At 38.0% G+C, this 1,115,795-nt stretch overlaps 5 protein-coding genes, 2 long non-coding RNA genes and 2 other non-coding genes across 14 annotated transcripts; 4 read left to right on the top strand and 5 right to left on the bottom strand.

The window, feature by feature from the left end:
* The first annotated feature begins 42,660 nt into the window (after positions 1-42,660).
* Pde1c (Phosphodiesterase 1c) lies at positions 42,661-966,325 on the top strand. 6 transcript variants are annotated; one of them, XM_089239482.1, is made up of 16 exons: positions 42,662-42,964; positions 80,098-80,186; positions 83,522-83,726; positions 196,567-196,677; positions 249,349-249,534; positions 308,650-308,716; positions 367,199-367,315; positions 404,563-404,703; positions 476,991-477,091; positions 491,240-491,365; positions 601,162-601,266; positions 706,945-707,065; positions 775,198-775,279; positions 876,870-877,022; positions 939,601-939,789; positions 966,121-966,325. In XM_089239482.1, the coding sequence occupies exons 3-16, from the start codon at positions 83,539-83,541 to the stop codon at positions 966,159-966,161; spliced, it is 1,728 nt and encodes a 575-aa protein (XP_089095608.1). In that variant the 5' UTR covers positions 42,662-42,964; positions 80,098-80,186; positions 83,522-83,538; the 3' UTR covers positions 966,162-966,325. The 6 variants fall into 6 exon arrangements, with proteins under 6 accessions (XP_089095610.1, XP_089095608.1, XP_089095606.1 ...); XM_089239480.1 differs by lacking the exon at positions 80,098-80,186; XM_089239481.1 differs by lacking the exons at positions 80,098-80,186; positions 966,121-966,325 and adding an exon at positions 965,441-966,092.
* Positions 286,133-291,635, bottom strand: LOC149080349 (uncharacterized). The gene is made up of 2 exons (XR_016193563.1): positions 291,558-291,635; positions 286,133-291,106 (listed from the first exon to the last, which is right to left on the bottom strand). It is a non-coding gene; the product is annotated as an uncharacterized LOC149080349 (long non-coding RNA).
* Positions 293,247-295,843, bottom strand: LOC149080350 (uncharacterized). The gene is made up of 3 exons (XR_016193501.1): positions 295,457-295,843; positions 293,587-293,706; positions 293,247-293,487 (listed from the first exon to the last, which is right to left on the bottom strand). It is a non-coding gene; the product is annotated as an uncharacterized LOC149080350 (long non-coding RNA).
* Positions 318,926-321,138, bottom strand: LOC149080351 (uncharacterized). The gene is made up of 2 exons (XM_089238549.1): positions 319,984-321,138; positions 318,926-319,861 (listed from the first exon to the last, which is right to left on the bottom strand). The coding sequence occupies exons 1-2, from the start codon at positions 321,136-321,138 to the stop codon at positions 318,926-318,928; spliced, it is 2,091 nt and encodes a 696-aa protein (XP_089094675.1).
* On the bottom strand, positions 398,788-398,859 carry TRNAA-GGC (transfer RNA alanine (anticodon GGC)). The gene has a single exon. It is a non-coding gene; the product is annotated as a tRNA-Ala (tRNA).
* On the top strand, positions 399,330-399,401 carry TRNAA-GGC (transfer RNA alanine (anticodon GGC)). The gene has a single exon. It is a non-coding gene; the product is annotated as a tRNA-Ala (tRNA).
* On the top strand, positions 433,547-437,248 carry LOC149080354 (THAP domain-containing protein 11-like). Its single transcript, XM_089239486.1, has 2 exons — positions 433,547-435,464; positions 436,512-437,248. The coding sequence occupies exons 1-2, from the start codon at positions 435,312-435,314 to the stop codon at positions 436,521-436,523; spliced, it is 165 nt and encodes a 54-aa protein (XP_089095612.1). The 5' UTR covers positions 433,547-435,311; the 3' UTR covers positions 436,524-437,248.
* Positions 966,326-977,126: 10,801 nt separating the features above from the next.
* On the top strand, positions 977,127-988,239 carry LOC149080355 (uncharacterized). The gene is made up of 2 exons (XM_089238721.1): positions 977,127-978,936; positions 988,076-988,239. The coding sequence occupies exons 1-2, from the start codon at positions 977,127-977,129 to the stop codon at positions 988,237-988,239; spliced, it is 1,974 nt and encodes a 657-aa protein (XP_089094847.1).
* Positions 984,912-1,088,617, bottom strand: Clic (chloride intracellular channel protein 5). The gene is made up of 5 exons (XM_089239487.1): positions 1,088,307-1,088,617; positions 1,056,801-1,056,902; positions 1,034,376-1,034,579; positions 1,005,545-1,005,719; positions 984,912-989,272 (listed from the first exon to the last, which is right to left on the bottom strand). Exons 1-5 carry the CDS (start codon positions 1,088,373-1,088,375, stop codon positions 989,046-989,048), a joined length of 777 nt encoding a protein of 258 aa, XP_089095613.1. The 5' UTR covers positions 1,088,376-1,088,617; the 3' UTR covers positions 984,912-989,045.
* Between the last annotated feature and the right edge of the window lie 27,178 nt (positions 1,088,618-1,115,795).

The raw sequence follows: 1,115,795 nt of genomic DNA on the forward strand, positions 1-1,115,795 counted from the left end.
AACTGCCCGGGCTGCAAAATTTATGTGGCGTCAGTTTTAGGTGAAGGAACAAAGAACACCGTTATAAAATTACCCAATTTTCAAGTTTTGTGTGTTTGTGTGTGTGTGTGTAGGGGGGGGGGGTAAAACTCTTTGTTATGACCCTGCTGAAAGTATCCCCTATGCTAGTTGTTCTCAAAGTGTGCGTCGCGACTCTAACCAGCTTTGGTCGCAGCTTTCTGGGGCGTCGTGACAAGTTGGTTTATTGATGTGTGTCCATTCAAGACTTTGAGGGGGGGGGGGCTTTTTAAACTATTGTAGGGAGTCGAGGGTAAATAATGACAAAGATAAAGAGCCGTGGGTGGAAAAAGTTTGAGAAATGCCGCCCTACGCCCACAAAACTACTTGTTATGTGGGAGGGGGGATCAAGCGAACTAACAGATATGGAAAATATGGGTCGTGAGAACTAAAAGGTTATTAAACGCACTGATATACATTATACATAAAAAAATTACAGAATTCATGAATATTCAAAATTAATTTAAAAAATCCCAAAATTCATGGAAATTCAGAATTAATGAGGAAAACTCCTATAATTGATGGAAATTCAGAATCAAATCAGTTATAGCTCAGACACATTGTTTACTACAAAAAAAAAAAAAAAAAAAATGCAGTCGATCCCGCTTATAGCGTTCCCAGTTAAAACGTTTTCCCGCTTAGTACGACTTATTTTCGTGGTCTCAATCCTAATTCTCAATAGGATTTCCCGTTAACAGCGTTTTCCCCCTTACAACCTTTTTTTCCATGAAGGATTTTCGAAAACGTTATAAACGGGATCGACTGTATATATACGAGATGCATGTAAATATTTTTCACGTCTATTACAGTAAATGCGAAATCGCCTAAGGGCCCTTTCACACGGAGCGGATGCGGATGCGGACGTGGATGTGGGTCCGGAAGAAGTTTTAACAATTGAAATATACTGCACCTTTCAGACGAGCCGAAAAATCTTCGCACCTAGGAAATGTTCATGCGGGTCCGGACGTCGTCCGCATGTGTCAAAACCTAAGTGCGGGCTCCGCATCCGCACATAGAAGTTTTGACAATAGGTTTATTCGGGGCTATTCAGACGATGCGGATGCGGAGCGAATTCGTCCGCATCTTTGGCTACTTTTTGAAGGTGATTTTTCACGGAATTTTTTTAATTATTTGCCATAAATACCCTTAAAAACACCATATGATGGTCCCTGCTCATTAATATAATGTACCTACATACGTCTATCCCTCCGTTTCCTTCTGAGATGGAGATATAGCAACTTCAACTGCCTTTTGTCCATATTTCACAATTTTATATAATAAAACCTGCCAACAATGGCCACTGACGGGACCAAAATTATAAGCCGTTCTGTTCATTACGAATATTTAATTGACTACATACTTTAATAACTTTTAAATTTAATTTAAAATTTCTAATTTTTTTCTTTTTTAATTTTTAAAACTATTTAAAAATATAAATATCTGAAATATTATTTTAAATATTTGTTATTTTTTTAAATTTTTTAACTGTTAATTTTTTTAAACTTTAAAAAAAATACTTTTCATAAACAATGTTATCCACGTACGGTGTTCACTCGAAGCCGGATTAAGTCGTTTGAAGACCCTAGCACTTGAATATTTTTGGTGGTTCCCCCCGACACCTACAAGTTTATTTTACTCGATATTCAGTCTATAAACTTAAAAAAATGAAATTTTATATTTCAGAAGTGAGACTAATCTAAGGATGGGATTTCACTTTAAAAGGTTCATGAAAGTTATTTTATAAAACTTGAAAAATGTAACCAATAAACACATCTGTTACATTCGAGAGAACTTAACTGATCCGCCTATTGGTTGCATTTTTCAAGTTTTATAAACGAACTTTTATAGTGTAATCCCGGCCTAAGACAGAATTGTGATGTGAATATTTCTAAGCACAGGCATTTTGAAAGTCTCTACCCCTCCCCTTTTTTACTACTTGCAAATTCTTTGATATCTCCTGAATTTTTTTTTCTTTTTTTTGGAACATCGAATGTTTTGGATGTTTTTGGATTGGATTTTTCGAACATTGGATGTTTTTGGAATTTTTCTTCCATATTTTTCCGAAAAGCAAGATTTTTTTTTTCAAAATATTTTGAAAATATTTGAAGACATTTTCTCCCATCGACTACTTGTGAGGATCGGAATGAAGACATCTTTATTCCCATATTCTATGTGGCTCTAGATTAAATCACCAAAGAATGCCTCTAGGCTGCCTATGGCCACTGAATCAGGGGTGAAGGAGAAAAATAATTACAAAAATTGCGAAAAAACAGTTTATATGCACGAATTTCGAACTAAAGATGCCGGCGATTCGTCCGCATCTTCAGCGCTCGTTTGAAAGGGTATGCGGACCCGCGTCCGCATCCGCTCCGTGTGAAAGGGGCCTAAATCATGAGTCCCGGTGCGACCACACCTGTCGCACACCTCTAAGGGCGGCTCTGGCTGTATACGCAATATTAGGTACTACTGTACCTAGAGTGTGGCTCAGTGATTTCCAAACATTTTCGGCTCATGATGCCGTTTTTATTACCACTGAAAAATTTATTTCGATCATTTTTTCAGCTCTCAGTCCAGCCTAACAGAACTTATAACTACACTGCTGGCCACCCAAATTGCAACACCAAGAAAGACAAGAGATATCGCAACAATATTTATTTTGTAGATAACATGTTGACCAAGCATCAAATCATTAAATTTATAGACTTCTGTGAAGTGTGGTTCCTGCCAAAATCAGTAGCCAGAGTAGCCGCCATTGTTGGAGATCACCGCTGCCACACGCCTCGGCATTAATTCAAAGAGACTTTGGATGTGTTCTTGGGGTACAGCAGCTTCCACGCGTTGCCAAAGTTGATCTGGTGTGGCAGCTGGGGATGTAATCTGGGTCAATCGTTGAGCAACCATGGACAACATGTTTTCTATCGGCGAAAGATCCGGAGATCGAGCTGGCCAGGGAAGCAATTCAATCTGGCGATTGACGAAGAACCTTTGGACAATGCGTGCCACGTGTGGTCGTGCATTATCCTGTTGAAATATGGCTGTGGGCAAGCCCTGAAGGTAAGGAAGGACAACTGGCTCCAACACCTCGGAAATGTAGCGCTGGCTTTTTAAAGTACCGGCAATGCGTACTAGAGGAGTGCGAGAGTGATATCCAATACCGCCCCATACCATAATACCCGGTGCAGGACCAGTGTGGCGGTGCATAACGCAGCTGTTCAGCATCCTCTCTCCACGGTGTCTCCAGACTCGAATCCGACCATCGTGGTGTTGCAGACAGAAGCGTGACTCGTCAGTAAAGACAATTTCATTCCATTGTGCCGTCCACATCCTTCTTTCATCGCACCATTGGCGGCGGAGACGCGATTGTGATCAGTGATTCTGTGTCAAGGGTAGACGAAGCAATGGACGTCATGCGGACAGACCACTCTGCTGTAAACGGCGTCGAATGGTACGCGCAGACACTGGATGATGCGGTACAGACTGAATGTGCTGTGCTATGGTTCGTGATGTGGCTGAGCGATCCGTCACTGCCATACGCACAATACGCCTGTCATCACGTGAAGTAGTGCACTGAGGTGGATGCGATCGAACACGTCGGTCCGTCGTACCCTCCTGCATCCAACGATCACATATCCGCATTACAGTTGTTTGGTTTCGTCCAACACGACTACCGATTTCCCTGAAAGATAATCCACAATCTCGGTAGGCCACTATCCTTCCTCTGTCGAATTTGGATACTTGATCAAAAGATGATCGCTGTTTTCTACGAGGCATAATTGATCGTTTTTTTGAAAAAACCACAAGAAAAACACAATTGCCGTACTTCAAATCGTCGAAATATCCAAGCCTTAAATAGCGCTTTGAAGTGGCGCCACAGGCGCGCGTGATGTGCGTCTGCGCTGAAATTCTAATCATTTGCATATCTCACCTCCGCTAATGCATGTTGTAAATTTCATATTATTTGCATGCTTCCTTCAGGGTGTTGCATTTACGGTGGCCAGCAGTGTATAATACTTCCTCCCAGGCTTGCACCAGGCCTGCGATACAGTGCGACATTTTCTTTCTTGGTCACCCATTCAGTGTATATGAACTTTTCTGTTTCAACAAAGAAAAACAGATGCCGTAACTAATAAAACATTCTTGTTCCTTGTCTCTAGATTTGTCAATATTGGGTTTTATTTCTGCATAAGCTATCAGGTCTGTGTATGTGAATTCATTCTCTTTCTCTCTCTCATTTTTTTTCGGTCTGCGAAAATTTTCACACATTTTCACCGGGATAGAATGTGATGGTACCACGGCACACAATTTGGAAACGACTGGTACAGCAAATCTATGCATTCTCCTCTCTGCGGAAAAAGAAAATATATGGCCGAAGAGCAGTGGTCCTTACCCTTTTTTCCATCCCGCACCCCAAATGCAATATGACTTGCCTTCCTGCACCTCCTTAAATAATCAATTTTCTATTCATTTTTTTTTCTTCAATCAATTACATTAATTTTCTGTATTAATTAATTTTTATAAACTCTTTTACTTATTATTTAGTTCCTTTTTCGGCTACTATTGACATTTACTTTTGGCTTCTTTTTTTCAATAAATTCAAAAACTAAACTAAAAAAATTGCTGTTTTATAACATTTTTAAAATTTTTGAAACAGTTTCAATGAATTATTCTTCGCTTATTGATTTCAGCTGGTACAACCATAAGGATGTCCCGTAATTCTTAACTCGGCCCTTATCTTGTCATCAAGCGTTCGTCGTAAAGAAATGGTTCAAATTTTGAAAATTATCAAAATGTATCGAAAAAAAATCACTCTGTACCAATTTTCAGAATGAAATTAAGTACAACTACTGTAGAGGGATTACCATTACACCGGGAGTCAGTTTTCTTAGATTACGGGCATTTCCAAACAAAATTTGAAAAAAAATTGTGGAAGAGGGACTTATCGGGGTATCGCGTATCTTGTTGTGCGGGTTGGACTCCTGCGCAATGGCCATTTCAAAGAAGTGGGTTGCCGCTTAATTGCGATTGCCATGACTGGAAGGCAATATCAGGTTTTGTCTGGCTCTAGTTTCCACTAATAAAAACGCTCTGCTTCAAAAAGAATTTGAGAAACCCATCGAAGAGACACGTTGGGGTAGGGGGGGGCGGTTCCAGGAAATGGAAAGAAGATACATAACTATAATTCAAAGTGGGGTGTCATCCCTGCTCAGAAATACCCGCTGGGATAAAGAGAGAGAGATAAGTGAACTGGCTGTATAATCGAATAGAAACGGTTGGCAAGGATCTGCATTGAAACTCTCGTCTTTTTGATGGCCAGTATACCAGCCAAAAGTAGCGAGGTTTTTACTTTTGTTGGTATATTTTTCAGGGGCAAAACTATTGCCAAATAAATTAGACCCTTATTTAGAATTTTAAAAAATGTTTAGTCATATTTGAAAGGGCACTATAAATTAGAAATTATCTCTTGGCTGAATTTTTTTGAATGGTGTTGCTCTGCAATACCAGGTTTCAGGTGATTGGTATTGCTCACGCAACACTAGCATATATGTTCCGGCGTCCCTGCACAAGTACGTAAATCGCTTCCAGAAAAGGATGTTACGGCCGTGCTTGTTTTGCTCGACTTGGCAGGGACACTGCATTGCCTCGAGATAGGCAGCTTCAAGAGGCCGAGAAAACATAGTATTGTAATGAAAATTATGCAGATAGTCATTATTTATCATGTATTATGTCTTTTTTTTTGCGTCTGTAAATAATCATTAATTTATTTCTCTGTAAATTTTGTCAAATTGACGAAAAACTTTGCCGGTGTGGCGACAGCAATAATTTAGTGATGTCATATCGCCTAGGAAAGTGTAAATATATCACCAGAATCATCAAGAGTTTTCTGGATGTTTATTTTCGACTACATAGTGGCGCCATCTGTTCATTGGTCGCACCCACCAAAAGTGCTGCTTGTGAGTACGTGTAGGCGCATAGCTGTTTCTGTAAAATAAATTTGTGTTCGTGAAAGTGCGTCGTGGTTTGTCATCTCGAGTGCTCGTGAGACATTATCCGGAACAGTATAAATGTGTCGAATAACTGTTTTTTAAAACGGACTCCCCCCCCCCCCTCCACGATATACAAAATATTATGCTGCGAGAAATCAAAATCCCGAGAAAAAACGCGAAGTATTGCTTACACGGTGAAAATTAGAATTTTGAAAATTTTGATCGGCGCTTAACGCTCTCGCTGCAAGAAATGAAAAATCCTGACAAAAGTTGGTCCCCCAACTGCTGTTGCCAACAGTAGTTCGCAACAGGGGTGTTCGCACTCTAAAAAAATGAGAAAAAAAAGGTCAACATTATTTTTTTCGTTAGGTTCATTTCTGTAAAAACGTTTAAAATATATAATTTACAGCATATTTAATTCGCATTATTCGTTACTAATTCTTTTAATGTGCAATATTCATTTTAGTTAAATCTTACGTTAATTATCTAAAGACGAGCTACGTAGCTGTTATCAGCCAGCCGTCAATATGTCTAGGTGTAAGTTGTGCTTCGAAAATATTTTAACTATGGATGATGGATTGACATGTGTTATATGCATGAACGTATTTCATTTTTACCGTGGTGAACTAAGTGAAAGATCGTTCCGAAAACTCAAACGAGATGAAAGTTCGTGAAACTGTTTCATTCGAGCAAACATCGATTGCTCGATTTCAGTGAATACCCAAATGCCCTTACCATCTAGCGATGAACAGTATTCACAAAACTTTTCATCCTATCAAAAACAAATAGTTGACATAATCAATAAGTCTTTCGAAATCCAAATCACGGCACTAAAATCGTACATTTCTACTCAGTTCCTAACATTGACAGAGCAAAACCATCAATATCAAATTCAAATAGCTGACCTCCAAAACAAACATCAGGAAATAATATCCGAAAACTCATTTTTGAAAACCGATATCACAAAACTGAAATATTGTTGCAGAAAATTGTTGCATTTCACTTTGTGAAATTGTGGTCAGTAACACAATACTCAAGAAGATGCAACATCGAAACACAAGGATTGCCTGAGACACCAGAGGATATCGACAATTTGAAAATGAGTATTGTGTCTCTAATTGATCCCGAGATGTCAAATGCCATCAATGCCATCCACCGCGTCCCAACGAAGATAAAGGACAAAATTAAGCAAATAATTTGATGGGAAATCCAGCAGAGACTAATTTCTAAAAGAAGCAAAAACAAAGAAATTATTAGCGTCATCAATTGATAACAGACTTAGATCGGTGCCTGTATATATTAATTGTCGCTTAAGTCCATATATGAAAAACGTTTATCATCAATGTAAATAATTCAAGCAACAGAGGAATTTTAATCACTGCTGGATCAAAGATGGTAAAGAAAATTCGAAATCAAAATAAACGTATAACTACCCCAGGTTAATCCTGATAATATATAAGATTGCCACAAAAAAAATTATCGCATTTTAGTAATATATAATAACTACACATTACATGCTAAAGATGCCATAAAACAAAATTAACACAGGTTCGACTGGTCGAACGGCACCACATGTTGCGGAGCGACTGTTTCAAACTTTTGCGCGAAATAATATGATACAGAAATTGTGAGACAGTCATTGCGAAAAATAATCAAGATACTACATTTGTTGTATGTTAACACATTAAACTCGTTTTATTTTTATCACTCAAATTTTTCACTTAAGGATAGACAATAGCATTTACGAAAACATGGTAAGATGTCAATACACAAGCTCTCACTCAGTAAAAAGGAGAGAATGAAATACAATAACATTGGTTCACTCACCCATGCATGTCCTGCATGAGAGGTCTTAATGATGTTTTCTTTCACCCACCATTCATCATTAGGGGCCCTCAACCCGAGACAGAAGAGGGAGAGAGTTACAGCATACTCAAACGCGACATATTGGTCGACCAACTCCTAGAATCTCTCTGCCGAAAAAGCATCGTGTGTTTTCACACCAAGTCGGTGGAAAAGCCTTCTATTGGTTGAAAGAAATCGCATGATATCTATCAAGGGTTTTCATTGGCGCAGAGGCACATGCATGAAAACGTGACCTCTATTGTGAGAGAAATGTGCTCATGTTGCGCAATCTTGTACGTATCTGAATACAAGAAAAATGCGTCGTAGAATTCCAGGCGAGGGAAAAGAGAAACTCAAACATGTTGCTTTCTCGATGTATCTGTGTTTGTAAGCGTGTGGTTTGTGGTTTTGCTATGGAGGAGAGAGTGCGTGATTGCGATTATGACAATAACCATGCAAACAGCTGAGATTGTTGTATTGTTTCACCAATCTTTAAAGTTTACTATATTACAGCTTTATCGACCTCATTCATTTCTAGCCACAGATTTCACTAATGAATTGAATTGATCGAATCAAATGTAAAAGAATTTTAATAAAACTGGTCAAATCTAAAATAAAATCTGCTAAACTTTTAAACTTGCTAATATTTTTTCCTACCAATTTTCGAAATGTAACACTTCCCCAATACGTTGGAGATTCATTGATGGTATAATTAATAAAACTGATGGTCATAATAAACTGTTTTTCTCCGATTCTGATCCTATTCCACTGGTCCAAAACTTTATATAATTCCCCATTTTGTTAATGTTTCCCCACTCAATATCAACATGAATGATCATTTTAAGAAATGCATGAAATCGAATTGTCACTCAAAATATACCTTTTTCTAACAACTACTGATGAAATCTTGACAATTATTAAAAAATTACCCACTTCTGGATCCTTTGTAGAAAGAATCAACATCAAGGTCTTGAAAATTCTTCCATGTAATATTTTGAATACTCTCTCAGATTTAATAAATATATGTATGGCTAGTGGTGAATTTTCGAGGTCTTTAAAATAAGCTATCGTAACCCCAATTTATAAATCTTGGAGATCCAAATGATTTTAACAACTTCAGACGAAACTCAGTTATCTCAAAAATATCTGAAACAGTTATCAAAAATATAATTTTTTCTTTCTTGTCACATTTCAGTTTCTTTTCTAACAATAAGTTTGGATTTCATCTTAATAAATGGACAGAAACTGTTCTATTAACATTTACTAAATTTATCGCTGAAAATATTGATAAATCTAAAAAACCATTGCAATATTTATTGATATAAGAAAAGCTTTTGATAGCGTGAATCATCATATATTACTAAATAAGTCATATATCGGAATCAGACATAATGCTTTCAATTTAATTGCTTCTTATTTAGCCCATAGAACACAATCAGTCAAAATTTACAATAGCCTTAGCACCCCATTGGAAATAGGGAAAGGCGTTCCTCAGGGCTCTGTCTATTATTCTAATATTCCATTATTATTTTTAATATTCATAAATGATTCATGCAACTTAAACATAAATGGCAATATCATAACGTTCGCCGATGACACTGTATTACTTTTCTTAGCTGACGATTTCCAATTTCTAACTAACCTAATCAATACTAATTTAATTAGAGTTCGAAAGTGGTTTGCTGCTAACGACCTCCAGATAAACACATCAAAAACTAAGTTTATAAATTTATTTTCCCAAAATAACATTCAATTTTACCCTAATTTAATTTTTCATAATCACAATTGTACTATTAGTCCTGATTGTAATTGTTCATGTCTCGAACAAGCTATTACAATTAAATACGTTGGCATATACATTGATCACAATCTTAAATGGAAGTCATGTTAAGTACTTGCAAAAGACTACGGCTAGCAATTTATAAATTTTACTATCTCAAACCTTATTTGAATCAGTCGTTTTTACTAACTCTTTATTGCTCCTTGTTTCACTTACTCCTACTATATGGTCTAACTGCCTGGGGTTCTGACTACCTTTCAACCCTTTATCCTATAATCAGCCTCTATAAGAATAATTAGAATCATCACAAATAATTTTACTACACTATCAATACAACTTCATCAACATCTTGGAATACTTACATTACGTCAATTATATTTCCATAAATTTGTTCTCCTATTCAAAGGTCAATTCTCGTTGCCTTTAAATACATCTCGAACTTCCAAATAGACTAAATAATATGTACTAACTTCCGTTACCTCATAAAACACTGTTGAAGAAACATTTTATTTATCTTATCCCAAAATTTTACAATACATTACCACCAGAAATCACTCACAATACTAATTTATCATCCTTTAAAAAATGTGTCAAGCAATAAATATTCTCACTTTATGGTATAGAAAATTTATTTTAATGTTTTTCTGTTGCTCATGTAATTCTCAAAGAAAGTAACAGTTTAATTTAATTACTGTAACAGTTTAATTTAATTACTGTAACAGTTTAATTTAATTACTGTAACAGTTTAATTTAATTACTGTAACAGTTTAATTTAATTACTGTAACAGTTTAATTTAATTACTGTAACAGTTTAATTTAATTACTGTAACAGTTTAATTTAATTACTGTAACAGTTTAATTTAAGTTAAGTAACAGTTTAATTTAATGCTGCGTTTAGTTGTTTTTGCTTTGATTCCAACATCCAAAAATATATATTTTTAGGATTCAGCATGTAGAACTGTTTTTAAATTGCACTCTTCTGTTGCCATGAATTTTTTATTTTCATTAAAAAAATTTGAATTTTTTAGTTGAATATTTTGTTTTCCATACTAATTTTTACAATCATTTACCAGAATGGGTCACTTTTTTTGATTGACCCCTTGGTAAAAGTTTCTCATATTTTTTGTTTTGTACTGTTATATGATAACAATACATTTGATTTGATTTGAAAAAGCGCAAAATGCGGCTTATATGGTGAAATTTAATTTTTCAATTCTGCCGTTTCGAGATTATGAACGGAACCTCACCAAACTATTGCAAAAAAAATTAAAAGTTTGAGAATATGCATTTAATTCCGTAGGAAAAGATTTTTTGAGCGGGATAAAAATGCACACACATTCGAACACTTTTCGTTTTCCCCTCCAGGAGATATTGAATGGCTTCTATTTTCTTTTGTTGTTATGGAAAAAATGAAAACAATGGAGGAAATCTCCCACCATCGCTCCATTTTTACTCACATTCTATGTACTTTGGCACCCCAGAAATATTGACCAGGCCCTATTGACCAGGCACCCCCTCTAGTCAATAGGGCGTCAAATATGAGATGAAAGGGCGAAAAAAAAAAAAGACAAGCGCATCACTACGAAGCGATTGAAACAAAAGTTTTCCCCCCATTGGATGGAGATCAAGGACAACAAAAATAGGTCCCACACTGGTAGAGATTTTATCCCGAGGCTCCCCTGAGTACAACGCGTGTGTGAGGGCGCTTAAAAATTCTATCAAACCTCATATTCACAACTGAAAAACTTTTCGGACCTACCCAGGCCCGGAATGAAGCAGATGCGTAAGATCTCCAAAGCCTCTTAGGTGCTAGCTACCCCAGTAGCACAACGGTACCGTCATGCGTCGGATCGACGTCGATGCAACGCCGGTTCATCGAATGAATACCGATCGTCGAAAGAGGTCGGAAATTTCTACGTGTCCGATACCGAACGGTATAGTAAAAATGTATTCACTCGGTAAACGCCAAAATACCTTCATTTTTTCTCTAAAATAGTTTTACTCTCATTTTTACGGCATTTCGTTTCGAAGGAGAATATTTTACACGATAATTAGTTTCTTTTGAAATAATCCAAATTTTTCGCCCATCATAACGTCGCACGTGCCATTTATAACGACCAACAACGACCAAGAACGGTACAGCCCCTCTCTCCCGTCTTCCCTGTCAGTGAGCGTCAACAAATACGGCCATTTTGGAAGACACGGCGTTAGTTACAAGCTGCGAAGGTCGGCGATTTTAAAATAGTTGACGCCGAGAGAGAGAAGACAGCGTTTAAAGAAAAGGTAAGCATTATTTTACTATTGTTATCGAACTAGAGGATAAATTTTCCAAGATATTGTCAATGCCTGTTATTTTTTTTAAAATGTCGTTTTTCTTTGTTATTTAACTTCATAAATCCGTTCCCTCCTACTGGGCTGTGATCTTTGGCGGGCCCTTAGGTCAGGTTAAAATGGGCCCCCTCTGTAGTGAATTTACATTGGGAAAAAAGGTAAATAAGGGTTGTCACGGTGCTTGAGCCGTACGTGCCGGAACCTGGGAGCTGAGGCTATTTGAGTTCCTATGACCCACATCCTGGGGTAGGGTGCTTAGACTAAGATCTTCTCGGGCCCTTCTATAGTGAATTAATAGTATGGAAGAAATCAAAAATGATGGTATTTGTCCCGGGCCCTGTCAGCCCCTCCCTTGTGAGCCATTTTAAGCTCTCACTATAAATTTTGTGCTGAGCACCCCAACCCATATATTCGTGTGTATATATGTTACGGTAAAAGCCCGAAGAGTGGTAAAACCTAGGTTTTACCAAGTCGAGTTGGTAAAAGCCCGAAATACGCTTGAAAACGTATACATTTCGGGCTTTTACCAAGCACTACGGTAAAAGCTGACATTTCGTAAGGCCCTCCGCACACGGAGCGATTACTGGGCGAGCGAGTCACGAGCGATCGCGGTGAATTTCCAACGATACGGGCGATTATACGATTCGTACGATTGGCATCCGATAATGGGCCGATTTTTTGCGCCAGCGAACTGGACGATTTTTTGCTTTTGCACCCGTGCTCTTCCTACTTTCCCGCCACTTCTTTCACCTGTTCTCTGCCTTGTAATTTTCTTCACAACAAAAAAATTATCACAAGCCGCATAATAAATAAGCAGAACCTAATTCATTTATTAAATCATCGAAAAGCAAATCACATTGTCTTAAATTTTTAAGACAAAGTTTACGATAACATTGCATACCCGGCTGAAAGCACGTGGGATATAATGTTCTTTCGCACCCCCCACAGGCTGGAATTTTTCACGGACCCCCATTAAAAGCAAATGCTACTGTATTAAGCCAAAAAATAAGCAAAAATTCATCCCGTACCGACTGAATGCCATGAAAATATGTCCGGTTTTCATCATGTTCATGTGTGTAAACAATGAAAAAATAGCTACACTGCGATGAATTAGTATTGTTTATTATATGGGAAAAAAATGCTACATACCTGATAAATTTACTTCCTTCCCTATTTCACTCAGCATCCTTCCTGGAGTAACTGGGCCTCGCGTAGTCGTACAATTCCGGATATCTCTCAACGAAACTGACAAATTTTAAATTGAAGGCCTCCATTTTTTCCTGACGATTTGGACGATTCGATTAGAATCGCACTTCTTTTCAGATCGCTCGAAACACCAATCACTCGCTCGGCAATCGCGATGCGTAAAAATCGCTAAGCAATCACGCTGTTGGCGGTCTCCAACTCATTTAGTTGAGAAGTGAGGGAGAGGGAAAAAAGAATCGTAGCTCGCTCGCCACGGAATCGCCCCGTGTGCGGACGGCCTAACTTAAATTAGTAAAAATGTGAATTTTCTAATTTTTATAAATTTGAAAGCTTGTACTTTAGTAATCACAACGATCCCGATTCTAATTAAAATTTTAATTAATTAACTAATTAGTCGTTCAAATTCGTAAAAATGAGTAAAATTGTGAATTTTTTTTTTTTTATAAATATGAAAACTTGTCATTTATTAATCACAACGATCCCGATACTAATTAAAATCTTAATTAATTAACTAATTAGTCGTTCAAATTCGTCAAAATTAGTAAAATTGCGAATTTTCTGATTTTTATAAATTTGAAAGCTTGTAATTTAGTAATCACAACGATCCCGATGCTAATTAAAATCTTAATTAATTAACTAATTAGTCGTTCAAATTCGTCAAAATTAGTAAAATTGCGAAACCAGATGGGAGCCCCAAGGGCAATCTGTCGATGCAGTACAGTTCTGCAGAGGGTGTTCCCCAGATTACGATGGTATCCCCACCCTGCACCCAATAATCGTCTGAAATGATCTAGCGTATTGATAGCTTTTCTAAGTAAGTAATGTGAGTGTGTAAAAAATATTAGCTTGTTGACGAACCATATTCCGAAAATTTTGAGACCTTTTTCGGCAAACTTAATTTGTTCCCCGTTAGTTTTCATAGCGGGACTCTTTTTCCTCTTGTTTTGCCAGAGAAATGATGACTTGGATGGTTCCACTTGCAGATCATTTTGTTGTAAACATTTGGAGATCTGTGTCAACGCAGCGTTGACAGAGGCTGTAATTTCAGTGGGTTCCTTAGCAGACATCAAGAGAAGGAAGTCATCGGCAAAGGCTTATGCTGTGATCCTCGAGGCCCACTGGAGTAGAAGTAATGAATCGAATGTAGTATTCCTAGAAAGCGGGTCCGCCACATAAGCCCTGGGGGCAACCTCAAACCAACGTTTTGGATGCTGGTGCTGTACTTATATTAAGAGTGATCGGGTGCGTCCCGAGAAAATGTCCTCCAAAATTTTTCTTAGCTGAAGAGGAGTAGACATAATTCGAAGGCTATTAGTTATTACCTCATGAAGCACACAATTAAAAGCTCTCTTAATGTCGAGGGAGATAACGATGTGAGTAGATGTTCCTTCCTCCTATTCTCAATCTGTTCCATTAAATGAAGGGCATCATGTGTTGAGTGAGCCAAACAAAAACCAAATTGAAAAGATGAAGGAGGCCGTCCTGGTCAACATAGTAGGAGAATCTTTGTATAAAAAGTTTTTCGAGCACCTTTCTTCTGTCCATCGTCAGGGTGATTCAGAAATGATGGAAAAACTTCAAGAGGCGATAGTACACACCAACACAAACAATTGTCATCAAAGAATGCATGGTCTAACATGAAACGCAAACGCGGGAGCGCGTTTCGAAACGGCTGCTCCGCAAACATTAAAACGGCATTCCTGTTGAAAATTATCTGGAGATAAAGAACACGATGTGCTTGCGTGCAGAGCCTATTCCAGGAGCTGGATTTGGTTTGTATTATTGCTCGTTTGAAAAGTGTTCGAGCCCTTCGAAAGAAGGCCATAGTGATTCAAGTCCAGCCATTTGAGTTTGGCACATTCTAGGAGGAAAAGGGAGATTAAAAAGACAGCATCTAGCTGTCTTTTAACAGGACCGGATTAAGATGTTTGGAGGCCCTGAGCACTTGAATGGTTTTGGTGTCCCCCCACCACCCGGTCCTTACAAGTATATTTTACTCGACATTGAACCTATAAATAAATAAATGAAATTTTATTCTTCCGAAGTAATTAATCTGAGGCAGAATTATAGTGTGAATATTTTTCTAAGCACGGGCATTGAAGGTGTTTCCCCCTTTTCGCTAACGCTTTTCTTTTCCTACTTTCAAAGGCTTTGATAATATCCGATGATGATGTCTCTCGCCGCTATTACTACGAAGGTTTTGACTGCTGGAAGATAAATCCAGGAAAGAACATTTAAGCGCCCTTGTGCGGACCCACGTCCTCTCACTTGCCGGGTGAGCGTACTAGACCACAAAACCAACGAATCCTCTTTGCTTGGAGCTTGTGTGCGCTGAATGGAGCCGTACATGGACAGCCAGATCTAACTCAGGCCGAAGCTCACAATTTCTGACATTGCCACGAGATGGTAATTTATCCGAAAATGATGTCACTCTCTGCTGCGAAAGTTTTGACAGCAGTCTGGCTGTCTATGTACGGTCCCGTTCAGAGCACACGAGCTGCAAGGAAAGAGGATTCGTTTACTTGTACTTTGTAGTTCAGTGTGCTCACCCGGCAAGTGAGAGGAAGTAGGTTCAATTCTCCGCAAGGCCAGTTGAATTTTCTTTTCTGGATTTATCTTAGCATCAGCCAGCTGTTAAAAAAAACCTTCGTATGGATAGCGGAGAGTGACACATCATCTTCGGAAAAACTAAACTGTCTCACGACGGTCCCAGGCGGCGGATAAGCTCGATCCACCCCTGGGAGCAGGACAGTGCTAATAAGATAATGCCTCACGCGTGAGGCCTTTCAAAATATCCATAGTAAAGCACACTTTAAAAGAGCTTCAAAACTTCCCGTAGAGTAGATAACTGTCCGACAAAATTTAGCAATTTTGTTGTGAAAAAAAGAGTAAAAAGTTATTGATACAGGATAGTTCAGACAAGTGGTTTTGAATATGGCTGGCTTTTTTTTTTCACACAAGATTTCTAGCAGTTCCAAAAATTGTAGAAAATAAAATGGAACAACTCCTACTCACTGCGCTTGGAACCCACGCTGCCCAAGCAATGACAATGATTTAGAGAACATTTCTTTAAACCAACTTTGATTGGAAATTCGTTTAAAGATAATTAATAGGAATAAGATTTTTGGCTATTCGAAAAACACATTAGCTGGAACAATTACTATAAATTAAATTCAATAAATTTCCCAAGACAATCGTAATCAATCACTTTCAGAATTTGTAAATTACAGTTATTACGATTGAATATATCACAACACTAGATAATAACATACTTTTTCCAAAATTTGCCGATTGGTTTTGGTTGTTCCCGAGATGAAAAAATCCCGAAATGAGCTGTATAATTACTGTTTACTGCCAATGATCATTAAAATATCCAGAACGTGTGCACTCGATGGCGTTGAGAAAATTAGAAAACTTCATGAACTTGTATGACTAATTAGTTAATTAATTATGATCTTTATTAGCACCAGGATCGTTGCGATTGATAAGTTACAAGCTTTCAAATTTATGAAAATTAAAAAATTCGCAATTTAACTAATTTTGATTAATTTGAACGACTAATTAGTAAATTAATTAAGATTTTAATTAGCATCGGGATCGTTGTGATTAATAAATGACAAGCTTTCCAATTTATAAAAATAAAAAAATTCACAATTTTACTCATTTTTACGAATTTTAATCACTAATTAGTTAATTAATTAATATTTTAATTAGCATCGGGATCGTTGTGATTAATAAATGACAAACTTTCAAATTTATAAAAATTAGAAAAATTCACAATTTTACTCATTTTTACGAATTTTAATCACTAGTTAGTTAATTAATTAATATTTTAATTAGCGTCTGGATCGTTGTGATTACTAAATTACAAGCTTTCAAATTTATAAAAATCAGAAAATTCGCAATTTTACTAATTTTGACGAATTTGAACGACTAATTAGTTAATTAATTCGAATTATAATTAGAATCGGGATCGTTGTGATTACTAAATTACAAGCTTTCAAATTTATAAAAATCAGAAAATTCGCAATTTTACTAATTTTGACGAATTTGAACGACTAATTAGTTAATTAATTAAAATTTTAATTAGAATCGGGATCGTTGTGATTACTAAATTACAAGCTTTCAAATTTATAAAAATCAGAAAATTCGCAATTTTACTAATTTTGACGAATATGAACGACTAATTAGTTAATTAATTAAGATTTTAATTAGCATCGGGATCGTTGTGATTAATAAATGACAAGCTTTCAAATTTATAAAAATTAGAAAAATTCACAATTTTACTCATTTTTACGAATTTTAATCACTAATTAGTTAATTAATTAATATTTTAATTAGCATCTGGATCGTTGTGATTACTAAATTACAAGCTTTCAAATTTATAAAAATCAGAAAATTCGCAATTTTACTAATTTTGACGAATTTGAACGACTAATTAGTTAATTAATTAGAATTATAATTAGAATCGGGATCGTTGTGATTACTAAATTACAAGCTTTCAAATTTATAAAAATCAGAAAATTCGCAATTTTACTAATTTTGACGAATTTGAATGACTAATTAGTTAATTAATTAAGATTTTAATTAGCATCGGGATCGTTGTTATTAATAAATGACAAGCTTTCAAATTTATAAAAAAAATAATTCACAATTTTACTCATTTTTACGAATTTGAACGACTAATTAGTTAATTAATTAATATTTTAATTAGCATCGGGATCGTTGTGATTAATAAATGACAAGCTTTCAAATTTATAAAAATTAGAAAAATTCACAATTTTACTCATTTTTACGAATTTGAATCACTAATTAGTTAATTAATTAATATTTTAATTAGCGTCTGGATCGTTGTGATTACTAAATTACAAGCTTTCCAATTTATAAAAATCAGAAAATTCGCAATTTTACTAATTTTGACGAATTTGAACGACTAATTAGTTAATTAATTAATATTTTAATTAGCGTCTGGATCGTTGTGATTACTAAATTACAAGCTTTCCAATTTATAAAAATCAGAAACTTTCGCAATTTTACTCATTTTTACGAATTTTAATCACTAATTAGTTAATTAATTAATATTTTAATTAGCATCTGGATCGTTGTGATTACTAAATTACAAGCTTTCAAATTTATAAAAATCAGAAAATTCGCAATTTTACTAATTTTGACGAATTTGAACGACTAATTAGTTAATTAATTAATATTTTAATTAGCGTCTGGATCGTTGTGATTACTAAATTACAAGCTTTCCAATTTATAAAAATCAGAAAATTCGCAATTTTACTCATTTTTACGAATTTTAATCACTAATTAGTTAATTAATTAATATTTTAATTAGCATCTGGATCGTTGTGATTACTAAATTACAAGCTTTCAAATTTATAAAAATCAGAAAATTCGCAATTTTACTAATTTTGACGAATTTGAACGACTAATTAGTTAATTATTTAAAATTTTAATTAGAATCGGGTTCGTTGTGATTACTAAATTACAAGCTTTCAAATTTATAAAAATCAGAAAATTCGCAATTTTACTAATTTTGACGAATTTGAACGACTAATTAGTTAATTAATTAAGATTTTAATTAGAATCGGGATCGTTGTGATTAATAAATGACAAGCTTTCAAATTTATAAAAATTAGAAAAATTCACAATTTTACTCATTTTTACGAATTTTAATCACTAATTAGTTAATTAATTAATATTTTAATTAGCATCTGGATCGTTGTGATTACTAAAGTACAAGCTTTCAAATTTATAAAAATCAGAAAATTCGCAATTTTACTAATTTTGACGAATTTGAACGACTAATTAGTTAATTAATTAGAATTTTAATTAGAATCGGGATCGTTGTGATTACTAAATTACAAGCTTTCAAATTTATAAAAATCAGAAAATTCGCAATTTTACTAATTTTGACGAATTTGAACGACTAATTAGTTAATTAATTAAGATTTTAATTAGCATCGGGATCGTTGTTATTAATAAATGACAAGCTCTCAAATTTATAAAAAATAGAAAAATTCACAATTTCACTCATTTTTACGAATTTTAATCACTAATTAGTTAATTAATTAATATTTTAATTTGCATCTGGATCGTTGTGATTACTAAATTACAAGCTTTCAAATTTATAAAAATCAGAAAATTCGCAATTTTACTAATTTTGACGAATTTGAACGACTAATTAGTTAATTAATTAGAATTTTAATTAGAATCGGGATCGTTGTGATTACTAAATTACAAGCTTTCAAATTTATAAAAATCAGAAAATTCGCAATTTTACTAATTTTGACGAATTTGAACGACTAATTAGTTAATTAATTAAGATTTTAATTAGCATCGGGATCGTTGTTATTAATAAATGACAAGCTTTCAAATTTATAAAAAAAAAAATTCACAATTTTACTCATTTTTACGAATTTTTATCACTAATTAGTTAATTAATTAATATTTCAATTATAATCTGGATCGTTGTGATTACTAAATTACAAGCTTTCAAATTTATAAAAATTAGAAAAATTCACAATTTTACTCATTTTTACGAATTTTAATCACTAATTAGTTAATTAATTAATATTTTAATTAGCATCTGGATCGTTGTGATTACTAAATTACAAACTTTCAAATTTATAAAAATCAGAAAATTCGCAATTTTACTAATTTTGACGAATTTGAACGACTAATTAGTTAATTAATTAAGATTTTAATTAGCATCGGGATCGTTGTGATTAATAAATGACAAGCTTTCAAATTTATAAAAAATAGAAAAATTCACAATTTTACTCATGTTTACGAATTTTAATCACTAATTAGTTAATTAATTAATATTTTAATTAGCGTCTGGATCGTTGTGATTACTAAATTACAAGCTTTCCAATTTATAAAAATCAGAAAATTCGCAATTTTACTAATTTTGACGAATTTGAACGACTAATTAGTTAATTAATTAAAATTTTAATTAGAATCGGGATCGTTGTGATTACTAAATTACAAGCTTTCAAATTTATAAAAATCAGAAAATTCGCAATTTTACTAATTTTGACGAATTTGAACGACTAATTAGTTAATTAATTAATATTTTAATTAGCGTCTGGATCGTTGTGATTACTAAATTACAAGCTTTCCAATTTATAAAAATCAGAAAATTCGCAATTTTACTCATTTTTACGAATTTTAATCACTAATTAGTTAATTAATTAATATTTTAATTAGCATCTGGATCGTTGGAGATTACTAAATTACAAGCTTTCAAATTTATAAAAATCAGAAAATTCGCAATTTTACTAATTTTGACGAATTTGAACGACTAATTAGTTAATTATTTAAAATTTTAATTAGAATCGGGATCGTTGTGATTACTAAATTATAAGCTTTCAAATTTATAAAAATCAGAAAATTCGCAATTTTACTAATTTTGACGAATTTGAACGACTAATTAGTTAATTAATTAAGATTTTAATTAGCATCGGGATCGTTGTTATTAATAAATGACAAGCTTTCAAATTTATAAAAAAAATAATTCACAATTTTACTCATTTTTACGAATTTTTATCACTAATTAGTTAATTAATTAATATTTTAATTAGAATCGGGATCGTTGTGATTACTAAATTACAAGCTTTCAAATTTATAAAAATCAGAAAATTCGCAATTTTACTAATTTTGACGAATTTGAACGACTAATTAGTTAATTAATTAAGATTTTAATTAGAATCGGGATCGTTGTGATTAATAAATGACAAGCTTTCAAATTTATAAAAATTAGAAAAATTCACAATTTTACTCATTTTTACGAATTTTAATCACTAATTAGTTAATTAATTAATATTTTAATTAGCATCTGGATCGTTGTGATTACTAAAGTACAAGCTTTCAAATTTATAAAAATCAGAAAATTCGCAATTTTACTAATTTTGACGAATTTGAACGACTAATTAGTTAATTAATTAGAATTTTAATTAGAATCGGGATCGTTGTGATTACTAAATTACAAGCTTTCAAATTTATAAAAATCAGAAAATTCGCAATTTTACTAATTTTGACGAATTTGAACGACTAATTAGTTAATTAATTAAGATTTTAATTAGCATCGGGATCGTTGTTATTAATAAATGACAAGCTCTCAAATTTATAAAAAATAGAAAAATTCACAATTTCACTCATTTTTACGAATTTTAATCACTAATTAGTTAATTAATTAATATTTTAATTTGCATCTGGATCGTTGTGATTACTAAATTACAAGCTTTCAAATTTATAAAAATCAGAAAATTCGCAATTTTACTAATTTTGACGAATTTGAACGACTAATTAGTTAATTAATTAGAATTTTAATTAGAATCGGGATCGTTGTGATTACTAAATTACAAGCTTTCAAATTTATAAAAATCAGAAAATTCGCAATTTTACTAATTTTGACGAATTTGAACGACTAATTAGTTAATTAATTAAGATTTTAATTAGCATCGGGATCGTTGTTATTAATAAATGACAAGCTTTCAAATTTATAAAAAAAAAAATTCACAATTTTACTCATTTTTACGAATTTTTATCACTAATTAGTTAATTAATTAATATTTCAATTATAATCTGGATCGTTGTGATTACTAAATTACAAGCTTTCAAATTTATAAAAATTAGAAAAATTCACAATTTTACTCATTTTTACGAATTTTAATCACTAATTAGTTAATTAATTAATATTTTAATTAGCATCTGGATCGTTGTGATTACTAAATTACAAACTTTCAAATTTATAAAAATCAGAAAATTCGCAATTTTACTAATTTTGACGAATTTGAACGACTAATTAGTTAATTAATTAAGATTTTAATTAGCATCGGGATCGTTGTGATTAATAAATGACAAGCTTTCAAATTTATAAAAAATAGAAAAATTCACAATTTTACTCATGTTTACGAATTTTAATCACTAATTAGTTAATTAATTAATATTTTAATTAGCGTCTGGATCGTTGTGATTACTAAATTACAAGCTTTCCAATTTATAAAAATCAGAAAATTCGCAATTTTACTAATTTTGACGAATTTGAACGACTAATTAGTTAATTAATTAAAATTTTAATTAGAATCGGGATCGTTGTGATTACTAAATTACAAGCTTTCAAATTTATAAAAATCAGAAAATTCGCAATTTTACTAATTTTGACGAATTTGAACGACTAATTAGTTAATTAATTAATATTTTAATTAGCGTCTGGATCGTTGTGATTACTAAATTACAAGCTTTCCAATTTATAAAAATCAGAAAATTCGCAATTTTACTCATTTTTACGAATTTTAATCACTAATTAGTTAATTAATTAATATTTTAATTAGCATCTGGATCGTTGGAGATTACTAAATTACAAGCTTTCAAATTTATAAAAATCAGAAAATTCGCAATTTTACTAATTTTGACGAATTTGAACGACTAATTAGTTAATTATTTAAAATTTTAATTAGAATCGGGATCGTTGTGATTACTAAATTATAAGCTTTCAAATTTATAAAAATCAGAAAATTCGCAATTTTACTAATTTTGACGAATTTGAACGACTAATTAGTTAATTAATTAAGATTTTAATTAGCATCGGGATCGTTGTTATTAATAAATGACAAGCTTTCAAATTTATAAAAAAAATAATTCACAATTTTACTCATTTTTACGAATTTTTATCACTAATTAGTTAATTAATTAATATTTTAATCAGAATCGGGATCGTTGTGATTACTAAATTACAAGCTTTCAAATTTATAAAAATCAGAAAATTCGCAATTTTACTAATTTTGACGAATTTGAACGACTAATTAGTTAATTAATTAAGATTTTAATTAGCATCGGGATCGTTGTGATTAATAAATGACAAGCTTTCAAATTTATAAAAATTAGAAAAATTCACAATTTTACTCATTTTTACGAATTTTAATCACTAATTAGTTAATTAATTAATATTTTAATTAGCATCTGGATCGTTGTGATTACTAAATTACAAGCTTTCAAATTTATAAAAATCAGAAAATTCGCAATTTTACTAATTTTGACGAATTTGAACGACTAATTAGTTAATTAATTAGAATTTTAATTAGAATCGGGATCGTTGTGATTACTAAATTACAAGCTTTCAAATTTATAAAAATCAGAAAATTCGCAATTTTACTAATTTTGACGAATTTGAACGACTAATTAGTTAATTAATTAAGATTTTAATTAGCATCGGGATCGTTGTTATTAATAAATGATAAGCTTTCAAATTTATAAAAAATAGAAAAATTCACAATTTCACTCATTTTTACGAATTTTAATCACTAATTAGTTAATTAATTAATATTTTAATTTGCATCTGGATCGTTGTGATTACTAAATTACAAGCTTTCAAATTTATAAAAATCAGAAAATTCGCAATTTTACTAATTTTGACGAATTAGTTAATTAATTAGAATTTTAATTAGAATCGGGATCGTTGTGATTACTAAATTACAAGCTTTCAAATTTATAAAAATCAGAAAATTCGCAATTTTACTAATTTTGACGAATTTGAACGACTAATTAGTTAATTAATTAAGATTTTAATTAGCATCGGGATCGTTGTTATTAATAAATGACAAGCTTTCAAATTTATAAAAAAAAAAATTCACAATTTTACTCATTTTTACGAATTTTTATCACTAATTAGTTAATTAATTAATATTTCAATTATAATCTGGATCGTTGTGATTACTAAATTACAAGCTTTCAAATTTATAAAAATTAGAAAAATTCACAATTTTACTCATTTTTACGAATTTTAATCACTAATTAGTTAATTAATTAATATTTTAATTAGCATCTGGATCGTTGTGATTACTAAATTACAAACTTTCAAATTTATAAAAATCAGAAAATTCGCAATTTTACTAATTTTGACGAATTTGAACGACTAATTAGTTAATTAATTAGAATTTTAATTAGAATCGGGATCGTTGTGATTACTAAATTACAAGCTTTCAAATTTATAAAAATCAGAAAATTCGCAATTTTACTAATTTTGACGAATTTGAACGACTAATTAGTTAATTAATTAAGATTTTAATTAGCATCGGGATCGTTGTTATTAATAAATGACAAGCTCTCAAATTTATAAAAAATAGAAAAATTCACAATTTCACTCATTTTTACGAATTTTAATCACTAATTAGTTAATTAATTAATATTTTAATTTGCATCTGGATCGTTGTGATTACTAAATTACAAGCTTTCAAATTTATAAAAATCAGAAAATTCGCAATTTTACTAATTTTGACGAATTTGAACGACTAATTAGTTAATTAATTAGAATTTTAATTAGAATCGGGATCGTTGTGATTACTAAATTACAAGCTTTCAAATTTATAAAAATCAGAAAATTCGCAATTTTACTAATTTTGACGAATTTGAACGACTAATTAGTTAATTAATTAAGATTTTAATTAGCATCGGGATCGTTGTTATTAATAAATGACAAGCTTTCAAATTTATAAAAAAAAAAATTCACAATTTTACTCATTTTTACGAATTTTTATCACTAATTAGTTAATTAATTAATATTTCAATTATAATCTGGATCGTTGTGATTACTAAATTACAAGCTTTCAAATTTATAAAAATTAGAAAAATTCACAATTTTACTCATTTTTACGAATTTTAATCACTAATTAGTTAATTAATTAATATTTTAATTAGCATCTGGATCGTTGTGATTACTAAATTACAAACTTTCAAATTTATAAAAATCAGAAAATTCGCAATTTTACTAATTTTGACGAATTTGAACGACTAATTAGTTAATTAATTAAGATTTTAATTAGCATCGGGATCGTTGTGATTAATAAATGACAAGCTTTCAAATTTATAAAAAATAGAAAAATTCACAATTTTACTCATGTTTACGAATTTTAATCACTAATTAGTTAATTAATTAATATTTTAATTAGCGTCTGGATCGTTGTGATTACTAAATTACAAGCTTTCCAATTTATAAAAATCAGAAAATTCGCAATTTTACTAATTTTGACGAATTTGAACGACTAATTAGTTAATTAATTAAAATTTTAATTAGAATCGGGATCGTTGTGATTACTAAATTACAAGCTTTCAAATTTATAAAAATCAGAAAATTCGCAATTTTACTAATTTTGACGAATTTGAACGACTAATTAGTTAATTAATTAATATTTTAATTAGCGTCTGGATCGTTGTGATTACTAAATTACAAGCTTTCCAATTTATAAAAATCAGAAAATTCGCAATTTTACTCATTTTTACGAATTTTAATCACTAATTAGTTAATTAATTAATATTTTAATTAGCATCTGGATCGTTGGAGATTACTAAATTACAAGCTTTCAAATTTATAAAAATCAGAAAATTCGCAATTTTACTAATTTTGACGAATTTGAACGACTAATTAGTTAATTATTTAAAATTTTAATTAGAATCGGGATCGTTGTGATTACTAAATTATAAGCTTTCAAATTTATAAAAATCAGAAAATTCGCAATTTTACTAATTTTGACGAATTTGAACGACTAATTAGTTAATTAATTAAGATTTTAATTAGCATCGGGATCGTTGTTATTAATAAATGACAAGCTTTCAAATTTATAAAAAAAATAATTCACAATTTTACTCATTTTTACGAATTTTTATCACTAATTAGTTAATTAATTAATATTTTAATCAGAATCGGGATCGTTGTGATTACTAAATTACAAGCTTTCAAATTTATAAAAATCAGAAAATTCGCAATTTTACTAATTTTGACGAATTTGAACGACTAATTAGTTAATTAATTAAGATTTTAATTAGCATCGGGATCGTTGTGATTAATAAATGACAAGCTTTCAAATTTATAAAAATTAGAAAAATTCACAATTTTACTCATTTTTACGAATTTTAATCACTAATTAGTTAATTAATTAATATTTTAATTAGCATCTGGATCGTTGTGATTACTAAATTACAAGCTTTCAAATTTATAAAAATCAGAAAATTCGCAATTTTACTAATTTTGACGAATTTGAACGACTAATTAGTTAATTAATTAGAATTTTAATTAGAATCGGGATCGTTGTGATTACTAAATTACAAGCTTTCAAATTTATAAAAATCAGAAAATTCGCAATTTTACTAATTTTGACGAATTTGAACGACTAATTAGTTAATTAATTAAGATTTTAATTAGCATCGGGATCGTTGTTATTAATAAATGATAAGCTTTCAAATTTATAAAAAATAGAAAAATTCACAATTTCACTCATTTTTACGAATTTTAATCACTAATTAGTTAATTAATTAATATTTTAATTTGCATCTGGATCGTTGTGATTACTAAATTACAAGCTTTCAAATTTATAAAAATCAGAAAATTCGCAATTTTACTAATTTTGACGAATTTGAACGACTAATTAGTTAATTAATTAGAATTTTAATTAGAATCGGGATCGTTGTGATTACTAAATTACAAGCTTTCAAATTTATAAAAATCAGAAAATTCGCAATTTTACTAATTTTGACGAATTTGAACGACTAATTAGTTAATTAATTAAGATTTTAATTAGCATCGGGATCGTTGTTATTAATAAATGACAAGCTTTCAAATTTATAAAAAAAAAAATTCACAATTTTACTCATTTTTACGAATTTTTATCACTAATTAGTTAATTAATTAATATTTCAATTATAATCTGGATCGTTGTGATTACTAAATTACAAGCTTTCAAATTTATAAAAATTAGAAAAATTCACAATTTTACTCATTTTTACGAATTTTAATCACTAATTAGTTAATTAATTAATATTTTAATTAGCATCTGGATCGTTGTGATTACTAAATTACAAACTTTCAAATTTATAAAAATCAGAAAATTCGCAATTTTACTAATTTTGACGAATTTGAACGACTAATTAGTTAATTAATTAAAATTTTAATTAGAATCGGGATCGTTGTGATTACTAAAGTACAAGCTTTCAAATTTATAAAAATTAGAAAATTCACATTTTTACTAATTTTCATGAAAGTTACGAAATGTCAGCTTTTACCGTAGTGCTTGGTAAAAGCCCGAAATGTATACGTTTTCAATTGTTTTCAAATGTATACGGGCTTTTACCGTAACATATATACATAATACCACACACCATTCCCCCTACGTATGGGACGAATAGAGATTTTCAGCCCCTCAATATTTTTTTCATGTCGTGTCGGCACCTCTGCTGCGCAGTTTCAGCTGGATCCCTACCAGACATTCCTGCCGAGGGACTCAGCTTCAGGATGGGGGGTGGGGACATGCCTACTTGATGATGAAAAAATATTTATTAACCTATAAACTAAATGATCATGGGAGTAGTCTTCGCAGCGCTTTAGGTACTTTTACGCCGCTAGATGGCGCCACTGGAAATGCTTTAGATTTTCGCGCGTTTTTGACCGACTTCCTTTTTTAGCCGGATTTCGCACCTTTCGAGCCAGACTTCCTGTCGCCTGTCCGATATATTTTCAAAATGGCGGTATTTTTTCCGTATCTCACACCTCTCGAACCAGACTACTTGTCGTCTGGGAAACGTCGGATATATTTTCAAAATGGCGTTATTTTCTCCGGATTTCGCACCTCTCGAACCAGACTACTTGTCGTCTGGGAAATGTCGGATATATTTTCAAAATGGCGGTTGGTCTTATTTATTTGGAAAAAAACTATTTCAGTAACCTATCGGAATTTGAACCCATGACAACTGATAAAGCCTCTCGTTTTCCAGGCTAGTGTGCTAACTACTGAACCAAATAGACGTACTAGACGAACGCCTTATGAAATAAGTATATAAAAAATAAGAATAATAGTACGTATATTAAAAGCAAGTATAAAAAAAAAATACGTCGCTCCTAATTTTGATGTGCCTATGATCGACGATCGTCCACGGAGTTATTGGTGAAAAGGGCGAATATTGTGAACCATATCTACTGTTTTTCAATTATTTTCCACAAACCTTTTTTTAAATAAATTTTAAAAAATGTTCTCAAGATGGTCGATCACGTGACCCACGCTGATGACGATACTAGATGGCAGCACTACCGATATTTAACTTCCGTGAAAATTATTCACTACGTCGTTATATAAAAAATTTTATCAAATGTCGTTCCGATTTTCTCTTTGGACATAAAGCTGTATTAGAAATGAATTTAAAAGAGAAAAAATTAAGTCGCCAAATTACGGCGAAAATGTCAATTTTGGCACCAAACTAACCAAGATTTTTCTCTGACTGTTTTCAATCCTCAAGTTTGAAAAGATATAGTTCGTTTGTGGTTGATGATGATGCTAATTAACCACTAGTGTTCAAATTATGCTGCTTCGAGAAGAGCCTTTTTATAAAAAAAATATCCAAGTTAATCAAACATGATCCAAAAAAAAAACCGCTCACTTTCCAAGCGTTATTATTTTTACCCATCGTCTTTGGATCTTAAAGAGATTAGATACCAAAAATATGGACACAAAAAAAAACACACACACACAAGTTTTCATTGTCAACATTTCTATATTTCCTTCCATAACGAAATGAGATTTGTAACAACACCCTTAAAAAGCTTATTCTTTAGACATCACTCCTTATACCACATAAATAAGAAAGATATTGTGTCTTCCCGCACTTTATTATTTTATTTCTATTTTAGTTTTTTCATTTTGTCACTTTATTCATGGCTTTTATTTTATTTTATCACTTTTATTTTATTTTATTTTTTTATTCACTTCAAAAACTTAAAAATTTATTTATTTCACTTTATTTTATTTTATCCAACTTATTCTATATTTAATTATTCAAACTTTTATTCAAAAATTTTAATATTTTCATATTTTATTATCTTTTTCATTTCGTTTATTTTTTAATCATTCAAAATTTTATTTTTTACTGTTTCATCGTTATTATATTATCCATTTGATTTTATTATCTTTGTGTCAACATTTTATTTTCATTTCTTTATTTTTTATCGTTTTTTCACTATCTTTGTTATTTTCATTGATATATTATTTTTTAAATTTAAACCTACTTTTAGTTTTTCATTATATCACTTTATTCATGGCTTTTATTTTATTTTATCACTTTTATTCACTTCAAACACTTAAAAATTTATTTATTTCACTTTATTTTATTTTATCCAACTTATTCTATATTTAATTATTCAAACTTTTATTCAGAAATTTTAATATTTTCTTTATTTTATTATCTTTTTCATTTCGTTTTGCTTTTATTTTATCACTTTTATTTTATTTATTTATTTATTTTATTCACTTCAAACACTTAAAAATTTATTTATTTCACTTTTTCCAAATTATTTTGTTTTACTTTATTAATTATTCAAACTTTTATTCAAAAATTTTAATTTTTCTTTATTTTATCTATTTGATTTTTATTATCTTAGTGTCATCATATTATTTTCATTTCGTTTATTTTCAATCATTGAAAATTTTATTTTTAATGTTTCATCGTTTATCTATTTGATTTTTTGTTATCTTTGTGTCAACATTTTATTTTCTTTATATTTTTATCGTTACTGTTCATCTATATATCGTTTTTTTCATTAGCTTCGTTTTGATTACGAATTAATAGATAACACAATAAAGGGCTTCCGACAGGTACATGAAAGAAGGGGGATCTAGGAAGATGTTAGATTTTTTCAAAGCTTATTGAGAGCGTCTGGATCCCCCTTCTTTCTTGTACCTGTCGGAACCCCTTTATTGTGTTATCTATTAATTCGTACCTCCGTCTATACTGTAAAATCGAGCTCATAATCAGTACTAGTTCTTTACGGACATTACCTCTCTAGCTCTCTCTCTCTCTCTCTCTAACTTTTTTCTTTTTTTTTCGCCATGGAAAACATATGTTTATTGTTGGACCTGGAAGGATTCAGTGTTAAAAAACAATTTATTATTCGTGAATTCGGCGTTGTCAGTATGCATCGACCCATCGACTACCACAAGCTGGTCAATTTATCTGGTTCGTTTTCGCCGCATGAACTATCAACGCCTTGTAACAGTTACATAAAAAGAAACATACACGGTCTTAGTTACTTTCCTAGGCCTTGGGAGTATGACAGTGGTCGCTTACTCCATTTTCAGCAGGTGTCCTCCAAGATTCTCCGAATCTATGACACGGAAAAAACATCTAAAAAGACACTAGTGGGTTATAAAGGAGGCACCTGTGAGGCACAGCTCTTAAGCGGCTTAGGGACACCGGCCCTTAAGATTGAGAGATTCAGCTGCCCAAAGTCCACCCTGCTGAAAAAGAAGGTTATGAATATCGAGACCGGTGAACCCTGGCGTCTGGCAACGTCGATGAGCTGTGGTCATCACATCGACGGGGAGCGACATCACTGCCCACTGGATGAGGTTTACCTCTATAAAGCCTGGATAGCATCAGCCCTGGGTGTGAAGTATAGGACGCTGTATGAAATCAGCCTATGAAAGCATGGTGAGTCATATTATTAAGTATTTTTTAATTGTTAATTATATCTTTTCTTGAAATAGAACTATTTTAGAATATATCATACAGAGAAATAACGGTTTTAAATTTTAGTCTTATCAGAACGCTCTCAATAAGCTTTGAAAAAATCTAACATCTTCTTAAATTAAAACAGTAGAAGCTTTGACTGAATTTGCATGGCGTTTTGTTTCAAAATTTTTTTAAAACGAATCTTTATCGAGTTTTTCACTCGTAATAGTGTGTGTGTGTGTATATATATATATATATATATATATATTTTTTTTTTAATATGAAGTTCATCTATATCGAATGTAAATCAATATACATTTTTAAAATACGTTAATCAAGTTATGATACATAACATTGAGTAGTCTTCTCATGTATATGAGATTTTCGGTCAGAAAATGGGTTATTACGGCTCTGTCTTTCAGCTGTTAATATAGCTGATTTAAAAATATTAAACTTAAATACATAAGCGCGCCTGCTAACCTTATATTATTTTTTCTTTCTTTCTTGTATCGTTGTAGAACTACTACCCTGGTCATGACGGCTGCTTCCCTCGGTCGGAGAGAAAACTTGCTTCCTTTTTTTTTTTTTTTTATCTTGCCGTATATCATTCGCTGTTACCCCCTTGCGTATACTCTCCCCCTTTTTTTATGAATAAATTTTTATTATCGTTCTCTAAAAATTGTCTTTAGTGTTATTTTGTGTTTTTTTTAATCTAGGTATTTAACACTATGTAGTGTGTGGTGTATGTAGTGACATTTTTAAAAATCATTCGTATTTTTACTGAATCGATTTCAACAGGGTAAAATAATGTCTAGGGGAAAAATATGTTTTTTTTTATCGTAAGGAGGGTAATCCGATATAAGTAATAAGTCGTTGACAAGAAAGCTATATACGTATTTTTTTATTATTATTTTGTTTATTTTATAAAAATTTTATTTATCCCTTAATTGCAATGTAATTTTTTAATCGTCGGTACAGGCACTTGTCTCGGATATGTTTCTCATAAATTCCCTTCAATTTTTTTTTTATATATATAAAAAGAATAAATTTAATTTCATTTGAAATAAGAATATGTTAAAATTAGTAAAAGATAGTAAATTGAATGAGAGGAAACAGCTGAGAATTCATTCATCTCGAGAAATTGAATACGTCGGAATTAAAGATTGGAAACCAAAAACTGATTTTGGAAAGCATTCACTGTGAGAACTTTTACGAAAGAGACAATGGATTCACACTGAATAGTTAGGGAGGAATAATGCTCAGTTGGTCATTCTAAGTGTCACTCACGTAGGTCACGTTCTAAGTCACGATATAACATGCGATTTAGAAACAGTAAAAAAGGACTTTCATTTTGAAGTCTTGCTGGCTAAAAATTCCTTGTGGATTATTTTTTTTGAATCATTTTTATGAGTTTTAACATTTTTATCGTTTTTAAGTTTTTTATCATTTTTTCATGATATTTATTCCTTTTTTTTTATAAAAGTATTATTATTTTATTGAACACACACATGCTTCTGAGAAAATTGGTGCAAGAAAGAATAAAAGTTAAAATGTCATGTCCACTCTTTAGTTGACACCAGTCATATCGGATACAGTAGTTTATTTTTAGCCTTTTCTTATTCTCATCACTATTCGAAAAAACATGCCTCTCGTGGTAACAATGTCTGCTAAGGAACGTAAAATTCATGAAAAAAAAACTCGAATAAACATACAGATATAATATTTTATAGTACGTAATCCGGAGTAATAACTTTCCGGATTGATAAACATTAGAAATCTTTTCAGCAGAAATGTAAGAAACATTGATATTTCATAAAACGGTAGGAAATGAATATTTTCTTAAGTTATAAAAATTTTATTCATTGAGACATGTCAGAGACACGGTTTTCATACCCAGTTCAACGTAAATACAATTTAACACTAGAAGGACCACTTCGATTTTTCATAACGAAGTATATTAATTGTTGAAATCCCGCAAGCATTTGTCACTTCCATTGGAGATCGTGATAAGTACGGAGTTATGCAGGACGTGTCAAAGAATAGCGATGTGATGGGCCAGAGAAAATTTTTTAGCCGTGGAGAGACCGGGAAAGCCTTGGTCGGGATCATCGTTGTGTGTCCGTGCTTATAATTATCACTTTATCTAGTCTTGCATTGAATGTGTACGACGTCTCCGGCTTCAAATTTAGAGGAAACTGTTCTCGTTCCCAACCTCTTGGTGATGGTGTTTTTTTCACGAAATGTAATACAATTTATGACATTTGCGTTTTTGTCAATAACACACCGACGATAAAAGGAATTAATTTAAATTCCAGACAAATGTATAAACTTATCGAGCATGCTATCGATATCTTGATATGAATAAATAATCGAACTGAATAAATTTGTAGTCTGTCTCCTTTTTTGAACTACGCGTGAAGGTTATTCACATAACATTTTAATTAATATATATATATATAGCATTTAAGAAATGTAAAATCTTCAAATGACAAAATAAACAATTTTAAATAAATAAAAATCAAATAACGAAGCTAATGAAAAAAACGATATATAGATGAACAGTAACGATAAAAATATAAAGAAAATAAAATGTTGACACAAAGATAATAAAAAATCAAATAGATAAACGATGAAACATTAAAAATAAAATTTTCAATGATTAAAAAATAAACGAAATGAAAATAATATGATGACACTAAGATAATAAAAATCAAATAGATAAAATAAAGAAAAATTAAAATTTTTGAATAAAAGTTTGAATAATTAATAAAGTAAAACAAAATAATTTGGATAAAGTGAAATAAATAAATTTTTAAGTGTTTGAAGTGAATAAAAGTGATAAAATAAAATAAAAGCCATAAATAAAGTGATATAATGAAAAACTAAAAGTAGGTTTAAATTTAAAAAATAATATATCAATGAAAATAACAAAGATAGTGAAAAAACGATAAAAAATAAAGAAATGAAAATAAAATGTTGACACAAAGATAATAAAATCAAATGGATAATATAATAACGATGAAACAATAAAAAATAAAATTTTGAATGATTAAAAAATAAACCATGAAACGATGGTGAAAATACTTATTAGCCCATTAACTATATATAGATCATATCCTCTGATATACTAAGCTGGACCCATAGTCTCTATGGGCAGGATTTTTTATGTGATTCCGTGAGTATATTTTTAATGTAAGGAAAAGTGATTACATTCTTTATCAGCTCCCCTTCCTACTCTACATGCAAGGGGCTGATTCAAATTGTTCAAAGTATGTACATGAAATATTAATATTATATAAGCAAATGCTAAATGTATAATTTTTGAAATTTTTATACTACATGTTTCTATTTGAAATTTTTTTAGGAGTCAAACATGACAGTGAAACTTCGATACAATGAAAATATATAATTGCCTATATAATGATACTACTCTGCTGTCGTCTCTCACTATTCCACCAATAAATCGTGTGCAACGGTAAGTATTTTTCTCTTTCTTTGAATACCATTAAATTGGAATTTTACCTTTTATATTTTATTATTTTAAATAAAAGTTTTAATTTTAAATAAATTGACACAATTGGAAATGTGATTGATTACCTTTCCATATAATCAGTTATAAACTAGTCAGACATTGTGCCTTGGATTACACTAATCATAATTATCAATAATCATGCGATAAGCGATTGTTATACTTGATTAGAATCAGAAAAAAAAAGGAATCAACATGTGTTCTAATTCTGTTGGAAACTGATGTTCAACTACCACGGGTGGAAATGTGGTTAAAACGGTAAACTTGTATAATACAACCTTGAAAAATTTAGAGTGAAAATTAATTATCAAATAATATTTTTAGTGTAGACAATTCCTACAATAATGATGGTAATTTTGTATAATTCATAATATAATTTGGATGTACAGTATATATGAAGTTCATGCATTGAAAGATTAACCTCTGATTGTGCAGCTCATTGCTATACAGGGTTGTCACGAAGGAAGTATTGCTGAGTTGGAAGTTGGAATATCTCTCATATCATATATATGGCCTTGCTACGTTGTAATAATCTATGTCTTTAGATTTATTTCATAAAACCTTGACATAAAAAGTCCAAGCATAGGTCTCCATACAAAACTAACAAAAAATATAAATAATTTTAATTCTACACAAAATGTTTTCAAAGTGGTGCATTTGTTTGCAGTTTATGTGTACAATTGCAGACTGTTTATATAATTTACAATAAAATAAGTATTAAGAAGACACCAACGACCAGACCACCAAGAATAAGGGATGAAAAATACAAAAATTTGTACTTTTAGTGTATTTGCATTATTCATTGGTGTCGTCTTAATATTCTTGGGTAAAGTTGATCAACTCTTCCGAATAAAATAAGTACAACATTTGAATATTTATTAAAACCCATTTTATTCACAAATAAAGAAGATTGAATTTTATGTGGAACTTCTATAAGCTTCCCTGCTATAGTATAAATAAGGTACCTACTCAAATTTAAGGATATAATTGAAGAAATATTCATAAGTACAGCATAAATGTGTTTAGTATAGATAGTCACAGTTTTTCTTCCTGCAACTGTGCTTACGTTTTTGAAAATGTGATTGTGGAGACTTGAGCAAAAATTAGTGGAGCTTCTGTATTAATTTTCATTTAAAAAAACCATGTTTTGACAAATTTAGAGTGAAAATTAATTATCAAATAATATTTTTAGTATAGACAATTCCTACAAACTGAAAATTAGTTTATCAAATGAACAAAACATTGCTTTAATTCTTGACCTCTACACGAGATCAAGGAGATCAAGATTTAAACCAAGATCTGAATATATTCTTGTATGTGCACGCGCGCGCGCGCGCACACACACACACAGTTTGTAATTTTTGTACTACATTTTGTCTTATTTTCATTCTATAAAACTGAATTCGTTCGGCTAAGAATCATCCAGTGAATTTCGGTCGCTGTTTAGAAAGTCCAAATCAATCCAGAAATCAGATTTTTTTAAGGAAATTATCAGATTAATTTTTAAAAGAAGTCTGAAGCCGCAAATATTGATTATACAGTATCTGAGTACTTAAGTGCGAGGAATTTATTTAATTTTTTTTCAAATTACATGTATGTGTAAGAGGGGAAACTTGGCAATTGAGAGAAAATAATAGTTTTTTTTTTTTTTAATATTGGCCATGGCTCATTTCTGTTATCACTTAATAGAAGAACTTTCAAGAATTGCACAAAAAAAGGCATAGAAATACTTCTGTTCTCGTTATCATATTTGTGGAAAGCAATCATTTCTTCATTTCATTTGATACTGTGGAATACAGAAATCTATTACAAATAATAAATCTTACAAGAAGATATTTAAACCTATTTCTGCCCAAAATTCAACCTAGCAAAAGCATACATTGTAAACTATCAACTTACTCGGATTTAACGTTAAATTAAATAAACAGCAGAGAATGGCTGAGTTTTAAATTTTTATTTATTTTTTGTGACCAATTATAGCAAATATTTTTAAAACAATTTTGTAACTAAATCAAAAAAAAAAGTATTTTTCTATTTTATTTGAATTCAAGTGTGCCGCAGGATAAAGAAAGGGCCGACTTCTCGAAATAGAACTGTGTCGACATATGTTTTATATTGTGATCAGGGCCGGTCTTAGACCTAGTGGCGCCCGGTGCAAAACAGTAGTCAGCGCCCCCATCCTCCAGGCGCGAATCCAGAGTGTGTCAGAGGAGGCATTTTTTGCTAGTCATTACTGTCCCGTAAAATACGGGACATATTCATTCTACCATATTATCAGACTCTTGGTATGGTGATCGTCCCCACACCTCTTGGTTGGATATTAAGGGACGAAGAAGACGGAAAAACTTCGTCTAGAATGGGATTACTGCTATTCAACTTGTAAACAAGCATAAAACCCAACTTGTTTGATTTAATTAAGAGATTTAAAAACATTAAAAAGCAAAACGTCACACATTTATGCAGGATACTTATCACAAAGGATCTATCTTCATACTTACTTTACTTGAGTTTTATGGTGAAATTCGTGTAGTGCACGCATCTAAGATTATATCCAACTTTAACTATTTGAGATCTATGACTTTCTTTCTTTCTTTAAGATAAGAAGCAATTAATTTATGTGCATTACCTCTGATACCAAAAATATGTAATTTATTGAGTAAGATACGACGGTCGACACTCTCAAATGCTTTTTTTATGTCCAGGAAAATGGCAATAGTCTTTTTGGATGTATCAATTTTTTCTACAATATACTTAGTGAATGTTAAAAGGGCAGTCTCTGTGTTTCTGTTTGGAAGAAAACCATATTGATTGATAGAAAAAAAATTTACATGCGAGAGGAAAGAAAACATTCTATTCTTAATGATAATTTCAAAAAGCTTTGAAAGTGACGACAAAACTGAAATCGGTCTAAAGTTGTTGAGATCATTCGGATCACCATTTTTAGGAATTTGGGTTACAACTAGTTACAAATCGAGAAAAGGAAAAAATAATTGGCAAAGTTGGCGAGAATATCTTGAAGAGAAAGGGCGATATACCGCCGCTCACGAATAAATAACTAACCGGACCTTCAGCTGGACCCGTATACGCGTACAGGGATAAAATTAACTCGTATGCATATATACATGTCTTTCATGAAGAAAAAAGAGTTGGGTGCCTACTCCTTTACATAAAAGAAAAATGCTGTATAAAGAAGGGTGATTTCAGTTAACAATTTCTCTCCACAGGGTATCTTGAAACGAAAAAATGAACAGCAACGCTGTGGCCGGCATGAATAGGAACTGAAGGGAAGGAAGGACGGGGGGAAGTGAGAGGTGAAAGTTTGGACGAGTCCATTTCAGAAAGCAAAAATAGGTTATTTTCACGAACCTCCCAGTATCCTTCAAGAATCGGTAAAGGGTCGAGGAAATGACTTACCTTCAAAATGACTTTAAGATGATTAAAATTCTTAAAAATCTTAGAGAATTTCATTTCGATTGAATTTATATTGACGTTTTCGGCCATTCTTGAAAGTCGGTTGGAAAAAAATCAAATTTAAAATTTCTAGCATACGTTCCTCATTAGTTTCGTGAAAGGAAATGATCTCTTTTTAGAGTCCCGTTGTGGCCACAACTTACTAAGGCCTCCTAGACAGATATACTGTCTAGAAGCCTCATGTGAGGCTTTACTGTGTCTGACCGGGTATCTGGAACAAGATCCGTGAAACTCCGAAAAGATGTTCATTTGTGTATATGTACGGTTTGTTAAAATTTTCCATACACATATGTTTCACTCAGGGGCGCCTCAAGACAAAATCTCTACCCGAGTGGGACCTATTTTTGGGCTTCGTGACCTCCCCAATTAAAATAACTTGCTTCAATCGCTTCGTTTTCATGCGTTCTAAGGAACAGCGATATTTTATGTCATAACATACGTCGAATTTCTTTTGGCCTTTTACCTTGGGTTTGGCGCTCCTACTAGAGGGGGCAGAAATCATTTCCCCTAACCTTTTTCGCCCTGTCTACCTCAGACTTGGCACCCCTCCTATAGGGGGGAACAAATAATTTTTATAAATTTTTCTTTGCCCTTTCACTTTGGATTTCACGCCCTTCTAGAGCACACCGAACTGCCCTTGGTTGAAATAATAGGAAAATCTGACTAGTCGGGAGACTGGCCAGTGATGGGGAGCGCTAAAGTGCATGGGTTTCCTCTTGTGAGAACATTTTTGTTTCTCATCGTGTAACAGGTAGGAACGAGGCCCAAGTGCAGGATCCCTATTTAAAATGGTCAGCTAATCATAGGTTTTAATTCATTCATTTTTTTTCTTAAATGTTTTTTTCGAAATACTGTATTGTATTGGCGATTCGATTCTGCGTTTTTAATAAAAGTAATACAAGTCGAGAAAAAAGGCATGAAAGGTCTCTGGCTCAATCTTTCCCACGACACCTTCAATTCCTATAATACTCCCCACAACACAGGAAAACACTTTTGCTCTCGTTAGTAAAAAAATTGGGTGACCGAGGACGATTCCTCCATTATTTTTATTTTTTACTGAACAACAGACAAATTGCTTCTCCCCTACAAAATCTCCTGCAGGGGTAAACGAAGAGCTCGAGAGTGTATCTTTATCTAACCAAAATCGCTATGTACTGAAAGTACACTGCTCAAAACAATTAGGGGAGCACATGGTTTTAACAAAATTACGCAAAGATGTATACCGATAAGTAAAATAAAATGAATCATCCATAATTTAAAGCCTAGCAGGAAATGGAAGAAGAAAACTTCATATGCAAATCAAAGTTCATGACGTCAAAAACCAGAAAAAGGAGATAAGGACAGAAATCGGGATGTTGCAAAAACGTCTGTTTTACTGCCGTAACTGTAAAATTCGATTGCACAGTATTCTTTTTTGAGACAAGGTGACTTGAGGATGTCTCAACAACGTGATATACCGGAATCCATGGCATGGCGTGTTATAGGCAGACTGGAATCCGGGCAAACACAACGTAGTGTCGCGGACGCTGTTGGAGTCGCCAGAAGTGTTGTTGCAAGGCTGTGGAATCGATTCCAAGAAACAGGAAATGTTAGACGTCGACCAGGGCAAGGTCGGCCACGCGCCACTACAGCAACTGATGACCGGTACATACGGTTAACAGCCCGTCGAAACAGAACAGAGAATGCTACGCAGCTGCAAAGACGGTTGCTCTTGGCAACAGGACGAAGGGTGTCCAGCCAAACAGTACGTAATCGGCTTCATGAGGGAGGGCTCTATGCACGTAGGCCAATGGTCTGCATTCCGTTGACCCCACGCCACCGTGCGGCCCGAAGAAGATAGGCTGCTGAGCAACCTGATTGGAGCCAAGTGCTGTTTACAGACGAGTCCCGATTCAGTCTGGAGTGTGACACCCGACGTGTTCTGGTATGGAGGGACAGGGGCACTCGAAATAACCCCGCATTCGTTCGTGAAAGGTCACAATACAGACGAGCTGGTTGGATGGTATGGGGTGGAATCAGCATAGGCGGACGTACGGACCTGCATATCATTCGGAATGGCACTTTGACGGCCCGAAGGTATGCAGACGAGATACTGCGACCTCATGTCATCCCTTACGCTGGAGCCATTGGAGATTCCTTTGTTTTCCAGGATGATAATGCCCGACCGCATAGAGCTCGTCTGGTGGAGAACATGCTTGAAGCTGAAACAATACAGCGCATGGAATGGCCAGCGTGCTCTCCTGACCTGAATCCTTGGACGACGCATTGCTGCGCGACCAAGGCTGCCTGTTACTGTCCGAGACTTGCAGATTGCACTTCTTGAGGAGTGGAACAGTATTCCCCAAAGTCTGATCAATAACCTCATCGCATCCATGGCAAACAGGTGTGCAGCAGTCTTAGCTGTTCGAGGAGACCACACGCCCTATTAAAACTCATGCATCATGTCTAAACAGTACTTTTTTTTATCGTTTACATGTAACCAAATTGTTGCCCTAAATCATCTTTTCATGTTTTTTCCATATTTTCAAAGAATTAAAGCTTAATTCCAAATTTTTTTACGTCTTTTTTCTGTATTGCGCATTGATACGCGTGTACTATCCATTGTATGCCAATACGTGGCTGTCTCGCACGGTTTTCTTCACTTTTTTGCTTGCTCCCCTATTTCTTTTGAGCAGTGTATATAGGTGCACGGCCCATCGATTATCTTTTCGGAAAATAACCGTAATATTGTATACACTCAAACCTTTTTTTTTTTTAAATTCTCATCTCGGTCATTTTTCATGTATATTTTAGTTATTTTTTTATGAATACGTATCTTAAAGATATTTTTCTAATAATGTATATTTAACGCGTTTCGGCACCCCTTCTCATTTGGCGCCCGGTGCAGTTGCAACGTTCGCACTGCCCTAAGACCGCCCCTGATTGTGATAAATAACGTAAACGTCAAACTTCGTCGACAAATGTATGGCATTTTTACGTCGAACGGTGTCGGGTCACATATAGTTCGACGTCGGATTCGCTACGTCGAACTGTACAGACAAATGCATGCCATTTTTACGTAGAACGACATCGGTTAACGACGTCGAACGGTATCGAAATCTCTACGTCGTTCTATATCGATGTGTTGCTACTGGGGTAGGAGCCTCATAGTCTCTATCTCAGAGGCTTTTGTGAGGTGGAGGCCACAAATGGGGATCATAAAGAACCCCTCTTTTTCGTTTCAAGCAACTAACTTCTTCGTCCCTTTAAATTCAACTTGAAAGGAAGGGCGGATCAGGCGCGGAACTAGAAGAGGGTGATGAGGACAAGCCCCGCCCCGAAGAGTCCGATAATATAGGAGAGTGAATTTGTCCCGTATTTTGCGGGACAGTAGTGACTCAATAAACAATAAATCGCGCCCTTCGGCACGTCACCCTTAATTCGATTCCAGCCTTGGGGGAGGGCACCTACTGCTGATTTTGTAAAGGCGCTACATGATCCAAGACCGGTTCTGAAGCTACCCCCACCTCAGTAGTTCAGTGCACCTAATATAGGCGAGTCGTGCAACAGGAGGGATTTTCAAAGCCCCAACAATGTTTTTTTTTGTTGGTTTCGGTACACCTACAACGTTGAAATACCACCTCATCCGTCGGAAGTATGTGGGTACATGTTTTTACTTCATATTTGCATGCGGTCATTTTCTAATTTCATAAAGGTATTCACATTCACTTGAAAAACATTTCAGTTTCGACTTCGGAGAAAATCCGCGTTTTGCTTAAACAAAACGTCTCAAATTAGTTTAATATATATCAGCACAATTTATCTCTTTTCTTACTAACTTTATGTTCTACATTCTCGTAATTTAATTTTTGAAATTGTCTCCTATAGTTTTGGAGATACGAACTCCGGAATTTACCACTAAGTGGGACTGAAACGTACTTTATTATGTTGCGCGTAGCTATTTTACTTATACCTAGACACCATATACATGAGATTAACTGACTTGGTTCACCAGTTATTTGAGTCGATACGAACTGTATAAAAAATATACTTTATATTAACACCATAATCGAAAATAAAGGATACGCAGATGATATTCATAAGATTCGACTGCTTTTCTTTGAAATATCCGAAGTAACTGAGAAAAATTTTTGAACGCAAACTCGTTAAATTTTGAGCTTGCTGTTGTGTAAATGGCATGTAAATAAATCAAATTTATAGCAATATTTATTGTCTTACAATTATCTGGATAGGCTATTGACTCATTGTGTTTTGATTTCGTGACTTCCTTTGTTTTTTTTAATGATTTCCATCCCAAAATCCCAAAGAGTAGTAGTCGTATTGTAGCATCAAATTGAAAATAAGTTTTCGATTATATCTTTCAAACTCCAAGTTAAAAGTTGTCACAAAAAATACATTCTAGTTCCTGCTAATAATATTAAGTCGTATTATTTCAAGAAAATAGACGAGAGAGAGAGCATATATAGTAACTAAACTTGAGATCTTTATGAACTTTATAACTGCGTAGACAGATACACATTGATTTTATTCGGATATTATTGGAATATATGTACAAAAAGCTAGTGAATATGTTTTCCAGACAGTCAGAGCCAAATATTGTCACACTGATGTTTTTACCTTTTTTTGTACAAAACGGAGTAAGGAAAGAAGTTGGTGGAAGACTCCGTTAAATACATGAAAAATCAACAGGTTGTGTAACTTTGTGATCGATCAAAGTGTTGGCCAAGGGATCGGGTGAAATATTTTATTTTAACTAGAAGTCTTTTACTACTAGCACATCTAATTTTTAAATTTCTTAAGCAAATATATATGTTTTCACGAAAGAAAATAAATTAGAGATACTGTATTAAAAAAAAATGGTGGGTCGAGGGTGGGCAAATCGTTGAATAGAACGGTGTAAAGAAATGGCGGCGACTGCTAGGGAAGATGATGAAGATGCTCTTACGACGACGACGCAGAAGCAAACAAGGATGGAGTGAGAGTTAGCAGGTGAAGGTGCGTCTATCTTCTCTTGTTATTCTCGGAGACCACTAACATAGAGTGAGAGAGACCGTTTAAAATGCCTCTCGTGACTCGCTTAAATGGTCGGTAATTCTGTCAGCAGAGGTAATGAAAGCAAATAAGGTGATCACTTTCATGAACATCTGAATTAAAAAAGAAAACAAATATCTCCTACAACAATTATTATATCTCAAGGAGATCGTCAGCTGTTAGTAAAAAGTGCTCAATACGGCTGCATGGATTCTGTGACTTCTACAACAGGTAAAAACAATTTCTTAATGTTCTTTATGAAAGATTGCTTAACTAAAGAACGTGACAAAACTTTGTTCCATTCATCCGCTGAAAACAAATGTTTTGGATCTAAAAATGTGAAAATTTTTTAAAATTTATAATGAATAATATTCGTTTTATCTTTCCTTAAATTGTAACAATCATATTCTTAGTTGAATCTTGCACTCAATCAAAAGAAAAAAAGAAAGACGACTGAATCTTACGATATTTGACGTCTTTTGATAATTTTCTGAAAAACCACCACAAATTTACCTAATTCACAAATGTGAATACCGACAACAGCGTTCTTTTTTTACCGTAAAATATTTCTAGTTCTCTGGTATAATATATAGATAGAATAAATTTATAGTTTTTTTATATACATATAAACGGAACACGCATATGACAAAACACATACATTGGATTCTGAAGGATATGTTCCAGTAGAGAGAAATATTTTATTTTTTCATTCAGTGTAACACACAAGCACAAATATTATTATGAAGAAATCGAAATTGATTAAAAAGATATCGAGCGTGATGTATTTATAATTTTGATATGTTAACACACCTTTTATGATGCTGGTGAGAACGTTAAATGTGACACTACGAAAAGTACCTGCACAAACTGTAAACATACGAAATTGATTGACGGTCATGTTACACAATACCGTATGACGCCAAATCTTGAACAGTAAAAAAAATTCTCTAACTGGTATAGAATTATATTTATGAAATATACTATCTACCTACATTTTATAGCAAACGCAAATCATTAAAAAGTCAAAAATTATAAAAAATGGATCTGGGTTTCCCAAACTCATTAAATATGAAGGTTTTCATGTTATTCTGGAGGGAATTGTATGAAAATAACGATTTCATCTTTTTCGGAATGCCACAATCTTAAAAAAATGAGGAAGCTTTACATTTTAGGTAATAATTTTTAATCAAATGATAATGCAACACAGATTTTTCTTCCTCTCAATGGAAAGTTTAAGGCTGATTGCCGAAAATTACTGATATGTAAAGGAAATAAAAGACCTATCAATGTTTTTAAATCACAAAAACTCATAATAACAATGCTTTTTTTCCAAATATAGTAAATATTGCCATTCTTTATATTCGATATTTTATCAATCTGAATTCCAACTGTGATTGCACTTAGTGATTAATGGTAACCCCTTGAATGTTATTGACGTAGTATTACATCAGAAGTTGTATATGTTACTGCCAAAGTCCGAAATGCAGCCAATTTGTGACGAGGCCGGCCACTTCTCGAATTGGCCAAGAGTTTTCCGAATTGCAGAAATGATTCGAACTTTGACCGGCCATTTCATGAAGTAGGAGGAGATCCCTGGCCAAAGCTTGATGTGCATGTAAGACGACCCGATAGGAGACAAATACATTTTCTTAATCGCCAACCTGTGATACATGTCTATATATAGCAGCTATATTGGATTAGCTCCATGTGACGAAAGAAAAAAGAGTGAAATTTGAGGGAAAAAAACCATAAAAATAATTATATAAACATATAGTTTTTTGTGTCAAATTTTGGAGACTAAAAATGATCACCGCAATATGATTGCGGTTTGATGGGTTGCCATAACTAACGTGGACATAATTATCACGAAAAATACGCCAACTTGACGATGATCCCGAATCATGTCTTTTGTTACCGGATTTTGTCCAGGGATCACCGGCCATTTCACGAACTGGCCAGCCAAAGTTTGAATTTCGGACATTGGCCGGGTCAATATTTAACGAAATTGGACAATTCACGAAGTGGCCGGCCCCGTTGCGAATTGGCTGATTTCGGGCTTTGGCAGTAACATTATATAAGAATTAAAAAATACCGCCCCCCCCCTTCCCCTTCACTACTATCGTTATGGAGAGGGTACGTGCCGATTTGTGACTATAAAGTAACACTACTTTTCAAGGAGGGTTTCCAGAAATGAAAAATTTCCGAGTGGGAATTCTTTCCCGTCCGTTCTCGGGGAGTTTTCGACGATTTGCCGTTCCCAAAAATTTAATCGGGAAAATTGTTTTTTTAGCCCATTTAATGGCAATGTGAAGTAAGAGAAAATGCTTGTGGATGTTTTGCCTGAAAATTTTAGAATTCTTTACTCCAGATTCTCTCTTCCTACTCCCTCCTCTCTTTCTTAGCCCCCAGGAACAACAAGGCTTGTGTTCAGTTTCTTTTTCCAAAAACTCAAGTACGTATTTTGCAGAAATTTCAGTTTGAGTTGGACGAGGCAGTCCCAAAATTTATAGAACATGTAGCTACAGTCACCAATGCAATAAAATATCCACTCCCTTTTTTGCATCTTGAATATATGTCACCAAATAGAACCATTTTTAATTTCGGTGGTCGCTGGGAAAGTAGACAAGATTTGACCATATTCTTGGCAAAGATGGATAGTGTCCATTGATAGCTTACATACAATCGTATGTATTCTTGAGATCTTGTGCACAATCATTGAAAACGCTGGTGTTGATGGCTATCAGTTTTTCGGTGTAGTTCACCATCAACCTATTCCTCGAAATCCCTCTCTTCCAATCGAATGGTGGACATGCCGCAGCAATGGAAACCACTTTGCCATGTTCAAGTTCGTGCCATGCCTGCAGACATTATGTTTCTGTACTGATGATTTAAAACAAAAGGAAAAAGTTAACTTCAAATTATATAAAAATTCCTATTCATAGTATATTCAAAAATAAAAGTATATATAGTGCTTTATGCATAAATCTTTTTTTATTATTTTTGCTTGTCTTATTCTTTTTTTTAAAGTGACTAATATTTTAAGTATTTATTACTGTTTTTCGGATAATTCGAGTTTTCGGTATTCCCTTCAGATTATCGAGACTCAACACTGCATATGGATATACTGTACTCGTACAGAGAAATTATTATGGATAAAGAGATTTTCTCTCTCAAACATCATAAATCCAATTAAATTATTTTACGAAAGCTGAATTCAGTCACTTATGCCAAAAAGAGTTAATTACAGAATTATTAGAGGCACGTTGAACTTTTATACTATTATTGTATGAGATTGAATATTCAATAATATAAAGGGAAGTAGCTAAGTACTTTGAGAGGAAATAAAGTTTGTGTAGATTAAAAGTGGAATTTAAGATCATGTATGTCTTTCTCGCATCAAATTCCTTGAGCGACTGGATAAGTTTCTCGATTCTCTCATGACAACTTCAGTATTAATTAATATTCACTTAATTACCCCCACCCCACACACACGCACAAAAGAGAAGATAATGAAACTTTATCCCGATACTTTCTTTTTTCTGTAAATTTTTTTGCTCTATAAATTTAGAAGAAAATTAACATATTCTGACGTAAGGGCACGCATCAAGGGAAAACTGCTTTATTTTCAATATTTTACGAGAACTAAATAAGAAATGTGATTTCGGGAATTCCCGAGGATTATCGGGAAAAACATTTTCCCGTTCCCGATTCCCGAAGGTTCCAAAATGTCAGGAATTCAGAAACCCTACTTTTTGTCAGGGTACCGTGTATTCGAGTAATATCGTGGCCTCGTGTAGAAAAAAGACTTGCAAAAGTCGTGCGTATGTGAATATATATTTTCTACTTCTATTTTTCCAATTAAAAATCATATGAAGCATTCACATGAACTGTAGTAGTAGAGTTTCCAAATCCCTGACATTTTTTGAAACTTTTGGGAATAAAGAACGGGAAATCATATTTCCCGAGAATTCTCGGGAATCCATTTCGGAAGTTGTGTCCTCTTCTCTTTTGTGAACGGCTGGGGAGGGAAGGACATAGTAATTATGTGAATATTAATTAACAGTAAAGTTGTCATGAGACAGCCGAGAAACTCCAGGTGCTCAATTACTTCGATACAAGAAAGATATGTATGGGATGCCACTGAGATGTAGAAAGTGGTGTGCTGATACTCAGATTGAAGTAGTGACTTATCTATAGGTAGCATAAATCTGACTCACAATAATTACTTAAATTCCAGAGAACGGCTAAATATGAAGTTTATTAATTTGAAGCAACACATGGTACGTTACACTCATAAAAAGAAACGAGTATACGGACACATAGAAAATAACGACTTGCCTCTGCAAGAAGCGAAAGCCTTCTCCCTCGAACAGCGAAAGAGAGATAAAGGCGGATACACACTACACTGACGTGGCGTGTGGTAACACGCCACGTCAGTGTAGTGTGTATCCGCCTTTATCTCATTCCCATTTATTATTTATTATTTATTTATTATTTATTTTATTTATTTCTATTATTATTATTATTTATTCCCATAGTCTATGTGGCTCTAGATTAAACCACCAAAGAATGCCTCTAGTCTGCCTATGGCCACTGAATCAGGGGTGAAGGAGAAAAATAATTACAAAAATTGCGAAAAAACAGTTTATATGCACGAATTTCGAACTAAAGATGCGGGCGATTCGTCCGCATCTTCAGCGCTCGTTTGAAAGGGTATGCGGACCCGCGTCCGCATCCGCTCCGTGTGAAAGGGGCCTAAGCGCTGTATCTGCGTTCAGCTGAAGTTAGCTTACGCGAGAAGAAACCTAATGGCTGAGTTTGATCATCAATTGTTTGATTAAAATCTCCGCCAACCTTGAAATCAGATGCGTCGACAACTAGAAGACGTTATGCACTTGGAATAGGATGAGCCAATGCAGCAGCATCGGAAATCATTTCCTTGCGTGACTCGAATGCAGATTTTGCTTCCTCAGACCAGTCGATTTTGGTTTTATCCCGTTTTCACTTGCTTTTAACTACACTGCTCAAAACAATTAGGGGAGCACATGGTTTTAACAAAATTACGCAGAGATGTATACCGATAAGTAACATAAAATGAATCATCCATAATTTAAAGCCTAGCAGGAAACGGAAGAAGAAAACTTCATATGCAAATCAAAGTTCATGACGTCAAAAACCAGAAAAAGGAGATAAGGACAGAAATCGGGATGTTGCAGAAACGTCTGTTTTACTGCCGTAACTGTGAAATTCGATTGCACAGTATTTTTTTTTGAGAGAAGGTGACTTGAGGATGTCTCAACAACGTGATTCACCGGAATCCATGGCATGGCGTGTTATAGGCAGACTGGAATCCGGGCAAACACAACGTAGTGTCGCGGACGCTGTTGGAGTCGCCAGAAGTGTTGTTGCAAGGCTGTGGAATCGATTCCAAGAAACAGGAAATGTTAGACGTCGACCAGGGCAAGGTCGGCCACGCGCCACTACAGCAACTGATGACCGGTACATACGGTTAACAGCCTGTCGAAACAGAACAGAGAATGCTACGCAGCTGCAAAGACGGTTGCTCTTGGCAACAGGACGAAGGGTGTCCAGCCAAACAGTACGTAATCGGCTTCATGAGGGAGGGCTCTATGCACGTAGACCAATGGTCTGCATTCCGTTGACCCCACGCCACCGTGCGGCCCGAAGAAGATGGGCTGCTGAACATCGAGATTGGGAGCAACATGATTGGAGCCAAGTGCTGTTTACAGACGAGTCCCGATTCAGTCTGGAGTGTGACACCCGACGTGTTCTGGTATGGAGGGACAGGGGCACTCGAAATAACCCCGCATTCGTTCGTGAAAGGTCACAATACAGACGAGCTGGTTGGATGGTATGGGGTGGAATCAGCATAGGCGGACGTACGGACCTGCATATCATTCGGAATGGCACTTTGACGGCCCGAAGGTATGCAGACGAGACACTGCGACCTCATGTCATCCCTTACGCTGGAGCCATTGGAGATTCCTTTGTTTTCCAGGATGATAATGCCCGACCGCATAGAGCTCGTCTGGTGGAGAACATGCTTGAAGCTGAAACAATACAGCGTATGGAATGGCTAGCGTGTTCTCCTGACCTGAATCCAATCGAGCATGTTTGGCACATGCTCGGACGACGCATTGCTGCGCGACCAAGGCCGCCTGTTACTGTCCGAGACTTGCAGATTGCACTTCTTGAGGAGTGGAACAGTATTCATACAAAATACAAATACAAAATACAAATACAAATATACAAATACAAATATACAAATACAAATATACAAATACAAATATACAAATACAAATATACAAATACAAATATACAAATACAAATATACAAATACAAATATACAAATACAAATATACAAATACAAATATACAAATACAAATATACAAATACAAATATACAAATACAAATATACAAATACAAATATACAAATACAAATATACAAATACAAATATACAAATACAAATATACAAATACAAATACAACGCCACAACAGGCAAATTGCCCAACGAGGTGGCTGACTTAAGAAAAACGACCCCAAAGTCTGATCGATAACTTCATCGCATCCATGGCAAACAGGTGTGCAGCAGTCTTAGCTGTTCGAGGAGACCACACGCCCTATTAAAACTCATGCATCATGTCTAAACAGTACTTTTTTTTTATCGTTTACATGTAACCAAATTGTTGCCCTAAATCATCTTTTTTCCATATTTGCAAAGAATAAAAGCTTAATTCCAAATTTTTTTAAGTCTTTTTTCTGTATTGCGCATTGATACGCGTGTACTATCCATTGTATGCCAATACGTGGCTGTCTCGCACGGTTTTCTTCACTTTTTTGCTTGCTCCCCTAATTGTTTTGAGCAGTGTAGATCGTGTAAACATGCTTGCGTAGAAGCAACGTTTTTCATGAAACGATGATAAAAATTTATTAGTGACACAAAACGTCGCAGCTCGTCGATTGTATCGGGCAATGGATAGTTCAAAAGTGCCCTAACACGGTCCGGCAATGGGGAAATGCCCCTTCTAGATGGGGCACAAGATGACCTAAAAACTGGATTTCTTTGAGTTCAAATTGGCATTTGTCATTATTGAGAACTAAACTGTATTCGCGCGCTTAGTCTCTTGAACTAATCAAGATCGTGTCATGCGACTTCTCATCAGCAGATACAACAAGAATGCCGTCTAAGTAGACATAGCAGAAGTCAAGATCCGAGAGGATACTGTGAACGAATCGTTGAAATGTTTGTGCTGCGTTCCTGAGTCCAAAAGTCATGTAAATATACTCAATGAGACCGTGCGGTGTAATCACAGCCGTCTTGGGAGTATCGCTTTCTTTCACAGGGATCTGGTGGTATGCTTTTACACGATAAGTTTCGAAAATGTTCTTTTTCCAGCCAGACCGAAAAAAAAGTCTTAAATATTGGGAATAACATAACGGTCGGGAACGGTTACATCATTCAACCGACGAAAATCACCACATATGCGCCAACTACCTGTCTTTTTTTCAACTAAGTGGATAGGGCTAGCCCACGGACTTTTGCTAGGCCGAGTGATGCCTTGTTTCAAAAGCACGTTAAACTCTTTCTTGACGGCCTTTCAAGAAAAAGACGTCTAGCTTTTGCGAAGACTGGAGGTCCTGAAGTTTCGATGAAGTGGGCTATTGCATGTGGTTTAGGTTGAGAATTTAAGACTCAACCTGTAAGATTTAGAAACTTCGTCAATATTTTGTAGTGTGGAGTGGCACCAGAAACTGCCGTTAGACCGAGAGAAGGACAGGAGTTTTTTACTATTTGACCCCCACAGTCTGCTGCAGAGCCCCTAGGCATGAGACCTTGCATCTTGAAGTGGGGGAAAGGCCAGATTTTTCATGGGCCCTCACAAATGAATTTATAGCGTGGAAAGCAGGGCCGTCTTAAGAGCATCATGGGGGTCTCCCTCAACAAGTGATTTTTCTGAGGCTCTACGTATCAATTTCTTGAAAATTTCAACCGGACCGGTTCTCATTTTTGTGAGGCCTATGACTTAAGACGGCACTGGTGGAAAGACAAAAAGTAAGAATTTCCCTGGAATTCCGGACTGGAGCCCTGTTAGCCGCACCCTTCAAGGGGGGGGGGGGGGGCATGACTTAACTGCAAATTTACGAGTGCGTTTTCTTTCATACATACATGTAGAGTCAAACTTGATTATGACAGCCTTCAAAAAATTATTATACATGAGCCGGGCTCCAAATGCATAAGGAAGTCTGATGTTATACAGAAATGAAAACAACAACAATATATGATTCGGAACCCGGGACACAATTGGGGGTCAGGCAGGTCTGGTGCCTCGGGCGCTGGACCTGAAGGGTCCTGAATTCACCATTTAACTGTTTCTTCTATACGTAAGGGGCGCCAAAATTTGGCTTGTCCCGGATGACAAAGTATCTAGCTGTGGCACTGTTCGGAATAGGGGAACAAATAGATACTTCAGGGCTGTGGTGGGGAGAGCATATCTTTGTCCGTGGGTCCACTGATGCCAGCGTTAGAATTGAAAAATAAGAGTCACTGGTCCCACGGACCAGTGAATACAATAACCTACTGGTCTGCAGACATCGTGAGTGGTCCACTAAACGAAATCTGCTATGATCAATATTGAACATTCGATATTGAAGGACCGGACGCTCCTCGCTTCCTATCTTTAGGAGATATAGAAATGTTCCCGAAAGATGGGTGCATCCGGAATTTTATTAAATGAGTAGGGTGAAAGTTTACGCTACTGGTCTTGCGGACCACCACAATTTTTTTTTCTCGGTGGTCCGATTGTTTAATCAGTGGTCTCAGACCAGCGGATAGCCCACGGACTTTTGCTAGGCCTAGTGATGACTTGTTTCAAAAGTCTTGATCAGATGCCTTGTTCAAAATGACTGGGAACGCTGAATTCTCTTTCAAGACAGCGCTGAGTAGAGGTTTTTAAGATACAGGAACAAAATATGCAGTCAGATATCATCACCAACAAGACCGTTTTAAGTCATGGGATGGAGCAGCTCTTGGGCCGTGCGGTCGCACGTGGCGTGCCAAGTCCGAGTTAAACCTCGAAAGTTTACGATATCGAGGGTGCGGAGTTCAGAGGAGGCCGGGGAAAAGCCTCCACAAAACTCATAATGAGTCCGTTCTCATCGATACCAGATACTCGGCGAACGCACGCTGAACCGGCTGCCTAGGTTCATAGGCATACCACTTCGGACGGCAGTGCTTCAAACCTGATGTGTACTATCATCTGCTTCGGACCTGAACAGTCTAGACTGTTACATCCACAACACTGATGTTTAGGTAAAATATTATTAACCCCAAGGTATTGCATGCGACGATAGTTGATTTTGCGTTGCATCAATTTGTACAAGCAACTGATCAATACGATAGGTCTGTGTAACTGTTGGGTTGCTGAGGGTTTTTGCCAGGCTTCGGGGATGCAAGAACTATAGCCGCTCGCCAGACATTAGAAAATTAATGACTGAACCGGATCCGATGTAATAAAATGAGTAAATATGAAAGTGAATGTGATGAGAGATGCCGAATCATAGAATAATGGATAACATTGGGCCCTACATCTGAGTCTGGACTCAGATTAGAGGTTATATGGTACAATCATCACTGAGCCGAAATCACTGAAGCCATAAATATGAAATGTAAGTCATTATATATTTATATTAAATTAAGTTATATAATATATTTATAATGTAGATACAACATTATATTACACTTATAATTATGTTTGTTATATTTATATACTAGCTGTTACCCGCGTCATCGCTTGCGACGATTTGATAATCTGAAAAATACTCGGCGATGATTCTCCCATATAACATTTGAACCTCCTCATGATCCCCTCTTTGGGAATAAATTTTCAGAAATCCCGTCTTAGTGGGTATCTACATTATTAAATACAATATTGACTAAATTTCATATTTATGGCTTCAGCGAATCCGGCTCAGTGATGATAGTTGCACATAACCTTTAACCCCCCACAACCCCCCAGGGGGACGAGTTTTGAAAAATCTCTTCTCAGTGAGTCTTTGCATTACAATAGCTGTTAAAAAATACCTAACAAATTTTATATTTGTAGCTTGGTTTGGGCTTGGCGTGATTTCTTCATATGACCCCTGCCCCTTATTGAACCCCCTTATTAGTTAGTTCCCCCTTATGACCCCTTTACGAGTCGAATTTCAAAGAACTTCTTAGTATCTACCTCATGAAAAGTAAAACTTCAGATAAATTTCATGACTTCAACGGTTTCGACTCGGCGTGATTTCTCTATGTTACCTTTGAACATTCTTATGACCCCCCCTTAGGGGTTGAATTTCGAGAAACCCCTTCTTACTTGGTTTTTACGTCATGAAATAAAACATCTGATTAATTTTCATGAATATAGCTTCAGCGGTTTCGGCTAGGCATGTGTGGTGAAAAATGATTAAAGTAAGGTTAAATCAAATTGGTGTGTTGATGTCACCATAGTGAAGTATACCTGAAAATGGGGGAAGAGGTGAAAATGACAAGGAATGACAAATTATACCAACAAAAACGTTAGGCCAGAGATCGATAGGGTTAACAAAGTTTAGAAAAATCACATTTTAGCATTGCACAAGGGAGATTCTCACAAAAAAAAATGCTTGCAAATGATAAAACAAAATTACATTATATGGTCGTGTTAGAATTTACTGATCGCGGAATTAACATTTTGACAAAAAAAAAAAAAAATTTCGGCTCTGCAAAAATTACTAAAAAAAAATGTGCACAAAAATAAAAAATTCAATGAGGTACCTGATAAATTTTGTGTTTCCGTGAATGGTGAGGAGGCGATCCTGGTCGTCAGTTCGTACGTCGGACAGCACTTTGATGACCGCCATTTATATATAATTGAGAGAGGTTGTATCAGGAATTACTTCAATGTTTCATTTATCGTTTGAATATGCTCGTTAAGGCCCCTTTGACACGGAGAGGATGCGGACGCGGGTCCGCATACCCTTTCAAACGAGCGCTGAAGTTCGAAATTCGTGCATATAAACTGTTTTTTCGCAATTTTTGTAATTATTTTTCTCCTTCACCCCTGATTCAGTGCCCATAGGCAGCCTAGAGACATTCTTTGGTGGTTTAATCTAGAGCCACATAGACTATGGGAATAAAGATGTCTTAATTCCGACCCTCACAAGTAGTCGATGGGAGAAAATGTCTTCAAATATTTTCAAAATATTTTGAAAAAAAAAATCTTGCTTTTCGGAAAAATATGGAAGAAAAATTCCAAAAACATCCAATGTTCGAAAAATCCAATCCAAAAACATCCAAAACCTTCGATGTTCCAAAAAAAAGAAAAAAAAATTCAGGAGATATCAAAGAATTTGCAAGTAGTAAAAAAAGGGGAGGGGTGGAGACTTTCAAAATGCCTGTGCTTAGAAATATTCACATCACAATTCTGTCTTAGGCCGGGATTACACTATAAAAGTTCGTTTATAAAACTTGAAAAATGCAACCAATAGGCGGATCAGTTAAGTTCTTAACAGATGTGTTTATTGGTTACATTTTTCAAGTTTTATAAAATAACTTTCATAAACCTTTTAAAGTGAAATCCCATCCTTAGATTAGTCTCACTTCTGAAATATAAAATTTCATTTTTTTAAGTTTATAGACTGAATATCGAGTAAAATAAACTTGTAGGTATCGGGGGAACCACCAAAAATATTCAAATGCTAGGGTCTTCAAACGTCTTAATCCGGCCCTGAGTGAACACAGTACGTGGATAACGTTGTTTAATAAAAGTATTTTTTTTAAAGTTTAAAAAAATTAACAGATTAAAAATTAAAAAAAAATAACAAATATTTAAAATAATATTTCAGATATTTATATTTTTTAAATAATTTTAAAAATTTAAAAAGAAAAAAATTGAAATTTTTAAATTAAATTTAAAAGTTATTAAAGTATGCAGTCAATTAAATATTCGTAATGAACAGAACGGCTTATAATTCTGGTCCCGTCAGTGGCCGTTGTTGGCAGGTTTTATTGTATAAAATTGTGAAATATGGACAAAAGACAGTTAAAGTTGCTATATCTCCATCTCAGAAGGAAACGGAGGGATACACGTATGTAGGTACATTATATTAATGAGCAAGGACCATCATATGGTGTTTTTAATGGTATTTATGGCAAATAATTAAAAAAATTCCGTGAAAAATCACCTTCAAAAAGTGGCCAAAGATGCGGACGAATTCGCTTCGCATCGTCTGAATAGCCCCGAATAACCCAATTGTCAAAACTTCTATGTGCGGATGCGGAGCCCGCACTTAGGTTTTGACACATGCGGACGACGTCCGGACCCGCATGAACATTTCCTAGGTGCGGAGATTTTTCGGCTCGTCTGAAAGGCGCAGTATATTCCAATTGTTAAAACTTCTTCCGGACCCGCATCCGCTCCGTGTGAAAGGGGCCTAAGGATTACCAACAGAACGATTTGATGAACACCATGATACTTACGTGTGTGACGTGATCACTCGATTTATTTAGGAGGCCTCACAAGGAGCACCTCGTTGGTAGTGCGTTGCATCTTGACTGTGCTGACGCTTGGTACACGGTTTCTCTCAACATTTTCACACCTTGGCGATGACGAGCTCGCCGATGTGAGCTCATCGTTGGTGTACGTGACTGTTCTTTTGTACTGTAGCGGTCACTGTAACTGGTGCTTTCTGGTTCTTACCGTGCCTGTACAAAGGACCTGGCGTTGAATCAGCGACGATAGTGCAGCCTCAGTTGGTAGAAGGTTGGCAACCCCTATTTGCTGTGGCGACATACAATCTCATCGATTGTTGAAAGTTTGAGAGCGATGTATTCAGTAGAATGACGTTTTGCTGACAAAAGGTACCGCGCTCGTTCTCTGTAGCGACCACACACATATTCTTGGGGGAGGTGTATGAATCAATTTTGCGATCGGGGTCGAGTACGAAAAAGGGTAAAAAAAATTCATGCCTGTGATGGCATGACAGCATGATTTCTCTATATAACCTTCAAACCTCCTTTTCACCCCCTTAGGAGTCGAATTTCGAAAAACTCCTTTTTAGTGAGTCTTTACGCCATGAAATAAAACTATTGACCAAATTTGATATTTATAGCTTCAGTGGTATCGGCTCGGCGATGATGAATCGGTCAGTCAGTCAGGACATGTTATTTTATAGAACGTGATTCAGGAACGATAGGGAAAACTCTTTAAGAGGTGATAGTACACACCGATAAAAACAATTTTCATCAAAGAATGCATGGTCTATAACATGAAACGCAAACGTGCTGGCGCGTTTCGAAACGGCCGCTCCGCAAACGTTAAAACGGCATTCCTGTTGAAATTTATCGGGAGAAAAAGAACACCATGCATGCAAATTTAACCTGGGGAGGGAGAAGAAACCGTATGCAAATCTGCGTCAAAGTGAATAAAAGGCGTGGACACCAGCCCTGTGAAGTTATTCCAGCGTGCAACCGCGCGCGTTCTAACAGTTGTAACGTACGAGATAATGGCGCACTTTATTCACTGTAACGCCGAATTGCATACGTTTCCTTTTTTTTCCCCAGGTTACATTTGCATGCATGCTGTTCTTTTTCATCCCGATAAATTTCAACAGCAATGGCGTTTTAACGTTTGCGGAGCGGCCGTTTCGAAACGCGCTAGTGCGTTTGCGTTTCATGTTAAACCGTGCATTCGTTGTTGACAAGTCTGTGGTGTTTGGTCAGAACATGATAAGTCAAAAATCACAGTTTTGACTTATTAGATTAAATGACTTTGTAGATTAAATATTGACATTTTTAATTTCATTGCCGTTTTAAAAATCATAAATCAAGTATACATACAAATACAAATTAAAATATCATACATTAGCATGTTGTTTAGCCATATGCTCGTATCTGTGCGTTTATCTCACTTCTAATTAGTTGTAATTAGCAAGAAACGGAGGTATCATGTTCTGACCAAACGCTGTGATGTGGTCAGAACATAACTCCAAGGGTATCGCGTCAAATCATCGCCAACAAAAACATCGCCCGTCAAAACATCGCCATGACAAAAACATCGCACGTCAAAACATCGCCGTGGCAAAAACATCGCCCGTCAAAACATCGCCATGACAAAAACATCGCACGTCAAAACATCGCCGTGACAAAAACATCGCACGTCATAACTTATTAATTAGTCATTCAAATTCGTGAAAATGACTAAAAATGCGAATTTTATCATTTTTATAAATTTGAAAGCATTTATCAATCACACCGATCCTGATCCTAATTAAGATAATAATTAATTAACTAATTAGTCATTCAAATTCGTAAAAATTACTAAAAATGCGAATTTTATCATTTTGGTAAATTTAAAAGCTTTTCATTTATCAATCAAAACGACCCTGATGCTAATTAAGATCATAATTAATTAACTAATTAACCATTCAAATTCGTGAAAATTACTAAAAATGCCAATTTCATAATTTTCATAAATTTGAAAGCTTGTCATTTATCAAACACAACGATTCTGATGCTAATTAAGATCATAATTAATTAACTAATTAGTCATTCAAATACGTAAAATTTACTAAAACTGCGAATTTTATCATTTTTATAAATTTGAAAGCATTTATTAATCACAACGATCTTGATGCCAATTAAGATAATATTGGCATTAAAAAATTGGCATTAACTAATTCGTCATTCAAATTCGTGAAAATGACTAAAAATGCGAATTTTATCATTTTTATAAATTTGAAAGCATTTCTCAATCACACCGATCCTGATGCTAATTAAGATAATAATTAATTAACTAATTAGTCATTCAAATTCGTGAAAATTACTAAAAATGCTAATTTTATCATTTTCGTAAATTTAAAAGCTTTCCATTTATCAATCACAACGACCCTGATGCTAATTAAGATCATAATTAATTAACTAATTAGTTATACAAATTCGTGAAAATTACTAAAAATGTCAATTTTATAATTTTTGTAAATTTGAAAGCTTTTCATTTATTAATCACAACGATCCTGCTGCCAATTAGGATCATAATTAATTACCTAATTAGTCATTCAAATTCGCAAAAATTACTACAAATGCGAATTTTATCATTTTCGTAAATTTAAAAGCTTTTCATTTATCAATCACACCGACCCTGATGCTAATTAAGATCATAATTAATTAACTAATTAGTCATTCAAATTCGTGAAAATTACTAAAAATGTCAATTTTATAATTTTCGTAAATTTAAAAGCTTTTCATTTATCAATCACACCGACCCTGATGCTAATTAAGATCATAATTAATTAACTAATTAGTCATTCAAATTCGTGAAAATTACTAAAAATGCCAATTTCATGATTTTCGTAAATTTGAAAGCTTGTCATTTATCGAAGACAACTATTCTGATGCTAATTAAGATCATAATTAATTAACTAATTAGACATTCAAATTCGTAAAAATTACCAAACCTGCGAATTTTATAATTTTTATAAATTTGAAAGCATTTATTAATCACAACGATCTTGATGCCAATTAAGATAATATTGGCATTAACAAATTGGCATTAACTAATTCGTCATTCAAACTCGTGAAAATTACTAAAAATGTCAATTTTATTATTTTTAAAAATTTCAAAGCTTGTAATTGATTAATCAGAATGATCTTGATGCTAATTAAGATCATAATTAATAAAGTAATTAGTCATTCAAATTCGTGAAAATTCGTAAAAACATCGCCGTGACAAAAATATCGCACGTCAAAACATCGCCGAAAATTAATATATATATATCGTATTTACCTGCATATAATCAGCGGCTTTGAGTTTCAAAAAGACATCGGATATTTTTAATTGCGCTTCATTATTTTGTTATTGCTTTATTTCTTAAGATTATACACTATCGCATATTTTTCTGAGATTTTATTACAGAAATAATAAAGGTACAGGTGAACTTGGTTAATTCGAATATCAGGAATTCCCTTTGAGTTTCTTGCAAAAATTTCAATTCAATTTGAAATTACCTGTTTAATTCGATTTCCCCCCCCCCTCCCCAACGTTTTGGATAATTTGATGTTTGATGCAGATAATATGTCATTTGCAAAATGTCTCTTATATATGTGTGTGTTACTGCCAAAGCCCGAAGTTGTCTAGTTCTCGAACTGGTCGGCACAGTTAAAACGGCCATTGTCCGAATTTCGGGCTTTCGTTGAGCTTTGGCCGGTCCCTATATGTCGATCATTATACATCCCTCCATATATGTATCACCATAATATTGAATAATTTCTAATAAAAGAATAATTTCTTCTACGAGCAATCCTCGTAATGAAAGAGTATCGATAGCTCAATTATTGTAGTAGCAACGAATATTGCAGTTTGATGAAGAAAACTATAGTGAAAGGTTTATTAATTTAACGGTTTACCAGAAAATTCGTACCCCTTTTTTTTGGAATCTGGAAACCATATTTCCATGATGGGGTGGTGCGAAATGTCTCCCCGGCTGAAAAAACGCCTAATAACGGCTCTGGGTACAGATAATACAAAATCCGAGGATGATGTCACTCTCCACTTATACATACAAACTTTATTAACAGCTGGCTGATGCGAAGATATATTGTGGAAAGAGAGAAACTTCAACTGCCCTTGCGGGGAATGGAACCCACGACCTTTCACTCTCCGGATAAAAGGACGTGTTCAGTGCACACGAGCTCTTAAGTAAAGACTGAGATATTCGTTGCCTTTGTATAGTCTAGGGCGGTGGTTCTCAACCGTGGGCCCCAGGATATTCCAGGGGGCCATGGAGGAAAATATCGCAAAAGGGGAGCCATGACTACTGATAAGGGGGCCATGAGGAAATTTATTAAAAGAGTGGCCAAAAAAATTTAATTTCAAACAAAATGCATAGAATATTTTTTTTCGCAATTTTTTTCTTATTTAAGTAAATAAAGATTTAGTAATGAAGATTTGATTGATTTTTGATTGGTGGGCAGAATATTTCAATGCCGAGCATAAGGATTTGAGTAGTTGAAAGATGAAATTTAGCACTTGAAATATCAAAAATTTTAAGAGTTTCACAAAAACAAGCACAATGATTTTTTTGCGTGTGTGTAACCAATTTCTCATAAGTAGGGCTCCGATTTTTACCTAAAGATGAAACGTCGTTGCTGATAAATCATTAGCTACTACGTTTCTTCTTTAGGTCATAAAAATCGAAGCCCTTGTCATAAGCTTGTGTTATCAATAATTATAAGGTTTCGAGGTGAATGTACTGTATATATGCATACACTGTCACTTTATTGACAGTGATTGACAGTAACATTTATTTGAAGACAACCAACCAAAAAACAACGTTAAATGCGGATAAAACGGTTTTTTTTGGCGTCAAAAGAGACGAGGCAAGAACATTGTAATTGAATTTTTGAGCACACGTGTCCGTATAAAAAGTTAACATTTTTACTTGAATAACTATACACCCCCTTGCAACATGAATGGCATATCTGAGTACTACACATAATTTTTCTAATTGAAAGTATTCCTGTAGGGTGAACGAGGTTTGCCAGTAACAATACCATACATCTTGTATGGCCTATGCCCTCTGTACATTACATATAGTAGTGTCTGTTATGTGAAATATTGTGTTGTGTTTAATCCAACTCACACGTTACTTCGTTCGCCTGTGGGAGAGAGGTCACATTATGAACCAAAAAGCCACTTGGAGATAACTTGTCATTCAGTGAGACATCAATAAACCGATAATTTTCTTTTCTGAAATCTGATTATTTATACTTCCTGATTTGTTTGAAATTCTGATTCACCAAAATTCAAATTTACCCAAGAAAAACTAATTTCTAAATAATTCAAACTTCATCCTGAACAGTAACTTCATGACATTATGCCGTCTTCAAGTGCAATGTTTACATTGATTGAAAATAACTTATTATATATATATTTTTTACTGTCTTTTAATTTTCATAAATTAAAAATAAATTCAAACACATATTTATACTGCAAACAATATTTGAACAATTGTCATTTAACGGGAAAACGGGAGGGGGGGGGGGAGTAGGAAATTGATCATGGTCGCAAGGGGGGCCACAGGAATGAGAAATGGTTGAAAGGGAGCCATGAGCAAAAAAAGGTTGAGAACCGCTGGTCTGGGGCGTTCACTCGATTCGTGAAAGGTAGTGTGGGTTTGACTCCCCGCACACAGGGGCAGTTAAATTTTCTCTCTTTCCAAAATATATCTTTGCATCAGCTAGCTGTTAAAAAAAGCACAATGATTTTTTTGCGTGTGTGTGTAACCAATTTCTCATAAGTAGGGCTCAGATTTTTACCTAAAGATGAAACGTCGTTGCTGATAAATTATTAGCTACTACGTTTCTTCTTTAGGTCAGAAAAATCAAAGCCTTTGTCATAAGGTTGTGTTATCAATAATTATAAGGTTTCGAGATGAATGTACTGTATATATGCTAACAGTGTCACTTTATTGACAGTGATTGACAGTAACATTTATTTGAAGACAACCAACCAAAAAACAACGTTAAATGCGGATAAAACGGTTTTTTTTTTGGCGTCAAAAGAGACGGGGCAAGAAAATTGTAATTGGGTTTTTGAGAACACGTGTCCGTATAAAAAGTTAACATTTTCATTTTAATAACTACACACCCCCTTGCAACATGAATGACATATCTGAGTACTACACATAATTTTTCTAATTGAAAGTATTCCTGTAGGGTGAACGAGGTTTGCCAGTAAAGTAAAATACCATACGTCTTGTTACCTATGCCCTCTGTACATTACATATAGTAGTGTCTGTTATGTGAAATATTGTGTTGTGTTTAAGCCAATTCACACGTTACTTCGTTCGCCTGTGGAAGAGAGGTCACATTATGAACCAAAAAGCCACCTGGAGATAACTTGCCATTCAGCGAGACATCAATAAACCGATAATTTTCTTTTCTGAAATCTGATTATTTATACTTTCTGATTTGTTTGAAATTCTTATTCACCCAAATTCAAATTTACCCAAGAAAAACTAATTTGCAAATAATTCAAACTTCATCCTGAACAGTAACTTGATGACATTATGCCGTCTTCAAGCGCAATGTTTACATTGATTGAAAATAACTTATTATATATTTACTGTGTTTTAATTTTCATAAATTAAAAATAAATTCAAACACATATTTATACTGCAAACAATATTTGAACAATTGTCATTTAACGGGAAAACGGGAGGGGGGGGGGAGTAGGAAATTGATCATGGTCGCAAGGGGGGCCACAGGAATGAGAAATGGTTGAAAGGGAGCCATGAGCAAAAAAAGGTTGAGAACCGCTGGTCTGGGGCGTTCACTCGATTCGTGAAAGGTAGTGTGGGTTTGACTCCCCGCACACAGGGGCAGTTAAATTTTCTCTCTTTCCAAAATATATCTTCGCATCAGCTAGCTGTTAAAAAAACATTTGTATAATACAGAATTTATAAGAACTCTCTCTATTCATTGTCCATTACTCAAAAAAAAGGCCGAATTCGAAGGATTGAGAGAAAACTAATAGGTGTGGAAACAGTCGAACACAGACATACACATGACAGTTTGGCTTTGTCACAACCAAAGCCACTTAAAAGTTTAATGCACTTGTAGTGCAGCTTTGGTTAGCTGTTGAACAAAAAAAAGGGATGAGGTGATTTTCATTACAATTTTTAATTTAAAAATTTTTCATAAAGCGATCTTTTTTTCCAGGGCCATGTTCAGGCGATATTTTGGCGTGCGATGTTTTGACCTGCGATATTTTGACGTGCGAAGTTTTGACGTGCGATATTTTGACGTGCGATGTTTTGACGTGCGATATTTTGACGTGCGATGTTATGACGTACGATGTTTTGACTTGCGATGTTTTGACGTATTTGGCGATGTTTTTGACCGCGATGTTTTTGTCACAGCGATGTTTTGACAAGCGATGTTTTTGTCACGGCGATGTTTTGACAAGCGATGTTTTGACGGGCGATGTTTTTGTTCGCGATGTTTTGATTTTTTTTATAATTTTTATAAATTTGAAAGCTTTTCATTTATCAATCACAATGATCCTGATGCTAATTAAGATCATAATTAATTAACTAATTAGCCATTCAAATTCACAAAAATTACGAAAGATGCCAATTTTATAATTTTCATAAATTTGAAAGCTTGTCATTTATCAATCACAACGATCCTGACGCTAATTAAGATCATAATTAATTATCTAATTGGTCATTCAAATTCGTGATAATTACTAAAAATGCCAATTTCATAATTTTCATAAATTTGAAAGCTTGTCATTTATCAATCACAACGATCCTGACGCTAATTATGATCATAATTAATTAACTAATTAGTCATTCAAGTTCGTGAAAATTAGTGAAAATGCTACTTTTCTAATTTTTATAAATTTGAAAGTTTGTCATTTATCAATCACAACGATCCTTATGCTAATTAAGATCATAATTAATTAATTAATTAGTCCTTCAAATTCGCGAAAATTGCTAAAAATGTCAATTTTAAATTTTTCATAAATTTGAAAGCTTGTCCTTTATTAATCACAACGATTTTGATGCTAATTAAGTACATAATTAATTAACTAATTAGTCATTCAAATTCGTGAAAATTACTAAAAATTCGAATTTTATAAATTGCATAAATTTGAAAGCATGTCATTTATCAATCACAACGATCCTGATGCTAATTAAGATCATAGTTAATTAACTAATTAGTCATTCAAATTCGCGAAAAATAGTGAAAATGCTCATTTTCTCATTTTCATAAATTTGAAAGTTTGTCATATATCAATCACAACGATCCTGATGCTAATTAAGATCATAAGTAACTATCTAATTAGTCATTCAAATTCGTCAAAATTAGTGAAAATGCTAATTTTCTCATTTTCATAAATTTGAAAGTTTGTCATATATCAATCACAACGATCCTGATGCTAATTAAGATCATAAGTAATTATCTAATTAGTCATTCAAATTCGTCAAAATTAGTGAAAATGCTAATTTTATAATTTTCATAAATTTGAAAGCTTGTCATTTATCAATCACAACGATCTTGATGGTAATTAAGGTCATAATTAATTAACTAATTGGTCATTCAAATTAGTGAAAATGCTACTTTTGCAATTTTCATAAATTTGAAAACTTGTCATTTATTAATCACAACGATCCTGATGCTAATTGAGATCATAATTAATTAACTAATTAGTCATTCAAGTTCGTGAAAATGCTACTTTTCTAATTTTCATAAATTTGAAAGCTTGTCATTTATTAATCGCAACGATCCTGATGCTAATTAAGATAATAATTAATTAACTAATTAGCCATTCAAATTAGTGAAAATGCTAATTTTATAATTTTCATAAATTTGAAAGCTTGTCATTTATTAATGACAACGATTTTGATGCTAATTGAGATCCTAATTAATTAACTAATTAGTCATTCAAGTTCGTGAAAGTTAGTAAAAATGCAATTTCTATAATTTTCATAAATTTGAATCATTTTGATCATTTTTGTCGCACCACGATCATTTTCTGCACACGAGGGCTAATTAGACCGGGGCCTACAATTTATTGCCGACTCCGAACGGCAGGCTTGTTTTTTATACTCATCGAGATGTTGGTGTGCTAACCTTTCGATGAGAGACTCCCTGTTTCAGTAATTTTTTTCTGCGGTCATGTCGCCGTTTTTGTTGTACCCCTGTGTCAGGAAAGTTTTTTGACAAGGATGAACCGGGTATCGAACTCGCGACACCTTTAAACATCCTTTGGTACATTAGGCGAGTATCTTACCGACCTGGGCTACCGCGCCCATAAGTTTTAAAACTTGTCATTTATTAATCTTTACGATCCCGATGCTGATTGAAATCATAACTAATTAGTCATTCAAATTCGTAAAAATTAATAAAGTTGTGAATTTTGATAAATTTGAAAAGATTTTATATCCAGGCTCGGTGGGGGGGTTGGTTTGACAGTAGCAATCTGTAAAATCGTGGTGGCCATGGTTCGATATGCTCGCGTGATATAAATTAGAATCTTGCCTTTGTTTCACGTCCATCTTTGACGTTTGCCAGGAGCCGAGCAGAGGGGAGAATAAAACCAGATGGAGGAAGCGCCAAGGGTAATCTTTCGATACAGTACAGTTCTGTAGAATGTAGAGGGTGTCCTTCAGATTACGATGGTATCCCCACTCTGCACCCAATAATCGTCTGAAACAATCCAGCGTAATGGTTGTTTTTTTAGTAAGGAATGTGCGCGTGCTAAAAAAATTAGCTTGTTGGCGAAGCATATTCCTAAAATTTTCAGACTTTTTTTGGCAAACTTAATTCGTTCCCGGCTAATTTTGATAGTGGGAATCTTTTTCCTCTTGTTTTGCCAGAGAAATGATGATTTGTGTCTGGATTGTTCCACTTGCAAATCATTTTGTTGTAACCATTCTGAGATCTGTGTCAACGCAGCGTTGGCAGAGGCTGTAATTTCAGTGGGTTCCTTAGCAGACACCAAGAGAAGGTAGTCATCGGAAAAGGCTTATGCTGTGACCCCCAGGGCGCACTGGAGTCGAAGTAATGACTCGAATGCAGTATTTCAAAAAGCGGGTTTACTACATGAGCCCTGGGGGTAACCTTAAACCTACGTCTTGGATGCTGGTGCTGTACTTGTGTTAAGAGTTGAGGTGCGCACTGAGAAAATGAGCTACAAAATATTTCTTAGCTGAAGAGGAATAGACAATGACATCCTATGAAGGTTATCAGCTATTACCTCATGACGCACACAATTGAAAGCTCTCAATGTCGAAGGAAATAACGGCTGTGAGTAAATATGTTCCTTCCTTCTATTCTCAATCTGTTCCATTAGATGATGAAGGGCATCATCCGTTGAGCGACCCATACGAAAAACAAAATGAAGAGGATCAAGGAGCCCGTCCCGCTCAATATAGTAGGAGAATCTTTGTATAAAAAGTTTTTCGGGCACCTTTCCTAAATTGGAAGTCAGCGTAATGGGACGAAGTACTTAAATCATAGGCTGCCGAATTGCGACTGAAAAAAGTGCGTTCCATAAGAACTGAGAGTAAAATACTTTTTTATTTCTTTTTGCCTATAACTCTTTGTAAACTTCTAAAAGCTTTTCCCACCTTTTCTGAATCACCCTGTATTATTCGTAAGATCTCATGTTCCTCAAATAGTGGCTATCCAAGAGGGCTGCCCAGATGGTCGTTTTGGATCGGTATTGATGTACAGACTTCTGGAACAGGGCTTGCTAGATGTTGCTCTGCTATATCTTTTGATGTGGAGCTCGACTGCACTGGAAGTTGCATCTGCGTTCACCTGGGCCGAAATACTGCTTTATAGGGCATACATATGCCATAGTAGCTTGCGTGCAGAGCTTATTCCAGGAGTTGGATTTGGTTTGCATTACTGCCCGTTTGAAAAGTGCTCGAGCCCTTCGAAAGGAGGCTATATGATGTCACGGATATCCTGTCCAGTCCTCTTCACATACGGTTTAGTTTTCTCTCGTTGGTCCGTACTTGCCTTTTTTTGTCGTTTGAGCTTCTCCGTCCACCATTTGATACCCTTAGGGTGTCAGTTGTTTTTACAATCTAAGATAGTCTTGCAGTTAATGTTTATTACTTCCATCAGTCTCGTAGCATGCTGCTGTAGCTGGTTTTCATCGGCAATCTGTATCAGTTCTCCTGAAATTTTTGAAGTATCGCATACATACTTCCTTGAAAATGACTTAATCTTCTTTGTGTGGTGTGAAAACTTCTATGGTGTGGTTAGTAGAGAGTAAAGCGAATCCTTTCTAATATTGAGACAGATACTTGTAAGTGCTCATTTATACTTTTTTTTTAAACCGAGCACAACTCAGGTCTATCGCCATGGGCAATTTACTACCTAGTGAGTTGTGCCGGAAGCCGATCGTCGCCAAATTTTGCACATATACCAAACTGGACCGGGATTTGATCGTAGGCTACTTTAAAAGTTCGTCAGAGCTGGGCAAATACCCGAAATGGGGAAAAAATCGTCGGGCAACAATGGTTTCTGGGCCCCAACAGTCAATTTTGGAATGTTCACGCTCACTGCTGTCCACTCGTTCATTTTTTCTTTCATGTGTTCTTCGGAGGCTTTAGCCAAGGAGCTTTTAACACATGGTCCTCTGGCCACATGTGGCCTTCGAAGCTTTTTGCTGTGGTCCGCCAACGAAAAATCTTACATAGTTACAGACTTTATAAAAATGCTTGGAAAAAACCCCTTGATGAAGGAGAGAGGGTATTCGAGAGTATATTCATCAAGGGAATTTTCCGCCAGTGATAAGTTTTTACTTTTTATATTGTTCGTTATGCAAAAATAAGATTCGCGCGAATGTGAAGTTAAGAACGAAAGAAGTATTGTGCTTGTTTGGTATTATTTCAAATCTGTAGACAAGCTATCATTATGGAAGCAGTTATCGATGAAATCAAAAAAATTTGTTATATTTTTGAGTGGTTTGCCAAATAAAAACTCTGACATCTTTGCAAACTCTTTTACTGAATGCTAAAAAGTTATGATAAAATGATGACAAATATGTGAGATGAATTTTGTTATTTATAGTCGTCATTATCATAATTTATGAGTTGAAAATACAGTAATTTCAATCATTGATTTTAATAAAGACTAAAAATTAAAGTTGGCTTCATTGAAAAAACCGGAAAATTTTTAGGAAAAAGTCGGCATAGCAAAAGTTATGAAAATATGAGAATGTCCCGGGAAATACAGGTCAAATGGTCGCCCTAATCATACCTCCCAGTTCCGCAGCAAAAATGTCCACAACAGAATTCAAATCCATCCATTTAAGACTTGCACATTCTAGGAGGGAAAAAGGAGATAAAAAAAACAGCATCTCATTGAGCGTGCGTTAGGGCCGGATTAAGATGTTTCGAGGCCCTGAAACTTGAATGGTTTTGGTGTTTCCCCACCCCTCCCGCTAACACCTTTATTTTCCTACTTGCAAAGGCTTTGATAATATCCGAAGATGATGTCTCTCGCCGCTATTACCACGAGGGTTTTGACAGCTGGAAGATAAATTCCAGGAAAGAAAATCCAAGTTCCCTTATGGGGACCCACGTTCTCTCACTTGCCGGGTGAGCGTACTAAACCACAAAGCCAACGAACCCTCTTTGCTTGGAGCTTGTGTGTGCTGAGAGGGGCCGTACATGAACAGCCAAACCTAAGTCAGGCCAAAGCTCACAATTTCTGACACTGCCACCAGATGGAAATTTATCCGAAAATGATGTCACTCTCTGCTACGAAAGTTTTGACAGCAGTCCATGTTAGGTCTGGCTGTCCATGTACGGCCGCGTTCAGCGCACACGAGCTGCAAGGAAAGAGGATTCGGTGACTTTGTAGTCTAGTGTGCTCACCCGGCAAGTGAGAGGAAGTTGGTTCAATTCCCAGCGAGACCAGTTGAATTTTCTTTTGATCTTGGTATCAGCCAGCTGTTAAAAAAACTTCGTATGGATAACAGAAAGTAACATCGTCTTCGGATAAAACTAAACTGTCTCACGACGGTCCCGGGTGGCGGCTAAGCTCGATCCGCCTCACGAAGGGGGGCAGACCAAATGGGGTCTACGTCAAAACATCGCGAACAAAAACATCGCCCGTCAAAACATCGCCTGTCAAAACATCGCCGTGACAAAAACATCGCCAAATACGTCAAAACATCGCACGTAAAAACATCGTACGTCACAATATCGCAGGTCAAAACATCGCCTGAACATGGCCCTGGAAAAAAGATCGCTTTATGAAAAATTTTAAATTAAAAATTGTAATGGAAATCACCTCATCCCTTTTTTTTGTTCAACTGGTAACCAAAGCTGCACTAAAAGTGCATTTAAGTGGCTTTGGTTGTGACAAAGCCAAACTGTCATGTGTATGTCTGTGTTCGACTGTTTCCACGCGTATTAGTTTTCTCTCAATCCTTCGAATTCGGCCTTTTTTATTGAGTAATGGATAGAAAGAGTTCTTATAAATTCTGTATTATACAAAAAAAAAACTTTTTTTAACGCTTTTTTTAGCTTTTTTTAATTTTGGAAAGAGAGAAAATTTAACTGCCCCTGTGTGCGGGGAGTCAAACCCACACTACCTTTCACGAATCGAGTGAACGCCCCAGACCAGCGGTTCTCAACCTTTTTTTGCTCATGGCTCCCTTTCAACCATTTCTCATTCCTGTGGCCCCCCTTGCGACCATGATCAATTTCCTACTCCCCCCCCCCTCCCGTTTTCCCGTTAAATGACAATTGTTCAAATATTGTTTGCAGTATAAATATGTGTTTGAATTTATTTTTAATTTATGAAAATTAAAAGACAGTAAAAAATATATATATAATAAGTTATTTTCAATCAATGTAAACATTGCACTTGAAGACGGCATAATGTCATGAAGTTACTGTTCAGGATGAAGTTTGAATTATTTAGAAATTAGTTTTTCTTGGGTAAATTTGAATTTTGGTGAATCAGAATTTCAAACAAATCAGGAAGTATAAATAATCAGATTTCAGAAAAGAAAATTATCGGTTTATTGATGTCTCACTGAATGACAAGTTATCTCCAAGTGGCTTTTTGGTTCATAATGTGACCTCTCTCCCACAGGCGAACGAAGTAACGTGTGAGTTGGATTAAACACAACACAATATTTCACATAACAGACACTACTATATGTAATGTACAGAGGGCATAGGCCATACAAGATGTATGGGCAAACCTCGTTCACCCTACAGGAATACTTTCAATTAGAAAAATTATGTGTAGTACTCAGATATGCCATTCATGTTGCAAGGGGGTGTATAGTTATTCAAGTAAAAATGTTAACTTTTTATACGGACACGTGTGCTCAAAAATTCAATTACAATGTTCTTGCCTCGTCTCTTTTGACGCCAAAAAAAACCGTTTTATCCGCATTTAACGTTGTTTTTTGGTTGGTTGTCTTCAAATAAATGTTACTGTCAATCACTGTCAATAAAGTGACAGTGTATGCATATATACAGTACATTCACCTCGAAACCTTATAATTATTGATAACACAAGCTTATGACAAGGGCTTCGATTTTTATGACCTAAAGAAGAAACGTAGTAGCTAATGATTTATCAGCAACGACGTTTCATCTTTAGGTAAAAATCGGAGCCCTACTTATGAGAAATTGGTTACACACACGCAAAAAAATCATTGTGCTTGTTTTTGTGAAACTCTTAAAATTTTTGATATTTCAAGTGCTAAATTTCATCTTTCAACTACTCAAATCCTTATGCTCGGCATTGAAATATTCTGCCCACCAATCAAAAATCAATCAAATCTTCATTACTAAATCTTTATTTACTTAAATAAGAAAAAAATTGCGAAAAAAAATATTCTATGCATTTTGTTTGAAATTAAATTTTTTTGGCCACTCTTTTAATAAATTTCCTCATGGCCCCCTTATCAGTAGTCATGGCTCCCCTTTTGCGATATTTTCCTCCATGGCCCCCTGGAATATCCTGGGGCCCACGGTTGAGAACCACCGCCCTAGACTATACAAAGGCAACGAATATCTCAGTCTTTACTTAAGAGCTCGTGTGCACTGAACACGTCCTTTTATCCGGAGAGTGAAAGGTCGTGGGTTCCATTCCCCGCAAGGGCAGTTGAAGTTTCTCTCTTTCCACAATATATCTTCGCATCAGCCAGCTGTTAATAAAGTTTGTATGTATAAGTGGAGAGTGACATCATCCTCGGATTTTGTATTATCTGTACCCAGAGCCGTTATTAGGCGTTTTTTCAGCCGGGGAGACATTTCGCACCACCCCATCATGGAAATATGGTTTCCAGATTCCAAAAAAAAGGGGTACGAATTTTCTGGTAAACCGTTAAATTAATAAACCTTTCACTATAGTTTTCTTCATCAAACTGCAATATTCGTTGCTACTACAATAATTGAGCTATCGATACTCTTTCATTACGAGGATTGCTCGTAGAAGAAATTATTCTTTTATTAGAAATTATTCAATATTATGGTGATACATATATGGAGGGATGTATAATGATCGACATATAGGGACCGGCCAAAGCTCAACGAAAGCCCGAAATTCGGACAATGGCCGTTTTAACTGTGCCGACCAGTTCGAGAACTAGACAACTTCGAGCTTTGGCAATAACACACACATATATAAGAGACATTTTGCAAATGACATATTATCTGCATCAAACATCGAATATATCCAAAACGTTGGGGGTGGGGGGGGGGAATCGAATTAAACAAGTTATTTCAACATTGAATTCAAGTTTTTGCAAGAAACTCAAAGGGAATACCTGATATTCGAATTAGCCAAGTTCACCTGTACCTTTATTATTTCTGTAATAAAATCTCAGAAAAATATGCGATAGCGTATAATCTTAAGGAATAAAGCAATAATAAAATAATGAAGCGCAATTAAAAATATCCGATGTCTTTTTGAAACGATGTTTTTGTCACGGCGATGTTATGACGTGCGATGTTTTTGTCACGGCGATGTTTTGACGTGCGATGTTTTTGTCATGGCGATGTTTTGACGGCGATGTTTTGACGGGCGATGATTTGTTGGCGATGATTTGACGCGATACCCTTTCAAATATATAAAAATGTTAAAATTCGAATTTTCAGTAATTTCAACGAATTTGAATGACTAATTAGTTAATTAATTATGATCTTAATTAGCATCAAGATCGTTGTGATTAATAAATGCTTTCATATTTATAAAAATTATAAAATTCGCATTTTTAGTAATTTTCACGAATTTGAATGACTAATTAATTAATTAATTATGATCTTACTTAGCATCAAGATCATTGTGATTAATAAATGCTTTTAAATTTATAAAAATGATAAAATTCACATTTTTAGTCATTTTCACGAATTTGAATGACTAATTAGTTAATTAATTATGATCTTAATTAGCATCAGAATAGTTGTGTTTGATAAATGAAAAGCTTTTAAATTTACGAAAATGATAAAATTCGCATTTTTAGTAATTTTTACGAATTTGAATGACTACTTAGGTAATTAATAATAATCCTAATTAGCAGCAGGATCGTTGTGATTGATAAATGAAAAGCTTTCAAATTTACGAAAATTATAAAATTGACATTTTTAGTAATTTTCACGAATTTGAATGACTAATTAGTTAATTAATTATGATCTTAATTAGCATCAAGATCGTTGTGATTAATCAATTACAAGCTTTCAAAATTTAAAAATCATAAAATTGACATTTTTAGTAATTTTCACGAGTTTGGTTGACGAATTAGTTAATGCCAATTTGTTAATGCTAATATTATCTTAATTGGCATCAAGATCCTTGTGATTAATAAATGCTTTCAAATTGATAAAAATGATAAAATTCGCATTTTTAGTCATTTGCACGAATTTGAATGACTAATTAGTAAATTAATTATGATCTTAATTATCATCAAGATCATTGTGATTAATCAATTACAAGCTTTCAAAATTTAAAAATCATAAAATTGACATTTTTAGTAATTTTCATGAATTTGAATGACTAATTAGTTAATTAATTATTAACTTAATTAGCATCAGGATCGGTGTGATTGATAAATGACAAACTTTCAAGCTTATGAAAATGATTAAATTCTCATTTTTACTAATTTTCATGAAAGTTAGTAAATGTCAGCTTTTACCGAAGTGCTTGGTAAAAGCCCGTAATGTATACGTTTTCAAGAGTATTTCGGGCTTTTACCGTAACATATATACACTGCTCAAAACAATTAGGGGAGCACATGGTTTTAACAAAATTACGCAAAGATATATACCGATAAGTAACATAAAATGAATCATCCATAATTTAAAGCCTAGCAGGAAACGGAAGAAGAAAACTTCATATGCAAATCAAAGTTCATGACGTCAAAAACCAGAAAAAGGAGATAAGGACAGAAATCGGGATGTTGCAAAAACGTCTGTTTTACTGCCGTAACTGTGAAATTCGATTGCATAGTATTTTTTTTTGAGACAAGGTGACTTGAGGATGTCTCAACAACGTGATATACCGGAATCCACGGCATGGCGTGTTATAGGCACACTGGAATCCGGGCAATCACAACGTAGTGTCGCGGACGCTGTTGGAGTCGCCATAAGTGTTGTTGCAAGGCTGTGGAATCGATTCCAAGAAACAGGAAATGTTAGACGTCGACCAGGGCAAGGTCGGCCACGCGCCACTACAGCAACTGATGACCGGTATGTACGGTTAACAGCCCGTCGAAACAGAACAGAGAATGCTACGCAGCTGCAAAGACGGTTGCTCTTGGCAACAGGACGAAGGGTGTCCAGCCAAACAGTACGTAATAGGCTTCATGAGGGAGGGCTCTATGCACGTAGGCCAATGGTCTGCATTCCGTTGACCCCACGCCACCGTGCGGCCCGAAGAAGATGGGCTGCTGAACATCGAGATTGGGAGCAACATGATTGGAGCCAAGTGCTGTTTACAGACGAGTCCCGATTCAGTCTGGAGTGTGACATCCGACGTGTTCTGGTATGAAGGGACAGGGGCACTCGAAATAACCCCGCATTCGTTCGTGAAAGGTCACAATACAGACGAGCTGGTTGGATGGTATGGGGTGGAATCAGCATAGGCGGACGTACGGACCTGCATATCATTCGGAATGGCACTTTGACGGCCCGAAAGTATGCAGACGAGATACTGCGACCTCATGTCATCCCTTACGCTGGAGCCATTGGAGATTCCTTGCCATTGGAGATGGGCAAACTCATCTCCAACACTTACGTGAAGTATTCAGTCGACTTGACGAATACGGACTGTGCATAAATGTGTCAAAATGCATATTTGGCGTCCCGACCATCAAATTCTAGGGATATGAAATTAGCAAGAATGGACTCAAACCGTTATCCGCCAAAGTAGATGTCATCAAGAACTTTATGCAACCCACTTCCGCCACTTCCTTGCGCCGATTTCTGGGAATTCTGTTGAATTTCTACCACCGGTTCATACCTAAGGTCGAACACATACTGGGGAGTCGAACAAGGAGAACGATTTCAAAAGAGAAAATACATCGAGATCAGCATCGATGTCCCCTAACATACTGACGATGCGGAAGAGAGTGAAAATGACCGCATTCGTTCTGAAGGGTAAAGAAGAAAAGCATTTGAGCGGGAAACGTGACATCTCGCCAACTAGGAACCCTACCAGCCTGTTCATGCCAAATCAATCAATTTGGCAATATTGGAGGATTCCAATGAACCAGCGGTTCTCAACCAGTGCTCTGCAGAGCCCTTAGGGCCCCGTGTGAACTCCCAGGGGCTCCGCGGCCACTCAAGGAAAATAAATAAAAAAAACCCAGTAAATTGGAAAAAAATAATTATTTATATTTTTGAATGATAAAAATAAGTCAGAAACTTTGATGAATAAATAAAAAATAGTCGTCTGGGGCTGCCATAGAAATCACGTAACAGAAAGGGCTCCGAGGGTCAAAAAAGGTTGAGAAGCGCTGCAATAAACGCGTTAATCCTCAAAAGACTACAAGTCCTGATATGCTTTTAATGACTTCTTGTATCAAACCGTTGTTTTGAATATTATTGCATAATATGTATAAAGATTTAAATAATTATACTTCAATCAAGATAGAGAGACAACAGAATTAGTTAGACACTGAATAAAAATACATACCTATAAGTCGCAGAAGCTAATTTCGATACTTTCTAAACAAAATATCACCGTTAATGAGATGAAGCGAGAAGTTATCCATACACCCAGTGGCGGATCCAGGGGGGGGGGGGGCGATGGGGGCGATCGCCCCCCCCAAGAGCCTTTAAACAATAGGTGAAGGGGCGATCGCCCCTCCCAAGAGCCTTCAAGCAAACATAACTCCAGTTACTTCACTTTTTTTCTTTATTAATCCTTAATTTTTTTAATTAATTTCCTTTTTTTCTCAAAGTTCCTTTCCCTAAAATTTGTTCCCCAAGTTCCACCTTGAGATTTCTTCTGCTGGTAAGGTCGAAAAAATAAAGAAGTCATAGCCGGAGGAGGGTCAATTGTATTCCCACCAAGGTTCTACAGGGATTCCATGCGATTCAGCTGTCACGCTGCCTTTTCGCTGCAACATACCTCCTAGCGCCTAAGGGCTCGTGTAGAGAGGCAAAAAAATTTACACCCTTCAGTTTTCTTGGTAACGCGCAATAAAGCACAAGCCATCCAATAAGATGAATCATCGTTTTCTAGCCTTTGTTATCTCTCTCTTTTTTAAAATTCAGTCCTGAAACCCGCAAGCTTGACGTGGATCAAAAAATGGCCATGTCTTCGAAAAAAACTGTTTTCAGTAAGCAAAAATTTTAAAATAAATGGGTGTTAAGAAAATTAATTCTATTACTTTTTGTAGCACATCTGGGGTTTTCCCAGAGAATGAAGCTGCATTCGCTTACGGATTCACTGATAATGACATTAACGGGGGGTTCCCCCACAGGGTGAGGCTAACAGGGCTCAGGACGATTCTTATCATTTTTTGATTTTCAGTCTAGAAATTCACTATAGTGGGGCCTAAAAGTATGAAAAATCTCAGCAAAGCCCCCCCCCCCCCCGAAAACGTAGCTCAAAAGCCCTGCTGCAGAAGGTGAGCATTTGAACACACATAGCTTCTCTATAATATCTATGAAAATATAGGCCTCGGCCCCATCTAATAATTAAAGTCTTTGTAATTTGAAATAAGTACCTGGATTAAACATTATAAGTGGATCGCGCGTATAACGCTTTTCCAAAAACCGCCATAAAGCGTTTTTCCGCTTGCAACGTCTCTATAGTCTGAGCATTAGTTGAAGATGGGACCACGAAAATGAATCGCACTAAGCGGGAAAAGGTTCTAAGAGTTCGGCCTTGAGGAACGTTATAAGTGGAATCCACTATATAAAATTGATTGTGTGGTGTCGGATGTTCATTAATATTGTGCACTTGCTATTTAACGGAAAACAGCTATTTAACGGATTGGAAAATTAATATTGTGCACTTGATAATCATAATTAAATATTAATAAAAATCATTCCGATTTGCATGAAAGTAAGTTTTTGCTATTTAACGTATCTGTGGCGAAAAACTGTTTTTGAATAGGTTTTTGACAACCATATAGTCTGCACAAAATTGAATAAGAAATTTATTATTTTAAATCGCGCAATATTAGAATTTCATTAGGAAGTTTTTTACTCTTAAATTTTTCTTAATTATGCAGACAAATTAGTACCCACATATTTTATTGAAATATGCGTCAATTACTTCTTGTTATCGAAAACAGTCTATACTTGTTTCAATAACTTTTCAATGTTATATTTTCATATTTAAGAACATTTTTATATTTTATCTTGACGTCCTATTCGAATAACCAAGATTTGCCATTTAGTATTTCGTGTATTTGTGTTTCTCTGATTAGTAATTCTCTGAAACTCGTGCTAAGGTGGTTCCAAATTAAAGTTTTCATCCTTTATGAGTTGTTTATTTGAAACCGAACCAGAGATTCAGGTTAGGAGATTGAGAGTAATTTTGATGTTCAGTCAGAAGCGCATTTACGGTTTTGCCGCCTGTAGGCTACACAAATTTCACCGCCGTTCTTCCACTCTAGTCTAATTTTCTTGACTACTCTATCCACGAATTTTCCATCCCATGTTATAGCCCCACTCCTGCAAGTACACCTGTGTTAAAGTCACTCTTTTAAAGGTCCGTCTCACGAGAGTTTGCTAGGGGACGCTGGGTAAGATAATTAAAGTTAAAGATAATAAAAGTCTTTGTCAGGATCCGCGGTCGCCTCGGGGAAGCAATAATTTTTATGGCTTTCAATACAAAGGCAGAGGGACGAGCGTCTTCCTTTGTGAATGACCGAACAATTACGGTTTACTTCACGCCCGCTGTTATTTTTGCGGTTTATGTCCGACAAAGACTTTTATTAACTTTAATTATCTTACCCAGCGTCCCCTAGCAAACTCTCGTGGGACGGACCTTTTAGTCATTTACATGTTTGCACCCTGTTTTGGTCACACGTGTTTGATGCTGGTTTTGGTAATTGTTTCGTTACTTACACGCACTCTAGACAATGCCGTCTTAACCATAGACTAAAGATATAAATATATTATCATAAAGATATAAATATATAAAAAATATTATTCTTACTCTATGGTCTTAACGCATTCCCCGCGGGCGGGGGCCTCAAATGCAGAGGGGCCTCTGGTTTAAAATTTTAAAAGTAAACGTGTCTCACCAGGTAGGGGGCTCAGAAAAATTACTTTTTCCGAGGGCCCAGTATATGCTTCTGACGGCTGACTCTAGGCCACTCACTGAACTGGTCCCTCATTCTTTATGCCACTCATTTGATCATTCACATTCTTACTCCTGCTCTAAGTCACGGTTTTGCTCATTCACGTGCTTGCAAACTCTAGGTCACTCACTGACACGGTCACTTGCTGTCTGGGCAGAGGTGGGTTTATTTGAGGGTTATAAAAATTTCACCGCCTTTCTCCCATTTTGCTAATTTTCTTGGCCACTCAATCCTCAAATTTGCCGAACTTCTGAACTTGCCACCCTGGGCTATAGCCCATTTAGTTCTGTAAATAGGCCATTGTCTTTAGTAACGGGGCATGAGGATGGTTAAAATCAGTGTTGCAAAAAAAAAAAAAAATTGAGGGGAAAAACTGAAAAATTACCAGCAAAAAAAAAAAGGCTGATGGAATTCAATTTTTCTAGAACTAATAGAGATATGAATTATTAGTACAGTAGACTCTCGCTAATCTGGCACATATCACACCAGGGTGTACTGGGTTAACGAAATTACTGCAAATTGATTGAAAAAGTCCATTTAAATAACAAACTTCTGCTCATAAACATGTGCGCACTATGTTTTCCTCTTCTATGCTCGCAGAAAACCGGCCTAAAAACACCGGATTAATGTAGAGATTATTGAAAGCCTGACTCTATACGTAGTAGGATGGGAAACTTTATTTGAAGACAAAAATGGGTTTCAGACGCAAAATATTTTCATAAATCGGGTATACAAAGCTGGAAATTTGTAATTTTTTTTAATTTTGTCGTCTCGTTTGAAAATTATAAGTGATAAATGAGGAAGTTAAAGGTATTATTTGTAAATACAGACATGTCATAAATGGGTGTTTTACTGTGTATAGTACTTATTTTCATTTTAAGAAAGGATACAAGTTTGGTGTGCTATAAAATTGTTCACAGAAAGAAAAATTAACTGTATAGAACGTGAGTAACTGAAAGAAGACTGCTTAATGTTCTCTACACCAATCGCCAAGTCCTCGAAGCGTATACGTGAACACGCAAAGTTGCTGGAGTGAGTGGAGCTCGGCTTTGGATGCTTGAGTTTCCAGCAGCGGTTCCGAACCTTTTCAGTGCATACGCCAAGCAGATCATGAGTAAATACTAAACAAGGTATTGAGCGAAACAAGAGGGACCACCTTAGGGACCCCATGGATGGAAACAAAGTCCCTTTGGTCGGGTCCAGCGCCGAGTGGGGAGTACTGAGCTGATATGAATTAGTACGAGACAAGCAGAGCCAGTTGAGGGCCCCACATGGATCTGCCGGCAAATAGATAAAATTCTCTACCGAACGAGACAGACCACAGAGGGCTCACCTGGAATCATGTAAACAAAGCTCATTTGGCCGATCCCATCACCGGCATTCAAAATCTGAACAGGGAAAACATCTACCCTGTGCTGTGCTGTACTGAAACCGAAACTGCCTTATCACGGACCCTACATATGAGAGGACAAAAGCTGCGCCGCATAGGTTCAGCTTTTTATCTGAAAGCATGAAGTCGTTTAAAGTTTGAGCGGTCACAAGAATTTTTCGCAAGCTCAGTGCGACCCGTTACGGGTAAGGGGGCTGTCAGTGTGCGCGTAGTAGCCTACCTATTTATTTGATAAGTACTTTGTTGTTGTGCGTAAAGTTCATGCTCCCAAGGGTGGAGCTGACAGGGCCGGGGACGATTCTCATCATTTTTTTTTTTTAAGCTATAAATTAACTATAAAGGGGCCCGTGAAAAGTCTGGTCTGGGGGCCCACTAGAGGTTTTAGCCTAGGGGCCCCGCTCTAGGATGTGGAGGCCATGGTCAGGGCTTTAGATAATTGTTTTTTCCTTCAAATGTTCAAGGATCGTCTCTCTTAAAAGAGGTTTCTTGTATCCGAGTTAGCTTAGAATTCATTTCCTCTGGTTGACCGAGATCCTTATTTTATTCATATTATTTTGCCTAATTGTTATCATAACGTCACAAAGAGAAACGTTTAATACTTTCACAGGGATCAAAAAAATTAAATTTAAACGGAAAGTATCTCTCTACTTTGACTTGAAAAGCTGGGAAAAATCATTTATCGAATACATTCGGATGAATTTTTATTTGTGCACATTGTTTTGTCCGGTTAACTGTGAGCCTTAATTTTTATCAAGCGAAGGAGGAAGAAGTAGTATTCTAGGAACATTTTAAAATACCAATTCTTCATATGCTTTTCATATTCTGCTCTTTTTTCATCTGCAAAGTTTTTATTTATTTGTACAATTGCTCATGATACTGTTAATAAAAAATATTTTTAACTGGTAATGCGCATCAGAATTCCTTACAATGTTTATAACTATAACACACATTATTCAGTCTGCACCTCAAACTTTTTTTTCGTACGGTATTTTTTGCGAGGGTAGCCGGCACAAACGTTCAAATTTATTATCAAAAACAGCTTATTCATTAATTGTAACACCAGTTGCTGCAAGCAATTTTTTAAATAAGTATGTTGCATATTGAAAAAATATAATTTTTATAAATATAAATTTTAATTTAGATTTAATTTTTAACTGCCTTCAATTTTTAATTAATTTTCATTTAAATTAATTTTTATTTTCAATTAAATGTAATCGTAATTAATTTTAATGTTCAATTAATTTTTTAAATGAAAATTAATTGAAAGTTTTAAATAATTTTAATTCTTAATTAATTTTTTATTAGTTTTTTAATTTTAAGTACGTTTGGCACCTGCGGACACTAGGTTGGGTCTCACCGATCGACATCTTCATTGTAAAAAATCGCCCCCCCCAACACATCACCCTGGATCCGCGCCTGTCGCATCCATGGCAAACAGGTGTGCAGCAGTCTTAGCTGTTCGAGGAGACCGCTCGCCCTATTAAAACTCATGCATCATGTCTAAACAGTACTTTTTTTTATCGTTTACATGTAACCAAATTGTTGCCCTAAATCATCTTTTCATGTTTTTTCCATATTTTCAAAGAATTAAAGCTTAATTCCAAATTTTTATATCCAGGATGATAATGCCAACACCCCCTAAAGAAGAAAGCCCTCTCACACAAAGAATGAGTCATGCTCTGGTGGCCTAGGTTTCTTCCTTCAAAGGTAAAGGGCATTTCTCTATACGCTGTTTTTTCTTCTTTCGCGTTTTATTTATCTTCAAAGTGCAACTGTAATTGCGAAAAAGATTAAAAAATAGCCCATTTCCATTTAAAAGTAATTGATTTTTTTCCATATTCCTTTAAAAAATAATTTAAAAAATGAAAGTAATAATAATAAATAAAAATAATTAAAGCAGCCTTTGATAATCTATGAAAATGCAACACTTTGAATTTTTTTGTTCCAAAATAAAACCACAAATTTTTTTAATCAAAAACGTTTATTAAACAACACGCAATATACATAATCAGACACATATTTACATGCACACAAAATTATTGCTTTGTTTTTAATTTAATATTTTGCTTACAGGCAATTTTTTTTTTAATCAAATCATCATTGACTTTTTTACAATAATTTTTCAATAGAGTATTTGTTGAGGAAAAAACAATAGTTTTGATGACATCATACATATTATGTTTATGACATTCTGAATTCAAATATATCTCTGATAAACGTAGGTTTCGTAACGTAACATTACAAGCTACATTTCGGTGGTTTTTACATTTAATGAATTCCTTTTCAAATACAGATGATAACAGTTTTGTGATGATCACATAATTAAATTTTACAACAGTTATTATTTCATTAGATGGATATTTTAATCTTCCTTTACCCATATTTTCTATCAATTGGTATTCTATGTCATTTGAATTATTTGTAATTAGAATGTCAAGTTTGGCAAGTTTCGCATTTGAGCTTTTTCAAACAAACATTGACACAATACCCAGCAATATATGATATTAGGATGATATTTAAATCATCAGTACATTCTAAATCATCCAAGTTCACCAAAAAGTTGAAGTGTTTGGAGTCATCATCATCTATAAGTGGTGCACTTATATTTTCTTCAGTACTGAAATTGTCAACTACAAAATCCCCATATAAATGTGAATTTAAAGTTAAGGGAAGAAGACTTCGTACTCTCAGTTTAGTTTCAGTATCAAATATTTGTGTTAAAGAGACATTATATTGTGCACCTGCCAACTGTCTGTATAAACCAAATCTTTCTTCTAATGAGTCAGTTTGAAATTTTCCAGTAAGAATGTAAGACATTTGCAATTCTTCTGTGCAATACTTGACAATGTCGATTAGAGCCGTCTGTTGAGTGTGACAGAGCTAAATGAGTTTCATTACTTAATTTTCCAGTGTCACTGTTGCATGTTTTCCATTTATTCACCCACAAAGAAAAATTTTGCAAAAATTCTAATCTTGTATCACTTGGCAAGTTCATGAGTGGTTGCTGAAATTCATTTCTTTTTGCAATGCCTTTAAAAGGAGTTTTAACATTTACAATATCCCACCAAGTGGTAATAAGTTTGATGAATGAAGAAGTTTCCTCAAAGTTTAACAAATCATAAACTGAGCCTGCAATTTTCAAACCTTCTACAGTATGTGCATTAAATACTTGCAATACTAACTTGACATTTTGTCGTTCTAAATTAGAAGGACAAAGTGACTTGTTAGTTATGGTATGGCAATATTTGACAACATTCAATGATTCAATTTCGTGTAATTTTCTCAGGGTTTTGAATGAAGCTGTTTTCAATTTATCACCTGGAGACATTTCATTGCTATTGAAGGGAGGATAGTAAAATGCAACTTCTGCGTTTTTCTGGTTAAGCCAGTTGTTTCGTATGTTTTTCAGTAAATGCACAGTGTCAATAACAAAAAACAATGGCCTGTTGTTATCAACAGGATGATTATACTTACTAAGAAGTTTAGGAGGATTGGTGAATCGAGACTTTTCGAATAGAACAGACTCCATTCTCAGTACCATAAGCTTGTGACAATACATTACTGGCTTTTTGCGTCTTCTTGCAATTTTTAATTATCTCAAAATCGTCTTCAGTGGTATCATCAGCACTTGGTTGAAATGTTGTCATTATCGTCACTTACTTCACCATCTGAATCCAAGAACAATGCGGAAGGATTTTTGCATTACTCGTGTTTGAACAAGAGGGAACAGCTCTATTTACTTCTCCTTGTTTTTCATTTTGCAGGAACTGTTTTTGTCTGGACTCCTAGAAAATAAAAAGTACATAAATAATAGAGAATTCTCCTCTGTTTCTAATGTTATAGGCCTATTAGAATAATAAAGTACTGGTCTAAAATTATTATTACATAATTATAAATATTATTACTATTAGTAGTAATTAATTTGGTTTTTAACATTATTTCTTATTAACTGAGAACAGAATATTAACCTATTTATCCACTTAGAAATGTGTAATCTTTAAAGGAATGTGATTCTGTTTTGTTGTTTTTAATATTAGTAATGAAAGAAAACGAAAACTTACCGATTGTTGCTTTGTGTTTTCTTTCAAGGCAGCTACTACCATTCTTTTACCACGAGAAAGGAAACTCATTGTTAATGTTAAACCGACTAGAACATTTACCACTAAAAAACCACTGTTATGATCGACAAACCTGCCGCTATTTAATGAGAACGCACGGTTTAAAAATAATACAAAACAGTTTATTTAAACATGAGTATATGCGTGTATGCTCGCGCGGAGCACACAAGGAAAAGACGGACATAATGTACACCAATTCTGGCGACATTGGCATTAAACTTATAAATTTAATGCAAGTGAGTGTGTGTCAATGTTGCCACGAATTATTTTCATTTGAATTTTGGTAGCACTGCATCAATGTATCAAACAAAGGTTTTCAACTTATATTTTATATGGTTCAAACACGATAACTCCCTATTATTGTCTTCACTCGGATAATACTATATAGAAAATGGTTTGGTCAGTACATGACAAGTGCACATGTCACGTTCTGACCAAATCTAATACAAAAAGTTGGCAGATAGCAAGTTCAGATCACTGCTATAGAGAAGGCTGTGATACTGTTGGAGATATCATGAATATACCAAACGAAAGAGGAATTTTTTTTATGTAGAGTGGTACTTTTAGCTAAAAAAGTCATTTTTTGGAGTTATCATGTTCTGACCAAACACCACAGCATTGTTTGTACTGATGTGTACTATCACCTCTTAAAGTTTTTCCCATCTTTTCTGAATCACCCTGTATATATAGATAATATAAATATATTTTGTAATGTAGATACCAACTAAGACGGGATTTCTGAAAATTCACCCCCCAAGAGCGTCATGAAAGGTTTAAATGTTTTATGGGGGAGTCATCGCCGAGTAATTTTCAGATTACCAAATCCACACGAGCGAAGCCACGGGAAACAGCTAGTTTCACATAAAATATGCATCTTTTCGAAGGTTACGAAATTTTGTGACTTATTTCTGCGACTTTTTTCAGGATTCGGACGAGGAAAAATGAGTGTTGGAGAAGGATATTTATCTGAACAAGTGATAACTGGAAATTCATCAGTAGCACGAAGAGTAAATCCCCGAGGAGGACATTTACTTCGTACGCATGCTCAAGAATACGATAGTATTGATCATACAGAGAAGCGATTACCACCGGTTGATGCTGTAGAAGCGTGTAACAAAGCTGCAGAGAGGTAAAACATTTACAAAGGGGAAAAAAATATAAACAGAGTTGAACACATTTTTTATATAACTGTATCTTATTTAATATCTTAGTCACCCAAACAAAACTAATTCGGCGGTAATGCTCATCAGTAGAGCCCGGATTATATGCACTAAAAAAAGGGCAAAATATGCACTAAAAATATGCAAATATGCCTTAAAAAACGTTGAAATATGCATTAAAAATAGAGAAAATATGCACTAAAAAAACCGAAATATGATATTGAAAATGGAAAAATACGCAGTAAAATTGGCTGCATTGATTGTACCTACAATTTAAAAGAATAACCATGCAATAAAAAATCCAAAACACATATTTAAAAAAGGAAAAAAATGCTAATTCCGCTCGCAAAAAAAAATTATTTTTCGAAAAACCCCATATGATTTACTGCATGTCATTAAGAAATAATTACAAATATTCTTATACAAAAATATTAACTTACTTCGTCAAGTAGCATAATTCCTGTTGCAATATATAACGATATGCTTTTCAATGTTCTGCATAGTCATGCTCTGTCTCTTATCCTGCAGTAGAATCTTATACGCAGAAAATGCCCTTTCTACGTCCACAGAGCTTACGGGGCAATATTTATAAAATTTGGCTTTAGATTCTTGAATTTCAGATGGTAATTGGACATCTTCCCCATTCAAATAACTGTTAATTGTTTGTAATGTCCGAAAACCACAGTTTTTCTCCAACACCATCTCCAATTTTTCTTTTATGGACTCTCCCATAGAATTTGGAATGTCTAAAACGCGTTCTTGAGCTTTCCTTACAACCTGTATAGCTTCATTTAATGAAAGACCTCGGGTTTCCAATTTAATTATGCTGCTCGGCAACCAAAACAAATGTGTTTGAATTAGACTCAAATCTCTTCTCAGCGTTTCACTGGAAAAAACCGCTTTCGCGGCAATTATGGCAGACGAATCATTATCGAAAGAGTCAACCACACTTTTCACATTATCAAAATTTTCAGAATAAAATAATGCTGCTTCCACCCACGTTCCCCATCTAGTCAAAATAGGCTCAGGTGGCAGGGTGATGTTTGGACATGTTTCTTTGTACACTTTTTATCGCAATGGAGCTTTCACAAATATTTTTTTCACGGATGAAATGACTTTGTTCACGGGCACATTCAGCTCTCTAACTTTTTCTGCAATGCGATGCAACCCATGAGCTAAGCAAGTCACGTGTACAAGGTTAGGGTAAAACACTTTGAGTGCTTTTCCAGCTTTCACCATGTACGGGGCAGCATCACTGATAAAAGCAAGGATGCTTTCACAGGAGGAATCACTTTTCGGCCATAAAATGCTCAAAGAATCATTTATAAATCTGGCGATTCCAGAATGATCCACTTTTTCAAGAGCCTTGCATGCGAGCAAATGTGGTCGAGATGGCCCTTTAAAATCCATTTTTCCGCATATCAAATGCGCCACATAGCGACCACAAGCATCAGTGGTTTCATCTACACTTATCCAAATATGGCTGTTTTTCAAATCACTATGAATTTCCTGGACCACTTGATCATACACAATCTCCAAATAATTTTTCCGAACGGTTGATTCATCTGGGACATTCTGATTTTTACAGTACTTTTTTAGAAAATTTCTAAAATTTACATTGTTTAGTTTGTAGAAAGGAATGTTGCTTCCTACCAGAGCATTGCATAAATCCATTGAAAATTCGTTTTTCCCTTCACACTGCGAAGTTGAAACGGTGGTCAACAGAGCCTGCATAGAATGTTGTTCACTCTTTCCTTTCCTAGCAGTATGTCCACTCGTTTTCACGTGCTGGGCAACTTGGAATTTCTTTTCGCAAGCAATATTTTTTTCACATAGCCTGCAATATATTATTTGTCCATCTCTCGTCAAATCTTTAGGATTTTCGGAAATCCATTTTCTTAACAAATCGCTTCTGCATCCTTTCGTTTTAGGCATTTCCAAGTGCGGTCACTAACGAGAAAAAATCGAAGAAAATCTCTGAAGAAGAAAACACGACTTGCTTACGCCAGTAGAGTATAGAAAAATAGAAGTGGACGAATATATATATATATATATGTTTATCTCGCATTTAAAATCCCACTAAAAATAAGTGAATGGCTTCGTGGCTTCAACCTAGGGCTTATGTAGTTAAGAAATGGTGGGAGTGGTGATATAGAGTCTGCCACCAGAAAAATGTCGCCAGTTTTTTTTGTTTTTTTTTCATTTGTACTGTTAAAATATTTTTAGAATAGTAATAGAATGGCACAAATATTCTTTCTTTTCCTTTTCCGAGAAACATCAAAAGATACGAAAATAAGAAAGAAACCCGCTTCTTTATGGTGAGATGAAATATGCCTCTTCATGAAAGTTTGAACAATTATCCTCCGTCTATTGTCCTCTGCCGCCTAACATGTGTATGCTAATCGTCGGCTTTTTTTCCGCGTTCGCCAGAGATGCCAAAGCCTCCTAAACACTTCTAGGAGGCTTTGGAGATGCCAGAGTTCCTCACAGGGAGGGGGACAAAGTGCTTCCAGGTACAGAGCCTGGGCGTCTTTCTCGGGTCCAGTCAATACCTCCTATAGATACGTATCTCCTCGTGTAGGTATTGGTCGAGTCGGCGTTTTCTTAACGAGTGAAAAAAAAAAAGAATTCATCTATGAAATTTACTTAAATCACCCCCTGAAGTCAAAACGACCGTTTCGGAACATATGGTCACCATTCACTTTGAACCTTTGACAAGTGATGGATTGCTCTTTGCAGACAAGAGAGACCGACACCCCAAAAAGCTAAAAAATATAAATAATTAAAATGGTAATTTTCTTTTCCGCTTCTTCTCTTATCCTCTCTTCGTTGCGGTACGACATATACCCTTCTCTAGAGATCAGTGTTCTTTGCCGAAAAAAATATATATATAAATGAGGGGAGAGAGAGAGAAAAAGACGACATACTTAGAAAAATTCAAAGAAATCCGCTGAAATTGATGAAAATATGCATTTATTTCGAAAATTATGTAGTTTTATGCATTTATATGCTTTAACGACAAAAAATGCTAAAATATGCAATTGCATATGCTCATATGCATTTGCATATAATCCGGGCTCTACTCATCAGGAACTACTAAACATCCCAAGTAGTAAAATCAAGTTGTTAAATACGTTTTAGTAAGAAGTTAGAATTCCTAATATGCCTCAGAATTGACGTCATAAAATAGTCATTATTTTAATTTTTAAAACGTCATCTAGGCCTATGATTCTCAACCAGGGCCTTGTGTGGTACTGGGATTTTCTAATAGAGCCACTGGTGAAAAGTAAATAGAGGAGGAGCCGTGTCAGGTGAGTAGGGGAGAAATGGTGGAACTGGAACAATGGGTGCTCCGCGCCTGCTCCGCACTTGCTCCGTACCTGCTCCCATGCGATAAGGGAGACTGCGATAAGGGACACTAGATGGCGCTGTGATCTTTAAATTTTTTATTGGGGGTCGTTCTTAAATTATCATTCCCACGAAAACTTTTTTTTTAGAGAGGGGTCGTTCTTAGAATAAAAATTTTTTATGTCACGTCAGGGATCTTTCCTAAATTAAATTTTTTATTGGGGGGTTGTTCTTAAATTAAATTTTTTTTATGTCACACAACACTCCATAGAGGGATCTTTCTTAAATTAAACTTTTTTTTATGTCATTAAATTATCGTTCTTACTTTTTTATGTAAGTCCTAAAAAGTTTTCTTCGAGAGGTTCTTTCCTGTTAGCACACGAATTAAATCCCCAAAAAGTTTTTATTCTCACTAAGATATTTTTTTAACACTTTAGCTGTAAAAAAACAATAACACAAAGGAGCAATAAAATACGCTAACCCGTGAAGAGGTCATTCCTTTGGAAAACATTTTTAGAGGGATCTTGCTTAAATTAAACTATCGTCTCTGATGTCACACCACTCCTAACGCATGACGTCAAGTCTGAAAGATTTTTTTTTCACGAGGGCCATTCCTAAAATATCGTATGTAATTATTTTTTTTTTCATAACGTGAAGGGGGTCATTCCTAAATTACTCTTCCCCTAAAAAGTTTCCAACGTCATTAAATTATCGTTTTTTTTTTCTTACTTTTTTGAAAAAGAGGTTTGATGATTTTAAAATAAAAATTACTTTTTTTCAGCCACATTCTTAAATTAAACTTTTTCTACATTACCTTTTTCCCTAAGATGAGTTTAGATATTTTTTAACACATTAAATTATGATTCCCAAATTAGCTGTAAAAAAATAATAAAACAAAGAAACAATGAAATGCAGAGTCATGTTATGCGAATCAAGTTTTCATTTATTCAGATAATATGTTTCAATTTTACATTTCAAATTCTCAAAATCGATAGCATCAAAACAATTTTCGGCGACATTGTAATTTTCTATCAGAGTCTTTGCGACTTCGCGAAAGTCAATTAGAGTTAAAGCGTTGTCAAAATATTTATAATACGTTAAGTTATCATACATTTCTAGACATTCGTGACCCAGCTGATTTGCATAGCCCTGAGCACAACCGAGACAGTCAATTATTTTTCCGATGCTAAGATAAACTTGTTCACTTACCAGTTTAGCCACAATGTCAGTGATGTCCATAGAGCTAGTCCCTTTAGTATGCATTTCGCCCACACATACTTTTAGATATTGAACGCAAAGCATTTTCTGCACGAACTCACTGACCACGGTATGAAGCGGTTTGTCGTGCTCACTCCAGAAGACTGTTTCGGTAGCAGGAAAAGATATTTTGAGGGGGTTTTCGGAGCATTTAAAAGTTTTATCTTCCCCGCGATGTAGAGGCTGTATGAAAACGTCATCACCACTGTAGTCCACGATGAGGTTCTCTGACACTAGAAAAGTTCTACCGACGCGTTGAAGTTTGATGCGGCAACAGAATTCGATTCTCAAACACTCCCACACGTATGGAGAAAGAGTCACTCCATTTTTTTACCCGGATGCATGAGTCCATCGCGTTCAAAAAATTCTCGAATAATTACGCGCACTTCACCACTGAAGATCACGACACGACGCTAACGAAAAAAAGTGCTGCTTTTTCTTTTTTTTTAAATATATTTTAACTATTTTACACCTAGCCATTCGTCGCATGCTATGACCTTGCCTCTAACATAATAACCCTTTTGCAGAGGATGAAACCTGTAAGAAGTCAATGATTAATGAAGTTTAAGACTTCCACTGTCTCTATGTTGAAGCTCTATAAATTTTTTTTCCATCACGTAAATACAGCTATATCTGTTATTAACGGTGGTGAGAGGTATTTTCATCAGGTCGTAAGCGAAAAGACCTTCCTCTCATTTAATATTACGAAGATTACTGCTGACCCTGAGCATTTCCTTGACAACATATATCTTAGTTTTAAGCATAACCCCTTCAAAATCTAACACACAAGAAGTCATAGTTATAGAAAATTTCTTACCAAGTTGATGTGAGACGCTATCCAAGCGAGTGAGTTAACTGAGTTAAAGAATTGCGTCTACCTAGCAGTTTATATACTACAATTTTTGGTTAAGTTAGTATTGAAATATGCTATGAATATCCTCTTTCCCCGATAGTGGTATAAGCAATTGATGATTTAGTTCTTGAGCACATACACAAAAGTATGCATATATCACTCTATTATATGTAAAGTTCGCTTCTTGATTGTATATCACATGATAGATAAAGTCGCGTACTGATCATACATGACAATGTTCAGCGTGACTGAAAGATAAAGTAGTACGCATTATCACATGTTAATTAATCACTCCACCGCATATTCGAATACATGATAAAGTTCACTTTCTTTTCTCATACTTATTTGAAATTAGCTGAGTCAGAGACATGTCTTCATATTCTTCATCATCTGATGTTTTGTATGTAAGGCGTAAGAGGATGAAACTTGATGTAAGTTAACTATATTGCATATTTAATTTTTGTTCAAGAATCTTCGCTATATAATTCTTTCTTTATTTATTTTATTATTTTTTACTTACACCGTAATCGAATACTACAATGTGTAAAAGTACTCAACCCGAGTACATTAAAACGGATTTTTACTCTAGTTCAGAGGAACCACCCGTAATCAGAATTAATTAATTTTCATCGAACATTTTTAAATCACACTATAACTCATAATTTAATGTGTTAAAAAATATCTAAACTCATCTTAGGGAAAAAGGTAATGTAGAAAAAGTTTAATTTAAGAATGTGGCTGAAAAAAAGTAATTTTTATTTTAAAATCATCAAACCTCTTTTTCAAAAAAGTAAGAAAAAAAAAACGATAATTTAATGACGTTGGAAACTTTTTAGGGGAAGAGTAATTTAGGAATGACCCCCTTCACGTTATGAAAAAAAAAATAATTACATACGATATTTTAGGAATGGCCCTCGTGAAAAAAAAATCTTTCAGACTTGACGTCATGCGTTAGGAGTGGTGTGACATCAGAGACGATAGTTTAATTTAAGAAAGATCCCTCTAAAAATGTTTTCCAAAGGAATGACCTCTTCACGGGTTAGCGTATTTTATTGCTCCTTTGTGTTATTGTTTTTTTACAGCTAAAGTGTTAAAAAAATATCTTAGTGAGAATAAAAACTTTTTGGGGATTTAATTCGTGTGCTAACAGGAAAGAACCTCTCGAAGAAAACTTTTTAGGACTTACATAAAAAAGTAAGAACGATAATTTAATGACATAAAAAAAAGTTTAATTTAAGAACAACCCCCCAATAAAAAATTTAATTTAGGAAAGATCCCTGACGTGACGTGACCACGAAATTTTCGTGGGAATGATAATTTAAGAACGACCCCCAATAAAAAATGTAAAGATCACAGCGCCATCTAGTGTCCCTTATCGCAGTCTCCCTTATCACATGGGAGCAGGTACGGAGGAAGTGCGGAGCATCCATTGTAAGTGCGGAGCAGGCGCGGAGCACCCATTGTTCCAGATCCACCATTTCTCCCCTACTCACCTGACACGGCTCCTCCTCCATTTACTTTTGATGATGATGATTCCAATTCATTCTCACAAGTAGTGGATGAAAGAAAATGTCTTCAAATATTTTAAAAGATTTTGAAAAAAATCTATCTTTTCGGAAAAATATGAAAGAAAAATTCCAAAAACACCCAATATTCGAAAAATCCAATCCAAAAACATCCAAAACATCGATGTTCCAAAAAAAAAAAAAAATTCAGGAGATATCAAAAAGAATTTGCAAGTAGAAAAAAAGGGGGGGGGGGTGGAGACTTTCAAAATGTCTGTGCTTAGAAATATTCACATCACAATTCTGTCTTAGGCCGGGATTAAACTATAAAAGTTTTATAAAAGTTCGTTTATAAAACTTGAAAAATGCAACCAATAGGTGGATCAGTTAAGTTCGCTCGAATGTGACAGATGTGTTACATTTTTCAAGTTTTATAAAAGAATTTTTATCAAAGTTTTATAGTGTAATACCAGCCTTAGGCCGGGATTACACTTTAAAAGTTTTGTAGAAGCTCTTTGATAAAACGTGAAAAATTCAAGCAATAAGATCACCGGTTGCATTTGCTTGAATGCAACCGATGCGCCTGTAGCGACCTTTACTTGAACTTTTACCGATTGCGGAAAGATAATGACGTCGCACTTCGCAATTTTCTGGTGCTAATGATTGTTACCTAGCAACGCTAGTTGTGATATAAAATCGAATGTTTTTCTTCGCAGTCGGAAGCAACCATTGTTATGTGATGTCCTTCATGTGTCTTCTATGTGTCCGTACCAAATAAATCATATTTATTTATTTAAAACTTTCTGATTGTTATTATCATTGGTAATATAGCTCAACAACCGGTCCTACAGATAGGCGCCCTACACACCGGTGCCCTACACTGGTGCACCACACGGGTGCTTAAACTGGTGACGCCGGACGTGATTTCGAACAGCGCCATGATTTCGAACCGCAAGCTTCTCAAGGTAAGCGAGTAATCGTTTCATCCGTTCCAAATGGACAATCCGCCGAATGTCGACCGCGTCGCTATAAAGCCGCCTCCATTTTGGAGAAACAATCCAAACTTGTGGTTTATCCAACTAGAAGCACAATTCTCGATCGCAGCGATAACTGCCGATGAAACGAAGTTCAACCACACTATTGCTGGTATCGATGCCGATATTTTATCGACAGTCCAAGATTTAGTACTAGAACCTCCCCAGCAGAATAAATACGACGCGCTGAAGACACGTTTGATTCAGGTTTACGCGGAGAGCGAATCATCGAAAATTCGTACGCTACTGCAAGGTTTAGAACTAGGAAATCAAAAACCATCGCATCTGCTTGCGGACGTAACTTCAGTGATGACTTGCTGAAATCGTTGTGGTTAGCGCGACTCCCCCCTAACGTCCAAGCTATACTAGCTGCTTCGAGCGAAAGTCTTCAACAACTCGCTTCGATGGCAGATAAAATCGCCGAGTTGACCATTCCAAATATCTGCTCAGCATCCAGTCGACCTGAGAACGCAGCCAGCCAATCACTGGAGCAACAAGTCGCAGCTCTGGCCAAAGAATTGAGTGAGCTGAAGGCCGCTAGTCACACTTCACAGCGACAGCCTAGATCTCGATTCCGTCATCGCGAACGGTATTCTCGCTCACGATTCCACAGCTGAGCCCAATACAAACAAGCTGAAAATGGCTTATGCTTCTACCACACCAATTTCAGAGCTCAGGCTAAGAGATGTCAACAGCCCTGCTCCTTCAAAACCTCACCGGGAAACTAACAATGCAGTCGTCCACCGGCCAAGGCCACGGCTGCCAATTCGTCGACAGAGTCATACTGGCCGATCCTTCTACCAACTGGACTTTTTTGATCGACACGGGCGCTGATGTGTCAGCCATCCCGCGAACTGTCGTCAATACCCACAAAAAACCCGAGAAGTTGACACTTACAGCCGCCAATGGTTCCCTTATCTCAACTTACGGTACCAAACTTCTAACATTTAATTTGAACCTGCGAAGGACATTTGCTTGGCCATTCATCATAGCCGACGTAACCCGACAAATTATTGGTGTAGATTTTCTATCGCATTTCAACCTGTTAGTCGATAGCAAACATCATCGTCTCATCCATGGAAAAACCCTGCTATCCACTACTTGTTCCATTGCGAGAGACATCGCAGCTCCATCTTTTCTCTTGAGTAGTATCGACCAATTACCATTGTCATATCGGGATGTAGTCAAACAGTTTTCTATTATTCTCCGTCCACACATTCAAAATAAGAAAATTAAAGAGCACAATATCAAGCACTTCATTGAGACTACAGGTCCACCTTTTTTTGCCCGACCTCGACGGCTTTCCAGGGAAAAGTTCAAAGTCGCGCGAAAAAAGTTCGAGTTTATGATGCAACAAGGACTTTGTCAGCCTTCGAAGAGCAGTTGGTCCATTCCACTCCATCTAGTACAAAAGAAATCTGGTGACTGGAGGCCGTGTGGAGACTATAGAGAACTCAACAAAATCACAGTTCCTGATCGTTACCTGATTTCTTTCCTCACAGATTGCTCGCACATTCTCCACGGAACAACAATAATATCCTGGATGTAATATCCTGGGGCCCCCGGTTGAGAGCCACCACCCTAGACTATACAGAGGCAACGATTATCTCAGTCTTTCCTTAGCTCGTGTGCACTGAACACGTCCTTTGACCCGGAGAGTGAAAGGTCGTGGGTTCGATTCCCCGCAAGGACAGTTGAAGCTTCTCTCTTTCCACAATATATCTTCGCATCAGCTAGCTGTTAATAACCATTGTATGGATAAGCGGAGAGTGACATCATCCCTGAATTTTGTATTATCTGTACCCAGAGCCGTTATTAGGCGCTTTTTCAGCCGGGGAGACATTTCGCACCACCCCATCACGGAAATATGGTTTCCAGATTCCAAAAAAAAGGGGTACGAATTTTCTGGTAAACCGTTAAATTAATAAACCATTCACTATCGTTTTCTTCATCAAACTGCAAACAAAAGGCTAAATTTCTCCTGAACCAGAACACCAATATTGTTTATTGTAGGCTCTTTCGAAAGCTGGTATAGTGGACAAGTTTTTGATAAATGTAACCAATTCTAGTAGGTACAAGAGTGTTTGCGGAATTGGTGATTAAAAATTTTGGCGACAATTCGATTCTGAACTTCGCCTATCTTTCAACACGCTCGCGCTCGCAACTTAATCAAGACATTTCGATGAAATTAGTGTCACTTTACAGGATTTTTGTGTTCTTCCCAAACATGCGCTTAGTTTGCGTGTAGGTCTTTTTTTTGTTGAGGTATTTTTTTCCATAATCGATTATCCACCATAACTCGAAACGGTTCAAGATAGGACAGGGTGGGTTGTAAGGGTGTTTCATGTTCCACGTGGATTTTTCTATCACCCCCTCCCACCTTTCATTTGGCAGAATAGGATTCACTCTGTATATGCATATACATGTTATTGCCGAAGTTCTCCAGTTGACCCGGCCAATGTCCAAAGTTCGGGCTTTCGTCGGGCTTTGAACTGTCCCTATATATCGATTCCTATGATTCGGAGTCATCCTCACGTATTTTTTGTGATAATTATGACCACTTATGATTATCCAAAGCTAACCGTATAATAATGGCAACCTTAACTATCAAAGAAATCAGAATACCTATATAATGATCGACATATAGGGACTGGCCAAAGCTTAACGAAAGTCCGAAATTCGCACAATGGACGTTTCAACTGTGCCGGCCAGTTCAAGAACTGGACAACTTCGGGCTTTGGCAATAACACACACATATATAAGAGACATTTTGCAAATGACATATTATCTGCATCAAACATCGAATATATCCAAAACGTTGGGGGTGGGGGGGGGGGGAATCGAATTAAACAAGTAATTTCAACATTGAATTCAAGTTTTTGCAAGAAACTCAAAGGGAATACCTGATATTCGAATTAGCCAAGTTCACCTGTACCTTTATTATTTCTGTAATAAAATCTCAGAAAAATATGCGATAGCGTATAATCTTAAGGAATAAAGCACTAATAAAATAATGAAGCGCAATTAAAAATATCCGATGTCTTTTTGAAACGATGTTTTTGTCACGGCGATGTTATGACGTGCGATGTTTTTGTCACGGCGATGTTTTGACGTGCGATGTTTTTGTCATGGCGATGTTTTGACGGGCGATGATTTGTTGGCGATGATTTGACGCGATACCCTTTCAAATATATAAAAATGTTAAAATTCGAATTTTCAGTAATTTCAACGAATTTGAATGACTAATTAGTTAATTAATTATGATTTTAATTAGCATCAAGATCGTTGTGATTAATAAATGCTTTCAAATTTATAAAAATTATAAAATTCGCATTTTTAGTAATTTTCACGAATTTGAATGACTAATTAATTAATTAATTATGATCTTACTTGGCATCAAGATCGTTGTGATTAATAAATGCTTTTAAATTTATAAAAATGATAAAATTCACATTTTTAGTCATTTTCACGAATTTGAATGACTAATTCGTTAATTAATTATGATCTTAATTAGCATCAGAATAGTTGTGTTTGATAAATGAAAAGCTTTTAAATTTACGAAAATGATAAAATTCGCATTTTTAGTAATTTTTACGAATTTGAATGACTACTTAGGTAATTAATAATAATCCTAATTAGCATCAAGATCGTTGTGATTAATCAATTACAAGCTTTCAAAATTTAAAAATCATAAAATTGACATTTTTAGTAATTTTCACGAGTTTGGTTGACGAATTAGTTAATGCCAATTTGTTAATGCTAATATTATCTTAATTGGCATCAAGATCCTTGTGATTAATAAATGCTTTCAAATTGATAAAAATGATAAAATTCGCATTTTTAGTCATTTGCACGAATTTGAATGACTAATTAGTAAATTAATTATGATCTTAATTATCATCAAGATCATTGTGATTAATCAATTACAAGCTTTCAAAATTTAAAAATCATAAAATTGACATTTTTAGTAATTTTCATGAATTTGAATGACTAATTAGTTAATTAATTATTAACTTAATTAGCATCAGGATCGGTGTGATTGATAAATGACAAACTTTCAAGCTTATGAAAATGATTAAATTCTCATTTTTACTAATTTTCATGAAAGTTAGTAAATGTCAGCTTTTACCGAAGTGCTTGGTAAAAGCCCGTAATGTATACGTTTTCAAGAGTATTTCGGGCTTTTACCGTAACATATATACACTGCTCAAAACAATTAGGGGAGCACATGGTTTTAACAAAATTACGCAAAGATATATACCGATAAGTAACATAAAATGATATCATCCATAATTTAAAGCCTAGCAGGAAACGGAAGAAGAAAACTTCATATGCAAATCAAAGTTCATGACGTCAAAAACCAGAAAAAGGAGATAAGGGCAGAAATCGAGATGTTGCAGAAATGTCTGTTTTACTGCCGTAACTGTGAAATTCGATTGCGCAGTATTTTTTTTTGAGACAAGGTGACTTGAGGATGTCTCAACAACGTGATATACCGGAATCCACGGCATGGCGTGTTATAGGCACACTGGAATCCGGGCAATCACAACGTAGTGTCGCGGACGCTGTTGGAGTCGCCATAAGTGTTGTTGCAAGGCTGTGGAATCGATTCCAAGAAACAGGAAATGTTAGACGTCGACCAGGGCAAGGTCGGCCACGCGCCACTACAGCAACTGATGACCGGTATGTACGGTTAACAGCCCGTCGAAACAGAACAGAGAATGCTACGCAGCTGCAAAGACGGTTGCTCTTGGCAACAGGACGAAGGGTGTCCAGCCAAACAGTACGTAATAGGCTTCATGAGGGAGGGCTCTATGCACGTAGGCCAATGGTCTGCATTCCGTTGACCCCACGCCACCGTGCGGCCCGAAGAAGATGGGCTGCTGAACATCGAGATTGGGAGCAACATGATTGGAGCCAAGTGCTGTTTACAGACGAGTCCCGATTCAGTCTGGAGTGTGAAATCCGACGTGTTCTGGTATGAAGGGACAGGGGCACTCGAAATAACCCCGCATTCGTTCGTGAAAGGTCACAATACAGACGAGCTGGTTGGATGGTATGGGGTGGAATCAGCATAGGCGGACGTACGGACCTGCATATCATTCGGAATGGCACTTTGACGGCCCGAAAGTATGCAGACGAGATACTGCGACCTCATGTCATCCCTTACGCTGGAGCCATTGGAGATTCCTTGCCATTGGAGATGGGCAAACTCATCTCCAACACTTACGTGAAGTATTCAGTCGACTTGACGAATACGGACTGTGCATAAATGTGTCAAAATGCATATTTGGCGTCCCGACCATCAAATTCTAGGGATATGAAATTAGCAAGAATGGACTCAAACCGTTATCCGCCAAAGTAGATGTCATCAAGAACTTTATGCAACCCACTTCCGCCACTTCCTTGCGCCGATTTCTGGGAATTCTGTTGAATTTCTACCACCGGTTCATACCTAAGGTCGAACACATACTGGGGAGTCGAACAAGGAGAACGATTTCAAAAGAGAAAATACATCGAGATCAGCATCGATGTCCCCTAACATACTGACGATGCGGAAGAGAGTGAAAATGACCGCATTCGTTCTGAAGGGTAAAGAAGAAAAGCATTTGAGCGGGAAACGTGACATCTCGCCAACTAGGAACCCTACCAGCCTGTTCATGCCAAATCAATCAATTTGGCAATATTGGAGGATTCCAATGAACCAGCGGTTCTCAACCAGTGCTCTGCAGAGCCCTTAGGGCCCCGTGTGAACTCCCAGGGGCTCCGCGGCCACTCAAGGAAAATAAATAAAAAAAACCCAGTAAATTGGAAAAAAATAATTATTTATATTTTTGAATGATAAAAATAAGTCAGAAACTTTGATGAATAAATAAAAAATAGTCGTCTGGGGCTGCCATAGAAATCACGTAACAGAAAGGGCTCCGAGGGTCAAAAAAGGTTGAGAAGCGCTGCAATAAACGCGTTAATCCTCAAAAGACTACAAGTCCTGATATGCTTTTAATGACTTCTTGTATCAAACCGTTGTTTTGAATATTATTGCATAATATGTATAAAGATTTAAATAATTATACTTCAATCAAGATAGAGAGACAACAGAATTAGTTAGACACTGAATAAAAATACATACCTATAAGTCGCAGAAGCTAATTTCGATACTTTCTAAACAAAATATCACCGTTAATGAGATGAAGCGAGAAGTTATCCATACACCCAGTGGCGGATCCAGGGGGGGGGGGCGATGGGGGCGATCGCCCCCCCCCAAGAGCCTTTAAACAATAGGTGAAGGGGCGATCGCCCCTCCCAAGAGCCTTCAAGCAAACATAACTCCAGTTACTTCACTTTTTTTCTTTATTAATCCTTAATTTTTTTAATTAATTTCCTTTTTTTCTCAAAGTTCCTTTCCCTAAAATTTGTTCCCCAAGTTCCACCTTGAGATTTCTTCTGCTGGTAAGGTCGAAAAAATAAAGAAGTCATAGCCGGAGGAGGGTCAATTGTATTCCCACCAAGGTTCTACAGGGATTCCATGCGATTCAGCTGTCACGCTGCCTTTTCGCTGCAACATACCTCCTAGCGCCTAAGGGCTCGTGTAGAGAGGCAAAAAAATTTACACCCTTCAGTTTTCTTGGTAACGCGCAATAAAGCACAAGCCATCCAATAAGATGAATCATCGTTTTCTAGCCTTTGTTATCTCTCTCTTTTTTAAAATTCAGTCCTGAAACCCGCAAGCTTGACGTGGATCAAAAAATGGCCATGTCTTCGAAAAAAACTGTTTTCAGTAAGCAAAAATTTTAAAATAAATGGGTGTTAAGAAAATTAATTCTATTACTTTTTGTAGCACATCTGGGGTTTTCCCAGAGAATGAAGCTGCATTCGCTTACGGATTCACTGATAATGACATTAACGGGGGGTTCCCCCACAGGGTGAGGCTAACAGGGCTCAGGACGATTCTTATCATTTTTTGATTTTCAGTCTAGAAATTCACTATAGTGGGGCCTAAAAGTATGAAAAATCTCAGCAAAGCCCCCCCCCCCCCGAAAACGTAGCTCAAAAGCCCTGCTGCAGAAGGTGAGCATTTGAACACACATAGCTTCTCTATAATATCTATGAAAATATAGGCCTCGGCCCCATCTAATAATTAAAGTCTTTGTAATTTGAAATAAGTACCTGGATTAAACATTATAAGTGGATCGCGCGTATAACGCTTTTCCAAAAACCGCCATAAAGCGTTTTTCCGCTTGCAACGTCTCTATAGTCTGAGCATTAGTTGAAGATGGGACCACGAAAATGAATCGCACTAAGCGGGAAAAGGTTCTAAGAGTTCGGCCTTGAGGAACGTTATAAGTGGAATCCACTATATAAAATTGATTGTGTGGTGTCGGATGTTCATTAATATTGTGCACTTGCTATTTAACGGAAAACAGCTATTTAACGGATTGGAAAATTAATATTGTGCACTTGATAATCATAATTAAATATTAATAAAAATCATTCCGATTTGCATGAAAGTAAGTTTTTGCTATTTAACGTATCTGTGGCGAAAAACTGTTTTTGAATAGGTTTTTGACAACCATATAGTCTGCACAAAATTGAATAAGAAATTTATTATTTTAAATCGCGCAATATTAGAATTTCATTAGGAAGTTTTTTACTCTTAAATTTTTCTTAATTATGCAGACAAATTAGTACCCACATATTTTATTGAAATATGCGTCAATTACTTCTTGTTATCGAAAACAGTCTATACTTGTTTCAATAACTTTTCAATGTTATATTTTCATATTTAAGAACATTTTTATATTTTATCTTGACGTCCTATTCGAATAACCAAGATTTGCCATTTAGTATTTCGTGTATTTGTGTTTCTCTGATTAGTAATTCTCTGAAACTCGTGCTAAGGTGGTTCCAAATTAAAGTTTTCATCCTTTATGAGTTGTTTATTTGAAACCGAACCAGAGATTCAGGTTAGGAGATTGAGAGTAATTTTGATGTTCAGTCAGAAGCGCATTTACGGTTTTGCCGCCTGTAGGCTACACAAATTTCACCGCCGTTCTTCCACTCTAGTCTAATTTTCTTGACTACTCTATCCACGAATTTTCCATCCCATGTTATAGCCCCACTCCTGCAAGTACACCTGTGTTAAAGTCACTCTTTTAAAGGTCCGTCTCACGAGAGTTTGCTAGGGGACGCTGGGTAAGATAATTAAAGTTAAAGATAATAAAAGTCTTTGTCAGGATCCGCGGTCGCCTCGGGGAAGCAATAATTTTTATGGCTTTCAATACAAAGGCAGAGGGACGAGCGTCTTCCTTTGTGAATGACCGAACAATTACGGTTTACTTCACGCCCGCTGTTATTTTTGCGGTTTATGTCCGACAAAGACTTTTATTAACTTTAATTATCTTACCCAGCGTCCCCTAGCAAACTCTCGTGGGACGGACCTTTTAGTCATTTACATGTTTGCACCCTGTTTTGGTCACACGTGTTTGATGCTGGTTTTGGTAATTGTTTCGTTACTTACACGCACTCTAGACAATGCCGTCTTAACCATAGACTAAAGATATAAATATATTATCATAAAGATATAAATATATAAAAAATATTATTCTTACTCTATGGTCTTAACGCATTCCCCGCGGGCGGGGGCCTCAAATGCAGAGGGGCCTCTGGTTTAAAATTTTAAAAGTAAACGTGTCTCACCAGGTAGGGGGCTCAGAAAAATTACTTTTTCCGAGGGCCCAGTATATGCTTCTGACGGCTGACTCTAGGCCACTCACTGAACTGGTCCCTCATTCTTTATGCCACTCATTTGATCATTCACATTCTTACTCCTGCTCTAAGTCACGGTTTTGCTCATTCACGTGCTTGCAAACTCTAGGTCACTCACTGACACGGTCACTTGCTGTCTGGGCAGAGGTGGGTTTATTTGAGGGTTATAAAAATTTCACCGCCTTTCTCCCATTTTGCTAATTTTCTTGGCCACTCAATCCTCAAATTTGCCGAACTTCTGAACTTGCCACCCTGGGCTATAGCCCATTTAGTTCTGTAAATAGGCCATTGTCTTTAGTAACGGGGCATGAGGATGGTTAAAATCAGTGTTGCAAAAAAAAAAAAAAATTGAGGGGAAAAACTGAAAAATTACCAGCAAAAAAAAAAAGGCTGATGGAATTCAATTTTTCTAGAACTAATAGAGATATGAATTATTAGTACAGTAGACTCTCGCTAATCTGGCACATATCACACCAGGGTGTACTGGGTTAACGAAATTACTGCAAATTGATTGAAAAAGTCCATTTAAATAACAAACTTCTGCTCATAAACATGTGCGCACTATGTTTTCCTCTTCTATGCTCGCAGAAAACCGGCCTAAAAACACCGGATTAATGTAGAGATTATTGAAAGCCTGACTCTATACGTAGTAGGATGGGAAACTTTATTTGAAGACAAAAATGGGTTTCAGACGCAAAATATTTTCATAAATCGGGTATACAAAGCTGGAAATTTGTAATTTTTTTTAATTTTGTCGTCTCGTTTGAAAATTATAAGTGATAAATGAGGAAGTTAAAGGTATTATTTGTAAATACAGACATGTCATAAATGGGTGTTTTACTGTGTATAGTACTTATTTTCATTTTAAGAAAGGATACAAGTTTGGTGTGCTATAAAATTGTTCACAGAAAGAAAAATTAACTGTATAGAACGTGAGTAACTGAAAGAAGACTGCTTAATGTTCTCTACACCAATCGCCAAGTCCTCGAAGCGTATACGTGAACACGCAAAGTTGCTGGAGTGAGTGGAGCTCGGCTTTGGATGCTTGAGTTTCCAGCAGCGGTTCCGAACCTTTTCAGTGCATACGCCAAGCAGATCATGAGTAAATACTAAACAAGGTATTGAGCGAAACAAGAGGGACCACCTTAGGGACCCCATGGATGGAAACAAAGTCCCTTTGGTCGGGTCCAGCGCCGAGTGGGGAGTACTGAGCTGATATGAATTAGTACGAGACAAGCAGAGCCAGTTGAGGGCCCCACATGGATCTGCCGGCAAATAGATAAAATTCTCTACCGAACGAGACAGACCACAGAAAGCTCACCTGGAATCATGTAAACAAAGCTCATTTGGCCGATCCCATCACCGGCATTCAAAATCTGAACAGGGAAAACATCTACCCTGTGCTGTGCTGTACTGAAACCGAAACTGCCTTATCACGGACCCTACATATGAGAGGACAAAAGCTGCGCCGCATAGGTTCAGCTTTTTATCTGAAAGCATGAAGTCGTTTAAAGTTTGAGCGGTCACAAGAATTTTTCGCAAGCTCAGTGCGACCCGTTACGGGTAAGGGGGCTGTCAGTGTGCGCGTAGTAGCCTACCTATTTATTTGATAAGTACTTTGTTGTTGTGCGTAAAGTTCATGCTCCCAAGGGTGGAGCTGACAGGGCCGGGGACGATTCTCATCATTTTTTTTTTTTAAGCTATAAATTAACTATAAAGGGGCCCGTGAAAAGTCTGGTCTGGGGGCCCACTAGAGGCTTTAGCCTAGGGGCCCCGCTCTAGGATGTGGAGGCCATGGTCAGGGCTTTAGATAATTGTTTTTTCCTTCAAATGTTCAAGGATCGTCCGTCTCTCTTAAAAGAGGTTTCTTGTATCCGAGTTAGCTTAGAATTCATTTCCTCTGGTTGACCGAGATCCTTATTTTATTCATATTATTTTGCCTAATTGTTATCATAACGTCACAAAGAGAAACGTTTAATACTTTCACAGGGATCAAAAAAATTAAATTTAAACGGAAAGTATCTCTCTACTTTGACTTGAAAAGCTGGGAAAAATCATTTATCGAATACATTCGGATGAATTTTTATTTGTGCACATTGTTTTGTCCGGTTAACTGTGAGCCTTAATTTTTATCAAGCGAAGGAGGAAGAAGTAGTATTCTAGGAACATTTTAAAATACCAATTCTTCATATGCTTTTCATATTCTGCTCTTTTTTCATCTGCAAAGTTTTTATTTATTTGTACAATTGCTCATGATACTGTTAATAAAAAATATTTTTAACTGGTAATGCGCATCAGAATTCCTTACAATGTTTATAACTATAACACACATTATTCAGTCTGCACCTCAAACTTTTTTTTCGTACGGTATTTTTTGCGAGGGTAGCCGGCACAAACGTTCAAATTTATTATCAAAAACAGCTTATTCATTAATTGTAACACCAGTTGCTGCAAGCAATTTTTTAAATAAGTATGTTGCATATTGAAAAAATATAATTTTTATAAATATAAATTTTAATTTAGATTTAATTTTTAACTGCCTTCAATTTTTAATTAATTTTCATTTAAATTAATTTTTATTTTCAATTAAATGTAATCGTAATTAATTTTAATGTTCAATTAATTTTTTAAATGAAAATTAATTGAAAGTTTTAAATAATTTTAATTCTTAATTAATTTTTTATTAGTTTTTTAATTTTAAGTACGTTTGGCACCTGCGGACACTAGGTTGGGTCTCACCGATCGACATCTTCATTGTAAAAAATCGCCCCCCCCCAACACATCATCCTGGATCCGCGCCTGCATACACCCCTCGATGATGAAACCGTAATTTTTTTATGGCCAGTGTATCATTATGAAAATGATTGTTATTAGCGATAAATGTATACGTAGTCGTTAATCACAAATTATCAGTGTGGATCCATTATTTATGACATCCCAGAATTATAGATTCCTCCTATAAGCAGGGCCGTCTTAAGAGCATCATGGGGCCAAGGGCCAAATGATTTTTCTGAGGCTCTACCAGGCAAATTCTTGAAAATCTCAATCACATCTCTCTTTTGTGAAGCCTTTTTTATCTTGAGGTCCCCCGGGCCGTGCCCTGGTGGGCCCGGATTGGTTTTTATAGAGTTAGACGGCACTGCCTTTCTCCGGCATGTTCTATGCATAACCAATTTCAATGAACGCACGGATGCTGCAATAAAGTGGTTTCGAGTTTGTAAGAAATACAGAGATATGTATTGTGTGTGAGATGTTCATTATTTGTATCAGAAAAAAATCTCGTGTCTCTCTTATAACACACGGCATTCCAATTCAAATCCACGGAAATAACGGATATTCAGTACCATAAAATGAAAGAGAAAAAACAGAATGTTGTTTCGACAATGTTAGTAAGCGATGAGCAATCATCACGGTGTTTACCCGTTTTCCTAAAAACGGGTTCTCAATCTCAAACATTTTCCACCCGCACCGCTCATTTCCCTCATGAAGAGCCATTGGCGTACGCAAAGGTGGGGGGGGGGATTCGGGGTTCCAACCCCCCCTTAAGCCAAGATTATAGTGTTATTTTGCCAGAAAAACGTAAACACCCCCAGAAGGAAAAACAAATTTGAACCCCCGCCCGAGAAAATTCTGCGTACGCCTATGTGAAGAGCAGTTGTAAGCACACACAAAGCATTTCCTTAAAAAACCTTTGTCAGGACCACTGCGAAGCTGCAACCCTGACAAAGGTTGGCGCGCACAGTTTGAGAACCCCTGCTAATCCATCAACGTGTTGACAAATCCATGGCCGTCATTCGAGGGGGGGGGGAGCAGGGCTTTTGAAAATACACTATAAAAATGGTATATATACATACAAATATATATATATACTAAAATATATATATACTAGGGGCTCTGCGCCCCTGCAGCCTTTGGCGACCAACCCCCCCTCCTTTTCTCATCACAACATATCTTGTTTATTTCGTCCCACTTCATCAGCGTACTATGGAAAGGGACATGTGAAAGCACTAGCTTACTGAAGAAGCGAATTTTATAATAATAAAACAAGAAAAAACAAATGTGATTCATCAAGTACCCCCAGAAAACTTGCCCATGGGGGTCCCCAGACTCCAATTCACTGAATTTTAGTGGGGCCCAGACTGGATTTATCTCGGGCTACCGATGTGTTGCAAATTTTACAATGTTAAACAGCAAAAATCAATGAGATTCATCAAGGGACACCCAAAATGAAACCTGTCAACATTTCCATGGGGCCCCGATCTGGAGACTTGTCGGACATCTCTCTCGGGCTTCCTCTGTTGCAAATTCTACATTTTTAAACAACAGAAAAGAATGAGATTCATCCAGGGCCGCCAAAGTGAAACCTGTAACTATGGGGCCCCAGACTTGGAAGCTTGTCGGTCATCCCCCGCTGCGATCGCCATGAAAATTTTCATTTGTATTTATTTTACCAACGAATAAAATCCAGGGCCCCCAACCAATTATCCGGGACACCAATTCGCATACTTTTAGTGGGGCTTCCAGACTGGCTTTATCTTGGAGTTTCGTTGTTGCAAATTCTAAAATGATAAATAACAGAAAATTATGAGATTCATCCAGGGCCCCCAAAATGAAACGGTCCCCTGACTCGGAGCTTGTCATACATCCCCCCTGTGAGTGCCACGGCAAATGTTCATTTGTATTTATTCTACCAACGAATAAATTCCAGGCCCCCCCCCCCTCAATTACCCGTGACCGAATTCGCAAATTTTATGGGGTCCCCAGAGCACTGGTTGAGAACCGCTGGTATAGACAGTACATACATAGTTTTCATTCTAAAAGATTTTTGATGTGTTTGTGTGATGTGTGATGATGTGATGTGTTTTGATGTGTTTGGGGAAGACATGGGGAAGCCGCCCCAGCGACTGCATAATGATTTATAGTGGTATATAACTTATGATTTTATAGTGGTTTTCCAGTTTCCGACAAAAATTTGCCACCCTTTACATTTTGCAGCCCAGGGCAAAGGCGAAAAACATTGAGAGGGCTGAAAGTTGCCAGTCGTTCCGTGGCGAGTTCGTATGTAGAAGGGTGCAGTGCCCCGCATTATTTATTCATTAATTGTGGAAGGGGGTTCTCAGCCCCCCCCAACACAAAATTTATTGGGGGGTTGAAATAACCCCCCCCCCTCCCTCCATGTTCTGGTGCCTATGTCCCATGGCAGTACGTTTCTTATTAAAAGCTATTCAGGGACAATTGAAAAGATGAAATTTAAAGGATGGAATTTGCGCGCCTTTCTGATACTACGCCAGGGAAACCAGACCACCCCCCCCCCTGCTCCTCTCCTAGTTGCAGCGCTATTCGTTCGTCAGAAAGTAGTTCTCTTGCACATAGTGTAGTTTTCCATGCAAAAAGCGCAATGGGATGAGCTGAAATTTGCGAAATATCTCGTTAGTCCCAGTAAAATTTTGAAAAATATTCACGTCTAAAAGAATGACGGGTAAATTAATCCGTAAAATGCTACCACAACAATCGTCAAACTTTTAAATTAGGATAGACTGGGTCCACAAAAAATGGGAATCGAAAAGAAGAGAGAGCGCCAAAAGTGGAAAAACATCCGAAACACCCCCTCCAAACCAAATGGGTGTGATGATGATGATGATGATACCCCCCTCAGAAGTTCTCTTTTTTTTCCAAGAGAGCGAGGAGGAAAAAAAGGGGAGAGAAAACTGACCAATCCCCAAATAGCGTCTGATTTTACCTCGCGGTAAAAACAAACCGACTAGAAAGACTCGCGTACCTCTTGGAGCTGCCTCTTTCTCCTCCTCGTCTCGCTGCCCGAGTATGTGAAGCGCAGAACAAAATAGTACATTTGTTTTCGACGCTATCTCGTACCTCTCCGCTCACATCAACAATATGTGTACGGCCACAGACCTGCAGCGACCACTCACCGCTATGTTGGCAGGGCATGCGAAAAACAGCCGAAAACCACTCAATTGGACTCAACAAGCTTCACAAGCCTTCGCCGATGTCAAGGAAGCACTATGCAACGCCACTTTGCTCGTTCATCCAAAACCAAACGCGCACATTTCTCTCGTAGCGGATGCATCGGACAATGCTATCGGTGCAGTGCTACAGCAAGAACATGAAGGTGTGATCTAACCCCTCAGTTTTTTCTCTCGCACACTCTCCCAGTCTCAAGTAAAATACAGTGCGTATGACAGAGAACTTCTTGCTCTTTATAGCGCAGTCAAACATTTCAAATGCCAACTAGAAGGACGTCATTTTACCATTTATAGTGACCATCGCCCATTGATGTATGCCTTCAAACAAGACCCGAACAAAGCTTCGCCTCGACAACTACGGCAATTGAATTATATCGCAGAATTTACTACTGACATCAGGTATATTCCTGGACCAAACAATGTAGTTGTTGACACTTTGTCACGCATCGCAACTATTGCTTCTCCATCACCAATCGACTACGATGCGATTGCCGACTCTCAATGTGACGATGAATTACGTGAACTCCAACAAAACTCATCATCGAAGATCGTCAAACTTCGTTTGCCGGACAGTACTATAAAAGCACTTGTTTTGTGACATTTCCACGGGCCACATCGACTTCAACGAGTCATCCAGGAGAATCTCCATCGATCGGTTGGTCCCAGCTTTCTTAAGTGACCAGCACACCCAAGTGCCTTCGACGTCACCCGTCCGTCCAAGTACAGTACCAGCAACTGTGACTCGTTCCGGTCGTCATGTCCACTTCGCCGATAGATACATGACCACAACATTTCGTTGACACTAGGGGGGGGGGTGTAGCGACCTCTACTTGAACTTTTACCGATTGCGGAAAAATAATGACGTCGCACTTCGCAATTTTCTGGTGCTAATGATTGTTACCTAGCAACGCTAGTTGTGATATAAAATCGAATGTTTTTCTTCGCAGTCGGCAAGCAACCATTGTTATGTGATGTCCTTCATTTCTATGTGTCCGTACCAAATAAATCATATTTATTTATTTAAAACTTTCTGATTGTTATTATCATTGGTAATGGAGCTCAACAACCGGTCCTACAGATAGGCGCCCTACACTGGTGCCTAAACGCCTATTGGTTGAATTTCCAACTTTTATAAAACTTTATAGTGTGATCCCGGCCTTAAGCCCAGATTACACTATAAAAATTTTATAATAATTCTTTTAAAAATTCAACCAATAAGCTGATCGGTTGCATTTGCTCGAATGCAATCGATAAATTTAATGGTGCTTTTTTCAAGTTTTATAAAATAACTTTCATAAACCTTATAGAGTGAAATCCCATCCTTAGATTAGTCACTTCTGAAATATAAAATTTCATTTTTTTTCAGTTTATAGACTGAATATCGAGTAAAATATACTTGTAGAGATATCGTCGGAACCACCAAAAATATTCAAGTGCTTAGTGCCTTTAAACGTCTTAATCCGGCCCTGAGTGAACACCGTACGTGGATAACATTGTTTAATAAAAGTATTTTTTTTTTTAAGTTTAAAAAAATTAAATGATTAAAAATTTAAAAAAATAATAAATATTCAAAATAATTTTAAATATTTATATTTTTTAAAATAATTGCAAATATTTAAAAAGAAAAAAATTTAAATTTTTAAATTAAATTTAAAAGTTATGTAGTAGTTTAAAAGTATGTAGTCAATTAAATATTCGTAATGAACAGAACGGCTTTGGTCCCGTCAGTGGCCGTTGTTGACAAGTTTTATTGTATAAAATTGTAAAGTATGGAAAAAAGGCAGCTAAAGTTGCTATATCTCCATTTCAGAAAGAAACGGAGGAATAGACGTGTGTGGGTACATCCTATTGATGAACAGGGACCTTCATATGGTGTTTTTAAGTGCATTTATGGCAAATATATATAATTAAAAAAATTCCGTGCAAAATCATCTTTAAACAGTAGCCAAAGATGAGGACGAATTCACTCCGCATCCGCATCGTGTGAATATAGCCCCGAATAACCCAATTGTCAAAACTTCTATGTGCGGATGCGGAGACCGAACTTAGGTTTTGACACACGCGGACGACGCCTGGACCCGCATGAACATTTCCTAGGTGCGGAGATATTTCGGCTTGTCTGAAAGGCGCAGTATATTCCAATTGTTAAAATTTCTTCCGGACTCGCATCCGCACCGTGTGAAAGGCCTCTGAGCATCCGTGTATTTGTGATTCGCCGTAGGAAGACTCACGCTTTGGGGAAGAGTGGGGGGATCGACCTCTCCGGGGAGGGGGTCGGTCTTTTCTTCTCTCTAACTAGAAAACCGGTCATAAGGATCCCCCTGCTTCTAAGGCTGCCGGCACACTACGGTTCGGCTGGCGCGGTTGATCTTATCAGCAACCGTGAAATTTTGCGTGAAAAACACACTGCTGTTAGCAACCGGGTTTTTTTATTTTTTTATGTCACGTGACATCTCGGGATTGGCTAAATTTTTTTCGCCAAGCTGAAGTTGGCTCCAGTTAGCATGCAAATTCGTGCTCATAAGCTGCATTGCAGTAAAACCCCGTCTTAACGGATACTCCCTCTTTTACGGACAAATAATAATTTACAGATGTATAATATAAAAACGTATGAATTTCAAACCTCTTTTTAACGGTCGCCCATTTTACATGTATTTAATTTTTTTGTCCTGTCCGTGTTCACAAAAAGGAGGGGGTTTTACTGTATATACTAATAAAAATATTCATGTAATGAAATTTAATTTTCTGTAACAATATTTGCCATTTGAAATTAATTCAGAGTTGAAGAAAGACAGCCTACAAGTTGACCCATTTTTGATGCTTTTACGATTCGTGACCAAATCGCACAAATTTTTTTATATATGATGACTGGAATCATCATAATTAATTCAAATAACATATATATTAAAAAACTATTTAAGTAACATATTTTTGAAGTTTTGGCTTGAAGAAAATTATTGGCCATGAATTTAGCACGTTTTTCTTTGTAATTAAAGTAAATTTCCAATTAATTAAATTTCTAATTAATGGAAATTGAGCACAATAATTGTGATTTTGGGAAACCCCATATGACCAAAAGAAAGTCAAGGAAAAAATGATTTTCTCCTGTTTAAAAAAAATATATATTTCTTTTGATGGTCAGGAAAAAAAAATTCAGATAGGAAATCAGAATGAAATTTCTGAATTTCATGTTTTAAAAACTGTAAAAAATCAAATTTTTAAAAAAAAACATTCTGATACTCATTAGACCTTTTAGTTCCCAAAAATGTTCATTTGGTGTGATTCAAGTATTACGTCAGCATCGAGGGGCGGGGGCGGGGTTTCGGATTTGCGGACATTTGATGACAAAGGGGCGAGGGGGGTTTGAAGGTCACTTACATCATCAACCACCCCCTTATACGAAATTATTTACATGCTTCACACTAAATCTCTTTCCAGACACAGATTTATGGCTTCGCCACGTGCTGGCTATTCGAATTGCTCTGCCCCCTATTCACGTTATAATTTAAAGTTCTTGACCACGAATTACTGAAATTTGCCGCCCCTCTGAACTTGCTATCCCGGCCCGCTTTACACCCTGTACATACGACATCAGGGCCGCAACTAGAGAGGAGCAGGTGGGACTGGTGCCAGGGTCGTCTTAAGAGTATTATGGGGCCCCCGGGCCAAGTGGTTTTTAGGAGGCCCTACATGGTATATCCTTGAAAATTTCAATCGTATCTCATTTTTGGAAGGCCCCTCTTCTCTTGAGGCACCCGGGCCGTGCTCGGGTGGGCCCATGCGTTAACACGGCACTGACTGATGCTCCGAACTCCGAGCCAGACAGGAGCGCAAATGTTAACCTTTCATCTCTCCTTCAATATTAAAAGGGGGCGCCAAAATGCGTGCTTGCCCCGGCTGACCACGCATGTCGTTGTGGCCCTGTACATCAGTATGTATGTTGCAAGGTTTAAGGTACATACAGGGCCGCAGCTGGATACTTTTTTAACTGGAGCTAGCAAGCTTTTGGCGTCCCCGTGTAAGGAAAGGTTAGGAGTGGTGTTAAAGGGGCAATTCGGCGCCCCCTCTAGTTCAGCACTCGATACAGTGGACCCGCTCTACCTAGTTGCGGCTTTGTAAATCAAAAACTGCTTGAAAAGAACGGTAGGTGTGAAAATTGTCTTAGTGCACTCTTCGATATTACCCGCATACAACGTTTTGCCTAGATCAGCGGTTCTCAATCTTTTTTGACCCACGGAGCCCTTTCCAGTATATAATTTCTATGGTGGAGCCCCGTAGGCCTATTTTTTATTTATTCATCAAAGTTACTGATTTATTTTTATTCAAAAATATTAATAATTATTTTTTTCAAATTTACTGGTTCTTTTTTTAATTTCCTCGAGGGCCGCGGAGCCCTTGGGAGTTCACACGGAGCACCGGTTGAGAACCGCTGGACTAGATGGTTTTTTTTCATTGCAAAAACAACAGATAGACAGCCACATTCATATACGATACAAAAATTAATACCAAAAAGACAGAATAATGAAAGCAAAACACACACAATGCAGCTCTTAGGGACATATTTCATCCCCGGTTCATACTTAGGCTTTTAATAAATGTTTCAAAAGTTTGATATGGAGAATTTGCAAATATAAAAATATATTCCTTCAGATGTCTGATTATTTTTACTTCTAATTTTTTATGAATTTATTATAAATGGTTGGGCCCCGTGGTAATTTGTACTCTTTTGGATGAGGTAACTAATTGGTTTTTTGCTAAAACGTTATAATCGGGATCCAATGCATTTCATTTAAGTGTTCTAAAATATACATCTCGGTTTTAGCGTAATCACGTTAGTTTATGAATGTCATTATAACCGAGTTTTAATGTGTGCTCATGTAGAGCAAAAAAATTTCACTAGTTAGAAATTTTTTTTTTCTTCATTGGTTTTTTTTATTGTTATCAGTGCAAAAGCGCCAAACAAAGAATTAGCTTCTGTCGAATAGAACTTCACCATACAGTTCCTCGAATTTGTCTTTTCCCCTCATTTTTATGGCAACCTGAGGAGAGCAATTCCTTTGTCCAGTGCATCCGAAATCCCGTCACCCTCCTTGTCAAACCACTTAATAGACAATGGAAGAGAGCAACCGCAGGTCCAGCCGAACCGTCATCAGGGAGCGCAAGCCTTTGCAATACATGATGGCAGCTTTCCGGTTACCCCAACCGTCCCAAAAAATGTGGATTTTCTCGGTTGAAAAAACCGCGCTCAGCGGTTGCAGTTGTATCTGTGCGTTGACAGAATAAAACTATAGATGATGCCTTCCCCCCCAACCTCAACCGCGTCCAACCGCGCCGTAGTCAGGTCCCAGCCTTAAGCTTGTTTCTGCAAAAATGACGGGGGAACGGATCGTTTTTAGCCATTCTATATTCTATGGCTTGCCGTCATCAGAAACATTTTTGCTTGTCTGTAACAATGTCTGGGGTTCCCCCTTGAGGAACGATAAGAACAAAAAGAGTGAAAATATAATGAACAATGAGGAGGTCGTTCTCAAGGGGAAACCCCAGACAACACATACATATATATACACACATACATTGAGTATATTTTCTTTGCCCCCCCCCCCCCCGGAATAAGTTGAAAGGACACGATCCTGGCTAAGTCCCTTCGTCTCCATTTTATATATTTTGGGGGGGGGGAAGGATAAATTGGCATCCATTATTCCAGAATATATTGGAATGCTGAGAAATATCTATAAAAAAATGTAAGCACACGATTAAATGGAAATTAACACAAGAAATTGATGAAAATTCAGCCCTGAAGGTAAATTTAATTAATAAGAGAAACAATTCCCGAAACTAATGAAATTTTTAGGCGAGGAATCAAAAACAATGATTTAAAGAAATAATTCCAGCACCACCAATGAAAATTAAGAATTGATGGATGAAATATTCCAGAATTGAGGTAAATTTAGAATCAACGGTAGAAAAAAATTGCAAAATTGATGACAACTCAGAATTAATGTAAGAAATCATTTAAGAATTGCTGAAAGCCTGCAATAATTTACAGTGAGTTCGGGGCCCATAAAGCGCGGGGCACGGTGCGACCACAATTGTCAAGCACCCGTAAGGGCGGTTCTGGTATGAGCCGTTTTTTCCAGTATGGCCAGGTTCCTAGATCACTTACACATTCGTTGAGACAGAGTGGCCGGCCATGATATGTTTAAGAGGAGGAAGTATGGGCCACTTAATCGTCAATTATTTAAAAATTTAAATCATCATGCTGAAATAGGTAACCTCAAATCGAATAATCGCAGTATGCATTTTGGAACTTTAATAAATTGAAAACTGTCAGCACAGAAGAATATTGCGGGTCATTTGAGTATACTGTAAAATTGAGTACAATTGATAATTTACCATTGTTACGTACTTGACTATCTATGAGGGTGGGTAAAACCCAATTTTAGTAGTACCAGTGTATTTTGAGGTACCTAAGGACACTCAAGAGCAGGGGCGGTTTTAGAGCAGTGCGACCGGTGCAATTGCACCGGCCGCCAAATGAGAAGGGGCGCCGAAACGCGTTAAATATACATTACCAGCAAAATATCTTTAAGATAAGTATTTGTAAAAAAATAACTATGAAATATACATGAAAAATGACCGAGATGAGAATTAAAAAAAAAAAAAAAGGTTTGAGTGTATATAATACTACGGTTATTTTCTTCGAAAAGAAAATAATCGATGGGCAGTGCACCTATATACGTATACAGTACATAGCGAATTTGGTCAGATAAAAATACACACTCACTCTTGAGCTCTTTCCGTTTGCCCCTGCAGGAGATTTTGGGGGCAAAGACGAAATTTCTTTCTTTTTTGTTGTGCTGTAAAAAATAAAAATAATGGAGGAGAATCGGCCTCGGACACCCAATTTTTCTACTAACGAGAGCAAAAGTGTTTTCCTGTGTTGTGAGGAGTATTACAGGAATTGAAGGTGTCTTCTGATGAGGGAAAGATTTTGAGCCAGAGGCCTTTCATGCCCTGTAAAGTTTCGCTATTGTTCGTCAGCGAAACCCTTTCTTCAATAAGAGAAAATACTCGATTTCATCATACCAACACGCTGAACTTTTCTTTCTGAGATTTTAGTAAGGCCGGGACCTGACTACAGCGCGGTTGCAGACGGTTGAGGTTGGGGGAGGGAAGGCATCATCTATAGTTTTATTCTGTCAACGCACAGATACAACTGCAACCGCCTGAGCGCGGTTTTTTCAACCGAAAAAATCCACATTTTTTGGACGGTTGGGGTAACCGGAAAGCTGCCATCAACTATTGGAAAGGTTTGAACACCCTGATGACGGTTCGGCTGGACCTGCGGTTGCTGTCTTCCATTGTCTATTAAGTGGTTTGACAAGGAGGGTGATGGGATTTCGGATGCACTGGACAAAGGAAATGCTCTTCTTCTCAGGTTGCCATGAAAAATGAGGGGAAAAGACAAATTCGAGGAACTGTATGGTGAAGTTCCATGCGACGGAAACTAATTCTTTGTTTGGCGCTTTTGCACTAATGAAAATATAAGAAACCGATGAAGAAAATATTAAATTTTTCTAGCCAAATGAATTTATTTGCTTTCCTACAAGAGCATACATTAAAACTCGGTTATAATGACATTCATAAAGTAACGTGATTACGCCGTTAAAACCGAGATGTATATTTTAGAACACTTGAATGAAATACATTGGATCCCGATTATAACGTTTTAGCAAAAAACCAATTAGTTATCTCATCCAAAAGAGTACAAATTGCCAGGAGGCCCAATCATTTCTAATAAATTCATAAAAAATTATCAGAAATAAAAATAATTAGACATCTGTAGGAATAAATTTTTATATTTGCAAATTCCATATCAAACTTTTGAAACATTTATTAAAAGCCTAAGTATGAACCGGGAAGGAAATATGTCCCTTACAGCTGCATTGTGTGTGTTTTGTCTTTTAGGTATTTTGTATCGTATATAAATATGGCTGTCTAACTGTTGTTTTTGCAATGAAAAAAACTACCTATACCAGCGGTTCTCAACCGGTGCTCCGAGAAGCCCTCAGGGCTCCGTGTGAACTCCCAGGGTCTCCGCGGTCGCTCGAGGAAAATATAAAAAAAACCAGTAAATTTGAAAAAAATAGTTATTAATATTTTTGAATAATAAAAATAAGTCAGTAACTCTGATGAACAAATAAAAATAGGCCTACGGGGCTCCACCATAGAAATTATATACTCGAAAGGGCTCCGTGGGTGAAAAAAGGTTGAGAACCGCTGATTTAGACTAAACGTTGTATGCGAGTAATATCGAAGAGTGCACTAAGACAATTTTTGCACCTACCGTTCTTTTCAAGCAGTTTTTGATTTACATACACACACAAAGCCGCAACTAGGGAGAGCGGGTCCACTGTACCGAGTGCTGAACTAGAGGGGGCGCCGAATTACCCCTTTAACCACTCCTTCTAACCTTCCTTACACGGGGACGCCAAAAGCCTGGTAGCTACAGTTAAAAAGTATCCAGCTGCGGCCCTTTATGTACTTTAAATCTTGCAACATACATATTGATGTATAGGGCCACAACGACATGCGTGGTCAGCCGGGGCAATCACGCATTTTGGCGCCCTGTTTTAATATTGAAGGAGACATGAAACTTTAACATTTGCGCTCCCCTCTGGCTCGAATTTCGGGGCATCAGTCAGTGCCGTGCCGTCTTAACGCATGGGACCATCCGGGCATGGCCCGGGGGCCTCAACAGAAGAGAGGCCTAACAAAAATGAGATCCGAGTAGGGGCAAAAAGGGGCTTCTGCCCCACCGCATCCACAACCTTCCATTCCGCAGCCATCCCCCCCTTTTCCGCAGCCTGCACCTGAGTCATTTTCTTGTGTGATAAGAGATCTTGGGTCTAGGTCAGTTTGTCGCGCTCAACTTGTCGCGGGACAATTCGTCGCATTCAATTTGTCGTAGCGTCAATTCGTCGTGCTCTAAATTTGTCGCAGGCTCATTTCGTCGCGGTACAAATTTGTCGCAGACTCATTTCGTCGCTGTATCGTCAATTCGTCGCGACAAATTTGAATTGCTTTAAAATTCATATGTTTGTTGTGATCTTATAAATAGGGTAGTTGCTTTAGGCGTAAAAAATGGAAATGTTCTCCCTTCCCATCTCTGTTTTAATTTTTAACAAATGAAGGAAAGTATTCATTGAAGTCATCGAGGGACATTGGAACGTACACCAAGATAATAAATTGTGATCCAATAAATTTTTAAAATTTAATTTTCATCGTATAGGTCGCGCTTCCCGCTTTCTGTAGGGATTTCCATTTCTTGCAGCGAGGGGCGTTGGGGGTGCACATCGAGATAATAAATTGCGATCAATGCAATAATCCAGCATTATTTCCGTAATTCACTATTAAATGTATCTATGCGGAGAATATATCTTTAAGGAGTTTTTTTATGACAATGTATGTAAGTTTTATGTGTAACAGCTGCGAAAAGTCTTATTTTCAAATTATTTTTTTTGCAATGCAATGTACATTTCAAATCACTTTGTATTATCACACCGAAATAATATTCAAACACTCCGACTATAGGCACCAGAACTGGGGGCTGATGCCATTTGAGCCCCCCCCCCCCCAACTCCAATAACTCATGAATATACAATTCAATGCACCATTTCTCCTGAGTACGGGTTTGAGTCCCTTATAAACGGAATGAATGGCAATTTTCAGCCCCTCCCCTCCTCAATATTTCCTTCATGTCGGCACCTTTGACTGGCCAAGGATGCCGAAATTGTAGGTTCTTGTCTTGATCTTGAAGTAGGAAATTTTGATTTCTGAATCATTTCTCTGGGTGCTCATACCCATTCCATAAAGTACCCTGGGCACCAACAGCATCTCTGTCTCTGACACCACTGCAAATGCCAATCGATTTTTGATTTGGATTTTGATTCGAGTAAAAAGAATGAAATCAGACTTTTAATTAGCCCATTGTATGTAACTTCATGTACATGACACTCATACGGCTCCAGTCAACAATAAGTAAAAATTTCTTCTTACAATACAAGTGAATTAACATTAACAGACAATGTAAGATTATATTCAGTTGTATATTTCCTGGGTGGGGAGGAGTATGCGGGCTTTATCCCATGATGACAAGTTCAAGTGAAAGGGCGTAACCAAAATTAAGTAATTGGTGATCAAGAACATGAATTAGAAAGGAAGAAGGGAGGCAAGGCTTGAATAGCCCACAGGTGGGAAAACTATAAATCCGCCTCTGATTACAGCCTACATTTATTAGGATAATTTTAATTTTCAAAACAATTCGTATAGTACATATAAACACTCCATAATATCTAAACCTTTATTTTCAGTGCTTTTGAGTAACATTTTATTTAAACACTTATCTAACGTGAATATCGCAATAAAATGCCTGATTAATAGAATAACTAGTGATTGCTATTTTAAACTATCATAATTTTTTTCTTTTTTTTAACGATACGTAGGAGATTTCAATTTATTGCAATTTAAATTGAATTCAAACAATTTAATTTAAAAAGTACTACATTATTTTTTGTCATCCGTATAATCTGTATCTCTATTTTATGATACAACAAAAAACTCAAATAAAGAAAATTAATAATAGGCTAATTCATTCAATTGCATTAAAAGTTTTTCTAATTTCGGAACATGAATTATGGGGGAAAAACTTTTAAACACACACGCAAACCAACATATAATTTCCACGTTCGGTTTTGCAATATTCCATGTTTTTGGCAACAGAAACATGTAGACCAAGCACACCAACCTTGTACCAAAAGCTTAGACGCTAATAAAAATTATTTGAAAATATTCAAACAGTCCAGCCAAAGATATGCGACTGATTATAAACATAAGATTAATGGTTATATTATATCTATGCGACTGACCCATAGTCTTATTTGTGATTATATTATCCTTAATGGTGATTACATGGTCTTTGTCGGTGCTCATCCTGTGGGCAATATGAACACTTCATCGAATCGTCATTCACAAGCACTGTACATTTCTACCCTTGATCTGCGCTCCACTGCCTTCGCTGTGAGAAATAGAAATCCCAACAAAAGCGGGAAACGTGGCTTATACGGTGAAAATTAAATATTAATTTAATTGAATTATTAATTAATTAAATATTACAGGTTCTTATGGAAGTACTCTAATGGTAAATGTTGGTGACTCTCGGAGGGGGGGGGGACTCTCGAGCCCATGGGGCAGATAGAAATTTACAGTTAAAGATAGGCTCACTGTAATTTGGGGAATATCATACAAACTGAAATTTTTCCACATGATTTTTTATCACAGCAAAAATCAATTATTTAACATTTCAAATTTCTATAACCGAATTTTCAAATATAATTAAACTTTTATATGCAGTTAAATTTTTAAATGTAATTGATATTTTAATTTTAATTTCGATAGCCTTTCCGCATTGACAAAAAATAATTATTTTCAGTTAACCGCGTGCACACTTTTGTTCATGTTTTTATTTCACGTGTAAGACAAAAACCTACATACAAGCTCGCGTGGAACATGTACAGTGAAGAATCGACTTCTCGACGAATTGATTCTGCGTTGTAATATATAAATTGACGTCACGATGAATTGACGCGGCGGCAAACAGCTACGAACTGGAGCTGCGACAAATTTGTACCGCGACGAATTTACACTGCGACAAATTTGTGTCGCGACGAATTGACACTGCGACAAATTTGTATCGCGACGAATTGGAGCTGCGACAAATTTGTACCGCGACGAATTGATACTGCGACAAACTTGTACCGCGACGAATTGATACTGCGACAAACTTGTACCGCGAGAAATTGAGGCGCGACGAGTTGAGCGCGACAAGTTGAGTGCGACGAATTGACCGGCTACGCCAATCGATACTGGTGCCCCCTCGTAAAAGCAGTCGATTGGCGGTGTACTAAAAGTTCATGGTCCATCCTATCCATCCCATTGAAAATTTTGAACATCACGATCATACCTCCTCGACACCTGCGTTCATCCAATGGAAACATATTTAAAAAATGAAGTCTCTCTTTATAACTCAAGCCCCGTGTGCCAATAAGGACACGCGTGGCTCTTCTCTGCACACCTTCAACCAAGTCTATGTCCCTCTGTATGTATGGTATCCAAAACCTTACAGCATACTACAGTCCAGGACGAACTAAGCATCGAAAAAGCGGAAGAATGGTTTAAGGAGAACGCGAAGAGACCTTTTTGAAAATGAGACCAAGCATTCTATTCGCTTTTTTGACCGTCGCTGACCAATGTTCAGAAAACCTAAGCCGCTCGTCAATGAGAATTCCCAAATCGGTGACCCTAGTTGCATCCGGGATAGTGACACCATTCAACTCGTAACAGAACCGTGGGTTGTTCGAAGCAAAATGAGCGACCATGCACTTATCAACGCTAAACGTCATGCTGCATTCGTTTGCCCATGCTGCAATCCTGTTTAAGTTCGTCTGGAGCAACTCCCTATCGTTTTGATTCCCGATTACCCCCATTAGCTTCACATCATCTGCGAATTTGCTAGTAATTTCATCGATACCCTGATCGAGTTTATTGATAAAAAGTCAAAAAAGTATGGGGCCAAGGATACTTCCTTGAGGAACTCCACTTGTGACGTCTGTCCAACCAGTGAATTCCCCGTTCACCATAACTCGTTGCGACCTATCTCTTAACCACGATTCTATCCAATTCAGCAAGTTGCCCACAATTCCAGTCTCATGTAAACGTTTCAAGAGTTTACCATGTTGGACACGATCGAATGCCTTCTGCAAATCAAGGTAAACAACATCTAAATTTTTGCTCTTACCCAAAGCCTTCGTCCCGTGATCATAGAAGCAAAGGAGGTTAGTTACACATGATTTCCCCTTCCTGAACCCATGCTGATTATCCGACAAGACATTATTCTCGTCTATCCACTACACAAACTGCCTTTTGATGATAATTTCCAAAATTTTGGAGAGGGAGCTCGTCAAACGTCTGGACGATAATTTGACACCGCTTCTCTACTACCCTTCTTAAATATCGGAACAACGTTAGCAAGTTTCCAATCTCTTGGGACGATGCCCTCAGCAACACTGCTCCTGTATATCTGTGCGACTGGCCCCAACAATTCATTAGCACATTCCCTGAGAACCCTGGGATAGATATCATCTGGTCCTGGTGCTTTGCTTGCACATACATTTCTTAGAAGATTTAGGAGCTCCACGTCTTCTACTTGAATATCGTTGAGGGTTTTATTACCCCATGCAACACCCGTATATCGAATATCATTATCTCCATTAAAAACCGACGTGAAAAAGCCATTGAAAGCACTACACATGCCTACATTGCTCTCTAACCTAGGGCCTCCTATCGAGAGGGGGCCAACTGTCCCCTTACATCCATTATTGACGTATCGAAAAAATGATTTTGGGTCAGAGACAATGTTATCTGCCAACCTCTAGATTCAACTTCCTTTTTACTATCCCTTATCGCTTTCTTCAACACTCTTCTTTTATCAGTAAACAATGATAGGTCACCTCGTCCACTTTTATACTCACTGAATGCTCTTTTCTTTTCAAGATAAAGGTTACGCACACTATCCGTGAACCATTATATATTCCTCCATATATGTATCACCATAATATTGAATAATTTCTAATAAAATAATAATTTTTTCTACGAACAATCCTCGTAGTGAAAGAGTATGGATAGCTCAATTATTGTAGTAGCAACGAATATTGCAGTTTGATGAAGAAAACTATAGACAAGATCCTCAGAACTAGTAAGAACTAAATCCAAAATAGCAGTACCCCTAGTGGCTTCTGATACATGCTGATACAAAAAATTTTCGAGCACCAACTTAAGAAAGTCTCTTTCATACTGATCTCTAGATGAAAGGTTCTCCCAATCAATACCTGGGTAATTGAAATACCCTAGTATGAGAACACTCTTTCGCTTACACATGTAGGAAATTTCATCATGCAATTTGGTGATGTAGTTTTGATCCCTATTCGGTGGTATCGCGTCAAATCATCGCCAACAAAAACATCGCCAGTCAAAACATCGCCGTCAAAACATCGCCGTGACAAAAACATCGCACGTCCAAACATCGCTGTCAAAACATCGCCGTCACAAAAACAACGCACGTCAAAACATCGCCGTGACAAAAACATCGCCGTCACAAAAACATCGCCGAAAATTAATATATATATATATATATATATATCGTATTTACCTGCATATAATCAGCGGCTTTGAGTTTCAAAAAGACATCGGATATTTTTAATTGCGCTTCGTTATTTTGTTATTGCTTTATTTCTTAAGATTATACACTATCGCATATTTTTCTGAGATTTTATTACAGAAATAATAAAGGTACAGGTGAACTTGGTTAATTCGAATATCAGGAATTCCCTTTGAGTTTCTTGCAAAAATTTCAATTCCGTTTGAAATTACTTGTTTAATTCGATTTCCCCCCCCCCACCCCCAACGTTTTGGAGAATTCGATGTTTGATACAGATAATATGTAATTTGCAAAATGTCTCTTATATATGTGTGTGTTACTGCCAAAGCCCGAAGTTGTCTAGTTCTCGAACTGGCCGGCACAGTTGAAACGGCCATTGTCCGAATTTCGGGCTTTCGTTGTGCTTTGCCGGTCCCTATATGTCGATCATTATATATCCCTTCATATATGTATCACCATAATATTGAATAATTTCTAATAAAAGAATAATTTTTTCTACGAACAATCCTCGTAGTGAAAGAGTATCGATAGCTCAATTATTGTAGTAGCAACGAATATTGCAGTTTGATGAAGAAAACTATAGTGAAAGGTTTATTAATTTAACGGTTTACCAGAAAATTCGTACCCCTTTTTTTTGGAATCTGGAAACCATATTTCCATGATGGGGTGGTGCGAAATGTCTCCCCGGCTGAAAAAACGCCTAATAACGGCTCTGGGTACAGATAATACAAAATCCGAGGATGATGTCACTCTCCACTTATACATACAAACTTTATTAACAGCTGGCTGATGCGAAGATATATTGTGGAAAGAGAGAAACTTCAACTGCCCTTGCGGGGAATCGAACCCACGACCTTTCACTCGCCGGATAAAAGGACGTGTTCAGTGCACACGAGCTCTTAAGGAAAGACTGAGATATTCGTTGCCTCTGTATAGTCTAGGGCGGTGGTTCTCAACCGGGGGCCCCAGGATATTCCAGGGGGCCATGGAGGAAAATATCGAAAAAGGGGAGTCATGACTGCTGATAAGGGGGGCCATGAGGAAATTTATTAAAAGAGTGGGCAAAAAAATTTAATTTCAAACAAAATGCATAGAATATTTTTTTTCGCAATTTTTTTCTTATTTAAGTAAATAAAGATTTAGTAATGAAGATTTGATTGATTTTTGATTGGTGGGCAGAATATTTAAATGCCGAGCATAAGGATTTGAGTAGTTGAAAGATGAAATTTAGCACTTGAAATATCAAAAATTTTAAGAGTTTCACAAAAACAAGCACAATGATTTTTTTGCGTGTGTGTGTAACCAATTTCTCATAAGTAGGGCTCCGATTTTTACCTAAAGATGAAACGTCGTTGCTGATAAATTATTAGCTACTACGTTTCTTCTTTAGGTCATAAAAATCAAAGCCCTTGTCATAAGCTTGTGTTATCAATAATTATAAGGTTTCGAGATGAATGTACTGTATATATGCTAACAGTGTCACTTTATTGACAGTGATTGACAGTAACATTTATTTGAAGACAACCAACCAAAAAACGACGTTAAATGCGGATAAAACGGGGTTTTTTTGGCGTCAAAAGAGACGGGACAAGAACATTGTAATTGGGTTTTTGAGCACACGTGTCCGTATAAAAAGTTGACATTGTTATTTGAATAACTATACACCCCCTTGCAACATGAATGGCATATCTGAGTACTACACATAATTTTTCTAATTGAAAGTATTCCTGTAGGGTGAACGAGGTTTGCCAGTAAAGTAAAATAACGCCTACAACGATAAATTATTCATTCATTACACTTCACTCACAGTTAGAAAAACTGGTAGCAGATGGCAGCACGACACATAACAAGCATTACACAGAAACAAACTTCGCGGCAGGTTTCACTACACGTACACACACATTCCCGCATGTACCAATTCGTTAGAGGTTCCGCAGAGGAATATGGACGAGGTGCATGTGTGGTTTAGTAGTAGTAGTAGTAAAGTAAAATACCATACGTCTTGTTACCTATGCCCTCTGTACATTACATATACAAATACAAATACAACGCCACAACAGATTGCCCAACGAGGTGGCTCACTTAAGAACATCATGGATCCCAGAGAAATTTTTTTTGGAGGCCCTACTTACTACTGCTACACCACACATGCACCCCGCCCACACCCCCCCCCCGCGGAACCCCCAACGAATCTGTACATGCGGGAATGTGCGTGTACGTGTAGTGAAACGTGACGTCAAAAGAGGCGTCAAAAGAGACGAGGCAAAAACATTGTAATTAAATTTTTGAGCACACGTGTCCGTATAAAAAGTTAATTTTTATTTGAATAACTATACACGCCCTTGCAATATGAATGACATATCTGAGTACTATACACGTTATTTGGATAATTTTTCTAATTGAAAGTATTCCTGTAGGGTGAACGCGGTTTGCCAGTAAAGTGAAATACCATACGTCTTGTTACCTATGCCCTCTGTACATTACATATAGTAGTGTCTATTATGTGAAATATTGTGTTGTGTTTAATCCAACTCACACGTTACTTCGTTCGCCTGTGGAAGAGAGGTCACATTATGAACCAAAACGCCACTTGGAGATAACTTGTCATTCAGCGAGACATCAATAAACCGATAATTTTCTTTTTTGAAATCTGATTATTTATACTTCCTGATTTGTTTGAAATTCTGATTCACCCAAATTCAAATTTACCCAAGAAAAACTAATTTGCAAATAATTCAAACTTCATCCTGAACAGTAACTTGATGACATTATGCCGTCTTCAAGCGCAATGTTTACATTGATTGAAAATAACTTATTATATATTTACTGTGTTTTAATTTTCATAAATTAAAAATAAATTCAAACACATATTTATACTGCAAACAATATTTGAACAATTGTCATTTAACGGGAATACGGGGGGGGGGGGTAGGAAATTGATCATGGTCGCAAGGTGGGACCACAGGAATGAGAAATGTTTGAAAGGGGGCCCTGAGCAAAAGAAGGTTGAGAACCGCTGGTCTAGGGCGTTCACTCGATTAGTGAAAAGAAGTGTGGGTTTGATTCCCCGCAGGGGCAGTCAAATTTTCTCTCTTTCCAAAATATATCTTCGCATCAGCTAGCTGTTAAAAAAAGCTCTTTTTTTTGTATAATACAGAATTTATAAGAACTCTCTCTATCCATTACTCAATAAAAAAGGCCGAACTCGAAGGATTGAGAAAAAACTAATGGGTGTGGAAACAGTCGAACTCAGACATACACATGACAGTTTGGCTTTGTCACAACCAAAGCCGCTTGAAAGTTTAATGCACTTTTAGTGCAGCTTTGGTTACCAGTTGAACAAAAAAAAGGGATGAGGTGATTTCCATTACAATTTTGAATTTAAAAATTTTTCATAAAGCGATCTTTTTTCCAGGGCCATGTTCAGGTGATGTTTTGACGTGCGATGTTTTGACGTGCGATGTTATGACGTACGATGTTTTGACTTGCGATGTTTTGACGTACGATGTTTTGACTTGCGATGTTTTTACGTGCGATGTTTTGACAAGCGATGTTTTTGTCACGGCGATGTTTTGACAAGCGATGTTTGGACGGGCGATGTTTTTGTTCGCGATGTTTTGACGTAGACCCCTCAGGATACGATAGTTTTTTGAGAAATAGATCTGATAGGAAAGGGGGTGGAATGTTGATATACGTGAAATCATGTTTGAAGGCTAGAGAGTGTAACGTGAAGAGAAGTGATATTGAAACTACACTGCTCAAAAGAATTAGGGGAGCACATGGTTTTAACAAAATTACGCAAAGATGTATACCGATAAGTAACATAAAATGAATCATCCATAATTTAAAGCCTAGCAGGAAAAGGAAGAAGAAAACTTCATATGCAAATCAAAGTTCATGACGTCAAAAACCAGAAAAAGGAGATAAGGGCAGAAATCGGAATGTTGCAGAAACGTCTGTTTTACTGCCGTAACTGTGAAATTCGATTGCGCAGTATTTTTTTTTGAGACAAGGTGACTTGAGGATGTCTCAACAACGTGATTTACCGGAATCCATGGCATGGCGTGTTATAGGCAGACTGGAATCCGGGCAAACACAACGTAGTGTCGCGGACGCTGTTGGAGTCACCAGAAGTGTTGTTGCAAGGCTGTGGAATCGATTCCAAGAAACAGGAAATGTTAGACGTCGACCAGGGAAAGGTAAGCCACGCGCCACTACAGCAACTGATGACCGGTATATACGGTTAACAGTACGTCGAAACAGAACAGAGAATGCTACGCAGCTGCAAAGACGGTTGCTCTTGGCAACAGGACGAAGGGTGTCCAGCCAAACAGTACGTAATCGGCTTCATGAGGGAGGGCTCTATGCACGTAGGCCAATGGTCTGCATTCCGTTGACCCCACGCCACCGTGCGGCCCGAAGAAGATGGGCTGCTGAGCAACCTGATTGGAGCCAAGTGCTGTTTACAGACGAGTCCCGATTCAGTCTGGAGTGTGACACCCGACGTGTTCTGGTATGGAGGGACAGGGGCACTCGAAATAACCCCGCATTCGTTCGTGAAAGGTCACAATACAGACGAGCTGGTTGGATGGTATGGGGTGGAATCAGCATAGGCGGACGTACGGACCTGCATATCATTCGGAATGGCACTTTGACGGCCCGAAGGTATGCAGACGAGATACTGCGACCTCATGTCATCCCTTACGCTGGAGCCATTGGAGATTCCTTTGTTTTCCAGGATGATAATGCCCGACCGCATAGAGCTCGTCTGGTGGAGAACATGCTTGAAGCTGAAACAATACAGCGCATGGAATGGCCAGCGTGTTCTCCTGACCTGAATCCTTGGACGACGCATTGCTGCGCGACCAAGGCCGCCTGTTACTGTCCGAGACTTGCAGATTGCACTTCTTGAGGAGTGGAACAGTATTCCCCAAAGTCTGATCGATAACCTCATCGCATCCATGGCAAACAGGTGTGCAGCAGTCTTAGCTGTTCGAGGAGACCACACGCCCTATTAAAACTCATGCATCATGTCTAAACAGTACTTTTTTTAATCATCTTTTCATGTTTTTTCCATATTTCCAAAGAATTAAAGCTTAATTCCAAATTTTTTTACGTCTTTTTTCTGTATTGCGCATTGATACGCGTGTACTATCCATTGTATGCCAATACGTGGCTGTCTCGCACGGTTTTCTTCACTTTTTTGCTTGCTCCCCTAATTGTTTTGAGCAGTGTATATGGGTTGAGCTTGAAAACAAAAGACATCATAAACTTATTGTTGGGGTTTGTTACAATCCACCGAATAGGGGATTGTAACAAACAATGGTGGTTCGGTGGATTGTAACAAACCCCAACAATAAGTTTATGATGTCTTTTGTTTTCAAGCTCAACCCATATAGTTTCAATAACACTTCTCTTCACGTTACACTCTCTAGCCTTCAAACATGATTTCACGTATATCAACACTCCACCCCCTTTCCTATCAGATCTATTTCTCAAAAAAGTATCGTATCCTGAGATGTGTAAGAAAGATTCATCCCCATCGTTTGCCCAAGATTCTGTAATGGCTATAAGATCCAGGCCCTCCACTATCATAGTTTCTAAAAAATCTTTCTTGTTACCCAAGCTTCTGGCGTTTATTAGCACAAATTTTAATTTGTCCGGTGATTTAGTGTGAATCGAGAAGCCATCCAAGTCAGAGGTTGGTAATTCCCCGTCAGTACTGTTGTGATTATAAAGTACCTTATCACGGGAAATAAAAAATAAATTTATCAAGTACTGGAGCCGAAGAGTAAATAGATGATGAGAGATATAAAATATTCTAGCAGCATATAAACAGGGATGTATCTTACTGCTATAGGGAAAAGTATTAAATAAGGAGTAAAAAGAAATATAATTTCGGAGAAAAGTTTAGAGAAAGAAAGAATGTATTTCGTGTCTGTAAAAACACTCGAACTATAGTGCATTAATCTCTGAGAAAACTCATTTTTTTTGCATTTTTATCTAGCTAGGAACACAGTTGAGAATTTTCGGGATCGCTTCACTGATGCGGCTTATACGTGTGGTACACAGTGGCGCGTAACCAATGTCTCGCATGGTGAGACTTTTGCCCCGAGGCTCAAGCCACCCATGGTATACAGAATTTATACAAAAATATATTTGTGTTTTTTTTTTTAATATTTATTTTTACAAATACGTTTTCAATTTTTGATATCCTCCAAGAGGGAGGCATAGGCGTTAAGTTATTCAAAATGTTGGGGGGGGGGGGGGAAACTCACTATCAATGTAACAAAACCTCGCTTATACGACACGCTCGTACGGGTCAAAACGTCGTATAAATGCGAAAGTCGTTTTACTGAATTTTTTGAAAATGACCCCTCTCCTTCTTCAGACATAGCCCTTTTTTAAAAGAATTTAATGGTTTTAATTCAAAATCATTTGTTTCTATTTCTGTGGAAAAAAATTGTGGTAGGCTGCGTGTCGTGGAAATTATATATATATATATATATAAGAGGATATAAACTGAAGAGCCAAAAAAACTGGTACAGGCATGCGTATGTAAATAAAGAGATATGGAACCAATTAGAATACGGTGCTGCGGTCGGCAACGCCTATATAACTCAACAAGTGTCTAGCATAGTTGTTAGATCGGTTACTGCCGCTACAATGGCAGGTTATCGAGATTTAAGTGAGTTAGAACGTGATGTTATAGTCGGCGCACATAATTTTTTTTTTGGTTGGTTAATTAAAAAAATGAAGTCAGTTTAAATGTATATTCATAAAAAATTTAATCAGGAAAATTCATTTTATTAGCTTCAAACGTTTAAAAAGGAGAAAAAGTAGAAATTAATTGGTCACCTGACTGGTTAATTACCTTACCCTATCATAATTACATGCAAGCAACCATTGAAAAAATCGATGCTATGGGACATAGCATCTCTGAGGTAGCGATGAAATTTGGATTTTCACGTACGACCATTTCACGAGCGTACCGTGAATATCGGGAATCCGGTAAAAAATTAAATCTACGACATCACTGCGGCCGGAAAAAGATCATGCAAGAACGGGACTGACGAGAATCATTAAACGTGACAGACGTGCGACCCTTCCGCAAATTGCTGCAGATTTCAATGCTGGGCCATCAACAAGTGTCAGCGTGCGAACCATTCAACGAAACATCATCGATATGGGCTTTCGGAGCCGAAGGCCCACTCGTGTACCCTTGATGACTGCACGACACAAAGCTTTACGCCTCGTCTGGGCCCGACAACACCGACATTGGACTGTTGAGGACTGGAAACACGTTGCCTGGTCTGACGAGTCTCGGTTCCAATTGCTTCGAGCTGATGGACGTGTACGGGTATGGAGACAACCTCATGAATCCATGGACCCTACATGTCAACAGGGGACCGTTCAAGCTGGTGGAGGCTCTGTGATGGTATGGGGCGTGTGCAGTTGGCGTGATATGGGACCCCTGATACGTCTAGATACGACTCTGACAGGTGACAGGTACGTAAGCATCCTGTCTGATCACCTGCACCCATTCATGTCCATTGTGCATTCCGACGGACTTGGACAATTTCAGCAGGACAATGCGACACCCCACACGTCTAGAATTGCTACAAAGTGGCTCCAATAACACTCTTCTGACTTTAGACACTTCCGCTGGCCACCTAAATCCCCAAACATGAACATTATTGAACATATCTGGGATGCCTTGCAACGTGCTGTTCAGAAGAGATCTCCACCCCCTCTTACTCCTACGGATTTATGGACAGCCCTGCAGGATTCATGGTGTCAATTACCTCCAGCACTACTTCAGACATTAGTCGAGTCCATGCCACGTCGTGTGGCGGCACTTCTGCGGGATCGCGGGGCCCTACACGATATTAGGCATATATATATATATACACACGAGTCCGTGTCAAAATACAAGGCATCGCCTAGTTTCTCCATCTCGGAGTACAGTTTCAAGCGAGCCCACGCTGTTGTATAGGAAGCCAGGAAAACATTGGTCCTGTCGGTCTGGGGTATGAAATCCGACTTGTACTGCCATTCAACTGCAGCAACATTCTCAGTTGGCAGATACAAGTCCTTAACCTGCAAAAAAACGTTTTTTAGTTTGATGAAATCAAATGTGAATATGTTAAATATTTTAGAAAATTTTATAAAGAATCATAGCTCGTAATTTTTTAAAAAAAGTACACCTCTATCGCAGGATCATTCATCATCTTATAAAAATCGGAGTCTTTAGTCAAGTACGACAACTGCGACTTATTCTCCTGCATACCCCAGCGACCCCGTAAGCTGAAAAAAAAAGAATAGTTTGTTATACTCTATCTTAAAAAAGCAGAATATTTAAAAAAAACGTAGAGAGTTGAAAAATTGATAGCTACCTATTCAGACATAGCTTTGCCACTTGTCGACGTCCGGGATTAATATGAATGTTTCCTGGCTCCAACTGGATTCCTTCAACCTGGTCATACTGTTTCACTGATTTTTTCTCCTCATTCGTGACGCAGTTAGACGGCCAACCCGAGGACTCCTGCTTGATTTTCAGGAAGGCGTTTATGTAGGGGGCAAAATGACCTTCCCGAGATTCTTCGAAATGATAAACCTAGAAAAGAAGATAAAACATATGACTACACAATATATTGCTAGAGTAATAAAGTGATGGGAGATTAAAGTGATGATTTAAAAAATTCCTCGTAAACCTTCCTCACGACGTAGCCTTTTTCAACTGCCTTCTTGAGCTCTTCTGTAACCCCGTAATACACCTTTCCTCGTCGTTGTGTGTGGTGGCATTCGTTAGACAGTGTTTCCACACATGAACGACATAGGGGAGAGGTCAGCTTTCCGCCGATCTAGAAAAAAATGAAACTCATTAGTACCTGTTATAATGATATGAAAACAAATAGTACCAATAATACCAAATTTACCCGTATGCTAACTGCGTACGGGCAGATATAAGTCCTCTTGGTGGCTGTACTTTGCACTTTACGATACCAAAATACGATCCCAGCTCCCCAAAGTTCTCCGTAATTATCCGGGAGTGGCCAACCGAATATCTGCAATGAAAGAAAAATTCATTTAAAAATATGTTAGTCATATTAACTTATAAATAATATTTAAAGTATTTACCTGCAGTATTTATTGACCCACAGGTATAATGACGTGAAGTCAATGTATTTCGCTGTTAATTTGTTCCTTGGTAGAACACTTTGGTGGCATTGGTTCTACCACCATAGAATGCATCCCTGGGTGCCAACCTGTTGACATAGTGGAAATCCATCAAGAACCTTTTCAGACCCCGTCCGTTTTCTTCATGACATTGAAGCAAGCTTGTATCCGCATTGACGGATTTTCTGCTCTTGTTCCGATGTTTTCTTGTGGAGTTCCCACATGTATGTACATGTCTGCGGGCTGGGATTCACCAAGTCCCTATCGAAGCATTGCGGGCAGCCGTCCCAATAGCATCCTGAAAAAAAAAGAAGAAACATGAAAATAATTAATAATTTGAGAAAAAGTTTTGAAAATAAAATCCACAAAGTAATTACCATGAAACAGATACACCGTGTTTGTTTTGGTACAGAAACCGTCAACACTGAATCCGAGAACTCGCTTCTCCCCTGATCCATTTCTGGAATGGTGAATGTTCAGGATGTTCTTCTCACCCAGGTATGACAACCATTCGATACTAAGGCGGCTGCTGTTGGTTTGATTCACGTAACCGTCGACGGGAACCATCCCAATTAATCCCACCTCAATGTACTTCGACCTGTACGTTGTCATACAAGCCGAGGCTATGGTGAGGTATTGGAATGGGTCGACACCGGTTAGCTCCAGGAACTCCTCATGAAACTGCAAGCAGCACCGTCGAAGAATATCGACGTCTGACCTAAAAAAAAAAAAAAATATTAAGTATAATGAAGAAATAATATAGAACAGTAAATAAAACATCATAATAGAAAAAGACTTACTTGCAGTATTCGTACATTTCGTGTTTGAACACGAATGTCCCGTTTTTTCCTCTGTTCGTACCAACCATCGAATTTCGCTTTCATATCGGCGCTGAATGTTTCCGGGTTATAGAACGCTTTCTCCGGAAGGGCTTCATCGTAATCCTGGTTTTCCGGTCTGTTGAAGAGATAAAGAAAGAAACCTTTCTTCAACTCCTCTAGACCGAAAGTCTTTGGCAGTTTGGACAAAGCCATCGGGAGAAAGTTGAGGCTGGCTATAACCCGGATTTTCAGGGTGTCCAGCCGCAAAGCCATAATCTTCGATCCGCAAGGCACAACTGAAGGTTTTACTCTTTGCTCTAGGAAGAGTATTTATTTAAATTTCTATCTACAAAGAAAAAATCAACACATAAAAAAAACAGTAATATGGTATTTATGTAAACATTTTCGCGCGAAGAGTGATAAAAACTTACTTGAGCAGGAACTGGCCATCGAATCCCTTCATGTTGTGGGCGATTGCGGTGTATCCTCTGTGTTCCTTGCGGAACAGCCAAGCACAGAAGTCGTTGATGGTGTTGTAGCCACTAAAGACCGTCTCTTGGCCGTCCGCATATTGAGCAACTGCAACGTTGACAATATGCTCCCCCGTTGACTGGTCTGTCTCAAAATCGAAGAAGATGAGCTTGTCGTTGGGGCCCTCACCGTCTTTTTCTTGAAAGAGCATAGGTGTTGTTCGTCACGATGAAAAACTTTGCAGTTGCTGCAATATTTTCCCCCGCAGACGTGTTTTCCTCGAGGCCGCTCCTTTTCCATGAGAAACTTCTTGCAGGACGGGCACTCGTAGAATTGTTGGCAAAAGGTGTTGCTCTTGTCTTCAAGACTCTTGTGCCTTGCATAGCAGCCGGCGGACCTGCAAGTCCTGTGGCAATCTTTGCATAATTGTGGGTCGATGGGGATGCATGCATCGCTGAAGCAGGTATTGCATCTCGTAGCACATTTGTGTTTTTGAACATGATCATAAGCTTTGTCACAGTCCGAACGATAGTAAACCGAGCCGTGAAAGACCTTGGGAGATGTAATCAGGTCATAGTGCTCGCCATGAAGCAACAAAAATATTTTTTTGTCCTTCTTGGCCGTCTTGAAAATCACCTACATAAAAAATACATTAGTAAGAAATTATATAAGAATATATATATATATATTACATTACATTGAATAGTATAATATTAATATTGTTGCGGATAATTTTCCACAAGACTTCGAGATTGCAAAACAAAAAGCGGTTCGACGGACAAACACAGAACAGCAATTTACACGTATTTACAAGCTAATCGGAGAGCTAACAACTTTCTCGCAACGTTTAAACACGACTGATTGAATCTCCTTGTGCCTCTCTGAGCCTGTCTAGCCTGCCATCTTGTGAGTGACGCACTATTTATAACCCCGACAGAAACTTCGAGAGAAATAGAACATTCCACAAAATTCTATCTTACAGTTTCCTAGTCGGCGGCGCCACCGTACGGAGGGGTTGAACCAATGTCTGGAGGGGCGGGACTTTCTGGAATGTTCTCATCAATAGCATCTTCCTCCGATGAACCGAAACCGGCATCAACCGATTTCGATATTTCTGAGAGCCATCGAACAAATCGCGCCATCTATCGCCTACAGATCGTAACAGTATAATTCTCTGTGATGATAAATTACCTGGTAAAATTCTTCGGAGGACTTGACGAATATTAGCATGTCCAGAACTTCGGCAAATTTGGCGATTGCATCAAAACCACAGGGACCTTTAGGTACTCCGGCGTCTCTATACAGGTCCAAAGCCATCTCCCTTTGTATATTCTTACGGCCATCTTTTACCATCGAGAGCTTTGGATGTTTTTCTAGGACGGCTTTACCTATAACTATAGCCCTGGCACAACAGTGCCCGTCTTCGGGAGTACGTATGACAGACTTTTTTGTCAGCTGGTCAGACGATATGTTGACGATCTTTTGTCGGCCCCCTCCTCGTGGTAATCTGACTGTGATAACGTCAAATCTCAGGGTAGGGTTGTCCAGGGATATAGAGTTTTTACTCTGCAGCACTTTCATTATTACTGCCAGTAGCGACTCTATAGTGAGCGAAGCCACTGGAACAAGTGATGTAGAGATGGGTCGGTCCAAATTGTCGGATGTCATGACGATTCTGAAAAAGGAGAAAATAATAAATTATTCAAATAATTCGTCAAATCATTCTGAAAAAATCCAGTCAAAATATCCAACAAATACATACCGTATTCGGTCCTCGGGATGCAACCCACTAGTTGTCTCGTCAATCAGTCGCCTCAACAACGTTCGCAAAAATGCCACAGCAGCTATTAAACGAGTTGACGGGTCCACCAACGCCTCCGTTGGTATTCGAGCTGTGAAGGTGATCTGTTCCGCATTAAAACGGGCATTTTTCTTGCGGGACTTTTCCTGCAACACGTATGGCTTCGTGTTCTGTTAGAGAAAAAAACGAAAATGAGTTTTGTGGGATAACAGTCAAATAATCAGAAATAAACATGCTCTATTTCAAGAAAACTGTATTTTGTCTCGATGTTCCCTCGCCAGGGTCCCTTCCTTGACCTATCTGATCCACGGAATGTGTGTGAGGAAAAAACTAATGAAAAAGAAAAGTTGTGAGGCATAATTGAATCTAACCTTCTCAACTTGAATCATATCTATTTCTTCCAAGAACGGGTTTTCTGCCAGTATCAGTTCTGCTTCGTCGATAATAAATCCGATCCAAACAGATTAGAATTCTAGAAAAAATACAGTATTATCATTAGTAAAGAAATCATCAGTGTTAAAACACAGTAGCAATACTAGATGAATCTTTTGAATATATGAATAAATAAAGTTACCTCATCCCAATCAATATCATCAGGCAATGGATTGTTGTTAAACACAGATTCCACGTCGAAAACATTCTGGAAAAAAAAACATAAATTTAATACGCTACATTTTAATGTAGCGTATTAAAATTATGGTATACCGACACGATATCTCTACATTTAGAATTGATGAATATATAGTTACTTACATTACGATTTTCCATCTTGCTCCGAATCCAAAGAATGATGAAGTCAATGAGAGAAAGCGAACAAGGTGAAGAAAAAGCTAATAGTATCTGTCTCACACACACCGCGCTATTTATACGATGGTAGGTCCGGAAGTACATAGGGGTCTGTAGAGATAAAACACCGGAAGTATCTCAATAGAAAACAGATGTCACTTAATAAACACCGGGAGTCGATAGCGATAAGGCATTGGAGGTCAATAGAGATAAGACACCGGAAGTCATTTAATAAACTACATATGTCACTTAATGACCAGATGTTGTCATTTTGTAGAGATAAGACACCGGAAGTCGCTTAATAAACACCGGAAGTCGTTTAATGAACAACAAATGGCACTTAATAAACACCGGAATAGAGATAAGCCACCGGAAGTCGGTTAATTAGCAGCAGATGTCACTTAATAAACACCGGAAGTCGTTTAATGAACAACAGATGTCACTTAATGACCGGATGTCGGCATTCTGTAGAGGTAAACAACGGAGGTCACCTAATAGACAACAGAGGTCACCTAATAGACAACAGAGGTCACTTAATAAACAATGGAAGTGCGATAACACACCTCGTACTATATCTCACCAAAGGAAGTGTGATATCACTTCCGGCGGTATACCGACGCCCATACTACTCAGATTGCTTTGCAAGCAGAAATTTCGAGGGCTTTGACACTGAGATTAATAGATGAAATTAATCAGACTAGACATGGGTCCGGCTCTGCCCTGGTATAGCATATATGCCCGTTTTATCATAAGGTCGGGATTTTCTCTTTAAAAAAGTGTTTCTAGTGTCAGTATGAATATTTCGATTGTTTTGAGTTATTCACTTGAGCGTGAAAAAGTGTAAAAATTGACACTGTAGAAAAATCTTTAGAGTCTTAGAAATGAATGAATCTAATTTTTACATCGATTCCTATGGGAAAAAGTGTTTCGGTTTGCGAACAGACCTCAGGAGCGAATTGTTGGAATAATATAATTTTCTCCCTTTTACTGTGTGTGTATTCATGTTCTTTCCCCATATATGCAACGGTTCCCTCTTTTGGGGCCTTTCTTTTTTCCCTGCACTTGATCGCTGCTGTATGATAGCTATTCTCTTTGCTTGTATTAAATGTCGTTCGTCTGACTAGACGTGTGTTTCGTTTCTCTCTCTCGTCGTCGTCTCTTTTCCTTCCACACTCTGCCCGCCCACACGAATTAACTTCGTGAACCGAGGGTCGACTGTATTATGTACCTACAACGTCATTACTACTCACAGAAGGAAGTACTATTAAAGAAGGAGATATGGAAAGACTACTGAAATATTAGCTTTTAATTAAGTACTTTAATACTTCACTTCAAAATGAAACCTGAATGAAGAATTTATCGTTAGAGTTTTGTTCATTTTTGCGAGTAAATACGAAATCTCCGATTTAGAAAATTTTATTTTTGCTAAATTTCGAAATTTTATGCGCAAAATTTACGTATCTTCTTACTTCTTACTTGGATGACAAAGAAAATATTATCAGAGAGCCAACGGTTCTCATAGACAAAATACATCCCCCCCCCCAACACTTCATATAAAACTCTGCTTATAGTAAAGCAGTTCGATAAAGGTACTCAATAAATAAAGTGGCGAGTGCTTCCAATTCATTTGTAAAACGTTTCCTGGACTGAGCAATAATAAGCTGTTAGCAGGGGTTTTTGATTTGTCTCAAATTCATAAATTTCTTAAAGATTCAAAATTTTCAGCATTTTTGACGGATATTATATCTTCAGTTTGATCATGTTTCATATCGGTTATTTAGCATTTTTTGAATGATTACAAAGCAGAGAACGATGAAGAATTATAGTAAAATACGAATTAATTTGTAATTGAATTTAAAAATTTTCAACCTTTTCGCTAAATAGGCTGTTAATGTGAGCACAAAGGCGCATTTTCTTCTTAGTTACTTCGTCCAATTTCACAGACAATCTGAGTCATTTTAATGACAAGAGAGGCGGTTTCATCAAGATATGAAAGTAATGGAACAGAAGTATCAAGGCAAGCTCGAGCCTCGCGTATGATGGCTGATTACTCTGCTGGAGCCTCCTATGCAAGACATTCAAAACCCATAACAGAAAATCATGCAAGTGCTTCTCCTTGAATTAATTTAATATAATTTTGTGTTCATTTTAGTGGACAAAATGCAGCATTTTAGAGCATATCATTACTGCATTGATCTATTCTGATATCCTAAATATATTTCCTTATTTCCATTCCATATATTATAGGATATATACAAGTATATACGATATCTATAATGTATATTATACATATATAGTGTTTTACTTTTATTCTAAACATAAATGTACCACAAATTTCGTGTGACGTGCATTGCCTGCATATTTAAATCTGACAAATGAGTGATGTGTTTTTAAAAGATGTGCATTTATTGATTTACAAATACGCCTTACTTAGTATCATCAGGGACGGGCTTAAGCATTTTGTGGCCCGGTGTAGAAACAGCTTTATCAAACTTATTTAACAAATCTAGAAAACGAAGTTTCTCAATCCCCTGAGTAACCATGAACACCCTGAAGCACGCCAGGTTTACATGGGCAGAATGAACATCAAACTAATATTTTATGGTCATATAAAAAAATCATTCGAAAATAAATTTGAACGATATTGCACGCTGCTTCCAGACATCTAAAGGTTGGAGAGCTGTCGGGGCCATTGAACCGATTACCTACCTAGGACCGCAACTAGATACTCTTTCAGCCGGGCAAGTATGCATTATGTCTGCCTTGTGTAATTTTTTTAATTTTGAAAGAAGAATTTAGCACCCCATCGTCAGCAGCACTCTAGATCCACCTCCATCCTTTACTTGACTTGGGGGAAGGGGTTCTGTGAAAACCCTAGGCAAGAGGAATAGGGTTCGATCTCTGAATTTTAGAGGTTTTAGACAGAATTTTAAGCTACAGTGAAACTTTGATACAACGACTCTGCAGACCAAGAAAAAATGCCGTTGTAGATAATGTAGGGATTATCGTTATGTCGAGAGGTAACAGTTCAACGTTAGAGTATAGGCATTTTCAAACAAGACTAGAAAAAATATCGTTGTAGAGTAATTTATCGTTACATCGAATATCGTTGTAGCGAGGTTTAAATGTATTCGCTTTGTTAAAAACGAAGTTTTTAAGTTAAAATGAATCAAAGTATTTTCTTTCATCCCGTTTTTGCGGCCCCTAACATTTAACGCCACGGTTGCGGCCAACCTTCACGCGTGTCCAAGTCCAACCCTAAGTATTAATTTATCTTCCGATTTATGTATTGGTTACTTTTCATGATTGAATTGATTCATTCCATTGATTCAAGCTTGCTAGTGATGTAAACTCCGCTCGCAGATTTAAATGCGATTTGTATGCTGCTTATGTAGTACTACTGAAATTTAGTTTTCACTTTGTTAAAAATTAGAGTGTTTGAAAAAAAAAAAATGTCATTTTCAGAATCAGCACTCAAAATTACCCTGAAATCACTAAAAAGTTTTTGGCAATAAAATTAGTGTTGAGCAGTCTACGTGTCAAAGCACTCGAAATTTCTGCCTGAAAAGCAATCTGGGTACAATGCGTCCCAAACCGAATTCATGGTTCTGTAAGTCTAGAGCTGTCCTTGGAGGTGTGCAGCACGGGCGGTCGCACCGGGCCTCGCACTCACGGGTACCTTATTGGAGGCTTCCATCAATTCTTAAATTATTTCTTGCATTAATTCTGAATTTTCATGAATTCTGGATTTTTTTTCCGTTCATTCTAAGAAAAAATCAATTCTGTTATTATTTTTCTAATTAATTCTGAATTTTCATTGGTGCTGGAACCATTTCTTTCAATTATTTTTTTAATTCGTCTTCTAAAATTTCCATCAGAATGTTCTGGAATTGTTTCCTCGCATTACTTTAAAATTACCTTTAAAAAAAAGTACTGAATTATCATTAATTTTTTTTATTTACATTTTATTGCGTATTTAAAATTGTTTGTTAGGATATTTCTCAGCATTCCTGCATATTCTGAAATAATAGCTGATGATCCCCTTCCCCACAAAATATATAAAATCGGGGAGAAGGGAGTCCTAAACATTTTTGGTGCCTCGAAATTGTTGAGGTGCACTTGGCCCCGTGTCTGATAATGGCGGCCCTGTGCAAGTCACTTGCTGCCAAGCTTCATGAATTATAATTATGAGGAATGTAGTGTATTCATAGGCATGCGCAGAATTTTCTCGGGGGTGGGGGGGGGGAGTTCAATTTCTTTTTCAAGGGGGGGTTTACGTTTTTTCCTGCAAAATAACACTATAACCTTGGCTTGGAGGGGGGGGGGTTAGAACTCCAAACTCTCCCCCCTTTGCGTACGCCAATGGGTGTATTAGTGTACTAAATTATGTTTGCAGAAGTCAGCGATTGTTAATTCTGAGGCAGAGATTATTGCAAAACAGCTTCTTAAAAGTCCTTTGATTTGAAACTTCTCACAGTTTTAAAACTACTTTTTTATCGATGGGCTGGATAAGAGTCGTATTTAGAAGTACGGACGGCAATGTTAGAAAACGATGGTTCTCAGAAGAAAACAAGTCGAAAATTGTCTCTACTCCTCCCAGCTCTCAATCAATTCATTATTTTTCATAGTACAATCTGCCATGGGGTTGAACTTATTCTCCCCCCCCCCCCCCACATTCAACACATATAGAAGATGTAGCTAGAAAAATCGCCAGAATCATTCGCCAATAAGTGTTCAATTATCGGTAAACATAAAATGTCCGATTTTGTCCCGATCGCCAATGTGATCGTGATGAGAGAACGTACCTTAAAAATCGCCAGAATTACTCGTCAGTAAACGTTTGATTATTGGTAAACATAAAATGTCCGCATCTGTCCCGATTTCCGACATGTCCGCATATGTCTCGTCTGCTTTTAACCCCTAATCAGCACGCTAAGTACCTTCTTAGAGCTACCTAGAGCAGCAATACCTTCTGCTCTAGAAGGTATTGGCCAGCCCCACTCTCGTGGGCGGGCCATGATACTGAGATAACTTTGCTGCAAGCTTTTGTACACAATACAGTGAATCCCGCTTATAACTTTTTCCACCTAGTGCGACTTATTATCCTCTCTCTGGTGCCAACACTTGTTACTAATCATCGAGATTTCTCATTTAAAGCGTTTTCCCGCAAAAAGTATTGTACGAAATGGCTGTTGAATGACCTGTGTACTGAATCACGTGATTTCGCCCACGGCCCCACTAATAATCCCCTTCCTCCCCTAGTCCGAACAAATCAAGGGTTTTTTCCTTGCTTCTGAAAAAAGGCTATATTCCGCATTGGCCTTACTTATTCGCTGTACTGTCTTGAGGACACATCTCCCCTCAAAACTTCTATTCACAGACATTGGATCGATTGAACAGAAAAATATTTATGGTTCGCGTCTGCAAAAATACAGTTGTTCGAAATCTTTTAGTAAAATAGTTGAACGAGTTTGCTTACGTAAAGGATTAATTTTTTCCCCACGTGGATGAATCCTACTGTTCTAGCCCAAAAGAACGGTAAGCAAAGCTAAAAATGTGAATTTTTGTAAAATTTTTATTTTGAGCATTAAGAGTTAACTATAATAAATCTATGTCCGAAGAGTTTGGCCCTGCCTCGAGCCCAGTTGCGATGTTTGTTGAATTGTGTTTCATAAAGTTTAAAAACGCTTATTTTTAATAGGGCATATCTACAAATTACAGAGTAACTTCGTTCATACGTCGCTCAGTTATACGACTTTCACGTTTATACGACGTTTGACTTGGTCGCAATTGATTCCTATACATTTTAATGTTAAAATAATTCATTCATTTATTTAACGTAAAACCTCCATTTTTCGACGTTTTCACTTCAACTCAAACTTGGAAACTTTTGAAAAAAAAGGAAATGCCATTTATATATCCGTCAAATGCGCACAAAATTTTTTTATGCGGTGAAAACGCGTTGCTGCAACAGTTCTTCTTGCATATTGTCACCGCAAAAGACAAATTTTAGCGTGATTGCTGACGTAGACAAAAATTGCCAGTGAGATGGCTAATGACCATTCAGAGTAGACACTTAGGCCGAACACATACTGGGGAGTTAACAAAGAGAGCGATTTCAAAAGAGAAAATACATCGAGATCAGCATCGATGTCCCGTAACATACTGAGGAGGCAGAGGAGAGCGAAAATGACCGCAGGCGTTCTGAAGGGTAAAGAAGAAAAGCCTTTGAGCGGGAAACGTGACATCTCGCCAACTAGTAACCCTACCAGCCTGTTCATGCCAAATCAATCAGTTTGGCAATATTGGAGGATTCCGATAAACCAGTGGTTCTCAACCAGTGCCCCGCAGATCCCTTAGGGCTCCGTGCAAACTCCCAGGGGTTCCGTGGCCACTCGGGGAAAATAAAGAAAAAAAAACCAGTAAATTTGAAAAAAATAATTAATATTTTTGAATAATAAAAATAAGTCAGAAACTTTGATGAATAAATAAAAAAAATAGGCGTCTGGGGCTCCGCCATAGAAATTACATACCGGGAAAGGGCTCCGTGGGTCAAAAAAGGTTGAGAAGCGCTGCAATAAACGCGTTAATCCTCAAAAGACTACAAGTCCTGTTTATATATGTTTTTAATGACTTCTTGTATCAAACCGTTGTTTCGAATATTATTGCACAATATGTATAAAGATTGAAATAATTATACTTCAATCAAGATAGAGAGACAATGCAATTAGTTAGACACTGAATAAAAATACATGCCTACAATCCGCAGAAGCTAATTTCGATACTTTCAAAAGAAAATATCACCGTTAATGAGATGAAGTTACCCAAACATCTCGATGATGAAACCGTAATTTTTTTATGGCCAGTGTATCATTATGAAAATGATTGTTATTAGCGATGAATGTATAAGTGGTCGTTAAGCACAAATTATCAGTGTGGATCCATTATTTATGAAATCCCAGAATTACAGATTCCTCCTATATGCAGGGCCGTCTTAAGAGCATCGTGGGCCCAAGGGCCAAAGGATTTTTCTGAGGCCCTACCAGGCAAATTCCCGAAAATCTCAACCACATCTCACTTTTGTGAAGCCTTTTTTATCTTGAGGTCCCACGGTCCTTGCCCTGGTGGGCCCATGCCTTACGACGGCACTGCTTATAACCGGCATGTTCTGTGCATAACCAATTTCAATGAACGCACGGATGCTGCAATAAAGTGGTTTCGAGTTTGTAAGAAATACAGAGATATGTATTGTGTGTGAGATGTTCATTATTTGTATCAGAAAAAAATCTCGTGTCTCTCTTATAACACACGGCATTCCAATTCAAATCCACGGAAATAATAGATATTCAGTACAATAAAATAAAAGAGAAAAAACAGAAACCATGTTTCGACAATGCGATGAGCAATCATCACGGTGTTTATTCGTTTTCCTAAAAAACGGGATCTCAAACATTTTCCACTCGCGCCACCCATTTCTCTTATGAAGAGCCATTGGCGTACGCAAAGGGGCGATTTGGGGTTCTAACCCCCCCCCCCCCCACCTAAGCCAAGATTATAGTGTTATTTTGTCGGAAAAAACGTAAAACCCCCAGAAGGAAAAACAAATTTGAACCCCCCTCCCCGAGAAAATTCTGCCGTACTCCTATGTGAAGAGCAGTTGTAAGCAAAGCATTTCTTTGAAAAACCTTTGTCAGGACCACTGCGAAGCTGCACCCCTGACGAAGGTTGGCGCGCACAGTTTGAGAACCCCTGCTAATCCATCAACGTATTGACAAATCCAGGGCCGCCATTCCAGGTAGGGGAGCTTTTGAAAATACGATAAAAATGGTATATATACATACAAATATATATATACTAAAATATATATATACTAGGGGGCTCTGCGCCCCTGCAGCCTTTGGCGGCCAACCCCCCCCCCCTCTCATCACAACATGTCTTGTTTATTTCGTCCCACTTCATCAGCGTTATGGAAAGGGACATGTGAAAGCACCAGCTTACTGAAGAAGCGAATTTTACAATAATAAAACAACATAAAACAAATGTGATTCATCAAGTACCCCAGAAAACTTGCCCATGGGGTCCCCAGACTCCAATTCGCTGAATTTTAGCGGGCCCCAGACTGGATTTATCTCGGGCTATCGATGTGTTGCAAATTTCACAATGTTAAACGACAGAAAAGAATGAGATTCATCCAGGGCCCCCAAAATGAAACCTGTAAACATGGGGCCCCGACTTGGAAGCTTGTTGGTCATTCCCCGCTGCAAGTGCCATGAAAAATTTTCATTTGTATTCATTTTACCAACGAATAAAGTCCAAGGCCCCCAACCAATTACCTGGGACACCAGTTCGCATACTTATAGTGGGGCCCCCAGATTGGCTTTATCTCGGGCTTTCGCTGTTGCAAATTCTAAAATGTTAAATAACAGAAAAAAATGAGATTCATCCAGGCCCCCAAAATGAAACGGTCATCTGACTCGGAGCTTGTCATACATCCCCCCTGTGAGTGCCATGGCAAATGTTCATTTGTATTCATTTTACCAACGAATAAATTCCAGCCCCCCCCCCCTCAGTTGCCCGTGACCGAATTCGCAAATTTTATGGGGTCCCCAGACTGGATATATCTTGGGCTTCCGCTATCGCAAATTTTTTAATGTTAAAGCAGCAAGAAAACAACGAGATCCATCAAGGGCCCTGGGAATCAAACCTTTTAACTTCCCCATTAAGGTATACGTGCAATCCCCGCGGGTACCCCGACCCTGTGTGTTGGGAGCACTGGTGTTATATGTATATTATACCTATCGACATGCCCCCCCCCTCCCACAAGGGCAGGGCTGACAGGGGCCGGAACGATTCTTATCACTTTTTGATTTTTCACACTATAAATTAACCATAGAGGGCCCCTGAAAAGCTGGTTTGGGGGCTCGCCATCTATTCCAATCTAGGCGCCCTGCTGTAGGATGTGGGAGCCTCTCCGTAAATGCACGTAACTTGGTCCCGATGGGTCAAATGGGTCCCGAATATGCTAGAGTTAAATGAATACTTGACCCAAAATCGTAACCGATTTCAGTAACAGAAAAACGTAACAGATTTCCACCACTCAAAAAACGTCACCCACTTCCGTAACATAAAATCGTCACTAATTTCGGTTGCTTAGAAACAGGCACTTTTCGAGTTTGTGTTTTATATTATAGAGTAGATATACATACATTGAGTTCATGTGTGTTTTCTTTCTTTGCCTTCCCCCCTACCCTGGAAAACGTTGAAATGACGTTCCTGGAAAAATCTCTACAAATTTTTTTGTTGAAATTCTAAGAACATGTTCAGTATTGAGTAGAAAATGAGTGTCGACCAGCAATTCTCAACCTTTTTTCTGAGTCACGGAGCCTTTTTTAGTATATAATTTCTACGACGGAGCCCCGTACGCTACGTTTTTTTTTTTTTTCATTTGGTCATAAAATTTACTTTTTCATTTTACTTTCATCGAGTGAACGCGGAGCCCCCTCAACCAGTGCACGTGGAGCACTGGTTGAGAACCGCTGGTATAGACAGTACATAGATAGTTTTCTTTCTAAAAGATTTTTGATGTCTGTGGGGAAGAAATGATTTTTCCGCCCCAGCGACTGCATAATGATTTATAGTGGTATATAACTTATGATCTTTTAGTGGTTTTCCAGTTTCCGACAAAAATTTGCCACCCTTTACATTTTGCAGCCCAGGGCAAAGGCGTGGGCATGAAAAACATTGAGAGGGCTGAAAGTTGCCAGTCGTTCCGTGGTGAGCCTCGAGCCCGTATGTAGAAGGGTGCAGTGCCCCGCATTATTTATTCATTAATTGGGGAAGGGGGGTTCTCAGCCCCCTAACACAAAATTTATTGGGGGGTTGAAATAGCCCCCCCCACCATGTTCTGGTGCCTATGTCCCATGGCAGTACGTTTGTTATTAAAAACTATTCAGGGACAATTGAAAAGATGAAATTTAAGGGATGGAATTTGCGCCCCTTCTGATACTACGCCCGGGAAACCATACCCCCCCCTGCCCCCTTCCTAGTTGCAGAACTGTTCGTTCGTCAGAAGGAAGTTCTCTTGCACATAGTGTAGTTTTCCATGCAAAAAGCGCAATGGGATGGGCGGAAATTTGCGAAATATCTATCTCGTAGTCCCAGTAAGATTTTGAAAAATATTCACGTCTAAAAAAATGACGGGGTAATTAATGCGTAAAATGCTACCACAACAATCGTCAAAGTTTTAAATTAGGATAGATTGAGTTAAGCACAATGGAAATCGAAAAGAAGAGAGAGCGCCAAAAGTGGAAAAACATCCGAAACACCCCCTCCAAACCAAATGGGTGGTGATGATGATGATCCCCCCCTCAGAAGCTCTCTTTTTTTTCCAAGAGAGTGAGGAGAAAAAAAAAATTGGGGAAAACTGACCAATCCCCAAATAGCGTCTGATTTTACCTCGCGATGAAAACAAACCGGCTTGGAAGAGTCGCGTACCTCTTGAGCTGCCTCTTTCTCCTCCTCTTCTCGCTGCCCGAGTATGTGAGGCGCAGAACAAAACAGTACATTTGTTTTCGCCGCTATTTCGTACCTCTCCGCTCACATCCCCAGTATGTGTTCGGCCTTAGGTGATTTGTTTTATTGCTTGTTTCTGAGAATACGCAGATGCGGCGATTCCCGAAGTAATAATAGGTTTCAATTGTTTTGACTGCCGTATGTCCTTTCAGAATTTTTCTCCCAATGTTTCAGCGTTATCCTGAGAGGGTGAGAAAGTCTACTGTAAGCATTTGGAGTGTACTGCACATGTTTGCCGCGAAATAAGACAGATACGGTACACATGCACAGTAAGTTCTTTCGATCAGTTCCTATAGAATTTTCTTTCGATTTGGTGCTTTGCTTGCTGACAGGGCCGTCTTAAAAGCATCATGGGCCCCGGAATAATTGAATTTTCTGAGGACCCTGGAGAATTCTGCAAAAATTTCAATTAGTTCCCATTTTTGTGAGACCCCTCTTCTCTTAAGGCCCCGGGGCCATGCTCGGGTGGAGCCATGCGTTCAGACGGCACTGTTTGATGACTGTGTCAAATCCGCCGTTCGTAACGTCGAAAAAACAAAAAACGCTCTCTCTAAAAAAAACTGAAAATTTTGGAAGAATTTTAAATTAACAACGAAAGTTTATCTTGCAAACCAGTTGAATATCGTCGTTTCAACTTTTTGAAACGATTACAAAGCAGAGAAACAAAGCCAAAGAGAAAGCTCTTGATTGAAAATCATCTACTGCCAAAAAAAAATTTTTTTTTGTATAAATGTTTTTGTATGTATGAGGGGAAATAATTTTTTAAAAAGGCTCAGTTATTCACTTAGACTTACACATTTATAAAACGTTGTGACTCGGCCTCTTGAGCGTCGTATAAACGAATGCAACAGAATTGTCAAGTTGCTTAATTGAATCGTGTCCGGAAAATTCACCGCCAGCAATTCACCGCCGGAAAATTCACCGACCGACAATTCACCGCCATGCAATTCACCACTAGGAAAATTCACCGACAACAGTTTTAGTGCGAGTCAGTTAGCGAGGGAGTGAGCGATTGAGTAACTGAGTGAGAGAGTGACCCAGTGAGTGACTGAGTGACCCAGTGAGTAAGTGATTGAGCGAGTGACCGAGTCAGTGATTGAGTGACCGAGTGAGTAAGTGATTGAGCGAGTGACCAAGTCAGTGATTGAGTGACTGAGTCAGTGATTGAGTGACCGAGTGAGTGAGTGACCCAGTGAGTAAGTGATTGAGCGGGTGAGTGAGTGACCCAGTAGTGACTGAGTCAGTGATTGAGCGAGTGACCGAGTCAGTGATTGAGTGACCGAGTGAGTAAGTGATTGAGTGACCGAGTGAGTAAGTGATTGAGTGACCGAGTGAGTAAGTGATTGAGCGAGTGATCGAGTGAGTAAGTAATTGAGCGAGTGACCGAGTCAGCGATTGAGTGACTGAGTCAGTGATTGAGTGACCGAGTGAGTGAGTGACCGAGTCAGTGATTGAGTGACTGAGTCAGTGATTGAGTGACCGAGTGAGTGAGTGACCCAGTGAGTAAGTGATTGAGCGGGTGAGTGAGTGACCCAGTAGTGACTGAGTGACCGAGTGAGTGATTGATCGAGTCAGTGATTGAGTGACTGAATGAGTGAATGACCCAGTGAGTAAGTGATTGAGCGGATGAGTGAGTGACCCAGTAGTGACTGAGTCAGTGATTGAGCGAGTGATCGAGTGAGTAAGTGATTGAGCGAGTGACTGAGTCAGTGATTGAGCGAGTGACTGAGTCAGTGATTGAGTGACTAAGTCAGTGATTGAGTGACTGAGTGAGTAAGTGATTGAGCGAGTGACCGAGTCAGTGATTGAATGACTGAGTCAGTGATTGAGCGAGTGACCGAGTCAGTGATTGAGTGACTGAGTCAGTGATTGAGTGACCGAGTGCGTGAGTGACCCAGTGAGTAAGTGATTGAGCGGGTGAGTGAGTGACCCAGTAGTGACTGAGTCAGTGGTTGAGCGAGTGACCGAGTCAGTGATTGAGTGACCGAGTGAGTAAGTGATTGAGCGAGTGATCGAGTGAGTAAGTGATTGAGCGAGTGACCGAGTCAGTGATTGAGTGACCAAGTGAGTAAGTAATTGAGTGAGTGACCGAGTCAGTGATTGAGTGACTGAGTCAGTAATTGAGCGAGTGACCGAGTCAGTGATTGAGTGACCGAGTGAGTGAGTGACCCAGTAGTGACTGAGTGACCGAGTGAGTGATTGAGCGAGTGATCGAGTCAGAGATTGAGCGAGTCAGTGATTGAGCGAGTCAGTGATTGAGTGACTGAGTGAGTGAGTGACTCAGTGAGTAAGTGATTGAGCGGGTGAGTGAGTGACCCAGTGAGTAAGTGATTGAGCGGGTGAGTAAGTGACCCAGTAGTGACTGAGTCAGTGATTGAGTGACCGAGTGAGTAAGTGATTGAGCGAGTGATCGAGTGAGTAAGTGATTGAGCGAGTGACCGAGTCAGTGATTGAGTGACTGAGTCTGTGATTGAGTGACCGAGTGAGTAAGTAATTGAGCGAGTGACCGAGTCAGTGATTGAGTGACCCAGTGAGTAAGTGATTGAGCGGGTGAGTGATTGACCCAGTAGTGACTGAGTGACCGAGTGAGTAAGTGATTCAGCGAATGAGTGAGTGACCCAGTAGTGACTGAGTGACCGAGTGAGTGATTGAGCGAGTGGTCGAGTCAGTGATTCAACGAGTGGTCGAGTCAGTGATTCAGCGAGTCAGTGATTGAGTGACTGAGTCAGTGATTGAGTGACCGAGTGAGTGAGTGACCCAGTGAGTAAGTGATTGAGTGGGTGAGTGAGTGACCCAGTAGTGACTGAGTCAGTGATTGAGCGAGTGACCGAGTCAGTGATTGAGTGACCGAGTGAGTAAGTGATTGAGCGAGTGACCGAGTGAGTAAGTGATTGAGCGAGTGATCGAGTGAGTAAGTGATTGAGCGAGTGATTGAGTGAGTAAGTGATTGAGCGAGTGACCCAGTGAGCAAGTGATTGAGCGGGTGAGTGAGTGACCCAGTAGTGACTGAGTGAGTAAGTGATTCAGCGGGTGAGTGAGTGACCCAGTAGTAACTGAGTGACCGAGTGATTGAGCGAGTGAGTAAATTGGTTAGTGAATGAGTGAGTGAATGTTCAGTAAGTGAGTGAGGGAGTTAGTGAATTGGTTAGTTAGTTAGTTTTTAACGTAGTAGTGTCACAAATGATTAAAAAATCCGATTGTTCCGAAAACGTATTTATGATGAAGTGTAAAGATTATAAGGTAAAAAAGAATGTGTTATTGGCACAGGTGGAGGGTGTGGAGGTGGATATTTACCCCCCCCCCCCTCCCCTTCTGTCCACGGAATACATCCGCGGTGATTCGTACCCCCTCCCCTGTTAAGAATGTTCTTTAGTTTCCTTTCGGCGACACTTTGATTGATTAGCAGTAACAGTCAGGAAAAAATATATATAATCACGTGACCATGAGACCATCTTCTACGACGCATTTTGGTCGGGAGTTCATTTCAAACTGATCGTGGTCTTGAATAATGTAGGGAGTTGATATTTTTATTCTATTTATCTCAGATTTGCTCATTCCAGTCAAATTTTTGATTTTTCGTTGGATTCGGACGTAAAAAATGCCTATTGAATTTGCTAGTAGTGAAAAGCGCAAACCAAAGATAATTGTTGGTGGACATTTATTTTATAAAGACAAACAATCGGCGGAGAAAATATTTTGGAAATGCCAGGAATACCAGAGAATCAAGTGCCTAGCTCGCGTGATTGATTGTCATCACCCAGCAAGGTGATGACATCATCCGAGAGTTAAATTAACATAACCATGGTGGAGATGCTGCTAAAGTCAAAGCAGGCATATTTATCAACAAAATTCATGCAGCTGCAATCGAAACACGTGATTCACCCCACTTAATAATATCTGCAGTGTCTAGTGAAATAAGTCAAAGTACTTCATCGAATCTACCATCAATAGATAGTTTGAAGAGGACCATCAGAAATGTGCGGCAACGAAACAATTGTGCACCAGCAATTCCTCGTCGTCGCAAGGACATAGTTTTGCCCCGGACTACATGAAAACCGAAAAAGGTGAGAATTTTTTAATTTATGATTCCGCATCGAATGACGATCGTATACTGATATTCAGCACGACAAAAAATTTGGAAATACTGGATCAGTCCGAACACTGGTATGCAGATGGCACATTTAAAACTGTGCCTGAGATTTTTTCTCAGTTATACACGATACACGGAATAAAAGAAAACGTGTCCATACCATTGGCATATGCTTTGCTTCCAGATAAGGAGCTGAAATCTTACGTTCGGCTATTGAAAAAAATAAAAGAACTGGAGACGTCCATTATGCCCATATCTATAATGGTTGATTTCGAAATCTCTATGATAAAGGCGATTCAATTTGAACTGCCTAATGTTCAAATACGAGGCTGTTTTTTCCACTTTTGTCAGTGTATATTCAGAAAGATAATTACAAGTGGCTTGAAACAAAAATATGAAAACCGAGGTGGATTTTGCGTTAGTAATGCGACAACTATCAGCACTTGCTTTCGTTCCCGTAGCAAAGATAATTGATGCTTTCGAGGAGATATGCGGAAGCAATTTATTTCCAACTGAAGCGCAAGAAGTGCTTGACTACTTTGAAGACACTTGGATCGGGCGTCCTCTTCGTCGTGGTGGTCGTCGTCAGCCGCGCTTTGACATCGACATTTGGAACTGCTTTCAAGGAACGCGTAACGATTTCCCTAATACCAACAATTCTATAGAAGGATGGCATCGAGCGTTCCGACAGCAATTATCTGCTCACCACCCAGATATACGGAAGTTCATCGGTGCCATAAAAAGAGAACAGAGTTTGAATGAAGTTCGGATGGAGCAAATTGTAAGTGGACAAAACCATCACATTGATTAGGAGAAAGAAATACCGGGACTCTTCGCAGAGATTAAAGAATTTAGTTGATAAGTATCATCAAGGATGTGACATTAAAGACTATTTGAGAGGTATAGCTCATAATGTATCATTTTAATTATGATATCAATATTTGTGAGAAATGAATATTTTTCTCCCGTTTTTTCTTACATTTGCGTGTTATCTGTTTTTCTAGATCAGTAGATTGGAACCCTTTAATTATAAATATGTAAGGAAGGAAATCATGTCGAATATTGTTAAATAAATACTGTATGTTTTGAATGAAAATTTTGTCAGATATTACTAATTAAATATTGTAGGTTTTGATTGAAAATTACCAATTAAATATGTATGCAATGAAAACTGTGTGAAAATTATCCTTCTAAAATACTCCTCTAACATTGACCAAAAAGAATGCCATTTTTTATATCGTTTTTTGAAGCTGTGGTTCCGTGAGTTTCAGTTTTCGAAAATGTTATTTGTCACCCAAGAGGTTTTATGTCCAAGAATTGGATGTTTAAAACGAGATAATTTCATACGATTTTTGAACTCACGCATATAACTGTAAACAATATGAGGCTATGGCTTTCTTTTACCAGTTTTGCTGATGGAGAAAATTAAACTTTATATTCACTTTATTCCATTAATTTTTTTTCCAGCATCAGTAGTAGGACATAATATTGTATGGCCTCTACAAAACGAACTAATAGGAAGTGGGGGATTATACATAACCACCGGTAAATGTTAGAAAATAACTAAAAGAGCTCTAGAACAATATTGTAAAAGTGAAAGCAATACAACCAGACTCGGTTATAACGCCCAAATCCCGCGGAATCTTCGATGTCGTTATAACCGAGTTTAACTGTATTTAAAATACTGGTTTTAATAGGTGTGGCATCATCAACAACCAATTTCAATCCACTGCTGGATGTAGGTGTCCTCCTTAGATTTCCCCTCAAACGAAATGCGATATTTTATGAAATTTTCGGAACTTCTATATGGTAATATTAACAAATTCAAGAAAACTTCGACTATAAACGAGTAAAACCGTGACATTTTTCAAAAAGTCTGGATGGAGAAGAAAAAACAGAAAAACCGGACTGTCACGGAAAATACGAGACAAAATGCAGGACATGTGGTCACCGATGCTTAGACTAGATTTTTAAAGATTTGTAAAATCACCCCTACCAACAGCGAGCTCTAAATCCACCCCGTCTTCAACATATAGGCTTGTGTCATCTGCGAATGAAATTATTTTACCGTTCTACTTCATTTTACATAAATCTTTAATATAAACTAGAAATAATTATGACCCAAGGGCCGATCCTTGTGGTCGAAAGGACCCTCCTTTCATTATATTTCAAATGTGCTGATTTTACCATTTATTATTTTAAGCATTATATTTTATTACATTTTATTACCAGTTCTTACCCGCGGCTTCGCTCGTGTGGATTTTGCAATCTCAAAATTACTCTCACCACATAACCACCCATGGGTGATGAACTTTCAGAAATCCTGTCTTAGTGTGTATGTATATTATAAAATATAATACTAACTAAATTTCATATTTATGGCTTAAGCGACTTCGGCTCAGGGCTGATTGCTCCATATAACTTTTGAAACCCCCCTTAGGGGGTTGAATTTGGAAAAATCCCTTCTCAGTGAGTCTATATTACAATATTGATCTAATGTCATATTTATAGCTTCAGCTGTTTCGGCTCGGCATGATTTCAACGTTGACCCCCCCCCCCCTCTTATGACGCCCTTAGGTTGTCGAATACGGAAAAACCATTTCTTAGTGAGTCTTTACGTCGTGAAAAAAACTATTCACAAAATTTGATATATTTACAGCTTCAGCGGTTTTGGCTCGGCGATGATGAATCAGTCATGACATGTTATTTTATAGACAGTACTAGGGGGCTCTGCCCCCCCCCCTTCTCTTCACAACATGTCTTATTTATTTCGTCCCACTTCATCAGAGTGCTATGGAAAGGGACACGTGAAAGCACCAGCGTACAGAAGAAGCGAATTTTATAATAATAAAGCAACAAAAAACAAACGTGATTCATCAAGTAACCCCAGAAAACTTCCCCATGGGGGTTCCCAAACTCCAATTCGTTGAATTGTAGTGGGGGCCCTTACTGGATTTATCTCGGGCTACCGATGTGTTGCAAATTTTACAATGTTAAACAACAAAAATCAATGAGATTCATCCAGGGACACCCGAAATGAAACCTGTCAACTTTTCCATGGGGCCCCGACCTGAAGGCTTGTCGGACATACCCCCTGTGAGTGGCCACGAAAATTTTTAATTTTTATCAATTTTAAAACGAATAAAATCCAGGGCCCACATCCAGTAACGGGGACCCCATACGCAGATTTTTAGTGGGGCACACAGACACTGGATTTATCTCGGGCTTGTGCTGTTGAAAATTCTACAATGTTAAACAACAACAACAGAAACGAATGAGATTCATCCAGTGCCCCCAAAATGGAACGGGACCCCTGACTCTGAAGCTAATCGGGCATCCCCTGTGAAGGCCACAGCAAATATTCATTTTACCAACGAATAAAATCCAGCCCCCCCCCCCCCCCCCCACGCAATTACCCGTGACCGAATTCGCAAATTTTATGATGGGATCCCAGACTGGATATACATTGGGCTTCCGCTATCGCAAATATGTCAATGTTAAACCAGCAAGAAAACAATGAGTTCCATCAAGGACCCCTGGGAATGAAACCTTTTAACTTCCCCATGAAGGTGTATGTGCAATGTCCCGGGTACCCCGACCCTGTATGTTGGGAGCACTGGTGATATATGTATATTTTACGTATACATACCTCTCGGCATGACCCCCACGATGGCAGGGCTGACAGGGGCCGGAACGTTTCTTATCCTTTGTGATATTTTCACACTATAAATTAAGCACAGAGGGGCCCGTGAAAACGCTGGTTTGGGGGCCCGATATCTATTTCAGCTTTGGGGACTTGCTGTAGGATGTGGGAACCTCTGGGTACATGCACATAACTTGGTCCCGATGGGTCAAATGGGTCCCGATATATGCAAGAGTTAAATGAAAACTTGATCCCAAAATCGTAACCGACTTCCGTAACACAAAAACGTAACAGATTTCCATCACTCAAAAAACGTCAACTCCCGTAATAAAAAAATCGTCACTAATTTCCGTTGCATAGGAAGGATATAAATACGTATATAGTAAATATAGAGTACATATACTAGATACGCACTAAGGCGGGATTTCTGAAAGTTCATCACGTGAAATCGCGGGTAACAGCTAGTTCAGCATAAAAAAAAGTCCATTGGTTACTGATGATCAGCGATGTTTTTTATAATATGAAAGTGATAACAGGAGATGATTTTAAGCATTTTTAGGGGGTTGATTTATCGCGTATCCACTTACTTTGTTATCTTTTAATTCTGTTATTATCCCTTTTAGCATTCCATTAGAAGGTTCTGAGTAAAACAGAGTTAATGGAATTTTGTTGAATATACTATCTTGTATTGGGCAACAGCAATTTGTAATTTATACAAATACAAGGCCACAACAGGCAAAATGCCCAGCGAGAAAAACATGCCCACAATAAATATGGATGTCATATATTTCAAAAATACAGCAACCCAAATCCGTATCATCTGAATTTCTTCTCATAAAGTCATTATTTAAACTTTTCGCCATATCTTCAGGCACTTACTCACTCACTAGATCGCTCACTCACTTACGGACTGACTTACTCGCTTATTGAATCAGTAACTCACTCGCTCACTGACTCACTGGGTCACTCACTCAGTAACTCAATCGCTCATTCCCTCGCTAACTGACTCGCATAGAACTGTCGTCGGTGAATTTTCCGGCGGTGAATTGCATGGCGGTGAATTGTTGTCGGTGAAGTTTCCGGCGGTGAATTTTCCGTAAACCTAATTGAATAGATGGCGTGAACATAAATATTTGAATTATTTCTTTTCTATTTTGCAGGCCGGTGCTTTGGTCAAGGCCAATGAAAATAGTTTTCCGTGTTATTACTTTCATTAACTCTTTAATTAATTAAATTCATTTATTCTTTTTGGACGCCTGTGGTGAATCGCCTGGCATAACGAAATCGCTTCGTTTTATCAAAAAAAAAACCCAAAAAAACATTGCGTAGAATAACTTCGCGTTAGAGCAGGGCATCTCAAAATTTTCAAACCCGAGGCGCCCTTTTCCCCTATTCAATGCTTATCCGCGAGCTCCCACCGGCTCCCCGCAGCTGTTTAACAAATAATATTTTCGAATGCCTTTGTCAGGGTCACCGCCGGTGACCCTGACAAAGGTTGGAGACGCACAGTTTGAGAACCCCTGCGTTGAGGAATAATCTTTTATATTCTAAATTAAAGGAAAATTAAACGTTTGGATAGAAATTGTTTTGTGTAAAACACGTTTCAAACCTGTTCGTTATGTAGAGATTCTACATTAGTTTCATTTGGTGTAGTAATGAGTATACTTGCTTGCTTGGTGAACAACGAAACTACAGAGATGCGGTGGATATCTTATCTGAGAGAAACTAAGGATAAATTTGATACTGTTGCATATATATATCTATAACTATAAAATTTATTTTCTGTCTGTGTGTATGTTCTCTATACAAATCCACAATTTTAGATCGGTCGTCGCCAAATTTTGGATATATTCCAAACAGGACCCGGATTGAATGATAAACTACTTTAAAAGTTCACCAGAGAAAGGCAAATGCCCGAAATGGACGAAAAACCGTCGGGCAACAATGGTTTCCATGCCTCAACAATCACTTTCGGAATGTTTACTTTTGTTGTCATGATTCCCTATAGTAATGCGTTTTAGACGTGCATATTAGGGTGGAACGAAAAAAAAAAATTTCGAAATTGCCATTGTAATAGAATTTAAAATATGCCTTTATGTGAGTGAGTGAGAGAGAGAGAAAAGAAATGTCATTCCTTATTTTTCTCCCCAAAATTCAAACTTCTTGAGGTTCCTCATCGCCCCTAAAGTTTTACGCACGTGTGGAATTCTGTAACATGACACCGCGGAGGAGGCTTTCCTATTCCCCTGAACACGTGATTCGTTCAGTGACCGCGATGTCATTCCCTTGTTTTCAGTATTCATTTGCAATCTTACCCCTTAACTGAGAGGGCGTATAGCAGTCAAAACGATGACCAGAAGCTTTTACCGTTGTGACATTTTAGGAAACCCTAAAGAGTTGGATTCTCGGGTCTTGCCCACCTATGGCGATGTTATGCTTTGTTATTTGCTGACTCCACGCAATATGAAGACACAACAATCAACAAAAGATCCAGCTATTGTAGACATTCTTGAAATTATCGTGCTAAAGATAGACAATATTTGGAAAACTGCTTCAATTCCTACTGTTTCTCACCAACGGATATGCAAATTTTTAAAGACTTATACTGTAAATACAAGAATCTTCAGAAAAATATGAAAGCAAGGAAAGATTCTCAAACTTTCAAGTTGAACTTGAAATCTTTTCAGTGCGAAGCACGGAAATTGTTCGACATTGCAGCATGCAAATGTGATTTTGAAGACTAAGTGTGACAAGTTGAGAAAGGTCCCAAATTTAGAGCGAGATTTCTTGCAAGATCAAAGAAGTACACGAAAGATGGCGATTGGTCGAGTAATGCCCTAACAACTAAGAAATTGAAAAACAACGAACAAAGGAAAATGAAAATGGTATTCCGTTTCAAGTCATCTCAAGAAGAAACTGTGGAAACTAGTTTATCAACCACTGAAAACTCATCTATATCCAACGATTCTGAGGTAAGTGATCTATATGAGCCAAAACACACAGTTTGCCGTTGAAGTTAGCATTTCCATCTACCAGTACCTGAAGCTGGTCCATCAATCAGTGCCGAAGCAAGTAGTTCATTTGCTTTTGAAGTTCTACCATCATCCTCACAGATGAGAACTAAATTACCAAATGTTGCTCTTGCTTGTGATGTCTGATCTGAACTGGTGCGTCTGATCGATCAGCTGCAATTATTTCGAATGCTGTGCTGGAAGATGTTGGGTTATTGACGAAAGAGAAGCCAAATATGACAATAGACCGGATGAAAATAAGGCGTGAAAGAGCATCACAGAGAGTTCTTTTGCAAGATAAAATTCCTAGAAGAAAATGTGCGAGGAATATATTTTGATGGTCGAAAAGACAAAACCTTAGCTAATGTCAAAGAAGGTGATTCTTTCCATAGAAGAACCATATCTGAAGAACACATAACTATATTGCAGGAACCCGGGTTAATTTATCTCGGTCACACAACTCCAAGAATCAGTAGAGCAAGGGATATAAAATCATCAATCCTAGACTTTTTGAAGCAAGATTTTGATACGAAAGAATTGATGGCGATCGATATATATGTTGTGGGAATAATACGGGCAAAGAACTGGGAATCAAGAGAATTCTGAAAATTAGAAATGAAGGATTATCAGAAGCATAAATCCGTATATTCCATTTTCCAAAAATAAACTTTTCTGCTAAGCACTATTCGGAACTGATTGTATGTGCTCAAGTGCGAATGGCTGGACCACCTATTATAAAAAATCAGGAACTATACCCACAAAAATTATCTGAACCTGCTTTTCCATCTGTACCGAATTTTCCGTGTCACACACAGAAACAGTTGAACGGTGCGTACGACTCGTAACTGAAGCATCTCCTGCTGTATCAACAACCGAGAGTCATGAAGGCTTCATTCAAAAGCCAGGATAAAATCAAGGAGTACTCTTCTATCGTTTGAAAAAAAGTTGACTATTTTGCAAAAAAGTGAAATGTAATAACAGTGTGATAACAGAGGAAGAATTACACACATTCTTCATCCTTTTAATCAAAGCATTGGTACGTTATTTAGAAAATTATGCATCAGTACTTGGACCAGATCAAGGCGATAGCCAAATTTGACATTTTAATGAAACTCACAGGGCACTACTAACATATTAGTAAAGAGCTCAGCAAACCATGCGTTGAAGATTATTGTTTAGATCAAAGGGGTTCTGAAATCAACTGTGATGGTTGTTCTGGGCATTCATAATGTACATGCACTATTGAAGAGGAATCAAAAAAGTCATATTTTTAGTTTTGCTGGCGAGATGTTCGTAAAATATTATAAAGCACAATAGCAATTGATGGTTGTTTTGTTGATTCATAGAGGTGTTCACCTCAGCAGTCCAATGTCCTGAAATCGCCTGATCTATTCTCCTAGGTTGCTTCAGATCAACAAGAGAAGTAAAGAGGCCCCGGGGGCTTACATAGGACCTACCTTCAAAAGGGGGGGGCACTGGGTAAATTTTTTTTAATGTTTCCCATCACAAGCTTTCAAAAAGCATTTTAAATTTACAGAAATTAATCAAAACAGTACACAAAGACATTTTTCTGCGATGCTTCAATTTTTTACAAATATTATTTGAATTTAAATGGTTAAATTCAACTTTTATCTCTTAGAGGTCACGGGGGTATACATTCTACAATATATTACTATATCCCTCCACCCGCGTACTTTTCTAGGATGGGAAGGGCAGTCGAAGCCCCCTTGGTTAATAACAGTACTAATCTAGAAGGTTTTGGTCCAGCTTACTTGATTTTGCTGACAAGTGGGATGGAGGGGTAGAAAAGCCATAATTTTGCTTAAGTGATACTTGAACGGTCTATAGTTACGGCCCAACCATTTCCGTTTTGGAACTGTTTTAACTTTTCTCTAGCTCGAAAGGTTTCACTCTGTTGTTTACACTGCTAAATTTACTGTTCGAGAGTAACTCATTCCCACTCCTCTGTGATTGGTGGGGTTCACTAAGGAATGTCGGACTAATAGCCGCTAGTGTTCCAGGCACAGGTTAATTATCAGTGCTCTTCTGAGCACTGATACTGGTTTCTGAGAGGAAAGAGATGCCGGTAGCCAATTCTTCTTCAGAAAATTCAATATCTTCAACAAGATCCAACATTGTCATACTATCATCTGAATCTAGAAGCGATAAAATGTCACTAATTTCAGTTTCTTCATCATATTCTGACTTCACAAAGTCACCCCCGTAGAGTAACAGTTTTCAGGTAAGCAAACATAACTCATACATTAAACATTTTAATTACGATCTAGTAATCGTAGTTTCAGTGTCAACAAGTTTAGTTATTGAAATAGTTACCTGTATTAGGATAAGAACATAGTGAAGCGGTAAGCAAAGCAACGAATGAAAAGAGAAGCGAAGCGAATTGAGAATGTAGCCGCGAGCAAGGAACATAGCACACCTAGTGGGGCATTTGATATAGCAGAGAGTATCGAATAGAAACTCGCAATCGGCTTGGTTTTTTTAATTAAACAATGCTCCGTATCTTTAAAATTTGCAAACATTTCATAATTACTGCTCAGACAACAGTTTAGCAATAATAGTGTGGTTAATATTAAAATATCTCTATTTTTAAATATAACTACGGAAATATTCCTCATATTTTGGTCACTTTCCTCCCTACATCTTTTCCCGCAGCACTAGAGCGCGATCACTTCCCAAAAAATCAATAACATTTTCTACTAAATTTATGAGTAAAAAAATTGAGAAAAACATCAAGTTTATCAACGCACCCCCTGCCGTTCAAATTTGTATTATTGGCATAGGCGGGAAGGTGGAGGTAGGAAATCCACCCCCCCCCCCCGTTCGAATGTCTTTTTTTTATTTATATGGATATTTGTTGGTTTCATTTTTTACACAAGAAATGTAATTATTGATTCACAAAAATCCAGCATAAAAAACATTCGGTACGCTTCCAGTATGGAAATATTGCAGTACACAGAAAATAAACAAACAAATAAAACTTGCAAATTTTTCCACAGAAACAGACATGATTTTTTTTAAATTCAGACTACTCAAATACATTTTCTCACACACGGTGCATGATAAATTAACTAAAAACTCAAAATATAAATCATTTTCGGTTTGGTTAAGCACGCGCGCACGAAAAAATTTGACGATTAATTTATGAAAATTATTCGGTACGTGCTGTTTCCATTTGATCGTGCACACCATTTTGAAGTACGTCGAGAACTTATCAACGATTCTGTAACATTTTTGACATTACCACGATTTTTTAACTGTGAAAACAAGCCCTTCGACGGCTACCTTCAAACTGCACACAAGCGAGCAGAGCAGCGAAAACAAAATACAGTGGAACTTCGATTAACGAGCGGTTCGGTTAGCGAGCAATTCGCATAACAAGCAAAAATTTTGAACAAATTTAGATTTGGTTAACGAGCGATGATTCACTGCACTTTGTCTATTTATTTTCACGTTATTACAACTGAGCTGATGGTTTATTGTTTTTGCCCACACACGTGTTATGGCAGTAATATTCTCTCCTAAAGTCTCCGGTAAGCGTGCCTCACTCGGAAAATTAACACACGTGCGAGTGTGAATATTTATGATATGAAACTAGATTGTAGCCATGCGTACATGCGCATGAAGTTTTCTTCACGTTCTGCTTGGAGAAAACTGTAAATTTGTATTACTGAACGTGCCTTTGAGTGGGCTAGCTCATGAATAGGAGTCACTACTTGCCGAAGAGATTGTATCCTTGGGGAAGACCATAAACTAGGGGTGCATGAGGATTGCATTCAAGAACTAGTGGTGAAAAATGTCTAGGAGTTGACGGTAGATGAAGTGATGGATCTCTTTTGCACGCACTAGCAAGAGTTTATGGACGGTATTTCAAGAGAGAAGTAAGGAGAAGTTCCTCACATAAAATGAAATCAGAGAGATGTGTAGAATATGGAAATATGTGCAAAATTACTCTGTAGAAAGGAACCGCCTAAATAAAGCTGTAGCAGTGTGCGAGCAATGAATGTATCCAACGAACACTGCAATATCTTATTTCCCACAAATCCTAAAAACAAATCAAAAGCAGTTGTGTCATTGGTCATTGGATAAGACTCTTGTTGAAAGTTACGCAAAAAGAATAAGTTTGCAAACAGCAGTGAGTCGGTAAATCATCCTAAACGATAGTCTTCCTCTCTCTCGTCGTCGTTTAGAGTAAGTAAATTTTCAATCATGTTCGTAAAGATTATCGCATTTTGTATGTTTATTTATGGCGTTATTGATATTATGCATATTTTATTGTATTATACATTTATTTTATTATCATTGTGTTTAGCTATCGATGGAATGCCGTTTTTATTAGTTATTTTTATGCGAATGAATAATTGTGGAACGAATTATGCGAGTTTCCATTATTTCCTATAGCAATGTTTGATTCGAATAACAAGCTTATTCGGATAACTTGCACGTTGGCGGAACGAATTAAGCTCGTTAACCGAAGTTCCACTGTATCTTGAATGCGTTGCTCTTATTGCTTGTCGCGGAGTTTCCGCCCTACTGCGGTGCGCGTCAGTATACGAAGGCGCATTGGAATCCGTGTGTTTGATTTCTGCACGCGAGGGCCAATTAAACCGGGACCTACAGTTTATTGCCGATTAAGAACAGCAGCCTTTTTTTTACACTCATCGACAGGCTGGTGCGCTAAACCCTTGATGTGGGACTCCCTGCGGTAACAATCTTTTTCTGTGTTTATGTCGCCGTTTCTGTTGTACCCCTGTGTCAGGAAAGTTTGTGACAAGGACGATATCCTTTTAGAGCATAGATTACCATATTTTTTTTGTTCCATCACCCCTTTCTTTAAGTTTTTTGTCTCTTTGCCCTCCCAGCTCAAGCCCCAATCCATAGAATGCTATACTAAATCCATGGCTGCTACCCCCCTAAAGATTTCATTTTCCCTCCAGAGTGTGATGGGCAAACACTGTATTGGAGGAGCTAAATTGCACTAAGACGTAAATTGCTTTTCGTATTTCCCACTGACTGTGTACATTCATTTCACTAAAAACAGTTAAATTAATCCGTTGAATGTTTTCGGCGTAATATTACGTTGGCATAAAAGAAATGCAAAACATGATTTTTTTCGCTACTATTATCACGCCGAGTGTGAGTACACTGATTTGTGATAACAAACGAATCCTACTGTCATAGAGAATTGGGAAAATTGAGAAAAAATTCTGATTATATATGAAAATTGTTTAAAAAAATTCAAAATATTGTGAATTGCAATTTTTTCCATATATATATGGGTGAAGTTGTGAAAAGTATTATTATTTTTTTTGATGTATTACATGAAAATTGAAAGGAATGTGCCATGATTATTATTAATTACCACTCGTTCATCATACATATATGCACACATGCACACAATCACCCTCTTGAAATATGTGACTCACACTTAAAAACAAACAAGACACGGACACTCATTAATTACTATCATAATTTTTATTATATATTTTCATTGATATTCTTTTCATTGAAAAGAAATGTCGTTGTTTTTTTTATTGTCAATGTAACATATTCACATATATCACACATTAATTAAAATGTATGTAAACCCCACACTATATAAAGTACATTTCTCCCCCCCCCCAATTGATTGTCTAATTAGTGCCATATATTGCGACCACGTGCGAGAATTAAATTCCCCTTTTTGGACCACTTAACTATGTTCCCCATGTTCAGGAATTATACCAATAGACGTTGAAAAATTCAGAGTATCCAAATGTGAAATTTCCAGTCATTTGAACCAGAAATTCAACTTGAATTAAAGATGTTATAATAATCTTTTGTTCAAATCACCAAACGTGTCACTACACTATTTCCAGTGCCGGTGACTCATCAACCACCATCTTGTCTTTTTCTCCCCTCACCCAGACATGACTCATTTTTACCACCTTCTCGTCGGGAAAGAGGGGAAAATCTGACGTCTGCTGCGCAGGTGAGCTGCGGTCACCAATCAGAACCGAAGAGGGGGGGGATCGAGAGTGAACGAAATAAGTAGCATAAAAAGGAGAGTCGAAAAGCGAGGAGCCACCCCTTATCAGTGACATTTGACCCCTGGCTCCTCATCCTCAGTTTCCATCCCTAAACCCTCTTATCGGTGACCTTTGACCCCCTAGCTCCTCAATTTCCATCCCTAGCTCCTGCCACTCCTCAGTTTTTATCACTTAATCCTCACCTTAGCTCCTCAGTTTTCATCCATAGCTCTTCAGCTTTCATCCGTGACTCCTCGGTTTCCAGCCCTTAATCCTCAGTTTCCATTTCTAGCTCTTCAGTTTTCGTCTTATGCTCCTCAGTTTTCGTCTCCTGCTCCTCAATTTTCAACTCTTACCGTAAACTTTATATTTATAACCCTCGCTTCACTTGACCAAGTGAGTCTATCGTGCAGTCTTCTTCCTTCAATCGATGGAGAATAGTTATCGAAACCCGAGGAGCGCGGGAAGTTATGGCGGAGTGGATGCATTGTACAGGGCGTTTAAAGGAGAGGTACTACGAAAAAAAATAAGAAATTGGTCGGAAGGAGAAAAGTCTTACTCTCCACCGTCAGAGGAGGAAAATAATTTCCTAGGAATCGTGTTATGGTAGGTGCCATCGATCAATAGTTTCAATCTGATCTTGTGAACATGAGAGATCTAGAGAAATTCAACGGCGGTCAACGATACATTTTAACTTGCATCGATGTTTTATCTAAATATGCTTGGGCTATCGCTGAGAGATAAGACGGGGAGGGCTGTTGTGGAAGCGTTTCAGAAAATATTCCAGGAAAGACAACCACAAGCGTTACAGACTGATAAAGGTACCGAATTCAACAACAAGGTATTCCAGAAGTTTCTGAAAGAGAGGGGCGTGAAATTCTTCACGACTGCGAACGATGACGTGAAAGCTGCAATTGTGGAGAGATTCAACCGAACTCTGAAATCTAAGATGTGGCGATACATCACAGCGAAGAACACGTATAGATATATCGGTGTTTTACAAGATTTAATATTTATTTACACTCATGTCCATAAATTAAGGATAATTCAGAATCACACGGAAATCGAAATCTAAAGTAAAAATTTCACCTGTAGAATTATCACACACATCTGCAAGAATGATATGCAAATTTCAGGAAGCCACCAGATGATGCCGATAGTACGTCACAATGACGAGAGTGTAAGAGGGGGGTATATAAGGAATGGTGGCAAAGAAGTAAAATTGTTCACAAGAGTTCTGTAAGGCGCTCAGTGCCATAAGCGAATAGTTATGACACAGAGGACGCATGTGGATGATTTTTTACGTGGAAGAATTATCGGCCGCCTGGAATGTGGGCGTACTCAGATGGAAGTATCCGAGGAACTTGGAATTGTCCAAAGTGTCATCTCTAGGCTTTGGCAACGATTCCAAGATAACGGAAATGTCAGTAGACGTTACAGTACAGGTCGCCCCCGAGTTACAACGCCGAATGAAGACCGGTATTTGGCAGTAACTGCCAAAAGAAGCAGACGGAGCACAGCATCCGACCTGTCTCGTCAGCTATCTGCAGCAAACCGTGTACAGACGTTTGGGAGGTATTGGTCTATATGCTCGCAGGCCTGTCAGATGTGTTCCGCTCACGACAACTCACTGTCGGCAGCGATTAGCCTGGAGTAGAGAACATGCAATGTGGACATCGTCACAGTGGGCTTGTGTGATGTTTTCCGACGAGTCCAGGTTTAGCTTGCAGTCTGATTCACGTCGGACTTTCATATGGAGAACGCCAGGTACCCGTTGCCACCAAGACAACATCATTGAACGACACCGTTACGGTGGTGCAGCATTGCTCGTTTGGGGTGGAATTATACTGGGTTCCAGAACGGATCTGCATGTTCAAACCGGAACCATAAAAGCCCAAATTTATCGGGACATCATTCTGGAACAACATGTACGTTTGTTTAGGGGTGCCATGGGCGCAGAATTCGTGTTTATGGATGACAACGCCCGTCCTCACCGAGCAAACATCGTAAACGAATGCCTTGAATTTGAGGATATAACCCGTATGGAATGGCCAGCATTCTCACCTGACTTGAATCCGATAGAGCATGTGTGGGACATGCTTGGCCGACGAGTTGCAGCCCGTCAACCACCTCCTACATGTGTACCGGAACTTCGGAGAGCATTGCTTGCTGAGTGGAGTGATCTTCCCCAAGATCAGATCGATAATTTGATACTCAGCATGCCTAGCCGTTGTACGGACTGTATTTCATCGCATGGGAGACATACAATGTATTAACCATCATACCAACCATGTAATAGTAAGTTTTTGTAAAGGAGATATTTTTTACAATTGCTCCAGGGAGCAAAAATCGTAGTTTTTATGAATGGTATCATACATACACCATCGTTTTTGTTCTTTATCTTTTGTTTAATAAATTTTTAATAATTTAACTTATGGATCAGTAACGTTTGTTTTGTTTCTGAACCTTTATTTGCCAGAGCTGGCATTATCCTTAATTTATGGACATGAGTGTATAATAACACTCATCACAGCAGCATAAAGATGACCTCTACAGAAGTAAATAAAGAGAACGAGAAGTTGGCATATGGGAGAACCTATACATGCGAAAGAATAGGAAAAAAGTTGAACGAAAATTTCAAGTTGGCGACCACGTCCACATCACCCGCTCGAAACACCCATTCGAAAAAGGTTACGAGTCCAATTTCTCCCATGAAATTTTCGTAGTGAACGAATGTATTGAGAGAGAGGTACCAGTATACAGATTGAGAGATTTGATGGGTGAAGAAATTAAAGGGACTTTTTATACAGAGGAGTTGGTGAAGGTGAAATTAGATGAGACATTCCCCATGGAAAAGGTGTTGAGGAAAAGAAAGCGGAATGGGAAAACGGAACATCTTGTGAAATTTCAACATTACGGGATGATAAATTTAACAAGTGGGTGGAACTATAAATACCTCACTCCATGACGATCTTGATTCATTGCATCAACATGTCTTCTTTCTACCTCACTTTACGCAGTGATGCCAGCATGAATTTTTTCCCCGATGATACTCTCTTAAACTTCACGATAAAGCTCTCGAATGCATTGGAACTCGATTTTAACATGGAAGTAGCTCTCTCAGAGTTCATGTTTCTTCACTCATTCCACAACATAACTGAACAGACAAACAGCTTCGAATTTGACGTAGGAAACGGAGTGCTAAAAAAAGGGAAGATTCCGTGCGGTTTTTATGAGATAACTCCCGAACTCATAAAAGCAATTTCCCACATTTTAAAAAATAAAATCGTTATCACATTCAACAAGACCACGGAAAAAGTTAAAGTAAGTTTGGTGAAAGACTCCAGACTTATTTTGCATACGGGTATAGCCGAAAATCTGGGATTCGAACCAGGAGAGATAAAGGGGCCAATCGCGGAAGGTCCTTACACGGCTGATCCAAAATTGGACTTTCACTTACTGCACGTTTATTGTGACATAGTTGAGCCGCAAATAGTTGGAAATACTTTTGCCCCATTGCTGAGAATTGTGAAAACCGAAGGCCAGGACGGTGACATCATCAACGCTTCATTCAAGAGGGAGCATTATATCCCCCTAGCCCGAAAGAGTTTCGAAACCGTCCACGTTTATATAAAGACGCACACGGGAAAATCCGTGTCATTCGAACGTGGAACGGTGATTGTTAAACTACACTTTAGACTGAAACATTTATAAACATGCCGTATCAACCATACCGGTGTCGTATAAACAGCGTGACTGATTATTACGTCAACCAAGCAGGTCAAGGTCTTGGATATTATCAGGGAACGCCATTACAACGAAGTTATGGTTTCGGATCCGTTTTCAGATCCTTATTCCGATCTGCTATGCCGCTATTGAAAAAAGAGCAAAAGTTTTAGGTCGACAGGTTCTGAAAAACGAAGGTTTTGCAAACGAAGTCGCACAAGGTAGAGACGCGAAAACGGCAGCGCTGGAAAGAGCCAAAGAAGCGGGTCGTTCGCTGAGTGACAATGCATCCGCGAAGATAAAGAAAATGCTTGGAGGTCATAAAAGAAAGCGTTTAGCGAGGAGAGGTATCATTCGAAAGAAAGCGAAGAAAGTAGCAACACACGATATTTTTTATTGAAAAGGTGGCTCTAATCATGGCAAACTCACCCGAGTGCTTGAAAAGTGAAGTGGACTTGTTTGCTTTACCTCCCACGCAAACCGATATTGAAGGAGGTGAATGGATCGAATTTCTCCAGCTCTCAAGAATCAGAGACGGTCCGTTGGAGTTTAATATTGCTGGAAGCACCGAAGATTACATTGACTTGTCAGCTACACAACTGTATATCAAGTTGAAAGTTACGAAGGATGGTAAATCTCTACCGGATAAGGATCCTATCTCTCTCGTAAACCTCTTGCTACATTCTCTCTTCTCTCAGGTTGATGTATCTCTAAACGGTAGGAACATCACGAATTCATCTCACACTTACCCGTACCGAGCATACATAGAAACCTTATTAAACTACGGTCGGGATGCAAAGAATGGACCACTCACGAAGGATACTACAAGGACACCGCGGGACATATGGCCGACGCAACAAATAATGAGGGCATGAAGAAGAGAACCAAAAACATTGTTAACAGTCGGTCTTACGATATGATGGGAAGAATTCACTGTTCTTTATTCTTCCAACAAAGACTGTTGCTCAAGTTCGTGGACTTGAAAGTCCGTCTAGTACATTCAAAACCCTCGTTCTTCCTGATCGCACCAACTAGCAATTATGACGTCATCATTGAACACGCCAGTCTCTTCGTAAGGAAAGTGAGGGTTCATCTCGCCGTCGCCATCGGACATGCGAAAGCTTTAGAGAAGACTATGGCCAAATATCCCATCGGTAGGGTTCTCACAAAAGTATATTCAGTGGCTCAGGGTAGCATGTCATTCGTGCAAGATAATGTGTACCTCGGTGCAATGCCGCGTAGAGTTATAATTGGCTTAGTGGATAATGACGCATTCAACTTCACCTTTACAAGTAACCCATTCGATTTCAAGCATTACAACCTCACCTTTGTCTCCGTATACATAGACGGGCGTCCGGTGCCGCATAAACCTCTGGAACCCAACTTTGAAACCGGTAACATTGTCAGAGCTTACAACAACCTATTTAGAATCGAGGAAGATCGCAATATTGATATAACGCAACAGGAATTCCAAAATGGGTACACTCTCTTTTGTTTCTCGCTGCTGCCCGATCAAAGTGACTGTGGACACCTACACTTAGTCCGTCAAGGTAACTTACATGTGGAACTGAAATTTGCACAAGCATTACCAAAAAGCATCTCGGTAATCATCTACGGTGAATTTCAGAGTCTGATAGAGATAACAAAGTCTAGAAGTGTCTTGTGTGATTTCTCACGCTAATGGATTCCGACCAGATCCGACGTGTTCTTCGAATGAACCCGATAACTAAGAAAACATTCACAAAGATGTTTACGCTAGTAATACGTTACCCTTGAAAATACGGAAGTATCCAGCAGCTTTGATTGTTAACACTGATACCAACATGAACCCGGAACACATTGGTAGGCGATTTATCTCCACGATAACATGACTGTCGAATTCTTCGACTCATTTGGAAGGGCACCTTGTAACTTCAAATACAAATACAAAAACAACGCCACAACAGGCAAAATACCCAACGTGGTGGCTGAGAAAAAGATGCCTATAAAAATATGGATGTCATATATTTCAAAAATACAGCAACCCAATTAAAAATGCGATTAATAAAAATTATAAACAATATATACACGTGATAAAAATTATACAATGCCCATAAAGAATACTTATGGTTGTTTTATTCTAAGTATGGATAGCTTCTTGATTTACCCCAACATGTTTATCGTATTTCTTTTTAAACGTGTCAATTGTGTTACAATTTACTACCTCCGGGGGTAAGCTATTCCATTTATTAACAACCCTATTAGAGAAAAATTCCCTGCGACACCATAACCTTGCATTGTCCCTCACCAATCGATACTGGTGTCCCCTTGTAAAAGCAGTCGATTAGCGGTGTACTAAAAGTTCATGGTCCATCCTATCCATCCTATTAAAAATTTTGAACACTTCGATAATATCTCCTCGACACCTGCGTTCATCCAATGTAAACATATTCAAAAAGTGAAGTCTCTCTTCATAACTCAAGTCCCATGTGCCAATAAAGACACGCGTGGCTCTTCTCTGCACCCCTTCAACCAAGTCTATGTCCCTCTGTATGTGTGGTATCCAAAACCTTACAGCATACTACAGTCCAGGACGAACTAAGCATCGAAAAAGCGGAAGAATGGTTTAAGGAGAACGCGAAGAGACCTTTTTGAAAATGAGACCAAGCATTCTATTCGCTTTTTTGACCGTCGCTGACCAATGTTCAGAAAACCTAAGCCGCTCGTCAATGAGAATTCCCAAATCGGTGACCCTAGTTGCATCCGGGATAGTGACACCATTCAACTCGTAACAGAACCGTGGGCACTTATCAACGCTAAACGTCATGCTGCATTCATTTGCCCATGCAACTCCCTATCGTTTTAATTCCCGATTATCCCCATTAGGGCCCTTTCACACGGAGCGGATGCGGGTCCGGAAGAAGTTTTAACAATTGGAATATACTGCGCCTTTCAGACGAGCCGAAAAATCTCCGCACCTTGGAAATGTTCATGCGGGTCCGGACGTCGTCCGCATGTGTCAAAACCTAAGTGCGGGCTCCGCATCCGCACATAGAAGTTTTGGTTATTCGGGGCTATTCACAAGACGCGGATGCGGGTCGAATTCATTCGCATCTTTGGCTACTTTTTAAAGATGATTTTACACGGAATTTTTTTTTTTAAATTATATTTGCCATAAATATCCTTAAAAACACCATGTGAAGGTCCCTCTTCATCAATAGGATGTACCCACATACGTCTATCCCTCCGTTTTCTTCTGAGATGAAGGAGATATACCAATTTTAATTGCCTTTTGTCCATACTTTACAATTTTATACAATAATACCTGCCAACAACGGCCACTGACGGGACCAAAATTATAAGCCGTTCTGTTCATTACGAATATTTAATTGACTACATACTTTAATAACTTTTAAATTTAATTTAAAAATTTCAATTTTTTTCGTGTTGTATAAAATTGTAAAATATGGACAAAAGGCAGTTGAAGTTGCTATATCTCCATCTCAGAAGGAAACGGAGGGATAGACGTATGTAGGTACATTATATTAATGAGCAGGGACCATCGTATGGTGTTTTTAAGGGTATTTATGGCAAATAATTAAAAAAATTCCGTGAAAAATCACCTTCAAAAAGTAGCCAAAGATGCGGACGAATTCGCTCCGCATCCGCATCGTGTGAATAGCTCCGAATAAACCTATTGTCAAAACTTCTATGTGCGGATGCGGAGCCCGCACTTAGGTTTTGACACATGCGGACGACGTCCGGACCCGCATGAACATTTCCTAGGTGCGGAGATTTTTCGGCTCGTCTGAAAGGCGCAGTATATTCCAATTGTTAAAACTTCTTCCGGACCCGCATCCGCATCCGCTCCGTGTGAAAGGGGCCTTAGCTTCACATCATCTACGAATTTGCTAGTAATCCCATCGATACCCTGATCGAGTTTATCGATAAAAAGTGAAAAAAGTATGGGGCCAAGGACACCTTGAGGAACTCCACTTGTGACGTCTGTCCAACCAGAGAATTCCCCGTTCACCATAACTAGTTGCGACCTATCTCTTAACCATGATTCAATCCAATTCAGCAAGGTGCCCCCAATTCCAATCTCGTGTAAACGCTTCAAGAGTTTGCCATGTTGGACCCGATCGAATGCCTTCTGGAAATCAAGGTAAACGACGTCTACATTTTTGCTCTTACCCAAAGCCCTAGTCACGTGATCATAGAAGCAAAGGAGGTTAGTTACACATGACTTCCCCTTCCTGAACCCATGCTGATTATCCGACAATACATTATTCTCGTGTATCCACTACACAAACTGCCTTTTGATGATAATTTCCAAAATTTTCGAGAGGGAACTGAGCAAACTCACCGGACGATAATTGGACACAGCTTCTCTACTACCCTTCTTAAATATTGGAACAACATTAGCAAGTTCCCAATCCCTTGGGACCATACCCTCAGCAACACTACTCCTGTATATCTGTGCGACTGGCCCCAACAATTCATTAGCACATTCCCTGAGGACCCTGGGATAGATATCATCTGGTCCTGGTGCTTTGCTTGCACATACATTTCTTAGAAGATTTAGGCCCTCTACGTCTTCTTCTTGAATATCGTTGAGGGCTTTATTACCCCATGCAACACCCGTATATCGAATATCATTATCTCCATTAAAAACCGACGCGAAAAAGTCATTGAAAGCACTACACATGCTTACATTGCTCTCTAACCTAGAGCCTACTAAAACGAGTGTCGTCAAAACGAGTTTCATTCTGAAGCGCGCGCTTGCTAATGGCTAACCTCATATCTACTCTATAATATAAAATCACAAACTCGAAAAGGGCCTGTTGCTAAGCAACCGAGTGACGGAAGTGGACGTTTTTTGAGTAACGGAAATCGGTTACGTTTTTGTGTTACGGAAGTCGGTTACGATTTTGGGGCAAGTATTCATTTAACTCTAGCACATATTGGGACCCATTTGACCCATCGGGACCATGTTATGTGCATGTACCGAGAGGCTCCTATATCCTACAGCAGGGCCCTTAGGCTGGAATTTAGATGGCGAGCCCCCAAACCAGCTTTTCAGGGCCCCTCTGTGGTTAATTTATAGTGTGAAAAATCAAAAAGTGATAAGAATCGTTCTGGTCCTGTCAGCCCTGGCCTTGTGGGGGGGGGGGGGGTCATGCCGAGAGGAATGTATATGTATAATATACATATAACAACAGTGCTCCCAACACACAGGGTCGGGGTACCCGGGGGGATTGTACATATACCTTCATGGGAAAGTTAAAAGTTTTCATTTCCAGGGGCCCTTGATGGATCTCATTGTTTTCTTGCTGCTTTAACGTTGAAAAATTTGCGATAGCGGAAGCACAAGATATATCCAGTCTGGGGGCTCCAAAAAATTTGCGAATTCGGTCACGGGTAGTTGCGTGGGTGGTCCTGGATTTTATTCGTTGGTAAAACGAATACAAATGAAAATTTTTCATAGCATTCGACAAGCTTCCAAGTCGGGGCCCCATGTTTACAGGTTTCATTTTGGGGGCCCTGGATGAATCTCATTCTTTTCTGTTGTAGAATTTGCAACAGCGGATGCCCGAGATCAAGCCAGTCTGGGGCCCCACTAAAAGTATGCGAATCGGTGTCCCGGGTAATTGGTTGGGGGCCCTGGATTTTATTCGTTGGTAAAACGAATACAAATGAAAATTTTTCATGGCATTCTCACCGGGGGATAACCGACAAGCTTCCAAGTCGGGGCCCCATGTGTACAGGCTTCATTTTGGGGGCCCTGGATGAATCTCATTCTTTTCTGTTGTAGAATTTGCAACAGCGGATGCCCGAGATAAAGCCAGTCTGGGGCCCCACTAAAAGTATGTGAATTGGTGTCCCGGGTAATAGGTTGGGGGCCCTGGATTTTATTCGTTGGTAAAACGAATACAAATGAAAATGTTTCACGCCAATCGCAGCGGTGGGATGACCGACAAGCTTCCAAGTCGGGGGCCCCATGTTTACAGGTTTCATTTTGGGGGCCCTGGATGAATCTCATTATTTTCTGTTGCAGAATTTGCAACAGCGGATGCCCGAGATAAAGACAGTCTGGGGCCCCACTAAAAGTATACGAATACAACGGGCAACTGATTGGGGGCCCTAGCTTTTATTCATTGGTAAAACGAATACAAATGAAAATTTTTCATGGCACTCGCAGTGGGGGATGACCGACAAGCTTCCAAGTCGGGGGCCCCATGCTTACAGGTTTCATTTTGAGGCTCTGGATGAATCTGATTCTTTTTGTTGTTTAACATTATACAATTTGCAACAGCGGAAGATCGAGGTAAATTCAGTCTGGATTCCCCACTAGAAATCTGCTTATTGTGTTCCCGCTACTGGATGTGGGGCTCTGGATTTTATTCGTTGCGAAATTGAAAAAAATGAAAAATTTGCGTGGCCCCTTACAGGGGTGTGTCCGACAAGCTGTGTCCAGGTCAGTGCTCCATGGGAATGTTGAAGGTTCTAATTCGGGGCCCCTGGATGTATCTCATTGATTTTTGTTGTTTACCATTGTAAAATTTGCAACACATCGGTAGCCCGAGATATATCCAGTGTGGACCCCACTAAAATTCAGCGAATTGAATTTGGGGCCCCAGTTTCTGGGGATGCTTGATGAATCTTATTTGTTTTTTGTTGCTTTATCATTATTTTTATTAAAATTCGCTTCTTCAGTAAGCTGGGGCTTTCACACGTCTCTTTCCATAGCACGCTGATGAAGTGGGACGAAATAAACGAGATATGTTGTGAAGAGAAGTGGGGTATATAAGTCCTAGTATTCTATAAACTTAGCTATAGCTCCACTTCACAAGCAGCCAATCCAGTCGTTATAAAATACTTACACGCATGCGCTCAGCTTCATTCTGTTCAGGACGTTTGACGAAGGCCCCTTTCACACGAGCAGTAAAGATGCGGGCGAGTTTGAAAATTCGTGCATAAAAACTATTTTTTCACAATTTTTGTAACTATTTTTCTCCTTCACCCCTGATTCAGTGCCCATAGGCAGCCTAGAGCTATTCTTTGGTGGTTTAATCTAAAGCCCATGGAATATAGGTATCAAGATTCCTTCAGTTCTCTCGATCCTCACAAGTAGTCGATGGGAGAAAATATCTTAAAATATTTTCAAAATATTTTGCAAAAAAAATCTAAGATCTATCTTTTGGAAAATATGAAAGAAAAATTCCAAAAACATCCAATGATGTTCCAAAAAAAAAAAAAAAAAATTCAAGAGATGTAAAAGACTTTTGTAAAGTATAAAAAAGGGGAGGGGTGGAAACTCAAAATGTCTGTGCTTAGAAATATTCACATCACAATTCTGTCTTAAACCCGGATTACACTATAAAAATTTTATAATAATTCTTTTACAAATGCAATCAATAAGGTGATCAGTTGCATTTGCTCGAATGCAACCGATAAATTTATTGGTTGCTTTTTTCAAGTTTTATAAAATAACTTTCATAAACCTTTTAAAGTGAAATCCCAACCTTAAATTAGTCACTTCTGAAACATAAAATTTAATTTTTTCTTTAGTTTATAGACTGAATATCGAGTAAAATATACTTATTTAGTATATAATATATATAATATATCGGGGGAGGGGGGGTCACCAAAAATATTCAAGTGCTTAGGGCCTTCAAACGTCCTTAATCCGGCCCTGAGTGAACGCCGTACGTGGATGACGTTGTTTAATAAAAGTATTTTTTTAAGTTAAGTAAAACAGTGTTTTTAAGTAAAAAAAATTTAAAGATTAAAAATTGGAAAAATAAAAAAATAAGTATTTAAAATAATTTTAAATATTTGTTATATAAAAAGAAAAAAATTAAATTTTTAATTAAATTTAAAAGTTATTAAAGGATGTAGTCAATTAAATATCCGTAATGAATTACCGAACGGCTTATAATTTTGTTCCCGTCAGTGGCCGTTGTTGGCAGGTATTATTGTATAAAATTGTAAAGTATGGACAAAAGGCAATTAAAGTTGGTATATCTCCTTCATCTCAGAAGAAAACGGAGGGATAGACGTATGTGGGTACATCCTATTGATGAAGAGGGACCTTCACATGGTGTTTTTAAGGGTATTTATGGCAAATATAATTAAAAAAAAAAAATTCCGTGTAAAATCATCTTTAAAAAGTAGCCAAAGATGCGAATGAATTCGACCCGCATCCGCGTCTTGTGAATAGCGCCGAATAACCTAATGTACAAAACTTGCAAGTGCGGACTCCGCATCCGCACTTAGGTTTTGACACATTCGGACGACATCTGGAACCGCATGAACACTTCGGAGTTGCGGGCGAATTTCGCCTCGTCTGAATGGCTCCGTATATACCCATTGTTAGGGCCCTTTCACACGGAGCGGATGCGGATGCGGGTCCGGAAGAAGTTTTAACAATTGGAATATACTGCGCCTTTCAGACGAGATGAAAAATCTCCGCACCTAGGAAATGTTCATGCGGGTCCGGACGTCGTCCGCATGTGTTAAAACCTAAGTGCGGGCTCCGCATCCGCTCCGTGTGAAAGGGGCCTTAAAACTTCTTCCGGACCCGCATCCGCTCCGTGTGAAAGAGGCCTGAGACAGATGCATGGTATTTCTTTCCGCTGAGCAACCGAGAGTTAAGATTTGGTAACCAATCCAAATGAGATGCTCGATCAGCGTGAGACTTTATCCTCTGAAGCGACACCCATAGATTGTCGAAATGCATAAAGAGTTTCGTATTTGCTTTTTTTCTTTGGTGATTTTTCTGAATGTCACTAATTGTAGCCGAAAAATGCATATACGACAAAAATTTACTAATTACTGCTGAAATGGGTGAAAGGAGGGAGGGATAAATGGCTGATACAAATTGCAGTAAAGAAAAACGAATTCGACGAAAAAAACATTAAAATCACAGGACATTGAGAAAAATAACGGGATTTACTGGAATGTTTATTGTTGAAAATTACAATTAAACCAAGATATATATATATTTTATACAAAAATTGCCACGTTTTTAAGACAAATAAATTCAATTGGTCGAATGGTCGACGCGTTTCGGCTCTTCAATGGAGAGCCGTCATCAGGGCTTCGTGGTCAGAATTCACACGAATGAGTCGTGGAAGAGTGATGTTTACGTCTGGTCGTCCGAAGAGTTCGCCCTTGTATTTGCTGCGTCCGAGTGGTCTTTGGATGCGAATTGGGGAGCCATCTGTTGTAAAGTGTTGAAAGTTTCGTCACGACTGAGGTTAATAAAGCCTGTCCAAGCTGACGAAATAGGTGGTGTGTTTCTTCCATCATTAACGAGGAAATTCCGGCATGTTCTGATGAAGTATCCCTCGAGAAAATTCAATTCAGAATTGTGTGTTGCTTTTTTAAAAACAAACGCTTTATCAAAATCAAAATAATGTGAACGTTGCCAACAGTGTTGGGCAATAGCCGAATTATCCGTCCGTCTCTTCTCAACATGCTTTCGGTGTTCGAGAACTCGAATATTTAGATTTCTTCTAGTTTGGCCAATATATCCATTTTCACAATTCTTGCATGGGATGAAGTAGATACCAGATTCTTTGGAGGGTGAAATAGGATCTTTCAGATGGGAAAAGGTGAGTATATTTGTTGGCTGGAATATTGTATGGAAGTCAAATTTCTTGAAGATAGAAGAGATCATGAAACTTGAAGAATCGAATGGAAGAACAACGGTATTAGAAAACTGTTTTGAGTCAGCTGGGAGCAGGTTCGTGGTGCATGTCTGATGATAAAAGGTGAAAAACCCCGATTAGAATGTCACGAAGGATATTGAGTTCATTCTGGAGGGAGGCTGAATCACTGCAAAGTTTTAGTGCTCGATGAACAAAAGAAGAAAATGCCGAAAGTTTCTGATTGGGAGGATGAAAGGATTTTGCATGAGGTGGCATGGAGATAGCGAATGGCTTACGGTACACAGATGTATGAAATTCAGTGTCTGTCTTTTTAATGAGCACGTCGAGAAAAGGCAGCATATTATTTTTTTCTATTTCATAGGTGAATTCAATATGTGGGTCAATAGAATTCATGAAATTGAATAACTCAGTGACATTAACATCAGTCTCATCAACTAAAGTGAATGTGTCATCAACATACCTGATCCAAAGTTTGAAGTGGTTTTTTTGGTGGTGAAGCGTTTGTTTTTAAAAAAGCAACACACAATTCTGAATTGAATTTTCTCGAGGGATACTTCATCAGAACATGCCAGAATTTCCTCGTTAATGATGGAAGAAACACACCACCTATTTCGTCAGCTTGGACAGGCTTTATTAACCTCAGTCGTGACGAAACTTTCAACACTTTACAACAGATGGCTCCCCAATTCGCATCCAAAGACCACTCGGACGCAGCAAATACAAGGGCGAACTCTTCGGACGACCAGACGTAAACATCACTCTTCCACGACTCATTCGTGTGAATTCTGACCACGAAGTCCTGATGACGGCTCTCCATTGAAGAGCCGAAACGCGTCGACCATTCGACCAATTGAATTTATTTGTCTTAAAAACGTGGAAATTTTTGTATAAATTAAAACCAGGCAAAGTTTCTCATTTTTTGTGATAATATATATATATATATAAAAGTGGCAGTGCTTATGATTGTGGCAATCAGTCATTGAAGACGAACCCGACATAGTGGTGTCAGCAGTGCGGTCAGTAGAACTATACTGAATGAAAAGAAATGGAAACTGACTATTTTGTGCGAAGGGGTGATCGCAGGAATAAATCATCGTTAAGCAGTTGACAGCAGAGAAAGATCAGGACTGATCACTTGGCGTAGCTGGTCGCACATTGGGGGGTCACCAGTGTCTCAAGGCTTCGGAATAGTTATATGAAAGCTCGACCATCGGCAGAAATGTACCAGCATCAGGACTTTCGCCTATACTGAGGAGGTGAGCGCAGTGGCGGATCATGATTTTGGGAGGCCCCAGGCGCAACCTGATCTGGAGGCCCCCCCTATCAGGGGCGGATTAAAGGTAGGGGCTGTCACCCCCCCCCCCCCGAGAGCAGAAAAATTAAATGGAAAAAAAAAATATTTTCTACGTTTTTGACTGAATAACAAACCAAGAAAATAAATTTGCTTAAAAAAGGGGGGAAAATTCAGAATTTTTTCCAAAAAAAATCAGAACCGTCCTGAAAAATTGAACACATTGTCACAACCACCGCCCCCACCCACAAATTTGCGTTTATCCACCACTGCACCCTTTTGGCCCTAATAAGAACGAGATGGTTCACTAAAATGAACAGTATTATGAAAATCATAACTTTTTTTTTATTTTTGCATCACCAAAACCATAAACACAAAAATAAGATAAGGAAATATAATGATATTCTCTGGTACTAGATCAAAAATAATCACACTCCCATTAAAAAAAAAAAAAAAATCACAGTAAAATTCTGCATCATATTTTTAGTAATCTAAGATGTCCGTCCTGGTGCCTTCAGCCACACGGCAAAAATGGAGATCCGTCATAGTTTTAGTAATTTAATATTACTGATTAATAAAGATTTGATAATATCTCAAATATAATATATTTGATTTGATATAAAGATACTGATAATATTTAATAGAAAAACATTTCTTCAATAGAGGGAAGAAATTATATCAGAGTAAATATAAGAATTATATTTTTAATGGAAGAAATTAGGTCAGAATGAATAAAATTTAATGAAAGAAATTATTTCATTATGAATTAAAATTATTGTCAATGAAAGAAATTATTTAAAAAAAATTTTTTAGAAATTATTATTTTTTATTTGTTTATTCTATTTTATTTTTACTATTATTATATTAATTATTATTATTTTCTCTTTCAGCCACCTCGTTGGGCACTCTGCCTGTTGTGGCCTTTGCCTTTGTATTATTTGTATTCAGAGTGAATAAAAATCTTCTATATTATGCCCCCCCCCCCGTTTCGTTTAATAACGAAAAATGCCACAGTATAACATTGTGGCCCGCGTACTTTATAAAATGTTTCAATATGGCCTGCTATGCCTCAAAGGTTGAAGACCACTGCAGTAGCCTCTCGCTAATCCGGTACGTATTAGACCACGGTGTGCCAGATTTTACCGAAATTGCTGGATTAACTTTGAAGAAACCCATTGAAATAATATATGAAATTTCGTGCAAAGACATAGTCAGGACTTGATCAGCAATTAAGAAATATTAGAACGTGTTAAGGGGTTAGGGCATCAGGAGAAAAGTGACACCACACCACCTAAATATCCTGGACTACTGGACGTGCTGGATTAGAGCACGACCGAATTCTCCAGAGACTACTGTAGTTGAATTGAAATGCTCAAATAAAAATTTATCAGATAATTTTTATATTTTTAGTTTTGCTTACCGTTATTTTTGGAGATTCTGCCATCTAAATCCTAAAGGAAATCTTGAGGATCGGCATGAAATTTTTTTTCATTACAATAACACACATTACAATTACATTAACAATAAACACTTTTCGGTCTGACACAAAGATGTTGTCTACCCAAGCCTCCTTGACCAATCCAAAAATGTAGCTCTTTTTTTTTAGAAAGAAGGAAAAGAAACCCCCTTGATTTTTTTCAGCCGGGGAGGGAGTGTTAAAAGAGAAACAGAAAAATCACGTGATTCAGAATGCATGTCATTCAGCATTCATTTCAAACCCCACTTTTTTTTTGTCATATGGTCGTATGGTTCCAGTCATAGATTGCAAATGTATATGTTGTTTGAACCAGCTTATAGTATTTCATTCAAACAAGTGGGAGACAAAATCACAATAAGAGCTCTACTACATTCATTTTAATTAGTACGAGTGTCTCTTCCTGTCGATGTCGCCGCTTGCCGATAGCCATCTTGTCATCCATTATACTGTATACAAAAGCTTACACCAAAGCTGTCGTATTATTGGCGCCTATAAAAGCATTTAATATTGTGGAATGAGACATCTGTTTATGCCTTCACTCCAATTTTCATTTCGGACAGACATTAGGACCTGCTGTTCTCACCCCTCCTCCTGCTTGTGCCCTTAGGGAAATACTGTTTGAAAATGACCCTCCCTGAATGATCGCTTTACAATGTCTCTTCTTTCTTTGTCGGGGAAGAACTGGCCCTTGAGAGCTGCGTCTTGTAAATTGTTCTTTTCTTTCAGTTGCCGTTTTTCTTCCATAACTCTTATAGGTACAGTATACATTAAAAAAAAAAAAATTGCGGTTAAAAAAAAAAAAAGGTAGAGCAGATACTGTACTTAGTTCAAGAGATTTGTTGATGCGCATGTAAATTCATATGTAGGATGAAGCACACAACTATTTGGAGGCCCCCCGCTCTGCCGAGGCCCCAGGCGCGCGCCTCATGCACCTGTGCGGTAATCCGCCACTGGGTGAGCGGTCACGTTTTCTTTGTTTGTTAGGTGAAACCGAACTATTTTCGTACAGTAATTTCATTCGATACTGATTTAAGAAAAAAAAAATTTAAAAATGGCTGTGTTTGCCAGGGGACGAAAAGAGGACCTGCTGATTTTAGCAGATGAGTTACGGGTGGAAGTCCCCAAAGACGCAAAGGTTGTGGATTTGAAAGAGCTAATTGTGAAAAGCCCTCATTATGAACCAGAATTTGTGAAAGAATTACTAAATAGTATTATCGACGAAAGAACAGAGCGGGAAGCAAGAAACCACGAATTAAAGGTAGAGAGGATAAAACATAATGAAAGACGGGGAACACATGGCAATAATGATTTTATTGCGTATTTGAATTCAATGAAAGGTGTAATGCCGGAGTTGACGGAAAGCATAGAGGATTGGCCTTTTTTCTTTCATCAGGCAAAAACTATGTTCAAGTTGTATGAGGTCCCAAAAGCGTAATTCCATACCGTACATAGGATTTTTAACATGGGATGCGCCTCATTGGCTAAGATCACTATTACGCCACTAAATCGTCACACCCGATCGTGACTTCGGAACTCGATGTAATGCGCATGCGCGACATATTTATTGGCGCGCGTTTTTCCGGCGACTGTTGGTTGGCATCAATATACTTCCTGGCAACGTTTAATAATACATATACCTAATTTTAGCTGCAATCGGCGTGAGCCAGTCGGTGCAATGGTTAGAATATGGGGTTAGTGTATCGAAGATTGTGGGTTCGAATTACAACGTAAACCCACTTAATCTCTTTTTTTAATAGTGTTACCCACGGTCTGTTTTTGGAATATCTTGTTTCAACTTACAAGTTTTGCCATATTTCCGGTTGTGGTGACAACATAATTGATAGTCTCAGTCCGGGGGCAGGGGCCCCCTGTAACGGCCGGCGAAGTCGTTTGCGGGCCGTAGGCCCGCTCCGAACGAAGTTCGGCCTACATTTATTAATAAAGTAGTCGGAAGCATGTTTTTTTGAGTTGTGATATTATATTGTATATCATTATTATGATAAACATATTATGTTGCTATAAAATTTTATATCTTTATAATATTTCGTGATCTTTAATGAATCCTGGTGTTTGGCGATAAGTTGCCAAACGTAACAGCCATAGCTCCGAATCGGTAATGTTCGGCTCTTCGGATAGTACGTCACGAGAAAGTTTCGGAGTTAGAATTTCCCTCGATCTTAAATTACGTCATTGTGATCTTCGCCAATGAGCGTATCCCAGGTTAAAACCTGTGTACATAATGGAATTGTGCGTCCCGGAAGAATACCATGGGAAAATTATACTATATACTTTGAAGGGGAAGGCTGGATGCGTAAGTATGAGACAGGCAGAACCAGATTTACATGATTACAACAGAATCAAAGAGATGATTTTGAAGGAATTTCAAATCACTCCCATTGGACATAAAAAGAAGCTAGATACGATGAAAAGGAAGGCGGAGGAAACGTGTAGTTAATATGCGGTCAGGGTGGAAACAGCTGTAGATTTATACCTCAAGTCGAGGGAAGTTAGCACGTTTGAGGATCTGAAACAATTGGTCATCGTTGATAAAATTAAAGAAAGCCTGTCCCCAAACATCAGAACCCATATACAGTTGAAAGAAACAGACGGTTGGTTAGAAGCAGTCAAACTCGCAAAAGTAGATAATTACACAAGTGCGACGAATAACAGCGGTTCACATTCGGGAAATGAGACAAATTTTTCTGACAAAGGCTATAATGATAACCAACAGAATAGATATTTTCGTGCGCGTGACCATGGGAAGAAATATTCTGATCGGAAGCCACTTCGAGAGGAAGGTTATTTCATTTGTTCGTCAAGATTCCATGTAAGAAGGAACTGTCCTGAAAATAAGAACAGAGTTGAGATAAGTAATATGAGAACAGGGGGTGTACCACCTTCTGATTCTTAATAACCAATCATCCATACGTAAGAATCGGTTCGTAAGAATCACGTTAAGAATCGAGCTCCGAATGCAACCTCGATGTGATTGTTAAAAGTTATTCTTAAGGTCACGTGACGATGGACAGGCCGATAAATTTCCCTTTTGGGGAATTTCGCCATTGGCCAATCAGCGCCCAGCTAAAAATTAACAACAGCTTGTTGTTGACAAGATAAGGAGGAAAAGAAATTTTAGAGCGACGCTAGCCTGAAAAAATGGCGGAGATTATTTCAGCAAATGTGAATACGGTTTTGAAGAAATGATAAATACATAATATTTTTTTAACATGTTGCAGTAAAAAACAAACATATCCATACTTAATCATCCGATATGATTCGAATCAAAGATTCATCCCACGTTCACTGGAATGGATCTCTGCCACCCTCCATGAAGAGGGGCCATGCTATATATGTTATGGTGAAAGTGATAAAGAGCTGCGGTTATTAAATAATCACCGGCCATTTCGGTAAGTTTGATAAATTTTGCTCATATACCGTGAATCTATCACATTTGTAGGTCATTATGCATAATTGTCAAACCATGGTTAATGCGATAAATGAATCATCGTTGTGTTTACATTATGTATGTAAGTGAAGCTAACATTACAAGACTAACAATAATTTTTATAACATGCTTCATGTTTCTTTAAATTAATTGTCATGGCGAAATGAACGTGGTACTGTACATGTATTGCATAGCTGCTTCGTGGCCAAATAAAAATAATATATAGTGATCAGATAATACACCAATATTAAAAATGGTCATTGCTTCTGTAATGTTGGCTTTTTCACGTACACCGAAGTATGTGAAAAAAAACAAACGCAGCAGCAGGTTAATAATGATTTTTAATTTATGTACAATTATATTTCGGCCGATTAGAGCTTTATCTCACATATTTTGTGGGAGAAATTCAATTTTCTCTCAAGTTTTAAACTAATAAAAAATTTCAAATCATATATTATGGAATTATTAAATTCAAATCATATGAGTTATATTAAGTTCCCATAATATGAAAAAAATTGTGTTTATGACTCATCGATCATGATATTTATGGATTGAAAATTTGAGAATTATGCATAATCACTGGTAAATGTGATAAATGTAGCAAAATTTATCAAACTTTATTGAAATAATCCGATATTATATCACTATTATCAACATATATGTGCTGTATATAGACTCTAACACTGTTTTCAACTCTCCCACACAACCTTCAGATAACTTTTCGATAACTTAAAAAGTCTGATGAATTCCTTATTTTGAAATAAAAATGCATTGTTAATTTTTTATTTCCATTTCTTAAAATATGAATCATAGAAAACTTCTATTAAAGAAAGAATTTAAGTTATCTCGCATAGAAGAAAAAAAATGTTTACTAAGAATCAAGCTAAGAAGTGGGTAGCCTTGGTTCTTAACTCGATTCTTAACTATGGAACACAAACGATTCTTAGTTAAGAATGTGGTAGCAAAGTTCTCTCTCGATTCTTAACTAAAGATCAAATCCATAGTTAAGAAGCGGATTCTTATTAAGAATCAGAAGGTGGTACATCCCCAGGTAATCTGGATACTTCTAGAGTCAACCAGATAGAAACGGAAAGTGTACCACAAGATCCAGAAGCGTTTTCAGTAACAGGAATCGGTATCAGTGACGATATCAGGAAGAATTCGGGATATATCCAATCTATCACCGCATTGAAGAGAACGAAAGTTAGCATTGAGGGAAAAATTGAATGCATTGATTGATTCAGGTTGCCAAATTTCTGTCTTAAGAGAAGATTTGGTTCCTCGCCACAAGACAGAATCTAAAGCAAAGACATATTTGAAACCTGAATTCGGAAAGCCTATTTTGGCAGGTTTGAGACACACCAATCTGGCCATTCCCATAACGGACAAAACAAGTGTAATCCACCACAGAGCTATCTTGTGCGCTATTACACCCCAAATAAGTGAGGAGGCCATATTGCATCCACAAATTATCAGCTTACTCAAAGGGGAAGCGAAGGCCCAAAAGTTCGCAGCTGTGAACAAGAAGAATATAAGGAGAGAGAGAGAGAATTTTTATGGCGGGGCCTATCTGTTTTCAGACACTTGCCGCCCTCAAAGCGGGCTTCTGGGGGGCCCATGTGAAGAAAAAGACAAGAGAGTTTGTGTTTGTGTTAAATGTAGTGAATGTCGTGTTGAGAAATCAAGATCGAGGGGGAGTCTGGCCTCAAAAAATTCGCCTGAAATCAACATGTCTGGATGAGCAGTTTTAGTATTGTTAGTAGAAATAAGGGAGGTAAAAGTGAAAAGGGGCCCCTCGAGAGCCGCGATCCTGGATCACCGCTCTCGAGCGCCATTGGTCGACTCAAAAATATTTCTGGTTGGTTGCCGTGAAAGAATAATAGGGTGGGGGGGGGGAGGAGGAAAGTTTGTTAGTTAGTGTTAGGGGGGGGGGGAGGAGTGACATAGGAAAGAAGTGAGATTTTACAAGAGTGAAGCAAAATAATTTTGGGGTTATACTTACCATGTGCAAAGTGGGAATTGAGGAAAGAATTAGTTTTTTGGGTTTTTCGTCATGATACAGGGAGGGTCCCCGATTTAGTGAAAGATCTGCATTCTGGGTTCAGAATTTATGGTTGGAACGTACCAGGTAGATGATTCATATGCTTCTCGAGGTTCGTCATTTACCAGGAGAACAAAAATTTGTTGAATTTGTTGAAATTGAAAAATATACAGAGAAAATTACAAGGATTTCTGGGTGATTAGCTGCTCTGCCAGTTTCAGCACACATGGGGCGCCATCTGTTGGCCCGATTGGGAGTTGAAGGTTGTCACCATTTTTATTTAGGCACAGGGTTAATTATTAAACGAGGAGGGGTTCATTCCATTGTGTTTTCTCTCACTGCACTCTCAGCATGCTTCCGCTTTGCCTCACTGCACACATTTTTGAGCACCATTTCTTCATTTTTCACTCTCTGGCTTCACCGCCAGTTACCCCATAGGGTTGCATTTCTTCACAAGGACGTATCTATACCGTCTCTCTTGTGGTATACAGTAGTTCATAATTCGTAGTACAAAATTCGTGGTTGTTTGTATTTATCCTTTTCCCGTTGCTCGAGGACTTCAGTAATGATACAACCTCCGTTGTTCAATGCTTCGTCTACTCGGCGCGGTACTCAGGGCTAGGAGTTCGGCTGCTCAACGCCTGGGCTTCCGCCCCGGCGATGGTCAACCCTCCCATTTTTCTTCTTGTTCATTCACTTGTTCGTTCTTAGCATTCCAAGAATATAAGGAACAACGAAATGCTGGCAAAGCAGGGTGGGAGAGACAAAGGACTAGATGAGAGGGAAAAACCATAAACTAAAGATATATATTATTATTACTCTCTGGGAAAAACAAACAGAGCACACCGTCACCCCACAAAAAGAATTTCGAAGAACTCAAAACAGCGATCCACTGGTTGCCGAATGGGAGTCAGCAGCGAAGGGTATAAGCGTAATAAGGGAGAAAACGGCGGACTTTTTGCTCTTCCACAAAAAGAAAATGGGGGTTGGTTTTACCAAAAGAAAAAAAAAGTTTTTTGTGAAGGGCCCATAAAATATCTTTTGAGGGACAGAGTGCTAAGAAACAAATTACAGAATCCGGTACTCATTTTATAGGGAGAGGATTGTCAAGGATATGAAGAAATTTTGTATGTACATATGAATCTTGCCAGTTGAGAGGAACGAGAGCTCCAATTACGCCGTTAGCAGGGGCAGAACAAAAACTCAAACTGGCAGACCATCATCACAGCACCTTGAAGCGGACACGCCAGGAGACAATGTAAGCGCAGGCGTGATATCACGTTTACGAACAGAATGAACTGTGTGAACTGAAATAATGAACATTAATGTTTACTTACATTTTATTGCAAATTATGTAAAGATTTATTGCTGTCAGTATCGTTTTATTTGATCATATCCTATTTTCGATTATCCGTATCGATGTATGTAACCAGATTGTCTTGTAAAATATGTTATGCATATTTCACGCTTAGGAAGGGGGTAATGTAAGGTTTTCCCCCATCGGGAAGGAGCATGATGGGATTAGAAAGCGTGGGTGGGGGAGAAAGGCCCTCAACGAGAAGAGGAAAGAAGCTTGGTGTGTTTTCAGTAGTTAGAGAGTGGCTCCTGTGGACTCAGGACAGTGATGGTAACTCGTGGGAAATTTCCCATATTCGTGGAAAAAATTGGCCAAAATTTGGTCCATATGGGAAATTTCTCGGTGTTTGTGGGAAATTTTGAGAGGTCATCAAACAAAAAAATTTTTGTTGAAAAAAATATATAAATGCAAAACAATGCTTTTCTAGTGTAAAATAATTGACTGTATATTTCCACCGATAGATGGCAGCACAAATTTCGGAATGTGTGGGAAAAATTTATTCAAAAGGGAAATTTTGCTTGACGAGGTTACCATCACTGACTCAGGAGGTAGTTTCAAAGGCTCGCTGTAAGCGAGGAGGACGTGTTAATAGTATAATGTTTATTGTTGAAAATTACAATTAAACCAAGATATATATATATATAAAAGTGGCAATGCTATGATTGTGGCAATTAGTCATTGAAAACGAACCCGACAGTGTTCTTTATTATTTTTAGTACTCTTTTGATCTTGAAAATCAATGTAACCAAGTATTGGATAGTGATCAGTAATGTGCATTTTAAGTACAGAGAATTGTTGTAAAGCATTTTTATTTGATCTATAGAAAACATGATCAGTGCAAGTACCTCCTTCATGTAGTTCTCTGGTTACTTACTCCTGTAAAGCAATGAAGACATTTACAGCCATTATGTCAAGATAATTTGATACCTCATTATTATTCTCTAATATGTAAATGTTTAAGTCCCCAAGTGATTAACATGCTTTTTTTTTTTGAGATAAAGGCCTTCAACTCTTCATTCAACTGTGAAATAGTATATGAGTGAGATCTCTATATACAGTAATAAGATATCGATATCCCGGCAGGTTAATATATAAACTTTCAGCAGTTATGAAATTGCAAAGTTTTTTGAGGCTTTTGATTTGATTTATTAATATGCATATATAAAGACCCTCCCTGATTTGTTATATGTTCTACAGTTAAAATATGTTTGATAATTATTCAAACGATCATAATTTACCAATGTCATAATTGAATAATTCATCTTCCTTTAACCATATTTCTCTCAGGCATATAATATCTATATGTTGAGGTAACGACCTCAAGAATACCAGAAAATTATCAAAATTGGATTTTAAACTTTGTATATTTAAGATGAGCATTTTAATGTTCTTGCTGCTTTTTAAGGAATAGTTAAAAAAATTATTTACATCACATATTTCTTCCAAAGTAGGTTGTTGTTGGTACAAGTACATTATATCATTTCATTGTTCATTAGCACTGAACTTTTTGAGGTCTTCCTCATCCCTTATTCTTATAATTCTAGAGTCATCAAGTCTCCGGAGGAAAATTATTGTATCAGCTGTCAATTCTTGAGACTTTGCTTTTTGTATCCACAGTTTTTTGAGTGTTCACTTGCAAATCTTATTATAGGTTTGCTTTTATTTTCATTTCTTGTGAGTACTTTATGCAAGATCTCTATTTCTGTGTTTTCTTGTATCCCTATTTCTTACTTTATTGCATTCATAATTTCTGTGATATTCTCTGAAGCAGTCCCGTAATTTTGGGGGGTCAGGGGGGCAACGGCCCTCCCGGCTTTTGAAAATACACTAAAAATGGTATATATATACAAATATATATATATACATTGAGTACATGTTCTTTGCTCTCCCCCCTGGAAAAAGTTGAAATGACGGCCCTGCGCTCTGAAGGCATCTCTGGAACTCCATTTATTTTAATGTTGATTTCCTGCTCTTGTTTTCTGTCATTTATTCTAATTTTTAACTCCTTCACTTCTTTTTTCAGGTTTCGATTTTCTGATTTAATTTCCTTATTTTCCTTATCAATACATTCAATGTATGATTTCATATTTCACGTATCTTTTTCCCGAGATCTTCAACACACTGGGAATCAAAAGTTATTGCCTTGTGATGTCAACTGTTTCTTTGTTCAGTCCACTTGTTTTGTTGCTAGTTTTCCGGTTGCCACAGAAAAATCATTTTTCATCTCCTGTCGAAATTTCTCAATGATTTTTTCCAGTTTGTCAAGTTTCTCGTCAAAGCCTGCTTTCTTTTTTTCGATTTTCTCCACGTTAACACTCTCACACTTGAGGCATAAATAAGCATCTTTTTTTACTTTAGCCATTCTTCTGAAAGCACTCTCGCTTGTTCCTACACAAACAGGGTGCAGCGTCACAGCACATTTTTTGCATTGAAAAACCTCCGTCCTGTCCACAATGGTATACCTTTACAGTTCTCACATTCCATATTCCCCGTTTTTTTTAAATTATTTGTTTCACTTTTTGATTCAGAGATGTCACTATGATCGTTTTCTTGTTATGTAAATTTGTTGCATGTGCTTTTTATGTTTACATTATATATTTTGATGAATTTACGTACATTATATAATTTTCATGTACTTGGTACTTACATCTTTCAAAATATAATCCTTATCATGCAATATCTTGTTAAGATTCGTCTAATATAGTTTTCACCTTCAGCCCATAAAATTGTTTTTTTCCTACAAAGTACGTATACAAAAACTTTTCGAGCATCAGCTGTTCTCCTCCTCCCCCCTACTGAGGGAGACAACGACGCTTGAAACCCCGCGAAATTCCTACACACCCTGTTTCAGTTTCTTTACCATAGAATCCCCAATAATTACCTCTGTGCCCTTTGTAGCCTCACAATCCCACTCATATCAGTTATTGATGAGAGCAGAGATGCCACTAACGAGCAACCCGCGATTCGGTAATCGGTTAAAAATACGATTTTCTAAGGTTTTCTAATTTTGAGTTGGCTATTCCTTTGAAAAAAGTTCTGGTTGCCACGACAAGCACACAAACCTACAACACAAATATATGTAGGCTACACTAAATTTCAAATCCATGCATTACCAATTTGGAAGATAGATGCCGAGCCGCAACTAGGGTGAGGGAGGGAGCAGGTGGGTGTGTAGTGCCCCCCCCCCCACCCGGACTAAAGGAGGCGTCGAATTCACCCTTTATAACTGCTTCTTCTACATTACACGGGGTGCCAAAATGTGTGCTTGCCCCGTTTGAGAAAGTATCTAGTTGCGGCCCAAGATAGATAACACCACCTACTGAACACAAAACACGCTAATTGCTGGGCACACACAAGCACACTGTTAAGTTTCACTGACCAACTGACCAATACAACTGACCAACTAGTTATTGACGCCATATCTACAATCGCGCAGGCACCCGGGCAGATCAACATAGATTCTAGAATCTCGGCCAAACCAGACACAACACACATTGTAGTGGCAGTCCCTGGTAGGGTACTAGAACGCATTCTGCTGGCAAAATCACTTTTCATACACTGGGAAAGTTACCGAGTGCGCGAGTACCTTCAAGTACGACGCTGCACAAGGTGCCAATCCCACAAACACACCACAGGCCAGTGCCAGTCAGAAACACCGTATTGTGCCACCTGTTCCGGTAGGCACAATACTTACACATGCACGGAGGATCGTGTCAGGTGCATCAACTGTTTAATGAGCAATGACGACCACTACACAAAATACCCGACAGGACACAGAGCATCATCCCCGACATGTCATTGCTACAGGGCTTTAACCGAACGGCTGAGGAAGAAAATAAACTACAAATAATTCCCTTAATATTTTAAATAAAAAATCCCCTCAGTACAATTAGCTACTACAAAACTAAATCCGAAATTTAAAAATGAGCTCAAATAGAATGCCAGATGTCATGTCCCACCTCTTTCCTACACAATTAATTAATAAATCTAACACATTAAACTAATCCGACTTAATTGTGACTACACGAAAGCGGCCATGGATAAACTTCCAATAATCTCAAATAAATACCAAATCGACATATTCCTCATCCAGGAGCCCTACATCTACAATAAAAGAATACCCAATATCCCAAAATCATGGTCGGTCTGGCTCGCAAAAGAAAATAAAGCCGCGATAATCTGTCCTAACCAAAACATAAAACCAATTTTAATAGAGACCCTTAATCCCACCGTCGCCGTTAAACTTTCTTTCGACAACAAGCCTCTTACTCTGATTTCAGTCTACGCCCCTCCCCATGGTGACCTGAAAGAAACACTCGCTGAAATTGCAATTATCCTCGATGCAATCAAACCGGAACAAGCACTGATCGGGTCTGATCTAAACGGGCAAAATCCGCTGTGGAACTATCCGAGGCTTAACGGTAGAGGCAAAGAGATAGAGCAATGCATTGGCGGACATGATCTTTTTCTCCATCACTCAAACTCAGACCCACCGTCATATGTCCATGGCGACAAAAAAGGCTGGCCCGACCTAACTCTCACAACAAACACAGAAATAGTGCAATGTCTAAATAGAAATATAACAACAGACTTCTCAGCCAGCCTTCATAAATACATTCTGATAGAACTAAACATCTCTGCCAACGCTATCTCACTCACAAGATTCAAAAGTAAATTCGGTCTCTCTAAACTTAACAAGCATCTCAGGGACATCCCCAAATTAATAACTTTAATTAATAATTGCCACACCTCGGAGGATCTCAACGCCAAAACGGAAGCGTTGGAAAGCTGAATTTTCCAGGCTTGCCATAAATCTCTTAAAAAGAAAACATCCAAACTTAATATCAAAACCTCCTGGTGGACCCCCCAAGTAAATGCCGCACAAAATAAACTCAAAGCTCTACAGCTTAGAACACAAAAAGCCTCCCCAGATGAAAAACCCAGAGTTTATATAATATTTAAACGTGAAAGAGCAAAATTTTATAAACTGATTCGCAAATCAAAAAGAGAAACCTTCAGAGACTTCTGTAATAAAGCTTCTAATCCTTATGGTAAACAATATAAAACAGTTAAATCCAAAAGCACCATCCCCTCCCAGCTTTTCAAACTTCTTGGAGAAGATGCACAAGGAACCCAAAGAGATTTTTCTAATATAATTCTGGAAAAAATCTTTCCCACACCACCTAACACGTCCTCCGCACAGAGCACGAACACTATGACATCGTCGAACTACAATGACCCTCCAATCAGTCCGGCCGAAGTGGATAGGATTATAAAACTGATCCCGACAAACAAAGCCCCCGGTCCTGATAGTATTGACGGCCCGATAATCAAGCATGTACACAAACAATACCCAACTCTTTTCCTCACGCTGTTCAACAAATGCCTCGAACTAAAAACATTCCCCAACATCTTTAAGATAGGGCAAGTAATACTCTTTCAAAAACCAGATAAAAAAACCAGATGTAATCGACTAGTATCGTCCAATTACCCTGTTGCCCGTAGGAGGTAAATGTCTTGAAAAACTTTTGACTCAAAGACTCAACTTTCACCTGGAATCTCAAAACTATAACTCTAACCTTCAATTCGGCTTTAGGTCAGGTAATTCTATAGATGATGCCCTCAACCTAATACTCACTAAAATTAACGAATTCAAGAGCAAAGAACTGGACGTCGCCTTTATAAGTAACGATATTAAAGGAGCTTTTAACAACCTGACCTATTCCTCAATAAACCAAGAACTGTCCAAAGCTCCCCTCCCTAACAATATTAAATCAATGTTTTCGGACCTCCTAGCAAATAGACATGTCTTAATCACAACACCGGAAGGCCTGGCGGTTAGAAAACAGGATATTGGCTGTCCACAGGGTTCGTGTAGCGGACCAGCTTTATGGAATCTTGTGGCCAATCAAGCCCTAAAAATCCCCCTCCCGGAAGATGCCCATATCCAAGCCTTTTCTGATGACTTTGCCTTTGTGATAGGGTCAGTTAATGTATCACAGCTAGCGACAAAGGCAACTAAAATTCTTAACGATTTTTCAAATTGGCTTAATGAGAACATAACCTCAAAATCTCAACAGAAAAACACAATTTCTCTGTTTCACAAAAAATAAATATCCCCCAGGATCAAATTAATGGTAAAAATATTAAATGCGTAAACAATCTCAAATATTTAGGCGTAACCATCCAAAAAGACCTCGGCTGGCAATCACACATCAATGAACGCAAACTAAAAGCGTCTCGCTTCCATTTTAAACTAACTAAAATAGCAGGAAAATCCTGGGGCATCTCACAAAGCATTAGGAACACTATCTACAAGACGGTGGTCGAGAGATTCTTGGCCCATGGCGCCTCAGCTTGGTATAGGCATCCAACCGAAAAAACACAACAGGCTTTAGATAGTGCACAGAAGAAATTTCTTTTAACAATAACCGGAGCCTATGACACAACAGCTACGCTCGGACTCCAAGTGATCACAGGCAACTGCCCACTACACCTAAAGCTCCAAATGGAAGCAATCTACACAAACGCAGTTAGGTTTAGGAAAAACATTCAACCAGAACTTCTAGACTTTGACCCCAATAACTTTGAAGCACGGGAGCATGACTGGCACCACCACCCCTCCTGCTCAACTATCCCCAATCAAATTTCGATTGACGGCCACGATACAAAACTAGCAAACACCCACATATACACAGATGACTCCAAAACCGATGAAGGCGTCCGGGCAGCCTATTGTGTATACACAAACAATACAGAAAAGCAAACGTGGCAAGCAGCGCTAGATAAAAACAATAGTAACTTCCAAGCAGAATTGTTAGCGATAGAAGCAGCTGCACAATACGCAACGGGAGCAGAAGAGCGAGTTTTAATAATAACTGATAGCCGCTCCTCCCTTCAAGCACTTCTAGATCCAACAAATAGAAACACAATAGTACGTGTATTGAGGCGGCGTCTATTAAATAACCCAAACATTTTCCTAGGTTGGACCAAGGCCCATGTAGGTAATCTTGGAAACGAGAGAGCAGACTCTCTAGCCAAAGCTGCAATCAACTGTGACAATAAACTTGATAACCCTTTCCCACTAACGCTCCTGAAGTGACAACTTAAACAAGCAACCCTCCAGAAATGGCAACAAATTTGGGACCAAGGAACAACAGCTAGGAAAGTGCACGAAATTGTCCCTCGAGTCACATACAACATACTAAACTGGAATAGGGAGGTGACTATCTTCATAACAGGACACGGCCCATTCCCTATATATCTACACGAACGGAAACGCCGCCGAACAGACAAATGTGCCTGCGGTATGGTGGGTACTCCTGTTCACTATGCAACAGAGTGCCAATTTACAAAACATCTACACATGTACAAATATTCCGAAAACAATAGAAAACAACGGTTCACTCAAATAATCAAAAACAAAAACACAGCAGCAAGGATTACAAGCCTTGTCAGATATATACACGCCAACGAAAAACAAGAAATCTGTCCACCAGATTTATAAAATAATGTTTTAAATATTACAAAAATAAGTGGGAGAAAAAACAGAAATGGATAAAAACAACAACAAAAATCATATCCACATGACTGCCACTACTAATACATGATATCGCATATACTAACGGGACCCGAACAAGAATTTTTATGACATTCCCGTTACAATGATGTAAATGTGATAACCACAAGTGTCCTTCATGCCGCTATCTAGCTAGGGTGCTAGGCGGGACGACACGAATGGTTTCATAATAACCATTACACATGTAGTTTATATTATATATATATTCTTTTTTTTTTTTTACTTCAAATATAAATATAACTATATATTCTTTTTTTTTTTTTACTTCAAATATAAATATAACCAGCCAGATCGAGTCAACCAAAACACCAAGACCGAAGCTGATCCTTAGCTAAGACTCTCTCCAGACAATCCCCCATTTAAATCAAGCCCACATTGCTCACCAAAATAGGTTTAGGACGAGACGACTCGACCTGACAGTTATCAGTGGCGGATCATGATTTTGGGAGGCCCCAGGCGCAACCTGATCTGGAGGCCCCCCCCTATCAGGGGCGGATTAAAGGTAGGGGCTGTCACCCCCCCCCCCCCCCCGAGAGCAGAAAAATTAAATGGAAAAAAAAAATATTTTCTACGTTTTTGACTGAATAACAAACCAAGAAAATAAATTTGCTTAAAAAAGGGGGAAAATTCAGAATTTTTTCCAAAAAAAATCAGAACCGTCCTGAAAAATTGAACACATTGTCACAACCACCGCCCCCACCCACAAATTTGCGTTTATCCACCACTGCACCCTTTTGGCCCTAATAAGAACGAGATGGTTCACTAAAATGAACAGTATTATGAAAATCATAACTTTTTTTTTATTTTTGCATCACCAAAACCATAAACACAAAAATAAGATAAGGAAATATAATGATATTCTCTGGTACTAGATCAAAAATAATCACACTCCCATTAAAAAAAAAAAAAAAATCACAGTAAAATTCTGCATCATATTTTTAGTAATCTAAGATGTCCGTCCTGGTGCCTTCAGCCACACGGCAAAAATGGAGATCCGTCATAGTTTTAGTAATTTAATATTACTGATTAATAAAGATTTGATAATATCTCAAATATAATATATTTGATTTGATATAAAGATACTGATAATATTTAATAGAAAAACATTTCTTCAATAGAGGGAAGAAATTATATCAGAGTAAATATAAGAATTATATTTTTAATGGAAGAAATTAGGTCAGAATGAATAAAATTTAATGAAAGAAATTATTTCATAATGAATTAAAATTATTGTCAATGAAAGAAATTATTTAAAAAAAATTTTTTAGAAATTATTATTTTTTATTTGTTTATTCTATTTTATTTTTACTATTATTATATTAATTATTATTATTTTCTCTTTCAGCCACCTCGTTGGGCACTCTGCCTGTTGTGGCCTTTGCCTTTGTATTATTTGTATTCAGAGTGAATAAAAATCTTCTATATTATGCCCCCCCCCCCGTTTCGTTTAATAACGAAAAATGCCACAGTATAACATTGTGGCCCGCGTACTTTATAAAATGTTTCAATATGGCCTGCTATGCCTCAAAGGTTGAAGACCACTGCAGTAGCCTCTCGCTAATCCGGTACGTATTAGACCACGGTGTGCCAGATTTTACCGAAATTGCTGGATTAACTTTGAAGAAACCCATTGAAATAATATATGAAATTTCGTGCAAAGACATAGTCAGGACTTGATCAGCAATTAAGAAATATTAGAACGTGTTAAGGGGTTAGGGCATCAGGAGAAAAGTGACACCACACCACCTAAATATCCTGGACTACTGGACGTGCTGGATTAGAGCACGACCGAATTCTCCAGAGACTACTGTAGTTGAATTGAAATGCTCAAATAAAAATTTATCAGATAATTTTTATATTTTTAGTTTTGCTTACCGTTATTTTTGGAGATTCTGCCATCTAAATCCTAAAGGAAATCTTGAGGATCGGCATGAAATTTTTTTTCATTACAATAACACACATTACAATTACATTAACAATAAACACTTTTCGGTCTGACACAAAGATGTTGTCTACCCAAGCCTCCTTGATGAATCCAAAAATGTAGCTCTTTTTTTTTAGAAAGAAGGAAAAGAAACCCCCTTGATTTTTTTCAGCCGGGGAGGGAGTGTTAAAAGAGAAACAGAAAAATCACGTGATTCAGAATGCATGTCATTCAGCATTCATTTCAAACCCCACTTTTTTTTTTGTCATATGGTCGTATGATTCCAGTCATAGATTGCAAATGTATATGTTGTTTGAACCAGCTTATAGTATTTCATTCAAACAAGTGGGAGACAAAATCACAATAAGAGCTCTACTACATTCATTTTAATTAGTACGAGTGTCTCTTCCTGTCGATGTCGCCGCTTGCCGATAGCCATCTTGTCATCCATTATACTGTATACAAAAGCTTACACCAAAGCTGTCGTATTATTGGCGCCTATAAAAGCATTTAATATTGTGGAATGAGACATCTGTTTATGCCTTCACTCCAATTTTCATTTCGGACAGACATTAGGACCTGCTGTTCTCACCCCTCCTCCTGCTTGTGCCCTTAGGGAAATACTGTTTGAAAATGACCCTCCCTGAATGATCGCTTTACAATGTCTCTTCTTTCTTTGTCGGGGAAGAACTGGCCCTTGAGAGCTGCGTCTTGTAAATTGTTCTTTTCTTTCAGTTCCCGTTTTTCTTCCATAACTCTTATAGGTACAGTATACATTAAAAAAAAAAAAAATTGCGGTTAAAAAAAAAAAAAGGTAGAGCCGATACTGTACTTAGTTCAAGAGATTTGTTGATGCGCATGTAAATTCATATGTAGGATGAAGCACACAACTATTTGGAGGCCCCCCGCTCTGCCGAGGCCCCAGGCGCGCTCCTCATGCGCCTGTGCGGTAATCCGCCACTGACAGTTATATATATGTATATAAATGTGTGTATTTCTCTTTCCTCCATTCAAGTTGTCCATGCATTTCATGTCCACAACACACGTGCGTACTCATATTGTCGGATTCATGTTGCTCACCGAATAAGGTGCTAAGCGAGATGCCACGGGTGCTCCCTAATTGTATATATTCCCCCACACAATACTTCTATTTTGTATATTTTCATTAAATCCACCGGAGCGAGTGAACTCAACCCAATAAAACTGATGCCTGGCTTCTAGTCGCAAGTTATCAAACCCATTTGCTCACCAATAAAGTGTTAAGCGAGATGACTCGCTCCCCGATGGATATATATATATATATATTATTTCACAATAAGATTCTCATTTCTCTTTCTTTTTGTATCCTGTGTATATAATATGGCAAGTGTAAGATAACAGATGAGATGGCTGGGGGGGGGGGGGGGGGGCTCAATTGCTTTTAAAACATACCTCCATCCTAATATGTGTACATTCATCTTAACTAAACCCAGAAACTTCTCCAACTCCTAATCCCATCTCGTCTGTAATCACCACAAAATTTGTTAATCGCGACAGTACCCAATTGTCCGGGGAAAATATGTTGTAAAAAATTTTGTATGTTTTTTTTTTTGACACTAAATAAAGTGTTCCAGACTCTGCCACGAAGCTGGGCTGGAAGAGATCTCGGCAACGGGATAAGTCCAGTGGCAAAGTTCTGGCGTTCATTCATTCATTGTTAAGTTTCACCAACACAAATCTGACATAGCTCCCATATTCAGGTGTGAAAATATGTGGCAGTTAAATGGCGACACATCAAAGTGGTGGACCATCAGGGAGGAAAAATAAAATCATTCCACCAGGAAATCGCCTCGCGAGGATTTATATGAATAGGGAATCGGAAGATATGTGTCTGAGAGAGTGTAAATTAGTTAATTAATTATGGTCTTAATTATCGTTAAGATCGTTGTGATTGATAAATGACAAGCTTTCAAATTTATGAAAATTAGAAAATTCGCATTTTTACTAATTTTAATGAAAGCTACTAAATGTCAGCTTTCCAAGCCCGAAATGTATACGTTTTCAAGCTTATTTCGGGCTTTTACCAACTCGACTTGGTAAAACCTAACTCTTCGGGCTTTTATCGTAACATATATACTGAGAGTCTCATTTACTTTAAATCAGAAGATATTATTGAAAGAGCTAAGATTTTTTTAAAGAAATGGAAAATCAATTAGAAGGGAATTGATAAATCAATCTATTAGTAAATATATAAATGTGTGCCTTTAACTTTTAATTACAGTGGATCCTGCGTATAACGTTTTTCAAAAAACTTTCATAAAAAAAACGTTGTAATCAGGAAAACACTTAAACGGGAAATCTTAATAAGAAGAACTTACAGTTGTGACCATGAAAATCAGTTTTACCAAGTGTAAAAACGTTTTAAATGGGAATGTTATAAGCGGGATCAACTGTATATTGGGTTTAGATTTGTTATATATATGCTACATTCCATATGTTAAATTCTCAGTGTTAATGGGCTTCTTTGCAAGCTTTTCCTACTAGTATACAATGAAAGTAAATGAACCTTTGGATAGAACATGTTTTTAGAAATGAATTATTTATTTGATTCACAGAGATGGCCCGCTGCTCTGTCTCAACGAGGAGATATAAACAGGTGATCAAAGACCTGGAGCATGCTGGAAAAAAATTCATAGAGTTACCAGTGAATTATGGGGTAAGGGGGCACACTTTTTTTCAAGGTAATTTTTTTCGAGAGAGACCCACTTTCACTCAAAAGGGACCCAGATTTTTTGAATGCCGCTGTACTCTATCTAATTCAGGGTATCTCTGTGAGAGGGTGATAATTTAACATGAAAATCAAATTTTTGTTTCAATTTATATAATTGAATAATTTTTCTTTTCTTTGCAGAAAAAAAATGCTGGAAGGCAAAACCTATGTATGTACCGATTCGAAAACGATGGACTCGCATCCGGCCAGCTCTAGGAAACAGACAGTGAAATTTTCATTTAAAGATTTAAAGTAAAATTCTCTATACTTCCATTTTTTTTGCCTCATTTGACTTATCAGAAATATAAATACCATTTAACCCCCCCCCCCTTCTTTCGAGCGTTACGCATATTCAAAAATGCCTTTTAAAACGGGCACACGTTGTTTTTAAATTTCATTGAAAATTTGTCATTTTGTTTTGTCCTCCTGAAAGTACAGAGTCTGTTTTACTTATTATTATTTTTTGGTTATAATTTCTAACTTGATGGCATTCAGCATACAAGAATATTGTATGCTGAACTAAAAATTGTTGAGAGAGGGATGAAGTTATTCTTGAAAATTATTTTTTCGAATATACACTGGCTCTAATAACTACCCTAAAACTATTTCCATGTTCCCTGAGGAAATTTTAATGGTTTTAGGGTATATTGGGGCTACTGATTTAAAAACTGGTGTTGGTTTTGTCGAATCAGCTCTATTTTTTGAGATAATGCATAATATCAATATTTCAATATAGTCTGCAGCCACTAATTTTTGCGTGAAAATTTTTCTTTCAACTTTTTATTTATTTTCTTATTTTATTCATCGCATCATTACCAGACATCAGCGATCTTTATGTATTGATAATAAGTTTATTAATGATTTACATTTCGCACAGTTTCAATGCGATTTGTATGCTGCTTATGGCACGAGCGGATCCAGAGCTCATTGTTGGAAGGGGTGATTTTACAAAATAATAATAATAATAATGATAAATAAATAAAATGAGTTATACACTGTGAATTGGGTGACTATATACATCCTTCATTTTTTCCCTTATTTTGCGGAATAGTGCCGAATTTTTCTGTTTTTTCTCCATCCCGAATTTTTTGAAATAATGTAACGGTTTTTCTTATTTTTTTAGTCAAAGTTTTCTTGAATTTGATATCGAATCAAAAACGTGTATACAGGTAATTTTCAACGGATTGAAAAAGCAATATCATCATAAGAAAGTACTGAAAATTTCATGAATTATCGCGCTTTATTTGGGAGGGGGGGGGGTGATCACATCGAACACCCCCCCCCCCCCCCCATATATCCGCACCTGGCTTATGGTATTACCATTGAAATTCAACTTTCACTTCATCCCAAGAACTAGAGCCGATCTGACAAAACCAATGTCAGATTCGAAATCAGTGCAACAAAAGCACACCAATATCACTGAAATTTTTTTTTAGAACATAATCAGTCTTGAGTAGTGTAATCAATAGAAAAAAATCCGAAACCAAAAATTATTTTTAATAGGTCAATTCATAACATAATAAGTTTGATTAAACGTTTCCGATTGAATTATTGTTATTCTTTTACTGTTTCCACCGTCACATCTCTTTCAAGCTATCATTTTTACATCCTTCATTGAAGCCTTTTACGCGTAACAGTTTCGATGAAAGTTCAAAAAAATCCAAAGAAATATTGCCGTTTTATTGATTAACATGTAATCTAATTAAAACGACAACGTAAAATAACGATCGCGCAGTAAACATGTACGCACTGTATATGCACCTTCTCTCAAAAAATTTGACTTGATACTGAATGTAAACAAATAGCAACATTTTGGCAAAAAAGTGTTGATTTGGCTAAAAAAAATTTCAAACAGACCTCATTTTGTAAACACTCTAAAAATCTGGTGATAAATTTGTCAACATAGGGAACGAAGCTGATACGTAAGTTTTACGTAATAACGAGGTTATAATATCACACGATATGGAGAGAAAAAAACGCCAATCGTGAAGGAAGAAGGTAGAATCTGGCTTCTAATAGGATTGAATGTTTCAGTCAATTTTCAAGAAGTGACACCCGCTGCTGGCGGAGAAATGTACTTTCGTTTGGAGTATGGCACATAACTGACCGTTAGAAAAATCACACGTCACAAAATTTCAAACCTTATAACTCACTTGATATTCGTCTGATTCAAAAACGGAAAACACTTTTCTGCATTATTTTTTCACAAGGAATCACGTGTGTAATCATTGGGTGGTTGATAGTTACCACCCTGTATGTATGTATATATATATATATATACACTGCCCATAAAAAGTAGATTGGGATTGTCTAAGTATGGATAGCATCTCGAATTATCCCACTATGTATACCATACTTCTTTTTAAACGCATCAATTGTGTTAGAATTCCCAACCCCTGGAGGTTATCTATTCCATTTATTAACAAATATTAACAACCCTATTAGAGAAAAACTGTCATGGCACCACAACCTGTAATAGCCCCTTACTAAACAGTACTGGTGTCCCCTTGATGAAGTAGTTGATTGACGGTGTATGAATAACTCGAGGTCCATCTTATCCATCCCGTCGAAAATTTTAAACACTTTGATCATATCCCCCGATAACTAACTAACGGAAAAGCTCATTATGCTGTTCTTTTTCACTTTTTCAGTGATTTTTTGAATTGTCCAGGACTTGGTACAATTGTACAGATGGAGTTCTACAATTAGTCTAATCGTACAATTTACTTGTGAAGCTATTTGGACCAATTTGCAATCAGTATGCTCGCCTGTTCTGATTTACGTAAAATCCACACCCAGAAAATTCACCAACAGCAGTTTGACGCAAGTGAGTGAGTCACAGAGTTATTGAGTAAGTGAGCGAGCGAATGATGAACGAGTACGTGATTGTGAGAGAGAGAGTGACTGACCTAGTGAGTTGGTGAGCGAGTGACTAAGTGAGTCAGTGAGGGATAGAATGAGCGACCTTGTGAGCATGTAAGTGACAAAGTGTGCGACCTAGCTAGCGGGACAGCGAGCGACCTAGTGAATGGCAGAGCGAGCAATCTGGTCAACCACTTCCTTGCTCATTCACTCACTCACTAGTACGCTGATCTGCTCATTCCCTCACTCATTGCTCACTGACTTGCTCAGTTGCAGGAAAAGTGCGCTTTGCAATCCAGTTCAATTAATGGAAAACTGGAATCTTTGTATAAATGTATAATAAAAGATGAACAAACAGATTTCTCCTCCGTTATCAACAACCCGCGCGCGCGCGCACACACACACACACACACACACACACACACACACACACACACACACACACACACACACCACATCCAAAAACTCTTTTCTTATTTTCATCGTCAACAGCAGCAACAACATTCTCTTCAGAAATGCTCATGGTTGGAACTGACAAGGAAAGGGTACAAAGCTGTCATCTTCAAAAAATTTATGACAAAATTAAAGTACATTCATCTCAACCAGTAACACATAAAAGCAAAAAAAATAGCGGCAAAGTTCAATTATTAAAGTGCAAAAATTTATAAAAAAATTACAACAGTTCGCTACTTATCACCTCTAGGGCTTCTTGGCGATATTTATAAAATTTTCTTTGCACTCACTGCTCCCCTTTTTATTTTCTGTTAAATACTAAACGAGGAAAAGAAAAATAGCGGAAGAGAGAGAGAAAGAGACGGGGGAGGGGGAGAAAATAACAATAAAAGAAATCGATACCAAAATAGAGATTCAAACCTCAAACTGCATAAAATAGAGATAAAATGAAAAATATGCAAATACAAATCATTTTTTTATAGCTTTGTATACTATATGAATGAATTGCGAAAAAATGTGGTACATAAAAAAATGTTCAAAACAAAGACAAAATTTACACTAGCTACATTTGGCGAATTTCGAAAGCGAGCAATTTAGTTTGATACAGATGATTCTGCCATAGTCCAAAAACGGAAAACATTTTTCTGTATTAGTTTTTCACAAGGAACCACGCGTGTAATTATTGGACGGTCGATAGTTACCACCCTGTATATATCCATACTCATCACCATACATATGCTCATTTTATAAAATTCCGGATGCATCCATCTTTCGGAAACGCTTCGATATCTCCTTGAGATGGGAAGCAAGGAGCGTCCGGTCCTTCAATATCGAATGTTCAATATTGATCAGAGCAGATTTCGTTTAGTGGACCACCCACGCGCGATGTCTGTGGACCAGTAAGTTATTGTATTTACTGGTCCGTGGGCCCAGTGACTTCGATTTCTCAATTCTAACGCTAGCATCAGTGGAACCCACAGACGAAGATATTCTCTCCTTTCCTCGCCACCTTCCCACCACAGCCATAAAGTATTTATTTGTCTCACAATTTTGAAAAGGGCCGATACTTTGTCATCCGGGACAAGCCGGAATTTTGGGGCCTTTTTTTAAAGGTTAAATTCGGTGCCCCTTCAGTTCCAGTGCCAAGGGTACCAGACCCACCTGCTCCCTAAGTTGCTACTCTGATTCCGAATTTTTATTGTTTTTTTTTTTCTTTTCTGTGAACATGAGACTTCCTTGTGCATTTTGGGCCCGGCTCATGTATTAAGACGACCCTGCTTCTATATCGGTTTCAACGACGAAACAATAATATAATTTCATGAAGACTGTCATAATCAGTCGTCATTCCCCTTTAAAGGTGATGTTGTAAATATTACTAACTGAAAAAGTGACTGACATATGGCAGCATGGGCTTCATCTCCTAGAAGAATATGTGTGTATTATAAGAGTCAGAGTCGATGTTGGGATAGCAATGGTGCCCGTTGTTTTGTATAACTGTCCATGTTTTTGTGTTCATCAAATGTTGTATTTAGCAGTTTAAAGTGATTATTTTACATGGCGACGAGTCGGGATGTTTTTCTCCGTGTTGTAAGTTTTTTTTCTCTCTCTCTCGTCCAGTGACTTGCTGAACTGCTTAGGTTTCTCTCCTGATAACGAGTTTCGGCAACGTGACTAGTTTCGATCCGGTGCTGGAGTCATGGACTCAATATACAGAACGTTTACAGCAATTTTTCATAGCGAACAATGTCAAAAACGATGATCGGAAAAGCGCGATATTCCTGACAGTCATCGGTGCGTCGACGTACGGACTGTTGCGGAACTTAATTTCTCCGGATTCGCCAACATCGAAGACGTTGATTGAACTGATTCAAGCATTGAATCAGCACTTCGATCCAGTACCGTCCGAGATCGTTGAAAGATTCAAGTTCAACAGTCGCGTGAGACGAGCGGGTGAGTCGGTTTCTATTTACATGGCCGAATTACGACGTCTAGCGGAATTCTGCGATTTTGGCATAACGTTGGACGTCATGCTCCGTGACCGTATCGTTTGCGGCATACAAGATGAGTCTATACAACGGAGGTTGCTGCCCGAGGTTAATTTAACGCTCTCTGGCGCAACGGAAATATCAATTTCGATGGAAGCTGTGGAGAGAGATGCGGTGGACTTGCGTAAACCAGTGATGGAAAATGTTCACAAAATTCAGGAGCGAAGGCCTCCCAGAAAGAAACCAGACAATGGATCCGAGGTTTCGCCATCGACTCGTGTAAAGAAACCAACGAGCGAAGTATCCAGAGTTTCGGCATCGAAACGTGTTTCACCGGAGAGCAAAAGCTGTTATCGTTGTGGGTATCCGCGACATTTGTCTAACGTCTGCCGGTTCAAAAGTTCGACTTGCTTCGGTTGCAAGAAAATCGGGCATCTCGTACGGTATGTCGATCGAAATCGAAAAACAATACCACGGAAATTAACAAGTTGTAAGCGGAGTCATCGAGAGGGACTGTGTTCTCCTACGGAGGTCATCAGAAATCACAGTTTGCTTCATCTCGATCCTGTGGGACAGGCTCCACCACCGTTACGGGTGTGTTGCTATATCGAAGGGAAAGAAATAGCCATGGACGTCGACTCGGGAGCACCGTTTTCATTAATTCCTGCGGCAGTGTACCGTAAGTACAAGAATGTTTTTCCGAAGCTAAAAAAAACTGAATTGAGAACTACAGCTTTATTTGGGTGGTTTTTTTCTACAGAGTTTTGCACAGAGATTCTCCACATTCTACACATCTCTTGAATTTCATTTTATGTGAGGGACTCCTCCTTACTTCTCTCTTACTCGGACGAGACACCGTCCATGAACTCTTGCTGGTGCGTGAAAAAGAGATCCATAACTTCATTTACCGTCAACTTCTAACATTTTTCACCAATAGTTCTTGAATGCCATCTTCATGCACCTCCAGTCCATTATCTTCCCCAAGCACAAAATGTCTTCCACAAGTAGTGGCTCTTGTTCGTGAGCTAGCCCCCTTAAAATCACGTTCAATAATACAATCAACGCACAAATTTTTTTCCAAGCAGAATTTAAGAAAAAAAAGTCCAGGTGCAAATACGCATCGCTACTACGTTACATCTACTTTCGTATCGTAAATATTTACAGTCGTACGTATGTTAATTTTTCGACTGAGACACGCTTATTGGAAACCGTAGGGGAGAATATTACCCTAAATTCTATAACACGTGTGTGGGCGAAAGCAAAAAACATCAGCTCCGTTGTGATACCGTAAAAATAAATAAAAAAGCGCAAAATTTTTCCTCGTAATGCGAACAATCGCTCGTCAACAGAGTCAAAATTTGTCCAAAATTTTTGCTCGTTATGCGAATTGTTCATTAACCGAAGTTCCACTGTCTTTAGAAGGTTAGAATAATACATATTTTATAGATTTTCTCCTGTTATATACCGAAATCGATTTTTGTGAAAACGTTTTACGTGATAGTCAAAAATGAGCCACGTTTAAAATCAGTGACCAAAAATGCATAACGAAAGACATCATGGCTTCCAAAACTTGGTATGTTCATACTTTTCCAGACAATTTTCCGAAATTTCAATTCCACAGGTCTGAATAATCAAATTTATTATATTAAACTGATGCTAAATATGTATTAATTTACCGAGTGGTAATCAATATTTTATTATTAGAATTAAAAACGAAATGAGCAATATGTAATATATATTTTATTGTGGTCTTTTGTTTCTATAATTCATTGCGTATATTTTTTTATTTCGGTACATGTAGTTTAATACAACACCGTACTTCACGGGATAATCACCACATGAACGTATGCGTCGCTGTATCGGACAAAAAAGAACCATCAATATATGACATTTTGTTTATGAACCATCCTCTGTACATTTATGGTACAAAATTTTTTTAATGCTTGTTTTTAATTTCGGAAATTAATTGCTAAATGCTCAGTAGTGCTTGTCAATTTTATAAAAATGCTATTAGGTTAATTGACAGTTGACTATAATGTGATGCAGTAGGCCAACCTCTTGGAAATTGTGGTTTTTCAAACGAAAATGTATACATACGAGTCGCATCTCTCTCGGTGTAAGCACCAGCAGTCTCTAAAATCACGTTTTTCAAAACGTAAGCAATGAGATGCTCGTTCCATGAAATAAGGGGATTAATATAACATGACAATTAAAATACTGTGCATATGTAAAAGACACTATGTCTATTTTCGTCAATATTGAGATAACGCTATTAATTTGTTGTATTTTCGTTAAAACACTTTAAACGGCTCTCTTGAAAAATTTCCCCTTTGGCACTGGCGCCAATTATCTCCGATATACAGAAATAGTTTACACTGCAAATGTAAACTGTTCACCTGTTGTGTTTGTTACTCATCTGAAAAGCAAATGACACAGGACAATACAAAGATTGCAGAGAAACGATTTAACTGTTGTCCCGGTATTAAGACCAGGATGTGAGTCAACTTCATGTGGTTTTGCGACCAAAATGAAACTAAAATACAATAATGTCGGAAGGAAGACGTCCTATTTCTCTCGGTTAGATACAAAGCCGCTTGAAAGGTAAGCGTATTCACTCAATGATAAAGAATGGCAGCGGAATTGATAGCAGCGCCATCTGAGAAGCGGAAGGAAAAACTTTCAGATTGATGGGCGTGGCTCCCCCTTCCTCTACTGCTGATTACGTCACTTTTCCACGGATTTTCGCTGCTAAATCAGCCGTCAATGATGTGAGAATTAACTCATCACCAAAGAAAGCTTTTCAAGCGGCGTTACTATCGAATTACAAAGGAAACCGATTCATCATTCAAGCATCGTGATTTAAAAATTAGTCATTTAATATAGCTGAATTGCATTTCATGACCTCTATCTTGGATTACAAATGGTGAAAAAAAAATCAAAAAACTCAGATATACTATTTATACCTCAACTTTCCGTCCATAACCTTAGAATTATATATCTAGTTTTTTGTGAAAATAATATAAAATATAGGAAAATAAGGGCAATTTTCGACATACCTGTTAACTTTCGGAAAACTAAGCATATGGATTCCCGTGTTAGTGTTAATTTCCCATGGACTTTCATGCTTTGACGACAAAATTTTACATATATACCACTAGGTTATTTTTACTTAAAGTATTCAACTAAATTCCGTTGTTCAAATCACCGAAATTTTATGTCATAATTTTAACCAGTCTACTCTGCAGAACAGTACGAGACTAATGCCATTCCTCGATAGTATTTTTATGTAAGCAAGAATTTTTTTTGAACAGATTTTTTTTCAGAGAAATGTAGCTTGGTTGACCAAGTATTACCGCCATAGCAATTTATAGTTAACATATTTTGTTCGAAATTTCGAGCATTTTTACGGTTCTAATGTGGTGAAATGAAAATTACGGATGAGAATGACTGACTATAGCCCTGATAAATCAATTCTGTTATCATGTCCTAGAAAATAATATAAAATGAAGGAAATTTTTCACTTACCTGTTGCTGTCTTTCGGAAATTTATACATGTGAACACGTTTTCGAGTTCATTTTGCAACCATAAAATCTGCAATAAAACTTCGGATACGCGGACATATTCAATAAATATAGCTACAAGGTATGTAGAGAATTTTAGTTGGCCCTTAGAAGGATCTTTTTAAGAATTTTAAAGATTAAAATTCGCCAAAAAAATAAAGAGCAATAGCTAACTAAGCGTCTTCACGTGAGTAAAGTAAACAAAATGGCGTGGAGGGGAAAAAAGACGATTCCTTCCCGACGCAAGCAGCCAATCACAGGCCAGCAGTAGGAGTTTGTCCTTCCTCAACAGAGAGGGCGCTGATGTCATGTGTGGATTCCGGTTTTCCCATAGGACTGTTCACGCTTACTCTTAATGCAGCTTTGGTTAGATACGAGCGCCCTCTGACGATGTGTACAGAGCTGAGAGACGCAGACGTCGACGTGTACGTGGGTGAGACCAGACGTGGCCTCCCAACCTGACGCTTTTGTTGTATTATTTTGTTTCTTATTTAATGAAGATCAACATAATAAACTATCTTAGTATCCCTTTTAATTGTATTAATGTGAGCATTCCCCACATTTGGGGGCTCGTCCGGAGCCCGCCCTTTCAATCCAACCATCCCCTAGATAAATGACGAGTGTAGAGACATTTCGTAAACGAAACATATTTTTTTTACTTTAATTTCTTAAACGAGCACTAGCTCAAGCTTTTTTCAATTTATCGATGTATAAAAAAACATGTCTTACGCCTTATTGAATACAAGTACTACAGAGGATTCCACCAGGGATTCCAAATTACCTAAGATTGAATTGTGGCGATTGTTCATAAATTATCATTAAAGAAAACTCACGAACTACAAAACGTATTAACTTATCAGAAATGAGTAGCTATATTTGATATTCACTCACTTTGTTTTCGTCAGGAAAGTAGAATGAAGAGGAGTTCTTCCCGCTTTGTTGGTAAAAACCTGCGTTTATAATCGAATGTAGTGGTGTTTTGTAATACTGTATACAATTTCATAAAAATGTGGATTCTGCCAAGCTCCACATTTGTCTCCCCTCTTTTTTTTTAGGAAAACGTCACATGAGGACAGCTCGGTGCTAACGAGAAAGAGAACTGTCTCGTTAGCCCCTAGGAAAGCTGTCCTTATACCTGTACAGGCCAACTGTGCAGGCATAACTGAGCGTGTGTAGGAGCCGTCAGTTGACCTGCACAGGCGACCTGAAGGGAATGGTTTTTCGATTCGGTATAACTGTGCAGTTATGCCTGCGCAGGTATAACTGACGGTGTGTATGGGCCATCAGGTATAACTGCGCAGTTTTTTTCCCCGCTTTTTTTACTACCGCCCTACTTTCTTCCCTCTTCTTTTTTTACTGATAATGCAATAGAACAATAATAGCCGCTGTGGTGGTCGAGTGGTCATAGTGACGGACTCGCATCGCGGGGACCCGGGTTCGAGCCCCACCGTCGCCACAGTGGTGGTCGGCTGAAGTTGGTTTTCTGTGGTTCCCAACTTCGAGGCGCAAATGCGAGCCGATCTCCCCGTTCAAAAGTCTCGCCACAGAGAGCAACAGTCCTACAAACAGTACAAATATTCAGTCACTACGCATCACTCACTTCACTTCTGAGATATAGATGGCAGCACTGAAAAATCATACACAACACTTGATACGCACTCAGACTGTTAGGTACACACAATTACACTTCCGGCACAACTCACTAGGTAGAAAATTGCCTATGGCGATAGACCTGAGTTGTGCTCGGTTAAAAAAAAAAAAAAAAAATAAAAATAGAACAATAATAACTGAATAACTTGTTTTGGAGAGGGATTGCATTTAATTAGAAGAAAATTTTCTAATGGCGTAACTTTCACGATATTTTCTTACAATTTCATATCGAATAAAAAAATTGAAATAAAATTTTAGAAATATTTCGACCATTGTTAAAATTCGCAATTTTGTTTCTGAAATCACTCTTTTCAATAAATTTGCCCGAAATTATGCACCGAAACACACAAACTCTGTATTCAGATAATGTGCTATGACTATTAATTGTTTATTGATTATTTAGAGAAGAGGAGGTTGACCAGGGTTCTTGGAGATTTTAGGGGCCCCGTAACGTAAGATTATTTTAGCATTCTTTCACATGTAGTTCCTTTAGAAATCAAGATTCCTAGAAATCAAGCAGGTGTTTATACGAGTCAGTTAATGTTTGCAATTTCAAACGCTTCAAAAATCACAGCAATTTATTATTTTTAATCTCATTAAATTATCATTCATCAATTATTATTTTGAATCTCATTGAATTATTTTTGAACAAATCTCGTCAGATTGCAACGAATTTCAACTTTCAGCTGAAGCATTGAAAGAAAAAAATTCAGATGAAATTACGCTAGTTAAACGTAAGAAAACAATCGAAAAATTCTGAGAGCGATACGATTGATAATATAATTATATCATTGAGTAATACTATTAATATACATATCACAAGTCAATTTCGCGCGAATCGACTTGAATTAATCTTAAGAGGTCGCGCGAAAAGTGCATTGTTTTCTTGCATTGTTTTCTTTCAAAGAAAAACACTACGTAAGTTACCATAAAAGTCAAAAAAATTATTTTCTTATTAAATCGACGCTATCGCGGGAAGAAAATGCTGTCATACGATGCTGAAGGAGCATGTATCCCTTATCTGTATATTCAGAGGAGAAACGATGCTTGTTTTCGTAGATACAGTCGACGCTCGTTACAACAATCTCACGTTATAGCGATCATTCTATTACAACGACTGGTAGGATAAGCCCCAAATGTTTTCCTAGAACTACGATGATGTTTTACTTATATAACGACCCTCCCAAGCAAGCCCGACCGCACCCTCAAGTCTCCCCCTCTCACTACGAACTTGTTCCAAATATAACGTCCATTCTCGACGGGACGAAGGGGTCGTTATATCGGGCGTCGACTGTAATACCAAAATTTCTCTTTTTATTGCCTATATTGTCATAATCACTGTAGATATGGATAGCATTCTTGATAAGCATGAGTAGGCAGTAGTGCCTTTTACTTAAGTAATGAAAATCGGTTTTAGTAACATCAAAATTTTGAAGGGAAAAAAATACATTATTGTACTTTATGATGTAGATCCAACATCTTCCATTACAGCAGTATTCCTCAAAGTGTGCGTCGCGGCTCTTGGGCGTCACCCCCGTGCCTCTCCCCACCCACATCCTACCGCAGAGCATAGAGGCTATTTTCTTCGCAGGGGCCGCCACTGTAGTGAATTTTTTAACGAGGGGAAAAAGAATAATGGGAATCGTCTCGGGCTCTGAAATCAGAATCCTGATCCCAGCCTCACCTTTGGCGGGGGGGGGGGGGAATACATCTGTTGACAGATCCTCCACGCGTCTTGCTACTGTCACACCAGACAAACTAATGTTCGAAACACCGTGAGCCTGTGATGGGCAAAGCACATCAACTGCAGACTGAAGATATTCTTTAACGAATTCTCGATCAACGAAGGGCTTCCCACGTTTCGCAATTTTTTTCTATTATATAACTAACACGAACACAATGTTCAGACTTCATTTCTTCCGAAGAATAATGACTGTTGACAGGTCAGCTTCAGGGTCATTTTTTTTGACAAGATTTTTCATCGAGAAGATCCTCAAAAAAATGACCCATACACGCACCTCGAACTTGCTCCCAGCTGACTCAAAAAAGTTTTCTAATACTGTCGTTCTTCCATTCGATTCTTCAAGTTTCATGATCTCATATATTTTAAAGAAATTCGACTTCCATACAATATTCCAGCCAACTCACCTTTTCTCAACTCAAAGATCCTATCTCACCCTCCAAAGAATCTGGTATCTACTTCATCCCATGCAAGAATTGCAAAAACGGGTATATTCGCCAAACTAGGAGAAATCTAAATATTCGGAGTTCTCGAACACCGAAAGCATGTTGAGAAGGGACAGACAAATAGTTCGGCTATTGCCCAACACTGTTGGCGACTTTCACATAATTTTGATTTTGATAAAGCGTCTGTTTTTAAAAAACAACACATAATTCCGAACTGAATTTTCTCGAGTGATACTTCATCAGAACATGCCAAGATTTCCTCGTTAATGATGGGACCAGACCACCAGAACAGAATAGAATTTTTCTTCCCGGGCCATCTGCGGGCTTAAAAACTGTAGCCTCGGGGGCTACGTATGAAGAGAAAGACAAGGGCGTAAGTGTATGTGATTTAATGCGTGCATGGATGTGAAGTGAAAAGATTTTTTGAGAAAGTCGGAAAACATGGTCACTTGTCATTTGGATTGAAACATCATTTTTGCAGGCCGTAAATGCCACCACAAACCTTCAATTATTAGTATTGTCATTACGTTAGTGCTTTTTGCTGTGAAAACAGCTTGGACGGGCAGCGTCTTGAAGTTACGCCACTACTTGCCTTCAATTGGTCGAGGCATGACCGGCGTCCTTATTGGTCGGATTCTTCCTGAAAATAAATGAAGTTAGTGAGAGAGAAAATTTAGGGACACACACACACACACAAAAACACAGGATTAGTCTGGTTATTTTCAAAGTCCAGAAAAATAGTGGGAAAAAGTTTCTAAGAAGAAATTTGAAAGGAAATTGAAGAAAAGTAGAGAATTTCCCGAGTAAAAAAATAAAAATTAAGAAAAATTTTTCTGCCAGTGCAGAACGAAGTCCAAGTGAGGCCTAATTTTTCCCCAAGATGTTGCCTGCCTCTACTAGAAATTTATCTATGACTGCTCGCCTTTCTTTTTTGTGGACATTGTCATAATGTCCTCGAAACATGACTTGGCAAATTCAAACATGTCGTAAGTAGAATTTCTGCTAGCCGCTGACTGCGAGTTGGAAGAGGTGACGGTCGATTCGGCTGAGCTGTCGGCCGATGGAGCCGTGGTTTGTTCGGCTTCTTGGACTACCTCTCTCTCGGATATGGGACTGCTGGTTGCCACTGGCTTCAGTGAAGAGTCGGAGCCTGGGGTCCGTAGATATTAGGCGGAAGTCAGTAGATTTGGACTTTTTCACCAATTCGGTAGACTGGGGCTCGCTGAAGTCCGCAGATGTCGATGAAACTTTTCTATTGGCTGGTTCGGTGCATCTCCAGTTTTTTCGATGTCGGTTGAACTTTGCACGGCGGTCTTTCCCGTTTTCCCTTTTTGCGTGGCCTGAAATTTCATCCAAACACTCCTTGGGAGAAATGAAGTGTTACCGTAGGATTTCCCGGATCTCTGGAACGTTTGTGTTGAGATAGTTCCTGGATTCGAAGATCTTGGGTTTCCTTGATTTCCTGCCGCTGGTGAGGTTGCAGCTCGCAGTTTTTTAAGTTCGGTAATGTACGCTTCACATTTTTTGTAGGAGGCCGGATGAGGGAGGGCGCAATTCACGCACACTGGGGGGGGGGGCGTCTGCACCGAAAACATTTCTGCACGGTTCTCCCGGGTGAGAATTTATGCACTTGATGGATCTTTCGGGGAACTCACATTCAGTATTTCCGTGCAACCATCTTTGACATTTCGTGCATCGTACAGGAAATTTTATGTTCGGCCTTTTTCGGAACGCCTCTGTTTGTACGAGAACATGACGCAGGCGTCAATTTTTGTGTAAATTAAAACCAGGGGAAGTTCTAATTTTTGTGATCATTTTTCAATTAAAGTAGATCCCGTTTAGTAAGACTTATTTTAGTGGTCCCAACTCTTTATAATATCCATCAGGTTTTTTCCCCGTTTAAAGCGTTTTTCCGCTAATGGCGTTTCTTCCATGACGGTTTTTTTTGAGAAACGTTAAAGTGGGATGCACACTGCACATATTTCAAGATATAATTAAATCATTAGTCACTGAATAATTAATCGTTTTGAAAAATTTTCTGGACAAATCCTTTCCAGCTACGTATTTAAAAACGATATGTTTTTGGCAAATTTTTCTAAGTATATGAAACCAAAAATGGAATTTCATAGCATTCATAATGAGATGTAATTTAATATTGAAACTGCTATAAATTTTTTTTTTATCATGTTTTGATCTGATATTTACAATAATATAACAAATGCACTCAAGATTGAGAGTGGAGATAGTATATACGGAAGGCAGAGTCGTCTAGCGGTTTACATGGTGTGTAACCCACTTGCCCGGTTTGCAAGAGGACTTGGGTTCGATTTCGGTATAGACAAAACGACTTTTCGAGTTCACTTCATCATAATATGCAGAAAAAGTCTATTTCCTTGAACTAAAGATAAATTAAACTCTAACATAAATAAATCATAAATATGCAAAAAATTGTTTAAAATAATTTATAAAATATAATAATGACCGGAGACATTATTCTCTGTTAAAAAATGACCCAAAAAATTGATGAAACAACACATATATAACATATACAGTAAAACCTCGTTAAGTCGTCACCCTGATAAGTCGTCACTCCGGTTAATTCTTCATTTTTCTTCAGACCCTTCCAGCTCTCATAGACCACAACGTTATTAAACCCTCGTTTACTCGTCGCTAATTTCGGTTAAGTCGTCACTATGAAAAAGTCTGAGAAAGAGGAACAGACTATTTTTATGGCTCCCATTAAAAAAAGAGCTTGTTAACAGCATTGCCATATGCTTAAAAGTCACCATAAAATCCTATATACCCAAACGGAACAGTTTAAATAACGAAAGTTACGCTGGGGAAGTTAATTTGCCGACTAAGATTTTTTAAACGTTGGGTTCAAGCTCGATCTCATTTCTGCCTGGGCTCCATTGGAGAAACTGGACAAACCGCGAGACACCCAGGCTCTGTCGCAAGAAGCAACGTAAGCACTTCGCCCCCCCCCCCCCCAGGGCATCTCCGGCAAAACCAAAATTTATTGATACGTCAAAGATTACATATAGTGCAAGAACATAAAAAAATTATGTAAATTGAAGAATCGAATTAATCAAGTTAAAGTCAAAGTGCAACGCGGGCACGGATAATAAATAATCATAGAAAGCATGAACTCTATTAATTTAGGGCTTGAAATTGAAACAAAATATCTTTGGTGAAAAAAATTTGACATTGTTTCCCAAGTTGAGGTCTCCTGTTTACTTTTCCCTGCCCAGGGCCCCTCCAACAAGTCAAAAGTGTTCGAGATTACTTTGTAGTTGCATCATGAACTACTCATGAAGAATTCAAACACTAAAATTAAATTTGATGTATATGTAAAATTAATGTGCAATAGAGAGTTCTGTTATGAAGAAAAGCTACTCATTCAAACATTTGCTCTGATAGTCTATAAATTAAAAATTACTGGTATAAATCAAAGTGTACAGTACATTTCACCACAATAATTCAAGTAATAAGAGATAAAAACGATGTAATCACATTCATACACCCACAATCATGAGTATCAAACATTCATAAACAGAGGGGTTATCTGAATGGACCCACATTTTCTGAATTGGGAAACAGAAAATGGGTTAACATTATGGTAGGCGGTTACTCTACCTCCAGAGGCGGAGCAGTTTTTGATATCCTGAGCACTGGTGTACGCAGGAAGGAGTGGGGGGGGGGAACTTCCGTGAAGCCAAGAGTATAGTGTCGTTGTGGTTGAAGAAATTTAAACCCCCCTCCCACTTGAGGGGGAATACAATTGTAACCCCCCCCCTACTTCAGGAAATTCTGCATACACGTATGGTTGTGAACCCCCACCTGTTGTGAAAGCATCACAAGACTCCATAGGGCAGAGCAATGCTCCGCAGACCCCCTTCTATAGCCGTGCATGGCAGATTCTCTAGCCCCCTTCCACAATATCGGCAATGTCGTCCGTTGAAATGAATGTGCACGTCATGGGAATGGAATAATTGACATGGAAATAAATGAAAGGATAAGCACTATGAAGGTTTGACATTCACATGGGAAAGAGAGAGGAAGGAAGAAATAGCTTATCAGGAAATTAAAGAAACCAAATTTCACTCATCTTTTTCTGAATTGCTGCAGCTCCTCTTCGTTCTTTGGACTAAGACAAGCTGTCTTCTTGGGTCTTGGAGAGGCTGTCTTCTTGGGTCTTGGAGAGGCTGTGGGTCTTGGAGAGGCTGTGGGTCTTGGAGAGGCTGTCTTCTTGGGTCTTGGAGAGGCTGTCTTCTTGGGTCTTGGAGAGGCTGTGGGTCTTGGGTCTTGGAGAGGCTGTCTTCTTGGGTCTTGGAGAGGCTGTGGGTCTTGGGTCTTGGAGAGGCTGTGGGTCTTGGGTCTTGGAGAGGCTGTCTTCTTGGGTCTTGGAGAGGCTGTGGGTCTTGGAGAGGCTGTGGGTCTTGGAGAGGCTGTCTTCTTGGGTCTTGGAGAGGCTGTCTTCTTGGGTCTTGGAGAGGCTGTCTTCTTGGGTCTTGGAGAGGCTGTGGGTCTTGGAGAGGCTGACTTCTTGGGTCTTGGAGAGGCTGTCTTCTTGGGTCTTGGAGAGGCTGTCTTCTTGGGTCTTGGAGAGGCTGTCTTCTTGGGTCTTGGAGAGGCTGTCTTCTTGGGTCTTGGAGAGGCTGTCTTCTTGGGTCTTGGAGAGGCTGTGGGTCTTGGAGAGGCTGTGGGTCTTGGAGAGGCTGTCTTCTTGGGTCTTGGAGAGGCTGTGGGTCTTGGAGAGGCTGTCTTCTTGGGTCTTGGAGAGGCTGTCTTCTTGGGTCTTGGAGAGGCTGTGGGTCTTGGAGAGGCTGTCTTCTTGGGTCTTGGAGAGGCTGTCTTCTTGGGTCTTGGAGACTTCCTACTTTAGGTCCTTTCTACTCCCAGGGTTATATAACTAAATCGTTTCACTTTAATGCGCGTCAACAAAACAATCAGTGAATGGTCATATCCTTGGCCAACGCCAGCCCCCATCTGTTCTTTGTCTTTTTATGAGAGCAAAAGACCTATTCCAGAGAAGTCAGTCCCTGGAAAACTTATCTTTCCAGTTGAACGTAGCTATTTCCTTTTTGAAAAAAAGGAAAACATCGATCTCACAAATGGCGGAATCTTTTTAGTGCTAGTTTTTTCTTTCACTCCCTTCTTCGTTTGAAGCTGAAGCTACTGCAGGAAAACAAGAAACGGACTTTGCCCCACAAGTGGTCATTTTTTTTATCTTAACTGGTGGGGGAAATGGAAAGGCTAGCGGGACAAAATCCCTCCCCCCTCAGTTAACATGTTAAAAAAAGGCCTGCTCTGAACGTGCGTGTAACAAAACGGTGCGTGTAAACCGGCCTTACACGCACCGTTTTGTCGTCCGTTTTGAGGGGGACCAAACCGGTCTGAAAATCGTGTCATTTTTTGGGGGTGTCTACACGCAACGATTTTTCAACCGTTTTATCTTGCGATCCAGCTTGTGACTGTTGATGGATGTCCACAATGGAAGGCGCGCTCTTTCTATTCACTCTTTACCAATTGTATCAGTTGCAGAAGAGCAGGAAGAAAAATAAAAGAAATCGCAGGTCAGAGACATAATTTACTATATTAAAGAATCGATGAAGTGGAGGGAACATAATATAAAATCAAAATACAAAAAAAAAGAAACGAACTATTCACAAAAAACGAAAGTTACCCAACAAAAAAATGTTGGCGCACTGCCATGGGTGGAGATACGCCTGGGGGGATGCACTCCCTCCCCCAGCGTCAAAATTGAAGTCGACAGATATAATGTATATGCGTATATATGAATTGACATTATCATCATGCCCCTTCCCCCCAGACTTCCAAGTCTGGGGTTATCTCCGCCTATGCGCAGGGCAAGAAAAATACGTACAACTGAGGTCGGTAAAAGGCAAAAAGTGCCCTGAAATATGTCTTCTGATACGTGGATTTTATAGACTCCTTTGAATGGACGCAGACCATTTCAACTTTCGGGGGTCGCCGAGAGATGTGCAAAAAGTTTGACCGTTTTCTTCGTAATTGTTTACTTAATCCGAGGTGGCCTCGGTCCGATCCTCCTCGAATTATCGAGAGACTGCCGTAACTCTCTACTTGAGTTAAAATACCACTTTCAGAAGTTTCTCGATAAGCAAAATGGATTATGGCGTGCAAAACATTTCGTACTACCCTCAGCCCGAAATTCCGTATCTACATAAAAAAAGTTTTAGGTGACAATACTGATCAAAAAATGTTTTTGACCAGTTCAGCAATTACAGATCGCAAAGTTATAGTTAAAAAAAGTACTTTATTTATACAGCCAAACACGGTTAAAATGATATCGAAGATTCTGCGAAATTTTTTTGGTACAAACGATTCGTCCTTAGTAGAGCCCGGAAGTTCAGGCAAAATGCCACATAAATGGTTTTTTTTTACTTATTTTTAAACTTTTCCGGTAAAAATGCCTTTTTTGAAATTATCGTGCCATAAATGCCTATTTTAACAGTTTCAAGTTTATTAGTGAATTTCAGAGGCATAATCTGTAAAACTTGAATATTACGGGCATTGAAAACTTTAAAAAAAAATCGCTCTTTTTAAAATTTCACAAATCTCAGTATTACTTATCGTCAGAAAGCCGCCTTCCCCAGCCCCATTTAGACGCAACTAAGTGATCTGAGAGATTGCTGTTGGCACGTATTAATTTTGCTTTGACCGGATGATATTAGCCGTGAATGATTTTGTTTCAGATGAACGCAGTCCATGTTAGAAAAGCGGAGGAAAGTTAGAAATTTGTTTCTCCTCACAGGCTTCATATAATATGTCTCGCTCAGGCATTGGACTGCGTTGTATGTGTATAGTGGACCGATGATTGTCCGAAAAGGTCTTGAATTGGCAACATGGCTTATGGAAGGCGGAATAGGAGCAAACAGGGCTCTGGGGCCCATGTTGTTTGGCTTTATTTTTTGCACCGTAAATGCGCTGCAAACAACCATGGTTATTTATTAAACATGTACATTTAAAATCGATTAAATTGACAAGAGTTCCCCCTCATGGGTGTGTGACACATGCGGTCATGCAGGGCCCCACGCTTGAAGTAGTCTTGTATACGTAGTAATATAAAAATATTTTTTTCTTTTTACAAAAATAGAACACGATAGCCATGTTTCAACTATAGAAATGATAATGATTATTCAAAATGATACGACAAATAAACGAGAATCATTCGCAACTCGAGATAGCTCCACAGATCATTATCCCTACCGACCCCGCGTCTGGTAATCGTGGCCCTGGAATTAGTAACCTAATCCTGACGGTCTAGTAACATTTTATTTTTGACTTGAAATCCATTTAACTTAAATAATAATGCAGTTATTATACATTGTAATTAAAATAATAGACGGATTAAGTACAATCGATTTTTCAGCTATTTTTTGGGCTCTCAATACCTTAGTTTTTAGTTATTTGTAGTTTTTTTTTCCATTAAAATTATGTCTTTTTTTTGTGCCTATTTTATTCATTTTTAGTGCCTTTTTGCCTGCCTATTTCGACCATCTTTAGTGCCTAAACTTCCGGGCTCTAGTCATTACAAGCGAGGCTGACGTACTTATTTTTTGGATCAAAAATGTAATCAGATGAAATCAAATATAATGTAAATAAAGTGTTCATTGACCATAATTGATCTAGAACAGTACGGTGAATTGGGATCATAAATACGAGGCATCACCAATTTTTGCTAAAAATATAACCGATTGTAGGTAGAATTATCGAAAATTGGGAAAAATGGGGAATTTTCTTAAAAAGACATGCCATAAAAACAAAAGAAAAAGTGACAAAAAAATGAATCGTTGTAACCGAGGGCGTTGAATTTCTTCGACGTTGTAAGCAACGTTCATGAAAATTCTTCTGTATGGGAATTAGTCATTCCGCCAAGAATTGTTGTTATAGAAAAATTGTCATTAAAACCGCGATCGTTATAAATACGTCTGACTGGGAAAAATAAATTCAGGAAATTAAAATAAAATACAGGGGATCCCGCTTATAACGTTTCAAAAAACCGCCATGAGGAAACGTTGTAAGCGGGAAAACGCTTTTAACGGGAAATCTTAATGAGAATCAACTAGACCCCCCCAAAATTATTTCCATCAAGCGCGAAAACGTTATAAATGGGGACGTTATGACCGGGATCGACTGTACACGAAAATTCATTCGATAAAAAAAAAGGGTACGAGGAGGGAAAAACTGACGACAAAATGGAAACGCGTTTACACGCACCCTTTTATCGTAGGATTTCACGGAAAACTATTCCTCGGCCACCAGATTTTTTGACGCGACCTTGAACCACTTGACCTTCGATTTTTTCCGTCTACACGACACCATCTTATCGCAGACACTCCCTCTTTTCCCCAAAACGGACGACAAAACGGTGCGTGTAAACCGGCCTGTATATCTCCGTTTTTCCTTCCACCTCACTGTCTTTGTTGGATGGGCATAACAAGGATGGGCCAGGGCCTCTCCCCTTTCTTTACGGGAACACTCCCAAAGGGATTAAGCCCCACCGCACTAAGACAAGTGTCAGAATTTCTGGCGCCACGTTGTGTCTGTGGTCAACTTCGAAAGTCAATAATTCTTTGCAGTGCAACATTTTTTGCATAGCGCAATCGGAATCATGAAAAAAAAAAGGGTTAACCAAAAAAAGTACATTTATCTTCAGTCTTTCGGAAATCCTAAGTGATTTTGAATAATATTTCAGCATAGACTGATACCAGCCTAGTTGACCCGGCCAATGTCCACAATGCGGACTTCTGCCGGTCCCCATACATGAGTGGTTCTCAACCTTTGGAAGCACGCGGCCCGGTTGATTTCTTTTTTGCGACTGGAAGAAGACGTGGTCATACACACGACCGATAGGAAATCAATGGGTAAAAATGAAACGGTAAACCACTCACGGCCCGGTTTGACTGATGTCAAGGCCCGGCACTGGGTCGCGACCCGGTATGTGCCTGTGGCTCATCGCCACCCTCTTTTTGAGGAACGTCTCAACGCGTTGGTGTATTGATGCGTGATCATTCAGTTTTTTGCAGTGGTTTTTTTTTACATTAGACCAAGGGGTTCTCAAACTGTGCATCGCGACACCCTTGTTCGCCTCCAATCTTCGTCAGGGGCACCACAGAGCGGTGCCCTTGACAAAGGTTTTTCGAAGGTATTTTTTTGTTAAACAGCTCCAGGGAGGAAATTCACAACTAGGAAATTCACATCTTTCATACAAATTAACAAATTGGGAAATCCTGCCCTGATACCCACAAAACATCTCAATCCAGAAGCCTTGTTCGATGACGTGGGGTTCCATTGCTGAGAGATACTTGGCAGATAAATTATATTGAATGTACAGTGTATTGTACTGTATTTTTATGGGGCTGTGGTTCCCAATCTGTTTGTTGCAACACTTTCTGGGTGCTGCGGACAGGGCCGTAGAGTGTAGATTATTGCTGTCGAGTTGGGGGGGGGGGCTGAAACAAATGTAGTTTTACATCACCTCCACAGTGTAAAAATCGATGACTTTGAAAGATAGCTTTTGTTTCCCCTAAAATTTGCCGTCCTCTCAAAATTGCTGCCCAGGGTCAAAAGTTTTTGTGGAAACATCACAGCGTTTTGCACGCCGTTCGTTATTTTTCTGCAGTGGCTGATGAAATAATGATATTCAAATAAAAATTTCTTTGAAATTTATTTTCCCTGTTCCCTGGGCCGACGGAGCCATTCCAGGCCCCTCCCAATACATAATATTAGGGAACTGAGGGTCCCCAATAATTTCTGTAAAAACAATGCAATCCACCCTCCATGGCTCCCACATGGGTAGACATGGTCCCACATAGGGCTGACAGGGTTCCAGCCCTGATGCCCGGGACAATTATCATTTTTTGATTTTTCATGCTATAAATTTTGGCCCGAGAAAAATCTGGTTCTGGGGACCCGACAAATATTCTAGCCTAGGGGGCACTGCACCAAGATGTGGGGCCCATGGCACCCTCTCTCTCTCCTGCGTACGCGCTTGTGTCCCATATATTCGGGACGACCAGCAACTTTCAGCCCCCTTCAATGTTTTCGACCTTTCTTTTCCTCCTGTATCGTCTGGAAGCCTCCTTCCCGAAGGGTCACGTTCAAACAAAAGAAGAGATGCTTACAACAGCGGGAACAAGAAAGGGCCAAAGCACCTCCATCCCATATCGTCTCCAAATGCCATTTAGAGATGCACGCCTTCGGGCACCTACGATTGGCACCGAGGGAGAATGATAATTGCAGATCGAGTGTCGTCGTTGACCGTGAGAAAAATACTACAAATTGTTACAAAAAAAAAGCCAAGGGCAATTCGATTGCGATTTTACAAAAAGTATTGAAATGAAATTTTGAGATTTTTTTTTATTAAACTTTTATTTGGGGGGCAATTTTTTTTTTAATCATAAAAATTGTTTTTCCGAGCCAAATATGGGAAACGTATATACGCGAATGTTTTTTTTTTGGGGGGGGGGGCGCTTAGCCTGTCTTTCAAAATTATTGGAGGCAAGCCCCTCCAGGAATCTTTGAAGACCGGTCACACCCCGCTTCACAACTCAAACAGATATCGAAGCGTACCCGGAGGACGGTGTGGTGGAATTTTTTTTTCACATAATCAACACTCCACAACGGGCAGATCATAATATACAATAAAAAATTAACTACAAAATCAACATAATCTTTTGAAGTTCTTGAGGAGTCGAGGTTCTTGGTTCTAGTCGAGAGGCTCCTGAACCTTTGAAAAAGTATCCTTAATTTTTGTTTTATTTTTTTTAATCAATATTATAATTTAGTTGTTGTTCGGGCCCATGGGCCGGATACAAGTTTACGCCTATGCAACTGTACATATAAACTTACATTCGAAATCATCACATCAGATCGTAAGTTACTTCCGGCCAAGCAGGAACTAACCCAGAACCTCATATTTGTTCAGGGACCTATTACGTGAGACGGCCATGCATGAAATCCCCGGGTCTACGTCAATTTGTCAAGTTCAACTTGTCGCAGGACAATTCGTCGCATTCAATTTGTCGCAGCGTCAATTTCTTCGTGCTACAAACTCGTCGTGGTACAAATTTGTCGTCACTGTATCGTCAATTTGCCGCGAAAAATTTGAATTGCTTTAAAATTCATATGTTTGTTGTGATCTTATAAATAGGGTAGTTGCTTTAGGCGTAAAAAATGGAACAAATTTTTGTTGGACATTGGAACGTACATCAAGATACTAAATTGGGATCCAATAAATTTATAAAATTTAATTTTCACCATATAAGCCGCATTTCTGTCGGGATTTCCATTCCTCGCAGTGAGGGGCGTTGGGGAGCTCACCCAAATAATAAATTGGGATCAAATAAATTTTGAAAACTTAGTTTCCTATGTATAGGCCGCGCTTCCCGCTTTCTGTAGGGATTTCCATTTCTTGCAGCGAGGGGCGTTGGGGGGTGCACATCGAGATAATAAATTGCGATCAATGTGGCCGTCCCAGCACGATTTCCGTAATTCACTATTAAATGCATCCATGCAGAGAATATATCTTTAAGGAAATTTTTAAGACAATGTAAGTTTTATGTGTAACAGCTGCGTAAAGTCTTATTTTCAAATTATTTTTTTACAATGCAATGCACATTTCAAATCACTTTGTATTATCACATTGAAATAATATTCAAACACTCCGACCATAGGCGCCAGAAACTAGGGGCTGATACCATTTGAGCCGCCCCCCCCCACTCCAATAACTCATTAGTATACAATGTAATGCACCATTTCGCTTCCTGATTACGGGTTTCGGTCCCTTATAAACGGAATGAATGGCAATTTTCGCCCCCCCCTCCTCAATGTTTCCTTCATGTCGGCACCTTTGACTGGCCAAGGATGCTGGAAGTTTTGGAACTTGTGGGTTCTTGTCTTGATCTTGAAGTAGGAAATTTTGATTGATTTCTGAATCATTTCTCTGGGTGCTCATACCCATTCCATAAAGTACCCTGGCCACCAACAGTATCTCTGTCTCTGACACCACTGCAACTGTCAATCGATTTTTGATATTTTTTTCAACTCTAAATTAACAACTCTCCACTAAGAAGAATGAAATCAGACTTTTAATTAGCCCATTGTATGTAACTTCATGTGCATGACACTCATACGGCTCCAGTCAGCAATTAGTAAAAATTTCTTCTTACAATACAAGTGAATTAACATTAACAGACAATATAAGATTATATTCAGAGGTATATTTCATGGGTGAGGAGGGGGGGTATGCTGGCTTTATCCCCAGATGACAAGTTCAAGTGAAAGGGCGTAACCAAAATTAAGTAATTGGTGATCAAGAGCATGAATTAGAAAGGAAGTAAAAATGGGAGGCAAGGTTTGAATAGCCCACAGGTGGGGAAATTATAAATCCACCTCTGATTATAGCCTACATTTATTAGCATAATTTTAATTTTAAAAACGATTCGTATCGTACACATACGGTTTTGCAATATTCCATGTTTTTTCCAACAGAAATATGTAGACCAAGCACACCAATCTTGTACCAAAAGCTTAGGCGCTAATGAAAACTGTGTGAAAATAGTCAAACAAGCCAGCCAAAGATATGCGACTGATTGTAAACATAAGATTAATGGTTATATCTATGCGACTGACCCATAGTCGTCTTTGTTATTGGTGATTACATGGTCTTTGTCGGTTCTCATCCTGTGCGGAATATCAAAATTTCATCGAATCGTCATTCATAAAAAAAGCGCTGTACATTTCTACCCTTGATCTGCACCCAACTTCTTTCGCTGTGAGAAATAGAAATCCCAACAAAAGCGGGAAGTGCGACTTATACGGTGAAAATTAAATATTAATTTAATTGAATTATTAATGAATTAAATATTTCAGGTTCTTATGCAGATACTGTAATGGTAAATGTTGATGACTCTCGTAGGGGGAGGGGTGGGTGGGTATAAACTCTCGAGCCCATGGGGCAGATAGGAATTTATCGTTAAAGATAGGCTCACTGTAATTTAGGGAATATCATACAAACCGAAATTTTTCCCCATGATATTGAAATTTTATCACAGCAAAAATCAATTATTTACCATTTCAAATTTTATAACTGAATTTTCAAATATAATTAAACTTTTATTTGCAGTTAAATTTTTAAATGTAATTAATATTGTAATTTTAATTTCGATGGCCTTTCCGCATTGACAAAAAATAATTATTTTCAGTTAACTGCGTGTACACTTTTATTCATGTTTTTATTTCACGTGTAAGACAAAAACCTACATACAAGCTCGCGTGGAACATGTACAGTGAAGAATCGATGGTTCGATGAACTGATTCTGCGCTGTAATATTTAAATGACGTCACGACGAATTGGCACGGTGGCAAACTTGTACAGCTACGGATTGGAGCTACGACGAATTTGTATCCCGACAAATTTGTACCGCGACGAATTGACACTGCGACAAATTTATATCGCGACGAATTGGAGCTGCGACAAATTTGTTCCGCGATAAATTGAGGCGCGACAAGTTGAGTGCGACGAATTGACCGGCTACGGAAATCCCCTACAGAAGGATGGTCATTTTTTCCAAATGACTTTTCATTTTCTTTTTCTCGAGCGGCCGCGGAGCTCCTCAAAAGCACACAAGGAACTCCAACGCCCTCCGCGGAGCACCGGTTCAGAACCGCTGATGCATATGCAAAAGTGGCCCACGAAGAGTTCATAAAATCATTTAAGTGGGGCACTTTTCCAGATCATTTCAGTTGCCGACAGCTCATTTACAGACCGCATAAGTGACCTGACCCCGAGCACATCACCGAATCACTTCAGCAAACCCCTGCTTACTTATGTGACATGTTGTTCAGTTCCAAGTTATTGTAAGTGACTGGAGGCACATTTACAGATCTATTTGAGTGTCCCGCGGCACGCTTAGATCTCCATTCTGATCCCGTTATTACGAGGTCCAATAGACTGGAGATTAAAACGGAATTTAAAAAAATATTAAGACGGGATATTAAATAAAATAAAACGCGATTCCAAATATATTCAAACGCGATTTTAAAAAATATTAAGACGTGATTATTATTATTAGGACGGGAGATTAAAAATATTAAAACGGGACAACGATTCTATTTTTGTCAAACAGTAATGCTATAATTAAATTAAATAATCACATGTTTTTTCACCGTAAAATGTGTTTATCTGCAGGGGGGGGGGGTGTCTCAGTTTTGCTGACGTAATACTTTAACGCCCCCCCCCCTACCCAAATGAATGAGTACAGAATCATTTAGCGCAGAAATACGGGACTATTTTTTTTGTTCCGTGTATTTGCCATTAAATACTTTAACGCCCCCCCCCTACCCAAATGAATGAGTACAGAATCATTTAGCGCAGAAATACGGGTCTATTTTTTTTGTTCCGTGTATTTGCTATTAAATACTTTAACGCCCCCCCCCCCACCCAAATGAATGAGTACAGAATCATTTAGCGCAGAAATACGGGACTATTTTTTTTGTTCCGTGTATTTGCCATTAAATACTTTAACGCCCCCCCCCCTACCCAAATGAATGAGTACAGAATCATTTAGCGCAGAAATACGGGTCTATTTTTTTTGTTCCGTGTATTTGCTATTAAATACTTTAACGCCCCCCCCCCTACCCAAATGAATGAGTACAGAATCATTTAGCGCAGAAATACGGGACTATTTTTTTTGTTCCGTGTATTTGCTATTAAATACTTTAACGCCCCCCCCCCACCCTACCCAAATGAATGAGTACAGAATCATTTAGCGCAGAAATACGGGACTATTTTTTTTGTTCCGTGTATTTGCTATTAAATACTTTAACGCCCCCCCCCTACCCAAATGAATGAGTACAGAATCATTTAGCGCAGAAATACGGGACTATTTTTTTGTTCCGTGTATTTGCTATTAAATACTTTAACGCCCCCCCCCCTACCCAAATGAATGAGTACAGAATCATTTAGCGCAGAAATACGGGTCTATTTTTTTTGTTCCGTGTATTTGCTATTAAATACTTTAACGCCCCCCCCCCCTACCCAAATGAATGAGTACAGAATCATTTAGCGCAGAAATACGGGACTATTTTTTTGTTCCGTGTATTTGCTATTAAATACTTTAACGCCCCCCCCCCCTACCCAAATGAATGAGTACAGAATCATTTAGCGCAGAAATACGGGACTATTTTTTTGTTCCGTGTATTTGCTATTAAATACTTTAACGCCCCCCCCCTACCCAAATGAATGAGTACAGAATCATTTAGCGCAGAAATACGGGACTATTTTTTTTGTTCCGTGTATTTGCCATTAAATACTTTAACGCCCCCCCCTACCCAAATGAATGAGTACAGAATCATTTAGCGCAGAAATACGGGTCTATTTTTTTTGTTCCGTGTATTTGCTATTAAATACTTTAACGCCCCCCCCCTACCCAAATGAATGAGTACAGAATCATTTAGCGCAGAAATACGGGACTATTTTTTTTGTTCCGTGTATTTGCTATTAAATACTTTAACGCCCCCCCCTACCCAAATGAATGAGTACAGAATCATTTAGCGCAGAAATACGGGACTATTTTTTTGTTCCGTGTATTTGCTATTAAATACTTTAACGCCCCCCCCCCTACCCAAATGAATGAGTACAGAATCATTTAGCGCAGAAATACGGGTCTATTTTTTTTGTTCCGTGTATTTGCTATTAAATACTTTAACGCCCCCCCCCTACCCAAATGAATGAGTACAGAATCATTTAGCGCAGAAATACGGGACTATTTTTTTTGTTCCGTGTATTTGCCATTAAATACTTTAACGCCCCCCCCTACCCAAATGAATGAGTACAGAATCATTTAGCGCAGAAATACGGGTCTATTTTTTTTGTTCCGTGTATTCGCTATTAAATACTTTAACGCCCCCCCCCCTACCCAAATGAATGAGTACAGAATCATTTAGCGCAGAAATACGGGACTATTTTTTTTGTTCCGTGTATTTGCCATTAAATACTTTAACGCCCCCCCCTACCCAAATGAATGAGTACAGAATCATTTAGCGCAGAAATACGGGTCTATTTTTTTTGTTCCGTGTATTTGCTATTAAATACTTTAACGCCCCCCCCCCCTACCCAAATGAATGAGTACAGAATCATTTAGCGCAGAAATACGGGACTATTTTTTTTGTTCCGTGTATTTGCTATTAAATACTTTAACGCCCCCCCCCCACCCTACCCAAATGAATGAGTACAGAATCATTTAGCGCAGAAATACGGGACTATTTTTTTTGTTCCGTGTATTTGCTATTAAATACTTTAACGCCCCCCCCCCTACCCAAATGAATGAGTACAGAATCATTTAGCGCAGAAATACGGGACTATTTTTTTTGTTCCGTGTATTTGCTATTAAATACTTTAACGCCCCCCCCCCTACCCAAATGAATGAGTACAGAATCATTTAGCGCAGAAATACGGGTCTATTTTTTTTGTTCCGTGTATTTGCTATTAAATAATTTTTTTGTCCCGTATTTGCTTAAACGCATGTCCCGCATTTTTATATGGTCAGCTGTAAGCAAACCGTGGTTGAAGAACCGTTTATCCGCCTGTGTCTACTGACGTGGATCCGCTATGGTACGCTTGGCGAAGTTTTGTACTTGGCGATATAAGGGGGACCGGTCTCTGCACTCTAACCCAATTTTGAACCTGTAAAATTACAAATATTATTTGATCTGGAGGGAAAAAACCATACGCGCTGTACAATTTCACTCATTGTATAAAGTCATAAGTATTTCAATCTCGCATCAAAAGATTTGATATTATTACAAAATATCTGAATGTATATATTACATGATCTCTGAAATTTTTCTCTTTTCCCTCATTAAAAAATATGAGAAACTCTGAATAGAATGTTTCTAATTTTTAGAAAAATCAGTCTCATTGTAATTTGAAAATCATTTCGACACAAAGTACCGCATAGATTACGTCATAAACAACAAACAAAAAGGCAAAATCTGTAGTTTCTTTAATTATTTATTTCGTATAAAAATAAAAAAATATTAATATTTTAATGTAAAGTATTATACACATGTAAAATTCAAAAATAGCGAGATCATCACCACACATGGTTCCCACATCCTTGAGCATGGCCCCAAACCAAACTTTTCACGGGCCCTTCTATAATGAATTTATGGCATGAATAAAAAAAAACTATAGTAATTGTCCCGGGCCCCAAGGGCTGGACCCCTGTCAGCTCAACTCTTGTGAGGGTCATGGTCATCATTTTTTTAACTTGTTATTTGGGAATTAACTATAAATAAATTTGAAATTTAAAAAAAGAAAATTGAAAAAAATAAATAAGTAAAAGAGAGGGGAAGATTTAGCTGCCCCCCACCACGGTGAAATTTGATAATTTGTAAACGTTATAAATATAATTTTATGATGGTATTTTTGTTCCCACTTAAAATTAGCCGCCTCCTAAATTTTGTCTCCCGGGTTGGTTGCCTCCTCTAGTTCCGGCCCTACTTCCAGGGCACCTTAAATTACAGTGACATACTGATTGGGAGTCATAGCCCTATTAACACATATTCAATATAATTTTATTTATAAAATATCCCACGGCAACTTATACAGATCACGGCACCCAGTTTCGGAGAATCGCTGCTTATATATAGTATTTTCAATATAAACCCAGTACATTCAAAATAATTAGTTTTCATACGAGCTGAACAATTGGCGAGCATCGAATTTTATCCGTAGAGCAAAGTATCACAGGATGAAACACCAGAAGCATTTTTTAAAAATAATTATTATATATGTATATCAGCGATGGGTTTTTTTTATCGTACGAATGTTTGATTTTCGACTTTGGTGGGAAATCAAGGCATTATAACGAGTACCATTATTCTGTCATAATTATTTATCAGGAAATTTGCTCAGAATTCGATATCCGAACCTTCATATACTTTATTATAATTTCACTAGCAAATAAAGTTCATTATTTATTGGAATCACAAAAAATATCGTAACTCACCTTTTTTTTCAGCACTTGTCGAAAGGCTCCAAAAATATCTGCAAAAAAAAAAGGCTGAATCAACATCAATATCCTCTACCTCAGAGAAGACTGATCCGATATGAGAAAATTATATTGCTTCAAAATAGTCGTTTCATTTTCGAATAAAGTATTCCATTCCTACAATCTCGAAATAATTCAAACAGCGCGGATGACGGCCATTTTTTGTTTACGAGCACACTGCGCATGCGTTAGACCGTGGTTCGTCTACTGATCCACCAAATACGGTGGTTCAGATTCAACCACCAAAACAGGTTTTTAAGCCATGGTTCAGGCCAACACCCCCATAGATAAGATTTTATTTATAGAGGTGTTGTTTTTTCTATCGCGGGAATACCGTTTTTTGAAGTGAACCTCACTATAACCTGCGATCGTAGTTTAAACCGTGCCTGTGAATACAGCCCTTAGTAACCCTACTTTTGATTCCCGCACTGAATCGTGGATTCAATTATGCAATCAATGATTGAATCGAATTGAATAAATAATTTTAGAATCATTGAAAAAAATAATTTTAGAATCATTGAAAAAAATAATTTTAGAATCAATGAAAAAAATAATTTTAAAATAACTGAAAAAAATAATTTTAGAATCATTGAAAAATATAATTTTAGGATAAATGAAAATTTACAATTAATGAAAAAATGGTCACAGAATTACTGGAAGCAGTAATTGCAGAACTACTGATAGAAATCAGAATTATTGAGAATAACTTAGGAATTGTCAAGAGTAATTTCAGAATTGTTAAAAGTAATAATTTATGAAAAAATTAAGTTTTTGAAAAATAATTTCATAATTGATGAAAATTTAAAATTAATGGAAATAATTATTTCCCAATTAGCGGGACAAATTTCAGATTTAATGAAAGAAATAATTGATCAGAGTTAATTAAAGTTATTTGAAAATAAATAAAAATTCAAATTCAATGAAAGATATACAGTAGAACTCCCCAACGGACACTCTCCGCCAACGAACACTTTTCTGATTCTCCGTAGAACAGCGCTTTAATGTATTTCACTCCTCGTTAGCGGACAGTAAAATCAGGAAAACTCCAATTTATTAACTTTTGGTCATAAATCGTGAATTTGTCACGTTCAAAACGATTATGTCCCAAGCTCGTGCAGGTAAATATGATAAATCATCAATTAATTACTTAATTAACTGAATACTCCAGGTTCGTGAATTCGAATGGTAATCCAACCAGTGCTGAAGAGAGTGGGAAATATCGCACTAGATATGGCAGAAAGATAAAGAAACCGGACAGACTTGAATATAATTAAGAACTGTATCATATAAGTTGCATAACATCTGATTTAGTAATAATTGTAGGTTATTCTTGTAAAGGGGGGGGGGGAATGTTACGTAATTAGAAGTAAATAAGTCTATTCGAAGTCAAAGCCATACACATCTCGCAGAGTTTAAAGTTACTTATATGGCAACGAGAGAGTTATTATGGTTGATGTTATGGACAATAAAATGTAGTATCACTCTTTAAAGATGTCTCTCTATACTCTCGCCTCTACTTGTTTAAAAGATACAAAACACAACAATGAGGAAGAAATGACTGCATTAATCATGCAGTAAAGTGCGAGAAGAATGTGGATGCATGCCATACTGGGCCGCCTTTACCATGCATGGTGCTCGTCGCGAAAATAATAGATGGGGCCCTTAGCTCCGATTATTTGTTCCTTCTGTGAGAGAGGAATCGAAAATTCAGAAAATGAAAAACATGAAAATTCGAAATAAATGTAAGGAGAATTTTTTTTTTCAGAATTGGTGAAAATATAGAATAATAGAAATATAGTAAAACCTCACTACAGCGTTACTCGACACAACGATAAATCCCTTTACAACGATATTTTTCCAAGTCTTGCTCAGAAAAGTCTATATTCGAATGTTAAACTGCTGCCACTCGATATTTTAATAATCCCTCTACAGCGATATTTTCCCCGGGTACGCGGAATATTGTTCTATCGAGGTTTCATGGTAATTCCAGAGATGATGAAAATTCAGAATTAAAGAATTGATGAAAATTCAGAAATTGTTAAAAAAACAATTCCAGATATATGGTGGAAATTCAGAATTATTTCTTTCTAAATGAAAATGCAGATTTCCTGAATTTATGAAAGGAACTATTGCTACCGTAAAAGCGGGTCCCTAAAACGCAGGGATTTATGAGACCGCACTTGTCCCACACCCTGAAGAGCTGCTCTGATTCGACAGCTGTCTGGCGAGCAAACACTTTCTATAGCAGAATATCTCCGCGCGAAGCTTTGACGGCACTGAAGTTGTCCATTTCACCTGTAGCCATTGGATATAGCAGGCCGACGTTTGCGAAATCTTTACGCTTTTTTGCAGCACATCCAATGACTCTATACTCTGTTCGCTCTAACTTGGGTCCTGGTGTAAATAAACCGCTGTACCAATTTTTGATATCACTCCGCATCCTTTATCTCTATTGGTTGTAATTTTATCCGCCCCTTCATTACGTGTTCCGAACACGTGCGTTTTTTCCTCAAACGTGAGATTGTAAATTCGTTATGAAGAATTTTCCTGGAATTTTTTTTTCACTGTTCTCCTAATTTTGTTGAAATAAAAACTGTTGATAACACTAATTAAAATAGAAAGAGGTATATATGTCCCAAAAAAAAAAATTCGATAAGGTATTCTGTCGTTATCATGGCACACTCCTCAAGAGTTAGGGTGACAGGGCTCCAGCCCGGACATTGCCTGCCACAATTCTTGTCATTTTTTTTATTTTTTACGCTAAAAGTTTACTATATAGAAGGGCTGTTGAAAGGTTGATCTGAGGGCCCGCCAAAGAACACAGCCTGGGGCATGGTCCCCAGGCCAGGATTTTTTGCGGGCTTCCCCCCCCCCCCCCGAAAAATTTTGGGCACCACTCGAGAAAAAATTATGACGTATTTTTCCAGTAAAAAAAAAATTCCTTTCGGGAAGAAAAAAATGTTGAATGCCCCCCCCCCTCCCCCACATGACAAAATCCTGCATACGCTACGGCACTTGTATGTGCAGCAAAACATCGCTATAATTGTAATCGATAATAAATACATCTACAATGATATTTTTTTCAAATCTTGTTTGGAGTTGATTGGTTTAATGTTAAGCTCTCGGTACAACGACATCATCTACTATGATAAACCCCTCTATTACGATATTTTTAGGAGATTTTTGAAATCGCTACAACAATATTTTTTATATTTTGTTCAAAATCGTTTTGAATTTAATTTTAACTTCGTCACTTGTTCTCGTTCTTCTGAAGGCGTATAATATATAACATCAATATATTTTGCACTAAATGATCACCGAAAGCTAAAGTTATTTGTATTGCTACACTCTGTGCACGACACAAAAGCGCTATGAGGTAAACTTATTTACAGGGACAATACACATTTGAGTGTATTGTCCGTCTATAAATAAAACTAATCAATTATAATTTTTTGTAACGAATAAATACATAAAAGCGCATTTTCCGATGATATTAACAATGCAGGTATAGAAAAAATGACAAAAATAGTATAAATTTGATCACACGTAAGGATAATGTTGCTTCTTAAATCCCTCTACCGCAATATTTTTTCTTGGTCTGTAGAATATTGTTATATCGAGGTTTCACTGTATATTTAAACTAAATAATAAAATATAATTGTGTGTGTGTGTAATAAATATTATTACATTTCGATATAATTATGTGATTTGTATATAATTTTACGCGATACAATACAGATCCCCTATGGGCCAGTTAAGAGAACAAATTGGTTAGGCGATATATATATGATTTTGTCATAGAAATATTGCAAAACCGAACGTGGAAATGATATGTTGGTTTGCGTGTGTGTTTAAAAGTTTTTCCCCCATAATTCATGTTCCGAAATTACAAAAACGTTTAATGCAATTGAAAATGAATTAGCCTATTATTAATTTTCTTTATTTGAGTTTTTTGTTGTATCATAAGATAGAGATACAGATTATACTGATGACAAAAAATAATGTAGTACTTTTTAAATTAAATTGTTTGAATTTAATTTAAATTGCAATAAATTAAAATCTTCTCCTACGTATCGTTAAAAAAAAAAGAAAATATTTATGATAGTTTAAAATAGCATCACTTGTTATTCTATTAATCATCATCTGGCTTCCAGTGGCGGATCATGATTTTGGGAGGCCCCAGGCGCAACCTGATCTGGAGGCCCCCCTATCAGGGGCGGATTAAAGGTAGGGACTGTCAACCCCCCCCTTCCCCCCCGAGAGCAGAAAAATTAAATGGAAAAAAAAAATGTTTTCTACGTTTTTGACTGAGTAACAAACCAAGAAAATAAATTTGCTTAAAAAAGGGGGGAAATTCAGAATTTTTTCCAAAAAAAATCAGAACCGTCCTGAAAAATTGAACACATTGTCACAACCACCGCCCCCACCCACAAATTTGCGTTTATCCACCGCTGCACCCTTTTGGCCCTAATAAGAACGAGATGGTTCACTAAAATGAACAATATTATGAAAATCATAACTTTTTTTTTATTTTTGCATCACCAAAACCATAAACACAAAAATAAGATAAGGAAATATAATGATATTCTCTGGTACTAGATCAAAAATAATCACACTCCCATTAAAAAAAAAAGTCACAGTAAAATTCTGCATCATATTTTTAGTAATCTAAGATGTCCGCCCTGGTGCCTTCAGCCAGCCACACGGCAAAAATGGAGATCCGTCATAGTTTTAGTAATTTAATATTACTGATTAATAAAGATTTGATAATATCTCAAATATAATATATTTGATTTGATATAAAGATACTGATAATATTTAATAGAAAAACATTTCTTCAATAGAGGGAAGAAATTATATCAGAGTAAATATAAGAATTATATTTTTAATGGAAGAAATTAGTTCAGAATGAATTAAAATTATTGTCAATGAAAGAAATTATTTAAAAAATTTTTTTTAGAAATTATTATTTTTTATTTGTTTATTCTATTTTATTTTTACTATTATTATATTATTATTATTTTCTCTTTCAGCCACCTCGTTGGGCACTCTGCCTGTTGTGGCCTTTGCCTTTGTATTATTTGTATTCAGAGTGAATAAAAATCTTCTATATTATGCCCCCCCCCGTTTCGTTTAATAACGAAAAATGCCACAGTATAACATTGTGGCCCGCGTACTTTATAAAATGTTTCAATATGGCCTGCTATGCCTCAAAGGTTGAAGACCCCTGCAGTAGACTCTCGCTAATCCGGTACGTATTAGACCACGGTGTGCCAGATTTTACCGAAATTGCTGGATTAACTTTGAAGAAACCCATTGAAATAATATATGAAATTTCGTGCAAAGACATAGTCAGGACTTGATCAGCAATTAAGAAATATTAGAACGTGTTAAGGGGTTAGGGCATCAGGAGAAAAGTGACACCACACCACCTAAATATCCTGGACTACTGGACGTGCTGGATTAGAGCACGATCGAATTCTCGAGAGACTACTGTAGTTGAAATGCTCAAATAAAAATTTATCAGATAATTTTTATATTTTTAGTTTTGCTTACCGTTATTTTTGGAGATTCTGCCATCTAAATCCTAAAGGAAATCTTGAGGATCGGCATGAAATTTTTTTTCATTACAATAACACACATTACAATTACATTAACAATAAACACTTTTCGGTCTGACACAAAGATGTTGTCTACCCAAGCCTCCTTGATGAATCCAAAAATGTAGCTCTTTTTTTTTAGAAAGAAGGAAAAGAAACCCCCTTGATTTTTTTCAGCCGGGGAGGGAGTGTTAAAAGAGAAACAGAAAAATCACGTGATTCAGAATGCATGTCATTCAGCATTCATTTCAAACCCCACTTTTTTTTTTGTCATATGGTCGTATGATTCCAGTCATAGATTGCAAATGTATATGTTGTTTGAACCAGCTTATAGTATTTCATTCAAACAAGTGGGAGACAAAATCACAATAAGAGCTCTACTACATTCATTTTAATTAGTACGAGTGTCTCTTCCTGTCGATGTCGCCGCTTGCCGATAGCCATCTTGTCATCCATTATACTGTATACAAAAGCTTACACCAAAGCTGTCGTATTATTGGCGCCTATAAAAGCATTTAATATTGTGGAATGAGACATCTGTTTATGCCTTCACTCCAATTTTCATTTCGGACAGACATTAGGACCTGCTGTTCTCACCCCTCCTCCTGCTTGTGCCCTTAGGGAAATACTGTTTGAAAATGACCCTCCCTGAATGATCGCTTTACAATGTCTCTTCTTTCTTTGTCGGGGAAGAACTGGCCCTTGAGAGCTGCGTCTTGTAAATTGTTCTTTTCTTTCAGTTCCCGTTTTTCTTCCATAACTCTTATACGTACAGTATACATTAAAAAAAAAAAAATTGCGGTTAAAAAAAAAAAAAAGGTAGAGCAAATACTGTACTTAGTTCAAGAGATTTGTTGATGCGCATGTAAATTCATATGTAGGATGAAGCACACAACTATTTGGAGGCCCCCCGCTCTGCCGAGGCCCCAGGCACGCGCCTCATGCGCCTGTGCGGTAATCCGCCACTGCTGGCTTCTTAATGCGATATTCACGTTAGATAAGTGTTTAAATAAAATGTTACTTGAAAATAAATGAAGGTTTAGATATTGTGGAGTGTTTATATATGTACGATACGAATTGTTTTCAAAATTAAAATTATCCTAATGAATGTAGGCTATAATCGGAGGCGGATTTATAGTTTTCCCACCTGTGGGCTATTCAAACCTTGCCTCCCTTCTTCCTTTCTAATTCATGTTCTTGATCACCAATTACTTAATTTTGGTTACGCCCTTTCACTCGAACTTGTCATCCTGGGATAAAGCCCGCATACCCCTTCCCCACCCAGGGAATATACCTCTGAATATAATCTTATATTGTCTGTTAATGTTAATTCACTTGTGTTGTAAGAAGAAATTTTTACTAATCTGACCGAAGCCGTATGAGTGTCATGTGCATGAAGTTACATACAATGGGCTAGTTAAAAGTCTGATTTCATTCTTTTTACTTGAGAGTTGTTACTTTAGAGTTGAAAAAAATCTATTGACATTAGCAGTGGTGTCACAGACAGAGATGCTGTGGGTGCCCAGGGTACTTTATGGAATGGGTATGAGCACCCAGAGAAATGATTCGGAAATCAAAATTTCCTACTTCAAGATCAAAACAAGAACCCACAAGTTCCAAACACTTCCGGCAACCTTGGTCAGTCAAAGGTGCCGACATGAAAGAAACATTAAGGAAGAAGGGGAGGAGGCTAAAAATCGCCATTCATTCCGTATATAAGGTACTCAAACCCGTACTCAGGAGAAATGGTGCATTGCATTATATATTCATGAGTTATTGGAGTGGGGGGAAGGCCTCAAATGGCATCAGGCCCCAGTTTCTGGCACCTATGGTCGGAGTATTTGAATATTATTTTGGTGTGATAATACAAAGTGATTTGAAATGTACATACTTCATTGCAAAAAAATAATTTGAAAATAATACTTTTTGCAGCTGTTACACATAAAACTTAGAGATACATTGTCGATAAAAAATTCCTTAAAGATATATTCTCTGCATGGATACATTTAATAGCGAATTACGTAAATCGTGTTGGGGGGGGGGGGAAGGGGCACATTGATCACAATTTATTATCTCGATGTGCACCCCCAACGCCCCTCACTGCAAGAAATGGAAATCCCTACAGAAAGCGGGAAGTGCGGCTTATACGGTGGAAATTAAATTTTAAAAATTTATTTGATCTCAATTTATTATTTGGGTGAGCTTCCCAACGCCCCTCACTGCGAGAAATGGAAATCCCGACAGAAATGCGGCTTATATGGTAAAAATTAAATTTTAAAAATTTATTGGATCCCAATTTATTTTCTTGGTGTACGTTCCAATATGTCTCTCGATGACTTCAATGAATACTTTCCTTCATTTGTTAAAAATTAAAACAGAGATGGGCAGAGGGGAACATTTCCAATAAATGAGAAAAAAAATTAGTTCCATTTTTTACGCCTAAAGCAACTATCCTATATATTTATAAGATCACAACAAACATATGAATTATAAAGCAATTCAAATTTGTCGCGACGAATTGACATCGCGACGAAATGACTTCACTACAACTTTGTACAGCAACGGAATGAGTCTGCGCAGATTTGTATCGCGACGAAATGAGTGCGACGAATTGACCTAGACCCCCCTTTTCGTACACCAATGGTGACCGTGATCCATGGTCAGGAGGGCCACAACTGGGGGGGGGGCGGCAAGCGGGGTCTCTTGCCCCGGAATAGAGGGTGCGTAAAATTATCGCGCCGCGAAAAATGCACATTTTATAACCTTTTCAAAATTACAGGGGGCGGTGTCAAAATATGTGCTTACCTCAGCTGATCAAGCATTTAGTTTTGGCCCTGATGGTTGGTGTTTAATGTCAAAGTCTGAACGATAATACCTCTATTATGGTATTTTTCTTCGGCGCAGAATATCGTTATATCGAGATTTCACTGCAATTTTATTATGAATAATACTAGCTATAATACACGGCACTATCCGTGTTTTCTTCATTTATTGGGAGGATTGAAAAAGTGACAAACCATTATAAAGAAATAAATATATAATACTGGTAGGGGATAAAAGAAGTGGCAAACCATTGTAAAGGCATATGCACGTGTAAAACGCATTACTAGGGAACCACGGTGAACAAAGTAAACATTCCGAAAGTGATTGTTCGGGCCCAGAAACCATTGTTGCCCAACGGTTTTTGTCCATTTCGGACATTTGCACTTCTCTGACGAACTTTTAAAGTATCCCATCGTTCAATCCAGGCCCTGTTTGGTATATATCCAAATTTGGCGACGATCGATCTAAAATTGCGGATTTGTATAGAGAACATACACACAGACAAAGATCAAACTTATCCTCAGTTTCTCTCAGATAAGATATCCATCGCATCTCTATAGTTTCGTTGTTCATCAAGCAAGCAAGTACACTCATACTACCCCAAAGGAAACTACCGTAGAGTCTCTACATAGCGAACCAGTTTAAAACGTGTTTTACGCAAAACAAAATTTCTATCCAAACATTTAACTTTCCTTTCATTTAGAACAGCGGTTCTCAACCTTATTTGACTCGCGGAGCCCCGTATATAAGCCAGTTTTTTTAACTATTCATCAAAGTTACTGATTTATTTATACTGTTTAAAAATTTTATAGGTTTTTTTTTTAAATTTTACTATTTTTCATTTTCCTCGAGCGGCCGCGGAGCCCCTGGAGAGTGAACAAGGATCCCTAAGGGCTCCGCGGAGCACCGGTTGAGAACCACTGATTTAGAACATAAAGGGTCATTCCTCTAACGCACGGGTTCTCAAACTGTGAGCCTCCAACCTTTGTCAGGTTTTCGAAAATATTCTTTGTAAAACAGCTCTGGGGAGCCGGTGGAACTCGCGGATGAACATTGAATAGGGAAAATGGTACCTCGGGGGGAGGGGGGATGTTTGAGATGCCCTGCTCTAACGTGAAGTTATTCTATACAATGTTTTTTTTTATTAAAACGAAGCGATTCCGTTATGCCAGGCAATTCACTACAGGCGTCCAAAAAGAATAAATGAATTTAGTGAATTTAAGAGTTAATGAAAGTAATAATACTGAAAACTATTTTCATTGGCCTTGGCCGAAGCACCGGCCAGCAAAATTTAACTGAAATAATTCAAATATTTATGTTCACTCCATCTATTCAATTAAACAACTTGACAATTCTGTTACAGTCATTTATAGCTTTATACGACGTTCAAGAGGCCGAGTCAAAACGTTTTATATATGTGTAAGTCGAAGTCGAATAACTGAGCCTTTTTTAAAAAATTAATCCCTCCCCCCATACATATAAAATGTTATAAAATTTAATGTGTTTGATTGCAATCCTATTCTGTTCTTAAAAATATCATTTCATACTTGAGATGAAATTAAATCACATTTCAAATCATTTAAAGAAATAAAATTTAGCACATTACCTTTGAGGCACGACATTGAGTACAAAATTGCAACAAAATCTTCTCGACTTGCGAAAATTTCTCCCATCTTGGACCCTCATTTTTTTTTGGCAGTAGATGATTTGAATCAGGAGCTTGCTCTTTGATTTTGTTTCTCTGCTTTATAATCATTTCAAAAATTTGAAACGAGAATATTCATTTGCAAGATGTGCAAGATGAACTCTTTCGTTATTAATTTAAAATTCTTGTTGAATTCTTCCAAAATTTCCAGTTTTTTAGAGAGAGCGTTTTTTGTTTTTTCGACATTACGAACGGCGGATTTGGCACAGTCAGCAAGCAGTGCCATCTGAACGCATGGCCTCACCCAAGCACGGCCCGGGGGCCTCAAGTGAAGATGAACCTCACAAAAATGGGAACTAATTGAAATTTTCGAGAATTCTCCAGGTTGGGCCTCAAAAAAATCAATTGGTCCGGGGGCCAATGATGCTCATAAAATGGCCCTGTCAGCAAGCAAAGCACCACATCGAAAGAAAATTCTACAGGAAATGATCGATAGAACTTACTGTGCATTACCGTATGTCTCTTTTCGGCAGACCTGTACCCTCCAAATGCTTGCAGTAGACTTTCTCGCCCTCTCGGGGGATAACGCTGAAAACATTAGGAGAAAAAAAAATCTGCAAGGACATATGGCCGTCAAAATAATTGAAACTCATTTCATCGGGACTCGCCACATCTGCGTATTCTCAGAAACAAACAATAAACAAATTACCTAAGTGTCCACTCTAAATGGCCATCAGCCATCTCACTGGCAATTTTTGTATACGTCAGCAATCACCCTAAAATTTATGTCTTTTGTGGTGACAATATGCAAGAACTGTTGCAGCAACGCGTTTCCACTGCATAGAAAAAACTTTTTTTTTCAAAAATTTCCGAGTTTGAGTCGAAGTGGAAAGGTCGAATAATTGAGGTTATACGTTAAATAAATGAATCAATTACTGCATAAAATTCATAGGAACCAATTGCGACCAAAGCCAAACGTCGTATAAACGTTTGGCTTTGGTCCAAACCTATATTAGTTCTATATTAGTTTGGCTAAACCTATATTAGTTCACTATAGAGGGGGCCCGCTGAATAGCGCAGCCTACGGGCCCCCTGTTTAAGGATGTTGGGGGGGGGGGGGGGTTCATGTGGTTTATCGGCATCCAAAGGCAATTTCACTGTGTTTCGAACTGAAACAGCAGGGGTCACGCCGTAACCCTGACGACACACACAAAATGCTGGCGTATGCCCCCTTGTATATTGTTCTTTTCTTCGTTTCCATTTTTTTTTTCGTTTACTCGTACATGTGTACCGTTAAAAAAAATTGTAATGAGAATAGAAGGTACATAATTCAAAATATCCGTCCATACGAGTAAAAATTGATATGACTGATATTAAAAAGAATCCTGTCTATTTACCTATTTTCCTATGGGACATATCTGAGAGAAAAAAAAATCGAAAAGACTTTCCCACGGGCCCCCTGACTCCCGGGCCCTGTCAGCGCCCCCCCCCCATGTAGGGCCATGGCCTGGGGGGTCTTGTGGCAGGATGTGGGGCCATGATCGTTACAAAAGCTTGCGAGTTGTTTATTATTTTACGGCAGATAGTGAGAAAAAATCCTCATTTTTTCTTATTACTTTTTTTTCTTAAATTTTAAAATTAAATATTAATATTAAATAATTTTAAATTAAAATTTTAAAATTTTATTTCTAAGCTAATTTACGCCGTATGATTTTCCTGGGCCGGATATGCTACCAATTGTAACGTGAAACAAATTATGAACGACTTACCGTTGTGTTGCCGCTTTTTATTTTTCTTGCGGGTCTGTATAATTAAATATTTCATAATAATCCACTGGCTGTGGCAGTTCCAATTTGACGAGAGAGTCATCCACATTATTTCGTTTCTTTACTTCAACCTGTTGTTGATATTCTGTTTTTGTCAAGACAATTTGGGTTTTTTTATTCGTGCGTAGGTTGCGAGCCATGAACCCAACATTCAGCAGCAGGAGCCCCTGGACTGGGATCTTTAATGGCTGCCCAGGCCAGGCTTTCTCACGGGATCTATAGTATCTGTCATGAAACTAACTGAATCAAAAATGAGCATTACTCTTTTGAACCAGATTTTCAAAACTTTATCTTCATGTCTTCGTGATAATCTCCAGACTTTTTCGGGTCGCCGCCTTCGACGAAAAAAATATTACTTCCTCCTAACAAACTGCTCAAGCAGAAGTGCGAATTCTTTTGAAATGCGTATATTCACCACGAACGATAAGTGACCCCCCCCCCCCCACACGTATCCAGTGTACGTCAAAGCGTGTGGGTGAAAAAAAATGTTGTTGACAGAAACTTTGTTTATAGGAGTCCAGAGCAGCTACAAAGAAATGAATTTTCAAATGGCTCTGCCAAACAAAATAGACACGCATATTTCATTTATGTCATCAAACGATAAAGAAAGCTCTTTTTCTTGAAAGATCACTTGAAGAAGCATATACAAGTGTATATCAAATCTGTTCGCGAATAGGAATAATAATAATAATAAAATGAAACTTCCGTTTAAAAAGGGGACAGTAATGTTTGAATGAGAAGGGCGTATCCTGTCAACACCCCACCCCGAAGACATAGCAGCAAAAATGCTTTGACCGATCTTTAAAGAATATTTTTCCCCGTCTTCCAGATAACTTTGAAATAATATGGAATAAATATTCAAAAAAACAAAAATTATGAGGTATTTTATGGTATGAGGAGCAAACGACAAAGGACTATATTTTTGGCGGTGTTGCACAGTAAGAAAAGGTGAAATGTTCTTCAACAATTCATTTTGGCCATCGCACACGTGCTTTTATTTACATCAGGACCCAAGTTAGAACGAACAGAGATTAGATGAAATGGAAGACTACAGTGACGTCATGAGCTTCGCGCGGATGCTTTCTGCTATAGACGGTGTGGGTAGGTGGTTCCGTTCATAATCCCGACAGGGTCGAAGTGAAAAATTTAATTTCACCGTGTAAGCCGCACTTCGCGATTTCTTTCAGGATTTGCATGTCTTGCGGCGAAATGCGTTGGGGTGCCGATAATAATAATTGCGATCAAATAAATGTAGGAAGGAAGACGTCCATCTCTCTCGGTAAGATAAGAGCGTCCTCTGACGATAGACGATGTGTACAGAGCTGAGAGACGCACAGAGTTGCCAGATTGGCGGTTTTTCCGCCAAATTGGGCTTGGGCTGGTTTGAAAACGGTTCGGCGGGAAATTTTTGGTTCTGGCGGGTGGCGGTTTTTCCAAAATTGTTGCTCATGGCGAATTTTTCTCTCTATTTTTCTTTATTTTTATTTGCTTGCGAGCAAAGAAGTTTTTCTTTTTCACTTTAGTCCCCACCTCATGTTGTGTTTTCTTCCTGACAAGGCAGAAGTGGGGGGGGGGGGCATCTCATCCAACTATGGAAAGCCAGGGGGTCTATTACGCTCACGTCGTTATACAACGAGGTCGTTAGTGACGTCACGCCCTTAACGCAAATTCTCAACGAGCCTCATAACGCAAATCTCAGCGACCATCGTCAAAAACTTGATTTTTCTCAGCAACCCGCGGTATGTCGTTATCTATTTTACGAAAAACTCCCTGGTCCGAGAGTTGCGTTAGCTCCGGAAGGGATGGACCAATCGGATAATTTTCTCCGCTGCTGATAATCATCATCACTATCAACGAGTGCTGCAGCACGTGCGTTATTATTATTTTATTTATTTGTGCGCGTTAGTGTGTGTTGGTTGTCCCTAATTTTCTAAGCTACATTTTTTTTTTTAATTTATCCGGATTCTTTTTATTTTCATCAAATATTTGAGAAAAAGGTAGGCTATGCCGCACATGATACTGGCGCGGGGAAATATTCTAAATTATTACGTTTAAAAAATGATTTTCTATTGAAGTTCAATGATGTTATATGAATTTACAAAACGACTATCAAAAATATCATCATCATATATTACCATGTTTTTAACACATTTTTATCTACCGTCTTGATATTAAGTCAAAATTAAGAACAAATAACCTTTTATTCACATCATTAATTAGAAAATTGGTCTCCTTGTTTCACACATGAAAATGAAGTGCTACCAAATTTACACTGTTGTTGACATCTTTTTTATACTCCGATCAGAAAATGCACTCAAGGATTAGAAAAAATTTATTTGTTGATTAATAAAATTTACTTTGATTTTTTTATAGTGTACTTAGAGTGTGCGCAGAGTATAGTGTGTGTAATGGTGTTTACTGCATTACACTTCTGTGTACTGCACAGAAAGTAGCAATACTTAATTGATATTACAAAATATCAAATACAAATACAACGCCACAACAGGCAAATTGCCCAACGAGGTGGCTGACTTAAGAACATCATGGATCCCTGAGCCATTTTTTGGAGGCCCTACCTACTACTGCTACACCACACATGCACCCCCCCCCCCCGCGGAACCCCCAACGAATCGGTACATGCGGGAATGTGCGTGTAGTGAAACCTGGCGTGAAGTTTTTTGTTTCTCTGTAATGCTTGTTATGTGTAGTGCTGCCATCTGCCACCAGTTTTTCTAACTATGAGTGAAGTGTTATGAGTGAATGATTTATCGTTGTAGGACTGTTGCTCTCTGTGGCGAGACTTTTTAACGGGGAGATCGGCTCGCATTTGCGCCTTGAAGTTGGGAACCACAGAAAACCAATTTCAGCCGACCACCACTGTGGGGTTCGAAACCGGATCCTCCGGGATTCGTTATTAAACGAATTAAGAAGGGGAAAATCTGAAGACGTTTAAATATATATTGACGTCGATTTTGAACGAGATGTAAAAAAAATATTGAGCGAATTTCAAAATGTCTTGAAAACATCGCGATAGAGAGATTTACCAGTTAAATAATATTCTTATATTGAGATGAGTTTAAGATTAGAATAAAGGCATTTCCATGCAAGATTTAAAAAAAAAAACGTTTTGTAGGGGGATTTATCTTTGTACCGAGTATAATAATTTATAATGATTTACCACTATGAATAATTTTTTCCAATCAGTATGTGTACAGATAACATTTTAAACGATAATGCTGTCTCTGAATCATGTTACTAAATTAAGGAACGTAATTCGGAGAATTATTATTCATTATAATGAACAACTTGAGAAAATAATGAATGAATAATTTTCAATTCTAACTAATTTGTCTCCGTTGCTCTCACCATCGAAAAATGTACGCGCGAGCGGCCATGTTTATTTCCGTAACGCGAACATAACGAGTGGTCTCCGGTTCTCGTTAGTTAACGTTTCACGTAGCGATGACTATAGCGAAAATCGCTAGTAGCGATGTGAGAAAAATCAACCTTTAGCGATGGTGACGTAAATCTATCCCACAATGCACCGCAAACCCCAAACACGTTTGAAACGCGGGCATAACGACATGAGCGTAATAGACCCCCAGAACTTTCAACCACAATGCCTTTGCCACCCAATAGTTGAAGGGGCGATAAAACAAAACCAGTTGACATGACCCCAGGCATGGCCCGGGGAACCTCAAGAGAAGAGGGCCTCAGAAAAACGAGAGGTAGTTGTATTTTTCGGCGATTTTCCATGAAGGGAATCAGAAAAATCACTTGGCTCGGGGCGCATGATGCTCTTAAAACGGCCCTGCCAAGAACCCAGAAGAGTTCTTAAATTTTTTGTTTACTAGATCGTGAAAAATCTGGTCTGGGACTAATTTTTAAAATCATTGTACCGAATTTCGTAGGCACCTATGCACAATTTCAAGGTACCTATGCACTTGAGGCAGTGCCGTCTTGACGCATGGGCCAACTCAGGCACGTCACGGAGGCCTTGAATGAAGAGCGGGGGGGATAATGAGATATGGTTAAGATTTGCGAGATTAAGCATGTGAATTGGTAAGTAGGCATTTGCAGTCTGGATAGAGGGCTGAGCAAAATCAATTTGCCCGGGGGCCATTATGCTCTTGAGACGGCCTCGACTCCAGGACATCTCTGTGCCGTTTTTCCAGGAGAGAGAATGTGTAGCGCTGGCTTTCGCAACTTTTCAGAGAAATCAATTTATTCGGTAAAAAAAAACATTTTTTTCGTAAAAGTGGGGGAGGGGAGTTACTGACTATAACAAGAAAAGCTACAGTCGGATCCCGTTATAACGAATACCGTTGTAGCGGAAATCTCGTTGTAACGAAAACTTTCCCATCCTTCAAATCAATTTGCATAGCAACAATGTATTGTGCAATTCCTGTATAACGAAATGAAAAATCCGTTATACGAACTCGAAAACAAGTGTCCGAAAAATAAACAGTCAATCTCCATGTACTCTTTCAATGTTTTTGAAAAAATCGGACAAAATCGAAATTGCAAATTCAAACAGAGATATTGGATCTCCTAGGAGAAAGATCTAACTTTCTAATTTACAAGATGTGGATGCAGCTGTCTTTACCTGGTTTCAGAACATTTCGTTCCCGACATGCGCCAGTTATCGGTCCACTCATAGGAGAAAAGGTTATGGAATTCACACGTGCTGTTGGATGCGAAAACTTTCAAGCAAGTGTCGGCTGGTTGAATCGTTTCAAAGAATGGTATAGTGTGGTAGCAAAACAGATTTGCGGGGTAGCAAATTCAGTTGATATGAAAATGTGAATGAATGGAAAGCTGGTGAAATAGCGAAAGTGAGAAATAAAAATACACCTACAGGGCTCCACCATAGAAATTATGTACCAGAAAGAGCTCCGCAAGTTAAAAAGGGTTGAGAACCGCTGCCCCAGAGTATGTTTTGCTACTTACAGCGTCTGAAGCCTTCCAATGCATTGCTAATGCACTCCGAAGTTTCAATTGGCCTAAAGAGAAAGCCATCAAGCTAGTTTGAAACTCTAAAACGATATTTATCAGATCAAAAGAACCTTCCAGACCATTTGTTTTAGCATGCATATACTTTAGAGGAATTTGTTGTTTCCTTGGCTTCCACAATACTTGTGCAAAAAAAAAAAAATAATAATTACGGATTATTTGCCTCTAAAATATTAATTAAGTAAAACTTATGCAAAAAACTCCAATGCTTAATTGATTTGAGTTGCTTTGTATTATTTTTAAAACTCAACTTCATCTTTTTTATTATCTAGAACGTAAATAAGTATTTTTTCCCCTTGAATCAAATTCTGCTACAACGATTTTTTTTGCGCATAGTAAAAATTGGAAATTCCTTTATAGCGAAATTTCGTTATAACGAAGTGATTTCTTCGGTCTCTTGGAGTTCGTTATAACGGGATTCGACTGTATAAGCCACAACTTTGTAGGCTATAATATCGCCAAACTGTAGCTCGCTAGTTGCTTCATAGATGGCAGCACATGTTCAAATAATTCGGGCTACTTTTTTGGCTACCATTGAAGAGGAGTTTGGCTGGAAATTTTTTAAGGACCTGGCAACTCTGGAGACGCAGACGTCGACGTGTACGTGGGTGAGACCAGACGTGGCCTCCCGCACTGACGCTTTTGTTGTATTATTTTGTTTCTTATTTTAATCAAGATCAATGGACTAAACTATCTTAGTATCCTTTTTAATTGTATTCATGTGATCATTCCCCACATTTGGGGGCCCGCCCTTTCAACCCAACCATCCCCTAGATAAATGACGAGTATAGTGACATTTCATAGACGAGACGAGAAGCTGTGCAACGCGAGTGCTGTACTGTGTGTGTGCATCTGGATCATTTAGCAGAATTTTTTTTTTGTTCATCAGACGGGTGATTTCTTTTTCTCTTAATGGAGATTTCTCTCGGAGAAATTCCATCCGTTGCTCAAACTCTAAAATTTGCGAAATCATTAGTAATAAAACTGCTAAATGACATTTTTGACGAACCCTTCGATCGAAGCAGCAGAAAAAAGCTTCGAGCTTTCAAGGGATTTCCTTGGAATGTTAATGTTCCCGAAAAAAAAAAATAGTCCTAGAATCGTTTAATTTGCCTCAGTTAATTTCAGTCGGAAATGCCCTGCATTTGGAAATCCCAGAAACAAAGAAACAGATTTGCGACGAAATTTTTAATTTTTTGTCGAATATGCAAGATTTTCACAATTATAGTAGTAATAATAATTCTTGAGAGGAGGACAGTGATGATGATGCCAAAACCTCCATATCGCAGGCTTCAGTTCATGAAAAGAAAAAAGAACCCCCACTCCACACCGACGCGACCCCACCACATATCCACCCTCACACTAAGCAGAACAAAGACTCGTTCACCCCACGGGATCCCCTGCATGTAAACAAAAATGCTGCAGTGACGACGATTCCGTACCCTCCTGTCCAAAACCATCATAGCTGTCAAGACGGAAGTTATTGGCTGGTTTTGAACAACTTGAAAGAGACGATGAGGTCTTTCTCTGGAAAAGATACATATGGTGTGAATGCTTTCATCGGGGACGTGGAGGAGAATTTTTCGCTTTTTCCTTCCCTAAACGAACAACAAAAAATCATGCTCGTAAAACGAAACCTTGTAGGTCCCGCGAAAATGTTCGTGCAATCCCAAAGAGGGCTAACGACATGGAAAGCATTAAAGGGAGCACTACTTGAGGAATTTAGCATGAAGATAAACAGTGCCGAATTGCACAGACGACTTCAGCAACGGAAAATGCGTCCGTCAGAAACCCTTTCCGAATATTTTATAGCTATTCGAGAATTAGCTAGCCATGGCAATGGTACTATCGATGATGCGTCGATTATAGAGTATTGTATAAACGGTATTTCTCTGATTTCCCAGCAAATAAATTTCTACTCTATGGGTGCCAGACGATTGCCGAATTCAAAACAAAGTTGATGATGTATGAAAAAGTCTTTAATGAAACAAGCCGTAGCCGATCTTCAACTCTATTTCATCATCCAACTAACAGTCTTGACGTAAACAATCGGTTCCACAAGCGCGACCCGAAATTAAGCAGTCAAAAGCCAAACCCGAGTTTCGAAAACTTTCATACTCCTAGGCAATCAAAGCAGATGACATGTTTTAATTGTAATGGAAATGGTCATATTTCTAGACTATGTCCAGAGAAACATCGAGGACCAAAGTGTATTTCTTGTTCCGAATTTGGTCATAAATCTGACGCGTGTCCACAAACCATCCAAAAATCCTTGAATGATACGACTGACGTAAATAATATCTACCAAGCTACCCCGCTAGCTCAAATGTGCAAAGATGTTCGAATCATGGGTGCTAAAATAAAATGTCTAGTTGATACAGGAAGCCGAATGACTCTCATGAAAGAAAATGAATGGATACATCTGGGATCACCAACGCTAACAACGAATATTGGTGTTATAACTGGATTTGGTTGTTCACAAATCCGTGTCATTGGTTCATTTCAAACGACACTTTCTATCGACGATCAGAACCTTGATGCTCAGATGCACGTTGTGCCGAATCCCTCCATGATATTTGATATTATCCTAGGATGTGATGTCATAAAGCAAGCCGATCTCACTATTACACCCGATGGTGTGATATTTTACAACCTTCAGAAGCAGACGTCTGACGATGCACATAAACCACTCGTTTATGCGATACTTGAAGAAACCCCTAAAATTGACATTTCGCCCTTAGTGCCGAAAGAAACCCAAACTGACGGAGACCAATTATTTCCATCTGATGTGCCTACTAAAACCGAAACTACGAATGCTGAACTTTGTATCATGGTCAGAGATGACAAACCGATTTGCCATCCTCCCAGACAACTGCTTTTCATCGAACGCGACATTGATGAGGAACAATTCTTCGATTCGCTTGAAGACGATATTGATGATGAGAAAGAGATGAGTCCTGTGTGCGATAAGCTGGTTGCACATATGGTCAACACCGATGACGAGAAGGTGGTGAAGCATTCAACAGCGTCCGCCGTCGTGGAAGCTGAACCTGATAACAACACTGATGACGAAGGTTGCTGCTGTTTCTTTTCTCTAGTTGTCGAATTGATGCATTGGACAGATGTGAAAGAAAGTGCTATAGTGTTTGTGTTACTTCTACTATTATCTGTAAAATATTTCTCATATATAAGTGTTGCAGCATACCTGTTCGTTGCAATTTTGGTCGTTACTATGTCTTCTCGGACGTCCAATAAAGTCCATCAAGCTGTCCGAAAACCTAATAGAAAGATTGCCAAACCGAGTAGTTTTTCAAAAAGACGATACCCCTTTGAACACCTACCATGTCACCTTGGACATCTGCCGACGTCCACCAAAAACTTCAAACATATGTTAAAGGTTAGAAAAACGTATAACTATCGTAGGAGAGCTCCACTCAAATACAAATCGAACGACGTTGTCACAATAATATGAATATTTGACTTTTTGATTTTATTATATTTTTTTTCTCCTTTCTTTTTCATTTTAATGCGATTGATTTTTTTTATTCATGATCCTATTGATTTCGTCTTTCCATGAATGATAGATGACTATTATGATTATGAGCGTATTACTTCATGATTAAGCGTATTATCGTTTTTCTCTAGAGACGTGTTATTTTCAAACTTACGTAATATTTTTTTGTGTGTTTATGTAGCCTATATATATTTTCTTATTTTAGCGTGTTTTCTAATTTTCGATCATTTTTCTCGTGATGTGTTTTTGTCGCCGATTTTTATTTTTACGTGTTTTAATTTTTAGTTATGAGTCAATATTTTTTTTTTGTTTGCGGATGTGATTGCTGATTATTAGTTCTAAGATGTATTTTATTATAATTATTATTGCCGTTTAACCGTATTATGCCGATTTTTTTTTAAATTTTTGGATGTCCATTTTTTTTTCCTGGCAATTTTTTTGTCTATTTGCTTATATATGTATGCATATTACATGTATGAGTATTGCACATGCGAGGGCGCATGCTACAGATCAGAATATGGCCGATGTAGGAAGGAAGACGTCCATCTCTCTCGGTAAGATAAGAGCGCCCTCTGATGATGTGTACAGAGCTGAGAGACGCAGACGTCGACGTGTACGTGGGTGAGACCAGACGTGGGCTCCCACACTGACGATTTTGTTCTATTATTTTGTTTCTTATTTTAATCAAGATCAATGGACTAAACTATCTTAGTATCCTTTTTAATTGTATTCATGTGATCATTCCCCACATAAATAGAATGTACTTGATGCAATTTACTATTCTTATCAACGCCCCTCGCCGCTAAAAATGCAAATACCGACAGGAAGCGCGAAAAGTGCTTCTTCTACGGCGAAATTAATTTTTAAATTCGTCCCCGTCGGGATTATGACCTAGACCCGTTGGTAGGGTTATACAACAAAAAATTTGACCGAACTTGTTCGATAAGTTCCTCTTTCATCGTCGAAACGCGAAAAAACCCCAAATGAATAAAAACACGAACGAAGCAAAAAAAACAAGAAAAACAAATATGGCGTCTTCACATGTCTGACGAAAATCCGAAAGGTTTGATTTGTTTTTGACACGTAATAAGGCGTGTTACGTCGGATTTCATAATCTCACACATTCCCACGTCACGTCAGCACAGTGTGAACGTACCTACAGAAGACTCATTGTTGGAACTTTATATCCCACGCATTAACGTGTGGTAACACGTCACGTCAATGTAGTGTGTTTCCGCTTTAAAGCTTGAGTATAAGCGTACATTATCACAACACACCAGAGAAAAATATTTTTTTACAAAATATACAAGTGAATCGTTCTGCTCTCGATGATGGGTGAAATCCGAAATTTTCTAGATCATTTCGCTTCCAGATGCAAATGAATTAATTATGTTATTTGATCATTCATTCCCATCATTTGTTTTAGAGCTGCTATTATAGAAGTTTACAACGAACCACTTGTGTATAGCAATGCACCAAATAGTGTTTTTGAATACAAAAATAAATCGAAAAATTGTCTTAGAAAAAATCAACAAAATATACTCTGAACCAACATTCAACTGGTTGGATGAAACAAGATTGAATGGAATGTCGAAGTTCATGAGATTTGTGTCTGTAGTTTGTTTACTTGTTTGTGGAATTTCTGAGAAGACTATTGTTTCTTATTTCTTATGTACGTAATAATTATTTTTTTTGTAAAACAGCATCAAAACATTGGACGATGATGATGAGTTTTCTGAATTTCAACCGAGTGCTGTTCCTTCTGAAGTTAGGGAGTGGTTAGCTTCTACTTTCACAAAGAAGACAGCAGCGCAACGACGGAGGTCTGAAGACAAGCCTAAATTTAGATCTGTGGCTAACGCCATCAGAGCAGGCATTATGGTCGACAGGTGAGTATTCTGTTAATTATGAGAATAATTTCTTATAGTTGATAATTTTGTTAAAAATAATTGACACAATTTAATTTGTTTTACAATAATTTCGGTTATAATTTTGTGTCTTCGATTATTGGTTCATTTGAAAGTTCATACGTAAAACAGCGCTCTGATTACTCATCACTGATTACTTGTAGAAAGTTCTCAACCCTTTAATCGTTTTTGAAATTTTCCTGATCCGCGTTATAACTTCCACATTTTAAATTGCGAAACCTTCAAAAATTGTCAAGTATTTTCAAGAATTATTGTTTTCTGATTGGGAGCTGATAACTGCCCCCCCCCCCCCTCACAACAAGAAAATTTACTTCACCCATCGTTTTTATTTCCCTCACTATTATAAAAAAAACACCTGCCATGTGTGTGGCTTTCTTAGAAGAGGAAAAAATATTTTTGTATTATTTATATATACTGAGCGTATATTGCTTTACAGTGCTGAAAAAGGGGGTGAGGGAGAAACACAGTCTTTTTTTCTCTTATCTAATCTTCGCTCACTAGAAGTTGATTGGAGGAGGGAAATGATTGAAACATGTTTTACTGTAAAAACAACTGCAAGGCGTTTTTAGAAACCGAGATATTTTGTATTTCTTAGTGGCTGAAATAAAGCAGATCAAGTTTAACGAGATATCTCGGGATTGGCGCTGAAAAGGTCAAGTTGATTATATTTTATCAACGTGGATGGAGGACATTCATACATCAACCGCTCCTTCATACATAAATACTTTCTTACCAGAGTGAGATATTTTTCCGTAGACTAAGTAGATGAAGGAAATGCGCCAGGGCGCTCAATTCTTTCCCTCATTAACAAGACAATTCATTGGTAACTCTACAAATGGAATTTGACTTTTTTTTTCCCTCAACAATATTTTTTTTGTAGTTTCAACTCTGATCTCGTCATGGATAGAAGTTTTTTACAATGTTCCGTAAGCCCACTTGTTGAGCTAATAGGTCTATACTGCTTGATTTTGATATGAATACGTCTTGTTCGGAAAGTTTAACCCGTTCACGTACAGGCTTTTATCAACAATTTTAAAGATCTGTTTCTGAAGTATCCGTGATATATTTCAAAAACTGGTAACTTTGTCCGTTTGTTAGAAAGATGGGGAAAAAAAGATGAGTGCAGTAGATCTATCTTTCGTGATAAACCGTACTCTGTGCGGCCAAAATGGATATTCGTGCTCTGAGCGACCAAATCCTTCTCCATTCTTTACTTGGACAAATCCTTTCTTTTGCGTTACCTTGGTGAACAGAGTAATCTTTCGATTCGATTTCTTTCTTCCTTTGTATTAAAACTTCCTCATATCACCAATATAGGTGGAACTATAGGAATGCGGTGGATACCATTTATACGATCTTGAATATTTCCTTTATGGGACTTCCACATTTATACGGTTACGTGCCCTGTGCGACCAAGATAAATATCGTCATGTCCTGTACGACCAAATCCTTTTCTATTGTTCACTTTCTATTCAAGTTCACTTTTCTATTGCTCACTTGTTCACTTTCTCAACAAAGGGGCCATCCCTTATGTCGTGGCATCATAACTGAATTGCTATTCTATTTCTGTAATCCATTTACTATAGAGATTATATATCTCAATAGTAGATGGAGATATTATATATTTAGTTTATTATGTGGTGAAATTAAAAAATATTTCTTTTAGATTATTTAAAATCGTTTTTATATATTTTTACACCGTTCAAATCATATGAACTAATTTAGTTCACCGAGATGAAAACCCGGATGCCCAATTGATAATAAATACAAGAACAGGGTTGTCAAAAAAGGAGCCGCTGTACTTTAGGGCGATACGAGACATTTTGAGAATAACATTATATAGTAAGACTTCAGTCCAACGTTGGCCAACCACGTTTAACGTCATCCCACCTATACGTCAGTTTTTTGTTTTTTTTGTGGTCTTGCAAGCACAATTTGTAAAAAATTTTATTCGTTATTAAGTTAGTTAAAACTAACTTCGAATAAATAACTAAAGTCGAATAAAACTAACTTCGCTGATGAAGTTAGTTTTATTCGTTCCCAACGGTGGGGGGGGGGGGGGGTTTATGCCAAAGTCTGGCAATAATATCAATCCAACGGTGTGCAATTTTCCAGTGAACCATTTATTTAAATGATAGATAGCAGCAACTACTGATCATTAATGATAGTTTCTCCACGTGTTAACCTGCAATATTCGTTGCTCTACACATACTGAACTTTCAAAACTCTTTTTTCATCAGGATTGTTCGTGCAAGAAATTATTCCTTTTGCTGACCAATGTGCCCTTTAATAATTTTTTTCACCCCTAAGAGTACCTATTACTCTGCGCGGAATGACAAAACAACATGGTACCAGAGCCGTATAGGCTCACCCGAGGGCTTCGGTGCATAGAGGAGCCCTCGTTGAAATTGTTACCCCTGCGCCGAACGAAGATAACGTGATTGTTGTGGACAGGAAACAGAAATGTAAGTATTTTGCACAGGAGCAAGTAAAATAACTTTTTTTCGATAAGTCAGAGATAATGAAAATATTTACTTGTGTGAAATTTATTTAAATTCATTAAAGCAACTATGCACGATACATATATATGTATACTAGGTAGGGAGCTCTGCCCACCTGTGTGGCTGCCAGCCCCTCCCCCTCCTTTTCTCTTCAGAACACATATTGTTTATTTCGTCCCACTTCATCAGAGAGCTATGAAAAGTGACATGTGAAAGCACCAGCATACTGACGAATTTTACAATAATAAAGGAAAAAAGCAAATGTGATTCATTAAGTACCCCCAGAAAACTTCTCCATGGGAGTCCCCAGACTGGAGCCCTGTTGGACCACGAAAAATTTTCACTTGTATTCATTTCACCAACAAATAAATTCCAGGGCTCCAATCAAGAACCCGGGACCCAATTCGCAGAATTTTAGAATGCAATTCATCCAGGGGTCCCAAAATGAAACTTTTCAACTTCCACGTGTGGCCCCCGACCTGGAAGCTTGTCGGACATCCCTCTGGGAGGGCCACGAAAATTTTTCACTTGTATTCATTTCACCAACGAATAAAATCCAGGGCCCCAACCAATTACCCTTGACCACAATACGCAGATTTTTAGTGGAGCCCCCAAACTGGATTTATTTCGCGCTTCGCTGTTGCAAATTTCACAATGTTAAACAACAAAAATCATTGAGATTCATCCAAGGCCACGAAATGAAACCTGTCAACTTTTCCATGGGGGCTCCCGACCTGAAGACTTGTCGGACATCCCCACTGTGAGGGTCATGAAAAAATTTTATTTGCATTCATTTTAACAACGAATAATATCTACGGCCGCCCAATCAAGGAGCCGGGACCCAATTCACAAATTTTTATGGGGCCCCAACCTGGTTATATCTTGGGCTTCCGCTATTGCAAATTTTTCAATGTTAAAGCAGCAAGAAAACAATGAGATCCATCAAGGGTCCCTGGAAATGAAACCTTTTAACTTCCTCATGAAGGTTATATGTGCAATGCCCCCCCCCCGGGTACCCCGACCCTGTGTGTTGGGAGCAATGGTGATATATGTATATTATACATACCTCTCGGCATGACCCCCACAAGGGCAGGGCTGACACGAGGACGAATTAGACCGCGACCGAATTTATTGCCGAATCCGAACGGCAGGCTTGTTTTTTTATACTCATTGAGAGGTTGATGCGCTAACCCCCCGATGGGGGACTTCCTGCGAAGCAATTTTTTTTGCAGTCATGTCGGCGTTTATGTTGTACCTATTTTTTTTTATAATGTTATTTTTTGAGTCACACGTTTTTTCCCTTTTTCTCAAAGAAAGTCATAAAAATCATCGCTGCCCTAGGAAAAAAAAGATGATTTTTGCCCCACAGATTTTTTTTAATTTCCGTCATATTGGGGTCTTTAGCACGGCCGCCTGGACATTCATGTTTAGTGGGCTATGCTTCTATTTATGCTTTCCGAGAAAAACTAGTGGCGATGGAAGCATAGGCGGAGATAGACTTGGGAGTCTGGGGGGGGGGCAAGGTCATTATTGCTGGGGGGGCCCGATGATGATGTCAATTCATATATACACATATACATTAGATCTGCCCACTCCACTTTTGACTTTGGGGGGGGGGGCATCTCCGCCCATGGATGGAAGGTTTCCGATCGAATAAAGGTACCCGCCTATGGAGGTTTTACTGCACAATGTTTCACATCAATATGCAACAGACCGCAAGCCTTGAAAAGAAAAAATAATATATATATATATATATATAATAACGTAAGAGGAGAGCGGCGCTAATTTAAAGAAAAACGTATTTCTTTCTTTTTCTTGTTTTTTATCATTTAATAATAGTGTCTTCATGCATTCTATTTTCAAGTTTTTAAAAAAAAAATTCCAATCTGTTATCAAATTAGCTGTTTCTATTTATATTGTTGTTAAACTAATCAATGATTTTGTAGTATAAGAACACCCCGACTGTCCTTTAAATTTTCTCGCATTTAGCTGGTGCAGTTGAAAGTATTTTTCATCCTTCAATTAGGGAAGTCAATATCCTAACGATTATTTAAAATCTTACATAAAAAAAATTGTGAGGTCAATTCAAAAACGTCACTAATTTTTTAGTGGGTACTGCGATTGTTTGACAAATTACCGCCGTAGCCTTCCGCTTTACAGAGGCTTCATCTCGTGATCGACCCACAGGTACCGGAATACTAAATAAATAATTTGCGCGACGGTGTTCAAAGTGTAAAAACCATTTGGAAACTTAATCAATGATTGTTTGATTTGTTTTCGAAATAATAACGGTTGAATAAAAAACAAATTAATTTGTTAATGTAATTTAGGCGGTCTGTGAATCGAATGATTTTTATAATGCTTCATTAGGCTAATGTGATATTGAAATGACCGTGATGATATTCAGCAGCAACATCTGTACATTACTTCTAAACCTGCACCAATTTAGCTACAGATTCAATAATTTTGAATTGAAAAAAGGTCATTGTAAATATTTTTTATCCTTCTTTTTAATACATATTAAAGAAACAAAAACTTCATTATATTGAATATATCGTCTTACAAATACAGTGGTCCCGTATTTGACATTTTTTCATCAACTTCCATTTCGGGACCCCTTATTTCATTTCTATATATATACTTGTACTTCTTCACATATTTCCGGTCTAAGCCAATTTGTCGCGCTCAACTTGTTGCGGGACAATTCGTCGCATTCAATTTGTCACAGACTCATTTCGTCGCGGTACAAATTTGTCGCAGTCTCATTTCGTCGCGCAGTACAAATTTGTCGCAGGCTCATTTCGTAACGGTTCAAATTTGTCGCGGTACAAATTTTTCGCAGACTCATTTCGTCGCTGTATTGTCAATTCGTCGCGACAAATTTGAATTGCTTTAAAATTCATATGTTTGTTGTGATCTTATAAATAGGGAAGTTGCTTTAGGCGTAAAAAATGGAACTAATTTTTTTTTCCCATTTATTGGAAATGTTCCCCCTTCCCATCTATTTTAATTTTTAACAAATGAAAGAAAGTATTCATTGAAGTCATCGAGGGACATTGGAACGTACACCAAGATAATAAACTGGGATCCAATAAATTTTTAAAATTTAATTTTTACCATATAAGCCGCATTTCTGTCGGGATTTCCATTTCTCGTAGTGAGGGGCATTGAAGAGCTCATCCAAATAATAAATTGAGATCAAATAAATTTTTAAAATTTAATTTCCACCGTATAAGCCGCATTTCCCACTTTTTGTCGGGATTTCCATTTCTCGCAGTGAGGGCATAGGCGTAAACTTGTATCCGGCCCATGGACCCGAGCTCCCCTCCCCCCACCAACATTTTTGAAGACCCGGCTGAGCACCCCCCCCCCCCCCCCCGCAAAAAAAAAAATTCGTATGAATATGGTTTTCTCATTTTGCAATGATGAAAAAAAAACATTTTAACCAAAAGTTGTCCTAATTATGAGTTAGTTAGTGAAAACAATCTGCTTAAAATTTTAGTTCTTTTAAAAACTCTGGATTGTCTTCGGCTTTCTTGTTCCATGACAATACGTTTATCTCATTTCTTCCCTGCAGTTCAATACCCAATTGCACTCTTCCTCGGTGCCAATCCTTAACTGCCAGAAGGCACGACTGACGAAGTTTTTTCAGTGGGTCTTTCTTGTTTGCCTGGCAAAAACTGAGTGTATCTTCTATTGTTCACTGCTACCAGTGGGGGGGGGGGGCGCGCATGGCGCCGACACGAAAGGAAGCCCAAAGATGCATCGTGGGGGGGGGGGTTAGAAATTAGGAAGCAATGATATTGAGACCGAAATAAAAAAAAAAATTACACTTCATAAAGAATAGGTGCCAGAACCTAGAGGCTGAGGCCATTTGAAGCCTCCGTAATAAATTGTATAAGGTGACTGAGCCCTCCCCCCAGTAATTACTGAAAAACCATTGCAATGCATCCTCCCTCTCCATACACGCTTGAGTCCCGTATATACTGGAGGACCAATAACTTTTTGCCCCTCCTCCAATGTTTACTTGAAAAATATTGGGAAAAATAAGTACATTCTAAATGTCCATTCATAACAGATCTTGAGGGCCGATGCTGAAACATTTTTCAAGCCTCTTTACAACAAAATTTGACTAGGGGTGGGGGTAGAACATAGAATAAAATAAACAACAAGTGAATTATAATATTGATTTAAAAAGATGGAAATAAAAAAATAAATGATAATTTCTTCCAAAGGTTCAGGAGCCACTCAACTAGAACCATGAACCTCGACTACTTAAGAACTTCAGAAGATTATGTTGATTTTATAGTTGATTTTTTGTTGTATATTATGATCCGCCCGTTGTCGAGTGTTGACTATGTGAAGAATAAAATTCCACCACACCCGTCCTCCGGGTACGCTTAGATAGAGTGTTGTTGTTGACCGTGAGAAAAGTACTAGAAATTGTTATAAAAAAAGAAAGCCAAGAACAAGTCGACCAAACCAATTCCCTTTCGTTTTCTTAAGAAAACGATGAGCCAGTCAAATTATATTAGTAGAGTAGGCAAATCTGTTCTACAAAACAAAGGTTATGGTGTCGTCTACACTCTTTAGGGCCGTATTCACCGACATGATTTAAACTGTAGTCACAATTTTTGGATAAGAGACCAACATAGATTGGTTAAAAACCTGAATTTAACCAATCCGTGTGGATCTCTTATCAAAAAATTGTAACTACAGGTTTAAACCATGTCGGTGAATACCGCCCTCAGGGAGACGTTGGCTGAAGTGTTGGGCAACATTTAAAATTTCCAGAATGCTGCGAACGTAAATAGTTCAGGAATCCCTGAGTTATAAAGATAATATTTTGTATTCATTGTTAAAATGTAGTGGTGACTCAACGAATGGGCCAATGAAGCGCGGTCGAGGGGCTCCTTGGACCTTTGAAGGCAGGACACACCCCGCTTCACAACTCCGAGAGGCAAACGTGACGGGCGCTTGTCACCCAAAACTAGGCCTTGCAAAAAAGCCCTTAACCTAGAAGATTCGGAATCGGCATACTGGGATATCAACCGCTCTTTCAAGGCATCATAGCTATTTTGAGCCGGTGGATTGATTAAGATATCCGAAATGACCGAGAGCTCCTGCTGATCTAAACTAGTAATTACATAGTAGAATTTCGTCGAGGCAAGCGTTAATTTTGTAGAGCGAAAATTGCGATTCGATCTGTTTGAACCATAATTCCGGGCGATTTCGCCAGAACGGAGGCATTTTTACCGCGACTTTGTTGATTTTCATCGATTCGGATTGAGTCGTTGACATCGTAGCGCTTGCGACACACAAATCAAGAAAAGTTCAAGAAGAGCCTACCGTATGCTTGACAACATCTTCAGAAGGTGAGATGACAGCATCTGTTTTCATCGGAAACCGTAAAACGCCGGTAGCCGAAAACGCAAGTTCACGGTCGTAGCACAAATAACGTGGTCGGAAAAGGAAACAGCAACTTGCATCTCACATGGTCAAAAAAAAGGTCACCACTGTTACGTGGTGGAGGCGCAACGCCATTCGGTAGGCTAGCTCACAAGTTGAATACAGCGATTCTTAATTATTTACATGTTTTATTTACAATTTATACCACCATTACAAAGTCAACATCAAGAGCGTGTGGCAGGCGTTTAAGCCACAATACAATACAATAGTAATTATACAGGGCTCTCGGCTACTAGGACCATACCCTGATCTTGAGAAAAAATAGAGGAGAAAATTGACAGAAAAGAAAATTCCCGATCATAACAAGAACCATAAATAAAGCATTTTCACAAACAATGACAATAACAAAAGCATTACTAATGCCTCATAGTTAACATAAACTGAAAAAAAAATTATAACAGTACAAAGAAAGTATGGAAATAACTAGAGAGGGAGAGAAAAAAAAAATTATATATATACATATACACATGCAAATAAGAAACAAAAGAAAACGTAGCACGCATTCAATTGAAGCATTAGCCGAAACACTACGAAAACAAAGAATCAAAATACAACAGTAAATATTTAAATGAGATGTACCTTACATTCAATGAGAGAACCTTAATACTGCTGTCTCATAATTCATTACAAGCAATCACGAGAAATAAGTAAAAAAAAAAAATTATATATATATATATATATATATATATATATATATTATAATAATAATAAAAGAAGAGGAAAAAAAATACATCTGTTAAAAATAACCCAGACTGAGGGGAGGAGAGGGGGAAAAAACACAAACAAAAAGGCAACATTATCTACTTGATAACAATCGGGGGGAACCATCAAGTTTTGGGATGAGGCTTAGAAACCCCCTTTTTTTTTTAATGTTCGACGTTTCTTTGCTCTTGTCGCGGACGAGATGAGAAAATCGGTACAATCGAATTCACAAGAAATATTGGAACCAGGATCTTCATCAGATGGAAAGGGGTCATTGAAGTTTATACCAGAAGAACCTGAGGCCTCCATGGCCACATTTACACCTGAAGATGGCATGCACGTGTGAGAGATGATTTAACTGAATTCACGATCACCGGTTCCAAGGATCTAATAGAGTTATGAAGGGATTCTTGGAGACTGGAACTAAGCTCCTTCAGAACGATTTCACGAAGCGCATTTATTTCCTCATGTACCAGAGATCTGATCTCAAGTTTCAAAGAGTTAATGTCCGACGACGTTGAAATATTAGCACGACCAGCATACGACGTATTATTTGATTTACACCTGGCACGTGCGATATTTATAGGGACGTAGTTTTCAGCTTTGTATTTGAGGACTTTAGCTTCAAAAATAAATGACGAACGATTCCGGTCAGTGGCTAGGTGTGAAGCTTTGCAGTTTATACAAGAAACTGAATTTTGACATAGCTCAAAGACATGGTCATCACCACCACACTTTTTACAAAATTGATAAGGGGCTCTACAAAACTTTTTTCGGTGCGAGTAACTAAAACATCTAGGGCATTGATTTGGATGATCGATGAAACGACGGGGATGGAAAATCAAGAACCACAATTTTACCAAGAATCGTAACTAATACCGTGTGTAAGGGATTATTGTCTTTGATGAAACGACGAACACTGATAACCTGGAGGTTTTCACCAAGAAGCTCTTCTGCAATCTCGCTGACTGGAATATCAGTAGGAACATTATTGAGCACAAACTTAGATGAGATGGATTCCGTAAGAAGGAAAGGTTTAACCGGAATATCAAATATATTCTCAATGTTTAAGAACTCCTTCGCAATTTGTGGATTATCTGTGGTGATAAGAAGCTCACCAGCACGTGTGAAGCGGATTTCATGAATATCTTTGGAATTAGAGATTTGGCCACATATAAATTTTTTCAGTTCAATAGACCTTGTTTTCGGAACGGCTACCGGACCTGAAAATTTGATAGTATACAAACACGCAGGTTCAATAAGATCGATGATTTCAGCATCACAAATCGAGGACGACCAAACATTAGAAAGGCTGGGCACCTTACCTTTGTTGGCCGAAGAAAAGGAATCCGCCTTGGCAGAACACATGGTTTTTGGAAACTCTTTGGCACCTTCAACCATAGATTAAATTAGATTATCATTGATCTTACAAACAACATGACCACGTGGGGAAACTAAGCCTTTACTTATAGACTTAACTGTATAAAAATTCACTTTGAAGCAAGAAGGAAAAAAAAAATTAAAATAAAATATAAAGCAAATATTTTTTTTTTTAACACCGAACCACTAGAACACACTCCGGCATGAGCGAGTCCAGGCGTTTAAGCCGAATGTAAACAAAAAATAATGATAGTCGGCTTTGACTACATAAAAATAGACATGTTGCCACACTGACATAAATAATAATAATAATAAAGAAAATGATAATAAACATAGTTTAAAAAAAGGGTCGCTACATAGCTTTGAACTTTAAAAAAAGAAAAAAAAAGAAATCTGTATTATATATTTACCATCTCAGTGCTCTGGTGAAATACGGTAACCCGTATCTATTTGAATTGTAATCGCATTTAATCCCATGTATACTCATGCTAACCTCATATATTCTGATTTATTCCTTTTCGCAAACTTATATAAGATACAACACTTATTTTTATTTTGTGGACATTTCGGAATTGTGATCAAAGTTGTACATTGCAATTATTATAATTTTGTTATTTTTGGAAATTACAATCAGTTTTTGATATTCATTATGTTAACGGCATTATTCTTGCTCTTATAGTTATGAATGTATACGTGAAGTATTACAAGGTCTGTGCGATTTAGTAACAATTCATATAAGAGGGTTGACTACTGAGGGGTGTTCGCAGACAATGCAACCATGAAAAGTGTATAATTATTGTACTATTTAATGAATGAGCGATATTTGAAAAAAATTACTCATGCTCTGTAAACATAAATCTCTGATTAGCATCTCTCAATTTTGTCACATTATCCGTGGGGGATTTTTGGGTAATACTACACCAGCTACCCCCCCCCCCCCCCACAGTAACAAATGTTGCTTCAGAATGTAGTAAATATTTCTTGTGATAAGTGCTCTGAATTCAAAGATCTGTAAATTACCCACTTGGATTGACATTAAAATCTATTTCTCTCTACACATACACTCACTACACCACTGACACGCAAACACAACTTGTCTTTTCCTTCATATGTCAATCCCAGTCAATTTGTAGGTCGGAAGCCTGTAAAGGCTAGGAACCGACGAAAACGTTCAATTCTGGTCCGGTATGAATGGGACCAAATTCTAAGGATTACACTACCTATGTTATATCCACGGTTTATGCTATATGCGGGTTATGTTATAAGTGTACTGGACAGTATAAGCAACTTTTTGGAATTTCGAAAAAAGATATAAAAAACATTTTAAAAATAAGGTTAAATTAGGGGGGGAAAGTAGAGATATTACAGTCGCATCCCGTTTTAACGAATACTGTTACAGCGAAAATCTCATTTTGACGAACAATTTTCTAATCCCCCAGACAACTTTACAGAACAATGCAAAAACCTGGAATTCCTTTATAACGAAATTTCGTTATTGCGAAGAAATTTCTTGGGTCTCTTGAAGTTCGTTATAACGGGATTCGACTGTACTACAATGTCAGATTTCAATCAAGAACTTTAACACTTTCCAGTAATATGGCCGATTTTTTTTTAAATGTGAAATTTCTGATTTTAAAACTTTTTGGTTGCGAAATTTACGTATCTCTAAATGTAATTAATATTAAATAATATAATTAAAGCTTTTTTGAAATTAATAAAGTAAAACAATGAAATTTGAGGAATCGAAAAACCACCTGAAATCACGTGAGAAAATAAAACGTTAGAGAGAAAAAAAAACATCGTTCAACTTCGCCAAATTTCGCCAAGTATTCATTACGTAGTGACGTAATGGTTCATCACTAACTTCGACCAATCACGATGCGCAAAATTTCTATAATGTTACTAGCAGAGTAGGATTTGTTTATTCGCTGCCGGGACGTCCATGAAACCAGAGGGGGAGTATGTAACAGGGGCAAGCTGTTGACAAGGATGTACAGTAATACTTTTATTCACGAGACACGTGAGGTTTAAATTGGTATCGAGAGACGAAGTCATTCTCGAAGAGTTCGATTTTAACCTTCATGACGAAGAGTTGTCAGTTTCGCATGCTAACGTAGAGTTGTTCTGTATTAATGTAGATTAAAGAAATGTTCCATGTTCACCGCTCCGTATACACCGCACCGACCGTCACAAAATTATTTTTAAAATAAAAGTGGATTTTTTCTCTAAAAATTGATAAAAATTCTGGATGCATAAAAATAAATGAAAATTCAGAATTAATGACAATTCAAAATATGGAAACAATCACAAAATTAGTGAAAGTGTATTAACGAAAATCCCGAAATTAGTGACTCCCAATGATGTCAACGCGTTCGGGTTTGAGGCCGTTCTCGTAAGTACATAAGCAAAATATCGTTCTCATTTTTCCATTGTGTTCTGTTGTGTATATATAAAGTACAACCCAGGAAAAAATTTTACACAAAGTAGTCATTCACGAGATGCTGAAAATTAATTAGTTTATTTACACTGCAGTTAATTGAATTTTGAGACAACATCACGATGTTCCAACCGCTTGCCATTATGGAATCGAAGAACTTTTGATCGCATTTCCAAGAGATATTATTGGACTGGTATGCGTTCCTACATCACGGCTTACGTGAAAGATTGCCCAGAATGCTGTCGGTACAAGGCTTCAAATCAAAAACCCTCAGGTCTTTTGCAGACGCCGATACAGAATCAAAGGTTTGAAGCCTTAGCAATCGATCTTTTTGATCCGCTGCCAGAAACTGAATCTGGAAAGAAATGGATTTTCATTGTTTAAGATTACAGCACACGTTGGGTTGAATTGTTCACGTTACCCAACGCTACTGCTAAAGAATGTGCGAAAACCCTTATCGAGGAAGTTTTCTTGCGTTACGGTCTGCCGCGACGAATCATAAGTGATAATGGAACCCAGTTTGTAAGCGCCGTCATGCAACAAGCATGCTTTCTTCTTGACATCAAGCAGGTACTTACTCCGTATTAAAACCCTCAAGCTAATCCAGTTGAGAGGAAGAACAGGGATTTGAAACCCCGTTTGGCCATTCTTGTCGACAATGATCATGTAATATGGGAAGAGAAGTTACCGGCGATCAGATTCGCCATGAATACTGCAAAATGTGACACAACGAGTTACACTCCTGCTTTTCTGCAGTTAGCTCGTGAATTACGCACTCCGGATCATGGGCGCAGATACGGTGGGGGCGGGGGGGGAAGCATTGCCCCCCCCCAGCATCAAAGGTGAAGTCGACTGATCTAATGCATATATGTATAGAAGAATCGACAACAGCATCATCTGGCCCCCTGCAGCAATAATGGCCATGCCCCCCCCCCCCAGACTTCCAAGTCTATCTCCGCCTATTCTCCGGAAGATATTCAGCATGATATCAGGTCAGTGTTACCGAGTGACAATTTCATCCCAGAAATAACGCCATATCTGAGAAGGTTCACCAGGTACATCGATGAGGTGAAGCACCAGGTTGAACAAAAACGGGACAAGCGCAAAGCAAATGCTGACAAAGGTCGCAGGCAGGGACCGCGATACACACCAGGAGACCATGTTTACGTCACTTTACATTCGCTTAGCAATAAAGGGAAAAACTGGTCGGCAAAGTTCACACCACAACGAGACGGACCTTGTGCTAGCCCAGAGATGGCTTACGACGTCCCTTATCGCTGATCCAGCCAAGCCAAGCGTCTCTCTTGGCGTATACCATAACTCTGCTCTCACACCATGTGGGAAACCGGTATTGTATTTTCCATATTACCATCTTTATTAAAAAAATTAATACATACTCCATTAAAAAATAATTAACAAATTCTTCTGTTGGCCCCCAAAACATTTAAATTCATAAACCTGAACATTATATGACATGATTTCATTACACCTCCGTCGGCCCCTAAAACAATTAAATATGAGAACCTACACTATAAGTCACATATGGGAGAGAGAATATAATCCATGCATCACTCACCATGTTCATTGGGAGACCCCTCCACTTAGAATTCATAGCAGCATTCCGTCTCGACCCTCGATTTCCCGAGCATCACACAGCCAGTCCTGATATTTGTATGTCCACTAGTCATTCTTTTACTTCTCTTCTGTTACTCCCTTTCTCTCTCTCTAACCCCTATCCAGATTTTCTCCTCCATTTTAAGATTTCATTACGGACGTCCCAGGCCCTTGGAAAACTCCACCCATTTTGATTTGATATTTTACCTATCATATCTCTAAGTTTCTATTCGTTTCTTGAAGGTTTATTCATACGATTGGACATTGCCGATCCATCCCTAATTTCTTTCTCCATGCGACTCTCCGTTCAGGACCCCGAGAACCCCAGCTGCCATTTCCTAACGTTGAACCTCCTCAATCTTTCTCTTTCATTGAAGCTTCCCATAACATACTCGGCATTTTAGATCCTCTGCTAATACTTTAATTGCAATAGAATAAAGGGATTCTATTTCTACTTAAATGGCCGTCATCTATTCTTAATCTCGAAATTTGTCTTTCAGTCTTTCATTCGTTCGTCCCCTTTATTTTTTACGATTCATCGCTTTTTCTCCAAGACAAAACTCCTCTTGCCCAGGGAATACAACCGACCAGATGCTTTGTGACAAGGAATTTCCTACTGAATTGCGACTGCCCCATCGGTCTGCGATTGTATTTCTTTTAATTGGGACTATGTTCCCACAGGCTTGGACAAAGCTTCTTTCATTGACATGACGCCACTTACTTTAAGCCCTCAAGAAACACGTCCACCATCCCTAGACAGCCATTCTTACTTACGTTCCTATCATTAATTATTTGTTTTCTGTATCATAGTATATCGGTTACGGCCGCCTGTTTTATCGGAGCCTGGAGACCTACAGCTCAATATAGTTAAATCCAAAATAACAAATTTAAATACTCCAAACTATCAATTTTAAATACTCCAAACTATCAATTTTAAATACATCCGAAAATAACCAATGAATAAAAATTTAAAGCTAATGAAAAGTCAAACTTTTTTTAGAAAGAACAATAGTATTTAATAAAAATTCAGAAAGAAATAAAATAATTCAGGAATTAAATAATTGGTAATACAGTGGTTATGTAAATAACGTTGATATTAACCAGCAGAGGGGCCGCGACGCATATGTGAGTCAAAACTCTAGTGTACCAAAAGGGGCAGCAACTCACATATGCGTTCACCAAAAATGGTTTCGAAAGTGCCAGGAACGCACATCTGCGTCGGAGAAAACCAGTTCCTTCCTCATATCTTTTGTATTGCACCGGACACTAATACTGCCATGTCATACGCCCCTTTCCTTTCTCCATTTTTAATCTTTCAGACTGCCCCTCACTTGAAGATCTTTAAAATAAAAGGACACGGGAAAAGAAGAGTTGTAGGGCACATGTACCTTCTTTACATTGATAACACAAATACTCATACATAGACGAACACAAATGAACAATTGAGTTTTGTTTGACATCGGTTTTCTTCGAGGATTATCAGGAAGACTACTTTGGGTTGGGGAGGTATTAGGAACTCAGCAGTGAAATAGAAGCATTCTTGGATATGAGATAATTCCCGTCAACAACAGATTTTCTTGTAAAAGGCCTTGATAGACTGTAGCATATTTCATTCTGTCAGTTTATCAATGTCGTCAATTTTTATTAAACGTTGTGTTTATCATAGAAATTTTATGCAACCTTTCAATAATTGTGTGTTGCAATTGAAAATTAAATACCTATACCAGAGCAATAAAATCAAGAGCGGAAACGGGGGGGACTGGTCGCCTCTACCGAGTGGCGTACGCAGGATGAACTTTCGGGAGAGGCATGAAAGACTTCGGGGGGGGGGGGGCACAAAAATTTTCTTCCTGAGAAATTCTGTGCTACTACCCTTCGAAAAACATTTATATTAACAGAAATTGGTAAAAATATAAAGAGTATTTACAAATACAAATACAATGCCACAACAGGCAAATTGCCCAACGAGGTGGCTGACTTAAGAACATCATGGATCCCCGAGCCATTTTTTGGAGGCCCTACCTACTACTGCTACACCACACATGCACCCCGCCCACACCTCCCCCACCCGCGGAACCCCCAACGAATCGGTACATGCGGGAATGTGCGTGTACGTGTAGTGAAACCTGACGTGAAGTTTTTTGTTTCTCTGTAATGCTTATGTGTAGTGCTGCCATCTGCCACCAATTTTTCTAACTATGAGTGAAGTGTTATGATTGAATGATGTATCGTTGTAGGACTGTTGCTCTCTGTGGCGAGACTTTTTAACGGGGAGATCGGCTCGCATTTGCCCCTTGAAGTTGGGAACCACAGAAAACCAACTTCAGCCGACCACGGCTATCTTTTGATATTTCAATTTTTTTTACATAAATCTAGTGAAACTTTCATAGGCGGCCAACCCTATTCTCTGGCCAACTTACCTTTGCGGCAAGTTTTTCTCTGAACGGGAAATAGGCTCGATAGACATAATACAAAAATAACCCCTATTTCGCGGTCACCTCTGTATGCGATCAGCGGCCAACCTGTTGTCTTAGAGCACCCTTATTTCACTGTATAATTTTCCTAATTTTTAATGGGCTTGGGGTGGGGGTCGGTGCACGGGCCCAGCCTTCCTGCCCCTTTCGCCCTCCATTTCCCCAAAAATAAATCTATTATCATAGGCGGAGTGTGGAGGAGGAAAATCCGCCCCCCTCTCGTTCGAAGCGCCTGCATCCGCTTATGAATGAAATACAGTGTGAATCCCCTCTCTTGCGGACACCCTACGGAACAAAACAACCACCGTAAAAGAGGAGTGACCGTAAAGAAGGAGTTTTTCGTTTGTGATAGAGAAATTACTTTTTGAAAAAAAATTCTCTCTCATCATTTGAACATTGGTGACAAAGGGTCCATATGTGGATCCTTTGATCTCAGATTTATTTTTCTTGTAATCTTGCACATAGTCATGAGCAGGTATACGGAAGTTCACGGGGGGATGGGGGCGGGGGTGGTTCAACATAATTTTTAGGAATTTATTCAGGTTTATTAGCTTTGCGTTGAGATAAGTAGACCATTCTTAAAATACAGATAAATACCCCGTATTATCCGTACAAAATACATTCCAATTCATTGTACTAGCAAGTTTGAAAGAAACTTAACGTCAGTACCAGCAAGTGAAAGAGATAAAGATTTTCCTTCCCCCTCTAAATCCTCTTCCACAGTGAGAGAGTTGGAATTCTTTTTTTTTCACCACCTTTTATTGTTAGCTAAAATTGTTTCTTTCCTGATAAGAAACTATCTCAAAAACGGTTATTCAGTTGCCTATTATCAATTGACTGCTTCATCACCTTCATTTTAACTTGCGACAATATTGAAACAAAGTAAAAAAAAGTGAGCGACAGAGAAGAGCTTTTATCAAGCTCAGAAAATGAATCATCTAAATCATCCGTTTCCGAGTCGTAAGAGGAAGACATAAATGATGTAATATGGACTGGTGCAAACTTAATGCAAGAAATCCTCGAGAAATATGCGAGAATATTATTAATATTGCAAATGTGCCGCTAGTTCTCAATGCCTTGCAATGCGGAACATTTTACTGAATTTTTGTAGCCTACTGTATTTTTTAGGGGATTTTTTCTCATTCTTTCATTTTACTACTATCGGTTCAATTCACAAATTGAATAATTGCTACTTCAGGTGTCTTTCTTATGTTCATTATAATTTTCAAGACTTCGTTTACCCCACATCTGTATGTGAAAGAAAATACTTCATTGAAAAGCTATCAAAACTCATTCTGTGAGAATGGTATGAACTCATGTGTATATGTTGCAGTATATATGAAAAATCGGTGATTACCGATAATCGCCAGTTATTATGCGTAATCACCAATCGCGTCGGTATCAAGTAGATTAATTTTCCTACATTTATCACTTTTATCAGTGATTACGCATAATTCCCGAATGTAGTTGATAAATAACATAAATATGGAACAAATCATGCAGAAATATCCCCAAATTCAACCACTTATGAGTTTTTTCCCGTACTTGATGGGAGGAATTGAATTAAATGAAAATAATGTTATAAGGATAAAAACATATAAATTATTACCAATTTTGTAATGTTAGCTATCGTTAGAATGTTACCTTCAGAATGTTGGAATTACCTTTTGGGTGAGACAATATACTAGGGAAAACAACGTGAGCATACCAAAAATTAGAAGAGAACAACAGCCAGATGCGTTTCGGAACGATATGAAGTTCCTTCTCCAGTAGCAGAGACAAATAGTGGAAAGACAAATAATCTTTATAGCTGGAGTTACTCGCTGTTCAAGACAAAGAGTCGGACTTTTTGACTCTTTGTCTTGAACATCGGTATTTGTCTGTTTATCACCGGTAAATGTGATAAATTCGGAAAATTTAACAAATTTGTCAAAATGGTCTGGAATTATGCATAATAACCGAATTTTTCGCATTTACCATAAAATATATACGGGGGGGGGGGCGCACAGGTAGCGGTACGCACGGCATTTTACTGGCGAACGTTGTCACTAGAGGCATACTCCTAATTAGAAAAAGTATCCAAATAGCGAGCATTACTCAGATACGTCATTAATCTTTCAAAGGGTTGTTAGTTACTAAAATAAAACACATTAATTTTTATACGGACACTCTGTGCCCGAAAATCAAATTAAAAAGTTGTACCCTGTCTGTCTCTCTACTGCAGCCAACAAAAACAAATTCCACGTTTCCACGTGGTAAAACAGTTTATCCACATTCCAATGCTATTTTTCCCCAATTTTTCTAATTCGAATATCTCAGTGAATATTCCACTTAGAAACGGGGAATTTTTTGACATCATAAGGAGAGTCAGGGCAACAACTTTCTAGTTGGATTTTTGGGCATAGCATGTCCGTACAGAAAGTTAAATTTTATATTTCAATAACTATAGTACCCCTTGCAACATGAATGCGTGTCCGTGCATTCACGACTTCAGTAAATTTACAAATTTAAATAAAGCCTCGTTGAAAAAAACGGAACAAATTGTATAAAAAAAATAATCGGAACAAAAATTTCAGGATGTCCCATAATAAGGGACACATGTGGTCGGAAAAATTGTACGAGACATCTCAGTGGTCCTTGGGTTCAGAAAGGTTGAGATAAGCCGAACTAAAAAATTCGAGTCTTGAAAACGGAAATGACATAGCATTAAATTAAATTGGAGTTTTTTTCCTTTTTTTAGCCGTAACACAAATCCAACAGAATGATCAACTTTAGAAGCCTTATATTTTGAATCTGAAAGTGCCTATTAAATACCAATACAAACGCTTATAAAAAAGTTTGTACACACCTATACAAAGAAAATGTTCGATTTTCATTATTTGTGAAATTAGTGGAACAGCAAATATAAGGTATATTTATAATTCAGATGGATTTGTACGACCCATTTCTGAAGCCGATGCGGTAAGAAGCCCTAAAATAGATTGATGATCTAAAAAAAAAATCAAGCATAAATTATACGTTAAAAATACACACTTTTCCTCCTTTATTTTTTTAACACCTAAATTATAAATTATCTCATATGCAGAACACCTAACATACAAATTTTTCAGAATATTTCCCTCATCTATATTTCTGAATAGTTAAACCGGAACAAATAAGTAACTCTCTACTCTGCCAGAGCGATTGAGCAGGTTCGACAAAACTCCAGAGGTACACTATTGTTCAGCCTAAAGAATAGAGGCATTAAGTGGGCGTTACACAAATGCCACTTCAGTCAAATCCCTAGCACCCCTTGCTCGATGTCCTGCGGAGCAGAAGGGTGGAAAGCATTTTCTAGCTGGCCACTTTTGAAAACATTTTGTTGAAGGTGAAGTGTTTTTTTTCAAACCATTTTGTGAATCTTCTGTGATCCTCGGAGGGTTAAACAACATTTTTCATAAAAGAATACGAACTCCATCAAAATGACGGTTTATTTTTAAAAAAACCCTTACTGAATATGAAGAATCGTGCACGCGAGACACGAAAATATTCAACAGCAGTGCCAACGAATGCTCGCGTACCCGCGATTAGAGTAGTTTCACCTCGTGTCTCAATTTGCGGTGTCCTTTTGATTTCCGTTGGCCGCAAAGCAGAGTGCTGCCCTGCGTCGTGTCGCGAACGCTGCACGCGACTCATTTTGCGCTTAGCCTTATCGTTGATAAGGGGCCGTTCAAGTATTACGTAAGCAAATTTTTAGCCATTTTTGACCCCTCCTCCCTTGTCAGCAAAAGTAAGCAAAACGCTGACCCCCCCCCCCTTGTCAGAAAAATTTCGTCATCAGCTCTGCCCCTCTGAATCCTAACGCATATTGGTGGGATCAGAGACGTAAGTAGTATAAAAACGACTGTTCTGGAACAGGGTGAGGCGCGAGTCACGCGCCCCCCCTCACGCGCCTCAAACCCTCCCCCTCACGTGGCTCAAACCCTCCCCCTCACGCGCCTCAAACCCTCCCCCTCACGCGTCTCACATCCGCTCCCTCACACACTTTATATCCGCCCCCTCACACACCTCAATCTTTACCCTCAAGCGCCTCACATCCGCTCCCTCACCGTGAACTTCCCCCCATACCTCATTTACGCAACCCTCATCAGCTGAACGGAGTCTCCCTCCCATCGATGGAGAATATTTATCAAAATCCGAGGAGCGTCGGAAGTTACGGCGGAGTGGATGCGTTGTACAGAGCGTTGAAAGGACAGATGACTCGAGAAAAAATAAGAAAGTGGTTGGAAGGAGAAAAGTCTTAAACTCTTCACCGCCAGAGAAGGAAAAAATTTACCAGGAATCCCATTTTGGTAGGTGCCATCGACCAACAGTTTCGAGTCGATCTGGTGGACATGAGAAATCTAGAGAAATTCAACGGTGGTCAGCGATACATCCTGACTTGTATCGATGTATTCTCAAAATATGCTTGGGCTATCCCGCTGAGAGATAAAACGGGGAGGGCTGTCGTGGAAGCGTTTCAGGAAATATTCCAGGAAAGACAACCGCAAGTGTTACAGACCAATAAAGGCACCGAATTCAAAAACAAGATTTTCCAGATGTTTCTGAAAGAGAAGGGCGTAAAATTCTTCACGACTGAGAACGATGACGTGAAGGCTACCATCGTCGACAGCTACCATCGTCGGCACTTCACAGCGAAGAGCACGTATAGATATATCGACGTTTTACCGGACTTAATATTTAGTTATAATAACACTCATCATAGCAGCATAAAGATGACCCCTTCGGAAGTAGATAAAGAAAACGAGAAGTTGGTATGGGAGAACCAATACATGCGAAAGAATAGGAAAAAATTTTACCAAAAATTTCAAGTTGGCGACCACGTTCGCATTACCCGCTCGAAACACCCATTTGAAAAAGGTTACGAGTCTAATTTTCGTAGTGGATAAATGTATCGAGAGAGAGGTACCCGTATATAAGTTGAAAGATTTAATGGGTGAAGAAATGAAAGGGACTTTTTATACAGATGAGTTGGTGAAGGTGAAATTGGATGAGACGTTCCCCATTGAAAAAGTGTTGAGAAAAAGAAAGCAGAATGGGAAAATGGAACATCTTGTGAAATTTCAACATTACGGCGACAAATTTAACATGTGGGTTGAGCTATAAATACCCCACTCCACGATGATCTGGATTCATTACATCGACATGTCTTCTTTCTACCTCACGTTGCCCAGCGGTGCTAGCATAAATTTTTTCCCCGATGATACTCTCTCAAACTTCACCATAAAGCTCCCGAATGCATTGGAACTCGAGTCTAACATGGAAATAGCTCTCCCGGAGCTGATATTTCCCCATTCTTTCCATAACATAACGGAACGGTCTAACGGCTTTGAATTTGATTCTGGAGATGGTGAGTTAAAAACAGGTGTCATTCCTTGCGGTTTCTACGAGACTACCGCCGACCTCATTAAGGCGATAATGAGAAATTTTAGAAAGGAAGACCATTGATTTGACTTTCAACAAAACCACGAAAAAAGTAAAGGTTTACGAGGAAAAGTGCCAAGTTAATTCTGCATACAAGGATAGCAGAGAACCTAGGTTTTGAACCCGGTGAATATAAGGGAATGGTGGCGGAAGGACCTTTCACGGCTGATCCGAAACTGAACTTTCATCTGTTGTACGTTTATTGTGATATAGTAGAACCGCAGAATGTTGGCAACACCTTCGCCCCATTACTAAGAATCGTGAAAACCGAAGGACATGATGGCGACATCGTCAATGCTGCATTCGAGAGAGGTCACTACATCCCTTTAGCCCGAAGGAGTTTTGAAACAGTTCACGTTCATATAAGGACGCATACAGGTCATCTCGTGTCATTTGAACGTGGGAAGATGGTAGTTAAACTACACTTTAGACTGAAACATTAATAAACATGCCGTATCAACCATACCGCTGCTGTATAACCAGCGTTACCGATTATTACGTCAACCAGGCAGGTCAAGGGCTTGGATATTATCAGGGTATACCACTACAACGAGGTTATGGTTTTGGATCCATTTTCAGCTCCTTATTCCGATCTGCTATGCCGCTACTGAAAAGAGGAGCAAAAGTTTTAGGTCGACAGGTTCTGAAATCCGGGGTCGATTTTGCAAACGATGTCGTGCAAGGTAGAGATGCGAAAACAGCAGCACTGGAAAGAGCCAAAGAAGCGGCTCGTTCGCTGAGCGACAAAGCGTCCACAAAGATAAAGAAAATGCTTGGAGGTCATAAAAGAAAGCGTTTAGCGAGGAGAAACGTCATTCGCAAGAAAACGAGGAAAGTAGCAACACACGATATTTTTGATTGAAAAGATGACTCTAATCATGACAAACTCACCCGAGTGCTTGAAACGCGAAGTGGACTTGTTTGCTTTACCTCCCACGCAAACCGATATTGAAGGAGGTGAATGGATCGAATTTCTCCAGATTTCAGGCATCAGAGACGGTCCGCTGGAGTTTAATATTGCTGGAAGCACTGAACACTACATTGACTTGTCAGCTACACAACTGTATATCAAGTTGAAAGTTACGAAAGATGGTAAACCTCTACCGGATAAAGATCCGTCTCTCTCGTTAACCTCTCGCTACATTCTCTCTTCTCTCAGGTTGATGTATCTCTAAACGGGAGGAACATCACGAATTCGTCTCACACCTATCCGTATCGAGCATACATAGAAACCTTATTAAACTACGGTCGAGATGCGAAGATTGAACCGCTCACGATGGAAGGCTATCACAAGGACACCGCGGGACAGATGGCCGACGCAAGAAATAATGATTGTATGAAGAAGAGTACCAAAAAAATCTCAAACAGCCGATCTTACGATATGATGGGAAGAATTCACTGCTCTTTATTCTTCCAACAAAGACTGTTACTCAATTTGGTGGATTTGAAAGTGCGTCTAGTGCGTTCTAAACCTTCGTTCTTCCTAATCGCACCAACTAGCAATTATGACGTCATCATTGAACATGCCAGCCTCTTCGTAAGAAAAGTAAGGGTTTGTCCCGCCGTTGCCATCGGACATGCAAAAGCTTTAGAGAATTTAGAGAAGACCACAGCCAAATACCCCATCGATAGGGTTCTCACCAAAGTCTATTCAGTGGCTCAGGGTAGCATGCCATTCGTGCAAGATAATGTGTATCTCGGTGTAATGCTGCGTCGAATTATAATTGGTTTAGTGGATAACGAAGCATTCAATGGTACCTTTACAAGTAACCCGTTCGATTTCAAGCATTACAACCTCACCTTTGTCTCCGTATACGTAGACGGACGTCCGGTGCCTCATAAACCTCTGGAACCCAATTTTGAAACCGGGAACACAGTCAGAGCATACAACAACTTATTCAGAATCGAGGAAGATCGTGGCATCGATATAAGCCAACAGGAATTCCAAAATGGGTACACTCTCTTTTGTTTCTCGCTGCTCTCCGATTAAAGTGACTGCGGACACCTACACTTAGTCCGACAGGGTAACTTACGTGTGGAATTGAAATTTGCACAGGCATTACCCAAAACCATCTCGGTAATCATCTACGGTGAATTTCAGAGTCTAATAGAGGTTACAAAGTCTAGAAGTGTCTTGTGTGATTTCTCAAGCTAATGGATTCAGATAAAATTCGACGTGCTCTTCGAACAAACCCGACAACTAAGAAAACATTTACAGATGTTTACGCTAGTAATACTTTACCCTTGAAAATACGGAAGTATCCAGCAGCTTTGATCGTTAACACTGATACTAACACTGAACCCGGAACACACTGGTTGGCAATTTATCTCCACGATAACATGACTGCAGAATTCTTCGATTCATTCGGAAGACCGCCTTCTAATTTCCAGAAAGGTAACATAATGAAATTCCTGAAGATATCAACGACTCAACTACAACGATGTGACGCTACAGTCGGCTGATACACAAGTTTGTGGACATTACGTCATTTATTACGTGCACTGTAAATGTCTGGGAGAAAGCATGAATTCGATTGTTTCCCGCTTCAATGTAAACAACGATTTGCGCGTGTGCAATTTTGTAAGAAAATATTTTTCTTTCTAATAAAACTGATTTACATAGTACGCATCTCGTCATTATTCAAAATGGAACCATTAACGTTACACCACCCGTTCACGGCAGTCTGTGCCGGAGCAAGTGGCAGCGGAAAAACTTATTTTCTGAAAGGGTTGCTTGAACACCGTGATAAACTCATAAAACCATTACTGGAACGAATAATATGGTTCTACGGTAAATCTCAACCACTGCACGCGGAAATTAAAGACGTCGAATTCCGAGACTACTATGATTTTGAGGGGGTTAATAACGCGTTGCTCATTTTTGACGATCTTATGTCTGAGCTTTCGTCCGAACAGAAGATGTCTAAACTATTCACTAAATACAGTCATCATAGAAATTTATCAGTGATTTTTATAACTCAGAACGTTTTTCATAAAGGGCTGCGGGAAATTACGCTAAATTCACATTATATATTTTTGTTCAAAAATAGGAGGGATTTGAACCAAGTCACTCATTTGGGTAAACAGCTGTATGCTACAAAAATTAAGTTCTTTCAAGAAAGTTACGCAGATGCTACGAAATCCGCTTATTCATACCTCTTGGTTGATCTCCGACAAGAGACCGATGAAAAAATGCGTTTACGCCCTAACGTGTTACCTACGCAGGTGCAATACGTATATCAACCGAGACGTTAAAAGACTGCGGCAATGAGCGGAGCTTCTTATTTAACGTCATGTCTACGAGAAAGCAACAAGTGTTGAGGTTGTTACGCGCATGTCCTCAAAAACAACGTACGACATTATTAGAAAGACTTTCAAAATCAGATGTTAAAACAGTTTGTGAATGCGCGTTGAACTTGCTGCACGGCAATATTCCGGTATCGGGAAAGGAGAAGGAGAAACTTCGAAAATATAAGAACACACGCCGAGTGTTAGCAGAGAAGAAGGTACCTTTGTATAGAAAGAGAGAAGTCCTCATACAAAAGGGTGGGTTTTTACAAGTTCTATTACCGGCGGCTATCGGGTTGATATCCAACCTAATAGGATATGGAATTCACGAAAAAAATGGTGGTCACCGTCCCAGAAGAAAGAGTAAATCGTCACGTTGTCAAAGAGTCACAGCTTTCGGAACTTGACCGCGAGATGGACAAGATAATAAACAGTAAACTACCCGACGATGTTAAGATAAAGTTTTATCAACAAGTTCTGAATAAGAGGAACACCACGCTGGAGAATAACTCGCCGTTAAATCTTTCTTCGCTTATTGAAGAAGAAAAACAGAAAGTGCGCGATCTCGACAAACCACTGGACCCGTTGCTGACTATACCGAAATCTCACCGTCCTTTTTCAGGAAAAATTTTGAATTATTTAAAAGACTTTCCAGACGTCATCCGATGGTCGCCGAATGGTCGACTCATATATAAAGGTGTGAAGATGAAAAACTCAAACATTCCCGATTTGATATCGAAAGTTGTTAGTGTACAAAAAACGAAGAGCCTTCCAGCCGAAAAGGAATTCTTGGATGGTTTACAGAAGATACGCCTACCGCAACACTTTATAAGAAACAAGAAGTTCAAGAAGAAATGGTTGACTCTGTGAAGCTGCGTCTATTTAGAGGGCTGTTAACCGCGGCTTCTCTTCTCTCGCTGATAACGGTAGTGACACTTGTCTCTGAACATATCGTGCTGATATCAAAGAACTGTACTGTTTCCGAGCCGCTCGGTGATAATGTTTTTTTAACTCACTGTAACACAACATACGATGTTAGAATGTTTGTGAATAATAAAACACAGATAATATTGAATTCAGGACAATTGCGTCACTTGATAAACTACATTTGGAAATGAATAAAAAATTTATTCAAAATCGTCGTCGCTTTCTGACAAGTACCACAACCTGCCTAAATACTCAATCTCAGGGATCGATGATGTTGAGGGATCCCCAGGTGATCCAGGGTTTGAGGGCGATTCGGGGGCTTGAGGGATCCTCGTGGTTCGGAAATGGTTTCGTTGATGCTTCGTCATGAGGGGGTGACCATCGTGCATCATCATCATCATCATCTCTCTGGCGAGGAGGAGGCTAAAAGTCGATTGATGAAGAGCGTTGCGGTCCTTCATCATTATCATCATCTCTGTGGGTGGGGGAAGGCCAAAGATCAGCGGAGGGTTCTGATGATAGTTCCGGAGTAGCCCTCATCCTAGGGAACACAACAGCTACCGGCTTTACCACGGCAACGGTTTGCTCTCCTTTGAAAAAAAAACATTGGTTTTAATATAATTCCCCTTTCTAAGAAAAGAATTGTTATTCAAGGGTGTTAGCCGGAGTGCCACCTCCGTTTCCGAGTTGCCCGTGATCGACACTCTACAACCACGGCACGGAATGTGGGTGAGTAATCGACCGGACGTACCCTTTCGCAACTCATAGCCACTTTTTTTAAGGTGGAAAAGGGTCGCTCTTAAAACCACCATCATCGACGACATCTTCTCCGTTGATATAGAGCAATCCTATCGTAAAATCCAACCTCCACACAGGGGAAGAATCGATCACGCACACACACACACACACACACTCTCACGCTCACTCATTCACGAGCATGAGAGCAAGGCATGCACACACACAGGTGTCCGCTGACCGAGTCGTTGCGGCACCTGCCGCCCTAACACGAGAGTCCCTCCGGCCGACGCTGTCGTCGCTACCGGGGTTTTTTGGACATCTCGCCATCCAGATGTCAACCGACCCGGTCGCGGTAACGTTATTTGCACCACTCCTAACACAAGAGCCCAAGCCCATATGGTCGACGCTGTCGTCGCAACCGGGCTATCTGGACATCTTGCCACCCAGGTGTTAATTGACTCGGTCGTGGTGGCATTATTTCAACCACCCGTAACACGAGAATCCAAACCCATTTGGCGTCGCTACCGGGTTGGACATCCCGCCATCTGGATGTGACGACCAGTCGTGGTGGCATCATTTCAGCCACCCTTAACACAAGAGTCCCTTCCGGCCGACGCTATCGTCGCACCGGGTTCCTTTTACACTTGCGTCACTGCCGAGCTATAATAACATCCTCTCGTGAGTAAAAATAATACTAATATTACAGATTACGAATGACACCTTTTAGTGAGGATAATACCGTAACTGATAGCAATTCCGGCAGACGCTACCTAGGTGTCGCACACAAGACTCCCATCCTTGGGACAGTCTCGTCACGTAGTTGTCGATGCTGATAACTCACACCACCATCGGGCTATCACCGAGTGATATCGAATTAAATTTAAATAAAAACTACTTAAAAGCAAAAGTCGAAAGAGAATTTAAATAATCTAAAGGTTCCAATGCTGCTCCACAAACCACCCCTAACATGGGAGATGATTAATAATTAATGCAGTGAAATTTAAATAAAAACTACTTAACAGTAAATTTTGAACGATAACTAAAAGGTGAAACCCCCCCCCCCAGCCAACCCCTAACATTGCAGGTGCGGAATTAAAAGAAAACATATATATATATATGAAGTTAAAATAAAATTACTTAAAAGAACTGAATGAGATCGATATCTTTAAGCCCCGATACAACCAGGGTGATGTAGGACCTCCTCCCGGCCGACGCTTCCGGTGGACGGTCTTGTTCCCCGGTTGTGTACACTCCTGGTCGATGTCACTGCGGTTCAAAAAATAAAAATACTTAACATCGAAAGAAGAATTTAAATTAGTCTAGAGGTATAACCCCCCCCCCCCAACATTGGAGATAAAATAACTAAAAAAAGATGTTTAATTATATCTACTTTAGAATAATTTTTTAAAGATAACCTAATGGTATAACCCCCTCCCCTTCGCCAACCTCCCCTAAAATTGGATCTGGATAATTAAGGGTAAAAAAAAAAACATTGAATTTTAAATAAAACTACTTGATAGTTAAAAAAAAATCGGTGTCATTCCGAGCTCTGACATCGCCAAGTAGAACAACCATCCAATGTGTTAAATTTTAAAAAGAACTTGACCCATTTTTAACCTCTCATTCCCGATTTGTGGCTAACTGCACAATTTTCATATTTAACTTAACTTACGTACGTCTGAAGGTTAAGGGAGAAAAGAAAACTCTGACATTAACTTAATTTTATTCACCAGTGACAGTGTGAGAAAGAAAGAAAAAAAAGTGAGGAGACTATTAGAAAATTTATTCCTACAGTGAATATTAAAAAAAAATCCTGTGTATATTAATTAAAAGTTCAGATGAGGTTAAAAAATAGTCAATTTCAAAATAATCTAATCTTAACGCTATTATAAATGAGATATATTTATACATTTTTAAAAATTTAATAAATCTGAGCATTGAAAAAAAAAGTTAATTTAATTATATCTAAAGTTAAAATAAAATTACTTAAAAAAATAATGGGAGCCCCTATCCCATCCATCTACCTAAAACCCAAGCTAACTACTCAACCAATGTCCATATGCAAACGTGGAGCACCCATCCCCTAAAATATAACGCTTATCATCCAATGGGCATAAAGTAATCTTCCTGATGACTGATGTGTAGAGCTGATGTTTGAAATGAGTTATCTTCGTCATGTTATGTCGATGTCTCACTTGATCGAAAAGGGAAGATCTGTAGAGGTGATGACGTAACTCTTTGTTATTGACTGCTTTGCACACTCCTTTCGCTGTATGTTTTTCCTGTTTTCCTGTAACGTAAGAGTACATCTTAGATCTTAGACCTATGAATTCAAGGATAGGATCTCCGGGTGATTCATCTTTCATCTTTCCAAGCACCGCCTTGTTTTGAACATTGTAGAGTCTGTGATCCAACGGATGATTTGATGTGTCGAATTCTTCCATATTTGATGAAATAACACTGTGTAGGTCATCAGTTTCTATGGCGTACGTCAAAGAATCTGTATCAGTGAACAGAAGTTGCGCCTTGTTCCCAAACTTCATCTTCACCCAACCGTAATGAAAGTTGTACATCCTTAATTTGCTAATATCCAGAACTGAAAATCCGACATAAATGGGTCGCATTAACTTCAACTTCAATCTTCTCATCTTGACCGCAGTTAGATCATGGTTAAATATTCTGAAAACTTCGAAGGCGGGGTGAAGCAACTAACTTTTTAGCCTTTTTCTCAGTGTAGACAATCTTGACATTTATGTGTTTCCTTTGGTTTTCTATCGTTTTCCCGAACACAGCGTTGTTCATCAACTTGAAGAATGATTTTTCAAAATCGCTCGATGCTGCTTGGCGACATTTGATGTTGAAATCTATGTACGGTTTAAGTCATGGCCTCTGTTCAAATTCGATCACTCTCTTCACATACTTCAGTTTTAGTCCGTGACCTAGATAAAATTGTAGATTCCTATAATGCACTATATAATTTTCCTTGTCGAATAGATTCGGTGTGAGTTTCGTACATTTCACCGGTTTTTTCGTAGTGTTAATTTTCTCCCAGATACTCTTCATGTGATCAGAATACATATCTTCCGTAATTTCCATGTTTTCTGGCGTTAGAGGATATTCTGAGTGGTCATTATGTAGTTCAATCGGGTATTCCAAGCCCACTTCCAAAACCAATTCCACTTCCAAAAAACCCGGTGAATCCTCGGGTATGCAGGAAAAGTCCATGTTTGCTATTTCTTCTTCGCTCATCCATTGGAAACCTGAATAAGGGAGATATTGAGACATAGCGAGTCCATATAAATTATTGGCATCGCAATACACAATTTCTTTTGTTGGTTCATCAGGATTGTACTGCTCGCTATATCGGCTGTTTGCTTTAGCATAACGTTGCGTAATCATCGACACACCACCTCTAATACCGCTCTCAAACATGAGATGCATGTCGATGTCGGTGAGAAGTTCTAACTGCGCGTTGGTTATCCTTAAACAGCTTTCCGAAGCAAGACCTGGACCTGTGTATAGATGACAGCAGTCGATCTTGTAGTTAGTCAAACACAATTTCCTGAAATTCTCGAAGACATCAGCTAGAAGGACAGTGTCGCTTTTGACGTAGAGGTCGGGATACTCCCCAAGGTTTCTTACGTGAAATTTCTCCCATATGAGTTGTGCGTGGGCATAATCATCTTCGCTAATTGCATCGCCGGACAGGTTACTGAAAAAAGCCTCGCGGGGTGGAAGCTGCATTTCTGAAAACCTGGAAAAAGAATCCATATACTCGTACGGATACACACCCTTCCTCACGAGCATATCTGCTTCTTGAAATACGTCATCCATTAGGTGAAACTCCGATCGGGAAAGATTAGAAACCAATTTTTCTAGCGATGCCGGAAGAAATTGGAGCGAATCTAGGAAACGAAGATCCCCGATAGAAAAAGATATGTATTTTTCCAGGTTGTTGGGTATCACCGAGATGTCTTCACTTTTAAACATACCTGCTGCCTGCATAACAATATGGCTATCGTATCCACGCAAATTATGCATAATGATCGGTACATGACTGGAATGACGTAGTTGTAAGTTGCACGAGTTGTGTAATGCTGCGACGTACTCACCAGATATATGATCGTGATGTCGAACCTTATCTTCGCGGATTTGTTTATCACACACTATACAAACGGCTGCCTCTTCAAATTTCTTTTCGTCATCTATCGTCATGCGAAGGGGTTTCGCAGTTTTGAGAATCCGTTGGATTTCTTCATTCTCCTTCATTAACATCTGTAAGAATATCGGTATACAGTCCTCCCCTCGGTACACCACTGGAAGTTTGTGTAGCTTACTCTCCGGACCAACGATTAGGTAACAGAAGTCGCTGGGGGTATGCTTCTCTGTGTTAATGTTTGATGAGTGCGTTGGGTCTGGTGCACACCGAGAGATTTTTTCCAACACGCACTCAAAATCTGCATACACCGTGAAAGGTACTCTCAGTTGATGTTGGTAACTGGTGAATCTTAACCATTTCTCGTCACCTTGTGGCATGAACGTACGTTGTGGACCGTGTAATTTGCAGTACTTCCTGTGTTCAACTAATAATCCTTCAATCGAAAATCTGTGAAGGCAATACGGACAGTGAAACCGCTTCCCGTCGTGTTTTGTGAGAGTTGAAAGCAGCCTACTCATGCTCTTTATCAGGGCATAATGGGTTGTTGTTTCATTACTCATGTATAATAAATCAACATGTTTAGGAGAACCACTTTTCTCACTCACCCTCAGTGGAAGCAATTCTTTTTCAAATGTATACACATTCATTGAGATGTTATTCTGTTTTTCGAAGCGTTCTATCTGTGGAATTTTCACGGGATAATCTATTCCATGCATATTCAACTGTGATTAAAAATCTTTATAGTTACTCACTCTCTGCGGGTTTTCCGTTTGTGGATGCAATGCGGCCAGTACGCTCCATAGGAAACACTTGTTATCATCATTCTGTATGTTGATGACAGCTTTCCTTTTCGCAATCGATGGAGGAAGAGGAATATATGAGACCGGCGCTAGGGGTATATATGACGCAACATGAATGCCTAACTTCAACACTTTTTCGAAGACCCAACCGCTACCCATATTGATGCATTCGTCAAATGAGGATAAGATTTTGTTGCATGCGGTGTCTGACTTATCATCAAGCCCATCTTCTGAAAGTAGAACCTCAACCCTCGATCTAAAAAATGGTTCAGCGTATTCTATCTCCCCCAACTCTGTTTGTCTCGAAAATAGAACATTAACCACTATATAAAACTTCACACCCTTCCTTTCTTCTAATTCTCGGATCAAAATATCGCGCAGCTGACCCCGGGTATGATTTAAAAATCTTATCAAATCAAACTGCATATCAGGTGATGACTCTATCGTAAAAACGCTAAATTTATTTATGTTTAGTATATACATGATCATAGTAGCAGGTGGTTGTCTCCCAGATATGATCATGTCTCCTCGTTTTATTAATGATAATAAACAAACTTCAAGTTTATAAGCAGTAATTCTATCAACTCTGCGGTAGTGTAGTGGTTATAGTCATAAACATTAACGTATACTGCAGTAGAGTTTTTAGGAAAATCAGAAAAAGAGATGTAAGAGTTCAAAATAAGCGAGAAACAGTTTTATATATTTATTTTTATTTTTTGCAATATTCTGTTCTATCATGATTGTAAAACTTATTAGAATAGATTTATTTAATTCCACCTACCAAAAATCTATTTATCTCAGAAGGAGCTAACTTCTAACACTTATTCAAGAACCACAGCTCAAGAAAGTTAACTCGTGTTCACGCATGAGGTGGAGTTTTGAATAAAAATGAATTTTCCAAATTTTTTTACACAGGACGTGATAGAGAATGATCTTTTTCATTTTAGATTTCCATCTACGACTGTGGTTTCTGGACCTACGTTAAGTGGAAAAACTACTTTAGTTAGGAAGTTATTGAAGTGTAACATTTATGGAAAAGACATAAAAAGTATAATGTGGTGTGGTGTTATTCAACATTTCAACAATGGTTTTTGGAAAAAAGAAATATAAATTTCCATCAGGGGCTACCTCAAGCGTTTGAAAATAATGCCGATATAATTGTAATTGATGATTTATTAGAATCTCTGAATGAAGCGGTCTCTCGCTTATTTACAGTTACTTCTCATTATGGAAATAAAAGTGTAATACTTTTGACTCAAAATTTGTTTCCTAAAAATAAGATATTTAGAAACATCACTCTTAACACTCATTATCTTATTTTATTCGGAAACAACAGAGATTCGAGTCAAATTCAATGTTTGTCGCGACAAATGTTTCCAAGTAAATCTAAGTACTTTATTGATGCTTATAAAAAAGCGACAGAGAATCCATATGGGCATTTGTTGATCGATTGTCATCCGTTAAGCAACAAAACCTTTCGTTTAAGAGATTCATGCTTTCCCGATTTTGATGGTGTTTATTGGGTGTATGTTCCTTCAGCATGAAGTCAATACGTAAGAATTATCATATGTTGGCATTTTTACAAAAAGCAAATCCATCTCAACGTCGCGCTATACTGAAAACGCTCACTGGATCACAGTTAAATTGTATATGTGAAATATGTTTAAATACCCTGAACGGGAATGTTGGAAAAGCAAAAATATCTCAAAGCTTAAGAAATATAAGACGGTGATTAGAAAGCTCGCTGACAAAAAAGTTTCAGACACTGTCAAGAAACAGTTGCTAACAAATCATACCGGAGGTGCATTTTTACCATATTTGATTCCAACTGTAATCAGCGCATTAGGAAGTCTTTTCCAACGATAAAAAATGGCTCAAAAAATGGCTTCAGTCCCAGAACAATATTTGTTACCACGACGTATGCAAATTTCTGAAGAATCACGAACGGAAGATGAAATCGAATCTCTTTTGAATACTAATCACATGGCAGATGATGTTAAGGTTAAGATACTTAATAACATGGTATCAAAAAACAAAAGACTAGTTCACACGCCGTATGAGCCCGTTAAAGTTTCTATTGAAAAGTCATCTGATGAATCGAAGGAAGAAGCTATTCCAATAAGAAATTCTGCCGAATTAGTTGATGAAGATCCAATGGTACAACAAATATTGCTTTCAATTCCACAAACAACCAGAAAATTCGTTCCGGCTCTTATAGATAAAATGAAGCAAGCTAATCTATTTTGGAACAAACAGGGTCAGTTGATTATAAATGGAGATTTGCTACCAGGAAGTCATGTGATTGATATATTTTCATTTATGTTGAGAAACCGAAAGAACATAAATTGGCCCCCGGGCTTTAATTTGTTTTTTCAAGAACTGATCAAGACTGGAATTACTTTGGAATGGATACAAAATGAAGTACTAAAAAGAAGTTTCGCACATACGTCTCCTATACAGATTCGGGGGAAAAGCCTGGTAACACTATCAAAAAAGACCTCCCCTGAAGGCCATGTAAGTTCAGTAAATTTTCCTGAAGGTTATTTCACACCCTCACGAGAAAATAAATTTAAGAGAAAAGAACATAAATTGGTAAGCCGCAGAGAACGGAGTAGAAGTCACGAACCTGCTGGTGCACAATGGTCAAACTATTAGAAAAAATCTACTATAATTTTGAAAGCCCGGCGTCATTTGGAGGTGTAAGAAAATTAGCTGAGCAAGCAAGAATTTCTCAACGGAAAGCGAAAGATTGGTTGATGAGTCAGGATGTGTATACACTCCATAAACCAGTGAGATATCGGTTTCCCACAAGACGAACTATAGCTCTAGGACCGAATGAGTTATGGCAAGCTGATTTGATGGAAATGAAAAAATATTCACGTGAAAACAAAGGAATAAAATATTTGTTAGTCGTTTGTTAAAGTTTCGAAGAAAACTTTTTGTTCATGCGCTCAAAAATAAAACACAAGAACAGGTTTTAGAAGGATTCAAAACACTTTTTAAACGAGAGAAGTGTCAGAAACTTCATACTGATCACGGAACGGAATTTTTTAATCGACAATTGCAAAGTTTTTTTAAAAGTTATGGTGTTCATCATTATGGAACTCAATCTCTGAATAAAGCTTCTTTAGCAGAAAGAAAAATCCGCCAAATTAAGGAAAAAATATATCGGATTTTCACTCACACTTCAAAATATAAATACATTGACTTTTTACCCGCCTTAGTCAAATCTATCAATGATTCTATAAATCGCAGCACAGGTTTTGCTCCGTCAAAAATTAAAAAAATCCATCATTCGACAATATTTAAGAAATTATATGGTTCTAATGCAAACACTAAATTTAAGTTGAATATAAACGATCAGGTTAGAATATCGAAAACGCGGAAAGTTTTTCATAAATCTTATCTACCCCATTGGACACATGAAATTTTTTTAATCAAATCACGATATAAAACTCAACCACCGACGTATGATTTAATAGATTTGAAAGGTGAACCATTGATTGGACGCTTCTATGAGTTCGAATTACAAAGAGTGACAAAACCTTCAAATGCATTTTGGAAAATTGAAAAAATATTAAAATCACGTGGAGTTGGTAAACGCAAACAGTATCTCGTCCAGTGGCATGGTTTCGGACCTAAGTTCAATTCTTGGATTGAAGCAACGGCTTTGAAAAAATGAAAAATCAATTTTTTGTGACACTTGCAAGCAATGCTAATAATGATTTGTTTCCACAAAATACACAGAGTCATTTTGTGACAAAATTGTTCACTCCGTTACATTTAGAAGGTGATTGGAAATGTGCGCTCACTGATGCCATTTTTCCAAAATCATGGCACAATATTACTGAAAGTAATTCAAAATATCAGGTTTCGTTCACAGAGGAGATAGATGAACCTGATGTTAGAGAATATCAAATATTCATTTCTCCTGATGTGGACACTATTAATCAACGAATTTTGCATACAGCTAATACTAATCTGGTATCGTTTCAAATTAAAGATACTGAAGTAATTGTGACTATTCCAAAAGACTATGAGATAAAGATTACTGTTGAGCATGCCGATAAACTGCTATACATGTTGCATTTACCTGTGAAAGACGCAATCATAAATTCCACATCAACGTTCAAGTTTAGGTCTACGGGGAGTGATGTTAGTGAGCAATATTTCAGTCAATAGTCCTAGTGGACAAACGTAGTTTTCTGGTTCCAAATTTCATGATTCCGGTTAAGTACGTCAAAGAAGAATTCTCAAAATTATCATTTTTTGAAGCTTTAAATGAAAATATCAAGTTGATTACGAATAGAAATGCAGTCGAATTTTCACTCGATAAAACTGAAAAATATGTGCAAATAAAAGTTTCAAATGGTTTTGAATTGATCGTCAACAAAAAAAAAATGTACAAAATGTCTGAAATGTCTGAAATGTTCAAACAATAAAAGTTATTTCACAAAATATTTTGTACGCATATTTTTTTTTCTTGTCATTTCTTTATGAAGAAAAACTGAAGTAGATGATTTCTAAGTTCATTAACTTGGAGAGAGAGTAAGTATTAATATAGTAAAATATACAACTGAAGAAAAAAATAGACACACAACAAAAAGTGCAATCATTCAAGTTCTTTATTCTGAAGACCGGGAACAAGTAGAAATACAAGATCATTTATCCCAACAAATACAATCAGAAATTGCTTCAGTATTTCCAAATAATAAATAATTATTGATACGAGCAACAGTTCTCCAATTTATATGATAACTCACAATGAATAAGATAAACTTGAAATATAATCCAGACTAATTTTTCTCTGATTATTTTTTTAGGAAAAATATATTTTACAGTAGACTCCCGATAATCTGACACAAACGAGGAGCCCTACCACGGGGAAATGCATGTAACACAGTGGATTCTAGAATCCTCATACAGGTGAAACTAGGATTCGGATTGGACGTCAACCCGACCTCTGGTTTCCGTTCTCATCCAACAGCCGAGGACCCCCAACTGCTAGACTTATCGAACCAATACTGATCTGAGTCGGTACTCCAGCGAGATCCCCGGGTGGTTTCCTGGGGTCTAAAATTAATAATTAATGAAAAAGATGGCAATTATAAGGGATCCTAGGTTATCGTGTTGCATAAACTTCTATGCAAAGACAAGCAGCGACATGTTTTCCTCTTCTATGCTCGAAGGATCCCCCCCCCCCAAAAAAAAAAACAACAAAAGAACGTCAGATTAGGAACAGGCAGGCTATTGAGAATCTACTGTAATAACAAAACAGTTGCATGTGCTGAAACATTGTTCAGACGTTGTTTCACCTCCATTTTCTTTAAAAGATTATAAATAGTAATAATAACATTTGGCACAAAATGTTCTCACTATTCACTCGTCGCTGGATTTTATAAACCTCAAATTTCATTCCAGCATTGACTTGGTGCAAAGAAGATGAATTAATAGAAAATAAGTATACTCAAACCATGATTTTTTTTGTTGGGTATATTGTATCACGTTTTAAGTAATATTCGAATTTTTTATCTTCTATTCCATTCCCCCCTTCCCCCGAAGTTAATAGAAACGAGCAACGACTGTAATATAAAGATAAAATAAATAAAAGATATTAACAACATAGTTATACTCAAAATGTGGTACAAATACACCCAAACCACTACATTTTGGGTAATATCTACGCTGTTCATCTTCCATTCTTTCACCTCCATATCATGAAGAATATAATACTTTCTTCACTCGAGGGTAATGGATACAGAAAACAAGAATTAAGAGTCTCGTAGTAAGTAATGACCAAATGACTTAACGGTTATTCCATTGTCATCGATAAATTTTTTATCATAGTAAGGAGTTAAGGACATTTTATTTTGAATTATCGTTGACAGTTTATGTTTCCGACTTCTGATAAGAGTTTGTGAATGATGCAACAATAAATCTGAGAATAATACATCTTTGTACATCTGATGCGAAATGTTTTCAACAACGTTTTTTTTAATGCCTTTTGCAGTCTTTTTATTTGTGTTCCCAAAAATGTATGAGTACATCTTGGGTTTGATAGCGCACACTTCTTTAATTGGTACTGATTTTGTTTCGTCTTTGAAACATCCTAATTTTCCTGTATTAGTCTTGCTGTACAATTGATGATTGGTAGGATAGTTGCTAGTATCCATAAAGTGACTGAAATGATTCTTCAAATCAGTATAAAGATCACGCGTATGGATGTGTAATAAAAGTGAATCGGTGTCAGTGTAAATTAGAGAACATTTTTCGTCATAAAAGTTTTTGAAATAGTCGTAATATGCTTTATACATATGCAATTTGCTAAGTTCTAGTACAGTAAAACCGACATATATGGGTTTATTTAACAAAAGATTAGTTTTCTTCAACTTAAAAATTACGAAATTGCCATTTATGCTTTCAAAATATTCTAAAGCAGGATTTGACATATATCTCTGACACTGAACTTTGGTTACTGCGGTCTTTACATTAACACGTTTTCTGACATTTTCACACGATTTACCAAAAAAAGAATTGTTGAGCAGTTTGAAAAAAGATCTATCAAATTCGTTATTTGCTTCTATACGTTTATCATTATTGAATAAAATGTAATCCTTTAACCATGGAGTTTGTCTAAAAGACAAAGCTCTATGTATTTTTTTGATTTTCAACCCCTGTTGAAGGTAGTACTTTAGATTACGATAGTGAACAACGTATTTTTGTTTGTCGAACAAATTAGGTATTAACTTTTTCACCCCCTTATTAAATTTAAGACCCAATTGTTTCATGATTCGTTTTTGATACGGGGAAATCATATCATAACTTATCACTAAATGTTCTGCAACTAATGGAAAGTCGTCAGTTTTCTTATGAATAGAAGCGGGATAAATAAGATCAACCTCAAGAAAATAGCCAGTTTCACTGTTATCTGAAATCTTCGTTACATCCAGTTTTTGAATTTCACGGTTAGAAAGCCATTTAAAATTATCTATTGGAAGAAAATCAGTCATAACTATTCCGTATAAGTTATTCGCGTCGATGGACATGATATAACTGTTAGGTTTTTCGTCATCATAACCATCAATGTATGGATTATTGGCTTTTGCAAACCGTTTGTTAACGTAGCTGATTCCTCCACGTATGCCCGATTCTATGAAAAGATACATATCAACGTCCGTTAGAAGTTCTAATTTCACTTCAGTTTTTTTTAATCCTGCATTAAATGACAAATCCGCTGCTGTAAGAAAATATATGGGATCGATTTCATAATATTTATATGACAATTTTCTGAAACTATTAAAAACATCGGCTAACAGTAAAACATCAGTCATTTGATACAAATGTAGATAGTCCTCAAAAGTTTTACATTGGTAGTATTTCCATATTAGATGAGCATGTTTATATTCAACATCAGTTATTGATTTTCTAGTCAAAATATTATAAAACTTATTTTTTTCTGGCAAATGTTTTTCATTTAAAACTACTTGTGAGTCAAAGTAACTGTATGGAAATATCCCCTTTTGCCTTAAAAGATGGCAATATGCACTTTCACCAAAAACATATTGAAAATAGGGAATTCATAACTACTTATATTTAAATTATGAACAAGAGTAGATAATGATGCGCTGAGAAAATTGAAACTATCGAGAAATTTTATTCTATCCAGAGAAAATGTTGTAAATTTTTCCATATTAACATTTGCTACTTTCCTAGACAAATGTTTTAGTATTAAGTGTGAATCATAACCAGATCCGTTATGCATTATCACTGGAACAAAATACTTATTTCGAAATTGGAGGTTGCATGTTTGGTGGGCGAGCCCACAAAACTCCCCTGTACTCTCATTACTCATACTCCCTGTAAAACTCTCATTTCTCCACGAATGAATGTTTTTTTACATATGTGACATTCGTTCAGATTTGTATGCATTAAAGTTAATTCATTGATAGGAACATTTTTTAAAATGATTTCCGCAATTTTATTGAGTAAAACAAGAAAATGCTGGACAGCATCCTTTCCTACATAGTCTGCATGATAGAGAATTTTATTTTTGTTATTTACTACTACTAGAGCATATGAAATCGGACAGTGGGTTTCTATTTCTTGCGTAGAGCTCACAGTCAGATCCTGTTTTTTATCATCATATAGACTTTTTTGCGTGTAACATTCAAAGTCGGCAAATACGGAAAACTCGTGCTCGACCATTTTTTCAGTTGATTTGAAAAAAAGTTTAGAATCGTTTTTGTTTGGCATGGAGAGTTTTTGAAACTTTCTGTTTAAACAAATTTCTCTATGGCTAAACAACGTTTTCTTTCTTTGGAAGCCGATAAGACAGTTTTTGCAAAAATGGTGAATACCATTTTTTGTGTTCATTAATCGATTAAAAATTTTTATTAAGTAGTAGTGATTTTCAAAATACAGTAAATCAACTACATTTGCTGTCTCCTTCTTACTTATATAAATAGGAAAAATCTCACTATCATAAGCGAAAACATTTATAGAAAAATTATTTTTATTTTCAAAATAAGGAATTTTGTCAATTGCCATAGGAAAAACTATATTATTTGTATTTAAGAGTTTGATATACTTCTTATACGAATTCACATCATTTTTATGAGAAGAAACAGGAAACAGCTTTGCTAAAATGCAGTAAATGAAGCAAAGATCATCTTCACATTTTATGTTGAGTATGCATTTTTTATTTTGTAGTTTTTTTGGCAATTTTACTTTATAGCATCCACCACTAGTACTATTATATTTTCCTGTATGTATGTCAATATGTTTGATAGTCTTTATAACCCACCCACTTCCAAACCTTGTAAAGTTCTCTATTGAGTTTATGATTTTGTTATAAGCGGAATCTAATTTTTCATCAATTTCGAAAGAAGATGTCAAACGTTCTGCGAAAGAGCAAAAATAAAAATCTCGTTGTCTTAGTTCATCGCCAATGTATTTCATAAAAGTAATGGATAAGCAAATAATAAAACGAAGTCTTAATGATAGTGAATTTTTAGAGAATAGATCATGAAGAGAACTTCGTACATTATTCAAAGAAAATAAAGGATCGATGATACTATTGCCAGTGATTTTGTATGTATATGTCTTACTCCAACCCTTAAATGCTGATGATTTTTCCACAAACTCCATTATTATGCACCACACCAAGAGTCAGATGCTATGTCATCAATCTTTCAAATGATGGTAAACAGTATCTACTCCCTTTTTTAACAGGGGGACTTGATCAATTGCAATATTGAAATGCTTCAAAGCAGCATTATCACTCGTAACACGACAGAAGCACATATACCACGTACCTCGAAATTCTTTTACTTCAATTGAAATTCCCTTTCCGCAATACACAGCAAAAGGCGTGATCAACTTCTGTTCATCATATCCATCATCTACCAAAATCACATCGTATGTCGGCGATGGTTTCTTTTTTGAGGTTTTCTTCGGTTCTTCACTCGAGGTTCTCTTTTTAGCTCCGGCTTTTTTCGGTTTTGATGTTGTGGCGATGAGTTCTTCACCGTCATCATCAGTTAGATTAGCTGTACGTTTCTTTCGTTACTCTAAATCTAAGTCTGATTTGGAAAAATGGAAAAAAACTATACTCAGATATATTTTTTAATCAATTAAAAAAATCATGAAATTTGGAATAAATGGTATAGTACTGTAATATCGGAGTTGAACTTCCTGTGTGGAATATCAACTTCATCTGAATTCAATTATAAGTAGTCAATTGACAAAAAAAAGAACGAGTTTGATGTGATATATATTGAAGTAAAAATTATTCAGTCCGAACAATGAGGATTTTTGAGAAAAACTTAAAAAGTAGAACACCGATGAATCTACTAAAAATAAAGACTACTTACTACTGAAACCTCAAAAAGAAAATTAATATATGGTATATTATGGAAAAAGAGAAAGATCCATATTATTATAGATGGATACATTATGAAAATTTCATCAAACCAGAGTATAGTATCATTACATTAGATTTTCACAGTATTTACAAGAAAAAAATTTTCTTACCCGAAAAAAGACATCCTCGGAATATGATTTTGTAAACTACTTGTTCCCAGTCTTCTAAAACGCTAGTAAAAATGTCTTTATATATTCATGCACTCACAAATATCTGCTTTGCAAAAATAAGAAATATTTTTCCATCTAAATGAAAAATAAATACGTGAAGGCACACGAAACATTTTAAGAATCCATCTAATGATTTTCGAGAAATAAGCATCCGTATAAATATAGCGATTTAATTCCCATTTTCTCTATTTGCCAACCTGCCTTTTTTCTCTAAGAATGTTCCATTGCATGGATAAAGAATTCATAATCCATAAAAGTTACCTTTTCTTTCATAATTTCGTTCAAATAAAAAGTTTGTAAGCTTTATTAAATTATTTTCTCTTACGTCCTACATACATCTTAAGAAAAATATGAGAATATTAAAGGATCAAAATATAATTGTGTTTGTACAGACTCCATGTATCATTGTTTCAGTACATCTAAAAGGGATAATAATGAACAAATGAAGGTCCAGATAAGATAATTAATGAAGCGAGAGCATAAATATGATCATTATCATATCTGAAGTCCCTCTATTACATGATCATGGGGCCCAGGGGGTAAACAATCCCACTTTCCTTATATAACGCCCGTTCCGCGCTTGTCGTTAGATAAGGAACTATCGTAAGGAACGTGCTAAGGAAAATTCCTTAAGCGGCACTCTCCCCTTTGCGTTGAGCATTGTCCTTAGGATCACGTGACGGGTTGCGGAGGGAAAAACCGGTCTTTCGGTTCATTCGTTCTTTTCTACGGTTCAGTTCACTATTCAACCAATCAACGTAAAGTAAAAAGTTTACAACTACTACTACGTATTAAAAATCAATATTTCGTCAACATTTGTGGCAACGATTGCTTTATTTACTTTAATTTCGCGTAATGTTTTTCTTTTTTTTACGTTAGATTGCGCACAAGTTTCCTCGAATTTTTAATAACTTATAAGATATTTTAATAATTTTCTTACTGGACGTATAAATTTGTTTTAGAGACAATTCAAGTTTTTTTAATAGAAATTTTATATAAATTACAATTTTTCTGAAAGATTATAATTTTAATTTCTCATGACATTACATCATAGAGGTTAATACAGCAAGTATCATGCTCAATCATGGGGGAAAAATATTGATTTTCCAGCTCTATGAATTTAACGCTCATGTCTTAATGTTATAACGATTCTCACTTAGGAAAATGTATTGAGATTTCTTATTCTTCCATCAGGTCTTGACATGTTGGAACTGTAGCTATTTGCCCCATATACATGTTCGGCAAATATTTGATACTATATATTTCAATATTACTAGAACCATGTCATTCACCATATCTCGCAATAAAATTTTAATTTCTTTCCAATCGTTTTATTAAATTTTTTATCAACTGCAGTGAATCCCGCTTGTTTTTAAAGAAACACTCATGAGAAACTAAGCAGGGAAACGCTTTGGACAGAAAATTTTGATGAGTCGACAAAAATAAGTCATTCTAAATGGGAAGGTTATTATTCGTTTTGTGATTTCAGCTGCATTTAATAAAAAGTAAATTATATAACTCTGGTTCAGATAAATCAAAATCAAAACACTTCATTCCACTGAGCTGTTTAAATCTTTGCATAGAAAACCATTTTCTATGCAACTAATTCTCAAATTTATTGTAGTACAAAAATGTAACATTCATAAACATTTTTTCTAATTATAATCACAAAGAAAACACTCATTTTTTGCTTATGATCATGGATAAATTTATTAGATAAATGTGTGAACAGTATTTCATACACATGTATGATTGCGGCTGTGTATGAATATACATATAGGTGCTGGTTAAATGAGTTGCTTGAAAAACAAAAATTTCTAGTTTTACACTCGTAAGCCATAACTTGTGTCATTGCATTCAACGTTTTTACCTGAAATGAAAAGGGTAAATTGTATGATAGTTTTGAGTATTGAACTTCGTGCACGCCATAAAAAATTCCAAAGATAAAAATGAAAAAGATTCAACTTACCTGCGGTATCTATGGTTTAATCCATCAGTACATAAGTACACTTCATGAGCACCGATTTGTCTTCAACAGGCATGTAATGTCTTCATTTTGCGACTCTCGTTTCAGCAAATGGTCAAGAACCTAATAAGCATTTCAAATAGTATATAACAAAGTACCAATATATAAATAATAGTACCAAATAGTACCATATTTCAATGTATCAGCGGTGTGATGGAATAAAATATGTTAGTTGTCAACTAAAACAATTTCCCAACAAACTGCTAGTACTACTAAACCACATATACAAGTTCTGAGGAATTTCTAATTGACATGCCTTGGAAAGTGTTATGTGTATACATAAGTTTTTGTGTCCTTAGCAAATTAATTGCAATATATAAGGAATGCATGTTTCATGCTCGACTTACTACCATCTATTTTTGATATTGAAAGCGATGATATGTGTTTGAATTTTTGTGCTCTAAGTACTGTATTAAGGGTCAATCTGTTCTGTGAACAGATTATATATATACATAACAGGAGAAAAAATACACCTAGGAGCAATTACTAATGAATAACCTACCCTCAAGTGTCAATTGTACAATTTGAACAACTACATTGAACACTTGTAACAGTGTTCCTACTTAATGAGTATGACACAGTAGTACAATTATTTTCTGAAATTTCTCTACAGGCCCATTAATATCAAGAATTCGTTCTTTATAATTTATTATGATTTATGCTTATATCTCTTGGGGGAAATCATCTGAAGGACCCCAAACTTTAAATCCTTCTCCGCCAGTGATTTGAACTGGCGACAGTGATTTGAAGTTCATAAAACAAAATTGTCAAGCCAATTTTAAATACATTGTTTAATGCAAATGACATATATTATATTGTATTCATAGGTGCCGGAACCTAGGGGCTGAGGACATGCGAGCCCCCCCCCCCCCCAATAAATTTTAAAAGAGGACTGAGCCCCCCAAATAATTTCTGAAAAAACAATGCACTACACCTCCCCCCCTCCTGCATACGTACTCGAGTCACATATATACGGGACAACCAGCAAGTTTCAGCCCCCTCAATGTTTTCATGTCTGCATCTCTGATTGTACTGTACAGTATATCGAAAGATTTAATACATAACTGATAATATTGAAAATTTTTCAATCTGTGTCTGCAACCAACCTATCACTAAGAGTGCTGCAGTAATTTAATGCTTACAAGTTCTGCAGAGAATGTGGACATGGTGCATGTGTGGTTTGGTAGTGCAAATGAGGATTTGCGTGCAATTTTTGACAGAAGTATGTAATTGGTCAGGTATTTCTAATTCTGGAGGGGGGAGGGCTCAGAAAAATTACTCGGCCCGGGGGGTCTATGCAGCACCTCCTAGAGATAGTTGGTGCTGGTCTACGATACTCTTTAGATGGCACGAAAATATGTGCTAACACAGAAATATAAAATGTGACCTTATCAATATAGTCCAAACATAATTCATTATCATGATACATGTTTATATATATATGAACGAATTAACATGAATATAGCTTGCATACATGATCATCTCCCTATCTGTACATAGAGCCGGAACTGGGGAGTGGGGGGGGGGGGACAATCGCCTCGGGCAGCAAAATTTAGGGGGATGGCAATTTTAGGTGGGAACAAAAAACACCGTTGTAAAATTGTCGAATTTTAAAGTTGCAGAGGCGGAAAAATTATGTTTGCCCCGGGGAGCAAAAATCCTAGTTACGGCCCTGTGAGTACATATTATACGAGGTCGGTCGGTAGGATTTTTTCTCCCAAAGCCTCGAGTATGTATAAAGCATCAATATTCATTTAAAATGTCATGTAAAGAAAAATAAAAAAAATGGATTTCATATCATAAGTTAGCCTACCTTCCACTCAACAGCAACTCTTGCCTTCGTCTTTGGCTCAAGCTCCTCGCATAGCTGGCTGTATTTTTCGTTTAGCCTAAATATATTTTTTTTACATTAAATGCGTGTATCAAGCATTAATCTCGCGGAAAAACAGGAGGAGAATTGTTTGAATCGAACATATATCTTCCATCCAAGCACACATCGCGCCGCCATTACAGAGAAAAAGTTGTCGTTACGAGCTAACGAGAGGGGCTTCGTTGTCGTTATCGTTGTTGTTATACAAGGAAAAAATAATTTCCTTATTTAGGGAAAGGCGAGCGGGGAGTGCGGAAATTTTCCCTTTTTCGTTAAATAACGACAAACAGCGCGCGTAAGGAAAAAACTGGTTCTAAGGACAGCGGGATTGTTCACCCCCAGTGCATCCGAAATCCCTTCACCCTCCTTGTCAAACCACTTAATAGACAATGGAAGAGAGCAACCGCGGGTCCAGCCGAACCGTCTTCAGGGAGCTGAAGCCTTTGCAATACATGATGGCAGCTTTCCGGTTACCCCAACCGTCCCAAAAAATGTGGATTTTCTCGGTTGAAAAAACCGCGCTCTGCGGTTGCAGTTGTATCTGTGCGTTGACAGAATAAAACTATAGATGATGCCTTCCCCCCCAACCTCAACCGCGCCGTAGTCAGGTCCCAGCCTAACCTCGATTTCCGTAGGCTGCAAAACCGAGAGCTGCTCTGAGTCACGTCGCGAATGGCGCACGCGGCTCAATTTGCACCTTTCCTTAGGCTAAGCGCTAATTGAGTCGCGTGCAGCTTTTGCGAGTGGGCGGGATCCGAGCACGATGACGTCAACACGCCCCACGAGTAAGACGCCTTCATGTATTAAGGAGTTCTACCCACGAGTAGCGAGAGGATACGTATATTGGAGCACAGTTCATTCGTGGAGTGGACTCTGGACGCGAGTGGACGAGCGTTTTCGGAAAAAAACGATTTCGTGTGGCCCGGAACCTTGGCATTTGGGAGGATCCCAGAGCCTGGATATTATATATTGGTCATTAAAGTAAGCATTAAAATGAAGACATAACATTAATTTAAAATACAAAGTACTGGAATGCTGAAAAATGTCTATTAAAATACCATATATAAAAACGTGAACAAAAAATAATAAAAAATCAGGATTGATGACAATTCGAAATTAGTGAATAATTAAAAACTATTGGAAAAATTCTGATTTTTTTGATAAATTATTCCTTGATTGATGAAATATAATTAATGAAAATTCAGAAGTAAAGAAAAATTATTCCGTAATTTAAAAAAACTAAAGGTGGATTTATACAAATTAATGGAAATTCAGGAATTATGAAAATAAAAGTAAATTCAGAATTTACAAAAATTAAAAATTTAGAATGAATCACGCAATTAATAAAATTAAATAAAGATTATTATGCATCATTATATAATTAATAGAAATTGGAATTAATGGAAAATAATCCCATACTGAATGAAAAATTGGAACTTGTGAAAAGTCAAAACAACTGAAAGGATTGATAACCTAATTTAAAATTTATAAATAATTCCAAAACTGAAAACTCATATTTAATAAAATCAAATCAAATCAATTTATTTATTTACAACATACAGAGATTTAGATTAGTTTAAACAAAACAAAACATATTTATCATCCAGAGGCTGTGATGCCTGTACGGATGATTGAAAATTTACATAATTAATGAATAAAATATCTAAAAACATACGACATGAACAGAAACATTAAAGAAAAAAAAATAGACAGATATACAACATAAAAGAGACAAAATTATCACTGTCAAATAAAAAAATACGTAAAGATAAAAAAAAAAAAATAAGAACGAAAAAACGTACACAACACAAAGAAAGACAAAGTTCTTAATGCATGGCGAGAAATGTAAAATAAAACAAAACATTATAGATAAAAAATATATGAGGAAAAAAATTAAACTCGCACATACATAGACAAACACAAACAAGAACAATTTTTTTTTTATTGAAAAAATATACATAATTAAAGTGGCAAAGCTAAATTGAATAAATTTTATTGCTCCTCCTAAAGGTCAAAATAAGAGTCTACATCGTCTATTGAAATTAATAATTTGAATAATGATTTTTTAAATGCCGCGTGTGTGGGCATATTTTGTATTTCTAGCGGTAGTGAATTATATAATTTCGGAGCTAAATAATAAAAATGTTTACGAAAAATTTCTTTCCTAAAAGTAGGAATACGGTAAATCATATGAGGTCTACGCTCGGAAACATTATCTTTTAAACTGCATAAGCCTTTATTACGGTTTAAGAACAGAATAATACGAAAAATAGCATTATGGCGTAAAGGAAGTAGATTAAGATTTCTAAAAATTGTAGAGGAATGAGGCTGACCCCGATTCAAAGTTTTGAAAACTCTTTTTTGTATTGAAAATAAAGGCAATAAATTAGTTTTATAATCACCACCCCATATAATTACACCATAATTTATAAGTGAATAAAACCAAGCATAGTAAAGGTCTTTTAAGAAATTAGCGGAAACTTTCTTACTTATATAATAAAAATTATATAAAACAAAACGGAGTTTTTTAAGTAGTTCATGAACATGAGATTTCCATTTTAAATTGCTGTCTACATTTAAACCCAAGTATTTAATACTATTTACTTCTTGAATTGCATCGCAATGACAATGAGGTTGAAAATCACAAGCGAGGGTATGAAATTTTAGATTAAGATGTAAATCAGATTGCATAAGATTGAAATTAACGTATTTTGTCTTCTGTAAATTTAATTTTAAATCATTAGCATAGAACCATTTTTGAATTAATATTAGATAGTGGTTAATATGATTCTTCAGTCTGTCAAGATCATCACACGAATACATTAAAACAGAATCATCGGCATAAGTGATCATGGAACCGTCAAATTCTAAATTACAAAGATTTTACAAAGATTTCTAAATTACAAAGAAGTATTACGTAAGCAAATTTTAGCCATTTTTGACCCCCCCCCCTTGTCAGCAAAATTTCGTCATCAGCTCTGCCCCCTCTGATTCCTAACTCATATTTTCATAAATGGTGGTTGATGACGTAAGCATTATCCAAACTCCCCCCTTGTCATCAAAAGTCAGCAAACCGGAAACCCCCCCCCCACCCATCGATGATGACGTAATACTTGAACGGCCCCTAACGGAATGTCAGAACGTATACTAAGAAGAAATTACTAATCCATCCACCAGGTATTTAAAATGTCCCAATATTTTCAAGTTGAACACTCTAAATATTCTGAATCTCGAGAAGCATTCCATGCCCCTTAATATTTTAATTGTATTTTTTAAATTTGATAGTGTTGAAGTATGTTCTCGCGATTTTGAGGTTCACCTAAAATGTGAATTATTTTTGAAAATCGAAAAGCTTTTTCGTAAATAATGTGCGTTGATTAAATCAGTGTTGTTGGAATTACTACTATTTGAGGCAAGGCATTGTAACAACTGATATTTATCAGTTGTTACAAATCTATTTGAGCAAAACTACAGCTATTTCCCAACCGAGGAATATCATTAAATAATTCATTTATCAAAACTTTCGGGTATAAAACTGCTTCTCATTGCTTTACTCACATTGTTTTTGAATATTCATGTCTTTTTTTCATGATATTTTATGATCGTGGAGTTAATTTCGAAAATGAGCGTAGGTTTAGTGAGATTGAATACGCATATTAGATATACAGTCATTTGCATCGGAATATAATAAAATAATTCTCTCTGAAATATATAAATTTCGTGCATTAAATCATTTTACAAAAAAAAAAAAAAAAAAAAAAAAAATACATGAAAGCAAGTAACATACTGAAAAAAATTTTAAATACACAAATACTCGAAGTAAATAAAGTCGCTGGAATTCAAAACGTGAAAGAAAGTTGTAAGTAGAGCCCGGATTAGACGCTAAAACATGCACTAAAAATAAAGATGAATCTGCATTTTTAAAAATGTCGAAATACACCATGAAATAAAAATACCCGGTCTTTTTCAAAAAAATTAGAACACCCTAGAAATTTACGAGAGCAGTTCATGAAGATCTCAAGTTGGAAAGCTCAAATTAAGGGTACGGTTGTAATTTACATTTTCATCTTTCCACCTATGTGAATTGTTGCAGCAATTAAGTAATAGCTTCTAAGAAAGAGTTAAAATCATGATGGAAAATGCAATTTATTTCTCCATACCATACGTCTTCAACTTCTTCGTTTGAAGATGAAAACCGCAGATAGTATCAAGAATTCGCCAATGTGTATCAAACCTCATCGATATTTCGATGGTTTCGTGATATCTGATGATTGTACCCGCTACTAATCGTATCAAGAGATTGCGGACTCGAGCTAAAATAAATAAATTAATAAAAACCGATCAATTGCAAATCGCTATCGGGGAGCCGATAGCGAAGATGGGATTTATGGCTGAGGCTCGATTCGGGTCTGTGTCGGACACTCATAAATTCAATGTCTTGATGCATAAAATCCATGGCCAAGACCAAAGATGGCCACAGTACAATGTATTCGTACAATATCAGCACGCGCCTCCCCCCCCCCCAACTGTCCTAGCAAATACATGCGTAATTTCTGCGTTTTTCAGAAATTTCCCGTTTTTCTACCCGTATTGCGAAGATTGAATGATTGTAGGTTTCCATACATAACGAGGAAAGACATGAAACTTATTCGATGAAGTTGACGTAAATTTGCATGAAAATATTCATGTAATAGAGTAATAGGTTTTAAGCCAAATGTTCTAATTTTCTCAAACAGCTTTCGGAGTGTTCTAATTTTTTAAAACAAAGAGGAAAAAATTAATTTGGTATTTTACAACGCGTTTAATCTACTTTGTGCAAATTTTTTGCCACCGATATGCTCAAGATATGAAAGCTCATATATGCTCATGATAGAGAAGGAAAATGCAAATTATACAAATGTACTTGCGCTACAACCTTGAATTGCGCTTTCCAACTTGAATATTTCATGAACTGCTCTCGTAAATTTCTGGGTGTTCTAATTTTTTGGAAAGGTTGTATATATGCGAAAAATTGAAACCATTGTCGAATTATCCCAAATTATGGCATCAAAAATGAAAAATGCACGCAAAATTGAAAAAAAAAATATATATATGCATTTGCAAGAGATAAAAAATGAAAAACTATGCTTTGGAATGTTCCAGCAAATCAAAAAAAGAAGCAAAAATACTCATACTATAATGCCGAAATATGCATGAAATATAAAAATATGTGCCTTAAAAATGCGTTAATATGCCCTAAAGGCTCAGAATATGTAGGAGTATTGAAAAATATACGCATAATTAAAATATATATATATATATATTTATATATGTATTTAAAGTGCGGAAATTTCCCTAGAGAGAAAATACACAGAGAAAAAAAAGAAGAAAAAATCGTTCATTTCGGAATTCAGAAATAAGTCAGAAATGAAAAATATGATAAAAAAAGAAAACGCATTTATATTGCAAAAATATCCAGAAAAATTTCCAGAAATATGCCTCAAAATGAACAATAGTCAATGTTGAAATACTTTATTTAAAAAGAATTATTGAGTTATCTGATTATTGAGCGAGAAACTGAATGAGGGAAGTCATTTTATTCGAGAATCATGGTTTCGTATTTTTTAATTTTTGTGCAAAATGGCATGGAATCCAAGGAAATGACTGAATTCCAAGGCCGTCATTTCAACTTTTTCCAGGGGATGGGGGCAAAGCAAATGTACTCAATGTATGTATATATACATATATATATACCATTTTTAGTGTATTTTCAAAAGCCGGCCTCCCTGCCCCCCCCCCCCCCAAATGACGGGCCTGCTGAATTCGAATTTAAAAAATAGCAGATCACATGGGCGGACATACGGGGGGTGGCATGGGCATTGCGCCCCCCAGCGTCAAAGGTGAAGTCCACTAGTATAATGTATATGAGTATATATGAATTGATATCATCATCACCTTGCCCCCACAGCAATAATGACCGTGCCCCTCAGACTTCCAAGTTTATCTCCGCCTAAGGCAGATAATCTTATCACAAGAGAGATTTCTGCACATTTTCTAGGAAGTTTACACTCCTCAACCTTTTTTTGGGGATCGCGAATCTTTACAAAGAAAACTATTAGTGACATCACAAAGGAGAAAAAATAGGACATTCCATCTTTGCATCAACCATTTTGACAAAAAAAAAAGGGGGTTTGCCAACTTGGCTCGGCATTTATTTGATACAATACAAGTTCCTTTTCTGAGAAAAAGCGTTCACTAGTTCTCTCTCTCTCTCTCTTTCATTTTGGATTTATTTTTGTTGCACCATGGTCATTTTGTGCACACTTATCTGTTGTACCTACTGTGGGCACTAGAAAAATAGCCAGTTTTAAGAAGTCCGATAAAACAGCTGTTGTATTGGCACACAATAGACAATTGAAAGTACAACAGAGATGAGATTTTTTTAAACTCAAGCACCTGTATTTACGAGTCTGGATTTACTGGTTCGCAAGTAAAATGACATCATGCACCTTGTATAAGAATATACTATTACTACGGGGGGGGGGAGCTCTGCCCCTCTGCCGCCTTTGGCATCCAACCCCCATCCTTTTCCTCTTCATAACATATCCTGTTTATTTCGTCCCACTTCATCAAAGTGCTATGGAAAGGGACACGTGAAAGCACCAGCTTACTGAGGAAGCGAATTTTACACTAATAAAGCAACAAAAAACAAATGTGATTCATCAAGTAACCCCAGAAAACTTCTCCATGAGGGTCCCCAGACTCCAATTCGCTGAATTTTAGTGAGGGACCCAGACTGGTTTGATCTCGGGCTTCCGCTGTTGCAAAATTTCACAGAAAATAACGATATTCATCCATAGCCCCCAAAATTAATACTGTCAATTTCCACATGGGGCCCCTGACCTGAAAGCTTGTCGGTCATCCCCCGCTGCGAGTGCTATGAAATATTTTCATTTGTACTCCTTTTACCAACGAATAAAATCCAGGGCTCCCAACCAATTATCCGGGTCATCAATTCGCATACTTTTAGTGGGGGGGCCCCCGAACTGGCTTTATCTCGGGCTACCGATGTTGAAAATTTTACTATCAAATAATAAAAAATATGAGATTCATCCAGCGGCCCCCGAAATGGAACCTGTCAAATTTTTCATGGGGGGGGGGGGCTGACATGGATGCTTGTCGGACATCCCCCCTGTGAGGGACCACGGAAATTTTTCATTTTTATTAATTTTACAAATAATAAAATTCAGGGCCCCACATACAGTAGTGGGTACCCAGTACGCAAATTTTTAGTGGGGGACCCAGACTATATTTATATCTGACTTCAGCTGTTGCAAGTTCCACAATGTTAAACAAAAGAAAACAATGAGATTCATCCACGGCCCCCAAAATGAAACCTATCAATTTCCACATGGGCCCCCAACAGGCCCGTCATTGGTCAAAGCTGAGCCCGTCAAAGTTGAAATGACGGCCCTGGCTTTTCCGACGTCCACAGCTGCGACTGCCACGAAAAATTTTCATTTGCATTCATTTTACCAACGAATAAAATCCAGCGCCCCACGCGATTACTCCGGACCGAATTCGCGGATTTTCGGGACTGGATATATCTTGGGCTTCCGCTATCAGAAATTTTTCAGTTTTAAAGCAGCAAGAAAACAATGAGGTCCATCAAGGACCTCTGGAAATTAAACCTTTCAACTTCCCCATGAAGGTATATGTGCAATGCCACTCCCAGGTACCAAAACCCTGTGTGTTGGGAGCACTGGTGATTTATGTATATTATACAATGACCCACAAGTGCAGGGCTGACAGGGGCTGGAACGATTCTTATCACTTTTTGATTTTTCACACTATAAATTAACCACAGAGGGGGCCCGTGAAAAAGCTGGTTTTGGGCTCGCTATCTATCCCATCCTACGGGGCCCCTGCTGTAGGAATTGGGAGCCTCTCGGTACATACATACACATAACTTAGTCCCGATGGGCAATACGACTTCCGTAACCCGAAAACGTAACAGATTTTCATTACATAAAATCGTCACTAATTTCTGTTGCTTAGAAACGGGCCCTTTTCGAGTTTGTGATTTTATATTATAGAGTAGATAATAATAATTCAAAGCAAAAAAGAGCGAAACCCCCTTTAGAACGTTGTTCAACGGACGGCTTTTGAAACGATGCCAACGAGAACGACGTATTACCGAATAACATTAAACTGTCTAAAAAACAATTTGAGCAGGACAAAGCTTAATAATAATACCCTCGATAAGTATATATGTATATGAGTATGCTCTTTCCTCATAATTTCAGTATTTCTTTGACAATGTTGCTACCGATAGATCATAAGCGGAGATAGACATGAAGGGCTGGGGGGGGGAAGAAGATGACACAATGATGATGAGGTCTCCAGTACCAGAAATCTTGTCTAATGTTTCTCATATTGTATTCCGCGCAACTCTGGGTTCCGCTAGTAATTTTAAGTTTTTATAGTTTCCCTCAGGTATTTCTTCGATGTTCCTTTGTGCAATATACAGTAGGATCTCAGCAACCCGAAAAATAGGTCAACCGGGTACAGAAAGGCACGAAACTATAGTTCAGTACGGATAGAGCAAGCCGCAAAAAAAATCATATAAAAAGTTCTTGCTCTGTTCGAATTTGTTTTGCTGGCTTTTGATGGCAAGCAGCGGCGTCGGAGCCAGGGGTGTGGTTGGTGCACGATCACCCAAACTATTTTGTAGCACCAGTATTAGCACCCCCGAATTAATTCAGAAATCTAAATCTTTTTCATGACAAGTCAAGCACCCATTTCTCCAGCGTGAAAAAATGTTAAATTAGCTTTGAACAGGATATCACAGCTTTCATGGAGCCTTTTTCCATCATGCTGCCCTGGGGCCCATAAAAATATAAGAAGCCGCTCGACTATCACGTCATCATCATCGTCGAGGCGAAACCACCAAGCTTCAGCGACAGAAATTTCTTCCTGAGTGAATGCGGCACTATTATTACCCAGATAAATGCAAAACACGAAGAAAAAAAAAATACAGAACAAAATGTGAAAAAATTAATTTCCCTGAACAATTGGATACTTTCACGTTTAACAATACGAAGCAAACCTGAAGACAACGAGTGTGTTTTGCCCCACCGAGCAAGGTTTTTACAAATGCCTTGGAATGTTTGGTTCAAATAAATGTTTTCAAATTAGCCCCATCTGTTGATTCCGCTGAATGAAATTGAAAAAAAAAAGAAGATTTTTTTTTAAATAAAAACTTAGGAAATTGTCGCTGAATAACTAGCTCAAAAATTTTAAACACCCAGTCGATTTCACTTGGCATGTTTAAGGGAAATGTATGCTTTGTGTATACACATACATACAATATTGGCTAACAAACCAGAACATGCCTCTCAATCGGTCTCAAAGAGGGACAAAAGAGCAGGGCCTTCATTTCAACTTTTCAAACCTGTCAATAATTTGGTGTCAATTTTAGTAAAACATTAAATTACACAAGAATCATTGTACATAAAACAAATGGTAAATAGAATATTCGTTAAAAAATATACACGAAGATACCCTAACCCAGCGGTTCTTAATTTATTATTTTTTTTGACTCACGGAGCCCCGTGGGCCTCTCATTTTAATTGATTTATCATATTTTGTTTATTCATTTCATTTTCTTCGACCGGTCGCAGAGCCCTGGAAAATGCACACAGAGCACCGGTTGAGAACCGCTGCCCTAACCAAGCTACTAACGAGTGAATTAGCACAAATATAATTAGTAATAACTGGAGGAAGAACTAATAACTAGTTCTCTTAGCACAAGCTGTAGTTTTCTGCGTGGATGATGAATGAATTATTGGATTCGGAATAAACCTCAGAACAGTGGTTAAATTTCATAGAGTTGAATATATATTCACAGATACGAATGATAAATATTTTTGTCAAATAAATTAACAATCTCTTATTTACTGGTAAACTTTTTTCTTTTCTTTCTTTCTTTTTTTCAACTACAACGTGGGTATTTGTGCCCTTTTCAAACCAAGAAATCCTTCTTTTCTCAATAAGCTATTCTTCTTTTCAAACATTGATGAGTTTGGGGAGGAGAGGACTACATTGTTGCAGGAAGGGGCGGTTTGACGACACTGTGTACCTGTCACTAACCGTACAATGAGATGGGGGAAGGAACTGGTTCCTGGCGAACGCATTTATGAGTTCGAGCCGAAATGACAGTAGTTGTCTTCGGACTCATATATGAGTTCAGGCCGAAATGACGGTAGTTGTCTTCGGACTCATATATGAGTTCAGGCCGAAATGACAGTAGTTGTCTTCGGACTCATATATGAGTTCAGGCCGAAATGACGGTAGTTGTCTTCGAACTCATATATGAGTCTTCACCGTTTAGAAGGTTAATCTGATTAAAAATAAGATTTTTCCGTACAAAGACTGCGATTCCCCCCGACCTGCTATTTTCTCTGCAACAGAAAAACGAGTTGAAATTATCCAACTTATTATACAAGTTCACTTCATTACTATAAATCGAAATTTCAGAAAAAATTAATAAAGATATTTTGTTCAAACAACCTGAAAATTCTGCTAAAAAATTATCATAGTTAGCTCGCAAACTCTGAATATTTGTATGAAATATATTTAAACTATACTTGGTTGGTAAAGACGTAAAAAATGCACTTATATCATCCAGACCTGTAATAATTTTACAATCATAATCAGGTTCAGTTATTATATCAGTTAAGAAATCGAAGGTAAATCCTTTTCAGAGTTTATTCGTATGACTCTGGATGATTCATTCTTTCGCAAAAAAATTTTGCCGTCACGTACCCAACCAAACTTATAGTCATGCTCAGCTTTAAATTTTCGTACATGGAAAAACAACTTCTTCAGCTCAGGAGTTAAATGTTCATTGAAATATACCGGGATAGTAGAGAATCGTGAATTGATTTGTGATGCACTTACTTTTTTATCTTTCAGTTTCTTCAACACCTGATCACGCACCAGCTTAGACGAGAATTGAACGATAATCGGTTTAGGTTTGTCTTTATTCATACTAGGCACACGGTGAGCGACCATTATACTGTTGATCATTTCACATTCAGCCAAATCTTCGATCTTAGATAAGATCTGGGACAGATTCTCATTTTCTGATTCCGGGACATTAGTAATCTTCATGTTAGTACGCCTTGAATATTGCTTCAACTCAGTGATGTCATATTGCAGTTTCCTCATTTCGGATTTGATCTCCATATTTTCAGTTGCGAGAATCTCATTCCTTGATTGCAATTCCTCATTTTTGTTCTGTAGCTGAATTATAGAGTCCTTCAGGTCTTTTATGACAGCATTGTTGAAATCGATCACTTGCTTAAATTCTTCCAACTTGTTGGTTACGAAGTCCTTGAGATCGGTGTTTTGTTGCATAATCCTCTCCAAGAAATCCGAAATATTCGGGCAATCACTACCGCCAGCAAAAGTATCCCTGGGAGAGGACGTACACGCTACACAAGTCCATTTCCTCTGTTTATCCTGTGACAGTTTACGTGCAGCCTTACCGCTGAATCCGCCACACGTGAAATGGAAACTTCGTTGGCACCCGCTACATTTGAGTGAATCGGAAACCTCAATTGAATCCGAGCACGTGTCACACTTCGGCATGATTAAACGATGTAATTAGATGACAGGAGCTTAAACACTTACATAAATTAAATCATCAACAATTACTTGAACCTATTAATAAAAAAATTAGCCACCAAACTTCGAGAAAATTACTAAAAATTAAGAAAATTTACGGAGCGACAAGTAAACGCAACCTACGGCGTTCGCTGTTGCCACTCAAAATAACTAAATTAATGAAACACCAGAATTATTGAAATTAATAATTAAATTTCAGACTTGATAAAAAAGAATTCCTCCATCAATCGATGAAATATCATAATATTGGGAATTAAATTCAGAATTTAATGATTATTCGAAATCATTAAATTCTTGATTATTCAGAATTATTCTACTCAGAATTTAAATAATTATTTCAGAAATTTAGTAAAAATTGTTTCATAGGCTGGTTAAAAAATAGAAGTGGATTTTTTTTTCTCCAAAAATTAATGAAAATTCTGGATGGATAAAAATTAATCAAAATTCAGAATTTTTAAACAATCACACAATTAATGAAAATTCTGTGCATCAATGAAAAGTCAAAACTCATGAAAGAACAAGAATATTTAATAAAAATTCAGAAAGAAATCAAATAATTCAGGAATTAATTAAAGAAATAATTGATAATACCGTGTTTATGTAAATAATGTTGATATTAAATAACATTTTTCATAAGAGAATGCGAACTCTCAAAATGACGGTGTTTTTTTTTTAAAAACCCCTACACCGAATACGAAAAATCGTGCACGTGCGACACGAAATTCTGTGGGTCAGCAGCACCACGGACGAGTGCGCGCGTACACGCGATTACCGTAGTGTCACCTCGTGTCTTAATTTGCGCTGTCCTTTTGATTTCCGTTGGCCGCAAAACAGAGTGCTGCCTGCCCTGCGTCGTGTCTCGAAGGCTGCACGCGGCTCAATTTGCGCTTTGCCTTTCATAGAAAGTTATCCGACACGCGTTGAAAACTAGGCATATTATAAGCAAAACTCATGGGATGAAAATTGGAATTTTTGTAAAAAAACATTTATGCTTTCTTAAATATACGTGCTTCTTACGTATTGCTTTGCTTATTACATGCTTTTTTCACGAAAATGCACAGACGGATTGTACAAAGTTAGTACAATGTTTTCTTAATTAATTTTTTTTGTCGGTTCCCTAAATGCACTCGTGACTAAATTTACTCCAGAAATGGTGAGTACCAATATAAGGTATATATGACAGAAATTTCAAAGGGATTCATCCAGTATTTTTCTAGAAATTCGAGAAAAAATACCTAAATTCCGAAAAGGACACAGACCTTTCAAAACAGTGTACATAGATAAATACACACTTCAGCCTGATTAGAATATTGGTACGGCACAATGACGATTAATTCTTTTTGAGGACTTCTATATTGTGAATTACATTAATTATTTTTTCGAATTTCCTATACGGAAGTAATTTTTTTCTCAAATTTATACAAATTTCCTATGATATTCAACGAATGTGTTTTTCTCTTTTGTAGGTTGTACAGACGGATATCAAGCACTACATCTTTCTATATACCGACCCACATATCTATGTACCTGAAGGTATATGCCTTTTAGATTTACTATACATGAAGAATTGTTTTGAAAAATTATATCATTTGTAGCTGCAGTTGATAAAATGCTCAATTCGGAATGTTGAATTTCACAAAATGTCTGTAACTCGTATTAGTCCGTGAGGCAGCTATATTTGAAGGATGATTATTTTACACCGGCTGAATTTCTTACCAATAATTGGTCTTGGATAGATAATTTATGAAACGTAATTCAGCTGGTTCGGTTCGGGTGGGTGTAGGTGGAGCAACGTTTGCAACATGTAAAAAGTTCAAAAATATACAGGGTGATCAGCGAATAAGCCCTTATTTCAAAATTAAATATCTCTACAACAAAGATCAATAGAATTATGCGGTAAACGGTACGTTTATTAGCAAAACTGTAAAAATGTTGTACAGAAATTTCGAAAATTTAGTTTTTTTTTTAATTTTTAAAAATTAAAAAAAAAAACAAAACTGGAGATTTTGGGGTTCCGAAAATCCTCATTTGTGTGAAGAGAAACTTTTTGTGTGAAAGTTACTGCATGGGCTGCGGTATGCGCCAGAGGCATTATCGGCCCCTTCTTCGTGCGAGAAACGATTACTACTGAACGTTACGTTACAATTTTGGAACAATTTGTCAGCACACATGGCGCATACCGCAGCCCATGCAGTAACTTTAGGCGAATGCAGTGGTTTCTCTTCACACAAATGAGGATTTTCGGAACCCCAAAATCTCCAGTTTTGTTTTTTTTTAAATTTTAAAAAATTTTAAAAAAAACTAAATTTTCGAAATTTCTGTACAACATTCTTACAGTTTTGCTAATAAACGTACCGTTTACCGCATAATTCTATTGATCTTTGTTGTAGAGATATTTAAATTTGAAATAAGGGCTTATTCGCTGATCACCCTGTATATATATATTTTACATCGGTTGAAAATTTCTTTGCATGTTATTTGGACTATTTTGTGAAGTTTTTATGTATTCAGCTTGTATTCTGAGGGTGGGTCATATTTCACCTGCTCGTTTGTTTATGTAAAAAAAACACGTTCTATAAAAATATTTTACACCGTATGAAAATTCAACACAAGATAGTTATTTAGGTATTAATCACAAGAAAATAATGTTCAGCTGGCTCGGTAGTGGTGGAAAAACTTTCAGCTGAGCGCGAAAACACTTCATAGCCTCAGGCGAATACAAGCAACACCACCTATAGCAAATGACCTCCGCACGAAGCTTGTGGCGTCACTAAAGAAGGTCATCTCACCTATAGCCACTAGAATAAGGGAGGCCGACTCATCCGCCATTTTGTACCTTTCCGCAGCGATGCGCAATGTTATCCTACCGTAGGCTCTCTACAAATTCTTCCTTTTTTTTATTATTTTTAGAGCGTTTTGAGTCTTTTTTCTTTTGTCATTTTTTACGAAATAACTGACTTGTTGTTCGGCTTCCGTAAAGTTTAAATTCGGATAAAAAGATTTCCAGCGTGATAAACATCGATGTGAGAAATAGATCGTGAACTGCATTAGCGCCAAGTTCTCACCGAGAAACGGAGCTTGTCCGTGAGAAGTAAGTGAAATTTAATTATTTTGTGTGTTAATTTTTTTGAAAATCATATATGTGGTAATGTTTTTAAATAAGAATAAGAAAAGGGATATATATATATAGCAGACGACATTTGGCACCATAATTTTGTGTTGTGTTTAGGCACGAGAGTTACGTGATTTTAAAATATGAAATCATTTTTCTTTTTATATTCCGCATGATTTAGAAGAAATGATGCATAACTAGAGGATTTCTAACTAACGGAGTTAGTTGAATCTTGAATTAATTATGAATTAATCCTGAAACATTTCTGATCGCTCACATTTTCTGTTCCAAGTTTGGCGAATTATTGCTACATGGCAGCGATCTATTACTGTTTTATTGAAAGAATCGTAACTTATTTTATGTATTGAGGGGAAAATAACATGTTTAAATTACAAATATGCTTATTTTATTATTTCTAAGTAGCACATCAAAGTGAATTCAAATTAATTTAAAATCAGCTCTAAAATCGGGCTTGATTTCTCTGAGTTTTGCTGATTTGGCCACTTATCGCTTGTAGATTAGGAGTGATTGGCTCAAATTGCATCCTCATTAAAAAAATCAAATGTAATGAAATTAAAAATCAATAGACGTAGAATTATTTTTTTAATTTCTGTCCCTTAATTTATTTTACAACAGGCAACAAAATTGTGTTTGTTAGTGATCATTAATTTGTGTTGCTAGCCAAATTTAATATTTATCTTTTTAGTTCCAATGTTCGTAATTGACAACATCAGTTTCAATAATTAGAAAAAAAAAATTTCATGAAAGCACTTGATTTTTTTTCGCCTGAAGGTGTGAAATTCCAAACTTAATTCAGAAAACACAAATTTCATACTTTTCAGCACTTATGCCATAAAAATTTAATTTTTTAAAATTGCCCATTTTTGGGGAACAATAAAATTTGGCAGTATTTTAGTCGTTACAGATCAGTACCTTATGTGAATGTATCACTTAATAATCCCTTATCAAGTCACCTTAATCTCACCTATAGTCATCGGATACAGCAGGCTGATGCATATGCCATCTTTATACTTCTTGTAGTGTATCCACACAAACACACACAATAGCTGTTTGTGAGATAAGGGTTCCAAAATTCCCGGCGTTCGGAGCATTCGGGAATCGGGAACGAGAAATCGTTTTACCCGAGAATTCAGGAAATCACTTATTTACACTGGAACCCCGTTTTTACGACTCTAATTTATACAACTTTCAAAAAAATAATCGTCATTCTCTTTAATTTTTAATGTTAAAATATTTCATTTATGCATCACATAACTTATACAACACGACGCTTTCACTCCAACTCCAATCCCAAATTTTTGCAACCAGGCAGGATTTTGAAATAAACGTTACATAATCTCTATAGTAGATGGATTACAAAAATAGAATAGCAATTCAATTGTAATGCCACGACATGAGGGATGGCCCCTCGTTGTGGAAGTGAACAATAGAAAAGGATTTGGTCGCACAGGGCACGATTTTTCCTTTATCGCACAGAGCCAACACCCACTAGAAAACATAACATAATAAGACGACACGTTTGGTTTAAAGCTAGGTCGAGAGGTTGCATAACATGGATCGCATTTGGAAGAAGCGCTATGAACGCAATGTTATACTCTTGACAAGTTTTCAGAACCCTCAAGATAATATGAGAACTGAGGTGGTCAATAGGTTTATTTCATGACGTAAATAGTTCAGGGTATTTTCTAAATTCGACCTCCGAGTGGGTCAAAAGAGGGTTGAAAGGTAGGGTTTCCGAATTCCTGACATTTTGAAGCAATCGGGAGCGGGAATTCGTATTTCTTTAGAATTCTCGAGGGGGGGGGAGGGGGGGGAAGCGGGATCCCCGGATCACTTATTTGCAGTTAAACCTTGTTTATACGACGTTATTTTCGGCCTCGATTACCAGAGATGCTATTCACGCGCTCGGTCAAATACCCGGAATTTTGGAAAAGGACGCATGAAATTTGGTTGCTGCGTTTTTTGCTACACTGCTCAAAACAATTAGGGGAGCAAGCAAAAAAGTGAAGAAAACCGTGCGAGACAGCCACGTATTGGCATACAATAGATAGTACACGCGTATCAATGCGCAATACAGAAAAAAGACGTAAAAAAATTTGGAATTAAGCTTTAATTCTTTGAAAATATGGAAAAAACATGAAAAGATGATTTAGGGCAACAATTTGGTTACACGTAAACGATAAAAAAAAGTACTGTTTAGACATGATGCATGAGTTTTAATAGGGCGTGTGGTCTCTTCGAACAGCTAAGACTGCTGCACACCTGTTTGCCATGGATGCGATGAGGTAATCGATCAGACTTTGGGGAATACTGTTCCACTCCTCAAGAAGTGCAATCTGCAAGTCTCGGACAGTAACAGGCGGCCTTGGTCGCGCAGCAATGCGTCGTCCAAGGATTCAGATCAGAAGAGCACGCTGGCCATTCCATGCGCTGTATTGTTTCAGCTTCAAGCATGTTCTCCACCAGACGAGCTCTATGCGGTCGGCATTATCATCCTGGAAAACAAAGGAATCTCCAATGGCTCCAGCGTAAGGGATGACATGAAGTCGCAGTATCTCGTCTGCATACCTTCGGGCCGTCAAAGTGCCATTCCGAATGATATGCAGGTCCGTACGTCCGCCTATGCTGATTTCCACCCCATACCATCCAACCAGCTCGTCTGTATTGTGACCTTTCACGAACGAATGCGGGGTTATTTCGAGTGCCTCTGTCCCTCCATACCAGAACACGTCGGGTGTCACACTCCAGACTGAATCGGGACTCGTCTGTAAACAGCACTTGGCTCCAATCAGGTTGTCCAGCAGCCTATCTTCTTCGGGCCGCACGGTGGCGTGGGGTCAACGGAATGCAGACGATTGGCCTACGTGCATAGAGCCCTCCCTCATGAAGCCGATTACGTACTGTTTGGCTGGACACCCTTCGTCCTGTTGCCAAGAGCAACCGTCTTTGCAGCTGCGTAGCATTCTCTGTTCTGTTTCGACGGGCTGTTAACCGTATATACCGGTCATCAGTTGCTGTAGTGGCGCGTGGCCGACCTTGCCCTGGTCGACGTCTAACATTTCCTGTTTCTTGGAATCGATTCCACAGCCTTGCAACAACACTTCTGGCGACTCCAACAGCGTCCGCGACACTACGTTGTGTTTGCCCGGATTCCAGTCTGCCTATAACACGCCATGCCATGGATTCCGGTAAATCACGTTGTTGAGACATCCTCAAGTCACCTTGTCTCAAAAAAAAATACTGCGCAATCGAATTTCACAGTTACGGCAGTAAAACAGACGTTTCTGCAACATCCCGATTTCTGCCCTTATCTCCTTTTTCTGGTTTTTGACGTCATGAACTTTGATTTGCATATGAAGTTTTCTTCTTCCGTTTCCTGCTAGGCTTTAAATTATGGATGATTCATTTTATGTTACTTATCGGTATACATCTTTGCGTAATTTTGTTAAAACCATGTGCTCCCCTAATTGTTTTGAGCAGTGTAGGTCAGAGAAGAAAAAAAGTAGAGAGAAAAAAAAAACTCCCTTCCAGCCCTTAATTTTCTTGCAACCTTGGAAGAAGAGCAATTCCTTTGAAGTAGACAATGAAACGCAATGCGTTGGGGGAATGCACAATAGACCTTTCAAAAGGTTACAAAAGCTTTCGCCGCGAACAAAATGTAAATTTTCGCGACAGAAAACTCGTCGCGTTCGCCGCCAGCGGCAGAGGCGACGTATTGGTGCGCGTACAGTATAAACCTATATCTTATCTTTTCGATCCCCCCTCAAGTGTTGTCGCGTTTGCGCAGTGGAATCTGGGCCTTATAATTGGACTGCTAGAGATTTTTAGGTGTTTTGCGGCTGGTCGTCAGAATCTTCCCTGCTGACATACATACATTCCACACAAAACATACACGTCTTTTTCTCCACACGAGTTCCCCAATGATTCCCAGAGGGCAGCATTTGAGGGCAGCAGATGTCTGCAAACAGATAGGCCCTGCCATAAATTTTTCTCGATTTGGATTTGGCGGCTGGTCATAAATATCGGAAATTCCCAATCACTCACCAGTTATTCTACTTTGAAATTATGCGGCTAGGCCTCCGGCGAGTAGTGTGTAGTAGAAAACGTGTGTCTGGATCCCCGTCCTATTGAGGCACCCACTGCATCCCTGGGGCAAAGCAAGAAAACGTCCACACAACGGAAAATTAAGAGAAAGAGAGGTGGTGTGGGAAATGACTCTTTATCGGCGGCAGTAGTATGGGCAGCGCTATACCACCGGAAGTGACGTCACACTTCCTCGCCTCGATGACGTGGGGGCCCATTGCTGAGAGATACTTTGCAGATAAATTATATTGAATGTACAGTATATTGTACTGTAAAAATTTTATAGGGCTGTGATTCCCAATCTGTTTGTTGCAGCACTTTCTGGGTGCTGCGCACCGGGCCGTAACTAAGAGCGTAGATTTTTGCTGTCGAGTTGGGGGGGGGGGCTGAAACAAATGAAGTTTTACATCACCTCCACAGTGGAAAAATCGATGACTTTGAAAGATTGTTTTTCTTTCCCCTAAATATTGCCGTCCTCTAAAAATTGCTGCCCAGGGCGAAAAGTTTTTGTGGAAACATCACAGTGTTTTTCACACAGCACGTTATTTTTTTGCAATGACTCATGAAATACTGATATTCAAATAAGACTTAATTTATTTGAAATTTATTTTTCCTGTTCCGTGGGCCGACTGAGACATTAGAGGCCCTCCCAATAAATTTTATGAGAGAACTGAGCCCCCGCCCCCCTCCCCATTAATTTCTGAAAAACAATGCAAAATGCAACCTCCATGGCTCACATATGGGATGACATGATCCCGCATAGGGCTGGCAGGGCCAGGGATAATTATCATTTTTTTATTTTTCATGCTATAAATTCACTATAGAGGGCTTTACTTACTAACCGAAACGGCGACCCAGTCCATATTCCGAAGTATTTCTAAATATGGACTGGGTCGCCGTTTCGGTTAGTAAGTAAGGCCCTCTATAGAGGGCCGTAAAAAATCTGGTTCGGGGGACCCGACAAATATTCCAGCCTCGGGCCCTTCACCAAGATGTGGGGGCCATGGCACCCTCTCTCTCCTGCGTACGCGCTTGAGTGCCGTATATTCAGGATGACCAGCAACTTTCAGCCCCCTTCAATGTTTTCTTCATTTGGGTGCTTCTGCATGCCCCCCCCCCCGCCACATTGGTGGGGCTGGCAGGGCTCCAGCCCGGGATGATTCTTGTCTTTTTTCTACTTTTCACGCAGTAAATTTACTATATAGGGGCCCGCCAAATATCCCAGTCTTGGCGCCCTGCGACAGGATGTGATGGCCATGCCACGGCGTATTGCGATTAAGCTCTTTATGGGGGCAACACATCCAAATAAATTTTATTAATCAATTAAATTATTTTTGCGGAGAATAAATACTCAAAAGCGCATTTTTTTGGAGGTACTAACAACGCGATTCAGAAAATATGCCAACAGCAACAGAAATTTCAGGGCATGTGATCATAACGTTGCCTTTCGATATAACAATAATCCCTCTACAACGATATTTTTTCTTTGTCCGCAGTCGTTATATCGAGGTTTCACTCCATTTCATTTAGCTATTGTTTATTTGTCTCGGTGTTATTAGTCATACAGTATTTTGTCAAAAATGTTTCGACCCGGGCTCCCGAACTCGATAAATAAAATATGACTCTCGGAATGTACTTGTTTCGGTTTCAATCATTATGGGTCTATTTTTTAACCTTTCTTTTCCTCCTGCTGCATCGTCTAGAAGCTTCTTTCCCCATGGGTCACGTTCAAATAAAAGAAGAGATGCTTCTGAGTTTTCCGACAGCGGGAACAAGAAATGGCCAAAGCACCTACCCCATATCGTCTCCAGATGTCATCCAGAGATGTATGACTTTGGGGCAGCTTCGATTGGCACCGAGGGAGAATGATAATTGGAGATCGAGTGTCGTCGTTGACCGTGAGAAAAATACAAAAAATTGTTACAAAAAAATGCCAAGGGCAAGTCGATTACGATTTTAAAAAAGTATTGAAATAAAATTTTGAGATTTTTTTTACTAAACTTTTTTTGGGGGCATTTTTTTTAATCATAAAAAGTGTTTTTCCGAGCCAAATATGGGAAACGTATCCACACGATTTTTTTTTGGGGGGGGGGGGCTGAGCCGGTCTTTCAAAATTATTGGAGAGGCTTGGGCCCGTGGGCCGGATACAAGTTTACGCCTATGGCTTGGACATACGCTTTAGACCTTTGAAGACCGGACACACCCCGCTTCACAACTCAGAGATAACGAATCCTACCCGGAGGACGGGTGTGTGTGGTGGAATTTTTTTTTCATATAATCAACACTCGACGACGGCGGATCATAATGTACAATAAAAAATCAACTATAAAATCAACATAATCTTCTGAAGTTCTTGAGGAGTCAAGGTTCTTGGTTCTGGTCGAGAGGCTCCTGAACCTTTGAAAAATTATCATTCATTTTTTATTTCCTTTTTTTTAAGATCAATATTATAATTCACTTGTTGTTTATTTGATTCTATGTTCTACTCCACCCCCAGTCAAATTTTGTTGTAAAGAGGCTCGATAAATGTTTCGGCATCGGCCCCCAAGATCTGTTGCGAATGGACATCTATATACACTGGTGTAAGAAATTAAGAGAATTTGCAGACTTGTGTAGCGTAGTGGTGAACTCATTTCTGCCAATGAGATAACAAATCATTATTCTTGATTAAATTATTTTTAATTTTAAATAACAATATATGTACATTCTACATTTTAGTTAAAATACTTTAGTGTCGACCACGTTGGTCGCACATCCATTCACTATCTTGGTTCGTCTCTCTCTGTCTCTGTCTCTCGTTAGACGACGGCGTACTACCTCTACAGGAGCAGGTGTTTACAACCGGCAGATGTTTTGACAGCACCCACCGGTGCAGTCCACATAAGTTCAAGGGGTAGGATTCGATGGACGTCACAGCTTCCTCCCCCCTTAAAGAAATTTCCATTGGGATTTTCACAATGGAAATTCACAATCTAAATTAACCACAAATAAGCTTATAAGAAGATTGCGATAAAATTATATTAACACTTATATAGGGGTACATTACCACTGAAGTACCATGTCAGGCAAATTGAGGAACAAAAAAAATTTAAAAAAAAACATTGTTCGCGATACATTGCAATTAAATCACAGAAAAGTAAATTTGAAAAATAAAAAAAAAATAATATGATACGTAGAATTTTCTGGGTTTATATATAACCGAATTCAAAATAATTTTTGAACAACACACAAAAAAAACACAATTCTTCATTAAACTCTGCAATTATAATTGAATAATATAACACAAAAAATAACAAGAAAAATTAAAGCATTCATACATATAATTTTCGAAACATTCAACAAATTGCAGGTCATTCGGGAATATTACGACTTAGCACATCAGCATTCCTATTTTTGCGACCAGGTCTGTGCTGTATCTGAATGTCATATTGTTGGAGGGACAATGCCCAACGCATCAGACGCTGGTTTGTGCTACAATTCTTCTGTAACCACACGAGAGGATTATGATCAGTGACAATCAAGAATTTTTGTCCATCTAGATAATAGTGTAAACGTTTAACAGCAAAAACAATGCTCAGACATTCCTTCTCAGTAGTAGTGTAGTTTCTTTTTGCCTGAGAAAACTTTTTGCTGAGAAAAAGTATAGGATGTTCTTCTCCTGCAATATCCTCTTGAGCTAAAATGACACCCATTCCCAGATTTGACGCATCAGTCTGCACAATAAATTGCTTAGAGAAATCTGGTGCATATAGCACTGGTTGACTAATTAACTTGTTTTTCAAACAAGTGAAACTCGCATTACACTCAGGAGTCCAGATGATTTCTCCTTTCTTTTCTTTCCCTTTTAAAGCTTCTGATAACGGTGCAGCCAATACCGAAAACATAGGAATGTAATGACTATAATACCCCACCAATCCTAAAAAAGCTCTGATTTCAGTTTTGGTTTCTGGAGTAGGAAACTTTTCAATGGCCTCTATTTTCGCTTCACATGGTTTCCTATACCCCTGCCCAACTATATGACCCAAATATTTGACATGATCTTGGGTAAAACGACATTTTGATGGTTTTAGTGTTAATTTAGCTCCCTTCAAGCGTTCTAACACTAATTCGACATGTTTCAGGTGTGTCTCCCATGACTCAGAAAATATAGCTATATCATCGAGGTATGGTACAGCGAAATTTTCGTATTCTCTTAGTAATTCTGCCATAAGTTTACTAAACAAATATGGAGCATTTTTCAGACCAAATGGCATGCGTAGTGGCCTGTACGTTCCGAAACTGGTAACAAAAGCGGCAAATCTTTGAGCTGTGGGACTCGATAGAATCTGCCAGTATCCTTTGGATAAATCTAACAACGTAATAAATTTTGCTGATGAAACTAATTCAAGCCTTTCTTCGATATTTGGGAATGGAAAAAATTCGGTGCGTATCACCTCATTTAACCGGCGATAATCAATACAAGGTCTGGGATCCTTATGTGGTGCTTCAACTAAGATCATTGGTGAGGTATAATCTGATTCCCCTACTTAAATTATTTTCAAATCTAACATTCGTTGAATTTCAGTTTTTAAAATACCATTCTGTCGTTGAGAAATCTTATACGGCCTAGCTCTGACGGGCTTATCATTTATCAACGTGATATCATGTTCAACCAGATGGGTCATTCCTGGCTCGTTAGAAAACATCTCAGAATATTTATTCAACAGTTTATGCAATTGTTCAATTCTTTGGGGATCTATACGTTCAAGCAAGTTGCTTTTCTGGACAATGTCTTCAAAATTGAAAATATTTGGATTGGTATCCAAATGGGGAAAATCTATATCATTGTCCGTGTACCCATCATTTCCTACGCAATCCAAGAAATTAATGCTCTCGAGTCTTTTGTAATACGGTTTTAGCATATTTACATGATATATTTGTTCTTTTCTATCCGGAAGCTTAACAATGTAATTCGTCTCGGACAGTCTATTTTGAATTACACCGGGACCAGTCCACAGAACTGCTAACTTATTCGGTTTAGAAATTGCAAAAATAAGTACTTCGTCACCTTGCTTAAATTCCCTTTTTACAGAATTTTTATCATACCATTTTTTTCTAGTTACCTGTAATTCTTCCATTTTGCTAACTGCCAAGTCCTGACACCTTTTCATCCTATTTATGAGTTTAAGAACATATTCTGTAACAGGACTTTCCTCATCCCCTGACTGTGTCCACTGTTCATACACTAATGTTTCTGGAGTTCTTAGATTCTTCCCGTGCACTAGTTCTGAAGGAGTGAACCCTGTACTTTCGTGTGCAACTGTACGTAACGCTAACAATGCCAGCGGAAGGTGTTTTTCCCAATCGGGCCCAGATCCTTCACACAGACACCGCAACAAACGTTTAATGGTTCTGTGAAACCGTTCCACGGGGTTGGACTGTGGGTGATACACGGAGCTGTGACTCACCTTAACCCCAAATCTCTGAAAGAATTTGGAAGTGAACGTAACGACGTCCTCGTAAACGACGTCCCTTGATCACACTGTACTTCTTTCGGAAAACCTATCCTGCTAAATATCTCGAGTAGTGCATTGACCACACTCACTGATTTAATATCAACGACCGGTATAGCTTCTGGGTATTTAGAAGATAGACACATGGCTGTAATGATGTACCGTTTCCCAGTTGGGGTCTCTGGAAGAGGTCCACAAGTATGTAGAGGTCCATATGTATTCTTCGCAGTTGAATTTACAGGCTTTTGGGCCAATGTAATCAATTCCCTTAAGGATTGACAGTCCTGCTGCATTTTAGACAGTTTCTTAGAACTAACCTTCAACAAAGACAATTCCTCAGCCCCTTCACTGATTTCTGGCAATTGAAGATTATCACTTTCGTCAACAATAATATCTGATAACAGACGATCATCACCTGCCTCTTCATTTTCTTGCGCGCCTAAACAACTCTCCCCGAGAACTTCAACATTTTTCTCTTCTGGGATGATCCCCTTATTAAACTTTGCTTTCGTTTGAGCCCTTGTTTCTACGGCATTCAACGCCTCTGGGGACAAAAGACAAGGCTTCTCACACCCTTCCAATAATTCCGCCGTACTGTTTCCTAAGAGATACCGCCCCTGATCTAATTCGTTTCTAATGACTGCTGCTTTGGTACATATTTTTCCAAAACTACCGCATAATTCAACATGTGCCAAGGGTAGGCACTTGGGATCAGGATCTAACGGCGTTTTAAGCCATATGTTTTCACCTGTCAACATATCAGGAGTGATAAGCTTCTCACAAACTATATCTATTGTGGCCCCCGAATCCCTCAAAATTTTCATGGGAATGCCATTTACTCTACCAAGGGTTGTATAGGGGTCTAAAAGATCTTTTGACCCATCATTAACATAATTAACTGTACCCTCTGATGTCCGCTTCAAGTTTGGGCAGTTCGGACGTAAATGCGATGGCGAACCACATTGATAGCATTTACGGGACCTACGTTTGTCAAATTCTCTATGTTCTTGTTTTTGTAGATCTTTTTTCTCGTAGTGGGCAGATTTATTAGGGAACTTTTTTTCTGCATATTGCCATCTATTATTGCTATACTTTTTGTCCTGAGGGTTTTTCGACCCTTCTCTAACATTCTCGTAAGCATCCAATTTTTCGGCCAATTCATAGGGAGTGATAATTTTCGTCCACTCATCAATATAATGTTCTCTTATTTCCGGTGGAACGCGCCTTTTTATTTGATCTGTGACCATCAATTTTTTTAACCCATCAAAATGAGTCACCTGCAAACCTTCCACCCACTCATCAAAATATTTAGAAAGTTCAAAAACGAAATCCCGCCACGGCTTGGCTGAATATCTCTGATGTTTGACAAATTTTAATCGAAAATTTTCTGGTGTCATTTTGAACCTGTTTAGGAGAACCACTTTGATGTGTTCAAAGTTATCAAAATTTTCTTCTGATTCCTTTGCTATAAGTTGTACCACGTCGGGTGGTAAAAGAGCCAACATGGCTGATACCCATTTTTTTTTCTACCCCCACTCTTTTGGCTTGCCTTTCAAATAAAGCAAGAAACAACGCGATATCCATTTCCTTTTCATCGAACTTGGGGACAAGCTTTGTAAACTCATAACTTCCCCCACCGCTTCTTATATCGAAATCCAAACAACCTCGACCCTCGTTTGTTATTGCTGCTTCTAAGCGTAGTTTCTCTAATTCAAACTCCCGTTCTTCCGTTTTTCTTTTTTCTTCTGCCTCTTCCTCCATTTGTTTTCTCACGAATTCTTCTTTTTTCTGTTTCTCTTCTATTTCTTCCTGAAGTTTTCTCTTAGCTAATTCCTCCCTAGCCTCTCGCTCTTCGACGATATTAAAAAATTTCCCCTTTACAAACTCTTCTTCAAAATCTGCTGAATTCATAATCAGTCTTTTTAGATCCAAAATCCTCATCCTATCATTCACATTCTCCCCCAACTCTTCCGCTAACAACCTCAAATCTTCTTTTCTAGCTTTTGCAAGGAATGCCATAGCTGATAATATTAGTTATACAAACTAACTTCAAAACAAAAGTAATTCAGCTATTTTTCAAGAATAATCAAAATATACAATCTACCACAAATAAATAAAATCAACTGCGGTACATTTTAAACAATACTGTGCCTCAAAAAAAAAAAAATTTGCCTTAATCATGGCACTTACCCCTTCGGACTTCGGAGAGACTTAGAACCTAACGAGATGATCTGATGATCCCAACAATAACTATCACTGTCGCAAAAGTCACTGGGTGAAACTGCTGTTTACACACTACTCTACTTCAAGGCACTTATTGTTCTCCTGACGGAGCTGATGACCCAATTCCTCCAGAGTTCCGATTTATCCAGACGGCACTGATGAGTGAATATTTCCCTACGGCACGGATGACCGAATCTCTCAGCGGCACTGACGACCGAATACGGCACGGATGGCCAAATCTCTCAGCGGCACTGACGACCGAATACAGCACGGATGGCCGAATCTCTCCACGGCACGGATGGCCGAAGCTCTCCACGGCACTGATGACCAAATCTTTCGACGGCACGGATGGCCGAATCTTTCCCAACGGCACGGACGGCCGAATTCGAAACTCCTGTTGGAGACATCAACAGTCAAAAACTTTTACGAAGAGGAACATCAAAACGATGTGAAACATATCCAAACCGCTGCCACCAAATTTTTAGCTGTAGCGTAGTGGTGAACTCATTTTTGCCAATGAGATAACAAATCATTATTCTTGATTAAATGATTTTTAATTTTAAATAACAATATATGTACATTCTACATTTTAGTTAAAATACTTTAGTGTCGACCACGTTGGTCGCACATCCATTCACTATCTTGGTTCGTCTCTCTCTAACTAAGTTCTTATCTCTTGTTAGACGACGGCGTACTACCTCTACAGGAGCAGGTGTTTACAACCGGCAGATGTTTTGACTGCACCCGCCGGGGCAGTCCACATAAGTTCAAGGGGTAGGATTCGATGGACGTCACACTTGGTCGATTATCTCTAGAACTACTGTACCGATTTTAATGAAATTTGATATGTACATACAATACAAAACAAATAACCATTCAATAATTGTAATACACATGCATGATCGTGTGTAACACTCGTTGGAGTCGGAAGGTATGAAACAGCGGTTGCAGAATAAACATAAAAATGGGTTAATAGGGGGGTATGGTCCCCTCTTACAGATATACAGGTCTCGCAGCGTGATTTCATACTTGAAATAAGGCAGTTTATCATTTCCTGTGGCAATTGGTCCCACTCGTTCAGCAACTCTGTTTTCATTCCCTGGATGGTTCCCAGAGGGAGGTTGCGAGTTGCAATTGCCCTCCCCAGAGCGTCCCAGACATGCTCTATAGGGTTAAGGTCTGGAGATCTGGCTGGCCAATCCATCTGACGAATATCCTCACTCTCTAGAAAATCGTCGAGCAGAAGAGCTCTATGTGGCCTCGCGTTATCGTCCATTAAAATGAACTCAGGGCCAACTGCACCCCTGAAAACGTGAACATAGGGCTCCAAGACCTCATCCCTATACCTCACACCAGTCACAGTGTCTCTTTCAAAGATATGGAGAGGTACGCGGCCGTCCAACATGATGCCTGCCCAGACCATTAAATCTCCTCCGCTATAATGGTCGATTTCGCGGACATTGGAGGGTAGGTAGCGGGTCCCTGGTTCTCTCCATATGAACGTACGGCATGAACCGGGACTCATCAGTGAAGAGAACGGTCGCCTATTGATCCATACTCCAATCTCTATGCTCTCTGCACCATGATAAACGGATTCTCCTGTCCGTAGAAGTGAGCGGGACGCAAACAGCAGGTCTTCTTGCAAATAACCCTCTCTCATGAAGTCTTTTGGAAACAGTCACCCTTGATACACGGGTTCCTGTAAAGAGACGAGAGAGCTTGAACTTGAACTACAAGACAGATACCCACGTTAATATTCCTTACGGAACCTCTAACGTAAAGGGTATCTGTTGGAAAAGTAGCAACATCTTCCCCAGCCCATCAAATCCATCCACCCTACCCGATCAAACATGAGAACACTTTTTCAAAGTACATGGGGGGGGGGGAATTAAAATATATATAGTAACCACAAAATAATGTGAAAATTAAACATTTGTGGAAGCACAATGCACGTCACAGTCCAGGTACATATGTATGAAAAGGGTGGGGGAAAACATCAGTTATACAGTATATGCTATATATCAGTTATATAACACTGGAAAACACAAAACAATGAAAAATAAACATCTCTTTTAAGCACAATGCAGGCCACAGTCTGAGAAGAAAAAAAAACGGGGAACAACAGAAATGCAAATATGAAGAACACGAAAATGCAAATATGGTAAGCACAAGAAATATTCAAATGTTAAGCATCTGTGGTAAGCACAATGCACGTCACAGTCCGTCCAAGTGCATATGTATATGAGGAAAGAAAATAAACATCAGTTAAATCACTATGGGAAACACAAAACAATGCAAAAATTAAACATCTGTGGTAAGCACAATGCACGTCAGTCCGAGAGAAGGAAAAACATGTAAACACATTTTTACAATTTTAGCATAGTCATTAGATTTGGGGTGTCGATGCTGATCTGGTCATCGATCTAGTCACCACTCTCATCAGATTCAAAGAGATCTTCTTCATTTTTGCTGTGCAGTAACGACAGATTTTCCTCTAGAAAGTTGATAAGTTTAATGATGTCATCCCAGTTTTTATTACTTGACGTTTCCAGACGTGGAAATGTTTTAGATTAATCGGGGGCTGATGGTAGGATGCAGTGCTTGGACACGACCAAATATAGTGAGGAAATGTTCCGATTTCCCCACAAGCACATAATTTATTTTTAGATATTTTAAATCTCCTTAGGTAATACGGAACAGGGCCATGCTCACTATATAGGATTGTTCTTTCTCTAATCCATGGTTGGTTGAAGATTTTGGTCTTATTTATGATTTGGAAGACCTTTCTGCCCCGTTGTTCACCATCAATCCATCTGGACTGCCAAGTTTCTTTCGCTACACAAAGTATCTTGTGTTTGGCATGAGACCAGGGAGGAAAAACATCAGAGTTCATATTTTCTGATGAAGTAGCTGTTTTAGCAAGTGCGTCTGCTAATTCATTCCCTTGATTACCCACATGGGCCCTGGTCCATGAGATGAAAGTGTTGGGCTTGTCAATTAGATTTGCTCTGATTTGTCGTACAAATTGGGTGGGGGAAAAATTATTTCTAAGCGCGAGAATACTAGAAAGACTGTCGGATATAATCTGAATAGGTTCGTTCTTATGCAGTATATGGAGAATGGCCTGATGAATAGCATACAATTCTGCCTGGAAAACAGAGTTGAAGTCTTGGAGCCTTTGTGACCATTCGTGTATGATGACGTTGTTGCGAAAGACGACAAAAGCCGAAGCAACTCCATTAGAGGTTTTCGAGCCATCCGTATATATTTTGATGACAGTTGGAATGTCTTTTTCTTCAGTGATGAGCTGATTATCTTGAAGATCTATGGCTGGATGATGAGGCCATGAGGATATGCTTTCTTCGTATGCAGATGCTAGTAGACTGAAATCGTTACATATGACATTGTGCCTTAATAGAAGGAGTCGGCTTCTTTTCGATATAACTTCTATTTGAAGGTCCAAAGTTAAATTTCCAGTGGAAAGCTGTATCACATTAGTTGGCGTAGTATTATATGCACCTGTTACAAAAAGTAAGTATTGCCTTTGAGCTGTCAGCATCTTGCGTTTCATTCTGCAGGTGGGGTTTGCAAACCAAATACTTGATCCATACGATAATTGGGGGATGATGATGGTTCGATAATAGATATTTCTGAATAGCCTGTTAATACCCCACTTGCTGCCGCCAATCCTATAGAAAGACTGGAGTGTTTTATGAGCTTTAAGTACTTGTTGGTCAATGTGGTAGATCCAGTTAAATTTTTCGTCAAAATTGATCCCCAGATATTTAAAGTTCCGTGTTCTTTTGATGTGTTGGTTATCATGTTGGATTTTCAGGCGTCCTTTTTTTCTATAAGGCCAGAAATATGCAATCTTGTTGGTTTGAAGTTGCAGGTGAATAATTTCAAGCCATTCTTCTATTTCTTTTAGACATCGGGTGGCAGTTTCATTGATGGATTTTGATGTGTTGCTTGATACTATAAGAATGATATCATCAGCATATGCTTGTAGACATACATCGTCTGGCCATTGATGCTTGAGAAGGTCGTTAATAATAACATTCCAAAAAAAAGGACCACTACAGGAGCCCTGAGGGCATCCCTGTTTCTGTGTCTTTGTTGCAGGCCCTCTATCTGTCATGATAGATATACTTCTTTTTTTTTAAATACTCAAAGTGCTTTTAAGTAAATTATCAGGTATTGTTGAAATTGACGATAGCCTATTATATATGAGCTCATGACGAAGATTATCGAATGCTGACTTGATATCGAGAAGGATCACAGCAGAGAAATTACTCTTTTCTTTTTGTTTCAATTCTTGCATCATGTTGTCTATTGCTTTTTATGTCGATTTCCCTTTTCTAAATCCAAACTGTAGCGGATGGAACCAATTCTGTTTGTTTAAGAAATAACCCATTCTATTTATGAGTATACGTTCAAATATCTTCCGAACGTTCGATAATAATGTTATGGGTCTGTAAGAGTCAAAGTCTTCGGGCTTCCTCCCTTGTTTCAGGAATAATAATAGCATGCCATTTTTGAAATGTTCCGGAAAGGTTCCAATGTCCAAGCATTTATTGAACAAGGTATAGAATAGAGAAGGGAACTTACAATGAAGTTTTTTGATAGTTCTGTTACAAATTCTATCCATACCTGGTGCCTTTCTATTGTTTAACTTGTTAATGATTCTTGTTATCTCCATGTGAGTGATAGTCTTATCTCTTGTGTGCAGTGGAATGTCACGAGATTGGAGATCGGTGTTCAGGATCGGATCTGGATAAATAAGATTTAATTGACGTCCAGCTGCTTGCACAATATCTATTTTTTGGTTATCTTGCAAATGAAGAAGGAGTTGCGGCGGGAAATATTTGTTGTTCTTCGTTGTTTAAAGCAATTCCCGTAAGGTTCTTTCATTTGGCTGCAATATTCATACCATTGTTTTTTCTTAGTGCTTCTAATTAGTTTCTTGAAAATAGCACGCTTTTTCTTAAATTCTAGTATATATCCTGGTCTGTCATCATCTTTTACGTAATTTATTTTTCTTTCCATTGCACGAAGTTTCCGCTTTTCTTTAGTCAAATGTTCATTCCACCATGATAATTTGGAAATAGTTTTGGGAACTTTTAAAGTGAAAGTATTACTGCATGCAGTCGTTAAAAGATCCAAGATTTTCTCTACTAAGGTTAGTGATCCTTGATTATTATATGTATCTTGATGTTTCAGCTCGTTCAATAAATTGTTCAGAGGTTCTTGCAGCTTTTTGCAAAACAACCTTAATTTTCTCTCTGTTACGTGATATCGAGGATAAGATGAAACACAAATGCTCTCAGAAATGCTGATTCGAATGTACTTGTGTTGGCCCAAGGTGTCTTTGTTACTTATTTCCTAAGAAGTAGAAGCCGAAAGCGTTGGAGAATTGCAGAAGGAAAGATCAGGCCATCCTTTAGACTTTCCGTGCACATACGTAGGAGTTTGTAGATCTTGATTGAGTAGTATGAGATGATTCTTTTGTAGAAATTGTAAAATTGTTCTTCCTCTGGAATCTTTATCTCTGTAGCCCCATAACGAGTGATGACCATTCAGATCCGATCCAATCAATATAGGTATGTTTTTGTTGCTCTTTATTGTTCTTTCAATTTCATCAAGTGTAAAAGATAAGTTTTCGTACGGAGAAGAGTATGCCGAGATGATAGTTAGATCACTGTTATTCAGACATACTCTAATAGCTGTGGTGGAAGTTGTATTGCATGCTGTGGCTGGATGAATGTTGGAATTTGTACATACTATTGCAGCTTTATTGTTGGTGGATGATCATCTATTCCAGTGCGGTGGAAGACCGTGCAGTTGTCCATTTTTGGTGCACGGCTCTTGCAGCATCATGAAATCAATTCCTTCTTTCCCGGCCATTGTTACGAACGATTCGATTGTGTCCTGTGCACGCTCAGCGTTATACTGTAAAAGTTTGACGGGGCCCCTTAAGACTTTGCTGAGACATAGTTTTAGTGTGCAGTTGATGAATTTTACGTTAAATTTTAGCTTGAAATTATTTTTTATTCAGAATTAATTTGAATTCAGTGAAATTGCGTTTTTGAATACACCGATTTCGATGACGCGTGCCCTTTTTTTTTCTAAAATTTATATCTTATGTCGTTGGTTATTTCTAAGTGAAATTTAAGTTTGAAGTTATTGCTCACCTCCGAACTTATAATTTTCGCTGCTAATGGATCTGTGCAAGTCAGTACGAGTTGATTTCCATTTGCATCTGTTTTAATAATGTATTCATGCAGGTTACTGTATGTCAGTTGTTCTTCCAAATCATGTACGACTCTATTGATGTCACCATGATCTATGATGTTGAAAGTTAGTCGAGTTCTGTTTATGTCCATATTGCGAAAATTTGTAGTGCGATTCCATCCTGTTCGCTGCTTGGCCAAACTTGCATTTTGTTGGCGATTATACAATACACTACCAGATCCAAACCTGAAAATTGGCGGGTGATTATTCACAGGGTTTGAGTTATTCTGATGGTATGTAGAGAAATTCTTAGGTTGTGAGATGAGTCGAGGATTCTTTTCCTTGAAAATCTTTCTATCATGGGCCCAACGTTGTGGCTGACCAGAAATATTCTTCTCCGGACAAATGGCATATATTGTTTTTCTCAAAAAGTGATTGTTGAAAATAAATTTTCTTATTTTTAGACAATCCTGAATGGTATAGCAGTCAATTGCCGTGCCATTTTTAATATGTCTAATGACATGGATATTGTTTTCAAATTTCTTTATTACAATTGGACCGGTGGTATCAAATTGTTTCGAGTTGGATTTTTTATTTTTGTATAATAATACTGTATGTGTTCGTTGTTTTAGATTCTTTTGGTTCCTCCCATAAGTGACTTTTTGAAAGGGCAAGATATTACAATCTAACTCGTCTACAATGACATATGAAGGTGCACTGTCATCTTCGTTTTCATTATGTGAGGTTAACGAAGTGGTTTTTTGTGTTAAAGGAGAAGAAATTCTTGGACATGGAACTTGTATCATCTTCTCTTTCCTAGTTGCCAAAGTTGTGTCGCTAGTTGTAGAGTTTTTTTCTGGAGTATTTGTTTTCTTGTCAACATTGTCCGAAGTCTGAGTAGAAGCATCTTTTAAATCATTATGGGAGCCAAGAGCCCATAAATTGACAATTTCCAACAATTTTTCCGCTTTTTTCCTCATTTGAGTTGGAATTCCGAATTTATACGTCTTGCCTTCGCCTGTGGAATGTCTTATGATTTGTACGATCTCCTGGAAGATGTCCTGGATGTTCAAGACATTATTCTTGTAACGCTCTGTGGCAATGATTTCCATCCAGTCTTGTTCAGAGTACTCATGTGATGTGGAGGCTATGGGATCATTTTTATTTTTTTCTTTGCTCCCATTAGAATTTGTTGGTTTTCTTTTCAATGAGTCAGATAGCTTACCTTTAACAGCAGGTCTATTGGTCTTTTTGTTGACTTTCTTCTTTGTATGTTCATTATTGTCTTTGTCATCTGGATTCTGTTTAGTTTTTGGCCTGTTGGTATTCAGGAACTTTTCAGGACTTTTAAGGTCACGAGTGATGGTGCCGTTCTCTGGGTCCTGTTTGTCAGATACAACTCGTGGATTTGAATTTTCCGTTGAGTTATCAATATCATCTTCGCCTCCCAGCTTATTTCCATCATTAATGTATTTATCATTATTGTTTCCAAATGGTGAGATCATGTAGAATTTGGATGGAATGACATCAGTAGGAGTAAAAACAAATGTCTGAGATCCTAATAACAATCTGGTATTCTGTTTCTCTGACTCAGTTGTCTGTGCTTCTATTTCCGCTTGCAAAGGTACGTGGTTAGAGACCGATGCCGGGGACGATGACTGTGCAGTAGTACCTCCTTCATTACTGAAGGCATGAACTATGCATCAGTTAATTCTACATTATGTCTTTTCTCTTCCATTGATAGTTCGGTGACGATGTCCATGATTAAGTTGTTGATTTCTCCATTGATGTTTGGAGTAGAATGGTGATCATTCGAAAGTCCAACAATACCAGAGAATATATCTGATACAAGAAAACTTGGAGAATCCAAAAGGTGATCATCAACATTTTCATCAGTTTGAGCTTCCACCCCAGAAATTTCATCTTGTACCTTCAGTTCAGGGTGTATAATAGAGTTGGTATTGAAATTTTGACCATCAGCAAGTGGGTCCTTTTGCTCAGATGTTGTCTCTGTTTTAAGAGAGCCTTCTCTTGTCTCGGTTTCAAATATGGACGACGTAGGTGACATCATTTCAATATGGGAACTATTGGAACACTCCGTCGATCTTTTATCAAGATATTCCGTCATTGAGTCTTGTATTACCTGTTGTTGCAGGTAGGACCTAAGATAATACCTTGACTTCCTCCCCATTTTTACTAATGATGCCTCGTTGTAATTACAATCCAAGTCCAATGAGACATCAAATTCTGTGTGGTTTTTCATAATTTTCTTTGAAGGTGGGTTAAATAAAAAAATGGTTTAAAAAATATACGAAGAACACTTTTTTTTTTTTTTTTTTTTTTTTTTTTATAAATTTTTCAAATTTTGCAATTTATGAAATGTAAAATTGGATGGCAATCATTTTAGCTATATATACATATAAGTTAGTATGCAAATTTTTTGCTTTTCTTCACAAACAATATATAAATTGTCACATTCAACCCGGTAATTTGTGAAATTGACAAAAATTACTGAGCTGCAAATGCCACAGAAAATTATAGGATATCAAAGTAATGTACAAATTAATTTAAGACCGTTACAAAACGAACAAATTAAATCGAGTCAACAGTTTTCAGGATAGTAATGTCGGTGGCAACAATTTTGTACTTTAGCTAGGGCAGATCATTGATATAACCACAAATACAAATTTTCCAAAATATAGTATGGCAGACAATAATACCAGGGGCAAAAAACAAGAGGAACATGTTGCATTGGGCTTCTATTAATTACAGCAATTTATATTTGATCTAATTTTGAACGGGGGGCGGAGACACAGGCACATTCACAGTTACTATGTTGACAGTTATTTTTCAATTATGTTTAAATGAAATCCGGAGGCGTATTTATTCATTTTCGATGAAAGTTTGAAGAAACTCACCCAATGTTTTTTCTCTTTCCAATCTCTTTCTTTCAACTCAGATCCAACGGTGACCGTTAAAACTTTGCCACGGTGACAGCCTCACAGTAGAACAGCAACAATTTTTGAATTTGTTGACAGATTCCCTCAAACAAACACCAGAATACTCCTCACACATTCCTACGTACATTACCTACATTTTACTGCACAATTTTTTTATTATAAACTATTAAATAATCAACAAAACACAGAGCGCTGAAGACGAGGACTGACGATGACGACTCTAGATGGCGCTCCAGACGAGAGAGCTGAGAAGCTGTAGCGCTCCTGTTACGCCTCGCTGTAATCGACAAATGGCGATCTTCTCTGGCCGTCGTGGCTCTTGGACGACCTTGGCCAGGCTTTCTCTCGATGGATCCGGTATCTTGGAACTGTTTCACACGACGCTGGGCGTTAAATTGAACTCTCTACAAATCTGGACTTGAGATTATCCTGCTTCTAGCCTCCCCACAATTCGCCACCTCATTCCATCATCTAAACGTTGGTGGTTACTCATTTTTACTGTTACAATTTGAAATTAACCGATTGCTGCAAAATAACACCAAGAAATTCGCCGAGGTTTGCTAGCGAACGAAATGCGCCTTAACTTACGCGCGCTTATAAAGCCTGTTTCTCTACTGGCTCCGCCTACACACACGTGTACGCTTACGTATTTGACGTACAAGATTTTCATTTTTGTCTAGAAGCAGTGGTTTTACATTGAGTTCAGTTCTTTTCATGAAATTCGATAAAATATGCAAATTCTCTTAATTTATTTCACCAGTGTATATATAGAATATACTGTTTTTTCCCAATATTTTTCAAGAAAACATTGGGGGCGGGGGGCCTAAGTTATTGGTTCTCTCGTATATACGGGACTCAAGCGTTTACGAAGGAGAGGGAGGATTCATTGCAATGGTTTTTTCAGTAATTACTAGAGGAGGGCTCAGTTCCCTTACAAAATCTATTGCGGGGGGGGGGCGAGGGCTCAAATGGCCTCAACCTCTAAGTTCTGGTACCTATTCTTCATAGAGTGTATTTTTTTTTATTTTGGTTTCAATATCATTGCTTTCCAATTTTCAACCCCCCCCCCCACCATGCATCTTTGGGCTTCTTTTTTGTGACGGCGCCATGCCCCCCCCCCCCGGTCGCAGTGAACAAAAGAAGGGACACTCAGTTTTTCCAGACAAACAAGAAAGACCCCTCCCCACTGAAAGAAACTTCGTCAGCTGCGCCTTCAGGGATTGAACAGCAGGGAAGAAATGAGATAAACGTACTGTCATGGCTCATGGAACAAGAAAGCCAAAGACCATTCAGAGTTTTTAAAAGAACTGAAATTTTGAGTAGATTGTTTCCATTAACTAATTCATAATTAGGACAACTTTTGGTTAAAATTTTTTTTTCATCACTGCAAAATGAGGAAACTATATTCATACGAATTTTTAGGGGGGCTGAGCCGGGTCTTCAGAAATGTTAGGGGAGCTCGGGCCCATGGGCCGGATACAAGTTTACGCCTATGCGTGGTAGCATTTAGGAATACTAATAAGTTCATTATCGTTTTTTTATTCTTCAAAACGGGTTTTTAATGTTGAGAATAAATAAAATTAATAAAAATTAATCAATATTAATTCCTAATTGATTTAATTTTAAATTGTTGAATTACTATATTTATGAAGTAATTAATAAGCGTCAAGAACTAATAAGTTAACGATGGTTTATTGACAGAATAAAAACGGGCTTTGACTTGGTAATGAGTCCGAAATAAAAACGTTTGCATCATTTTTCGGACGTTTACCATCTCACCTTGTCTCCGAGCTTTTACATCCTACCACACATACATCGGAGTGGATTTAGCAACTGAACATTACTATTGGCCCTCGAATAGAAAGAAGTTGGCCACCCATGATATAATGGATTAATTTAATCTCCACCACCTCAGATGATAATTAAATAAATGTATCATTAATGTGAACCATCAAATCCAGTGATGTGATATGATAGGGTTTTTCAAAGTGTGCGCCGTGTCTTCTACGGGCGTCCCGGCGAGATGAAGGTATGGATTTTTGTGCCTCTTTTTGCTTTGAATTGGTGTACTTTTATAATTGAAAACACCACTTAACTACAGGGCCATCCTAGGAGCATCATGGGCCCGGACCAAATGATTTTTCTGAGGCCCTACAAGGCAAATTTTCGAAAATCTCAACCAGACCCCATGTTTGTGAGGCCCCATTTTTTTTCTTGAGGCTCCCCCGGGCCGTGCCCAGGTGGGCCCATGCTTTAAGACGGCACTGCTTAACTATTCTGAGGAGCAGCAGTAAAACCATGAACTGGGCAAGTGAGCTGCGGGTGACATAAAACTCATTTTCCTATAAGGCCTTATTGTGCCTTTACGGGGCCGACTTCTATTTGGGGTAAGCAGGGGTCAGCCCTGACTTTATTGCAGGATCCTGTTTTTGTGAAAGTTTTCTTTATTTTTGTGAAATGTGTCATGAATTTTGTGAGAAATGAGTAATTTTGTGGGAAGCGAAATAATCTAGTTGATCTATCACAAAAGAAATGAAATTTCAAATTTATGGATTCATTATTTTTTTATTTCGTGAAGGGTTCATTTTTCTGATCCGGATTTTCATGAAGGCTCCGGAAAACGGACCCAAATTTTGGATGAACAGACCTCTGGTTAGTGTAAATTTTTGTGGGTTGCATTTAGCTCGGAGCCCTGGGACACAGTGCCCCAGTTGCCCCAGCCTAGTTACGTTCACGTTTTTCCATCACATTTATTGATGAAAACATAAGTGTTTTTTAATCCAAGAAATACCACACCGGAAGAGCATCTTTTTTTTTTCTCCCCAGAAAAGGAGGAGCAAGTGAGAGGAGAAAGTGAAAGAACAGGTTTTTGAAGAGTTGATACGTCACAGTGAAGGATGAAAGTGATGAGGCAATGATGGATAAAAGATTTTACACTTCATGTAATGTATTGGCTCACTTTCAACCATCTCAAATGATAACGAAATAAATGTATCTCGTCAACATCAACCAGCAAATCCAGTGCTGTCATGCATAAATAGTCGATCTCGGATATAACCAAGTCGTAAGGGAACGTGAACACGTTCGACACATTCCAATATTCGTGAAAAACGATACACCATAAACATTCGAGTTTAATGAGAAAAACTACTCAACCTATTCGAGATGGGTCTGTACGAGGACCACTTGTCATAGGCATTAAAGATATTCACGTAGGGTTTGAATTAATACCCGTGTACTGCAAATCAGTGTTTCTCAAAGTGCGAGTCGCAGCTTCTAGGGTAGTCACCATAACCAGAGGCGAGCTGTTGATTTGTTCAGTGCTTTGAAGTGCTACTTGAAGTATTCTGGGAAGCCGTTGGTAAACGTTGAGACAAGGGTGAAATGGAAAGCAAAATTTTAAAAATCACGGATGTAAGTGGTCCGTCGAATTTTTACCGATATTTCAATAGTTCTGACGTTTACGAAGACTTTCATTCAAACCATGCACAGCTCCGGTCTATCGCCATGAGGAATTTGCTACCGAATTAGTTGTGCCGGGAATGTGAGTGTGTGCCTAACAGTATCAGTGCGTATAAGGTGTTGTGAATGAAATTGCAGTGCTGACATCAATATTTTAAATTGAAAATGAAGCGTAATGAGACTGAATATTTGAACCGTTGTAGGCTGTTGCTCTCAATGGTGAGACTTTTAACGTGAGCTCGGCTCACATTCACGGCTCGAAGTTGAAAACCAACTTCACCCGATGACCACTGTGGTGCATGGTTCACAAACACTGAGGACCTCTGACACAAACCTGTAGTCATGTCGATCCTTCTTCGAGTGGTTCTGGGAATGAACAGAACCTGCGTTATATCTACAGCTAGAGACAACCATCTAGCTATAACGTTGACAGAACACACCTGAAGTATTATTTTCGCAATAGTACTGTAGTACTTCAGAGATTCGGGCTTTTTTCTTGAAATACAACTTTTGATTTTACGGAACTTAATCCATTGAAAAAAAAATCGATCCACTTGCGTGGATCCCCAAAAAGGAAAACTTGGAAACAACCCCCGCCCACTAAAGGTTGCGGATTCCTACATTTTCACCATGGCCGATGGCATGCCCCGTCCTATCCCGATCTTGCTATAACCCATGTCTGTAAAACTTGAGAGCATCATGAGGCCCCCAGGCCGAATGATGTTCTGGGACCCCACTCTCTGATTGCAAAAGTACCACAAGTATAAACAGGGCCGTCTTAAGAGCATCGTGGACCCCCAGCCCAAATGGTTTTTCTGAGGCCCTACGTGGTGGATTCTCGGAAATTCCAACCACATTTCATTTTTGTGAGGGCCCCCTTTCTCTTGAGGCCCCCGGGCGGGCCCATGTGGTAAGACGGCACTGAGTATAAGGCCTTCCAATTTACATATATGATTTCCGAAAGTACAGTATTTATCATATTTCATTTATCTACCAACCAAATATATATATGTTACCGGCAAAGTATGAAATCCAGGCATTCTATACAATGCCTGGTCGTTCCAGGCAAAGTATGAAATCTCTTCTTCCACACAAATCTCTTTAGGGGCGGTATAAAATATTACATAAAATTAAAATTTCTGAGAATTTTCGTAATTTTTTCCCGGAAACGTTTCCCCTTTCGCTCTCGTGAAAAAAGAGCTGTTGAGGGGCGGTATAAAATATTACAATTTCGTCGCATTAAAATTTCAAAGAATTTTCGTCATTTATTCCCGGAAACGTTTCTCTTTCGCTCTCGTGAAAAAGGATCTGTTGAGGGGCGGTATAAAATATTACAATTTCGCCGCATTAAAATTTCACAAAATTTTTGTCATTTATTCCCGGAAACGTTTCCCTTTCGCTCTCGTGAAAAAGGAGCTGTTGAGGGGCGGTATAAAATATTACAATTTCATCGAATTAAAATTTTAAAGAATTTTCGTCATTTATTCCCGGAAACGTTTCCCTTTCGCTCTCGTGAAAAAGGATCTGTTGAGGGGCGGTATAAAATATTACAATTTCGCCGCATTAAAATTTCACAAAATTTTTGTCATTTATTCCCGGAAACGTTTCCCTTTCGCTCTCGTGAAAAAGGAGCTGTTGAGGGGCGGTATAAAATATTACAATATCGTCGCATTAAAATTTCAAAGAATTTTCGTCATTTATTCCCGGAAACGTTTCTCTTTCGCTCTCGTGAAAAATGATCTGTTGAGGGGCAAAATAATATATTACAATTTCATCGAATTAAAATTTCAAAGAATTTTCGTCATTTATTCCCGGAAACGTTTCCCTTCCGCTCGCGTGAAAAAGGATCTGTTGAGGGGCGGTATAAAATATTACAATTTCGCCGCATTAAAATTTCACCGAATTTTCGTCATTTATTCCCGGAAACGTTTCCCTTTCGCTCTCGTGAAAAAGGAGCTGTTGAGGGGCGGTATAAAATATTACAATTTCGTCGCATTAAAATTTCAAAGAATTTTCGTCATTTATTCCCGGAAACGTTTCCCTTTCGCTCTCGTGAAAAAGGATCTGTTGAGGGGCGGTATAAAATATTACAATTTCGCCGCATTAAAATTTCACAAAATTTTTGTCATTTATTCCCGGAAACGTTTCTCTTTCGCTCTCGTGAAAAAGGATCTGTTGAGGGGCGGTATAAAATATTACAATTTCATCGAATTAAAATTTTAAAGAATTTTCGTCATTTATTCCCGGAAACGTTTCCCTTTCGCTCTCGTGAAAAAGGAGCTGTTGAGGGGCGGTATAAAATATTACAATTTCGTCGCATTAAAATTTCAAAGAATTTTCGTCATTTATTCCCGGAAACGTTTCTCTTTCGCTCTCGTGAAAAAGGATCTGTTGAGGGGCGGTATAAAATATTACAATTTCGTCGCATTAAAATTTCAAAGAATTTTCGTCATTTATTCCCGGAAACGTTTTCCTTTCGCTCTCGTGAAAAAGGATCTGTTGAGGGGCGGTATAAAATATTACAATTTCGCCGCATTAAAATTTCACAAAATTTTCGTCATTTATTCCCGGAAACGTTTCCCTTCCGCTCTCGTGAAAAAGGATCTGTTGAGGGGCGGTATAAAATATTACAATTTCGCCGCATTAAAATTTCACAAAATTTTCGTCATTTATTCCCGGAAACGTTTCCCTTCCGCTCTCGTGAAAAAGGATCTGTTGAGGGGTGGTATAAATATTACAATTTCGTCGCATTAAAATTTCACAGAATTTTCGTCATTTATTCCCGGAAACGTTTCCCTTCCCTGAATTAGCATGTTCTTATTGTATACCAAAGCTTCCTTTCGTTATCTTTTTTAACAACGAAGCTACGAGCGGATATACCTAGAAAGACCGAAGGGGGTCATAGTGACCCTTCCTTATATTCTAGCACATTATGCGGTAAATACTACTATCGTTGTCACAATTGATTTCTAAGTAGGTTATAATCTTTCTGAAAGTCTTTTTTGCATTTGACCTTGTGTGTGACCTTTCTTTTCCTCTCATTCTTATCTGCAAGTGTCGTCAGCAGGTGTGTGCCGTTTTTGGTTTTTGTCAAGTATTCTTGCCGTATTATCCGTTAAATTGTTTATTCTGGGACGTAGAAAATTTGAGTGCATGTGATCTTTTCAAACAGTTAGTTTAGAACATAGTTTCCCAAACTTTTTGTTCTACCGCCCCCTTTTTCAGATAAATTTTTCCCTCATCCCCCCCCCCAACTGAAGCGAACCCATAGGATCCTCTGTTATACCCGTGGCTTCTATCGCCCCCTTGGCTCTTTCTATCGCCCACCAGGAGGCGATATTGCCCACTTTGGGAAACATTGGTTTAAAATGACGAGAAAACGTATATTTACTGAAGAAATACCCCAGGAGATGCAAAGATTAGATGAGAGAAACTCTGGAAACAGTTATGATGAAAGTGCAGAAGATCATAGATTTACCCTATGTCGAACTGTAGTGAAGAAAGTAGCGGTTCTGATGACGAAGATTTAAATCAATATAAAATTATTTCTCGGGCGCGGTAGCCCAGGTCGATAAGATACTCGCCTAAAGTACCAAAGGATGTTTAGAGGTGTCGCGAGTTCGATACCCGGTTCGTCTTTGTCAGAAAACTTTCCTGACACAGTGGTACAACAGACACGGCGACTTGACCGCAGAAAAAATTGCTACCGTAGGAAGTCCCCCATTGAGGAGTTAGTGCACCAACTTCTCGATGATGAGCATAGAAACAAGCTTGCCGTTCGGAATCGACAATAAATTGTAGGTCCCGGTCGAATTAGATCTCGTGTGCAGAAAATGACCATGGTGTGACTCATTATAACTCGTTGAAGCCACAGAAATGATCTAAGAAACTGCAGCAGATGGGAGCATATGGAAAATCATAGAACCTTCCTCAACTTTAGGATGTCGAGGAATATATTGAGGGAAAATCAAGGCCCCACATTTTATGCGTCCAAAAAACATAAATTAAAGTGTTCTGAATCCGTGACGCCTTATTTTCTGCGACAAAATGATTCGACATATACAGAAATATACAGAAGCTGAAGCCCATCGTCGTCTGAATGAAACTTCTTGGTCAGTTTCTTTGCTTGAACTGGATGCAACGATATCCATTATGTATGCAAGAGGTGCAAAAAACTTCCTACTGAATTCATTGAGGTCGTCGATTTGGGGTCCCCTATTTTTTCCCCAAACAATGACAAGACATCGTTTCAATGAAATTTTGAAATTCATGCGATTCGATCTGAAATCTGAAATGTCTGAAATATTAAAAACTGACCAATTTTCTCTTGCATGTTCACTATGGATTTCATTCATAGAATACAGTGCGACTTGCTACAAACCAGGGCCCAATCTAACTGTGGACGAACAACTTCTACCCTGAAAAGCAAGATGTCCATTTACACAGTATATCCCAAGTAAGCCAGATAAATTTGGGATAAAATTCTCGCTTCTTGCCTGCGTTGATTCCAATTATATTCTGAATGGACAGAAAATCAGTTTCGATTACACTGGGGCAGATAACACCAGACCAGCAAATCAACTTGTCTATGAACATGTAATTCGATTAGTCGGACCTTATCTAGGAGAACGTCGAAACAAAACAACAGATGATTATTTTACATCACTGAGATTATGTGCATTTTTGAAAAGGACAAGCTTGGTTGGGACCCTTCAAAAAGACCGTCGTGAGGTACCTCCAACTGCAAAAACAGGAACACAGGATCTATACTAGTCGATAGTATTCAAAACTGGAACTGATATCACGCTGACATCTTATCAGAGAAAAAAGATTAAAAATGTTCTAGTTCTGAGTTCACTTCATACTGATGTAACCAGGACCGGTCTTAGGCCCAGTGGCGCCCGGTGCAAAAAAAAGTAGTCAGCGCCCCCCCCCCCCCAGGCGTAAATCCAGAGTGATGTGCCAGAGGAGGCAATTTTTGCTAGTCATACGGGACAGATTCATTCTACCATATTATCAGACACTCTTTGTGTGGTGACACCCCCCCCATCCCCGGCACACCGCTATTTAACTTGTAAACAAGCATAAAAACCCAACTTGTTTGATTTAATTAAGAGATTTAAAAACATTAAAAAAGCAAAACGTCACACATTTGTGTAGGATACTAATCACGGAGGATCAATCTTCTTCATACTTATGTTAATTGAGTTTTATGGTAAAATTCGTGTAGTGCACGCATCACGTACGGGCTAAGATGATAATAAAAGTGGTTAAATTAGTGATATTTCCGTATGATTTCTTTTCATATTTATAAAACTCATAAACTTCATTTGAAATTACCCCTTGCAGAACCAGTACCAAGAAACGGATGGGACAGGCAAACACCAGCTAAAGCACCGGGCCCTGCAACTTGGGCAGGCCCGTAACTATTCTGAGGCAACTTGGGCGGTGCAACGAGCCGAATGGGGGGGGGGGCGGCGCTTGTAACTCCTCCTTTTTCTGAGCATAACCATTTCAAGGAGACTCCATGAAAAGACTGCCCCCGAGAAAGCACGCTACGGACCTGGGGAAGGGGCCATATTATGTCCTGCCCAACTGCCCATCGATTATTTTCGTTTCGAAAAATAACTAATATTATATACACTCAAATCTTTGTTTTTTTTTTTAAATTCATCTCGGTCATTTTTTTCATATATATTTTATAGTTTTTTTATAAATATGTATCTTAAAGATATTTTTCTAGTAATGTATATTTAACGCGTTTCGGCACCTCTTCTCATTTGGCGCCCGGTGCAGTTGCACCGGTCGCACTGCCCTAAGACCGCCCCTGGATGTAACTATCAACGAAAACGTGAAAAAGACCCCAGAAACAGTTGCCTACAATACCAATAACAATACCATAAATAGTGGGTGCGGGGTGCCAATTGTCACTGCGGTAGTGACACATACCCCCTTTATTTAACTCCGCCGTCTGCTAGCGTTTTAGTGCGTAAAGCCATGTTAGTTGTTGTGCAGACTGAATTATAGATTATGCTTCTCTTTCATGAAGCTATTGCTCTTACGGGCTTGGCACGGTTCAAATGTTTAATTCTCGATCGCTAGGGAAGCCATTTAGCGTCACTGCGAGATACACATCGTTTATTTATGCCTTGGACATTAGCTGCATATTTTTCGCTTCTTGGGGGAACGAGTCATTATCCTTTTCCTTTAGGAGAATTTTCAAAAACGGGTCTTCTAAGGGCCTATTATTTACAATATTTACACATATTACGTGTTTTAAAGATATTTGCAATTTATCAGAACGGGTTATATTTGTGCATCTATTTACATTTACATGGGTACTTTTATATACGAATTAAATAAATAAAATAAAACCGCCACCAATTATTTACATGTTGGGGTTGGGCGGAGCCCATTCCCTGTCTATTTACAAGAGGAGTGGGCGTTGCCCCTTATCCCTTTCCTGTTTACTTAGTACTGAGCTACCAGCAGCAGCTCCTCGCTCTGGGGCTTTTCTCTCTTTCGCTTTTTCTCTCTTTCTCTTTCCTTCCTACTTTTCTTTTCTTTCCATCCCTTATTCTTGCTCCTTCGGAGTTGCTCCTGATAAGGCCGGGACCTGACTACGGCACGGTTGCAGGCGGTTGAGGTTGGGGGGGGGGGGAAGGCATCATCTATAGTTTTATTCTGTCAACGCACAGATACAACTGCAACCGCTGAGCGCGGTTTTGGAACAGCTTTGGTATAAGGGACACGCCAAATTGGCGACTTTTTTTCCGGCGATAAGTTGCCATCGTTGGCGCGCTCTGGTTTGTTGTTGTTCTGCTGGGTTGTCGTTGTTCCAGAATGTTCGTAGAATTTGCCAGTCGGTGGCGCTGACTGTTGTTTTTCCGGGTTCTTAGCGTCCTAGCGCGTCTTTCAAACGGGTTTTACTGCAATTTTCAAACTGGTTTTCTCTTTTTCTCATTCTATCCTCTCTCTTTTTTTCTTCCAAATGACGTCACTTAATAGCCGCGGCGTTTTGAAAAACCGTTGGGATAGTTCTTCATATTTCTCTTCCTTCCGTATATATGATGTAGTGTGTGTGTCGGATTAATTGGAATCATTTTGGATATCTTTTCCCTCAGGTTGTACCTTTAATATTTTCCAATATTTATTCTTTTCTACATGCAGGATGCCCCTGCATCCTTTTTATTTTATTTATTTATTTTATACCGTTGATTATTTATAAGAACCCGGATTCTCGGAAAGAGAGTCCGGGTTTTAATTTATAATAAATAGAATATTTTTATTTATACAACATGCAGGACCGTTGATTATTTATAAGAACCCGGATTCTCGGAAAGAGAGTCCGGGTTTTAATTTATAATACATAGAATATTTTTATTTATACAGTAGGACCGTTATTTATTCACAACGGTCCGGGTTTTATTTGAACCCTGATTTCATTTTTTTTTATCCAGTTTTATTTTTTAAATACTCCACAGCTTATTTTTGTTTATGCCATTTGTTTTTACTGTTTTCTATGCTGGCGACTTTTTTTTTCTGGCGCACGTAGTGTCTGGCGGCTTTTTCTCGGGCCGTCTGACATATTTGGCGCCGGGAAAAAAAAGTCGCCGAAAATCGCCAACCTGTCCCTTATACCAAAGCTGTTCCGATGACGGTTCGGCTGGACTCGCAGTTGCTTTCTTCCATTGTCTATTAAGTGGTTCGACAAGGAGGGTGATGGGATTTCTGATGCACTGGACAAAGGAATTGCTCTTCTTCTCAGGCTGCCATAAACATGGGGGGAAAAGACAAATTCGAGGAACTGTATGGTGAAGTTCTAATCGACAGAAACTAATTCTTTGTTTGGCGCTCTTGCACTGATAACAAAAAAAAATCCAGAAAAGAAAAAATTAAATTTTTCTAACTAATAAATTTTTTTTTGCTTTCCTACATGAGCATACATTAAAACTCGATTATAATGACATTTATAAAGTAACGTGATTACGCCGTTAAAACTGAGATATATATTTTAAAATACTTGAATGAAATGCATTGGATCCCGATTATAACGTTTTACCAAAAAAACCAATTAGTTATCTCATCCAAAAGAGTACAGATTACCACGGGGCCCAACCATTTATAATAAATTCATAAAAAATTATAAGTAAAAATAATCAGACATCTGAAGGAATATATTTTTATATTTGCAAATTCTCCATATCAAACTTTTGAAACATTTATTAAAAGCCTAAGTATGAACCGGGGAGGAAATATGTCCCTAAGAGCTGCATTGCGTGTGTTTTGCTTTCATTATTCTGTTTTTTTGGTATTTATTTTTGTATCGTATATGAATGTAGCTGTCTATCTGTTGTTTTTGCAATGAAAAAAAACCATCTAGGCCAGCGGTTCTCAACCGGTGGTCCGTGTGAACTCCCAAGGGCTCCGCGGCCCTCGAGGAAAACAAAAAAAAAAGAACCAGTAAATTTGAAAAAATAATAATTATTATTATTATGTCGTCCGCCATAGAAATTATATACTGGAAAGGGCTCCGTGGGTCAAAAAAGATTGAGAACCGCTGATCTAGACAAAACGTTGTATGCGGGGAATATTGAAGAGTGCACTAAGACAATTTTCTCACCTACCGTTCTTTTCAAGCAGTTTTTGATTTACAAAGCCGCAACTAGGGAGAGCGGGTCCACTGTATCGAGTGCTGAACTAGAGGGGGCGCCGAATTGCCCCTTTAACACCGCTCCTTCTAATCTTTCCTTACACGGGGACGCCAAAAGCTTGATAGCTCCAGTTAAAAAAGTACCTGCGGCCCTGTATGTACCTTAAACCTTGCAACATACATACTGATGTACAGGGCCACAACGACATGCGTGGTCAGCCAGGGCAAGCACGCATTTTGGCGCCCCCTTTTAATATTGAAGGAGAGATGAAAGGTTAACATTTGCGCTCCTGTCTGGCTCGGAGTTCGGGGCATCAGTCAGTGCCGTCTTAAAGCATGGGCCCACCCGAGCACGGCCCGGGTGCCTCAAGAGAAGAGGGGCCTCGCCTCCCAAAAATGAGATCCGATTGAAATTTACCATGGAGGATTTACCATGTAGGGCCTCCTAAAAACCACTTGGCCCGGGGGGCCCATAATACTCTTAAGACGACCCTGACACCAGTCCCACCTGCTCCTCTCTAGTTGCGGCCCTGATGCCGTATGTACAGGGTGTTAAGCGGGCCGGGGTAGCAAGTTCAGAGGGGCGGCAAATTTGAGTAATTTTTTACAATAGAGATTTTTCTTCAATTTCTTCAATAAATTTGAGTCACGCATATCGGAATAAAGTTTATAGAAATAACGTTTCGTGAAACGTTGGCTGGTTAAAGGATGAACCCAGTACCTATGAAAGCGTCGGCGTCGCTCAATTCTCCTATTTCTCACGATTAGGTAAGCAATACAAGCTGTTGTCCCGAAGTCCATACTGGAAATAAAGTAATGCATATGATACACATAACAGGTGTAGAGGAAGGTGGGATCAGGACAAAGATCTCAGGATTCTGGTTACTTCTTAATGTCATGAATCACTTTTTGCCAAAAACCGTCTTGGTGCAAACATTGAGTGCACAATGTATTTTTATGAGGTTTTCTTTTAATCCCATTTTTGACTAACGTTGCGTTTGTGCAATGCTTTGTTTAATTTTTTTTTTAAATATTTTTCACGTAAATGTTTTTATGAAAGGGGCCATTCAAGTATTACGTAAGCACATTTTCAGCCATTTTTGACCCCCCCCCCCGTCAGCAAAAATCAGCAAAACAATGACCCCCCTCCACCCCGTCAGCAAAGTTTCGTCAGCAGCTTAGTGTCATATATATTTCATATCTTCAAAAAAGGGGGTGGTTGATGACGTAAGCAACCTTCAAACCTCCCTCGCCCCCTTGTCATGAAATGTCCGCAAATCCGAAACCCCCTTCCCCCTCGATGTTGACGGCCGCTGTGGTGGTCGAGTGGTTATAGTGCCGGACTCGTGATGCGAGGATCCGGGTTCGAACCCCACAGTGGTGGTCGGCTGAAGTTGGTTTTCTGTGGTTCCCAACTTCAAGGCGCAAATGCGAGCCGATCTCCCCGTTAAAAAGTCTCGCCACAGAGAGCAACAGTCCTACAACGGTAAATCATTCAATCATAACACTTCACTCATAGTTAGAAAAACTGGGGACAGATGACAGCACTACACATAACAAGCATTACACAGAAACAAAAAACTTTACGTCAGGTTGCACTACACGTACACGCACATTCCCGCATGTACCGATTCGTTGGGGGTTTGTTGGGGGGTTCCGCGGGGGGAGGGGTGCATGTGTGGTGTAGCAGTAGTAGGTAGGGCCTCTAAAAAATGGCTCGGGGATCCATGATGTCTTAAGTCAGCCACCTCGTTGGGCAATTTGCCTGTTGTGGCGTTGTATTTGTATTTGTGTATTTGTATTTGTGTATTTGTGTAATACTTGAATTACCCCAAATGAACATTTTTGGGAACTAAAAGGTCTAATGAGTATCATAATGTTTTTTAAAATTTGATTTTTTACAGTTTTTAAAACATGAAATTTTCAGAAATTTCATTCCGATTTCCTATCTGAATTTTTTTTCCTAACCGTCAAAAGAAATATACATTTTTTTTAAATAGGAGAAAATAATTTTTTCCTTGCCTTTTGTTTGGTCATATGGGGTTTCCCAAAATTACAATTATTATGCTGAATTTCCATTAATTAGAAATTTAATTAATTGGAAATTCACTTTAATTACAAAGAAAAACGTGCTATATAAATTGATGTCCCAATTTTTTAAACTTCAAAAATGTTATTTAATTAGTTTTTTAGTATATGTTATTTAAATTAATTATGATGATTCCAGTCATCATACGTAAAAAAATTTGTGCGATTTGGTCACGAATCGTAGAAGCATCAAAAATGGGTCAACTTGTAGGCTGTCTTTCTTCACCTCTGAATTAATTTCAAACGGCAAATATTTTTACAGAAAATTAAATTTCATTACATGAATATTTTTATTAGTATATACAATAAAACCCCTCCTTTTTGTGAACACGGACAGGACAAAAAAATTAAATCCATGTAAAATGGGTGACCGTTAAAAAGAGGTTTGAAATTCATACTTTTATATATTATACAACTGTAAATTATTATTTGTCCGTAAAAGAGGGGGGTATCCGTTAAGAGGGGGTTTTACTGCAATGCAGCTTATGATCACGAATTTGCATGCTAACTGGAGCGAACTTCAGCTTGGCGAAAATAATTTAGCCAATCCCGAGATGTCACGTGACATTAAAAAATAAAAAACCCCGGTTGCTAACAGCAGTGTGTGTTCCACGCAAAATTCCACGGTTGCTGGTAAGATCAACCGCACCAGCCGAACCGTAGTGTGCCGGCAGCACCTACTTCTTATTCTTAGGCTGGGACCTGACTACGGCACGGTTGCACGCGGTTGAGGTTGGAGGGGAAGGCATCATCTATAGTTTTATTCTGTCAACGCACAGATACAACTGCAAGCGGTTTTTTCAACCGAGAAAATCCACATTTTTTGGGACGGTTGGGGTAACCGGAAAGCTGCCATCATGTATTGCAAAGGTTTGAGCTCCCTGATGACGGTTTGGCTGGACCTGCGGTTGCTCTCTTCCATTGTCTATTAAGTGGTTTGACAAGGAGGGTGATGGGATTTCGGATGCACTGGACAAAGGAATTGCTCTCCTTCTCAGGCTGCCATAAAAAAATGAGAGGAGAAGACAAATTCGAGGAACTGTATGGTGAAGTTCCATGCGACGGAAACTAATTCTTTGTTTGGCGCTTTTGCACTGATAACAATAAAAAAAACCAATGAAGAAAAAATTAAATTTTTCTAACTAGTGAAATTTTTTTGCTTTCCTACATGAGCATACATTGAAACTCGGTTATAATGACATTCATAAACTAACGTGATTACGCTAAAACCGAGATGTATATTTTAGAACACTTGAATGAAATGCATTGGATCCCGATTATAACGTTTTAGCAAAAAAACCAATTAGTATCTCATCCAAAAGTGTACAAATTACCACGGGGCCAACCATTTATAATAAATTCATAAAAAATTATAAGTAAAAATAATCAGACATCTGAAGGAATATATTTTTATATTTGCAAATTCTCCATATCAAACTTTTGAAACATTTATTAAAAGCCTAAGCATGAACCGGGGATGAAATATGTCCCTAAGAGCTGCATTGTGTGTTTTGCTTTCATTATTCTGTCTTTTTGATATTTATTTTTGTATCGTATATGAATGTGGCTGTCTATCTGTTGTTTTTGCAATGAAAAAAAACCATCTAGGCCAGCGGTTCTCAACCGGTGCTCCGTGTGAACTCCCAAGGGCTCCGCGGCCCTCGAGGAAAATAAAAAAAGAACCAGCAAATTTGAAAAAAATAATTATTAATATTTTTGAATAAAAATAAATCAGTAACTTTGATGAATAAATAAAAAATAGGCCTACGGGGCTCCGCCATAGAAATTATATACTGGAAAGGGCGCCGTGGGTCAAAAAAGATTGAGAACCGCTGATTTAGACAAAACGTTGTATGCGGGTAATATAGAAGAGTGCACTAAGACAATTTTCACACCTACCGTTCTTTTCAAGCAGTTTTTAATTTACATACACACACAAAGTCGCAACTAGGGAGAGCGGGTCCACTGTATCGAGTGCTGAACTAGAGGGGGCGCCGAATTGCCCCTTTAACACCACTCCTTCTAACCTTTCCTTATACAGGGACGCCAAAAGCTTGCTAGCTCCTGTTAAAAAAGTATCCAGCTGCGGCCCTGTATGTACCTTAAACCTTGCAACATACATACTGATGAACAGGGCCACAACGACATGCGTGGTCAGCCGGGGCAAGCACGCATTTTGGCGCCCCCTTTTAATATTGAAAGAGAGATGAAGGGTTAACATTTGCGCTCCTGTCTGGCTCGGAGTTCGGGGCATCAGTCAGTGCCGTCTTAACGCATGGGCCCACCCGAGCACGGCCCGGGTGCCTCAAGAGAAGAGGGGCCTCCCAAAAATGAGATACGATTGAAATTTTCAAGGATTTACCATGTAGGGCCTCCTAAAAACCACTTGGCCCGGGGGGCCCATAATACTCTTAAGACGACCCTGACACCAGTTCCACCTGCTCCTCTCTAGTTGCGGCCCTGATGCGGTATGTACAGGGTGTTAAGCGGGCCGGGGTAGCAAGTTCAGAGGGGCGGCAAATTTGAGTAATTCGTGGTCAAGAACTTTAAATTATAACGTGAATAGGGGGCAGAGCAATTCGAATAGCCAGCACGTGGCGAAGCCATAAATCTGTGTCTGGAAACGGATTTAGTGTGAAGCATGTAAATAATTTCGTATAAGGACATTACGTTCCCTTCGTGTCATCGCATCATCTGGAAAAAATCATCTAATAACTGATGGGGAGAAATGATAAACATACAAGATTTTATGACGTTTTTCGTTACCACGGTTCTTCGTGTTCATCACAACGAATTTACTAATCCTCCGTTGATGGATGTTCTTAGTATTATTATATAGTTCCATATATGTTCCAGTGGTTGCCAATTTTTTTGTGAGCTAATGGCCCTTTGTACCGTATTTCCTTCTCGTGCTGCCCCCCCCCCCATCTTTCCCCAGGACCTTCTACCCCGGGTGGGGGGGCACTTTGTCACTTGTTGGTTGAAAATTGAACTGCAGCTTAATCCCATTATAGCAAACTTCCAAGAGACCGGAGAAATCACTTCGTTACAACGAAATTTCCTTGTAAAGGAATTGCAGGTTGTTGCCGTTGTGCCTATGTAAACTGTTGTGGGAGGTTAGAAAAGTTTTCGTTAGAACGAGATTTTCACTGTAACGATATTCGTTAAAACGGGGTTAGACTGTATTTGTTTTACTTCATAAGACTCCCCACGGTCTCATTGAGGTATCCTGAAAATTTGGATGTACTCAGTTAAGCAGTTTTTGAGGAAAAACTAATTACTCGAAGTACGAAAACTTAAACTGTAATCACCCATTATGTAATTATTTACACTCTAAACCGGAGGTCCTCAAACTTTTTCTGGCTGTACCCATCATCGATACGTATGCATGAAAAATCAGGATGATTTTAATCCTCGAATGCAACTTGAACGAGGTAATTTGATTAAAACGTCGAACGAATTCTAGCAAGCAATTATTGGACAGGAGCTTCGAGAACACCAGTTGCTTCAGGTAGCACCGTGGTGCTCGCGAACAACAGGTTGAAGATGCCTGCTCTAAACCATTACACTACATCTGGTCATATAGGCCCTATGTGAACAAGAAGCCCAGCGTCACGCGAATATGACTGGCTTTAAGATGGCCTTGGTTCCTCGAACAGCTTTGCTGAGTTCGCAAAGTATAGTCCCTTCCCCTCCTTCCTTCTTTCCCAAAATTAAAATTATTATGTTTAATTTCCATTAATTAGAAATTTAATTAATTGGAAATTTACTTTAATTACAAAGCAAAACGTGCTAAATTCATGGCCAATTTTTTTAAACTTCAAAAATATGTTATTTAAATAGTTTTAATATATGTTATTTAAATTAATTATGATGATTCCAGTCATTATATATGAAATCGTAAAAGCATCAAAAATGGGTCAACTTGTAGGCTGTCTTTCTTCAACTCTGAATTAATTTCAAACGGCAAATATTGTTACAGAAAATTAAATTTCATTACATGAATATTTTTATTAGTATATACCCCTCCGTTTTGTGAACACGGACAGGACAAAAAAATTAAATCCATGTAAAATGGGTGACCGTAAAAAAGAGGTTTGAAATTCATACTTTTATATATTATACAACTGTAAATTATTATTTGTCCGTAAAAGAGGGAGTATCCGTTAAGAGGGGAGTTTTACTGCAATGCAGCTTATGATCACGAATTTGCATGCTAACTGGAGCCAACTTCAGCTTGGCGAAAATAATTTAGCCAATCCCGAGATGTCACGTGACATTAAAAAATAAAAAAACCCGGTTGCTAACAGCAGTGTGTGTTTCACGCAAAATTCCACGGTTGCTGATAAGATCAACCGCAGCAGCCGAACCGTAGTGTGCCGGCAGCCTTATACTTCTACTTCTTATCTATTTGCTATTATATCTTATATCTTATTCTATTTGCTCCTATTGTTTGCGTATTTCTCCCCGACTCCCACAATGGAGGGGGGGGGGGGGTTCTGCTTCTCTTATCATTTGCGGAGTGAATTTCGCTCCTCTCTTTTTTACCTTTTTTGTTTTATTTCTCCTTGGCTGTTGCCATGGTGATCATATTGTGTTTGCTAGCTGTGGGTCCTGCCTCTAGGGCTTGGTTCCCTGGGATCTGTACGTTACGTGATTCTAAACGTTGTTTATTACGATCAAGATGGGAGCTCTCTAGAGTCCCGGGACGTTTGGACGTGTGAGGCTGAGTATATTCTTCGGTCTCCTTCTAGATAGAATTTGACCGCTGTCATACGGCGGGATTTGTCGCAGATGCTCAAATTCAGAGCTTTCGATGTACTCGTACTGACGCTTTGCCAGTTTCTGGATAAAGTCGAATATCGTTTCGGTTTTCATATCTTTCCTTATGTGATGGTTCCTCACGAACCATGGTGCCCTGAGAACTTTGCGTAAATATTTATTTTGCTCTCTTTCTATCTTTATGATGATGCCATCTCTGTGAAAGAACCAGGCGATGGCACCGTAAGTCATCGTGGGTCGTACCACCAATTTGTACAAGATTATTTTGTTTTTTGGCGAGAGGGATACCCTTCCTTGGCATCTCTTCTTCATCATTCCGGCAGCGATGTTTGCTCTTCGAATGGCCTCTTTGCAGTGTGCCTGTAGGGAGAGCGGTCTGTCAAGGATAACGCCGAGATATTTGGCTGTATCGGACGGCAGGATCCTGGTTTCATTGATTACCAGGGCTGCATTTTGCGGAAGATTTGCTGGTCTTTTTCCGATGATCCACATGAAAATGGTTTTATTAGCGGTGAGCTGTGCCCTGCTTTTGACGCACCATTCTTTAATTAATCTAGCATTCTCTTGAAGGGCATTCAATGCCCCCATAGGGGACCAGTGGCTCTCGGTGACTGCACTGTCATCCGCGTAAAGGGCCGTAAGGCCTGTGTCGCTCACCGGGAAGTCATTCATATGATAGTTGTGTAATGCCGGGCCTAGAACGCTTCCTTGGGCAATGGATGCCCTAATGGGGAGAGCGGACGACAGAGTCTGATTAATTTTGACTGTGAAGGTTTTACCTTCGAGATAATTTCTGGTGAATTTAATTAAGCTGCGGGCAAGTTCATGCGAATCAGCTTGTACAATAGCTGTTATGCCAAACTTTATCGAAACTTTTAGAAAGATCGTACATGGCGATTGCAACAGTTTTTTGTTTAAGTCTGGCCATTTGGAGGTATTCAATGACCCTCAAGAGTTGCGTCGTAGTAGAGTGGCCCTCCCTGAAGCCGTGTTGCTCCGGGATCAGGATATTGTGCTGTTCGTTGTATTCATGGTAACGTCGTATAATTACTCTTTCATAAAGTTTGCCCAGTGAGCTCAAAAGCGAGATTGGACGCCAATTTGCGGCTAATTCAAGATTCTGGTCCGCTTTTGGAATCAGTATAATTACTGCAAATTTCCATACTTTAGGAAAGTGCTTATGCCTCAACAGCTCGTTGAAAAGATTCACAATTATTTTAATGATGTTGGGCGGCAGTTCTTTGATGGCCCTGTTGGTTATTGCGTCGTGGCCGGGTGCCTTGTTTTTCTTAAGTTTCTTGATGAGTGCCCGGATTTCGGTTTCATCGGTTGGGTGAAGTGCCGTGCCACTTTCAAATGATGTGGAGGCAAAGTATCTTTGTACCCCTCTGTTGACTCTGGCTATGTAGTTGTCTGGGGTGTTCGTGTGCGGGCTGAACTGTTGCTCTAGTGAGTCCGCAAATATCTCGGCTCTATCCCTGTCAGATGCCGCTAACCCGTTGGGGCCTTGTATTGGGCCCATGGCAGGGGAGCTTGGTTTGCATTGTTTATAGAGCTTATATAATGACCCATCTTCACAACAGGCCTCGTTGATATAGTTCTCGTATCTTACGTTTACGTAATTACGAATTTCCGCCGAGACTGCATTTTTCAGGAATTCATAGTCTCTGTATTTCCTTCTGTCTCTGGTACGTTGCCAGCACCTTCGTAACTTATTTTTCTCTCTTATTCTCTCCCTGATGTAATTCGGGAAGGACAATGGATTGTTGTCCCGGGAGGAGACTCTCGTGGCAATTTCAATGTTGGTTCTGATGGTATCTGTGAGGCTTTCTACAGCGGTTTCGATTACCTCAAGTGGTTTGAGTATATAATCCGGACTGGGAATTGCCGACATTTGTCGTTTAAAAATTTCCCAGTTCACTTGTCTCTTCGATATTTGACCGCTGGCCACAAGAAAGTCCAAGTCAATAAAGAGAGGGTCGTGATCAGATGTGAATAATTGCTTGACTTCGAGAGACAAGGCGCAATTAAGATTTTTTGTGAGGGCGATGTCAAGGGTATCTGATGATTTGCGGTTATCCTCCGGATTATATGTGTGGGTGAGCGTGCCGTGTGGTGTAATATTATTGCTTCTGCAGTAATTTTCAAGCAGCCTCCCACATTTGTTGTATTTTCGGCTATGCCAAAGTTTCGACTTGCAATTGTAGTCCCCTGCGAGAATTGCCGGGTGCCTACAATCGAAGAACTTGTTAAGTAAGCGGTAGTCAATATTGTTTTGGGGGGGCTTGTATATGGCGCCCAGTCTAATAACATTGCTGTTATTGTTGTGAATGTCTATCGCGATGGCTTCGAATTCCCTCGAATCTGGGAGGCTGACAATGTTGTATGCAAGGTGTCATTTAACGATCACTGCGATCCCTCCTCCCGAGTCAAAAAGCCTGTCCCTCCGAATTACATCATAGTTGGCTATTTTGATGTTATGCTGGGGTTTTAGCCACGTTTCGTTGATGAGCAATACATCGATGCTGTATTGATCTATGACTTCTCGTAGTTCCGCCATATCACCAAGTATGCTTCTGGCGTTCCACGCCATTATCTTCAGATTTTTATGCATAGTGATGTGTCTAGTGGCCATTGAAGATAATCCTCTGAATTTCCTTCATAAAGATATTGAAGAAGACTGCTATCTTCTCCGCTTTTGTTTTGGCGAAGGCTATTTTTAGGAGGCAGTCGGACACCGTTGACATAAGTTCCCCTATCGGGAAATCATCAGAGTTTCGCTCTGAGAACCTCTAGAGCTTCGCTTTGCAAGCGCCCCTCCCATCTAACATTGTTGTTATTTACCATGGTGACCGTTGCCACCGTTTCTTCTCCCTCTCTAGCTGTTGTCACCGGGGCTGGTCGTGATACGTCCCTTTCTCCCTGTGACGTTGTTAGTCGGTTGCTTAGCAACAATCTTCTTGCGCGGCGGCAGGGGAGGAAAGTTTGCGGAGGTGGACGGGAGAGGGGGATGTGTCGTTTCGTGCTCACTGGGGGGCACGCTGTTATCAGTATTTACCTCCGCTAATCCCTGCTCTCTCGTCTCCCTGCGCTCCTTTTCTTTCCCTTTCGCCTCGCGAGTTTCTCTTTCTTTTCTCCTCCCTTCTGTGGGGGCGTTCCTTATGTTTACGGGCGCGCTTACGCCACTGCTCGCTCCTTGGCGTAGCTTGTCCTGCCTGCTGCTGCTACGTTTCCTACCACCCTTGATGTTCTTGGGGTATTTTGGGCAGCCGCGGTACGAGGCCGGGTGCCGGCCGAGGCAGTTACAGCACTGTACGTCCGCGGCTCCCTTCTCCTTACTACACTGTGTCGTGTGATGGCTTTCTATGCATTTGACACAGCGGGGGGAGTTCCAGAAATTTTTCGAAACATGCCTGTAGCTCTGACAGGAGTGGCATTGGACTACGCCCTGCCTGCACCTGTAGAATTCAATCTTAATTTTCAAGAAATTAATACTGTCTAAGTTGTAAATTTCTTTACTTTTGTTCGTGCGTGGCAGTTCAATGAGCCATATAGGCAAAAGCACCACTTTTTTGTTTGGGTGTCTCCCACGGAAGCTCTTAAGTTGGGAGATATTAATTGGGTCGAACCCTAGCTCTTTTAGAGCTTCTTCTATTTCTTCTTTTAGAGCGCTATGCTCCATGCCCTTTATTACTACCTTGATCGTTCGATCTGATGGTAGCGAGTATGTACTGAAACGGATTTGTTCCGCCTCGAACGCCTTGGTGACCGCTCTGTGGCACGACCACCTAGATAACCGGCCTCTGCACACGTGATCAGGAATGCTGTGACGTCAGCAAGAGTAGTGCTATCGTTCCTCCATGACCCTACTCAGCGAAGCACGATTGAACGTGTTTGTTTGTTCTTCATCTCTGCTTCGCACGTGTTTTTATAATTTTATTTTAACTCTCAGTTTTTTCGAATTTGTATTTTTATATGTTTCTCATGCCGTTCACGATAGTCGTGCCGAATTATAAATTAAATTGAAGGAATGATCCAAAAGTCGCCGTGCTCAGATGCCGAGAAATAGCATGCCATCGAAAGGTTTTCAAAATTACCAGCAATAGTAAGGTAAGAACGTTCTTGTATTATTTATTGAAATTTTCTTGAATTTTTCTGGTTATAAGAGCATTAGTCCACTAGTTTTATGATAATGTTGAAGGCTATTCCATGTCGAAATTTAATCAATAAGTGCAAAATCGCTGATTTTTTTGATATAATATATCAATATGGTATATATTTTTTTCCCGCATCAACAAACTTCGATACAAATGAAAGTTTAACTTTTTTTTTCTGTTGCTGTTTCGTAAATCTAACTCCAATAATTAAAGACTGATCATTGTTCAAAATTGAACAGATGAGGTACAGTATTTGTGTTTAGATCATATCACTTAATTTTTTGTCTATTTGAACAATTTTTCTTATTTTCTTTTCATAATTTTAAAAAGTTAACATTAGTTCAATTTCTTACTGGCAATGAACTCAATGAAAATTAGGCATGCATTAATAACGTAGAATTGTTCACCTTGGGAATTTTTTTTCCTTTCTTAATTTCTAATTTTTTTTAAAGAACTTAATCATTATGAAAATTTGTCATATACTTTTAACATTGTGAATATTATGAAAGTTTTACCTTTTTTTCATGCTTAGATATTTTCAAAAATATTTTTTAGAAAACTTATTGTCTCAAGATGTACCTACAAGTAGGGAATCTTTTGATAGTAGTGAGAAAAAAAAATTGTAATCATAAAATAAAATTTTATATACAAATACAAATATTTGTATTTGTATTTATATCAAATTTTATTTTTTTTAAATTTTTATTTTCAAAATAAATTGATTTAATGCCATAAATTTTTATAAGGGCTCTTCTCTCTCATCTTACAGGTATGTAAACCACATTTCAAGCCAGATTCTCAACAAGCTATTATGAACCCCGAGGAAGCGTTCCTGATTTCATTATCTGCTCAGCAGCAAACATGGTCATGACAACATTATCTATCCTCCATCAACGAATTCAACAAGCTTCCTGATCGGCAAATCTACGGATACAGTAAGGTCTCGAGAAACTGTCTCAATGATGTACCACTGTTGAATCACTTCGACCATCGGTGATGCCTTTCAAAGATCAAGTGTAATACTCTGACAGTTTGCTCGAATTTTACTGCCAATTTGCCAGAGATAGTTGTGTAGTCACGCTGTGAAGACTTCCAAGAGCCTTTAGAAACAGACTTAAGATAATTGCGTTTCTCTTGTAACTCGGTACGTAATAATTACAACAATTATTACAGGGTAGGAGTATGTTCGGGATTGATAGGTTGCCAGGGAGTTGCTCTTTCATATCCATCGAGTCAGGTCACAAATTTTTTTACTATGGTCAATTCAGATGGTTCTTCCATGTGTTTTTGTACACTGGGACTCTCGCGTTTCACTGTTCCACACTTCAAAACAAGCCAGAGAGAAAAAGGATATGAAACCGGTAGGAGTTTGAAATGTGTATATGCAATTTATTGATTGAAAGGGAAATTTTTCTATCAGAAAGATGTGAAAAACATTTATGGATAACACTATGAGGTCATGTATATGAGTATGTATGTTTTATTACTGATGCATTCTCAAATAATTTCTATAAAAAAAATGACTTGTGATGAATTTGAAACAGAAAGGAAAAAATGCCAAGTGAAAGGTAATAGAAAAATGCAAAAACTTTCTAAATATTCGAAGAGGGGACCAACGATGAAGGTAAACAATAAGGAAAAGCCATGAATTTCTAATGTTTTATGAAAATTTTCAGATTTTGAGTGAGGAACTCCGTTTCAGAGTAAGAACAAAAATCATGACCCCCTAAAAGTCATGAAAAAAATCAATGCTTTTGCTTGAATCATAGCTTTGCCTTTATCGTTGGTTTCTTTTCAATTATGCCTATCAGGCAAAGGATTATTACTTGTTCATACTTTCCAAGTAGGGTTTTTTAATATGGTACAGATATAATTCGGAACAGTCTGTTATGACAAAAATGATTTAAAAAAATAATCGGTAAATGCAAACATGTCTTCATATAACATTACTGTGATTTGGAAAGGAGACATCAACCTCCAATTTTATTCACTAACTTGTTTTTTTGTATCGCAACATGAGTATTTTAAAGCGTTAAATTTAGTACAGTGCAACTTTGATAACTCGCCGTTCATTATTTATATGGTTGCCACTATATTCGATTCATTGGGGGAAATATTTCAATTTGATACATGAGAACCATATCCCACTTAAGTCGACTATGATTTAAACTGCATTACCATGACTTGTACTCAGAAATCACCCATGCGTTGATCAGTTCAAAAAATTTTGCGTCATTACTCTCGTATGTGGAAAATTGTATTTTTCATTGTTTCTGCTATTTGTTTATTAATATTCGTCAAATTCTCTCCACTCCTTTCAGTAGGGTTACTTCCCGTTATTTCTCTGTTTGGAACCTGAAAACTCAACCCGTTTGATATGACAGCCACAGGTGTGAATGATTTTTGAGTGTGAGAGAAGACGCGAGAAAGCTAAATTGATATGTTTTAAATGAGGGGAGGAAATTTATCTGTTGGGTCAATTGCAACGCTCATTCACAAATAACATCTTCCAACAATTAAAATATATGCCCCTTCCACCCAAAAATTTTTTGAGAGTATTCCCAATACAAAAACTTTTCTTTGGAAATTGCAGATATGAACATTTTTTTATGAATTTGTGAATGATATCTAGAATTATGTGTGTTCAACAATATTACATACATAAAAAATTTTTTAAAATTGAAGCAAAATGAAATAAAATTCGCTAACTTGACATCTGCTTAAGTCAACATAATTATTTTTCGATAGTCTTTGGGTTTCAAGTTATCGGGGTTCCATACTGTCTTACTTGGTACACGCCACAGATGATCACAAAAAATATATTTATTTTTGACTGTACTGTTTACTCATAACCACCAACTTACATTAAAATCAAATTTGCGTATTTTTGAAATCAAAATATATTTTAAATTATTGAAATCATTTATCAAATGTGTGGACAGATTTGTTTTTCCTACATCAATGAAAGGATGTTATATTCATGTAAAATAAAGTTGTGTCAATATTTTTTGAAACATGTAAATAAACTTTTCCAATTTGACATTATTATGGTGTCTGTTATTGCTATCAAATAATATTTAGGAGTAAAAAGATACAAGGCTTTTTTTTTCTCATTCATCAGTTCAAAAATCAGAAGTTTCAAGATATTTCTGCAAAGGTTTAATTTTAGGAACACTCGATTTAAAAAAAAAAAAAAGTCTCATCTTTATAGAAATAATACTGTACAGAATGATTGGTTTTTTTTTTCAAATAGAAAAAAAGTTAAGGAATTAAGATGACTCTCTCTCTACAATGAGAGATATCTATGAAATCATTGCTTAATTTTAAAAAAAGTGAATAGTGCAGTGCATAACTAATGGGAAAGGGCAAAATAATTTTTTTAAATAGGTTATCAATGTTTGTGTATATAGTTGAAAAAAATATCGATGTCTTTTAAGAAAATTTCCCGACTGGTTACGTGATTCAAATTCTTCAGGGAGAAAAAAACTTCAAAAAATATAGTCGCCGTATCTGATCAGATCGTTAGGCTTAAGGAGGTGGAGGTTTAGCGCTACTTCCAGTGACGTCACAACGCTACGCAAAGGCCGGTTATATAGGAGGTCGTGTCTGTGGTAAGCAAAGCCGCTTGTAACTCTTAATGCAGCTTTGGTGGTAAGACGCCTTCATATACGAGCGGAACCATCAGGCATTCTGGTCCTCGCCGAAGGGTTGCTGCACGAAATCGTCGCTTCGGAAATGACCGCCAAACAGAGGGGAAAAAAAATCGCGTCGGTAAATCTGGCATAGCAACCTAACAGAATTCCCCGCGCGCTAAAAATGCTTGGCAAAAGCGTATGGAAAATTCAATTTGTGGGAGAAACGAGGAATTTCCGGGTACGGATTTACTATGGGAAATAAACCACGTTTCACGAAATTATGATTAATCACGAAATTATTGGTAAACAACAGGTTGAATTCGTAACAGTTCGTGTTATGACGATCAAGTAATTAATCTTAAACACAAAAGTATACAGCAAAAAAAAAAAAAAAATTCTTAACTTTTTTTCAGGTTTTTAGTGAAAATAAAATATTCCTATATATCCCTTACCCCGATCCTTAATTTCAGGGTAAAAGTGGCATACAAAAATATATATAGTCAATTTAGATTACATTAAGAAAATTTCTTCTGGATATTAAATGATTGTGTGAAGTTAAGGATTTGATAAACTACTGCCTCTAGATATTGGAAATTTAGTAAAAAAATTCTTAAACATTTTAGGAGCATTTATTTTATCAGAATTTTCTTCAGTAAATTACAAATCCTGAATAGCACACACAGGTTCAATAATGTAAATTGACGAGCTCAATGAGTGAATAAATTTATTTATTAAAAAAATATTGAAACATAATGTACATAACTGATGAAAGCAAGATTTTACAAATATCATTCACAATTTCACATATTTTTCTACACCATGTAATCAATTATTACGCTGCTTTAGAGTACCAGTAAACTTTGGGAATTACAAAAGAAATATGCTTAAATAACAGAAATGTAGTTTTTCTTGAAACTGCGTGACCCAACAGCAATTAATCTGGAAATATATATATATACTAGGGGGGCTCTGCCCCCCTGCCGCCTTTGGCGGCCAACCCCCCCCCCCCACTTCTCTCCCGGACATATCTTGTTTATTTCGTCCCACTTCATCAGCGTGCTATGGAAAAGGGGAAAGGGACGTGTGAAAGCACCAGCCTACTGAAGAAGCGAATTTTAATGAAAATAATAATAAAGCAACAAAAAACAAATGAGATTCATCAAGTATCCCTAGAAAACTTCCCCATGGGGGTCCCCAGATTCAATTCGCTGAATTTCAGTGGGGCCCCACACTGGATATATCTTGGGCTACCGATGTGTTGCAAATTTTACAATGTTAAACCACAAAAATCAATGAGATACATTCAGGGGCACCGAATTACAACCTGCCAACATTTCCATGAAGCCCTGACCTGCAAGCTTGTCGGACACCCCCCTGTGAGAATTTTTCATTTTTATCAATTTTACAACGAATAAAATCCAGGGCCCCACACCCAGTAGCGGGGACACAATACGCAGATTTTTAGTGGGGCCCCAGACTGGCTATATCTCGGGTTTCGGCTGTGGCAAATTCTACAACAGAAAAGAATGAGATTCATCCAGGGCCCCCAAAATCAAACCTGTAAACATGGGGCCCCCCGACTTGGAAGCTTGTCGGTCATCCCCCGGAGCGAGTGCCATGAAAAATTTTCATTTGTATTCGTTTTACCAACGAATAAAATCCAGGACCCCCCAACCAATTACCCGGGACACCAATTCGCTTACTTTTGGTGGGGCCCCAGACTGGATATATCTTTTGCTTCCGCTATCGAAATTTTTCAACGTTAAAGCAGCAAGAAAACAATGAGATCCATCAAGGGCCCCTGGAAATGAGAACTTTTTACTTATACGTGAAATCTTCCCCGGGTACCCCGACCCTGTGTTGGGAGCACTGCTGTTGTGTGTGTATATTATACATATATATACCTCTCGGCATGGACCTCCCCCCCCCCCTCCACAAAGGAAGGGCTGACAGGGGCCACAACGATTCTTATCACTTTTTGATTTTTCACACTATAAATTAATCACAGAGGGGCCCCTGAAAAGCTGGTTTGGGGGCTCGAAATCTAAATTCCAGCCTAAGGGCTCTGCTGTAGGATGTAGGAGCCTCTTGGTACATGCACATAACATGGTCCCGATGGGTCAAATGGGTCCCGATATGTGAATATCGACCCAATATCGATATATGATATCATATCGATATATGAATGTGAATATCGATATATGAATCGAACCCACTTCCGTAACAGACTTCCGTCACTCGGTTGCTTAGCAACAGGCCCTTTTCGAGTTTGTTTGTGATTTTATATTATAGAATAGATATATATATTCAAAAGCAATACTTTAAGAGAGCCAAAATAAAAACTCTACTGAAAATTGAAAATTACAATTATGGCAAAAAAATAGTCTACGCGTACATGATAAATACCCATATTTCGTTATCTTTGACCCTAGTAATAGGTCAATACAGGGGCGCAACAAAATACTTTGTCCCCCGGGCAAGCCAGAATTTTGGAACCCCCTTGCATGTAGAAACAGTTAAAGGGTGAATTCTGCACCCCTTCTGGTCCAGCGCCTGGGGCACCAGACCCACATGCCCCCCCCCCCCCAGTTGCAGCCATGGGCCAATAATAAGCTAATCTTAAAATCCTAATAAATGTATAAAAACATCACCACATTAGGATAGATAATCACTAGAGCCCGGATTATATGCAAATGCATATGTGCATATGCTTTTGCATATTTTGACCTTTTTTAGCATTAATGCATATAAATGCATAAAATCAAAGAATTTTCAGTATAAGTGCATATTTTGAAGGTTTATTTAACTCACTCAATTTTTTTTTATAATTTTTCAAATAAATATTGTTCATATAAATAATATATTGTTCAAATAAATATTTTTATAATATCGATTTTTTTCCCGCAGGTGAAATTTAGTGAATTAATACATATTTATAAAGTATTTTACGAATATTAGCCGTTTTATTGTCGTGTTAAATTTTTTTAGAAATTTAGAAATAGTGTCGAAATTTTTTGTTACTGGTATTTTCGTTATTGAGCAACTACAACGAACTAAAAGTAGAAAAGATGCATTTTAAAAACACATCTGCTTTTTTTTGCATAGTAATTTTTTTAATGCATATTTTCTCATTTTTTGTACATACTTCGGAATTTTTGAGTTTTTCAAGATTTCTAGTGCATATTCTGGAGTATTTAATGCATATTTTGGGATTTTCAGTGTATATTTTGGCATTTTCATATTTTTGTAGTTTTAAGTGCATATTTTTGTAGTTTTAAGTGCATATTTTTGCATTTTTCAGTGCATATTTGCATATTTTGCCACTTTTTTAGTGCATATAATCCGGGCTCTAATAATCACCAATAAAATACACACATTGATTCCTTTTAATAAATATATTTTTAAGGAGTGTATTAAGGAGTTCTAGTCTGTGGTCGTCCTCCGATTGCAGACGTCATCACTGCTGACGTTTTCGTCCGTCGGGGCGCTTGTAGCGCCATCTGTCGACGTTGTCGGTCGTGGCAAACTGTCCACCACTGGGGTTTCTTCAGGAGCTCCCCTCTCGATCGTAATTTCGGCGCTCTGAATTTGATCTTTTTCCTTTTTCGCCCTTTCCTTAGTTTCCCCTGCTTTTTTCGCGAATTTACGGGGGGCTTTATTTTTTGGCTCTTTGCCCTTGTCATTTTTGCGGAATTTGCCGCACGTTGTGAAATCGTTTTCCACCATTAGTTTTAGGGCCCCTATTAATTCTATCTGGGACGCCCCCAGCTCGTTATCTGAGGTACTGCCCTCAACGGCTATCATCAATTCTAATACTTTACGGAAGAGAACGTCAAGTGCGCAAGACACATCGTCTTCACGTATTAGATCCATAGCTCTGGACATGCTCGGGCAGTTGGTCTTAACTATGTCCAAGCAGTCCATAGTTGCAGCATCGAGATTGTCTATCTGATCTTCGGCCGACATGGCTGAGTGTTCATCGAGGAGGTATTTAACCTCATTCCATCTCTCGATCGTATCCTCATGGATAATATGAGAGTGCACGTAGCACGGTTTAGCTTTCGTGGGTGCCATAGCTTCACGCGAACATGAAATGCATTTACTACACAACTGGCTAATTATCGAAAAAGCTAGCGGATAGCTACTGTTAAATAAAAGCGGGTACAGTAAGGGGACTTATCCGTTTATCGCCGCAACCTCGTCCTCAGAGGAGAAATGGCACGGAGCGACAAAACGCGTAAAATTGGGTAAAACCTTTTAGACTGCCCGTCTTAGTACATCTGTGTCATCAGAGAATATTTCTTTTTGCAGCAAGTCTTCAATTACTAGCCAGCTCAGAGCCGGCTAGGGGCGAGTAGCTCTGTACTGCGCCCGGTGGATCTGCGCATTTACCAGAGACGCTGTCACGCTGTCGAAAAGGCTTAGCACTCGTCCACGTTGAAGAATAGGAATAGTGAGCCACTTTTCCGTTGTCCGGGAGAGCTTATTTTTTACGTCCGTTCACTTCGGTGGTCAGCGATCGATTCGCTGTCTACAATAACGAAATTAAATAAGGAGTCGACATCGTGGATCAAATGGTGCGATTATACACCAATAAGAATGGAAGTCGTCGCTGGCCAATGCATGTTTTCGGAAAAAATTACGAACCTCAAAAGATCTTTTTTCATGAGAGCGAAAGGGGAAACGTTTCCGGGAATAAATGACGAAAATTCTGTGAAATTTTAATTCGATGAAATTGTAATATTTTATACCGCCCCTCATCAGATCCTTTTTCACAAGAGCGGAAGGGAAACGTTTCCGCGGAAAAAATGACGAAAATTCTGCGAAATTTTAATTCGATGAAATTGTAATATTTTATACCGCCCCTCAACAGATCCTTTTTCACGAGAGCGAAAGGGAAACGTTTCCGGGAATAAATGACGAAAATTCTTTGAAATTTTAATGCGACGAAATTGTAATATTTTATACCGCCCCTCAACAGATCCTTTTTCACGAGAGCGAAAGGGAAACGTTTCCGGGAATAAATGACGAAAATTCTGTGAAATTCTAATGCGACGAAATTGTAATATTTTATACTGCCCCTCAACAGATCCTTTTTCACGAGAGCGAAAGGGAAACGTTTCCGGGAATAAATGACGAAAATTCTGTGAAATTCTAATGCGACGAAATTGTAATATTTTATACCGCCCCTCAACAGATCCTTTTTCACGAGAGCGAAAGGGAAACGTTTCCGGGAATAAATGACGAAATTTCTGTGAAATTCTAATGCGACGAAATTGTAATATTTTATACCGCCCCTCAACAGATCCTTTTTCACGAGAGCGAAAGGGAAACGTTTCCGCGGAAAAAATGACGAAAATTCTGCGAAATTTTTATTCGATGAAGTTGTAATATTTTATACCGCCCCTCAACAGATCCTTTTTCACGAGAGCGAAAGGGAAACGTTTCCGGGAATAAATGACGAAAATTCTGTGAAATTCTAATGCGACAAAATTGTAATATTTTATACCGCCCCTCAACAGATCCTTTTTCACGAGAGCGAAAGGGAAACGTTTCCGCGGAAAAAATGACGAAAATTCTGCGAAATTTTTATTCGATGAAGTTGTAATATTTTATACCGCCCCTCAACAGATCCTTTTTCACGAGAGCGAAAGGGAAACGTTTCCGGGAATAAATGACGAAAATTCTGTGAAATTTTGATTCGATGAAATTGTAATATTTTATACCGCCCCTCATCAGATCCTTTTTCACAAGAGCGGAAGGGAAACGTTTCCGCGGAAAAAATGACGAAAATTCTGCGAAATTTTAATTCGATGAAATTGTAATATTTTATACCGCCCCTCAACAGATCCTTTTTCACGAGAGCGAAAGGGAAACGTTTCCGGGAATAAATGACGAAAATTCTTTGAAATTTTAATGCGACGAAATTGTAATATTTTATACCGCCCCTCAACAGATCCTTTTTCACGAGAGCGAAAGGGAAACGTTTCCGGGAATAAATGACGAAAATTCTGTGAAATTCTAATGCGACGAAATTGTAATATTTTATACCGCCCCTCAACAGATCCTTTTTCACGAGAGCGAAAGGGAAACGTTTCCGGGAATAAATGACGAAAATTCTGTGAAATTCTAATGCGACGAAATTGTAATATTTTATACCGCCCCTCAACAGATCCTTTTTCACGAGAGCGAAAGGGAAACGTTTCCGGGAATAAATGACGAAAATTCTGTGAAATTCTAATGCGACGAAATTGTAATATTTTATACCGCCCCTCAACAGATCCTTTTTCACGAGAGCGAAAGGGAAACGTTTCCGCGGAAAAAATGACGAAAATTCTGCGAAATTTTTATTCGATGAAGTTGTAATATTTTATACCGCCCCTCAACAGATCCTTTTTCACGAGAGCGAAAGGGAAACGTTTCCGGGAATAAATGACGAAAATTCTGTGAAATTCTAATGCGACGAAATTGTAATATTTTATACCGCCCCTCAACAGATCCTTTTTCACGAGAGCGAAAGGGAAACGTTTCCGGGAATAAATGACGAAAATTCTGTGAAATTCTAATGCGACGAAATTGTAATATTTTATACCGCCCCTCAACAGATCCTTTTTCACGAGAGCGAAAGGGAAACGTTTCCGGGAATAAATGACGAAAATTCTGTGAAATTCTAATGCGACGAAATTGTAATATTTTATACCGCCCCTCAACAGATCCTTTTTCACGAGAGCGAAAGGGGAAACGTTTCCGGGAAAAAATGACGAAAATTCTGCGAAATTTTAATTCGATGAAATTGTAATATTTTATACCGCCCCTCAACAGATCCTTTTTCACGAGAGCGAAAGGGAAACGTTTCCGCGGAAAAAATGACGAAAATTCTGCGAAATTTTTATTCGATGAAGTTGTAATATTTTATACCGCCCCTCAACAGATCCTTTTTCACGAGAGCGAAAGGGAAACGTTTCCGGGAATAAATGACGAAAATTCTGTGAAATTCTAATGCGACGAAATTGTAATATTTTATACCGCCCCTCAACAGATCCTTTTTCACGAGAGCGAAAGGGAAACGTTTCCGGGAATAAATGACGAAAATTCTGTGAAATTCTAATGCGACGAAATTGTAATATTTTATACCGCCCCTCAACAGATCCTTTTTCACGAGAGCGAAAGGGAAACGTTTCCGGGAATAAATGACGAAAATTCTGTGAAATTCTAATGCGACGAAATTGTAATATTTTATACCGCCCCTCAACAGATCCTTTTTCACGAGAGCGAAAGGGGAAACGTTTCCGGGAAAAAATGACGAAAATTCTGCGAAATTTTAATTCGATGAAATTGTAATATTTTATACCGCCCCTCAACAGATCCTTTTTCACGAGAGCGAAAGGGAAACGTTTCCGGGAATAAATGACGAAAATTCTGCGAAATTTTAATTTTATGTAATATTTTATACCGCCCCAAAAGAGATTTTTTGGAAGAAGATATTTCATACTTTGCCTGGATTGTGTTTAGGCATTTTATAGAATGCCTAGGCAAAGTATAGAATAAAACCGGTATTTCATACTTTGCCTGAAACGACCAGGCATTCTATACAATACTAGGCATTCTATAGAATGCCTGGATTTCATACTTTGCTGGTAACATATATATACCAACATTTCATATATACCAGCCCAACATATAACCCAATTTCATATTTTCCTACCTCTATTGCTCACACAATCGTCTTTTGAACACCCCCTCCACCTTGTCATTAAAAGTCAGCAAATGCGAACCCCCTCACGATTGGTGACTTATTACTTTAAGATGACCCCTTATATATATCCCATAGATATATAAATATGCCCCCATTCGTTATAACGATATTTTCAACATTATTTTATTATTGTATTGTAGGTTCACTAGGACGGAATTAAATTCGTTATAACCGATAAGCATCCAAACGCTTGTTTTTCATTCAGCTAGAGAAATTCAAATCTCTGATATTCACATTGGGAATCAAGGTCTTTGTAGCTCTTACTGACTATCACTGTAAGTGATGGAAGTAAAAAAAATATTTTTTTCTTTAGTTTATTTAAAATCATTTTTATACCGTTCAAATCGTATGAACTAATTCAGTTCATCGAGACGAAAACTTGGATATCCAATCGATACCTACCACTCATTTTTTAACTACTTTATCAACTCGCAAAGTACATAGTATATAAACTTGAGTAATTGAAACTGCAGCGTAGAAACCAACAACATTAATCTTTTTTAAAATATTGGATGAGGAGGCTGACTTTGGTAAAAGCAACTTTAATAAAGAGCGTTTTTTATTAACCTGAAAAAACATAACCCCAACTAACAGCTGATGATTTGCGGAAAAGTATCGGACAGAGGGCGTTCTAACCGCATCTATATATTACACTATATTTATCTATATTCTCTAGAATACTTGGGCCACAAGTATTCTAGAGTGGTACCCCCGTGGTGTTAAACGTCCGAGAAGGCGTCCCCACGCAAGATGGATTGACGAGATCAGGAAAGTGGCAGGAGTCAACTACGTAGATGGCTAAAGCATCAGACAGAACAGAATAGAAAAATTTAGAGGAAACTTTCATCCAGCAGTGGATTGAAAATGGTTGTTGCTGATGATGATGATTTATGCACTTTGCTTTATTATTTAAATAGTCCACTAGATGTTAGCATTTCGATTATCGATGTTTTAGTGAGCACGGGTGTTTGGACCATAGTTGAGTGAAATTACCGTACACGACATTAATAAGCTCCATCGATACTTCCCACGCAACCACCACCAACCCAACCTTCTTTTCTTTCAAACAAGACACGGCCGAGACTCTATCGAAACGCTTGCCCCCTACCACCACCAACCCAACGTAATTACCTCTGCAGAACCAGTTTTGAGGGAATGGGAAGCGTTTCACTTTATGTGACGCGGATTTTCTAACGGAAGAAAATTCACTCCATTGCCCAAAGAAGTTTCACTTATAAAATAGCTTAAATTCCGATTCGTATGGAATGTAAACGAATACACTGTTTCGCTGTCATAATGTTAATTTTATTTCAGACAATGTGTAGTTCTTATGAGAATCCATTTTCTTTTTTTTTCATAGAAACTCGATGATTGGTCCTTTGATGTTTTTGCTTTAAATGACGTGGCCAATGGGCAAGGTCTTAGATATCTGGCATATGATTTGCTTAACCGATATGGACTTTCTCATAAATTTAAGGTGAGTTTGCAAACCGATTTTTTTCATATCGAAAAAAACAAAAATCTCCTATTCGCCATTTACACACTCACGTAAAGGCCGAAACACACTACGCTGACGTGACGTGTTACCACACGTTGGTGCGTGTGATATAAAATTCCACCAATGAGTTTCCTGTAGGTACGTTCACACTGTGCTGACGTGACGTGGGAATGTGTCGGATTATGAAATACGACGTAACAAGCCTTATTACGTGTCAGGAACAAATCAAACCTTTCAGATTTTCGTCAATGGCGTGTGAAGACGCCATATTTGATTTTCTTCGTTCGTGTTTTTATTCATTTGGGGTTTTTTCGTGTTTTTATTCATTTGGGTTTTTTTCGTGTTTTTATTCATTTGGGTCTTTTTCGTGTTTTCATTTATTTTGTTTTTGTTTCGACGATGAAAGAGGAACTTATCGAACATGTTCGGTCAAATTCCGCCATTGTGAGCCGCCAAGTACGCAGTACAATTATAAAAAAACATATAAGAGAAATTTAAGACATGGTAAAATGACAATCCATATTTAGTGAAATTTAAACAAGATGATGCGAGTATGTTTCGGGTACAACATTAATATACATAAAAATATATAGTTTTAAGCAGTAATATGTAAAAAAAAAAAATTGTTAATTTTATGTTTATCTCCTTTTTTTATGAACAGTTTCATAACATGTCGTCATAATATACACTGCTCAAAACAATTAGGGGAGCAAGAAAAAAAGTGAAGAAAACCGTGCGAGACAGCCACGTATTGGCATACAATGGATAGTACACGCGTATCAATGCGCAATACAGAAAAAAGACGTAAAAAAATTTGGAATTAAGCTTTAATTCTTTGAAAATATGGAACAAACATGAAAAGATGATTTGGGGCAACAATTTGGTTACATGTAAACTATAAAAAAAGTACTGTTTAGACATGATGCATGAGTTTTAATAGGGCGTGTGGTCTCCTCGAACAGCTAAGACTGCTGCACACCTGTTTGCCATGGATGCGATGAGGTTATTGATCAGACTTTGGGGAATACTGTTCCACTCCTCAAGAAGTGCAATCTGCAAGTCTCGGACAGTAACAGGCGGCCTTGGTCGCGCAGCAATGCGTCGTCCGAGCATGTCGATTGAATTCAGGTCAGGAAAGCACGCTGGCCATTCCATACGCTGTATTGTTTCAGCTTCAAGCATGTTCTCCACCAGACGAGCTCTATGCGGTCGGGCATCATCATCCTGGAAAACAAAGGAATCTCCAATGGCTCCAGCGTAAGGGATGACATGAGGTCACAGTATCTCGTCTGCATACCTTCGGGCCGTCAAAGTGCCATTCCGAATGATATGCAGGTCCGTACGTCCGCCTATGCTGATTCCAACCCATACCATCCAACCAGCTCGTCTGTATTGTGACCTTTCACGAATGAATGCGGGGTTATTTCGAGTGCCCCTGTCCCTCCATACCAGAACACGTCGGGTGTCACACTCCAGACTGAATCGGGACTCGTCTGTAAACAGCACTTGGCTCCAATCAGGTTGCTCAGCAGCCTATCTTCTTCGGGCCGCACGGTGGCGTGGGGTCAACGGAATGCAGACGATTGGCCTACGTGCATAGAGCCCTCCCTCATGAAGCCAATTACGTACTGTTTGGCTGGACACCCTTCGTCCTGTTGCCAAGAGCAACCATCTTTGCAGCTGCGTAGCATTCTCTGTTCTGTTTCGACATGCTGTTAACCGTACATACCGGTCATCAGTTGCTGTAGTGGCGAGTGGCCGACCTTGCCCTGGTCGACGTCTAACATTTCCTGTTTCTTGGAATCGATTCCACAGCCTTGCAACAACACTTCTGGCGACTCCAACAGCGTCCGCGACACTACGTTGTGTTTGCCCGGATTCCAGTCTGCCTATAACACGCCATGCCATGGATTCCGGTAAATCACGTTGTTGAGACATCCTCAAGTCACCTTGTCTCAAAAAAAAATACTGCGCAATCGAATTTCACAGTTACGGCAGTAAAACAGACGTTTCTGCAACATCCCGATTTCTGCCCTTATCTCCTTTTTCTGGTTTTTGACGTCATGAACTTTGATTTGCATATGAAGTTTTCTTCTTCCGTTTCCTGCTAGGCTTTAAATTATGGATGATTCATTTTATGTTACTTATCGGTATACATCTTTGCTTAATTTTGTTAAAACCATGTGCTCCCCTAATTGTTTTGAGCAGTGTAGAATGCTTTTTGCTATATGTAAATTTCATGTATGTGTGTGTGTGTGTGTGTGGTTAGTATTATTACTAGATGTTTTTTTTGACTGAAATGAATTCATAAATTTAGGAGCAGTAAATGAGAAACACTGTTGAAACAGATGTTTTTTTGTTTTCGGCACTTCAAAATCATATTTGAATCTCGCTGCTGTTCCATTTGTTTTTCTCTGAAACCAATTTTTATTTTTCGTCGCTAAGTTTATCGTTCGGTAAATATATAATTGTCTGATGTCTAGTGTGTGACAGTTAATTTTTCTATCGTTTCCAGTAGAGGCTTGTGTTAGCATATTTCTTACAAATTGCATCCCTGAGCCCTCTTATCGGTGACCTTTGACCCATAGCTCCTTAGTTTCTAACCCTTAATCCTCGCCCTGGCTCCGGGCGTGGTAGCCCAGGTCGATAAGATGCTCGCCTAAAGTACCAAAGGATGTTTAGAGGTCTTGCGAGTTCGATACCTGGTTCGTCTCTGTCAGAAAGCTTTCCTGACACAGGGGTACAACAAAAACGGCGACGAGACTGAAGGAAAAAATTGCTACCGCAAGGAGTCCCCCATCGAGGGGTTAGCGCACCAACCTCTCTATGAGTATAAAAAACAAGCCTGCCGTTCGGAATCGGCAATAAATTGTAGGTCCCGGTCTAATTAGCCCTCGTGTGCAGAAAATGACCGTGGTGCGACAAAAATGATCAAAATGATCACTCTGGCTCCTCAGTTTCCATCCCTTAATCCTCACCCTGGGTCCTCAGTTTCCATCCCTTAATCCTCACCCTGGGTCCTCAGTTTCCATTCCTAGCTATTCAGTTTTCATCCCATGCTCCTCAATTTTCAACTCTTACCGTAAACTTTATATTTATAACCCTCGTTTCACTTCACCAGGTGAGTCTATCGTGCAGAGTACAATCGATGGAGAATAGTTATCGAAATCCGAGGAGCGCGGTAAGTTATGGTGGAGTGGATGCATTGTACAGTAGGGTGGAACGAAAAAAAAAATTTGAAATTGCCATCGTAATAGAATTTAAAATATGCCTTTATGTGAAGAAATGCCATTCCTAATTTTTTTCCCCAAAATTCAAACTTGTTGAGGTTCCTCATTGCCCCTAAAGTTTTACGCACGTGTGGAATTCTGTAACGTGACACTGCGGAGGAGACTTTCCCATTCCCCCGAACACGTGATTCGTTCAGTCACCTCGATGTTATTCCCTTGTTTCAGTATTCATTTGCAATCTTACCCCTTAACTGAGAGGGCGTATAGTAGTCAAAACGATGACCAGAAGCTTTTATCATTGTGACATTTTAGGAGATCCTAAAGAGTGGGATTCTCCTGTCTTGCCCGCCCACCTATGGCGATGTTATACTTTGTTATTTGCTGACTCCACGCAATATGAAGGCATAACAATCAAGAAAAGATCCAGCTATTGCAGACATTCTTAAAATTATCGTGCCAAAGATAGAAAATATTTGGAAAACTGCATTAATTCCTACGTTTTCTCACCAACGGATATGTAGAATTTTCAAAGACTTTACTGTAAATACAAGAAGCTTCAGAAAAATATGAAAGCAAGGAAAGATTCTCAAACTTTCAAGTTGAACTTGAAATCTTTTCAGTGCGAAGCATGGAAATTGTTCGACATTACAGCATGCAAATGTGATTTTGAAGATTATGTGTGGCAAGGTGAGGAAGGTCCCAAATTTAGAGCGAGATTTCTTGCAAGATCAAAGTACACGCAAGACGGCGATTGGTCGAGTAACGTCCTAACAATGAATAAAGGAAAATGAAAACGGTATTCCGTTTCTAGTCATCTCAAGAAGAAACGACGGAAACTAGTTCATCAATCACTAAAAACAATCTATATCCAACGATTCTGAGGAAAGTGATCTATATGAGCAAAAACACAGTTTGCCGTTGAAGTTAGCATTTCCATCTACCAGTACCTGTAGCTGGTCCATCAATCAGTGCCGAAGCAAGGACTTCATTTGCTTTTGAAGTTCTACCATCATCCTCACAGATGAGAACTAAATTACCAAATGTTGCTCTTGCTTGTGATAGAACTGGTGTGTCTGATCGATCAGCTGCAATTATTGCGAATGCTGTGCTGGAAGATGTTGGGTTATTGTCGAAAGAGAAGCCAAATATGACAGTAGACCGGATGAAAATAAGGCGTGAAAGAGCATCACAGAGAGTTCTTTTGCAAGATAGAATTCCTAGAACAAAATGTGCGAGGAATATATTTTGATGGTCAAAAAGACAAAACCTTAGCTAATGTCAACGAAGGTGATTCTTTCCAACTGGTTATAAAAATGGTGTTATCAAATTAATAGAGAAAGAAATAAGCTGTCCTTTGCAATGGCTTATTTGTCTTTTTCACTTAATGAGTTACCTCTAAGGCATATTGTGAAGCATCTAGGTGTATGTTCCATTAGTCCACACGGGCTTCAAGGTGATATCGGACAAAGATTGGAAAATTGTGAAAGATAACCTATTGTGAAAATTAAACCAATCTCTAATAACCTTCCGATAATGTATAGTGACAACAGTGATTTAAGTGCAGATCAGATATATCTTGTGGAAATAATACGAGCAAAGAACTGGGAATCAAGAGAATTCTGAAAATTAGAAATGAAGGATTATCAGAAGCAGAAATCCGTATATTCCATGTTCCGAAAATAAACTTTTCTGCTAAGCACTATTCGGAACCAATTGCATGTGATCAAGTGCGAGTGACTGAACCACCTAAAAAATCAGGAACTAGACCCACAAAAATGATCTGAACCTGCTTTTCCATCTATACAAAATTTTCCGTGTTACAAAAAAGCAGTTGAATGGTGCGTACGACTCGTAACTGAAACATCTCTAGCTGTATCAACAATCGAGAGTCGTGAAGACTTCATTCAAGTCAGAATAAAATCAAGGAGTACTCTACCATCGTTTGAAAAAAAGTTGACTATTTTGCAAAAAAGTGAAATTTAATAACAGTGTGATAACAGAGGAAGCAATGGAGGCATTCTCCTGACACCTATATCGTCAAACTATGTTTTTTTTTGTTTTTATAATTTGAAACATGGTTATAGTTCCCCCCTCCCCCAAAAAAGGGTTTATTTTATATATGTATAATGTTTAAAAAGATTTTTATAATGTGCACTTAGAAAAGTCTTTTTGCTCGACCTTTAGGGTACGTGAGGAACCTCAAGATATTAAAATATTTTCTTAGATTTTGGTATAACGTCTTAAACCCTTGAAAGGCATCTTTTGAATACTAAGGCAACATCAATTTCCAAAAAAAGTGAAAAAACACCCTTTTTCGTTCCATCCTATTGTACAGGGCGTTTAAAGGAGAGGTACCACGGGAAAAAATAAGAAGGTGGTTGGAAGGAGAAAAGTCTTACTTTCCACCGTCAGAGGAGGAAAAAAATTCCTAGGAATCGTGTTATGGTAGGTGCCATCGATCAACAGTTTCAAGCTGATCTGGTGGACATGAGAGATCTAGAGAAATTCTACGGCGGTCAACGATACATTTTAACTTGCATCGATGTTTTATCTAAATATGTTTGGGCTATCCGCTGAGAGATAAGACGGGGAGGGCTGTTGTGGAAGCGTTTCAGAAAATATTCCAGGAAAGACAACCGCAAGTGTTACAGACTCATAAAAGTACCGAATTGAAAAACAAGCACAGATATCCACCCCTAGCTACTCCCGCTCCTCAGTTTTCATCCCTTAATCCTCAGGTTTACATCCCTAAGAGCGGTATTCACCGACATGGTTTAAACCTGTAGTTACAATTTTTGGATAAGGATCAACATAGATTGGTTGAAACCCTGAATTCAACCAATCCGTGTCGATCTCTTATCAAAAAATTGTGACTATAGCTTAAACCATGTCGGTGAATACCGCCCTAAACCATCTTATCGGTGATATTTGGCGCCCAGCTCCGCAGATATCCATCCCTAATCCCTCTTGAACTTTGATCTCGCTCTTCAGTTTCCATCCCTAGCTCCTCTCGCTCACGGCATCCATTATCTGGGTTGTCTAGATATGTCCGAGGAAGGGGGCATGGCTTTTTTTTTTTTTAATCCTTCTATCACGAACTTTAACAAACTTCACCTCCCGTGGCGGTGCCATTTTATCAGCTGGTATTGTTAACAACCTCGATCGTATTAAATTTTTTATCACGCTTCACATTTCTGTACGCGATATCTCTTTATTCTCTCCAAGATAGTTACGGATGTGAAAATATATATACACTCATTGCCATAAAAATTTGCGCACCAAGAAATAATTGTGGGATCGAAACGAAAGTTGGCCTGAAGGTACATGTCGGGCAGATATGCAAATGATTAGAAATGCAGCGTGATTGCGCATTGCGTAATGCCACTAGAGGGCGTTGAACTTCGTTCTCCTTGGAGTATAAAACAGGCAAGCAGAGCTTGCTGGAGTGTATTTAATCGTTTGCAAAAGAAATGCTGAGGTAGACATGCCGTTACGCCACCGTCGAAGACCATATGAGCAGTTGTCAGAGTTCGATAGGGGAAGAATCATCGGGATGATGGAAGCTGTGTGGTCAGCTCGGCGAGTAGCTCGTCAACTAGGCCGTTCTGATTTTACTGTGAAGAGGTGTTGGGACCAGTGGACAGAAGAGACGTAATTTACACGGCGACCAGGTTCAGGACGCCCTCGACAGACCAGTCGTCGAGAAGACCGTCACATCATCCGAAACGCACGCGTAGAGCCAACTGCCTCATTGGCCGCTATCCAGACACAGGCAGCAGCTTCACTACGGGCCCCTGTGTCTTCCCGAACCATCGCAAGGCGCCTGGCTGAAGGACATCTGGTATCGCGGCGCTCATTACGTGTGCTGCCAATGACACCCACCCACCAACGCCTCCGTTTGGAGTGGTATCGAGCACGACGGGATTGGACTGCAATGGAATGGAACCAGGTCGTCTTCAGCGACGAATCGAGATTCAACTTGAGCAGTGATGACAATCGTGTTCGTGTGTGGAGGCCCCGTGGTGAACGCTTCAATCTTGCCTTCGCTTTACAGCGACACACCGCTCCAACAGCTGGTGTCATGGCATGGGGTGCCATTGCTTACGATACACGGTCACCCCTGATATTGATCCATGGCACAATGACAGCCCAGCGGTACGTCCATAACATCCTTCAGCCACATGTGTTGCCACTCATGGCAGGGCTCCCAGGAGACATTTTTCAACAAGACAATGCCAGGCCACACACAGCAAGGATGTCACAAGACTACCTTACACCGCCACATTACCACCCTTCCCTGGCCTGCTCTATCCCCAGATTTGTCACCAATCGAGTATATCTGGTATCATTTGGGACGGCAAGTTGGACACCCTACGAGGTTGGTCGAACTAGAGGCGCATTTACAGCAACTGTGGAACGAGATGTCTCGGGACATCATACGGAACTTGTATGCCTCCATGCCCGCTCGTATCGCATCGTGCATTCGCGCTAGAGGGGGTCCAACAGAGTACTAAAACTTCTGTTCATCTGTACTTTTTTCTGCAATAAATGATCCTTTTTCTTGGATTTTCTAATCACTTACTTATATCAACGTAGTACTTACATGTGTTTTCATTTTGACGACTTCTTCTGGGTGCGCAAATTTTTATGGCAATGAGTGTATGTGTGGTGTGTGTATGTGAGTCATGCCTTTTAAATCTATATACCCTCTATCTCACCTCGTCCATTACTTATACGTATAAATTACAACAATAGAAAGAAAAGGAAGATTGCGTTTTATAAAACCAATAGGGGCTATATACCAAGAATCACTGTACACGTACTGTAGAAACACAACAAGAAAACTTTAGAAAAATATCACGTTGATTTTCTAAGGCCAAAATGTGCTTTATAATTCACGTTTCATCACATTTCGCTTTTATCTTGTCAAACATTTTTTCTTCTTAAATCGAATTTGATTTTCTACCTCATTTTCTTTCTTTTTCATGAACAAAAGAAATAACATAGAAGCCAAGCTCTGATACCAAGATCCACGTGCCAAGGTTTATTCAATGTGACCGATTGAAAACGAACAGACTAATTCTATTTTTTAAAGTGTTAAAGAGGGTCCCCTTAAAAAAATCTATCAACTGGGAGATTTGTTTATTGAGATGATAAGCTGCACTAAGATCACCGCAAGCAAACAGTTGTTGCTGGACATGAACGAACACTCGCATGATTAAGACAAATTGATATGTTTGCTCGCAATAAAAATAAGCTACTAGAAGAAAACCATCTATATAATAGTCATAATATCTACCTGATCAACACAAATCTTTCGAGAAGGGCCTTATTACATCCAAAAAATGTTTTTCTCTCTCTTCGAATACTATCATATAATTTAAAATCATCACCGACGATATATAATATAACACCGACTTTTTTTTTCACTATCATTTAAACATCCTGTGAATAAAATTGATTGTTAACTTTAAACTAGAGAAATACTGTTTTTCTTCTCGAATCATATTCAAATCGCTCAGTAAAAAAAAAATTTTCTACCGAAGGTTAATTTTCATCGAGAGCATCATGTGACGCTGATTTTTTTCTCAGACAATCACTTGAATGTCGTGTTATGAAATTTAACGTTAACCTTTGGTTTAAAATAAATCACAACAAATGATCAAATCACAACAAATGTGTTGTGTTGTGAACAATCCAGAACAATAAATTTTTTTTTCTCTTTGATTTTTCAACTAAACATATATACATAATATATGCACAAGTTGAGATTAATTGTCATCAAGTAAAACACAGTGGTGTTTTGATATACTTTTGACCATTATGCTATGAAATGAAGTGCCTACATTTTCAATGGAAATATTATCCTCGCTGATTAACCCCATAACGTATATTATAATTTTCAGTTCAAAAGTATCAATGACCTTCACCACACCATTTTTTTTTAATTCTTTTTTTTCAACAATACCTTGACCATTACACTATGATATAAAATGTTAACCTTTCATCCGAAACTAATTTTTTTTTCTTCTCATCAACCAAGTTTCAGCACACAGAATTTTTACGCTTTCACTATATCTTCAGAAAAAAGGTTTTCAACGATTAAAATCTTTCAAGATATAACTTTTTAGCATTTCCAACTTTTAAAAGAAGGTCAATATAGCCGAAAAGCTGTGGCGTTAATAATGTAAAAATAGTAATAAGAAGTAACTAAAAGAGAGAGAGAGAGAGATGAATATCTACATATCCTTAGTGCAACGTCGCATGAGGATAATATTTTATTATGATTGTAATTGTTTCTGTGTTTACTTTGGTTTCTTGAAAGAAATGAATAACTTGGATAAAAAAGGAAAGTATTGAAGAAGGAAAATTAGATTGCGTTATAAAAGAAAGAAAAAACTTGGATTTTTCAATAGTTAGAGAGATACGCAGGAAACTTAGATTAAAATTATATAATGTAGAGTGGTAGAGTAGTAACAAGCGCATAATGTAATATCAGTTGGTCGAAAAATAAGGAAATTTTAGGAAAGCAGATATAAAATCGATGTTAATGACATCCAATGGTGAATAAATTAGAGTTAAAAATATTATTCAGTGATGGTCAAGTGCTTGTAGAGAAATCGGTGTAATGGTATTTGCTTATATAATTAATTTTGCTTGAAAATTTCATTATGTGAATTAATGGTCAAAGAGAAAAAACAATGTTTGCGATGAAAAGTTGACATTTCATTGCATGGTAGCGATGGAAATGTAGAAGAAAAAAAATGTCATAGCATATCAGCAATGAAAGTGTGTGATTAGCATTTAATTTTTATAACATGTTGTGCGCGCGTGATCGTAGGTAAATTAATGAATTACAATCGATTGTGTAATTAATTTCGACATCAAAATTTTGTCTTTTGATTTTATTTCAGTGATCAAATATAAAAACAAAAAAAAATGTGTTTGAACGTTTACAATTAATTTTATGACGTCGTGCTTCAAAGCAAGAGCTAAGAAATCAATGGCATGGTACTCTATGACAATTATTTTTGATTTGAAAACTTAATTGCGTTATTTGGTGATGTGAATGAGGGAAAAAATTTATTTCGGAGGGTAAGTTGACATTCAACTTCATAGAATGATGGACGAGTTATCGTAGAAATATCAAAATGATGACACTCGATAATACCGTATATACTCGTGTATAAGCCGAGTTTTTTCGTGGAAAAATTCGTTCCTCAAGTAGGGGGTGTCGGCTTATATTCGGGTCTGTTTTCGATGAGAAAATATCGACCCCCGCAATCAGTAGTCATTTTTGTAGCAGTGTTCGAGAAACCGGCATAATTGGCAGGGGATATATTCAAACCCCACAGAACCGATAATTTAAAAGCCGAGGCAAAGAAATCGAAAATATCATTGGCTTTGATACCAGGCTAACGTCGACTGTACAGCCTTTAGATGTAAGCATCAACAAGCCTCTCAAAGACCATTTGAGAAATTTGTGGATCGAATGGGTGAGTTCCGATGATAAAAAAACTACAAAAAGTAGTGCCTTGAAGAAACCTGCCATTGGCCTAGTGTGCCAATGGGTACGTGAGGCGTGCAATTCCGTTTCCGCCAATACTATCATCCGATCCTTCGAAAAGTGTTGCGTCAGCAATGCGATGGACGGAACTGAAGATGATGTCGTCTTTGAAAGTGGCAATGGCGATGACAGCCCAGATGAAGATAAAAACGAAGATGCCGCAACCCCAAGATGATCTGATGGATTACCATGAGTTTGGAGATTCAGAAGAAATTAATTAAAAAGTTTGAATCATTTTCTATTGTATATTTCCGCAAGCTATTCATTTTGCATGAAAATATAAGAATTTTTTTCTCTAAAATGCAAGGGGTCGGCTTATACACGGGTTTTCAATTCATTACGGTTTTGGTGGTCCTGAAGTGGGGGGGGGGGGTCGGCTTGTATACGAGTATATATACGGTATTCAGTTGTTTGGGAAAAGTTTAGTTAATTTGTAAACGTGGATCTGAACGTGGATCCACATGTGGCACACGACAAATGATATTTTGTTTGAGTAGGATCGAATGAAAACTGCCTACGTTTTATGAATGTGTGTATGATGATATACATATGTTAGTATGTCATGAAACAATGATAAAGTATTTTATGAAATGAAGATGTGGAATATGTGTAGGATGAGCGGCTATAAAAAAAATCTTTTATCAAGATATGATTGATCATTTTTAGGAAAGATTAAGATAATATGTTTATATGCAATATGCTGTCAAGATAATTTTTTTTCTTACGCAACTTATATATATTTCAAGTTCAGTGTTAATTAGATTGTTGGTCTAGTAAGAGGTAGATCGATTATACCATAGATTAGATAATATGAATTGTGCTTACGTATATATTGTTCATATCTGATAGTATCGTTGGCATTATTCCTAACTAGTGTTTCAATTGGCCATCGAACACTTCCTTGATGAGAATGCGATCGGGGGCAGTCAGTCAGTGATGTTGTGTTAATTGGATCTAAAATAGACCAAATTCAATCATTTTTTGTGTCGCATCGTGTTGTCCTCCATATCCAACCAGCTTATTATTCAAGCTTCTCCCTTTTCCAACAGTTGCATCTTCATCGACGAGAATGATACTAACTTATTGAACCAAAATCAGGTTGAAAAACTGTAAGCATTGAACTGTACGCATGTTTTGAAATTCTCGCACAGCGTTTTATAAGTTTAATACTATGCAGGGATTATATTATCCCAACTGAAGAACGTTACGTATGTTCTCATATATACACTATGAATATGTATATACACATAGTTTTGGTTTGTGTTCACTTATTTTCTTGTGTTACATTTTTTTAGTATTTTTAGTATATATTTCACTCCCTGTCATCCTTCACACGTGCCTGATGAGTCATAAAAATGATTTGTCATATAACTCGATTCGTATTTCTCCTATTCGCTTTAACGTAATCTTTTCGCCCTCGTGTACATGTAACCTTTAACATATTAGGGATGACACACACATCGTTTAAGGCTGGCTTTTGCCGTTCTTCGCGTGGAGTTTTCATTCTGAAAATTCAAGGGAAACCAAAGGGAGTATATTATGTTGAATTGTCAAAATTCATCATAAAATTACATCAACTTAACGTTAAAATAGTTTTAATTATAGAGAAAAGAAAAGATTATTTTGAATAGATTGGCTTTTATGGGAAGTTGGATTATTAATTTGTACAACGTAAATCTTGCATAATTAAGCACATACTTATATACTTTTAATTGTAATATATCGTATAATGTAATAATAATAGTAGTTGGAAAGCTTATCTATTATTTAGAAGGTATAGGCCTGAGATACAGTATTGTACAGGATGCTGCTGTCTTGAGGCCCCAGATGAGAGGCACGGATCGAGTTACAAAGTGTTGTAAAGCCAGGTTTTCCTAGGAGCAGGTTATCTGCACCATGTCCATCGTGAAAACGCTGATTGGTTAAAAAACCCGAATTTCAGGTTTTTAACCAATCCCCTCCTTCACGCTGCATACGGCGCAGAAATTCTACTCCCAGGAAAACCCGGCTTAAGAAAGTGAAAGAGATGACCATCTACTCTTATAAGGTAATGTTTGTTATTCAGGGGTGTGATTAAGGGTCCTTGGAGAGAGGAAAATCTCCGAAGGTCTTGACGATCCCCTTAAGATTTCCCCTTTTTCTATTATATATCTCAATCCCCTTCTCTCTCTTCCTTTTCTACCAAAGTTAAATTAAAAAACGCCGAATAAAATTCCCTTCAGGATCTGTACCCAATGCATTTTAATATACTTTTGTCTCGCCATACAATAAGTTATACTCACCCCAACAATAAGTTTATGATGTCTTTTGTTTTCAAGCTCAACCCATATACTGTAGTTTCAATATCACTTCTCTGCACGTTACACTCTCTAGCCTTCAAACATGATTTCACGTATATCAACACTCCACCCCCTTTCCTATCAGATCTATTTCTCAAAAGAGCATCGTATCCTGAGACGTGTAAGAAAGATTCATCCCCATCGTTTGCCCAAGATTCTGTAATGGCTATAAGATCCAAGCCCTCCACAACTATCATAGTTTCTAAAAAATCTTTCTTATTACCCAAGCTCCTGGCATTTATTAACACACATTTTAAGAAATGATTATTTATTTTTGAATAATAAAAATGAATCAGTAACTTTGATGAATAAATAAAAAATAGGCCTACGGAGCTCCGCCATAGAAATGATATACAGGAAAGGGTTCCGTGGGTTAAGAAAGGTTGAGAACCGCTGATCTATACTATTATATTTTATTATTATGTAACTTTCTATATAAAAGTTGCATAAGGAAAAGAACAAAAATGGAAGGAACAAAAACAGTTTAATTAATAAGAATTTCCTTGTTTTTCTAAGTATTTACTGAGATATTTGAATTCGAAAATCGGAGGAAAGTTGGAAAAAAAAGGCAACAAAGTCTAACGGACAACGCTTCTTTCCCAACTTTTCTCCAATTTTTGAATTCAGATATCTCTGCGAATATTGCACTTAGAAACGTGGAAATTTGTTCGTTGGCATCAGAAAAGACAGGGCAACAACTTTTTAATTGGGTTTTTGGGGCACAGGTTGTCCATATAAAAAGTTAATTTTTTTAAAATTTTAATAACTATAGTCCCTTGAAACATGAATGACGTAGCTGAAAGTCCTGACTTTGCACATTTACATTGCGCGAGAATGACTTTAATATCTGTCACCGTTTTCTTGCTATTCCCATTTTGAAAACCGTCAGGCGATTGTGGGACACTATATTCAGGTAATGCAAGCATTCAAATCACACGAGTGCACAAACCACTGGCGGGCACCGTCTAGAATTTTAATCTGTCCACGAAACAATGTTGAAAAAGTAATAATATGTATAGATATTATGTAATACATTATTGATTTTGTTTCTAGACTATAACCAAATACACGCACAACGTATCTCGGCACCATTGATTGGTGCTGACATACTTTCATATTCGAATGTACGCACCATACATTTGAATCAAATCTTTCAGTGTTTTTCATCAATGTGTAGACGCCTGCGTGCCGGAGGTTGAGCGCCCACCGTTATATGGCAATCATTATGGATCGGAGTAGGATACGAATACAGGACAGAAAAGTAAATTTTAGGCGGAACTATATACAGTATCACTTTTTTCTTTTGTTTATGATTTTTAGTAATGGCATGGGAGGGGTGGAAGGGGGGGGGGTGTAAAAAGTTGAACTGAAATGCGAGGGGGCGGCAAAAACATAAATACGGCCCTGACCATGGGGTTAGTCACATGTCCTCGTTGACTCAAACAGGACTGACATTTAGAAACAAATGATTTAATTTGAAAATACATTCCCGGCCAAAAGTATGATTTTATCTTTGATAAGTGTTTTGGTTAAACCCAAATGAGTTGGATCTGGTGAAGCATAATTCATATCCAAAATTTGTTTAGTCAGTTCTGAAGGAACGACAAATTTTGATAATCGGTCAAACGAATTTTTAGGTTTCCTAGCAGTAAAATATAAACAACTGTCTTGGATGAAAAACTGCGTCTTGTTTCGTTTCGATGTTTTACCAGACTTCAAATCGTCTATAATTCTGGAACATTTGGCATCGGAAGATTGCAAGTTAACAATTCTTTGTCGCAAGATAAGTTCGACTCCAATCTGAGTGCTATTTATATTATTAACGTCTTTTGACAAGTAATCTGCCACAGCATTCAAGCTTACCGGGGCGCTGCACTATTTCGTAGTGGAACTGCGCCAAAGCCATGATCCAACGAGCAATTCTACTCGTGGGATCTCGCAAATGTAAGGTTTTACTAAGGGATGCTTGAACACCGAAATAACCGTGAATTTTCTTGCCATCAAATAGTATTTAAAGTGAAAGCAAGCCCAAACAACAGCGAACATCTCTTTCTCAAAGGGGGAATAATTTAGTTCGGCGCCCTTTAACTTCTTATTAGCATACGCTATAGTGTTATATCGGACCACTGGAAGAATATATATATGTGATTATCTAGATTAAAAAACCCAGGTTTTTTTCCTAGTGGTGCAATACACATTTAAAATAAAAAAACGATGACTCATGAAAAGAATCATGTAACAGTTAAATTTAAATAACATTCAATATTTAATCGAAGAATCATGAAAAGAACGATTTATATTGCACAAACAAAAAAAAGTCAATTAAAAAAAACCAAACATCCACGATACCAAAATCTGCATATTACACAGACACAATTCTATATGTTAAATTATAATATTTTTAAATTAATGTTAAAATAACTCTCTTTCTTTTAAACACTCTTTATATTTAATTTCGCCACCTCCCCCTGTTAATTTATCATAGTTTGGGTTTTAATTAAACCTCCATAATTTACTTAGAATGTGATAAGAACTTCTTTCCTGCCTTTTTCTCCATCCTCATCGTGTCGGATATCCCCAACGTCCGATGGTAATTACAATGTCTGCAAAACAACCGCTCAAAACCTACTTCATTTTTTTTCTATCTTGATTCCTAACTTGCACTAATCAATCTTCCTTGAATTTTTCAAAAACATCCAAAAGTAAAGTTTTGAGGGGCACCAACCCCCTTTTTCCCATTGGTAGTCATTACATTTCAGTCAGAAAAGACACACATTCTCACAGAAGGGATACGTCAATAGATGAAATAAAACCATATAAAGTCAATTGCATGCAGGTGGCAATACAATGGTCAAGAGATAGGTTTCAGAATTATGGAGAGAGAGAAAAGAACAAGAATACAGAGGGCTATTACGCAATCTTCGAAGGGGCCCTTCAAGTAAGTGGACATAAAATTAAGGAGTGTTGATGGAGGCAAAAGAGCATGTTTTGTACATTTAAATGGCTGAAGGCTCTTTTCTTTTTTCTCTTAGGTGGAGACCTGACTACGGCGCGGTTGCAGGCGGTTGTGGTTGGGGGGGGGGGAGGCATCATCTACAGTTTTATTCTGTCAACGCACAGATGCAACCGCAACCAATGAGCGCGGTTTTTTCGACCGAGAAAATCCACATTTTTTGGGACGGTTGGGGTAACCGGAAAGCTGCAATCATGTATTGCAAAGGCTTGAGCTCCCTGATGACGGTTCGGCTGGACCTGCGGTTGCTGTCTTCCATTGTCTATTAAGTGGTTTGACAAGGAGGGTGATGGGATTTCGGATGCACTGGACAAAGGAATTGCTCTTCTTCTCAGGCTGCCATGAACATGAGGGGAAAAGACAAATTCGAGGAACTGTATGGTGAAGTTCCATTCGACGGAAACTAATTCTTTGTTTGGCGCTTTTGCACTGATAGCAATAAAAAAACCAATGAAGACAAAATTAAATTTTTCTAACTAATAAATTTTTTTTGCTTTCCTACAAGAGCATACATTAAAACTCGGTTATAATGACATTCATAAACTAACGTGATTACGCTAAAACCGAGATGTATATTTTAGAACACTTGAATGAAATGCATTGGATCCCGATTATAACGTTTTAGCAAAAAACCAATTAGTTATCTCATCCAGAAAAGTACAAATTGCCAGGAGGCCCAACCATTTCTAATAAATTCATAAAAAATTATCAGAAATAAAAATAATTAGACATCTGAAGGAATAAATTTTTATATTTGCAAATTTTCCGTATCAAATTTGAAACATTTATTAAAAGCCTAAGTATGAACCGGGTTGGAAATATGTCCCTAAGAGCTGCATAGCGTGTGTTTTGCATTCATTATTCTGTCTTTTTGGTATTTATTTTTGTATCGTATATGAATGTGGCTGTCTATCAGTTGTTTTTGCAATTAAAAAAAACCATCTAGGCCAGCGGTTCTCAACCGGTGCTCCGTGTGAACTCCCAAGGGCTCCGCGGCCCTCGAAGAAAATAAAAAAAGAACCACACACAGTAAATTTGAAAAAAATAATTATTAATATTTTTGAGTAAAAATAAATCAGTAACTTTGATGAATAAATATAAAATAGGCCTACGGGGCTCCGCCAAAGAAATTATATACTGGAAAGGGCTCCGTGGGTCAAAAAAGATTGAGAACCGCTGATCTAGACAAAACGTTGTATGCGGGTAATATCGAAGAGTGCACTAAGACAATTTTCACACCTACCGTTCTTTTCAAGCAGTTTTTGATTTACATACACACACAAAGCCGCAACTAGGGAGAGTGGGTCCACTGTATCGAGTGCTGAACAAGAGGGGGCGCGAATTGCCCCTTTAACACCACTCCTCCTAACCTTTCTTACACGGGACGCCAAAAGCTTGCTAGCTCCAGTTAAAAAAGTATCCAGCTGTGGCCCTGTATGTACCTTAAACCTTGCAACATACATACTGATGCACAGGGGCACAACGACATGCGTGGTCAGCCGGAGCAAGCACGCATTTTGGCGCCCCCTTTTAATATTGAAGGAGAGATGAAAGGTTAACATTTGCGCTCCTGTCTGGCTCGGAGTTCGGGGCATCAGTCAGTGCCGTCTTAACGCATGGGCCCACGCGAGCACGGCCCCGGTGCCTCAAGAGAAGAGGGGCCTCCCAAAAATGATTAAACAAAATTAACACATAAATTAAACAAAAAATTACATTAAACGAAAATATCAAATGTTCCAGTGGTTGCCAATTTTTGTGAGCTAATGGCCCTTTGTACCGTATTTCCTTCTCGTGCTGCCCCCCCCCCCCCATCTTTCTCCAGGACCTTCTACCCCGGGTGGGAGGGGGGACACTTTTTCACTTGTCGGTCGAAAATTGAACTGCAGCTTAATCCCATTATAGCAAACTTCCAAGAGACCGGAGAAATCACTTCGTTACAACGAAATTTCCTTGTAAAGGAATTGCAGGTTGTTGCCGTTGTGCCTATGTAAACTGTTGTGGGAGGTTAGAAAAGTTTTCGTTAGAACGAGATTTTCACTGTAACGATATTCGTTAAAACGGGGTTAGACTGTATTTGTTTTACTTCATAAATCTCCCCACGGTCTCATTGAGGTTTCCTGAAAATTTGGATGTACTCGGTTAAGCAGTTTTTGAGGAAAAACTACTCGAAGTACGAGAACTTAAACTGTAATCACTCATTATGTAATTATTTACACTCTAAACCGGAGGTCCTCAAACTTTTTCTAGTCGTGAGCACTGGCTGTACCCATCATCGAAAGGAGAGCATCCTTACAAGTTTGACGATACGTATGCATGAAAAATCAGGATGATTTTAATCCTCGAATGCAATTTGAACGAGGTAATTTGATTGAAACGTCGATCGAATTCTAGCAAGCAATTATTGGACAGGAGCTTCGAGAACCCCAGTTGCTTCAGGTAGCATCGTGGTGCTCGCGAGCAACAGGTTGAAGATGCCTTCTCTAAACCATTATACTACATATGGTCATGTAGGCCCTATGTGAACAAGAAGCCCAGGGTCACGCGAATATGGCTGGCTTTAAGATGGCCTTGGTTCCTCGAACAGCTTTGCTGAGTTCGCAAAGTATAGTCCCTTCCCCTCCTTCCTTCTTTCCCAAAATTAAAATTATTATGCTTAATTTCCATTAATTAGACATTTAATTAATTGGAAATTTACTTTAATTACAAAGAAAAACGTGCTAAATTCATGGCCAAATTTTTTTAACTTCAAAAATATGTTATTTAAATAGTTTTAATATATGTTATTTAAATTACTTATGATGATTCCAGTCATCATATATTAAAAAGTTTGTGCGATTTGGTCACGAATCGTAAAAGCATCAAAAATGGGTCAACTTGTAGGCTGACTTTCTTCAACTCTGAATTAATTTCAAACGGCAAATATTTTTACAGAAAATTAAATTTCATCACATGAATATTTTTATTAGTATATACAATAAAACTCCTGCTTTTTGTGAACACAAACAGGACAAAAAAAATTAAATCCATGTAAAATGGGTGACCGTTAAAAAGAGGTTTGAAATTCATACTTTTATATATTATACAACTGTAAATTATTATTTGTCCGTAAAAGAGGGAGTATCCGTTAAGAGGTGGTTTTACTGCAATGCAGCTTATGAGCACGAATTCGCATGCTAACTGGAGCCAACTTCAGCTTGGCGAAAATAATTTAGCCAATCCCGAGATGTCACGTGACATTAAAAAATAAAAAAAACCCGGTTGCTAACAGCAGTGTGTGTTTCACGCGAAATTCCACGGTTGCTGATAAGATCAACCGCGTCAGCCGAACCGTAGTGTGCCGGCAGCCTTATTATTATATTGGACAGGAAATTGGAACTCTCCCGCATTCTTATGATAGCGATGCGCCATAGCAATAGGATGTCAGCAAACCCGCGTGAAATTTGATGCAGCTCTTGCTGCGCTTATTAGGCTGCGCTTATTTCTAAGCACAGGCATTTTGAAAGTCTCTACCTCTCCCCTTTTTTACTACTTGAAAATTCTTTGATATCTCCTGAATTTTTTTTTCTTTTTTTTGGAACATCGAATGTTTTGGATTTGATTTTTCGAACGTTGGATGTTTTTGGAATTTTTCTTCCATATTTTTCCGAAAAGACGGATTTTTTTTTTCAAAATATTTTGAAAATATTTGAAAACATTTTCTCCCATCGACTACTTGTGAGGATCGGAATGAAGACATATTTATTCCCATATTCTATGTGGCTGTAGATTAAACCACCAAAGAATGCCTCTAGGCTGCCTATGGGCACTGAATCAGGGGTGAAGGAGAAAAATAATTACAAAAATTGCGAAAAAACAGTTATGCATGAATTTCGACCTAAAGATGCGGCCGATTCGTCCGCATCTTCAGTGCTCGTTTGAAAGGGTATGCGGACCCGCTTCCGCATCCGCTCCCTGTGAAAGGGGCCTTAAAGCCACCCATAATCGCGTGACCCTGGGCTTCTTGTTCACATAGGGCCTACATGACCAGATGTAGTATAATGGTTTACAGCAGGCATCTTCAACCTGTTGCTCGCGAGCACCACGGTGCTACCTGAAGCAACTGGAGTTCTCGAAGCTCCTGTCCAATAATTGCTTGCTAGAATTCGATCGACGTTTCAATCAAATTACCTCGTTCAAATTGCATTCGAGGATTAAAATCATCCTAATTTTTCATGCATACGTATGGTCAAACTTGTAAGGGTGCTCTCCTTTCGATGATGGGTACAGCCAGTGCTCACGACTAGAAAAAGGTTGAGGACCTCCGGTTTAGAGTGTAAATAATTACATAATGAGTGATTACAGTTTAAGTTCTCGTACTTCGAGTAGTTTTTCCTCAAAAACTGCTTAACCGAGTACATCCAAATTTTCAGGAAACCTCAATGAGACCGTGGGGAGATTTATGAAGTAAAACAAATACAGTCTAACCCCGTTTTAACGAATATCGTTACAGTGAAAATCTCGTTCTAACGAAAACTTTTCTAACCTCCCACAACAGTTTACATAGGCACAACAGCAACAACCTGCAATTCCTTTACAAGGAAATTTCGTTGTAACGAAGTGATTTCTCCGGTCTCTTGGAAGTTTGCTATAATGGGATTAAGCTGCAGTTCAATTTTCGACCAACAAGTGAAAAAGTGTCCCCCCTCCCACCCGGGGTAGAAGGTCCTGGAGAAAGATGGGGGGGGGGGGGCAGCACGAGAAGGAAATACGGTACAAAGGGCCATTAGCTCACAAAAATTGGCAACCACTGGAACATTTGATATTTTCGTTTAATGTAATTTTTTTTTTAGTTTATTCAATCACACATGATATAACGCTGTATAATACTACTAAGAACATCCATCAATGGAGGATTAGTAAATTCGTTGTGATGAACACGAAGAACCGTGGTAACGAAAAAGTTCATAAAAACTTCTTCGTTTATCATTTCTCCTGATCAGTTATCAGATGATTTTTTCCAGATGATGCGATGACACGAAGGGAACGTAATGTCCTTATACGAAATTATTTACATGCTTCACACTAAATCCATTTCCAGACACAGATTTATGGCTTCGCCACGTACTGGCTATTCGAATTGCTCTGCCCCCATTCACGTTATAATTTAAAGTTCTTGACCACGAATTACTCAAATTTGCCGCCCCTCTGAACTTGCTACCCCGGCCCGCTTAACACCCTGTACATACGGCATCAGGGCCGCAACTAGAGAGGAGCAGGTGGGACTGGTGCCAGGGTCGTCTTAAGAGTATTATGGGCCTGCCGGGCCAAGTGGTTTTTAGGAGGTCCTACATGGTAAATCCTTGAAAATTTCAATCGGATCTCATTTTTGGGAGGCACCTCTTCTCTTGAGGCACCCGGGCCGTGCTCGGGTGGGCCCATGCGTTAAGACGGCACTGACTGATGCCCCGAACTCCGAGCCAGACAGGAGCGCAAATGTTAACCTTTCATCTCTCCTTCAATATACAGGGGGTGCCAAAATGCGTGGTTGCCCCGGCTGACCACGCATGTAGTTGTGACCCTGTTCATCAGTATGTATGTTGCAAGGTTTAAGGACAAGGCCGCAGCTGGATACTTTTTTAACTGGAGCTAGCAAGCTATTGGCGTCCCCGTATAAGGAAAGGTTAGAAGGAGTGGTGTTAAAGGGGCAATTCGGCGCCCCCTAGTTCAGCACTCGATACAGTGGACCCGCTCTCTCTAGTTGCGGCATTTGTGTGTGTATGTAAATCAAAAACTGCTTGAAAAGAACGGTAGGTGTGAAAATTGTCTTAGTGCACTCTTCGATATTACCCACATACAACGTTTTGTCTAGATCAGCGGTTCTCAATCTTTTTTGACCCACGGAGCCCTTTCCAGTATATAATTTCTATGGCGGAGCCCCGTAGGCCTATTTTTTATTTATTCATCAAAGTTACTGATTTATTTTTATTCAAAAATATTAATAATTATTTTTTTCAAATTTACTGGTTCTTTTTTTTATTTTCCTCGAGGGCCGCGGAGCCCTTGGGAGTTCACACGGAGCACCGGTTGAGAACAGCTGGCCTAGATGGTTTTTTTTCATTGCAAAAACACAGATAGACAGCCACATTCATATACGATACAAAAATAAATACCAAAAAGACAGAATAATTAAAAGAAAACAGCTCTTAGGGACGTATTTCATCCCCGGTTCATACTTAGGCTTTTAATAAATGTTTCAAAAGTTTGATATGGAGAATTTGCAAATATAAAAATATATTCCTTCAGATGTCTGATTATTTTTACTTCTAATTTTTTATGAATTTATTAGAAATGGTTGGGCCTCCTGGCAATTTGTACTTTTTTGGGTGAGGTAACTAATTGGTTTTTTGCTAAAACGTTATAATCGGGATCCAATGCATTTATTCCAGTGTTCTAAAATATACATCTCGGTTTTAGCGTAATCACGTTAGTTTTTTAGATGTCAAATAGTAGAATGTCATTATAACCGACTTTTAATGTATGCTCATGTAGGAAAGCAAAAAAATTTCACTAGTTAGAAAAATTTAATTTTTTCTTCATTGGTTTCTTTTATTGCTATCAGTGCAAAAGCGCCAAACAAAGAATTAGTTTCTGTGAAATGGAACTTCACCATTCAATTCCTCGAATTTGTCTTTTCCCCTCATTTTTATGGCAACCTGAGAAGGAGAGCAATTCCTTTGTCCAATGCATCCGAAATCCCATCACCCTCCTTGTCAAACCACTTAATAAACAGTGGAAGAGAGCAACCGCAGGTCCAGCCGAACCGTCATCGGGGTGTTCAAACCTTTCGAATACATGATGGCAGCTTTCCGGTTACCCCAACCGTCCAAAAATATGTGGATTTTCTCGATTGAAAAAACCGCCGTCAGCGGTTGCGGTTGCATCTGTGCGTTGACAGAATAAAACTATAGATGATGCCTTCCCCCCCCCCCTAACCTCAACCGCCTGCAACCGCGCAGTAGTCAGGTCCCGACCTAAGGCTTTTTTCAATCGAGAAAATCCACATTTTTTTGGACGGTTGGGGTAACCGGAAAGCTGTCATCATCTATTGAAAAGGCTTGAACACCCTGATGACGGTTCGGCTGGACTCGCTGTAATCCATTGTCTATTAAGTGGTTGGACAAGGAGGGTGATGGGATTTCGGTGCACTGGACAAAGGAATTGCTCTTTTTCTCAGGTTTCCATAAACATGAGGGGAAAAGACAAATTCGAAGAACTAAATGGTGAAGTTCCATTCGACAGAAACTAATTCTTTGTTTGGCGCTCTTGCACTGATAACAATAAAAAAAAACCAAAGAAGAAAAAATTAAATTTTTCTAACTAATAAATTTTTTTTGCTTTCCTACAAGAGCATACATTAAAACTCGGTTATAATGACATTCATAAAGTTACATGATTACACCGTTAAAACCGAGATATATATTTTAAAATACTTGAATGAAATGCATTTTATCCTGATTATAACGTTTTAGCAAAAAAAACAACAATTGGTACCTCATCCAAAAAAAGTAACATTATCAGGGTGCCCAACCATTTCTAATAAATTCATAAAAAATTATCAGAAGTAAAAATAATTAGACATCTGAAGGAATAAATTTTTATATTTGCAAATTCTCCATATCAAACTTTTGAAACATTTATTAAAAGCCTAAGTATAAACCGGGGAATAAATATGTCCCTAAGAGCTGCATTGCGTGTGCTTTGCTTTCATTATTCTGTCTTTTTGTTATTTATTTTTGTATCGTGTATGAATGTGGCTGTCTATCTGTTGTTTTTGCAATAAAAAAAAAATCTAGACGAAACGTCATATGCGGGTAATATCGAAAAGTGCACTAAGACAATTTTCACACCTACTGTTCTTTTCAAGCAGTTTTTGATTTACATACACACACAAACCCACAACTAGGGAGAGCGAGTCCATTGTACAGGGTTCTAAACTAGAGAGGACGCTGAATTACCCCTTTAACCACTCCTTCTAACCTTTCCTTACACGGGGACGCTGAAAGCTTGTTAGCTCCAGTTAAAACCTGTATGTACCTTAAACCTTGCAACATACATGTTGATGTACTGGGCAACAACGACATGCGTGGTCAGCCGGAGCAAGCACGCATTTTGGCGCCCGCAAAGCCGCAACTAGAGAGAGCGGGTCCACTGTATCGAGTGCTGAACTAGAGGAGGCGTCGAATTGCCCCTTTAACACCACTCCTTCTAACCTTTCCTTATACGGGGACGCCAAAAGCTTGCTAGCTCCAGTTAAAAAAGTATCCAGCTGCGGCCCTGTATGTACCTTAAACCCTGCAACATACATACACGGCCACAACGACATGCGTGGTCAGCCGGGGCAAGCACGCATTTTGGCGCCCCCTTTCAATATTGAATGAGAGATGAAAGGTTAACATTTGCGCTCCTGTCTGGCTCGGAGTTCGGGGCATCAGTCAGTGTCGTCTTAACGCATGGGCCCACCCGGGCACGGCCCGGGGGCCTCAAGAGAAGTGAGGCCTCACAAAAATGAGATCCGGTTGAAATTTTCTAGGATTTACCAGGTTGGGACTCCACTTGGCCCGAGGGCACATGATACTCTTAAGACGACCCTGCATCAGTCACGCTTGCTTCTCCCTAGTTGCGGCCCTGGTGCCGTATGTACATGTTGTTAAGCGGGCCGGGATAGCAAGTTTGGAGGGGCGGCAAAATTTTTTTTCTGACCATCAACAGAAATAATTTTTTGCTTAACTTTTTTTTGGCACATGGCGTTTCCCAAAATTATTATTATTACGATTAATTTCCATAAATTAGAAACTTAGTTAATTGAAAATTTACTTTAATTACAAAGAAAAACGGGCTAAATTCATGTCCAATTGTTTGAAAGTTCAAAAATATGTTATTTGAATAGCCAGTCAAAAAAATTTGTGCGATTTGGTCATGAATTGTAGGAGTGGTCAAAAATGGGTCAGCTTTTGAGTTGTCTTTCTTCAACTACAAATTAATTTAAAACGGCAAATATTGTTATAGAAAATTAAAAAATTTAATTACCTGAAAATTTTTATTAGTATATACAGTAAAACCCTTCTTTTGTGGACACTGACAGGACTAAAAAATTCGTCCGTGAAAGAGGGGTGATCGTTAATCAGGGGTTTGAAATACATACTTTTATATATTATACAACTGTAAATTATTATTTGGCCGTAAAAGAGGGGGTGACCGCATCTGAGGGGGTGTCCGTTAAGAGGGATTTTACTGCAATGCAACTTATGAGCACGAATTTGCATGATAATCGTAGCCAACTGCAGCTTGGCGAAAATAATTTAGCCAATTCCGAGATGTCACGTGACATTAAAAAATAAAAAACCCCGGTTGCTAACAGCAGTGTGTGTTTCACGCGAAATTCCACAGTTTCTGATAAGATCAATCGCATCAGGCGAACCGTAGTGTGCAGTTAGCCTTAATGCAGCTTTGGGTGTAAGTGACCCAACGCATCTGGGGGTCTATAAGGTTACGGACACTCGGGGGAGTTTTCCCGCTGGACGCAAATCGAGCAGCTTTTACCCCCTGGTCACACGAGAGCGTATTTGGGCAACACCCCCTATAGATAAGGGGGTTATCTATACCCCCTTATCTATACCTTATCTGTAGGGGGTGTTGATTTGGGACGCCATTGGGAGATTTGTTTTGTGACGTCACAGTGCCAGCTCCTAATTGATTGTCTGTAATACAAATACAACGCCATAACAGGCAAAGCGCCTTATGATCATTACGGCATTATTACGACAGGCCGATGCTGCCAGTTGACCTGGCCAATGTCCGAAATTCGTTCTTTCACCGGCCCCTATAATATATCGATCCTTATATATCCCTATATCGATTCCTATGATTCGGTGTCATCGACGCCTTGGCCTATTTTTTCTGATAATTATTGTCATTTATAATTAGTTTGTTTTAATTAATTATTTAATTAATTTGTGCTAATTATTTCATTTAATTAATCTGTGCTAATTATTTCATTTAATTAATCTGTGCTAATTATTTTATTTATTTAATTTGTGCTAATTATTTTATTTATTTAATTTGTTTAAATTATTAAGCAGTCAGTTAATTTTAATTAAAAAAATCATGTTTTTTTCATAGCCTGGTCCGGATTATATGCAAATGCATATGTGTATGTACATTTGCATATTTTAGCCTTTTTAGCATTAATGCATATAAATGCATAAAATCAAAGAATTTTCAGAATAAGTCCATATTTTTAAAGGTTTATTTAAGCCAATCACTTTTTTTTTAATAATGTTTCAAGTAAATATTGCTCTCTCTCTCTCTTTCATAATATTTTCATAACATATTTTTTTCCGGAGATGGGATTTAGTGAATTAATAGAGATGCTTGTAATACAGTATTTTCGAAATATCAATTATTTTATTGTAACGATATTTCCAGAGATATGTCATAAATGTTCAATTTTTTTTTAGAAATAGCGTCGAAATTATTTTATTTTTGATATTTTGTTACTGAGCAGCTTTTCCTATGGGCATTTTCCCATTTTTGGTATATATTTCGGAATTTTTCGTTTTTCAGGATATTTTAGTGCATATTTTGGGTTTTAATGCATTTCTTGGCATTTTTAAGTGCATATTTTTAGAGAATATTTCACCACTTTTTTAGTGCATATAATCTGGGCTCTACTGATGAGTATTCTAATGAGTCTGAATTTGAAGGTTTTTGATTGAACTGTAAATAACGCTATTGTTTCGTATATTGTAATAGCCTTATTTACAGTGATTTTATTAAAGTGCGGCCAATAATTAGCGTATCAATGGATTGATTATTGAAACACAAGGTAAGTTTTTATTATTTTTTTTAAATCCTGTGGATAATACGCTTCCGCGGATTATATACGTGGGTTTTTTTTTTCTTTCTTCAAATTTCGGATGCGGATTATGCTCCACCGCCGATTATACGCAGCAAAATACGGTACAATAAAACGGTTGATATTTTAAAAATACTGTATAGCAAACATCTCTATTAATTCATTAAATCCTACCTCAAGAAAAAGAAATTCTCTTATTTTATGCATTTATATGTATTAATGCTAAAAAAGTCCAAAATATGCAAGTGCATATGCATTTGCATATAATCCGGGCTCTAGTTATAATAATCAACTCTCTATCCAAATACTCCATTTCTGGCAGAAGAAAAATGTAGGATAAAAAAAAAAAAAGAGAACCGCAGAGTGAGATAAAATTCTCGTGTGTCCACTCCGACTGACGAAAAACACGCAAAAAAAATGGAACCAGTTGCGTTTTGTGCGTGCGACCTACGATGTCCACGATTTACGAATATGAGCAATCCAAATCTATCGATTTTTTGTTTCTTCAAGAGTCAGCTGTACAGTTTGGCAAAGTAGTCTGCCCAAACTCTTATCGTTGTTGGTCATCGCTCAACCTAAAAGCGACTATCGTCCAAGTTGTACAGGGCCCGGTTCAAACTCTCATCTTTCAAAAAGAGGGAACAGTCGCAATAAAATTGTCGTATCAGCAATGCAGATATTATATTATCTTCTACATATTCTTCGCCCTATTCCAGAATCGAGACTACATTGGAAGAACTGAGTGGTTTAATTCAGATGGCTAATCCTTGTGACATCATTTTTGCATGTTATTTAAATGGACATATCCCTGTATGGGGCTACAGGACCAGCATATATGTGGAAGAAAGATGTTGGATTTCCTGATGGTCAATTCTCTTTGCTTGCTCAACGATCCAAAGGCCCCTCCAACATATACATTCAGGAAAGCTGAGGGATAACCTGACTTGACATTTACCAACTCGCAAGATCTTCTCTCCAGTGCTTCCTGGTCCGTAGACTTAACTTACCCTGCATCTTCACATAAGTATATTAGTTTTAGTATCTTTGATAAAAGCGATCTCATCCCAATCTCACCTCCGTTCAAATTTCGTACTTCTCAAAGAAGACTTCACAAGCTTCAAAAGTCTCTTGTCTCAACTCTGGACTGTCTTTCGAATGCTTTGGCTTCTAGTTCCGATCGAATCCAGCTGCAACAGCATGCGTCGAAACTCATGCTCGTAATTAACGACAAATGTACTACCATTCTGAGCTTTAAAGCTACAACTACTCATCCAAAGACAATTCATTGGTGGACCGATGACCTTACTCATAAAAAGAAGAGACTACGAGCCATGGAACGAAAACTCTACCGTAGGAAAAAACTTGGACTGAACACCGATGATTTACTCTTACAACTTCGAAGAACTCAAGCTCAGTTCAAGAAAGCGGTTCGCACAACCAAAATTAATTCCTGGCAGAAACTTTATTCTCAGGCGACGACAGCATATGGCATACCATACAAAGCTGTTTTTCGGCCACGACACTCAAATTCAGCCTACAATGTCACTGACCACCACAACTGCTAAGGACTCAGCTACACAACAGATCAATGACCTCTTCCCAGCAGTATCATCATTCATCCCTCTTGAAAATTATCACCGTAATAGCATGCAACTCGAACCTAATTTTGAAATCCACGAAATCTTAAGAGTTGTTAACAGACTAAATTTGAAAAAAGCAGCTGGTCCGGACAACTGGTCTAACCGTTTAGTCCAAGCAATCATCCGGGCTCATCCATTTTACTTCAAAAATTTCTTTGATAAATGTCTCTCCTTTTCCACTTTTCCGGATGTATTCAAGCCAGGCAAACTTGTTCTTTTGCCTAAAAAAGGAATTGGTGCTTCTAAAGCCGTTCGACCGATTACTCTAACCTCTAATTTGGGCAAGATTTTGGAGAAACTTCTTGTACAAAGACTAATGTTTTATGTTGAACGAGATGCCCTCCTCCATCCACACTAATTCGGATTTCGCTTGGGCCGTTCAACGGATGATGTTTTCCAACATCTTATGAATAGCTGGAAGAAACAAGAAAGAAACGTCTACTAACTGCAGTTATTTCATTAGATATAAAGGGTGCTTTCAACTGTGTCAGACACGAGGTAATTTCCAACAATCTCCGATATCTTCCTATCCAATGTTCACTAAGGAAAATTCTTGAGCACATTTTCTCTGACCGGACAATCACCCTTCACATAGGTTCGGAGGCTCTTTCAAGAACTTTGAGCAGAGGATGCCCTCAGGCCTCATGTAGCGGCCCTGCTTTTTGGAATATTGCCTTCGACCCACTACTTGGGCTACCATGGGCCCAGGAAATCGCTGCTCAGGCCTTCGCGGACGATTTCCTTCTCATAGTTTCCGCCAAAGAGCCGGAAGAAATTTCATCATTGGCTAATACAGTGTTACAACAAATTCATGAATGGCTTCAAGCAAATGATTCGCAAGTAGAAGCTAAAAAATCATAATTTTTTTGGCCGAATCGACGATAAAAAAAGCCCTCCATTAAAATAGATGGTAAACGAATAAAGTGGGCCGAAACCGTCAAAATACTCGCCATTATTTTCGACAAAAATCTCAACTTTTCAGCCCATGCTCTCACTAATCCGTAAAATAACCAGTACCCAGGAAAGTTTTCGCCGCCTCGCTGGGTCGAATTGGGGTTTCCATAGAAATCTTAAAAACATCCTTTACAAGACAGTACTCTATCGTCAAGTGGCTTATGGTGCCTCGATCTGGTTTTCATCTCCAACAGCCAGACTTATGGAAAAAAATGGACGTCGTACAAAGGCCTGCCCTACTATTTATTACCCGTGCATACAGGACCACAGCAACACAGGTTCTCCAAGTTGCTTCTGGAAATCCCCTTCTGGGCCTTGCTCTACAAACTGAAGCCATGAGTATTCAAATTTACGATTCAGGAGAGACATCCGCTTTTGTTATACGAGGTTCTTCGCAACCAGGTTTGAGTCTCTTGCTTCGGGATGGCCTAGTCACCCAAGTTGCGGCCTGTTGGACAATCAAATTTCTACTATTCAAGTATCTATCAACCGACACCCCATTTCAATTTATACAGATGGCCCTAAACATTCTGGAGGTGTTGCAGCTGCATTTGTAGCCTTTAGAGATGAACAGAGAGATCGGACCTCGTCAATCCGGCTGAACAATGCAAATTCAGCATTCCAGACGAGGATGCTCACTCTCTTCAATGCGGTGCAATTTGCAGAAGAACAGCATGAGCTCACGACTGTGTACTCGGACAGTCTATCTAACACCCTGGTACTTCTTAACCCTATCTCTAAATACTCCATCATTCGCAACATCAAGAAAATCCTTCTCAACCACCCCAACATCTTTCCTACGTTAAAGCTCACCATGGGATTCAAGGTAATGAAGAGGCAGATGAATTAGCCAAGACGACAGCTCATGGGGAACCCAGCCTTGACCTCCCATGCCAAAGGTGAGTTACGTAGGCTTCTACTTTAAAGATGGCAATACATATGGAACACGAATGAAACTTCTACACAGGTGAATCGTCTCGCCCCGCAAGTTTACATCACAAGAGAAGTGTGGCCTCGCTCTAAGATCATTCTGTTTACAGAACACGGCCCCTTCCCAGCGTACCTCAAGAGATTCCGTGTGTCCAACAATTACTTCTGTGCTTGCGGTGGGAGGGGTACAATCCACCACTATGTTTCAATTGGCCAATATTTACAGTGCACCACAATAAGCAATGCAGCACAATACCTCATGCACCGCAATACCGCATAATATGCGACGCATCGCACTAAACAAAGCACCATAATACGCAATGAGCCACAATAATCCATAAGCACTGCATTACAATAAGCAATACAGCACTCAGTGCACTACAACACGTAAAGCATCACAATCAGTAATGTAGTAATGTGCGTAATTAGTAATATTGTACACCACAAATAAGCAATGCAACATAGTATGCGATGCATCGCAATAAGCTAAGCATTATAAAAAGCACTATAGTACACAATGCACCACAATGCGCATTAAACGCGGCATTACAATGAGCAATACAGCACGCGATGCACTACAATATGCAATGCACCATTATTTTTGCAGTGCCACAATAAGCAATGCAGCACAATGCGCAATGAGAAGCAAGTATTCATCCTCGACTCAAAATGAAACCTGTCAATTTCCCCATAAAGAGATCTGTCCAATGCCCACCCCGGGTACCCGGACTCTGTGTGTTGGGAGCACTGGTGATGTATACATACCTCTGGGCACATGCACAAAACTTGATATATAGAAACGTCCTCTCCACTTGTCAATACAAGATTCATCGAAAGACTGGTTATTTGCGGAGATGAAGATTACAAGAAAGAAAATTCATCACTGCCCCCACGGGGACTCGAACCCCGGTCTCTCGCTTGCCGGACGAGTGCTCTACCATCTAAGCTATGGAAGCAGATAGAATATTTCAACCTTGGAGCGTATATATATGTTGAAAGGCACCGTACATGGACGGCGTCAACAATCAACTAATAGCTCGTGAATGACAAAGGCCAACTAGATGGTCATATGCATATAGAAACGTCCTCTCCAATTGTCAATACAAGATTCATTGAAATATTCTATCTGCTTCCATAGCTTAGATGGTAGAGCACTCGTCCGGCGAGCGCGAGACTCGAACCCCGAGAGACCGGGGTTCGAGTCCCCGTGGGAGCAGTGATGAATTTTCTTCCTTGTAATCTTCATCTCCACAAATAACCAGTCTTTCGATGAATCTTGTATTGACAAGTGGAGAGGACGTTTCTATATGCATATGGCCATCTGGTTGGCCTTTGTCATTCACGAGCTATTAGTTGATTGTTGACGCCGTCCATGTACGGTGCCTTTCAACGTATATATACGCTCCAAGGTTGAAATATTCTATCTGCTTCCATAGCTTAGATGGTAGAGCACTCGTCCGGCAAGCGAGAGACCGGGGTTCGAGTCCCCGTGGGGGCAGTGATGAATTTTCTTCCTTGTAATCTTCATCTCCACAAATAACCAGTCTTTCGATGAATCTTGTACAAAACTTGATCCCTACAGGTCAAGCGGTTCCCGATGACCTCAGGAGTTAAATGAAAACTCGAACCAAAATCGTAACCGACTTCCGTAACACAAAAACGTCACCCATTTCCGTAACATAAAATCGTCACTAATTTCGGTTGCTTAGAAACAGGCCCTTTTCGAGTTTGTGATTTTATATTATAGAGTAGATTGGTCTTAATTTCTTCTGCATGCTTTTGTTATAATATTTAACTGATTTACAGTACTTGTATTTTAAGAGTCCGCAAAATATTTTGTAAAATGTATTTTTTGCCTCAGTATAGAGAATTAAAGTATTTAAATCATTTTCTCTGGCGAGGATTGGAAAAAAATGGATAACTTTCGCGAGCTGAATTCGAACCTTGGTCTTCAGGTTCACAGTCCGATACACTATCGTCTACGCTAATGCGGCAGATGGTCCTAAAACTGTTAATCATCAAAAGCATATACTTTTAGTGGAAACTCTCGGAAATTTATTACCACCACTATCACTCGCTACCATTAACCACGAAATTGTAATCCTTGCCTTACGCGAATTAAAATAAACAATTTTGTTTGGCATACAGAGTGTTATGTAATTACTGGAATGTAATCTTTCAGAATACATTCCAGTAATTATACATAACGAAGCCACCTTATGACCGAAAGCACAACAGATCGGACGATATTGAGGTAGTAGGAATTATCATAAACGAAGAAGAGACGTGATTGGTTGAAATCGCGGAATAGCGGTGCATTTGCGAAATTAGCGTCCCGGTCGCGAATACGATGGCTTCAACGGTATATCCCTCAAAGTGTAACGGTGCTTGGTGAAAACAAGTCAAAACTCAAACGTGTACTGTTACCGTTTGTCAAAATTTATCTTTTGTTATTTACATGTTTTAATGTATAATACAAACAGTGCGTGAAATTTTGCACGATTTCTTGTAATATCCCAGAAATGATGCTCGAACGAGGCATTGCAAACATCACTGTAAGATGTCAGTTTGTTGACTTTATGACTTATTTTAAAAAATTAATATAGTCTTTTGGCGCACCTTGTGCATTACACATAACCTCTTAAATGTCCTGATCTCCAAATTGCACCAGACTCACTAAAGAAACATTTCTCAATGGTTGTCTCGAGGTATGTAGACATTACTATCCAAGACGATCTATTTTCAGTTTATCGTTCAACAAATTACGCGTATTACAATCAACTCTTTCGGAATCTCACGATGGAAAACTATCTTTGCTGTAATGCTCTATTTTCATGGAAACGATTGATCTTCCAAATGAATGCGGTCTGGGGGAAAATTCCTGCGCACCTCTAACGGATATGTGATACTTGACCCGGACAAAAACTGCCCTAATGGCAGTAATGCGTCAAATCAAATTTTCGATTTATTCCATATGCTTATGGAATGTCCGTTATTCAGTTTACAACGTGCTGCATATTTAAATTCCTGTTTTAAACCCAACACTAACCGGCAAAATCTTCTATCTATCCTCTATCACAAAGTTCTCCGAGCTTCAAATCCGAAATCTGTACTTTTTTGCAATGACACGATCAAATTACTAAACCTTTTAAATTGAACTGTTCTGTATTGCTGATACGATGTTGACCTATGTTCTGTATTCGTGCCAACCATTCGCACGGGTTTGGCCCCATAAGCAAAATTAAATGATTGATTGATTAAATGTCCTGATCTTTCCGATCATACATACTTTTTTTTAAATTCTTTGTCAGAGAATCAGTTTCAAATAAAGATCTAATCAAAATTTTAAACACAAGAACACAAAAAATTGCTGGAAGAAAAAAGTTTTGCTACGTTTAAGAACCAGTATCCATCTCAATGGACATCACATTGTCTTCATGCAAATGCCAGTGCAAATTAAAATATTTCTATGGCATAAGAAATATAATGTTTTACGGACCCTGTAAAAAATAATGAAGAAAATTCCACCGTAAAGAATTTTTTGAGAAAGAAATAAATGCAAACTTTATTGTATAAGCCAAGGAGCACCGATGACTGACAAATTTTTGCAACGTTGTCATTGTACTGTTACCAACGTGGAAATATAAATCTGATTCAGTAAAGGGATTGATGTCAATACCAAAAAGCTAATAATGAACCTTATTACACGAGAAATAAATTTGCTAGGGACATTTGAAGGTCATGTCCATTGAGATAGACACTGGGTTTGAAAGGAAAACGTGATGTCAGTATCATCTCTACAGCTAATAGCTGTTCTCTATGCGGGTTTTTTTTTAACGATTAGACGTCATTTTGATGTCACTTTGCACAGAAAACTGGTTCTTCTATCCGCGATGCGTCAGCACCTCCTAGAGATAGAAGGCCTCTGCAGTGTTTGCCATAAACATCATTCAGACTACGTAAACGTCATTCAGACTACCTAGCAAGTTTGCCACATTTTGACACACAGCATCCTATTTCGCTTCTTATTTTGGCGTAGAATCTTCCTGATTGGCTCACAAATACCGCATAGTGATTGGATGTGGAGAATGAAATCGCCAATTCTGAGCCCGGTCATTTCTTTTCCTCACAACGATGATACTGGCACGAGCAGGGATTTTTTCCCCCCGAATATTCTGAGAGAAAATGGACTACTTATTGACGTCACAAGTAGACTGCATAGGCCTTTTATCTCTAGGAGGTGCTGCATACCTCCGCTAGGGTTTATAGTATCCTTTTACTCAGATCTATGTAGAGCCCGTTCTGGTTGATATATTTCCTAGAAATGTGGTATATCTATGTTTACATAATAACATGTCCTGACTAATTGACTCACTGACTGATTTATCATCGCCGAGCCAAAACGGCTGGAGCTATATCAAATTTGGTCAGTAGGTTTATTTCATGACCTAAAGACTCACTAAGAAGGGGTTTTTTGAAATTCGGCCGTTATAATTGCCATGGGGGGGGGGGGCTCAAAAGTTATATGGGGCAATCATCGTTGAAGCTATAAATGTGAAATTTGGTCGGTAGTTTTATTTTGTAATGTAAAAACTCACTCTAACGATGGATTTTTCCAAATTCATGCTGTAAAGGGTTCATAAGGGGAGGGGTCGAACGTTATATGGGGCAATCATCACTGAGCCCAAAGCGCTAGAAGCTATAAAATTCGTTCAGTATTATATTTTGTAATATAGAGACTCACCGAGACGGCATTTCTGGAAATGCAACGCCCAAGGGGTTCATGAGGGATTCAAATGTTATTGGAAGGAATGAAGGAATCATCGAACAATTTTCAGATTACCAAATCCACATGAGCGAAGCCGCGGGTTAACAGCTAGTGCATTACATGGATTGTGGAGAAGAGAAAAAAAAACTACGATAAAAAAAATATTTCAGATTTCTACCACCAGGTGAAAAAGTTAACACAATGTTCACCGGTCACGAGTTCACTCGTGTTTTTATACTCAAATGCAGCCGGTGTGATGAGTAAGCTTTTCTTTAAAAAACCTCCGTCTAAATCTGTTAAGAGGGCCCTGTCATGAATATGTTAAAAACTGACAACCGATATGTGAAGCCACGTCCACTCCAAACCACATTTAGTTATATTAATAAATCGACGATAAAAACCGTCCTTACCCTGCGATATTCAAAATATAAGATCGGCTCATTAAAACTAAAGTAAAAGTTCGATTTAAAGAACAATTCGCAAGCCATTGGCAAACAGCTAACATAAAAGATACGAAAAATATGTTTTGTGTGCTATATAACATCAACAAATTTCTCGTAAACGCTAATTTTATAACGGACTTTTTAACAAACTTTCTTCAAACTCTTTCAATTAATACAACGTATTTACGTAAGAAACTGACGACCATGTCCTGATCATCAGTGCCTTAACGCATATGACCTGACCTGAATTGAGATTTGCTCGCCGGCTCCACGCATGGACCCACCCGGACGCTTATAAACAATCCCTACATTTCTAGCTACATTGTGAAAATTTAGCGCATCGTGATTGGTGGAAATGAGTGATGAATCATTACGTCACTCATGGTGAAATTTTTGCTGGCGACGTTTAACAATAGATACATTTAATTGCACTGAAATCCAATATCCACCGTTGCAGTACGCGACTCCGTACCGAAGGTTGTGTGTGTTCGATTCTGGCTCAAACCCATTCAATCTTTGCTGTCATTTACTGATTCACTAAAAAATGTTTCCATTTTTGTTTCTGATTTAATCAAATACGGTTCACGTGCATCGAGAAGACAATAATAACGGCTCGCGAAGCGTGCGCCCAGCTATCATTTACTGATTTAATAAAAAATGCTTTCATTTTTTATTAATAAACTTTGAAATTCAATTTGAAATAATCCGTTTCCAATCGGCAGTCGAGTGGTTAGGGAACTAGCTTCTCACTGTGCAGGTCCGAGTTCAAATTCCGGTTCGGGCATGGATGTATACTAACGTAACACTAACAAATTCCCTGGACGGATCATGCTGATCCCTTAGGAATACGTGAAGACCACGTTACTTAAAAAAAAGGTTTCGCCCAAAACTCCGCCTCGTGACGTCTTGCTAGCTTTTTTCCTCGCAGTAACCAATCATCGGCGTGCTAATGCTTTGTGTGTTACTAAGAAATTAGGGATTGTAATTACGCCACCCGGGCACGGGTGGAGAATTACACACAAGAGAAAAGTAGCCTCAGAAAAATGGTAAGTAGTAGAATTTTTCGAGAATTCCAAGTAGGGCCTCTGAAACATCACTTGGCCCGGGGGTCCGTGATGCTCTTGAGACGGCCCTGCAGATCATTGGCATACTTGAGCCGAGATTATACAGTAGAAAATACAGATTATACGAGAGATTATACAGAAAATACGAGATTATATAGTAGAATTTTACAGAAAAAAACGTGACCCTCTCATTTCATAAGAAATAAAATGATAAGAACCTCCTTTCCCTTCCGAGAATATCCTAAGTACGCCTATGGTACCGACATAGCCTACCCTTATTTTATTGTTTAATTATTCATCCGGCCGTGATTCGAATGTATGTGTCAAACAAATTTCCCTCAGTTTTTGTCAAACCCAATGACAACGCTATAATTTTCATCGTAGATTTCCGCATCAGCAATGGAAAATTTCATGACACACGTACTACAGGGATACGTTCGTCATAAAAATCCTTATCATAATGACTTACATGCTGCTGATGTGACGCAAACTGTTCATTACATGTTATGCCAGTTTGGCTTGGCGGTAAGTAATCATTAATATTTTTTATCGTAACCTGCTTTAATTATGATTGATCACCTAATGGTTTTTATGTACTGTACAGCTATCGTTTAAAGCTATTTATTCCATTTCTATTGCGGAACATTTATTACAAATTCATCATACACAGATGGGGGGAATTAGTATATAGGAAACGCTATACTATAATTTGAAATTTTTTGCTGCTAGATGGAGACACATCAAACTATTTTTGCCTCCACATTTTATTATTTTACTTTTTTGATGCTATTATTTTTTATATTTAATTTTTATAGGTATTTTATTTTTTAATTTTTTATTTAATTTTTAAACATTTTTAAATATTTCATTTTAGTTATTTTTATTTCCTTTTCATCATTTAAAAAATTACCAATTTTACTTTTATTATTACTTTTATTTTAATTTCATCATTTTAAAACTTATTGAAATCGATTTTATTTTGACCTTCCATTGCTTTAATGTTTTCTCGTTCGGAATGATTCAGCGTTAATATTAGTTTAGTAGTATGTGGATTCAAAATTCAGGAGTGACAATGAATTCGAACAGTAAAAGACCGAGAAAGAGAAGCAAGCAAGAAACCATTTATCACAATATAATATTCGTCGGTATGTTTCATAAATTAGCAAAAAGGATTTTATTTATTTTTGGAAAACAACCTTTTTTTATAAATCCCGATTGTTGTACCCCACTATTACTGGATAATTGGCAATATTCACTACACAATTAAAACATTCACGCTGTTTTCCACGGCGATAATAATTTATATTACATCACGATAAAATATCATTAAAATTTCGACATGAAAGATTTTGATTATTTAAACTTTAAATTTCCAATTTTATTAAAACTATTTCATTTTTTATGCAGTATTCTGACTTATTTATATGCAGTATTTGTATTTTTAAAAATGATGGAGGGAAAAATTATAAAAACCTGATAAAAGTTTCACACATGGGATTTTGTACCATATATGTATATGGATATATATTCCATATATACAAGGTGATCCAGAAAAGATAGGAAAAACTTTGAGAGGTGATAGTACACACCAGTACAAACAGTTTTCATCAAAAATGGCATGGTCGAACATGAAACGCAAATGCGCTAGCGCGTTTCCAAACGGCTGCTCCGCATACGTTAAACCGGCATTCCTGTTGAAATTTATCGGGAGAAAAATAGCACCATGCATGCAAATGTAACCTGGGGAAGAAGAAGAAACCGTACGCAAATCTCCGTCACAGTGAATAAAAGGCACAGACTTAGTATTATACTAAAGTGCGCCATTATCACGTACGTTACAACTGTTAGAACGGTTGCACGCTGGAATAACTTCACATCTCCGGCGTCCGCGCCTTTTATTCACAGTGACGCATACGGTTTCTTCTTCCCCAGGTTATATTTGTATGCATGGTGTTCCTTTTCTCCCGATAAATTTCGACAGGAATGCCGTTTTAACGTTTGCGGACCGGCCGTTTCGAAACACGCTAGCGCGTTTGCGTTTCATGTTAGACCATGCATTCTTTGATAACAATTGTTTGTATTGGTGTGTACTATCACCTCTTAAAGTTTTTCCCATCTTTTCTGAATCACCCTGTATATGCATATATGAAACGAAATATATATATATCTGCTTTATTTCATAAATATATAAGGATATTTTTCCACAAAAGTGTGCGCAGCGATCCGCTGAGATAGTGCATATTTCCGCCGCTAGATGGCACAACAAGAAATGTCGTTTTCTATTTCCGCGCTTTTTCAGGATTTTGCACCTTTCGAGCCATACTTCCTGTCGCCTGGGAAATGTCCGATATATATTTTATTTCTTATTTTATTTATTTGTCAGATTCACAAAATGCAGTCTTATCGATATATTTTCAAATGGTACCGACCAATTCCATTCATTTCGAAAAAAACTTTTTTAGCGATTTGTCGGGATTCGAACACTGGATAACATTAGAACTCCTTAATACATTAGTATATGAAGGCGTCTTAGATAACATAGCTAAAACGTACGTGCTACCACAGCCCCACGAAACGTTGGCGAAAAGAGTGATATATATGGAGAAACATTGTGAAAACCATCTTGTCTACTGTTTTTAAATTATTTTCTGTAATCACACACAATTATCTATATTATATTTATTAATTTTTATAAACTTATTGGTTTATTCCTTCACAATTTTAGCTTTTTTTAAAAATAAATTCAAACCAGAATCAGAAGTTTAACGGTGATGCCTGGCCCTTAAAGCAGGCCATAAGTCGCCATACGTGCTGACACCCCTTGTCAGCCCCCGATGAAGGGAAAGACAAGAGAGTAAGTATGTGTAAAAGTGAGTGTGTGTATGAGTTGAGGAAAGGTTGTCAAGATCGGGATTTTAAGTTTAAATCAGGGGCGTCGGAAGTATTTTCGACCAGTGGGTGCTCACACAGGCGTTCGCCGGAGGGCCCCCCCCCCCCTGAAGGATATCAAAATTTGAAAACGCATTTGTAAAAATAAATATTTAGGAAAACACAAATATATTTTTGTATAAATTCTGTATATCATGGGTGGCTTGAGCCTCGGGGCAAAAGTCTCACCATGCGAGACGACATTGGTTACGCGTCACTTTGGCGTATAAGACGCATCAGTGAAGCGATCTTGAAAACTCGCAATTGTGTTCCTAGCTGGATAAAACGCATAAAAAATTAGTTTTCTCCGAGAGATTGATGTACTATGGTTCGAGTATTTTTTACAGACACGAAACAAATTCTCTCTTTCTCTAAACTTTTCTGCAATTATATTTCTTTTTACTCCTAATTTAATACTTTTTTTATAGTAGTGCTCTGTGCCGGTGGCACAGCCGAAGAGACATCGCTGTTTATATGCTGCTGCAATATATATCTCTCATCATCTATTTACTACTCTTCGGCTCCAGTACTTAATAAATTAATTTTTTATTTTTTATTTCCCGTGATAAGATACTTTAGTAATAATTTCTAATAATTCATTATTGGAATCTTATATAAACAAGAGTCATGGTCTTTCTTGGATTGGATTGGATTTTAAGTTTATTGGCGCAAGGACCAATTTGGTCAAACTGCGCCAAAACAAATGATTATGATTAACAAAATGAAAACAAAATTGTCCTTTTGTCATGTCAAAAATTGAAAAAGCGCATGATAAAAAGCAACATGAAACGTAAAACAATGACATGATGGTTTTTCTTTATAATTATTTTTGCTACGAGCCTAATCTATGAAAATATTTTATTACGTAAATCTTTGAATTTATACAGAATGCTTTCAATGCATGCTTACTTGCATGTAATTATGATAGGGTAAGGTAATTAAGTTAGATGGATACTTTCGGAATAACATACAATAATTGAAACCTGAAAGTGTTGACTGTCAAGAGGTCAACACTAAAAATAGGGTCGTATTCACCGACATGGGTTAAACCTGTAGTTACAATTTTTGGATAAGAGATCAACATAGATTGGTTAAAACCTTGAATTTAATCAATCCGTGTCGATCTCTTATCAAAAAATTATGACTATAGCTTAAACCATGTCGGTGAATACCGCTCTAAGTAGACTGTCGAGCCAACGAGAGTAAATTAAATTTCAAATAATTTGGCAAGTACCAACCAAATTTATTGTGGCACTAATCATAACCAATTGAATTAGTATTTAGTCATGCCAGAGCACTGGTTATAAATTTTTTCTACAATCCTATGAGGGAGGGGGGAATAACAATTAAAATGAATTTTTTTTTTCAGTATGCGATAGGCAATGGTGGCTCAAATGAGGTATGACTCACACAGACCCATGGAGCCACAGAAGAGGCATCACATCAGGGTTAAGGAAAAAAATAATTAGAGAAAAGTTTGAAAATTTTTCCTTAGGGTGCCACGAAAGAGGGGTTTGACTGATCTCGCAATTTTCACGCAGTCAGATGCACCAACTTCAGGACCGTAACTAGCTCTTGGGCACCAAATACATTATTAATTTGCTGATAATCATTAATTAACTGCCCGGGCGGCAGTTTTAGGTGGGAACAAAGAACACCATTACAAAAGTATCGAATTTTAAAGTTGTGGGGGCGGCAAAATAATGTTTGCCCCGAGCGGCAAATATCCTAGTTACGGCCCTGTTTTGAATAGTGATATAAAAATTTAAAAAATTTAAATACATATAAGGAAATCGTCGGGAAAAATGAATTTCACATGCAATACAGAATTCTTTGCATTTTATATAACCTTTTCTCGTCAATCTTCATTGGATTCAGCTTACGCACCGCTTATTTTTCAAATAACAGCATTAATAATGAAAATTAGAATACACAAACTCACCCTGATGTATTTTCATCGGAGAAAAACTTTTCTTACACACTCGAGCACAACAGTTTCATCTGTAAATCTATCGATTCAAGTCCGGTAATTAAGAGAAATAACACTCTGCCGTTAAGTCTCGAAACAAGGTCCTATGAGGAACAGTTTCTGTACGAAAAATCTACAAAGATATCGCTGATAACCGTTTCGTTTAACAACGAATTATATGAATATTATCACTATCTTGTGAATTCGCCTGTTGGAAATATGAAGTGCCTAGATCTTCGATAGAGTAATTATGTTTGTACTTCGTCTCTCTCTTCACTGTTTACACCAATGGTTCTCAAAGTGTGCGTCGCGGCTACTAGGGGCACCGCGCTGGGCCGTCGATATTGATGTGTGGCAATCATTCTGGCCAGCAGAAAACATAGGTAGTACTGTACTTTTACTCCCTATCTAACATGCAAAAAAGACGACAACTAAGGCAATTAGTGCAATGCCGTTGCTGTAGGCACAACCATGCTAATAACATCCAATCACAATAAAGAATTGGCCATTGGCAAAATCGGACAACCAAAAAAAATCTTCTCACAAGCTTCTACAGCTGGTTGTCGGCAAACTTCACTGATTGTTTAATAGCATTTTTAGCGTTGGGGAAAATAAAAGAACTTCGAAAAAAAAAGAAAGAGGAATATCAATGGTTTCAAAATCTTCTTTCCTTTCTCCACCTCACACAAATATATCCGCTGCTACTTCCGCTTTCTGGCACCCAAGGGGATGTCGGTCAAACTGAAAGACCCCCGTCTTTGCATATGCTCTTTGGAATTCCTTCACTAATTGTAATAGCCACGAGCACTTTTTGATGTTATCAGGGTTTGAAACTAGAAGCTGTTTCTTCGATTAGGGGTTAAAAGCGGACGAGACATATGCGGACATGTCGGAAATCGGGACAGATGCGGACATTTTACGTTTACCAATAATCAAACGTTACTGGCGAGTAATTCTGGCGATTTTTAAGGTATGTTCTCTGGTCGCGATCGGGTCAAAATCGGACATTTTATGTTTACCGATAATTTAACACTTATTGGCGAATTATTCTGGCGATTTTTCTAGCTACATCTTCTATATGTGTTGAATGTGGGGGGGGGGGGGAGAATAAGTTCCTGGAAAGTTTGAAGAAGAATCAATATATGTCGGTTGCCGACCCCATGGGAGATTGTACTATGAAGAAGAATGAATTGACTGAGAGCTGAGAGGATTAAAGTCAATTGTCGCCTTGTTTTCTTCTGAGAAACATCGTTTTCTAACATTGCCGTCCGTACCTCCAAATACGACTCTTATCCAGCCCATGGATAAAAAAGTCATTTTAAAACTTTGAGAGAAGGTTTAAATCAAAGGACTTTATAAGGAGGTGTTTTGCAATAATCTCTGCCTCAGAATTAACAATCGCTGATTTCTGCAAACATAATTTAATACACTAATACACTACATTCCTCATAATTTTTATTCATGAAGCTCTGCAAAAAGTGACTTACACAGGGGCCATCTCAAAAATTTCGAGGCATCAAAAATGTTTAGGACACCCTTAGTCCCGGTTTTATATATTTTGTAGGGGGGGGGGGGAGATCATCAGCTATTATTTCAGAATATGCAGGAATGCTGAGAAATATCCTAACAAAAACTTTTAAACACGCAATAAAATGTAAATAAAAAAAATTAATGATAATTCAGTACTTAAAGGTAATTTTAAAGTAATGAGAGGAAACAATATTCCAGAAACTGATGAAAATTTTAGAATTGAGGAATTAAAAATTACTGTAAAAAATGGATCCAACACCAATGAAAATTCAGAATTAATTAGAAAAGTAATAACAGAATTGATTTTTTTAAGAATGAACGGAAGAAAAAATTTTAGAATTGATGAAAATTTGGAATTAATGCAAGAAATAATTTAAGAATTGATGGAAGCCTCCAATAAGTTACCGTAAGTGCCCGTAAGGGCGGGGCCCGGTGCAACCGCACCTGCCGAACACCTCTAAGGGCGGCTCTAGACTTACAGAACCATGAATTCCATTTGGGACGCATTATAGCCAGATTGCTTTTCAGGCAGAAATTTCGAGTGCTTTGACACGTAGACTGCTCAACACTAATTTTATTGAAAAAAACTTTTTAGTGATTTCAGGGTAATTTTGAGTGCTGATTCTGAAAATTACATTTTTTTTCCAAACGCTCTAATTTTTAACATAAAGTGAAAACTAAATTTCAGTAGTACTACATAAGCAGCACACAAATCGCATTTAAATCTTCGAGCGGAGTTTACATCAATAGCAAGCTTGAATCAATGGAATGAATCAATTTAATCATGAAAAGTAATCAATACATAAATCGGAAGATAAGTGAATACTGATGATACTTAGGGCCAGACTTGGGCAAGTGTGAGGGTTGGCCGCAACCGGGGCGTTAAGTGTTAGGGGCCGCAAAAACGTGATGAAAGAAAATACTTTCATTGCATTTTAATTTAAAAACTTCGTTATCAACAAAGCGAATGCATTTAAACCTCGCTACAACGATACTCAATATAACGATAAATTACTCTACAACGATATTTTTTTAAGCCTTGTTTGAAAATGCTCTAATGTTAAACTGTAACCTCTCGACATAACGATATACAATCCGTACATAATCTACAACGACATTTTTTCTTGGTCTGCAGAGTCGTTGTATCGAGGTTTTTCTGTAGCTTAAAATTTTGTCTAAAACCTTTAAAATTCAGACATCGAACCCTATTCCTCTTGCCTAGGGTTTTCACAGAACCCCTTCCTCCAAGTCAAGTAAAGGATGGAGGTGGATCTAGTGCTCCAGACGATGGGTTGCTAAATTCTTCTTTTAAAATTTAAAAAATTTCACAAGGCATGCATAATGCCTACTTGCCCGGCTGAAAGAGTATCTAGTTGCGGTCCTGGGTAGGTAATCGGTTCAATGGCCCCGACAGCTCTCCAACCTTTAAATGTCTGGAAGCAGCGTGCAATATCGTTCAAATTTATTTTCGAATGATTTTTTTATATGACTATGAAATAGTAGTTTGATGTTCATTCTGCCTATGTAAACCTGGCGTGCTCTAGGGTGTTCATGGTTACTCAGGGATGAGGAAACTCCGTTTTCGAGGGCCACAAAATGCTTAAGCCCGTCCTTGATAATAAAATAATGCGTTTTTGTAAATCAATAAATGCACATCTTTAAAAACACTCCGCTCAATTACCAGATTTCAATATGCAGGCAATGCACGTCACACGAAATTTGTGGTACATTTATGTTCAGAATAAAATTAAAACAATAAATGTGTATAATATACATTATACATATCGTGTATACATTTATATATCGTATAATATATGGAATGAAAATAAGGGAATATATTTAGGATATCAGAATAGATCAATGCAGTAATGATATGTTCTATAATGTTGCATTTTGTCCACCAAAAGGAACACAAAATGATATTAAATTAATTCAAGGTAAGCACTTGCATGATTTTCTGTTATGGGTTTTGAATGTCTTTCATAGGAGGCTTCGGTAGAGTAATCAGCCATCATACGCGAGGCTCGAGCTTGCCTTGATACTTCTGTTCCATTACTTTCATATCTTGATGAAACCGCCTCTCTTGTCATTAAAATGACTCAGATTGTCTGTGAAATTGGACCAAGTAACTAAGAAGAAAATGCGCCTTTGTGCTTATATTAACAGTCTATTTTTCAAACGTTTGAAAATTTTTAAATTAGAATTACAAATTAATCGTATTTTACTGCAATTCTTCATCGTTCTCTGCTTTGTGAAAAATTCTCAACAACCGATACGAAACATGATCAAACTGAAGATCGACCGGATTGGACGGATATTGATTAATATCCGTCAAAAATGCTGAAAATTTCGAATCTTTAAGAGCTTTATGAATTTGAGAACCATCAAAAATCCCTGCTCCCAGCTTATCATTGTTCAGTCCAGGAAACGTTTTACAAATTAATTGGAAGCACTCGCGACTTTATTTATTGAATTGCTTCACTAAGCCGAGTTTTATATGAAGTGTTGGGAGATGTATTTTGTCTATGAGAGAGAGAGAGAGAGAGAGAACCGCTGGTTCTCTAAAAATATTTTCTTTGTAGTCCCAGTAAGAGGTTCATCAGCTCAAGATCATGACAAATAACGAATGTCTGATGATGTGATACACGTAAATTTTGCGCATAAAATTTCGAAATTTCGCAAAAATAAAATTTTCTAAATCGGAGATTTTGCATTTATTCGCCAAAATGAACATAACTAACGATATATTTTTCCTTCAGGTTTCATTTTGATACTAAGTAATAAAGTACTTAATTAAAAGCTATTGTTTCAGTAGTCTCTCCATATCTCCTTCTTTAATAGTACTTCCCTCTGTGAGTAGTAACGGCGTTGTAGGTACATAATACAGTCGACTCTCGGTTTACGAAGTTAATTCGTTCCTGAGGTAGGTTGGCAAACCGAAACACATTTGCCCATAGGAATTAATGTAAAAATAGATTCATTCGTTTCTAAGACCCGAAGATTCCTACAGTGTCAATTTTTACACTTTTTCACGCTCAAGTGAATAACTCGAAACCTATTGAAATAATCATACTGACACTAAAAACACTTTTTTCCAGAGAAAATCCAGACTTTACGAGAAAACGGGCATATATGCTATACATGGGCAGAGCTGTACCCATGTCTAGTCTGATTAATTTCATCTATTAATCTCAATGTCAAAGCTCTCGAAATTTCTGCCTGCAAAGCAATCTGGGTACAATGCGTTCCAAACCGAATTCATGGTTTTATAAGTCACTTGCTGCCAAACTTCATCAATAAGTTCTATGAGCAATGTGGGACATTAAAATGATGTTTCTAGAAATCAGATAGTAGTAAGTTATTGCAAAACGTGTTTCAAAAATTTCTTTGATGAAAACCGTCCCAAAATTTGAAATGACAAGCTGATCTATGAGCTGGATAAAAGGTGTCGAATTCGGAGGAATGCATTTGAAAAAATCGAAATGCGGCCGTAGACACTTCAATTTCTCCATTATCATTTCGAATTTAGTCAAATATTTTCCTGCTTGCGTGTTCGTAAACCGAATCAATTTTTGTTGTTGGTAAACCGAATTTCACGCAAACCGAGACGTTCGTAAACCGAAGGTTGACTGTGTCAGCATTCTTGCTATTAGCGGGACTACGAAGACTTTGAATAACTGCCTTTGCAAAGTAGGTAGTAGAATTTCATGTGCATGGCCATCAACAGAAGTCTTTTAGATGACTACTGAAAGTAGTATGATTCTATTTATCAATGACTTCATACCATGCCATAACGTTGCAAAAAATATTATCTTGGAGAACTTTCCAAAGTACAAAATTTGGGTGCAAAGTTGATGTAAGTGTTGTCACGGCGTCAGATAGCCGCAGCATAAAACCACTATATATGCTGCAGAGGTTAATTTGTTGCGTCGAATATCGTGTAAAATAAATGTATTTACACGATTTTAACTCTTCTGCTGCTGTCAAACTTTTTTCTGTCTTTTCGAAAAAAATGGCTCTGACTTTTGCGTTCATGAGAAAATTAACTTGATGCGCAAAACGTGCGCGAATGGATATATAGTTTGGTCCTTCTGTAAATAGTCAATAACATAGAAACGGAAGGCAACTGAACTCTTAATTCACGAGTTAGAAGTCATAAGCATTTTGCTCAGCAAAATCACAACCTATTTTCGCTTATAATTGTAAATCTTCGAAATTTTGAGGAAAAGTTATAAAAATCAAAATTTTCGTATTTACTCATCTACATCGGCTAATTTCACTTTTATCGCATTTATTCCGTAAATATGAAAATTACGCTTCCTTAATGATGATATGAATGCAATAATATTGAGAATAAGTTAGGAAAATAAATAAAAAAACACAAAAGTAAAAATCTGCCGCAAAGAATAGTGATTACAGACTGCATTGGAATGTTGAGAATATGTACTATCTCAAAACTAGTCATTTCGTCAAAACCAACACCAGTTTTGGAATCACCAGCCCACTAAAACCTAAAACCTTTACCCTAAAACCGTTGAAGTTTCTTTGGTAAACCGATTTTTTTTTTTTGTCTTGAGTAGTGTTATAGAGGATATTTTAACACTTCTAACGAAATTAGACATTCCCTGTCTCTGCCCCAGTCTGACTTTCTCTCTCTCTCTCTGAGGGAATTCGTTTTCAGTTTATTCAAAGTTCTTTATGACTTTTTTTCAAAAACACTATAAGCGGGATCCGAATTGGACAAAAACCGACTTTCATGTAAAACCAACAGATCTATCCACCCTATTTTGTAGGTTAACTATCATTCTCCTTCGACGAAGAAAAAGTTTACCCCCCCCCCCCCGCACTCATGAGAAAATTCTCCGTACACTACTGAATGGAATTCACTGCACACACAATGCACTCTACAGTTTGAACTAGACTGGGACAGAACGAGTCTTCTCCTGAACTGGGGTCTTCAGTGTACCTATAATGATTAGCTAAAATTGTTTACAAGCATCTTTATAGTTAATTTACTGTGCAATCAAACAAAAACTATAGCATTCATATATCTGCAAACCATGTCAGTCTCCCTTATAAAGATGTCATGGGTCTTCGCAGTCCTAATCTGTAACGAATTAAGTTATTGAATTAATAACAAAGCAGGGGAGTTTGTGTCTGAATAGGCAGGTGCAAAAGAAGAGAAACTAGAAAAAGAATTGTTTTAATGTAATTATTATACAGTATGTCATCAAATGGAAGTAAGTTCCTTATGGCCGTTAACTGTTCATGTTTCAAATGCCGCTACACAAGTAGAACGCGGATAGGGCTCCAGCTTTGTGACCCAGGATGAACCTAGTATTTTCTTAACATTTTTTATTATATTTACCTTTAAATGTAGCCCCCCCCCCCTCGAGAGTCGTTTTCTATCCTTTTTTGGTAATCCGAGTCAGTGCTGTGGGTTCTGAGCACCCATGGTAATTTTTGCATGCATCCGACACCTGCAGAATCGATCAGAAAGCAAATTTATTTGTTTAAAACAAAGATGAGTACCTACTGGTTCGAAACACTTCCGAAACTCCTGATCTTAGTCCTTGGTAATTTGTGGTAGTCTCGGTGCCATTCACCCCAGATTTTCGGCCAGTGAGCCCAGTAATTTTTCTCGAACGATTGAATATAAGCAAAGGGTGTCCGACCTCCTCCTCCGGTCCATACTCCTCTGGAGCATTTGAAATAAATTTCTTAGTAAATGTAGTTATTCGTGCTCTTTACCCATTTTCGGACAAGTGTAACTAATGATGGTTCATCAATAAGAGCTGCAATGTGAATCAAGTTATCAAGCATAATCAAGAACAATAAAAAATCCTGGACCACAAAACGGGTAAGTTTATTTAAACGTGGGACGTATAGTATAACTAAAATTCAATGTCAATCATTTGAAATTACAAATAATTTTATTTTCAATTAAAAACACCAATTTTATTTATGATTGTGTTGAATTTTAAGAAAATACATACTCGGCTGCCGAGTATTCGGTTATTCGCTCAAATCACTATTCGTCCCATCCTTAATAAGACAGTAATAGAATTTCAATTCTGAATCAATTAAGCATGAAGATCGCATGTATCTACTGGATATCTATCATTTCGATTCATTATGCCGGACTCAAAGATTTTTTAATAGACCACCTATTATATGCAAATGCATAAATATTAAATAATACAGTGGATCCCGCTTATAACGTTTTCCAAAAAACTGTCATGGAAAACGTTGTAAGCGAGAACCGCTTTAAATGGGAAATCTTAATGAGAATTACAGTCGATCCTGTTTATATAGTTTTCCCGCTTAGTACGACTTATTCTGGTGTTTCCAACTCACTAATTCGCTCTAAGATTTTCCATTTAAAGCATTTCCCCGCTTACAATGTTTTTGTGACAGGTTTTTTTGAAAAAATGTTATAAGCGGGATCCACTGTACTTAGAGTTGGGACCACAGAAATCAGTCGTACTAAGCGGGAACGTTAAAAACGGGATTGACTGTAATCGGAATAAGTGTGTGTGTGCATAGTTTTAGATCACTTCATTAGAATAAAAATTTTTTTTAATGTTTCTGTCGAACTAGTTCACATGTTTTCTATATTATCATATTTCTATCCACGTGTGACATCTGTGAGTTGCCGTGATTTTTGTTGATTAAATTTAGTTCAGTTGATGTAGTTATTTTTCTTTTCCCCGATATATCTTGCATGTACGATCAATCGATATCGTTTATGTATATGATCGTATAAGTGCTCATTAATTTATGTATGATTTTACTAATTTTCCCTCTTATGAAACAATCAACTTCCTTTGGTTTGACAATGCCGTAGTCCACGCACTGTGCTGATAACACTCAGGCGAGATTAGTTGTAGAGACCCTTCCTAGGATAGAAATCCCTCGGGATGAGGACTTATGATCACCTCCGCGCCGAGCCCGGTAATAATAATGACAATAGTTCTACTGAAGCTATATATTATAATAGTGTTGGTTATGTCGGAGTTTTTTTTTTACGTGTAGCCCTTTTCAGTGGTTCAAAGAGGACGGGTTTTTTTTTAACTTGTTCTGGCGACTGGTAGACGACTCACGTCTTTCATTGTTCAAATTTCATCAAAAGTTTCTCTGCATGTCTTTATAATGTCCATCAAAGAGAAAATCGCCACTTAGCAGCTTGTTGGAAAAATTAGGGAAAAACCGCCAACATCGCCGGCTCGGCAAAATTTGTCCGATTTTGACCCGGTTGCACAATTCCATTATGTACATAGGTTTTAACATGGGATACGCTCATTGGCGAAGATCACAATGACGTCATTTAAGATCGAGGGAAATTCTAACTCCGAACCTTTCTCGTGACGTACTAGCCGAAGAGCCGAACATTACCGATTCGGAGCTATGGCTGTTACGTTTGGCAACTTATCACCAAACATTAGGATTTATTAAAGATCACGATATAATATTACAAAGACATAAAATTTTACAACAACATAATATAATTATCATAATAATGATATACAGTATAATATCACAACTCAAAAAAACATGCTTCCGACTACTTTATTAAGAAATGCCCCTGTAGGCCGAACTTCGTTCGGGCTCGGACGTCGCTTCGCTCCTCCTGCCGTTACAGGGGGCCCCTGCCCCCGGACTGAAATTATCAACTATGTTGTCACCACAACCGGAAATACGGCAAAACTTGTAAGTTGAAACAAGATATTCCAAAAACAGACCGCGGGTAAAACTATTAAAAAAATAATTCGAGTGGGATTACATTAAAATTCGAACCCACAACCTTCAATACACAAACCCCGTACTGTCACCATTACACCGACTGGCACACGCCAATTGCGGCTAAAATTAAATATATGTACTATTAAACGTTGCCAGGCAGTATATTGGCGCCAACCAACAGTCGCCGGTAAAACGCGCCAATAAATATGTCGCGCATGCGGATTACATCGAGTTCCGAAGTCAAGATCGGGTGCGACGATTTAGTGACGTAATAGTGATCTTAGCCAATGAGGCGCATCCCATGTTAAAAATCCTATGTACGGTATGGAATTACGCGACCCGGTTTCTTGTTGTATCCATTTTGTCGCCATTTAACAGGTTGGAGAAACAAATGGGAGATACAGCGCCAACATCGAGGGCGCGGCAAAATTTGTCCGATTTTGACCCTATTTCCATGTTGTCCACATATGTCCCTTCCGATTTTGACTCACTACCCTCGACACAGTTCCTTTCAATGCCCTGAACAATGCATCAGCACCACCAAAGCTACCCGAGCTCCGTGGATCACGATAAATTTTCTCCATTTGATTATCAAATGACGAGAACGCGACCTCCTTTTGAGTTCTCAATACTAAAAATATCCAAGTTTTACAGATTAAGACCTCTGAAATTCACTAATAAACTTAAAACTATGTTAAAATAGCCATTCATGGCACGAAAATTTCAGAAAAGACATTTTTACCAAAAAAGTTTAAAAATAGGAAAAAAAAATTATTTATGGCGTTTTGCCTGAACGTCCGGGAATAAGAATAAATACTGAAGACCACTACAAAAGTTAGAATCAAATGCAGATGTCAACAGAAAATGAAGACTTTGAGAGCTGAAGAGGCCACATCCGTCTGAGAAACTTCATGAAGTAAGAAAAATTCTCAGTACAGCAAGACAGAAAATAAATCATCGACATTTCTAATTTTGAACATTCAAAGCTTAAGATCTAATTTTGACAATTTCTTGATATTTCTAAGACCCCTTTCACACGGAGCGGATGCGGGTCCGGAAGACGTTTTAACAATTGAAATATACTGAGCCTTTCACAGACGAGCCGAAATTTCCCCGCACCTAGGAGATGTTCATGCGGGTCCGGACGTTGTCCGCATGTGTCAAAACCTAAGTGCGGGCTCCGCATCCGCACATAGAAGTTTTGATAATTGGGTTATTCGGAGCTATTAAACGATGCGGATGCGGAGCGAATTCGTCCGCATCTTTGGCTACTTTTTAAAGATGATTTTGCACGGAATTTTTTTAATTATTTGCCATAAATACCCTTAGAAAAACCATATGAGGGTCCCTGTTCATCAAATATGATGTACCCACATACGTCTATCCCTCCGTTTCCTTCTAAGATGGAGATATAGCAACTTTCACTGTCTTTTGTTCATACTTTACAATTTTATATAATAAAACCTGCCAACAACGGCCACTGATGGGACCAAAATTATAAGACGTTCTGTAGTTCATTACGATTATAATTGACTAAATACTTTAATAACTTTTAAATTTTATTAAAAAATTTTTTTTTTCTTTTAAATTTTTACAATTATTTAAAAATTTTAAATATTTAAAATTATTTTTAATATTTATTTTTAAAATGTTTAACCTTTTAATTTTTTTTAAACTTTTATGTGGTGGGTTGTGGCGGGTTGGTAAGTATAGGTAAGCGTAGTTGGTAACGTGTAGTGGTGGGTTGGTAAGATACGGGGTTAGAGATGGGAAGAGTTCAGGGTACATGGGTTCAAACCTGCCCTCCTACAAGTAATTACAAGTTGCCGCTGTGGTGGTCGAGTGGTTATAGTGACGGACTCGCGATGCGAGGATCCGGGTTCCAACCCCACAGTGGTGGTCGGCTGAAGTTGGTTTTCTGTGGTTCCCAACTTCAAGGCGCAAATGCGAGCCGATCTCCCCGTTAAAAAGTCTCGCCACAGAGAGCAACAGTCCTACAACGATAAATCATTCAATCATAACACCTCACTCATAGTTAGAAAAACTGGTGGCAGATGGCAGCACTACACATAACAAGCATTACAGAGAAACAAAAAAACTTCACGTCAGGTTTCAGTACACGCACATTCCCACATGTACCGATATATACTGATATATATACGTAACAGCCATAGCTCCGAATCGGTAATGTTCGGCTCTTCGGCTAGTACGTCACGAGAAAGGTTCGGAGTTAGAATTTCCCTCGATCTTAAATGACGTCATTGTGATCTTCGCCAATGAGCGTATCCCATGTTAAAACCTATGTACATAATGGAATTGTGCAACCGGGTCAAAATCGGACAAATTTTGCCGAGCCGGCGATGTTGGCGGTTTTTCCCTAATTTTTCCAACAAGCTGCTAAGTGGCGATTTTCTCTTTGATGGACATTATAAAGACATGCAGAGAAACTTTTGATGAAATTTGAACAATGAAAGACGTGAGTCGTCTACCAGTCGCCAGAACAAGTTAAAAAAAACCCGTCCTCTTTGAACCACTGAAAAGGGATTGCTACACGTAAAAAAAAAACTCCGACATGTACTGATATATATCTTTGTCAGGTTCACGATATAGATGTATGTCAGGTTCACGATATAGATGTATGTCAGGTTCACGATATAGATGTATGTCAGGTTCACGATATAGATGTATGTCAGGTTCACGATATAGATGTATGTCATGTTCAGGATATAGAGCTATGTCTTCTTTGATAGATCTATATCAGGTCTATATCAAGAATCTGATATAGATCTTTGTCAGGTGCACGATATAGATCTATGTTTTTCAAACTATATTAAAATAATTTATTGTTCCAAGTTGCTGTCCTTCAAAGTAGAGATTATTCACATGGAATCAAATACATATTCGGCTGAAAAATTAAAGACTTGATCAATTAACATCATAAATAATTTGCACCATATAAGACGAGATCGTTCTATATCATAGTTATGACATCTGATATTCCTCTGACATTTCGATATATAACAATATGGTCCAAATATTGTACTATATCGTTGTGCTACTGGGGAAGTAACCAAATTGTTGCCCTAAATCATCTTTTCATGTTTTTTCCATATCTTCAAAGAATTAAAGCTTAATTCCAAATTTTTTTACGTCTTTTTTCTGTATTGCGCATTGATACGCGTGTACTATCCATAGTATGCCAATACGTGGCTGTCTCGCACGGTTTTTTTCACTTTTTTGCTTGCTCCCCTAATTGTTTTGAGCAGTGTATTTTACTTTCAGTTCTTATGGAACGCACTTAAAAGATTTCGGTCACAATTCGGCAGCCGATGATTTAAATACTTCGTCCCATTACGCTGACCTCCAATTTGGGAAAGGTGCTCGAAAAACTTCTTATACAAAGATTCTCTTAACTATGTTGAGCGGGACGGCCTCCTTCATCCTCTTCAATTTGGTTTTCGTATGGGTCGTTCAACGGATGATGCTCTTCATCATCATCTAATGGAACAGATTGAGAGGAGGAGGAAGGAATATTTACTCACAGCCGTTATCTCCCTCGGCATTAAGAGAGTTTCAATTGTGTGCATCATGAGGTAATAGCTAATAACCTCCAAAGGATGTCTATTCCTCTTCAGCTAAGAAAAATAATTTTGTAGGACATTTTCGCGGTGCGCACCTCAACTCTTAACACAAGTACAGCACCAGTATCCAAGACGTAGGTTTAAGGTTACCCCCAGGGTTCATGTAGTGGACCTGCTTTTTGGAATACTGCATTCGAATCATTACTTCGAATCCAGTGTGCCCCGGGGATCACAGCATTTGCCTTTGCCGATGACTACCTTCTCTTGGTGTCTGCTAAGGAACCCACTGAAATTACAGCCTCTGCCAACGCTGCGTTGACACAGATATCTGAATGGTTACAACAAAATGATTTGCAAGTGGAACAATCCACACACAAATCATAATTTCTCTGGCAAAACAAAAGGAAAAAGAGTTCCACTATCAAAATTAACCGGGAACGAATTAAGTTTGCCGAAAAAGGTCTCAAAATTTTAGGAACATGGTTCGCCTACAAGCTAATTTTTTTAGCACGCGCACATTACTTAAAAAACGACCAATACGCTGGATCATTTCAGACCATTATTGGGTGCAGAGTGGGAATACCAACGTAATCTGAAGAATACTCTACAGAACTGTACTGAATCGAAAGATTTCCCTTGGGGCTCCCATCTGCTTTTCTTCTTCCCTCTGCTCGGTTCCTGGCGAATGTCAGAGATGGACGTTATTCACAGACAAGTTCTAATTTATATCACGCGAGCATATCGAACCATGGCCACCACGGTTGTACAGATTGCCACTATCAACCACCCTCCCCCCACTGAGCCTGGCTTTAAAATCTTTTCAAATTTATTAAACTTCGCAATTTTACTAATTTGAATGATGCACATGTATAGTAATCATTTACTGTACATGTACAGTTTTTTTGTTATATTGTTGAATGCTCTCACTTGTATCAATAATACAAATACAACGCCACAACAGGCAAATTGCCCAACGAGGTGGCCGACTTAAGAACATCATGGATCCCCGAGCCCCTACCTACTACTGCTACACCACACATGCACCCCCCCCCGCGGAACCCCCCAACGAATCGGTACATGCGGGAATGTGCGTGTACGTGTAGTGCAACCTGACGTAGAGTTTGTTTCTGTGTAATGCTTGTTATGTGTAGTGCTGTCATCTGCCCCCAGTTTTACAAACTATGAGTGAAGTGTGATGGTTGAATGATTTACCGTTGTAGGACTGCTGCTCTCTGTGGCGAGACTTTTAAACGGGGAGATCGGCTCGCATTTGCGCCTTGAAGTTGGGAACCACAGAAAACCAACTTCAGCCGACCACCACTGTGGGGTTCGAACCCGGATCCTCGCATCACGAGTCCGGCACTATAACCACTCGACCACCACAGCGGCCACACGTTCACGTCAAACATACACGTCTTACAATGCACTGTAATATTCATGTACGGAAATAAAAATTGAAATTGAAACGAAAAAAAAAAATCAGCATCGGGATCGTGAAGACAAGCTTTCAAAATTTTTAAAGCTTGTATAAATGACAAGCTTTCAAATTTATGAAAATTATAAAAATTGAATTTTTACTAATTTCCACGAATTTGAATGACTAGTTAGTTAATTAATTATAATCTTAATTAGCATCAGGATCATTGCGATTGATAAATGACAAGCTTTCAAATTTATGAAAATTATAAAATTGACATTTTCAGTAATTTTCATGAATTTGAATCACTAATTAGTTAATTAATTATGATCTTAATTAGCATCAGGATCGTTGTGATTGATAAATGAAAAGCTTTAAAATTTAAGAAAATTATGGGTCTACGTCAAAACATCGCGAACAAAAACATCGCAAGTCAAAACATCGCCGTCAAAACATCGCCGTGACAAAAACATCGCTGTCAAAACATCGCCTGAACATGGCCCTCGAAAAAAGATCGCCTTATAAAAAATTTTTTAATTAAAAATTTTATGGATTAAAAATTGTAATGGAAATCACCTCATCCCTTTTTTTTGTTCAACTGGTAACCAAAGCTGCACTAAAAGTGCATTAAACTTTCAAGCGGCTTTGGTTGTGACAAAGCCAAACTGTCATGTGTATGTCTGAGTTCGACTGTTTCCACACCTATTAGTTTTTTCTCAATCCTTCGAGTTCGGCCTTTTTTATTGAGTAATGGATAGAGAGAGTTCTTATAAATTCTGTATTATACAAAAAAAAGAGCTTTTTTTAACAGCTAGCTGATGCGAAGATATATTTTGGAAAGAGAGAAAATTTGACTGCCCCTGCGGGGAATCAAACCCACACTTCTTTTCACTAATCGAGTGAACGCCCTAGACCAGCGGTTCTCAACCTTCTTTTGCTCAGGGCCCCCTTTCAACCATTTCTCATTCCTGTGGTCCCACCTTGCGACCATGATCAATTTCCTACCCCCCCCCCCCCCCACTTGTTTTCCCGTTAAATGACAATTGTTCAAATATTGTTTGCAGTATAAATATGTGTTTGAATTTATTTTTAATTTATGAAAATTAAAACACAGTAAAAAAAAAATATATAATAAGTTATTTTCAATCAATGTAAACATTGCACTTGAAGACGGCATAATGTCATCAAGTTACTGTTCAGGATGAAGTTTGAATTATTTGCAAATTAGTTTTTCTTGGGTAAATTTGAATTTTGGTGAATCAGAATTTCAAACAAATCAGGAAGTATAAATAATCAGATTTCAGAAAAGAAAATTATCGGTTTATTGATGTCTCACTGAATGACAAGTTATCTCCAAGTGGCTTTTTGGTTCATAATGTGACCTCTCTCCCACAGGCGAACGAAGTAACGTGTGAGTTGGATTAAACACAACACAATATTTCACATAACAGACACTACTATATGTAATGTACAGAGGGCATAGGCCATACAAGATGTATGGTATTGTTACTGGCAAACCTCGTTCACCCTACAGGAATACTTTCAATTAGAAAAATTATGTGTAGTACTCAGATATGCCATTCATGTTGCAAGGGGGTGTATAGTTATTAAAATAAAAATGTTAACTTTTTATACGGACACGTGTGCTCAAAAATTCAATTACAATGTTCTTGCCTCGTCTCTTTTGACGCCAAAAAAAACCGTTTTATCCGCATTTAACGTTGTTTTTTGGTTGGTTGTCTTCAAGTAAATGTTACTGTCAATCACTGTCAATAAAGTGACAGTGTATGCATATATACAGTACATTCACCTCGAAACCTTATAATTATTAATAACACAAGCTTATGGCAAGGGCTTTGTTTTTTTGACCTAAAGAAGAAACGTAGTAGCTAATAATTTATCAGCAACGACGTTTCATCTTTAGGTAAAAATCAGAGCCCTACTTATGAGAAATTGGTTACACACACGCAAAAAAATCATTGTGCTTGTTTTTGTGAAACTCTTAAAATTTTTGATATTTCAAGTGCTAAATTTCATCTTTCAACTACTCAAATCCTTATGCTCGGCATTGAAATATTCTGTCCACCAATCAAAAATCAATCAAATCTTTATGTTACGATTATTTAAATAGGGAAAAAATTACGAAAAAAAATATTCTATGCATTTGTTTGAAATTAAATTTTTTTGGCCACTCTTTTAATAAATTTCCTCATGGCCCCCTTATCAGCAGTCATGACTCACCTTTTGCGATATTTTCCTTCATGGCCCCCTGGAATATCCTGGGGCCCCCGGTTGAGAACCACCACCCTAGACTATACAGAGGCAACGAATAGTCTTTCCTTGGAGCTCGTGTGCACTGAACACGTCCTTTTACCCGGAGAGTGAAAGGTCGTGGGTTCGATTCCCCGCAAGGACAGTTGAAGCTTCTCTCTTTCCACAATATATCTTCGCATCAGCTAGCTGTTAATAACCATTGTATGGATAAGCGGAGAGTGACATCATCCCTGAATTTTGTATTATCTGTACCCAGAGCCGTTATTAGGCGCTTTTTCAGCCGGGGAGACATTTCGCACCACCCCATCACGGAAATATGGTTTCCAGATTCCAAAAAAAGGGGTACGAATTTTCTGGTAAACCGTTAAATTAATAAACCATTCACTATCGTTTTCTTCATCAAACTGCAAACAAAAGGCTAAATTTCTCCTGAACCAGAACACCAATATTGTTTATTGTAGGCTCTTTCGAAAGCTGGTATAATGGACAAGTTTTTGATAAATTTAACCAACTGTAATAGGTACAAGAGTGTTTGCGGAATTGGTGATTAAAAATTTTGGCGACAATTCGATTCTGAACTTCGCCAATCTTTCAACACGCTCGCGCTCGCAACTTAATCAAGACATTTCGATGAAATTAGCGTCACTTTATAGGATTTTTGTGTTCTTCCCAAACATGCGCTTAGTTTGCGTGTAGGTCTTTTTTTTGTTCAGGTATTTTTTTTCCATAATCGATTATCCACCATAACTCGAAACGGTTCAAGATAGGGCAGGGTGGGTTGTAAGGGTGTTTCATGTTCCACTTGGATTTTTCTATCACCCCCTCCCACCTTTCATTTGGCAGAATAGGATTCACTCTGTATATGCATATACATGTTATTGCCGAAGTTCTCCAGTTGACCCGGCCAATGTCCAAAGTTCGGGCTTTCGTCGGGCTTTGAACTGTCCCTATATATCGATTCCTATGATTCGGAGTCATCCTCACGTATTTTTTGTGATAATTATGACCACTTATGATTATCCAAAGCTAACCGTATAATAATGGCAACCTTAACTATCAAAGAAATCAGAATATCAATATTATGGTGATGCATATATGGAGGGACATATAATGATCGACATATAGGGACTGGCCAAAGCTTAACGAAAGTCCGAAATTCGCACAATGGCCGTTTCAACTGTGCCGGCCAGTTCAAGAACTAGACAACTTCAGGCTTTGGCAGTAACACACACATATATAAGAGACATTTTGCAAATGACATATTATCTGCATCAAACATCGAATTATCCAAAACGTTGGGGGGGTGGGGAGAATCGAATTAAACAAGTAATTTCAACATTGAATTCAAGTTTTTGCAAGAAACTCAAAGGGAATACCTGATATTCGAATTAACCAAGTTCGAACTAGCCAAGTTCACCTGTACCTTTATTATTTCTGTAATAAAATCTCAAAAAATATGCGACAGCGTATAATCTTAAGGAATAAAGCAATAACAAAATAATGAAGCGCAATTAAAAATATCCGATGTCTTTTTGAAACGATGTTTTTGTCACGGCGATGTTATGACGTGCGATGTTTTTGTCATGGCGATGTTTTGACGTGCGATGTTTTTGTGACGGCGATGTTTTGACTTGCGATGTTTTTGTCACGGCGATGCTTTGACGGCGATGTTTTGACGGGCGATGCTTTGACGGCGATGTTTTGACGGGCGATGTTTTTGTTGGCGACGATTTGACGCGATACCGAAAATTATAAAATTCCCAATTTTTTAGTAATTTTCACTAATTTGAATGACTAATTAGTTAATTAATTATGATCTTAATTAACATCAGGATCGTTGTGAAATAAATGAAAAGCTTTCAAATTTAAGAAAATTATAAAATTCTCAATTTTTTAAGAATTTTTACGAATTTGAATGACTAATTAGTTAATTAATTATGACCTTAATTAGCATCAAGATCGTTGTGATTGATAAATGACAAGCTTTCAAATTTATGCAAATTATAAAATTGGCATCTTTCGTAATTTTTGTGAATTTGAATGGCTAATTAGTTAATTAATTATGATCATAATTAGCATCAGGATCGTTGCGATTAATAAATGACAAGCTTTCAAATTTATGAAAATTATAAAATTGACATTTTCAGTAATTTTCACGAATTTGAATCACTAATTAGTTAATTAATTATTATCCTAATTAGCATCAGGATCGTTGTGATTGATAAATGAAAAGCTTTCAAAGTAAAGAAAATTAGAAAATTCGCATTTTTACTAATTTTTATGAAAGTTACTAAATGTCAGCTTTTACCAAAAGGCTTGGTAAAAGCCCAAAATGTATGTTTTCAAGCGTATTTCGGGCTTTTACCGTAAAAAAAAAAAAATATATATATATATATATATATATATTTTATAGATAGATAGATTATATTTTTTTTACATGAAAACAAAACTCTGCACAGCTATTTACAGTCTTCAAAACCAAGATTACTGATCACTATCGGGTATTAGGATTCATAGACTGTTTGCAAAAAAAGAAAATCAACAGTTTTGGTGAGGGACAGGGCCGGATTAAGACGCTTGAAGGCTCCAAGCACTTAAGTAATTTTGGTGCTCCCCCCCCCCCCCATTTCATGGCGCTTTTGTGTCATTGGATACAATGATGGCGTTTCGTGCCTTTGTTCATCGGACATGCTTCTCTTTCATTGCCCACAATCGCGAATTCTCTAAATCTGACTGCATAATAGTTCGTGATTTTTAATCTTCCGTCTTCAAGTTGGGTCAGTGGCGTACCTTAACACAGCTGTCTCCGAGACACTGAACTTGAATTTTTTTCATTTTTTAATTATCATGATTTTCAGCAACTGATATCTTCGGTGAATTCTAATGGACATTACTTGGACCTATGCCTTGCGTAGCTTCTCTTCGTATCAATTCAGTAGTGACTACATATGATGATCCATTAATTAGAGAAGACCTACACCACCCCAGTTTCGAGATTAATATTTTTTGTTTAAAAAACAGTTCTCGGGGTGTCGTTAGAAAGTACGTCAGCAGTGAATACAACTTTCGTAAGGCGGACTTCCTCTTATTATATTCTATTACACTGGTGAAATAAATTAAAAGAATTTGCATATTTTATCGAATTTCATGAACTGAACTGAATGTAAAACCACTGCTTCTAGACAAAAATGCAAATCTTGTACGTCAAATACGTAAGCGTACACGTGTGTGTAGGCGGAGCCAGTAGATGAAACAGGCTTTATAAGCGCGCGTAAGTTAAGACGCATTTAGTTCGCTAGCAAACCTCGGCGAATTTCTTGGTGTTATTTTGCAGCAATCGGTTAATTTCCAATTGTAACAGTAAAAATGAGTAACCACCAACGTTTAGATGATGGAATGAGGTGGCGAATTGTGGGGAGGCTAGAAGCAAGCCAATCTCAAGTCCAGATTTGTAGAGAGTTCAATTTAACGCCCAGCGTCGTGTGTAACTTATGGAAACAGTTCTAGGATACCGGATCCATCGAGAGGAAGCCTGGGCAAGGTCGTCCAAGAGCCAGAGAAGATCACCATTTGTCGATTATAGCGAGGCGTAACAGGAGTGCTACAGCTTCTCAGCTCTCTCGTGACTTGTATGCAGCCACAGGAACCCGTGTATCAAGGGTGACTGTTTCCAAAAGACTTCATGAGAGAGGGTTGTTTGCAAGAAGACCTGCTGTTTGCGTCCCGCTCACTTCTACGGACAGGAGAATCCGTTTATCATGGTGCAGAGAGCATAGAGATTGGCATATGGATCAATGGGCGACCGTTCTCTTCACTGATGAGTCCCGGTTCAGCCTAAGCACCGAGCTTTTCTGCTCGACGATTTTCTAGAGAGTGAGGATATTCGCCAGATGGATTGGCCAGCCAGATCTCCAGACCTTAACCCTATAGAGCATGTCTGGGACGCTCTGGGGAGGGCAATTGCAACTCGCAACCCCCCTCCGGGAACCATCCAGGGAATGAAAACAGCGTTGCTGAACGAGTGGGACCAATTGCCACAGGAAATGATAAAATGCCTTATTTCAAGTATGAAATCACGCTGCGAGACCTGTATATCTGTAAGAAGGGGCCATACCCCCTATTAACCCATCTATTAACAATTTTTTTTGTTTATTCTGCAACCGCCGTTTCATACCTTCCGACTCCAACTAGTGTTACGCACGATCATGCATGTGTATTACAATTATTGAATAGTTATTTGTTTTATATTGTATCAATGTATGTCCACATCAAATTTCATTAAAATCGGTACAGTAGTTTTAGAGATAATCGACCAAGTCTGAAAATGCTCTTACTTCCCTACACCAGTGTATTATATTATTATGATTCTTATTATATTATTATGATTCTTATTATATTATTATGATTCTTATTATATTATTATGATTCTTATTATATTATTATGATTCTTATTATATTATTCTTCAAACAGAATGCTCTTACTTGCTTCTATAGTTTAATCTTCGCTGCATTTGACTCTGCTGTCACTCAAAAAAGTGACTCCAAAAAATCTTTTCCTCGTTGGTTCGACACTAATATAATCAAGGCAATACGCAAGAAAAATTCAATTAGAAATAAACTTCTATCTAGTAATGGCCAATTGCATCTTAACAATTTTCGTGACCAACGTAGACTCGTTAAATCCCTGATCCGAAGTGCACGGGACGCGTATTATCGCCGCATTGAAGATGATATTCATACGGACCCTTCTACATTTTGGAACTTTATGAAGGCTCAACGACGAAAACTTACACCGAGAAACTTCAATTATGAAGGAATGAGTTTTTCGGAGGATGAGGAAATTGCAAACGAATTCGCCGAGTACTTCCAGTCTGTATTCTCTTCTCAGGTTCAGAGTATATCTTGGGAAGACTACAGTAGTGAACATCAGATAGCTAATAGACTTGATATTTTTGACATTGGTGAAATAACTGAAAGTGATGTTACCGGCGCTATACGGCATACGGAATCTGTCAAATCCATAGGCCCGGATGGTATTCCAGCCTACATAATCAAAGCATGTGGAAATATTTTTTCAGAACCTCTCGTAATTCTCTTTAATCTTTCCTTGCGTAAAAATGTTTTCCCATCTTCTTGGAAGCTCGCAAATGTCATTCCGATTTTAAAAAGTGGTCTAGTATCCGAAATCACCCACTATATACCCATCATCCCATTTCATCCATATTTTTATGGGCATCTTTTTCTCAGCCACCTCGTTGGGCATTTTGCCTGTTATGGCGTTGTATTTGTATTTCTATTTTATCAGCCGTCTCTAAACTCTTCGAGCACATCGTATATTGCAAATAGTACAACCATATTCGTCTGGAATTATCTCCGTCTCAAAATGGCTTTTTGCCGAATCGCTCTACTGAAACAAATCTTGTTCATCTCACTCACGATCTTGCTAAGTCAATCGACTCCAACAAGCAGACAGATGCCATTTACACGGATTTCACTAAGGCTTTCGACAAAATAAATCACCAGACACTACTTTACAAACTCCGTTCTTTCAGTGTGTCCGAGAACTCCATCATGTGGTTCAGCAGCTACTGAAATTTGAGAACATCCCAAGGTGTATTTCATAACGCATTTTCAACAAAGTATCTCAGTGGATCAGATGTTCCCCAGGGTTCGAATCTTGGACCATTGCTTTTCTTAACATTCGTGAATGACCTTCCTCGGTGCTTCAGTTCATCAAAGTGTCTGATGTATGCTGGTGACGTGAAAATTTATTGCGAAGTTGGTAAAGTCTGGAAGATTGCATGGCTCTACAAAGAGACCTACAGTTTCTCCATGATTGATGTGGGGCTAATTTCTTCCAGCTCAATGTTCGTAAATGCCAAGTCATCAGCTATACAAGAAAATTGTCATCGACCGAATTTGACTACACCATTGATGCAGTCTCCATCAGTCGTGTTTCCGTAATCAAAGACCTTGATGTTTTCTTTGACTCCAAGCTTGCATTTACCGATCATATATATGATCTCACCAATAAATGCTTAAAACTGCTAGGATTTTTTGTGAGGAGCAGCAACAATTTCAAATCAATCGCAACAATCGCTACACTTTTCAGGACTTATGTGCTCCCGAAACTGGAGTACTGCACTATTATGTGGAGTCCTCACAACAATCTAGACTCACTGATTCTAGAAAGAGTCCAGAACAGATTTCTACGTTACATTTTTCACAGACAATTTCACGTTCACATCAATGACGTAAATACAACTGAACTGCGACGTTTTTCCATTTCCAATCATTGGAATGCCGAAGTAGAAGAAGTTACCTTCGCTTTTTGTATAAAATTGTCAATAATATAATTGATGACTGCCACCTTCTTCAACTTATTGATTTTTCTGTGCCAATTGGAAATAGTCATATTCGACGGACTTTTCGCCTCCCTAAACTCCGAACAAATATTTTACGACGGTCCCCTATTTTTGAGATGTGCAATATATATAATCAGTGCGATGTGAAACCCGATATGTTCAATTCAACTAATTTATAAGAGAATTTCTTAAAAGTGATATGTGAGTATTGAATATTCACGTTATGCTTTTCCGTATGTATTTCTATATTGTTCAACTCGTTTTTTTTTTTTGTACTTTGTTGTATTTCTGTTTTTGTATTTCTCTTCTCTTGTCCATCGCTGTAATTGAGCAATCCTTGCCTGTTGAGACGTGAATAAATAAATAAACATACACATCTGCTTCTACTTTCAGTATAGATGAAGCATCAAGCCTCTCTATTTGTCTGCAAATTTTTGTTTCAGTGCTTAGAAAAATCACTTTGCCCGAGGGCCCATTAACAGCGTATACAGAATCGACATTTCGAAGGGCACAAGGAATCTTTCTAGGGAACTTTTGGGTTTCTCCTTTTTCAAAAAACATTTTAAATTAACAGGTATTAATTTGGTATTATACAGGATGTCTCAGCACCAGGTTTACAAACTTATTGGAGGGGTAGAGTCAGTGGCGGATCATGATTTTGGGAGGCCCCAGGCGCAACCTAATCTGGAGGCCCCCCTATCAGGGGCGTCACCCCCCCCCCCGAGAGCAGAAAAATTAAATGGAAAAAAAAAATATTTTCTACGTTTTTGACTGAATAACAAACCAAGAAAATAAATTTGCTTAAAAAAAGGGGAAAATTCAGAATTTTTTCCAAAAAAAATCAGAACCGTCCTCAAAAATTGAACACATTGTCACAACCACCGCCCCCACCCACAAATTTGCGTTTATCCACCACTGCACCCTTTTGGCCCTAATAAGAACGAGATGGTTCACTAAAATGAACAATATTATGAAAATCATAACTTTTTTTTTATTTTTGCATCACCAAAACCATAAACACAAAAATAAGATAAGGAAATATAATGATATTCTCTGGTACTAGATGAAAAATAATCACACTCCCATTAAAAAAAAAAAAAATCACAGTAAAATTCTGCATCATATTTTTAGTAATCTAAGATGTCCGTCCTGGTGCCTTCAGCCACACGGCAAAAATGGAGATCCGTCATAGTTTTAGTAATTTAATATTACTGATTAATAAAGATTTGATAATATCTCAAATATAATATATTTGATTTGATATAAAGATACTGATAATATTTAATAGAAAAACATTTCTTCAATAGAGGGAAGAAATTATATCAGAGTAAATATAAGAATTATATTTTTAATGGAAGAAATTAGTTCAGAATGAATTAAAATTATTATCAATGAAAGAAATTATTTAAAAAATGTTTTTTAGAAATTATTATTTTTTATTTGTTTATTCTATTTTATTTTTACTATTATTATATGAATTATTATTATTTTTTCTTTCAGCCACCTAGTTGGGCACTCTGCCTGTTGTGGCCTTTGCCTTTGTATTATTTGTATTCAGAGTGAATAAAAATCTTCTATATTATGCCCCCCCCCGTTTCGTTTAATAACGAAAAATGCCACAGTATAACATTGTGGCCCGCGTACTTTATAAAATGTTTCAATATGGCCTGCTATGCCTCAAAGGTTGAAGACCCCTGCAGTAGACTCTCGCTAATCCGGTACGTATTAGACCACGGTGTGCCAGATTTTACCGAAATTGCTGGATTAACTTTGAAGAAACCCATTGAAATAATATATGAAATTTCGTGCAAAGACATAGTCAGGACTTGATCAGCAATTAAGAAATATTAGAACATGTTAAGGGGTTAGGGCATCAGGAGAAAAGTGACACCACACCACCTAAATATCCTGGACTACTGGACGTGCTGGATTAGAGCACGACCGAATTCTCGAGAGACTACTGTAGTTGAATTGAAATGCTCAAATAAAAATTTATCAGATAATTTATATATTTTTAGTTTTGCTTACCGTTATTTTTGGAGATTCTGCAATCTAAATCCTAAAGGAAATCTTGAGGATCGGCATGAAATTTTTTTTCATTACAATAACACACATTACAATTACATTAACAATAAACACTTTTCGGTCTGACACAAAGATGTTGTCTACCCAAGCCTCCTTGACCAATCCAAAAATGTAGCTCTTTTTTTTTAGAAAGAAGGAAAAGAAACCCCCTTGATTTTTTTCAGCCGGGGAGGGAGTGTTAAAAGAGAAACAGAAAAATCATGTGATTCAGAATGCATGTCATTCAGCATTCATTTCAAACCCCACTTTTTTTTGTCATATGGTCGTATGGTTCCAGTCATAGATTGCAAATGTATATGTTGTTTGAACCAGCTTATAGTATTTCATTCAAACAAGTGGGAGACAAAATCACAATAAGAGCTCTACTACATTCATTTTAATTAGTACGAGTGTCTCTTCCTGTCGATGTCGCCGCTTGCCGATAGCCATCTTGCCATCCATTATACTGTATACAAAAGCTTACACCAAAGCTGTCGTATTATCGGCGCCCATAAAAGCATTTAATACTGTGGAATGAGACATCTGTTTATGCCTTCACTCCAATTTTCATTTCGGACAGACATTAGGACCTGCTATTCTCACCCCTCCTCCTGCTTGTGCCCTTAGGGAAATACTGTTTGCAAATGACCCTCCCTGAATGATCGCTTTACAATGTCTCTTCTTTCTTTTTTGTCTGGGAAGAACTGGCCCTTGAGAGCTGCGTCTTGTAAATTGTTCTTTTCTTTCAGTTCCCGTTTTTCTTCCATAACTCTTATACGTACAGTATACATAAAAAAAAAAATTGCGGTTAAACAAAAAAGGGAGAGCAGATACTGTACTTAGTTCAAGAGATTTGTTGATGCGCATGTAAATTCATATGTAGGATGAAGCACACAACTATTTGGAGGCCCCCCCGTTCTGCCGAGGCCCCAGGCCAACACCCACTAGAAAACAAGGCCTGTACACGGTAACCCAAAAGTAGTTGTGACGTAGCATAGTTAGGCCGAAGAATTAAATTGAGTGGTTGCCATCAGCCTACGATAAGCCATTAGTTATTCGGAAAAACGCGCCAAGTGATAAAAAGCTATTTTTCTTCAACGCATGTAGGCACGCTGTTTTCTCGCCAACAAAGCACGTTGCTTGGCTTCTACCTTGTATCTTCCACGTTGTTATTGTCAGACATGTGCGAAAACGAAGCTCTTAAAATCGTTCTTTTTTTATTCGTTTCTGTGAATTTGAACATCTAAAAAAATTTAACAATCATGCCATATAAATGTTGTGTACCTTATTGTCGGGGAAACTATGTTAAAGGTCCCAAAGTATCAGTATTTTCATTCCCGGAGAATGCCATGTTGAGGAAGCGTTGGCTTTCAGCCATTCCGAGAAAAGACTTCGTTCCGACAGAGAATCACAAGGTAAGTGCATAACTAAAATTATTTTTGAATATTGGAATTACGTAATTGCCAGATTTTAGAAACAAATAATACAAATTGCATATTGTAGAATTTTCTTTTTTATTCCCGAAATTTGATACAAGTAACTGAAGCTAAAAATACTGATTTGAATAATCAATTTGCTAATGAACATTTACTAACGAAAAATTTCTGATTTAAATCAGACTAATGTTTGAAGCAATTTTGAATACAATTTTTTTTTTAACATGTGTGATGTAATACCAGTAAAGTGAAGATTGGTTCATATTATTTACACATTAATATTTAAACAAATGTGATGGAGTTTTTTTTTGGGGGGGGGGCGAGATAAACAATTGGTAAAATTTGATGTCATTGGTATGCCAAATGAGATTTTTAGTAATATTTTTAGTGAGATTTTTAGATCTTCAGAGCTTAATAATATTGCCTATAATTTAAAAACTGGGAACTATAACTGTTATGAAAAATATTTGATACCCCCTAATACAAATACCACAACAGACAAAATGTCCAATGAGGTGGCTGACAAAAGCTGCCCTTAAAAAATGTGGATGTTAAATATATATCACAAATACAGCAACCCAATAAGAGCAATTAAAAACCAATAATTATGATAAAACATAAATATACTGCCCATAAAAAATTATGGTTGTCTCATTTTTTATTATGTATAGCTTCTTGATTAATACCCATATGTTTATCACATTTCTTTTTAATATGTGACAGTTGTATTAGAATTCATGACCCCCCGAAGGAAAGCTATTCTATTTATTCACAACACAGAGGAAAACGCCCTGCAAAGTTGAAATTTTCGATTCGACTCGAAATTTAGGAAAAATAAAATATTGAATTTTTTTTCAAAAAATTTGGTTTTTTTGGAGCAAACAATTTTTGTCAAAGCTGACTATAGTGCTTCATTATCTTATCATGATCCTCATCAGGCATATTTATCTTATGATTTAATTGATATTTTAATGAATCCTTGTAAATCATTAGATTGCCAAGTAAAATTCTCTTTTTCTTACACAGGTGTGTGAATGACATTAGAAGAGTCGCTCAACATTATGATCCAGCCTCTGGCAAGAAACTGGTCGTCAAGCTCTCACAACCTCGACCTTGTAAAGGAGCGGTACCATCAATATTTCCAGGATGCCCAAAGTATTTGTCATTGAACAAAAGCTGTCGAGAAAATCCTGATGCAAGAAGAACGAGGCTCAAAAATGATCATCTTCAAGAAGGCATAGCTCAAAGTGTCATTTCTGAAAATGACTATAAAAACAAAAACCACTTCAAATCTGTGGAAGACCTTCAAAAGCTATTGGAAAAGGTAAATGTTCCACAGGAATATGATGTTATTTTCAAAAACGATATGGCTTTGTTTGTACATCTGAGTGTATTTCCATGCCCTGCAGTTTCTTATTGTGTGACTATCGACCGAAATTCGAGTGTATCAGTGTATCATAATAACTTGGTACTCAATGATGTGAATGGCAAACAGTTTCCTCGAAAAATGGGAAATATTTTAGAAATAATTTCTCTTTTAAAAGAAGTTACCAAACTCAGTTTGCCCGAAAGAGAGTTGTAAGTTTGATTCCATAATTAAGTTGGCAAAAAGTGTTGTTTAAAATTTGAAGGGGTTGAAAGAAGAAAATGACTATGTAGTCTCGATTTCTTATTAGAACAGTTGTCATTAATCAATTCATCTTGCTCAACTCAACGACGTTATTCATCTTTATTGTTAATTTTTTGTTCATTGGTTTTTTCAATATCACCACGTGCTTATCGCTTCATCAGAAATAGTGGATATTTTGTATTACCCCACCCATTCACTTTGAAAAGGTTATGCTCAAAATTCAAAACTGATCCCCACCATGAGCAGTTGGCAGACACATTTTTAAAATATGTGAAGGAAAAAATAACTTGATAAGGATAAATATGTCAATTTAATGATTGATGAAATCCATATAAAACCTTTCCTGGAATATAAAGGTGGGAGTATTATTGGATTTTCACACGATAGTGATAAAGTGGCAAACTCTGCCTTCACATTTATGGTGCAGAGTATAAGATCTAATTACAAAAATGTGGTACATATACTTCCGATTTCAAAAATATCAGCTGAAATATTAAATGGGATAATATTGAAAGTAATAAAAGGGTTGGAAAGTGTTGGATTTCATGTTATGTGTATTAGCACTGATAATAATGCTATTAATAAAAAATCCATGTCACTTTTAACATCTCCACAGCTAAGCATTTGCTATCCGCACCCATGTGATGCCGAACGTCCCATTTTTTTCATTGTTGATTGTGTTCATATATTGAAATGCATGCGTAACAACTGGTTGAACCAGAAAACTCTTGGCATTTGCATACATTATCCAAAGTTCTCATTCAGTTGTTCAGATGGTGAATGCAACTGCAATGGAAGTTCCCTTAAGTATGCTTCATTTGCAGCTATTAGAAAATTGCATGACATGGAGTCAGATTCTAATGTTAAGCATGCACATACCCTCACTACAAAATCTTTATTTCCTTCAAACATAGAGAAGCAAAGTATAAAATTAGCGCTTCAGGTTATAAACCGGCATGTTGCTGCTGGGTTGAAAGTGGCAAGTGAAGCTTACGACATACAAAGTGCAAATGATACTGCGGATTTCATTGATATAATTTGTTCTTGGTGGGAAATTATGAATGTGAAAACATTATTTCTAGGCTCGCATAAACTTAATGAATTTCAAAAGCCACTGACCAATAAAGCTGGAGATACACGTTTGAAATTCTTAAATGATTTCCTACATTGGTTGGAATGTTGGGAGAGTAATTCTCAATTTGGTGGTTTTACCAAAGAAACACAACTTGCCTTGAAGCATTCTACCCATGCTATTACTGAAATGGTCAGTTATTGTAATGATGAACTCGGTATGAGTTTTATTTTACCAGCTAAATTCCAGACTGATGCTCTGGAAGACCGTTTTGGTCGTTATCGTCAGCTGGCTGGTTCCCAATATCATGTGTCATTGACACAAGTATATGAAGTGGAAAAAAAAAACTAAAGGAATTTGATGGTTTGTGCGATACAACTGTTTATGAGATATATTTTTTAATAAAGTATATATAATTTTGTAAATAAAGTTTAATGAAAGTTATCTTGTTCTCTTTTACTGTTATTAAGAACCATTTTATTAGCTTTTGAATATTAAAATTCTTGCTTGTGTGTAATGAAAAACATTTGAAGGAAATTTTTAAATTATTGCTTAAATTGTTTGAGAAGACAATGTTTAAGCAGATAATGTTTTCTCAATTGGTAAAATATATTTGAAAATATTAATTTAAAAAAAACTTCCACTTTCTGTTGATTTTTTTTTCTTCTCTGTAGGTGTGTGATATGAAACTTGATTGAGAAAAAAAAAATTCATATTTAAGTTATAAATTTATTTTCCTAAAACCCATTTTCAAGGAGGAAAAGGATAATTTTTTTCTGTGGCTCATATTTTCAATGGTTCTGTGGACAAGTACAGGGAATTTTTTGTATTTTTGTCTGAACTGAAAAATCGGGAAGGGGGGGGGGGGAGATTGAAATAAAATAAAAAAAATATAAATATATATAACCTAAATTCATCTAGTAAAACGTTAAGGCAGAAACATTTCATAGCACCAATTTTACTCGCGGAATAATAAATGAGTACGGTACATATATCAAGTCGATTCCACAGTGCGTAGCGCAAGCAGTCGCCTAAGTTTAGTGACGTCACGAGCTCGTGTTGCGGCCTTGAAAATTCTCTAGTAGGTGTTGCCCAGGCGCGCGCCTCATGCGCCTGTGCGGTAATCCGCCACTGGGTAGAGTGCACCCAGACGACCCAGAATTACGTAATGCAGTGTCGGAAATGCTTTCCTGATGCGTTAGATGGCGTTATACGGGAGCGGTGGTTCCGTGCGTTTGGTGCATTGGCCTGCTCGATCGCCAGATCTATCATATCTTGGTTACTTCTTCTGGGGTCCTACCTTCACCCCATGCTTATAAAAGTATATCCGAGAGAAACTGACGTCTAGCGCTTGCGATTACTAAAGGTATCTTTTCCGAGAGCGCATAAAAAAATGTTATATAGATATTAAATAGAGAATTGATATATTTAATTACGAATGGCTAGCAGCAACTGTTGAGCAGTTGGCACGCCGACCACGACTCAGAACCGAAAGAAACCAAAAGGAAGGAAGGGAGGGAGGGAGGAAGGGAGGGAGGGGTCATGGTTCGAATCCCACCCATAACGCCAATTTTTCCCTGTCTTACCTTACATCTTTGGATTATTCTTTGGGTTTTCCTACGAATACGCGAAAGGAAAATGATGCTTGTGTAAGAAGTGAAGGAGACCACTGACGCATATTCGGATTACGGTATTTTACACTCGCGATAGCGTTGCGTTTGTGAAAAATTCATTTTTTAAATTTTTTTTGATAAATATAATTACAATACAATGACAAAACCTCAAATGCTTTCAATTTACTATGCAAAAGTAATAAAACGTGTGTGGGGTGGCTGGCTGATACGCCATCGCCCACAACACACCCATTTTGACCTCCACACACTTCCGGGAATGTCGGGACGTTTAATGACATCTTCAAGTGCAAGTAAAAAATAATAAATAAATATAATCATTGAAAAAAAATGAAGATGTAAGGTAAAACAGGAAGAAAAATAGCATTACGTTCGGAAGTCGAACCATGAACTTTTCGGCTGCTTTCGATTCTGCGTCGTCGTCGTACCAACTGTTCATCAATTCTCGAAGATCGATTTGTCTCTAATGCGCATGCACTCTCCGAATGGACACAGTAATCGTGAGCGTTAGACGTCAGTTTATCTAGGATATCCTTTTATATTCATGGGGGGATGGTAAGGGCCCTGGAGTCCCCCAGACTGGTGGCATATCAATACAGTAGTGTATGGCATCCTTGTTGCCAGCACTGAAAAACATTTTGCCGCAATGCAGGCAACAAGCTTCAGGGATGCCCTAAACAAGCCCAGAATCTTCAAAAATGTTCGAAATTTAATGCGCCTGAGATGGGAGACCTGCATTACAGCTCGTGGATGACACTTTGAACACCTTTGACATGTGTTACTTTTTTCGATGCACATGTATGACTGAAACGCATGTTAACTTACGTGGTAGAATTTCACTTCTGGTATTTTCTGTTTATCCTACCACATCATGCATGACTCGTCTAGGCGTACCCTACCCTTCCTAGAAGTTTGTAAATCTGGTACTGATACACCGTGTATAAAGGTATTTTCTTTCGATACATTTCAATTCTTACAAAAATATTTTTAATTTTTCAATCTTTATTTTAAAAATATGGGGCCCTACCTGCGCAAATCTCTGGAGCCTATGATGCTGTGTTAAGAATGCCTTGCTCTTACTTTATGGAAATTTTGCGATATCTCATTCCAAAAACTCACAATTAACGTGAGCTCTAGTTTGCAATATTAGTTTCTCTAGATTTGAGATTTCAATATTGTTGTTGTGGAAATAACAAAGGCCTATGTGTCTCATCTTGCGTCGAAGAGAAATTTCAAGATACTTTCATTTTGAATATGATCTTTGAGGATTTTCTACCGAATGTTTGATACTGTGAAAAAAATTGTACATTAATAAAAAATATAATTTGATAACTTTTTGTGGGGCCCATTTTTCCTGATGCCTTATGCACGTGCGTATTTTGCTTAATGGTTAATCCGGCCCTGAGGGAAGTAAAATATATAAAAATTATCACTCACAAGAAATTCAAAACTTTTATCTCGATGTTGAATCTCGAGAATATTGTACGAGATAATTGTGACCAATACAAATACAAACAATTAATGGATATTTTAATACTGAACTCAAACTTATGGACTAAGACTGTGAAACAAAACGCAAAAAAGACTTAAAAAAACTGGATCACTGCAGACATTAAAAAGAATAAATTTTATAAAGAAAAACTATATATAAAAAAAGGGATTTTTTTTGTAATTTCTGTAATCTTACAAATTAGAATACAAAGAATACGAAACAAATTTAAAAAATACATAAAAAATTAAACAGGAGTATATTAAAGATAACTTTAAAAAAACTGGGGAAAATAAACGATTACAAGATAAATGCATTATTCAAAATATATTAAACAACAACACTGCACACATAGGACACTACCAGGATGTCAGGATCCTATAGACTTGGCCTTCAATGATGACTTCATTACCAGGAATTTAGAAACAAATGAACAAAATAGCTGCTTTTGCGTCTACTGCATGGAGAAAAATAATACAACAACCAGTTCGACCACCTCTATGTATTGTACGGAAGTTGATCGTCCAATATACATATCTTTCCGCCGAAAACGTATTGTTCCGGATAATTTTTCACAAGACTTCGAGATTGCAAAAACAAGAAGCGGTTCGACGGACAAAAACAGATTTATTCACAAAACAGCAATTTACACGTATTCACAAGCTAATCAGAGAGATAACAACTTTCTCGTGAAGTTCAATCGCAACTGACTTTTCATCGATCTGGAATCTGGCATCTATTTATAGGTCTGGTCGAAGCTTCGAGAAAAAGAATATTAAACAAATTTCTATTTCATAGCACCAGGTTTGTGGCGCCACTGTCTGGATGGGCGTAACCTCTTCTGGAAGCTTCTGTTCAACCCTCCACCAGTTATTTCTTCGCCAATCGCATGCGTTTCCACTAAACCAAAACCGGTACCAAACCGGATTTCTGAGAGCCATCGAACAAATCGTGCCATCTATCGTGCATAGATCACATTATCTTACAATATTAATTCCGTAGAATCACAAATGAGCAGTCTCTCATTTGCCTGCTAGATACCCATGTTTCTTTCTGATCGTCCTTTTATTTACAGATTATTTCATTTCTTTCGAGATGTGCAATTATTCTTAGTTATGCTGTGTGGAAATTTATTAATGAAGTGTATTGTGCGATCGTTTTTGTGCTGTTTTTTCCCCTTCATCTTGTGGATTGTTTTGTGTTTTTAATTTTCCCCGATGTTCTCTTTGTATTTATAGGTGTAAATGTGTAATTCTTTGTTATTGTATCACCTATTGTAATAGGTCGCGACGGCCATTAATACAATTAATAAGTCTAATCTAATCTACTGAGGTTGATCAAGAAGTATTTATATATATAAACAAGTAATAAAGGACATAAAGGAAAATAAAGCAAGTGGCTATGATGGACTGACTTCTAAAATAATGAAAATAACTTCAAAATACGACTTACATACAATAAAAAATCGAATTCATTATTCTATTTTGAATGGTATCTTTTATCATGAATTAAAATCTCTCGTCCATCCAATATATAAAGCAGACAACCAACAGATACACGGGCTTACTACCGCAATAGCGCTAATTTACGTCATCCGAAGCGCGTGATCCTACCCCAGCGCATGCGATTCGCGACGCTGCTTACGTCAGATAATGGTGAGTGAACCCACGAACGCATTCAGCGATCAACTGACATCCACCTTTCGTCTCCTCTGGACTCGGAGCCTGCATGCATTTTTCGCGATTTTCACCCTCTCAACGTGGTTTGCGACACTATGTTCTATTGCAATTTTTGTTCCCCTTGATGCCTACTGACAACCCTCTGAGTTTGTCGGCCCATTAACAGAACACCCTGCGTAAATGATTTATGTAATCTGCAATTAAATGGAAAGTTGATAACCTTTGCTGACAACAAAGTTCATACGTAGAAGATATAAATACAATAGATTTAACTCTGAACTGGCGTTATGAAAATTCTGTGCGTAACTGGCGTCGTGGTGCCACTCTGACCCCAGCAAGTATTAATGTATTTTAAAAATCAACAAAAGCAATTTTCATAAAAGCAATGCGTTTTTTACATGACTTCTCTCTCTCTCTCTCTCTCTCTCATTCATCTATCAATTAATTCTCACTGAATAGTTTTTCAAATTCCTTTATTTTCTCAAAAAGGGTCTTTTATTAAGACACACATTCGAAAGAAATGGAAGAATACATGACTTTTGAAAAAAAAATTTAAATATTATATAAAATTTTTGAACGCAATTTTTATGATTGAAAAATTAACAGATATGATTAAAATGTACTCAGAAAAATAAATTTAGGAAATAAAATGATATTTACTGCATTTTCACAAGCACCAAAATTAGTCTTATTCTAAATCGGAACCACAATAATTGCAAACAACACCATGACATATTGGTCACACAGATATTGCGTACAATTCACTAACAACACTATCCTCATCCTCTCTATGAATATCCAATGTTTCACCATTAATTTAAAACCGTTATCGAGAATACTGTAACCCCTTCTGAAACGCTATTTACATCTGAACACTCTAGCCGTCAGACAAAAAAAGACGTAAGGGGCCGTTCAAGTATTACGTCATCATCGATGGGGGGGGGGATGGGGTTTCCGATTTGCTGACTTTTGATGACAAGGGGGTGGGGGGGGGGTTTGGATAATGCTTACGTCATCAACCACCCTTTATGAAAATATGAGTTAGGATTCAGAGGGGCAGAGCTGATGACGAAATTTTGCTGACAAGGGGGGGGGGGTCAGCGTTTTGCTGACTTTTGCTGACAAGGAGGGGGGGTCAAAAATTTCTAAAAATTTGCTTACGTAATACTTGAACGGTCCCTAAGTGGTGCTGTGGGGGGTCATTTTAACCCCACGATAAGTTTGATCAATGATATAGAGGGAAGAAAAAGTAGAATTAAGTCATAAATTTGTCACGTGTAAACAACTAGCTTCAAAAGCACTGAAAATAAGATGGTCCAGATGTATTTCTTCTTCAAAGGGTGGCAAGATGAAGAATGCGTGGGGTCAAAATGACCCCACCTCGTCAGTTAAGAATTAATAAAAAAAAGTAGATGACCTAACAAAAATTAACATCTGACTAATAAAACTGAAACTAAAACTTAACACATACAAAACAATACATCTATATGAAAACTAGAAACATGAATTTGAATGAAAACATATCTAAAAATACATAATCACTGTCGCTGCCAAGAAACTAGTGATTCTTTTATTGCCAAGAAACATAAAATGTCCATGAGTATAATCATCCGGGTATAACAATGCAACATGACCTTAAATGGCACTCACACTGTGATATTTTAAACAAAAATCCCTTAAAATATGTAATAATCATTTACAAAATGAAAAACTTGATCAATGAAATATTTTTTTGAAAGATTTATTTTATGCATGGATTTATTCACTCATTAATTATTGCGATTTGTGTCTGGTTGGAGCATATTATGACAATATCTGGAAATTAGATATCATGTATAATAGAATAAGATGTCAAATAATAACAGGCAGTACCAAAATACAGGGGCACACTATATCTATGAGACAAAACTACTTATACAGAATGATAAAATTTTCACAAGTAAATGAAAAATATTTAACAAAAAAGCCAAATAGAGCCACAGAAAGATACAATAGAGTGTACCAAGTACCAAAGCCTAATAAAACACTGTATAAAAAGAGCTTTTCATACATAGCCCCGAAAGTTTTTAACTTATTTTATACTGAAAATCAAATTGACAATAAAAAAAACATAGATCATATAGTATTTGACTTTGTTAAGAATATTGATTATGAAATGATTTTAACGGATACTTTGTAATCAAATCTATATGCAGGGTGATTATAATTAAAGTTCGTTTTTGAAAAGGCTGTAAAAAAGAACCACTGGTCAGAATTACCTGATATTTCACCTGAATATATATGGAGTAATGGGATTTTGTTTGGAAAAAGAAAAACTAGTTAAAAAATTGACTGATAGATGGCGCTGTAATCGTCATAAGATGCAAACTAAAATACAAATACAAATACAACGCCACAACAGGCAAATTGCCCAACGAGGTGGCTGACTTAAGAACATCATGGATCCCCGAGCCATTTCTTGGTGGCCCTACCTACTACTGCTACACCACACATGCACCCCCCCCCGCGAAACCCCCCAACGAACCCCCAACGAATCGGTACATGCGGGAATGTGCGTGTACGTGTAGTGCAACCTGACGTAAAGTTTGTTTCTGTGTGATGCTTGTTATGTGTAGTGCTGTCATCTGCCCCCAGTTTTTCTAACTATGAGTGAAGTGTTATGATTGAACGATTTATCGTTGTAGGACTGTTGCTCTCTGTGGCGAGACTTTTTAACGGGGAGATCGGCTCGCATTTGCGCCTTGAAGTTGGGAACCACAGAAAACCAACTTAGGCCGACCACCACTGTGGGGTTCGAACCCGGATCCTCGCATCACGAGTCCGGCACTATAACCACTCGACCACCACAGCGGCTGCTGTGGCATGGCATGCGTACCACACATTGCAATTGTGATAAAAGGCGGGAAACATGCAGTTCCTGTTATTATTTGCATCGAGAAGGTCGCCATGACGTTGTGATTGAAGGATCGGGCTCTGCTTTTGAAACTTTTTTACAAGAACGGTGACACTGTGTGTGTGGAATCTGCATTAAAGAAATTCCGGATATTAAAGGTATTAGAAGCAGCTCTGGTCCGATGTCGTGTCCGGAAAATTCACCGCCAGCAATTCACCGACAACAATTCACCGCCGGAAAATTCACCGACCAACAATTCACCGCTAGGAAAATTCACCGACCAACAATTCACCGCCATGCTATTCACCGCTAGGAAAATTCACCGACCAACAATTCACCGCCATGCAATTCACCGCTAGGAAAATTCACCGACCGACAATTCACCGCCATGCAATTCACCACTAGGAAAATTCACCGCTAGGAAAATTCACCGACTAGCAATTCACCGACAACAGTTCAATGCGAGTGAGTGACCGAGTGAGTCAGTGATTGAGCGACCGAGAGAGTAAGTGATTGAGTGACTGAGTGATTGATCCAGTGACCGAGTCAGTGTTTGAGTGACCGAGTGAGTGAGTGACTGAGTGACCGAGTGAGTGACTGAGTGACCGAGTGAGTGACTGAGTGACCCAGTGAGTGAGTGACTGAGTGACCCAGTGAGTGAGTGATTGAGTGACCGAGTAAGTAAGTGATTGAGTGACCGAGTGAGTGAGTGACCCAGTGAGTGAGTGATTGAGTGACCGAGTGAGTGAGAGACCCAGTGAGTGGCCGAGTGAGTGAGAGACCCAGTGAGTGACTGAGTGACGAGTAAGTAAGTGATTGAGTGACCGAGTGAGTAAGTGATTGAGCGGGTGAGTGAGTGACCCAGTAGTGACTGAGTGACCGAGTGAGTAAGTGGTTGATCGAGTCAGTGATTGAGCCAGCGAGTAAATTGGTTAGTGAGTGAGGGAGTGAGTGAATTGGTTAGTTAGTTAGTTTTTAACGTAGTAGTGTCACAAATGATTAAAAAATCCGATTGTTCCGAAAACGTATTTATGATGAAGTGTTGATTTGAAGACACTTGGATCAGGCGTCCTCTTCGTCCTGGTGGTCGTCGCGCTTTGACATCGACATTCGGAACTGCTTTCAAGGAACGCGTAACGATTTCCCTAATACCAACAATTCTATAGAAGGATGGCATCGAGCGTTCCAACAGCAATTATCTGCTCACCACCCAGATATACGGAAGTTCATCGGTGCCATAAAAAGAGAACAGAGTTTGAATGAAGTTCGGATGGAGCAAATTGTAAGTGGACAAAACCATCACATTGATTAGGAGAAAGAAATACCGGGACTCTTCGCAGAGATTAAAGAATTTAGTTGATAAGTATCATCAAGGATGTGACATTAAAGACTATTTGAGAGGTATAGCTCATAATGTATCATTTTAATTATGATATCAATATTTGTGAGAAATGAATATTTTTCTCCCGTTTTTTCTTACATTTGCGTGTTATCTGTTTTTCTAGATTAGTAGATTGGAACCCTTTAATTATAAATATGTAAGGAAGGAAATCATGTCGAATATTGTTAAATGAATACTGTATGTTTTGAATGAAAATTTTGTCAGATATTACTAATTAAATATTGTAGGTTTTGATTGAAAATTACCAATTAAATATTGTAGGTTTTGATTGAAAATTACCAATTAAATATTGTAGGTTTTGATTGAAAATTACCAATTAAATATTGTAGGTTTTGATTGAAAATTACCAATTAAATATGTATGTAATGAAAACTGTGTGAAAATTATCCTTCTAAAATACTCCTCTAACATTGCCCAAAAAGAATGTCATTTTTTATATCGTTTTTTGAAGCTGTGGTTCCGTGAGTTTCAGTTTTCGAAAATGTTATTTGTCACCCAAGAGGTTTTATGTCCAAGAATTGGATGTTTAAAACGAGATAATTTCATACGATTTTTGAACTCACGCATATAACTGTAAACAATATGAGGCTATGTCTTTCTTTTACCCGTTTTGCTGATTGAGAAAATTAAACTTATCTTTATATTCACTTTATTCCATTAATTTGTTTTCCAGCATCAGTAGTAGGACATAATTATATGGCCTCTACAAAACGAACTGCGTCGTAGTGAACTAATATGAGGTGGGGATCATACATAATCACCGGTAAATGTTAGAAAATAACTAAAAGAGCTCTAGAACAATATTCTAAAAGTGAAAGCAATACAGCCAGACTCGGTTATAACGCCGAAATCCCGCGAAATCTTCGATGTCGTTATAACCGAGTTTAACTGTATTTAAAATACTGGTTTTAATAGGTGTGGCATCATCAACAACCAATTTCAATCCACTGCTGGATGTAGGGACTCTCCTTAGATTTCCCCTCAAACGAAATGCGATATTTTATGAAATTTTCGGAACTTCTATATGGTAATATTGCAACAAAAAATTAAACAAAAAATTCAAGAAAACTTCGACTATAAACGAGTAAAACCGTGACATTTTTCAAAAGGTCTGGATGGAGAAGAAAAAACAGAAAAACCGAACTGTCACGGAAAATACGAGACAAAATGCAGGACATATGGTCACCGATGCCTAGACTAGATTTTTAAAGATTTGTAAAATCACCCCTACCAATAGCGAGCTCTAAATCCACCCCCGTCTTCAACATATAGGCTTGTGTCATCTGCGAATGAAATTATTTTACCGTTCTACTTAATTTTACATAAATCATTAATATAAACTAGAAATAATTATGACCCAAGGGCCGATCCTTGTCGGACTCTTTTCATTATATTTCAAATGTGCTGATTTTACCATTTATTATGGCAGCTTGTTTCCTATTGTAGTAATATGTTTTAAACCAATATAGTACATTACCTCATTTGCCTGCTGAGAAGTGTTTCTATTTGTTAGAATATTTAAATCAACATAATCGAATGTTCGTTTTAAGTCTAAGACTGTAAGTCAAATGTCAAAATTCAACCCCCCTAATAAAGGGGGGGGGGTTCAAAGGTTATATGGAGTAATCATCACTGAGCCGAAATACCTGAAGCCATAAATATAAAATTTAGTAAGCATTATATTTTATTACCAGTTGTTATCCGCGGCTTCGCTCTCGTTTGTTTTTGCAATCTCAAAATTACTCTCACCTCATAACCCCCATGGGTGATGAACTTTCAGAAATCCTGTCTTAGTGTGTATGTACATTATAAAATATAATACTAACTAAATTTCATATTTATGGCTTAAGCGACTTCGGCTCAGTGCTGATTGCTCCATATAACTTTTGAAACTCCACTTAGGGGGTTGAATTTGGAAAAATCCCTTCTCAATGAGTCTATATTACAATATTGATCTAATGTCATATTTATAGCTTCAGCTGTTTCGGCTCGGCATGATTTCAACGTTGACCGCCCCCTCCCCTCTTATGACGCCCTTAGGTTGTCGAATATGGAAAAACCATTTCTTAGTGAGTAGTGAGTCTTTACGTCGTGAAAAAAACTATTCACAAAATTTGATATTTACAGCTTCAGCGGTTTTGGCTCGGCGATGATGAATCAGTCAGGACATGGTATTTTATATACAGTACTAGGGGCTCTGCTCCCCTACCACCTTTGGCGGCCAACCCCCCCCCCTTTTCTCTTCATAACATATCTTGTTTATTTCATTTCACTTCATCAGCGTGCTATGGAAAGGGACACGTGAAAGCACCAGCTTACAGAAGAAGCGAATTTTATAATAATAAAGCAACAAAAAACAAATGTGATTCATCAAGTAACCCCAGAAAACTTCCCCATGGGGGTCCCCAAACTCCAATTCGTTGAATTGTAGTGGGGGCCCTGACTGTATTTATCTCGGGCTACCGATGTCTTGCAAATTTTACAATGTTAAACAACAAAAATCAATGAGATTCATCCAGGGACACCCGAAATGAAACCTGTCAACTTTTCCATGGGGCCCCGACCTGAAGGCTTGTCGGACATACCCCCTGTGAGTGTCCACGAAAATTTTCAATTTTTATCAATTTTAAAACGAATAAATCCAGGGCCCACATCTAGTAACGGGGACCCAATACGCAGATATTTAGTGGGGCACCCAGATAAATCCAGACACTGGATTTATCTCGGGCTACCGCTGTTGAAAATTCTACAATGTTAAACGACAGAAAAGAATGAGATTCATCCAGTGCCCCCAAAATGAAACGAGACCCCTGACTCGGAAGCCAATCGGGCATCCCCCTGTGAGGGCCACTGCAAATATTCATTTTACCAACGAATAAAATCCAGCAACCCGAATCCGTATCATCTGAATTTCTTCTCATAAAGTCATTATTTAAACTTTCCGCCATATCTTTAGGATATGTCACTTACTCACTCAATAGATCACTCACTCACTAGATCTCTCACTCACTCACGGACTGACTTACTCGCTCATTGAATCAGTAACCCACTCGCTCACTGAATCACTTACTCACTCGGTCATTCAGTCACTCACTCGGTCACTCAGTCACTTACTGGGTCACTCGGTCACTCAGTCACTTACTGGGTCACTCACTCACTCAGTAACTCAATCGCTCATTCCCTCGCTAACTGACTCGCATCGAACTGTCGTCGGTGAATTGTTGGTCGGTGAATTTTCCTAGCGGTGAATAGCATGGCGGTGAATTGTTGGTCGGTGAATTTTCCTAGCGGTGAATTGCATGGCGGTAAATTGTTGTCGGTGAATTTTCCGGCGGTGAATTGTTGGCGGTGAATTTTCCGTAAACCGTCCGATGTCGGCAAACGGTCTAAAAAAGATGATTGCTAAATTCGAAGAGACGGGCTCGTTTGACGTACAATGTGGCAGAGGGAGGAAAGCAATTGCTTCGACGTCAGTGGAGCAAGTGGCTGTAGCATTGCAGGAAGCGTCAAGCAGTGCTCAGGGAATTGACCAAACTTTAGACATGCCTGTCAGCATGGTTCGTAAAATTTTACGAATCATCCTGTAATGCTATCAATACAAAATTACGCATGTTCAAGACTTGTTTCTTGCCTACCTGCCAATATGAGAACATTTCGCGCTACAATTTCTTGTCGGATCGAAGTGGACCATGCATGGCGATGGAACATTTTGTGGACAGACGAAGCCCATTTCCATCTCCAAGGTTTTGTCAACACACAAAATTGCGGGATATGGGCAAGAGAGAATCCGTTCCAAATGCAACCATTGCCTCTTCATTCTCCAAAGGTCACTGTGTGGTGCGGATTTACGGCAGCGTTTATCGTTGGCCCTTTCTTTTTCGGGGAGATGGTGCTTTGGGTCCTGTAATCTGTACCGTCAATGCGACACGGTATGAATCTCTTTTGCGCAACCAGCACTGCAACAGCGCGGATGTGTGGATAGCACAATTTTCATGCACGATGGTGCTCCTCCGCATATTGCAACACCAGTGAAGCAACTGCTGAATCTCCATTTTGGCAATGACCGAGTTATCAGTCGCCATTTTCCAACAGTTTGGCCACCACGATCACCTGACCTGAACCGTTGTGACTTCTGGGGTCATTTAAAAAATGTTGTATGCAGTGGTCCGATTGCGAACTTAGCTGAGTTGAAAACTGCATTACGTAACACATTCACAATATCACCCCTGATAGATACACTTCGATCTGTTGAGGAACAAACTGTTGTGCGCTTTCGGCGCAAAGGAGAAAACGGTGGACAGCATATTGAACATTTCTTGAGTAGCAGCTAATTTACCACATCCTTTTCCTCTGATGGTTTCATCACTATTTGCTTTTCTACGATTTTTCTTACGTTCACGTCTTTTAATTTCCATCTTATGACGCGTACAGCGCCATCTATCGGACAATTTTTGAATATTTTTCCCCTTTAGTTAGACAAAATCCCATTGATTCATGTATACTCAGGTGAGATATCTGGTCATTCTGACTAATGGTTCTTTTTTTACAGACTTTTCAAAAACTAACTTTAATTATAATCACCCTGTATATAAAATAACATGCCCTGACTAACTTAATGATCGCCAAGCCGGAACCGCTCAAGTCATGAATATGAAATTTGGTCAGTAGTTTTATTTCATGAAGAGAGTAAAGACCCACTAAGAAAGGGTTTTTCGAAATTTGATCCCTAAGAAGTTCATGAGGGGGTTTAAAAGTTATACACAGAGAAATCATGCCGAGCCGATACTACGGGAGCAATATTTATGAAATTTGGTCAGTAGCTTTATTAGCTTTCTTTTATGACGTAAAGACTCAATAACAAGGGGTTTTGCAAAATTTGACCCCTAAAGGGAGTGATAAAGGGATTCAAAGGTTATACAGAGAAATCATGCCGAGCCGAATTCACTCAGGAGCAATATTTGTGAAATTCGGTCAGTTTTATTTCATGACCTCACTAAGCAGGGTTTCTTTTCCAAAATTTGACCCTTAAGAGGGTCATAAGCGGGTTCAAAGGTTATACAGAAAAATCATGCTGATCCAAAACCGCTCTCTCTTCTATCTGGAGCTATCTATATTTATGAACTTTCGTCAGTAGTTTTATTTCATGACATAAAGGCTCACCAAGATGGGGTTTTTGAAATTCACCCCTAAAGTGATCATGAGGGGCTCAAAGGTTATATGGGACAATAATTGCGGAGCCGAAATCGCCAAAGCTTTAAATATGAAATTTGGTCAGTAGTTTTATTTTGTAATGTTAAAACTCACTAACGATGGATTTTTCTAAATTCATACTGTAAGGGAAGGGTTCAAAAGTTTTATGGGGCAAAGATCGATGAGCCTAAACCGCAGGAAGCTATGAATAAGAAATTTGGTCAGTATTATATTTTACAATATAGAAACTCGCCAAGACGGGATTTATGGAAATGCAAGACCGAGGGATTCAAATGTTATTGGAAAGAATCATCACCAAACAATTTTCAGATTACCAAATCCACGCGAGCGAAGCCGCGGGTAACAGCTAGTATAAAAATAGTTTTACATTAAGTACAAAAAAAAGACAGAAATTGTAGAATGATCAATGGGTGTATACTGTATATAGTTGTGATTGCATATTATAAGTATAGATAAGTACATGTATGTGAATATATGTATGGTGTGTAATGTACTGTACTAATCTTCACAATAAGTAATTTAATTATATAACTGTATGACTCTCATAATGTGTGTAATACAACATTTTAACATATATCGTAATCGTAAATATATAAATAAAAATGCAATATAACGTGTCTAATCTTTATAAAAGCTATTGTTTGAATCATATGCAATCATAACCCCCTTTAGATCTGCGGGAAGGACTTGCCATGTCCCGTGCGGTCATAAAGTGTTTGTATTTTCATGTTTTTATGTTTGTACCTATGTGCATGTTTGTATTTGTATACATGTCTGTGTTTTTGTGGTTTGTTTATCAATATAAAAAAAGTATATACAGGGTGCGCAAAAAGTACGTAGAGACTTTAAAAATTCATAAAACCGGAAAAATAACCAAAATAAAAAACGGTTTGCAGGGTTTAGCATCGCTAGGTCACGGGAATTTTTTTAAGACCGGAAAAAACAAAAAAGAGCCATAGGTGGCGCTGACGAACGCAAGTCAAAGAAAAGATACGCAAATAACGTACAGAATGCCTCCAAATAATTTATTATTGCTGTATGTGTTCCACATGACCACCAACACAGGGAATAACACATTGCAGGCGAGTCACAAATCTAGCAACGGCAAAGTGCAGCAGGTCTACATACACGGTTTACAAACGATGAACTGGTGGCGGATTAGGAGCGCAAGTTTTTATAACCGTCCCATTTACATGTTTCCACCGAAGTCGCTCATAGCAGCGCCACCTATTGGCTGCTTTTTGAGTTTTTTTTCCTGTCTTAAAAAAATTCCAGTGACCCAGCGATGCTAACCCTGTAAACCGTTTTTGATTTCGGTTATTTTTCTTTCATTCTATTTTATTTATTTTTAAAGTTTCTACGGACTTTTTGCTCCACTCTGTATTATATTTAGGTGGCATTCCGAAATTATTTTCATCATTTTAGGGGTCGGTCCATCATAGCCACTTGCATTATTTTCCTTTAGGTCCCTTATTACTTGTTGCAATTTTTCTTGATCTATTTCAGTACAATACATAGAGTTTGTTGAACTGGTAGTTGTATTATTTTGATCCTTACTGTAAGATGCAAAAACTATTTTGTTCATTAGTGTCTAAATTCCTGGTAATGAAGTTACCATTGATGTTATTGGCCAAGTCCATAGGATCTGGACATTGTGGCAGTGTCTTATGTCCAATTTTGTTGTTCAATATATGTTCGTCAACAGGGACGCCGGAACATATTTGCTGGTGTTGCTAAAGCAATACCAATCAATAGAGCCGGGAAGTTCAGGCAAAATGCCCATTTTTGCCTATTTTCAAACGTTTTTGGTAAAAATGGCTTTTTGAAATTTTCGTGCCATAAATGCCTATTTCAACATAGTTTCAAGTTTATTAGTGAATTTCAGAGGCTATAATCTGTAAAACTTGGGTATTTTGGGCATTAAAAACTTTCAGTATTAATTATTATTAGCAAGTCCCCCCCCCCCCCTTACAGCCTATTTCACGCAAATAAGTGATCTGACAGACTGGTGTTGCCCTGCATTAACTTTGCTTTGCCCAGATGGTGTTAGATGTGAATGATTTTGTTTCAGATGAACGCAGCCCGTGCTAGAAAAGCAGAGGAAAACTAGTTTTGGGTTTCTCTCCCGCACGTTTTACATAATGTCTCGGCCAGGCATTGGACTGCGTTGTATGTGCATAGCTGGCTGATGACTGTTCCAAGAGGTCATGAATTGACGTCATGGCTCACACAAGGCAGAGTAAAAGCAGACAGGGCCCATGGTGTTTTGATTTTATTTTTGTACCATAAATGCACTGGAAACAACCATGGCTATTTATTAAACATACATACAGCATTTAATATTCGATTAAATTGACCAGAGTGGCCTTCAGGGGCGTTTGGCAGATACGACCACACAGGGCCCCGCGCTTGAAGGGGCCCTGTATTCATTGGCGTACACAAAGGGGGGTTTTCACCCCCCTGAACCAAGATTATAGTGTAGCAGGAAAAAACCAACCCCCCCCCAGAAGAAGAAAAAAATCTAAATCCCCTCCCCCCGAGAAAATACTGCGTACGCCTGTGCCTGTATTTTTGTAAAAAAATGAGATAGCACCGTTTTTCAACTACACTGCTCAAAACAATTAGGGGAGCACATGGTTTTAACAAAATTACGCAAAGATGTATACCGATAAGTAACATAAAATGAATCATCCATAATTTAAAGCCTAGCAGGAAAAGGAAGAAGAAAACTTCATATGCAAATCAAAGTTCATGACGTCAAAAACCAGAAAAAGGAGATAAGGGCAGAAATCGGGATGTTGCAGAAACGTCTGTTTTACTGCCGTAACTGTGAAATTCGATTGCGCAGTATTTTTTTTTGAGACAAGGTGACTTGAGGATGTCTCAACAACGTGATTTACCGGAATCCATGGCATGGCGTGTTATAGGCACACTGGAATCCGGGCAAACACAACCTAGTTTCGCGGACGCTGTTGGAGTCGCCAGAAGTGTTGTTGCAAGGCTGTGGAATCGATTCCAAGAAACAGGAAATGTTAGACGTCGACCAGGGCAAGGTCGGCCACGCGCCACTACAGCAACTGATGACCGGTATATACGGTTAACAGCCCGTCGAAACAGAACAGAGAATGCTACGCAGCTGCAAAGACGGTTGCTCTTGGCAACAGGACGAAGGGTGTCCAGCCAAACAGTACGTAATCGCTTCATGAGGGAGGGCTCTATGCACGTAGGCCAATGGTCTGCATTCCGTTGACCCCACGCCACCGTGCGGCCCGAAGAAGATGGGCTGCTGAACATCGAGATTGGGAGCAACATGATTGGAGCCAAGTGCTGTTTACAGACGAGTCCCGATTCAGTCTGGAGTGTGACACCCGACGTGTTCTGGTATGGAGGGACAGGGGCAATCGAAGTAACCCCGCATTCGTTCGTGAAAGGTCACAATACAGACGAGCTGGTTGGATGGTATGGGGTGGAATCAGCATAGGCGGACGTACGGACCTGCATATCATTCGGAATGGCACTTTGACGGCCCGAAGGTATGCAGACGAGATACTGCGACCTCATATATATCTAATGCCCGACCGCATAGAGCTCGTCTGGTGGAGAACATGCTTGAAGCTGAAACAATACAGCGTATGGAATGGCCAGCGTGCTCTCCTGACCTGAATCCAATCGAGCAAATATGCTCGGACGACGCATTGCTGCGCGACCAAGGCCGCCTGTTACTGTCCGAGACTTGCAGATTGCACTTCTTGAGGAGTGGAACAGTATTCCCCAAAGTCTGATCGATAACCTCATCGCATCCATGGCAAACAGGTGTGCAGCAGTCTTAGCTGTTCGAGGAGACCACACGCCCTATTAAAACTCATGCATCATGTCTAAACAACACTTTTTTTTATCGTTTACATGTAACCAAATTGTTGCCCTAAATCATAATCTTTTTTTTTTTTCCATATTTTCAAAGAATTAAAGCTTAATTCCAAATTTTTTTACGTCTTTTTTCTGTATTGCGCATTGATACGCGTGTACTATCCATTGTATGCCAATACGTGGCTGTCTCTAACGGTTTTCTTCACTTTTTTGCTTGCTCCCCTAATTGTTTTGAGCAGTGTATAAAAAATGATAATGATTATTCCAAATAATACAGCAAATAAATGAGAATTATTCGCAACTCGAAGGAGCCCCACAGATTATTTTCTCCACCGGATCCACGTCTGGTAATGGGAGGTCCGGGAATTACCTAATCCTGATGATCTACTAACATTTTATTTTAGGCTTGAAATCAATTTAACTTAGATAATAATGCAGTTATTACAAACTGTGACGATTGGTGAGGTGTATACGAAGCGACGAACATGAAGCATTCCTTTATTTTGCATTAACATGCGAAACACACAACCCTTCGTGATGAAGGTTAAAATCGAACTCCTCGAGAATGTCTTCTTCTCTCGATACAACTTAAATCTCACGTGTCTCGTGAATAAAAGTATTGCTGTACATCCTTGTTAACAGCTTGCCTGTTGCATACTCCCCCTCTGGTTTCGCGGACGTCCCGGCAAGGAACCAGCAATAGGTGTTGTTGGAAATTGTTCAGTGTTCTTGTTAGTTCCAACTTTGAGTGGCCGTCCCTTCTTTCGTGATGGCACTACGGATACAGCATCCGGTTTCGCACATGGTGTGAGAGCAGAAGTACTATATACGCTGACAGAGACACCCGATTTGGCCGGATCAGCGACTATGTACCTCGTAGGCGATCTCTGAGCTAGCACAGGGTACGGTCTATCTCGTTGTGGCGTGAACTTTGTCGACCAGTTCTTCCTTCGAGAACTCTGCTTGGAACCGTTGTTAACATAACCTTTGCGTTCATCTCGTTTTTGTTCCACCTTCTGCTTCACAGAAACTCTTGTAAGGCTTTGCATGGAAGTCAACCTGTTTTCACGACTTCTTTGGGCATGGCTGCGACCTTCTGATCGACGCGCGTTAGGGTTTTGATCAGAATATTTAATGCCGCTCCCCCTGCATTTATCGTTCCCTTCTCTAGCACTGCTTATACTTGTTTGGGTCCTTGACTCATGGAAGATATTGCTAGACGTTATTGGTTGGCTTGGCATTTTACAACGATGCAGTATGTGATAATATCCTGGTGATCCTGGACTGCGTCGCCTGGCACCGGAAAGTTCGACTCGTTCGTTCCTGCGGAAACGTTAGTCTAGTACTTGTCTGCCTGTCGGAGTAACTCGTGGTTGCCCTTGCACCGGTTGGTGATGAAAGCTTCTTGCGGATCGGTGGATTTCGCTATGGACAGCAGGACGTTGATAGCCAGAAACATGACGTGGATAGTCACGGACGCGACCTGTTTGGTTCCTAAGACGTCTAGACCGATCCCACCACTGAGGTTCCGATGCCATATCACCATGGTGAACTTCGCCTTCGGGAGTGTCTCCTCCCCCTGGACTGAAATAATTTTCATTCTTTTTCCACGACCTGTTCAGCACTTGTTTCCGTTGCTCTCCTTCAACTTGTCGTAGTTGGCAAGAATTCAAGTTAACATGCTCTACTACATGTTGAACAGTTTTAATCGTATACTCGTTCACAAAGTGGAATCACTTCCGAGTATTTTCCCCGAAGAACCATTGCCTTCGCTTGAGATCCAACACGATACCACCTTTCTCTAGAAAGTCGATTCCCAAAAGAGTTCTGTTACCGACGATTCCAGGAAGAACTATAAATTTCGTCCTTACTCGCTTCCATTGGATGTTGGCCAATACCGTTGTGGTCCACACATTCACCGTTGATTGCTATCCGTTTGCAAGACGCATCTCGATAGTTTCCCGATGGAATTTGGCGTTTTGCTCTTTCAAAATACGATGCAGAGTATCACTTGCGATACAGTGCGTAGCACCGCTGTCGGCACAGGCAGTTCCCACTTTGCCATTTACATGAATTTTTAACAATGCTACGGGTTTTGTTACAGAAGAGCATAAATTCAGTTCCAACTGACCAAACTGAGCGGTTGTCGCTGTGGTTTCCGGATTACAGGTCGGACACTGCGCTCTAATTAACCCCGGATATCCGCATCCATAGTAACTTACAGGTCGCTGTTCATCCAGGCTGATCATGGGAAGTGTCTGTTCATCTGCACGAATCACTGGTTTTGATGACGTCCATGGATATTTCCTCGGTGTTTGCTTTCGACGACCCTCGACATCGTACTGCTGGTTGAATTTCTTTGTGAAAGTACTCCTGGCATCTTCATACGCGTCGAGTTTCTCCGCTAGTTCCGATGGGGAGATCAACATGGCCCATACATCGATGAAATGTTCTTTCACTTGTGGAGGGCACTTCTTCTTCATCTGATCAGCTATGACTAGATTAATCAAGTCCTCGAATGTTGTGACCTTAACTTCTGTTAACCACCCTTCGAGATAAGTTTTCAACTCAAAATAAAAATCACGCCATGAACTCTCCGAGTTCTTCCGATGCTCTACAAAAAGCTGTCGAAATCTGTCCGCATGTAGCTTAAATCGCTTTAACAGCAGTTCCTTGAGATACCGATAGTCCTTGAACTTCTCGTCAGGCTCCCTGGCACAGATCCTAGCCACCTCCTTCGGTAAGCTATTGATGAGATACGTAATCCACAATTCTTCCGGAATCTGGTGTAATCCCATGTGTCGTTCGAACAGGACCAGGAACAATGAAATGTCATCTGATGATTCAAAACTCGGAACCGACACTTGAAAGTCCCGATTTGTCACAGCCGGTCGAACGGAAGCTTGGCACTTCGAACTGCATTTCTGCTCGCCGGTTCCTCTCTTCGGCATCTTCCCGTCGAATCCTCCCTCTGCTTCTTCTCGTCGAATTCTTTCTTCTGCTTCTTCTCGTCGAATTCTTTCTTCTGCTTCTTCTCGTCGAATTCTTTCTTCTACGAGGGTCTGTAGCACTCCTTTTGCGAAGACCTCGTCGTATTCTTTACTGGACGTAATAAGTTTCGTCAGCTCTATCACTTTCATCTCGGGTTCGGTATGTTCGCCCATCTCTTCGGCAAGGCGACGGAGTTCGTCTTTTCGATATTTCGCTAAATATGCCATTTTCACTCACTTGGAACCCAATTGGGATGTCCGCTTAGCTAAAAAACACTCACGCGTCTATTTTAAACGTTGGGCGTCAATGTGACGATTGGTGAGGTGTATACGAAGCGACGAACATGAAGCATTCCTTTATTTTGCATTTTAACATGCGAAACACACAACCCTTCGTGATGAAGGTTAAAATCGAACTCCTCGAGAATGTCTTCTTCTCTCGATGCAACTTAAATCTCGCGTGTCTCGTGAATAAAAGTATTGCTGTACATCCTTGTTAACAGCTTGCCTGTTACAAAACTATAATTAAAACAATGGACGGATTAAGTGCAACCAATTTTTCAGCTACTTTTGGACCCTTAATATCTTTGTTTTTAATTATTTTTCTTCCTTCCAAAACTTATAAATGCCTTTTTTAAAGTCTATTTTAGGCATTTTTAGTGCCTTTTTGCCTGCCTATTACAATATTTAGTGCCTAAATTTCCGCGCTCTACCACATCATTTAAAAATAGCTCATATAGTACACTGAAAGCGCTTTTCTATATTTGCGTGAGAAAAAAAGAAATTTTAAATTTCTAATAATTTCAGGGATTTTTTTTCGCCTGTTTTACTCACTACCAACATCTACCAATCTCCCCCTCCTTCCCGGAAACCTATCAACTGACGAAAACCTTGCATATCCAAAAATGTCTAGCACTAGCTCATTAGCCATGGGGATGACAAAACAGTATTTGGCTAAAAAGGCATCCGTAAACGAATGCCATTGCCATCTACTTCCCGATATTTCTTGTATTCATCCTTCTCCCCCAGGGATTTGCATCATGTTGTTGAAATTGTAGGAAAAGAAAAACCGCAGTGTCCAGTGTGAAGGCCGGGACCTGACTACGGCGCGGTTGCAGGCGGTTGACGTTGGGGGGAAGGCATCATCTATAGTTTTATTCTGTCAACGCACAGATACAACTGCAACCGCTGAGCGCGGTTTTTTCAACCGAGAAAATCCACATTTTTTTGGACGGTTGGGGTAACCGGAAAGCTGCCATCATGTATTGGAAAGGTTTGAACACCCTGATGACGGTTCGGCTGGACCTGTGGCTGCTCTCTTCCATTGTCTATTAAGTGGTTTGACAAGGAGGGTGATGGGATTTCGGATGCACTGGACAAAGGAATTGCTCTCCTTCTCAGGTTGCCATAAAAATGAGGGGAAAAGACAAATTCGAAGAACTGTATGATGAAGTTCTATTCCACAGAAGCTAATTTTTTGTTTGGTGCTTTTGCACTGATAACAATAAAAAAAACCAATGAAGAAAAAATTAAATTTTTCTAACTGGTGAAATTTTTTTGCTTTTCTACATGAGCATACATTAAAACTCGGTTATAATGATATTCTACTATTTGACATCTAAAAAACTAACGTGATTACGCTAAAACCGAGATGTATATTTTAGAACACTTGAATGCATTGGATCCCGATTATAACGTGTTAGCAAAAAATCAATTAGTTACCTCATCCAAAAGAGTACAAATTACCACGGGCCCAACCATTTATAATAAATTCATAAAAAATTAGAAGTAAAAATAATCAGACATCTGATGGAATATATTTTTATATTTGCAAATTCTCCATATCAAACTTTTGAAACATTTATTAAAAGCCTAAGTATGAACCGGGGAGGAAATACGTCCCTAAGAGTTGTTTTGTTTTCATTATTCTGTCTTTTTGGTATTTATTTTTGTATCGTATATGAATGTTTGCTGTCTATCTGTGTTTTTGCAATGAAAAAAAAAACATCTAGGCCAGTGGTTCTCAACCGGTGCTCCGTGTGAACTCCCAAGGGCTCCGCGGCCCTCGAGGAAAACAAAAAAAAGAACCAGTAAATTTGAAAAAATAATAATAATTATTATTATTATGTCGTCCGCCATAGAAATTATATACTGGAAAGGGCTCCGTGGGTCAAAAAAGATTGAGAACCGCTGATCTAGACAAAACGTTGTATGTGGGTAATATCGAAGAGTGCACTAAGACAATTTTCACACGTACCGTTCTTTTCAAGCAGTTTTTAATTTACATACACACACAAAGCCACAACTAGGGAGAGCGGGTCCACTGTATCGAGTGCTGAACTAGGGGGGCGCCGAATTGCCCCTTTAACACCACTCCTTCTAACCTTTCCTTACACGGGGACGCCAATAGCTTGCTAGCTCCAGTTAAAAAAGTATCCAGCTGCGGCCTTGTCCTTAAACCTTGCAACATACATACTGATGTGCAGGGTCACAACGAAATGCGTGGTCAGCCGGGGCAAGCACGCATTTTGGCGCCCCCTTTCAATATTGAAGGAGAGATGAAAGGTTAACATTTGCGCTCCTGTCTGGCTCGGAGTTCGGGGCATCAGTCAGTGCCGTCTTAACACATGGGCCCACCCGAGCACGGCCCGGGTGCCTCAACAGAAGAAAGGCCTCCCAAAAATGAGATCCGATATAAATTTTAAAGGATTTACCATGTAGGGCCTCCTAAAACCCACTTGGCCCATAATACTTTTAAGACAACCCTTCATAATGTTGTATCATAATGTTTTTTAAAATTTGATTTTTTACAGTTTTTAAAACATGAAATTTTCAGAAATTTCATTCCGATTTCCTATCTGAATTTTTTTTTTCCTGACCATCAAAAGAAATATATATTTTTTTAAATAGGAGAAAATAATGTTTTCCTTGACTTTTTTTTTTGGTCGTTTTTGGGGTGTCCATTAAGAGGGGTTTTATTGCAATGCAACTTATGATCACGAATTTGCATGCTAGCTGGAGCCAACTTCAGCTTGGCGAAAATAATTTAGCCAATCCCGAGATGTCACGTGACATTAAAAAAAAAAAAAATCCCGGTTGCTAACAGCAGTGTGTGTTTCACGCGAAATTCTACGGTTGCTGATAAGATCAGCCGAACCGTAGTGTGCCGGCAGCCGAAGCCCGCGCGGGCACCAGACACTTCAGATGGTTTTGCAGGCTGTTTACCCAGAGCACATGCAATTAACAATAATTGAATCCGTCGGTCTTTTTTACTCAGTGAAAAGAGCTGTTGATAAGCATATAATGAGGGATGCCTGTTGTCAATGGTCCCTGGTTGTTGTTTTTTTTTTTTTTTTTGAAATGATATACAGTATATTTTCCACATGAAGAAAAAACTCATTTCTACAGTACAGCAACACCAATAATCCTGCCCCCCCCCCACAAGCGTAGGGCTGACAGTGATCCAGCCCTGGGGCCCAAGATAAGTAACATTGTTTTTGTTCCCATGCTATAAATTCACTATGGGTGCCCGCCAGATTCCAGTTTAAGAGGGCCCCTGCTTTAGGATGTGGGGACCATATAAATACTTACCAAAAAGTTAGACTAGAACCTATGGTGTGGCAAATTTTTCAACTCGTCCTTGATTGTAACCCAGCTGCATATAGCATGGACCTTTAATTGCCGTTCCTGTGCAATTCTTTTTGTCTCATAGATAGATAAATTATTAAATTAATGAATTATGAAATAATCACAAATTTGCACTGTTGGAATAACGAAACCATGGCCTCCACGAGGGTTGGATTGAGAGGCTCCAGCCTGGTGACAGACAAATTTTAATAATTTTTTTTGTTTAATTTAAATGCTTTTTGAAAGTTAGTAACTCGGAATTTTTCTGGAAGAAATTCCTTGCGCTCCTTTTCTGTCCCTTCCAAAGGTGAATTCGGGTGTTGGGGGTGTTTAATACCCCCCTCCTGAGCAGACATTAATGGATTTCTTTTGCAAGTTATTTTTGGAATTAAAAAAAAACACTTTTGGGTATTTAAAAAAATTAGACGAACCTAACAAAATAAAAACACAAATAATAAGTTAAATTGAAAAGTTTTTGAGAGATCAACTTCATAAAATGTCTGGTCTTGTAAACGCTGAAATTAGAGGCGAGAGATTGACGACATATCTTGTTAATTCCGCTTAAAGGGTTGAATATACGGCGTGTATTTCAGTAATTTAATAATTTATCTATTACTACTATAATTGTATTCAAAATTTATTGATTACAGTCATAGGCGTACGCAGAATTGTCTCGAGGGGGTTTCAGATTTTTTCTTCCTGGGGGGGGGGGGTTACTTTTTTTCTCTGAAAAATAACACTATAATCTTGGCTCAAGGGGGGGTTAGAACCCCCCCCCCCCCTTGCGTACGCCAATGATTACAGTTTATAAAATGCATGCTTCTATAGTGATAAAAATTTCTTTGACATGCCAAATTCAGTACAGAAATGTCATGTCCTTCAACCTTATTCTACTTCCGGGATCCCGGGAAATGAGTTCAGATCCCAGGGAAATTCCCGGTTGAATTCTAGGTGCGGGATCGCGGGAAAAAATGGATCACAGGAGAGAAAACCTAGTGGGAACTTGTGGGATCCACCTTTCCTTGCCATATAAGAAAATTACCGATATATACGGGCAGGGCCGCAACTAGGGGGGTGCAGGCGGATTGTGGTGCCTTGGGCGCTGTACTAGAGGGGGCGCAAATTTCACTCTTTAATCTCTCCTTCAACATTATGATGGGGTGCCAAAATGCTTGGTTGCCTCGGCTGACCAAGCATCTAGTTGCGGCCCTGTGTACGGGATGAAAATTGATTCTATTCTGTCGCTTTGGTCGTCCCCTCACGAAAGGAATTTCTGGCTACGGCACCTGATAGTACGTGGCATAACAGTGATTTTTTTTTCTTGTCAGTTTCTAAATCCTTAATTTTAGGTTTTCATTTTTTTCTTTTATTTATAAATGATTTGTTCTTGATGCCCATTTTAAAATTTTTTCTTGTCTATTTTACTTTAATCATAAAATTTTATAGGTTTAAAAAATTACTATCCTTGTGAAGCCTTACATTTTAATTTCTTAAACGAATGAACAAATTTTCTGAACAATTCGAAGGAGCTTATCAGAACCATTGCCAGAAATTCTTTCGGAGGAGGTTTGAAGTGACAGAACAACAGATTTTTTTCTTTGCCTTTTTCTAATATGTTGGGGGCGAAAGCAGACCTCCCAGATCCCCCTCTCGCCACGGCCTTGCAGCTGCTGTCTGTGATTGTCTTTTGCCGATGGCTATCCATGCACATAAAAACATGCACCAAAACCCAATTCTTTCTTGCACAGCAGGTGACACACCCGCCCCTAGGTCAGCGTCTGAACTCAGTAAGGTAACTGCACACTACGGTACGGCTGGTGCGGTTGATCTTATCAGCAACCGTGGAATTTCGCCTGAAACACACACTGCTGTTAGCAACCGGGGTTTTTTATATTTTAATGTCACGTGACATCTCTCGGGATGGGCTAAATTATTTTCGCCAAGCTGAAGTTGGCTACGATTATCATGCAAATTCGTGATCATAAGTTGCATTGCAGTAAAACCCCTCTTAATGGACACCCCTCAGATGCGGTCACCCCCCCCCCTCTTTTACGGCCAAATAATAATTTACAGTTGTATAATATTTAAAAGTATGTATTTCAAACCCCTGATTAACGATAACCCCTCTTTCACGGACGAATTTTTTAGTCCTGTCAGTGTCCACAAAAGAGGGAGTTTACTGTTTATACTAATAACAATTTTCAGGTAATTAAATTATTTAATTTTCTCCCAACCTCAACCGCCTGCAACCGGCCTTAGGGTACGTCCATAGTGAACCGCTTCTCGCTACTCGCTTTATCGCGGCTGAAAATAGATCGTGAAAACTCATTGGGGCGGCCATAGTGCACCCGTCTACCTGCTTTTACCGGCTGAAACTGCTTTTACCCGCTTTAACCGGAATGAATTGTTATTTCTTTTTCTCGCTTGACCGGCTCACCGCTTGCACTTTAAAACGGATACTTTCCTCTAAGTGTTCGTTTTATAGTGGAATAGCAAATCGACGGAGTTGATTGACTAATCATTGATTAATTATGACATAATAAGAGCAAAATCGTTAATCATCAAGTAATTAAGGAAAATTAACAATTATAGTGAATCCTATTGGAGTTTTTGTGAGAATTAATTATTGTCAATACTAATCGTTAACTAGATATGCCATAATAAAAGTGATATCGGTGATTAATCCTTAATTAAGGTTAATTAACGATTATACTGAATCCAACGGAGTTTTTGTGACGGATAATTGTTGCTAATACTAATCATTAATTAGTTATGACATAATAAGCGAAATCGTTAATTAGTTATGACATAATAAGCGAAATCGTTAATTAATCAAAATACCGTTGGATTTCGTTTTAGCGTTAATTCGTTAATTAACTAATTAAGTTGATTAACTAATTAACGGTAAAACAAAATCCAATGGATTTTGCCGTTAATTAACTAATTATCGGCCAGTTTAGTTTCATCGTTATTAGTTGATTAGTTAATTATCGATCATGATTTAGTTTTATCATTAATATAAACTAATTAACGATAAAACTAAATCAAACGGAATTTTGTAACGATTAATTTTCGTTTTTCTAATCGAAAATTTGTTGTGGCACTAAAAGCGAAATCACTGATTTATCATCAATTAATTAATTAACTATAATTAGCGATTACACTAAAATTATTGCAACTTCAAGGCGAGTCCTATTCATTTCATGTACATATTTTTTGTTGTCAACAAAAACACAATAGATCCCCACGTGATAGCTCTATGATGCCAACTGCTCATGCAAGCAGACGCTCCCGCGAGCGGTGCACTATAACCACCACCGGCTAGAATCGCGCGAGGTCATCTCGCCTTCTACAACTGCCGCGGTTTAAGCAATAAAGCGAGAAGCGGGAAGCGGTGCACTATGGACGTACCCTTAGGACGGGACCTGACTGCGGCGCGGTTGCAGGCGGTTGAGGTTGGGGAGGAAGGCATCATCTATAGTTTTATTCTGTCAACGCAACTGCAACCGCTGAGGGCGGTTTTTTCAACCGAGAAAATCCGCATTTTTTTGGATGGTTGGGGTAACCAGAAAGCTGCCATCATCTATTGGAAATAAGACGCCTTCATATACTCCAGTGTATTAAGGCTGCCGGCACACTACGGTTCGGCTGGTGCGGTTGATCTTATCAGCAACCGTAGAATTTCGCGTGAAACACACACTGCTGTTAGCAACCGGGGTTTTTTATTTTTTAATGTCACGTGACATCTCGGGATTGGCTAAATTATTTTCGCCAAGCTGAAGTTGGCTCTAGTTAGCATGCAAATTCGTGCTCATAAGCTGCATTGCAGTAAAACACCCCACTTAACGGATACTCCCTCTTTTACGGACAAATAATAAATTACAGTTGTATAATATATAAAAGTATGAATTCGAAATTCTTTTTAATGGTCACCCATTTTACATGGATTTAATTTTTTTGTCCTGTTCGTGTTCACGAAAAGGAGGGGTTTTACTGTATATACTAATAAAAATATTCATGTAATGAAATTTAATTTTCTGTAAAAATATTTGCCGTTTGAAATTAATTCAGAGTTGAAGAATGACAGCCTACAAGTTGACCAATTTTTGATGCTTTTGCGATTGGTGACCAAATCACACAAATTTTTTTATATATGATGACTAGAATCATCATAATTTATTTAAATGACATATATTAAAAACTATTTAAATAACATATTTTTGAAGTTTAAAAAAATTGGCCATGAATTTAGCACGTTTTTCTTTGTAATTAAAGTAGATTTCCAATTAATTAAATTTCCAATTAATGGAAATTAAGCATAATAATTGTAATTTTGGGAAACCCCATATGACCAAAAAAAAAGTCAAAGAAAAAATTATTTTCTCCTATTTAAAAAAAATATATATTTCTTTTGACGGTTAGGAAAAAAAATTCAGATAGGAAATCGGAATGAAATTTCTGAAAATTTCATGTTTTAAAAACTGTAAAAAATCAAATTTTAAAAAACATTATGATACAACATTATGAAGGGTTGTCTTAAAAGTATTATGGGCCCCCCCCCCCCCGGGCCAAGTGGGTTTTAGGAGGCCCTACATGGTAAATCCTTTAAAATTTATATCGGATCTCATTTTTGGGAGGCCCCTCTTCTGTTGAGGCACCCGGGCCGTGCTCGGGTGGGCCCATGCGTTAAGACGGCACTGACTGATGCCCCGAACTCCGAGCCAGAAAGGAGCGCAAATGTTAACCTTTCATCTCTCCTTCAATATTGAAAGGGGGCGCCAAAATGCGTGCTTGCCCCGGCTGACCACGCATTTCGTTGTGACCCTGTACATCAGTATGTATGTTGCAAGGTTTAAGGACAGGGCCGCAGCTGGATACTTTTTTAACTGGAGCTAGCAAGCTATTGGCGTCCCCGTGTAAGGTAAGGTTAGAAGGAGTGGTGTTAAAGGGGCAATTCGGCGCCCCCCTAGTTCAGCACTCGATACAGTGGACCCGCTCTCCCTAGTTGTGGCTTTGTGTGTGTATGTAAATCAAAAACTGCTTGAAAAGAACGGTAGGTGTGAAAATGGTCTTAGTGCACTCTTCTATATTACCCGCATACAACGATTTGCCTAGATCAGCGGTTCTCAATCTTTTTTGACCCACGGAGCCCTTTCCAGTATATAATTTCTATGGCAGAGCCCCGTAGGCCTATTTTTTATTTATTCATCAAAGTTACTGATTTATTTTTATTCAAAAATATTAATAATTATTTTTTTCAAATTTGCTGGTTCTTTTTTTATTTTCCTCGAGGGCCGCGGAGCCCTTGGGAGTTCACACGGAGCACCGGTTGAGAACCGCTGGCCTAGATGGTTTTTTTTCATTGCAAAAACAACAGATAGACAGCCACATTCATATACGATACAAAAATAAATATCAAAAAGACAGAATAATGAAAGCAAAACACACAATGCAGCTCTTAGGGACATATTTCATCCCCGGTTCATGCTTAGGCTTTTAATAAATGTTTCAAAAGTTTGATATGGAGAATTTGCAAATATAAAAATATATTCCTTCAGATGTCTGATTATTTTTACTTATAATTTTTTATGAATTTTTTATAAATGGTTGGGCCCCGTGGTAATTTGTACTCTTTTGGAAGAGGTAACTAATTGGTTTTTTGCTAAAACGTTATAATCGGGATCCAATGCATTTCATTCAAGTGTTCTAAAATATACATCACGGTTTTAGCGTAATCACGTTAGTTTTTTAGATGTGAAATAGTAGAATGTCATTATAACCGAGTTTCAATGTATGCTCATGTAGGAAAGCAAAATAATTTCACTAGTTAGAAAAACTTAATTTTGTCTTCATTGGTTTTTTTATTGCTATCAGTGCAAAAGCGCCAAACAAAGAATTAGTTTCCGTCGAATGGAACTTCACCATACAGTTCTTCGAATTTGTCTTTTCCCCTCATTTTTATGGCAACCTGAGAAGGAGAGCAATTCCTTTGTCCAGTGCATCCGAAATCCCATCACCCTCCTTGTCAAACCACTTAATAGACAATGGAAGAGAGCAGCCACAGGTCCAGCCGAACCGTCATCAGGGTGTTCAAACCTTTCCAATACATGATGGCAGCTTTCCGGTTATCCCAACCGTCCAAAAAAATGTGGATTTTCTCGGTTGAAAAAAACGCGCTCAGCGGTTGCAGTTTTATCTGTGCGTTGACAGAATAAAACTATAGATGATGCCTTCCCCCCCCCCCCCAACGTCAACTACCTGCAACCGCGCCGTAGTCAGGTCCCGGCCTAAGGAGTTCTAATTGGAAAGGTTTGAAGACCCTGATGACGGTTCGGCTGGACCAGCGGTTGCTGTCTTTTATTTTGTCTATTAAGTGGTTTGACAAGGAGGGTGGTGGGATTTCGGATGCACTGGACAAAGAAATTGCTCTTCTTCTCAGGTTGCTATAAAAAATGAGGGGACAAGACAAATTCGAGGAACTGCATGGTGAAGTTCCATTCGACGGAAACTAATTCTTTGTTTGGCGCTATTGCACTCATGACAATATAAAAAACCAATGAAAAAAAAATTAAATTTTTCTATAACCAATGATTTTTTTTTGTTTTTGCTTTCCTACATGAGCATACATTAAAACTCGGTTATAAGTAACGTGATTACGCCAAACCGAGATTTATATTTTAAAATATTTGAATGAAATGCATTGGATCCAGATTATAACGTTTTAGCAAAAAAACCAATTAGTACCTCATCCAAAAAAGTACAAATTGCCACGGGGCCCAACCATTTCTAATAAATTCATAAAAAATTATCAGAAGTAAAAATAATTAGACATCTGAAGGAATAAATTTTTATATTTGCAAATTCCATACGAAATTTTTGAAACATTTATTAAAAGCATAATTTTAAACGGGGGGGGGGGAGATATGTCCCTAACAGCTGCATTGTGTATGTTTTGTTTTTATTATTCTGTCTTTTTGATATTTATTTCTGTATCGAATATGAATGTGGCTGTCTATCTGTTTTTGGAATGAAAAAAAAACCATATAGACCAGAGTGTGATCTCCCAGGGTCTCCGCGGTCGCTCGAGGAAAATTAAAAAAAAACAGTAAATTTGAAAAAAAATACTATTTTTGAATAATGTATAAAAATAAGTCAGTAACTTTGATGAATAAATGAAAAATAGGCCTACGGGGCTCCGTCATAGAAATTATATACTGGGAAGAGCTCCGTGTGTCAAAAAATGTTGAGAACCGCTGGTTTAGACAAAACGTTGTATGCGGGTAATATCGAAGAGTGCATTAAGACAATTTTCACACCCAACGTTCTTTTCAAGCAGTTTTTGATTTACATACACACCTAAAGCCACAACTAGGGAGAACGGGTCCACTGTACCGAGTGCTGAACTAGGGGGGGCGCCGAATTATCCCTTTAACCACTCTTTCTAACCTTTCCTTATACGGGGACGCCAAAAGCTTGCTAGCTCCAGTTAAAAATGTATTCACCTGCGGCCCAGATGTACAGGACCACAACGACATGCGTGTTCAGCCGGGACAAGCACGCATTTTGGCACCCCCTTTTAATATTTAGGGAGAGATGAAAGAATAACATTTGCGTATCCCTCTGGCTCGGAGTTCGGAAAAACAGTCAGTGCCGTCTCAACGCATGGGCCCCACCCGGGCATGGCCCGGGGGCCTCAAGAGAAGAGAGGCCTCACAAAAATGAGATCCGGTTGAAATTTTCTAAGATTTACCAGGTTGGGTCTCCGGAAAACCACTTGGCCCGGGGGCCCATGATAGTCTTTAGACGGCCTTGGCATCAGTCCCGCCTGCTTTTCCCTAGATGCGGCCCTGGTGCCGTATGTACGGGGTGGTAAGCGGGCCTGGATAGAAAGTTCGGAATGCGGCAAATTTTAGTAATTCGTTGTCAGGAACTTTAAATTATATCGTGAAAAAGGCAGAGCAATTCGAATAGCCAGCACGTGGCAAAGTCATAAATCTTTGTCTGCAAACGGATTTAGTATATAAGAAGCATTCAAATGATTTCGTAAGAAGAACACTACGTTCCCTTCGTGTCATCGCACCATCTGGAGAAAATCATCATCTGATAACTGATCGGGAAAAATGGTAAACAAAGAAGTTTTTATGAAGTTTTGCGTTATAACGTTCTTTGTGTTCATGAGAACGAATCCGCTAATGATCCATTGATGGATGTTCTTAGTATAATTATACAGCGTTATATCATGATTGAATAAATTAAAAAAAATTAAATTAAAATTAAATATCATATGGTCCAGTGGTTGTCCAATTTTTTTTTTGACCAATGGCCCTTTTCACCATATTTGCTGCCCCCCCCCCACTTTTCTCCAGACCCTTTTTCCTTATTGATTTGAATTTAGTCTAAGAGAAATTTATTGCACAAATATCTATTAAAAAAATGTTGGCCGCTGGAACTCCCCGGGACAGGTGCGGATCGATCCCTCGCTATCACCGAATTGTCTCGGAACAGTACGTCTGTGTATAATACATAATGAGACGTTGCAATCATCAATTATTTTCATGAGGTTTTCTTTTTATCCCATTTTTGACTAACGTTGCGTTTGTGCGATGCTTTGCTTAATATTTTTTTCAGATATTTTTCACATAAATGTTTTGAAATGAACTAAAAGGTCTAATGAGAGAGTGTTTTATCAGTGTTTTTTAAAATTTGTTTACAATGAAATTTGATTTTTTCGAGTTTTTGAAACATGAAATTCTCAAATTTCATGCCGATTTTATATCTGAATTTTTTTCCTGACCATTAACAGAAATAATTTTTTTTTGTCACATGGGGTTCCCAAAATTATAATTATCACGATTAATTTCCATTAATTAGAACTTTAGTTAATTGGAAATTTACTTTAATTACAAAGAAAAACGTGCTAAATTCATGTCCAATTTTTTGAAACTTCAAAAATATGTTATTCGAATAGCCAGTCATCATATACAAAAAAAATTGTGCGATTTGGTCATGAATTGTAAGAGCGGTCAAAAATGGGTCAACTCTCTTTTGGGTTGTCGTTCTTCAACTCCGAATTAATTTCAAACGGCAAATATTGTTACAGAAAATTAAATAATTTAATTACCTGAAAATTTTTATTGTTATATACAGTAAAACCTCTCTTTTGCGGACACCGACACGACTAAAAAATTCGTCCGTGAAAGAGGGGGTGACCGTTAATCAGAGGTTTGAAATACATACTTTTATATATTATACAACTGTAAATTATTATTTGGCCGTAAAAGAGGGGGTGACCGCATCTGAGGGGGTGTCCGTTAAGAGGGATTTTACTGCAATGCAACTTATGAGCACGAATCTGCATGATAATCGTAGCCATTTTCAGCTTGGCGAAAATAATTTAGCCAATTCCGAGAGATGTCACGTGACATTAAAAAATAAAAAACCCCGGTTGCTGATAAGATCAACCGCACCAGCCGAACCGTATTGTGCCGGTAGCCTAATTGTATTGCAATGCCTTTTTTACAAAGTAAAAAGAGTGCCGCTGATCAGTATGGGATTGGTGACTGTTGCTCATATATCCTGCCTATTTTCTTGGAAATATTTGGTGACTGTATAGCAAAAAAAACCTACATTGCTGCTGTTGTTGAAAACATGTTCCTTTATTTTGTTCGGACTTTCCTTGTCCAGTAGCGTGCATCATTTGTCACATGGAACGTTCTCGCGCAGAGCTGAAAGAAAAATTTGCAATTTTTTTCCTTAAAGAAATTTCATATCGGCATTTATCAAGAAGCGGGTCGCACCTCATGTAAGTTCACTTTTATATAAACAAGTTATCAGAACTTTCCTTTTTTTATGACTAACTTCGTGTTAGCTATCGTCTGCAGGTTGACCATATTTTCTTTTTAACTATGTGTAATCAAATTTGTGCAATACCAGAGGTAACCAGATTGTACATTACATTGCCCTGGAACAGATGCATACGAAGGAATTGGGTTGGTGAAGGGGCTTCTACCAAGCTGATAAAAAAATTTGGAAAAATTGAAATATATCATCGTAATTAAAATATCGAAAGAAATACTTTTTATATGTTATTTGACAGAGTTCATATTTCTTTTTTTAGAGGGTTTTTCGCCGTAATCCTCCACGCTGGCCAGATATTCAAATATGCTATTTAAACCACGTTAATTTAAATGTTTTTTGAGGGTTGGTAAATCAAAATTTCTCTGAAAAAAATTCCTTATGCGCCCTTTGAAAGTCGGTTCTGCCGCAGGGCCGCAACTAGATGTTTGGTCATCCGGGGCAAGTGCGCATTTTGGCGCCCCTTTGTAATGTTGAAGGAGAGCTTCGAGGGCCAAATCTTGTCATGCGTTGAAGATCCCTGGCTCAAGTCTTCCATATTACGTATAGCCAAGACACCCCCCCCCCCTGTAAGCCTCGGATCTTCAACGCATGGCCAGATTTGGTCCTCGAAGCTTTTCGTCGTGGCCCGTCATTATGTTTCCTCATGTTATTTCTCAAAATGTTATCAATTCTGTTACTTATTATTATTACTTATTATTATTACCTATTATTTTTTTATTATTTCTTATTTTATTATTATGCATTTTTGTATCTTTTTATCAGTACTAAATTCAGTCAACTTAAATTTTATTTCTAAGCGACGGAAAAGACGTCGTTAAGCTTTTTGGAGAGAAAATAAAACCACGCTTTTTTTTATTTCAGAGAGTGTCTTCTTGCATATAATAGTAATTTATAAAATTAGATTACAAAATTCTTTGTCAAAAAATTTCTGTTCAAAATAATCTGATGGAAAAATACAGGGCTTGACAAATCCCAGGCACTAGATCACCATGGCGACTAAGAAATTGTCTTTGGCGCCTAATATTTTTATGTATGATAACTATATTGAAGTCTGAGGACAGTACAGAATTATCGGAAATTACGTCGACTTGTCTGCCAGCATGAAAGGGGTCCTGAACAAGTCAGAATACACATTTTTGGATGGATTTTGTGGGGAAAAAATCTTGGTTGGCACGTAAATTTTTTTTTTGGATTTGTCAAGCCCTGCTCATGTATATGCATACACTCATGTATTTGAGCGTATGTATAACATTAATAGACCTACATATACTGTACGCAGGCTCAGGGACGTGCGCAGAACCAAACTTTGTGGGAGAGACTGGCGTATCTCTCCCAGAAAAAATTTGAATCACTAACCTTTAAAAAGAATTTAAAACAAACCGAAATAGAAAGAAAATGCATATAAATACTATATGCAACTTCTGTCGATATTTTATATAATTTATTAAAAAAATACTCTAAATTTTTGGTCATCTTGAGGCAGACATCCATAGATTTCCCATATTTTACTGAGGCAAAAATCTTTTTCCACAAAGTAGGTTAAATTACCTGTCATCGCTGAAATCAAATACAGATTGAGGATAAAAAACGGGGCATTCTAGTTCAAAAAGGGACATATGGTCAATAGGAAATATGTGTTAAAACTTCCCCCCCCCCCCCGTACTGAGTAATGTCCCATAAACTTTGAGAAACACCAATCATTTTTGACTTCCGGCGTCCCTGTTCGTCAATGTATTTCAATTGCAGTCGTTTTTTCCCAGTTTTTTTAAAGTTATCTTTAATATACTCCTGTTTAACTTTTTTAATGTATTTTTTTAAATTTGTTTCATATTCTTTGTATTCTAATTTGTATGAGATTATAAGAGGATTTTTTGTATTTTTTCTGTTGAGTTTTTCTTTATAATTTATTTTTTTAAATATGTCTTCATTGATCCAGGTTTTTTTATTATTTTTTGGGTATTGTTCACAGTCTTAGTCCATAATTTGGAGTTCAATGTTAAAATATCCATTGAATGTTTATATTTGTTTTGGTCACAATCATCTGCATCACAATATTCTCGAGATTCAACGTCGAGATGAAAGTTTTGAATTTTTTGTAATTGACAATTTTTATACATTTACTTTCCTTTTTGTACCGGGCTATGCAGAAGTGCTCTTCTGTTGCTGAGTACGACCCCCCTTTCGGGCATTAAGTATCTACTTCTTTCATAATTCTTTTATCAGACCACTTTTCGTCTTTCTCTCATTCTCTTAGAAAACAATGAGCGGAGGCGGCTGAATCAAGTAGAAAAACGAATGAAAAAAAGATAATATTTTGTTTCACAATTGATTGCCTTGATGGTCAAGAGGAAGGGGGGGGGGGAAGGCTGTATGATTTTCTGTCAATCCGACTAGGACCAGAGATACCGGCAACGTTAGAAAAGAGATAATTTAATCTCTTAATGTGCAGGAGGAAGATATCTTGGCCCTGAGTGTTGATGAAAGAAAAATATTCAAGTTCTATTTTCCTTCTTTTGAGATTTTTCATTGGTTAACCATGTAATTGGGAATAGTTATTCCCTTACCTCAGCGTTATCATTTTGAAGTAAAACTTATATAGCCACGGTGCAGTCTCCGCATCCTCACATACAGGTTTTGTACATTGGGTTATTCGGAGCTATTCACACGACGGGTGTCCGGGTGGAATTAGCTCTCATCTTTGGCTACTTTTTTAAGATGATTTTGCATGGAATGATTTTTATTTGTCATAAATACCCTTAAAAACACCATGTGAAGGTCCCAGTTCATCAATAGGATGTACCCACACACGTCTATCCCTCCGTTTCCTTCTGAGATAAAGGCGATATAGCAACTTTAGCTGCCTTTTGTCCATACTTTACAATTTTACATAATAAAACCTGCCAACAACGGCCACTAATGGGACCAAAATTATAAGACGTTCTGTAATTCATTACGATTATAATTGAGTAAATACTATAATAACTTTTAAATTTTATTAAAAAAATTGTTTTCTTTTAAATTTTTACAATTATTTAGAAATTTTAAATATTTAAAATTATTTTTAATATTTATTTTTAAAATGTTTAACCTTTGGATTTTTTTTAAACTTTTAAAACTAAATACTTTTATTCAACAACGTTATCCACGTACGGCGTTCACTCATGGCCGGATTGAGACGTTTGAAGGCCCTAAGCACTTGAATAATTTTGGTGCCCCCTCGAAACCTACAAGTATATCTTACTCGATATTGAGTCTATAAACTAAAAAAAAATTGATATTTTATATTTCAGAAGTAACTAATCTAAGAATGGGATTTCACTCTAAAATGTTTATGAAAGTTGTTTTATAAAACTTGAAAAAAGCAACCAATAAATATATCGATCAGCTTATTGGTTGCATTTGTAAAAGAATTATTATAAAATTTTTATAGTGTAATCCGGGCTTAAGACAGAATTGTGATGTGAATATTTCTAAGCACAGACACATTTTGAGTCTCCACCCCTCCCCTTTTTCTACTTTGTAAAATTCTTTGACATCTCCTGATTTTTTTTTTTTTTTGGAACATCACTGGATGTTTTTAGAATTTTTCTTTCATATTTTCAAAAAAAAAAAAGATCTTAAATTTTTTTTTTTTCAAAATCTTTTGAAAATATTTTAAGATATTTTCTCCCATATATCGACTACTTGTGAAGATCGGAATGAAGGCATCTTTATACCCATATTCTATGGGGCTCTAGATTAAACCACCAAAGAATGCCTCTAGGCTGCCTATGGCCACTGAATCAGGGGTGAAGGAGAAAAATAACTACAAAAATTTCGAAAAAAAAAGTTTTTATGCACAAATTTCAAACTAAAGGAGGAGGGGGAATTAAGAGAGATATATATAAAGAGAGAGAGAGTGAGATAAATCCTGCTCCTCTCATATTTGTTCCTTTCCCATATCTATATGTTCACAATAATACCAGTTTTTGAGATTTATCTCCGGTTTTTCAACGGTATGTGTACATCGACCTAATTTTTTTTATCGAAATAGTGTACGTAAGAGGGTTAACATCAATTTTTTTTAACTCATGTGAAATTGAAACAATTGGATGATTTCTCTCTATTAAAGTTTGTATTACACGAACAAAAAAACTCTGATTGCTTTTTTTTTCAGACATGGTTGACTGATTTGGAAATATTTGCCGTCTTGATAGCGGCCGTAATACATGACTTCGAACATACCGGAACTACCAACAACTTCCACGTAATGTCCAGGTAAGGTTCCCTAAGTATCTGGAAAAAATATTGTGCTTTGAATATGTAAGTTAAATATCACTGCAAATGGAAAAATACGCGGCAAATCTAAAATTGTTATAAGGGCTAAGAATCTATTAAAAAATTTAACAGGATAATCGAAAATTTTATCGATTATATTTAAATGCAGTTTATTTATACCACCATACATATATCGTATATGTAAGGCAAATACTTGGACGATTCACCAAGTACTTGCCTTACTTATACGATTGTTCATACAGTGAACACCTGCGGATTTTGGATGAATATTCTTTGGAATGACACCGTCTAATTATTTACTTACGCACCATGTACAAAATAATTCACCGCCTCACATATAGAGGGCGTCCATAATTAAAAGACCCTATTTTAAAATAGCCTACAGGCAAAACCAGTCATCAGAAAATTGTGAAATTTAGTGGAGGACTTCATGAAGTGATGAGAATTTGTTTCGGGGGGGGGGGGGGGTTAGTTGCACGTGTCGCCACCAGAGGGCGTTTTATTAAGAAATGACACATTTAGGCAAACGTTTACAATTTTAACAATTGTTAAACACTTTTACAATTTTTACTGAAACAAAACATGTTCCACATGACGTCCATCACTTTCAGATACCATGTGAAATCGCAAGATGGCATGTTCCATAATTGATCGACGTATGTGCGGGGAAATGTTCAGCACGTGGCGTGAAATGCTGCCTTTAAGGTCAGGTAAAGTTCTTCTTGGATTGTCACGACTTACCAGACGTTTCAAATGCCCCAAAGCCAAAAATCGCATGGATTAAGGTCCGGGGATCGGAGAGGCCATAGATTAGGGAGGAGAGTCTAGTCAAGTCATAATGGAGGCAGTCCGTTTATTTTCGTGCTCCGTTAAAAATTTTGTTTTGAATATTAGGTTATGGATGGCAGTGAATGCGTAATTATTGTTTATTAAGTGTAGGAGTAAAAGTACATATGTGGAGTTGTGTGGTGGTGTGAAGTAGGAAAGAAATTTGGATATTGTTAATGCCACGCGTGCTATATCGGGGCAGTCTTTATCAACGGGCGACGGTTATCATCTTCCGCTATCAATGACTAAAATTTTTCAGTGATGATCGGTGTAAATTTTTCATCTGATTTGTCGGCGGGAATGTCGGTTTCAAAACGGTATGAAGATCATTCAAATATTCCAATTCGTTCGAAGTGGATGGTATGATTACAAACTCTGAATATAAACTCAACGGTCAAGCTGAACTACATTTAAGGACCGTCTGGACATGATAGGGGTGAGTGATTTTCGAAACTTGATAGCAAAGATCATTAACCAGAACATTTGCTGTAATTCAACCTGTTAATTGTTGTCATAACTCTTATAATTGGTGAGATATGATTTTATAAATAATCCAATGTTATATGTATGACTCGCCATTTTCAAAACTTAAACAGTAAACCAGGTGACAAGTTTTATTATACATTTAAATGGTTTTTGGACTTTCCACTGCATTTAATCATGTTTGGTATTTTTAAAGTCCTAAATTATTTCTTAACTGATTTTCTTTTGCTAAAGTTTTTTGACCAACATTATACTATAATTTTTGTGAACGAATTTCATTTGGTGACCATTCAGTCGGGTCGCATAAATGTTTCTCGTGTGTTGGTGTTCATGGTCGGTAGTTGTGTTGATAGTTTTGTACTGAATTTACATTTTGAACATTTTACTATAATTTTTGTGAACGGATTTCATTTGGTGACCATTCAGTCAGGTCACGCATACATTTCTCATGTGTTAATATTCTTCATCATTGGTAGTGGCGTTAATAGTTTTGTACTGAATATGGATAAGTCAAATAAGACACCTATAGGGACCCCCGTTTTTGATTCAAACATGGACAAAAAAGAAATCATTGTGAGAAGTTCAAATCAACCAGACTGCACAGATCACCCATTCCATACGGACACAAACACGTCAAGTCCAACACTAGATCTTGAGAGAAACAAGCACAATGAACGGGATAAAAAGAAAAAAGACCAGAGAGATAATCGAATCAACAAGAAAACCTCCGAAATTCAGTCTTTAAAAATTTCGCCAGCTCTTTCAATCAACCCTTCAATATTAGCTCCCGTTTAGTAACATCGAAAAACTCTGACGTCTCAATCTCGTCGTCAAACTCATCGTTTGGCTCCCTCTCATTTTCGTCGTCAACGTCAGACGTGGTCTACAAACTGAATTCCTGCAACTCAAACATCAATTTCGAACAAAACAGAGCAGACAAAACGGAAACATAAAATTGGTATTTTCATCATACAGAAAACATCTTCAATTGTGCATAATGAACAACTAGAAAAGCAAGACTCACTCAGTTCAGCATAGAAGATTCAGAATGTCAGAGGAGAGTCCTTCGAGCCACTGATTCCTCTAATGGACCGATTACATTTACAAGTCAAGTAGCAGTGAAAATCCCATTGACTGAAAAGACACAAAATATAGATCTTGAAACAACGGAAACGAAAACTGAACCCTCAATGGTATTGAATAATAACACTCTACATGACCTACAGATTTTCTTTGTAGAAGAAAGGACGAGTGATTCCGGGGAACAGGGCAGTGAATCAAAGACACTCCTCTCTGCTGATGATTTCAATTACAATGATTCCCAAAGTCAATTGGGTCTTTCAAACACACCACTTTCTTGCCGGCGCAAACAACTTGGTAAACTAAATATTGGCATATCTTGTGACCCTGAATCTCAATCGAAAGAAACTTCTCTCTCACTAAATACATCGACGGTCCAACAACCCAATCACTTCCCTTCGAAAATAATGGACTTATCGATTGAATCATGGGATGAAGGCAGTTATATGGATTCTCTACCAGAGGGAAGCAATTGCACCGGGAACGACAAGGATCTTTATACAATGGCTGACTTTTTAGACTTCAAGAAATTGAAACTTGATAAAAGCCACTTTCTCTTACAAGACAAGTCAACAGAAATACAGAATCCCACTTCGCATAAAAATCCCAAAAGGTATAAGAGTGAGAAAAAAAACTATATCAAATTACTTTGATATGTACAGACTCGTCGGCTGCAAAGGTGATAAGTTCGGCGGTCGCGAACAATTTCAAGTTGACATTACACTTGAAAAATTGGTAACAAGACAACATATCGTTTTTCTACTCATATAAGTCAGGTAGCTTATTATAGATAACTATTTTAATATTACATTTTTGATATACAATGTCTCAAGATAACTTTAAGGACGCAATAGCCAACTGCCGGATAACAGGTCAAAGTAACAGACGGGAAAAACACCCAAGATTACGTCGACAAGAGCGAATTCAATGCTCTTTAACGACACCATCTCCAATGGGCAATCTCAAAATACTACAAATAAATTTAGATCGAACTAGAGCGGCAATAAAGTTGTTCGTAGATACAGCAATCAAGCACAAGATTGACATAATTGCTTTACAGGAGCCAGGAATACCAGGGAAGCCACTGCGTGGATTTCCTGAAAGATGGAAAACATGGATGTCCAGAAATGCGAAAGCGGCAGTCCTGGTACTCAATCCAGACATTCACCCTATGACATCATACGAGCAACAACATCTCATCGATTATAATCTCACAGCCTGAACATGATCTAATGTTAGCTAGTGCGTACTCTTCACCAAAAGATTGTGTTGAGAATGTTCTCAAAGAAATGTACCAACTATTGAAACTGTCCACACAAGCGAACCTATTGTTGTGCGGTGACCTCAATAGTCATCACCCGCTTTGGGGAGACCATATAACAGATACTAGAGGAAATTAGCTCATTGATTATTCTAATAGGAACAATTTATATTTCCTCAACCATAGTAATTCTCCTCCCACCTTCAAGACTGATTATGGGAAAGGATGGCCGGATGTGACTATTACGAACTCGCATGCAACACTACTGAATACATCTTGGAAAGTGGACGAGAAAGTGACTCTCAGCGGACATAAATACATTTATATACAAACGAATCCGACTATTTGCCAAAAGCCACAACGACGATATAAAATAACAGCGAGGAAGCTAAAGGTTTTCACCTTGAAAACAAAAAGCGTAATTAAAACAATACAATACAATTTGAGGAAATGTCAAGACAACAAAACCCTCCAACAAATATGCCAGGAACTAATGACATATATTACTAACATGTGTGAGCAGACATTTCCAAAAGTAAAACCTTCACCAATTCAAAACCTCGCATGGTGGAATGATGAACTAACGTTAGAAAGGAAACGTCTGAGAGCACTAAAGAGGAGGTGTGAAAGAGAAAGGGATTCAGACAATCAAACAAGGTTAAAGCAATTATATCGAAAATAAATTGCATTATACAAAAAGGAAGTCAACAGGGCAAAAACAGAAGGCTGGATCAGGTTTTGTGAAAAAGCGATGGAACCTTTTGGGAAAGCATACAAGACCGTCACAAATACAAGTTCATTTCCTCCACAAACATTCCTCGTAAATCCTGATCATCCAACAACATCTTTACAAGTTGCCCAAAACACTTTAGAAGAAATTTTCCCCAAAAATAATGAGGAAAACGAAAATACTGTAAGGTAATCAAGAAATACACAGAATACTGATACCAGAAACGATCCACCTTTCTCAATTCAAGAAATTAATAGATTAACAGATAAACTAAACGTGAAAAAAGTTCCCGGTCCTGATGGAATAACAAATGCATTGATTAAAACATGCTTTCCACAAATTCTTTTTCCTGACTCTCTTCAATATAAACGCCTCATGTTCAATACTTTCACTACAACATTCAAGAAAGTGCAGCTGATACTATTTCTAAAACCAGGAAAGGATCCGAACAATATCAATTCATACCGTCCAATAACTCTTCTAAACACAGTGGGAAAAGAGATATAGATGGCTTTTTTCTCAGCCAGAGATATCAAGGAAACAGTTATTTTCCGGATATTATGCTGAGGTGAGCTCGGAAAGAAAAGTCATCACGTCTCCGCCGGGACTCGAACCCAGGCCCTCTTGCATACCGGCATACTTCAGCGCCTCACGACACAGTGCGTGAAATTAGGAAGGCAGATTCATGTGTCTCCAGTGGTGTAGATGGTAGCATGCTTGCCCGGTATGCAAGAGGGCCTGGGTTCGAGTCCCGGCGGAGACGTGATAACTTTTCTTTCCGAGCTCACCTCAGCATAATATCCGGAAAATAACTGTTTCCTTGATATCTCTGGCTGAGAAAAAAGCCATCTATATCTCTCTAAACCGTCCCACCCGGGGGCCATTTCCTGAAGTTAAGAGAGGCTACTAATGCTTCTACTTCAGCGCCTCACGACACAGTGCGTGAAATTAGGAAGGCAGATTCATGTGTCTCCAGTGGTGTAGATGGTAGCATGCTTGCCCGGTATGCAAGAGGGCCTGGGTTCGAGTCCCGGCGGAGACGTGATAACTTTTCTTTCCGAGCTCACCTCAGCATAATATCCGGAAAATAACTGTTTCCTTGATATCTCTGGCTGAGAAAAAAGCCATCTATATCTCTCTAAACCGTCCCACCCGGGGGCCATTTCCTGAAGTTAAGAGAGGCTACTAATGCTTCTACTTCAGCGCCTCACGACACAGTGCGTGAAATTAGGAAGGCAGATTCATGTGTCTCCAGTGGTGTAGATGGTAGCATGCTTGCCCGGTATGCAAGAGGGCCTGGGTTCGAGTCCCGGCGGAGACGTGATGACTTTTCTTTCCGAGCTCACCTCAGCATAATATCCGGAAAATAACTGTTTGCTTGATATCTCTGGCTGAGAAAAAAGCCATCTATATCTCTCTAAACCGTCCCACCCGGGGGCCATTTCCTGAAGTTAAGAGAGGCTACTAATGCCTCTACTTCAGCGCCTCACGACACAGTGCGTGAAATTAGGAAGGCAGATTCATGTGTTTCCAGTGGTGTAGATGGTAGCATGCTTGTCCGGTATGCAAGAGGGCCTGGGTTCGAGTCCCGGCGGAGACGTGATGACTTTTCTTTCCGAGCTCACCTCAGCATAATATCCGGAAAATAACTGTTTCCTTGATATCTCTGGCTGAGAAAAAAGCCATCTATATCTCTCTAAACCGTCCCACCCGGGGGCCATTTCCTGAAGTTAAGAGAGGCTACTAATGCCTCTACTTCAGCGCCTCACGACACAGTGCGTGAAATTAGGAAGGCAGATTCATGTGTCTCCAGTGGTGTAGATGGTAGCATGCTTGCCCGGTATGCAAGAGGCCTGGGTTCGAGTCCCGGCGGAGACGTGATAACTTTTCTTTCCGAGCTCACCTCAGCATAATATCCGGAAAATAACTGTTTCCTTGATATCTCTGGCTGAGAAAAAAGCCATCTATATCTCTCTAAACCGTCCCACCCGGGGGCCATTTCCTGAAGTTAAGAGAGGCTACTAATGCTTCTACTTCAGCGCCTCACGACACAGTGCGTGAAATTAGGAAGGCAGATTCATGTGTCTCCAGTGGTGTAGATGGTAGCATGCTTGCCCGGTATGCAAGAGGGCCTGGGTTCGAGTCCCGGCGGAGACGTGATAACTTTTCTTTCCGAGCTCACCTCAGCATAATATCCGGAAAATAACTGTTTCCTTGATATCTCTGGCTGAGAAAAAAGCCATCTATATCTCTCTAAACCGTCCCACCCGGGGGCCATTTCCTGAAGTTAAGAGAGGCTACTAATGCTTCTACTTCAGCGCCTCACGACACAGTGCGTGAAATTAGGAAGGCAGATTCATGTGTCTCCAGTGGTGTAGATGGTAGCATGCTTGCCCGGTATGCAAGAGGGCCTGGGTTCGAGTCCCGGCGGAGACGTGATGACTTTTCTTTCCGAGCTCACCTCAGCATAATATCCGGAAAATAACTGTTTGCTTGATATCTCTGGCTGAGAAAAAAGCCATCTATATCTCTCTAAACCGTCCCACCCGGGGGCCATTTCCTGAAGTTAAGAGAGGCTACTAATGCCTCTACTTCAGCGCCTCACGACACAGTGCGTGAAATTAGGAAGGCAGATTCATGTGTTTCCAGTGGTGTAGATGGTAGCATGCTTGTCCGGTATGCAAGAGGGCCTGGGTTCGAGTCCCGGCGGAGACGTGATGACTTTTCTTTCCGAGCTCACCTCAGCATAATATCCGGAAAATAACTGTTTCCTTGATATCTCTGGCTGAGAAAAAAGCCATCTATATCTCTCTAAACCGTCCCACCCGGGGGCCATTTCCTGAAGTTAAGAGAGGCTACTAATGCCTCTACTTCAGCGCCTCACGACACAGTGCGTGAAATTAGGAAGGCAGATTCATGTGTCTCCAGTGGTGTAGATGGTAGCATGCTTGCCCGGTATGCAAGAGGCCTGGGTTCGAGTCCCGGCGGAGACGTGATGACTTTTCTTTCCGAGCTTTCTTTCTGGGCCGATGCTGTGAAACCTTGTCATAAATGATTTACTCACGAAAAACTGGCCTGAAAATATAAAAATTCAAGTGTATGCGGATGATATTGCTATGGTAATTGGTGATTCAACGATCCGCAAGGCCATTGAGCACGCAAAAGCAGCAATGGTATTATTAGATACATGGCTCACAAAAAATAAATTAGAGGTCGAATTCTCTAAATCCAATTACTTATGGATTTCTCACAAAAAGAGAAGACCAACTATTAGACTGCGAAACAATCCAATAAGACACAATATGAATATCAGATATTTAGGAATAATGTTTGATAAAAACCTGGTTCAAACATGTTGATTATCTGATCACGAAAACACAGAAATGTTTACAAAATTTTAAAAGATTGGCTGGTCCTGCATGGGGCATTAATACAAGAATTAGAAATACGCTTCATAAAGTTGTCGCTATCCGCATTATAGCATATGGTGCTATCGCATGGTTCGGTGATCCCAAACAACAACTAAGAACAAAAGTGGACTCTCTTTAAAGAAAATTCCTGCTCTTCATCAGTGGAGCCTATTCCACAACACCAACTAGTGCGTTACAAGTATTAACTAACAATCCTCCTCTACATAAACTTTTGGAAAACGAAGTATAGAAAACAAATTTAAGGTTAAAGCGCGAGATTAAAATAAACAATGTAACATATCTTCCTACAGATGTAGAGCATAAACATCCACCATGGACGTATCACCCGGTGAAAGATATTTTGCCGACACAGGTCTTGACCACAGATGTAGAAGAATAAACAAATCGAATTATTTTCACAGACCGTTCAAAGACCGTGGACGGTGTAGGGGCCGCCTACATCAGTATATACATGGGTGAAGTAACGGACAAATAGAACTGCCGATTGCTCAATAAAAACACTGTGCTCCAAGCAGATTATACGCAATCTGGATGGCGGTCAATTATGCAAAACATTTTGCAGAAAAATCACCTATAACGACAGCATGTCCTGTATACAGGCAATACGAGACGTGGAATCCCCTCATAGCCTAGTGTATGACATTAGAAAAACACTAATGGACAACAGGAGGATTACAATACGACGGGTGAAAGCTCATGTAGTCATTGAGGGGGAATGAAATGGCGAATAAATTCGCAAAAGAGGCTACAAAATATCAACATGAAAACCACCTAATGAAATTACCGGCATCCTACATTAAAAATCTGCTCTCGCAAGAAGCGTTAGAGAAGGCAACACAATTGGCAAATATGCACAACTGGAAGAAAGGTCTTCGACGTAATACCAAAAGTGGGTAAAATGAAAGTCATGCCGAGAGAAATAGTAATGTTCCTCGCAACACGGTCCATTCGGTGAGTATATGCAAAGGTTTAAAATCAGCCAGACCAGCGTGTGTAGATGCGGACATCCGGGAAGCGGGATACACTATGTGACACAGTGTGAGTACACAAAAGGATACCATTTAGAGGCACCACCGAACGGACGAGAGATCTTGTGGAAACGGAAAATTATTTTACAAAGATCTGCAACGAGGAAACTGCAACAAGTCTTGAGCTATCTGATAAATAATAAAGAAACTATTTTGATAATAACTGGGAGCAGTGAACAATCCACTAGTGATTCGGAAGTAAAATCTGAAACAGATGCAGATTCAATATAGAGGGACACACTTCGGCTAATAAACCATAATATTTTAGTAATACACCCTGTATAATTTATGAGCCGCTGTGGTGGTCGAGTGGTTATAGTGACGGACTCGCGATGCGAGGATCCGGATTCGAACCCCACAGCGGTGGTCGGCTGAAGTTGGTTGTCTGTGGTTCCCAACTTCAAGGCGCGAATGCGAGCCGATCTCCCCGTTAAAAAGTCTCGCCACAGAGAGCAACAGGCCTACAACGTTACAAATATTCAATCATTACACTTCACTCACAATTTGAAGTATAGATGGCAGCACTGAAATATCATACACAACACTAGCTACACACTCAGACTGTTAGGTGTACACACTCACTTTGTTCCAGACTCTGCCACGAAGCTGGGCTGGAGGAGATCTCGGCAACGGGATAAGTCCGGTGGCAGGGACCCTGGCATTCATTCATGTATGTATAATTTATGAATGTTTTTGTATATACACTTTCATAGTATGATGGTGGTTTTGTAACCTTGAATATTTGTATAAGCTCATTATGGCATTTGTTGAGAATATGTGACGGACATAGTAATGTTTATGTATATCAACAATTATTATAAAAAGGGAAATTTATATTATGTAAATAGCGAATGTATTATATATTATGTAAATATGTGTGGGTAATTCAAATGTGATCGCTGCCACCCAGCATTGTGAACGGAGGATGCGTTTGATTATTCCAGCCGAACTTTTATAGTATGATAGTAATTTTGTAGCCTTGAATATTTGTATGAGCTCATGGTAATATTGGTACTCAATATTACCTTCATAGTAGTGTTTATGTGCATTCCCAATAGTATAAAAAAAGGGAAATTTTTGTAATGTAAATAATGTTTGTGTGTAATTCAAATGTGAATGTCCAGCACTGTCAACGGAGGCTCTGTTTGATTATTCCCGTCGCAGTGCAGGCTCTGTGTGTTTTCTGTGTGTGTATACTGCATATTCTGTGAAAGGAAAGGGAAACAAAACTGCCCAGCACTATGGACGGAGGCTTTGTTTCTTCGTTACCCGTCACAGTGGAGGCGCTGTGTATATATATTTTGTATATATTGCGTATTTAAACCATTCTCAAATCTCTCCCACTTCAACATGCCAGCTTCTTCTTTCTTGCCCACAAGTCTTTTCCACGCTTCTTTCGAAATCCCTGGCTGCGGTCTCCGGCCCTTATGTACCACTGGGCGCACGTACAATTTTTCTCCCTAGTCAATTGGTTCAGCTGTCAATTTCAGTTAAATGTCTTGTACGTTGCATCGAGTTGGCTGTCTTCATGGGGAGAACGACGCGAGTGATTTGAAACTTGCGAGCACGGGGAGCCACCACTATAAATTTTTGCTAACTTTTCCGACACTACTCAGCCTCTTTTGAGGTAACGGAAGTAAGGTGCTTTGCATCAATCCGGGGTTGTGAGCGGTTCTATCTATCTATCTATCTATCTATCTATCTATCATAGATTAGGGAAGTGCCGGCTGAGGACACGTTCTTCTGTAAAATGTGTTTTAAGAATATTCTTAACACACACTGCAATGTGTGGAGGAGCTCCGTCTTGCATAAAGATTGTGTCTGCAAGGCAGTGACGTGCTTGCTGAGCCGGAACAATTTCGTTCTGCAATAGCAAAGCATATCGCTTCCCGGTGATCGAACATGCCACTGGACCTGCAGAACGTAACTCCTCGTAGAATAGGGACCGAGAATAAATGATGCAGTAAGGTAAATACACACCATACCGTCACTTTTGGTGAATGCAACGGAACTTCTAAGACAGCGTGCGGATTTTTTGGTTCCCAAATTCAGTAGTTGTAAGTATTGACTGCACCATCCAAGTGAAAATGCGCTTCGTCTATCCAGAGGATATTCCAAGGATATTCTTAATCCACCTCAACGCGAGTGAGAAACTGCAGTGAGAACCGAAGTCGAGCGTCAATCATATGGAAGCAACCGCTGCACAAGTACGCTGGACAAGTTGTACGGATAATATCGGAGGATATTCCGCGTGATCTTATGGACAGTTGAACGTGGCCTATCCGTCGCATGTGCTCCACGCCTGACACTACTGCTATCACGAGAATTGTTCTCTTCTACCTGAAGCAAAACCTCCTGTACTGCGTCTATAGAAACGAGTTTTCTTCCTCTTCCAGGACGCACGGCCAACGATCATGTGGTTTCAAATTTCTCATTATCATACTCCGAACGTTTTTAACATTCATTGGACCTTTTCTAATCCTCTTCCACGTTCGATATTTCCGTAGAGCAGTTACTGCGGAATAGCTGTTTTGGTAAAACAATTTGACCAAGAAAGCGCGATCTCGTAAACTTATCGTCATTGTGAGCAGCAAACACCGAGAAACAAGATCTCCGCGAATGTTTCTAAGTTTCATAACAGCTGCTACGTGACATCACATAAATTTGCATGTTTACTACAGGTATTCAAAGTGAAACGCCCTCTGGTGGTAACGTGTGCAACTAATTTTTCCCCCTGAAATAAGTTCCCATCAGTTCATGAAGTTCTCCACAAAATTTCACAATTTTTTGATGACTGGTTTCGTCTGTAGGCTACTTTAAAATAGGGTCTTTTAATTATGGACACCCTGTACTTCATGTATCCGGGAGACAATACACAACTGTCAAATTCTCGCTCCAGAAGCCATTCATTGTCTACACGCATCCCCTTTTATAAAGAAAAACTGCCTTCTTATGTCGGGCAGATAGAGTTAGGAGTAGCTTACCGTCAGACTTGGTCTTGTCTCCTACATATTCTTTGTTTTGTAAGAAACTACTTTTGATATGTCGCCTTTTCTGATAAAATATCTGCTCTGATAATTGTTATATACCGTCAACCGAGGCGAGATTGTCCACTCCGAGGGGACTTCGTCCTGTCTGAGAAAAAAAATTAGCGCTGTCTGTTCAACATGTTGGCAATTAAACTGATAAGGACCCATTTGACAGAGTGAATCCAAGTCTTCATTTTGTGACAAAGAACTAGTCGAAATTCAGTGTTGTATATCGCAGCACGTGTTCAGTTATCAATGTTATTTGTAAACAAATTGTATTGTAAAAAACTTTTATCCGGGATCCACATAAGAAGTTGTCTAACCACTGGTAAGTGATTTCTTTCTACTTTTCAGATATCTCAAATTGGCCATGACATTTGTCGGCGAGAGCTTCCCAAAACTTCCAAATTTGCCATGTCATTTTTCGGCGAAAGCTTTTTAAAGCGTTCAAATTTGCTGTACTTTTTCGGCATGAGCGTTTTACCGGGTGTTTCACGAAGGACCCCTAACTTTGAAAATAAATAACTCTGAAACGGTGATAGATAGAAGCATGAATTCAGAGGTATGTTTATTAAAAAACTGTAAGAATCTGATACAGAAACCTCAAAGTTTTAGTAACACATTGCGCCGATAGATGGCGCTGCATGCGGCATTACAGTTCCCTATAAAGTGAACTCAGACGACGAGAACGATCAGTCGTCGAAGATTTCGCCGTTGAAACGTGACCGCTATTAGCGTATAGTGAAAGAAATTCCTGAAGTGATGTATTTCATTGAGGAACGTGTGTTTATTGTGTTGAATTACCACCGAGATTACATCATAGCCCTATTGCCACAAGAAGAAGTTTTCAAACGTGATTTCAAGTCGCAAAAGGCCCAGATAGGAAAACAATTCGTGAGCTATTCAAAAAATTTCAACAGACAGGCAACGTAGCCGATGCGTTAGTCGGAAATGTGGGTCCCACCCACTCCGTCGTTACACCTGAAAATGCAACGACACTTGCTGCAGTTATTGAGCGTCATCCGAATAAATCTGTCCGCAGACTTGCAGCTGAATCCGGAATCACACCATCCAGCACGTACAGAATCTTGCGGAAGACATTACACATGTTTCCGTACAAGATTCAATTCCGGCACGCCAATTTCGCTCAACATGATTAATGGTTCTAGTATCGATGTCGCCGGAATATGGTTTACAGACGAGCCGCATTTTCATCTGGATGGTTTCGTTAACAGACACAATTGACGATTTTGGGGTACCGAAAACCCAAATTTGTCTCACGCACGACCACTCCATTGCCCAAAACTTACCGTTTGGGCTGCAATCTCCTGCAAAGGCATCACTGGGCCCTTTTTCTTGCGAGAAACGGGGACGTCTAACCGTTATATTGCGCTTTTGAAACAATTTATCGCCGCTCAAGAAGCGTTGGACGATCGACCAGGCACGGCGTGATTCCTGCAAGATGGGGCTTGCCCACACCGTACACAAGCCGTTTTTAATTTTCTGGACGAATACTTCGATGATAGTTATTGCATTGAACTATTCGACAGCTAACGGAAAAGGCATGGACTGGCCTCCGTATTCACCCGACCTCACCCCCTGCGACTACTTTCTGGTGGACACACTGAAGGACATTGTTTACCGCAACAATCCTTCAACACTCGACGAGCTGGAGGAGGCTATTTGTCAAGCTTGTGTGTCGATTTCCGGTGACACACTACAGAGAGTCACTGACAATTTCATTCTTCATTTGTGACGCGTGTTGTGTGAAAGATGCACATTTTGAATCGCTTTTGATGTGAATACAACGAGGACTGCTTGCATTACCCACTATGTACAGCCCAATTATGGTGATATCGCGATATGGCGCCATCTGTCGGTACAATTTGTAACTAAAATTTTGAGTTTTGGTATCAGATTTTTTCGGTTTTTAATAAACATACTACTGGTTTCATGCTTCTATCTATCACCGTTTCCGAGTTATTTATTTTCAAAGTTAGGGGTCCTTCGTGAAACACCGGCAATATGTACTAGCTATCACACGATCCCATTCACTGAACTACCACCGCAGTTGCATAAGTTAATATTTCTCATGGATCAACACCAGGACCCAGATTATTTTATTCTATAATGGATCCACTTCACTCTATTTTATAGCGTCCAAAATTTCTAAGAAGGTTACTGTAATTTACTCAGTTTAATGCAGACCATATTCGTTCGTATAGTATACTGTATATAGTGTTTCATTATTTTACAGATCGGATACTGCTCTTTTATATAACGATAGAGCTGTTCTAGAAAATCTGCACGTTAGTACAGCCTTCCGTCTCATGCGAGAAAAAGACTCAAACATTCTCGCATACCTTAGCAAAGAAGAATATCGGTAAGCTCTTAATTTATGAATTTCACTCCTTTTTCGTTTCAGGGTTACCCACCTCTGATAAAATAAGCGTGCTACTTGATATCATCACTCGCATTGATTTGCATAAGTTATTTAGAACAATAGAATTCCGTATAAAACGTGTGTTTTATAGAATTCTTCATATTCACTGGCTTCTAAAAATCTAGAAAACAACAGAGAAAAATGGCGATAATGCGTTCAAAAATTATCCAATTGGTACAAGGTTTGAGTATTATGAAGTTAATAATATTATCTTAATGTATATTATTGAATGTTATATGTGCTAGTAGCTGTTACCCACGGCTTAACTCGCGTGGATTTGGTAATCTGAAAATTAGTCGGCGATGATTCCCCTATATAACATTTGAACCCCTCATGACCCCCTTGGGGGATGAATTTTCAGAAATCCCGTCTCAGTGGGTACCTACATTATAAAATATAATACTGACTAAATTTCATATTTATGGCTTCAGCTATTTCGGTTCAGTAATAATTGCTCCATATAACCTTCGAACCCCGTCCTCCTCCTTAAGGAGACGAACTTTGAAAATCCCTTATCAGTGAGTATACATTACACACAATGCAAAAATACTGACCTAATTTCACATTTATAAATTTAGCGGTTTCGACTCGGCGTGATTTATCCATATAACTTCCCCCCCCCCCCGTTATTTAACGCACTTATGAACCGCCCTTAGGGGTCGAATTGCGAAAAACCCTTTTTAGTTAGTTTCAACGTCATGAAACAAAACTTCTGACCAAATTTCATGAATAGCTGCAGCTGTTTTGGCTCGGCGTGATTTCTCTGTTACCTTTGAACCCCTTTTATGACGCCCCTTAGTGGTCGAGTTTCGAAAATCCCTTCTTAATTAGACTTTACGTCATGAAACAAAAGTATTGACCAAATTTGATATTTATAGTTTCAGCGGTTTCGGCTCGGCGATGATGAATCAGACAATCAGTCAGGATATGTTATTTCATATTCATAGATATTGAGTATACTAGGTTTTTATCAGAAATCCTACTTTTTGATGTCATTTCAAGCGTCCTCTTACGTTTCGGAAAATTGACCCTTTAATCCTCCTTTTTTCAGGTGTGTGTGTTTTCGGAATTATTTATCTTTTCTCTTTCACTTTGAAACGTATATCTTCATTAACATGAGTGATTTTGAGATTTTTTTCCATTAACCAATAGCCGTCGAAATTCCCAGATTTTTTTTTGTAGTTCTGGTTTAGTTGGAAAAAATTACTATTGTGTAATGGTTTATCGGTCAATGCGAAAATTGCGGAAAGTGATGTCACCAAGTGTGCGCGCAGGTGTCCTCCTTTCACAATTTTCGAATATGTATCAGAGGCACCGGCATTAAGTAAACATTGAGGCGGCTGAAAGTTTCCAGTCGCCTCGTATACGAGACTCAAGCCTTTACGCAGGAGGGGGAATGGTTTATTGTATTGCATATTCATTAATTATTGGGGGAATGAGCCCAGCTAACATTAATGGTGAGATCAGAGACATACACGGGGGGGCATAGGGGGCTCGTGCTCCCCCCCCCCCTCCCCGACGATCAAAAATTCATTTTTTTAATGTGAAAAAAATATTTTTTAAACTGGAGTTTCGAAATAAAATACCTTTATATGTTATTATAATCAATTTCTGTTAATTTCAATGTTATTTGAAGGCTATGAACTCAAAATTTATCTTTAATAAACTCATTGCGACCCACCCTCTATAAGCCATATAATGATAAATCGCATAAAGGTCCTTGGCCCTGGGGATTATCTGATGCGACCTGTCCTCCTCAAACCTAATTTTGTAAGAATGAACTAAGCGGCACATTTACAGATCGCTTAAGTGTCGCGTGGTACAATTCTAAAACATTTAAGTGGCCCGTGGCACATTTTCAGATCACTTAAATGACCCGCGACACAGTTCCAGAACACTTAAACAATCCGTGACACATTTAGAGATCCCTTGAGTGACATGTGATGCAGCTTTAGAGCACTTAAGTGGCCCCCAGTGCGGTTCTACATCACTCAAGTTACCCGGGGCCCATTTTCAGATTACTTAAATGATCCGCGGCATATAATAACGGATCACTTGAGTGATACGTGGCACAGTTCCAGAGCACTTAAGCGGCTCGTACAGATTTCCACAGCACTTAAGCGGCCCGGACACATTTCCAGATCACTTGGATCCGTGAAACATTTGGAGATCACCAAAGTGGCTCTGTAGGGCACTTATCAATAGGGGGGGGGGGATGTTAAGACCCGTTTACACGAGGCAAGTGCTTTAGTTGGTAACTTAATTCTAACTTACCGATTCTTCTTGAAAGTGTCCACACGATAAGTGGTAAGTAGACGCTCATTGGAAAATTTTTACTGAGGTGAGCGCAGTTAGCGCATGTGCGCTTCAGTCTACTCAAATCCACGGAGAGAGACAGACGCAACGCGTGGGAGTATAATAGTAATAATTTTTTATTTATCTGGCATTCAGAGAGGTGCTTTTTTTAAAGCTCATAGCTTTCGTAACGATGGATGAAGATGATCAGGTAGAACTTACGAATACTGTGATCAGAGCCACATTATATGATACTTTTTTTAAAGAATATAAATTTATTCACTTTCACTTACTCAAGAGGGGTATAGTTATGTGGTACACATTGAGGACGATGTATATTCTGACTCCAATTGAAGAAACGGTTGATAATATTTAAGTTCATTTAATTTCAAAAAACTATTTACATAGGTTAACAATATTAATTCCACATAATAAAAAAGGAGAAACTCTTTTCTCACTTGCGCGAGAGCAACACACTGAGCAAGAAGTAGGTCACGCAAGTTAAACAGTTCGCTTGTCCCCTTTTTTCGCATCTGCCACCCACGCAAGGGGGCGAGAGATGACGCCACAGGGGAAAAAAGAACACACAACATATTATAAACTTAAGTAAGTCATCGAGAAGAAATATAAGATTTCTCTATTTCTCCTCTTGTTGTTGTAAATATCGATTATATGATATTTTAATCAAAGTTAAAGAGGAGATAAATTATAAATTATGTAAGCCGAAAATACGGGAGAAGATTCTTGGCATTCGTAGGAAATTCTAAGGGTTAAAAATAAATTCTTAAATAAAATAATAACAAAAATTATTTCCAAATTTTCGAAATCATTATTATTTTTTTAATTTAATCTATAGATGACATCTTTATGTTAAATGGGTTCCGTTCACAATCCCGACAGACGAAATCCCGACAGGTCAAAATCCCGACACGGTCAGAATCCCGACAGGTCAAAATCCCGACACGGTCAAAATCCCGACACTGTCGAATTTAAAAATTCAATTTCGCCGTATAAGCCGCACTTCGCGATTTCTGTCGGGATTTGAATTTCTCGCGGCGAGGGGCGTTGGGGCGCCGATGAGAATGATGAATTGCGATCAAATAAAATTTTCAAATTTTAATTTTGCCGTATAAGCCGCACTTCGTGATTTCTGTCGGGATTTGAATTTCTCGCGATGAAGGGCGTTGGGGTGACGATGAGAATGATAAATTGCGATCAAATAAATTTTAAAATTTTAATTTCAAATGTATTATGCAGTGGAGTGTGCGAGAGGTGCTGTTATGTCCTGTATACAAAGCAGAGAGACAAAGTTAATTTCGAACAAGAATTCGCGTTAATGCTCAGTTTTTGGATTGAGAGATTTTGTGCTCTATTTCCATAAAGTAAGCACAGAGCTATCTCAACAGCATCATCCCCCCCAGGTGAAAATTTTTTTTCTGAGGCCCCTATCTAGCTATACAGGGTGTCCTGTACGTGCTAGTGCTGCCTTTTCTTATCAATCGTCCGTTGGAGAGTAGTTTCAATTTAAAAAATGCTCAAAATACTTTCAAAGATTACCCTTTACCAGTTTTGAGAGTGGAAATAGTGTTTTTTTCAACGGTTAGCCGATGCGAAGATGAATTTAGGGAAGGAAGAACATTCAAAACTGTCTTTGCGGGGAATCGAATCCACGTTCTCTCACTTGCCGGGTGAGCGCCTTAGACTGCATTGGCAACGAATATCTCAATCTTTCGTTAGAGCTTGTGTGCGCTAAACGGGCCCGTACATGGACTGGTGGCAGTGTAACTGGCACCAGAGGCCTGAGTTAGGTCCGTTCATCGCATACAAGTTCCAAGGAAAAATTGATATTCTTTGCCTTTGTAGTCTAGTGTGCTCACCCAGAAAGCTCGAGAACTTGGGTTCGATTCCTAGCAAGAGCACAGCTGAATTTTTCTTTCCTAACTTCATCTCGCATCAGCCAACCGTTGAAACCTTCGTATGGATAGCGGAAAGTGATATCATCCTCGGAAAATACAGTGTGTGTGGCTCAAAACAAAAAAAAAATCTAAATTTTTCTTTGATTTCCCGTCCTTTAACTTCCAATTAGAAAGTTGTTGCATTGTCTCTCCTGATGCCAACAGAAAAATTGCATGTTTCTAAGTGCAATATTCGCTAAGATATTTGAATTCAAAAACTGGAGAAAAGTTATAAAAAGACAGCAAAAAATAATCGACAACGCTCCTTCCCCAAATTTATGCTGTCCTTTCCATCTTTCCTTCGAATTTTGAATTCAAATATCTCAGCGAACATTGTACTTGTCAACTTAGATTTTTTTTGTTGGTCTCAGGAGATACGGTGCAGTCACTTTATAATTAGAAGTTTTAAAAATTTATATATTTTTATTTTGTTACACAGTGTTTTCACTCTCAAAACTGGTACAGGGTAATTTTTGAACGCCTTTTGAGCATTTTTTCAAACTGAAATCATCTCTACCACGGATGGTTGAGGAGACAATGGCCGTACTAACTCTTAAAGGACACCCTGTATGCAACTACACTACCACACAATTTGCATACTCTCTTCAAAAGTTTAACCAGATCAAATTGTCACGAGGTCTTCCTGACACTCGAGGCTCCTCAGCAGCAGTGGCATCATAGATTGCTTGTGGTAAAATGATTATTTTCAACCCCACAAACTATCTGCTTATCAAAATTTTCATACTTATAGTAGAAAATTGTAAACAAATCTAATTATCACGGAGAGGAGCATGCGTTGAAGTCAAAAAGGGGGGGGGGACACCAAAATCACTTTAATGCTTAGGGCCTTCATATGGGTTAATCCGGCTCTGCTAAACTGCCTTTTACACGTTTACTTAGCTAATTTACTTTTTTCTCCATGATTGCGAAAAGGAAATGCAGTAAAACCTGTCTTCTCAACGGAAAAATTTCGTGCTCCCATGATTTCTTCACTGCCAAAATACACATTAAAAAACCTGCATTACCCATTTGCATCATAAGCGTATATATGCGCGGAATTTTCCTGGCCATTATCACCAAAGCGCAGATATGCGCTCCAGTTTTTTTATGCATAAGAACAAAACACTAGAATACTATCATATACTGTATTAAACTATTAAATTTAATTTTTCAAATTATTTTCAATGTATATCTTCATTGACCTAAGTAAAATTATAAATTCTTTGTGTACGCCATTTTGTTTTTCGCTTTTTATAATTTTGAAATATTTCTAACTTTATACAATAAAAAAATTTTGGTGATATGGACCAATTTTCCACTTTTTTGAATGATGCAAATGGGTTTAAACGGAACCTGCCTAACGTGGTAACAGAAAGAAAAATTGTATCCTTTAACGGAAAATTTCACACACGGCGATCAATCGACGATAATCATGATATAAAAATGGTATTGGAGGACAATTTATGAAGTAATAGTAAACATTTTTGAGTAGGTAAAATTTTTCATCTCAATCTATGCTCGCAAATGAGAGTTATACATTATCAACACCTTAGATTAGCATAAATATTTTCTGTACTTAATGCAGTGGTTTTGATAAGCCATAACCATAGTAAAACAGTTGCTTTCTGAAATTGTAACAAAATTTTTCGGAAGAGCAGGCTTTTCAACAGCAAAAATCAGTGTAAGGATTGAATTTTCAAATGTTATGCAAGACTTACAAAATTGTATGCAAGCTGTGTGCATTCCGTGGTGGCAAAGCTTAGCAGGGCCGGAATTATTTAGAGAGAGGAAAGGAGGGGGGGGGGGCTATACTATACTGGTGGCAAAGTTCAGGGGGTGATAAATTTTAGGTGGGAACAAAAAGACTGCTACATAATCTTCGAATTTTACAGTTTTAGGGGCAGCAATACCATGTTGCTCTTTCCCTAACAAAATTTCCTATTTAAGGTTCTGATGCTGAGGATTACATAAACATTGACGATAATGTACAACCTGAACCTGACACGACAGACAATGACACCCTGATCAAACATTTTTGAAAAAAGTTAAAAAGAACGTAAATGTCGTTATTTTAGGACACAGTGTAGGTCGAAACTTTATAGAGGTGCTGCCAGAACTCAAATACATTATTTAGTAATTATAGACTGATTATTCATTTACATTCAATTATTTTAAATATAATTAATTTTATCATCTATTTTTAAATTATTTATTTTCAATTAATTTATTTTTATATGTTATTTCAATTACCTAAGAGATCGTTACATAATTTCACACGTTATATCAATTGAACCTTTATTAAGCGGAAACCTGTGCTCAACGGAAAAAAATCTCGGTCCCCTGCGATTCCATTGAAGACAGGTTTTACTGTATTTGCAAAAGCAATCAAGAATGTATTGAACTCGATCCTCGAACTGAACTGTAAAAATTAATTTTACCGTTTTATATGTGAAAAGAAATTTTGTTTTAATCCAGGTGTATTCAACCTATCAAACATTGTGAGAAAAACCAGAACTCTCCACGAAGCCCACGGGCGAACAACTCCAGCAATTAACAACGGCTTAATTCGGCGTACAATGGACCAACGGGAATCCGGTTAATCAGAGGGCCAAAAAATAATTGAAGGCATTTTATTAGTTTGAAATTATTTCTTTTTTCAGTTTAAGTCAATTTTGAGAGAGAGAAATGATTCTTTTCGGTACGCAAATCATCATGAAAATGAGAAAATTTTCATCATTTATTAGTATGCTGTATCATGCTGTTGAGACGGTCATGGTCAGGGGTTCCTTCAACAAATAAGCTAGCTAGGGCAATGCGTACGACCTCGAGTATTTTGGAGCCATCGTGGCCCCTACAAGGGTACCAGGCCTGGTGCTCAGGACAACTGTGCATAATTTTTGTTCTGCATACTTTATAATGCAATGTGGGGGTCAAAAAAAGTGATTTGGCAAACACTACACACATCTGGTGATCAATTTGGCTATATAGTGATCGAACTTATTACGTAATAAGAAGGTTATAACATTAATCCTCACGAAGAGGAAAAGTCCCAATCGTGAAAGAAGACAATCGAACTTGGATTCTAACGTGATTGAATATTTCAGTTCATTTTCAAAAAGCCTGTCACCCTCCGCTGGGGAAGAATTTAACTTTCGTTGGTTGTGTGGCGCGTAACTGGCCGTTATAAAAATGATACGTCACAGAAGTTCAAACTGTTATAATACATTTAATATTCTGACGATCCTAAAACGGAACACACTTTTTGACATTAGTTTTTATATATATATATATATATATATATACACAGTCGACGTTCATTATAACTACCTCATTTTATAGTGATCATTCCATTATAACGACCAGTGGGATAAGACCCAATTGTTTTTACAGAACGACAATCATATATATTTTACTTTCGATACAACGACCCTCCCACTATAACGTTCATTTTGAAGAGACGAGGGGTCGTTATATCGAGCGATGACTGCATATACGTATATATATTTATATATGTTACTGTCAAACCTTGAAGTTGGCCACTTCGCGAACTGGCCAGCCCAGTGGACCCGGCCAATGTCCGAATTACGGGCTTTCCCCAGGCCCTACATGTCGATCCCTATATATGGATCACAAAGATATCTATATTCAGATTCTTTCGATTGTTAGAGTTGCCACAGCTAACCATAATAATTACGATTAGCTATAGCTAATTATAAATGGCAATAATTGTCACAAAAAATTCTTCAATTCGGCGATAACCTCGAACCATAGGCATCGATATAGGGATACACACACACACAAAAGGCTGGCCAAAGCCCGTATTTCGGACATTGGAAGGGTGAACTGGGCTAGTCAGTTCAGTTTGCGAAGTGGGCGATTTCGGCCTTTGGCAGTAACATATAAACCGTTATTCTCCTCTCTGGGCTGAATCCCCCAGCTCCCACTGTGGGGCCATGGAAGCTGGGCCCCAAGAATAACACTGCCATGTCCACGGGTTCTGTCTATAGTGAAGTACAAAATGAATCGGGGGGGGGGATGATGGAAAGGGGGAATGTCCATGAATAAGGAACTAACTATTACACGCGTCTTCACTAGCGTGGATTTGGTAACCTGCAAATTCTTTCTTAAGACCAACTTAGAGGTAGAATTTTAAGAAATTTTTTTGGGAGTCTCAACAGTATAAAATAAAACTACTGACAGAATTTTATGTTTATAGCTTCGTAGTGAGAAGGGGGGAATTGGGGATCCGGTCCCTTCGAAATGAGAGAAAATGATTGAAATAAGGTAAAACATGGCCAAATATATTATTTGACCACTTTGTCTCCCTCCGAATGAAATTTCTGGATACGGGCCTGAACTTCAGTGGTTGCGACTCGGCGATGAATCAGTGAATTAAGCTGTCAAGACATGTAATTTTATACATATGAATAAAAATATTTCTCTATTATTACATTGCTTTCAAAAACCTTGAAAATTTCTAATTAAGATCTTCATGATACGGTCTAACTTTGTGCAATATCATTTGACATTTTAAGTCTATTTGAAACTTGAGCGAGAAAGAATTTCGAAAAATTCTCAAAGAAAATAATAAGGAATAGCAGTATTTGTGGCGGATAGAAAAAAAGATAAATGCCAGAAAAAGGCAACCCTGAATCCTTTGATTTTCGCCAAGTTGGAAAAGTAAATGAATTTCCAAATTATTGATCTCCATTGATCATGATATGCGCCACAAACCACTTGCAGCGACAAACGAAAATCCCGACAGAAATCGCGAAGTGCGGCTTATACGGGAAAATTAAAATTTGAAAATTTCATTTGATCGCAATTCATCATGCTCATCGTCGCCCCAACGCCCCTCGCCGAGAGAAATTCAAATCCCGACAGAAATCGCGAAGTGCGGCTTATACGGCGAAATTAAAATTTGAAAAATTTATTTGATCACAATTTATCATTCTCATCGTCGCCCCAACGCCCTTCATCGAGAGAAATTCAAATCCCGACAGAAATCACGAAGTGCGGCTTATACGGCAAAATTAAAATTTGAAAATTTTATTTGATCGCAATTCATCATTCTCATCGGCGCCCCAACGCCCCTCGCTGCGAGAAATTCAAATCCCGACAGAAATCGCGAAGTGCAGCTTATACGGCAAAATTGAATTTTTAAATTCGACAGTGTCGGGATTTTGACCTGTCGGGAGTTTGACCTGTCGGGATTTTGACCTGTCGGGATTTCGTCTGTCGGGATTGTGAACGGAACCCATTTAACATAAAGATGTCATCTATAGATTAAATTAAAAAAATAATAATGATTTCGAAAATTTGGAAATAATTTTTGTTATTATTTTATTTAAGAATTTATTTTTAACCCTTAGAATTTCCTACGAATGCCAAGAATCTTCTCCCGTATTTTCGGCTTACATAATTTATAATTTATCTCCTCTTTAACTTTGATTAAAATATCATATAATCGATATTTACAACTTAGAGGAGAAATAGAGAAATCTTATATTTCTTCTCGATGACTTACTTAAGTTTATAATATGTTGTGTGTTCTTTTTTTCCCCTGTGGCGTCATCTCTCGCCCCCTTGCGTGGGTGGCAGAGGCGAAAAAAGGGGACAAGCGAACTGTTTAACTTGCGTGACCTACTTCTTGCTCAGTGTGTTGCTCTCGCGCAAGTGAGAAAAGAGTTTCTCCTTTTTTATTATGTGGAATTAATATTGTTAACCTATGTAAATAGTTTTTTGACCCACACCCATGTTAAATATTTGATCATGTATTTTTACAACAGATGGCAGCAAATTCGCTCTGGACGAGAGAAATATTCGAAACCCCCCTCCAGTTTTTAATATATAAATCCTCCACACCTGATATATATTTTTGAATCTTCAATTTTATTCCACTCCTGACATCACGTCGACAGAATATTCCATAGCTTGTTTGTTAAGGTAATTTTCATTTCTATAGTTCAACAAACATTCATGGTGAAGATATTTTTCAATAAACTTGAAGGTTGTGTCCTCTGGCTACCTCACCATCAAATAATTCCGCGGAATTCTAGCGAAACTTCAGGAGACGACGGAGTATGAACAGGTTCACCGGTTGAGATCAAAATAAACCCCTCCGTGAGAGAGCAAAAAGACCCCTCCAGAACGGCAGGTCACGCCCACTGGCGCATGCGCATAGGTCTACTTAACCGGAAAAAATAGAACCGTTCGTATTAACTTACCAAATAAATCACTTGTGCACTTGCTAACTAAAGCGGTGTAAACGGCCTTTATCGTCTGCATACACTGTATCGTACTTGGCAACTGGAAATTAAGTTTCGTGTAAACGGGCCTTATTACTTCAAGTGCCCATAAACTATCGAAAGATTTTTCTCGTTTTTGGCGCACCGAATAAGATGTCATTAAGAATATTTCATATTTTTATAAAGGGTGGTTTATGACGTAAACATCATCCAAATCCCCCCTCCCAGCTTGTCATCAAAAGTCAGCAAATCGGAAACCCCCTCCCCTCATCGATAATGACGTAATACTTGAACGGCCCCAAAGAGAGAAAGTTCAACTGCCCTCGCGGGGAGCAGTGGCATTCGTGTCCGTATACGGTTAGGACCTGTTCAGTTTGGCTCTTCATACGATAGCTCCCCCATTTTCCCTGCCGCACGTATGTGCTTGGCCAGTGGCCAAGTTTTTCCCTGCCCGGAGAGTGTAAGAGCTGTTGTCAAAATTAACTATATACATGTATATACACTGCTCAAAACAATTAGGGGAGCAAGAAAAAAAGTGAAGAAAACCGTTAGAGACAGCCACGTATTGGCATACAATGGATAGTACACGCGTATCAATGCGCAATACAGAAAAAAGACGTAAAAAAATTTGGAATTAAGCTTTAATTCTTTGAAAATATGGAAAAAAAAAAAAAGATGATTTAGGGCAACAATTTGGTTACATGTAAACGATAAAAAAAAGTGCTGTTTAGACATGATGCATGAGTTTTAATAGGGCGTGTGGTCTCCTCGAACAGCTAAGACTGCTGCACACCTGTTTGCCATGGATGCGATGAGGTTATCGATCAGACTTTGGGGAATACTGTTCCACTCCTCAAGAAGTGCAATCTGCAAGTCTCGGACAGTAACAGGCGGCCTTGGTCGCGCAGCAATGCGTCGTCCGAGCATGTTTGCTCGATTGGATTCAGGTCAGGAGAGCACGCTGGCCATTCCATACGCTGTATTGTTTCAGCTTCAAGCATGTTCTCCACCAGACGAGCTCTATGCGGTCGGGCATCATCATCCTGGAAAACAAGAGGAATCTCCAATGGCTCCAGCGTAAGGGATGACATGAGGTCGCAGTATCTCGTCTGCATACCTTCGGGCCGTCAAACTGCCATTCCGAATGATATGCAGGTCCGTACGTCCGCCTATGCTGATTCCACCCCATACCATCCAACCAGCTCGTCTGTATTGTGACCTTTCACGAACGAATGCGGGGTTACTTCGATTGCCCCTGTCCCTCCATACCAGAACACGTCGGGTGTCACACTCCAGACTGAATCGGGACTCGTCTGTAAACAGCACTTGGCTCCAATCACGTTGCTCCCAATCTAGATGTTCAGCAGCCCATCTTCTTCGGGCCGCACGGTGGCGTGGGGTCAACAGAATGCAGGCCATTGGCCTACGTGCATAGAGCCCTCCCTCATGAAGCCGATTACGTACTGTTTGGCTGGACACCCTTCGTCCTGTTGCCAAGAGCAACCGTCTTTGCAGCTGCGTAGCATTCTCTGTTCTGTTTCGACGGGCTGTTAACCGTATATACCGTTCATCAGTTGCTGTAGTGGCGCGTGGCCGACCTTGCCCTGGTCGACGTCTAACATTTCCTGTTTCTTGGAATCGATTCCACAGCCTTGCAACAACACTTCTGGTGACTCCAACAGCGTCCGCGACACTACGTTGTGTTTGCCCGGATTCCAGTCTGCCTATAACACGCCATGCCATGGATTCCGGTAAATCACGTTGTTGAGACATCCTCAAGTCACCTTGTCTCAAAAAAAAATACTGCGCAATCGAATTTCACAGTTACGGCAGTAAAACAGACGTTTCTGCAACATCCCGATTTCTGCCCTTATCTCCTTTTTCTGGTTTTTGACGTCATGAACTTTGATTTGCATATGAAGTTTTCTTCTTCCGTTTCCTGCTAGGCTTTAAATTATGGATGATTCATTTTATGTTACTTATCGGCATACATCTTTGCGTAATTTTGTTAAAACCATGTGCTCCCCTAATTGTTTTGAGCAGTGTATATTTACGCATGACAACTGTTAACAAAAACCAAGGTCTGCTTTTATCGTTGTTTTTTTTTTTTTGGTATGTAATTCACGGTGCATATTCTGGATAATTTTGACCACGCCATTTTGACGTACCGGACTGATTTCAAGGAGCAGAAAGCAACATTTTTGTGAGTGTGTATTCTGGTGTGGACTGTTTGCAACATGGGATATAGGTGATATTTTTATTGTGACAGTGATATGTGATCCTCGCCTCTCTTGTATCATATTAGATAATGGTAAATGGAAATCCACTGATGAATGACCGGGTAAGTCATCCGCTCCATATTTTTTCACTGAGCAACCCCTTAGTGAAATAGATATACTTCTTTTCCCCCCCCTACTTAAATTTATGATCTTCTCAAACACTATCGGTGTAGCATATCCAAGGACTCAGAAAAAGATGCTAATTTTTATTTTAAACATTTTTTGCCACTGGATCGAGCTGTTCAGATTCCATAACATTTTTTTTAAATATTCGTCTTGAACCATTTTCATTCCACCGGTTTAATTCAATGCGCAAATTGAGTCGCGTGCAGCACTCGCGAGTGAGTGGGACCAATACCTTCTAGAGCAGAAAGCCTGACCCCGAGATTCGTGACGTCATCGAGATCGTTTTCCAACAGCACCACACACTAACGCCGATGTGTTATAGCAACGTGGGTCAAATATATATTTTTTTCTCTGTTATAAAAAAAGAGGCCGAATTAGTAGACTTGTGAGCACTCGAATAGACAAGTTTATACTTATAATTCATTATTTCCAAGTATCAATTAGGGCCAGAGGTTTAATAAAAACTTAACAATATTTGAAAAAACTACCCTTTGACCTCAAAACTTCCCCAACAGCATTAATTTTTCAGAACTTCATTTCTGTTTATTTTAACCAAACAAAATATCCATTGAATACCAAAAGAAAATTGAGACCAATTTATCTATATAATATCCTTTATTTTTCATCACATGCAATATATATTTTCAGTTATTAATAAAAAAAATAAATGTGTAAAAGGAACTAACTTTTTTCATGAAATATTCGTTGCTTTGCTCCTTCCGCTATGGATTGGATATGGATGATTGCACGATTCTCATTCGCACACAGATGCATGAATTCTATGCTAAGATGTGATTCAAGTAGTAAAAATCTATTTCAAAAATAGCTGACATTTTTTTGGTGACATTTTACCTACCTAAATTTATACCTTTTTGCATAAAATTTTTTTACTATAATTTTTCTTTAAAAGTGCATTTTTATTCGAAGGTTCTTTAGAAATACGTCAGATAAAAAGTCCACAGAATTACCCCCTCCCACATTCTAAAACTTACCTCAAAGAAATATTGTTAGTACCTGTCTATATTTCCCAAACCTGGCTTTTGAATAAGTATTTGTATATATTTTCCAGTTATAACATGGAAAACCAAATTCATCGACACAGTATTTTGCAATTTCTCTAAAGAACCCAAAGTTGTTTATCATAACGCATTGCGAGTCTATTTCGAAAAAATCACCACCTGTACCAATCATTGATAAACGTAGATTAATTTTGAGAATTATATTATGAAGCAACGTGTGATCTTATGTTCAAGGACAAAACATGCACCTCACGAAATTTATAGGCGGAGCAAAATTCTTATATATATATATATTTGGGGAAAAAACACCTTTTTAATATTTGGGGATAAGAATGCACCTGGTGTGACAAATTTTATAAGCGCAAATAGTATACCAAAAGGCTCTCATTAGATATTTGGATGCGGCGAAACACTGTTCAGCTCACTGTAATTCAAACGCGTGCTACTTTATATTGTTAATTATATTTAATGAAAATATTTCACAACATGCACTGTTTATGTCCCCCCACACACACATCTTGACTTGGTTGGGCGCAATATGGCACGAGGCAAGACATAATTCAAGACGGTTGTTTGGTTGGTAGTTACAATCAATTCAAGCTCCAGTTCTCACTCTTCTTGGTTGTTCAACAAATTCACATGATCCCATGATACTGTCCAAGTCATACACACCTATTGACATGAAATAAAAGCACCATTAGACTTTTTTCAAAATTTTTGAATGTATTCAGTTGAAATTATAACATTAAAAAAATTTGAGATTTTCATTACTTTGACCCTAGCAGGTTTTACCAAGATCTCCACAGATCTTTCCAAGGGACCCAGTTTCAGGAGAGAGGGGGCATGAAATAAAATATTTCCTTTCATGTAATTATTTGAAGTTCCATCGAAGGCTACAATGAGAAATTAGAGTGGGATCCACTAAAAATTATATCATAGAAGCCAGGCTCCAGGATGTGAGGGGGAGGGGGCATGAAATATATTTTCTGTAATTATTCTAAATTCCATCCAACTGTTTATTCATTAAGAATTTCTTATGTTGAAGGATAACACTAAAATATGATTCAAATACCACAGCACCAATATTATCGATTAACTTAATGAAGCCCTATCCCTATGTATAGCACTGTGTTTATGAAAATTGAAATTATGAAATAAACTATGTTTGCAATAATAATATTACAGAATATTCATCAATGCATTTCATGTACTAGTAAAAAATACTCACCTGTATGATTTTACATGCAGCTGCACAGATAGGCCTATACTTCTTCCATTCAAGCTCGCTGGTGGCCGGATTAGCTGTTGTTTTTTTCAACTATTCTTTTTAAAGGACTTGGGCAACAATATTGTTTATTGCCTTGCCAAAAAATGAATGAAATTAACGTTTAAACTAGAAATTTATCATTAAAAAACTGCGCGCACGTGCGTGCTAACGGCTATCAATATGGCGATCAGGGTCAAAGACAAACACCAATGAGGAAAAAACAGGCCGGAGCGTGATGACGTCACAGCATCGAAAAATCGCGGCGAAGGCTTCTTGCTCTAGGTAGAACTCCTTAATACACAGGCTGACGCATGCGCCATTTTGATCCTCGGTAGCGCGCTGCTCAATGTTATTTTACGGATCCTTAAGACGTCTCCCTTTTCTTAATATTATTAGAGTATTTTTGAATCATTTTTGTCAATTTTTTTCGAAATTACTGCAAAAATTCCGTGAGTGTCGGCTCCAGAATGTCAAATTTCGAATAAAAAAAGGATTTCTAGAGTTTTATAAACACCGATGCAAGAATCGTGAACTGTGCATTAGAGCGCCAAGTTCCTCACGGAAACGGAGCTTCCCTATGCGAAGTAAGTGAAATTTAATTATTTTTCGAATTAAAATTTTTTACAATCATATTTATGATACATATTTGTAATAATGTTGTTAAATTTTAGAACCAAATGATATTAATGAAAGTAAAAAAATCAGGGATAATAGCAGACGATATTTGGCGCCATAATTTTGTGTTCTGTGTAGCGTAAGAGTTACGGTGATTTTAATATGCGCAATAATTTTCTAGTTTTTCCATTCCGTGAAATTTTGGAGAAATGTTGCGTAAATAGAGGATTTTGAACGAACAGAATTAGTTGAATCCTGAATTTATAGTAAGTTAATCCTGAAACATTTCTGATTGCTTACGTTTAAATTCCTAGTTTGGCGAGTTATCGCTACTTAATAACGACCTAACGCTGTTTCAGAGAAAGATTCGTAAGTTATTTTATTATGCGTTTAAAGCAAATGATATGTTTGAATCGTAAATAGTTTATAAATTTTGAGATTTTTAATTAATAAAACAAGTCGAAATCGAATTAATTTTACGTCAGCCCCGCCATCTTGCTTGATCACTCAAGTGAGCTTTTCCGATTTGGCGACTTATCGCTTGTACATTGAGAGTATTCCGTGGAATTAAAAATAAATGTAATAGTAAAAAACTTTTTCAGTTTATTTTCATTTCTGTCCGTATTATTTTTTTTTAAAAATAAGCAACAAAATTATGTGTTTGTTAGTAATCGTTAGTGTTACAGTACTGAGCAAATTTAAGGGACCATTTATCAAAGATATTTCAAGGGGCTCTATATATAGCCAAATTAAGTACAGTGGAGCCTCAATATGAGATATGATTTTCAGGTCATTGTTATCAGTCATAATCTCCCAAGCATTAGTCCAGGAAAATGAATTAAAAGGACCCCCCCCCTGTCAATGTTAGATAGGGTTTTTCACCACAACTTTATTTTTAACTTCTTTTTTACATATTTTTATAGATGTACAAAATGTTACAAAGCTTATTCATTCTACTCTTAATCTTCACTTCGAGACAATGCCATAATTTTGGAAGGGATAAAGTTCATGCTGTTTTCTATTCTTTTTTTTTTTGTGGCGGTGATGGAGCAAAGGTGCTTATATCACTTGTTAGATTACAGGTGAATATATGCTGTTTAATGTGTATTTAATGTATTTACGTTGTTAGTGTTCAATTGAAATTCAAATGCTTTATTCTGAAACAGCTTCAGAAAATTTCTTATCACTTTCACTTAAAATAATCATTTGAAAATAACTATTAAAACTTGTATAAGTGTCCATTGTTCAGAGATAAATTACTGAAATTCTTATTCCAAAGAACTGCCGCAGAGATATTTTTTGCATTTAAAAGAGACGTCTCTTAAAAGGAGGTTTGGCTGTATTTCAGTGGATAAAGAGCTGTACAATAGGAAGCAATTATAAATATATATCATAGAATTGACCATATAGTCTATTGTATATTTATTCGTACATGTTAAGCGATATGAACTTTTTTGTTTGGCATTGTTATTTTTTTTTATTTTGATTTAAAAGTCATTTTTTTATTGATTTTTTTCAAATCAGGTACATTTTAAAGAAACCCAGCCATCTTGCCTTTTGAGCTCAAATAGGAAGAAGTTGAAGCAAACTGCTGTGTCCCATAGTTCCAGGTTCCCAATCTTCCAAAACCTCACACTCCTCAACAGAAAAAGAATATAGGCCTTCCAAAATTTCTGAGCAGACAGAAAGACATGGCCACTGACAGCCCAGAGAGACCATCTTGGAAGGATTTACGCTCTTTCCCAAAGGAAAAAGTCCCGAGCAATGATTTGGTATGTAATATGTTCGAAAATAGCCTTATTTTCTCTATTTTCTTTATTATAAAGCCAGAAAATGAACAATGGACGCAGGATTTCATGCAAGGCATATGCAGTGATTACTCTGCTAAATTATTTAGAATTAGTTTAATGATAATGTTTTAAAATGTGCATCATATGTTTAGCTTGTATCATTATCTTGCATGGAAAATGCTTTTAAATTTTTCATACACACTATGAGTTTTGAAGCAAAAAACTTGCACGAATTATGAATTCTAAGAAATTATGAAGGAATTTTTTTTTTTAATTTAAAATTTTCAAATTTTTCACTGTATTCAAAATTTTTAATTTCCTGTGAATCTCAAAGATTCTAGTTCCTTCTATAGCCCTAAGTTAGTTTAGTAAGTGTAGAAAATTTCATAATGATTGGTCTAACCATTTTTGTGTAATCGTGTGCGCAATTGTAAAAATTGACATTTCACGAAAAATGCATTCAAAGAATGTGAATTATGAAATTTGATGAAATTATTTTTTCCTCAAAACCATAGATACACGGAAATAACCTCAATATTCAAAACTATTATCAGTTTTTAATATTGCCAGCATGTTTGCTTTCTTTAATTTATCATTTTAGTACTTAGCGAAGCCTGCAGTTTCAAATGCTCAACACAAAGCAAGTTAAAAAAAGCCACAGATTTGAGAAATAATGAAGCAAAAACTCACTTAATTTATTTTGCAGTCTATATTTTACATTTAATATGTTCTGTGAGTAAAATTTGAGGGGAATTAGAAACTTATGTAAGAAAGATGGCAAAAAAAAGACAGTTAACTGGCATTGTAATCGTTGATTTGTAAATTTTTGACTTTGTGGTTAAAAAGTGACATTTTGGTATATCATGGTAAGTGTAGTACAAAAAATATGAATACAATTGTTTCAGAAAATAAGCATTAAGGTGTCCAATTTGTGCAAAAGATTTAGAAAGCATGAAAGAGTTTTCGACGACTGTCAGCAACAAATCTCGTTATACAGACGTACAAGCACATAACACATTATTATGATGGCAAGAAAACTGAAAATCAGGTTTCTCTCATTCACTGGTGGACACTTATTTCTGATGTCCATTACCACAACATCAGAACACGTGAATTTTCACAACTGATTACACATAATAATACTTCACGTAAATATGTATTATGAAACTTTCCCCGTTTCATGAAAATGGTTTTTATATTCATTGTCCAAATTGTAATCACACGAATGATGTTCACTGAAAATATGAACTGTTGCATGTGCACAAGCTCAATATATTCCCATTGTGGATATGTTTTCCTTTACCATCGCACAACCTAGATTACGTTAAAAGAAATCTCTATTCATACTACTTATTTCTATTTCTATTGTAATTAATTGAAGGATAATTTCACTGAACAAGAAACAAATAATTATTTAGGAAAATATAATTGAAATAATAAACTGGTAATGTAACTAAGCTACTCAATCTAGGTACTGAAGTTATTAAATAGGCTCCCCCACTTCAGTGAGTGCGCAGGTGTAACTATTTATCACTCTACCAACATCATTTCACGTATCCATTCCTCTGAATACGAGAAATTTGAGAAGTTTGAAAGATTCTAAAACTAAGTGGAATTTATCTGAACATTTTTACATAAATATGTCTTTCTCGTACCTTTTTTTGGCATCTTAAATATTTGTCTTTTTCATCTTTTAGTCACATGTAATTTATATATTATTTATTTAAATTTTTGGATGAGTAATGGTAAAATTCTGAAAATAGTTTGCTATACATATCGATATCTATCTATTGTACACAATGAATTACCGTGTGGTGTCAGAAAAAATTACATTATGCACTTACACTAATAATGTTATAGAGCCTCAGTGTCTTTATATTTTTAAGAAAAGTTTGTGTTTCATTGTGTTGCTCGTCATTGCTTATTTGTTTACTTTTTAGATGAGGAGAGAAAGCTTGGTTTGTAGGATACTAGAGCTACATACAAATATATTTATTAAAAGGAATCAATGTGTGTATTTTTTTGGTGATTGTTTATCCTAATGTTGCGATGCTTTTATACATTTATTAGAATTTTAAGATTAGTTTATTAATGGCCCAGGACTGCAACTGGGGGGGGGGGGCATGTGGGCCTGGTGCCCCAGGCGCAGGACCAGACGGGGTGCAGAATTCATCCTTTAACTGTTTCTACATGCAAGAGGATACCAAAATTCTGGCTCGTCCGGGGGACAAAGTATTTTGTTGTGCTCCTGTATTGACCTATTACTGGGGTCACAGATAACGAAATATGGGTATTTACCATTTACGTGTGGACTATTTTTTGCCATAATTGTCATTTTCAATTTGCAGTTGTTGAGTTTTTATCTTGGCTCTCTTAAAGTATTGCTTTTGAATATATATTTGTTTTTTTTTCTTCTCCAGATTAATTGCTGTTGGGTCACGCAGTTCCTGGAAAAGAAATATATTTCTATTATTTAAGCATATTATTTTTGTAATTCAAAGTTTACTGGTACTCTAAAGCAGCAAAGTAATTAATTACTTAGTGTAGAAAAATATGTGAAATTGTGAATATGATATTTGCAAAATCTTGCTTTCATCAGTTATGTACATCATGTTTGAATATTCTTTTAATAAATAAATTCATTCACTCATTGAGCTCGTCAATTTACATTATTGAACCTGTGTGTGCTATTCAGAATTTGTAATATACTGAAGAAAATTCTGATAAATATTTTAGGAGCATTTATTTTAAGAATTTTTTTACTAAATTTCCAATATCTAGAGGCAGTAGTTTATCAAATCCTTATCACACAATCATTTAATATCCAGAAGAAATTTTCTTCATGTAATCTAAATTGACTATACATATTTTTGTATGCCGACTTTTATCCTAAAATTAAGGATCGGGGTAGGGGATATATAGGAATATTTTATTTTCAATAAAAACATGAAAAAAAGTTAAAAGTTAATAAGAATTTTTTTTGCTATATACTTTTGTGTTTAAGATTAATTACTTGATCGTAATCACACGAACTGTTACGAATTCAACCTGTTGTTTACCAATAATTTCGTGAAACGTGGTTCATTTCCCATAGTAAAAATCCGTTCCTTGAAATTCCTTATTTCTCCCACAAATTGAATTTTCCATACGTATTTGCCACCCAGTTTTAGCGCACGGGGAATTCTGTTGCTATGCCAGATTCACCGACGCGATTTTTTTTTCCCTCTGTTTGGCGGTCATTTCCGAAGCGACGATTTCGTGAAGCAACCTTGTTGGACCTCGGCGAGGACCAGAATGCTTAGCGTTACCGTGAAATAGTGAATGAAGCCCCGGCACGCCGGCTAGTGCCGCATCTTCTCCATCATAGGGGCCTTTTAGGACCTTTAAATTTCAAATGTAGCGGCTATGCCCATTTTAGAATTATTAAATGAGCATAGGAATTGGACCAGAATGCCTGATGGTTCCGCTCGTATATGAAGTCGTCTTAGGCCCCTTTCACACGGAGCGGATGCGGACGCGGGTCCGCATACCCTTTCAAACGAGCACTGAAGATGAATTCGAACTTTAGTTCGAAATTCGTGCATAAAAACTGTTTTTTCGCAATTTTTGTAATTATTTTTCTCCTTCACCCCTGATTCAGTGCCCATAGGCAGCCTAGAGGCATTGTTTGGTGGTTTTTATCATTGAGCCTAAAGATGCCTCCATTCCGATCCTCACAAGTAGTCGATGGGAGAAAATATCTTAAAATATTTTCAAAAAATTTTGAAAAGAAATCTGTCTTTTCGGAAAAATATGAAAGAAAATTCCAAAAACACATCCAATGTTCGAAAAATCCAATCCAAAAACATCCAAAACATTCGATGTTCCAAAAAAAAAAAATTCAGCAAATATCAAAGAATTTGCTAGTATAAAAAAAAGGAGGGGTAGAGACTTTCAAAATGTCTGTGCTTAGAAATATTCACATCACAATTCTGTCTTAGTCCGGGATTACACTATAAAAGTTTTGTAAAAGCTCTTTGATAAAACGTGAAAAATTCAACCATTAAGATTACCGGTTGCATTTGCTTGAATGCAACCGATGCGCCTATTGGTTGAATTTTTCAACTTTTATAAAAGATCTTTTACAAAACTTTATAGTATAATCCCGGCCTCAAGTACGGATTACACTATAAAAATTTTATAATAATTCTTTTAAAAAAGCAACTAATAAATTTATCGGTTGCACTTGCAATTTATTAGTTGCTTTTTTCAAGTTTTATAAAATAACTTTCATAAACCTTTTAGAGTGAAATCCCATCCTTAGATTAGTCACTTCTGAAATATAAAATTTCATTTTTTCAGTTTATAGACTGAATATCGAGTAAAATAAACTTGTAGGTGTCGGGGGGAACCACCAAAAATATTCAAGTGCTAGGGTCTTCAAACGACTTAATCCGGCCCTGAGTGAACACCGTACGTGGATAACGTTGTTTAATAAAAGTATTTTTTTTAAAGTTTAAAACAATTACCAGATTAAATATTCAAAAAAATAAATATTTAAAATAATATTTCAGATATTCATATTTTTAAATAATTTTAAAAATTTAAAAAGAAAAAAATTGAAATTTTTAAATTAAATTTAAAAGTTATTAAAGTATGTAGTCAATTAAATATTCGTAATGAACAGAACGGCTTATAGTTTTGGTCCCGTCAGTGGCCGTTGTTGGCAGGTTTTATTATATAAAATTGTGAAATATGGACAAAAGGCAGTTGAAGTTGCTATATCTCAATCTCAGAAGGAAACGAAGGGATACACGTATATAGGTACATTATATTAATGAGCAGGGACCATCATATGGTGTTTTTAAGGGTATTTATGGCAAATAATTAAACAAATTCCGTGAAAAATCACCTTCAAAAAGTAGCCAAAGATGCGGACGAATTCGCTCCGCATCCGCATCGTCTGAATAGCTCCGAATAAACCTATTGTCAAAACTTCTATGTGCGGATGCGGAGCCCGCACTTAGGTTTTGACACATGCGGACGACGTCCGGACCCGCATGAACATTTCCTAGGTGCGGAGATTTTTCGGCTCGTCTGAAAGGCGCAGTATATTCCAATTGTTAAAACTTCTTCCGGACCCGCATCCGCTCCGTGTGAAAAAGGCCCTTACATAGAACAACAGGGGAGCGACCACGTCACGGCCCCAGAGACCCCCCCCCCGGGACAAACTGTGACATGGACTTTGAATGACGTGCATAAAAACCGTCGGTTTACATAGCTGCATCGTATCTTAATGTATATATCATGTAAATATTTTCTTTGTTTTGTTTGTAAATATTTATCATTATACAATAAAAAAACCCGCATCAGCCCCCCCCCCCCCCCCCCGAAAGGGATTCGGCAGTAAATTGTCCCTAGACTTCCTGGGGAACGCACTAGACTAGTGGTTCTCAACCTCTTTTTGCCCATGACCCCCCTTTCAACCATTTCTTGATTAATTTCCTACCCCCCCCCCTCTTTTCGCGTTAGAAGATAGTTATTCAAATACTTGTTTGAAGTATAGCCATGTTTCAGAACTTAAATTTATAAAAATAATGAAGAAGCAAAATAAATTTAATATACAATACAGTAAATAAATACAATAGATTATGTTCAATCAATAAAATCTTTGCGCCTGAAGACGACACGATATTATCAAGTTACTGTACTGGATGAGAAATTTGTATTATTTACAAATTAGTTTGTTTTGGGTAAATATTTATGGCTTTATTCAGAATTATGAGTTGTAGCTTTCAAAATACGCATTCTTACAATGACAAAAATCGCAAAAAGTGGTAGCAAGCAGCATATTATTACTCTTATTTTCTTCCTCACAGATGAAAGTAGTAATGAGGAAATAGCCACACAATTGAAAGCTTAAAGTTTAACCTTTCACGTCATTTTCAAATATAATACATATATTAAGTTCATGTTGTAGCCCCTACTCTGAATTGAAAAATTGTGAGAAATTTTAGAACATTTGTTTGAATCCTTTATTCCAGAAAAATCATTTACGCAGTGTCAAAATTGTTCATTTGGAGAAAAAAAATAAGTTTCAATAATTTGTGAACATATAATTATTCACATTATTGGAATTTCAAACCCATCAGGAATTATAAGTAATCAGATTTAAAATAACAATGTTATCGGTATGTTGACTTTAATTTCGATGCTGTGAGATATACATTCATCGTATAAATCTGATGCCTCGTTGGAGGATGAGCTATCTCCAAGTGGCTTTTTGTTTTATATATTTATGAAGGAAATAAAAGAAAAAGTATAAAAAAAGGAAGAAAAGCCAAGAGGGGCTTGGTTGTGCATAAATACCTCCAAATTCTGCTTGTGCGTAATCCTCACCTCAGTGAGATTCATTTATAAGTTTCTCAGTTACATGAATTTCACATTTATGACACTTTTGATCTCTGTTACGATTCATCCCTATACTCTGCTCTCTTCAGCATTAAAATATTTCATTTATGCGACGCACAATTTCAATTTTTTGACATTTTCACTAACATTCACTAACATTTGGACATTATTTCCAAATATCAAATCCGAAGAATTTTTACAGATTTTGAAAACGCGTCGCTGAACTAGTTTTTCATGCGTATTATTTACGCAAAACTATAAACTTTAGGTTACAGGTACGAAGAGACGTATTGAGCCGGTTATGAACATTTTAAAGTGAACACTAACGTGAGAATTTATAGCACTAAATGAGCAGACGCAGGGGTCTCAAATAAACAGATTTAAATTGTTTGAAATGGGGCCATACTCTCTTTTAGATTTTTTTTTTCTTCTAATTTCCAGAGCATTGTTCTTGCAGGGTAGGAAAAGGGCATTGAAATTAGTTGGGATGATGCAGGCTTGTTAATTAATAGGAAACACGTACAATGTCGGTTAACAAACCTTTAAAGAGTTGCTGGTGGTGGTGTCAATCTTAGAGGAAGTCTCAATACATTATCTGCTTTGATTACAAGATATAGGAACCAATCAGCAAACTAAATGATAAGATCTTCTTAAATATGTTTAAAATTGTGTTTTTCTTGTTAAATTGAAAGGAACAGCATACGAATACTTGAGATTGAAAGAACAGTAATGCTATGGCAATTACATTTTCACAAGTTATACAGCAATAGTTTCAAAAAATTGAATTTCGTGGGTATTTTTCCTCATGTATGGTTTTTATATAACAAAGTTTAATATGTAATTAAAACAACTGAATTGCGTGTTGTGATATTTTTCTTAACGTCGGTGAAAGAATCCGTAGACACACATTATGTATAATATAAAAGTATTATACATAATGTGTTCATACTACACATATATATAAAATGCTTTATTATGTGCAATAAACATTTACTACACATAATAAAGTAAAAAGTGGGGTTAACAAAACATTTAAACGTGCGATCTGTACGATGGCCAAATAACAACTGACAAGTAGTTCACATCACCGCATGAGGGCGCTGTGCATTCCATACCATCAGCACTCCCCCCCTCCCTGAATGCGAATTTCGATTGTTTGCTAAAAATTATAATTCAGATGCATCACGTACCAAGCAATTTCAGACAGTTAACATGTTTACATTGCGGGAGACCTTTGGTTAAAATATCACCTCCCATCTGAGTGTTGGGCACATGACATGACACTTTATTTTACGTCCTTTATACCTACAAGGGCTTTAGGACCGCTTTAAAACAAAAATTCACACTATGTAATATACATGTAAATATTTGAGTACATATACGTAATGTGAATACATGAATGCAAAATTTACATTAAAGATGGTAGAATTTGATGATCGGGATGGGGAAAAATCACACTTGGAAATTTTAACCAAAAAATACACAGCTAAAACAAAATATAAAATTTTAGAGAGATTAAAAAAAAAACACCCACACACAAACAAGAATTACGAATTTTCTTTTCCATTCAAATGCTTCTCACATTCTAAAAAATAAATAACTGCGGTATACATTACATAGGAAATATCTCATTTCACATCTGATGTGAATACAGAAACAGAAAAAAATCAAAATTAAACGCAAATTAAAATCTGTTACATGCATAAAGATATTTTTCAAAAGCATGAACAAATTGTTCAGCATTCGCCGTTAATAAATTCATCCAAAATAGCAAATTGACGGCGTTGTTCAATCCAATGTTTACAAATGAACATGAAATGCAGTGAAGTCTCAGGATCTGAACAATGATCACAGATCGGAGATGAAATCTGGTTTATTCTATGTAAATGATCTTTGGTGGGTGCTCTGTACTTTTTTTTTTTTTTGTAAGTAAACGATAAAAAAGTGTTTCATATTTTCGACTGTGAAAAAATCGTGAGTATAATTTAACACAGTTGAAAAAGTCGATTGCGTAGATATATTCGTTTTGACAAGTAAAATGCTGATCAACGTTGTTTTTAAAACAATTTTCAAAACGATTAAGAATATCTTCCATAAAAGTGAAAGAAGGAAAGTTTAAGTTATTATTTCTTGTCGCAAGTCGTGCTACTTTATCGGCAATCTCGTTATATAAAATATTCTTATGGCCAGGAGTCCACACCAAAGTCATTGAATTTGCAATGTTTTTTGCATGTGCAAGACAGGAATGTGTCAATAATGTTACAGAATGGGAACGGGGATTTACATTTTTCAAAGCAAAAAGTGATGCTTTGCTATCGGTGAAAATAACGTAATTACGTCTCTCACAAATGAGTTTGGTAGCTACATATGCAATAGCAAGACACTCTGCAGTAAAAACGGAGGAGTAATCATGAACTAAAGCTTGTATACATGAATTATTATCGGGGCAATAGATTCCCACCGACGTATGTTGAGCTTTGGATGCATCTGTAGCTATGATAACATTAGACGACCAATTTTCTGTCATATGTTGATAAAATAATATTGGAATCATATGATCGTAAATACTTTCTTGAAAGGGAAGATCATCAATATGAAACCTGATATTGGAGTTACTCCAAGGAGGAGTTGAAAATGTCAGTGTTTGTAACGGAGTAGTAAGGTGATTATTAATTATAAAATCGGTAACTTCAGATGAGATCGGAGAAATAACTGAATTATTAGAAATCGGCCATCGTTTGCAAAAATTAGAAAAATCAGTGCCATAACTAGACACTCTAGCCTTCAAAAACAATCGACCAACGGAGCGTAAAACAAAGAGATTGAAAGGGGGTTGACCACATACACTAAGTAGGAGAGTTATAGGAGTTGATATAGGTAGTCCTGTTGTGATGCGAAACGCAGAGTGATACAAATACAACGCCACAACAGGCAAAATGCCCAACGAGGTGGCTGTGATATAATGCTGCACATTTTTTCAATTGAGTTTGTGATGCAGTATGCCATAAAAAAATGCTATAACTCAGAAAACCTTTAATAATGTTAGAGCAAATAGTAAGAAGTTTATTACTCGGAGCTCCACGTAATCTTCCAGCTATAAGTTTCAAGATATTGATAAGTTTGTATCCACGTTTTGTGAGGGAATCTATTTGTGTTTTCCAAGACATTTTCATATCAAGAAATACTCCTAAAACCTTCATATCGGCAATGTATAAAAGCCTAGAGCCATTGAAAATGATACTAGGAATTTCAATGTTGCGGCGTCGCGTGAAAAGTGTAAAAGCACATTTTTCTGTGGAAAATTCAAAACCCCATAATCTACCCCAATTCAAAATTTTGTCAAAGTTCCTATGTAATTTTCGAATCAATGAAGATGTATCACTACCACTGCAATATAAATATATATCGTCAGCATAAATAAAAATATCTATATCATTTATGATGTATATAATATCTGCGACATAAATATTAAAACACCACGGTGAAATAACGCATCCTTGAGGTATGCCTTTCCGAAAGAGAAATGGGCTGGATACATAGTTTCTCCAGCTAATATAATTCATAAATTCAGCTAAGAAATTCTCTATTCAACGAATAAAGTTTCCATCAAAACCCATCTGCCGAAGTTTGAATATTAGTGCCGAATGAATCAGAGAATCGTAAGCGCTTTTCAATTCAAGTGAAATCAGTATACCGACTTCCCTACTTTGAAAATTTTTTTGAATAAGAAATTTTTCAAATCGCAAAGTAGAGACAAAGTTCCACTTTTTGGTTTGAATGCTTATAAGTTTTTAGGAAAAATCTTGTATTATCAATTAAGTCGTCGAATGATATGTTCAAAAATCTTCATGCAACTATTAGTTAATGTTAGGGGTCGATAAGATGTAGCAAATTTTGGGTCCTTGTTGGGTTTCAAAAGAAAAATAATTTTACCCTTTTTCCAATCGATTGGAATTTGACCGGTATCCCAAATAATATCAAATTCACGACAAAGATTCTGAATACCTTCATAGAATATGTGTTTGTATGCTGTAGCGGGAATATGATCTGGTCCCGGTGAATTACTGGGTGAGTGTTGAATCGCCCAACACAGCTCAGTATATGTTATAGGTGCATTTACGCAATCCGAAAATTCGTTAGCTGTACTTGCATGGTTGAGAAACTCTCTTTGTAATGGAGTTTTAAAAAGTGAATTTTTCAGTTCTTCGCACTGCCGTTCTGGCTCTGTAACGCTCATACCATTAACATTGAATGTTAAGTGACTGTCCTCATATATTTTAGATTGAATAATTTTAAGACGGCGGAGTATTGTGTAAATTTTCGGATATGAAGAAAATTTGAAAATTTGGTTTGCCTCATATTCAAGTTTTTTTAGCTTCTGATTTTTTCGAAAATCACTTGATTTCTTATAACTTACCCAACAATTAGGACACGGGCATGTCAGGTATCTACGAAATGTTCGTTTTTTATCAGTGAGAAGTTTACGCAAATGTTGATCAAAATAATGACTGTATTTTAAACGTGGCACTTCACTGTTGCAAGTATTCTGTTGATATGTTTTAGCAATATAATTAGAAAAAGGAATCAACTGATCAAAGTTACTTAATTCATTGCGGAAATTTTGCCAGTTTGTGATGTTTCTTTTCAGTGAGATTTTTTGGCCGGGGATTTTCATCATTAATCGGATAGGTAGATGATCCCTACCATATAGTGAATCTTCACTTATCCATGAAATATACTGATAAAGGCACTCACTACTGAAGCAGAGATCAATAGTATTGCAAGACGAAGAGGTAAAGTGAGTTGGACTTAAAGGTCTGATTAAAATCATTTTCTGTTTTATGAACCAATTACCAGGAGTATCTACACGACTAGATCCCCATCCTGGATGAGATGCATTGAAATCAGAAATTATTAAGAAAGGAGGAGAAATTCTGCTTTCGATTAGATCGAGAATATTCAAGAAATTATCATGATTTGAAAAATAAACGTTAGCTATTGTAATACTCTTCTGACGGAAAAAAACCTGCACAATAAGAATCTCCACTCCTGGATAGTTACATTTGAAAATTATTTGAGATGAAAAATTACTATGAACACTAATCAGTACACCACCCCGCCTCTCGGTCCCTCTGTCACATCGAAATATTTGAAAGTTTGGTAAATAAAAATCATCGGATATTGACAGAAACGTTTCCTGTATACAAATAATTTCATATTCATGAATAAATCGTAATATTGAATCTTTTTTGTTACGAATGCTTTGAGCACTGCAATATATTAACAAATTGACTCATTACAATTTATATATAAATAAATTGTACAGTTTTTGTCCACTTACTGTTCACCTTGAGACCCACCTCCATCTGAAACGTCCATACTATAGACAGTGTTATTCAAGTTCTTTGAACCAGCAATATTTTGGGTCGAGGAAGTAGAAGTACCTACAGTAGAGGAAATTGTAGCTCCATACTTATTTGAGTTTTTCCTTGGTGGAGTGAGATTATCGTGTAAGTTCCGAATTTCGCCCACACACGATTCAATCATCGCTTTCATGTTTGTAGCAATTTCCAACTTCAATGATTCAAACAGTTCATTAAATTCACTTTTAGTTATAAACGAGCAGAAATTATTTGTGATCGGTGAATTCTTGTTATTCAGACCTAAATCGTCACGCAACTTGGTAAACATGTCTTTGATCTCAGCTTTGGTGATCCAATTTGACGTATCTGGAATGTTGCTTTGCTGTCTCGATGATAATTTCGCGCTTTGGAAATTTGTTCGATTTTCAAAAATCCTACGTGCATTGGCTAATGTTGTGTGATCGACACACTTAAAATCCAAAATTTTTTGTTCCTATTTAAAGAAATCACATGATCTGTCACTCGCTGCGTACTCTTCCATGCAATTACTACATTCCAATTTTTGAGAACCACAACTTTCAGTGGGATGGTTTTCTGAACATTTTCCACACACAACAATAGCGGTAGAAAAATTTTTCATTGCATGGGTATATTTCTGGCATTTTCTGCATTGTCGAAGATTATCAATAAATAGTTTTATGTTGTGGCGTTCAAGCCATAAAATTATTTTTTCTGGGAGGTTGTGGCCCAACGATTGCATGAGTATTGTGGTTGTTGGCTTAGCTTTATACTTGAAACGACGTATCGATAGAACCATCATATCGTTTTTTTCCTCAATTTCGTCAGCAGTATTTCCTAGATCTTCATGAACTTCGACGTTACGCAAGAGAAATCTTGATGACAATTCCTCCAGTATGAATTTTGGTTTAACTGCAATACCCATGATTGATTTCAAGTCTAGAAGGTCACTTGCTGTATTAATGTTCGTTGTTTCGATTATTGGGTCGCCCTTTGCTGTGTATAATATAGCCTGTAGATCTCTCGATGATCCAACGCTTTCGGATAATGTCTGGCTGAAGACTTTCGGTTTCAACTTCGGAAACTTGGTATCAATCGGAACTAACATGATATGAAACGTAGAAAGTCAGCTTTTTTAAAAATGTCCATATTTGAAAGATTGGTTTGGAAAACACATGGGTCATCCACTTCCATGTTTGTATTTCTTGATGTTTCACCACATTTCCTATCTATCATAAAATAAATTCCTAGTTGAGAGCAAAGGAAATGGGGAGAGAGACGCTTGTCGCTTGTGGGTACGTCCCATTAATGAACAGAGACCTTCACTTGGTGTGTTTAGGGGTATTTACGACAAGCTTAGGGGCGACAATGACAAGTTCTTTAACTTTTTTCGGATGTCAGTTGACACGTTTGACGAACTGTTAGAAAAGCTCAAACCGCACTTGCAGAAGACTCCAACATGAGAGATTATATTCAACCAGTGGAAAGACTCGCCGTTACGCTGAGGTAATATTATTTTCTTACTGTCGTAATTTATTGTTATATGTGCGAAATAAATTAATTTGAGTGTATAAGTAAGGGGCCGTTCAAGTATTACGGCAGCAGATTTTCAGCAATTTTTGCTCCCCCCCCTTTTCGGCAAAAAACGGCAAAACTCTGACCCCCCTTCCAAGCTCTGCCCTGTGCATCGCATATTGGGATCAGAGGCATACGGGGCGGGGGAGAACGAGACCACCCCCCCCCCCAACAATTTTTTTTGATGCAAAAAATATTTCTTAAATTAAAATTTCGGAAGAAAATACTTTTATATGTTATTATAATCAGTTCAAACCTCCCCTTCCCATCAAAAGTCTGCAAACTCGGAACACCCCCCCCCCTCCTATTGATGCTGACGTAATACTTGAATGACTCTTATTACAGGTACAAAATACGACCCTGGAATTACAATAAACAACACTCTTTGCTGTTTGCAATAATAATGATAGATAGTAATAGTTGAAAAAAAAACACGTTTACAAGTACGGGTACTGATGAGCAATATCAACATACATGTCTAAAAAAAGGTTGGTTAATTAATACTTGCTACATTTTTTGTCACATTTCCAAAATCTAAATCATAGAAAGAACTTAATGCATCACTGTTGCTTGGTGATATAAGCGAGTCGAACATTGGTTTGAAAGAGCACGATGAGGAGTAGGTTCCCACTGCGAAGTGGAGCATTGAGGAGCGTCTGCAGCTTGTGATGAAAAGGTCTGTAGAGCGAGTGGGGCTTGATACATACTGTTTTTTCTTATGTTTTGAATTAAGTTCAATACACCACATTGGAACTGAAGATTTTCATCATCTGAGAAATCTTTCATACTTGGGAGAATCCCTTCAAAGAATAACAACTTTGGATCTTCGTCTTTCAGACTGTCCAAAATATGTTTCTCTAAATCGATTTTTCCTTTCTTTATAGCGCCTTCCTTTTCAGCGGGCGATGGTGGTTTTTTCCTTGTCAGACTAGGTGCAGGATTGACACTTTGGTCCATATCATTGTCCGCTGGGGAAGCAGGAAATTCAGGATCGTCTGCCACATAGCTAGACACTGTTTCATTTACAGCTGCAGTTTTTTTTTAAAAACTCAGCTGTTCATGGTAGGTATAATACTTCATATAGGTCGCAGCGGCTCCAGACTTCTTTTGGTCACTCACTTTCTTGGCCGTTTTCACTCACTGGTCTCTGATATTACGCAATTTCTTTATGACAGCTTTTCCTGCAACAAACACGTAACAATCAAAGTGTGTGTGTGTGTGTGGAGAGAGATATGAGAGGTTTGGGGGAGGGGGATATGACATTTGGGATATTGTTTAACAAATATGCATTTGTTGTTGCAGGTACCTGGCTACCGGAAACACATTCACAGACCTTCACTACAATTTCATGATGGGAGTATCAACCATTTCCTACATTGTTGATGAAGTCTGTATTGCAATCTGGGAAGTTTTAAAAGAAGAATACATTCCAAAACCATCTGCAGAATCATTTGAAGCAGCAGCTCAAGGTTTCGAGAAAAAGGCACATTTTTCTAACTGTACAGGGCTGTGGACGGCAAACATATAGAAATTATAAAGCCCCACGATAGTGGTTCTATGTTTTTCAATTACAAAGGTTATTTTTCAATTGTTCTAATGGCGGTCGTGGACAGTGAATATAGGTTCACATTTGTTGACATAGGGGCATATGGAAAAGATGTTGATCCTACAATTTTTGGAAATACATCTTTCTGGAAGGATGTGGAGAGGGGGAAACTTGAACTTCCACCCCCCAAACCACTACCATGAACAAATGATTCAGTATCATACGTATTTGTCGGGGACGAAGCATTTTCTTTGCATACAAATATGATGCGTCCTTTTGGAGGGAGACTACACTCTGTAACAAAGCGAGTTTTTAACTATCGTCTTACGGTTGCATGGAGGTTCGTTGAGTGTGCATTTGGCATCCTTAGCAACAAGTGGCGTATTTTTCATAGGCCACTGAATGTCTTTATACCGCGTGCTACACGAATAGTTCAAGCTTGTTGTGTGCTACACAACTTTGTAAGGGAACGAGACGGATATCACACACACACAGTTTGAGGACACTCTGTCCATAACTGGCTTACAACAGATTCCTCGTGAGCTTTTGCCGAAGAACAAAGGGAAGATGAAGGAAAAATCAATCAGAATGGAATTTGCAAACTACTTCATGAGTAAACAAGGTTCCGTCAAATGGCAGTTGGACAAGATATAAAATTGAGTTGGATGACTTAATCTTGATTTTTGGAACGTTATCCTTTTTTTTTCAAACATTATTACATAGGAAAATTATTATCAGCTACTAGCTTCATTATTCGCTACAACTAGTGCCATACTACCATCAAATTAATTAAATAAGAAATGTCTAGTAGATTTGCTACATACTAACATTGCAATAAATTTGTTTGACTTACCATAAATGTTTTTTTTCTTTGTCTGAGAGTTCTCCAAACTTTAAATTTAGTTCACTGCATACGATCCTCCATGCCTCAGTCGTGGATGTGCGTGAATGATACTCTTCTAAAGATTTATCCCAAATACAGGGATTTTGGGACACCAGCGCAATCAAATGTTCAATATCAATCTCATCACTCATTCTGAAAACAACGACGAGTACAGTACCAGAGAAAAACAAAGTCACAAGACACGTTCTACAATTGATCGAGGCTAGATTGAAACTTTACCAGAGTCGCCAGATCATTATAAAAAATTCTATTCCAAATATTTGAACTCGTGCTGCCATCTGGAAATCAACAGATGAAGTACAGCTTGACTTTAAGGGGGGGGGTGATTGGTGCACTTAAATTTTCCAAAAAATACATTTTTCCAATTTTTAAATACTATGCAATTTTCTGTGTCCAACTGTGTTAAATATTTTGTAAAAAATATATTAAAATAATTTTAAATATTTAAAAATAAAAAAATTAAAATTTTTTAATTAAATTTAAAAGTTATTAAGGTATTTAGTCAATTAAATATTCGTAATGAACAGAACGGCTTATAATTTTGGTCCCGTCAGTGGCCGTTGTTGGCAGGTTTTATTGTATAAAATTGTAAAGTATGGACAAAAGGCAGTTAAAGTTGCTATATCTCAATCTCAGAAGGAAACAAAGGGATAGACGTATGTGGGTACATCGTATTTGATGAACAGGAACCCTCATATGGTGTTTTTAAGAATATTTATGGCAAATAATTAAAAAAAATTTAGTGCAAAATAAGCTTTAAAAAGTAGCCAAAGATGCGGACGAATTCGCTCCGCATACGCATCGTGTGAATAGCCCCGAATAAACATATTGTCAAAACTTCTATGTGCGGATGCGGAGCCCGCACTTAGGTTTTGACACATGCGTACGACGTCCGGACCCGCATGAACATTTCCTAGGTGCGGAGATTTTTCGGCTCGTCTGAAAGACGCAGTATATTCCAATTGTTAAAACTTCTTCCGGACCCGCATCCGCGTCCGCTCCGTGTGAAAGGGCCCTAAGGTGTTAAGGGCCGTATTCACCGACATGGTTTAAACCTGTAGTTACAATTTTTGGATAAGAGATCAACATAGATTGGTTAAAACCCGGAATTTAACCAATCCGTGTCGATCTCTGATCAAAAAATTGTGACTGTAGCTTAAACCATGTCGGTGAATACCGCCCTAAGCGAGATGACTCGCTCCGATGGATATTTTTTTTTTATTTCACAATAAGAGATTCTCATTTCGTGTTTTTTTTGTTTTTTTTTTGTATCCTGTGTATGTAATATGGCAACTGTAAGATAACAGATGAGATGGCATGGGGGTCCCTCAATTTCTTTTAAAACATACCTCCATCCTAATATGTGTACATTCATCCGTCTTAACGAAATCCCGAAACTTTTCTCCAACTCCCAACTTCATCTCGTCTATAATCACCACAAAATTTGTTAATCGCGACAGTACCCGATTGTCCGGGGAAAATATGTTGTAAATATTTTGTATGTTTTTTTTCCTTCTTTTTTGACACAAAATAAAGTGTTCCAGACTGTGCCACGAAGCTGGGCTGCAAGAGATCTCGGCAACGGGATAAGTCCAGTGGGAAAGTTATGACGTTCATTTTCACTGCCTTTGGCGCTGGTATTGGTGAGAGAGAGTTTCGACAAATATTAAAATTTTCATAATGTTCATTTTGCACATTTTTCTATATATATATACTTGGATATGAAAAAATTTATGAAAAAGACCGGGAATATTTAAAAAAACCAGGCAATCCAAGTGAAATTATAAAAACACGTGCGAGAGAGAGAGAGAGACGAAGTAAAAAACACGTTCAATCGTGCTAGGCTACGTAGGGGAGGAGCAAGAGATAAGACGCCTTCATATACGAGCGGAACCATCAGGCATTCTTTTCCTCGCCGAAGTCCAACAGCCTTGTTGCACGAAATCATCGCTTCGGAAATGACAGCCAATAAATATATTTGTATGTAGCTCTAGTATCCTACAAACCAAGCTTTCTCTCCTCATCTAAAAAGTAAACAAATAAGCAATGACGAGCAACACAATGAAACACAAACTTTTCTTAAAAATATAAAGACACTGAGGCTCTATAACATTATTAGTGTAAGTGCATAATGTAATTTTTTCTGACACCACACGGTAATTCATTGTGTACAATAGATAGATATCGATATGTATAGCAAACTATTTTCAGAATTTTACCATTACTCATCCAAAAATTTAAATAAATAATATATAAATTACATGTGACTAAAAGATGAAAAAGACAAATATTTAAGATGCCAAAAAAAGGTACGAGAAAGACATATTTATGTAAAAATGTTCAGATAAATTCCACTTAGTTTTAGAATCTTTCAAACTTCTCAAATTTCTCGTATTCAGAGGAATGGATACGTGAAATGATGTTGGTAGAGTGATAAATAGTTACACCTGCGCACTCACTGAAGTGGGGGAGCCTATTTAATAACTTCAGTACCTAGATTGAGTAGCTTGGTTACATTACCAGTTTTAATTATTTCAATTATATTTTCCTAAATAATTATTTGTATCTTGTTCAGTGAAATTATTTTTCAATTAATTACAATAGAAATAGAAATAAGTGGTATGAATAGAGTTTCCTTTTAACGTAATCTAGGTTGTGCGATGGTAAAGGAAAACATATCAACAATGGTAATATATTGAGCATACAAGAAAGATTGAATTTGTGCACATGCAACAGTTCATATTTTCAGTGAACATCATTCGTGTGATTACAATTTGGACAATGAATATAAAAACCATTTTCATGAAACGGGGAAAGTTTCATAATACATATTTACGTGAAGTATTATTATGTGTGATCAGTTGTGAAAATTCACGTGTTCTGATGTTGTGCTAATGGACATCAGAAATAAGTGTCCACCAGTGAATGTGAGAGAAACCTGATTTTCACAGTTTTCTTGCCATCATAATGTGCTTATGTGTTATGTGCTTGTACGTCTGTATAACGAGATTTGTTGCTGACAGTTGTCGAAAACTCTTTCCTGCTTTCTAAATCTTTTGCACAAATTGGACACCTTAATGCTTATTTTCTGAAACAATTGTATTCATATTTTTTGTACTACACTTACCATGATATACCAAAATGTCACTTTTTAACCACAAAGTCAAAAATTTACAAATCAACGATTACAATGCCAGTTAACTGTCTTTTTTTTTTGCCATCTTTCTTACATAAGTTTCTAATTCCCCTCAAATTTTACTCACAGAACATATTAAATGTAAAATATAGACTGCAAAATAAATTAAGTGAGTTTTTGCTTCATTATTTCTCAAATCTGTGGCTTTTTTTAACTTGCTTTTTGTTGAGCATTTGAAACTGCAGGCTTCGCTAAGTACTAAAATGATAAATTAAAGAAAGAAAGCATGCTGACAATCAGGCCAGTCATTTGGGGGGGGGGGGTGCTACCCCCCTGGCTTTTGAAAATACACTACAAATGATATATATATATATATGCTTACCTTTAGTACATGCTCTTTGCACCCCCCCCCCCCGGAAAAAGTTGAAATGACGGTCCTGCTGGCAATACTAATAATATTTTTGAATATTGAGGTTATTTTCGTGTATCTATGGTTTTGAGGAAAAAATAATTTCATCAAAATTCATAATTCACAATCTTTGAATGAATTTTTCGCGAAATGTCAATTTTTACAATTGCGCACACGATTACACAAAAATGGTTAGACCAATCATTATGAAATTTTCTACACTTACTAAACTAACTTAGGGCTATAGAAGGAACTAGAATCTTTGAGATTCACAGGAAATTAAAAATATTTTATACAGTGAAAAATTTTAAAATTTTAAATTAAAAAAAAAAAATTCCTTCATAATTTCTTAGAACTCCTAATTCATTGAAATTCCACATTCATATCCTTTGGAAGGAAGCACAAGCCATAGATCTAAGTAAAAATTACTCATGTAATCATGCGTGCAAAACACCTATGTTTTTGCAGAGGCAAAATTCAACGTGCAAGTTTTTTGCTTCAAAACTCATAGTGTGTATGAAAAATTTAAAAGCATTTTCCATGCAAGATAATGATACAAGCTAAACATATGATGCACATTTTAAAACATTATCATTAAACTAATTCTAAATAATTTAGCAGAGTAATCACTGCATATGCCTTGCATGAAATCCTGTATCCCCTTGAGGATATGAGCCGCACTAAACGAATCAGTTAATTGTTCATTTTCTGGCTTTATAATAAAGAGAATAGAGAAAATAAGGTTATTCGAACACATTACATACCAAATCATTGCTCAGGACTTTTTCCTTTGGGAAAGAGCGTAAATCATCTCAAGATGGTCTCTCTGGGCTGTCAGTGGTCATGTCTTTCTGTCTGTTCAGAAATTTTGGGAACTCCTATATTCTTTTTCTGTTGAGGAGTGAGAGGTTTTGGAGGATAGGGAACCTGGAACTATGGGGCACAGCAGTTTGCTTCAACTTCTTCCAGCCATCTTGCCTTTTGTGAGCTGAAATAGGCTTTCTTTAAAATGTACCTGATTTGAAAAAATGAATAAAAAAAATGACTGTTTTAAATCAAGATAAAAAAAACAATGTCAAACATAAAGTTCATATCGCTTAACATGTACGAATAAATATACAGTAGACTATATAGTAAATTCTATGACATATATTTCTAATTGTTTCCTATTTACAGCTCTTTGTCAACTGAAATACAGCCAAACCTCCTTTTAAGAGACGTCTCTTTTAAATGCAAAAAATATCTCTGCAGCAGTTCTTTGGAATAAGAATTTCAGTAATTTATTTCTGAACAATGGACACTTATACAAGTTTTAATAGTTATTTTCAAATGATTATTTTAAGTGAAAGTGATAAGAAATTGTCTGAAGCTGTTTCAGAATAAAGCATTTGAATTTCAATTGAACACTAACAACGTAAATACATTAAATACACATTAAACAGCATATATTTACCTGTAATCTAACAAGTGATATAAGCACCTTTGCTCCATCACCACCACACAAAAAAACAGCATAAACTTTATCCCTTCCCAAATTATGGCATTGTCTCGAAGTGAAGATTAAGAGTAGAATGAATAAGCTTTGAAACATTTTGTACATTTATAAAAATATGTGAAGATTAAGTTGAAAATAAAGTTGTGGTGAAAAATCCTATCTAACATTGACGGGGGGGGGGGGTCCTTTTAATTTATTTTCCTGGACTAATGCTTGGGAGATTATGACTGATAACAATGACCTGAAAATCATATCTCATATTGAGGCTCCACTGTACTTAATTTGGCTATATATAGAGCCCCTTGAAATATCTTTGATAAATGGTCCCTTAAATTTGCTCAGTACTGTAACACTAACGATTACTAACAAACACATAATTTTGTTTCTTATTGTAAAAAAAAATAATACGGACAGAAATGAAAATAAACTGAAAAAGTTTTTTACTATTACATTTATTTTTAATTCCACGGAATACTCTCAATGTACAAGCGATATAAGTCGCCAAATCGGAAGAGCTCACTTGAGTGATCAAGCAAGATTGCGGGGCTGACGTAAAATTAATTCGATTTCGACTTGTTTTATTAATTAAAAATCTCAAAATTTATAAACTATTTACGATTCAAACTTGTCATTTGCTTTAAACGCATAATAAAATAACTTTTCTGAAACAGAGATAGGTCGTTACTGAGTAGCGATAACTCGCCAAACTAGGAATCAAAATCGTAAGCAATCAGAATTGTTTCAGGATTAACTTACAATAAATTCAGGATTCAACTAGTTCTGTTCGTTCAAAATCCTCTATTTACGCATTATTTCTCCAAAATTTCACGGAATGGAAAAACCAGAAAATTATTGCGCATATTAAAATCACCGTAACTCTTACGCTACACAGAACACAAAATTATGGCGCCAAATATCGTCTGCTAGAATCCCTGATTTTTTTACTTTCATTAATATCATTTAGTTCTAAAATTTAACAACATTATCACAAATACGTATCATAAATATGATTGTAAAGAATTTTAATTCAAAAAATAATTAAATTTCACTTACTTCGCATAGGGAAGCTCCGTTTCCGTGAGGAACTTGGCGCTCTAATGCACAGTTCACGATTCTTGCATCGGTGTTTATAAAACTCTAGAAATCCTTTTTTTATCCGAATTTTAACATTCTGGAGCAGAAAATCACGGAATTTTTGCAGTAATTTCGAAAAAAATTGACAAAAATGATTGAAAAACGCTAATAATATTAATAAAAAGGAAGACGTCCTAAAGGATCCTACGGTAAGATAACATTGAGCAGCGCGCTACCGAGGGCCAAAATGGCGCATGCGCCAGCCTGTGTATTAAGGAGTTCTAGCAAGAGATAGCACTGCTGTTGCTGACGTCACAGAGTCTGGAACAAAGTGAGTGCACCTAACAGTCTGCGTGTGTAGCTAGTGTTGTGTATGATATTTCAGTGCTGCCATCTATACTTCAAATTGTGAGTGAAATGTAATGATTGAATATTTGTAACGTTGTAGGCCTGTTGCTCTCTTCGGCGAGATTTTTTAACGGGGAGATCGGCTCGCATTCTCGGTTTGAAGTTGGGAACCACAGAAAACCAACTTCAGCCGACCACCACTGTGGCGCTGGTGGGGTTCGAACCCTGATCCTCGCATCGCGAGTCCGTCACTATGACCACTCGACCACCACAGCGGCAATTGCTGAAGCAACAGCAATCATCATTCAAACATCAATCATATTAATGTTTGATGTTTGCACTGAAAGCGTTTTTTAAGTATGCCAAAAAAATTTTAAATCGCTATTTATTTTGATTTACGTGTTTTTACCCGCTCCTTTTACGCACTCCCGACGGTAAAAAGCCACCATTCATCTCGACCCCCTTCTGGAAACTTATAAATTCCTGAAAAGCTTGCACACTATCTAAAAAACGTCTGACGCTTGCTGGTGTCTGCGTTTTAGCCCCGAGTTTTACAAAACCGGATTTTGCTTAAAATGGACACCCCCTCCCCCCCTGACCGATTGTCATTGTAACCTACTTTCCGCCATTTCTTGTATTCAACAACATAGGCGTAAACTTGTATCTGGCCCACGGGCCTAAGCCTCCCAATAATTTTGAAGGACCGGCTCAACCCCCCCCCCTTCCCTCCCCAAAAACATTCGCGTGGATACGTTTCCCATATTTTGTGATTAAAAAAATTGCCCCAAAAAAAAGTTTAGTAAAAAAAATCTGCTCGAACTTTATTTTAATGATTTTTTCAAAATCGCTTAGCTTTCTTTTTTTGTAACAATTTGTAGTATTTTTCTCACGGTCAACGACGACATTCGATCTTTAATTATCGTTCCCCCTCGGTGCCAATCGTAGCTGCCCCAAAGGCATGCATCTTTGGATGGCATCTGGAGACCAGGAGGTGCTTTGTTCCTTTCTTGTTCCCGCTGTCGGAAAATTCAGAAGTATCTCTTCTTCTTTTGTTTGAACGTGACCCTTGGGGAAGGAGACTTCCAGACGATGCAGCAGGAGGAAAAGAAAGGTTGAAAAATAGACCAATAATGATTGAAACCGAAACAAGTACACTCCGAGAGCCATATTTCACTTACCGAGTTCGGGAGCCCGGGCCAAAACATTTTGACAAAATACTGTATCACTAATAACACCAAGACAAATAAACAATAGTTAAATGAAATGCAGTGAAACCTCGATATAACGATTGCGGACAAAGAAAAAATATCGTTGTAGAGGGATTATCGTTATATCGAGAGGCAACATTATCATCACATGCCCTGAAATTTATGTTGCTGTTGGCATCTTTTCTGAATCGGCTTTGTTAGTACCACCAGAAAATGTGCTTTTGAGTATTTATTCAACGCAAAAATAATTTAATTGATTAATTGATAAATAAAATTCATTTGCATGCATTGCCCTCGTAAAAAGCTTAATCGCAATACGCCGTGGCATGGCCCTCACATCCTAGAGCAGGGCCCCTAGGCTGGGATCTTTCTTGCTTTGTCCCAGAGATGCAGTGGGTGCATCAATAGGACAGGGATCCAGACGCGTTTTACATTTGTGCTACTCGCCAGAGGCCAGGCCGCATTACTTTAAAGTAGAATAACTGGTGAGTGATTGGGAATTTCCGATATTTATGACCAGACGTAAAACCCCTAAAAGTCTCTAGCAGTCCAGTTATAACGATGGAGGACATAGGCGTAAACTTGTATCCGGCCCATGGGCCCGAGGCCCCCAATATTTTTGAAGAGCTGCCCCCCCCCCCAAAAGAAAAATTCGGGTGGATTTGTTTCTCACACTTGGCTCAGAAAAAACTTTTTGACAAAAAATTTCTCTAAATGGTATAGAAATCATCTGCTCGAAATTTTATTTTTTTACTTTTTCTCTTTAGAATCTCAATCCACTTGTTCTTTGACAATTTCATTCTGTGACAATATATCTCGCAAGTGGGGGGGGGGGGGAATGCTTTCTCATGCTTGTAATGTGTGTAAACTCAAGAGCATCTGTCCTTCTTTTGTTGAGTGTAAACCCTTGGGGAAGGGGACATGAGACAACAGAAAAAAGTGGAAGGAGATAAAGTGAACAACGATTAAGCGATCAAGTTCGAAGGCCCGTAAAATTTTTCGAGCCCTCACAACGGAGGCACCGACATGAAGAAACTAACATTGGGTGGAGGAGGGCGCTGAAAGTTGCTGGCCGTCCCGTATATACGGGAGTCAAGCACATACGCAGGAAACAGGATGCATGCATTGTTTTTCCAAAAATTGAGGGCGGGAGGCTCAGCCCCCTTACAAAATTTATTGGGGGTGGGGCTCAAATATCCTCCGCTCCTAAGTTTCGGCGCCTATGATAAGGAATCAAGTAAATAATAGTAAAATAAAACTGATATTTTGAAAAAAATAAGAAATGAATGGAAAATTTCAAAGCCCCTGAGCCGAGTATCATTGCATTCTAATACTAGGAATATGAAATTTCCTTCTTACAAATCAGGGATTCCCAAACTATTTACGTTAGCAGCACTCTTAGAAATTTTAAGTATTTCCAGTAATATTGAAGGGGGTTAGAGGGTGAAATTTGCGGGCCCCTTCTGGTCCGGCACCCTGGACACTTGACCCCTCCCCCCCAGGTGCAGCTCTGTTTCTAGTACCCCGACAAACCAGTCACGACCCAGGCTCTGTCCCTCCAGGGATAAAAGCCTTTTACCCTTGCGGGTTGGGTCGCGCTGGGGAGTTTCTAGTACCCCAGCACTTAGGTAGCCAGGGCCGGAACTAGGGAAAGTAGGGGAGATTTAGCGGTTCTGGTGCACAATAGGCCTCCCCACGAGAACAATGGGTGCTCCCCTTTGCTGCCCATCTGCTCCCACGCGATAAGGGATGCTGCTGCCCAGCGATAAGAGAATGAGGGACACTAGATGGTGCTTTACTGTTTTTTTTCCTAAATTAAATTGTTTTATTGGGGGTCATTATTAAATTAAAATTTTTTATGTCTAAGGGGGATCTTTCCTAAATTATCATTCCCACGAAGAGGTCGGAAAACTTTTTTTTTCATTATGGGACGTTCTTAAATTAAATTTTTTATGTCACATCAGGGATCTTTCTTAAATTGCATCCCAAAATATCGGTTTTCTCAATGTCGGGTTGTTCTTAAATTAAATTTTTTTTATGGCACACAACACTCCATCTTTCTTAAATTAAACTTTTTTTATGTCAGTTTTCCAGTCTAAACAATAACGTCACCCTGTGTATACCGGAGCGTAACAGTTGAGATCCCACGGCCTTGGCACTCGAAAGTCACGTGATCAACTGTGTCCTACTTTTTTTCCCAATCATCCTAGAAAGTTAATGACGAAAATTAAAGTTTCCAACATCATTAAAATATCGCATGATGTCACATTTTCTAAGAGGGGTCGTTCTTAAATTATCGTTTTCTCCAACTTATTTTTTTTTTTCAAACAGGTTTGATGAGGGCTTAAATTATTTTTTTTAAATAAAAAAAAATTATCGAGTTTAGCAAATACGATACCAAGGAACCTTTCCCAAATTAAATTTTTTATGTCACAACATTCCGTAGAGGGATCTTTCTTAAATTGCATCCTAAAATATTGTTTTTTTTCAAAGAAGTTTCATGAGGGTTTGAATTATTTTAAAATAAAAAAATTATCGTTTTTTTTTTTTTACGATGCAATTCGTTCTTAAATTAAACTTTTTATGTCAGTTTTCCCAAGTCTGACTAAGAAAAGTCCCGAGAAGTTTCCACGCTTTTTTAACCGTTCTTAATTTTTTTAATGTAAAAAGTTTTCTTTCCACACAAATTAAATCCCCAAAAAAGTTCTCACCAAGTTGAGCTTAGCTGTAAAAAAATAATAAAACAAGGGAGCAATAAAATACAGAGCCATTTTATGCGAATCAAGTTTTCATTTATTTCAAATAATTTTCTTCTATCTTTGATTTCAAAACATCAAAATCAATCGCATCAAAACATTTTTCTACGACATTGTAATTTTCCACAAGAATTTTTGCGACTTCGCGAAAGTCAATTAAAGTTATAGCGTGATCGGAATATTTGTAATACATATCATCTACCTGCAGACATTCATGGCCCAGCTGATTGGCATAGCCCATAGAGCATCCATGACAATCAATAACATTTCCAATGGTAACTGAAAGTTTTTCACTCACCAGTTTAGCGAGAACATCTGTAATATCCAAAGAGTTTGTCCCTTTAGTCTGGATTTCACGCACACACAATTTGAGATAGTCCAAGCAGAGTGTTTTCTGGATGAACTTGGTGATAACACTATGAAGCTGTTGTTTTTCATCACACCAGAAAAGTTTATCTGCTACGCAAAACGACATCTTGACGATGTTTCCAAAACACTGAAACTTTTCACCGTTGCGATGAATAGGTTGAATGATCACAGCATCACCGCTGCAATCCGCTATCAAATTCTCGGACACTAAGAATGTTCTGCCGACGCGTTGAGACATACTACGACGGGAGAATTCAGTTAGCAAGCATTGCCACACGTATGGAGAAAGGGTCACACCGTTCTTGCCTGGCTTCACGAGTCCCTCTTCTTCGTAGTATTCGCGTATGTGAACTTTCACTTCCCCGTTGAAGATCACTACACTAACATAAAAGTTCTCTTCGATGTGGAATATGTTGGTTGGTAGTTGGCTTTTATCGAAGCCGCTGCTGCGAGATCTCTTAGCTGGTGGTGATTCTGCCACGGCTTTCCTCTTTGTCTGGACTATTTTCCGGAACGTGAGACTAACGCGAACGTCTTTAACTTTCGAGTCCTTTGGAATCGCGTGCCGCCACAGCTGGTTAGTTGGAGGTAGCATTGTCAAGAGGCTGTTGTGCTCGAGGATTCGGTCCACGGACTTGTGCTCCCGACGAGAGAAGATGATTTTTCTTTCAGCGCCCAGGGAGAGGCAAGCGATGGGATGATCTTTCACGAGCTGCGCCTCATCATCAGAGTGAGGGGAGATGCTCTTCTGTCCATCAGAGGATCGGTTGATGACAACGAAGTTGTAGTCGTAACCTGTGATGCTCTCGACCACAGCTTTCAAATACAATAGGAGAGACGTCCACGGTTGGGCTTGGAGCTTCATTCCAGAAAATTTGTAGAATAAATCGGGGTCGCCGTAGGCTGCGTGTTGGCGGGGCATTGGATAAGTCCTATCACCGAACTTGAAGATGCATTCCTCGGCCGGACGGTATACGATTTCCCTTTCAAGTTGTCGTAGCACAGCATTGGGTTGTTCCAGAACGTTTTGTGCGTATTCAAAGCAAAGACTTGTCATTTTTTTTTTCTAAACGAGAAGAGTGACAACACATTCAATCCGCAAATCTCACGATAAGAAAAAATAGATGAAAATTATTCCCCAAACCAATAAAATATATATTTTTTTTTTTTTACGCATAAACAAATAATTAAAAAAAAATTGTAACTATTATTTTAAAAAAAATTAGAAATTAATTTTAACTATCTAACCATTCAGCGTACGCCATGACCTTCCCTCTAGCACAATGACCCTTTTGCAGAGGGTGAAAGCTGCAAGAAACGCTGTTTGTTGCTAACGATTTAGGAAAGTTCAAGACTTCTACCGTTTGCAAATTAAATCGCTGCTCTAGAATTTTTTTTTTTTCTGCATGCAATTAACATAAATTTGACTATACTTATTATTTACGCTTACGAGATGAATTTTCATCAATTTATAGTCGAAAAGACCTTCTTCCCATCCAATATTATGGATATTTTTACTAACCCAAACCATTTGCTTAAAATCTTCATCTGCAAGCTCATCGCTAGAAAAAGGTGGCAGGTAGAGTGAATGATACACTCTCCCTGTGCCTAAATTGAAGCAAGCCATTTCCTTAACTACATATAGTCCATTTCTAAGCATTACCCCTTCCAGATCAAGTACACAAGAAGCCATAGTTATAAAAAAAAAAATTCTTACCGAGTGAGATTTGCGGAGAGAGAGCGTATCCAAAGCGAGTGAGTGAAGTAAATCTGTCTACCCTACAGCTTTTATATGCCAGTTTTATATGCATAATACTATGTTGGCGACTTGATAGAGTCAAATATAATCAGTACTATTGCATTGGCAAGCGCAAAAAGTAAACAGTACCCCATTTGGTGATTTGATAGCACCAAAAAATAATCAACAGTATAACATTCGACTGTATAAAAAATAATCAGTACTACATTTGGTAAGTCAAAAATAATCAGTATTGGCGTGCACAAGTTGAGTCAAAAATAATCAGTAGAGTGAGATTGTCACGAGTACCCAGATGCATGTGAGTCACCGCGATGACCGTCGGCTGTACATGAATCATCGATAACGCTCTGGTCATCACCTTTCGCGATAAAAAGTGTCGTCTTCACACGATCTCTCATTTCGTTTTTGATCTCAATAGAGTCAACTTCATTTCAGCTTTCTTTCTTCGTTCGCATTGGAAGTATGAGTTCTTTCGTGAATTTCGGGATTAATGAAGAAGATCTAATTAGGTTGTTTGCTGATGAACAAAATTTCATTGATGAATGTCTCAACGATAATTTAATTAGTGGAAGTGAATTTAAATTTTTGGTAGAAGACGAGGAGAATTTCGTCAAACAATGTATGAGCGCTGATGTGGGCATGAATAAGCGTATAATGGACGAAGCTGGACCGAGTGGTTATGCTCCAACAGAGAAGAAGAAGAAAAAGGTCAGTGTTTTCTTTTAATTTTTTTTTTATTGCTTTTAAATTTCATTTCATGTCGCGAGGTAAATTTATTTCGACACAAGAATTCAAATACATAGAAAAAAATATATTTTATTCAGTTGTATATGAGTACATCCGCAGACTCGTGAATCAATTTATACATTTGCGAACTGGTGAGATTAACGGCTTTCGTAGTGGGTGCATTTCCGCTAAAATAGCGTATATCGTAGGTTTTATTGCAATACGTGAGAAAAATATTTCCTCCCAGCGGAAGAGAGGAATTACATCTTTCAAAGTCCATTTGATTTTTATATGTTGTTGCTATAAGAGTAAATAATATAACAATCAGTATCGTGAATATGGCGAACATTCTCTTGTGTCTTATCAGTTCTCCATGACTTTCCAATTCGTAGGACCAGCGGCTCGGTAAATCGAATGACGGTACATCCGTTTTCCATGCGATTCCCTGCTTTCTATTGTTTTGATCGTAGATCACGGCTTTCACTGTTGTTGGCATTTCAAAGCTCTAACCAAATATGTTTCAAAAATGGGTTTTTTATATAATCTCTCGGAGCGCCGGTTTCTTCTAGCGCTTTCAAGAAAATCTCTTGACTCACCACGGGTGATTTTCTTCGACCGACCACACTTGATATCAAATCGCGAATGTCACTTCCTTTGATGAGTCTGCTCTTATAAACGATCGAGCCGTTAGAATTAATTTTTAATATGTTCGGATGCTTAGTTATATGCGTGATAATTTTTTCTGAGTGCCCTCTTTGCGATTTCGGGACAGAAATCAGAGCTATTGGTGATTCGTCAACTTTCTTTTTCTACTTCTTGAATTTTCGGTTCTGGTAACCGCGGTGGATTATTCTCGGCGTCGTTGATTCTCTTGTTCAGCAGATTCTGATAGAGTTTAATTTTTATAGCTTCGGGCTCCTTGCTTCGCAGTATTTCCAACATCTCGTTGTCCAACTCAGAAAGCTGCTCTTTTGTGGTCACATGACGCGATAACAATTGTTCTGGAACCAGAGCGAATTTCTGTGCGTGCTCCATTATCTCGTGAACAAAGTGGCGAGGGTTTGTATGGTGGCTGGGATTAACTGGAACAAAAAACCTCCTTTCTGAATCAGCACGCGCTTTTTCTCGTATAGCGGCGTCTTTTTGCAGGCGAGTTTGCGAAGTGTATTTCTGTGCCTTTACAGTTTATTTTTCTGTTTTGAGGATAACGGTATGACACCCTTCAAAATATTGAGTGAGCACTCGCAGACTGTCTTTAATGCTGATTTCGGTAATTTCTTCAACAAATCCTTACGTTTATTCCTCGGACAGGCAGAGAGTAGACGAAGCACTTGTTGCTTCTCCAATGCCATACTTTTAAATAACGGTATTTTTATTCCAACCATATGCTATATGCTATAGCCTTCTTCAGCGCGCAGTGCTTTATCATGCTTTCGTGGCGACAACAGTTCGCGCTCACTTCTGGCAAGTCCACAATATTGGGGCAGAGAATGGCATCGAGATTATAAACCTTTAACCCGTACTGTTGCAGTAGCATCCGACACTTGTCGTGGCCTTTCGTATACAATACGACTTTTGATAATCGCTGCAAATGTTGCTCCAGCATTTCAAAGGGTACATCACCCGCCGACCACGATATTTCGTGTATGTTGTTGGTGACGTAGAGACATTGGTGTCTATCTCTAGGAGATAATTCCGAAAATTTTTTGGGCGGTTTGTATACAGAGTGAAAATTCTCTCTCGAATGCATGAAACACCACGCCAACTACTTGATTATGAATGTTCTATCCGACAGCTGGAAACCCTCGACCTCTATCACTGCCGTCATTTTCAAAAATGGAAAGTTTCATTTCCTGGGTTTATAGATATATTGCGTCTGCCCAGGTAACACGTTAGTGCGCAGGCGCATTTCTTCCTCCGTCTCGGGCCGTAAATCTACCATTAAATACGAATACGGTTTTTTCGTGCTATCTTCGAACACCTCGTTGAAAAATTTGATTTTGCTGGGAAACAGCTGACGTCCCAGGTGGGTCACTTGACTGACATCTCTTCTATTTTTGAATAGAAACATATACTGTGCGTTCAGAGAAACGTTTCTCATTGCACAATGAAAATCACGGTCAATTTTCTGTGGTGGCTGTACTTTGTGAAAATGTTTGCTAATTTTTTCTCGCCGGATAGCTCGTTCATGAGATCATCTAAAATCACCAAGCTGTCTTCTTCCACGCTTTCGAAATTGCTCCCCTCTCGAAATTCCACGTAGTCTTCCATGTCTTCGAACAGGGTCTGATATTCGCCGTAAAACCATATAACTCGCTTCGGGTGAGGCTCTCGAAACATTTCGTTTCTGTGTTTTAATATTTCTCTGAGAAAATATGTTTTTCCCGAACCGGTAGGTCCGGCAATGAGCACGGTGCTCGGATGTGTCAGCTTGAAAGGTTCCATAGTAAATGACAAAAAATTACGAATGCATTTTTTATTTAACAGAAATTTTTTTCTTTACAAAGCTTGCTACGCGCATATCGTTTTGCATATTAAAACGCGATACAATATTATTCATACTTTCGCCGATACATCGAGAATAGATAAAAAAATCACATAGTGACCGCACACGGTTGTCTTATCTGATTGTAGCATGACGTCATTATAGTCGACGCGCGAGTAGCGTCGTAGAAATCTGTTTATGTGTCCCTTCTTGAAATAGGTGGGCGGGTTCCCGTAAGAGTCGAAGAAATCAGCTCTCGCTTCGTTTTCGATGTAAATAGCCAACCAGTGCGTTCCGGGTTCGTTCTCTCTGTCCGTGTTCACAACCAGTGCAGCGGGATACGCGATCACATTTTCGGGTAAATTATCACTCGCAAAAACACCTAGGAAAGCCTTTCGAGTGTGGGGGTGTGTCGAGAGGGCGTGCTCTATGTGTTTAGTGTTCATCCCGCAAAGTCACACAAGACGCTTCTGGACTTTGTTATTTCCACCAGCGATTCGAATTCGGCAAATATGATAACCGACACGGTCTTGGTCAAGGCTGAGGAGAACTTGAGTTCCACTCGCAGATTACCCAGCTTTTGTAGGTGCACGTGTCCGCAGTCACTCATGTCGGGTATCAGGTTGAAGGCGAAGAGGCTGTAACCGCCGGTTTCATATTCTTCTCTGCTCACGTCACATCCTTTATCTTCTTCGGGCCTTCCGGTGCCCACGAAGAGGGTGTTGTAGGCTCTGATGACGTGTCTGTTCCTAAAATCTGGTTGTAGCGCCGTGTGGGGGACGGGTCTTCCATCGATAGAAACAGAAACAAAGTTGACGTTGTTGTGCTTGAAGTCGAAGGGGTTCAAACCGAACTTTCCGTTGAATGCTTCCGTGTCCACCATGCCCATAACCAATCGCTTAGGCATGACACCCAGAAATACATTATCTTGCACGAAACTCATGCTTCCCATGGATATCGAATAGACCTTGCATATCACACGGTTAATGCAATATTTAGCTGTTGTTTTCTCGAGCGCCATAGCATGCGCTACAGTCACAGCAGGATTCATTCTTACTTTGCGCACAAAAATACTCGCTTGCTCGATAACCACGTCGCAACCCGGAGCAGCAGTGATCAGAAAGAACTCTGGTTTCGATCGAACCAGTCTCATCTTCAAGTCTACGAGAGAGAGCATCAGCTTCGGTTGATAGAATATGTCGACGTGAGGCACGCCCATCATTTCAAAAGAATTTTCCGCGAGTTTTGCTCTCTTCTTGGCCCCTTCGTTCTTGGCGAGGTCAGACATGTGACCTGCAGTGTCCTTGTAGAACCCCTCGGCTGTCAGGGGTCCTCTCTTTGCATCCGATATGTAGTTAAGCATTGTTTCCAGGTAAGCTCGATACGGATAAGTGTGTGATGAGTTCGTGAGCGTTCTCCCGTTCAGCGAGACGTCAATCTGGGAGAAGAGGGAGTGTAGGAAATTATTCGCCGTCGAGACCACTTCGTCGGATTCTGGTTTTGTCACCTTTACTCTGACATACAGCTGAGTGGCAGAAAGATCTATGTATTCTTCGGCACTACCGGCCACGTGAAATTCGAGGGGGGGGGGCCCGAATCACGCACTTGAGATATGGGATGGTACTGGACCCACTCGGCTGATTCTTTAGAGGTTTCCGTGGGTGGCACCGTGAAAAGATCTGCTTCGCTTTTCAAACATTCATGAGAATTTTCGTGGATTAAAGCCATCGCTGAATATATCGGATGTCGACAGCTTTCTAGCTCTCTTCTTACTGACAGTTTTCTTGACGAGTCTCTTCCTTTTATTCTTTCCTCCGAGCATGGATTTGACTTTACTGGCCGCCCTATCCGTGAGAGACCTTCCGGCTTCCTTGGCACGGTCGCGAGCAGCTATCTTTGCGTCTTTTCCTTGAACGATGTCGTTGGCGAAATCTACGCCCGAGCGTAACAGTTGAGATCCCACGGCCTTGGCACCTCGCTTCAACAGCGGTACGGTCGATCTGAAGAGAGAGCTGAATATGGATCCGAGGCCATAACCTCTTTGCAGAGCGCTACCCTGATAATATCCGAGTCCGTTTCCAGCCTGTGTCAGATAGTAATCGTTGATGCTGTGGTCACAGCTCCGGTACGGCTTATAATGCATGTCGCAGTCTAAAGTGTAGTTTCACTATCACCTTTCCACGTTGAAATGTGAAAAACTTGCCCATGTGCGTCCTTAAATACATGTGAACGATGTCAAAACTATTTCTGGCTAGCGGCATGTAATGGGCGCGTTCGAAAGACACGCTGACTATATCCCCATCTTGGCCGCTAGTTTTTACGATTCTCAGTAGCGGGGCGTAGGTGTTACCCACGACCTGAGGTTCAACCAGGTTGCAGTACACGTACAAGAGATGAAAGTCCAATTTAGGATCCGCTGTGAAAGGGCCATCGACGATGGTCGGGCCCTCTATCAAGCCGGGCTCGAAACCCAAGTTTTCAGCTATGCCGTGTCTGAGTCTGAGCTTGGCGTCTTTCTTGAGGTTCACCTTCACTTTTTTCGTGACTTTGTTGTACGTCACACCGATCTTGTCTTGAAAATTTTGAGTGGATATGGCTTTGATCAGTTCAGGGGTCGTCTCGTAGAAACCCGGGGCTATGCGACCGGTCTTCATTACCTTGTTACCGACATCGAATTCGAAAGTGTTTGTCTCTTTATTGATGTTGTGGAACGAATGGGGATAAATTATCTCTGACAGTGCGACTTCCATCTCGGATTCGAACTCCAGGGTGTTTGGGAGTTTAACCACGAAATTCGAGAGCGTGTTGTCTGGAAAAAAGTCCATAGAGGCATCGCTGGGTAAAGTGAGATAGAAAGAAGCCATCTCGAAAATGACAGATGCTTGCGCTGTCTCCGGGTTTTTATAGCACTACCCACGAGTTGAATTTTTTCGGATACCCGCGAAATTTCACGAGGTATTGGACTATTCCTTTTCTTCTCCTCTTCTTCAAAACTTTTTCTATCGGGAATTTCTCTCCCATCTTAACACCGACCATCTCTTCGGCGTAGAAGGTGCCCTTGATTTCTTCCCCCATCAGATCTTTGAGTCGGTAAACGGGAATTTCCCTTCTAACGCACTCGCTCACCACGAATATCTCCTCGGTGAAATTGGACTCGTGACCCCTCTCGAAAGTGTGCTTCGATCTGCTAATGCGCACGTGATTACCCACTTTAAACTTACATTCTTGTTTCTTGGATGTATTCCCATATAGATTGTTCCACACCTCCGACTCGTTTCCCGGGTTCACGTCGACGGGTCTCATTTTTATAGATCTGTGATACCTGTGATTGTAGCTCCACACGAGATCTTCGATCATGTCGATGTAGCGATAAGTGTTCTTGGCAGTGAAGTACTTATACATCCAGTTTCTGAGCGACCTGTTCCACCTCTTCACCACGCTGGCTTTGATCTGTTCGTTCTCCGTAGTGAAAAACTTAACGCCTTGACGTTTTAGATAACGCTGCACTGGCGCGGCTATAAACTCTCGCCCCTTATCGCTCTGTAGCGCCACTGGTTGACGTTGCTGAAAGATGCTTTCTAAAGCTTTGACCACGTTGTCACCGGTCTTTCTTTTGAGGGGTATGACGAAACCATATTTGGAGAAGACGTCGATGCACGTTAAAAGATAGTTGTAACCATCGTTGTGAATTGCTAGATTACGCATGTCCAGCAAGTCGATTTGAAATTGACTGTTCAGACCGGCCACTATTGTTCTGTTGCGGGGAAACACTTTTTTAATGGACCTGTGTAACGTGTACGCTCTCTCGCCAGCCAACCAATCTCTGATTTCTTTTTTCTTTGATGACTTGAGCACGCGCTTGAGGGCGGATACGCCACCGAAACTAGCGGGAAGACGTGGGTTTCTGTATCTCTCCTCCATTGCTTGTGTTAGACTTACGTGTCCTACATTCCCTTTTTATTTGTTTTTCAGGAGCGACACCTATGCGAGACGTGCGGCAAGGAGTTTTCCCTGCGTCGGAATCTAAACCGTCATAGGTTGACGCATGGTGAACGCCAGCACAAGTGCATGGAGTGCGGTGCAGCTTTTCACCGCAATAGTCACCTCATGCGCCACGCCCCCCAAAGAGCACCCCAGCTTGGAGGGGCACCGAGCCATCGCGGAGCACCACCGCAGCTAGGAGGGGCACCGAGCACCACCGCAGCTAGGAGGAGGGCAAGTCAGACGCGCTTTAGATATGTGGTCGACCCACGAATTGACCCCCGAGCCCGGCACCGAAATGGACATGACGACCTTCCTCGACAGCGTGAGAGAGGAGTTGACGCGGATGTTGAGGGAGGACATGACCACCCACAGGTCCCTTAAATGGAACATCGTCGCGACTGCTGTTTTTTCCAGGAAAGGAAGTGACGGCGAGGACGAGTTCTGCTACGGGTATCTTCGAAGTAAAATGCTCACAGGCGACAGAGGATTTTGAAGGCAGCGGAAGTGGTTGGGTACTCGAGCGCGTGCTCTTGCTTGAGCTAAACACGGCGCGGTACCAACCACTAGCGGCCGCCACCTACATTCCGCTGCCGAAGGAGGTAGCCACCAGGAAAGCCGTGATAAATATAAAAAACGATGACGAGAAATGCTTTCTCTGGTGTGTGTTGGCTGCCCTACACCCGGTGAAACAAAACCCCGAAAGGGTGTTCAACTATATCCAGTATGAGAGCGAGCTCGATACCAGTGGACTTTCATACCCGGTGACTTTAAAACAAATCCCACGTTTTGAAAAATCGAATGCATTACGCATCAACGTCTTTGGGTTGGAGGGGGGAGAAGTCTTTCCTCTCAGGATTAGTGAGACAACATCACAATCCGTGATAAATCTCCTATTAATCAACAACGAGATAACGTCACACTACTGTCTCATCAACAACATGTCTCGTTTGCTGTCATATACCACCAAGTATGAAGGAGCGTCACACTTTTGTGAATATTGCTTGCAACGCTTCTCCTCTCCCGAGCATTTGAATGCGCATGAACCGCTGTGTCAGACACACGGTCCACAACGCGTGACGTATCCCGGTGAAGGCGAGAACGTGATGCAATTCAAGAACCACCATTACCAGCTTCGTGTCCCGTACGTCATTTACGCTGACTTCGAGGCGATCTTGGAGAAGGTGGAGGGATGCGCTCGTGATCCATCGATCTCCAGCACCACCCAGAACAGCCTTCACCGCCCCTGTGGTTTCGCATACACAGTCGTGGGACCCGATGGTGTGTATGTGAAGGAGCCCACAGTATACAGGGGTGAAGACTGCGTGGATGTCTTTTTCCGGTGTCTGGTGGAAGAAGAGCGGGTCATCATGGGCAAGCTCGACAACCCGGTGCCTTTACAGATGACAGAAGATGATGATTATATTTTTATGAATGCAACCACTTGCATGGTGTGTGAGCAACCTCTCGGCAACGACAGGGTCCGTGACCATTGCCACATCACCGGTGATTTTAGAGCTGCACTTCATCAGAAGTGCAACCTCCAGCTCAGGTTGAGACGCCACATCCCGGTGATATTCCACAACCTTCAGAATTACGACGCGCATTTCCTGATGCAAGGACTTAACCTCTACTCGGATCGCAGGATCCGGGTGATCGGGCGGAATATGGAAAAATTAATTTCCTTTTCTCTCGGTCGCCTGCGATTCCTCGATTCAAACCAGTTCCTATCAGCATCTTTGGAATGCCTTGTGCAAGCGATGAACCCTGGTGATTTTAAAAACATGCTAAAATGCTTCGGTAACAAGAGTCATCTTCTTGAACGCAAGGGATGCTATCCCTACGAGTATGTTGACTCGTTCCAGAAATTCGAGATCCGGTGCTACCCCCAAGAGAGGCCTTTTACACCTCTCTGGGGGATCAACATATATCCAGTGAGGAGTACGCATACGCGCATACCGTTTGGAGGGAATTCCAGTTGAAAAATCTCGGTGAATATCACGATCTCTATGTAAAGACTGACGTGCTGCTTCTCGGGGATGTGTTCGAGAGCTTTCGAAAACTCTGTGAAGAAAATTACAAGATCGATCCGGTGCATACGTTCACATCCCCGGGGTTGGCTTGGAATGCCTGCTTGAGAATGACCGGTGTGCAGTTGGAATTGATCAACGATCCCGATATGCACCTCTTCTTGGAGAAAGGCATCAGGGGCGGCGTCTCTGTCATCTCCAAGCGGTATGCGCGAGCGAATAACCCTTTAGTTCCCGGTTACAAACCCAGTGATCCTACATCATATATTATGTATTTTGACGTGAATAATTTATATGGAAAGTGTATGATGGAGCCTCTCCCGGTGAGAGACTTCAGATGGTTGTCCCCCAGTGAACTTGAGAGCATCGACTTTTTGAGTGTGTACGACAACGGCGCCAAAGGGTACATATTGGAAGTGGACTTGGAATACCCGGTGGAACTACACGACGAGCATAACTGCTTCCCCTTGGCGGCTGAAAATATAGAAATTAAAAATGATATGCTGTCTCCATACATTAAAAAACCCGGTGATAAACCATCTAAAAAGCTCTCACCGAATCTGATGAACAAAACTTCCTATGTGATCCATTACCGGTGCCTGAAGTTATATACGTCGCTGGGAATGAAGCTGACGGGTGTTCGGCGTGCAATCGAGTTCACGCAGGAGCCCTGGATACGCCCGTAGCGTTCAATACGGAAAAGAGGAAGCAAGCCCGGTGCGACTTCGAGAAGGACTTCTATAAGCTGCTCAACAACGCTGTGTACGGGAAATCACTAGAAAATCTGAGGAAGCACGTCGACATCCGTCTCGTGAACAACCAGAAGAGCTTGAAGAAACTGATATCATCCCCGGCATTCGAATGCTTCAGGATAATCACCGGTGAGTTAGCCGTCATCAAGATGTTGAAAACGAAAATCCATCTGGACAGGCCAATATATACCGGTGTCACAATTTTGGACCTGTCCAAACACTTGATGGCGGACTTTCATTACAATTTCATGAAGAAAAAATACGGACCCGGTGTGGAAGTTTTGTTCACAGATACAGATTCATTCCTATACGAGATTAAAACCAGTGATATTTACAGTGATATGCGGGAGGAGCTCCACAGATTCGACACGTCAAATTACCCCGGTGATCATCCTCTGTTTAGCCTGCAGAATAAAAAAGTGGTGGGCGTCATGAAGGATGAGAACGGCGGTGAACCCGTTGTGGAATTCGTCGGTTTGCGTTCAAAAATGTATAGCATGGTCACAGCAGTCGCGGAGAAAAAGACCGCTAAAGGCGTCGTTCGTGCGGTTGTTAAAAAACAACTAAAACATCAAGATTATCTGGCTTGCCTCCGTAACCACTCCTCCATCAAAAATACTATGATAAAAATATCCTCCGTGAATCACAAACTGCAAACGGTCGCCCTGCGAAAAACATCGCTGTGCCCCCGTGACGATAAAAGATATATTCTCGGTGATGGTGTAAAAACATATGCGTATGGTCATTACGCAATCGCAACCGGATAGAGACGGTGCTGTAAATATTTTTTCATGTAAATATTTTTCAATCAATTATTTTTTTTCTTTTCATGTAAATATTTTTCATTCAATTATTTTTTTTTTACGTGTATATATATTTGAATAAATGAAAACTTGATTCGTATAAAATGACTCTGTATTTTATTGCTCCTTTGTTTTATTATTTTTTTACAGCTAAAGTGTTAAAAAAATATCTTGGTGAGAACTTTTTTGGGGATTTAATTTGTGTGGAAAGAAAACTTTTTACATAAAAAAGTAAGAACGGTTCCGACGGGAAAGTTAAAAAACGATAATTCCCTCTCTTAGCGTTGGAAACTTATAGGAAAACTTTTTAGTCAGACTAACATAAAAAAATTAAATTTAAGAACAACCCGACATTAAAAAAAACCGATATTTTGGGATGCAATTTAAGAAAGATCCCTGATGTGACATAAAAAATGTAATTTAAGAACGTCCCATAATGAAAAAAAAAGTTTTCCGACCTCTTCGTGGGAATGATAATTTAGGAAAGATCCCTCTTAGACATAAAAAATTTTAATTTAATAATGACCCCCAATAAAACAATTTAATTTAGGAAAAAAAACAGTAAAGCACCATCTAGTGTCCCTCATTCTCTTATCGCTGGGCAGCAGCATCCCTTATCGCGTGGGAGCAGATGGGCAGCAAAGGGGAGCACCCATTGTTCTCGTGGGGAGGCCTATTGTGCACCAGAACCGCTAAATCTCCCCTACTAGGGAAGAAGGCAGTTTTTACAGGCGCAAATCTTCAGGGGGGGGCTGCTAATTCTGGAGGGGAGAACGAAAAATACGATCGATTTTGAAAGTTGCATATTCTTCCCTAAACGACTAAAATGATCCTGTTTCTCTCAGTTACTCATCGTTGGACGGGGCTTTTGGACTGAGATCTTTCGCGAGGACCCAAATTTTTCACAGGGAAGTAAATGGAACCTATCATAGGTGAAAACTTGTATTGGGCCAATGGGATCGAGTCCCCCTCCCCCTTAATAATTTAGGAGAGCCGGCTCAGCCCTCCCCCCCCCCCCCACCCCGGGTAAAAAATAAAAAGTCGCATGGATAACCTTTTCTACACCTAGACTCGGAATAATCACGTCACGTCAGTAAAGTGTGTTTCGGCTTTTATGCGAAGCTGTGACATGTAAAAAAGTGGCGATTTTTTTCCACAAAAACTTTTTTCCGGCCATTTTTCAGGATGCGACTTATTTATCGGAAATTACTGTAATTTTTTCTATATTCCATTGTAAATTAAATAGGGGTTTTTCAAAATTATGTAGTACTTATGTTATTCAAAATGAAGAATTATTCTCAAGGTTTTAATAGGGTTCTCCTCCTTTCACGGTCACTTCTCTTTTACGGACAAAAAAATGATTTTCACTCCTAGTTACAGCCCGTCCTTGGCATCTAGTGACGTGTTTGAATAGGGGGGGGGGGAAGGACACTCAGTGGGCTATAAGCAGATCCATGCCCCCCCCCCCTTCCTACATACCGGAGAAGAGCTTCTAGCCTCGGATCTTTAGCGAGCCCCCGAAGCCAGACTTTTCACGGGTCCTTCTATAATGGATTCATAGCATGAAAAACTAAAAAATGATGTTGTCCTAGACTCGTAACTAGGCTGGGGCATCCGGGACAATGCTCCAGAAACCTGAGCCAAATGGCTTAGAACAAAAAAAATGTACACTTATTTTACACATTTCTTAAAATCTTTGACAGTTTTCATTCTGCAAAATGAAAAGAGAAGGGGGGGACGAACCTCTCCTTTTTTGAGTGGCAGAAGCAGTTCCATAGACGATCGCTAATTGGAATACAAAGAAATCACGGTGGTGAAGAAATGTGCTATAGACGTCGTTTTGTGATTCTGCGAAATAAAGAATAGCTTTGTTTGGATCCCCTTGAAGTAACTCCTTGTTTTTCCCTGAAAACAACCCCCACAAATGTTGAGGCAGTTCCACAGTATCGTATGGTTTGTGTGGACTACATTCGGTTGTGCATGCACAGTGTAACCTTCCGTTAATTGAACATGTTGTATTTCAAGAAAAAACGGAAAAATTCCAGTTCCTCGGGATTCCGCCCAGTTTCCTGTCAGAGAAAATAAGCAATATTAAATATACGTAGCTACACATTTTTGATAAATTCATGCATTTTAAGCATTTTCTTCAATGATAATTTATTCAGAATCTTCAAAAACAATCTAGATACAGTATTTTGCAGCCCTCTAATACTTATAGTGGATAAATCATAGTAAAAGAATTTTGTTTTCTGTTAGACATATCAATTAAATTAATAAAACTTTCCACGTTTTATTTTTTTCATTCATATTTAAAATTTATTTAAGAAAAATTTAAACTCATTTGGCTTGCGTACTTGAAAAGTGACAATATTTAAATCGAGTTTTTATTAAGAAATTTATGCAACTAAAAAAATTTTTTTTTCTAATTTAAAACCTGATATATGACTCAATATATGAGAGTAAAATTCATCTTAAATAAGTGAAATGTAATTTGATTTTGCGGGAAATATACACTTTGTATCATAAAATATAAATAAATACAAGGTTGGATAAATCAGAAAAAAATTCAGGTGCTAGCCAAATTCCGTAGAAGCCAAGTATGGTTTATTTGCAAGAAAAATGTCTTAAGGTCGAAAAATTTATGGGAATTGATGACCCCTTCACAAGGCTGCAACTAGATAATTTGTCACTTGGGGCAAGCAGGAATTTTGGCGCCCCTTGCATGTAAAAGAAGCAGTTAAAGGGTGAATTCGACTCCCATTCTGGTCCAGCGTGCGGAGTACCAGACCCGCTTGCCCTCCCTCGTTGCTGCCCTGCTCCTTCCCATGTTCGAAGACAATTAATTATGAAATCAGAAATTTTTGAGCCATCTCTAAATTCTGATTTAGCAATCACACGTATACAAAATTTTAGGCGCTAATACATATAAAAATTTTTGACGTCAATACTTTTCTAGTCGCCATGGCGACTTGACGCCTGGGATTTGTCCAGCCATGGAATAAATAAAGATGTAAACTGAAGAGCCAAAAAAACTGGTAAAGGCATGCGTATGCAAATAAAGAGATATGGAACCAATCAGAGTACGGCGCTGCGGTCGGCAACGCTTATATAACACAACAAGTGTCTGGCGTAGTTGTTAGATCGGTTACTGCTGCTAAAATGGCAGGTTATCGAGATTTAAGTGAGTTTGAACGTGGTGTTATAGTCGGCGCACGAGAGATGGGACATAGCATCTCCGAGGTAGCGATGAAATTTGGATTTTCACGTACGACCATTTCACGAGCGTACCGTGAATATCGGGAATCCCGTAAAAAATTAAATCTACGACATGGCTGCGGTCGGAAAAAGATCATGTAAGAACGGGACCAACGACGACTGACGAGAATCAATAAACGTGACAGACGTGCAACCCTTCCGCAAATTGCTGCAGATTTCAATGCTGGGCCATCAACAAGTGTCAGCGTGCGAACCATTCAACGAAACATCATCGATATAGGATTTCGGAGCCGAAGGCCCACTCGTGTACCCTTGATTACTGCACGACACAAAGCTTTACGCCTCGCCTGGGCCCGACAACACCGACATTGGACTGTTGAGGACTGGAAACACGTTGCCTGGTCTGACGAGTCTCGGTTCCAATTGCTTCGAGCTGATGGACGTGTACGGGTATGGAGACAACCTCATGAATCCATGGACCCTACATGTCAACAGGGGACTGTTCAAGCTGGTGGAGGCTCTGTGATGGTATGGGGCGTGATATGGGACCCCTGATACGTCTAGATACGACTCTGACAGGTGACAGGTACGTAAGCATCCTATCTGATCACCTGCACCCATTCATGTCCATTGTGCATTCCGACGGACAATTTCAGCAGGACAATGCGACACCCCACACGTCCAGAATTGCTACAAAGTGGCTCCAGGAACACTCTTCTGACTTTAGACACTTCCGCTGGCCATCAAAATCCCCAGACATGAACATTATTGAACATATCTGGGATGCCTTGCAACGTGCTGTTCAGAAGAGATCTCCACCCCCTCTTACTTCTACGGATTTATGGACAGCCCTGCAGGATTCATGGTGTCAATCACCTCCAGCACTACTTCAGACATTAGTCGAGTCCATGCCACGTCGTGTTGCGGCACTTCTGCGTGCTCGCGGGGGCCCTACACGATATTAGGCAGGTGAACCAGTTTTTTTGGCTCTTCAGTGTATATACTGTATATACACTGCTGGCCACCCAAATTGCAACACCAAGAAAGACAAGAGATATCGCAACAATATTTATTTTGTAGATAACATGTTGACCAAGCATCAAATGATTAAATTTATAGACTTCTGTGAAGTGTGGTTCCTGCCAAAATCAGTAGACAGAGTAGCCGCCATTGTTGGAGATCACCGCTGCCACACGCCTCGGCATTGATTCAAAGAGACTTTGGATGTGTTGTTGGGGTACAGCAGACCAAGCAGCTTCCACGCGTTGCCAAAGTTGATCTGGTGTGGCAGCTGGGGATGTAATCTGGGTCAATCGTTGAGCAACCATGGACCACATGTTTTCTATCGGCGAAAGATCCGGAGAGCGAGCTGGCCAGGGAAGCAATTCAATCTGGCGATTGACGAAGAACCTTTGGACAATGCGTGCCACGTGTGGTCGCGCATTATCCTGTTGAAATATGGCTGTGGGCAAGCCCTGAAGGTAAGGAAGGACAACTGGCTCCAACACCTCGGAAATGTAGCGCTGGCTTTTTAAAGTACCGGCAATGCATACTAGAGGAGTGCGAGAGTGATATCCAATACCGCCCCATACCATAATACCCGGTGCAGGACCAGTGTGGCGGTGCATAACGCAGCTGTTCAGCATCCTCTCTCCACGGTGTCTCCAGACTCGAATCCGACCATCGTGGTGTTGCAGACAGAAGCGTGACTCTTCAGTAAAGACAATTCCATTCCATTGTGCCGTCCACATCCTTCTTTCATCGCACCATTGGCGGCGGAGACGTCTGTGGTTCTGCGTCAAGGGTAGACGAAGCAATGGACGTCTTGCGGACAGACCACTCTGCTGTAAACGGCGTCGAATGGTACGCGCAGACACTGGATGATGCGGTACACACTGAATGTGCTGTGCTATGGTTCGTGATGTGGCTGAGCGATCCGTCACTGCCATACGCACAATACGCCTGTCATCACGTGAAGTGGTGCATTGAGGTGGATGCGATCGAACACGTCGGTCCGTCGTACCCTCCTGCATCCAACGATCACATATCCGCATTACAGTTGTTTGGTTTCGTCCAACACGACTACCGATTTCCCTGAAAGATAATCCACAATCTCGGTAGGCCACTATCCTTCCTCTGTCGAACTCGGATACTTGATCAAAAGATGATCGCTGTTTTCTACGAGGCATAATTGATCGTTTTTTTGAAAAAACCACAAGAAAAACACAATTGCGGTACTTCAAATCGTCGAAATCTCCAAGCCTTAAATAACGCTTTGAAGTGGCGCCACAGGCGCGCGTGATGTGCGTCTGCGCTGAAATTCTAATAATTTGCATATCTCACCTCCGCTAATGCATGTTGTAAATTTCATATTATTTGCATGCTTCCTTCAGGGTGTTGCATTTACGGTGGCCAGCAGTGTATTTTTACTTGCATTCTTTGTTACATTCTTGATAATCGTTTTCGTGACCCCGCCCAGGGATTTCGGGATTCATTAGATCTGGGGGACCCAGGGGATTCGGGGGGATATACTCGGATTTACGGCACAACTCTATCTATAATATGTAAATTGCCTATGGCGATAGACCGGAGTTGTGCTACGTTTTAATGAGAGAGAGAGAGAGATAGGGAGGGAGAATGAATGTATATTTTTACTTGGACCGTGATCAAATTAGAATGGGGCTTAAGGGCAGAGGCGTACGCCCCCCAACAATTAAATAAATTTTTGTTAATTAAATGCTTTTGGAAAACTGGCAACAACTCAAAATTTCTCTGGAAAAATTCCGTGCAACACCCTCCCCCCCATAGATCGATCTTGGGTACGCTCCTGCTCAGGGGCAGTCCCATTCACTTTGGTAACAATACGTGAAATGAGATTGTAATATTTAGAGCCCGAATTTTCCACTAAAAATGGCAAAATATGAATTAAAACTGAGAAAATATGTTAAAGAACAAATAACCACGCAAATAACGTTTGTAAATGCATCTTTTATATTTGACTCGGTGCTTATTCATTTGCAAAAAAGTATTCTGATGCAAATGACTTCTACATGTATTTTATTTATGAGTTTCTAGTTATTAGTACTGTAGTTTCTCACTAATAGAAAGAAAAAGTTGCTCGAAAAAGAAGCTAACTACGCATGCACTCAAGTAACAAAACATGAATAATATCAAAAATGGGCGGATTTTTCTCCTGAGAGATTTTACTTTTTACTTGAAAAAAAAGGGGGAAAAAAATGACAAGCAAAAATAAAGCACCCAGGCTTCAGGTATGGCCCATTGTAGATAGAAGTTCCTTGGAGTTGAGCAGCCAAACATCAAACTATTTTAAAATGTTGAATTTCCGATTCGATGGAAAATGTTGACAGATCCATATATCCATGGAAGTGGGCGTGAATGTAAATAGTTCAGACTTTTAATTGTTCATTTGGTCGTCTAAACCGCTTTAATGATACGAAAGTCTATAAAAAAACGTCTTATACTTTTAGAGAATCAACTGCTTTGAGATCAAAAATCAATTTCATGACTAGAGCTCTGTTCATTCGTTAATATTAGAACGAAATGATCTCAAAGACGTTCCTATGCAGATAAAGCAGCAATTTTCAATAATTTTATGTCCTTACAGACTAAAAAGTGAAAATTTTTCTCGTGGTTGTGAGCTGTCGTTATAACGAACTTTTGTTGTATTATGAGCAATAATAATTTGAAAAATTGTAAAAATGTAATTAATCTTTCGCACAACTTGAAAATATGCACTTATTCTGAAAATTCTTCAATTAAATACATTTATACACACATCAATTCTAAAAAGAGGTTAAAATGCCGGCAGCCTAAGTGTGTGTGTGTATGTATGTATGTGTGTGTGTGTGTATGTATGTGTGTGTGTGTGTATGTGTGTGTATGTGTGTATATATACACACACACACACATACTTAGAGAGAAAAGAAAAACATTTATCTCTTTCTGTTTTTTCCCCATTATATTCACAACATGCGAAGCTGTACGTAAAAATTATTCAGAAAATTATCGTTTTTTATTTTAAATTCAGTGAAATCTCGATGTTCTGGAGACCACGAAAAATATCGTTTTAGGGGATTATCGCTATATCGGGAGGGAGCAATTTAATATTGGGCTATAGGCATTGCTAAATAAAACGGAAAAAATATCGTTGTAGAGGGATTTATCATTGTATCCAATATCATTGTAGCGAGATTTCACTGCATACACGTAAATAAACGTATGCAATCCACTAAAATCAAAAGTTCATTGGCTAGAAGATAAAACTGAATTTTTTTTTAGAATTTATTCCAAGTTACATAAATTTAACTTGCATATTTCATACTATTTGTTAGTTTCACAAAATGGCTGTATTTTTTTATACGTTTTAATTTTATATTACAAATTTTTTATTTACAATGAAACCTCGCTACAACGATAATCGATAATACGATAAATCTTTCAACAACGATATTTTTTCAAGTTTTGTGCGGGAATGTCAATACTCTAATGTTAAATTACTACCTATCGATATAATGATAACCCATATACAACGATATCTCTTTTTGGTCCGCACATAAATTAGTCACGAAGCCCAAAATTAAACAGTTTGTCCGGCTAATGTCCGAATTTCGTGCTTTGGCCGGCTCCTATGTATTGATTCCTATGATTTAAGTTCATCGCCACGTTAGCGTATTGTTTTGTGATAATTGTGACCATTTATAATTATGGTTAGCGACAGCAACTCTAACGATCAAAGGAATATCGATATCTTAGAGATCGATATCCCATACATAGGGATCAATGTATAGTGGCCGGCAAAGTCCCGAAATTCGGTTATTGTGGGCCGGCCAATTCGGGAACTTGCCAAATTCGAGCTTAGACAGTAAAATTTCTGGATAAGGTTATTATGAAATCATGAAAAGAAAAGCTTCTCAGCTTAGATATGTATGTGACTCTTGGGAAAATTTGGTGTGGCTACGAGGTCAAAAGTTCTTTAAATTTTCTTTTCAATAATTTGTAACAGGTTGTTTTGCCTGTGATAGGAAACTTTTACTTGTTTGAAACATAAATTTAACACCAAAAAGTTTTTTTTTTTTCTGAAAAAAAACCCACTAAATTGGATTTAACTGAGAAGATGGTTCCAAGGTATCAGAAAAAGGTTTTTTTCTCTTTCGAAAGCAATAATAGTCCATGTGAATTGCACCCCACCGAAGGAACTGAAAGAAAATAGCTCGGACGATGTACGTCAAAATCACGATTTCCTTTATTTTAAAACGTATGTGATGTGGCCTTTTTGAAACATTGTGCTGCATGTTTAATTTGTCTTCGAAAGCAAAACCTACTGTTTTATCCGTCATCTTAATTTCTTTTATTACGCAAGAATTTTTTCTTTTTTTGTGAAATTTGAAAGAAAAAAAAATCATAGGTGTCGGTTTGTCAAAAATAATATTGAAATTGGCATGTTTTTGAGCAGCGTCAAGACATGAAATGAAACGATTCCTCCCCCCCCCCCCCCAAATACAGTGTTTCGTTGGCGTATGAAAAGGGGAGCAGGGATTTGCGGTTCAAGCTTTGGCCGAGATTATATCGTTTATTTTTCAGGAAAAACTTCACCACCCCCCCCCCCTTCAGAAGAGAACGCGTATGCTGTATTTAGTATACTTTTGATACATAAAGCCATAAAACGATCACAAAATTAAATAAAAGCACAAAAACGATATATATAGTAGCTTTCGTAATACATACAATGCAATGCATGCAAAAAAGAATGGGATGATTGTGGTCCGGATTTGAGAATATAATTCCTCTTGTATAATTCTTTCATTCTCTTTGAATGATTAAAAAAAAAATGGGACCAAAAAAGTTTTGGTGTTTATGCACTTACTAAAATAAAAGACATAATATTTTGCATGCTTACTTGGCAAAAATGATTTAAACGCAATACGTTTGACATTTACAATCATATCAAGAAAAATAATAATCGGCACATATTTATTCATGGAATATTATTATATCATCAATTAAATTTTTAATCTTTATTAAAATACATTATTTTAATCTTTTTTTTTCATTTTAAGAATGTTCAGATTACTGAAAAATGCGTATCGTTCGTGCAAAATGTGTCATTCGCTTAATCGTATCATTTTTCAAGCTGGTACGGATATAATGAAATTCGCGTATATTGAATGCATTCACTGTTTTTTCCAACTTCGTTATAAGCGGGTACAACTGTGTATGTATACGGGTTTTTTTTTTTTTCAAATGTGTTTATAGAATCCTATGATAACACACGTAATTTATGCGAAGCGTAAAAATTCAATTATATATGACCAACTGAATGTGACATTACATTGAGATAAACCCTGAAAAGCAGTTGTTATCGTTAATTCAATTAAAAATTTGACAAATATTCCATTTTTTTTGTTAGCTTTTGTTTTTGTTTGGTCAGTATATCATCAAAGAAAGTAAATTTCATCAAAAGAAAAAAAATTCTGTGAGATGCATGGCGTTGATGAACATGCCACCCAGCGAAACAAGGCTCAAATAGGCTTTTGAAACGTTTGCATTTATAACGTATCGTAAATTATTAACGGCATGTATTAAATACATCATAATATTGCTTTCTTCCATATACACATAAAATCGATATATTTTATAATCAGTTAGTTTTTTATGTGAAGTATAAATCATTTCGTGTTGTATAAATAGATTAAATAAAAACGAAGGTCACAGAGGCCTTGTCCATTTTCTCAACGTTTTCGTTGTTGAGGTACAGTATGACTCAAAAGCGTGATGTCACGTGAATTTTTACACACACCGTTTTATCGTACGTTCTGGGGGGGTGGGGGGCCAAACCGGTCTGAAAATCGTGTCATTTTTTGGGGGGTGTCTACACGCAACGATTTTTCAACCGTTTTATCTTGCGATCCAGCTTGTGACTGTTGATGGATGTCCACAATGCAAGACGCGCTCTCGCTATTCACTCTTTACCAATTACATCAGTTGCAAAAGAGCAGGAAGAAAAATGAAAGAAATAGCAGGTCAGAGACATAATTTACTATATTAAAGAATCGATGAAGTGGAGTGAACATAATATAAAATCAAAAGACAAAAAAAAAACGAACTATTCACAAAAAACGAAAATTACCCAACAAAAAAATGTTGGCGCACTGCCATGGGTGGAGATACGCCTGGGGGGATGCACTCCCCCCCCCCCCCAACGTCAAAATTGAAGTCGACAGATATAATGTATATGCGTATATATGAATTGACATCATCATCATGCCCCCCCCCCTAGACTTCCAAGTCTATCTCCGCCTATGTGCAGGGCAAGAAAAATACGTACAACTGAGGTCGGTAAAAGGCAAAAAGTGCCCTGAAATATGTCTTCTGATACGTGGATTTTATAGACTCCTTTGAATGGACGCAGACCATTTCAACTTTCGGGGGTCGCCGAGAGATGTGCAAGAAGTTTGACCGTTTTCTTCGTAATTGTTTACTTAATCCGAGGTGGCCTCGGTCCGATCCTCCTCGAATTATCGAGAGACTACCGTAACTCTCTACTTGAGTTAAAGTACCACTTTCAGAAGTTTCTCGATAAGCAAAATGGATTATGGCGTGCAAAACATTTCGTACTGCCCTCAGCCCGAAATTCCGTATCTACATAAAAAAAGTTTTAGGTGCCAATACTGATCAAAAAAGGTTTTTGACCAGTTCAGCAATTGCAGATCACAAAGTTATAATTAAAAAAAGTACTTTATTTATACAGCCAAACACGGTTAAAATGATATCGAAGATTCTGCGAAATTTTTTTGGTACAAACGATTCGTCCTTAGTAGAGCCCGGAAGTTCAGGCAAAATGCCACATAAATGTTTTTTTTTACTTATTTTTAAACTTTTCCGGTAAAAATTCCTTTTTTGAAATTATCGTGCCATAAATGCCTATTTTAACAGTTTCAAGTTTATTAGTGAATTTCAGAGGCATAATCTGTAAAACTTGAATATTACGGGCATTGAAAACTTAAAAAAAAATCGCTCTTTTTAAAATTTCACAAATCTCAGTATTACTTATCGTCAGAAAGCCGCCCTCCCCAGCCCCATTTAGACGCAACTAAGTGATCTGAGAGATTGGTGTTGGCATGTATTAATTTTGCTTTGACCGGATGATATTAGCCGTGAATGATTTCGTTTCAGATGAACGCTGTCCGTGTTAGAAAAGCGGAGGAAAGTTAGAAATTTGTGAATTGGCAACATGGCTTATGGAAGGCGGTATAGGAGCAAACAGGGTTCTGGGGCCCATGTTGTTTGGCTTTATTTTTTGCACCATAAATGCGCTGCAAGCAACCATGGTTATTTATTAAACATGCACATTTAAAATCGACTAAATTGACTAGAGTTCCCCCTCATGGGTGTGTGACAGATGCGGTCATGCAGGGCCCCACGCTTGAAGTAGTCTTGTATACGTAGTAATATAAAAATATTTTTTTCTTTTTACAAAAATAGAACACGATAGCCATGTTTCAACTATAGAAATGATAATGATTATTCAAAATGATACGACAAATAAACGAGAATCATTCGCAACTCGAGATAGCTCCACAGATCATTATCCCTACCGACCCCGCGTCTGGTAATCGTGGCCCTGGAATTGGCCTAATCCTGACGGTCTAGTAACATTTTATTTTTGACATGAAATCCATTTAACTTAAATAATAATGCAGTTATTATACATTGTAATTAAAATAATAGACGGATTAAGTACAATCGATTTTTCAGCTATTTTTTGGGCCCTCAATTCCTTAGTTTTTAGTTATTCGTAGTTTTTTTTTTCATTAAAATTATGTCTTTTTTTTTTGTGCCTATTTTATTCATTTTTAGTGCCTTTTTGCCTGCCTATTTCGACCATCTTTAGTGCCTAAACTTCCGGGCTCTAGTCATTACAAGCGAGGCTGACGTACTTATTTTTTGGATCAAAAATGTAATCAGATAAAATCAAATATAATGTAAATAAAGTGTTCATTGACCATAATTGATCTAGAACAGTACGGTGAATTGGGATCATAAATACGAGGCATCACCAATTTTTGCTAACAATATAACCGATTGTAGGTATAATTATCGAAAATTGGGAAAAATGGAGAATTTTCTTAAAAAGACATGCCATAAAAACAAAAGAAAGAGTGACAAAAAAATGAATCGTTGTAACCGAGGGCGTTGAATTTCTTCGACGTTGTAAGCAACGTTCATGAAAATTCTTCTGTATGGGAATTAGTCATTCCGCCAAGAATTTTTGTTATAGAAAAATTGTCATTAAAACCGCGATCGTTATAAATAAGTCTGACTGGGAAAAATAAATTCAGGAAATTAAAATAAAGTGGATCCCGCTCATAACTTTTTCAAAAAACCGCCATGAGGAAACGTTGTAAGCGGGAAAACGCTTTTAACGGGAAATCTCAATTAGAATTACCTAGACCCCCAAAATTAGTTGCATCAAGCGGGAAAACGTTATAAATGGGAACGTTATAACCGGGATCGACTGTACACGAAAATTCATTCCATAAAAAAGGGTGCGAGGAGGGAAAAAACTGACGACAAAACGGAAACGCGTTTACACGAACCCTTTTATCGTAGGATTTCACGGAAAACTATTGCTCGGCCACCAGATTTTTTGACGCGACCTTGAACCACTTGACCTTCGATTTTTTCCGTCTACACGACACCATCTTATCGCAGACACTCCCTCTTTTCCCCAAAATGGACGACAAAACGGTGAGTGTAAACCGGCCTTTAAATTTTGGGGTTTTAACTAAAGTCTACGCTGCCGCCCGGGTGCACCCCTTGCACCCTCACTTAAGCCGCTCCTGTTCTGCTATGATGATATTGCGATCTGGGATGTCTCTTTACTCGGAGAGACATCACTGCCAACTGGTGCCCCGGGTGCAGGTATAGAGAGGAGACAATTCTTTTTTTTTTCTTTTTTTTGTTGCTTGCCCAAAGTTACGGGAACAAAGAGGACGCGAAAATGTCTGCTTACCCCGGGTGACGGAGTAAATCTCGATAACGTTTGCTATAACAATGGTTCTCAGCTTACGACCAGATAGCCCCTTGCGGTCCTGGGAAATTGCAAGGGAGAAATCAAGTGGAAATGGAGCCATGACAGGTGGTTAAAGGAGCTGTTAAAAAGAAATTCAGATGTGAAGAAATGAATATGGTGGGAAAAGGTGTGAATATTTAAAAATGTAGAAAAATTCCCCATAAATCCCTCAACACCTTATTGCACGTTCCGGAGAGGGAGGGGAGCTCGTGTCCATACTAAGACCACCCTGCATAAAACCCTCAAATAGGGATGATGACTCTAGCCCAGGGGTCGAAATCGATCCAAGTATGTATTTTTCGATCCAAGTATGTATTTTTCGATCCAAGTATGTATTTTTCGTTCCAAGTATGTATTTTTCGATCCAAGTATGTATTTTTCGATCCAAGTATGTAGGTATCGAAATGTATTTTTTTCCAAGCTGCTAATGTTGCGACATTGCTTATATGATTATAAATCATTCAATCTTCAGTGTAATTTATTTGTGTAGGGATTCGTGCAGATCTCCTGAGAGGCCTGTTCGGAGTAGGAATGATTTATTTCATCGTCGTTTTGCATCTCTTAGGCCGGAATTGCACTATAAAAGTTTGATAAAAGTAATTTTATAAAACTTGTAAAATGCCACCAATAAATTTATCAGTTTCATTTGCTCGAATGTAACCTATGAACTTTATTGGTTGAATTTTTTGAGTTTTATACAAGGGATTTTATCAAACTTTTATAGTGTAATACCGGCCTTAAGGCCGTATTCACCGGCACGGTTTAAACCACGGTCGCAGGTTACAGTGAGGTTCACTTTAAAAACGGTATTCTCTGCTTCTGAACTATGGCTTAAAAACCAGTTTTGGTGGCTGAATCTGGACCACCATATCCTTGGGTGGATCAGTAGACGAACCACGGTCTAACGCATGCGCAGTGAATGCTCGTAAACAAAAAATAATGGCCGTCATCCGCGTTGTTTGAATTATTTCGAGATTGTAGGAATGGAATACTTTACTGGAAAATGAAACGATTATTTTGAAGCAATAATTTTCTCATATCGGATCACAGTCTCCTCTCAGGTAGATGATTTGGATGTTGATTCAGCCTGCAGATATTTTTGAAGCCCCTGACAAGTGTTGAAAAAGAAAGGTGAGTGACGATATTTTTTGTGGTTCCAATAAATAACGAACTTTATTTGCTAGTGAAATTATAATAAAGTATATGAAGGTTCGGATATCGAATTCTGAGCAAATTTCCTGATAAATAATTAGGACAGAATAATGGTACTCGTCATAATGCCTTGATTTCCCACCAAAGTCGAAAATTAAACATTCGTATGATAAAAAACCATCGTTGATATACTCTGTTTCATTACTTCGTCCCGTCCAATAGAACATGCAAATATCTCCAATGATCAGACGCCGCCAGAGCCGTCCTGTTCAGTATTTAATTTTTCTATGAGTGTTATTAGTTCCAATCGTAATCATTATGATTTTATTGTTTCTAATCCACGGGATTAAAAGTTAATTGAGTTAGTTTAAAATTAACATAAATACAATGAGTAAATTTGTATTAAGACTTGTCCTCCTCCAATTTTAGAGTTTGCCAAAACAAGAGAAAAGAAAAGAAAGAAGGAAAATTGCAGTGTCCTCCCGAGACTCTCGGGACGAAACGGCAAAAACACATTACTTAATTATCAAAAACACATTACAAACTGTACTGCAACTTGCATGTGTTTAGCAACAAATGTACAAAATTTAGTTACACAAGTCATCTTGCTTGTGCAAAATGAAAAGATCTAAATATTATTTTATATAAGTTCTAAATACTGTGATCTTTTCACACAAATCACAAATTTCTCATATTGTTAGTGTTAGTTTGTCAACACAGTGCTACCCGCTTCACAATACGGGTTTACACAATATGCATTATTTTGATGGATTCGATTTTACGTACTCATCAATACAATTAGAAAAGTTCGATCAATTGCATCACTATTTTATATTTTTGGTAAAAATTTCTCAAAAAAACAACACACCCATCATGAAATATTCATGTTAATAAATAGTGTTTGTGAGAAACACCAAGTAAAAGTGAAGCAGTTACGAGTTAAAAAATTCAAGTATACAATCCTCAAGATATGTTCGGGTATTTCAAATAACCCACAAAACATGAATTATATGTAAACTAAACAATTATACCATTAATATTCTTTCACAAAACACTTTTGCACTATGTTTTATATACACTAGTAGCTATATATTCAAACCATTCTACCATTACAAATTTAAGTTTTGTTAGATTTACTTTACATTGGATATTCTAATTATTTCTCTAATGCTGTACTCAAAATTTCTCTTAGGAAGTCTTTTATCTCCCTTGATCTTGTAATATATTTTATTGATAATTGTGTCTGATCTTGTGTCATGGCTTCTCTTCTTCTTGTCTCCCAATGTGGACGTTCAAAAATGTAGTGGAATCTTCTATTGCTTTTACTTCTACAGAAGATACATCGTCCATCTCTGAGGTGTCTCCATTCCTGGTAATATCCAAGGGACCCATGTTCTGTGATGATTTGTTTATGTAAAAATCACCCTGTAATCTTTTAATGTCTACATTTGGGTATATACTGAATACTGGTCGTCCTTTTGTGCTGTTATTCCATGAAATTTTCCATTCCATGATACAATGTTTTTCAAGTATTATTCTTATTATGCTTACTATTTGCAGGTTATTACCTGCACTGTATTATATATAACTTGTTCCGCCCTTGGCGAGCTTGTCAGCCATGCCATTTTTTGTATTATCTGCATGAATGAGCTTTGATCCAGTGAAAATGGACCGTCATCCTCGTTAATATTTCTTTGATAATTGTGGTATCTGGACCATTTCTTTCGTGTCTCTTCCAACGTTTTTAACGAGGACATAGAATCAGTATACAGGTGCAGGTCTATTCCCATTTCTTCCGCTCTCGTTAGGCTGTCTTATTGCTATCATCTCAGATCTGTAGACTGTTGCACAATCCGATAATCTGTAGCTTTCTGTCATTATTGGTATTCCTCTGTGAAAGATTACGTAACCACATACTGTTCTTTCATTCATTCTGGAGCCATCTGTATATAGAGACCACTCATACTCATCATAAGAGTTTGTGTCCCAAGTTATGGCATGCATAGTCCGTAGTTCTTCAAGAATTGGACTTTTCCGCTATATAGTATCTCGGGTCCTGTCCTTTCGGTATTGGATTTATAAGTAATACAGAAGGAACATTTTTCTTTGAGCTTTAGCCAACAAATGTATAGGTATTGTTCCTGATAGTATATTTAACGACTCATTGTAGACTGACATTTGGTGATTAACAGCAAGGCTATCCTTTGTGTCTGTATAAGTTTATCGTTCAAATAACCAAGATCTTGGTACCAAGCTTCTGCTGCGTATAGTATTTTCTCTTTTCCATGCATATTTTATAGATTTATTTAAAGCTAATTGGTTTATTTCCCCAAGTAGCTCTTGAAATTCGTCGTAATTTCTGCATTTGATTATGTACCTTAGCTTGGATATTAGCAAGGTGATTTGAAAAGTTCAGATTATAATCTATTCTTACGCCAAAATAGATTATATTATTATTGTACTTTATTCTATTATTATTTATCTTAATTGGTGGTTTTCTTCCGACTTTCTGCCCATGTTTATATATACAATATCTGCACTTTTCTAAGCTCAATGTTAGCCCGAATTTCTCTGTCTACTGGTCCACCGCTCGGAGTATTCTCTGGCTAGAGTGTTCCAATGAATTGTAATTTGTTGATTTCAGTGTAATAATCAAGTCATCTGCCGAATGCTTGAAATTCCTCGTTTTCCTCAGTTGGTTTTTCAAGAAGTTCAGTGATAGCAATTAGCCACAGGATGGGTCATAGTGACGCTCCCTGCGGGATTCCAATGTTATAATTGTGTTTTTCATTGCAATTATATATTTAAATTGTTCTATTCGTCAAAAGACTCCTTATAATTCCCTCTAGGTATTTCGGCATTCGGTATATTTTTAATAATTCCTTTATCTTCCTTGTATTAATGCTATTGAACGCATTTTTGATATCCAAGGATATCATGCATATGTATGCCTCGCCTATATTTCTTCGTAGCATAGAGATTATATTGTGTAGTGCCCATATCGCTCCACAACCTCTTCTAAAACCATATTTGTCTTCTAGACAGTAGGTCTTGTGTTTCCAAGTGTTGTATTCTATTGGCAATAATTTTATGCAATATCTTACCCCATACTGAGAGCAAGCATATTGAACGATATGCACCCTCCTGATACAATTCAAAAGCCCGATAGATGATAAGCACATACACAACGAGCAGGCCAAGCTCAAGGCATTCCTGAGAGCTGAAGTCGATCTACCGGCACACAACATCAACATTCAAAAAGTAAGACCGATCAGGAGTGGTATAGCTATAGACCTACCCACTGAGGAAGACAAACAACGGCTCGAGCAACTACTAAAGAAGCTAACACAACAACAAAACTCAGAATGGCAGACGAACACCCCCATGGCAACACAACCAAAACTCATCATATATGGCGTTCCGAGCAATACAACTGACCAACAAGTTATTGACGCCCTATCTACAATCGCGCAGGCACCCGGGCAGATCAACATAGATTCTAAAATCTCGACCAAACCAAACACAACACACATTGTAGTGGCAGTCCCTGGTAGGGTACTAGAACGCATTCTGCTGGCAAAATCACTTTTCATACACTGGGAAAGTTACCGAGTGTGCGAGTACCTTCAAGTATGACGCTGCACAAGGTGCTAATCCCACAAACACACCGCAAGCCAGTGCCAGTCAGAAACACCGTACTATGCCACCTGCTCCGGTAGGCACAATACGTACACATGCACGGAGGATCGTGTCAGGTGCATCAACTGTTTAATGAGCAATGACGACCACTACACAAAATACCCGACAGGACACACAGCATCTTCCCCGGCATGTCATTGCTACAGGGATTTAACCGAACGGCTGAGGAAGAAAATAAATTAAAAAATAATCTCTTAATATTTTAAATAAAACATTCCCTCAGCACAATTAGCTAATACAAAACTAAATCCTAAATCTCAAAATGAGCTCAAGTAAAATGCCAGATGTCATGTCCCAACTCTTTCCTACACAATTAATTAATAAATCTTGGATTAAACTAATCCAACTTAATTGTGACCACACGAAAGCGGCCATGTATAACCTTCTAATAAACTCAAATAAATACCAAATCGGCATATTCCTCATCCAGGAGCCCTACATCTACAATAGAAGAATACCCAGTATCCCAAAATCATGGTCGGTCTGGCTCACAAAAGAAAATAAAGCTGCGATAATCTGTCCAAACCAAAACATAAAACCAATTTTAATAGAGACCCTTAATCACACCGTCGCCATTAAACTTTCTTTCGAAAACAAGCCTCTTACTCTGATTTCAGCCTACTTTACATCTACCATGATCTTTTTCTCTATCACTCAAACTCAGGCCCTCCGTCATATGTTCATGGCGACAAAAAAGGTTGGCCCGACCTAACTCTCTCAACAAACACAGAAATAGTGCAATGTCTAAAAATAGAAATATAACAACAGACTTCTCAGCCAGCCTTCATAAATACATTCTGATAGAACTTAACATCTCTGCCAACGCTATCTCACTCACAAGATTCAAAAGTAAATTTGGTTTCTCTAAACTTAACAAGCATCTCAGGGACATCTCCAAATTAATAACTTTAATTTATAATTGAAACACCTCGGTGGATCTCAACGCCAAAACGGAAGCGTTGGAAAACTTAATTTTCCAGGCTTGCCATAAATCTCTCAAAAGAAAACATCCAAACTTAATATCAAAACCTCCTGGTGGACCCCCCAAGTAAATGCCGAGCAAAATAAACTCAAAGCTCTACAGCTTAGAACACAAAAAGCCTCCCCAGATGAAAAACCCAGACTTTTTGTAATATTTAAACGTGAAAGAGCAAAATTTTATAAACTAATTCGCAAATCAAAAAGAGAAACCTTCAGAGACTTCTGTAATAAAGCTTCTAATCCTTATGGTAAACAATATAAAACAGTTAAATGCAAAAGCACCATCCCCTCCCAGCTTTTCAAACTTCTTGGAGAAGATGCACAAGGAACCCAAAGAGATTTTGCTAATATAATTCTGGAAAAACTCTTTCCCACACCACCTAACACGTCCTCCGCACAGAGCACGAACACTATGACATCGTCGAATTACAATGACCCTCCATTCAGTCCGGCCGAAGTAGATAGGATTATAAAACTGATCCCCACAAACAAAGCCCCTGGTCCTGATAGTATTGATGGCCCGATAATCAAGCATGTACACAAACAATACCCAACTCTTTTCCTCACGCTGTTCAACAAATGCCTCGAACTAAAAATATTCCCCAAAATCTTTAAGATAGGGCAAGTAAAACCTTTCAGATGTAATCGACTCGTATCGTCCAATAACCCTTTTGCCTGTAGGAGGTAAATGTCTTGAAAAACTTTTTGACTCAAAGACACTCAACTTTCACTTCGAATCTCAAAACTATAACTCTAACCTTCAATTCGGCTTTAGGTCAGGTAATTCTGTAGACGACGCCCTCAACCTAATACTCACTAAAATTAACGAATTCAAGAGCAAAGAACTGGACGTCGCCTTTATAAGTACCGATATTAAAGGAGCTTTTAACAACCTGACCTATTCCCCAATAAACCAGGAACTGTCCAAAGCTCCCCTCCTTAACAACATTAAATCAATGTTTTCTGACCTCCTAGCAAATAGACATGTCTTAATCACAACACCGAATGGCCTATGGAGGTTAGAAAATAGGATATTGGCTGTTCACAGGGTTCGTGTAGCGGGCCGGCTTTGTAGAATCTTGTGGCCAATCAAGCCCTAAAAATCCCCCTCCCGGAAGATGCCCATATCCAGGCCTTTGCTGATGAATTTGTCTTTGTGATAGGGTCAGTTAATATCACAGCTACCGACAAAGGCAACTAAAATTCTTAACGATTTTTCGAATTGGCTTAATGAGAACATAACCTCAAAATCTCAACAGAAAAACACAATTTCTCTGTTTCACAAAAAGTAAATATCCCCCTAGAATCAAAATTAATGGTAAAGATATTAAATGTGTAAACAATCTCAAATATTTAGGCGTAACCATCCAAAAATACCTCGGCTGGGAATCACACATCAATGAACGCAAACTAAAAGTGACTCGCTTCCATTTTAAACTAACTAAAATAGCAAGAAAATCCTGGGACATCTCACAAAGCATTAGGAACACCGTCTACAAGACGGTTGTCGAGAGATTCTTTGCCCATCGCGCCTCAGCTTGGTATAAGCATTCAACAAAAAAAACACAACAGGCCCTAGATAGCGCACAGAGGAAATTTCTTTTAACAATAACCAAGCCTATGACACAACAGCCACGCTCGGACTCCAGGTGATCACAGGCAACTGCCCACTACACCTGAAGCTCCAAATGGAAGCAGTCTATACAAACGCAGTTAAGTTTAGGAAAACATTCAACCAGAACTTCTAGACTTTAACCCCACTAACTTTGAAGCACGGGAGCACGGCTGGCACCACCACCCCTCCTGCTCAACTATCCCTAATCAAATTTCGATTGACGTCCACGATATAAAACTAGCAAACACCCACTTATACACAGATGTTTCCAAAACCGATGAAGGCGTCGGGGCAGCCTATTGTGTGAATACACAAACAATATAGAAAAGCAAACGTGACAAGCAACGCTAGGTAAAAACAATAGTAAGTTTCAAGCAGAATTGTTAGCGATAGCAGCGGCACAATACGCAACGGGAGCAGAACGAGTTTTAATAATAACTGATAGCCACTCCTCCCTTCAAGCAATTCTACATCCAACAAATAAAAACACAATAGTACGTGTATTGAGGCGGCGTCTATTAAATAACCCAAAAATTTTCCTAGGTTGGACCAAGGCCCATGTAGGTAATATTGGAAACGAGAGAGCAGACTCTCTAGCCAAAGCTGCAATAAACTTGATAACCCTTTCCCACTAGCGCTCCTGAAGCGACAACTTAAACAAGCAATCCTCCAGAAATGGCAGCAAATTTGGGACCAAGGAACAACAGCTAGGAGAGTGCACGAAATTGTCCCTCGAGTCACATACAACACACTAAACTGGAATAGGGAGGTGACTATCTTCATAACAGGACACGGCCCATTCTCTATATATCTACACGAACGGAAACGCCGCCGAACAGACAAATGTGCCTGCGGTATGGTGGGTACTCCTGTTCACTATGCCACAGGGTGCAAATTTACAAAACATCTACACATGTACGAATAATTCCTAAAACAATAGAAAACAATGGTTCACTCAAATAATCAAAAACAAAAACGCAGCAGCAAGGATTACAGAAAAACAGAAATGGATAAAAACAACAACAAAAACCATATCCACATGACTGCCACTACTAATACATAACCATTACATGTACAGGGTGATCAGCGAATAAGCCCTTATTTCAAAATTAAATATCTCTACAACAAAGATCAATAGAATTATGCGGTAAACGGTACGTTTATTAGCGAAACTGTAAGAATGTTGTACAGAAATTTCGAAAATTTAGTTTTTTTTTAATTTTTTAAAATTTAAAAAAAAAAACAACTGGAGATTTTGGGGTTCCGAAAATCCTCATTTGTGTGAAGAGAAACCACTGCATTCGCCTAAAGTTACTGTATGGGCTGCGGTATGCGCCAGAGGCATTATCGGCCCCTTCTTCGTGCGAGAAACGATTACTACTGAACGTTACGTTACAATTTTGGAACAATTTGTCAGCACACATGGTGCATACCGCAGCCCATGCAGTAACTTTAGGCGAATGCAGTGGTTTCTCTTCACACAAATGAGGATTTTCGGAACCCCAAAATCTCCAGTTTTTTTTTTTTTTTAATTTTAAAAAATTAAAATAAAAACTAAATTTTCGAAATTTCTGTACAACATTCTTACAGTTTTGCTAATAAACGTACCGTTTACCGCATAATTCTATTGATCTTTGTTGTAAAGATATTTAATTTTGAAATAAGGGCCTATTCGCTGGTCACCCTGTACAAGATATAGCATGTACTAATGTGACCCGAACAAGAATTTTTATGACATTCCCGTTACAATGATGTAAATGTGATAACCACAAGTGTCCTTCATGCCGCTATCTAGCTAGGGTGCTAGGCGGGACGACACGAATGGTTTCATAATAACCACATTACATGTACTTTATATTTTATATATATCCATATTTTTTTTTTAATTACAAATATAACCAGCCAGATCGAGTCAACCAAAACACCAAGACCGATGCTGATCCTTAGCTAAGGCTCTCTCCAGACAATCCCTCATTTAAACCAAGCCCACATTGCTTACCAAAATAGGGTTAGGGCGAGAAGACTCGACCTAGCAGTTATATATATGTACACTGCTCAAAACAATTAGAGGAGCACATGGTTTTAAGAAAATTACGCAAAGATGTATTCCGATAAGTAACATAAAATAAATCATCCATAATTTAAAGCCTAGCAGGAAACGGAAGAAGAAAACTTCATATGCAAATCAAAGTTCATGACGTCAAAAACCAGAAAAAGGAGATAAGGGCAGAAATCGGGATGTTGCAGAAACGTCTGTTTTACTGCCGTAACTGTGAAATTCGATTGCGCAGTATTTTTTTTTTTGAGACAAGGTGACTTGAGGATGTCTCAACAACGTGATTTACCGGAATCCATGGCATGGCGTGTTATAGGCAGACTGGAATCCGGGCAAACACAACGTAGTATCGCGGACGCTGTTGGAGTCGCCAGAAGTGTTGTTGCAAGGCTGTGGAATCGATTCCAAGAAACAAGAAATGTTAGACGTCGACCAGGGCAAGGTCGGCCACGCGCCACTACAGCAACTGATGACCGGTATGTACGGTTAACAGCCCGTCGAAACAGAACAGAGAATGCTACGCAGCTGCAAAGACGGTTGCTCTTGGCAACAGGACGAAGGGTGTCCAGCCAAACAGTACGTAATCGGCTTCATGAGGGAGGGCTCTATGCACGTATGCCAATGGTCTGCATTCCGTTGCCCCACGCCACCGTGCGGCCCGAAGAAGATGGGCTGCTGAACATCGAGATTGGGAGCAACATGATTGGAGCCAAGTGCTGTTTACAGACGAGTCCCGATTCAGTCTGGAGTGTGACACCCGACGTGTTCTGGTATGGAGGGACAGGGGCACTCGAAATAACCCCGCATTCGTTCGTGAAAGGTCACAATACAGACGAGCTGGTTGGATGGTATGGGGTGGAATCAGCATAGGCGGACGTACGGACCTGCATATCATTCGGAATGGCACTTTGACGGCCCGAAGGTATGCAGACCAGATACTGCGACCTCGTGTCATCCCTTACGCGTGAGCCATTGGAGATTCCTTTGTTTTCCAGGATGATAATGCCCGACCGCATAGAGCTCGTCTGGTGGAGAACATGCTTGAAGCTGAAACAATACAGCGTATGGAATGGCCAGCGTGCTCTCCTGACCTGAATGCAATCGAGCATGTTCGGACGACGCATTGCTGCGCGACCAAGGCCGCCTGTTACTGTCCGAGACTTGCAGATTGCACTTCTTGAGGAGTGGAACAGTATTCCCCAAAGTCTGATCGATAACCTCATCGCATCCATGGCAAACAGGTGTGCAGCAGTCTTAGCTGTTCGAGGAGACCACACGCCCTATTAAAACTCATGCATCATGTCTAAGCAGTACTTTTTTTTATCGTTTACATGTAACCAAATTGTTGCCCTAAATCATCTTTTCATGTTTTTTCCATATTTTCAAAGAATTAAAGCTTAATTCCAAATTTTTTTACGTCTTTTTTCTGTATTGCGCATTGATACGCGTGTACTATCCATTGTATGCCAATACGTGGCTGTCTCGCACGGTTTTCTTCACTTTTCTGCTTGCTCCCCTAATTGTTTTGAGCAGTGTATTTAAATGTGTGTATATGTGTGTATTTCTCCTTCTTCTATTCAAGTTGTTCATGCATTTCATGTCTACAACACACGTGCGTACTCATATTGTCGTATTCGTGTTTCTCACCGAATAAGGTGCTAAACGAGATGCCACGGGTACTCCCTAATTGTATATATTCCCCCACACAATACTTCTATTTTGTATACTTTCATTAAATCTGCCGGAGCGAGTGAACTCAACCCAATAAAACTGATGCTGGCTTCTAGTTGCAAGTTATCAAACCCATTTGCTCACCAATAAGGTGTTAAGCGAGATGACTCGCTCCGATGGATATATATATATATACAGGGTGATTATAAAGTAACTATCCCGACATATGGGCCCCCAACAATCATACCATTCACAGAAACTGAATTAAATTTTGGCATAAGGTATTTTGATGTATGCGCTCAAGAATGATATGGAAAACAACAGTGTCACTCTAACAGTTACGGTTACAGTGAGAAAATTTCGAAAATATCAAATGGCAACACCAAGTTTTTTGTATTGGAATGTGATCTCCATTGTGAAAAACCCTAAATAGCGTTCGAACGGCAACTGTAGCATGAAAATCACCGGCGGTAGATAGGCTAAAAGTGAGGACAACCAATAAGGACAGAGAAGCAGCATAAAATAAAGCATTTTATTGTGTTTCACAAATTTTCCACATGACCTTGTGGAGGACTAATCAGGCTGGGATCTCAGCCGAAGAAACGGTGTGACGAATGAAACGAACATTAATGCTCTGGTGCACGGCAAAGTCCTTTTTACTTTTTCCTTGCCTAGCTCCGGGGATTTTCGTGCTACAGGTGCCATTCCAACGCTATTTAGTGTTTTTTCAGTATGGAGATCGCATTCCAATACAAAAAACTTGGTGTTGCCATTTGATATTTTCGAAATTTTGTCACTGTAACCGTAACTGTTAGAGTGACACTATTGTTTTCCATATCATTCTTGAGCGCATACCTCAAAATACCGTATGCCAAAAATTTCATTCAGTTTCTGTGAATGGTATGATAGTTAGGGGCCCATATGTCGGGATAGTTTTTTTATAATCACCCCGTATAAAGATAAATTATCATCATTCCATCAATTTTTTGTGGTAATTTTATAACAGAATAATGTCTCCGGTCATTATTATATTTTATGAATTATTTTAACCAATTTTTTTCATATTTATGTGATTTATTTATGTTAGAGTTCAAGTTATCTTGAGTTCAAGGAAATAGACTTTTTCTGCATATTATGATGAAGTGAACTCGTTTGAAGTGAAGTCGTTTTCTCTATACCGGAAATTGAACGCAGGTCCTTTTGCAAACCGGGCACAAGTGGGCTACACACCATGTAAACCACTGGACATGACTGTGCCTTCCTTATATACTCTATCTCCACTCTTAATCTTGAGTTCATTTGGTATATTATTGTGAATATCAGATCAAAACATGATAAATTTATAAATTGATAAACATGATAAACAATAAATTACATACCTCGTTATGAATGCGATAAAATTCCATTATTATTATTATTTTTTTTTTTGGTTTCATATATTTAGAAAAAAAATCGCCAAAAAACATATCGTTTTTAAATACGTAGCTTGAAGAGATTCGTCCATATCTTACATTAATATTCTTCAAAACGATTAATTATTCAATGATTAATGATTTAATTATATCTTAAAATGTGTGCATCCCACTTCAACGTTTTCTAAAAAACCGTCATGGAAAAAACGCCATTAGCGGAAAAACACTTTAAACGGGGAAAAAATATATCGATGAATATTATAAAGAGTTCGGACCACTGAAATAATTCGTACTAAGCGGGATCTACTTTAATTGAAAAATTTTTATGATATTCATTCTCTCTTAAAATATTTGATGCAGCATCGAAAATTCGAGTTTTTTATTTCCGTAATTCAAATTAAAATGGACTTAAAACATCAACTTTCAATAGAATTTCTTAAAAAAATCTTATTAAATTTATATAATCACTGTGAGACCATAGCCCATTATTAATTTAATTTTTTTCAGCTACCAATAAATAAGGAAATTTATCGATTGAATGTGTTGGCTGCGATACCCAAAGATCGCTTTAAAGCGATTTATTGAATAATAATTACTCTATTATGTTCATATTATATATATGTATACTGTATGCCATTTGGAAAAAAAATTGGGTATGGTGACCTCTGTTTTTTCAATGAAAAAAACACGAAAATTCCAAAAGGTAAACAATGCAATTTCATAGTTGAGTCGTTTACTTCATCTAACAATCCAATCAGCATCAAGGAATTTTATCGCCCACCATAGCCAACCGAACATCGCCAGCAGAACTACGGATCGCTTAATCCTAGGACGGTGAGCGAGAGAGAATACAAAATTTCATTTTAACCCCAAATAGGGTTTAGACCAGTGATTCCCAACGTGGGCGTTAACGACCCCTGCGGGGCGATAGAATGTTCCAAGGGGCGGTAGAAGCTACGGGTATAGCATAGGATCCTATGGGTTGGATTGCGTTGGGGGACGGTGGAAGAAAAAATTTCTGAAGAAGGGGGCGATGGGACAAGCTACGGAAAACTATGGTTTAGACCAGTGGTTCTCAACCGGGGGCACATGGCCCCCTAGTGGTACTGGGATACTTCAAGTGGGCCACAGAAGAAAATGGAGAAAGGGTCCATGACAGGTGATTTAGGGGGCTGAGAAGAAAAATTAAGGTGTGAAGAAATAAAGCTTTTATATTAGTGACTATACATTACAGAATCAAACACAAAACCACCCATAAAACCAGGACCGTCTTAGGGCATGGACCCACCCGGGCCTCACCGCCTACATTTTGCAGCAGGTTCGCTAGGATGGGGTTTTTCACAGGCCCCTCGTCTCTATTAAATTTATATGTGAAAAACAAAAATGATGAAAACCATATCAGTTCCCGGGCTACAGCTCTATCAGCCCCCCTCTTGTGAGGTGTCATGGCCTGGGGCCTCATGTCATATTTTGTATAGTACAATAAATTTTAACAATAAGCAGGAAATACGTAGGCTGTTTATTTCCAGCTAAGTATGGGACTACCATAGCATCACTTTGCCTAAGGGGCTGATGATGAGACGGCCCTGAATAGAACTCGGCCTAGCGGAGAGCTCAATAAATTCTAGGCCAGTGGTCTGGAGGCCAATGTTATTTGCAAAATTCGTTCAGTATGAATTCACTGAAAAAATCAATTCAATACGTATAAAGGATCTTGCTTCTAGATGAGGGTCGAAGACTGGGAGCCACGAGAAAAAATATGGTTCAAAGGGGTCCACGGGCAAAAAAAGGTTAAGAAACACTGGTTTAGACCATAGTTTCCCAACCTTTTTGTCCCATCGCCCCCTTCTTCAGAAATTTTTTTTCTCTCATCGCCCCCAATGCAATCGAACCCATAGGATCCTATGTTATACCCGTAGCTTCTACCGCCCCCGGAACTTTCCATCACCCCCAAGGGGGCGTTAGCGCCCACGTTGGGAATCACTGGTTTGATCCACTGCACTGTGAATACCGCTCTTAATCATTTGGAATCATCATCTCCTCGTTGTCTTTTATCCATCGGACTATCTTTGAAAGTCGTTCCGCCTTCGTGTCATCCATGGGTGGAAATACGACAACAATTTTATAATTGGGTTCTTGAGCACACGTGGACTGTATAAAAAGTTAACGTTTTTATTTTGGAAACTACACATCCCCTTGCAACGTGAATGGCATATATGATCCCAGATCATAGCCAAGATCCCAGCCTAGGTGTCCTGCTTTAATGTGTGTGTTCCACGAATAAATCATTCAGACGGGGAACTCTAATTTTCTTTGGAACCTCAAAGATATCTGAGCCAGGAATGGCGAAATAAATGTGAAACTACTTTTTGGTTGCGGGGAAATCCTCAGCTTTTAGGTAACTTCTGGAAGAAGAATAGATAAAATTATCTATCACATTCCTACACTGAAATAAGAATTAGCGAAAGGGAAAAAGTCATAGTTCAGGAGACGGACAATTTGACGAAAAAGTAAAAAAACGGGACAATTTTGTTAAAAGCGGGACGCATGGTCTGACCGTATATCGAAACCCGCTGTTAGTTGGACGCAGCGAGCAACAACAATCATTTTTGACTTCCGGCGTCGCTGAACACAGTCCAATTTAACATCTGATAAAAATGCTTTAAATAATAAAAATGTCTCGGTGAAAACTGCCAAGCCAGGTGGCTGAAAAAAATGCCAATAACGATATGGTTAGTTAAATACTATATAAATATATTCAGCAGCACAAAATAAAATCAATACCCATGGAGAAACTAACAACTAATGATATATCTATATATATATATAACATCCTGACTAATCGACTCACTGACTGGTTCATCATCGCCGAACCAAAACGGCTAGAGCTGTATTTATCAAGTTTGGTCAGTAGTTTTATTTCATTCTTTGACGTAATGACTCACTAAGAAGGAATTTCCCAAAATTTTTCCCGACACCTAAAATGGTCATGAGGGGGCTCAAAAGTTATCGCTGAAGGTCTAAATATGAAATTCGGTCGGTAGTTTTATTTTGTAATGTAAAAACTCACTAACGAGGGATTTTTCAAAATTCATACTGTACAAGGGTCATAACACAGAAAGCATGGTCGTCGTCATGAAAGTATGGACAGCCTCTCGATTTAAATACATCTTTGATTTTTGGTCGTCTAGAGCAGTGGTTCTCAACCGGTGGCCCTAGGATATTCCAGGGGGGCCACGGATGAAAATCTCGCAAAAGGGGAGCCACGGCTGCTGATACGGGGGCCACGAAGAAGTTTATGAAATTACATTTTTTAGTCACTCAAAAAACTAAAAAAATTTAATTGCAAATAAAATGCATAGGATATCTTTTTCGCCATTTTTCCCCTATTCAAGTAACATCAACATGAGGAAGGAAATAAAAAAAGTGGTTCATGTAATCTTGGTGGTTTTACGACTTGGGGCTGACGGTAGGCCTTGACACAAACTATAGAAGAGGTTTAAGCAAAATGGAGTAACTATAAAGACAGAAAATTGTGTGTTTTCCAAGACATTTAATTCAAAGAGGGCTGTCATAAAGAAAGCAGACAAAGATTTGTTGATCATTAATTGACATTCTTTTGAGTGCTGGTAGTAAAGTAATCCAAGAAGTAGATGGGTGAAAAATGAAAGCTTGTAAAAAACCCCATCGTTTTTATGCAATTACAGACGGATAGTCATATAGTTTAGTACAAAGCTATCTTCAGTCGCCACTGAGTGGTCTGATGGGGAATATATTTATAAAAATCGAATAAATAATGATTGCTTTGGGGTATTTTTTTATGAATTTTGAGGGGGGTGCCAATCTATTGCCTATGCGGAAAAGAAATAAAGTCGAATTCAGTTATAACTAACTCCAAGAGACCAAATAATATATAAGAAAAAATACCAATTTCATTTTTTAGAACTATATTGCTGTATAACTTAAGAAACTGTCTGTAATTGCATAAAATTACTATTGTTTATAGCGCAAGTGTTCATATGCCATTCCTTTCAATTTAACAGGAAAAACGTAATTTTAAACATATTTAAGACGGTCTTAACGTCATTTGGTTTCTGATGGGTTTCTATAAGGTATAAGCAATCCAAGCAGATAATGTATTGGGACTTCCTCTAAGATTGACACCACATCTTTAAAGTTTTTTTAATCGATACTGTAATGCAACTGCCCTACTACTTGAGCCTGCTGCTGGCCTATACTACTGGCCTGCAACATCCCAAATAATTTCAATGCAATTTTCCTATCCTGCAAGAACAATGTTGTGGACATTAGAAAAAAAATTCTAAAAGGGTGTATAACCATATTTAAAGCAATTTAAATCCGTTTATTAGAGACTCGCTGCATCTGCTGATTTCTAAAAAAAGTGCAAGAAATTCTCACGTAAGTCTTCCCTTTGAAATGTCCATAACCGGCTCAATGCGTCTCTTTGTATCTGTCAACCTAAAATTTATGGTTTTTAGTACTGATAATATGCATGCAAAACCAATTCAGCGACGTGTTTTCACAATCTGCAAAAACTGCGCGAATTTGATAGTTGGAAATGATGTCTAAATGCCAAAGATTTGGGGTTCGAATCAAAATTAAAATGTCAAATAATTGAATTCAAATATTCTTCGTATAAATGAAATATTTTAATATTGAAAGCTATATACATAGAGATTAATCGTGACCGTGGTCAAACGTCTCATAAATGTGAAATTTTGTCATAGAACCGAGAGTGAGGCGCGAATCCCCTTGCGCACAAGTGGAATTTCGAGGCATTTACGTGCAACCGAGCCCCTCTTGGTCATTTTTCTTTTTTTTCTCCCCACCCTTTCCTCCCTTTGTTTCCTTTCTAAATTTATAAAAGTAAAAAGGACATAATCATTATAAAAAGGACTGTTTTCAGATCAAATTACCGAAGGTCATTACTTTAGTGCAATGAATGAATGAATGAACGCCAGGGTCTCTGCCGCCGGATTTTTCCCGTTGCCGAGATCTCTTCCAGCCCAGCTTCGTGGTAGAGTCTGGAACAAAGTGAGTGCACCTAACAGTCTGAGTGTGTAGCTAGTGTTGTGTATGATATTTCAGTGCTGCCATCTATACTTCAAATTGTGAGTGAAGTGTAATGATTGAATATTTATAACGTTGTAGGCCTGTTGCTCTCTGTGGCGAGACTTTTTAATGGGGAGATCGGCTCGCATTCGCGCCTTGAAGTTGGGAACCACAGAAAACCAACTTCAGCCGACCACCACTGTGGGGTTCGAACCCGGATCCCCGCATAATTACTTTAGTGCAAAAATGTCAGATTTTTTTGGGGGTCAAACCCCATTATAATGAACTCCAAGATACCGGAGAAATAATTTCATAATAACGAAATTTCATTACAAAGGAATTCCAGATTTTTAAATTGTTCCTATGTAAACTTATCTGGGGGATTAGAAAAGTTTTCGTTAAAATTATATTTTTTCCGTTATAACGGTATTCGTTAAAACGAGAGTTGACTGTATGTCGTCTCAAAATATTTTTTACGTGTATATGCAGACTGCATGGGTAACAGGGCGTACGGCACTTTAGTGGCGAGCCGTTAGTCTAAGAGACATGCCCAACTAGAAAAAGTATCCAAATCACGTGTCCAACTCAGATATGTCATTCCTGTTGTATGGGGTCGTATAGTTATAAAATGAAATAAATACTTTTTATACTGTCCCCGTGTGCCAAACAACCAAATTAAGAAGTTGTTGTTACCGATGCCAACCAAAGTAATTTCACGTTTCTAAGTGCAATATTCACCGAGATATGCGAATTCGAAAAATTGATCAAATTTGGGAAAAACAGCATTAAATGCAGGTAAAATTGTTTCCCCGTATTTAATGTTGTTTTTTTCCAACTTTCTTTGAATATCTCAGTGAATATTGCACTTAGAAACGTTGAATTTTTTGTTGTAGACTGGGGAACAACCCTGGCAACATGAATCAAATATCTGAGTACTATACATTATTCGGGTCCTTTTTCAAACTGGAAGTATGCCTCTAGGACCAATGGTTCGCCAGTAAAATGCCATATGCCCCGTTACCTAAGCACCCTGTATATTAAATATAGTACGGACTGTTATGTGAAATATTGTGTTGCGTTTAAGCCAACTCACACGTTGCTTCGTTCGCCTGCGAGAGAGCGGCCACATTATGAACCAAAAAGCCACTTGAAGGTAGCTTGTCATCCAACGAAATATCAGATTTTCACCGTATCGAAATTGAAGTCAACAAACTGATAATTTTCTTATTTTAAAATCTGATTATTTATATTTTCCGATGGGCTTGAAATCCTGATAATGAATCATTATCATGTTCATATGTACAGTTTTGTCACTGCATACATGATTTCTCTGGAATGAATGGTTCAAAGAAATATTTAAAAAATTTTCACACGTATTTTAGTTCATTTTTTAAAATTCATAGTAGGGCTACAACATGAACCTATATCCTTGATACATGTGTTATTGTTGAAAACGATGTGGAAGGTTGAACTTTTCAATTGTGATTCATTTGTGTGTGGCTACTCCCTCATTACTACTTTTATCCGCATGAAAAGAATAAAATTAATAAAACTGCTTGCTACCACTTTTTGCGATTTTTATCATCATAAGAAAGCATATTTTGGAAGCTACAACTGACATTTCTCAATGAAACCATAATCATTTACACAAAAAAAAACTAATTTGGAAATAATACAAATTTCATCCAGTACAGTAACTTGGTGACATTGTGCCGTCTTCAAGCGCAGAGTTTAGCTTGATTATAAATAATTTAATTCTATTTTTTTTACTGTATTCTATTATGTTTATTTCGCTTTTTCGTTATTTTCATAAATTAAAAATTAATCAAATTAAATTCAAACATATTTATACTTCAGATAATTTTTGAATGACTATCTTCTAATGGGAAAACGGGGGGGGGGGAGGAGTAGAAAATTATTCATGTTCGCAAGGGGGCCACAGGAATGGTTGAAAGGGGGCAATGAACAAAAAAATGTTGAGAGCCACTGGTCTAGAAAAAGGGGCCAGGTTCCCGGGCCAAGTAATTTTTCTGAGACCCCCTCTTCTTTTGAGGGACTGATGCGTTAAGACGGCACTGGAAGGGGCACCGCACACAAGACGACGGGTTATGAGCAAAATCAAGTTTTTGAAACATAAAATGCGCAGTGATCTCTCACTTACGCGTCAGCACAAGGGATCAAGAAAAAAAGACGCATAAAGCCGGGTTTTGTTAAATTTGGATACACACTACACTGACGTGGCGTGTTACCACACGTTAATGCGTGTGATATAAAGTTCCACCAATGAGTCTTCTGTAGGTACGTTCACACTGCGCTGACGCAACGTGGTAAAGTTTGTGATGATGTAATCTGACATAACACGCAAAAATCCATGCACAGTACTCTGACGTGACGTGGGACCACGTAGAAATGCGTGCGATATAAATTACACCTATGAGCCTTCTGTAGTTACGTTCACACTGTGCTGACGCGACGTGGGAATGTGTCGGATGATGAAATCCGACGTAACACGCCTTATTACGTGTCACAAAAAAATCAAATCGTTCAGATTTTCGTCAGTCGTGTGATGGCATGTGAAGAGCCATATTTGTTTTTCTCGTTCTCTTTGCTTCGTTTGTGTTTTGATCAATTTTGTTTTTGTTCGCGTTTTGATTTATTTAATTTTTTTCGTGTTTTCATTTAATTTGTTTTTTGCTCGTGTATTGATGATGGAAGAGCAACTGATCGAACACGTTCGGTCAAATTCTGTGCTCTATGACCCTACCCACTGAGAATACAGAAATCAAAGATTCCGGTCAGTAAACAAATTATTGATTTAGTCTTTGAAATTTTAAAATTTAACAAGTGTATTTGAATATGAGATAAATAAACATATAGGCTACGTTACGGTAAATTTGATATATGCGGTTATTATACATAATAACTGATTATTATGTACTTACTAATCGTCTTGGTGAGTTTGATAAATTGTCCTAAATTTATATCACTATTACCGGTGATTATGCATAGTACCCAAGCATCATTGGTTAATTTAATAACTAATAAAAAATTGTAGCTTTTACTGGCGATTATGCATAATAACCATGCGATAATTTGATCATTTTTGTCGCACCACGGTCATTTTCTGCACACGAGGGCTAATTAGACCGGGACCTACAATTTATTGTCGATTCCGAACGGCATGTTTATTTTTTTTTTATACTTATCGAGAGGTTGGTGCGCTAACCCCTCGATGGGGGACTCCCTGCGGTAGCAATTTTTTGCTGCGGTCAAATCGCCGTTTTTTTTTGTACCCCTGTGTCAGGGAAGTTTTCTGACAACGATGAACCGGGTATCGAACTCGTGACACCTCTAAACATCCTTTGGTACTTTAGGCGAGCATCTTATCGACCGGGCTACCGCGCCCCACCATGCGATAAAACATGATAAAACGTATTATGTATATAATATACATAATAATTCATACATGTATCAATATATTGGAGTACGATAGTAAAATTTATTATCATTATATCGGGGCACGATCTTCAAATTTCTTATTATATCGGGGTCCGACTATATTCATCAGACATAACTCATTTGGAATTTTTTTTCATATTTATAAAATTCCCCATCTGCACTAGGGAATTATTTTTTTTATATGCAAATTATCAAAAACAATACATTTTGCGCAGGGCCGTCATTTCAACTTTTTCCAGGGAGGGGCAAAATTTCTCCGGGGGGGGGGGCAAGGAACATGCACTCAATGCATTTATAATTACATATATATTTGTATATATATATATATATATATACCATTTTTAGTGTATTTTCAAAAGCCGGGGGGGGGCAACGGCCCCCCTCACCCCCCAAATGGCGGGTCTGACATTTTAGACAGAGGCGCCGACATGTAGAAAACATTGACGGGAGATGAAAATCATTTTTCTTCCTGTATGTATATACACCATACGCGAAAGAGGCGAAATAATCCATTGCATTGTACATTAATTAATTATTTGGGGGGGGGAGGGGAAAGGGAGGCCCAGCCTCCTCATAAAATTTATTTGAGGAGGTCTCATATAGTTACAGTCCCCACCTTCCAGTGTCTATGATTTTGAATTTTATTTGGGGCTTGCATCTCGAAATTGAACTTCAACACAAGAGGTCGGTGATATCAAAAAGGCTGAGAAACGCTGCAACATAACGACCAATAAATATCATTAAATCGACCAAAACAAGGACGGAAATCAGCTTCCTTCCCCCCCCCCCCAAAGAAATGGACAAGATTCGTCTTTGAGTTTGTTTAAAATTTCACCGTTTCCCCTTTTTAGAGTGCAAAATGGCGTCCAAAGTACGATTCTAGGCCGAAGAGCACAGATTGAAGAATGCAGCCGACAGAATATCTGAGATGGGCCACGCTTGGAAAGCACAAACGCCTAGCGCAATAAAGTTGCACGTCATGTCAGAGACGTTGTGAATTCAGATTCGTGGAAATCCTGTGACGTAGGAATTCCACGTCCCATAATTTGTACTTCACAGAATTTCCACGAATGAGATTTCACAAATTCGACATTGTAGTGTGTTTCGGTCTTAATGCATCACACCAGTCTGCGCACTGTATAATGTCTGATATGATCCCGCGCCATCTGACGTCACGTGGTTACACGCCACGTCATTGTAGTGTGTATCCGACTTTAGAGTAGAATTTCTGCGCCGTGTGCAGCATGATTGGTTAAAAACCTGAAAACCAGGATTTTTAACCAATCAGCATTTTCACGCTGCACGCGCTGTAGAAACCTGCGCCTAGGAAAACCTCGCTTTAACGATGTTCTTTAATATTTGCGTTAGGCCGATATTACACTATAAAAGTTTGATTACATTCCTTTCATAAAACTTAAAAAATCCAACCGATAAAGCTTATAGGTTACATTCGAGCAAATGCAACAAATCAGTTTATTGGCTATATTTTTCAAATTTTATAAAAGCACTTTTACAAAACTTTTATAGTGTAATACCGGCCTTAGACATGTCGTTGAGAATTTCCGCTAAGGGCTTGACGTAACTAACGACTTCGTTGTATAAGTACTGCAGCGTAAGGTGACCATACGTTCCGTATTTCCCGGGAGAGTCCCGGTTTTTCTGTTTTTTTTTGCAAAAATGTCCCCGTGTTTTACGTATTTCCAACGGAGCCAACTTGACTTTTTATTCTTCAAATCAATGATTGAAATCATCTTTCCAACTCAGAAATTACATTACGATAATTACAACAAACAAGAATATTCATCTCAAACACATTTGTCATGTTTTTTTTTAATTCACTGCAATTTGAAGTGGAACATCATTTCCCGCGATTAGTGACTTTCCTGTAATTTTAGCATGAGTCGGCGAATTTTCCTACTTTAGGCGTCATTTTTGGCGATAATCGACAATATCCCGTATTTTCCGGTATGTCGAAGCTCAATTTTCCGTATTTTTCTCGAGCAAATATGGTCAGCCTACTGCAGCGTAATAGACCCCAGCATTTTTAAACAAAAATAGAATATAACCGACATGATTATAGTCACAATTTTTAGATAGGAGATCGACACGGATTGGTTAAAAAAACCTGAATTGAACCAATCCGTGTCGATCGCTTATAAAAAAATTTTAAACCCTGTCAGTGCATACCGCCCTATCACTGTCATAATTAAAGTGACAATACGTCCCGTATTTCCCGGGACAGACCAGGTTTTTTCTGTTTTTTTTGGCCGTCCCGACTTTTTTTGCAGAAATGTCCGTTTTTTAAACAGAGTTTACTTGAATGCTTACATTTGTTATTTTCATTAAAAATGTACAACTATTTTTTCAAACTTGGGATTGAAGACAGATATTTCTGGTATTTTAGAAACTTTTCGTTAGTTTTGTGCCATAATTGTCAATTTCGCCGAAATTTGGGGATGGTTTGGTGACAATTAACAATGTCCCGTATTTCCCCGTATTCACGCGCCAAATTTCCCTTATTTTTCTCAAGTACATATGGTCACCTAAATCATAATAAAATTCTCCATCAATGAAACTGTAACCCCTCCCACACTTGAAAAAATTGTAATCTTACAACTGGTCTTGTGATGAAGTATTAAAAGTTCGTATGACAATTAATTGATGAAACATTACCTGGGTGCAAATGAATCTGAAAAACAGGGGAAAGAGGAAGGAGTGACAATGAACAAAAATGCAAGGAATTGGCCAGAAATCGCTAGGGTTAAAAGATTAAAAAAAGGCTATATTTATTTTAACTTTGTGCCTAGAAGATTCTAATAGAACAAATGCTTCCACACGACAAATAAAATAAATGCATGAAATTTCTACATTCATTCTAGAATTGATTTAGACAAGATTCAACTAAAACTTATCATGATGGTTATTAATATTACTCTTGGCTCTGATTAACTGGATGATTAAGAAGGTGAGAACGTCGGTCCACATACGGTTGGTTTGGATCGAAATTAACAAATGTTCGGACAAGCTGCAATGTTGAGATGATGAGTCGATGTGCGATTACTTCAAATAAAGTCCATGGTATTTGTAGATACGTCTCACGAGATGCGTGCTGCCGTTTGCGATGATCGTTGACGAATCATTGATGAATTTACGATTTTCCTTACTAGAGAATTTTATTGAATTTTTAATTAAATTACCAATTTTATTATAGGTGCTGGCATATGTGTTACCGGCAAAGTATGAAATCCAGAGAATAGGAAGATACACAGAATGAATGCCTAGGCATTCTATACAATGCTTGGATTTCATACTTTGCCGGTAACACATATGCCTAGGCATTCTATACAATGCCTGGTCGTTTCAGGCAAAGTATGAAATCCCGGTTTTATTCTATACTATGCCTAGCGCTATACTCTATACTTTGCCTACTATTATTCTATACTTTGCCTACACAATCCAAGCAAAGTATGAAATAACTTCTTCCACAACATCCACTGACAAAATTTTAATTATATAAGCCGCAGGATGCCAAATGCGCCTAACAAAATAAGAGATTCTTGTTGAATTATAAATTTTAATAGATTTCTGATTTTAGATTTTAATAGATTAACAGGACGGTATAAAATATTACAATTTCATCGAATTAAAATTTCACAGAATTTTCGTCATTTTTTCCCGGAAACGTTTCCCTTTGGCTTTCGTGAAAAGGGATCTGTTGAGGGGCGGTATAAAATATTACAATTTCGCCAGTTTCACAAATTCAAATTTTACAGAATTTTCGTAATTTTTTTCCGAAAGCATGCATTGGCCAGCGACGACTTCCATTCTTAGTGGTGTATAATTTCGTTCCACAGTTGCTGTAAATGCGCCTCTAGTTCGACCAACCTCGCAGGGTGTCCAACTTGCCGTCCCAAATGATCCCAGATATGCTCGATTGGTGACAAATCTGGGGATAGAGCAGGCCAGGAAAGGGTGGTAATGTGGCGGAGACAGTCTTGTGACATCCTTGCTGTGTGTGGCCTAGCATTGTCTTGTTGAAAAATGGCTCCTGGGAGCCCTGCCATGAGTGGCAACACATGTGGCTGAAGGATGTTATGGACGTACCGCTGGGCTGTCATTGTGCCATGAATCAATATTAGGGTGTGACAAAACTATGAATAAGACTATTCACCTCACATATGTCATGTTTTTTTTTACTTTCTTGATAAAGTGCTCCTCAAATATGTTCAAGAGATCCTGTATGATCTGTCCAGGGAATTTGTTAATGTTAATAAACATCCATGCCCGAATCGGGGTTCGAACCAACACTTCCACGGTAAAACGCTAGCTCCCAAACTACTCCACTGCAAGATGACAAATACTAAACGTTGATTTAATTGTTTGCCCCTTCAAAACGTTTTATTTCGTTATTTTAAATGTACTTCATGGAATCCATTTTTATCCACTGCAATTCAGAGTAATGCTTCGTTTCCTGCCATTGGCGTTTTTTAAATGATTTCTGCAAAAGTTGGCAACTTTGCTTACATTTGGCGTCATTTATGGCGATGATTGGCGATGTCCCGTATTTTACCCGTATTTGAAATCCTGAGTTCCGGTATTTTTCTCGAACAAATTTGGTCAGCCTAAATGTGCAATAAAACTTAGCGACACGGTTTTTACAATCTACCAAAATTACGTGAATTCTTTGGATAGCAATGAAATCATTTTCCTCAGCTTTGGGGGGGGGGGGGAAGTCAGTGGTGAAATAATTGACGTTATGTGTCTCATCAGGCCGGTAGCCAGAAATTTCATTCGATGGGGGACCACTTTCATTTCGTATGGAGGGACCAAAGATATACAAAATTGGTTCCAAAACTTTGTACATCGCGGGGCAATTTTCCGAATTGTTATCATTGAGCACTAATTTTGACAACATTTACAAGTTGATGTCATGTATAAAATACAGTGATTGTGATGAATCTGGTGATTATGCATAATCGCCGCGTTTTTATGCAAAATAATTTCTTCCGTTTTGATCGGTGATTATGCATAGTAACCGATATAAATCCGGTGATTACGCATACTAACCGATATAAATCCGGTGATTATGCATAGTAACCGATATAAATCCGGTGATTACGCATACTAACCGATATAAATCCGGTGATTATGCATAGTAACCGATATAAATCCGGTGATTATGCATAGTAACCCATATAAATCCTTCGATTATGCGTAAATACCGATGTATGCCGTTTTGTTTACAGTAACATACGAAAGGCATTCCACAAAAAGCGTCCGAAAGCGATAAAATGTTGTTGTCTGTATCCGCTTTGAATTTCCAAAAGGAAATTACCCGCTTAAATTCAGTTGTGATTTATATGATGAATTCACTTGGATTTGACGAAAATATGACATTTTACATCGTCCATCCACAGATCCGTTGTCATGAAAGCCAAAGCAAAAGTTTACAGAAAAAAATTAGGAAAAATTATATTAAATTGTAATCGTATAAATTGAATATTTTATGCCGCCCCTAAACAGATCCCTTCTCCAGAGAGCCAGAGGTTAAAGATTCCGGGAAAAATAGAAAAAATTGTGTGAAATTTTAATTTGACGACACCGCTTCTCAAGGGATCCCTTCTCACGAGAGCCAAAGCGAAACGTTTCCGGAAAAAAATGATGAAAATTCTGTGAAATTTTAATTCGATGAAATTGTAATATTTTATACCGCAACTCAAGAGATCCCTTTTCACGAGAGCCAAAGGGAAACGTCTCCAGAAAAAAATGACGAAAATTCTGTGGAATTTTAATTCAATGAAATTTAATATTTTATACCGCCCCTCATTAGATCCTCTTTCAATAGAGCCAAAGGGAAACGTCTCCAGAAAAAAATGACGAAAATTCCTGGAAAATTTTATTTCGATGAAATTGTAATATGTTATACCGCCTCTGGGAAACAATTCCGGAAAAAAATGGCGAAAATTCTGTGAAATTTTATTTCGATGAAATTGTAATATTTTACACCGCCCCTCAACAGATCCCCTTTCACGAGAGCGAAAGGGAAACGTTTCTGGAAAAAAATCACGAAAATTCTGTGACATTTTAATTCGATGAAATTGTAATATTTTGTACTGCCTCTGGGAAACGTTTCCGGAAAAAAATGGCGAAAATTCTGTAAAATTTTAATTCGATGAAATTGTAATATTTTATACCGCCCCTCAACAGAGCCCTTTCCACGAGAGCCAAAACGAAACGTTTCCGGAAAAAACTGACGAAAATTCTGTGAAATTTTATTTCGACGAAATTGTAATGTTTTATACCGCCCCTCAACAGATCCTTTTTCACGAGAGCGAAAGGAAAACGTTTCCGGGAATAAATGACGAAAATTCTTTGAAATTTTAATGCGACGAAATTGTAATATTTTATACCGCCCCTCAACAGATCCTTTTTCACGAGAGCGAAAGGGAAACGTTTCCGGGAAAAAATGACGAAAATTCTGCGAAATTTTAATTCGATGAAATTGTAATATTTTATACCGCCCCTCAACAGATCCTTTTTTCGAGAGCGAAAGGGGAAAAGTTTCTGGGAAAAAATGACAAAAATTCTGTGAAATTTTAATGCGACGAAATTGTAATATTTTATACCGCCCCGCAACAGATCCATTTTCACGAGAGCAAAAGGGAAACGTTTCTGGAAAAAAATGACGAAAATTCTGTGAAATTTTAATTCGATGAAATAGTAATAGTTTATACTGCCCTTCAACAGATCCTTTTTAACGAGAGCGAAAGGGAAACGTTTCCGGAAAAAAAGGACGAAAATTCTGTGAAATTTTAATTCGATGAAATTGTAATATTTTATACCGCCTCTAGGAAACGTTTCCTGAAAAAAATGACGAAAATTCCGGGAAAATTTTAATTCCATGAAATTGTAATATTTTATACCGCCCCCAAGAGATCCTCTTTTCACGAGAGCCAAAGGGAAACGTTTCCGGAAAAAAATGACGAAAATTGCGGAAAAATTTTAATTCGATGACATTGTAATATTTTATACCGCCTCTGGGAAACGTTTCCGGAAGAAAATGGCGAAAATTCTGTCAAATTTTAATTCGATGAAATTGTAATATTTTATACCGACCCTCAACAGATCCCTTTTTACGAGAGCCAAACGGATACGTTTCCGAAAAAAATTACGAAAATTGTGTGAAATTTTAATTCGATGAAATTGTAATATTTTATACCGCCCCCCAAGAGATCCCGTTTCACTAGAGCGAAAGGGAAACGTTTCCGGAAAAAAATGGCGAAAATTCTGTGAAATTTTAATTTGATGAAATAGTAATATTTTATTCCGCCTCTCAACAGATCCCCTTTCTCAAAAGCGAAAGGGAGACGTTCACGGAAAAAAATGACAAGTTCTAAGAAATTTTAATTTGATGAAATTGTAATATTTTATACCTCTTCTCCTCAGATACCCTTTCACCAGAGAGACAAAAAAAACGTTTCCGGAAAAAAATGGCGAAAATTCTGTGAAATTTTAATTCGATGAAATTGTAATATTTTATACCGCCCCTCAACAGATCCCTTTTCACGAGAGCCAAAGTGAAACGTTTCTGGAAAAAACTGATGAAAATTCTGTGAAATTTTAATTCGACGAAATTGTAATGTTTTATACCGCCCGTCAACAGATCCCTTTTCACGAGAGCCAAAGTGAAACGTTGCCGGAAAAAAATGGCGAAAATTCTCTGAAATTTTAATTCGATGAAGTTGTAATATTTTATACCGCCTTTCAACAGATCCCTTTCTACGAGAGCCAAACGGAAACGTTTCCGGAAAAAAATCACGAAAATTCTGTGAAATTTTAATTCGATGAAATTGCAATATTTTACACCGCCCCCCAAGAGATCCCGTGTCACTAGAGCGAAAGGGAAACGTTTCCGGAAAAAAATGACGAAAATTGCGGGAAAATTTTAATTCCATGATATTGTAATATTTTATACCTCCCCTGAACAGATCCATTTTCAAGAGAGACAAAGGGAAACGTTTCCGGAAAAAAATGACGAAAATTGCGGGAAAATTTTAATTCCATGATATTGTAATATTTTATACCGCCCCTCAACAGATCCATTTTCAAGAGAGACAAAGGGAAACGTTTCTGGAAAAAAATGACGGATATTCCGTTACATTTAATTCGATGAAATTGTAATATTTTATACCGAATCTATGAAACGTTTCCGGAATAAACTGACGACAATTCTGTGAAATTTTAATTCGTATAAATTGTAATGATTTCTACCGCTCCTCAACAGATATATTTTCACGAGAGCCAAAGTGAAACGTTTCTTGAAAAAAATGGCGAAAGTTCTGTGAAATTTTAATTCGATGAAATTGTAATATTTGATATCTCCCCTCAACATATCCCCTTTCACCAGAGCGAAAGAGAAACATTTCCGGAAGAAAATGATGAAAATTCTGTGAAATTTTAATTCGATGAAATTGTAATATTTTATACCGCCTCTGGGAAACGTTCCCGGAAAAAAATGGCGTAACTTTTGTGAAATTTTAATTCGATGAAATTGTTATATTTTATACCGCCCCTCACCAGATCCCATTTCACCAGAGCGAAAGGGAAACGTTTCCGGGAAAAAATGGTGACAATTCTGTGAAATTTTAATTCGATGAAATTGTAATGTTTTATACTGCCCCTCAACAGATCCCTTTTCACGAGAGCCAAAGCGAAACGCTGCCGGAAAAAAATGACGAAAATTCTGAGAAATTTATATTCGTTGAAATTGTAATATTTTATACCGCCCTTCAAGAAATCCCTTTTCACGAGAGCCAAAGGGAAACGTTTCCGGAGAAAAATGGCGAAAATTCTGTGAAATTTTAATTCGATGAAATTGTAATATTTTATACTGCCCCTCAACAGATCCCTTTTCACGAGAGCCAAAACGAAACGTTTCAAGAAAAACTGACGAAAATTGTGTGAAATTTTAATTCGACGAAATTGTAATGTTTTATACCGCCCCTCAACAGATCCCTTTTCACGAGAGCAAAGGGGAACGTTGCTTGAAAACAATAACGAAAATTGAGTGAAATTTGGTTCGATGAAATTGTATTATTTTTTAGCGGCCCTCAAGAAATCCCTTTTCACGAGAGCCAAAGCAAAACGTTTCTGGAAAAAAATGACCAAAATTCTGTGAAATTTTCATTAAATGAAATTGTAATATTTTATACCTCCCCCTCAACAGATTCCCTTTCACCAGAGCGAAAGAGAAACGTTTCCGGAAAAAAATGACGAAAATTCTGTGAAATTTTAATTTGATGAAATTGTAATATTTTATACCGCCCCTCAACAGATCCCTTTTCACGAGAGCCAAAGCGATACATTGCCGGAAAAAAATGACGAAAATTCCGGGAAAATTTTAATTCGATGAAATTGTAATATTTCATACCGCCCCTCAACAAACCCCTTTTCACGAGAGCGAAAGCGAAACGTTTCCGGAAAGAAATGACGAAAATTCCGGGAAAATTTTAATTCGTATACATTTTAATATCTTATACTGCCCCTCAACAGATCCCTTTTCACGAGAGCGAAAGGGAAACGTTCCTGGAGAAAAATGACGAAAATTCCTGAAAAATTTTAATTCGATGAAATTGTAATATTTTATACCGCCCCTCAACAGATCCCGTTTCACGAGAGCCAAACGGAAACGTTTCCAGAAAAAAATGACGAAAATCCTTGAAATTTTAATATCTTATACCGCCCCTCAAGACATCCCTTTCCACGAGAGCCAAAACGAAACGTTCCGGAAAAAACTGACGAAAATTGGGTGAAATTTTAATTCGATGAAATTATAATATTTTATACCGCCCCTCAAGAAATCCCTTTTCACGAGAGCGAAAGGGAAACGTTTCTGGAAAAAAATGGCGAAAATTCTGTGAAATTTTAATTCGATGAAATTGTAACATTTTATACCGCCTCTCGGAAACGTTTCCGGAAAAATATGGCGAAAATTCTGTGAAATTTTAATTCGATCAAATTGTAATATTTTATACCGCCCCTCAGCAGATCCCCTTTCACTAGAGCGAAAGGGAAACGTTTCCTGAAAAAAATGACGAAAATTCCGGGAAAATTTTAATTCGTATAAATTGTAATATCTTATACCGCCCCTCAACAGATCCCTTTTCACGAGAGCCAAAGCGAAACGTTGCCGAAAAAAAATGACGAAAATTCTGTGAAATTTTAATTCGGTGAAATTGTAATATTTTATACCGCCCCTCAACAGATCCCATATCACTAGAGCGAAAGGGAAACGTTTTCTGAAAAAAATGACGAAAATTCCGGGAAAATTTTAATTCGTATAAATTTCAATCTATACCGTCCCTCAACAGATCCCCTTTCACTAGAGCGAAAGGGAAACGTTTCCTGAAAAAAATGACGAAAATTCCGGGAAAATTTTAATTCGCATAAATTGTAATATCTTATTCCGCCCCTCAATAGATCCCTTTTCACGAGAGCCAAAGCGAAACGTTTCTGGAAAAAAATGACCAAAATTCTGTGAAATTTTAATTTGATGAAATTGTAATATTTTATACCGCCCCTCAACAAATCCCTTTTCACGAGAGCGAAACGTTTCCGGAAAGAAATGACGAAAATTCTGAGAAATTTTAATTCGATAAAATTGTAATATTTTATACCGCCTCTGGGAAACGTTTCCGGAAACAAATGGCTAAAATTCTGTGAAATTGTAATATTTTATACCGCCCCTCAACAGATCCTTTATCACGAGAGTGAAAGGGAAACGTTTCCGGGAAGAAATGACGAAAATTCTGAGAAATTTTAATTCGATAAAATTGTAATATTTTATACCGCCTCTGGGAGACGTTTCCGGAAACAAATGGCTAAAATTCTGTGAAATTGTAATATTTTATACCGCCCCTCAACAGATCCTTTATCACGAGAGTGAAAGGGAAACGTTTCCGGAAAGAAATGACGAAAATTCTGAGAAATTTTAATTCGATAAAATTGTAATATTTTATACCGCCTCTGGGAAACGTTTCCGGAAACAAATGGCTAAAATTCTGTGAAATTGTAATATTTTATACCGCCCCTCAACAGATCCTTTATCACGAGAGTGAAAGGGAAACGTTTCCGGGAAGAAATGACGAAAATTCTGAGAAATTTTAATTCGATAAAATTGTAATATTTTATACCGCCTCTGGGAGACGTTTCCGGAAACAAATGGCTAAAATTCTGTGAAATTGTAATATTTTATACCGCCCCTCAACAGATCCTTTATCACGAGAGTGAAAGGGAAACGTTTCCGGGAAGAAATGACGAAAATTCTATGAAATGTTAATTTTATGTAATATTTTATACCGCTCAAAGAGATTTGTTGGAAGATGATATTTCATACTTTGCCTGGATTGTGTTTAGGCATTCTATTTGATCCTTTTTGTCGCCCCACGGTCATTTTCTGCACACGAGGGCTAATTAGACCGGGACCTACAATTTATTGCCGATTCCGAACGGCAGGCTTGTTTTTTATACTCATCGAGAGGTTGGTGCGCTAACCCCTCGATGGGGGACTCCCTGCGGTAGCAATTTTTGCTGCGGTCAAGTCGCCGTTTTTTGTTGTACCCCTGTGTCAGGAAACGTCCTTGTTTCTGACAAGGACGAACTGGGTATCGAACTCGCGACACCTCTAAACATCCTTCGGTACTTTAGGCGAGCATCTTATCGACCGGGCTACCGCGCCCTTAGGCATTCTATAGAATGTAGCATTAGGATAATAAATATAATAAGGATATAAATTAAGGATAATTCAGAATCACACGAAAATCGAAATCTAAAGTAAAAATTTCACCTGTAGAATTCACACACACATCTGCAAGAATGATATGCAAATTTCAGGAAGCCACCAGATGGTGCCGATAGTACGTCACAATGACGAGAGTGTAAGAGGGGGGTATATAAGGAATGGTGGCTGAGAAGTTAAATTGTTCACAAGAGTTCTGTAAGGCGCTTAGTGCCATAAGCGAATAGTTATGACCAGAGCCCGGATTATATGCACTAAAAAATGCCGAAATGTGCACTTAAAATGCTAAAATGTGCACTTAAAATGCTAAAATATGCACTTAAAATGCTAAAATATGCACTCAAAAATGCCAAAATATGCATTAAAACCCAAAATATACACTAAAAAGTCATGAAAAGTTACATGTAATCAAAAATGAGAAAATATGCATTTAAAAAAATCACCATGCAAAAAAAGCAGATATGCTTTTGAAATGAACATTTTCTATTTTTTAATGCATATTTTCATTTACAAAAAAATATCCCCGCATATACACCCCCTGCATATTTCTACACATTTTTTATTTAGGCATTTTTAATTTCCAGTTTGTTGTAGTTGCTCAGTAACGAAATACCAATAACAAAAGAATTTTAATTTATCCGGATTCTTTTTATTTTCATCAAATATTTGAGGAAAAGGTAGGCTATGCCGCACATGATACTGGCGCGGGGAAATTTTCTAAATTATTACGTTTAAAAAATGATTTTCTATTGAAGTTCAATGATATGAATTTCCAAAACGACTATCAAAAATATCATCATCATATATTACCATGTTTTTAACACATTTTTATCTACCGTCTTGATATTAGTCAAAATCAAGAACAAGTAACCTTTTATTCACATCATTAATTAGAAAATTGGTCTCCTTGTTTCACACATGAAAATGAAGTGTCGCCAAATTTACATTGTTGTTGACATCTTTTTTATACTCCGATCAGAAAATGCACTCAAGGATTAGAAAAAATTTATTTGTTCATTAATAAAATTTACTTTTATTTTTTATAGTGCGCAGAGTATAGTGTGTGTGTGTAATGGTGTTTACTGCATTACGCTTCTGTGTACTGCACAGAAAGTAGTAATACTTAATTGATATTACAAAATATCAATGTGATTAAACGAATTAAGAAGGGGAAAGTCTGGAGACGTTTAAATATATATTGACGTCGATTTTGAACGAGATGTAAAAAAAATATTGAGCGAATTTCAAAATGTCTTGAAAACATCGCGATAGAGAGATTTACCAGTTAAATAATATTCTTATATTGAGATGAGTTTAAGATTAGAATAAAGGCATTTCCATGCAAGATTAAAAAAAAAACCGTTTTGTAGAGTGATTTATCTTTGTACAATAATTTATAACGATTTATCGCTATGAATAATTTTTTCCAATCAGTATGTGTAGAGATAACATTTTAAACGATAATGCTGTCTCTGAATCATGTTGATAAATTAAGGAACGTAATTCAGAGAATTATTATTCATTATAATGAACAACTTGAGAAATTAATAATGAATGAATTTCCAATTCTAACAAATTTGTCTCCGTTGCTCTGACCATCGAAAACAGTACGCGCGAGCGGCCATGTTTATTTCTGTAACGCGAACATAACGAGTGGTCTCCGGTTCTCGTTAGCGAACGGTTGCCGTAGTGATGTTGATAACGAAAATCGCTAGTAACGATGTCAGAAAAATCAACCTTTAGCGATGGTGACGTAAATCTATCCCACAATGCACCGCAAACCCCAAACACGTTCGAAACGCGAGCATAACGACATGAGCGTAATAGACCCCCAGGTCTCCCCCGAGTTACAACGCCGAATGAAGACCGGTAACTGCCAAAAGAAGCAGACGGAGCACAGCATCCGACCTGTCTCGTCAGCTATCTGCAGCCACGGGTACCACAGTTTCAAGGCAAACCGTGTACAGACGTTTGGGAGATATTGGTCTATATGCTCGCAGGCCTGTCAGATGTGTTCCGCTCACGGCAACTCACTGTCGGCAGCGATTAGCCTGGAGTAGAGAACATGCAATGTGGACATCGTCACAGTGGGCTTGTGTGATGTTTTCCGACGAGTCCAGGTTTAGCTTGCAGTCTGATTCACGTCGGACTTTCATATGGAGAACGCCAGGTACCCGTTACCACCAAGACAACATCATTGAACGACACCGTTACGGTGGTACAGCATTGCTCGTTTGGGGTGGAATTATACTGGGTTCCAGAACAGATCTGCATGTTCAAGCCGGAACCATAAAAGCCCAAATTTATCGGGACATCATTCTGGAACAACATGTACGTTTGTTTAGGGGTGCCATGGGCGCAGAATTTGTGTTTATGGATAACAACAACGCCCGTCCTCACCGAGGAAACATCGTAAACGAATGCCTTGAATCTGAGGATATTACACGTATGGAATGGCCAGCATTCTCACCTTATTTGTCTTTTTCACTTCAATTAGTTACCTCTAATAAGGCATTTTGTGAAGCATCCAGATGGATGCTCCATCAGTCCACACGGGGTTCAAGGTGATATCGGAGAAAGTTTGGAAAATTGTGAAAGATTACCTATTGTGAAATTTATATGCTATAATTAAGTTATCATTTTGCCATGACTGGCTATCGTTTCCATTCTGCGAGCAAATTTCCCACTCGTTGGATGTCATTAATTTTACATTTTTAAATATTTTTTTCCCTTTACCAAATAAAATTCCATTTCTTCAGGAATATTCATTTCAATTTCAATTCATTCTGACAATCGTTCTTTTTTTTAGTGTTTTGATATCAGAACCTTAGTTATAATCACCCTGTATATCGTAAATCATTGCTAATTAATCTGCATTATTTATGGTTGATGGTTCATTAAAAACATTATATTCACCTAATTTTTAATACAGTTTTTGCAAAATATCTTCCTAATTAAGCATACAGAAAGTAACTGGAGAAAAAAAAAGTCTTTATATTATATGATTAATAATAACATTAAAAGAATTTTCAAACACTAAGTAATCCATTGAGTTAAGCAAAAAATAATTGAATTGCAAAAGTTGGTTTTTGTTAAAATGTAAGAAATATTTATTGATTAATTAATATGGGAATATAGTGTTAATTACATGAATATAAACATTTTATTTTAATTAATTATTAGAAGTGTGAAGGATTTTTCAGAAATTTTATTGTTTTTAATGTTAATATATTTAAAACAAAAACCGGTTTAAACCGAAAAAATCCGGTTTTTGGTTTTTTTACCAACCCTGGTTATCACATACTACTAGATTGCAGAAGCACAAGCAGAGGATGGCTTGAATCCAAAAAGGTTTAGGAGCCACTGCTTCAAACGAATTAGTGTGCACCAGAAATTGTCGTATGTATCCGTAATCTATTTAAGTATCTCTGAGGCGTGTTTGTAATGCCACTGCTCATCTTCCGAATCGAAGTGAAAGTGGCAGGTATATGAATTGATTGAAATATTTTATGTTTTATTATGCACCGGCTTCCTTTGGAGATACGTTTTAAAGGGGAGATCTCTGCTCGAAGTTGAAAAACTTAAAAATGCATTGTGCATATAGTATATGTATATTTATTTCTAGTGAAATAAATTCATGCGATGTGAACAAATCAGAGAATGAAAATATATGAGTGATGAATGGTACAGACTAGCGCAGGGGTTCTCAAACTTTTTCCATCCGCGGTGCCACGTTACGTTAATCAATGCATGCCCGCGGCTCCCCAGAGCAGTTTAACAAAGAATCTCATTGAAAATCCGTCGGGATGCAACGCGGTGGCCCCGACAAAGGTTGGGGCGCACAGTTTGAGAACCCTCTGGACTAATAAGCTCTTGAATTTTTCCCCTCGTAATTTGACCAGAGGGCCTTCGGGTAAGTGCTGGCAAAACTCACGACGCCATACTTCATATTAGAAAGTATCATAAGCCCTCGGATAAGTACTAATTGAAAAACACTAGATAATTTTTAAGAGTAGACTCAACGTTTCGTGCACACTTTTTGTTTTTCTGAAATACTATATGCATTTATCTTCAGTTACTTATAAACTTTCCTCGTAATATATGGACAATTCCAGGCCCGGTCCAGGTGCCTCAAGTGCAAAAGCGACATCATGAAGATGAGATCCAGTTAAAATTTTCGAGAGTCAACTGTTAGGCAGGAATTTCTGAACAGGTAGAGAGCCTTAGAAATGCCCCTTGATGCTCGTAAGACGACCCTGCGTAGACCACCTATGTGTTGTGGGAAATAAAGAAACAAATAACGCCCGGAATTCTCCTTTAAAAAGAATTGTCAAAGTGTGTATGGTCGGGGCCCATCGCCACCCTTTCTTGAGGGGCGTCCCAACGCGTTGATATATTGATACATGCTCCTTCAGTTCTTTGTAGTGGGTTTTCATACATTAGGCCAGGGGGTTCTCAAACTGTGCACCGCGATACCCTGTTGCGTCTCCAATCTTCGTCAGGAGCACCATGGTGCGGTGACCCTGACAAAGGTTTTTCGAAAAGATTTTTTTGTTAAAGGGGCCATTCAAGTATTACTTAATCAGATTTTCAGACATTTTTGACCCCCTTCCCCCACTCTTGTCAGCAAAAGTCAGCGAAACACTGACCCCCCTCCCCCCCCCCGTAAGCAAAACTTCGTCAGCAGCTTGGAATATTTTATATCTTCAAAAAGGGGTGGTTGATGACGTAAGCAACCTTCAAACCCCCCTCCCCCTTGTCAGCAAATCCGAAACCCCTGCCCAGGGCCGTCTTAAGAACATCATGGGCCCCCGGGCCAAGTTATTTTTCTGATGCCCTATCAGGTAAATTCTTGAAAAATTCAACTACTTCTCGTTTTTTTGAGGCCCCTCTTCTCTTGAGGCCCCCGAGCCGTGCACGGGTGGGCCCATGCGTTAAGACGGCCCTGCCCCTCCCCCTCGATGCTGACGTAATACTTGAATGACCCCAAACAGCTCTAGGGCGCTGGCAGAGCTCGCGGGTAAGCATTGAATAGGGGAAAGGGCACCTCTGGTGGAAAAAGTTCGAGAACCCCCTGCGTCAGGCTATTCTGGGCAGTCACGGATAAATGATGACGAAGTCGGGGGGAAGCCACGGGTGCCTAAAGTTTAAGAAACACTGAACACTAAACACAAAGAAGATTAATTGGAGGGGAGATATACGTGTCATGAGTTAACAAACACACCGGCCCCCCATAACTTTTTCCAGGGAATAATTTCTCCGATTCTGCACACTGCTGTGTATGCATAATGATGAAACAGTGATCCATAGAAAAGGGAAACTACACCATGAAAAAAGACAATGTTTCTGAAAGTCACATTTCAACATAAAATTATGCATTATCACCGTATACCATAATATAGTACAATATATTATCGTACAAATATAGGAAACTATAATTTCCTCTCCCATTCTCTACATGTCAGAGCGCTATTGACCCAAGATTATAGGTTTTTATTTACCCACCTTTAAGAAAAACTCTTCCAGAACCCCCTTTTGTGCCCCAAAATCTTGGGTTCTTTAGGGCTCAAAAGCTCATAGCTGTTTCCCACCTTTTGCTAGTCTTTGATACTGCCCTATACACAAGCTAGTAGCTCTTGTCAAGACACCTGAAGTAACGTGGCATTTCTAGGCACTATGAATCTAGCTAAATCCCCCATACACAAAGTGGTACATCTAGGAGCTCAAACCAAGTGGTATTTCTAAGGCGCCCGAAGAAGAGGCGATACTTCTTGGACACAGAGTTAGAATTATATCTTTAGTCTATGTTCTTGGAGCTTGAATCCTAGCCATTACTTCATAGATTCAGTGGTCTGTCCACAATAGGTTCCCGTGCCTAATTTCTTCAAAAGGCGCCTTAGTCAATGCTCTTGTGGTGGCCCTTCAGAGCAGAATAAGCATTTCGTGAACGCCATATCCTCAGATTTATGAAAGGTATTTCTAGGAGCTCTAGCGAGAATGACCAATAGCAAGAGAAAAAGTTACAGCTAGAAGCGGGCAAGATTCTGCCCTTTTAATAAAGGTGAGGAACAGAGGCTGATATGAACATGCTTTAAGATGAAGAGCTTCAGATCAGTTGTCAAAACTGGTAATGAAAAAATCACACTTTCTTTTTTCCTTCTTTTCTTAAGAATTACATAGAATAAAACCGGTATTTCATACACTGCCTGAAACGACCAAGCATTGTATAGAATGCCGGATTTCATACTTTGCCGGTAAATTATGCAAAAAATCCACATAAACGTGCTGCTACGCTCGTTACATCTTGACTATATCTTGCTTGGTACTCGATTCGCCTCGACAATTTCACGCATTGGCGATGACGATCTCGCCAAGCTGGTGTGATCAAGTGTTCTTTAGTTATTGTAGCGGTCGTTCTAACCGGTGAGAATTCTGGTTATCACCAAGATTACCAAGAGCATTGGCGTTGAATCGAAGAGATAGTGCGCTCTCAGTTGGTAAACGATTGGTAACCGCTTTTTGGTACGGAGGCAGAATACGGTATATGTGTCAATTTTGGAATCGAGGTAGAGTACTAAAAAAAATGCAACTTCATGCCTGTGATGGCATGACAGGTCTCTCTCTTCTATAAATTTTATGACTAGCGCCACTTACGTGTAGAAAATGAAATTTAAACATTTTTTTATGTAGCATTGGACGTAGAAGGTTTAAGACCACCTAAATTATTGTATTTGAACTTTTCAAAGTGTTCTATGTAGAAAAAAAAATATTTTCTATATTTTCTCTTATAGGGAGTTCCGAAGCCTGGTCATTGATATGGTTTTAGCGACTGATATGTCTTCCCATTTTCAGCAAATTAAATCAGTCAAGTCTCTATTGGATCATCCTGGATTTAGGTAACGTTACTATATAAATATAAAATCTATTTAAATTCATGTTCGAAAGAGAAGCATACCTGTGGTATGTGTAGTTATAATGCAGAGGATGGGCCAAAAGTTCCATTTCAGAAAAATTAAAAAGATCAACCAAACCAATATCAGCACATAATGGTAATATACAGAGACGATCTGACACCACGCCCATTTTCACCGCTAGATGGCGTTGCTAAACATATTTCCGCAAATCCTGCTGTTTTTTTTTTTTTTTTTTTGTTACAGGGCGCAAGAGACCATATTATGAAAAAAACAGGACATCTCAACCATCAGTGGGCATATTTTGCGAAAAAGGGCCATCTCATTGATGCAAAAGAGTGTTGCCAACGTCACTGTTATAAATTTCAAATAAACATTCCTTTTTGATATTGTGATGTCATATCACCAAGGGCCGCTTTTTTTTGAAGATGTAGACTCCTCAAGTATCATATGTGTCTATATTCCGAAAACACGGGACATTTCACTCATGTACAACATTGTGGTCAAGATGCAAGCATGATACTATATACTACGAGGGTTTTTGTCCCGATTTATGGTTATTGCCGGAATTTTCACTTATTTTTCTTATATTAGCACTTGCTATCTCTTTCTTTTTTCCCCAATGTGTTTTGACGACGTCGTTGATGAATTGGAGATAAATATGGTAACCTTTTCCCAACCTAAAAACACGTTAGAAGAAGGAAACGAAGGATAAGGAAAGAAATAAAGTAGAAGAGAAAAGGAGAGAGAAGGAAAATATGACAATAACATTGAAAGTGATAAGAATAGAGATATAAAAGATAAAAAGATAAAGATAAAAAATAGATACAATATAAGAATAAGAATAGACATACAAAACTGCTAAAAGCATTAAAACTAATAAAAATGATAGAAATAAAAAAATGTATTTTTTTCAGTTCAACTACCAAAGTCTTTTTTTACCGCTTCTAAATCGTTATTCTACGTGGTGTATCATGATGAAGAATGACATTATTAGCTGAGCTTAATTTTTCCCTAAACTATTTAGTGTGAATCCTGCTTTCATTGTTTTTTTCATAAAAATTATCACAGAATGCTTTACCGAAACTTTTTTTTTGTTTTCAGTCTGTAATTTCGTTCTATTCGATGATGATGATTCTCAATGATTTCTTCTCATTCAATTTACTATCTCTTACTAATTTTAACACATTCTATTTCAAATCAAATTAAATTTGTTCCTTTGATATATACAGAAAAATTTAATTTATGACAAAGATATTTACCACCCAGCAGCAACAGCAAACGCTTGCACCAACGATTAAACAAATTACATTATACTTAATTAAGGAATAAATAAAAGAAATACATATAAAATAAACATGAACAAGACACAATTATTGTCAAATAAAAAGTACAAAATAAACGCAGAAGAAACAAATGGAAACACAACATAATAAGGCAAAATTCTTAATTTAATTTGGTGGAAAGTGCAAAAGAAACAAGGCTTTAAACATTGAAACAAGACAATTTTACGCAGAGGCAGCTTAAGCGAGTGTGCAAGGGGTGCGATGCACCCGGGCGGCAGCGTAAGCTTTAGTTAAGGCTCCAAAATTTTTAAAAATTCACATATGACATCACGCTTTTGAGTCATACCACGACAACGAAGATGTTGAGAAAACTTGCGGGAATAAATAGACAGGGCCCACGACCGTAATACCAGAAACAAGAATGTAAGCTATCAGGGGTTGGCTCGAGACCAAATCTGTATTTGAGATATCGGATTTTTTGCACCTCTTGTCTATTCCTCCCATCAGTGGCGTAGCCAGTGGGGAGCCATTGCTCCCTCTATGAAAACTTTACCTACATTGACGCCTATTATACTAAATGACTTTTGATCTTTACAAAAACTTCATGAAAAAAAATTGAATTGTTCATTTTCTACCTTCATTGACTAAAATGATGAGAGAGAAAAATAACAAAAAAAATCTCCATTAAATATATGCGCCTCTTGCAGTTTCACAGTGATTGCGTTTGTACTAGTCCTTTAAGAGAAGAAGAGAAAAAGAAAGTGGAGGTTTTCATTATACCATTTTCGAAAATTGCTCTTAAGCTCTCCATCTGGAAGCAGGTTCAGACCGGCCTTTGTTCCCACCTTTATTAAAGGGCAGAATCTTGCCCGCTTCTTGCTGTAACTTTTTCCCCGATATTGGTTGTTCTCGGTAGTGCTTCTAGAAATACCTTTCATAAAGGCACTAAGTTCTGAGGATGTGACATTCACGAAATGCGCATTCTGTTCTGAAGGGCCACCAAGAGCAATGGCTAAGGCGCTTTCTGAATAAATTAGACACGGTAACCTATAGTGGAGAGACTACTGAACCTATGAAGTAACGGCTAGGATTTAAGCTCCAAGACGTATCGCCTTTTCATTGGGCACCTTACGTAGAGCTTGAGCTACGCCGCTGTCGGCCGACCACGCCATCAATGAAGTATCCCTCTCCCACAGCACCGTCAACCCACAACCGAAGATAACGCTCACTCCTCGGTCTCTGGTCGTCCACATCACTAACGGTCCTCTCCGGTCGCCCACATCACTAGTGGCCACCCTCAGATCACGGACACACGGGAAAAATAAAATCAAGCAACTGATAACAGAAACCGTTTCCAGAAGACGAACACGTATATCGCTATAGAAGCCCTCACCCGTAAGACGCCTTCATATACGAGCGGAACCATCAGGCATTCTGGTCCTCGCCGAGGTCAAACAGGGTTGCTGCACGAAATAGTCGCTTCGGAAATGACAGCCAAACAGAGGGGAAAAAAATCGCGTCGGTAAATCTGGCATAGCAACAGAATTCCCCGCACGCTAAAAATGGGTAGCAAATACGCATGGAAAATTCAATTTGTGGGAGAAATAAGGAATTTCAAGGAACGGATTTTTACTATGGGAAATGAACCGCGTTTCACGAAATTATTAGTAAACAACAGGTTGAATTCGTAACAGTTCGTGTGATTACGATCAAGTAATTAATCTTAAACACAAAAGTATATAGCAAAAAAAAATTCTTATTAACTTTTAACTTTTTTTCAGGTTTTTATTGAAAATAAAATATTCCTATACATCCCCTACCCCGATCCTTAATTTTAGGATAAAAGTCGGCATACAAAAATATATATAGTCAATTTATATTACATGAAGAAAATTTCTTCTGGATATTAAATGATTGTGTGATAAGGATTTGATAAACTACTGCCTCTAGATATTGGAAATTTAGTAAAAAAATTCTTAAATATTTTAGGAGCATTTATTTTATCAGAATTTTCTTCAGTATATTACAAATTCTAAATAGCACACACAGGTTCAATAATGCAAATTGACGAGCTCAATGAGTGAATAAATTTATTTATTAAAAAAATATTCAAACATAATGTACATAACTGATGAAAGCAAGATTTTGCAAATATCATATTCACAATTTCACATATTTTTCTACACTAAGTAATTAATTACTTTGCTGCTTTAGAGTACCAGTAAACTTTGAATTACAAAAAAAATATGCTTAAATAATAGAAATATAGTTCTTTCCTTGAAACTGTGTGACCCAACAGCAATTAATCTGGAAAAATATATGTATGTATATATATATATATTCAAAAGCAATACTTTAAGAGAGCCAAGATAAAAACTCAACAACTGCAAATTTAAAATTACAATTATAGCAAAAAATAGTCCACGCGTAAATGGTAAATACCCATATTTCATTATGTGACCCCAGTAATAGGTCAATACAGGGGCGCAACAAAATACTTCGTCCCCCGGGCAAGCCAGAATTTTGGTATCCCCTTGCATGTAGAAACAGTTAAAGGATGAATTCTGCACCCCGTCTGGTCCAGCACCTGGGGCACCAGACCCACATGCCCCTCCCCCCCCCCCAGTTGCAGTCCTGGGCCATTAATAAGCTAAGCTTAAAATCCTAATATAAAATGCATAAAAGCATCACAACATTAAGATGCAGGGTGATCAGCGAATAAGCCCTTATTTCAAAATTAAATATCTCTACAACAAAGATGAATAGAATTATGCGGTAAACGGTACGTTTATTAGCAAAACTGTAAGAATGTTGTACAGAAATTTCGAAAATTTAGTTTTTTTTAAAAATTTTTAAAATTTAAAAAAAAAAAAAAAAAAACTGGAGATTTTGGAGTTCCGAAAATCTTCATTTGTGTGAAGAGAAACCACTGCATTCGCCTAAAGTTACTGCATGGGCTGCGGTATGCGCCAGAGGCATTATCGGCCCCTTCTTCGTGCGAGAAACGATTACTACTGAACGTTACGTTACAATTTTAGAACAATTTGTCAGCACACATGACGCATACCGCAGCCCATGCAGTCAGTAACTTTAGGTGAATGCAGTGGTTTCTCTTCACACAAATGAGGATTTTCGGAATCCCAAAATTTCCAGGTTTTTTTTTTTTAATTTTAAAAAATTAAAAAAAAACTAAATTTTCGAAATTTCTGTACAACATTCTTACAGTTTTGCTAATAAACGTACCGTTTACCGCATAATTCTATTGATCTTTGTTGTAGAGATATTTAATTTTGAAATAAAAGCTTATTCGCTGATCACCCTGTAAATAATCACCAATAAAATACACACATTGATTCCTTTTAATAAATATATTTGTATGTAGCTCTAGTATCCTACAAACCAAGCTTTCTCTCCTCATCTAAAAAGTAAACAAATAAGCAATGACGAGCAACACAATGAAACACAAACTTTTCTTAAAAATATAAAGACACTGAGGCTCTATAACATTATTAGTGTAAGTGCATAATGTAATTTTTTCTGACACCACACGGTAATTCATTGTGTACAATAGATAGATGTCGATATGTATAGCAAACTATTTTCAGAATTTTACCATTACTCATCCAAAAATTTAAATAAATAATATATAAATTACATGTGACTAAAAGATGAAAAAGACAAATATTTAAGATGCCAAAAAAAGGTACGAGAAAGACATATTTATGTAAAAATGTTCAGATAAATTCCACTTAGTTTTAGAATCTTTCAAACTTCTCAAATTTCTCGTATTCAGAGGAATGGATACGTGAAATGATGTTGGTAGAGTGATAAATAGTTACACCTGCGCACTCACTAAAGTGGGGGAGCCTATTTCATAACTTCAGTACCTAGATTGAGTAGCTTAGTTACATTACCAGTTTATTATTTCAATTATATTTTCCTAAATAATTATTTGTTTCTTGTTCAGTGAAATTATCCTTCAATTAATTACAATAGAAATATAAATAAGTGGCATGAATAGAGTTTTCTTTTAATGTAACCTAGGTTGTGCGATGGTAAAGGAAAACATATCAACAATGGGAATATATTGAGCATACAAGAAAGATTGAATTTGTGCACATGCAACAGTTCATATTTTCAGTGAACATCATTAGTGGGATTACAATCTGGACAATGAATATAAAATCCATTTTCATGAAACGGGGAAAATTTCATAATACATATTCACATGTAGTATTGTTATGTGTGATTAGTTGTGAAAATTCACGTGTTCTGATGTTGTGGTAATGGACATCAGAAATAAGTGTCCACCAGTGAATGAGAAAAACCCGATTTTCACGTTTTTCTTGCCATCATAATACTGTGTTATGTGCTTGTACGTCTGTATAACGAGATTTGTTGCTGACAGTTGTCGAAAACTCTTTCCTGCCTTCTAAATCTTTTGCACATCTTAATTCTTATTTTCTGAAATAATTGTATTCATATTTTTTGTACTACACTTACCATGATATACCAAAATGTCACTTTTTAACCACAAAGTCAAAAATTTACAAATCAACGATTACAATGCCAGTTAACTGTCTTTTTTTTTTGCCATCTTTCTTACATAAGTTTCTAATTCCCCTCAAATTTTACTCACAGAACATATTAAATGTAAAATATAGACTGCAAAATAAATTAAGTGAGTTTTTGCTTCATTATTTCTCAAATCTGTGGCTTTTTTTAACTTGCTTTTTGTTGAGCATTTGAAACTGCAGGCTTCGCTAAGCACTAAAATGATAAATTAAAGAAAGCAAACATGCTGGCAATATTAAAAACTGATAATAGTTTTGAATATTGAGGTTATTTTCGTGTATCTATGGTTTTGAGGAAAAAATAATTTCATCAAAATTCATAATTCACAATCTTTGAATGCATTTTTCGCGAAAATTTTTACAATTGCGCACACGATTACACAAAAATGGTTAGACCAATCATTATGAAATTTTCTACACTTACTAAACTAACTTAGGGCTATAGAAGGAACTAGAATCTTTGAGATTCACAGGAAATTAAAAATTTTGAATACAGTGAAAAATTTTAAAATTTTAAATTAAAAAAAAAAAATTCCTTCATAATTTCTTAGAACTCCTAATTCATTGAAATTCCACATTCATATCCTTTGGAAGGAAGCACAAGCCATAGGTCTAAGTGAAAATTACTCATTTAATCATGCGTGCAAAACACCTATGTTTTTGCAGAGGCAAAATTCAACGTGCAAGTTTTTTGCTTCAAAACTCATAGTGTGTATGAAAAATTTAAAAGCATTTTCCATGCAAGATAATGATACAAGCTAAACATATGGTGCACATTTTAAAACATTATCATTAAAACTAATTCTAAATTAAATAGCAGAGTAATCACTGCATATGCCTTGCATGAAGTCATAGACTAAAGATATAATAGACCGCGCACGCTATTCATAAAACTTGTCGAACGTGAAGAAAAGATGAACAGTATTGTCGGGGAAAGAAGAGGTTCTGCGCTATTCACAGAGTAATAATACTATAGAGTACGCGCGAGGGGTTACAATGTGAAGCAAAGATCCGGAGTCACGTGACTCCAGTCGAAAGGCTGGTCAGGGAATCTCGCTGGCAATGCTTTCCTTATGGCTACTCGTATGACGATCTACACGCGCTGTCTTATTTTTGATTAGAATGGCCAACACTTGCGCAGCTTTCGGATGTTCTGAACGGTTTAGGAAAGGGGGACCAGTATCCTTTCACAAGGGAATACTTTTTTGCTTATTCCCCTTCTTATAAATTAAAAATTGGAATATTAAATTGACGATGCAATGGATTTCTGACGTAATCTCAGTTTTTAACGACTCCATTTTGGATTTAATTCAATTAAAGTTCCAAGTTTTGGTAAAATTCAAATGTCATGAATCATTATTAAATGTTTTAATAGAATTTTTGGCAATAAATGATTGAAATTGTGAGTTTTATGAAGTTTTAACTGAAATATACGTCTCCGCAAGATTTGGCGAGATTTGGCGAGCTAGTGAGTTCATTCGACTTTTGCTCAACTTGGAAGAAAATATGCTTTTCAGGAGGAGAAATTTATGAAAAATATTCTATTTAAATAGAATGTGAGGAAAACTCCCCCCCCCCCCTCTAGACAATTGCAGTTTTGCATAAAAGTGCATAACAACCTCTAAAAATATTAGTATTTTTACCCCTCTTCACACCTGAGATAAAACTATTACAGAAAAGAAATTTTTTTATTCATTAATTTATGTTTGTTGTATGTGAAATTGCCGCTTCAAACAAGAAAATTAATTATTCAATTGATTTTTTGAGTCAATATCTGTACTAAGACCTGAAGTCATATATTGTGTACCTCAGATGTTATCTTGAAAAAGAATCATTCTAAAAACGATTTAATACCTTAAATTAAGATTAACATATGCATACTTTTGAAGCGAAGAGATTACATATGTCACATATATATATATATGTGTGACATGTGTAAATATTATATTATATATATGAAATATTATATCCTAAAATATTATATATATATATATATATACACACTTTAAATTATTACATATATACTCTACATGGAATTTTAATTCTTATAATTTAGAGAAATTGATGATGAGATTCTGTAATTTTCTTGAGTAAAATCTATTTTAATCCTGAAATATTATGTAAGTGTTTACAGTTTTGTGTGATGAGGTTATAAAAGGTTTTTCAGGAATGTTAGAAATGAAACTTTTTCTTATTGTTTGAATATTATTTCATGACTGAATATGGTATGAGTGTGAATGTGTTACATTACATAACATAATATGATGCATTATAATTAATTATACATTAATTATGAGTATATAGAGTAATTGTAATGTTCTGGAAAGATATATTTTTGTTTTAATAACCCCTCGTATAAATAAATTTTCGAAATTAAAAGCGACAAAGTGAATGAAGAGAATATTTAAAAATATAAATGAATTAGGTTTTACAACATATACGTTGTTCCGTTTTCCAATATTTGTTTATTTTATAGAATTTATTTTTTCAAATCTGATACTCCCTAAATATTTCACATAAAAATGAGTGAAATTCATTGAAAAAATGAAGGAAAGTTTTCATCAACTTGATCGAATTGAGTCAAATTTCGTTACAGCAACATCCTAGCTTCTGCGAAAACGCGCCAAATGTAATAGCGCAGAACCTGTTCTTTCCCCGACAATACTGCTCATCTTTTCTTCACGTTCGACAAGTTTTATGAATAGCGTGCGCGGTCTACTTATATCTTAAGTCTATGGCGCTATTACATTTGGCTCGTTTTCGCAGAACATAGTGATTTCGTGTTAATGCTAGGTTGTTGTTGTAACGAAATTTGACTCGATCGAGTTGATGAAAACTTTCCTTCATTTCTTCAATGAATTTCATTCATTCTTTTGTAAAATATTTAGGGAATGAGGGATTCGAAAAAAAAATCAATTCTATATAACATAAACAAATATTTAAAAACGAAATTTTTTTATTTTGCAAAAGGGATAATTCCTAATAATTTAAGACTTTTGAGTTTTTAAATCCTATTATATATATAACCTATCTCTTATATATACCGCCTATTTCATTTATATTTTTTAATATTCTCTTCTCATTCACTTTGTCACTTTTAATTTCGAAAATTTATTTTAACTAGGGGTTATTAAAACATAAAAATTATCTTCCAAGAACATTAAAATTACTTTAATCATACATTTATTTTGAGTATATAATTATAATGCATCATATTATGTTATGTAATGTAACACATTCACACTCGTACCATATTCAGTCATGAAATATTTAAATAATAAATAAGTTTCATTTCCAACATTCTTGAAAAACCTTTTATAACCTTATCACACAAAAATGTAAACACTTACATAATATTTCAGGAATAAGATGAATTTTTCAAGAAAATTGCAAAACCTCATCGTCAGTACTTTTCTAAATTATAAGAAATGAAATTTCGTGTAGCGTATATATGTAATAATTTAGAGTACGTAGATGTATGTTACATGTCACATATGTGTAACCTCTTTGCTCCAGAAGTATACATATGTGAATCTTCATTTTTTTTTAGGCATTAAGTAGTTTTTAGAATGACTCTTTCATTCAGTTAACATCTGAGGTCACGTAGTGACTTCAGATCTTAACTCAGATGGTCCTAATAAAGATATTGACTGAAAATCAATTAATTAATTGATTTTTGTTGTTTGAGGGCAATTTCACGTACAACAAATACAAATTAATCAATAAAAAAATTTCTTTTCTGTAATAGTTTTGTCTCAGGCGTGAAGAGAGGTAAAAATACTATTTTTAGAGGTAGTTATACATTTTTATGCAAAACTGCCATTGTCTAGAGGGTACGTTTTCATTACATTCTATTTAAATAAAATATTTGCCATAAATTCCTCATTCTGAAAAGCATATTTTCTTCAAGTTGAGCGAAACCCGAATAAACTCACTAGCTCGCCAAATCTCGCCAAATCTTGCGAAGACGTATATTTCAGTTAAAAGTTAATAAAACTCATTACTTCAATCATTTATTGCCAAAAATTCTATTAAAACATTTAATAATGGCTCATGACATTTGAATTTTACCAAAACTTGGAACTTTAATTAAATTAAATCCAAAATGGAATCGTTAAAAACTGAGACTACGTCAGAAATCCATTGAAGCGTCAATTTAATATTCCAATTTTTAATTTATAAGAAGGGGAATAAGCAAAAAAGTATTCCCTTGTGAAAGGATACTGGCCCCCCTTTCCTAAACCGTTCAGAACATCCGAAAGCTGCGCAAGTGTTGGCCATTCTAATCAAAAATAAGACAGCGCGTGTAGATCGGCATACGAATAGCCATAAGGAAAGCATTGAAAGCGAGATTCCCTGACCAGCCTTTTGACCGGAGTCACCGGATCTTTGCGTCACATTGTAACCACTCGCGCGCGCTCTATATTATTCTTACTCTGTGCATGAAATCCTGCGTCCATTGTTCATTTTCTGGCTTTATAAATAAAGAAAATAGAGAAAATAAGGTCATTTTCGAACACATTACGTACCAAATCATTGCTCAGGACTTTTTCCTTTGGGAAAGAGCGTAAATCCTTCCAAGATGGTCTCTCTGGGCTGTCAGTGGCCATGTCTTTCTGTCTGCTCAGAAATTTTGGAAGGCCTATATTCTTTTTCTGTTGAGGAGTGTGAGGTTTTGGAAGATTGGGAACCTGGAACTATGGGGCACTGCAGTTTGCTTCAACTTCTTCCTATTTGAGCTCAAAAGGCAAGATGGCTGGGTTTCTTTAAAATGTACCTGATTTGAAAAAAATCAATAAAAAAATGACTTTTAAATCAAAATAAAAAAAAATAACAATGCCAAACAAAAAAGTTCATATCGCTTAACATGTACGAATAAATATACAATAGACTATATGGTCAATTCTATGATATATATTTCTAATTGCTTCCTATTGTACAGCTCTTTATCAACTGAAATACAGCCAAACCTCCTTTTAAGAGACGTCTCTTTTAAATGCAAAAAATATCTCTGCGGCAGTTCTTTGGAATAAGAATTTCAGTAATTTATCTCTGAACAATGGACACTTATACAAGTTTTAATAGTTATTTTCAAATGATTATTTTGAGTAAAAGTGATAAGAAATTTTCTGAAGCTGTTTCACAATAAAGCATTTGAATTTCAATTGAACACTAACAACGTAAATACATTAAATACACATTAAACAGCATATATTCACCTGTAATCTAACAAGTGATATAAGCACCTTTGCTCCATCACCGCCACAAAAAAAAAGAAAAGAAAACAGCATAAACTTTAACCCTTCCCAAATAAATTATGGCATTGTCTCGAAGTGAAGATTAAGAGTAGAATGAATGAGCTTTGAAACATTTTGTACATTTATAAAAATATGTGAAAAAGAAGTTGAAAATAAAGTTGTGGTGACGTCCAATTAATTCGAATTCGACTTGTTAATTAAAAATCTCAAAATTTATAAACTATTTACGATTCAGCCATGTCATTTGCTTTAAACGCATAATTAAATAACTTACGAATCTTTCCTGAAACAGCGATAGGTCGTTACTAGCTAGCGATAACTCGCCAAACTAGGAATCAAAATCGTAAGCAATCAGAAATGTTTCAGGATTAATTTACAATAAATTCAGGATTCAACTAATTCTGTTCGTTAAAAATCCTCTACTTACGCATCATTTCTCCAAAATCAAACGGAATGGAAAAACCACAAAATTACTGCGCATATTAAAATCACCGTAACTCTTATGCTACACACAATACAAAATTATGACGCCAAATACCGTCTGCTATTTTCCACTGATTTTTTTACTTTCATTAATATAATTTAGTTCATTTAACAACATTATCACAAATATGATTGTAAAAAAATTTAATTCAAAAAATAATTAAATTTCACTTACTTCGCATAGGGATGCTTCGTTTCCGTGAGGAACTTGGCGCTCTAATGCACAGTTCACGATTCTTGCATCGGTCTTTATAAAACTCTAGAAATCCTTTTTTTATTCAAATTTTAACATTCTGGTGCCGAAAATCACGGAATTTTTGCAGTAATTTCGAAAAAAATTGACAAAAATGATTCAAAAACACTAATAACAATAATAATTAATATAATAATTAATAAAAAGGAAGACGTCCCGAGGATCCTAGGGTAAGATAACATTGAGCAGCGCACTACCGAGGACCAAAATGGCGCATGCGCCAGCCTGTGTATTAAGGAGTTCTACTCACCCGAGGAAATTGACGTATTGGCGACGAATTATCGAATGTGACTCAGTCACTTGGCGACTGGCATGCTAGTCGCCGCATATTTCATCGCTAAATATCACAGCGAGAGCTCGCGGCCAGAGGCGAAATTTCCTCTTTTCCAAGATGGCCGCCGTGAACTACTTTTCTTGCTGCTTTAGGACTGGTGCTAGGCAGTCCTTAGCAGCGGTCCTAAGTAACTACTAAAAAAAGTCCTTAGCTTAGAGATAGTACCGAAAAGTCGAACTACTGGCCATCTAAGGACAAATCGAGGCTTAACTACTTTTTTTCGGCTAAGGACCGCAGAGATAGTTCACCCCCAGCATAAATTGAAAAGCAATCCAGAGTATATATAAATAATTATCAGTTGAAAGGATATAATGAAATTTCGAAAGCATTTCAGCTCACAGGTAAATACACAATTTTTTGATTAATTTCTTATCAATTTAATGATATTATTCTGAAATTATAATGAAATCAGGAGAGTCTGAATTTTTCGAAAATTTGGGTGTGTTCGTCTTTAGTTTTATATCGGAAATTTTAATTTCTGAATCAATTCTGGGGGTGCTCGGATCCATGCCACAAATTACCGTGGGTGCTTGATAACCTCCGGCTCCGACGCCACTGAATGAAATGTTAAACCAAGCCTGTCATTTCAACTTATTTTTTCCTGGGCGGGGGGGGGGCAAAGAACATATACCCACTGTATGTATATATATATATATATATATATATATATATATATATATATATATATATATACCATTTGTAGTGTATTTTTGAAAGCTGGGCGGCCAATAGTCCCCTGATCCCCCAGATGACTGGACTGTGGTAAACACATGGGCCCACCCAGGCACGCTCCTCCCCGGGGGGGATTTCAAAAGAAGATGGGGCATCACGAAAATTAGATCTGTTAAAAAATTTCCGGAGTAACCAAGTGAATTTGCCAAGTAGGGCAACAGAAAAAAAATACATGGCTCGGGGGCCCATGATGCTGTTAAGACGGCCCTGGGTAAGCACCTCCAGAAATTTTCAAAATGCTGTCTACTTTCACAACATGTACCTAAACAAACGCGTGTTCTATAGGGATGGTCCCTGATTTCCCCCCTTGCTTGGAATGTCTGTAATTTAGGTCACGTACACGCACATCTGTGTGTGGAGGTATTCGGGGAAAATCATTCCCTTAAACGTAAACAACATGTTGATTGTCTATAGTTTTGCCTGCAGTTTATTTTTTGCCTCTCGGAAGCGTAGCTTTCGCCCTTTCATCTCACGAAACTACTCAAAATCCTTACGTGACAATACTTTATAACTAATAAACTAATATAATAATAAATCCAAGATATAACGTACTGAGAGGCATATTTATTGAGGAAAAACTGACATTTTATTGCGAATTTTTTTCCATTGAAATCACTCAAAACAAATGAAATTGTACTAAAATATTATATAATTTTTTTTTACCGTTTTATTGTCCATTCAAAATGATATTAATTTGAATAAAAAAATTGTATATTTCCCTGTGTGTGTGAGCTGAAATTCTGTAGTAATTTCAATTTTATAATAGAATTTATTTTACTTATTTCTTTGTAACGATTTTTATTTTTGATACATTTCGATTTTTCCTATCCCGGTTAACAAGATAGTACCGAAAAATAAGGACTGTTTTCACTCAATTTCCCGGGCTTTGAATATTTTTTTAGTAGCGCCGTGTGTGTGAAGGAGAACGGGTAACTCGACTGTCCAAGTCAACTCAGCTCTCAAGTTGAGGCTATTCGAGTTCGATTTTAGTTTACCCGTGTGAGGAGGATCTGGTAGCCAAGTGACCCATGACCATCTCCGGTCGCTCGCATCAGTAGTGGTCATCTCTGGTCGCCCTCATCAATAGCGGTCATCTCCGGTCGCCCACATCATTAGCGGTCTTCTCCGAACGCCCTCATCAATAGCGGTCATCTCAGGTCGCCGTATATCTCCAGCTTTCCTATTCGCCGATCTTCTCCGGTTTCCGTGCTGTCCAAGACCAATGCCGTGACGGTCGCCATGATCGTCAACCGTCTCCAGTGTTCGCATCGCCTCTCCCCAATACGTAAGTGACTCTAATTCCTATCGATCAAACTCGTGTTCTTCTGGTCCTCGGGACGGGTCCTCTCAGACCCACTCCGAATATATCCCCTCCTCAATCAATTGTCGTATTACCCCACCCCCCCCCCCCATCACGTCCAGGCTTCGCCCTGGTGTGAGGGTTTTTCCTAACCCAGTTTTTCTTTTTCTTTTAATTCCTGTGTTCAAGTAAACTCTTCACGCTATGTATTTTTAAATGTGTGATCAGTTGTTTTATTTTTGATTAACTGGGGCCCCCTTATGATTTCATACATTAAATTTTCATGAATAAATTTCATATTGCTGGATTGTCTCATTGTGTCATGAGTGTTGAGCGGTTATATCTTTTTTTCATGATGTAAGATTTTTCAGAATTCAAGTGCCTGGGTGTGTGAGACCCTTCCCCCTCTCTTCACGGCCGCCCCTAGTCTAAATTCCTAATTAATGAATGAATGGTTTAATAATAAATTAATAAGAATAAATAAGATAAATAGTTAAAAATTAAAATCGACTCTACAGGTATGCATGAAGGAAAACGCACCCGTAAATTTTCACTTAAGTCGTGCCGCCCCCCAAGGAGGCTAACAGGGCTGCAGCCTGGAGCTCCAGGGCAATTCTTACTTTTTGTCTTTTCACCATTGCTGTCTTAATGCATGGGCTCACGCGGGCCTCACAAAAATAAGAACCGGTTAAATTTTCAAGAATTTGTTGTGTGGTCTCAGAAAAATCACTTGGCCGGAGGCCCCATGACGTTATTAAGACGGCCCTGCTTTCCACACTCTAAATTCATCTGTGAGAGCCCTTGAAAAATCTGGCCTGAGGCCCGACACAGATCTGGGATGGCCCCCGCTTTAGGATGCAAGGGTCCATGCCTGGGGGCTCTGTAGTCGACTGTGGGGGCAATAGTAAGAAAATCCAACAAGTATAGACATTTTGAAATTCGCATAAGAAAAACAAAGAACAAGCGAAACTTAAAGAGCAAAAAAATTTTTGCCAGTAATTTATTTAAATTATATAGATTAGTTTGTTTCGGAAATAAATACTTTTTCGCCGGAAAAAAAATATCCGACATCTAGTTTGAAAATACAGTAATAAAGTGCCAAGTTCAGTGGCTTGATTTTCAATTCCAGCCCTTCTTTTTCTTGCAACCTTGGAAGAAGAGCAATTCCTTTGAAGTAGACAATGAGACACAACGCGTTGGGGGAATGCACAATAGACCTTTCAATAGGTTACAAAAGCTTTCGCCGCGAACAAAATGTAAATTTTCGCGACAGAAAACTCGTCGCGTTCGCCGCCAGCGGCAGAGGCGACGTATTGGTGCGCGTACAGTATAAACCTATATCTGATCTTTTCGATTCCCCCTCAAGTGTTGTCGCGTCTGCCGCGACGCAGTGGAATCTGGGCCTTATAATTGGACTGCTAGAGATTTTTAGATGTTTTGCGGCTGGTCGTCAAAATCTTCCCTGCTGACATACATACATTCCACACAAAACATACACGTCTTTTTCTTCATACGAGTTCCCCAAGGGTTCCCATTTTGAGGGCAGCAGATGTCTGCAAACACATAGGCCCTGCCATAAATTTTTCTCGATTTGGATTTGGCGGCTGGTCATAAATATCGGAAATTTCCAATCACTCACCAGTTATTCTACTTTGAAGTTATGCGGCTTGGCCTCTGGCGAGTAGTGTGTAGAAAATGTGTGTCTGGATCCCCGTCCTGTTGATGCACCCACTGTATCCCTGGGGCAAAGCAAGAAAGCGTCCACACAACGGAAAATTAAGAGAAAGAGAGGTGGTGTGGGAAATGCCTCTTTATCGGTGGCTAAAGACAAGCAATAGTTTCGGGGGGGGGGGGGGATTCAAAATGCACAGACGGCAAACGCGGATTTTTCATTCTTCCCTTATTCAATCATGGCCCTCACAAGGATGGGGCTGACATGACTCCAGCCCTGGGGCCTGGGACGATTCGCATCATTTTTTTTTTCACGCTATAAATTCACCATAATGGGCCCGCAAAAGATCCCAGCCTAGGGGCCCTGCTGTAGGATGTGAGGGCCATGTGTGTTGAATATTTGCGGAAACAATTACAAATTTATGTTTATAACAAATTTTTATTTCTGAATCTGGGGGTGCTTCGCTCCTTGCAATAAACGCTTTTCCGAGTCTGACACCATTTCATCATCAGTCAGACCTCGGTCTAACGTCACACCTGAGGACCGAATAAATATGACTTCATTAACGGGGTGATTTACTAACGAGTAAACGATTTGCCAGTTAAGCTAGCAGGACTTTAAGAAACTGACATTATAGGCGTGTGATGCGACAGTATTGTCTTCCACGGTTGTGTCCATTCTGTATGGCTCTTGCAGTCAGATTTTCTTTTACTCAATAAACGGTCTCCGGCGCGTCTCCAATACGTTAGAGGTTCCCACGAATATTAACGTGGAGGCGCGTCTGGTCTTTCTGTATATGAATGATTCCCAGAGGTCCCATGAAGGAAGGTCTCACAGAGCTCCTGACTGAAGTCTCGGGAGGAATTTTTTTCTAGTTTTTACCATATAAATTCACAACAGATGGGGGGGGGGGGATTGGGAAATCGTGCTCTGATACCCACAAAACATCTCAATCCAGAAGCCTTGTTCGACGACGTGGGGGCCCATTGCTGAGAGATACTTTGCAGATAAATTATATTGAATGTACGGTATATTGTACTGTAAAATTTTTATAGGGCTGTGATTCCCAATCTGTTTGTTGCAGCACTTTCTGGATGCTGCGCACAGGGCCGTAACTAAGAGCGTAGATTATTGCTGTCGAGTTGCGGGGGGGGGGGGGCTAAAACAAATGAAGTTTTACATCACCTCCACAGTGTAAAAATCAATGACTTTGAAAGATAATTATTCTTTCCTCTAAATATTGCCGTCCTCTCAAAATTGCTGCCCTGCCCAGGGCCAAAAGTTATTGTGGAAACATCACAGTGTATTTATTTTTTTTGCAATGACTCATGAAATACTGATATTCAAATAAGACTTAATTTATTTGAAATTTATTTTTCCTGTTCCGTGGGTGGACGGAGCCATTAGAGGCCCTCCCAATAAATTTTATGAGAGAACTGAGCCTCCCCCCCCCCTCCCCAATAATTTCTGAAAAACAATGCAAAATGCAACCTCCATGGCTCCCATATGGGATGACAGGGTCCCACATAGGGCTGGCAGGGCCCGGGATAATTATAATTTTTTTATTTTTCATGCTATAAATTCACTATAGAGGGCTTTACTTACTTACTAACCGAAACGGCGACCCAGTCCATATTCCGAAGTATTTCTACATATGGACTGGGTCGCCGTTTCGGTTAGTAACGGAAAAAATCTGGTTCGGGGGACCCGACAAATATTCCAGCCTCGGGCCCTTCACCAAGATGTGGGAGCCATGGCACCCTCTCTCTTCTGCGTACGCGCTTGAATCACGTATATTCAGGACGACCAGCAACTTTCAGCCCCCCTTCAATGTTTTCTTCATTTGGGTGCTTCTGCATTCCCCCCCCCCCCCCCACATTGGTGGGGCTGACAGGGCTCCAGCCCAGGATGATTCTTGTCTTTTTTTTACTTTTCACGCAGTAAATTTACTATATAGGGGCCCGCCAAATATCCCAGTCTTGGCGCCCTGCGACAGGATGTGATGGCCATGCCACGGCGTATTGCGATTAAGCTCTTTATGGGGGCAATACATCCAAATAAATTTTATTAATCAATTAAGTTATTTTTGCGGCAAATAAATACTTTAAAAGCGCACTTTTTTGGAGGTACTAACAACGCGATTCAGAAAATATGCCAACAGCAACAGAAATTTCAGGGCATGTGATCATAACGTTGCCTTTCGATATAACAATAATCCCTCTACAACGATATTTTTTCTTTGTCCGCAGTCGTTATATCGAGGTTTCACTCCATTTCATTTAGCTATTGTTTAATTGTCTCGGTGTTATTAGTCATACAGTATTTTGTCAAAAATGTTTCCGCCCGGGCTCCCGAACTCGATAAGTAAAATATGACTCTCGGAGTGTACGGCTGGGACCCGACTACGGCGCGGTTGCAGGCGGTTGAGGTTGGGAGGGAAGGCATCATCTATAGTTTTATTCTGTCAACGCACAGATGCAACTGCAACCGCTCAGGGCGGTTTTTTCAACCGATAAAATCCACATTTTTTTGGACTGTAGGGTAACCGGAAAGCTGTCATCATCTATTGGAAAGGTTTGAACACCCTGATGACGGTTCGGCTGGACCTGCGGTTGCTGTCTTCCATTGTCAATAAGTTGTTTGACAAGGAGGGTGATGGGATTTCGGATACACTGGACAAAGGGATTGCTCTTCTTCTAAGGCTGCCATAAAAAATGAGGGGAGAGGACAAATTCGAGGAACTGTATGACGAAGTTCCCTGCGACGGAAACTAATTCTTTGTTTGGCGCTATTGCACTGATGACAATATAAAAAACCAATGAAGAAAAAATTAAATTTTTCTAAGCAATGAATTTTTTTTTTTTTTTTTTTTTGCTTTCTTACATGAGCATACATTAAAACTCGATCATAATGCATTCATAAAGTAACGTGATTACGCTAAAACCGAGATATATACTTTAACACACTTGAATGAAATGCATTGGATCCCTATTATAACGTTTTAGCAAAAAAAGCCAATTAGTACCTCATCCAAAAAGTACAAATTACCACGGGGCCCAACCATTTATAATAAATTCAATAAAAATTATCAGAAGTAAAAATAATTAGACATCTGAAGGAATACATTTTTATATTTGCAAATTCCATATCAAACTTTTAAAACATTTATTAAAAGCATAAGTATGAACCGGAGAGGAAATATGTCCCTAAGAGCTGCATTGTGTGTATAATGAGATAGATGGCTTTTTTTCTCAGCCCGAGATATCAAGGAAACGGTTATTTTCCGGATATTTTGCTCAGGTGAACTCGGAATGAAAAGTCATCACGTCTCCGCCGGGAATCTAACCCAGACCCTCTTGCATACCGGGAAATTTCGGTTGAAATTATCTAGGATTTACCAGGTTGGGCCTCCGGAAAACGACTTGGCCCGGGGCTCATTATACTCTTAAGACGGCCCTTGCATCAGTACTGCTTGCTTCCCCCTTAGTTGCGGTCCTGGTGCCGTATGTACAGGGTGTTAAGCGGCCCGGGATTGCAAGTTCGGAGGGGCGGCAAATTTTAGTAATTCGCGGTCAGAAACTTTAAATTAGATCGTTAAAAAGACAGAGAAATTCGAATAGCCAGCACGTGGTAAAGCCATAATGCTGTGTCTGCAAACGACTCGGATTCTGTCTCGGAACAGTACGTCTGTGTATAATATATGATGAGACGTTGCAATCATCAATATTTTCATGAGGTTTTCTTTTTATCCCATTTTTGACTAACGTTGCGTTTGTGCGATGCTTTGTTTAATATTTTTTCAGATATTTTTCACATAAATGTTTTCATCAAATGAATATTTTTGGGAACTAATGAGTATCATAGTGTTTTTTAAAATTTGTGAACAAAATGAAATTTGATTTTTTAGAGTTTTTAAAACATGAAATTCTCAAATTTCATTCCGATTTTCTATCTGAATTTTTTTTTCTGACCAGCAACAGAAATAATTTTTTCCTTAATTTTTTTTTTTGTCCCATGGGGTTTCTCAAAATTATAATTATTATGATTAATTTCCATTAATTAGAAATTTAATTAATTTGAAATTTACTTTAATTACAAATAAAAACGTGCTAAATTCACGTCCAATTTTTTGAAACTTCAAAAATATGTTATTCGAATAGCCAGTCATCATACATAAAAAAAATTGTGCGATTTGGTCACGAATTGTAAGAGCGGTCAAAAATAGGTCAACTTTTGGGTTGTCTTTCTTCAACTCCGAATTAATTCCGAACGGCAAATATTGTTACAGAAAATTAAATAATTTAATTACCTGAAAATTTTTATTGGTATATACAGTAAAACCTCTCTTTTGCGAACACCGACACGACTAAAAAATTCGTCCGTGAAAGAGGGGTGACCGTTAATCAGGGGTTTTAAATACATACTTTTATATATTATTATTTGGCCGTAAAAGAGGGAGTGACCACATCTGAGAGGTGTCTGTTAAGAGGGGTTTTACTGCAATGCAACTTATGAGCATGAATTTGCATGATAGTCGTAGCCAACTTCAGCTTGGCGAAAATAATTTAGCCAATCCCGAGATGTCACGTGGCATTAAAAAATAAAAAACCCCGGTTGCTAACAGCAGTGTGTGTTCCACGCGAAATTCCACGATTGCTGATAAGATCAACCGCACCAGCCGAACCGTAGTCTGCAGTTAGCCTACTTGTTTCGGTTTCAATCATTATGGGTCTATTTTTTAACCTTTCTTTTCCTCCTGCTGCATCGTCTAGAAGCTTCTTTCCCCAAGGGTCACGTTCAAACAAAAGAAGAGATGCTTCTGAGTTTTCCGACAGCGGGAACAAGAAAGGGCCAAAGCACCTACCCCATATCGTCTCCAGATGTCATCCAGAGATGTATGCCTTTGGGGCAGCTTCGATTGGCACCGAGGGAGAATGATAATTGGAGATCGAGTGTCGTCGTTGACCGTGAGAAAAATACAACAAATTGTTACAAAAAAATGCCAAGGGCAAGTCGATTACGATTTAAAAAAAGTATTGAAATAAAATTTTGTGATTTTTTTTTACTAAACTTTTTTTGGGGGCAATTTTTTTAATCATAAAAAGTGTTTTTCCGAGCCAAATATGGGAAACGTATCCACACGATTTTTTTTTTTGGGGGGGGGGGCTGAGCCGGTCTTTCAAAATTATTGGAGAGGCTTGGGCCCGTGGGCCGGATACAAGTTTACGCCTATGGCTTGGACATACGCCTTAGACCTTTGAAGACCGGACACACCCCGCTTCACAACTCAGAGATAACGAATCGTATCCGGAGGACGGGTGTGTGTGTGGTGGAATTTTTTTTTCATATAATCAACACTTGACGACGGCGGATCATAATGTACAATAAAAAATCAACTATAAAATCAACATAATCTTCTGAAGTTCTTGAGGAGTCAAGGTTCTTGGTTCTGGTCGAGAGGCTCCTGATCCTTTGAAAAATTATCATTCATTTTTTATTTCCTTTTTTTTTAAGATCAATATTATAATTCACTTGTTGTTTATTTGATTCTATGTGTTAGGCCGATACATCAAATTATGTGAGTTGGCGGCTATTTTGTACGCCAATTGTAGCGAGCGTTTTTCTGTGACTGTATTACGAAATAAGTCGTTAACCAGGAAAGGAGACGAGCAGTAGGCTGTCCCTTTAAAAATAAAGTTAGTACTATAGGAGTACGTGTTTAAGTTCAATTGTGTGATTGAATCTCATTAATGCACAGTAGTAGCATTTTTAGGTTACATTTTAACTGAGCTATTGAACATATGGTCCGTCTATAGCCACAGGATAATTGAAAATGAATGCTAAATATAATCGTCAAAAAGGAACTGTAAAATCTAAAGTTACTCAACTAGAAAATTTTGCTAAGGACTTTGAGCCATCAGTGGATTCAAAACAATTACTTGATGTGAAATTGAACAATGTCGCCGACATCAAAAAAAATGTTGAAGCATTGAGGAAAATATTATACGCTCAACCAGAGACTATAGACATTAGCGTGTTCGACGAAGAGCTGCTGCACATAGATGAGCGACTAGAAACTCTGGAGGTAAGATTTCTTTTCTACCAAGAGTCGATGAAAAGTCATCATAAAGTTAATGTTGATGAGCGTAAAGAAATTTCTCGTATAAAATTGCCAGACATTCCTCTACCAGAATTTTCTGGCAAGTATGAGGAATTTAGTCAGTTCAAAAATCAATTTAAGTGTTTAATTGAAGGCAACGAACAATTAACCGACGTACAAAAGCTGTATTATTTGCGAGCATCATTAAAAGGGGATGCAAAAAAGCTTGAAACAGCTGACGAAAGCTATGTTTCTTTGTTTGAGGCGTTAACAACTCGTTATGAAAACAAAAGAATAGTTGTTGACACTCATATTCAAGCTTTAATAAATTGCGCTAAAGTTCAACATGAGTCAGCTAAGGAATTGCGCAATCTAATTGACAATGTAAATAGAAATTTAAGAGAGTTGAAATCATTGAAATTTGAAAGAAATGATTTATCAGACACCATGTTACTGAATGTATTACTTCAGAAAATAGATAAAGAATCCAGAAAGGAATATGAGTTAACATTAACAACTACCGAGGTTCCTAAACTAGACAATTTTCTGGAATTCATTGAAAAAAGAAGTATAATGCTTGAAAGTGTCGGAAAACTAAATAGTCGTCAGCAGAAGCCTGACCACAGAATACAACCGAAAGCAAAAGCTTTCATGGTATATGATAGTGACAATATCAAAGAATATACAAGATCTTGTGTCTCTTGCAAAGGTTTTCATGCATTATATAAATGTGTAAAATTTCAAAGAATGAGTGTTTCGCAAAGATATGAATTTGTGCGAAAGCATAATTTATGCTATTGTTGCTTAAAAATTGGCCATATTACGTCTCAGTGCTTATCAAAGGTCGTTTGCTCTATTTGCAATTTGAGACACAACACTCTCTTACATCGGGGAGAAACGGCGTCTCCAAAAAACAATAAAGATGTCATCCAACGAAAAAGCGAAAGCGCTTCCCCCATACCCTCAGAGGGAGGAGCAGTAGGGGGCCAACAACCAGATGTTCTTCATAGTCTGAGCAATGTGATAAACACAAATTCATCAGCACTTCTCAGTACTGTGAATGTTTACGTCTGCGATTCCCAAGGAAAAGAGACTCGAGTTAGGGCCATACTCGATAATGGTAGTCAAGTGAACATGATGACAACAAGCTGTGCCGAAGCCCTCGGGTTGAAGAAAGAAAACGTTTATGCCCCCGTTTGTGGCATTAATGGCTTGTCACATACCGTGAAAACCAAAACTACCGGGGTAGTCGCAAACAAAAGCGGCGAGTTCAAGAAAGAATTGGATTTTTTGATTGTATCCAAAATAACAGATTTCACCCCATCGTCTCCTCTCGATTTATCTGGCTTGAAGTTTCCCGAAGGAGTTGAACTTGCTGACCCACATTTTTCCAAGCCAGGGAAAATACAACTTTTGATCGGAGCAAAAATATTTTTTGAGGCATTGAAGAGCGGACAGCTGTATCTCAGCAACGAAGTGTTGCTTCAGAATTCTGTATTTGGGTACATAGTCTCCGGGACAATTTCTCATTCGTCATCTCAGCAATGCTGTTTTCTCTCGAGAGAAGTTGAGGTGTTAGATCAATCCATTAGGAAGTTTTGGGAAATTGAATCTGTGGAGGAGAAGCTACCCCTGAAAAGCAAAGAAGAACTTTTTTGCGAGGATCATTTTGTAAAAACCCATCGTAGAAATGAAAGAGGGGAATATATAGTTGATCTTCCGATGAAGGAAAATGTTGAACCTGGGGAATCCATGCAATTAGTTGAGCAAAGGCTGAATTGGCTGTGGAAAAAATTGGATAAAAATCCCCAAATGTCTGTTCTTTACAAAAATTTTATGGCCGAGTATGAGGACTTAGGTCACATGCAGGAGATGATGGAGGGACATGAGGATATAAAATATGTTATGCCTCACCATGGAGTCTACAAACCTGATAGCAGTACCACTAAATTAAGAGTAGTTTTCGACGCATCAGCCTCTTCTACCAATGGATTATCACTTAACAACTGCTTGTTAAATGGGGGTGTGGTCCAAGAAGACATCTTTTCGATACTGCTAAGATTTAGAAGACATAAAATCGCTTTCACTGCCGATGTGAAAAAGATGTACAGGCAGATCTGGGTCAATCCTGATCATTGCAACTTACAATGCATCTTATGGAAAGAAAGTCCGTTAGATGAACCCAAACTGTATAAGTTACTTACAGTAACATATGGAACAAAATGTGCACCATATTTAGCCACTAGGGTGTTAAGGCAGTTAGCTTATGACGAACAGAAGAAATATCCTCTTGCTGCTGCCGCAACTCATACTGATTTTTATGTTGATGATATTCTAACTGGTTCTAACGATATAACAAGTGCCATTGAATTGCAGCAACAGCTGATTTCTATGTTAAAATGTGGAGGCATGGATTTACACAAGTGGTGCTCCAACGAAAATGCATTGTTGAACAATGTCCCTGTTTATGAACGAGAATATTGCTTTCAGGATCCTGAAAATGACACGGTGAAAACTTTGGGTTTAAGATGGAACCCTAAAGAAGATTTTTTTGGTTTCACTGTTGCTCCTGGTAACAGCATACCTACTAAGCGTGCTGTGTTGACAGATATCGCAAAATTATTTGATCCGTTAGGCTTGCTTGGTCCTGTTCTAGTACAAGCAAAGATTTACTTGCAGAAGCTCTGGCTGTTGAAAATCGACTGGGACGATGAACTGCCGTCTCAACAATCAAAAAACTGGAGAAAATTCCGACAAGGCCTTACAAAGTTGACAAACCTCCAGATTGATCGTTTCGTCTTATCAGACTTTGCTGAAAAATTAGAAATTCATGCATTTTCAGACGCGTCAAAGGATGCATACGGGGCTGTTGTATATGTGCGTTCGATTACTGCCGTGGGTGACGTGAAGGTGGTGCTTCTTTGTAGCAAATCCAGAGTTGCACCTCTCAAAGTAGTAACCATACCACGTCTTGAACTTTGTGCTGCAGAACTGCTCTCAAAGCTTGTTGAGAAGGTGCTATCTTCTCTGCGTGTGGAAGTGGACAAGGTGTGTCTGTATACCGACTCAACAATAGTGTTGGGTTGGATCAACGCTTCACCTCATCAATTGAAGGTATTTGTTGCGAATAGGACATCCAGAATCAAAGAAATCACCAAGAACTTCCATTGGTATCATGTGAAATCCGAAGATAATCCTGCAGACTTAATTTCAAGAGGAGTTATCCCTGATCAAATCATGGATCAGACTTTATGGTGGAATGGACCAGGGTTTCTTCATGAGAGAACTATCGACTCCACAGATGGAGATTATCCTATTACATCCGATGCAGATTATCTCCGAGAGTTCAAGAAATATGCTGACGTGACTTTGACTCTAAATCTGAACGAAGTTTTCATGGATTCTTTATTTTGCATTACAAATAACTATGCTAAATTAATTCGCATTCTTAGTTTTGTTTTCAGGTTCATCCATAATTCGAGAAATCCACTTAATAAGCGAAAGGGTCCTTTGTCACATCAGGAACTTCAAGGTAGTATGCAATATCTAGTTCGTTGCGCACAAGAAATAGAGTTTAAAGGTGACATATCCAATCTTAAAAAAGGGAAATTGGCAACAGACAAGATAAAAAACTTACTTCCATACTTAGACGAAAAGGATATTTTGCGAGTAGGTGGTCGTTTAAGGCACAGTCAAATAAGTGATAGCCAAAAACATCCGATCATATTACCATCAAAACATAAGCTCACTAGAATGATCATTGAGCATCATCATAAAAAATATTTACACATTGGTCCGCAAAATTTATTGTATTCTTTGAGGAGAGAATTTTGGCCATTACGTGGCAGAGATACGTGTCGTAAGGTTGTACATGACTGTATCACTTGTTTCAAGATAAAACCTGTAACAGTAGAACAACTCATGGGGGATTTACCTAAAGAAAGAGTCACTGTGAACTATCCCTTTAACTGCTCTGGTGTCGACTTTTGTGGACCGTTTCTGATAAAATATAAGGGCCAGAGAAAGGGGATCTACCACAAGGTGTATATTTGCATTTTTGTATGCATGGTCACGAAGGCCACTCATTTGGAAATAGTTTCTGATTTGACATCCGAAGCATTTATCGCTTGCTTGAAAAGATTTGTTGCCAGGAGAGGCAAACCTCAAAAAATGTTCAGCGATAATGCAAAAAACTTCGTAAGTGCTAATAAAACTCTGAAAAATTGGTATGCCGATATTGTGCAGAGTAATATCAATCTCGTCAACTATTTATCAGCAGAGGGTATTCAGTGGCAGTTTATACCTCCCAGAGCACCCAACTTTGGTGGTTTGTGGGAGGCCGGGGTAAAATCCTTTAAGCACCATTTGAAACGTGTAGTTGGGAATTCGAAACTAACATACGAAGAACTGTTAACTATTGTCAATCAAGTAGAGGGAATTTTAAATTCACGTCCGTTAACACCACTATCTAGTGATATAGATGATTTAGATGTTCTTACGCCTGGTCATTTCCTCATTGGTCGCCCAATCACTGCCATTGTAGAGCCATCACTGGCTGATGTTAAGGAAACCAGATTGAATTTATGGCAACGTACATCTAAGTTGGTGCAAACAATCTGGAAGCATTGGCAAAACAATTATTTGAGCACTTTACAACAACGAAATAAATGGAAAGGTTCCAAGCCCAACATCAATGTTGGAGATATGGTTGTCATGAAAGAAGAAAACCTCCCAAGTTGTAAATGGATTTTGGGAAGAGTCGTGGAGGTTTTCCAGGGTAGGGATAATAAAGTGAGAATTGCAAATGTAAAAACAATGAATGGGATCTTCAAAAGATCAATATGTAAAATCGCGTTGTTGCCATTAGAAGGGTCTCGATAGAAAAAAAAAAAAATCATTAGGTTTCCGCCTTGAAATTATAATTGTATAATATAGTACATTTGTGTATGTATATAGTGCATTTGTATTTTATATAATTAATTTTTGTTTCGCAAATATGATATCTGTACTGCATCGAATTTTTGTTATATGTGAATTTTGTTTATTTATTCAAGTTTTTATATTGTCGTATTTATTGAAATTAATATTTCAATGCCGGGCGGCATGTTAGGCCGATACATCAAATTATGTGAGTTGGCGGCTATTTTGTACGCCAATTGTAGCGAGCGTTTTTCTGTGACTGTATTACGAAATAAGTCGTTAACCAGGAAAGGAGACGAGCAGTAGGCTGTCCCTTTAAAAATAAAGTTAGTACTATAGGAGTACGTGTTTAAGTTCAATTGTGTGATTGAATCTCATTAATGCACAGTAGTAGCATTTTTAGGTTACATTTTAACTGAGCTATTGAACACTATGTTCTACTCCACCCCCAGTCAAATTTTGTTGTAAAGAGGCTCGATAAATGTTTCGGCATCGGCCCCCAAGATGTGTTACGAATGGACATCTATATACACTGGTGTAAGAAATTAAGAGAATTTGCAGACTTGGTCGATTATCTCTAGAACTACTGTACCGATTTTAATGAAATTTGATATGTACATACAATACAAAACAAATAACCATTCAATAATTGTAATACACATGCATGATCGTGCGTAACACTCGTTGGAGTCGGAAGGTATGAAACAGCGGTTGCAGAATAAACATAAAAATGGGTTAATAGGGGGGTATGGTCCCCTCTTACAGATATACAGGTCTCGCAGCGTGATTTCATACTTGAAATAAGGCAGTTTATCATTTCCTGTGGCAATTGGTCCCACTCGTTCAGCAACATTCCCTGGATTATATTGTTTTACATTCCTTGGATGGTTCCCGGAGGGGGGTTGCAATTGCCCTCCCCAGAGCGCCCCAGACATGCTCTATAGGGTTAAGGTCTGGAGATCTGGCTGGCCAATCCATCCGGCGATATCCTCACTCTCTAAAAAATCGTCGAGCAGAAGAGCTCTATATGGCCTCGCGTTATCGTCCATTAAAATGAACTCAGGGCCAACTGCACCCCTGAAAAGGCAAACATAGGGCTCCAAGACCTCATCCCTATACCTCACATCAGTCACAGTGCCTCTTTCAAAGACATGGAGAGGTGTGCGGCCATCCAACATGATGCCTGCCCAGACCATTAAACCTCCTCCGCCATAATGGTCGATTTCGCGGGCATTGGAGGGTAGGTAGCGGGTCCCTGGTTCTCTCCATATGAACGTACGGCGGGAATCGGTGCTTAGGCTGAACCGAGACTCATCAGTGAAGAGAACGGTCGCCCATTGATCCATACTCCAATCTCTATGCTCTCTGCACCATGATAAACGGATTCTCCTGTCCGTAGAAGTGAGCGGGACGCAAACAGCAGGTCTTCTCGCAAACAACCCTCTCTCATGAAGTCTTTTGGAAACAGTCACCCTTGATACACGGGTTCCTGTGGCTGCATACAAGTCACGAGAGAACTGAGAAGCTGTAGCACTCCTGTTACGCCTCGCTATAATCGACAAATGGCGATCTTCTCTGGCCGTCGTGGCTCTTGGACGACCTTTCCCAGGATTTCTCTCGATGGATCCGGTATCCTGTAACTGTTTCCATAAGTTACACACGACGCTGGGCGTTAAATTGAACTGTCTACAAATCTGGACTTGAGATTGGCCTGCTTTTAGCCTCCCCACAATTCGCTACCTCATTCCATCATCTAAACGTTGGTGCTTACTCATTTTTACTGTTACAATTTGAAATTCACCGATTGCTGCAAAATAACACCAAAAAATTCGCCGAGGTGTGCTAGCGAACGAAATGCGTCTTAACTTACGCGCGCTTATAAAGCCTGTTTCTCTACTGGCTCCGCCTACACACACGTGTACGCTTGCGTATTTGACGTACAAGATTTGCATTTTTGTCTAGAAGCAGTGGTTTTACATTCAGTTCAGTTCTTTTCATGAAATTCGATAAAATATGCAAATTCTCTCAATTTATTTCACCAGTGTATGTATAGAATGTACTGTTTTTTCCCAATATTTTTCAAGAAAGCAGTGGGGGGGGGGGGACTATAAGTTATTGGTTGTCTCGTATATACGGGACTCAAGTGTTTACGAAGGAGAGGGAAGATGCATTGCAATGGTTTTTTCAGTAATTGCTAGAGGAGGGCTCAGTTCCCTTACAAAATCTATTGCGGGGGGGGGGGGTTCAAATGGCCTCAACCTCTAAGTTCTGGCACCTATTCTTCATAGAGTGTATTTTTTTTATTTCGGTTTCAATATCATTGCTTTCCAATTTTCAACCCCCCCCCCCACCATGCATCTTTGGGCTTCTTTTCGTGACGGCGCCATGCCCCCCCCCCCCGATCACAGTGAACAAAAGAAGGGTCACTCAGTTTTTGCCAGACAAACAAGAAAGACCCCTCCCCACTGAAAGAAACTTCGTCAGCTGTGACTTCAGGGATCGAACAGCAGGGAAGGAATGAGATAAAGGTACTGTCATGGCTCATGGAACAAGAAAGCCAAAGACCATTCAGAGTTTTTAAAAGAGCTAAAATTTTGAGTAGATTGTTTCCATTAACTAATTCATAATTAGGACAACGTTTGGTTAAATTTTTTTTTTCATCATTGCAAAATGAGGAAACCATATTCATACGAATTTTTAGGGGTGCTCTGTATCGTTCCAATTTTAGTATATGTACCAATTTTAGGGGGGGGGCTGAGCCTGGTCTTCAGAAATGTTGGGGGGGGGGGCTCGGGCCCATGGGCCGAATGAATGAACGCCAGAACTTTGCCACTGGACTTATCCCGTTGCCGAGATCTCTTCCAGCCCAGCTTCGTGGCAGAGTCTGGAACACTTTATTTTGTGTCAAAAAAAACAAAAAAAAAAACATACAAACTTTTTTTACAACATATTTTCCCCGGACAATTGGGTACTGTCGCGATTAACAAATTTTGTGGTGATTACAGACGAGATGGGATAAGGAGTTGGAGAAGTTTCGGGTTTAGTTAAGATGAATGTACACACATTAGGATAGAGGTATGTTTTAAAAGCAATTGAGCGCCCCCCCCCCCATGCCATCTCATCTGTAATCTTACACTTGAAAAAAAGAAAAAGAAATGAGAATATTATTGTGAAATAATATATATATATATATATCCACATCGGCGGGCCCATGGGCCGGATACAAATTTACGCCTATGTCTGTAGAAGGCGCCCTTCGAGGTCTGGAGACTACACTAACCGAATTCCATTTTTCCCAATTTGAAATCTCTGAACTGTTAGACCTTACTCGGGTCTGCCTCAACCAAAATACGTTCTCTTTCAACAAACAATTCTATCGTATGACTGAAGGCCTTGCCATGGGAAATCCTCTCATCCCTGTACTTAGTGACATCTACATACACTATTTTGAAACAACTAAACTCTTCCGTGAAATTCGTTTTCTTTTTACGTCAGATATGTTGATGATTGCTTCGTTTTTCTCGACCGTAACGCTAACATTGGCCATATTCTTAATACCCTCAATTCCATTGACCCCTGCATTCAATTCACTATAGAGGAAGAAAACAATAAAATTGATGAAAAATTTAATTATGAAATCACAAATTATGAAAGTATAAATGAATATTATTCATATATCAATTGTAGAACATACAATACATCAGGAGGTGTAATAATCTATATAAGAAATGATATATTGTATCAATACAAAAAAAGGAGAAAACTTAAATTCCGCTGAGGATTTACACATAAACTTTCCAGATTATAATATAGATATTTTACTGTTATATCGGTCTCATTCATACAGTATTACCCAATTTAACGAAGAACTAGAACTATATCTAAAAAAATTAAAGACCAATCTATTAATAGTTGGATACATTAATATTTATTTATATACCAGGAATAGTACATCTCAGTATCTTGATATATTGGCAACAAATGTATTAATTTCGTTACATGAAAAAATCACAAGAGAAACAAACGCTACACAGACCTGTATTGATCATGTTTTTTATAAATCCAAACAAAACACTGCACAGGAATTTAGTTTTCAAAATCAGGATTACTGATCACTATCCAGTACTGGGATTCATAGACTTCTTGCAAAAACAATCCAACAGTATTGGTGAGGAAAGTAAACGCATAAAAATTATTAATTATAAAAAATTCGAAGCTTTTATCTCAACGCTGAATCTCGAGAACATTGTAGAAGATGAAAGTGACGAAAACAAATATAAACACTTAATGAATATCTTAACACTGAACTCAAACTTATGGACTGACACTGTGAAACAAAAACCAAAAAAGAATTTAAAAAACCGGATTAATGAAGACATTTTAAAAAGAATAAATTATAAAGAAAAACTACAGAAAATACAAAAAAGAATCCTCTTATAATCTCGTACAAATTAGAGTACAAAGAATATGAAACAAATTAAAAAAAATATTGGAGTATATTGAAGATAACTTTAAAAAAACTGGGAAAAACAAACGACTGCAATAGAAATACATTAATGAAAATATATTAAACAAAAATATTGGACATAAGACACTGCCAGAATGTCAGGACCCTATGGACTTGGCCAATAACTTCAATAATGACTTCATTACTAGGAATTTAGACACCAATGAACAAATTAGTTTTTGCATTATGGAACAAAATAATATATCAACCAGTTCAACAAACTCTATGTATTGTACTGAGATAGATCAAGAAGAACTTAAACAAGTAATAAGAGACGTAAAGGAAAATAAAGCAAGTGGCTATGATGGACTAACCTCTAAAATGATGAAAATAATTTCAAAATACCGCCTAAATACATTAAAAAATTAATTGATCATTCTATTTCAGATGGTATCTTTTATCATGAATTAAAATACTCTCTCGCTCATACTATATATAAAGCAGGAGATGGAAATGATCTGATAAATTACAGATCAATATGTATACTTCCAGTTTTTTCAAAAATAATTGCAAAATGTGTTAAAAAACGACTTATTAAATGTGTTAAATTTCCTAAATAAACAAAACTTCTCTCCCAATCAATGTGAATTCCAAAAAAATAAAAACACAGAAATGGCAATATTAGATCTAAGTAACTATCTAAACAATGGCTTCAATAATAATATGTATTCCATAAATGTGTTCCTAGATTTAAAAAGAGCATTTGACTTCGTTGATCTGGGAAATATTAACAAGTAAACTATTCTCAATAGGAGTCAGAGGAAATATGCTTAAATGGTTTGAGTCATTCTATAACAAAAGACAACAAGCAGTTGTGATTCAGAAAGAAATTAGTTCCTTTCGAGAGGTGAAGAAAAGAGTACCTCAAGGATCTGTACTGGGCTCAATACTATTTTTGGTATACACTGCTCAAAACAATTAGGGGAGCACATGGTTTTAACAAAATTACGCAAAGACGTATTCCGATAAGTAACATAAAATGAATCATCCATAATTTAAAGCCTAGCAGGAAACGGAAGAAGAAAACTTCATATGCAAATCAAAGTTCATGACGTCAAAAACCAGAAAAAGGAGATAAGGGCAGAAATCGGGATGTTGCAGAAACGTCTGTTTTACTGCCGTAACTGTGAAATTCGATTGCGCAGTATTTTTTTTTTGAGACAAGGTGACTTGAGGATGTCTCAACAACGTCATTTACCGGAATCCATGGCATGGCGTGTTATAGGCAGACTGGAATCCGGGCAAACACAACGTAGTATCGCGGACGCTGTTGAAGTCGCCAGAAGTGTTGTTGCAAGGCTGTGGAATCGATTCCAAGAAACAGGAAATGTTAGACGTCGACCAGGGCAAGGTCGGCCACGCGCCACTACAGCAACTGATGACCGGTACATACGGTTAACAGCCCGTCGAAACAGAACAGAGAATGCTACGCAGCTGCAAAGACGGTTGCTCTTGGCAACAGGACGAAGGGTGTCCAGCCAAACAGTACGTAATCGGCTTCATGAGGGAGGGCTCTATGCACGTAGGCCAATGGTCTGCATTCCGTTGACCCCACGCCACCGTGCGGCCCGAAGAAGATGGGCTGCTGAACATCGAGATTGGGAGCAACATGATTGGAGCCAAGTGCTGTTTACAGACGAGTCCCGATTCAGTCTGGAGTGTGACACCCGACGTGTTCTGGTATGGAGGGACGGACACTCGAAATAACCCCGCATTCGTTCGTGAAAGGTCACAATACAGACGAGCTGGTTGGATGGTATGGGGTGGAATCAGCATAGGCGGACGTACGGACCTGCATATCTTTCGGAATGGCACTTTGACGGCCCGAAGGTATGCAGACGAGATACTGCGACCTCATGTCATCTCTTACGCTGGAACCATTGGAGATTCCTTTGTTTTCCAGGATGATAATGCCCGACCGCATAGAGCTCGTCTGGTGGAGAACATGCTTGAAGCTGAAACAATACAGCGCATGGAATGGCCAGCGTGCTCTCCTGACCTGAATCCAATCGAGCATGTTCGGACGACGCATTGCTGCGCGACCAAGGCCGCCTGTTACTGTCCGAGACTTGCAGATTGCACTTCTTGAGGAGTGGAACAGTATTCCCCAAAGTCTGATCGATAACCTCATCGCATCCATGGCAAACAGGTGTGCAGCAGTCTTAGCTGTTCGAGGAGACCACACGCCCTATTAAAACTCATGCATCATGTCTAAACAGTAATTTTTTTTTATCGTTTTCATGTAACCAAATTGTTGCCCTAAATCATCTTTTCATGTTTTTTCCATATTTTCAAAGAATTAAAGCTTAATTCCAAATTTTTTTACGTCTTTTTTCTGTATTGCGCATTGATACGCGTGTACTATCCATTGTATGCCAATACGTGGCTGTCTCTAACGGTTTTCTTCACTTTTTTGCTTGCTCCCCTAATTGTTTTGAGCAGTGTATATAAATGATTTATGCAATCTGAAATTAAATGGAAAGTCGATGACCTTTGCTGATGACACAGTGCTTTACGTAGAAGATACAAATACATCAGATTTAATTAAAAAAAGTATAAGTAGAGAAAAGAAGATGACCTAACAAATATTAACATGTGACTAATAAAACAAACTAAAATTTAACACACAAAAAACAAAATACATCTATATGAAAACAAGAAACATGAATCTCAATGAAAGCATACACCTAAAAATACATAATCATTCTCGCTGCCAAGATAATGGTGATTGCTATTGCCAAGAAATAGAAAAAGTTCATGAGTACAATTATCTGGGTATAACAATACAACATGACCTTAAATGGAACTCGCACTGGTATATTTTAATAAAAAAAATCAGAAAATATGCAATAATCATATATAAAATGAAAAACTTAATCGATGAAAAATGTTTGAAAGACTTATGCATGGATTATTATTATTATTATTTAATCATTAATTATGCAATTTGTGTTTGGGGTGGAGCATCATACTATGATAATATCCGGAAATTAGATAGCATGTATGATAGAATAAGATCTCAAATAATAACAGATAGTACGAAAATATAGTGCCACACTATATCTCTAAGACAAAACTACATATATAGAATGATAAAATTTTCACAAGTAAATTAAAAATGTTTAACAAAAAATCGAAATAGAACCACAGGTAGATACAATAGAGTATATCAGGTACCGAAACCTAATAAAACACTGTATAAAAAGAGCTTTTCCTACATAGCCCCTAAAGTTTTAAATTTATTTTATACTGAAAATCAAATTAGCAATAGAAAAAACATAAATCATATAGTATTTGACTTAGTTAAAAATAATGATTATGAAATGATTTTAACAAATGCGCTATATTCAGGTATAAAAATAGTTTTGTGCACTGTGTACGAAAAGAGAGAAAGAAATTGTAAAATGATGAAGGATGTATATGGTTGTTATTGTGCATATAAGTATAGATAGATACATGTATATGTATGGTGTTACATGTAATGTACTAACTGATATTCATAATACGTAATTTAATTATATAACCGTGATTATGACTCAAAATGAGAAATCTAACATCTTAACGTATACCGTAATCGTAAATATATAAATAGAAATACAATATAACATGTCTAATCTTTATAAAAGCTATTGTCTGAAACATATGTGATTATAAACCACTTTAGACCTGCTGGAAGGACTTTTATGTACCTTAGGGTCACAAAGTGTTTGTATTTATGTGTTTTTATGTTTGTACCTATGTGTATGTTTGTATTTGTATATATGTCTGTATTTTATGATTTGTTTATTTAAAAAAAATTGCATTCCTGGACGTATTGGTCACTCGCCACGAACAAACTTTCTGAACCACGAACAACGTTTGCTGTTTCTCTACCCCATCACAACCTCTCTGCGCATCCTCTGGCACAAAAGTATGCCTCGTTCTACACATACGTGAAGCGAGCCATTAACATCTGCTCTTCACCGACGCTGCTTGATGCTGAACTGAATATCCTAAGAGCAATAGCAGTCGATCGCGTCTATCGCAGCTCTCTTATTGATAATCTACACAGCAAACTTATTAAAAATACTTCCGCAACCAAGACTAAACCTGAACACAAAAACTTGGTCATTTTGCATTTCTTCCCAAAAACCAGCCAACGCATCGCTAAAATCCTTCGAAAATACAATTTTTTTGTGGTTTCCAGCCCCGTCAATAAACTTAGCTTCTCTAAACTAAAAGATCCCATTGACCCACTCAACAACTGGGGCATCTACAGCATTTCATGCCAGTGCGGATTATCATATATAGGCCAAACTAAACGTGCCCTCAAATACCGTTTAAATGATCATAAAAGATACGTAACCAACAAAGACTTTAACCGCTCATCCATAGCCCAACACTGCTGGTCCTTTGACCATAAATTTGACTTCTCTTCTGCCAAAATCATTCAAAAATGACCCTCACCGTCTGACTTGACTTGGACTTCTTCGAATCATTCCACATCAACAAAAACACAAACTAGTTGGTCAACGATCTAACTAGTACACCACCCTTCTCAAAAATCTGGCAACAGTTTCCACAATAATTATTCTTCTCCATCAGCATCACTATCACGTTCTCGTTTGCGATTGGCTCTGCCATTTTTCTTTTTCTGTCCTCCTCCTCTGCTCTTGTTGCCGGTTCATTTTGAATTCGACTCTTTTGTCTACAACAGCGAGTAACTCCCGCTATAAGGAGTATTCTTCGTTATTTTTCTTTTCTTTTTCTTATGTTGTTTTGTTTTTTCTACTGATGAGGGAATTTCCTATAGTTCAGCAACGCGTATAACCGTGGTTCTTTCTTGCAATTTTGGGTTCAAATAACGTCGTTCATTCAATTGTCTTATCTAACCCAAAAGGTAATTCATTTTCTAAAAAAAAAATAGAGTTTACTATTAGAAACATAATTTATTGACTGAATCATTCTTGAAGCATTGTGGAAAAATGACAAAACATTAACTTCTTTTTGTGGTACCTTGTATCCAAGAAGTGTATTCTGACAGTCTGAATCAGATGATTCAGATAACAGATATTAGAATACAGAAATGGGTGATCAAAATATTCCTAACCTGATACAGCATCATACTAGAGATACACTCGTGTGCAAAATCAAGAGAATTTGCACATTTGTGTCTATTTTCACAAAAAGTACAGAACCAAAAGTATTAATAATGCCACCGAAGAAGTAGTAGTAAATATTGAGTGTCGGATATGTAAGCGTACACGTGCGTGTGGGCGGAGCTGTGACCACGGAGGGGATGATAAGGACACGAGGCGTTTTTCACGATTCGTGTGCTCGTACTCCTCGGCGACATTCGCTGTGTTTGTCGCAAGAGTTGGGTAAATTTTATAAGCTCTCAGGTAAAACGAGTAGTCACAAACGTATGGATGACGGAATGAGATGAAAAATCGTCGTAGATTGGAGGCAGGGCAATCGTAATTGTAGGTGGCTACAGAGCTCGATGCAATTGCTCATTTGCAATTTGTGGAAACAGTTTCAGGACCTTGAAGACGTCAAAGAGCCACGACGACCAACGAGGATCGTTATTTGGCACTTTCAGCGTGGTGCCATAGGACTGCTACAGCATCACAGCTCTCACGTGAGCACTCGTGTTTCACTGTTTACTGTTGCCCGAAGGCTTCACCAGAGAGGGCCGCCAGAATATCCGCTGTTTGCGTCTCGCTCACTGCACGCTCGCGCGTTTAGCATGGTGCGGACAACATAAGCCTTGGACCAGACTTCAGTGGAGCACCGTATTCTTCACCGATGAGTCGAGATTCAAACTGGGGATTGATTCTCAACATACCCTCACCTGGAGAGAGCCTGGGACCCGATGACATCCCTTCGGTTCACTACGACGGTTGTCAAGGTGTCATGGTCTGGGCAGGCATCATGTTGGACGGCCGCACACCCCTCCATTTAACATGTATTTCACAAAGGGTCCCTGACTGCTAGGAGGTATGGAGAGGAGATCTTAGAGCCCTATGTTCGACTTTTCAGTTTTTAGAGCGCAGTTAGGCCTCAGTTCCTGTTCATGGACGACAACGCTCATCCACATCGATCTCACCTGGTCAACGATTATCTGAAAAGTGAGAATATTTGGCGTATGAATTGGCCAGCTAGATCTCCTGACCTAAGACCTATAGAACATGTCTAGGACGATCTTGGGAGGGATTGCATCTCGCCACCCCCTCCGAGAACCATTATGGAGCTGAAAACTGCGTTGCTGCAGGAGTGGGACCGATTGCCTCAAGTACTCCTCAACTGCCTTGAGTCCAGTATGCCGTGGCGCTGTGAAACTTGTCTGACTGTGAGAGGGGACTATACTCCATATCAGACTCATTTTCGGTTCGATCTCGCAACGTGGATTTTGGACATTCCTGCTGTGATGAGCTTTACTGACAATCATGAGTGTGTACTATGACTTATGTATAGCACGTCTCTTTCTCTGCTATAACTGTGTATTCGTACCAAATTTCATCAAAATCTGTCCATTAGTTTTTCAGAAATTCGACATAATGTGCAAATTCTTTTAATTTTGCACACGAGTGTATTTCTACACCCGAATGATTTTTATGTGTGAAAATCTGCGCGTGCGAGAGTGAAAACACCATCATACCAAATCTGTCATTAAAAAATGCCGGCCCTGTAATGATGCCGCTCTAGGCATCCGCCTAGTCACCTCATGCTCGGTGTGTGTGCCGGCTGTTATCACATTTATATTGTCATACGGTATGAGTAATACCGTGTAGAAAAACAACGGATCCAGGCATGTATATAAAAAGATATAACAATCCCAAAACAATTTTTTCTTAGGCTGAAAACATAGTGGGGCGGCGATGTAAAAAGAGATCAGAGTAGCAAAATCAAAGATGTGGGTTTCTTTGCGCCTGCGTATAGTGGCGCGCACGCAGCATAGCGGGAGCTCCGCTACAAACGATGGAACCATGGGCCAGCGTCAAAGGTGGAGTCGACTGATCTAATGTAAATATGAATATATGAATTGGCATCATCATCATCGTGTCCCCCAGCAATAATAACCATTCCCCTCCCCAGATTTCCAAGTCTTACTCCGCCTATGGAAGCAAGAGAATCAAGAAACTTTGATATCGCAGCTCTACTCTTTTGTGTGAGTTTCCCAGATGGATGTCGAAGGGCTCGTCGTGTTTTTGCTGTAAAAAAAACCGTAGTGAGATAAAAAATATATCTCCAGAATCGTTCATATTTAGTTCTCAACGTACTTCAAAATTATGTGGGCGATCAAATGGAAACAACAAGTAATGAATAACTTTCATAAATTTCCCGCGGAAATTTTTTCATGAGCATGTGTTTAACCGGAAATGATTTATATTTTGCATTTTACGCTTAATTTATCGTTCATCATGTATAGGAAAATGTATTTTAATAGTCTGAATTAAAAAACATCGTGCATCGTGTATGTTGGTTTCTGTGAAAAAATTAGCAACCTTTATTCATTTATTTATTTTCTGTGTATAGCGCCACTATTTCCATACTGGGTCGTACGGAATGTTTGTTATGCTGGATTTTTGTGTGTCATTAATTACGTTTCTTAGTTGTGTAAAAAAATTAAATTTACAAATATTCATACAAAAAAAACAAGTATATAAACAAACCCTGCATTCCCAGCTACATTATAGAAATTTAGTGCATTGTGATTGGCAGAAATGAATGATGAACCATTACATCACTCATAGTGCAATTTTTGCTGGTGACGTTTAACATTATACTACGACAACTGTTACTTAATTGTAATCCGACATCCGCAGTAGCACCAATAGTTAAAGCAACGGCTAAGGCACAGGACGCACGTACCGAAGATTGTGTGTTTGATTCCCTTTCAATCCCATCCGAGATTTTTCCCCTCCCTTCCATCTTTGCTATGATTTATTGATTCACTAAAAAATGCTTTCATTTTTTTTCTTTTATTAAATCAAATGCGGTTCAGGTGCGTCAAGATGACAATAATAACGGCTCGCGAAGCTGGGCCCTGCTATCATTTACTGATTCGCTAAAAAATGCTTTCATTTTTTTGTTAATGAACTTCGAAATTCAGTTTTGCCAAAAGCTCCACCGTGACGTTTTGTTACCTTTCTTGCTCGTAGTAACCAATCACCGCCCTGCTAATGTCAAAAGTAGGGATTGTAATAATGCGAACTGGAAAGTTCTATCCTCTGGCCGACGCAGTCACGTCTCGGGGCCTCACACTTTTGAGATCTGGTACTATGATTTTCGATGGTGTAAATATAGACTGGTAATTTCAGTCAGATGCATAAGTGGATACAGGCTCTTCGAACAGGGGGGGGGGGGAGATTTTCTGCCTCCGCCCATCCGCCTATATACTAATAAAACAAATTTATATAAGGAGGGCATTGATAAACTTGGTATTTCTCTCACTTATTTACACTTACAAATTTAGTAGAAAATATAATTGACTTTTCGGCAAATGCTCGCACCCAAGTGCCGCGGAAATAGATGTAGGAGGAGGGTGAGCAAAATATGAGTAGAATATGTCCGTAGTTATCCTTAAAAATGGTGATATTCACCACAATATGTTCTCTAAATTGATGTCTGCGCGTTGGTTCTTATAATTATGAAATTTTTGCAGATTTTAAAGCCATGTAGCAGGTTCTTTAATTATAAAAAACAAACCGATTGCGAGTTTCTGCTCGATAGCTATCTGCTGTATCAAACCAGCACCTCCTAGAAATAGAAGGCCTCCGCAGTCTGATTATGACGTCAGTAAGTAGTCCATTTTCCCTCACAATATTCCGGGGGAAAAAATTCCATGCTCGTGCCAGTATCATCGTTGTGAAGAAAATAAATGATCGAGCTCAGAATTACAGATTTCTATGCCCCACATGCAATCACTATGCGGTATTTGTGAGCCAATCAGGAAGATTCTACGCCAGAATAAGAAGAAGCGAAATGGGATGCTGTGTTTCAAAATGTGGCAAATTTGATAGGTAATCTGAATGACGTCTATGGCAAACACTGCAGAGTCCTTCTATCTCTAGAAGGTGCTGATCAAACGCTCCAGGTTCAGGGCAGAGCATTCATGTGTAACGCAACTCATCAGAGTCACAGAATTTATTACAGATGCTTTTAACCATTTTGACTTCGTGGCTTCTGCGTTTTTAGATATTTCTAAGGCTTTCGATCGCTGCGATCATGCCACTTTGCTTTCTAAAATGATTGATCTTGACTTCCCATCATATTTCATTATCTTCTTCTATAATTATCTTTTGGGAAGAACTTTCCAAGTGAAAATTCAGGATAAATTATCTGCTGTTAAGCCAATTCAGGCCTCGGTCCCACAAGGTAGTGTGTTGGGACCGCAGCTATTTTTACTTTATATAAACGATATACCTGGTCCACAAAACGGAACTATTGCTCTGTTTGCAGATGATTGTGCTATTTTGTGTAGCAGTAGGGATGCTACACAAGCTCTAAATAATTTACAAGAGACCATTGATTATGTTGAATCATGGTGTGATAAATCAGCTATCAAACTCAACTTTGAGAAATGTAAATTTGTTTGGTTTACCAGAAGACGAATACTTCCCAGACAGCCTCTACTAATTGGAGACAGTGTACTGAGACCTGTTTCACAGGTAAAATACTTGGGATGCCTACTAAACAAAAATCTTTCCTTCACACCTCACATAGAATATGTTAAAAATAAAACAAATAGAGTATCAGGAATGCTTAATAAAATCACTTTCCCTCAGGCAAAACTTACACTGAAAAATAAAATAATTCTTTTTAAAACCATTATTAGACCTACAATGCTATATGCTTCACCTGCATGGTCACATGCATGTAAAATGAACATTAAAAATTTACAGACGGTGCAGAACAAATTCCTCAGGAGATACACCAGAGCATCATGGTACATTAGAGGTATAAACATCAGGAATGATTTAAAAATCCCCCACATATTTGACTACATAAAGAAAATAAATGGAGAACAATACGATAGGATGAGAGAGTCGGAGCATCAGCATTTGAGAGACGTTGTGGATTACGATGCTCACTTATTGGGAAAATATAGAAGACCTCAACAAATTCTACATCTAGATTGGAATCGTCTATAACTACTTTTGGAATATTGTGAAATTTGTAAAATCTTGTTTTGAAGGTAAATTACTCAATTGTCTTTTTGTGTACATATTTATTTTTATTTTTGATGAGCACTTACTGAGCAGAACTGTATAAGTGTCTTATTTCATTTTCTTGTATATTGTTATCACGCATTTATACTTTATATTGATCCTGAAAAATGAACGAGGTTTTTGCGCTGCGATACCCATGCAGTGTTTTTCATTTGTCCTCTTTTCCACTCTGAACTTTTAGAATTTGTTTGTCGATGCAAAAATGTGACCTGCTGATGAATCTGGTTTTGGTTGTGGTGGCATTTTTTTTTTTTTTTTTGACTTAATTTTGAATAGTCTGACGCATAATATTTTTTCTTTTTGCTTTTTCTTCAAAATTTTTTCCTTTTCCCTCTTCATAGGCCTTCTTGGTCAGTTCGTATGCCGACAGTCGTCCCCAAAACGGATGGGAATCGGCTCCAAATTCAATTCTGGTCTGGTCAAACGCTCCACTATGTGCGCTACGTTCCTTGCTCGTGGCTATATTTTCGTCTCGCTTCTCTATCCTTTTTATTTTTTGCTTTGCTCGCCGAAGCAGTCTTATTTGCGACTGAAACAAAAATCGTAGTATTTGCAACCGAAGCCACGGGGCGGGGGGCATCAAAGGGAGAGTAAGTTGAAGGAAGATGTAGCAAGAGGAGTGATTTACAGCACTCAACGTGTCACAAGTATCTCAGGGTAAGGATTGCACACTCAATTTAACGGACTAGCAGCGTATGGTTTCTCGTTAAATCCGATTTTTCTTCTGAGACTAAATAGCTGCAATGTTTTAATTTAACGTCATAAATATCATCGATAGTAACGGAATAGAATATTTACACTATACTGTATTTAATGTATAGATCTTTTGTACCATGAATTTTTTGTTTATTTCTGGTGGAATCTCCTAAATTAATATTTTTCCGTTATTATGATCAGATAGTCAAAAATTGGAAAGTTTATTTATTCTGCATTATCCGGATACAATCCGTTCCAACTTGAATAAATTTTTGAAATGCAGTGTGGAAATATAATTCAAAAATTTAGAAGAGTTTCAACTTTGCAACCAAGACAATTTATCAACTTTGCCCAAGAATATTAAGAAGACACCGACGAATAAGGCAAATACACGAAAATAAAAAGTGCTAATGCATTTCAACACCAATGGGTGTCGTCTTCAGAGGAAAATTTTAACCACTAGTCCCGCTAACCGAGTTTCCCACTTGGGTTGAATACCAAATCTTAACGCCGTCACCGTGACCTTTACGTGGAGCACCGGGGCAAGCCCTTTATCTCCTCCGTCATTGGTTAAGAATTATCAAATCAGAGCATTGCTATAGAGTTTATAATATTATTAATAAACTCTAGATTTTAATTTTAGAAAAAAGAGAGTTTTTCAAAAATTATTTTTCATTAAGTTAAAGAATCTTTAATTTAAAGTTCGTTGAATTAATTTAAAGTAAGGGTATTGAATCTTTAAGTCTATCGATTTACGATTACGGTAATCGATTCGTAATTATCGTTATGTCTGGACGAGTATCTTTGACGTAACCACCAGTCTCCTTCTATCGGTGAAACAATATCTTTTGGCCGAGAGAGTAAGCTTTTGGCCGCGTCCTGGATATCTTAGCGAGACAACTTATCTTTGCTTCCCAGACGTGAAGTGGAGAGGGAGAGATTTTTTAATTTTACCATTTTTTCTTAGTTTTCATTGAATTATATATATATATATATATATATATTTTTTTTTTTTTTTTTTTTTCAATTTTTCTTTGGAAGAGATAGACAAGTTTGTGCTTGGATGTGTTCGTGTGAATGCGTGTGGTGTTAGTGAAAATAAAAGTAAAAATTATTTAATAACATTATCCATGTTCGGTCCAAAGTCGTATCCGTATTCTCCTTTTTTTTTTTTTAATCATAATTTTGAATTTGAAAAATATTTTTCTCCATAATTGTGGAGAAAAATATTTTTTATATTTTTCAATTTGAACTTTTAGAACTCGCTCAAGTTCTTTTTCAATTAAATCAATTGGGCATGAATGGTGGAGATATTTAATTACTACTTTAATTGGATTATTTTTCTTAATTTCGTTACTTTTTGCTGAAATATTATTATCTTTAAAGTATTGAGTTGCTATTTTAAGGTCTTCATTATTGAGAAATTCAAGTTTAATTATTTCTTTAATAACTGAGCCGTGAAAATTATTTATACTCAATTTTATTAGATCATCATTTATTTTCGGCCAGTTTTGGATTTCTTGTAAGAATATTACGTTATTGTTAAGCCTTTTCTTGCTAAAATTATTTTGGCTGCTATCTCTTTCGCTATTGGTTGGAACAGTTTTTTCCTCCAATGACGTGTCATCTTTCATGGCGCATGCTTTCCCCTTTTCATTACTTATGCTTTCTTTTTCCTCAAGTTGTAATAATTTTTTAATTTCGCTTAAGAATTATTACTTATTTATTACTTTTATCTTGGGAATTTGAAATCACATTATTTTGTTCCACATTTAATGTGTTATCGTTTTCAGTTACTTCATTTTCTTCCGTATCACTATTACTTTCTACTGACTTCTTTTTATTTTTTTTCGTTTATGTCTGCATTTTAAATCTACCAGGTCTTGTCCGCGCTTAACGATTAAGTTTAGCATTCCTAAAAGGGTTTGCGGCTCGAGGCTATCTTCGTGATTTTCAAACGAATCTATTTGCTTAATTACCATATTTATCATTAACTTACGATCATAATTAACTATCGAAGAATCAAGGGGAATCTCCATGTGGAGATTCCTTAACATGCAAATAAATTTTTGTTTATCTTTCCCTGGCACCCGTCTGAGAAGCTTTCGATAATTCATCCCAGTATCTACGAGCGTTAGGCTCGAGATCACGCACGAGCGTGCAGTTATCCTTGGCCATCGAGTTCCCCCAAAATAGAGCGGCAGGAAATTAAATTTCACTCACCCCAATGCTCCTTCCTGATGCCTTGGTTGTAGCGGTAAGCTTTGGTACCTGGCGGCTTCCTTTACCAAAACAATTGCGACAAGGATCAGTGAAGCATCGAGGTAATATTCTGGTACGCAGCTAACATCTCAGGATCATCCGTACTTTCCTTCTGTCGGTCCGCTTTGATGATGTGATCGTCTTCTGACAAAGTAAAACCGGAGTGATCTGAACAAGATGCTTTATGTTCAATCAATTGCTCGGTTGAAAGTGCCACTTGCCATCCTTGCTGTTCTGAAAAAGAAATATGTGATGCCCGTTTGAAGTGTCGCCGACTTTCCGCTCAGAGTTAACGCTCGAACGCTACCAGACCAGACTGAAATTTTTCTTCCCGGGCCATCTGCGGGCTTACAAACTGTGACCTCGGGGGCCACGTATGAAGGGAAAGACGAGTTCGTATGTGGATGTGTGAAAAATGAGGGCATGTATGTGGGAGGAAAGGGTTGTCAAAATCGGTATTAAAAATGGTCTCTGGTCCCGTTTAAATTTAAAACTAGTTTTTGCAGGTGAAATGCCGGCAGCAACCTTCGTTAGTTCTATTATGATTATGCTTCGCTGTGAAGAAAGCTCGAAAGCGACAAGGTAATTTTCGCCTCTGCTCGCACGGGATTGGCTCGTGCGTTCTCGATCCCTGGTTGGCTGGACCTGTACTCGATAAAGATTAGTAACAAGAAGAGAAATTTCAGAGATAGAATTAATATGTTATTTTTCAGACATAGTGCACGAGACGCCGTGAAGTGCGGACGTTAAAAATACAGCTCCTCAGACGACACCTCAATTATATGAGAAGGCGAGTTCACACCGGGGTTTAACGCCACACTCCCGAGGACAAACGTCCTACCCGAGATGATTATACTCGGCTGGTGAGAGGTTTTTACCAGACTGCATTGTTTTATTTCAGTAATTAGCCGAGCTCTTCCTTCCTTGTGAAGTTAGCGACGGCACCTCTCCAGCGATTTTTCATCTCGGGTAAGTCACTTAGATTATGCGCTATTATTCATAATGGTCAGGTTTTGTCCGGCAATCCGCCCCGTCGATGGCGGCAATATAGATGAGAAATTTTGTTATATTAGAGATAATTTTGCTAGATTATTTAACGAGAATCTCGGGGAATTAATTGGTATTATAGAGCCCTGGTTAGGATTTCTTCATGATGCCCAACTAAATCTAAGCCCAAATGAGGATGCGGACTGCGAAACAGCCGAAAAATTTGATACCATCCTGTCTCTGTTCTCCGATCACAGTGATGAAAGCTTTCAGCATGACCCCTCTGCAGCTCTCGTAACGGGCTTGTGCGAGTTCTTTGATTTTATCTTACTTAATCCATGCTGCCATATTTTGTCTCTTGAATTTCGTAAGAGACCTGTTATAGATAAGTCCCCAGAAAGTATAGCCAGTAAATCGGACAGCTCCCGTAAGAGGAAAAGAATTCACGAGCTTAGCCCTTCCCCAGAGAAGAAGGCGTTAGCATTCGCTATAGATTCCGACGATTCGCATGACTATTATCTGTTATGATGAAGATGCACCCACTAGCCCTAATCCTAGCGTGGGCGAAGCTAACCCCATAATGCAGCAGGAGGAAAGCCCTCCCATAATACCTAGCGCCAGCAGTTCTCCCATAATCCCCTCCCCCGGAGGAGGTACCATAATGCCTTGCGAAGATCAACTACCCGATGTAAACAATCCCAGAATCCCTAGCGAAGCTGCCAATGAGAGAGCATCAACCCCTCCCATAATCCGAGGCGAGAGTTTTTCACAAAAGTCCACAGTTAACGATAATAAATCTACACCCCCGATCGCAACACCATGGCTTAACTTCATTTCGAGCGGGAATTGTAAGAAAATTCGAATAGAACAAACGGATAGCACTATTCCGCAAGTGTCCAATCAGGACGCTGCATTAGTATCTCACGCAGGCTCACAGCTTCATTCTGACATTTTGCTATGCTTATTTAATTTATAGATTGGGCATTAGGGTGGAACGAAAAAGGGTGTTTTTTTTCACTTTTTTTGGAAATTGATGTTGCCTTAGTATTCAAAAGATGCCTTTCAAGGTTTTAAGACGTCATACCAAAATCTAGGAAAACATTTTAATATCTTGAGGATCCTCACGGACTCTAAAGATCGAGCAAAAAGACTTTTCTAAGTACACATTATGAAAATCTTTTTAAACATTATATATATATAATAAACCCTTTTTGGGGGATGGGGGTAAAGACAAAACTATAACCATATTACGAATTATATTTTTAAAAAAACACAGTTTGACGATATAGGTGTCAGGAGAAGGTGCCTCTAGTGCTTCCTCTGTTATTACATTTCACTTTTTGCAAAATAGTCAACTTTTTTACAAACGATGGAAGAGTACTCCTTGATTTTATTCTGGCTTGAATGAAGCCTTCACGACTTTCGGTTGTTGATACAGCAAGAGATGCTTCAGTTACGAGTCGTACGCACCGTTCAACAGCTTTTTGATCACTCGCACTTGATCCCATGCAATTAGTTCCGAATAGTGCTTAGCAGAAAAGTTTATTTTCTTAACATCAAAAATGTATGGATTTCTGCTTCTGATAATCCCTCATTTCTAATTTTTAGAATTCTATTTTTTCCCAGTTCTTTGCCCATACTACACTGCTCAAAACAATTAGGGGAGCAAGCAAAAAAGTGAAGAAAATCGTGCGAGACAGCCACGTATTGGCAAACAATAGAATAGTACACGCGTATCAATGCGCAATACAGAAAAAAGATGTAAAAAAATTTGGAATTAAGCTTTAATTCTTTGAAAATATGGAAAAAACATGAAAAGATGCAGGGCAACAATTTGGCTACATGAAAACGATAAAAAAAATTACTGTTTAGACATGATGCATGAGTTTTAATAGGGCGTGTGGTCTCCTCGAACAGCTAAGATGGCTGCACACCTGTTTGCCATGGATGCGATGAGGTTATCGATCAGACTTTAGGGAATACTGTTCCACTCCTCAAGAAGTGCAATCTGCAAGTCTCGGACAGTAACAGGCCGCCTTGGTCGCGCAGCAATGCGTCGTCCGAGCATGTCCCAAACATGCTCGATTGGATTCAGGTCAGGAGAGAACGCTGGCCATTCCATGCGCTGTATTGTTTCAGCTTCAAGCATGTTCTCCACCAGACGAGCTCTATGCGGTCGGGCATTATCATCCTGGAAAACAAAGGAATCTCCAATGGCTCCAGCGTAAGAGATGACATGAGGTCGCAGTATCTCGTCTGCATACCTTCGGGCCGTCAAAGTGCCATTCCGAATGATATGCAGGTCCGTACGTCCGCCTATGCTGATTCCACCCCATACCATCCAACCAGCTCGTCTGTATTGTGACCTTTCACGAACGAATGCGGGGTTATTTCGAGTGCCCCTGTCCCTCCATACCAGAACACGTCGGGTGTCACACTCCAGACTGAATCGGGACTCGTCTGTAAACAGCACTTGGCTCCAATCATGTTGCTCCCAATCTCGATGTTCAGCAGCCCATCTTCTTCGGGCCGCACGGTGGCGTGGGGTCAACGGAATGCAGACCATTGGCCTACGTGCATAGAGCCCTCCCTCATGAAGCCGATTACGTACTGTTTGGCTGGACACCCTTCGTCCTGTTGCCAAGAGCAACCGTCTTTGCAGCTGCGTAGCATTCTCTGTTCTGTTTCGACGGGCTGTTAACCGTATGTACCGGTCATCAGTTGCTGTAGTGGCGCGTGGCCGACCTTGCCCTGGTCGACGTCTAACATTTCCTGTTTCTTGGAATCGATTCCACAGCCTTGCAACAACACTTCTGGCGACTTCAACAGCGTCCGCGATACTACGTTGTGTTTGCCCGGATTCCAGTCTGCCTATAACACGCCATGCCATGGATTCCGGTAAATCACGTTGTTGAGACATCCTCAAGTCACCTTGTCTCAAAAAAAATACTGCTCAATCGAATTTCACAGTTACGGCAGTAAAACAGACGTTTCTGCAACATCCCGATTTCTGCCCTTATCTCCTTTTTCTGGTTTTTGACGTCATGAACTTTGATTTGCATATGAAGTTTTCTTCTTCCGTTTCCTGCTAGGCTTTAAATTATGGATGATTCATTTTATGTTACTTATCGGTATACATCTTTGCGTAATTTTGTTAAAACCATGTGCTCCCCTAATTGTTTTGAGCAGTGTATTTTCACAATATATCTCTGATCTGCATTTAAATCACTGTTGTCACTGTCCATTATCGGGAGGTTATTAGAGATTGGTTTAAATTTCACAATAGGTAATCTTTCACAATTTTCCAAACTTTTTCCTATAACTTTTTATAACCAGTATTGGTAACAGTTCCGTCGCATCCGATCGCCATCAGTTCTTTCGTATCAAAATTTTGCTTCAAAAAGTAAACTACTACTTCTTGGAGTTGTGTGACCGAGATAAATTGACCCGGATTCCTGAAATAGTTATGTGTTCCTCAGATTCTTCTATGGAAAGAATATCCTTCTTTGACATTAGCAAAGGTTTTGTCTTTTCGACCATCAGAATATATTCCTCGCACATTTGTTCTAGGAATTTTATCTTACAAAAGAACTCTCTGTGATTTCTTTCTTCACGCCTCATTTTCATCCGGTCTATTGTCATATTTGGCTTCTCTTTCGTCAATAACCCAACATCTTCCAGCACAGCATTCGCAATAATTGCAGCTGATCGTTCAGACACGCCAGTTCTATAAGCAAGAGCAACATTTGGTAATTTAGTTCTCATCTGTGAGGAAGATGGTAGAACTTCACAAGCAAATGAAGTACTTGCTTCGGCACTGATTGATGGACCAGCTTCTGGTCCAGGTACTGGTAGATGGAAATGCTAACTTCAACGGCAAACTGTGTTTTGGCTCATATAGATCATTTTCTCCAGAATCGTTGGATATAGATGAGTTTTCAGTGGTTGATTAACTAGTTTCCGCCGTTTCTTCTTGAGATGACTTCAAACGGATACCATTTTCATTTTCCTTTGTTCATTGTTTTTCAGTTTCTTCGTTGTTAGGACATCTACTCGATCAATGGCCATCTTGCGTGTACTTCTTTGATCTTACAAGAAATCTCGCTCTAAATTTGGGACCTTTCTCAACTTGTCACACTTACAGTCTTCAAAATCACTTTTGCATGCTGTAATGCCGAATTATTTCCGTGATTCGCACTGAAAAGATTCCAAGTCCAACTTGAAAGTTTGAGAATCTTTCCTTGCTTTCATATTTTTCTGAAGATTCTTGTATTTACAGTAAAAGTCTTTGAAAATTTTGCATATCCATTGGTGAGAAACCGTAGGAATTGAAGCAGTAGTCCAAATATTTTCTATCTTTGGCACGATAATGTCAAAAATGTCTGCAATAGCTAGATCTTTTCTTGATTGTTGGGCCTTCATATTGCGTTGAGTCAGCAAATAACAAAGCATAACATCGCCATAGGTGGACGAGACCCGAGAATCCAACTCTTTGGGATTTCCTAAAATGTCTCAACAATAAAAGCTTCTGGTCGTCATACTGAAAACAAGGGAAAAACATCGAGGTCACTGAACGAATCACGTGTTCAGGGGAATAGGAAAGCCTCCTCCGTGTTGTCATGTTACAGAATTTCACACATGCGTAAAACTTTAGGGGCGATGAGGAACCTCAAGAAGTTTGAATTTTGGGGAAAAAAATCAGAAATGGCATTTCTTCACATAAAGGCATATTTTAAATTCTATTACGATGACAATTTCGAAATTTTTTTTTTCGTTCCACCGTAATGGGCATAGCAGTAACTTTGAAATTTAATGACTGATAACCGCACCAGGGCTTCATATAACAGTTCACGGTAACTGACATTTCCAATTTACATTTCCCAGGTCGCACGAACAACTCCCCATCTCTGAGCGGAAATTTCGGCGACAAGCGCATAATTCTTTTTCAGGACAGCGAAGGTGGTAAGCGGCACTTCGAACCTGGCTATGGACCGAGCATAACACAACTTGTTCAGTTTCACTCCTGTTTTACCTTGTCAACCGATGATCGCATAATCAGAAGACCGGCGACAAACGACGGATAATCCTGAGATGAACGCCGCACACCAGATGATTACCTCGATGCTTCACTGATACCTTGTCGCTATTGTTTTGGTAAAGGAAGCCGCCAGTCACCAAAGTTTTACCGCTACGATTAAGGCATCAGGAAGGAGCACTGGGGTGAGTCAATTTTAATTTCCTGCATCTTATATTTTGGGGGACTTCGCCAGAGATAATTGCCCGCTCGTGCGTGACCTCCAGCTGAATGCTCGAAGGTATTGGGAAAACTTATCAAAAGCTGCCCAGACGGCTGACGTGCCGGGAAGAGATAAGCAAAAATTTATCCAAATGCTTAGAAATCTTCACAAGGAGATTCCTCTTGAATCAGCGAACGTAAATTAATGATGCAAATGATAGTTAAGCAAATCGATTCTTTCCAGAAACACGAAGAAAGCCTTGAGCCACAGGCCCTCATAGGAATGCTAAACCTAATTGTAAAGCGCGGACAGGAACTTGTAGAGCTCAAGTGTAGACATGAAAAAAAAGAAAAAGAAATTAGTAGGAAGTGATAGCGAAAAAGAATCAGGTAATGAAATTATGGAAACAGATATTTCAGTAAATGACGATCAAATTAATGTAAAATCTAATTAAGTGAAATTAAACAATTATTACAACTTGAGGAAAAAGAAAGCATTAATATTGAAAAAGCAGAAGCATGCGACATAAAAGGAAAAACGTCATTGGAGGAAAAAAATCAACCGACCAATCGCGTAAGAGATAACTCGCAAAGTGACGAAAATGAAAAAAGGCCTAATAACAATAATATAATTTTCTTACAAGAATTCAAAGACTAAAATAAATGACGCATTATCGAAATTATGTAAAAATAAATTTCATGGTTCAGTTAATAAAGAAAAATTCAAATTAGAATTTATAAATAATGACGACTTCAAACTAGCAGCCCAATACTTTGAAGCAAATCAAATCTAATCTTAATGGTAATAAGAAAAAAAAACTAATCAGAATTGTAATAAAAAATCTCCATCATTCATGCCCAACTGATCTAATTAAAAAAGAGCTCGAGGGAAAAAAATTTAAGATTCAAAGCATTGTCCCGATGAAAAACTAAAGAAATAAATCACCACTAAATATGTTTTTAATGCAAATCGATGACACTGAAGATAATTTAAAAATGCTGAAAATAAGCGAGCTTTTCAACTTAAAAGTTCAAATAGAAAAATATAGGAAACCCAAATATATCAGGCAATGTTATAGATGTCAAAAATAGACAAATCACACGCAAAAAAATGTAATAATAATATTAAATGTATGTTTTGCAGTTTAAATCACTGGACTCATGAGTGTAAGCTAAAAAATAATAAAATATCTAAAGACCAGAAAAAATGCATTAATTGTGGAGAAAATCATTTTTCAAATTCAAATAAGTGTAAAATGAACCCTTATTCAAAGAATACCGCAAGAAAAATAAAACAGGGAAAAGTAATGAAAATGGAAAAATTAAATCGGGCAAAGAAATTAATAAATCGAACTCTCAAAATAATTATGAAAATAATATTAAAGAAACACCTTGCAATCAGAGCCATCTAGTGGCTAATGACATAACCGTAACTCCCAAAATACAGTACATAAAAACCCCGAAAAATATTAATGGAAAATTTTGGCAAAAAAACGATAAAAAAAATGAGTCATTGTTAACGACTGGATAATTATGGTAAAGGATTCCTGATACAAAGTTTATTTGATATTAATCTCACCTACACCACACGCACTCACTTACTCACAAACAAGTCTTTCTCTTCCTAAGAAAAAATACAAAAAAAATTTATAAAATCAATGAAAAATGTAAGCAAAAAGTATAAAAGAAAAAATCTCTCCACCGCCGTCTGACCTCAATGATAAGTTGTCTCGCTAAGTGTACCAGGACGTGGCCAAAAGCCTTACTCTCTCGGCCAAAAGATTAACGAATTACCGATAGAAGGAGACTGGTGTTTACGGCAAAGATATCACGACCAGACATGTTGATCATCGATACGATTAATCGTATCGTATGTTTAGTAATCGATTCCAAAGTAACGACCTTAAATCCCTTACATTAAACTTAAACTATTTTCTAAATTCAATGATATAATCATTATAAATGAAACTTAATAATTTTTTGAAAACTCTTCCTTTTCTTAAAATTAAAACAAAAAACTAGTGTTTATTAATTTAAAACATAAACACTGTTTCAACGTTGTTATTGGCTTAAATTTCAACCAATGATGGAGGAGATAGGGGCTTGACCCGATGCTCAAACGGTAATTTTCCGCTGAGATTTTGGAACACGGAGGCGGGGGGTTGAAATCGGAATCAAGAAAACATTTTAACAAAACAACAAATCAAGGTAACAACCGTCGCCGTGACGAGTGGTCGCATTTTTCGGAGCTCTTCAGCGTTAGTAGTATAACGAGAATCTACGGAGAAGCAGCGAATCGTCAAAATCTACGGTGTTTGGGTGTCCTGCTTGGATCGCATGTGGTTAATGCATCAGCTTGCTGTCAACGAAGATATCTTTTGATGGCGAAGCTTTCTCATCGTGAATCAGTGTGTACAAGTGTCAGTGTTTCAGTTCAGCCGATTTGTGTTCTCCCTGTGATTCCCCCAGTGTTTTCGTCTGCCCCTTTTCCCTTGTGTTTTTTCTTTTCAGATTTTCTTGTTGGATCTATCCAGGTGAGTTCTATTCTTGTAGTAAGTGCTCAATGGGTTTGATTTGTCCTTTTGCAAATGTGGGGAACATTCATGTTGTCAGAGAACTGTGCTCTCTGGCAGAGGATTACCATGATTCCCTTAATAAGAAAGAGGAATTTGAAAAACTTGTATTTAATTGGTTGAAAATCAGTTATGAAGAGGGTAATTCCCTAAATATCAATGACGAATGTGCAATAGCTCAAAAACTTGAGGATGTATTTGCTGTATATGTTGTCTTGTTGGAATCCTCCCCTAGTGAGGAGGAAATTTTGCATGAAAAAGTATTAAAAATATCTCATGCATTTTTTGAAGAGGTCAATGCAAGTACATGCATTCATAGTAGCAAGCTTAGATTTAAGTCGGTAATTCTGAAACTTAGTGAAACCCCCACCTCGCCCTCTTGTGAAAAGAGGGCAAGGCGCAAGAAAGATAGGGGCAAAAAGAAAAATGGGAAAATGAGGAATACTGATGAAGAAGTTTCCAAAAAGGGAGATAGTCCGGATAAGTATTATGATAAGGGGGATGAACATTTCTCTGGGACGAGCACCTCTAAAAGGGCAGGTAGGAGTAAGAAAAAGGTTGTACATAACAAAATAGAGTACGACTCAGTTACTTCGTCGTGCTCCAGTAGTGATACGTGTGACACCTGTACATCGGGTTCTACGGACAGTAGTTCATCTACTGTGTCATCAGATTCACCCCCGCCTGAGAGCTCAAGCGTGCTCATGGGGCTAAATGACTCTAGTGAATATACGCTTCCTATATTAGATATTCAGAATAGTACACTAAATTTTTCGATAAATGACACAATGGCTATGTCAAATGATAACATACCCAATAATAATTCGACGCTGTCTCCTTCTAAATTGTTACTGGAAAATACCTCGGATGTTTCAGAGGCAAATGATATTGGTCAAGTGTTGGCTGAACAATCGGACAGTGCTAATGACTCACACAGCACTCCTGTACAAATTAAAACAGGTACAAAAACAAGTAACGACGAAAGATCAGATGGTAATGAAAGATGTGATGAAATTGCTGATAGCAATGATGGACTTTCGGTTATTTTTGGTAAAAAAAAGGAAAAATCAATAGATAACACATTGCACAATACACAACACTTACAGAACTTTCAAGTTAGTGTTCCCACTACTAATTCAGACTCTGATGGCTGTAATGATGATAACGAAGGGTTCATTATGGTAACAAAAAATAAAAAAAAGAGTAACATTCCCCCAATAATACTTTCTGATTGGGGAAACAAGTGGTTACAGGATTTCAGTGAAATTAAAGCAAAATGTGAATTTCCTCCGCAACAGAAGCCAACAGGTGATAATATGACTTTTCAGGTTTTTTCGGAGAAAGATCACCGTACTGTCACAAAAATTTTTGACGAAAAAAAATACAAATATCATACATATCAGACTAAAGGTAATCGAACCATCAAATTTGTGATAAGAGGTCTGCCTGCGAATATAAAACCGCAGGAGATATCGGATGACCTGTCTAAACAGGGGTATCCCACTGTGAAGGTAGTTAATATGAAGAACTACTCGTCTGGTAGAGTACTACCGTTATTCTTAGTAGAGGTGACGATTGAAAATAAGAAGTTTGCAAATGTAAAAAACATAGGGGATATCCCAATCAGTATCGAACGTTATAGGGGTAACCAGGTGCCTCTTCAATGTAGGAACTGTATGTTGATGGGGCATAGTTCATATTTTTGCAAAAATTTGCCTGTATGTTCGTTCTGCTCAGGCAATCATGAGACTAGAAGTTGCGTTGTCAAAGGTGATAAGAAATATCTGAAGTGTTTTTTCTGTGGAGGAAGCCATACGGCTAGATTTTCAGGATGCAGTGCCAGACCTGGAGTTACAAACAGGAACACACGTACTTTTTTGCCTTTAATACCTACTGGTATTAAAACACCTAATCTTGATGACTTCCCAACCTTAGTTGGACAAGAGGAAGAAAATTTTAATATAGGATCTAATTCACTTTTTGTTCGATCTAAACAAGGGATGGACTTAAAACAACATAATACTTCCCTGACAGCTCAAATGTGTACAGAAGAGGAAAAACTGGAATTACTGCGTAGACAGGTTGAGTTACACAGTGTTTTACACGAGGGCCCTCACCCTCTGGGTATTGGTAAAATGCACAGAACTACTGATGAATGGAAGGAGGAGTTACAAAAAATCTTACATCGTGATGTAATGCATGACATCATTACACACACTGAGGAACTTGACATGAGTGGTGTTGAAGTAACAGAGGAAGAAAATGTGCACAGTTCTGAGGAAAGTATGAGAGTGCAGATTGAAAATAATCAAAAAACTGTTAACTTCGGTGCTAAGACATTGGAAGACAAGACACAAAATACTGATAACGAAGGTACTGTGGTCATAGATAAAGTTGTGAATATACTTGAGTCAGCTAAAATTGACTCTGATAAGGCTAAACTGATTATTGCAACTCTAATTCAAATTCTCGAACAGCCTAACAATAGCTCAATTAATTAATGCCCCCCCCAGGCCATTGACCCTAATGGCCTGGAATGCAAATAGCTTAAGAGGAAGTACAAAAGAGATTTTCAAACAAACTCTTTTTGATCATCAAATTGATATAGCATTGATAAATGAGACATGGTTATTACCTAGCAATAAATACGAGGTTAATGGATACCAATGTATAAGAAGGGATAGACTTCATAATAGGGGGGGAGGAGTCGCCTTATTTATTAGGAACAATATCCCTTTTCAGCATTATGCACTCTCTGACTCTTACAATATTGAAGCAGTAGCTGCCACCATATATGTAAACAGAGTGGCTATGAGATTCTGTGCAATTTACAAGCCCCCGAATAACAATTTAGATATGGATCTCTTAAAAGAGATTTTTAACACTACTTTACCTGTCTTGGCAATAGGAGATTGGAACTGTAAATCTTCTCTTTTCCACTCCAGAACAACAAACAGACAGGGTAGGATTTTGAGGAAATTCTGCCTGGATAATTTTTTGGAGGTTATATCTTCACCGGAGCCTACACACCATCCTCCTCAAAATTTTGGGTTTCCGGATGTTATAGACTTTGGAATTGCTAAGAACTTTTTACACAATATTAATATGCATGTCAAACCATTGCTTTCATCACCTCATAATCCACTTTTCCTTACAATAGATTTCTTAATTCCAAGGAAAAAGTTAATCTGGAATCAAATTGACTGGGCTCAGTACACTAATATTTTAGAGGAATTACCGGTCATTGAATTTAATGATCCAAGTGCTTTGGATATTGACCAAGCAGTTGATCATGTTACTACGGTAATTAATAATACAATAAAAGAAGTAACGACAGTTAAGCGAAGTTCCAAAAACAATTTTGGATTACCAAAAGAAATTCTTGAAAAAATCCAACACAAAAATAGAGTTAGAAAAAAATGGCAAATGTACAGGGGCAATTTGGATAAAATTATACTAAACAGATTACAGAAAGAAATCAAAAAAGAGGTCGCAAATTATGTCAATGAAAGGTTTTCAGATTTCATTGGTAATGCAACAGCAGAAAACGGAGGTCTCTGGAAAGCTTGGAGAATCTGCAAACCCAAAAACACAAGACTTAATAAAATTCAGACAACAGCTGGGAATCTGGTTTTTACTGATCAAGAGATAGCTGACACTTTTGCAGAAGTGTATGAAAATCAGTTCACCAGGAATACCAATCAACCATTAAACACATATCAAAGACTGAGACACAGGGTGGCCTCTTATCTATATAATGCTGCGAATTCCCCACAAGGTCACATGGAACTAACCTCAACAAATGAAATTAGGGACATTATCAAACATCTGGATATTAAAAAAGCAGCTGGTATTGATGGAATTAGTAATAAAGCTTTAAAGTGTTTACCAGATAATACTGTAGAATCGATTAGGAATATTTTTAATTCTGCCTTACAAAACAATTATTTTCCTTCCCCCTGGAAGAAATCAATAATCAGGGCAATACATAAACCTAGTACTGATCCTATACTGGCAGGAAATTATAGACCAATTAGTCTTCTTAGTAATCTTAGCAAATTATTCGAAAGAATTGTGGCACCCAGGCTATTACAGTATATCGACACAAACAACGTCATAAGACCTGAGCAGCATGGGTTCAGGTCCCAACATTCATGTGTTACGCAGCTGCTAAGAGTGTCTGAATTTATCACAAATGCATTTAATAATTTTGACCATGTTGCTTCTGCGTTCCTCGATATCTCAAAGGCCTTTGACCGTTGCGACCATGTCACATTACTTGCCAAGCTATTTCACCTTGACTTCCCACCATATTTTATAATTTTCTTTTATAATTACCTTTTGGGTAGGACTTTTCAGGTTAAGATACAAGATACTCTTTCAGATGTTAAAAATATCCGAGCCTCTGTGCCACAGGGTAGTGTGTTGGGCCCGCAATTGTTCCTCTTATATATTAATGATATACCAGCTCCGCTGAATGGAACAATTGCGTTATTTGCAGACGACTGTGCGGTGTTGTGCAGCAGCAGAAGTGCATCACAAGCAGTGGAAAATTTACAGGATACTCTGGATCACATCGAATACTGGTGTGATAAATCTGCTATCAAATTGAATGCTGCCAAGTGCAAATTCATGTGGTTTACGCGACGACGTAAACTCCCCAGACAACTTATCCAAATTGGTGACCAGTTTTTAAGACCAGTAAATCAGGTAAAGTATCTGGGATGTACACTAAACAAAAATCTTTCATTTTCTTCACATATTGAAATTGTCAAAAATAAGACTAATGGAGTAATGGGCATGTTAAACAAAATCACGTTTCCACAGGCCAAATTGACACTGCATAACAAAATCATCCTCTTTAAATCAATACTCAGACCTACCCTACTTTATGCATCCCCTGCTTGGGCCCATGCTTGCAAGATGAATATTAAAAACTTACAAACTGTTCAAAATAAAATTCTTAGAAGATTCACTAATGCTCCATGGTTCATCAGAGGTTTTAATGTTAGAAAAGACTTGAATATTCCACATATATTTGACTATATACAAACACTAAACAAAGATCAGTTTGACAGAATGAGAGAGTCTACGTACCAACACCTTGCTGACATAGTGGACTATGATGTACAAGCCATAGGGAAATATAGGAGACCACAGCAGATATTCCATTTAAATTGGAATAATCTATAGCTGATAATTGTATATATGAAAATGTTGACACCATATGTATATATATAACGGTAGTTGGAATTTTATAGTGTATTCAATAGAAGTTGAATCTTGTGTTTGTACATAATTCTTAAATTCTGAGCACTTACTGAATAGAACTCTTGTGTATGTATATATCTCACTGTATACTTTGATCTTGAACAATTAGAGTAGTAGTGGCATTTTTTGAATGTGCCCATCTGGTTTTTGACTATAAACCCTTATGGAGTTGAAATGATGTTGGAGAAATACTAACTTACAGTCAGTTATGTATTAGGACTGCCATTAACTGGAAGGTACAGTAATAAGTTTGTTATGGAAGGTACATAATAGGTTGTTACGGAAAATTACATCTTCAAACGTATATTGAGGTTTTTGCGCTGCGTCCCCCATGCAGTGTTTTTTCACTTTTTTCCCCCTGTATAGAAGGGACTTTTACGAGTGAAGCTTTCTATGGTGTTTCTGTTCTTGGTGTTTCTGCATAAGGACTGTCGGTTGTGGTGGCATAAAAAAAAAAAAAAAACAAAAAAAAAAAAAACAAACTCTGGCTTAAATTTGTATAGTCTGACCATTGACGACCAGCTGATGTTTTTCTTTTTCTCTTTCCTCTTCTCCTCTTAAGCTTTTTTTTTCTTTCACTCTTCATAGGCCTTCCTGGCCAGTATGTATGCTGACAGTCGTCCACATAGGATGGGAATCAGCTAAAAGTTCTATTCTGGTCTGGTGGTCTGGTCTGGTTGAAATCATTCTGACATGCGACGCTGAAGATTGAGGACGTATTCGATAGTGAACGGTCATGTTTTAGAGTGCTCCTGCAGTTTGCTTCAAAACTTCTTTTTCAGGTCATCTCAACACCCGTACACATCGGAAAGGCTGGTGGCGTGTACATAAAAACCGTTAAGCGACTACGCAGGTTCGAACGACCACTAGCCGCAGAACCCATTAATTCTTTTTTAATTTAATACCCCAATTCCCACTCCCAGTTTGGCCACCCTCATCCCCCCCCCCTCACAGTTTTGCCAGTTCTACGATGCTAGCATCGCAACCAAGGGGTAAGTAGCTTTTGTGCTTGCAATTATGGGCAAATATTGCCCCTATGCCGGTACGTACGACCCGCATGTCGATAAACTGAGAGCGCTAGCGCAGGCACTCGATAAGGAGCCTGAGATTGTATTTGATAAATTCTTAGCGGAAGTTAAAATATGGCTTCGGAAAATAATGGATATAACGGGGAATACAAACCGAGCAGATGATGATAACTGCGCCATCTCTCGGAAACTAGAAGAGTTATTGGTAAATTTTATTGAAGCGATCGATGTTAGGAAAAATGGAAAACTCACGAAAGAATTTGTAATAAAAGCAAAACGCTTTCTCATCGAAATAACACAAATTAACTGTGTACATAAGGAAAACTCCAAATTCAAAAAATCGACCGAGCAGGTCTGTAATGAAAGAGAAAGGATCCCAACAAAAAAGGGGAAAAAGAAAAAACCCAAAAAACAAAGTAAAACCAAAGACAGTGAGGACTCCAGCAGTGAAGACACAGGCGAACTCAGCTCACTACACATTCCTGCACCACTGGATAGCACCACTGACACATCGACCACGTCAACAAGACAGAGTCCCAATACTCAGAATATGATACTTCTGACCCGCTAGGACAGGGCAACTTCTCCAAATCAAATAGCGACACAACTGAATCACATGATACCAGCAAAAACAGTTGCTCCGATGAACAAACACCGACAAAACAATCAGGTACACCACTGAGATTGAACAATAAACAAAATATAGGCGAAATCCAAAAACAAAATCTGATAAATACTTCAAGTCCCGTCGGACTAAATATAAAAGGAAATAAATTGACGACGCGGTTCACATCAACACCAAAAGAAAGAGTGGTACAAAAAACACATACAGAGGGAAACCCAGACACACAAGTAGAAGCCGAGCAAACGACCCTCAAGACGGGTACGCAAACTCAGCTCACAACCGCGGCTCCCTCAACGGCTCAAAAAAGAACCGTTCAAGTTGGTCCGACTGACCCGCAGCACAAACACCGGAAGGCCGACGATAACAGCACCGCAACCACTCCGACAGACGTAAATTCGGATCAACAACTCAATGGCTCAAGAGCCGAGTTAAATGACTCGAACGAGAAAACAGCCAATCAAATCAACGCCCCTGAAATAGCAAATAGCAGCTCGGAATCCGAGAGAGAAGAAGGATGGCACCTTGTACAGAACAACAAGAATAAAAACAAACAAATACAGTGGCGTAACAAAGTGCCTACACCTCCCCGAGATGGGATCAACGTGGGAGCTAGTACATCTGCAACCCCCCAGGTGAACTCAACAAGCCGAAATGCGGCCAACACGCAACTTGGGCCTAGTGCACGCCCGAGAAGAGGGATAAAAATCCCAGCAATAATTCTAAATGACTGGGGAAAAACATGGCTAGCGGACTTTGCACACATAAGAACACTCTTCTCCCCCCCCCCCCCAGAAGCCAAACGAACCTACAATAATATAGTCGTACAAGTCTTCTCAGAAAACGACCATAGACGAATCACAAAAATATTTGACGAAAAAAATTTCAAATACCATACGTACCCCTTAATTGATGATAAATTATTAAAATATGTCATACGAGGGTTACCCTCAAATATAGATCCGCAAGACATAAAAACACAACTCGCGGAAATGAACATTAATACAGAACGAATATGCAACATGAAAAACAGCACAACAGGAAGAGAACTGCCATTATTTTTGGTATAAATTAACCAAACGCAAAGCCACCTAATTGATATCACAGAAATAGCAGGGATGCCTATCGTAATCGAAAGGTACCGGGGACATGCTTCCCCAATAATGTGCCGCAGGTGCCTTAGGTTCGGGCACACAAGCACCCACTGCAATAATAATGCAAACTGCGGATACTGCAGTGGGAAACATGAATACCGACACTGTCCAGTCCGGAACGATGCTAGTAAAATGAAGTGCCATTACTGCAAAGGCCCTCACATGGCGACATTTCCCAGATGTAAGCAACGACCGGACAGCAAAACCGATAAAGCAAGGGTGATAATCCCCCGGCTACCCCCGAGGCTTCAAACACCCAATATGGGAACAGTGGCACACAAAACAAGCGGGGTTATATCGTATGCACAAGCAGTAACTCCCTTGACCGAGGTAGAACAAGACGATGAGAACTACAACATAGGACCAGGCACAATATTATTTCGGCCCTCGGGCCATTACACTCAGGTGCAAGCCGAGATCGAGGATGCAAATCCACCAAGGGATACACGGCAAAGCGATTTACGTAAACAAACAGACGAACACGAACGGGTACGACCAGGGGTACATCACCTGTACGACAAGAAAAATGACAAGGAAAAAACAGGAATCAAGACAATTAACGAGCTTAAAATAGAACTGGAACAGAAGTTCCAAGAAATGGAAGAGGAAAAACGAGAAATCGAGCGGAGACTTCAAAATGGGTGCACAGATATCTCAGACGAGGAATCAAATTATGACACTTCCACAGAAGATAATACACCAGACACCCAATGTAAACAAACCACGCCCACGACTTTTAAAGGGCCACCAACACAAAAACCAGACGAAGAGGTATCACAGCAAAAGGCCGTAATAAATAAAATTTTAAATCAAATTCCATTGGACCTAATCCCGGAACTAATCCAAGCATTAATAGCCCACACTACACGAACCAAAAATTAATACACAAAACAACCAAAGTCAAAAGCCCTTATGCATAATGGCGTGGAATGCATGCGGGCTAGGGCACAAAAACTTCCACGAAATTCAAGAAGAATTACACGCAAACGAGGTAGACATATTCGCAGTTTCAGAAACTTGGTTAAACTATACGAATAATACCCCAAAAATTTATGGATACAGCTGTTTGAGATCTGACCGAAACGTCGGACGCGGAGGGGGCGTAGCCCTGTTTATTAAAGAGACTATCGCTTTTTCGCCCCTCCCACGAATTTTCTCTGACCAATTGGAAACAGTAGGAGCAACAATATATATTAATCGATTATCGCTATCGATATACTCGATCTATCGATCACCAGGGACCCGTTTCGATGAATCTGCACTGAATTATATATTCAACACACATCTACCAGTTATCGCAGTCGGTGACTGGAATTGTAAAAACCCTATCTTCTATAGTAAAACATCAAACAGAATGGGAATAAAACTGCGGAAATATGTACTAAAAAACCTCCTAACAATTCATTCATCACCGACAGAAACATACATACCACGACAACAAGCCTTCAGACCAGATGTACTGGATTTTGGACTCTCCAAGAATCTAAGACGGTACGTACACACACACACGCAGAACATATTAACTTCAGATCATTGCCCAATTTTTCTACATGTTGATATACAGCTCCCAGCTGTACAACAAATAATAAAAAGAATAAACTGGGAACAAGTACAGGACGAACTCAATAGTGTCTCAATACCGCCACTGAACGACCCAGAAGCAGCTGCCATCGACAACACAATTGACACACTTACAAATGCAATAAACGACATCTGCCATAGAGCCACAACAGAAAAACGCTGCACGGAACGTAAATTTGGACTGCCAAAAGACCTTCTACAAAAGATAAAATACAAAAACCGAGTACGGAAACAATGGCAGCACCATAGGCGTAGGCAGGATAAACGTACAATGGAACGTCTCATAAGGGAAATAAAACTAGAAACAGCGGAGTATGTCAATAACAGATTCATCAATTTTGTGCAAAATGCTACACACTACAATGGCGATGTATGGAGGCTATGGAAAATTTGTAAACCTAAGACTAAACCTATAACTAAAATATTACATAATAACACAGTGGCGTATACAGAGCGGGATATAAGCGAAATATTCGCGTCGGCATATGAAAGCCAATTTTCGCCCAATAATATTCAACCTCCGGAGCTGGCCAATGACATACGTAGCAGAGTGGCTAGATACATACACGAGCACAGGGAATGCACTGACCATATGCCCCCCACAAACATTCAGGAAATTAAAGACATAATTAAAAAACTAAAAACAAATAAAACACCAGGAGCCGACATGATCACGAACAAAGTTATTAAGAAATTTCCGCACACAATTCTGATCACCCTTGAGGATATTTTCAACAACTCCATCAAACTAAATTACTTCCCAGCCCCATGGAAACACTCAATCGTTAGAGCCTTACCCAAAGTCGGGACTGACCATAGACAGGCAACAAACCATCGCCCGATCAGCTTACTTTCAAATCTATCTAAAATATACGAACGCATTATTGCTACCCGTTTAAAAGAATACATGGAAACACATCAGGCCATACGTCCCGAGCAACACGGGTTCCGCGGAGAACACTCTTGCGTAACGCAGTTGCTCAGAGTAACTGAGTACATAACGAAAAACTTTAACCTCAGAGACATTGTAGCAGGACTCTTCTGCGATATAAGTAAGGCGTTCGACAAGTGTAGCCACGCAACCCTCCTTGATAAATTAATAACAAAAAATTTCCCACCGAACATTATAGTTTTCCTCTATATCTACTTAACTGGAAGGACATTCCAAGTGAAAACAGGGGGCACGCTCTCATCCAAAAGAGCAATAAGAGCTTCCGTACCTCAGGGCAGCGTACTTGGGCCCTTGCTCTTTCTACTGTATATCGACGATTTCCCCGCGCCACAGAATGGGCTCCTTGCCCTCTTTGCAGATGATGCTGCTGCCCTCTGTGGCACAAAAAACACACTAAAAGCACTACAAAACCTACAAGAGACAGCAGACCAAATAGAGGAATGGTGTAAACTATCAGATATCAAGATGAATTACGAAAAATGTAAATTCATATGGTTCACCAGGAAGATTAAACTTGATGAAGAGCTTTTCCTAACATTCGGGGATACCATACTACGCCCAGAGAAATGTGTCAAATACCTGGGATGCCACATTGACAAAAAACTCATGTTTAGAGAACAAACAGCATACGCCACGAATAAGGCATTCAAAATTATGGGCATGCTAAACAGAATACTTTTCCCAAAAGCCAAACTCACCACCAAAAACAAAGTTACATACTACAAAACGATACTCCGACCCACGATGCTCTATGCTTCTCCCGTATGGACCCACACACGACTCCGAAATACCATCGCGCTTCAAAAAAGCCAGAATAAAATACTGCGGAGATTAATGAGAGCACCATGGTTCCTACGGAACATATGCATAAGACGGGACCTCGGAATACCAAAAATTTTCACACATATTAAATACTTAAATCAAAAACAATTCGACAGAATCAGTGAATCGAGATTTGATCACATAAGAGATATTGTGGACTATCAGATAAATGAAGAAAACACATACAGAAGACCGAAGCAAATAATGCTTCTGGAATGGGAAAACAAATACTAACTATTCCTCCCGATAGATGGCACCAACAGACCTCAGAGCCTGCCTTGATATCAAGCCTTAAATATTTCCCTACCTCAGATCTGTCCACCCAGTAATCCCCCATAGATGGCGCTTGTCACCCCGACTGGTTTCTGTGTTGAAAACGTCAGTAACAAGACAGCAACCAAGAGCGAAAAGAACAGCAAACGAACACCAGAAACAAGGAAAGATATCGATTCAAGGAAATATATCGATGGAAAGAGACCAAGGAATGTAGCACTTTGCCTGATGGAGATCACGGCATTGCGCTGCAAAAATTTCCATGGTACCAAGAGACCCTAGTACCGCACTTGAAAAGGGCCCTGCATCGAGCAACGGAGGTTGTCTCGTTACCGGGCCATACAATGTGAGGAAAAGGTAAAAATAAAAATAACTCCCCCGATCAAGTCATGCATCGAACGACGGAGATCGTCTCGTTGCCGGATAATTGACGGGGTGTAATGATGCAATGATGAGATTCTTTAAAAAACCAACTAAGGAGGCGGCATAGATACCTCCCTATAGACATTTAAAAAAGGAAATAAAAGGAAATATTCAACTCCGAGAGGCGGCGTAGAAACCTCCGGAGAAAGATACAGACCAAAAAAAAAAAAAAAAAAAAAAAAAAAGGGAGATCAATGTTCTCCGCATGAGAAATTGCTGTGACGTGCCTAACACACAGACGAGTCGGGAAAAAAATTTTTGAGGAATTTGAAATTGTAATTAAAATTGTACGTTTAATAATAAGAGCAGAATACTTCTGACTTTGCAAATGCCCAATAGATGGCGCTCCCAAAATGTACCACAACCAAGGCAGGATCTTGAGATCCTAATACATGACATCTTTCACCGAACCCTTGCTACCCCCAAATTCACAATTCAACAATTAAATAATTGACAGTCCAATTCATATGTGATCAAAGATTGATGCAATCACTGAAACCTGGAACCAAATGCGATGAAAACTCACCACAATAAAACATGAAATACGTACTGGCATAAAATTGCAGGCATAACTGCTACTTGGAATATTTTTAATTATGGAAAAATTGTATAATATGTAAATTTCACCTTTCATTCCCCCCCTCTCTGTCCTTTCTCACTCTCTCTCTCCCCCCCCCTAACAAATTACTAATTTTCGCTGTCTCTTCCCCCCCCCCCACTCTACTCCTCCAAAAGCGTCCAATCAAATAACAGGTATGATTCGACCAATGGCGCTCCAGAGAAGTGACTTCGGTTACATCTCTAGGGGCCCCCTTTTCACTTTCCTCCGAACTTCTTCTACTAAAATGACTAAAAATGCTCGTCCAGACATGTTTAAATAAGGCTAGGCCCATGATGCCAGGATTTCTCAAGAAATTTCTATACACATACATGCACATCACAAAAATACAGACATCTGCTCCCTTGCCTTACTCTTCACAACAGCCCCCCGTGGGCTGACATGAGGGCAGCTAGTGTCATCCATGACAGGTACTGCCAAAAATCCCCATTCGTATATTCGTATATTCGCGAAGATTGAGGACGTGCTTCTAAGCGCTCCCACATATGGTTAACCTTTCGCATCGTATGTGTTGATTTTTCTCGTTTCAGGTATGACTACCGGGGTCCTGCTTCTTGCACACCAAGCTTATAGGGAGAGCTGGGAAAAAAAACTACAGGGAAGCCTGGAAAGTCCTGGCCCTGACTTCTGGAAATTCGTAGATGGACGATGAAGCCGATAGACTTTTGGTGGAGGCATACAACTTCCTCGAAGGGGTTACCGAGAAATCGGAAATATCGAAGCGGCCTGAAACCAAGCGCACCTGCCGTGACGACGCTCTACTAAGGGACACGTACCTCCGTTCCAGAGTAATGGCCAGAGTGAAAGGAAAGCTACGTGAGGATACCAGAGAACGAGTCTTTCAGAATATGTACACGCTCACAAATGTTGCTGATCCCAATTCCTGCAACATCAAGAGGAAACGGAACAAGGGTTCGGACAAGCTGCCGACTTCCCTTATCTCTCCCTCAGCGGACAAGACCTTCCCCGCTCTCGGGATATTCAACGAGACCACGGCTAGGCAATCGGAGCAATTAGCTCCTCCCCCTTCAGTGGACGAACCAATGACATCGTCCAGCCTCCTAACAAGAAGATAACTTCAATAATCATCTCCTCAGGAGGAAATTGGCGGAGTATTGCCAACGAACTTGACACTATCGTCGCTGTGGTAGTGGTTAAAAATGGAAAAATCTCTGTCTATCCAGCGGAAGAGAATGATCACCGTGCAATAACCAGGTTTTGCACCGAAAAGATCACTTTCCAGCTGAGCTGAATGGAAGCTTTTTGCTGGACCCGTGGCACGGTTTTTGACGGCCACTCCACCAGTCTTATCCGGGGGCCCTATTGGCCTGGTATGTATAGTGTACGTGTAAGCGTGTGTATGATGGAGAGGATATATCCAGAGGTCAAATCCAGGATATAAAATTTTCAAATTTCGTGAACACCATAAAAATCACAATGCAATCAGGTCAGGTAGTCCAATAAAAATCTTAAAAAGCAGTTTAAAATTTATGCGAGAAGAACTCTCACCCCAGTCACCATTAGCTAACTTTTAATTAAAATCCGAGTCTAAAGCCCTTTAGACCCCCATCAGGACCCGTCAAACAGAATTAAAATTTAAAAACATTAAAATTTCAAATCTAAAAATATTGAAATATTAACCGCCTATAACGCAATAGCGCGGCAGGTCAAAGTCATTATTAACAATCAATTTCCACTAAGATTCCTAACACCCGAAAAGAGGGAACGTAAAAAATCAAGATTAAAAATCCCTCAGTCGAATCCAGCGCCATCTCGGGGAGAAAATGTGTTCCATAGGTTTTTCTCTATCATTGTCCAATAGGACGGTATTTAGTGCGTCACACCATTCCCTATTTTATAACAGCTTCTATTAGATTTTATTAAAATTACTTTTTTTGATCGACCAATTCGGCCTGTTAGGAGTGTCAAATAGCTTGGCTGTATCTTTAATAGGACAATGACCTTCACACCACATGTCAAATACGCTTGTAATAAAGCTAATAAAATTATGGGAGCGTTAAACAAAATCACTTTCCCCCAGGCAAAGCTGTCTCTCAAAAACAAAATACTGCTTTTTAAGTCATTTCTTAGACCCACATTACTTTATGCTTCCCCAGCGTGGGCTCCGGCGTCAATAACTAATATTAGATTCTTGCAAAGAATGCAGAACAAAATTTTAAGGAGATTTATTCGAGCTCCTTATTTCATTCGTAATCATAACATTCACCATGACCTTTCACTTCCAAAAATTTTCTCTTACATAAAACAGCTCAATAAAAATCAATTTGAGCTAATGAATAACTCTGAATTTCAGCATATAAAAGACATTGTTAATTATGATGAAATTCCTCCGCTTCGATCCAACGCACGGAGGAAAATTTATAGAAGGCCAAAACAGATTTTCCATCTTCATTGGGAAAATTTGAGATACTAATAAATATCTGTACAAAGTGTGTAAATATGTTCTCTTCTCTTTTAATTCTTGTGTAATATGGCACCTATTTAATCTTTGGACCCTATATATTTAATCTTTGGACCCTATATATTCATCTGGTCTTACATATTTTTATTCTTGGCACCTATTTATCCTTTTTTGTTCTCTACTTGGCACCTATTTATCTTATATATAACCATATTTATATCAAAACCATGAAAAATACAAAAAAAAAATCTTCACCCGAACGACAACGAATTACTTTCGAAGCAGTTAATGTGTGGACCTTTACCGGAACTTTTATATAATTTACATGATGATCCACCTATCATTTTTGTGCAATTACTGACTTTTTTCAGCTCCCATCTGACCTGTTGATGTGTGGCGGCATTTTTTCGTCTAGGAATTACTGGGCTTAATTGAATTCAGCCATGACCAGAACCCTCGAATTTGACAAAAAATCTTTCTTTCAACATACATGTACACAACTTTCACCTCTTCATAGGCCTATCTTGGCCCGTCTTTATTCCCACTATCAGCCCTTTGGCGCTGGGAATGGGGGAAAAATTCTGATGCTGGTCTGGTTATTAAATTTTGCGAGATTCAATCTCACGGGTCTCAATTTGAGCCCCGACGTTATATTAAACGTTCCAGCTCCTATGTAGTATGTTAAAGAAAATTTTTTAACACGAAAACAACACGGATTCTGCCTTGAGACGCCGCAGCGTGCTTTTTAGCTCTCGCACATTTGGTTAGCCTAGCGTTTCGCATGCACCGTTTTCTCTCTTTTTAGGTATGACGTCCGGAATTCTGAAGTGCTGCGTCCTTCACATTTAGCTTATCCCGAACTATGGGGAAGGTTGGAAAGCATTGGAGCTCGGCTTCTGGAAGTTCGTCGATGAGGATGGAGATAAATCGGTAGACAAAGCTGAGTTCGAAAGACTGGTGGAAACTAGCGACTTCTTCGATGGGGTCTCCGAGAAAGCGGAAATCTCGAAGCGACCAGACACCAAACGGACCTGCCGAGACGATGCCCTGCTTAGGGACACCTTCTTCCGATACAAGGTGATGTTCAGCCTGAAAGGCCAACTTCGTGATGAAACCAGGGAACGTGTTTTCGAAAACATGTACACCCTAACGAACGTTGTTGACCCAAATTCATGCAACGTCAAGAGAAAGCGAAGCAAGGGCTCGGACAAAACGCTGAATCCGATTCTTGCTATTTCAGGTACCAGGACCACCCCGCCGCCGCTGTTCTCGCCGGTGCCCTTCCCGCCCTTGGGGAACTCCTCGCTGAACGAAACGACTGCCAGCCAAGCAGAGCAACTAGCCCCGCCTCTATCCGATGACGAGCTAATGGCGACCCTGGGTACCACGGACCTATCAAGAAGCAGGAAAATACCACCGATCATCATCTCTTCCGGAGGGAAATGGCGTCAGATTTCCTATGAACTTGAAACGTTATGTGCCGCCACCTTCAAGGCAGAGAGAGGGAAGATCTCGGTCTTTCCTGCGTCTGAAAATGACCGCCGGGCAATTACCAGACATTGCACCGAAAAAAAGATCGAATTTCATTCGTTCTTACTGGACAGTGAAAAACCAGACAGTTATGTCATCAGGGGTCTAGACCCAAACGCGTCCGATGAGGACGTGCTCATTTCATTACAGGAAGTAGGACATCAGCCAATAAAAGCCCAGCAGATCAGACGGGGCCAAGCTACCACTATGGCGGATGGATATGCCCCAGGAGCCAAGATCAGCCAATCTGCTAGACCTGAAGTCACTAGACTGCCTCCGAATCAAGGTAGAGCGATACCGGACTCACCGCCCACCCAAGCATATCATGTGCTTTCGCTGCCAGACGTGGGGTCAGGCCTGCCTCTACCTCTTCTCAAAAATCTCCAAAAAATTTTGAAAAGAGAAAAATCTCTATTTCTCTTCTTTTTCCTTTCATCTCTGGACAGCAGCCAATCCTGAGTAGGCGAGCTCTCGGCCAATGGCGCTCCGACATTGGACTTGGGGAAAATTTTTTCCTCTTCTATGTGCGACAAGGTCACGGCGGCATTTTACCTGCGAATATGTTAGGTGTCGGAACATACACCACATCTTACACACGCTCCAAAATAGGCCACTCCCTTAGTGGCCCGCTCCTAAGACCAGTAGAGCGGCCATCAAAAATTGTGCCGCGGAACTGGCAAATTAATTTTAATTCAGTTCAGTAAGTATGTTAAAAGGCCTTCCAGCGGAAAACGACAGCAGGGTCATACTCCACGATTTCGGCCAGGTGTGGGTATTCCGAGCCCCGGAGGATCTCGAACTTAGACTCCGCAAGTTTTTTAATTTCAACACGAAAAACTTTTCAATTCGCATGCTAGCTGCCGTCACGGCCGGTCGCAGAAAATAGCCTTCAGACAAGGTATATGGTCATCGAGGGTACGTGCCCCTGCGAGTTCATCCGGGAGTAGCGGTTCCACACTACCGAATACCCGAAGGGCCACGGGTTGGAGCTCGACTGGTTGAGGTTTTACCTGAATGCATTGATTTCTTTTTCAGAAAATAAGTCGAAAGCTTCCTTCCGACGCTTCTGGAGCGAGATACGGCAAAGGTTGCGGTGGCATTCGACGGCGAACTTCAACGACCTGACCTGATCCCCTGCCAAGATTCTTTTTTCTCCCACGCTAGTTACGTCCCTCTCAGTGCTTTTTTATTTTTGTGCTCATGCTGCATTTGGTACCTTGCTTACAGCTTGTCTGCTAAAGGTAAGTGCTTTTTGCTTGCCGCTTATCTTAGAATATGACGAGATTTTGTCCGCTAATTGGCTCCACCGCCGGAGGCCAACTTCATAGGATTAAAGCACAAATCGATCTTTTTGACGATGATTCTGATATAGTAGAGTATTTTTGCTTGCTAAAACCGTGGTTAGGAGAATATTCGGATAGACAAAGAAGTCTAAGCAGTGTAGGTGACGAAAATTGCACCACTGCAGTAGAGTTTGATAAGGTGTTAGGATTATTTGGTGATTATATATGTTGCGATGAAAATGATGGTGTTGAATTGGTTGAAAATATTGTGCATGCAACGGTAAAATTTTTCTCCGAAATAGAGAAGAACCCATGTCCACACGCCGTAGCGAAAACTTTCATGAAAGATGAAGAAGAAAATATTCTGAAAATTCAGTATAAGAGTAATGAAAACGAACCCTATAGAAGTTAGCTCAGGAGCAATGCAAAAATAATTTCCGAGGGGGAGACTAGCTCCGATGGTAAGAGTAAAAAGAAGAAAAAGATTCATAAAATTAGTCTTAGCCCTGAGAAATATAAAGACCACATTGTTGACATGGTGTCCTTCTCTGTTTCGAGACGAAGTGGTCCCACCGCCCAACGAAGAAAATAATTCAGGTGATAATATCGACTTAGCCCCGCCCCAAAATGTCGAGAACCAACCAATCAGGAAGAAGGAGACCCTTTTCATTTCAAAACAGTAATGATGATGATGCTGGATTTCAGGAAGTATCCTACCGGCGAAAGAAGAAGAAATACAACATCCCCCCCCCCACTGTTTTGTCTTCCTGGGGCAATAGATGGCTTTCTAATTTCGGGGAAATGAGAAAATTATGTGAATTTCCCCCCGAATCGAAAACTACCGTCAATACTATCTCAATCAAAGTTTTCTCAGAAAACGATTATAGTACGGTCAGCAGATATTGCAAGGAAAAAAGCTTTAATTTTTATTCTTTTGAACTAAAAGCTGACCGTCACGTAAAAGTGGTAATTAGAGGACTCCCCCCCGGGGATAGAGGTAGATGAAATAGCAGAAGACATACTCAGCCAGGGGTTTGAAGTGGTAAAAATTTCAAACATGAAAAATTATCGAACAGGGCAGAACTACCCCCTCTACTTGGTAGAATTTTCTCTCCAAAATAAGGGGATTTTTAATCTAACTGAAATTTCAGAAATCCCCGTTCAAATCGAACGGTATAAGGGAAACAGGAATACCCTGCAATGCAGGTTCTGTTTGCGCCTCGGGCACAGCTCGGTAACGTGCACGATAAACCGTCCTGCTCATTTTGTGGTGAAAACCATATAACTGGAAAATGCCCAAATAAAGGGGACAGAAGCAAACGAAAGTGTATGCTATGTGGATCAGATAAACATACTGCCTTCTTCGGGGGATGCCCCAAAAAAAGTACAAAGGCAGAGAGCTGAAAATAATGGCAGAATATTCATACCCTCCTTGCCATCAATTCTGCAGAGAGACCCAAATTTTGAGCACCGCTCGAGAAATGAAAATAGAATACTGGCCGGAGGGCTAACTTTCGCCGATATTCTAGCTGGTAAACAAACACAGGATCAAAACATTGACGGCCCTGACCTGGAATCAACAAACTACTTCCCATCCCTTCACCAAGACGGCCTTGACCGCGAGTCCAGCAGCGCCGAGAGAAAAAAACAACGAACGTCCCGGATAGATCAGAGCAGACCAAACGTCCCCTCAGCCCAGATAGAAAGGGGAGAAAACTAAGGAAAGGGAAACATCCCTTAGATAAGGGAAATTCACTGCAAGAAAGGGATTTTTCCAACGCACTTGAGAAGGCGCTAGAGGGAAAAATTCGTCAGGAAACTAGAGAGGTGTTAAATGACACCCTCTCTCAAGTAGAAAATATCTGTCAGGTACCATCATCATCATCAACGAACGAGAATGTAAACATCTTGGTTGCCGCATCTCTTTTCCCCGCGCACGAGGGAACCAATGAGGACGCAGCGATAGAAAGCCAGGTTTATTCTCCCAGGGAAATAAACATTGATAGTGAATTCGAAAATGTAATTAATGCAACATACAATATTACGTCAGTGGCAAAACACGACGACGAGATCAGCCAAAAAATTGTAGCCCTACTAAGCGGCCTTAAGGACGTCATTCATCTTCTAAAAAGTAAACAATAGGTACAAACAGCGATAATCTTGGCCTACCCAGGCCCTTAACAATTCTATCTTGGAATGCCGGCAGTATCAAACATAAAATTAGGGAACTCACTGAAACCCTTCTCGAGCTCGACGTCCATGTTGCCCTCATACAGGAAACTTGGCTCCTGCCCAGCGATAAACTGAAAATTAACCATTATAATTGTGTAAGAATCGATAGAACTCACAATCGTGGAGGAGGGGTATGTGTTTTAATTAAGAACAATATTCCTTTTAAAAAACTTAACATCCCCCAATCCAGTACAATGAAACCATCGTAGTCACAGTCAAAATTAACAACATGGACATTAATATTGTTTCGCTGTACAAGCCACCAAGAAATGCAGTTGATCTCAACCACCTCAGGAACATTTTCGATCTCAACATGCCCACAATTATAGCAGGATACTTTAATGCCGAACACTCTAGTTGGCATTCCAATATAAATTGCTCTAGGGGCGTTGCCCTCAATAGATTTTGTCAAAAGAATGGAGTAAGCATTCACGCTACAGATTATCCAACACATTACCCAGACCACCCATTTCATAGGCCAGGCACAATAGATTTTGCAATTAGCAAGAATATTGATGCATCAATATCGATCCATTCCCCAGCACTCCTGAGGTCTGATCACAACCCCCTCGTAATCAAGATTAATTTCTTGTTCACCCTTAGCATCCCCACTATCAGAAGAACTAACTGGAAAACATTTGCCCAGCTTCTGGAAAACAATCCAGTTCTAGAACTTTCGTCCCACACAACCGAGGAAATCGAAACTAGTGTTGCTCATATTACTGACGCCATTCAATCCGCACTTGATAGTGCCACTGAGAAAATCAAAACAAGCGAACATCAATACGGCTTATCTAGAATACTGCTCAGGAAAATTAGGGAAAATAATAAGATCAGGAAAAGGTGGCAAAGGCACAGACAGCCCCGGGACAAACAGAAACTAAATCAAATATAAAGAGAAATTCAAGAGGAAATCAGAGCCTTCACGAACGAACGTTTCACCTCTTTTCTCGAATCGCTCGAAATTCAAGACGGCCCCCTTTGGAAAGCCCTGAAAATTTCAAAGAGCAAAAGAGAAATAATTACAAAATTACACAACTCCAGTAATGGTGTTGTATTTACCCCCCAAGACATCGCCAATGCTTTTGGCGAAACCCTGGAAGAGCAGTTCTCGCCAAATGGCATCCAAGACAGGGCCACCAAGCTGGCGATTCGGCAAAAAATTCAAAATTATATTGCAAATAATCCACCAGTCACCATGGAAACCGTGGAGCTCCCACTAACAACAATTAATGAACTAAACGAGGTGATTAATAACCTTAAAATTAAAAAAGCTCCCGGACATGATAATATCTCAAATCGGGCCCTCTAAACACTCCCTACTAATATCCGTCTCTCTCTGCTTAATATCTTCAACAGCATGATTCAACTTAACTATTTTCCCAATTTTTGGAAAAATGCAATAATTAAACCTATTCATAAACCTAACTCTGATCCTCTTTTCCCCCAGAATTTTCGTCCAATATCGCTTCTTTCTAACACAAGTAAACTTTTTGAGTGAATCTATGCTTCTCGCTTTCTTAATTATCTTCATACTGACAATATCATCCGTCCCGAGCAACACGGTTTCCGGGGTGGCCATTCCTGCACAACCCAGCTGCTCAGAACCACAGAGTTCATCATGGATGCCCTGAACCACAGAGAGTATGTCTGTGCCGTTAGCCTTGATGTGGCAAAGGCCTTTGACAAAACAAATCACGAAACGTTACTGTCCAAACTTATGGATTTGAACTTTTCCAGCAAATTCATAGATTTCTTCAAAAGCTACATCGAAAATAGAACTTTTCAAGTCAAAATTGGTGACAAACTCTCTTCTCCTAGACAGATCAGAGCCTCTGTGCCTCAGGGAAGCGTGTTGGGTCCACACTTATTTAATATCTACGTTAACGACTTCCCCGGACCACAACGTGGGATCATAAGCCAGTATGCGGACGATGTCTTTTTACTTACCCACTGCACTGACGTAAACAAAGCTTTCGAAAACCTCCAAGAGACAATGGAGGACGTCGAGGACTATTGTCAAGAATCGGACATCAAATTAAATGACAACAAATGCAACTTCATGTGGTATTACAGAAGGAAAAAGCCCCCTGATGGACCAAATCACCACCTTGAAATAGGTAATGTAAAATTGAGACCGAAATCCCACTTAAAATATCTTGGGTAATTTTCGACAACAAAATGAACTTCAAAGCACATGTAGAAGCAGTTAAAGCACAGGCAACCAAAAAACAGGGCATGTTAAATAAAATCTACTTTCCAGGAAGTAAACTGTCCCTCAGAAATAAAATGCTACTATATAATTCGGTCATACGATCAACAATCACCTATGCAGCCCCGGTTTGGGCATTCAAAACCAAAAAGAACATCATGGACCTTCAAATATTCGAAAATAAGAGCTTTCGAAAATTTACGGGGGCTAGATGGTACATGAGGAACGAAGATATACGCTGCGATCTAAAAATTAATTCATTTTTAGACCAAGCACGAAAACTAGCCAAAAGCTGCTACGAAACGATAAAAGATTCGAAATACGAACACCTTAGAGAAATTCTAAGCTATGATTCCGAAACCATCATAAAACACGGCAGGCCTATGAACATTCTCCACCGTCCGTGGTAGGAGATTTGTAAAAAGCTATATATAAATGTAAATATAGTGTAAAAATGTAAATATTTTGATTTCCTACTTCACTTTTCATTCTTTTCTAATTAAATTTTAATTGTGTAAAAAATGCACTCCTAGTCAGGGAAACTGCGGAATGTTCAACTAAATTGGTCTCTAGTTCAGAAGCGCACCGATAGATGGCGCCATGATGGGGAATTGTCGTAAGCTCTCCCTTGGAGACGCAGGAAAACGAAACCGAATTATAAACAAATATGATTGGTTGAAAAGCAATGCAAGCAAGCTATCTCGAATACTCTAATCAGAATCTCGTCTCACGAAATATTATGTATTTGTTATGGCCCAATGATAAAGGTGCCCAGGGTTTTTGTTTTTTTTTAGCCGTTAATAAGATCAAACGGCCTTTTCCCCCGACATTTCCACCCCCCCCCCCGAATGAACTGGTGTAATAATTTCTTGAACTCAAAATCTCGTCATATGTACTAAGTGGTAAAGCATTAAGCACAACCAAATGTGGGCAACAGCCCAGAAATCTTGAAAAAATCCCTGATTGTGACGCAAACACTCATCTTACACACACTTCCACACATACATACTGACATATTTTTCTACCCCCCCCCCCTTGATTTTTAACCCCCCATAGGCCACTCCATTGGCCCGCTTGTTGAGTGGGGTAGAACGGCGAACGTGCCGCGGAACCGCTGAAAAAACGTTTTATTCAGGTCAGGTCAGGTTTTGATTTCATCAAGAATATCGTTTACAGAAAGGTCCCCTCTTATGTCAACATTTGATGAAATGAACCATCGGGCTCTGGTAAATTTCCTAAAAGTTTTGTTCTCGAAAATCTGAAGTGTGTTTATATTTTTTCGTGTTGTAGACGCCCAGACGGCCGCCGCATATGTTAACACTGGTCTGACGACCGTTTTGTACAGGGTCATTTTGTTTTTCAGGGTAAGCTTGCTCTGTGGGAAATAGATCCTACTAAGCATCCCTAGTTTCTTGGCTGCCTTCGATTTAACCGATTCTGCATGCGCTTTAAAATTTAACTTCTGGTCAGAAACTACACCCAAATATTTAATATGCGCCTTCGGGGCCAATCTAGCATTACCAATACGAATATGGTGATTCGGTCCCGCCGGAGGTGGTTTCCTTTTGAAAAACCAGATCACATTGCACTTCTGAAAGTTGAGCGATATGTCCGAGTCCTCACAATAATCCTCCACCCAGTTCATTGTCTCTTGCAAGTTCTCGAACGCTTCCTGCACGTCTCGGCAGTTCGTGGCCAGCAAAACATCGTCCGCATACAAACTGATGATTCCCCTCTGTGGGCCCGGGAAGTCATTAACATAAATGGAGAACAACTGCGGGCCCAGCACACTCCCCTGAGGGACCGACGCCCTTACGGTTCTAATTGTAGAGAGTACGTCCCCAATCCGGACCCTAAAACTCCTGTCAGCCAGGTAGCTCCTAACAAAATATATCATTTTAGGTGGAAAATTTAAATTAATCATGTTGTAAATCAGGGTCTTATGATTCGTCCGATCAAAGGCCTTTGCGAAATCCAGTGCAATTGCACACACATACTCACTATTGTTTACCGAGTCCATTAGGAATTCAGTGATGCGAAGCAATTGGGTTATACATGAATGTTTAGCCCGGAAACCGTGTTGTTCCCTTCTAGGCATAGAGTTTGCAGTACAGAAAGCTGTGAGGCGAGAATTAACAACCTTTTCGAAAAGTTTTGAAATGTTACTAAGGAGACTTATTGGTCGAAAATTTTGTGGTGGGAGGGTATCTGTGTTGGGCTTATGAATTGCCCTAACTATAGAGGTTTTCCAGCATGTTGGGAAATAGTTTAGTCGAAGCATGTGATTGAACAAATTAGTTAACGTTACACGAATCGTAGGCGGGAGGGCCTTCAAGGCAGTGTTTGTTATTTTATCCTCACCTGGGGCCTTCTTATTTTTAAGATGTCTAATAATATTATTTAACTCCTCAACTGTAGTGTGCGGGACCTCTGGGCTCTCAGAGCACGGTGGGGGGGGGGGGTTATTCCAAAAATAATCATTTATGGTATTATTTATATGTTCAACCATTTCCCTATCCTGCAGTCCATTAGGGGAAAACTGCAGCTCGAACGTGTCCGCCACCGTTTCGGCAATTTCCTCAGGGGAGAAGACAACCTCCCCATTTTGGGCTTGCAATCTGACCATACTCTCCCTCCTGGGTTTGCATATATTCAATGCCTTCCATAACGACCCATCAGACACGTTGACCTCTTCAATAAAGCTGCTAAATTGTTCATTAACAAAGGATTTGATTTCTGCCTTGATTTCACGGTCCATGTGCATTGCACGGTCCATTTATCAGTGCCCTCCTGTCCCCCTCTCTTCGAAAGCGCTGCCATCTCTTCCTGATTTTATTCTTGTCTCTAATTTTTCTCAGGAGCTGATTGGAGAGACCAAATTCATGTTCTTTTACTTTTATCTGTTTCGTACATCGGTAGATGACACTATTTATTTTATTAGTCAGATCAACAATACCGGATTCCAATTGGTCCGCCGTCAAAGCAGCAAACTCCACAGCCGGCTCACTCTCGAGCATTTCCGTGAATCTGTTTTATAAACATATTTAATCTTTCGGGAGACCCAAAAGTCTATTTTAATTAGGATCGGGTTATGAGGAGAGGTAAGGATCGGCAGGACCCTACTAGAAATTGGTCTATCAAAATTTTTGGCAATGGCAAAATCAATCACATCCGGTAAATGGAGGTCATAACCCGGGTGATGGCTGGGGTCAATAGTTGAGACAATTTCTATATCATTATTTTGGCAAAAATTATACAGTGTGACTCCACCCGGTTGGTCGTACCTGCTATGCCATGCGGTACGCCGCAAGTTCCAGTCCCCTGCGACCAACGTAGGGTCCCTGGACTGGAAATATGAGACAGCAGGTTCAAATCCAGGTTTTTACCCGGGGGTTTATAGACTGATATAAAGTTCATATTCACACCATTTATTTTTACCGTAACGGCCACCGCCTCCATTGACGGGGAGTCCACCAGTTCTAGTAGATTATATGGGATATTTCTCCGAATAAAAACCGCTACTCCTCCCCCACGATTATGAAGTCTATCCCTCCTTACCGATTCGTACCCCGGTATTCTAATCTTTACACTGGGTACCAGCCAGGTCTCCTGGCACAGGAAAATGTCCACATTATTCTCTACCAGCGCCTCTGTTAACTGTCTGATGGTTGGTTTCAAGCTATTTGAGTTCCAGGAGAACACCGTAAGTGGCCTCAGGGGGCCAAAAACTGGACCTCTCTGTGTGTTAATCCTTGGGCCTTGTTAATAACGATAGAATTTCTTTAAGTCCGCTCAGGAGTTCGAATAGTCTTATCTCAATTTCTGGACATGAACAACGTGTAGAATTTTAGATTTTTCTCCTTACGAAATCTTGTTACTTTACGATAGTCACTCTCAGTAAAGAGTTTTACCGAGACTGTGTTTGTTGAGGCCTTTGTCTCAGGGAGAAAGTCACATAGTCTCCGAATCTCCGCAACCAGTTGTCCCCCCAGTCGGACAGAACAATGGGAGGAATATCGCCCTTCCTTCTCTGTCGCGTCACCTCTGTGAAATCGTCTCCCTCCAAGGAAACCTCCTCCTCTATTGCCCCCTGTTCGGTCGCGGGGTGAGTAACGACTCCGTCCACCTCGTTTAAAGTCGGGCTTTCCCGCCCCTGACCAGCGACACACTCGTCCACCGTCTCGGCGATTGTTGGCAGGCTATTTTCATTTTGGGTAACATTTTCATCTTCAATTTGCCCCCCATCATGGTTCCCTATACTTAGGTCCTGCGTGGGCACCCTCTCTATGCTCGCACTTTTTTGCTGGAAAATGTTTTCATTTAAATCAATCTCAAAAGATATAGCTTTATCTGGGGACGGGCTTACTTCATGCTTTCGTACTGCCCTTTTATCGTTTTTACGATTTGAACTGCGAGTCTCATTTTCGGTTTCCCCTCCGATGGGACGGCCTTCAGGAACTTGCTCGCCCCTTGATGGACGCATGGATTTACTTGTATTACTTTAAAAAATCTTCGGGTTTCAAGGATTAGCCTTTTCCCTGCGTCAGCCCTAGCAAAATTTGCACTATTTATATAATCGTCAAATATTTCTAATAGTACCTCGAATTTTATCGAGGTCACTTTCCGCTCTTTCACCGTGGAAAGTGAAAAACCTGAAACTTTTGTTATCAGGGGACTCGATCCAGAATCGTCCAATGAGGACGTCTCTATGTCTTTGCGGGAAGCCGGGTTCCAGCCAATCAAGACTCAGCAGATGTTTCGACGCCGTGACGGGGCAAAACTCCCTATGTGGATAGTGGACATGCCTCGAGAGCCAAGATCAGCTGAACTGCTAGCCTTGAAATCTTTGGACTGCCTCCGCATAAAGGTCGAGAAGTTCCGAACCCATCGCCCACCGGTACATATCATTTGTTACAGGTGCCAGAAAAGGGGACACCGCTCGCCCAGCTGTTCGGCGCCAGAAAGATGCGTGAAATCCATAAAAAATCATGCATCCAGAAACTGTCCCAACGTGAAAGGAGTGGTCCAGCCGCAATGCACCAATTGCAAAGAAATGCATACGGCAAATTATAGAAATTGCCGGTTCTCTCCCGTTTTTAGGAAGAACTAGAAGAAACAAGGCAAGGCCCAGTCTAAACCGGCCCAAAAGAGAAAGAGATCAAGCTCTCCCCGGGAAGTGGCAATGACGACCAGAATGGCTTCTCCGTCATTCTCCCCGGACACTAGCATAGAGGATGGCGGCAGCGACCCAATCGTGGAGTTGCATTGTCTTTCCAGAGTTTTATCGTGAGGTTGGTGAAGAAGGACGGCATTCAGCTCCCACAAGCCATCGCTCGCTTTGAAGCGAAAGCCAAGGAAACAATCCGATTGGTCCAGAATACGCTGAGCTCACCCAATCAGAGTGCAGCTAAAATCGATACATCGAACTAGGAATCATCGATGATTAGCTAATCTGACTATCTTGTCTCCGGCCAGACCAACTCTTTTTCGTTTCCCTTTTCGTAATGTCCTCTTTCTTTTTGTACTATTTTTTTATCTTATTTTTAATTATTTTTACTATTTTCTCTTCTCTCCAGAAATCTAAAAATCCCAAAAAAAAAATCAAAAAATTCTGAAAAAAGAAAAATTCTCTGTCTCTTCTCTTTTTCCTTTCACCTCTGGACTTTGTTTTTTCTACCTCCTTGCTAATTTTTCAGCAGCCAATCCGGATGAAGGCGGGCTCCTGGCCAATGGCGTCTGCCGTAGGTCATGGGTCAATCTCTTTTCTCTCTTTTTAGGTGCTGTTTGGACTCGGCGGCATTTTACTTGCGAGAAAATTACAGAAAGCTGGAGCTTGAATTTAACTACCCAAATTTGTCCTTACACCACATCATTCACACACTCATTTACACTTCACAAAATAGGTCACTCCCTTAGTAGCCCACTTCTAAGACCAGTAGAGCGGCCATAAAAACTGGGGGGGGGGGGACTGGCAAATAAATCTGAATTCAGCTCAGCGTTAAGATTTGGTATTCAACCCTAGTGGGAAACTCGGTCAGCGTGATTAGTGGTTAAAATTTTCCTCTGAAGACGGCACCCATTGGTGTTGAAATGCATTAGGACTTTTTATTTTCGTGTATTTGCCTTATTCGTCGGTGTCTTCTTAAAATTCAAAAGTCTTACAGGTGAATTAAAAAAAAATGACTGAAATAAAATTAAAGAAAAATAATGCCCACCTAACAAAAATATGAAATATCATTGTACATACAAACGAAGAGAAAAAATTATTAACAGATTAATTAAAATTTCAGAAGTACTCATGATGTGTTCCTATTACGATGATAGACCTATAACTGGTTCACGGAACACTAACCGAGCAATTTATCTACTGTTAATAGTTTAAGGAAACAAATTATTATGCACACGCCCAAATATTATTGATGTCAGATATACATTAATTATTGAATATTAATAATACTTATCAATTAAAACAGATGCTGTCGAACTCATACGCGTGATGTAAGTCCGGGAATTTTTTATCATAATTTTTTTGTCGGTGAATTTACTAGATATATACCAGCAGCCGGACAGTTTATTTATTGGTGTTTTTGAATGCACCTAAAAAAATTCATACAGAAATTCTTATCACATTTCTCAGGGAAAAGGTAAAATAAAAAAGATAAAAATTTTCAAGTAATGGGCGGCCTTATTGGACACGTCAAAGAGTTTTTTATCAATAGAAGAATGCGTCTTGTGTGGGAGACTACAACTTTTTGAAGAAAATTGAAATGTTTGAGAACAAATATTAATTTCTCATTAATGCTTACGGATGACAGTAGCAAAGTTCGGCACAACTCTAACAACATAAATACCTCAGGGGCTAAACTTACACTCTGGCCTCGTGTTCCAGCATGTACCGATTCGTTATAAATTCCGCAGAGGAATGTGCATGTACTAGTATTAACGGCTTCGTCAGAAAGATCCGTCACCTTGAACAATTCTTCAAATTATCATCAGGCTGTAGAGATTAGCGAATTTATGCCATTCGCAGCATCCTTGGGAATGAGATCAGAACTGTCGTATCTCAAAGCGTTCCTATCCGATCTCGAGAGATTGTGGAAGTACTCGAAAATGCCCTGAAACAATGGTTGAAAACCGCAATAAATTAATACAGTAGCGATCAGAACTGTCGTATCTCAAAGCGTTCCTATCCGATCTCGAGAGATTGTGGAAGTACTCGAAAATGCCCTGAAACAATGGTTGAAAACCGCAATAAATTAATACAGTAGCGATCAATTATCCGAATCCATTGGGACCAGTCCCCATCTGGATGATTGGAGAATTCACGAAATGAATGTTATGTCTTAGTGAAAAACGAATTTTGTTTTAGTATGTAGATGTAACTTGATGACTATTAAAACAATTTTGTTCACATTTTGTATTTGCGGAGGTCTACTGTATTAAAGTGTTTCATTGACTGAACATATGTGTTCAGTCGTTGCCTTCACTTGTTTCAGTGGAGGTGAAGTGATCCGGATAACTGGAGTAACTGTACTTTCAATAAATGTAATTTTATCTCCGAAATATGTTTTTTCACCCCCGAACACTATCGTGGCATAGATTTCCAACTAGTGTTATGCGGAACCCTGGGGTTCCATGAGAAATTTTTTGGGGTTCCGCGAAATTAAACGTCATGGATCCCTAAAACATTTTGGAACCCAGTCAGGTTGCAAATCAAAAAAAAATGTTCTTGTTATAGACGCTGTTCTTTATTTTGCACTTTGACAAAAACGTGGCACATATTTTAACAAATTTAGATGACCAAACAACAGTGAAAACGGTAATGGTAGTTTTATCTCCCCCGACGCGGGTAGATTTTCGAGTGTAAGTATGTAAATATGTAAGCTGTTACTTCCAGCTAAGTAACCCATTCCGTTGATTATTTATTTTTCATAGTATTATTATTTTATTTTTTCATTTATTTTTACTTATTCAAAATTTTAATTAGTTTTATTCGTTCTTTTGATATATATATATTTTCTAATTCTTTATTTCATTTACTCATCGTAATTATTTTATCTATTTGATTTTTATTATCTTTGTGTTATCATTTTATTTTCATTGTTAGTTTTTCTTCAATCCTTTATTTTTTTTATCGTAACCATTTCATCTGTTTCACTTTTTCATTACTTTTGTATTTATATTAGCGTATTATTTTTAATCGTTCGAAATTATTTATTTCTGCAATTATTTCTCATTTTTATTGGTTTGGAGACTTATTTCGATTAATTTTTTTATATAAAACTTCATTTTTATTTTACTCTTATAAAATTTGTTTTAAATCGTTTTTATTTTAATATTCTCAATTTTTCTATAATATTTCTTATTTTAAAACGATTCAGCGTTAACGGCAATATAGTAGATCGACAGCGAATTCGAAGAAAGTTGTATGGTGAGAAGCAAGTTGGAAAAAAAAAGTTATAACGATTGACGACGCACAAACTAATTACTAAGACAAGTCCGAGATAAATAAAAGTTTGAGTTGTAAATAAAGTTGATTCTTTACTTTGATTTTTCTTTTTTAAATACACTGTTTTAGGGTACGTTTGAAATCAAGATATAATAAATTTGGAAAAAAAATGAACTACTAAAATTTTCGGATCCTTTCTTTGTACGGATGCCTTCATAAATCACGTATTTGACAAAAGAATTCTCTTAAAACAAGGAAAACTAATACAGAAAACATCTAAAAGCTATGTAATTCAACAACATCAACTAGAGGGATAAGTATGGGAATACGAATATATCAGTGAATAACAGTTATGACAGGAGCGTAAAGACATGTTTCAAAGTCGTAACATAACGTCGTCAAAACACACATCATTGGGGAAAAAAGAAAGAGACAGGAAGTGCTGAGACAAGGTGAGAATCCTGGCAAAAACATGAAATTGGGACAAAAAAGCCCCTCGTAGATGGTGAAAACACTCTTGAGTGAAACGTCCCGTTTTTTTTCGAAATATGGTCACGGGATACTCGAGGAGTCTAGAAGCTCACGAGTATGTCACTAATATTTATATCCCCCGTAGTTCTCAATGATCCGCAGTCCCTAATTACCAATAGAAATAAGTCAACACAGAAGTAAAAAATAATGGCGATAAGATACTGAAAGTCTCTTGATAGAAAACAGTAGAGATAAGACACCGGAAGGCTCTTAATAGAAAACAGTAGAGATAAGACACCGGAAGTCTCTTAATAGAAAACAGTAGAGATAAGACACCGGAAGTCTCTTAATAGAAAACAGTAGAGATGAGACACCGGAAGTCTCTTAATAGAAAACAGTAGAGATAAGACACCGAAAAATCGTTTAATGAACAGCAGATGTCACTTAATAAACACCGGATGTCGTCATTCTGTAGAGATAAACAACGGAGGTCACCTAATAGACAACAGAGGTCACTTAATAAACACCAGAATTCTTAATAGAGATAAGACACCTCGCACTATATCTCACCACAGGAAGTCATTTGATAAACAACAGATGTCACTTAATAAACACCGGAAGTGCGATAAGAAACCTCGTACTATATCTAAGAGACCACTTCCGGCGGTGGACCGCTGCGTATATTACTAACGCTGAATGAATCGAATAGCGCACGACAATGAGCTTCTTCAAAAGTGCACCTTTGAATGGTAGAAATGGGCACTGGTAAAATGCAAAGACTATGGTATAACATCTATTCTTTCAGTATTATTTCAATGTTCACTTATGTTTAATTTAGATTAATTAAACAGGTTGTTAATTTAGACACAATCTTTTTAGCGGTCACTTTCACCGCTACCGTTGTTATAGGTAGAGCTTCGTCCAATTAAGGAACACAGAACACACACACACACACATTTGTATTCTAGGTATTAAAAAACCTCAAATAGATGACCAATCTTAGTGTATTCGCATGGTCGCATAGCTTTCCGGTCAAAACGACCGCTTCCGTCGTTTTAGTGTTAAAGTGGCTCATAAATGTTCAGATAAGTATGTAAAAAAGGCAATTGCGAATGGAAAAAGAAGAATATACCACACAATTACAAAGTTCTTTCCTTGAGATATTAAATTAATTTTTCTGCTGGGGAAAATAAGCTGCTTAAAAAATACTACGTTAGAATTGCTATATATGTCCATGTGATACAAGCAACTTGTTCGAAAAGCACGTGGAAGTTACCTCCTCAACAATATATTTGTGGTAAGATATCCGAAGGAATGATAGAAATCGTAACTAACCAGAATATGACACCAATATTTGATCATTTAGGGTGTTATTCATTATGTAACTTTCATTTTTGCCATTTTTACCCCTTTTTGTCACTGGCCGAAACACAACCTTGAAACATTGAAACCCATCTAGAGTATATACACTAGGGTAGAACATCACTCATATTATTTCTAGTTAATTAGTTCAATAATTTGTCCTTTTCGCTCCAGAGTTTTAAGAGTTCTCTCTGTTTTAATTGGTTTGTAATGATTCTTTTTTTCAAGTGAAGACCTAAGGCAAACATATGTGTACCTAACTAAAATGATCCTATTAAGGATATCGACCCCAATTAATTAATTAGGTTTTTTAAAAAAAAACTTTTTTACGGGGCATTTTGAAATGCAATAAACAAAAATCAAACTTTTTAATAGCCAGTTTTGGCTCACAGGTGAAGAGGTTAACTTGACTGGCGTAGTTGCTGAATGTGTGCCCCAATGGAAATTCATAAAAAAAAAAGGAGTGGAAAGAAAGAGTGAAAACATTTCTAAACAAAAAGAAAATACCCAGTTAAATCAGGAAAAAAAGCTATAGATTACACGGCACGAGAAATGTAAAATCTGCAGTAAAAAATCAAGATAGGTTTTTTTTTTTTAATTTATTTTTTAGCATGTGTATCTCGAGCACATCCCTCTTTCCAAGCAAACTTCTCATTGCACTTTTTTTAATGAATTTTTAAACTGATTTTAAATACAAAATTTTGAACTTGGGCGCTGTTACACGTGTAGTGTCTTCCCATCACTTGCAAAAAAATTATTTTCGTCTTTGTGGCAACACCACAAAAATGTCAATGTCAAGGCCGTCTGGCCAGAGAGCTTTTGTTGTTTATATTCACCGGTCGCATCTTTGTACATGTCCCTGCTCTCGTCCGAATCGCGTATTATTTTACCTTCGTTTATATTTGTAAATAAATAATTGTTTTATTGTTTAATCTACTGCTTCGAATAATATAGTTATGTCTCAAAGCCAGCTCCCATAGCTATATATTGGTGACCCCTGTTTTGCTGAACCCGCCCGATATGTCAACCGATTCTACTCATGGATCCACCACGCAATTCTTGCAAACAGACAGCGTGGCAATCAAGCCACCCCCTTTCTGGTGTGAGACGCCAGCGTTGTGGTTCGTGCACTTGGAGGCTCAGTTCAAAACGGCAAGAGTGACCAGTGAAGAAACTAAGTACAACATCGTGGTCGGCGCCATGGACCAACGACTACTCAACGTGGTCAGTGACATCGTCATGTCTCCGCCTATTGATCGTGCATATGCTGCGCTGAAAGAGGCTCTCACATCAAGAATGTCCGAATCAAAGAGCACCCAAATAAAAACATTACTCTCCGGTTTAGATTTGGGCGATCGTCGACCATCACAGCTGCTTAGGGAGATGAGAAACCTCGCGGCAAACAAGGTAAGCGACGACATTCTCAAATCTCTATGGCTGAAGTTCTTGCCACAGCATGCGCAAGCAATCTTGTCGGTGAGCTCGGAATCGTTGTCAAAATTAGCCGACATGGCCGATAAAATTCTCGAAACTTGTGATTACGCGAATCCGAATATTATGGCTATCGCGAAACCAGAAAATGACGCGTCTCAGTCATCACATGAAATATGCCTCGCCTCTCTTTCGTCTCAAATTGAAAAATTAACTAATGAGGTGCAAGAACTCAAACGAGCTAAAAGTCGGCAACGCTCGACCAGTCGATCGCGATTTCAACGGAGCAGTAGCAGAGATGTGACCCATTGTGGAAAGGACATTTGCTGGTACCATAGGCGCTACGGAGATGACGCCCGGAGATGTACAAAACCCTGTGCATATGTCAGCTCATCTAATCAGGGAAACCACCCAGGGCATCATTGATGACGACGTGTGACGCCAGCCAAGTCTCCAGTCGTCTTTTTCTATTTGATCGCTCTTGTAATAGACATTTCTTGGTCGACACAGGAGCGGACGTTTCCGTGATACCGGTAAATGCAAATCGGCGACCCTTTCCAGACAAAAATTTTTCCTTGTATGCTGCAAACTGTACCAAAGTTCAAACTTTCGGCACCGAACGTCTATACCTCGATCTTGGTTTAAGACGAAGGCTTCTCTGGACTTTCATCGTGGCAGACGTGTCCAAGCCAATACTCGGCGCGGACTTCCTCAAGGAATTCGGCTTACTCGTAGACATCAAACGCCGACGCCTCGTCGATCCTGTCACTTCACTTAGCTCATCAGGCAGAGTCGTCACTGGTCCTTCTTGTGCATTGACGACTGTTTCTCATGACATCAGGAACGACCGCATCAGAATTCTACTGGCTGAATTTTCCTGTTTAACTCATGAATCACCCGTTCTGAGAACTGTACCTCATCGTGTCGAGCATAACATTGTTACAAAAGGCCCGCCCGTTGTTGCCAAAACACGTCGCTTGGCTCCAGACAAGTTGCAAATTGCCAAAAAGGAATTCGACTATATGCTGCAACAAGGCATATGCAGACCCTCCCAGAGCTCATGGGCCAGTCCTTTACACCTGGTGCCAAAGAAGACTGGTGGTTGGAGACCATGTGGTGATTACAGAGGTCTCAACGCCATCACTCAACCGGATCGATACCCGATTCCAAATCTGCAAGACTTTTCATCAAACTTGCACGGTTGCACGATCTTCTCCACTATCGACTTGGTTCGTGCATATCATCATATACTAGTTGCACCAGAGGACATTGAAAAAACTGCCATCACTACACCATTCGGCTTATTCGAATTCACCAGAATGACATTCGGCCTACGAAATGCGGCCCAGACCTTCCAACGTTTTCTCCATTGTGTGCTCAGAGGCTTAGACTTCTGTTTCGTATACATTGATGACCTCTTGATTGCTTCAAAAAATGTAGACGAGCATCACATCCATTTACGACAAGTTTTCGAGAGACTCAAAGACGCTGGTCTTGTAATCAATCTCGAAAAATGCTCGTTCGCTCAACCTGAAATCACCTATCTTGGTCATCACATCACTGCTGAAGGTATCCGTCCAACATCCGAACGAATCAATGTCATCCAAGAATACAAGAAACCAGAGACTGTAAAAGATCTACGAAAATATCTCGGAATAATCAATTTTTACCGGCGATTTATTCCTAGTGCTGCGAAAACTCAAGCTATTCTTAACGACTACCTCGAGGGCAGCAAGAAAAACGACAAATCTCCAATCGAGTGGTCTGAAGAAGCTATTCAGCATTTGAGTCAACCAAGCAACAGCTCATTGATGTCACCATTCTCGCTCATCCGTTCCCTGATGCGGAACTTGCTGTAATGGTCGACACATCCGATATGGCTGTTGGAGGAGTTGTTCAACAAAAAGTCAAGAATGATTGGCAACCGCTAAGCTTCTTCTCTCAACGACTGACTCCAACTCAGACTCGTTACAGCACGTACGACCGAGAGCTTCTCGCTGCGTATTCAACAATAAAGCATTTCCGTTACTTCCTTGAAGGCAGAAAATTCACACTTTACACTGATCATCGTCCTCTCATTTTCGCTACTCAGCAAAAAGCAGAAAAGGCTTCTCCTCGTCAAATATGCCATCTGGATTTCATATTTCAGTTCACAACAGACATGCAACATATCTCGGGTAAAGACAATGTGGTAGCTGATACCTTGTCCAGACTCGACGAAATTCATATGCCTCAAACTGTGGACTACACTGAAATGGCTAAAGCACAGGAACATGACGATGAACTGATCAAGATACTTTCTTCAAACACAAGTATCAAACTTCAAAAATTTCCAGTTTTTGGTTCCAACTTACAAATCTACTGTGATGTTTCCACTGGACAAAGCAGACCGTATGTTCCAGAGTCCTTCCGAAAAACTGTTTTCAACTCTGTTCATGGACTTTCACATCCTGGCATCCAAGCTACTGCCACAACTATTGCCAAAAAATTTGTTTGGCCATCAATCAAAAAAGATTGCAAAACATGGGCAAAATCCTGTCTGACATGTCAGAAGTCCAAGATACACAAGCATACCAGAGCACCTGTGGGACATTATCTACCAGTTTCCAAGCGCTTCGACGAAATACATTTGGATATCATCGGTCCCTTACCCTCTTCAGAAGGACATCAGTATTGCGTAACCTTGATCGACAGGTTCACGAGATGGCCTGAAGCAATACCAGTTCCAGATATCCGAGCCGACACAGTGGCGGCAGCAATATACTACGGATGGATCGCTCGTTTTGGTGTTCCTAGTGTCATTATTACCGACCAAGGTTCCCAATTTGAGTCCCACCTCTTTACAGAACTGTCACACATAATCGGATTCCAAAGACGGCGCACCACCGCTTACAATCCAAAATGCAACGGCTTTATCGAAAGATGGCATCGAACTTTGAAAACAGCAATCAGATGTCACAGCCACAAGCAGTGGACTCGAGTGTTACCTACTGTCCTCCTGGGATTAAGGTCCACATTCCGGAAAGAGTTCAACTCAACCCCAGCTGAAATGGTTTACGGCACGAACATCCGACTGCCAGGGGATTTTCTCGATACATCTACCTCATCTCCATCTTCTTCCGATTTCATTCAACATCTTCGTGACCATTTCAACGACCTTAGACCAGCTCCGCCGTCAAGGCATTCAACACCGCATGTTTTTGTCTCTTCAGCGTTAAACACCTGTCCTAGTGTATTTATTCGTACGGACGCTGTGAGAAAACCCTTCCAAGCTCCGTATGAAGGTCCATACAAAATCATCAAAAGGACAGACCAATATTACACTCTCTCAGTAAACGGCAAAGAAAAAAACATTTCCATAAACCGGTTGAAACCCTGTTTCACAGAGAACTTCGACTCATCTCAAATCAATGGAAAACCTAACGAAAATCAAGCACCTCATCCGAAGACTTCACAACCTCTTCATACGAAGAAAAAGGTTCATTTCAACACGACAGTGAAGACTTCGAGTGAGACTGATAAATCGAAACTTCAACGACAGACTCGTTCTGGAAGACTCATCAAACCACCTTCTCGTTACGAATCGTTCTCTTCTGTTCATTAGAGGGGGAGTAATGTAGTGTCTTCCCATCACTTGCAAAAAAATTATTTTCGTCTTTGTGGCAACACCACAAAAATGTCAATGTCAAGGCCGTCTGGCCAGAGAGCTTTTGTTGTTTATATTCACCGGTCGCATCTTTGTACATGTCCCTGCTCTCGTCCGAATCGCGTATTATTTTACCTTCGTTTATATTTGTAAATAAATAATTGTTTTATTGTTTAATCTACTGCTTCGAATAATATAGTTATGTCTCAAAGCCAGCTCCCATAGCTATATATTGGTGACCCCTGTTTTGCTGAACCCGCCCGATATGTCAACCGATTCTACTCATGGATCCACCACGCAATTCTTGCAAACAGACAGCGTGGCAATCAAGCCACCCCCTTTCTGGTGTGAGACGCCAGCGTTGTGGTTCGTGCACTTGGAGGCTCAGTTCAAAACGGCAAGAGTGACCAGTGAAGAAACTAAGTACAACATCGTGGTCGGCGCCATGGACCAACGACTACTCAACGTGGTCAGTGACATCGTCATGTCTCCGCCTATTGATCGTGCATATGCTGCGCTGAAAGAGGCTCTCACATCAAGAATGTCCGAATCAAAGAGCACCCAAATAAAAACATTACTCTCCGGTTTAGATTTGGGCGATCGTCGACCATCACAGCTGCTTAGGGAGATGAGAAACCTCGCGGCAAACAAGGTAAGCGACGACATTCTCAAATCTCTATGGCTGAAGTTCTTGCCACAGCATGCGCAAGCAATCTTGTCGGTGAGCTCGGAATCGTTGTCAAAATTAGCCGACATGGCCGATAAAATTCTCGAAACTTGTGATTACGCGAATCCGAATATTATGGCTATCGCGAAACCAGAAAATGACGCGTCTCAGTCATCACATGAAATATGCCTCGCCTCTCTTTCGTCTCAAATTGAAAAATTAACTAATGAGGTGCAAGAACTCAAACGAGCTAAAAGTCGGCAACGCTCGACCAGTCGATCGCGATTTCAACGGAGCAGTAGCAGAGATGTGACCCATTGTGGAAAGGACATTTGCTGGTACCATAGGCGCTACGGAGATGACGCCCGGAGATGTACAAAACCCTGTGCATATGTCAGCTCATCTAATCAGGGAAACCACCCAGGGCATCATTGATGACGACGTGTGACGCCAGCCAAGTCTCCAGTCGTCTTTTTCTATTTGATCGCTCTTGTAATAGACATTTCTTGGTCGACACAGGAGCGGACGTTTCCGTGATACCGGTAAATGCAAATCGGCGACCCTTTCCAGACAAAAATTTTTCCTTGTATGCTGCAAACTGTACCAAAGTTCAAACTTTCGGCACCGAACGTCTATACCTCGATCTTGGTTTAAGACGAAGGCTTCTCTGGACTTTCATCGTGGCAGACGTGTCCAAGCCAATACTCGGCGCGGACTTCCTCAAGGAATTCGGCTTACTCGTAGACATCAAACGCCGACGCCTCGTCGATCCTGTCACTTCACTTAGCTCATCAGGCAGAGTCGTCACTGGTCCTTCTTGTGCATTGACGACTGTTTCTCATGACATCAGGAACGACCGCATCAGAATTCTACTGGCTGAATTTTCCTGTTTAACTCATGAATCACCCGTTCTGAGAACTGTACCTCATCGTGTCGAGCATAACATTGTTACAAAAGGCCCGCCCGTTGTTGCCAAAACACGTCGCTTGGCTCCAGACAAGTTGCAAATTGCCAAAAAGGAATTCGACTATATGCTGCAACAAGGCATATGCAGACCCTCCCAGAGCTCATGGGCCAGTCCTTTACACCTGGTGCCAAAGAAGACTGGTGGTTGGAGACCATGTGGTGATTACAGAGGTCTCAACGCCATCACTCAACCGGATCGATACCCGATTCCAAATCTGCAAGACTTTTCATCAAACTTGCACGGTTGCACGATCTTCTCCACTATCGACTTGGTTCGTGCATATCATCATATACTAGTTGCACCAGAGGACATTGAAAAAACTGCCATCACTACACCATTCGGCTTATTCGAATTCACCAGAATGACATTCGGCCTACGAAATGCGGCCCAGACCTTCCAACGTTTTCTCCATTGTGTGCTCAGAGGCTTAGACTTCTGTTTCGTATACATTGATGACCTCTTGATTGCTTCAAAAAATGTAGACGAGCATCACATCCATTTACGACAAGTTTTCGAGAGACTCAAAGACGCTGGTCTTGTAATCAATCTCGAAAAATGCTCGTTCGCTCAACCTGAAATCACCTATCTTGGTCATCACATCACTGCTGAAGGTATCCGTCCAACATCCGAACGAATCAATGTCATCCAAGAATACAAGAAACCAGAGACTGTAAAAGATCTACGAAAATATCTCGGAATAATCAATTTTTACCGGCGATTTATTCCTAGTGCTGCGAAAACTCAAGCTATTCTTAACGACTACCTCGAGGGCAGCAAGAAAAACGACAAATCTCCAATCGAGTGGTCTGAAGAAGCTATTCAGCATTTGAGTCAACCAAGCAACAGCTCATTGATGTCACCATTCTCGCTCATCCGTTCCCTGATGCGGAACTTGCTGTAATGGTCGACACATCCGATATGGCTGTTGGAGGAGTTGTTCAACAAAAAGTCAAGAATGATTGGCAACCGCTAAGCTTCTTCTCTCAACGACTGACTCCAACTCAGACTCGTTACAGCACGTACGACCGAGAGCTTCTCGCTGCGTATTCAACAATAAAGCATTTCCGTTACTTCCTTGAAGGCAGAAAATTCACACTTTACACTGATCATCGTCCTCTCATTTTCGCTACTCAGCAAAAAGCAGAAAAGGCTTCTCCTCGTCAAATATGCCATCTGGATTTCATATTTCAGTTCACAACAGACATGCAACATATCTCGGGTAAAGACAATGTGGTAGCTGATACCTTGTCCAGACTCGACGAAATTCATATGCCTCAAACTGTGGACTACACTGAAATGGCTAAAGCACAGGAACATGACGATGAACTGATCAAGATACTTTCTTCAAACACAAGTATCAAACTTCAAAAATTTCCAGTTTTTGGTTCCAACTTACAAATCTACTGTGATGTTTCCACTGGACAAAGCAGACCGTATGTTCCAGAGTCCTTCCGAAAAACTGTTTTCAACTCTGTTCATGGACTTTCACATCCTGGCATCCAAGCTACTGCCACAACTATTGCCAAAAAATTTGTTTGGCCATCAATCAAAAAAGATTGCAAAACATGGGCAAAATCCTGTCTGACATGTCAGAAGTCCAAGATACACAAGCATACCAGAGCACCTGTGGGACATTATCTACCAGTTTCCAAGCGCTTCGACGAAATACATTTGGATATCATCGGTCCCTTACCCTCTTCAGAAGGACATCAGTATTGCGTAACCTTGATCGACAGGTTCACGAGATGGCCTGAAGCAATACCAGTTCCAGATATCCGAGCCGACACAGTGGCGGCAGCAATATACTACGGATGGATCGCTCGTTTTGGTGTTCCTAGTGTCATTATTACCGACCAAGGTTCCCAATTTGAGTCCCACCTCTTTACAGAACTGTCACACATAATCGGATTCCAAAGACGGCGCACCACCGCTTACAATCCAAAATGCAACGGCTTTATCGAAAGATGGCATCGAACTTTGAAAACAGCAATCAGATGTCACAGCCACAAGCAGTGGACTCGAGTGTTACCTACTGTCCTCCTGGGATTAAGGTCCACATTCCGGAAAGAGTTCAACTCAACCCCAGCTGAAATGGTTTACGGCACGAACATCCGACTGCCAGGGGATTTTCTCGATACATCTACCTCATCTCCATCTTCTTCCGATTTCATTCAACATCTTCGTGACCATTTCAACGACCTTAGACCAGCTCCGCCGTCAAGGCATTCAACACCGCATGTTTTTGTCTCTTCAGCGTTAAACACCTGTCCTAGTGTATTTATTCGTACGGACGCTGTGAGAAAACCCTTCCAAGCTCCGTATGAAGGTCCATACAAAATCATCAAAAGGACAGACCAATATTACACTCTCTCAGTAAACGGCAAAGAAAAAAACATTTCCATAAACCGGTTGAAACCCTGTTTCACAGAGAACTTCGACTCATCTCAAATCAATGGAAAACCTAACGAAAATCAAGCACCTCATCCGAAGACTTCACAACCTCTTCATACGAAGAAAAAGGTTCATTTCAACACGACAGTGAAGACTTCGAGTGAGACTGATAAATCGAAACTTCAACGACAGACTCGTTCTGGAAGACTCATCAAACCACCTTCTCGTTACGAATCGTTCTCTTCTGTTCATTAGAGGGGGAGTAATGTAGTGTCTTCCCATCACTTGCAAAAAAATTATTTTCGTCTTTGTGGCAACACCACAAAAATGTCAATGTCAAGGCCGTCTGGCCAGAGAGCTTTTGTTGTTTATATTCACCGGTCGCATCTTTGTACATGTCCCTGCTCTCGTCCGAATCGCGTATTATTTTACCTTCGTTTATATTTGTAAATAAATAATTGTTTTATTGTTTAATCTACTGCTTCGAATAATATAGTTATGTCTCAAAGCCAGCTCCCATAGCTATATATTGGTGACCCCTGTTTTGCTGAACCCGCCCGATATGTCAACCGATTCTACTCATGGATCCACCACGCAATTCTTGCAAACAGACAGCGTGGCAATCAAGCCACCCCCTTTCTGGTGTGAGACGCCAGCGTTGTGGTTCGTGCACTTGGAGGCTCAGTTCAAAACGGCAAGAGTGACCAGTGAAGAAACTAAGTACAACATCGTGGTCGGCGCCATGGACCAACGACTACTCAACGTGGTCAGTGACATCGTCATGTCTCCGCCTATTGATCGTGCATATGCTGCGCTGAAAGAGGCTCTCACATCAAGAATGTCCGAATCAAAGAGCACCCAAATAAAAACATTACTCTCCGGTTTAGATTTGGGCGATCGTCGACCATCACAGCTGCTTAGGGAGATGAGAAACCTCGCGGCAAACAAGGTAAGCGACGACATTCTCAAATCTCTATGGCTGAAGTTCTTGCCACAGCATGCGCAAGCAATCTTGTCGGTGAGCTCGGAATCGTTGTCAAAATTAGCCGACATGGCCGATAAAATTCTCGAAACTTGTGATTACGCGAATCCGAATATTATGGCTATCGCGAAACCAGAAAATGACGCGTCTCAGTCATCACATGAAATATGCCTCGCCTCTCTTTCGTCTCAAATTGAAAAATTAACTAATGAGGTGCAAGAACTCAAACGAGCTAAAAGTCGGCAACGCTCGACCAGTCGATCGCGATTTCAACGGAGCAGTAGCAGAGATGTGACCCATTGTGGAAAGGACATTTGCTGGTACCATAGGCGCTACGGAGATGACGCCCGGAGATGTACAAAACCCTGTGCATATGTCAGCTCATCTAATCAGGGAAACCACCCAGGGCATCATTGATGACGACGTGTGACGCCAGCCAAGTCTCCAGTCGTCTTTTTCTATTTGATCGCTCTTGTAATAGACATTTCTTGGTCGACACAGGAGCGGACGTTTCCGTGATACCGGTAAATGCAAATCGGCGACCCTTTCCAGACAAAAATTTTTCCTTGTATGCTGCAAACTGTACCAAAGTTCAAACTTTCGGCACCGAACGTCTATACCTCGATCTTGGTTTAAGACGAAGGCTTCTCTGGACTTTCATCGTGGCAGACGTGTCCAAGCCAATACTCGGCGCGGACTTCCTCAAGGAATTCGGCTTACTCGTAGACATCAAACGCCGACGCCTCGTCGATCCTGTCACTTCACTTAGCTCATCAGGCAGAGTCGTCACTGGTCCTTCTTGTGCATTGACGACTGTTTCTCATGACATCAGGAACGACCGCATCAGAATTCTACTGGCTGAATTTTCCTGTTTAACTCATGAATCACCCGTTCTGAGAACTGTACCTCATCGTGTCGAGCATAACATTGTTACAAAAGGCCCGCCCGTTGTTGCCAAAACACGTCGCTTGGCTCCAGACAAGTTGCAAATTGCCAAAAAGGAATTCGACTATATGCTGCAACAAGGCATATGCAGACCCTCCCAGAGCTCATGGGCCAGTCCTTTACACCTGGTGCCAAAGAAGACTGGTGGTTGGAGACCATGTGGTGATTACAGAGGTCTCAACGCCATCACTCAACCGGATCGATACCCGATTCCAAATCTGCAAGACTTTTCATCAAACTTGCACGGTTGCACGATCTTCTCCACTATCGACTTGGTTCGTGCATATCATCATATACTAGTTGCACCAGAGGACATTGAAAAAACTGCCATCACTACACCATTCGGCTTATTCGAATTCACCAGAATGACATTCGGCCTACGAAATGCGGCCCAGACCTTCCAACGTTTTCTCCATTGTGTGCTCAGAGGCTTAGACTTCTGTTTCGTATACATTGATGACCTCTTGATTGCTTCAAAAAATGTAGACGAGCATCACATCCATTTACGACAAGTTTTCGAGAGACTCAAAGACGCTGGTCTTGTAATCAATCTCGAAAAATGCTCGTTCGCTCAACCTGAAATCACCTATCTTGGTCATCACATCACTGCTGAAGGTATCCGTCCAACATCCGAACGAATCAATGTCATCCAAGAATACAAGAAACCAGAGACTGTAAAAGATCTACGAAAATATCTCGGAATAATCAATTTTTACCGGCGATTTATTCCTAGTGCTGCGAAAACTCAAGCTATTCTTAACGACTACCTCGAGGGCAGCAAGAAAAACGACAAATCTCCAATCGAGTGGTCTGAAGAAGCTATTCAGCATTTGAGTCAACCAAGCAACAGCTCATTGATGTCACCATTCTCGCTCATCCGTTCCCTGATGCGGAACTTGCTGTAATGGTCGACACATCCGATATGGCTGTTGGAGGAGTTGTTCAACAAAAAGTCAAGAATGATTGGCAACCGCTAAGCTTCTTCTCTCAACGACTGACTCCAACTCAGACTCGTTACAGCACGTACGACCGAGAGCTTCTCGCTGCGTATTCAACAATAAAGCATTTCCGTTACTTCCTTGAAGGCAGAAAATTCACACTTTACACTGATCATCGTCCTCTCATTTTCGCTACTCAGCAAAAAGCAGAAAAGGCTTCTCCTCGTCAAATATGCCATCTGGATTTCATATTTCAGTTCACAACAGACATGCAACATATCTCGGGTAAAGACAATGTGGTAGCTGATACCTTGTCCAGACTCGACGAAATTCATATGCCTCAAACTGTGGACTACACTGAAATGGCTAAAGCACAGGAACATGACGATGAACTGATCAAGATACTTTCTTCAAACACAAGTATCAAACTTCAAAAATTTCCAGTTTTTGGTTCCAACTTACAAATCTACTGTGATGTTTCCACTGGACAAAGCAGACCGTATGTTCCAGAGTCCTTCCGAAAAACTGTTTTCAACTCTGTTCATGGACTTTCACATCCTGGCATCCAAGCTACTGCCACAACTATTGCCAAAAAATTTGTTTGGCCATCAATCAAAAAAGATTGCAAAACATGGGCAAAATCCTGTCTGACATGTCAGAAGTCCAAGATACACAAGCATACCAGAGCACCTGTGGGACATTATCTACCAGTTTCCAAGCGCTTCGACGAAATACATTTGGATATCATCGGTCCCTTACCCTCTTCAGAAGGACATCAGTATTGCGTAACCTTGATCGACAGGTTCACGAGATGGCCTGAAGCAATACCAGTTCCAGATATCCGAGCCGACACAGTGGCGGCAGCAATATACTACGGATGGATCGCTCGTTTTGGTGTTCCTAGTGTCATTATTACCGACCAAGGTTCCCAATTTGAGTCCCACCTCTTTACAGAACTGTCACACATAATCGGATTCCAAAGACGGCGCACCACCGCTTACAATCCAAAATGCAACGGCTTTATCGAAAGATGGCATCGAACTTTGAAAACAGCAATCAGATGTCACAGCCACAAGCAGTGGACTCGAGTGTTACCTACTGTCCTCCTGGGATTAAGGTCCACATTCCGGAAAGAGTTCAACTCAACCCCAGCTGAAATGGTTTACGGCACGAACATCCGACTGCCAGGGGATTTTCTCGATACATCTACCTCATCTCCATCTTCTTCCGATTTCATTCAACATCTTCGTGACCATTTCAACGACCTTAGACCAGCTCCGCCGTCAAGGCATTCAACACCGCATGTTTTTGTCTCTTCAGCGTTAAACACCTGTCCTAGTGTATTTATTCGTACGGACGCTGTGAGAAAACCCTTCCAAGCTCCGTATGAAGGTCCATACAAAATCATCAAAAGGACAGACCAATATTACACTCTCTCAGTAAACGGCAAAGAAAAAAACATTTCCATAAACCGGTTGAAACCCTGTTTCACAGAGAACTTCGACTCATCTCAAATCAATGGAAAACCTAACGAAAATCAAGCACCTCATCCGAAGACTTCACAACCTCTTCATACGAAGAAAAAGGTTCATTTCAACACGACAGTGAAGACTTCGAGTGAGACTGATAAATCGAAACTTCAACGACAGACTCGTTCTGGAAGACTCATCAAACCACCTTCTCGTTACGAATCGTTCTCTTCTGTTCATTAGAGGGGGAGTAATGTAGTGTCTTCCCATCACTTGCAAAAAAATTATTTTCGTCTTTGTGGCAACACCACAAAAATGTCAATGTCAAGGCCGTCTGGCCAGAGAGCTTTTGTTGTTTATATTCACCGGTCGTATCTTTGTACATGTCCCTGCTCTCGTCCGAATCGCGTATTATTTTACCTTCGTTTATATTTGTAAATAAATAATTGTTTTATTGTTTAATCTACTGCTTCGAATAATATAGTTATGTCTCAAAGCCAACTCACATAGCTATACACGTACTGGATTCACCCTTCTTCAGTTCCTGTTCTTGCTGAAAAGGGAAATTCGCAGATGACCATAGGTCAAAGGTCAACACGAAAATGCCTGAGAACGGAAAGAGATGAGAGGACCTAGATCCCCATCATCGTCCCTTAGCTGCCCCCTGTGTTTTCGGTCCCAAACACTATGTTTTTTGATTCGGTTGCAAACGTCCCGGTCGCAAATAAGACGACACGTGCTCGCCACCACAATTTTTTTTATTCTCATAGTAATAATTGAGTTGCTACTTCAGTTCATTTTGAAAGTTCGCGTTTGTCATACAATTGATTCAGTTTTCCGCAAGTTGTGCTGACCATAAGCTTGCATAGGTGCCAATTCACAGATTTGAAAACTCTGTAGTTTATCCCCCTGATGACACATTCCGCATCAAAGAAAACATATCAAACAAATAAAAGGGAAAACCCGGGGACTTTTAGAAATTTCAATGGGTGACCATTAGGGTGGCCCTTATTTTTTGATTTTTAATTTCAGTTTGTCCATCCCCCCCCCACCCATTTTTTTTCCTTTATTCCAAGAAACAATTAGAGATCTTATTTGTTCAAATCAGATGTTGGGAACCCGTGCTCCATCGCGGTAGAAGTGGAAAGCCAGTGAGTGCCAAAGCGCTTTAAGGTAAAGCATTGTCACCTCAATGGCGAAGTAGGTCGTAAGCTTGCACCTAAGAGGGAGGGATGAAAACTACCATAATTTACTAAAGATACATACTAAAGATTCACTGCGCTTGTGCAACTGTCCTTTTTCTCTCTCTTGTGGCGTCCATTACTTTATTTTACCCTTCCGATGTGGTTGCTGTTGCTTTTTCCCGTCTCATTTCATCTTCAATTTTAGCGTTTTTTAAAATTAATTCATCAAAAGGCCCTTCTCAAGGCTAAATTACTTAGTATTATCTTTTACTTGCAATATTTTTGGAATTTATGCTTATTCTTTCTCCTTTATTTCGTCTGGATTCCAATGCGTATTGAGGCAGCTTATTCTTCAAGCGTCTTGGTGGGTGCAGGCAGTGACTTGTTCTGAGAAATTGAATTTTCTCAGTATATTTCAGGCAGAAAAAATACCATCTCTGCATTGACTTGTTCGTTCATATGGCGCTCCACCTTCCGCCGAGCTCTCGCTATCAGTCTGCTCTAGTTGCTGTCCAAGCCAACTACAAGTGTAACTATGGCTTCTAATTTGAGAAGTGGTGATCGAGATATTTATTTAATTGCAGTGAGTGTCACCAAATCACCGGAAGCAAACTTCCATCTAGCAGGCAAGTACTATCGGTGCTATTTTATAATTTACGGGAGGTTAAACTGTCCATATAAGTGAAAGTGCCAACTTAGTAGTGCGCGAATGCCTCATTTTTTGGGAGAAGGCAAGGATTCCTACAAGAACGAAACCTCATTGTGTAGAAAAAATTATGAAGACGTACTCTTATTGGCGCAGTCTTCAAAAAAATGTCAGCCGTATGTCAGACACGCAGAACTAACATGAACGTAAGTTTATATCAAATTTGAATAATTTAGTTGACATTGCTCACGCAAATGCTTTGGAAATTATAAAAATTGAAGAAGACAGTAAAAATTTTCTGAGTCAAAAAAGAGCCGGGGCGAAGGGGGATATCTTGGGGGGGGGTTGATATGAAGCTAGCAAAGCGTGAAGAACGGTCATTATATTATTTGATAGTCAGGGAACATGAAAACATACGCGCTAAGGCTCATTGTAGTTCTGAGATCGCTGGCAATTTCAGAAGGATCGTCAGGCATTGAGGATATTTCTGATCAACCCGGGCCTTCATCAAACATTACCCAGACGTCTCTTGAGAAAAACATGGATGCGCAGATAGGTTTGGGATGAAAAATGTACATGGGAGGAAATGTTTTTTAACTCCAAAATCAGTGATTGTACTCGGTAGATGCCACATAGTCAGCAAAATGTTGTTTTATTCTCGAAGCCGCAGCTTAATCTTTTAGGATAAAATATAAATGGACTGGCAATCAACCGAAATACGATCCAAAGATATCGGGAAGATTTTCGTTAGACGAAGGCTACTAAGATTAAAGAATTGTTTAAAAAAAATTAACTCAGTATTGTATCCGTTCATTGGAATGGTAAATTGCTACCTGCTTTAAATGTGAGAGATTTGAAAAGTGAAAGGCTACTATCATTTGTTACATATAAAGATCAAGAAATATTACTCGGGGTGCGAAAATTAGAAAATTATTCAGGGAAGGAGCAAGCTATGGCTTTATGGAATGTTCTGAAAGATTGGGGATTGGAAGATAAGGCTCAAAGTCCCTGTTCTGACACAACCAGTTCCCAACACTGGTCGTATCAACGGTGCGATTACATTTCTCTAGAGCAGTATGCAGTATTTTCCATGTCGGTACCACACGTATGAATTAGTGCTACGAAGTGTTTTCGAACATGAGTTACCTCAAGTGACTAGTAGTCAAGATGTTTTCTTCAAAAAAATCAGAGAAAAATGGAATAATTTGGAAAAAGAAAATTATATGTGGACGGGTATAAATAAATAAATATATATATATACTTCAACGAAATATGTAGTGAGAGCGAAATACTTGATGAATTCTTTTTAATGCACTGAAAAATGGAAAACTGAAGCACGATTATCGGGAGCTCGTTGAATTATGTATAATTTTTATTGGAAGGAACTCAGACACTCGACTATCAAAATCAGGCCACCAGAGGCGATCATGCTCGATGGTTGGCAAAGGTAATTTACTCCTTTAAAATGTTTTTATTTAGACAAAAATTGGCTCTAAGTTTTTGAAGTGAACTGTCTGAAGAACATTTGTTTGTTTGTTGTAACGGTGTATGTTAAAGCATGGAAATCGGACACCTTTGATTTTATAATAATAGTCAGTTTTTATCATTTATCAAATTTTTAACAAGGTTTTCCAATGAATATTTATAAATTAAGCAAGCCATTGAGAATTTAGATATGCTATCTAATAATTAATTCAAGGTTGTTTTTTTCAAAAATAAAAAAACAATAGAACATTTCATTTCTCAGAAAAGTTTAAATTTGTTAAAGAAATTGGATGTTGACATTAGCTTTTTGAATCTCATTATAGATCTTTGGGATAGTGACGATTCTTATTTAAAGTCACGAGAAACATTCCGGAATCTCGGTGTTGTTAATGACACAGACGAAAGAGGGGTGAAATTGATGCAAGATGTTGTCTTGATCCTTTTCTTCTTTAATTTATATTTTTCTTTGATTCAAAATTGGAATCCATTCACCCAGGTTCGAATAAATATTGCAGGATCAAGACAAGGGGTTAAGCAATGCATAAGATGAAAGAAAACAACACAACACTTTCATGAGCAAGTAAATCAGAGTCAAATTTTAAGGAAAAGAAGATATTTAATTTTTAACAATAGAAAATAATGGTGTAGGTAGCTACCTTTTAACAATTAAAAAGGTTATACAGATAAATGTAAACATCTACCAAATGAAGGTTAGATTTTCCGAGACAAAAAAAAAACAACATCGCTTTACAATGATTTAAATAAAAAAGAACTTACATATTATCGTTCTGTCTATTTATGCAGACTACGGTTGAAGTTCGAAAAGGTGAACACGGAGGTTTGTCCATAATGAAGACGGAATTTATTTTCCCGCATATTCTGCAGGTCACTGGCGGCTAGGAATCCTTCCTGTTGTTAGGAACACCTTTCAGGAGCAGGTTCGTAGGAGCACCCCTGTTGTTAAGAGCACCTCTCAGGAACAGGTTGGTAGGGGCACTCACCGACTGGCTACTATCGCTAGCTGGCTACTATCGGCCTTTTGGAAGGCGAAGTAGCGAAGGCGAAGGTGTTCCTCTATCATAGTAATTGCTGGAGTGACCATTGATCCAGACCCTCCATCCATATGATTTCTGCTCTTTCGTACAATCGTTAATTAATACATAGCGGTAGACGCACGCGATTTACTCGAGAACACAGGAGTCGTGAATACTCGAGGCACATAGTAAATTCAAATCACCAGCGAGCGAACATATATAACTCGCGCAAGCTTCAATTACAAGCGAGAGCAAAAAACTCTCCTCCGACAGTAGCGTAGAATTCTCGAAACCCTGGTAGAAATCATCTCCCGAGACTTAAAAATATGAAAATGTACTGAGTACAGGTCCTGAAGGGAATTATTCGGCGTTTTAATTTACCGTTGGCGAAGAAGGGAGAGAGAGGGGGAATCGAGGTACAACAGAAAAAAGGGAAAACTTAAGGGGACCGTTAAGATCTTCGGAGAAATTCTTCTCGCCAAGGACCCTTAATCACACCCCCTGAAAAACAAACATTACCTTATATGGCTCGATGACCATCTCTTTCACTCTCTTACAACCCTTTGTAATTCGACCCGTGTTTCTCATCTGGGGCCCCAAGGCAGCAGTACCGTGTACAACTGTATCTTAAGGCCTAAACTTTCTATAGAATAGATTTTGCTTTCCACTATTATTATTATTATATGTACCATAATATATACAATTAAATATCGGTATAATCAAATGATTAATTATGCCACTGTACAAATAAAACATAAGACAAAAATCCATTCAATATAATAATCTTTTCTTTTCTCTACCATTAAAACTATTTTAAGATTAAGTTAATGTAATGTTATGATGAATTTTGCCAATTCAACATAACAATGTTAATGGGCTCTTAACTGTGGATGAAGAGCAGAAGCAATTTCTTCTCCAATGTGTCAAAAACCACAGAAAGCAGTACCCGGACTGCAAGAAGGCTGCTCTTAAACAAAAATTTATTTAAATATATTATTGAAAAGTGAATTTTTTGTTTCATATGCCCCTTTAAAGATGTCATTTCATAATTTTATAGCAAAAAATCATAAAGTTAAGTTCTTAATATGAGTAATAAATAAACATATTTTCAAATGCTTAATTTTTAGCAAATTTTTTCCTCCTACATCTTTATTCAATCAAGCTCGATGAGTCACGGGTTAATATTTATATATTGAAGAAATATTTGGTATACTTTCACATTATGGTAAAAGGAAAAAAATTAAGGGGTGGGCACTTAAAAAATGTTAAATAAATTTTAACCATTATAATAAGGGCCACCCTAGTGACCATACATAAAGCCCGGTTTTCCGGCACACATTTTCCGCTGTCCCGATTTTTTAGCTATATTTAGTCACTTTGCTTACTTATGGCATCATATTTGGCGATAATTACCAATTTTTCGTACTTGAAATCCTGATTCCCCATATCTTTCCTGAGGAAACAGGGTCAGCCTGAAATTGCAAGGAATGAAAGAGTATTTTCTTTAGGGATGGATTTTCCATTCAAAAAAAGCTCAATTTGATGACTTTTAGTGATTTTTCTATGAAGATACGAAAAAATCGGAAGAATTGGATTTCCGACCGGAAGATTTCAATAAGGCTGAAAAATCGGAAGGCTTTCGGGTAAATCAGAAGCATTGGCACCTATGAGCTTAGTAAATGAATGTTCTCTTTTTAAAACTATATCACTTATTATTTTCACAGGGATATTTTTATTTTTTTATTTTTGTGATCACTTTTCTTAACAAAAGATACATTTTTGCAGCATTGACAAATCTAGAGCCCTTTCGCTCATTCTTCACTGTTGCGATATCAGTCATCCTGGGAAGTCTTGGAATCTACATCAAAAATGGACGTTGCTCCTCATGGAAGAGTTTTTTCTTCAGGTAACGTGTTAGTTATGCTTTGTATTTCAGAAGGTTTATACGTGCTTTGCTTTCCGAGTTTTCTTAATGGAACTGATGGTAACATTGTCTATTTATAGACAGACGAAAAAACATTGTATCCCAAACAACAAATGATGATTAGTGTACAATTTTTTTCACACGCTTAAAATACATATAATCAGCTAACTCATAAAAACTTTTTTATTGGTTATTTCCTTAGCGGAGGGGATAAAAGGTAGAAAAGGAGAAACTATTTTTTCCGCTCTGCAGTTAAGTCACGTAACTACCGGCAAAATCTACAGGGATTTTTTTCTTTTTCGTATGAGGCTATTTTCTGTCTTTTTATGTATTAAATTAGCCAAGGAAAATGAAAAAATATTTTCCTTGTTTTTCCTCATTATTTCATTTTTTAAGGACTTTTGCAAGTTTTAGGGCATTTTTTTGGCATTTTTGTTTCTTGAAATTTCTCTAATTCTTTACTTTAATTAACAAAATAAACTACCAATAACAAGAACATATTAGATAAATTCCGAATTTTCTAATATCCATAAATTTTTAAATCTTGTCATTTATTAATCAGAGCGATCCTGATGCTAATTAAAAACATAATTAACTAATTAGCCATTAAATTCTTGAAAATTAGTATAATTGCGAATTTTCCAATTTTCATACATTTGAAAAGATTTTATAGCTAGTCCCAGGGGGGGTTTACCAGTTGCAATCTGTAAAACCGTGGTGGCCATGGTTCAATATGCTTGCGTTATATAAATTACAGCTTGTCTTTGAATCCCGTCCATCTTTGCCAGAAGCCGAGCAGAGGGGGAAGAAAACCAGATGTGAGCCCCAAGGGCAATCTATCGATACACTTCTGTAGAGGGTGTTCTTCAGATTACGATGGTTTCCCCACCCTGCACCCAATAATCGTCTGAAATGAGTAAGTAATGTGAGTGTGCTAAAAAAATTAGCTTGTTGGTGAACCATATTCCTAAAATTTTGAGACCTTTTCGACAAACTTAATTCATTCCCCGTTAGTTTTCATAGTAGGACTCTTTTTCCTCTTGTTTTGCCAGAAAAATGATGATTTGGATGGTCCCACTTGCAGAACATTTTGTTGTAACCATTCGAAAATCTGTGTCAACGCAGCGTTGGCAGAGGCTGTAATTTCAGTGGGTTCCTCAGCAGACACCAAGAGAAGGAAGTTGTCGGCAAAGGCTTATGCTGCGACCATCAGGGCCCACTGGAGTCGAAGTAATGAATCGAATGTAGTAATCCCAAAAGCGGATCCACTACATGAGCCCTGGGGGCAACATCAAACCAACGTCTTGGATGCTGGTGCTGTAGTTTTGTTAATGATGGTGCGTCCCGAGAAAATGTCCTACAGAATTTTTGTTAGCTGAAGAGGAATACACATAATTCGAAGGTTATCAGCTATTACCTCATGACGCACACAATTGAAAGCTCTCTTAATGTCGAGGGAGAAAACGGCTGTGAGTGGATGTTCCTTCATCCTATTCTCAATCTGTTCCATTAGATCAGTGTTTCCCAAAGTGGGCTATATCGCTCCCTGGTGGGCGATGAAATGGTCCAAGGGGGCGGTAGAAGCTACGAGTATAGCATAGGATCCTATGTGTTCGATTGAGCTGGGGATCGATGAGAGGGGTAAAAAAAATGAAAAGGGGGCGATGGAACAAAAAGTTTGGGAACCTATGCATTAGATGATGAAGGGCATCATCCGTTGAGCGATCCATACGGAAACCAAATTGAAGAGGATGAAGGAGGCCGTCCCGCTCAATATAGTAGGAGAATCTTTGTATAAGAAGTTTTTCGAGCACCTTTCCCAAATTGGAAGTCAGCGTAATGGGACGAATCGAGTTGGATACGCCAAGTCCCCTCTTGGAAAGAAGCACCAGATTTCCAGGTTTGAATGCTGGGGGGAAAGTACACAGAGTTGTAAGCAGTGACTGAAGAAATTTTTTAAATTTTTAAATATTGGCACGTACAATGGCTTGTAGTATGCGATTGGTGAGATTGTCTGGCCCTGCTGCTTTTTTCGGGTTAAGTCCATCTACAGGGTGATTCAGAAATGATAAGGAAAGCTTTAAGAAGTGATAGTACACACCAATACAAACAATTGCCATCTAAGAATGCATGGTCTAACATGAAACGAAAACGCGCCAGCGCGTTTCGAAACGGCCGCTCCGCAAACATTAAAATGGCATTCCTGTTGAAATTTATAGGGAGAAAAAGAACACACCATGCATGCAAAATGTAACCTGGGGAAAAAGAAACCGTACGCAAATCTGCGTCACAGTGAATAAAAGGCGCAGATGCCAGCCTTGTGAATTTATGCCAGCGTACAAGGGGCCGTTCAAGTATTACGTAAGCAAATTTTTAGCCATTTTTGACCCCCCCCCCTTTTCAGCAAAAGTCAGCAAAACGCTGACCCCCCCCCCCCCCCCCGTCAGCAAAATTTCGTCATCAGCTCTGCCCCTCTGAATCCTAACTCATATTTTCATAAAGGGTGGTTGATGACAAGCATTATCCAAACCCCCCCCCCCTTGTCATCAAAAGTCAGCAAATCGGAAACCCCATCCATCGATGATGACGTAATACTTGAACGGCCCCCAACCGTTCTAACAGTTGTAACGTACGGGATAATGGCGCACTTTAGTCTGAGTCCGCGCCTTTTATTCACTGTGACGGAGATTTGCGTACGGTTTCTTCTTCTTCCCCAGGTTACATATGCATGCATGGTGTTCGGTTTATTCCGATAAATTTCAACAGGAATGCCGTTTTAAAGTTTGCGGAGCGGCCGTTTCGAAAAGCACTAGCGCGTTTTCGTTTCGTGTTAGACCATGCATTATTTGATGACAATTGTTTGTATTGGTGTGAACTATCACTTCTTAAAGTTTTTCCCATCTTTTCTGAATCACCCTGCATTATTCGTAAGACCTCATGATCCTCAAATGGTGGCTATGCAAGAGGGCTGTTCAGATGGTCGTTTTGCATCAGTATTGATGTACACACCTCTGGAAAAAGGCTTGTCAGATGTTTCTCTGTTATATCTTTTGGTGTGGAGCTGGACTGCACTAAAAGTTGCATCTGCGTTCGCCTGGACCGAAATACTGCCTTATAGGGCATACCATATGCCGTAGCAGCTTGCGTGCAGATCTTATTCCAGGAGCTGGATTTGGTTTGCATTATTGCTCGTTTGAAAAGTGTTCCAGCCCTTCGAAAGGAGGCCATGGTGTCACGGATATCCTGTCCAGTCCCCTTCATACGGTTTAGTTTTCTCTCGATGGCCCGTACTTGCCTTTTTCCGTCGTTTGAGTTCCTCCATCTACCATTTGATACCCTTAGGGTGTGAGTGGGTTGTTTTTTACAACATAAGACAGTCTTGCAATTGATGCTTATTTCTGCCATCAGTGTTGTGGCATTCTGCTGTAGCTGGTTTTGATTGGTAATCTGTATCAACTCCTCCTGAAATCTCTGAAGTGTCGCATGCATACTCCCTTGAAAACTACTTCATCTTCTTTGTGTGGTGTGAAATTTTACTGTTGGTAGAGAGTAAAGCGAATCCTTTCTAATATTGAGACAGATCTGAATAATACTTGTGCGTGCTAGCTTATTTTTTTTTCTTTTAAACCGAGTACAACTCAGGTCTATCGCCCTGGGAAATTTACTACCTAGTGAGTTGTGCCGGAAGCCGATCGTCGAGAAAATTTGCACATATACCAAACAGGACCAGCATTGAACCGTAGCCTACTTTAAAAGTTCGTCAGAGCTGGGCAAATGTCCGAAATTGGCAAAAAATCGTCGGGCAACAATGGTTCCTGGTCCCAACAGTCATTTTTGGAACGTTTACGCTCACTTATACTCATTCATTCATTGAAACCGAGCACAACTCCGGTCTTCTCACTTATACTATCCACTCGTTCATTTTTTATTTCGTGCGTTCTTCGGAGGCTTTAGTCAAGGAGCTTTCACCATATGGCCCACTGGATACATGTGGCCTTCGAAGCTTTTTGCTGTGGCCCGCCGACGAAAAATGTTACATAGTTACAGAATTTATGGAAATGTTTGGGAAAAAAAAAACCCTTGATGAAGGAGGGAGGGTAGTGGAGAGTATTCATCGAGGGAATTCCAGCTGTGATCAGTTTTTATTTTTTATATTGTTCGTTATGGAAAAATTAGATTCGCACGAATGTGGAGTTAAGAACGAAAGAAGTATTGTGCTTGTTTGGTATTATTTCAAATCTGTAGACAAGCTATGATTATGGAAGCAGTTATCTATGAAATCAAAAAAAATTGTTATATTTTTGAGTGGTTTGCCAAATAAGCACTGTGACATCTTTGGAAACTTTTACTGAATGCTAAAAAGTTATGATAAAATTATGACAAATATGTGAGATGAATTTTCTTATTAATAGTCGTTATTATCATAATTTATGAGTTAAAAATACAGCAATTTCAATCATTAATTTCAATAAAAACTAAAACTAAAGTTGGCTTCATTCAGAATACGCAAAAAAACCGGAACATTTTTACGAAAAAGTCGGCATGGTCAAAATTACGTGAAAATACGGGAATATCCCGGGAAATATAGGACAATAGGGAGAGGATAAATAGGCGAGATTTAGCGGTTCGGGGACACAGTAGAGCTCCCCACGAGAACAACGGGTGCTCCCCATTTACAATGAAGTGCTCCTCTTAGCACCCACGCGATAAGGAAGGTCCCTCCAACGCAATAAGGACATGGTGAAGATAAGGCTCGCTAGATGGCGCTGCGTATTGAGGGAATCTTTACTGTTTTTCAGGGATCTTTCGCAAATTAAATATTTTTATGTCACATTAGGGGTCGTTCTTAAATTAAACTTTTTTATGTCACCCTACAATGACATCACCCTTTCCCTAAAAAGTTTTCAACGCCATCTTTTCTTTCCAAGCTGGATGACGAAAATTAGTTTCCAACGTCATTAAATTATCGTAAGAGGGACCTTTCCTAAATACATCCCCGGTAACACATACCCCCACAAAATTAGTTTAACTTTGATATTTTAGCATAATTTTAAACGAGCGGAAATCGTCAACTTGGCCCAAACTAATTATATTTGAACGGGTGTCTGATAGACTGTAATCACCTTATTTCTTTCGTTTGATTCCAGCTAGTGTATTCAGATTTTCCATCTGTCTCTATACTCTATGAGAAAGTAAATTTCTTCCTGTTTGCTATGGCATGCGTGTTAGATGTTGAGGGTTATAGGTTAAGTTAGCGAAAATTTATTATTAAGGAATTGAGTTTTTCTAACTTGGAAACAGATGAGACATATCATAGCATTTATAAGGCACCATTCAGTGTTCACGATTTAAAGTTTGGAAGCGATTTCCTGACAGCGTCATTCAGGTATTCTCTGATCTAGTTAATAATTGTTTTCAAAGTGGTGTTTTCCCAGAATCACTCAAAAAAGCAATCATTACCCCTATCTATAAAACCGGTGACAAGAATGACCTCAGCAATTATAGACCAGTCTCAGTTCTCAGTACGACAACCAAAATATTGGAATCTATCTTAAAATGTAGATTATACTCGTTTTTAAATGCTAATAATTTTTTCTCAGAAAATCAACATGGTTTCCTGCCAAACAAAAGCACTGAAACTGCACTAATTGAATTTAGCAAATTTGTGGTTGATAGCTTAGATAACTCAAAACAAACAATAGCAATTTTTCTTGATATACGAAAATGTTTTGACAGCATCAATCACAATATATTGCTTGCTAAATTGTACACATATGGTATTAGAGGTACTGCTTATAAATTATTTGAATCCTATCTTAATAATAGATCTCAATCTGTTAAGTGTGGTAAGCATATTAGTAGTCCAGTAAACATGCACAGAGGAATTCCACAAGGAACTACTTTGGGACCGTTGCTTTTTACTATCTATATTAATGATTTCTGTAACCTTGAACTAAATGCCAAAATAATCACATTTGCGGATGACACTGTACTTCTTTATTCTGAGAATGATCATCAATCATTGGATCATATTATTAACAACGATTTAATCAAAGTCCGAAATTGGTTTCGATCAAATGATCTCGAAATAAACATTCTAAAAACAAAATACATTAGTTTCTCAAACCTCACTAATTTCGATAACTGTAACCTCATTTTTCATAATAAAAACTGCCCTACTGATCTTTTATGTACCTGTACTCCATTAGAACAAGTAAGCTCCATTAAATACCTAGGTATTGTTATAGATCGAAATTTTAAATGGAAGTCCCATGTAAAACATATCCAATCAAAACTTTGTTTTATAGTTTATAAATTTTATTATCTAAAACATTATCTAAATACTCATTTTTTGCTGTCATATTATTATTCCCTTTTTCATTCTCATCTATTATATGGACTATCTGTTTGGGGCAGTGACTACATCAATACGTTGCGACCCATCATCCAGACCCAAAAGAAAATAATCCGATCACTAACTGGCAATTACTCAACTCCGTCATTTGATCTCTACCGGCAACTTAACATACTCCCTTTGCGGTATTTATATTTTTATAAATCGATTCTCCTACTTAATAAAAAACAACTTTGTCTCCCTCTTAATTTATCAAGGACATCAAATAGATACAATAACATTCTTAATATTCCCTTGATACATAAAACAGTGAAGAAAAACCATTTTACATATCTTATTCCGAAATTTTATAACAAACTGCCGCATGATATTCTTTTTCCCCCTTCAATACCGTTACTGAAAAAACGTTTAAAAAATTACCTTTTTTCAATAGCTAACATCAACGATCATTTTTAAAAAACAAAAACAGAGCTCTATCGATCAGTGCTAAATCGAATTTTCTAAATGTCTAAGTACACTTCCTGCTGTTTGCCTCCACATGTCGAAGTCGCAAAACAATTCTCGCATCAATCTAGCATTCCATAATCTTCATTTATAATGTATATGAAAACATACTGTATATCTGAAATGTTGTATTGTATTCTAATTGTACTATCTAATTGTATTCTATTGTATCTATAATTGCTCACAGATGCAGAATTACTTCGATATAATTATCAACATTTTTCCCTCCCCCTCTTTTTTTTTTTTTGTGTTCGTTCTGTCCTTGAAATTGTATTGTAATTACTCATCGATACTTCGTGTTCATCAGTACAGATCCACGGGATCTCTTGGTGAATTTGTTTTATTATTTTGTGCTATTTCATCGTGTTAAATAAAGTTCAAAAAAAAAAAAAAAAAAAAAAAAAAAAATGATGGAGAATTCTCCCAGCTTTCATGGGTGTATGGGAACATACACAACTTTGGGTGTTATTTGGGTACCCGTACGAGATCGTTGTTGCAGACGTTGCCCGGATAAATGAAAATTAACATACAATTTTCGAGACGGGCGAAGAAAAAGCGAAAATTTTGCAACGGCAATTCGGTCTTCGATCCTATATACTATTATATTCCCCGATGAATTTTTCGAAAAGTCTGGTTTCATGTTCATATCAATTAAAGCAGCGGGGCCATTGTGCTTTAGCTAAAGTTTTAGCGTTCCGGGAGTGGATAAAATGTAAGAACTAGATCTGGGAAACAGTTTCAAAACATTAAAAAATAAAAAAAAATGTTTAAAACAGAAAAAAAAAATAATTAATTAAAAAAAAGTGTGCTATATTGGCTTGTGGAGTGTAGAACAGAGAAGTGAAGGGAAAAAAGTCTGTACAGTGACCTGAGTGCGCATGGAAGAGGGATTTTCTTCACGCCGAGCTTGAAAGTTGTGAAAATTTTCATTACCATTCTTCGTGGCGGTCTCTGAATATGTGATCCATACATACTGTTCTCGCAGATGTCGTGTGATATGCGACTACTTCATATGCTAATTCAAGAATGGAGACGAAAGAACTTTTTTTCATGTCTGCTTGCGACTTTCTTATGAGAGGTTGAATTATTTCATTTAGGGATTTATGAAGATAGTGACATTTTCAAAAGACATAGCGAAATTGATTCGAAGTGTATTTTTGATAAGGGGTTGCTAATTGGAATTATGTTGTAATCCACGTCACGGCTTTCCGTATTCATTATTTTATCCGCGTTACTTGTGATGATGCGTCATTGACTGATGAGAGGGTTTAAATACCAAGAGCACGTCGGGATACTCACCTCACTGTGACAGCGATTTTCTTCTTCACATTGCAGCTGAATTTTTCTAGGCTTTTCTACAATATGCAGCAATTTATTCAATAACTTCGCTCAGTTTGAAATGAGCCTAGAATCCTTACATGAGATGTGTGATGCCTGCCTTGGAAGGGAATGCCTGGTCATCTATGAAAAGGTCTCCTGAGGAGGGAAATTCATCAAGGACAAAAAAAGGAAAATTGATTAAGTTTTTTCAACTAATTCCGTTTTATCGATTCTTATTGTGATATCAATTATTTTATATTGTTTTTCTGTTAATTTTGAGTCTTGGTCATTTTGCCTGTTGTGGCTCTTGAGGTTGAATTGGTCTCTGATTATAAAAAATTCAGTCCTTTCTTGCCTTGAAAATTTAGAAGAGTATAAAAAAATGATCGGTGGTGTCGGTTTTATCGGGATATGCGTGAAGAATGATGTACACCCATCGTGCGATTAAAATTATCGAACAGAGTATGGATCGTTTTCTGTTTCAAACGTAAAAATAAGGATTTGCATCTTTCATTTATTAGCGATCGATATAACGTTATGAGCGTTTCTCGACCTAAACTTAAGGTTGCAGACTATCTTCAAATGACGAATTTCATGGAAATTGTCGATTCTTTTTTTTCCCCGCAGAATTTATTCTTATACATGTGAGGTGTTGAAAAAAATTCTAGCTGAGTCAATTCGACCGGAGTATAGGTCTCAACTAATTTTCAAACGTGTTTCATGAAGATTCGTGTTATTTTTCTTCGCTGTTATTTTTTCACCGATGTTCACATATGCGTTAGTTTGCAGGTAAAAGGTTGAAGTTAGTATTAAACGATGCAAGCTAACTTTTTTTTGCATAGTCTCAATAAACGACGAATGAGCATCCACCTTGGTAAGTGATTTTCGACTCTTCGTTGAAAGATTACCTTTAATTTTTGTTGCTTCATGAAATCATATAAATTGGGATAAAATATTTTCTTATCCGATATCTCGATTTAGAGTAGATGGAAGAACTGCATTAAAGCTTTCCCTCCTTTCACAATTTATAGTTTTTCAAACAAATACTTTGTTACTATAACCAGAACATTAGAGAGGATGTCATTGGAAAAAATAATAGAAATTAGCGTAAAAGAAAAAAAAAACAAGCTAAAGTGATGAACAACGAGTTCTACATTACCGATGCTATAGTCGGAAGTTAGAAAAAGTTATGATTTCGTAGGGAAAAAATATTTTTTTCAAAAAATATTAGTTGTCATGGATGCGCCATGGGTTATCAGCTGGGTACGAATGCCTACAGTTGCATGATAACTTATTACAAATATTACGATCATGCCTTGACTTTGATTGACTTTCATGACATCGCTAAAATTCTAGTGGAAAATCATAACGTCGCGGAAAATTGTTTGATTAGTTATGAAAATTCGAAATGCTTGATGGAAGAAAATTATTTCAGAAAAAATATAGTAAAACTTGATTTGTAGAAAAGACTTTGTAATTCATTTGCGGTAGCTCTTTTATTTTACAGCTCGGAAAATTCTCTCGTTTAAGTAAAAGAAGTTACAGGGTGGTAAAAATATGACAGCTCGAAAAATTTCCCAAACGATAATTTAATATCGTGTAAACGATAATTCAAGAACGACCCCTGTGAAAACCTGACACCATGTGCATGAAATTAAAATAGGTAGAACCTTAGGGACGTCAGAGTTGTAACAAATTTTAGAAAAAAAAATTTTCCGAACGATACAACCCCTCTTTGAAAAAATCCCATCACGGAGTGTTGTGACGTCATGGTACTAGTGAAAACGATCATTTTGGAAGGACGTATACGAAAATAAAGTGGTGCTATACTCAAATAAATTGTTCCGTAAGAACTTGTTACATACATTTTTACTAGCTGATTTATAAACGAGCTTGTGGAAAATCGCATCACGTCAGATTTGAACATGGGGATAAAAAAAATTTCCAAACTATGATTTAGGAATGACCCCTCTTTGAAAAGAATCTCATCACTTGGGATAGAAAGAAAATTCCTAACGATAACCTCAGAAAATGTGACATAAAAAAAATTTAATTTAGGAAAGGTTCCTTGGTATCGTATTTGTTAAACACGATAATTTTTTATTTTAAAAAAATAATTTAAGCCTTCCTCAAACCTGTTTGAAAAAGTAAGTTGGAGAAAATGATAATTTAAGAACGACCCCTCTTAGAAAATGTGACATACCAAACGATAATTTAATGACGTTGATTTTCGTCATCAGCTTTAATGTTCTGGGATGATTGGAAAAAAAAGTGTAACCCAGTTGATCACATGACTTTCGAGTGCCATAACCCTCTCTTTCTCGTTAGCCCCAGTATACAGAGGGTGACGTCATTGTTGAGACTTGGTAAAATCCTTTTAAGGTGACATAAAAAAAGTTGAATTTAGGAAAGGTCCCTCTTAGAAAATGTGACAAAAAAAGTAAGAACGACTTGCATCGTAAGTGGCTAAAAAAATTTTTTATTTCAAAATAATTTGGCCCTCTTAGTACAACGACGGAAAAAAAGTAAGTTAAAAACGATAATTTAAAAAAGATCCTTCTAAAACCTATCACGGAGTTTTGTGACGTCATCGCTGAGACTTGGGAAAACTTTTTAAGGTGACAAAAAAAGTTAAATTTAGGAAAGGTCCCTCTTACGATAATTTAATGACGTTGGAAACTAATTTTCGTCATCCAGATTGGAAAGAAAAGATGGCGTTGAAAACGTTTTAGGGAAAGGGTGATGTCATTGTTGAGAAAACTTTTTAGGGTGACATAAAAAAGTTTAGTTTAAGAACGACCCCTAATGTGACATAAAAATATTTAATTTGCGAAAGATCCCTGAAAAACAGTAAAGATTCCCTCAATACGCAGCGCCATCTAGCGAGCCTTATCTTCACCATGTCTTTATCGCGTGGGAGCAGAGGGGAGCACCCATTGTTCTCGTGGGGAGCCCTATTGTGTCCCTAAAAAACCAGAGCATTTTTACGAAAAAGTCGGCATGGCCAAAATTACGTGAAAATACGGAATTTGTCCCCGGAAATACAGGCCGTATGGTCACACTACTCATACCTCCCAGTTCCGCTGCAAAAATGTCCCAAACAGAATTCAAATCCATCCATTTGAATTTGACACATTTTAGGTGGGAAAGAGGAGATTAAAAAGACAGCATCTCTCTAACTGAGGCTGTGTAGGGGCCTTTACAGCGCCGGATAAAGATGGTTGGAGGCCCTGAGTATTTGAATGGTTTTGGTGTCCCCACCACCTGGTCCGTACAAGTATATTTTACTCGATATTGAATGTACAGTATAAATAAATAAATAAATAAAATTTTATATTTGTGAAGTAATTGATCTTTTAAGGCAGAATTACAGTGTGAATATTTCTAAGCACGAGCATTGAAGGTCTCTTTCCCGTCTTCCTCCCGCGAATGCTTTTCTTTTCCTACTTGCAAAGTCTTTGATAATATCCGAAGATGATGTCTCGCGTCGCTATTAATACGAAGGTTTTGACAGCTGGAAGATAAATCCAGGAAAGAAAATTCAAGTTCCCACGTGGAGACCCACGTCCTCTCACTTGCCGGGTGAGCGTACTAGACCACAGAGACAACGAATCCTCCTTGCTTACAGATTGTGTGTGCTGAATGGAGCCGTACATGGACAGCCAGACCTAACTTAGGCTGAAGCTCACAATTTCTGACATTGCCACCAGATGGCAATTTATCCGTAAATGATGTCACTCTCTGCTGCGAAAGTTTTGACAGCAGTCCATGTTAGGCCTGACTGTCCATGTACGATCCCGTTCAGAGCACACGAGCTGCAAAGAAAGAGGATTCGTTGGCTTTGTAGTCTAGTTAGTGTGCTCACCCGACAAGTAAGAGGAAGTGGGTTCAATTCCCTGCAAGGCCAGTTGAATTTTCTTTCCTGGATTTATCTTCACATCAGCCATCTGTTAAGTAAACGGATGGATAGCGGAGAGTGACATGATATCTTCGGAAAAACTAAACTGTCTCACGATGGTCCTAGGCGGCGGATGAGCTCAAGCCGCCCCTGGGAGGGGGACAATGCTAATAAGGTAATGCCTCACGTGAGGCCTTTCAAAATATCTATAGTAAAGCACACTTTAAAAGAGCTTCAAAACTTGCCGTAGAGTCGATAACTGTCCGACAAAATTTAGCGATTTTACTGTGAAAAAAAAGGAGTAAAAAGTTATTCATACAGGATAGTTCAGACAAGTGGTTTTGAATCTGGCTGGCTTTTTTTTCACACAGGATTTCTAGCAGCTCCAAAAATTGCAGAAAATAAAATGGAACAACTCCTACACTCACTCCGCTTGGAACCCACGCTGCTTAAGCAATGACAATGCTTTAGAGCAGTGGTTCTCAACCTTTTCAAGCCCGCGGCCCGGTTTCATTCATTTTTGTGAGTCTGAGGTCCGGTCAAACACACGACCAACGGAAAATGAATGAGGAAAAATGAAACGGCTAATCACTCGCGGCCCGGTACAAATGATATCATGGCACGGCGTTTGAGAAACACTGTTTTAGAGAATAATTCTTTGAATCACCTTTGATTGGAAATTCGTTTGAAGATAATTAATAGAAATAGGATTTTTGGCTATTTGAAAAACATTAGCAGGCAAAATTGCTATAAATTAAACTTAACAAATTTGCCAAGACAATCGTAATCAATCATTTTCAGAATTTGTAAATTACCGTTATTAAGATGTTGATATCACAACTATATAGTAACATAATTTTTCCAAAATTTGCCGATTGGTTTTGGTTGTTGCCGAGGTGAGAAAGCCCGAAATGAGTTGTAATTACAGTTTACCGCCAATGATCATTAAAATATCCGGAACATGTGCACTCGATGGCGTGCAGGAAATTAAAAAAATTATGTGATTGTGTTATTAATTAGCATCAGGATCGCTCTGATTAATAAATGACAAGATTTAAAAATTCATGATAATTAGAAAATTCGCAATTTTACTAATTTTTATGGAAGTTGCTCAATGCCAGCTTTTACCGTAGTGCATGGTAAAAGTGCGAAATGCTTACGTTTACAAGTGTTTTTCCGGCTTTTACCAACTCGACTTGTTTTACCACTCTTCGGGCTTTAACAGATATATGTTACCGGCAAAGTATGAAATCCGACATTCTATACAATGCCTGGTCCTTTCAGGCAAAGTGTGAAATACCGGTTTTATTCTATACTTTGCCTAGGAGGTGCGGAGTCAACACACAGAGCCACAGCTTCGGAATAAACATTTATTACGACGACACAAATATAATGATTATCTTGGTTAATAAAAAGGAAGGCAGACATAGAAATTTCGAACCTCACGCTTTCGTGTGTAGTGACCCTCTGCTGTTGCTGTTTTCCAGACGGTCGTCTCCAGTACCCGGGATCACGTGACACACTCGAGGTCGTTGACCCGAATCTTGGGGGTCGTCTGCGTGGGACACCACGCACTCTCTCTCCAGTGATCACGAGTAGTAAGAGATGATCGCATACTGTGGAGCAGCATCAGTGATCACGAGCACTGAAGACGATCTGGAATGTGGTGTGACGTCCATCGAATCCTACTCCTTGAACTTATGTGGACTGCCCCGGCAGGTGCATTCGAAACATCTGCCGGTTGGAAACACCTGCTCCTGTAGAGGTAGTATGCCGTTGTCTAACGAGAGATAAGAACTTAGACAGAGAGAGATGAACCGAGATAGTGAATGGATGTGCGACCAACGTGGTCGACACTAAAGTATTTTAACTAGAATGTAGAATCTCACATATATTGTTATTTAAAATTAAAAATCATTTAATCAAGAATAATGATTTGTTATCTCATTGGCAAAAATGAGTTCACCACTACGCTACAGCTAAAAATTTGGTGGCAGCGGTTTGGATGTGTTTCACGTCGTTCCGATGTTCCTCTTCGTAAAAGTTTTTGACTGTTGATGTCTCCAACAGGAGTTTCGAATTCGGTCGTCAGTGCCGCTGAGAGATTTGGCCATTTGTGCCGTATTCGGTCGTCAGTGCCGCTGAGAGATTCGGTCATCCGTGCCGTAGGGAAATATTCGGTCGTCAGTGCCGCTGAGAGATTCGGTCATCCGTGCCGTAGGGAAATATTCACTCATCAGTGCCGTCTGGATAAATCGGAACTCTGGAGGAATTGGGTCATCAGCTCCGTCAGGAGAACAATAAGTGCCTTGAAGTAGAGTAGTGTGTAAACAGCAGTTTCACCCAGTGACTTTTGTGACAGTGATAGTTATTGTTGGGATCATCAGATCATCTCGTTAGGTTCTAAGTCTCTCCGAAGTCCGAAAGGGTAAATGACATGAATAAGGCAAAAAAAATTTTTTTGAGGCACAGTATTGTTTAAAATGTACCGCAGTTGATTTTATTTATTTGTGGTAGATGGTATATTGTGATTATTCTTGAAAAATAGCTGAATTACTTTTGTTTTGAAGTTAGTTTGTATAACTAATATTATCAGCTATGGCATTCCTTGCAAAAGCTAGAAAAGAAGATTTGAGGTTGTTAGCGGAAGAGTTGGGGGAGAATGTGAATGATAGGATGAGGATTTTGGATCTAGAAAGACTGATTATGAATTCAGCAGATTTTGAAGAAGAGTTTGTTAAGGGGCAATTTTTTAATATTGTCGAAGAGCGAGAGGCTAGGCAGGAATTAGCTAAGAGAAAACTTCAGGAAGAAGTAGAAGAAAAAAGAAAAAAAGAAGAACGGGAGTTTGAATTAGAGAAACTACGCTTAGAAGCAACAATAAAAAACGAGGATCGAGGTTGTTTGGATTTCGATATAAGAAGCTGTGGGGGAAGTTATGAGCTTACAAAGCTTGTCCCCAAGTTCGATGAAAAGGAAATGGATATCGCGTTGTTTCTTGCTTTATTTGAAAGGCAAGCCAAAAGAGTGGGGGTAGAAAAAAAAATGGGTATCAGCCATGTTGGCTCTTTTACCACCCGACGTGGTACAACTTATAGCAAAGGAATCAGAAGAAAATTTTGATAACTTTGAACACATCAAAGTGGTTCTCCTAAACAGGTTCAAAATGACACCAGAAAATTTTCGATTAAAATTTGTCAAACATCAGAGAAATTCAGCCAAGCCGTGGCAGGATTTCGTTTTTGAACTTTCTAAATATTTTGATGAGTGGGTGGAAGGTTTGCAGGTGACTGATTTTGAAGGGTTAAAAAAATTGATGGTCACAGATCAAATAAAAAGGCGCGTTCCACCGGAAATAAGAGAACATTATATTGATGAGTGGACGAAAATTATCACTCCCTATGAATTGGCCGAAAAATTGGATGCTTACGAGAATGTTAAAGAAGGGTCGAAAAACCCTCAGGACAAAAAGTATAGCAATAATAGATGGCAATATGCAGAAAAAAAGTTCCCTAATAAATCTGCCCACTACGAGAAAAAAATCTACAAAAACAAGAACATAGAGAATTTGACGAACGTAGGTCCCTTAAATGCTATCAATGTGGTTCGCCATCGCATTTACGTCCGAACTGCCCAAAATTGAAGCGGACATCAGAGGGTACAGTTAATTATGTTAATGATGGGTCAAAATATCTTTTAGACCCCTATACAACCCTTGGTAGAGTAAATGGCATTCCCATGAAAATTTTGAGGGATTCGGGGGCCACAATAGATATAGTTTGTGAGAAGCTTATCACTCCTGATATGTTGGCAGGTGAAAACATATGGCTTAAAACGCCGTTAGATCCTGATCCCAAGTGATTACCCTTGGCACATGTTGAATTATGCGGTAGTTTTGGAAAAATATGTACCAAAGCAGCAGTCATTAGAAACGAATTAGATCAGGGGCGGTATCTCTTAGGAAACCGTACGGCGGAATTATTGGAAGGGTGTGAGAAGCCTTGTCTTTTGTCCCCAGAGGCGTTGAATGCCGTAGGAACAAGGGCTCAAACGAAAGCAAAGTTTAATAAGGGGATCATCCCAGAAGAGAAAAATGCTGAAGTTCTCGGGGAGAGTTGTTTAGGCGCGCAAGAAAATGAAGAGGCAGGTGATGATCGTCTGGTATCAGATATTATTGTTGACGAAAGTGATAATCTTCAATTGCCAGAAATCAGTGAAGGGGCTGAGGAATTGTCTTTGTTGAAGGTTAGTTCTAAGAAACTATCTAAAATGCAGCAGGACTGTCAATCCTTAAGGGAATTAATTACATTGGCCCAAAAGCCTGTAAATCCTACTGCGAAGAAAACGTATGTTTTTGAAAACAATCTGTTGTTTAAGATGCATGAGGACCACCTCGGAAACATAACAAACCTACTACTAGTACTGATAGAACTCAGAAATAGTGTTAAGGCACTTTGCCATGAAAGCACTTCGGCTCATGTAGGAGTTACAAAATCAAAAGATAAGCTTTTGAGATATTTCTTTTGGCCTGGGTGTTATAAAGATATGGAGGAATATGTGCGTACTTGTGACCAATGTCAAAGAGCGGGAAAACCTAACGAAAAGAAGAAGGCACCTCTCAAATTGGTTCCCATTATTCAGGAAGTATTTTCAAAAATTAACATAGACGCTTGTGGACCTCTTCCAGAGACCCCAACTGGAAAACGGTACATCATTACAGCCATGTGTCTATCTTCTAAATACCCAGAAGCACTTCCGGTCGTTGATATTAAATCAGTGAGTGTGTTCAATGCACTACTCGAGATATTTAGCAGGATAGGTTTCCCGAAATAAGTACAGTGTGATCAAGGGACGTCGTTTACGAGTGCTCTCACTTCGGAATTCTTTCAGAGATTTGGGGTTAAGGTGAGTCACAGCTCCGTGTATCACCCACAGTCCAACCCTGTGGAACGGTTTCACAGAACCATTAAACGTTTGTTGCGGTGTCTGTGTGAAGAATCTGGGCCCGATTGGGAAAAACACCTTCCGCTAGCATTGTTAGCGTTACGTACAGTTACACACGAAAGTACAGGGTTCACTCCGTCAGAACTAGTGCACGGGAAGAATCTAAGAACTCCAGAAACGTTGGTGTATGAACAGTGGACACAGTCAGGAGATGAGGAAAGTCCTGTTACAGAATATGTTCTTAAACTCATAAATAGGATGAAAAGGTGTCAGGACTTGGCAGTTAGCAAAATGGAAGAATTACAGGTAACTAGAAAAAAATGGTATGATAAAAATTCTGTAGAAAGGGAATTTAAGCAAGGTGACGAAGTACTCATTTTTGCAATTTCTAAACTGAATAAGTTAGCAGTTCAGTGGACTGGTCCCGGTGTAATTCAAAATAGACTGTCCGAGACGAATTACATTTTTAAGCTTCCGGATAGAAAAGAACAAATATATCATGTAAATATGCTAAAACCGTATTACAAAAGACCCAAGAGCATTAATTTCTTGGATTGCGTAGGAAATGATGGATACACGGACAATGATATAGATTTTCCCCATTTGGATACCAATCCAAATATTTTCAATTTTGAAGACATTGTCCAGAAAAGCAACTTGCTTGAACGTATAGATCCCCCAAAGAATTGAACAATTGCATAAATTGTTGAATAAATACTCTGAGATATTTTCTAACGAGCCAGGGATGACCCATCTGGTTGAACATGATATCACGTTGATAAATGATAAGCCCGTCAGAGCTAGGCCGTATAATATTTCTCAACGACAGAATGGTATTTTAAAAACTGAAATTCAACGAATATTAGATTTGAAAATAATTGAAGTAGGGGAATCAGATTATACCTCACCAATGATCTTTGTTGAAGCACCACATAAGGATCCCAGACCTTGTATTGATTATCGCCGGTTAAATGAGGTGATACGCAACCGAATTATTTTTTCCATTGCCAAATATCGAGGAAAGGCCTCAATTAGTTTCATCAGCAAAATTTATTACCTTGTTAGATTTATCCAAAGGATACTGGCAGATTCTATCGAGTCCCACAGCTCAAAGATTTGCCGCTTTTGTTACCAGTTTCGGAACGTACAGGCCACTACGCATGCCATTTTGTCTGAAAAATGCTCCATATTTCTTTAGTAAACTTATGGCAGAAATACTAATGGAGTACGAAAATTTCGCTGTACCATACCTCGATGATATAGGTGTATTTTCTGAGTCCTGGGAGACACACCTGAAACATGTCGAATTAGTGTTAAAACTTGAAGGGAGCTAAATTAACACTAAAACCATCAAAATGTCGTTTCGCCCAAGATCATGTCAAATATTTGGGTCATATAGTTGGGCAGGGGTATAGGAAACCATGTGAAGCGAAAATAGAGGCCATTGAAAAGTTTCCTACTCCAGAAACCAAAACTGAAATCAGAGCTTTTTTAGGATTGGTAGGGTATTATAGTCATTACATTCCTATGTTTTCGGTATTGGCTGCACCATTATCAGAAGCTTTAAAAGGGAAAGAAAGGAAAGAAGAAATCATCTGGACTCCTGAGTGTAATGCGAGTTTCACTTGTTTGAAAAACAAGTTAATTAGTCAACCAGTGCTATATGCACCAGATTTCTCTAAGCAATTTATTGTGCAGACTGATGCGTCAAATATGAGAATGGGTGTCATTTTAGCTCAAGTGGATAGTGCAGGAGAAGAACATCCTATACTTTTTCTCAGCAAAAGGTTTTCTCAGGCAGAAAGAAACTACACTGCTACTGAGAAGGAATGTCTGAGCATTGTTTTTGCTGTTAAACGTTTACACTATTATCTAGATGGTCAAAAATACTTGATTGTCACTGATCATAAGTCTCTCGTGTGGTTACAGAAGAATTGTAGCACAAACCAGCGTCTGATGCGTTGGGCATTGTCCCTCCAACAATATGACTTTCAGATACAGCACAGACCTGGTCGCAAAAATAGGAATGCTGATGTGCTAAGTCGTAATATTCCCGAATGACCTGCAATTTGTTGAATGTTTCGAAAATTATATGTATGAATGCTTTAATTTTTTTTTTGTTATTTTTTTGTGTTATATTATTCCATTATAATTGCAGAGTTTAATAAAGAATTGTGTTTTTTTTGTGTGTTTTTCAAAAATTATTTTGAATTCGGTTATATATAAACCCAGAAAATTCTACGTATCATATTATTTTTTTTTATTTTTCAAATTTACTTTTCTGTGATTTAATTGCAATGTATCGCGAACAATGTTTTTTTTTTATTTTTTTTGTGATTCAATTTGCCTGACATGGTACTTCAGTGGTAATACACCCCTATATAAGTGCTAATATAATTTTATTGCAATCTTCTTATAAGCTTATTTGTGGTTAATTTAGATTGTGAATTTCCATTGTGAAAAATCCCAATGGAAATTTCTTTAAGGGGGGAGGAAGCTGTGACGTCCATCGAATCCTACCCCTTGAACTTATGTGGACTGCCCCGGCAGGTGCAGTCGAAACATCTGCCGGTTGGAAACACCTGCTCCTGTAGAGGTAGTACGCCGTCGTCTAACGAGAGATAAGAACTTAGACAGAGAGAGACGAACCGAGATAGTGAATGGATGTGCGACCAACGTGGTCGACACTAAAGTATTTTAACTAAAATGTAGAATGTACATATATTGTTATTTAAAATTAAAAATCATTTAATCAAGAATAATGATTTGTTATCTCATTGGCAAAAATGAGTTGACCACTACGCTGCAGTGGACAGTACTTCCAAAACTAGTAGTAAGAGTGACTGGTTTCACAGCAGAATCAGTCGAGAGTCTGTCAGTCGGAACTGCAGTTGGTACATCTGGAGATACGGGTACCGGCTCCACTGTCGGATTGACGAGAAATGCCGGTTTAAGCCGATCGACTGACACTGACACTGTTTTTCCTTTTATGTCCACGTTGAACACTTTGTCCGTCCGGCTGATCACTCTGTATGGTCCTTTAAATGGCTGTTCCAGAGTACGTTTCACCCTATCAGTTCTTACGAAAAAAGGGAGAAGTAGTTTTCAAATCATGGTGAACAAATGCAGGATATCCTCCATGTCGTTTGATTGGTCGTTGCTGGAAAGCTTGAACGTGAGTTCCAGTATTTGCAGAAACTCGGAAGCGTCAGTTGAGTTAGAATTAGCTTGTGCTTGGAAAAACTCACCAGGTAATCGTAAAGTTTCTCCGTATAGTAGTTCTGCAGGTGTGCACCCCAAATCTTGTTTCAGAGAGCACCGAAGACCGAGTAGAACTGTAGGTAATGCTTCAGTCCATTTATGGGTTTGGTGGCATTTCAACGCAGCTTTGAGAGGGCGATGCCACTCTTCCAACATACAGTTTGCTTATGGATTGTATCCAGTTGTCCTAACCCGTTTTGCTCCGATGAATTTGGACAGCTCCTGGAATAGCTGCGATTTGAATTGGCGACCTTGATCAGTTGTTACTGTCAAAGATGTACCGTATCGAGAAATCCAGGTAGAAAGAAAAGCTGCAGCTACCGTGGTTGCTGTGATGTTGCGGAGAGGTACCGCTTCTGGCTACCGTGAAAATCTGTCTATCATTGTTAAGCAACAAGAATATCCATCGGAAATGGGCAGTGGGCCAATGATATCCAGATGAATATGTTGAAATCGTTGGGAAGGTTCCACAAACTATTGTAGTGTGGATCTCGTGTGCTTGTGCACTTTGGATCTTTAGCATGGTATGAACACTTTTGTCCATTTAGCACAGGCTTTAGCTAGACATGGCCAAACAGGGACGCCGGAAGTCAAAAATGATTGGTGTTGCTCAAAGTTTATGGGACATTACTCAGTACGGGGTTATAACAACGTATATTCCCTATTGACCATACGTCCTTTTTTGAACTAGAATGTCCCGTTTTTTATCCTCGATGTGTATTTGATTTCAGCGATGACGTGTAATTTAACCTACTTTGGTGGAAAAAATTTTCGCCTCAGTAAAATATGGTAAATCTGTAGATGTCTGCCTCAAGATCAAAAATTTAGTTTTTTTTAATTAATTAAAATATCGACAGAAGGTGCATATAGCATTTATATGCATTTCCTTTCTATTTCGGTTTTTGGTTTGAATTCTTTTCAAAGGTTAGCGATTCAAAATTTTTTCTGGGAGAGATACCCCCGGTCTCTCCCACGAAGTTTGGTTCTGTGGATACTTCTGAGCCTGCGTACAGTATATGTAGACCTGTAATGATAAATAACTGAATTGATAAAATTTGAGAAATAACATGAGGAAACATCGGCGGACCACGACGAAAAGCTTCGAGGGCCAGGGTTGTCTTAAGAGCATCATGGGCCCTGGGCCAAGTGATTTAGCCTACCTGACAAATTTTCGAAAATTTCAACTGCTTCTAATTATTCTGCGACCCCCTCTTTCCTTGAGGCCCCCAGGCCGTGCCCATGAGTTAAGACGGCACTGTCGAGGGCCAAATCTGGCCATGCGTTTAAGACCCCATTCTTACAGGGGGGTCTTGGCTGTACGTAATATGGAAGGACCAGACCAGACTCAAAATTTTACGGAGGTGACTGGCCCTTAAAGCGGGCCATTAGCCAACAAACAGGCTGGGGCCCCTTGGGGACCCCCGGTAAAGGGAAAGACAAGTGAGTAATGTATGTGAAGTTGTGAAAGTGCATGTATGAGGAAGGAAGGTTTGGGAAAAATCCTCTTTTTCAAAAAACAATGGTCAATTAAATGGTCTGCCGGTTAATTTAAGTTTAAACGATGGTAAAATGCCGCCACTGCCTTACGTTATTAGTATTATTAGCTTCGCTTGACCAGACCAGACCAGAATGAAATTTTAACTCCCGGGCCTGGCTCAATGGAACCATCTGCGGGCTTACAAACTGTGACCTCGGGGGCCACTTATGAAGGGAAAGACAAGAGAGTATGTGTATGTTTTAAAAGTGCATGTGTATTTAGAAAGGTTTGTCAAAAGTCGGTAAATGATAAGGTCTTGGTCCCGTTTAAATTTAAACTTAATTTTTGCAGGTGAAATGCCGGCAGCAACCTTCTTGTGTTAGTTCTATTACGATTATGTTTCGCTTTGCAGAAAGCTCGGAAGCGACAAGGTAACTTCGCCTCTTCTTGCAAGGGATTAGCTCGTGCAATCTCGATCCCTGGTTGGCTGGACCTGTAATCGATATAGATTAGTAACAAGAAGGGAAAGAAAAGAGATAGAATTAGTATGTGTGATTATTTTTCAAAGTTCAGGAAATAATAGTAGAAGTCAAAAATAAAATACACTTTTTTTTTCCCTCACAATTATAAGAATTTTTTTGAAGAATGATTTTTTTGATTTTTTAAAGAAAAAGGTGGGTGAAGGGAAATGAAGAAAAGTTTAGAGTTCCGATAATCCTGAATTAAAAATAAAATAAATGAGGTTCAGCGAGAGCTCGCCGTCATAAGTCTGTCACTAAGATATTCCCGGCTTCGACGAGAAATCTATCGATGATCGCTCTCCTGTCCCTACCAGAGTTCATCTTCATGATATCCTCGAAGCATGATTTCGCAAACTCGTACATTTCGAAGGTCGAGTTGTGACTGACCGCCGAGTCAGAATCGGAAGTTCCCGTCAAGTCGTCTGCGGGTGCTGCCGTAGGTGTCTCGGCAGAAGCTTCTGCAACCTCGTCGTTGGTCGGGCTGCTGGCGGCCATCGGCTTCGAAGAAATCTTGAAGTTTTTCTCAAGTCCGTAGACTGTCTGAAGTCCGTAGAGCTGGACTTTAGTCCGTAGAGACACTTTCTCGAAGTAGGGCTTGACTTTGAATTTTTAAAGCAGGCTTGTGGTGTCATTTTTTCTCAGTTTTGCTCCAAGTCGGTAGACTGCTCGTGAGGTCCGTAGAGCTGGACACTGGTGCATGGTGAACTCCTGGTCTTGTTGAATTTTTCCCACACTGCACGGGGCAAGAAAGTAGTGGTCCCGTATTCTTTCGACGATCTCGTCACGGTTAAAGTTGGAACATTAACTTCGGGCGCCGTTTGTCTGCGCATTGGAGCCGGGCGTTTATTTTCGGCTCTTAAATTTTTCACTGCTTCCTTGAACACGTCACAGTTCCTGTATGAGGCCGGATGATTTTTCTCACAGTTCACGCACACTGGGGGGGTCTTTTCCTGTGACATTTCCGCACGGGGAGTTTGGGTGGGAATTCACGCATTTAATACACCTCGGGGGGAAATTGCAGCCGTTTTCCTTGTGTGATCATCTTTGACACAGCTTGCATCTTACAGGTTCGGCGTTGTTAGGCCTTTTTTTGTATGGCGTGATGTTGATGATGACGTGGCGTAGATGCCGAACTTCGTCAATTTTGCTATTTTTCTCATCTTTGGGAATCGTAATTTTCCACAGTGCAAGACGTTTATCAAACAGTCCGCGTCGTCTGGACGTTATTTGAACTAAGTTCAAAATGTCGAACCCCAATTCAACGAGTTCGTTCTGGATGTCATTTGCACTTGTAGAAGCGTCGAGACCCTCAAGTACATAATTGGCTGTACTTTTCGCTTCTTTGGCAAAATTCAGCACCTCGATGTTTTCGCTACGGCACAAGTTTAGAACTGCGTCATGATCACAAGAACTTTGTAACGAAATTCTGTAACTGTTCAAAAGATGTTTAACTTCAAAGTCCCGTTTGCACACCTGTTCAATGGAGGGTGCCAGTTTGAACCAGCCGCCATCGTTACGTATTTCTACGGGGAAATATTTAATTTCTTTTTCGCTGATCTCCGGTTGAAGTCGTCCCGGAGCACGTCGGCCGCGATTGGTCGTTTTGAATCATCTGAAGTGTGTGGGCGGAGTCAATCTGAGTTTCCCCGTTCTCGCGCCGTAGCCTCCGTCCTCTGCACGTCCAGGTGTCGCCGGGCTGGGATCATTTCGAGCTACCAGAGTAGGCGGAGCCTTTTTAGTGGCGACGCTTTGGGATTGGTCGTTTGTGTGCATTGCTTTGGGAAGTGCAATACTTTCTTGAGAAGATGGTGGCACTTCTCTTGGCTTTGCCTTTTCCGGATTTCCCTGTGATTTTTTTCCGGGATTTCTTGCTTGAAGTTTCAGGAACTCTTTGCAGGCTAGAGCATCTGTCTCGGAAATCTGAGACTTTACGAAAATTAATCCGCAGTTGTCAACCTCAAGAAGTTCCTGGAAGCTGGCCCATTGAACCTCGTCTATGTCTTCGGACGTTATATCCAAAGTCGAACTCAAAATTTTTCTTTTGCTGTTGTCGTAGATCTTGCGAAGGATAGCTTCACCTCTGCAGATTTTGTGGAGATTGGCACTTTTCTTCATCTTCAGGAAGGAAAGGAAGTGCTTTTCTGAAAATTTGAGAAATTTTCTGGCAGTTTCAGCTTTTGGTGAAACATCAGCTGTGGCGTCCTTATATAGCTGGACGATTTCATTCCATCTGCAGTTGCGGGGATCCTTTACAATATCGTGTAGAAAACAGCGAAAATTATTTTTGCCTGACATCTTAAGAGTTTATTTTTTAGTTATTATTTCAAAGAATTAAGTTATAGGCTAGCATTTCAGGAGCAAAAAAGTCATGCGTCCGTTTCCCACGAAGTCTGGGGCGTTGTTTGTTGTCTTGTTCGTGAGCTTCGCTTGTGAAGAAGCCCGGTCGGGCAACGTTTGATGTTGTCCTCGGCGTCTCCTATTGGTCGAGACGCGTGTCCGATTCCCTATTGGCTGGAACCTGAAAATACATATTTTATACACAAAAATATATGTTATTAGTGGCAATGCAATGAAAAATAGAGCTGGTATTAGTACGATTATATGAAAAGTCGAGAAAAGATAGGTTTTTTTTTTTTCAACGATTAAGAAGAGTGAAAAATACGATTACGAAACACGATTTTTTTTTCCACAATTTTTAAAGTTTTTTTTGAAGGAGATATTTTTTTGATTAAGAAAGATGAAAGATGGGGAAAAGAAAAAAGGATAGGGTAACATTCCGATTAAATAGAGAGATTCCTGGAGAATTCTCTCGCTCCGATGAAGGCTTAGTTAGGCCTGAGTATATTTCCTGCCTCGGCGAGAAATTTCTCGTAGACCGCTTGCCTTTCTTTTTTGGTTTTCGACTTTAAAGCGTCCTCGAAGCACAATTTCGCGTACTCGAAAACATAGTACGTCGAGTTGGGGCAGTCTTGTCGGAAGCAGAAGAACAATCAGAAAACTCAGCACGAGTGGTGGCAGATGGTGCCGTCGATGGTTTGACATCTTTTGATTGCTTCTCGGCGACTGCGCTGTTTTCGGCTGGGGGCTTCGGAAATTTTCAAAAAGGTTTGGCTGGAAGTCGGTAGATCCGTTCGGTGGTCGGAGGTCCGTAGAGCCGGTTTTTTCGTTGCGATTGGACTCCGATTTCTTGTTGGACTTGCATTTTTTTCCTAGATCATGAAAATTTTCGTTTACGGTGGCTGTCGGCGATGAGGGTGAAGGCGAAACGACGATTTTCTGTCTTGGGGTCGATCTTGTAGGCGTAGAGGTGTCCCGTTTTTTTTGGACACATCGAGGCACAAAGGTTGTGGGAGAAATTTTTTCAGACGCGCTCGGAGTTGCACTGGCTACGGGTACATCAACTTGCTTGACCGGGCCGTTGGTGCCGGCTTTCATTCTTTGAAGTTCAGCAATATAAGCGCTGCATTTTTTGTAGCTGGCTGGGTGATTACCAGTTTTACAGTTTACGCAGGACGGTTGATCAACTCCGAACACCTTTGGACACGGCTGTCCCGTATGCTTTTCAGTGCACTTAATGCATCTTTCCTCGAACTCGCAGCTGTCTGCTCGATGGGTCCAGCGTTGGCAGCGAGTGCATCTGGTGGGGACGGGCCGTCTGGGAGAGCGACGAAAAGGGGAGAATTTAAGGGCAGTTAGTTCGATGATGCTGCGGGACGTTTGGTCACAGGGAAGAGTGACTTTCCACAGCGGAAGTTTTTTACGCCGTGCTGATTTTTTCCTTGAAGACATCTGGGAGATGCTCAGTACTGAAAACCCGAGGTTTTTAAGTTCATCTTCGATGACAGAGGTAGGTGTATTTCTACCAAGGCCCTTGAGCACTTGGCTGTCTCGGTCACTGTTAGCGATTTGGGGGATGTCGATGTCGTTGCTGCGAAGAAATTTAATTGCACTGTTGAAATCACTTTTGCTGTGGCACGATATTTTGTAAAGTTCGCTTTCCAGCTTAACGTTAAATTCGTGTGCACAGAGATTTCGAAGGGGGTCCGCTATCTGGAACCAGCGGTCGTCGGCCGAGATGAACACGCGAAGCTAGGCCTGTTTTCCTTCGGCGGCAATGAACTGTCACTCAAATTGGTGGGCGTCGTGACTTTGGCAGGGACGCTTTGCGATTGGTCCGTTTCGGCCGGCTTCTGAGACGGGGCCAGGCATGCCGCATGGGATTGTGGGAAGGCTTTCGATGCCGTGTTTTCGAAAACGACCGTCGGAATCGAACTGAAACTTAATACAAATACAAATACAACGCCACAACAGGCAAATTGCCCAACGAGGTGGCTGTACTTAAGACATCATGGATCCCCGAACCCTTTTTTACCCTACCTACTACTGCTACACCACACATGCACCACGCCCTCAACCCCCCACGGAACCCCCAACGAATCGGTACATGCGGGAATGTGCGTGTACGTGTAGTGCAACCTGACGTAAAGTTTGTTTTTTCGGTGTAATGCTTGTTATGTGTACTGCTGTCATCTGCCCCCAGTTTTTCTAACTGTGAGTGAAGTGTTATGGTTGAATGATTTACCGTTGTAGGACTGTTGCTCTCTGTGGCGAGACTTTTTAACGGGGAGATCGGCTCGCATTTGCGCCTTGAAGTTGGGAACCACAGAAAACCAACTTCAGCCGACCACCACTGTGGGGTTCGAACCCGGATCCTCGCATCACGAGTCCGTCACTATAACCACTCGACCACCACAGCGGCGTGGGGGGATCGATTGAAGTTCCCCGGGATCACTGTTTTTTCCTGGATTAATCCGGAATTGCAGCGATGAATCCGGCTCGCTACTTGTGATGAGGGCTTCGCTGGTAGTTTCGAAGCGTGGGCCAGTGGTGTGTTGGCTCTCTTCAGGTGGGCTGGAGTCTGTTTTATTGATTCCGAGTTTTTCCGGATTTCTAGCTTTTTCCTAGAGGCTAGTCCAGGGTACTCCTCGTAGAAGCATGGGCTCGGGAAGTTGATCAGGTACTTAATACCTCCTTCTGTAAGAAATTGGAGACGTTTAATTTCTTTCGGCTCCGATGCTTCTGCGATTTTCCCGAAGTCCAGGAAGGCATTCTGGAAAGTGAGACCTTTGGTGCATGCTTTTGATGACATGCTGTCAGCTTGCAGGAGGCTGCTATAGTCATCGTGAATGCCCTCAAAGAAGTCTTGCATGGACTGCACATGCTCGGCTGTGGTTTTCTTGTTGCGAAATTCCGCGGTGAGTCGGTGTCAACCGGAGTTGTTTGGTTGAGCTATCACATCGTGAAAGAAACACACGGGGATATTTTCCCAATCGTTTGAAGGGTCCATAGCAAAGCTGAAGTAAACTAGAAAATCGGGGGGCAGTGGTTAAGTTAAGGCTGAGCACGGGCCGTGAGCTAGGGTTGATTAGCTTGGAGCAAAAAATTTTGCATGACCGTCCCCTACGGTGGTTGGGGGATGTTTTTTTGATGTAATATGGAAGGCTGTGAGCCAGGGGTCTTTAACGCATTTCCAGATTTGGCCCTCCGATGATTTTCAGAAAATGGTTGTCATTGGAAAACATTGAAAAATGATTAATTCTAGAATTGAAAGAAACAATTTCGGAATTAATTAAAAATAATAATTTCTGATGAAATAAATTCTAGAGTAAATGAAAGAAACAATTCCAGAATTCCCGAAAATTCAGAATTACTGAAAGAAATAATTATAGAATTTGCGAAATCAATAAGAGAAATAATTTCGTAATTTCTGATAGAAATCATTTCACAATCAAGAAAAGTATAATTGCATAATTACTGAAAGATAAATGATTTCAAGATATTTTGAGAAGGAAAATAACTTCAACATTACCAAAATAAATAATTAAAAAATCATTTAAAGTATTTTCAGATTAAAATTAATCTCGTAATTAATTAATTTCAGCAGCATTTAATCAAACTTTTTTAGAATAAGTGAAAAAAAATTTCAGAACTAATCAAAATTGATAATTAACAAAACATAATTTCAGAACACAAATAAAAGTCTTCAAATATTTTTCTCCGGGTTCAACACGGGGCCTATTGACCACTTCTATTAAGATGTCACTAAATCAGAAGATTTGGTGGTCCGTGGGCTTCGTGGGAAGTTTAAATTGACACATCGTGTCTGAAAAATTGAATACCCCTGCTATAAGCTGTTACTTCTAGCTAAGTACGGAACCCCAGAACAACACTTTGCCCAAGGGTCCATGTTTTGAGACAGCCTTGAATAGAACCAGGACAATTAAAGGACGACAGCAACAGGGGAGTGTAGTGAAGCTCAATAAACTCGAGAACCCGAGTACTTTTGGTTTGCACTGAGGTCTTTTTTGTCAATTTTGGACAGAGCAGCTGGAACAGAGATATAACATGTTGGAAAATAGCTGATGTTATATCCACCGAAACCTAGGGGCTGAGGCCATTTGAGCCCCCCCCCCCAATAATTTCTGAAAAAACAATGAATTGCTGCACCTTCTCTTTCCACTTTCCTGCGTACGCGCTTGAGTCTTGTATATAAGCATAGGAGTACGCAGAAATTTTTTTTTTGGGGGGGGGGTTCAATTTTTTTTCTTCTCAAGGGGATTTGCATTTTTTCCTGCACAAAATAACACTATAATCTCGGCTTGAGGGGTGTTAGAACACCCCTCAAGCAAGTTATTTACAGAAGACAAATTCCAACGATGATTCTTGTGCGTGAAAGAAAAGATGATTCGATAAACGAGATCAAACACTGACTGCATGCACCATGAAAATTGAAACAAAAATGCCTCGTGCATATCTTTTCTGCGCATACACAAATTATACATCATGTTGTACAATTGGAAAGTGAAGGAAATTTTTTTTAAGTATTTAAAAAAAAGTATTTTAAATCACTATATTTATTTTAATTTGCGTGTTTTTTATTACTTTTCCGCACTGCCAATGGTAAAAGCCACCATCCACCCTCTCATAGGCGTAAACTTGTATCCGGCCCACGTGCCCAAGCCCCTCCAATAATTTTGAAGGACCGGCTCAGCCCCCCCCCCCAAAAAAAAATCGCGTGGATACGTTTCCAATATTTAGCTCGGAAAAACAATTTTTATCATTACAAAAATTGTCCCAAAACAAAATTTAATAAAGAAAAATCTGCTCGAAATTTTATTTTAATACTTTTTTAAAAATCGCAATCGACTTGTCCTTGGCTTTTTTTTTTGTAACAATTTGCAGTATTTTTCTCACGGTCAATGACGACACTCCATCTCTAGTTATCATACTCCCTGGTTGCCAATCGTAGCTGCCCCAAAGGCATGCATCTCTGGATGGCATCTGGGGACGATATGGGGTTGAGGTGCTTTGATCCTTTCTTGTTCCCGCTGTTGGAAAACTCAGAAGCATCTCTTCTTTTGTTTGAACGTGACCCTTGGGGAAAAAAGCTTCCAGACGATGCAGCAGGAGGGAAAGAAAGGTTAAGAAATAGATCGATAATGATTGAAACCGAAACAGTCGCAACGAGTTATGGTGAACGGGGAATTCTCTGGTTGGACAGACGTCACAAGTGGAGTTCCTCAGGGAAGTGTCCTTGGCCCCATACTTTTTTCACTTTTTATCGATAAACTCGATCAGGGTATCGATGGAATTACTAGCAAATTCGCAGATGATGTGAAGCTAATGGGGGTAATCGGGAATGAAAGCGATAGGGAGTTGCTCCAGACCAACTTAAACAAGATTGCAGCATGGGCAAATGAATGGAGCATGACGTTTAGCGTAGATAAGTGCATGGTCGCTCATTTTGGTTCGAACAACCCACGGTTCTCTTACGAGTTGAATGGTGTCACTATCCCGGATGCAACTAGAGTCACCGATTTGGGAATTCTCATTGACGAGCGACTTAAGTTTTCTGAACATTGTTCAGCGGTTGTCAAAAAATCGAATAGAATGCTTGGTCTCATTTTCAAAAAGGTCTCTTCGCGTTCTCCTAAAGTCATTCTTCCGCTTTTTCGAGGCTTAGTTCGTCCTGGACTGGAGTATGCTGTAAGGTTTTGGAGACCATACCTACAGAGGGACATAGACTTGGTTGAAGGGGTGCAGAGAAGAGCTACGCGTGTCCTTATTGGCACACAGGGCTTGAGTTATGAAGAAAGACTTCATTTTTTGAATATGTTTACATTGGATGAACGCAGGTGTCGAGGAGATATGATCGAAGTGTTCAAAATTTTCAATGGGATGGATAGGATGGACCATGAACTTTTAGTACACCGCCAATCGACTGCTTTTACAAGGGGACACCAGTATCGATTGGTGAGGGACAATGCAAGGTTATGGTGTCGCAGGGAATTTTTCTCCAATAGGGTTGTTAATAAATGGAATAGCTTACCCCCGGAGGTAGTAAATTGTAACACAATTGACACGTTTAAAAAGAAATACGATAAACATGTTGGGGTAAATCGGGAAGCTATCCATTCTTAGAATAAGACAACCATAAGTATTCTTTATGGGCATTGTATAATATTTTATCATGTGTATATATTGTTTGTAATTTGTGTTAATTGCATTTTTAATTGGGTTGCTGTATTTTTGAAACATATGACAACCATATTTTTATGGGCATCTTTTTATCAGCCACCTCGTTGGGCATTTTGCCTGTTGTGGTGTTGTATTTGTATTTGTATTTGTATAAGTACACTCCGAGAGCCATATTTTCCTTATCGAGTTCGGGAACCCGGGCCAAAACATTTTGACAAAATACTGTATGACTAATAACACTGAGAAAAAAAAAACAATAGCTAAATGAAATGCAGTGAAACTTCGATATAACGATTGCTGATCAAGAAAAAAATATCGTTGTAGAGAAATTATCGTTATATCGAGAGGCAACATTATCATCACATGTCCTGAAATTTCTGTTGCTGTTGGCATCTTTTCTGAATCAGCGTTGTTAGTACCAACAAAAAAATGGGCTTTTGAGTATTTATTCACCGCAAAAATAATTTAATTGATTAATCTACTCTATAATATAAAATCACGAACTTGAAAAGGGCCTGTTTCTAAGCAACCGAAATTAGTGACGATTTTATGTTACGGAAGTCGCTTACAATTTTGGATCGAGTTTTCATTTAACTCCTGAGGTCATCGGGAACCGCTTGACCTATAGGGATCGAGTTTGTGCATGTGCCCAGAGGTATGTATACATCACCAGTGCTCTCAACACACAGGGTCCGGGTACCCGGGACGGGGCATTGGACAGATCTCTTTATGGGGAAATTGACAGGTTTCATTTTGAGTCGAGGATGAATACTTGCTTCTCATTGCGCATTGTGCTGCATTGCTTATTGTGGCACTGCAAATATAATGGTGCATTACTGATTGCGGTGCATATTGTAGTGCATCGCGTGCTGTATTGCTCATTGTAATGCAGCGTTTAATGCGTATTGTGGTGCATTGCGTACTATAGTGCTTTTTATAATGCTTTGCTTATTGCGATGCATCGCATATTATGCGGTATTGCGGTGCATGAGGTATTGTGCTGCATTGCTTATTTGTGGTGCACTATAAGTATTGGCCAATTGCGCATTGTTATGCATTACGTATTTCAGTGAATCACGTGCCATATTGCTTATTCTAATGCAGGGCTTATGGTGTATTGTGGTTCATTGCTTATTGTGCTGTATTGCCTACGGTGGTGGTGTATTTGTTATTGTGCTGTATTGTGGAGGGGGGTAAATTACGCATTGTGTTGTTTTGCTTATTGTGGTGTATTGTGTATTGTGCTTAATGTGGTGCACTGAATGTACTGGTGCATTGCTTATTGCGGTGCTTTGAATATGGTGGTGCACTAATTATTGTGCTGTATTGCCTGTGGTGGCGCATTACTTATTGTGCTGTATTGCCGATGGTGGTGCAATAAGCACTGTCCTGTATTGCCGATGGAGGTGCATTAAGTATTGTGCTGTATTGCTTGATGTGGTGCCCTGATATAGTGGTGCATTGTTTTTTGTGGTGCCCTTAATATAAGGCTGCACTACTTATTGTGTTGCATTGCCTAAAATGGTGCATTGCTTATTGCACCGAATCGCCGATGGTGTAGCATTGCGCATTATGCTGTATTGCTTATTGTGGTGCATTGCGCATTGCGTGATATATTGCTTACTGTAATACAGTACTTTTTGCGTATATTATGGTGCTTCGCTTATTGCGATACATCGCGTATTGTGGTGCATTACGTTTTATGCTAAATTGCGGAGCACTGTAAATAGTGGTACATTGCTATTTTTGCTGCATTGCGTATTGTAATGCATCGCGTGCTGTATTGCTTATTCTAATGCATCGCGTGTGTATTGCTTATTCTAATGCATTGCTTATTATGGTGCTTTGCTTATGTGATGCATCGCGTATTGTACTGTATTGCATATAGTTATATGTATTGTGGTGCATCGCGTGTTGTATTGCTTATTGTGGTTTATTGCTAATTGTTATGCATTATAGTGTATCGCGTACTGTATTTCTCATTGCAATGCAGTGCTTATTGCGTATTGTGGCGCATTGCGTATTGGGCTGTATTGCTTATTGTGGCGCATTGCGTATTGGGCTGTATTGCTTATTGTGGCGCATTGCGTGTTGGGCTGTATTGCTTATTGTGGTGTACTGCAAATAGTTGTGCATCGCTGATTATAGTGCATTGCTGATTACAGTGTATCGCTTGCTTATGGTGTTTCAGTGGTTATGGCGTATTGTGGTGCTTATTGCGATGTATAGTGCTTTATTGCGTATTGACCTGTATTGCTTATTATTGTGTGTATTGCGTATTGTTATGCATTACGTGTTGTAGTGCATCGCGTACTGTATTGCTTATTATAATGCAGTACGTATTGCGTATTGTGGTTTACTGCGTTTTGTGCTACATTGCGTGTTGTAGCCGCTGTGGTGGTCGCGTGGTCATAATGACGGACTCGCATCGCGAGGATCCGGGTTCGAACCCCACCGGCGCCACAGTGGTGGTCGGGTGAAGTTAGTTTTCTCTGGTTTCTAACTTCAAGACGCGAATGCGAGCCGATCTCCCCGTTTAAAAGTCTCGCCACAGAGAGCAACAGGCCTACAACGTAACAAATATTCGATCATTAGACTTCACTCTCAATTTTAAATATAGATGGCAGCACTGAAATATCAAGCACAACACTAGCTACACACTCAGACTGTTAGGTGCACTCACTTTGTTCCAGACTCTGCCACGAAGCTGGGCTGGAAGAGGTCTCGGCAGCGGGATAAGTCCGGTGGCAGAGCCCCTGGCGTTCATTCATTCATGCGTGTTGTACGTACATCGTGCGCCGTATTGCTTATTATAATGTCGTGCCCACTGCTTATTGTGGTGCACTGCAATATGGTGAATGTGGTGCATTGCGTATTGTTATGCATCACGTATTGTAGTGCATTGCATGCTGTATTGCTTATTATAATACAGTGCTTATTCCGTATTGTGGTACATTGTGTATTGTGCTGTATTGCTTATTATAAAGCAGTCCGATGCAGTCTGTATTGCCTATTGTGGTAAATTGCTTATTGCGATGTTTCGCTGATTGCAGTGCATTGCTGATTGCAGTGCATTGCTGATTGTTGATTTGTACTGTTATGCACTACGTACTGTAGTGCATAACGTGCTGTATTGCTTATTGTAATGCAGTTCTTATTGCGTATTGAGGTGCATTGCGTATTATTCTGCTTTGCTTGATGCGATACATCGCGTTTGCGTATTGTGGTGGATTGTATATTATACTGTATTGCTTATTGTTGTGCACTGCATATGGTGGTGCATTACTGATTGTAATGCATTGCGTATTGTAGTGCATCGCGTGCTCTATCGCTTATTTTAATGAGTGCTTATTGCATATTGGGGTGTATTGTTTATTGCGGCGTACTGCAAATAGTGGTGCATTCCATATTGTAGTGCATCGCGTGCTGTATTGCTTATTGTAATGCAGTGCTTACGGTGTATTGTGGTACATATTATGGTACTTTGCCTATTGCGATGCATCGCGTATTGCGCTGTATTGAGTATTGTGGTGCATTCCTTATCATGGTACACTACTTATTTTGCAGTATTGCTGATGTTGGTGCATTGCATATAGTGGTGCATTGCTTATTGCTGCATTGCCGATGGTGGTACATTGCGTTTTGTGCTGTATTGTGGTGCACTGCATATAGTGGTGGATTTAGTATTGTGCTTTATTGCCGATAGTGGTGCTTTGCGTGTTGTAATACACCGTATATAGTGAATCACTACTTAATTTGCTGGATTGCTGATATGGTGGTGCATTGCATATAGTGGTCCATTACTTATTGTGCTGTATTGCCTATCGTGGTGTATCACGTATGTATTGCGGTGCATCGCGTATTCTGTTGTATTTATGATGGCAGTGCATTGCTTATCGAAATCAGAATGGGAAACTGGCAATGAATAACTATTTCACAGGCATTTGCAGTGCCTGAGGAATATTTTGCTTTATAATTAAAGGAGATGTGACGAGTAGTTAGCTCCATTGGAGGAGTTGGAAGGGGGGTTGGACGCCGTAGGCGTCAGGGGGGCTTTGCCCCCTTACTTGATAAATAAAATTCATTTGGATGTATTGCCCTCGTAAAGAGCTTAATCGCAACACGCCGTGGCATGGCCTTCACATCCTGTAGTAGGGCGCCTAGGCTGGAATCTTTGGCAGGAGCCCTAGCCAGACTTTTTACGGGCCACTACATAGTAAATTTACAGCGTGAAAAATGAAAAAATTACAAGAATCATGCCGAACCCCTGGGCTGGAGCCCTGTCAGCTCCACCAATGTTGGGGGGGGGGGGAGAAAGTTGCTGGTCGTCCCGTATATTCGAGACTCAAGTATGAGCGGGTCCGTTCCGCTCATAATTATTCGTTAATTATTTGAATATAAATGTAATTAGTTAAAGTTGTTAATTTATTTAAAGGGTTAATTGTTTAAGGTTTATTTTGTATTTAAAGAATTATTGGAAAGGTGACTGGGTAACAGGTGTAGTATTAATTGAGGCTTGACTTTGGGTAGTTGTAAAAAACACGTGCAGAGCGGCCACGAGTGATAAAAGATTATGTAAGAAAGGAGGAACGTGCTTTAGGCCAACTGCCGAGGAAGCACAATTCATCTGGCAAGGTATGAAGCTTTGAAATAAGAATGTAAGATGGAAAATACATGAATAGTGGATGTCAATAGATTCGGGACCTTCACTGAAAAGAAGATGCAATTTGAACGCAACTTGAACGCAAGAAAGAGAGGGTATTGAAGAGTGAGGATATTAGAAAGAGATCGAATCGTCATGTATAGGTTACCCTTAAGCAAACTGCCGGTGTGACTTTCACAATGGTGTATAACCGTCATCTGGCATGCGCAAAGCTTGGTGACAGGAGAAAGGTCTTTTTCTAAAATACGTGAATAGGAGTTGTTACGAAATGAGATTCAATTCCTGAGGCGTAGGTGTGGAGAAGATAGGGAGAGCGAGAATAATGAAATGGTGAAATTAATGAATAGTAAGGATATTGCTCGCTTAGAAATGGATGTAAGAGATTAAATATAAATACAAAGCCGCATTGCCCATTAAAGCACCTGTGCTCTGATTAACGTGGGGGTCGCCTTAGATATTGCTATGAAGGTGACCGGTGCACGTAGGCGTTCTGAGTATTGAGGAAGGGGCGAAATTTTATTAGGGATGAATAGCACAGATCTTCTCCGGAATGGTCACGCGAAAGTCCAATCGTATTGTCCTTGCTGGAGGTCTCAAATTAAAATGTAGCACGAAAAGAAAAATTACAAGACGGAGCGAATCCTGGGTTCTAGGGAGGAGCCGAAGAGGATGTAAAATCAGGAGGCCCGATGATGAAAGGTTAGAAAGGGAGAGATAGAAAGCGAGATGTAAGTTGGAAATGGGTTTTGACAGAGGACATGGGAGTTGAACAGTGGATGGCGGAGAGAGAGTAAGACTCTATAGCCGCGTTCACATGTACAATAAAACATCCCGGGAAGTTCTCGGTAACGGGGATTTTCGCTACAAACCGTTCACATGTCGTTAAATTTATGCCGGTAATCCCAAGGGCGTACGGGGGGGGGGACTTGAGGGTCTGGTCCCCCCCCCCCCGAAATGTGAGAAAATGACCGAAAAAAGAGAAAAAGATGGCCAAATCCATTGTTCTGTCACTTTGGTTCCCCCCCCCCCGAACGAAATTTCTGGCTACGCCCCTGGGTAATCCCCCTCTTCTTTCCGGAAGTCGTCACCGGTTACGTAGGTTGAACGGAAGGGATTGATTCAAGATGGTTGACGAAGGAGCTTATAGCAGTTTCCGCGGCGCAAAGGATTATGGGAGAGAAGGTCGGTCTCGACATCCAATCCACCCCAATAAAGATGGGCTTTTTTTGATGAGCTTCTCTCCCACCTTTTTCTTCCCTACGAGGGGAAAAAAGTTGTCATGCCGGTAATTACCACCAAAGCGACCCCTAATCTTGCACATGTGAACGGGGCTTATATATATAGTAGAAAGTCGCGGAATATGAAACGTGTGGAGTACCGTGTGTAAGGGCCGATGAAGGAAGTGCCGGAGTGTGCGGGAGCAGCAGCCCCTAGGATGTTAAGGAAATCACCAACGATGACCGGGGTGAGTACGCTTATCTAATTTTCCTGTGACCTGAATGTCCAGTAAATAATCAGGATGTTACATGTTCTCAGATGCATAAGGTAATACCTTGACTCACCTGTCGGGTCAGTCAAGGTACTGCGTACTGCGGATGAACTGCTACGAGAACCGATTCCATTCAATTATTACGCGCACGAGAATTATACTTAACAACTATTACCAAGGCTAAAAAGGGCTCATGGATTGGTGTACGAAAATCTGTTGCGTGCCGCCGAAGGCCAGAAGCGACATCGAGAGAAAACGGCCTACGATAAACAATTGAAGGTCGGGGACATGGTGTACTTGTATAACCCGCAAAACCACAAGAAAAACAGATGCGCTAAATTAGCCCGAAATATGAAAGGCCCCTATCGAATAATAGAACAGCGGTCTGCAGTGTTGTTTCGAATCAAACACACGCAGAGACCTAGAGACGTGCAAATAGTGCATTCCGACAGGTTATCAAAGGTATCCCTAGATCGCCCGTATCTCGAGATACAAGGGGAGGATGGAGAAGCGGAACAAGTAGAAGGGGGACCGAAGAGAGGAGAAGAATGGGACTGCCCTAGGGAAGAAGGGGAGAGAGAGAAAGAAAAGTAGTCAGCCCAGAGATGAGAGGGATGAAGCGGATGAAGATGAATTGGGTTTATTATCAGGGCTCTGGGCAACTGACTACGGAACCACAACACCCTCAACCAGCCGCAGGACAGGTGGGATGTCCAGAGATGAGCATGTCTAGAATGAAATAACCTCCAATAGTGTTTCCCACCCACGTGAAAACGAGCGGACTGTGACTGGCCATCATACATCAAGTGAGGTCCCTCCGAGCACTAATGCTCCAAGGGCACTGGAAAGAGAACACCATCAACAATCACGCTACAATCTCCGCCCTCGCGGCACTGCCGTATTAAGTGGACAAACAAGAAGTGCGGAGCGAGAAGAACAGAGAATCACCACTGAGACCAGGCCAAAGAGTATAGGTCTTGAGGGACCGGGTACAAATCAGGTTAATGTTGATGAAACCGAGGGGGTAGTAAATAAATAAATATCCTGGTCACGGCACCATAATGTCAGCCCGCCGGGCTGACTTCTACTTAATTAACTAAGTATTTAATCAATTATTAATTCTCACGATTCGATCGTAAAGTTGCGTTGTGTTATAGACGTATAAAAACAAATTAACATACAGTAACCCAGTTATTAGACGCACGGAGGCAAGTTAAAGTATAAAAAAATTTCTTTAATCTATAAATATCCATTACAATCATTAACCTTAAGAAAGATGTATCCTATATCAATTTAAAAATAATATATATTATCACGCCTGACAGGTGAGTCAAGGTATTACCTTATGCATCTGAGAACATATAGCATCCTGATTATTTACTGGACATTCAGGTCACAGGAAAATTAGATAAGCGTACTCACCCCGGTCATCGTTGGTGATTTCCTTAACATCTTAGGGGCTGCTGCTCCCGCACACTCCGGCACTTCCTTCATCGGTCCTTACACACGGTACTCCACACGTTTCATAATTCGCGACTTTCGAGTCTTACTCTCTCTCCACCAAACCACTTTTCAACTCCCATGTCCTCTGTCAAAACCCATTTCCAACTTACATCTCGCTTTCTATCTCTCCCTTTCTCTATCTCCCTTTCTCTCTCTCCCTTTCTAACCTTTCATCATCGGGCCTCCTGATTTTACATCCTCTTCGGCTCCTCCCTAGAACCCAGGATTCGCTCCGTCTTGTAATTTTTCTTTTCGTGCTACATTTTAATTTGAGACCTCCAGCAAGGACAATACGATTGGACTTTCGCGTGACCATTCCGGAGAAGATCTGTGCTATTCATCCCTAATAAAATTTCGCCCCTTCCTCAATACTCAGAACGCCTACTTGCACCGGTCACCTTCATAGCAATATCTAAGGCGACCCCCACGTTAATCAGGGCACAGGTGCTTTAATGGGCAATGCGGCTTTGTATTTATATTTAATCTCTTGCATCCATTTCTAAGCGAGCAATATCCTTACTATTCATTAATTTCAACATTTCATTATTCTCGCTCTCCATAACTTCTCCACACCTACGCCTCAAGAATCGAATCTCATTCCGTGACAGCTCCTATTCACGTATTTTAGAAAAACACCTTTCTCCTATCACCAAGCCTTGCGCATACCAGGTGACGGTTATACACCCGTGTGAAAGTCGCACCGGCAGTTTGCTTAAGGCTACCGGCACACTACTGTTCGGCTGGTGCGGTTGATCTTATCGGCAACCGTGGAATTTCGCGTGGAACACACACTGCTGTTAGCAACCGGGGTTTTTTATTTTCTAATCTCACGTGACATCTCTCGGAATTGGCTAAATTATTTTCGCCAAGCTGAAGTTGGCTACGATTATCATGCAAATTCGTGCTCATATAAGTTGCATTCCAGTAAAATCCCTCTTAACAGACACCCCCTCAGATGCGGTCACCCCTCTTTTACGGCCAAATAATAATTTACAGTTGTATAATATATAAAAGTATGTATTTCGAACCCCTGATTAACGGTCACCCCTCTTTCACGGACGAATTTTTTAGTCGTGTCGGTGTCCGCAAAAGAGAGGTTTTACTGTATGTACCAATAAAAATTTTCAGGTAATTAAATTATTTAATTTTCTGTAACAATATTTGCCGTTTGGAATTAATTCGGAGTTGAAGAACGACAACCCAAAAGAGAGTTGACCCATTTTTGACCGCTCTTACAATTCGTGACCAAATCGCACAATTTTTTTTATGTATGATGACTGGCTATTCGAATAACATATTTTTGAAGTTTCAAAAAATTCGACATGAATTTAGCACATTTTTCTTTGTAATTAAAGTAAATTTCCAATTAACTAAATTTCTAATTAATGGAAATAAATCGTGATAATTATAATTTTGGGAACCCCATGTGACAAAAAAAATTATTTCTGTTGATGGTCAGGAAAAAAATTCAGATATAAAATCGGCATGAAATTTGGGAATTTCATGTTTCAAAAACTCTAAAAAATCAAATTTCATTGTAAACAAATTTTAAAAAACACTGATCTCTCATTAGACCTTTTAGTTCATTTCATGAAAACATTTACGTGAAAAATATCTGAAAAAAATATTAAGCAAAGCATCGCACAAACGCAACGTTAGTCAAAAATGGGATAAAAAGAAAACCTCATGAAAATAATTGATGATTGCAACGTCTCATTATATATTATACACAGACGTACTGTTCCGAGACAATTCGGTGATAGCGAGGGATCGATCCGCACCTGTCCCGGGGAGTTCCAGCGGCCAACATTTTTTTAATAGATATTTGTGCAATAAATTTCTCTTAGACTAAATTCAAATCAATAAGGAAAAAGGGTCTGGAGAAAAGTGGGGGGGGGGCAGCAAATATGGTGAAAAGGGCCATTGGTCAAAAAAAAAATTGGACAACCACTGGACCATATGATATTTAATTTTAATTTAATTTTTTTTAATTTATTCAATCATGATATAACGCTGTATAATTATACTAAGAACATCCATCAATGGATCATTAGCGGATTCTTCGTTCTCATGAACACAAAGAACGTTATAACGCAAAACTTCATAAAAACTTCTTTGTTTACCATTTTTCCCGATCAGTTATCAGATGATGATTTTCTCCAGATGGTGCGATGACACGAAGGGAACGTAGTGTTCTTCTTACGAAATCATTTGAATGCTTCTTATATACTAAATCCGTTTGCAGACAAAGATTTATGACTTTGCCACGTGCTGGCTATTCGAATTGCTCTGCCTTTTTCACGATATAATTTAAAGTTCCTGACAACGAATTACTAAAATTTGCCGCATTCCGAACTTTCTATCCAGGCCCGCTTACCACCCCGTACATACGGCACCAGGGCCGCATCTAGGGAAAAGCAGGCGGGACTGATGCCAAGGCCGTCTAAAGACTATCATGGGCCCCCGGGCCATGCCCGGGTGGGGCCCATGCGTTGAGACGGCACTGACTGTTTTTCCGAACTCCGAGCCAGAGGGATACGCAAATGTTATTCTTTCATCTCTCCCTAAATATTAAAAGGGGGTGCCAAAATGCGTGCTTGTCCCGGCTGAACACGCATGTCGTTGTGGTCCTGTACATCTGTACATACGGGCCGCAGGTGAATACATTTTTAACTGGAGCTAGCAAGCTTTTGGCGTCCCCGTATAAGGAAAGGTTAGAAAGAGTGGTTAAAGGGATAATTCGGCGCCCCCCCCCCCCCTAGTTCAGCACTCAGTACAGTGGACCCGTTCTCCCTAGTTGTGGCTTTAGGTGTGTATGTAAATCAAAAACTGCTTGAAAAGAACGTTGGGTGTGAAAATTGTCTTAATGCACTCTTCGATATTACCCGCATACAACGTTTTGTCTAGACCAGCGGTTCTCAACATTTTTTGACACACGGAGCTCTTCCCAGTATATAATTTCTATGACGGAGCCCCGTAGGCTTATTTTTCATTTATTCATCAAAGTTACTGACTTATTTTTATATATTATTAAAAAAATTTTTTTTTTTCCAAATTTACTGGTTTTTTTTTTATTTTCCTCGAGCGGCCACGGAGCCCTTGGGAGATCACACGGAGCACCGGTTGAGGACCGCCGGTCTATATGGTTTTTTTTTAATTCCAAAAACAGATAGACAACCACATTCATATTCGATACAGAAATAAATACCAAAAAGACAGAATAATGAAAGCAAAACACACACAATGCAACTCTTAGGGACATACCCCCCCCCCCACGTTTAAAATTATGCTTTTAATAAATGTTTCAAAAATTTCATATGGAATTTGCAAATATAAAAATTTATTCCTTCAGATGTCTAATTATTTTTACTTCTGATAATTTTTTATGAATTTATTAGAAATGGTTGGGCCCCGTGGCAATTTGTACTTTTTTGGATGAGGTACTAATTGGTTTTTTTGCTAAAACGTTATAATCTGGATCCAATGCATTTCATTCAAATATTTTAAAATATATATCTCGGTTTGGCGTAATCACGTTACTTATAACCGAGTTTTAATGTATGCTCATGTAGGAAAGCAAAAACAAAAAAAAATCATTGATTATAGAAAAATTTAATTTTTTCTTCATTGGTTTTTTATATTGTCATCAGTGCAATAGCGCCAAACAAAGAATTAGTTTCCGTCGAATGGAACTTCGCCATACAGTTCCTCGAATTTGTCTTTTCCCCTCATTTTTTTATGGCAACCTGAGAAGAAGAGCAATTCCTTTGTCCAGTGCATCCGAAATCCCATCACCCTCCTTGTCAAACCACTTAATAGACAATGGAAGACAGCAACCGCAGGTCCAGCCGAACCGTCATCAGGGTGTTCAAACCTTTCCAATAGATGATGGCAACCTTCCGGTTACCCCAACCGTCCAAAAAAATGTGGATTTTCTCGGTTGAAAAAACTGCCCTCAGCGGTTGCAGTTGTATCTGTGCGTTGACAGAATAAAACTATAGATGATGCCTTCCCCCCCCCCAAACCTCAACCGCCAGCAACCGCGCCGTAGTCAGCTCCCGGCTTAAGGGTAACCTACACATGACGATTCGATCTCTTTCTAATATCCTCACTCTTCAATACCCTCTCTTTCTTGCGTTCAAGTTGCGTTCAAATTGCATCTTCTTTTCAGTGAAGGTCCCGAATCTATTGACATCCACTATTCATGTATTTTCCATCTTACATTCTTATTTCAAAGCTTCATACCTTGCCAGATGAATTGTGCTTCCTCGGCAGTTGGCCTAAAGCGCGTTCTTCCTTTCTTACATAATCTTTTATCACTCGTGGCCGCCCTGCACGTGTTTTTTACAACTACCCAAAGTCAAGCCTCAATTAATACTACACCTGTTACCCAGTCACCTTTCCAATAATTCTTTAAATACAAAATAAACCTTAAACAATTAACCCTTTAAATAAATTAACAACTTTAACTAATTACATTTATATTCAAATAATTAACGAATAATTATGAGCGGAACAGACCCGCTCATATTCCTAATGGATATTTATAGATTAAAGAAATTTTTTTATACTTTAACTTGCCTCCGTGCGTCTAATAACTGGGTTACTGTATGTTAATTTGTTTTTATACGTCTATAACACAACGCAACTTTACGATCGAATCGTGCGAATTAATAATTGATCAAATACTTGGTTAATTAAGTAGAAGTCAGCCCGGCGGGCTGACACAAGCGCGTACGCTGGAGGGAGGGTGCATTGCATTTTTTTTTTCAGAAATTATTGGGGGGAGGGTGCTCAGCCCCGTCACAAAATTTATTGGGAGCTTCAAATGACTCTGTCACTCCAGGGAATTAATTCGAAAGAAATTAAGTTTTGAATATCAGTATTTCATCAGTCATTGCAGAAATACTGGAATGTTTTCACAAAAACTGTTGGCCCTGGGCAGCAATTTTGAAAGCATGGCAAATTTTAGGGGATGCAAAAACTATCTTCCAAAGTCATCGACTTCGGAGGTGATCACTGTGGAGGTGACGTAAAAAACATTTGTTTCAGTCCCCCCCGCCCCACACTCGACAGAAATAATCAACTCTTAGTTACGACCCTGTCCGCGGCACCCAGAAAGTGCTGCAACAAACAGATTGGAAATCACAGCCCTATAAAAATACAGTACAGTATAGTGTACATTCAATATAATTTATCTGCAAAGTATCTCTCAACAATGGGCCCCCACGTGATCGAATAAGGCTTCTGGATTGAGATGTTTTGTGGGTACAAGGACAGGATTTCCCAACCCCCCCCCCCCATCTGCTGTGAATTTATATGGTAAAAATCGGAAAAAAATTCCTCCCGAGACTCCAGCCAAGAGTACTGTGGGATCTTCCTTCATGGGAGAGCCATGTGGCTCACCCTCTGTAAATCATTGATCTACAGTAAGACCTCCGTATAACCTTGACCACTCTTACCGTCAAAAATGCGAACTCCTTACCGTCAACACTCCTATAATGTCAGTTTCTTAAAATTCTGCTAGTTTAACTGGCAAAACGTTTACTCGTTATTAAATCACCCTGTTAATTAATTCATATTTATTCGGTACTCAGGTGTGACGTTATACCGAGGTCGGACTCGGAAAAGCGGTTTGTTGCAAGGAGCGGATCACCCCGAGATTCAGAAATAAAAATTTGTTATAAGCATGTATTTGTAATTGTTTCCGCAAATATTGAACACACATGGCCCTCACATCCTAGAGCAGGGCCCCTAGGCTGGGATCTTTTGCGGGGCCCATTATGGTGAATTTGTATCGTGAAAAACAAAAAATGATGCGAATCATCCCAGGCCTGGAGCCCTGTCAGCCCCACACTTGTGAGGGCCATGAACGTCTGGCGCTTGCTGGGGTCTGCGTCGTTTATTCCCGGGGTTTACAAAACCGGATTGTGCTTAATGAACGCCTCATTGTCATCTTCCCGCCATTTCATGTATTCAACACTCCCGTGATTTGCTTCCTGTTGTTGAAATTCTCGGAGGTCCTCAACGCGATGCACGAGGGTACCATGGCCCTCGAAATGATTACAACGGATATTGTTATTAACTTACCGGCTTTTTTTTCCGAAATCAAACGTTTCTATACGGAAAAAGAAAAATCGTATTTTGCTGACTGTACATACTGAACACGTGCATTCAATTAACAATAATTGGATCTGTCTCCACCTTTTCTTTACTCAATGAAAAGGGAGCCGCTGTTAAAAGCATACAATGAGTGAATGCCAGTGGCTCGAGTCCCTTGCTATTTTTTTGCGTAGATATACAGTATTTGCCACATGAGGAAAAAAACTCGTTTCTACTGCTGCAGCCATACTTTTCCAAGAACTTTCCATGGCATGTGTGGCAAATTTTTCTCATCTTTGTTGGATGATCAGTTGCATATAGGAATGCGACCGTTTCCTACTTGCCGCTCCTAAAAGTGATCTCAAATTTGCATTATTGGAATGATGAAACATCATTACTCTGAGGAAAAAAAGGATAATTACATAATATTTGTTGCCTCAAAGAATTTCGTAGTGACACATTGATGAAGTAGATTCTACTTCACTTCAAGGGGGTAAGTCCACTTTTATCTAAATGAGTTCTTAGAATTTTATTTGTATCAATAACTCTGGAAAAACAAACTTCTGTAATTTAAAAAATGATTTTTTTTTAATTCAGCAGTGGCTCCCACAAGGGTGCGGCTGGCAGGGCTGTAGTCCTGGGGCCCGGGACAATTATCATTATCTTTTGTTTTTTCATGCTATTAAAGTCACTACAAAAGAGCCCGTGAAAAGTGTGGCTTGAGAAATTGAAAAAGATCCCAGTCTAGGGGCCACTGTTCCAGGATGTGAGGGCTATAGCTCCCTCAGTAAAATTTTACCTATATTGCCACCTACTTTCCAAAATAACATTTGATCCCAAAAGGAAAAAAAATAAACTTTATTTTTTAACCTTCATTGACTAAAAAAATTAATATCTAAATAAGAAAATTAAAGAAAAATCCATTTATGTGCTCCCTTCTTGAAAAAAAAATAACTGTGATTGGATTGGTTGGGGGGGGGTCAAAACCGGATTGAACAGATCCGTCAGAATTGGGGGTTCAGTGGGTACTCGATCACCTTGGTAGTTTGTGGCATAGGTCCAAGCAACCCCCCACCCACGAACTGATTCAGAAATCAAAATTTCCTCTATAAGAACAAGACAAGAATCCACAAACGCAAAAAGTTCCCGACGTCCCTGGTGTTAAGAATAAGGCATTGGCTGGGATTCCGAAGCTGCTGATTTGCATCAATTCACTATATAGAGGCCCGTGAAAAGTCTAGTCTGTGTTCTGTCTAAGATCCCAGCTTAGGTGCCCTGCTTTAGGGTGTGAGTTCCACGAATAAATCATTCAGACGGAGAACTCCAATTTTCTTTGGATCCTCAGATATATATGAGCGAGGAATGGCGAAAAAAACGTGGAATTTGAATTGGACAAAAAAGGCCAAAAATTTGACATTTTTGTTGAAAGCGGGACGCATGGTCACACCAAATATCGAAACCAAAAGTTAGTTGGACGCAGCGAGCAAAACCAATCATTTTTGACTTCCGGCGTCCCTGTGGATATGCAAGGTTTTCATCAATTCATAGGTTCCCGGGGAGGAGGGGGAGGATGGTAACTTTTACCGTTGGTAGTACGTAAAAGAGGCGAAAAAATCATTCAAATTAATATAGCAATTTAAAATCTTTTTCACGCAAACATAAAAAAGCGCTTTCAGTGTAATATATGAGCTATTTTTAAATGATGATTGGTAGAGCCCGGAAGTTTAGGCACTAAAAATGGTCGAAATAGGCAGGCAAAAAGGCACTAAAAATGCCTAAAATAGACACTAAAAAAGGCATTTATAATTTTTAGAAAGAAGAAAAATAACTAAAAACAAAGAGTCAAAAAACTAGCTGAAAAATTGGTTGCACTTAATCGGTCCATTTTTTTAATTATAGTTTGCAATAACTGCATTATTATCTAAGTTGAATTGATTTCAAGCAAAAAATAAAATGTTAGTAGATCCTCAGGATCAGGGGGTCTATTACGCTCACGTCGTTATACAACGAGGTCGTTAGTGACGTCACGCCTTTAACGCAAATTCTCAACGAGCCTCATAACGCAAATCTCAGCCACCATCGTCAAAAACTTGATTTTTCTCAGCAACTCGCGGTATGTCGTTATCTATTTTACGAAAAACTCCCTGGTCCGAGAGTTGCGTTAGCTCCGAAAGGGATGGACCAATCGGATAATTTTCTCCGCTGCTGATAATCATCATCACTATCAACGAGTGCTGCAGCACGTGCGTTATTATTATTTTATTTATTTGTGCGCGTTAGTGTGTGTTGGTTGTCCCTAATTTTCTAAGCTGCATTTTTTTTAAATTCATCCGGGTTATTTTTATTTTCATCAAATATTTGAGAAAAAGGTAGGCTATGCACGCACATGATACTGGCGCGGGGAAATTTTCTAAATTATTACGTTTAAAAAATGATTCTCTATTGAAGTTCAATGATGTTATGAATTTCCAAAACGACTATCAAAAATATCATCATCATATATTACCATGTTTTTAACACATTTATCTACCGTCTTGATATTAAGTCAAAATCAAGAACAAGTAACCTTTTATTTACATCATTAATTAGAAAATTGGTTTCTTTGTTTCACACATGAAAATGAAGTGCCACCAAATCTACACTGTTGTTGACATCTTTTTTATACTCCGATCAGAAAATGCACTCAAGGATTAGAAAAAATTTATTTGTTGATTAATAAAATTTACTTTGATTTTTTTAGAGTGTGCGCAGAGTATAGTGTGTGTGTAATGGTGTTTACTGCATTACGCTTCTGTGTACTGCACAGAAAGTAGCAACACTTAATTGATATTACAAAATATCAATGTTATTAAACGAATTAAGAAAGGGAAAATCTGGAGACGCTTAAATACACTGCTCAAAACAATTAGGGGAGCAAACAAAAAAGTGAAGAAAACCGTGCGAGACAGCCACGTATTGGCAAACTATGGATAGTACACGCGTATCAATGCGCAATAAGAAAAAAGACGTAAAAAAATTTGGAATTAAGCTTTAATTCTTTGAAAATATGGAAAAAACATGAAAAGATGATTTAGGGCAACAATTTGGTTACATGTAAACGATAAAAAAAAGTACTGTTTAGACATGATGCATGAGTTTTAATAGGGCGTGTGGTCTCCTCGAACAGCTAAGACTGCTGCACACCTGTTTGCCATGGATGCGATGAGGTTATCGATCAGACTTTGGGGAATAATGTTCCACTCCTCAAGAAGTGCAATCTGCAAGTCTCGGACAGTAACAGGCGGCCTTGGTCGCGCAGCAATGCGTCATCCGAGCATGTCAATTGGATTCAGGTCAGGAAAGCACGTTGGCCATTCCATACGCTGTATTGTTTCAGCTTCAAGCATGTTCTCCACCAGACGAGCTCTATGCGGTCGGGCATTATCATCCTGGAAAACAAAGGCATCTCCAATGGCTCCAGCGTAAGGGATGACATGAGGTCGCAGTATCTCGTCTGCATACCTTCGGGCCGTCAAAGTGCCATTCCGAATGATATGCAGGTCCGTACGTCCGCCTATGCTGATTCCACCCCATACCATCCAACCAGCTCGTCTGTATTGTGACGTTTCACGAACGAATGCGGGGGTTATTTCGAGTGCCCCTGTCCCTCCATACCAGAACACGTCGGGTGTCACGCTCCAGACTGAATCGGGACTCGTCTGTAAACAGCACTTGGCTCCAATCATGTTGCTCCCAATCTCGATGTTTAGCAGCCCATCTTCTTCGGGCCGCACGGTGGCGTGGGGTCAACGGAATGCAGACCATTGGCCTACGTGCATAGAGTCCTCCCTCATGAAGCCGATTACGTACTGTTTGGCTGGACACCCTTCGTCCTGTTGCCAAGAGCAACCGTCTTTGCAGCTGCGTAGCATTCTCTGTTCTGTTTCGACGGGCTGTTAACCGTATATACCGGTCATCAGTTGCTGTAGTGGCGCGTGGCCGACCTTGCCCTGGTCGACGTCTAACATTTCCTGTTTCTTGGACTCGATTCCACAGCCTTGCAACAACACTTCTGGCGACTCCAACAGCGTCCGCGACACTACGTTGTGTTTGCCCGGATTCCAGTCTGCCTATAACACGCCATGCCATGGATTCCGGTAAATCACGTTGTTGAGACATCCTCAAGTCACCTTGTCTCAAAAAACAATACTGCGCAATCGAATTTCACAGTTACGGCAGTAAAACAGACGTTTCTGCAACATCCCGATTTCCCTTATCTCCTTTTTCTGGTTTTTGACGTCATGAACTTTGATTTGCATATGAAGTTTTCTTCTTCCGTTTCCTGCTAGGCTTTAAATTATGAATGATTCATTTTATGTTACTTATCGGTATACATCTTTGCGTAATTTTGTTAAAACCATGTGCTCCCCTAATTGTTTTGAGCAGTGTATATATTGACGTCGATTTTGAACGAGATGTAAAAAAAATATTGAGCAAATTTCAAAATGTCTTGAAAACATCGCGATAGTGAGATTTACTAGTTAAATAATATTCTTATATTGAGATGAGTTTAAGATTAGAATAAAGACATTTCCATACAATATTTAAAAAAATAATAACGTTGTGTAGAGTGATTTATCTTTGTACCGAGTATAATAATTTATAACGATTTACCACTATGAATAATTTTTTCCAATCAGTATGTGTACAGATAACATTTTAAACGATAATGCTGTCTCTGAATCATGTTACTAAATTAAGGAACGTAATTCAGAGAATTATTATTCATTATAATGAACAACTTGATAAATTAATAATGAATGAATAATTTCCAATTCTAACTAATTTGTCTCCGTTGCTCTCACCATCGAAAAATGTACGCGCGCGAGCGGCCATGTTTATTTCCGTAACGCGAACATAACGAGTGGTCTCCGGTTCTCGTTAGTTAACGTTTCACGTAGCGATGACTATAGCGAAAATCGCTAGTAACGATGTGAGAAAAATCAACCTTTAGCGATGGTGACGTAAATCTATCCCACAATGCACCGCAAACCCCAAACACGTTTGAAACGCGGGCATAACGACATGAGCGTAATAGACCCCCAGGACCACCATTACCAGACGTGGAGCCGGTAGCAAAAATGATCTGTGGGGCTCCTTCGAGTTGCGAATTATTCTCGTTTATTAGCTGTATTATTTCGAATAATCATTATCATTTTTATAGTTAAAACATGGCTATCTTGTTCTATTTTTGTAAAAAAAAAATATTATTACCACGTATGAGGGTAATTACAGGGCCCCTTCAAGCGCGGGCCCCTGTGTGGTAGCATCTGCCAAACGCCCCTGAGGGCCACTCTGGTCAATTTAATCGAATATTAAATGCTGTATGTATGCTTAAAATAGCCATGGTTGTTTGCAGTGCATTATTCATGGTACAAAAAATAAAATCAAAACAACATGGACCATGTCTGTCCCTGCTCCGCCTTGTGCGAGCCATGAGGTCAATTCATGATCTATTAGAACAGTCATCGGCCAGCTATACACATACAACGCAGTCCAATGGCTGTCCGAGACATATTATGGAAAGCGTGCGGAGAGAAACAAAAACTTCTATTTTTCCTCTGCTTTTCTAGCACGGGCTGCGTTCATCTGAAACAAAGTCATTCACGTCTAACACATCTGTCCAAAGCAAAGTTAATGCATGGCAACACCAATCTCTCAGATCACTTATTTGCGTGAAATAGGCTGGAAGTACGGAGGGGGGGGGGAAGACTTTCTGATAATAATTAATACTGAAAGTTGGAAAATTTTCAAAAATAGTAATTCTTTTGAAGTTTTGAATGCCCAAAATATCCAAGTTTTACAGATTATGCCTCTGAAATTCACTAATAAACTTGAAACTCTTGAAATAAGCATTTATGACAACGAAAATTTCAAAAAAATAATTTTTACCAAAAACGTTTGAAAATAGGCAAAACAAAAAAGGCATTTATGGCATTTTGCCTGAACTTCCGGGCTCTATACCATAAAAATGATTAGTATTGCTTTAGCAACACGAGCAGATATGTTCCGGCGTCCCTGTGGCCAAATACAAATACAACGCCACAACAGGCAAATTGCCCAACGAGGTGGCTGACTTAAGAACATCATGGATCCCCGAGCCCCTACCTACTACTGCTACACCACACATGCACCCCCCCCCCGCGGAACCCCCCAACGAATCGGTACATGCGGGAATGTGCGTGTAGTGCAACCTGACGTAGAGTTTGTTTCTGTGTAATGCTTGTTATGTGTAGTGCTGTCATCTGCCCCCAGTTTTACTAACTATGAGTGAAGTGTTATGGTTGAATGATTTACCGTTGTAGGACTGTTGCTCTCTGTGGCGAGACTTTTTAACGGGGAGATCGGCTCGCATTTGCGCCTTGAAGTTGGGAACCACAGAAAACCAACTTCAGCCGACCACCACTGTGGGGTTCGAACCCGGATCCTCGCATCACGAGTCCGGCACTATAACCACTCGACCACCACAGCGGCCCGAATCGCTTTCTGACCAAATCAATAGTACGTCTAATTCCTGGGTGTGACAGTTTGTGCATATTCCAAAACACATCATATCGAAATTTTTCTGGAATATAAGGTCGAACTGCACCTGTTGATAAATCACAGTAGAGCGCTTTAGCAGCGTCTGGAAGAAATACTTTCTTCAGTTGCAAAGCTGATTTACTCTTTAGAAGTTCCTCTAGTTCAGTGTTGCCCAAACTTATTCAGCTTATCGCTCCCTTTTCAAAAATAAAATTTCTCATCGCCCCCCTGGAAGTGACTTCAAAAATCCACACAAAAAAATTTAAAGATGCAGTGACAAATTTTCGATTTTTTTCAATCGTTTGCATGTTTTCCTGCAACAGGGTAGTATAAAAAAGTGTTAAAAATTCGAAAATAATTACAGTAAAGTTTCAAAAGATTACAGTAAACTTCAACAGCTAAACAAAAAAAAAATTAAACAGACGCACACATTTACATTGATTGCAATCAAAGTAATATTCGCATGTCACAAAAAATAATTATATTATTAATAAAATTATTTTTTTGGAAAAACACAGACACAACGTCAATTGTCACTTAGTTTTAATAAAAATAATTTTATTATTAATAGAGATATTTTCTAAGTGTGATGATTGTCACTTAGTTTCACTAAGCAGCATTCTCAAATCCTCACAACTGAATATCTGTAGGTGCTTTCGATTTTTGTTGAAAGATTTGGGACTGCGTTGAAACGTCTCGCACCTGAAATTTTTCAGCTACATTAGAACCTCTCAATAACGGACACTCATGGGATCGAAAATTTTCTCCGCTAACGAGGAGTGTCCGTTAATGGACAGTAAAATAATCAGTCGCACATCCGGAATCCCGTTGACGTGATTCAAAAAGTGTTCGGTAACCGGAGGTGTCCACTAACGGAGAGTGTCCGTTATGGGAGGTTCCACTGCATATCCCATTAATTCCAGGTACAGTATTTGCTTTTGCAACCAGAACAATTAATAGCCATCTTCAAATTTGAACTTCGGGCCCTCTTTTAATGCTATTTCTGTCAATTTTTCTTGTAAATGTGATAATTGTTATTGTTGGAGATTGAAAAAAAAATTACTGAAAATTGTTATTTTTATTCAGTACAGAAATTATATATTTCATTACAGATTATAAGGATCTTTTCAGAATGATCAATGTCAACTGCACCTCACACATTCCTGGAACAATTTAAATTAGATTTAGCATGTGTTTACTCCTATGAAATCGCATATCCGGAAATTTTATTTTACACGAAATTATTCTCACCAACGCATGTTGGACTTGAGTGTTCTATTTTGACATGGATTACAGAGTAAGGTGTTGAGATGAGTTGAGTTCCGATGAATTTATTATTAGGTAATGTCCAATTAGAATTGGTGTTGCTGTAACGCACTAGATACGCAATCGTGCTTACACTTTCTGAAGCCTGGGTCGGCAACCAAATTTACATGGCAATCTGCTGCTTTATGACTTTTCCCCTTATCCGAGATCGACCCAGATGGGACAAGAGTCCCAGCTATTTCGTTGTTGTCTTTTTTTTTGTTTTTTTTTAATCACTAAAATACTGCCAAAGATTTCAGTTTTGTCTTTGGACTGTCGACTCTCAATTGTCAAGTGGATTTTTACCAATCTTGTACGTTTGCTATTAAATACGATTACAATTTACAATAGTAAAAATAATCCTTTCCCTTATAAATCAAAGAAGGAACCAACGATAAAAGCAAATAAGGAGGAAAAAACCATGAGTTTTTTCCTAAAGCGACACACTATAAGGCCCGTTTACACGAGGCAAGCGCTTTAGTGGGCAACTTAATTTTAACTTACCGATTCTTCTTGAAAGTGTCCACACGTGTAAGTGGCAAGTAGATGCTCATTGGATAATTTTTACGGAGGCGAGAGCAGTTAGCGCATGCGCGCTTCAGTCTACTCAAATCCACGGAGAGAGACAGACGCACAACGCGCGGGAGTATAATGGTAATAATTTTTTATTTATCTGGCATTCAAATCTGGCATTCAAGCTCATAGCTTTCGTAACGATGGATGAAGATTATCAGGTAGAACTTACGAATACTGTGATCAGAGCCACATTATATGATACTTTTTTTAAAGAATATAAATTTATTCACTTAAATAAATTTATTCAATAAAAAAGGGGAAACTTTTTTCTCACTTGCACGAGAGCAACACACTGAGCAAGAAGTAGGTCACGCAAGGGAAACATTTCGCTTGTCCCCTTTTTTCGTCTCTGCACCCACGTAAGGGGGGCGAGAGATGACGCCACAGGGGAAAAAAGAATACACAACATATTATAAACTTATGTAAGTCATCGAGAAGAAATATAAGATTTCTCTATTTCTCGTCCAAGTTGTAAATATCGATTATATGATATTTTAATCAAAGTTGAAGAGGAGATAAATTATGAAAGCCGAAAATACAGGAGAAGATTCTTGGCATTCGTAGGAAATTCTAAGGGTTAAAAATTAAATAATAAAAATTCATTAAACAAAAATTATTTCCAAATTTTCGAAATCATTATTATTTTTTAATTTAATCTATAGAGATGACATCTTTATGTTAAATATTTGATCATGTATTTTTACAACAGATGGCAGCAAATTCGTTCTGGACGAGAGAAATATTCGAAACCCCCCTCCAGTTTTTAATATATAAATCCTCCCCACCCGATATATATTTTTGAATCTTCAATTTTATTCCACTCCTGACATCACGTCGACAGAATATTCTATAGCTTTTTCCAACATCGAATAATTTTTAGCTTGTTTGTTAAGGTAATTTTCATTTCTATAGTTCAACAAACATTCATGGCGAAGATATTTTTCAACAAACTTGAAGGTTGTGTCCTCTGGCCACCTCACCATACAATATTTCCGCGGAATTCTGGCGAAACTTCAGGAGACGACGGAGTATGAACAGGTTCACGCTTGAGATCAAAATAAATCCCTCCGTGAGAGAGCAAAATGACCCCTCCAGCGCGGCAGGTCACGCCCACTGGCGCATGCGCATACGTCTACTTAACCGAAAAAAATAGAACCGTTCTTATCTGACTTACCAACTAAATCACTTCTGCACTTGCGCACTTGTCAACTAAAGCCGTGTAAACGGCCCTTATCGTCTGCATACATTGTATCGTACTTGGCAACTAAAAATTAAGTTACCAACTAAAGCGCTTGCCTCGTGTAAACGGGCCTATAGGTGAAGTCTTCAAAGGATGAATACAACCGTTTTCGAAGCTGCCCCGGGAATCACTTATAAGCAAAATCGGTCATTTAATGAAATGTGGTACATAATAATTCATTTAGGTTGAAATGTTTAACAATGAAGCTTGTGAAAAAAAGTCAAAATTCAATCGTTAAAATAAATTAGTTTTTGAAATTATCATCAAGCCGCTTGTGAGACATTCGTTGTTGTTTTAAATAAAATTTTGAAACTAATTTGAACGGGAGTATTTTCTTATTATATTGCCTTATTTTCTGTTATGTTATTTCGGGTGTGAACGATTCCACAAGAGAAAATGGAGTTTTTTGCCGAGCAGTGTCACAAGATAATGAACAAATTAAACAAAAGATGTCTGGTGTTTAATTTTGTTCATTCTCTATCCCAAACATTGTCCAAATACACTGTCCAATACATTGTCCAAATACACTGTCCAATACATTGTCCAAATACACTGTCCAATACATTGTCCAAATACACTGTCCAATACATTGTCCAAATACATTGTCCTAAACACTGTCCAATTGATAGCTAAAATATTTGGACTCAAGTCAGAGAGACCCTAATTCCTGCCTTGCCCAGACCTCCTCGTGTCTAGGTTTGCCTCCGACTGTCTGTAATTTATCTTTCAAATCAGCAGTGTTACTGCGATATTATTTACGTCCAAATTTGAAAAAAAAATGTAATTTTGCATAATTTCACACTCAGGACTTTTTTCTTGATTAAAACTGGTAAGCATCAACGGGAGAAAAATCATTCCAATGTATTATTTCCTTATACGTACAATTCTGAATGAATCTCATTGGATATTTACCATTGTTTTATGAACATATCAGAAATCTCGTTAGATCGCAACGAATTTCATCTTTCACCTCAAACACTGGAAGAAAAAAATTCAGATGAAACCACGCTAATTGAACGTAAAAAACAGTCGCAAATTCTTTGAAAGAGATATGATTGATAATATATTATAATATAATTATATAATTGAGTAATACTATTAATATACTACTACATAGGCGTACGCAGAATTTTCTCAAGGGGGGGTTTCAGATTTTTTTTCCTTCTGAGGTGGGGGGGTTACGTTTTTCTCTGCAAAATAACACTATAATCTTGGCTCAAACATGGGGTTAGAACCCAAACCTCCCCCCCCCCCTTGATTACGCCAATATTATATTTAATGAGTCGATTTCGAATTGAGTTAAATCAATCTTGCAAGGTCATGCGAAAATGCATCGTTTTCTTTCAAGGAAAAACACTACATAAATCACTGTAAAAAATTTTCAATTCATAAAAAAAATATTTTTTTTATTAAATCGACGCCGTCGCGAGGAGAAATGCATCCGATGCTGAAGAAGTGTGTATCCCCTATCCACACACACACACACATATATTCCTCGGAATATTCGGAGAAGCGATGCTTATTTTCGGAGATAGTACCAAAATTTTACTTTTATCCTTATATTGTCATAATCAGTGCGAATACGGATAGCGTTCTTAATTGCGTTCTTAAGTGTCTTACTCAAGTCATGAAAATTGGTCATTATAAAAGGATTTAGTTAACATCAAAATTTTGAAAAAGAAAAAAAAACATTGCACTTACGGTGTGGATTCACAATAAACATCTTCGCATTAGTTTAATTTCTTTTCGGGCACCATCGAAATTCAAATACAAACTCAAAGGCCACAACAGGGAAATTTCCCAACGAGGTGGCTGAAATCGATCTCTATGTTTGAACCATCCGTTGTGTCAAAAACACTTTCGATATATAACCTTTTAACACAAAAACTCAATATTACTCGTCTATAAATCATATTTTGGCACTAATTGGGTTTGAGTAATTCACGAACGTGCACGCATTCATTAAAAAATGTTTCCATTACGGCAGTGTTCCTCTAAGTGAGCGTCGTGGCTCCTAGGAGCGTCACCAACCTCTCAATCAGGGGTGTCGTGACGAGCTGTTGACCATTGATGATTGCGTTTGTGCGTAAGCGGTTCTTTTATTATGAATGCACAATAGCTACTATAGTTTTCCTGAAAGCCACAGATAATAACCAATACTAGGAGCCTAAGGCCGGGACCGGACTGCGGCGCGGTTGCAGGTGGTTGAGGTTGGGGGGGAAGGCATCATCTATAGTTTTATTCTGTCAACGCACAGATACAACTGCAACCGCTGAGCGCGGTTTTTTCAACCGAGAAAATCCACATTTTTTTGGACGGTTGGGGTAACCGGAAAGCTGCCATCAACTATTGCAAAGGTTTGAACACCCTGATGACGGTTCGGCTGGACCTGCGGTTGCTGTCTTCCATTGTCTATTAAGTGGTTTGACAAGGAGGGTGATGGGATTTCGGATGCACTGGACAAAGGAATTGCTCTTCTTCTCAGGTTGCCATAGAAAATTAGGACAAAAGACAAATTCGAGGAACTGTATGGCGAAGTTCCATTCGACGGAAACTAATTCTTTGTTTGGCGCTATTGCACTGATGACAATATAAAATACCGATGAAGAAAATGAATTTTTTTTTTTTTTTGCTTTCTTACATGAGCATACATTAAAACTCGATTACAATGCATTCATAAAGTAACGTGATTACGCTAAAACCGAGATATATATTTTAAAACACTTGAATGAAATGCATTGGATCCCGATTATAACGTTTTAGCAAAAAAACCCAATTAGTACCTCATCCAAAAAGTACAAATTACCACGGGGCCCAACCATTTATATTAAATTCAATAAAAATTATCAGAAGTAAAAATAATTAGACATCTGAAGGAATAAATTTTTATATTTGCAAATTCCATATCAAACTTTTAAAACATTTATTAAAAGCATAAGTATGAACCGGAGAGGAAATATGTCCCTAAGAGCTGCATTGTGTGTAGAATGAGATAGAGGGCTTTTTTTCTCAGCCCGAGATATCAAGGAAACGGTTATTTTCCGGATATTTTGCTCAGGTGAACTCGGAATGAAAAGTCATCACGTCTCCGCCGGGAATCGAACCCAGGCCCTCTTGCATACCAGGAAATTTCGGTTGAAATTGTCTACGATTTACCAGGTTGGGCCTCCGGAAAACCACTTGGCCCGGGGCCCATGATACTCTTAAGATGGCCCTGGCATCAGTCCCGCTTGCTTCCCCTAGTTGCGGCCCTGGTGCCGTATGTACAGGGTGTTAAGCGGGCCGGGATAGCAAGTTCGGAGGGGCGGCAAATTTTAGTAATTCCTGGTCAGGAACTTTAAATTAGATCGTTAAAAAGACAGAGCAATTCGAATAGCCAGCACGTGGTAAAGCCATAATGCTGTGTCTGCAAACGACTCGGATTCTGTCTCGGAACAGTACGTCTGTGTATAATATATATCAGACGTTGCAATCATCAATATTTTCATGAGGTTTTCTTTTTATCCCATTTTTGACTAACGTTGCGTTTGTGCGATGCTTTGTTTAATATTTTTTCAGATAATTTTCACATAAATGTTTTCATCAAATGAATATTTTTGGGAACTAATGAGTATCATAGTGTTTTTTAAAATTTGTGAACAAAATGAAATTTGATTTTTTAGAGTTTTTAAAACATGAAATTCTTAAATTTCATTCCGATTTTCTAGCTGAATTTTTTTTTCCCGGCCATCAACAGAAATAATTTTTTCCTTAATTTTTTTTGTCCCATGGGGTTTCCCAAAATTATAATTATTATGATTAATTTATATTATTTAGAAATTTAGTTAATTGGAAATTTACTTTAATTACAAATAAAAACGTGCTAAATTCATGTCCAATTTTTTGAAACTTCAAAAATATGTTATTCGAATAGCCAGTCATCATACATAAAAAAAATTGTGCGATTTGGTCACGAATTGTAAGAGCGGTCAAAAATGGGTCAACTTTTGGGTTGTCTTTCTTCAACTCCGAATTAATTCCAAACGGCAAATATTGTTACAGAAAATTAAATAATTTAATTACCTGAAAATTTTTATTAGTATATGCAGTAAACCCTCTCTTTTGCGGACACCGACGGGACTAAAAAATTCGTCCGTGAAAGAGGGGTGACCGTTAATCAGGGGTTTGAAATACATACTTTTATATATTATTATTTGGCCGTAAAAGAGGGAGTGAGCACATCTGAGGGGTGTCTTTTAAGTGGGGTTTTACTGCAATGCAACTTATGAGCACGAATTTGCATGATAATCGTAGCCAACTTCAGCTTGGCGAAAATAATTTAGCCAATCCCGAGAGATGTCATGTGACATTAAAAAATAAAAAACCCCGGTTGCTAACAGCAGTGTGTGTTCCACGCGAAATTCCACGGTTGCTGATAAGATCAACCGCACCAGCCAAACCGTAGTCTGCAGTTAGCCTAAAGCCTCAGTCCCACAAGAGTGGGCTAGGGGACCCTTGGTAAGATAATTAAAGTTAATAAAAGTCTAAAGATAATAAAAGGCTTTGTTGGACATAAACCGCAAAAACCGCAGCCGGCGTGAAGTAATCCGTACTTGTTCGGTCATTCACAAAGGAAGACGCTCGTTCCGCTGCCTTTGTATTGAAAGCCATAAAAATTATTGCTTCCCCGAGGCGACCGCGGACCCTGTCAAAGACTTTTATTATCTTTAACTTTAATTATCTTACCAAGGGTCCCCTAGCCCACTCTCGTTGGACTGAGGCTTAAGATGACAAAAGTTTGACGACCACTGCATACGGGGATGACGATGAATGTCATTATGTATAAAAAACAACATACAAAAAGACCATCGCCGTAGGTGAATGAACAGTGATGCTAAAATCATGCCCCCCAACATCCTGCCACAGGGACCCGTGGCTAGGCTCTTTGACGGTCCGCTGCTGTAGTGAATTTATAACGTGAAAAAAATGATGAGAATCGTCTCGGGGCTCTGAAACAAGAACCAACCCCATCTTCGTGGGGGGCCATGGCTCGTATAATGACTTGGTATTAACAAAACCAGTCCCAGGGGGTGGGGGGGGTGCCGGACTATCCCCAGATGGTTTTGAAATCTGCAAAAATAGGCTTTATCGATCAATTACAGTTAACAAATACATCTGGAATGTACAGCGCGTATTCAAAGGGGGAAAAACACTTTAGCTCTGTTCCCTTAACAGATGAAATATAAGTACAACTATATACTGTGTGTAATATTAGGTTTTTTTTGCCCATAGGGCAAGGATATTTACGAAGGCTCCCTTGAAAAAGGGTCGAGTTTTCGAAAACTTATTTTTTCCTCTCGTCCTCCCACATCGCCCCTTATAGCGACTCATAGACCTCCAATCGTGTCTGAAGCTGGTATCACCCCCTTGAAGAGTCCGATCGCCCACTTTGGGAAACACTGCTTTAGTTCTCTATCCCCCCTCTTGTTGCTCAGCGATGGCAGTAAAATCGAGAGGTCCAGGAACTGAAATTGCTGTTACGCGTGATAAGATATCAGCGGAAATATTTTGCGATCCAGGAATATGGCAAATGTTCGTTGTGAAATGCGATATATAATCTAAATGCCTTAGCTGTTTAGGTAAGCATTTTTCACTTTTTTGTCGAAACGCATAGCACAGTGGTTTATGGTCACTGAAAAGTATAAACTCACGAGCTTCAAGCATGTATCTGAAAAATTTTATGGAAGAATATGCGGCAAGAAGCTATCGATCGTATTCGCTATCGATCGTATCGATCGAGTTTCGGTGGGTGAAAGTTTGCACGAGAAAAAAACCTAGCGATTGAAGACCATTGTCCGTCACCTGGTGGAGTGCACCACCTATAGCATAGTCGGAAGCATCTACGTGTACAGCTAATTGGGCAGACGAGGATCGATGTGCCAGCAATGCGGCATCAGCTAGTAGCTTTTTGCAATCTTCAAATATTTTCAAAGTTGATCTAGACCACACAACTTTTGTTTTGTCTTTTCTTTTTTTCGTAGAACCTTTCAATAGATCATGCAGTGGCGCTTGTGTCTCAGCTGCATGCGGTAGGAAACGGCGATAAAAATTTATGAGACCTAAAAATTTACGCAATTGCTCTATTGTTTCCGGTTGCTTGAAATCGAGTACAGCTTGTACTTTGCCTGGGCGAGGTGTGATACCAGATGGTTTGATCACATGTCCCAGAAATTCAAGCTCAGAAACATCAAATATGCATTTTGACACATTTAAAACTAAGCCATACTGTTGAAGACGTTGGAATATTTGTTTTAAATGAATTTTGCATTTTCAGAAAAGCATAGAATGTCATCAAGACATAGCAGAATGGTAAACCTCGTAATACTTCATGCATAAACCGCATAAAAGTTTGAGCGGCATTTACGAGACCGAAGCTCAATCTTGTATACTCGAATAAACCCCAAGGGGTTGTGATTGCGTTTTTTGGTATATCTTCTTCGGCAATGCTAATTTGATGGTATGCCTTGAAGATGTCTAGTCTAGAAAAAATAGACTTACCGCGCAATTCTTGAGAAAAGTCTTGAATATGTGGTATCGGGTGAGAATCAAATTCCGTAACACTATTTAGACGACGATAATCACCGACAGGACGTACAGTACCATCTGCCTTGGGCACAATATGTAACGGTTCAACCCCAAGGGCTTTTGGAGGGCCGGATAATCCCTTGTTCCAAAAGGAATTCAAACACGGTTTTCACCTGTTGTTGAATTTTTGGATTGAGACGGCTTGGAAGCCACCGGTGATCCTCGAGTGATGATATGGTGTCGCGTCACATGCTTCACTGTTTTGCCGATCTGTGACGGGTAGAAGACATCCGGAAATTCTTGAAATAATTCTTATAATAATGTTGCATATTTGTGTTTAAACCCACTGCAGCTGCTGCTAGAATTCAAAGGTGGGCTTTGAGATTGTCTGCTTATGCATACAGGATTAAATTCAAGCCGGGCAAGTCAAATGCAAATGCATGCGCGTTGAGTAGGTTACCATTACCTGACTCTTATTCTGATTCTCCTCAATTGGCAGAACTTATATGTTTAATGCAAGATCTAGATGACAGCCCGATTTCGGTTCATACATTGAAGCAGTACTTAAGTGCTGACCCTACCTTGTGTACAGTGAAGAAGTATATTCAAGAAGGTTGGCCTACAGAAGTAGCCAATGATATACGACCATATTGGTTACTCCGAGATGAACTTTCAGTTGAACAAGGTGTTATTTTGCGAGGCGTTAGAGTGTACATTCCTGAGAAATTTCGTGGATATGTCTTGCCAGAATTACATGATGGTCATCAGGGAATTACAGCCGTGAAAGCATTGGCAAGAGGTATAGTTTGGTGGTTTGGTATTGACGCAGATATCACACGTATGGTAAAATCCTGTTTCCCTTGTCAAGAAAATGCACCACATCCTCCTTCAAATAGAGTTTCTTGGCCATTGTCTCCAGAGCCATGGCATCGTATTCATGTTGACCACGCTGGTCCAGTAAACGGTCATACTTTATTTATAGTGATCGATTCTTATACAAAATGGCTAGAAGTTATACCAGTCACTTCTACAGCTTCATCTTGTACAATACAAGCTCTCCGAGAAATTTTTGCAAGATTTGATGTGCCAAATTGTTAGTAAGTGATAACGGAACTTCATTTTCCATTCGCGAGTTTCAAGAATTTTTGCACAAAAATGGTGTTTTGTTCACCTTTGAACCGCACCATATCATCTCCAAAGTAACGGAATTGCGGAAAGAGCCGTTAGAACAGTTAAGTCGGGACTGTGTAAATTCAAGACTTTGTCTTTTCCTACCCGTTTACAGCGGTTTCTAATTAACTATAGGAAAACTCCTTCAGCTGTTACCGGATTATCTCCAGCCAGACTAATGTTCGGTCGTGAAATCAGAACACGTTTGGATTTGCTGAGGCCGGATACCTTTCGGTCATCCTTTCCAGCGTCGGTTCCGAATGCCGAATATAGAGTTTATGACGACGTATGGTTCCGGAATTATGCCGAAGGACCCAAGTGGGTTCCTGGCACCATAAAAACCCGTATTGGTACTACTGTGATGGATTGTCAAAATTTTTCTGGAGTTACCAGAAGACATGTTGACCAAGTTCGGCTTAGACAGACAGCTGAACGTACAACACCAGAGGTGTTGTCACCTTCTGATGTGCCCCGGGAAGAGCGACAGACTTCCGTGACAACCTCTGAAGATCCATCGCGAAACACCTCCGAGTTCTCAGGTGAGAAAATTCCATTAGAAGAGCCGAAGGTCGGTGGAATTTCCAATGTTCCGAATTCTTCAGTGTTTAGGCCTAGACGAAGTTCGCGTATACGTAGAGCTCCGCAGAGACTTGGAATAGAGGACGCTAATTGACATTATAGTGCGAACTTTTCTTTTTTTTTAAGCAACCCGGGCATGTTGCATATTTGTGTTTAAACCCTTAGGTGGCGCCACTGGAATTTTTGTATGTATATATATCCTGTGTAACCGTGTTTCGGGGCTTACTCACTCGCACGCTGTTTTGCTTGTTCTTCATTATGTCTTCCGTGGTGATGCTTATGTGTGTTCGCGTGCTGTACGTTTTAACTGCACTGTGATTAGTTTCTAATGTATTAATAAGTTCACATTAATGAATTAAACCTCCGATGTGTTTTCCTGCATACACTGTTGCCGAGTGCTGCCTTACCACCCGGTCACTACAATTCAGAATCTCCAACGGTAGTGACGGAAGATTGTGTTGTGGGCTTGACCGATCCGAGTTCCCGTAATGATGTTTGCGAATCGATGAGTCGTCGGTTTCGCACATCAACGATTAGGTTGAAGTTGCTGAGAAAATCAGCTCCAAGTATTGGTGAACTGAAGTCAGCTACGGGAAATGTTCAGGGAAAAGGTTTCCAGAGACCTAAATTCAGTTTCTTGACCGTGGAACCATAGGCAAGAATCTTGCTGTTGTTAGCGGCGAACAAATGGATACTTGGATGTAGTGCTGACGAATTTTTCTTAGGCGGTATAACAGAAACTTCACTGCCAGAGTCAACAAGGAAACGATCACCCGTAACTCTGTCAATCACGAAGAGCCTGCTGGATTTGCAGCCCGATTCCATCATACCAGCGATGATGGAATGTCGTCGATTTTTTTTCTGGTATTTACAGGGCTGACGGCAGTGGCGGGCTTTCTCACCGAACTTCTTGTGATAAAAGCAGATATCCCATGCTCTACTTGAACGAGATGTTGAACGCCTAGCTCGTCGCTGTTGGAAGTTATTACAATATCTCCCTCTAGAGAGTCGATTCACCGTAGCCGTTAGCTCTGCCACTTGTTTGGTGAGAGTTTCGATGGCTGATGACGAATCGTTTCGATCTTGAGTTGACTGCATTTGCGATGATGATGATGATGATGGCTGGATTCGACACACGTAATTTTGGAAAGTGACTTCAGCCACTTTGTCGGATAGCACAGCAAGTTTATCTAATGACTCACTGGAAACCGATAACACTGCTTGAATATTTTGCGGCAAGCGTTGCATCCACAAGGTGCGCAAGAACTCCTCAGTGACTTTGTTGCCGGAGAGTTCTTTTATCTTTCGCAGCAGTTGACTTGGCTTTTGATCACACAGCTGTAGCTCGTTCAAAAGTTCCTTGACTTTTTGATGTTCCGTCGCGGCGAACTCCTTTATGATGCGATCCGACAAGGCTTGATAGCGGTTGATTGCCGGAGGATTTAATATCAGATCCGAGACGAAAGACAAGCATTCTCCGTCCTAGGAAGAGACCAAGGCTGCGTACTTCGCGTCATCGTTAGTGATTCCACTTAGTAGAAAAGCACTGTTGCACTGTTGAATACATAGTTGTACATTGGATTTCCAAAACGGAGGTAGTCGAAGTCCAATCCTCGAAACTTGAGCATTTTCTTCCGCCATCGCTCAGCTGCAACGGTGGAGAGAGAGAAAAAAAGAACAGAAGAGGAGGAGGTCACACCAGGAGAGAAGAAGAGCAGACGATGATGCGTGGGCGAGAGGGGCCTGTTTTGAGGGAAGAATTTAGCCATCGTAACCACAGACATAATGGAGGCTCGGAAAGAAGAAAATTTCCGAAATTGCATGAGATGAAATGTTCAATGAAGATGGACTTTTTTTGATGGTTAATGCTCCTAAACGTCACTGGTCACAACTGCGGAGTCAACACACAGAGCCACAGCTTCGGAATAAACATTTATTACGACGACACAAACATAATGATTATCTTGGTTAATAAAAAGGAAGGCAGACATAGAAATTTCGAACCTCACGCTTTCGTGTGTAGTGACCCTCTGCTGCTGCTGCTGCTGCTGCTGCTGTTTTCCAGACGGTCGTCTCCAGTACCCGGGATCACGTGACACACTCGAGGTCGTTGACCCGAATCTTGGGGGTCGTCTGCGTGGGACACCACAGAAGCATTCATTCTATAGAATACCCAAACACAATCAGGTAAAGTATGAAATTTTTCATCTATAAAACAAACGTTGATAAAATTTTCATTATATAAGCCGCAGGATGCCAAATGCGCCAAATAAAATAAGAGATTTTTTGTTGAATTATAAACTTTAATGGATTACTGATGTGTGTGTGTGTGTGTGTGTGTGTGTGTGTGTGTGTGTGTGTGTGTGTGTGAGAGAGAGAGAGAGAGAGATAGATAGATAGATATATACGTTTTTTCTTCTCCAGAAAAATTTCCTTTTTGCTCTCGTGAAAAGGGATCTGTTGAGGGTATAAAATATTACAATTTCGTCGAATTAAAATTTCACAGAATTTTCGGTTTTTTTCCGGAAACGTTTCCCTTTAGCTCTCGTGAGAAGGGGTCTGTTGAGGGGCGGTATAAAATATTACAATTTCGTCAAATTAAAACTTCACACAATTTTTCTTAATTTTTTCTGTAAATGTTTCCTTTTGGTTTTCCTGATCTGTTGATGGACGATATAAAATATCGCATTTTCGTCAAATTAAAATTAATTCGCCAAAAAAAAAATCACAACTGAATTTAAGCTGGTAATTTCCTTTTTTAACCTTAAATCTGATACGGACAACAGAATTTTATCGCTCTCGGACGCTTTGCGTGGAATACGTTTCATATGTTACGGTAAACAAAACGGCATAAATCGGTAATTACGCATAACCAGATTTATATCGGTTACTATGCATAATCCATCAAAACGGATGGAATTATTATGAATAATAACCGGCGATTATGCATAATTACCAAATTCATCACAATTACTGTAACTTATACGTGGCTCCAACGTGCGAATGTTGTCAAAATTAGTGCTCAATGATAACAAGTCTGGAAAGTGGCCACGACGTAAAAAGTTTTGGAACCACTTTTCCTTCGGTCTCTCTCCTCGAAATGAAAGTGTCCCCTTCGAATGAAATTTCTGGCTACGGGGCCTGATGAGATTCAAAACGTCAATTATTTCACCACCGACGTAAGCCCCAAAGCTTAGGAAAATGATTTAATTGCTATCCAACGAATTCACGTAATTTTGGTAGATTGTAAAAACCGTTTTATCGCACATTTAGCCTGTCCAAATTTCTTCGATATTAATACGGGAAATCGGGATTTCAAATACGGGTAAAATACGTGACATCGCCAATCATAGCCATAAATGACGCCAAATATAAGCAACGTTGTCAACTTTTAACATAAATCACTAAAAAAACGCCAATGCCGGGAAACGAAGCATTACTGTGAATTGCAGTGGATAAAAATGGATTCCACGAAACATTTAACATAACGAAATAAAACGTTTGAATTGGCAAACGATTAAACAAACGTTTAATATGTGCCGTCTGGCAGTGGAGTTGTTTGAGAGCTAGCCTTTTACTGTAGAAGTGTTGGTTCGAATCCTGGTTCGGGCGTGGATGTTTACTAACATTAACAAATTTCCTGGAGAGGTCATACAGGTCCTTTTGAACATATGTGACAATCACTTTATAAAAAGATGTAAAGAAAAAAATGATATGTGAGGTGAATATTCTTATTCATAGGTGCAATTATCCTGATATAATTTATGCGTTAAAAAAAATTTTCAATAGTTGATTTTAATAAAGTGTAAAACTATAAGCACACACATCTAAGTAGGCTTTGTAGAACATTCGAGTCAAACCGCGGCATTTTTACAAAAAAGTCGGGACAGCCAAAATAACGTGAAAATACGGGAATGTCACACAAAGGCGGCGAAACAATTTAATACAATTTTTTTGGCGTCCTGGAAGGACTTAGTGTCCCTTGGGGCCACATGGTGTATATTCGTTATATGTGTATGTCTTTTTTCTTTTTCTTTTGTATTCTTTTTCGTTTGTTATTGTCCAGTATTTGTGTAATGTGTGTGTGTCTGTATTTTGTTTGCAATAATAATAAAAAAAGACAACTAGACAAATTGAAGAGGAAGGAAACCTTGGATCCCATCGTCAGATATATATACAGAGTGCATAGGTAACAGCACTTACGGCAATTTAATAATTTATTGGCGAATCGTTTATCTTAAAGGAATACTTCCAATTTGAAAGTGTCCAAATAACGTGTAGAACTCCGACATCATTCATGTCGCAAGGGTAGTAATTAACTCTAGAACCGCGGAGTGGGTGACTGATTTGACCCAAATCAAACTTCGTTTTCATTTACCTCAAAAACTAAAGCGCAGTTGATAAAAAAATTTCGTGACTTTTTTCATGATATTATGTTAATATTAATTCACGAAAATTTTATTATCTTCCCAATCGTGTTTCAACCGAGAAAATCCACAACCGGAAAGCTGCCATCATGTATTGGAAAGGTTTGAACACCCTGATGACGGTTCTGCTGGACTCGCGGTTGCGGTCTTCCATTGTTTATTAAATGGTTTTACAAGGAAGGTGATGGGATTTCGGATGCACTTGACAAAGGAATTGCTCTTCTTCTCAGGTTGCCATAAAAATGAGGGGAAAAGACAAATTCGAGGAATTGAATGGTGAAGTTCCATTTCACAGAAACTAATTCTTTGTTTGGCGCTCCTGCACTGATAACAATATAAAACTCCGATGAGGAAAAAATTAAATTTTTCTAACCAATGAATTTTTTTTGCTTTCCTGCATGAGCATACATTAAAACTCAGTTATAATGCATTCATAAAGTAACGTGATTACGCCGTTAAAACCGAGATATTGGATCCCGATTATAACGTTTTAGCAAAAAAACCAATTAGTACGCCATCCAAAAAAGTACAAATTGCCAGGAGGCCCAACCATTTCTAATAAATTCATGAACAATTATCAGAAGTAAAAATAATTAGACATCTAAAGGAAGAAGTTTTAATATTTGCAAATTCTCCATATCAAACTTTTGAAACATTTATTAAAGGCATAAGCATGAATCGGGGAGGAAATATGTCCCTAAGAGCTGCATTGTGTGTGTTTTGCTTTCATTGTTTTTCAAAACAGCATTAAATGCGGGTGAAACGGTTTGGGTTCAGTTACAAAACCTCTTGAACTCAATAAATTTGGTCTCTATCTATGACGTTAAAACACGCTTTGATCGTAAAATTTCAAAGCGCATCAAACACCTGTTCAACCCGTATTCACGCGATGTTTGGAATCAAAAGTTTCCCTGCCCAATTCCACCTAGCTCAAACAAACTAGTTTAGTGGTTGGTCTGAATTATACGACTTTATATCGTGCAGAAGATGTGGGGGGGGGGGTGAATCTCTTCATGTCATGTGTGTGTAAAAGTTAAATTTAACAACCTAGAAGTTTCATTTCTGTCGCGCGAGATTCACACGCATTTTTTTTTTTTTTACCTTTTTTTCAATTCAGGGTGACAAAGAACAAGAGCTTGGATTACCATACTCACCGTTATGTGACAGAAATACTACATTGATTGCCGAGTCACAAATTGGTAAGTTAACACATTTGTTTCTTCAGACTAAGTATCGATCATCTTAATTTAAAGAAAATCGATTCATGAACGAGTTTTGTAAACAGTATATATAATTTGAAAAATGTTTTCACAGTAAAGTAAAACATGTCTTAGTCAGTCACAAAATTGTACGCACACCATGGAAAAGTGCATTAATAAGAAAACTGGAAGAATTTGAGAACCTAAACATTTTTCAATAGAACATTGAGCATATAAAGCTATTTCTGATAGAAAGAATTAAATAGCAAATTAATACAAAAAATAGAAAACACTCGTTCAAAATAAATCTTTCATCACAAAAGTCTACATACTCCAAAAGGAAAAGTTACAAGAATGCACAATTAATGCTTTATAATAAAAAATCATTATATCATTATTTAGTGGGTCCTCCGTTAAAGTTTATCACCATTTGCAACTCTCGGTCGTCAACTGAACCAATGCGTCATGCTTTTATCATGCATTTTCTGTAGAGAATAGCATATTCCCGAACTCTTTTCTCGCGTTCATTCCAAAAGTGTTTGATCGGATTCAAGTCTACTGACTAGGGACATGAGTGAAGCGGCATGGCTACCTAGTACAAGAGCCATTTCTTTACAACCCTTGCAGTATGCTTTAGATCAGCGGTTCTCAACCTTTTTTCACTCGCGGAGCCCTATTAGTATATAATTTCTATGGTGGAGCCCTGTGTGACTCAAAGAGCCCTTTTTGTACATAATTTTTAAGTCAGAAACCTTGTAGGCCTCCTTTATTTATTTATCTATCAAATTTACCGATTTATATTATTTTTTTCGAGAGCCCGGATTTGTTCGTACGGAGGATTGGACGTACGGAAAATCCTCCGCACGGAGACAATTGCTTTCTGCTTTGGGACCGTTCAAGTATTACATCAGCAAATTTTTAGCCTTTTTTGACCCCCCCCCCCCTTTTTCAGCAAAATTTCGTCAATTCTGCCAACACCAGCAAAAGCAGAATTTTCTGTGGTTCCCAACTTCGAGGCGCGAATGCGAACTGATCTTCCCTCTGAAAAGTCTCGCCACAAAGAGCAACAGACCTACGAACAGTACAAAAGTAATTCAGTCATAACACATCACTCACTTCACTTCTGAAATATAGATGGCAGCACTGAAAATCAACAAAAACACTACATACGCACTCAGACTGTTAGGTCACACAGTTACACTTCCGGCACTACTCACTAGGTAGTAAATCGTCCATAGATGATGATAGACCTGAGATGTGCTCGGTTTGAAAGAAAGAAAGCTAAAGCAGAACGCCTCATCCCGAGATCCGGGACGTCATCAACATTCGTCCTCGAAAACCGTCGTCCCTGTATGTAGTGCCGTCTTAACTGAATATTATTCATATATTAATTGTAGAACATACAATAGATCAGATGGTGTAATGATGTATATAAATAATGATATTGTATCAAACAAAAAAGAAAAGGGAGTCAACTTAATTACGGCTGAAGAACTGAATATAAATTTCCCAGAATATAACTTAGATGTTTTGCTCTTGTATCGATCTCATTCATATACTAGTACTCAATTCAATGAAGAACTGGAATTATATTTAAAAAATGTGAACACAAATTTATTAATTGTTGGTGATATTAACATTGATTTGTTCAATAGAAATAGCATAACGTCATAATATCTTGACGTATTAGCAACAAATGGATTAGTCCCTTTACATGAAAAAATTACTAGACAAACAGACATAACACAAACATGTATTGATCACGTTTTTTATAGAAATGAACAAAACAGTGCTCATGAATTTACTGTTTTTAAAAACCAAATTACAGATCACTATCCTGTATTGGGATACATAGACTTCCTGCAGAAAAGAAAATGAGTAGTATAAATGAGGAAAGTAAATATATAAAAATCATAAATTATAAAAAATTTGAAACTTTTATCTCGAAACCGAATCTCAAGAATGTCATTGAAGATGATAATGCTCATAATAAATATAAGCGATTTATGGATATTTTAATGTTGAATTCAAATTTATGGACCAGGAAAGTAAAACAAAAGCCTAAAAAAGATAAGAAAAACTGGATAAAGGAAGATATATTAAAAAGAATAAATTATAAAGAAAAACTCTACAAAAAATACAAAAAGAATCCTCAAATGGTCTCATACAAATTGGAATACAAGAAATATGAAACAAATTTGAAAAAACATATTAAAAAAATTAAACAAGAATATATTAAAAACAACTTTAAAGAAATTGGAAAGATAAAGCAGGCAATGGAAATACATAAATGAAAATATTTTAAACTAAAATATTGGACTTTCAAGATCCAATGGATTTGGAAAATTAAATTCAATAATGACTTTATTACGAGGAATTCAAATGCTAATGAACAAGATAATTTTTGTACCAATTGTTTGGAACAAAATAATGATACTAGCAATTCAATCAATTCCATGTTTTATACTGATATAAATCAAGAACAGTTAAAACATGTTATAAGGGATTTAAAGGAAAATAAAGCAAGTGTTTATGATGGATTGACCCCTAAAATGATTAAAATAATTGGAAAATACCACTTAAGTACAATAAAACATTTAATTGATCATTCTGTATTGAATGGAATATTCTACCATGATTTGAAATACTCTCTAGTCCATCCCATATATAAAGCAGGAGATAGTAATGATTTGACAAATTACAGACCAATATCAATACTTCCCGTCTTCTCAAAAATAATTGAAAAATGTATAAAAACCAACTACTTGTGATTTCCTAAATAGACAAAAAAAAATTTCAACTAACCAATATGGATTTCAAAAAAATAAAAATACAGAAATGGTGATACTTGATCTAACTAACTATTTAACCAATGGATTCAACAATAATAAATGTTCCATAACTGTGTTCCTAGATTTCAAAAGAGCATTCGATTTTGTGGATTTGGACATTTTAACAAATAAACTATTTGAAATAGGAGTGAGAGGAGACATACTTGAATGGTTTAAATCATACTATTGCAACAGGAAATAAGCAGTTGTTATTCAAAAAGAAGTTAGTACTTTTCAAGAAGTGAAAAAGGGGGTACCTCAAGGTTCTGTTTTGGGTCCGATATTATTTTTGATGTATATAAATGATTTATGTAACTTGAGATTGAATGGAAAAATTATAACATTTGCCGATGATACAGTGCTTTATGTAAAAGATACTGATACAGCAAATTTAATTAGAAAAGTAGAAGATGATCTAACAAATATCAATATCTGGTTAATTAAACATAAGTTAAAACTTAACACTCAAAAAACAAAATTTATTTATATGAAGACAAGAAACATAAATTATAACACAAACATACATCTAAGAATACATAATCATTGTCAGTGCCTGGAGAACAATCAATGCCATTGCCAAGAAATAGATATTGTTGGTACAGTATTGGAGTACAATTATTTAGGTATCACAATACAGAATGATCTTAAATGGAACACGCACTGTGATATTTTAATAAAAAAGAGCAGTGATCATTTACAAAATGAAAAACTTGATGAACATTGATGAACATTTTTTTTAACGCCCCGGTTGCGGCCAACCTTCACATCTGCCCAAGTCCAGCCCTAAGTATCATCAATATTGATTTATCTTCCGATTTATGTATTGATTACTCTTCATGATTAAATTGATTCATTCCATTGATTCAAGCTTTCTAGTGATGTAAACTCTGCTCGCAGATTTGTGTGCTGCTTATGTAGTACTACTGAAATTTAGTTTTCACTTTATGTTAAAAATTAAAGCGTTTACAAAAAACAATGCCAGATTCAAAATCAGCACTCAAAATTACCCCGAAATCACTAAAACGTTTTTGGCAATAAAATTAGCGTTGAACAGTCTACGTGTCAAAGCACTCGAAATTTCTGCCTGAAAAGCAATCTGGCTCAACAATGCGTCCCGAACCGAATTCATGGTTCTGTAAGTCTAGAGCCGCCCTTGGAGGTGTGCAGCAGGTCCGGTTACACCGGGCCCAGCACTCACGGCACCTTATTAGAGGCTTCCATCAATTCTCTTAAATTATTTCTTACATTAATTCTGAATTTTCATCAATTCTGGAATTTTTTCTTCCGTTCATTCTAAAAAAAAATCAATTCTGTTATTATTTCCCTAATTAATTCTGAATTTTCATTGGTGTTGGATCCATTTCTTTCAGTTATTTTCAATTCCTCAATTCTAAAATTTTCAACAGTTTCTGGCATTGTTTCCTATCATTACTTTAAAAACTTTATATAAGTACTGAATTATCATTATTTTTTTTTATTTACATTTTATTGTGTATTTAAAACTTTTTGTTAGGATATTTCTCAGCATTCCTGCATATATATTCTGAAATAATAGCTGATGATCCCCTTCTCCACAAAATATATAAAATCGCGGCGAAGGGGGTCCTAAACATTTTCGATGCCTCGAAATTTTTGGGATGCACTTGGCCCCGTGTCTGATAACGGCGGACCTGTGTAAATCACTTGCTGCCAAGGTTCATGAATAAAAATTGAGGAATGTAGTGCAGTGTTTCTTAACCTTTTTTTGGCCGTGGCTCCCTTGGAACCATGTTTTTTTTTTCTTGGCTCCCCTGTCTTACCCAGAGTTTTCGACCCTCATCTAGAAGCAAGATAGACCACTTGCATTGAATTGATTTTTTCAGTGAATTTATACTGAACGAAAATTTTGCAAATAAGATTGGCCTCCAGACCACCAGATTAGAATTTTTAGAGCTCCCTGCTAGTCTGAGTTCTATTCAGGGCCGTCTCAACACCATGGGCGCCCTAGGCAAAGTGATGCTATGGTAGTCCCATACTTAGCTGGAAATAAACAGCCTACATATTTCCCACTTATTATCAAAATTTATTGTACTGTACAAAATATCATAAGGTGGGGTTACTTATGGACATGAGACCCCCGGGCATGACCCCTCACAAGAGTGGGACTGACAGAGCTGAAGCCCGGGGGCTAATATAGTTTTCATCATTGTTTGTTTTTCACACTATAATTTTAATATAGAGGAGGGGTCTGCGAAAAATCTAGCTTGGGGCCTGCAAAAAACCCCAATCTAGGGAACCTGCTGCAAAATGTAGGCGGTGAGGGAGGCCCGGGTGGGTCCATGCCCTAAGACGGCCCTGGTTTTATGGGTGGTTTTGTTAGATTTACAGAGCTTTTAATCCCTGATCATTTGCGAGGCCGATTTTTTATGACTGACTTTTTTTATAGTCACTAATATAAAAGCTTTATTTCTTCACACCTTAATTTTTCTTCTCAGCTCTCTTCAGCCGTCCAAACCACCTGTCATGGCCCCCTTGAAGTATCCCAGTACCACTAGGTTGAGAACCATTGATGTAGTGTATTAGTGTATCAAATTATGTTTGTAGAAATCAGCGATTGTTAATTCTGAGGCAGAGATTATTGCAAAACACCTTCTTAAAAGTCCTTTGATTTAAACCTTCTCAAAGTTTTAAAATGACTTTTTTATCCATGGGCTGGATAAGAGTCGTATTTGGAGGTACGGACGGCAATGTTAGAAAACGACGGTTCTCAGAAGAAAACAAGGCGACAATTGACTCTAATCCTCCCAGCTCACAATCAATTCATTCTTTTTCATCAATCTCCCATGGGGTCGGCAGCCCATTGATTACATTGATTCTTCTTCAAACTTTCCAGGAACTTATTCTTTCTCCCCACATTCAACACATTTAGAAAATGTAGCTCGAAAAATCGCCAGAATCATTCGCCAATAAGGGTTCAATTATTGGTAAACATAAAATGTCCGATTTTGACCCGATTGCCAATGTGATCGTGACCAGAGAACGTACCTTAAAAATCGCCAGAATTATTCGCCAGTAAACGTCTGATTATTGGTAAACATAAAATGTCCGCATGTGTCCCGATTCCGACATGTCCGCATATGTCTCGTCCGCTTTTAACCCCTGATCATTTGCGAGGTCGATTTTTTATGACTGACCTTTTTTTCTCAAGAAGGAAAAGGAAAGTTCAACTCAAAAGATTTTTTCCTGGAAAAGAAAGTTTTCCAGGGTGAGGTCAATTGCGCCAAAGATGAACCGTTTTTGATAAGAAATAGGTCGATTGCACTCACCCCCGATTTCTAAGAATTGCAGGTAAACCCTTTATCTAAATCATTGTTAGGCCAGATTATTTTTTATTTGGACGGCAAGCGCTGGTAATTCCTCATACTCCTATTGTAATATGCGACATTTGATAAGGTTACAAAGAGGGAGAACTTAACACCTGAGACCTTTTCGAGGTCTTTCTAGTTCTACTTATGACACATAGAAGATATAATTTACTCTGTGTTTTCAGTACTCTTACTTTCAGTGGATATGGAGTTCATTTTCAGCAAGCAAGGGGAAAAATTGATTCTCTATTCAAATTTTAAGTTTCGTAAAGCATTCAAAACGGAGGAAGGCATCAAATGCAGGTGTAAAAATAAGAATTGCACTGCAAAGCTGTACACTGATGAAAATGGTACAATAATTTTCGAATTATAATGTAATGTAGAACTAAAATAATTTCATGTAAAATCAAAGTAAGTGTAAAATATGTGTCCATAGTCTTGATATAAAGTTTTATATCAAGAAATATTCAAGTAGTATTGTACAGTTTTTAAAATTTCATGAATTTTCTCTTAAAATTAAATGAGTGTTGAAATATTTATAGAATAACAACTAATAAGACAAAGATAGTGTTTCATTACAAACATGTGAATTTATGTAATGAAGCCTCTCTGAAATACTATTCCAACCATTACCCGATATAACGCCAAAATTCTTTGGGACGGGTGGTGGCATTATAACTGGGCTAGACTTTATTAGGTTAAAAAATGTCAATTTCTTTTTACCATATAAATTAACAAATTTCTCAACACATAAAACAACTTAAAATATTCAAGTGATATATTGTTAATACTAACGTGGGAGTACTGTATAATCATAGAGTATTAAATATAACTTTTCCCCATGTCTATAAATTTGATCAGATGCATATTTTACCTGTCTTGAACATATAGGGCTCATTGCTTCATAATGTAATTCTCAAAATTGATCCACGTTTAGATGTTATTGGCTTTATTGTTGTAGCCATCGCAACTGATAATTAATTGCATTAATAACAAAATAGTGGGTTTATCTATTAGTCCCCATATAAATTTCCATGTTCATCCTCGCCCTTCAACATACAGGGCAGACCATTTTTTCCCCTGATAGTGCATCTGATTAAAAATATCAGAAAAGCTGGCTGTATTAAAAAGTGTTTTTTCCCCAAATAATTTTGCCCCGCCTATAAATTTTGTGAGGTTCATGTTTTGCCCTTCTTGAACATAAGATCACACGTTGCTTCATAATACAATTCTCAAAATTAATCTACGTTTGTCAGTGATTGGTACAGAAGGTGCATTTTCGAAATAGGCTTGCAATGATGCGTTATGATAAACAACTTTGGGTTTTTTAGAAATTACAAAATACCGTGTTGATGAATTGGGTTTTCCATGTTTTAACTGGAAAATATATACAAATACTTATTCAAAAGCCAGGTTTGGGAAATATAGACGGGTACTAACAATATTTCTTTGAGGTAAGTTTTAGTTGTGGAGGGGTAATTCTGCTGAGTTTTTTCTAACGTATTTCTAAAGAACCTTTGAATAAAAATGCACTTTTAAAGGAAAATTATAGTCAATAAATTTTATGCAAAAACGAAAGTAGTGACATTTTCAAAAGCACTATTTTTGATTTTTACTACTTGAATCTAGAGATATGAGGTGAGAATATTATATATCCTGGATGTAAAAATTGGAGAATAATCGAGAATATTCATTTTTCTTTTAAATAATTTAAATTTTTTACTAATTTTGTTTATATTGTGAAACAAATCAGTTTTGATTGCCTGAAACATTTACAACAAAACAATTTTTGGTATAATCACCCCCCAATGACGACTTTTAGTTCGAGAATATTCTCAGAATATTCCAGGTCATGATGGGAGGTTTTAAAAGTTTGGTTATAAACATTTCAGAAACCTTTAGATTAAAACCTTAAAAAATTATTTTAAAATTAGGTAAATTTTCAGAAATAAGTTCACATTAAAAGAAATTAAATCAAAGTTGATTGATAAAGGAAGCTATTCTTATTAAGAACATACAGCTTTCATTCTAGGAAGATACAGAACTGTTGTTTTCATCAATGCACATACACTTAAATTCTGTATCACTCACATTTCTTCAAAAACTGTGCAATTCAGCCCTGTTGGTTTAATTTTCTTGCTTTAAAACTTTAATATTGTGGTCTACAAACTTCAATGTTCTCATCTTCTTGACAGAAAGAGAGACATGGACAGAGAATATTCTCTCAAAAGACTACTATTATAAATTACTAGAGAATATTCTTATCGAAAATAATTATTATTCTCAAGTTATTTATCGAGATTATTTATTATAAATACAAATAAAAATAAAACGCCACAACAGGCAAAATGCCCAACGAGGTGGCTGATAAAAAGTTACCCATAAAAATACATGTAAATTATAATACGTTATTACATATATTCTTGATCATACTCTCTGGAAAGATTTTAGTAACTGAAGAATATTCTCTGCAATCACTATTATTAATAACTTCAGAATAATTATTTTTTATATGAATATTCCCCAGAGTAATTTATGAAAGTGGTCCTTCCAGAGAATGTTCTCAAGGATATTATACTTTATGTAACTATATATATATATATATATATTATAAATAACGGGAATATTTATTCTCATCAAGAACTTATAAGAATATTCTCAAGTTATTTATAATAGTAGTCCTATCAGAGAATATTCTTCAATATTCTCGTCGATGAGAATATTCTCGAGAATTTTACATCTCTACTTGAATCACATCTTAGCATAGAATGTTGTGCACATAGCCCCCACATGCTAGTGCCGGGCCCCCAGGCCAGGTTTTTTCACGGGCTTCCCTGCCCCCCCCCCTCCCCGAAAAATTTTGTGCACCTCCCTTGAGAAAAGATTGTGGTGTATTTTTTCAGTAAAAACAAAAAGAAACCCCTTACGGGAACAAAAAAAATGTTGAATGCCCCCCCCCCCCCAACAGAAAATCCTGCATACGATACGGCATTTGTATATGCAGCAAAACATCGCTACAACGATAATCAATAATATAAATAAATCTACAATGATATTTTTTTCAAATCTTGTTTGGAATTGCCTGGCTTAATGTTAAACTCTCAGTACAACGACATCTTACCTGCACCGCTTCAAAAAACAAGGAACAGATCATTGCCTTTGTGGTGAAATCGGCACTCCCATCCATTACTTGACAACATGTAAATTAACTGCACATCTAAAGCATATGGCTGTGCCCGCTGCTAAAAATGCCACACTGTATATCAGAGAGATTTTTAAAAACAAAAGTAGAATAATCCCACAGATGCCAATAACTGAAGTATAGTCCTCAGATCACGAGAAGAGTTACGCGAACCCCCCCCCCCCCCCCTCTGGAAAGGGTCCATTTCGGCGCGGGGAAAGGATAAAAATTATCTCTGGTTGCCAGTAAAGGCCGCAAATCGGTTCTCTCTTGTTATGAGGGTATTCTTCACGCTTCAGAGAACTCCCCCCGTCAGTCTTCACGCTTGAGTGAGCAGCGCTTTTTGTGTTGGCGTTTGTTAAAAGATGTACTCGAAAATTGTTGCTATAAATTTTGGAAGGAAATTAAAATTTTTAATTTAAAAATTTTTTATTAATTTTAATATTTTGAACTAAAATATTTGATACAGAAAAAAATTCGAAGGGAGTAGTGATCATTTAGTAATAAAGGGAGCAAAATTACTTTAAATTAATAATTAAATTCCTAAAATAATAAAATAAATTAATTGTTAAATTACTTTAAATTAATAATTTAATACAAAAGGAGTATTATTAATATAATAATAATAATTTATTACTACTGTAAATTATATGACATTTTCTTCGGTTCAATTTCTATACCGCAGCAAGAGAATGGCACCTGCTGGCAATTAACCGTTCTTCTTCTGTTTACCTTCTGTTATATAGCCATATATATCATCGTCTTTTTTACTTTCTCGACAGAAGCTACTCATATGGGCTTTTTAAACAGGTGACAAATGCAGTAGTGACGAATAAAAAGATTGAGCATGCCTGCTTTTCAAGTTTGCAGTTACGTTTATAGCCACCTTAAGGGCATGTCCCCCCAAGGGCAGGGCTGACAGGGATCCAGCCCTGGGGCCCTGGATGATTCTAATCACTTTTTACAACTATAAATTTATTTTAGAGTGACCTTTCGATGATTCCAATCTGAGAGCCCGGCTGCAAGATGTGGGGGCCATGTTTAAGGGCATCGGAAGAATGGTCCTCTCATGGTGCAGCAGGGATCCTGTCTTGAACTTGAACTACCAGACAGATACCCACGTTAATATTCCTTACGGAACCTCTAACGTAAAGGGTATCTGTTGGAAAAGTAGCAACACCTTCCCCAGCCCATCAAATCCATCCACCCTACCCGATCAAACAGGAGAATACTTTTTCAAAGTACATAGGGGGGGGACTTAAAATATATATAGTAATTTACAAAATAATGTGAAAATTAAACATTTGTGGAAGCACAATGCACGTCACAGTCCAGCAGTCCAGTATATATGAAAAGGGTGGGGGAAAACATCAGTTATATATGCTATATATCAGTTATATAACACTGGAAAACACAGAAGAATGAAAAATAAACATCTGTGGTAAGCGCAATGCAGGTCACAGTCCGAGAGAAAAAAAAAACGGGGAACAACAGAAATACAAATATGAAGAACACGAAAATTCAAATATGGTAAGCACAAGAAATATTCAAATCTTAAGCATCTGTGGTAAGCACAATGCACGTCACAGTCCGTTCAAGGACATATGTATATGAGGAATAGAAAATAAACATCAGTTAAATCACTATGGGAAACACACAAAAAAAAGTAAAAATTAAACATCTGTGGTAAGCACAATGCACGTCACAGTCCGAGAGAAGAAAAAAATGTGAACACATTTTTACAATTTCAGCGTAGTCATTAGATTTGGGGTGTCGATGCTGATCTGGTCATCGATCTAGTCACACCACTCTCATCAGATTCAAAGAGATCTTCTTCATTTTTGCTGTGCAGTAACGACAGATTTTCCTCTAGAAAGTTGATAAGTTTAATGATGTCATCCCAGTTTTTATTACTTGACGTTTCCAGACGTGGAAATGTTTTAGATTAATCGGGGGCTGATGGTAGGATGCAGTGCTTGGACACGACCAAATATAGTGAGGAAATGTTCCGATTTCCCCACAAGCACATAATTTATTTTTAGATATTTTAAATCTCCTTAGGTAATACGGAACAGGGCCATGCTCACTATATAGGATTGTTCTTTCTCTAATCCATGGTTGGTTGAAGATTTTGGTCTTATTTATGATTTGGAAGACCTTTCTGCCCCGTTGTTCACCATCAATCCATCTGGACTGCCAAGTTTCTTTCGCTACACAAAGTATCTTGTGTTTGGCATGAGACCAGGGAGGAAAAACATCAGAGTTCATATTTTCTGATGAAGTAGCTGTTTTAGCAAGTGCGTCTGCTAATTCATTCCCTTGATTACCCACATGGGCCCTGGTCCATGAGATGAAAGTGTTGGGTTTGTCAATTAGATTTGCTCTGATTTGTCGTACAAGTCGGGTGGGGGAAAAATTATTTCTAAGCGCGAGAATACTGGAAAGACTGGATATCATCTGAATAGGTTCGTTCTCATGCAGTATATGGAGAATGGCCTGATGAATAGCATACAATTCTGCCTGGAAAACAGAGTTGAAGTCTTGGAGCCTTTGTGACCATTCGTGTATGATGACGTTGTTGCGAAAGACGACAAAAGCCGAAGCAACTCCATTAGAAGTTTTCGAGCCATCCGTATATATTTTGATGGCAGTTGGAATGTCTTTTTCTTCAGTGATGAGCTGATTATCTTGAAGATCTATGGCTGGATGATGAGGCCATGAGGTTATTTTTTCTTCGTATGCAGATGCTAGTAGACTGAAATCGTTACATATGACATTGTGTCTTAATAGAAGGAGTCGGCTTCTTTTCGATATAACTTCTATTTGAAGGTCCAAAGGTAAATTTCCAGTGGAAAGTTGTAACACATTAGTTGGCGTAGTATTATATGCACCTGTTACAAAAAGTAAGTATTGCCTTTGAGCTGTCAGCATCTTGCGTTTCATTCTGCAGGTGGGGTTTGCAAACCAAATACTCGATCCATAGGATAATTGGGGGATGATAATGGTTCGATAATAGATATTTCTGAATAGCCTGTTAATACCCCACTTGCTGCCCCCAATCCTATAGAAAGACTGGAGTGTTTCATGAGCTTTAAGTACTTGTTGGTCAATGTGGTAGATCCAGTTAAATTTTTCGTCAAAATTGATTCCCAGATATTTAAAGTTCCGTGTTCTTTTGATGTGTTGGTTATCATGTTGGATTTTCAGGCGTCCTTTCTTTCTATAAGGCCAGAAATATGCAATCTTGTTGGTTTGAAGTTGCAGGTGATTAATTTCAAGCCATTCTTCTATTTCTTTTAGACATCGGGTGGCAATTTCATTGATGGATTTTGATTTGTTGCTTGATACTATAAGAATATCATCAGCATATGCTTGCAGGCATACATCGTCTGGCCATTGATGTTTGAGAAGGTCGTTAATAATAACATTCCAAAAAAAAGGACCACTACAGGAGCCCTGAGGGCATCCCTGTTTCTGTGTCTTTGTTGCAGGCAATCTATCTATCTATAGCATATCTATCTGTCATGATAGATATACTTCTTTTATCTAAAATACTTAAAGTGCTTTTAAGTAAATTATCAGGTATTGTTGAAATTGACGATAGCCTATTATATATGAGCTCATGACGAAGATTATCGAATGCTGACTTGATATCGAGAAGGATCACAGCAGAGAAATTACTCTTTTCTTTTTGTCGTTTCAATTCTTGCATCATGTTGTCTATTGCTTTTCTGTCGATTTCCCTTTTCTAAATCCAAACTGTAGCGGATGGAACCAATTCTGTTTGTTTAAGAAATAACCCATTCTATTTATGAGTATACGTTCAAATATCTTCCCAACGTTCGATAATAATGTTATGGGTCTGTAAGAGTCAAAGTCTTCGGGCTTCCTCCCTTGTTTCAGGAATAATAATAGCATGCCATTTTTGAAATGTTCCGGAAAGGTTCCAATGTCCAAGCATTTATTGAACAAGGTATAGAATAGAGAAGGGAACTTACAATGAAGTTTTTTGATAGTTCTGTTACAAATTCCATCCATACCTGGTGCCTTTCTATTGTTTAACTTGTTAATGATTCTTGTTATCTCCATGTGTGAGATAGTCTTATCTCTTGTGTGCAGTGGAATGTCACGAGATTGGAGATCGGTGTTCCGGATCGGATCTGGATAAATAAGATTTAATTGACGTCCAGCTGCTTGCACAATATCTATTTTTTGGTTATCTTGCAAATGAAGAAGGAGCTGCGGCGGGAAATATTTGTTGTTCTTCGTTGTTTTAAAGCAATTCCCGTAAGGTTCTTTCATTCGGCTGCAATATTCATACCATTGTTTTTTCTTAGTGCTTCTAATTGGTTTCTTGAAAATAGCACGCTTTTTCTTAAATTCTAGTATATATCCTGGTCTGTCATCTTCTTTTACGTAATTTATTTTTCTTTCCATTGCACGAAGTTTCCGCTTTTCTTTAGTCAAATGTTCATTCCACCATGATAATTTGGAAATAGTTTTGGGAACTTTTAAAGTGAAAGTATTACTGCATGCAGTCGTTAAAAGATCCAAGATTTTCTCTACTAAGGTTAGTGATCCTTGATTATTATATGTATCTTGATGTTTCAGCTCGTTCAATAAATTGTTCAGAGGTTCTTGCAGCTTTTTGCAAAGCAACCTTAATTTTCTCTCTGTTACGTGATATCGAGGATAAGATGAAACACAAATGCTCTCAGAAATGCTGATTCGAATGTACTTGTGTTGGCTCAAGGTGTCTTTGTCGCTTATTTCCCACGAAGTAGAAGCCGAAAGCGTTGGAGAATTGCAGAAGGAAAGATCAGGCCATCCTTTAGACTTTCCGTGCACATACGTAGGAGTTTGTAGATCTTGATTGAGTAGTATGAGATGATTCTTTTGTAGAAATTGTAAAATTGTTCTTCCTCTGGAATCTTCATCTCTGTAGCCCCATAACGAGTGATGACCATTCAGATCCGATCCAATCAATATATGTATGCTTTTGTTGCTCTTTATTGTTCTTTCAATTTCATCAATTGTAGAAGATAAGTTTTCGTACGGAGAAGAGTATGCCGAGATGATAATGAGATCACTGTTATTCAGACATACTCTAATAGTTGTGGTGGAAGTTGTATTGCATGCTGTGGCTGGATGAATGTTGGAATTTGTACATACTATTGCAGCTTTATTGTTGGTGGATGATCATCTATTCCAGTGCGGTGGAAGACCGTGCAGTTGTCCATTTTTGGTCGCACGTGCAATTTTTCTCCCTAGTCATTGGATTCAGTCACCCATTTTTGTCAAATGGCTTGTACGTTGCATCGGGTTGATGGCTGTCTTCCTGGGGAGAACGACGCGAGTAATTCGAAACTTGCGAGCACGGGGCAAGGGGAGCCACCACTATAAATCTTTGCTCACTTTTCCGACACAACTCTGCCTCTTTTGAGGGAACGGAAGTAAGGTGCTTTGCATCAGTCCGGGGTTGTGAGCGGTTCTATCTATCTATCTATCCATTTTTGGTGCACGGCTCTTGCAGCATCATGAAATCAATTCCTTCTTTTCCGGCCATTGTTACGAACGATTCGGTTGTGTCCTGTGCACGGTCAGCGTTATACTGTAAAAGTTTGATGGGCCCCTTAAGACTTTGCTGAGACATAATTTTAGTGTGCAGTAGATAAATTTTAGCTTGAAATTGTTTTTTATTCAGGATTAATTTGAATTCGGTGAAATTGCGTTTTTAGACACACTGATTTCGATGATGCGTGCCCTTCTTTTTTCTAAAATTTATATCTTATGTCGCTGGTTATTTCTAAGTGAAATTTAAGTTTGAAGTTATTGGTCACCTCCGAACTTATAATTTTCGCTGCTAATGGATCTGTGCAAGTCAGTACGAGTTGATTTCCATTTGCATCTGTTTTAATAATGTATTCATGCAGGTTACTGTATGTCAGTTGTTCTTCCAAATCATGTACGACTCTATTGATGTCACCATGATCTACGATGTTGAAAGTTAGTCGAGTTCTGTTTATGTCCATATTGCGAAAATTTGTAGTGCGATTCCATCCTGTTCGCTGCTTGGCCAAACTTGCATTTTGTTGGCGATTATACAATACACTACCAGATCCAAACCTGAAAATTGGCGGGTGATTATTCACAGGGTTTGGTTTATTCTGAAGGTATGTAGAGAAATTCTTAGGTTGTGAGATGAGTCGAGGATTCTTTTCCTTGAAAATCTTTCTATCATGAGTCCAATGTTGTGGGTGACCAGAAATATTCTTCTCCGGACAAATGACATATATTGTTTGTCTCAAAAAGTGATTGTTGAGAATAAATTTTCTTATTTTGAGACAATCCTGAATGGTATAGCAGTCAATTGCCGTGCCATTTTTAATATGTCTGATGGCATGGATATTGTTTTCAAATTTCTTTATTATAATTGGACCGATGGTATCAAATTGTTTCGAGTTGGATTTTTTATTTTTGTATAATAATACTGTATGTATTCGTTGTTTTAGATTCTTTTGGTTCCTCCCATAAGTGACTTTTTGAAAGGGCAAGATATTACAATCTAACTCGTCTACAATGACATATGAAGGTGCACTGTCATCTTCGTTTTCATTATGTGAGGTTAACGAAGTGGTTTTTTGTGTTAAAGGAGAAGAAATTCTTGGACATGGAACTTGTATCATCTTCTCTTTCCTAGTTGCCAAAGTTGTGTCGCTAGTTGTAGAGTTTTTTTCTGGAGTATTTGTTTTCTTCTCAACATTGTCCGAAGTCTGAGTAGAAGCATCTTTTAAATCATTATGGGAGCTATGAGCCCATAAATTGACAATTTCCAACAATTTTTCCGCTTTTTTCCGCATTTGAGTTGGAATTCCGAATTTAAACGTCTTGCCTTCGCCTGTGGAATGTCTTATGATTTGTATGATCTCCTGGAAGATGTCCTGGATGTTCAAGACATTATTATTGTAACGCTCTGTGGCAATGATTTCCATCCAGTCTTGTTCAGAGTACTCATGTGATGTGGAGATTATGGGAACATTTTTATTTTTTTCTTTGCTCCCATTAGAATTTGTTGGTTTTCTTTTCAATGAGTCGGATAGTTTACCTTTAACAGCAGGTCTATTGGTCTTTTTGTTGACTTTCTTCTTTGTATGTTCATTATTGTCTTTGTCATCTGGATTCTGTTTAGATTTTTCCCTGTTGGTATTCAGGAACTTTTCAGGACTTTTAAGGTCACGAATAATGGTGCCGTTCTCTGGATCCTGTTTGTCAGATACAACTCGTGGATTTGAATTTTCCGTTGACTTATCAATATCATCTTCGCCTCCCAGCTTATTTCCATCATTAATGTATTTATCATTATTGTTTCAAAATGGTGAGATCATGTAGAATTTGGATGGAATGACATCAGTAGGAGTAAAAACAAATGTCTGTGATCCTAATAACAATCTGGTATTCTGTTTCTCTGACTCAGTTGTCTGTGATCCTAATAACAATCTGGTATTCTGTTTCCTCTGACTCAGTTGTCTGTGATCCTAATAACAATCTGGTATTCTGTTTCTCTGACTCAGTTGTCTGTGATCCTAATAACAATCTGGTATTCTGTTTCTCTGACTCAGTTGTCTGTGCTTCTATTTCCGCTTGCAAAGGTACGTGGTTAGAGACCGATGCCGGGGACGATGACTGTGCATTAGTACCTCCTTCATTATTGAGCTTATATGCATCAGTTAAGTCTACATGATGTCTTTTCTCTTCCATTGATAGCTCGGTGATAATGTCCATGATTAAGTTGTTGATTTCTCCATTGTTTTTTGGAGTAGAATGGTGATCATTCGAAAGTCCAACAATACCAGAGAATATATCTGATACAAGAAAACTTGGAGAGTCCAAAAAGTGATCATCAACATTTTCATCAGTTTGAGCTTCCACCCCAGAAATTTCATCTTGTACCTTCAGTTCAGGGTGTATAATAGAGTCGGTATTGAAATTATGACCATCAGCAAGTGGGTCCTTTTGCTCAGATGTTGTCTCTGTTTTAAGAGAGCCTTCTGTTGTCTCTGTTTTAAGAGAGCCTTCTGTTGTCTCTGTTTTAAGAGAGCCTTCTGTTGTCTCGGTTTCAAATATGGACGACGTAGGTGACATCATTTCAATATGGGAACTATTGAAACACTCCGTCGAACTTTTATCAAAATATTCCGTCATTGAGTCTTGTATTACCTGTTGTTGCGGGTTCCGTTCACAATCCCGACAGACGAAATCCCGACAGGTCAAAATCCCGACAAGTCGAAATCCCGACACGGTCGAATTTAAAAATTCAATTTCACCGTATAAGCCGCACTTCGCGAATTCTGTCGGGATTTGAATTTCTCGCTATGAAGGGCGTTGGGGCGACGATGAGAATGATAAATTGCGATCAAATAAATTTTTCAAATTTTAATTTCGCCGTGTAGGCCGCACTTCGCGATTTCTGTCGGGATTTGAATTTCTCGCGGCGAGGGGCGTTGGGGCGCCGATGAGAATGATAAATTGCGATCAAATAAATTTTCAAATTTTAATTTCACCGTATAAGCCGCACACCGCGATTTCTGTCGGGATTTGAATTTCTCGCGGCGAGGGGCGTTGGCGCGCCGATGATAATGATAAATTGCGATCAAATAAATTTTCAAATTTTAATTTCACCGTATAAGCCGCACTTCGCGATTTCTGTCGGGATCTGAATTTCTCGCGGCGAGGGGCGTTGGGGCGCCGATGAGAATGATTAATTGCGATCAAATAAATTTTCAAATTTTAATTTCGCCGTATAAGCCGCACTTCGCGATTTCTGTCGGAATTTGAATTTCTCGCGATGAAGGGCGTTGGGGCGACGATGAGAATGAGAAATTGCGATCAAATAAATTTTCAAATTTTAATTTCGCCGTATAAGCCGCACTTCGCGATTTCTGCCGGGATTTGAATTTCTCGCGGTGAGGGGCATGGGGACGCCGATGAGAATGATAAATTGCGATCAAATAAATTTTCAAATTTTAATTTCAAATTTATTATGCATTGCAGTGTGCGAGAGGTGCTGTTATGTCCTGTATACAAAGCAGAGAAACAAAGTTAATTTCGAACAAGAACTCGCCTTAATGCACAGTTTTTGGATTGAAAGATTTTGTGCTCTATTTCCATAAAGTAAGCCCATAGCTATCTCAACAGCATCATCCCCCCAGGTGAAACAAATTTTTCTGAAGCCCCTATCTATCTATACAGGGTGTCCTGTACGTGATAGTGCTACCTTTTCTTATCACCCGTCCGTCGGAGAGGTATAGTTTCAATTTAAAAAATGATCAAAATACTTTTAAAGATTACCCTTTACAAGAGAGTGGAAATATTTTTTTTTCAACGGTTAGCCGATGCGGAGATGAATTTAGGAAAGGAAGAACAATTCAAAACTGTCTTTGCGGTGAATCGAATCCACTTTCTCTGACTTGCTGGGTGAGCGCCTTAGACTGCATTGGCAACGAATATCTCAATCTTACGTTAGAGCTTGTGTGCGCTGAACGGGACCGTACATGGACTGGTGGCAGTGTAACTGCCACCAGAGGCCTGAGTTAGGTTCGACAGTTCATCGCATACAAGTTCCAAGAAAAATTGATATTCTTTGCCTTTGTAGTCTAGTGTGCACCCAGAAAGCTTGAGAACGTGGGATCGATTCCTAGCAAGAGCACAGCTGAATTTTTCTTTCCTAACTTCATCTCGCATCAGCCAACCGTTGAAACCTTCGTATGGATAGCGGAAAGTGATATCATCCTCGGAAAATACAGCGTGTGGCTCAAAACAAAAAAATCTAAATTTTTCTTTGATTTCCCGTCCTTTAACTTCCAATTAGAAAGTTGTTGCATTGTCTCTCCTGATGCCAACAGAAAAATGTTTCTAAGTGCAATATTCGCTAAGATATTTGAATTCACAAACTGGAGAAAAGTTATGAAAAGACAGCAAAAACTAATCGACAAAGCTCCTTCCCCACATTTATGCTGTCCTTTCCATCTTTCCTTCGAATTTTGAATTCAAATATCTCAGCGAACATTGTACTTGTCAACTTATATTTTTTTTGTTGGTCTCAGGAGATACGGTGCAGTCACTTTATAATTAGAAGTTTTAAAAATTTATATTTTTTTTATTTTGTTACACACTGTGTTTTCACTCTCAAAACTGGTACAGGGTAATTTTTGAACGCCTTTTGAGCATTTTTTCAAACTGAAATCATCTCTACCATGGATGGGTGAGGAGACAATGGCCGTACTAACTCTTAAAGGACACCCTGTATGCAACTACACTACCACACAATTTGCATACTCTTTTCAAAATTTTAACCAGATCAAATTGTCACAAGGTCTTCCTGACACTCGAGGCTCCTCAGCAGCAGTGGCATCATAGATTGCTCGTGGTAAAATGATTATTTTCAGACCCAATTGTTTTCACAGAACGACAATCATATACATTTTTTACAACGTACTTTATTACGTATTACACATACTTTGGATACAACGACCCTCTCACTATAACGTTCATTTTGAAGAGACGAGGGGGGTCGTTATATCGAGCGATGACTGCATATACGTATATATATTTATATATGTTACTGTCAAACCTTGAAGTTGGCCACTTCGCGAACTGGCCAGCCCAGTGGACCCGGCCAATGTCCGAATTACGGGCTTTCCCCAGGCCCTACATGTCGATCCCTATATATGAATCACAAAGATATCTATATTCAGATTCTTTCGACTGTTAGAGTTGCCACAGCTAACCATAATAATTACGATTAGCTATAGCTAATTATAAATGGCAATAATTGTCACAAAAAATACTTCAATTCGGTGATAACCTCGAACCATAGGCGTCGATATAGGGATACACACACACAAAAGGCTGGCCAAAGCCCGTATTTCGGACATTGGAAGGGTGAACTGGGCTAGTCAGTTTGCGAAGTGGGCAATTTCGGGCTTTGGCAGTAACATATAAACCGTTATTCTCCTCTCTGGACTGAATCCCCCCAGCTCCCACTGTGGGGCCATGGAAGCTGGGCCCCAAGAATAACACTGCCATGTGCACGGGTTCTGTCTATAGTGAAGTACAAAATGAATCGGGGGGTGGGGTGATGGAAAGGGGGGAATATCCATGAATAAGGAACTAACTATGTATTACACGCACACGCGTCTTCACTAGCGGGGTTTTGGTAATCTGCAAATTCTTCCTTAAGACCAACTTAGAGGTAGAATTTTAAGAAAATTTTTTGGGAGTCTCAACAGTATAAAATAAAACTACTGACAGAATTTTATGTTTATAGCTTCGTAGTGAGAAGGGGGGAATTGGGGATCCGGTCCCTTCGAAATGAGAGAAAATGATTGAAATAAGGTAAAACATGGCCAAATATATTATTTGACCACTTTGTCTCCCCCCACCCACCTCCGAATGAAATTTCTGGATACGGGCCTGAACTTCAGTGGTTGCGGCTCGGCGATGAATCAGTGAATTAATCTGTCAAGACATGTAATTTTATACATATGAATAAAAAGATTTCTCTACTATTACATTGCTTTCGAAAAACCTTGAAAATTTTAAATTAAGATCTTCATGATACGGTCTAACTTTGTGAAATATCATTTGACATTTTAAGTCTATTTGAAACTTGAGCGAGAAAGAATTTCGAAAAATTCTCAAAGAAAATAATAAGGAATAGCAGTATTTGTGGCGGATAGAAAAAGCGATATATGCCAGAAAAAGGCAACCCCAATCCTTTGCTTTTCGTCAAGTTGGAAAAGTAAATGAATTTCCAAATTATTGATCTCCATTGATCATGATATGCGCCACAAACCACTTGCAGCGACAAACGAAAATCCCGACAGAAATCGCGAAGTGCGGCTTATACGGCCAAATTAAAATTTGAAAAATTTATTTGATCGCAATTAATCATTCTCATCGGCGCCCCAACGTCCCTCGCCGCGAGAAATTCAAATCCCGACAGAAATCGCGAAGTGCGGCTTACACGGCGAAATTAAAATTTGAAAAATTTATTTGATCGCAATTTATCATTCTCATCGGCGCCCCAACGCCCCTCGCCGCGAGAAATTCAAATCCCGACAGAAATCGCGGTGTGCGGCTTATACGGTGAAATTAAAATTTGAAAATTTATTTGATCGCAATTTATCATTCTCATCGGCGCCCCAACGCCCCTCGCCGCGAGAAATTCAAATCCCGCCAGAAATCGCGAAGTGCGGCTTATACGGCGAAATTGAATTTTTAAATTCGACAGTGTCGGGATTTTGACCCTGTCGGGATTTCGACTTGTCGGGATTTTGATCTGTCGGGATTTCGACCCTGTCGGGATTCTAACCGTGTCGGGATTTTGACTTGTCGGGATTTCGACCCTGTCGGGATTCTAACCGTGTCGGGATTTTGACCTGTCGGGATTTCGTCTGTCGGGATTGTGACTTGTCGGGATTATGACCCACACCCCTGTTGTTGCAGGTAGGATCTAAGATAATAGCTTGACTTCCTCCCCATTTTTACTAATGATGCCTCGTTGTAATTACAATCCAAGTCCAGTGAGACATCAAATTCTGTGTGATTTTTCATAATTTTTATTTGAAGGTGGGTTAAATAAAAAAATGGTTTCAAAAATATACGAAGAACACTTTTTTTTTCTTTTTTTTTTTTATAAATTTTTCAAATTTTGCAATTTATGAAATGTAAAATTGGATGGCAATCATTTTAGCTATATATACATATAAGTTAGTATGCAAATTTTTTGCTTTTCTTCACAACCAATATACAAATTGTCACATCCAACCCGGTAACCCGCGAAATTGACAAAAATTACTAAGCTGCAAACACAGAAAATTATAGGATATCAAAGTAATGTACAAATTAATTAAAGACCGTTCCAAAACGAACAAATGAAATCGAGCCAACAGTTTTCAGGATAGTAATGTCGGTGGCAACAATTTTGTACTTTAGCTAGGGCAGATCATTGATATAACCACAAATACAAATTTTCCAAAATATTGTATGGCAGACAATAATACCAGGGGCAAAAAACAAGAGGAACATGTTGCATTGGGCTTCTATTAATTACAGCAATTTATATTTGATATAATTTTGAACTCAACTGGCAGTTTAGCTTTTGTTTACATTTTCAACCATAGAGGTCGCCCATGTTCGTTGTCGCCGAAAAGTTTTTTTCTTTTTTGGAAGGGGGGGGGGAGACACAGGCACATTCACAGTTACTATGTTGACAGTTATTTTTCAATTATGTTTAAATGAAATCCGGAGGCGTATTTATTCATTTTCGATGAAAGTTAGAAGAAACTCACCCAATGTTTTTTCTCTTTCCAATCTCTTTCTTTCAACTCAGACCCAACGGTGACCGTTAACACTTCGCCACGGTGACAGCCTCACGATGGAACAGCAATAACTTTTGAATTTGTAGACAGATTCCCTCAAACAAACACCAGAACACTCCTCACACATTCCTACGTACATTACCTACATTTTATTGCACAATTTTTTATTATAAACTATTAAATAATCAACAAAAGCACAGAGCGCTGAAGACGGTGACTGACGATGACGACTCTAGATGGCGCTCTAGGGATCCTGTCTGGGATCTCTCACCGGCCGTCCATTCTGAATTTACAGTGAGAAAAAAAAATAATATTATAAGAATTCTCCTATATAGGCTGGATTTTGTCAGCCCATCCTTCGTCTTCAGCAGTGGTAAAGATGCTTGTCTTCCACTACGAAGGTTACCATCAAGGTCCATGGGTTCGAATCCGGGCATAGAACATTCGAAGCAAGTTCTTTACCTACCGAGCCTAGGGCGACCACCGATGGATGGAGACTTCATTTCCCACCCAACTCCACTGGTTGGGAATTGCCGTATGGCGATATATGGGCCATGGTCGAAAATGTTTTATACGACAGAAGCTACTCATATGGGCTTTTTAAACAGGTGACAAATAAAAAGAGTGAGCATGCCTGCTTGTCAAGTTTGCAGTTTCGTCTAAAGCCACCTAAAGGGATGTCCCCCCCCCAAAGGCAGGGCTGACAGGGATCCAGCCCTGGGGCCCTTGATGATTCTAATCAGTTTTTTACAATTATAAATTCATTTTAGAGTGACCTTTCGAAGATTCCAATCTGAGAGCCCGGCTGCAAGATGTGGGGGCCATGCTTAAGGGCATGGGAAGATTGGTCCTCTCGTGGTGCAGCAGGGATCCTGGCTGGGATCTCTCACCGGCCGTCCATTCTGAATTTACAGTGTGGGAAAAAAAAGAAAATTATAAGAATTCTCCTATAGACTGGATTTTGTCAGCCCATCCTTCGTCTTCAGCTCGTCTTCCACTATGAAGGTTACCATCAAGGTCCATGGGTTTGAATCCGGGCATAGAACATTCGAAGAAAGTTCTTTACCTACCGAGCCTAGGGCGACCACCGATGGATGGGGCCTTCATTTCCCACCCAACTCTACTGGTTGGAAATTGCCGTATGGCGATACATGACCGGAGTTGGTGTGCGGTGTAGTAGCCCATCCTTCTGGGGGGCCATGGTCGAAAATGTTTTATACGAGCAGTGTTCGGCCTCAGCTTGATGCATGGAACTGATTATTAAAAAAAGGCCGGAGTTTCCGATCCCTTCTGCGGAATAAAAAATATATTTTTTGTATTAAAATAATGTGCCGTAAGTGCTCAAGCAGCCGGGCCGTCTTAAGAGCATCACGGGCTTTCCCGGGCCAACTGATTTTTCTGAGGCCCTACCACGTAAATTCTGGAAAATTTCAACCAGATCTTATTTTTGTGAATGTAATGCGACAATGCCTTAAGACGACACTGTCGAACAGCCGGTGTTTACGCAACAAAAACACTGCGATGACGACGTTATCGAGAGCACTGCCGTGGCGCTTTTAGTGAAATTTCTAGGAAGCCAAAATAGCTCTAAAGACGCCAAACGGGAAAGCACCGTTGCTAATGCGCTATTCTCGATGGGCAGTTGCTTTACCTAAAAGTAAAGAATAGAATCGTCCGACGTAACGTGACGTAGCCAGTGTTCTTCTCGTGATCGGTGGACTATACTAGAACTCCTTAATACACGCCTTATATGAAGGCGTCTTAGACTATACAAACTGCACCACCTCGCCGTTCACAAACAAAAAAGAAACTGATCAACTATAAAGAAGACTGACTCATGGCACAAGAACAGTATAATGCCGTGGAAATCGAACGATTTAAATTGAGAATGAAATCGATTATGAATTTTTCTGATTTATTATATTTATTTTATACAAAAATTGCAACGTTTTAAAGACAAATAAATTCGACCAATTGAATTTATTTGTCTTGAAAACGTGGCAATTTTTGCATAAATTAAAACCAGGTAAACTGATAATATTTTTGTGATAATATTATTTATTTCAATATCGATTTAGGATTTTATATTCGAATTAAGATTTAATATGTAATATAGGATTATATGCTTGATTTCCGATTTTATACGTAGATTGTGATCTCGCAACTGATTTTATACTTATATTATACTAATATACTTAGATTATGATTTTATAGTTGTGATTGTAATGTATATTTTGTAATGTATGCTTTTTATGAATACATTGCCAGAGGTATCCAGTCCGTGAGGACAATGAGCCGATATTGCCATATGGCGATGTGGCCTGGGTATCTTTCGGTTTGACGGTACAACGACATTATCTACTATGATAAACCCCTCTATAACACGATATTTTTAGATTTTTGAAATAGCTACAACAATATTTTTTATATTTTGTTCAAATTCGTTTTGAATTTAATTTTAACTTCGCCACTTGTTCTCGTTCTTCTGAAGGCGTCTGATAACATCAATATTTTGCACTAAATGATCATCGAAAGCTCAAGTTATTTGCATTGCTGCACTCTGTGTACGACACAAAAGCGCTATGCGGTAAACTTCTTTACAGGGTCAATACACATTTAAGTGAATTTTATAAATAAACTAATCAATTACAATTTTTTGTAACGAATAAATACATAAAAGCGCATTTTCCGATGATATTAACAATGCCGATATAGAAAAAATCACAACAATAGCGTAAATTGGATCCATTCGAACGACGAATTTGACAAAGTCAGCAAGCAGTGCCTGGTTATAGTGACGGACTCGCGATGCGTGGTTCCGAGTTCGAACCCCATAGTGGTGGTCGGCTGAAGTTGGTTTTCTGTGGTTCCCAACTTCAAGGCGCGAATGCGAGCCGATCTCCCCGTTAAAAAGTCTCGCAACAGAGAGCAACAGGCCTACAACGTTACAAATATTCAATCATTACACTTCACTCACAATTTGAAGTATAGATGGCAGCACTGAAATATCATACACAACACTAGCTACACATTCATACTGTTAGGTGTACGCACTCACTTTGTTCCAGACTCTGCCACGAAGCTGGGCTGGAAGAGATCTCGGCAACGGGATAAGTCCGGTGGCAGAGACCCTGGCATTCATTCATTCATTCATTCAGCAAGCAGTGCCGTCTGAACGCATGGACCCACCCGAGCACGGCCCGGGGGCCTTAAGAGAAGAGGGGCCTCACAAAAATGGGAAGTAATTGAAATTTTCGAGAATTCTCTAGGTTGGGCCTCGGAAAAATCAATTGGCCCGGAAATCCCATGATGCTCTTAAGACGGCCCTGTCAGCAAGCAAAGCACCACATCGAAAGAAAGTTCTACAGGAAATGATCGAAAGAACTTACTGTGCATGTGTACCAATTTTCGGCAGACCTGTACCCCCCAAATGCTTACAGTAGACTTTCTCACCCTCTCGGGATAACGTTGAAAACATAGGGAGAGAAAAAATTCTGAAAGGTCATATGGCCATCAAAACAATTGAAACCCATTTCTTCGGGACTCTCCACATCTGCGTATTCTCAGAAAGCGGTAATAAACAAATCACCTAACTGTCCACTCTAAATGGTCATCAGCCATCTCACTGGCAATTTTCGTATACGTCAGCAAGACGTATGCTAGAACTGTTGCAGGGACGCTTTTTCACTGCATACAAAAATTTTGTGCGCATTTGACGGATATAAATTACGTTTTTCTTTTTTCAAAAGTTTCCGAGTTTTAGTCGAAGTGAAAACGTCGAATAATTGAGGTTTTACGTTAAATAAATGAATGAAATATTTTAACATTAAAATGTATTTGTTGTATAAAATGTATTGTTACCACAATTGCTACCCAAGTTAAACGTTGCATAAACATGAAAGTTGTATAATTGAGTGACGTATGAATGAGGTTACTCTGTAATTTGTAGATATGCCCTATTAAAAATAATCGTTTTTAAACTTTATGAAACACAATTCAACAAACATCGCAACTGGCCTCGATGCAGGGACAAACTCCTCTGACATAGATTTATTACAGTTAACTCTTAATGCTCAAAATAAAAATTTAACAAATATTCAAATTTTTAGTTTTGCTTACCGTTCTTTTGGGCGAGAACCGTAGGATTCATCCACGTGGGGAAAAAAAATCAATCCTTTATGTACGCAAACTCCTTCAACTATTTTACTAGAAGATTTCGAACAACTGTATTTTTGTAGACGCGAACCGTAAATATTTTTCTGTTCAACAATATCGTCTGTGAATAGAAGTTTTAAGGGGAGATGTGTCCTCAAGACAGTACAGCGAATAAAAAAGGCCGATGCGGAATGTAGCCTTTTTTTTTTCATAAGCAAGGAAAAAACCCCTTGATTTGTTCGGACTGGGAGAGGGAGGGGATTATTAGAGGGGAAGTGAGCGAAATCACGTGATTCAGTACACACGTCATTACAGCCATTTCGTACAATACTTTTTGCGGGAAAACGCTTTAAACTGAAATCTGGATGAGTAATCAGTAATAAGAGTTGGCACCAGAGAGTCGCAGAACCCAAGGAGGAAAAAGTAATGCGGGATCCACTGTATACAAAAGCTTGCAGCAAAGCTGTCTCAGTATCGTAACCCGCCCACGAGAGTGGGGCTGGCGGAGCTTCAGGCCTGGGGCTAGGACCATTCTTGTCATCTTTTGTCTTTTTTCCACACTATTAGTTCACTATAGAGGGGGTCCGCTGAAGAGCACAGCCTACGGGCCCCTGTTCCAGGATGTTGGGGGATGAGGGGTTCATGCGCTTTATCGGCACCCAGAGGCAATTTCACTGTGGAATACGACGTCTGTTTACTCCAATTTTCATTCTATCGAGACATTATGGCCTTCCACGAACTGAAACAGCAGGGGTCGCGCGGTGGCCCTTTAGGTCCCTACACACGCTAGACGACTAGATAAGGATTATTCTAGTGGCCTCCCTTAGGCTGGGACCTGACTACGGCGCGGTTGCACGCGGTTGAGGTTGCGGGGGGGAAGGGATCATCTATAGTTTTATTCTGTCAACGCACAGATACAACTGCAACCGCTGAGCGCGGTTCTTTCAACCGAGAAAATCCACATTTTTTGGGACGGTTGGGGTAACCGGAAAGCTGTCATCATGTATTGCAAAGGCTTGAGCTCCCTGATGACGGTTCGGCTGGACCTGCGGTTGCTCTCTTCCATTGTGTATTAAGTGGTTTGACAAGGAGGGTGATGGGATTTCGGATGCACTGGACAAAGGAATTGCTCCCCTTCTCAGGCTGCCATAAAAAAATGAGAGGAGAAGACAAATTCGAGGAACTGTATGGTGAAGTTCCATGCGACGGAAACTAATTCTTTGTTTGGCGCTTTTGCACTGATAACAATAAAAAAAACCAATGAAGAAAAAGTTAAATTTTTCTAACTAGTGAAATTTTTTTGCTTTCCTACATGAGCATACATTGAAACTTGGTTATAATGACATTCATAAACTAACGTTGGAAACGCCTAACTTTTTATCTTTTGCTCCCAACACAAGATGGAGTTGATGTCAACTTTCGCTTTTCTTTTCTTGTGTATTTCTTATTATTATTATGTCTCTCTCCCTCTCGAAGGGGAGAAATGTGTAAGAGTGTATGTAACAACCCTCCAGTGGGAGGTTGTCTTATGTTAGTCCCCTGCGTGTTATTGCGCGCATTATTGAATCACCCTTCTCACAGAATTAAAATTTGTTGAGTTTAGAAACACAGGTGTGTGTTTGAGTTCATGGTATTGACCATGGCCGTTGGTCCGTCATCGCAGGAGCACCAGTGAACCTATAGATTGATATTTGATTAGTGAATCGAGCATCAGTGAACCTATAGATTGATATTTGATTAGTGAATCGAGCATCAGTGAACCTATAGATTGATAGTTGATTAGTGAATCAGCTCAACTTTGGATACTTTGGATACTCAACTTTTCTACACAAGAAACTGTAAGTAGAATTTCACCAAATTCATATTTCGATTCGCACGATGGCGAATTTAACTGTGTTGAGTCGACGTAAGGGCAACGTCAAGGCCCAAATCACCAGACTTGATAAATTCTTGTCAGATAATGAAAGTGCTAGTGAGGCAGTAATTAAATGCAGAAAGGAAACATTAAACACGACAAAAAACAGTTTTGAAGAGTTGAAATTGAAATATTATGAAGTGTTAAAAGATGATGAGTTCGAAGTTCTAAATGTAGAGCTCTGTGAAATTGAAGTAAAATTAGAGTACACTGAAATCCGTTTGAATTTGTTGAGTTTCGTTCCCAGTAAAATCGAAACTAATACTTCTAAGCAAAACGTAAAACTGCCAGAAATTCCCCTGCCACAATTTAGTGGTAAATATTAAGAGTGGACCTTGTTCAAAAATCAATTCAATTCTCTGATCACCGAAAATATTAACCTTTCCGATGTACAAAAACTGTATTATTTACAAGCTGCCTTGAAAGGTGAAGCTAGACAAGTTCAAAGCATTGAAGACACCTTTGATTCATTATTCTCTGCACTAGAGAAACGGTTTGAAAACAAACGTTTAATTGTTGATACACATATCAATGCATTAATTTCAATCCCTAAAATCACCCAAGAGTCATCTAAAGATTTGAGAGCCTTGCTAGACAACGTTCTAAAGCACCTGAGAGCATTAAACATTGCAAATCTTAAAACAGATGCTCTGAGTGAAGTAATATTATCCAATTTAATTCTCAGAAAATTGGACAGAGAAACAAGAAAGCAATTCGAAATGACCCTAGAATCTACAGAAATTCCTAGATGGGACAGTTTGATTTCATTTTTGGAAAGCAGATGTCAATTTTTGGAAGGTATCACGCGAACCATTCCCGTCCGTGAGCCTCACAATTCACCTATAAATAAATCGAGGACGTTTGCTGTAAAATCCTCTAGCTACGGGAAATCATGTCCTGTATGCAAAATAGAACACTCCATCTATAATTGTTCTGAGTTTCATAGGCTAAGCATTAATGAGAGGCAAAATATAGTGAAAAAGAAACACCTGTGTTTCAATTGTTTAAATGACTCCCATACAGTAAATGAATGTATGTCCAAGGGCTGTAACATCTGTGGTTACAAACATCACACCCTCCTTCACAGAGTTAAGAGAAATGACTTGTTAGAAGACAAAACAAAAAAAGAAGGAAAGTCGCCTCCGCAAGCATCAAACGTACTCCCGCTTGCTGATAAACAATCCGATGAGATGGGGGAAGTCAGTCACACATCGTCCCTCATAAACAGCACTCGTCGACAAGTGACAAATAACTACGTTCTCCTGGCTACTTCAGTGGTATACGTGAGGGATTCACGAGGTTGTTTACAACCATGTAGAGCGCTGTTGGATAGTGCATCGCAGTCAAGCTTTGTCACTACCGAATGCGCAAAGAGACTTGGGCTGAAAAGAAATAAAACTTTCGTTTCTGTGTCTGGGTTGAGCGGCTTACCAGTAAACATAAACCAGAAACTGTATGTGGTAATTTCATCTTCAGATGACAAGTATAGGCACTCATTGGAGTTGCTAATAGTTCCGAAAGTGATGGGTTTCAGTCCTTCCAGATATATCAACAAATCTGAAGTTTCCCCTCCAGAGAATATACGGCTAGCAGATCCCGACTTTAATGTTCCGCATAGAATCGACATTTTATTGGGTGCCGAAATATTCTTTGAGATTTTATGCGAACATCGGATTACCACATCTAAATTATCGTTGCAAGAAACTGTTTTTGGTTGGATAGTTTGCGGTGCTGTTCAAAACCAAACCGAAAGTAATGTCCGATATTGTCACTTATCAAATGAATTAGAACATTTAGATAACACCTTGAAAAGATTCTGGGACTTAGAATCCGTAAACGAAAACAAGCTTATTGAAAGTACTGAGGCATTTCTTTGTGAAAAGCATTTTTGTGAGACTCATTCCAGAAATGAGGCAGGTAGATATGTAGTGCAACTACCTCTTAAATCAGATCAAACACAATTGGGAGATTCTTTGGCCATGGCTAGTAGAAGATTGAACGCAACGTGCAAACGACTAGACAAGGATGAAGATATGAAAAAGCTTTACGTGTCCTTCATGAAGGAGTATGAGGATTTGGGACACATGGAAGAACTCACCTCTGTTGCAGTTCATCACAACACCTACTATATGCCACATCATGGCGTTCACCGACCTGATAGTGCGAGTACAAAACTTCGCGTTGTCTTTGATGCATCAGCCGTCTCTTCTTCAGGGGTGTCTCTTAACAATTTGCTCATGAATGGTGGAACTATTCAACAGGATTTATTCTCAATTATGATGAGATTTCGTCAACATAGATATGCTTTCACCGCCGACATTGTCAAAATGTATCGGCAAATTCTGGTTGAATCCGACCATTGTGATTTGCAGAGAATCGTGTGGAAAGAAAATCTGAACGATCCTGTTAAGGTGTTTAGATTATTGACCGTCACCTACGGTACAGCTTGTGCTCCGTATTTAGCTACACGTGTGCTGAAACAACTTGCGCTAGACGAACAATATCGGTATCCTTATGCGTCCAAGATTGCACTCTCGGACTTTTATGTGGATGACATCTTGTCTGGTGCACATGAGCTACATGACGCTCTAGAGCTTCAGCGTCAATTGATACAGATGCTCAAAACTTGTGGAATGGCACTTCACAAGTGGTGTTCCAATTCGACACTGCTAAACGCAGTCAACCATGGCGAGAATAGATATAGTTTTGATGACAAAGACAATGTCACTGTGAAAACATTGGGCTTGGCTTGGAATCCCTAAAAGGACTATTTCACGTTCAAGGTAAGCTCAAACCTATCTTCCGATTACACCAAACGCACCGTTCTCTCGGATATAGCGAGACTGTTTGACTCTTTGGGTTTGCTAGGGCCTATCATAGTTAAGGCAAAAATATTCATGCAGCGTTTGTGGCTGTTGAAATTGGACTGGAATAATACGCTTCCAAAAAAGGAAGCAACCGAATGGTGCAAGTTTATTACTGCCCTGCATGTTGTTAATGATGTATGCATTGATCGTTATTGCTTAGCTGGTGAAGGTAGATCAATTGAAATACATGGATTCGCCGATGCTGCTTCTGAGGCTTATGGCGCAGCAGTTTACGTGCGGTGTCTTTCTGAAAATGTGTACAATGTTAAGCTGTTGTGTAGTAAGTCAAGAGTGGCTCCACTCAAGGTGACTACTATACCTCGTTTAGAATTGTGTGCAGCAGTGTTGCTGTCCAAGTTGATCAGTAAGGTCGTAGAATCTCTAAGATTAGACCTTAAGAAAATTATTTTGTGGTCAGATTCAAAAATTGTTCTGGCATGGATCAACACCTCACCTCATTTGTTGAAAACTTTTGTAGCCAATAGAGTGGCAGTTATTCAGGAAATAACTAGTGGGTATAAGTGGTACCACGTTAGATCCGAAGACAATCCAGCAGATCTGGTGTCGCGTGGCTTGTCTCCTGACAAATTAATTCACAATGAATTGTGGTGGAGCGGTCCTGATTATTTGAGATCAGAACTTAGTTTTGATTTGGATCCGCCTACGTTGGCAGCAAAGGATGAGACATTTGCTAGTGAATTCAAGAAATCCGTTGAACATTTATTGGTAGCAAGTGTTGATGATGTTATAACACCCATAATAACGAAAGCCAGCAGATACACAGCCATCATTAAAATAGTTGCTTACGTGCTTAGATTTTGTTCTAATGCCAGATCTAAGACAGATAAAAAATCAGGTCCACTCACTGCCCAAGAACTTGACGTGGCAAGAATAAAAATAATCCAGATAGTTCAAAGGGAATTCAGTGAGGAATTGAGGAACTTCAGGTATCGTGTATAGAAATAGGTGAGGCACCTATATGCACAGGTGTTACCTCTAACGCCTTTTGTAGATTCTCAGAATTGACCCTGCCCTTTTGGGCAGTGGTACCTTGAGAAGGAGTGGCAGATGGATTTATCATTGGTATGTAGACATCGGGGCAGCAGCGAGATTCCAGTAAGGGATTGTAGTCTGGGACCCAAAGGGGAGGGGGTGTGACGTTTAGGAGACGGAACCAATGAGAGGGAAACAGGAGGAAATTGGACGAGAGAAGGTGGTTGAAAGAGACAGAACGAACTAGGTCTTGATCAGAGGTGGTTGTCCGGGGTTTTTTGGAGGAAAGTGGAAGAAGCGGAAGATGACGAAAGTCTGGGGTAAGTCTTGACCTATTGCTTTCTCCATTCCTCTCTCGCTCAAGGATTAGTAGCATAAAACAAATGTACTGATTTATAAGCATGTAATTTAAATACATCCTCATATATACATTATTTGTTATAGCTGTAAATAAATAATAATTTACTCCGACCTGAGGACAGGATTGAATAATTGAGTGGTATTAATTGACCTCTCGAGTATCAGCCCCAGACGCTGAGAGCAGCTCTGGGACATAAATGGTGCCGCTGACCTTGCCATTGCCATGACTGATATGATATTCTGATATTCTATTCATTGAGGTTTCACGAAAATTTATTCGTTCAAATATTTTAATGCATAGTGAAGTAAATTTTTGAATTATTTGTTTTTTTTATTTACATATTGTATTTATATTTGACATGGCAATGGACGAACTTAGTAGTAGTAACGGTTCACGTTCGCAATCGAGTACAATTCCTGGTTATATATCATTACTTCCAATGTTTAGTGGGTCTGAGGCAGATTTTTCGGCGTCCTATTTCATTTCGCAGTTAGAAGAAGTAGCTGATTTAGCGGGTTGGAATTCCCAAGAGAAAATTATTGTGCTGAAATCTAAATTATGCGGGAAAGCTGCTGAATTTCTGGCAAATAATCCAGAATTAAGGGTAGAGCAAAATTTTTTGACATTCAAGAAAGCATTTTTAGAATTTCATGAACAGGAACTCCCTCTAGTTCATAAATTAAGAGAATTTACATTTTGTCAGCAGAAAAAAGGGGAGACGGTGAGAAAATATGCTTCTAGAATACGCAGGGCAGCTTTTGGTCTCTTACAGAGCGATGGTGAATCCAATGCAGCAGCAGAAAAATTGGCTGATAGAACACGGCTGTCCCAATTTCTCGCGGGGCTGACTCCAACTATACAGCTACCGGTAATGAATCAAAACCCAGCAGATTTTGATAGTGCAGTACGCATTGCCGCCTTAATTGAAGGAAATGAGAAAGTTTTGTCTAAATCACATTGTGATGTGAATGCATCGAGTGCACAAAATGTAGAAACCTCAAATTCTAAAATTATGGAGGAATTATTAGCCACAGTTCTCCACCAGTCTCAGAGACAGGGGGAGTTGATTGAGAAATTAACTGAGGAACTTGCACAGGTAAAAGCTTCAATGTCTGTCTCACCTTTCGCACGTCCTTCTCGAGACAATAATACAGTTAGATACAGACGAGATTTGAATCGGAGATTCAATGGCAATAATCCAGCCATTGCGTGCTATATCTGTGGGGGACCTCACGTAAAGAGATTTTGTCCGATAGCCGGACACCAACGCACCCAGCAGTTAAATACCAGCAATTTCTCCGGAGCTAATTATTTTTCACCAAACACGACCGGGCAAAATTTCCATGGAAGTGAATTTTTTCAAGGAAATCCCGTGAACCAAAATTTTGAACGAAACCAGCAGGGACCTCCGACAAACAATTGACAATCAAGTGGGGAAAATCCAGTAGCTCGCCGTTCAGTCCCGACGTGTCACGCAACGTCTTCCAATGTACAGGTTTTTCCCCTTCCTATTATAAAAGTAAATGCTTACGATGAAACGTTTTCAGCATTATGTGAACAAAAGGTCATTTCAGTAGCCACTGCAGAGTTCCCAGTCGGTAGTGAAATTCTCATCACACCCCTTGATAAACAACAAAATAGTGATATTAGAATTGACCCTTTCGGTAGGCACAGTAGATGACCAAGGAAAAGTTAAGGTGTTAATTTCTAATATGTCCGAGGTACCCCGTCACTTAAATAAAAGTATGAAATTAGGAACTGCTCGAGCTTTTGATGAGGACAAAAATTGTTTGGAAGAACCAGTGCCCTTGACAAAAAAGAATTTACCCCCCTTATCTAGAAAAGATTTCAATTTAGGCGATGTGCCTGGGGAGCTTAGCGTTCAGTTAGAAGCACTTCTTAAGCAATATAGTGATATTTTTGCCCGAGACATTACGGAGTTGGGTCGCACATCTTTAGCAACCCACAAAATTCCTTGGAACGGTCAACCTATTCAGACGTCACCAAAATACCGTACACCTTATGCCCTCAGAGGGGAACTAAAACGTCAAATAAATGATATGTTAGAGGCAGATATTATATCTAAATGCGTAAGCTCTTGCCCAGCTCCGACTTTGATGGTGAAAAAAAACAAGGTGGATATAGGATGTGTGTGGATTTGCGACGCACAAACATGGCAATTGAAAATGATAGTTATGCTCTACCATTACTTCAAGACATATTAGCACAACTCGATGGTGCACAAATTTTTAGTAATTTAGACCTGACGTCTTCATATTATCAACTAGAAGTTGCACCAGAAGATAGACCGAAGTTAGCGTTTTGGAACGAGGAGGGGGTTTTCCAATTTAACACGGTGCCGATGGGATTAAAAACTGCCCCTTCTGCGTTTCAGCGAATGGCTGATGCATTCATTTCCGAACTTCATGATGATAAAATATTTTGTTTTATCGATGATGTGCTTATAGCGTCAAAAACTGCTGAAGAACACTTACATAAACTCCACAAGGTTTTTGAAATGTTGCGCAAATATAATTTACGGTTAGCACCTCAGAAATGCGAGTTCTTTCGTGCCGAAATAAAGTATTTGGGCCATATTATTGTGTCACAGGGCATTCGACCACATGACGATAATGTGAAAGCCATTGTTGATTTCCCAGCCCCTAAAACAGTCAAAGAAGTTAGGAGATTCCTCGGCATGTGCGGATTTTTTAGACGTCATATCCCATATTACGCGTTGAATGCTAAGCCGTTAACAGATTTAACCGCGAAAGGCGTTAACTTCCGATGGACTGAAGTTGAGCAGAATGCCTTCCAGCATTTAAAAGCTGCTCTAATCAGTCCTCCCGTTTTAGCATATCCAAAATTTGATGAACACTTTTATCTCGGATGTGATGCTTCTAAAATAGCCATTTCTGCATATTTATATCAAATACATGAAGAAGGTCCTAGACCAATAGCATTTATGTCAAGAAAACTGAAACCTCCAGAGAAAAATTACCCGGCTATTGAATTAGAGCTATTAGCAATCATGGAGGGTATCAATTATTTCCGCTCATACCTTATAGGCAGACACTTCACGGTGGAATCAGACCACAAACCATTGAAATACCTTTTGTCTTTGAAGACTGGTAACCCCCGATTAGCCCGGTGGGCTCTCAGTCTTGGTGAATACAGCTTTGATGTTACCCATAAAGCGGGAAGTCAAAATCTGGTAGCGGATGCTCTTTCTCGACAAGCAGCACTACACATAACAAGCATTACACAGAAACAAAACTTTACGTCAGATAGCACTACACGTACACGCACATCCCCGCATGTACCGATTCGTTGGGGGGGTTCCGCGGGGGGGGGGTGCATGTGTGGGTAGCAGTAGTAGGTAGGGGCTCGGGATCCATGATGTTCTTAACTCAGCCACCTCGTTGGGCAATTTGCCTGTTGTGGCGTTGTATTTGTATTTGTATAATCACCGTAGATACAAAGGAGCAGCGGCAAAAGCGTATTCGAGAATTGCAAAAGACAGATCCACAATTATCTCCTATAATGCAGTCTCTGACCGAACAAACCCCTTTGGCAGTTAAGAAAGTTTCGGACGCGTTCTTTTTAAAAGACGGTATTCTTTGTCACTACGCCCCAAGTCACATCCGACCGATTCGTGCGGAATATATAGAGCAAGTTGTTATTCCCTCAGCTATGAAAAGAGAGATCTTTGAAGAAGTTCATGATAACCTGGGCAGCCATTTAGGCTTTGAGAAAACGTTTGAGAGGTTACGTTCTTCGTACTTCTGGCCTAACTATTACAGTGACTGTCAGAAATACGTAAAAAGTTGTAGAATTTGTATCGAAAGCCGAGGTTATCAAGCGAATAAGAAAGCCCCATTAATGAGAAATTTTCAGCCCGACTACCCTTTCCAACTTGTATCAGTAGACATCATGGGACCATTTCCTATTACAGAAAGGGGAAATAAATATATATTTGTTATGATGGACGATTTTTCTCGATTTGTAGAAGCGGTGGCATTACCAAACACGAGGTCTCAAATGTTAGCAGACACCTTTTATTCGGAAATCGTTTGTAGATACGGTAAGCCCGATTACGTTCTAAGTGATAGAGGTGCGAATTTGCACGCATCTGTATTCAAGGAAATGTTAGATAAATTAAACATTCGGCAGTTAAGTACGTCTTCTTATCACCCAAGCACTAATGGCAAAAATGAAAGAAGTCATGCTACCATAGGTCACACGTTATCATGTATGGTAAACGAAACATCAGAATGGGATCAATGGCTTCCACACATTTTAATGTCCTATAGAAGTTCTATTCATTCGAGCACATTGGACACCCCGTTTTTTCTATTATTTATGCGAGACATGCCAATCTACCCTGATATACTACAAGACTCTAGGTTAAGTTATTTTGCGTTTGACAACTACGCTGAGCAGATTTTACCTAGAATGCGCCGAGCGCACGAGATAGTACGAAAAAACATGCAGCTGGCGGTAGAGAAACAAGAGTATTATCGTTCTCGGGTGGCAACAGATAAAAACATAAAGGTGGGAGATTTAGTTTATGTATATTTTCCGAACATACAAAAAGGGGAATCACGACATCTCACCAGGAAATCAAAGGGACCCTATCGGGTGGAGGAGCAACGGTCCCCAGTTCTATTCAGTGTAAAAAATATCAATAATCCTCGGGATACTCAGCTAATTCACGTTGATAGATTAACAAAAGTTAACCTAGCAAGGGAATTTTTGGACGGGGGGAGAAACATGGAAAATACAGAAGTAAAAGTTATAGAGGATCCTATACCACAAGAATCAATACCGTTTGAGGGCAATAACACAGTTCCAAATGAAGGGGATGATTCCGATAGTAATATCCTAGAAGACACTGGTGACGACCAACTACAGCTACTTGCATCCCTGCCTTTTGAATACCTACAGCCTGAAGTTAGGAGACAATTTGATCTTGAAACTGTTTCAGAAGATGAGGGGGATCCGATATCTCCCATTATACCCACAACCTACCCTAATCAAACACGTCCAGTAACTCCTCTCCCGCCAAGCTCTACTCATACGTATAATCTAAGAGATAGAGATGAAACAGGGCGAGCAAAAACGGCGGTTCAGGTTAGAACAATGCGTACCACAGGGACATCAAAATATAACGAGACAGCTGGCCTTGCTTCAAGTAGTAATTCTGCTCATTCGTCTCCCAATTTCATTCAAGGGACCTTGAGCCCAGATTCTGACCAGGGATGGTCAGAATGGTTTTTCTCACGGATCAGACAACCACTAAACATAAATGGAACCGAGAAAACAAGATTAGACCGCAATTGATCGTATTTATAGTGCAATAGCAATTTTAGAATATAAGCTCATTTAACTTTTCATGTGAATTTTTGTTTTGTCCTCGATAACAATTTTGCTGTGCGTATCAAAATATTTATTCTCAAAAAAAAAAAAAAAAAAAAAAGTAATAATATTGTAATGAGCTGAGAGAGAGTGGTGATGGCAATTAGTTGTAAGACTTCACCCTTTTTATTCATTTCGCTGATTCAAAGTGAGCCTGCATGTCTGAATGTAGAATTCTCCATGCCGAATTCAAAGACAAACTCGTTTACGATGAGATCACCTGAACTATCATGGTTTCACATCTCTGCACTAATCGTCTTCACAGCTCCGAAACCGGTACTGGCTCAATGTTGTGCTCGTAAAGTTTACCGCTCGACTCGAGGTATAACGATCCGATATGTCAGAAAGTGCTACATACCTCGACGCAACCCGTGACTGGTAAAATTCAGGAACCCAATAAGCTATATGAAAAACAACCCTGCTATAGTTTTCGTACTGCGGTTGGAAAGCTGTGTCTTAGGAATGGATTCATCTCATCAGGGCATCAACAGATGCATAGTTGTGGATCGCGAGTAGTGTGATCGTAGTGTCATCGTAGACAGCAAGCGATGCTGTCTATTATCGTTGGTAAAACTCAGGTGAAGATGAACTGATCGATTGTAGAGAACTTTTCGATACAATTTGGATATTTCTTCATGCATCTATAAGAATTAGAGTGCTATTTGGTTTATGTGTGTGTGTGTGTGTTTTTTTTCAGCTTTGTGAATAACTATCGTCATATATTTTATTATCTCTCATTACAATTATATAATTTATACAAAAATTGCCACGTTTTTAAGACAAATAAATTACTTTATTTATTTGTCTTTATTTTATTTATTTGTAATTTATTTGTCTTAAAAACGTGGCAATTTTTGTATAAATTAAAAACAGGCAAAATTACTCTTTTTTTTTTTGTGATAATTATGTAATTATTTTCTCTTTGAAAACTCATGTGGTATTAGTGACTCTGCGATATTTGAAGAACAAAGTTAAAATTTTGATTTTTATGTTCGGATGTAACATTGATTTCAGCAGAACGTTTTTCACTGACGCAGATTGATTTTATAGCTACAGATACATTCTATCTTTGCAGAGATAGGTTAATTAGGTATCAAGCAATTTCTTGTTCAGATTGTTTTCCTTCTTTTATGGTTGAATATGTTAATTGGTGTTCGAAATGTTGTTCTTTGATAAACATGTATAATTTTGTGTAGTGATAAGCATCCACAAGGTGCTGTGGTTCATTGTTCTGTAACAAAGAGAGGGGAAGGGAGAAAGCACATACGGAAATACCTCTTCTTTGATTGGCATTTACTACTTATCGCAAGTCCAAGGGAGGAGCGGTCAACTGATGCTGTGTGAAAAGAGGAGGAGATTGGATTGACCTATTATAGGACTTTGCCTAGTTTTGGTTTGGACAAGGATAGAAAGACGGCCGCGTTTTTTTTTTTTTTTTTCCCCCGAACCTGCTCGTTTCTCTGCAGGTTCTTTTCTAAGGGGGGAGGAATGTAACAAGCTACTCGCTAACTTGTTACATTAATTTGTAGTTAAATTTTAACGAAGCCTTTTAGAATATAATTTTATTTACGACGCCAGACAGTCTGGGAACTGGGTTGGACTTTTATTCAGGTATCGTGTATAGAAATAGGTGAGGCACCTATATGCACAGGTGTTACCTCCAACGCCTTTTGTAGATTCTCAGAATTGACCCTGCCCTTTTGGGCAGTGGTACCTTGAGAAGGAGTGGCAGATGGATTTATCATTGGTATGTAGACATCGGGGCAGCAGCGAGATTCCAGTAAGGGATTGTAGTCTGGGACCCAAAGGGGAGGGGGTGTGACGTTTAGGAGACGGAACCAATGAGAGGGAAACAGGAGGAAATTGGACGAGAGAAGGTGGTTGAAAGAGACAGAACGAACTAGGTCTTGATCAGAGGTGGTTGTCCGGGGTTTTTTGGAGGAAAGTGGAAGAAGCGGAAGATGACGAAAGTCTGGGGTAAGTCTTGACCTATTGCTTTCTCCATTCCTCTCTCGCTCAAGGATTAGTAGCATAAAACAAATGTACTGATTTATAAGCATGTAATTTAAATACATCCTCATATATACATTATTTGTTATAGCTGTAAATAAATAATAATTTACTCCGACCTGAGGACAGGATTGAATAATTGAGTGGTATTAATTGACCTCTCGAGTATCAGCCCCAGACGCTGAGAGCAGCTCTGGGATAGCTCAAGTCTTCACTAAAAGCAAATTGAAAAATCTCAATCCCTTCATCGATCAGAAAGGATTGCTTCGCGTTGGTGGTCACATAAATGAAGCAGACCTTTCGTACAATCAAAAACACCAGATAATTCTACCAGCCAAACACCGACTAACGAGACTGATTTTCGAATACTATCACCGTAAACACCTGCATGTAGGTAACCTTACTGCATCTCGTTCGCCAAACTTTTTGGGTTGTTGGTGCAAGAAACCTTGCAAGAAAAATAGTTCATGAGTGTGTAACATGCTTCCGTGCACAACCGACCACTCTTGAGCAAATAATGGGCAACTTGCCTAAGGAAAGAGTAAACAGAACCTTTCCATTCAACGTTTGTGGAGCAGATTTTTGTGGCCCATTCTACGTAAAATTCAAGGGTCAGCGAAGGGGCCAATTGCATAAAATCTATGTTGCTTTATTCGTGTGTTTTGTGACTAAAGCAATCCACCTAGAATTCGTGTCAGATTTGACAGCAGACGCATTTATTGCATGTCTAAAGAGGTTTTTTGCTAGACGTGGAAAATGCTCATCAATATTCAGCGATAATGGCACTAATTTCGTCGGTGCCAACACAGAGTTGAAACGTCTTCATCAGATGGTTGTGAAACCTGATGAATCTGTGGCTAATTTTTTCGCCTTCGAGGAAATCACATGGAATTTCCTACCTCCAAGAGCTCCAAATTTTGGAGGTTTGTGGGAAACTGGTGTCAAGTCCTTCAAGCACCATTTCAAAAGAACTGTTGGGTCTTCCAAACTCACGTTGGAAGAGTTCCAAACTGTTATGACCCAAATTGAAGGAATTTTGAACTCCAGACCAATAACACCTCTATCGCCAGACATCAATGACTTTGAGGTCCTAACACCAGCTCACTTTTTGATTGGACGATCGCTTAACACCGTTGTTGAGCCTGACCTGTGCCACCTTGGTGATAATCGACTATCTCGATGGCAGCTCACAACACGATTTGTTCAGACCATCTGGAGGCGTTGGCAGATGGACTACCTAAGTTCGCTCCAGCAACGAAATAAGTGGCACTTCTCAAAATCTAATGTGCAACCAGGTGCCATGGTGATTATCAAGGAGGATAACGTGCCACCGTGTAACTGGTTACTTGGAAGAATTGAAGAAATCATTCCAGGTCCAGATCACAAGGTTCGCGTTGTGACTGTTCGAACTAAAAATGGACCAATCAAACGATCCATAGCAAAAATTTGTTTGCTCCCGCTTCAAGACAAATGAAGTGACTTGGACTTCATGTAATTTATCATCTAGTGTTTGTGTTTATCATATTTAATCGGATACATCTTAGTATTTTCATTTGTGCATTTTAGCTGCATAATTTCATTGCATATGATAATGATGTTTTTTTTTTTAAGCTTTTCAGAATGGATATTAATTTGAATTGACTGTACATATGTTTGTTGCATTTTGAATCAATTGCAACGCGTGTTTGATTACAGCAGTTATGTGTTTAGATTGTTTCAGTTCATTTTGATGCTTAAGATAGGATATGCCTACACAAGTAAGATGCATTTATCTTGCAAATGTATTATTACCATTATAATTATATGCTCATGATTCTTCATAATTATTTTTACAATATGTATTGTGTACAAGTTTTGATTTCAAGCATTTTTTAATTTCTTTTGTATTGTGTTAAATTGATATTGGTTGTAATTAGCATTACAACGCCGGGCGGGATGGAAACGCCTAACTTTTTATCTTTTGCTCCCAACACAAGATGGAGTTGATGTCAACTTTCGCTTTTCTTTTCTTGTGTATTTCTTATTATTATTATGTCTCTCTCCCTCTCGAAGGGGAGAAATGTGTAAGAGTGTATGTAACAACCCTCCAGTGGGAGGTTGTCTTATGTTAGTCCCCTACGTGTTATTGCGCGCATTATTGAATCACTCTTCTCACAGAATTAAAATTTGTTGAGTTTAGAAACACAGGTGTGTGTTTGAGTTCATGGTATTGACCAAACGTGATTACGCTAAAACCGAGATGTATATTTTAGAACACTTGAATGAAATGCATTGGATCCCGATTATAACGTTTTAGCAAAAAAAAAAATTAGTTACCTCTTCCAAAAGAGTACAAATTACCACGGGGCCCAACCATTCATAATAAATTCATAAAAAATTAGAAGTAAAAATAATCAGACATCTGAAGGAATCAAATTTTTATATTTGCAAATTCTCCATATCAAGCTTTTGAAACATTTATTAAAAGCCTAAGTATGAACCGGGGATGAAATATGTCCCTAAGAGCTGCATTGTGTGTTTTGCTTTCATTATTCTGTCTTTTTGTTATTTATTTTTGTATCGTATATGAATGTGGCTGTCTATTTGTTGTTTTTGCAATGAAAAAAAAAACATCTAGGCCAGCGGTTCTCAACCGGTGCTCCGTGTGAACTCCCAAGGGCTCCGCGGCCCTCGAGGAAAATAAAAAAAGAACCAGTAAATTTGAAAAAAATAATTATTAATATTTTGGAATATAAATAAATCAGTAACTTTGATGAATAAATAAAAAATAGGCCTACGGGGCTCCGCCATAGAAATTATATACGGGAAAGGGCTCCGTGGGTCAAAAAAGATTGAGAACCGCTGATCTAGACAAAACGTTGTATGCGGGTAATATCGAAGAGTGCACTAAAACAATTTTCACACCTACCGTTCTTTTCAAGCAGTTTTTAATTTACATACACACACAAAGTCGCAACTAGGGAGAGCGGGTCCACTGTATCGAGTGCTGAACTAGAGGGGGCGCCGAATTGCCCCTTTAACACCACTCCTTCTAACCTTTCCTTATACGGGGACGCCAAAAGCTTGCTAGCTCCAGTTAAAAAAGTATCCAGCTGCGGCCCTGTATGTACCTTAAACCTTGCAACATACATACTGATGTACAGGGCCACAACGACATGCGTGGTCAGCCGGGGCAAGCACGCATTTTGGCGCCCCCTTTTAATATTGAAGGAGAGATGAAAGGTTAACATTTGCGCTCCTGTCTGGCTCGGAGTTCGGGGCATCAGTCAGTTCCGTCTTAACGCATGGGCCCACCCGAGTACGGCCCGGGTGGCTCAAGAGAAGAGGGGCCTCCCAAAAATGAGATACGATTGAAATTTTCAAGGATTTACTATGTAGGGCCTCCTAAAAACCATTTGGCCCGGGGGGCCCATAATACTCTTAAGACGACCCTGGCACCAGTCCCACCTGCTCCTCTCTAGTTGCGGCCCTGATGCCGTATGTACAGGGTGTTAAGCGGGCCGGGGTAGCAAGTTCAGAGGGGCGGCAAATTTGAGTAATTCGTGGTCAAGAACTTTAAATTATAACGTGAATAGGGGGCAGAGCAATTCGAATAGCCAGCACGTGGCGAAGCCATAAATCTGTGTCTGGAAACGGATTTAGTGTGAAGGATGTAAATAATTTCGTATAAGGACATTACGTTCCCTTCGTGTCATCGCATCATCTGGAAAAAATCATCTGATAACTGATCGGGAGAAATGATAAACGAAGAAGTTTCTATGACGTTTTTCGTTACCACACGGTTCTTCGTGTTCATCACAACGAATTTACTAATCCTCCGTTGATGGATGTTCTTAGTATTATTATATAGCGTTATACTGTATCATGTGTGATTGAATAAATTAAAAAAAAAATTACATTAAACGAAAATATCATATGTTCCAGTGGTTGTCAATTTTTTTGTGAGCTAATGGCCCTTTGTACCGTATTTCCTTCTCGTGCTGCCCCCCCCCCATCTTTCCCCAGGACCTTCTACCCCGGGTGGGGCACTGTTTCACTTGTTGGTCGAAAATTGAACTGCAGCTTAATCCCATTATAGCAAACTTCCAAGAGACCGGAGAAATCACTTCGTTACAACGAAATTTCCTTGTAAAGAAATTCCAGGTTGTTGCCGTTGTGCCTATGTAAACTGTTGTGGGAGGTTAGAAAAGTTTTCGTTAGAACGAGATTTTCACTGTAACGGCGGTATTCGTTAAAACGGGGTTAGACTGTATTTGTTTTACTTCATAAATCTCCCCATGGTCTCATTGAGATATCCTGAAAATTTGGATGTACTCTGTTAAGCAGGTTTTGAGGAAAAACTACTCGAAGTACGAGAACTTAAACTGTAATTTCCCATTATGTAATTATTTACACTCTAAACCGGATGTCCACAACCTTTTTCTAGTTGTGGGCACTGGCTGTACCCATCATCGAAAGGAGAGCACCCTTACAAGTTTGATCATACGTATGCATGAAAAATTAGGATGATTTTAATCCTCATGCAATTTGAACGAGGTAATTTGATTGAAACGTCGATCGAATTCTAGCAAGCAATTATTGGACAGGAGCTTCGAGAACTCCAGTTGCTTCAGGTAGCACCGTGGTGCTCGCGAGCAACAGGTTGAAGATGCCTGCGATAAACCATTATACTACATCTGGTCATGTAGGCCCTATGTGAACAAGAAGCCCAGGGTCACGCGAATATGGGTGGCTTTAAGATGGCCTTGGTCCCACGAACAGCTTTGCTGAGTTCGCAAAGAAGTCCCTTCCCCCCCCCCCTTCTTTCTGATGTACACCTCAAACCCAAAACAGAAGTTCTCGAGGTGTGGGTCGCTTTTTCTGGGAATGTTCGGCATTATCGCTCGGAACGACTTCACGACGACTTTCCATTGCCGTGAACCCCTCCAGAGCTTTGGAATGGCTCTTGCTATTCTTACGAGCAGGCCGAAGAAGCCGCGAGTGGCTAAAGTTTCAAGAACCCCTGCCAAGGTCTTCCAAACGGGTATACCAGTCGGTAACCGTTTTTCAGTTTGTTTGCCTTCATCCGGATTTCTGAGAATTATAAGAAAAACCATTATCTATTTTAAGGGCAATAGACCTGTTGGGAAAAGTCATAAAATTTAGATACTGTACTTCCATTTAAGCCCAATTGACTAGCCTTCCATGCACACCCTTGGGAAAACGAATGGTCTTTTAAAAAAAGGGACTTCGCGAAACATAAAACAAATTTCGTGGAACCTGTCAACTCGGACATCTCCTACATGGGGCAACTTTGAAAGGCACCGTCATAATCCTACAACACTGAATGTCGGCAATACCGAACGGCTTAATTTAATTGTAATGGAACCGTAGAGGTGTCCACTTCAGACTGGTTTTGGTATCAGTAAGCCAATCTGAAGCCGCAGCTACGATTATTATTGGAACTCGTGAGGGCGCTTGCACAGTGTTGCAGTACATTACTAATCATATTTTATCCATCTCATTTCTTATTTACCAGTTCCATTAGTCAGCTGTGTCAACGAAATTTTTTTGTGCCACCATGTCTTCAGCAGATTCTGATTCGTTAATGGCTAGCGATAGTTATTCCGAAAAAATCATAAGCGCGGTTGAAAAAAGACCAGCTTTATATGACAAAAATATGTCATTTAAATAGTTTTTTATAATATATGTTATTTAAATAAATTATGATAATTCCAATCATGATATATAAAAAAATTTGTGCGATTTGGTCACGAATCGTAAAAGCATCAAAAATGGGTCAACTTGTAGGCTGTCTTTCTTCAACTCTGAATTAATTTCAAACGGCAAATATTGTTACAGAAAATTAAATTCCATTACACGAATATTTTTATTAGTATATACAGTAAAACCCCTCGGCACACTACGGTTCGGCTGGCGCGGTTGATCTTATCAGCAACCGTGGAATTTCGCGTGAAACACACACTGCTGTTAGCAACCGGGGTTTTTTTATTTTTTAATGTCACGTGACATCTCGGGATTGGCCAAATTATTTTCGCCAAGCTGAAGTTGGCTCCAGTTAGCATGTAAATTCGTGATCATAAGCTGCATTGCAGTAAAACCCCCTCTTAACGGATACTTCCTCTTTTGCGGACAAATAATAATTTACAGTTGTATAATATATAAAAGTTTGAATTTCAAACCTCTTTTTAACGGTCACCCATTTTACATGGATTTAATTTTTTTGTCCTGTTCGTGTTCACAAGAAGGAAGGGTTTTACGGTATATACTAATAAAAATATTCGTGTAATGGAATTTAATTTTCTGTAACAATATTTGCCGTTTGAAATTAATTCAGAGTTGAAGAATGACAGCCTACAAGTTGACCCATTTTTGATGCTTTTACGATTCGTGACCAAATCGCACAAATTTTTTTATATATCATGATTGGAATTATCATAATTTATTTAAATAACATATATTATAAAAAACTATTTAAATGACATATTTTTGTCATATAAAGCTGGTCTTTTTTCAACCGCGCTTATGATTTTTTCGGAATAACTATCGCTAGCCATTAACGAATCAGAATCTGCTGAAGACATGGTGGCACAAAAAAATTTCGTTGACACAGCTGACTAATGGAACTGGTAAATAAGAAATGAGATGGATAAAATATGATTAGTAATGTACTGCAACACTGTGCAAGCGCCCTCACGAGTTCCAATAATAATCGTAGCTGCGGCTTCAGATTGGCTTACTGATACCAAAACCTGTCTGAAGTGGACACCTCTACGGTTCCATTACAATTAAATTAAGCCGTTCGGTATTGCCGACATTCAGTGTTGTAGGATTATGACGGTGCCTTTCAAAGTTGCCCCATGTAGGAGATGTCCGAGTTGACAGGTTCCACGAAATTTGTTTTATGTTTCGCGAAGTCCCTTTTTTTAAAAGACCATTCGTTTTCCCAAGGGTGTGCATGGAAGGCTAGTCAATTGGGCTTAAATGGAAGTACAGTATCTAAATTTTATGACTTTTCCCAACAGGTCTATTGCCCTTAAAATAGATAATGGTTTTTCTTATAATTCTCAGAAATCCGGATGAAGGCAAACAAACTGAAAAACGGTTACCGACTGGTATACCCGTTTGGAAGACCTTGGCAGGGGTTCTTGAAACTTTAGCCACTCGCGGCTTCTTCGGCCTGCTCGTAAGAATAGCAAGAGCCATTCCAAAGCTCTGGAGGGGTTCACGGCAATGGAAAGTCGTCGTGAAGTCGTTCCGAGCGATAATGCCGAACATTCCCAGAAAAAGCGACCCACACCTCGAGAACTTCTGTTTTGGGTTTGAGGTGTACATCAGAAAGAAGGGGGGGGGGGAAGGGACTTCTTTGCGAACTCAGCAAAGCTGTTCGTGGGACCAAGGCCATCTTAAAGCCACCCATATTCGCGTGACCCTGGGCTTCTTGTTCACATAGGGCCTACATGACCAGATGTAGTATAATGGTTTATCGCAGGCATCTTCAACCTGTTGCTCGCGAGCACCACGGTGCTACCTGAAGCAACTGGAGTTCTCGAAGCTCCTGTCCAATAATTGCTTGCTAGAATTCGATCGACGTTTCAATCAAATTACCTCGTTCAAATTGCATGAGGATTAAAATCATCCTAATTTTTCATGCATACGTATGATCAAACTTGTAAGGGTGCTCTCCTTTCGATGATGGGTACAGCCAGTGCCCACAACTAGAAAAAGGTTGTGGACATCCGGTTTAGAGTGTAAATAATTACATAATGGGAAATTACAGTTTAAGTTCTCGTACTTCGAGTAGTTTTTCCTCAAAACCTGCTTAACAGAGTACATCCAAATTTTCAGGATATCTCAATGAGACCATGGGGAGATTTATGAAGTAAAACAAATACAGTCTAACCCCGTTTTAACGAATACCGCCGTTACAGTGAAAATCTCGTTCTAACGAAAACTTTTCTAACCTCCCACAACAGTTTACATAGGCACAACGGCAACAACCTGGAATTTCTTTACAAGGAAATTTCGTTGTAACGAAGTGATTTCTCCAGTCTCTTGGAAGTTTGCTATAATGGGATTAAGCTGCAGTTCAATTTTCGACCAAAAAGTGAAACAGTGCCCCACCCGGGGTAGAAGGTCCTGGGGAAAGATGGGGGGGGGGGGCAGCACGAGAAGGAAATACGGTACAAAGGGCCATTAGCTCACAAAAAAATTGACAACCACTGGAACATATGATATTTTCGTTTAATGTAATTTTTTTTTTAATTTATTCAATCACACATGATACAGTATAACGCTATATAATAATACTAAGAACATCCATCAACGGAGGATTAGTAAATTCGTTGTGATGAACACGAAGAGCCGTGGTAACGAAAAACGTCATAGAAACTTCTTCGTTTATCATTTCTCCCGATCAGTTATCAGATGATTTTTTCCAGATGATGCGATGACACGAAGGGAACGTAATGTCCTTATACGAAATTATTTACATCCTTCACACTAAATCCGTTTCCAGACACAGATTTATGGCTTCGCCACGTGCTGGCTATTCGAATTGCTCTGCCCCCTATTCACGTTATAATTTAAAGTTCTTGACCACGAATTACTCAAATTTGCCGCCCCTCTGAACTTGCTACCCCGGCCCGCTTAACACCCTGTACATACGGCATCAGGGCCGCAACTAGAGAGGAGCAGGTGGGACTGGTGCCAGGGTCGTCTTAAGAGTATTATGGGCCCCCCGGGCCAAATGGTTTTTAGGAGGCCCTACATAGTAAATCCTTGAAAATTTCAATCGTATCTCATTTTTGGGAGGCCCCTCTTCTCTTGAGCCACCCGGGCCGTACTCGGGTGGGCCCATGCGTTAAGACGGAACTGACTGATGCCCCGAACTCCGAGCCAGACAGGAGCGCAAATGTTAACCTTTCATCTCTCCTTCAATATTAAAAGGGGGCGCCAAAATGCGTGCTTGCCCCGGCTGACCACGCATGTCGTTGTGGCCCTGTACATCAGTATGTATGTTGCAAGGTTTAAGGTACATACAGGGCCGCAGCTGGATACTTTTTTAACTGGAGCTAGCAAGCTTTTGGCGTCCCCGTATAAGGAAAGGTTAGAAGGAGTGGTGTTAAAGGGGCAATTCGGCGCCCCCTCTAGTTCAGCACTCGATACAGTGGACCCGCTCTCCCTAGTTGCGACTTTGTGTGTGTATGTAAGTCAAAAACTGCTTGACAAGAACGGTAAGTGTGAAAATTGTCTTAGTGCACTCTTCGATATTACCCGCATACAACGTTTTGTCTAGATCAGCGGTTCTCAATCTTTTTTGACCCACGGAGCCCTTTCCCGTATATAATTTCTATGGCGGAGCCCCGTAGGCCTATTTTTTATTTATTCATCAAAGTTACTGATTTATTTTTATTCCAAAATATTAATAATTATTTTTTTCAAATTTACTGGTTCTTTTTTTATTTTCCTCGAGGGCCGCGGAGCCCTTGGGAGTTCACACGGAGCACCGGTTGAGAACCGCTGGCCTAGATGTTTTTTTTTTCATTGCAAAAACAACAAATAGACAGCCACATTCATATACGATACAAAAATAAATAACAAAAAGACAGAATAATGAAAGCAAAACACACACACAATGCAGCTCTTAGGGACATATTTCATCCCCGGTTCATACTTAGGCTTTTAATAAATGTTTCAAAAGTTTGATATGGAGAATTTGCAAATATAAAAATATATTCCTTCAGATGTCTGATTATTTTTACTTCTAATTTTTTATGAATTTATTATGAATGGTTGGGCCCCGTGGTAATTTGTTGGTAATCTTTTGGAAGAGGTAACTAATTTTTTTTTTGCTAAAACGTTATAATCGGGATCCAATGCATTTCATTCAAGTGTTCTAAAATATACATCTCGGTTTTAGCGTAATCACGTTAGTTTATGAATGTCATTATAACCAAGTTTCAATGTATGCTCATGTAGGAAAGCAAAAAAATTTCACTAGTTAGAAAAATTTAATTTTTTCTTCATTGGTTTTTTTTATTGTTATCAGTGCAAAAGCGCCAAACAAAGAATTAGTTTCCGTCGCATGGAACTTCACCATACAGTTCCTCGAATTTGTCTTCTCCTCTCATTTTTTTATGGCAGCCTGAGAAGGAGAGCAATTCCTTTGTCCAGTGCATCCGAAATCCCATCACCCTCCTTGTCAAACCACTTAATAGACAATGGAAGACAGCAACCGCAGGTCCAGCCGAACCGTCATCAGGGAGCTCAAGCCTTTGCAATACATCATGTATTGCAAAGGCTTGAGCTCCCTTTTGAGCTCCCCTTGAGCTCCCAAAGGCAAAGCTCCCGGCAGCTTTCCGGTTACCCCAACCGTCCCAAAAAATGTGGATTTTCTCGGTTGAAAAAACCGCGCTCAGCGGTTGCAGTTGTATCTGTGCGTTGACAGAATAAAACTATAGATGATGCCTTCCCCCCCCCCCCAACCTCAACCGCGTGCAACCGCGCCGTAGTCAGGTCCCAGCCTTATTCTAGTGGCTATAGCCCTGAGGACACACAAAATGCTGGTGTCCTTCATGTCTCAGTAGCCATGACTATCATAATGTCGTTTCTTCCTTCCTAGGAGAACGACTGCCATGAGAGCCGGGGGGGGGGGGGGGCTTGTACAATGTTCTCTTCTTCGTTTCCGGTTTTTTCCCCGTTTTTTTTTCGTTTACTTGTGCATGTGTATAGTTAAAAAAATTTTCAATGAGATCTAAGGTATGTAGTTCAAGATATCCGCCCATACGAGTACAAATTGATATGATTGATATTACAGAGTCCTGTCTATTTTCCTATAGGATATATCTGAAAGAAAAAAATCAAAAAGTTCTTTCCACGGGCCCCCCTGACTCCCGGGCCCCAGGGCTGGAGCCCTGTCAGCCCCCCCCCCCCCATGTGAGGGCAATGGCCCTATCCCTATGTATAGCACTGAGTTTATGAAAATTGGAATTATGAGATTAACGATGTTTGCAATAATATTACAGAATATCCATCAATGCATTTCATGTAATAGTAAAAACTGAACTCACCTGAACTCAGCTGTACAAATATAGGCTTATACTTCTTCACCGAAAACAAATCTCGCTGGTGGCCGGATTAGCTGTTGTTTTCTTCAACTATTCTCTTTAAAGGACTTGGGAAACAATATTATTTATTTCCTTGCGAAGAAATGAATAAAATAAATGTTTAAAATAGAAATTGTATATCATTAAAAAAACTTCGCGCACGTGCGTGTAAACGGATGTCAATAATGGCGATCAGGGAGACAAACACTACCGATGGGGAAAACACAGGCCGGAGTGAGATGACGTCACAGCATCGGAAAATCGCGGGCGAAGGCTTCGTACTCTCGAAGGTGTTGGGTTGACAGAGCCTAGCCCTGGACCATTCTCATCATTTTTTGTTTTTCCACACTATGGATTCACTATGGGGGGGGGGCTATTCCAGGATGGGAGGGGATGTCATGTGCTTTATCGACACCAACAAGCATTTCACTGTGGACATCTGTGTTCATCATGGAGGAAAGAATAACAGGAGGTGACGTGACCAGCGCTATCTACATAGCAAGAGATTCGGATGGGCGGCATATACTGTATTTCCACTAATACGTATTCAAGAATATGAGAGTGGAACTGAAGAAGGGTGGCGAAATTTGTACAGCCTACAGGCAGCAAAACCATAAATACACAGTGGCGGAGGACGCTCGAGCACTTCCAGTACTTTGAGACACGGGGGCGGCAAAATCATGTTTGCTCCGGGTGGCAAACATCCTATCTACGGCCCTGTCAGAAGGTGCTCGAGCACCTCAAAATTGATTCAGAAATCAAAATTTCTCATTTAAAGCTTAAGACGTGTGCCCACGGGCCTGAAACATTTTCGAAATGTCTTGGATCTATCGTAATGATGAACAAAACAAATAAGGCAAAATAAACAGTTAAAAAAAAAAATTATGAAAATTGCATTTTACTGGAGCTTCATATTATTTTAATTAATCATATTCCCATAGACATTAATGTGATGCATCAAATTTGTGAAATAAATTGAAGGCACTGAACTAAAAACTTATGACGATTTGAGAGTGAAAAATGATCTTCCCGTTCCAAAAATAAATTAAAAATATAACAACCCCTCTCTCTTATATAAGGATAAGATTTTATCTTTCCCCATTATCGGATCATGTCGATTATCTGAAGACGCATTAAACAGTTATGGTGCTTAAATTTATTTAATTACTAATATTTTAAAAGAATTCGATCCGGCAAAACACGTTAAGTATAGGGAAAAGAGCGGTTTGTTTGGGCTCACTTGTCAGCCCATAGGGTTGCCACAACGGCTTCGATTTTCGTGCCTGATGTCATCTCCTTGTATTCTTTCCTCCATGGTGTTCATGGAAATTTTCATTTCATTCAGACATTATGGCCTTCTATGCATTGAAACAGCGGGGGTCTTATAACCCTGAGGTCACACACCCCCAATGCTGGTGTAGAGAAAATAATGTGGTCATGGCCCCCACAAATGGGCTGACAAAGTTCCAGCCCTGGGGACCGGGAGGATTTTAATCATTTTTTATTTTTTCACGCTATAAATTCATCATGAAGGGGGCCCCGTAAAAGATCCCAGCCTAGGGGCCCTGCTTCAGGATGTGGGGGCCATGACTGTGGTTGTCAGTAGCCTTCGTTGAACGATAATCACGTCTTTTTCCAATGTCTCTATATATTCTAGAAACCTTGGTCTTTTCTTCCTTCCTCGGAGAAGGACTCCGAGAGTGGTGCCTTGTAAATTGTTCTTTTCTTAGTTCATTTTTTTCGGTTACTTATACATGTGTATTGTTAAAAGAAATTGAAATAAAAAGAATAGAAATACTTAGTTCAAGATATACGCTGATACGCTTACAAATTGATACGACTGATGTTAAAATGTCCTGTTTTCTCCTATGGAACATATCTGAAAGGGGAAAAAAATAAAAAGGGTCATCCCACACGGGCCCCCTTGAGTCCCGGGCCCCAGTGGGGGCCATGCATGTAGTATGTGAAGAAGTATGGTCTGTAGATGTGGTGTAGTTGCTTTTCGACAAATGTAAATTAATTTGTTTATGGCTCGCCGCGTTTCCGTTGTTCACAAAAACTTACAATTAACAAACCATTTTAGGGCCCCACTTTAAAGGCGTCATCAGCTTGCTGAATGTTTATGTATCCGTTTAAAATCATACTAAAAATTATGGCTTTTCTGGTGATAATATTCGTAAAAATAATCATTTCAGTGACGTCTTTTGCAGCCTACAAAAAAGAATTGAAACCCTATTAACAGAAATGAAACTTTTACCGGGTTCCAGTTGAAATGAAAACGCTGTGTAATTGATGTTGTGCGTCTAACAAATTAAATGTTTTAACATTAATATGTATAGGAATAAACTGCAACCGAAGCCAAACGTGTATAATGAATGAGTAAATGAGTAAAAGTCATATTAATTAGAGTCGTATTAACGAGTGTTCCGCTGTACTGTGGCTTTATGAGTGTTTCAGGAGTAGAAAATCTGCTACAAACTGCTACAATTTTGACAATTCCCCCCTCGTTTGCTACATTCTGCTACAAAAACACCAACATTTTTAAATTCTGCGCCATCTTTCGCCAAAAACAAAATTTACCCTCAAGAAACTTTGAAGTTGCGTCACAATAGGAGCTGACTTATCGATGTCATTTGTCCTCATGCAATTTTATTTCTTGGAACCGCAAATGAAATTAGCTTGAGGCCCCCTCCCCAGGATTCGGCGCCTAGGCTTCCGACAACGTATAAAATGGGGTCGAACTATGCGAATTGGCGCTCATCCGCAGAACAACAACGAAAAACAAAAATCCTTCAATCGCTGTTTCCAGCTATGTTTTTCCAAAAAAAAAGACTCCTTTGATTTATTTTCACAAAAAATTTAATCCGAGTACATCTGTTTTCACTCCCTAATCTTAACTGATTTGTGATTGCTCCACATATTTTATTTTCCAGCATCTTTAACAGATTTTCAGTCTCTCGTTTTGCTTCTCTAGTGTCTTCTTGTATAATGCCTAGCTAGTGAGTGGCATAAAAAACATCATAAAAATATAAAAATTGCACAAGACAAGCAGAGCCGCAGTATTCCCCCACGAGTCTGAAGGACGGCATATGGCACAATGCAAAAAAAAAAAATGACAATATAGGCACGACGATTTGACAATATAATTACGGCAACTAATATAGCATTGACATGTCAAGAAAAAATTTTTTCGAAAAATTCAAAAAATACGCAATAGGAAAATTTTTTCGAAAGTAATGAAATATTCTTATACACAAATTAATAGTCGAGCAAAAAATAAATTACAAATGGTAAAAAAATTAGTAAATGTACGTATATGCAAAAACGATTTCTAGAATAGATAATAGACGTATATACATATACGAAAATTGAAAATTTTGCAAAACATAATATCAATTTTCAAAAAATATTGCAAAAAACAATAATATTATTCATTTCAAAAAATATTGCAAAAAACAATAATATTATTCATTTCAAAAAATATGCAAATAAGAATAATATCAAGGAATTCTTATACGAACCGTACGCCCTGTTACATAATGCTGTTTTGGTTCAGTGAACGGTGATTGCTCATTAAAAGTGCTATCAAGCAAAAATGCTGGTTTCAATCTATGTCTCGTTATTTCGGAAACATACCGAGTCCTTTTCTTTTTTAAGTTATTTAATAGAAGAAATAGAAGAGAGAGAGATTTTTACAACATGTTCGGTCGACAGTTGGAGCCAGACTGAACTCCAATACAAGAACACACTAGATAATGCCTAGCTAGTGAGTGGCATAAAAAACATAATAAAAATATAAAAATTGCGCAAGACAAGCAGCGCCACACTTCCAAGTTTTCTATCATTCATTTTCTACCATTCTTTCTCTTGATATATCATTTCCTTTTACACCATTTACCAGCATGCTTAGTCTTCAATTGTACATGGTTTCCAGCTGCGCATTAATTAATAAATTACTTTGTCTAGACCAGTGATTTCCAACGTCGGCATTAACGCCCCCTTGGGGGCGATGGAATCTTCCAGGAGGGCGGTAGGAGCTACGGGTATAACATGGGATCTTATGGGTTAGATTTCGTTGGGGGCGATGGAACAAAAAAGTTTGGGAAACACTGGTCTAGACCATGGTCGTGTTTGGTTTGAAAGGTATTTGATATATGATTCCAGGAAAGCTTATTTAGGCAGACAAGCAGAAGTCAACGAAATTCACAAAACTTTTCTGTGGGTATGTGGTAGAGACACTAATAATGAAAATAATATGGTAACAGCTAGCATCCCTCACAGCTTCAGTGACCATTTTTGTCGCATCATTATCATATTCTGCATACTAAGGCTAATTGCATTGGGATCTACAGTTTATAGCCGATTCCAAAACAGATGCAGTTCCAGAGGAAGGTGATCACCCCTTCCAAGATCAGAATACTATGAGAAACATTGGTCTGTATCATAAAATATGAGCTGATCAAACCTATGAAATAAATCGCCCTACCCCTGTTCTTTCTTTTAGCGGTCACCCCACGCAGGCTACAGTGCTTTATGATAGAGCAGTTATACAGACAGTTAGGGGCTTCCACATCTGGAAATGTGGTTTACACCCAGGTCACAATTTTTTACGGGTCCCTTTATTAAAAAAATATATAATAGCCCCTGTACAATCATGTGAAGGAGCAGGGAAGGCTTGAGACAAAATTCTCACCTGTGCAAGACATCATTTTGGTACCTCTCTGGCATATAAGCTGCATGAGTAAAATTATTTGGGGAAACTCGCAGATTTTTGTACACTGGTGAAATAAATTAAGAGAACTTGCATATTTTATCGAACTTCATGAAAAGAACTGAACTGAATGTAAAACCACTGCTTCTAGACAAAAATGCAAATCTTGTACGTCAAATACGCAAGCGTACACGTGTGTGTAGGCGGAGCCAGTAGAGGAAACAGGCTTTATAAGCGCGCGTAAGTTAAGACGCATTTCGTTCGCTAGCAAACCTCGGCGAATTTCTTGGTGTTATTTTGCAGCAATCGCTTAATTTCAAATTGTAACAGTAAAAATGAGTAACCACCAACGTTTAGATGATGGAATGAGGTGGCGAATCTCAAGTCCAGATTTGTAGAGAGTTCAATTTAACGCCCAGCGTCGTGTGTAACTTATGGAAACAGTTCCAGGATCCATCGAGAGAAAGCCTGGGCAAGGTCGTCCAAGAGCCACGACAGCCAGAGAAGATCGCCATTTGTCGATTATAGCGAGGCGTAACAGGAGTGCTACAGCTTCTCAGCTCTCTCGTGACTTGTATGCAGCCACAGGAACCCGTGTATCAAGGGTGACTGTTTCCAAAAGACTTCATGAGAGAGGGTTGTTTGCGAGAAGACCTGCTGTTTGCGTCCCGCTCACTTCTGCGGACAGAAGAATCTGTTTATCATGGTGCAGAGAGCATAGAGATTGGAGTATGGATCAATGGGTGACCGTTCTCTTCACTGATGAGTCCCGGTTCAGCCTAAGCACCGATTCTCGCCGTACGTTCATATGGAGAGAACCAGGGACCCGCTACCTACCCTCCATTGTCCGCGAAATCGACCATTATGGCGGAGGAGGTTTAATGGTTTGGGCAGGCATCATGTTGGATGGCCGCACACCTCTTTATGTCTTTGAAAGAGACACTGTGACTGGTGTGAGGTATGAGGTCTTGGAGCCCTATGTTCGCCTTTTCAGGGGCGCAGTTGGCCCTGAGTTCATTTTAATGGACGATAACGTGAGGCCACATAGAGCTCTTCTGCTCGACGATTTTCTAGAGAGTGAGGATATTCGCCGGATGGATTGGCCAGCCAGATCTCCAGACCTTAACCCTATAGAGCATGTCTGGGACGCTCTGGGGAGGGCAATTGCAACTCGCAACCCCCCTCCGAGAACCATCCAGGGAATGAAAATAGCGTTGCTGAACGAGTGGGACCAATTGCCACAGGAAATGATAAACTGCCTTATTTCAAGTATGAAATCACGCTGCGAGACCTGTATATCTGTAAGAGGGGACCATACCCCCCTGTTAACAAATTTTTTTGTTTATTCTGCAACCGCTGTTTCATACCTTCCGACTCCAACGAGTGTTACGCACGATCACGCGTGTGTATTACAATTATTGATTGGTTATTTGTTTTGTATTGTATCAATGTATGTACATATCAAATTTCATTAAAATCGGTACAGTAGTTCTAGAGATAACCGACCAAGTCTGCAAATTCTCTTAATTTCTTACACCAGTGTACAGTTAGGAGAAGCTGTGTTACGTTAGATTAAATTTGAGATGGTTATAATCGGGAATTTCATGTTGAGAATTTATTATTTACAAATGTGGACTTGTGTAAAATTACTTTTTGTTCAGATTTTTCTTTTAATTGAATATTTGTTTTTCATCTCTTGTGTTCTTTTTGGATTATTTTCTTGTTATCATTGAAAAAGGATAGAAATCAACATCTACATTTTAACATCGGAAAAAGGTAGAATTTTTAATAGGCACCTCCAGCCCTAGATCCCTATGATTGGAGCTTCAGGCCTGGTCTCCTTACCTCCATCGTCCAGAGCAAGCCACAGCCCGCAGCCCCCTCCCCCCGGGACAACCCAGGAGGAGCCCTCAAACACAGCAGACGCCAAAGGCGCCCCGGAAACCCCCCGGGAAAATTCGGAAGATTTTATTTACATTTCGAAAATTTACAATATCCATATTGAGCATCTGTTTGCTTTTAACCGCGAGCGGTGCGACAGTTGCCTCGAGTGGGCGCGGTTTTCACATTTGTTGAGCTGCCACCAGTCGCGTACTCTCCGGAAGCAGCTAATTTTCCGCGAGTGTCTTTTTTTTTGCTGGTATTGGGTCATTGTTCATTGGGTCGCCTGTTGTGTGGCCAGCCCAAGTGCTGGACCACTGCTGTCTTGGCTGGTTGGCTCGAGTGAGCCCTCGGTTGCCTATGTGGCCAGCCCAGGTGCTAGACCACTGCTGTCTTGGCTGATTGCCTCGGGTGAGCCCTCGGTTGTCTGTGTGGCCAGCCCAGGTGCTGGACCACTGCTGACTCGACTTGTTGGCTCTGTTGAGTCCTCAGTTAGGTCAATCCCTAAGTCACTCATAGGTCAATCACTAAGTCACTCATAGGTCATTCACTAAGTCACTCATAGGTCAATCACTAGGTCACTCATACGGTCAGGGCAGGTGAAATGTCAGGATCTAAATTTCCAATTCACTTGTTCACTCATAGGGTCACTCATACAGTTAGGGCTGGTGAAATGTGAATGAATAAGTTTCCAGTTCACTTGATCACTCATATGTTCATTCAATTTGTCAGTCATACTTTCAAGGTAGGCAAAATGTCAGAGGCTAAATTTCCAATTCACTTGATTACTCACTGGGTGACTCATATGGTCAGGGCAAGTGAAACGTCTGGGAGTAAATTTTCAATTCACTTGATCACTCATACGGTCAGGGTAGGCAAAATATCATGGGTAAATGACAACTCACTTGACCACTCATACGGTCACTCACACCATCAGTCATATGTTCATCATACGGTCAGGGGAGCCGAAATGTGAGGGGATAATTGTCCAACTCACGTCATCACTGATTGTGTCACTTAATTGGTCGCTCATATGATCAGGGCAGGCGAAATGTCTGGTGCGAGATTTCCGAGGGGCCAAATGTACCGGGTACGAAACGTGCTACAGGCGAGATGTCAAAGGTGAAATATCGGGCCGATGTTTCCGTGAACATTCTTAAAGACAGGCGTCATGGCGCATGACTTTTATGACCCTCAAGTTTTTTAATAGCAAGAAACACAGGGTAAGCAAAAGTCCGAAGAAACTTTAAAAATGAATAAAAACAGGAAAAATAACCGGATAAATAATAAATAAAAACGGTTTGCCGGGTTAGCATCGCTAGGTCACGGGAATTTTTTTAAGACAGGGAAAAAAATAACTCAAAACAGCCGATAGGTGGCGCTGGTACGAGCGACTTCGGTGGAAATACGGAAACGAGACGGTTCTAAGAACTTGCACTCCTAATTCACAATTAGTTCATCTTTGTAAACCATGTATGTCCCTGCTGCACTCTGCCGTTGCTGATTTGTGACTCGCCTGAAATGTGTTATCCCCTGCGGTGGTGGTCATGTGGAACACACACTGTTGTAATAAACGATTTGGAGGCTGTTCGTTATTTGCGTATCTTTTCTTTGACTTGTGTACGTCAGTGCCAACTATTGGCTGTTTTTTAGAATATTTTTTTTCCTGTCTTGAAAAAATTCCCGTGACCTAGCGATGCTAACCTTGCAAACCGTTTTTTATTTCGGTTATTTTTCCGGTTTTAATGAATTTTTAAAGTTTCTGCGGACTTTTTGCCCACCCTGTACGTCGTTCTCAGTAATAGGACCTAATAAACAGTTGTTTGAAAAATCATAACCATTGACATAATCAACACATATAACTATTAAAGTAAACAAAACGTATTTTTCTTTTAATCTCTGCTTTTATAGTTTTCAGATTTTTATAAGCAAACCGATAGCCAAGACGTAGAGATATATGAAAGGCAATTATCATTGACCAGCGCTAAACCAAGAATTTTATCAGAAATTCAAAATTTTGTTAATTTGAGAAAACGCATGGCTTTGGACCAATTTTAAAAATTCAACTGTTCCAACTGTTGCATTGCTAGTGGGATCACTAGATATCCAGTCAATTGAAAGCAAATTAATATCACCTGTAATTAAAAAATTAGATTTAGAATGAGATAAAGCATCAACAGAATTATAGAACTCATTATATAACTATACTAGCTTTTAGAAATGAATTTCCTTTTGGGCTAAATAATACAATTGAACAATCAATGGTCGTTCAATTGTATTATACTAGCTGTTACCCGCGGCTTCGCTCGCATGGATTTGGTAATCTGAAAATTGTTTGACGATGATTCCTTCCAATAACATTTAAATCACTCGTGACCACCTTGAGGGTTGCATTTCCAGAAATCCCGTCTTGGCGAGTCTCTGTATTACAAAATATAATACTGAACGAATTTCATATTTATAGCTTTCAGCGCTTTGGGTACAGCGACGATTGCCGCATATAACTTTTGAACCACACCCGCAATGATCCCCCTTACAATATGAATTTTGAAATATCCCTCGTTAGTGTTGGTTTTTACATTACAAAATATAATACTGAACGAATTTCATATTTATAGCTTTAGTGATTTCGGCTCAGCGATGATTGCCCAATATAACTTTTGAGCACCTTCATGACCATTTTAGGGGCTGAATTTCGAAAAAAAACCTTCTTAGTGAGTCTTTACGTCATGAAATAAAACTCTGATGAAAGTTCATAAATATAGCTCCAGTAGTTTGAGCTCGGCGTGATTTGTCTATATAACATTTGAAATTTTTTTATGACCCCTTTAGAGGTCGAATTTTGGAAAACCCCTTCTTAGTGTGTCTTTTTGTTTTGGATGGTAGCTGGAATTATGCTTACATCAGCCCCATTATCGTCAAGGAAGTGCAGTTTCGGATTTCTGTCTTTGACGAAAAGTCGAAACTTGCAACAATCTTGCAGTGTTTCTGCCGTAGAATATGAGCGGCTCCGTTTGTAATAATTATTCGTAATTATTTGAATATAAAGTTAATTAGTTAAAATTGGTAATTTATTTAAATGGTTAATTGTTTAAGGATTATTTTGTATTTAAAGAATTAATTGGAAGGTGACTAGGTACCAGGTGTGGTATTGAGACTTGGTGTTTGGTAACTTGGCTTTGGGTAGTTGTAAAGAACACGTGCAAGGCGGCCACGAGTGATCAAAGATTATGTAAGAAAGGAAGAACGCGTGCCAACTGCCGATGAAGCACAATTCATCTGGCAAGGTATGAAGCCATGAAATAAGAATGTAAGATGGAAAATACATGAATAATGGATGTCAATGTAAGATGGAAAATACGTGAATAGTGGATGTCAATGTAAGATGGAAAATACGTGAATAGTGGATGTCAATGTAAGATGGAAAATACATGAATAGTGGATGTCAATGTAAGATGGAAAATACGTGAATAGTGGATGTCAATGTAAGATGGAAAATACATGAATAGTGATGTCAATAGATTCGGGACCTTCACTGAAAAGAAGATGCAATTTGAACGCAACTTCAAAAGAAAGAGAGGGTATTGAAGAGTGAGGATATTAGAAAGAGATCGAATCGTCATGCATAGGTTACCCTTAAGCAAACTGTCGGTGCGACTTTCACACGGGTATATAACCGTCACCTGGCATGGCTAGGGCTTGATGACAGGATAAAGGTGTGTTTTTTCTAAAATACGTGAATAGGAGCTGTCACGGAATGAGATTCGAGTCGGGTATGGTGATATATATTCTCTTAAATGGATATAGGATACATCTTTCTTAAGGTAAATGACTGTAATTGATATTTATAAATTAAAGAAAGTTTTTATACTTCAAATTTGCCTCCGTGCGTTTAATCCCTGGGTTACTGTATGTTAATTATTTTTTTATATTTCAGACACAACGCAATGTACGTAAACATGTTTACCGAATCTTGAAAATTACTAATTGGTTTAATACTTAGTTAAGTAAAAGTCAGCCCGATAGAGGAACGGCGGGCTGACAAGAACTTGCCGCGGATTCTACTGCAGGTGGGAGTTTTGAGTGATTTTCAACCCAACTACACGGAGCTTTACATTTCTCACAACGACATCTTGCGCCGAATCGAAAATGATAATAACAGTACTTTCCGTTGAGATTGAAACGCGATCGGGAATTGCTGCGAGACCTAGCACGGGAACGATTTGGTTCGCGAGAACGCGATCGCACATTTAATTGCTATAATTGTTGTTCCAGCGATGAAATTTTTTCTTTGATCGACACGTTTTCATTTGTGACAGCACAGGCTTGGGGTCTTGGAGTCATATCCGATATTCGATCAGCCATTGCAGCCAACTTAGTAACGTCTTCGTCACTCACTATCAGCACATTGCGGATCGGATCTGACAATTTCTCAAGCCATGAAGTTTTGATTAAATTATCCGAAACATCAGCCGTAGCCATAGACTTCAGTTTCTGCAAAAGCTAGCTAGGCGTCATGTCACCTAGTTCGATTCCGGTGATGAGCCGTTTAATGCGAACAGTCTCACTTTACCTGAATAAATTCAGCAATCTCGATTTTGATTCCGCATATTTATTAGCACCGTCGCTGCTGACAATGTCCCATATATTGTTTGAGGCTTCCATGGCCGGCGTTAAATGACTTGCAAACGGTTTCCGGGTTATTAGGCCATGGTCTAGGAGATTTTCTTCCTGATGTTTCGCCCACATCTGTGGCAGGTATCATCTGAGGTTATTTGGACGTAAGTCTCCGCGGCAAGCGAGAAAGGCTTCGTACATCTACTGTCATTGACTTGACTTATAAAACTTGACAAATAACCTCAGATGATGCCTGCCACAGATGTGGGCGAAACGTCAGGAAGAAAATCTCCTACACCACGGCCTAATAACACGGAAACCGTTTGCAAGTCAATGTCCCATATGTTTTCGACATATTTTGGTGCTAATTGAGACACCAGATGATTAAATTTTGTATCATCTGAAACGATACCATTGATCTTAAATTGCGCCTCTACTTGATAAAACCAGATCTCCGGTTTATCATTCCAGAAGGGAGGAATCTTTACACTTACTTTGTGCAGCTCCGACGGCGTGCATGTTGATGTTGTGTATGTGTTTTCTGTTTCTTCTTTTTTTCCATCCGTTTTATCGGTTTACGGAAAATTCACCGCCATGCAATTCACCGACCAACAATTCACCGACGACAGTTCGATGCGAGTCAGTTAGCGAGGGAATGAGCGATTGAGTTACTGAGTGAGTGAGTGACCCAGTGAGTGACTGAGTGACCGAGTGAGTAAGTGATTCAGTGAGTGAGTGGGTTACTGATTCAATGAGCGAGTAAGTTAGTCCGTGAGTGAGTGAGCGAGCGAGCTGCTAAGTGAGTGAGCGATCTAGTGAGTGAGTGATCTATTGAGTGAGTAAGTGCCATGTCCTAAAGATATGGCGGAAAGTTTAAATAATGACTTTATGAGAAGAAATTCAGATGATACGGATTTGGGTTGCTGTATTTTTGAAATATATGACATCCATATTTATTGTGGGCATCTTTTTCTCGCTGGGCATTTTGCCTGTTGTGGCCTTGTATTTGTATAAATTACAAATTGCTGTTGCCCAATACAAGATAGTATATTCAACAAAATTCCATTAACTCTGTTTTACTCAGAACCTTCTAATGGAATGCTAAAAGGGATAATAACAGAATTAAAAGATAATAAAGTAAGTGGATACGCGATGAATTAACTTCCTAAAAATGCTTAAAATCATCTCCTGTTATCACTTTGATGTTATAAAAAAACATCGCTGATCATCAGTAACCAATGGATTTTTTTTATGATGAACTAGCTGTTACCCGCGATTTCACGTGATGAACTTTCAGAAACCCCGCCTTAGTGCGTATCTATATGTATTCTATATTTGCTACATACGTATATATATACGTCCTATGCAACGGAAATTAGTGACGATTTTTTTATTACGGGAGTCGGTGACGTTTTTTGAGTGATGGAAATCTGTTACGTTTTTGTGTTACGGAAGTCGGTTACGATTTTGGGGTCAAGTTTTCATTTAACTCTTGCATATATCGGGACCCATTTGACACATCGGGACCAAGTAATGTGCATGTACCCCGAGTTTCCCACATCCTACAGCAGGTCCCCTAAGCTGAAATGGATGGCGGGCCCCAAACCAGCTTTTTCACGGGTGTGAAAAAGCTTCTGTGTGCTTAATTTATAGTGTGAAAATATCAAAAAGCGATAAGAAACGTTCCGGCCCCTGTCAGCCCTGCCCTCGTGGGGGTCATGCCGAGAGGTATGTATACGTAAAATATACATATATCACCAGTGCTCCCAACATACAGGGTCGGGGTACTCGGGGTACTCGATTGCACATATACCTTCATGGGGAAGTTAAAAGGTTTCATTTCCAGGGGTCCTTGCGATAGTGGAAGCCCAAGGTATATCCAGTCTGGGACCCCATAAAATTTGCGAATTCGGTCAAGGGTATTTGCGTGAGGGGGGGGGTGGATTTTATTCGTTGGTAAAATGAATATTTGCAGTGGCCCTCACAGGGGGATGCCCGATTGGCTTCCGAGTCAGGGGTCTCGTTTCATTTTGGGGGCACTGGATGAATCTCATTCTTTTCTGTCGTTTAACATTGTAGAATTTTCAACAGCGGAAGCCCGAGATAAATCCAGCGTCTGGGGGCCCCACTAAATATCTGCGTATTGGGTCCCCGTTACTGGATGTGGGCCCTGAATTTTATTCGTTTTAAAATTGGTAAAAATTAAAAATTTTCGTGGCCACTCACAGGGGGTATGTCCAACAAGCCTTCAGGTCGGGGCCCCATGGAAAAGTTGACAGGTTTCATTTCGGGTGTCCCTGGATGAATCTCATTGGTTTTTGTTGTTTAACATTGTAAAATTTGCAACACATCGGTAGCCCGAGATAAATCCAGTCAGGGCCCCCACTACTATCAACGAATTGGAGTTTGGGGACCCCCATGGGGAAGTTTTCTGGGGTTACTTGATGAATCACATTTGTTTTTTGTTGCTTTATTATTATAAAATTCGCTTCTTCTGTAAGCTGGTGCTTTCACGTGTCCCTTTCCATAGCACGCTGATGAAGTGGAACGAAATAAACAAGACATGTTGTGAAGAGAAAAGGGGGGGGGGGTTGGCCGCCAAAGGTGGTAGTTATATTTTATATACAGTACTAGGGGGCTCTGCCCCCTAGTACTGTATATAAAATAACATGTCCTGACTGATTCATCATCGCCGAGCCAAAACCGCTGAAGCTGTAAATATCAAATTTTGTGAATAGTTTTTTTCACGACGTAAAGACTCACTACTCACTAAGAAATGACCACATGTCCTGCATTTTGTCTCGTATTTTCCGTGACAGTCCGGTTTTTCTGTTTTTTCTTCTCCATCCAGACTTTTTGAAAAATGTCACGGTTTTACTCGTTTATAGTCGAAGTTTTCTTGAATTTGTTAATATTACCATATAGAAGTTCCGAAAATTTCATAAAATATCGCATTTCGTTTGAGGGGAAATCTAAGGAGAGCACCTACATCCAGCAGTGGATTGAAATTGGTTGTTGATGATGCCACACCTATTGAAACCAGTATTTTAAATACAGTTAAACTCGGTTATAACGACATCGAAGATTTCGCGGGATTTCGGCGTTATAACCGAGTCTGGCTGTATTGCTTTCACTTTTAGAATATTGTTCTAGAGCTCTTTTAGTTATTTTCTAACATTTACCGGTGATTATGTATGATCCCCACCTCATATTAGTTCACTACGACGCAGTTCGTTTTGTAGAGGCCATATAATTATGTCCTACTACTGATGCTGGAAAACAAATTAATGGAATAAAGTGAATATAAAGATAAGTTTAATTTTCTCAATCAGCAAAACTGGTAAAAGAAAGACATAGCCTCATATTGTTTAAAATTATATGCGTGAGTTCAAAAATCGTAGGAACCACAGCTTCAAAAAACGATATAAAAAATGGCATTCTTTTTGGTCAATGTTAGAGGAGTATTTTAGAAGGATAATTTTCACACAGTTTTCATTGCATACATATTTAATTGGTAATTTTCAATCAAAACCTACAATATTTAATTAGTAATATCTGACATAATTTTCATTCAAAACATACAGTATTTATTTAACAATTTTCGACATGATTTTCTTCCTTACATATTTATAGTTAAAGGGTTCCAATCTACTGATCTAGAAAAACAGATAACACGCAAATGTAAGAAAAAACGCGAGAAAAATATTCATTTCTCACAAATATTGATATCATAATTAAAATGATACATTATGAGCTATACCTCTCAAATAGTCTTTAATGTCACATCCTTGATGATACTTATCAACTAAATTCTTTAATCTCTGCGAAGAGTCCCGGTATTTCTTTCTCCTAATCAATGTGATGGTTTTGTCCACTTACAATTTGCTCCATCCGAACTTCATTCAAACTCTGTTCTCTTTTTATGGCACCGATGAACTTCCGTATATCTGGGTGGTGAGCAGATAATTGCTGTTGGAACGCTCGATGCCATCCTTCTATAGAATTGTTGGTATTAGGGAAATCGTTACGCGTTCCTTGAAAGCAGTTCCGAATGTCGATGTCAAAGCGCGACGACCACCAGGACGAAGAGGACGCCTGATCCAAGTGTCTTCAAATCAACACTTCATCATAAATACGTTTTCGGAACAATCGGATTTTTTAATCATTTGTGACACTACTACGTTAAAAACTAACTAACTAACCAATTCACTCACTCCCTCACTCACTAACCAATTTACTCGCTCGCTCAATCACTTACTCACTCGGTCACTCAGTCACTACTGGGTCACTCACTCACCCGCTCAATCACTGACTCGATCAATCACTTACTGACTCGGTCACTCAGTCACTACTGGATCACTTACTTACTCGGTCACTCATTCACTCACTGGGTCACTCACTCACTCTGTCACTCAATCACTTACTTACTCGGTCACTACTGGGTCACTCACTCACCCGCTCAATCACTTACTCACTCGGTCACTCAATCACTCACTCACTCGGTCACTACTGGGTCACTCACTCACCCGCTCAATCACTTATTCACTCGGTCACTCAATCACTTACTTACTCGGTCACTCACTCACTCGGTCACTCAATCACTTACTTACTCGGTCACTCAATCACTGACTCACTCAGTCACTCAATCACTGACTCACTCGGTCACTCAGTCACTGACTCGGTCACTCAATCACTGACTCACTCGGTCACTCAGTCACTCACTGGGTCACTCACTCAGTAACTCAATCGCTCACTCCCTCGCATTGAACTGTTGTCGGTGAATTTTCCTAGTGGTGAATTGCATGGCGGTGAATTTTCCTAGCGGTGAATTGCATGGCGGTGAATTGTTGGTCGGTGAATTTTCCTAGCGGTGAATTGTTGGTCGGTGAATTTTCCGGCGGTGAATTGTTGTCGGTGAATTGCTGGCGGTGAATTTTCCGGACACGCGTTTTATCTATAGTAGACGGGTCGCCAGATGTTGATTTCGGGGGTGTCGTATTCTCCCGAGACAACGTATAAATAATGGAGAAGGGAAAAACTTATGTGAAAACTCTTTTTTAACTTCTTCTAGGACTAACGTAGTTTTGTTGGGCTACTTTTTATTTTTATTTTCACTCTACTCGATTATACATGGCATTTTCACATATAGGCTAAAGCCGGCTTTTTCAATAATATTATGGTGCAGCTACTTTACAATGCCACTACAGTCTTTACATCATAAAATAAAACTACTGACCAAATTTCACAAATATAGGCTCCAGCCGTTTTGGCTGGGCGATGATGAATCATTCAGTGAATCAGTCAATTAGTCAAGACACGTTATTTTATATGCATAGACTAGCCGTTACCCGCGGCTTCACTCACGTAGATTTGGTAATCTCAAAAGTTTTTGACGATGATTCCCTCCAATAACATTTGAATCCCCTCACATGAGGGTTGCATTTCCAGAAATCTTATCTTAGCGAGGCTCTATATTACAAAATATAATACTGAACGAATTTCATGTTTGTAGCTTCCTGCGCTTTGGACTTCGCGATGATTGCCCAATATAATTTTTAACCCCTTCCCCTTATGACCCCCTTACAGCATGAATTTTGAAAACTCTCTCGTTAGTGAGTTTTTACATTACAAAATAAAACTATCGACCAAATTTCATATTTAAAGCTTCAGTGATTTCGGCTCAGCGATGATTGCTCCATATAACTTTCGAGCCCCCCATTACTATTTTAGGGGCAGAATTTCGAAAAAACCCTTCTTAGTGAGTCTTTCGGTCAAGAAATAAAACTACTGACCAAATTCGATAAATACAGCTCCAGCGGTTTTGGCTCAGCATGATTTGTCTTTATAACATTTGAACCCCCCCCCCCTTATGACCCCTTTAGGTGTCGAATTTTTAAACCCCTTCTTAGTGAGTCTTTACGTCAAAAATAAAACTACAGATCAAATTTCACAAATACAGCTCCAGCCGTTTTGGTTCGGTGATGATGAATTATTCAGTGAAGCAGTCAATTAGTCAGGACATTTTACATATATGAGTCTGGCTGCTACCCACGGCTTCGCAAGAGTGGATTTGATAATCTGATAATCTGAAAATTACGCGGCAATGATTCCGCCATATAACATTTGAACACTTCATGACTCCTCTGGCGGATGAACTTTCAGAAATCCCGTCTTAGTGGGAATGTACATTATAAAATATAATACTGACTAAATTTAATATTTATAGCTGCAGCGATTTCAAGTTAGTGATGATTGCTCCATGACCTTTGAACCCCCCTACACTCAGGGGATGGAATTTCGAAAAATCCCTTCTCGTTGCGTCTATACATTTTAATATAAAAATACTGACCTAATTTCTTATTTATAGCTTCAGCGGTTTCAGCTCGGCAGGATTTCTATATATGACCTCCCATATTGAACCCTCTTATGACCCTCGTAGGAGGTCGAATTTCGATAAACCCCTTCCTAGTTTGTATTTACGTCAAGAAATAAAACTTCTGACCAAATTCCATGAATACAGCTAAGCGGTTTTGGCTCGGCGTGATTTCTTTGTTATCTTTGAACCCCCTTTTGACGCCTTTAGGGGTCGAATTTCGAAAAACTCCTTAGTGAGTCTTTACATCATGAAACAAAACTTTGACTAAATTTAATATTTATAGCTTCAGCGGTTTCGGCTCGGCGATGATGAATCAGTCAGTCTGGACGTGTTATTATATATATAGATAACTAGATGTGGAGGGGAATATATATCACGTATATGCTCATTGAAAAGGAGGTGAAAGTTCAAGAATGACCCAAATATCTTCATTTTAAGTTTCAATAGTTGAACATCTATTGGAAATTAAAATATTTTTAACAGTAATCAGAACTCCACCTCCTCTCGTACATGTGGAAGATCGGTGATCACGTCTGTAGACAGTATACCCGTTGTCAAATAATTTGTCACGTGAAATGCTATCTATGATAGAAAAGCCATGATTCAGTGATGCATATTACATCAAAATCGTAAGAAATATCCGAGATTAAAAAATCATGTGCCTTAGTTCCGAGTCCACGCCCATTCTGGTAGTAAGCAGATATGAATTGACGTTTAAGCTTTTTGTGCCCACCGTTCGACTCATCTGCGATGGGTCAAGGCACACGTAAGAAATACAGGCAACGAAATAGCCGACCGACTAGCTAATGATGCCACCAACTTACCTAATGTGGATAAACATCTACTACCATTAGCCTTGTACGAACTTACTTGAAGAACGAACTGCTTCGACAGTGGCAAGAACATTGGGATCTTAACATCAGAAAGGATGCATACGGCATCCAACGATGTGTCTGCTGGCATAGCGTAATACGATCACGTGTAAAAAACCATTATGGCTACGTAACACGGCCCGTTTCCAGCTCATTCAGAACATTTTAAAAAATCCAATAACGATAGGTGCGATTGTGTTGAGGTTGGATCTTTGTTGAAGTTATCTGTCAACAATCGGTAGCAGCAGGAAAAGGGAGGAGCGTTGTCCAGTGCAATTCAGACATAGATAACAAGAGTGAAACAACGCAATTTCAGACCTAGATAACAGAAATGAAGCAATGCAATTCGGACATAGACAAGAGTAAAGTAGTGCGATACGATAGCCACGTCTACCTTCCAGAAGCAACAGGCCCATCTCAAAATTTTTTTCCCGCGACATTTGGAGTTACCTACCTTCGAAAAGCATTTAAATTAACAAAAATTGATTAAAATAGTATTTTCTATAATGGATATTTGCTTTTGATTCCCCCCCCCAATCCCACTGTAATATGTTTTGTCTCCCTCCCCCCCCCCCCCCCGTTTTGTATGGTTTTTGTCAATAAATTCTATTCTATTCTATTATTGCTGTATTTTCTTTCGATATTTCCATTTACTTTTACCGAAAAAAAAACTATAATAAAAAAAAATACGATAAACATGTTGGGGTAAATCGAGAAGCTATCCATACTTAGAATAAGACAACCATAAGTATTCTGTATGGGCATTGTATAATATTTTATCGTGTATTTATATTGTTCGTAATTGTATTTATATTGTTCGTAATTGTATTTATATTGTTCGTAATTGTATTTATATTGTTCGTAATTGTATTTATATTGTTCGTAATTGTATTTATATTGTTCGTAATTGTATTTATATTGTTCGTAATTGTATTTATATTGTTCGTAATTGTATTTATATTGTTCGTAATTGTATTTTTAATTGGGTTGCTGTATTTTTGAAATATATGACATCCATATTTTTGTTATGGGCATCTTTTTCTCATCCACCTCGTTGAGCATTTTGCCTGTTGTGGCGTTGTATTTGTATTATATTTTTTAAAATTCTAATTTTAATCTAAATTTTAAATTCTATTTGGTTGGCTTCGTGGCTTCACGGATCCTTGGTCTATAATAGCTCTTCAATGGGACAAAGATAGCATGGACCACAAACCGACTTGATGGTTCCAAGACCAATAGAGAGGAGTTTGACAACTTATAACATTTTATTTTGGTGATACATTAATTAATGCATAGCAACCCAATAAGACTATTTAACAAAGTTTCAGTCTTCAAGGCAGAACTCACCGCCATAAAGCTAACATTAGAGAAAACTAATGAGATGGGAATCGCTGTTCTAAATCTCTATAGTGATTCTATGTCATCATTACAGTTTTTAAATTCGTGTAAATACACATCTAAACTGAAAAAAATACATTCTTATACTTGGTAAAAAAATTATGCTTCGGCTCCATTGGGTGAGAGCACATGTGGGAAATATCCGAAATGAATTTGTTGACCAGTTGGCAAAATAGGCCACAGAGAAGCTTGGGGTTTCTCCAGAACACGGGGCTATCGGATACTACCAGAAGTGGTAGCATGACAAGGATAGCTCCTCTGTGTTTTGCGGAGAAAATAATGCAAGAAGGAAGCATTATCTGTATCGCTGCCCCTTCTGGAATACAGAAAGAGAGAGAACAATTCTGATAGAGAATAGAGACATTGGTATCCTAACGCTTTTCCGAAATAAAGCAGCAAGAGAACACCACACTAAGGTGATTAGACAATCCATGTTTATCTATTTGGAATATTGGCAATGAAGAAAAGATCGAACATAAGAGTCCAAACAAATGTTAACGGTTAATAGAAAATGTTTGTGGTTAAAATAAATAACAGAGGTTGTTTGCCTGCGGACCTCCTTTGCGAACCGAATTCCTATTGTGACGTACACCCTCAGGGGTAGCTCAGGTGAATATTATGATCATACTCCGTAATCGGGTCGTCCCGACCAAGAACATGCGAGAAGTACGACACGACCGCAGGAAGCGGCCACAGCTCTCACTATAGTGATTATCTTTAATATTGGTTCACAGAATTTTCCAAGCAAAAAAGTACGAAACATTCGATTGAAGAAAAAAAAATTAAAAGAATTATGAAAAATGAATCGCGTTTTAAAATTGTTTAATAAAGTATAATCTCGAGTGAGAATTATATATATATATATATATATATATATATATATATATATATATATATATATACACGATACAAAATTCAATAAACATTCCTGAGCAATGTTTTGTATTGCCTTTGAAATTAAACAATTTATAGCAAAAATGCTAAAATATATATACAAGTAGAAAAACTGCTTGATCCCTAATTAAAAAGGGGGGGGGGTAATGATTACACACACACAGGAATGAAAAATTTAGATATTTAATTATTAGATTAATTATAGAATTTCCCAAACTTTGTCTAGCGAACCCATAGGAAATCTCCCTAGCTTCTACTTTGGAAATACTGGATTAAATGAAGGAAATAGCTTTTTGGAGTCATTGAAAATGCAGAGATACGAAAAATTAACTTTGGGACAACCATTATATAAGACACCTATGCCTATATATTAGAAATTTATTTCTGCCAGTTCACGATAATTTTAACTTGTCTGTTATTTCACTAGAATTTTCTTTAATATACTTCAACTGCTGAATAACACACAGAAACACAGGTTAAATTATTTCAAGGTATAAATTTATTTATTTTATAAAACAAATTATGCAAACATAATATATTGGTCTACGTCAAAACATCGCGAACAAAAACATCGCCGTCAAAACATCGCTTGTCAAAACATCGCTGTGACAAAAATATCGCGGTCAAAAACATCGCCAAATACGTCAAAACATCGCACGTAAAAACATCGCAAGTCAAAACATCGCAAGTCAAAACATCGTACGTCATAACATCGCACGTCAAAATATCGCAGGTCAAAACATCGCCTGAACATGGCCCTGGAAAAAAGATCGCTTTATGAAAAATTTTTAAATTAAAAATTGTAATGGAAATCACCTCATCCCTTTTTTTTGTTCAACTGGTAACCAAAGCTGCACTAAAAGTGCATTAAACTTTTAAGTGGCTTTGGTTGTGACAAAGCCAAACTGTCATGTGTATGTCTGTGTTCGACTGTTTCCACACCTATTAGTTTTCTCTCAATCCTTCGAATTCGGCCTTTTTTTTTGAGTAATGGACAATGAACAGAGAGAGTTCTTATAAATGCTGTATTATACAAAAAAAAAGTTTTTTTTAACAGCTGGCTGATGCGAAGATATATTTTGGAAAGAGAGAAAATTTAACTGCCCCTACGGGGAATCAAACCCACACTCCCTTTCACGAATCGAGTGAACGCCCTAGACCAGCGGTTCTCAACCTTTTTTTGCTCATGGCCCCCTTTCAACCATTTCTCATTCCTGTGGGCCCCCCTTGCGACCATGATCAATTTCCTACCCCCCCCCCCCCGTTTTCCCGTTAAATGACAATTGTTCAAATATTGTTTGCAGTATAAATATGTGTTTGAATTTATTTTTAATTTATGAAAATTAAAAGACAGTAAAAAATATATATATAATAAGTTATTTTCAATCAATGTAAACATTGCACTTGAAGACGGCAAAATGTCATCAAGTTACTGTTCAGGATGAAGTTTGAATTATTTAGAAATTAGATTTTCTTGGGTAAATTTGAATTTGGGTGAATCAGAATTTCAAACAAATCAGGAAGTATAAATAATCAGATTTCAAAAAAGAAAATTATCGGTTTATTGATGTCTCGCTGAATGACAAGTTATCTCCAAGTGGCGTTTTGGTTCATAATGTGACCTCTCTTCCACAGGCGAACGAAGTAACGTGTGAGTTGGCTTAAACACAACACAATATTTCACATAACAGACACTACTATATGTAATGTACAGAGGGCATAGGTAACAAGACGTATGGTATTTTACTTTACTGGCAAACCTCGTTCACCCTACAGGAATACTTTCAATTAGAAAAATTATGTGTAGTACTCAGATATGTCATTCATGTTGCAAGGGGGTGTATAGTTATTCAAATAACAATGTCAACTTTTTATACGGACACGTGTGCTCAAAAATCCAATTACAATGTTCTTGCCCCGTCTCTTTTGACGCCAAAAAAACCCGTTTTATCCGCATTTAACGTTGTTTTTTGGTTGGTTGTCTTCAAATGAATGTTACTGTCAATAAAGTGACACTGTATGCATATATACATTCATCTCGAAACCTTATAATTATTGATAACACAAGCTTATGACAAAGGCTTTGATTTTTATGACCTAAAGAAGAAACGTAGTAGCTAATAATTTATCAGCAACGACGTTTCATCTTTAGGTAAAAATCGGAGCCCTACTTATGAGAAATTGGTTACACACACGCAAAAAAATCATTGTGCTTGTTTTTGTGAAACTCTTAAAATTTTTGATATTTCAAGTGCTAAATTTCATCTTTCAACTACTCAAATCCTTATGCTCGGCATTGAAATATTCTGCCCACCAATCAAAAATCAATCAAATCTTCATTACTAAATCTTTATTTACTTAAATAAGAAAATAATTGCGAAAAAAAATATTCTATGCATTTTGTTTGAAATTAAATTTTTTTGCCCACTCTTTTAATAAATTTCCTCATGGCCCCCCCCCTTATCAGCAGTCATGACTCCCCTTTTTCGATATTTTCCTCCATGGCCCCCTGGAATATCCTGGGGCCCCCGGTTGAGAACCACCGCCCTAGACTATACAGAGGCAACGAATATCTCAGTCTTTCCTTAGCTCGTGTGCACTGAACACGTCCTTTTACCCGGAGAGTGAAAGGTCGTGGGTTCGATTCCTCGCAAGGGCAGTTGAAGTTTCTCTCTTTCCACAATATATCTTCGCATCAGCCAGCTGTTAATAAAGTTTGTATGGATAAGCGGAGAGTGACATCATCCTCGGATTTTGTATTATCTGTACCCAGAGCCGTTATTAGGCGCTTTTTCAGCCGGGGAGACATTTCGCACCACCCCATCATGGAAATATGGTTTCCAGATTCCAAAAAAAGGGGTACGAATTTTCTGGTAAACCGTTAAATTAATAAACCTTTCACTATAGTTTTCTTCATCAAACTGCAATATTCGTTGCTACTACAATAATTGAGCTGTCGATACTCTTTCATTACGAGGATTGTTCGTAGAAGAAATTATTCTTTTATTAGAAATTATTCAATATTATGGTGATACATATATGGAGGGATAAATAATGATCGACATATAGGGACCGGCCAAAGCTCAACGAAAGCCCGAAATTCGGACAATGGCCGTTTCAACTGTGCCGGGCAGTTCAAGAACTAGACAACTTCGGGCTTTGGCAGTAACACACACATATATGAGAGACATTTTGCAAATGACATATTATCTGCATCAAACATCAAATTATCCAAAACGTTGGGGGGGGGGGGAAATCGAATTAAACAGGTAATTTCAAATTGAATTGAAATTTTTGCAAGAAACTCAAAGGGAATTCCTGATATTCGAATTAACCAAGTTCACCTGTACCTTTATTATTTCTGTAATAAAATCTCAGAAAAATATACGATAGTGTATAATCTTAAGGAATAAAGCAATAACTAAATAATGAAGCGCAATTATAAATATCCGATGTCTTTTTGAAACTCAAAGCAGCTGATTATATGCAGGTAAATACGATATATATATATTAATTTTCGGCGATGTTTTTGTGACGGCGATGTTTTGACGTGCGATGTTTTTGTCACGGCGATGTTTTGACGCAATACCCAAAAGCCTGTAAAGGAAAATTACAACAACAATCATGGCAAAAACAATAGTACATGCACGAATATTGAATATCCATAATTACTCATCTGAGACCCTCGTAATAGGACACTAATGAACTAATCTTTGAAAGTTCTTAATGTATAAAAGTATAACTATATTTCAACTAATATTCATGAAAACAGTACACTTAGCTTCCTTTTAACATTTTGTATTGGCAAGTTATCCAAGTTTTCTCCCCCCCCCCCCAAAGTGAACAAATAAGAAATGATAAGAAAAGCTTGCGCTTGTTCTTTTGCTCAAGCATATGAAGACTACTACTACTAAACGATACATGTAACTTGTCCCTATTCCTCTGCTGAATTTCTAACGAATTGGTACATGTTGGAACGTGCATGTCCGTGTTGTGAACCTAACGTGAAGCTTTTTTCTGTGTAATGCTTGTTATAGAAAGCCATCTGCCACTACTATGAGTGAAGTGTAATGATTGGAGATTTTACGGTTGCTCTCTGTGGCGAGACTTTTTAACAGGGAGATGGGCTTACATTCACACCTCGAAGTTGAAAACCACAAAAAACCAACTTTAACTGACCACCACTGTGGCGCCGTGGTGGTCGGCTGAAGTTAGATTTTCTGTGGTTCCCAACTTCGAAGACTGGCAGTTCCACCACATAAATGGGTTTTTCTTTTTGTGTGTTTCAAGTAACACACACAAGAGTATTCCAGAGCTATCCGCAGTTCTTAAAATAGTTCAATATAGATCCAATGATTAAAAGTTTATGTATGTTTGACTAGGCATACCCCTTTTTTCAGGGACTGCTCCAAGAGTAGTATTGTATTTATGATTTTGTCACATGTGGGCTACACAAATTTTTCAGCTTTTGCCCATTTTTTGACAATCCATCCATCGAATTTGAACTCGCTTGGCCCTTATGCCTGTAAATACGTTCGTGTCTTTTTAGCCACCCACATGCTTGCATACCCTCTTGGTCGCTCGCATGTTTTCATACTCTCTTGGTTGTTCGCATGCTTACATACTCTCTTGGTCACTCTCATGCTTACACACGCTCTGGTTGATTCTTTTGGCTACTTATTGACTTGGTTCTTTGCCCTCTAGGTCCATACTCACAGTCACTCTTTCGATCATTTAGATGCTCACACACTCTCTAGGTCACTTTTGGCCATTCAGATGCTCACACACTCTCTAGGTCACTTTTGGCCATTCACCTGGTTGTATACGCTTTAGGTCACTCTTTTGGTCATTGTAACTGTAATTGTAAATCAACCACTGCCTAAGGGTGAGCCCATAGTGGAGCAAAGAGGTACGAGAGATAAGAATTGCAACTTGGAAGGAAAAACTGCATAGGGGGGGAGGAAGGGATGTACACAAATAGCAAAAGAGAAGGATAGAGAAAATGACTGGAGAGGTTCTGAAATGTTATGGTGTGATGCAGAAGGAAAGAAACAAGGGAGAAATGGACCGATCAACAGATAGCAAAAAAAATCAGCAGATCTAGGTGATCTCTCAAAACAAACGTTTGTTCAACCCCACACCTCGGTGATTGGCCTCTTTTTCTCCCTCGTCTTGCTTCTCGAATTTGTGTATAGTAGGCCGAAACCAGGGACGACGGAACATATATCCTCGTGCTGCTAAAGCAATACCAATCATACCAATCACCATTTGAACATAGCTCAAATATTGCACTGAAAGAGACTCTTTTTTAATTAAAATTTTTGGAGAAATACCCTTTCCTTGTGATGAATTGCATAGCAGTAGCTCTTTTTGTTTGCTTGTCATTTCACGTCCAAGGGACTTTCCCATACACCCTGTATATCCATTAAGCATGAGAATAAAATGAGCATCAGAATCTGAATACCACAACGGTAGTCACAGCAATAGACTTGAAACAGTAGGTTTCATCGCTGATTTCAGACGAATCTAAACCCTTTGAGAGGCATTGACAAGATATCTCGCCTTCTTATTTTAGCATTGGCAAGCCCAAATATTTTGTAAAGTTAATCCCTCTCTCAGTGGAACACTTTTCCCTATACCAATGGTTCACAAACTTCTGTCGACCACTGCTCCCTTGCCTAATTCATGATTCATCAGCGGCTCTTCAAGATAGATTAATAGATATTTTCCCGTATTAACTTTTCCGTAACTTCTTCAAAGCATGAATAGGTGCACAAATCAATATCTCAAGCTCGCCGTGACAGCTCACATAAAGGTTGGTGATGTCCCTGGAAACAGCGACGCACACTTTGAAAAATCTGCTCTATACCATTGGCGGAAATAGACTGGGAAGTCTGTGGGGGGGCGGGGGCACGATAGTAATGATGTCAATTCCTATATAAATATATACATTAGATTAGTCCACTCCACCTTTAACGCTGGGGGAAGGGCAATGCCCCCCATATCTCCGCCCATGCTCTATACCCATTACTTTTTCATTAATTTATATTTGTTACCTAGAATGGGAAAAATGGAAGGTGTAGCGTCATTATTATTTTGTGATTATTATTTATTACACTCACTTTTCATACACACATGCACACGTAAATACTCCCTATTCATATATGTGGCCCACACGTAAAAACAAACACTACACAGTCATCAACTACTCGATTATTATTATTTATTAGATGTTTCAGTGAGGCTTAAAATGGACAAATTCGCCTTGCATACACTATTTCACCCCATCTATTGATGTAAACCCCACACCAAAACACGCCACATATCCACTAATTGCATCATGATTGGTATTATTATTTTGTTGTATGATATTCAAGGGAAGAGACGGAAAATATTAATTTGTCATTTTAACAAATCCTGGTCACGGCACCAGTTGTTATATGGTCTATTTAGATCAACTCTTAGTGCATTAATTTTACCATTACAAATTTAAATAGAGGAAGGCCGTGATAAGAGGGGGGAAGGGGGTGAATAACCACCCAGGTCCTTTTACAATTTCTGAAACTATATTATTACCAAAATGAAAGTAACATCTCAACAAATGACAAGATCCAGTGAATCAAACAAGACAATATTTTAGACATTCATCAATTTAATATAAGATTAGGTATTCAAAAGAAAAGGGGCTCCATTCATATCATAATATGAATAACATATTTCACACAAATCAATAATTAATTGGGGGGGGGGACACCTGGAGAGGGAACCTCCACTGGATAAGATATGCGTGATTAAAAAAAAGGTAAATGGTGGGATGACCTAGACTCTATTATGCCTTGTCATACCTGTTGGTCGCCGCTCTATACACACAGCCTAAGAATATTCAGACCTAGCAATGATTCCAGGTAGGAATCCAGTGTTCATGGGTGTTTGAATAATATGCAAAGCAAGAGCAGATGAAATAGGGGTGGGACAAAACTGATTCGACCAAATACTGAATATTTGCTAAATGTTTTGGCCGATTATAAATTTGCTTAAAATTCATAATTACAAAAAAGAAATTGGTGTCTTTAATTGAAAATCAAATTACTGATAATTTCAAATGATTGATATAGAATTTAAATTATGCAACTTATTATTTAAATAAATATTAAAAAAACTGGTAATTGAAAGATTTTTTAATATTCATGCCTCGTAAAAATGGGACGTATATAGAGTCTGTGTTTTAAAATTCATAGAGTGGCACTTGCATCGAAAATAATCTTTAATAAGCTTTGCTTAAGCATATGCGAGAGACTGGAAGTTGCATTAATTGTAGCCTGACAGTCGAGTGGTTGGGGAACTAGCTTCTCACTGTGCAGGTCTGGGTTCGAATCCCGGTTCGGACATAGATGTATATTAACAAATTTCCTGGACGGATCATGCTGATCCCTTGGGAATACGTGAAGATGACATTATTAAAAAATTATCATTAGCAGTACAATTTCTATTTTCCATGATACTGCATGTTAATTCATTCATTATATGTGTGTATATATATGTATATTGAAACCTCACTACAACAGTTACTCAATATAACAACAAATCCCTCTACAGCAATATTTTTCAAATCTTGTTTTTGGAAATGTCTTGTTCACAAAAATATTTTTATTTGACAATTTATAACAAATTATATTATTGAGTTTATTCATTGTAATAACCAGTGTGGGATCTTATCCATTATTATTATTGAAATGTTAAAATGTGTGTGCTAGCAATTTTTAAGTTGTGGTGCTAAGGCAGCCCATGAGCAATAAAGCAAAATTTCAGCTTTCAACATTTTACCATCAAATTTCATACATCGAACAAAATTTAAACAGTAATAGACCAAAACACCAATGAAAAATATATTCAGATAAAACCCCACTTACCTTTAGAATCTTTAACTTTCCTCATACATAGTATCCAGTATTCTGCGCTGTTTGATGTGTACGGATGCTGCCAGTGTGAACAATACAGTTACACCTAATTTGACGATATAATAAAAATAATTAGCACACAACCTTTTTTTGTTTATCTTAATTCAAAATAATGTCACAATTTTATATTGCTTGAAATTTACGAATGAATTATACAGTACATATGACGGTACATATTATTAAGTGTACATTCACATAACGTACTGATCTGTAACGACTAAAATGCTGCCAATTTTCTTTTTAAGAAGAACCTTGTCTTTCGAGGATGATTCTTTTTTCGAAAAGATTCTACCCCAGATTCAATTAACCTTTTAATGGCTGAATTCAGATTGATTTTTATTATTTTTTCTTCTATTTCCTTTCCTGATCCTTCAAATATATAAAAAGAAAATCATTTCTTATTTTAAAATCACCGTAACACTTATGCCTAAACAAAACACAAAAATATGGCGCCAAATGTCGTCTGCTATTTCCTACCGATTTTTTTATGTCCCACAGCTGCTCTCAGCATCTGGGGCTGATACTCGAGATACCAATTAATACCACTCAATTATTCAACCCTTGTCCTCAGGTCGGAGTAAATGATTATTTATTTACAGCTTTAACAAATAATGTATATATGAGAATATCTTTCAATTACATACTTATAAATCAGTACATATGTTTTATGCTACTACTCCTTTAGCGAGAGAGGAATGGAGAAAGCAACAGGTCAAGACTTACCCCAGGATTTCGTCATCTTCCGCTCCTTCCACTTTTGCCCAAAACCGGACAGCCACCTCTCATCAAGACCTAGTTCGTTCTGCCTCTTTCAACAACCTTCTCTCTTCCAATTTCCTCCTGTTTCCCTCTCATTGTTTCCGTCTCCTAAACGTTACACCCCCTCCCCTTTGGGTCCCTGACTAGAATCCCCTACTGGAATCTCGCTGCTGCCCCGATGTCTACATACCAATGATAAAATCCATCTCCACTCCTTCTCAAGGTACCACTGCCCAAAGGGCAGGGTCAATTCTGAGAATCTGCAAAAGGCGTTGGAAGTAACACCTGTGCCTCACCTATTTCTATACACGATATCTGAATGAAAGTCCAACCCAGTTCCCAGACTGTCTAGCGTCGTAAATAAAATTATATTCTAAAAGGCTTCATTAAAATTTAACTACAAATTAATGTAACCAGTTAGCGAGTAGCTTGTTACATTTATTCCCATTTTTTCATTTAGTTCTTATTCTTATTTAAAAAAACCAAAACATTATCACAAATATGGATTTTTAAAAAATTTAATACACAAAATAATTAAATTTCACTTACTTCTCACGGGCAAGCTCCGTTTCTCGGTGAGAACTTGGCGCTAACGCAGTTCACGATCCATTTCTCGCATCGATGTTTATCGCGCTGCAAATCTTTTTAATCCGAATTTAACTTCCTGGAGGGGAACAATAAGGCATTTTCACAGTTATTTCGAAAAAAAATGGCAAAAATGACTCAAAACGCTCTAATAATAATAAAAAGGGAAGAATTTGTAAAGAGCCTACGGTAGGATAACAGCGCGCATCGCTACAGAAAGGTTCAAAATGTCGGATGCGTCGGCCTCCCTTATTCTAGTGGCTATAGGCAAAACCATTCTATCAATAATGACAACATAAACGAATAAAGCCATATCATGTAAAAATATCACCCAGATCGACAGGGTGGTAAGAATCGACCGGCCAATAATTACACACGTGATTCCTTGTGAAAAACTAATATAAGTTAACTTAAAACTAATAAGTGTTTTCTGTTTTTTGATCTGACCCGTAATTAATGACTTATAACGCTTTAAAAATTGATGACGTCACTTAAAAATCCTGCCAAATTCACCAAATGTATAACATGGCATTTTTGACAAAGCTGAAAATGTATTAACCCTGCTATACAGAAAACGAAAGAGACATAAAAAACAGTTTTTTCCTCGCACTTTTCAGGAAAGAGGGAAAAAAACTTTTTTTTACAAAATCAATCAGAATAGGTTCTTTGCATCTCACAATGTCAGCTTTACAAAAGTTATAGATAAGCGTTAAGGCGGATACACACTATGATGTGACGTGTAACCACGTGACGTCAGATGGCGCGGGATCATATCAGACATTATACGGTGTGCGCACTGGTGTGATGCATTAAGACTGAAACACACTACGATGTTGAATTTGTGAAAGCTTATTCGTGGAAATTCTGTGACGTACAAATTATGTGACGTGAAATTTCCACGAATCAGAATTCACAACGTCTCTGACATGACGTGAAATTACGCCATGTCAGTTTAGTGTATTTCAGCCTTTACACCATCAGTCGAAATGTAGCCGTTGTGTGCGTTGGTCGCGATACCTACTATTGTTTTGAGAACTTCTACTATTTCGATTTTTCTCAAAATGAAAATTTATTGACAAAGTCCGGGTTACACTATAAAGGTTTTTGAAAATTTCTTTCATAAAACTTAAGTGTAATTTTCAAGTTCTGTAAAGTATTTTTTATCAAACTTTTTAGTGTAATCCTAGCCGTACACTATAGTCCACCGATCACGAGAAGAACACTGGCTACGTCACGTTACGTCGGACGATTCTATTCTTTACTTTTAGGTAAAGCAACTGCCCATCGAGAATAGCGCATTAGCAACGGTGCTTTCCCGTTTGGTGTCTTTAGAGCTATTTTGGCTTCCTAGAAATTTCACTAAAAGCGCCACGGCAGTGCTCTCGATAACGTCGTCATCGCAGTGTTTTTGTTGCGTAAACACCGGCTGTTCGACAGTGTCGTCTTAAGGCATTGTCGCATTACATTCACAAAAATAAGATCTGGTTGAAATTTTCCAGAATTTACGTGGTAGGGCCTCAGAAAAATCAGTTGGCCCGGGAAAGCCCGTGATGCTCTTAAGACGGCCCGGCTGCTTGAGCACTTACGGCACATTATTTTAATACAAAAAATATATTTTTTATTCCGCAGAAGGGATCGGAAACTCCAGCCTTTTTTTAATAATCAGTTCCATGCATCAAGCTGAGGCCGAACACTGCTCGTATAAAACATTTTCGACCATGGCCCCCCAGAAGGATGGGCTACTACACCGCACACCAACTCCGGTCATGTATCGCCATACGGCAATTTCCAACCAGTAGAGTTGGGTGGTAAATGAAGGCTCCATCCATCGGTGGTCGCCCTAGGCTCGGTAGGTAAAGAACTTTCTTCGAATGTTCTATGCCCGGATTCAAACCCATGGACCTTGATGGTAACCTTCATAGTGGAAGACGAGCTGAAGACGAAGGATGGGCTGACAAAATCCAGCCTATAGGAGAATTCTTATAATTTTCTTTTTTTTCCCACACTGTAAATTCAGAATGGACGGCCGGTGAGAGATCCCAGCCAGGATCCCTGCTGCACCACGAGAGGACCAATCTTCCCATGCCCTTAAGCATGGCCCCCACATCTTGCAGCCGGGCTCTCAGATTGGAATCTTCGAAAGGTCACTCTGAAATGAATTTATAATTGTAAAAAATGATTAGAATCATCAAGGGCCCCAGGGCTGGATCCCTGTCAGCCCTGCCTTTGGGGGGGGGGACATCCCTTTAGGTGGCTTTAGACGAAACTGCAAACTTGACAAGCAGGCATGCTCACTCTTTTTATTTGTCACCTGTTTAAAAAGCCCATATGAGTAGCTTCTGTCGAGAAAGTAAAAAAGACGATGATATATATGGCTATATAACAGAAGGTAAACAGAAGAAGAACGGTTAATTGCCAGCAGGTGCCATTCTCTTGCTGCGGTATAGAAATTGAACCGAAGAAAATGTCATATAATTTACAGTAGTAATAAATTATTATTATTATATTAATAATACTCCTTTTGTATTAAATTATTAATTTAAAGTAATTTAACAATTAATTTATTTTATTATTTTAGGAATTTAATTATTAATTTAAAGTAATTTTGCTCCCTTTATTACTAAATGATCACTACTCCCTTCGAATTTTTTTCTGTATCAAATATTTTAGTTCAAAATATTAAAATTAATAAAAAATTTTTAAATTAAAAATTTTAATTTCCTTCCAAAATTTATAGCAACAATTTTCGAGTACATCTTTTAACAAACGCCAACACAAAAAGCGCTGCTCACTCAAGCGTGAAGACTGACGGGGGGAGTTCTCTGAAGCGTGAAGAATACCCTCATAACAAGAGAGAACCGATTTGCGGCCTTTACTGGCAACCAGAGATAATTTTTATCCTTTCCCCGCGCAGGCATTATAATGAGCGTTGACTGTTTCTCAATATACTCAATACCTATATAGTGTAGAATGCTATATTAATTAGGATAATCGGAGGAACTTGTTATTATGCATACTTACCAACCGTCTTGGTGCGGTTGATATATTTGTCACTTTTACGGGCGAATAAGCATAACACCCAATCGTCGTTGGTGAATTTGATAAATACCAAAAAACAATTATCACTTTTACAGGAGATTATGCATAATGACCAAGTGTCGTTGGCAATTTGATAAATACTTGGAATAGATCACCGTTTTCTGTGATTATGCATAATACCCTAGTGTAGTTGGGGGTGGTTCCCAACTTCGAGGCGCAAATGCGAGCCGATCTCCCGTTAAAAAGTCTCGCCACAGAGAGCAACAGTCCTACAAACAGTACAAATATTCAGTTACTACACATCACTCACTTCACTTCTGAGATATAGATGGCAGCACTGAAAAATCATACACAACACTAGATACGTACTAAGACTGTTAGGTACACACACTTACACTTCTGGCACAACTCACTGGATAGTAAATTGCCTATGGCGATAGACTTGAGTTGTGCTCGGTTTGAGAAAAAAGGAAAAAAAAAAGTGTAGTTGGGGAATTTTATAAATATGAAAAAAATTCCAAATGAGTCAAGTATGTCTGATGAATATAGTCAGACCCCGATATAATAATAAATTTTACTATCGTACTCCGATATAAGGATACAATACATGTATGAATTATTATGTATATCATATAGTACGTTTTATCATGTTTACCAACGACGCGACGCATGGTTATTATGCATAATCTCCCGTAAAGGCCACAATTTTTTATTAGTTGTTAAATTTATCTATGATGCTTGGGTACTGTGCATAATCATCGGTAAAAGTGATAAATTTAGGACAATTTATCAAACTCACCAAGACGATTAGTAATGATAATCAGTTATTATGTATAATAACCGCATATATCAAATTTACCGTAACGTATATATTTATTCCTCTCACATTCAAATACACTTGCTTAATTTTACAATTTCAAAGACTAAATAAACAATTTGTTTACTGACCTGAAACTTCATGTTTTTCTCCGATCTCGTCCCAAGCCTCTCTCCGTGCAATTTGATTTCTGTATTCTCGGTGGGTAGGGTCATAGTGCAGAGAATTTGACCGAACGTGTTCGATCAGGTGCTCTTCCATCATCAACACACGAGCAAAAAACAAATTAAATGAAAACACGAAAAAAATTTAAATAAATCAAAACGCGAACAAAAAGCAAAATTGATCAAAACACGAACGAAGCAAAGAGAACGAGGAAAACAAATATGGCTCTTCACATGCTATCACACGACTGACGAAAATCTGAACGGTTTGATTTTTTTGTGACACGTAATAAGGCGTGTTACGTCGGATTTCATAATCCGACACGTTCCCATGTCGCGTCAGCACAGTGTGAACGTACCTACAGAAGACTCATAGGTTGAATTTATATCGCACGCATTTCTACGTGGTCCCACGTCACGTCAAAGTAGTGTGCACGGATTTTTGCGTGTCACGTCAGATTACATCATCACAGACTTTACCACATCACATCAGCGCAGTGTGAATGTACCTACAGAAGACTCATTGGTGGAACTTTATATCACGCGCATTAACGTGTGGTAACACGTTACGTCAGTGTAGTGTGTATCCGCCTTTAGTCATTTTGTTTTATTCTCCAGAAAGAGTACAGCGTCTATTTATTTATTTTTTGTTAGAATTTCTAGTTTGATGGCATTAACAGCATACAAGAATATTAGGACATGCACCTTATAATAGGTGAGTGCCACGGATATCAGCCTTGCAAGAAACAAGGTTATACAGTCAACGGTATCCAACGCAAAAGCAATCAGCCCATAAAGTTAATTTGCGACTTGACCGCCGATTGCTCGAGTCAGGGTGTGTATTACCACAACCAAACGTAGACGATGGGCCAGTGTTGGCCATAAAGACACCGGCTTCCGAAGACAACGTGTTGTCATTGGTTGAGTCGGATTCAACGACCATCAGTCGAGCGATCGCACGAGAATTAAATTCAAGTCATGCAACTGTCTTAAACGTTTTGCGCGACGAGTTCTTACATCCGTATCATTACACACGGATGCAAGCACTTTTATCAGAAGATTATCCGCGAAGAAAAGAATTCTGCCAATGGCTGCTTCAACAACCTTCCAATCATAACACTTTCCTAAATAGGATTCTATGGACTGGCGAAGCAACGTTTACTCGTGAAGGTGTCTTTAACAGCCATATCTGGGATTTTTCAAATCCCTATGCAACACGTCCAAATGCTCATAAGGTTCGTTGGGGGAATTAATGTTTGGTGTGGCATTGTAAACAACAATCTTCTGGGACCACGACGTCTGATTGTTGAATCCTACCTCGTTTTCTTGAGAGATTGCCTCCCAGACTTCCTTGATGACGTTCCCTTGGCTATCTTGCGAAATCTTTAGCTGCGGCACGATGGGGCACCGGCCCATTACGCATCCAATGTCCGCCAGTGGTTAAATCACGAATACCCAAATCGGTGGATTGGCAGCAGTGGCCTGCTAGATCCCCTGACGTAAACCCTTTAGACTAGGGGGTCTTCAACGTTTTACGCTTGAGGGCCACATAAAGTATTTGTTGCGTTCCGCAGGCCACTCATTAACGGCGTAGGGGGGGCGGGCCTCACATCTCTGATACGGTAATCAAAGACGATCACAAACTAAATGTATTTCAAAATATTTTAAAAAATTGTAACATTTAATTCAATTAACATTTCAAATTATAGTGTCAAAAAATGCCTTTTTTGCTATATTAATACATTTGTGTTACTTTAAAATGCTTTTGGTAGTTGGTAAATCTAAATTTTTCTCAGAAATTTCTTGTGCCTCCAATCAATCTCAGTGTGTCCCACCTTCCAAAGGTTGATCCCACTTACGCTCAGATACGACAAATTAAAATGCGACGCGTACTACGTATTTTATGATTCCATTGTGTAGCATTTTCGTTTTAAAAAATTAAATTGAATTGGGGTAAGACCAATTATTTTTAGGTATTTTTTATATATAATGAAACAGAATGCAAATGGATGATTTTTGTTTATACATGTATATGTTGAATTAATTACGTACCAAATAAAAAAAGAGTCTTTGGTTACTTACATTACGAATGGGAGTGGATGTAATTCCTAAATTAATGTGAAACTTGATATTGTTTTTGCTTGACTAAAGCTTCAATGTTAGGTAAAATTTGTGTTGTTGCTATTCGTAAAGTATCCTCCAAATGCCGATCAGTCAGACGTGTTATACTTTTTGATTTTGTATTCTTCATTCGACTAAACAACTGTTCACATATGTAAAACATTTTCATAGAAATTTCGTTCTCACGGAAGTCGGAAAATCTGTTTCTGAATTCCATTCTCAGATTTTAAATGCACCGTACATAATCGTCCGGTTTCCAAGTTGTAGATCTATTTACCAACTCCAACAATTTAGGAAAATGTATGCAGTTTCTGTTTTGCAATTGACGTTCCCAAAGGACTAATTTAGTTTCGAACGCTTTCACATTGTCATAAAGATTATGGACAAGTAGATATTTTCCCAATAAGCGATAGTTTAGATCATTCAGATGACCAGTGATATCGACAAGAAATGCGAAATCTCTCACCCACTTTTTATCTTGAAACTCCCCAATAAGTTTTCCTTTGGATTTCATGAATTCATCAACTTCCTACTTCAAGGAAAACAGGCGCTGAAGCATCTTTCCCCGGCTCAACCAGCATACTTCTGTATAACAAATAACGTCGCCGTGCTCAGCTTCCAAATCCTCTAAGAATTTTTGAAACAGTCTATGGTTAAGTCCTTTGGATCGAATGAAGTTAACCGCTTTCACTACAACAGACATTACATGCTTAAAGTTGGAGAAAAACTTTTTGCACAAGTTTTCCTGGTGTATGATGCAGTGAAAAGCCATCATCTTCGTATTCCCACATTTTTCGGCATCTGATTTTATCAATGTGATTACCCCTGTCTTCAGACCGGTCATAGAGGGAGCACCATCTGTAGATATGGCAGATAAGTTGCCTAAGTCCAACTCACATTTGGCCAATGTTTCTGCCAAACTTGAATATAAGTCGAAACTTCGTGTGGTATCCTTAAGTGCAACGATACTAGCTAACTCTTCAACAATTTCGAAGTTTTTGTCAATACCACGAATGAAAATGGCTGCTTGTGCGGTATCTGTAGCATCCGTCGATTCATTCATAGCTACTGAGTAAAACAAAAATTCCTCACATTTGGATTTCAAGGTCTTGAATACATCTGCTGACAGATCCTCCACGCGTCTTGTTACTGTTACACCAGGCAAACTGATATTCGAAACAGCTTGAGCCTGTGATGGGCAAAGCACATCAACTGCAGACTGAAGACATTCTCTAACGAATTCTCCATCAACGAAAGGCTTCCCACGTTTCGCAATTTTTTCTGATATTATATAACTAACACGAACACAATTTTCAGACTGCTCATTTCTTCCAAAGAATAATGATTACTGACAGTTCAGCTTCGATTTCAGTTCATTGGCTTTTTCACTTCGAAAATGTCCCTCCAATCCAGAATACTTCGCACCATGTTTAGTATCGTAATGTCTCTTAATATTATATTCTTTCATCGTGGCTACGCTCTCATTGCAAATTAGACAAACTGCTTTAGCCTTGTGCTCGACGAAAAAATAAAGGGATGACCCCTTTCCTTAGAAAAAATCTCACTTTTTCTTCAACTTTCCTTTTTTTGCTGTCACGGTTCGCCATCATGCACTCATTTAAAGACTAAAAGGCTCCTGATCAAAGGCTTCAAAGACCAAAAACAGAAGTAAACTAACTGTACCAATATAGTACAAATCCCCTTCTTCCAACCAATCAAGATGCATACATCCATCTGCTCCTTTCGCAACCATGCACCCGAGAAATACGATACCATGGAAATTCCGTTCATTTCTGCTTTCTCCCACTCAAGGAGGATGGGATGTACTCGAAGTTATTTATGGTGAAAAGTGTACGGTGGCCTTAGCACCGTACATTTTTACTACTTTACTAATTTTACACTTAAGAAGCTAAATAGTGTACTGATCAGCCTGTCCTTGTTATAAGTCTATATGAAGCTGGGTGACTTTTTCTTCGTCGAAATCTTCGTTTTACCCTATTTTTCAATGATATTTCGTCAATCGATCGAAATGTTTTGGCGGGCCACCAAAACAGTGACGGCGGGCCACGGGTTGAAGACCCCTACTTTAGACTTTTTCTTATGGGGCCATCTCTCAAAGCGCATGTGTATAGGTATACACTTGACTCGCAAGTCCTTGTAGCCGCTTTGCATGTGGCAGTGACAACAGTGACACCTTTCATGCCAGAGCTAGTTCAACTTTCCATCCCACGCCGTGCCTCTTCATGCATCTCAATGGTCGGAGCACATTTTGAGCACTTACTAATGTAGGAAGCAATCTTCCTTTTAGCGGCTGTGGTGGTTGAATGATCATAGTGGGGCTCGCATCGCGAGGGGTCTCGGGTTCAAACCCCACCGTCGCCACAGTGATGTTCGGCTGAAGTTGGTTTTCTGTGGTTCCCAAATTCGAGGCGCACAACTCACTAGTTAGCAAATTGCCCATGGCAATAGACCTGAGTTGGGTTCGGTTTGAAAGAAAGAAATCTTCCTTTTAGCCACAGTGGTGGTCAGCTAAAATGTGGTTTTCTGTGGTTCACAACTTCAAGGCGCGAATGCGAGCCGATATCCCATTAAAAAGTCTGCCAAAGATAGAAACAGGCTCATTACACTTCACTCACAATTTGAAATATAGATGACAGCATTGAAAGGTCAGACACAACACTAGATACTCAATCAGACTGTTGGGCACACTCACATTTCCGGCAGAACTCGGGCGGTAATAAATTGGCCATGGCGACAGATCGAAGTTGTGTTCGGTTTCAAAGAAAGAAATTTCTTCTTGCCGAACTAACCTTAAAAATATTTGAGAGGGATAACGTTACTTTTCGAAATTATTTCTTAGAATAATACTGGCTCTAAAAAATAAATGCCATAAAACTAAACGTGTGTGAGTAGGTTAAAATAGTCAAAAACTTGCCTTTTTTTTAGGCCTGAAAAAAAAACATTTTTATGTTTCCAAAGACACTTTTAATGGTTTTAGGGTATATTGGGGCTGCTAATTTCAACATTACTGTTGGTTTTGTTGAATTGGCTCTAGTATTCGAGAGAGATAATGCATAATACAGTATCAATATTTCAACATAGTCTGCACTAATTTTTTTGCGTGGAAATTTTTCTTTCAATTTTTATTTACTTTCCTATTTTATTGAACACATTATCACATTTATTTCATTACCAGACATTTGTGATCTTTATGTATTGATATTAAGTTTATAAATGATTCACATACAGTATTCACAGTACAATTCCAATGTGATTTGTATGCTGCTTATGGCCTGAGCGGATCCAGAGCTTGCTGTCGGGAGTGGCGATTTTACAAAAAAAATAAAAAATAAATAAAATGATGAGCTAGTCACTCTGAATGGGGGGGGGGGAGCATATCTTCATTTTGTTTCGTATTTTGTGGAATAGTCTCGTTATTTCTGTTTTTTTCTCCGTTCCGAATTTTTTGAAAAAAATCTACTAGTTTTCCCTATTTTTTAGTCAAAGTTTACTTGAATTTGTTATTTAATCGAAAACGTTGATATACAGGTATAATTTTCAACGGATGGGTTAAAAAAAAACAATATTATCATGTAAAAGTTCCGAAAATTTCATGGATTGTCGCATTTTGCTTCGGGGGGCGATCATTGTGATCACACCCCCATAGATCCGCACGTTGCTTATGGTATTAACATTGAAATTCAACTTTCATTCTAACTCAAAAACTAGAGCCGATCTGATAAAGCCAATGTCAGACTAAGAATCAAAAAAATGCCGCAAAAGCACCCTCAAATCACTGAAATATCCTTGAGAACAAAATCAGTGTTGAATAGTGTAATCAATAGAAAAATTCGGAACCAAAAATTATTTTGAATATGTCAATTCGTAACATAATAAGTTTGATTAAAAGTTTCTGATAGAATCGTTGTTATTATTTTACTGTTTCCACCAGTCTCGCCTTCGTCAAGTTACTATGTTGAAATCCTTTATTGAAGTTTTTTACTTAAGCTAAAATAACGATCGCGCAGTAAACACGTAAGCACTGTATGCATCTTCCCTCAAAAAATTTGACTTGATAGTGATGGTAAACAAATTGCCACATTTTTGCAAAAAGTGTTGATTTGGCTAAAAAAAATTTCGAACAGATCTCATTCGGCTAACACTTGACGAATCTGGTGATAAATTTGCCAACATAGAGGACGAAGCTAACACGTAAGCGATACATAATAGCAAGGTTATAGAAAAAGTGCCAATCGTGAAGGAAGAAGGTTGAACTTGGCTTCTAATGGGATTGAATATTTCAGTGCATTTTTAAGAAGTGACAACCCGCTTGTGGCTGCTAGCGGAGAAATGCACTTTGGTTCGGTGTTTGGCATATAACTGACCGTTAGAAAAATGACAAGTCACAAAATTTTAAAAGCTTATAACTCACTTAATATTCGCCGAAAAACGGAAAACCCTTTTCCATATTATTTTTTCACAAGGAATCAAGTGTATAATTATTGGGCGGTCGATAGTTACCACCCTGTATATATATAATGACATGTCCTGATTCACTGATTCATCATCGCCGAATAGGAACCCCTGAAGTTATGAATATGAAATTTGGTAAGTAGTTTTATTCTATGAAGTAAAGACCCACTAAAGAAGTTTTTTTTTTGAAATTCGATCTCTAAGGGGGTCATAATAAGGTTCAAAAGTTAGATAGAGAAATCACGCCAAGCCGAAACCCCTGGAGCAATATTTATGAAATTTGGGCAGTACTGTCATTTCATGACAAAGACTCACTAAGCAGTGGTTTCCCAAAATTAGACGCCTTAGGGGGTCACAAAGGCGTTCAAAGGTTATACAGAGAAATCATGACGAGCCGAATGCTGGAGCAATATTTATGAAATTTGAAAAAATCAATCGTTTTATTTCTTGACATAAAGACTCACTAAGAGAAGCTTTTGAAATTCGGCCCCTAAAGTGTTCATGAGGCGGCTCAAAGGTTGTATGGGACAATCATCGCTGAGCCGAAATCGCCGAAGCTATAAATATGAAATTTGGTAAGTAGTTTTATTTTGTAATGTGAAAACTCACTAACGATGAATTTTTCAAAATTCATATTGTAAAGCGGACATAGGGGAGGGGGCGTTTAAAAGTTATATCGGGAAATCATCACTGAACACAAACCACTGAAAGATATGATTATGAAAATCGGTCAGTATCATATTTTATACTTTAGAGACTCACCATGATGGGATTTCTGAAAATGCAACACTCAAGGGAGTTATGAGGGTTTCAAATGTTATTGGAAGTAATCATCGCCAAGCAATTTTCAGATTACCAAATCCACGCGAGCAAAACCGCGGGTAACAGCTATTTATAGATATATTTGTTTATTAAATTATTATTTTTGGCACTTGTGTAATCGAAAAATTCACTTTCCTTTGCGTGTAACATTCTTTTGTATAAACGTTTATTATCATACAAAAATTACAGTCCCGTTAAAAAGCTCCCGTCCCCCTTTGACTTAGAGCCAATCCCGATTATCGCCAGAAATTTTTGTTTAAATTTAAATTTAAAATTTATAAATTCAATTTTAAATAATTAAATTTAATTGAGGTGAATCTAGTCATGCCAAACCTAGAAGTTTCACTTTTGTCGCGCGAGATTCTCACGCAGATTTTTTTCTTCTTTCTTCCTTTTTTAACGTGGAACAAGGCTACCACGTTTATCGCCTATACGTCTAATACGGATCATTCAAAAAACAGCTTGCAAGCTGTTGGCGATAAATAAGGTGTTAATAATCTTCATACACGTATTTTTTCGAGTTTGAGTATATTTATTCTAACTCTTTATACGCACTTTTAACCATGCTATTTTTAAGAAAACATGCTACTTGAAAAAGATACAGATAAGAGAGAGAGTGGGCCTAGATCCCCATCATCGTCCTTTAGTTGTCCCCTGTGGCTTCTGCTGCAAATGCTATGTTTTTCGTTTTTGTCGCAAATAAGATGACACTAAATACGGTGCGCGAAAACTTTTGGAGCAACCCTCAGAAACGCCGTCAAAACGGAGGACGAAAAAAATATTTTTTTCTTCACCTAAGCCGAGTTTTCCTAGGGGCAGGTCTTCTGTGCCGCGTACAAAGTGAATCACCCAGCGCGATACGCCGTCCACTGACTAATACGAAAAACATTATGACGGTTTTCCTACAGAGCGCAACACACTTCAAGCCAGCACTTTATGTCTGGCGTGATTGGACGACTGCTTCTGTAAGAGTCAAATGCGTCGTGCGCCTCGCGTTTCGGCCATCTCTCTCTCTCTCTCTCTCTTCTCTTCATTTCTGTTTCCTTTCCCTTCACTTCTGTCTTCCTACGCACAGAACTGCTGACGCGCCGCTCTAGGAAAACACAAACGTGTAGCGTGATAACGTTATACGTTTCTGCCGACGCGAAATGGTCCTGTTCGGTTCACGCATAGCAAAAAATCTACTCCCAGGAAAACCCGGCTTTAACTCTATCATTTTTTCCCGCCTTCTCGACCGGCGTGTGAAAATGACGTCACAGAGCTACTGCAAACACACATGAAAAAGTAAATGCTCAAATAAATCCGAGGACGAACAGTGCACACTGATATATATATTTAAAAAAACTGGTCAAAACACACGAGGCCTATGTTACCAATTTCAGGACCTTGCTTCAGAAGAGGTAATAAACGTGGACGTAAACAGAAAAATTAAATATGTGTGTGCACAGAAATCTATACATATAAAATAACATGTCCTGACTGACCAATTCATCATCGCCGAGCCGAAACCGCTGAAGCTATAAATATAAAATTTGGTCAAAAGTTTCGTTTAAAGACGTAAAGACTCACTAAGAAGGGGTTTTTAAAAATTTCGATCCCAAGGGGGTCAAAGGTAACAGAGAAATCGCACCAAGCCAAAACCGCTTGAACAATATTCATAAAATTTAGTCAGAATTTTTACTTCATAATGTAAAGACCTGCTAAGGAAAAGTTTTTAGAAATTTTCGACCCCAAGGAGGTCATAAGGAGGTTCAAAGGTAACAGAGAAATCACGCCGAGCCAGAAACGCTGAAGCTATATTCATGAATTTTGGTCAGAAGTTTTATTTCATGAACAAGTTTTTCGAAATTCGATCCCCTAAGGGGGTCATAAGGGGGTTCAATACGTACCCGAAACGTATTTGGATTGAATCGGGAAAAAAAATGTAAGCATCTTTAAGTGAATCAATGAAAGATAGCCTGGCCCAACTTCGCGAGTTGTATTTATTTTCATCTTCATACAACCGAACCCCATTTGGATTACATCAGAAAAAAAAAAAAATTTAATGACAGCGCCGCCGTTATTATTTCATTGAGCAAGTTTATATATATATACACTGTAAAACCCCACTTAACGGACACCCTTCAGATGCGGTCCTCCCTCTTTTACGGCCAAATAATAATTTACCTGGGTATAGTATAATAAAAGAATGCTTTTTAAATCCCTGATTAACGGTCACCCCTTTTTTACGGACTAATTTTTTTTTTTGTCCCACCGGTGTATGCAAAAGAGAGGTTTTACTGCATGTAAAGCTCTAGTAGAGATAAACGAGACAGGAAAATCCAGTCGGAGTTAATATAGGATAATGGAAAAACGAGGCTGCCGCTTTTGGAAACTTTCTGTCGGGAAAGAAAATATACGCCGGTGTGTTGTTGGGGAATAATCTTCGTTCGTCGTACCCGTTGATGCAGCGGAACGAGTGCCGGGGGTACCATTTTTGGCTACTTTCTTAAGTACACGTGACCTCTAAGGGGCCGTTCAAGTATTACGTAAGCAAATTTTTAGTCATTTTTGACCCCCTCCCCCCTTGTCAGCAAAATTTCGTCATCAGCTCTGCCCCTCTAAATCCTAACGCATATTGGTGGGATCAGAGACGTACACGGGAGGGGGGCATAGGAGGGCTCGTGCCCCCCCCACGATCAAAAACTTATTTTTTTAATGCAAAAAATATTTTTTTAATTGAAATTTCGGAAGAAAATACCTTTATATGTTATTACTATCAATTTCTGTTAATTTCAATGTTATTTGAAGATTATCAACTCAAAATTTATCTTTAATAAATTCATTGCGACCCACCCTTTTAAGCTATACATGGTAAACCCTTGACTCGCGGACCAAATATGGACCTGGGGGTTATCTGATGCGGCCTGTCCTCCTCAAACTTAATTTTAGAAAAATGAACTAAGCGGCACATTTAAAGATTACTTAAGTGTCTTGTGGTACAATTCCAGAACATTTAAGTGGCCCGTGGCACATTTTCAGATCACTTAAATGACCCGGGACACAGTTCCAGAACACTTAAGCGATCCGTGCCACATTTAGAGATAGATCACTTGAGTGACATGTGACGTAGTTTTAGATCACTTAAGTGGCCCCCAGTGCCGTTCTGCATCACTCAAGTAACCCGCAGCACATTCTCAGATTATTTAAGTGATCCGCGCCACAGTTCCAGAGCACTTAAGCGGCCCGGAAACATTTCCCGATCACTTGGATCCGCGAAAATTTTAGAGATCACTAAAGGGCACTTATCAATAGTGGGAGGGGGAATGTTATTTCAAGTGCCCACAAACTATCGAAAGGTTTTTCTCGTTTTTGGCTCACCGAGTAAGATGTCATTAAGAATATTTCATATTTTGATAATGGGTGGTTGATGACGTAAGCATTATCCAAAGCCCCTTCCCCCCCCCTTGTCATCAAATCGGAAACCCCTTCCCCCCCCCCCCATCGATGATGACGTAATACTTGAACGACCCCTAATAAGGTTGCTCTGATAGTAAAATGATCGGAACCGAGTTTCGGAATGACCTCAAAGTCAACTGTTTAACGGTATACACACATTTGCAGATACAATAATATAATCAAAACGGTGTCGTTAATTAACAAAAGGGAAATAGCCTGGATTGTCTCAGGGAAAAGTGCCGTTCAAAATTAATAAATTATTTAACATACAGATTACCTTTATGGTTTACGACACAAGGTCATTCGATTAATCGTGAATGAGATCATCATCATCAAAGAAAGAGAGATTAAGAATAGATGCATTGCCAATGCGAGGTTACCCATGATTATAACGTTTTCACACTTGAGTGTTTTTATGAAAATAAATACACTGCTCAAAACAATTAGGGGAGCACATGGTTTTAACAAAATTACGCAAAGATGTATTCCGATAAGTAACATAAAATGAATCATCCATAATTTAAAGCCTAGCAGGAAAAGGAAGAAGAAAACTTCATATGCAAATCAAAGTTCATGACGTCAAAAACCAGAAAAAGGAGATAAGGGCAGAAATCGGGATGTTGCAGAAACGTCTGTTTTACTGCCGTAACTGTGAAATTCGATTGCGCAGTATTTTTTTTTTTTGAGACAAGGTGACTTGAGGATGTCTCAACAACGTGATTTACCGGAATCCATGGCATGGCGTGTTATAGGCAGACTGGAATCCGGGCAAACACAACGTAGTGTCGCGGACGCTATTGGAGTCGCCAGAAGTGTTGTTGCAAGGCTGTGGAATCGATTCCAAGAAACAGGAAATGTTAGACGTCGACCAGGGCAAGGTCGGCCACGTGCCACTACAGCAACTGATGACCGGTATATACGGTTAACAGCCCGTCGAAACAGAACAGAGAATGCTACGCAGCTGCAAAGACGGTTGCTCTTGGCAACAGGACGAAGGGTGTCCAGCCAAACAGTACGTAATTGGCTTCGTGAGGGAGGGCTCTATGCACGTAGGCCAATGGTCTGCATTCCGTTGACTCCACGCCACCGTGCGGCCCGAAGAAGATGGGCTGCTGAACATCTAGATTGGGAGCAACGTGATTGGAGCCAAGTGCTGTTTACAGACGAGTCCCGATTCAGTCTGGAGTGTGACACCCGACGTGTTCTGGTATGGAGGGACAGGGGCACTCGAAATAACCCCGCATTCGTTCGTGAAAGGTCACAATACAGACGAGCTGGTTGGATGGTATGGGGTGGAATCAGCATAGGCGGACGTACGGACCTGCATATCATTCGGAATGGCACTTTGACGGCCCGAAGGTATGCAGACGAGATACTGCGACCTCATGTCATCCCTTACGCTGGAGCCATTGGAGATTAATTTGTTTTCCAGGATGATAATGCCCGACCGCATAGAGCTCGTCTGGTGGAGAACATGCTTGAAGCTGAAACAATACATGTATGCCAATACGTGGCTGTCTCGCACGGTTTTCTTCACTTTTTTGCTTGCTCCCCTAATTGTTTTGAGCAGTGTATATATAAGTTCTTAAAAAATCACTGTCAAAATTGGACGAGGGCGGAAACTAACAAGATACAATATGGAGTTTCTTAAAATCAAAATAATCAGCTGATATAAATATGAAAAGGTTGATTATTTTTAAAATGTTAATCAAATTTGTTAATTTATTTTGATTATACCCAAAAATTAGGCCTCCACTGGGTCTACCAATATATGATTTAGACACCAGACTTACAGATTTTATAGTTCTGCATTCGAATTGGTAATTTAAATTGTGTAGTATGCCAGGTTTCCACCAGTGAAAAAAAATCGCAATCCGTGAAATCATTCCAGAAAGAGTAGGATATTCATATTTACTCTAAAATCCGGCAATATTAAAACGCAAAATATTACAGAGGATCTTTTATATTTTAAAACATTGTATAAACTCTCAGTGTTTTCCGCAAATATGAAGTTTTATGGTTAAAAATGGACTCATTTTTATAATTACAAGGATCTGTATTGTAATCAGGCCGACCATAAATTTGAATTCTGTACTCTGATTACGCCTGTGTGGTGTGCATTCCTGATTATAAATAAATCAGTCTATTATCAGTCTCATTGTCTATTATCAGTTTGTCAGTTAACATTTTAGCTTTCTTACCCTGCGTGATCGCCTTTATTCTTTCAGCATTCAGAGACCCTTTTTTTCCGGACAGCTGGGAAACCGATATGCCAAGGGATCTCAGCAGGATCGGTATTACGAACATCAGTGGAGGGTATGCAAGCGATGATCGGTAGCAGTTTTTCATTTGAAGATTTTCCTATCCTATGCACCCTGTCGATGTGCACGTCAGATACTTCCACTTTCTGGCATATTAGTCCTTGATTTTGTCTTTACACACATCCCAGGTTTCAGCAGATTGATGAAAAGGAACCCCGAAAAACACCAGATTATCACGACGAGGTTTTTGAGGTTGTCAATTTTGAATCCCAACTCGATTATATTTTGATCGTGAACCAGTTGGATGACGAACCTCTTGTATTTCTATAGCCATTTTGGCGTTTTCGGTATGGACGTCGTCTCTCTCTCGTTTAGTCACATCGGAGTCCACCAGAATTCTGGACAGAGTTTTCAACCGATTGAAATTGCCACGATAAACTGGCAAACTTTCCCGAATTCCGCAGTGCAAAGTTCGTAACTCCATAAGTACCATAGATCTCTGTCACTTTGATTCACATCGACAACGGCAAGAGTAGCATCAGGTGATGAATTATGGCTAGGACGTTTCGGGAGACTGCTCGAAGATCGATTTGCAGAATCAGGAAGTGGAGTTCTGTCGATTTGTCGTTGCGGGCGAAATATTTGATCAATCTTCATTTCAGCAGTATTTTTGTTGTTTTTCGCCCTCCCCGTCACTTCAACACTGCAAAATGCTTCGCAGTTTGTCACAAATTTTTACGAATGTCTATAGACAATCGCAAAACATTGTCTTTACACATGCGTTGCGTGATTTTTTTCTATGAGTGTGGATGTGCTTATAGACCAGAGATTTTAGTCTATGACAATCGCAGTTCTGTCTATAGACGGAACATTGCCTAGACACGTGTTGCACGATTTTGTCCACGAGCTTCGACGTAACGATATCTCACACAATGCGATATAGCGCTTCTGTCTAGAACTACACTGATTTTTAGCCACGCGTCACCCTGATTTTGGGGCCTCAAATTGGCAGCGATGTTGCTGCAGTGGATATCGTTAGCTCATGGTCACTGAGTGTTTTTATATTCTTTGTATTTGTAGCTCAAAATTTTTGCTTGGTATCCTTGTTTCGAAAAATAAGATATATTTTAAGTCAATAGATAGGGCAACGCAGCTACTGGTTGGAAGGCTTAAAATACATCAGTGGGGAAAATGTCGAATGAGAACGTAAGAAACAATTGATTACTGCGCAATCTAAAAAAATTATTTACTTTCACTTATCGAAATGTTCATAATTCGTTGTAACAAATACAAATGTACAAACGCAGCCTTTGATAAGTACCATCATATTTTGAATTATAAATATTTACACAATATTTATCACAATACACACAGTATAGAATGTCATACATGAGGCATGCATGCACCCCTTCCACGTGCAAAATGTCTAATGTTTATGCGCAGAAGACTATTATCGCAGGCTCGCAAGGTAGAGTTTGTGATGTGGATGCTTCAAAAGAAAAATTCTAAATTCCCAGCATTATATATATTAGGAAGGCAGATTCATGTGTCTCCAGTGGTGTAGATGGCAGCATGCTTGCCCGGTATGCAAGAGGCCTGGGTTCGAGTCCCGGCGGAGACGTGATGACTTTTCTTTCCGAGCTCACCTCAGCATAATATCCGGAAAATAACTGTTTCCTTGATTATATATAATGTTATTCACTGCTTCCGCTACTCGGAGAAGACGTTTTCAACACTCACAATAAACACGTTTGAGCTGAAAGCAATCGCCGAGCCATTATCTTGTAAACATCAGCAAGGATTTGCCGTGAACATGTGGACGGGTATCTTCGGTAATTGGCGAGTAGGACCTTGCCTGTTGCCAAAACGTCTGACTGGCACAGCGTACAGTGTCTTTCTGAAGGAAGTGCTTCCTTGACTGTTGTAGCTAGTGCCGCTCACCGTAGAAAGGAACATGTAGTTTTTGCATGATGGAGCCATAGCACACTTTAGCACCGCCGCTTAACATGTTCTGAATGTCAGATATCCCAGGGGGTGTATTAGATGTAGTGGAGACGTGGACCTTGGCGCCGCATTGACGTCCCGTGCATGCGTGGAAAGCACACTAGTGTGGACATGGCTAATCATATTCGTATCAATTTCGTTTTATTGTAGAACGCACTCAAAAAAATCAAACGGCAACTCACACGACGTGATATCACCCCTCAATCAGAAACTGTCCGGATTTTAGCACGTGGCACGTCCATTTTGGTGCCTCAAAATGGCAGCGCTGTGACTTCAGACGACAACGTCGGCGCAACGTCAAAATGAGTATTCATAACAAATTTATAAACTGCTCGATACTCTATCGATACGTGATACCACCATACGTGTTAATACATGTATCATTTATAGTTTCCAAATTATTAAATTTTCATAATAATTTAATCATCATAAAAACACTCGAAAATTAAGTTTAACACCCTGATTTTAAGACCGTTCGTTTCGTGTTCCACATCAAAAATTGTAGGAAATGATAATACAGTATAATATGCATAGAAAAAACTCTATAGGCTTTCTTCTAAAAACAAATTATTCCAAGTCTACTAACAAACTGTGTGGCACAAATAAAATAACACGACATCACTTGATAAAACTGAATCGGTTTTCTTGTCAGAAAAATATTTACCTTATGAGCATTTTAGCTCCAACTTTAATTCCAATATGCAGCTTACTTTTCTTCGCTGAATTCATGAGTTTTAAAAACGTCAATTGTTTTTTTAGTCACTCAGCGTGTGTACAAATCATGTACCAACAATTTCTGCATTCTGTGAGGTTTTTTTTTAATTTATATTTCCAGGATTCATCAACTTTATCGTTCAGCCTAGCTTAGAAGTTTGTGGTGACATGCTTGAACATATAGAAAAACTTGTTCAAGGTATTCAAGCTGTGTCCATCAATGAAACAGTTCTGGAGGACAAAGAAATGAATAAAGAAGATTCCGGATTTCTGTGTATGTTATTGTAGCTTATTTTTCTTTTCCAATTTATACGATTTAAAATTCAATCAAAATTTATTCTATTTTCCATGAACACTGCACTAAATCACAAACAGATACTATCTTGTCTATCTCTTCGAAAGAAAAATATAAAGACCCAAAAAAAAGTATTAAAAATGATGAAAAAACTGAGAAAAATTATATAATTCAAAAAATCTTCTTTTCCCCCTGCACCAGGCTGTCTTGGCTATAAACAAGGCCCGGATGTTGGTGACATTTGCATTTTTTGGCATTTTTTCAAGTTTCAAGCTATTTTTTTGGCATTTTTAGGATATTTTTTCACTTTTCTAAAAACATTTTCAGAGTACAAAAAGTGAAAAAAATTAAATATATTGTGACATTTACATTTACATTGAGCAATAATCATTAAAAATATACAAATACAACGCTACAACAGGCAAAATGCCCAACGAGGTGGCTGAGAAAAAGATGCCCATAAAAATATGGATGTCATATATTTCAAAAATACAGCAACACAATTAAAAATGCAATTGCAAACAATATATATACATGATACAATATATTATACAATGCAAGGATTTTATTATACATTGCACATAAAAAATACTTAATGTATGATTGTCTTATTCTAAGTATGGATAGCTTCTCGATTTACCCCAACATGTTTATCGTATTTTTTTTTAAACGTGTCAATTGTGTTAGAATTTACTACCTCCGGGGGTAAACTATTCCATTTATCAACAACCCTATTAGAAAAAAATTCCCTGTGACACCATAACCTAGAATTGTCTCTTACCAATCGATACTACTACTTCACCAAACACCAACTCTGGACACATCGCTATATTGCAATTTCCGCCATTAGTGAGATGGGTTGGAAGTGAAGGCGCTGTCTATCGGTGGTCACCTCGAGTTCGTTAGGGAAGATATCTTATCTATATCCTTCCTCCCTTGGGTTCGAACCCGGGACCCTGACAACAGCCTTTACGATGGTAGACGAGCATCTTACCACCATGCCACTCGGGCACACCAATCGATGCTGGTGTCCCCTTGTAAAAGCAGTCAATTGACGGTGTACTAATAATTTCTGGTCCATCCTATCCATCCCGTTGAAAATTTTGAACACTTCGATCATATCTCCCCGACACCTGTGTTCATCCAATGTAAACATATTCAAAAATGAATCGTATATTTTAAACTTTTTTTTGTGAAAATCCGTTAACTATTTCCGAAGTTATTAACCTTTTTCTAAAAAATGACTTTCGAGGGCCCCAAGCATTGGAAAAGGAAAGGAAATAATTATTGTCTTATAATAATAATTATAATAGTGAACTTTGAGATTTTCATATGAAATTCATGTTCAGTATATATATATATGTTTATTGGAAGTTGTCCGGAGTTAATATTTCTCTCCATTCAGGAGATAAGGGGTCATTCAAGTATTACGTCAGCATCGATGGGGGGGGGGGGAGAGAGGAGGGTTTCCGATTTGCTGACTTTTGATGACGAGGGGGGAGGGGGGGGTTTGGATGATGCTTACGTAATCAACCACTTTTTGAAGATATAAAATAATCTTAATGGCATCTTATTCGGTGCGCCAAAAACGGAATAAAAACCTTTCGAGAGTTATTGGGAACCTGAACTAACATTCTACCAATTGATAAGTCCAGCAGGGTTTTCCAACCAGTGTTCCGCGAGAGCTTTTTTTGATGTTCCGCGAAATCAAAGGGGACGGAACCCCAATAATCCCGGAACCCTGGTAGTTTGAAAATTTTTCTTGTTACTGTTTCACCTGAAGTAATTTTTTTTTTTTAATTTCTGTTGAGAACGGGTACTCTAAAATAATTCAGAGAAAACATTGGGTAATCGACCAGTAGAAAACAAACGGTATTCTTCTTGGCTCCTTTCTTTCTTTCTTCCTATTCTCGCACACAAGTCCTTCAGACAACAACTTCCTGAGAATTTGGTATTCTCGAAACTCAAGACCTACATGAGGATTTTTATGAATGTCTTCCTTCAAAGATTCGGAAGTATTGAATTGTTCCTTTGCATTCTGCGCTCCCCCCTCCCAGCCTGCCTCTCTTCCTTGGAATCGGCAATAGAGTTTCATAGTGTTGGATTCTTATCACTTTTCTGACTAGCAAATCCTAAATAGCATACCTTTCTAACTTGCCTGAGGTTATATTCTCTCATGCTACAGATTCGTTACCACAAATGGAACCTCGTTTACACAATGTTCAAGAGGCCACGTCAGAACGTCGTATGAGGGTGAAAATTGTACAATTGAAACTTCTTTGAAAATGACCCCCCCCCCCCCCATCCCATGGACCTCACAGAAAATATCACAAAACTTTAATGGTTTCAATTGCATTTTGTTTGTTATATAATAATGATTCTTGAGAAAAATTAGCCACAATATTAAATTTTTCAAAACAATATTATAAATTACTTAAATAACTAATTCGCATTTCATCACCGTTGCTTAAATCCTGAGTATTCTTATATTGATCTTCAGAAGATTTTAAAAAAAACGTAATTTTTCACTTTTTTGAAAAAGTTTTATTTTGTTTTGTTTTCCATATCTAAGCGAAGCAGATTAGTTGGACATCGAGTTCAACTCCCTAAAAGTTGTCTAAAAGAGAAGAACCGAAATACTGGATATGAGTGCTTCTCAGTCTCTCAGGAACATCGCCAGCCTTTGTCAAGGGCGTCGTGGCAAGCTGCCGACATTGCTGATTGCCTGTTCAGTGCTTTAAAGGAGTGTTTTTTTTAAACTATTCTGAGTAGGGCTATAACCAGAGAGGAACTTGGGAGTTCTGGTGACCCGGGCACTGGACCACAGGGGGCGAAAATTTCACTCTTCAACTTCTCCCCCAACATTAAAGGGGGGGCCTCCTTAATGTGTGCTTGCCCCGGCTAACCAAGCATCTGGTTGCGGCCTATGATACCGTAACTGACGCCCTGGACCGGGGGGGGGGGCGGAATATTCACCCTTTCTCTTACTTTGACCACTCGTTCCACATTTCGGAAGAGAACGGTGTATGCCAAAATTCACACTCAACCCATGACCAAGTACAGGGAGTAGTAATTTTTTCCTCTTGTTCTGTATTTTGTTATCAATATTATTTATCGTAAACGACAATTTCATCCGGGGTAGTGACTACGATTTTTATGAGGAGGGGCAAACATAATTTTGTCACCCTCTCCACTTAAATTCTGATGATTTATAACGGTATTTTGGTTTTCACTGATATTTGCCGCCCCCTAAAGTTTGGCGCCCGGGGCAGTTGCCTCCTCCTCAGTTCCAGCCTTGATTTCATCTATTTTTTTTTTAAATGTTTTCTTGTTCTTTTGACAGTTTCTTGCATTTCGTGAATTTTAATGTGAATACTTAAATGTGTGTGTGCGAAATCAGTGATACTGTGTACTAGTTGTCAAGATTAAAAAACCGTGGGTATTTGTGAAATATTAATTACATAGCATTGAAATATGGTAGCCCAGGTCGATAAGATACTCGTGAACTGTGCCACAAGATGCTCAGAGATGTCATGTGTTCAATACCCCCTTTGTCCTTTACAATGCCTTTTCTGCTACAAGGAACTATTGCGAAAAAAGCGCCATGATGATCAAACAGCACATTGCTATTGAAGAAAGAAAGTGTGCAAACCAAACGTTTGGTGTTCAAACCCCTCTCGGTGAGAAACAAAAAAGCCGTTCGGGATCGGCTGTGAACTGTATAAGTAACGGTCTAATTAGTTTATTGAAAATGAGAAAAATGAATGTGGAGGAGAAAAAAAGATTAAATGAGCATGTCTTTTTCGTTATCCTGAAACTATGTGTATAACTAGTTTGACCATATGACAAAAAAACGGACATTTCCATTGATCCATAGCTCATGTTAAAATAACGAATTCACGATTTAAAAATTTCAGAGTGAGTTTTTTAAGCAAGCTTGACAAAATTAACATTTTTATTAAACGATGAAATAACAGAATATTATGAAAAAATAATTCTGCCCCGTAAAATATGGGTCATATGGTCACACTATGTGTAACTAACAAATATATATATTTTTTGACACTTTTATCTACATCAAGTGAGGATTTTTGTTTCTCAGAGCGAATGCGGACTTTTAGGACACCCTGTATATTGAAAAAATATTCAAAATTTGTTAAGGGTTCCGCGGAATAGCCTCGTTACCGTCAAGGGTTCCGCGCGAGCTTTCACGTTGGAAAACCCTGTCCTACAGAGCCACTTTAATGAAAAAAGTAAATTATCTATAAATGTTTCACGGATCCTTCAAGTGCTCTGGAAATGTTTCCGGGCCGCTTAAGTGCTCTGGAACTAATTACGGATCACTTGAGTAATGCGTGGCACAGTTCCAGAGCACTTAAGTGACCCGGAAACATTTCCAGAGCACATGAAGGATCCGTGAAACATTTAGAGATCATTAAAGTGGCTCTGTAGGGCAGGGTTTTCCAACGTGAAAACTCGCGCGGAACCCTTGATGTCCCCAGTGCGGTTCTACATATCACTCAAGTTACCCGCGGAACATTCCCAGATTACGAATCACTTAAGTAATCTGGGAATGTTCCGCGGGTAACTTGAGTGATATGTAGAACCGCACTGGGGGCCGCTTAAGTGCTCTAAAACTGTACCACATGTCACTCAAGGGATCTCTAAATGTGCCAAGGATCGTTTAAGTGTTCGCGACTGTGTAACTGTGTCGCGATTTACTTAGGTGATCTTTGAACGTGAAAGTGATCTTTGAGGCCTACTTCAGTGATCTGAAAATCTGCCACGGGCCACTTAAATGCTCTGGAATTGTGCCACGGGTCATTTAAATGATTTGTAAATGTGGCGCTTAGTTCATTTTTACAAAATTAGGTTTGAGGAGGGGGGGGGGCAAGTCACGCCAGATAACCCTCAGGGCCACATTTGGGCCGCGGGTCAAGGGTTTACCATATATGGCTTAAAGGGTGGGTCGCAATGAATTTTTTGAAGAGAAATTACTTAAAAAAGAGTTCTTGCCCTTCAAATAGGCTTGAAATTAACAGAAATAGAATATAATAACATATATAAAGATATTTTCTTTTGAAATTTTAATTTTTTTTTAAATATTTTTTTGCATTAAAAAGTATTTTTTTTTCGTCTGGGGAGGGAGGCGCACGAGCCCCTATATACCCCCCACCTCTCGCGTACGTTTCTGATCCCACCAATATGCGTTAGGAGTTGGGGGCAGTGATGACGAAATTTTTCTGACAAGGGGGGGGGAGGGGTCAAAAATGGCTGAAATTTTGCTCACGTAATACTTGAACGGCCCCTAATCCTTGATTGCTCAAAAATAAGCAAGCGCAATTAAGGAGTAATTTTATATATATAATCTCATATTTACCACATATTCATAACCGTCATTTTCTTCTCCATACATTGGTAGTCGCAAATCATTGTTTACCTTAGTGGTGTTTGTGACTTAATCAAGTGGTTTTGTATACAATAAATTCACCATTTTGACAATTTGTTTTGTGCTTAAATTAATTATTCCGGTGAATTTTTTTTTTTTTTTTTGTATTATAACTCAAAATTTTTGTTGTGAGGATATCTTGAAGTTGCTGCCAAGCTTTTCATTTTACCCCTACTGGTGACACCAGGAGTGTGGTCCTAATTTCTATATGTTCTGTTTTTTTGACTGATTATACATATTTTAATATTTGTATTGTGGAGGGTAGAGGAACTTAATTTGTGCGAAAATCTACCAAATTAACTTTTTTTGTTACAATTTCTACATGATTTGTCTTTGGCACGGCACATACCTAACCATTGCATATAATATTTTCTTAGGGCCTGTTGCAATCTTTGAATTAATTGCATTCTACGTTATTTATGTTTATGATTATTATTTTAGTATCGTCAAACGTTATATTTTTGTGGTTCAATAATTGCGCCAAGGTTCAATTAAAAATCATTTTCTAATTAAGTCTGCGATGCTCTTACCGACTACATAATTTGTTTTTCAAAGTTCTCTTTCACCAATGGGTTCCTGTGATCCACATTTTACACAGTTATCCTAATATAAAGGGGATATATCCTAAATGACAGGTAGCCATAGAAGTACATGTTATATACAACCTCTGACAATAAAGTTCGGTGAATAGTCCTGTAACATTAACGTAGATCAAATGTTAACGAAAGTTGCCTTACTGTCCTTCGAAATAGTCACCTCCCATTACTATGCACCGCTGAGATCTCCTATACATGTCCTGGAAACTTTGCAAGAAGTCTTCTTTTGGGATGGAGTCCAAAAGCCTCGTCACGTTTCGTTGGATGTCAGGAATATCGTCAAATCTCTTTCCTTTCAAAGCGAGTTTGAGTCGTGGGAATAGGAAGAAGTCTGGAGGATTGAGAGATGGCGCGTATGGTGGATGTTCAATTTGCACCACCCCCTTTTTTGCCAGGAACTGTTTGACGATATTGGCTGTGTGAGGGCGAGTATTGTCGTGAACAAGAAACCATGAACCTTGTTGTGCGTACTAAGGTCGTACCCTGCGTAGACGTTTCATGAAACGGGTCAAAATTTCAATGTACCTTGCAGCATTCATCGTCGTTCCCTCAGGTAGAAATTCCTTGTGGATAATGCTTTGACTATCAAAAAAGGTGATTAGCATAGTTTTGATGCGTGATTTTTCTGCTCTGACCTTTTTCCGACGAGGTGATGCAGGAGAACGCCATTCCATGCTTTGCCGTTTCGTTTCAGTGTCGTACCTGAGACACCAAGATTCATCCTCAGTAATCTTTTGTTCGTTCATTTTCCTGTTCTCAGTTAAGAACCAATGCACTAAACAAGCACTTTGTAAAACAAGTCTTTCACGGAACACAAACGACGCTCAACTGAACAACGGTGGCGGCAGATGATCAACACCTGCCGCTACGCATGTGCAGCGTTTTGCTTCGCCAGTGTTGCCAGATCGGCCGTTCTGACTTCATTCACCGAACTTTATTGTCAGAGGTTGTATATTTCTTCTCGTGTTTTTTGGTGGGACAATAAAGCTGTCATCCACATATCTCAGAAATAGTGAACATCTCTTTTGTTTCTTCGCGTTTCAGGGACGCTGGAACATATCTGTTAGGGTTGCTAAAGCAATATCAATCATTTGAATGGTATTGCTCAGCAATACCAATCATACCAAATTTGAACGTAGCTCAAATATTGCACTGAAAGCGCTTTGTTTTTTAAATTAAAATTTTTGAAGACATGTCCGTGGGACCCTTCCCTTGTAAGGAGTTGCATTGCTGTAGCTCTTTTTGTTTTGAAATCATTTCAGGTCCAAGGGATTTTCCCATACACCCTATATTTAAGCATGAGAATAAAATGAGCGTCATAGAATCTCAATACCACAACAGTAATCATAGCAATAGACTGGAGACAGTACATTTAATCGCTGATTTCAGATGGTTCTCAATCCTTTGAGTGGCATTAACAAAATATCTCGCCTCTTTATTTTAGCATTGGCAAGCCTAAATATTTTGTAAAGTGAAACCCTCTCTCAGTGGAACACTTTTCCCTATACCAATGGTTCACAAACTTTTGTCAACCACGGCTTCCTTGCCTAATTCATGATTAGTCAGCGGCTCTTCGGGATAGATTAATAGATATTTTCCCGCATAAAAGAACTTCTTCAAAGCATAAATAGGTGCACAAATCAATATCTCAAGCTCGCTACGACACCCCACATAAAGGTTGCCAATGTCCCTAGAAACAGCGACGCACACTTTGAAAACACTAATCTATACCCTTTACTTTTTCATTTCTTTATATACTCATTTACTGCTGAAAATCATAAGGAAGCTTATTGCTATTATGCCGTGTAAAGGGTTAAAAGGCATCAATCAATAGTCTCATCGATGTAGTTAAAAAGTACAAAAAAAGTCGCTGAGAAAATAAAACTTGTAAAATAAAGCAAAAAATAAAATATAAAATAAATGCAATAATGGCATAGCTTTGTTATCTGAAGTTTATACAGCAAAAAAAAAAAATCAGACTACAGAATTGTTTATTCCAGTGCTATTATCAAAATTAAAATTCAAAGCTCAACATAAGTTTAAATAAACAAATACAGACACAGAAACATCTAATTAAAAAAAACATCCTGGTGAAATGAGATGCTGTATATCGAGATTCAAAGAGGAAGGAGAAATGGTTCGACGTTTGTTTTTTCATTTTTCCCCGACTTCTGGCAGTGTGAGGGAGAATTTGTGAAGGAAAAACAAATACATAAATGATTTCAAAATAAAAAGAAAATATACACAACGTTTTAATTATCACCATGAATTTATCGTCTAAAACAGTGTTTCTCAACCGCTGGGCCGAGGCCCAGTACCGCGCCGTGACATCAATCGTACCGGGCCGCGAGAATATATTCATTACCCTTTCATTTTTCAAGCATTTTCACGAATAACTAATTGGTTTATTTCACTATTATGGTACATATTATTTTAATTTTTCAGTCTAAAAATCATTTACAAGGGGAAAAATGAAAAACCCTCCCAGAACAAAGGCTTGCAGCCTTTGTTATTCTTATAATTTGTAAATTATAAGAATACGGAGGATCCCACTTCCCCTTATCGCACTGAAAATCCTTCGTTTTGTTGCAAGGCCCAAAGGAAGGGAAACATGTCTCTGGTCCTTCCCTTCCCCCATCGAAACTAGTATTTTTAATTTTATTTTTTCTCATTTTCGTATTTTTGAGTATCTGTCTACATGAGACCCAAACAATACAGCAGGGGTGGGGAATGTTTTTCCATACTTTCCGTTCCTTTTCCCCGAAAATATCCTACTGCTTAAGGCTAACTGCACAATACGGTTCGGCTAGTGTGGTTGATCTTATCAGAAACTGTGTAATTTCGCATGGAACACACACTGCTGTTAGCAACCGTGTCACGTGACATCTCTCTCGGGATTGGCTAAATTATTTTCGCCAAGCTGAAGTTGGCTACGATTATCATGAAAATTCGTGCTTATAAGTTGCATTGCAGTAAAACCCCTCTTAACGGACACCCCCCCTCAGATGCGGTTACCCCCCCCCCCTCTTTTATGGCGAAATAAAAATTTACAGTTTTATAATATATAAAAGCATGTATTTCAAACTCCCGTAATGTCCTTCTTACGAAAACATTTCAATGCTTCTTACTAAATCTGTTTGGACACAGATTTATGGCTTTGCGGCTTTGCCACGTGCTGGCTATTCGAATTGCTCCGCCTTTTTCACGATATAATTCAAAGTTCCTGACCACGAATTACTAAAATTTGCAGCATTCCGAACTTGCTATCCCGGCCCGCTTAACACCCTGTACATACGGCACCAGGGCCGCAACTAGGGAGAAGCAGGCGGGACTGATGGCAAGGTCATCTTAAGAGTATCATGGGCCTCCGAGCCATACCCGGGTGGGACCATACGTTAAGACGGCACTGACTGATGCCCCGAACTCCGAGTCAGAGGGGTGCGCAAATGTTATCCTTTCATCTCTCCTTCAATATTAAAAAGGGGCGCCAAAATGCGTGCTTCAATGCCAATGTGGCCCTGTACAGAAGTATGTATGTTGCAAGATTTAAGGTACATACAGGGCCGCAGCTGGATACTTTTTTAACTGGAGCTAGCAAGCTTTTGGCGTCCCCGTGTAAGGAAAGGTTAGAAGAAGCTGCTCAAAACAATTAGGGGAGCACATGGTTTTAACAAAATTACGCAAAGATGTATACCGATAAGTAACATAAAATGAATCATCCATAATTTAAAGCCTAGCAGGAAAAGGAAGAAGAAAACTTCATATGCGAATCAAAGTTCATGACGTCAAAAACCAGAAAAAGGAGATAAGGGCAGAAATCGGGATGTTGCAGAAACGTCTGTTTTACTGCCGTAACTGTGAAATTCGATTGCGCAGTATTTTTTTTTGAGACAAGGTGACTTGAGGATGTCTCAACAACGTGATTTACCGGAATCCATGGCATGGCGTGTTATAGGCAGACTGGAATCCGGGCAAACACAACGTAGTGTCGCGGACGCTGTTGGAGTCGCCAGAAGTGTTGTTGCAAGGCTGTGGAATCGATTCCAAGAAACAGGAAATGTTAGACGTTGACCAGGGCAAGGTCGGCCACGACCACTACAGCAACTGATGACCGGTATATACGGTTAACAGCCCGTCGAAACAGAACAGGGAATGCTACGCAGCTGAAAAGACGGTTGCTCTTGGTAACAGGACGAAGGGTGTCCAGCCAAACAGTACGTAATCGGCTTCGTGAGGGAAGGCTCTATGCACGTAGGCCAATGGTCTGCATTCCGTTGACCCCACACCACCGTGCGGCCCGAAGAAGATGGGCTGCTGAACATCGAGATTGGGAGCAACATGATTGGAGCCAAGTGCTGTTTACAGACGAGTCCCGATTCAGTCTGGAGTGTGACACCCGACGTGTTCTGGTATGGAGGGACAGGGGCACTCGAAATAACCCCGCATTCGTTCGTGAAAGGTCACAATACAGACGAGCTGGTTGGATGGTATGGGGTGGAATCAGCATAGGCGGACGTACGGACCTGCATATCATTCGGAATGGCACTTTGACGGCCCGAAGGTATGCAGACGAGATACTGCGACCTCATGTCATCCCTTACGCTGGAGCCATTGGAGATTCCTTTGTTTTCCAGGATGATAATGCCCGACCGCATAGAGCTCGTCTGGTGGAGAACATACTTGAAGCTGAAACAATACAGCGTATGGAATGGCCAGCGTGCTTTCCTGACCTGAATCCAATCGACATGCTCGGACGACGCATTGCTGCGCGACCAAGGCCGCCTGTTACTGTCCGAGACTTGCAGATTGCACTTCTTGAGGAGTGGAACAGTATTCCCCAAAGTCTGATCGATAACCTCATCGCATCCATGGCAAACAGGTGTGCAGCAGTCTTAGCTGTTCGAGGAGACCACACGCCCTATTAAAACTCATGCATCATGTCTAAACAGTACTTTTTTTTATCGTTTACATGTAACCAAATTGTTGCCCTAAATCATCTTTTCATGTTTGTTCCATATTTTCAAAGAATTAAAGCTTAATTCAAAATTTTTTTACGTCTTTTTTCTGTATTGCGCATTGATACGCGTGTACTATCCATTGTATGCCAATACGTGGCTGTCTCGCACGGTTTTCTTCACTTTTTTGCTTGCTCCCCTAATTGTTTTGAACAGTGTATAAAAATTTATTCCTTCAGATGTCTATGTTTTTGTTACTTCTGATAATTTTTTATGAATTTATTAGAAATGGTTGGGCACGCTGGTAATTTGTTACTTTTTTGGATGAGGTACTAATTGGTATTTTTAATATAACGTTATAATCGGGATCCAATGCATTTCATTCAAGTATTTTAAAATATATATCTCGGTTTCAACGGCATAATCACGTTAGTTTATGAATGTCATTATGACCGAGTTTTAATATATGCTCTTGTAGGAAAGCAAAAAAAAATTCATTTGGTTAGAAAAATTTAATTTTTTCTTCATCGATTTTTTTATTGTTACCAGTGCAAGAGCGCCAAACAAAGAATTAGTGTCTGTCGAATGAAACTTTACCATTCAGTTCCTCGAATTTGTCTTTTCCCCCTCATTTTTATGGTAACCTGAGAAGAAGAGCAATTTCTTTGTCCAGTGCATCCGAAATCCCATTACCCTCCTTGTCAAACCACTTAATAGGCAATGGAAGACAGCAACCGCGAGTCCAGCCGAACCGTCATCAGGGTCTTTCCAATAGATGACGGCAGCTTTCCGGTTACCCCAACCGTCCAAAAAAATATGGATTTTCTTGGTTGAAAAAACCGCTGTCAGCGGTTGCGGTTGTATCTGTGCGTTGACAGAATAAAACTATAAATCATGCCTTCACCCCCAACCTCAACCGCCTGCAACCGCGCCGCAGTCAGGTCCCGGCCTTATCCTCCCAGCTCTCAATCAGTTCATTCTTCTTCATAGTACAATCTCCAATGGGGTCGGCAGCCGATTGATTATGTACATTGATTCTTCTTCAAACTTTCCAGGAACTTATTCACCCCCACCCCTCGCCATTCAACACATTTAGAAAATGTAGCTCGAAAAATCGCCAATAAGTGTTCAATTACCGGTAAACATAACAAGTCCGATTTTGACCCGATCGTTTGTGATCGTGACCAGAGAACGTAACTTAGAAATCGCCAGAAATACTCGTCAGTAAACGTTTGATTATTGGTAAACATAAAATGTCCGCATGTCCCGATTTCCAACATGTCCGCATATGTCTCATCCGCTTTTAACCCGTAATCGTGTTTTCAGTTAGAGAGTAATTATAATTGTTAATAATTACGTATTACAATTTTTATTTACATGCATTGGTTACAAACCATTGGCAAAAGGCAAAAGATGACAACATGGAAAAACTAAACAGATAGTAATTGATGAATTTGAAACTCCGAATACAGAATACAGCAGTTCAAAAAAGTACATATTTATGAGAAAAAAATAGTAAAGACTCAGAATAAAAGAAAAATGATGTGTAAATATGAGCGTGCACATACATAAGTTTCACAATTTCCTGATTTAAACATACAACAATTAATTATGATAATCAGACAATATAAAACAACGATGAAACAAATAAAAAGACCTGAAACAACAAGGTGGTGAAAAAAAAACCATTTGATCGTGAATTGACAATATATTCAAAGAAATCTCTAAATTTCATATCATTCAAGAACCAATAGATTTTAGAAATGTTAGTTTTTCATAATGCTTCAGAAATTCAGGAATTGATTGATGTGTCAAGTTTTTGTCTAGCTATTTCGATCGATAGTATGTGTAAGCATTACAGTGAAAAAGAACATGCGACCAGGTCTCGCGAGAATTTTTAATACAAAATGTACAGTTTTTTCGACTGGGTTAATGAGAAGCACCTTCCCACTTACGTAAATGCGTTCTTTTCCGAGTCGAACTTGAACAAACCTGTCTTGTATTTTAAATCGTTGTTATTCAGAAGAAATTGTTCCATGGTTAGATTTACGAGCCTATACTGGGGAAATGATATAGAATTATATGCATTTGAAAAATCTACCTGTAAACTTAGATCACATAGAATCTGAAGAATCTTCGGGATGTGTTTTTTTACCAAGTTTGGGTCCATAGATTCTTTCAGAAAACTCAAGCCACAATCGTCAAATATTATCCACAAGAAAAAAAGCCAGTTATGTCTGTCAGGGAGTGAGTGTTTTGCCCTTTCCAACAATTGGTCAAGACATAGTCTCGGAAGTCTGTAGTTTGGCATTTTTAGAATTCTAACAAAAAAGCAGAGGATAAACTTTTTAAGTAATATGGACATTCTTGGTTGACCAAGTTCACATCTGATTATATAGCTTGGCGTGTCTCGCGGAAAGTGCAATAGGTTTCTCGCCAAAAAATTTAATACAACATAGAAATCATCCAAATATTCTGGGCTCCAAGTCGTCCATGTCGTTCTCTTCTCTGGTTGAAGACTCTTCTATTCTCTGGTTGTATCAACAACCAGAGAATTGAAGAGTTTATCCTCTGCTTTTGTTGTTGATACAACCAGAGAAGGGAAGAGTCTGAATGCAATATTGATTGATGAAATCCTAGACTAGATAAGAATCGGCCAGGTTGAGCTTATTGCGTTTTTTGCTTTGGAGATGAATTTGATTTTAGATGTCCGAAATTTTCCGAAAAACGAAAATGGAATTCCCAAATATGTGTAAGACGAAACTATTTCTATAGGGATATTAAAGAAATACCATGTTTATGTGATTTTTTTTTAGTCCCCCCCCCCTCCCCCTTCTAAAGGACATAACCTTAGTTTTAGAGATGTTAATTTCCAATTTATATATTATATGCAGAAAGATTCTAGAATTTTTCTTTTCTTTTGTAAGTCTACTGGATTATCAAAGAGGAGTACGGTGTCATCAGCGTAAAACTAGACAATGAATCGCTCTTTGTTGGTCAATGTGCAATGGGTGAGTTTCGGAATTATTAAGATTATCAATCAAATCCATTAAATACAGACTAAATAGGGTTGGAGATAAGATTTCTCCCTGCAATATTCCCCTTGTGATAGATATTTTATCTGTCAAACCTGCGGCAGTTCTCACCTGCAATGAATATGCTCTTAAGTACATATTCTGGATCACCTTGACAAAATGTTCACTCACTCCAAGTTTTCTAAGAACGTTCCATAGAATTTCGTGGTCGATAGAATCAAATGCGGCTCTGAAATCTACGAAAAGTATATAAAGGCGGCCTCTTGGTCTGGAGAGTTTCTCCTGAATCAGATAATTCAAAGTAAATGCATGATCTTCGCAGCTGCAACCCGCCCGGAACCCCGCCTGTTCCTCCGGTATTATTTCACGAACTCGTAACCAAGTGTTTAATCTTTTGTTCAAGATAGACGAAAAGAGCTTCAAGATCGTGGAGATCAAATAAATTGGACGAAAATTCTCTGGTCTAGAGGGGTCTCAATTTTTATACATAGGAACAATAGCTTCCATCCAACACTCCGGCACGATAGAGCCATGGAAAAAATTATTAAAAATTTTGAGCAACACCTCTCTAGCATCCGGTGTCAAATGCATCAAAAATTCATTCAAGATTAAATCCTTACCGTGGGCCTTCCCCCGCGTTTAATATTATTAATAGCAGTGCTCAATTCGGTAAGGGAGATATTAGCATCAAGGAGAGGGTCAATGTCTGGATTAGTGCAAATAGCAGATTCTGTAGCAAATACTCTAACCCCTCCAGAGAAAAAGCCTTCGTAATGTTCTTTCCAGGTTTCGGGAGTGATGGCGTTCGGAAAAAAAACCCCTTTACCTAAACCGATTTATGATCTCCCAAAATGTAGTCGAGTCTCCAGCACTACAAAGCGCCTCATTTATGTTCATAAAAACTCATGGTTTTTTTTTTTTTTGCACAAATATTCTTCACGTTTTATCAAAGAGCTTTTCCAAAACGTTTATAGTGTAATCCCGGCCTAAGGCCGGTATTACACTATAAAAGTTTGATAAAATCCCTTGTATAAAACTCAAAAAATTCAACCAATAAAGTTCATAGGTTACATTCGAGGAAATGAAACTGATAATCTTATTGGTGACATTTTACAAGTTTTATAAAATTACTTTTATCAAAATTTTATAGTGTAATCCCGGCCTTACACTATAAAATTTCTTTGTCAAAGACAATTTATAAAATAAGTTTGACAAAAAAATTTGATAGTGTAATGGGCAACTTTGATAAAAAACGCTCTTTATCAAAGTTTCTTTTACCAAAGTCAGCCTCCTCATCCAATATTTGAAAAAAGATTAATGTTGATGCTTTCTATACTGCAGTTTCAATTGCTCAAGTCTATATACTATGTACTTTAACGATTTGATAAAGTAATTAAAAAATGAGTGGTAGGTATCGATTGGATATCCAAGTTTTCGTCTCAATGAACCGAATTAATTCATACGATTTGAACGGTATCAAAAAGTATAAAAATGATTTTAAATAAACTAAAGAAAAATATTTTTTTTTTACTTCCATCACATACTGAAGTCAGTGGGAGCTACAAAGACCTTGATTCCCAATGTGAATATCAGAGATTTGAATTTCTCTAGCTGAATGAAAAACAAGCGTTTGGATGCTTATCGGTTATAACGAATTTAATTCCGTCCTAGTGAACCTACAATACAATAATAAAATAATGTTGAAAATATCGTTATAACGAATGGGGGCATATTTATATATCTATGGGATATATATAAGGGGTCATCTTAAAGTAATACGTCATCAATCGGGGGGGAGGGGGTTCGCATTTGCTGACTTTTAATGACAAGGTAGGAGAGCGGGTGTTCAAATGATGATTGTGTGAGCAATAGAGGTAGGAAAATATGAAATTGGGTTATATGTTGGGCTGGTATATATGAAATGGTAAATACTGTACTTTCGGAATCATATTCGGAAATCATATATGTAAATTGGAAGGCCTTATACTCAGTGCCGTCTTACCACATGGGCCCACCCAGGCACGACCCGAGGGCCTCAAGAGAAAAGGCGCCTCACAAAAATGAAATGTGGTTGCAATTTCCGAGAATTCACCACGTAGGGCCTCAGAAAAATCATTTAGCCCGGGGGCCCATGATGCTCTTAAGACGACCCTGCTTATACTTCTGGTACTTTTGCAATCAGGTAGTGGGGCCCCAGAACATCACTCGGCCTGGGGGGTCTCATGATGCTCTTAAGTTTTACAGACATGGGTTATATCAAGATCGGGTTAGGACGGGGCAGGGTCATGGTGACAATCTAGCATTCCGCAAATTTTAGCGGGCGGGGGTTGTTTCCAAGTTTTCCTTTTGGGGAGCCACACTGGTGGATCGATTTTTTTTCAATGACTTATGTTCCATAAAATCAAAAGTTGTATTTAAAGAAAGAAGCCCGAATCTGAAGTGCTACCGTATTATTGCGAAAATCGGCTTCAGGTGTGTTCTGTCAACGTTATAGCTAGATGGATATCTCCAGCTGTAGATAACGCTGGTTTTCTTCATTCCCAGAACCACTCGAAGAAGGATCGACATGACTACAGGTTTGTGTCAGAGGTCCTCAGTGTTTGTAAACCATGCACAACAGTGGTCATCGGCTGAAGTTGGTTTTCAACTTCGAACCGTGAATGTGAGCCGAGCTCACGTTAAAAGTCTCGCCATTGAGAGCAACAGGCCTACAACGGTTCAATATTCAGTCTCATTACGCTTCATTCCCAATTTAAAATATTGATGTCAGCACTGCAATATCAGACACCTTATACGAACTGAGATTGTTAGGCACACACTCACATTCCCGGCACAACTCATTCGGTAGCAAATTCCCCATGGCGATAGACCGGAGTTGTGCTCGGTTTGAAAGAAAGTCTTTTTAAACGTCAGAACTATTGAAATATCGGTAAAAATTCGACGGACCACTTACATCCGTGATTTTAAAAATTTTGCCTTTCATTTCACCCTTGTCTCAACGTTTACCCACGGCTCCGCAGAATACTTCAAGTAGCACTTCAAAGCACTGATCAATATCGACAGCTCCCCTCTGGTAAAGGTTTGTGATTACCCTAGAAGCTGCGACTCACACTTTGAGAAACACTGCTTTGCAGTAAACCGGTATTAATTAAAACCTCCTACGTGTGAATATCTTTAAGGTTTGTGACATACATAAATAATTTTAATTTTCTTAAATTTTCGAGTCTGTACGACGACCACCTGTTCCTCGTACAGACCCATCTCAAATAGGTTGAGTAGTTTTTCTCATTAAACTCGAATGTTTATGGTGTATCGGTTTTCACGAATATCGGACATGTTGAATGTGTTCACGTTCCCGTACGACTTGGTTATATCCAGGCTCGACTGTTTATGCATGACATCACTGGATTTGTTGGTTCATATTGATGAGATACATTTATTTCATTATCATCTGAGATGGATGAAAGTGAGCCAATACATTACATGAGGTGTAAAATCTTTTATCCAACATTGTCTCCTCATCAATGTTTGATAAAAGAGTCACGCTGATGCACTTCCATCCTGCACTGTGTGACGTATTAACTCTTCAGAAACCTGTTCTTTCTCCTTCTCCTCTCACTTGCCACTCCCTTCTCTCTCTGGGGACAAAAAAAAAAGGTTCTCTTCCGGTGTTTATTTCTTGGATTATATATGTATATATGAAAAAAACTTGCGTTTTCAACATTAAATGTGATAGAAAATCGGGAACGTAACTAGGCTGGGGCAACTGGGGCATTGTGTCCCAGGGCTCCGAGCTAAATGGGGCCCACAAATATTTACACTAACCAGGGGTCTGTTCATCCAAAATTTGGGTCCGTTTTCCGGACCCTTCACAAAATTCCGGATCAGAAAAACGAACCCTTCACGACATAAAAAAATAATGAATCCATAAATTTGAAATTTCATTTCTTTTGCGATAGATCAACTAGATTATTTCGCTTCCCACAAAATTACTCATTTCTCACAACATTGATGACACATTTCACAAAAATAAAGGAAATTTCCACAAAAACAGGACCCTGCAAAAAAGTCTGGGCACCCCTGCTTACCCCAAATAGAAGTCGGCCCCGTAAAGGCACAATAAGGCCTTATAGGAAAATGAGTTTTATGTCACCCGCAGCTCACTTGCCCAGTTCATGGTTTTACTGCTGCTCCTCAGAATAGTTAAGCAGTGCCGTCTTAAAGCATGGGCCCACCTGGGCACGGCCCGGGGTAAAAAGTACCAATTCAAAGCAAAAAGAGGCACAAAAATCAATACCTTCATCTCGCCGGGACGCCCCTAGAAGCCACGGCGCACACTTTGAAAAACCCTATCATATCACATCACTGGATTTGATGGTTCACATTAATGATACGTTTATTTAATTATCATCTGAGGTGGTGGAGATTAAATGAATCCATTATATCATGGGTGGCCAACTTCTTCCTATTCGAGGGCCAATAGTAATGTTCCAAAAAATGGCTCGGGGATCCATGATGTTCTTAACTCAGCCACTTCGTTGGGCAATTTGCCTGTTGTGGCGTTGTATTTGTATTTGTATAGATGAAATCAACGCTCAACCGACGAAGAATTCGATACATGCAAAAGTATCAAAATGATATTTTGCAAGTCAACACAGAAGTGATTTTGAGACTACAAAAAATTGAGGACAGAATAACGCATCTTAATCAGTGGTGTGAAAATATTGATACGGCCTTGGTGGAGATCAAGGACCGTGTCCAAAAGGTGATTAATCAGGTCAACAACAAAGTGCAGACATCGATTCCGGGGTATACGAATTTACAGGATAAAATGATCGAGTTGTAGGATCGCAGCCGTAGAGAAAACGTATTTTCCGGCATGCCCGAAAAAGATGATGAAAACGCTGAGCAGCTCGAGGCTGATGTTAGAAGTATGTGTTTACGCTGCGGGTTGCTGATATCGGTATCGAGAGGGTTCACAGAATTGGACGGAAGCAGTCGATCCGCCCGCGCCTGGTCATCTGCAAATTTTCGTCCTTTAAGCAAAAAACTGCAATCCTGAAAAATCGTCTAAATCTGAAGGGGTCAAATATTTTTGTGAATGAGGACTTCAGTGCCGCAACAAGATATGCTCCATGGAGGCTTCGCCAGTTCGCTTCGGACAGAAAATTGGGTCATGGTAATTTCTCTCTTTGTTATAATAAACTATTTTGGGAGTCATGTATATATACATGTATGATCGTCAGGGGGGGAGCAGAGGGAGTGATTGCTCCCAATCGAAATTTTGCCTACATTAGCGCCTATTTTTCTAAATGACTTTTGATTTTTAAAAAAACTTAATTAAGGAAAAAATCTTCATTTATACTTGCGCCTCTTGCAGTTTCACAGTGATCGGGTTTATACTACACTCATGTCCATAAATTGAGGATAATGCCAGCTCCGGCAAATAAAGGTTCAGAAACAAAACAAACGTTACTTATTCATAAAGCCCATTTATTAAACAAAAGATAAAGAACAAAAACGATGGTGTATGTATGATACCATTCATAAAAACTACGATTTTTGCTCCCTGGAGCAATTGTGAAAAATATCTCCTTTACCAAAACTTACTATTACATGGTTGGTATGATGGTTAATACATTGTATGTCTCCCATGCTATGAAATACAGTCCGTACAACGCCTAGGCATTCTGAGTATCAAATTATCGATCTGATCTTGGGGAAGATCACTCCACTCAGCAAGCAATGCTCTCCGAAGTTCCGGTACACATGTAGGAGGTGGTTGACGGGCTGCAACTCGTCGGCCAAGCATGTCCCACACATGCTCTATCGGATTCAAGTCAGGTGAGAATGCTGGCCATTCCATACGGATTATATACTCAGATCCAAGGCATTCGTTTACGATGTTTGCTCGGTGAGGACGAGTGTTGTCATCCATAAACAAAAATTCTGCGCCCATGGCACCCCTAAACAAACGTACATGTTGTTCCAGAATGATGTCCCGATAAATTTGGGCTTTTATGGTTCCGGTTTGAACATGCAGATCTGTTCTGGAACCCAGTATAATTCCACCCCAAACGAGCAATGCTGTACCACCGTAACGGTGTCGTTCAATGATGTTGTCTTGGTGGTAACGGGTACCTGGCGTTCTCCATATGAAAGTCCGACGTGAATCAGACTGCAAGCTAAACCTGGACTCGTCGGAAAACATCACACAAGCCCACTGTGACGATGTCCACATTGCATGTTCTCTACTCCAGGCTAATCGCTGCCGACAGTGAGTTGCCGTGAGCGGAACACATCTGACAGGCCTGCGAGTATATAGACCAATATCTCCCAAACGTCTGTACACGGTTTGCCTTGAAACTGTGGTACCCGTGGCTGCAGATAGCTGACGAGACAGGTCGGATGCTGTGCTCCGTCTGCTTCTTTTGGCAGTTACTGCCAAATACCGGTCTTCATTCGGCGTTCGACCTGTACTGTAACGTCTACTGACATTTCCGTTATCTTGGAATCGTTGCCAAAGCCTAGAGATGACACTTTGGGCAATTCCAAGTTCCTCGGATACTTCCATCTGAGTACGCCCACATTCCAGGCGGCCAATAATTCTACCACGTAAAAAGTCATCCACATGCATCCTCTGTGCCATAACTATTCGCTTATGGCACTGAGCGCCTTACAGAACTCTTGTGAACAATTTTACTTCTTTGCCACCATTCCTTATATACACCCCTCTTACACTCTCGTCATCATCTGGTGGCTTCCTGAAATTTGCATATCATTCTTGCAGATGTGTGTGATAATTCTACAGGTGAAATTTTTACTTTAGATTTCGATTTCCGTGTGATTCTGAATTATCCTTAATTTATGGACATGAGTGTAATTCTTAAGAAAAGAAGGAAAAAAGAAAGTGTGATTTTTTCATTACCAGTTTTGACAACTGATCTGAAGCTCTTGATCTTAAAGCATGTTCATATCAGCCTCTGTTCCTCACCTTTATTAAAAGGGCAGAATCTTGCCCGCTTCTAGCTGTAACTTTTTCTCTTGCTATTGGTCATTCTCGCTAGAGCTCCTAGAAATACCTTTCATAAATCTGAGGATATGGCGTTCACGAAATGCTTATTCTGTTCTGAAGGGCCACCACAAGAGCATTGACTAAGGCGCCTTTTGAAGAAATTAGGCACGGGAACCTATTGTGGACAGACCACTGAATCTATGAAGTAATGGCTAGGATTCAAGCTCCAAGAACATAGACTAAAGATATAATTCTAACTCTGTGTCCAAGAAGTATCGCCTCTTCTTCGGGCGCCTTAGAAATACCACTTGGTTTGAGCTCCTAGATGTACCACTTTGTGTATGGGGGATTTAGCTAGATTCATAGTGCCTAGAAATGCCACGTTACTTCAGGTGTCTTGACAAGAGCTACTAGCTTGTGTATAGGGCAGTATCAAAGACTAGCAAAAGGTGGGAAACAGCTATGGGCTTTTGAGCTCTAAAGAACCCAAGATTTTGGGGCACAAAAGGGGGTTCTGGAAGAGTTTTTCTTAAAGGTGGGTAAATAAAAACCTATAATCTTGGGTCAATAGCGCTCTGACATGTAGAGAATTTGAGAGGAAATTATAGTTTCCTATATTTATACGATAATATATTGTACTATGTTATGGTATACGGTGATAATGCATAATTTTATGTTGAAATGTGACTTTCAGAAACATTGTCTTTTTTCATGGTGTAGTTTCCCTTTTCTATGGATCACTGTTTCATCATTATGCATACACAGCAGTGTGCAGAATCGGAGAAATTATTCCCTGGAAAAAGTTATGGGGGGCCGGTGTGTTTGTTAACTCATGACACGTATATCTCCCCTCCAGTTAATCCAGTGTTTCTTAAACTTTTGGCACCCGTGGCTTCTTCCCCCCGACTTCGTCATCATTTATCCGTGACTGCCCAGAATAGCCTGACGCAGGAGGTTCTCGAACTTTTTCCACCCGAGGTGCCCTTTCCCCTATTCAATGCTTATCCGCGAGCTCTGCCAGCGCCCTAGAGCTGTTTGGGGTCATTCAAGTATTACGTCAGCATCGAGGGGGAGGGGCAGGGCCGTCTTAACGCATGGGCCCACCCGGGCCTCAAAAAAACGAGAAGTAGTTGAATTTTTCGAGAATTTACCTGATAGGGCCTCAGAAAAATAACTTGGTCCGGGGGCCCATGATGTTCTTAAGACGGCCCTGGGGAGGGGTTTCGGGTTTGCTGTCAAGGGGGAGGGGGGGTTTGAAGATATAAACCCCTTTTTGAAGATATAAAATATTCCAAGCTGCTGACGAAATTTTGCTTACCGGGGGGGAGGGGGTCAGTGTTTCGCTGACTTTTGCTGACAAGAGGGGGGAAGGGGGTCAAAAATGTCTGAAAATCTGATTAAGTAATACTTGAATGGCCCCTTTAACAAAAAAATCTTTTCGAAAAACTTTTGTCAGGGTCACCGCACCATGGTGCTCCTGACGAAGATTGGAGACGCAACAGGGTATCGCGGTGCACAGTTTGAGAACCCCCTGGCCTAATGTATGAAAACCCACTACAAAGAACTGAAGGAGCATGTATCAATATATCAACGCGTTGGGACGCCCCTCAAGAAAGGGTGGCGATGGGCCCCGACCATACACACTTTGACAATTCTTTTTAAAGGAGAATTCCGGGCGTTATTTGTTTCTTTATTTCCCACAACACATAGGTGGTCTACGCAGGGTCGTCTTACGAGCATCAAGGGGCATTTCTAAGGCTCTCTACCTGTTCAGAAATTCCTGCCTAACAGTTGACTCTCGAAAATTTTAACTGGATCTCATCTTCATGATGTCGCTTTTGCACTTGAGGCACCTGGACCGGGCCTGGAATTGTCCATATATTACGAGGAAAGTTTAAAAGTAACTGAAGATAAATGCATATAGTATTTCAGAAAAACAAAAAGTGTGCACGAAACGTTGAGTCTACTCTTAAAAATTATCTAGTGTTTTTCAATTAGTACTTATCCGAGGGCTTATGATACTTTCTAATATGAAGTATGGCGTCGTGAGTTTTGCCAGCACTTACCCGAAGGCCCTCTGGTCAAATTACGAGGGGAAAAATTCAAGAACTTATTAGTCCAGAGGGTTCTCAAACTGTGCGCCCCAACCTTTGTCGGGGCCACCGTGGAGCATCCCGACGGATTTTCAATGAGATTCTTTGTTAAACTGCTCTGGGGAGCCGCGGGCAAGCATTGATTAACGTAACGTGGCACCGCGGATGGAAAAAGTTTGAGAACCCCTGCGCTAGTCTGTACCATTCATCACTCATATATTTTCATTCTCTGATTTGTTCACATCGCATGAATTTATTTCACTAGAAATAAATATACATATACTATATGCACAATGCATTTTTAAGTTTTTCAACTTCGAGCAGAGAGATCTCCCCTTTAAAACGTATCTCCAAAGGAAGCCGGTACATAATAAAACATAAAATATTTCAATCAATTCATATACCTGCCACTTTCACTTCGATTCGGAAGATGAGCAGTGGCATTACAAACACGCCTCAGAGATACTTAAATAGATTACGGATACATACGACAATTTCTGGTGCACACTAATTCGTTTGAAGCAGTGGCTCCTAAACCTTTTTGGATTCAAGCCATCCTCTGCTTGTGCTTCTGCAATCTAGTAGTATGTGATAACCAGGGTTGGTAAAAAAACCAAAAAACCGGATTTTTTCGGTTTAAACCGATTTATTGTTTTAAATATATTAACATTAAAAACAATAAAATTTCTGAAAAATCCTTCACACTTCTAATAATTAATTAAAATAAAATGTTTATATTCATGTAATTAACACTATATTCCCATATTAATTAATCAATAAATATTTCTTACATTTTAACAAAAACCAACTTTTGCAATTCAATTATTTTTTGCTTAACTCAATGGATTACTTAGTGTTTGAAAATTCTTTTAATGTTATTATTAATCATATAATATAAAGACTTTTTTTTTTCTCCAGTTACTTTCTGTATGCTTAATTAGGAAAATATTTTGCAAAAACTGTATTAAAAATTAGGTGAATATAATGTTTTTAATGAACCATCAACCATAAATAATGCAGATTAATTAGCAATGATTTACGATATACAGGGTGATTATAACTAAGGTTCTGATATCAAAACACTAAAAAAAAGAACGATTGTCAGAATGAATTGAAATTGAAATGAATATTCCTGAAGAAATGGAATTTTATTTGGTAAAGGGAAAAAAATATTTAAAAATGTAAAATTAATGACATCCAACGAGTGGGAAATTTGCTCGCAGAATGGAAACGATAGCCAGTCATGGCAAAATGATAACTTAATTATAGCATATAAATTTCACAATAGGTAATCTTTCACAATTTTCCAAACTTTCTCCGATATCACCTTGAACCCCGTGTGGACTGATGGAGCATCCATCTGGATGCTTCACAAAATGCCTTATTAGAGGTAACTAATTGAAGTGAAAAAGACAAATAAGCCATTGCAAGGGATGGCCTATTTCTTTCTCTATTAATCTGATAACACCATTTTTATAACCAGTATTGGTAGCAGTTCCATCACATCCGATCGCCATCAATTCTTTTGTATCAAAAATCTTGCTTCAAAAAGTCTAGTATTGATGACTTTATATCCCTTGCTCTACTGCTTCTTGGAGTTGTGTGACCGAGATAAATTGACCCGGGTTCCTGCAATATGGTTATGTGTTCTTCAGATATGGTTCTTCTATGGAAAGAATCACCTTCTTTGATATTAGCGAAGGTTTTGTCTTTTCGATCATCAAAATATATTCCTCGCACATTTTGTTGTAGGAATTTTATCTTGCAAAAGAACTCTCTGTGATGCTCTTTCACGCCTTATTTACATCCGGTCTATTGTCATATTTGGCTTCTCTTTCGTCAATAACCCAACATCTTCCAGCCATAGGCGGAAATAGACTTGAAAGTTTGGGGGGAGGGCACGATGATGATGATGTCAATTCATATATACATATATACACCAGATCAGTCGACTCCACCTTTGACGCTGGGGGGGGGGGGGGGGCAATGCAACCCCACGCTCCCCCCCCCCCCCCCCCCCGTATCTACGCCCATGCTTCCAGCACATCATTCGCAATAATTGCGGCTGATCGATCAGACACACCAGTTCTATCCCAAGCAAGAGCAACATTTGGTAATTTAGGTCTCATCTGTGAGGATGATGGTTGAACTTCAAAAGCAAATGAAGTACTTGCTTTGGCACCGATTGATGGACCAGCTTCAATACTGGTAGATGGAAATGCTAACTTCAACGGTAAACCGTGTTTTTTCTCATATAGATGACTTTCCTCAGAATCGTTGGATATTGATGAGTTTTTAGTTGTTTATGAACTAGTGTCCGCCGTTTTTCTTCTTGAAATGACTTCAAACGGGATACCATTTTCATTTTCCTTTGTTCATTGTTTTTCAATTTCTTCGTTGTTAGGGCATCTACTTGACCAATGGCCATCTTGCGTGTACTTCTTTGATCTTGCAAGAAATCTCGCTCTAAATTTGGGACCTTTCTCAACTTGTCACACTTGCAGTCTTCAAAATCACATTTGCGTGCCGCTACTTGAAAGTTTGAGAATCTTTCCTTTCTTTCATATTTTTTTGAAGATTCTTGTATTTACAGTAAGTCTGAAAACTTTGCATATCCGTTGGTGAGAAACCGTAGGAATTGAAAGCAGTTTTCCAAATATTTTCTATCTTTAGCACGATAATTTCAAGAATATCTTCAATAGCTGGATCTTTTCTTGATTGTTGGGCCTTCATATTGCGTTGAGTCAGCAAATAACAAAGCTTAACATCGCCATAGGTGGGCAAGACCCGGAAATCTAACTCTTTAAGATTTTCTAAAATGTCACAACGATAAAAGCTTCTGGTCGTCATTTTGACTGCTATACACCCTCCAAGTTGAGGGGTGAGATTGTAAATGAATACTGAAAACAAGGGAAAAACATCGAGGTCACTGAACGAATCACGTGTTCAGGGGAATAGGAAATCCTCCTCCACGGTGGGTCATGTTACAGAATTCCACACGTGCTTAAAACTTTAGGGGCGATGAGGAACCTCAAGAAGTTTGAATTTTGGGGAAAAAATTAGGAATAGGATTTCTTCACATAAAGATATATTTTAAATTCTATTACAATGGCAATTTCGAAAAAAAATTTTATTCGTTCCACCCTACTGTATATAGCTGATAATTTTTCATAAATCTGTTACTACTATACAGTAGAACCTTGATTAACTGGGCTTAACGCCGGAAGCATAAAAAAAACCTATTCAATATTAAGATTGGGAGATATACAGTAGATGTGCTACTTCTTATGAGAAAGAAAATTAAAATGTCTGAGGTAATGTACTACTAGTACACTAGTCTTTGTCCTTTAGGGACAGCTGGTGTCTTTATTGGATTATAGGACCACCTGTGCCCCTAGAATGATGATGTCACTACTGTTGTTGCTTCTTTGTGAAGGGAAAAAGAAACCCTGTAAGAGATAATACACCACTACATTTAGATGTATGATGCAATCCTTATTCATGAATTTGCCAAAGATATAGAGCATCACAGAATGTAGCAAAAGGTTAAAAAATGTTGTGAGAATGAGAAATTTTGGCTTTTGTATGTAACTTTAAATAACTAAGAAACTTAATATGAACAAATATGTATATATTCTGGCCACTTTTATGCGAGAGAGAGAGACTTTTTCAAAAAACCACTTATAAAATCTTATGTCATTTAAAGATATACCATCAGAATGTACCCCAAGGATATAAAATGTGGTAAAAATGAAAAATTTTGGCTAATAATGAACCAATATGATATTTTTCAAGGAAAAAATTATATTTAGGCCACTTTTATTTGATTTTTTGAAAAAATCCAAACTGGTTTTTTTTAAATAAAACCACTTCGAACCCTAGTGATAACCACTGCGATCGTGTGGGCATCATGATGGATTCATCCCGGTTTGAACCCCACTAGTGGCGGTTGACTGAAACGAGTCTTTCTTTTTCAATTTCTAGGTACGAATGCTAACCGATCTTTCGTTTGGAAACTGAAACCATGCATAACTATAACATCTTATATACGTTATGGTCACGCGTAATATAAGAAAGAACTTCCCGGCATGCATTAATTTGTTAGAAATTCCATAAGAGAAATGTCTTGGAAGTACAAGAGCACACACGTATGAGTAGAAGCATAGCCCACTAAACAATTAAATTGAATGTCTAGTCGGCCGTGGTAGAAGTAGTGTACATGTGATACGTGCTTTCGATAAGAGTGTAACATGATAAAAGCGATTAAATGGAAGCATGAAGATTTCTTCGTACTTTCATATCTTGGAATAATTTTAGAGAAAGACAAAATATATATTTTTTCCTTTGATTTTCATTTTATTCTCCTATCATGTTTTACATTTTAATTTAAATTTTTTTCAAACTACCTTTTAGGGTGACTTCCCAGTTTTTTTCGGTGTTTGCATTTGTACAAGTACGCAAAACATAAAATGGAATTTAAAATTAATTAAAAAAAATAAAATACATTAATCAATTGAAAGGTAATTAATTTAATTTGAAAAATAACATCAACTGAAAACAAAATAAATTTGATTTTTTTTAAATTGGGAAATTTAAATTTCTTTCCACTAATGCGTAATTTTAAGTTTGCGCCTTAAGCACGGACAAAAAAATATCGCCTTTCGCAATTTCGCTCCCCCATGGACCAAAACCTGGCTACGAAACAGATGATCGTGCACGTGATAAAATCATTGATCTTAAAGTCAGAGCTCGTACTACTGATACCCCGAGCTTAGATCAACAATCTGTTTAGCATTCATGGTATTTCTAAATTTGATTGTCGTGTTTCTGTAAATCATGCACGCCCTCGGGGCCCCCATTAGGTATTTCTCGATCTGAAACTTTTTCTAACACAGAAAATTTTGAATCTGTTTCAGTTTAATTAATCAATTCTAATAATGTTCCTTTATCTAACCCTGTGTATTATAATGTTTCCCGAACACTGATAATCCCCAAAATACCTAATTTAGTGAAAAATTGTAACGAATATAACATTTTATAATATTGAAGGTCTTAAAAATAAGGACATTTTTTCTGAGTTAAGGTCTAATTTGTTTTCGCAGTGCTCATTTTGCCTCGGGGACTTAATTACCTATGTTAAATAGTGACTTTGAATTTATTGATCGACCTGCTATCAAGCACTCGACCACGGGCCGGGGCAGTGGAGGTATAATTTTTGCATACAACAAAAATATTTTTAGGAATGTGTCTGTTAAAGCTAAAAACCGTTTTTTTTCTCATCCTCGAATATGATTTCGTTTCAGTTTTCCGATGCTTGTTTATATTTTCATATTTCCCACCTGACAAACAGTTATGACGTGAATTTTTCTGAATTCATTTTCCTACTGATCGAATAATGCGAGAGCTATGTGTAATTATGGCCTCTGATTTTAATGCTAAAATGGGTGAGAAACTATTTATATGCCATACGAAAATTATGAGCACTCAATAGGAGGACTATATCGTGCGTCAAGGGATAAAATCACTAATTATAGGGGACATCAGATCTATGGTTTCATTATTGAAAATAACTTTATCCTATTGAATGGTTTAAGCCCTTCAGATGCACAGGGACACCACACATATTTCTCGCATAATGGTGATCTCTGATTTGTGTCATACTCTGTCTATAGGGATTTTTTTATAGATTTCGAGATCGGAAAAAACACAGCTTAAAACACATGCCTGTGACAATGAAATTTATATTCCCTTCGGGATACAGCGTGTGTTCTAACACAACAAACCCGATAATTAAAAAATCGCGCGGGAAAGATTCAGAAAAATATATTTTTCAATCGGAATTGAACAGTTTATGTGAACTTCAATCTGCAAATATATCAATGCCGAGCAATTTGGATCTATATTACTTGCGGCCGCCGATAAATCGGGAATGATCATTCAATCTAGGATCTCAAACAGTGTGTGTAAAGCAAAAAATAAAACGATCACCTGTCTCTGGTTCGATGAAGAGGGCGCCACACTAAAATCCGATCTTCTTAGGCCCCTTTCACACGGAGCGGATGCGGACGCGGGGCCGCATACCCTTTCACACGAGCACTAAAGATGCCGGCGAAACGCCCGCATCTTTAGTTTGAAATTCGTGCATAAAAACTATTTTTTCGTAAATTTCTGTAATTATTTTCCTCCTTCAACCTTGATTCAGAGAGAGAGAGAGTGCCCATAGGCAGCCTAGAGCCATTCTTCGGTGGTTTAATCTAGAGCCCCATAGAATAATGGGTATAAAGATGCCTTCATTCCGATCTTCACAAGTAGTCGATATATGGGAGAAAATATCTTAAAATATTTTCAAAAGATTTTGAAAAAAAAAAAATCTGCCTTTTCGGAAAAATATGAAAAGAAAAATTCCAGAAACACATCCAATGTTCGAAAAATCCAATCCAAAAACATCCAAAACATCGATGTTTCAAAAAAAAATCAAAAAAAAAATCAGGAGATATCAGACTTTCAAGTAGAAAAAAAGGGGAGGGGTGGAGACTTTCAAAATGTCTGTGCTTAGAAATATTCACATCACAATTCTATCTTAGGCCGGGATTACACTATACAGTATGATAAAAGTAATTTTATAAAACTTGTAAAATGCCACCAATAAGATTATCAGTTTCATTTGCTCGAATGTAACCTGTGAACTTTATTGGTTGAATTTTTTGAGTTTTATGCAAGGGATTTTATCAAACTTTTATAGTGTAATACTGGCCTAATACCGTCTAAATAAAGATCGTAAAATAAACTTCTATAGTGGGAAAAAAGATCGGCGAGAGAGCCAGATTTCATGCAACCGATCACTACGGTGTTAACAGAGTTAACCAGAAAGTCATCCCTGAATAAATTACCATGGATTGAGGAAGCGGAAACAGCATTCATAGAATTGAAATGTAGGTTATGCAATGCTTCCTTTCCTATGACTCCGAATTTTGGAGTTGCATTCGAAATTCATACTGACGCCTCAGATTTGTCGGTGTCGGCATGCTTATCTCAGAAAAACAAGGTAGATCAGTTTGCACCGATTGGTTTTGCTAGCCAAAAACTCTCCGGAACTCAGAGAAATTGGGCAAAGATCGAGAAGGAAGCTTACGGTGAGGAAGGAAGGTTACTCGTGTATTGTTCAGGTTAAAGAAATTTGAACATTGAACATTCCGAGCGGAAACCGCTGAAACTATAAATATGAATTTGGTCAGTATTTTTATTTGATGGAAGTATGTCGGGAAGAAAAACAACAGAGCCCCCCAAAATCAAAAACAATACCAACCCAACGTCCATACTAGAAACCACAATCTCTACAGAAACCATACAACTTACGGAAACGCACCATGGAGGGGCGAGCGCCAGTCCCAACTTCAGAATTCCGGACCAAGGACGAACAGAAGTGGTGGCAACTACCCAAGATGGATTCACCGAGGCACTAACCCTACAAAAAACAGTAGACTTGAATGGCAACAAGGGAACAACACAAGACGCAGATACCCTGGAGCGATATACTACAGTCGACGAGAGCCAAGAACAGCCACTTTTACTTCACCTTCACTTAATCAGCCACGAAACCGGTCCACGCCAGTGACTAGACCTGCCCAAAAAGCTGTATATGGAGATTACAGTAGCCGCCGCCAGACCTCCAACAACACAGAATCCAGTTTCCACAAGAACTTTTTCACAGGCAGTCAGCAACTCCACTATTCACACTGCCCATACGGTGTTTACGGATGAAGCCAGCCGGCACAGAACCAGGAGGGACCTGGTTGAGCAGATGTCCTATGCCGGACTAGACAAACACATCCGGAACACGAAGATGACCGAGGAGGGTATCCAAATACAGTGTACAAACGCCGCCTACACCCACGACATCAAACGCGAAATCTCCATAAACTTCAAACTAAAATTTCACCTGGCAGTAACATCCACAACTCGACACTACTAAACCCAACTATTTTTCATACCAACGTAATATGTATCATAATCCAACCAATCTACGAACTACTAAAATCCTGCAATTCAACTGCGACAGGAGCGAGGCATTATTTAAGAAGATACGTACAACAGAATTCCATCGACATCATCCTTCTACAAGAGCCTTGGGCAGACAAAGGGGCCCTTAAAGGGATTCCCAACGAATGGATGCAGTGGACATCCCGAAATCTTAAGGCGGCAATATTGGTCATCAACAATAAGATACTTGGCACCACCTTCTCATTTCAGACAAACAGCGTAACTATCAAAATTGGGCTGAACAGCCACGAATACATCATCACGTCTGCATACTCTTCTCCTTATGAGCGCCTTAAAGACACCACAACAGAAATTAAACGCATACTCCAGAGGGCTGGAAGGACACCCACAATAGTCGGAGCAGACCTCAACTGCCAACATACCCTCTTTGGCTATGAAAAGACAAGACCAAGGGGTGCCAAGCTTCTTGATTTCATTCGGGCTGAGAACCTCACTCTTCTAAACAGCGGCGAACCAACCTACGATCACGGTGGGAGAAAAGGAGGGCCCGACATCTCATTAACAAACGAGTTTATTACTCCAAGCTGCATAGAGTGGCAAATAGATCACGAGATAAACCATAGCCTCCACAAATACATAAATATTGAAATTCTCGACCGGCCTCAGACTGAACTTGTTACCAAATACTCGAATTCACAGAGGCGAATCAACAACTTCCTTAAGGTATTCAAACCATCCACGAAAGCCCTCATCAGCAGCCTAGAAGCCGCCAGCACGGAACTCGAGCGTGCCGTAGAAGAAACTTTTGAAGTCATCAGAAACACCGGGGACCGCACCCTTAGGGTTACTAAAGAAATTAAAAAAGACATAACACCATGGTGGACCCCAAATCTAGAAGTACTGCGGAAAAAGACCAGGGCCCACAAAAGGAGGTACGAAAAGTCGAAGGCCGAGGACAAGGTCAGAACCCTCGAAATTTTCCGAAGAAATAGGGCTGAGTACTCGAAGGCGATCAAGAAAGCAAGACGAGAAAGCTGGAGGAAATTTTGTACAGAAGCTTCAGACCCCTTCGGTACCACTTATAAAGCCACGGTGAAAAGAAGACCAAGACCACTCCAACTGTTCATGGAAGACGGACAGAATCACACCATCCTCAAATCAGCCGAACAACAACTTAAGGCGATGTTCCCAACAGATGACTCACTCCCACTACCGAATCTCGATCTCCTCCTATCATCACATAAAGGACAGCCAAAAGAGGAGAGGCCGATCACCCTCTCTGAAATCTCGAGAGTCATAAGCAAATTAGGCGATAGAAAAGCACCGGGACACGACAACATACATAACAAGCTTCTTAAAGCCATTTACCGATCCTTCCCCAAACTTCTGCTGACTATGTTTAATAAGTGCCTCGACCTAGCCGCGTTCCCCCGGCACTTTAAACTTGGGAAGGTGATCCTCTTGCCCAAAAAAGACAAGGATCCGAACTGCATTGATTCGTACCGTGCCATCCATCTCCTCCCCGCAATAGGGAAGGTCTTGGAAAAAATTCTCACTCGAATCATCTTCCACACCGGAAACAATCACTGGTGGAGTGAAAAACAGTTTGGGTTTCGACAAGGTCGCTCAACGGAACACGCGCTTCTTAAAATCAAGGAAGAGATAGATAGACAACGAAGAGCTGAACGAGACACAGTATTCATATCTCTGGACATTCGAGGGGCATTCGATGCCCTTCAACACTCCACCATAATTCAAAATCTTCACGACATGCCTATTTCAACACAACTCTTCCAAATGGCATGCCATACACTCAAAGATAGGAGAGTGGCCCTCCAAACTTCGGACGGACTCGCTATCCAAAACCTAACCAAGGGCTGCCCGCAAGGATCGTGTTCAGGGCCAACCTTTTGGAACGCGGCCCTAGACAACCTTCTAGAAACAGCTTGGCCAACCAATGTCACCGTTCAGGCATTCGCTGACGATATCGCGGTCCTCGCCTCTGAAACAACCAAGAAAAAGACAAAGGAGCTCGCCACCCAGGTTCTCGACAGAATACACACCTGGATGGAGAACCACAAACTCAAGATAGCGATAGACAAGACACAGTTCATATGGATCTCTCCCAAACACCCCATCTCACTCAGGATGAACGGATCGCTCATCAAACGAGTGAAATCAATCAAATACCTAGGGGTTCACTTCGATAGAAGCCAGACCTTCATGAACCATGTGGTGCAACAGGATGACAAAGCCAACAGAATGCTCCCAAGTCTCCTCAGCTGTGCGAGCAGGGCATGGGGCATTCAAGCAGCATGCGTCGCACCCTATACATCACGGTGGCCCAAAGAATGCTGGCATATGCTGCACCAGTCCGGGGAAACCAACTATCAACCGCAGTGAAGAAAAAGCTCGACTCAACGCAAAGGGGATTTCTCCTTTACATCACTAGGGCCTATCACACCACGCCAACTAATGCCCCACAAGCAATAACCGGTCTCCCTCCCCTGAGCCTCTGGATCGAGCACGAAACCAACTGGGTCTCCTATCCACTACGCCACAAGATGGCCATTCACAGCGAAACTGCACTTCGGGGCACCAGCTGAGCCAAACATTCCGCTGTGGAGAACCGAACTACTGAAGAGACCCGACCGTACGCAAAAAATCACAACACTGATGTCACTAATAGAAAGCAACGAGGACGATTTCTTCCCAAAAGAGGCTCCTCCACCACCGAGACGACGCAGGGCAGCCTCCTCAGAAGAGGACTCTTCGAGTACAGAAGACTAAAAGCCCCCCGGCCGTTACACTTCAGGCACCACGATGTATCCCAGAACTGTGCACCAGACGTACAACTCTTGCGCTTCTGGGCGAGTAAATGTCCTGCAAATATTTTCTCGATGCAGATTATACTGCCTTATTGTCATATATTATCATGTATATATAATTTGTCATATATTGTCGTCAATTAGTATCCCGCAGTAATCATGTAACGCCTGTCTCGCGCATATTCTTGTATATATTTTCATCACTGAGTGTACAGAAATCTTAATTGAAACATGCCTCTATCGTATACATCTCTGCTCTATACACAATTTGTACATATTTTCCGTTCGATGCACGCAGCGACACGAAGCACTTTGCTTTGTACGTGCACCACTCGCATTTTGTTTTGCATCTGTACTGTATGTTTTGTTGTTTCGCACAATGCAAGTTGTTCTATAGATTAATTGTGTATTAGTTGTATGTTATCACTGTATTCTTCTGTTCGGTCGATACATTTTTACACAATGGCTGTATAATTAATACTTCTGTTTGCGCACAATATTTGTATACATATATTTCACTCTGCTTTGTACCCGCACCGCCCATATATTTTCGTTTGCACCTGTATCGTATAATTGCTTATTGTATAATGCAAGTTGTCCTACAGATAAATTGAGCCCGCATCATGCCTGTAACCCACACCGACACATAACTGTACAGTTTTTTGTTTTTTTTTTCTTTTTTTGCACAGTGCATGCATCGTTTATATTTCTGCTCTGTGCGCAATATTTGTTTATTTTCTCTGTTCCATGCCCGTAGCGACATGATCTTGCACATGATATTTCATATTGCCTTGTACACACTGTATATAATATGTCCTGTCACGTATCGTCTTCAATCTGTTTTTAATAAAACAACCTGGAGAACTTTGGAGCAGGGCCACCGTGGGTGTGGCTGGGGGCGCATATGGCCGAGGAAGGAAATTCGGAGAAAAGGGGTACTTTCAGGAACAACGGGGGTTGGAGAACATCAGGAGACTGCTAGGGTGAACAAGGGGTTACAGTGGGTTGCCGAGGGTCGGGGGGGGGCACCCATGGGAAAAGATCCTATGGGGGTCCACCCCGGCCATTAGACCTTCCTCAGCAAGACTCAACCCAGTCGGGTAAAGGGCTTATATCCCTCAAGGGACAGAGTCCGGGTCTTGTCTGGTACATCAGTATTTTTATTTCATGACGTAAAAACTCACTAAGAAGGGGTGTTTTAGAAACCCTACCCCTGAGAGGCCCTCCGACACCTAATAAAATGGGGGTTCAAAGATAACATAGAGGAATCATGGCCGAACGCTGAAGCTATATTTATGAAATTGGGCCAGGAGTTTGGTTTCATGCCGTAAGGAGTAATTAAGAAAAGGTTTTTTCCGAAATTAAGGGGGTTATAAGGTAACAAAGAAATCATGCCGTACCGAAACAGCTGATATTTATGAAATTTGGTCAGAAAATATATTTCATGACGTAAAGACTAACCAAGAAGGATTTTTTCAAAATTCGACCCTTAAAATGGTCCAAAGGTAACAAAGAAATCACACCGAGCCAAAACCGCCGATATTCATAAAATTCATCAGGAGTTTTATTACGTGACGTAGAGAGAGCTGCATTATGCGTGTTTTGCTGTCATTATTCTGTCTTTTTGGTATTTATTTTTGCACCGTATGTGAATGTACCTGTCTATGTGTTATTTTTGCAATGAAAAAAACCCCGTCTCGACAAAGCGTTGTATTATCGAAGAGTGCTCTCAAACAAGTTTCCCACCTACCGTTGTTTTTTCAGCAGTTTTTGATTTATTTACACACGCAGAGCACACCGCTAGGGAGAGCGGGTCTATATTTTTGGGCGCTGAAATCACCCTTTAACCGCTCCTCCTAACCACTCTCTCCGCGGGAACGCCAAAAGCGTGCTTGCTCCAGCTAACAAAGTATCTAGCTGCGACTCTGTATATACCTTGCCATAGGCACCAAAATCTAATGGCTGAAGCCCTTTGAGCTCCTCCCAAAGAAATTTTGTAATGGGGCTTAGCCCCCTTTCCCTCTAATAATTTCCGAAAAAAACAATGCAATCCACCTTCTCTCTCCTGCGTACGCGTTTGAGTCTCATATATACGGGATATGACCAACACAACTCTCTCTCTCTCTCTCTCTCTCTTTCGGCTTCCCCAATATTTTCTTCATATCAGCGCCTCTGTACCTTACAGCATGGCCACAACTACATGCTTGGTCAGCGGCTCAGGGTAGGAAGTTAAGTTCGGAGGGGTGGCATTTTTAGTCATTTCTGGTCAAGAATTTTATATTATAACGTTAAAAAGGCAGAAGAATTTGAATAGCCCGCAGGCAGAAGCGCCATAAATCTGTGTCTGCAAACGAATTTAGTTAGAAACATCTCGATGATTTCATAAGGACATTACGTTCCCTTCGTGTCGTCAAATGATCTAGAAAAAATCAGCTTCTGATAATTGATCAGGAAAAATAACAAGTGAGTTATATATATGAAGTTTTTATATATATGAAGAGGCTTTTTTCAAACACTTCATTAGCACGCTTCTCCAAGTTCATAATTAAATGCATTTTCAGAAATTTTATTCCGATTTTCTATCTGAATTTTCTTTTTCCTCCCTTTTTATGAGCAGACATAAATTTTTAAAAAATAGAGAGAAAAATAATGTTTCCCTTTTTTTTTTCTTTTTTTTTGTCACATGGTACACAGGGTTTCCCAAAATTACAATTATTAATTATATTGATCAAAAATAGATAATCAATTTACATTAATTAAAATTTAAATTATTAAATCTAATTTAATTACGAAGAAAAACATACTAAATTGATGTCCAGTTTTTTGAAACTTCGAAAATATGTTATTTAACTATCCAGTCATCATATATAAAAAATTTGTGCGATTTGGTCACATGAGCGGTCAAAACTAAGTCAACGTACCCAGTACGTCTTTTTTCAACTCCGAAATAATTTCTAAAGGCAAATATTGTTACAAAAAATTAAATAATTCCATTACCTGAAAATTTTCATTATTTTATAAGCCGCCGTTCAAGTATTACGTCAGCAAATTTTTAGCTATTTTTGACCCCTTTCCCCCCCCCCCTGCAGCAAAACTCAGACCCCCTAGTCAGCAAAATTTCGTCCGTCAGCACTGTCTGTCCCCTACCTCCTAATGCATATTGGTAGGTTCAGAAACGTACGAAGGAGGGGAGGGGTATAGGGGGCTCGTGCGCCTCCCCCCCCCCACAGGCAAAAAAAAATTTTAGTGTAAAGAAACATTTGAAAAAATTTAAAATTCGAAAGAAAATACCTTTATATGTTATTATAATCGATTTCTGTTAATTTCAATGCTATTTGAAGGGTAAGAACTCAAAATTTCTCTTTCAGAAATTCATTGCGACCCACTTTTTAAGCCATATATGGTAAACCCTTGACCCGCTGACCAAATGTGGCCTTGAAGGTTATCTGATGTGGCTTGCCCAATTTTGTAAAAATTAACTCAGTGGCACATTTACAGATCGCTTAAATGACCCGTGACGCAATTCCAGCGCATTTAAGTGGCCCGTGGCACATTTTCAGATCACTGAAGTAGGCAGGCCCGTGGCATATTCAAAGATCACTTAAGTAACCCGCGACACAGTTCCAGAACACTTAAACAATCCGTGGCACATTTAGAGATCCTTTGAGTGACATGTGGCATAATTTTAGAGCACTTAAGCGGCCCCGCAGTGCGGTTCTACATCACTCAAGTTACCCGCGGAACATTCCTAGATTACTTAACCTTTTACCAGCCGAATTAAGATTTGAATTGATTTTCTAAATTTTTAGATTCTTTTTTTCTGATCCTTTAGTTTAGAAATATTAACCATAAAATTCATGAAAAAAATTTTCTTGTATGTTTTCTGGACTTGCCCATGTCCATAGAAACAACATTAAAATCCAAACAAAAAAAATTAAATTTTATTATTCCGTAAAAATAGGGGATTCAAAAAAAATTAAATTTATGGCATAAGTGCTGAAATGAATTAAATTTTTGTTTTGTAAATTAAGTTTGGAATCACGCATTCAAGAAAAAAAAATCAAGTGTTATCATGATGGAAAAATATTTTTTTCTAATTAATAAAACTGATGTTCCCAATTGGGAACATTGGCTGTTAAAAGGTTAAGTGATCCGTGGCATAATTATGGATCACTTGAGTGATGCGGTGCACAGTTCCAGAGTACTTAAGCGGCCTGGGGACATTTCTATAGCACTTAAGCAGCCCAGACACATTTCCATAGCACTTAAGCAGCCCAGACACATTTCCTGAGCACTTGAAGGATCCGTGAACCATTCAGAGATCGCTGAAGTGACTCTTTAAGGGATTTATCATTAGGGAGAATGTTTATTCGGTGCCCACAAACTAGTGAAAGATTTTTCTCATTTTTGGCGCACCGAGTCAGATGCCATAAAGAATATTCAATATTTTCATAAAGAGTAGTTGATGACGTATGCATCATCCAAACCCCCTTCCCCCTTGTCATCAAAAGTCAGCAAATCGGAACCCCCATCTATGCTGACGTAATACTTGAATGCCCCTAATGCGCTATGAACACGAATTTTCACGGTAACGTAGCCAACTTCAGCTTGGCGCAAAATAATTTAGCCAATCTCTCGATGTCACGTGACATTAAAAAAACCACGGTTGCTAAGGCTAAGAACAGAGTGAAAACGGCGAGCAAAGCGACGAATCAGAAGGAAGAGAAGGAAGCGACACGAGAATATAGCTGCGAGCAAAGAACATAGTACACATAGTGGGGTCGTTTGATGTAGCAGAGAGTACCAAATAGAAACTCGCAATCAGCTCGGTTTTTTAAATTGAAGAATGCTTAAAAATTTCATAATTATAAAAATTATTGCTCAGACAACAGTTTAGAAATAATAGTTTTGTGTGAATATCACTATTCTTAAATATAAACTACGGAAATATTCCTCATATTTTGATCACTTTCCGCCCTACACATCTTTTATCGCGGTACTTGAGTGCGATCACTTCTCGAAAGATCAATATTTTCTACTAAATTTATGAGTAAAAAATTGAGAAAAATATCAAGTTTATCAAAGCCCCCCGCCGTTTAAATTAGATTTATGACATGAATGTCGCTCTCCACTTGTTAATACAAGATATACGGATTCTTCCGTATATCTTGTATAAATTAGATTTGTGCATACGAGGAAGGGTAGAAGTGGAAAATCCCCCCCCCCAATAACTTTATTTGTAGAAATATTTGTTGGTTTCATTTTTTTACACAAGAAACGTAATTATTGACACACAAAAATCCAGCATAAAGAACATTCGGTACGCTTCCAGTATGGAAATATTTTGATGGTACGCAGGAAATACATAAACAAATAAAACTTGCCAATTTTTCCCCAGAAAACATACATGATTTTTAATTCAAACTACTTAAATACATTTACCCACACACGGTGCATGATATATTAGCTTAAATCTCAAAATATAAATATTATAAACTCAAAATATAAATCATTTTCGGTTTGGTTAAGCACGTGCACACGAAAAAAGTTTGACGGTGAATATATGAAAATTATATTCTGTACTTGCTGTTTTCATTTGATCGTCCACGCCATTTTGAAGTACGTCAAGAACTTTAACATCAGCATTCTGGTGACATTTTTGACCTCACTACCGCTTTTTTAACAGCGAAAACAAGTTCTTCGACGGCCATCTTGAAGCTACACACAAGAGAGCAGAGCGGCGAAAACAAAATATCTTGAATGCGCTGCTATTATCGTTTGTCGCGGAGTTCCCGTTCTGCTGTGGTGCGCGCCACTATACGCAGGCGCATTGGAATCAGTGTGTTTGATTTCGCTGCGTGGATATCTTCTCCCATCGTTGCTTTGCTCTCCGAATCACTATGTGTTCAACCTAAGTGGTGTGTGCTCGACACGAAATTCTGCGGTGGCTGAGAAGATCAACCGCAGCCGCCGAACCGTAGTGTGTAGTTAGCCTTTGGTCCCCTCACACACAGCGATTTTGGTAGTTCGAGAAAAGTGCCGGCAGTCATTTTGCCGTTGGAGAGGAGCAGTCAAGTGAAGAAAGAATAGGGTCCTTTCATAAATCACGTGAAACAACTTTTTGTCGTCCGATGGCGCTGATGCAGTCGTCCCAACGACTGGCAATGGACGACGTTGTGTCGTCGCCGTCTTGATGGTCAAGTACATGACTCAGTACATGCATTCCACAGAGTTATAATACACTGAAGAGCCAAAAAAACTGGTACACCTGCCTAATACCGTGTAGGACCCCCGCGAGCCCGCAGAAGTGCCGCAACACGGGGTCTAGGTCAATTCGTCGCAATCAATTTGTCGCAGCGTCAATTCGTCGTGCTACAAACTCGTCGCGGTATAAATTTGTCGCACAGTCAGTTCGTCGCGGTGCAAATTTGTCGCAGACTCATTTCGTCGCGGTACAAATTTGTCGCAGAGTCAGTTCGTCGCGGTGCAAATTTGTCGCAGACTCATTTCGTCGCGGTACAAATTTGTTGCAGAGTCAGTACGTCGATCAAATAAATTTTCAAAATTCAGTTTTCATGGTATTCATGCCACACTTCCCGCTTTCTGGCGGGATCTCCATTTCTCGCAGCGAGGGGAGTTGGGGGAACACACCAAGATGATAAATTGCGATAAAATAAATTTCCAAAATTCAATTTTCACCGTATAAGCCGCACTCCCGCTTTCTGGCGGGATCTCCATTTCTTGCTGCGAGGGGCGTTGGGGGAACACACCAAGATGATAAATTACGATAAAATAAATTTTCAAAATTCAATTTTCACGGTATAAGCCACACTCCCGCTTTCTGGCGGGATCTCCATTTCTCGCAGCGAGGGGTGTTGCGGGAACACACCAAGATGATAAATTAGGATCAATGCCCATCCCAAAGTACAATTTGCCTAAGGGGTCGTTCAAGTATTACGTCAGGATCGGGGAGGGAGTTTCGAATTTTTTTACTTTTGGTGGCAGGTGGGGGGGAGGTCGCTTACGTCATCAACCATCCCTTTTTGAAGATATGAAATATTCTAAGCTGCTGGTGAAATTTTGCTGAAGGGGATGGGGGTTAGTGTTTTGCTGATTTTTGCTGACAAGGGGGGGGGGTCAAAAATGGCTGAAAATCTGCTTACGTAATACTTGAATGGCCCTAATTCACTATTGAATATATATCTGCCATGTAGCGAATACATCTTTGAGGAATTTTTTACCGACAATATATCTAAGGCCAGCATTACACTATGAAAGTGTTCTAAAAGTCCTTTTATAAAACTTGAAAAATTCAACCAGTAAGATTATCGGTTGCATTTGCTCGAATGTAACCTATGAACTTTATTGGTTGGATTTTTTGAGTTTTATACAAGGGATTTTTATCAAACTTTTACAGTGTAATACTGGCCTTAGGCTGATAACTGAACTGTAGCTTTCCGCCCTTTTATCCTTCCGCCTGCTATACCTAAGCAGATGGACCTGCTTAGGTATAGCCCAAGGGCTTCAGGTGCATAGAAGTCTCGAAATAGTTATATGTACAGTACCGCAATGTAAAAAAATTGTATATGACATATCATGATAAGTGGCTATAGAAGGAGAAGATTTGCGCGAGTACGTGTGAAATCACCCCGTTTATACGTCTCTCACTTAAGGAGAATTATTTGAATTCTTTTTTTTTAGTATTCACACACTTTTATATTCTTCTAGAAAAATTTTAAAGAACCGGAGAAAATGAACTATATTTTTTGCGTATAAAAACAAATCAGTCCATCGAAACAAACAACGATAAGACCTTTTCAAAGAATATATGTATCCTTTTCTAAAACCTTGAAATAAATAGCATGTAAGCAAGTGTAATGTTATGTCAATTATGGTTTCTTAAGCATGATTTAATATAAATTAACTTTTGTGGGTTTTTTCCTTCAAGTATGAGGTTTTATGTGAACAAAATTTGAATTGCAATTGAAACAACTGAATTACAGAATTTGTTTGCGGTCTATAGGAGAGGTCTTTTTCACAGAAGTTTCAACGGGTGCATTTATATGATGTACTGTATTAACAGCCTGTTGAACGTCGTATAAACGAGGTTCCACTGCATGTAGTAGCATATTGTGTTCATGGAAATAACCAGCCGAGACGGGAACCCCCTGCGTCTCAAAAGGGAATCCACGTACAAATAGCAAAGACCAAAGGCACCGACTAAATGAACCGGCTCATAACTAGGTGCTGCCTCTAGGCCCAGATCCCACTGAACAGACATGCATATATGTTTTAGAAAAAAATTTCTTCCCCCTTTTCATTATTTATTTTTCCATATTCTTGAAGAGAAAGAGTCTGGGAAAAATAGATTGAGAGAGTTGGAAAAAAAACTGTTATTTTGGGGAAGAAAGGAGGTACACACACAATGTCACGCGCATTGCCATAAAAACGAGTCTTTATGCACAGATTAAATTAGTCTTAAGTTAATTCTATCAGTAATTTATTCTAATACGCAATTTCGTAATGTTTGATTAATAGCTTTGTCAACCGTTGTTAAAAGTGTTGAATCTCTTTGGTGGAGAAGGTACAATGGTATCTTAATCAACTGAACTCAATAAATTAATGTTGACGATTTCATCATAAACTTTTTCTTTTCGTTTCAACGTACAGTTTTGTTTAGAATTATCGATTGTAGTTTATGAAATGCATTCCTCGAAGGATAAAAATTGTGTGTTTTTAAATATGTTACTTTTCCTTTCTTCGCATAATTTAACGATTTATTAATATAAACGACTCCCTCTCTCTCTCTCTTTGAAATAAATTCCATCATAAACTTCGCATCGCAATACTAGTTCTTCATAATATTGTACAATGGTCCCTAAGGGTGGGGATGACGGGGGCTCTAGCCTGAGAGCTCGGAACAGTTCTTGTAATTTTCTTGTTTTTCATACTATGATTTCACTATTGCGGTTCATCTGCTGAAGATGTGGAGACCATGAGTGTACAAGCAATAACGGCTCCTCAACTCCTCAATAAGAGCTATACTGTAAATAAAGTTATCTGGCAATCAAATACAATTTTCTGAAAAAAAGCAAAGTTCCCAACAAGATGTTCCCAAACTCTAAACTAACCCCCCCCCCCCCAAAGCAAGACGTATGGCCACGCGTCAAATTACGGCTGGGCACATCGAGTAACACCAATCAATTTTGACTTCTGATATCCCCGTTAAGGCCCCTACACACGCTCAGTTATACCTGTGCAGGCGAAGTCTCTGGAACCGCTTCTAGGTGATCTGTGGGGATATTTTCATTCTCCTCCGATCTCTTTCTTCACGACTATCAATCAGTTAGGATTTTTTTAGCGAGTGCTCTAAAGTTCAAAATTTTCTAACATGATTTCCAAAAATGATGCTTTGGATGTACTTCAGAGTCGTAACTAGTCTGAGGCACCCGGGGCCTCTAACCGAATGGGCTACTCACAAAAAATAAACACTAATTTTGTATAATTTTTTCCTTTTTAAGGGAGGGGGGGGGGAAGGCAAGAAAATATCTGTCCCGGGACCCCGAGAAAGTGTGCTACGGTCCTGGTGTTGGATTAGTTACAGCCATTGGCGTACGCAAAGGGGGAGTTTTGGGGTTCTAACCCCCCCCCCCAAGCAAAAATTATAGTGTTATTTTACAGGAAAAAACGTAACCCCCCCCCCCGAGAAGGAAAAAAAATTGAAACCCCCCCCCCTTGCGAAATTTCTTCGTACGCCTATAGTTACGGTAGTAAAAGTTATTATCTTCCAAAAAAAAAAAAGACGGGTAATGTGGTGCAAAGGAAAAGGCAATTTTTTCGCTCGTTAAATTATTACAGGAATTAAACTTTGACATAACATATAACATAATTGACATAATTTTCTCAGAATGGATAAAGATACCTATTCAATGCTGTCTCGACTGCTCTTCTACTCGCCTTTTTTATGTGTAATGTTGAAAGTTCATTCCAGATTCCGAGAATAATCCGGATAAGTAACTTCTTTTAAAATGAAAAAAAGCTTTGTAAATTCGTATCCGCGAATATTGTATTGAGAGAAAGGGAGAAAGAAAAGGTCAGATAAGTGCGTACCCCTGTAGTTAATAAACCATTTCTGAATTCTTCGCACACATTGTAAATAACACTCCCCAGTACTAAGTATAGCTCCAATAATATACTAATTAGTACTAAAACTCCCCAGTTAAATACATACTTTGACCTTTGAAGACCAGACACAACCCGCTTCCCATCTCATTGAGATATCGAAGCGTTCCCGGAGGATGGGTGTGTAAGTTGATTAGACATTCGTCAGTACGAAATGTCGATAGGCGCAACGTCGCTTGGCTCTCAGTAGATGGGTTTCAGCGACGAGGCCGCAGATCGTATATTCTAGTAGTAGGGTCCGGGCGAAAGCACCTAGCTGGTACATGGTCGTCATCAGCACCTCGTTTACACTTCGTGCCAACTTATTTGGTATGGATATGATGCAGATTTTTGTCCAGGAATTGGATCAGCTGGCGAAGTCGACCGAAGTTCATTGGGCTCTGAAGTACGCGTCGCTTCCAGCAAAGCTTTCCATTATCGGAATGTGGCCGAAATGGAACTGTTTAGTGTGCGGGCAGGAACACAGATAATGCTGTAATGTTCCGACTTGACCACAAAGACACTTAAATATACTGGTAACGGACCATGCTCTGTGTGTGTGTAACCATAATAATCTTTTCGCGCGACCAAATTAAAGGATGCCAGCGAACATGCCGTTGGATTCTATATGCGTCCTTCTGGACGTTACGATCCCACTGTACTTGCCACTTTCTCATCAGCTCACTCTTTAATTGGTATTTGACGTGGCTGCGTGGCAGTAAGTGTTGTTCCTCTGTGGTCGAACTAGTGGCATCCTTGGCCAGACGATCAGCCATCTCATTACCTGTGATTCCTGTGTGAGCTGTAACCCATATTATACGAATCGAATGATGGGAGCAAAGTAGCCGTCGAATCCTACGAATATCCCGATGTGTTGAGCGGGAATCGCAGATAGCTTGAAGGCAAGAAGAGCTATCTGAATGTATAACCACCGGGGAGCTTTGTTGCGAGGCCTAGATGAACGCATTCAAGATTGCATATGCCTCCGCCTGGAATACACTTGCGCCCTGCGTCAGACGACTACTCCAAGTCTCTTTAACTACATCCGATGAGTCGAGGACTACGTATGCACATGCCGTTGCCTAGTTAAATAGATACTGGATTATTTTATTCATTTACTTATCCGTTATACAACACGTATTGAAAAAATAAATTAAATTTTCTCATCAGTTGATCTGAGAGTATACTTATTTTTATTTTTGTTACAGCAGAGAAGCTCTTTAGTTATTATTATTAGAACAATTTGCTTCATATTTTAGTTCGCTGGTTCTAAGTCTTTTTTGTTTGGCCCAGAAATTATAATTAATAAAATAAATCAGGGGCTCTTTACCCTTTTTTGTTTCACGGACCGTTTGTGCCAATAAAATAAAGGTGATGGTACAACACCGTTGATAATATAAAAAGACCACCGATAATATTCAGTATTTAGGCTATGCAAAAACAATGAGTTAATCAGGGCCGAAACTAGTTGGGGTGGAGGAGGCAACTACCCCGGGTGGCAAAATTTAGAGGGCGGCAATTTTAGGTGGGAACAAAGAACACCGTTATAAAATTATCGAACTTTAAAGTTTAATAGGGTGACAAAAATTCTATTTACGGCCCTAGAGTAAATTGTTTTTCACATCCTAGGTCACGGACCCCCTGGTTTAGGAACCCTTCTACAAATAATCAATAAACAATTAATTGTCATAGTACATTATTTGAATATAGAGTTCATATGTGAACATAGAAAATTTATTGAAAATAGACGGATTTCAGAAGAAGAAAAAAATATGGATTTGAACAATGGTCGAAGTATTTCTGAAATTTCATTTCGATTTCTTTATTCAATATGAAATTACAATTATATATATGATGAAAATTACGCGATTAGAAAAATTTCTTCTAATTTCAAGGCAATCCGTCTCCAAAACAAATTATTCAATTACCATTGTTCAGCTTCGTTATCAATAATAAAGAAGAGGGAAGAAAGAAGGACAGAATATATATAAGGAAGGGGAAAAAAACTGCGCAGTTATAACTGATGGCTCCTACACGCGCTCAGTTATGCCTGCACAGTTGGCCTGTACAGACATAACTGCGCAGGTATAACTGAGCGTGTGTAGGGGCCTTTACTTAAATTTTTTTGTCTCCAATTTATTATTTTAGTGTTCCCCCAACACCCTTCGCTGCGAGAAATGGAAATCCCGCCAGATAGCAGCAAGTGCAACTTATCCGGTGCAAATTAAATTTTGAAAATGTATGTGATCGCAATTTATCAACTCGGTGTGCGCCCCAACTCCCCTCGCTACGAGTAATGGAAATCTCGAGAGAAAGCGACAAGTGTGGCTTATCCGGTGAAAATGAAATATTAATTAAATTAAATTATTAATTACTTCAGGTTCTTGTGGAGATACTGTAGTGGGGGGGGGGGGGTTAATGTTGGTGGAAGTCTCGAGTCCACATGGGACAGATACAAGTTTACACTTAAAGAGAGCCTCCGCTGTAATTTGGGGAATATCATAAACACCGACATTTTTTACAGAATTTTAAAATTTTATCATAGCAAAAATGATTTTTTTAACATTTACAATAATTGAATTGAATAATAAAACATTAATATCAATTGCAATTTTAATTTCGATGATTTTTTTCGAAATGACAAAAAAAAAAAATTTAGTAAACTGTGTGCATTTCTTGATGGAAAAAAACTTTTCTTCATGTTTATTTTTTCACGTATGAGACAAAAAACCTACATACAGATCGCGTGACGAGTTGACTCTGCGATAAATTGACGTCCCGACGAATTGAGACTACGACGAATTGGTTACACGACAAATTGGCACTGCGACGAATTGGCTCTGCGACGAATTTGTACCGCGACGAATTGGCACTGCGACGAATTGGCTCTGCGACGAATTTGTATCGCGACGAATTGGCACTGCGACGAATTTGTACCGCGACAAATTGGCTCTGCGACGAATTTGTATCGCGACGAATTGGCACTGCGACGAATTTGTACCGCGACAAATTGGCTCTGCGACAAATTTGTACCGCGACGACTTGGCACTGCGACAAATTGATGCGCGACGAGTTGAGCGCGACAAGTTGAGTGCGACAAATTGACCGGCTACGATACCAAGTAGATACACATGCGATGTTTTCATGCTTAATGGATTCACAGAATTGAAATTCTATTAGTGTCTTATTAAGGATGGGACGAATAGTGATTTGAGCGAATAACCGAATACTCGGCGGCCGAATATGTATTTTCTTAAAATTCAACACAATCATAAATAAAATTGGTGTTTTTAATTGAAAATAAAAAATTATTTTTGTAATTTCAAATAATTGGCACTGAATTATAATTATGCAAAATAAATGTTGAAAAACTGGTAATTGAATGATTTTTATGGCGAGATACTAACAATCAAATTTAATGATGACGTATTGTACTTCAATATTTCTTATGGAATCGATTTTCTTTTCAACACTCGTTACCAATTTTACGTCTTATCAAGGAAAATGTCTCGGCCATTATTCACTCCCAACTGTATTACTATACAGTTACTATACATCATAAAATTTACGACTTATTTTCTTGTTTTTCCTCTCTAGATGTTCTTTGCCTCTTTCAGGAGCTCAATATCTATTTGGTCTGGGTACATCCTTCAGAGTTGGTGGAATTTGCTTAATTCATGCTCGTTTCCACCTTATTGCAGAACAAAATAAACGTGACCATACGTCCCACGTTTAAATAAACTTACCCGCTTTGGGGTCCAGGATTATTTTTTATTGTTCTTGATTATGCCTGATAACTTGATCAACATTGCAGCTCTTATTGATGAACCATCATTAGTTACACTTGTCCGGAAATGGGTAAAGAGCAAGAATAATTACATTTATTAAAAAATTTATTTCAAAGGCGTTATGATGCAGAGGAGTATGGGCTGGAGGAGGAGACCGAACAAGTGAGAAGCCGAATTTTTATCATTTGCTTATATTCAATTGTTCAAGAAAAATTACTGGGGAACCATAATGCACACTTGCCTCTTGTAACACAGTATATTCTTGTTTCTGGTATTTACGGTCCCAGACCCTGCCTGTCCATTCCTCATCTTCGTCGTTAAGACATGGTTCAAAAGCGTAATGTCTTGCGTGTTGGAATTTTACTCTTGAAAATTTTTGAAAAATTTGGTGTCGAACTACAGCCCAAGATGCCGCCCCTTATCACTTGCCACCCGGGTGTACCACACCACTGGGACGCGATAGCCCAGGTCGATAAGATACTCGCCTTATGTACCAAAGGATGTTTAGAGGTGTCACGAGTTCGATACCCCGTTCGTCCTTTTCAGAAAACTTTCCTGACACAGAAGTACAACACAAACGGCGACTTGACCGCAGCAAAAAATTGCTACCGCAGGGAGTCCCCCATCGAGGGGTTAGCGCACCAACCTCTGGATGACTATAAAAAACAAGCCTGCCATTCGGAATCGGCAATAAATTGTAGGTCTAATTAGCCCTCGTGTGCAGAAAATGACCGTGGTGAGGCAAAAATGATCAAAATGATGAGTACCACACCACTTGCACCGTCGCTTAAGCTGCCTTGTTTGAGGGTTAATATTAGACTATAGGCATTTCCAAGCAACACTTGGAAAAGCGTCGTTGAAGCGAGGTTTCACGATATATTCAACATCATCAAACAAAAAAAATGTAAAATAATTATGCGAGTTACGCAGTTGTTATAAGAAATTAAAAAAAAAAAAATTGTGGTCCCAAAAGGGAATAGAATAAGAATTCATGTTAAATTTGTTTTTCCAAAGCAAATACAGTATGTCTGAAAACCGTTTGGACTTGACATAGTTTCGTATCACGTGGTACAAACAGCCATCCATTGGCAAAACCAGCTCCTGTAGCAGTGCCGGTACTAATGAACGAACCACGAACCTTATATTACCACCTTTAAGCCATCACCGTAGAGCATTGCATCTCAAGTTTTCGATAAAGTTGGAATTCAGATGCCATGATGCATCTTGACTGTAATTGACCAATCAGTAACAGTCATGTCTTTCTTCTGTGGTGGTTTTTTTTTTCAAAAGTTTTATCCGAGAGTAGTAAGGATACTTGAGCCTAAGAAGGTGATTGAACTTTTCAGGACATCCTGTATATTATGAAAATATTTCAAATCTGTTTGATTTCGTTGAAGTGCCTCATACAGGAATGACTCTAGGGCTGTGAGATTCACGACGCACCGCTATGAAGGAGTCGCTAAATGAGGAAAACCCAAGAAAAAAAGTAATTGCAGACAAATTTTGAAGAGAAATATTTCATCAGTAAAATTCCAACTATCAATATATTTGATGGAGTAATTTCCATAGAAAATCATAATTTTTAATTCGAACGCATTGCGCATCTTCGAGTTTTCTAGGTTACTTCAATTATGCGGCTTATATGTTAAAGGTGTCTGTGTCAAAGGATGTCCCGCATAGGTAATAAATCGGTTTCATGCCACCCCTGGCCCCATAGTGCTTTGCGGAACAGCCTCATAACCAGCAAGGGTTCCATGAGAGCTTTTATATTGGACACCTCTGCAGCAGAGTCGAAAATTCGGGGTGAATGGCACCGAAACTACCTCAAATTACCAAGGACTAAGATCAGGAGCTTCACGACCGTTCCGAACCCGTGGGTACTCATCTTTGTTTTAAACAAACAAATTTGCTTTCTGAATCGATTCTGCAGGTGTCGGATGCATGCCAAAAATTACTATGGGTGCTCAGCACCCCCAGCAACCCCGGCTCCGACGCCACTGACTCGGATTATCCGAAAGACGATAGAAAACGACTCTCGGGTGGGGGGGGGGGCTATATTGATTTAATGGTAAATATAATAAAAAATGTTAAGGAAATACTAGGTTTATCCTGGGTCACAAAGCTAGAACCCCATCCACGTTCTACTTGTGTAGCGGCATTTGAAACATGAGCAGTTAACGGCCATACGGAACTTACTTCCATTTGATGACATACTGTATAATAATTACATTAAAACAATTATTTTTCTAGTTTCTCTTTTTTGGACCTGCCTATTCAGACACAATCTCCCCTGCTTTGTTATTAATTCAATAACTTAATTCGTTACAGATTAGGACTGCGAAAACCCATGACATCTTTATAAGGGAGACTGACATGGTTTCCAGATCTATGAATGCTATCGTTTTTTGTTTGATTGCACAGTAAATCTTATATATAAATGTGAAAGTATGTATGTATGTATGTATGCTCTTTATACAAATCTACAGTTTTAGACCGATCGTTGCCAGATTTTGCATATATACCAAACAGGTCCGGGATTGAACCGTAGGCTACTTTAAAACTTCGTCAGAGCTGGGCAAATGCCCAAAATGGGCGAAAAACTGTCGGGCAACAATAGTTTTGGGGCCTCAACAATTACTTTCGGAACGTTCACTTTGGTTACCGTGGTTTCCAACAATGCGTTTCAGACGTGTATATATGCCTTTACAATGGTTTGTCAAATCTTTAATGCTGCCATTATAACAGTTTATTCCTTTATAACGGTTTGTCACTTTTCCAATCCTCCCAGTAATTGAAGAAAACCCGGGAAGCGCCGGGTATTTCTGTTAGCCTATATACAGGGTGTCCTGTAAGTGATAATGTGGCCTTTATCTCATCAACCGCCCATTGTATAGGTATAGTTTCAATTTAAAAAATGCTTAAAAGGCGTTTGAATAATATTCGTTGCACAAGCTGGACGTATGACGTCGCTAACAACAGAGAACAACAACTACGACGACAAAACTGGGAATAAAAATGTTCACCGCCAGCTGATGAACTCAATGCTTGCCTCAAATCATCAACACCCTGGCACGAAGCTAAAAAATTATCATTATCCACCAACATGGCGAGTTTCAACTGCAAAATTACTCAGCACTGCTATCATTTTCACATCAAACTTGGTCAAACTTGGCAATGGAAGAATTCCCGTAGATCCAAGCACTGGACTCATTACGTTCCCAAATGGATTTTGCCAGTTGTTAAACTCAGTTCAAGAACTTGCAGGCAAAGTCTTCCCAAACATTCAACAAAATCACCGGAACCATGAGTGGCTTTGTGAGAAAGCGATTCTGGCATCGCAAAATGACAGTGTGAACAAGATCAACGAAAAAGTCCTAAAAATTATTCCGGGAGACTCCACATCTTACAAATCGGTTGACACTGTCACAGACTCAGCGCAGATAGTTCTGTATCCTGCAGAATTTCTGACCTCTTTGGATATTCCGGGTGTGCCACCACACAATTTGACCATCAAAGTCGGAGCACCTATAATGCTTTTAAGAAATTTGGAGACCCCGAGGCTCTGTGATGGCACCTGACTATGCGTGAAGAAATTGCACAATTACATCATTGAAGCAACGATTCTAACTGGATGTGCCAAAGGAGAAGACGTCTTCATTCCACGTATCCCAATTATCACTGAAGAAATGCCATTCACTTTCAAGCGATTACAGTTCCCGATTCGTTTAGCTTTTGCCATGACAATCAACAAAGTGCAAGGCCAGTCGTTAGCAGTGACAGGTATCAACCTACTTGAGCCCTGTTTTTCACACGGACTGTTTGCATGTTGGTAATCCAAAAAATTTGTACATCTACACACCAGATTGAAAAACAAAATATATTGTGTATCCACAAGTGACTGCCTGAAGTTTTTAATTAAACTATTTAAAAATACATTAAAAGTAATTTTTTCTTGCTTTATGCAGAAATGTTTTTGATTAAGAAATAATTAATAAGCTATGCTTACATACATTTTTTACGAGGCGGGCAACGTCGCCGGGTATCAGCTAGTTAACTATAAAGATGATTGTTTGACTAAAAGATGACTGAAATTTTAGCTAATCATTATAGGTACACGGAAGACCCCAGTTCAGGAGAAGACTCCTTCTGTCTCTTCTGTCCCAGTCTAGTTCAAACGGGAACTGTAAGTACATTGCGTGTGCAGTGAATTCCATTCAGTAGTGTACGGAGGATTTTATCATGAGTGCGGGAGGGGGGGGGGTGCGTTAAACTTTTTTTTTACCGAAGGGAAAGAGTTCGTTCTTCACGAGAATGGTAGAATGATGGTTAGCCTACAAAATAGGGTGAATAGATCTGTTATTTTTACATGACAGTCTCGGTTTTTGTCCAATTCGGATACCGCTTATAACGTTTTTGAAAATCAATTTACCAAAGAAGCTTTCATGGTTTTAGGGTATAGTAGGCTGCTGATTCCAAAACTGGTGTTGGTTTTGACAAAATGACTCTAGTTTTGAGATAATACATATTCTCAACATTCCAATGCAGTCTGTAGTCACTATTTTTTTGCGGCAGGTTTTTACTCTTTTATATTTTTTTATTTATTTTCCTAACTTATTCTCAATATTATTACATTCATATCATCATTAAAGAAGCGTAGTTTTCATATTTACGAAATAAATGCAATAAAAGTGAAATTAGCCAATGTAGATGAATAAATACGGAAATTTTTATTTTTATTTTTACAACTTTCCCCCAAAATTTCGAAGATTTACAATTTTAAGCGCAAATAAGTTGTGATTTTGCTGAGCAAAATTTTTTTTGAATTCTAACTCATGAATAAGGGTTCAGTTGCCTTCCGTTTCTGAGTTCTGTCCGAAAATTATGGATCTTATCGACTATTTATAGAAGGACCAAACTATATATCCATTCGCGTACGTTTTGAGCAGTAAGTTAATTTTCTCATGAACGTAAAAGTCAGAGCCATTTTCTGCAAAAAGACAGAAAAAAATTTAACAGCAGCAGACGAGTTTAAATACATTTGTTTTACACGGCATTCGACGCAACAAATTAACCCCTGCAGCATATACAGTGGTTTTAGGCATGGGTCTATCTGACGACGTGTCAACACACCAACTTTGCACCTAAATTTTGTACTTTGGAAAGCTTCTCCAAAATAATATTTTTTGCAACGGTGTGCCATGGTATCAAGTCATTGATAGATAGAATCATACAACATCTAAAAGATTTCTGTTGATGGTCATGCACATTTTAAATGCAATAAAATTCTACTACCTACATGAACTTTGCAAAGGCTATATCCTTTACTATATCCATTCAAAGTCTTCGTAGTCCCGCTGATAGCGAGGATGCTGGCACAGTCGACCCTCGGTTTGCATACAACTCGGTTTACCAACAACAAAAATTGATTCTGTTTACGAACACGCAAGCCGGAAAATATTTGACTAAATTTGAAATGATAATGGAGAAATTGAGGTGTCTACGGCCGCATTTTGATTTTTTTAGTTGCTTTCCTCCGAATTCGATTCCTTTTATCCAGCTCATGGACCAGCTTGTCATTTCAAACTTTGAGACGGTTTTCATCAAAGAAATTTTTGAAACATATTTTGCAATAATCTCTGACATATAATTACCACTCTCTGATTTCTAGATCATTTTAATATCCTACATTACTCGTAGAGCTTATTGATGAAGCTTGGCAGCAAGTGACTTATAAAACCATGAATTCGTGTGTCAGTATGATTATTTCAATTGGTTTCGAGTTATTCACTTCAGCGTGAAAAAGTGTAAAAATTGGCACTGTAGAAAAATCTTTGGAGTCTTAGAAATGAATGAATCTATTTTTACATCGATTCCTATGGGAAAAAGTGTTTCGGTTTGCGAACGGACCTCAGAAATGAATTAACTTCGTAAACCGAGGGTCGACTGTATTATGTACCTACAACGCCGTTACTACTCACAGCAGGAAGTACTATTAAAGAAGGAGATATGGAGAGACTACTGAAATATTAGCTTTTAATTAAGTACTTTAATACTTCACTTCAAAATGAAACCTGAATGAAAAATTTATCGTTAGAGTTTTGTTCATTTTTGCGAATAAATGCGAAACCTCCGATTTAGAAAATTTTATTTTTGCTAAATTTCGAAATTTTAGGCGCAAAATTTACGTATCTCTCATAATCAGACATCCGTTATTTGTCACATGATCGTGAGCGGATAAACTTCTTACTTGGATGACAAAGAAGATATTATCAGAGAGAGCCAGCGGTGTTCATAGACAAAATACATCCCCCCCCCCCAACACTTCGTATAAAACTCTGCTTATAGTAAAGCAATTCGATAAAGGTGGGGCTCGACAGTGGTGGTCGGCTGAAGTTGGTTTTCTGTGGTTCCCAACTTCGAGGCGCAAATGCGAGCCGATCTCCCCGTTAAAAAGTCTCGCCACAGAGAGCAACAGTCCTACAAACAGTACAAATATTCAGTCACTACACATCACTCACTTCACTTCTGAGATATAAATGGCAGCACTGAAAAATCATACACAACACTAGACACGCAGTCAAACTGTTAGGTACACACACTTACACTTCCGGCACAACTCACTAGGTATTAAATTGCCTATGGCGATAGACCTGAGTTGTGCTCGGTTTGAAAAAAAAAAAAAAAACAATGAATAAAGTTGCGGATGCTTCCAATTAATTTGTAAAACGTTTCCTGGACTGAACAATGATAAGCTGTGAGCAGGGATTTTTGATGGTTCTCAAATTCATAAATTTCTTTGAAGATTCGAAGTTTTCAGCATTTTTTTTGACGGATATTAAATCTTCAGTTTCATCATGTTTCGTAGAGGTTATTGAGAATTTTTTGAATGATTACAAAGCAGAGAACGATGAAGAATTGTAATAAAATACGAATTAATTTGTAATTGAATTTAAAAATTTTCAACCGTTTTGCTAAATAGGCTGTTAATATGAGCACAAAGGTGCATTTTCTTCTTGGTTTAGTTGGCCTAATTTTACAGACAATCCGAGTCATTTTAATGACAAGAGAGGCGGTTTCATCAAGATGTGAAAGTAATGGAACAGAAGTATCAAGGCAAGTGAGCCTCGCGTATGATGGCTGATTACTCTGCTGGAGCCTCCTATGCAAGACATTCAAAACCCATAACGGAAAATCATAGAAGCGGTTTGTCCTTGAATAAATTGAATACCATTTTGTGTTCGTTTTAGTGAACAAAATGCAGCATTTTAGAGCATATCATTACTGCATTGATCTATTCTGATATCCTAAATCCATTCCATCCTTCCATTCCATATACACTGAAGAGCCAAAAAAAACTGGTACACCTGCCTAATATCGTGTAGGGCTCCCGCGAGCCCGCAGAAATGCCGCAACACGACGTGGCATGGACTCGACTAATGTCTGAAGTAGTGCTGGAGGTAATTGACACCATGAATCCTGCAGGGCTGTCCATAAATCCGTAGGAGTAAGAGGGGGTGGAGATCTCTTCTGAACAGCACGTTGCAAGGCATCCCAGATATGTTCAATAATGTTCATGTCTGGGGATTTAGGTGGCCAGCGGAAGTGTCTAAAGTCAGAAGAGTGTTCCTGGAGCCACTTTGTAGCAATTCTGGACGTGTGGGGGTGTCGCATTGTCCTGCTGAAATTGTCCAAGTCCGTCGGAATGCACAATGGACATGAATGGGTGCAGGTGATCAGACAGGATGCTTACGTACCTGTCAGAGTCGTATCTAGACGTATCAGGGGTCCCATATCACGCCAACTGCACACGCCCCATACCATCACAGAGCCTCCACACGCTTGAACAGTCCGCTGTTGGCATGTAGGGTCCATGGATTCATGAGGTTGTCTCCATACCCGTACACGTCAATCAGCTCGAAGCAATTGGAACCGACACTCGTCAGACCAGGCAACGTGTTTTCAGTCCTCAACAGTCCAATGTCGGTGTTGTCGGGCCCAGGCGAGGCGTAAAGCTTTGTGTCGTGCAGTCATCAAGGGTACACGAGTGGGCCTTCGGCTCCGAAAGCCCATATCGTTGATGTTTCGTTGAATGGTTCGCACGCTGACACTTGTTGATGGCCCAGCATTGAAATCTGCAGCAATTTGAGGAAGGGTTGCACGTCTGTCACGTTTAATGATCCTCGTCAGTCCCGTTCTTGCATGATCTTTTTCCGGCCGCAGCGATGTCGTAGATTTAATTTTTTTACCGGATTCCCGATATTCACGGTACACTCGTGAAATGGTCGTACGTGAAAATTCAAATTTCATCGCTACCTCGGAGATGCTATGTCCCATCTCTCGTGCGCCGAGTATAACACCACGTTCAAACTCACTTAAATCTCGATAACCTGCCATTGTAGCAGCAGTAACCGATCTAACAACTAGGCCAGACACTTGTTGTGTTATATAGGCGTTGCCGACCGCAGCGCCGTACTCTGATTGGTTCCATATCTCTTTATTTGCATACGCATGCCTGTACCAGTTTTTTTTTGGTTTTTTTTTTGGCTCTTCAGTTTATTATAGGATATATACAAGTATATACGATATCTATAATGTATATTATACATATATTGTGTTTTACTTTTATTCTAAACATAAATGTACCACAAATTTCGTGTGACATGCATTGCCTGCATATTTAAATCTGACAAATGAGTGGTGTGTTTTTAAAAGATGTGCATTTATTGATTTACAAATACGCCTTATTTAGTATCATCAGGGACGGGCTTAAGCATTTTGTGGCCCGGTGTAGAAACAGCTTTATCAAACTTACTTAACAAACCTCGAAAACGAAGTTTCTCATTCCCCTGAGTAACCATGAACACCCTGAAGCACGCCAGGTTTACATGGGCAGAATGAACATCAAACTACTATTTCATGGTCATATAAAAAAAATCATTCGAAAATAAATTTGAACGATATTTCCCGCTGCACCCAGACATTTAAAGGTTGGAGAGCTGTCGGGCCATTGAACCGATTACCTACCCAGGACCGCAACTAGATACTCTTTCAGCCGGGTAAGTATGCATTATGTCTGCCGTGTGTAATTTTTTTAATTTTGAAAGAAGAATTTAGCACCCCATCGTCAGCAGCACTAGATCCACCTCCATCCTTTACTTGACTTGGGGGAAGGGGTTCTGTGAAAACCCTAGGCAAGAGGAATAGGGTTCGATCTCTGAATTTTAGACAGAATTTTAAGCTACAGTGAAACTTCGATACAACGACTCTGCAGACCAAGAAAAAATGTCGTTGTAGATAATTTAGGGATTATCGTTATGTCGAGAGGTAACAGTTCAACATTAGAGTATAGGCATTTTCAAACAAGACTAGAAAAAAAATTGTTGTAGAGTAATTTATCGTTATATCGAATATCGTTGTAGCGAGGTTTAAATGTATTCGCTTTGTTAAAAACGAAGTTTTTAAGTTAAAATGAATCAAAGTATTTTCTTTCACCCCGTTTTTGCTGCCCCTAAGAGGCCTTTCACACGGAACGGATGCGGGTCCGGAAGAAGTTTTGACAATTGGAATATACTGCGCCTTTCAGACGAGCCGAAAAACTCCGCACCTAGGAAATGTTCATGCGGGTCCGGACGTCGTCCGCATGTGTCAAAACCTAAGGCCCCTTTGATGCAGATGCGGGTCTGCATACCCTTTCAGACGAGCACTAAAGATGCGGGCGAAACACCCGCATCTTTAGTTCGAAATTCGTGCACAAAAACTATTTTTTCGCAATTTTTGTAATCATTTTTCTCCTTCACCCCTGATTCAGTGCCCATAGGCAGCCTAGAGGCATTCTTTGGTGCTTTAATCTAGAGCCCCATAGAATATGGGTATAAAGATGCCTTCATTCCGATCCTCACAAGTAGTCGATAGGAGAAAATATCTTAAAATATTTTCAAAAAATTTTGAAAAAAAATCTGTCTTTTCGGAAAAATATGAAAGAAAAATTCCAAAAACATCCAATGTTCGAAAAATCAAATCCAAAACCTTCGATGTTCCAAAAAAAAGAAAGAAAAAATTCAGGAGATATCAAAGAATTTGCAAGTAGTAAAAAAGGGGAGGGGTAGAGACTTTCAAAATGCCTGTGCTGTAATTCACATCACAATTCTGTCTTAGGCCGGGATTACACTATAAAAGAACTGAACTGAACTGAACCTTTAATGATTTGCACAATCGTGCCTATCAGTACACCAGTGGATGGCAAGTACAAATATTAGTGATTAAATTATTGGAGATACACACACAAGACAGGAACAAATGCATAAGGGTTGAACACAAGAAATATACATGCATAATATAGTTTCGAATCCAGATAGATTGAAAAAAATAATAATAAAATAAATAAATAGAATGTTACCTGGGCGCATGGGCAGAGATATGGAGCAAACAACAACAGAGAGGGCGTCGAAACTACTGCCCCAAGAAAAATACAATTTTTGATATATCCTCGATAAATCGAAAAAAATGTAGACACATAGGAGGAGAGGGGTTGCTAAACATTAGATAAAAGTTTGATCGGGAGTAGGTATGGCGAAGGTATATAGAGATATGAGTATGTCTTTGAAGGGCAAAGAATGTGCATTCCTTAAGAAGGTGAAAAAGATCATTGTAGCTATTTAGTTGATTGCAATACTGACAAGGTTCATCAGGGTTAAATTTGTGCAATATACCTTTGTTAGTATAAAGTATAAAAGGGTAAGGGCGAAGCCTGGCCATATTCTTACGGACCGCCAAGGGGAGATTGAAGAGAAGGTAAGACTGTAGGGACAGCGAAAATTCAAAATTATCGGCAAAATGAAATAATGTTGAAGCAGACAATCGAGATCTGTCTTCTTGGAGAGAGATATCAGTAAAATTATAAATAAGGGATGTTAGAACTACTGGAGTGAGGTAAGGAGTGGGTGTACACCAAATATCACGTCGACCGCAGTTATTCAGAAGGGTCTTGACTGAATTTGCCCAGTTTTCCGAATCTGTGTGCCGGCAGAGTTCGAGAAAGCAAATTTTTGGTAGACGATTTTCGTCCATTTTTTGAAGCCTAAGCCAATACGTGATAAGTTGGTTAAACATTTGAGTGGCAATGGGGCGGTGACCAAGCTCAAGTCTAACAAGATAACCAGGACAGATTTAGATTTTTGCTCAGATTTAGTAACTTTTTCAGAAAACTCGTATGGACTATTTCCAGCATATCAGCATAGAAGAAACCCCAAACTGGTGCAGCATAACATAGAGTAGATCGTACAAGGCTATCGAATAATTTGAATGCCACGAGCACTAAAGATACGGACGAATCGCCCGCATCTTTAGTTCGAAATTCGTGCATAAAAACTGTTTTTTCGCAATTTTTGTAATTATTTTTCTCCTTTACCCCTGATTCAGTGCCCATAGTCAGCCTAGAGGCATTCTTTGGTGGTTTAATCCAGAGCCATATAGAATATGGGAATAAAGATGTCTTCATTCCGATCCTCACAAGTAGTCGATGGGAGAAAATGTCTTCCAAAATTTTCTCCAAAAACATCCAAAACATTCGATGTTCCAAAAAAAAGAAAAAAAAATTCAGGACATATCAAAGAATTTGCAAGTAGTAAAAAAGGGAAGGGGTAGACACTTTCAAAATGCCTGTGCTTAGAAATATTCACATCACAATTCTGTCTTAGGCCCGGATTACACTATAAAAGTTCGTTTATAAAACTTGAAAAATGCAACCAATAGGCGGATCAGTTAAGTTCTCTCGAATGTAACAGATGTGTTTATTGGTTACATTTTTCAAGTTTTATAAAATAACTTTCATAAACCTTTTAAAGTGAAATCCCATCCTTAGATTAGTCTCACTTCTGAAATATAAAATTTCATTTTTTTAAGTTTATAGACTGAATATCGAGTAAAATAAACTTGTAGGTGTCGGGGGGAACCACCAAAAATATTCAAGTGCTAGGGTCTTCAAACGACTTAATCCGCCCCTGAGTGAACACCGTACGTGGATAACGTTGTTTAATAAAAGTATTTTTTTTAAAGTTTAAAAAAATTAACAGATTAAAAATTTAAAAAAATAACAAATATTTAAAATAATATTTCAGCTATTTATATTTTTAAATAATTTTAAAAATTTAAAAAGAAAAAAATTAAAGTTTTTTAATTAAATTTAATGAACAGAACGCTTATAATTTTGGTCCCGTCAGTGGTCGTTGTTGGCAGGTTTTATTGTATAAAATTGTGAAATATGGACAAAAGGCAGTTAAAGTTGCTATATCTCCATCTCAGAAGGAAACGGAGGGATAGACGTATGTAGGTACATTATATTAATGAGCAGGGACCATCATATGGTGTTTTTAAGGGTATTTATGGCAAATAATTAAAAAAATTCCGTGGAAAAATCACCTTCAAAAAGTAGCCAAAGATGCGGACGAATTCGCTCCGCATCCGCATCGTCTGAATAGCTCGGAATAAACCTATTGTCAAAACTTCTATGTGCGGATGCGGAGCCCGCACTTAGGTTTTGACACATGCGGACGACGTCCGGACCCGCATGAACATTTCCTACGTGCGGAGATTTTTCGGCTCGTCTGGTCTGAAAGGCGCAGTATATTCCAATTGTTAAAACTTCTTCTGGACCCGCGTCCGTATCCGCATCCGCTCCGTGTGAAAGGGGCCTAACATTTAACGCTCCGGTTGCGGCCAACCTTCACACCTGTCCAAGTCCAACCCTAAGTATTGATTTATCTTCCGATTTATCAGTATTGATGCGATTATCAGTATTGATTTATCTTCCAATTTATGTATTGGTTACTTTTCATGATTAAATTGATTCATTCCATTGATTCAAGCTTGCTATTGATGTAAACTCTGCTCGAAGATTTAAATACGATTTGTGTGCTGCTTATGTAGTACTACTGAAATTTAGTTTTCACTTTATGTTAAAAATTAGAGCGTTTGGAAAAAAAAATGTCATTTTCAGAATCAGCACTCAAAATTACCCTGAAATCACTAAAAAGTTTTTTTCAATAAAATTAGTGTTGAGCAGTTTACTACGTGTCAAAGCACTCGAAATTTCTGCCTGAAAAGCAATTTGGCTATAATGCGTCCCAAACGGAATTCATGGTTCTGTAAGTCTAGAGCCGCCCTTAGAGGTGTGCGGCAGGTTCGGTTGCACCGGGCGTCGCACTCACGGGTACCTTATTGGAGGCTTCCATCAATTCTTAAATTATTTCTTGCATTAATTCTGAATTTTCATCAATTCTGGATTTTTTTTCTTCCGTTCATTCTAAGAAAAAATCAATTCTGTTATTATTTTTCTAATTAATTCTGAATTTTCATTGGTGCTGGAACCATTTCTTTTAATTATTTTTTTAATTCGTCTTCTAAAATTTCCATCAGTTTTTCTAGAACTGTTTCCTCTCATTACTTTAAAATTACCTTTAAAAAGTAATGAATTATCATTAATTTTTTTTTATTTACATTTTATTGTGTATTTAAAATTTTTGTTAAGATATTTCTCAGCATTCCTGCATATATTCTGAAATAATAGCTGATGATCCCTTTCCCCAACAAAATATATAAAATCGGGGAGAAGGGGGTCCTAAACATTTTTGATGCCTCGAAATTTTTGAGATGCATTTGGCCCCGTGTCTGATAACGGCGGCCCTGTGCAAATCACTTGCTGCCAAGCTTCATGAATTAAAACTATGAGGAATGTAGTGTATTCATAGGCGTACGCAGAATTTTCTCAGGGGGGGGGGGAGTTCAATTTCTTTTTCAAGGGGGGTTTACGTTTTTTCCTGCAAAATAACACTATAACCTTGGCTTGGGGAGTCAGAACTCCAAACTCTCCCCCCCCCTCTTTGCGTACGCCAATGAGTGTATTAGTGTACTAAATTATGTTTGCAGGAGTCAGCGATTGTTAATTCTGAGGCAGAGATTATTGCAAAACACCTTCTTAAAAGTCCTTTGATTTTAACCTTCTCAAAGTTTTGAAATTACTTCTTTATCCATGGGCTGGATAAGAGTCGTATTTGGAGGTACGGACGGCAATGTTAGAAAACGACGGTTCTCAGAAGAAAACAAGGCGACAATTGACTCTACTCCTTCCAGCTCTCAATTAATTCATTCTTTTTCATAGCACAATCTCCCATGGGGTCGGCAGCCGATTGATTACATTGATTCTTCTTCAAACTTTCCAGGAACTTATTCTCTCTCCCCACATTCAACACATTTAGAAGATGTAGCTAGAAAAATCGCCAGAATCATTCGCCAATAAGAGTTCAATTATTGGTAAACATAAAATGTCCGATTTTGACCCGATCGCCTATGTGATCGTGACCAGAGAACGTACCTTAAAAATCGCCAGAATTACTCGCCAGTAAACGTTTGATTAGTGGTAAACATAAAATTTCCGCATCTGTCCCGATTTCCGACATGTCCGCATATGTTTCGTCCGCTTTTAACCCCTAATCGGCAATTTGACGCTGCGTCTCCCTATTGTGTACCTACGGTAGGTACGTCTCAATATCACAACCTTTTCCATCACAGATCCATGTTGTTAGATGATAGCATACATTGTTGTTTCATTGTGAATTCCTACGTTTGTGTATCTCCCCAAGGTCTCCATCGAAAATCCCAATCGTTGACGGGTGCAATCCGTAAAGAAATAGCGGCTGACGAAGGACTGACAGCAGTCAGTGCACCCTCATCACCAAAAACATCGACACTGTCGAAAAATCAAGTGAATAGACCATGGCTTTTCCACCTTGAAGAAAATGAAACCAACTGGAAAGAACGATCATATCAAGGTAATATGGTTATTTTAAATACACCATTATTTCACCACGTAGCTCAGAGTTTAAAATACAACTAAGGACATGACAAAATGAACGCTGAGATTACAAAGAATTTTTAATTAGATGTGAATAAAACTACTGACCAAATTTCATTTTAATAGCTTCAGCTCGGTAAATGAATTCCCCATTATGCCTTTGACTCCTTTGACCTCTGAGGGGTTCAATTTTGAGAAATCCGTTCTTAGTGAGTCTCCACCTTATAAAATAAAACTACTGACCAAATTTGGTATTCAGCAGTTTCTGCTCGGCGATGATGAATCAGTCGGTGAATCAAGTCAGTCAACACATTTTATTTGATATGCATAAATTAATTTTCTGTCTATGTGTGTCTGTTTTCTATACAAATCCACAATTTTAGACAGATCGTCACCACACAAAGTTTACATATATACCGAACGGGACCCGGTTCGATAGGCTGCTTTAATCTTCCATTTTATCACATTTCTACGTAGTCATCATTCATACATATCTATTCAATTCCTTGATAGTATCATTGAAAGTAATTTTATAGAATTCATCTAAATCCATTACATATTTGATTTGTTTCATATCTTTTCTCTGTCCAAACTTACCCTATAATGAATTCAAACATATCTTACTAATAAATCTCATTCCTGGATTTTTTTTCTATTTTATTTAATTTTATATTCATTTTTTCTTTTACTATTCTCTTATCCTCTCTTGTGCTTCTTTTCATTTTCAAAGTTTTCAGACCATTTATCACCTGTTTCCAATTTGATTTTCAGAAACATTTTAACATAATCTCTAAATAATTCATTAGTTTTGTTTTTAAAATTCCAAACCTCACAAATTCTTAAAATCTGCATAACCTTTCTAATTATAGCTTTTTTTAATTGCTAAATTCATTTTGTCTGTAGTTCATGTTCCAATAAAACATCTTTAATCTCTTTTATAATTACATTGCTTATATAGTTCTAATCTCAAAGCATTCTCTATATTTCTTCTCATCTACAACTGCTGTAAAATGATTACAAGTTTTAGAACATGATTTATATACAGAGTGGTAACTATCGACCGCCCAATAATTACACATGTAATTCCTTGTGAAAAACTAATATGAAAAAGCGTTTTCCGGTTTTTGATCTGACCCATAATTAATGAGTTATAACGCTTTAAAAATTGATGACGTCACTTAAAAATGAGGCTAAATTCACCAAACGTACACCAAATGTATAACTTGGCATTTTAGGCAATGCTAAAAATGCGTCTAACCAATACCTCCTAGATAGCTTAGACGTAGTATCTAGGAAGTATTGGTCTAACCCTGCTATACAGAAAACAAAAGAGATATAAAAACCAGTATTTTTCCCCTTGCACTTTACAGGAAAGAGAAAAAACTTTTTTTACAAGTCAGAACAGGTTGTTTGCATCACACAAAGCTAGCTTCACAGAGGTTATAGATAAGCGTTAAGGCGGATACACACTACTATGACGTGCCGTGTAACCACGTGACGTCAGATGGCGTGATATCATATCAGATATTATACGGTGTGCACACTGGTGTGATGCATTAAGACCGAAACACACTATGATGTCGAATTTGTGAAATCTTATTCGTGGAAATTCTGTGACGTACAAATTATGTGACGTGGAATTCCCACGTCACAGAATTTCCACGAATCTGAATTCACAACGTCTCTGACATGACGTGCAACTTTATTGCGCTAGGCGTTTGTGCTTTCCAAGCGTGGCCCATCTCGGCTATTCTGTCGGCTGCATTCTTCAATCTGTGCTCTTCGGCCGAGAATCGCACTTTGGACGCCATTTTGTACTCAAAAAAAGGGAAATAGAGAAATTTTAAACACACTCAAAGACGAATTTTGTCCATTTCTTTGGTGGAAGCTGATTTCCGTCGTTGTTTTAGTCGATTTAATGATATTTATTGGTCGTTATATTGCAGCGTTTCCCAACCTTTTTTATATCACCGACCTCTTGTGTTGAAGATCAATTTCGAGATGCAATCCCCCAATAAAATTCAAAATCATAAACGCTGGAAGCTGGGGACTGTAGCTGTACGAGACCTCCGAAAATAAATTTTATGACTAGGCTTGAGCCCCCTTCCCCCCAATAATTAATTATTGTACAATGCAATGCACCATTTCGCCACATTCGCGTATGGGGTTGATATATACAGGAAGAAAAATGATTTTCACCTCCCTTCAATGTTTTCTACATGTCGACGCCTCTGTCCAAAATATATTGTTTTTGATAATTTGCATATAAAAAAATAATTCCCTAGTGTAGTTGAGGAATTTTATAAATATGAAAAAAAAAATCCAAATGAGGTATGTCTGATGAATATAGTCGGACCCCGATACAATAACAAATTTGACGAGCGTACCCCGATGTAATGATAATAAATTTTACTATCGTACTCCGATATAATGATGCAATACATGTATAGCATATAGTACGTTTTATCATATTTACCAACGATGCGCCGCAATTGTTATTATACATAATCGCCAGTAAAAGCTACAATTTTTTATTAGTTATTATATTTACCAATGATTCTTGGGTACTGTGCATAATCACCGGTAAAAGTGATAAATTTAGGGCAATTTATCAAACTCACCAAGACGATTAGTAAAGTCCATAATAACCAGTCATTATATATAATAACCGCATAAATAAAATTTATCGTAACATATATGTTTATTTATCTCATATTCAGATACACTTGTTTAATTTTACAATTTCAAAGGCTAAATAAATAATTTGTTGACTGACCTGAAACTTTATGTTTTCTCCGTGCATTTTAATTTCTGAATTCTCGGTGGGTAGGGTCATAGAGCAGAGAATTTGACCAAACGTCGACCAATCGATCAGTTGCTCTTCCATCATCAACACACGAGCATAAAACAAATTAAATGAAAACACGAAAAAAATTTAAGTAAATCAAAACGCCAACAAAAAACAAAATTGATCAAAACGCGAACAAAGCAAAAAGTACGAGGAAAACAAATATGGCGTCTTCACATGCCATCACATGACTGACGAAAATCTGAACGATTTGATGTTTTTTTGTAACACGTAATAAGGCGTGTTACGTCGGATTTCATAATCCGACACATTCACACGTCGCGTCAGCGCAGTGTGAACGTACCTACAGAAGACTCATTGGTGGAACTCTATATCACACGCATTAACGTGTGGTAACACGCCACGTCAGTGTAGTGTGTATCCACCTTTAGTCGTTTTGTTTTATTCTCCAGAAAGTACTGCGTCTAATTATTTGTTGTTATAATTTCTAATTTGATGGCATTCAGCATACAAGAATATTGTGACATGCACCTTATGCCACGGATCAGCCTTGCAAGCAAGGTTATACAGAAGTAGTCTTGGGGGCGCTTGACCTCCGGAAGTACCTATTTCCGCCGCTAGATGGCGCCACCGGAAATGTTTTCGATTTTTCGCACGTTTTTGACCGACTTCCTTTTTAGCCGGATTTCGCACCAGATTACCTGTCCGATATATTTTCAGGATCTCGCACCAGACTACCTGTCGACCGTATTTATTTTCAAAATGGCAGTTGGTCTTATTTATTTGGAAAAAAACTATTTCAGTACCCTATCGGGATTCGAATCCATGACAACTGATAAAGTCTTTCGTTTTCCAGGATAGTGTGCTAACTACTGAACCAAATAGACTTGCTAGAGAAATGCCTTATGAAATAAGTATATAAAAATAATAAAACGTAGAACGTTTAAGCAAGTGAGTTAAAAAACGTCGCTCCTAATTTTGATGTGCCTATGATCGACGATTGTCCACGGAGTTATTGGTGAAAAGGGCGGATATTGGGAACCATATCTACTGTTTTTCAATTATTTTCCACAAACCTTTTTTGAATAAATTTTTAAAAATTTTCTCAAGATGGTCGATCACGTGACCCACGTTGATGACGATACTAGATGGCAGCACTACCGATATTTAACTCCCGTGAAAATCATTCACTATGTCGTTATATAAAAAATTTTATCAAATGTCTCGATTTTCTCTTTGGACATGAAGTTGTATTAGAAACGAATTTAAAAAGAGAAAAAATTAAGTCGCCAAATTACGGCAAAAATGTCAATTTTGGCACTAAACTAACCAAGATTTTTCTCTAGCTGTTTTCAATCCTCAAGTTTGAAAAGATATAGTTCGTTTGTGGTTGATGATGATGATGCTAATTAACCCCTAGTGTTCAAATTATGCTCCTTCGAGAAGAACCTTTTTATAAAAAAAAAATATCCAAATTAATCAAACATGATCCAAAAAAACACGCTCACTTTCCAAGCGTTATTATTTTTACCCATCGTCTTTGGATCTTTAAGAGATTAGATACCAAAAATATGCACAAAAAAAAAACACACAGAAGTTTTCATTGTCAACATTTCTATATTTCCTTCCATAACGAAACGAGATTTGTAACTACACCCTTTATTCTTTAGACATCACTTCTTATACCACATAAATAAGAAAGATATTGTGTCTTCCCGCACTTTATTATTTTATTTCTATTTTAGTTTTTCATTATGTCACTCTATTCATGGCTTTTATTTTATTTTTTATTCACTTCAAACACTTAAAAATTATTTATTTCACTTGTTTTAGTTCACTTTATTTCCATTGATATTATTTTTTTTTAATTCAAGCCTTTCCAACTTATTCTATATTTTACTTTTATTAATTATTCAAACTTTTATTCAAAAATTTTAATTTTTCTTTATTTTATCTATTTGATTTCTATTATCTTAGTGTCATCAAATTATTTTCATTTCGTTTATTTTTCAATCATTCAAAATTTTATTTTTTAATGTTTCATCGTTTATCTATTTGATTTTTATTATCTTTGTGTCAACATTTTATTTTCTTTATGTTTTTATCGTTACTATTCATCTATATATCGTTTTTTCATTATCTTTGTTATTTTATTTGTATTATATATGTAATCATTCGATTTTTATTTACTTAAAATTGTTTATTTTGTCGTTTGAAGATTTTACATTTCTTAAATAATATATATGTATATATTTTTAATTAAAATGCCATGTGAATAAATTTCACGCGTAGTTCAAAAAATGAGACAGACTACAAGTTTATTCAGTTCAAATATTTATTCATATCAAGATATCGATCGCATGCTCGATGAGTTTATACATTTGTCTGGAATTTAAATTAATTCCTTTTATCGTCGGTGTATTATTGACAAAAACACGAATGTCATAAATTGTATTACATTTCGTGAAAAAACCACCATCACCAAGAGGTTGGGAACGAGAACAGTTTCCTCTAAATTTGAAGCCGGAGTCGTCGTACACATTCAATGCAAGGCTAGATAAAGTGATAATCACGGACACAACGATGATCCCGATCAAGGCTTTCCCGGTCTCTTCACGGCTAAAAAATTTTCTCTGGGCCGTCACAGCGCTATCCTTTGGCACGTCTTGCATAACTCTGTACTTATCACGATCTCCACTGGAAGTGACAAATGCTAGCGGGATTTCAGCAATTAATATGCTTCGTTATGAAAAATCGACGTGGTCTTTCTAGTGTTAAACTGTATTTACGTTGAATTGGGTGTGAAAACCGTGTCTCTGACATGTCTCAATAAATAAAATTTTCATAACTTAAGAAAATATTCATTTCCTGCCGTTTTATGAAATATCAATGTTTCTTGCATTTCTGCTGAAAATATTTCTAATGTTTATCAATCCGGGAGGTTACTTCGGCTTACGTACTATAAAATATTATATATGTATGTTTATTCGAGTTTTTTTTCATGAATTTTATGTTCCTTAGCAGACATTGTTACCACGAGAGGCATGTTTTTTCGAATAGTGATGAGAATAAGAAAAGGCTAAAAATAAACTACGGTATCCGTTATGATGGGTGTCAACTAAAGAGTGGACACGACATTTTAACTTTTATTCTTTCTCACACCAATTTTCTCAGAAGCATGTGTGTATTCAATAAAATAATAATACTTATAGTTATTTATCCCTTTTTTTTTATAAAAGTATTATTATTTTATTGAATACACACATGCTTCTGAGAAAATTGGTGACCACCACTAGAAAGACCACGTCGATTTTTCATTAGGAGCGACGTTTTTTAACTCACTTGCTTAAACGTTCTACGTTTTATTATTTTTATATACTTATTTCATAAGGCATTTCTCTAGCAAGTCTATTTGGTTCAGTAGTTAGCACACTATCCTGGAAAACGAAAGACTTTATCAGTTGTCATGGATTCGAATCCCGATAGGGTACTGAAATAGTTTTTTTCCAAATAAATAAGACCAACTGCCATTTTGAAAATAAATACGGTCGACAGGTAGTCTGGTGCGAGATCCTGAAAATATATCGGACAGGTAATCTGGTGCGAAATCCGGCTAAAAAGGAAGTCGGTCAAAAACGTGCGAAAAATCGAAAACATTTCCGGTGGCGCCATTTAGCGGCGGAAATGGACACTTCCGGCGGTCCAGCGCCCCCAAGACTACTTACAGTCAACGGTATCCAACACGAAAGCACCAAGACCATAAAGTTATTTTGCGACTGGACCGCCGATTGCGCGAGTCAGGGTGTGTATTACCGCAATCAAACGTAGACGATGGGCCAGTATCTTCCGTAAGAACACCGGCTTTCGAAGATAACGGGTTGTCGTTGGTTGAATCAGATCCAGCAGTCGAGCACGAGAATTAAATTCAAGTCACGTAACGGTATTAAACGTTTTGCACGATGAGTTTTTGCATTCGTATCATTACACATGGGTGCAAGCACTTTCATCAGAAGATTATCGGCGAAGGAAAGTATTATAAATAACGTTTCAAGAACTGGTTTAACATTAATAACTGATTATTTATTACGTTAAATGTGGAAATACATAATCTAAGCACTGACGTTTCACGTTGCACAAACAGCTTACTCGCTGGAGACACAAAAACGTTGTGTTATGTTTACAAAGGCACCGTTGCCACTATATGATAGCAAAATAACACCTTTAGGTTTTAGCCTTTTAAATGGCTAAGTATATTTATTACAATACTCCCCCAAAAAATATGAATTACATAGATGATTATATGAATGCAAAACAGAAGTTAAGGTTCATAAATCAAACGTGAAGGCTTTCTCCACTCACACAATGGATATCGACGAGTCAGTGGTACAGTACTTTTATCAGCAATATCATGGTTCACCGGATCACTTTTTGTTGCACAGTTCTTATCAAGAGCAGAAGAATTCACTCCACTGTCTTTGACATCTGACACAGGAATACAATTGTCACAGCTAGATGAAGATTCGCTGTCATCACTGGGATTTGGAAGTGATGAATGAGTGATGTTCTCATCAACAGGAACATGTGTAATAGATCTTTCACTTGAAATTGATTTCCTAGGAATAACACATTCACTACTATCAGTAGTCACTGGATTATAACCATGATCAGGGCGTAACTGATCAATGTGAGCAAGATATTTCTCACTAGCGATGTTAACAATCCATGTCTTGCTTCTCTTGGGTTCCACCAAAGTTCCCCGACTGCACTGATGATTCTTACTGGATCGAAAAAAAACTTTCTAACCAGGGTGAAAATACCTTTTTGCATTATGACTACGGTCATAATACATTTTCTGTGAATCTTGTTGTTTTTTTAACGTTGCTTGAACACTGGGATGTACAAGAGACAATGGTGTTCTGAGTTGTCTAGACAAAAACAATTCAGCGGGTGATACACCAGTTGTACAATGAGGTGTAGAACGATATGTCATCAGGAATTGAGAAATTTTGTTATTCAATGATCTATGATCATTTGGATCATTTTGCATTTTTGACAATGCATGCTTGAAAGTCTGTACTGACCTCTCTGCGAGTCCATTAGATTGAGGATGATATGGTGGTATCAGAGTATGAATAACTGCATTAGATTTTAAAAAAAATCTGAATTCCCTGAAACCAATTGAGGACCATTGTCGGAAACCAACTCTGACGGTAAACCGTATCTAGAAAATAAGTGTTGTAAAGCATCAATGGTACTAACAGAAGTAATAGAAGGCATTTGCATCACCTCCAACCATTTAGAGTGGCTATCAACAACCAAAAGATAATTCTTTTGATCTTTTTGAGCCAAGTCGATATGCACTCTATCCCATGGAAATTTGGACTATACCCACGGTTGAAGTGGGGTTCCTGGCAAAGCTTTACTTACTTTCTGACATGCAGAACAATGTTGAACAAGATTTTCGATTTGTTTGTCCAACTGTGGCCACCAAATATGACTTCTGGCAATAGCTTTCATCTTGGAAATTCCACAATGTGTATCATGCAGTAAATCTAATAAACGTGTTCTAAACTTTTCTGGGATAATCACACGCATTCCCCATAGAAGACAACCACAGTCCACGGACAACTGATCCCTTCGTATGAAAAATGGTTTTAAAGCCTCATTATCGAGTCTTTCAGGCCAACCAGACTATTCCCAAAATTGGGTCATTGCGAGTTGCCTTGGCAATATCTGAAATAGTTATCGGCAAATCTCACAATATGAAATCTTAAATACATCAGATTGTGCATCCATCTCAGATTCCACTGGAGCACGAGATAATCCATCAGCATTAGCATGATCAGAACCCTTTTTGTACTATAGAATACTTGAATGAAGATAACAACAAAGCCCACCTCTGCAGCCTAGCTGCTGCAATTACAGGGATACCTTTGTCTGGTGCAAAAATGCTTATTAAGGGGCGATGATCAGTTACCAATACAAAAGATTTACCAAACAAATACTGCTGAAATTTATTTTTTATAGAAAAAATGATTGCTCCTGCCTTTTTTTCAATTTGAGAATAATTTTGTTCAGCTTTAGTTAACAACTAGAGGCATATGCTATGGGATGTTCCTTATTGTCTATGACATGTGATAAAACAGCTCCTAAACCAAATGGAGAAGCATCACAAGATACTCGTAATGGCAATTTTTCATCATAATGGACAAGTACTGCATCTGATGATAGAATGTTTTTACATTTCTGAAAAGTTTCTTCACACTGAGACGACGATTTCCATGGTGTGTCCTTATGAAGCAATTTCATATAGAGAGCCCAATAGCATAGCAGAAGTTTTAATGAACTTCGAATAATAGTTCAAGAGACCTAAGAATGACTTGAGTTCAGTGACATTAGTGGGACCTTTCATTTGCTTAATGCACCTAATCTTTTCATCAGTAGGATGAATGCCTTGACTATCAATTATATGACCAAGAAATTCTACACTTTCTTGCAAAAAACTACATTTTGACAAATTAAGTTTGACATTATAATCAGAAAATCGTTGAAATACCTTCTCTAATGTTTTCAAATGTGCATCAATTGTATCACCAGAAATCAAAATATCATCTTGAAAACATATCACTGATTACAAACCCTGAAGTATCTTTTCAATTGATGATTGAAAAATTGCCGACGCACTATTTATGCCACACACCAATCTCGATGGGCGTACTAAACCTAGGTGAGTGTTGAGAAAGACATTCTTGAGAGCGTTTATCAAGTTCGATTTGTTGGTAAGCATGACTCAAATCCAACTTTGAAAAATACTTTCCACCGTTGAGAGTCGAAAATAAATCCTGCTGTGTAGGCAGTGGATACTGATTTTGATCAAGATACTTGTTCACAGTGACCTTAAAATCACCACAGAGTCGAACATCACCATTCTTTTTCGGCACGATCACAAGAGGTGTTGCCCAACTGGAATTCTTCACAAAATTCCAAACTCCACGTTGTACGGATTTGTGAATTTCTTCGGCAACTTTCACCTTCAATGAATAAGGCACAGGACGTGATTTGCAAAAAACTGGTTGAACATCCTCCTTCATTTTCAATGTTGCCTTGATATGTCTAATTGGTTCACAACTTTCCTCGAAAAGCTTGTAATATTTATCAGTCAGTCTCTTGGCAGGAACACCGGATTCATTCACGTTGCGTATGGAAAATTTTAGGCCAATTCAACTTGAAACATTTTATCCAGTCCCTTCCAAACAATACTGATCGATCGCCTTTGGCAATTACAGCACAGGACTTGGAAGTCTGGTTCTCATAAGTGACATCTACAATCACCTCTTCGGAAACATCGATAGGATTTTAATTGTAATCTTTAAGAAATACATTTGTAAACTTGGGAACAACATGAGGTAAATGTTTCTTCAGCCAACACTCGGAGATAATGGCTACATCTGCCGCAGTATCTAACTCCATTTCCAATTTTTTACTACAGATCTGTACGTTAACCAAGAAACGAGATTCTTTATTCAATTTATTAATTGAATTCACTGAAAATAAATTACACTCTTCAGTGTCCAATTTATCTGCAGTAGATACCATTTTAGCAGAGAAATTTTTCTGCTTTGACTTGCATACTGGAATAATATGTCCAATTTTATTGCAGGCATGGCACCTAGCATTTTTGTATTTACACTTTTCGGCAGTGTGTGACGCACCACATCGATAGCATTTCTGAGAACTTGTCTTATTACCATGAACACCTTTACTCCATCTTGGCTTATTTTGATGAAAAGTCGATTTTCGAGGTACATTCGATGAGAGTTCAGCCGCTGTAACCTTGATATTACTAGAGCCTTCTTCAGCGACTTCCATTGCTATAGCTATGTCAATGGCATCTGCAAGTTTCAAATTTTTTCTTGCCAGTAGACGTTTTTGAGTTGCCTCGCAGCGAATACCGCAAACGAATCTTTCCCGCAAAGCCTGGTCCAAAAAATCGCCAAAAACGCACGTTGATGCCAGCCATTTTAATTCCACCAAATACTCGGTGACGCTTTCACCCTCCTTTTGATTTCGTCGGTGAAACTTGAATCTTTCAGCGATGGTAATCAGTGCAGGACGAAAATGTTCTTGAAGCAATTTGACGAGCTCTTCATACTCACAGTCCTTGGGCAGACGCGGTGTTACGAAGCAATTTATATGTTTTTGCACCGAGCACGGAGATCAACACTGGCACGCGTTTTTCATCTTCCACTTCGTTAGCTAGCAAATACTGCTCGAGCCGTTCGATGTACAAGTCAAAATCTTCATTGGCATCATCGTAAATCGACAACTGACCAACCAGGCCTACTTTCGACATTGTAACTGTAGCGTAATCAGTTTCTTTTTCAGCGCATACAAGATTCGATTTATTTACCTTTACCGGAACACTTCCTCGTCGCCATTATTATAAATAATGTTTCAAGAACTGGTTTAACATTAATAACTGATTATTTATTACGTTAAATGTGGAGATACATAATCTAAGCACTGGCGTGAAAATGCACAAACAGCTTACTCACTGGAGACTCAAAAACGTTGTGTTATGTTTACAAAAGCACCGTTGCCACTATATGATAGCAAAATAACACCTTTAGGTTTTAGCCTTTTAAATGGCTAAGTATATTTATTACAGAAAGAATTCTGTCAATGACTGCTTCCACAGCATTCCAATGACAGCACTTTCCTAAACAGGATTCTATTATGGACTGAGGAAGCAACATTTACTCGTGAAGGTGTCTTCAACAGCCATAACAGCCACATATCTGGGATTTTTCAAATCCCCATGCAACACGTCCAAATGCTCATCAGGTTCGTTGGGGAATTAATGTTTGGTGCGGCATTATAAGCAACAATCTTCTGGGACCATATCTGCTTCCACAACGTCTGATTGCTGAAAACTACCTCGTTTTCTTGAGAGATTGCCTCCCAGACTTCTTTGACGACCTTCCCTTGGCTATCTTGCGAAATCTTTGGCTGCAGCATGATGGGGCACCGGCCCATTACGCATTGAATGTCCGCGAGTGGTTAAATCAAAAATACCCAAATTGGTGGATTGGCCGCGGTGGCCCAATACAGTGGCCTGCTAGATCCCCTGACCTAAACCCTTTAGATTTCTTTATGGGGCCATCTTAAAGCGCATGTGTATAGGCATACGCTTGACTCGCAAGAAGACCTCGTAGCCTTGCATGCGGTAGTGACAACAGTGACACCGTCCATGCTGGAACGGGTTCAGCTCTCCATCCCACGCCGTGCTTCTTCATGTATCTCAATAGACGGAGCACATTTTGAGCACTTTCTAGTGTAAGATGCAGTCTTCCTTTTAGCCACTGGTGGGTGAGTGATCATAGTGACGGACTCGCATCACGAGGTCCCGGGTTCAAACCCCACCGTCGCTACAGTGGTGCTCGGCTGTAGTTAGTTTTCTGTGGTTCCTAACTTAGAAGTGTGAATGCGAGCCGATCTCCCCGTTAAAAAGTCTCGCCACAGAGAGCAACAGGCCTACAATGTTACAAATATTCAATCATTATACTTCACTCACAATTTCAAGCATGGATGGCAGCACTGAAATATCAGACACAACACTAGCTACACACTCAGACTGTTAGGTACACTCAACTTTGTTTCTTTCGCAACAAGTTTGATTAAAAGTTTCTGATTGAATCGTTGTTATTATTTTACTGTTTTCACTAAGTCACAACTTCATCAAGCTACCATTTTTACATCCCTCGTTGAAGCTTTTCACAAGTTACAGTTTCGATGAAAGTTCAAAAAACCAAAAAAAAAAAAATACTGCCGTTTTATTGATCAACATTGTAAACAACAACGTAAAATAATGATTGCGCAGTAAACACGTACGCACTGTATGCACCTTCCCTCAGAAAATTAGACTTAATAGTGACGGTAAAATAATTGCACATTTTGGCAAAAAAGTGTTGATTTGGCTAAGAAAATTTTCAAACAGATCTCATTTGGCTAACATGGTACAAATCTTGCGATAAATTTGCCAATATAGAAGATGAAGCTAACACGTAAGTGATACGTAATAGCAAGGTTATAGTATCACACTACATGGAGAGAAAAGTGTCAATCGTGAAGTAAGAAGGCCGAACTTGGCTTCTAATGAGATTGAATCTTTCAGTTCATTTTTAAGAAGTGACAACCCGCTGCTGGCGGAGAAATGCACTTTGGTTCGGTGTTTGGCATATAATTGACCGTTAGAAAAATGACGAGTCACAAAATTTTAAAAGCTTATAACTCACTTAATATTCGTCCCATCGAAAAACGGAAAACACTTTTCTATATTAGTTTTTCAAAAGACATCACGTGTGAAATTATTGGGCGGTCGATAGTGACCACCCTGTATATACATGGAGCAAATATCAATTTCTCATCTTTAATATTGGTACTACACTGAAGAATCAAAAAAACTGGTACACCTGCCTAATATCATGTAGGGTCCCCGCGAGCCCGCAGAAATGCCGCAACACGACGTGGCATGGACTCGACTAACGTCTGAAGTAGTGCTGGAGGTAATTGACACCATGAATCCTGCAGGGCTGTCCATAAATCCGTAGGAGTAAGAGGGGGTGGAGATCTCTTCTGAACAGCACGTTGCAAGGCATCCCAGATATGTTCAATAATGTTCATGTCTGGGGATTTAGGTGGCCAGCGGAAGTGTCTAAAGTCAGAAGAGTGTTCCTGGAGCCACTTTGTAGCAATTCTGGACGTGTGGGGGTGTCGCATTGTCCTGCTGAAATTGTCCAAGTCCGTCGGAATGCACAATGGACATGAATGGGTGCAGGTGATCAGACAGGATGCTTACGTACCTGTCAGAGTCGTATCTAGACGTATCAGGGGTCCCATATCACGCCAACTGCACACGCCCCATACCATCACAGAGCCTCCACACGCTTGAACAGTCCCCTGTTGGCATGTAGGGTCCATGGATTCATGAGGTTGTCTCCATACCCGTACACGTCCATCAGCTCGAAGCAATTGGAACCGAGACTCGTCAGACCAGGCAACGTGTTTCCAGTCCTCAACAGTCCAATGTCGGTGTTGTCGGGCTCAGGCGAGGCGTAAAGCTTTGTGTCGTGCAGTCATCAAGGGTACACAAGTGGGCCTTCGGCTCCGAAAGCCCATATCGATGATGTTTCGTTGAATGATTCGCACGCTGACACTTGTTGATGGCCCAGCATTGAAATCTGCAGCAATTTGAGGAAGGGTTGCACGTCTGTCACGTTTAATGATTCTCGTCAGTCGTCGTTGGTCCCGTTCTTGCATGATCTTTTTCCGGCCGCAGCGATGTCGTAGATTTAATTTTTTTACCGGATTCCCGATATTCACGGTACACTCGTGAAATGGTCGTACGTGAAAATTCAAATTTCATCGCTACCTCGGAGATGCTATGTCCCATCTCTCGTGCGCCGAGTATAACACCACGTTCAAACTCACTTAAATCTCGATAACCTGCCATTGTAGCAGCAGTAACCATTTAACAACTATGCCAGACACTTGTTGTGTTATATAGGCGTTGCCGACCGCAGCGCCGTACTCTGATTGGTTCCATATCTCTTTATTTGCATACGCATGCCTGTACCAGTTTTTTTGGCTCTTCAGTTTATGATCAGTTAACTCTTTGGAGAGGGTAGATATTTTTCTAAAAATCACAGTAAAATATGTAAACAGGTGGGCAAACTATGTGACCACCCCCCAAAGACGAGTTATTATATTGATTTGATATATTTAATCTCACGAGGACATATTTTACGAAGTTCTCTCGCGACATCTTTAATCATCAACGTTACACACTTTCCAAGGGGGTCGCGACCAACACTTTGGGAACCACTGTATCAAGGTAATAGAGATGAAGAAAAAAAACTTTTCAAATAGTCGTATCTCAAGCGTGGCAAAATATTGTTTACTTCAGACCGGCCGTGCATATAATTATATTATGATAATTGTGACAAAAGTTCGTGCATGTTCATTTCATAGTTTTGTTCATTTCATAATACTGTACGTACATTGTAACATTTTACAGACCGAATTCAAATATTTTTTCATTGTTTTTACCCTTCTGATTTCCTCCTTATCCGCTTCGCTTACAAGCGATTGGCAAGAAATTCGGATTATCTCTGTTTAACGAATCAACGATAAATATGGTAACCTTGTCCTAACCTAACCTCACGTTCGAAAAAGAAAGGAAATAAAAACTATAAAAGTAAAAAAAACAAATGAAAGGAAAACAGAGTATGATACAAATACAAATACAACGCCACAACAGGCAAATTGCCCAACGAGGTGGCTGACTTAAGAACATCATGGATCCCCGAGCCCCTACCTACTACTGCTACACCACACATGCATCCCCCCCCCCGCGGAACCCCCCAACGAATCGATACATGCGGGAATGTGCGTGTACGTGTAGTGCAACCTGACGTAAAGTTTCTTTCTGTGTAATGCTTGTTATGTGTAGTGCTGTCATCTGCACCCAGTTTTACAAACTATGAGTGAAGTGTTATGGTTGAATGATTTACCGTTGTAGGACTGTTACTCTCTGTGGCGAGATTTTTTAACGGGGAGATCGGCTCGCATTTGCGCCTTGAAGTTGGGAACCACAGAAAACCAACTTCAGCCGACCACCACTGTGGGGTTCGAACCCGGATCCTCGCATCACGAGTCCGGCACTATAACCACTCGACCACCACAGCGGCAAGAGATATACATATAAGATATACAATAAGTATAAGAGATATACATATATATACACTGCTCAAAACAATTAGGGGAGCAAGCAAAAAAGTGAAGAAAACCGTGCGAGACAGCCACGTATTGGCATAGAATGGATAGTACACGCGTATCAATGCGCAATACAGAAAAAAGACGTAAAAAAATTTGGAATAAGCTTTAATTCTTTGAAAATATGGAAAAAACATGAAAAGATGATTTAGGGCAACAATTTGGTTGCATGTAAACGATAAAAAAAAGTGCTGTTTAGACATGATGCATGAGTTTTAATAGGGCGTGTGGTCTCCTCGAACAGCTAAGACTGCTGCACACCTGTTTGCTATGGATGCGATGAGGTTATCGATCAGACTTTGGGGAATACTGTTCCACTCCTCAAGAAGTGCAATCTGCAAGTCTCGGACAGTAACAGGCGGCCTTGGTCGCGCAGCAATGCGTCGTCCGAGCATGTTTGCTCGATTGGATTCAGGTCAGGAGAGCACGCTGGCCATTCCATACGCTGTATTGTTTCAGCTTCAAACATGTTCTCCACCAGACAAGCTCTATGCGGTCGGGCATTATCATCCTGGAAAACAAAGGAATCTCCAATGGCTCCAGCGTAAGGGATGACATGAGGTCGCAGTATCTCGTCTGCATACCTTCGGGCCGTCAAAGTGCCATTCCGAATGATATGCAGGTCCGTACGTCCGCCTATGCTGATTCCACCCCATACCATCCAACCAGCTCGTCTGTATTGTGACCTTTCACGAACGAATGCGGGGTTATTTCGAGTGCCCCTGTCCCTCCATACCAGAACACGTCGGGTGTCACGCTCCAGACTGAATCGGGACTCGTCTGTAAACAGCACTTGGCTCCAATCATGTTGCTCCCAATCTCGATGTTCAGCAGCCCATCTTCTTCAGGCCGCACGGTGGCGTGGGGTCAACGGAATGCAGACCATTGGCTACGTGCATAGAGCCCTCCCTCATGAAGCCGATTACGTACTTTTTGGCTGGACACCCTTCGTCCTGTTACCAAGAGCAACCGTCTTTTCAGCTGCGTAGCATTCCCTGTTCTGTTTCGACGGGCTGTTAACCGTATATACCGGTCATCAGTTGCTGTAGTGGCGCGTGGCCGACCTTGCCCTGGTCAACGTCTAACATTTCCTGTTTCTTGGAATCGATTCCACAGCCTTGCAACAACACTTCTGGCGACTCCAACAGCGTCCGCGACACTACGTTGTGTTTGCCCGGATTCCAGTCTGCCTATAACACGCCATGCCATGGATTCCGGTAAATCACGTTGTTGAGACATCCTCAAGTCACCTTGTCTCAAAAAAAAATACTGCGCAATCGAATTTCACAGTTACGGCAGTAAAACAGACGTTTCTGCAACATCCCGATTTCTGCCCTTATCTCCTTTTTCTGGTTTTTGACGTCATGAACTTTGATTTGCATATGAAGTTTTCTTCTTCCGTTTCCTGCTAGGCTTTAAATTATGGATGATTCATTTTATGTTACTTATCGGTATACATCTTTGCGTAATTTTGTTAAAACCATGTGCTCCCCTAATTGTTTTGAGCAGTGTATAATGTTACGGTAAAAAAGCCCGAAGAGAGTAACCAAGTCGAGTTGGTAAAAGCAACACGCCTGTAAACGTATACATTTCGGGCTCTTACCAAGTACTTCGGTAAATGCTGGCATTTAGCAAATTTCATGAAAATTAGTAAAAATGCGAATTTTCTAATTTTAATCAATTAGACGCACAACGATCCTGACGCTAATTAAGTTCATAATTAATTAACTAAATAGTCATTCAAATTCGTGAAAGTTAGTAAAATTGCGAATTTTCTAATTTTCATAAACTTGAAAGTTTCTCATTTATTAATCACAACGATCCTGATGCTAATTAAAATCATAATTAACTAATCAGTCATTCATATTCGCGAAAATAAGTAAAAATGCGATTTCTCTAATTTTCATAAATCTGAAAGCTTCTCATTTATTAATTACAACAACCCTGATGCTAATTAAAATCATAATTAACTAATCAGTCATTCAAATCCGTGAAAATTAGTTAAATATCGAATTTTCTCATTTTTATAAATTCGAATGCTTGTCGTTTATTAATCACAACATGGACGGAGATACAGGAGGGCATGGGGGAGGGGGCATTGCCCCCATCGTCAAAGGTGAAGTCGACTGATCTAATGTGTATATGTATGCATGAATTGACATCATCATCATCGCGCCCCCCCCCCCGACAATATTAACCATGACCCCCCTGACTTCTAAGTCTATCTCCGCGTATGAATCACAACGATCCTGATGCTCGTTAAGATCACAATTAATAAAGACACGACAGGTCCTGCAAATGTACCCAATCCAGCATCAAAAACCTCTCTGTATTTTTGAATTATAAAATCCACAGGATTAGATTCAATTTTTTTAACTCCACCCAAAGGGTCAAACCATGAGAAACCCAAAATATTTGTGCATTTGCATTTTGAAATTAGCAGTTGTAATCTGACTCTCTTGTTCCCAAATTGTACTTCTACTATGCATGAACCTAGAAGTAAAATTAAATTTCCTTGAAAATCCCGCAATTTCACAAAAGTGTCTCTAATCTTAGGTTTGCAGCAACCAAACAAAGTTTCAAAAGTTTCTTCAGAAATTATAGAATAATAAGATCCAGAATCAATCTCCATTTTTAATGCATGGTTGTTCAATAAAACCTCGATAGCTTGTTTGAAACCAGAAAAGTTAACTACAGAATTCGAATATTAATTTTCGGTTTTAATTTTATGTGTGTATGGTTTATTTTTCTGAATACCCTTGGCCTGGCATTGCAGTTTGTATATGCCCTTTCTTGCCACAGTGCCCGCAAGTCGCTGATTTAAAACGACAATTAGAACGATCATGTCGTCCACCACAACCAAAACATACGTAACTGTTATTAGAAAAGTCATCCTTTGAAACATTTTTTTGTTGCGAATTAAATTTCTTTTTACTTTTAACTTGATCAACGAAATCAGAAGTTCCTGAATTAGAAACTTGAGAATTTTGAAAATGAATTTGTTTTGATTGTGAAAACGCAGTTTCAGCTGCAAGGCACTTGGCAACAGCATCGTCAAAATTCAATTTTGGCTCTGACAGTAACTTCCGTTGAGTTCCTTCATCTCGTAATCCACATACCAACTGATCGCGCAATCGTTCAGCAAGAGTAGCACCAAAATTACAATTTTCAGTTAATTTTCTTAATTCGGAAACGTAAGAATTTACGGACTCATTGAGGACTTGAAATTGAAATCTGCAATAAATTTCAGAGGGTTTTGGGCAGAAATGATTCTTCAGTAGTTCGAGTATATTATCAAAACTCACATCAGAAATCTGCTGAGGCGACACAAGGGAACGCAAAATCCCTAGCGTTTTTATTCCGCACACAGCCAAAAGAACAGGGGGTCTATTACGCTCATGTCGTTATGTCCGCGTTTCAAACGTGTTTGGGGTTTGCGGTGCATTGTGGGATAGATTTTTCTCACATCGACATCGCTACGTAAAACGTTAACTAACGAGAACCGGAGACCACTCGTTATGTTCGCGTTACGGAAGTAAACATGGCCGCTCGCGCGTACATTTTTCGATGGTGAGAGCAACGGAGACAAATTAGTTAGAATTGAAAATTATTCATTCATTATTAATTTATCAAGTTGTTCATTATAATGAATAATAATTCTCTGAATTACGTTCCTTAATTTAGTAACATGATTCAGAGACAGCATTATCGTTTAAAATGTTATCTGTACACATACTGATTGGAAAAAATTATTCATAGTGGTAAATCGTTATAAATTATTATACTCGGTACAAAGATAAATCACTCTACACAACGTTATTATTTTTTTTTAATCTTGTATGGAAATGCCTTTATTCTAATCTTAAACTCATCTTTAATATAAGAATATTATTTAACTGGTAAATCTCTCTATCGCGATGTTTTCAAGACATTTTGAAATTCGCTCAATATTTTTTTTACATCTCGTTCAAAATTGACGTCAATATATATTTAAACGTCTCCAGACTTTCCCCTTCTTAATTCGTTTAATCACATTGATATTTTGTAATATCAATTAAGTGTTGCTACTTTCTGTGCAGTACACAGAAGCGTAATGCAGTAAACACCATTACACACACACTATACTCTGCGCACACTCTAAAAAAATCAAAGTAAATTTTATTAATCAACAAATAAATTTTTTCTAATCCTTGAGTGCATTTTCTGATCGGAGTATAAAAAAGATGTCAACAACAGTGTAGATTTGGTGGCACTTCATTTTCATGTGTGAAACAAAGAAACCAATTTTCTAATTAATGATGTAAATAAAAGGTTACTTGTTCTTGATTTTGACTTAATATCAAGACGGTAGATAAATGTGTTAAAAACATGGTAATATATGATGATGATATTTTTGATAGTCGTTTTGGAAATTCATAACATCATTGAACTTCAATAGAGAATCATTTTTTAAACGTAATAATTTAGAAAATTTCCCCGCGCCAGTATCATGTGCGTGCATAGCCTACCTTTTTCTCAAATATTTGATGAAAATAAAAATAACCCGGATGAATTTAAAAAAAATGCAGCTTAGAAAATTAGGGACAACCAACACACACTAACGCGCACAAATAAATAAAATAATAATAACGCACGTGCTGCAGCACTCGTTGATAGTGATGATGATTATCAGCAGCGGAGAAAATTATCCGATTGGTCCATCCCTTTCGGAGCTAACGCAACTCTCGGACCAGGGAGTTTTTCGTAAAATAGATAACGACATACCGCGAGTTGCTGAGAAAAATCAAGTTTTTGACGATGGTGGCTGAGATTTGCGTTATGAGGCTCGTTGAGAATTTGCGTTAAGGGCGTGACGTCAGTAACGACCTCGTTGTATAACGACGTGAGCGTAATAGACCCCCAGCCCTTTTCTCTTCCGGAAGCGTTATCGCATTTGCTTCCAAGAAAAAAGTAAGCTGTTGTATATACGGGGTGATTATAAAAAAACTATCCCGACATATGGGCCCCTAACTATCATACCATTCACAGAAACTGAATGAAATTTTGGCATAAGGTATTTTGAGGTATGCGCTCAAGAATGATATGGAAAACAACAGTGTCACTCTAACAGTGACAAATGGCAACACCAAGTTTTTTGTATTGGAATGTGATCTCCATACTGAAAAACACTAAATAGCGTTGGAATGGCACCTGTAGCACGAAAATCCCCGGAGCTAGGCAAGGAAAAAGTAAAAAGGACTTTGCCGTGCACCAGAGCATTAATGTTCGTTTCATTCGTCACACCGTTTCTTCGGCTGAGATCCCAGCCTGATTAGTCCTCCACAAGGTCATGTGGAAAATTTGTGAAACACAATAAAATGCTTTATTTTATGCTGCTTCTCTGTCCTTATTGGTTGTCCTCACTTTTAGCCTATCTACCGCCGGTGATTTTCATGCTACAGTTGCCGTTCGAACGCTATTTAGGGTTTTTCACAATGTAGATCACATTCCAATACAAAAAACTTGATGTTGCCATTTGATATTTTCGAAATTTTCTCACTGTAACCGTAACTGTTAGAGTGACACTGTTGTTTTCCATATCATTCTTGAGCGCATACATCAAAATACCTTATGCCAAAATTTCATTCAGTTTCTGCGAATGGTATGATAGTTAGGGGCCCATATGTCGGGATAGTTTTTTTATAATCACCCTGTATAAATCCCAGGATCGCGAATTTGAGGTATCGAACTTAGGCATAGACCCAATTGTTGCCATGTTAGAATTTTATAAACATCAATATAGATAGATACCAGTGCCACGAAACTCGAGCGTGATAAGGAAAAGCAATGTCGAAATAAACATACCAGCTCTCATCAGGCATCAATTTGGTAAACATCCCATAGTTCGTCGCCAGTTTTATGTTTCATTAGGCCCCTTTTACACGAAGCGGATGCGGACGCGGGTCCGGAAGAAGTTTTGACAATTGGAATATACTGCGCCTTTCAGACGAGCCGAAAAATCTCCGCACCTAGGATATGTTCATGCGGGTCCGGACGTCGTCCGCATGTGTCAAAACCTAACTGCGGGCTCCGCATCCGCACATAGAAGTTTTGACAATAGGTTTATTCGGAGCTATTCAGACGATGCGGATGCGGAGCAAATTCGTCCGCATCTTTGGCTACTTTTTGAAGGTGGTTTTTCACGGAATTTTTTTAATTATTTGCCATAAATACCCTTAAAAACACCATATGATGGTCCCTTCTCATTAATATAATGTAACTACATACGTCTATCCCTCCGTTTCCTTCTGAGATGGAGATATAGCAACTTCAACTGCCTTTTGTCCATATTTCACAATTTTATACAATAAAACCTGCCAACAATGGCCACTGACGGGATCAAAATTATAAGCGTTCTGTTCATTACGAATATTTAATTGACTACATACTTTAATAACTTTTAAATTTAATTAAAAAATTTTAATTTTTTCTTTTTAAATTTTTAAAATTATTTAAAAATATAAATAGCTGAAATATTATTTTAAATATTTGTTATTTTTTTAAATTTTTAATCTGTTAATTTTTTTAAACTTTAAAAAAAATACTTTTATTAAACTTTAAAAAAAATACTTTTATTAAACTTTAAAAAAAATACTTTTATTAAACTTTAAAAAAAATACTTTTATTAAACTTTAAAAAAAATACTTTTATTAAACAACGTTATCCACGTACGGTGTTCAGTCAGGGCCGGATTAAGTCGTTTGAAGACCCTAGCACTTGAATATTTTTGGTGGTTCCCCCCGACACCTACAAGTTTATTTTACTCGATATTCAGTCTATAAACTTAAAAAAATGAAATTTTATATTTTAGAAGTGAGACTAATCTAAGGATGGGATTTCACTCTAAAAGGTTTATGAAAGTTATTTTATAAAACTTGAAAAATGTAACCAATAAACACATCTGTTAAGAACTTAACTGATCCGCCTATTGGTTGCATTTTTCAAGTTTTATAAACGAACTTTTATAGTGTAATCCCGGCCTAAGACAGAATTGTGATGTGAATATTTCTAAGCACAGGCATTTTGAAAGTCTCTACCCCTCCCCTTTTTTACTACTTGCAAATTCTTTGATATCTCCTGAATTTTTTTTCTTTTTTTTGGAACATCGAATGTTTTGGATGTTTTTGGAGAAAATTTTTCTTCCATATTTTTCCGAAAAGACGGATTTTTTTTTTCAAAATATTTTGAAAATATTTGAAGACATTTTCTCCCATCGACTACTTGTGAGGATCGGAATGAAGACATCTTTATTCCCATATTCTATATGGCTCTGGATTAAACCACCAAAGAATGCCTCTAGGCTGCCTATGGGCACTGAATCAGGGGTGAAGGAGAAAAATAATTACAAAAATTGCGAAAAAACAGTTTTTATGCACGAATTTCGAACTAAAGATGCGGGCGATTCGTCCGCATCTTCAATGCTCGTTTGAAAGGGTATGCGGACGCGGGTCCGCATCCGAGACTTTCAAAATGCCTGTGATTAGAAATATTCACATCACAATTTTGTCTTGGGCCGGGATTACACTATAAAAGTTCGTTTATAAAACTTGAAAAATGCCACCAATAGGCGGATCAGTTAAGTTCTCTCGAATGTAACAGATGCGTTTATTGGTTACATTTTTCAAGTTTTATAAAATAACTTTCATAAACCTTTTAGAGTGAAATCCCATCCTTAGATTAGTCTCACTTCTAAAATATAAAATTTCATTTTTTTTAAGTTTATAGACTGAATATCGAGTAAAATAAACTTGTAGGTATCGGGGGAACCACCAAAAATATTCAAGTGCTAGGGTCTTCAAACGACTTAATCCGGCCCTGAGTGAACACCGTACGTGGATAACGTTGTTTAATAAAAGTATTTTTTTTAAAGTTTAAAAAAATTAAAAGATTAAAAAATTTTAAAAATAACAAATATTTAAAATATTTATATTTTTTAAATAATTTTTAATATTTAAAAAGAAAAAAATTAAAATTTTTAAATTAAATTCAAAAGTTATTAAAGTATTTAGTCAATTAAATATTCGTAATGAACAGAACGACTTATAATTTTGGTACCGTCAGTGGCCATTGTTGGCAGGTTTTATTGTATAAAATTGTGAAATATGGACAAAAGGCAGTTAAAGTTGCTATATCTCCACCTCAGAAGGAAACGGAGGGATAGACGTATGTAGGTACATTATATTAATGAGCAGGGACCATAATATGGTGTTTTTAAGGGTATTTATGGCAAATAATTAAAAAAATTCCGTGAAAAATCACCTTCAAAAAGTAGCCAAAGATTCGGACGAATTCGCTCCGCATCGTCTGAATAGCTCCGAATAAACCTATTGTCAAAACTTCTATGTGCGGATGCGGAGCCCGCACTTAGGTTTTGACACATGCGGACGACGTCCGGACCCGCATGAACATTTCCTAGGTGCGAGATTTTTCGGCTCGTCTGAAAGGCGCAGTATATTCCAATTGTTAAAACTTCTTCTGGATCCGCGTCCGCATCCGCATCCGCTCCGTGTGAAAGGGGCCTTACTCGCTGAAACATTCGTCCGAGTGGAAGACGATAGAAGACGAAGTGAACTCTTTGAAGTATTACATTTAATACACAACACATGATAAAGGAAGAAGCACGAAAGAAATAGATGTTAACGCGTTGGCTACATGATTGCGAATGCTCGAGAGAGTGAGAGACACAGAAACAGAACGGACAGCAATCTTAAATCACTGGAACATTATAAACAAAGCACAAAATAAGGTCTATTAGATGCTGCCGTCTATATTAACGAAATAAATCACAGCACATCTGCTATAGATGGTGTTTGTCCAGCCCACATGATGGCTCAGAAACAGAGAGGCCACATGGAAAAAAATCTTCCAAAAATAGCTTGTCATGCAACTAGACATCAGTCATGTTGAATGCACATTTTAGCACATCAGAATGAATTCATAAAACAAAACAATAATTTACCGATTTGAAATCCGAATATTTATGCTGATAAGGAGTCATCATTGTTTACAAAAAATATTTGAACTCCTTTTTTTTTTCCTACAAATGAACATTTTTTTCACTCCGCCCATTTCCTCTGGAATAAATCGTTTGAAGGTGTACGCCCTAAAATTTATCACACTTATTGATTTAGCGTATAACATGGATTTAAATCCTCAACATAAATATTGCAACTGAAAATACAGTCGAATCCCGTTATAACGAACTCCAAGAGACTAGAGAAATCACTTCGTTATAACGAATTTTTGCTATAAAGAAATTCCAAGTTTTCGCATCGTTCCTATATAAAATTATCTGAGAGAATTAAAAAAGTGTTCGTTAAAACGAGATTTTCGCTATAACGATATTCGTTAAAACGGGAATCGACTGTAGTGTGAAATGCAAAATTTTTACTTTCACCTCTGAAAAAAACCTTACTTTAAAATTTTTCAAATGCACATTCATATGATGCAGGGAAAAAAATCAGAGCTCCAAGTAAGACATAACGGTTAAATAATAACCAGAAATTTGCCTGTAAAATATTTCCCTTATTAATTCGAAAATAATTCGGTGTCATAATAAAAAAAAACAAAGCATATTTCGGTTGAAAAAGAGAAACATAGTTAATAAAATCTAATTAACTATAAAGTATTGTAAAATAATTTTTAAATTGAATAATTTTTCATTTCCTGATTATACATGTTCAAACACATACTAAAATTCTAGCACACTAAACACACATAACTAAAATTATCCCTTGCGGGACAGAGCCACGTCCAGCTCTTGATACTAAAATTGTGTTGCTAAAGTTTACTCTAATTTTGCAATATAAGCTAGTGATTCCAAACATTTCTTAATATCTTTCGTGCTTTTATAATCAAGAAGAATGTTTGAAATGCGTTTGTTTAGTTTAACGTACCTTTTGTATCTTTTTTTGCCTTCTAAATCCACCTCTTCTCGAGGACCCAGGATAAGCATTCTGATCTTTGGATTTGGGTTACTCATTATGGAATGCATCAAAGATAATTTCAGTGGCACAATTTCATGTGGATACAGCCCCCTTATAACTTCGGTCGATTTATGGTAGAGAAGAAAAGAAGAAAGAGACAGAAAGAAAAACAGAAAAAGAAAGACGACGAAGGACCTTTGTTTTCGCAAGTGCTTGAATGGACTGTGCGGATTTGTCCCCAAACTCCCCATTCCCCATGTGCGGAAATGCACCGTGTGGAATTGTCTATACACCAAGAATTTTCTCTTTTTTTTGTCATTTGTTATTGTTTTGAGAATACCATTAAAAGAGGTAATTTTCATTTTATTAGATATATTGGTCTTCAATAAGCTTCTAGAGGGTGGGAAGTAATCTTCCCCGGAAAATTCACAATCTTAAGACAGTGATCCTAGTCATAAACCAATAGAAAGGGAAAACTATAGAATGGGGTAAATTCACTTCCCAAAAGAACATTTCATATAATGAAGTAAGTGGGAAGTATAGATCCCACTGCCCAAGAATGAGTTGAACATTCCTAATGATTTTTTCAAGGTCACTAGTCAAAAGAAAGTTATATAAAATCTATCACGAATATTATGTTCATTTCTACTTTGGAGATTTATATGAAAATATCTTCTTTTTATATATATATATATACTAGATGCAGAATTACGAGCTCAACTGTCAGTGATGAAAGACTGATGTCCATGCCGAAAATTGTGGAAATGTCAAATTTTCTTGATGTAAAAGAGAATATATTCACTAATCAGAGCCTCTAACACATTTTATGTATCAGAGCCGTTAATGCATTTTTTTTCTTTCTATGTTTTACTTTTTAAAATAAATACAAACATGTATTGTGTGTATATATTTGTTCTAGGTTAAATATTCTGTCAACCTTCCAGGGTTGCAGTCAATAATCGTTTGAGCTGCCAATATTCGATTCAGCGCATGAAACGTCTGTTTAATAAATTAAAATTTCGAATCCTGAATAAGATTTAAACGTTTGTTTAGGTTTGGATTGAGCTTTAAGCTCAGTTAAATGAGCTTTGCGTCAATTTAATAAGCTTTGTTTAGCAAAAACTGACCTGGTGTGACAAAATTAATCAGATGAAAAAGATGGGATATCCTTCGACACTGAAAGCGGACGAGCAGTTCTAACGAAAATTATACTGAAATGGGATAGAGCTAGACGGCTTTTTCCCAGCCCTGTATATCCAGGAAATGGATTTTTTCTGGATTATATGCCGTCATGAATTCAAAAAGAAAAGTAATCTGGTCTCCGCCGGGAGTCAAACCTAAGCCCTCTTGCATTCCGAGGAAGCCTACTACCATCTACACCACTCCACTAGGAACACGACCCTGCCTTCCTAATTTCTCGCACTGTGGCATGAGGTGCGGCAGTAGAGGCATTAGTAGCCTCTCTTAACTTCAGCAAATGGCCCCCAGGTGGGACGGTAGAGATAGACGGCTGTTTCTCAATATATCAAGAAAACAGATGTCTTCTGGATTTCATGCCTCACATCACAGTGCGTGAAATAAGGAAGACAGGGTCGTGTCTCCAGTCCCCAGTAGCACGACGATATCGTTAGGATATTGTACTGATACCGTTCCGACGTCGGAAAGAGGTCGGAAATATTTACGTGTCCGATATCGAACGATATAGTAAAAATGTATTCACTCAATATAAACTCCAAAATATCTTCTTTTTCCTTTAAAATAGTTTTTTACTCTCATTTCGTTTCAAAGGAGAATATATTGTACGATAATTAGACCATTTTGAAGTAATCCAAATTTATCTATCTCGACTATGACTGACAATCGTTCTATGCAAGTGTAGTGTCGCAAGGCCGTGGGTCGCAAACATATTAAATATTTAGAGAAAAATGCATATCCACAAATAAAAATTCTGACGCGTTCTCTGTGCCGCAATATTTATTTACTACTTGTTTAATTAAATAGACACTTCTGATCATAGACAATTATTCCTTAACAAATATACACTGCTGGCCACCGTAAATGCAACACCCTGAAGGAAGCATGCAAATAATATGAAATTTACAACATGCATTAGCGGAAGTGAGATATGCAAATGATTAGAATTTCAGCGCAGACGCACATCACGCGCGCCAGTGGCGCCACTTCAAAGCGCTATTTAAGGCTTGGAGATTTGGACGATTTGAAGTACGGCAATTGTGTTTTTCTTGTGGTTTTTTCAAAAAAACGATCAATTATGCCTCGTAGGAAACAGCGATCATCTTTTGATCAAGTATCCGAGTTCGACAGAGGAAGGATAGTGGCCTACCGAGATTGTGGATTATCTTTCAGGGAAATCGGTAGTCGTGTTGGACGAAACCAAACAACTGTAATGCGGATATGTGATCGTTGGATGCAGGAGGGTACGGCGGACCGACGTGTTCGATCGCATCCACCTCAGTGCACCACTTCACGTGATGACAGGCGTATTGTGCGTATGGCAGTGACGGATCGCTCAGCCACATCACGAACCATAGCACAGCACATTCAGTGTGTACCGCATCATCCAGTGTCTGCGCGTACCATTCGACGCCGTTTACAGCAGAGTGGTCTGTCCGCAAGACGTCCATTGCTTCGTCTACCCTTGACACAGAATCACAGATCACAATCGCGTCTCCGCCGCCAATGGTGCGATGAAAGAAGGATGTGGACGGCACAATGGAATGAAATTGTCTTTACTGACAAGTCACGCTTCTGTCTGCAACACCACGATGGTCGGATTCGAGTCTGGAGACACCGTGGAGAGAGGATGCTGAACAGCTGTGCTATGCACCGCCACACTGGTCCTGCACCGGGTATTATGGTATGGGGCGGTATTGGATACCACTCTCGCACTCCTCTAGTACGCATTGCCGGTACTTTAAAAAGCCAGCGTACATCTCCGAGGTGTTGGAGCCAGTTGTCCTTCCTTACCTTCAGGGCTTGCCCACAGCCATATTTCAACAGGATAATGCGCGACCACACGTGGCACGCATTGTCCAAAGGTTCTTCGTCAATCGCCAGATTGAATTGCTTCCCTGGCCAGCTCGCTCTCCGGATCTTTCGCCGATAGAAAACATGTGGTCCATGGTTGCTCAACGATTGACCCAGATTACATCCCCAGCTGCCACACCAGATCAACTTTGGCAACGCGTGGAAGCTGCTTGGTCTGCTGTACCCCAAGAACACATCCAAAGTCTCTTTGAATCAATGCCGAGGCGTGTGGCAGCAGTGATCTCCAACAATGGCGGCTACTCTGGCTACTGATTTTGGCAGGAACCACACTTCACAGAAGTCTATAAATTTAATCATTTGATGCTTGGTCAACATGTTATCTACAAAATAAATATTGTTGCGATATCTCTTGTCTGTCTTGGTGTTGCAATTTGGGTGGCCAGCAGTGTAATTCATTTCTCATCTATATTATATATGCAGGGTGATTCAGAAAAAAATGGGAAAAACTTTAACAGGTGATAGTACACACCAATACAAACAATTGTCATCAAAGAATGCATGGTCTAACATGAAGTGCAAACGCGCTAGCGCATTTCGAAACGGCCACTCCACAAACACTAAAACGGCATTCCTGTTGAAATTTATCGGGAGAAAAAGAACACCGTGCATGCAAATGTAACCTGGGGAAGAAGAAACTGTATGCAAATCTGCGTCATAGTGCATCAGACCAGTAAGCAAGAAAGGATCCCGTTTCGTACAGCTGCCGATGCGAGCGTGCAAATGTTTTCTGATTGGGCAACCGCCTGTGGTGAAAACGCTCACCGTACATTCGTGCTGCCTCTGTGGTACTTCCGTTTGCAGATTCGTAAATGCAATGCATGTCTGCTTTTTCAGTGCCATTACCCCGTACGTTACAACTGTTAGAACGCGATTGCACACTGAAATAACTTCACAGGGCTGGCGTCTTTTTATTCAGTGTGACGCAGATTTTCATACGGTTTCTTCTTCTTCCCCAGATTATATTTGCATGATTGGTGTTCTTTATCTACCGATAAATTTCAACAGGAATGTCGTGTTAACGGTTGAAGAGCAGCCGTTTCGAAACACGCTAGCGCGTTTGCGTTAAGGGTTAGACCATGCATTCTCTGATGACAATCGTTTGTATTGGTGTGTACTATCACCTCTTAAAGTTTTTCCCATCTATTCTGAATCACCCTGTATTTTGTCAACATCCTATGGCACGCAGATGCAATCAATTGTTGGTAATAAAAATATTTAGCCACTCACCACCATGGTCTCCTTTAATCCATATTAAGCGCCAATAGTGCCCACGTCCTGAGAGGGCTTCGTGGTGCAACACCGAAGTTTTTCCAAGCCCCCTCATTTTTCAAAAATCTAGCCCCTTTTCAATCATTTCCCACTTAATTCCATGGTGGGAAATTGCCATATGGCGACATATAACTGGAGTTGGTGTGCAGTAAAGTACCCATTTTTTAAGCACCTTTAGCTCTTTAAAAAATTAAAGACGCATTGTCACAAAAGAATCCCAAACTGCCTAACACTTCAAATTACACCTTGTCAAACTGTATGTGTATGTGTATGTGTGTATATATATATTCCCGGGAAAAAAAAATATGTGAGTTTTCTCTCTCTCTCTCTCACGAGGCAGACTATACCACTGAGTAGTAGGTGCGAAGTAAGTAAAGTGGAGTAATTAAAAGCTGAGTATTTTTTTTCTTTTTTTGTCTCCAGTTACATATGTTCCCCCTACAACAAAGTATTAAAATTTCATTTCATTTTTTTAAACGTATATAAATGGGTGTTGTAGTTAATTTTTAATTGAAACAATTTATCAACACAGAAATTTTATTAGAGTGGATTTTTTAATTAGAAAAAATTGTCAATCAAAATGGCGAAAAATTTACACTTTATCTTTACTATACTGTTATATATAAACAGATAAAATCTTGTTTGGCAAAGTTAACTAGTTGTTTCTGTTGTGATCTGTGACGTCAAGTCTACATTTTGTATGCAAATTATGTATAATGCTATCGCGCATGTTTTGATCGTTGTATAAATACAAAAACTACTGATGTGCCGACACATTCCATCGGATGCGCCGATCAGCCTGCAACATGTAGTTTTAACGTAACATTTATTTATGTTGTATTAAACCGTTCGCGTTATTGCAAGCATGTTTCGTTCATCATTATTTCATCCAAGTCTTAAAAACTGGTCACGATTTCTCGAACTGCGCGGAAAGACTTGCTTTCGAGGGGCGTTCCCGATGCTCAGGTATGTTCATTCAAGTTAGTTTTTGGAAAAAAAAATTATTTGGCGGAAATTTTAATTTTAGTAATTGAATGTTGGATTCAGTTCTCGATCCCGTCTTTAAGGAAAAAGAATGCCTATTATTTGTTCAATTTCAGAATTCGATGTATCTGTCCCTGACTCGTAGGATTTGTATGCTGAACAATTTAATTACTACCTGGAAGCTAATGAAATCACAGATTATCAAAAATATCTTGCTACGTTGATCGCTATGTACGGGATTAAAACGGTCGGTATAATTCGATCACTTGTCGTACCAGCAACAATCGGTGAAAAAATCATATGCGGATATTTTAGAGGTCCTAAAAAACCATTTCAATCGGTGGTCGTCTGTGATTTACTCCCGTTTTCAATTTCACAGACGAATTCAAAATTAGTGTGAGGGATGTGACCCTTATGTAGCTGATTCAAGGTGACTAGCAGAGGCATGCGAATTCGGAGAAACCTTGTCGAAGAGGCACTAGCTGCGATATCAGCAGTTAACGACTTTACGATCAAGGACGTAATATTGTGTCCAAACACCAGTGGAATAAATTCATAAAGGTTCTGTTATCTTTCCTCTCTCATCACCGCGAAGCTTTGTTGCAACCCTACGAAAAAAAATTTCTTTTTACGTCCGTGATGTATCCTCCTCCTTCTACTATACACATCTAAGAGCGAAAGAGAACAGGTAGGCGAGGGTGAAAAGAGAAATCTTCTTAAGATTGGAGGAGATAAGATACGTACTTCTTTCATTTGTTTTTTCTTACCTTTTATAGTTTTTCTTTCCTTTCTTTTTCTAACGTGAGGTTAGGGTGAAAAAGCAGTATAAGCACCCTTCTTGGCACTGCTTTGCGCCATTGCCGTGTCTAATGTAACCCCGAGAAAGAGAAATAAAAAAGTTTTTTTCCCCCATCCTGAACGGCACAGCAATAATCCATTAGAAAGGGAAATAATCCTTAGGGCAGGCACATGCACGTGAAATTAAGGTCTGGACACACATATCCGCACCGTGCCCGACACGTGCGTCGGCCGAGTGTAGGTCACCACACGGTCAAAGAATAATTCTTTGCTAAACAATGCAGCACACATATCCGCACCGTCACCAACTAGTTTATTTTATATTTTTACGGTGACGGTGCGGGCTCGGGAGAGAGAGAGAGCGCAGATTTTTTTATAAAAGAGGAGAGAGCTCATTTATTTTATGTCGCTTCTCAATTTTCATCAATTGCTGAATTATTATTTCCATTTATTTCTTGATTTCAATCAATTTCTGCATTATTTCTTTTATTAATTCTGAATTTTCAATCAATTTCTGCATTATTTCTTTTATTAATTCTGAATTTTCAATAGTTCTGGAATTATTTCTTTCAATTATTTTTAATCCATCGATTTTAAAGTTTTCCTTAATTTTGGAAACGGTTTTTCACATTAGTTTAAAATTACCTCCATTAATTTTTGTGTTAATTCACATTTGTGTAGTTATTATTTTTTTTTGTACGGGGGTATTTCTTAGCGTTCGGGTATATTCAGTATGCCGATTCCCTCTTCCCACAAAATATATGAAATCTTGTTAAAGAGAGGGGGTGTCCTAAACATTTTTCGTGCCCCGAAATTGTTTGGACGCACCTGGCCCCGCTTCTGTGGTACTAGCGTAATATGTAGAAAACATATGGATAAACATTTTCACAACTTTGATGGGGAAAACAAAGTTTAAAATTATGTTTCACATAGCATATAACGAAATTTTGCCGGGAAGATTTTTGTTAAAATAATAATGTAAACTTGGAAAACTAACTGGGTTTAATTTCCGATGCTCTATAAATGAATCATTTTTTGGTTAATATTAACCAATATATATATATATATATATATATATATATATATATATATATATATATATATATATATATAGAAAACGGTTCGAAAATTTTTGGGTTTTTTCTTATGGGAAAATATGAGACATTTTAAATTTGGTACTCACATCAGATGCAACATGTTAAGCCATAAATGCTTAACCCATGTCCTGAGCTCCAAATGCGGCCCTCGGAAGCATTTGATGTGGCCCGTGACAACAAAAAACAAAACAAGGCTCTCGAGTGGTCTCAAGCACATTTCAAAATCACTTGAGCGACTAACGGCACACCTCCAGTTCACTTAAGTGGATCGTGATACATTTGCAGATTATCCTATTTGAGTGGTTAGTGGCACATTTCCAGATCTCTCGAGTGGCCCGCGGCACGCTTGCAGATCACTTAAGCGACACGTGCCACTTCTTTTTAGATAATTTTGGAGGATCGAGACTCATTTCTGGATAACTTAAGAAGCCCGCGAAATATTTCAAAACAATGAAGTGGCCACACCTTCCAAAAAGTCGAGCACCTTTGTGCTAAATATCTGACAAAGGTGTTTCAGCGACTGGGACTTTGGCAATGAGTGCTTTAAATTACTATCGAATACTGGTGAGGCTTTATCATTGAATCAAGCCCCGGCAAACTAAACACCCCAATTGTTATTGATTTTAATATCCATTTGCCATCTGCAGAGGAGCCAATTTTCAGTTTAGAAGATTCCGCGAACACACACACACACACACGGAGTAAAAGATATGCTCGCTCTTTCGTACAATATGCTCCTACTGAGCTGAGATACACTTCTCCGAGGTGTTATCGGAATTTGACACCACCTGCCCCTACAGATGATTATATTTATGATGGCCGTTGACTCTGAATAAAAAAAAAACGAGTGTGTAGGTGAGGAAGAGAGTAGCGCTCTCTCCCACAGATTGTTTTAATTTCTATATGACTTTTTTTTTTTCTCTCTCTCTCCACTTTTATCACTCCGTAAATAATCTCCTCTCTCCAAACTATAAACAAGAATGCATATAGTCAAACTAAGCAAATGGCCGTCTTTTTATTTCCAGCTGCATTTAAAGATCCTTTTTTGCGGGTTTGTCACATACAAAAAATCTATCGGAGATCAATCCAAAATAAAAACAAAATTAAAATTTCTATAAAAAACACATCCACACACACATATACAGACAGATAAGAAATGTATATACATGTATAGATGTATTTACAGAAATGTTTAGAACAATTAATTATTGTTAATTTACGCTAGGGTTATTATATCCAAATCACTCTTGTTAATTAATTTACTGAACATTTTGATTACACCGAACCGGCTGCGTTAAAGAGTTGAAGCAATCGACACAGCTTCGTAGTCAGCATACGGCAGCGACACGGGCAACACACGGAAAGGTGTGGTCTGAAGAGGAACGAGCCGAGCCACGGCCAACTGACGCCCGAGCTACGGTCCTGGCACGGTGCGGATATGTGTGTCCAGTCCTTTATCCTTAGCACACAAACACGTAACTCAAAATGCGCGTAATAAATCGAAATAATCCAACGGAATTGTACGGGCGGTAAATTCATACTACCGAATTTTAAAAATACATCACGACAATACGAAATTAAAATCGAAGTGGTTGAAGTTACTAGGCCTCGGCCCAACAGAAGCCATTTAACACCATCAAGAATTAAAAAAATCGGTGCTGAAACGCGACTGCGAGCAGAACATCCTGCAACAACGCGCGATGGAAGTGAAATGACACGTAATTCAGCAATGCATTAGCGCAGAAAACGTTTCGTCCAATCGCTAACAAGTGCATGCGAATATGCAAATCAGTGGCTGCACCTATAGACCGAACTTCGTTCGGCGCGGGCCTACGGCCCGCAAACGGCTTCGCTCCTCCGGCCATTAAAGAGGGCCCCTGCCCCCGGACTGTAATTATCAACTCTGTTTGCACCACAACCAGAAACATGGCAATATTATTAAGCAGGATACATGGCAAGAATATTTCATTAAGCAGGAATAAAGCCCTAGCAGACCGAGAAGACAGTAGAATCTAATTGATGCTGAAGGTAAACAAACGTTTACGAGGTGCCACAGTTGGCGACTTTCTGAAGGGGTCTAAACTGCATCCCACCCACTTTGGATGTGTTTTACGAAGAATGATGTTTTTGATATTTTACTTGAGTTTATGACATGATTTCTAAAAATCGGTTCATTGTATCATTACGAAATTTTAATGTGATATTTTGCTATATATTGGATGTTGTTAGGCCGATACATCAAATTATGTGTGTTGGCGGCTATTTTGTACGCCAATTGTAGCGAGCGTTTTTCTGTGACTGTATTACGAAATAAGTCGTTAACCAGGAAAGGAGACGAGCAGTAGGCTCTCCCTTTAAAAATAAAGTTAGTACTATAGGAGTACGTGTTTAAGTTCAATTGTGTGATTGAATCTCATTAATGCACAGTAGTAGCATTTTTAGGTTACATTTTTAACTGAGCTATTGAAAAGTTGGTCCGTCGAGAGCGATAGGGTAATTGAAAATGAATGCTAAATATAATCGTCAAAAAGGAACTGTAAAATCTAAAGTTACTCAACTAGAAAATTTTGCTAAGGACTTTGAGCCATCAGTGGATTCAAAACAATTACTTGATGTGAAATTGAACAATATCGCCGACATCAAAAAAATGTTGAAGCATTGAGGAAAATATTATACGCTCAACCAGAGACTATAGACATTAGCGTGTTCGACGAAGAGCTGCTGCACATAGATGAGCGACTAGAAACTCTGGAGGTAAGATTTCTTTTCTACCAAGAGTCGATGAAAAGTCATCATAAAGTTAATGTTGATGAGCGTAAAGAAATTTCACGTATAAAATTGCCAGAAATTCCTCTACCAGAATTTTCTGGCAAGTATGAGGAATTCAGTCAGTTCAAAAATCAATTTAAGTGTTTAATTGAAGGCAACGAACAATTAACTGACGTACATAAGCTGTATTATTTGCGAGCATCATTAAAAGGGGATGCAAAAAAGCTTGAAACAGCTGACGAAAGCTATGTTTCTTTGTTTGAGGCGTTAACAACTCGTTATGAAAACAAAAGAATAGTTGTTGACACTCATATTCAAGCTTTAATAAATTGCGCTAAAGTTCAACATGAGTCGGCTAAGGAATTGCGCAATCTAATTGACAATGTAAATAGAAATTTAAGAGAGTTGAAATCATTGAAATTTGAAAGAAATGATTTATCAGACACCATGTTACTGAATGTATTACTTCAGAAAATAGATAAAGAATCCAGAAAGGAATATGAGTTAACATTAACAACTACCGAGGTTCCTAAACTAGACAATTTTCTGGAATTCATTGAAAAAAGAAGTATAATGCTTGAAAGTGTCGGAAAAATAAATAGTCGTCAGCAGCAGCCTGACCGCAGAATACAACCGAAAGCAAAAACTTTCATGGTATATGATAGTGATAATATCAAAGAATATACAAGATCTTGTGTCTCTTGCAAAGGTTTTCATGCATTATTTAAATGTGTAAAATTTCAAAGAATGAGTGTTTCGCAAAGATATGAATTTGTGCGAAAGCATAATTTATGCTATTGTTGCTTAAAAATTGGCCATATTACGTCTCAGTGCTTATCAAAGGTCGTTTGCTCTATTTGCAATTTGAGACACAACACTCTCTTACATCGGGGAGAAACGGCGTCTGCAAAAAGCAATAAAGATGTCATCCAACGAAAAAGCGAAAGCGCTTCCCCCATACCCTCAGAGGGAGGAGCAGTAGGGGGCCAACAGCCAGATGTTCTTCATAGTCTGAGCAATGTGATAAACACAAATTCATCAGCACTTCTCAGTACTGTGAATGTTTACGTCTGCGATTCCCAAGGAAAAGAGACTCGAGTTAGGGCCATACTCGATAATGGTAGTCAAGTGAACATGATGACAACAAGCTGCGCCGAAGCCCTCGGGTTGAAGAAAGAAAATGTTTATGCCCCCGTTTGTGGCATTAATGGCTTGTCACATACCGTGAAAACCAAAACTACCGGGGTAGTCGCAAACAAAAGCGGCGAGTTCAAGAAAGAATTGGATTTTTTGATTGTATCCAAAATAACAGATTTCACCCCATCGTCTCCTCTTGATTTATCTGGCTTGAAGTTTCCCGAAGGAGTTGAACTTGCTGACCCACATTTTTCCAAGCCTGGGAAAATACAACTTTTGATCGGAGCAAAAATATTTTTTGAGGCATTGAAGAGCGGACAGCTGTATCTCAGCAACGAAGTGTTGCTTCAGAATTCTGTATTTGGGTACATAGTCTCCGGGACAATTTCTCACTCGTCATCTCAGCAATGCTGTTTTCTCTCGAGAGAAGTTGAGGCGTTAGATCAATCCATTAGGAAGTTTTGGGAAATTGAATCCGTGGAGGAGAAGCTACCCCTGAAAAGCAAAGAACTTTTTTTGCGAGGATCATTTTGTAAAAACCCATCGTAGAAATGAAAGAGGGGAATATATAGTTGATCTTCCGATGAAGGAAAATGTTGAACCTGGGGAATCCATGCAATTAGCTGAGCAAAGGCTGAATTGGCTGTGGAAAAAATTGGATAAAAATCCCCAAATGTCTGTTCTTTACAAAAATTTTATGGCCGAGTATGAGGACTTAGGTCACATGCAGGAGATGATGGAGGGACATGAGGATATAAAATATGTTATGCCTCACCATGGAGTCTACAAACCTGATAGCAGTACCACTAAATTAAGAGTAGTTTTCGACGCATCAGCCCCTTCTACCAATGGGTTATCACTTAACAACTGTTTGTTAAATGGGGGTGTGGTCCAAGAAGACATCTTTTCGATACTGCTAAGATTTAGAAGACATAAAATCGCTTTCACTGCCGATGTGAAAAAGATGTACAGGCAGATCTGGGTCAATCCTGATCATTGCAACTTACAATGCATCTTATGGAAAGAAAGTCCGTTAGATGAACCCAAACTGTACAAGTTACTTACAGTAACATATGGAACAAAATGTGCACCATATTTAGCCACTAGGGTGTTAAGGCAGTTAGCTTATGACGAACAGAAGAAATATCCTCTTGCTGCTGCCGCAACTCATACTGATTTTTATGTTGATGATATTCTAACTGGTTCTAACGATATAACAAGTGCCATTGAATTGCAGCAACAGCTGATTTCTATGTTAAAATGTGGAGGCATGGATTTACACAAGTGGTGCTCCAACGAAAATGCATTGTTGAACAATGTTCCTGTTCATGAACGAGAATATTGCTTTCAGGATCCTGAAAATGACACGGTGAAAACTTTGGGTTTAAGATGGAACCCTAAAGAAGATTGTTTTGGTTTCACTGTTGCTCCTGGTAACAACATACCTACCAAGCGTGCTGTGTTGACAGATATCGCAAAATTATTTGATCCGTTAGGCTTGCTTGGTCCTGTTCTAGTACAAGCAAAGATTTACTTGCAGAAGCTCTGGCTGTTGAAAATCGACTGGGACGATGAACTGCCGTCTCAACAATCGAAAAACTGGAGAAAATTCCGAGAAGGACTTACAAGGTTGACAAACCTCCAGATTGATCGTTTCGTCTTAGCAGACTCTGCTGAAAAATTAGAAATTCATGCATTTTCAGACGCGTCAAAGGATGCATACGGGGCTGTTGTATATGTGCGTTCGATTACTGCCGTGGGTGACGTGAAGGTGGTGCTTCTTTGTAGCAAATCCAGAGTTGCACCTCTCAAAGTAATAACCATACCACGTCTTGAACTTTGTGCTGCAGAACTGCTCTCAAAGCTTGTTGAGAAGGTGCTATCTTCTCTGCGTGTGGAAGTGGACAAGGTGTGTCTGTATACCGACTCAACAATAGTGCTGGGTTGGATCAACGCTTCACCTCATCAATTGAAGGTATTTGTTGCGAATAGGACATCCAGAATCAAAGAAATCACCAAGAACTTCCATTGGTATCATGTGAAATCCGAAGATAATCCTGCAGACTTAATTTCAAGAGGAGTTAGCCCTGATCAAATCATCGATCAGACTTTATGGTGGAAGGGACCAGGGTTTCTTCATGAGAGAAATATCGACTCCACAGATGGAGATTATCCTATTACATCCGATGCAGATTATCTCCGAGAGTTCAAGAAATATGCTGATATGACTTTGACTCTAAATCTGAAAGAAGTTTTCATGGATTCTTTATTTCGCATTACAAATGATTATGCTAAATTAATTCGCATTCTTAGTTTTGTTTTCAGGTTCATCCATAATTCGAGAAATCCACTTAATAAGCGAAAGGGTCCTTTGTCACATCAGGAACTTCAAGGTAGTATGCAATATCTAGTTCGTTGCGCACAAGAAATAGAGTTTAAAGGTGACATATCCAATCTTAGAAAAGGGAAATTGGCAACAGACAAGATAAAAAACTTACTTCCATACTTAGACGAAAAGGATATTTTGCGAGTAGGTGGTCGTTTACGGCACAGTCAAATAAGTGATAGCCAAAAACATCCGATCATATTACCATCAAAACATAAGCTCACTAGAATGATCATTGAGCATCATCATAAAAAATATTTACACATTGGTCCGCAAAATTTATTGTATTCTTTGAGGAGAGAATTTTGGCCATTACGTGGCAGAGATATGTGTCGTAAGGTTGTACATGACTGTATCACTTGTTTCAAGATAAAACCTGTAACAGTAGAACAACTCATGGGGGATTTACCTAAAGAAAGAGTCACTGTGAACTATCCCTTTAACTGCTCTGGTGTCGACTTTTGTGGACCGTTTCTGATAAAATATAAGGGCCAGAGAAAGGGGATCTACCACAAGGTGTATATTTGCATTTTTGTATGCATGGTCACGAAGGCCACTCATTTGGAAATAGTGTCTGATTTGACATCCGAAGCATTTATCGCTTGCTTGAAAAGATTTGTTGCCAGGAGAGGCAAACCTCAAAAAATGTTCAGCGATAATGCAAAAAACTTCGTAAGTGCTAATAAAACTCTGAAAAATTGGTATGCCGATATTGTGCAGAGTAATAACAATCTCGTCAACTACTTATCAGCAGAGGGTATTCAGTGGCAGTTTATACCTCCCAGAGCACCCAACTTTGGTGGTTTGTGGGAGGCCGGGGTTAAATCCTTTAAGCACCATTTGAAACGTGTAGTTGGGAATTCGAAACTAACATACGAAGAACTGTTAACTATTGTCAATCAAGTAGAGGGAATTTTAAATTCACGTCCGTTAACACCACAATCTAGTGATATAGATGATTTAGATATTCTTACGCCTGGTCATTTCCTCATTGGTCGCCCAGTCACTGCCATTGTAGAGCCATCACTGACTGATGTTAAGGAAACCAGATTGAATTTATGGCAACGTACATCTAAGTTGGTGCAAACAATCTGGAAGCATTGGCAAAACAATTATTTGAGCACTTTACAACAACGAAATAAATGGAAAGGTTCCAAGCCCAACATCAATGTTGGAGATATGGTTGTCATGAAAGAAGAAAACCTCCCAAGTTGTAAATGGATTTTGGGAAGAGTCGTGGAGGTTTTCCAGGGTAGGGATAATAAAGTGAGAATTGCAAATGTAAAAACAATGAATGGGATCTTCAAAAGATCAATATGTAAAATCGCGTTGTTGCCGTTAGAAGGGTCTCGATAAAAAAAAAAAAATCATTAGGTTTCCGCCTTGAAATTATAATTGTATAATATAGTACATTTGTGTATGTATATAGTGCATTTGTATTTTATATAATTAATTTTTGTTTCGCAAATATGATATCTGTACTGCATCGAATTTTTGTTATATGTGAATTTGTTTATGTATTCAAGTTTTATATTGTCGTATTTATTGAAATTAATATTTCAATGCCGGGCGGCATGTTAGGCCGATACATCAAATTATGTGTGTTGGCGGCTATTTTGTACGCCAATTGTAGCGAGCGTTTTTCTGTGACTGTATTACGAAATAAGTCGTTAACCAGGAAAGGAGACGAGCAGTAGGCTCTCCCTTTAAAAATAAAGTTAGTACTATAGGAGTACGTGTTTAAGTTCAATTGTGTGATTGAATCTCATTAATGCACAGTAGTAGCATTTTTAGGTTACATTTTTAACTGAGCTATTGAACAGATGTAACTTACGAGCATATCATGCAATCCTTTAAATTTTGGTTCATAACCTGCAACATCACTAGCTAAACGCACTGTGAAAATCAAAAAAACATTTCATTGACAAAATAGTTTGTAATCGTGTTTCGAATATTACATGAATTTCGCCAAAAATTTGACATAAAAATGACTTTTTCATAGAAAATGACACAGGTAGACCAAAATTTGTTACTGTTTTCACCATTTCGAGACACTTTCTATCAAAAAATGCTATTACAATTTACTTCAGTACTCTTATCATGCTGATAAAATGGTGTTCGAAGATGTACTAGGATGTAAAATTCTAGAATAGCTTACCACCGGGGTAGTAAATTCTAACATAATCGACACGTTTGAAAAGAAATACGATAAACATGTTAGGGTAAATCGAGAAGTTATCCATACTTAGAATAAGACAACTATAAATATATTTTATGGGCATTGTATATTTTATCATATATTGTTTCTAGTTTTTGTAATTGCATTTTTAATTGGGGGTTGCTGTATCTTAGAAATATAACATCTCCATATTTGTTATGGGCATTCTGCCTGTTGAGGCTTTATATTTGCATTTGTATTGCTTTGTGTGTGAGAGAAAGCAACTGAGTACGTCGAGATGTAACTCTATGTACGTCGCATCCGTGTTGCCTTGTGTGCCAACATATTGGAAAAAGTGGCAGTGTCACTTCCGGAGAGGCTAGATCTACCACTGCCACGTAGCTTTGGAAAGCAAATTAAGACCAATTCGATATCGGTTTGGCAGGCACGCTGGAACCCGAATACTGCTAAGGATGCGTACAAGATCTATTCCGGAATATCTGTTCAGATTCCATGAATCTAACAATGATCGGTGCCTCTGTGGAGCTAAAGGTACCCTTCTCTATTATGCAACAGTGCCCAGAACCATAAAATCTACATTTTGGCCCAGTAGAGGCTTCTAGAGTATTCTTGTGGAAATAACGCTCGTTAAGAAGTCAAACACCTCATCAGGTATGTAGAGAAAAATCTCCATGCGCTTCACAGCAAGAAAAAAGCCGGTGCGCAAATGGCCATTCTCCCAGTTCATATGCAGACCCAGACTACTCGCCATCACGTACGCGATCTACGTACAAAGTTGAAAGGTCTTGAACCCTAGACGAGGGTCTCCATTGGATTCCCAGGCCAGAATTTTTTTCAGGCCTCTATATAAATTTCAATTGTAAAAGCAGCATTCATATCGGGACCCATCAGCTTCCTTTACGCAGATTCCATGGGCCATGACAGTTGTGTAATGAATTAAGATGTTGAATCAAGGATGCAAAATGGGTAGAAGGTAGTGTGTAAACCCCTCCAACATAAAAAGCCATTTCCTATTACTTTTCAGATAATCAGAGTTTTCAGTAATCGAGATGATCTCTGTCCCGTTTAGCTTGAGAGTATATCGACCAGCGGTTCTCAACCTTTTTTAACTCATTTCTCGTTGAGTTTATTCTCCTGTAATAAAATTCTATGGGGGAGCCAAGTAGGCCAATTTTTCATTAAAGTGACTGATATATAAATATTTTTAAATGATAAAAATATATTTTTTTTTAATTTTACTGTTTTTTAATTTTCCTCGAGCGGCTGCGGTGCCCCTGGAGAGTGCCCAAGGGCTCCGTGGAGCACCGGTTGAGAACTGCTGAATTAGACTATTGTAGATTATTTCACAACGGAATGTTTGAGCTCACCTCTTGCCTAGCACATCCTGGTTCAAACTAGATTCATATCCCTTCACTTCTAAGACAAATGTGAAAATTAAAAATTCAATGAACGATGGAATGTCTCCCCCACTCCCAGGTGTGTGAGTGAGTAATGTTTCTAAAAGAACAGTACCCAGGAGTGGAAAATGGAAATTTTATTTTTGTAGAAGGAAAAATTATTTTTGTAGCAGAATTTATCAGTTTTATAGCACTTTAAAATTTTGTCAGTAAATAAAATACAGTTTTTAACATACATATATATGCGGTAGCATACGTAAGATTATTTACTCTTCATGTTATCAGAAAAAGGGTGTGTCCCCCACACCACAAGGTACAAAACAGAGATTTCCTCTAGAAGAAATACTTTTTTTTTTTTTTTTAAATCGTAAAAAAATTGAGGCTTCTTTTGATATTTATATTTTTACATTCTCTACAATATCAACAAATGAGAGGCCAATATATGGTATTACAGATTTTAGTAATAATGCAAAAATGAATGTTTTTAGATTTAGCTTGTAGACCTGGTAATCACCAATTTAAAAAAAAAATCACTAAAGGAGGTACTTATTATTAAAAAAATGGGCCAGGTGTAATTTTTTTCAACTGATATTTTTTTCTATTTTTATGCTTGGTGGTTTCTATTATGTTTTGCACGCTGTTTTTTTTTTTCGGCATCCGTAGTGTCTGACGGCCTTGGCGACTCTTCGTCGGGCCATCAGACATGTGTGGCGCCAAATAATCGCCAAGTGGCGGACCATACGACAGCTGTTCCAAGGAATTCCGGGCATAAATATTCTATGTATTAAAACTAAAACCCGGACCCTTTTTTTAATAAACGGATCCGGGCATGAAAAATTCTGTAGGTTCATTTTAAATAATAAACCGATAAAACAGAAGGCATGGCAATGGATGAATAACTAGGGTGACCATACGTCCCGTATTTCCCGGGACAGTCCCGGTATCTTCTGTTTTTTTGGCTGTCCCGACTTTTTAGCAAAAGTGTCCCGGTTTTTCCCGTATTTTGCATGAAGCCTACTTGAATTTTTATTCTTTATTGAAGTCAAAGATTGAAATTATTTTCAACTTATCAATTATATTATGATAACTACAACTATCTCCCATATTTGTCTTAGTGAAAATTTTTTTTCGGGGAATTCATCCACTGCAATTAGCAGTAATGCTGTATTTCCCGCCATTGTGATTTCTCCGTTATTTTAACAATATTTGGCAACTTTGTTCGGTTTTGGCGTCATTTTTGGTGATAATTGACGATGTCCCGTATTTGGAATCCCAATGTCCCGTATTTCTGTGGAGGAAATATGGTCAGCCTATGAATAACTAATAAATACAACGAAATAATAAAACGGTATGATACATCATTTGGATTATTATCTACTGCTCAGGTTGTAAGCTACAGAAGGGAGGAATAATAATCAAAGAGAGAGAGAGACGCGCTGGAAATCGGAAATGGAACAACGGCTGTTTAGAATTTTTGAAAAAACGCGGTGAACAAAAGAAAAATCCTGTTGGGTGAAGCCAGCGCCATCAGTCGCCCAACGAAACCGGAAAAGTGTTAAAAAAATACGGCAACCTAGAGAAGCATTATGACGGTCTTGGCGACTTATCGCGAGAAAAAAGTCGCCAAAGTCGTGGCGGACCATACGTCATCTAGGTTGCCATATTTTTTTAACACTTTTCCGGTTTCGTTGGGCGATACTAGATGGCGCTGGCTTCACCAAACAGGATTTTTCTTTTGTTCACCGCGTTTTTTCAAAAATTCTAAACAGCCGTTGTTCCATTTCCGATTTCCAGCGCGTCTCTCTCTCTCTTTGATTATTATTCCTCCCTTCTGTAGCTTACATCATTTGGATTATTATCTACTGCTCAGGTTGTATCATACCGTTTTATTATTTCGTTGTATTTATTTAGTTATTCATCCATTCCCATGCCTTCTGTTTTATCGGTTTGTTATTTAAAATGAACCTACAGAATTTTTCATGCCCGGATCCGTTTATTAAAAAAAGGGGTCCGGGTTTTAGTTGTAATACATAGAATATTTATGCCCGGAATTCCTTATGCCCCGATCTTTTTATTTTTAAAAAAATGGGCCAGGTGTAATTTTTTTCAACTGATATTTTTTTCTATTTTTATGCTTGGTGGTTTCTATTATGTTTTGCACGCTGTTTTTTTTTCGGCATCCGTAGTGTCTGACGGCCTTGGCGACTCTTCGTCGGGCCATCAGACATGTGTGGCGCCAAATAATCGCCAAGTGGCGGACCATACGACAGCTGTTCCGATCGGTTTGACTAAATGGTTATTGGTACTAAAATGAATCCACTTCTAATAATAGAAACCCTTTTTATCTGGATCTAACAATTTTTAAAATTACAAAACAAAGACCAAAAAAAAAAAAAAAAAGACAACCTAGACTAATTGGATAATTTATTTCAATTCTATTTTAAATTCATATTAAAACTTTGTAAAATCAAAATAGCTGACATTTAATGCCAAAAGTGCAAATAAACCACACTTTCACTTGATTGGGATGCAATATGAACTAAAATGTGAAAAATTAATTTAGAATATAAACTCTTTCCAGACCCTGTACGCACAAATTCTTGCTATATTCTTTTTTAATCTCGGGGTTCAGCTACTACTTCAAGAATTATGGTGTTTTATCTGTGAAGTCAGGGCTGAATTCCACCCCCTCCCATTTGTTCATACTTGGTCTAAAAGGATTAACACAAACTTGGAACTGCTCTCACAAATTCATACTAAAATTTAGTTTTCCATAGACCCAAGAATTTTCTTTTTGCTGCTCCTGAAACAATCACCCTAACATTTTTAGTAAATTGAAATTATTAATATAGTCTGGCTAATTACTTATACTACCAAAAGGTAAGATTGCATTTTTAATTTCAATCTTTTCAGATTCTTAATAACTCTATTTTCACAATAAAGTAGTCATCAAAAATTATGATTAACGTGTTTTGAACATAGAATGATTGTTTAGACCAGTGTTTCTCAACCTGGAGCCATACGGCCCCCTTGCAGTCCTGGGATGTTCTTAGGGGCCATGGATGAAAATCAGAAGAAAGGGGAGCCACAAAGACCTGTGAAGAAATAAGCTTTAATGTGAAACATGGTGGTCAAAAGAGCTGACTACTTTCAGAATCTAGCAGTAGTCATTGGTACTAGGGCAACATTAACCTGTGTCCATCTCTCACGGCTTCATGTCCACAGGGCCTACATGATGAGATCTGGTGCTATGATTTTCGCATGTAAGCTGTTACCCAGCTAAGTATGGGGACCCCCATAACATTACTCTGCCTGGGCACCCATGATATTGAGACTCTTGATGCATAGAACCCCACATGAAGGAAGCTCACTGAAGCTGCCCAGGGTAGGCACGTATACAGGGTGAGATCCCATTGGATTGGGAGGATCGATTTATTACGTAGGTTCGTTCTGTATTTTACAGGTGCTTATTTTTCCCATACAATTTGCCTGTTGGGTGGAAAGTGGATCCGTGCTTGGTCTAGGGTTAAAGAAATAGACCGTATTTACAAATTTTGTTCATTATAAATTTAGTTCTGACTGAATTCAATTCAATAAGTCGCAGATGAGAGTATGGAGGTTACTTGATAAGACTGGGGGCCACGAGAAGAAAATATGGTCAAAGGGGGGCCACGGGCTGAAAAAGGTTGAGAAACACTGGTTTAGACCATAGTTTTCCAACCTTTTTGTCCCATCGCCCAATTCAGAAATGTTTTTCTCCTACGCCCCCAACACAATTCAACCCATAGGATCGTTTTACACCCGTAGCTTCTACCGCCCCCCTGGAACATTCCACAGCACCCAGGTTGGGAATCACTGGTTTAGACATGTCTAACCACTTTACGATCCAGGACATAATATTGTGTCCAAACGCCAGTGGAGAGAAAAATAAATTCAAATAATTCTTCTTTCATCACCACCACAAAACTTTGTTGCAACCCTATAAAAAAAATCTGTCCTTTTCATCTTGGTGATGAGGAAAAACATCTAAGGTTAAATAGGTTGTATACATACATGTAAACATAAGAGGGGAAAGAAAACAAGTACACGAGGGTGAAGAGAGAAATATACTTAAGAGATATATAGTAGGTATTATCTGTAATACTTGAAGAGTATAATAATTTACTGTTTTCCTTTCTTCGTTTTCTTATTTCCTTGCTTTTTCCAACATGCCATTATGTTAGAACAAGGTTATCAAAACTTGTATCGTACTTATCACTAATTCATAGAGCAGAGATCATCGGAATTTCTCACCAATCGCTTGTGACTGAAGCGGTTAAGGTGGTGCACAGCAGATGAATGTATAAGTTACATTTTCCTTACAAAAATATTAGCTATTGGAAATTTGAGAAATTTTTGAAATCTCAATTTATCCTAGTCAAAATGTGGGATTTTTCCAATGCTTACTTTTAATATAATTGTACAGTTGCATATCAATAGTTAGTCTAAAATTATGAGAAATATAATTTTATAGTTAAGCATGCAACTTCTGCAGGTGTGAAAAAGAAACACCTTTAATACAAGTTGATTTCGGGGAAGGGTAACCCCATACTAAAAATTGATTTAAAAAATTATATAATTATAATCAGAAAAAAAATTACTGCATGAGAAAAAATATGGTTTACTTAAAAAAAGCATTCTCAAGAAGACAACAGATCAGTAAAAAATTTGTTCGCTTGCAACTATCTTATATTTTCACGCTACTGTTTTATCTAAAATAAAATATGATTTCACTCACCGGGACACAGTCCCCTAATCACATGAAAACATAAAATAAAAATTCATTAGATGGATGCTAAATCATCCAGTATTCATGACTCAATATTTAACATTCTCGTCACCCGAATGATTGATATTAATAGAACTTTATATAATAGCATAATATCACACTCTGAAATCTCAAGTGTATTCTTTTTTGTCCAAAAATCCTGAAAACTACCAACCCTTAAATAACTCAACAATAAAGTCATTTTATATTTCAGACATGGTAAAATTTTGACGACACTCAAATATCGAGAAAATAATTTATTATTGTAAATCCATCAAAAATGTGTGAATTATAAACTCAATTTTTGGCACAAGCTCATTTAGAAAAATCTGCCCGAATTAAAAAATTAAAACGCTATATAATTCATGAAACCATAAAGGGTTAAAATGGCATGCAAATTTTGGAAAAATATTGATCCATCAAATGGGTGCTAAAGGATTGGGCATCACTCAGTGTACTGTCTAATACAGAGGCGGCTCGAGACATAGCTTCGGTACATAAGCCGCATTAGTAAAACTGCTGTGAAAGCTCCCAGCAGTGTTCCACTCTTCCTCACCGCGAGGAGTGCAGGAATTTTCGGCTAGGTTCCGCGGAGTGATGTCGACCAACGGCTCATTGATGATTTATAATACCGGCCAGTTTGCGACACAGGCAGGAAAACATCAATATTAGCAATTTGGTAGAAAATCGTATTTTTAGAAGCAAAAGTGTATAATTGTGTTAACTGGCCAAAATCGTTCTAAATCCGATAAAATCGTTACAGTTGGCAGGTATGAATTATGGGATGCACTCCAAATAGGTATTAGGAAGTTGAAACCAGAACCATCAAATAAAACAAAAGTAGGAAGAGTAATCTACGAGATGATGCAACATCTCTCAAGCCACCTATCAGCATCTTGTAAGGTCTATGCCAAGGAGGATTGGTGAAATTTTTAGGTCAAAAGGTAAACACAAATATCAAATAGGTGGTCATAATAAATTACCCATTGACTGTATAATAATCAGTATTTCAGCTACTTATAAGATTTTTTTTTCATAAATGATAAAAAAGTTTTATGAACACCAAACATTAATTTTTACATGCTTAGAATTTTGATAGTGTTAATGCTCCATACAAGCTAGTAACAAACATTCAAAAATTTCAGATAAAACTTCATGACACGTGAAAAACAAATAAACTGATTGAAAGTGGTAAATAAATTGAATATCCAAGTCTGAAGTGATCAAACATTGAATAAAAATATGCAATGAAATTGTTCATATTTTAACAAAAAAAGTTTATATGTACATTTTATTTTTAATATCACATTAAACAAGCCACTACATGCAGCAGCTTTTGTTGCTGCTACAGAAAAAAATAATCACAAAGCCACACACAAGCACAATCTTTCATCTGACAGTTTACAAATCAATAAAAACTAATACAGCAATGATGCATCTCCATTCACTGTATTAATCATATGATGAGGAATAATACAAATGTCTGTGAAAAACATATACATAATTAGTCTATTGTACATTAGACAAAAAAAAAAAAATCGGATCAATTATCTTAGGAAGACACTTCCCAAGCTGATATTTGCAGTGATAGACAGAATAAATTTTTTTACATAGAAATTGTATGGTCAAGGCATTATTTATTTATTTATTTATTTATTAATTTATGAAAAAGATCCCATGAATATTGTATATAATCATAGCTACATTTTCCTGAAGCATTTTTTTTCAGTGGCCTAATGGTTATTGATGTCAATATTATCAGGAATGGAAGTAGTATATGTTGGTGTTTCCAGTTCTTCATGCTTTTTCATTTTCGTGCCTTGCTGAAGCTTATAGTGATTTATAATATCTTGATCAGCTGGACAAGACTGGGTGAAAGCATCAAGCTGATACATATGATACATATACTGCCACAAATCTGCCATTTCTGGAAGTATTTCAAAATCAGCAAAATATTTTCCTGGAAAATAAAAAAATAAAAAAAAATTACTACCTAATAACATACTTCAGTACAATATATTAGGGAAAAACACCAATGTAAATATACCCAAAATCTGAAGAAAACATCAGCTAGACGCTTTTCAGAAGTGCATGAAGTTCCTTCTTCAGTAGCAAAGACAAATTGTAGAGAGAAGGGGGTGGGAAAAAAAATTTCCCTCTATATATACTATTTGTCTTTGCTACTGAAGGAACTTCATACAGTTCCGAAATGCATCTAGCTGATGTTCTCTTCCGATTTTGGGTATATTTACGTTGGTGTTTTTCCCTAATATATTGTCTCGCCCAAAAGGTAATTCATTTTTATACAGAAAACGTCTATATCTAACTTTCTATATCTTTCCTGAAATTACATACAAAATGTTTCGAAAAAATAATCATCAAATGTTCAGTGCATAAACCAAATAGCCAGACTTTACTGCATATATATAATATGCACTTCTGTCTTATCCAAAGTTTTTTTTTCTTAAGCATGTTTTAAAAAATAATCTGCATGAACAGGGTTCCTACAACTTTTGACTGAAAGATTTCCCTGGCCATCAAATAACTGAATATTTTCTAACACATCAAATATTTATCATCACAGTATTATCCAGCCCAAAAATTGCATGTAATACAATAATAGATTTACATTTTTCAATGATAAAGATTTACATTTTTCAATGATAAAGATTTACATTTTTCAATGATAAAGATTTACATTTTTCAATGATAAAGATTTACATTTTTCAATGATAAAGATTTACATTTTTCAATGATAAAGATTTACATTTTTCAATGATAAAGATTTACATTTTTCAATGATAAAGATTTACATTTTTCAATGATAAAGATTTACATTTTTCAATGATAAAGATTTACATTTTTCAATGATAAAGATTTACATTTTTCAATGATAAAGATTTACATTTTTCAATGATAAAGATTTACATTTTTCAATGATAAAGATTTACATTTTTCAATGATAAAGATTTACATTTTTCAATGATAAAGATTTACATTTTTCAATGATAAAGATTTACATTTGATTAGGACAGCAAATGTTACATATTTTATCTGAAACAATGAATGATGAAATTTGAACATTCAACTGTATGAGATATTAAGAAATTTTTTGATAACAGCATTATCCAGCATGCTGGAAAGTAAGTTACATATTCAGAGCAATTCTTAAATATCTAGACTCTAAGAATTAATGTGGTCGGCTTGAACCTTGTCTCTCCACATCAGAAAATTTGTCAAACAATACGTTTCGGGCAGGCCACCCTCGCTTGAAAGTGGATGAAAATAATCAAGTACCACCTAACCATTTTCAGCGATCCAACGTCGCAACTGGGACTGATAGGTGTAATGAATTCAGAGTGGGAATATCTACGACGTCGCAGGTGCGTGTAGTGCAGACAGTTCGCAGACATCAGTTGCTGGTGAACAGATTTGCTCCAGAGACATCTATCTCGGATGTACGTCACATACTGCAGGACACACAACTCTAGTACGACTGAGTTAAGCTGAATACAAGGAACTCAAACAACTATGCATCTTTTGTACTAACCACTGTCGATAGTCAATGGGATTCATTGAGTGATCCATTCCACTGGCCATCTGGTATACACATCAGAGAGTTTTTTTGGTATTCCCAGATATCTTCTAGAGGATCCAGCTGGAGATTGTACTATAACGGAAGCATCGGCCAGTCAGAGGGACACCTCTAATCAACAATGACTGTACGGACAAGAGTCCGTCAATTTCTTCAACAAATGAACACCCATCCGATTCTAAATCAAGAGTTACAGGTATATTCATAAACCCCAGAAGAATTGTGAATAATATTGACGATTTGCATTGCTGCATTCAGTCATACGAGGTCAACATTCTGTGTAAAGTAGAGACTAGGTTACATCAGTCAGTCTCATCTACCAGGATACGATATTTTCCGATACGACAGAGAAACTATTGCAGGAAGAGGTGTATGCATTATTATTCGAAGCAGCCTGAAACCTAAGCTGGTGAACGTGCATAATGGAAATCAAGATTTTGAGATAATATCGGTGGATATAAAAAGCAGAAATAGGAAGTGCAAGCTTATTACGGCGTACGTTCCACCAAATAAAGCATGTAATTTAGATCATAGTTCTCTCCAAAACACAGACCAAAGACATTATTGTTCTGCGTGATTTCCGGTCATTTTGGCCGGGGACTTCAACATGCAGGGAATTGATTGGATAAACGGGAGATTCTCATCTGAATTGGAGTCACAGTTTGTGTCAATATCAGCAGAACTAGGCCTTGTTCAGTTGGTCGATTTTCCTACAAAAGGTGAAAACTGCTTAGATCTTCTGTTTGCTACCGATCCTTCAGTAGTCTATGAGGTATATGCACTTCCATCCTTCTGCAACAGCGATAATCCACCGCAATTGCCGATACACTTCTCATTGCATATTACAACAGGATTAGATTGTCAATCAACACTAAACTATTACAGTGCAGATTATCCACGATTATCAACTATTGTAAAAAATTTGCAGAACCAAGTACTGGCTGGAACTATCTCGGCTGCGGATGCTTTGCCAGCTCTATTTCTGCGGTCTCGTGAACATGTTCCCCGTCAAATGAGATTTAGAAATAAAGACAAGGTTTTACGCTAAATAGGAAATTGCATGCTTGGCATCAATATAGATCAAATAGTCAAACCACTAACGAACAATACAAGGTCATGGCTAGGAACTATGCAAATTACGTCCAAGAGAAAGAGTTTACATCTCTTCAACCTCTGTAAAAATCAAGATTGGAACTTTTTCCACCGAGATGTCTGCGGCAGACTTCGTGTATTCTAGGACATACCAACGCTATCTGAGAATGGTACCACGATGACAGAAGATTATGAGAAAGCAAACTTTTTTGAGAAAATATTTTCTTGTTCATATAATTTCAGTTGTTCCAGTTACGAACATCGTTATCATGGCCTTAGATGATCATCCCTTCTTTCGTGACATGTTCAACACTCAGACGATAAAAGCCATTATGCTTCTCTTCCTGGTCCTGACGGAATACCCAGTTGTTTCTACAAATGTCTTTCAGACCCGATATCTTCTCTGCTTAGCTCCATCTTCACATCCTTCTGTGACTATGGATCTATTCAATGCTCTTGGAAAACTGCAGTTATTAGTCTAATTTATAAGAATAAAGGCTCCAGGGCAGATCCGAATAATTATTCCCCAGTATCGTTAACCGATATATCCTGCAAAATTTGAGAGATGCATCGTCAATCAGTTACTTCCATTTGCCGACGAGATTGGCTTAATCCCCTCGGTGCAGTTTGGCTTCATTCCTAGCTGCTCTTTACCAGTGCAGCAGTTGATTTGTCATGATATATGGGAGAGTGCTATAGACTCTGGACAAGAGATTGATGTAATTTACGTCAATTTCCAAAAGGCATTTGATAAAGTAGACAGATTGCTACTACTGAGGAAGCTAGCTTGCATGGGGGTTCAGGATAAAGTTGTGAGGATAATTCAAGAACTGTTATCAGACAGAGTTCATCAGGTTTGCGTAGCCAGCGTGATGTCTAGAGAATGTCAGGTGCCAAGCGGAGTCGTCCAGGGATCTGTGTTAGGCCTGATCTTATTTACTTCGTACACTTACAATATTACTCAGGCTGTGTCACCCATCTCTCTATTGTAATTTGCTGATGACGTGAACTTATTCTCTCCAGTGGAAAACACTAAGGGGCCTAAGAATTGCATGCCAACAACTTTTCCAGTGGAGTTGTCAGTATAAGCTACCTATTTCATCATCAAAAAGTGGATCAATGCATTTAGGTAGACGCACCGATCCTGAATATTATCAACTAGGTAATGAAACATTACAGCAATTGGTTACATGCGTGGATTTAGGTATTGCAATGAGCCGCATTCTGGATTTCACTGATCATTATCATGGCATAGTCTGCAAAGCTAATAGAATTTCATATATGTTGTGTACGGTATACTGTAAGTGCGATGCGCATACGTTGTCATATGTTTTCTGTGTGTACGTTCGCCCGACTCTGGAGTTCTGTTCGCAAGTATGGAACCCTTACAAAATCAAGGACAAAAAGCTCCTTGAAAAGCCACAGAGGTCGTTTATTAAATGAATACCTGGCACATGAGCGGTCTATCTTATTGCCAGAGACTTCAATTTCTGGGTTTACACTAGCTGGAATGGTGTAGAATCGCTGCAGATCTGAAGATGTGCTACAAGCTAGTCCACCAAATTGTTTATCTACGAGAAAATCTTTTTTTGAGATCATAGACAGGTGAGTTAACCTACGTAGGCATCGCTTCTGAATAAGAATACCAACGGCTAGAAGGGATTGCTTTTTCCATGGATATAGATGCTGTGTGGCGAGAATATGGAAGTCTTCCATCAGACTTGTATGCGCCTGCTACGCAAGATTTGCTTCCGCTATTGAGGATTTCAACCTGACTCTGTATGTGAAGTGCTTCCCGTTCTGACTATTTTTTTTTTCATAAAGTATAAGTGCATTTCATGCCTTTTAGGGTTACTGTAAATAAAGTAAATTTATTTTCATTCCTTTTCTATCCCAATCCAGTTTTCTGAATACTTCTAAAACAACAGTAAAGAGTTTTGGTGAGATAGTATCACCCTGTCTGACTCCTTATTTATATTTAGGCATTTATAATTTCTAGTTTGTTGTAGCCACTCAGTAATGAAATACCAGAAGCAAAATAATTTTGATACTATTTCTAAAAAAAATTGAGCACTCTTTTGACATCTCTAGAAATAGTCTTACAATAGAATGGTTAATGTTTGGAAAATACAGTATTGCAAACATCTCTATTAATTCACTAAATCCCACCAGCACAAAAAAAAACCGATGTCATGAAAATATTTTGAGCAATATTTAATTGGAAAAATTATAAAAAAAAGTGAATAAGCATGTTATAACCCTTCAAAAATATGTACCTATTCTGAAAATTATTTGATTTCTTGCATTGTAACAAAAAGCATAGATGCAATAATTAATTTCACTATCTCATATCAGCACAATTTCTAAATTTTTGAAAAGTGTGAATGTTTGATTTTTATGGCATTTCTGGTATGGTATGTTCAAAATGTAAAAAAAAATAATTTCTTTAAACTTGCTTATTACTTAATATTAATATATTAAATCCATTCAAGTGATCCTGGATAAACCTCCCTTTTCTTTGAACATTTAAAAATCTGGTATCCAAATTTTATCAAAGTAGAGTAGATGAAAAAACAGCTATAAAAAGATAACACTAAGAATAAAGAAAGAAAAGGAAAGTAAGAATATCGCTCAGTAGAAAGGAACACTATACTGTAAATATAGAAAGAAAGCTAAACTATAAAAGTGATTGTGAGGACGAGTGTGCATGAAAAATATATACAGTGGAACTTTGGTTAAAGGGCAATTCACATAACGAGCAAAAATTTTGTTTCCATTAACGAGCAATGATTCACATTACAAGAAAAATTTTTGCACTTTATTTATTTTCACGTCAACACAACTAAGCTGATGTTCCGCTTTCGCCCACACGTGCTGTGAAATTGTGGGTAATATTCTCCCCTACAGTCTTCAGTCAGTGTGTTTAATTCAAAAATGAGCACCCAAATGAACGCAAACTGTTTACGATATGAAACTAAATATAGCACTTTAACCACGCATATGTGCACTTGAAGTTTTTTTAAATTCTTCTTGGAGAAAACTGTGGGCTGATTGCATTACTGAACATGACTTTTAGGGGTTCACTCATGAACAAGGGCCCTTCATTTCTGAAAAGGTTGTGTCCTTGAGGAAGACCATGGGACTGGAGGTGCTAAGCCCAACATTCAAGAATTAGTCGAGGAACATGGTCATATCCACAGACAAACTGATGGATCTTCATTGCATGCAACAGCTTATGTACTGGATCTTGTCTGAGGAAGAGAAAAATTAAGATTCCCTCATTTCAAATGAGATTAAGAGGGAATCGCTGCAAAACATCGGCAACAAAAAACATCGTCGCCAAAACATCACCAAAAATAAAATAAAAATATATCGTATTTCCCTGCATATAATCAGCGGATTATGTGTAAAGACATCCGATTTGCTTAATGCAATTTATTAGTTTCATTTCTTTCTTAGGATATAGAGACCACTGCATCTCTTGAGATTCTGGAACAGAAATGAAGGTACAGGTTAACTTGGTTAATCCGAATTGTTGGATAATTTGAATAGTAAGAGAGTTTGATTTTCCTATTAAATTTAATGTTGAAATTGTTTAATTCAGTTTTCTCCTAATGTTTTGGATAATTTGAAGTTTGATTCAGATAAGTCATTTACAAAATTTCTCTTTTCTCATAATTCCAGTAATGTTTTTTACCAGTTTCACACACTGGCTTTTATCTTCCCGATGTAGCTGGTGTTTTTACCAGATCTTGGATGGCTTCATTAGCAATTGCCAATGGCAGATGCAAATGCTACTACTCAGAAAATACATGATTTTTCTAGCAAAACGTGTTGAGGATTCATTTCTATCTGGCATTATTGTTCATTTTTCGGAATATCAATGTAAACATTTTTGCTATGTCCAAACGAGGTTTATACGATTGTTCGATTCTGAATTATTATTTCGGTTAACTTACGGATGTGTGGACATTGGTGGAAAAGTGAAGAATAAAGTCACACTGAATATTTTCATGAAGAGGACAAAAACTAATCTAAGAAAACAACAGAGTTCCCCATTCCAACACTTGTAGAAACTACAGATGTTAGAAAAATAAGGCTGAAATGGTGTCTTTTAAATTATCAACATCAACTTGAAGATTCTGTCAATGTTTAGGAGCATCCTAAAGAAAATTACAAATTTACAAATGAATAGTTTTAGAGATCATTTAAGTTTTCTACAATCACTAGTTGTAAAAAAAATAAAACTTGGTATCGTAAGTGCAAACATTCTATACATTTTCCTGTGAATCTTGTTTTTCCTGTATAACTTTTGTAGCACGCAGTGTAATGACATGTAATTTTTCACAGGAAAGCAAAAGCATTTTTTCAATCATATGAATAGCATTTTTCACAAAGTAATAAAAATTATAATTATAATCGTTACTTTGTTAAAATTATGTATCCCAAAAGTTTATGGAAATTATTGAATACATGCAAATTTGAGACTCATAATCGTGACTTAAGGTTTGAAACCTGTAAATGCAGTAAGAAGGCATAAGGTGTGGGAGAATCTTTTGTTTGCTAGACGGCAAAAGCAACGTAGCTTTCTGTGGATGAGATTAACAAAATTCTGAGATTGAAGTTGCAAAGTAAGCCTATTAAATATTTTTCAAAGGCTTTAAATCTTTGCAAATGCATAATTTATTGCATTTTAACCAGTAAGATGACTTACCATCCAAAATGACGTTTTGGAAGACCTTGATATACAACTTCACACCATGATAGGTTGATAAAAAGAATGGTGTTCACCAATGTGATGTTTGTTTGTGGAATTGCTTAGGCCTCTGGTTTGAATATATTGCCAGCTCAGTCTTTTAAAAAGAATATATTCACATATTCACAAACTCACAACACACCACATTTCGAGAGGTTAGAGTGAGCTCGAAACCATGTAGCTTATGGAGACAAATGGATCAGTGTCATTTTCAGTGACGGAAAGAAATTAACTTAGATGGCCCCAATGATATATACAAGGTATTTTCACCATTTGAAGGAAAAAGCTAAGCTCATACTTCATGGTGGAGATTCAGTGATGGTATGGGCAGCCTTCAAACTCAATGGACACACATCTTTACCAATGCTAAATAGGAGACAGGACACACAAAAATACATAGAGGCACTAGGAAATAATTTAATTATTTTTGGTTAAATTTTAAGGGGGCAGAACTTTTGGTTTTCCCAATAGCGTCTGTAATACAATATTTTTCAAACATTCGTGCATTTGTTTTGGAGTGTCTGAAAAATGACTTTTTGGAGATTCCATCTGGGACAATGTAAAAGCATGTTTATTTTTTCTTTATAAAAGTAGTCATCCCATGTTGATGAATTAAATTAGAACTTTTCAGCTGTTCCCTTGAAATTCAAATTCACCAAGTTTGACTGTATTTACATATTATACTGTCCAGAGGCATGCGCAAGAAGGGGGGCCTTGTACCCCCAACCTAAACCAAACATTAATTTTTTAATATTCTTGTAAAAATAATTAGCACTAGAACTGCGGAGTGGGTCAATTTGACCCAAATCTAAGTATGTTTTCATTTATCTCAAAAACTTACAAGCAGATGTTAAACAAATTTCGTGACTTTTCATGATATCATATGAATATTAATTCACGAAAATTTCATTATATTCCCATTTCGTGTTCTAGAGCTATAAGCACTTATACCTAGAACCGTGGTTTGGGTCATTTTGACCCAACGTCCTATTCTATAGGGAAAAAAGGGTGTATAATTTTCTTGGAAGTGGTTACCCTTTCTAAAAAGTATTTGTAAATGAAGATAGTGAAGAATAAAGGTCTTTCAAAGTCAAGGCCAATTCATTGTCAGAGCAGATTATCCTTTTTCAATGGAGGAATGGCAAGTAGAGCTAAATATATTTTTTTCCTTTGTAAACTTGAATACCTGGAATTCTGAAGAGACTCAATAAAGATTTTGGGGGAGTAAAAGTTTAACTTTAAAAAAAAATGTGTAGTTGAAATTTCTGTAGGCAAACGACGTCACAGAAAAAGAATAAAATTCTGGCCTGCACCAAATACGTTTTGAATGGATTTCTAAATCTTCGGAAGTATCAGCGTTCAACAAATCTCTCTCTTTCAGAGCACATAGTGATGCAACAGATCAAGTCATTTGAGAACAAGGGCAGAAATGCCTCAACCGACACTTTTTTTTTTTTCACTACAATGAAGCTGGCTCAAATGCTAAAAGCCAAAAAATACGAACTTAGTAGAGACAGTGAGACGAAATCAAAGAGCAATATTATCTGATGCAATAAAGATAGTGAAACTACAGTTGTATAGAACAATGATGCCGCAATTACAATTTATCAAGGAAAGGAAAGAACAATATAAGTTTTTCATTACTCAGCACGCATCATCTGGCAGTCGATATTGGAAGTAGTAGCCCCAAAAAGCTTCCACACACACAAAGTATTTCACACTACAATTCAAAAGTGTAATGATCGTTGTTGTAATGATCGTTGTTGTAATGATCAAATGCCCAGTAAATATTCGGTGAAGGTAGCATCACACAGACGTTTTCTACAACATCCTGGATCTCACTATAAAAAAATTCCTATATTTTGTATAGAGCAGTACAGAAGGCCAGAACTATTTTTGGAAAGCAGTGCCTCTAAAATCTTATTAAAGAGCTGCGTTGATCATATGCATTGCCTTTGCGCAAAAGGAAACGTTCGTGCGCTCTTGAACATGTTACTGTTCATGAGCAATCAAAATAATAATAAGAGTAATAAATAAAAATAAACGAGTCTGATGTCAGGTAACATAAAAATGGGGAAACAAAACTTAATTTTTGCATGGGTTTTGCAACTTCAACATGCGATGTATGTGCAAGAATAATGAAAGAAAAAATTAGCTCAACTGCTCATCATAAATTCCACTTATCAGTAAGAAATCAATACTCCCTTGTTTGATAATATCATATTATAGATTTTTCTCATACTTAATTTGACGTGCTTATTTTACATCTTTGTCATATTATGGGATAACTGAAAAATGTTTTTGGACTGAATAGAATAAATAATGTATACTAAATCTTATTTTTACTGAATTACATCATTTTTAGCTAATTTCAAAGCTCATTTTATATTCATAAACAAATATAATTTTCCATTATGAATACGCAATTAAACAACATTGAATAAGAGTAGGGGGAAACCCCAGGAATCGAAAATAAATTCCTGTTTTCGCAATGAAACACCGTTTTTTCACAGTGTGGGTCAATTTGACCCAGTCCGCTGTTCTAGGTATACCGCAAGTGCCACGGTTCTAGTGTTAAAATATCTTTTGCATGTTATTTTAATCAATTTCTGTTAATGTTTCTTGAAGGTTAGTAACTCTTCTCCGGAAATAATTCCACATCTCTCTCTCCTTCCCATACAAACACAAAGAGTATTGCATAGCTCTTCAAACTTTTTTTAGTCGTAAGCACTGTCTGTACCTCATCATCAAGAGAACACCTTTACGGCAAGTTTTGACATACAAATGCATGAAAAATTAGGATGACTTTCATCCTTGGCTGTAATTTGTACAAGGTGTTTAATCTGGATGTTGATTAAGTGCTCGCAAGCACGAAATCGAATACAAGCATTCAGCACCATGGTGCTCGTAAGCAACAGGTTTAAGATGCCTGGAGTATTGCATTGAAACATCGTCAACAAAATCATAAATGAAATATTTTTAACTCTAAAAAGTATATAGAGTAATCGAGGCTAAAGAAAACGTTGTGTAAATGGAGAGAATCGTGTAAACAGGGTTTCACTGTAAATAACTTATCTCTGAAATTCCAGAGAATTCTCAAGAAATAAGATTTCCTGTTTCCGATGATTTCAAAATGTCTGGAAGTCGGAAACTCTAATCCCAATCTACGTAAATCATATAAATACAGAGTGTAACTTAACCCCTTAACAATCGCATAATTTTCAAGAAAACATTAATAAAAGTGCCTATTTTTTATTCAAGAAAATTGTATAAACAATATATGTATTCATTTTTAATTTTTGGAATTCTTTTTAGATTGAAATCAAGAAAATTTTAAATTTTCAAGGAAAAACCAACAATCAGGGTTATTGACTGAATGTTGGTTTTCCAGTAAGTAGGAAAAAAATTAAAAAATATGCGTTTTAAACATTAAAAGAAAATTTTATGAAACTTACACATAATACAAATAAATAATTTTTTCTTGTATGATAAATTTCAAAGCATGGAGATGCAAAGTCCAACGTCACAATCTGGACAGTAGTACAGTTTCCTTCTTACATCTCTTATTGTTTGCATCTCTTCTCAAACAACAAACTTTGCATTCTCTTGACGGTTGCCTTTTCTTATCAGATGGAGGTATTTGTCTGAGAAAATGCCTTTCAATCAAACGGTTTAGTTATCCTCTAAGCTTGGCCGGCCTCTTTTTGGAATAGTGTCTGATGACCGATATGCTTCAATAAGTTCATCTACTAAAGACAAACGAAACATCAAATGGGATTTTCCCCACCTTGTTTTTTGTAAATAAGACAGATCAAAATTTTGATCAAAAATTTTGAATTTCTAACATGAAAAAATATTTTCTTATATTTCTTTCCCCTTTTTCGAGCAATAACCTCCAAGATATTGGTCTAAAATATTTACTGCTCCCATATTTTTGTTGTAATCTGTTACAACTGTAGGTTTTTTCACAACTTTGCTATGGCACTGTTATACCATGTCATTTATATGGACAGTAGATAACATTATAAATAGTCTGGTACTGCCATATGGTATGTAAAATAAGACCAAAAATTTTCCGGGTATAAGAAATGGATTGCTTTTAATATTTTCAGTGCGTTACTTTTGAACACTCCAGCCAGGAAATATCATAAGCACGAGAAATAGAAGGCAAAACCTCACCCCATCATTTTGACGGGCGTGAGAGGAAAGGGGTTAAAATACAAAATTTCTTATTTTTTTTTAAATATTTACACAATTTTCCCCCCATGAAATGGCATTTAGGGACCTCATTTGCTTAATCTCTCAAAATTTTTTGCTCCTGGATATTTTTATGCTTGTCAATGAATGGGTTAAATAAGAAATTCTTTGTATTTTATATCAACATTCCTCAACCTTTTTTGACTCACTGATCCCTTTTTTAGTTTAAAAAATTCTATGGGGTGGAGTCCCGTAGGCTTATTTTTTAATTATTCATCAAATTTACTGATTTATTTTTATTATTTATAAAAATATTTATACCATATTTTCCTGCATATAATCAGCATTGTTTCAATAATCAATCCATTGGTATGCTAATTAAACTTATTTACAAAGCAATATCATTAACAGACAAAACAAAATTAACAGTTCAATTAAAAATCTTCAAATTCAGACTCATATGATTTGAATTAAATATAAGTGCAACGGTTTTTCATCTAATTCAAAAGAGTCCGTGTAATAATCATCAAAAGGATTTTCATTTTCAGAGTCAGGATCACTGGAGTCCAAAGTTCCAAGTCCACATTTTGTGAATGAACTCTTTATAATCACTTCTTTCCAGGCATCACAAACCCACTGGCATACTTCAGCATAGGAGTCTGGGCGTACATTTCCACCTTTTCTATAGGAGTGAATTCCTTCAATTCTCCATTTTTCCCAATAGGCTCTAACTTTGCTTTCAAACTACCTGTTTATTCCTGAATCTAAATTCTGCAACTTCTAATCAAACCAACAGGTATGACTGAAAGAGCAGACAACAGGCATCTTTTGTTCTGTTGAATATGAGCTTTCATTGAATCCATAACTATGAGTCATATTTTAGCAGCTGATATCATTTTCTGCGGATTATCCGCAGTGGTAGTTATCTGCATTTTTTAACAGATAACACAAACGAACATACTGTAATTATTTTTTATTTACTGGGTTTTTTTTTTTGTTTTGGGTAGTGCACACTGAGCCCTAAGGGCTCCACGGAACACAGGTTGAGGACTGTTCTATATGGTTCCATACAGGGCTGTCTTAACAGCATGAGGGACCCCCGGAAAAAGTGAAAAACTGGTGCCCCCCCCCCCCCAACTAGCTATGTTACTTTATTGTACCAATCTGTCAATTTACATACTTTTTCTCCAAAATCATAGATGATTTGAATGACCTGAATACCAGATCTCATCATCATCTCCAGGCACTTTAGCCTGCCCCCCAGCTATGCCTGGGTGGGCCTATGCCGCTTTGATATCACATTTTGTCATTCGGCACAGAGTACAACCAAATTTTTTTTTTAAATTTAGGCATGTTGGTCTACAAAAAGAATTTCTTCTACCAACAATCCTGGTAATGAAAGAGCCTTGACAGTTCAGTTATTGTGGTTAGAATGACTATTGCAGGTTGATGAAGAAAACTGGTGAATGGTTAATTTAACGGTTCACCAGGAAATCCTTACCCCTTTTTTTAGAATCTGGAAACCATATTTCCATGACGGAGGTAGTGTTAAGAAAGTGTCTAATAACGGCTCCGGGTACAGATAATACAGAACAGATAAGAACTCTGTTCATTGGCCATTGTTCAACAAAGACCGAATTTGAAGAATTAAGAGGAAAAATAATAGGTGTGGAAACAGCCAAACACACATGAGAGTTGGGCTTTGTCAACCCTTTGGTTACCAGTTCAACAAAAAAAAGGGACGAGGAAATTTCCATTACAATTTTTAATCTTAAAATTTTTATGTGCCGATGTTTTTTCCAGGGCTATGTTTTGCCGTGCGATGTTATGACGACAGATGTTTTGACCTGTGATATTATGACGAACAATGTTTTGACCTGCGATGTTATGAGAACGATGTTTTGGCCTGCGATGTTATGAGAACGATGTTTTGGCCTGCGATGTTATGAGAACGATGTTTTGGCGTGCGATGTTATAACGCGAGATGTTTTGACATAGAATCCATTTGCCAATGTCTTTGTTACAGTGATGTTTTCATCAGAGCGATGTTTTTGTTTGGGATGTTTTGACATAGATTCATTAAGAGATGTGTACAACGCGGGAATCAGGACAAAACTTTGTAGAAGAGAACCACCTCCAAGTAACGCTTTAGCAGTGCAGGCAATAAATCTGTTCAACGATATAGTGATTCCTATTTCTGAAAAAAACCAGAAAAAGAGGCTAAAGCAAGTGCCATAGATATGGTTCCTTTTTAAAGTCACACAAAAAGAATAAGTTTACAGATGGTGAGTGCAGTGCATAAGTCATCTTAATCGACAGTTTTCCTCTCCCTGGTTATTCAGAGTAAGTCAATTTGTAAACACTATCGCAAATGTATGATTATTTGACATTTTCTAAATATTTTATTGTATTATATATTTTATTATCGTTGAATGAATATTTTTATTAGTCATTTTCATGTGAACGAATAATTGTGGAACAAATTATCCAAGTTTTCATTATTTCCAATGAGGAAGTTTAATTAGAATAGCGAGAGATTTGGATAACGAGCACATTGATGGAACGAATCTAACTTGTTAACAGAAGTTCCACCATATATCCTTTTCAACCACAGTTTTTTCACAATCTCTTGAAGAAATCCAGTGTCCAGAAATTTCAATGAATTTCTTATCTATTACCCGACTTTCCTGGTTGTGGAAACCCTGATAAAAGTGATGTATTTTGCCTATTATCTATATCTGCCCCACATGGAAAGGGTTGAGAGGACTCTACCCCAGTTGCATTGGAAACTTTTTTAACACCATAAATTATAAAACTTACTTTTCTGAACGGAACTAAAAATTTCCAAAACTTCCTAAATGACATTGAACGGAGATAACTTTAAATGAATGTTTTCACTCAAGATTTAAAAAATGAATCACTTTCTAAGACTCATTCAATAGGTGTTGCCACATCTAGGCATTTTCTAGATGATGCATTTTATACACCAGCAAATATAATAGCACATCCACCTTACATGTCTATGAGTGAGAGAGATGAATTGTCAAAATAAAGAATGCCAGAAGTTTTAAAATGATCGTCTCGAACACTGACATAAGCAGGGCTCCCACTCCAAAAATTAGAAAAATCAGGACTAAAAAGTAGGATAGGGGAGAATACCCCCTTTAGACCACATAATCATAGCATAACAAAAAAAATTCATAAAAAACTTTACTCATAGCTTATCATTAATTTAAATCTTTTTTCATAGCACTATTTCAGTTACCTTTGATCCTCAAGTCAAAGCAAAATGACAGAAATGACTTGATTACAAAAACAATTTTTGGCCAAAACAGCGCATTTAACCACCACAGATAATTCTTTTCTGTTCTCAATATAAATTATTTATTTTTTTTGGAGTCCAGCCCAATCTGTTAACTCTCTTCGAATATGCACAACAAATTATGAAGGCATGTAAAATTTTTAAGAATGCGCTCCTTCGACACCACTTTTAAAAGCACAGTGCAAAATGTGTAAATTACAAGCTCCAATGTTTATTTACACCGGAAGTCAAGGTGCACCAAATGGTTTTACTGTGTTGCCATGTTTTAAAACTGATTTGTTTACATTGTACTGTTCAATATCAGTGTAATCGTTTTTGAAAATGAAGCACTTTCATTTCTAGCTCTTTGCTGAGTATTGTAAATATTGTTTATGCCTCTGCATGCCCTAAAAATACAGAAGGCAATGGAATGCTATTGGGTAGCATCAGAATCACCAAACCTAAAATAGACGTATGTATACAACTGCTTTGTAATGCAAACTGTTGTTTCACCAATACACAAAATGTGTACCATAATTTTGAATGATGACTACTAGTTACTGTCCAAGACCAAATGTTTAACTGCTGGTTATTTTTTCCAAGACAAGTTTCTAATGACTACTCTACTTGAACTCTCAAATTAAGCAAAAGAAACATTAATAAACCAAATGGTCCACATACAACCCCCAAATAACCTTGAAAACGATACAATTAATGATCTGCCAAAGCTGAAATTGTAATCTACAGTTAATGATTTGAATATATCGATGATTCACTGCTCAATTACACAAATTTTGTAGACAGGATTTGGTAGGAAAAGTAGAACAAAACCAAGAAAGTAGGAATAGAGACATTTTACCAAAAAGTAGGAAGTGGGAGCCTTGCATACATGGAAAACATGTTATAAACCACCCTTCTCAGCCGAGATTATAGTGTTTTACACAATAAAAATGAAAAAACCTTTGAGAAAATAAAATAAAATTTACATCCCTGAATATACATAATTCTGCAATTAGGGACACCATTAAGAGTATGGTAATATCTGAAAAATGCTTTAATCACAAAGTCAATCTAGAATTTATCCATAGCATCATATATTCAAGTTTATAAACTTGACAAGTCTAAATTGAATGTTTTTGATAGTGGGAAGTCTAATTGAATGACTGTAAATTGGAAATGTCTGTACAAGTAAAAGCATAATACTTTTGCTATTGGATGTCGATATATGTGTATAATCTGTATCGTAACATCCAATAACAATACACTTAGCTATTGAATATAAGAAACTCACCAGCCACCCTAATATGTTGAAGACGTGGCATAAGCTCACAATCAAAGCAACACATTGTATCACCAGTCAAAAAACGTCCATCTTTTTTTCCTAAGTGTGCATCTATATTTTTCAGCTGGTTTAAAAGTGCTCTCTTTGACTGCTCATCTCGCCTTGTGAGCATTAGTTTGAATTTCTTTAAAGCAAAAAAAATTACATGTTGAGTCATTTTCAAAAATCATACATTTTAAAAAAATGTTTTAAAACTACTTCGAAAAACAAATTTTCAAAATAAAGAACATAAATGTATTTGTATATAAAACATATACAGGTTCCATGCATAATAAATTTACGTTATGCAACTTTGTTTGGGATCTGCAACACATCGTGTTATTTACAAGTGTTAGGCGGGCTCCTACAAATTTCAATGTATTTTGAATTTTTAAATAGATAAAGATCTTAAAAATACATGTACATAAACGAAAATTGTAAAATATGTTTGTTAGATGGTTAATCAAATTGTAAAATGGCAATTTAAAGAGTTATGTGAAAAAAAGGTCAAAAATAGTGAATGTTTAAGAAGAAATATTTTCTCATAGATGGCAGCAGCACAACTAAAACTTTACCACAAATCGAGCTTAAATAAATGAAAATCGAAAAAAAAACATTGAAGCAAAATAGAAATTCACACGAAAGGGAAAATTTGACATGTGAGAAGTGCAAAGGCCAAGTGACTAATAAGACTGAATTTTTCTATTGCAAAATGTGCAATCAGTATTTACATCCAGTCTGTACAGGGGTCACAGAATCCAACTTCAGAAAAATGTCAAAAGCAAGAAAAAATGACTACACTTGTAAAAAAAATGTGAGGACAACCAATCAAGTGTAAATGAGAAAACAGCCAAGGACGATCAACTCCACAACAGACTCAGCAACATCAAATGAATCATGGATGATCTCAAACTGGAGATGAGGAATTATTATAGAAGAATAGAACAAGCTACAAACAAAATGATGGAGAAACAAAAACAACTGCAGAAGGAAGTTCAAGATGTCACAAAAGCGATTGAATTCAACTCTACATGTGTTGAGGACTTCGGAAAAAAAGTTGAGTCTCTGATAGCAGGGTTGGTTAAAAAAGTTTTTTTGGTTTAAACAGCATTAACATTAAAAACAATAAAATTTCTGAAAAATCATTCAAATTTCTAGTTTATTAATGTAATTAACACTATTCCCATATTAATTAATCCACAAATATTTCTTACATTTTAACAAAAATCCACTTTTGAAGTTTATTTGCTGCTTTGTGAAGGAGAAAAAAAAAAAAAAAACAGTGATAATGCACCACTACATTTAGATGTGTGATGTAATCCTTATTCATGAATTTGCTAAAAATACAGCAAATATATACATTCAGGCCACTTTTATGAGACTTTTTGGGAAAAAAAACCACTTATACCATTTAAAGATATACCATCAGAATGTCCCCCAAGAATATAAAATGTGGTAAAAATGAAAAATTTTGGCTAATAATGAACCAATAGGATATTTTTCAAGGAAAAAAATTATATTTAGGCCACTTTTATTGGATTTCTGAAAAAAACAATTGGTTTAAACCAAACAACCTTGTCAAATTGTAAAAATATTTTCCGAGATCATTCAGGAAAACGAAAACAAAAAATAAATATGCAAAAACTACCTTGAATAACTTATGTCATCTAGTTGCTGGGTCTTATATATAAACTGAAGAGCCAAAAAAACTGCTACAGGCATGCGTATGCAAATAAAGAGATATGGAACCAATCAGAGTACGGCGCTGCGGTCGGCAACGCCTATATAACACAAGTGTCTGGCATAGTTGTCAGATCAGTTACTGCTGATCGGCTATTGAATATTAAGACTGGGTGATATACAGTACGAGATGTGCTACTTCTTATGGTAATGAAAATGTCTGGGGTAATGTAACTACTAGTACACTGGTCTTTGTCCTTTAGGGACAGCTGGTGTCTTTATTGGATTATAAGACCACCTGTGTGTGCCCCTAGCATGATAGTGTCGCTACTGTTGCTGCTTCTTTGTGAAGGTAAAAAAAAAAAAACCTGTGTGATAATGCACCACTACATTTAGATGTGTAATGCAATCCTTATTCATGAATTTGCTAAAAATATAGCATCAGAATATAGCCAAAGGTTAGAAAATGAGGTAAGAATGAGAAATTCTGGCTTCTGTATATCACTTTAAATAACTAAGATACTTTATATGAAAAAATATATATACATTCAGGCCACTTTTATGAGACTTTTTGGAAAAAAACCACATATACCACCTTAATCAAGGTGGGTGAAAAAATCAAAAAACCAGGTTTTTTCGGTTTAAACCAGGTTTTCTGTTTCAAATAGTACAGGCCTAGAAGTGAAAATTTGAAGAAAAAAAAAAAAGAGTAGGAAAAATAGGAAAACCATTGACAAAAAATAGGGAAAAAACTGAATTCCCAAATTATCATGGCATTTAAAAATGTTGTGCCATTGAGATTCACACCTTATATATTTTAATTATAGTATTATCTATTGATATTTTAAGAAACTCAAGTTCTCTCTCTCTCTAAAGAATTTAAAAATCTTTCCTTTCCACGGAATGCGGTATAGAAAACAATATAAATAGCAAAAGTAAAAAGAAAATCAAATTTCTACTGTTACTTTAAAAAAGTCAAATTAATAATCGTGATTCATTTTTCCCATACTTTTCAGAGAAAGAAAAACCCTGTCTAGGTGCCATAGAAATGTAGCACATGAATGCTTGACCCATTGCCCACAGGCTGAATGTGGCCCCCCAGCTTCAAACCTAATTTTGCAAAAAATGACTAAGCGATACATTTCCAGATCGTTCCAGAGAACCTGCAGCACAGTTTCAGGTGATTCAAGTGGTTTGCGTCACAGTTCCAGATTACTCAAGTAACACGAGCTGCTGTTCCACTTCACTTAAGTGACCTGTGGCACATTCCTAGATCACTAGAGTAACCTGCGATATTGTTCATCTACACTTAAGTGACTCATGGAAGAGTTCTAGACCACTAAAAGTGACCCGTACATTTACACGTCATTCAAGTGACCCGCGGCACATTCTCTGATGAGTAAATATGTCACAGCATATTTACAGATCACCGCTGCACAGTTCCAGAGCACTCAATCGACCCATGAAACTTTTAAAGATCACTGAAGTAACCTGCACCACAGTTCCACAGTCTTTAAGTGTGCTGCGGCACATTCCTACATCATTTAGGTGGCTCGCGGAAAATTCACATATCACTGCGGCACAGTTTCAAAGTAATCAATTGATCCAGAAATATTTACAGGTCAGCTTCTGTGACCCGCTACACATTTCAAAATCAATGAAATGGCCCACACTCTACTGAATGTTGAACACCATTGATGTAACACCTCCTGGAGTTACACTATATCCGAAGGATACAACGATTGGCCTGCATATGTTTACGAATGTCTGGTTTTTTCCCAAAGATACACATTTTTGTAAAACACACGATAACCTGTGGCCCTCGGAGTTCTCATGTGGTCCAGGACAAATAACAAAACCACACAAGTGGCCCACGAACGATCATCAAATCATTTAAGTGGGACACATTTCCAGATTACTTAAGTCGCTTGCGGCACACTTCCAGATATAAGCTGCAGACAGCATATATCCAGATCACCTTAAGTGACCTCAAGCACATCTCCAGATCACCTAAGTGACCTCAAGCACATCTCCAAATCACTTGAGCGACCAGCGGCAAACCCCCAGTTCACTTAAGTGGCACGTAGTTCAGTTGCAGATTACTTTAAGTGGCTGGAGGCACATTTGATCATTTGAGTGGCCCTCTGCATGCTTCGAAATCACTTGAGTCGCTCGCAGCACACAGATCAACTAATGGTCTGCGATACATTAACACTTCAAGTGGCAAGATGCATTTTTTATATATTATTTTAGTGGCGCTCTTGACACATTTCCAGACCACTAAAGTGGCCGCTACGCACTTTCAGATCATTCAAGTGACTTGTGACATATTTCCTGATGATTCAAGCGGCCCGCGGCACACTTTCAGACCATCTTCACGACTCGCGGCACATTTCAACTTAACTCAACCTTTTGAAGAGAGTGGGACCACTTCATTCATTTAAAAATGTGTTGCGAGCCACTTGATTAAGTGATCTAGAACAGCACCACAGGTTATTTGTGTGATCTGTAAATGTGCCACGGATCACCCAAGTAATCTGGGAATGTGCAGCGGGCCACTTGAGTGATTAGGGAATTTGTCTCGGGCCGCTCAATTGCAGAATTCGCTGTGAGCCACTTGAGTGATCTGGAAATATGCCGCGAGTCATTTAAATAAGGTATGAATGTGTCGTGAGCCTCTTAATTTATTTGTAAGTGTACCGGGGCCACTTGACGCAGGCCACATTTAGGCCATGGGTTGAGCACATGCATGCTTTAAAATAAGGGGCCGTTCAAGTATTATGTCAGCAAATTTTTAGCCATTTTTGACCCCCTCCTTGTCAGAAAAAGTCAGCAAAACTCTGAGCCCCCCCCCCATCAGCAAAATTTTGTCAGCGCTCTGTTCCCTTTCTCCTAACGCATATTGGTGGGATCAGAGACGTACGGGGAGGGGTGGAATCTGGTTTGGGAGCTTGTGGCCCCCTACAGACGATCAAAAATTTTTTTTTTAGTGCAGAAAATATTTTTTAAAAGAATTAAAATTTCAAAAGAAAATATCTGTTATTATAATGAATTTCTGCCAATTTCAATGCTATTTGAAGGCTAAGAACTCAAAATTGCTCAAGAAATTCATTGCAACCCTACCTCTGAGCCCTTGGTAATCCTTGACCCAGGGCCGTCTTAAGAGCGTCATGGGCCCCCGGGCCAAGTGATATTTTTGAGACCTTACCTGGAAAATTTTCGAAAATTTCACCCACTTCTCATTTTTGTGAGGTGCCCGGGCGTTAAGACGGCACTGCATTGACCCGCGATAAACATTTGGCCTGTGCGGACCAAATATGGCCCTGGGGTTATGATGTGGCCTGTCCTTCTCAAACCAAACTTTGTAAAAATGAACCAAGTGACCCGTCGCACAATTCCAGACCATTTAAGCGATCTGTGAGACATTTAGAGATCCCTTGAGTGACATGTGACAGTTTTAAAGCATTGGTGCTGCATCAGTGCGGTTCTATATCACTCAAGTTTTCCGCGGCACATTCCCAGATTACTTAAGTGATCCGTGGCATAATCACTTGTATGACGCGCGGCACAGGTGCAGAGCACTTAAGCGGCCTGCGACACATTTCCATATCACTTGGATCCGCTAAGTATTTAGAGGCCACTAAAGTGGCCGTGTAGGGGACTCAATAGGGAGAATGTTAGTTCAGATACCCACAAACTAGTGAAAAGTTTTATTCGTTTTTCGCGCAGCGAGTGAGACGTCATTAAGAATATTTCATATTTTTATAAAAGGTGGTTGATGACGTCAAACACTCCCCCCGTCCGTCCGTCCGTCCGTCCGTCATCAAAAGTCAGCAAATCGGAAATCCCCCCTTCTATGACGTAATACTTGAATAACCCCTAATAAAGATACCCGAAAGTTATTTTCTGAAGGTTAAAAAAAAGGTGGTTTCCGTCTCCCCCTCCCCTTCTTCCTGTAAAACCAGACATGGCTCGGGCTCTGTCACCTAAAGCCGGGTTTTCCTAGAGGTAGGTTTTCTGTGCTGCGCGCAACGTGAATCGCCTAGAGCGACACGCCGCCCATTCACCAATTTTCTTACTACGTTTTCCTACAGACAGCAATACGGCTCACAAAAACCCTTTACGCCCGATTGACGGACTGCTTCTGGAGGAGTTAAGCGTCGTGTATGCCGCACGTTTCAGCGATCTTCTCTTTATTTTCGTGTTGTTCTATTTCCCTTCCCTTCAAAGCACCACGCTTGGAAAACACGTGATTATGTAACACATTTCTGCCAACGTGAAATGACCCAGTTCGGTTCACGCGGCGCAAAAAGCCTACTCCTAGGAAAACCCGGCTTCAGGGATGAACGCTCCTTACGGGATCCCAGAGAGAAACCTAGTCTCTCATGGAATCTCGTGTGTGGGTGGATATAGAACCTGTTCTTAGCTCCTTTTTTCGCTTTCTTATTTACTGCAACCGATCTACTAAACAGATTCACTTTCCCCACCGAACTTCAGTTTTTAATACTTTGACTACAGCGCGCGCGCGGCGAAAAGATGCGCTTGTCTCTCGTCGTCCCCTCTCCAGTGGAACTGAATTTTTTTTCTTTTCTTTTAGTAGAGAGTTGTGATGCGAATAAAACACGTCAAAAAGGGAGGGAAAGCAGTGACATTTTGCAGTTTCTCGGAATTTTTGTAACGAGATTTCCACTGTAAACAAAAGGGAGATAGGGATAAAATAGGAATAGTAGGGGACAATTGCCGTAGAAAAGGACGATTGCGTCGAAAGTAGGAAAATAGGAAATTTCTAAAAAAATAGGAAAAGTAGGAAAAATAGGAGCGCTACGAGGTCTGATAGTATTAACAATAAAAACAATAAAATTTCTGAAAAATCATTCAAACTTATAATAATTAAAATAAAATGTTTATTCATGAAATTAACACTATTCCCATATTAATTAATAAATATATATATCTTATATTTCAACAATAACCAAATTTTGCAATTTAATTATTTTTTGCTAAACTCAATGGATTACTTCGGGTTTGGAAATTCTTTTAATGTTATTATTAATCATATATATATATGCATGCATTCTAAAAGAGAAACTGACTGTATCTGAAACAATTCAAAAGCCAGAGTATAGTGCCAAAGGCAGCTGTATATACATAACTAGAAATTATAAAATTAGAAAGAAAATGAGAAGACGAAAAATACAAAAATAAAACGGAACAATGGGGAGGTCGTTCTCAAGGGGGGAACCCCTCACATTGCTCCAAACAGCAAAAATGTTTCTAATGATGGTAGGCCAAAAATAGGCATAAATTTACCATCAGTTTCGACATTTTTGCGATAAACAAGCTTCGAAGTCAAAAACAAATACGAGAAAATACATAAAATTAAAAAACCAGAGAAAAAATAAAATACACATGAGTAGCACAATATTAAATAGACACCTCCACAAAAGTGTGTTTAAAAGTTGATAATAGAAAATACAAAATAAAAATACAAAACCTACCTAAAATTCAACTTTTTATTACTAATATCACGAATAAACCACATGGCGTAAGCTAACATGTCAAAAATGTGGGTGAAGTTTGAAATCCATAAAGGAATATATATATAAAGATGTTTCTTCAAGTTACTTTCAGTATGCTTAATTAGGAAGCTATTTTGCAAAAACTATAATAACAATTAAGTGAATATAATGTATTTAATGAAGCATAAATAATGCAGATTAAATAGCAATGATTTACGATATACAGGGTGATTATAACTAAGGTTCTGATTTCAAAACACTAAAAAAAGAACGATTATCAGATGACTTGAAAATTGACATGAATATTCCTGAAGAAATGGAATTTTATTTGGTAAATGGGAAAAATACTTAAAAATGTAAAATTAATGACATCATCCTACACGTGGGAAATTTGCAGAATGGAAATGACAGCCAGTCATGGCAAAATGATAACTTAATTATAGCATTACACAATTTCATAATTCATGGAAACATCACAAAAAAGTGAAGAAATTGAACAAATAACTTACTCACTCAAGAAATGTTAAATATGTTGTCCAACGTGTTCTGGCTATGAAGTGAAATCAAAAAATTCTTGTTCAACAACAGATCAGAGTATACCATGGTAATGATGTGAATGCACTTGCAATTCACTTTTATTAAACCAAACGAGCCCCCATGTTAATATTCCTGAGGAACTTGTAACATAGGGGATGCGCTGGAGATTGCAATCTGACCACTGTTCATAACATTTTGAAGTACCATCCCCCACAGCCAGAAGTTGCATCCTGTTATTGTCAAAATGGTTCTTCAGCAGCTGCTTTGCTGGTATTGCAATGTGCATCTTGATAGAAGTTGTTCTATCCACACACTGATGCTGTGGAAGTGCCGAAATGATGTGGTTGCACAATATAGATTATACTGCTAGCCAAGTACAGCATTATCTACTTGCACTTTTTTCTTTTGCCAAAGAAATTTCCATTGCTTCAGAAGTATCCATGCAAATTTTCAAGTCATTCTGATCAGTACTTATTGTATAGTTCTGGAATCAAAACTTTAATTATAATCACCCTGTATATAGCCGATTATTTTTCATAAATCTGTTACTACTTGATAAGTTACTACTACCTATGCAGTAGAACCTTGATTAACTGGGCTTAACAGTGACAGTATAAAAAAACAACTATTGAGTATTAAGACTGGGAGCTATACAGGAGATGTGCTACTTCTTTTGGGAAATAAAATTAAAATGTCTGAGGTAATGTACTACTAGTACACTAGTCTTTGTCCTTCAGGGACAGCTGGTATCTTTATTGGATTATAAGACCACCTGCCCTTAGCATGATGGTGTCACTACTGTTACTGCTTCTTTGTGAAGGGAAAAAGAAATCCTGTGAGATAATACACTACTACATTTAGATGTGCGATGCAATCCTTGTTCATGAATTTGCTTAAGAGCATCAGAATGTAGCTAAAGGTTACAAAATGTGGTAAGAATGAGAAATTTTGGCTTCTGTATATAAATTTAAATAACTAAGATACTTCAAATGAAAAAAAAAAAATATATATATATATATATATATATATATATACTACCATCTTATGCCATTTAAAGATATACAGGGCTCAGCACGGATCATGGCCTCAAAACTAGTGAAAATAGTGACCAAAATGTTTAAAAAGTGACCAAAATAATTTTAGAAAGAGACCAAATGGACAATGAATTTTGATTATTACAAAATTGAATCAATTGAAATTGAATTTAGTTATTACTAAACTTTGTATTTCAATGGAGCTCATCGAAATTGCTTTTTTTACATAATAGTGTGAAATAAATCAAACTCAAATGCATTCTGCTAACCAGAAAAGTTTTGAATAACTTTTCAAATTTATCAACAACTATGTGTGAGAGAGTAACATTACATCCTTTCTAAGTAACAGTAGCAATGCCTTTCCCCCCATAGGGGCCGTTCAAGTATTACGTCATCATCGATATGGGGGGGGGGAGGGGGTTCCCGATTTGCTGCCTTTTGATGCAAGGGGGGAGGTTGGATAACGCTTACGTCATCAACCACCCTTTATGAAAATATGAGTTATGATTCAGAGGGGCAGAGCTGATGACGAAATTTTGCTGACGGGGGGGGGGTCAAAAATGGCTAACAATTTGCTTACGTAATACTTGAACGGCCCATTATACGTTGAGGGAGGGCAATCCATCCTTCCCAGCGTCAATGGCAGAGCCTACTGATGTATATCAATTGTCATCTGCCGCACCCCTAAGACCTTCAAGTCTATCTCCACCTATGGCTGGACTGGGAAGGGTGGGTGGGTGGGTCTACTCTTTTACAGGCGGAGGGGGCTCCAAAATAATACTGCCCTTGGGTGAGGGAGAAAATAAACCAGTTTTGAAATAGTTTGGTTTTTGAGAGAAAAATTTGTAAATATATATTTTTTTTTTTACACACACAACATACACCCCTGCAAAAAAAACATTTACTACTTTACCCAGAAACAATATAATTTTGCCCCCCCCCCATAATTTTTAACAGAAAAAGACACCACGGTCTTCCCCGGTAAATTTCCCATGAACCTTGTAAGCACCAACGTGGCGACTTTTTTCCGCGCCAATCAATCGCCGTTTTGCGGCGGTCAATTCAAGATGGCTGACAAAGGGCACATAAAATTACAAAAAAATATATAATTTATAACATGAATCAACCAAATATGTGGCAACATGCGAAAACCAATAGAAATATATCGGGAAATATGGAAAATTAGGATAAAATGAACACAAAAATCGAATCAACGACATACAGGGTTTATAAATGCGGTTGATAGAGTTTATGGATGCTGCTGTCAGGGCTACCTATTTTAGCGCAAAAAAAAAGTCGCCACATTAGCTCTGACTCCTCCCGTAATTTTCAATGAACAAAAACAGTGAATTCGCCCCCCCACCCGGGGCACCCGATTTACCATGGCCGTAATACGATATTTTTTCTGGAGGGGAAACGTAATTTTACTGCCCCTTGCCTGTGAAATTCGATAATTTTGCAAAGGAATTTATTTCCTTTTCTTAAATATACCATTCCATCAAAAATTTCATTCATGGCATTGCCTTCCCCCCCCCCCAGTTTTGGATTTGATCACGGTATGTAGAAACCCGGGCCGCAAGCACGAACGAAAATTTACTATCGCCCGGGGCCGGTATCCATTTTTTTTAACGGAAAAAAGAGTAAACTCGACACCCTTCCTCGTTCAACACCCGTGGAACCAGACCCCGCCCTCTCCTATTGCGGTCATAACAGCGACTCGAGACAAAAACGTTTTAATAACTTCCGAGGTCTAAAAAGGGGATTTTTTTACACAACACCGAGAATGGAACGCAATATGTCGATATTAAGTCAACAATCAGCATCGTGAAGATGCTCTAAATTAAGTTACGGCCAGAAGCGGATAAAGGTCAGTTGTTGACGGCCCCGGGCATAAAAAAAAAAATTAATATTAGACCCCTTAAATTAGGAAAAAAGTATAAAGTAGGGGCCAAAGGCGCGGTCGGTGTGCCCACCGTTAAATGCGCCTCTATGTACGGCTCGCATGCACGTTAACTGAGTCTTCATCAGCCTGATGACCAATTTTCATCTGATTTGGTTAAACTAAACGTTCAATCCGAAGGTTTTTAACAACTGGCTGTAGCGAAGCTGTATTTTGGAAGTGGCTGTATTTTGGAAGAAGAGAACATTCAACTGCCCCTGCGGGGCATCGAACCCACGTCCTTTCACTTTCCGGGTGAACGCACTAGACTACAGAGGCAACGAACCTCTCAATCTTTCCTTGGACATGGTTCGCACTCTTCCAACGAAAAAAAATTCAAGGACTATTCAAGCACTTTTCAAGGTAAAACTTAAAAATTCAAGGACTTTTTTACAAAAGCATATTTTTAACATGAATAGGCGCATATTTAATTTTGATTAAAACTTTCAGAGATTACATTTCTACCTACTTTATTTCACATCATCTGTAATGAATAAAGGAGACCACATACACATATATATCATACAAAACATATGACACATTGAATAACACAGTTCGTGCCTGTCAATTTCCTCATTGAAACGTAGTTTAGTCTCTAAATATTGCAATTAATTTCCTTTTAAAGATTAACTCTTCTAAAGATAGAAAAAGATTAAATTATTTCTTTCATTAATTCTGAATTTATTTATTTCATTAATGCTGGAATAATTTCTTTCATTAATTCTGGAATTTTTTCATCAATTCTGGAATTATTTCTTTCAACAATTCTGGAATAATTTTTCATAACTTTTGGAATAATTGCTTTCATCAATTCTGGATTTGTTTCTTTCGCTAATGCTGAATTCTTTTATTGATTCTAAAATTATTTCATTAATTCTGGAATTATTGCTTTATTAATTTTGGAATTATATTTCATTAATTTTGGAATTATATTTCATTAATTTTGGAATTATATTTCATTAATTTTGGAATTATATTTCATTAATTCTGTAATTATATTTCATTAATTCTGTAATTATATTTCATTAATTCTGTAATTCTTTCATTAATTCTGTAATTCTTTCATTAATTCTGTAATTCTTTCATTAATTCTGTAATTCTTTCATTAATTCTGTAATTCTTTCTTTCATTAATTCTGTAATTCTTTCTTTCATTAATTCTGTAATTCTTTCTTTCATTAATTCTGTAATTCTTTCTTTCATTAATTCTGGAACTATCTCTTTCATTAATTTTGGAATCATATCATCGATACTGAAATTATTTCTTTCATTTATTGTTTTAAACTCCTTTAAACAACTATGGATGCCATTAGAAAATAACGGAGATGCGCAGACATTCAACGCGTCACGTGATCTTCCAAGTAATTATGTAGACCACTGACGTCATACCAGCGCCGGTACTAGAACGCAGGAGGGGGGGGGGGCAACTGCCCCAGGTGGCAATTTTTAGGTGAACACCGTTATAAAATTATCAAATTCCGAATTGGTGGGGGCGGCAAGACAATACAAAAATCCTAGTTATGGCCCTGCGTCATACTCCCTCCAGTAATATAAGTTCAATTTATTTGAGCGCCGATTCACCCATTGGAGCACAGCTTGCATTTGGCGGCATTTTTGTCTGGCACACTCAGCAACCAATCTTGATAAAAGGGATTTTTCAGCCACACAAGTAATTAAAAGTACACACACTTGTTACTCATTTTTTTTCTTTCTTTAAAGAACCTTATACAACCTTAGACAGCATGGGCGGAGATACGGGGGGGGGGGGGGATGTGAAGTTGACTGATCTAATGTATATATGCATATATGAATTGACATCATCATTGTGTCCCCCCCCCCCAGACTTCCAAGTCAATCTCCGCCTATAGTTGACAGTAATCAGAGGAAGCTTCGCTCACTTACGGACCGAAAGGCTGAAATTATTTCGGCAAAAATTACGACACTTTTTTATTAAGATATTGATTTCTCAAGTCTTCCAGAAAAAATACCTAGTACAAAAGTTTAATGACTTCCAACGACTCCAAATACGTCTACATACGATCACAGGATACATGCTACCATAAAGCCGGGTTTTCCTAGAAGTGGGTTGTTGCAATACCTTCTAGAGCAGAAGGACTTCTACTCTAGAAATAGGTATTGGTTGGTTGTTGGGGGCCAGAGCGTGCCGACTGAGCTGAAGAAAAAAAACAACGATCGGAAGTTCATTTTGAACTCTAGCTTTTATTCCATAAAAGTTGCAATGAAAAAAAACAAGATCATTTACAATCATAAAAGAAATAAATAAATATAACGGACGATAAATAACAACCGGCAATCTCAGGGACAAAAAAAACAATCCCGACATAGGCGCGGAAAAAAACCAGCCTACAGTACAAAGCCGAGCTCACGTGAGGGTGAGAGCATGCCGCCAGCGATTTACATATTGCGTCGGGCCGAGCGGTTCCACGTGCACAGAGAATAAAAAGGCAAAAAACATTCCAACATAGGTTTTTGGCGCCGCATGAACCAAACTGTATCATTTCGCGTCGACAGAAACGTTTTACATAATCACACTACGTGTTTATGTATTCCTACAGTGGCGCATCAGCTCACAGCCCTGCTATCAGCTACTCTGTCATCTGCATGCTCCGGTTTGAAGGGAAGCATCGAGCTCGATGAAGGGAAGTGAAAGAAAACAAAAATGAAGAGAAGATCGGTAAAACGAGTGGCACACAACGCATTCGACTCCTCCAGAAGCAGTTGCCAATCACTACCGACGTAAAACACTGCCGTGTGAGGCTTGTTGCGCTCTCTAGGAAAACAGTCGAACTTGTTTTCTTATTATTGGTGAGTGGACGGCGTGTCACGCTGGACGATTCACTTTGCACGCGGCACAAAAAAACCTGCTCCTATGAAAACCCGGCTTTATAATAATGGGGAAAAACGTGCTTTAAATCCAATTATCCAGGGTTATTGGCTGCTAAGGCTTTTTCCCTGTGCTTTGCACTTTTTTAAGGACGTCACTTACGAAGTAAAAAAAAAAAAGTGGCAAAAACTATTTCAGAAAAAACAAATTTTTCAAGGACTCGCAGAATTCTTAAAAAAAAAATTCTTTTTCAAGGGCTCTTATTTATTTTCAAGGCCTTGAAAATGAACTTTCTTTTTTCAAGGACCGTACGAACCATGCCCTTGACATTATTAAAAACATTGTTGACACATCAATAAGAAATGGATTAGATTCGTCATTGCTGTTTTTCCCATGTGATAACGCATTCTTTTGCAAACTTTTCCCATTCTGTGTAAATAAAGGATACACGAATGTTTCATCAAATACAGCCAGTCAGGAAAAATCAATGCAATTTAAAAAATAATTAACATAAGGAATACATAAATCAAAGGAGTCAACTTTTTATTCATAAAAAAATTACTGGAAACAGCGATTGAAGGGTTTTTTCATGTTGTTCTGCAGATGAGTGGCAATTAAGTGTTTGACTTTATTTTATACGTTGTTGGAAGATTTGAGTGCCGAATCCTGGGGGGCCTCAAGCTAATTACATTTGTGGCTCGAAAAAATAAAATTGCAGGGAGGACGAATGATGTTATCGAAAATTCAGCTTTTATTGTGAAGCAACTTCACAAAGTTTCTTTAGTGAAAATTTTGTTTTTGGCACAAGATGGCATAGAATTGAAGAATTTTGACATTTTTGTAGCAAAGTAAAACAAGCAGCCGGAAATTATAGCAAAATGTAGCAGATTTTCCACTCCCGTAAAATACATTCCATAAACCCTAACCAATTAACTAATTTTTGAAGAAAAAAAGCAATTGCCACTTGCCTAACAGATGACTATTCTTACAGACCTGCTAGAAGGACACCTTAGTCCCTTGGGGTCACAGAGTGAATGTTTCTAATTTTATGTTTATTTTTATGTATGTGTGTATTTGTTTTGTGTTAATGTTTTCATTTTTTGTACTGATTTGTCATGTTGTTACTTATTCTAATCCCCAAAGCAGAATACACCAAAATCTGTGACGTATGTTGCAGAAGAATTGGTGCTACTGCAGAACAATCTGGAGGAATATTAAGAAAGGCATGGAATACCTTTCGATAGTTTGTGGGCACTTGAAGTAACATTCCAAGTAATCTGGAAATGTGTCAGGGCCACTTAAAGTGCTCTGGAACTGTGCCACGAATCACTCAAGTGATCTGTAATTATATGCCGCAGATCACTTAAATAATCTGAGAATGTGCTGCGGGTAACTTGAGTGATGTAGAACCGCACTGGGGGCCACTAAGTGCTCTAAAACTTTGTCGCACATCACTCAAGGGATCTCTAAATGTGACATGGATCGCTTAAGTGTTCTGGAACTGTGTCCCGCATCATTTAAGTGATCTGAAAATGTGCCACAGACCGCTTAAATGCTCTGGAATTGTACCTGGAATGGAACACTTGAGTGATCTGTACATGTGCCACTTATTTCATTTTTACAAAATTAGGTTTGAGGAAGGCAGGCCGCATCAGATAACCCCCAGGGCCATATTTGGTCCAAGGGCCTTTATGCAATTCATCATTATATAGCTATGGCTTAGAGCAGTGTTTCCCACCCTGTGTGGTGGTGCTGCTACTACTCAACCGTACATGCAGCTTGTACACATTTCTCTATGGAATCTATCGAATTGCTACATGCCGAAATGTTGTGAATCTAACGTGAAGTTTGTTTTTGTGTAATGCTTGTTATGTGTAGTGCTGCCATCTGTCAATAAATAGATTGCAAGACCTTCAGGACAATTTACGTGTTTTGTTGCCAACTGTAAGGAATGATTTTAAGTATTTGTGCTCTAAGCATGAATTACAAGTTTCATATTAATGATTAATTGAACAAAACTTTATAGATGTATTTTTACTCTGATTTTTATTATAATAAACTGCATTCCGTATTCAAGGAAGGGTGCCGAAGTTTTCAATATTATTCTCGAGAGTGCCGCAAACCTCAAAAGGTTAAGAAACACTGGCTTAGATAGTGGGTAGCAATGAATCTATTAAAGATAAATTTTTTTAGTTCATAGCCTCCAAATAACATTGAAATGAACAGAAATTGATTATAATAACATATAAAGGTATTTCCTTCCAAAATTTCAATTTAAAAAGAATTTTTTTTTTTTGCATTAAAAAAATAAATTTTTGATCATCCGGGCATGAGCCCTCTATGCCCTCCCTCTGTGTACATCTTTGATCTCACCAATATGCGTTAGGATTCAGAGGGGCAGAGCTGATGACGAAATTTTGCTGACAAGGGGGGGAGGGGGTCAAAAATGGCTAAAAGTTTGCTTACGTAATACTTGAACGGCCCCTTAGCTAGAGAACTAGATAATTTTATGTATTAGCAGGCAAAACCCCATATTCGAACTATGTAAAGGGTAGACCAGGAAGTTCTGATGCTAGGTCTGGGAAAATTGTTGATCGTCATGGTTCATCCATAAAAACGTTACACAGTAGAGCTGTTAAGTGTTTCAAATGCAATCAAGGAGGTCATATTCGGAAGTTTTGCCCAAGAATAAACACGATCGCAAAATCTGTAGTCAAGAGCAGTAAAGAAGGGCACAAAGCATACGCTCTAGTGAAAAGTGCCATGGAACTGATGGATGAGATAGTAGTCAGAGGAAAGGATGAAGGTTTACCAAAGATTGAGTTGGCAATCGGTCCGGTAAAGTTTCAAGGCATTGTGGATAGTAGTGCCGAAATCTCAGTGTCACGACAATGCTTGGTTTCCAAGGAGTATCTCGAATCAGCTGGTAAGGTTATGTTGAGATCTGCTGAAGTTTAGGCAAGAACAACCAGGATGTGAATCCTTGATGAGAGCGTTTCAGGAAGCCAGGCGGGGGAAGAATGGATATTATTTGCAGACTGATATATTGTATCATACAGGGTCCGTAGCTGGCCAGAAATATAGTCAGTTGGTGATTCCGAAGTCCCGGAGAAAGAAAATTCTCAAATTGGCTCATGAAACTTTTGGGGGTCATCAGGGTTATAGGAAGACCAGAGACCGGATAGCCTTGTCATTTTGGTGGGATGTCTTGTTAATGAATGTTAAAAAATTATGTGTGTCATGTCATGATTGTCAGATGCATCGGAGAGTGAAGATTAAAGATAGAACACCCATCAAAGCTGTAGGAAGGCCAGAGTTACCATTTCAGGTGGTCAACGCGGATGTGTTAGGGCCCCATAGAGCCTAAGTCATCAAGATGGCATAGTTATGTGTTGTGCATGACGGATCAACACAGTAGGTGGCCGGAAACTATACCACTTAAATCTTTAACTGCTAAGGCTACTTGTGATGCCTTTATCCAAGTTTTCATGCGGACTAGAATACAGAGAATTATAGCGATGGATAATGCTACAAAAATTTTACGAGCCTCACACAGGAATTTTTGAGTAGACTGGTGTGCTGCTCTAAGTTTTCTACTCCGGGTTATCCACAGTCAAATGGACTTGTTGAAACGATGAAAAACATGCTGCATCACGTGATTCATAGTCACGGGAAAGCATGGGATAAGCAATTGCAGTTTTTACTGTGGTCTTAGAGAAGTTCCCAATTCAACGACCGGAATACTTCCATTTTTGCTTGTGCATGGTCATATGCCAATACGTCCTTTGGCCACACCAAGGTCTAGTTGGGAGGATGATGTTTTGCCACAGGATATTGGATGTTCAGTGTCACATTATTTGAGATCACTTCAGGAAAATATAACTGAAGCAGAACAATTTCTGTCTGCAACTGTTAATAAACAAGTATGTACATCATTATAATTTGCGATCTAAGGATGAAAGATTCAAAGTGGGTGATGAGGTGGTAATCCTTATCCCAGTGCTTGTCCATTTAACTGACTCAGAGTAAATGGAGTACAATAGAATGAAAAGCTTATGCGGTCGTTTTGGGCTTTGGGAAAATTTGAGCATTGGATTTTAGGTATGATGACCCACCTGTACATGGACCATAATCCGCTCAAATTTCTAAATGCAAAGTTACAAAGATGGGCTGGGGCTCTTTCAAAGTTTCAACTATCTATAAGTCACAAAGCTAGAAGCCAAAATACAGATGATGATGTACGAAAAAGGGAAATATGTCAGAAAATTATATTTATCAGTATGATCCACCTTATATGTGATTCAATAAACGTGGATGTGAAAACAAGATGTGATTTGTATCAAGCGAAGGAAAAGAAAACAAGAGATGTATGTTGTTTTAAGTAATTTGACTTTCATGTATTTCTCTATTGTAGTAAAATATTAATATAATTGATAATTAATTTTTTGAAAGCTCTTAATTCATTTTCATATTTTATTTCATTTGGCAGGTTATTAAAATATAATGGAGCCAAATATATGAATTGCTTTTGGGTTAATGTTTTTTTAGGTTGTATATTATAATATTGAAAACCTCGATGGAGACATGTGTTTGTTGGGCATTGCTTGATTTCAAACCAAGTAGGATTTTTATAAATAAACATTAGACTTCAGTATATATACAATTTTTCAATATTAAATCTATAGTCTTATTTATAATTATAGGCAGATGGTGTAGGGTTACAAGAGGAAATAATATTTATAGTTTTTTTCAGAGCACTTATTAAAACATTTAAATTGGACTCATAATCACCTCCCCAAACACATATAGCATACTGAATAAGTGAGTAGAACCAAGCAAAATAAAGTGTATGAATAAATTGAGGAGATATAATATTTTTTAAGCAATATAAACGAACATTCATGTATTTTATTTTGTTACTAAGTGCAGTTGCATGAGAGTTCCATTTCAAATTTTTGTTTATAGTGACTCCTAAATATTTATACTCTTCAGTTTCCGAGACAATCGGACAAAAACATTGGTCATCAGAACATCCCAACTCATGGCATCGAATTATAAGTGTTTCAATATTTCTATTGTATAATTGAAAATTTATGTATTTAGTTTTGTTGAGATTCAAGGTTAACTTATGCCTCAACCAAGTGTTAATTTTTGTTAAATCTTCTTCAGTATCAGATTTCAGCATGGTATACGTTTGTTCTGACAAAACAATAGCTGTGTCATCGGCATAGCTAATCAAATCACCATGTAGATCCAGGTTATTGATATCATTAACAAAGATTAGAAATAAAATCGGTCCAAGAACAGAACCCTGTGGGACGCCAGTTTTAATAATCCTGTATGTACCTATTGTATCATTTATTTTAACTGCTTGCATTCTATTTGACAGATAAGTTTTAAACCAGTGATAAGTGTTGCCTCTCAGACCTGAACAATATAACTTATGCATAAGAATTGGATGATCGACACTATCAAAGGCTTTTTTTAAATCTAAAAACATAGCAATGGTTCTTTTGCTCTCGTTAATACTTTCATATACTTTTGCTGAAAATTTCAAAATTGCCATCTCGGTATTCTTATTTTCAAGAAAACCGAACTGATTGCTCGAAAAAAAATTTAATTGATTTAGAAAATTTATAATTTTGTGTTTCATTATCTTTCCCAAAATTTTCGAAAAAACGGGCAAAATAGAGATCGGATGATAGTTTTTGAAATCATTGACATTACCTGATTTATGAATGGGTATAACAAGAGCACATTTTAATTTATCAATAAAAACTCCATTGAGAATTGAAGAGTTCATAATGTGGGTTATAAACTTTAAATGGTATTTACTGACAATTTTTAGCATTTTTGGAGTGATTCCATCATAACCAACCGCTTTATTATTCTCAAGTATGTTTATTAAATTCTTTACATTCCTTTCCTCTATCTAAGTAACAACTATAGAATTATACTGGTTTGGTACTAGAAGCTCTATTTCATCTATTAACTCAGAATCTTCAGTTATTGCAGAATTGATAAAAAATGCATTCATTTCATTCACTGTTTTAGAATTAGTATTTACTGGAAGTACTATTTTATTTATTTTTCGATTTATGATATCATTAGTAACTTTCCATTGTTTCTTGATGTCGTTACCACATTTTATAAATTTATTATAGTAAAAAGCATCCTTTGCAGCTTTTAGCTTCTTTTTTAACTGTTTGTTATAGTTTTTGTAATTATTTTCCTTATCACAATCTGAAGGATTTCGTTTAAAAACTTTATAAAGTCTTTCTTTAGTATCGACCATACATTTCAATTCATATGTAATCCATTCACTTTTCAAATTATTTCCTGTTTTGCATTTAGACTGTTTTGTCCAGAAATTACGATGCCTAAACACAATATCAAGAAATTTGTCATATAATACATTTGCATCAGTCTCATTGAAAATGTTTTCATCAAATTCATAATTTTTTACACATATTTCAAACTTATCATAATGCACATTTTGACAAAACCGATTTTTATTATTTTGATTATTATTTAAAAGTTTTGTATCAGTTCCAAGATTACATTTAATAACCAGTGGTAAATGATCCGTTATCTCTAATTTTGATACTGCTGTTTCAAATCGATAATTTAACCTCACGTTTCGAATGAAAACGTGATCTAAACACGCTGACTTTCTTGTTGGTGTATTTATGTATGATAAAAATCCAAATTCAGACATGAGACTCATGTATTCATCACTGTCCGTGTCAGACTTCAATATATCCATATTAATATCTCCAGTATAGATAATATTTTTATACCCTAAATTGCTAATAATTGATCTGAACTCATTAGTATAATCCATTCGAGAAAAATCATGGGATCTGTAAATTAAAATTATGCATAGATCTAACATTTCACTGTACAAATATAAGCCTTCAGCTGTATTCATATTCAAGGCAGTACTTAAAAATGAATATTTTTTTATTTACATATGCAATAACGCCGCCTGATCTATTTCTATTTCGACATTCACAAAAACTATTATAGCCAAAAATATTGTACAGATCAGTTTCATGATCTTTGATCCAAATTTCAGACAGTAATACAACATCAAATGGAACCACTAATTTTTCTAAATGCAATAATAAATTATTAAAATTTTCACGAGTGCTTCTAATATTTACATGCAATATATTGAAAGTTTCAGGACTATTTGAAAAACTCACCAAATCATCGAATGTTTCAAGGAAAGGTGAGTTGATACTTACATTATTTATTCCTGGGATTCCTGGGAATTCTGCTGTTGATTAAGTTTATCCAAGTCATTTATGTTACGAATATAATAAAGTTTTTCACCCTGCCTTTTCCTCAGTAAGACCTTGCCGTCCCTCACCCACGCAAAGTCAAAGTCGTTATCCTTCTTGAACTTCCGGACGTGATAAAAAAGGTCTTTGAGAGTCTTAGTAAGATGTTCATTTATGAATAGCCTTGAATCACCATAACGTTCATCAATTTCACTTGCATTTAGTCCCTTCTTGCTTCGGCTAGCTTCGATCCATTCATCTCGCACCGCGGAGTCTCTAAATCGGACAATAATTGGTCTAATCCTATTTTTGTTTACCGAATTTACCCTATGTAGCTTCATTATATCATTCGGTTTAAACACATTCAAAGTTTTACCAATTTCAGTCACTATTTCCATCACATCCTCCCCCTTTTCCTCCGGCATTCCTTGTATCTCTATATTGGTTGATTTCGATCGTAACTCAATTTTATCCAGTTCATCGTATATGTTCTTGATTTTTTCCTTCAAAACATTATTTTCACTTCGCAACGTCTCATTCGATCTCTTCATTATCTGTAATTCTTTCTTTACCTCCGATAGTTCAGCTTTCATGTCCCTGAGTGTTTCATCATTGAACTCGATTGATTTTCTCAATACGATCATTTCGGATTTCAACACACTGCATTCTTCAGAGAATTTTTTTTCCATCAGTTTAGTCATAATTCCACATTCTTCACGAATAATATCATGTATTTTTTCAAGCTCCAATTTTTCCAGTTTTTCAATCTTTGCTGATATTATACAGTCAGTACATCGCCATTTTTGTTTCATTTCAGTAGACATTTTTTTTTAATTTGTGTCTGTGGTTCCAACACATATCGGATGAATAAGTGATTCACAACCAGAACATGAAAATACCTCCTTCCCTTTCAGTACTTCGCCTTCACAAATTGAACATGTATCCACCATTGTTATGATTGATCAAAGCAGATATATCAACATAAATACCAAGAACGCGGTGGACGTCATTCGCAAAGAGATCATATATGTCTATGGATCAATTTTACTTCATCGACATACTTAGAAATAAATACCTTTCTACCACACGCAAACAAATTAAATATTTTTAAAAAATGATTAATAAATAAATGGGAAATTTAATAAATTTCCGGAGCATTAGCAACATGCGTGCATCCTCCCTGCTGTCGTGTTGCCACCGTACTGTCATATTATTTATGTCATATTTATGCTGTTATTTCTATGTCATATTTATGCTGTTATTTCTATGTCATATTTATGCTGTTATTTCTATGTCATATTTATGCTGTTATTTCTATGTCATATTTATGCTGTTATTTCTATGTCATATTTATGCTGTTATTTCTATGTCATATTTATGCTGTTATTTCTATGTCATATTTATGCTGTTATTTCTATGTCATATTTATGCTGTTATTTCTATGTCATATTTATGCTGTTATTTCTATGTCATATTTGCATTTCATGTATTTCTATGTCATATTTGCATTTCATGTATTTCTATGTCATATTTGCATTTCATGTATTTCTATGTCATATTTGCATTTCATGTATTTCTATGTCATATTTGCATTTCATGTATTTCTATGTCATATTTGCATTTCATGTATTTCTATGTCATATTTGCATTTCATGTATTTCTATGTCATATTTGCATTTCATGTATTTCTATGTCATATTTGCATTTCATGTATTTCTATGTCATATTTGCATTTCATGTATTTCTATGTCATATTTGCATTAATGGCTCAGAGTAACATGATGAATAAACATTGGTTATTTTGGTTAATGAGTTCACGAATTGTGGTTAATTGTGAGTTACGACAATGGTCCAGTAATTGTAAACCGGAGGGGGAGGTGTCATGCACAGGGATCTTAAGTGCAAGAAAGAACTGATTGGGGAAAAAAGACTACAGGGGAGTGAATTCTAGTTGGGAGCCCGGAGGAAGAGAAAAAGAGATGTGGGGATGCTTCTGGTGATGAGTGCCTGAGGGTTTTTCTTATTATGTGTGTGCACTCCAGAGAGGGAGAACGTCTTTTTTTGTAGTAAGCTTGTCAAATGAATTAAATATTGTTAGTGTTTACAATTATGAGTGGAGTTACTTTAGATGACGGAGATGTTTCTAGTTAAGCGAGAAAGGGAGTTCTCATAAATCCCAAAAACATTTCATGTAAAATATGTTGCCAAGTCTCAAAATTCTTCACCTGTAAAAAAATGTGATATCTGATCTACAGCCAAGTCTAATGCTGTTATTAACAGTGAAACTCGGATTTACAAATCACTCCAAAGCTACAGATTTTCAGTTAAACATTTTAGGACTTGGTAATTATGCAGCACGAGAATGTGTTGGCTGTTGGCCAGTTTTATTATTCACATTCATTAATAATATGCTGTGAATATAATGTGTATAAGAATATGTGTATTTATAGCGTTGACTTGATTTTACATAACATAAGGTCAAATATGTGCTGCGTGATTGCTATCCTAAAATGTTCAACTAAAGGTGTATAGCCTGGAGGTGATTTGCGAATCAAAGTGTCACTGATAATAACAGCATTACACTTGGCTCTACATCAGATATCACAATTTTTTATGGGTGAAGTATCTTGAGACTTGGTCACAAATTTTGCATGAAATGTTTTTGATGGGTTAGTATTTTATGAAAGTTATATGTTGAAGTAAACAGCTTTTCATTGAAAATACGTAGCCAAATCCATTTTATCCAAGAGAGAACATGTTATCCACTGATATTATTCTGCTGTGAGTTATGGACTGGAAATGAACTCAATACTCAGTAGCGCCTGCGGCACACATGGGAAAACATGCGCTGCCCATACTACTGAATACACTATTGATCCATATTAAGCTGTGTGCATGCCAGTCGCGAAGCTTTGTGAAATGCATCAATAGTGGGCTCAAAACAGAGCAGAAGAGCCCAGAACAACATTGAAGAGAGTGAGGCATGAGCAATCAAGAAGTTTGTTCCATCAGTTCCGCAATCATCACCAACTGTCAAAAGCAGCAGCTCGCAGTCTGAATCAGCAAGCATCTCCAGACAGCAATGTGTATCAGAAAAAAAAGAAAAAAATGCTGTCTAAATAAAGATGTTGATTTCATAGATACAAAACAGCATTCAATCAGGTCTAACATGGTAAACTCTTGAAGCATTTAAAGAAGATAGGAGGGACTCTTGATAAATTGGATAGAATTGTGGTTAAGAGATAGGTCTCAAGTTATGGTGAACGGGAATTCTCTGGTTGGACAGGATCACAAGTGGAGTTCAAGGAGAGAGAAGTGTCCTTAACCCCATACTCTTTTCACTTTTTATCAATAATCTCGATCAGGGTATCGAAGCGAATTGCCAGCAAATTTGCAATGATGTGAAGATAATGAGGGTAATCTGGAATCAAAGCGATAGGGAGTTGCTGCAGACCAACTTAAACAGGATTGCAGCATGGGCAAATGAATGGAGCACGACGTTTAGCATTGATAAGTGCATGGTTGCTCATTTTGGTTCAAACAACCCACGGTTCTCTTACGAGTTGAATGGTGTTATTATTCCAAATGCAACTAGGATGATCGATCTGGGTATTATTGACGAGCAGCTAAGGTTTTTTGAATATTGTTCAGCTCAAAAAAGTGAACAGAATGCTCAGTTTCATTCTTAAGGTGTCTTCGCATTTGCCTAAAATGATTCTTCCTCTTTTCCGGGACATAGTTCATCCTGGAGCATGTGCATGTCGTAAGGGTTTGGTGACCTTACCTACAGAGGGACATAGACTTGGTTCATGAAGCGCTACACATGCTCTCCTTGGTACACAAGGTTTGAGCTATGAAGAAACTTAATTTCTTGAATATGTTTACATTGGAAGAATGCAGGTGTAAGGGGGATATAATCGAAGTGTTTAAAATTTCCAACGAGATGGACAATGTAATATGCCATCAATTGACTGCTTCAACAAGGGGATGCCAACATAAATTGGCAAGGGACAGCCCACAGGTTGTGGTATTGCAGGGAATTTTTTGTCTAATAAGGTTGTGAATAAATGGAATAGCTTACCCCCAAAGGTAGTGAATTCTAGCACAATTGGCACGTTTAACAACTTTACAATCAAGGACAATATGGCGTCTAAATTCAAACAAGTTCTGTTATATTTCCTCTCTCCTCATCATGGTGAAGTTTTATTGTAACCCTATAAAACAAAGTTGTTCTTTTTACCTGTTTATTTCTATACTCCTATGAGTGATTTTTTCCCACATATGATGTATCTTTCTACTACACATATATATAAGAGGAAATAAGAAAACAGGTAAAGTGAAGGTGAAAAGAGAAATATACTTTGTACCTACTCTCTTATCTATCATACTCTTTTCCTTTGTTTCTTTCCTACTTTTTCTCCTTTTCCCTTTCTAACACGCAATTAGATTAGGACAAGGTTACTATATTAATCGACAATTTTTCAAATAGAAATCATCCAAATTTATTGCTAACAGCTTGTAAGTGAAGAGGTTGGAATAAAAACAAACATATTGGGGTAAATCGAGAAACTATCCATAATTAGATTAAGACTACCATAAATATTTTTTATGGGCAGTGTATTATATTTTATTATGGATATATTGTTTATAGTTTTTCTAATTGCACTTTTAATTGGGTTGCTGTACTTTAGAAATATGACCTCCATATTTGTTGCTGCTTCTTTTCCGGCCACCTCATTGGGAATTTTGCCTGTTGTGGAGTTGTATTTGTATTATCCACAGCTCCCCAAAGCGGTTTAACAGTCTCCAGAGATGCCACTGACTCACTATAACGCGTCAAATACCCAAAATTTCGGGAAAGAATGCATAAAAATTCCACGATGAAAAAATGTGTGTATGGAGAGAAAAACCAAATAACATTTTTTCCCTTTTTTTCTTCTTTTCAGTCTTATAATGTGTGTCCCCCATGATTCTTGGTCGGCGACGCAGGGTAAGGTAATTAAAGTAAAAAATAAAAAGTCTTTGTTGGACATAAACCGCAAAAACCACAGCCGGCGTGAAGGGAATCCCGTACTTGTTCGGAACAAACACGCCGGCTGTGGTTTTTGCGGTTTTATGTCCAACAAAGACTTTATTATCTTTTACTTTAATTACCTTACCATGCGTCGCTGACCAAGAATCTTAGGACTTTGAAAAAGTGGTTTTACAACTTTTTATACTGTATTGTATTTATACACACGGGTTGATGAAGATATTTAGTTTCCAATGAGGGGCCGTGTACAGAATTTTCAAAGAGAATTTCGGAGTTGTTAGTCCCCTACAGATTTTCTCCCCTGATAGAGATTCACTTCCCCTATTTAATTCACAGATACCTCCTCCTACCCACAACATGGCCCACTGCTGTCTCTCAAGGAAGAGATACGAGTAGGTGATCAAAGACCTGGGGCATGCTGGGAAAAAAAATTCATAGAGCTACCGGTGAATTATGGAGGGAAGGGGGACATACTTTTTTCAAGATAATTTTTTCGAGAGGGACCCACTTTCATTCAAAAGAAACCCAGATTTTTTTAATATCTTGGGTCTCGGGTAAATTAGAGTATAGCGGCATCTCTGGTCTTGCTTGTGAATGTTCATGTTTCAGCTCTATAAGTCAGTGCTGGTAGCACACACTGGTTAAAAACTTTTCTTTTCAGGCATAATGGCATGTGACTTCAGAATTAGTTTTTGCCAAAAGTGCTCCATCCAATCCTGATCCTTCTGTTTATTTCATTAATGATTCCGTTGTCCATGGTAATTTCTTGTCCCAGGTATACATAGCTTTCTACTCCTCCTATCTGTGTTGTTGAGCAAGATTGTCCTCTTCAACGCAAGGGGGTTGAACATAACTTTAGTCTTTTGCAGATTCATTTTCAAGCCCATCTGAATACTTGCCTTCGCCAATTCTTGTATCATTTCTTCTAGTTCGTCTGGATTACTGCTGATAACAACAATGTCGTCTGCAAAACGCAAATGCTTTAGAAATTCTCCATTGAGTCAACTCATGTGTTGACATTTTTGTTCTTGAGTGATATAATTTTAATTAATTTATATACTTTTCGCACTTTCAAGTTCGTTTTTTTTAGTTTGGAAGTAAATTGTGATACACTTCGAACAAATACAGTCTTTTTTATTTTACAAACATATGATACTGGGAGTAAATTGTTCTGTTTCTAGTTAAGCCTAGCTTGCAATTGCAGCGTAAAGTGGTGTTTAATATACATATACTGGAATAGTTAGGGTTAAGATCGAGATGATGGACAAGTGCCCTTTGTCGCCTATTGGAAGCAAGGTCTTCAATGGTGAGTTCTACAAGCATTTGGATGAAATGACCCTCCTGTTCACAAGAGTCTGTGATGGGAAAAGGGCAGAGGCAGCCTTTTCATGCTGAGGAATGAAATGATGAAGCTGTATGATTAAGTCCATGTCGTAGGAAATGAACGTTCTTAGTCTGAGGTTGCTATCACTGTGCCGCCGCCTAGTATTCATGCGACTAAAATCTCTGAAATATTAGCAGAGAGAAACTTTCAGAAGTTTCAGGAACGTTTTAGTATATTAGAGGGCATTGCCCAGATCATTCCCGGAATGGAGTCAAAGATAGCTAACTTGTCAAATGCTATGCGCTCAAACGTGAACTCATCTGAAGCAAACAATTGTGAATCATTGCCAGAGCCTGTCGCTACTGCTTCGTATGCCCAAATATTGACTGATACTTTGAGGGGAAAGGAAAATTTGTCAAACAACAACACGTTTCAGGCAGGCCACCCTCACTCGAAAGTGGATGAAGATAATCAAGTACCACCTAACCATTTTCAACGATCCAACGTCGCAACAGCTAAGTAAAGATTGGTGGGATTTTTTTTTTAAAAACTGACGATAATTAAAAAAAAAATTCTTTCCCAGCAAAAGAAAATCTATGCCTTTTCTCACATGGGGAAACTAATACTGTTTCCTAGGACTTGTAACTGCCCTCACAAGGATAAGACTGAATGATGTATGCAATGTAGGTAAGCCTCTGGGAAACATTGATATCAATTTATTGCTTTCAAAACAAAACCTTTGAACAATGATGGGACAGGAGGATACATCCAGACTACAACAGGGAACAATCAGAAATTTTGAAATGGACTGGGAGGAAAAGTCAAAAACCATAGAAGGTGAATAGAAAAGAAATTATTCTGGAGCAGAACATATTAAACCTATTAAATACTCTGGAAAAAAAAGTTTGGAGAAAAGAAATGCAGTGGAGAAAAAATATTGAATGTAGCTCCAAAAGCCTATGTTTTATAGGGGAAATTGGAAAAAAAAAAAAAAAAAAAGATTAATTATAAAAAAACTTTTTCTTGAATTTTACGATTTTTTTGGCACTTCCATGACCTTTTGTCATTCCGTGACTTTTCTGTGATGGTAGAAACCCTGTATCTTTTATTCAGTTGCGAAATGTAATTTTTGATATACATTCACAATAATTTTCTATTTAATCTAGCAGCAGCTGCATGCAGCAAATTGTTTTCATTTTCTTTCCCAAGTTTACTCACAACTTTATTAGTGGTGATATAGAGCTGTTTTAAAAAAAAAATCCCACTGAAAACTACTAAAATTGCTGGTTAAACATACCAAAGTTATCAAGTTATGAAGATAAAAATTCACTGAAATTTTCATTTTAGCTAACATTTTCAAAAGTGTGTCATTCAGTCATCAGATAAAATTTATGAGTGAAATCACCAATGTGCTACACCGTTTCACATAAGCAAAATTTCATAAAAGAAAGGAAAGGGAAAATATAGTATATCAATAAATCATACAACCAACAATGACTAAATATTTAAATTTTAAAGCATTAACTTTCTAAATTCATAGAAACTAAAGTTCATTTATTAAGGAGGAATTTTTATATTTGAAAGCTTCAGAAAAAACTCTACATACACTGTACAGATTTTCTATGACAGTCGCTGTATCTTTGTCTTGAATAAAAAGATTATGTCCACCAGGTACATTTTTCATAATATATCTCTCTATCTTTTCATTTTCTAATATTGCCTGTCCTCTGTCAATAAGAATAGGTGGAGGTGTAGAATCAAAATTTGAGCGAAAATCTGGAGGAGGCTTCAACATATCAACTGTGGTGACCTATAAAAAACAAATTTTAATTAACATATCCATAATGCATATATATCAAACAAGACCCGACTAGAATGATAAGCTTTTTTAAAGGTTTGTCACTTTTGTAATGCTGCCAAGTATTCTTGTTATACATCTATACAGGATGATTCAGAAAAGATGGGAAAAACTTTAAGAGGTGGTAGTACATACAAAAACAATTTTCATCAAAGAAAATGCATGGTCTAAAATGAAATGCAAACATGCTACAGGGTGCAACATAGTAAAACCGAGGATACAAAGAGAAAACACAAGAATAACGTATAAGTTAAAAAAGCAATTTTAATGTATAATTTACAATAATTGCTCAAAAGAGCGACCGCCAATGGTGATGCAAGAACAACAGCAGTGAAGGATTGATTGGCGAACACTATGGAATATTCAAGGCATATCGCGAACCTTCCCAGCAACAGCGGAAAGTCTTGCGATTAGGTCCTCTTCACAGTCAAGAGGAGTCTCATACACCAGACTCTTCAGCTGACCCCACAAAAAGAAATCAAGACACGACAGATTGGGTGATCGTGGTGGCCAAGCTACAGGACCACCTTGCCTGATCCATCAGTATGGAAAAGTGACGTCCAGATAGTGCTGTACCTCTCGCCAAAAATGGGCTGGAACCACATACGCCACAGGAGGGCAGTTGGAACATCTGGCAGCACCTCTTTCAGAAACGTCTGGTATTTACCCTTGTCAACGCATTCCGGCCACAGATAATTCCTGCCCAAACATTAATGGAGAAGCATCACTGATGCGCATGTGGATATGTGGCATGTGGATTTATAGACGCCTGACATGTTTATTGTGGGTATTAAATGCACAATCTCGAGCAAAAGTTGGTCATTGGAGAAAATAGCAGTTGCTGCAAAATCTCGGCGTGCTGCACTCTGCTGTAGGAGCCAGCGGGCAAAGTCTACGTGACAAGCATAATTTTCTTCATTCAATGCTTGGACTCACTGAAAATGGTACGAGTGCAACTTCTCACCTTTCAGCACCTGCCATGGCGTGGATTGTGGCAAACAAAGCTACGGCCCACAGTTCGTGTGCATATAATTGGCTGTTCTGTCACCATCTCCAAAATCTCGTCTTCCACATCTGCTGTTCTGGCAGTCCTTGTACGACCTGCAGACCGAGAAGCAAGAGAGGATCCTGTTTCGCACAGCTGCCGATGCAAGCACGTAAATTCTTTCAGATTGGGCAATTGCCTGTGGAGAAAACGCTCACTGTACATTCGCGCTGCCTACTTTCGTTTGCAGCTCTATAAATGAAATGCATGTCTGCTTGTCCACTATTACTAAAGTGCGCCATTATGATACAACTGTTAGAACAGTTGCATGCTGGAATAACTTAACAGTGCTGGCATCCACGCTTTTTATTCACTGTGTCACGATGATTTGCATACCGTTTCTTCTTCCCCAGGTTACATTTGCATGCATGGTGTTCTCTTTCTCCTGATCAATTTCAACAGGTATGACGTTTTAATGTTTGCAGAGTGGCCGTTTTGGAATGCGCTAGCACATTTGCATTTCATGTTAGACCATGCATTCTTTGATGACAATTGTTTGTATTGGTATGTACTATCACCTCTTAAAATTTATCCCATCTTTTCTGAATCCCCCTGTATATAATAGGTCATTCTCACAAAATTGGATGAAAAAAAATGAGGAAACACACACACAGTGTTCTGTTAATGGACCAACAAACTCAGGGTGGTTGTTAGGCATCACGAGGAACAAAAATTGTAATGGAACATGGTGTCACAAACCACGTCGAGCGGGTGAAAACCACAAAAAACACATGCAGGCTCTGAGTCCAGAGGAGATGAAAGGTGGATGTCAGTTGATTGATGAATGCGTTTGTGGGTTCGCTCACCATATCTGATGCAAGAGGCGTTGCGAAAAGCATGCACTGGGGTAGGATCACGTACTGCAGACAACGTAAATTAACACTACTGCGGTAGTAAGCACATGTAACAGATAGTTGTCTGTTTCAATGAGTATCATGATGGCTGACTACACGAGCAAGAAATACGCCAATAGGCATCCGATTTATTGTCGAGCAGATGCCAATGGGTGCTTAGCACAGCAGACGTAGCAACAGCAATATCCGATAAGGCATTGTCTGCAGCATACTACCTTCGCCACGATCAATCGACTATGCACGGGATCCGTTGCTTGGCCTCCATGTTCGCCAGATCTCAATCCGTGTGACTTTTTCCTATTGGGAGGGGGGGGGGTCACCTTAAATCACTCTTTTCTGCGATGCCTGTGGATCTCATAGCATGGATTGTCGTCGCTGTGGCAGACATCAAAAGCATACCTGGTATCTTCGAGCGTATCCAGGAATCATTTTTACGTCATTGTAGACTATGCAATGATGCCAGCGGCCACCACTTTCACTAACTCTGGTAATAATTAATCAAATAAATCTTTTTGTAGTTCTAGCGTGACGTCGAAAACTGCATGCGCTAATTGCGATTTTCACCCTCTGAATGTTGTTTGCGACACCATGTTCCATTGTAATTTTTGTTGCTCTTGGTGTCTACTAATAACCCTTTTGAGTTTGTCGGCCCATTAACAGAACACCCTGTATATAAATAAGCAACCAAAAAGTATAAAATTCTTAGAAACACTTCTACTAATAAATGAAATATAGTCAGTAACGAAGTTTGCCTTACCATGTTATGTAAAATTAAGTTAACGCTGTAAATAGATATCCCTACATAAACAGTATTTGATGGAATTTGATTAATCGTGTGAATAGTAAAACTTGACCATGGCTGACACATTCTCTCGCTGCGTAATTGCCAAGTCCTAAAATGTTATTTAACTAAAAGGTCTAGAGCAGCGGTTCTCAACCGGTGCTCCGCAGAGCCCTTGGGGCTTCGTCTGCACTCCCCTGGGGTTCCGCGGCCGCTTAAGGAAAGTAAAAAAAAGGAAATTTGAAAAAAAAATAGTTATAAATATTTTAAATAACAAATAAATCAGTATCTTTGATGAATAAATAAAAAATAGACCTACGGGGCTTTGCGGTAGAAATTATAGACCAAGAAGGGCTCCGGGAATCAGAAAAGTTTGAGAACCACTGGTCTAGAGCCTTGGAGTGATGTGTCAAAGTTAATAACAGCATTAGACTTGGTTCGGTTCTACATCAGATATCACAAATTTTTACAGGTAAAGAATATCAAAACTTGGCTTCATTTTTTACATGAAATGTTTTTGATGGGATTTCACTTCTTTCTGTAAGTATCGTAGTCCTCTTTTACAACATTGCATACTTTTTGATACTGTCTTATTTATTTAAATTATATTTTGTACATTGTTTCACCATACAATGTGAAGTACACGAGTTGACAGGCCTGCTTACTATGGTGACCGCATGATTCATATTTCAAGGGATATTCGAATAATTTTCCAGTCCCAAAAAAACTGATACAGGCATGCGTATGCAAATAAAGAGATATGGAACCAATCAGAGTACGGCGCTGCGATCGGCAACGCCTATATAACACAACAAGTGTCTGGCATAGTTGTTAGATCGGTTACTGCTGCTACAGTGGCAGGTTATCCAGATTTAAGTGAGTTTGAACGTGGTGTTATAGTCGGCGCACGAGAGATGGGACATGGCATCTCTGAGGTAGCAATGAAATTTGGATTTTCACGTATGACCATTTCACGAGTGTACCGTGAATATCGGGAATCCGGTAAAAAATTAAATCTACGACATCGCTGCGGCCGGAAAAAGATCATGCAAGAACGGGACCAACGACGACTGACGAGAATCATTAAACGTGACAGACGTGCAACCCTTCCGCAAATTGCTGCAGATTTCAATGCTGGGCCATCAACAAGTGTCAGCGTGCGAACCATTCAACGAAACATCATCGATATGGGATTTCGGAGCCGAAGGCCCACTTGTGTACCCTTGATGACTGCACGACACAAAGCTTTACGCCTTGCCTGGGCCCGACAACACCGACATTGGACTGTTGAGGACTAGAAACACGTTGCCTGGTCTGACGAGTCTCGGTTCCAATTGCTTCAAGCTGATGCACGTGTACGGGTATGGAGACAACCTCATGAATCCATGGACCCTACATGTCAACAGGGGACTGTTCAAGCTGGTGGAGGCTCTGTGATGGTATGGGGCGTGTGCAGTTGGCGTGATATGGGACCCCTGATACATCTAGATACGACTCTGACAGGTGACAGGTACGTAAGCATCCTGTCTGATCACCTGCACCCATTCATGTCCATTGTGCATTCCGAGGACAATTTCAGTAGGACAATGCGACACCCCACACGTCCAGAATTGCTACAAAGTGACTCCAGGAACACTCTTCTGACTTTAGACACTTCCGCTGGCCACCAAAATCCCCAGACATGAGCATTATTGAACATATCTGGGATGCCTTGCAACGTGCTGTTCAGAAGAGATCTCCACCCCCCTCTTACTCCTACGGATTTATGGACAGCCCTGCAGGATTCATGGTGTCAATTACCTCCAGCACTACTTCAGACGTTAGTCAAGTCAATGCCACGTCGTGTTGCGGCACTTCTGCGTGCTCGCGGGGGCCCTACACTATATTAGGCAGGTGTACCAGTTTTTTTGGCTCTTCAGTGTATGTTCAGGTTTTTCTAGAGATGCATTTATGGTTTTGCTGCCCGTGGGCTACACAAATTTTGCTAGTCTTTCCCCCATTCTGGTGTAATTTCCTTGACTACTCTTCCCTCAAATTCGCCATCCTGTCCAATACCCAGGGTTGGATTTTTGCCGGGACAGTGGCAAAAAGTGGAAAAAACCAGGCAAAAATGTCAAAAATTATTCTTTTTACTTTAAGACATACCAAGCTTAATTTTTCAATTATGAAATAGTCTTTTGAATATAAAAACTTAAAAAACATGTGAAACTTATAAAATTACATGGTATAAAAATGAATATTTAACAACCAAAAATATGAAAACAAAAATTTACTATTTCATTGAGATCATCATTCTTGAGAAAGCAAAGAGATGATTGTGATAATTATTTCTTTAACATTGCATAGCAATATAGGAAAAGAGGTTTCCAATGAAAGTTTATTCTTGATATCAGAATGAATGAAAAGTTTGAGAATGTCCTTTCTATTGCGGCAGAACTAGCAGGACAAATTTGTAAATGTGCTATTAGTTTGCAAAAATCCTTCGAAATGTCACAAACAGATGAAATACTTTCCCACCATTTGTTAGCAGCAACCGATTCAATCACACCAGCAGAAAAGTATGTTTCAGGAAATGGTGATTCCTTTAGATCAAATTTTATTGCTAGGGGTATGTAAGTGGGATCTACACTCTGTAACCACTTTCGAGCATTTTCTTTTTGTTCATAATTTAACAACTCTCCTCTGTATTTCGGATGTAATAAATATGCAACTAAATGGTATGGTAGAACTGCTTGAATGAAACGCTTTTGAACTTGGATTATATGAGACTTCAAAACAGATTTTTTTTAGTAGAGAGCACCACAGATGACGGGAATCTACCACATGTCGAATGACTGCTCTGTATGCTATTTAAAGCATCTGAAACTGGTTTCAACTACAACAGCAAATCTTTAACATTGCAGTAGAGATTATTATCTCTTACAATATTTACAATGTTCGAGTCAATTTCTCTTGAGTGATCATTAACAATCTGAGTATAGGAGCTGTGATTCTTAATGAAAGTTTCTAAACAAATTATTTGACTGTTCCAGCGAGTACTGCAGGGTAATTGTGGTTTAACGTAACCTACACATTCTTTGAGCCAAGCACCTGGAGAATGATGGTTCCTGAAGTACTTTTGTACTTCAATCACATGTTTTGTAACTGTCGATGGTGTTATGCCTTGGACCAAGACGATTCAGCCAATGAGGAAAACATCCATACATTTATAAGTTCATCAGTATCTTTTGGTTCAGGCTGGATTTTTCCCATGTTCTTTGCATTGTCCGTTACAACACTTTTTATCTGACATTGAAACTTGCTTTGCAGGTCTTTTAATATGTTTCTGCATTTTTCAGTTAAATATTCATGTCTGTTTTATATATTCTGTTCAATATTCTGTTTTCTTTGTTGTGCCAGAATCTTCTGTATGCACAAGATATGAGTTTTCCTTGATCTGGATAAAAGCTGCAGTAATTGGATCATTATGTATATTGCTCCAACCATCTATTATTAAACTTGCACTTTTGTTGGATACTGCCTTCATTTCCTTTTCCATCTCACAATGAATGTTGGTGAGGAGGTCATTTGAAAGAGCTTTGAGATGGTGGGCTATATCCTGGGCGCAACAGTTTTAACATATTTTTAAAAAGATCATTTTCCACGACCGAAAAGGAAATATTACACCCAAAAAAGAACTTCGCAACGGCTTCATCAATTTTATCCTTTTCACTTTTGCTCGTCTTTTGAACAAATACATCTAAAGGTTGTTGAATACTTTTAAATTTCTTGATAGATGGATTTTCTTCATCTTGGAAATCATGATTTTCAGTGTAGAGCGGGAAGAGAAATTTCACTATCTTCACATACAGAAGTTGAAGGTTCATAATTGCATTTGTGCAGCTTCATTACTTTGCACATGACCACATTTTTTGCACTTAGCTAAAACTTTGGCATCACTTTTCACTTCTAGGAAATAATGCCATACATTATCTATTTCTCTTCCGCTTCTGATCATTTTTGATTAAAAATTATAAGTGATTAAAAATTACAATTTACTTATCAATTTAAAGATTTAGCAAAAAGGGATAAATACATAAACTACTGAGGTGTAAATGGTGATTTCAGTCTAGGATAGTGACCAGTACTGCAATAAGAATGTAGCACCAACTTGCCAATACTAATGAAAGGAGCAGGAATTAGTATTTTCCTCCAGTCCCACCCCATTCTACTGTGATGCACTTCAAAAACCTATACAGTTGTTTTTCCCCCTCCTATGTTCATTGTATCCGAGCATTATTGTTCATACTAGTGGGCTGTGGTGAGAAAAAGAAAATATGTACTGATAATGGACTTAGGCAAGCTGCTTGACTGGCAGTAATGCTTATCTCTCCTTCTATTGCTCCTCCTACCCCTTTGTCTGCTTAATGAAATGTTAACAGATTCCAGGAAAAAAGGATGTTAGTTTAAAATTCTGTACTTTCATACAGCAAGTCAAGATTATCTGAACTTGTTCCATTAACCACTTTACTGATGAAAGGTGTGTTATCTTTGTCCATTCCCAAAAAATACATAAAAGCTTTCATACCTGGTAATCAGAGGATACAGTTGGGAAAAAGGAAAAAAATAGATTTACACCCTAGTAATTCTTTTTTTCCCTTCTAGTGAACAAAAAGAAAAAAATAAGGGCTTGGCCTAATTTATCCAGAATACAAAACCGATATAAGAAGGAAGGAGGAGGCATTTATTTTTGTTAGAGAAAAACATCAATTTCACAGATCTATCCCCCCATTTTTGAGAAGTAAACAAAGATTTCTAACCAGTTTTGGAGATTTTTACTTGATCTTAAAAAATATATACATCTAAAACATTTTTTTATAGATTTATCAAAAATTCATAAGTAAACGATTTTATATGGTTATCTATTTATAGAATTCAAAACAGATAAATCCAATTTTTTAATTCTGTGAATTTTTGCCACTGGCAAAAATGTGGAAAAAACTATTTTTGTTGGGCAGTTTTTTCCACTGCGGCAAAAACATGCCAACCCTGCCAATAACACACAACATGCTTGAACCCCCCTTCTGCAAGTACAACTATATCTCTAAGTTATTCTTTCTGGTCATTGACCTTCAAAGTGTGAAAGCATGTTAGTGTTTCAAGTACCGAGCCCCAACATTAGTCACAACAGGCCGCGAGTGATTGTTTCATTTTCCCCATTAATTTTTCCATTAGTTGTATAACCGGGCCTTTCACTTACATGAAAGAAACTTCCTGGGCAGAGGGCTTCCAAAGGTTAAGAACCACTGCTCTAGATCATTCTTTTGGTCATTCACATGCCTGCACATGCTCTAGTTCATTCACTGACCAGGTCCTTCGTTCTGTAGGTCACTTTAGCTCTTTCATGTGCTTGCAAACTCTCTAAGTCACATTTTTGGTCGCTCACTGATCTATTCACTAGCTGTCTGGGCAGATGCGGATTTGTTGAAGATTTTACAAATTTTGCCGGCCTTCTCCTATTTCATAAATTTTCTTGGACACCAATTCCTCAAATTTGCCACCCTGGGCTATAGACCGCCTGTAAATACGCCACTCGTGTTTTTCATTGTACAAGCTCAGCTGAATTGGTAATATTTACTAAAGTCATGTGGAGAGATAATATGTCTAACTTATAACTGACAAAAATTTGTGTGTTCATCTCATATTTTTGTCATGCATAACAAATACTGTACGTACATTTTAACATTTTACAGGCCGAATTCACATCGTTTTTTATTATTTTTACCCTTCTGATTTCGTACTTTAGAGATATCTGATAAATTCAAAGGAGAAAAAAATTTCCTTTGTTTTTTGCATTAATTTTTGTAACCAAATGTGAATAAAAATTATATAGTTTTTTACAACGAGAATAGGTGATTTTAGGAAAATATCAGTGGCAATAGTGTAGTAATAAATGAGATTTTTGTTTTCGAAATTGAGACTGAATTCATATATTAACAAAATGCTAAACCAACACCACTGTCGCTACATGTAAAAATCCTTTTTTCCCAGTCTTCAGCAAATTTCAACTATAGTTGGCAATCTTGCAATCATTTCGCATTGCTTTTTGGTGACAATTGGTAATATCCTGAATTTTACAGTATATTCGATCCTGAGATGAATTTTCCAGATTTTTTAATGTTTCCTTGCTTTGTATTCTAAAAACACTACCTTCATACCAAATTTCATGTTTCTAGGCCTGCTCTAATGGCCGTATTCACTGACGGCTGTCAACATGCAAGCGCCTGCTAAAACGATGGTTATTTGGAGAACGTATTCTCTGCGCTTCACAGACCGGTTAGCAGCCAGTTTTTTCGAGAAAATGTAGCCACTGCTATTTAGGCAGTTAATAAATGACAGGCATGTTAACGCATGTGCGATTAGTGTATTTTCAGGCTTCTTTTTTGTTGTTTTTCTTTAATGTTTATTTCGTGGACGGAATTTTTGGGGTATTTTTCAAAAATTTGATTTTCCCCCCCCCCCTTCTTTTTCTTGGTAATTCAAAGTCTGTTTTGCGGACTAAAAAAAATTTGTTTTCATTATTTTTGACAATTCTAATGCAGTGTTATTCCGTTTTAACAAATAACGTTATAGTGAAAAATCTCGTTTTAACAAACACTTTTTCTCATCCCCAGCTAAGTTTCTATAGGAGCAATGCAAAAACCTGGAATTACCTCATAACGAAATTTCATTACAACAAAGTTATTTCTCGGGTAACTTGGGGTTCGTTATAATGTGATTTGACTGCACAATTTCAGACATGGAATTTTTTTGGTAATTTCTTTTGCGGAATTTGAATACCTTTTTTGGTTTCTTTCTTGGGTACTTCATAGTTTCATGAACCCTGAAATGCATTCGCTTTTGGACAATTCAAAGTTAATTTCTCAGACATTGAATTACCAAATATATATAAACAGTGGATCCATCCCGCCTATAACATTTTTCATAAACCACCATGGGAAAATATGCATTAGATCGGTCGACTCCACCTTTGACGCTGGGGCGGGGGCATCTTCGCCCATGTCCTACAAGGGCGGGGCTGACAAGGCTCCAGTCCTGGGACAATTACCATAACTTTTATTCATGCCATAAATGCACTATAGAAGGGCTGCTCTATACAAGAAATGCACTATAAAAGCCAAACATCCCAGCCTAAGAACCCTGCTCCAGGATATAGGGACATAATAAAATAATTATTATTCGAGAAAACGTGTGTGTGGGGACGTTATGAGAGCATTGGCTGTATATGTAATAATAATAATGAAGACATTCAAATTTCATTTCATGTACTTAGAATCTATTTTCGTATATGTATATACATATATTAAAAACTAGAATTCTATTTCATAGTCTCTGCATTCAATTTATGTTTATTTGGTAATTAAAATATACTTGGAACTATTAAAAGAAAAGGAATTGACCACACTAATTTTTTTTTTCCTGTATTTTTGATACAGGAAAAAAAATCACACAAACACTGATTAAAATTTCTAGAGCAGCGGTTCTCAACCTTTTTTGACTCGCTTTTAAGTAACAAAATTCTATGGCGGAGCCCCTCAGGCCAATTCTTTTACTTATTTATCAAGGTTAGATTTATTTTTACTATTTGAAAATGTTCATAATTATTTTTTTTCAATTTTACTTTTTTTATTTTCCTCAAGCGGCGGCGGAGCCCCTGAAGAGTGCACAAGGAGCCTCAAGGGCTCCGTGGAGCACCGGTTGAGAAACGCTGTTCTAGAGGTTTTTTTCAGAGAGCAGAATTATAAATTTCAAATGGCACATAATTTCTCTTCTGTTTTTTCAAATTTTTGGTTTTGTTGTTAATGCCTATTCCTATGGCTAGTGTCATGATGGAGCAGTATACTGTAGTCATACTGTGCAATTTCATTATGTATTTGAATATTACACAGCACAGTATATATTTTGTATAACTGCAAAATGTGGGTAAGTATATAAATTATGTACTTCTGGATGCTCAATATGAGTATGTATTCATACAGCATTTCGAGCATATAACTCTGGATATTATTTTTTTTCAAACTCAGCTTCTCAATGCAAAGATAAATGGTGTTTCTTGATACAATCTGTTCGTAGTCCAATGTTATTAGCAATCTAATGCACAGATGAAAATGTATTTCCATATTTCCTCGTTTCCAAGATTTTTTCAGCACACAAATCTCAGATACGAGGCGGCATGTTTTCGAATACCTTGAACATAGATACATTTTAAATTTTCCCTGCAAATTGGTGAACATATAAAACATGTTTTTTTGTAGTGTAAAGACACTGTACTCTGAAAATAATATTTAAAAATCAAAATTGAAAAAAAAGGTAGTTTTGAAAAAAGCCATTCAAACCTCAAAACTATAATTGCTATTTATTGTACTCATAAATGTATTGATAGAATAATTAAAAGGCAGAATATAGCACGAGCCCCTTTTTGTTGCATGATGATTTCAGACAAATTATCTTTTGTGAAAAGTGCAGAACCTTCAAGAATTGTGACTGTAGACTGCTTGCTTAGGAGTTGAGAGGTTTACTTGATTTGATCAAATTCTGTAATAAAGTACAGTAGCCAGAAATTAATGTGTCAACTTTTCAAGCATCAATTATATTTCATACTACTTCAGAAATTTTACTTTGCACATGAAACAATGACAGTGAAATAATAATGTAGATTGCAATTTTTATAGCTTATTTGAAACTCAAAACCAATGAAAATAACTACAAATAAGAAATAATGTAATACTCTTAATAATTCTTAACCTATTTTTCTGTTTGCACAACACTTATTTACGTTAAACTTTCAAGTATTTTTTTAGTCTATATAATTTTGTTTTGGAATTAAAAGAGTGTTTAAAGAAAACTGTCTAGTGAGTATCACAGTATTTTTTAAAATTCATCTTTTTATGATTTTTCAAGAAATGTCGAAAAATGTGTCCTGATTTTCGATGAGGAATTGCACACTGTCAATTAACATAAATATATTTTTTCTTTAAAATAATGAAAATATTTTTTTTCTAATTCTTTGTCATGCGGTAGGTGAGGTTTGAAGAAATCATAATTACTCTTCATATAAATTAATCATTTTATCAGATCTGCCAACTCTCCCGATTAAGGCGGGCGACTCAAGATTTTTCATCCTTTTTCCCGCTCTCTGGATTTGTTAAAATTTCTCAATTTTGACAGAAAATTAGATTTTACGCGAGCTATCACGTTGCTGTGGTGTCAATGATTACCATCGTCGTTAGGGAAAACACCCATAGAGGACAGACATGGTCATTTCCATCGAGCAGCCTTTAAAAAAAGTCTCTGTGACCGCATTTAAGCAAATGGCAAAGATGCGACTTCGTTTTTGTAGCGTTTATGGGCAATCATTTATCAGGGGCATGACCTTGGTTGCCGAAATTCCTGTATAATTGTTATTGTATTCCATTAACAGCTGTGCGGTAAACACGTTTTTTCGTCGGCAGCATTGTAATTTGAGTTTTTTTAAAATTGTTTCTTCCAATTAAACGTGTTCAGAAAGAAAATATAAAACTTTAAGCTATAATAAAGCTAAAATATCAAACTTTATTATAGCTTTCGTGGATAGCATCCATGAAAGGAAACACTTATGTTTTATGAACAGTATGTCTGTGATTTGTCTATTCTGCACGAAAAGACTGACATGGAGTTATATTCTGCTCAGGGGCAATGCAGAACCCGCCTTGGGGGGGAGGGGGTGTAACTTTTTCTGAATTGATTTAAAAAAAAAAAAATTCGAAGTTTTTCTTTGTGAATTTTTTTTTGATAGAGTCTGTGAGTGCAGGGGGGGGGGGGGTTTCATCTCCCTGGCGCGACCCAACCCTCAAGGGTAAAAGGCTTATATCCCGGGAGGGACAGAGCCTGGGTCGTGACTGGTCTGTCAGGGGGGGGGGAAGAATTACGGAGAATCTCCGGATTTCTGGATTTCAAAAGTTTGCACGTCTGATTTTATATACTGATTTAATGAAAACATTAAATTGATACCCAATTTTTTTCAAACTCTCAAAAACATTATTTTAGCCTATGACATCACTTCGTATATAAAACTAATTGGACAATCACAATTAAACATTAAAAATCATTCAGAAAAATTAAAGTATTTGTATGCTTAACACAGCCAAAAATAAAGGATGGGATTAATCAAATGATTTTATAACTGCTTTAAATTAACCATCATGCCATCAATAAGTTGCACAAATTTTTCTCGGAATGTAATATTTTTCTACATTTTTAATAGTAATTATACACTTGCAAATGGTGTTTCACAATTAAATATCATATTCTCTTTCCATCCCCATTGGCATTGTTTACAAACAATGCAGAGTATTGTTTTCAAACTGGCATTTCTTTGATGGCTCAATCAAAACACATACATAAACCTCTGCTTTTGAATGAAAAAGTAGTATTTTTATAAGGAAAAAAATAGAAATTGACTTTTCTTTCGTGAAATCATCAGACATTAACATTATTGCAAATGCTGAAAAAATATTATTGAAAAAAAGTAGCACCAGTTGTTACATGGGAAAATGGGGTGGGGATGATTTGCTGACAGAGCTTCAGTCCTGGGCCGAGGTTGATCGTAATTTTTTTGTTTTTACATTCTAAATTCACTTCAAAGGTCCCGCAAAAAATCCTGGCCTGTGGGCCTGGCTTCAGGATGTGGGGACCTTGGTTGAGGGAATAATCAGGGACATTATGTATTGCACTTGGATACCTAAATTTGTTTATATAATTTTATAAAAAAAGGAAATAACTTAAATAAAGCTTTACATACCTCATCAACTGGTTGAGAATCATCATAATCAGATTCCTCCATATCTTCCAGAAATGCGATCGAGCATGTTTCTTGTCACGAGGTCAAAAGGTATGAACAGGTATACCACCGTCATAAGCATCTGTTTCTTGAAGTTTCTCTAATTTGTTACTTTATTCAACAAAATAAAACTACCAATAACAAAAATAAACATCTTGCGGCGATAGCCAATGTGATTGTCCTCCATATTGTTTTCAAAAACACTCGCAACAGCAGAGGAAAAAAGAAGGAACACATGATCTTTACTGACGAATCAGCATCAAGATAATCATCACTCGTTAAATGCCGTGGCCTTGTCACAGCTGCTCGCTGGTTTGCTGAGAATACCGGTCTTTTCTAACATGCACTTTAGCATTCACCCGCATGTTATTCGACTGGCCATTTGACAGTCGCTCCGTGAATACAGCCATGAGCCGGTCTCCTATCTGAAAAAGTCTCCGCAAAGGACAGGCAGACCTACTACACCGATACTAACATAACATGAAAATTCAAGCATTTCCATCTTTACTTTGAAAAATGGAAGACAGATGGCAGCATGAACACGAAACAAGCGCAACTTGACAACATGAATACATTAGGGCTAAACATACATTAGAACACACTTTCCAACATGTGCCGATTCATTAGAAATTTCGTAGAAGAATGTGTACGAGGTGCATGTATGGTAAAAAAGCAGCAGCAGAGAGAGAGAGAGAGCAGCCCCACTTTAAAATAGCTATTGTCCAGCAGTCCAACCTACAGTGATTCAAATCAGATTTGGCTGTACATGAAAGGACCAGAATGTGGGGAAGAAGTGCCAACTCTCTTTGTGAAAAATATAATGGGGGGAAAAAACAAAATTGTTGCACTCTGAACACACGTCTTCTCTTTATTACTCATCCGTCATTGAGAATTCCAGAAATATCACCATAAAAGACTGTTCTCCGAAATTAAACAATTTAAAAGAAGGACTAGATAGAATAGACCTCCCTCCACAGGTCAGTCTTCTAAAAACCTTTTTATTCCACCAACCTCCGAATTCAGTGGTGACCATATGGCGAAAAAAAAAAAGAACTACAGCAGGGTTCTCCTACATCTTTACAAACTCATTAAAAGTTTTTATTTCCCCTCCAGAAGGCCCTTATAATCAGGGCCATATCATGCCTTCTCTGGGCTCTAGGGCAGATATTTTCTTGGGATCCCTCACACTCTGTAAAAAAAAAAATATATATAGACTGGAATTGGATCAGAATAGGCCAAGTGATGGTTCCACATAACAGGGGTACGTGGTATTGGGGATAGTTACCCCCAGACCCCGAAAACAAAATATGTGTATATCTTACTGGCTTAAGGGGAAAAAATAGAAATGAAAACTTCATACAACTACAAATTTTTTTTTACATTTTTCTCATCCTACATTTTTCTTCTTTGCTTTCGTTTTTCGTTTGTGTTTGATCTGATTATCATTTGAATATTATGTGTTGAAATTTTACTTGTTGATATGTAAACATTAGGGCTGGTTCAATTAATTGATCAAATGTTAATCCCAGTAAAAAAAATATTAGTTGAGTTTATCGGCTTGATCAATCTGATTAAAATTTACTTGTTATTTTTATTAAAAGTTAGTGAATTAGTTTGATTTATAAGACGAAGCTGATTAGATGTCATGTATAAATTATGTTTCTATATACAGTATTCAACATTTCAGATAAGTGACCATGTGTAAATATATTTGAATCAATATTTTGATCAAATCTTGAAGCATGTCTACAACGAAAACTGGCGATGATTTCAGTTTCAAATTGAGTTTGATGGAAGTTCAGGAAGGCAAGAACAAAATTCATTTTCTCCATTGTAGACGTGCCATTTGTTTTTTCACCTTATGAATTCAATATATAAGGGCCCGTGAAAACTCTGATTCGGGGGCCCACCGATCAGAGCCTAGAGGCCTTGACTAACGCATGACTGTAGATAGCAGTTTTTGTATTTAGGAAGAATCGCCCACCCCATCCAGCACCATCTGAAAGCAGTTTCTAGGAAAACAAGTACAGTAGGCCTAGTCACTTAATAATGTGGCCATGCTTTCTTTGGTTTGAGAGGAAACATGTCATTGCACAGAAGTTTATATTTAAATGGACTTTTTCAATTAACTTTGACTAATCCGGTGATTTAGGTAATCCTGCACACCCTAGTCGGATATGTGCGGATTAGCGAGAGTCCACTAATAGTATGAAGATTGGAATTAGTTTTGAAATCAGTGAATAACCTAAAATAACTGATTTTCTAAAACAATGACGCTCGAGATTCAAGTAAAGAAATTTAAAGATTCGACAAATATACTCGGCATATTTAATTGTTGCCTCCCTTGGCAGCCTTAATTTCTTAATCCATTCCTTATCATTTACATCTAGCGAATAGGAGTGTGAAATGAGTAAAATAAATTTTATAGCAATGGTATATTATATATTGGCATTCAAGCAACAGCAATTAAGTCCATGAATATTTTTTGATAGACTATTGCAGTAATGGATTAGAATTTCAAATGAATAATTATTTCATGATACAAACATTTACGAACCATGAGTCAGTTATCTAAACATCTTTAAATCTACTGTACAAGACTTGGAAATCTTTAAAATAATTTTTTACTATTTTCCATAACGACTAAAAAGTTTAAATTGACGAAATCTCAAAACTGGACCTCGGTGACTTCTCCTTGAATGCCGGCGATAATGTGTGCTTTGAAAATATTCTATTGAAATTCAATAAGTAGATTTATCAATTGAAAATTTTTGATTAACCAGTTAAAAATTCAATTGATTCCCAGCTCTAATTGACATGGGTTCTGATTATAAAAATTACAAATATATAATTTTCTTGCCTCCATTCATGAGCAGTCTTACAAATGGTAGAAAATCTATGCCAAAAATAGTCCGATTTTTAAAAATGGTAAAAAAAATGCAGACAAGTGTGAAAGGAAAAGGAACAATTATAATTATTTAGAATGTTATAAACAAAATATATCAGAATTTTGAATTTAGTGGACTAGATTTATTGTATGAAACAAATAGTACTCAAAATGAATAATACTCAGTTTTTTATGCTAGAGCAGAGATGCCACTGTACTTTAATTTACCTGGGTCTCAGGACATACAAAAAAATCTGAGTCCCTTTTGAGTGAAAGTAGGTCCCTCTCAAAAAAAAATACCTTGAAAAAAGTATGGTCCCCCTTCCCCCATAATTCACCTGTATCTCTATGAATTTTTTTCAGCATGTTTTCAGGTCTGATCACCTGCTTATGTCTTTGTTGAGACAGAGTGGCTGGCCATATTGTGGGTTGGAGAACGAAGTATCTGTGAATCAAATAATTCATTTCTAAAAACATGTTCAATCCAAAAGGTTTTGTATAATACTTTCAGAAAGAGTTTAACATGAATAAGTGTTGTGCAAACAGAAAAATAGGTTAAGAACTTGAGATTATTTCTTATTTGTAGTTATTTTCATTGGTTTTCAGTTTCAACTAAGCTATAAAAATTGTAATCTACATTATCAGGGTTCGTACGGGTCAGGGAAAACCGGGAAAAGTCAGGGAAAAATGTTTTTACTCAAAAAAGTCAGGGAAAACAGGGAAAATGACCCATTTTTGTTTTAAAACCTGGAAATTTCAGACAACGACCTGGAAAATCGTCACGATTGTCGTTTGATCGGAAAAAAAATAGATAAAAAAAATAATAAAGAGGGGGGGAAAAAATTCTGTTGGGATAAAAAAGGGAACTCTGATAACATCGTAAATATTGATAATCCGTAAAATATCGCAAAAACTATACAGTAAAGATACTGCCGAGGAGGAACGAGGATTTCATAAGTCCACTTGGAAAAGCATATTGCTACGACCTTATCGTAACTCTTTCTAGTGTTTCCAGAAACATCATAACTACGCAATGTAGAAAGCGATGATTACAAAGCTGAGTTGCGATAATTTCGTAAGTTGACTTCAGTTAGGAACGGCGGATGACGCACGTGTATATTTTGATTTCCACTTCGGTATTTTTATTTGAAAACAATTTTTTGGGTTGTAAGAAAACTTGTGTGTGGGTGGATTGTCAGTAGGCTGATGAGATTGAAGCAGTCAAAAATGACCCGTATAAATCATGGTAGCAGAGCTTTGCGGCAAAACTCTTAATATGGGCAGATAAGTTATCCAGAAGCATGGCAAGCATGTGAAATCAGAGGAGTTCAGTGAACAACCCCCGATTGATAAACTTCTCAGTTCTAGCGCTTACGCGAGTGCAAGCCAACTGTAAAGAATTTTGTTGCAGTGAAAGCAACTACATCTTTGGCTAATTATGTCACAAACGAAACAACTGCAAAGGTTTAAATATTGTGGGCACTGAAATTGCAGAAAAGGAAAAAATCTTTCATTTCTTAATTTTGTTCCATTTTTCTTCTCCATCAGGCGTATTTGAAAAAGCATAAACGCGTGTAAAGAAATCTACGATTATGATGTCATTATGATATTTTAATTAAAATTATTAATTTCATAATTAATATAAATAATTTTATAATTAATTTTTTGTAAATTTTTATTAATTTATATCAATTTTTTGATTCAAAAAAACCTGGAATTTTTTGAAAAATTGACTGGAAAACCTGGAAAAGTCAGGGAAATTTTTTTAGGAGAATGAGTATGAACCCCGATTATTATTTCACTGTCATTGTTTCATGTGTAAAGTAAAATTTCTGAAATAGTATGAAATATAATTGGTACTTGAAAAGTTGACACATTAATTTCTGGCTACTGTACTTTATTACAGAATTTGATCAAATCAAGTAAATTTCTCAACTCCTAAGCAAGCAGTCTATAGGCACTACTCTTGAGGGTTCTGCACTTCTTTTCACAAAAGATACAACAAGAGAAGCTCATGCAAACTTTTTTCTGCCTTTTAATTATTCTATCAATATATTTATGAGCACAATAAATAGCAATCATAGTTCTGAAAGTTTGGTTGACTTTTTTACGAAATTGTCAATTTTTTTTCAATTTATTTTTAAATATTATTTTCAGAGTACAGTGTCTTTACACTACAAAAAAACATGTTTTATATGTTCACCAATTTGCAGGGAAAATTTAAACGTCTCTATGTTCAAGGTATTCGAAAACATGCCGCCTCGTATCTGAGATTTGTGTGCTGAAAAAATCTTGGAAACGAAGAAATATGGAAATACATTTTCATCTGTGCATTAGATTGCTAATAACATTGGACTACGAACAGATTGTATCAAGAAACACCATTTATCTTTGCATTGAGAAGCTGAGTTTGAAAAAAAAAAAATATCCAGAGTTATATGCTCGAAATGCTGTATGAATACATACTCATATTGAGCATCCAGAAGTACATAATTTATATACTTACCCACATTTTGCAGTTATACAAAATATATACTGTGCTGTGTAATATTCAAATACATAATGAAATTGCACAGTATAACTACAGTATACTGCTCCATCATGACACTAGCCATAGGAATAGGCATTAACAACAGAACCAAAAATTTGAAAAAACAGAAGAGAAATTATGTGCCACTTGAAATTTACAATGCTGCTCTCTGAAAAACACCTCTAGAAATTTTAATCAGTGCATGAACTTAGAATCATCAAAAATACAGGAAAAAAAAATTAAACAGTGATCGATTCTTTTTCTTTCAATAGTTTAAAGTACAGGGTGATTATAAAAAAACTATCCTGACATATGGGCCCCTAACTATCATACCATTCACAGAAACTGAATGAAATTTTGGCATAAGGTATTTTGATGTATGCGCTTAAGAATGATATGGAAAACAACAGTGTCACTCTAACAGTTACGGTTACAGTGAGAAAATTTCGACAATATCAAATGGCAACACCAAGTTTTTTGTATTGGAATGTGATCTCCATTGTGAAAACCCCTAAATAGCGTTCGAACAGCAACTGTAGCATGAAAATCACCGGCGGTAGATAGGCTAAAAGTGAGGACAACCAATAAGAACAGAGAAGCAGCATAAAATAAAGCATTTTATTGTGTTTCACAAATTTTCCACATGATTTTGTGGAGGACTAATGAGGCTGGGATCTCAGCCGAAAAACGGTGTGACGAATGAAACGAACATTTAATGCTCTGGTGCACGGCAAAATCCTTTTTACTTTTTCCTTGTCTAGCTGCGGGGATTTTCGTGCTACAGGTGCCATTCCAACGCTATTTAGTGTTTTTTCAGTATGGAGATCGCATTCCAATACAAAAAACTTGGTGTTGCCATTTGATATTTTTGAAATTTTCTCACTGTAACCGTAACTGTTAGAGTGACACTGTTGTTTTCCATATCATTCTTGAGCGCATACCTCAAAATACCTTATGCCAAAATTTCATTGAGTTTCTGTGAATGGTATGATAAGGGCCCATATGTCGGGATAGTTTTTTTTATAATCACCCTGTATATTTAAATTACCAAATGAACAGAAAAAATTGAATGCAGAGAAAATTAAATAGAATTCAAGTTTCTAATATATGTATGAATCTATTTTCGTACATGCATATACAAAGTCCAGGAAATTAAATTTGAATGTCTTCATTATTATTAATATTACATATACAGCCGATGCACACTTATGAAGTCCCCACAATGTTTTCTCGCTTATTTAAGACTTAATTATTTTCATGTTCCCCCACATCCTGGAGCAGGGCCCTTAGGCTGGGATCTTTGATTGGCCCTTCTATAGTGCATTTGTAGCATGGAAAAGAAATTAGGTATGGTAATTGTCCCTGGACTGGAGCCTTGTCAGCAACCCCCCCCCCCCCCCAGCCTCAAAAGGTGGAGTGAACTGATCTAATGTATATATGAATGACATCATCGTGCTTCCCCCCAGACTTCCAAGTCTATATCCACCTATGTGTGGGGGCCATGGTCCCAATCATTCTCAATAAGATTTTCCGTTTAAAGCTTTTTCCCATGATGGTTTGTGAAAAATGTTATAGGCGGGACAGATCCACTGTTTATATATATTTGGTAATTCAACGTCAGAGAAATTAACTTTGAATTGCCCAAAAGCGAATGCATTTCAGGGTTCATGAAACTATGAAGTACCCAAGAAAGAAACCAAAAAAAGGTATTCAAATTCCGCAAAAGAAATTACCAAAAAAATTCCATGTCTGAAATCGTGCAGTCAAATCACATTATAACGAACCCCAAGATACCCGAGAAATAACTTTGTTGTAACGAAATTTCGTTATGAGGTAATTCCAGGTTTTTTCATTGCTCCTATAGAAACTTAGCTGGGGGATGAGAAAAAGTGTTTGTTAAAACGAGATTTTTCGCTATAACGGTATTCATTAAAACGGAATAACACTGCATTAGAATTGTAAAAATAATGAAAACAAATTTTTTTTAGTCAGCAAAACAGACTTTGAATTACCAAGAGAAAGAAGGGAAAAAAACGAAATAAATATTCAAATTTTTGAAAAATACCCCAAAAATTCCGTCCACGAAATAAACATTAAACAACAAAAAAGAGAGTGTGAAAACACACTAATCGCACATGTGTTAACATGACTGTTATTTTTTAACAGCCCAAATAGCACTGGCTACATTTTCATGAAAAAACCGGCTGCTAACCGGTCTGAAGCATGGACAATACTGTTTTCCAAATAACCATTGTTTTAGCATGAGCTTGCATGTTAACAGCCGTGAGTGAATACGGCCATCACATTCACCCCTCAAAGCTGGAAAACTGCAGTAAACCAACTTCAGCCGACCACCACTGTGCCTTCAACAGGGTTTAAACTTGGATCCTCAGAACGAGAGTCCAGCACAATGCCCACAAAGTAATATCTGAATCTACCATACGATAATAACACATTTCAAGTGGGGCTGCTGCTCAATTGTGATTGGGAAAATTAACCTCAGGCAAGTTAGAAAGTAAAGCTTTTGCTATATTTAAGATTTACTATTCAGAAAAGTAATAAGAATCTAACAACATGAAGCTCAATTGGCAATCCTAAAAGGAAAAGATACAGTATGGGGGCACAGAATACAAAGAAACAATTTAAAAATTCAACATCGTTGGAGAAAGACCCTCATAAAGTCTGTATGAGGGGCTTGACTCAAGCCACTTGAGTTTCGGAAATACCACTTCCCAGGATGTCTGCTTGACTATGATGTCTGAAAAACTTGTGAGAGAATAGAAAGAAAGGAGCAAACATGAATATTGTTTGTCTCCTAATGGTAGATTATCTCAATATGTTGTCAAAATTTTTTAAGAGTGCACGTTCTCAACAAAAATAAAAATAAAAAATTGCTTCAGGTGAAACAGTAAAAAGAAAAATTTTGAAGCTATCAGGGTTCCAGGATTTTTGGGGTTCCATCACTTTTGATTCGACAGAACACCAGTTGGAAAACCCTGCTGTACACAAAGGGTCCTGGGGATAATAAAAAATATTTAAAAAAAATAGAAAATTAAGAATTTCTTCAATTGTTAAAAAAAAGCCGTCATGTGCCACTCCTAGTGCAATAAAGTGCCATCCGACTAAAGGTTATTAATATCACTGATATTGTCAAAAATTGAAATTTTTTAAAAGGTTTCTTTTTAACTTAAGCATCTGAATAGAGAGAAAATTTCTACCTTTAATGAAATTGTTTTTAGTTCTGCTAACAAATACAAGTCCATAAAATACTCCTGACAAAATAGGCAAGCTCCTTTGCGACGGCCATCGATTGTTGATGCCTGAAATGAATGATTTTGAAACTTTGTCAAACCTTCAACAAATATTATTCAAGCATTTTACATTTAGATTCCATGATCTAAAAAAATGAAATGTCAAATTCAGTTCTCCATCTTTAAATTAATAAAATTAATACATAACCAAAATATTACAGTTAAAAAATCGAAATACAGTGAAAGCGTGGGGATCCCATGTTTTTTTTTTATCATTCCATATCAAATCATCCAGCCGTGAAACCCATCGTCTCAAATTTAATGGTTTTTTTTTTTTTTTCATTTGTGTTTTGCTCTCACTATCCTTACTAACCATCTAAAATATTATTTGCATATCTCTCAAACTTTGAGGGGAAAAAATACTAAAGTTTATATTGAAGAATGATGCAAATAATGTTTCTAAGTCTCACTTTTTGAAGAGGATTGTTTAACCCTTTTCAAAATTTTCCTCATTTGATCATTTTTGTCGCACCACGGTCATTTTCTGCTCATGAGGGCTAATTAGACCGGGACCTACAATTTATTGCCGATTCCGAGACAGGGAAACAACTTTCCAATTGGGTTTTGAAGCACAGGGTGTCCGTATAAAAAGTTAACATTTTCATTTTGATAATTATGCAACCCCTGACAACATGAATCTAATATCCGAGGTACTACACATTATTCGGGTACTTTTTCTAACTGGAAGTATGTTCTAGGACCAATGGTTCGCCATTAAAATGCCATTTGCATTGCCCCGTTACCTAAGCGCCCTGTATATTAAATATAGTGCAGACAGTTATGTGAAATATTGTGCTGTGTTTAAACAACAAATATTGTGTTGTGTGCCAACTCGCATGATGCTTCGTTCGCCTGCGAGAGAGGGGCCACATTATGAACCAAAAAGCCACTTGAAGGTAGCTTGTCATACAATGAAATATCAGATTTTCACCGCATCGAAATTGAATTCAAAAAACTGATAATTTTTTTATTTGAAAATCTGATTTATACTTTTCAATGGGCTTGAAATCCTAATAATAAATCAATGTTCACATGAACAATTTTGTCACAGCATCATTTTTCTGGAAAGAATGGTTCAAACAAATATTTTAAAAAATTTCACAAGTATTTTAGTTCATTTTTTTAAATTCGTAGTAGGACTACAACATGAACCTATATCCTTGATACATGTAATATTGTTGAAAACGATGTGAAAGGTTGAACTTATCAACAGTGATTCATTTGTGTGGAAACTCCGATTACTACTTTTATCCACATGAAGAGAATAAAATTAATAAAACCCGCTTGCTACCACTTTTTGCAATTTTTAAGAATGCGTATTTTGGAAGCTACAACTGACATTTCTCAATGAAACCATAATTATTTACCCAAAAAAGAAACTAATTTGGAAATACAAATTTCATCCAGTACAATAGCTTGATGACATTGTGCCGTCTTCAAGTGCAGAGTTTACATTGATTGAAAATAATGTATTCTTTTTTTTACTGTATTCTATTATGTTTATTTTGCTTTTTCGTTAATTTCATAAATTAAAAACTAAATTCAAACATATTTACACTTCAGACAATTTTTGAATAACTATCTTATAATGGGAAAACGGGGGGGGGGGGAGGAAAGGGGGAGTAGAAAGTCATGGTTTGCACAGGGGGCCACAGGAATGAGAAATGGTTCAGGGGGGCCATGGACAAAAAAAGGTTAAGAAAAACTGTCCTAGATGTTCTTCAGAAGTTTACATCTTTAATCTAGATAATTTAACAAGAACAAAAATCAATGTTTATATGTTATGAAAAGAGTACAGCAGATGGTTTATAACAATACACATATATAAGCAGTTGAAAAAATGTTCAAAGGATGAGAATCTCGTTTTGAATTGATTATATATATATCCAATCATTCCATAGTTTTTCCCTTCAGCATTTATGCTATGCTCTATTCAAATTGTATATTTTATAAGAAAAAATACACATATCTTGTCCAAAATAATTCTGTAGACAGATTATCAGGGGCGTCGGAAGTATTTTTGACCAGTGGGTGCTCCACCTTCCCCCCCCCCTCTAAGGATATCAAAAATTGAAAAAGTATTTGTAAAAATAAGTATTAAAAAAAAACAAATATATTTTTGTATAAATTCTGTATATGATGGGTGGCTTGAGCCTCGGGACAAAAGTCTCACCATGCGAGACGACATTGGTTACGCGTCACTTTGACGTATAAGCCGCATTAGTGAAGCAATCCTGATAATTCGCAACTGTGTTCCTAGCTAGATAAAATGCATAAAAAATTAGTTTTCTCTGAGAGAATAATGCACTATAGTTCGAGTGTTTTTACCAACACGAGAGAAACACGATCTTTCTCTCAACTTTTCTGTAATTATATTTCTCTTTACTCCTGATTTAATACTTTTCCTTATAGCAGTGCTCTGTGTCTGTGGCACAGCCCAAGAGGCATATATTGTAGCAGCTTATAAACAGGGATATCTCTCATCATCTATTTACTCTTCGGCTCCAGTACTTAATAAATTAATTTTTAATTTCCCGTGATAAGAAACTTTAGTAATAATTTCTAATAATTCATTATTGGAATCTAAAACATAAAACAAGGCATGGTTTTTTCTTTATAATTATTTTTGCTACGAGCCTAATCTATGAAAATATTTCATTACGTAAATCTTTGAATTTATAAAAAATGCTTTCAATGCATGCTTACTTGCATGTAATTATGATAGGGTAAGTTGATTAACCAGTCAGGTGACCAATTAATTTTTCCTTTTTCCCTTTTTCTCCTTATTAAAAGTTTGAAGCTAATAAAATCAATTTTCCTGATTAAAATTTTTTATGAATACATTTAAACTGACTTCATTTTTTTTAAATCACCAACCAAAAAATTATGAGAATTTAAATAATAACTAATTAATTTTCAAAAATTGAAATAATTTGATTAAATATTGGTGCGACGGCGTATGCCATCATAACCACCTGACTGGTTAAGGTAGATGGATACTTTCGGAATAACATACAATAATTAAAACCTGAAAGTGTTGACTGTGAAGAGGTAAACTAAAAATAGGGTCTTTAAGTAGGCTGTCGAGCCATCGAGAGTAAATTAAATTTCAAATAATTTGGCAAGTACCAACAAAATTTATTGTGCCACTAATCATAACCAATTGAATTAGTATTTAGGTCATGCCAGAGCACTGGTTATAATTTTTTTCTACAATCCTATGGGGGGAGGGACAACAATTACCGCTCATTTTTCAAAAAAATAGGATTAATAATGAAAATTAGAATACACAAAGTCACCCTAATGTATTTTCATTGAAGAAAAACTTTTCTTACATACTCGAGCACAACATTTCAATTGTAAATCTATCGATTCAAGTCCGGTAATTAAGAGAAATAACACTCTGCTGTTAAGTCTCGAAACAAAATCCAATGAGAAACAGTTTCTGTATGAAAAATCTACAAAGATATCGCTGATAAGTTTCGTTTAACAATTCGCCTGTTGTAAAATCCAAATATGAAATGCCTAGATCTTCGATAGAGCAATTATGTTTGTACTTCATCTGCACTGTTTACACCAATGGTTCTCAAAGTGTGCGTCGCGGCTACTAGAGGAACCACGCTGAGCCGTCGATATTGATGTGTGGCAATCATTCTGGCCAGCAGTAAACATAGGTAGTACTGTACTTTTACTCGCTATCTAACATGCAAAAAAGACAACTAAGGCAATTAGTGCAATACCGTTGCTGTAGGCACAACCATGCTAATAACATCCAATCACAATAAAGAATTGGCCATTGGCAAAATCGGACAACCAATGAAATCTTCTCACAAGCTTCTACAGCTGGTTGTCAGCAAACTTCAGTGATCGTTTGATAGCATTTTTAGCATTGGGGAAAATAAAAGAACTTCGAAAAAAAAAGAAAGAGGAATATCAATGGTTTCAAAATCTTCTTTCCTTCCTCCACCTCACACAAATATATCCGCTGCTACTTCCGCTTTCTGGCACCCAAGGGGATGTCGGTCAAACTGAAAGACCCAGTCTTTGCATGTGCTCTTTGGAATTCCTTCACTAATTGTAATAGCCACGAGCACTTTTTGGTTAAAGGGTTTGAAACTGGAAGCTGTTTCTTCTCCCACGAAATGCAAGTTTCAGGAGAGAAAAAAAATTGTGTTTCCCATTTCAGAAGAAAAGGATTTCTTTTACGAAAATTGGGGTCACCCTAAATTTTGCGACCAGGTGGGACCACACCTTTCGTAACTGCCTAGATCTGGTCTGCTTAGTGAGCAATTTTAATTGAAATTCTGTGTTTGTTTTAAATGGAACTCTCATATTCTTGATGCAAATTTAACGGAATGTAATCGAAAAAATTCTATATAGCAGAGATGAAGTCTGTCACTTCTATGCCCAACACCAATTTTTATATTTCGGGCACTTACGCCTATTTGGGTTTGAATGGGCCTGGGAGGAGAAGGGGGGGGGGGGAGGTTCTTTTGGGTATGAATTAAAAAACAGCAATGCTTTTGAACTTCTCAATGCTAAAAATATCCAAGTTCTGAATATAGCCTCTAAATTTCACGAACAAACAAAAAAATGTCTAAATAGGCATTTATGGCAGAGAAAGTTAAAAAAGGCTTTTCCATTAAAAAAAATAATTGAAAATATACCGAAAAAAAAAACATGACATTTTGCCTTGACCTCCGGACTCTACTAATAACCTTGAATTCTCCATTGCTGAGAAAACAACTTATAAGGAGTTAATTCATAGCTGCCAACTTTTGAAAATGAAAATTCTGGAGATTTTCGTGCGAGCTGTATTTTATGCTAAAAACCACTCCCTAATAAATACAAAAGGGATTTTTCTAAATAAAATAGGGATTTTTCTCCACATTAAAGTTAGAGCATAGGGAATAAAATAGGGTAAGGTATAGGAAAAATAGTCGAATAAAATAGGGATTTTACACACATGGGAGTTAAACCCTTGGGAATAAAATCCCTATGCAAAAAACAAGTGAAATTGGGGGCCAAAACTTCAAAATGGTGATCTAAAAAAATAAATAAGTATTGTGTTCAATCATAAACGATGTGAACAAATATTCTGCGTGAACGAACCCAAAATCTCAAAATGAAAGGGAAAATGCGTCAATTTTTGAAGAACACTGACTTTTTGTGACACTTGTTTGATGTTTTTTTCGTTTTTTTTAAAATTTCACATAGGTGATGTCAATCTTTCTACCATGACCGATGTTTATGTCCATAACACAACTTGTACAAAAAGAAAAAGTTGGCCCTTTTCTGGAACGTTTGATGAAAGGAAATTCATCGGGGGAATAAGTATCTTTATATATACAAAATTGATTAAATATGTTTTTGCTTATCAGTATTCATGTTTTGTTATATCCCATGTACTTAGCGTCGACAAAAGAGGAAGTTTTGACCACATGTGCATCACTTATAATCTTGAATTATTATCCAAGACTATTGGCTGCTAAGCTATTTCCCTGCACGATAAGACAAACAACTTTCTTGTTACCATCAGAGGGTTTGTAAAACTTCCTTAAAAAAGGAATTTCCCCATTTATGATGTGTGCCGCCATTTCGAAAGGGGAAAAAAACAGGCAAAAGACTTCACGCCCCACAAGAAATTCCTTAGGGATTATCACTGACCTATAAGGAAAGCTATAAGTTGACTTATAGCTCAGCGGGGATTATTTTCAGAAGCTGGGATTTTTTAAATGAAGTAAAGAATTTTTAGGGACAATTAGGGATTTTTTGTGATTTTCGTAAAAATTTGGGAGATTTAAGAAGTTTTCGGGAGGTCGAGGGATGAAGCTAAAATTCGGGAGATTCCCGGAAAATTCGGGAGACTTGGCAGCTATGAGTTAATTTCATCTTTGCATCCTGGATATAAACCCCCCCCCCCCCAAGTCATAAGGTATGTATGTATATATGTATGTATGTATGTATGTATACTTGTATAAATAAATTAAAGTCTGTGAAGAAGTAAACCATTAAAAATATTTCCATGTTTGCATTACTTTTTTTGTTTTATACAGGTACATCAGACTTTCATAATTGAAATATCAAGAGGCAAAAATAACATTATCTTATAACGAAATGAAAGTAACTTTGTAGGATTCTTCAATTGAACATTGGTAACTAACACCTTTCTTCAACTGAAACAGAACAAAAAATATTTTTTCTCCAAAAATAAGACCCAACCAAAAAATAAGAGACATATTATGACCATCCTGAAAAATCAAGCTAAGTCGACCCCGAAAATTGACCTGTTAAAATCATCAGTCAGATAAAGGCATTCTGTAGGTTGCTATACATGACAGGTTTTATTTTATAAAGTGATATTGATATACAATAATGTTATTGACATTTGTATTTACCAGGGTTGTTTGGTTTAAACCAAACCACTTTGGTTTTTTTCAAAAAATCAAATAAAAGTTGCCTAAATATAATTTTTTTTCTTGAAAAATATCATATTGGTTCATTATTAGCCAAAATGCTTCATTTTTACCACATTTTATATCCTTGGGGTACATTCTGATGGTATATCTTTAAATGACATAAGATTTTATAAGTGGTTTTTTTCAAAAAGTCTCATAAAAGTGGCCAGAATATATATATATTTTTCATTTAAAGTATCTTAGTTATTTAAAGTTATATATAAAAGCCAAAATTTCTCATTCTTACAACATTTTCTAACCTTTGGCTACATTCTGATGCTTTATCTTTAGCAAATTCATGAATAAGGATTGCATCACACATCTAAATATAGTGGTGTATTATCTCACAGGGTTTTTTTTCCCCTTGACAAAGAAGCAGCTACAGTAGTGACACCATCATGTTAGGGGCAGGTGGTCCTATAATCCAATAAAGACACCAGCTGTCGTTAAAGGACAAAAACTAGTGTACTAGTTGTTACATTACCTCACACACATTTTCATTTTCTTTCCCATAAGAAGTAGCACATCTCCATCTCCCAGTCTTAATATTCAATAGTTGTTTTTTTTATACTTTCACACACACACACTGTTAAGCCCAGTTAATCAAGGTTCTACTGTATAGTAGTAACAGATTTAAGAAAAATAATCAGCTATATACAGGGTGATTATAATTTAAGTTTTGATTCCGAAACTATACAATAAGTACTGATCAGAATGACTTGAAAATTTGCATGGATACTCCTGAAGCAATGGACGTTTCTTTCGCAAAAGAAAAAAGTGCAAAATGTGCAAGTAAATGATGCTGTACTTGGCCAACAGTATAATCTATTTTGTGCAAACACATCATTTCGACACTTCCACAGCATCAGTGTGTGGATAGAACTTCTATCAAGATGCACATTGCAATACCAGCAAAGCAGCTGCTGAAGACCCATTTTGAAAGGATGCACCTTAACCCTTGCAACTTCTGGCTGTGGGGGTACCTCAAAATGTTATAAACAGTGGTCAGATTGCAAACTTTGGTGAATTGCAATTTCCAGCACATTCCCTATATGTTAGAAGTTTCTCAGGAATATGAACGGGGGGCCGTTTGGTTTAATAAAGCTGAATTGCAAGCACATCCACATTATGACCATGGCATACTCCGATTCTGTTGTTGAACAAGAATTTTTGTGCTTTCAACCTCATAGCCAGAACACGTGGTGGACAACATATTTAACATTTCTTAAGTAAGTTGTAGTTATTTGTTCAATTTATTCGTTTTTTGTGATGTTTCCATGAATTATCAAATCATGAAATGCTATAATTAAAGTATCATTCTGCCATGACTGACTATGGTTTCCATTCTGCGAGCAAATTTCCCACATGTTGGATGATGTCATTAATTTTACATTTTTAAGTATTTTTTCCCCTTTATCAAATAAAATTGAATTTTTTCAGGAATATTCATGTCAATTTTCAAGTCATTCTGACAATCGTTCTTTTTTTACAGTGCTTTGAAATCAGAACCTCAGTTATAATCACCCTGTATATCGTAAATCATTGCTAATTAATCTGCATTATTTATGATTCATTAAATACATTATATTCACCTAATTTTTATTACTTTTTGCAAAATAGCTTCGTAATTAAGTATACTGAAAGTAACTGGAGAAAAACCTTTATATATTATATGATTAATAATAACATTAAAGGAATTTTCAAACACACAGTAATCCATTGAGTTAAGCAAAAAATAATTAAATTGCAAAAGTTGGTTTTTGTTAAAATGTAATAAATATTTATTGATTAATTAGCATGGGAATATAGTTAATTATATTCATAAACATTTTATTTCAGTTAATTATTGGAAGTTTGAATGATTTTTCAGAAATTTCATTGTTTTTAATGTTAATACTATTTAAAACAAAAAAAAAACAGTTTACACCAAAAAAACCTGGTTTAAACCAAAAAAAACGCGTTTTTTTGGTTTTTTTCAAAAAAACAGTTTTTTTTACCAACCCTGGTATTTACTGATAATTCAAGTTATTCAGTATTTTTAGGTGCCCAAAAATGGCTAATTTGGACAGGTGAAAAACGCCTCCAGAGCAATGAATCCTCAGAATGACTACCATCTCCTCATGGCCCATCGCTTTGTCTCAAGGAACTGCTATCTCTGGACTCCTGATATTGTTAAACACAAAATATTCAAAGACCATTTGTGTATGGAAACGAATGACTTCAATGAAAATAGGATGGCGAGAAAAACTTGGAAAATTTATCAAGTTCACCCCTCGAAGACTGCATGCTTAGGTGAAGAATTCAAAGGATGAACTAAGTGACAGCTGTGCGATTGGGTTTCAGAAATGCATTATAAGCAGGTTGCATAAACAAGAAGTGCTCATTTTAGTGGAGCTTACTTAATGGTTGTGGTTACATAGCTAAATGGTATTATTTCCGACAGATCAGGACACTTTTGGATACATTTTCTGCAGAGTTTGAAAAATTTAGAGAAAAAAATTCAGGCACCATCCTGATTTCTCAGAATTTTCATTATCCAAATTCATTTATTTCACCACAACCAATTTTTTCACTACAGTTCTGAATGCAACTCAAGGTTCAGATACAATTACGCAGAATTGTTCGTGTGTGAACAATTATTCCCTTATTAGTATGGTCAATTTTATTAATCCAATACATAGTTTTTATGCACCAAAAATATATATTTATAAATAATATAACATACACATACAGAATATATATACACATGTTTAAGTTAGATATTTTGAAGTTGTGGAAAAAAAGATTAAAAAAGTTCCCTATTTTGCCCAAAAAACCCGGGTTTTTTTTAGAAAAACTCACCTGGGCTGGGATTTTTAACAACCCTGATTACAGTGGAGATCAAAAATAAAACCAAAAGAATTGTGGATGACAAACTAGTTACTCTAATTGAAGATGGGTGAACTAATTGTTTGGCGACTTATCGCTTGCAGATTGGGAGTAATTAGCTAAAATTGTATCTTCACTGAAAATCAAATTTAATGGGATTAAAAATTAATGTGATAGACGTCGTATTTCTATTGATTTCATTTTCTGTCCCCCATAATTCTTTTAACAGACTACAAAATTGTGATTGGTATCATTAGTTTGTGTTACTGGACTGGTGAGCACTCTCTCTTTCCTGCAAGGCACATGCAGTGACTACTTTGCAAATTAATTACAAAGAATTAATTTAATCTTACTATTTTAAAATTAATTGCATGTTCAGCTTAAATCATTATCTTGCTTGGAAAAAGGCTTTTAAATTTTTTCACTCGCACTACATGCATGAGTTTTGAAACAAATACCTCATGGATTAAATTTTGCCCATGCAAAAACTGTTTTTTTCTTCTTTCTCAAGAATAATACATTCCAATTTCTTTGGAGTTTCAAGAAAGTATGATGGAAAGTAATTTTTTCAAATTCCAAATTTAAAATTTCTATTTTTTTTAAATTTTAGACATTTTTATAATTTTTCTTAAATTTAAACATTTTTAAAATTTTCAATGAATCTCAAAAATTCTATCTATATCCCTATAATAGCTTAGTAAGTGTGAAAAATTGCATAACAATGTCAAATCATTCGCCAGTAATCACTTTGAGAAAACGCATTTAAGTATTGTGAAGCAGAAATGTTGAAATTTTTTTCTCAGACCCAACACCATACAGACACATGAAAATAATTTCAATGTTCAATAACGTACTGTTTTTTTATATTGCTATCTTACTTTTATTTATCCCTTTAATGCTTTGAAAAGCCTGCCGCTTCAAACACTGGATGCTCAGCAAATTAAAAAAAAGCCATAGATTAAAAAACTGATGAGGTAAAAATTCAATTGAATTTATTTTGCAGTCTGTTATCTATTTAATATGTTCTGAGAGTAATATTTGAGGCAAATTAGCAATTACTATGAGAAAGATAAAAAAATAGAAATCGACATTATAACCGTCAAAACGCATTATAAATGTTAATATTTTTTACATTGACATTGGCATGAACACATTTTCTGGTAAGTGTGATATAAAAGATGCGTAACAATTACTTTTTTAAATGAGTATTAAGCTCAACAATGTGTGCATAATTTTCAGTAGAAGAAGTTTCGTCAACTGTCACCACCATATCTCATTGCATAGATATGCAATTGCGAAACACGTTATAATGATAGCAAGAAAAACCTTTGTGAAAATCAGTTTTTTTTTCATTCACTACCTATACATTTATTTCTGATGTCCGTTATCACAATACACAAATTCACAACAAATCACACAAAACACTGCACGTCAATATAAATTTTGTGCTGCCTCCATTGTTTTAAGTGGTATTATTATAATTATTTATTCATCTGAGGAATTTTCCCCATTTCATGAAAATGGTTTTAAGTTCATTGACCAGATTGTAAGCACACTGATAATACTTGTATATACTAAAGATAAAGATATGAACTGTTGCATCCTATCTTTCTAGTATGTGGAATACATCTCCATTGATATTTTTCCTTTATCATCACACAACCTTGGTTATGTTCCAAAAACTCTGTTCATACCATTTAGATGTACTGCTAATTTGATTAATTAAAGGATAATTTCGTTGAACAAGAAACAAATAACCATGCATGAAAAAAATTATGGAAGTAATAATAAACTGGTAATGTGTAAAACAAAAGTACACAATAGATTCAATGATATACGAAATATAAAATGTAAACAAACAAAAAAAATGTAAGTCAGGGTTTGACAAATCAAGAGGGAAAAAAATTAATGCCAGTCAAACTTCTTAGGAGCCAAGGGTGATCTTAATCAAATAAAATGGTAATGAATAATGTTTTTTTTTTTCAACTTTCTATATCTTTTTCCTACTTTAGGAGACACATGCTGCCTTGAAATTAAAAGACTCAAATTTACTTATCACATGATTTACTTTATAAAATCTGTAATGGCATTTCATCGCCATGGCGCCCTGGTGGGATTTGTCAAGTCCTGCTACAAGTAACTGTTTTTTCCTTTAACTAAATGAAGAAAAAGACTCATGAGCAAGTATTGTGAACGGCAGGGATTAGTAGGGAGTGTTTTATAGGGATTACAGATTTCAGTCAGATCGTCCATCTCAAGCTCTTTTTCACAAATTCATAGAAAAGCTCTATATTACACAGCTCACTCAATACACATCTAGGCAATTTCGTAAGCGGAAGGTTCAAATCTACACTGTTTTGTTAGTGAATGAGCACCAGAAATTTGCCACTGGACTTATCCTTTTGATGAGATCTCTTCTAGCCCAGCTTCGTGGCAGAGTACGGAAGACTGCGGGAGGTCCAAATCTATGCAACGTTTGTTAGTGATAAAGTAAAGGTGCTTGCATCCTTTTAGATTAGGTTTCTTCTTAGATCCTGTTAGGATATCAATAGGCTATTTACTATGTTTACTGGAAATTCAGATGCGTTATTTTAGAGCAGATTCAGACATCCCCATTACTGTAATTGAAGAAAATACTTTAAGGATAGGTATTAAGAATTCCATGAGTGTCCAGTATTTAGAGATTAATTATGATGGTTAATAAAGATTTTAATTCCTATTCTGAGAAATCGGGGCAGAATTTTTCATCTTTGAAAAACAGATGTGTATCCCTTAAAAGGAATTTTGACTGTTTCGGACGTTAATATTTGTACCATATTAATCACTTAAAAATATGTATGTTATGCTGTTTTATCATTCTTATGTGTGATGCAATATGCACTTACCTGACATTACTTTGAATTAAGGTATAAAAAAAGACTGTGTGGTAATTTTTCGTTATTGTCCCTTTTTAAATTAGGTACATTTTGAAGAAAACCAGTATGAGTTGAAAAGGCAAGATGGCTGCAAGAAGTTAAAGCAAACTGCTGTGCCGACCTTGTTCCAGGTTCCTAATCCACCGAAATTTCTTACTCCTCAACGGAAGAAGAATATAGGCCTTCCAAAATTTCTGAGTGATGATTATGTATGTGATATTCTCAAATAACCTTATTTTCTCAATTGTCATTATAAAGCCAGAAAATACTGAAAGCCAGAAAATCGTCATTGCTTATTTGTTTACTTTTTAGATGAGGAGAGAAAGCTTGGTTCGGAGGATACTAGCTACAGACAAATATATTTATTAAAAGGAATCAATGTGTGTATTTTATTGGTGATTATCTATCCTAATGTGGTGATGTTTTTATACATTTATTAGGATTTTAAGATTAGCTTATTATTGGCCCATGGCTGCAACTGGGGGGGGGGGGGCATGTGGGTCTGGTGCGCCAGGCGCTGGACCAGAAGGGGTGCAGAATTCACCCTTTAACTGTTTCTACATGCAAGGGGGTATCAAAATTCTGGCTTGTCCGGGGGACAAAGTATTTTGTTGCGCCCCTGTATTGACCTATTACTAGGGTCAAAGATAATGAAATATGGGTATTTACCATGTACGCGTAGACTTTTTTTGCCATAATTGTAATTTTCAATTTTCAGTAGAGTTTTTATCTTGGCTCTCTTAAAGTATTGCTTTTGAATATATATATATTTCCAGATTAATTGCTGTTGGGTCACGCAGTTTCAAGAAAAACTATATTTCTGTTATTTAAGCATATTTTTTTTGTAATTCCCAAAGTTTACTGGTACTCTAAAGCAGCGTAATAATTGATTGCATGGTGTAGAAAAATATGTGAAATTGTGAATGATATTTGTAAAATCTTGCTTTCATCAGTTATGTACATTATGTTTCAATATTTTTTTAATAAATAAATTTATTCACTCATTGAGCTCGTCAATTTACATTATTGAACCTGTGTGTGCTATTCAGATTTTGTAATTTACTGAAGAAAATTCTGATAAAATAAATGCTCTTAAAATATTTAAGAATTTTTTTACTAAATTTCCAATATCTAGAGGCAGTAGTTTATCAAATCCTTATCACACAATCATTTAATATCCAGAAGAAATTTTCTTAATGTAATCTAAATTGACTATATATATTTTTGTATGCCACTTTTACCCTGAAATTAAGGATCGGGGTAAGGGATATATAGGAATATTTTATTTTCACTAAAAACCTGAAAAAAAAGTAAATACAATTTTTTTTTGCTATATACTTTTGTGTTTAAGATTAATTACTTGATCGTCATCACACGAACTGTTACGAATTCAACCTGTTGTTTACCAATAATTTCGTGATTAATCATAATTTCGTGAAATGTGGTTTATTTCCCATAGTAAATCCGTTCCTGGAAATTCCTCGTTTCTCCCACAAATTGAATTTTCCATACGCATTTGCCAAGCATTTTTAGCGCGCGGGGAATTCTGTTAGGTTGCTATGCCAGATTTACTGACGCGATTTTTCCCCCCTCTGTTTGGCGGTCATTTCCGAAGCGGCGATTTCGTGCAGCAACCCTTCGGCGAGGACCAGAATGCCTGATGGTTCCGCTCGTATATGAAGGCGTCTTACACTTGGCCAGCAGTATAATCTATGTTATGCAACCACATTTTGGCACTTCCACAGTATCAATGTGTGGATAGAACTTCTATCAAGATGCACATTGCAATAATAGCAAAGCAGCTGCTGAAGACCCATTTTGACAGGATGCACCTTAACCCTTGCAACTTCTAGCTGTGGGGGTTATCTCAAAATGTCATAAACAGTGGTCAGATTGCAAACTTAGGTGAATTGCAACCTCCAGCACATCCCCTATATGTTAGAAGTTCCTCAGGAATATTAACAGGGTGAGGGGGGGGGGCAAGTTTGGTTTAATAAAGCTGAATTGCAAGCACATCCACATCATAACAATGGCATACTCTGATCTGTTGTTGAACAAGAATTTATGCTTTCAACCTCATAACTAAAACACAGTGGATAGCATATTTAACATTACTTAAGTTGTAGTTATTTGTTCAATTACTTCATTTTTTGTGATGTTTCCATGAATTATGAAATCGAGCAACGCTATAATTAAGTTATCATTTTCCCATGGCTGGCTACCGTTTCCATTCTACGAGCAAATTTCCCACATGTTGGATGATGTCATTAATTTTACATTTTCAAGTATTTTTTCCCCTTTATCAAATAAAATTGAATTTTTTCAGCAATATTCACGTCAATTTTCAAGTCATTCTGACAATCGTTCTTTTTTTTACAGTGTTTTGAAATCAGAACCTCAGTTATAATCACCCTGTATATCGTAAATCATTGCTAATTAATCTGCATTATTTATGCTTCATTAAATACTTTATATTCACCTAATTTTTATTATAGTTTTTGCAAAATAGCTTTCTAATTAAGCATACTGAAATTAACTGGAGAAAACATCTATACATATTATATATGATTAATAAAAACATTAAAAGCTTTTCAAACAACCAGTAATCCATTGGGTCAAGCAAAAAATAATTAAATTGCAAAAGTTGGTTTTTGTTAAAAAATAAAAAATATTTATTAATTAATATGGGAATAGTGTAATTACCATTAATAAACATTTTATTTTAATTAATTAGAAGGTTTCAATGATTTTTCAGGAATTTTATTGTTTTTAATGTTAATACTATTTAAAACAACAAACAGGTTTAAACCAAAAAACCCGGTTTTGGTTTTTTTTTTTACCAACCCGGCAATTTAGTTTTTAGCTTAACTCAGTGAATTAAATTACTTTTGTGTTTGTTCTTAATGTTATTATATTAACCATATAATATAAAGGTTTTTTTCTCCAGTTACTTTCAGTATGCTTAATTGGGAAACTATTTTGCAAAAACTTTAATAAAATTAGGTGAATATAATGTATTTAATGAAGCATAAATAATGCAGATTAATTAGCAATGATTTACGATATATAGGGTGATTATAACTAAAGGTTCTGATTTCAAAACAGAACAGAAAAAACGAATGATTTTCAGAATGACTTGAAAATTGACATGAATATTCCTAAAGCAATGGAATTTTAAATGGCAAAAGGGGGAAAAATATATAAAAATTTCAAATTAACGATACTGTACTCATCCAATACGTGGGAAATTTGCTCACAGAATGGAAATGACATCCAGTCATGGCATAATGATAACTTAATTAGCATTGCACGATTTCATAATTGATGGAAACATTACAAAAATGAAGTAATTGAACAAATAAAACTGCAACATAATTTAGAAATGTTTAATATGTTGTCCACTATGTTCTGGCTATGAGGTGTAAGTACAAAAATACTTGTTCAACAACAGAGTATGTCATGATGTGGATGTGCTTGCAATTCACCAGAGTTTGCAATTCGACCACTGCACATAACATTTTGGGGTATTACCAAAGCCAAAAGTTGCAAGGGTTACAGCGAAGTGTCATGCTGTTGTCAAAATTGTTCTTCAGCAGCTGCTTTGCTGGTATTGCAATCTGCATCTTGATAAAAGTTATACTATCCACACACTGATTTTGTTGAAATACCGAAATGATGTGGTTACACAAAATGGTATCATCCTGCTGGTCAGGTACAGCATCATCTACTTGCACATTTTTTTTTTTTCCTTTTCTTTTGCTAAAGAAATTTTCATTGCTTCTGGAATATCCATGCAAATTTTCCAGTCATTCTAACCAGTAGTTCTTATTGTATAGTTTTGGAACCAAAACTTCAAATTATAATCATCCTGCGTATAGCTGATTATATTTCATAAATCAGTTACTACTATACAGTAGAACCTTGATTAACTGGGCTTAATGGTGAAAGTATAAAAAAAATTATTGAATATTAAGACTGGGTGATATACAGTACCAGATGTGCTGTTACTTATGGTAAAGAAAATGAAAATGTCTGGGGTAATGTAACTACTAGTACACTGGTCTTTGTCCTGTAGGGACAGCTGGTGTCTTTATTGGATTATATGACCACCTGCCCCTAGCATGATGGTGTCACTACAGTTGCTGCTTTGTGAAGGAGAAAAAAAAAAAACAGTGATAATGCACCATTACATTTAGATGTGTGATGTAATCCTTATTCATGAATTTGCTAAAAATACAGCAAATATATACATTCAGGCCACTTTTATGAGACTTTTTGGAAAAAAAAACCACTTATACCATTTAAAGATATACCATCAGAATGTCCCCAAGAATATAAAATGTGGTAAAAATGAAAAATTTTGGCTAATAATGAACCAATAGGATATTTTTCAAGGAAAAAAATTATATTTAGGCCACTTTTATTGGATTTCTGAAAAAAACAATTGGTTTAAACCAAACAACCTTGTCAAATTGTAAAAATATTCTCCGAGATCATTCAGGAAAACGAAAACAAAAAATAAATATGCAAAAACTACCTTGAATAACTTATGTCATCTAGTTGCTGGGTCATATATATATATAAACTGAAGAGCCAAAAAAACTGCTACAGGCATGCGTATGCAAATAAAGAGATATGAAACCAATCAGAGTATGGCGCTGCGGTCGGCAACGCCTATATAACACAACAAGTGTCTGGCATAGTTGTCAGATCGGTTACTGCTGCTACAATGGCCGGTTATCGAGATTTAAGTGAGTTTGAACGTGGTGTTATAGTCAGCGCACGAGAGATGGGACATAGCATCTCCGAGGTAGCGATGAAATTTGAATTTTCACGTATGACCATTTCACGAGTGTACCGTGAATATCGGGAATCCGGTAAAAAATTAAATCTACGACATCGCTGCGGCCAGAAAAAGATCATGCAAGAACGGGACCAACGACGACTGACCGCAAATTGCTGCAGATTTCAATGCTGGGCCATCAACAAGTGTCAGCGTGCGAACCATTCAACGAAACATCATCGATATGGGATTTCGGAGCCGAAGGCCCACTTGTGTACCCTTGATGACTGCACGACACAAAGCTTTACGCCTTGCCTGGGCCCGACAACACCGACATTGGACTGTTGAGGACTAGAAACACGTTGCCTGGTCTGACGAGTCTCGGTTCCAATTGCTTCAAGCTGATGCATGTGTACGGGTATGGAGACAACCTCATGAATCCATGGACCCTACATGTCAACAGGGGACTGTTCAAGCTGGTGGAGGCTCTGTGATGGTATGGGACGTGTGCAGTTGGCGTGATATGGGACCCCTGATACGTCTAGATACGACTCTGACAGGTACGTAAGCATCCTGTCTGATCACCTGCACCCATTCATGTTCATTGTCCAAGTCGACGGACTTGGACAATTTCAGCAGGACAATGCGACACCCCACACGTCCAGAATTGCTACAAAGTGGCTCCAGGAACACTCTTCTGACTTTAGACACTTCCGCTGGCCACCTAAATCCCCAGACATGAACATTATTGAACATATCTGGGATGCCTTGCAACGTGCTGTTCAGAAGAGATCTCCACCCCCTCTTACTCCTACGGATTTATGGACAGCCCTGCAGGATTCATGGTTTCAATTACCTCCAGCACTACTTCAGACGTTAGTCAAGTCCATGCCACGTCGTGTTGCGGCACTTCTGCGTGCTCCCGGGGGCCCTACACTATATTAGGCAGGTGAACCAGTTTTTTTGGCTCTTCAGTATGTGTGTGTGTTTATATATATATTTTTTTTTTTTTTGCTTTTACCATCCTCATTAACCATGTGAAATATTATTTGCATATCTAGTGGCATTGTTTGAGAAAATAAATTTTAACTTTTTCAATTTTCAATATATTCTAGTGAACTTTTCACTAAAGTGTTCAGAAAAACATACAGAATATGAATAAAAATAATTCATACGCTTACATTTGAAATTTACATGCAAAAAAGTTATTTAAACTTTGTTTTTGTGGAATTTTTCGTTAGAAAAAATACAATTTTTCTAATGTATTTTTAGACCAGAGGCGCAGCAGTTACCAAAACAACTTTTATTTTAAATTTCTCCTAAATATATGATGTAAAATAATGGTTTTTTGACCGTTAATATATTTATTCTGGCTCGCAACATAAAATTCATCGAAATAAGACTGGATCACTTCGATTTCAAATGATTCAACCATATACTGAAATGCAACCCATCATCCCAGATTCCAATTATTTTTTGTTTATTACTTCTACTATCCTTATTAATGCAAAATTTCATGTACATATCTAAAAAAAATTCTAATGCCACGAATGACGTCTCTAAGGCTAACCATTCAAGCAATATTATTTATCAAAATATATCATAACTATGCAGATTTTCAATACATTCAAATAAAATTTCCACTAAAATACACACAAAAAAATACAGATTATGACTAGAAAAGAAAATTTAAACCTTTGCATTAAAGAATTAGATTGCAAAAAAATAGTTGAAATTTAATTTTTGATTCTTTTTATAATGAAAACAATGGCTCACTTTTGTTTTCTCATTTACAATAGCTCTCCTGCTTTTTGAACAGCATATTCAGTGATATTGAACTCCTAAGATTTTTTTCTTGTTCCATGAAGCAGGGGCCAGAGTTTAAATTTGCAGTTTTTCCTTTGTTGTGATGGTTAAATCGAGTCTTATTTCTAATTAACTTTATCAAAATAATCATATATCATTTGCTTTCTGTTTCATATCTTCATTAAGTGTGCTTTGAGATTCATTTTCTGGTAATTCTTCAAAAACTTTACAAACCTTAAATTTCAGTGTTACAGGCAAATTCAACTTTTCTTTTGGCCTTGTTTGACTTGCACTGTGGAGCTACCCTATGAAGTTTAATTGGTGACTCTTCTACGTTCAGTACAGATTAATTTTTTTTTCTTCAAGTGCTTCTTGTTTAGTAATTGACATTTTTTCAAGTTACTTATCTCTACATTACTATCACTGTTTATCTCTTCACAGTATTCAGTTTCTTCACCTAATTTATTGATGTTTATATTCACTTTGTCCCTACAGGCAATGTATATGTTTTGCCCTGGAATTGATTTTGTACAACCATTTATTTCATTTATACTTGAAAAATACAAGTTTACTACCCTTAAACCAGGATTGGCAGGTTTTTGACGGTTTAAACTGCAGTTTAACCGTCAAACTGTCACGTCAAAAACCTCAAATATTGCTTTTCGATATAAAAATTCCCATTGGAAATGCACAGGTTAATTGCATGTAATGTTTAAAGTGACTATATTATACAAAGAATAAATATTTGAAAAATATGATTCTAAAATAATTTTCTACTCTCAACAGAATTATTTTGGACAATATATGTGTTTTTTTTCTTATAAAATTTGAATAAAGCATAACATGAACATTGAAGGGAAAACTGTGGAACGATTTGACATTTGATTCAAGATGATTCTTGACCTTCCAAAATTTCTTCAACTGCTTATATATGTTTGTATTGATATAAACCGTCTGCTGTCCTCTTTTTACAACAGATAAGTGTTTAAAAAAGTTTATTACATCATGTATGTAGTGTTGATTTCTGTTATTATTAAATTATCTAGATAACCACTGATGCTTAAATCGGTACTCTTATTGTGCATAACATTGAAATATATCTAGCGATCAAAATACTAAATTGTAGGACTAAAATGTCATTTAATTTGGCAATGCTAGCTTGTATATGTCAAACTTGGTTATTCTTACTTTTGCACTATGATATGGTACATTTACTAGCATTTATAATACAATGGTTTTCCAATTGAAGCTTTATTCAAACGTGCAAAACAAATGCTTTGGGTATCAAGTCATCAAGTCTTGTCAGCTGTTTCAGTTGAAAATATTCTTTAAAGCTCTGTGAATTTATACCCCCCCCCCAAGAAATTTTTAGGTGAAAATAAATGAGTTTAATTAGTGCATCAACAGATGCTGTGTGAAAATTTTTATATGGAATAAAATTTTGGGCGGATCAGAAAATTTAAAATATCAAAATAGATATTTTTCCTCAGTAATTATTATTCTGAATATAAAACCCTTTAATCTAAATAAAAGTGTTTCTGTTATTTAACCCTTTGAATAACCCTTTAATCTAAATAAAAATGAGTGTTTTGTTATTTAACATATCTATCAAGTTAACAAAAATTATTTGACATCGACAGTAAGATTTTGATAGTTTTAATACAGAGTTAGTTTCTGGGGTCAAAAAACCTAGCCCTGATGCCCTATCATACATATTTTGAATAAGCAGCTCTATTCCACTTAGCAAATTAAACACAGGTAGCCTAATGAGTAGCTTAGGTAAATAAACCATAAAATTATATTTTATATGTTCTAGGCTCTAATGTTGAATTCAAAATTGCAAATTATAATTAATATTTTGTTTTAATTGTAATAAATTAATGTTTAAAAATGAAACATTCCGGTATGCAAAAAAGGAATTTTTTCATCATGTTGTATACCTATTGTGTTCAAAACATTATCAAATGGCATTCATTTAGGTTTTTGGCGGTTTTCGACAGTTTTGATGGTTTAAACCAGTTTTTGACGTCAAAACCCCAACCCTGCCTTAAACCTTTTGTTATTTTTTCTTATCACATTCAAAAGGATCAAAACATACTTTTGGGTATTTTTGGGTATTTGTGATTGATGCTTAGAGAATAGATACTTGAAATCGGACCTTACAGTTGGCAACGAAACACGTAAATTATCCTCAAGGTCTTGCAATCTATTTATTGACAGATGGCAGCACTACACATAACAAGCATTACACAAAAACAAACTTCACGTTAGATTCACAACACATACACTCACTTTCCGTTATGTACCAATTCGTTAGAAGTTCCATAGAGGAATGTGTATGAGGTGCATGTGTGTACAGTTGAGTAGTAGTCTATTTCTTGCTTTGTATTTTATTGTCACCATAACAGAGAAATCTTGCTCGCATATATATATAATGTTGAAAAGGGCAAAAGTGTATTAATTGCTTTATTCATTAGATTGGAATACACCACTCTCTGTCTGTCCAAGCCAAAAAAGCAGTCACCGCCCCCCCCCCCATTTCTTACTGATCTTACCTTAGAGTGTGGAATCAGCGCAAAGATAAATTCACCTCGTTCACAAGCAGTGAAATTTTTTTCCTCCGCATTCTCTGCAAAATCAAATGGCGAGACAACCCAGTCGAAATTCTCACTTCAAGAGATGGAAAATACATGTCTATTACATCTTCCTATCTTGATAAGTGTTGACAAATGAGGTTTATCAGCTTACCCAAAGGTGTGTGTGTGTGTGGTGTCACTCTGTTATTACTTTGAAGGTTTCAGCAGCTGGCTGATGCGGAGATAAATCTAAGAAAGAAAATTGGCTTTGCAGGGAATTGAACCCATGTCCTCTCACTTGCCGGGTGAGGACCTAGATCATTAAACTAGAAAGCCAAAGAATCCTCTTTCCGTAGCGATTGTGTGCGCTGAACGGGAAAGTACATGGACAGCCAGACCTAACTCGGGTCAAACCTCACATTTCTGACCATGCCACCAAATAGTGACTTATCCAATACGTCTGTCACGCATAGAGAAGATTAATTATTCAATTTAATATATTTTAAGACCTTAAATGGACCATAGCATTTTTTACTTATCTCCATAATTTCTCGCGGCACCCCTCAGCCGATATCGAGGCGCCCTAGGGTGCAGGGACAAACCGGTTGGGAAACACTGATCTAGTTGAATGATTTGAAATTGGAGCGATCCAGTCTTATTTCCATGAATTTTGTGTTGCGAGTGAGCCAGAATAAATATATCAACGGTCAAAAAACCATTATTTTTTTTCTCCAGTCTTTTACTTCATATATTTAAGAGATATTTAAAATAAAAGTTGTTTTGGTAACTACTGTGCCTCTGGTGTAAAAATATGTTTGAAAAATTATATTTTTTCTAATGAAAAATTCTGCAAAACGAAGTTTACATAATTTTTTTACATGTAAATTTCAAATGTAAGTAAAAATTATTTTTATTCATATTCTATATGTTTTTGAAACACTTCACTTTAGTGAAAATTTCACTTGGATACATTGAAAATTCAGAAAGTTATGATTTATTTTCTCAAACAATACCGCTTAAAAATTGAGCATTGGAAAAAGTCATCTGTGCATCATTTTTTGATAAATTTTCATATTTTTTCCTCAAAAAGTTTTAGATATATGCAAATAATATGTCACATGGTTAATAAGGATGGTAAAAACCACAAAAATAAAAATAAATCATTGAAATCTGAGACTGGGTGTCATGGCTGGGTGATTTGACATGGAATGACCCTTGGGCCTTTTGAAACTGCTGAGACTATTCTGTACATATATGTTTGGTCTGTTCCAACACTTTGAGTAGAAAACTTGGGTAACTGTAGAAATAATTTGAAACAAAACACTTTTTTTTCCCCAAATATTTCTATACCTTTGCCAATTCTCCCTGAAAATATTTTGGGTCCCGATGTGCTGCCGTCAATATGTAGAAATAGAAACAAGTGTCGGAATGGTAATTCAACAGATAATCCTCTGCAACGGCTTATCTAACCTTTTTTCAAGCAAACGTATGACACCTCCATATTTACTAATGTTCACATTAGTCCTGGTCACACCCAACTGTCACAAAAGACTCCATAGATATTTCTGATTTCAAGAAGAAATCAAAGATTACTTGTTCTATGCATTCAAATGTGCCAGAAGCTGGTACTTCGACGCTGGTTCCATAATCAATGGAATATGCTCTCCAAGAATGCTGTCTATACATTTTTCTGTCCTTTCCTGATATAATCAAAGTTTTATCCTCTGTGTGTCCCTCGAAGTATAAATCACTTGTTATTTGCAGGACTTTGGTCACTCGTTGGTCGATTAAGAAGCTTTTCTCTGACTGGTATTTTTTTTTTTTTGTACTTGGGGCTAATGCACTCTTTGAAATTCTTACACTTGCAGGATGAAATAAATTTCAAACAATAATTTACGACAAAACCCTACTAATTGCTCCTTCGGTATTTTAGGGTATGATTTTAAAAGATTTTTGTATTTCATACATGATAAGCCTTTAAAATAGCCTTCACTCGTTTATGTTTGACAGAAGGAATGGAAGCTCTTGCCATATTTCTTCAATTTTTACCACGACAATGTCCCCTAGTTCTTTATACATGTGTGGGCTCTTTATTAGTTTCATTATCACATTTTATCTTATGACATTTCCAGTCATAGAACTCCATAAAATCTTCCTAGGTTGGTAACATATTATATTTAAGCCGGGTTTTCCTAGGAATAGGTTTGTTGTTCATGAACCGAATTAGACCATTTCGCGCCGACAGAAACGTGCTACATAATCACGCTACGCGTTTGTGTTTTCCTAGCGAGGCGCATCAGATCAAGGCGGCTATATAAAGTATATGGCTATGGCATCAGCTACTCTGTCGTCTGCATGCTCCGGTTTGAAGGGAAGGAAAAGAAAACACACAAGAGTGAAGAGAATATCTGCAAAACCGCAGCCATTTGACTCCTCCAGAAACAGTCGGCCAATCACTCCCGACGTAAAGCGCTGTCGTGAGGCGTATTGTGCTCTGTAGGAAAACAGTCATGGGTCATTCCATGTCAAATCACCCAGCCATGACACCCATATTCTCAGATTTCAATGATTTTTTTTTTATTTGTTGAATTTACCATCCTTATTAACCGTGTGAAATATTATTTGCATATCTCTAAAACTTTTTGAGAAAAAAAATGTTGGAATTTATCAAAAACTGACACAGATGACTTTTCCGAGGCTTAATTTTTAAGAGGCATTGTTTGAGAAAATAAATTGTAACTTTTTCAATTTTCAATATATTCAAGTGAAATTTTCACTAAAGTGTTCACAAATACATGTAGAATATGAATAAAAATAATTCATACACTTACATTTAAAATTTACATGCAAAAAAATTATGTAAACTTTGTTTTTGGGGAATTTTTTGTTAGAAAAAATACAATTTTTCAAACGTATTTTTAGACCAGAGGCACAGCAGTTAACAAAACAACTTTTATTTTAAATTTCTCCTAAATATATGAAGTAAAATACTGGAGGAAAAAAATAATGTTTTTTTGACCGTTAATATGTTTATTCTGGCTCATAACACAAAATTCATCGAAATAGGAATGGATCGTTCCGATTTCAAATCATTCAACTAGATACTGAAATGCAACCCATCATCCCGGATTCCAATTATTATTTTTTGTTTATTACTTCTACCATGCTTGTTGACCATGCAAAGTTTCATGTACACATCTCAAAAACTTTGAGAAAAATGTTTTCTAACCTCACAAATGACGTCTCTTAGGCTAACCCCATTCAAGCAATATTATTTGTGAAAATATATCATAACTGCAGATTTTCAATACATTCAAATGAAATTTCCACTAAAATGCAGATTATGAATAGAAAAAATTTAAACCTTAGAGGAAAAAAAGTCATTCAAATTTAATTTTTTTATTAATTATTCTTTATTTTATTTTTAACACAGTTTTTTAAAGTTTTTTTGGATGCACAGGATGAATTTTCAATTTTATTTAAATTTAATCCTATTAATATATTAAGAAGACTGTAGAAAAGTAAACATTATTTTGACAGTTAATACATTTGAGTAACAAAACACAATTATTTTACTTATATGACTACATTAATTGTATTTGTACATTTTGACTTAATATAATGATTCATGCTTAGTAAAAAGAAATTTATATTTTATTTTTAATGTACGCTTGTACATTTATTACAGTATTCACTGAATTGAGTTTCATGAGTAGTTAATGCAATAATTCAAAACAATTAATAAATTTTAAAATTCTAGGATTAAATGAATTCATGAAATAATTAGAAACGTTAATGTAATGTGCAAATGGGAGTTGGTGAAAAAAAAAAGGTTTTTGGTGAATAAAATAATTTTTTAAATTAAACCTTCATGTTCAGATTCTTAGAAGTGTCCAAATAATTAATTTCACTTTTAATTGATCTATAAATATTTCTTATGATGCAACAAAGGCGAACTTTTGCAATCTGATATATTTTTGCATAAAGAATTATTTTGTATTTGATAAATCCAGATGATATTAATCATATATATAGATTAATTTTTGAAGTTTTTTAACATGCTTAATTATAGTTATTTTACCACAACAGTGTTAATTTTTTTTAATTACTTTTATTTTTAGAGCATATATTTTAATAAACATATATTTAATATATATATATGATAAATATGAAATGGTTATACTTGTGTGAAAAAAAATCTACATTATAATATTTAACACAAGCCTCTATATATCTATTATCAGCTACTACCTAATTGTAGGCTGAGGCAGATGGAAGAGAGTAGAATTGAAAACCTAATGTATATAATGCCTGGTGGTGATGTATAAGATGTGATGTTTCTTGTTGTGATGATGATTGTAAAAAATAGCTTCTGTGAAGATATAAACTATGGCACACTGGTCTTTGTCCTTCAGAGGGCAGCTGGTGTCTTATTTAACTATAAGACTTTATCATCCCAGCAGGCAAAGTTGGTAAAAAAACCGGTTTTTTTGAAAAAAACCAAAAAACCGGGTTTTTTTGGTTTAAACCAGGTTTTTTTGGTTTAAACCGGTTTTTTTGTTTTAAATAGTATTAACATTAAAAACAATGAAATTTCTGAAAAATCATTCAAACTTGTAATAATTAACTAAAATAAAATGTTTATTAATGCAATTAACACTATTCCCATGCTAATTAATCAATAAATATTTCTTACATTTTAACAAAAACCATTTTGTCATTTAATTATTTTTTGCTTAACTCAATGGATTACTGTGTGTTTGAAAATTCCTTTAATGTTATTATTAATCATATAATATATAAAGGTTTTTCTCCAGTTACTTTCAGTATACTTAATTACAAAGCTATTTTGCAAAAAGTAATATAAATTAGGTGAATATAATGCATTTAATGAAGCATAAATAATGCAGATTAATTAACGATGATTTACGATATACAGGGTGATTAATAACTAAGGTTCTGATTTCAAAATACTGTAAAAAAAGAGCGATTGTCAGAATGACTTGAAAATTGACATGAATATTCCTGAAAAAATTCAATTTTATTTGATAAAGGGGAAAAAATACTTAAAAATGTAAAATTAATGACATCATCCAACACGTGGGAAATTTGCTAGCAGAATGGAAACGATAGCCAGTCATGGGAAAATTATAACTTAATTATAGCATTGCACGAGTCCATAATTCATGGAAACATCACAAAAAAAATGAAGTAATTGAACAAATAACTACAACTTACTCAAAAAATTTTAAATATGTTGTCCACCGCGTGTTCTGGCTATGAGGCTGAAAGCACAAATATTCTTGTTCAACAGCAGAATCGGAATATGCCATGGTCATAATGTGGATGTGCTTGCAATTCAGCTTTATTAAACCAAACGCGTCCCCTTTCCCCCGTTCATATTCCTGAGGAATGAGGAACTTCTAACATATAGGGAATGTGCTGGAGATTGCAATTCACCAAAGTTTGCAATCTGACCACTGTTTATAACATTTTGAGGTACCCCCACAGCCAGAAGTTGCAAGGGTTAAGGTGCATCCTGTCAAAATGGGTCTTCAGAAGCTGCTTTGCTGGTATTGCAATGTGCATCTTGATAGAAGTTCTATCCACACACTGATGCTATGGAAGTGCCGAAATGATGTGGTTGCACAAAATAGATTATACTGCTGGCCAAGTACAGCATCGTCTACTTGCACATTTTGCACTTTTTTCTTTTGCGAAAGAAACGTCCATTGCTTCAGAAGTATCCATGCAAATTTTCAGGTCATTCCGATCAGTACTTATTGTATAGTTTTGGAATCAAAACTTAAATTATAATCACCCTGTATATAGCTGATTATTTTTTATAAATCTGTTACTACTATACAGTAGAACCTTGATTAACTGGGCTTAACAGTGTGTGTGTGAAATTATAAAAAAAACAACTATTGAATATATTAAGACTGGGAGATATACAGTAGATGTGCTACTTCTTATGGGAATGAAAATGTATGTGAGGTAATGTAACAACTAGTACACTAGTCTTTGTCCTTCAAGGACAGCTGGTGTCTTTATTGGATTATAGGACCACTTGCCCCTAGCATGATGGTGTCACTACTGTAGCTGCTTCATTGTGAACGGAAAAAGAAACCCTGTGAGATAATACACCTCTACATTTAGATGTGTGATGCAATCCTTATTCATGAATTTGCTAAAGATAGAGCATCGGAATGTAGCCAAAGGTTAGAAAATGTTGTAAGAATGAGAAATTTTGGCTTTTATATATAACTTTAAATGACTAAGATACTTCATATGAAAAATATATATATATTCTGGCCACTTTTATGAGACTTTTTGAAAAAAACCACTTATAAAATCTTATGTCATTTAAAGATATACCGTCAGAATGCACCCCAAGGATATAAAATAAGGTAAAAATGAAACATTTTGGCTAATAATGAACAAATATGATATTTTTCAGGGAAAAAAATTATATTTAGGCCACTTTTATCTGATTTTTTGAAAAAAACCAAAGTGGTTTTTTTACCAAACCAGTTGGTTAAAACCAAGGTTTAAACCAACGTGGTTTAAACCAAACAACACTGCCAGCAGGTGATGATAAAGTCACTGCTGCTGCTTCATTGGGAAAACTAAAACAAAAGTGTTAGAACTTAACTCTGTGCTGCCCCCCCCCCCCCCCATCAAATGATGCAAGTCTCAATTATGATCTTGCTGAAGACAGAGAATGTGCTCCATAAAGTAGCCTACTCCAGGGTTAGCAAATTTTTCTTATGATAACACAATTTCCATTTCAGCTAAATATTTTATATCATTTTGGAATTCAAAGTAAAATGTCAGAAAAGACACTTGAAATTTGTTGGAAAAGTGTGAGTGTTGGAAAAGAAACTGGATCTGACTCTCATAAAAAGTGTTATACAGAAGTGTAAAATCTGTTACCCATTACATCATTGGACCCATCGGACATCAATCTTTTGATCTTGAGGAGTGGAGCAAGTTCTGAACATTTATCTACTGCGTGTTTAAGCATCATAGAGCTTTTTTCTCAAAGTATGAAATATATCCGAAAGCATGCTTTAATGCTTTTAAATGTCACAAGAAAAAAATAACAAAAGGTTTAAGGATAGTAAACTTGTATTTTTCATGTATAAATGAAATAAATGGTTGTACAAAATCAAATCCAGGGCAAAAAATATGCCATGCCTGTAGGGACAGTGAATATAAACAACAATCAATTAGGTGAAGAAACTGAATACTGCGAAGAGATGAACAGTGATAATAATGTAGAGAAGTAACTTAGAAAAATGTCAATTATTAAACAAGAAGCACTTGAAGAAATAAATTCATCTCTACAGAACATAGAAGAGTCACCAATTAAACTTTATAGGGTAGCTCCACAGTGCAAGTCAAACAATGCCAAAAGAAAAGTTGAATCTGCTTGTAACACTTTAAACTTTAAAATCAAATGTTTGTAAAGTTTTTGAAGAAGAATTACCAGAAAATGAATCTCCAAGCACACTTAATGAAGATATTAAACAGAAAGCAAATATGAATATTTTGATAAAGTTAATTAGAAATAAGACTCGATTTAACCATCACAACAAGGGGAAAACTGCAAATTTTAACTCTGGCCCCTGCTTTAAGAACAAGAAAAAAAATCTGAAGAGTTCAATGTCACTGAATATGCTGTGCGAAAAGCAGGAGAGTTTTTGTAAATGAAAAAGCAAAGGTGAGCCATTGTGTTTTTATTATAAAAAGAATCAAAAATTAAATTTCAACGATTTTTTTGCAATCTAATTTTTTAATGCAAAGGTTTAAATTTTCTTTCCTAGTCATAATCTACATTTTTTGTGAGCATTTTAATGGAAATTTCATTTGAATGTATTGAAAATCTGCAAAGTTATGATATATTTTCACAAATAATATTGCTTGAATGGGGTTAGCCTAAGAGACGTCATTTGTGAGGTTAGAAAACATTTTTCTCAAAAAGTTTTTGAGATGTGTACATGAAACTTTGCATGGTCAACAAGCATGGTAGAAGTAATAAACAAAAAATAATAATTGGAATCCGGGATGATGGGTTGCATTTCAGTATCTAGTTGAATGATTTGAAATCGGAACGATCCATTCCTATTTCGATGAATTTTGTGTTATGAGCCAGAATAAACATATTAACGGTCAAAAAAACATTATTTTTTTCCTCCAGTATTTTACTTCATATATTTAGGAGAAATTTAAAATAAAAGTTGTTTTGTTAACTGCTGTGCCTCTGGTCTAAAAATACGTTTGAAAAATTGTATTTTTTCTAACAAAAAATTCCCCAAAAACAAAGTTTACATAATTTTTTTGCATGTAAATTTTAAATGTAAGTGTATGAATTATTTTTATTCATATTCTACATGTATTTGTGAACACTTTAGTGAAAATTTCACTTGAATATATTGAAAATTGAAAAAGTTACAATTTATTTTCTCAAACAATGCCGCTTAAAAATTAAGCCTCGGAAAAGTCATTTGTGTCAGTTTTTGATAAATTTCAACATTTTTTTTCTCAAAAAGTTTTAGAGATATACAAATAATATTTCACACGGTTAATAAGGATGGTAAATTCAACATCTAAAAAAAAAAAAATTGAAATCTGAGACTATGGGTGTCATTTTGCTGGGTGATTTGAAATGGAATGGCCCTCGTGCTACTTTTCTTACTGGTGAGTGGATGCCGTGTCGCACTGGGCAAATCACGTTGCGCGCAGCACAGGAAACCTGCTCCTAGGAAAACCTGGCTTTAATGTCACTTTTGAATCACAAAAAAAATAGACATTTCCACTTTAAACGAGTATGATTCATAATGAAAATAGCACAAACGACCACGACACAACCTCACATTATTTCAGCCGGAGTTATACTGAAAAACATGGGCGTCGCATTCGCACGCGTAGGGTCTTCCTAGAGTCTCCCACACTCTACCTACCCACAATGTGATGAATTGCCTATGTTTGTAGAAAGTAACATAACTGATCAAAACACTAACTGAAACCTACCTTGAAAAAAAAATAAATAGATATTAATCTGGAGGCAGTTACACTAACCAGAATGTAAAAAAAAAAATAAGTGTTGTTTTGAACCCAATTTTATCGCTGTGGCCCTTAAAAATGTGAATTTTATTTTTTTGGCCCACCCTATTGTGCACTCTCCAGGGGCTCCACGGCCACTCAATCAAAATATAAAAAAACCAGTAAAATTGAAAAAATAATAATATTTTTAAACAGTAAAAATAAATCCAAATTTGAACTAAAAAATTTTATCTATGGGGAAAAATCCAATCCATATTTTTTTCAAAATTAGCTTGATGTAGTTCAATTTACAGATATTTGACCGAACACCTAAGCATTATTCAGCCAAGCCAAATATTTGGTAAAAGGGATGAATAGGCAAATATCAAATTGCAGCCGATTATTCATTCATCTCTAATTTGATTATTGAAATTGCTTTTTCATCAAATTGTCAAGTTTTTACTCATGTTTATGAAGAGGTTTTAAAATCTGCCCAATTAATTTAGATTGACTCCTACTTGTAACATTTCACTGCCTTTTGTGACAGGAAAAGAAAAGAAAAAAATGTTATGTTGTAAACAAAGCATTTCTTTTCTCTAACACTAATAACTTACTTTGAAAAAGGAAAATCCCTTATTTCACTCTATTAATTTCTACTCTGAAAAAAAGGCACTTGTTTATTGAGCCCTATATTAAGAAATCTGTACTTTTCCCAGGTATGAGTACGTAATCAGCTTGCGTGCTTCTTAAAAAAATATACACAGAATATGAATTACATATGCCGTTTTAAATGCCAAATATTCCTAACTGATCTAGAATTCATAAATCAACTCCGGTGTTTCGTCAAAATATCTAAAAAATGAATCCAGGTGAAATTAGATAGAGAGGGAGTGGCAAGAAAAGAAACATTCAAAGAATGACCTATATCTGCATTCAGTCTTTAAAGCAAACAAATTTACCTTGATAATAAGCTCAATTTCTGGAACATCGATACCATCACTGTTATGTTCATTTATATCTTCAGCCATTTTCGAGTGAAATTAATAATCCAATAACTCACAAAAACAATGACCAACTGAAAATTTTCAGCAAAGGCGGAATCTTATCGAATCGTGTCTTCCTAACAACGCGCATGCTCGTTCTTTGACTTGACTTGACTAGAATATTATCTAGGACTTTGTGCTTCCATGAGACTTTTCGAATAGATGGCATAATCATCACAAAACTTTAGTCAGAGAAACAGTAGTTTTGATCCATTTTTTGCGCACGCGCACTACAGATATGATTGCAGCATGAATTTTACAGAGTTGCCAGTGTGTGATATGGCTTCCCTCTGCACCATGTTGTAACCAGAAAAAATCTGATAAAATTTATTATACTTTATAATGAAATTTAATTTTAATTTTCAAATTTTTTTTAGTGCATTTAATGTACTATCATGTAAAACGTATCATTAAGGCAAATTATCAGATTATTTGAAATCAAAAATTTAATGACAGTGAATAAACGCAAATAATAATAATTACGGTATTTAGCGTAAGTACCATCAAAATATAGCTAAATAAGTGCAAATAATAATAAATATGTATAAAGATTGTAGTATCTAGGAGGCTTTGGTATACACTAGCGCGCGGATCGTGCAATGCAAGCATTCCCTAGCGTTCGCAATGCATTCAGTGGGTACGATTTCCGAAACGAATTGTCATCATCAACGATGGCTCCATCCGAGAGCTGTTTCAACGCCATCTGTAGGCTTTGAGCGGCAGCAACAACTATTGAGGAACATGATATGATAAACGAATTTAAATGGCTATTAAAAATGACGAATTTCAATTATTATGACAATTAAATTAAATGACTTTCGCGAAATAAGACGAGGAAAAAAATGAAGGCTCTATAGTCTGTTTCAGGTTAACTTTGCAGTGAAGAGAAAGGTAGAGAGTGTATTCCTTCGTCGCAAAATATAGTTCTCATATATCGGAGGTTTAAGATGAACCTTTATACAGAATATTTCAATTTTTTATATGATTTTGAAAAAAATACTGAAAAAACATCGTTTTGAACAGATGTTAACTTGTTTAAAATTTTTAAATTATAAAAAATATTGGTTACCATTATCGAAAATCCATAGCAACGGCAACGACACTCTGGCGCGATATCCTAGAAATTTTCCCCGCCAATATCACTGTCGTGTTTTTTCCGTTACACAATTGTATGCTGTATACATATATTTTTTTCGTTATTTGGTTGAATTTTCCATAACGATACAATTTTTCATTTTTTACATGCAGTTATAGGTATAGGCTTACATAAAAACGAATATTCAATCAGTTTTATTTTCTCCAAAAAATAGGCTTCAGTGAGTTCAGATATTCACTCATAGATTACAAGAAGTGTTCCAGTGTTTCTCTTCTACGAGAGCACCGATATTGTTATAAGAGGCCCTCTATGGGTGCAGACGTTTTGGTTTTAGGTCCTCCTTTTTCTTAATTATTTATTTTTTGCCATGTTTATGGGATAGTTTTAGTTTCCGATCACGGAGAGTGTTGCAGAGTCGCGACTTCCACTCACACGAACGGACGCTATCTTCCACCCACCTGTTTCTCCAGATGCCAATTGCCTTTAGTGTCTCTTCAGATAAAACAAATGAGAGAGGAGGGGGGGGGGTCCACAGTGGTTTGAGCTTTCATCTTTTATGTGACAGTTGTGTCTTTATTTTCACCAGAAATATCCACGCTAAAGTTCTCTGGTCTTCCATTCCTGAATACTATGTTTTTGGTTTTTGAATACTCGCTGTAAACAAAACTCGATAAGAATCATCCGTAATAAACATGAGAGGTACATCAACCGTAACAAAAGACTAAAGCTGTCGTGAAAACAAGTGTCATCGACGTATACCGTTCGGGGAAGGGGGTAAGGTCGAGCGACGGAAAAATACAAGAAAAGTGAGTAGAAAAATTCTAAACTTTACCGTATCATTATTATTATTTGGTGCTATTCCCGCATTTACACGTGAAAACAGAGTTAATCTGCTTCTTCTCAATTTTATTTACCGCTAATTTTTTCCATTTAAATTTAAGAAAAAATTAAAAATCATCAAGTTTTTGAGAGCCATGGTTAATATACAGTATTTTAAAATTATACGTTGCTTTCATAATATTGTTTGGATTTTTTTTTTGTCAATAAATTTCAGCTGAGGGAAGGGAAATATTGCAGAAACATATGACTGTTTTTTGAAATTTTTAGTGTTACTTACGGCCCATCAATGAATGTAAGTGACACGCTGATAGAAGATAATTATTTTTTCTAAATTTTAAAACACTTTCTAATCAAAAAACAAAACAAATGATTTCAAAAACCTCACTTTAATTTCTGAAAGTATCGGCAATGGTTCTCTTTTAATTCTATAATTATTACTAATTTAACTGTGCAATTACGTTACACGTAACTAGGCTGACCATATTTCCTCGAGAGAAATACGGGACATTGCGTTTCCAAATACGGGAAAATACGGGACACCGCCAATTATCGCCAAAAACAACGCCAAAACCAAACAAAGTTGCCAAATATTGTTGAAATTACGGAAAAATCCCATTGGCGGGAAATGATGCAAATTGCAGTGGATTACAATGTATTCCACGAAAGACAAACGTTCAATCAAATGTGGGAGATTAATATTCTCATATATAGTTGTAATTATCGTAAAATAATTTATGAGTTGAAAAATAATGTCAATCTTTGACTTCAATAAAGAATAAAAATTCAAGTTGGCTTCGTGTAAAATACGGGAAAAATCGGGACACTTTTGCCAAAAAGTCGGGACGGCCAAAAAAACAGAAAATACCGGGACTGTCCCGGGAAATACGGGACGTATGGTCACCCTACACGTAACGAATATTTTTCTCAGTGAGATTGGCGAGAATCGGCCATACCTTACCGGGGCGGCGCATCGATACATTGGTTAAGAGGCTTTCGTTCCCATAGCAACGAGTGATGCGGCTCTCTCGTAGCTTCCTTTCCACTGCAAAGTTAACCTCAAACGGACTATAGATAGGCTCAGAAGCACGTACAAACATGCAAACCGATAACGACGCCGTCCAAACTAGAAGGAAGAATTCCTTTCAGTGATGGTAACCTTTTTCAGCGAAATTTCCCTGAAAAAATTCCCTTTTGACTAGGGTGACCATACGTCCCGTATTTCCCGGACAGTCCCGGTTTTTTTCTGTTTTCTTGGCCGTCCCGACTTTTTATCGGAAGTGTCCCGATTTTTCCTGTTATTTATATGAAGTTTACTTGAATTTTTATTCTTTATTGAAGTCAAAAAGAATGAAATTCTTTTCCCACGCATAAATTATATTATGATAAATACAATTATAAATAAGAATATTAATTTCTCCCATTTGCCTTGGTCAACGTTTTATTTCGTTGATTTCATTTAAATCCACTGCAATTTGCAGTAATGCTTTATATTTCCCGCAATTTTGATTTTCACGTAATTTCTCCAATATTTGGCAACTTTGTTTACTTCAGGCGTCATTTTTGGCGATATTTGGCGATGTCCCGTATTTCCCCGTATTTGGAATCCCAATTTCCCGTATTTCTTTTGAGGAAATATGGTCAGCGTACTTTTGACTAAAGTTTTCCCATGCACTCAGAAAAATGTGCTGTCATCTAGCGGGGAAATACATAATCAAGTATTTTACTATAGAAAAGTATTGCACAGCATTAATTTCTTTATTTTTTGCAAAAATTCTTTTGTTTGATGAACTCTCAAAATTTCCCACAAATGCTAAGAAATTCCCACTTGGGCAAATTTTGGCCAATTTTTCCCATGAGTTACCATCACTGATTCCTTTGTGTTCCTCGAAAAAACCGACTCCTATTGAATCGGTTCAAACTGATCAAGAATGATTCATTAATCGTTCGCAACACCATACAAATTACTGAACAAGGATGACGTCACTCTCCACTACCATACGAAGGTTTTTTAACAACTGGCTGTTGCGAAAATATATTTTGGAAGGAGAGAAAATTCAACTGCTCTTGCGGGGCCTCGAACTCACGTCCTTTCACTTTCCGGGTGAACGCCCTAGACCACTAGACTACAGAGGCACTAAATCGCTCGATCTTTCCTTGGAGCTCGTGTACACTGAACGGGACCGTACATGGACACGACCTCCTATATAACCTAGGTGGATATCTAGGTGGTCGTGACTATGGACGTACCCTAATGCAGTGGTTCTCAACCTTTTTTGACTCGCGGAGCCCTATCCAGTATATAATTTTTATGGCGGAGCCCTGTTTGACTCGAGGAGCCCTTTTTTGTACATAATTTTTATGGCAGAGAGAACCTGTGGGCCTCTTTTATATTTATTTATCTATCAAACTTACTGATTTATATTATTTTCCTCGAGTCGCCACGGAGCCCTTGGGGCTCCACGTAGCACTGGTTGAGAACCCCTGGTGTAATGTATGCTTGATGACGTTAATTAGTGTTGACGTTACAACGAGGTCTTTATTGTACTTTGTCAAGCCTCTCTCTCTGTCATCCTTATATAAGATTTTAAATTGAAAATTAATTTTTTTTTTAAATTATGTATTCATAGATTATCTTTCCATGTTTAGCGTGACCTTTTTCTTCTATGAACACAGGGTTGTAGCGTGCCTTCTCGGGGTCCCAGGGCAATGCCTCGGTTGCCTCAGCCTAGTTACGGGCCTGTATGAACATATAGTAGTTTATTCCAGACAACCAGCTTTCCCGGGTAGATAGAACAAGGCAAAGCGCTTGGACAACGGCTATCGTGCGGAGTGATCAAAGAAAAGGCGTTGGTCGCAACAAGAAGGATTTAACCATTTTGAGGAAAACAAAGCACATGCTTAGGGGCATCAGCAAAGGGCCATCACAAAAAAATATCGAATTTTTTTCTTTGCTGATTCTGATTGTAGATCGACTGCGACAGGAGAAGAAAATGTCATCAATGAATAATAAATCCTCTTGAACGCTCTGTACTATGGCTGTGGCAGATACCTATATTATAACGATAGACTCGTCGACCAGTTCCCACCACCCACCATTTAACAAGTGAAGGCGGGGGGGGGGGATTCGGCGATTCTGTTGAACAGTTTTCTCCTTTCTTTTTTTATATATCGCTTTCTGTACGATCTCCTTCCTCATTGTGTGTACAGTATACCCCCCTGGGGTGGTCATTTACGGCGTCCTTTCAGCGGCGCTTTGATTATTGAAGTAGCCTGTACTGCAGGAGCATGACGTCTCTACAACTGCCCCGGAGCACCCTTCTGTATTGAAGGAAAAGATTGCTCCAGAAGGTGTTGCCCGGAGCAAGGCGGAGTATACACAAACACACACACACACACACACACATATATATATACAGGCTAATTCCGAAAAAAAAATAGCCATGCGCCAATTTGTGTAAAGAACACAAACACGCACACGAATGGGCAGCCAGATGTATTGGAAATGTTTCCCTGAGGAGGGGCTCGAAAACTTTCTTGAAATTTTGTTATAGATACCGTCCTCCAAGGACGTAGCGGGGGGGGGGGGTCCCGAAATGGGAGAAAATGTCTGAAATAGAGGGGAAAAGATGGCCTATCCATATATTATTCTACCACTTTGGTTCCCCCTCCAAACGAAATTTCTGGAAACGGGGCTGCCGCCATCTATGCTTAGGCCGGTCGTTGCATCCTTCATCAAGGCTCAACTTGTATCGGACAGTATCTCTTGGTAAGTACTATAGCTCATTAACAGTTTCTCTAATTTCGGGGGCATTTCGCGAGTACGTTAAAGGCTTATACAGATATTCCTGAGGCCAAAAGCTTTTATGACAAACATTGTCTGGAACAAGAATTGTTATCGAAATCCAAAGTACAGTAGGACCTCGATTATCCGAGGGTGGATTATCCGGAGTTCGAAAATTACAAAATTACGGAAGGTGAAAATATGGAACTATGAAAAGAGAGCCGAGCATGAAATTATTGCTCAGACAACTCAAGTAGTTGGGGTAATATTATTCGGTGATGGTGATTAGAAAAATGAGAACAGAATATTATTATTGAAGTTATTGTTATGAATATATTATTATGATCAGTTAGATCAGTGTTTCCCAAAGTGGACAATATCGCCCCTTGGGGGGCGATGAGAGAAATTTTTTTCAGAAGGTGGGGATGGAACAAAAAGTTTGGGAAACTGGAGTGTTACCCACCTCCTTCTCATGTCGAAAGGCACACTGCAGTGAAATAGGAAATTCTTTTTGTCATCCTGTGATTTTCCAATCTAGCAATCACATGCAGAGAATGTTTGGTGCCAATATCGATTTTCTAGTCGCCATGATGGCCTGGAGTCTGGGATTTGTCAAGCTTTGGCGTATAGGGACAGAGTTCGTATCCCCGTAGAAAATCCTTGGGAAAAAGTTGTTTTTTCAAGTCTTTAAATGTCCTTAAAAAATCGTAGCAGTCCTTGAAAACATTATAATCATTTTAAGTGCTTTTAAGAGTGTTTGAATTTTTTTTTACGTGAATTTCTTCCATCAATTTTTGTTTTACCCTCCCCCTAAACTATATTCTGCTGAGATGAAAACGAGTGGAACAATAACCATGAATTACGGCAGTGTTTCCTCAGAGTGTGAGCCGTGGATCCTGGGGTGTAGCTATTTTGTCCCCACATCCTGGAGTTGGGCCCCCCGGCCAGGATTTTATGCGGGCCCCCGATCAGATTTTCACGGGCCCCCTTTATGATGAATTTACAGCGTGAAAAAACAAAAAAGGTAAAAATCGTCACGGGCCCCAAGGCTGGGGCCTTGTCCAGCCGGAGTCTTGTCAGCCCACCCCTTGTGGGGGCCATGGTCAGGGGCAAGGCTGTAACTAGGATTTTTGCTGCCATTTTAAAATTCGAAAATGTTTATAAATAGTGTTCTTTGTTTCCACCTGAAATTTTCCACCCCTTAAATTTTGCCGCCCGGGCAGTTGTCCCCTCTGTTCCCCCCCCCCCCCCAGTTCTGTCCTTGGTCAGGGCGTCGCGATAAGCTGGAGATATTGATTTGTATGCTTATTTTTTTATTTTTTGAAGTGGTTCTTTTATAAGTGAAAGTTTCTACCAAACTATTCTTGGGAGCCGCAAATGAACTATGAATTCGGCAAGACTGGGCCGCTGGTAACAAAATGCGGAGAACCACTGAGTTACGGGTCAATGTTCAAAACAGAATATCATTTGATCATTTTTGTCACGCCACGGTCATTTTCTGCACACGAGGGCTAATTAGACCGGGGCCTACAATTTATTGCCGATTTCGAATGGCAGGCTTGTTTTTATACTCATCGAGAGGTTGGTGCGCTAACCCCTCGATGGGGGACTCCCTGTGGTAGCAATTTTTTCTGCTGTCATGTCACCATTTTTGTTGTACCCCTGTGTCAGGAAAGTTTTCTGACAAGGATGAACTGGGTACCGAACTCGCGACACCTCTAAACATCCTTTGGTATTTTAGGGGAGCATCTTATTGACCTGGGCTACCGCGCCCTTAGTAAATTTTATGTATATTAGAATTTTAGTACCTTACATGATGTACAGGACGTCCATAATTGAAAGATCCTATTTTAAAGTAGCCTACAGGTGAAACCAGCCATCAGAAAATTGTGAAATTTTGTGGATAACTTCAGAAATGATGGGAATTTGTTTCGGGGGGAAATATTTGTTGCACATATCGCCACCAGAGAGTGTTTTATTAAGTAATGACACATTTAGGCAAACGTTTACAATTTCAACAATTGTCACCGTTACGAAACATGTTCCACATGATGACCATCATTTTTAGATACCATGTGAAATCGTAAGATGGATGACAAATGACCGAAGGGTGTGCGGGGAAATGTTTAGTGAAATGCTGCCTTTAATTTCAGGTAATGTTCTTGGACTTACCATTATTTATTGCCGATTTCGAACGGCAGGCTTGTTTTTATACTCATCGAGAGGTTGGTGCGCTAACCCCTCGATGGGGGACTCCCTGTGGTAGCAATTTTTTCTGCTGTCATGTCACCATTTTTGTTGTACCCCTGTGTCAGGAAAGTTTTCTGACAAGGACAAACCGGGTATCGAACTCGCGACACCTCTAAACAGTATTATCTATATACAGGGTGTCCTGTAAGTGCTAATACGGTCTTTATCTCATCAACCATCCATCGTAGAGGAACGATTCTAATTCGAAAAATGCTCGAAAGGTGTTCAAAAATTACCCTGTACCAGTTTTGAGAGTTAAAATACAGTGTGTCACAAAATAAAAAATCTGAATTTTTGTACTATCCCCTGTCCTATAACTTCCAATTAGAAAGTTGTTGCCCTGTCTCTCCTGATGCCAAAAATAAATTCCGTGTTTTCTTAGTGCAATATTCACAGAGATATTCAAATTCAAAACTTGGAGGAAACTTTGGGAAGAATAGCGTTAAATGCGGAAAAACCATTTTACCCGCATTTAATGTTTTTCTTTCTGAAAAAACGGATTTTTTTCAAAAGAGCTGAGCTCAATGCTTTGTTGACTTTTTGCTTTTATATAGAAACCGAACAACAAAACACGATTTTTTGTTTAAGCTTTTAAATATAAAGCATTTTTTTTATTTTAAATCTTTATCAAAACTGGGTAATTTCAAACGAACTGCCTATTTTCAAATCTTTATTCAAAACTGATCAAAAACATCATAAGAGTGTTTGAGATTTAAGAAACAGTAATGCATGTCAATCTTAGCACGGTGTTATGAGTAATTTTTTCTTAATAAAATTTTCTTGATTTTAATTTTATGAAATATGATTTTAAATTACAAGTTTTATATAGTTTTACATAGTTTTTAATTTTTGATTTCGAGATTTCAGTAGATTCGAGATTTTTACGGAAGGGGAGGGGGGTTTCCCCCATTTTCAATAAGGTTTCAGTTATACGATTTTTGCATTTATACGACGCTTTGACCGCCAGGAAAATGAGTGATGTGGACCCGAAGTCAGAGGATCCCAACGAAGGTCTAATACAACGAGCAGCGTTCATCGAAGAAAGTAAGACCGTCGACATAATGGGTTCTATTCACGGAGACATATTTTGTCAACAGCGACTCCTACTGAATCTTGTCTCTCTAAGAATAAAAATGATACGTAGCAAGTCAGAATTCTGTCTGCTTTCACCAGACAAAGATGCATACTTCAAAGTTATTCTCCGTGACGCCTGTTAATACATAAGACATGTCAAAGTGTCTCCTGGTGTGCTTGTGGGACATGCGAAAGCTCTGAGCCATACTCTAGCCAAGTATCCGATAGACAGAGTAATATGTGAAGTTTACTCGCTACATCAGGGTAGCATGTCGTGGGTTCAAGACAGTGTCGTCGTTGGACAATTACCCAAGAGAGTGGTAGTCGCTTTAGTAGACAACGACGCTTTTTCGGGATCGTATAGCAAATCGCCGTTCGAGTTTAAACATTAAGATCTTAACTTCATAGCCGCGGATACTGACGGACAGCCAGTACCTTTCAAGCCTCTAGAGCCCCAGTATGATCAAGGCTTATATGTCAGAGCGTATCATAGTTTGTTTTTAGGGACTGAAAAAGCCTGTCAAGACAGGGGTATAGATATCTCTAGAAGTGAGTTTCCATTGGGATACGCTATCTACGCCTTTGATCTGAGCGCCGATCTCTGCCAAGGTGATCATGTCAATCTGATCAGACACGGTAACCTACGACTGGAAACAAAGTTTAAAGCTCCGCTTGTCCAACCAGTCTCTGTCGTTGTCTATATGGAGTTCGACAACGTAGTAGAAATAAATCAGGCACGAAACATTCTCCATGATTTCAGCAATTAAATATGTACTCGTCTCAAATAAAAACAATTTTAGAGCGGGAAACACCATATTTCATCGGTGTGTTTCCATGTGACATGTTACCTGTGCATATTCAAACTTATCCGGCGTCTTTAGTTGTGAACACGGATAAGCATACAGAACCTGGTTCTCACTGGATGGCGATCAACATTCCGGTCAAGAACATCTTGGAATTTTTCGATTCTTACGGACAGAAACCAGAGACTTACGGAAAAGAAATTGCATCATTTACAAGAAAATATAAAAACATTTTATGGAACTGGACTCCGCTACAATCACCTACCTCCAATGTATGTGGACAGTATGCTGTGTTCTTCGTGGTACAGAGAAGTAGAAATGTAAGTTTAGAAAGTATTGTTAAGAAACTAAACAGAAAAGGAAATGATTTTGCTGTTTATCAATATGTGAAAAAACATTTTGCTGTACGAATGTTTTTCAAAAAGTAATAAAGATATTTTACCAATACATCGTGTTGTCTTTTATTTTTGTCGTTTGAAGTTTTGTATTAAAATATTATGTGTGTGAATACCTCGCGTGTAGTAAAATGAAACAGACTACAAGTTCATTCAGTTCAAATATTTAGTCATATCAAGATATCGATTGCATGCTCGATAAGTTTATACATCTGTCTGGAATTTAAATTAATTCCTTTTAGTCGGTGTGTTATTGACAAAAACACGAATATCATAAATTCTATTGCATTTCGTGAAAAAAACACAATCACCAAGAGATTCGGAACGGGAACAGTTTCCTCTAAATTTAAAGCTTGGGTCGTCGTACGCAGTCAATCCAACGCTAGATAAAGTGATAATTATAATAACGGACACAACGGTGATCCCGATTAAGGCTTTTCCGGTCTTTTCACGGATAAAAAAAAATTTCTGGGAAGTCACAGCGATATCCGTCTCCTATTGCATAATGGAACACTCTGTACTGAAAATGAAAAGAAAAATGACGACCGATAACAAAATCCCCCGGAGACACCGGAAGTTTATAGCGATAAGGTAGCAGTAACCAATAGCGATATGATACCGGAAGTCGTTTAATAAACAACAGAGGTCGCTTAATGACCGGATGTTGGCATTCTTTGAACTCTGGGTTCTGTTGAGAACACCGGAAGTCGTTTAATAAACAACACATGTCACTTAATAAACACCGGAAGTATCTTAATAGAAAACAGTAGAGATAAGACACCGGAAATCGGTTAATTAACAGCAGATGTCACTTAATGACCGGATGTCGGCATTCTTTGAACTCTGGGTTCTGTTGAGAACACCGGAAATCGTTTAATAAACAACATATGTCACTTAATAAACACCGGATATCGGTATTCTTTGAACTCTGTTGAGAGAAAAATAACAGAGGTCACTTAATAAACACCGGAAGTCTCTTAATAGAAAACAGATGTCCCTTAATAAACACAGAAAAAGAGATAAGACACCTCGTACTATATCTCCACCGGAAGTGTGACGTCACTTCCGGTGGTATACCGGTCCCTTTACTACGTATATTGCTTACTTTTTCTGTCAGGAAACTGCGGAATCACGAGGAAATTAAACTTTTCCGTTTTTTCTTGTAATGCAACATGTTCTTCTACTAACAGAAGATTATACTGCACGTGCACAACCGAATGTGGTCCACACAAACCATAAAATACTGTGGAACTGCCTATCTCATCATTTGTGGGAGTTTTTTTTTATCAGGGAAAAACAAGGAGTTCACTTCAAGTGGTTCCAAACAAAGCTATTTTGCAGAATCACAAACCCCGTCTATAGCAGATTTCTTCACCACCGTAATTTCTTTATATTTCAATTACGATCACAATGTCGGCGTCCCTGTTTCACTGATGGCCATGCATTAAGCACAAAAGCTTTTAAAGCCTTGACCGGTGGCGTCAAGAAGAATGTAGTTTTCTGGATCAGCAGGGGTTCCCCATATGGACGGATGTCTCCAGGTGACATATTCCCCACATAAGCGACACGCTATACACTCCCCGTCCTTATTAGGAAATGGTGCTTGTATTCAGAAAACCTGCATTGAAGCATCCGCAACTGAACCCTACTGAAATGCTCTTTGTCAGCTGTGGAAGTTGCGGCCCCCTTTATCATGAAAAGAAAAAACATACATGGAATAAAAAAATTTTCAAATGTTTGGAAGCATTTCGGAAACTGGTCTCTCTTCCCGCTTTCTTTCTCCCAAAAATGTTCTCACTCCGTATGCACCCCCCCACCCAAGGGAGGAATTGACAGGGCTCCAGCCCTGGGGGGCCACGGCCGTAGCGAGCCTTCTCGGGGCCCCGTTTTTCATGGGGGGGCCTCCCTTGAAAGGGTTTTACTAAAAAAAGGGGGGTTCATCCCCTCTTCTCTTCTCATTTTGCAGAATAAGAAACTGCCAAAAATTTTAAGAAATGTACAAAATAAGTGTAAATTTTTTTTTGTTGGGGGACACCCATTTGGTTCAGGTTCCTGGAGCATTATCCTGGTTGCCCCAGCCTAGTTTCGAGCCTAGGACAGTTACCATCATTTTCAGTTTTTCATGCTATGAATCCATTATAATGAACCCATTACCTGTGAAAAGTCTGGCTTCGGGTGGGAGTCCATGGTCCTGCTTATAGCCAGCTGAGTGCCCCCCTCCCCAGAATTAGCAGCCCCACAAGATTTCCGCCTCTGAAAACTGCCTTCTTCCCTAGTTCCGGCCCTGGCTACCTAAGTGTTGGAGTACTGGAAACAGGGCTGGGGGGTCAAGTGTCCAGGGTGCCGGACCAGAGGGTGGGGGGGCGCAAATTTCACCCGTTAACCTCTCTTCAACATTACTTGAAATACTGTATTTAAAATTTCTAAGAGTGCTGCTAACGTAAACAGTTTGGGAATCCCTGATTTGTAAGGGCGAAATTTCATATTCCTAGTATTAGAATGCAATGGTACCCGGCTCAGGGGCTTTGAAATTTTCCATTCGTTTCTTATTTTCTTTTTTTTTTTGTTTGTTAATTTTATTTTACTATTATTTATTTGATTCCTTAAAGGCACCGGAACCTAGGAGCGGAGGATATTTGAGCCCGACCCCCAATAAATTTTGTAAGGCGACTGAGCCCCCTCCCCAATAATTTTTAGAAAAACAATGCAGTGCCTCCTCTGTTTTCTGCGTATGCGCTTCAGCCCCGTATACACAGGATGGCCAGCAACTTTCAGCGCTCTCTCCCCACCCAATGTTAATTTCTTCATGTCAGCGCCTCTGTTGTGAAGGCTCGAAATATCAGGCCTTCGAACTTGTTAATAAGCTTAATCGTTGTTCATTTTACCTCCTCCCACTTTTTTTCATTTTTCGTGTTGTCTCATGTCCCCATCCCCAAGGGTCACACTCAACAAAAGAAAAAGAAGAAAGAGATGCTCTTGAGTTTATGCACAGTGCAAGCAAGAGAAAGGATTCCCCCCCTCGCTACAAGTTATCTCCACAGGTGCCTTCAGGCAGCACTCTGGGGGGATGTAATTTCGGATGAATGGATGGCGGGGTGATTGGGAGATAAGACTACTATTGTCACAGAACAAGTGCGTTGAGATTCTGAAGAAAAGTAAAAAAATAAAATTTCGAGCAGATGGATTTCTACTATTTTTAGAGAATCTTTTTGTCAAAAAGTTTGTTCTGAGCCAAGTGTGAGAAACATATCCACTAGAATGTTTGGGGAGGCCGAGCCGGCCCTTCTAAAATGTTGGGGGGGGGGGGGGGCTCGGGCCCATGGGCCGGATAAAAGTTTACGCCTATGTCTACAACAAACACACATCTAAACAGACAGAGTAAAAGGAGAAAAAAAAAGAGGAACTGAAACTAAAACTAAAGAGCGTGGGTGACCTCTTCCTGGAACGTCATCGGGGAAGAGAGGTCCCTTCTGGGTGGTTTACCCTTCATCCGGTGTTTTGCAGCGAAGTCTTCAAAACAACTTCGACCTAGTTCAAGACCAATCTTTCTGGAACTTTAACTTTGAGGACCCGTCAAAATCTAGAAAAGATTTGTCACTACAAGAGAACAAATTAGAAGGATTGACATTATCGTGCATTTCCAATGGAAAAATTCTTTGCATTGGACGTACAAATGTTCCGGATTGAGACTTCATTATGACTTTTCTTATTTTTCTATCTCTCCGCGGAATCAGCTGAGTGATTCTCGCCAAAAGTCAATCCATTCTTTTTTTGGAATTGTCCCTAACAAGGACGACATCCCCGACTTTCAACTGGGTTGTTGATCGAAAAACCGATCATGACAATCTACTCTTTAAACTTGAACACGACGGAGTGGAGATTTCTATTCGTGCAAAAGAGGTCAAAGAAATCGTTCAAAGCGAATTCGGCTATAATTTCAAACTTAAATTTGATATTTACATCGCATAAATCTTGATTAATTTTTCAAAGAACGTGAAATTTCAAAGTGCAAAAACTATTTACCCAACGCCAAGATATTACAATTTAACGTGAATAAGAGCAAAGAAGTTATCGGTTTACTGATAAATCAAGCAACGGATGCTCACTACGATATTATTATTCTTCAAGAACCATGGATTTATAAAAAAACACTCAAATTCTTCCCCGCCAGATGGAACAAATGGTTATCTATGGATTAAAAATCAGCAATTATTATCATTAACAAAAACATATTGGGCTCAACGTTTGTGATCAATAACTGTTCAGTAGCCATTAAGGTGCAATTTAAAAAATCGGAACTGATACTGGTGTTTGGTTATTCGTCCCCAAAAAGCCCAGTTGGTTTAATAATCTCGCAATTCAACTTAATTGCATGGCGAGCCGTAGAAACTCCAGTTGTTTATGGTGCCGATATAAATAGTCATCACACCATCTTTGGCTACAAAGATATCAATAACAGAGGCATGAAAATGCTTGACTTCGTTCACTCATACAATCTCAGGATTCTTAACAATGGGGAAAATTCATACGAATTTTATGACGTAGTTGGATGCCCCGATATTTCTCTGATCAACCAGCACCGCGATATTGATGAAATTTCATGGAGAGTATCAGAAGACATTACATTCAGTCCGCACAAGTATATTTGTATAAAGATCCTACATGATCTGGTAGTGCATATGAAAACGGCATTCTCTAACTCCAAGAGACACATCAACAACTTCCGGAAATTGTTTAAGACAATGCTTCCTAGAGCCTTAGATGCAATTTCAGCAGCATCAATAAGGAACAACTGGGCAAAGCTACAGATTTATTGTTCGAGCTGATCCACTCAACAGCTACTAAGACCCTCCTCACCCAAAGAACAGACGGAGCGATTCCGATACCGTGGTGGAACCAACGGCTTGAAATCCTTGAAAGCAGCGAGAGTAGCAAAAAGACGATTTCAGAGGGCAGACGAAGCTTCAAAAAAGCACTGGAGAGATATTTCATAGGAACCGAACTGTTCTCACGAAAGCTATCAGAAGAACAAAGAACGCAGCATGGAGAGACTTTTGTGAAAATGCCTCAGATCCTTTCGGCAAAACATTTAAAGCCACAGCTAAATTCAAGGTGATATCTCCTCAGTTGATGCTGAAGAACGTCGACAATAATAGCATTGAAAACATGGCTTTGGAACAACTATCACACATCTTCCCGGATGGAGAAGAAATTGAATCACAGCATCATACAAGCAATCTGGTCAATAATATTTCGGAGCCAGAAATTTCCAGATTCGAGATACTGAGGGCTATCTCCACTTTCAGTGACAAGAAGGCACCAGGCCCAGACCTTAGAGAAAAAATAAGGGTAGAGAGAGGGGAAACCCTATTTTTTCTCCGCAAACATTGTGGACATATATGTTGCGACAAACATTGTGAAATCATGTCCCTCCTCCCAGACCTTCAAGATCATCTCCGTCTATGATAAAGAGTTGATATAACTTTTTTTCCCCCTAAGTTTATAACAATTTATAAAAAAAAAAATTCAAAAATTCAAGAAACATCACGTGACTGCCGTCTTTCCCCGTGCTGATAAATTTCATTCTACGGCCATTTTCTATGGTAAGCAGGACAAGGTGTGTGAAATAGTTTGAAATCTTCGTGGAAAATGGTAACTGCGTGTTGTGCTTACGGCTGTTCCGAAAAACAAGTCAAAGGAGGACTCTTCACTTTTCATAGATGTGTATTATTATTAAATATTTGAATGTTTTTGAATAAATATAAGGTATTAAAGCTCGCGCGTGTGAAGAAAGTCCATCAAAGCGCGTGTTTTCTATCGTGATAAGTCTTAAGATCTTGCATATTTTTCAATAATATTTGTTTTAACTTATGAGGATATTAATAATTAATCGAATAACTTCTCATTTTTGAAGTTATATCTGAAATTAGTTGCAATTTGATCCTTTTATTTGAATGCTGTCCGAGTATGCTTACATGTTTCTCTTGGCGACCGCATTTTTTCGCCAAATGAGATTCGTGTTTTGATGACTGAAACACTCAAGTTTTTGTATGAAATTAACATCATTGGAAATTAAAAGGTCTAATGAGTGCCACAGTATTTTTGAACATTTGTTTACAAATAAATCCAATTTTTTTATGACTTTTTATAAATTAAATTTTTGGAAATTTATCCTAATTTTCGATCTGGAACTTTTTTTTTCCATGAACAGAAATAATTTTTAAAAAAAAGAAAAAATTGGTTTTTTTTTCTTTAATTTTTTTTTGCCACGTGAAACATGAGGTTTCCAAAAATCATCATTACTAATTATTTTAATTAAATGAAGTTAATTTATACTGATTGAAAAAGATAATATATATATAATATATTATATATATAAACTGAAGAGCCAAAAAACTGGTACAGGCATGCGTATGCAAATAAAGAGATATGGAACCAATCAGAGTACGGCGCTGCGTAACACAAATAACACACACAAATAACACAACAAGTGTCTGGCATAGTTGTTAGATCGGTTACTGCTGCTACAATGGCAGGTTATCGAGATTTAAGTGAGTTTGAACGTGGTGTTATAGTCGGCGCACGAGAGATGGGACATGGCATCTCTGAGGTAGCGATGAAATTTGGATTTTCACGTACGACCATTTCACGAGTGTACCGTGAATATCGGGAATCCGGTAAGAAATTAAATCTACGACATCGCTGCGGCCAGAAAAAGATCATGCAAGAACGGGACCAACGACGACTGACGAGAATCATTAAACGTGACAGACGTGCAAGCCTTCCGCAAATTGCTGCAGATTTCAATGATGGGCCATCAACAAGTGTCAGCGTGCGAACCATTCAACGAAACATCATCGATATGGGCTCCGAATGGTACCCTTGATGACTGCACGACACGAGTCTCGGTTCCAATTGCTTCGAGCTGATGGACGTGTACGGGTATGGAGACAACCTCATGAATCCATGGACCCTACATGTCAACAGGGGACTGTTCAAGCTGGTGGAGGCTCTGTGATGGTATGGGGCGTGTGCAGTTGGCGTGATATGGGACCCCTGATACGTCTAGATACGACTCTGACAGGTGACAGGTACGTAAGAATCCTGTCTGATCACCTGCACCCATTCATGTTCATTGTGCAAGTCAACGGACTTGGACAATTTCAGCAGGACAATGAGACACCCCACACGTCCAGAATTGCTACAAAGTGGCTCCAGGAACACTCTTCTGACTTTAGACAGTTCCACTGGCCACCTAAATCCCCAGACATGAGCATTATTGAACATATCTGGGATGCCTTGCAACGTGCTGTTCAAGAGATCTCCACCCCCCTCTTACTCCTACGGATTTATGAACAGCCCTGCAGGATTAATGGTGTCAATTACCTCCAGCACTACTTCAGACATTAGTCGAGTCCATGCCACGTCGTGTTGCGGCACTTCTGCGTGCTCGCGGGGGCCCTACACAATATTAGGCAGGTGTACCAGTTGTTTTTGCTCTTCAGCGTATAATAAATTAGGGGACTGATTTAATTGACTGATCTAATGTATATGCATATATATGAAATCATGTCCCTCCTCCCAGACCTTCAAGATCATCTCCGTCTATGATAAAGAGTTGATATAACTTTTTTTCTCCCTAAGTTTATAACAATTTATAAAAAAAAAAATTCAAAAATTCAAGAAATATTAACGTTTTTTGCAAGCATTTCTTTTTTCAAAGTTGATCTCCTGATGAACAAAAACCAATATGTAATAAAAAACACAAGAAATTTGAATTTTTAAGATAGAAAGTGGAAATAAAGCTTATATTTTATTTAATATTCATTGAATTTCTCAAAGGCCTCGACTTCAAACTCGTTGAATTCAAATTGTGATTTAAAAAAATTATCAATTTCTTGTAGGTTTACCACGGAGCTCCTCTGAGAAAACTTTAAAAACCATCGAATTGAAAAGAGTAGAAGAAGGAAAATAACACTAACACGCGTCGCCAAATTAGAGATAGTAGCCAACCACTGCAACTCCACCAACGGCAGTCACGTGGTGTTATGTTGGCGAGCGGTGTATGAAAGAAATAAATAGACTGGCTTTCTCTATATTATTTCTTCTCTAAGGCCCAGACGGGGTTAACAATGTACGGTGTGATTATAAAAAAACTATCCCGACATATGGGCCCCTAACTATCATACCATTCACAGAAACTGAATGAAATTTTGGCATAAGGTATTTTGAGGTATGCGCTCAAGAATGATATGGAAAACAACAGTGTCACTAACAGTTACGGTTACAGTGAGAAAATTTCGAAAATATCAAATGGCAACACCAAGTTTTTTGTATTGGAATGCAATCTCCATACTGAAAAACACTATATAGCGTTGGAATGGCACCGGTAGCACGAAAATCCCCGGAGCTAAGCAAGGAAAAAGTAAAAAGGACTTTGCCGTGCACCAGAGCATTAATATTCGTATCATTCGTCACACCGTTTCTTCGGCTGAGATCCCAGCCTGATTAGTCCTCCACAAGGTCATGTGGAAAATTTGTGAAACACAATAAAATGCTTTATTTTATGCTGCTTCTCTGTCCTTATTGGTTGTCCTCTCTTTTAGCCTATCTACCGCCGGTGATTTTTATGCTACAGTTGCCGTTCGAACGCTATTTAGGGTTTTTCACAATGGAGATCACATTCCAATACAAAAAACTTGGTGTTGCCATTTGATATTGTCGAAATTTTCTCACTGTAACCGTAACTGTAAGAGTGACACTGTTGTTTTCCATATCATTCTTGAGCGCATACATCAAAATACCTTATGCCAAAATTTCATTCAGTTTCTGTGAATGGTATGATAGTTAGGGGCCCATATGTCGGGATAGTTTTTTTATAATCACCCTGTACTTCTAAAAGCCTTAAATGAGGAGTTCACTGAACTGTTCCATCAGCTATTCAACAAATGTTTGAAGTTCGGACTTTTTCCGTCACATATGCATTTTAAACAGGGAAATTCACTTCGTTTCTTGAAAAAATATAAAGATTCAAGACGCAAGGACTCATATCGGCCCATTAATTTACTGCCCACTGCGGGCAAGGCTCTTGAAAAAAGTATTGTGAAAAGATTACAATTGCATACCAAATCCAACAGCTTCTGGAGCAATAATCAACATGGCTTCAGAATGGGACGATCTACCAAGACTGCTCTCTTTCAAATTAAGTCGGAGATCCTGGAACAAAGGACCAAAAAGCATAATATAGCGATTATCTCGCTGGATATCAAGGGTGCATTTAATGCCATCCAGCACTCAATTAGGTTTCACGTAGGAGACTTGTGAACATGCCTATCTCTGAGCGGTTACGTATAATCTCTGAGGATATCTTGACGGATCAGTCAGAGATATTACAAATTCCAGGAGGATCTGTCCGTAAGAGACTAATGAGAGGATGCTCGCAGGGCTCCGGTTCCGGACCCATCTTTTGGAACAGTGTTATTGACCCCCTCTTAAAACGACAGTAGCCCAAGAATGTTAAGATCGTCGCCTTTGCTGACGATATCACAGTGATGGTAGCAGGTCCGGCCGTGGAACGTGTAGGTTGCAGGGCTGCACTAGGGACGACAGGCAACTTGGCAACTAGGGACGATAGACATCCAGCTATGTCTATCTTGGGACAGGTTAAGCTGAAGAAAGACGGAACAATCCCTTCCTGTTGGAACACTAATATATTCACAAACGGATCAAAGATCCAGGATGGTACAGCTGCAGCCTTCATTGTTGCAAAGGGACGTGAAGTTCTATTCCAATGGTCGGAGAGGCTTTCGGACAATAACAGTGTATTTCAGGCGGAATTATTAGCACTGTCGAAAGCAACTAAGTATACTACCATATGAGATGTGGATGTATATTTTTTATATTTCATCTATTTTCGTCGGGGCGGTGTTGCTCGGATCCCTTCGGTCTTCGCGCTGCTGTGCCTCGCGGCGGCGCGGGTTCTGTTTCTCCTCGTGATGGTGTGGCGAAGGAGCTGAATGGGGTGCAGGCAAGGTTGTGCTGTGAGTGGGCCCGGCAGCCGTTGCAATTATCTTTCTCTCTATGTCTATCTTCCACCTTCACCCATACCCTTGCGGTAAACCAGCTTATATGCCCTGTGGGGACAGAGCTGGGGGTCAAGGTTGGTCTAACGATATGTAGACCGATGGGACTTCGGTCTATGGTCGCAGGATGAAGACCGATCGATGGGTGCTATGACAAACCAGGTATGTAATTATCTTTTTATCTTATGTATTTATTCGACTATGTATCATGTTTAATTGTATCTTTCGTGTCTATTCGACTTTATATCACGTTTAATTGAATCGCTAAATGTAAAAAGGAGGGGGGGTCATGTCACATTTTTTAAATTTTTATGTTTTGATGGATTCGTGTAACAGAGGTGCAACGCATCGTTTTATGGTAAAATGGGACAATTCTCGCCTCTAGATGCTGAGAAAAAACAAACGTTAAAAGTAAAAAGCCGTCTAGTCCAGGACACACACACACTCACATGACCCCTTTTTACATTTAGTTCTCAAGAACGCTAACAGGTGGCAGTAGGGTTTTCTGTTGGGTCACCTTCATAAGAAGGTTTTCTTCGTTTACATTGATTTTGTTTTGTGGTTTGTTGACCAAGGGTTGTTATTATTTGACATTATTAATAAAACGTAGTCGTAAGTGAATCATGGAAGTAACATCAGAGTGTTCAGACTCTCCTTCGTGTCAGGAGGAAAACTTCTCGACTAAGCAAAGGAAACGAGGAGTGAGAAATACATCATCTTACAGACGGAATTCGATTAAGGATGCCAGGCTCAAAGGGAAAGCCCATATTAATCATGCTGGAAAAGAAATTGCTAATAAACTTTGTCCATCGTTAATGACACAATACGTAAATATCCAATTCACATAACTTGTATAGAAACAATTTCAATTGGAGTAAATTAGGGTAGTCTATTTCAGTGGTTCTCAACGGGGGGCTCTAGGATATTCCAGGGGGGCACGGATGAAAATCTTGCAAAAGGGGAGCCACGGCTACTGATACGGGGGCCACGAAGAAGTTTGTGATATTAAATTTTCTCTTTTTTAATCTTTAAAACATTTTTAATTGGTTTTTTTTTCTAGTTGCTGTCCTGGCAAGTGTCATAAACTCTTTGATGAAGGCGAATGCGAATTGACAGTTTTGTTTACTCAGTTCTATGCAAAAAGGACAAAAGATGAGCAAGATGGTTTCCTACAAGGCTTGATGGAGATAGTTCCAGTAGGTAGGAAAAGACCCAGAGTGAACGTGCCAGAAGGGGAGAGGAAAGCCAAAGGTTGTACAGTTCACTATATTTTTCTGAAATCCTGTCTTCGTCAAAAAGTATGTAAACAAGCCTTCACGAAAACTTTTCAAGTGTTCAAGTGACTAAAAAGAGAGTGCTCGTTGTGTTGGGAAAGAAGTGACCTACTTTAATTCTGATCTCGATGTGAAAACTATGCATGACCTGTTCAAAGAAATTCACCCTGATGAGAAGATTTCTTACCAGTTTTATTGGCAGTACTTCGAGGAAAACTTATCTTTGAGATTTGGCCGGTCAGCAATGGACACATACTGCGCATGCGAAGAGTTGAACATTAAGATAAAAAATCCTGTCCTTTGTGAATCAGCTAAGCGAACTGCCGTGGCAGAATTATTAGCACATAAAAGGAGAAGCAAAAATTTTTATGATGCAATCAAAGAAGTTAAAATGCTTTGCCACGAAAACAGCGATATTTTCTGTCTGTGTATTGACTATATGGATACTGTATCCTTACTTAGGATTCCAGTGCAAGATATCTACTATTTTAGGCAGCTGAGTGTAATACCTTCAGTATTCATAACTGGAGATGGTAAAATAAAATGTTTCGGTCATGACGAAACAAATGGAGGCAAAGGGCCTAGTGAAGTTACGTTCTTTTTGAAAAAATACATCGATGCAGCTGAAGAGGGGAATATCTTGTACCTTTTTATGGACAGCTGTGGAGGGCAGAATAAAAATCACACATCGATGAGGTTTTTGATGTTTTTAGTAGAGTCTGAACGTTTTGAGTAAATTAAACTTCATTTCCCCATCAGAGGGCATTCTTTTTTACCCTGTGATACGGATTTCACCCTGATAAAAATATTTATCAAGAAGAATGAAGATTTATCAAGAAGAGATTCCTGTGGATCACAGTGGACCAATATATGGATTTGATCAACCAGAATGCATTAAAGTTTACTGTAGTAAAACTTGAAAGTAAGGACATTATCAATTACCCGATGGAGTATAACAATTTTTGGGACCAGATTTTTAGTGCACCAACCATTAATTCATTAGAAAGGCAACCAAAATAGGAGTACTTTTGATTCCTGTCTAATAGAAAGTTTGTATAGTATAAAAAGCTAAATAAAGTTTGTTTCATTGCGTACATTTGTTTATTTATGTGTTTTTCATTGACTGAGACCAAACTCAGGAGTTTTTCTGAGACTTTTCATTGGGGAATTGGGGCTCTAAAATGTTTAATTGTAAAAGGGTGTCATGTTCGTATCAGATTCTACTCTCTCGTAGCTATTTTTAAGCAATTAAAATTTAAAATCCTCTCTCAGGGATTCATTAAATGTATTCCACAGATACTAAAATTAAATTTTTAACTAAAAACAAATTATTGGAGAAGATATACGTTTTTTGCCTCTCCTGAAAACTTGAGAAAATGTGACATGACCCCTTTTTACATTTAGCGATTCAATTGTATCTTTCGTATTTATTCGACTTTATATCATGTTGTTTAATTGTGTCTTTCGTATTTATTCGACTTGTATGTTCTTCTCACCGTATTCAATGACATGTAGAGAAGTACAGCTTCTTCACATCCTAACATTCTTGTATTATAAATTTATTTTTTTTTTCAGAATCTCCAATTGTGTGAGAATACGTATAATACCATACGTGTTTTATTCGAACTTACACTCACATATGACGACGAAACGTCTCATAGTCACTGTAACGTATAAGACGACTTTTATGGTCGCATCTGTCGCTTTAACGTATATCTTTATTTCAGATTCAATAACTGTGTTTCACGACACTATACCATTTATATATTTAATCGAACTTTCAACAACATAAGACGACGCATCGTCGCATTATCGCTGTAAAATACAATTTTTTTATTTCGGGTTTTTTTTTAGATTCTTCACTCCGGATTGGGAGACATCTGTGGATAAGTCGACGGTTGTGTGGTCCCCGTGTTTTTCCCCTGGCTATCGATAGGACTTGTTAAGAAAGGAAAATGGAATTGGAGTAGGCCTGTGTTTCCCCTAACGTTTGCTAAAAAAATCCTCGATCGAGGTCCATTGGAGAGGTGTAGGTGTCTGAGTGTGTAGGTAATTTGCATAAAGCTTTGTTCGGCTGAAGTTGGTTTTCTGTGGTTTCCAACTTCCATGCGTGAATGCGGGCTGATTCGTAAAGTCTCGCCACAGAGAGCACTGACCCCCCTCTAAATGGCTTGTAGCGATACTATTATATAGCAACCAATAAGCCAGCAGATGGCGTTGTCATCCATGATTGCCGCGAGTGTATACTTATATATGTATATGTGTAATACCAACAGAGAGAGTCGAGACTTCTAAATGTCCGGATGTGTTCATACTCGAATGCAATGTAAATAGTTAAGTTTAACCAATAGTAATTTTAATAGTGATAAGTTTATATAATAAAGTATTCTAAATCAACATGTACAATATAGTGAACCCTTACACTATAGGCTATCTTCGGACGTTGAGTGATGAAATCTGCTCACGTCGATGAGAGTCGTTTGGCGAGACTTTCTTTTACCACCCGTATCTGATTGTGACGCTTATATAAGTACATGTATACCTTTTTTTCAGAATCTTCACAGCGTTTGAAGATGGTGAAATGGATTTCGACTTTCGACGTTGGATTGTTACGGTGTCCCCCCCCCCCCTGTTTTTAGTAGAGCTCCTCGATCGAGTTTGGATGAAATTAATAGTTAGCCTCCACCAGTAAATTCCCCTCCCCCCTAGGATTTGTTATTTTCCTTCGGAAAAGTTATGCAACGAGATAGATTTTGGATTAGGTTCCGATAAGCTTAGGTTTCGGTAATTAACGTCGTACTGCGTCGATCAGCTGAGGTTGGTTTCTGTGGTTCCCAACTTCTAGGCGCAATTGCGAGCCGATTTTATAAAGTCTCTCTACAGAGAGCTCTGAATCCTGACCCCCCCCCCCCCGGCAACTGCCTTCAGTGATGAGTTTGACATTTTTTTCTCGTATCGTCGTCTGGTCGGACTTTTTTTCCGACACCTTTCGCGGCACTTATTTACAGATTAAAGAATAAGGAGTGTGTTCTGGAGAATCCATGTGTTATTTTCTTTTGTTAATAACTGTGTGTGTCATACGCATAATTTCTTCGAAGCAAACTAGAAATTCCGATCAGGTTATGTTTTTCATGCATTCGATTCAACGAAAAGAACTCGTATTCTCGAATTTGTTGTAGTAGCAGTGTAACCCTTCTGGTGAAGCTAACTTAGCTTAGGTATCAGTAATAAGCGTCGTAGCACTTCGATCAGCTGAGGTTGTTTTCTGTGGTTTCCAACTTCAAGGTGTAAATGCGAACCGATTTTCTGAAGTCTCTGCACCAAAGCCGCTTGAAAGCGGCTCTTAATGCAGCTTTGCTCTCCACAGAAAGCATTGAATCCCCCCCCCCCCCACCGCTAATTTCGCAAATGCGCCGCTATTCCGCGATTACACGATTTCAACCAATCACGTCTCTTCTTGGTTTACGATAATTCCCACTACCTAAATATCGTACGATCTGTTGTGCTTTCGGTCATAAGGTGGCTTCGTTATGTAATTATTGAAATGTATTCTGAAAGATTAACACTCTGTATGCGAAACAAAATTGTTCATTTTAATTCGCGTAAGGAAAGGATTAAAATTCCGTGGTTAATGGTAGCGAGTGATGGTGGTAACGAATTTCCGTTTCCACTAAAAGTATATGCTTTTGGTAATAAACAGTTTTAGGACAGTTTCTGTCTGCGGAATTAGTGTAGGGGATAGTTTATCGGACTATGAACCTGAAGATCAAGGTTCGAATTCAACTCGTGAAAGTCATATGTTTCTTTTTTCCACTCCTCGCCAGAAAATGATTGAAACATTTTAATTCTCTTTGCTGATGCAATACATTTTACAATACATGTTGCTGCCGCTGTGGTGGTCGAGTGGTCATAGTGACGGACTCGCGTCGGGAGGTCCTGGGTTTGAACCTCACCACAGTGGTGGTCGGCTGAAGTTGGTTTTCTGTGGTTCCCAATTTCAAGACGCGAATGCGAGCCGAGATCTCCCCTTTAAAAAAAGTCTCACCACAGAGAGCAACAGACCTACAAACAGTACAAATGTAGTTCAATCATAACACATCGCTCACTTCACTTCTGAAATAAAGATGGCAGCACTGAAAAATCAAACACACATAAGCATTCAGACTGTTAGGTACACACGCAGTTGCACTTCGGGCACAACTCACTAGGTAGTAAATCGCCCATAGATGGTGATAGATGAGTTGAGCTCGGTTGGAAAGGAAGAATATTTTTTGCGGACTCTTAAGATACAAGTACTGTAAATCAGTTAAATATTATAACAAAAACATGCAGAAGAAATTAAGACCAATAATGTTATAAAAAGTAGTTGTCTTTTAGTATCTTTTCTTTTCCTAAGTTCCGATTTTTAAATATTTTATAGCTGTTTACAACTAATTAACGTGCATAATATATATTTTTTTATACAATAATTTTTCTGTTTATTTTTAGTCGATTTGCTATCGAAAAATGCATTGATAAATTGGAGAAATATTTTACTAAAATTTGCAAAGATTTTCGTGATCCGCCCCTTTAGCTGTTTGAATATTTCAGTTTGTTCCGAATTTATAATGTATTTATATTTTGCCGAATCTTTAAACTTTAATAAATAATAAATAAATTAAATATTATAACAAAAAATTTGTGGAAAAAATTATTAAGACCAATGATAATGTTCTAAAATATTTAATTCTTTTTAGCATGTCTTTACTCTTCTGAAGTTCTGATGTTTAAATAGATGTTTAAATATTTCATAGTTGTTTGCGATTATTAACATGCACGATATTTTTTTTTCATACTATAATTTATCGGTTTATTTTTAGTCGATTTATTTACAATCGAAAAATGCATTGATAAATTGGAGAAATGTTTTACTAAAATTTACAAGGATTTTCTATCACATTTTCAGACATTTGAAGTCGTTATCCTCCTTCAACTGTTTGAATATTTAAGTTTGCTTTCTATGCATAAATTTGTTGGTTGAAAAAAATAAAATCGTTTTTATAACATTGAAAATATCACGATTGCACATTTGAAATGCCTCACGTAACATCAGTGGAAATGTGTACCTTTTTTGCACCACTGTTCGGCGATAAGATACGAAAATGAAGATATCGTAGAGTTACGCAAATTATCGTAGAGGCTGAAGGAACGTGATTGGCTGTGTGGAAAAAATTACGAAAAAAAACGTGTAATCGCGGAATAGCGGTGCATTTGCAAAATATGCAGTCAGGACAGCGAGAAAAACAAAAAACCGTATTTGTCGGGTATAAATACGGGACGTATGGCCACTAGAGATATGGTGAACATGCCATCCGGCCCTGCATATAGTTTTAGTGAAGCCCACAGAAGAGTAAAAATTTTGTCTTTTTCGAAATTTATTACTACCTTAATCACTCGCTACCATTAACCTCGGAATTTTCATTTTTCCCTCATGCGAATTAAAGTAGACAATGTTTGTATGGCATACAGAGTGTTAATCAAAGTGTTGCCTTGTGATTAAGGTGACCATACGTCCCGTATTTCCCGGGACAGTCCCGGTATTTTCTGTTTTTTTGGCCGTCCCAACTTTTTGGCAAAAGTGTCCCGGTTTTTCCCGTATTTTACACGAAGGCTACTTGAATTTTTATTCTTTATTGAAGTCAAAGAGTGACATTATTCTTCAACTCATAAATTATTTTATGATAATTACAACTATATATGGGAATATTAATCTCCCACATTTGCCTCGGTGAACGTTTTTTCTCGTGGAATACATTTTAATCCACTGCAAT

Source organism: Pholcus phalangioides, unplaced genomic scaffold (genome assembly GCF_987345545.1).
Source record: "Pholcus phalangioides strain wild (caught in Gottingen) unplaced genomic scaffold, Ppha-v1.0 ptg000011l_1, whole genome shotgun sequence".
Taxonomy (NCBI): Eukaryota; Metazoa; Arthropoda; class Arachnida; order Araneae; family Pholcidae; genus Pholcus; species Pholcus phalangioides.

Coding starts and splice junctions, on each gene's coding strand:
- Pde1c (XM_089239480.1), top strand. CDS start 42,940: ATGGATTCTGTGACTTCTACAACAG. Junction 308,717..367,198: donor ACATATCTATGTACCTGAAG/GTATATGCCTTT, acceptor TTTTTTTCATAG/AAACTCGATGATTGGTCCTT. Junction 477,092..491,239: donor AACTTCCACGTAATGTCCAG/GTAAGGTTCCCT, acceptor ATTATTTTACAG/ATCGGATACTGCTCTTTTAT.
- LOC149080351 (XM_089238549.1), bottom strand. CDS start 321,138: ATGGTCACAGATCAAATAAAAAGGCGCGTTCCACCGGAAATAAGAGAA. Junction 319,862..319,983: donor CGGTCGTTGATATTAAATCA/GTGAGTGTGGTC, acceptor AAATTCTTTCAG/AGATTTGGGGTTAAGGTGAG.
- LOC149080354 (XM_089239486.1), top strand. CDS start 435,312: ATGCCATATAAATGTTGTGTACCTTATTGTCGGGGAAACTATGTTAAA.
- LOC149080355 (XM_089238721.1), top strand. CDS start 977,127: ATGAAGGAAAATGTTGAACCTGGGGAATCCATGCAATTAGCTGAGCAA. Junction 978,937..988,075: donor GTCACATCAGGAACTTCAAG/GTAGTATGCAAT, acceptor AAATCGTTACAG/TTGGCAGGTATGAATTATGG.
- Clic (XM_089239487.1), bottom strand. CDS start 1,088,375: ATGGCTGAAGATATAAATGAACATAACAGTGATGGTATCGATGTTCCA. Junction 1,034,580..1,056,800: donor TAAAAACAATTTCATTAAAG/GTAGAAATTTTC, acceptor TGTTTTTTATAG/GTCACCACAGTTGATATGTT. Junction 989,273..1,005,544: donor TCAACATATTAGGGTGGCTG/GTGAGTTTCTTA, acceptor TTTATTTTCCAG/GAAAATATTTTGCTGATTTT.